This window comes from Alligator mississippiensis, chromosome 7 (genome assembly GCF_030867095.1).
Source record: "Alligator mississippiensis isolate rAllMis1 chromosome 7, rAllMis1, whole genome shotgun sequence".
NCBI lineage: Eukaryota > Metazoa > Chordata > Crocodylia > Alligatoridae > Alligator > Alligator mississippiensis.
This window is the reverse complement of record NC_081830.1, coordinates 42,682,269-43,737,152: the sequence shown is the minus strand read 5'-3', so window position 1 is coordinate 43,737,152 and position 1,054,884 is coordinate 42,682,269. Positions and strand designations below refer to the sequence as shown.

The window sequence follows — 1,054,884 nt, the reverse complement described above, 5'->3', positions numbered from 1 at the left end:
AGACACCAGTACCTTAATTAACTGAAGTCATTGAATTTTTTTTTTTAATGGGTTGTACTGGTTACATGGTATTGTAGTATATAAGCATCTTATATAATACGCATTCTCAGTTTAGGGCCGGGTGAGCATTATGCTGAGCACTTGCTGCACCTATGGACTGATCAGTGTTTTAAAGCTCAGCACCTCTTTGCATCTATTGATTTGTTTTGTGGAGGGGCTAAGGTGAGGGAAAAGGATGAGGGTCTGCTTGTAGCCAAGTTATTTGGCTGGGCGAGGAGGATATTCTAATCCCACAAGTGAGAATTGAATGCACTCACAGTACAAAGTGAAGCTATTTGAGTCATTTTTCTGCCATAGAAATTGGATCTAATGGAGGAATGTTGAGTACTATTGATTAGTATATGAAAGCAAATTGTGCTCTGTAGTGTTTTAAAAGTACTTACTGAAAAATATTGCATCACTAAAGTTACTTAACTGCTTTCGGAACAACACAGTACATTAGAAAGGAAAAGCTCACTAGTGAAGCAAGAGATAATAAATGTTTATACTGTCAAAGGAAAAATTCGTAGGATTTTTGATCTAGATTTCCAATTTTGGATAAACAAAAAAGGATGAAAGCAATAATAAGTTACTGGTTGATAGACATAGGAATTTCCAGTGGAAGTTTGGCTGGAATGGCAAAGGGAATTGCTGAACGTGGAACACAGGATTTGGCCCTCTGTGAGCACTTGCCACATACATCATTTACTTTAATTGAATTATAAGGGCTTAAATAATAGTCCATGCATGCCTACTGAACCTTACAATCAATGTCTTTTCAACTAACAATCTCCTAATGAGTAGTTGGCTTTGTGAACAATGCTTAAGAAACTTGAGCAGAATTTTTCATTCAGGGTTAAGGTACGTATGCAACACAATCCACGTTATTTCAATAGGCTGTTGAAAAGGGTATTGGAGCAGAGTGCCAGCTACAAGTACAGCTGAGAAGCTGTTTAAAGGCAGGCTTTTTGAAAGTGCTCTAAACAGCAGATGCATAGTTGGATTTCCTTGAAATTTGCTTTGTTTTATAAGGGTGCAGGATAGGATTCATGACACAAATTTAATAAAAGGGCTCCCAAGATATGGCCCCTCCTTCCAAAAACAGATTCTACAAACCTTTTCTTGTATACCTGTCAGGCTTGAACCAGGCTTCAGACTCTCCACTAACAGATCTGTGTCATTGGTGGTTCAAGTTCAGGGAGTGTGTGACAACCACTGCCTGAATGAGGAAGGAATGTTGAAAATACTGCATTGAAAAGGCTGTAAAAGGAAAAAGTAGGCTTTTTGGATAGATGCATGCACCAAACAGGTGGCAGTGCATATGCACAGAAAGACTAAAGAAGAAGGTATTTGCCCATCCACTTTTCACATGAACAAATACAGCTCAGGGGGACATGCTATTCCAATGAATTTTAGCTAAAAATTTGAAACTACTTTTGGGCTAGGAACAGGCATTACACATAAACTGGTTTAACTGATTAAAAACTAGTTTAAACTTGTAACAGAACATAAATTCAGTGCACATAAACCAGTTTCAAAATGGCTGAAACCAGTTTGAGATAAACCTGGTTGAATGTAGTTTCAGACTGAATTGATTGAGCGCAAAGCAGTTCATGCAATTTCTGTCCTAGACCCCTTCCTGGTTTAAGTTAAACCAGAGTCCCCCAGCATCCCAGCATGCTCTCTGGGCTGGGATCTCTCCTCCAGTGGAACAGTGCTGGCCTGGCTCCTCTGCTCCCCAGCCAGAGCAGGGATAGGCAGGGGCAGGGGCGGGGGCCTGGCCAGACACTGCCCCAGAAGTGAAGAGGTTAATTCCCCCCCCTCCCCCCTGTTCCATCAGCACAGAGCTGCATTTCTCTGCTGGTGCTCCAGTGGTGGGGGCATGGGCAGCCCTGGCAGTAGCCTGGAGTGAACTGGGCAGGAAGGAGGTTGAATTTCCCCCTCCTTGTCCCATGGACCTGAGCCGGGGTCTGCTGGGCGCTCCCCTCTCACTGCCGCAGCGGTGCAGGTGTGGCCAGAGGCTGGCTGACATGGCCCCCTTAGGCAGGGGGCAGAGAGGGAGATTATTGCCCCCTCCACCCCATCTGTCCCCCAGGGGACTGCAGTGGGGTCTGCCTGCCCCGGCCACTGCTGCTCACTCCCCGCGCAGGGCTGAACAGTGGGATAAGCCCCCTTCTGCCCCCAAGGGAGGTACAATAACCCTCCTCCCTGTCCCTCTCCTAAGGGGCCATGTCAGCTGGGCTCTGGCTGCACCCCCACCCTGCTGCTGGAGCGGCGAGGGGGCAGGGCCCTTAATGGGGGCAGCATTGCCTATCATGGTGTCTGGGGAGTGCAAGCCTTTTCCCAGGGTGGGGCTGTGAGCAGGGGGTCAGAGCTACCATGGGCTATGTAGGGTGAGCAGCAGCACTGGGTCTTGGAGGGGGCCATAGCCCACCAAGCCCCCACAGTACCACCTCTCACCCCATGCAATCTACAGCAACTTTCCCCACCCGCATCATGCTCCCACCCCTTCCCCCCCACCCCCCTGCCAGGAAGAGGCTCACACACTGGGATACTGTGACAGGGGCTGCTGGCCCCGTCATGGTCACTCCCCCTTCACCACTCCAGCGGCAGGGCCAGGGCATGGCCAGAGACCAGCCCGCAAAGCTCCTTAGCTGAGGGAGCAGGGAGGGGAGTTATTCCCCCCACCCTCCAGCATCTGGCAGAGGGATCAGGAGGGGGCTCATCCCACGGCTCACCCTGCACAGGGAGCAAGTGGTAGCAGTGGTTGGGGTGGGTAGACCCCAAATGTGGTCCCCAGGGGGCAGAGGGGGAAATAACCCCTCGCTACCCCCTGCCTAAGGGGCCATACTGGCTGGGCTCTGGTCATGCCCCAGTCCTGCCACTGGGGTGGTGAGGGGGGAGTAACCATGATGGGGGCAGGAGTCCCTGTCACAGTGTCCTGGTACACAAGCCTCTTCCCAGTGTAGGGGCTGCATTGTGGGTGGGGGCCGTACTGCAGGGCAGACACTAGAACAGGGAGTGCTGCCCCCATCAAGGGTCCTGCCCCCTTGGCACTCGACACTACAGCAACAGGACAGGGATGCGACCAGAGACCAGTCAGTATGGCCCCTTAAGCGGGGTGGCAGGGTGCAGGGGTTATATCCCCCTCCCTGCAGTGTCTGATGGAGGGGGCAGGAGGGAGATTATCCCACCACTTGCCCCACACAAGGAGTGAGTGGCGCTGGCAGTCGGGATGGGCAGACCCTGCTGCGGTCCCTGAGTGTCAGAGGGAGTGGAGGGGGAAATAACCCCCCTCCCTGCCCCCTCTGCCTCAGGGGCCCATGATGGCCAAGCTCTGGCCATGCCTCTGCTGCTGCAGCAGTGAGTGGGGAGCACCAGGCAAACCCCAGCTCAGGTCCATGGGACAGGGAAGGGGAAATTCAACCCCCTCCCTGGCCAATTCACTCCAGGCTAGTGCCAGGGCTGGCCACCCCCTCCCTCCCAGCACAGCTTCCCTGCAGCCAAAGGCATGCTCTAGTGCCCCCCTGGCTCCTGGCCTAAGCGGCTGCAGGCATGTACCTGCATTCCCTCAGTCCAGAGGGAATGTCTGTTCTGTTGCAAATTGATTTAACCTAGGCAAGTTAAACTAACCTGAAAAGATTGAATCAATTCAGGCTCTGGCTTTTTGAATGTCTGTCCCTAGCCTTGGGGAACCTGTGCCTTAAGAGGCTCTCATGGGAGTCACTTGATACAACTTGTCATGTTTTGAAGAGGTTCATCAGTTAGAATTCAGGACATGTCTACACTACAGGTGTAGAATAGTAGAGATACTTGAGTTAGTCTTACAGAAACCAGCTTGAGTATCAGAACCAGCACGTACATGGCAGTGTGAAAATCCATGTTAGCTAACTTACCCTACCGAGAAGTGTGTGCCAGCCTTTACCCTGGGCACCTTCTCTTATACAGGGTCACAGTCTTAAGACTGTTTATTGGCCTTCTGCAACATGTAATAAATAAAACTCTCGCTCCCCACCTTTCCAGCACCAGAGAATGTGGAGCCTACCTGCTCCCCTTCCAGGAAATCCATCCCTTTGGAGTATTTGTTTTGCCTACTCCTAAAATATCCTCCCTCCCCCCTATACACTTAGCCTCCTCAGATACTCCTCTGCTTGCCCCAAACAGGCTCAAAGACTACACAGCTTTCGTCTACCATAGTATTTTTTTTCATTTCATTTGGGTACCTTAGATGTTCTGAATGCTCATTTACCAATTTACAGCTGGATTAATTGGCAGCTTTTGGCGCAAGTCCAGAGCAGGGCACAAACTCACAGTTCTGGAGACACCTCAGTAGCTCTGTCACTGTATACCCTCCAAGTGAACAACAACAACAACAATACATTTAATCAGCGTCTTAGCACAGAGATCCTCAGTACGTGTCATGGAGTTGCCCAGTTATTCATGCATTGTGGGAGGATGCGTTTGCTAAGTAACTCTTATCTAACAGGAACTGAATACCAAATTCCTTACTAAGTTTTTATTTGGGCATCAATTTAGGCCAATGATTGCCAACCAGGGGGCCTTTCAAGGGTGCTAGGTGTCAACCAGATTCTTTCAAGGCTTCTGCAGGGTGTCACACAATATTAGCACTGCTCTTTCTGAGTTTTCTGCAACAGAAAAGTTGTTCTTTTATTTTTCTGTTGTCAAAAAATGAGTGAAACTGGCATTTTCTAGAAGGGACCATGAGTCTAAAAAAGTTGAAAACCACTGATTGAAGCAATTAAGTCATATTGAAAACCACTGTTTTAGGCTTAAATAAAAGAAAGTAGCATGGTAAGGACCCCTGCACATGTCTTGCATGCACATTCTGTCATCCCAGAGCATCTATGCAGACACATGAAACAGTACATTCATTTTTAAAAGAACCTAGTTCCCCATTTAGCCTGGGTTAGTCAAAGAACTTTTATTTTGTAGCATGATTCTGTTACTACACTGGTTTGATAAATCTGCACTTTGATAATCAATGAAATATTTTTATCTGCCCAGAATTTAGTCCGTTTCTGTGCTATACTTGCAGTTAAGGCCCATCTCCTCTTAACCTCACAATGGAACCATTAGAACTGATCACATTTTCTAGATACACATAGGAGTCTGTCCCAGGGGAGAGCGGGAGAGAGGACCCCAAATTACAAATGGGGACCCCCGGGGATGAGAACCCCCCTAAGGAAAAGAAAACAAAAATGAAAAATAAACAAGGAAAACACTTACCTGTAGCAGGACCCGCAACGCAGCTGAAACAAGGGAAAAAACCCGCGCAGATCATGAGCTGTGCCTTCATACAGCTGAAGCCAGCCACTGATGTCATCGACAATCACCGGCCAGCAGGAATAAAACAAACCACCAGTGAAGCTGGAGAAGGAGGGAGGCCAGAGCCGGTGAAGGCACCAACACTGGGTGCCTCCCGGAAGCCCCTCCAGGAGAGAGAGCCTGAAAGAGCTCCCTGCCCCAGCAGAAGAGAGCTCTACAGAGGGAGCAAGAAGCCAGAAGCGGCTCCTGATGCCAGCAATGGCGGCAGAGGAAGCAAGGAGCCAGAAGCTGCTCCTAACGCCAGCAATATCGGCAAAGGGAGCAAAGAGTCAGAAGCTGCTCCTGACGTCGGCAACATCGGCAAAGGGAGCAAGGAGCCTGAAGAGGACCCTGACGCCAGCACCAGTGGTAGAGGGAACAAGGACCCAGAAGAAGACCCTGATGTCAGCAGCAGTGAAGGAGGGACCAGAGAGTCGGATGTGGCTCTCTACACCATAACAGGTGGGACTGTTGACAGCACTGGGAAGGCGGAAGAGATGCTCCCTCTGGGAGGTGCCAGGCAGGAACAGCACGAAGGGCTACGAAGCGAGGCCACAAGAGGCAGGGTGCCAACCCTGGATGTGAGAAGTAGCCAGGTGTCTGAGGAGGTGCTGCGAGGCACCCGAAGGACACTGCTAACGGGAGAGACAAGGGGCGGGGTCACAATCCACAGAAGGCCAGGTAAAGGGGGAGATGACCTGGGTGAGAGACCATGGGTTACCCCAGCCACACGTAGGGTTTAGCCCCTGACAAATTCTTAGAGAGGCAGATGCCCGGTACCCTGGCAGAAGGACCCGGGAAGGGACCGCGCAGGTCCCTCGAAACATAAAATAGTGTTTTTTTATATGTTCTTTGTGTTTCCCCCTTTTTGAGGGGTTGAAGGGCAGAACCAGGTGACAGGCAGGATAACAGCAGCAGAGCTCTTTTGAGCTCCATCTTTGCTTGGGACCCGGGTCAGGCTTCATGCCCTGGGGAAGGGGAGTCAGGCTCGCAACCCAAGTTAGACATCACAAGCAACCCGGGATTATCCAAGCATGTCACCCTCTGGGAGCTAATATTCCAGAAGGGAGAGGGCTACCAAGGTAGACATAACCAGGAGCATGACGGTGTCGGAAGCATGGCCAGAATACATGCAGTGATCCACCAAGACTTGGTGTGAGGTTGGGGTGCAGGGGAGGTGGAGGCCCACAGAAGACCGCCGGATGGACTCCTTGCTGCTGAGGGACCCCAGCTGGTAAGCCCCCCCCACTGATAGAACATTCAAATTCATGGCAGGAAAGATTGGGGCAGACCGCTCTGGGAGCAAACATCTGTTCAACGACCTGCAGGAGATGGTAGGGCAAACACCACCAGCCATTCAGGCCAAGGCCTCACGTGACCGGATGTTCAAGGCCAGGCGGACACAGAGTCTACTGGTGTTGCAATTTCCCTACCACTGCATTTCAGCTCTTTATCCAGTGTTCTCAATCCGGGGGTGCAACCACTCCAATTACTTGGCATTTACTATAGATCCAAATTGACAACACTGATTTTTCCAAGAGTATCCTCATCAACACAAACATGTCTATCAACTGTGCAACGTAATCTGCATAGGCTAAGGACCCTAACCCTATGTCATGTGCTTTCACTCATCTAAGATTCTTAGTGCCCAGTTTAGGAATATGATGAAAAATGATGAGCATTTCCTGTCCCTTTGTCTTGCAGCAAATTTTGACGTAAACAATTTCTAAATTTTCCAGGACTCTTCATACAGAGTTTTTATAATTCAGTTATCTCAGCTGAAATGCCATATGATTCTGATACTTTCCATAATGTTTACTGAGACTTTTGGTTCAGTCTGGTGGGAAAGTCAATGAAAAAGACAAACCTCTTTAATCCCCAGTCTTGCTTTGTTCTCTCTAAATTACTGGAGCTTGAATTGTTGATCAATGCAACTATGGCACTTAGTTACATAGCAGGGAGCATTTATCAGCCCATCAGCTAAACAAAAGGATCTCTCATTAGTTTAAGCTTTTCTTAAACAACTTGTTCCAAAGAAGGAAGGGAGGGACTTTAAGCTGTTAATTAGCTCCAAAAAGCCCTAGGCACTGTTGTGTCTGCCTTTGCCCCATCTCCCACATCACGGACTAGCCAGCATTTGGTATGCTAGCTAATGCTGAGAGGTGTCTTTGTAAGGCAGAGGGGAGCGGGAAATCCCTGCTTCAGCAGGGAGTAGTGAGGGGGAAGCGGGGGAGCAGGAGGAAGCCAGGCAGACCCTACCGTACCTGAAATCTCTGCCAGAGCTGCAGCTAGGGAGCAGAGGGGAGCCTCGCCCAGCCCAGAGAGCATGCCTGGATGCTGGGGGACTCTGATTTAACTTAAGCCAGGAAGGGGTCTGGAACAGACATTGCATAAACCGGTTTAACCCAAATCAGATAAGTCTGATACTACATTCTACCAGGTTTATCTAAAACTGGTTTCAGCCATTTTCAAACCAGTTCATGCGCACTGAACATCTGTTCCATTACAGGTTTAAACCAGTTTCTGATCACTTAAACCGATTTATGTGTAATGTTTGTCCCTAGCCCTGATGTCTCCTCTAGCTGTTGAGAAGAGACAAGTGTCCCCCATTCTCATTAATTAAGAAGCTTTGGGAAAAGACTTATGAAACAGGATATCATTAAAAAGCTGTTTACTCCAGGGGAAAAAGGTATTTCATAAGAAGGAAGCAGAGGAAGTAAGATTAGCATGAGATGAATATTTCTGTACAAATGTCTGCTAGAATAAGAAGCATCCTGCCTTTTCATTTTGTACAGCCATTCTTTGCTCATTTGTCAGAGTTCTACAAAGGCTGATACATCCTGCCCCTGCAGAGTCACTACATCCTGCCTCTGCATGGTAACATAATGCATTTAGGCTTTCTTTTGATAATAGATATGATTTTTTTTCAACATATTGTGCTTAGAAAGATTAGTGTTAGCAACAGGAGGAATTCAGATCAATTGACCTGATCAAACAGCCCATTATGAGCTCAGTAATGTAGCTCATCAAGTAGATTGATTCAAGCGACAGCATTTCTTCTACAGCCAAGTGGTAGATTTAGTCAAAAGAAAATGTCAATGTCTATCATTTTTTCTATTCATTTTTCAACAAATGGCTATCTGAAGTCATTGGCCTCATTCCTGGAAATGCTTATATGCATACATACATAGCTTAATTTGGCAATATCTTTTATTGGGACAATTGTATACACATAGAGCTCATCTATCAAAAAGTATTATATAAAAAAACCCTTTGCTTCTCACATATTCCCTGGATCATCACAGCAAATAACAATAACACTCCAACCTTACATGAGTAATTCATTTATTCATTAAATGTATTCATGTGAATATAGTAGCACTACTTGCATGAGGCAAGAAACATACATGTACACATTTGTAGGATAGGGCTTCTATTGGTATCCATAGTGTTTTAGGAATATAAATGCCACCTTCCTTTCCTTGTTAGTAACCATACATACCTAATGGAACTTAGTTATGGAAGTACATTTGTATCAAGTAGACACATATTAAACCCCTAAAAACCAGAAATTAGTGACGGGTTAATTCATGTTGCTGTACCACAAAACCTATCAGTTGAAAATATAACCCAGACTTCAATGCTTTGGGGGTTTTAGGACTGATAATAAGGAACAAAGGAAAAGCAGAAAGAAACAAACTGAAATGTTATTATAGGCTGAAAATAGGTAGCAGACAGCAAAGACAAACAGATTCAAAGAAGCATTGAAAATACACAGAACAGGGAAGGAAGAAACTTTAAAAGAAAAAATAAATGCAATGGAGATAATTCTTTCATCACTTCCATTCTTGTGAAAGAAAAAAAAAAGATGAGACTCAGACCCAGTTATTCCATCAAAGATAAGGGATTCATATGTGCTATCTGAGATTTTGGGAGCGTTCCCAAGAAATAAAAAACCCCACAGGATTCCAAATGTAATTGTCTTTATGCAGCTTCCAAGACAGGTTTCTTTCTGTGAGATAAATAGTTATACTGAGCACTTAAACTGTAGCTACTCTGAATTTTAGAGCGAAATAACTGGAGAAAAAATATGCTTGAGTTTGATTAATATGCTAAAGTTTGAAATTACTCAAGATCCAGACTGAACTTGCTGTCCCCAAAGGAAATGCCTTGTAGTAAGATATTGCAATCAAGGATGTTTAAAAAATATGTAAGGATGACAAATTGTTATTAGAACAGAACAATTTGTAAGGATGGCAGACAGGGTCCACTTAGGGAAATGCTATATCCTTAATTGAACTGCATCATAAAACAAGGTATAAAATGAGCTAGTCACCAAGAAACTTGCACTGGGGTAGAGAAAACTAATACATCACTTTCTCTCTTTCAAAACAAATAGAGGCTATGTCTTAAACCCAATTATTTCTCATAGCTATTACAATACATTCATATGGGGAAGGTAGGAAACAATAAAACGCATAAACAAGAGGGAAAAGGAGAAAGACAAAGACAGACAGACAGACAGGCAACAAAGCTACCAAGCACAAAATCTGCTGCATTATCTTTGGCAAACGTCAATATTTGCAGGCTCATCACAAATTAAAATGACAAATCCTTAAGCAATTATTTATGTTCAGAGTCTAGTAAAAATATTTGTAGAGCCAAAGCCAAGTAAAAAACAAACAATGATAGAAAGGCCAGATTCTGCCCTCTACAGCTCCAATGTTTGCTGTTTCTCAGTAATTGCCAAATGATTTGGATAAATAATTTTCATGCTACATGGCTCCCTTTTAGCTGATGTAGATCAGTGTAGCTCCATGGACATCAATGAAGAAATGCTGCTTTATATCGCTCCACAACTTGCTCTTGTACTGGCTGTTTTGACCATTCATTGGTTTATGCTTGGTTGCCTACAGGGAGTCACAGAATATCATTTTTGGTCACAGTTTAAGAATTGAAACCTATTTTTGGTTTAAATAGGAGAATACTGGTAATAGTGAATAATGAATAGTAAATCATGAATAATGAAGAATGGGCCTCCAATAAGCAATTCTAGAATTGGGGTCATTTTCCTAAATATCCAGTGATGGTTTGGAGAGTTACAGCTGCATGAGGACAGATGGGAGCAACAAGATGGCTTGGCACATTGCTTTGGTAGATAGGAAGGGGAGGAGTGAGCAGCAGTGAGCACAAAAGGTTAGTAGCAAGCTCACATGAGCAAAGACTTAAAGGACAGGAAGTCAAAATGGGTCTGGAGGCAATCAGAAATCAATGAACGTATTTGGAAATGGATGGCATTATTTGAAGTGGCAAGCATGAGGTGGTGTACCCAGCACTGTGGTGCATAAACTGAGGCACAGCTAGCAAGGAAACCAGTTAGCTATTATATCCAGTATGATCGGCTTCATAGAAAAACCACACACCAAAGGAGGTAACTCTAGCAAAATGGTTACTGCAGTGTTGTGAAGGAGGAGCTGCTTCATGCTGACTGACTGCTCTGTCATGACCTGTTGTGATCCTGCTGTACTTCTAACCTGAGATATGGGAGTGGCATGGAGCTGGAAGAAGAAAGCCTGTAGGTACCAGCAACAGGGCAGGGGCCAGACAGAAAGGGGGAGTGGGGAGAGGGCAGGATGCAGCTGCTGTTCTCTCTGATTCATGTCTGCTGGTGTTTCTGTTTCTCTCCACAGGCTTGAGAGCACCTTTGTACTTTGTCTGATTGATATCAGTAAATCCAGTGAGGGGCCCTGTTTATACTAGAGGAGAGCAGGAGCTTTGCATTTGAAGGGGTGAAGGCCCTTTGAGCCTTAGGGCTGGGGACAGACATTACGCATAAACTGATTTAAAAGATCAGAAACTAGTTTAAACCTGTAAGAGAACAGATGTTCAGTGCATATAAACCAGGTTCAAAATGGCCCACACCGGTTTAAGATAAACCTGGTTGAATGTAGTATTAGACTTAACTGATTTGGCTCAAACTGGTTTATGCAATGTCTATCCTAGACCCCAGGCTGATTTCAGATAAGCCAGACACCCCCAGCATCCCAGCATGCTCTCTGGGCTAGGCGGGGCTCTCTGCTTCACAGCAGGGCTGGCCCCTCCCCTCTGCTCCCTGGGCAGAGCTCCTCCTGCACAGACTTGCAGACGCGGTAGGGTCTGCTGGCTTCCCTATGTCCCTCCCTCCCACTTGCTATTTAAGAAGGGATCCTTTCCTCCCCTCTCCCACAGCACAGACCATAGCCAGCATGTGGTATGCTAGCTAGTGCTGTATAAGGCTTCAGCAGAGACTGCAGACACAGCAGGGTCTGCTGGCTTCCCCTGCCCTACCCCACTCTTCTGCTCAAGCAAGAAATCCCACCCCCACACACTTCCTCCCTCGCATCTCCCACAGCACGGACCTCAGCCCCATGGACCTCAGGCATTTGGTGTGCTAGCTAATGCCAAGTGGTGTCTCTGTGTATGTCTCTCCAATTTCATTGGGCCAGGCAAGCAGACATAACAAGGTTTTTGGAGCTAATCAACAGGTCACCTCGGTAAACTGTTTATGAAGAGTTTGAACTAATGGGAGAGAGGCTATTGTTTTGCTAATCGGATGATAAAAACTCTTATCAGCTCTGGGCTACCTTGCTGGCCTGTTAGTTTGCTGCAGACAATCTGACAAGCAGGGAGGGAGATAGAAAACATGGGCGACTGGTGCTGCCTTAGTCAGGGGAGGCACATGCCTCCCCAGCGACCAGTCAGCGACTGGGGGGGGGGGTCCCCCAAAAGGCTCTTTCGCTGACTGGGGGCAGGGTGGGGGTCAGCTGCAGCTGCTTCTGGAAGTGGCTGCAGCTGCTTCTGGGAGCGCAGTGGTGCTCCACTCCCCGGCCAACGCTTAAGCGGCAAGTGCAGCCAGTCGGGGGTGCACCAGTACCCCTATGCACCCCCTATGTGTCACCACTGATTGATACAGAGCTTGTCATCAACAAATGCATGCACTGCACACCCCCCCTTGCCTCAAAGTGCTAGCAAGGGTCTAGGGGCTGACAACTCTCCCACCCCCTGAGCAGCAGTGGAGAAAAGCCTGGCATGGTGCAGGCCTAATCCACTCCCTTATCTCCCTAATGAGAAATCCTGCTGGGGTCTGGCCATGCCCCCCTCAGCTCAACTCTGTGCAAGGGAAGGGAAAGCTGCTCTAGCACCCCCCTCCTCCCCTGCCCTGCTTCTAGCCTGAGCCACAGCAGGCATGTGCCTGAATTTCCTTAGTCCAGAGGGATTGTCTGTATGGTTGGAAACTGGTTCAGGCTCAGGCTTTTTGAATGTCTGTCCTTAGCCTAGAGGGCCAAAAAAGTTGTGATCATTCCCCTCATGCGCATGGAATTCCATGTTCCTAAATGCAAAAGGCATGGAGTTTGTAATTTGTTTATACAACTGGAGTTAAATTGTGGGAAAAGAAAAAAACAAAGAAATTTCCCCCCTTCCTAACCGTCTCCCAATGACATCCAGTCCTCATCCAGGGTCTAGCAAAGCTGGGAGTAAACACATCCTTTTCTTTCCCCTATATGCTAGTTACTGTTTGAGCTCTAGTCTAGATGATAACAGAAAAGAATTACTCAGGAGAGTACAAATTAGAGAGGGTACTGTCTATACAACTTTTTTGTACTAGATGGCAGGATCTGCTGACATGGCTTTCGGTAACTTTCTCCTTGACAGAATCCCAGCACTTTGTCTTGGTGCTTCTGTGTGAATAAGTAAGAAGGAAGAAGATTGCAGCCCCTCTCAAGTTATACATAGGTGTATCTTACTCTAATAAATATTACTTTTCCATGTTCAGAGAGTGATGGAGAGAAAGCAGATCTACAGGCAGTGGGCTTGGAAATCCCAACACTGTAAACTGCTTTCATGTGAACAGAAGGCAATAAGAAATAAATTCCCATTTACTCCAGCAATTGATAATCTTGCCAAACCACAAGAGCTATTTTATATTCAGTGTATAAATTTGACCAAATATCTTACATTGCTTCTGGGACACATGTAAGGTTAATACAGGACACCATTAGGTTGTATTGTAGGCCAAATTCTGATCTTTTTGATTAGTGGACCCAGGTATGGCTCTATATGCAATGTATCATGCTGAATTTCCTTACATTTCACACCTGGCAGTTTGCTTTGCGTTGAATTCCCCAATCTCTGGCTCTCTGTGACCTGGAAAACATGTCCCTTCCCAACTCATCATCTCTTTAAGAGACTCTTCTATCAGAATTGACACAACCACTGGAAAGCTCATTAGGAAGGGGGCAGGGCCTCAAGGATGCTGTAGTACAGAGATTGAAAAGAAGAGCGAAGCAGTGAGATGAATTTCCACTGAGTACCTACGTGCAGCTATCTAAAAAGAATACAGTACAAATGATTATTCTCCCTCTGTTAGTCAAAAACAGCTAAATGAGAGACAGAGAGAGAGAGAGAGAAAGAGAGAGAGGCTGGGTTGTTTTTTTTTTTTGTCCTAGGTGATGTAGAGTAGGGAGGAAGAGGAGAGAGAGTTTTACTTCCAACAGAAAATGGAAAGAGTCTGAACAGAAGCCACAACAAGATTTCTTAAAACCTGTTTCCTTTATTCCTAAATGACTCTTTTTTAAAATCCATTTCTTTCTGTTGAGGAAAACTCTTTATATTGAGAAATTGCATCATCTATTTGTAATATCAAGAGGGAAGATAGAGTTGCAAAAAAAGAAAAAGGAACTTGCCACATAATTACAGTTGATTTTCTAATTATCTTTTGTGACTGAAAATTACCCTTTCCATGTGAAGTGTATTACCTGACTGCATCAAATGATTTTACCCCCTTCTAGTAACTATAATACAAGTGTTGAAGGTTTGGAGCAAAAAGGGTCACCTTCAGGTGAAGGTTAGAGATACTGAGATGGGGTCATGTGCCTGCAGTGGCAGATGGGACCTGATCTCTAGATGCTTAATACCCATTGGACTAAGTCTACTGCACGTTAGTACAGCTAGCAAAAACCATGCTAATGCACAGTAGACTTAGTCCTCACAAAAAAGTGTTTGTTTACACTAATGTGCAGCAACGCTGATTATGGCACCTTAAGTTAGTAGTAGTACCTGTTATTATAGGTACTAAAGTTAATTCTTCATAATTATAGCGAATTAATAAATGTGTAGATGCTCCCAGTATCATTTTTCCTGGCATATTGGTAATGACATAAAGCTTCTGCTCTGCAGATTTTTCCTTACTAGAATGAGGAAGATGCTGCTGATGCCTGTCTTTCAGTCCTGCTGGGAAAGAAGTTAAATAAAAATACTCAGTAGAACTAAAAACCTGAAATAGCAGCTGTGTTTAATGGTACAAGGTTTTAGTGACAGCAGGAGCATTTCACTCACTCTGGCTCTGATGTTTTAAGGCTCAGTCCTGCAGGGTTTCTGCAGTATTGTGATGAGAACATAAATACTGTGCTGGCCTGGGGCCAGGATGTTCAGCTGGATCAAGTCCTGGATGTGCAGCAGGGAAGGTTTTGGTGTTTCCACACACAACTGCGAGTACAGTGTGCAGCATGTATATAACTGGGAACCATCCTCTCCACTGAACAACAGCAAGCCTCAAGTGCCCTCTACAATCAGTCCTTTATTGCCAGGAAGCCAAATTAATAAAAGAAATGAGAGCTCTAGGCATAAAACTGGGTCTGAGGAGATAACTAAACTAATGAGGCCATTAACTCCATTTGCTTCGATGGGGCTTCCTTGTGTTACTAGACTGGAATAAGTTTGTGATCCTACAGTAGCATGCTGAGGGATGCAGATTTGCATTTCCTGAGTCCTGATCACTACTTTTAACTTTGCATTAAACTATTGCAATCAAAGCTTGGATAGAATAAAAATTCACTGCTTCAGATTATTACTTTTGTTTTAAAGGCATAAGGATACCTATCTCCAGAACTATCAACAGCAATCTTATGGGACATAAAAATGTATTGAGTTGTCAGTTATCACATGAAGACTCGGTAATTAAACATTGTCCTGCCACTGACCTATCAATTTACCAATTTCTAAATGTAAATGCACGTATGCATGCATTTTATAAGGATGGTTTTGGCAAACACAAATACATTTTGCAAATGAATTTTGAAGCTGTTTTTTTGCTTTTTGTTTTTGTTTTTGTTTTTTTAAGGTACAAGTCACCAAATGATGAAACCTAAAACGCAGCATTTGCAGTAGCAGAAAAGCAAGCAACTCTCCACCAGTGCTACTGTTTTTCAATTGGAAGCTCACAGCTAGTCACCTTGCCATTCCCCACTAGGAAATTAATTTGAGCTCCATCCTGTAAAGTGCCGCTACCAAGCATTATGCCTTTGCTCCAGTGCTCACTAAAAGTCAGAATGAGAGTCCTTCTGTAACACAACCCCCGTGTTTCTTTTTTCTTTTCTTTTCTCCATATATATGAGAGAGAGAGAGAGAGAGATGCATTCCTTCCCTTCCCCAACTATTTCTGACTTTTCCTCTCCCTCTCTATTCCCTATAGATAATTATAAGTAAGCTAAGATACAGGATAAGCTTTAACATTTTATTTTAGGAAGTAAGTTTTATTTTTCTCTCCCCTCTTTGCAAATAAGTGCCCTGCTATTTTGATATAGATATCCACTGTTTTATAAGTGATAATTATTATGTTTGTACTGCTTTTATATTGTGTGATTACTGTTTTAGGCCTATATATGTAACTTAAAATAAGTCATGTCAAGTTTCCATCTTGTAATGTCAAGCCTCCATCTTATCCCCATGCCCAGTTGTGTAACCTATGACTCATACTACCCCTCCTATGTAACTTGGTTCCTGAATGAATGGGGATGAATGAGGGTGTTTGAGAGACAATGACAGTAGGTAGCATTCCAATAGCATTCTCTGAATGACTGAACCATCAACACCAATACTTGGACCAACGACTCAGCCATTGGAACCACCCTCAGCATTCAAGAAACAAAAGATGAGGCAACCCACCATTGTGCCAAGGCTGTACATGCTCAATATGAACATCTGGAGCACTCTGGAACAGGACTGACATTGCCTGGACAGACCCGCCCATAGGAGATCAGAGGTACTCTGCCCCATAAAAAGGGGTAGTGAAGACTGACACCTTGGGAACGCCATTTCCATCTGGACCAGACCAGCTCCATGTCATACTGCCTATCTACCCCAGAGGCCCTGCCGGCGACCTCCTCTGGACAACACCAAGCTGAAGGAGACCCCAACTGGCCATTGAGGACCCACTTTCAGCCTGGGGTAGGTAGATATCACCTGCATATTTCCTCCTCCAATTTGGACTCTCTCTCTCTCCTCCTGGACTTCAGCCCCTGCACCAAGCCTCTTTAACCCCTGCTGCCATTTTGTGTGTATGCACGCGCACGCAAAGGAACTAATAAAATATCGTGTCACCCTCTCCCCTGTTCAATAAAACCACTATCATTTGTAACCCCGAGTTGCGTTGTGTTTTACTGAGCTCCGGTCCCTTCCCGATCTTAAATTCCGGTCTCTGTCTCTCTCTGCTCCAGTTTCTACCCCCCTGCCCCCAATTTTCCTGATCTCTCAATTCTGTCTCCCTTTTTCTGCCACCTCTCAGCTCCTTTTTGTCCCTTTTCTACAAGCTCTTAGCCCTGTCGCTTTCTGCAAGCTGTTAGCCCTGCTCCCACCACTTTTTGCATCCTCTCAGCCCTGTGGCTTTCTTTTCGCATCTTCTCGGCCCTGTGGCTTTCTGCAACCTCTCAGCTCTGTTACTTTCTGCTCTGCAAGCTATTAGCTTCGCTCCCACCACTTTGTGCAATCTCTCAGCCCTGTCGCTTTCTGCAAGCTGTTAGCCCTGTTGCTCTCTGCAATCTCTCAGCCCTACTCCGTTTTCCTCTCCCCATGTACCTCTCAGCTCCTCTGTAGTCTCCTTGCTTTCTCCTGGGCATAGCTCCTTTGCTCTGCCAGCTTTCTGCTTTCAATTAACACCAATTAATCTTAAATTATCCCAACTTCCCTCTAGTCTGTTGGTTCTAATCCCGGCACTGGCAACTTTCATCTCAGTCTCCACCTGAAGTAACCCCAAGCCTTAGCTCCTCAGCCCAGCTCTCTCTAAATCTACCACTACTAATCCTGGTCCCAGCAACTTTCACTCCCTACACTTTTACTCTCTCTCTCTTACCTTAACCTTCCCCCAGGTATCCCAAGTACACCAAGCACATAAATACACACCACACATCAGGAACTCACCTGTGTATATGTGTAAGTGAGTGGTATGTATGTGAACTGATATACATGTATGTCACTGTGTGCATGATATATGAATTAGTGATCCATATATATGTATTGGGTGTGCAGGTATTGGTAGTTGATTCTGGTCTAATTTAGTGTGTATAGGTGCTTGAATTGGCGATAGGTGTGCATTTGCCTAGGCTGGTAATTTTGGATGTGTATGTGCCTAGATTGAGTGAGAGAGAGAGAGAGAGAGAGTGAGTATGGGGGGGGGGAGGGGGTGCATGTACCTAGAGTGTGTGTATGCACCTAGTATATGTGTATATACCCAATTGATTTTTAAGTATGTGCATGTGCAATTGTATACCATGCCCTCCTGTCTAACAGTGCAATATTGAGATCCTGAGGGTTGGCCTGACCCCACAGGGCAACACTTCCAATGATTTCAGAATCCATGCTCTTTCCAAGCATTTGAAAGATCAGCCATTTGGTTCATTAAAACCCTCCAAAATGGACTATGAATAAAATATTATCACTGCTGACATTGTCTTTGTTCCCTTTATGTGACCTCCTTTAACACAGACAAAACAAAGGCTTGATTTATTTCCAGAAATAAAAATGTAATTGCTAAAATCAATCACATTGCAATTTTAATAGCAAACAACCAAGCAGTTAAAAATAATGGAAGCAGTGAATGGTTAAAATAAATCTGTTATTACCTACATAATAACAATGTACAGATTTTTAGTAAAGAAAAAATGCATATTGAGTGTATCCTTAATATATAATGTTCATATTTCTTTCTCAAAATGGAAGTTAGCTGTATTTATTTGTTGAAATTCCCAGAAAAAAAGTGATGGTATTCATTCAGGGCCATAGTTACAGTTTGTGATGAATTATACATTCTTCTTGATAAGAAAAATTTATTACATGGGTAGCATAAGATGTATAATGCATTTAACTAATCCTTTTTGCTTTGAGTCCTGGAGTTTGACAAGTGAGGGGACAGGTAAAAATACTGACCTTACTTAGCACCTGAGAACATTTTGATTTTGGACACAGCTTTTAAAATTTCAAATAACTAGATTGAGACCAGTTGGCAGACTATTGCATTTATAAAGGAACGAGTAGCTGGCAATTAAGCAATAGCATCCTTTCATCAGCCTATGACGCAGATGGTTTGCAGTGTCTCGTGACTGAATAATTCAGGGGCAGGCAATTATTTTGGGCAGAGGGCCGCTTACCAAGTTTTGGCAAGCTGTCAAGGGCAGTGTGGATAACCCTGCCGCTTGACAGATGCCCCACCCCCTGGTCACCATCTTGGGACTGGAAGTCCCGCCCCTAACCTCTGACCTTTGCCACTGGAAGCCCCTCCCCATTCTCCTAGGAGTACTCCTTTGGGGAAGAGGGTTTGTCATCTTAGAACAGGAAAAAAGCCTGCAAATTATATACTAAAAATCAAACACCCATAATAACATATTTTAATGTAAATGTTTTTTAAATTGTGTCCCGATTCGTGTGCATTTGTGCTGTATATGTAAAAGTGATTGCATAATAGCTCAAAATGCAGTCTTCATCTTGTATAGTGTGTGGGGTGTGCAGGAGTGTCATGGGGTACTGGTGGTTTGTGGGGATGTGTGTGTGGGTATGGTATCTGTGATTGTGCATGAGGAAGGGTGTGGCTGTGGGGTTTGGGGGAAAGGTCTGAGGGTATGTGGGGTATACATGGGAGCCCCCTGTATGCGCCCCCCTGAGCCAGTCAGCACCCACCCCCACCCTGCAACAGCCCAGAGCCCACACACCCTGTGGTACCTCCCTGCCACCACCAGTGCACAGTCCCAGTGCACCCTGCACCCACTCTGCATTGCCTGGCTGCATGCAGCGGTAATGGCAGGAACCAGTTCATGCAGCCATGACCCTGCATGCCTGGCGCCGACTCCAGGCGCACCTGATGGGGCTGAGCAGCAGCAGTGGCAGCAGCAGAACCTGGGCAGAAACTGCTGCTTGGTACAGGGAAAGTGGTCCCTCCCCTTCACTGCCAAAGGGCAGTTTTTGCTGAGGTTGCCCAGAGCCTGCACCAGGCTGTGGTGCAGCTCCTTTACCGGCACCTGTGAGCTGCCCTGCAGCTGCTCCACACTGTCACTGCTGTCACACTGGGCAGCCCAGAGGTGGTGAAGGACCTGCACTGCAGCCTAACACAGTGAGGGCTCCATGCGGCCACAGGAGAAACTGCCCAGCAGTGGTGAGGGGGAGGGACCACTTTCCCTGCACTGAGCAGCAATTTCTGCCCAGCTTCTGCTGCTACTACTCAGCCCCAACAGGTGAGCCCAGAGCTGGCACAGGGCCCAGGCTGAGCAGCAGTGGTATGGGACAAACTGCTGCTCAATGTGGAGGAAAAGCAGCCCCTCCCACTGCCAGTGCTTCCTGGTGCAGGTGCTTGGAGGCCACGCAGGGCTCTCCTGTGTCTGCTCTATGCTGTCACTGCTGCCCCATGGGGCAGTCCAGAGGTGGCAGTGACACAGTGGAGATGCAGGACAAAGTATACATAGAAGGGACAGACAGTTCATATTTAGGGCCTGTGAAATCTTGTAAGCTTACAGAGCCCAGGTGCACTCCAACAAACAATATTGCAATGTTGATAATATGTAGAATTGGAAGTGCTGGATAAATGCAGATATTGTTATTGCCCACTATTAGAGTGAAAATAGGCAATCTACTCAAGGCTAGGCTGTTGTTTAGCCAAGTTTTACCAGTGTAAGAACAGACCAGAAAACAAACTGTGATTGTGAAATCTGAAACATATTTTCAAGTCCGCGTGTGGCCCTACCATTTATATTTCATGCTGAATTATTCATGTTCAGTGACACCTAACCGTGGAAAATGAGTCTTTATAATTTGCGTAGCATAAAGAAAATTATTACTAGAAGATATTTGTTTTAATTTATTTATTTAAATTCCAAAAGTTGGCACATATGATGTTAGGCTTAATTGTTTTATTTGTTGTATTTTAAAACACACTGTTTTAAATGTTGCAATTTGTCACCAAAACATGAATAGGTGGATACAGGTGCTGCATATATTTGTGCTACCATGAACGGTCATGACAAAAATACACAACTCAACCCCCACGTCCCAACCCCCCCCCCCCCCCCCCCAGTACTCTATGAAAGACTGACATATGCTGTGGTTGAGACAGGATCCTGTTGCATCCTACTGCTGTGAAGAAGACTCAAACTGGTGAATCTGGGGGAAAGTTTCAGAGCAGGGTTTCAGACAATTCCTTGGTAAGCACAAAGGAATAACTCAAGTTTTTCCTTGAGTCTTAAAAAAAAAGGAACAAAGCCATTTGCTAGAAACTATTTTCACACCTTAAGCATACATGCAATGGCAGAGGTTTATACCATGTGTCTGTCTACTCTGCCAGTCCTGCCTGCATGCTGTCAGAATGCGCTAGGTCTCCCTGAGGAAGAAGAAAACAGACAAGGAAAAGAGAAGATGAAAGAAATTATTTTTCTACAAGGTGAGGGTTGCCTCACCCAGAGAATTGCAATGAGCCCTAGGAACAAGTTTTGTTGAGAGAGCAGCTAAATCTCTGAAAGTGCAGGAAATGCCACAGAGAGGTGTGGGCAAGCTGCTTTAGAAGGAGCTGTACGGAGAAATTAGGCCATAAGTAGCAAGAAGACCTAGATCTTACTGAGAGAAAGGGAAGTGGGATGGCAGAGGATCTCCAAAACAGCAGGAAGAGAGAAAAAAAATAAGCAATTTCCTTAAAGACACAGAATCAACATCAGGATACCAATTAAACCAAGAAACAGAAGTTATTTTCCAAGAGAAATGGAGTCAGTGTTTCCTGCAACGCTTTATCTTTAATATACCTGGTAGGCAGTCATCTGGGCCGGATAAGTCATAGGCCCTAATACGCAAAACATTCAAGCAGATACCTGATGTTATGCACATGAACAGCATAGCACAGGGGTAAGCAAAATCCAGCCCACAGAGGGGCTTTGTCTGGCCTGGAGCAGGTCCTTTGGTCTCACCTAGTCCAGGTACCACCTGGCCGTGGTGCATCCTCCCACCCCTGGGCACGCATGGCAGGACTGCTTTTCTAGGCAGTCCAGATGGCAGACGCTCCTTTTGGCTGCTGCCACCACTGCCCCAGCCGTGCGGTAGTTGCGGGGAACCAACCTATGCAGACCCAACCCAGCATGCCCCGCACCTACTCTGGACTCACCTACCCAGACTGAGCAGCAGCAGCAGGAGTAGTTAGGCAGAAACTGTTCCTTGGTGTAGATGGAAAACAGCCCCTCTCCCGCACCACTGCCAGCACTTCCTGGTGCAGCCAGCAGAGCCCACGCCACACCAGGCTACCCTGCATCTCCAGTGCCATCACCGCCATCTCTGGGCTGCCAAGTGGGGCAGCGGTGACAGCCCACTGCTGGGCAGCCCAGAGGTAGCAGTGATGGCATTGGAGACACAGGGCAGCCTGGAGCAGTGTGGGCTCCTCTGGCTGCACCAGGAAGTGCCAGCTGTGGTGAGGGGCCACTTTTCCCCCTATGCTGAGCAACAGTTTCTGCCCAGCCACTGCTACTGCCACTGCTCAGCCTGGGCGGGTGAATCCAGAGCAGGCACAGGGTGCTGGAAGGAGCTGCCGCCACCTGGGCTGCCTAGAAAGGCAGTCCCATTGCAGAGCCGCCCCAGCCCTTCTGTGTGCCCAGGGGTGGCAGGACATACCACGGCTGGGTGGTGCAGAACAGGTGTGGGGCACACTGGGGCGGTGGCAGGGAGGTGCCACAGGGCCTACAGGTTCCAGGCTGCTGTGGGATGGCAGCAGGTGCCAACTGGCTCGGGGGGGAGCTGGCTCCCATGCACACCCACCATACCCTCAAACCCTCTCCCAGAAACCTCACAACCACACCCTCCCCCACCCACAATCACACTCCACAGATTGCACCCATCCACACGCTCCCCCATGCCCCAACACCTCTGGGGGAACCCCACTCACTGCTACATGCACACACCTCATTACACACACGCATCCACACAAACACCCCCAGCTTTCCTCCCCCCTCTACACACTCCACAGTCCCCCCACAAACCCCATACCCACCCATGCACCCCTCCACACCCCCCACAATATACAAGAGTAAGACTTCATTTTGAACTATTATGCAATCCCCTATACATACACAATGCAAGTACACACAAATCAGGACAATTAAAAAAAATTAAATTAAAATACATTATTATGGATGTTTGATTTCTAGTATCTAATAATTTGGGATTTTTTCCCGTTTCAAGGTGGCAAACTGCCTTCCCAAAAGGATTACTTCTTGGCGTAAAGGGAGGAACTTCTGCTCCTAAGATGGTGACTAGGGGGCAGGACACCTGTTAAGGGATGGGGCTACCCTTGCAGCCCTGGGCAGCTCATCAAAACTCGTTCAGCGGCCTTCCAGCCAAAATAATTGCCCTCCCCTGGCATAGCAGCTTCTCATAAGGCTACTCGGGAGCTTCAGTTGGTTTCTGGTGGAGTCATCCTTGGTACCAAATAGAGAGGATGTAACCCTGGCTTCTCAAATCACCTCCTACTCCAAAGATACTGTGGAGGAAGATGTTGGGGAAGGGGAGGGATAACAGGGACATCAGTGTGGGGAATGTAGTTCAGGAGAGGGCAAAGGACAATATCAAGTACAATGCACAAAGCAGTAACACAAGAGGACTCCATGCTTATTGCACTAAGTTGGTGCTTTTTAAAGCAACTCTGTGGAGGGCTGCTCCAGCTGTCAAATAGCATTTTAGTCATACACAAAAACTGACTTCCTCTTGCCATGTCCATGTGTCTCCTTCTTGCATCCTGTGTCCTTGTGATAAATAATTCATTATAATTCTGGTTGAGGTGGAACAACTGAATGCAGGACCATAATGAATTGTCTGTCTGCAAAGGCAGTCCCATTGCAGAGCCGCCCCAGCCCTGTCTGCTGGATAACCTGCCCCAGGTTATCCAAAGTCTGTCTGCAACAGACTTTGGATAACCTGTAGCTGAGAATAAGGGGCGCACAGAAGATTTCCAGGACACCAAAACGTCCTGTTTTGTTCAAGAAAATCTGTCTAAATGGCCTGCCTTAAGAAGAGAGCAAAGTCTGCCATTTGTAAGAAAAAAATCCCATCTATGGAGATAAAGGTAGATAGGTACAATGTGCCAGATGCCAGTGTGGCTGAGGCCAGCTCAAAACTCAGAAGCCAGCAACTTTCAGTCCCTGAGAAGAAAGTTGACCTGTGTAAATATAAATACACACAGGCCAAGAACCAAGCCTCAGCTGCACCAGTGAACTTATGAACATGTTAAAGGTTGTGCACCTGACACAAAAATTCCATGTAAACAATGCCTATGAGGTCCTTACAAACAGGTACAAACCACTGAGCCACAGTAGGTCAAAGTAATCTGGAAGCAAAATTCAAAAGAAAAAAAAATGAGAAAAGCTTTAATAAATCATATGTATTCCTAATACACACTCTGGTCAAATATCAAGCGACATCAGATTTGCCACAAAAATGTAGACACAGCATCCAGCAGAGCAGTTTCTTCACTACTGAAAAACCAGCTGCAAACTATCTGCAACTCCTAGAAAGAAAATGAAAGATTTGATACTGGCCTGCCTGCATGTAAGGAGAACTCTCCAGATTAAAACCCAGAGAACTGCATGACACTAATCTATGTAGTCATTGGCAACATGTAGGGGGGCACATGGGTACACATGCACCCCCTGAGACTGGCCACCGCCGCTGGTGCTGGTGGCACCTGTGGGTAGTCACTGATCACCACTGGCCGTCACCGACACTGCTGGTGGCATCTGTGGGTGGTTGCCAACTGCTGGTTGGTGCTCGCCCCCATCCCCCCGCTGCCAACACCACTACAGTCACCTGTGCACAGTCCCTGCTCAGCCCATCCCCACTGCCAACATCAGCACAGCCACCTGCAGGAGCTCCCTACTTGCTGCCACCACACCCCTACCACCTGCGGGTGGTCACCGTGCCCCCTCCCCCCCAAGCCTCAGGAGGCATGAGGTGTTCATGCACAGTTATGGACCCACTGTTGTACAGCATTTCCATGATCCAGCAGAAATTTTCAAAAGCACCAATTAGTGATGCTACAGACATTATTCTCTTCTGGCAAACATAAAAAGAACGTAAGCCAAACAAACAGCAACAAAGCCCAGAAATACAGAATGCTTCCAGAATGAATAGACAACAACCCGATTAGAAAACCTGACAAAACAAGACAAGAGAATCCAAATGTCAGTGACAAGGAGAAACTTCCTTAAAAACAACCTATGCTCCTGTACACTCCAGTCATGCTGCAAGAAGTAAAGAAAACTTCAAGCTTATTCAGGACATTCAAACCCAGAAATGTATGTGGCCCAGCCAATGTGTCCTACACAATGCAGAAACATGACAGACTGATGAAGCCCTTCCACAATTATTTACTGAACCTTCCACTCAAGAATTCTCTTTAAGGCTAAGTACAGACAGTCAAAAAGTCCAAGGCTAAATCAATTCAGTCTCTGCAGGTTAGTCTAAACTGCATAGATCAAATTGAAGCCAAAGTGAACAGACATTTACCTTTGATTCAGGAAATTCAGCCACAAGCCAGGAGGCGATAGAGCATGGCTATCTGATTGTGTGTTCACTTCCTCTTCCTGCTGCCCCTGAGGTCTCTGGGACTTTCAATCCAAAATTACAGCAGCAGGACTCTGCAGGTTTGCTCACCACTTCCTCTTCCTACTTCCAGGTGTCTCTGGGATTTGTAGTCCACAGTTGCTACCAGCAGTAAGTTTGAGCGGGGGAAGTGGTGTTTAACCTCCCTTGCTGGCCCCAGCATGGGCTGCATCCCCAGACAGGCTCCCCGCCTTGTCTACCAGCCCTCACTGTTCCAGCTGGGGTGCAGAGAGGCAGGGCCAGCCCTGCTCTCTGGAGCAGACAGCATATGCCTCGGGCTGCAAGGCATACCAGGATCCTGGCAAACTGATTTAACTTGAACCATGAAGGGGTCTGGGACAGAAGTTTTTTAAACCAGTATAATGTATGCATTGTGTCATGCAATGCATTGTGTGCACTAACAAAGTAATATGAGTGTGTGACAGAAAGGGACCAACCTTGTGGAATCCTGCTGACTGACCATGGACTACAAATCCCAGAGGCAGCTGGAAGCAAGAAGAGGAAGTGACAAGAAACCCTGCACAGCCCTGCTACTGGACTGCAAATCCCAGGAGGTCTTGGGGACAGGAGGAAAAGGGGCTATGGTGGCTGCTGTGAGACGGACTGAAGGAGAGGGAAGTCTCTGCACAATGTAGATGAGCCACAGACTAACTGCACATGATCCCCAACCTACAGACCTGCACAGAGCAACTCTGAACTAAAAACTGGTTCTTGGGGACATCTCTGGAGGTGGGCAGAAGACCATATGTGCCAAATGTATGTACCCCAGCAGTACTGACCACTGTCTGTTTAACTTGCCCTCTAAGTGTATGTTGTTATACTTTGGATGCCTATGTACTTGTATTTGTCACTTCCTATTGGCCTATGATCGTAACCCTTAGGACATTCAATATAAAGTAAATCCCTCATCAGCTGTAGTGATGTGCCTGACACTGCAGGGGTTTGTTGCACCAGTTTGACCCAAATCAGTTAAGTCTGCTACTACATTCATCCAGGTTTATCTTAAACCAGTTTCAGAATGGCTGAAATTGGTTCATGTGCACTGAGCTTCTGTTCTGTTACAAGTTGGAACCAGTTTCTGATCACTTAAACCTGCTTGTATGTAACTTCTGTCCCTAACCTAAGATAGTATCCAACTAACTGTGATAGAGATATGACCAAGCACTAAAGAGGTATGAACAGTATCATCAGCAAACAAATTCTGTAGCACCTCAAAAGGGAGAAGGACACAGAGTAGTGGAACAGTGGGGTCCATCAAGGCCAAATTGGATTCCTCTTGGAAAACACACTGCTGACACCATCTTAACTCTCTGGACACTACTTGACAACAAATATGAAGACACCTGTCTACTTTAGAGTTCAAGAAAACTTTTGACTCAGTTTGGCAACTTGAACTGAACCTTGGAGTACTACAAAATGGAACTGGTGGAAAACGAAGTCAAATGCAGGATGAAACAACAGGCAAAGAGATACATTCACACAAAAAAGGGAAATAAAATAAGGGCAACCTACTTCAGTGTAATATCAGCAATTGATACACTTTCTTGGAATAACTAAGAGACTTGGGACTTCTATGAAATGCTTACAGCTGTAAAATGTCCACTGTGCATTGAGGATGTGGCAATACTACCACCTCCTTTACATGGTATTTCCAGAGACACATACAATATATAGAAGCCACACAGAAAGTGTGCCCTGCCTCTTGCAGGGACTGTGACAGAACCAAACACAGCACTAATACAACTATGCAGAAAAGATAAGGAAGCTGCTGAAGAGTATGCAGATTCCTTGCTTTTTATACCTGTTTAATAATGTTTCTAATAGTACAGCCAGGACAGTCCAGGAAACGTGCAAGAACCAACATTTATTTGATGGTATCTTTTGCTGGACTGATTTTATATAGTTTTATTTATGCAATTCACAGCAATTATTCAGTTTTCTCACCCCTTGGATTACTGTACTTGCAGGTCCTTCATCACTAGACACCAAGCAACTACTACACAATTGTGTAGCAACCACTACACAATGATGTTTATCCACTAAGAAAGTCTGTGGGTTTCTCCCAGGAGAGGTACATGGGATCAGGAACTCCCTCAGTGCTTAAGTTGGTTTGAGCTGTTGTATAGAAATTTTTGGATCCCAAGTGTGGTTTTCCTTTGATGGCACCCTCTTAGCAACACTTTTTTCCTGTGTATTCTGGGCCATATCCTTTATTTTCACTGACAAGCATAGGCAACATGTTGGGGGGGGGCACAAGGGGGCATGTGCTCCCCCCCCCAAACAGGGTCGAGCCTGCCACCAATGCTGCCGGCAGCATCTACAGGAGCTCGCTAGCTGTGGCCCTACTGCTGGCAACGTTTGCAGGAGCTGCTCATGCCCCCCCAGACTCAGGAGCCACCAGTTGCCTCTGCTGACAAGGGTTATTTTTATTGCCTTTCTTTTTAGCTGTGCAAAATTAACAGAGCTAAGGGGAAACAAACTGAAGCCTGCTTCTTCTTGCAGACAGAATTCACTTGTGCAATTCATTTGAATGTTACATTCATATGATCACTGATTACAATAATTACTGGAAGTGATAAAAGCTCTACAGGCTGAATAAAGTGATTACTGGTGATGAGGCAAGAACAGGAATGAGCCCTAACTTGACTCTCAAAGCAGATAGAGAACATATTGCACTTGGAAATTACTGAAGGTAGTGCAATTCAGGGTTTAATGGCAGCATATATAGGACATACCCATGCTAGCTCTTAACTAGACAGGAATACAGGATAACATAGGACCACAGGCTTTAGCACAGACTATATAAACCCACCTGGGCCCTAGATATGTAAATCAGGCTTCTAGCCATGTTACCAGGTCTTCATTGCTACTGTTAGCCAAACTAGCTACACTGAAACTAGGCTCTGCTTCATATTTATATAGTACTATAGAATTTGATAGGATTGGACATAACTGTAAAATGCCCAAGGAAGGAGAGAAGAATAGCTTTTTTGACTTTTGGATTATCATTCAGTGAACTCGCACTTTAGAAGCCATAAAAGGTTGTGGGGCTGACCATACCTATTCAGTTCTCCCCTCCTGTTGCACTTATTGGCTGCTGGACTTATGAAGAAGAAAGCCCAGCAGTTGGAAACTGACTAGGGAAGAGGGCAGAAAGGTTGTGCACAATGGAAGCAAGATACCTGACAGACCAAGAACTGGCTCCAAACTTTGTCCTGCCAGGGGCTTTGTCTAGCTACTGCTGACAAGAGCAGGTGGTGAAGCAGCTGGGGAGGATGTTGTCTCTTGGACTGCCTGTAAAAAAAAAAAAGAGTAGGCCTAAAGTTTGAATTCAGAGAAGCTGAGAAGCCACTGACAGCAGGCTTTGGGAGGGAAGGCTGTACTCTTGAAAGAGAGGAACCTGGTAGCTAGAAGCTAGATGATGCCTTCAAGAACTACTGGCTATTATCTTAAATGGGGGAGACACACAGTGAGAAAGCCTGGCTTGTAAATAAACCCGAGGGAGCAGGAAGGCAACTGATGGTAAGAAATAGAATCCAAGGCAGGTTCACCTCATAATCCCTTAACAGTATTGGGGTGACAGGGAATGACAGTCAGATGTTACATGGATGATAACTAAGGACCAAAAGTGAGCTGTGCAGAAATTAGATTAGGTCAAAATGAAAGTGTGTATATATTAAATACCAGCCCTTGCTTGATGAGTCCCTTGCTTTGATGAATAACTAAGTGATCCTGCCCATCAACCAATGGATCATTCAGGATGAAAGTGCAGTGTCCCTACACTCCTTACAAAGAGCAGAGAAGGGAAATCTTCTTTCTTCTCTTGGCAACTTGATGAGAGTTCAAAGAGGCATGGTGGCCAATTTGATCATCCTTGTCCTCCTCAAGCTGCAAGTGGGCCAGAAACCCTTTCTGCCCTGGAGTTTTTCTTCAAAAGCAATTGAGCCACAAGGCTTCTCCTATTTCAATCCTGGGTATACCTGAAGACATTTCAAACTAAATATCCAACTCTGATCTATGAATCCATATTCTTTAAGGGTAACTCCTCTGGCCACAGAGAAGAGGCTGTTTTTATTCAGCCACCCAACTCTCCTGAGCACCAAGTAATCAGAGTATGTTTAATTACTGGCAAAAAAAAAATCCCAGCTTCATGACATAAAAGTAACTAATTGTAGAGTTACAATGGTAACACTGTAGCCTGAGAAAGAAATGACTCTCTAGCCATTTCCATTAAATGCTAGGATTGGCTCTGCCAATGGACATCTGTGACAATGCAAGAATGACTAAGAAACTGTAAGACATAGATGGCTGATGCTCAGATTTGTGCATGATTATGAGTCACACTTCTGCTTTATGTAATCTTTCAATTCATTTTCATTTCACTTCTGCAATTATACTGCCCAAAAGCAGTGATAGTGTATGTCCAAGGAAAGCAGCCTCTTTAGTGTTGTTAGAAGAAAGTACATTATTTCTGACTAGGGCAAGATTTTTTGCACTGAACTTCCAGAGTTAAAAAAAAAACAAAACCAAACCAACAATAGCCCCCCACAAAAATAGTAAGAGCAGTTATTAGGACTTTCATATTATGATCCTGGTAAATACCATTTCCTCAGATGTTCTGTTGTCAGGTTCCTCTTGCATAAAGCAGTCAGCTTTTTAGGGTATGTCAACAAAAGTCTCGAGTGAGTCTGTTTTCAGCTTAGTCTCTTCCAGCTTCATTACCAGAAACCAACATTAAGAGACTTCCTTGTTTTCTTCTCCATTGTGTCCCTGTGCAAAGATAAGGCAGCAATACAGTAAACAGTACAACTATCATTAATGCTTAGCAGTCATATTGTGCATTTCATCCCCAGGGCATGTAGCATGTTGTAAAAATGGGCAAGCCCCACTCTCCTGCTCCATCCAAAGGATGAAGAAACAGATACAGAACATTATATTCACATAAAGGGTCAGAGTCAAGAAAAGAATCCAGTCCCCTTGATTCCTAATTCTGTTCTCTACCTGCTAAATACCCTAAGCTTGCTGCCATGCTATTCTAGTTGTATAGATGGTATGGCCCCCTGTTCACCACAATCCAGTGCAGAGTGTTAGTAGGGAAGCACGTTATTTTTTGGGACAATAAATGGACTGTCTTCTACCCAGGAAATGAGATGTGAAAATGCATGACAATGACAACAGTACCATAGCTAGAATAATATTACCCTGCCAGGATAACTGAACACAGTGAAAAGTGAATGTGATAATTTTCCTGATGCCCTTTGGAAATAATAAGCAAGCAACATAGTGCAAGGCCAGCTCATGACTAGGCAACAAGAAGTCAAAGCACTGGGCCTCAATGGGCCACTGAGACATCCAAGGTTGAAGATTGGCTTTGGCTCCTAGGTCCAACAGGTATAGACAATAGAAGAGAGTTCTGTGCTCAGCTCAAGTGTTCAAGCTGCTATTGGAGCACTAGGAACAGTTTATCTGCAGACTTCATTTCTGCTCAAGAGAGAGAGTGTCAGAGTGACAAGTTCTTGCCAATGCATTCTCTGAGGCATGGCCTCTAGGAGGAGCAGGAGACTGGCAAATCCCTCTTGTGACTCACTGTAAATGGGAGTTGAAAACTAGAAGAAACTTCCCTGATTACAGAGAAACTGTTAAAGCATCAGGCTATTTGGCCAGGAACACAGCACACAAGGTGGAGCACAGAAACAGGGGCAAGAACGGCAGACTCATTTGTGCACCTCCTGGGTTTGGGGGCTGCTCACTTTCAGCATGTACTCGGGAATATGTTTAAGCAGCTGCTATTGTTTATAGCAGCCCTTTACAGCTGCCTATCAGCTACAATAGACCAGGACAGCTGGAGCACAAAACTCATTTGCCCAGAGCAGGGCACAGCTTTCACCACACTGTTATGTGATAACTGCACAGGGCAGCCCTGCTCCTGAGGTACAGAAATTCTTTTTCTGCTCTGGTTACAACCTCACCACCCCACCTAGCGCAGAACTTCCTGGGAACTGGTAAAGAAAACTATACAGAAAATGAGAATCCTTAGACCTGCTGTGGATCCATCTATTTACTCGCAGTGGGTTAGGTCCAAGGCCACTGAGATCAATGGGAACCTTGCAATTGTCCTCAGTGGGCTTTAGGTCATACCCTGTCCCAGTAGTTTTCCTAATAATTCCATAGAGGAGCCAGCATTAGTATCAGCCTCTCATTTGTTAGTGACTACAACATTGTAATTACTACTAAACAGATAGACACATAAAAAGATTCCCCAGTAGGGTGTGGTTATACCTACCTCCAAGCTATCCTGTTCTGGCAATCTTCACCCCTCCTGGGGTGCTGTCTCCTTCCAGCCCTAATCTTTGCCCTTCTTGGGCTACAGACCTCCAGGCCTCCCTTCCCTGGCTCAATCTTGCCACGAGCAGCCCTGGCCCCAGCTCAGCCCCTGCTCCATCTAGGCTTGCCCTCATCCCTTCTCTTGGAGCCCCAGACCACTCATCAGGTCTCACACACTTGGCCCCTCTCTCTGGGGTTACCTGGACCCCTCAATAGGTCCCATATTCTTGGCCCCTTTTTCTGGGCTCACCAGACCCCCTCAATAGATCCCACATTTTCAGCCCCTCTCTCTGGGCTCCAGACCCCTTCTTGGGTCCCCAGGAACCTCATTCATCCTTTTACCTTCCCAAACCTCCAAACTGCTTTAGGTGTTACCTTCCATGCTGACTTTCTGGAGCTGCAGCCATCCTACTCAGGTAGTATTTTCTCAACAGGCTCCAAGATCTTACTGCCAGCTTTGCTCAGCACTTGGGTTTATATCTGCCTTAAGCCCAGCCTTCCTGCTGGGTCAAATGACTCCCTCCAATCAGCCCTAGCCACCACCTGCAGGCTCCCTGGGTCAGTTGACCCTGTAATCAGCTCTGGCCCCCCCCTGCAGACTACTACTCTGGCTGCATCTCCCCTTAAAGTAGCAGGCACCCTATGCATGCTGCCCCATTTACCTCTTTTTATATAAAACTAGGTAACATATATATTAATGAGGGACACAGATCCAGGGGAGGGGTGTTCACTTTTGCTGCTGTCTTTGAAGTCAGTGGGAGTTCTTTTATTGGCTTCAGGGGGGGTCTATATACAGTTTCTGTCTCTGAATTTCCGTTTCACTGTGCTTTTCCCTCGTGAATAGACTTTGGCATAAATTCTCTAACTTCTCCTTTGCAACTGAGGAAGTATGTCTGCTCCTGGTTCTTATCACACCTGAAATATGCTTTGTGGCCCTTCCGGAGAGTCACCTTTGTGGTCCTCCAGAAATTGCATCAGCAGTCTACTTAGGGCACCCACATACAGGATCTAAAACAACACAAGAAAACAAAGCATTTCTGTTAATCGGATCCAGATACTTGTACCTGTATAGAAGAAAATCAACATGGAAAATGTTGTTTCCTGCTTTTGCTGCTCTATGAACCTAAAAAATTCAGAAAGAGGCAGCGGTGATAAAAGAAGAATGTGGGGATATTGCCCTTCTAAAAGAAGTAGGAAGGAACATTCCTAGTTCCTTCTTGAAGGTTGACAAGCAAGAGAATTGGCCCAAATGAAGAATCTTATGGGACTAGGTCTCCAGCACAGAGTGGAGCAAGGCCTCCTTAGAAGAGAAGGAAAGGAAATGTCAGGTGTAAGAGCTACAGGAACCTGAATAGGCAGGCAAGGGCCCATGTCAACTTTGTCCATTTGTTCATACAAAGCAACTTGGGATTCAGTATTGGGACTGTGACATAGATATGTCCATTTACATCTAATTCATCTCACTGAGCACCTGAAATAGGGTGACAGACTTTATTGACATCCTTTTACATTAGAAAAATCCTACAAAGGAACAGTAAAAGGGCTTCTCTTTCTTCCTTTGGTTCCTTCTGTCTGAGGATCTGGCTCATAGCAACCTCTGCTCTTGCTTTTGGTTGCTGCTTCCCACTTCTTCATTAGGCTCTTTTCATTTCATCCCTTCTCTACTGTCTGCTGACTAGGGCTATGTGAAGCTTCTCCAGCTGTTTCGTTTCAACTTGTTTTGAGCTCAAAACAGTGAAATTGAAATGAAATGAAGGGCTTCGAAACAGCCTAAAAATGAAACAAGGCCAGTCAAAATGTTTCAAAAGTTTGAAATATGTCAAATTTTGAAGCCACCAGACAGGTGGTAGGAGGCAAGGGAGAGCCAGGGCTGCACTCTGAGCAGCTCCGCAGCCCTATGTAGCTCAGCCCAGTGGGGAGCGCAGCCCTGGCTCTCCCCACCTCCCGCTGCTGGGCTGTGCTCCATGGGGCTGGCGGAGCCAACTGGAGGACAGTGCAGGCTCTGCCCACCTCCTGCTGCTGGGCTGTTCTCCGATCAGCTTCGCCAGCCCCATGGAGCTCATCCCGGTGGTAAAAGGTGGGCAGAGCTAGTGCTGCACTCTGCCTCCCACTACCAGGCTGAGTTCCATGGGGCTGCAAGCTGCTGGGAGCTGAGTCCAGTGCGGGGAAGCGCCTCCTGCCACCAGGCTCAGCTCCCAGCAACTCACAGTGCTGGAGAACTGAGCCTGGTCGGGGGAAGTGCCTCCCGCCACTGGGCTCCATTCCCAGCTCTGGGGAATCCAGCCCGGCTGGGGGAAGCACCTCTCCTAGCCGAGCTCGACTCCCAGCGCTGGGAACAGAGCCCAGCAGCGGGAGGTGCTTCCCCCAGGGCTGAGTTCCCCAGCACTGGGAACAGAGCCCGGCAGTGGGAGGAACTTCCCCTAGCTGGGCTGAGTTCCCCAGCACTGCAAGCCACTGTGAACTGAGCCCGGTGGCGGCCAGGCTGAGTTCCCCAGTGCTGGGTCCCAGACAGCAGGAGCAGCCTCGTGTCATCTGGTAGGCAGATCAGGGGCCCACCTGCCCCTCTGGGGAGAGCTGCAGGGACTCTGCCGGACTCCTCCCAGGGGTGCAGGCCCCCGAACCACCTACTGGATCACTGTAAGCTGCTCCTGCTCCCCAGCTCCTGCTTGTCAGCAGCTTGAGGTGCAGTTTCCTAGAAACCCCTGCACCTATTTCCTTGAATCTTGGCAGGCTTCATGCCCTCAGAAGGGGCTACCATCTTGGCAAGTTTCATCAGAATCAGGCAAGAAATGACAAAGTTATAGGCCATTTTGTGGTTCCCCATTATAGCCTATGGGCAAAATGTTGAAATAGCATTGAAACAGTGAAACCATTTCGACAAAATGGAACAGAACAGTGCTTTCTAAATTAAACGAAACTCAAAACGAAACACTGTTCCATCAAAACATCGAAATGGAAGTAGAAGCAGAACACTGCTGTTTCGCACAGCCCTATGGCTGACCTCCTGAACCCCTTCCTGGTTAACTCACCTACAGTCAGGAATAGATATAAGAGTTTTATGCAAAGGAAATTTTAATCTGAGGGGAGAAAAAAACAAAACACAAAAAAGGTGCCTAACAGTGAGATCTGTTCAAGTGTGGAATATTCTTCCCAGGGGAAGCAATGGGGGCTAGGTCATTTAACAAGAATACGAACAAAGCACTGCACAGTCAGTGCCCCCAGGAATCACTTTGCCCAGATCCTAGGTTCTTCCCATATATACTTTTTATCTGAGGCAAGAAAGGTTGGAACAGCTTGTGCCTCATCAGCAAAGGATGGAATTTCACTGCAGAGTTGGCAGGAATCTCATCAGTGGGTCACTTGATCATTGCCCTTTGTTTAAACTGTTAGGAAAGAGACTAACTAGTGCACAATCACAACTCTGTCAAACTTCATTGTGGTAGTGCAATCAGGTAGGAAGTCACTGGTGAAAGGGTCCAGTTCTTTGCCGAACTTTGGGACTGAAGAGTCAGCTTTCCTAATGCTAGTAGTCAAGGAGATATAGTCAATTATCATCAATAACATAATAAGAGTAATAATAATTAAAATTGTATTGTCTTTTATAGTAGGTCATCCTGAGCCTTTTTGGGAAAGTGTATATAAACATGATTGTTGTTGTTAAATACATCATCATCAATAATATCACGATATTACTACATTATTAGGTTATTATTATTACTAGTAAGCATAATAATCATAACATCATCACCAACCACAGTATCAATGACCACAATAACAACAGTAGCTACAATCACAACAATTCTGTCTATGCTACCTTCCCAAACCAGGCTCAGGGCAGTTTGCAATAAAAGGGAAAATAATATAAGCACCAGATTAAATAGTAAACAAGATATATAAGCTATATAACAAAACAACCTCTCCGAACAATAGCTCAACTTAACCTTGCTTGCTAAACACCTGCCAGAATCAAAAGGTCTTGCAGCTCTTTCAAAAGGTGTCTAAGCTCAGGTTCTTGTGAGAAGCAAGTAGGAGGGAGTTTTGGAGTGATGGAAATGCTACTGAGAATGAACTCTAAGCTCTCTTGGGTTTTCACCAAGCAAATTTGATGCATATGGTACTTGCAGAAGGTTGTCTCAGCTGTCTTGAGGAATACTACCATACCTTGGGCATGAGATAGCTATCCTAGCCTGTCACTAATCTGGGGGCCTTTAGGCAGTCTGTGGGGACTCCTCCTATGAAATTTGGCAAGGAGAAAAACCTCAGGCAAAACAGAATACTAAAATACTGCAAAACTGAAGCATACCCTGCAGTGGCGGATTTACAGTTAGTGGGGCCCTGTGTGCAGCTTCATGTTCGGGCAGTGGCGTACTGTTGGCCCCCAGTGCCTGGATGATCCAAGCAGGGTGTGGGGGCCCATGTCCTGCCCTACGGCACATCCACGGGGGAATCAGCATGGCACAGCGGCCACAGGGGCGGCGTGGTGGCTGGAATATCAGTCTGGAACGGCTGAAGAAGCCCACAACCCGCCAGGCGAGAGGGAGGGCCACAAACAAAACGCGGGAGGCGCCCCGGCCATGGCCGCTCCAGGCAGCAGTGGTGTTGGCAGCAAGGCCCCCTGTTGTTGGGGTCCCTGTGCCACTGCACGGTTTGTTTCATGGCAAATCCACCACTGATAGCCTGGGCTGCTTGAACCCCCAGTATGGGCGGGCTGTGCCAGCTGCAATCCTGGGCAGTCAGCATGGCAAGCTGCTGTAGGGCCATAGGCCCTAGAAGCCAAGGTGAGTGGGTGAGCAGGCTGAAAATCAGACAGGTTTCTAGCCTGGACTCTGTCACTGAAAATTAAAGGGTTACTTACGATCACTGAACAGGGAGCTGGGTAGCAGGTCGAGTTTGAGGCAACAGTTTGAGTCAGTTGTCTCTTTACAGGGAGAAAATAACTTTATTTGCTCTGGAGGCCAGGGACCACATTTTTGTCTTGTTTGTACAGGTGCTTCACAGGATGGGGTCCTAGGTGCTCTGGTAACAAGAGTGTAAGCCAGATCCTCAGCTGTGGCAAATCATGACAGATTTGTTGAAGTCAGTAGAGCTCATTAGATTTTTACCGACTGAGAAAACTGGTCCTGTGTGCACAAAGCAAGAGGAAGGGGGCTCTGTTCAGGCTCTCAGCACAATAGTGCAGGATCAGCCTGTGGTAGGATGGGGCCACAGGGACTGTGGTACCTGCAAAATAATAGCTCCCTAGGAGGAAATTCTTGAGCTGCAACATTTCTTCTTTGAGCTGAAAATTTCAAGGTAAACAAAGGAATAGGTATAATCTTTCCAGCTGCTCAATTAATCATAAACATCATGGTTACCGACAAGCATCAGCTGCATCTAATAGTAACTTTCTGACACCCAGAAAAATTCAGCAGCCCTGCTTATAACTCCACCCAAGGACACGCCTGTGCAGCACCAGTGAAGGGCAGTGATGAAGCACTAGCAGTGTGAGACTGCTGACGGATCCTTAAGTCAAGCCTGATTAAACAAGATTTACCTTGCTTTCTGGTAATATGTTCTCCTCTGAGGAAGTAAGGTTTCCAAATGCAAGATTGAGTCAGTAAAAAATTAATGCAGAGCCTCTGAAAGGGAGGACCAACCTCACCATGGAAATCCACCTAACTGTAGTCTTCTCTTCAGACTAGTGAGGCAAAAAAATTACGAAGGGAAATTTGACAATATTTAATCTCTTGATAAAACAGATAGGAGGGACCCCCCCACCCCACCTGCAAAAGAAAAGGTGAAGTCAGTGGGAAAAAAGAGATTCTCACCAGAATAAATCACACTTCACATGGTGGAGAGCCCCTTTCTGCACCATAAGTACAGCTTTCTAAAGAATGTGGGTTGGGGTTGGTTCATCATCCCCTGCTCCAAAGGACCTATTCCTGGGAGAGAGATGTTTACAAAGCCTAAGGACAATAGCCTGCAATGTGGTAGCTTGATATGCAAAAAAAGTCTTAGGTTTTTTCCTTCTAATACAGTTTCAGAGCAGCTGTATGGTTTCCTTCAGGTGTCTGGTTGAAGCAAATGCCAGTCCCCAAACAACTTCTTGAAAGGGATAAAAATATACAATAATAAACATGTACACAGCGATAGATTGTTGTTCCCTCTGTCCACAGGGTATGAGATGAGGAGTAATGGTCTTAAATTGCCTCAAGGGAAATTTAAATTAGACATTATGAAAAATGTTCTTACTGTAAAGATGGTAAAGCACTAAAACAGATTACCTTGGAAGCTTGTGTAATCTCCATCAGTAAGGGTGCAGACAGAAGTACAGCACCCTGCTGTAACTGGGAAGGCTTTGCAGGAAGCGTTCTGAGGTAGAACAATCCCCTGGACCAAACAGAAGTGCGGTGTTGGTTTCAGCCCCTTCTCCCTGTAAGGTTCCAAAGTTTTTAGAATGGGAGGGATGCAAGGGAGCATAGGAAGCTCATTCTAGGGGGTCCCCAGCTGGTGCCCCCCCAAGGCTACAATCCACCCACCGCATCCTCCAGCAGGGCCTGAAAAACCCCTAGACTGGACTCCCTCCACTCCCTTTCCCCACTTCCATTCTGAAAACAGCAACAGGCTGGCAGGCAGGCAGATAGAAGTTACAGAGGATGCTTTGTTTTGAAATGTCTTCATCTGACCTTTCAAGCAATGAGGGTTCAGATTTTCACCTGACCGGCCATTTTTTAAGCAGTCAGCAGCTGTGGACTTGTGCTTGGTCACAGCTATAAACTGGTTTCTGTGGCCAGATCAGGTGAAAATTGTCACTTCTGTCAGCACCCTAAAAGTTTTTAGAAGCAGGATAGACAAACATCCACCTGGAATGGTTTAATTTATAGTTGATATCTTGCCATGAGGCAAGCAGATGGACTAGATGACCTCTCAAAGCCTCTTCCAGCCCTATTTTCTAATATTTCTTTTTGGTGTTATCACCTCTCCATTCTCCATTCACATAGAAGTACCTTACCATTGCAGTGGTATCTGACGTTGCCAGAAAAAAAAAAACAACACTTGGATATCTTTTATTTTGGAAATAAATGTTTCCAATTTGTAATGGAGGATATTGCCTCATACAAAATAACGGGCAAATCTGAAATCAAATGTTGCAAATAAATAACAATAGTTTTTCTTTAATATTCCTCCCTTTTGAAATTTTTGGTTTAGGTCTGATTGGGAACAAAACCAAGTTTCAAAATCTTGGCATCCTTTGCAAAATTATATTTAATTCCTGTGTATTTCATCTCCAAACCAGCTCTATTTCTGGCTTTGGTGAAGGAGAGTTTTACAGACATCAGGAGGAGCTGAATTAGATAATACAATCTTACAGAAATTAATATTGGAGAGTCCCTAGCTTTCATCCCCCTTCTGCTTGACCTGATCACTGATGATATTGGCCTTATCTTTAGAAGCAATCAGAATTACTCTTAAAGTCTTCTGGAAGAAACTGTTCAAACACACCACCATCCTCATGATTCCTTTTTTAACATGCAAGAAGTCAATTGCTTCAGTACAGAGACTGCTCTAAATGTTGAATCTGGAAATAATATTGCCATGTAGTTACTGTTAGCACCATCTACTGCTGAAAATGCAGAACTTAAAGTGATCCTTGATATTTTCTATAATACAAAGATTGATCTATTGAAAGAAAATAATTATTCTTCTGTTGGAATTATTCAAACATATTTTTTGTAAATGTATTATTTTACCATTAGACATTTTAATCTGCACTATATTTTGAGTGCATGAAAACTGACTCCAAGGCTCTTTGTAACAATACTAACCAAAGGTGATGTAACATTCTGCTCTCCCTTTTGTAGCCTGAGTTCAGACATTTGGCTTAATCACCAAGTAAAAATACCTCTAGATTTCTCTAATATGATTATTAGAAAGGTAGAGGTAGATTAAAGCATTTTGTGCCAAAACTACATTTCCTTCTCAAAAGGCAATCTTAGGTTGTTTAAACTGAAAAATGTAGAACTCTCTTCTACATTTCATAGTTTTTGCACAGTTTTGTTTTTTTTATTTTTAAAAGCATCATTTCACTCACTTGAGAACAAGAAAAAGGATTGATTTAAAATGTCCTTCTAATTAGTTTTATTAACTCTGGCTCAGTTTTTATTTATCTTACTATAGTTAATTGCTGCAACATTTAAACAACTACCTAGAGAAATTGTGGAATCTCCATCCTTGGAAACTGTCACAAGTGGGTTAGATGCATACTGGCTAGGATGATTTAGTCAGGGATGATCCTGTCTTGAGCAGGGGCTAGATTAGGGCTAGGGAAAGACATTACACATAAACCAGTTTAAGTGATCAGAAACTGGTTTAAACCTCTAACAGAACAGATATTCAGTGCACATAAACCAGTTTGAAAATGGCTGAAACTGGTTTGAGATACTACATTCAACCAGGTATATCAGACTTAACTGATTTAGCGCAAACTGGTTTATGCAATGTCTGTCCCAGACCCCTTCCTGTTTTAAGTTAAATCAAACCCCCCAGCATCCCAGCATGCTCTCTGGGCTGTGCAGGGCTTTCTGCTCCACAGCAGAGCTGGCCCCTCACCTCTGCTCCCTGGCTGGAGCTCAGCAAAGACTGCAGGCAACTTCCTGGCTTCCCCCTGTTCCCCCACTCCCCTCCTCTCCCCTTCCCTCCCCTCCCCATCCCCTCTTCCTTACACAGACACCTCTCAGCATTAGCTAGCATACTGCATGCTAGCAATGGTCTGTGTTGTGGCAGATGGGACAAAGGCAGAATCAACAGGTAGCTGGTAATGTCCCTGTGTTGTTTTCTTAATGGAGTGATAAACACTGTTATCAATTCCCTGTTAGGCTGCTCAGGAGCGAGCATCCCTTTCTTAACCAGACCATCCTGCTGGGGCCTGGCCATTCCCCCCTCAGCTCAGGACTTGAGAAGGGAAGGGAGGGCTGCTTTAGCACCCCCTCGCTTCTAGCCTGAGCCACTGCAGGCATATGTCTGGGATATCTGTGTAGTTATAACTGATCTAGCCTAGCCAGTAAGCCTGTGCAAAGCAGCAAGTATTTAATTTGGCTTCGGCTTTTGCTGATTCAGAGGGACAGTATTTCAATTTGGTGATTTGAATCACTGTCCTGATTTGATTTGGCTGATTCGGATTCAGAGATTCAGCTGCCAAATCAAGCCGAACATCCTCTAAATTGAACAGGTGGCAGCAGTGTTGTCAGAAGGGGTGTGGTGGTGAGCGGGGATCCACCCCCTGCCCACTCCCCCAGTGCCCCTATGGCTGCTCTGCCCAGCCCCAGCATCCCGGCGCTTCAAAAAAAGAAAGCCCCACACTCACGGGCTGCAACAGCAGCAATCAGGGCCTCTAGGGGCTTGTAGCAGAGCCCCCCCAAGCAGTGTGGGGCAGTGGAGATTGCCTTCCCCACCTGGCACCCACGTGGCAGCTGTCACATCGCATGGGTGCAGCACAGCTTGGCAGACTGCCATGCACTGTCCCAGAGCTGGGGCTGCTCCAGCAGTCACCCAGAGCCCGGCAGCACTCAGCCGGAGCAGCCCCAGCTCCCAGACAGTGTGCGGAGCCCTGCGGCACCCTGCCGGCCATGCTGCACCTGCGTGATGCAGCAGATGCCACACGGGTGCAAGGCAGGGGGAGGGATGATCCTCACTGCCCCTAAAGGGCCCGATCACCGCTGCTGCAGCCGGTGAGTGTGGGACTTTATTTATTTATTTTTTTTAAGTGCCGGGATGCTGGGGCTGGGTGGGGCAGCCATGGGGGGAGGGCTGGGGGAGTGGGTGGGGCATGGGTGGGGGTCCCCCCCATAGTCCCCTCCCCCCTCCTCCAGCCCCCTACTTACCAACATGGAGCCCGGATCCAGCTCCCAGTGGAGGCAAGTGGGGCCACCTGAATCTCCAAATCAATTTAGAGGCTTCCAAATTGATTTGGACCTTTTAATGGGTCTCCTGATTCAATTTGGGCTGAATCTCCTCCGAATTGAATCAGCTACCGAAGCTTGGCAAAGCCCTACTAGCCAGGTTAGACTAACCTGGAAAGACTGAATCTATTTAGCCTAAGGCTTTTTGAATGTCTGTCCCTAGAACTAGATGACCTGGTAATGTCCCTTCCAGCCCTAATGTCCTATGATCCTATCTGGATTGCCAACAAAGTAGGGGATGATCACTCCTTTAAAAGAGAAACTATAGTAGATAAAAATTTACATGTTCTCTTGGCACACCTTTTTTGTGGAGACAAGCACTGCAGTAGGGCTGTTGTGCATCCAACATTTTACTAAATGGGGGGCCCAGGATTCACCCTTGGTATAAAACCGAATGTCTCCTAGAAGCTGGAAAGGAAAGAAGAGCTCAATCTTGCCTAGCTTATATGTGTATCCTTCAAAACATTTCTTAGGGAAACTGACCAACAAGAGACAGTAAAATACATCTTTTTCTTATTTGTAAAAAAGGCACAGGGACCAAAAATGATGTGGAAGGCAGGCAGCAATGAATGCTACCATGGTTATGTGCGATTCTAAGGTTCAGGCTGTCTCTCAGACACAGTCTACAGAAAAGGATGGTATACAGTTGATCTGTCCAAGGGGCTTCATGGGGAAAGAATTGTCATTCCTTAAAGATTAAGTTAGCGTCTGGATATTTTGCATGCAATTTTGTTGTTGTCTTGGTAAATGACTGTTTTAGAAATGTTCAGACAGTTGCTTTCAACATTTTGGCTTCTGTCATAACATGCAAAGAAGTTCCCCCTGGAGCTGGTTCATCTGGAAGCCTGAACAGCAGTACCTCTTTGGACTAGAACAGGCTGATTCACCTGTACATCTTTTTGCATTTTATCCAAACACCTGTCCATATCTCAGTTCTTTAATTTTATTTATGTATTCAACTGTGATCTATTAACTGTTGCATGCCTCGGGTTAGTAAGGAACTGCACTAAGCTGTCCTGCATTATTGACCCCATCCCCAGTTTCATCCCATTTATCCTGCGCCATTACAGAGGCATAACAAGTCAGCTGGACTCCTGAGACTGGCTACAGTAGAGAGAGTGGTGACTTCTGGCTGCCACGGTGCTGTCAGCATGATTGTGTGGCTGTCACATCAGCTGCTATTTTTTCACCCCTCCTCCCCCCCCCCCCCCCCCCCCCGAATCAGAGCCTGGGGCTGCTGCTCCAGTTGCCCTGTCCTAGTTATGCTACTGCTCCATTACAGGAGCTACTCCAGACAATAAAAATCAGTACAGACCTGGACCTACAACTCCTTTTTTGTTGTATGAGAAACAGAATTCTAACAATCTTTCATTACTAACGGCAGCTGCAGTTCCCTCCATTCCTGGCTAAAATATTCCTTATTGTTTGGAAGAGAAAGGCAGACTCTTAACTGAAGTTGTTCAATCTGATTACAAGGGCTTCTTTGTTGTATCATGAAGTATTGCTCCATATTTCCAAAGGGCACCAAGGGAAAGTGAGCTACCAAGGTGCCAAGCCTCTTTTCTGGGTGTCCCAGTCCCTCCCCTCTTCCTCTCCCATTGAATTTGGAGCTGTTTCAGAGTTTCAGCCCTTCCCTTTCAAGTACTGCAGCAGTGGTTCCTTTACCTCCCCAGAATCTTCAAACACTACATGGATGACTGAGAGCTCAAAACCCAGCGGCTTTAAAGCACCTCTGCAGAAAGAGATTAGCTGAGGAGACCATCTAGAAGGAAGAGACAGACAGACAGAAAGAAGAGAAACAGAGACAGACACAGACACAGAGGGCCTTTGTAAACATGACAAAGGGACCTTGTACATTTGATGAAATTGCCCCTTTCAGTGGTTTAATTGCCCTTTATAGCAAGTTAATTGCATCACAGTGTACACGTGCAGAGGCATATTGCGATTAACTTTCATAACAGTGCACATGAGCAGTGATGTATTTCAATTTAACTAATTTTTTTACATAGCGAAGTAAAACACATCTGATGTATTTTAGTTTACTAAACTAAAATATGCAACAAATTACAATGATACATCTGGAGATGGCAGCAGGGATGGTGCACGGGGTACTGGAAGCCCAGGTGTGTTCAGGGAAGCTTGAGATTGGGCTTCCAGCACCCCATACACTACCCCTGCTGCCTTCTCCAGCTGCCAGCATACCCATCTGCCCTTTTAACTGCCTTCCCGCATTGCCCCAGGGGTAGGCCAGCCCATTCCTAGGCAGTCCCAGGCAACAGGAAGTTGGAATGGACAGAGTATGGGATGCTGGAAGCCCACTAAGCCCAAGCTTCCCCAAGCATGCCTGGGCTTCCAGCGCCCAGTGCACCATTGGATCTAGCCTGTGCAAGCTGCCACTGGATGGCACAGCCCCAAAGCTGCAGGGGGTGGGGGCGGGGGGGCACAGTCCTTCCCTCCATAGTGATGGCACCCTCCAGGACCACCTGGGTGGGCTGCTAGGAGGCGAGTGCTGCTTGGGGTGCGCCACTGGCAGCTCGCCCCCAGCTGTGGGAGAAGCAGACAGGCTCGCGGGGGGGGGGGGGGAGGGGGAGCATCAGGTCCCTCATCACTTTTTTTTTTCCCTTTGCAGAGCCTGCCTATGGTGGGGGGGAGTGGTGTGAGCTGACAGGGGCATCACTGTCACATCAGTGACAGAAGTCCCTAAATTGTAACAGTGGGTTTTTAATCAACACAAAAATCCACCAATTAAAAACCCACCATTTCAATTTAGGAAGAACTAAACCCTCAGCATGTATACAAGCACCTGGAGACACACAGAGACAGACAGACAGAGACAGACAGGGTGCTTGTACATGTGATGGGGGTTTAGTCCTCATGGTTTTATTCTATGCCCCCTAAATTGAAATGGTGGTTTTTGAATTGAAATCCACCATTTTAATTTGTCTGTCACATTATGCTGAGGGGCCCAGTCCTTTCCTTTTTTGTCAGAGCCAAAGCCTGCCTGCAGCCAGGGAGCAAGCTGCAGATGGGCCAAGCTGCAGATGGGCCCCCCTGAGATGTGGGGGTCCTGGTCCTTCCCTCCACAGCAGCAGCACCTCCCCGGGGCTCCTCAGGTGGGCTGCTAGCAGGCTAGGTGCTGCCCCAGCTCAGAGGCAGCGCCTGGCCTGATCAAACTGTTCTCCAAGCTGGCCTAGGGAGCAGTGCCCAGCAGGTTTCTAGCGAGCAGGCTTAGGGAACAGTTGGATTGAGTTGGGTGCTGCCTCTAATCTGGGGCAGCACCCAGCCTGCTAGCAGACCACCTGGGTAGTCCCAGGGGGCTCTTCTGCTGTGGAGGGAGGGGCTGGGGCCCCCCCACAGCTGAGTGGGCTCTTGGCCCACCAGCAGCTCAGCCCCCTGGTCGTGGGAGAGCCAGGCACTCTTTGCCGGAAAAAAAAAGGATCAGGCCCCTTGCTGCATCTGCATTCAGCTGGAGCCTGCTGAAAGCATAAGTGGCAAGGGGCCTGATACTTTTTTCTGTGGAGCCTGCCTACCTCTCCTGCAGCTGGGGGGGGGGGGGGGGGGAGGGGGGGGGGCTTGAGCTGACAGCTGCAATGCATCATTGCAAATGAAACCATATCCAGATATAGTTTATTTTTAAATGATGCAAAGTCATCTAAAACTGCCAAAACTGGTGCACATGTAATGTGCGATGCCATTAATCCACACAAATGACCTTTTCATTATGTGTACATCATGATGACCATCAGGTATGCAAGCACCCAAATAAAGAGAGAGAGAGAGAGACACACACACAGAGGCACAGAGGGAGAGAGACAGAGGGGGAGAGAGAGGCAGGTGGAGAGAGAAACAGAAGGAGATACAGAGAGAGGGGGAGAAAGACAGAGAGACAAGGACAGAGAGAGGGAGAGAGACAGCGAGAAAAGCATTTCAAATGCAGGATTTTTCTGATCTTTGGCTTTGCCAAATTTGAGATATTTGGGCCTCATTTGTACTGAGAGAACCCCCCCCCCCCCCCAAAAAAAAAGAACCCCAATTTTACAGAGGAAAGAATGAGAGAGGAGTGCTTTTCCAACATATTGACCAAGAGTGTTTAAAAGATCAACATTTTCTATATGGACTGAGACAGGTATCAAAGAAGAGCAAGGGTCAGTACGTAGGCAACTCACCTCAAAGACTTAGTCATCCCCAGCCAAAGTCAGTCTTGAGGGCAAAGACTAAAGGACAGGTGTGCTCATTCTGCGCTTCAGGAAATGGCAAGGGAAGAGATTTGTTACAAAAAGATATTCATTGCTGGAAGTGGTGCGTGGTGACTGCTTCACCCAAAATGAATTCTTCTGGAAAAATTTTTATAGCATTGGATGCTTGAGCTCTTTCTTTCATTCTTTTCCTCAGTTGCCTGCTGGGCCAGAAAGCTAACTTCTGTCTGATTTTCTGTCAGCCACTGACAGAAATGGCTGAAGGTTGCAGTACTAAACACCTCAGTTGTGAGTCTGAAGAAGGAGTTTCGGATTTCAGAAACACAAAAATCAACTGAACCCAAGCAGTTATTTGGCTAAGTTTTTTTTGCTAGGGCTGTAGCGGCCATTCTGCACTACTTCAGTTACCAGGATCTGAGCTAGGAAGTTTGCCTGGAAACACAAAGAAGTAAAAGGACATGGCTACATAGGTTTGGCAAGAAACTTATTTCCAAGCTCTGATTGTCACCCAAGGAAGTAGTTTGATTGTTTGTGTAACAGACATGCTGAGAAACTGGGAACCCCACCACCAAGGAGTGAACCTTATTTATTGGACTTTGACTAAGAAAGAGTATACAAAGATCCATGCCATCATCATGGTAGCTAATGGCAATGGCCTGCCTTCCTCCCTTTTGCTTTCTCTTATTAAAACAAAGCAGGATCCTTAAAAGCACTGAAAGGCAATGGTACCTCTCAACTATGAGGAAATAGGTCCAGACCCTAAGCCCGAGAACCTGCAAGAAAAGAAAAAGTCAGCACAATCTTCATGTAGCAGATTTACCTTTTGAGCTCCAGATGAGTCCTTGGCTCTAGATTCTGCAACTTCGATTGGAAGAGCCCATCCACCAATCGGAAGCAAGCCAGGGTAAGCAAGACCACACCCTTTCCCCAAAGGGAGGGGGCAAGGACTAGTCTGCATCTGGTTCAAGACTGCACCCTGCCAGATCCAGAGAACTTCAGGGGTGGAGCCCCTGAAGCGTATAAAAGGAGAGTGTGCTTGGCATGCTGGGGAGGACAAATGTGGTGAGGGACAGCGAGGAGAGGGGAGCTCCAGAGATGACCATCTTCGGGACCCCACCTGAGCCTCGATGGTGCATGGATCAATGCATGGTGCTCAGGCTCTAGGAGCCACTCAAGGAGGCTTGAGTCTGCGAATCTGGCAAGCAGCTGGCCAGGTGGTGCGTGGATCAGCACATGGAGTGCTGGCCCTGGAAGCAGCTCGAGGCTGCTCAGGCCCCACACAGCGCACAGGTAGGCGCACGTGAAGCTGGCCTGGGAGCAGCTTGAGGCTGCTCAAGTTAGCCCCGGCTCTAGGCTGAGTAACCAGAGCCCTGCAGTGTGGCTCCGCATTAAACTAAAAGAGCCCCGGTGCCCAGAGCAGGGCCCTGGAAAGGGAAGAACACCCCGGCGTGAGACCGGGCAACTGGAGTCAGTAAAGGCTCAATTCCTGTGGGAGTGCCCTGGGTGCTCCGTGCGGGGCACCAGCCCATTGAGGTGCCACTGGAGAGAGGCCCTCAAAGGACTGGCCACCAGGGGATGAGCCTTGGCTGAATTGCTGGGGAAGTGGATCCCACAGGGGAGGTGGGCTTGGGAGAGGAGGGTCTGCAGCCTCTACCCTCCTCCATTGTGGGAAGGGGATTGTCCACATCCTGGGGCCCTAAAGGAGGGGGGGCTCCAGGAAACACCCCATGGGGTGCTGAGTGACCCCCATATTTTGTGGTATTTTGTACTGTAGAGGTTAATATAATTATGGGTACTCCTTAAGGGAGTTTATATGGGTTTATCTCTCTTCATTGCCTATATGTGTTTATTGTCTATTCTCAGAATTTACCTGTATTGTTGCCTGTGTAAGTCTATGGTATTGCTACCTCAACTTACCTGGGTTTATCTAAGGTGATATTCATATGTGTTTATTGTGTTGATACCTTGACTTACCTGTTCCAAAGTGTTAATGCTTATTCTGTGCAGGGGGATTAATTATAGCATATGCTGTGTGTGACCACCTGGCCTTGAACATCCAATCACTTGCGGACTTAGCCTGAGTGGCCAGTGGTGATTGCCCTATGGTCTCTGTCGGAGATCAGAGCAGCGCCGGCAGCTGCTTTCTGACCCCCACCCCCACCGGAGCAGTAAAACTTTCACCTTGACAGGCGGGTAATTAATGGATGGAGTGGAATTAACCAGACACAGACGCGTGTTGGTTACAGGAGATTGTTTACTTACGTCGCCCAGATAGTGATGTGCGACGCAGGCAGAAGGCTTGCGTTGTTTACATTCGAGCGTGTCTCAGGTTATAATCGACCGTGTATGACGAATACCGTGAATGACCGGACGAGCCTGCAGGAGGGTTAGGGTACGTCGGGACCGCGATGACGGGGAGTGATTAGTGGTTGATCAGACCACTAAGTTATTCTATTGCGTGTATTCAGAATTCTCCGATTAGAGCGGAAGTGTAAGCTGGTTTTGTTTACACAGTGACCAATTGATTTAAGCCACGTCATCTGGTTTTCGTCTGAATCTCCAATTATACAGCAGTTTTCGCTAGGGATTTATGGCAGGGATATCCCCTTTCACCCTGACCAGTCTTAAGTTTCGTTTCTTGTTTGTGACGTGGGCATAAATTATATACAGCTCTCTGCCAGGATTTTGTTTCAGGAGTTTCTGGCAAGGATTTCTTTTAACCCTTAGTTGACTACTGTGTGCAAAGTGAGGGTGGTCTGAATGGTGTCTCTTGCTAGTGGCATGGGCACTGATTAACTGGGTTGTGACAGTCTCCTGTAGGCCATTGAGTAGATATTTATTCCTGGAGCAGCCTCCCCCAATCTCGCCTGCCACAACTTTGAATGTTATACCAGCGGAGGGGCTGACCACCTGGGGTTCCTCTGTGGCATGGAGTCTGTCTGGTGGTCATCTGTGGGGCTCCACCTCTCCTACACCCCGGCCTCACACCAACCGTCGGCGGATCACTGAGTCTGTTGTTCTTCCAATTACGGTAGCCTTAGTAGCCCTCTCCTGTCCTGAGTACTAACTCCCCAAGAGTGACTCACTTAGTTAGCCTTGAGTTGCCCACGATCTCTCACTCTGGTCCCAAGACTGAGTCCACCCGGGTCACAATGCCTGACCCGTGCCCCCAAGACAAAGATGGAGTACAAAAAGAGCTCCGATGCAGCTGTCTAGTCTGCATTGCCTTTCCCTACTCCTCAACCCCTCCAAAAGGGGGAAACACAAGAAACAAAAACACAACTATATCGCGAGGAACCCGTACGGTCCCCTCCCTAGTCCTTCCACCAGGGGAACAGGACACCTTACTCTCTATGAACCCACTAGGGGTTAGTACTTATGTGTGGCCGGGGTAGCCTGTGGCCTCTCGCCCAGGTCATCTCCCCTTTTACTCGGCCCTGCGAGGTTTGTGGCACCGCTCCTCTTCTCCCCTGTTAGGGACATGCCTCTTCTGGTGCCTCGCGGTACCTCCGCAGAAGCCTGGCTGCTTCTTATATTAAGGGTCAGCACCCCACCTCTTGCTGCTCTCATCTGGTACCTCCTGGAGGTAGCTTCCCCCTGCTTCCACTGCCTATATGCCTTTTTTTTTGCCCTTAGGCTTCCCTGTTTAGCCAAGGAGGTTTTTTTGACCCCTTTGCCCCCTTTCCCTAGCAATGGGATCGTCTCCCTCTGCTCCCAAAGGATCGCTTCCTTTAGGAATGACCACCCTTCCTTGACTCCATCTCACCAATACTCATATCCTGAAGTGCGTCACTGACTAAACTCCTGAACACACTGAAATTACATTTGTTTTGGTGTTTTGGATCACTGCTCCATTTCAATTTGGCCGAATCTGTTTTGGAGTTTCAATGCTGTTTTGAAGATTTGAATCAGCTGGGGAGAGGCAGGCACAGCTGGGCAGCTGCAGGTTCTTTCACGGCTTCTCTGGCTGTGCCTGCCTCTCCCTGGGTGGGGGGAGCTGCAGGAGAAGGCCCCATGTCTGCCCTGCCCAGACCCATCCCCCAGCTAGCCCCAGCACTTTAAAAAATGGAAAAAGACCTGCTCTCACCCCCCCCCCCCCGGCAGCAGCAATCAGGGCCTCTGACTGCTCATGGGAGAGCCCCCACATGCAGCATGGGGCAGCAGGAAATCACCCCTCCCCCCCCGGCACCCACACAGCAGCTGTCACATTGCACGGGTACAGCATGGCTCAGCAGCGTGCCATGTGCTGTCTGGGAGCTGGGGCGGCTCCAGCTGTCAGGCAGAGTCTGGCACCACTCAGCCCCCATGGCCCCAGCTCCCAGACAGCGCACAGTACCCTGCCAAGCTGCGCTGCACCCATGCCATGGGGCACCTGCCACACAGATGCCAGGCAGGGGGGTGATCTCTGCTGCTCTGCACTGTGTTGGGGGGCTCTGCCACAAGCCCTCAGGGGCTCTGATCCCCACTGCCAGAGCCTGTGAGTGCAGGGCTTTCTTATATTATTTTTTTAAGTGCCAGGAGGCTGGGGCTGGGCAGGGGGGCCCATCAGGGGTGGGGCTGGAGATCAGAGAGTGGGGGATGTGCAGGAGGGTTCTGCCATGTGGCCCCAGAACCCCTGTTAACAGCTGGTGAGTATGGGGGTTTTCTTGTTTGTTTTTTTTAAGTGCCAGGAGGCTGGGCCAGGTGGGGGATGGGGCCAGGCAGGGCAGTCATGGGGGCTTCTCCCATTGCTCCCCCAACTGTGCTTGGTGTGGGCAGCACTGAGCAGACTTGGGTGTTGGTGCTGGAGCCAGCTGGCAGTGGCAGCCTGCTGATATCCCACACACACATCTGGGGGCCCACACACCCCAGGCCGGCTGTGGGGCTTTGCCAGACTTCTGGGGGACGTGGGCCTCCAGATCTGCATGCGGGATGACAGTAGGCTGCCATCCCTCCCCCAGACCACTGGGATTGGAAGGGACCTTAAGGACAGATTGCAGACACTGGCCAGTTACAGATGTCAATATCAGAGCAGTCCTTCCACCCCTCTTTCCCCACCCTCTTCTTAGTTCCTGTTTCCCTGCAAGCCTGACTCCAAAACATCCGAAACATTTCTGAAACATTTTTGATGGTTTCATTTTGTTTTGGAGATGTTTCAGAGCCTTCTGTTTCTTTTCGGATTCAGTGTTTTGGGTGCCAAAACAGGCTGAAACTCCTCCAAAATGAAACAGCTGCTGAAATTTTGCACAGCCCTAGAAATCACCCACCACCATTCAGATAAACACCCTGTAAACAGATCAGGTGGGAGGATGGTTTTCAAGGTCTGTTATAAAAGATTAATCCCCCAGTGCACTGCATAGTATGCAACTTATTTAGCATAGAAGGATAAGTGAACAGGTCACCCCTGCTGGAACAGAAGAGAACTGAGAGTAGAAACCAGAGACTCTGGTGACTGTGACATGTGCTGTGCTGTGCTGTGACACCCATGGTGGACATATAGCTTCATGTTCACTCTGAACCCTTGTGTTGCCTTTCCCTATTATTTTATCTTCCATGCCTTGATATTGTTCAAAAAGTGGTTAGGAGGCTGCCCTGAGGACCCAGAGTGGGTCCAGTCCACTGCAAACTTTCCCTCAGACATTCTGTTGTGACTCTTCTCATCCTATTGGTGTCCTAAGACACCAGGCACCTTATGGGCTATGTTCATGGCCTCTTCCCACTCCTATAGCCACTCCCATGCCTCACAGATGGTACATGATATCACTTCAGAGGGACTGCCCAGCCTACCACAACACTTGGCCCCTCTCAGGCTTCAAAACCTTTGTTGGGGCTTTGGCCTTCCCAGCTTTGGCCCCTTTTCTCTGGCTGTGTCTTTTTCTGCCTAGGTCCACTGCACGAGACCTCAGATTCTTGGCTGCCTGGCCCTGAACCTTCCCTTCTCAGGGTCTGGTCCCCCTGGCTCTGGTCCTGCCCTTTTCTCATTCAGACTGGCCTTCTCAGCCTCAGGCCATCTCTGTTGCCCCCACTAGGTTCTGGCTCTGGTCCTCTCAGCCTCAGCCTGCCTGCGTCTTTCTCCCCTGCCCTCATCAGGGCTTAAAATCTTGGCATGCTTCCTAGGCACCCCTATGGTCTCCATTACACCCCTTATAGCTACACCTGGTCCACCAGTATACAATTAAAACAAAATGAAAGCCCTCATTTTCAAACAAAACCTTTCCTGCGTTGGGTAAATAAAAATGTTTTGCTATCCTTCTTTCCCTTGAGCTCTAGTCTCTTCACTCTCAGAGTGTTTTGGTGCCTGCGCGGGTGTCTCCTGCAGCCCCTATCTCCTGAAACTTCTGTTCCCTGCAGTGCACCAGATCTGACTTCTACCTTCCTCCAGGCACTGGGCACATATGTCCCAGAGCTCTGCCCTCTTGGGTCAGGGGACTCCCTAGTCCCGCACAGATGTTTCTCCTTAAATCCAATGGACAGCATGCTCCGCCCTGCTGTAGCATAGCCCTGCGGCTTGCAGCTTTTATTCCATGGCTGTCTGGGAATCTGCCCTATTCTTCCAGTTTATTGTTGTGCAGCTAGCCTTGTCTCCCTACCAACCTACACAGCCTACACTGCCTGCCAACCTACACAGCCAGGCTATCCTGCTGTGCCATCCCCTTTTTAGTAACAGGGCCTTTGGTTCCTATTTTAGGTAGAATATCCACTCTCCTAGAATTTCACCAGAGCTGTGGGCTCTGGTTTACACTATGATTTTTCAGGGGCACATTAGAAGCAAACAGGCTTTGCATAGAGTTTCTAAATGCACCATTCCTTTTATTTAAAGAATAAAAGATAAAGTACAACTTACGGACCACTAGAAAACAACAACCTACCCAAATGCAAGGCTCCTTTCTAGCACACTCCACCCTTGTAAGTCCATGGGTTAAGAGGAACCATGTATGTTAAGGAAAGTAATTTTTTCCTGCTTCATTGGGCTCATGCAAAAGTTTCCTTCATCCTGATATGTTGGCTCATCTCCTGGCTTTTTATAATCTTTCAGTCCCTTTGTCAGGTAACTCCCTTATGAGCCTCTTCAGGGAGTTAGACCCCTGAAACATGCTGCCTAAGTTATCTCCCCTTATCAAACAAGTTATCTGTGACAGGAGCAGGTGACTCAGAGAGAGAGAGAGAGAGAGAGAGAGAGAGAGAACACACATTTAAATAGTATGGCATTCAAATCAAAGACCCTCTATTAGCTCACTCTTGGCACCCTTTAGGAATTTTAGTTCCAGGTGGAAGGTAAAAAAAAAAAGGAAAGCAAAGATCAGTGTAGTGGGACCCAAGTCGAAGGGCTGCACCAGGGTGGAGCCCAGGTGCCACACTCTCAAAGGGTGTTTTGCTCCCTTATTTATATATCCCACATGCCACGATTTGCTGTTAATGGAAAGGATAGCAGGAGGATAGCAGGAGGTGGTACCTGACTGTAGTGGGATACGTTGAGATAGGTGCAGGTCTTAGTGTCCAGGCGTCTTCTGTGGGGCTCTGTCTCCCATACACCCTATCCCTTTCCACTCAGGTGTTTCTGTGATGGTATCGGGGTAGGCACCTGGTCCCCTCGACACCTGCCTTCATGGAATGGAAGAAAAGGTCCAAGTTGGAAAGAAAAACAGAACGATCTGGGACTAATGTTGGCTGACTGACCCCTGTTAATTTGGCAAGTGTCTAGTGCCAATGATGTCCATACCGCATCAGAATTAATAAAGTAATCCAACATAAATAAGCATATCCATCATCTCTTCATAGGCCTAGCTTTGGCCTTACAGTATATGTTCACCTTTTCCTCAGGTGGCCAAGGCTCCACACCACAATAAGGTGGCTATGTTACATGAATTTCAGTGCACAGAGACAGGGTGTGGCATGCTTCAGGGTGGTGCTTCCTTGTGTGGACTTGATGTAGTATAGACATATTGAAAGCTGGATTCCCCATAAATGCCAATATTTTCCGGTGGGTTTTTAATGATCCAGAGAGATCTCTCTGCTTCTTAGGGCAAGATAAAAACAACTGTCTGGGTAGTTTCCAGGGCATTTAATTTGACTATAACAGTTCACTCACTATCTACATGGTATATAATCAGGTGGCCACCACCAAAGCAATGAGATTCATGGGAGCCTTCTCTAAATGAACTCTCAGTTGTTATATAAACTGACTCCACACCCAGAAAATGAGTCATGTGAGCCCCTGCCCAAACGACACAACTACAAAACTGAACAAGCATATCCTCGTCTGAAAAAGCAGGTGCAGGTATGATGTTATGTGGTTTTACTCAGGGATCCAGTCTGGGCTATAGGTGTTCTCTTCCCTGCCTGCCCAGTGAATGTGGAAATTCTAATATGAATTTCAATACAAGTGTCATGTTGATATAAAAAACCAATGCAACCTAAATATGTTAAATGCAAAGGGCCACACTATTAGATTTAGTCTATCCTATTGATTTCAATCCCAATTTGTGAAGACTGTGGCATTTTCTCTGAAGAAAAAGTTAAGGGGAGTCTCCAAGAGTTTCAGAACTTTACATCGCATCTTAGAACACTGTGAAATCTCAAAATCCCTTTCACTGTTTCTTGGTACAAGATTTTGTTTGATGGACAAGTCCACTGAGACAGAGAACAGTAGCTAGATTTACACAGCAGGGAACAAGATACCAGGACAAGGTAATTTAGTATTCAAGTCCTCTCTCTGATATAGACACTAGACATTAAACCTGTTATTTATTATAAATTTAAAGTGCCCAGCTGTGAGACCTGCCATTGAGATTTGTGAAACTGACCATTTTCTATTCTCAAACACAGATGCATTCATATTACTTGTGATTTCTAGTATTAAACTCAATGGATTTTATTCCATTTACTCCCTAGATTAAAATAAAGAGGATTGCTGTACAGGATTCTGGATAGGATTGTAATCAGGAGATCGAAAGGGTTTTTGAGACCTAGGGTACAGAATACATTCTTTTTACCATCCTTGTTTTTCAGTTTTTTTCTGATTGTAAAAGTTATATTTTGTTTCTTTTTTAACTTAATAAATATAATAGAAAACAGTAGTACATAATACATGTCTTAAAGGGATCCCTCTATCCACAGACTGGTGCTTACAAGTGATCATTGGGATCTGCACCCTACTAAGAGCCAGTTAAAAAGCCATTAAAACAGGAGCGGGCAATTATTTTGGGTGGAGGGCTACTTAATGAGATTTGATGAGCTGTTGAGGGTCACATGGGTAGCCCCACCCCTTGACAAGAGCTCTACCCCCTGGCTGTCATTTTGGGACTGGAAGTCCCACTCCTAACCCCTGACCTTTGCCACCAGAAGTCCCTCCCCTTGCACCCTGGGAATACTCCTTCTTTTGGGAGGGGGGGTTGCCATCTTAGAATCAGAAAAAAACAAATCATACACTAAAAGTCAAACATGTACTATAACACATTTTATTACAAAAACTATTTTTGTCATGATTTGTGTTTGCATATTGTATATAGAGGTTATTGCCTAATAACTCAAAAATAAATTCTTAGTCTTTTATATTGCATGGGGGGGTGGAGGTGTGTGGGGGGAGATGGGGATGTGTGTATGGTGGGGTGTGTGTGGTGGGGTGTGGGGGGAGTTTGTGAGGGGGTGTGGCTGTGTGTGGGAGGGGCATACAGTATGTTGGGGGGGTTGTGTGGCATTTGTGGTGTGTGGCTCTGAAACACACTGTCCTCTCCTGCAGTCAACATGGGCAACACTCGGGGAGGGGTCTGTGTGTATGATGGGGGGGGGGGTTGTGGGGTACAAGGGTGGGTGGGAAGGGTGTGTGAACCCTCCCCACACTCCTCCCATGGCACAGCAGCAGGTGGGGGCACTGGTGCCTGTCTCTGGCTAGTCCTGCACATTGCAGTGAGGAGTGCAGCCCCCACCAGGCCGTTTGTTTCCTTGGGGCTCCCTGCACTTGTGGGGCACAGGAGGAAAGGCCCAGGCAGTGAAGCCAGATGCTTTCTCTGCCCCAGCCCACCAGTGCTTGGGGCTTCCCTCCTGTGCCCCGTAAGTGTGGGGAGTGCCAAGGAAACAAATGGCCAGGTGGGGGGCTGTGCTCCTCACAGCGCTGGCCAGAGCCAGGCACCAGCACCAAGCAGAGAACCCCTCCCCCTGCTGCTGCTGCTCCCCACTGCCTGCCAGGGCTGTGCACCACAGGGAGAGTGCAGGGGAGGGGGGTCCCCATAGTCCTCCCCCCCACACCTACACTCTGCCCAGCCTGGCTCCATGCTGCTGCAACCCCCTTGGGCACAGGCTCTGTGTTGCAGCCAGCCTCAGCCCCAAGCTCCCGCCCAGCTTCCCTACCTGCTGCCCAGACGGAGTGGGATACTGGGGAAGCCTGCACCAGCAGCACCACCCCATGCTAGTGGGGCTGGCCTTTCTGCCCATGAGGGCGGTAGCGAAGCATAATAGGATATGTTGGCGGAGGAAAGGCTGGGTGGGCCACAATTCATTGGTGGGTGCCATAGACCGGATGAAAGTGCCAGGCAAGCCAGATTTGGCCTGTGGGCTGAATTTTTCCCCACTCTGCACTAAGATCAATGAAGCCTTTATTCTTTTTGTTCTTAAAGAAAGATCCATATCCAAAGCCCAATATAGTCAATTTTGGATCTCCCCATTGTTTTTTTTCTTTTAGGGCAAAAGTTAATGTCAGATATACTGCAAGATGTCTAGCAAAGTTATAATAGTAGGGTTTATTTTGGTGTGTAGTTGATCCAGTGAATACAGTATAAACAGGATATGTATTTAAGGAATACAATTGGTTCATGGGTTATAACATTATTTCTCTATAGGAAAGAAACTGCAAGCCTAAACAGACCAGCTGCCCCTAAAACACCTTAACCTTTCACACAACTGTTCTAGTTCTAATTTGGTAGAATGATCATGCTTGTTACCAGGCAGAATACAGAACATTTCAAGTGTTTTTGCATCAGGCAGCTAAATATAACTTACTGGATCATATAATATTTCACTCTGCTGAGGAAACAAGGGCTGACTGTATTAAGACCTGCACTGATTGGAAAATCAAGCGTGTGTAGAACATAAATAAATGGAAATGTCAAAGGCTTCAGGAGGTTGTATTGGGTGAGCATTTCTCTTGCTATAATGTAGTCAGAGAATGTTGCTTTGTGCACGTTACCAGTGATAATGATTTGGGAGCTGCTGGATGCTGCTATTGCTTGATTTGTCTTTAAGAACTGACTCCAAATACCATTCCTTAAAAGAAACATCAGTGGTTAAATATGTTAAACCAAACTTTCAAATATGGGCACCTCCGCAAGATGTCCAAATCTGGCACTTCAGAATTCAAATCAAGTAGGTAGAAAAACTAAGTACATAAGTTAGGCAAGGTCAGGATTTGAAAAACTTAGATCCCACCTTTAAAAAAGAGGCTTGGGGCTTCAATAATAAGAATTAAATCCTGGTTGCTCAGGCTTGAGTGAAAATTTACCGAAGTAATGACTGAAGCACAAATTCCACATCCTCTCTCTTTACTGCCCATCATATCTCACTGATGCATGCAGAGAATCAAAGAATTGCTCTTGCACAGGCAAGCAAAGGGATGTAAGAAAAGAGATTCAGAAGGGGCAGCCTGGGTAAAATCTAGTCCTTTGCTCCTACAGGCAAGTACATTGTATAGTTCCATTCATAAACTTACCAAACTCCATCTTAAAACTACTTAGAAATCTTTGTTCCTACTATCCATATTGGAAAGCAACAGAAAACTCATTGGGTGCATGTACACATGCACTTTATTGCACAGTAGCTTATTTTAAAGTATTCCATAAGAAACTGTGCAATTACGCTAATGCATAGTAAAATAGGCTACTGCACATTGAGCATCAGTTAAAAACCATGCACATCCATTACTGTGCATTAAGGCAGCCTAATGCATGTTTGTTTAGTACCTCAGACTACGGCTACTAAATTTAATGCACTTTAGGAAATGCACTTTAATGCATATGTAGATGCACCCATTTAGAGGTAATCCACACCCACCTACTGAAGACAGGCATTGTTGGAAATGTGGTGGAACACTAAGAAAAAGAGGAAGTCAATCTGTCACTGTGCAGATGGGTGGTATATAGACCAGTGGGCTTTGCTCCAGGGAATCACATAGAGTCAGAGATGGAATTCTCCCAAAAGGTTGTAGAACACATTCTGTCAAGCCTCCAGCAAGTGTTTGGGGTAAGCACAGTTCATGTGGAGTTCCCACTATACAGTTCAGGGGTAGGCAACGTTTTTTGGCCAGAGTGCCGAAAACTCCCACAATGCCTACCTTGGAAGATACCGGAGTGCTGGCATGCCAGAAAAACAAAATAAAGGCTGGGGGTACATGGCAGGATGCCCTGCTTGTGCCCCTTGCCCCTCACCCAAAGCCCCTGCCCCCCAGCCCTGCTGCCCTGTGCCAACCAGCCAAAGCCCCTGCCCCCCAGTCCTGCTGCCTCTTGGCCCCCAGCCCGGGCTCTGTGGCTGTCAGCAGCTACCCCAACTCTGGGTAGCTGTTGGAGCCTGGGCTGCTCCCAACAGGACTTGCAGCATCAGAGCTGCCTGCTGGGAGCAGCCCAGGCTCCTGGCTGGCACCAGCTACCCAAAGCTGGGGCCGGCTGCAAACAGCTGTGCTGGGCTCTGGAGCCCTGGCATCAGCTCTGTATCAGCACATGCACCTGCGCCTCACAGCGGGTGGTGCGAGAGGGGCCTGAGGCAGCACAGCCCTGGTCTCTCCCCCGCTCTCAGCACAGAGCTGGTGACTGGGCTCCGGAACCCAGCGCAGCTGTCTTCAACTAGCCCGGGCTCTAGGCAGCTGTAGCAAGCAGTGGGCAGGCTGCAAACAGCTGCATTGGGCTCTACAGCTCCAGCATCAGCTCCATGCTGGTGGCAGCTGCGTGCACACCTTGGGGCAGGCTACGTTGCCCTGCTGCACAAGCACGCCGGTACAGAGCTGATGCCTGGGCTCCAGAGCCTGGCACAGCTGTTTGCAGCCTCCCAGCAGGCAGCTGGGGCACTGCAAGCCCTGGTGGGAGCAGCCCAGGCTCCATTCCTGGCAGCAGCTACCGAGAGCCGGGGCTGGCCGTGGCATGCCGAACAAAATGGCCACGCGTGCCATGCTCGGCACATGTGCTGGGGGTTGCCGACCCCTGATATAGTTTATCATTGCTAAAATAGTGGAGACCTGAAGAATGGACTCCATTCAAAAGCTTATCTACATCTAGCCCAACCATGTACTTAGTCTAATAATAGATATCACCCACAAAAAACCTTGCCTGTAAAATACGAGAGATGTAACCCATTGACCAAATTCAGACTTGGTGTAAACAACTGTAGTTCCGCGGACTTTAGATTTGAATTTGTCTAAGATTTTACCTTTGTTTAAAAAAAGGTAAGAACCATATGCACACAGTGTTTTGTTGAGGTATGAGTATTGTCTGGACATCACTGTCATATCATACCAAAGACAAAGCCATTTAGTACAAATAATAGATAAAGCATTTTACCAGACAGCATTATTGTTCTGAAAGCTATTTCAGTTAATTCACTTGGATGGAAAATGTTTTGTTCAATAGCATTAGAGGTCCTTTTCCAATGCTGTGACAGAAACTATTAGAATTGCACAGCAATCAACTGTGTCTGAAAAAAGCTATATCTCTCTTCTGTATTGAAAGTTTTAATCATGCTCAAATATGTAAGATGTTACTCTTTGACTATGTCCAGCATATATAGATTTCATAGATTTTTAGGGTCAGAAGGGACCTCAGTAGATCATTGAGTCCACCCCCCTGCTCTGGGCAGGAAAGAGCAATGGGGTCAAACGACCCCAGCCATACAATTTTTTTTTTTTTTAAATCATTCAGTTGTTTCAGGACTTGGCACACCAGACATATATTTGACCAGCTCTAGGCCCATTGTAATGTTTACAAAAGAAAACCTAAGACCTCTTAGGTTTCATGTCTCAGCTTCTTATTCTATGAGGAACACAACACAGGACAAAGATTTATTTACCCACCTAAAGTTGTAGAAATATTTTAGATTTTGACTTATAACCAGCTGAACTGTAATTACATTGATTCATAATGATGGAATAAGATTGTACTACATCTCAGAAAAATTCAAATGGGGTTTTTCTCCCACAGATTTCCTTAATAAACAGCACTGACCTCTTATCAGTTCATCCCCTAGTTGTTGGTGGGTTTGAAGTAATGTCTTTGAAATCATTTCTATAGGCATCCCAGCATCGTTTCAGTTTTAAGAAACAAAAGAAACAATAGTTCACACTAGTCCTACTAGTGCACCAAAGGGCACACAGTAAGAATGCAAACTAAGAATTACATTCAAGTGTATTCATAAGCGTCTCTAAACACAATTTCCATTAATTTTTAAGACTCCCTACTTCACATCAAGCTGCAGATTGTTGATAATAAAAGCCAAGCCCCTAAAAATGAAAGTTTAAATGTAGATAATTGAACCATTTAAGTTCCACTTGGGTTAAAGTTCCCAAACATCTACTCCCCTCACCCTACTGATGGATTTTTTAAACTGGTCCAAAAGTGAGCTGCAAGCGAGAAAACCAATGAGAAATGTCAAGCACTGCATCAACAAGCTTAAGAGCAAATAGGAACAGGAGCATCTTAACTGACAGTTCCATATGCCCCCCTCTGTGATAATGATCTAGTAGCATGACTATTCTTTCCACTTCATTTCTAGAGACTACAGCAAACCCATCAGGACTTAAAAGCAGCTGGTAAGAACCACTTTCATTAAAGCTCTGAGTTGTTCTTTTCTTTTGTCTATATCTGTCATTCAAAGAGACTCTTTCTCAGTAAACTTCCCTTATTAAGGCTAGATATTGTTAACCTTTGAATGGCAATCAATTATTTTAAAACCATAAGTGCTTCGCACTTAGTGCAAAAGCCTTGCTTTCAGAAATCCTCTATGGATTTTGCAACAGGAAAATTAAAACTAAGGACATCAGAAACAGAGAAAATAATGTACCATTTATTGTAACAATCACTTTTAGACTTCACTTTTCTTCCTTAAAAGAACTGTGGGCAGTATGAGCTTGTTCTAACTTTCTTTGAACTCTAGGCATCTCACATCCACACTCACTGGACAGAAATGTAGAGCTTGAAGTGGCACAATTTTAGGCTATATGGTCCTTGGGGCAGATAAACACCATGATTTTAAGTGCATAGTATTGATGACACTGTCTGCATTTAATGCAAATTAATAATACCTATAACACTTATGTGCATTATATATTGTGGCTTTATTTTAGACATATGTAATGACATAGTTAAATATCATTATTTACTATTTAATTAAAGTAGTATTTTAATGATCAAGATGTAGACTGACATTGATAAACAAGCACAATTTAAAAGATGCATTTGAATATAAAAGTCTCTTGACAGTTACTATATTAACCAAACCCCACAAAAAGTCCCCAGTACCTACACTGATTGTCAATATTTTACTGGCTCAGGCATTCACCATCCATAATTTTGATACATTTTACCTTGCATGGGCGAATATTAGGCTCAGAGGGGATAGGAGGTATGTACGTAGCATAAATATGGTACCTAACTTAGAGGACTGTTCAACACCCCTCTAAATATCACCCAGCTGTGCAGTGTATTTATGACCAAAGATCAGTGTTTTTAAAGTGCTTGGTACTAGAGGCAAACAAAGAATAACCTTGTGATTATTTGTTATGAATCTTCACTAACATGCTATGATGTTGGCATTGCTTTTCATATCAGAGAAGAAAGACAAAACCCACCACCATAAAAATAGCTGTAAATACAACAGCAATCCATGCTGGTTGCCCAGTGCTTCTCTAAAGCTCTACTGGCACTTTTTCTTTGCATACTCAATCTTTTCTTCTAACCTACATGGCTCAAGTAGCATGTAGTCTGCACTGTGGTTTCCCTTTCTGACAAGGAAAATGTAGTGTTTTTTGGGGGTTTCTGCAGCCGTTTGTGTTTCAACACTAGGACTTCCAACTGATTTCCTTCATGCATAAGCAGAAACTTCTTTAAGATACTTCTGATTCCACCAATGTCAGAATTCCATTTTGTTGTAATTTCAACTAAAGGAGTGAGATCCTTAGCTGCTGTAAATCAGTCCTACTCCTTTCAGGTTAAAGGTCTGCTAATTTACTCAGATGAAGATCCATGCCAAAGGTCTTCTAATGTAACCTACGTGTTAATATTGCACCAGGATTTCAAATACACAATACCAGACTATGATTCAAACAAGAACAGAGGGCACTGCTTAAAATATTTAATTTTTAAAGAATCCAGGCTTTATCAAATATTATCACATTTAACACAGCAGTTGCACATGGAAAGCGCCAATGCCCTAGCTGATCCTTGGACAGAATATGTAGTTGGCACACTAAAAACAGATGAGCTTCAAGCATCATTGGAACTAGAACATGTATTCTTGAAATGGTAATCATACCAGCACTATTTTGCTAATCTCAATCTCTCTGCATACTGTGAAGAGGCATTACAAGGCATGCCCAAATATGTACCCTGCAGTTTGCCAAACATTTGCAGAGATGCTCTTAGCCCAAAGCTAATTTTTAGCCATTAGGAGATATTAATTTCATTTGTCTATTCCTATCAAGTTACTGCTGTATTATTTGTCCCACCAGCACATGAGCCTTTTGTTAGCCAAGCACAAAGAGAGGTTAACAAATATAGGTTTCTTTTAGTTCCTTTAGAGTTGCCTATCCTGTTCATGCTGAATAGGACACTTGTTCTTGAAAAATCCCATCAAAATCAATGGAATTTCTTTTCCCACTGCAGAGCATTATTGGCCGGCAGAATCTGATATTGAGTAAGCAAAGCGTCAGAACTTGGAGGTCTTTGCCCCTGTACTGGCTTCCAATATTTAGGTCTGACTCCGAATTTTTGTTTAAATCTGCCCAATCACTTCAACTGCATTCTTTGTAGTTTCTGTGCTACCTTTTTCAACCTCTGAGGCAACAGATAGGACAAGTGGCACTTTAGAGCAGGGATGGGCAAGTATTTTGGCTGGAGGGCCACAATAAGTTTTGGAGACATGTCAAAGGCCACATCTATCTCTGTCTCTCTCACTCTCTTATCTTCTTCTCTCTCCTCTCCATCTCTCTCCTTTTCCTCCCTCCCTTTCTCTCCCCTCCCGTCCCCTCCTCTGTCTCTCTCATCCTCCCTCTCATCTCCTCCTCTCTCTCTCTCTCCTCCTCCCCTTCCTGCAGAACCTGGATTAAGCTGTAGTTCACCAGGAGCCCTGACACAGCTGCCCTGACACTCAGAAACTGCTGGCAGTATCATAGCTGATGCTGTGACCCACCCAGCATGGCAGAAACTCCTGCCTGGGTCCACAGTTGATGCCACCAGCAGGTTCCAAGTTGGGACTCTGGCCAGGGTTTCCACTGTGGTGGGCAGACAGCAGCACCAGCTGTGGATGCCAACAGCTGGTTTTGCACCCAGGCTCCTGAACCTGCCCATGGCATCCACATCTGACACCACCATCCACATACAGCAGTGGAAGCCTCTCCTAAGTCCACAGCTGATGACTGATGCTTCTAGGTAGAAGCCGTGCCACCCGCCCACACTCTTGGCACCACGTAATGGCCAGAGCTTCTGGCCAACCATGGGCCAAATCCAATGAGTTGGCAGCTGTCCACCCACTGGATCTAATCTGTTGGCAGGCCAGATCCAGACCGCAAGTCATATTTTGCCCATCCCTAATTTAGAGACTAATTGGCTCAAAAGCATGAGTTTTCATAGGCAACATCCTACTTTGTCAGATATTTTGCCCGTTAAAATAGAATATGATTTCATAGACATTAGGTCTGGAAAGGACCTCAGCAGATCATTGAGTCCAGCCCCCTGCCCCAGGGGCAGGAAGTCAGCTGGGATCATAGGATCCCAGCAAGATAAACATCCAGATGTCTTTTAAAGGTGTTTAGAGTAGGTGCTTGAACCACCTCTGGTGGCAGTCTGTTCCAGGCCTTGGGGGCTCGGACAGTAACGAAGTTCTTCCTTATGTCCAGCCTGAAATGGTCCTGGAGAAGTTTGTGACCATTCGACCTTGTCATCCCTTGGGGTGCTCTAGTGAACAGACATTCCCCCAGATCCTGGTAAACACCCCTGATAAACTTATACGTGGCCACCAGATCACCCCTGAGCCTGCGCTTTTCCAGACTGAAAACTCCCATGGCTCTCAGGTCTGTTTCCTGACCTCTGATCATGTCCGTGGCTCTCCTCTGCACCCTCTCAAGATTCTCCATATCCTTTTTGAATTGTGGAGCCCAAAACTGGACACAGTATTCCAGCTGCGGCCTCACCAAGGCCAAGTAGAACAGGGGGATGACATCCTGGGATTTACTTGAGAAGCATCTGTGGATGCAAGTAAGTGTTTTGCTTGCTTTAATAGCAGCAGTATCACATTGTAGGCTCATGTTCATCTTGTGGTCAATCGTGACTCCCAAGTCCCTTTCATCCATAGTGCTGGCCAGGGTAGCACTGCCGAGCCTATAAGGATGCTGCAGGTTTTTAGCTACTAGGATAGCATAACATAGCTACTAGGATGTCATAACATCTTGGCATTTAAATAGCTTCCAAAGAATCCATCCAGGAAGATGGAGTTACTGTAAAATAGCTTTCTGGGCAATGAAAAAAGTGTTCATTGACTATTCCATGACTAACCATTCTATGTTCTGCCATTTATGATCTTCTTATCAGGGATCGCTTTTTGTCATATTCCTAGCATTCTGTTGTGCAGGGATGAATTCCACAAGAACAAATTTAAAATTTCTGTTCCTGAACAGCATGATCCAAAGCACTTTGAGGTCACTTGAATGACTGCTATTGTCTTCAATAGGCATTGAATCAAACCCTGATTTGGCAAAGGCTATAAAAGTACCACTGGGGTTGGTTTATTCATAAGCAGAAGCTTCTTTAAGGTACATTTGATTCACTGACAAAGGTTGGTTTCAGTAGCAAAGAAAACAGACTAAAAGATGAAGAACCTGGTTATGCAGATCTCAAATTATGTGCACGTCATGGTCCTTTGCCTCAAAGACAGATCCCAAGTAACAACATTAAAAACAGATATGACCACCCTTATATGATATGAACTCTTCATGTATTTACTGCTAAGAGTAGATGCTCCAAGATTAGTGTGTTGTATGTATACCAGTATACCATACTCCATGTTCAGCTCTATGGCATTTGAAGATTTTATATGAGTTCTGACAGATTGTATTTTGCCTCAGCTGTTTGTACACCCAAGCAGAAAGACAAACCACATATGTCATTAGCTAATTGATTGAATCATTGCAAAATAAGTCAACAGCAGGAACTGTAACATCTACCACCTTCAACAACTAATTCTGACCTCAGTTACCCCAGTGCTAAGGCAGAAGAACTCCACCAATGTCAAGAGTGTTCCCTTGTATTGTGTTGATTTCTGCGTAGTTGCTATGAATTTAACACCTGTTGGTAATATTAGCTCAGCTTCTCCCTGGGGGTTTGTTTTTTATTTCATTTACCTAATTTCATGCATGATCCTTTTCCTCTGCGTCTCTGCTGACCTACTACCACTGGGCTGAAATGCTAACTGAGTTACCATCTATTTTAAGGCTCCATAATGAGGCTAAGTTCAAAAGTCCTGCTGTGCTTACTTCTGCTGGTGAAACTCTGGTACACTGGAACAGCTGCTGATGAAGACATACAGCCACCTCCTAAAGGGTCTTGTGCAAATTGGATGGGAGGAATCCCAGGCCACCCGGGCCACAATGGTGTCCCCGGCAGAGATGGAAAGGATGGGAGAGATGGGCCAAAGGGAGAGAAAGGAGAGCCAGGTTGGTGAGAGACTTTCCTGTTTAAATAAATAAATAAAATAAAAACAATCATCATCCAGACTTTAAAGGAATGACTGCCTTGACTTCTACAGGCTTTGGACCAGTCCCAAAGCAGAATGTAGTGAAGAAATAATGTCTTGGCATATAATTAGTATATATACTAATACACAGGCACAGAAGTATATATTGGTCACAGGAACAAGAGTATTCTCTAACTGGAGAACTGTGCACTTGCATGGACACACACACATACAGAGCAAGTGACCACGATGCAACCTTTAGGACAGATCTACACAGAAGCCATGGCTGCATTGTGCACAGGTACCAAATTAACTTTAAACTAGATAAGTTGCATATTTAGTAGGGCTGTGTGAAATTTCGCTGGCTGTTTTGTTTCAAAGCTGTTTCAACACATTTAGAGCTCGAAACAGTGAAATTGAAATGAAACAAAAGGATTCGAAACCACTTCAAAACAAAATGAGGGCACTCAAAACATTTCAGAAGTTTCAAAACATTTTGAGTTTCGAAGCTGGGCTTACATGGCTTCAGCACCAGTCCCAGGCAGCAGCGGCAGCCTCCTCATGTGGCTCACAGATCCGGGGGCCCACACCCCTGGGAGGAGTCTGGCACAGCCTGCAACCCTCCCAGGTGTGTGACCCCCTGGATCTGTGCCCTGGATGAGAGAAGGCTGCCTGGGACCAGTGCTGGGAGTGGGTTGCGCCCAGCACCCAGCACCAGAAATAATTGCTGCTGCCACCTGTCCTAGGCAGCAGCGACAGCTTCCCCTCACCTGGTGCACTTATCCGGGAGCTTGCACCCCTGGGAGGAGTCCAGCACAGCCCAGAAGCCTTCCTGGGGCTACGAGCCCCCAAATCTGCTCCCTGGATGAAGGGAGGCTGCCTTGTTGCCTGGGACCAGCGCTGTGGGTAGGCTGCACCCAGCATCAAAGACAATTGCTCCTGCTGCCTGTCTCAAGCAGCAGCATCAGCCTCCTCTCATCCTGGGCACAGATCCATGGACTTGCACCTTTGGGAGGGCTGCAGCCTGTGCCGGACTTGTCCTTGAAGTGCGAGCCCCAAGAGCTGTGCGCCAGATGAGAAGAGGTTGCCACTGCTGCATGGGACTGGTACTGAAGCCAAATAAGCCCTGCTTCAAAACTCGAAACGTTTCAAAACATTTCAAGTGCCTTCATTTATTTTCAAAGCTGCTTCAAATCCTTTTGTTTCATTTCAATTTCACGGTTTCAAGCTTGAAACGCAGCGAAACAGCTTCAAAATGAAACACCCAGTGAAATTTTGCACAGCCCTAGTAACTACTAACTAGAGTTGCCCCCCTGCACCGTGCCCTGGCTGCCTGCAGTCAGCTGTGGGATCGGGGGAGGGAGGATGGGCAGGAGCCAATAAATAAATAAATAAACAAACAGCAGCAATTAACAGCAGCACCAACTGGCCAAAGCCTTGAACTACAGAAACAGTGCAGTGCCACCTGGTGGCAATAGAAAGTAATTACAATTCTTTGAGACCCTTGGTGTTTACACACCACAAATCCACAGATACAATGGTGTAATTGGTGGCAATGCAAACTAAAATTTGTCCGAGCAGCTTTAGTTTAATGCCTCTGGTTTTAGTTTAAAGCCCTCCAGTTACAATTCCCTAAAAATAAGACAGATTCCTCTCGGTCTCAGCGTGATAAATGAATCTTTATGAACATGTTGGTGGCAGTTTTATCTTAATTCAGTTATTTTATTTGCATTATAAAATCAAGTAAGTTTGCCAAAACATTTATTTGACTGTAAAGTCCATGTATATTACAGAACTGCATCAGTTAAAAGTATTTCCATTTTATAGGTCATCTATAAAACAAGTAAGTTATCTTAAAAGTCTTTTCCCAAAAAATGTTAGATGCATTCATAGTATTGCATCTTTGTTTGATAATAATTTTCAGTTTATGCCTTTGACTATTCCAAAAATAAAGTGAAAAATAACAAATATTTCATCTATATGCATGATGAGTATTAACAAATATTTCAACACAGATTTATAACACAGGCAAGAGCATGACAAGCATGCTAATGGTATCCGTATGCTGGTGCCCTCTCTTTGCAGAGTTACTAGAGACTACTGCCACAAAATCCATTGAACCCCACGCAAAACTGCTCACTGCAGCTCAGCATTGGTTTTGATACCACTACATTTTCTTATATGGGTGCAAGTTTCAGCAGAGTTGCGTGAATCCTCCACTTAGTGAGATAAACTAAGCTCAATGTGTGTTTTTATGGCAATCTTTTGAATAAAGATTCAAACTGCATGGCCTTGTCTGTTTTGTGCACGGACGATCCTGCCAACCAGCGATCCCATGGTGGCTGATCACTGCGATTGTGGCAGCCGCTCCTGGAAGTGGCTGCAAGCGATCGCAGCAATTGGCCAGCACTTGCAGGGGGGCACTGGCGCTCCTGCCTGCTCATCATTTAAGTGGTGAGCACGGCTGGTCAGGGGGTGCACCAGTGCTCTCAGGGGGTGCACGTGCACCCCCATGCACCCCCTACATGTTGCCACTGGTTTTGTGTAAGTGTTAGTGAAAATAATCAGAGATAAATGGGCAAATGTTTAAACTGAAAAGCACCCACCATCTACCTCTGGTCTTAAAAGGGTTTGATTTATCCTCTCTTAAATGAAGAAACATTCTAGAAGCATACACTAAAATGTTACTGCTGGATATGCCCAATGAAATTACTTTAATCAAAAATATTTTCTCCTATAGGTGACCCAGGCCTCAAGGGTGATAATGGAAATGATGGTGCTGAAGGTGTACACGGACTTCCAGGAATATCAGGGATGAAAGGGGAGAAGGGAGATGCTGCCTTCATTTACCGCTCTGCTTTTAGTGTTGGTCTTACAGGCCGAACCCCTTACTCCAATGTTCCTATTAAATTCACAAAGATTTTCTACAATGAACAAAATCATTATGATGAAACCACAGGAAAGTTCCGCTGCATCTTCCCTGGAATGTATTATTTTGGGTACCACCTCACTGTATACCTGGCAGATGTGAAAGTCAGTCTGTATAAGAAGGCTAAGGCAGTGCTCTTCACCTATGATCAGTTCCAGATAAATAATGTTGACCAAGCATCTGGTTCAGTTCTGCTTCACCTAGAAGCTGGGGAGGAAGTATGGCTCCAAGTGTACGGTGAGAAAGAGAACAATGGAGTCTATGCTGATAATATCAATGATTCCACTTTCATGGGATTTCTCCTCTACCCAGATATGGATCCACATTAAAACATGTGACAACTTCAGGAAGAAGACAGAGGATTAGCTGCAGTATTAATTTGGCAACACATTAGATTTTACTAACCACTATTTTCATACTGTAGCTACTGGAAGATAGTATTTCGTTCAGCTCTAGGTAATAACCAAAGGTGAAATCCTGACTCCAGTGATGTCCATAAGATATTTGCCATAGACTTCAGTGGGACCAGGATTTTGTACATCTCCACTTCTGCCTTCTATGCAAACTATGGACGCAAATATTAACTGGAGAAAAAGTTAAACAAGCACAATATGTATCACAATAAGCATTAAGGCTGGTTGATTTTAATTGCAAATGGAAGAAAATAAAATGGTCAAACTTAAATTTTAAAAAAGTTGTGATTTTTATCATTTTCAATAAGCTCCAGATCTGACTAAAAAGTTCACCAGAATTTTAAATTGTAAAAAGTTTAAAATTTTCAGCAAAGTAAGGAGAAAAATATTTAATGACATTTGTTCCTGATTTCCATCTAGTCCGTACATATATGTATACATATACATACATCCCTGTCTTTACCATTTTAACCCACTAACTTACTCGTGCCATCCATCTCTACTCATTGTCTGCCATTTCCACTGGTTACTTTAGCCCACATCTTTAAATATATCAAAACATTTAAGTACTTTTTAAGATAAGCACCATTGCATCCAATTTAGGTTAAAAGTTCCTCCCTGGGTTTTTTTTAATTTGTCTTTAAAGATTTAGGTATGCTGTAGACATAACAGCAACGTACCTTGAATTCATGACTTTTACAGTCTTCTTTCAAAAGAGTCATTTCTTAAGGATAAATGAAGTTTTAGAACTGAAGCATTCCCTCTGCAAGCAGAATGCCTGACCCTGGGAAGGTGGGAGGTATCAACAAGCCGGTGAAGTATTTAAATAGAAATATTGTTCTAATTAAAATCATTATACCAGTTCTATATTTGATGACTTATCAGTACAGCACACAAGCTATTATGTGTTTTTGGTTTGTTGACAGCATTTTATAGCTTTCATTTCACTTTGAGGTCAGAGTGAATTTTTAGTTCCTAATTTATCTTCTCTATTTCTTTATTTCCATGACTTCTTTATGAAAAAAATCCATTTCTGAATGGCTGATGAATTTAGCAACTACCTTTCTACTGTATAACCATATCTATTAATGATGAGAACAAATAAAGCTCAGAGCATCATCTGTAAATTAGCACTGCTCTATTGACATCAATGGAGCTACTACACCAGCTGAGCATCTAGCCCATCTATCTGAGAGGTTAGTTCAAGGTTGTTATGAGTTTTAGTATTAATAACATTCCTATCATGAACTCCAAGTAGTTTCTTGTTTGATTTTCAATTCGATAACTTCTCAGATACATATAAAGTTGAAGAATTCAGTTTTACTTTGATAAGTTCTGCTCAGCTCCAAAGCGCACACACTATTACAAATGTGGAAGAGCATCAGTGGTTCAGCTGAAAATAATTTTTGTAGCAGTATTTTCTATACTCCAGTGAATTAACACATTATAAATAAAAGTACTGTGCTCTGTCACTAAGTTCTCTGGGGCAGTTTTGTTGGTCTCTTGCTGCTATTCTGGAAAGTAAAAGGAAAATACTTTGGGTGCCATTCCAGTGCGTCATTTAATCAAGTCTGCTAAAGCATGGCAATTACTGCACTCCAGCAGCCTCCCGTGTCTTGTATATCAGTGTCTCCATGCTTCAAAATGGCAGTGGGGGAGTATTACCTAAAATTCATTCAATGAGCTTTAGATAAAGCGCACCCGCTACCTTTTTGAAATGCAGGGACGCTGATACATGAGACGCTCTGGGTGCTTTAATTAGAGCGGCTTTCAGACCCACTCTAATTAAAGTACCCCTCCACCTCTACTACCAAAGCACATGTATAAACACCCTTCATTTTTAACTAACACTGAAAGCTTCGCCCAGAGATAGGAACTGATTTGTTTAAAATTCTAGGTCTAAAAGTGAAGTATTCTTCAGGTCTTTAAAACATAAAGGGAACATGTTCTTTTGTTTTTTTATGCACACACAAGCTCCAGGGGAACTGTGATGCCCCCTGTTGGCCACACAACCTATACCTGGCTCCAGGTCTAAGGTGCCCTCCCCTCCCTCGCCTGCCCTACCTTGATGTATTTGTTTGCTTGGAAGGGAGGCGGCCTAAAGAGTCCTAGAGTAAGCCCCCATTCCTCTAGATGCCAGCTAGGTCTTCCAAGCTCCTGCTGTCCTCTACCCTGCCCTTGCTAGGTGGGCTCTGATGGCCTGCCAGAGCCCTTCCCCAGGGTACCTGTTAGCCTTAAGGGCTAATCAGGGTCTCCAGTGCCCCCTACAGCTCTGCATTACAGGTATTACTAATTAATGACTTTAATGGGCACTTGGCTGCACCCCAACTGCAGGCCACCTTAGGCCTCTACACCTTTGTAGGGGCCTCTGCCTTCCTAGCCTCAGGCCTTTTGCTCTCACCAGTTCCCTTAGCTTAGCCCACTGTGCCTGACCTGGCCTCTGGGGTCCAGCCCTTGACTGCCTAATCTGGCTTGGTCTTTGTCTTTGCCCTGTCCCAAGCAATACCTTTGCTAAGCTTGCTTGGGTTCCTGGGCCCTTGTCACTGTTTTTTTTTTGTGCACAGGGCCCCCTGGCCCTAGCTCTGCCCAAACTAGGTTTCAGCCTCTCTCTCTTCCTCTCTCAGGGCTTTAAACTCCCCCTTGGGTCTAAGCCTATGGCATTCCCTGAATCAAGGCCCCTGGCCAGGCTCTAAATACTGGTATGCCTCTGGCATCTCACTGTGGGTTAAACCACCATACACCCTCAGGTACCCCACCATGGCCTCTGCACACTTCCCTTTCAGCCACTTCCAAACCTCCAGTTAAGACTGTAACCAAGAAGTAAGCCTTCTAGCAAACACAAACGAAACCTCCTCTGGGTCCAAACATAAGCAATACCTACCTGCCTTCCCCTTACAATAGGTAGCATTCCCCTGTAGGGCATCAACACTGTTCATTTTCCTCAAGACAGCCCCAGTATCAGCTAGAAGAGCTCCTGCATTCCCCTTACTCTGAAGCCAGACTGCCTCCTGGCTCAGGATTTGTGTTTATATATCTCCCTGTCCCTGTCCCCTGCTGGTCAGATGCTTCCCTGAGCTGCTGCAGGTGTTTCCCCGATTCACTTTTTCCACTCTACCCCAGGATGACTTGCTGCTGCTGCTGGTCTCTTCTGTGATCCTATCTTGCCTCCCATGTAGTCCTCTAGCCCATAGTGCTACTGCGGCACAGCTAGTTCTGCAGAAAGTGCTTGTATCAGGTAAATTTTGGTTACAGGGGTGTAGATTGTAGCCGTTTTGGTCTAAGGACATAGGCAGACAAGATTCTTTGGGTGAGTCTGATATCTTTTATTAGACAAACTTAACTGGTTGGAAAACATTTTCTTAGCAAGCTTTCGGGTTTAAAAACCCTTCGTCAGGCTGAGGAAGACTCTGCAGTTAGTGTGTGCACTTCCCAGGAAAAAAAATTTCCAACTATTTAAGTTGGTTTAATAAAAGATATCAGATTCACCCAAAGAACCGTGTCTTCATTTTGGTTACATACAAAAAACTAGAACTCTTGGTTCCAAAATGATACCTTTTATTAGACCAACTGGAAAATGGCAAGAAAGTTGTCCTTTTCTGCAAGCTTTCGAATCAAAGTCCCTTCGTCAGGCTCTGGGAAAAGTGTAGATGGTACAAGATTGTAAAAAGTCCCCAAAGGTAGGAAATAAACTTCATTTTTGTACAGAGGGATCTGAAGATGGAAGGCTCTCCCTCTGGGTCCATGAGAGTGTCTTTGTGAGCTGTGTTGAGTAGCTCTTTGATGTGTTGATCAGGTAGAATTCCTTCCCTGGAGGTGTCAGATGAGAGGCAGGGAGGCAAAAAAAAAAACAAACTTCCTTGTTGTTCTACAATGAAGTTTAAAATCCAAAATCAGTTAAAATTCAGCATCTTCCATGTTTCAGGGGTGTACTTGGTAGCCGTGTTGGTCTGAGACAAAAAGACATACAAAAAACTAGTACTCTTGGTTCAAAATAATACCTTTCATTAGACCAACTGGAAAATGGCAAGAAAGTTGTCCTTTTCATTTTGGTTAGGCCTTTGTGTTTTATTTTGGTGCTCCAGATTTTGTATAAAGGAATAACTGATCTTGCACTGTGTAACAAAGCATAATGAGGGTGAAACACATCCAAAGTGAGAGAATGATCTTTTGAGTAAATAAAGCAGAATGGATCAATTGTCTTACCTCTCTACCAGCAGCTGAGTGAGATCAGGATTCCTCAGTGAGGGTAGTTAATCACTGAAATGGTTACCTACAGAGGCTGTAAAGTCTCCATCCTGGGAAGTTTTTAAAAGCAGGTTAGACCACCACACAGGTGAGATAGTTTTACTAGGATGATCCTGACAGGGAAGAACAGAGGGTTGAACTAGATGAAATCCTGAGATCTCTCCCTTCCAGCCCTCTTTTTCTATGATTCTATGAGCCAGTCAGATATTGGACATCACTCTTTGCTTCCTACATGATAGAGCAAAGGAGTTCTGTGTATCTGCTTTTCTTTCCCTTTCACCTCATCCACTACTATCGCATCTGAGCACCTTACAAAATATGGCTGCCTCTTCTCAAATAACAAGTCTAGAATGTTTTGGCCTATTATTAAGGATTCATACAGCATTTCCCTTTTGTTTCTACCAAGTAATTTTATATGGTATTTGCTCTACATCAGTCCTGTCCCACACAGGGAGCTGAAGTTACCTACACAATAGCCCTCTAGGAATAAGAAAAACTTGTGAAAATATTTACTTCCAGACTGTTTGCCCAAAGCTAACAGCTTAAATCTAAATCCATCACATATACCATCGCTAAAAGAAAATCCCCTAAGGGTCACAAGATTTAAACAGTTCTAGGATTTAGAAGGACCCAATTTGATATTAGATCTGATCATGTTTAATTCAGCCAGTTTGAAAGAACATCCTGTTAGGCATATTAATATGAAAAGAATGGGAAAATTCATGAATCTGTAAATAAGAAAGGGGATGAACAAATAGTTACTGCTGTATCTAATGGCATAAGAGGATTAGACGAAATATGCCAAGATTATACCTTTTAGAATGTCTGAATGTTGAGAATTTAACATTTCAGAGAGGAGTAAAAGCAGAAATGAATAAGGTGCCTATATATAATTGGACTAAGCACTGAGAAAGAAATCTAATTTAAAGTTTCCTGAGCTGGTTTCCTAAAAAGCACTATGTGTTAATTAACCATTTTAGTGCTGCCTACACAGCAAGTGCAAATGTGCCTGCCATGTTGCCTTATACCAGGTAGGAACAAAGACACCTCAAGGAAAAGAAGCAGGCTGAACCCGCAGTCAAGATAGTGGAATAAAGATTTGAGTTTATTCTTGACACTGCCCCCGCATATTTCTCTGAATTTTTTCGTGCTGTGTTGTTGTATGTTTAACATTGTGCCGGTAAAGCAAACCTCTCTCCCAGATACACTATGCATTTCTAACTGTGCTGTATTTATAGTCCATTCTGTAGTACTTCTACTTGCAGACATTTCACTGCTGCCAATGACAGCTCCCAAACTTCTGAGTAAAACTGAAATACATACAAAAAACCTACCATGTTGATGACTTGGCCCTTCATTGATGAGCAGTCCTAAATCTCAATCTTCCCTTGACTGTCATCTCTTTACTGTCAACACTCTTCAAAAACTCTCATATTATGGCCCACTTTTAAACTGAAAGGCAGTATGACATATTAGAATAAACACAGAACTGGGAGTCAAAACACTGATTTTAAGCATGGCTATCCCACTAACTCCCTGTATGGCAGTGGTCTCCAACCTTTTTAAGTAGGAGATCACCTCTGGCATTTAAAAGACACCCAAAATCTACCATGTACTGCTGCCACCCCCCTCCCCGCCCAGCAGGTAAGTCTGTGGGAAGGGAAGAGGGGAGCACAGATCAAGGCAGAGGGAGAAAAAATTATTCAAGTTACCCCTGCTCCTGCCTCTGCAGCACTGTCCCTCAACACAGCGGCGTCGATCTAGCCCCTGACTTTTCCCTCCCCTACGGACTGGCCTGATGCGCTGGGGCACATGTGTGCATGCATGCGGGCACTCAGCCCCCCACCCCAACCTCGGATCAACTCCAAGAGGCTCCAAGATCTACTGCAAGAGGCTCCAAGAATTACCAGTGGATCGAGATTCATCGGTTGGTGACCACTGCTCTATGGCCTTGGATATATATCACTTTCCTATACCAATGCTTCCAAATAGGTGTTTTTATATTGGGGTAATGAATAGCTAACATGGGAGTCAGGATCAGTTAATCTATAAACAACTAGCCAACTGCCTATCACGAATGATTGGGGGGGGGGGGGGGGGGGAGAGAGGCAGGCAGGGATGGAGCACTGCTACCCACCAGCCCATGCTGCCACCACTCTGCCTCCAACTCAAGTGCACAGGACGGGAGAAAGCTTGCATGTGGTGGCTGCAGCCGTCACTCAGTACCCTTAACTGCTGCCACTGCAGGTCTGCCTTGCACAACCCCTTTCCACCCTTCCAGCTGTTCTCAGGGCCCAGCAGCAGGGTGCCACCACTGTGCCCCTCTCCCCTTCCCACTTTCCTCCCCCTTCCTCCGCATTGCCTCCCCCTCCGTCAAGTTTTGTTGCGGCCCAGCAGGAGCGGCGGGAGCGGCGAGGCCATAGCAGGGGGGCAAGGCCAGCACTGTGCTGCTAGCACCCCGCACTGCCACCTCCCAGGAGTGGCGGTGTGAAGCTTGCCCTGCCATCCCCTCTATCCCCTTCGGCCAGCACCCTGTACTGCCACCACCTCCAGGAAGCAGGGCTGGGGGGGATTGAGGCCAGTGCACCTGGCCTTGCCCCCCACCCTCCCCACTGACGATGCCAGGGAGTGGGACTGGCAGGGGCAGGGGGGGGGAGGCGAGGCCAACAGTGCTGGCCTTGCCCCCCTGCTCCGTCCCCTCTGTCATGGCAGCACTCCGCAGTGCTGCCACCACTGCCTCCTGTCCGGAACGCTGTTGGAGCACTCTGATTGGTTGTTTCAGACAACCTATCAGAGTACAAATAAAGCATTACGGACAGACAAACAGACAAAGACTTTTATAATATTAGAATACTATAGATATATAAAGCACCATAAGAATGCAAAGGATTCTTAAATGTAATCTCTTTCCACTAACATTACCGTACAGTTCCTTTCTTTTTTACTCTGTTCGTCATTTTACCATAATTCTTTCTAAGCTGCTGTCCCCAGGTTCGCAAAGTATAAAACTTTATCTTGCCTCATTACAAATATTTTGGGGATCCTTAGATGAAACAGCACCATAATGTACTGTGTTCATCAGTAGAGCCCAGCAGGCACTGTGCATCGATTCAACTCCTGAGCCATGAAGAGTCCAAGTGGGAAGCCAGCAGCTGAAGTAACCTGCTGTAGAGCCTTAAGGAAATTTCACATGGGCAGATGCCATTTGAAGAAAAACTTGAGTAATTACAAAACAACAGGTTAAATATGCTGCAAAACAGAGGGACATTTGTAAAAAATATATTTGCTCACCAGATGGCACTGCTGCTACACTGTAATTATTGGAGGGCCAGACCATCAGGATGTTTGAAGTGACATACCCAAGCTATGCAATCAATGATGACAGAAGGCCTATTTCAGATCTGGGGTAAATGGGTACAATTTCATTGAGCTCATCTGCTTACAGGAGGTCTGAATATGGACTCTAGCATGTTCAGCAGTTTTTGATCTTTTTAGAGGAAGGAAAAAAAAAGATACGAATTCAAGGATAAGAAACAGCAATGGCTACAACAAGTACTTTAAACTGGCTTACAGTCTGGACACGCAACTTGGAATACTAAAAATATTGCTGTGACATGTAAAGTAGTTTACATTTCCTCTTTAGATTAGGACTTACTAGTATTAAAGATGTCAAGACTTTGTAATCTAACTAAAAAAGTCTATCATTTGCATCTACAAGTAAGCAGTACTATCTGTGATACGTCTTACAGAGAAGGATGCCAGCCATTTTATAACAAGTCCTTGTTTCATTTGCTTATGACTTTGCAGTACTAAATAGTTCAGACTGTAGTTACTACAAGTAACCAAGGAGTGTGAAAACACCAACACGTGTATATGTGTGCCTGCCTATTAAAATGGAGACATTGGAATCCATTTAAAAGCACTCCAAGATTAGTTCAGATAAACCCAATGAGTAAAGTCTGCATGTACCCATGCTAAAACAATTATTAACTGGATTTAACTGTTTCCATACTCCTAGTTTCTGATGGGTATAATTTATTTCACAGTTTCTCATGATCCATTTCTGCCAAGATGCTGTACAATACATCACTTTCAATTTACAATGTGATTTTCTGCTGTAATTGTATTTAAGTGCTCTGCCAAAGAATATTATTCAACATTTAAAATTCAAACAGAGCAAATAGCACTATAAAATATAAACTATACAGCCAAAATACTTCCCCCAGCACTCTTATGCAATTATGTATAGAAGGAATGTTCTGCAAGATGGAAAGGGAAGTGTTTAGTCAGACACTTGCAATTCACCCTACAAACAGGTTAGAAAACCACAGACCTATACAAGAGGCAAGGATTTTTGTGGGTGATATGTTCTGTTAGACCAACTGCATGGTTGGGATAGACTTAGGCAAGCTTTTTAATGCAATGCATTCTTCAGGTCTGAGGAAAAAAGTAAGCACAGCCACTGACACACACAGTAATTTAGCATGTAATTGTATTAGGGTAGCAGGAAGGTAAAACATAACTACATATAACTCTACAGAGATCCCCATTTTCCTACACTGTAGCTTTTTTGAAGCACAGGTCAAAGTTCTGTTTTTACAGAAGGAATATTACAGTATTAAATCTGAGGGCACCTTGATGCAAAGCTTGGATATGAAGGTGTTACTAGTTTCCACTTAACTTCCAAAGAAAGAGCAACAGAGTTTTTTAGTAAAACAAAAAAAACAGACAGCAAAAACACTGGAAATGGCATAAGATATAGAAAATAGCATTTCATTTTTAAACAAAAGCCTTTCATATGAAATCTCCTAGCATTCTCTGTATCAGCATCCCTGCATTGTCACCTTTCAAATAAAGTTTCAACATAAAATGGGCTTCTCTGCACTTTGGTGCAAGCATAAAACCACATTGTTGTCTCCTTCCATTTCTCTCTCTTCTCCAGATTATCTTTCAGGGACCAGCTGTTATTTTTTATCGTGTGATCTAACATGGAGCAGGTGTCAACTGGACCCTTCACAGCTTGAGGAAAAGCAGCAGCATTGACCTCCTTTCTAGACGCATCAGAAGCCTGTCAACAAACCAGTGTTCTGAGGATCTACACAACTAATACAACTCCAGCTCTTGGGTTAATGGCGGATTTGCCCTCGGTTGCTAGTGCAACACAAATCTATAGCCTGCCTCGGAAGTGATAAAGACATTTGGTTCTTCCAGGGACCTTGCTAATCCTCTCACTCTGTAGGACACTGCCTTTTCCCTACAGGTCCATCTAAATCAAATCAGAATTTAAAAGAAAACTTCTTGTACCTAACCTAGTTCTAAATTGCTCCATTCTTTCTTAAATAGGAGCAGCACCTCAGTGCAGAATAGTTAAACTTGTAGCTCGTTATAAGCTCCATAGGTCATGTAACCTCTAGGTATGACAACTGCATCTCTCTCAGTTCAGTTTCAATGGCCATAAAATCTGCCACACTGGACTAAATGCTATCATAACACAGGACTTCCCTAGTAAGTAAAGTTGGACTCACACTCACCTGCGTCCAAAGTGATGTGGGTATCAGAACCCAGTTATCATGATTGCCTTAAACACCTTTATTTATAACCTTCCTCCAGCCTCACCTGCACTGACTTGCTCCAGTCCTGGAGATAGTGGGTGTGAACTGCCAGGCAGATGGCCGACCAAGAAAATGTTCTGCAAAGCTTGAGACCCAGCTAGGCGTGGCAATAAGTGGACTGGGCATCCACTTATTGCCACACCTAGCTTCTGGAAGGGCTCTTAGTGCTTACAGCTGGATTGCCCAGCCCTGGTCCTGCTCACCCATGGAAATATAACTTATTCCAACTCAAACTGTCATCTCCTCCTATCCCTGTCTTTAGGTCAAACTCAAATTCTCATGTTTAGAAACTGGGAACTACCCAATAATCCTTTATGTCCACCAGATGGTGCAAGGAAATTGATAATTAAAGTACCAGCACCCATTTAAGTGCCAAGGTGGTCAGCTGTCACAATGAAACTGCACCATACTCAGCTCTTTTTAAAATCTGCTGACTGTAACAGAGCTAGTCTTTAGAGAAACAGGGAGCTGCTGAGGTGTGGTTGGGGGTAGAGGGATTTGATTCTTTTCCTAACGAATAGAGGTGCTCTCGCTAAACACGCTAAACAGTCTCCTTTGCGAGTTTGGGATTACCACACTTTATTTACAAGTTGCAATTTGTGGCTTGTACTTTGCATGCTGCATAGTAAATGTTTCTAATACTCTAACTGCTGTAGTTTGTTACTGACTAGACAGAGGCATGGACTTCTGTAACATTTCTGTAACACTGTTCTTTGGTGAAGTTCCTAATTTTATTTGAATAAGAACTGGCAACTGGGCCCAATAGTATCTTTCTTTTACGTAGCTCTCTGTCACGGCGGGGTCCTCACGGAGGGCCGTGATCTCCTTGAGGCCCTCTCACCGCGTTACTCCGGCCCGAGGGCACCCTCCATTCTCGCCCACCATGTCTTGATCGAATATGTAATAAGGAGGCTGCCTTGTGTTTCCTCGGGCCTGTCAGCTCCTGGACCCCTCGTGGGTCTCCCCGTACAATGGGCGCTACCCAAGCGCCCTAGCCTTATGGGCTATGCGTGGCTCCTACCAGCCCCTAATACCACGCCCCAAGCCTCGCAGATGTAATGGACGTTGTTCGGTCTTTACGCGCGCTTCCCAGGCCTCCTCTCTAATGTGGCCCACTCTGGGCTCCCTCTCTCATGCCCAGCCTCTTGCTGGGACTCTCGTCTGGCCCACTCTGGGCCTCCCCTGCCAGTGTGGTTCTGCTCCGGGACGCTCCAGCGGGCCTCCAGTCCTATGGGCCAACCGCATGGATACCCTCCCTGACTCTGGCTCCCCGCGCTGCTACTCCGTCTTCTCAGGGGCAACCGCAGCGCCCTGCCTTGGTCTGAGGGGGATTGCCGCACTAGCCTGCGGCCGGGCTCGCTATGCCCGTGCGCCCACACTAGGCTACTCAATAATACATAAGGGCGTTCCCCCTCTCTGGGGCTCGCCGCGCCCACACTGGGCTACTCAATAATACACAAGGGCGTTCCCCCTCTCTGGGGGCTCGCCGCGCCCACACTGGGCTCCTCAGTAATACCACCCCTTTCCTGGGGCCGGGGGCTATGTTCCCCCACACGCAATCCGGGGTCTCGGTCCCCGTTTGCAACCTACGGGCTGTGCCCGGGACCCACTGGCCGCGCTCCTCGCCACCCGCTGCTCGCGCAGTGGCGTGCGAGCTGCGCCTTCCCTGGCGCTATACAGGGGCTATGTTCCCCCACACGCAATCCGGGGTCTAGGTCCCCGTCTGCAACCTACGGGTTGCGCCCGCGACCTACTGGCCGCGCTCCTCGCCGCCAGTTGCTCATACACTGGCGTGCGAGCTGCGCCTTCTCTGGCGCTATGTAGATAATGAGCCCTCTTGGCGCTAGGGCACCCCACACTCTCTGGGGTCCCTATAGTTGAGGCCTCCTCCAACCCCTACAGCCTCACCCAAGCCTCCGGGTGTAATAATACAAACACAAAGCAAAACCACAAGCCCCTAGGCTGTAACACAAATGCAAGCCGCCTGGCCATAACTCCTCATCATAGCTCAAGCCTCCAGGGTTATCATGAGCTGTACTTGCGACTTAGGCTCCTTCCCATATCTTGGCCGAGGGAGCTCCTGCCTCTCTGGCTGCTGGCAGAGAACTGCCAGCCTGGCCTCAGCCCTGAGCTTTATAAGGGCCAGGCCCTGCCCCCTACAGGCAGCTGGCTCCGCTTGGTTGCTCCGGCAACCCGCAGCTGCGCTTATTACCTGAGCCAGCCTCAGCTGGGCTTGTTATGTCGGGCCAGGGTGCGCTCACTCGCTCCCTGGCAGTTCCTCCTTTCTAGGAGCAGGGGTACCGAGGTGCCCTGCGACACACTCTTTGGCCCCGAAATTTTATAAACTGGCCTGTAATTCACAAAAATGCCCAATGCCTGCTTTGTACAGGCCGCACTAGTGCAAAGGGAGTGTTTCTTTTGTGATTCATAGATTCATAGATGGTAGAGTCGGAAGGGACCACAGTGGATCATCGTGTCCAACCCTCTGCCCTTGGCAGAAAAGAGGACCGAGGTCAGATGACCCCAGCCAGGTGACTATCTAGCCTCCTCTTGAAAACCTCCAAGCTAGGTGATAGTACCACCTCTCTTGTGTCGGGACCCAGGGCAGCCGGCCAGCAGCTCTCCCTGACTCCCACCCGGGCAGATAAGGGTTTGGAGCTGTAGAAGGCTGTCAGGCGGGTATTTGTGACGCGTGGAGTGGAATTAATTAGGCAGATGCTTATCGGTTGTAAAGCAAGATTATTTATTCACGCCGTCAAGGTGGTGAATAGCGGAGGTCAGAGATATTTAGTTAGTTATAGCTTAGAGATTGTCGTTTAGTCGTTCTGTAGATATGTATATATGGGCCGGCGGTCGGCTTATCGGGCATGAGGGGCAAGGGTACGCCAGGGAGGTCGCGGCGGGAAGACGCTGACAACTGATTAAATTGTCAGATTTACTCCAAGGTGTGGGCAGAGTTGTCTTCGACTTTGCGAAAAATGTAAGCGGGTTTTGTTTGTATGATAGCCAATTGTTTTTTGCCATGTCATAAATCTAATTAGAATCGCCAATTATCTAGCGGTCTTTGTTAGGGTGTTATTTTTACAGGGTTACTCCTTGTTTTCTCTGACCAATTATAATGATTTATATAAAGCAAAGAAGGCAAAAGTTTTTATCTTTGTTAGTGGCGCAGCAATAAATTTCTTTTTGACATGCGCAGAAAAAAGCAGTTACTATCATTATTGTTAACCCTTAGTTAAACTAGTGCAGAAAAAAACTGTTTTAAATGGTTATTACTTGTTTGTGACATGGGCACTACTTAATTTGGTTGTGACATGTCCCCTTGTCCATGGCACAGCAAGTAACATCATGTTTATATATAGACCATTTTGTTTATTATTGTTAGTGTTTGGCAAGCGGATATATATAAAAGCAAAAAGCGTGGTCAACTTTGTTTTGAGATATTGTAAAATTTAACAACTGAAACACACAAATATAGCAATTGATAACAAAAGCATAATGAAGGGTATTAACAAGTTGAGGAATCATGATTACGTGTCCCACCCAAACCAACGGAAGAGGTTTGATAGCCAATCTTGGCCTATACCCGAGAGTCGGTTTGGCGTTTTTTGTAATTTTTTTTTATTTTTTTTGTTTAAGACTGTTGAAACGCATCAACCTTGTTATGTATCACTTTGTTTTTTTTTCTCAACGATTTGACACTTTTTGTCCTCTATCCACCTACGACATACAATAAGCCTTTATATCTGTCTCTTGTGTTTTTTTGTGTTTTAGTTAAGAAACCAAACTAAAAAGGCAAATTTTTTTTTTATTTAATGTTTTTGTCTATACTCGACCTTTCTGCTACATCCCCCAAACCTTTAGATTATCAATGTTTTTTTTTTTTAATAATTTAGAGCTTTTTACTCAAAACATTATGACTTGGCTTTGTTGTGTAAAGTTTTGAACAGGCTTTAAAACAAAACAAAACAAATATGTATAAGATCATTAACAGGAAAAGAAAAACCATAAAATGAATCATTAGTTGTGTCTTTGGCCTATAATGACAGAAGGTTTAGGACCGAGTTGGAGGTTTTGAAGTCAGCTTTGTTCGCCGAGAAATCTGTTGGTAACTGTAGGAATAGAGCAACGACCCTGCTTGCGACATATGAGCAGGCAGCCATTGTGGCGTCGACCCGGGTGTGTTGTAGGTTGGTGCTTGGCGATTCTCACGATCGGGCAGTTATAGATTGTTGTTTCGTCTTCGCTGGGCCTGTAAGGGGACAAAACAGATGAACAGACAAACAAATAAAGAAAAGGGTGGCCAGACTCGGTGAACAGCATGGCAGCGAGTTAGCCAGTTGTGATGAGCTATGATGAGCGACCAGGTTTGATCGCCTTTTAGGAGCACAGAGTAGGAGCCAGGATACTGTTCGGGTTTGCAGATGACTTTTTTGTGCACTCGCGGACGTGGTTGACGATGGTGTGGTGTCTAGGGGTGAGCTTTGGGTTTTATGGTTGGGGCTTTTGAAGCGCTAGTTTATAGATGCCCCCTTTAAGTAGTTGTCTGTTGGGGCAGGCTGCGGTGTTATCTGGAGTGCGCTGTTAGGCATGGGTGCCTCCGGGGCCCGGACCGGTTGGCAGGATCGGTCGAGATTGGTAGCCTAGTATATGTGCCAGTTGTCATTGTCCCGCATTTTTTAGGACGTGTAGCCGTTGTTTGGTAAGCGTGAAGTGGTTTAGGAGGAACCCAAACATGGCTCTTTTTTTCGGTGTCCTCTGGGGTGGCAATCTTGATTTTTTTCATGAGTTGAATTGGGAATGTCTTGGCCCTTGGTATTCGACTGGATACGTAGTAAGGTGGCTTGATATTTCGGCTGGGTTTGTAGCTATTGACTTTATAAGGGCTTGTAGTCGTGGAAGTTGACTTAAAAGATTTTCTGCTGGCTGAGTAACGAGCAGGTTGAGGAGAAGGCGAAGGGTGATGGTGTCCTCTCCTCCATAAATCTCCATGCATGCTTTGATGACGTCAAGGGTGGTGATGGTGGTTGCACCCTCTGGGTTGGTTATTTGCTTGGTTATTGTTACAGGATGAGCGGCAGCTGTAGTTGTTATTGTGTCTGATGGGAGGTTCGGATTCTCACTCGTTGCCCCGTCCCTGTGGTACGGAGGTGGGGCCGTTGGGAGCGACGTCATCTCAGGGAGCGGGCTTGCTGAGTGGAGTCCCACCTGTTCTTTTGTGGCTCCGCCCTTCTTTTTTAGGTTCTCCAGGCAGCTCATATTTTTTTCGGTGCCATTTTTTTGGTGGCAACGGAGGGTTTTGGCACACTGCCATCTCCGCAGCAGCTTTGCTGACTGTAGCTAACTGGGTTTTTAAGTTTGTATTTTCACGCAGTAGGAGTGACACTACGTTAATCATCTTTCTTTTGTCCCACTCGGCGCTTGCCCACTCCTTTCCGACTCCCTCCTCTTCTCTCAGCGAGAAGTAGCCGCTGACGCACCCTGTCTCCGCTCCGCTCGCTTGGTGATAAGCGATGTGGGCCCATAATTCATCCGCGTTATTTACGCGGCGCCCCCCACTACACCAGGGGCAGTTTTTAATTAATTTCACCTCTATCACATTTTCCCTGTATCCTGTTCATGACGCCATGTTGGGACCCAGGGCAGCCGGCCAGCAGCTCTCCCTGACTCCCACCCGGGCAGATAAGGGTTTGGGGCCGTAGAAGGCCGTCAGGCGGGTATTTGTGATGCGTCGAGTGGAATTAATTAGGCAGACGCTTATCGGTTGTAAAGCAAGATTATTTACTCACGCCGTCAAGGTGGTGAATACCGGAGGTCAGAGATACTTAGTTAGTCATAGCTTAGAGATCGTCGTTTAGTCGTTCTGCAGATATATATATACGGGCCGGCGGTCGGCTTATCGGGCATGCGGGGCAAGAGTACGCCAGGGAGGTCGCGGCGGGAAGACGCTGACAACTGATTAAATTGTCAGATTTACTCCAAGGTGTGGGCAGAGTTGTCTTCGACTTTGCGAAAAATGTAAGCGGGTTTTGTTTGTATGATAGCCAATTGTTTTTCGCCACGTCATAAATCTAATTAGAATCGCCAATTATCTAGCGGTCTTTGTTAGGGTGTTATTTTTACAGGGTTACTCCTTGTTTTCTTTGACCAATTATAATGATTTATATAAAGCAAAGAAGGCAAAAGTTTTTATCTCTGTTAGTGGCGCAGCAATAAATTTCTTTTTGACACGCGCAGAAAAAAGTGGTTACTATCATTATTGTTAACCCTTAGTTAACCTAGTGCAGAATAAACTGTTTTAAATGGTTATTACTTGTTTGTGACATGGGCACTACTTAATTTGGTTGTGACATCTTGGAAACCCATTCCAGATCCTGGCCACCCCTACTGTGAAAAATTTCTTCCTAATATCTAACCTAAATCCACTCTCAACTAGTTTACACCCGTTATTCCTAGTCACTCCCTGGGGCGCCTTAGTAAACAGCGCTTCCCCTATTCCCCATTGACCTCCCCTAATACATTTATAGGCAGCCACAAGATCTCCCCTCAGCTGTATCTTGTGAAGGCTGAAGAGATTCAACTCTCTCAACCTCCCCCTGTAGGGTCTATCACAAAGGCCACTAATCACGTGAGTGGCCCTCCTCTGGACCCTCTTGAGATTCCCCGCGTCCCTCTTGAAGTGCAGCGCCCAATCCTGGACACAGTAGTCCAACTGTGGCCTGGCCAGTGCCGCACAGAGGGGAAGCATCACCTCCTTTGTTCTGTTAGTCATGCACCTGCTAATGCACAACAAGATGCTATTGGCCTTGTTGATGGTCTCGTTACGCTGCCGGCTCATGTTCATCTTGGAGTCAATTATGACTCCAAGATCCCTCTCTGCCTCCGAGCTGCTGAGAAGGACACTCCCCAACCTATAGGTGTGCTGGGGGTTCCTCCTTCCCAGGTGGAGTACCTTACATTTATCTTTATTAAATTGCATCCTATTTCTCTCTGCCTATTGATCCAACCTGTCCAGGCCAGACTGAATCTGCTCCCTGCCCTCTGGTGTACTAACTTTGCCCCATAACTTGGTATCATCAGCAAACTTGGAGAAGGTGCTCTCCACGCCCTCGTCCAAATCGCTGATGAAGATATTGAATAATATCGGTCCGAAGACTGAACCCTGCGGGACCCCACTGCCCACCTCCCTCCAGGCTGAGAAGGAACCATCCACCACCACTCTCTGGGTGCGGTCCCTAAGCCAGTTGGCTACCCACCTAACCGTGTAAGCATCCACTCCACAGTCTGCTAGCTTCCCAATGAGGATAGGGTGCGAAACTGTGTCGAAGGCCTTGCTAAAGTCCAGGAAGATGACATCAGCCTCAGCTCCTGCATCCAGGAAGTGCATGACCTGGTCATAGAAGGTTAAAAGGTTTGTCAGGCAGGATCTACCTGTGACAAACCCATGCTGGTTTCCCCTCAGCATTGTTTCCCCTGCTGGGCCTGGACAAGTGCGTTCTTTGATTATTTTCTCTAGCATTTTCCCAGAAATAGAGGTAAGACTGACTGGTCTAAAGTTACCTGGCTCATCCCTTCTCCCTTTCTTGGAAATAGGCACCACATTGGCCCTTCTCCAGTCCTCAGGGACCTGGCCAGAGCACCACGAGTGCTCAAACAGCTGTGCCAGTGGCTCAGCTATGACACTGGCCAGTTCTTTCAGCAGTCATGGATGGAGGTCATCCGGGCCTGCTGACTTGTACCCATCCAGCTCCTCCAGGAGCTCCTTAACTATTTCAGAACTAACCGTAGGTGGACTGGTGTCATGTGGACATCCATCAATGATCAAGGTGGGGGAACTGGCTTGGTCAGTACATAGAAATACTGAAGCGAAGAACTCACTGAAGAACTCTGCTTTTTTCCCCGCTTCAACCATCAACTGTCCTGATTTGTCCTGCAGGGGACCTATGTTGCTCTGAGCTTTCCTTTTGCCTGCTATATACCCAAAGAAGGACTTTTTATTGTCCTTGATTGTTGAAGCCAGCCTGAGCTCAAGCCCTGCCTTGGCCTGTCTAACTGATTCCCTGCAATAGCACGTCAGGGAGATATATTCCTCTTTGGTGGCTGCTTCCTGCTTCCATTGCCTATACATCTCTTTGCCCCCAGACTCTCTTGGAGTTCCCTGTTCAGCCAACGGGGCTTTTTTGCCCCCTTACCTCCCTTCCTACGTAATGGGATAGACTCCTTTTGAGCCCCAAGGATCACTCCCTTGATATATCTCCAACCCTCCTGGACCCCCATTTGCTCTATGTTCTTGAGTTGCATCCCATCACTAACTAGCCTTCTAAGCTTGCTAAAGTTGGCCCTTCTGAAGCCCAACACCTTAGCCCCACTAGTTACTTTACCCACCCTTCGCTGGTTAGTGAACTCGACCAAGTGATGGTCACCATCTCCCAGGCTACCATGAACTCGCATGTTCCCCACGAGATCATCCCCTGTTGCTAAGACCAGGTCAAGCAAGGCGCTACCCCTGGTGGGACTAGACACCACCTGGGTTAGATGGAGGTCCTGCACACAGTGTAAGAGCCTCCATGAGCAGCTTATTTTAGCTGTCTGCTCCTCCCAGCAGATATCTGGGTAGTTTAGATCTCCCATGACCACCACCTCCCTCGCCTGTGTGGCGTCTCCTAGCTGTCCGGAGAATACATCGTCTCGCTCTTGATCCTGATGAAGAGGCCTGTAGCAGACCCCCACAAGCAAGTCCTTTTCTCCTGGCCCCCCCTGGATCCTGACCCACAATGACTCGGTGTTCCCCTCCTCCACCCCCGCCTTAATGGTGGAAGACGTATACTGCTCCTTAACACAGAGTGCTACCCCCTGCACCTTTTTTCCCCACTCTGTCGCACCTATACAACCTATACCCCTCAATGCCTACCGCCCAGTCGTGTGTAGAATCCCACCATGTTTCGGTTAGTTCGACTAGGTCATACTGGGTGCTAGTAAGCAAGAGTACAAGCTCCTCCTGCTTGTTCCCCATACTCCTGGCGTTTGTATAAAGACATTTTAGTCCCCCTGTACCTTGATGGCGTGTGTTCCCTTTATTACTTACCTGGTGTGGTCTGGTGCCTTGTTTATGGCTTACCAACCCCATAATACTTACCTGGTGCAATCTGGCATCTTGTTTGTTGTTTACCAACCCTGGACTCTCTTCAACCACCAGTTCCCCGACTCCCGTCAAGCCTAGTTTAAAGCTTTTCGGAGGAGATCAACCAACTTGTGGGCGAAGAGATACTTACCTCTGGGAGAGAGATGAAGATCATCATCTCCCAAGAAGCCTCCTCCCTGGAAGTGCTGATCATGGCTGTAGAATCCGAAGCTCTCCTGAAGACACCGACTCTGGAGCCACCGGTTGACTTCCTTGATGCGGGCACCCTGGCATCTCCGGCTGCTGCCAACCGGAAGGATGGAAGAAAATACAACTTGTGCTCCAGGCTTCTTGAGGCTGTCTCCCAGTTCATGGAAGTCCTTAATGATGTGGTCAGGGCTGGTCCTAGCCACACTGTTGGTTCCCACATGGACGAGGACCATGAGGTAGTAGTCAGAGGGCTTAATGAGAGCAGGAATCGCTTCAGTGATGTCCCTGATCTTAGCTCCAGGCATGCAGGAGACTTCTCTCACCATAGGATCCGGTCGACAGATCGGCCTCTCCGTGCCTCTCAGGATCGAGTCACCCACCACAATCACTCAGCGTTTCTTCTTCTGCCTGGGCAGTGATCCCCTAGCCTGCCCAGTAGGGGCTACAGGGATCACCAACTCTGCAGGAAAATACTTCTCCTCTGTCTCCTCCATGGTTGTCAGGGCCCCGTATCTGTTCCCCACACGCAATGGGGAAGCAGACACCGGGCCCTGCCGCCTGGATCCAGAGGTGACTGTCCTCCACTCCCCTGCTGCAGACTCCTCACGTGGAGTTTCACCGGCATCTGGAGCTGTAAGGAATAGAAATACCTGTCAATCACTGCCTCATCATCCCTGATCCCCCTTAGCCTGCTCACTGCCTCCTGGAGTTCCCTCACTTGCTCCTCCAAGGCCCAAAGGTGGGCACATGAGGGACAGGCAAGGGGGCTCCCCCTCTCCCCCGATGGCAGGGTCACCGCCAGGCCACCCCTGCAGACAGGGGGGCAGGGCTCCATCTGAGTGGACACCTCAGAGGAACCACGGGTGGGCAGCGCCATCTGAGCTGCAGCTGCCTCCCCTCCTCTTACCTTACCTGCTCTTACCTTAGCTGCTGAGCTTCGAGTCATCATCACTCTTGCTAGGTGCTCCTTCTTGTCGCTTACTCTTTGTGCACCCTTACGCACGCGGTTCCCTGCCTGGCTCAGCAAAGAGGGATCCAGGGGCTTCCCCTCCGGATCCTCTGCAGCTGTGCCAGCTCCTGCCCCACTTACCTTCAGGGGGTCAGCTGCTGCTGCTGCCCCCACTGTTGCTTCTCAGCCTCTGCCGCCTCAGGTACGTTGCAGGGGACACACGTGTGCTGGGAGCCCGCACGTGTGCCCAGTCAGCCTCCTCTCCCTCCTACTGCACCCGGCTGATATACCAGTTGCACAGGCATCTTTTCTACTAAACAAGTCACTGTTGCAGGGTTGTGCCATATTACTCCCAGAACATTCAGGAAATGGCCAGTTGATAACAGAGGATTCAACCTTTTGGCCCTGGGTGCCAAATCTTCTCTGATGCAGGTATGGAGCAGTCCCTAACCACTGTTGAATAGGAAGATGTACATGATCTCCTCCCAGTCCCTGCAATGCTTCTAGCACCAGGGATTATACAGAGTTCCTAAATGACCAGCTAAGGATCCCTCTGGCTTGGAACCATGTTTTTAGAAATGCTTGTTTATAGTTACTAAACCATGCGTAATTTTGCTTGTGTTTACTGCACAGTGATACAATAGTTCATTAGCTCATTTGCTTTCTTTCATGCCTAAAGTTCTTCTCTCAGGCTTGGTTTGGAGAAGCACAATACAGTTCTAGCAGGAAATCAATGGTGACTTTGCACTGTGGTGTATTCCTGGTGCAGTACAACTATTCTCATTCCTAGTAACTGCTTGGAGCAGCAACTGAATGGGGTAGACAGACATTTATGATCACTGAAAAATAAGTATGTCCAAAAGGGGAACAGGTACTTCCCTTGTATCCCCTGCCTATGCCCTTGAATGCAGGAGATTGTTGATGTTTTCTTTCCTTCTCATGCTCTGTGCAACCTTGATCCTTTTCAGTGGTTGCTACAGCAGTAGCTTTAATCATGCACCAGTAGGTGTTCTAGGAAGAATTTTCTAATTGCTGCCTGCAACACTTCCATACTGTGTAAGTCTTACTCTTAATGAATGTGCAGAACAGCACTGCATCAATGAATTGCTCTCCAGCTCCTTGGGGTGCTTTTCAGGGCAGCTGCCCTTGCAACACTATCTATACTCCAACAGAGCAGCAGCAAAGTGTCAGGACCACCAAATGGGCAGTCAAGCTAAGGGGGCAGACTGTTACCTTCACAAGTCCTGATTACAAGGTGACAGCAGGGGTGACAAGCAAGGTCCCGTTCTTGGCACCTTCCACTTTAGCTGTGATTTGTTTAGCAGCAGGAGCTGCCAGATGCTGGTAGAACTTGGACTTGGAGAATTCTGACTCTGTTCCTGTCACAATACATTAATTTCAACTATGAGAGCCTCCTTTTTAAAACAGACACATATGGCATTACAAAAAATGGCAAGGACTTCTTTTTTGGGGGCATCCATCTCAAAGAAGGGCTTTAAACAGCTGCATGATACGACCAGCATGCAGTTACAAATCCTCTTTCTTGATAAGCTAATGACATGCTCCAAAACACTTTTGTTGGTTGTGCAGCATTTTGAATTCTTCATTGGAAGGTTGTTCACTCCCTGTGAAAGGAATAGGAGAGAATACCCCAACCACTGCCATGTCATCAGAGTCAGTTCTCATCCACTGGAAGCACATTGCTCTCCTCAGAGAAGTCCTATACTGTAATTTCATTTGGCACCAAAGACTCATAAGCTTTCTTCAGCTCCTCAGCAGTGCCGTTCTAATCACACTATAATGCTTTGGTTTCCCTACATGCAACAGCTGTTTTTGTATGCATCTGTCTTCTATCTTTCAGTCATGTCACTATCAGTGCAAAGAAACACTATGATCGATGTAGGTAGCCATGGGTGGATGTCTCACTGCAGACTAGTGGAAACATACAGTACAGGAAAGTGCTAGTGACTAGGGCTGTGCAAAGCTTCGGTTCCTGATTCGATTCAGCAGAGATTTGGCCTGATTCGATGGCCAAATCTCCGAATCAAATCAGAGAACCCTTTAATCTCTCCAAATCGAATCAGAATTCTCCGAATTGATTCAGACAGCTTCAGAAAGATTCAGCAATTTGGATATAGATACAGCTTTAAATGTTTTTTCTACATACCCGTAGGTAGCAGGTGGCTCATGAGTGTTGTGATGCTTGGGTGGCATGGAGCATCCCTTAGGAGCATGGGGGGCTCCCCAGTGCACTCAGCAGCAGACCTGGAAGTGAATCAGCATCACTTCCGATCCACTTTCGGGTCTGCCGAAAAGTACACAGGGGGCCTCCCCGCAATTCTCTCCCCTCCCGGCTTGGCAACTGATGCTTCCTGGGTCTAGAGGGGCATCTGTGGGGTCTCTCTGTGGCTGATCAATGAATTGGGGGGAGCGTGAGGTGTGCTCCCCAGTAGACCTGGAAGTAGACCATAAGTACTTCCGGTCCACTTCTGGGTTCGCTGCTAAACATGTGGGGGCCCCCCGCACTCCTGTGGGACACTCCATCTGCCCCAGAACTGCAGCATTCATGAGCCACACCTGGTACCTTGAGGCATGTAGAAAAAACTTTTAAAGCTGTGTCTATGGCCGAATCAGCATTGAATCTTCAGATTCGGCCAAATCAAATCAGGGACAGCGATCCGAATCAACGAATCGAATCACTGTCCCTGATTCGGGCTGAATCCGAAACCAAATCGAAGAGGGCCCACTTTGCACACCCCTACTACTGACTCCCATGCTGTCCCTCTCTCTGGCTTATGGAGAAGTGAAAAGTACAGGGAAAGCAGGTCCGGCTTGGTATTCCCAACACTACAGCAATTCCTGCATGGCTCCCATTGACTACTGCACAGCCACCCAAGGTAAAAGTAGCTAAAGCCTGAGCTAGTTAGAAATATTATGAATTTTAAATTAATAAATTGAGAATCAATATTTTCACAAAAGAAAGGCCCCCATTTGCTGACCAGCTGTACTAAAAACTGAGTTAGCAAACACTTGCCTTTTTCACTGTGTTGGATACGCACTCTTTATCATAACTCAGCATGAAGGCTACACTTTAGGGAATTTTCACCATGCTGCTTGGCAAAGGGGATGTAAATGTACCAACTATAAAACCGGGAGATAAAGAAAATAGTTGCATGCAACTGTTTTCTGTAAGTTCTCCCCTGCCATGAAATAGTTCAGTTGGAACTGTGCTTTTTTTCCCCAGGGAGAGCCCTTACTTTGCATTCACATTTTGCTTACCTTAGTGATAACCAGTAGTTTTCAAAGAACAGTGCCACATTGTACTCAAGCTAGTGTGTTTTGATGTGCTAAATAAATGTGCATTCAGAATGTGCAAAGAGGAAATTACCAGCTTCCTCACAGATTGACGAAGTTAGATGAATTCAAATGATACATTCATCCAAATCAATTCCTCCATTATTGAGAAAATACCTTGTATTTCCATTATTCATGTGAACCACTTAGGAAAGAACAGTTTCTTTTCAGCTCCTAAAAAATTAAGTAAAAAACAAAAGAACCACAAAACAGGAAGTCATGCCAGGTCTGAGCCTGTTTGTTGTTCTTCTTGGAGCATTTACACAGCCTGGAACTCTGGGTTCCCCTGCTAACCTGGTAGTTAGTTCAGGAGAGGTGTTGCAGGAATACTGTGCACACCGTATAGCAACCTCCTTGCAGTTTTAGAATGGCATTTTTAAAGCAATATTCACACGTATTGGATAAATTATTTCATAGCTCTTTTTAATGTTTTTAATAGAAAATGTACAGTAAAAGTTGCATCTGGACTATTTGTTTGTTTTCTGCAAGTAGGTCTGCTGAAGCCAGTGGAACAACTCACACTGCTTCAAGTTAAACCCCTCTATAAGGCTATTCAGAACTCGGGCTTGGACACTGAGATCTGGATTTTTCTATTAACAGCTTGTAATGTCAATTATACCACTGCTAAGTGAGTGTGAAATGCTGCCAAGTCAGATTCACCTTCTTGTGTAGTTATGCAGGATGTGACAGACAAACAAGGCTTGGATAATGTAATGGTCAAGGCAAGCAAAAGCCTTATTAGACAGGCATCACCACCATGATTTTTTGGACAACAGGTTAATTGTCTTCAAACTAATTAGACCTAAAAGACCCTCAAAGGATTGTTCAGAAATAATTTGAAGATAAAGGATATTCTGCTCTTCAAATTAAACAATGCTTTTTAACATCATCCCAAAAGAGACCCAACAAAAGTACAGTTCCTGATGAGAACCCTCACAAAAGAATCTTCAACCTCTTCAGGAACAGCAGCAGTACTGCAGTTTTGACCTCTCCATTCACACTAATAAGCAGGGATCCGGGTTTTCCATTTCCCATAGAAAAATAGACAAAAATGCAGATTTCCCCCTTTACCCAAGGAAAATGTGGATTTCTCATTGTAACGGAGAAACCCACGGATTTTGCAGTTTTGCAAAGAGCTCTCTGCAAGCTGGCAGAGTCCCAGCCTGCAAGGGGCTGAGGGGGGTGAGAAGTAGAAGAGCAGTCAGGCAGGGGGTGCCATGTTCATGTATATGCAAATGGCCACCAGGCAGCCAGGAAAGCAGCTCTTGCAGGTAAGTCAGGGGTGTAGGATTGAGGACCCCATAGAGAGGGAGGAATGGAGCTGGGCAGGGCTGCAGCTGGGGCTGATGCCCAGCTGGGTAGTCTGTGGGGCCTGGGGCTGCAATGCATGGCCACAAGGCCCCAGCAGGGAGTGAGACAGGGCCATGGGCGGCTCATTCGGGGCAGAGTGGGATGGGGCCAGTTCCCTGGCGCTGCACGCACTCCCTCGGGGGCAGGGGTGAGGGAGGAACAGGCTGCCTGCTGTGGGCTTGGGCTCCCAGCCCTGCTGCCCTCCCTCAGGGCTTCTGCAGCTCAGCAGGTGCAACCTGGCATTGCAAGGAACAGTGGGGCTGAGCAGGGAAGCTCCTTGCTGTTGCAAGCCCCATGCTACCTCAGAGAGGCATCCCCTGCCTGCGTGGCAGCAGCGAGGGGCACAACCCTGCGCCGCTGCCCCTGCTGAAGCCGTGCGGGCAGGGGACATCTCGCCAAGGCAGTGTGGAGCTCGCAATGGCCCTGCTGTTTGTTCCCTGCAGCACTAGGTCACACCTGCTGGGCGGCGGAGGCCCCAGGGAAGGGCAGCAGGGTGGTGAGTCTGAGCCTGCAGCAGGCAACCACACCCACCCCTACCCCGCACACAGATCTGGGGGGCATGGCTCCCTGGTGGCCCCCAGAAGCACGCGCAGTACTGGGGAGTCAGCCCACCCTCCACCTGAGCCTGCAGAGGGCAGGGAAGTCATACTCCACTCTACTGTAGCAGCTGCCATCTCCTGTTGGGGCACAGGGCTACAGACGCAGGTCCCTGGCCCCCCTAGCCCTGGCAGCTGGGGGCTCCCTCTGGCAGGGCTGGGGAGGGGGGGGCGCAGAAGGCTGTGGGTGGGGGGCAAGGGGTACCTGCAGGTCCAGGGGCTTGTAGGGGGAATGAGGAGCACCAGCAGGGCTGGTAGGGTGAGGGGCACCAGCAGGGCTGGGGGGCTGTGGCTTGGGAGTGAGGGACCTGGACTTGTGTTCTGTGAGCTAAGTGGGTGGGGGGAGGTCTGATTTTCCACGAGAAAAAACCCACAATCAAACCAGAGACTGGCCGTGGGGGGGAATTCCCCCTGGGCAGCAAAATCAGTGGGGACACCCCTGCCCCCCCCCCCCCATTGGGGACCCCCTCCCCCAGGCAGTGAGATCGGCTGTGGGGGGTGCTTTCTCCGGTCAGCAGGACTGTATACACTCTAAGGACTCTCCCTAAAGCAACAATGAGTCTGTTGCTCTGGTCTTCCTTGCACAAGCACAACTTCAGAGTAACTCTGTTGGGCCAATGGAAGATTAAACTACCTATGCCCTAGGGTTTTTTCTACTAGTTCATTTATTGGTGTTGCAGTAATGCCCACTAGATTACCTATTTTCTGTTTGAAGGCACTTTGTGCCCTAGTAGAAACCTTTCGGTATGACAGAAAGAAAACCCAATCAGGGTATGAAATTCAAGCAGTGTCAGCACTGAATCTAGTATGCAATATAAATTAATATTAACACACACATATGGGTCAGATCCCATTCCACCTATTAAGTGCCTAAGCAGCACCAAGGTTTCTAAGTGAAAGTCTATTTCAACCCACTTGAGTCCATGAAAAACCATGAATACGTTTCTTTTGAGCATCTAAGCCTACTGACTAGTGAAGACACACCCATCATTTGCATCAACCTTTTATCAGGGAGCTAAGCAGAGTGAAACAGACTCACACATTAACAGAAATACTTGAGTCAGAAACTGGACCCTCAAATGGACAGCTAGTGACACCCACTAAAATGGTGTGTCTTATCAAGGCAGACCATCAAAACTGGTAGTAGTCTATCTAGCAGTCTTTTCTGATTTTTTTTTCTTAAATAGAGGCTGTAGCATAAATGCAACACCCTTTTGAGTTATATCAGCATCAGTCTTCCTCATGGGGTTTTCTTTTGACAAGACAGATAAAAGATTCACAGATGTTTAAGACTGGAAAGGACCTCGTGAGACCATTGGGTCCAGCCCCCCTGCTCTGGGCAGAAAAGCCTGTTGGGGTCAAATAACCCCAGGAAGGAGTGCATCCAGTCTCCTTTTGAAGATCTCCAGGGTAGGTGCCTGCACCACTCCTGCTGGAAGTCTATTCCAGAGTCTGGTCACACAAACTGTGAAGAAGTTTTTCCTTACATCCAGTCTGAAACCTTCTTCTAGGAGTTTATGACCATTGCTCCTTGTTTCCCCAGGGCGCTTTGGTGAATAGTTGTTCACCTACCCGTGATGCTCACCACTGATATATTTGTAAGCTGCCACCAAATCCCCCCAAAGTCTTCTCTTTTCTAGGCTGAACAGTCCCATATCTGTCAGTCTTTTCTTGTATGGCTTGCTCTTCAGGCCTCCAATCATAGGAGTGGCCCTTCTCTGGGCTCTCTCAGGCTTTTCCACATCCTTCTTGAAGCGTGGCGCCCAGAACTGAATACAGTACTCCAGCTGCAGCCTCATCAATTCTGAGTAGAGCGGAAGAATAACGTCCTTAGTTTTGCTTGAGATGCATTGGTTGATGCATGCCGGCATACTGTTTGCTTTCCTAACTGTAGCATCACACTGGCAGCTCATATTCATTTTATGGTCAATTATGACCCCCGGTCCCTTTCAGACATGGAGCTAGCTAGCACAACACCACCAAGCCTGTAAGGTTGCTGCAGATTTTTCCTCCCCAGATGGAACACTTTACACTTCTCAGATATCTGAGAAAGGGGCAACTGTCCCTGCTTCACAGAGAAAGAAGGAGTTATTCATATATCAGAGTCCCCCACAGAATAAAAATTTTACTTAGATGCTTGCATTTTTTCCAGCTTTGCTAACAGCAGGTTCAGGTTTTTCATCCTTCACTGTAACAGGAGGGCAGACTACACATATGTAGCAAAACAAACTTAGAAGCACCCATCATAAGACAAAGAATTTCAAAACCCAGATGACTATTAAACCTAAGGAATGTGGCATCAGCAGAAAAAAGTGGAATGGGAGCAGCAGAATCTTTTCCTTAATAATTAAAGCTCTCTTACCATTCAGTATTTTCCCTCTTCTTATAACCCAGCCTACATTTAATTTAGCGTCCTTTTCTAATTCTGTATTAGTTACATTCTGTGAATTCACAATGGCAGCACAGCTGTAGCTGCTGCTACTATTACTACAAACACATCTGCAGTTACTGACATCAGTGGGAGTTCTGGCATCGTCTTCAATGGGTGTGTCAACACATGCAATTAATGTGCCTGAATTTTCTTCACAGAAAATTCAAGACCATTAAAGTACTCCCCAGCGTACATCTACACGTGTACCCCTGTTGAGAACAAACTGAGCCTGACAGGAGCAGTGCAGTTCTGCTCTGAGCTCCTGCAGCAGTGAGGGGGAGCTCTAGGCTCCCCCAGCTGACAGCCCCAGGCTGGCAGGGAACATGGTGGTTTAGCCCCGAGCTCTGCAGGGTGGGTGGGAGCTACCCCAGCTCAGTGAGCAGTTCTATCCCAGGTAGAGGAGATTGAGCTGGCCTGGGGGGAATGAATGACTTTACACAAAACGGCTAGATTAATCCTAAATATTGAAAAACAAGATCATATATTCTGTAGTTTATCTTTGTATAATGCCTAAAAAGTAACAATGAATGTTACCCACTCCCCACAAAACCAGGATCTTCAGGGAATTTCTAAATGCATCAGCATTTATTAACACTGGAAACAAATCCAGTGGAGCGTTTATTAAATGAACACATCAGCAAGTACATTAAAGAAAACAAATATGCTTTCTAGTAACAGCAGTTCACAATTACTTTCATATCACCTTTTAACCACTGAATTTTCAATATCTCTGAAAGCATTTTTACAAATTTACTCCAAGTTTTTTCTTAAAGGAGACCACTAGCAATCCTACAGGGGGATTCCACACCTTTTAACACCACATAGCTAGAAGACGAATTTCACTGGATGTCATCATCATCAAAGAGATCTTCAAAATCTAGTTGGAACAAACAAAACAAACAACACAGTATAGTACTCTACATTGCACCTACATATATTTTTAATTAAAGGCAAGTAAAAGCTAAACAAACTAGATTAATCTGAAACCCAGTATCAGGTGATCTTGTCTCCTGCACCACAGAAGTCAACAAGAGTTTTGCCACTGATTTGAACAGAGGCAGGCTCATGGTCTCCCATGTGCTCCTCTCATTCCAAACTGAGCTGAATTCACAAAAAGAATTTTCCCATGAAAAATGTGTGTGTGTGGGGGGGGGGGGCGTGTCAAGATTTTAAAGCATGTAATGACCAAAGCAGAGGGTTCTTCTTAAACAAAGTTGCATATTCTTGTCACATAATAAAATATATCATGTTACATTACTGAAGGCAAAATTTAAGTGGTTTATTTAGGGATTAGAGAGTACCAAATATCATGTTGGCCCTAATGTCTAGTCCAAATCTTGGGAACCACTTAAAACTGACTTTTGACAGTCATATATTCACTACCAATACAAAGCAATCCAATTCACAGTGGCATTACTTCTGTATTTTAAAAAAGTAAGTAACACTGCAACAGAAATGTAATAAATTAAATCTTACCATTAAAGAAATCTGCATGAACTGCTTTTTCATTGGCTGCTAAATCCATCAGCAGACCTGTACTTCCCCCTGCCTAAAAACAAATACCATTTTATCAATTACTGCTTTTTGTTTAGTAACAAAAAATACAATGCGAGTGACTTCAAGATATGATGTATTAATTCTCATACCACATGCACCATTCCCTGAAAGTCAGCAATCAAAAAATCGGGGTGCGTGTCTTGAGCCAGGAAACCGATTTCCAGACAGTTTGGTTAAAAGTATACTCAGCTTATTGACAAGTAACCTGACATCCTCACGTCACATCATTTCCAGCTGCGTACCCAATCTTTATTTCCTATACCTCCTGCTTACTGAGTCCCTCTTGTAGCATATGCTGTACGCCTCAACTAGGGCAGATGCTAGATGCATCAGTCAGACCATGGCCTTTTCCCTTCCAATGGGGCAGCAATGTCAGGGGAAGCAACTGCCGTATTTTCCCATATACAACATGCCCCAAAATAAAACACACTTTGTTTTTTAAATAACCCCCCACCACCCTTTCCTTGTAGCGAACAACTGGGCGGCAGTGGCTGGATGCCCGAGCCCGCTCGCAGTTCTGCTGCCCATTAGCCATCTGCTGACTTTCTTTTCATTGTTGCCCACGGGCCAGCAGAAACTGCCCTTCCTGCATGGCCTTGCTCATCATACGCACTGAAATTCCCAGCAACTGGTCCCGGCGGTGCGCTAGGCAAGACAATACGGTATCAGCCCACGCCAGAGATAGGAGTGGGGGGCGGGGTCATGTCAGCAACGGGGACCCGCCCCACGTCTTCGCGCAGGCAGGACTCCCCCCTTCGCCGGCCCCACCCCGCGCGAAGAGCCAATCAGATCGCCGGGCGGAGCAGGCAGTCCTGCAGGCTCCGCGCAGCGGGAGCCAGCCACAACCGCGAGCTGCGCGCGCAGCCTTTCCCTCAGTCCCCGCCCCATCCTCACCTCGTCCAGGTCCACGTAGGGCCCCGCGCCCTCGGGGAACATCTCATCCACCGCCGGCTTCATCGCCCAGCCAGGCACGCAGATACCGCGCTAGGCTCCCGGGTGCTGCCCGTCCCTTCAGAGTCACTTCCGATCCGGCTTCACTGACAGCTTCCGGTATGAGGAGCGCGTGTGCGCGCGCGACTTGTCTGGATGCTCGGAGGACCGGCGCTCTATGGTATCGGGGGCCAGCTTGTCGCGTTGGTTCCCCCTGAGCGCCACAGCTGCACATGCACCTCGTTCAGCTGTTACCGCGGGACATTGTTACAATTATGATTGTTATTTTATTATTATTAATAACGATGCTTGATAATACTAGGGCACCAATGATAGTTGTAATGATTGTTATTATTGTTTATTATTTTATTATTATTGCTGCTGCTGCTGATGCCCTAGTATTATTATTCATAGTAGTAGTGATGATAATAATGATAACAGTAATGATAATTAAATCCCTGGCTCTTCTATAGTAGGAGATCCAGAATAAGCTTTCCATAAGTGCTCAAGTGCTACGGGCCTTGCAGGTGGTACACCAGAATGAATGTCCCCTACCAAGGCAGCCCCTGAAAGGGGAGAGACTCCATTGGTGCAGGCACGTATTGAGCAGTATGTGTCCTAGCGGCTGTGCCAATACACTGGCAGAGATCACACCCTTCTCAAACACAGCTGTACCAGTACAAACCCTGGCTACAGACCAGACCTTAGAAGGCTGAAGCCTGGTTTACAATTCTGAGCTCCAGCACCATGGGGTGCCTTGAGATCCTTTCAAGGGTGCCATGAGCTGCCACAGTCTTAGCACCGCTGGGTGCGCAAACACGATTAACCAGATGAACCCAGAGGTTTCGCATAGGAACTCCTGGTGTTAAAAGCACTCTGCCCTGGTGTGGTCTTTCTGTGTTCTTTGCAACAGTGGAGTTGCTGTAGTATTTTCCTGTAGTCAAAAACGAGTGAAAGAAGAGCCAGCATTTTCCAAGGGGTGCCTCAAGCCTATTGTGGGGTGCCTTGAGTGTAAAAGGGTCAAGAACCACTGTTGTAAACCTTGGCCAGCACATCTATCAATAATGAATGCACAGCCCTCATGCAGCTGCATTCCCCAGCATGTATGCAATTATGATGACAAAACAGCCCTCTGCCAGGATAGCTTGTTTCATTCGGGTGACTCTGTTAGTGGCACCAGCCAAAGGATTCTTTTGCCAATATGAACAGTTTCCTATAAATAGGTGAGCCAGTGTAGCTTCACCAATATAGCTAAACCAGGAAAACCTTTCAAGCAGAGGAAGGCCTAAGTCCCATTTTCAAAAGTCACATTTTCTCAAAGGCTCATCTGGTTGACATTATATTGGGACAGTTGAACTTCTGTTTATCTGTGAAAATGAACAGACAAATGTTTCTTGTGTGAATTTATATTTTTTTCTTTGTAAATGTCCTAGCCATCTGCTTTTACAAACTCCATTGTCATGGGGTAGCTAGGTTATGGATAGGGGTGATCTTGTCTCAGGTGAGGGATTGGGCTACATGACCTCTGGAGGTTCTTTCCAGCTCTGCTTCGCTAGGACTCTTGGATTGTATTTCAGTGCCTCACAATCTTTTAAAATATATTTTGTCCTAACAACATTTGTGTGAGATCTGGGAGTACTAGTATCCTGTTTTACTGTTGAGAAAGGGATCTGGGCCTTTGTGGCTTCCTGCAGGCAGGACGTGCCTAACTCCCATTTAGTGTCTAATGGGACCTGATTGATCACCCTTTTTATTAGCATATCTGCTTTCATAAAAGAGTATTCACTACTATACATGGCACTGCATATGTACTAGATGTATTTATACAGTCCATCTTTTTTTCAACAGTTGGCTGTGACACCAGTTGTGTTTTTTACCCTTCAATAAAAACACAGGGAAGTATAGGAAAGGGTTTTTCACTTTAATATACATAAGGTAGGAGATAGCTTAATTCCTTTATGAGTTTGAGATGTAAATTAGCAAACCTGGCAGGATTATCTCCACTTATGCTCAAAGGAGAAAATATCTGAGGCATTTATGAAGGAAGTACTTTTAGTCCAGATCTCTAGATCCTTAACCTCCTCTCACCCTTTAACAGAAAACAAATAAAGGATAATTCTGGGGTCAGCTTGTTAGCCTGAGACTCTCAAGACTTAGGTTCAGTTCAGTTACAAGACATCTTCAGAGACTTTGGGTAAGACACTGATTCTTTCTGTACTCAGCCTGTAGAATGGGGATAAAATGCCTCACAGGCATGTTATAGGGATAAACACATGAATGACTGAAATGCCCGGATGATTAATAGGTGCTGCATAAGCACCTAAAATAGATTAAATAATCCTTATTAATCAACAGCCATATATAATTAGCTATTAGCTAATCTTTGCTCTAGGGAGAAACACACTTTAATATCCCAGAGACAGACCCTCTGTAGACATTTACATCGGCACAGAGCAAATGTAAAAATATCAAATGAAAAAAGGCAAGACTTTACAGCCACTCTCTCTGGAGGTATATGACGACTCAAAGGGAGAGCAGTGGAAAATCAGGTCCTGAGCTGTCTCTTACCTTTAAAAAGGTTCTCCATTTGTGGCTACTTGTGCAATAGTAATAACAGTAGTTTAATCAGTGCTGGCAAAGACTTTACTTTAACAGGTACGGGACTAAAATTAAGAAAAAGGAAGACTAGCAGATAGAAGCCTCCCCTGGATCCTGACCACCTGTGAGACATCCTCTTGTCTCCCACTAGGATACCAGGGACCAGTGGATGCTATTGACCCTAGATTGTCCATTCTGTTAAGGCCACTGCTACACAGTGCAAAGTGGCCTTGAACTGATCAGTAATTCCTCGCAGAGTTCTTTACATGTAGACAGCTCGTGGAAGCAGTGTTTTCCTTGCCTATGCCAGTTGGCCTCTAACCTCAACAAAAAGGGCAGGAGGCATGTTGGGCAGACCTGAAGGCATGCTGGGGCATTTCCAGGGTAGGAGCTAGTATAGTAAGGTAAAACTCTGCAGTATCCGATTCTCTGCTGCTGTGCAGGATTTTATGCTACTAGTGCTAGCAGCAAAGAGAGCGAGAGAGGCAGGATCTCTTTTGCACCAACATACACAGCAGGATCCAGGTGTCACTAAATCAGGAAGCCAAACTCATGTTTCCCAAAGCTGAACTTGGGCATAGTGCAGAATCAGGGTCATAGAATCTCACTTTAAAAGATGTGGGAGCTGGCGACAAATTATTGCTGGTAGAGAGCCCTTGCTGTGCAATAATGCTACTCTGTCTGCTGTCAGTGTCGAGAAATGACACGATAGGCACTTTTTATACATTTCAAAATATAAAGACATTTAAAAAAAAAAAAGCACAGCAGCATCAGAGTTTGACCTCTTTATTATATTTGCACAAAGGTATACATTGAATTAAAAATATAAACTACACTAAAATCATGTGCAATTTTACAAAAAAGCAAATACTATACAGTATATGATACTCAAACAGTTAAAAAGCATAGAAATGACAGAAGTGACTGAACTGGCAATTCACGAGTTTACTGGCAGCAGTACATTCCTTTAAATACCTCATCATTAGCATTAGCAAAATGAGTAAAGTCACTAGTGTTCATAAGCTGGAACATGGTAACCAAGGCCATTTCCAATAGGGTAGTGAGCAAAGAAGGTTCTGGCCATTTCATTGATTCTGTTGTATGCTCCCAGGGTCCGGAAATACTCCACATATGACCAGAAATCATTAGACCAGAAAGGCCAGTAGGGCATGGAGGCAGGTACTTGATAGGGATCTAAAATAAATATTGCAGAATTAGTTTATTGTAACAAGAAGCAGGTTGGTTGGCTGGGCACCAGACAGACAACAAAAACAGGCACAAAAAGTGGCTTTAAACCCCCTTTACCATCTCTCCTCACTTATTCCACCACCTTTCCTTTCTCCAGTAGAGGAATAGGAAACCCCAAAATCCAGCTCATGTCATTCTGTAAAATGTTCACTGCCCTTCAGGGGGTTGTACTGTATGTGAAGTACTGCTGTTATAACTTAGAAGTACTGTAAGTTGTACCTGGAAATTCTGTATTCGGTATCAGAACAATTCAAAGAGAAATACAAACATTAGGATACAGCTCTTAAAAAAAATCAATGGTATCTTATGGCTTTGTGTGGCTGGGCCTTCCAAGAAACTTTCACTACAAACAAATCATTCTGCAAACGTGAATGGCTTCTCCTGTGCTCACTGGAAATGATTCCAGGAGCACAGCACTAAGCAGTGCCCTGTTCTCCTGCTTGGACGTGGTCTCCCTCCTGCTGCCAGCCAAACGTCATTCTTCCTATCAGTAAGAGAAACCCACATGAGGACTTTTTCCCCTTAAACAACATGAACAAGAGAGCGTATGTCCTTGCTTGTCCATGCTACCATTAACAACCTTGATTTGACTTTTGGTTTTGGCATGGCACAGGCTTCAGCAGAAGGGGAGCAGCTGCAGGCTAAGTCTGAGACCCTGATCCTACAGTGGATCCTTTTGGTGACACCATTGAAGTCAACAGGGCCCCACATTGAGGGAGAGATCCCATTCCAGGGCTGGGGTCTGAGATGCGTTGCAGGAATCTGAAACCGTGAAATTACATCTCTTCTTTGCTGGTCCTGGAAAACAAAAACTAAAGAGATGGAGAAAAATTCTCCAGCAGCAGCAACAGGAATTTCCCACTTGGCTGGAGCCAGATTTGGGGGGTTCTTTTTAGGTCATTAATAAATTAATTTGGACTTGAGCTGCTAGTTCAGGGAGACTGAAACCTCCAGATGCTGAGTACTCTTAGTCCCCAGTGCAATAAAGCACTTAAACGCATGTGGAACTTACCTAAACCACTACTAACAAGCATTATGTTAGTTAGTTGCTTCAGGGCCCAGTTGGATCAGGACCTCTGTTCCCACAGTGTTTGGGCATTGTTTAAATTCCACTGAAATCAATAAGATTCTTTGCATTGATTTTTATAGCTTTGGATTAGGCTTCTTACTGAGAATTAGGGATGCTCAGCACTTACCCCAGGCACCAATTTCATAGGCTTAAATTTACAATGCATAGCCACAGATAGTACATAATAATATTAAATGAATTAGCCACTGCTTTCTGTGGAACAGAGTGCATTGCTTGTATTAGCTGACCTGCAGGTTCACGTCACCAGATTCTTGGCAAAATGTAAAACCAGTGTATCACCCAGGTTAAAGTTTATTATTATCCTATGAAATGCATTCACATGGTAGTTAAACTAAGATGTCGCATCAAAAAAAAGTTACCTGCATTTATTTGAAAAGCAAATATCCAAACATGAGTTCCAAGATGCAAGCAAGAAAAGATCATGAGGTTTGTTGCAGGCAGTTTCAAAATAATTTGTTTTTTAATTAACATGTAATAATCAAATTAAAAATCTTCCCATGCCCGTACCAGGTTCACATTTTGGGGATTGCTGTTTTCAATGGGATGTTATGATACCATCTGTCAGTACATCCAGGATACTCTTAGTTTTTATGCTATTTATTCATATTCACACACCAGCAGACCTGGTACTTTATATAGATGTAACATTTTTGGGTCCCTCTTTGTTCTCAACAAAAATTTAGGCAAATGTGGTCTACAAAACTTCTCCAGGCTGTCCTCAGAAACTGCTATCCAAAGCATCAATCAGCAAGCCAATTTAAATGTTAGCAACTGGTGGTTTTAAAGGCAAAGCCAACTTTGCATGTTACAGGCAAGATCCTCAGTTGGTGAAAAAACAAAACTGTCTGAAGACCTGTTCCTGTATTTCTTTTTTAAATTGACTTTCTGAGCATTTGTTGGTTTTAATCTTTTTGTTCTGGAAGCTGGATTTTTCTTTTTGCCAACAAGATTACATGTATTTTAGAATAATATAAAATGACTAGTATGATTCAATACCTCCAGAGGGGCCTGGGTGCCCAATAGATTTAACAGTCTTAATTATGGTAGCATTATACAATACACAGTTTGATCTGACTTTGTCCAGCTCAGAATTTGTTTGTTTTTTCAAGTCAGATGTGCTGTTTTTCTTTCAACACATCAACTATTATGCATTTTTATAGATGTTTTGTCTACTGTTTGAATCAGTCGCGAAAAATAATATTTTTGTATCTCTTTCTGATATCTTGTTCTGTAAAGAACAGATGGAAATATTTCTATCAGGATCTTATCCAAAGCCTGCTGAGTTTAATGGAAGTCCTCACTGGTTTCACTGGGTTTTGGATCAGAGTTACAAGTGGTTCTTCAGTTTTTTTGGAATGTAAAAAAAAAAAAAAAAAAGTAAAGAATTACCATCTTCATCTTGAATCGGCCGAGCATCTATAAATAAATAAGAAACTAATCAATATTAGGGCACAGATGGGAGGATTTATGGTGTACAAAGAGCTACTTTAAAGCACACAATCTGACACACTCTGCAGTGCACAGGAAGGAGCCTACTGACAGCTCAACTTCTGTTTCGTGAAACAGCTGAATAAAGAATTCTCTGTTTATAGTTGCTCAGTAGCATAGACTGAAAACTGTTTGCCAGTAACAAAGACAAATGAGATTGATATACAAATAATATGTGAGAGCAAATGCAAGTCAAAACATACAGAGAAAGACATTTAAAAGAGCTGGGAAAAAAGGAAGATAACTATAGCACTGCACTTACCTGTTAACATGTTCATCAGCATGCAGAAGAAAACTAAGCCAATAAAGATAAACTTCATCTTCCCTGCAAGTTCTTATTCCTGTTTCTGAAATATAATCTATACAACTGAAATGTATCAGAACACATCAATACTTATGCAAAATACATTATTTTATTGTACACCAAAAAGTATGTTGCAGTGCCTTATTTTCAGCAAAGGCCAAACAAGAATTTTACAATTCTCTCAACTCTCTCCTTACAGATTAATTGCAAAAAATTACAAATACTAAAAAATAGTGAAATTTATAAATAAGAGTGAAATTTTAAGTGGCAGAAATTCAAAAGATCACTTGTATTGCCATGAAATTAAATGCATTGGAATTATTTTGTTTTGTGGCTATTTAATTTCACTGTGGAAGTTACCTTTTCTCTTCCCTCTTCTTCCTCTTAAATTAGTAGACGTCTGTAGCGGAGTCAGTTGCAAAAACCTGAATGGGTTTCTATTGCTGTAAAATAGCAGCACTGTTTAAAGAGGGTGGAGGATAAGGAAAGGAACGTCAGTTAACACACTGATCTGATTTTTTTTACCCTAATCTAAAACTATTTTAGTTGCACATGTTTGCACAACATTGGAGCGCCATCCATGGTCAAAAATACCTGGATAAACTTTGTCAATAAATTTCTGTACTATGAAGGTAGAAAGAAAAAATCCAGCTGCTAATTCAGTCTTTGCAATATTTTGCAAATTTTTTTCCTAGAAATAAATCTTTTTGGCTGGCATATATTAATTTTGAGATAACGATGTGTTGGCAAAAATCTGTCTATAGCTGTGTAATAGTGCAAGCAAATAACATCAATACTCGTGATTTAATTCCAGAAATTATCTGAAGATGCAGGAAGACTAAATTGCTTACTTAGCTTATATTGTCACTTAAAGAGTCTAGCTGAATTTGATTTTTCTGCCTTGGGAATAAAAAAAAAAATCCCTGGCAGTGAGCCACTTTCAATGACTACTATTGCTTGTGGTTCCCAAGAGGCAGGTTCTTAAAAAGTATTTTAGATACCCAATTCTCCAGTCAATAGGATTGATGTTCCTAAACGCATTTAAAATCTTTAAATCACGCTGATTGCAGATATGCCAAGGGAATAAACCGTAGCAGAGCCTGAATGAATGAAGATGCATTAGCCCCAGGTCAGAACAGGCTGCCAAACCTGGACTTGCAGGGGACTCCTAGCTGCCGAGGCTTCACCCTGTCTCAGTCAGGTCAAAATGGCCATGTGATGTTCAGCACAAATAGCCTTGTGCAGACTGAGAGATACGTAATGATCATACAGAGATATGTAATGATCATAGCTCTCCTTTCACTAAGGTCAGAAATTTACCTTTCCCTTGCTTAACCTGAAGCTTCCACCTCTCTCCAGAAATAACTCCTGACTGTTACATCACTGAACACAATCCTGTGCTTGCGGTACCGAGCCCCACTCCTACCCTACAGCTCCAGGGAGATGTGGAATCTCCATCACTGGAAGTTCTTAAATGCAGATTAGCCAAAAATTAGTCTGGGATTGTTTAGATAGAGGTGATCCTGACTACAACAGAAAGAGTTGGACTAGATGATTTTATGAGGTACCCTTCACCCCCCATTTTATCTTCTCATGACTACATCTTGCACTGGCTTGGGTATCATAGGAATACAATCTGCACATTCAGTTTGGGGCTAATTAGATGGCTTTGCAGGTAAACCCAGCTTTGCTCAGACTGGCCCTCCTGATGGAGCTCAGCCCTATTTATCTATGCATAATGTTCAGCCATTTCTACCAGGAACTTTTTGTCTTAGATCAGGTCTGTAAAGGCATCTCTGAAAGGAAAGATCATTGTAGCTTTAGAATACACCAGGCCATGCCAACTGTTATAGATCTTGAAAAGAAATCCCAAGACAGCAGCTCCTGCTTCATCACCATAAAGGCTTTAGATCTTCCCTTTTAGTGGCTCTAACACCCACAGATGCAGTCATCATGTGACCTTCCCCTACACAGCACCATCCTCCACTGGAGGAGACCTGCTGGAGTGGTTTCTATTGTATATAACCACTTCCCATGTGTCGTTTTTAAAATCATGGCATCCTAGTACCTCACAAACCTTGGTTCCCACATTGTTACTTGTAGCACACTCTCTTTGCCAAAATCTTCAGCACAGCTGCAGAGCTGGGTCCACAAATTCAACTTATTCTGTAACTCCAAGTGATGCTTTCAGTTGTGCTCCCCCATTTAGTGTGTCAGTCACAGAAACCACCAGGATCTCAACAATATGCCTAGGCTACTCTGAGACTCCAGTGGTCTTGAAATCTTCAGTTTTAATTATCGATTATGTGCATAAATCAGTGTATTTTTCCCTGAACGACAGTAAAGAGACATAGTTTAGGTTAGGTTACAGAGAGCAATGGCAAGGAAAGCAGCAGCACAGCTGAAGCAGTCGTCATCTCGAGGTATTCCTTCTTAGACTTTACATTTTTTCTTTTTCTTTTTGAGATAAAAGAATGACAAGTTCACTACACTAAGAAACTTGCAACATGATTTCAAGAGGGCTTAAACATGTAGAAGGGTAAGAAGAATATCAAGAGTTATAACATCATGCTAACAAGAAAAGCAGTTAAATGGAACTATAACTTCATGGCCCAGAGTTTAAGCCAATCTCTATGAGAGATCAGAATGAAAGGCAGATTATGGCTCATTTGGATAGTGCGCTTTTTTGCACCTTTTTTCTGGGGAAGTTATGTCAGCCACAGCTAGAGAAAGGATGGACAACAGTTTGGACCCAGAATCACAATAATTATGTTCTATGTGCGGGCCGGGAGCGATCCACGGCCCATTTTGTGCATGCGGGCTGTGGCCAGCAGCCCGGGCACGCGGGGTCGGAGAAAACCGGGGGGTGAGCTAGAATTAGTCATGGACGCTTAGTGGTTGATTCAAGATTGTTTACTTACACCAAAGATGGTCATGGTGTAGGCTGGACAGTTTTCCAGGCACAGCTCCGCTTAAATCCTCGTTTGAGGACCACGACAAGCTCGATCTCCTACGGAGTTGTCAAAACTCCGTGGGTCCGTCTCTTTTTGCGCGCAGGGAGGGATACGTCTAGGAATCTATTGGCGACGGGGAGAGGCCAGAGGCTGATCAGGCCCCTGTTGCCTTTTAAGAAATGCGTTGGGTCCGTAAGGATCTGCAGTGCTTAGAGATCTTCACGCAAAGTGAAGGCTTTTCTCTCTCTCTCTCAAACTCCGACTTGGGCGGAAACCACCCAAGCTCTTTATATGGCTAGCAAGCCAATCGCTAGCCGCCACGTATGCATAATTTAATGTGAACCAATAATGTGGCTCGAATTTCAATACAAATGGTGGGAACTCTTTGCACCGAGCATTTCTTAGATGCAAAAAGAAATGCACCATGCAAAGAAAGCTACAAGTTGGCGGGAATTCTCCGTTGCACCGGGGTTCTCTTCTGCAGCAGAAAACTCCACCGTGCAAAGAAGCTGCAATTTGGCGGGAAAATAATTTAGCAGTGCTGAAGCACACACAAAACACAAAATCACAGCTTTGGGTTGTGACATTCTAATTCCATGAGGGCCAACCTTTTTGGCAGGTGTGCTACGAGATAGCCCTGAACCCTCTCCAGGTGCCACTCCAATCCCTTTCCCCTCCCTGATATGCAGCGCGGCTTTCTGCTTCCTACCACCATGCTGCCTGTCTCCTCTCTAGTCAGCCTCATGCCACATACACAAGCTGCCCATGCCACCTGTGACACTCATGGTTCATGCATGTTTTCAACCTTCAGTATCTCCAAAGTTTTGGGTTAACTAATCATGAGTCCAAAACACAAATAACTATTTGGGATTTTCATGCTGTAACAATATATAGAACTGGGCAAAATATAAGCAGGGGACTAAAATTAAAAATAAAAAAAAACTGTATGTACTGTATATCAAACAGAACAAGTGCTTCAAGTTACTATAATTAACTGCTTCTCATCTGTCCCTGCCTCAGTTAAGAAATTACATTTAAATACACAAAGATTGATGAATTTGATCTGATCTTTTAATTGCAAAGCTGTTGGACAGGACAGATCGTCAGGTTGCTTGCTTGGCTAAAATAAATGTGTATTCTCAATTCAGCGTGCCAAACCAAACTCGGTTTCTTCTGGAAGCTTCCCAGCAAAGACCCTAAGGAATATCCCGAGGCATTTTTAATATGCTGGAAGTGTATTCATTCAGTTGCCCCACTCCTTTGTCAAAGTTCAACTTGCGACAATACCACTAAAGTGATAGTGTACTGTTCCCAATACAGATGACTGTATAGACCAATCAGCAGAGCATTTTGATGATGGTCACTGTCTTGTATATTTTTATGTGACCATAAAATTGAAAATTACATGCTGTCCACAAATGCAATTTGGCACAGAAGTGACTACGCTTTCCTGCAGATACTACAGCATTTAACAGCATGGCATCTGCTGAAAGAACCCAGTATTTTCCCTCCTGCTAGTTTGGACTAAAAACAGTGTTTTGCTTGTAAATATTTATTTTTTTTTATCAAGAAAGGCTCATTAGCTCCAAGGACTTATCATGAAAACAGCAAAGCTGGGGGTCTTCCAGTGTTACATTCCAAAAATTACTGAAGTATTTTTAAAATAAGGTGGCCATTAATTCATAGATGCTTTGTTTTTGCAGTGCAGGAGGCTGTGTTAAAGACACTGCACCACCCTATCCCAAGATGGTCCAATCAATAAGTACTTTTTGTAGTTGGCTCTCTGGGAAGCTAAAAAACCACACACATCAGTCATCTCTGGCAGAGGCAGAAATCAATGGCAGCATTCAAGGTGGATAGGGAAATAGTTTGGATGGCCTACTTGTTTGTGTGATTTGCTTTCTGACAGGGAACAGTTCAGGGAGTCACAGCACATGGAGTCTGCCCCAGGGTGATTCTGAATTTATGCTGGCTAAGAAGCCAGTTTGGCCCAGACCTAACTACTGTGTGACATTCCTTGGAGCAAAACAGCTCTCTTTTGTTTATGAGCTTGAAACAAAAGGGACATGAAACGTGGCCGTATGGAGCCTTTTTCTCCACAGCTGCATCATTAGAATCATGTTCCAAACCAAACCTCAGAAAATTTGGAGTGTTGCCTAGGGAAATGCAATAAACTGTTCACTCTGTTTATTAGATATGATCAATGGAGAAGCACACACACACAGAGGCATATATGTTGTTCAAAAATAAATTTCACTTGTACTTTTATCGTTTAATCTATTCTAAAGTCTCTTGTCCTTGGTTTATCTAGACAAAATATACATATATAGAGTTAGAAAATTTTTGTACAGAGAAAAAAACCCAAAAGAACAACAACATTACATAGCAAAATAGGTACTTGAAACTTCCCTGGAAAGCACGAGTGCCTGGTTGCTTCTAAATGGTAAGGTTCAAATACTAGAGATTTAAAGGAACACTTTAGATCAGTGAGATTGTACTTGCTTACAGGAGGTCTGACTTTGACCCTAATTTCCCTTTCAATATTTTACAAATCCATTATCTTTGCTTTGGGTTTTTTTTCCTCTTTCATGTAAATATTGTAATCTCCCAGTTCATTTAAAATTTTAACAACATTTTTGTTGCGGAGAGATAGTTTGAACATTGTAAACTCAATAGCCAATCCAAACAGAGGAATTAGCCTGGTCACAATGGCAAGGAGTTGAGTTATTACACTACGCTTCACTGTAGTGAAATTAGAAATAATGACTTTGTGGCTATTCAATTTTCTGTACATTGTTTGGCTAATAAAGGGCAGCATATAAGCCAGGATTTCCAAATGGAATTGCTGAGAAACAATTGTAGAATAATTATACAAATTAGGAATCAAACTGGTGGAAAAGCAAGCTTGGTAGAGACAAGACAAAAGAGGCTTCAAAGAAGACACAATCACTAAGTGGGAAGAGAGAGAATTGTGTGTCTATAGCAGGAGTAGATAACCCCTGGCATGTGCGCCAGAGCGTGGCAGGTGAAGGCATTTTGCTTGGCATGTGTGCCTCAGGGAAGGGGCTGGAGCTGCGCTGTCACAACAAGGATCAGGCCCTTTCTGGTTCCCCTGCTGTCCACCCCTGGCATGCCAACATCTTACAAGTAGAGGTTGTGGGTGTTTTTGGCACTGTGCCCAAAAATGTTGCTGACCCGTGGTCTACAGCCTTTTAACATCCCTGCCCTGTGATTACAAGTCTGTTTCAGTTTAATTTTAGTTAGCATTTGACTGTGTATTTAATGCAAGTTAACTTATATATAAGTTAACGGGGTTTTCAAATGTTTATGGGAAACAGTAAACAGTAGGAGCTAGACTTGACTGATAGCTTTTACCTAACATCCTGTGTAATTTTTGGAAGATGAAACAAACGAAACTCCTTAGAATTGCTTTGATTTTTGCCAATGTAAGTAAGGCTCTTGTTACAAAGTAATTTTGGGCATCTCTTGGAGCTCTTAACCCATGGATTGCTATCCCCCAGATTGCACGTTAACACCTGAAAGTAGTTTTAAGCACTTCTTACGTGGCTCAAAGTTACACCACCACAGGGCAGGATTATCTCTGATCCATGTTACCCAGTTTGCGTTACACTAAGGTGTAGCCACTCCAGGAAACATGTTAGTGTAAACATCCCACCTGCCCTCCTCCCCTGCTGACCTGGATCAGGCCCATGGACCCCCTCCACCCCCCCAACCTTATCCAACACCCCTCTCCCTAGTTAATTGTAACTTCCTGGGCTCTGTCCCAGGGGACAGGCAGGGAAATGTTAACCTGCCTGCCCAGCTGCCACTGCTGCTCTCTGGGCTCCCAGCCTGGAGACGTGCAGAGGCTAGACAAATAGGTTGACCCTTCCTTGCCTGCTCTCCTGGGACAGTCCACAGGCAGCCACAAGTAAGTGGGAGATGGAGGGGGTGGCAGGGGGCAGAGGGAAGCCTAGAATGAGGGGTGGATTCTTACCTTTCCCTCCTCCAGGCCCCTGCTGGCCTGAATGTGCAACTGCTTCAAACTCAAGCTAGCACTAACACCGATCAATATTTGTGCTGCTCAGTGTAAGATGTAAATCACAGGCCCTAAGATTTGTAATCAATCCTAGCACAAACAACTGGAAGGGGGGCATGTGTCCTCCCTGAGATTGGCCCCTGACTCAGCACCACTCAGGACAGGCAGTTTTTTTGCCACGCGGACTGGCAGCGTATTGGGGGATGGGTACTAAGCAATGGCACAGAAGTATAGGAGTGTATATGCGGCTTGTGGCCTGCCCCCGGGCCCACCCACAAATTGTGCCCCCTCAGGCTCAGGAGGCACCAGTCGCCCCTGAATCCTAAAGTCTCTAGAATATTCCTGTAACTCACCCCTGGTCAGAAGGTCAACATCTGGCCTATGAAATGAGCCAGTTGCAAATTTTATGTCCAATTTGTAGAGTTTTTTTGTCAGAAAATTGTGATTGCAAGTATGAAATATCTACAAACATAACAAAATAGCATTTCAACTGAAAAAAAAACCCCAAACCCTAAAATCCCTACACTCCAGAATAGAGGAATTTCAGCAAAAAACCCCAAAAATATTGATTTGGAAATGCCAGTCAGTGTGTCAGGCAAGCAATAATTTGGGTGTCTCCTTTATAAGCCACGTTCCACAACCAAATTACATTGGGGAGATACAGAGTATACCATGGGGCGTAGTCTGTTTTAGGAGCCTAACCTACCCATGAACATGGAGTGTCAGGCATATCAGCTACAGCTCAGGAAACACCATGGTGACCTTTCTACACTGAAAGTTTGTGGTGTCTGGACAAAGATTTAGCTTCTGTTTTCACTGAAGTATAATTTTCAGGGGGTTGGGGGGAGAACAGTATTTTCTGACCAGCTCTACAAATGACTCAAACCACTTGGGAATTTGGGGGTTTAAGTCTTCTTTACACCATCTCTGCAGCCAGGGCTGGTCTGCACTAGTTTAACTCCTAAAGCAGCCGTATCAGACAGACAGGTATCAGGGATTGTGAAGCACACAAGATTTCCTTGTCCAGTCCTTGTTCCCCAGCTATGTCTCCCTGCAACAACCACTGGAAGTGTAATTACAGCTCTGTGCCACCTTACATCCCTTCCATGGGCTGGATGAGCCAGTATTCAGGCAGCTTCATGCCAACATAGTACAAAACTGGCCTAACACAGTCCCAAATCCAGCCCAATAGCCTCAGCTCCTGAGTTGGCCACATGAAACAGAAATGCCAGGGAGCAGTATTTCACATTGGGTGAATACAAAAAGTAATATTGCTTCCCTTGTCCTCAGGGGCCGCAGCTCATAAAATACATGATTATTATATATGAAGATTGCTTCTGTGACATCCAAGCAAGCTCTGTGCAGCAAAAAGCTGATGAGGCCTTGTTTATTTAGAAGTTACCATTTAGTGTCTTTGTAGCCTGCTCTCATTACCCCATTCTGCCAGTAAATAGAGTCCAGCCAAGTCTAGATTCACCTCTTGGTATTCTGGAAAGAGTAAGTGAGACATAGTTTTACTGTTCAAATGTCTCCTTACAATGGATGAGACCATCAGGATCTGAACTTCTGATTTGTGCAGGAAAAGGTATCCAGGAAGCTTTGCAGTTTAGGTTTCTCTCTATTCCAAACACAGACTAGATTAGGAGGTTGTTCAAGTGCCATCAGAAGTACTCAAAGCCTACTCATTCAGGCATGGCTTTCAAACATACTGTAATGTACTAAAACAATCACATCCACACCTGTTCATAGAATATACTTGAACCCAGCCCAGCTAGGCTGTCAGTCCTGCACCTTTGCACCCTGGAGCCTGCCACCAGTTAGGTGGGCTCAGCAGTTCATCTGAGCTAGGCATGGGTTGGGAGGGGCAAAAATACCCTTAACAGCCTACAAGAGCTCCTGTACCTTTCAGGGGGAAAGAGTACTCACAGGTAGTCTTGAACTCACACTCAGGCCCCAGGGCCACCACATAGGCCAGCTAAGCTGCCTCCTCTCTCAGACTCCTCAGATAATATAGCCTGAAGGTCAGGGCAACCTAGAAATGGGGGATTTTGATGTGGGGGAGGAGAACTTGGCCACCCCAGATGTGAAGAAGAGGGAAAACACATGTTTCTTAACTTGGGCAAAAGTATATGATGACTCTGTTCAACTTCAGAAAGAGCTTAAAGAGTTATGCAAGTGTATATCCATTCAATTCTTGTTTAATTTTGTTAGCTTGCATGTTAGTGAGGCTCTTGGAATATGTTCTTTGCTTTTTTATCCACTGGTACTGGAAGCATTTTGTACCCCAAAGGAACCTGCAACAAAGCAAGTGAGAAGAAGTGGTATTTAAAATTCTAGTAGAAAAGCTCCTGCCATGGTTCTCTCCCATTTTGTACGTTAAGCCTCATTTAAGTTCCTAAAGCCCATCTCTGATCTGCTGTCAGTTCTTCACCTCACCCTTACTTAGCTTTTCATCGCAGCAGTAGCCCGGCTCCATTCAGTGGAGAATTTGCAAAACTGGCTGCACAGCATTTTCCAACCCTCTCTAGGGAAGAAGATATATTTTCACATTCATATTACAGTTAGCTATATTGTAGCAATCATCTCCAGTGCTTTGAAATATACTCACAATAAATTGCTTTTCAGATTGATTGAATGCCCCAGCTGCACTTCAGCTATTAAGCAATCAGCAGCTTGTTTATTGTTTTCATTCCACAAGGCAACAGAGATCATTCGTTAAGTATGAGATTCAATTAAATGTTTTATGTTATCAAAGAGTGTGCAGATTTGAGTAGCATGGAAAAAAAAAGCTTCCCTGCACTCCAGGGTCTTTTTATCTCTTAGATTCATGGACCTAGGTCACTTTAATGCCATGGGATTTATGCTTGTCCACTGATAGTTCCATCTTTATAAAGCAGACAGTTATAATGAAATTGATCATAAAATGATTGATACAAAGATAAAATTGATTATACAAGAGAGATCTGAGAGGGAAGCAGGTATATTTGTCAACAATAGTGTACTTCAGAGGTGACTACATTAGTGATTGTGACATGCATCAGTTTCCATGTTGTAAACCCTGGAGACAAAAGTCTATGGGCCCAAATCATGGTTACCCAGGTGGCTACTCTGGTATAAGGTCCTACTTGGCAGAAGACTGGTGAGAAGACTTCTTGGTGGGAAGACAATGGCCTGTTTCATCAACACATGAGAAGCACTTGCTTGGCTTTATAAAACAGACTCCTAAAAAGGGAATGTGACTATCATTAAATCAGGTATGTTATGCAAATACAAGAAGTATGAGGAATATACAAGATCAAGAATGAGCTTCACCTGGCAAAGGAGGCTAAAGAGAACAAGAGGTTCTATGAGTACATTGCCCAGAAAAGAATGACAAAGGAAACTGTGGTCTTAACAGAAGAAAGGTGTTAAATAACTGTGGTGAACTCTTAGCAGAAGATGCAGAGAAGGCAGAGCTATTCAACAGCTGTTTTGCCTCAATTTTCACAAAAAATTAAGCTTTAAACAGACAACAAATAAAGATTATTTGGATAAGAATAGGGATAGGCTGAAGGATGAAACAACAAGAAACAGAGAGGTTTTGTTGAGTCTGAATGAATTAAAGTGAACATGGCCTGATGAACTTCATCCCAGGATGCTGAAGACACTGACACCGGAGATCTCGGAGCCATATTCATGAAGTCATGGGAGATGGACAAAGTACCAGAGGACTGGAAAAAGGCCAGTATACTTTCTCTCTTTAGAAAAAGGCAGAAGGGAGGACCTGGGGAACTAGAGACCAGTTAGCCTCCCCTCAGTAGCCAGAAAGTTACAGGAGCATATTCTAAGGAAGGCCGTCTGCAAGCACGGTTTTACAAAGAACAAATATGTCAAACAAAACTGATCTTCTTCTTTGACAAAGTAATAAGGATGTGCAAGATGGGCCGTATTTGATTCGGATTTGGCCTGAATCAGGGACAGTGATTTGATTCGTTGATTCGGACACTGTTCCTATTCGATTCGGCCAAATCCGAATCTAAAGATTTGATGCTGGTTCAGAGAATCAGCGATTCGGCCATAGACACAGCTTTAAATGTTTTTTCTACATACCTTGAAGTACCAGGCGTGGCTCATGAATGCTGAAGTGGTGGAACGGATGGAGCATCCCACAGGAGTATGGGACGGCCCCCTGCGTGCTCAGTGGCAGACCCAGAGGTGGATCAGAAGTACTTCTGGCCCACTTCTGGGTCCATTACTGAGCATGCGGGGAACGCCCCCACCGCTCTCCACTGACTCAGTGATTGGCTGCGGGGGGACCCTGAGTGGCCCCCCCAGACCCAGGAGGCACCAGATGCAGAGCCGGGCGGTGGGGGGAGGGTCCCCCATGTGCTCTGTGGTGGACCCAGAAGTGGACCAGAAGTGCTGGGTGCCCCCCACCATGCTCCATTCACCCCACCATCACAGCATTCACGAGCCGCCTGGTACCTTGAGGTATGTAGAGTAAACATTTAAAGCTCTGTCTATGTCCAAATCATCAAATCGCTTCAAATCAATTCGGAGAGTTCCGATTCGATTCGGAGAGATTAAGGGCCTCCTGATTTGATTTGGATTTGGAGATTCAGCGACCGAATCAAATCAGCGACCGAAACTTTGCACAGCCCTACAAAGTAATTATTTGGGTGGATGAAGGGAATGCTGTGCATAGAGTGCATCTGGACTTCAGGAAGGCTTTTGACAAGGTCCTGTATAACTTTGTCGTAAACAAATTGGAGAAATGTGGGCTGGACAAACCTATTATAAAGTGGATAGACAACTAGCTCAATAGCTGCAAGCAAAGGGTAATTATAAATGGATCCATGTCAGAATGGCAGGTTTCGAGTAGAGTTCAAGAGGAATCTGTCCAGTGCTGCTCAATGTATTTACTGATGATTTGGATGGTGGAACTGAGAGCAGCTTGAGCAGGTTTGCAGACAATATGAAGCTGAGAAGGATTGCAAACATGTTTGAGACAGGTGCTCAATTCAAAAGGATCTTGACAGACTGGAAACCTGGGCTGGAGCTAACAGGATAAAGTTCAGTGCTGACAAATGCAAGGTGCTACACCTTGGGAGGAATAATCAGAAATACAAAAAAAAAAAGTGGGTGACACCTGGCTGGATGGCAGCGCTAAAAATCTGGGAGTCTTAGTAGATCAGAGACTCACTCAACGTGAGTGTGATGCAGCTAAACAAAAAGGCGAATGCGGTTTTGGCATGCATCAATAGAAGCATAAGGTGCAAGAGATGGGAGGTGATAGTGCTTCTATTCAGCACTGATTAGGCTTCATCTATAGTATTGTGTGTGTAGTTTTAGGCTCCATATTTTTAAAAGTATGTGGAGAAGTTAGAGAGGGTCCAGAAGTAGGCAATAAAAATGATAAAAGGCAAGTCATATCAGGAGGTGCTGAAGGAAATAGACACGTTCAGCTTGTGGAAAAGGCACTGAAGAGGTGACATGATAGTAGTCTTCAAATAGTTGAAGAAGAGGGAAAGCACCTTTTCTCTCTTGCTGCAGAGAGGAGGATGCAGAACAATGCCTTGATGTTGCAGAACAGTAAGTTTAGATTGGATATCAGGAAAAAAACTTCTTCACTATTACAACAATGAAGGAGTGGAATAGACTGCCTATGGAAGTTGTGGATTTTCCATTGCTGAAGGTGTTCAAGAAGAGGTTGGACAGGCATTGGTCAGGAATGATCTAGGAGTAGATAACCTATGTTCTACTATGGATATTAACCATGCTTCTGGGCTTTACTGGTTGCCATATGGGGACAGAAGGGAATTTTTTTCTCCTCCTGCTACTACATGTCTGGTTTTTACTAAGCCTTCCTCAAGAAGCACTGGGTGTTGGCTGTAGCCAGGGCTGGGGATTTTTACTGGGGTATACCACTGCTCCTGATGGGATGTAAACCCGGAGGTTCCTGGTTAGAGGGTCTTGCCTCTCTGCTCAGGATCAGACCAAATGCCACATTTGGGGTAATGAAGGATTTATATATCTCATGATCAGATTGGTATGAACTGTGGGGATATTTGCCTTCTGCTGTAGCAGGGAACACAGCCCTCTTCCTTGGGTTTCTCAAGCACATTTTAACAGCCTTTGCAGCAGCAGGACATTGATTGTCGTGGTCCCCCTGCCTTACCTGTGGCAGGTTAGGGAGTTATTTCTTGCGTTGTGTCATGGTTGAGTTTTAACAGTATCTGTTAAAACATTATTGGTATTACAAGCAGTATCAATACTTACTTGTCACATCAGGTTGAAAAGCTAAGGCACTGTGCATTTTAAAGAGCAAGCAGAAAGATCTCAATGAAGCAGGGGTCCAGACTATATAAAGGTAATTAAGAATTTACACTATACAGCAAATCCTTCACTTACATAAACAAGCCTGCTCACCTCCTGCTTGCTCATTTGTCTCATTTGTAGTCGTTTTGTTTTGTTGGATTATGAGCTCTGTGTAAGAGAGAGAGAGAGAACTCTTCTAGGTAAACATATTGCTTCCAAAAAAATATGCAGATCAACATTTTTTCAGTTCAAAGCCAAAGTCTGAGCACTCTTCCCTTCATAGTGACATCTATCAGTTCAGTCTGTCCTGGATTACCCAAACTTCTCTTCATCACAAGGGAACTAGTTCTCCCTTCTGTTTGTACCTGACACTTTGTTCCCTCCCCTGGCTTCACTACACTTCAAACTACCACTCAACACCTACTTAGAGCCTGAAAACCCAGAAACTAAAACAGGTCAATGATTTACAATCTTGTCTATCTAAAACCTGCATTAGAAGGGAGGCAGCTATTGGAAGGGGGCAAAGGGCCATCATCTCATGAATTGTTTCATTTCTCATCTAAAACTTGACAATATATACAGCCAGACAGAAATAAATGGTTACACTTGCTTTTCCCTTGTCTCCCAGAACCACATTATTGTAACTGAACAATCATACAGCAAACCTTTGAACTCCAATATTTTCCCTCCTGGAAGATGACTGTCTTTCTGGCTGTCTTTGTTGCAGTTATTTGTAATAAGTGCAAAATTATTTTTCAGGCAATGTAGATGTCATATCTTTTATTATACCAACTAAATAGTTTTTTTTTTCTGCACTCCGATTAGTTTAGCTCAAGGGAGACCAGTCACTTTGAGAAGTAAAATCTGAGGTGCACACAGTAATTACGTTAGCAGCTGGTAAGTTGTGCTAACTTGAACTATAACCTCTACCCTTTAATGGGAAAAATCATCTCAAATTAAAAGCCCCATCATATATGAATTAATGGGTTAGATTAGTGACAAACATTGAGATGGGACAATAGGGGTGTGTGCAGCTTCAGTCACTGATTCGATTCAGAGAAGATTTAGCCTTATTCTGAGGCCGAATCACCAAGTCGAATTGAGAGACCAAAAAAACCCTCCAAATTGATTCAGAAAAAGATTCAGCGATTTGGAGATCGCCGGGGGAGGGGGGGGGGGCACGACTGACATCTGTAGCTGGCCAGTGAGTGTGATCTTTCCCTGAGTCCCCTTCTGATCACAGTGCTCTGGGGGAGAGATGTAGAAACAGCATATAAGCCTCTGTCTGCAGCCTTTCTGTCCCTTTTGTGAGCTGTTTCTGCCAGAGCACTGGGAAGGCTCCCTGTTACAGGCTACCATCCCTGTTGTCTTCATCACACTGTGCTTTAACACATACACACAAAGGCACACATGTCATGAGTTGTGCTCGTCAGCGTCTTAAGTTGCAGTTTCCCAGAAACCCCAACAGCTCAACACCCCTCCCCCCTTTCTGCTGACACCGCCAGCGGCATCTACCGGTGGCCCCCAATTGCCACTACCAAATGCTGCCTGTGGGTGGTTGCTCCCCCCTGACACTGCTGTGGCCGCTTGCAGGAGCTCCCCACTTCCCGCCATGTCCCCATTGCCAACACTGCCCCCTGCGGGCAGTCGCCATGCCCCCCCAGCCGCTGGGGTCATGTGGCATTCATGCCTATCTCCTTGAAACTTGGCAGGCCTCATGCCCTCAGAAGGGGCTACCATCCCTTCTGTTTTCATCCAAATCTACCACAAAATGACAAAGTTATAAGTATATCAGTGATTCCCCATTATAGTCTATGGCTGAATCACCTAATCTCTCCGAATCAGCGCCGAATCTTCTAAAGCCGATTCAGCCAAATTGATTCAGGACAGTGATCTCAATCCAAATTGAATAATTCCCTATTCACACAGGTCTATGGGACAACGCTTGACTTTCAATCTGAAGCTATAGATAGTTGCGACAGTTGTATCATATCAAAGGGGATAGATGCCAAGATGCAGCCGTTACATCCGCATAATTCTGTAGCAATTCAGATGTAGCAAAAACACCTATATGCACATGTACAGGTGTAGCTCCCCTTCCTATGGGCGACTGGTGCCTCCTGAGTTGGGGGGGGGGGGGAAGGGGAGGGAAACTTGCAGACAGTCAGCAGACAGCAACCCTGGGGGGGCTGGGGTCCCCCCCCACAGCCAATCCTGCTGACCCACAACTGGCAGCGTTGGCACTTTTAGGCATGCCTTCCCTGCCCCTTCCCTATTTTTAAATCAACTAAAAAGTATGTTTGTCAATAACCCAAGTTCACTTTGCAGTAAAGATTAGTCCTTAGTTTACACTGTGCCCATTAACATAACTCACATCTACCTTCTATTAAACTGACCCACAGAACTAGAATTAAAGGAAGCTTTAGTCATCAGCTTCACTAGATACAGAATCATCAACTCTGAATAAGAAAGCAGGGATGTGTAACTATGAATAACAGGGGTCGGCAACTCCTGCCAAGCATACCAAGCATGGCACAAGAAGCCATTATGTTCGGCACGCCATGACCAGCCCTGGCTCTGGGTAGCTGTTGCCAGCGACAGAGCCCGAGCTGCTCCCAGCAGGACTTGCAGCATTGCAGCTGCCTGCTGCGAGCAGCCTGGGTTCCCGGCTGGCAGCAGCTATGCAACAGCTAGGGCCAGCTGCAGCAGGCTGCAAACAGCTGTATCGGGCTCCGGAGCCCCGGCATCAGCTCTGTACCAGTGCATGCATGCACGCCTCGGAGCCGGCAGTGGGGGAGGGGTCTGAGGAAGTGCAACCCCAGTCTCTCCCCTGCTCCCAGCACAGAGCTGGTGACTGGGCTCTGGAGCCCAGCGCAGCTGTTTGTAGCAGGCAGCTGTTTGTAGCAGGCAGGCTGCAGACAGCTGTGCCAGGCTCCACAGCTCTGGCATCAGCTCCGTGCTGGCGGCAACTGCATGCACATGGAGCTGATGCCGGAGCTGTGCAGCCTGGCACAGCTGTCCACAGCCTGCCCACTGCTTGCTGCAGCTGCCCAGAGCCCAGGCTGGCTACAAACAGCTGCACCAGGCTCCGGTGCCCAGTCACCAGCTCTGTCGGGAGCAGGGGAGAGACTGGGGTTGTGCTGCCTCAGGCCCCTCCTCCACTGCTGGCTCCGAGGCGCGGATGCACATGTCAGTACAGAGCTGATGCCAGGGCTCTGGAGCCCGGCACAGCTGTTTGCAGCCTCCCGGCTGTAGCCAGCCCTGGCTCTGGGTAGCTGCTGCCAGCCAGGAGCCTGGGCTGCTCCCACCAGGCAGCTGGAATCTAGGTCGTGCTCAGTTGCTGTCCCTCTTTCTGGCCTAATCTCAAATTCTTTTCTCCCTAATGGCTCAGCTTCAGCAGGAGGAACAGAGGGCTGGCCTACAGCCTGGTGGCTAGTGTACTCTCCTGGGAGATGTGGGGATCAGTCTTCTCAGGCAAGGAAGGGGATTCAAGATGGGCATCCCGCTTCCTGGGTGAGTACTCCACTTACTACTCAGGGCACCAGCTATATTTTAAAAGAAATTGGAAGGAGAGGTCTCATTTTTAATTCCATTGGTGTGTGCTCAGCCTGCATACAGAATGTTGCAGGCAACATGGCAAGTCTCTGGGCCCCATTATCTAAGAGCTGAGCTGCTCCACCCAATTAATAATGAGGCACTTCTGGGCAGGTACAGAGATAGATCATTATATGCTTGGGGAACTTTAGGAGGGATAAAACCCACATATAGAATGTGGGTAGAAGCTAAGCAGTTATTTTTAGGATTTTATGTTTAGGCACCTAAATTCCATCCCAGGCCCTTTATCTCATCTCTTGATCTGCAAAATGGCAGCAGTACTTCCCTACCTCACATCAGATGCTGTAAGACTCGCTACATTAATGATTTAGAGGTATTATGGTAATGAGAGACATGCATATACTTAACATGGACAGGCAGACACATTGCAAATACCTTGGCATTTGCTTGAAAATATGCCAGAATAGACCTTGTGATCATATTCAAGCTATGCCCTAGCTCTAATATGGATGGTGGCAGGCTGTTAGAAAGAACCTGTGCCACAGTCAGCATCTCTTCAGGCCCTTTCTTCTAGGCACCAACACGTGCCAGTGAAAGTCAAAAATAAATCCAGTTTACACAAATCCAACAGGACCTTCCATCTAGGCCCAGCCCTCGGCCTCCCCTTCAACTGTGTTTCCTCAGTCTCTATGAACATTAGGTTCTCATCTGTAATTCACACAACCTATTTCAAATTACTAGCTCCCCCCAACCCCAACCTGTTTTTCAAATGGCTTGCCTGTGAAGAAGCTGAATGGGGTTGGCTGGTCACGGCCCCAATCCAGGGACAGACTACTCTGTTACAATGACCATATGTTGCTGCCACTGAAGTCAGTAGCCAAGCTTTCAATAACTTCTTTGGAGCATTTGTCCCTCTACTGGACTGTAATGAACGGAGTGTTTATTTTGCATGCAATTACCAGCCCACTCAGAAAGTGCATGTCAGATCTGCATTCTGAATGCTAATCATCCAGTGTTCATATGCAAGGTAAGCAACAGGCCGATGAAACAGTGGGAATCAGAAATCCTTGTTAATTCGAATTGAAGGCTTAAAATCTGAGATAACCTTGACATTGCAATGCTACTACAAAGAAATGCTTTAGTGAACAAGGGTTTTGGAAAAATATACATTTCTGTCACAGAAAAAACAAGCGGAACATAGCTGTTATCGTGGTCCTCACATCACCTATGGAGCTGAAAAAGTTCTGGGAGGCAGACCAGGAGCATGCTGGAGGAGGGAGGGTGGTCAGTATATTAACTCTGGAAATGTGAGTTCCCAGCTCTGTGACAGCTTTCATGCGTAACCTTCAGCACTGGTACTGCCATGTATGTGCTTAATTCAAGTGCATCCCTTGGCAGCAAAGTACTTAGGCACATGTTGAACTTTCAATCCCTTTGATGGGATTTGAGCACATGTGAAACTGCTTGGCTAAATCAGAGCCCATAGCAGTGGGAGCTCAGCAAGGGAATGAGACACAACACAGCTCCTCAGGGTTCAAATCAAAGGGAAGTGATTTCTCCCCTTCAGTTCAAGGTTTGTATGTCAGCATTCCCTACTGTAAGCATTCAAAGCAGTCAAAAATCAAAGAGAACGCTAGCCATTGAGGGGATTGAAAACAAGACAAAATGTCATCATGCAGCTCTATGAATTCATGGCACAACCACACCTTGAATACTGCCTGTAGTTCTTGTCCCCCTACCTTCAATGACTTAACCTGTTTCAAAAGAGGATCAGATGAAATTAATATAGGATAAGGCCATCAGTGGGTATTAAACACACTAGGACTGTAACTTCAAAATAAGGCTCCATAGGCCTCCATATGCTGGAATCTGTAAAGGAAGAGGGACGGGGAACAAATCATTTTTCCTCTTCGCATCTACTCTGTGGCACTGTGAGATCCAGGTCTGTCCAGCCCAGTATTCTGTGGTCTGACCCCATATGGTATCTCTTATATTTGTATGTAAAGGTAACTGCCCATTTAGTCTAATAAAAACTGGAGGGAATAAAATAAGTCCAGACATCATTGCAAAATAACACTGCCATTTTGGGATTATACAAAGTCTTTTGAAGTCAGTGGAAGTCATTGTACTGATCTGACACAGTCCTATAGACTGCAACCATTGTGTTCATTTTTTTTTTGTTAATCTGTGATCGTCGTTCAGCATTTAAGGAGAGGTCCTGTTGGGAGACTGGCCTCTTGGCTCACTGCTGGGAGGAGATGCATTCTTGTTGCATTCTTGCTGGCTCTTAGGATTAGCCTCTCTAACAAGGGGACAAAATCTATGGGCAATGTTGCACAAGTATCTCTTCCCTAAAATTTCCACTGTGCCAATTGCTGCTTCAGATCTCCGAAGCTGAATCGAATCAGAGGGCCCTTTAATCTCTCCGAATTGAACCGGAACCCTCCGAATTGATTCGGAGAGATTTGGAAAGATTTGGAGATTCAGACAGACACAGCTTTAATTGTTTTTTCTACATACCTCTAGATAGCGGGGCTTGTGAATGCTGTGATGGTAGGGCGCATGGAGCATCCCACAGAAGCATGAGGAGGCTCCCCAGTGTGCTCAGCAGTAGATCCCGGAAGTGGACCAGAAGCACTTCCAGTCCACTTCTAGGTTCTCCAGGGCGCATACAGTTTCCCCCCCCCCCCTCCCTTCCGTGTCCCCCCAGCTTGGCAACTGGGTCTGGCAGGGGGAGGCACCCAGGGTCCCCCTGTGGCCAATTGCCAAGCTGGGGAGTCACGGGGGGGGGGGGGGGCACGCATTCCCTGGCAAACCCTAAAGTGGACCAGAACTACTTCCAGTCCACTTCCGAGTTCACTGCTGAGCACGTGGAAGGCCCCTCTGCACTCCTGTGATATGCTCCATGTGTCCCACCATCGCAGCAATCATGAGCCACACCTGCTACTTCAAGGTATGTAGAAAAAACTTTTAAAGTTGTGCCTATGTCCGAACTGCTGATTCTCTGAATCAGCATCAAATCTTCAAATTCGGATTCGGCCAAATCGAATCAGGGACAGTGATCCAAACCAACAAATTGAATCGCTGTCCCTGATTCGGGCCAAATCCGAATCAAATAGGGCCTGCTTCACACACCCCTACGCTATGGCTCCTTACAGGGAGACGGGTTTAAAGCTTCAGACATGAGTCTCTGGAGGGTGGGTTGGTCCCTCTCTCCTCTCACCTAACTGCATCCATTTTTAGTCTAAGGAGTCTTCTTGGCAAACTGTCACCCACATAATTACTGGGGGAAGGGAGGTAGCCACTCGATCAACCTCAAGTAATGGCTGAGCCATATAGAGATGAGCCTGCTGCAACCTTGGCTAACAGAGCTGGGAAATTTAGTTTAGCCATTGAGGCTCACACTTTAAAAACTGCAGTGTGCAGATTTCCTTCTCACTGCCAGTAAGCCACCACTGGGCACAGCTGTACATGAACAGTTGCTGTGCAGCTTCTTCCCCTAAAGAGACTTCACAGTGGGTCCCACCAGTACAACTTCCCTCCTTGTTCTTAGGACACTGTGCTGCCTTTCAGTTAGCTAATTGGCAGCGTAACCCACAACTTGTTCATCTCCCAAAGCCTTCTTCTGCACTAACATTCATTTCCTTCTCTCTTGCTGGGGTCATCTGACCCCAGCTGACTTCCTGCCACTTGGGCAGGAGGCTGGACCCGATTATCTCACGAGGTCCCTTCCAGCCCTAATGTCTATGAAGTGGCTCACCCCTGGGAAAGAAAAAAACAAAACCATGGAGAATCTGACCCTTTCAGAGGTCCTTTTTTTCAGCTGCACAAGAATAGTTGTACAAATGTCACCCCAACAGCAAATCACAAGAATCTTATTGGAACATAAGATACATTCATAAAACAACAACATCTAAAAATAAAACCCTTGGAAGAGGACTACAAATGAGGTAATGCAATGATTTTGGTTCAAGGGAAACATAACCAAATGCTGTGGGTTAGAAAAGGTTCAGTTGAGAGAGAGAATGGAGCAATTCCTTGTTAAAAGACTTATTTCCCAGGAAGCAGCAATGGGCTTAGCATTATAGGACTGTTCATTTCTCTCCCTTTCTCTCACTGATACAAACAAGGCACCAACCTGTTTTATTCAAAGCTCCCTAGTTTCAGCACTTAGGCTAGGTCAGATTCCCAGTAACTCCCATAATTTCTCAGTTTCCAAGGATTTTGAGGAGTTTCCCTTAAAATACTAGATTGTTCATGCTGTCTATTAGCGCCACCTGCTGTTTACCTCAGTGAATACAGGAAATACAAACTAAATACTCCAGATCAAGTCTTCCTCAGTATAAAGAGCACTTTCCCTTTTTTTATCACTCACTCTCAAAGCAGATCCCACTCAAAGAGTCGCTTCCCCCCCAATACTTTGCCTTCAAATGATACTGTTACACAGTATTTCTTTGCCATAACTAAACTAAGTCATCATTCTGACTATACTATTTTCTCATATGAATAAAAGTGACACCCCTTTCCTGGATGCAGTTTCCCCAGATCCTATCACTATCAGGCAGGAATCTGCATTGTAGGGAAGTCAAGACTGACTATAAGAAAACAGACCGCTGGATCTGGAACATCCCACCAAACGTCATTATCAAAATAATCTGCTTTTCTGCCAAGTACTTAATACACACATCAGAATCAAGTCACTCTTATACAGCTTCAACCACATACTAGGAAAGAGGAGAAGAAAAGAGAACTCAGAACCATTATCTGTGACCCAACAAGAAAACATGAACATGGGACTGGAATAGACTTCTAGGTCACTGACTTGTCCACTTTGTTTGCAGACAACCACACCATGCAATTCCTTTAATAAAATGATGGAGCAAAAGGAAGCATATTCCCAGCCAAGGGAACTGGGACAAACCCTTACACTTAGGGAATGTGTCTAATGATGTTGGATGTCTATGACATTTCTTATTCTTTTAATTTTTTTTCCCCCTCAATGGCAACCTTCCCCTAATGCATCTTCCTCTGTAAACTATATGCTGCACAATTTGGGTAGTGAAAGGCAGGGGGGGGAGGGGCGGAGTTGGAACTGATGATGTAAGGGTTTAAATCTACAATGCCAGAATAGGACCAAATCCTTTGCTAGAGTAAGCTGCTGCAGCAGCTCTTGGGTCCATGCCAGGTTCCACCAGCAGAGAATTAGCCCCCAGGTATTTCAGACCACTGAGCTACCCTTTTTAGCTTAATTCTGAATCCTAATTTTATCACTTCCCTGTATAATGTCCCAGAAAGTTCCTAGCCCTTATCAAAAATGCATCCATTTATGCCAGTCTGTTTATTACTTTTTGCTCTAGCCTGGAGGCAAAGATCTAAGCTCTCCCTTCCTATACTTGGCATCACTTCTTCCCTCATTATCTGAATTGCACATATAGGGGATAACACAAAAGTTTCCCAATCTATCCATCATCACAGCTTAAACCAGCACAATTCCTGATGCACATAATCAACTACAGGCCTAATCAACACAACATAAACATGATTTACTATTCCCAACACACACACCTCCCTCCCCTGCCCACAAGCTCAATCATAGCCAGAAATATTTCTTAACAAATGACTCCCTTTTCTGTAACTCTGCCATTATCTCATTAACATGAGACCACCCTCATGCTGGACTTTTTTTTTCTTTCCTCTTTTCATTAAGCCCATCTCTTGCATACTCTGAAGTGTTCTTATACAAGACATTTGTATTGATGATCTGAAAATAGACATTCACTACATGTTATTATCAGGAGTATGCTGATAGAATGGCCCTAAATCGTTTTATGAACTTCTCTTCCATATTTTTCACAACCTGGAGTGAACACAGATGTCATTTTTATATTGGCTCTAAAATAGTTATCTAATATTTTAAAAATCTGGTAGGAAAAACAAAACAAAAGTTCCTCTCCACGCCTAAAGAGTTAAAAAAAACCCCAAAACCCAACAAATGAAAACAACTACTTGGTCTGCCCTCGATCCAGAAGTGCACTTAGACACATGCTTAAATTCCAAACAATTGTCCATGCCAGGACTGGGTGGCTAGGAGCTATGCCCATTGCCCCAGCTGGGGGGGGGCAGGGAGAAGCAACAGTGGTTGTGCCTGGGTTTGAACCACAGCCCACCTTGGATCTGACCCAAGTTGGTCCAGCCACAGCTCCAAAAATTTGCCAACTTCAAGTTTAGAGTACAGGCTAACATTGAGCAGATCCTCTGGTGGCATAGAGGAGTTAAGTGTGACAGCAGTTTACAGCAGCTGGAGATCTGACCCAGTATTGTGGTACTGTTTTTAAGGTTAACTTTTTTAAGATATTTATGGTATTTATCATAAAGCTATCCATGATATTTATAAATATTGTTATTCAAACTCCTGAACTAGGATGAGATTCTTACCCTATACAAGTAGGGCAGTTAAAGTCACGCTCTTGGTTCTCTGAACAGGGTACCTATACTGAGGTAGTTGCATGAAGACATATTCAGCTATGATTATTATTTTTCCATTATTCAGGTGGGCAAATAGTGGGTGTGGAATTGGCTATGCAATTCCTCCACCCCAGTGCAGCTCATAAGACACCTGGAGGAGAAAGAAGCTGTGCCAAATATGAGACTGGTATGAAGTTCCTTCTCCCCAGTCCAAGGGCCAGGCTGTGATTTTCAGTTTCTTGTTGTGCTCCACTCCCCATCTGTAAAAATGGATAGTCAGGCATAAGTTCTTTGTTAAATGCTTTGAGATGTAGGGATAGAAGGCTATATTTAAGAGCTAAGAACTGCCTTTTATTTATTAATAAGACAAGTAAGAACACACTAGATTGGAGTACCCAAAGAACCTTGTCTGGCTAGACTGGAGTAGAAGGATGAGTGGAATGGAGCTCCAGTTGGTGTTGATGGGGTGTCATAGATCCAAGAGACTGTATTAACCCATGCAAACTTCAGAGGGATTCCCTCCCCCATCCCCTTTTCTTAGAACAAGAAATTGGTGAGGTACTGAGAAGGGCTTCTCTGAAGTTACCCAAGGGCAAGGAAAAATAAACACTAATGTGAGAAAAGGCCAAAAAAGTTACAGTCTTCACCCAAGCACCTTGTTGGCTTTAAATGTAAACTCATCTATATAAAAATAAGGCCATTTCCTTGTAACCACAGTGCTCAGGAAGTTTGTTTTTATAAGTAGAAAATGGAGCCTTTTCTTAATGAAGAACACTTGTCTATGGTCAAACATCTTGTCAGTGATAATAATTCTTTCAAGTTCCTCAGTGCCTGTGACATCCCAAAAGAATTATCTTCTAAGAAATATGATCAAAAACTCCATAAAAATCAAACAAGGAATTTACTGGATAAGATTCTAAGAGCAGGAAATTGAAAAAATGAAAGCACAGTTAAAAAAAACAAAAAAACCCCCCAAAAAACCTACCATAAACTTTGGTAAGATATTGCAGAAAAACTGGTTTATCGATTCTGACATCAATTACTTAGGGGAGACTTGGAAAGCTTCACAATAGGAAGACATATGCTTTTCATTATTTGGGGCAGCGATTAGAGCAGATAGAACACCACCATCATTGCTTCTGTCATCCCATTCCTGATGTGACCAAATTTGGGAAGGTATGTGAAAAGGCAAAGACCATAAGCAATATCCTTCAAGTTATGGCCATAAAAGAGAAAAAGTGAGTTCTCAACAGGTTTATGATTTATGGGTCTTAATCCCAAACCTACTTGCATACTCAAATCTGTTAGTGCCAAATTTGGAGTCAAATACAATTTTGAGGTATACAAGGAATACAAAGCTAACATCTTGATCTGTAATGTAATCACAACACCTTCTAGATATTTACATAGCCCATTTACTGCATTATTGGCTGTCACACAGTCATCTGCATGCATTTGAGGTTGGGAAGTATTATCCCCATTGTATGGATGGCAGAGCTATTTACTAAGGTCACAGAGAAAACTGTTGCAGAACCAGAAACTGAACCTGATCTTCCAATGGATTACCTTAAACCGAAGGTTTCCTCTGGTATTTCAACAGATTCTCCAATCCAGTCTAACAAGCTGTCTTTCCTCTGAATGAACCAATTGGAAAAGAGAAGTTTCACCTCAATCCAATCAGTTTCTTGTTTTGTTTCATTTAGTCTCAGGGTAGTTAAGTATGGAACATCCTCAGCTGTATGTGATGCTTCCGTACTTCACAGAAAGGCCATAAGGCCACACAACTATCATAACTTATGATTACTATAATCATAGTTTATAGTGGGTCCTATAAACTATGGTGGTTTATAGCGGGCCCTTCTGCGTTGCAAGAGAATACTATAACGGCCCCCGTATTACAAGTGCTGTGGCACGCCAGTCTTGTAGATTCAAGGCCTGCAATAGGAAAGCATGACACCATTAGAACCTACAGGATTCAGGAAAGAGGGAAAAAATCTATTTTGTTGCGGATGGACTTGGGTGAAGAAAATATTCAACTAGTGGGAATTTGAAGGAAGAGATTTTCTTTACTTATACTTAAAAAAAATCCAGTCCCATGTATGAGCATAAAGGGGGATTCAAGTTGTTGCAAGCAGGAGTGAAATAAAATTACAGCAAAAAGTCAGCAATAGGACTGCAGAGGAAGTATGTCTCTAGGGTGAATGGGAACTGGTTTAAACACACAGTCCTATGCAGGACTCTGCCTTAATATTCTGGTATGGGTGGCTCAGCATGTCAGCTGCTCAGGGGCAAGTACTGCAGGGAACTCCAAGTATGCTTAACCCCTTGAGGCACATTCCAGGTGAGACAGGGAGTTTGCTTACTAGGACTGCCAGGTGACCCTCCATATCAAATGGAAGGACAAAAGAACAAAACGTCAGTGTTCTGGCTCAAGCAAACACCCAACTCACTGATGGCCTCTGCACTAGCAGTGGGCAAAAAGAAGAGATTCAAGGACACCTTGAAGGGGAATCTGAAGAAATACAGTAGTAACATCAATACCTGGGAGACTGAAGCACTGAATCATCCCCAGCGGTACTATGGTGTATGACAAGATGTGAAGAGACCGGAGGCACCACTTCAGAGGAAAAAGATGATCCCAGCTGGGGTTTACTTGAGAGGGCAGTGATGATGCTGAGGCGGGAACTCCTGACTGCCTGAGACTGAATTTACCAGAGTGCCAGGTGCATTGCATTGGCTTTTCCAGATGCCCCGGGGCTACTGCGGGCAGGGAGTTCCCCCTGAGGAGGAGAGAGAACACCGGCAGGGTGGAAGCTGTAGCTGGGAGCAAAGAGGCTATTCCCTAGGAATGGGGCTTGAAACCAAAGATGGTTTGTGAACTCGGAGGAGCTCTGCGATTGCTGCTGTCTGTCAATCACAGCGGTGGCAAGGGTTAAAAGCTCAAAGCTTGTGGACTGAGGAGGGAAACCTGAATATACAGGAGAGTTTCTTTCTTCTTTTGAGTTTCACTGGCAATGTGGATCAAGAGACTGTGTAGTCCAGAGGGGGCATTGTCTCACATTAAAGAGGGCAATTAATGGAGCCCGGGAGTGAAGCCTAGCCAGCCAAAGAGGGATTGTGGCTTAAAGGACTCATACCTTTGGGGTGCCAGCAGTAGAAGCATTGAGTTCAGGTTTTTGTGTTTCATTCTCTGCTTGCTAAAAAAGGGGAGGATTTCCCCATGGCAGTTTTTTTTTCTTTATCCCACTAAGTGAAGGAAGCCCTACTGGGCAACAGGACCCTGGGCATCCAGCCTTGGAAAAGAATGAAATAAAAGACAAGAAGAGGGATAGGACTGGTTTGATTTATCAAACCAGGCAAACAAGTCCGGGTCTGAGTTCTGGACAGTTTAAAGACTCTTTCTTTATGCCAGAAGTAACTATTCAGGAGAAGAACGATAACTGGCCTGAGGTAGAGAAAACAGCCAGGCCGACGGCATGCATATGTTCCAGATTATACCTGATACCATAATAACAACTGGGAGGTGTACGGCTGAGGTAAAAGGGGAGGTTGGAGCCCCACTTGGAGGGTGCCATGCACCGTAATCAGACTTGTGAAGACAACATCACCTCCCAAAAGAATAATCCATCAAGTCGTGCCAAGTGAGAATTAGGTGGGGACTAGAGTCTGACTAGCTGGTCAAGGCATTCTTGACAACCATGGACAGGTGAATATCACCAGGACGTCGTGGGCCATGCCTTATACAGTGATCCCCTGACACAAGGCACTGATCATTTTGAGTAGCTTTGCATCATTATGAAGGCAAATAGTCAAGAGAGACAAGGGGAAAGAGCTGTGATCCAACGTTACCAGGGTCTACTCCTTCCATCAGGAATCATTTTCCACATCTCAGTTGAACATGCAGATCTCAGATCAGCCTCTCCAGTCATCTATGAACTCACCAATGAGTGAATGTGCTGGAAAACTGTCATCCTTGTATCAAGCTGATGACGATGACCAGCAACTCCAGTCAAACTCTTGGTCAGTGGTGGCTGTAGCTAGGACAAGTGGGTCACTGTGGGTTCAACCAGAACTTTTGGATAGATTTCTCCCTAATGAGAGAATATTGTGAGGAGCAGCTGTTCCCTGGTTGGGCCCCAAGTTGTGAACTATGTGGAAGAATACATCAGAAACAACTGCATCCTAACCATTCATCACTTCATAGCAGAGCAAAATATGTGGTTCTGAAACTCAGTTCTGCAACCCTCTATGTAACCCATATGTCAGGCACCAATTGGCAGCCACAAGGGTTGGGTTCAATTTTGGGGTACTAAATATATTTTACCTTGGCTCAAGCCCCCACCCAGACCACCTGGAAAACACTAAATAAATGACTAGGGTGTCCCACATAAACAAAAAAAACCCATCCTCACAAACAGTATAAACACAAACACCCAAATTTATTACAGAGAATAAAAACCAAGAAAACAAAAGTAAACATTAATATAATTTTAAAGTGCTATTAACTACAAAGCAAAGTCTATAGGTGGCACCCTCTTTGGGGAGGCTTCACCCATACCCAGGTGGCCTGGGACTTGGGGTTCCCCAGAGGGTAGGTCCAGGGGCCTGCTCCCCTATACCTGCTCCCTTATACCTGCCCTTGAGCAATGGGCTGGAGAAGGGGGCCCACACCCGAGAGTCCTGTGCTGCTCCTTGGGTTCACTGCACCACAGGGAACTGCTTAAAAGTGTGTGTCCTTCTGCATTACAAGGGGCTCTGTTGCTCCTGGAGAAGTGTTAGAGCACCGACCTCCACTTCCGCATGGTGGCTTTGAGGGGTTAACTGCAGCTTTTATCAGCATGAAAATTCCTAGTCCCGAGCCCAGCTCTGCTGGGCAGAAAAAACTGCAAACAAACTCCAAGGAAAGGTCAGGCCTATCTTGGCTTGGGCCCGAACTACAATTAGTGCCCACCCACATCACTTGGATGGGACAAACTACAAAAAGGACAAAAGCAGGCCCAGGCCTATCACACGGCCTGAACTGGACAGCAAAAGCTGGCCAAGCCTATACCACACTGAGGCCTGGATCAACAACAAGTAGTGCCAGGTCTCACCCTGGCTCAAACAATGCCAGGCTTTACCCTGGCCCAAATCTGCCAGCCAAACATATGGCTGGGGTTCAGCTACACAGCTAGGCTGAAATGCAATAGCTGTGAAACAACAAAAAGGGCCCAGGCCTATGGCTGCAGCCTGGACATCCAGTCTCATCTACACCACTATGCTATATGTAGTGTCTCATGAGACACTATGAGACACTACAATTCCCAAACACAGGGGCCAGTAACCGCCAGGACCCATTCCTGTAGTGTCTCATGAGACCACTATGAGACACTACAATTCCCAAACACAGGGGCCAGTAACTGCCAGGACCCATTCCTGGGCAGTTTGCTCCAGGGATTAATACCCCCATGTCATTAACCCACTTAAGGAAAAAAAAAAGGAGAAAAGAGGAAGGAAATAGGAATCTCAATCTCCAAGACAAACTTACTCTCCCTGTACCTCAGGCTTTCCCGTCACACAGCTTTTGCTCGCCTCTCCAGTGAAGGGGAGGGAAAGGGGAGCACATGGAGCAGGTTTTCTGGCTGTACAACTCTCAGCAGCCCCAAGAGAAAGAGAGAAGAAACCTTACTTGAGTTGTTCTTATATACCTGGTGTGACATCACCCAAGCCTTGTCCAAACAGGGAGTGCCATGCTCCAGCCTCTCTCTTACTCATCTGCCTGGAGGATCTGTTGCTTCCTTTGGTGAATAAGGCCAGAGGGTTAAATATGATGATGTAACATTTTACATTTTTGCTGATCTTGCAGGTTCTTTCTGCCTTTTGATTCTAAATTTTGCTCATATACAGGCCCAGCATGCCATGTGCTAGGAACATGGCCAGAACAACAGGAGGCATCTTGCCCACATAAACACGCACAAAAAACCCACAATACAGAACTCAGTATGTGAGTGTGGGTGTTACATCTATAATCAGATATTTCTTGTACTCCAGATAACTTGAGCAGGGGTTGAAAAAACAACAGGGTAGAATGGCATAACTAATGACGCTTAAAATAATAAGATGTCATTTTTAAATTAGCAGAAAGTATTGAATAATTTTTAAGTCATCTTGTCATCGGTTTAGACCAGTGACACAAGGCTAATGAAAATTTGGTTCAGTTAACTTAGCACAGAGTATCTGGCTCTGCAAATGGCTGGACCTAATAAGTCAGCACTTTGGATTGAAGACAACCAGATGTAAAGTGCATCAGGTCCAGGAAATGCTACATGGGTTCATGCCGCTCTAGATGAAACACATATACAGGCTGGTAGAATTACAGAGATAAACATATGCTGGCACTCCATAATTTTTCAGTTCGACTTTTATACCTGAGATAGAAACTGAGTCCTTCCCTGAAGATTGTGGCTGAAGAACTAGAAGAGTCTGGGGATCAGAGGAGGGAGGATTTTTGGCAACCTGTTACCAATGTCTGACTAATTTTGACACGATTGCCAATCACCCCTCACACAGAATACAATGAACTGTAGGAGCAGACTCACTGAAGAAACTATTTGTTGCTTCTAGACTTTGATGCTGACAGTCTAGAAACACTGGAAATATATAACGCTCACAAAAAAGCAGATTTTTATTTGGAAGCCCTATTCTTCACTGAAGACAAATTCTAAACGATATGTTCAGTGATCACAATTTGTATTTCACCATTTACATTATCTCAGTTAACATATAAATCTTGTGGCTTTTCCTATAATCAATGAGGACTGGACACAGAGGACACCAGCATGACAGTCAAATACAGAATGTGAGATTTATAAGTGGGTGAGTTATCTTATTTATAATGTATGTATGCCTCATTATCCTCCTTCAGGTCCCTCATTAAAGCTGAAATACGAGTAATCACAATGCTTATAAAAACTGCCTTTTCATTGTGGTAATGCAGAAAACAAGCTGTCTTCTAAGCTCACTGATATAAACTGGCTGATGGGATCAATTTGTGCTCTCAGTGAATCTATATTGAAACATCCTATTGTGGTCATCTACCCCCTTCATTTTTCTTGACTCTTTGTACTTTCATCCACACATCTTGTCTATTTAAACTGTAAACTGTTTGGGATAGTGACTGTCATTTACTAGGAGTGAAATACTGGGCATATCGTAGTCAATTGTTACTTATTTCAGTAAAGCTAAGATTTTACTATTTGTCTTTACAGGATTTAGCACCATCAGCTGATAACCTAGTTAAGAACCAGAGGTGCTACTAAATTGTCTATTTTTGTGTAAATAATGTAAGTTAACTGTGGGCTTTCCCACCCTGAATTGTTTACACTTCCCCTTAACTATGGCTTAACTCAGCTACAGATATGACGCACTGGCCCATCATGCTATAACAAAATTTCAGTTCCTGCTGTGTCAAACTGGAACAGCTTCATTATTATTTCATAAACTTAGCATGCTACAACGTCAGTCAGTTTAGATAAACAAATACACAGAAATCAATCTGACTGCTTCACAGAATCCTACACTGTGAAACATTTACAAATGTAAATATTAAGAGTGGGAAAACCTCAAGAGGTCCTGACCCTGACTTCCAGGATCTGGCATCTTGCTAGGTCTGGTTAGATAGTGAGAAAATAGAAACTTTAACAACTTGGCTCAGAAAAATACATTTTAAGAATATACCTCTTTTTCCTTCTACTCCCACTAACTAGAAACAAAAAGAGAACAGAGCTAAAAAAGAGGAGAATTAAAATATTCAACATTTTTTAAGGAGTGGGGGTGCGACACAGAGTGCAAGATGTCACATGAACCAGTATCTTGATTTGGGTCAAATCATCATCAGAAAGTATCGTTCGAGTTTTATCCATGTTTTCAGGTAAAAGTTGAGTTCCAATCCTGGAAAATTTCTGCACATAAGTAATTTTACTGGGTGCATGGGGCCAGTGTGCTTTCTGTATCCCACCTCTCTCTCATTCTGATTTCACACAATGCAGAAAAATATTCTATTCAAAGTAAGAGCTTCTTAGGTTTTAATGAGGACCTCAAGAGAATGGAGAAGCTTATACGGCCATCTGCAACTAGCTATTTGAAACAGACTTCACAACTTTCATGAGGTTTCCTGTGTGTTTCCATTTACCATGGCCCCCTGGTGAAGACACTATTGTATGTAGTAATGACATAGTCCATAAATTTCCCAAAGGATCTGGAAGCGTTTGGTCATGTCGGGAGGGACAGGGTGGGGGTTGCTTCTGATCACACCCAGCTCTTGATTTCTAAGAAAGGAGCTCCAACTAAAAGTGAACAATGATCTTTTCTCTCTTCTGCTGTTACCATTGAAGATTTTAACAGAATAGCATTAAGCTGGACTGAGCATTTCATTACCTCTCCCCTCAGAGCCAACCAAGCGGGATATCTGAAGTATAAAGACACATTAGAGCTTATCCAATGTGGCGGTGTCTACATGAGAGGTGGACTGTGCAGTAACAGTCATTTAGTACTTGCATAATCAAGTCCTAAATGACTGCACAGTAACCGGCATTACTGTGCAATAGCGTCCCTGCACGGTTTTTTTCAAACATTACTGTGCAGTTAGCAATGAACTACTGCTCTGTAGCTCTTTACCAGCCCACAGTAGTATTGCATCATAGTAAGTGCTTGTCAATGCTACTGCACAGTGGCAATGAGCTACTGTGCTACTGCACAGTAGCATCTTGTATAGATGCGCCCTGTCTGAGGTATAAGACATAGAGTTGCATTTGGTCATGTTTCTATCAGTTCCTCAAAAGTATTTGACTCCATTGACTGATCCAGCTTTTTCAAAGATCTCCAAGACTATGGGACTCCAAAAACCAATAGTCAACCATGAAGTAATAACAACGAGGAAAATTATGGCACTCTGTTTCCATGACTCCTTGCAGAAGAGAGTTGGGGAGGCAGAAATTTGACTTATAACCAATTTAAGATTGTGCAACACTTTCAGCAGGTCCATTTTCTTTTATGGGTCCCAAATCCAATGTCTTTTTTCAACAAAATCAGTTCTTTGGGCTATGAGTGCCTTTCTACCATACTGGATATAAGAATATTGAGAGGATTAGCACTGACCATGAGTCTTCAAGAAAGCCCCTGGTCCTCACAGTCTGACATAAAGAGGCATAAAGTGACTGGGAAGCAGTGGAGAGACCTCACTTAAAGGAAGTTTTGCTAACATTTGAACTCCCTCTTCAGCCTGAACCTTGCTGGCAGAAATACTCCACAAACCCCCCCCACCGCAATACTAAAATGAATAGTGAGGAAATGTCACTCAGGTTATAAAGCTGCATCTGTCAAGTAGATAACACATGAGTCATGGTGCATAACTCCTTGTACAATGAAAGCCTGAAAGATCACTTCATTCTGCAAGATGATTTTCTCCTTCGTGACACAGACCAGTAATTTAGGGTCTTCCAGATGGCTGAGCTATTCAATGAAGAGGTGGCCAGAGACCATGTCATATCTATATGCATGGTTCTCTAGTTTCCAAATCTGTCATTTATTTAACTTGGTTGGAGTGAATTGGAAGGAAAAGTAAAATCTCTGCAGCCACATACTCCTGCACAGCAGTTGCTGGAGTCCATAAGTGCTTGTCCATGTTGAGAAAATGGTCTGTTAGTCTTACCTAAGCAGTTTTACTCCTCAGTGGATGCATCTACACATGCATTTGATCTGGGACCTGTTTACTTCTGAGTAAACTACTCACAAGTAAATGCTCCTGAGCAGATTTGCTGCAAACCGCTTACTGAAGCCCTACAATGGGCCCCTACCACCACCGGGGAGCTTGAGGCTCCAGCTCCACCTGCCAGCAGCTGGCAGCCATCTTTTCAAGGCAGCCCCACTCCCTGCTCCCTAGCCAGCTACTTTTCTGGCAGGGAGCAGTGTGTAGAGGCTAGGGCCAGCATGCAGAGGCTCTCTTGCCACAGCCTCTGCTGCCTTGTGCCATGGCTGCTCCAGCTCCTGCCCCTGGCAGTCACACACAGAGCCCCAGGCTTCTGCTGGTCATGGTACTAGTCCTGCTGGCCCCAGTGGGCTCCTGCCTTTGAGGTCCTGGGCAAGCCATGTACCCACCATCAGGGGCCAGGGCACCTGGTGCGAGAGGTGCTCACTGATCACCTCCACTGTAGCCCATCAGGACACTCGCCCATGGACCTCCACCCCACTGTCCACCACCGGCACTACACTCACTGTGGACAGTTCTCAGAAAAACATTTTATTGCCCTCACAAACAGACCCTCCCTCCCCACTCCTTCCGCAACAACAGAGCCCCTTCCCACCACAACAACAGAGCCCCTCCACCACCCACTTTAGCTACCACCCATAAAATACACTCTTTCCTGTGCAAACTATTTACAAGTGAAGTCCTGTAGTTGCGTGCCTGCCTGCCTGCCTGCCTGCCTGGGCACGCAGCCATGGGGTGGGGGTGCCTAGGTGGTGGAACCTGGGGGTAGGCAGCCAGCACCCTGGCCTCTGGCTTTTCCCCCACATGTGCAGTTACTATGGTGAGCTGCTCTTCCCCTAGCACAGGCAGCTGTCCCTCTGGCAGCTGGCAGCCAGGGCCAGCAGGGCCAGCATGCAGCCTGGGCCCAGGTGAGGGCAGGGGGAGAGCTGGATGGAGGGAGGCCCAGCACAGGGTCTGGGCCAGAGGCTCATGGCCCATGGAAGTGGCACTGGAACTCAGCCCAGGCCCCCGGGGGAAGTGGGGGGGAAGGGCACTGCTGGGCAGTGGGCAGCTGCCAGGGGGCAGGCAGGGCTAGGGTCAGGAGCCAGGCAGTGGGCAGCATGAAGGTGACTGCCAGGGCCAGGATGGTGTCCAGCACCCAACAGTCCTCCTCTATGGCCTCCACTGCCCTGGCCACAAGTGTCCTGCTCCCACAGGGCCTCCACACAGCCCTGCTTCAGGGCCAGAAGCATCCTGAATTCCCGGTCTGCCTGGTCCTGCACTTCCTCACAGGTTGTGTCCTCCACCCTCCATGTGTCCTGGTGGGCCATGTCCTCCACCCGCCACATCCATTTGTCTGCCAGCCAGTCCTCCGCAGCCATCACCAGCTGGTTCAGGAGGAGGGTCCAACCCTGGGTCCTCCTCCTGCAGAGCTGCAGGGCCCTGGCTATGGGTGGTGGTGACCCTGAGGCCACATCCTGGCTGACAACTGCAGCCTCTCCCCTACATGCAGCTGCAGGGACTCCAGAACCATGAGAAAGAAGCTGTTTCTGAGAATTTGCAACATTTCTGAGATAAGATGCCCTATACCATGAGTCCATGCATTGCCCAGCCTCATATTGGGGCTTGAGCATGTACAGGTGCCCACAGAGCATGGCAAGCTGGACAAACAGGCCTGGGCCCAGGCAGCTGAGCCCCCTATCCCCACTCACTCCCTAGCGGCCAGTGGGCTGCCAGGTGCTGTTCGCAGGCAGCCTGCCTCTCCTGACCTCTTCCCAAGCCAGGACAGGTCAGGTTTGTGGCAGCACCTGCTGCCTACTGCAGGCCAGCCTATCTCCTGTGCTGCCACCAAGCCCCTGGTGCTCAGGCGCAGGGGCTGTGGGGCTCTAGGATGACTGGGATACGGAGTTGCCAGAGCCCCCACCCACCTCGCAGGAGGCATCTCCGGCAGAGGTACCCTGGGGCCAGCCCCTCCTGCTCCTGTGCTGCACCCTGAGCATGCCCCTGCTGCGGATGTCCTGGGTGCCGCACAAGGAACTGCTTGCATGGACAAAGGGATGCCCAATCCACTATGCGTGCTGCTGCTGTTGTTTGTGGTGCTCCAAGTGCACCTGGCATGGGACCCTGAGCTTCAGTGGTGCAGGGGGAAAGCCCAGGCTGCCCCACAACCTCCACCACTGCTTGGAGGGGTATTTGTGGCTATGCTACATATCTCTACCCCTTGCAGCCAAAGAGGATATCGCCACTGGCATTGACATTCCTCAGCATGTGAGAGGCCCATGCCTGCCTAGCTGCAAGGGCACAAGCTACTCAATAAAGTTTTACACTCTCTCCTGGCTCTCTCTGTATTATTGGGGCAGAACCCAGAAGCCAGGGGAATGTGGCAAGGCTAGGCAGGGAGGGAGAGCAGGGGCTGGGACCGGGGGCTGGGGCCAGGGCAGAGAGAGCCTTGCCCCCAATGAGGGGCTTACCATGTGGGCATGGCTGGCGTGTCTGGCAACTCCGGTTGGTTTTGGCTGGTGACAATGGTGTGTAGCTCCTGACGGACTCATTGGGCTATGAAGCACCATGTATGGGTGCCCAGGCAGGGCTCCCCTAGGGAGGACCTGGCACTGGCACTGCTGGCAGCTGGCAGTGACATGACTGTGCCTCGTGGCTGGGGCTGAGGTCATGCAACTGTTGGGGCAGATGCTGTCTTGGACTTCCCAAGTTTCTGGTGGAGTCTTGGGGCAGAGAGCACCAAGCCCGTGTGAAATGCCACTGCACTTCCACCTCACCCCGCAGTGCCACAAGGTCATTGGTCTCCTCCATGGACCAGTTGGGGCCTGGGTGGTGGCATATGGCATGGATGAGGATGCCTTCAGGCCTCCTGTACCGGCTCTCCGTGTGGCTGTCCCCCTGCTGCCAGGCCTGGGAAGCTGCTTGCAGTGCGCAGCACAGGGGCATGGTGAATAACTAGGAGCTGCATAGTGAGGCAAAGCCCCACAGCACCCACAGCACCTGCAGGGTCTAGGCAGGCCGCTCCACTGGGGCTTGGCTGGGGGCAGCTGGAGCTGACTCTGGTGGCCAGGAGCTGCACCCAGGTGCTGGTAGACCTGGCAGCAGCCCACAGGGCTGGATGGCGTGGCCCTGGCCAGTGCATGGCATTGGCACCAGGGTACAGGCAGGCTGCCATAGTAGCCTGGAGCCTGTGTAGGGGCATTGCAGGGCAACAGTTACTCCAGACTCCCTGCTGTTGTACCCCATAGCTCAAAATGCCTGCAGGCTTTTAAAGGTCCTGTGGCTGGTGCTGTCATAAAAACGGCCCAGCCCTGGGGCAGGAGAGGCTCCCAGCCCCTGGAGCCTGGGGCTGAGCTCAGGCTGGTCCCCTAGTGGTAGGATGGACCGTGAGCAAATTTACTCCCAGTTGGTATCTACATGTGTGCTACTGTGCAGTTACTACTTGCAAGAAAATTTTCTGTTTGCATTTGCAGGTAGCAAATTTGCTCACAAGTAGCAAAGTTTACCGGGCAGTAAGCATGTGCTTGTGTAGACACACACTTACTGCCCAGTAAACTATGCTACTTCACAGTAAAGCGTCTCATGTAGACACACCCAGTGAGGACTATTGTGTGGATGACATTATTCAAGACCAAATTCAGGACATGTTGGCTAACAGTAGCATATATGCTTTTCTCTGCTTCAGTTTGTATGTGCTGTTGATACGAATGGGTTTCCAATAACTTACCAGAGGTCAGTGATGAGAAAACTGTTTCATATTCTTCCAAACATTTTACAGTTCTGTTTAATTACTTAGGCATATAATAATCCATATATAGACCATTTAAAATATAATAATTCAATACAGAAGTCTCCTGGTTTTGCACTATTATTACTTTCCCAGCTTCAGTTGAATGACATCTGATTTACCCCTTGCCCCTGCATACACTTCATGTAACCTGCCACTTCCCTGGCCCTAGAAAGGGATGCTTCTCTTCCAGGCTGTCCATGCCTGCCATTATAGATTTAAGGCTACAAGCAGCCAGTGTTTGTATTAGTTAGCCACTACAGAAGGAAGTGCAGAGCACAGCCAATAAGACCTGATGGCTGTTCCAGCCCACTCACTGGAGAACACCACCCCCCCCATGGCAAATAGGGAAAAACAAAAGGCATGTTCTCTTGTTACGTTCCCAGTTATGAGGCAATGCCGCATGTGTTTTACTGCAGCCTGGATCTTTAGCAACTGCAGCAGGAGGGCAGTATTTGCCCTGTAAGGAAGCAGAAAAACCTTTCTTTTCTTTTTTTTTTAATGTTTGTGCTCGCTGTCACAGGACCTCAATTAGCTGCTTTTAGTATTTAAGGTCACTCAAGGCACCAGTAACATCTTTACAGCTTCATTCTGTTCTTGTCTGCCTATTTTCTAACTATTCTGTGAGCTTTTATGATCATTCATGTTGGATCCTCATCATTAACCTTTAATCCCACTAAAATAAAACCAGGAGTAAAATGGAGAGAGAATGGTTTTCTTACTCCTTAGTTTTTATTCAGCATAGAGAATAGAGGTCTGGTGGCATATGCACTTAAATGCAACGAGAGATCTAGGTTGAATTCCTAGCTCTGTCCCAACATTTCCAAAATGTCCCAACATACTCAACATGACTCCGATCCTGAGGATGGGTAAGTCAAATATAACAATATTCTATGGGGTCTTTGGCTTTAAAGAGCAGTAGGAAAATCCAGCCTTTTCACCAGATAGTTTGAAATCTGGCTATTTTGTGTAATCCAGAAAGAACACCCTCTCTCATGTACTGATATACAATTAATGTATATTCCCCAAAATGGAATGTTAAGTAGTTTGCTGTGCTCATTAGTTACAAACAACGCCCAATGTCTGAATAGCACAGTATATTTCCCACAGGACAAAGCTGACCTATAAGAAGTTGAATTCAGCTGACCTGGAAACATTTCGGTCCTGTTCTTGACAGGATGTACCCTCAGAATAAGGCAAAGATAATTGTATCTCAAACTATAGGTCGAGGGCCATGTGAAGCATTAAGGCTGGGAACACAAATATAAATGATCCCCTACCACAGGGGCTGTCAACCTGGGGTATGCATGCCCCTGGGGGGTACTTTGAAAGATCCCAGCAGGTACATGGGGGGGATGGAACACTACCACCCCACACCGCTGTCAAACAGGAGTAGGGCTGGGGTGGGGTGAGAGCAGAACTGCACAGATGCTGCACTGCTGCTGATCCGCCACTGGCCATACCCCTACTCCGTGTCTGGGTGCTCGCCACCTCCCTTCCCCCCCAGGTGTACACTTATTAAAAAGGGGGCTGCCGGGGGTACACTTATTAAAAAAAGTTGAAAACCCCTGCCCTACCATATGAATAACCCCACCAACTGACACAGTTTCAAGCAAAGGAAAGAAGTTATTTTAGAAATGATTCTGAATATACATCCCATTTTCCTCTGCATGATCTGCAAAGCTATTATTCTCATAAATATTTTAGACATTCTCACTTCAAACTTCTGTGGCCCAAGTGACTGTTTAGCTGAAACTGTCAATAACAATTTATAAGTAAGCAAAAATTCTTAGATAAGGGGCCAGCTACACAGCCACAACTACTATCAGATATACACTTAGCCGTTCAATGAAATTAAGTGTCTATAGCGTGAAAAGTAGTTCTTTTCTTGTCATCTAACTAAGGGCCTTGTTACATGTTGCACTTTGAGCTATTCAAATGTTGATCAGTTTTAGTGCTAGCTCAAATTTGAAGCAGTCACACCTTAAGGTTACAAATCTTCTCTGACCGTTTTTCACCTGCACAACTGTGACTTGCCACTATAGGGCTGGTAATCAGGGGCCTGATTAGGAGCTGCAGCTGTGAGTTGTCACTATAGGGCTGGTGATCCAGGACAGGTGCTCTAGGTGGGGGTGTGTGAGAGGTGGGTTGGCAGGGGTGTGGGAACATGAAGCAGGGAGGCAGAGAGTTAATGGGATAGAGATAAGTAATGAAATGAGCGGTGGAAAGAAAATGGGGGGGGGTGAAATGAAGGAAGTTAGCCACTGAAAGTTAAATTAAGAAGTAAAAAATAATTTTAAAAGAAAAAAAGAGAAAGTAAAGTAAATTTAAGGTCTCATGTTTTAATAAATTGGGACTGGGGTATGTGGGGTGTTGGTTGCACTTCCCAGGGTGGCTGGGAATTGGGAGCAGTGAGGGAAAGTGCTTTTGGGGGAGCTACTGCCTCTGCCCCAGGAAGGAAGCCCCTGCTCATAGGGAACTAATCCATCCCCCTACATTGTTTCCCCCACCTCCCTAGACCCCACTCCCAGACCTATTCATGCCCTGCAACCTGGCTAGCTGGAACATACTCTGCAGGCTGTTTGCAGAGTTTCATCTGTGGAGAATAGGGTAGCCATCATAGAGAACAGTCCAGTTGTCCTCTTTCCTGTATTGATATGAAACCTGACACCTTTATGTCCTTTATTATTCTTCAAGAGAAAAATAGAGGACATAAAGGCATCGGGTTTCGTATCAATAGAGGACCGAGCAGCAGAAAACTGGAATGTCTTCTATGATGGCCACCCTATACCAGAACCATGCTAGGGCCAGTAAAATTCAGGAGGTGAAAAGTTTGCCCAAACAGAACAGGAGGGTTGGGGAGGGGACACTGCATCCTGGGATGTTGGAGGACTACAACTTGGGCAGCTCATTTGTGGGGAGTGGCCACTGATTAATGGAACATGAGCTGGGTAACAGATCAGAGAGAACCTTCCCTGGAGTGGCAGAACTTAGCTGCCTAAAGTGTGCTTAAAGCTTGTGTCATGTGGTAATGTGTGGACAATCCAGGGCTTAAAAGCTCAAGGAGCTGCCTAAAATGAACATGTAACAAAGTCATAAGACTTACTCATCCCATTTCAGCCAACTGCTTATGTGAGAAGAGTACAATTTGACCCATCAGATGCCATATCAAGCATAAAGTCCAAAGCACTCAAAGCCAAGATTTTGAACAACAACTCGGAATGTTCCAGCTTAAATCTCCTTAGATTTAAAAGGTCCAAATACTTTATTGCAACATGGCCAAACTCAAGTGTTCCTCTGCTATTCATGACTGCAGTGAGTCATGTGGTTCTTATGGCAGGATGGAGACCTTTATTTCATGCACATACCCATCTCCCATTCCTAGTTCATCATCAGTACCACTTTGATAATGTGACAAGAATAATTATATCAGTGCTGAACTATAAAAACAGCAAGAAATAATAAGAACTTATTAAAAAAATCTAAAATTTACTAGTTGAGTGAAAATATACTATTTTACTACACCAGTAAGTCAAGTTAACTTAAAAACATATAAGGGGATAAGAACTTTTCTACGGCTCTATATCTACTTTTTAAATATACTGGAGGAAACAAACACATAAAATACATTGTTTTAACATAATGGTACTTAGGAACATAAGACTGGAATGGACATCCTGGGACATAGGGTCTAGTCCCTTGTTATCACAGCCAAATATATGATATAATCCCTTCCAGACACTGATATAGTTCTGTTTCAGAATGATCTTTAACTCATTCTGAATTCTCCACACATCCGCCCCTTGACCCCTAGTGTTCCCAAACCTCATCAGTCATTGGTTAGATGGTTATAAAACTTCTAAATTTCAAGCCAATTAGTACCTATATGTTCATGTGCCAACATTATCATTTAACTTTAAAAAACCCTCTTCCTCATCTTATATTCAGTCCCAATTTATTTGTAGAGAGTAATCACATCCCCTCTCAGCCATGGTTTTGTTAGGCTAAACAAGCCAAATTTATTCACATTGGTGAGGTACAGACATTACACTTTTCCTGGTATAAGTGATCAGAAACCAGTCTGTACCCATAATAGAACAGAATAGAACATAGACTGACCCAGAATAGAACATGATAGAACAGAAGTTCAGCACATAAAACTAGTCTATATCCATAACAGAAGAGAAATTTGGCACACACAGACTAGTTTAAAAATGGTGGAACCCAGTCTAAGATTTGCACCCTGCAGACCACCAATTTAAACTAAGCTGCTTACACAAAATCACTTAATTTAGATCGATTCTGCCTCAGGCTTTTAAAATGTCTGTACCTGACCCTCATGTTGGATAGGCCTACTAGTCCCCTGGATATTCTGCACTTGCTCTACTTTCAGTTCTTGTACCTTGAAGGTGGGCAACCAGAATTGTACACAGAATTCCAAATGAGTGCATACACACCTTCCCTCCCCATCTAGTGCCTTGTACAAAGGTAATAATATTTCTATTTCTACTGGAAATGACTTACGTGATGTGGTCAAAGGCTCACATTTGCCTTTTCTCACAGCTGAGCTAAACATGAAGCAATGTCATCCTGTGAAAAAATGCATTCAAATCTTTCTCTTTCTTCTCCAACTCCAAATTAACAGACATTCTTACTAGTTCCAAAGTGCATAACAATGAAATTGGATTAAATTCAATAGTCAAAATTTAGTTACTCCAGTTCTCAAGATCATCTAGTTCTTCAAATATTACAGTTTAGTCCTCTTACCAATACTTACCAATAGTTCCTAATTGTGTTATCAATATATTTCATTAGTACATGCCAACTTTTTGTGCTGAAGTGATTTGTGGAAACTATTAAACAAGATAATTCCCAAGACTGATCCTTGAGAACCTGCACTAGCAACCTCCCTCCAACCCAACAGCTTTCCTCTTGATACGACTCATTTTTGTCTTCCCTTTAGTGTTACTTACCCATTTCAGAATTCTTATACTAATACTCATCTTCTACAACCCACCTTATAGTTTCTCATGTGGTCCCATATCAAATCCTTTGTTGAAGTTAACATAGAGCAAATGCAGTGAATTTCATGTTTCTAGAAGGAAATACATTGTTTTATTTAAAAAGATGTTAGCCTGGAAAAATCTGTTTTGACTAAATCCTTGTTGCATTTATTCTATTTTCTTCCATGTCTTTCATTATTCTTTCCTTGAAGTATGTGTTAAAGCTTTGCATACTATTGAGGTCAGACTTAAAATCTGCAGTTGGCCAGGCCACTTTTCCCTCCTGTCAAATGCAAACACTATATTGGTGTTCTCCAATCAAAGTCCCACCCCAACTTAATAGATTTATTTAAGACAGCATATGAAGTCATGGGCATCTCTTCCAGAGTTGATAGAGATTATTTAGCCTGCCAGCTTGACTACATTCAACTGTTTGACTTCTGTTTTGTGGTACTGTCCATTCCCATGCCCTCGTGCCGCTGGCCATATTGCTTTTTACCCTTTGTTTAGCTTCATCATCCTATTGGAAACTGAAGTGAAACATTCATTTAATTTTGGAGCCACACGAACATTGTACACATATATAGGGATAGCCAGAGTAGAAGGGATGGGCAGAATTGGGAGTGTTAGGAGAATCAGTGGGACTGGGACGGCAAGACTCCAGGGATTTGTATAGTAGGAGCAAGAATTAGATTGTTGTGCTAGGGCAGACAGGGGAAGCAGGGAAGGGAGTGAAGTTCCTGTAGTACCATATGACTCTGTCAGGCTGCTGGCTTGTTTCGTCAGCTTGGACTTTGCCAACCTGCTGCCTTCTTGTCCTACCTGCAGTCCCAAAATAGACTCACATTCTTCATCATACCCACAATATCCTTCACCAATGTTATAACTTGCCCCTGGCTCCCTGCTCCAGCTTTTCACCATGCTCCAGAACCTATCTAGTGCTTTACTCCAGCAGATCCTTTTGACCTCCCCAGAGGCTGTCCATAGTGCTGCCTGGCTGGAAGGCCTGATGTTTTTAGAGACAAGACTACATTAAACTTGTACTTATGACTTCACACCAGACCTCATGCTTCCTAGCATAAGCAGAGCTAGACATGGTTGTAACCATAGCCTTGTATTCTCTCAAACCCTCTGCTTTCAACTCTCAGACTACCCCACCCTCAAAGGTTGGATGACAGTTAACCTTTTTCATCTGGTTCCCCAGTTCTTATATTCCCAGGGGTTGGACAGGTCAGAAGTGGACATGCCCATACCCTTAAACCATCCATACCATGTTACTGCAGCACCCAAATAATGAGGAAAGGGGCCTTGTTTCAGGCCCTTTCTAATTAAATTTGGAAAAGGAGGAAATACTAACTGCCTCCCTCCCCCCCAACACACACACCGGGGATTAGCAGGGGAGGTCACATATCAAAAGACAAACTGAAGACCACACTATAATATCTTTTTAAAAAAAGATTCATGATTGAGGGCTGGGTCTGACTTGAGATTTTTGAGCTCTTGCAGTTGGTAGGACTGAAGCAGCATCGTTTTATAATTTTATATTCCATTAAATCTAGATTAGATTTTTTTACATAAACTCAGAAAACATCAGTGCACACTCCATCTTTTTGGAAAAGGCCTGATCCAAGACCTACAGCACTCCCCAGAGACTAGCTCTATCATCAGACTGGTAATGAGAGTATGTTAGAGGTCCTTCTTGGTGCCTATCCACAGAGGTTTCACATTTAAAAACTCCAAGCTCCATAGAGTAGATGCTTTATCTTAAATTCCTGCAGCTTATGCTTCAAGATGTGGAGGTTGTCAACTCAGTCCACACTGTGCTGGCTACAAGGCAGTTGCTTTTACAGTTGTAAATTCTGGGTGGGTCGGTGGACCAAGTACCCGAGAAGACCCCTTAAGGTCAGTAGGGGTGCAACTGCATGCAGCAGTTTGGCAGCAGATGGCTCAGTAGCACACGGTAGTACCTTGGTAAGTCTGCCTTCAGTTTCTGCCAGCTAGTCCCTTCCACCTCTTCAACCCTGGTATTTCTTTTTGTTTTAAGCTATTAAACAAATCTGTCACCTGACAGCAGGGTGATAAAAAAAAAAAACGCACCACCAGCTCCTCACATCAAAGCAAAATACATGCAAACATGAACAAATTCCTACCCTGCACTCACCAGGAATTTTCAAGGTTTTATTTCTGCTACTTGGTGGTGAAGCATGAAGCTAAAAATAAAGCATCACCAACCCACCTGACACCTCTGTTTGCTCCCTAATTCTAAAATGGCTGCTGATGGCTTCCTTGTGGATATTAGCACCAAAGACAATTCTGTTTCCTTCCAGGTATGAATGTCTAAGTCCATAACGTAAGGCAGCAGAACCAAGTAGCATGTGCCTGAAAACTGGTTCCTCCTCCTCTCTTCCTCCACTGGGATTTCCAATTACCCTACAGGGAAGGATGTTGATATAATCCAGTTTCCTTTCTGGGTTAATCTTTTTTTCTGGCTTGTCCCTACCTGCTTGCTCATCAGTGGTGGCTTGAGAGTTACTGTGTTCAAACTGAGGGTGGTTGATGATGTCCACCTGCCATTCCTTTCTTCCTTTCTCAGACCTTTCTTGTGCTGCCACGAAGAACATGCCTATTTTTCCACCGTCAGTGGTATGTCTGGATTAGTCTATGCCCTCAGAGGGTTGTCTCAGTGGCTTATCACTTTTTCATCCAATGTTTTGTAGTCCAACAGAATCATTAGGCTGCTAGAATTGATCTGTTGCAATTTTACCCTTCCCCATCCTCATTGTATGGATACAAGAAATATTTACTTTTCTATGCATTTCTTTTGCCATAGAGTGGAAATTGATTCAAGGAGCTGGTACTCTGAGTACAATCCAGCCATGACTCTTCAGACCCAGTAGTTGTGCACTTACTGGTATTGATTGTGCACATCTAATGACACAAATAGAGCTGTGTGAACTGTAACCTTTGAAAGAGGTAGTAGAAAAGTGACTTAGATTTCCATGTCATAAAGATTTCAGTTACATCCATGGAGCTTTAGTGCAATAAAGTACAGACCATTCTTAAAAGGCTAAGTATTGGAGACTGAAGAGACAAAGCTTTTAGTTTTCATTCCTTTGTTTTCTATATTTGACTTAGTCCCCATATATACTACGAAGTCTGCGTTGGCTTCTTCCAAATAGCAGCAACTGTATAATTTTTTTTGTCATATATTATTAACTCTTCTTTAAATCTCTTTAAATCAGTGTTGTTTTACTTCTGATAGAGCAATCTACCTATTCTGAATACAATATATTTTCCTAATCTCAACATGGCAAGTGAAAGTAGAGGCTAATAAGACATTAGTCCATTATCTGGATGTGTCTTGCTTAAAGTTGTGGGTGTAATTTATTTTTCAGAATATTTACATGAATGTGTATAAACTACTTTTCTCTCACAGTTTTATATTGGAGTTCCATCACTGTAGGAATCTGGACTTCTATGAAGTAGGTGGTTTAATCCAGTTGATTATATTATTGCTGATATTTTTGTGAGGATTCTTATGGGCTTGCTTTGTAACTGGCTTTTCTTAAAAAAGTATAAAGGTATTATAAGTATAAAAGTATGTAATTTAAAAAGTATAAGAGATAGTAAGATTCTTAATTAGGAAAATGTGGTCAAATGTAGTTATTTTAAATAGATGGTCATGTTCAAACTTGGTGAATTGGATTAAAGCAATCAAATTGTTTCATTTGCTGAGAATTTGCCTGGCTTTCAATAATGTCAGAGGGTAAGAATGACATGCATCCTGTTGTTATGTAGATTTGAAGTCCCACAACTTGAAGTAAATGCAATATGTTAGATAAAATGCTGGCATGAAGCTCTTATTAGTGCAGGTTGATTTTTACCCAATGAAAATATTTTTCTATTTTCAAATGAAAATGTTACAATTGATGCTTTTGTTGATACAATTGTTACAGATTTTCTTTCTTTTCTTGAAAAACTAATCAGTTTTCCACACACACCCCTTTTTACATTGTTACCTTACCCTTCTCCTTGACCAGTGGTAAGTAGGAAAAGAGAAAAAGTAGAGAGAAACCAGAACACACACACACACACACAAAACTTAAAATCATTTGAATAGTTTTATTGAAACTCCAAACTGAAAACATTTCCAACTGTTCTTTTTTTAAGGACATACATTTTTTTCTAGTTGTGCAGCTCATTTTGGTAGTTTGTTTCAGAGGGCTGAATATTGCAAACACATGCACGTGTAATTTGACTGCTGTAAGTAATCCCATTGATTTAAATTAAACAGCTCAATGAATTAGAGTTAAACATAAACTGTTGTATTTTCAGCATTATAGTCATTAATGCTGCAATTGTGTTTCAGTTGTGCAATGGAGCACTGTAGATATTTTCAGGATAACAGAGACAGCAAAATAGATTATATTTGGGGCTTGTAAAAATGACATTGTCCCTTAAAATATCTGTCGTGCTGAAGAGGAAATATGTTTGCAATTAAATTGTGTTCGTAAGAAATATTTCCATAGATGACTTTCTATCCTTGACACCTTTTTGTTTAGACATATGAGAAGTTAATACAAACCTCATGTACCACCTACTTACATTCCAGCCTGGCTTGATTTCCAGGGGGGCATATGGGAGAGTTCACTCAGATGTTGTTAAATTTAGGGAGCTAAATATACAGACAAAAATGTTTTTCATTGGAGACTGATGAAATAACTCACATTATAGAAGCCTGTAATGAAAATATGGGAGGTCTGGCATTTCGTATTCTCAGATCTTTTGATTATAACCCCCATTCTGATGTTTTAACCTCTTCACCAAGCTGCAGCGGCTCGTAAATTGGCTGCTTTCCTTGAATATTCTCTAATAAATATCTCCCAGTTCATTGCTTGGGGCAATGGGGTGGGGGTGCATTAATAAGATCTAAAGTAGTTTCAGGGCAGGTATTGCAGATTGGTTTCTAAAAAAATAGAGAACAAACTTTGTCAACTTGCATTGTAAATAACTTCAGTAATGGTTTCTGATTGTGTATTTGCCCACTTCCTCTTAACTGGGAGAAAATATGGACCATCCCAAAAGTGGCGTAAGATTAGTGATTTGTTAAACAAATACTTTCCTAACCAAAGCCCAGCTGAGTTGTCCAAATCTCATTGAAATAATTAATCTTTTTATTCATCTCCATGGACTTTAGATTAAGTCTGTTGACTTCGTGTCTGCTACACTTGGAGTGATTATCTTGATTTAATTCCTTATGTGAACTATGGTGTGACTTCATATTTATATACAATCACAGGCATTTGAGGGGGGCTTACAGGAAAGGGGAAGGAGAGGTGGAGTTCCTTCATCTTTCTGTCTGTAGGGAGATGGGGGTTTAGGAGCTTAGTCAGATTTCCAATCTCAGTTTGGACATAGTGAGGAGATGAAGCATTCAATCTCATTTTTTCAACAGTATAGTCCACGGAGCCAAAATTGGCATCTGCTTCAAAGGAGGGTAGCTACACATGTATTTCTGGGCGGGGGAAGATATCTGAGTGGCAATCATCTCTGAGAGCAGAACGAGGCCATGAACCAGTGAAAACAGGAACAATGTGTAGGGGGGGAAAAGCTCCAGTTCAAAACAAATATAGTCCATGTGTGAGGCTTGTGGTTTGTTTCTAACAGAAATTAACTGAAGGAAAAGTAGACTCTATGAGATATAGTTTGTCTAGGTCTTTCTGGCTGAGATGCAAATGAAAGATTTGCTTCTGGTCTGTCCAAATGCTTATTACGGCCCTCATCACTGTGGCACTGAGTACCTTCACAATCATTAATATACTTTGTCCCTAAAACAACCCTATTGTGTAAGGAAGTGCTGTTATTCCCATTGAACAGAAGGGGAATCAATGTACAGAAAGGCTGTGCAATTTGCCTGAGATTACCCAGGGAGTCTGTGGCTTAGCTGGCCGCTGAACTTTCAGTCCTAGCCTACCACCTAGACTAGACTAGGCCATTCTTCCTGTACTTCCAGTAAACCTCAGGCCAGAACTGTGTGAACTACATATGGTCGGAAAGGTGTGGATTGTTCTGCAGAAGTAAGTTGGATCCACACATGATAAAAGAGTACTGGTGTTAAAAGTACTTTGAATAGGACCTAATTCTGCTTCACCCAACAAAAAATGAGTCAAACAGGGCATTGTACAGTTTGACAGCAAACCTTTGGCTTGTTTATTGGGTGTCCCTTCTCCCGCTCCCTCTGTCTTTGTTGCTATAAACCAATTCATGTGCAGGGATTATCTTTCCACTTGTCTCTTCATTGCTTGGCCTAATCTGAGCCCTGAGGTAATTACAACTGTAATAATGGCTACACTTAAGAGCCAGAGAGGGTAAGATAGGAAAGACAAATTCTTTGCAAACAATTCTGTGGTTGGTTAAACTAGGTGATTTAACAGCAGTAGACCTTTCAACCTAGACAGACACCATCTTTATGTTCTCTATTTCTCTGTTACCCTGAGGTTCTAGCTCATGATTAGGGAGGGTCTCTAGTGGTATTGCAATACACATAAAACCAGTAAGATTAAGAGCACAAGGCTTCCTGGATCAGACCAGATGTACATATAATGTTGTATCTTCTGGTGAGGAGCAGATGCCGGTGAGGAAGAAACCTTGTAGTTGGCAATTATGGAGCAACTTTCCATTAAAGAGTTTCCTCTTAAGCTCTGATAGTCAAAATTGGCTTGTGCCCTGAAGCAGAAATGTTTTTTCCTTTCAGAATTCTTGCTGTTGATTTTAATACTTACTTTTACAGCTGTGTATATTGGTGTTATCCATATAACTGACTATTTTCCTTTTTGACTCCTATGAAGCTCTTGCTAAGGTCAAAAGCTTGTGAGTTCCATTGATTAATCCTCAACTGTGAAGGGTTTTCTTTAGATTTGAATCTGCTCCCTTTCAGTTTCATTAAGAAGCCTCTTATATTATATATTTTAAGAAAATATCCTTATTATCAGTTTAGATTAGAATAGTTTATATGAGATTTCAAGATGAGTAACGTTCCAATCGGGAATTGCAATAAGAACCTACTTAGATTCATAGATTAGATTCATAGATTCATAGAGTCGGAAAGGACCTCAATGGGCCATCTAGTCCGACCCTCTGCCCCTGGTAGGCAAGAAAAGAGTCGCCAACCCTGGGGTCATGTGATCCCAGCCAGGTGCCAGTCTCTTCTTGAAGACCCCCAAGGATGGGGCGAGCACCACCTCCCTTGGGAGTCTATTCCAGATTCTGGCAACCCTAACCATGAAGAACCTTTTCCTAATGTCCAGCCTAAACCTTCTCTCTAGTAGCTTATGTCCATTGTTCCTTGTCGTACCAGGGGGTGCCCTGGTGAACAGATTGTCACCTAGTTCATGTTGCTCTCCCCTTATGAATTTGTACGCTGCCACAAGGTCCCCTCTCAGCCTTCTCTTGGAGAGTCTGAAGAGTTTAAGGTCCCTTAGACTTTCCTCATAGGGCCTTCCCTGCAGGCCTCCAATCAGGCGAGTGGCTCTCCTTTGGACCCTCTCCAGGTTGTCCGCATCCCATTTGAACTGCGGCATCCAAAACTGGACACAGTACTCCAGCTGGGGTCTGACCAGTGCTGCATAGAGGGGCAGAATCACTTCCCTGGACCTGTTTGTGAAGCACCTACGGATGCACGACAAGGTGGGATTGCCTCTGCCAACTGCTTCATCACATTAACAACTCATGTTCATCCTGGAGTCAACAGTGACTCCAAGATTTTTTTCTCCCTCAGTGGAGCTGAAGAAGGTCACCCCCCAGCCTGTAGGTATGATGGCAGTTCTTCTTCCCTAGATGCAGCACCTTGTACTTGTCCTTATTGAATTGCATCCTGTTGCTCTCTGCCCACTTCCCCAGCCTGTCTAGGTTGGCGTGGATCTGGTTCCTCCTTTCCAGGGTGTTAGCTGCACCCCATAATTTTGTGCCATCTGCGAATTTGGACAGGGTGCTTCCCACCACCTCATTCAGATCACTAATGAAGATGTTGAACAGCACCAACCCCAGAACTGAGCCCTGAGGGACTCCACTGCCCATATCTTTCCAGGTTGACACCGACCTATCCACTACCACCCTCTGAGTTTGACCCTTGAGCCAATTTGCTACCCAGTCTACAGTGTAATCATCCAAGGTCAATCCCCTCAGTTTACTTATAAGGATGGTATGGGATACCTTGTCAAAGGCCTTCCTGAACTCCAGATAGATAACATCCACCTTGAGTCCTGCATCTAAACAATTGGTGGCCTTGTCGTAAAAGGAAACTAGCTTAGTCAGGCAGGACCTGCCTGCTAAAAACCCATGTTGGTTACCCCTCTGCATCACATTAGACAATGGGCTCCCACAGATGTTTTCCTTGATAATTTTTTCCAGGATTTTCCCAGAGATAGAGGTAAAGCTGACTGGTCTATAGTTCCCTGGTCCTCCTTCCAATCTTCCATGTTAATTGTGGTTGTAGCATTCACTGTAGCTACATTATTCATAGACTTAATTTGTAATTAATGTTTATACAAGTCATACCAAAGGGACTAATTGTGATTAGGCCAATTATTTTAAAATGTCACCTAATATTTAAAATAATTTATTTTGAATTAAACACAGATGTATCTATTTTTAAACAATCCATGCTTTCTAATTAGTAGTTTGAAACACCAGTCTATATTGAATGCCTGGCTACAGTTCACCTCTGATCTTGAAATCCAAGGCACTTCACCCATCATGCCCTAATAGCACACTATGGAACTAGAGAATTTCACAATAGAAAGTAAGTCTGCTTGGGGAAATCTGTGTAAATAAAATGGCTTGATGTTCATCCATGAGAATCTAATCTCTTTCACCCTTCTGTCTCTAGACCTGGGCACAATTATTTGAAAAAAAACCTTTTCCATTGAAGCATGGACATTCATATTGACTGAAATGTGTGTTGAATTTGCCTCCTTGTTTCAGTCTTGGAAAATTCTGAAAGAAATCAAGCTGTTTTTGTTTTTTTTACACCTTTCATTTATTTAAAAAAATATTGAAAATGAAACCAAATGTTTCATTTTGGGTTGAACACAATGTTTTACTTGACCAAAAATGATTTTTTTCTCCCCACTTTTCTGGTACTGTAAACAAACCAAAAGTTGGTTGTTCACACAGATCTAATAATCTATGCCATTGTGGTTTGACAGTTGTCCTTTCCTGGTTCAGCATGTGTGTGCGCTTCGGCGCTGCTAAATTATTTCCTGCCACGAGGAGCTTTCTTTGCAGGGTGCATTTCTCAGTTGCAAAGAGAAATGCACGGTGCAAAGGAGTTCCCGCCACCCGCATGCAAATTTGTGTCCCACTATTGGCCAGTTCTAAATTATTCCCACGTGGCAGCTAGTGATTGGCTTGCTAGCCGTATAAGAGGCTTGAGCAGTTTCCGCCCAGGTTGGAGGACTCCACAACCATCTGGAGGAGGAGAACTTCATGTCTCGTGAAGATCTCTAAGCGCTGTGGAGCCTATTGGACCCAGCGTGTATCTCAAGAAGGCTATAGGGGTCTGATCAACCTCTGGCCTCTCCCCGTCGCCGCCTGATCCCTCGACGTACCCTTCCCTGCACGCAAGTTCCACGGAGCCTAGCAAACTTCGTGTGAGTATATCCAGAGCTCTTTTCTCCGAATTGTTTTCTTCAGTTGACACGACGGACTCGCGTGTTTAGAGCCTTCAACCGGATTGGGCTAGAGGTTCGCGTGGAAGGAACTCTTGTCTGCCTCTCTTCTTTTCTGTCTGTAACTGCAACTCAAGCAAGTTTTCCTGCCTGCATTGCGACCATCTTCGGTGTAAGTAAAATAATCTTTAATCAACCGCTAAGCGTCCGTGCCTAATTCTAGTCTGCCGGCCTGCATTCCCCGACCCGCGTGCCAGGCCGCTGCGCGCCCCCGAGAACCTGGGACTGCTCCTGGCCCGCACATGGCGACGAGGATGGGATCAGGGGAAGGCACGCTGGAGCTAGAATTAGTTAAGAACTGTCCTTGGCGCAGTGGAAAACGCCAAATAGAAAGCTTTATGGAACTGGAGGCACATATCGCTTACCACCAGGCGGGCGGAACGGGTGAGAGGTTTATCAGTGGACGCCTTTCGCTGAATGGAGAAGAGGGAGCTTCCGAAGATGGAGCCCCGAGAGAGAGGGAAGTGTATCTGCACCCCGCGGCATTCGGGTGTATAATGAGTGATGAGCAGGTCCTGTTCAGGCCCCTCGACACTGTGTCCCTCGCCAGAGTCAACCCGGCGGGCGCAGTAAACCCGACCCTCACCCGGGAGTGTGCCCATTGCCTAAGATGTACTCGGGAGAGTGAAGAACCGGTGCCGATCGACCGGTTCGCCCCCTTTATGCTGGCGTCTAGATTAAGGGGTCGCGAGCTTCCATCCGAGCTCCACGAAGATCTGGAGATGGAGGAACGCGCCGCGGATGAGAGGGCGGCCCCACAATACAACAAGGGGGAAGTACTAATTGCAACTTTCTGTACAATAACTGATTTAATGCAAAAGAATTTAAGTTTAAAAGCCCAGCTGTGTATGGCCGTTCAAGCGGTCAAAGAAGCGGCTGCAAAAGAGAATCCTGAAATGCCACGACACGATGGCGCCGAGCAAGAGGGAGACCGCATGGAAGAACCGGAAGAGAAGGGTGGAGCTTCGGAGGAACCCGCGAGAGTTCGGTCAGCGACTCCGCCCACCAACGCAGCGTCGTTTCTGGCGATCCCACCCACCAACGCAGCATCGCTTCCGGTGACCACGCCTTCATGCCGATGGAAGGGAGAATCAAGCGGAGGAGTGCATCCGCCCCTCCTGCCTGAAGAAATAACAACAGCAATGACTCCCGCAGCAGTAGTTCAGCCTTTAGCAACAACTAACCGAATTGCTACTGCCTACTATGCTCGCACCAGAACTGTACTACAGGATTTGTGCAGAGAATCAAGAATCCAACCTGAAGAGACTCTAGCTGTATGGTTGGGACGTTTGGTCGTGGAACTTGGATCCGACCTGCTAAACCAGGAAGAAGCAAGCTTCTTGGTCAGACAAGCTTCATGGAGTAGAGGACATGTCACTGACATCGACATAGTGGTGTTTAACATTCACTGGCCTATTCCACTGCCAGCGCTTGTTGCAGGACTGATCGGTCAGAAAGCCCACGCATGGCATGATGGACGGCCAGAACATACCGGTGCAGAGCAACTCATGCTAGCAATCATCGGAGTCTCATACTGTGCCTGGAACCCCAGAGCATGTGCGCTGGGACTGACATCACTCCAGCAAATAAGACCATGGCCTCACCGTCATCTACGAGATCCTAAAACCGTTCCAATAACCATTCACAGCATAGATAGTTGTCTTGAGGTTTATGGGCTAAAGAACATCATTGTCCTCGGATTCTGCTCAACTCAATGGTGAACCAACCCGTGAGTAACCTCCTTCATCAGTTGTCACGACTGCGTATCTTGATGGAGCCAAGATTATCTAGTGATCGGGAACGTCAACACCAGACCGAGATTCAGGACACAAGACATCATGAATCCAATCTTCCATCATTGACACAGAGAACACCAGAGGAGCGATACATGTTTGGATTTCTCCTACAGCGTTCTGGACTCAATAAGCGGCAACTTCGGATTTTAGGAGACGCAGGCCAATGGCAACTGGCCTATGAGTTCGGTTTCCATTATCTAGAAGAATTAGACGACGGCTCCTCGACAATTTCATCTAGTTAAGTGTGCAAGAGAGGGTAGATTAAAGTAGCAAACACCTGTATTATATGTTTTAGAAATGATAGTGTAGTTCTATGGAAACTTTGTAAATATTTTGATATACGTTAACTTATTTTCTGAGAGTTTTGTTTACAGATCCGGGATTCAGAGTGCGTGGCGGAGAGAAGCCCCAAGAAGGATAACATCATCGAAAGAAGTGAGGGCTTGACGCACGACTTTGCCATGATGCCCACTGAAGCCCTGATCATGCAGTTCTTTGTTATGAATCTGATTATGTGTATATGTATTTGTGCTGGTTATTATTTGATTCGATCCCTAGAGGACGAACTTCTTATGTTCGCGAATTTTGTGTTTACCTGTTTAGTTCTACAACCCGTGGTAAGAGCTCTTGATCACCCGAGTGACGAGCGTGTGGTATAATTCAGCTGTGCCTTCAGCAAGGGGGGATGTCACAACCCAAGGGTGTGATTTGATGTGTGTGCGCTTCAGCGCTGCTAAATTATTTCCCGCCACGAGGAGCTTTCTTTGCAGGGTGCATTTCTCAGTTGCAAAGAGAAATGCATGGTGCAAAGGAGTTCCCGCCACCCGCATGCAAATTTGTGTCCCACTATTGGCCAGTTCTAAATTATTCCCACGTGGTGGCTAGTGATTGGCTTGCTAGCCGTATAAGAGGCTTGAGCGGTTTCCGCCCAAGTTGGAGAACTCCAAGGAGAACCCCGCAAGGGAGGACTCCACAACCATCTGGAGGAGGAGGACTTCACGTCCCGTGAAGACCTCTAAGCGCTGCGGAGCCTATTGGACCCAGCGTGTATCTCAAGAAGGCTATAGGGGTCTGATCAACCTCTGGCCTCTCCCCGTCGCCGCCTGATCCCTCGACGTACCCTTCCCTGCGCGCAAGTTCCACGGAGCCTAGCAAACTTCGTGTGAGTGTATCCAGAGCTCTTTCTCCGAGTTGTTTTCTTTGGTTGACACGACGGGCTCACATGTTAAGAGCCTTCAACCGGATTGGGCTAGAGGTTCGCGTGGAAGGAACTCTTGTCTGCCTCTCTTCTTTTCTGTCTGTAACCGCAACTCAAGCAAGTTTTCCTGCCTGCACCGCGACCATCTTCGGTGTAAGTAAAATAATCTTTAATCAACCGCTATGCGTCCGTGCTTAATTCTAGTCCGCCGGCCTGCATTCCCCGACCTGCATGCCAGGGCTGCTGGCCACAGCCCGCTGCGCGCCCCTGAGAACCTGGGACCGCTCCTGGCCCGCACACATCTGTGATGCTGAGTTGAAGGACTAGTAAATCTTAGGCTGAATCAAAAAAAAGTGTTGCTAAATTATTACCAGTAGGAGGCACTAAAGTAATGACAACTCCCAAACAGTCTGCCACATGGTATATGACATTATGAAATAATTTACTCAGAAGAAATGAAAGAAATCTTAAAAGTGTGGGACATTTAAAGGTAAATTCACAGCAGAGTAGAATCTACAGCAGAGGCAATGGTCTACACTGGAAAGGTGATGCAAAGCATGATCTTTCCTGTCTCTTGTAGTAGTTTTTTTAACCTTCTACTGGTCAGTTGTGCCCCTGTTCTGCGATGTTGTCTTTTATCCTCAATGAGAAACAAAATATGAATGTTTGTACACATGGGCTGGATCTAGACATGCAGGAATGTGCAGTTTGTAGTGCCTCAAACCTCTATGGTGCCACAGACAACACGCGGTCTATGTTAAATTGTTTGCCACGCTGATAATTAGGAGCACTGGGGCAAAATTTACTACCAGGATTTCCCAGTAGCAGAAAAAAAAGAAAAAAGAAAAAAAAAAAAAACCTGGGGGAAAAAAAGCAACCCAAAGCATGCCAAAGTGCGGTGTGCCAGGACCAGTGCAGAGACAGGGGAGCAGACAGCTGCTAGCTGCTGCCTGCTGCCCCATCTCTGCACACTGTGGAGCCCCTGTGCTGAGGCACCCTGTGCCCCAGCCAGCTGCTTCCTAGCTAGCTGGGGTACAAGGTGCCTCAAAATGGGGAAGCAGATGTATCCCCTGTCTCTGCATGCCTCAGCATGGGGGCTCCACTGTGAAGCCCCCATACTGAGGCATGTGGAGCCCCCATCTCAAGGCACCCCGTACCCCCGCCAGACACTCCCAGGCAAGGTGCTTCAGCATGGGGGCTCTGCAGCACTCAGAGCTGGAGGAGCCAGCTGCTCTCTGGCTGGCTGGGGCACCGGGTGCCTCAGCATGGGGGCCACCTGCTGGCTAGCCCCACAATGAAGCACCCTGTGCCCCAGACAGCCCCCCCCCCCACCTTGGAAAGCAGTGGGACAATGTGTCTCTCTGCAAACCTCACAAGCAGGGGCATACACTGCAGCAAAAAATAGTGGCAAAAATTTCTGCCACTACTATTTGTGCTGCTGCAAATATACCCCTGCTCATGTGGGCATGGTCAAGGTGACCAAAAGTACTTCAATTTAAATTGCATACTTTGAAAGGAAGAATGGTCCTATATTTAAGATATAGGAATCAGAAGCTCTGAATTCTATTCCCAGTTTCACCACCAGCTTACTTTTCCACATACTTCAGTCAACATCTTTTTGGATGAAATAGAATGTATCTTAAGAACATCATAAATAATTAAGCTATGCAATTCTGTATAATCTTTTATTAATGGAAAAAGGAGTGCATGTCCTTAGAGACCTATGTCATGACTGATCTTTAATTGTTCCATATAAATAATATTTATCTCATAGTGTCCATATTATTTCCTGTTTAGTAATTTATAAACTAAAACTCGCTACTTACAATAGCCGTTAGGTTCCAACAGTTTGAAAAGTGAAGTTTGATACTCTTTAGCTATTTTGGAATCCCCAATACTGAGCAACTAAACTGAATCATGCGCTTTTCTTAGCTTCCTCTGTTGCTTGTAGTGTTAACCAGCTGATTGTAGTAGGAATTTTGAATTTTCCCTCCTTTTATAAGACCTGGTCCCTTACTTCATTGGGAATAGACACTCAAGATTAATCTTATTGTTATTATTCTCACATGCTGGGATTGGCACTTTTATTCTTCAAATGAGTATCAGACTGCCTTAACTTAAATGTAGATGTCTAGTGTCTTGAACCTGAGAAAGTTCTTGCACAAGTGCAGGCATCTGCTCACCCTGAGTTAGCTGTAGGATCAGGCTATGGCTTTGAGTAATTGAGTTCAAAAATTGATCTTCCAAACATTTTTAGCTTTTGTATGAAACTTGATCTAAAGATCTCGGATCACTTCAAAACCCATTCCTTATTAGCTGTCAAATTGCTATTCAGTGTATTGGTATATTGCTGGCTCTTTTGCTTGAACCTCAATGAATTTTTTTTAAAAACTCATGGCTTCAATAAATATTTTTAAACATATGTTGCCTTCTTCTGTAATCTCAGATGTAATGGTGCTTTTAGCAAGCTTCTAGGATAGCGCTTTTCAGTGAATGATCTCCAGTTTGGCTGTGTATTCTTCATCACCATTTGGCAGGTTGTTACTATTTATCTTACCCATTGCTGCTAGAAATCAGCCCAAATCAAGGCTCTAGTCATGTAAATGCTTAACTTCTTGAACCTCATGCTAAGAAGTTGTCTTGGGTATGAATGGAAGATACACGTTTATCAACATTTTACTAATCAAACTAAGCATGTTCCAGAAAACCCTAACTCCAAACACCTCAACGAAGCTGGGGAAAGCTTGCAGATCTCTCCACTTCTGGCCCATTTTTAATTTTTCCAGGTGGGCAAACAGCACCATCATGCATTTGTGCTACTGTAGAGTCCTAAATTCTCACCTCCCCTTCCCCTTCTAAAAAGAACAGTACTTCTTTTGTGGCTACTGAACCTTTAATGGTTTTAAAATATTTTTATGCCCACCAATGAAGCTATGATTGGAGCTTAACATCTGCCATTTTGTTTTAAATTAAATTAAACTCAAAATATATGAAGGAATTCCTTCCTCCCTGGCACCTTTGTCCCTTTCCCTCCCCAAATACCAGGGGTATACATCAAGTCCCAACACATCTTCCTCACAACACTAAGGAATAGGAAACAAACTCCATCCCACAAAATCAGACATCTGGGTCTCCAGCCTTATTTTTACAAAGTGATGGTGCCTACTATTTGACCCTAACAGGGCTCTGTGCACCCCAGCCCCAGCTGTAAAATAGCAGGGCTTCTCCCTTAATTGAATGTCCCAAGCTCTTTCTGCTCACTCCCTGATCCTAAAACACAAGGAAAGTCTGTTCCTTTCCTGCTTCTCTTTCATCTGAGCTAGAATTAGCACTGGGACCTCATTTAAACTAGACCAAACAATAGCATTATTCCTCAGCCTTCTAGTCTGCAGCTAATAAAATATGCCTGGCTGAAAGTCACATACAGAGCACCTGCTGGAAGCATCAAATGGGCCCCTCTAATTAGCTATTCCTCCATGAAGCTGTACATCAGGGAAATTCATCAATAACTTATAGTTCATGTATGATGAAAAACATTCTAAAAAATAACAAGAAAAGCAGGACTTGAACAGGTTGGAATTTTCATAATAAGAAGTTGAACCAGACACCAGAATTGGCATTTTCTTTGTACTACCATGGGGCTAAAACATGACCCAAACTTTGAATGGCTCATTGAGATGCATCATCCTCTTGATAAACTCAAGCCAAATTTCTTCCATTCCAGTCTTCTCCTCATGGGAATCTCCTTCCTTAAAAAGATCGCAGGTTTCCCTCACTTTCTTCAGCTTTTGCTTGAGGTTCTCTTGTGAATGCCAGAATAATGGATTTTGCTTCCCAACCCAGATCTTTGTCTTTAGGAGCCGCTAGTGCCTTTCCATTTCAGTCACAGTACTTGGTTCTTCTTGGATTTGACATCTTACTACCCTCTCTCTGCTTTTCCTGATCCAAGTGCTGCTTCTGGATTGAGTCTTTAGCTATTCCTGCGCTGAAGCATCCCACAATGCAAAGCAGTAGTCAAGGGAATACCCATTAGCATTTTGCACTCTATGGGGTCTCAGCAGAAAGCTAAAGGCCCAGAGGACCACATTAGATGTGGCAGAGCTTTTTTGGTGTTGCTCAACAGAAAGCTGAGGCTTGATCCAACTCACTGAGATTAATAAGAGGAATTGTCTCTTGGCTTCAGGATACTTTGGATTAGGCTCTGACTGAAGGTTTGAGAAACTTGTCTATCTTAAGGGCCACCACAAGTCAAACAGATGCCCTCCACTGACAATATGGCAGCTCGGACTGAGGGAAAGGCATTGGGCTAAGTCCTGCCACTCAATCAGCAAAAGGTAAGCGGGATACACTGGTTCATGAAAGGTGGTTTAGGGATCCAGTTAAGTGCCAAGTCTTCTCTCCCAGATTGCTGTACTTGTGCTCACACCGGTGACTGATCTGTGGTGGTGGGTGGACTCCTTATGAAGCTGAGGTATTTTTGCTGATTTTGCTTTAAGTCTCCGGTACATTAGAATTCTTAAGTCAAGGGAAGTTAACATATGCAAATCCATACCCAAAGAAAAGCCTACTCAGCTCTGACTGTGACCTGATTTCTGTTCAGTTCTGCCCAAAGATTGTGAGGGGCTCAAATACTATGGTAATAGGGACAGGTAAGTACTTGAGAGAAAAAGAAAGAGTTAGAATCTCATCTCTCACTGGAGCTAGAGAGTCCCACTCTGAAGAACGAGAACATCCAGAACTACATCCCTGCCTTATTCATCCTTCCAGGGTGTCTCAGCCCCCTCTTACATGTGTTGGTTTCTTATTCCCTTCAAAGACTTTGGAGGTCAGAACAGAAGTATGAGAAGACGTGGTAATTCACCAACTTCACCTCCCCACACCTTCCAAAACTGCTGTAGGACTATAATAAAGGGCAGAGCAATTACTTGTAGGTTAACAATTTAAGCAGAAAGGACAAGTGCAATACTGGCATGCATTAATTAAATGAATATGCAAAGCCTCTTGAACTCTAAAGGCTATAGATCTGTCTCTCCCACAGATGGGTGAGTCAGTGTTTTCAGCCTAAGGCACAGACTTTTGCATAGTTCTCTGGTATGCACTTGCCTTTGAGTGACACACAATTCTCATTAAGATTAACTCTTCCTGGTACCTCAGATTGGTTTGTCTAGTTTCTATGCATGCACAGACATCATGGCAGAGTTAATTCCCCAGTGACCCTATGAAAGCTTCATCCTCAAAATATCCATATGCTGTTTGGTTATCCAGACTACTTATCTAGCTCTTCTATGCCTGTACCCAGCCTAGTGAGTTAGGCCATGCTCTCTGCTCCATTAATGATGTCTGTTTTAATGCCCTGTTTGTCTTTTTCTTCCACAAGTGTCATCATACATTTGTTCATGCATCCCCCAACGCACTGAACGCTCTGCCAACTTTGGTCTGCCAGGTCAGTGCCCTCTTTAATGAAATCCTTATTTTCTGGTAGCCCACAATAATACCAACTACTTAATAGCTTTGGGTTGTGTGTGTGTATCTGTGCGTTTGTGTGTTAAAAGTGAATTATCTAGAAACAAACAAAAAACCCAGCTGAATCCCCAAACTAAGTGCATGTCTAAGCAATGTGTTTCTGACACTCCAGTAACCTTCCTTTTTTGTTCCATATCCCTCTGATGATTGTCAATTCCACCTAAGCTTTTTGCAGCAAGGACCATTTTTTAGATTGTCTTCTTTGAGGCACCTGACGCTCCTGGGCTATAAAGAATAAAAATAAGCCCAAGAGAAGCCTCACTTTCAATGGATTGTATTGTTGGAGGAACTGATGGCAGGTAATCAGTGGCTGTGAATTAGGTTGTATTGTTAGAGCAAAGGTTGGTATTAGTGTGGGTCTTCTATTTGAATGTCTGGTATTGCCTACTGTTTGAATACAATAATTAGAAAAGAAAGATCATCAAAGAGTAAGAGGAAAATGAGCAGTGAAATAAGAAACAGTTACTAAATGGTGGATCAATGATTATCTATGCAGGTACTGATATGCCCTATCTCAACACTTTAGAATTGTTACTGGATTTTAACCCCACTATGCCCCATTGCAGCAGAGAAATGCTATCTGATTTTTACAGATGGGAAGCTGAGACAGAGGGTAGATCAAATGACTTGTGTAAGGTCACACAAGGAGTCTGTGGCAGCTGAAGCAGGAACTGAACATAGTTCTCTTGAGTGTTAGTCTGAGTATCATGTGCAATGGGTCATTCATTTGCATCATATCCCATCTCTACAAAACTGTCTGCAGTTTTGCTTTTATCCCCAAAATTTAGATTTGAAACTTTTTGTCACAGTCAGTTTAAAATCTGATTGCATCCCAAAAGGGGATGGTCTGAGTGGTGTTAATGTTATCCTGGGGGAAGGAAAAACAATTAGACAATAATAAAATAAATGTAGAATACTTTGATCAGTTTGGCATAAAACCAAACCACCAAAGGCATGTGGTGGTTACCACAGCATCACACCAACAATGTTAACAATGTGTGACACTGTAGATACCAGCAGATGAGGGGTGGGAAAGGGACAGGCTAACGGGGTGTCAAAGTCCAGTCTTTATTCAGTCTTTAATATCAAAGGCAGATTCCAGGAGTGGCACAGTGGAAGACTGCTTTGCAGTTCCCTTCTATTGACGGTAATCTTGCAGCTTTCATGCAGACTGACTGCAGTCTCATGGTAAGAATATTTTAAGTATGTTGCACTTGGTTTAAGTTTCACGGATAATTTTAGCAAGCATATGTCTGGGTCTTTCATTTCCACACTACTGCTGCCATTCCATGTGTCAGGCAGTATCTTTACCCAGCAAAGATATCTCATCATTACTGACACTTAGTATTTTTGCTCCAATGTTACTACTTCTAGTTGACAGAAAAGTTACAGTACTTCATATTATTACAATGACTGTGATGTACACTTAATAATTGACATGGCAGCTATAGAGGAATTATTTCTTGCAATGCTTATTACCTTCCTTGCCATTTCTATTAGAGAAGAGTCAGACCTCAACAACCAATGCCCCAGGACTTCTGGGAGTTTGAAGAACAGAATCCAGATTAGGGTCAAAGTTTTACAAAGACTCTTTGGTTTAATAATAGATACAAAAAAAAAAAAGACTCTTGAGATTTCAATGCTTTTGAATATGGCTGTTCAAAATTCAAATTCAGATGTTATAGTTTGAGCTAATTTTTAATTTTCATTAATAATTAATCAAGCTGGAATTCAACTGGAATTTCTTCCTTGCAACTTATCCTGTGACTGTCTTTTGTCTTGCAGTGAAGTCATTATGTTGACATCACAGTCATCTTTGTGTCAGATTTTTATGGTTAGGACTCAAATTTCTCATGCCAGGTGTCAACTTCAGGTAATTTATTTTTTAATGTTTATTTTTTAAAGATTTGGCAAAAATGGTTCAGCAGTATCCAGATATGAGATAATGAAAAAGGTTGTTGTTTGGTGTGTGTATGTATCTGTATTGTGTATATATATGTGTGTACATATGTGTATATATGTATGTATGTGTGTATATATATGTGTGTGTGCGTGTATATATATATGTATGTATACATACAACCCCCCCCCCCCAAACATATATATAAACTTTTGCTTTGGGAAGCTCAAGCACTTCTGGGCTTAGGAGTGGAGACTTCAGTTTTGATTGGGGGAGGAAGGAGAGGACCTCCCCTGCTATCTTTGTCAAAAAAGATATCTAGCTGACCATAGCATAAGCCTTTGATGAATCTCAGTTCACACGTGCTGAATAGACTACTGAAAATCTTTAGAAATTTTTTTTTCATTTATCCTAGGCAGAAGTTGATTGCTTGGTAAAATTCAGCTTAGGATGATGAAAGAACTGGCTGAAGAAAACTTGGAGCTACTGACAAATATATTTACAATCTACTACTGACAGGTGAAGGCTTCAAGGACTGGAGATAGGCTAACCGAGTGTCCATTTTTAAACAGGGGGAAAATAGGAGCTGTGGGGAAGCATAGACCAGTCAGAACAATTTCAATACTTGTGCAGTTAGTAGAGCAAATGATAAGACAATCAATTTTAAGTACCTGGAGGAGGAACAGTTGATTGCTACCAGCTACCATGTATAGCGTTGGCTTGCCAAACCAATCTGATTTCCTTTTTTGACAAGGTGACTAGTGTGTTGAAAGGAATGCAATGAATATATTGTATTCAGACTTCAGCAAGGCTTTATATACATCCACGTGACATTCTGATAAATAAATTGAAGAAATGTGGGCTAGATAAGAATTACTGTTATTTAGATATCCAATTGCCTAAATAACTACAAGCAAAGAATAAGTATAAATGGATTGCTGTTGAATGGCAGGAGGTATCCAGCAGGGTTTCATAGGAGTCTGTTCTGGGCCTAGTGCTACTTAACATTTTCATTAATGATTTGGATGCAGGAATAGAGCTTCCTGTTCAAGTTTGTGAATGACACAAAACTGGGAAGATAACAAAATTAAATTCAATCAAGATGCTACAGCTGGGGAAGAAAACCAGAATGAGAGATAACTGGCCAAGCAACAGTGTTGCTGAGAGGGATCTAGTGATTTTGGTGGACCACACATTCAACATGAGTCAGAAATATAATTCAGTTGCAAAAAAGCAAATGCAATTTTGAGATCTCCTAACAAGTATTGTGTGCAGTACACAGGAGGTGGCACAGTCACTGTGGCAAGGCTGGTTAGACCTCAGCTGGAGTATTGTGTACAGTTCTACACTTGGCATTTTAAGAAAGGTGTAGAGAAGTTGGGGAAGATCCAGAAGTGAGCAACAAAGATGAAAAAGGGGCTCATGTGCAATCCATAGTTTCATAGTTTCATAGTAGGTAGGGTCGGAAGGGACCTGAGCAGATCATCAAGTCTGATCCCCTGCCATGGCAGGAAAAAGTACTGGGGTGAAACGACCCCAGCAAGGTATTCATCTAACCTCCTCTTAAAGACCCCCAGGGTAGGAGCCAGCACCACTTCGCTTGGAAGTTTGTTCCAGGTCCTAGCCGCCCTGACTGTGAAGTAGCGCCTCCTGATGTCCAGTCTGAATCTACCCTCTGCCAGCTTGTGACTGTTATTTCTAGTCACTCCTGGTAGTGCTCGGGGTAACAGGAACTCCCCAATGCCTGCTGGTCCCCTCTGACTAGTTTGTAAACGGCCACTAGATCCCCCTTCAGCCTTCTCTTGTGGAGGCTGAACAGGTTCAGGTCCCTTAGCCTCTCCTCGTAGGGCCTGCCCTGCTGACCCCTGATCATGAGGGTAGCCCTCCTCCGAACCCTCTCAATGCTGTCCACATCCCTCCTGAAGTGCGGTACCCAGAACTGGACGCAGTACTCCAACTGCGGCCTGACCGGTGCCACATAGAGGGGGAGGATCACCTCCTTGGACCTGCTTGACTTGCATCTGTGGATGCATAACAAGGTGTAGTTGGCCTTCCTGACCGCATACCCACACTGTCGGCCCATGTTCATTTTGGCATCAATAATGACTCCAAGATCCTTTTCTGCCTCTGCACTGACAAGAAGGGAGTTCCCCAGCCTGTAGGTATGCTGCTGGTTCTTCCTCCCCAGGTGCAGCATCTTGCACTTGTCAGTGTTGAAACCCATCCTGTTCTCATCTGCCCACCCCTGTAACCTGTCTAGGTCCAATTGCAGCCTATTCCTCCCTTCTAGCGTGCCCACATATTAGTGTCGTCAGCAAATTTGAATAGGGTGCTTTTTACACCCTCATCCAAGTCACTGATGAAGATGTTGAACAGTGCAGGTCCAAGGACAGAGCCCTGGGGGACCCCACTGCCCACATCCCTCCAGGTCGAAAATGACCCATCCACCACCACTCTCTGGGTGCAATCCTCCAGCCAGTTAGCGACCCATTTGACTGTGTAGGTGTTGATGCCACAGTCCCCTAGTTTTTTAATGAGAATGGGGTGAGAGACAGTGTCGAAGGCCTTCCTTAAGTCCAGAAAGACTACGTCCACTGCTACCCCTGCGTCTAAGGATTTTGTGACCTGGTCATAGAAGGCCACCAGGTTGGTCTGACAGGACCTGCCTCTAATGAACCCATGTTGGTTGCCCCTAAGCATAACCTCCCCTGCTGGCCCCTCGTGGACTTGCGCCAGGATAATTCTCTCAAAAAGCTTACCCAGGATTGAGGTAAGACTAACTGACCTATAGTTTCCTGGGTCCTCCTTCCTCCCTTTTTTGAAAATGGGAACCACATTGGCCCTTTTCCAGTCCTCTGGCACCACACCAGAGCACCATGAGTGCTCGTAAAGCCATGCCAGGGGTCCTGCAATGACCTCTGCTAATTCTCTCAGCACTCTGGGGTGGAGGTCATCAGGACCAGCTGATTTAAATACGTCCAGTCCCTCCAGAAGTTCCCTGACTAGGTCCTCACTGACCCTAAGCCTGGGTGCGCCTCCCCTGGGGCCTGAGGGGGTCCCAGCAGATGGGCTGATCTGGTCCCTGCTCAGGAAAATGGAGGCAAAGAAATCGTTAAATAGGTTAGCTTTGTCATCTGCTGCGACAACCAGATTTCCTAGCGTGTCTTGCAGAGGTGCCACGTTACCAGGTACCTTCTTTTTGCCCCCTATATATTTAAAAAAGGATTTCTTGTTGTCCTTGATCTGGGTAGCTGGTCCCAGTTCCATCTCTGCCTTGGCCTTCCTGACTGCCCCCCCTGCAGCCTTGAGCAACCAAGGTATAGTCCTCCCTGGTGATGGCCCCTCCCTTCCATTGGGTGTGTGCCTTTCTTTTAGCTAGGAGATATTCCCATACGCTTTTGGTGAGCCATGGGGGCTTTTGTGCCCTCTTGCCCCCTTTGATCCTTGTTGGGATTACCTCCCTTTTGGGCTTGGAGGATCATCTCCTTAAGGAACAACCACTCTTCTTGGACACCCAACTCCCCTCCCCTCTGGGACCTCAGTACTTCCCCATACTACAAGCGTTTGTGTAGAGGCATTTGAGGCCTCCTGATGTGTGCACTGGCCCCCTAATCTCAGTACTGCCCGGGCCCCAGTTGCTTACCTGTGTATTCATTCTGCTCATCGTTGGTCCAGGCTGGGCTGTTCTTGTGGGTGTTTCTTGGCTTATTGGTCCAAGGCTTCCTCCGCCCTCATCTTCCCTGTCCCCCAACGAGCCTATCTCCATATAAGTGAAGATTAAGAGACTTTGAGATCAAAGAGAACAAGGTGGGACATGATAGCAGTTTTCAATGTTTGAAAGGCTGCCATAAAGAACAGAGATAACAACTATTCTCCTTGTCACAGAATAGAAGATATGAAGCAATCCGTTTAAACTGCAGTGAGACAGATGCAATAAAACCACAGAAAAAAAAAAATTGTTAGAGCAGTAGGACAATGGAACAAGCTGTCCAGAGAAGAAATGTAATTGCCTTCACTTGAGATTTTCAAGAAGAGGCTGGATAAGCCTCTGTAACTTCCCGTGCCTTTCCCCTGAGCGTCCCACATTTGGGTTCTTTACGAACCTCACCGTGGCTCCTTGGCCTGTACAGCCAAGCTATTGGGAGTGGCCTTGGGTCAGATCCCCAGTGGTCTCACCTGCCACATCTTTGATAATAAGAAGTTTGCAATTGGGAGGACGATGTCTGGTCCTGCCCCCCTTGGCCATCCTCACAACTGCCTCTTCTTGGGGCTCCACCTCCCCTACACCCCGCCTAATGCCAACTGTAATGTTGCTTGTCGAGGCCGATGTTTGGGCTCTCCCCGGCACTCGGTTCCTTGGGGCTGTGGTTGATGGCCACTGGTGAAGCTAGTGCCGAGCACTCTCCACAGCCCCACTTTGCTCTTTGGCTGATGCGGAGCCGGGCTCTACCTGGGCTTCTGCCTCCCTTGACATGTCGTTGACCCCCCAAGTTCAGTACCTACCGCCGGTCGTTCAGGTCAGGGTCCCATCTTTGTTGCATTTGCCGACGTCCCAGTCACTGTGGCTCTCGGCTCTGGTCCATGCTGGGTCTGTCAGCAACTCCTTAAGTTATTGCTGGCCCAGCATTCCCTTCACACTGCCTTCCCAAGGGAGCCACCAAGCCTCCTCTTCCTGATCCTCCGTCTGTTCTGACCCATCTGAGCCAGCCAGGGATGCTCTTTCTGGTCCCCCACGCTTCCTTTCGGCTGGGTCTTTTCTGCCAGCGTCAGCTGCCCGCCCAGCCAATTGCCCTTGGCACGCTTTTATAAAGCACGCCCAGGTAGACGCAGGAGCCATTCTCGGCTCCTCCCAGCTCTGCCATGGGTTTTTCCTTTGGTCTTCGACTGCAGCGGCTCCAGCCGCTGTGGTTTCACTTTCACCACGATCAGCTGTTGGTGCAGTGTCCCGCTGCCTCTCTCCTGATTCCGATAAGTTTTCCTCACACCCTCCCCCCCGGTTAAGTTGCCTTGGGGCATCTCATCTTCCGACCTTTCTTTCATGACACCTTGACAGGAAATCAGCAATGCGGTTAGTCGTTCCCGGTCAGTATTTCACACTAAACTTAAATGGCTGCAGCGACAAAGCCCATCGCATTATTCAGGGGCTATCATGTCTAAATTTATTCAGCCACTGCAAAGGGGCGTGATTGGTCACTAGATAGAACTCTTACCCCATTAGGTAACATCTAAAATAGTTTACAGCCCACTTTATGGCCAGGCACTCCCTCTCAATGGTGGAATACCTGGTTTCTGCATCATTTAATTTTCGGCTAGCATAGGCAACGGGGTGTTCCATGCCTCCTTGTTCTTGGCACAGCACCACACCTATGGACATCTCGGAGGCATCCTTCTGCAGGGTGAAAGGTTTAGAAAAATCCAGCGTTACAACAACCACTTCGCTGCACAAATCTCCCTTAACTTCTTCAAAACCCCTTTCCATCTCAGAGGTCCATCTGATAGGGCCCTGTACCTTCCCTTGGATGGCATTCATTAGGGCCATGGTTTTTTCCGCAAAGCGGGGGATGAAACTCCGATAATAGTTTGCTAGCCCTAAGAAAGCCCACATCTGTCGCTTTGTCTGTGGGGCAGATATCTCCTTATTATATCTATTTTACTAGCTAAAGGGCATATTTTACCTTGCCCTACTCTGAACCCCAAATAATTCAACTCTTGCACCCTGAAAGTACATTTTGGGGGGTTCACTATCATGGCCATCCGGCGTATTTCTTGTAGCACCGCCCCTATATGGTGTAAGTGCTGCTCCCAAGTTTGCGAGTAAATTACCACATCATTGATATACATGGCCACGTACATCGTGTGTGGGGCCAGTATGTGGTTCATCAACCATTGGAAGGTTGCTGCAGCCCCGTGTAGTCCAAAAGGCAGTCTCATAAACTCAACCAATCCCCAAGGGGTGCTGAAGGCTGTTTTCAGCTGATCTTTCTCTGGTATGGGGATCTGCCAGTATCCATTTGCCATGTTTATGGTTGAGCTATACCAAGCCTGTCCTATCTGTTCTGGCAACTCTTCCACATGTGGCATGGGAAAGGCATCGAATCTGGCGACTTCATTGACCTTCTGAAAATCAGTGCATATTCTGAGAGTACTGTCATTCTTCAGCACTGTTAGCATCGGGCTTTGCCAAGGACTGCGAGAAGGCCCGATGATCCCTTGAGATAACATCTTCTGCAGTTTGCCTCAGATCATCTCACGCCAGTGATGGGGGATAGGCCTCCACCTCTCTTGCACTACTGTCCCCTTCAGTGTGTGGATCTCGTGTTGTATCCCTTTTCATCAAACACCTCACTGAACTTTGCCACCAACCTCCTCAACTGGTCACGCTGCCGGGCATTAAGCTTGGGCCCTTATGCTGATTGACCTCCCAGTTCTTGCCCTTCCAGAGGTTCCCCTGCCTCAGGTCCTAATTCCTCCTCAGGGTCTTCTAAATTCAACAGCCAACCCTCCGGTTCTTGCCACGCCTTCAACAAGTTGACATGATAGATTTGTTGTTCCTTTCTATGCCCGGGGTGATGTACTTCATAATTGACAGGCCCTGCTTGCCGCACGATCTCAAACGGGCCTTGTCATCATGTCAACAGTTTTTCAGCTGTAGTGGGGAGTAGCACGAGGACCTTATCCCCGACGTGGACATTTCTAGTGTGGGCCCCTTTATCATACTCTTGTTGTTGCTTCTGCTGGGTCTTGGCCAAATGCTTCTGAGCAAGTTGTCTGGCTTTTGTCAGCCACTCTGTCATTTCCTGCTGGTAACATTGCACCCCAACTCCAGGTTGTCCTGCTCTTTCCCATTCCTCTCTCACCCCTTGTAATAGCCCTCATGGCTTATGGCCATATATCAACTCAAATGGGGACAGCTTCAGGGACATCTGCGGGGTGTCTCTCAACACAAAGAGGAGAGGTATCAGGATCAAGTCTCACCTCCTTGGCTCATCCTGGGCACATTGGCGCAATAGTCGTTTAATCATGCCATTCAGGCGTTCTACCAGCCTGTTAGTTTGTGGGTGGTATATCGAGGTGTGGAGTTGCTGTATCCTCAACAGCTGATACATAGCCTGGATGACCCCAGACATAAAATTCATCCCCTGATCTGTAATTATTTCTCTCGGAACTCCCAACGGGGACACCCATCTCAACAACTCTTCTGCAATTCTATGATTCTGTGAATTTGCGGGGCTGTTGCCAATCTCAATGGTATTGCGTCTGGGTAGCACATAGCCGTGATCACCAATATATACTGGTGCCCGGTGCTACTCTTTGTCAGGGGTCCCACTATATCTAGCACTATTCTGTCGAAGGGGACATCGATGAGTGGCATTGGTTGTAGCGGTGTCCATGGGAGCCATCTCTTTTGGACCCTTTGACATTCTGGACAGGCCTCACAATGCCATGCAATGTCCTCCCTCATCCCCAGCCAGAAAAACCACTTCCCTATCTGGGATGCTGTCTTGTCCGCCCTGAAGTGGCCGCCCATCGGGCTAGCATGCACCAACCTCTACACCCTCTTGGAAAGCCTTCTAGGGACTACTAGCTGCTAGGTCCACTCCCCTTGGACTGGGCACTTCTTTACTTGGTATAACAGACCCCTATGTATCCAAAAATATGTTTCACTTATGTCCATTCCAGGTTGTATGGTCTCTTCTTCTACCCAAGCAATCTCCGTCTCCCAGATCTTCCGGAGATTGTCGTCTTCTTCTTGGGCCATTCAAAAGTATCCTTCCTCGGCTCCCATCCCAAGGCTAACCCATCCGTCCTCATTGGACGAAGCTGAATCCTCCTCTGTGCAGTTTACCCTTGCAAGTTTACACTTACAACCGGCAATCCTCATGTCCATGAAGCTCCTTTCGTATTGCTCCATCTCACCATGTATACACTGCATCCTGACTGGAGGGCACCATTCAATAATGCTCTCAGGGATCGTCCCTGCCCATATTAGCATCTGAGAAAAACTGGTGTCCAGGGTGGCCTGGAGTAGCTGCTGCGGTTTCACTTTCACCATGATTGGCTGTTGGTGCAGCATCCCGCCACCTTTTTCCTGATTCTGGTAAGTTTTCCTCACAGCCTCTGTCTGGGATGGTTAGGAAGTGTATTTCTTGCATCTGTACTCCATCTGTACTGTACTAGATAGCCCTTGAGGGCCCTTCTACCTCCTTTCCTGCATGCAGTACCCCTCCCTCCAGTCTGCTGCAGCTGGAAGCAACATCTACAGGGAAGGTCCTGCTGAACCTCTCCATCCCCTGTGTGGGGCATAGAATCACAAAGTGGGGTGAATCTCTTTCCTATGCATTCAGTGTTCCCACTTCTGGTGGCAGGAAAAGGAAGATGGATGCTGGATGACTGAAACATAGAGGAGACAAAAGCTGCAGGTACTGAGGGGAAAAGAATGGGCTAGAACTTGGAGAGAAGAGGTACAGGAACTGGGAGCCAGGAGGACAAGGACCGGGACTGGGAGATGGGAGAAGAAATGGAGACAGGACTGGCATGGGAGACAGGCTAGAAGGGATAGAAGCAGAAGTAACAAACTTTGAAAAACCAGGGGAAAGATAAGTCCTTGAGCACTGGCTTTCTAGAAGCTTTCTACAGAAACTGGGATTGAATCCAAGGTCACAGACTCACCATTCCTCTGCTGTCTAAAAATTTCTCAGAGATTCACTGGCAAAGTGTGTCCTACCCTCTCAATCTTCTGCTCCATGGGGAAGATGATAACTTTTTATTGCTTTTGTTTATCATTAGCTCAAGTGGTAGGGCTGTGCACCATAGATCTAATGGCTTCAACCCTAATGATAATCATATTGCGGGGATCCATATAAATCAGCATTATAGAATTTCTGTGTTTTCAGTTTGCTTTTAAATAAAAGGAAATTATACACAAAACAATGTTGAATGGATTATAAGATTGTGAAGTCAAACACTAAAATAAAGAAAGGCTAAATTTAAGGTTGTCTAGGGAAATGTAATTTAGTCCTCTTAATCGAGCCTGCTGGAGCATAGAATTACCACACTCCAGCAGACTTCGGTGTCACGTGTATCAGCACCCCCGCACTGAAAAATGGCGGCAGGGGCACTTTAATGAAAGCTTGTTCAATGAGCTTTTGTTAAAGTGCCCTGCTGCCATTTGCCAGTGCAGGGATGCTGATACACATGATGCTTTGGGCACTTTAATTAGAGCGGATCTCAGAGCCATTTGAATTGAAGGCTCCCATCACCTCTTCCCCGCCCCCCCCCCCTTCTCCTGCAGCATGTGTATAAACACCCCTCACATATTCATTTTGAGATGATCTGTACATGATTAAAAGCAGTTTTTCCTACAGGATCCCTGCCTTGTTTAGGACACAGGATAGACTGCTCTGGGTAGGCACCAGGCTTTGATAGAGTGTGGTCCCTACAGCATTTCTTGCAAAAGCTGTCATGTTATAATTCTTCCTGTGGGTTTAGCCTCCAAACCCCATAAAAGTATGACTTTCAAAATCAAGACATCATTGTCATAGTCTTTCACTTGGCGCTTAAAGACAGGTGATGGCATCCCTCATCACAATCTCCAGTACCACCTTTATGACCCTAAGAGTCTTTTTATAGATCATACTGGTGAGACACTTCACACCCCCTCAGTGAGGCAAATTACCATAGCTGGTTTAGTAAAGTCTTGGATGTGTTTTCAGAACCTTTTTTGAGACTTTATATAAGGCCTTTGCCCTCTTTGCCATGAACAGACATGTTGATTGAGTACATTGGAAGCTGTGTACTGAATAAGCTAGGCCTGCAGTCTGCAGAGGCGCATCAAGTAGCCTTCAGGGATCCTCTCAGATATGAAAATTTGATGGTGGGGGAGGGTGGCAGTGTTAACTGCCATTCCCCAGGTTTCCAGAGCTGTGGGGAGACCTGTAGGCTGCAGGGTGCAGACCTGGAGCAGTATGGGGCAAGTACTGGGCAGTGCAGGGTGCAATCTGGATGCCAAACCAGCCCTATTTCACTCATCCAGCTATGAAACAGCAACAAGAAAAAAGATGGTCTCCTAGTTAAGTCAGCCAAGTGCTGCCACAGAGAGCTGGATTGTCTTATCCTTCCCCGCAGGAATTCCTGTGTGATATCGACCAATTTATTTAAACCAAGCTTTTCACCCATGGCCACTGAAAGTGTTCTTTGTTGATGCCCAATGTGAGACATTAGAGTTTTAACTGAAGTCATTGGGAGCTGTCTTAAAATGGTATGTAATGAAAAGAATCGAATTGTAGGTGTTTCAAATTGGGCACCCAAAATTCTTAGACACTTCTGACCTTGATCTTTCTGTGTCTCAGTTCTTCATCTGTGAAACATGGGTAATAATACTGGTCTACCTCGCCTCATAGGCTGATGGTGAAAAGAAATCCATTAATGTTCAGAAAGCACTCAGACACAAGAGTGCTGAGCACCAGAGAAAAGGTCGTATGAGAATTAATATTTCTGTCTTCAGATCAGGGTTTTGAATAACCTGCAGTAAATAAGGCTGAGGGCTACACATTGATCAATACAGATAAAACAGAAAATTGAATAACTGCTCATTCAGTGAGAACCTTCCATTTTGTGCAATGAATGAGGCAGGGGACCCATAGAAAAAAAAAGTATGTGATCACAAAATTAAAGCCTGTATCATAATAGCTACACAAAAGGAGGCCAAATTAAGGTTGCACAGGCATTTCTTAACTTTTGAGTGCCTGACTGCCATCTTTTAACAGTTTTCCTTGTGCAATATAATACCCAACCCTTAAAAAATTGTGTGTGTCAGATTCAGCCTTTTCATTATTTGTTAAAAGTCCCTGCAATAGCTGAATGCTTGTTATTCCTATAGAAAGATTAAAATAGATTAACAGATTTTCTAAAAGGTCAAAAGCCAGTAGGAACATAAATTCTACAAAATCAGTCATGCTCCTAAATCCCTTAGGTGTTTTGGAAAATCTTTAAATTCCCTTTTAGTTTTTTTGCGTGAGTTTATGGAATGATTCAGCAAGAATACCCACACTGGAATAACTTTAAAAGTCTGTTTTAAACCCATTGGAAGTAGGGGATGAAACTCTCCTCCATGCAGCCTGTGTGTGTATAGCCTTATGTCTTGGTGTACACTCTAGTATTTTGTTTTTTGGTGATTGAAGAATGGAAGGAAAAGTCACACAAATTGAAAACATTTCCCATTGGTACATACTTCAGGGTACGGCAGTACTTCATTATGGAGCTGTTGGGGGTTTGTACAGCTCTGGATGATCAAGAGGTCTGAAAATGGGATCACTGCCCTACCTGCTTCAGCCTCTCCTGCTGCCTGAAACTAGGTGAGTTCCCAACCTTGGGAAGCTTCAGAAGGCAGCAGTCACTAACTGTTGTATCCCTGGGTGACAGAGAAGAGGAATCGGGAAGCCCCGCCCGAGAGGTGTGGCGCGGAAAAAAATAGCAAAATAAAGAAGGAAGCACAAAAAATGCACTTACCTGCAGGGGAAGCAAGGCCAGAAGTACAAGAAGAAGAACCCGCACGGTTCACAAGCCACGCTTTTGTACAATTAAAGCTGGCGGGTGACATCACGGAGACGCGCTGGTCGGCGGGGATAAAAGCAGCCACCAGCAGTGAGGTGGGGAGAGTGAGTGAGGAGGCAGAGGCTCTCTGTGCTGGCAATGGGCAGAGCCAGCGTGAACAGGGAATGCCCAGACGATGGGCGGCAGCTGGGGCAACAAGGCTCCCTTGCACTGAGGGGACCGAGGCAGGACCCCAGGAGGGGAGAAGTGTTGGGGGTGACTTTCCCCTCGTACCTCCGAAGAGGTTCAGTGGTGGAGGTTCCAGACAATGGGACGACCAGTGCAGCAACCCAGAAGAACAGGCTGAGACCTATCTCAAGGAAGCAGAAGGTTTTCCACCCGAACACTCCCATGTACTGGGTCAGGGAGATGGGCTGGGAGCGAAAAGGGGAGAGAGACCCCGCAGGACCAACGTCGGGGGAGTACTGCCAAGCATAGGCAGGAGCGTGGGAAGAACGAGCCGGTAGGACACCAGATGGGAAGACCCTTTTGGGGTTCTCTTTTTCTTTTCTTTTCTTCATTTTGTTTCGTTCCCCCTGCTCAACAGGGGAACCCGTGCCAACCCCAGGAATAGAGCCGACAGGCTCAAAAGGGCCTTGGGCATAGGGCTGGAAAGAACCGAAGATCCTGCCCCAAAGAGGAGAGAGGAACACAATTAGGCACAAGGAACATCCACTGAAGGGAGGCAGCCGTGTTAAGACCTGGTGCCCTGCCAGAGGTTGGCACAAGGTTAGGGTGTAGGAGAAGTGGAACCCCACGAACATCCTGCAAGTGGAGTGGTCATCCCTGAGGGCACCTTTGAGGCTATCCCCCTCACTGAAGTAACATTCAAAGACGTGGCAGATAAGTTTGGGGGAGGCCAGAGGGACAACCGAAGCCCACCTTGAGGTACCCATGAAGCCAGAGAGCATGTGCCCTCCACAGCATGGGCCAAGGCCGCACACGAGCGGGCGTTCAAAGCCAGGTGGGTGAATGTTGTAAAAGCAAAAGTATTCTGACACTGATTGAGCAGCCAGTTTTGAATGCCAATGAAATCAATACAAGTCTTTTCATCAGTGAGCCTTGGATAAGCTCCTTGGGCTCTTATACACATGTGGGGAGGCTATTCCAACATGCTGTAAATCCAATGTGGATTAATCAAGTCTGCTGGAGCACAGAAATGAACGTGTACAGCAGCCTCCAGTGTCACATGTATCAGCGTCCCCATGCTGAAAAATGCCGGTGGGGTGCTTTGAACTAAAGCTCATTGAACAAGCCATTTTTTTGCCATACAGGGATGCTGATACGCGTGATGCTCAGGCACTTTTAATTAGCATGGCTCACTAATTAAAGTGCCTCGCCCTCCCCCCGCCTCCTGGAGCACATTTATAAATGCCCTTTGATCCCTAGCATCAAGTAGGTCAAGAAGGGTTTGCGTGTCATACAGTGTTTCTCAAAATGGGCAACATGGCACCTTTCTAGAGGCTATGCAAGAGGAAAGCAGAAGGGAAAGAAGAAACAAGTGGTGGAAAATTTAGAGCACTGCTACAAAGGTAGGTTCTTAGACAAGTTAGTGTGATTGTAGTGACACAATATGTGACCTTTTTACGATCCATAACACAGGGCATGAACAGGGTACAACAAACTTCAAAAGGGATCAGTGACCTACTAGTGTCTGGAAACACCAGGTATAAAAGAAAGAATGGACAGAAAACCAACTAATATATAAGAAATGAGTGAACTGCTCAGTGTACCCTTAAAATCATTCTCTCACTAATGGTTAGGTAGAAAAAAATTATTGAAGACACTGGCATGGATATAGTACTCTGGTCTGAGGATTCACTAACATGGGAGAAGGAGAAGAAAATGAGTTTTCAAATGGTGATGTGAGTCCAGACATTCTTATGTGAAGTTGCATGTTGTAAATTGCTTGTGCTTTTCCTGGTTGCTTAAGCAGTTGTGTGACTTGCAGGGAGAGGGAGGGAAGACAAGACGGACACCTGTCTTGAGCACCAAGTTACAAGGATGCCAGAATTGCACCCCCCGCCCCTCTCAGATTGTGCCTGGAAGCAAGAGCAGCCCTACAGCTTACCCATGCTGGGAAACCTTGGAATGACAGGGTTTGCCCAGGATCAGTATGTCTCTGTGGAGCAGACTAACAGTATGAGATAACCCTCACCCAAATTGACATAACTTTAAGACTCTTAGAGGGTAGTTAGCATAGTTTAATGTGTGGACATTCCTGTTTTAAGTGCCTTTAGAACGTTTAATGGTAACCTATAACATCACTTAGGTGTGGTATTGGGTGATGCACGCATACATACAAGCATATTCACAATCTAATTGTTACAGGAAGAAGTTCATTTTAAGAAATGACAGCAGAGGCTGATTAGGTTATAATTACAGGAAAACTCTCATTTTGGTTTTTGCGGTCCCTTTGGTGAAATTGTATCTAACATTCCAGCCTAACATAGTTCTTATTTCAGGGGTCTCCTTTGTATGTCCACCTCCCTTGAGAGTCTTTGTGCTCTTTTTCAACCATTATATGCCTTCATGTTGCTGAACTATAGTTAGTATTGTCATAATATTTGGCATTGGGATAAGGCATATCATTTTCTATTTTCCCAGTGATGTGATTTATCAGGCTAGAAACAGACATTGCCTTTGTGCTGCCATGAACATTTTTATTTACTGGTTTCCCCATTTGCAGAGGCATGCCCTGAGTTGGGGCACAGCAGCACAGTATGTGCATCTGGGACATTTCCTGCCAGGGAGATTCTGCCAGGGCTTGCCTCTACAGGTGGGGAACCTGGGGTTTCCCTGTTTACACCTGTCCCACAGGATCAGACCCCTCACGGCCCAGTAGAGGCAGGGGTCTGACCCTGTAAGACAATGGGTGACGTCTGTCTCACCCGGTGAAGTGGATCAGTTGTGCTAGGATGCAGCGTCTGTTTATAGCTTCAGTACTGTAGTTGTGGCATAATCAACTTCAAGCAACTGTGCCAAATTTAACTAGAAAGTCCTTCATTTTGGGGACTGTGTCCTGGTGTCCCCCAAAAATCTCTGAAAAGGGGCTTTTGCTGAATCTTGAAAAAAATCAGTCCTGACTTGACTGACTGCTGCCCTCTGCAACATTCCTGCTATGCCAGGCAGCATCCTGTCACATCCAGTGAGGTGATGCAGCCTAACGCTATGCTGGCGTTGCATGAGCATAGTTCTCAGTTCAAGAAGCAGCCACAGGCTACCTAGCAAGTAGGAAGCAGAGTAGCCATGCTCACATTGTGCCTCACCCAGGCTAATGTACTGCACCTCTCAGCACATTTAATATACCTCTCTTCAGTGCTGTGCTTATGCAGTTACACTAACCTGCACTGCAGTGGGTATAGCCCGCTGCCTATGCTAGAAGTCTGCAGAGCCTCTGAAGCACTCAGTAAGAGCTGAATCAGGCCTAGAGGACTCAATGTACCACTGTCTTGCACCCTTCCTAGACAAAGTACCTGTGCAAAGTGGTTATAGTGAGCTGCCAAGTCACAAATTTGCCCTTCCCTGCCCAGGTGTAATGTCTCCACAAGATGCTAAGCAGGAGAGAATTAAACCCACTATTTCCCACTCTTGTCTCTACCGAGGGGCAGTTAGTGAAAGGTTTACACACATTTATCAGGAGATGGGGTCAGGGAGGAATGGCCAGGCCTCATTCAGGTAAACTCCCTCTTACTTTAAAACTGAAGTAACTGTACTGATAGAAGTTAGACTTTAGAAATGCCCCCTAATTGAGACTGAGGGAGTTGGGAACTTGAAGATGATCCCTCAGGGAACAGCTAGCCAATCAGTGAGAGACAGACCAAGGGTCTGCAGAGGTTGCTTAATGCTCAGTGATTAGAATTTGTTGCTGTCTTCTTTCATATATCCCTGTGTTATTAAAACCAGTGATCCCTACAGTGATAATCAGTCCTTCTGCTAGGAAAGCCTTCTCTGGGGACTAAGGGACAAGAACAAAAAAGTATTCTGTTGCATGGGTCAGTGGAACTGGCTGTAGGACCAGCCCCATTCAGAGACTCTGGGATCTTCCTGGCTCTCAGCAAATATTCATAGGGACTGTAACATGGGACAACTTCTGCCCCCAGATCTCCACTATGGAACAAGGGCAGCAGGAATATTACACCACTTGGACTAGCCCATGTGGTTGGCAGAGCATGGTGGGGATGGGGGTTAGGGCAGGATCTCTCTTGGCTTCACCCTAAACCTACCTCTTCTGGACATCTGCATGTGAAGAACTTCACACCCTGGACAGGGTCTAGAGGAAAGAGGGGAGTGCTCTTAGGGAGAAATCAGAGCCCCCCCTCCTTCCCCTTGCACATGGAGGAGAGTCACATTCCCAGGTAGTCTCACCCAACCCAGGGCTTCAGGGATATAAGCCTAGCTCACTGGTAAATGTTTGTCAGAGGGTGGTGCTGTAAGTTTATTTTTTCTTCTAGTTTCTAAATATGCTGGATTTTTAACAACTATTTTCATGTCTATACATGCAATAGTAAGTTGACCTGACTCTCAGCGTCTGTCTCCTTTAGGTATTTCTTGCGTGCCAAGACCAAGAGGTCTTGCATAAATGCATTCTGTTTCTTGACATGTAGCTGCAAATACAGTTGCAGCTGGTATAGGAAAAGCTCTGCAGTATGGAAGACTGCAGTGTTACTGTACCTGCCAGGATGAGCACATGAGAAAGCATGATGGACAGAGAGGAAAATAAATAGTTCTTTGTGCTAGTATTTAAGAGTGCAGGGAACTAGGAAGAGCTCTTAAATTGATATGGGGTGCTTTGTGTCATCCTTCCATATATAATGTATGTGTCAGAAACAGATTTAATCTAAACTGTTTCAGAGTGCGTTTTGTAAATCCAGGCTCTTATTTGGAGCTGAATATTGCAGCCCCTTGTCATACTGAGTCAAACTAAAGCTTGGGTCACAGCACAGCTGAATTTGGTTTGAAAGGGAGATCGGATTTTGAATTCTGAACTTGCTCCAGTGCCTGGTGTACACAGAACAGAAATACCTAAAGAGAACGTGTGAAGGTGAATACTTTTCTCCCAGGGGTGCAAAATGTGTGAGAGTGAGAAGATCCCCTAGGTTGAGAATCCTTGCCCTTACTCTGTCCCTTTACACTGATCAGGGTCGAATTAACTCATAGGCAAACTAGGCATATGCCTAGGGCCCTAAATGAAGAAGGGGCCCAGCTGTGCTTATTTTACTTACAATTATTGAGTGAAAAAGTAATATAAATATACAGTATTAAGTACAGGCCACGGGTTTGTTTGCCTAGTGCCCACTAAAGGGTTAACCCAGTGCTGATACTGATAGAAGGGCTGGAGCAATGTAAAGGGTATCTGATCAAGGGAGGGTTCTTTCAGCACAGAAACCAGAAGCATCTCAGTCTGTCACGTGAGGACTTCTTCAGAAGCCCTGGGGTGTGAGTGGGTTTTGGGGCGGGACCTTAGTACACAGAGCTTTAGCATTTTTGGATTAAACTGTACCCTATACAGACAATGAAGCAGGATTTGGGCCACTGTGGTTACCTTAGTTACCTTGGGGACCACTGCAGCTTTGGAGCAGATCAGGAATGAAAAGATACAAAAGGGGCTTAAAGCCATCAAAGTTCCTTCTCCCCAAGCTACAAGTGCTGTGCAGCATCTCTTAGAATCACCTTACAGAATCTCTCCCTTAAAGTACAAAATGAGAAGGGGAAAAAATCATGTTAACAACAAAAAAAGGAGAATTTGTTAAAGCCCAGCAGAGCATATGATAAAAATACTTAGAAAGGGGGCCTATAGGCTTTAGCACTTATTGGCTAAAAACTTTGCAGGTTGTGTTAAAAAAATTACAAAGATAGCTGAAAAAAGCAATTTCTGTGCCTGTTTTTCTGTGCTGCTGCACTATGTGAAGTTCTGGATTTCAGAACTAAATTGCTCCCCAGTATGAAATTGTCTGAGTGGCATGAAGCTGGCTGCCTGGAGTGTAGAAACCCAGCACATCAGAAAAAGAGGGGGTTCTTTCTTCCGTGTATTGCATATTTACCAGCTGACCTATTTCTGACAGGCTTTTATTACCAGTAAATATCAGTTTAATCCCAATCACTGACTATAATAATATAAATATATGAATATAAAAGAATCTGTAAATTCCAAGTCCTGATAGAATAAGTTTTTCAGAGTAACATAAAGTTATGATAAGTGCTGGCAGTGGCAATGTATTTGCAGGTACTGGAGAATGATGAATCCTATCATATATTTGGTTTTGTAAGTTTCATAGATTTCATAGACATTAGGGCTGGAAGGGACCTCGGAAGATCATCGAGTCCAGCCCCCTGCCCAAAGGGCAGGAAGTCAGCTGGGGTCATAGGATCCCAGCAAGATAAGCATCCAGTTTGCTCTTGAAGGTGTTCAATGTAGGCACTTAAACCACCTCTGGTGGCAGGCTGTTCCAGACCTTGGGGGCTCGGACAGTAAAGAAATTCTTCCTTATGTCCAGCCTGAAACGGTCTTGTAGTAGTTTATGACCGTTTGACCTAGTCATCATCCCTTGGGGCGCTCTGGTGAACAAACGTTCCCCCAGATACTGGTGGTCACCCCTGATAAACTTATAGGTGACCATCAGATCACCCCTGAGCCTGTGCTTTTCCAGGCTAAAGAGCCCCAGGGCTCTCAGCCTGTCATCATAGGGTCTGCTTCCCTGACCTCTGATCATGCACGTGGCTCTTCTCTGGACTCTCTCAAGCTTCTCCACATCCTTTTTGAATTGTGGAGCCCAAAACTGGACGCAGTACTCCAGCTGTGGCCTCACTAAGGCCGAGTACAAGGGGAGAATGACGTCCCAGGATTTGCTTGAGAAGCATCTATGGATGCAAGCCAGCGTTTTGGTCACTTTACTAGCCGCAGCATCGCACTGCAGGCTCATGTTCATCTTGTGGTCAATGATGACCCCCAAGTCTCTTTCTTCCTTAGTGCTAGCCAACATAGCACTGCCGAGCCTATAAGGATGCTGCGGGTTTTTCTTCCCAAGGTGGAGAACCTTGCATTTATCGGCAAGTTGTCTCTGCTCAGATATTTAAGATCAATAAACAGCATACATTTACCACCAGAGTGGTCACTGTGATCATAAATACCTATCAGTTGTATGCTGACTAGGGCTGTGCAAAGCTTCAGTCACTGATTTGATTCAGTGCAGATTCGGCTCAATTCAGTGGCTGGAATCAGGAGACCCTTTAATCTATCAGAATCTAATTGCAACCCTCCGAATTGATTTAGAAAGATTCAGCGATTCGGGCATAGACACAGCTTTAAATATTTTCTCTACATACCTCGAGGTACCAGATGCAGCTTGTGAACGCTGTAATGCTGGGGCGGATGAATTGTCCCACAGGAGCATGGGGGGCTCCACAGCGCACTCAGCAGCAGACCCAGAAGTGGCCCTGGGTCCACTGGACAGTGCGTGGAGGGGGGCCTTCAGCATGCTCCCCGGCAGACCTAGAAGTAGAATGGTAGTACTTCTGGTCCACTTCCAGGTTCACCGCCGAGCATGTTGGGGACCCCGCTCTGTTCCTGTCGGACACTCCATGTGCCCCAGTATCGCAGCATTTTCAAATCACACCTGCTACCTTGAGATACATAGAAAAAATATTTAAAGCTGTGTCTCTGTCCAAATCATTGATTCTCTGAATCAGTATTGAATCTTCAGATTTGGATTCAGCCGATTCAAATAGCAGATAGTGATCCAAATCAACAAATCGAATCACTGTCCCCAATTCAGGCCGAATACAAATCTGAATTCAATACATCCCGTTTCACACACCCCTAATGCTGACTCCATTCCTTTTATGTGTATATAAAGGAATCTCAGGTACGTTAACTTCTGCCATGTACCCAATGCCCTATGATCCCCACAATTACCCTATTCAGCATCTTCCCTTCCCCCTCACCTCCAACAAACACATACATATGTAAACACAGAAACGATCACAGATCACTTCTACTGTGGGAGGAGGGAGGAGGATAATAAATAGCGCTGTACAAAATAGCACTGTTCTGTTTTGACTTGTGTTTTGACGTTTCGACATAACAGTGTTTTGTTTCGAATTTCATTTTGTTTTGAAAACACTGTTCCATTTTGTTTTGTCCAGACAGTTTTGCCGTTTCAATGTTTCACCCGTAGGCTATAATGGGGAAGCACAAAACAGCCTATTACTTTGTCATTCCTTGCCTGATCTGGATGAAACTTGCAGGGATGGTAGCCCCTTCTGAAGGCATGACGCCTTCAAAGGGAAACTGCACCTTAAAGTCTTGAAAACAAAACTCATGTCACATGTATGTGTTAAAGCACAGTGGGGTGAAAACTGCAGGCATGTTAGCCCCTGCTGAGGCCAAGAAGCCTGCCAAGTTTCAAGGAGATAGTTGCCAGGATTTCTGGTAAACTGTACTGCAAGCTGCTGACAAGCAAAATTCATGACATGGGTGACATTGTGTGAGTGTTAGGGTACAGGGGGGCGAAAACTGCAGGAATGGTGGCCCCTGCTGAGGCCACAAAAACCTGTCAGGTTTCAAGGAGATAGGTGCAGGGAGTTCTGTCTTCTGGGGCCCTGCACCTCAGGCTGCTGACAGGCAAAACTTGTGACTCTATGTTTTAGGGCACAGGGGGTGAAAACTGCAAGCCTGCTAGGCCCTGTTGTGGCCACAAAGCCTGCCAGCTTTCAAGGAGATAGGTATAGGGAGGTTCTGGGACCCTGCACCTCAGGCTGCTGAGAGGCAAAACTCATGACATGAGTGGGTGATACTTGTGTGTGTTTAAGCATGCCCTCATGAGGCCTCCTCCTCCCCTACAGCCTCATCTTAGTACACCACTTTAAATGGCAACAGGTATAACATAACTTAGTGAGTGAGCACTAGCAGCATAGTAGCACCAGCAGCATCTCAGGCAGCCAAAATGTGACAGAGCTTTTCTTTCCTCTCCTGCAGGAGCTTCTTCTCCAGCATGTCTGTTAAGGTGTGCCCTCACTGTCTGACTCTGTGTGTGTGTGTGTGTGTGTGTGTGTGTGTGTGTGTGTGTGTGTGTGTGTGTGTGTGTGTGTGTTAAAATGCATCCTCACTGGCACTGGGGCCTCTACACAACATAGTAGTATGCCCCAATGAGGTCTCCTCCTCCCCTAAAGCCTCAGTCCGGTCCACCACTTTAAATGGCAATGGGTAAGACAATCTGGTGTCTTTTAGTAAGCCAATTGTATAGTTAGAGAAATGTATCAAGCTTTTGGGTTGAAAAATTCTTTGTCAGGCTGAGTAAGCACCTGCAGTTGGTGTGTCTGATGTTCCTGGATGGAAGAGATAGTAAAGAAGCCAGAGGCTGGCCTGGCATGCAATGCAGGCAAGAAAGTCAGTGAAAATGGAAATGGGGGTGTCAAGGGGTGAGGGACAGGCTTGGGGGCGGGGGAAGGGGGATGTAGCAGTGCAGGTAAAAGTGGAGAGGTACCTGGAGAGTCAGATGTCCGGCAGGTTGTAGTGTGTCAGAATTCCAACGTCTATATTGAGTCTATGAGTTTCTGTACCTACTACCTAGCAGGCTGATAAAGTGAAGTTCATAGGCCCGGCTCTGAAAAGTGGTTTCCAAATTCAAACAAACACCTAACCTCATCACTAGAACTGAAGCCAACTTCCTACAGCTCAAAACAGAAAACCTGCCGACAATCTCCGGTACCCCCACAAACTGCACACCAGAATCTATCAAAGACAACAATACCCAACTACCTGTGGGAGCACATTCCTCACCAAAAAGCACTCTGCCTCCAGTCTCTCAGGCCTGATCCTGAGAAGGAACAATTTATAGATTTCATAGACGTTAGGACTAGAAGGGACCTCGGAAGATCATCAAGTCCAGCTCCCTGACCCAGGGGCAGGAAGTCAGCAGGGGTTATAGGATCCCAGCAAGATAAACTTCCAAATTTCTCTTGAAGGTGTTCAAAGTAAGTGCTTGAACCACGTCCGGCAGCAGTCTATTCCAGACCTTGGGGGCTTGGACTGTAAAGAAGTTCTTCCTTATGTCCAGTCTGAAATGGTCATGAAGGAGTTTGTGACCGTTTGACCTTGTCATCCCCTGGGGCGCTCTGGTGAACACCCCCCAGATCCTGGTAAACACCCCTGATAAACTTATAGGCAGCCACCAGATCATACCTGAGCCTGCGTTTTTCCAGGCTGAAGAGTCCCATAGCTCTCAGCCTCTCTAAGGTCTGTTTTCCTGACCTCTGATCATGCGTGTGGCTCTCCTCTGGACTCTCTCAAGCTTCTCCACATCCTTTTTGAATTGTGGAAACTGGACACAGTACTACAGCTGCGGCCTCACCAAGGCCAAGTACAATGGAGAATGATGTCCTGGGATTTGCTTGAGAAGCATCTGTGGATGCAAAGTTGGCATCACAGACTGCCTTAACCATATTGGCCCCATGGTCGGTGACCATGAACCCATGGGCGAGCTCGCCCTACCCAGCAAGCCACCCCTGCATCAAGCAGTTCATGGTCCCCATGATCTCTGTTGTCATGTGGGACTCATCCATCACCTCAGCTTGAAGGAGAGCCCACCAACGGCCTGACTGGTCGCACCTGTGTCCTGTGAGGGAGAGGTAGGTGTGATCTCCACCCTGGCTCCAGATATCCAAGGTGAAGTGTAAGGCCACCTGCGGACCTGTCTTGCACAGATCCTCCCTCAAGTACTCCCTGCATGCCTCATACAGGGAGGGCACCACTGTCCTGCTGAAGGTGATGCATGTGGGCACTTGGTACGACGAGGCCATGAGCGCCAAGAGCTGCCTGAACCCTGGCCACTCAACTAAGGAGAAGGGCTGGTCATTGATAGCAAGTATCTCCCCAGTGCTCTGGGTGATCTTGCTCGCCCTTGCAATGCCCCCTGCTTTCTGTCCACCTTTCCCCCACTATTTCAGGGTGGCCTGCCTCTACTTTGGTGGTATGGGGGCTTTGGAGCAAGAGGGGGACTTCCCTTTGCACATGCTCCTGCTGGTGCCAGGTGGAGGAGGAGCAAGGGCAAGTGAGTGGTGCCTGCAGAGATGCATCAGCATCCCCTTGGTGCTCATATGTTTTGCTCCCTTGCCCTGGCTGGTTTTGGCTCAGCAGTGCAGGCAGATAGCATACATGGGATCATCTGCCAGCTCAAAATGGTCCCAGACCACACATTCCCGCTCACTTCTGGGGTGCAGGTGCATCTGTGGATGCTGCTGTACTTTCCTCTTCCTCAAAAGGCAGAGGCACAGCAACAGGAAGAATGCACTCAGCTGAGCCACTTGCCTCCACCTGTACATCAACCTCCTCCAAAGTGCCTTCTGGGGAAGGAGACCTGGCTCTAAGGGAAACTTGAGGGGTCTTCAGCACAAACTCAGATGATTCCCCCTCCTTCCCCAGAATTTCCCTTGCTAGGGCACTGAGATCCAGATCCAGCACCAGCTCTTCCTCTGGCACTGGAAGGCTCAGCATGGGAAGTTAAATAGGGGTGGAGTAGGCTGCCATGCTGGTGCTGGTGCTGTTGCTTGTTGTTGTCATCATGGTGGTGGTAGGGGTAGTTATGGCTGTTACTCATAGAGGGGATGCAGTCTTGGGCAGAGGCAGTGGCACTGGCACTGCTCCCCTCTCCTTGCTGCTTGTAGAAGCCTCATCCCTTCTAGTTGGAGGAAAGAGACTGCATCTCAGTTTGGTGGTGGGTGGGGGGGAACAAACAAATCTCCCTCTACCCCCTCTTCTGCCCCTCCCTGAAGGCTGGCCACCTGCCTTTCCACCACACTTCCTGGTGTTTTTCATGTCTTCCTTTTCTACAAATATATAAATATATTCAAGTTCTTATATAAATTTAAAAATGTAGGTGTGGTGCAATGAAGAAATGTATACAAACAAATAGAAATATGTCTTTCTCCCTATATAAATTCAATAGCATAGGCATGATGCAAAGAATAAATATATAAAAAAAAATATTAATATGTCTTTCTTCCTAAATAAATTATATTATGTATGAATGTACGTATGTATGTATGCTCCAAAGCTTTAAATATATAGAAATAAAATATAAATGTATTTGCCTTCCTATATAAATTAAATTCTATAGTAATCTTATCCAATATAAGTATAAAATTCAAAAGTATAAATCAATTAATATAATAATAAAATAAAAGCACCTAGAAGAAAAAGGTAGTCTGAAATCCCTCTTGCTATGATAGCCTAACCTAGCAAATAGGGAACCCTTTAGAAGAAGATCAGTGCTAGCTGTAGTTGTCTGATGTTGAGCTGCTGGAATACACAGCTCAGTAAGTGACACCAAGGCAGAAAGCAGGCCAGTTCAAACAATGCTGCCTCTTATGCTGTTTTTCCATCTCTCCCCCAGAGCACTGGGATTAAAAGGGACCTCGGGGAAGGATAACAGTCATTGGCCAGCTACACAGTCAATATGAGGGCAGTCCTTCTCCCCTCTTCCCTCTTCTTTCCCTTCTCCTTACTTTCTGTTTCCCTGCAGGCAAGCCCAGCTTCAAAACTTGAAACTTTTTGAAACTTTCAAAACATTTTGACTACCCTCATTTTGTTTCAAGGCTGTTTCAAGCTTGAAATGAGTTGAAACAGCATTGAAATGAAACAGCGAGTGAAATTTCGCCCAGCCCTAATAATAACCAAGAGAAGGAATGGTTTGTGACTGTAACACTGAATTGGAAAACAGAAGGTCTAGGGACAGTCCCGGGCTCTACTACAATCTTGGACAATGATCTCTTTATGACAGATTTTGGATACACATTGTAGTTTCGTCCATGTAATTAGCCTTTGCACCACTGTAAAAACAAAAGAAAAGAAAACAAAAAACCTGGAAATATATAGCCTTATACCAATGCAACTTCTTGGAATCCAGTGCAGAATTATCCTGTGAAAAATCAGGTCTGCTTGCACACAGCGTATCCTAAAGTAGCTCAAACGCTATTACCTGCTTCAATGCCACTTTGTGGCAAGTCTCTGTAATAGCACCTATTGCAAACCACTACCCTCAGGTAATTGTTTGTCTGTCTACTCCAGTCCTCAATGTCATTTTTACTGGTGTACAAAATCTATGTAAATTGCTTCAGTGTAAATGTGTTGTGTGTCCATGCCCTTAGTTCTCCTTTCTATAAAATGTCTGTATACGATTTCTAAAACAATAAATGCTTGAAATTGGCAAGGAGCTCTACATGGTATTGTAATCTATTCAAGAATATCAAACTACACTATTGTGAAATGTATAATAAAGTTAAAATTAGAGGACTTTGAACATCACAACCCTCCTAAGTAAGTAGACAAGGTAACATATCTTTTTTTTCTTTTGAGTGAAGAGGAGATTTTTCTCTGCAATACATTCATCTAATCTTCTTTAGTCTTATTTGATCGCAGCTGTGACTGTATCTGCTTAACCTCTGCAGCTGAAGGTTTCTGCCTGAGTTAAGATGAGTCCTGCTGTTTTATCATGGAAAGTTCTTTGAAGTTTCTCTTCTGTCCATGTGTCAAGGTGATTACTGGTGAAATACAGCCAGCTGCAATAGACATCAGGGACCAAATAACCCAGTTTTACTATCTGTATCTGGATTTGGACCACAGAATCTGCTGCATTAATACTGTTTCCTACGGCCACAATATTTCAGTAGATATTAATTTTTGAGCCAACTTGGCCCATGTCTCCAAATATCAAGAAAGGAAATATGTGATTTTTAAACAAACTTCCAAAAGCCTAGTTAGGTGAATTTAGTGATTTATTTTGCTCCATTCATGTGCTGCAGAGCATAGAATTCCTGTCCCAAAGATCTCACAACCCTAATCAGATGTACACGATATCATTAGAGTGTTACTTAACATTTATATTACAGTAGTGCTTCAATCCCAACCAGATGAGCACCCCATTGGGCTAGGGGTTCTGTAAACCCTACACAAAAAGTAATCCCTACACAAAGAGTTTACAGTCTACAAATAAGGCATAACTAGTTGATGAGATAAACTGGCTGGGGGGTGGGGGGTGGAGGTAAGGTATTCAAAATTAAGAGGCTGCTTGTATTTCTGAGCTAGCTGGGGGCAGTAATTGCTATGCATATTTTCAAAGCCCAATTTGGAAATGATGCAGGACAGTTGGGTTTCAGAAACATAAAAATGTGGTTGATTCATATCTCACAGGTAAGAATTAAGGATATGTCTACACTTCAGTGGCTGTAGTTCATATAGATGCAACTGAGCGAAGTTTAAGTTGGACACCTTAAATCTGGGCTGCAGTGTAGTCAGAAAGCTCAGGGCTGGCTGGAAAAAAATCCCCTAAATACCTTGCGTAAATAGTTGGGCAGTTAGTGTATATTGCTGCATCTACACTGCCAGCAGCACCTGGGCTAGCTGGTTAAATCTAGCTTGGGTTTGTCTCTATGAGCTGTATATATACAGTATATAACTGTATATATAGTGTGCCATTTCTTCTTGGTTCTCGTGAAATGAGAGCAGAATTTGGCCTGATGGAGTTGCACTGCTTTTACATCAGTATTCCCGATATACGAATGTGACCTCTTATGTGTATCATTGGAATATAGCTGCAAAACCACATAGATAAAGTGCACTTTAGCTAAACAAAGAAGTGTTGACCCAGTGGACAGCTCAGGGGAGATAATCTGTATGGAAAGAGAAGCTGGAAAGAAGATACAGAATTGAGAGTAGGGGGCATATATAGGCCACCTTTGTGGAGGGAGACTTGACAGGAGTGTAGGTAGGAGGAGGAAATGAGAACTGAGGCTGGAGTTAATGCAAGTAGACTTACTCAACGGTGAGGAAAAGAAGCTTAAAGTCAATAAGGAATGAGAGAGAGTCATTGCTAGGATTTGGAAAGGGCTGTGACAGACCTGTGAAATTGCTAGTTATAACCCAACCAGTATAGTCTTTACAGTAGAAGACACTCAGGTGATGAGGCATTTGCATTATTGTCAATGGACATTATTGTCAATGGAGTTAATTAAGATTAAAGCCTCTGCACTGGAGAATTAGGAAGTTTAACAGCAATAGTAAAAAAACCAGCTAGCAAAAGATGAGGCTTTCATGTCTGTGAGAGTAATTTTTAACCTCAAACATTTCAATCCTCAGGCCATTCTGCATTTCCTCTGTGGCCGAAATATTTCAATGTAGACCACTCACAGTCTCTGAATAGTCTGTACAGGCAGGCATCAAGCCTGTGTTATTTTATTAAAAAAAGAAATTCTGATCCAATGAAGTAAAAGTCTCAAACCATGTCATCCTCCTACATTTTATTACTAAAGCCTAGTTCGATGCAGGGGGGACCTTTGTGCTAGGCGCTAAGGCAACACAAATTGAGGCCAAATCCCCTATTGGCTTTAGTGGAGTCAGAATTTCCCTTGTGAAATCTATGTTTCAGGGAGACAGAAGTTGTCTCAATGAAGAATATTGAACAAAGGTGTTTTGTTTTGTTTAGTTTTGTTTTGTTTTGTTTTGTTTTAAGAGACATAATGGCATATTTGTGGTCTAAAATTCCTCTTTTGATAACTGAAGATCCTTTGCATGCTTAAGCTGGCACGGCGTGACTTGTACTAGATTGCAGGGCCACACAGCACATTTGGCAATGAGTGGGGGGAACCCCCCAAAAGGACTATTACATTTAACTCAGTGGCAGCATGTGTATATTTTAGGACCTGACCCTGTCTTCCAGGGTGGAAATTGTGACTCTCCTTCTGACTGCAGATGCATCAACCTGCAATGGCAATGCACTGATCCAGACACAGGGCCCTAAGACTGCCTAAGATATGATTTTAGATAAACACGTGAGGTCAGTTCTGTGCAGCCTTTCCACACAGCAGGGCCCAGCAATGTGGAGCCATGGAGGGAAATTTCATGGCTATCGTGGTGACCAACAGGTTTCATCCTCCTTTTTCCCCAGCTCTCTTTCCAGACTTCTGCAGAGCTCCTGGCTATTTGGACACTGAAATTGTCCTGCTTTGTGAGCCCCAGACTCCTCAATGAGTTTTAGAGGCAGAAAGAATATAGGGCAGTGTGGCACGTAACCTCTTTTCTTGCTAAGCTGCAGAACATATACAGCAATGTCTGTGTTGTCTGGGTTAAAGGTGCAGTTTTTCTTAGAGGTTCTGGTTCTCTTAGAGGAGGTAACTTGTGCTGCCTTCTAAGACCAGCCAGCTCTGCTTGTCTGGGCAGAAGGGCTGAGCAACCATTGTGCTAGCAATGAGATTAGCTAGATATCTTTGAGCAACTTCTGCACAAAGGCACATTGAGCCTACTTACCAGCTTGCTGTGTGCAATGTATGCAGCTTTGGTACAAGATGGGCATGAATGTTTTTACTGTTTTGAAAATTGATTTATTTTCTTTTGAAAATATGAACATTATTGCTTGTAGAGAAACATTGTCCTCGATCCTTAAAACCTGCCATCTACGAAGATCAAGAACTCTTTCACCTCAGATCAACTGCGCTCTGAAAAATAGCCTAAGTGAGGTATTTTTGGGGAACCAAAATTCTTAATGTCGACTCTGTGGGAACCTGCTACCCAATAACCCTGCTGTACAATAGATACCAAAGCTGAAAAATGATCTATTCTCTGTTACAATCCATTAAAATAGCAGATGTTAAAAATATGCAGTTTGGAAAAAAAAAAGACAGTTTATTGGTTTGTTTGTTATTTGCCTGTAAGCATATAATAATAGATAACATTAATATGTGATATCTGAATCCATGTTTTTGTGCAGTATATTCTATATTTGTATATTTTAGGGTATCTGGACTAAATGATGATAAAGCAACCAAATTGAATGTGGCTTGGAAGATTTTTGTCTGCATCTGTAATTCATCTAGGGTTTTCTTCAGCATTAACCAAGAAGAACAGCAACTAATATAACAAAAGCAGGCTACTAAATGCAGGTCAGATCCTCAGCTAGTGTAAATTAATATACCTGGTTTGTGGTTAATGTCAGCTGAGGATATGTCTCAGGATAGAGATTATATGTAGGAAAACTCATTGGTTATTAATCAGTTGCATCTCTTTTCTTGTGAACCACTGAAGCTGTTTTTTGATGCACTGTAACTTGCTGGAACCCAAGAAAATGACAATTTTCTGTATGCGAGTCACACATCAAGTATTATAATGATGCTGTTAAATTCTGGACATTTTCTGTAGCACCCTATTTACTTTTCTTACCCTGTCTGCAGAGTACCATGAAGCCCACTGCAAATGTAATGACTGCAAATGTTAAATGTCAAGTTTTTAATGGTGCCTACTCTGCAGATATGTAAATAATCCATATTCACTGTAGCACTTCGTAAATAGGGATTTGGGTAACCTTGGATCTTTGTTCTTGCAGCTATTGAGATCTGCTGTAACTCTTGCAGCTATTGAGATCTGCTGTGTTAGGTCCAACTAATCTATCACTTGTGTAGCAGAAACTAAGGAAAAGGCCAGAACTGTATCTTTCTAAAATTTGGGGGGATATTTTCACTGTAAAGGAGGGGTATGAACAAAGGGGAAATGCTGTAATAACAGGGAAAAATGGTAGAAAATGAATAACATGCAATCTTGGGTTGTCATAATTCAGCACCACTGATATTCCAGGTTCCTGTCATGGAAGTGAGTCTTATTTGGATATGTAGGATTAGGTGAGAAAAAGATGCAGTTGGTTTGCAGAAAAATGATATTTATGTAATACTCGTTTTCAAATATTTCCTTTCCAACGGTTAAATTGGTAAAAGCTTGTAGTGCTCGGAAACCTGAACATTCCTTGCTGTTTCTCCACAAGTATGTACTAATGGCTCCACATAAACTGAAGGTCTGTGGGTTTTCTTCAGTTTGCTGCTCTAAGACAGGAAGTCTGAATCTTGCCACAGTTCTGAGGAAAGAATCAGCCTATCACAGACTACAGTATCGTCTTGACTATGCCAATCCAAACCCACTGCAGCCAGAGGGGTTACACTAGACTAACTGAGAGCAGAAGTCACCTCATGTGCCTCTTTGTGCACTGGTTGCAGCCCAGGATACAGGAGTCGAGGCAGTCAAATGCTCAAGTGCATATGAACACCCAAAACGCTTCTCTAGCTTACCGGCTATGTTATACTGGCTCTGTGTTCTTGAAACAATGAACATAGTTGGGGTAGGCATTTAGGTTATCCCTTAAAAATGGCTCTAAAGTACTGTATCTCCACTGTGCCACTACAACTGTCCCTTGAAAGAATTAAGGAGTATATAAATATTGCATCCTTAAAGCATCAGTGTATCAAAAACTGTCTAAAGTTCTCTCTGATGCTAACCACATACTAAGGTATAAAGCGTTTGTCCATTACATATGCAGACAGCAGAAGCCTTTCCCCCTCACTCTTCACTGAGTACATAACCCATATTTACACACAGCTGACTTTTAGCTCTATGGTAACTGTTAACAGAAGAGCAGAAAACTGATGGAGACATTTGTGCTGGGAATCCAGACCCCTGCTGTTTTCAGTTGCAGTTTTAAGTGCACACACAATAAGAGCCAGAAACAGTATATAATAATGAATTCATACAAAAACAGTAATAACATTTCAGAGGGAATTGTACCCCATTCACAGTTTTGTGTATCAAATGTCAGAGTTAGGATTCTTCATCTGGGGAGAATGGAAAAGGGGGTGATAAAGAAATGGAAAGTAAGGGTAACTGGAAGAGGGGTAACTCTCCCTTGAGAAATGAATGATAGGTTAGTAAGTATTTATACTGAGTAGCTGCCTTGGTTGGTTCATGGAATGTGAACATTATCATGTTCATTTAAATGGCATTTTTCATTAAAATTCTAAAGTTGTTTTCCTTGTTTGGTAAGAAAACTAATCATGGGACCAATAATTTGACACTCTGGGTATGATAGATCCTCAGAGTGGAATTGATGACTACAGATGCAGCTGCAGGACCTGGGATGCATTTACAATTGACTTAAAAGCCCAGCCCACCCAACATCAAATGAAATCATGGGAATGAAAATACTGTTGTAACATAGCAACATCCAATATTGACATTTAATAGGTTGCAAATTATTCCTGGAAGCTGTAGATGGCTTCATGTTAGCAGCAGACGAACCACTTCTGACTGACCCCATCCCCTTTGTCAATTAGAACTTCCAAATCAAATTTTCAGCTTGAACTGCTTAACCCTGAGTGGTGCCCAGAACTGGCAACTCCTACTGGAGCCAGCCATGTGGCAGGAGTCCAGCATTACTCATGATTGGGTCCTCAAGCTGGAAAGTAACATGCTGATCCTGAAGCGTGTTTTTATAATGCTTTAGTTTTATAACTTGTGTTCCAATTGTCATAGTCTTTTCTAGAATGTATGCCATTGGAAGTGATAAGTGATGAAGACAGGCTGCCAAAGGGCCTGTGAGCAGCTTGGGAAGGATACCGGTGCTAAAGGCACTCCCATGCATGGGCATCAGATTACTATGGTGTGCTCTTTAAAAAAATGGGGGCTGCAGGGCCTGGTTAGAGAAGATGTGGTATGTGGAGAGTGGGTATGTCTACAAGATCTAAGCCTCTTCCAGCATGCCCTTCTCATTAAGCTGCATACACCATGGGCCTGTAGTGAAATAATGCTGTTTGTCAAATCTAAAGCATATGAAACACTACGGAGAGTAAAAAGACATTCTGGGATTCTAAGAGCCACTTGATCACTTTACATTCTGCTAGGCAGCTATTTTTCTGCACTGTACTGGTTTCTTAGTGCTTTTGCTTCCCCTAGCACAGTAGTTCTCAACCATTTTAGACTCAAGGAGCCCCTCATTAGGCTCCAGACATGCCTCAGAAAACGCCAGCTCTTGGTTTACACTAGTTTTTTGTCTACAGAAAAATAGCACTGGAATTCTTTTTGTTGCAAAGAACTCAAAAAGGCCACAATAGGTCTGCATGGTTTTAACACTGTGGATTTCTATGTGAAATCTCTGGGTTTATCTTGTACATTATGTTTGCATACCTAACAGTACTAACATTATGTGGTACCCTTGAAAGATTCTCTAGGCACCCTGATCAAGAATCACTGCCTTAGAAACTCATTGCTCTTGCACTGCTAGTACTGGATATGGAACATATTTTACGTCTGTCAGTCAGAGGACTAGTTGAATCTGCATGTGGCCAGGATGGTGATTGCTATAGCAATTGGAGAATAGGATGGAACTGCTCATTTCTTGCCTCATTCCTTCCAGTCACTTCAGAGGTTACAATCTCCCCAGCATTGACTGAACCAGCTACAGACGACAGAGGGACTGGTATATATCTGGTAAATGGGAAAAGACCAAGAAAAATTACAATGGGAAGGGAAGAGTGGTATGAGTGCAGGGGAAGGAGAGAATGTATTTTTGTTTGTGAGTGAGACACAGGGAAAGAGCCAGAAGATCCAGAATAGGAAAATAGAATGGGGCTCTGGAAAAAGACATGGGGGCTGGAGAGATTTCATAGATTTCATAGACATTAGGGCTGGAAGGGACCTCGGAAGATCATCGAGTCCAGCCCCCCTCCCAAAGGCAGGAAGTCATAGGATCCCAGCAAGATAAGCATCCAATTTACTCTTGAAGGTGTTCAATGTAGGCGCTTGAACCACCTCCAATGGCAGGCTGTTTCAGACCTTGGGGGCTCGGACAGTAAAGAAATTCTTCCTTATGTCCAGCTTGAAACGGTCTTGCAGTAGTTTATAACCGTTCAACCTCATCATCCCTTGGGGCGCCCTGGTGAACAAACGTTCCCCCAGATACTGATGGTCACCCCTGATAAACTTATAGGTGGCCATCAGATCACTCCTGAGCCCACACTTTTCCAGGATAAAGAGCCTCATAGAGCTCAGCTTGTCATCGTAAGGTCTGTTTTCCTGACCTCTGATCATGCGTGTGGCTCTTCTCTGGACTCTCTCAAGCTTCTCCACATCCTTTTTGAATTGTGGGGATGCAGTACTCCAGCTGTGGCCTCACCAAGGCCAAGTACAACGGGAGAATGACGTCCCAAGATTTGCTTGAGAACCATCTATGGATGCAAGCCAGCGTTTTGGTCGCTTTACTAGCTGCAGCATCGCATTGCAGGCTCATGTTCATCTTGTGGTCAATGATGACCCCCAAGTCTCTTTCTTCCTTAGTGCTAGCCAACATAGCACTGCCGAGCCTATAAGGATGCTGCAGGTTTTTCCTCCCAAGGTGGAGAACCATGCATTTTTCAGTGTTAAACACCATCAGGTTCTCGTCCACCCATTTGCTGAGCTTGTCCAGGTCAGCCTAGATCACCCTCCTGTCTTCAGGTGTGGATGCTATGTCCCAAAGTTTGGTGTCATCGGCGAACTTGTCCAAGCGATAGGTCACCTGGTCATAAAAGGAAATGAGATTGGTCAAGCAAGACCTACCCGCAACAAACCCATGCTGGCTATCCCTCAGGATGTTGGCGTCGGCCAGTCCATTAAGGATGGCCACTTTAATAAACTTTTCTAAGATCTTCCCCGGGATAGAAGTCAGACTGATGGGCCTATTGTTTGCCGGATCCATTTTCCTCTCTTTCTTGAAGATAGGTACCACATTGGCATTCTTCCAGTCTTCAGGCAGTACACCCGAGCACCAGGAGTTCTCAAAGATCTGTGCCAGAGGTTGAGCTATGATGCTTGCCAGCTCCTTGTGTACCCTGGGGTGTAGATTGTCAGGGCCAGCTGACTTGAAGGTATCCAGGCTCTCAAGGTGTTCCTTTACATTGATGGAGGGCAAGGGATCTCCCTCATCCAGACTTCCCTGTCCTGTAGGGGGCATGGGCATCCCATGGGACTGATGAAAAACCGACGCAAAGTACCCATTTAATAGGTTGACGTCTTCCTGGGCGTCAGTTGTCCCATCTGGTTCAGCAGGGGTCCAGTGTTGCCCTTGCTTTTCCTCCAGCTCCCCACATATCTGAAAAAGGACTTTATTGTCCTTGACGCTCAAAGCTAGTTGGAGTTCAGTTGCAGCCATGGCTTTCCTGGTTTGCTCGCTGCAGGACTGGACCAGTGCAGAATATTCCTCCTTGGAGGTGAATCCCATCCTCCATCCTTTGTAGACTTTTTTAGCCTCAGGAGGTCTGCTAGATCCCTGGAGAGACAGGGGGGAGAGAAGTAGACAGAGAGAGAAAATGGAGTGGAGTTAAAAGGAAATAAGGAGAAGGAGAGCAGGAATAAGCAAATAAGGAAATGAAAATGGAGAAGGTGGCCCAGGACACAGCAGTATACTATTCCTATGTCCTGCAGTGCTGGAAGCAGAGTCAGATGAACTGCACCTTGCCTTTTGTCAGTTGGGCTAAGTACAGACAGTCAAAAAGCCCGAGGCTGAATCTATTCAGTCTTTGCAGGTTAGGCTAAACTGCTGAGATTAAACTGAGAAACAACTGGACACACATTCACTTCTGATTCAGGAAATGCAAACACATGCCTGCAGTGGCTCAGGCCAGAAGCTGGGGGGAACTTGAACACGGCTCTCTGGCACATAGCCAGCATGGGCTGTGTGTTTGCTTCCTCTTCCTGCTCCCCCTGAGGGCTCTGGGATTCGCAGTCCAGACTCAGAGCATCAGGATTCTTCCTGCTTCCAGGCACAGGCAGGGGCTACTTCCAGGAGCCTCTGGGTTTGTAGTCCACAGTCACAGCCAGCAGCAAGTTTGAGCAAGGGAAGGGGTATTTAACCACCTCCTCCTTGGCCCCAGACCCCAGCCAGGGTTTGCCTGTGGGGGGGGCAGTCCCTGCCTCCACCCACCTCTTCTCTGCTGGAGCAGACAGCACAACCCAGCCCACCCCAGCCCAAGGCTGGAAAGCATGCTGGGATGCTGGGGGACTATGATTTAATTTGACCCAGAAAGGTGTCTGGGACAGAACGTTCATAAACCAGTTTGACCCAAATCAGTTAAGTCTGATACTACATTTAACCAGGTTTATCTTGAACCAGTTTCAGCCATTTTGAAACTGGCTTATGTGCACTGAATTCTGTTCTGTTACAGGTTTAAAACAGTTTCTGATCACTTAAACTGGTTTATGTGTAACTTCTGTCCCCAGCCTTAGAGGACAAAGGATATGACATGGATATGCTTTGTAGATTTCCCATTTTGCTGGTGGTAATGGGGACAGACCTACTGTGAATCCCAGTGGAGTGAGCTTGGATTGACACTGATGAAATTGGAAGCTAAGTTTAGACAATAGCCTAAGGTATGTAGCTGACCTGAGAATATGGTCATCAAAATTCAGGCCTAGGTCACCAGACTGACTGACTAAAACCAGGCCCACTCCTAGTTTTCCTTCATCATGTACAGCACAGAAGGATAACATCTGAGTTATGCATTGTCTTTTAAAATGAAGTTGCAGACAGTTCATGTTTATGGTGCTCATAAAATCATGTTCTCTATAATATATGAATTCTTTTAGAAGTAGTAGCCATTTTTCCTAATATCACAGTAATCAGTGAAATTATTCATGGATGTCTCGCTTTGAATTGGCACTAAATACTGTACCTCAGTATTAAGAATTCTGCTACTTGTTCATTGCACAGTAATAAAGATTTAAAATCCTATTACGTTGAGGTGTTTTATAGACTTTAGGACAAGAAGCTATTTTCATTCCCTAGAATTCCAAATGGAGAGGCCAGTATATATTTCCTAGTTTTAAATTTATGGTGGATTATTTGCAAAATGTACATAAATGCCTCATTCAGGTTGCAATTTTAAGGGGAAATGAAAAGATTAAGCCTTTATTGTGAGGGGTTGTTGTCAGTGTTGATAATTTTTTGTATTATAGCAGCATTAGAGAGCCCACCTGAGATGAGGACTGTATTGTGGTTACAAGATTGTAACACAGCCTGGTTTCTTGAGCATTCTATCTAGGTTGGTTAGGCAAAAAGATTGGGAAAATATCCTTATTTTTCTAACAGGGAATTAAGATGCTGTGATCAGACAAAAGGTTTTCAAGAGCTCGGAGCAGATTAGCAGCTAGAGGCAGATTACTGAGTTGTTGAAAAGCTTTTGAAATGGTTTGCTTCCTCTCTAGTAGAATTTGAAAAGAGCTAATCACTAGGGCTGTGCAAAGCTTCAGGTAGTGATTCAATTCAGAGGAGATTCGGCCCGGTTCGGTGGCCGAATCTCCAAATCCAGATTGAATCAGGGGACTAATTCAAAGGTCCCAATCTATTCAAAGCTCTCCGAATCTTCTGAAAAGATTTGGAGAGCTTTGATGATTCGGGCAGTCCCTGGTGGCTGCAGCAGGGAGCTATAGCAGGACTCAGCTGGTAAGTACTAGGGGCAGAAGAGGGGGGGCTGGGGGAGGGGACCATAGGGGGACCCCTGCCAGCCCCCCGACCCTCCCACTGTGGCACGGGGCAATGCAGGGCAGCAGGGATCACCCCATGCTGGCAGGAATGGTGAGTCCAGGGGTTTTGTCTTTTTTTTTTTCTTAAAGGGCTGGAGCTGGCCCAGGTGGGGCACCAATGAGGGGGCTGGGGGAGTGAAGGGGGGGGTCAGGGGGCTTCTGCAGAGCCCCCCACACAGCATGGGGCAGTGGGGGTGCAGGAGGGATCACCCCCCGCCCAGCAGCACCTTCTGAGTCAGGGCTTTTTTTGTAATAAGAGCTGGAAGCTGGGGTGAGCAGGGCAGCCATTCCCGGGCTGGGAGAGGGGCAGGGGATGGGCCTGGCCTGGCTGATTCGGAGATTCAGATTCAGACGAATCGAATCAGGACAGTGATTCGAATCACCTAATTGAATCACTGTCCCTCAAATCAGCCGAATCCGAAGTCAATACTAGCCACTTTGCCCAGACCTACTAATCACCCAATGATAAGTTTTAGCAACAAATAAAGAAGTTTGAGACAGTTATGAATGTATGATACTGGAACTGTAACAGAACCTCAATTTCAACCGTAACTTTTGCTTCTGCACCATCCACAATAACAGTGTATTGACATCATGCAGGGAACCCCGATGCAGAAGTTGGAGTTACCATCTGTTTTATCAGTGGTAAAAAAATCTGCTGTGCTGTCTCCAAATGATGCCTACAACCTCAACAGTGCAACCTTGCTGTTAGGGTAGATTTAGGAAATATTATCATTCTCATGAGACACCTCAGTCATGGAGCTGGAACCCACTTCCTTTGAGATCATTGACAACAATCCCATTGACTTCATTGGAAGTAGGATGCTGGGCCCCTATCCTGACTATGAGTCAGGATGGCACAAGCTGCATAATGATGTCTTTTGCCCTGTCAGCTATGACAGCTGAAATTTTTAAAGTTGCCTTTAGGGGATTTGGACAAGCGGTTAAGAGACCTGTTACCACTAGCAGTGGGGCAGTATCGCTGACAGCTTGAATCAGTCCTTTCTAGTGCAATATTAGTGCTGTGGTCTTGATGCAGCTTAATGGGAATTGGGCAGGCAGCTCTTCTTGTCAGACTTGAACATCTGAGTTCTGCAGCTACATATACATGATGAAGTGATAGCTGAAACACTAAAAAGAAGAATTCTGACCATGTTTCCTGCTTGTATGACCACATGTAAAGAATTAGTGCAGTGGGTTTATTATAGAAAGAGAATCAAAACAAACAAGGAAAGAGGAATTTGGCACCAGTTACTGATAAATGTATCATTCCTTTTTTTACCAGTGTTGGCTGACAGAGTTGTTATAATAAGGAGCAGAGAGGAAAAACGGTATTGCAGGCATTCTCTCTCATACTTTTAGAAATGTAAGTCAGCTAAAGTAAACATTTTTGCACTCAAACCCTTACTGCAGTTTATTTTAATTAATATTGTGTGTGCACTAAATTATCTGTGAAGCTTTTACAACATTACTCATGGGCTAAGCAGTACAAGATGGCTGTGGAAAGTTATGATCTTCTCAGACTGTCATTTGGTTTGATTTCTGCCTCTGTCTTTAACCTCCAAGAAGCTAGAGGAATTGTCTGAGGTATACAACAAAGACATTTAAAAAATGGATCCAGACCCCCCTAAGGAAAGTTCCCACCCAGAATTAGTCCAGCAGCACTTGCTTTAGAGATCAGTCAAAAGGTTGCTTTTCCTAGGAAGGCATGGCAACACTGCCAGGGATATTTTCAATTCTTTTTTTAAATGTGGGCTGTAGCAATAATAACTAAATAAATGGATGCAGTATATATCCTTAAAGACAGATGTAGGGTACAGAGGATCTGCTGTTTGAAATTAAAGATGATAACTTAAAATGGAAAATGGATTGAGGGAGAATAAGCCTCAGAATTCAGAGGTTGTCAAAGGATGTTCTTAATTCATACAGCTTGCTTAACTGTGCTCTAGTTGGCTCGGGGTGTCGTCAAGCTGGACATTGAGTTCTTTCAAATACTGAAAAATGGATAGGTTTAGGCTCCAATCAAGCAAATTACTTATGTGTGAATTTGAAGTTGAGTGGTCTGTTGAGTGGTACCTCACATGGGTAATCCTAGTGGTCTCAATGGCCTTATACTGACATGTTTTATTGAATCAAGGTCTTATTAAATGGATATTTCAATAAGCTTGTGAATGGCAATTGGTTGAGTTGAAGATTCAGTAGTTCCCCTGACTTCTTTTTCTTTTTAATTTTCTCCTGCAGCTGTCTCATCTTTTCCCTTACAAACCAGGAGCAGCTTTTGAAGCCTCATTGGGTTCTCTTCCCTACCATGAGTTCCTGCAGAGCTCCATGGACCCTGTGGCCCAAAATATCATGGTAGCTGTACGATCAACAGTTCTGCTCCTGCTCAGAGGAGAAACTATCTGTTCTAAGATAGTTATCTTTAAGTAAATCTTTGAGTACCCAAATGGGCTTCTTTGTGAACTCTCTCATCACCCTCAACAAGCAATAAAAGTATAGTGAAAAATGATTTTTAAAGTATGTCAGTGCAATTGAGAGTTTTAAAATTGAGAAATACAAAATCAAGAATAATAATATGTATATTCCTGCAGCATGAGGCTTCATTACTGGTATGACTTAGTACAGTTCTTAGGCTATGCTATTGTTGGTTGTGGGTAGGTTCAGTATCTGTAAGTGCTACACTGTCTTGGTAGAACTATTCCAAATTGTTCAACTGTGGAGATTTTTGAACTTCTCTTAGAAGAATTTGGCATAGAAACAAAACTTAGATGTATATAAATGCAGAAGGCTGGGTGAGTTATGTTAGCTGAAGAACTGGCTGTTACCTAAACTTAGCTTTCATTAAACAGTAGATGACCAAAGTTACATTCATCTGTAAAATGTTTAGATTTCCCTCTCTCTGTGGGAGTTTACATCTATTAATAATTTGTTATAGCAGAAATGGCTTTAATTCATTATTTGTATTTGAAGTTTTCCTTTATGTCTAGAGTCTGGGTTGCTCCCATAAATGATAAAATTATCTCATTTTTCCCCAATACTGGAACAGCTTTAGGCCTACTAGAACATTCATTATTGTTTTTTATTGTGGTAGCACCTAGGGCTAGTAATGTAAAAGGGATGGGGAATAACAAGGAAAATCCTATACACAGAATCTCTCACATTGTGCCATTGGACAGGTAGGTTATGGCCCACCAGTTATAAGTCACACAGACCTCCCTCAGAAAAAATAAATCAGATTCCCTGGGATCTTTATGAATCCTAAGGACCTGTGGAAAGCCCAGCCAATTCACCTATCATCCTGTCTTGGGGGTTATATAAGAATTCAGATCAGCTGAGGAAACCAAAGGTGAAATACTGAAAACAATGAGTTTTGCTGAATAGTATCTTTCCCTTAGGGTTCATTGGTAATATCAAGGCAATCTACTAATTATGGCATAGGCTAAAAGAATGGCTGCACTCTGACCTCTGCATGAAGTGCTGCACCATAGTTGGAAAGATATTGCTGAGCTGTTTGGGTACCAGTTTTACGTGTATCAACTCTTCTGGAGTTCAACAGGAAGCTTTGGCTACTTAACTGCATAAGAAGGAAAGTTTTTATAACCAATCAACAATCTCCTTTCCTGGGAGAAAATGCTGTCTAAACAACTTTATTCTAAAGTCCAAAATTTTCAGACTACATTTCCAAAAGTTAGGTATTCAGATCTGTATTTAATATGGATTATTTATCAAGATTAAGGGTTTCAAGTTTGAAGTTTAAGGGTGATATTTTAATAAGCTTGACATTTTTTTTCCTGTCAACAGGGTATGAAAACTTCTAGGAACTTTTATTGGGAAATGAGAGGCAAATGCAATCCGACTGCAAACGTACAATGAGGAGAATCCCAACATCCAAACGGTCCCAGAGCAGTATTTGAGGACTTAGCCCTCGTGACGGAAAGACCACCATAACATTCAAGCCAGAAGGCACCCTTTGGTAGGCTTGTGGCACCACTCAGAAAATAGCAGCTCTTAGTTTTCACTTGTGTTTTGACTACAGAAAAATAATAAAGCAATTCTTATGTTTCAATAACCTCAGAAAGACCACAACAGGTTAGAATATTTTTTTTAACTATGAATCCTATTTTAAATCTCCGGGTTTACCTTGTGAATGTTGTTTGTACATCTAACAGTATTGACATTGTGTGCTACCCTGTGGCACCTTTATAAGATCTTGAGACCCCCAGGGTGCTATGGCACCCCGGTTGAGAATCACTGTTCTAGTCATTGTGCAGGAGAATGGTTAAGCAGGAACGTCCTAGAAATGACTGATGGTTTTAAAGAAGAGGTCTCTCCAATAGTGTAATGTGAGGTGGGTGAGCAGGACATGTGCCCTAAGCGCTGATTAAGGAAAGAAGTGCCAAAAGGACATGAGGGATGGAGGCTCCTCACCCCAGGGTGCCTCTGCTGCCTGCTGTCTGTCTGCCTGCCTGCCTCTTAGTCTGCCTCTCTGACTCTTATTGCTGGTGTGGGCAATGTGTGTCATAGAGCACAAAGCAGTCTGGCAATCACAGTTTTGTAAAGCAGCAGTGGAGTTTGCTGCTCTCAGGGGAGAGAACTGATCCCCCTCTTTGCTGCCAAATTCAGCTGGGGTTTGTATTTTTGGGTTTTTTTGTTGGGTTTTTTTTGCGCTCTGGATATGGACTTGGTGGCCAAAAAATGGGGTGAAAGTTTCCTGTTGTTGCTAGTTTAAAGAACTATGACTCCCACAACACCCTGCATGCTATGAGACTATCAGAGAGGTGAGGTAGGAGAGGTGGTGGGGAAGGGTGATAGACTGCTGTCCAGGGCACATTTTTTGCATGCTACACCTCTGGGTCCCTTTAATGGAAAAATCTGAAAACCAGCTTTTATGTTTTCTAATAACAAGCTTTGGTTTAAAGAAGTACATCAGATCCTTTTCAGGCTGAATTAGAGTACCTTGGAATATTGCAACTTGAACTAAAATAGAAGGCAATGACATTGGTTAACAATTTTCTTTCTTTCTTTCTTTTTTATTGTTGCAATAAGTCTAACCATTTATCTAGGTTTGACCTACAGTGAAAGAGCTCATTATATCAACATAAGCAAAATAAGTGGATATAAGTGGTACATTATCTGAGAGTATGTAATGAATAGTTCTGCCAACATGTCATTTTTGTTGTAGGTAGGTGTGAATGCCAAGATTTTCAAAAGCAACTAGTGATTTTGAGTGTCTCACCTTTTGAGTGCCCACTTTGAAAAGCTGACAGAAGTGAGGTTATAAAAAAGCCACGAGTTAAGTGATCCCCAAGGAAGTATGAGAGGTTTATTTTGTTGTGCTAGTCCTTGACTGCTGGTTTAGTGTCTGCAGCTGATGAGTTTCTAACAGCCTAGAGAAACTTTAAATAGAGCTTGTAGAAATCTGAGGTTGGTTTCTTGTAGTTTCAGGAGAATATCATAGAATATTTCATATGTAATATGAACAAAATATATACAATTCAAGATGCAAGATTTGAGTTTGTATTTGTCAACCAGGAGCCTGGTCTGTAACAAAATTATGTCTTGCTTTGATTTCTTTGATGCAGGCATGTTATAAGCCTAACTTTTGCTTAACAAAACTTTGTCTAAGACAGTTACATCATGTAGCTCCACAAGCATTTTTCCTCAAATTGTTATCTTCATGCTTAAAGCCAAAGCTTTATGTGGGCAAAATATCAGTTGGCATTTTGCCTGAATTATAAACAAAGGGCTGGAGAATTTCTCTCTCTGCATAGAATTCAGATTTTGATCTGAAGGGGAAAATGGTACTATCAGGAAACTTACATTTTAAATATGCTCTGTCTGTCTGTGCCCACATTTCAACTATCATCTCCACCCAGTGCCTCCATGCCTCCTTACCTTTTGTCTCCTTCTCCCACTCTCCTCTCTCTTTTCTTTGCAGGGGTTTTTCCAACTTGCACCCTGGACTCCTGCGCCGCTGGGCAAAGATTCAACAATGATCCATTGTTATTCCCTTCTTCTTTTCCTACTGCAATGATCACACTATCAATATTCATGCTTCAAGAATAAAAAAGTTGTCTAAATATATAACCAAGCTGGCTTGAGGAATCTTTTACTATGATTCAAAAGTAAGGAAAATCTCTGCCTTTGGTTGTAAGATGATAAATGTTTTAGATTGTGGTTCATCAGCTTAAAGATGATTTACGAATCTCAAATTCAGCCAGATAACTCTTTCAGCAAAGCGTGACCACATCCTAAATCTGTATTCTAACAGGCCAAGTAGTATCCATAAGCTAAATCACAGTGCTTTGGCTCATCAGATTTCATTTATATGGCATTAAGTTACTCATATTTATATAAGGAAATTTTCAAAATGCAGAGCCAAGTTTCTACTTTCACAAAGACTATTTTAAAATAAGCTTTTCTCTGCTTAATCTTTCAAGCTGAAAATATAGGGATTTTCCTTCAGTTCTGCAAGACACATATTTCCAAAAGCTAACAAGCCATTTCCTCTCTCTCATATCATTTCTAAAATAAAACAGATTTTATCTATTGATTTTTTTTAAAAAACTTTTCAGGAGTTCATCTGAAGAGAACATCTATCTGTACATGCCAGAAGTTTCAGAACATCTTACGGTGCCAAATGATTGGTATTTGCCATTAGTTTAAGACAAGTTTCTACAGTTAACATGAAAAAAAACATTTAGAATCTGACTATTGTGTAGCTGGAATTAGAGGGCTGATTCCATTATACAGGGAAATTGGAAAGGTGTTGTATGTTGGAAATGTGATATTTTTTGTAGAGAAACCATTATTGATAGATAAATAGTAAAGGATTTTTCTTGCCAATGAATTTGAGTATCAGTCAAGGCCCACATCCAGCAAAGCACTTAGCTAATGGTGAACTTCAGGCATGTGCTTAGTCCCACTGAGTCTCAAGGAGAGCATAAATTCAGGGAAAGTAGATTGCATTCTTCACTTGATGTTACAAATGTTATGATATGGTCAGGATTGGATTCAGGTGATCAGGACTCTTGGAGTGACAGTGGCAGTCAGGTGGCCCTTACCTTCACAGAAAGTTAGGATTATCAGGATGGTACCCCCCTCTGTCCATCAGGAATGGCAATAAGGATCCACTCCCCAAGGAGAGGTAGCAGAGGTGTCAGCAGGATTCTTCCCTCTCCACTAGAAAAGCAAGAATGTCAAGAAGGAGTCCCCGTTTCTTGCCTCAGCAACCAGGATAGATCTTTTTCTCTGTCAGGACTAGACACACCCTGGCACTCTTTTCTTCCTGCTGCATAATCATATGCTGGCATGAAGATGGACGGGGTCTTCAGTGCAGTCGAACGGCCAGACACCTCAGCATTAGTTTGAAACAAAAGGGTATACTCCACCATTCAGTTTTATGTTTTCTGCAGACCTGGGAAGATGTCATTGTATGATTCTCTGTGTCATTACATTTATAAGTTTTTTTTTCCTTTGTGATCACAAAGGCTGGAAGTGTACTTGATATTCCAGCAGAAACTGGAAGATCGATGTAATCACTTCTGGTGCTGGGGTCATGGGCTGGGGTCTGTAATTTCTATGCCATAATCCTGTCCTGGCTATATTTATTGTAACAGAAACAAAAGTCCAGTGCAAACAAGTGGTATTATACTTTCCTTATTTACTTTTCTGGATGGATTTCAAAATTGTAATTATCTCATGATCAACGTTAAAACTTCTATTCAATAATTATGGTTACTCCAAATGATTGAGAGCACAACAGATTAAAAGGAAACTGTATTCTTCTCCACCTGATTGTTACCAGATTTCCCCGTCACTTTGGGGTGCGCTCATTTATTAGGGGTACGTTTCTGGGGTCTTTGTAATTCTATCAATGTGCTGCTTCTGTCACTTGTGTTTCTATATGTAGTTGTTTCTCTCCCTTCTGCAAGTCCTCACCCCCAATGGAGCTATCTTGCAGGATATAGTTTCAATTGGGCTGGGTTTCTCCAACCACCAAATCAGTCAAACACATATATGCACACACACACAGATTAATAGGGCATGCCTGAGCTGGGCCGGGTTATCAGCATGTGCAGGCTGACCCCCATCCTATGCCAGACTCAGTTCATCAAAGCAACAATAAAATGCAGTCAGAGACATGCACACAAGCTAATGGAGTACGGCTGAGTGGGCCAGGCTATTCAGCATTGACAAGCTGACACCCTAATATGCCTTGAACTCAGTTCATCCCCCCCTTCCCAATCTGTCACAATGGTCCTAGTAGTAACTCCCTTGATGAGCAGACCCCAGAGTAGTTTTGGGCATTACAGGGATCTTTGGCTTAGGTAAAAGAAGTGTTGCTGCAGAGCAAATGGGGAGGTCAAGGGGAAGGAAGAATAAATTAGGTTCAGAGAGAGCATATAGCAACCAGCCTGACCATGAAAGTTATTTATTACCAGCTATATGAACCTATGATGATACCAGTAGTAATAGCCATACAAGAGAGACAAATAAACAAAGCAGTTACAATATTACATGGGTTCAACTGGGTGTTTGGGGAAGTCAAGCTCAAGTATGATCAGCAAAAGTCAGGGTTGAAAAGCTGTGCCTGGAGTAAGAAAGTAAAAGTCAGGTTCCGAGAGAGACAGAGACAGAGACAATGTTGGGATTTCACTACTCAGGGAAAATTGAACCAGTTGAGGTTCCCAGGAGTTTGTTGGAGCTTGCAGACAGGCAGAGTCCTCAGCAAGACCAGTGAAGGTAATCCAGGCAGGAAAGAAGAAAGTGAAGTCTCAGTGAAATTGGTTTGAATCCAAGCACCAGAACAGAGACTTAAGCTTGTGGGGGAGAGGGAGGATGTTATATGGAAATAAAAATAGTTCAAGGGAGAACGATGGATTTGTTTATGCTGGACAATAGGAACTGATTACTCCTGGCTCTGGGTGGTGTTGCTCAGAGGGAGCTCACAATGCAATTGGGCAGAGACAGTATTTTTGGGTACCTAATAAAGGATTTATCACTAGAATTGGTCTGATAAATGCTGAGCAGGATGTGTACAGGTGTGGGTTAACTAACATCTGGAGCAGAGATCCCCCATCGCGCAGTGCTTCCCTGCTTCTCTGGCCCCAGAGTTCTGTGGGGTCCTCACCTTGGAACTCTGTTCTCCACTCTTGATGCTAATGAAGGTGCCTCCCTTTTTCCCATCTTGGATGTAAATGAGACTGGGGGAAGTTGCTGTAATCTTGTTACCTTTATCCAGAGGGGCTTAGGTGTATGTCTCACTGTATCTTCATTTCCTTTTGTAAGCTCTTCTGATCAGTTCTGGTTCAGGCAGAGGTGAGGTGGTGGGAGGGGAGTCCTTCATGAGTCAGACAGGCTGGGTACTGTATCTGGATTCCCCAGGAACACAGAGCTGACAGGTAACATGATATGTTCATCATTGTCCTTATTCTCCTCTAATGAAGGCCACTCAGGTCAAAGTCAGGGGGTAATGGCTTCTTACAGCATTTCCTTTTTCAATAAGGAGTAATTATATGATCACAGAAAGTATGTTGCACATTCACTCAACATAAATCTTCTCTACCTATCAATTTTTTACCTTTTTCCTACCTTTTTTGTATTAAGTGTAACAAGCAGAGAGAATCTGTTAAACCACTAATTAACATTGCCTGTTCAGGCAGCTTTGATTACATGTTGGGTTAAATCCTAAAATTTGCCCTGTAAAATCTACAGGTGTGGTATTTTGTTTTTCCACTGGGCTTCTGTTGGCACTTCTTGAAACATTTATCTGGAGATGCCAGCACTGTACCTTCTTATACCCATGCAGAATTTCATCTCCTCTAATTGTGTTCTTCCATTCAACTGTTTGTTTAATGGCACAGCATTAAAAAGTAATTTGAATATGGATTTACTTCAGGTAAGTAATTGCTAATGTATAACATTTTGTGTTTAAAAGGAATATGCTAGAGTGGCCACTATACAAACTAATGTCCTTATCCACTAATTACATTCACTTCAGGTAGTGAGAAATACAAGCTTCCTTGAATAACGTGATCATTTTTGCTTCAACACTGAGCTAGGGGGAACCTGTTCTAATGTTTATTTCCATTAAATTTATGGATTCCCCATTGAGACTGCTAACAAGGACGCCAATTAATGTGAGGTATTATGACAGTTCTGGTGCTATAGATACCTGCTCATGAAGAATTGTGCTAAGACCACCAACGTGTTTCTGAGATGGCCAAACAGGCATTAGATAGCAATGATCCTCCAAACCAGCCTGGGTCACATACAGTCTTTCTGGATTGAAAGATTCAGGGCCCTATTACTAATTCCTTGATCTGCCCCCATGTATTCAGTCTTTTAGGTATGATGAGGCACTAATCAGAAGATGTAATCATTTTCACTGTGATATCCTGCAGTTTAATACCAACTCAGTTCTTCAGAGGTTGTTCCTGTTGGAATTGAATAGTAGAACAGTGCTTTAACAGTGGGGTATCAAGTTTTCACAGTAATACAAAAGCTTCAGCAAGATGACCAAAGGTTGAAAGTCTGAACAAACCCTTTCAGCTTGGTGGTGAACCTTAACAAGAGTGCTCGTTCTGATCCCCACCTAACACATTATGAAAAGCATATAGCAAAAACAGTTATGGCCCGATTCAGAGAGGGGTCCTACCTGATCTAACTTCATAGATTTTTAATGGACTTGTTCCTGATATACACTTGTGTAAGAAGAGATTTAGGCTTGCATCATTGTGACTTGCTCAGTCAGTACAGTAATGGTGGAGTGATTTGGCAGCCGTGAAGATCCAGGAAATATGTAAGAAGCAAGGATTTCTGTGGGTGAGATCTTTTATTGGACAAACTGGTTGGGATAGACTTAAACAAGCTTTTGAATGCATGATTGGGATAGACTTAGACAACCTTTTGAATGCAGTACATTCTTCTTCATTTAGCCTAAACCAGGTTTGCTCAACTCCCAGTCTGTGGGTCAGATCTGACCCATACAGCCATGCTATCTGGCCGGCAGGGTTCCTTGCTGCCAACATGAAGTAGTGCTTCATTGCTGCCAAACTTCCAGACCCATGGAGCTGAGTGTCCCAGATAACAGCCCTATATGCTAGATTGAGGGGTTGGGCCAGCATGGGGCCCAATCTGAGCATATGGGGCTGGATCTGGCCATCACGAGGCCCGATCTAGGCATAGGATCTAGTCTGCAAATCAACTCCATGCCACTTATCCAGCCTGTGGGGCCAAAAAATTGGGCACCACTGGCACAAACAATCTGCTATAATTCATGCCAGTAAGGGGAGAGACTGGCATCAGGTTAATTAATCTCTTTCTGCCCTGATGGGTGGAGATCCTTTTTCATACTTAGATAATATGAAAAAGGGATTTCCACCCATCAGGGGATTGGATAGCCCCTTTTTCTGTGTAGCTTTTAATTTTTATTTAATCATCCATTAAAGATGCTTGTTTTTCTCCTTGGCTTTGATAGCACAAGGGTACGTCAGAAATAAAGCAGCCAAAAACATCTTTCAACCTTTGAGCAGTCCAACTATGATCAACTGGCTTTCCTGTCATCTTCCACCAACCCTCAATTAGATTATTTTATCAATAACACCATCAGTCTCAAAGCCTAAAAATGCAATTTCTCATACACTGCAGTATGAAGGCAATAGATTTTCCCAGATGTCAGTCTGTGTGAGATCAAAGTCAAGACTGTCCTCTTGCTAAGACCTGACTAAATATTATCAGTACGGTTGATGAAAAATGGCTGGAGTTGCTTTTGGAGCAGGTGGACAACATGGAGTCTTGCCTGAGTAGAACAATGTGGGGATGTGATAAGAAAGAAGTTTCAGAAGAATACATTATTAGGGGAAAAAGATTTAGGCCAGCGAGTAGGTAGCAAATAAGGAATTAATTCCATTCATTACTGCCCAGAAAAAAAATTAGAAAGAACTGAGAGGAGAGACAAGCAGATGGATACTCTGGCAGGGCACTGTCTAATTTACTGTCACAAAGAAGTCCGTTTTCTTTCAGAATGCTAGCTTTTGGCAACCTTTTTCTTCCTTTTTTTCTGTTTCTGTTTGACATTTGCTGTGCTAAGGATCTCTCTGACCATATAGTCTTACACCATATTTATTCTGCCCATACTAATGGCTTTGTATTTTTTAGTATTATAATGGAAGGGGGTGTATTCATTATTTGTAAAACTGCTTTTTATCTATCACCAAATTTGTGTTTTCCCTATTTTTTTTGTGAGCATGCTGATGCTTTATCTTTCTTTTGAATGATCACATCAAAGAAATATTAAATTCTATTAAAAAGTATCTTCTTAGCTTAGCCACATTTAATTCAGGTATGGCTTTGTCTCCCTCTAATAGCTAAAGAACATAGGACGTGGCTACATGAGATGTGTTAATGCACATTAGCCTAATTTACTGCATAGTATGGGCATGCATCTACATGTGCATGCCCTTACTGTGCTATTAAAAATGGCTAATCATGCCTAAATTTGATACCTGCAAGTGCAGGTATCAAATTTAGGCACAATTACTTAATGTGCAGTAACACAAGTGTAGATGTGATCTGGCACTAACTTAACTGCTCAGTCTGCCCAGCCACTAAGGAGCCAGCCTGAGCCCATGCCCAGGGCTCCTGACTGGACACATCTGCTCCAGGGTTGGGTTGCTCTCTGGCAGCCCCTAGCGGCAGGGTATAAAAGCTGCAGCCATGTTGTGCCTTGGGACACAATGCACAGAAGCTTGCTGGGGCCTGTGCACTCCCTGGGACCAGTGCAGGCCTCATGTGTCCCCTTGGACAGGCCACAGGCTGCCTCTGTCTATCCTGACCCCCTCCAGAGCTGCTGCTTGGCCACAGGTGAGTGTTGCAAAGGGCTGCAGCTTGATGCACCCCTTGCCTAGCCCTGAGATCCCCCAGGGCTGCCTGGCTGTCTCTGCCAGCAGGGCCAGCACCTGCTTCCTGCTGCTGCTCACCCCCAGAGTGTCTCCTGTTCAGGTCCTCTAGTGAAATGTTTCTGCCGCATGGCTCCCAGTCCCTGGCCATGCCCCTGTGCTCGGTGCTGCTACCAGCTGCCCAGGGCTGGCATCCCAGGGACAGCCGTGCAAGGGCTCAGAGAGCCAGCACAAGACATCATGTCATCCGCTTCCTCCCCATTGAGCCCTGGCCCCACCCACATGCACACGGCCGTACCGCCGCCCGTTCCCCCAGCTGGACCCGGGAGAAGGTTTGCGACCTCATGGGACTCTGGGGAGGTCTGATGTGCAGAGGCAGTTAGCGGGGTAGGCATTCAAATGCCCACATATATGAGGCCCTGTCAGGTGGGATGCAGGGGCAAGGGCACACCCGGTCAGCACAGCAATGCAGCATTAAGGTGAAGGCTTTGTGGGCACAGTGGATAGCTGTGACCAACTACAATCATTGGTTCAGTTGTGCCCACAAGGCCATTGCCTTTATGCAGGAGCTGACTTTGTATTTTGGCACCTTGTATTTTTGCACCCCAGGACCCAAGCTGCACCCCTGTGACTGACACCAGCAGGGGCACCCTGCCTGTGCCCCCACCCCACCCTGACCTCTCTGGTGACACATCACCAGAGGAGGGGCCCTCAGGATTTCCACACCCTGAACCATCCTCCTTCCTGGCTGCTGCATCCACTGGCAGCTCGGGAAGCCCTTGGGAAGCTGCCTCGCCCTCAGCACCTAGATCATATAGGTGTTTTTCTAAATCCCTCTAGGTGCCTATAAGCATTTCTAGGAATACAAATGCCTTGATCAGGACCTTTAGTTCAGGTAATACAGACTTATACTATCAGATCCTTGGGTACTATGTTCAAACTTTGCAGAAATGCATCTGGGGATGTTGCTACAAAAGGGGCCAGGTTTTCAAAAAAGCTCAAAAGCTGAGAGTTTCTGTTCAGATGCCCATATGTGCTTTCCACAGAGCTCCACTTCCATTTAGTTACATGCTAAAAGTAGCCAGATGTTCAAACGTGCTTTATGCCCAACATCTATCACTGAGGACTATTTTCAAAAGCACTTGTGAAAGATCTGCCTTAAGGCATTTGAAATTGCACATGGGGAAAACAAGGAAACGTAGCTGGAAACATGGCTTGCCCACTTGGTGAAGAAATTGACTCTAAAAGGTCTTGTTCTGGATGTGATGGATCCTAGTGTAAAGCTGGTAACTCTAGGATTACTTGGGCTCAAAGTCAGCAGGAAGATACTGATGCATCTGATAACATCAGTTTTCTGTTGGAGGACACAAGCAGGATTCTGTGAGAAGGAGAGGCAGAGGAACAAAAAGCTCAGGGTGTAAAATTAATATGAAAGACTGCACTTAAAGTAAGGAAGTATTTGTTTAATGGCTGTATTGCACTAGACATCTGTGATATATTGGTTGCGTATGACACAATAGTGCAGACTCCCAGAGGAAGGATTTTACTAGTGATTTTTTTGAATAAATAAAGGTCATATAATTCTGGAACGGACTCCAGGACACCAGACACCAAAGTGTACATGCGGTAACTATGAATAATAGAGCAGCAGGCTCCATGTTTGGTAATAACAGCTGAGGTCTGGAATCTGAATATAAATATAATGTTATGTTTCATTTATATTAGCAGTAAAATTATATGAAGCAGTATTTTTTCTGAGGTTTCTTTTTTCTGAGGTTTCTGAATATTTTGGTTGGTGGAGTGTCTGTGTTACTGAGTCCATAGGGCTGCAGGAGACATAAGGGTCTTCAAATCCAATACCCCTGCACAGCGACAAGTTTTACTATAGCATCCTTGAGAGAGATCCATGCAAGTGATGCTATGAGGCTATGGGTGAAGCACAGAGAAACTTGAATGGATTATAAATTGTTGTGTTGAATCTGGTTTAAGATCCCACATCATCTGTAGTCTTTTCATTATTTGTAAAACATGTAGCTTTATTTCGTGATTTAGATGCTAATACTCTTCTGTTTCTTTTGTGGCGTGTTAGGTGAAGGCCTGTGAGGTATAAACCAAGCAACAAATTCTTCCTTGGTGGAGCTCCATGCACTGGAATGGCACAAGAGATGAAAGGGGTCCAAGCCTTTTGTTTTTTTGTTTTCTTTTCTTAAATTGGGCTTCTGGAAAATTTAAGCTGCTTCCAGCAGGAGAGCCAACAACACTGTTAGAACCATATGGTTATATTCAGACTGAGATCACTGTGACATGATCTCATCCTGGATATAATTTTTTGATGTTTGCATGTCAGCAAGAAAGCAGAGAAGGGGTGTGGATTCAGCATCAAAAACATATTTTTCCTCTTATAGAGAATTGTTTTTGTTCTATAGAAACCGTTCAGATCCTTCCTTTCTCCATCATGGACATGCTCTGCTGAAAAAACAAATTGTGGATAAATAAATGTGTGTTCAGAACCTGTCAGCCAGTCCTGGTATCAGTCAACACAACTTGCTGCTGATACTTTGCTCAAGACTCAACAGCCACCATATCTAACCCTGAAAGTACATTTATTGTACTGTCTATGACTAGTTGGAGAAAGAAAGGAATTTATGAGCCCAGGACAAAGACAGCACATTAAAGTGCATTGTTTTTTTTATTGCATTTGCTTTCCATTCTGGACAGGGACTTTTCATTTTATGCATCAGTCACAACTTGCTACAAGGTTTCCAGACAGTCACAAAAGCTTATCCTGCACTCACATTAGTACATGCATTCAGTGTCTGGGCTTATCAAGAGTGAAAAGCCATGGTCTGCTGTCTACTGCAAGACTAATAGCTTTGTCTCAAGTACTGAAGTCTTTGACTTCTGTCATGGACTGCCACATGACTCTTAGCCACCCTTGTTTTCCGTATACGTATGATTGGCACTTACTTGAATTTCTTAGTGCTCTGGGTTAAGTTGACAAAACAGATCTAAACTATTTTTTAGACTCTGTGTGAATGTCTAAACTTGCTTTAGCAATAGCTTCTAATATGTCTAAAGGACCTCCTACTTTTCTGTAAATGCTTAATTTGCTGAATCTGATGCAGAAGTTCAGCTAAATATGCAAGTCACAAATCTGCACAACCTTTCAGTTTCTAAAGACTTTTGCTAGCATTCTCCAGGCTCCTTCTGTCATACTTTTCAGCCACTCCTCTCTCTACTGGATGTCACAATAGCCCTTGTTTTTTCCCTATTGTTGATACCATGGGTTTATGTTAAGATTCCTCATGCAAACCAATTGTAAGCAAATATTGAATTCAGAAGTATCTGTTATCCCTGTTTGGGAATAGCAATGTCACCCTGCTTGGAGAGCCCCTTACCATCTTCTTGGTTCTAGTTCTGAAGATATAACAAGCCAGAAATAGTAAGAACTGGGTAGAACTTTAATTTGACTCTCCAGATCTACCCATCATAGGAAATTGAGCCGAGCATGTTCTCGTGAGGCCTTAGTTGCCAGCAGGTTGAAAGTTTTAAGTACTGAGGGTTGGTTACTTTATAGTAAATCAGTACTCTACATTTTAATACAGCAGTGTATCTTTCTATTTATGATATCAACATATATTGGTATTTTTCTATTTTTATGTAGGTTGGATTTATTACTTGTGGAAGGTGTAGGCATAACTTCAGTGTCATCAGCTGGGGTGCACTAGTGCCACCGAAGAAAATTTGGTGCTTGAGGGCTGATTTTCAGCTTACCCCATTTAGTATAACTCCACTGATTTCCAGATGAGGATCTAGCCCTCTGGAATTTAGGGTTGTCTGTAGTTTAATATCTGCAGTACTGATAGATTATGGCCAGTAGTTGTTGCACATGAACCACGTTCTTACTGCTGCTTCCTTTCGGTTGTTAACTTTTATTTACATTAGTTCTTCAGCAGGGGCAATTAAAGGGAGTCCATTGGTATAGCCAGCATCTGTTACCTTGGTGTCTTTTGTGCACTGAACACTGAAACTTCAAGTCATTTTTCTTTTTCATCATAAAAACCTAGTAGTGTGTAATCTCTCTGAGGCCTGTTTGTGCTGTCAGCAGCTAATTAACTTTATCTCTTGCTGTGAGACAGGCAACAAACTTTGTGTATGTTATTAGGTGGAAACCCAATCCAAATCCCTTCCTCATCAACTACAACTGAAATACTTTAGAAGGCAACAGAAAGCTATAAAAAGTGTTTCCAGATTTTCCCCTTCCAAAAGAGTATTTATTCTGAATATCAGAGAGAGGTTTTTCTAGAAAGGGTTTAAACCACAGTGGATATTAAACAAAGAAAAAAAAAAGAAAAAAAAGGACCGATAATATAAATGAAACAGAGTTCCTAACCCTCAGTCATTGAGTCCTGGCTCATTTGGGTGGGTGTAGAAAATGACTGGCATCTGTTGTGGGTGGGATTTTCAGAAGCAGTCAGCATCGACCTGATTCCATTGAAGTCGGTGGCAGTAATGTGACTTCAGTGGAGGCAGAATTAGCCCAGTTTTGCACCCTTTAGAAAATTCCATGTTGGTATTGATGAGCTTTTTTGTTGTCTCCTATTTAACACAAGAGCTGTTGGATAATCAATGGGCCAGACTACTTCCCTATTAACACTAGTAAAATTACATGAATAATCTTAGTGACTTCAGTAGGACTGTTTGGTATGTCTATGCCGCAACTGCTGCTGTGACTTTAGCTTTTGTAAAAGTACTTGAGCTAGCTCTAAACCAGCTTAGCTACTGGTAGCTGTGTAACCAGGACATCACAGAACTCAGTGTGGGTTGACTGCCCACATACTTATTCAGTTTCTGTTCTCAACTTTCTCCCCAAAACTTTCCAGGAAGTTTAGTATAAATTTCAGTTAAACTAACATTTGCTGTCATGGTCTGAATCATGAGGATTAAGTATTAAATACCTTTTAAATAAATACCTTCTAAATACCTAAATTAAATACCTTTATTTGTGAGTACACCAAAGGGAAACATTTTAGCACTAAATATTTAGTGCTAGGTATCTAGCAATATCTCACTAGAAAAGTTAATGCTGACCCTTGGAGGAAGTGAAGTATGTTTGGTGCATGGGTGAACTGATTGTTTCCATCTGGGCCACAGGTAGTTGGGTGCAGTGGCTAATCCAGAACGATTGTGGTTGCATGGTCACACCCCATTTGTCTGTCTTGCATGTGAACTCTCAGCATGGGGTCTGGCTGCAGCCCCTGCTTTTGAACAGCTCTGGAGTCTAGGGAGTGAGTACTGCCACTGCTTGTCCCCTCCTTTCTTCTGCTGATGAATTCAGCAGGGAGGGGAAGAGTGAATAGCATTGGTATCCGCCCCCTGGGTTCTGTCAGCTGGTGTACTCAGAGCTCACCAATCATGCAGAGCTCCAGCAGGAGCCCATGCTGACCACGCAGAGAGCTCAGAGCTCACTACATGTGTGTGGCACAGCCAAAGTGGAGGTACTGCATCACTCTTGCCTCATTCTGGATCTGCTACTGGTTGGGCACAGGCTAGGCCAGCACATGGGTCTGTGAAAACTCTGCAACTGTTTTTGCATTTGTTCAGCATTGAGCACTGTCCTAGTACAGGGGCAGATCCAGAGGAGATGCAATGATGCGAATGAACCCCCTCCACACACCCCTTTCTGACCACTTGACAAGAGCAGAAGTCATGGACTTTAAGTCTGCCAAGCAGGTAAACATTTCCCCCTATCCTGTCCTGTCCTCCCCATGCTCAGAGGCATGTCCCCTCCCCTCCCCTCCTCCCCCACCCGCCTCTGTCCCCACTGACTCAGGGGCAGAGAAAGAGTCCAGATCCAGTTCTGCCTGCTCCAGCCAGGCTGTGCGGGGGCCAGTCTCAGCCCAGGACAGCGACAGCAGTGGGCAGGTTCCCCCTCCCTGCCTGCCCTCCCCACCTGCTGTTTCCCACCAGGCTGGAAGCACATGTGTGTAGGGGGACCCTTCTTGCTGCTGCTGCTGTCTCAGGCTGAGTCTGGCCCCAAGGCAGAAGCAGCTCTGGTGCTCCCCTCACCACCTGGGACAGTGGCAGGGGTGGGGGAATGTGCCTGTGAGCAGGGAGGGGAAATAGGGGGAAGGGAGGATTCCCTCCCCACCCCCCCACACCCATTAAATAGTCAGTGGGAGTTTTACTATCGATTTCAATGGAAGCAAGGTTATGCCAGTGTCGAACATGTAGGGTCAGATGTACATATCCCTAGGTGATTTGCTGAAGTCAGTAGAGTTGCCGTGGTTATAGATCAATGCAGGTCATCTGCGCCATAAGCTAAAGAGCCAACTTTATATTAGGCAGTTGGACCTTGAAATGCAAAAACACAGCCTGTAGTACCTTGGCTGATTTCTGATTCACATAATACTCTGCAATGGTTCAAATTCAGCACAACCTCTCCTGTTTTTCCATCAGACCTTAGAATCCATTAAATTAAGTTTCTTTGGGGGCCAACGAGTCTTGTAAAATAGCTTGCATTTGGATTCTTTGCAACACATGCCGTGGAGTTTTGTTGTCACCTTCCCTGTTTTTCTGCAGTCGTCCTTAGTTAACTGAAAGCCACAATCCCTTTGGCAATTCACCACCTGCTTCCCTGGCAGCTTCATGTACCATATATTAAAAGAAGAAAGATGTATGGATTCTAGAAAAAGTCTCTTCTCAAGTGCCACACCTACAAACACACCCTGTTTCAATTAACATTTTAAAAACTATATTAATTTCTTTTTGCTCTATTTAGCAGGGAACACAACATACAATCAATATAATCTGGAACTGCTGATGCAATAAAGAGAAAGAAAAGATTCTCACTTAAAAAAAGAGCCAATTTAATCTAGGCAATCACTTCCACATTTAATTCTAAGTTAGATGCTTCTTTTTCAAGTAAAGTGGGTTGTGCTGACACAAAATAAGAGAAAGCTAGCAGACATAAGTCCCTTAATTTTGACCCTGACTTTTTAGGCTATTCTTATTTTACCAACTCAGCAGATTTTTAACCAAAAACACAAAAAAAGAATGAAGCTTTAGATAGCTGCAGCATATCTTGCTCAGGGGACAGTAAGTAACACTGGAATACCAATAAGTATGTACTTGCAGATCTACAGGGCCAGCACTACAGTTGAAGCTAGTAAAGGAAAAAAAATTGACGTTTTTCAAATTAGCCTGGATTTTGCTTAGTGTGTGTAGGCGGCAGCAGTGAACCATCACAGTCGTGGATGATCAGTCCCACAGGCCAAGTAAAGGGTTGTACTTGAGTTCACTGATGACTAAGAAGGCTGATCCTAGAGCCTCAGACTCTCTGGCAGATGCCACAGGTGGTGGTTAAAGGGAGGGTTGAATCACTGATTTCTCAGTCTTGTTCCCTTTCCTTTAATTTCTATTGCTTTTTTTGCCTTCAAGGCAAGGCAGTTTTCCTCAAAGTAAGATGTACCTTCTCTCACAAGGCATCACCATGTCACCCTGTCTGGGGCTGGGTTTTCCCAATTTGTGATGCCACACATCTTAATGTTCACCTTGAGTGTGTCCTTGAAGCATTTCTTCTGGCCCTCGCATGTCCTTTGTCCTTGTCCTGGGAGTATAGCAGTTGTTTTGGTAAACATTTATCAGGCATGCATACACAATGCCCTATCCACCGCATCTGATGTTGAATAATCAAAGCTTCCATCCTGGTAGTGTTAGCATCAGTAAAGACACTGGCATGTGTGTGAGAATTGTCACACTTTATGCCAGGGATCATCCAGAGGTAGCACTGATGAAGTCATACGAAATTTCATTTTTGGGTGGTCCATTTTCAGGTGGTCCCTGTAGGTCATCCAAGCTTCACAGCTGTAGAGAAGAGTTGCAGCCTTATATAATTGGAGCTTTGTTCAAGTCCTCATGTTGTGGTCATTGAACGCACAATCATATGGTGATGATAATTACATTGTTGATTAAAGTAAGTTAATGACCAAAATACTGCTAGTCTACCTCTATTGTCCCTAGCTACTTCTTAAAGCTACTTTATTAGCCATGTAGAAATTAATGGGCCAAAATCTGTCTAGGCACATACCTTTCTTATGACCTCATTGAAATTAATATGTTTTTTCAAGGACAGAAGAAGCTCAATGTGGCCTGGTGGATAACCTTTTCACTAGGTACCTCAGCCCTGTTGAAGTCTCTTAGGCATAGGCTACTAGGCTGCCTATACACATGCTGGCACATTGGATCCTGTACTAGATCTCTCGTCGATGTTGGCCTTCTTTAAGAGATGGCTGCTGAGGTATGCAAAGCTTTAAGCTGTTGAAAAGTTCCCTGCTTCTGACTAGACCTAGGATGGTTTTGCCAGTCACTGAAAGCTTTTCTCTTCTGATTGAGAAGGGCTTTGATCTCAGCTTTGTTTACATCAAACCAGTGTCGATGGCATCAGATGATAAAGCCAATTGATTCCATGCAAGCCTTGTGGATGGTCTCTTTTAGAGCTTGCCAATCTTCCTCAACAGAAGTGTTATAATTTTCAAGCTTAAGATTGGCAAATTTCTTACTGAGAGATGTTTGGAGGGCCTTGCGGTGTTTAAGGGTCTGAAGGCATTTGATGCTGTACTGTCTTCACACAGATTTGCATTGCTTTACTAGTATGTTTAGTAGTATTTATAGCACAATTTACCTTGCACCATGATTCACTTCAAATGGAGCTTCCTAGAACTAGAGAAGAGCCAAAGATTCCATAAAACCATCAAGATCTTGTTATTATAGGATAATGAATATGATAGCTGCTGGTACAGAACCTTAAGACAGAGAAATTTGCTTTCCTCAAACATTTGGAATGTTGTCCAAAGCAATGTGTGACCAGAATTTGTTTGCACATGGTGGGGAGTACATTTTCAAGAGTTAGTAGTGCCAAAAGCAAGGCTGTCTTGTGTATGTTGCAGTTGTCAGGAAGCAGAAATAAAACTGTGACCAGTTGCAGAGCATAAACAGCAAATAACAAATAGCAACTTCTCAAAGAAAAAGTCACAGCACAAAGTTCCCTGGCAACTTTCATAGTTTCACAGTTGGTAGGGCCAGAAGGGACCTGAGCAGATCATCAAATCTGACCCCCTGCCATGGGCAGGAAGGGATGCTGGGGTCAAAGGACCCTGGCTAGGTGATTATCAAGCCTCCTTTTGAAAACCCCAGGGTAGGAGTGAGCACCACTTCCCTTGGAAGTCAGTTCCAGTTCCTAGCCACCCTGACTGTGGAGTAGTGCCTCCTGATATCTAGCTTGAATCTACTCTCCATCAACTTACGGCTGTTATTCCTCGTTACTCCTGGTAGTGCTCAGGGGAACAGGGACTCTCCCATAGCGTGCTGGTCCCCCTTGGCCAGTTTGTAGATGGCCACCAGACCCCTCTCAGCCTTCTCTTGTGGAGGCTGAACAGGTTCAGGTCCCGTAGCCTCCGGTCATAGAGCCTGCCCTGCTGGCCCCTGATGACGCGAGTGGCCATCCTCTGGACCCTCTCGATGCTGTCCACATCCCTCCTGAAGTGCAGTGCCCAGAACTGGATGCAGTACTCCAGCTGCCGCCTGACCAGTGTCGCATAGAGGAGGAGGATCACCTCCTTGGACCTGCTCGTGATGCATCTGTGGATACATGATGAGGTGTGGTTAGCCTTTCTGACCATGTCCCCACATTGGCAGCCCATGTTCATTTTGGAATCAGTAATGACACCAAGATCCTTTTCTACCTCTGTGCTGACAAGAAGGGAGTTCCCCAGCCTGTAGGTATGCTGCTGGTTCTTCCACCCTAGGTGCAGCACCTTGCATTTGTCAGTATTGAAGCCCATCCTGTCCATATCTAGTTGCAGCCTGTCTGTCTCCTCTAGCGTGCCCACTTCTCCCCACATCTTAGCGTCATCCGTGAATTTGAACAAAGTGCTTTTCATTTCCTCATCCAAGTTGCTGATGAAGATGTTGAACAGTGCGGGCCCGAGGACCGAGCCCTGGGGGACCCACTGCCCACATCTCTCCAGGTCGAAAAAGACTCATCTACCACCACTCTCTGTGTGTGGCCCTCCAGCCAATTTGTGACCCATCTGACTGAGTAGGCATTGACACCATAGTCGCCTAATTTTTTAATGAGAATGGGGTGAGAGACAGTGTCGAAGGCCTTCCTAAAGTCCAGGAAGACTATGTCCACCGCGACACCTGTGTCCAAGGATTTTGTGACCTGGGTGTAGAAGGCCACCAGGTTGGTCTGACAGGACCTGCCTCTAATGAACCCATGTTGGTTGTCCCTAAGCATAATCTCCCCTGCTTGCCCCTTGCAGATGTGCTCCTGGATAATTTTCTCGAAGAGCTTCCCCAGGACTGAGGTAATACTGAAACACTTTCACTTTAAATGTTAAACTGAAACCGAGTTTAAACCAAGGTTAAACTGAAACACTTTCACTTTAAATGTTCATCAAAAGACTTCAGAAGCCATTGAAGGGTAATACAATGTCTGTGAATAGTGTGCCCAGCTCTGTGGGTGATACGGAAAACTTCAAGCTCCAACTGATTCCTAACAAAGATTTTAAAAAATTCAAGGTCCTCTTATCCTCAGTATACCATCAGTTTTTTTGAAGGGCATGGATTTGATTGGCTAGCAGGTTTTTTGACAATATTTTTAGGATTAACTGTTTAACCTCTGCCACAGCATCTCTGACCTCACTTTCCACTGAAGAGGTAAGTGGTGGTATTAATGCCTAATATCCCATTTCACAAGGAAACCAGATTGGTAGGCTCTTTGTACTCTCTAGCTCCATCAGTAGCCAACCTTACCTCTAGAAGGTGACCAAGTTTCCGCTGAGAGAGACTGGTGGACAGCATTGAAGAACAGGGGCTCTGTGCATTTACTAGGTTCTGTTTGTAGAATTGAAAGCTACCTTTAAGACTACTTTATTGATCTGGTATTGCACTGCGTTACATAGAGAATGTTATCAGCTACATCATGTAGAGCTAACTCAGTTTCTCCTTTATTCTTTCATGGGTAAGCTTGCTTTTGAAGTCAGTTCAGGTGTCATCCCTTTCAATAAAGGGGAACATGTTTTCTCTTTCCTTTTCCCATATTTTGTAGTACCAATACTAAGCTATATTGTAAAAAGAAATGGGTTAATGGTTTTTTGAAATTTTTCAGCAAACCACTGAAGAGGAATGGAGGGTTCAAGGACTTGTAATCTGATTTACAACCTTTAACTTCTGTTTTTATTTGAATTACAGTGGTGGAACCAAGATCAAGTGTTCATTGTGCTAGGCACTATAAAGTGAGGTTCAGGCATCTTACCCAAAGAGCATACTATCTAAACAGAGAAAACAGAGAGTGGTTTGAAGAAAACAGTGTATGACTATCCCCATTTTGTAAATGGAGAACTGAGTCTTAGAGAGTTGTTCACTCTCACCTAGGAAGTCTGTGACAAAGGCAGGGGTCAAACCCAGGGTGAATTTCAGTCCAGTGCCTTAACTCAAAAAGTCCTCCCCTTTTGGAACAGCAGTTTGTGTATGGCCCATTTCACCATTTCTCATGGTGGCCTTAGTGAAATGAGTGTGTGGTCCCTGCTTAGGGTTGTTGGTTGTAGCTGTGTTGGTTTAAGCACATAGGCAGGCCCAGTTTGTTGGGTAGATGTGATATCTTTTATTAGACCAACTAAATAGTTGGGGAAAAGTTCTTTGCAAGCTTTCAAGCAGAAACACCCTTCTTCAGGCATAGGGAGACTCTACTGTTGTTCTGAGTTCTCCAAGGTAGAAAAGAAGCTAAAAGTGTGACAGGAAGTCTGTGAAAATGTAAATAGGTGGAAGTTTGGAAGACAATGGGTAGAGATGGGGTGGGGGGAAGGAGGAGAGGGGGAAACATGTGAAGGAATGCAAGTGTTAAGCTTCAGGCAGGTACCTGGTAAATCAGATGTCAGGCAGGTTGTAATGTGTCATAAATCTAACATCTATATTAAGTCCATGATTTTTTGTATCCAGTAGATTTATGAAGTAAAGTTTGTAGGTTCATCTACAGAAGTTGTTTTGTAAGTTCCCTTTTGAGAATAAGAACTGAGAGATCAGAGAAGGAGTGATTGTCTTGTGAGAAATGTGCCTCACAGGTAGTTGGGTATTCTTGTCTTTGATGGATTTTCAGTGTGCGTTCCTTCTGGTATGCAGTTGTTGTTTGGTGTCTCCTACATATATTCTATCAGGGCATTTAGTGCACTGGATGAGGTGTATTACATTTCTGGAGGTGCAGGTATAATATCTGAGAATGGTGATGACTCTGTTTTGGGGTGTAGTTATTGTAGGGGTGGTGATGTGTTGGCAGATTTTACATTTCTTGTCCTGGCATGGTCTGGATCCATTTGGTGTGGCTTGGGTCATAGGGAGTTTGCTTCTGGTGATGAAGTTAGCGAGGTTTGGTGATAGTTTAATGGTTAGGATGGGTGGTTCTGGAAAAATCTCTTTAAGAATAATGTCTTCTTCTAATATGGTCTCTGCTCAGTTCCTAGTGACTTTTATCCAGAGCCATATCAAGTAGAGAGGTCTGGGTACACCACCAGCATTAGGTGGTTTGTATTATTGCTCTCTGGGTAGTAGTTATTCACCAACAATTATTAAAAAAAACAAATGGACATGATTCTCTGGAACTGACAATCCAATGCATTTCAAAAAGCTAATTTCCCTTAATAACTATTTTTTTTTTAAATAAATGAATTACTAAAGCAGTTGTTTCCATTGTGGGGGACTGAACATTTCTCATTACATTGATTTTTCTTGTACTTCTACAGAATTTTCAGAGACTGTCTGCACTGAATTAATTACCATTATTATTTGCATTGCAGATGTAACTAGGGTCCTCAAATGAGGCTCCCTGCGCTCTGGGCACTGTACATTTACACAGTAAGACTGAATCTCTGCCTCAGAGATGCAATCTAAATAGACAAAGCAGACAAAGAACAGGAGGCATGGAGTATTGTTGCTGTCCCTATTTTTTACTAAGAACTTTGGTCCAGAGAGATGAAAGTATTTGCCAAAGGTCACACAAGGCAACTTGAAGCAGGTTGAAATTAGTGCTTTCCCACATTAAATAAGCTTATGTGAAACTACCCCTTACATCTATGTTGTTCCAGTTTAACACTTTTAAATTGTTGTAGCTCATCACATTATAACCTAAGACTCCTACATAGTGATGGAAATATACGTATTTTTACCTATATAGATTAAGAAAGGTCTTATGAAACTTTGGCTAAACTAGGACTTGATCCCATGTCTATCTAAGTCTTAGTTCACTTCAGATGTTTAAAGTGAGTTATATATCTCATGTAGCAGAACACAGGAGTAGCTCTTTTCTCTTGCCTCCTATTCTTAATGGTGAATAATAGTCTTATGGTATTAGACAGCTTTGTTACTTGCCAGGAAAAACTGCAGAAGTTGCTTTCTGGGTATTAGGCCTTTACTAAAGTTTTACATGCAGAAGATTTCAGGACCAATTTTATCCTTTTTGTGCTATCATCGGACTCAGTACTGGCAGAGATTCCCTGCTTAGACATACAGGTTCTTTACTGTAATTACGATTCTTTGCTGCTTTGAAGAGTTCAAGTATTTCATCTCCTTTTCAAACCCGTTATCTGCTTCCTCTTTTTGTTGTCATTCCAGTGGATTAAATTATCAAAATGCAATTTTAAAAATGATTTTACCTGATTTTTTCAATTATAGATTAGAAAAAAATGTTGAGATTGTTTTACTTTTAACCGCAATTCAGCTTGGGAAAACATTTTTGAAATTTTGTTTCTTGTTTAGCTCTGTTTCTATTTCTTGGCATTATGCTTTTTGGCATTCTATTTTCAATGCCTGCATCCATCTTTTAGGCCAGTGTGTGAATGTGACCATTCTCTCATCCCTCCCATCAGTTCTTTTGAACACTCTCGTTAAGCAGTCCCTCATCAATGGCCCCACAACCTCTTTCTTCTTAATAGCGCTCCTACATCTTGTTTTATTTATTTCTCCTGTCCCATTTAGTTGATCTTGGGGCAGTACACAATAGTAAATCTCACTTTTTCCACAGCACGACAGCTAAAGGCTCCTGCTAACTTCTTCCCACTTCTATTAACTCTCCTTTGCTTCTCTCTCTAACGTTTTCTTTTCTCCTCTGACAAAAAGAAATGTTTAAAATATCTTTCTCTAACAAAATATAAATAAAGGCTAAGGAATCTTGCTAAATTTCTACCACCTGAAGTTTGAGGAAGGATCTCTCCAAGATTTTCTCCTTCGATCCCTGCATGAGCTGCTTTCCCAGGATGAGCCTTAGCTGGGTGACATACAACCATGAAAACATGTCCCAGGGAGTGGAATGTATCTTTTTTGACTTTCAGCTCATACTTTTGCCCTCCCCACTGAGACATGCACATCTTATTTTTGCCAGGCAAAGAGCTGTTTGCACTTAAGATGAAAACAAGTGAAATTGCAGTGGCCAAGAGCCAACTCTTGCTGTTTTTGCTTTTCATACAATAACAGTGCACACAGTTGTGTTCTGAGGTCCAAAGAAATTGACAGGAACAATAACCCAGTGTTATCCAGAAGAACTGCGTGTTAATACGTGGCCAAGAAGGTAGAAAATAACTACTACAAAATTCAACAGAAAAACAAACAGGTAACCTTTTAATATAAGGTGATGATAATTATATGGTTGATTAAAGTAAGTTGATGACCGAAATACTGCTGGCCCACCTCTACTGTCCCTAGCTACTTCTTAAAGCTACTTTATTAGCCATGTAGGAATTAGTGGGCCAAAATCTGTCCAGGCACATACCTTCCATATGACCTCATTGAAATAAATGTGTTTTTTTAAGGACAGAAGAAGGTCAACGTGGCCCTGTGGATAACCTTTTCACTATGTACATCAGCTCTGTTGAAGTCTCTTAGGCATAGGCTCCTAAGCTGCCTAGACATGTGCTTGGGCATGGGTGGTGGGGAGCACATTTTAATTAGAGTGGTTCCCAGAGAGCTGCTGTAATTAAAATGCCACAGCATCATGTGTATGTTTACACACGTTTACCCCTGAATGTTTAAAAATAGCCACAGGACGCTTTAACTAAAGCACTTTTCTCTTGCCTCCCATTCTTACTGTTGAGCAGTCTTATGGTATTAGATAGCTTTGTTATTTGTCGGGAAAAACTGCAGAAGTTGCTTTCTGGATCATAGGCCTTTACTAAAGATTTACATCCTGAAGAATTCAGGACCAATTTTATTCTTTCCATGTTATCAGACTCAGCAATGGCAGATTCCCTGCTCCAGGTTCAATTAATCAAGTCTGCTCCAACACATTCTAACTAGAATGCATCGGAGTACATGTATAGGCACCCCTAAATTCTACAGGTGTTTTTGAAATCTTATCCTGAATCCAGCATGGAGTAATTCTGTGCAGGGGCTAAATATACTGTTGCATCTAAAGCACTCGGTGATAAATTATAAAGGGCTTGCCAGTAAGTCAGTGTTCATCTGTGCCTATCACCCAGTGATGTCAGCATCACCACAGTTATTTCTTATTATAAAATACAAGGAATAGTTTGTTGTGTCAGGTACTGTTATGAAGTCATCAGAAATGCTGGCATTTTAAAGGTCCACCACTATAATAATTAGCTTGATTGAATCCCTTGAGTTTCCTATATGGCAGAAATTTTCCCTTTTGTGGATCACTCCCTCACCAACTTTAGAAAGGAGGGCAGAAACTGTCTTGGCAACATGGTCTTCAGCCCCCCCGCTTCAGGATTTTGCATTCGACAAAGGATTTTTTTAGTAGTTGGGCAGGAAGTCCAGGGCTGGAATGGATGCATATCAACCTCAGGCTGCCTCCGTGGCCTGTACCTACACATGCAATAGAGTAGATTGGCCAGAAGCTTTTCCCTTTGGCCCTTCTTATGTTTTTCCCCTTCTTGAAGGGTTCAAGCCACACTTTATCATTTCTGAGGTCTTCTCTATCTGTCCCACTTCACTCATTGCTTTATGATGCTTTTGTTAATAATTGTATTTATTTTTTTAGTTCAAAATCTAAATAAAGAGAAACAAGGAGAGGAATTTATGTCAGAAAAAGTAGTAAGAGTGACTAAAGAATTGGACTGTCTCAGAGTGTTCAGAGATTGTATGGATGGGGCCCAAAAAGTGCATTTGTGCTGAGTGGGAAGTTAAATCACTTCTCCACTCAGAAAACTAGGGGAAGAAAATCAGACTGGAAGAATACTTGTGCTTCAGTTCTATGCGTCTTTCAGAGATGTTGCTTGCAATTGGTAGAAAATAGTAATGAATATGTCTCCAGTCCATCTGCACTGGAGAAAATTTCCAATTTTCTTGTGGAAAAATGTCTCCTGTCCCATCAAATGTGGACTTTTTTTTCACGTAAATGGCTTTTCCTGAGGCCTAGCATAATGTTCAGTCCAAAGTAGTTGTAACCTCCCCTGCCTCTCCCCGGTACATCATGGGTAGGGATGCCTCTTGAACCTTGCCGTGGCTACTCAGGACAGACATTCTAGTCACCAAGTGACTTTAGGGCGGTTCCCCAGGGGCCTCACCTGCCACGTCTTTGATGACTAATTGGTTTGAATCAGGAGGACGATGTTTGGTCCTGCCCCCCTGAAGCCTTCCCTCCGCTCCCTTTTATGTGGGGCTCTGCCTCCCCTACAACCCGCCTACTGCCAACCGCAATGTTACCACTTGCATTGTCGAGGGTGATGTTCTGGATGGTCTTCAATGTTTGAGTTCGTAGAGTCTGATGGCCACAGACAATCGGTGGTGTTCCTTCCTGAGTGTCTTCTGTAGCCCCCTTTTTCCTGTTTAGGCATCATCTGTCCTTGGCACTGTCTCATTCCCCATCGCTTCATCCCTTTTGTGGGCTGGGTTCTTACTGCCCATTGGTGGCGTCTGTTTCAAGGTGCTGCTGGGTCTCACCAGACCCCAGTCTTCAGTGGTGCTGGTCAGTGCCCACTCTGGCTCCATGGGCGGCTCCCCCAGCTCCCACTGGCCGTGGATCCCCGAGGCTTCCCTCTCCTGGGGTACCCACCATGTCCCCTTCCTGGGACCGTGGGCGCGCTCCTGTCCCTCCGGACTGGCTGTGGGTTTCTCTTCCAGTCCCCCTGCACTGCTCTTCCATTGGGCCTTTTATCTTGGCAGGCATGTAAAAAAAGTGCCCATGCTGATGTGGGAGCCGTCCCAGCTCCTTCCGGCTCTTCCATTTTTTATGTCTTTCAACTTCTGCCATGGTGGCTCCGCCCACTGCGGTTTTGCTTTTCCCACACTCGTCTCCCGACGCGGCATCCCTCCGCCTCCCAGCTTCAGTGGGTGAGTCTTTTCCACAGTAGTGAACAGATTTGAGATTCAATGTCTCATGAGTAGTAAATATGCAGTAGGGGTGTGCGAAGTGGGCCCTATTCGATTTGGATTTGGCCTGAATTGGGGACAGTGATTCAATTCGTTGATTCAGATCACTGTCCCTGATTCGATTCCTGATTCGATTTGGCTGAATCTGAAGATTCAATGCTGATTCAGAGAATCAGCAATTCGGACATAGATGCAGTTTTAAAAGTTTTTTCTACATACCTTCCAGTAGCAGGCATGGCTCGTGATTGCTGCAATGCTGGAGTGCATGCAGCATCCCACAGGAGCGCGAGGGGGGGCCCTCCATGTACTCAGCGGTGAACCCGGAAGTGGACTGAAAGTGCTTCTAGTCTACTTCCAGGTCTGCTGCTGAGCGCACTGGGGAGCCCCCCATGCTTCTGTGGGACACTCCATGTGCCCCAGCATCACAGCACTCATGAGCCCCTGCTACCTAGAGGCATATAGAAAAAGTATTTAAAGCTGTCTCTATGTCCAAATCTCTGAATCTTTCCAATTCTCTCCAAATCAATTTGGAGGGCTCCAAATCGATTCAGAGGGCCCTCTGATTCGATTCAGAGATTTGGCCACTGAATCTGGCCGAAACTCCGCCAAATCGAATCAAGGACTGAAGCTTTGCACAGCCCTAATATGCAGGTAGATAGCCAAGCAGACTACTTCAGTCACTACTGAAATGCATCCTAAAATAACACAAAACCTGTAAATACCACAAAAACCTTACCTTCCTCTATCCAGAAGTGACTTATATTTAATTATTGCTTCTGGTTTAGAACAGGAAAACTCCAGCTATTCCCTTCTGAACTTTCATCCTAAATTGCAGTCTCACTTGAAGAATTTTCACAAGACAGTGCTTTCAAAATTTCCTTTATATGAGTTTCTGTTTTTCATTGTAAACCAGTGGTTTTCAACCTGTGGTCCATACAGCCCTGGGGGTCCACAGACTATATCTAATGTGTCCACAATAGATTAATATGATCAGTCAAAATTATGTGAATACCCACTCTTACAATTCAAAGGGCTCCACATCTCCAGTCAAAATTTCCAAAGGGGTTTGCACTTCCATTTGAAATTTTTATGCGTCTGCAAATTATAAAAGGTTGAGAGTCACTGTTCTAAACCTTAAGTTGTGCTCTATATAACAGGGGAAATAACCCTTGGAGCTGTGAAAATATTTTTTTCTGGTTTACAGGGGATTTCAAAACATTTTGGAAAATCTTGTTTTGGGTTGATCTAATTTTTAAAAAATGTTTCCAGAATTCGACAAAACAATTTGCTAAGATTGAAAAGGATTAGCAAAATATTTCTGTCAACTTCATTTCTACATTTTTCAGTTTTTTAAAAAGTTTAATGTTAGGGGAAAAATCACCTAGTTCTAATAATCCTTAATCTTTAACTTCACTTCTATGAAGATCATAGACTGTATAAACATCAGTAAGTCACAATCATTTTGATTTTGGGGATGACAAAATTACCACACTATCCTTGGGTATTCCAAATATTCTGTGTAAATGTCTACTGCCAGTCCACCTTTCAGCAGCTTTATTTTTAAAAGGTTATCTAGGAAAATTATTTTCAGGGCCTCCAGCAATTCCATATGTTGATTTATTTTCTCAATTTTGCCTTCAAACTTATTTTACATTGAAGTGACACCTTTGATTTTTGTTCTAATGTGTGATCACATTCCTATCACTTAAATCTTCAGGCATCAGCTTTATGTAATCTTTGCGCCTGATGATAAAGAGCAAGCTGTCAAAACCCCAGAAATATTTCTCTGGGAGATTTGGGTTTAATAAAGTCCTGCTTCTTGGGGTTATTATTTGCTTTATGCATCCTATGGCTTCTTTCAGGCTATTCTTCAATTCATCGTCATCATCTTCATCACTATTGTCACCAAAACTTCTTAAAAGAGAAGTTCTTCAAAGGCAAAAACATTTTTTGCCATTGTAGCTTGGTAAAGGGAACTGAATTTCTTTGGGAATGCATCAGCTTCTCTGAGTGCACCACAGCAACACTGATATGTTTAAAGTGCACCCAAACAAAATTGTCTGTATTCTGATAACCTTAATTAGGAAATCAGGGCTCCATCTTGCTAGGGGCTGTACACATAGCTGTAATTAAAAGGCAGACTGTTAACAGTCAAAGTAGCTGAAAAGAGAGCATAGGTAAAAATGAGATGATGGTGATTTGGGTATAAAATTGCATTCACAATGCATTGCTGTCACATATTTCAACATTTATGCCCAGCACTGCACAGGACTGCTCTGCTGTCTTAAATGACATGCTAACAGTTTAGTCTACAGTTGGGATTTCAACTCAGTTGGAAGATTCATGTTGATTTCATTGTACTATAGTTCATGTCTTTAGTTGGTTAAATATACATATATAATTAAACCAGCTAAGAATGGGTCTACCTTTATCTTGAGTCATCCCAAGCCTGATTCTCCCTTTTTTGTCGCGATAGAATAGAGGGTAGGTGATATCAGGTGGGATTTGTTGATGATTTTCTATGCCCTCTTTTACTTACTGATGGCCCAATTATCTCTGTGCATAGAGAAGACTTAATTCAATTGGACTGTAAAAAAGAGGCTCATTCTTCTGCATGATGCTCTCCTCATACCCAGGTGCTGAATAGGGCTACAGCTTTGTGTATTATGAAGGGCTCAGAGGACAAGTTGAGGAGAGGGCCACACACTGCTGGATTCTTTTTGCCCTCACAAGGCAAGTTGCTGCCGGCAGTGTCTGTGTCAACTTGACTCCTTATGACAGACCCTCGCTACTTCAGTCCCATGGAAATGCTGGACAAAACTACCATTGCTACCAGATCTGATGTCCCAGTGTGGTGCCTGTCTAGCAAAGAAAGCAGAAAGATGGTGAAGAGTTACAATGTGGAGATGTAAAACGAGCTCACTGGGTACTCACTGGAGTACTGTGTCCATTGTTGGGGCCCCCACTATAGAAAGGATGTGGACAAGTTAGAGTCAGTCCAGCAGAGGGAACAATAATGGTTCGGAGCTGGGGCACATGACTTATGAGAAGAGGCTGAGGAAACTGGGCTTATATAGTCTGCAGAAGAGAAGACTGATGGAGTATTTGATAGCAGCCTTCAACTACCTGAAGGTGGGTTACAAAGAGGATGGAGCTAGACTGTTCTCGGTGGTGGCAGGTAACAGAACAAGGAACAACGATCTTAAGTTGCAGCAAGGGAAGTTTAGGTTAGATATTATGAAAAGCTTTCTCACTAAGAGGGTGGTAAAGCACTGAAGCAAGTTACCTACCGAAATGGTGGAATCTCCATCCTTGGAGGTTTTTAAGGCTCAGATCAACAAAGCCCTGGCTGGGATGATCTAGTTGGAGATGGTCCTGCTTTGAGCAGGGGGTTAAACTAGATGACCTCCTGAGCTCCATTCCAACCCTAATTTTCTATGATTCTCACTTCTGGGAAGACCCTACAGGTCTCAGGGGGTTGTACACATTGGTCTGTATGGTGGAACAGTTAGGAGTGTTACAGAGAACTTCAGGAGCTCTGGTGAAAGCATGAAGACAATTAGACATGTAGCTGAATAATGAAAGGGATGAACTTGTGTGGAAAAGTGTGGGATTCCTTTTTCAGAGATCTTTGTCATGGCAAAGAGCCTGCTTCTTGTCGTGCAGGGAATTCAAATGATACTCTAATGGATCCATGGGATCAGTTTTCTTATTTCAGTGCTGCCTCTTGGTTTTCTGATGCTGTTCTATGTAAGGAATTCCCTTAGAGTGGTGGGGCCCAATTAGTTGCATCAAGTCCTGAGCAGATTCCCCACAAGACACAGAAGGTGAGTGAGGGGGGACACACCTGGTATCTGCAGAAAGTCAAGAGAAGTCAGTGCTGTCACAGAAGGAGTTGATTAGCATGTTGGAAGTGGTAGACTTAGGAGGTTTCTCTGTGCATGCAAATTCTCTGGGGAGAATCTTTCTGCAAGCTATTTCAGAGCAGAAAGTGATTGCTGATTAGTCTGACAAAAGTATGGTTGTGTTGAAGAAATGCAGAAGGCATCTGAAACCACAAAACACCTACATTTTTGCACTCCTAAAAAATCAACTGAACCAACTCATGACAGCTTTGGTTTATTAAAAAAAAAGGCATATTGCTCAAGCATGTATGCCAAACTTTACCCTGGAGCCAGTTTTTACAGTCAAGTTATAAAGCTTGAAAGTAAGGATCTATAATACCTCCTCCCCCCACCCCAATACTTTTTATAAGTACAACAGTGCTGGTGGCAGTTGCTGCTGTGGTATGGTTTGAAAAATAATAGTGTATGGAATAACTTGTGTTAATTACTCTTAAACCTGTTAGTGTGTTATGCCTGGCAAACATTTAGAAACTCAACTTTCTGTAAAAGAGAAATGGCTTAGTTCAAGATTTATCTTTTTTTAAAAACCTAGCAAAGAAAAGATTAGATACTACAATGATTTCATGGTTTAATGTCTCTGTGCTAGAGTAGAAACAACCTAATTACATTCCTGACATCATCAGTTTTGTTAGTAAATAGTAACCATGGATGCAGAAGAGTCTTGCATTTCATTACATTCAGCATAGGATTTCAAAGCAAAAGTTGTTAGTTCTGGTGTGGAAGTGAAAAAAAAAGGGTGGTGGGGGGAAGGTATGGGGGACAGATTTTTTTCCCATTGATCTGAACCTGGTACTGGACAAATATCTGTAATTAATTAGGAGGACTTTGGTGTAGGGCAGGGGGTCATTGGTTTTCTTCAGTGAATTTAGGAAATGGCAGAATGATACACAGGACAAATGCACAAAAGAAAAAGGGGAGAGAAGATATAAAATCACTTTAGGACTCCAGGATATATACTATTGTACAGGGTATCTAAAACCAAGTGCATATTTCAGAAACTGGGTATGATTTATGAATGTATTGCAAAATCACAGAAACAATGAAATCCAGATGTGTAAATCATATGCTACACCTGTTTCAAAGTGTAAAAGAAAGGCTAGAATTATTCAGGTATGTGCTGAGAGCAAAGCAGGTTTAGGAAAGGGTGGATTATCAGGCAGACAGCAAATATGTGCTTTAGGGAAACAGGCAGACAAGGTTCTTTGGGTGAATCTGATTGCTTGCTTGTACTCTCTCTTCCCCTCCACCCAAAAACACTGATCAAAATTACTCTGTTGCTATTTATGTAATATGAGATGTACTATTTAGCAGTTAATTTCAGTACAAACGGGGTTTTAACAAACACACTTTTGTTCTCAATTCTTACATACAACTAGTATTTTAAAGGAGATAAAAGATGGAGAAGTGAAGTCAAGTAGAATCTATTCATGCAGTGTAATACCATATTTTGAATAAATCAGACCTATTTACACAATATGCAAGACATACTAACAAGACCAAAATGCCCACTAAGGTTCCAATTCTGCAGCTGTGCACATGCCTATCCATAGATATGAGAGTAGTGACAGAGACTCCATTAAGAATAATCACGTGCCCACAGTAAAACACGTCAGTACTCCTAGTACAGACTTTAATGAAGTTTCCTATTACACTTAAGTGATAACCTCCTTAGGCTCTTCATAGGCACATAAAAATGAAACTCCACTAAGTGCATGAAAAAAATTGAGCTGAAACATTCAAACAACAGTATTGGGTAAAGTCATATAATTGGTTTCAATGGAGAATTTTTCTTGAAAAACCATAATATGGATCACGGTTTTTATTCCATTACTGAGAATGCTTTGTCGATTGTCTAGCCATATATTGCCCTTGTGTACAGGGGTACGACACACTGTGCTCAGAAACCCCAGGAGGTTGTAGTCACTGCCAAAGGAGATAGACAATCGTCACACACGAAGCTGGTAAAATTAAGCTATTTTCTGATAAGTAGCTACCTCTAAATGACTTCTGGTAAGCAAGAGGAACTGCTAATCTGATGATTCTGAAAGTCAGTGGAAAGTTTTCTGTGGTTTGCAATGGACTTTGAATCAGAAGCTATATCCAGTATTTTTTTTATATATATGCTGCAGTGGTTTCCAGAAAGCTTTAAATTTTAGGCTTTTCCCATTGGGCCGGATTCTTTTCCCCTTACGCTAACTTTGCGAGTCTTCCTGTAGGTCAATGAGAACGCTTGAGACATTTTAATGTGAACAAGGATGCTAGTATCTTGCCTTTGTTAAGAGGCATTTTTAAAAGCAAAGAACAACACTGTTAATTCTCCATGTTTGAAGAAATAAGCAAATCAACAACAACAACAAACCCTCTTCATGTTTTGATGGTGAAATATGTTGAGGACTAAAGGGATCTGAATTGGAAGTCACTATCAATCAATGAGTGCCTAGCAGATAATGCTGCTCTGGAGACCTCTTAAATGTGCAACTCTGATGTGCAGTAAATCTATTCCTGCTGCATGTTCATTCCTTTTGTTACACATTTTGGGGAAGCAGAGATTTCATTACATATGCTATATGGTGATGCATAAAACATATAGTTACATTCCAGCTGTATATAGTCCATGTAGTTGATCACTGGTACACGCATTTGTTGCTTGGATTTACTTTTTTCTTTGCCAGCTATCCATTTTAAGAAAAAGTTTCATTGTCAATGGAAAATTTATGAAAATAAGTGTTCAATAAATTTATTCTCTTGACTGATTTATTTGTAGATCAGGTATTTGTTTAGGCAGTTGTCTTGGTATCCATGAAAGGATTATGGATAGACTTAATGGAAAAATTATGTTACTCTACTGTCAACATTAAAAATGTTTTTAAGAGAATCTTCAGGGAATATTTATGATCATTGTTTACTTGTGAACATAGGATTTTTAGTGGAGGAAATGATATCAAGTTTCTAGAACTGTACTTGACTATATAAAAATGCTTTTGATCAAAAAGATGAAATAATACTTTCAAATAGAGCCCTTTTCCTCTAATAAATCATCATCCATTCATTAGCTATAGTTGTGTGTCCATTTGAAGGGAAGGGAAAGATTTTTTTTTTTAAGTAAAGTACCTGTTAACATCATCCCTGCAAAGAAAAAAAAATCAGTCATCCTGCAGTTGTTGTAATATTTGAAGTGGAAAATAAGGAGTGGTCAAATCTAAGATGCTCAAAAATTTGCATATGACTTTTCCAGTAGGGTACAGTGATACACTTTTGTAAAAACATTTTGGGGTGCGGGGAGTGGCGAGAGGGGTAGATTCTACTCTTGATCATACCAGCAAAAACTAAGAGTATCTGTATTGGTTTTAATGTGACAGATTTTCATCAGAGTGAGGTACAACTTCAATCCAATTTTGTACTTTTCATGAATTCACTAAGATTGTGTCTCCATATCTGTGAGCAACCTGGACTTATACCTACAGAAACTATTTCCTTGGAAACGATTAGATCTGACAAAAGATGTTAAGGTCTTACTGGACTCCACTTCCCCAGTTTAGAGTAGGGGCTTATGATCCTTTGTAAAGAATCTCAGTTTTCTTTGCCGCTTGGTTTCTTTTACTTAGGATGGTTGGATGGATACCTAAGATACTATGGATGGGCTATGCCTAATAACTGTTGCAGGGTTTTGTTCCTATGCAGGATTTTGTCCCACTCTTTAGTTTTTGTCTCAGCATGCTTTGATCCACTACTATAATTTTTTACTTCAGAAGGAATTATTTTTTCTGTCCTGGTCAGTGCTAGGATACAGTATTGGACTATGATACCTCCAATACAGCACACTAGCCCCCTCTACTTTTCAGTCAATCATATTTACAGTTTTTTAGCCCTATACAGATAAGTAGCTACTGACCCCTGCTACACTCTACCCAATTTAAATGTTCTTTTTATGCAATTTGACAATTTAGGGTCCTGTTCAGAACCCCTTTGCTGGTAACAGCAACTTCAGCACTGCAGTGAAGTCAAGGATTGCAGAAGAGAGTTGGACACACAGATCTGTGTCAGCTTGCCTGACTTTCTCGCTGCCATGAGTTGATTTAGGGCTTTTAACTGCAGAGCACTGCCAAAGAGTTTCATGTAGGGTGACCGTTCAGCTCTTCTGAGGTTGAAACAAGCATTTAAATATATATATGTATATCTATAGATATATATGTATATCTATAGATATACATATATATCTAGGAAGGGAATATTCATAGGAAGGGTGATCTGTTCTAGTCTAGGCAGTTGCTAATCTAATACAATAAAAAACATTGTTGTAGTACAGCAAGTGAAAGAATATTTAAAAAATGGCCTTTCTTTTAGGGTTTGAACTGAAGCAAGGGCAGAGCTAGAATAAAAAGTTTTGGAATGAGTAAGTTTATAGGGCTCTTAAGAAACTAATATTACCTTTAAAATTTTCATTCATTTCTAAGTTTTAAGATGTCTGAAAAAGGAGGTGGGGTGGACAGTACACACTTAAATATCATAGTCATGAAGAACTTGAAAGTGCCAAAGAGAATAATGCTGTCTCTGCCACGACGGGAAGAAGGCAGGGAGATGGGACCAGAGCTCAGCTTTACTTTTCTTTCATGTTTTCATGGAGTGGTTTTTCCAAAGAGAATTTTATGACCTGAAGATTATGGTGTTCCTCTGATTCTCATTCACTTCTTTCTCCCATCTTCCAAGGTTCGCTACTCTGTGGTTTCTTACATCCAAAACAGTAAGCAACAATAAAAAGCAGATGTGTGAATGTGGAACCTGCCCTCATTTTCGTGGAATAACTCTTGGTGCTGACTCACTAGATGTATCCCTGTCAGTCCCACAGCCTATGTTTTGATCCCCCGAGTGCTGTAACAGTGTCTCTTTGCATCACATTGGAATGATTTGAGAGCTGAGTGATCTTTTTTGCAAGAGCAGCCTAATCCCTTTTGTTATCTGGCCCCTGCATAATGAAACTACAACAGTTCTTTTGTTTTGTGGTTGTATCCAAAACTGAGGCAGGATTTGATTCTGGTAGGGAAAGCCAACCTTGGTCGGGTAAAAACAGTATCTGTTACAGGTAGATTATCCAAGACATTGGCCTTCAGAAGGAACCTGCACTCTTTGTTACTCAAGAGGAAATGAAATGCAGCAGCATGCATGCGTCATCCTTTTTTTAGTACGAGCTTTTTTTTATTGCCAGAAAATGTACTAACTACACAATATTTCTTCTTTCTTTCTGAAGCAAAGTTATATTCAGAAACTTTGGCAACAAGAGAGACATAACATACTGGACTGAATAGCTATAGATGCTATCGTTCTCTCCAAGCACCTCACAATTCTTCCAGAGTCTGTCCTTATGTCTGTTCTCTGCATTTCTTGGAAACAACCTCATCCTTCCTGTAGATCCTAATGAAAAGACTGCATTAGACTTTGGGAAATAAAGATTAGAGCTCATGATCTCCCAAATATAGTCAGTATGAGGCAACCATTCATTTTATAGACACAGATCTGATTTTCCCCTCTTTACCCCTCATTTAAGAGAGGGTGTTCCCTTTGTCTACTTATCCTGATTCCAGCATGGCTCTACGAGAAGTGCTATGCTATTTACACAATTTCAGTTGGAGCCTTGATGCCTTCCTTGGGTAACTCCCCATTTCTTTGTGATCCCAGGAGCCATATCATTTGTGACTCCAGTTGCTCTCTTCCTCCAGAGCCAACAGGCTTCAAGTAAAAAAAAAAAAAGAAAAAAGTCCCACTTTGGAATGCCAACTCCAGAAAAAAATTTATCTGGATACTTAAAGGAAAATCCAAGGGAATAAAGGGATGGCTGGAAACATAATTAGATTTGAGATGAACTAAAAGAAAAATTGGGGGAGGGGGTTAAGGCTAGTACAACAAGAACCTTTCAACAGGCCCAACATTTTTGAATGATTTAAATTTTTTGTCAGTTAGTTAACTCTCAACTTTTAATTTCCTTTAAATTTAGATCTAATTATGACTGGAAAATGCCATTTGAAAGCAAAATGTTAATCTGAAGCTATTGGCAGAATTTGCCCTGAATTTGTAAACAGTTTTGGTTCCCTCAAAAGTCTGTTTCTCTAAACAATTTACAGTTAGTTAAAAACAGTCTGCCCAGGTGTGTGCGCCTGGGCACCACCTGAATGCTTCTCAAACAAACGAGCACATTTTTCCTTGCATCTTTTGCAGGGCAGGAAAATGGTGGTATTCCCATTTTAGAGACAGCAAACCCCTAAACCACAGAAAGATTGAAAGCAAATTGTCAAGGGAAAAAAGCTCGGAGTCAGATTCTCCTATTGAGAACAATTCATTACTCCATTAGATTAAATTGACTATTCTGGATTTCACCCATATGAAGTTTGGTTGGAGGAGATGAAGGCAGAATAGAACCTGTGATTAGATTGTTAAAAATGTCTCCACAAGTAGGAGGCCCATACTCTGTTTCATTCAGCACTTGACTTAGTCCCTTAGAACAGTGTTTTTCAAACTATGTCCTGTAGAACCTGGGAGTCTGTGATAGGTCATCAGGGATCTCACAAAGAGACTGGGGGTAATGGTGTCAGTGTTCAGGATAGGGGTAGGGGTTCTGCAGCAGAAGTGATATAAAAGAGTTTTGCGACTTTAGAAACGTATGAAAATCACTGCCCTAGAGTGTCCAGGGTGACCCATGGGCAGATGAGGGTTCCTAGCCAGATGATGGCACTCTTGCCCATATACAACTGAGTCCACAGCTGTCACCGATTCCTTACTGCTGGCCTGGATTGTGTGTCATCTTACCAGAGAAACATTTCTACCATCATACAGAGTAGGAGTTCTAAAGACCATCCAGATATGAATATGACTGCAGTCTACTTTTCTACATGGAGTGACTCAAAATTTTAATGTCAATTGTGTGATTATAAAAAGGCAGCTTCATGCCATTGATAAATCATTTTCATTGCATAATGCTTTTTAAATTCAGATGTTGCATTATCAAATTAAGTTTTTCAAATACCCCTAAAGGAAGAAGTGAGCCTATTGAATAATTGCAGTGGTTTCATATTCAAAACTTAAGGCTTGTTTTCAGTATACTTGGAGCTTATTTATAGTCTCCAATAAGGAGAATGATAAATGCTCAAGAGTTGTTCCAGGGGAGACATCCAAAGGCCCTAAGACACGTTTTTCCTGTTGACTAATAATGGAAGATTGGATACATATCTGTCCTTTGTATGTCAGATAGTCTCCCTGCAGGAGATGCAGCCTTCAATTCAAGCTGTAGCTGCACCATGCTTACTGCTGCCCTGCAAAAATAGATACTGCTAGAATGAGGCAGCAGCCTAATCTCCGAATCAGATTCATCTGAATCAAATCAGGACAGTGATTTGAATCACCAAATCAAATTGCTGTCCCCCAAATCAGCTGAATCCAAATCTGAAGTGAATACGAGCTGCTTTGCACAGGCCTACTATCTAGTTTGGCTTTTCATCACTAAGAGGCATGCCATTGGACAAATTCTTCAAATTGTAGCTGGAAGTCTCTTACCTCTTTGCAAGTTTAGTGGTGTTGCATACAGAGGATGCAAGCACATTCTTTACCCCCCAGTCTTTGTCTGCAAAGAAAAACCCAAATATTCTATACTGGTTGAAGAGTTGTTAGCACCCAGCAATCTGTATTTAAAGTAAATTGAACCTTGTCTAAAACTTTGTGAACTGGGCTAGGGACAGACATTCCACATAAACTGGTTCAAGTGATCAGAAACTGGTTTAAACCTGTAACAGAACAGATGTTCAATACACATAAACCAGTCTGAAAATGGCTGAAACTGGTTTGAGATAAATCTGGTTGAATGTAGTATCAGACTTAACTGATTTGGCTCAAACCGGTTTATGCAATGTCTGTCCCAGACCCCTTGCTGATTTAAGATAAATCAGACTCCCCCAGCATCCCAGCATGTTCTCTGAGCTGGGCGGGGCTCTCTGCTCCACAGCAGAGCTGGCCCCTCCCTTCTGCTCCTTCGCTGGAGTGCCGGCAGAGACTGCAGGCGTCTGCCTGGATTTTCCTTGCTAAATAGAGATTATTCCCCCCACTCTTCTGCTTTATACAGACACCTCTCAGCATTAGCTGGCAGATCACATGCTGGCTACAGTTCATGTTGTGGGAGAAGGCAAAGGCAGACAGGCTTTATGGAGCTAATCAACAGGTAGCTGGTAATGTCCTTCCTTGGAAAAGCTGTTTACGAAGAGCTTGAAGTAATGGAGAGAGGCTTTGTTTTCTTAATGGGTTCATAAACACTGAGTTAAGAATGATAAACATTCTCTGCTGGGCTGCTGGTGGGGGAGGGCAGGGACATCAGAGCCTCCTGCCAGGGCCTGGCCCTGTCCCGCTCAGCTTAGCCCTGCAGAAGGGAAGGGAGGGCTACTCTAGCACCCCTCAGCTTCTAGCCTGAGTCACTGCAGGCATGTGCCTGCATTTTTGTTCAATCCAGAGGGGATGTCTGGGCTGTTACAAACCAGTTTAGCCTAGCCAGGTTAGACTAACCTGCAAAGATTGATTCAATTCAGGCTCAGGCTTTTTGAATGTCTGTCCCTATCCCTGCCAATAAAGGTGACTCTCTGTTTTGTCGATATCAGTTCTGTATAAAAAAAAAACAATAGTCAATCAGCATAGACGGCATATCAGCTGTTCATAGCTTTTTGGACTCAAAGTCCTCCAGAAAGCATCACAAATCTCAGATGTCTCCCAAGTGCTTGATTTGTGCAGTTGATGCTCTGATCTAATTGAGAGATACAAATAGAAACTCATGTCACCTGGTAGCTCTCTGGTTGGCATCATAGACGGGGATTCAAGAGAGTACATTATTTCAGTAAATTTCAGCATTAACTTATACTCACAAATGGGTCCACCTGCATTTTTCTAGCAATCTCTGGGAGCAAAGGGGATTACTAATGTGCATAGGAAGCGTTCTGTGCTTTGTAGTAAGGCTTAGGACTATTTAACATGCTGGACTGATAAGCAAGCTGTGGGATGAGTTACATAGGAGGTGGACAAACTCATTAGGCTGGAGTATATGTTGTCATCATTTTTCTCATTCAGGCTCATAAATGTACCATGATATTCCTCTACTCCATAGACAGAAAGAAGCAGCTAAGATACCTGCCTGAATGAACTTGCAATTTTGGTTCAATGAACTTACAGTTGAAGGCTAGAAAGCAGACAAAGTTTGCATGTATGAGCAGGTATAACAAACTCATGGGACTTGCCATTCTTTGAATTTGGCAAACTTTTCAGCACCAGGCTTTTTTCTAATGGGTTTATAGAGAGGTTTTATACTGTAAGTTTCATATTTGAATGGATGGCAAGATAGCAAGAGATGATGGTTTCTGGAAGGCTAGCCAAGAATTTAAGTTTTAACATGCTATTCTTCTCTGAAAAAATGACTATATAAGTGACACTATGCGTTTCCATAAGCACTGATTCACATTCTCAGATTGCAATTAAAAACAATGTTGTTTCTAGCTCTCATCTAGGTTTCACACAACAAAGGTCTTGGCTTTTCTACCTTGTTCATCATCATTACTAATAAAGGTTCTGAAGGTCAAATTACAGGCTAAAATATAATTGGTTTTTTGTATTAGGTCTTCCCAGTTACCTTTGTTAATGCTACTGTCTTCAAATTATGTCTCCAGTACCACCTGTACAAGTCCATTAAGTCAAGTAAGTTTAGCATGAGTGCAACTGAAGGAAAAATGCAAAGCTAGTGAAGTTATACCAGTCACAGAAATTGATATTTAATTTTTCTGAATCCAGTGAATTTTCACTAGTTTCCCAAAAGGTGCAGATTTCAAAAAAGTGCTTTGATAAATGCATGTGTGCATTAGATACAACTATCCTGTAATCTTTGGCACCAGTGTTTTATCTAATAATGATAAAATTGAATATCGATAAAAGCAATCTTTTTCCAAAATGTAGCTTTTATGAAGACTTTATTTTCTACCAATGTGTTAACATTGCAGACAGCTTCCCTGCATTTACATGTGCCAGTCCTAATATCCTCACTCTAGTCTTCAGACCATCAACTTGCCACTGTCCTTTGTTATGCAACGGTGTAGACATATATGAAACTAACAGCTAAAAATTTGAGCAACTTTATAAAACATTGAAGACTTTCATATTTATCATGATTTGATTTTTTAATGGTAAATCCTAATCTATAACTAAAACCAAAGCAGTGTTCCTTATTAAGCTGGGGGGGGGAGGGGGGAAGGAGGAGGGGGAGGAATGATAGTGGTTTTCAAAATTTGAAAAGCTGCCAAAAAGAAGCAACTGGTTTTCCTTATTACAAAGGGCAAGACATGAAGTAATAGATTTAAAGTGCAGCAAAACAGATCTTGATTAAACCTGAGGGAAAAAAAAAAACCCTTCCTATTTATAAGAATAGTAAAACGATGGAGCGAGCTGTTTAGGAACTGTTAGCTCTGTGGAATCCCCTGCACTGGAAGTCATCAAGAGAAGGCTGGATTAACATTTGTCAGGGGTGGTATGGGAATAGTGCATCCTGCATTTGTGAAGGGGGTGACCTCTACAGTCTTTTCTAACCATATGTTCTTAGAAATTGAAGCACAGCTTTTGTCATTATCATGTACCATTTATAGACTAATTTTCCTATGTGTGAATAGGCTTGTTGAAATCTTTGACATGCGTGCAGGTAGGATTTGATCCTTGAGGACTGGTCTGGTGAAACGTGTGTGAGATAATTCTTAGAGGTAGGTAATGTACCTTAGGCTCCATCTATACTGTACACATAAGGCATGATTAACCAGTAAATCATGTCTTAAGTGTTCACCTGGCCACAAGTTCAATCAATTAATGGCATGATAAAAAGAGGAATAAAGTACAAAGTTATTCAAGAAGATATGTATAATCACTTTGTAGTTGCTTCCTATCATGCCATTAATTAAACGTGTGGCTAAGAGCCCCTGTAGCTGGGAGCCTCATCAGCTGATCAGAGCTCCCAGCTGGGGGTACCTACGTGTATTCTCGAACCTGGGAACTTCCAGCTGAGAGGGCTCCTGGGCACTGGGGTGCATGAAGCCCTCCTGTGGCTGGGAGATTACAGTAACTGTGGTCTCCCTGGCCCGGGGATTCCTAGCAGCTCACCTGGACTTTTAGCTGGGGGAGCTTTCTTCTTGCCAGTGTAGAGAGAGCCCAGGATTAGGCTCCCCCTGCACCAGCACTAAAGTGCAATGGGTTCTAATTCGCAATCCACACAATCACACCTCCTGCCATGCACATGTGGCATGGCAGGAGGCACAATTATGTGGATTGCGCATTGCATCCTATTGCACCTTTGCCTGCTCTGTAGAAGGGGCCTAATAGACCCGTTAAATCAGAAATTTCTGGTTTAGATGGTCTATGAGGTAAAAATCTACCCTGCCTTCTGCCTGGCTTCAGATTAATACAGGTAACTCGGTCTCTCTGCTGATAATTCTGAAAGCCATTGTTCTAAGACCAAAAAAAAAATACAGGGTACTTAATTATGGATTCATGCTCCAAATAATTTTAGAAACTTGGTCCTAGAAATCTTTCCCAGGTGTGAAGAAAGCTGTTAAGAGAAGCAAAGTTATATTCACTAATGCTGATAGATCATGCTGGAATCCTGCATCAGTGTATGGGTTTCTGTTGGCAACTGGAGACTAACTACTGTCCTGACTGACATTATATACTGACTACATGTTGGCATTGCAGAGGCGGGGGGCACTACTACTGGTGATGATAATGGCAGTGTTGTCCTGTACAGGCTAAGATAGTTATTTCTGTTGTCAGCATGGGGAGATTTGTAATGGCTTTACTGTACATTAGTAATGATTAGAGGTACTGACCTATTTAGTATTTATATTCATTTTGACCTATGGGGTTTAGCAAAGAACTGTTGGAGAGGTAAACCAACATTTGAAGGGCAGTTTGGTTGCTAGTGTGAACAGTAATATGAAATGTCAGATATGTTCATTTACTTTTAACAATCTATAAGTTAGCAACATTTTTCCTAGGATATAAAGTGCTAATCTTAAATATCAACTTTACTGTACCTATAACCATCTGTGGAATGCAGAAAGGAAAGATAAACAACTTGAATATTACAATTAAGTCCAAAACAGAATTCAGTATGTTAGAGACCAGCATTAAGTAAACCATCCCATGGTAACAGAGCTATTTGAAAATTCAATGACATGGCTTACAGTAGAGCAAGCAATTAGTTTTAATTAACTTCAAATTCTGACACATTGTTAAAAATCATCTTTTCTGAATGTCCAGCTAGACAAATGAAAGTTAGATCATTTTGTTCTGCCAGAAAAAGCTATTATGAATATTATAATGATGCTATTCACACTTCTCTTGCAAATATCATGTCATCATTTTAATTTTTTAGGAAGTAGTAATTTGGATAGTGAATTTCTTTAGTGCAACAAGCAGCAGATTAGGGACTGCACACTCACACGTGCACATATTTAAAATAAGTTTGTTTTAGAAGCTGAGCTACTTCATAAATAAATCCTGGTGTGATTTGCTGCAATAGAAACTAATTAATTTAGCTGTTTTAGGGAGGGAAATGCAGAAGTCCCGCCCTAAATGTCTTTTTTAGGTTATCAGAAATTTCAGACAGATTTTGAATACAATCATATAGGGTTAAATTGTCCTAGGGTTAAATATGGTATGTAAATTATGGGACTGTATGTCACTCTGTGACTGACCCATCCAGAAATCAATAGATGACAAAAACCTGACAAATATTCTCTTTTAATTATTATTTTTTAAACACTAAGTATTTAAGTAAAGTTGATGCTCATGAGAAATGTTTTTATTGAGAACTGTGTACTGGAAATAGTTTCAGTTAAAATGCTAACACAATACTCACTATTAAAACAACAATTTACAGCATCTATTGTTGATAGGATGATAGTCCCATTGTTATAAATGAAACCAAGCATGAGTCAGCTACAATGACTTGGGTTATGTAGGACTTATTCCAAAAGTTGTCTTTCTGACTTAAATGAGTAAGTGAAGTGTCTACTAAAGCTCTGTTCTAGATGAGAAAAGGGATGGTATTTAGTTCTGTGGGGAATAAGGGTTACATGATCAGGCCAGTAGTTAGATGAATATTTGTAGGTACTCAGATGTATGGCAGCAAAAGAATCTGTGTAGAACAGATTTTGTAGCATTCATAGAATCATAGAAAAATAGGGCTGGGAGGTCATCCAGTCCAGTGGTTCTCAATCTTTTTTGTACCAGGACCCATTTGTAAACATCAATGGCCTGTCCCAACCCAGTGCCCCTTGTGCTCGACCTGCTATTCCCCGCCTCCAGGTCCCAACCCCACACTGTGTGGGGCAGGGGATGGGTGTGCGTGTGTGTGGGGGAGGGGGGCAAGCAGCCCCCTGCAGGCTGGAACTCTGCCAGCCCAAGGGAAAAGCTGCGGTTTCCCACGTTTTTCTTCTTTAATGGAGAATCCAGTTTTTAAAGTTTGTTGATCCATTTTTAAAGTTTGTTCACAACCCTTTCATATATTCTCGTGACCCACTTTTGGGTTGTGACCCACAGGTTGAGAAATGCTGATCTATTCCAACCCCCTGCTCAAAGCAGGATCACCCCCAACTAGATTATTCTGGCTAAGGCTTTGTCTAGCTGGGTCTTAAAAACCTCCAAAGATGGAGAGTCCACAACCTCTCTGGGTCACCTAGTGCAGTGTTTTACTACCCTCTTATTCTTCCTAATATTTAATCTAAACTTCCCTGGCTACAACTTGAGGCCATTGCTCCTTGTTCTGTCATCTGCCACCACTGAGAACAGTCTAGCTCCAGCCTTTTTTGAACCACCTTTCAGGTAGTTGTCTGTTATTAAATCCCCCCTCAGTCTTCTCTAGACTAAATGAGCCCAGTTCCTTCCGTCTTTCCTCGAAAGTCATGTGCTCCAGCCCCCTCACCATTTTTGTTGCCTTCCACTGGACTCTATCCAATTTGTCCGTATCTTTTCTGTAATAGGGGGCCTGAAACTTAAAACAGTACTCCAGAAGTGGCCTCACCATTGCTGAATAGCTAGGAATAATCACTTTCCTTGACCTGCTGGCAACACTCCTACCAAGGCAGCCCAGTATGCCATTAGCCTTCTTGGCAACAAGGGCACACTGTCAGCTCATATTCAGCTTCTTGTTTGCTGTAACTCCCAGGTCCTTTCCTGCAGAGCTGCTGCCCAGCCAGTCAGCCCCCTGCCTGTACCAGTACATGGGATTGTTCCATCCTAAGTGCAGGACTTTGAACTTGTCCTTGTTGAACCTCATGTGATTTCTTTTGGCCCAATCCTCCAATTTGTCTAGGTATCTCTGAATCCTAGCCTACACCCCCACCTTGGTGTCATCCGCAAACTTGCTGAGGGAACACTCTATGTCATCTTCCAGGTTGTTGATGGAGATAGATATTGAACAAAACTGGCCTTAGGACTGAGCCCTGAGGCACTCCACTTGATACCGGCTGCCAACTAGACATCGAGCCATTGAGTACTACCCTCTGAGCCTGATGATCCAGCCAGTTTCATATCCACCTTACAGTTCATTCATCCAGCCCATACTTTGTTAGCTTGCTTGTGAGAACGTTGAGAAACGGTATCAAAAGCCTTGCTAAAATCAAGGTACACCACATCCACTCTTCTCCTCGCATCCCCGGAGCCAGTCATCTTATCAGAGGAAGCAATCAGGTTGGTCAGGCATGACTTGCCCTTGGTGAATTGAAACAAAACCTATTTAGCTGTAGTGTTCACTGCCTTCTGCCAGTTATACGTGTCACATCTTGGCTCTGAGAGATAACATGTCTCTGGGTGAAATATTAATTCAGTCTTTTTGCCCCTTTCGGGCTTGGTATGTCTGATGAGATTTCCAGCAAGGGTATCATCCCATCAGGTTTGACTGAACTTCTATCAGTCACATAGGAAAGCCCAGTTTTTGTTTGTTTGGGGTTTTTTTTAATCTAATCTGCTCAAACCTAATGCAATTCTATTGGATCTAAGATGAGTCATATTCCCACTTGCCATTCTTTTTTCTCATAATTCACCAGCCCAGCTGCCTGATTATTTGTCCCTGGGGTTTAAGGCTGGTCTAGAGGAATCTGGACTCCCCAGTTTACCTTTAAGATACGTTTATGTGGAATGTCACAGGAGAAGATATTGGGGAGTGGTGAAAAAGTGGAACCATGAGTAGTCATGTTCTTCAGATGTGTCTAAAACCAATGCTACTGAGTGGAAGTGTGGAAATGTTGCTCCTAGCTTCAAGGGAAAAGTCAGATGTTTAATATTAACTAGTTGATGTCCTGATTTTTGCTGGTTTGTTGTGCAGTTAGTATTTCTTTCATAATATTTTTGTTGGTGGTGCTCCAATAAATAAAAAAATATGAACCATACTGTAAAGCTAATAACTGCCCTCTAGGCATTTTATTTCTTATTCCTCAAAAAGTAAAAGTGCAGAAAGTGCTCACAGTGGAGGCCAGTGGTGTTCAATCTTTCCAGTGTGCAGGCCAGAAGAACCATGTAGTGTCAGTTCATGGGCTGGTTCCCACATGGGGTCGGTGCGCAGGATCTGCAAATGGGCCCAATACCCATGCACTGGTCCAATCCAGCTGTGTGCTGCCCTGATCTCACAACAGCCCAATCTGCCCACGTCCTGTCTTGATCCTGTATTGTCTCAATCTGGCTCCATTCTGGTGCTGTCTGGCATACAGGGCCACGTTATTAAACCAACAGAGCTCACCATGGGTGCAGAAATTTGCAGCAGGAGAGCAGCAATTAATGCTTCTGCCACTCATTCCACAACCACCAAATTTCTGCACCCTTGGGGAGCCCTATGTGCCATATGACACAGCGCTGTAGACAGAATTTGGTATAGCCTTTTTTAACAGGTCTTCCTGGTAAAGCTCAATAAAGGGAAACTATCCCTGGAATAATGAGGAGAGAGATCAACACTATATTTTGGCCATTAAAGGTTCATACATACTTTTTTTTCTACAAGTGTTCATTTTTAACAGGACAAGAGAATTCTAAGTAAAATTACCAGAAACAACCTTCCAGAAATCTTTGCTAGTCATTGATAGTTTTTTTAAGGATGAGTGAACATTTTTTCAGTATTAAACTCAACATTTAAAAGATTCAAATTCAGCCTTAAAATCTACTCCAAGTTGAAACATACCCACTTAACCTCTTCTAAAATATATCTCTGTATGTGTGCATGTGTGTGGAAATACACATACACACACAGGAAGACACATACACACACATACTTTTTGTTTCTTAAGAACACTTTTCCCTGTAAATTGTAAAAATGGAAAGAATAAAGAAATATAAAAGAACGTTCTCAAATGTAGAGATTGTTAGAAACAGACATCTTCACACTTAAGGATTACGCAAGCTGTTTTTTAAATGAAAACTAGCTTGCGGTTTTGGCTCTTGCCTTTCTTGCACTTCCAAAGCTCCCACCATATTCTGTCTGTTAGATGCTGAAGTGATGAAGAATCAGGACTGCTAAGGCTTGTTCCTATAGATAGACATATTGCTTTTCTTTGTAGGAAGGGTTGATAGACTAGTCCGTGCTGTTATGCTGTTCAGTGAATTTAGTAAATAAGGATGGATTTATTAAAAAAGAAAGAAAGAAAGAATAGCTGTTGATGAGGTACATCGTGCAGGTTCCAAGGAAATTTTATATTCTGATAGAATGCCACTTGAAATACTTGGTTACACATCTGTTTATTGCATTATCCATGCCCAGGACAGCATTGAGGTAGGTGCTGAGGTGAAAGGGCCTGATTACTCCCACTGAAATCAATGCAACTATTACTCATATGCCTACCAGTTGTGTGCATGCTGAAGTGCTTTGTAGGGTCAGAGCTTGCAATGCTTCAGATCCATGCTGAAACAGAGCTGCAGAGAACTCTTAGTTATTGCTGATGTCAATGAGAACTGCAATTCCTGAAGATCTAACAGAAGTCGTTAATGGTTTGTAGGGGAAACAAATGATTTGCAGAGCACCTATCACCTAATAGTCTAAATTCCCTATGACAGAAAGTTGAGTTAATTCCCTCATTCAAACCAATGGTTAGAATCCATCATTAAAACAATAGCAAAGAAGGCATATAATGTTCAGTGTTACTGGAAGTAAAATTTGCTTTCTATATATAATTAGTTTCACAATGCTTTTTTCTACATGATAGTATTTCTAAATAATAGTGACTATCTCTATCCTGTCAATATATATGCATACAAACAACATTGTCTATTTGTTTGTAATTTGCATAAATACAATGGCATGTGCATTGATAGCTAACTTCAGGTCTATAAAATCTAAATTATACTTAAGGAATATTTATAAAGATTCCCTCATACATTTTCCTCTCCATTTTTTGTTGTCTGTCTGATTTTTTTTAGAAAGTATTATTAATGATAATACAGAGCTACATTCTAATAATGTGCCAGGACTGAATTTTATCTGCAAAGAAAAGAAATTCAGGTTTCAGACTTAAAATCCAAACAGACCATCTTTAATTTACCCTTGTCAGCCTAGTTATTACAAAGCTGTCAGAAACACAAATACTTTTTCATAACTTATGTGCTGTAATAACCCAGACAACATATAGTTTAATCTCCAACTTTGACTTTTCTTTGTGTGTGTGTGTGTGTGTAATTCAGACTCTAGACAGTATATTTTGGTAATTTAATAGAAATATATTATATTGGCATAACAACAAAATGAGAACCTTTTAAAACTACATGTGTATGAGCCAAGCTATTTAAGAAACCCAGAACAAAGGCTATTAGAAAAAAATCCATGCATATGAAGTTCTGGCCTCTAAAATATTAGTTCTTTGGGGCTTGAACTTGATGCTCATTGAAACCAATAGCAAAAAATCCCATCAAATTAAATGCCTCAGGCCCTTAAATATAACTTATTAAACACAATTAACAGAGTAATATCGAAGGCAAGTAATGCTGTTATTCAAGTAAATTATTTGACAGGTGATAGTATCCTGCCATCTCTTTCTGATAAAACCCCCATTTAATTTACTTTGAGCATTGCCTAAATAAAGTTTTGATCCGAAGTAAACAGAACACAACTGTGGCCAACTTGTTGCCTTTGCATAAAACCATATGCGAGGCAGCTTTGGATCTGAGTGCTGCTTATCATGCTAATCGTCTTTGCTCTTTTTTTTTATTAGTGCTCTCTTGTCTTCTTTAGTATTTATGTTGTCCCTCATCTTTTTATCAGAACCCCAATTTGGTAGTCATTTATATAGTCTTTTCAGGATCATGACTTTCAATTACAGTTTTTTGTGGCAGGACCTCTAGTGGTTATTGCAGTACAAATAAATAACTGAAGCTCTGAACTGCTTTGTAACCAAATCTTTTCGAACATGGATATGTTTTTTTTTAATAGAAAACCCATTTATATGGTTGGACTCCTCTTTTTCTTATTTACTTTTAGTTTAGATGTTAAATGTTTTTAATCAGATTGAATTTTGCTTTATAAAGTGGGAAGAATTAATCTATAACTGTCTTAATGGAAAAGATAATACAAGCAAAATGCTTAGAGGTTTTGCACTCCTAACCTTTGAAATGCTACACAGACAACTGATTACTACTGTGTTAAGCTACTCAGGTCTTTCATTACCTTTGGAATTTAAAAAGGTTAAATTAGCTACAGGTGGATCCCCTATTGTTACATGAGTGCATTAGAAGCATACTGAGAATTACAAGTAACTTTTAAAAAGTCAAACATAAATGGCTGCAAATAAAGCTGTTTCTTCTAATTCACAGCATGCTCTAAATGCATACAAGGCACTATGCACGTGTCAATTTGCTGGATTTTTTGCTTCTTTAGGAATTAAGGAAGCACTTTAACATTTTCATGAAGTGTCAAATATTTTTAGATGCAAAAGAAAATACATGTTTAAGACTGCAGTAGTACATTTCATGCTAAGAGATGGTCTTACAATGAGTACAAAAGCTGCAGAAGAGCAGGATGGCAGTAGAAGTGGTTGTTGCATTATAAGATCTCAGTCACAGAGAGGTCATGCAGGAGAGTTTATTGCCTATATGCTCCTTTAATGTATAAGGGTCATAACAAGCCACAACAGAGCCAGTGCTTGAGTAGCATAGAGCTGTGTGCTGTGAAGTTTGTAAGACCAGAAGCAGGTGCTGGATTTGAGGAGGGGAAAAGCTATTGTGCTTGGCTGTGGCTGCTATAACTTGCGGAGAAGCTGTTTCATACAGCAGATGCATTTTTACTTAACATGGGTTTGGCTCTTAGTGCTAGAGGTGGTAAAATGCGCAAGTGCACGGTCTGTATGTAGTGAATAAAACATTTGTTATATCCAATGGGGAAGATTCCGATCCAAATGACTCCGGATTTATATTGTGTAACTCAGATCAGTCCTCTGTTTAGTACAGGGAATAGACGCTATAAGCTTTTTGCCTATGTGATAATACAGGTTAAGTTCCCAACGCAAGAAAATAGCTTATTTTGGTAACACAAGCAGCATGTAAACTCTGTTATAATTAATTTTAAATAGATGCATATCCTTACCCTTTCTGATACTGTTGATACATTTGCAGGAATATCTATTGGCTAATGTGCTTTTATTGCCTGAAGGAAGCAACTAAAATAGCAAATGAATTCCCAGTATAAGCCCAACAGCTACATAATTGCAATAAAATTTAGCTATTGCTGGATTTTTATAAGAATTGGCTCTTTAGGTACCAGCGAAATCCATACATTTATTTACTGTGTATGAAATTAAAGTCTCTCCCATTTTCCATGGTGTCTATAGGTCATCATTATCAGCTCTCTTCTGACAAGGCAGCTATGCAATCAATATAATATATTGGGATTTTTGGATTAAATCAACCTGTGCAGGATTTTCTAGCCTGCTATGCTTAGCTTTTTTAATCTAGTGCAGTCTTTGAAAATACTATTTACTGTCCCACATTTGCACCTATTTCCTGTGGCAACCATGCATTACTTTCTGCAGAGGAGCAGGTCTTCTTTGGAATCAATTTCCTTTCCCCTGAGACTCTTGTAAAGTGGTTCTGTGCAGACCTGCAAATACCTGAGCTGCGGATCTGGAGGTTTCAAAAACTTCAGGGACTGGGCAGGTGCTAATGCATCACTTTGCAGAATTTTCTTTAAACTTTGAGCCTGAAGACCACAGAGCACCTCTTCCTTCTTCCCACCACCCTTTTGTTTTTGATCTCGTTGATTTGCATCTTCCCAAGTAGTCCAAGTCTGGTTTCCCTGCAGCTCCAACACAGATTTCCTAGGAAGTAGCATATAGGTTGCTTAAGTAATTCTAACACCTTATGCTTCTATAGGATTGGAAGGGACCCCCTGGGCATCAAATCCAGTCCCCTGCATTCACAGGCAACAATTTACCCAGCGAATCCCCACTTCTAACACGCACATCTGACCATAGACATCAACTTTTATTTTGTGGGGTGGCTGGGGCGGGGTGGCTAGGATGATGGACACGTGGAAAGCTTTATACATTTCAGGTGAAAGCCCTCTTCCTAAGGGGTGCAGGGCCCTTGGGCCCCCTTATACTGGGCACCTCTGCATCTGACTGCAGAGCCCAGTACCCAAAGATGGTATAACATGATAGGGGTGAAAGCAAGGGAAAGGGGGGCACCAGCTGCCCTTGCAATGGCAGGGAGGTAGTCGGTTAACAAGTGCTCAGAGAAAGAGCATGCCCTATGCTACAAGTGAAGGCAACACCCTCTTGATGCCCCAAATCGTATCTGGCAGTACCCCAGTGCTTTGCAGACACAAGTTACGGAAGATGCTACATTGAAATGTCTTCATCTGAACCCTCGTGGATTTTTGCATGACTGGCCATTTTTGACATAGTCTGCAACTGCACACTTCTCTTTGGCCATGCCTTTAGGCCACTTTCTGTGGCTAGGTTGGGCAAAAATGGGCACTCTCATCTGTAGCCCACATCAGATTTGTGGCACAACCTTACCCTGACCGCTCTGTGGGCCCTGCCAAGGGCAGGCCTAGGAGGGCGGCTTTTATACCTGCCCCCCCCCGGACTCGAGGCGCCTCCCAGGAGTGCCACTCCGCTCGCTCGCTCGCTCGTTCCCCTTCCCTTCCCTTCACGGCAGCCCCCGGCCCGCCAAGGGGTGCACGCGTTGGATCCCCGGAGCTTCTCCCGCGGATGCCGCCCGCACACCTGACACCAGGCAGCCGCTTCTCCCGCGGGGCTGGGCCCGGGCCCGAGCCCGGGCCCGGCCGCCGCAATGCGAGTGCGGCTGCACCGGCGAGTCCCTGCGGACTCCCCCCTGTCTAATTATAGCGCAAGCCAATGAGCGGCCAGGCAGCTCCCCGCGCAACCCGGCCCGGCGGCGGTAGCGGGCGGGGCTGCAAGCTCAGCGCTGCCCCCGCCCCGCCCCGCCCCGCCCCGCGCCGGTTCGAGCCTCAGCCCCGCCGCCCCCCGCCGGGACGGGACGGGACTGGCCGGGCCGGGCCGGGCAGGGCAGCCGGCTGCAGAAGAGGAGCGCGGCGGTGCCCGCCGGGGCATGCGGACATGGCGGGGCACGGCGGCCCCGGGGTGCGCTGCGGGAGGCTGCTGGTGCTGGTGCTGGCGGCGCTGTGCGGCGGGGCGGCGGACAAGGCGCCCAGCTGCCACGAAGTGAGGACGGAGTTTCAGATCCGGCAGATCGGGCCCCTCAAGCTGGTTCCCGACGTGCCCACCGCCGGTCAGTACCTGGGCCCGGCTGGGGGATGCGCGGTGCGGCGCGGGGCGGGGCGGGGCGGGACGGGGCTTCCCCGCGCCCAGGTGCTCCGGGGGCCCTGGGGACCTGTTGCCCCTCGCTCCAGCGGCCGAGCTGGCCCCGGGGAGCGGCGGGCGAGGCGGAGGCACCGCGGGGCTGGGAGCCGGTCCCAGACGGCCCCGGGGAAGGACTGTCCGGAGCGGAGCGGTCCTGTGCGCGGGTCCAGGGCCCCCTCTTCGCCGCGTCATGAAATGCTTCCCAAGTCGGTCCAGTTCACCACTGGAGTCGCTTCCCTCCTCGGCTTCCTGAGGCGCCCGTCGTGCCCGTCAGGAGCCGCTGTCCGAAGGGCAGGGCTCGTCCGTGGCTCCAGGGCAGCCCGCCGGCGGAGGGGCTGCTCTTTTCTGGGGCTGCTCAATAATACAGGCTTTTGTGTGGGGAGGGGGAGACGAGGGAGGTTGGTCGTGGCTGTGATTACCTGGGAGCGCTTCTGTTGATGCAGCTTCAGTTTCCCCTTCTCAGACTTTTGGGGATCTTGTTGGGCAGCCTGGAGAAAGCCCTCTCCTTTCCAAGTCCGAGTTGCCTCTTCAGGGCAGGATGAGAGGGGCGCAAGTTAGAGCTGTTTTGTTTGGAGACATGAGGGAGATGTTTTGTATATGGAGTTTAGCTTTTACATAAGTACGGCAGCTACAATATTACCTAAGACTTATTTAAAGTGTGACTGGGGAGATTTTCCCTGTTTACTTTTTCACACAACTTTAAGAACAAATGGTCATCCAATGAAATGAAAGAAGAAGAAAAAACAACACAAGCACATCCAATACAAGATGCCTTTTTTTTTTGCACTGTGCATAATTAACTTGTGAAACTCATTAGCACTGGCTGTTGTGGATGCAGAGCTGGGTTGTGTCTGCAATGATTAAAAACTTTATAGTAGTGGTAAAAGGATGTTGTAGTCTTGATAGAATTAATCGGGAATTATGCAGGAAGCAAGGATTTCTTAGGGTGAGATCTTTTATTGGACCAGCTGCATAGTTGGGATAGAGTTAGGCAAGCTTTTGAATGCAAGATATTCTTCATCAGGTCTCATCAGATGAAGAATGTTTTGCATTCAAAAGCTTGTCTAACTATGCCAGTGATGTAGTTGGGCCAATAAAAGATCTCGCCTTCAGAAATCTTTGCTTCTTGCATAACAACTTATAATAATTATTAGCCATCAAGACATTTCTGTCCTCTTCATGACTCTTATGCAAGAGTTTTATAAGAGTTGAGATTAAGATTGTCAACCCTCTTATTTCAGGTCATAGGTAGGAGGTAGATTCTGTTTCACCTGCTGGGCATCAAAGTGGACATAGGCACTTAAGTGCAATTTTCTTTCATCTTTTTCAAGTCCCTGAAAATGCATTAATACCTCTGCTTCTGGAACACCGCCATCTGACACTTAGGTCTGAGTCATAAAAAAGCAGTGAGGAATCTGACCCTTAAAGCTGTGCAATTGCACACATGTCCATTTGGGTTGTTTCTTACACATTCATCCAAAACTTTCGGTGCCCAATACAAAATGGATTGAAGTCAAAGGCCAACTTCTTTACTGGCCTTTGCATCAAGCCCTTGTGCCTAAACCCTGTTGGATGGGACATTAGACAAATAGACTATTGATATTGTGGCAGCTTCTATGTTTCTGACCTATAGTGTGGGTCTAGTATGCGTGATTGTTACCTTCTCCTTTGTAAAGTGCTTTGAGATCTGGAGTAGAATTTGCTAAGACCTAACTATTGCTTATTAATCTGTGGTAAGAAGATTTATAAAAAAGCACTATTCTAGAAATATGAGCTGTATTACTTGCCTAGCACGCTAGACAAGCAGGTGTTATGCAAAAGCTTGAAAACTAATAAGAAGGATATTAATGAAATGCATGACAGCTTGTTTGGAGATGTCTTGCTTCCCTAAGATTTGTCAGATTTTCTTACAAAAGAAGTAGGTCCCTACTAATGCCTTCCTAACCCTTTGTCAGGGCAGACCAGAGGATGAACTGTGATTCAGACCACTCTGACTCCTGTATGCTCTGAGGAAGGAGTAAATCCTTTCACCTTTTTTGGCAGACCAATTTGCTTCCCCCAGTGCACCTAACTGGCTACTCTGGCCCTTGGCTTGAATATCTCCCTTTCTCTGTCCCCCTCTACTCACCTGTTTACAATTGAGAGAAGCTTGCAAGTAACCCCAATTCTCCTCTCCCTGGGCAGAAGTTTTAGATTATCTCCTAATAATAGATTTTTCTCTCTATTAACCCTAATCATTTCAGATAGTTGCCAGCCTGGAAGCTACCTTCCCTCCTCCATAGATTGAAATGAAAAGGTTTCTTCTGAAAGAAATTCTCCAAACCTCAAGATTGCCTGCTTAGAAACTCCAAAAGGCAAAAGATGGGAGAAATGGCATATCCTCAGGAGGCAATAGGTTATTTCCTCTGTGCTTGCACACACAAAAAAAATTAGATTTACCTCTGTGCAGTGTCAAGTAGCAATCTGTTTTGATGGTTTAGAGGAAGTAATTATTTCTCTTTGTGCTAGTTTCATATTGACCATTCTTGTTGACTAGTAAGCTCCCACTTGAAAATAAGTGACCTAGAGAAGAGAGCCCCTAAGGATGGGGAAAAATTAATATGCACTTAAACTTCAGCTGTTGTGGAGGTTTCTGTTTAAGGGGGAGGGGGAAGTGTACAGAGGGCAGCACTGATATTCCCTGTACGTTAATTGTGCTCAATTCCACTAGAAGTCTTAACCTCTTAATATCTCTTGTCAGATGATAATGCCTCCTATCCTGCATCCGATTAAAACGGAAAACAGCGTAATACTTAATTATCAGTTCATCATTTGGTTACCTTTATGTTTGGTTTGGTTTGTTTTTTAAGAGGAAACTGCAAATTTTTATGATAACCGACTGTCTCATTTAAATGTTTGTATTTACAAAGCTGTAAATGTTGCTATTTACAAAGCTGATCAGAGTTGAAGCCTTGTATTAAGAACTGTATAATGCACAGGTTGACAAAGTCCTGGCTCTGAAGTCTAAATAAGATGAAGGAAAATTGTGAAGCAAGAAGATGAGCAACACTAGAATAAGATCATGTAATTATGTAGGTTAGCTTTACACCTGATTCAGCACTGACTGAAGCCAGTGGAAAGATTCCCATTGATTTCAGTGGAATTTGGATTGGGCCCTGTGTAATCTAAGTGGGGTGTGTGCATCTGTCTCTGTTCAGGCATTATAGCAGTGATTGGGTGTGAGGGACAAGGGAGATAAGTGACTTATGATGGCTTAGATCAGGCAAGGTTCTTCTTGAATCTGAATCTATTGCTATTGCTGATACTATTTTGTTTTTTAAGTTTATAAACAGATATGATAAATAGGCCCATCCTCACACATGGAGGTTGTCAAACTTTTGCTGCTGGTAGAAGGAAAAACACCCATGTGTCTGCAGAAGTGTGGCATTAACCTTCTGCTTCTGTCCAAATATAACATACCAAAACAATTATAGTGTACATACAATTTAACCTCTGCAGGGATGATTAGAAAAGAAGCAAAAGACATGTGACAGAGAGTAGTTGTGCTACTTACTCTACTGTGGAAATGCATTCAGCTACTACTGTGATGATGGCTGGTTGCATGTCAAGCTAAGGGAGAGTGCAGGTTACTCACGGATGCTATTTTTTTCTTCTCTGTAGATGCTGAGTGTTACAACAATACAGTATATTTAATATAGTAATGCCCTTTGTGCATTGTGGTCCAGGCCTTCCTGTTTTTTAAACTGGTGTAGGTCCATGGAGGTCACTGATCCATTGTCTGTCTGCTGTCACTGACTTCTGTAGAGCTGATTTGCACCAGCTGTGGGTTTTGCCCAGTATACAGGAGTCACTTGTTGAACAATATGCACTGGCATGGGATTGGAGGAAGGGAGACAGCATGCTACACAGTGAAGAAGGGAAACTGGTATTCACAGCGTAGGGGATTTCTGTGTTTAAAGACAGCCTTGCAGTAACCTGTAAGGAGCTTGTCATATTCTTGGGAAGCCCCAGGAGTTCCCTCTAGAATATGTTCCTAACATTCTGTACCCAAGCTGAGGAAATCTGGGGTATCTTCCCATACCTCTGAAACCCACATCCTTCAGGTTTTCTAAGCTGCTAATGAAGAACGATTTGTATATTGGATGTTTTTAAATGGCTTCCCATTTGAAAGGTGACAGTTGTCTCAGATCCATCTGTCTTTGCACCCAAGGCTTATCACTGCTCTATCTATTGGTATGGCTTTCAGGAATAAAGCTATAAATGTATGTGGTGAACTGCAGATAAAAATATCTGCTAACTGGTGCTGCCACCTTCTTGTTAGTGGTTGGGGGAAGAACACATGTTTATAAAATGGGTAAATAAAGTAATGGAATTCCCAGTCCATCTCCTTTTCCATTGCCTGTGAAGACTGCTCTGGTTCATGGGCTTATTGCAAGTGAAATAGGAATGTTTTCATATGAGCTTCTTAGTAAACATTTTGACAGTGCATCCATATGGAACTGATATCTACTATCTAAAAAGATGAAGGGCTGAGTTGATCCTGCCAGGAACTGAGCCTGTGGTTCCAGGGAGTCTAGATATTTCAAACCTGATGCTTACATTACTTAAGTTATGTCTTCCAGATATGAGGTTTGAGGTATGAGATGTATTATGAGTCTAAGAATTTATTATTTTATAGTGTATTTGCACATATGTATGCTGGGTTTAAATTCCCATTGATTTACTGGTTTTTCTGTGAAATTTAGCATCAAAATGTCTGAATATCACATGCACACTAGTTACTTCAACCTCACTACATCCGTGTATGGGAGGGAGCTGTTCTCCCATTAATGAAACTGAGACATAAGGATTCTGTGACTTGCCTACATTCATATAGTGGGTTTGTGTCAGAGCCAGAAATAGAATGCAGATATCCTGAGTCCCAGGCCAGTCCTTTTATTGCAATATCATCCTCCTTCCCTATAACTGCTCACTTCTATCTCCCTTACTCTTGTGGACTAGCACGTAACTGTATGCAAACAATTCCATTGATATATTCTCAGAATAAATTACTCTGTGGCATGAGTATGGGTGAAAAAAATAAACTCTAAATCTACATGCCACATTCACATGAGAAATAGCTGTGGAAGGGTAGTTACTCTTTGTGATGGGTTCCAGTAACTTGTCACCTCCCAAATGCCTGTCTGGGTTTACTATTTGAAGGACATTTTCCTGCTTAGTGCTTTACAAACAGACAGAAGGTGCACAGACTATACTTGAGGGCTGATTTCTTTAGGGTGGTCTTTGTCCTAATTTAAGGTATGGTATAAATCCTATAGCAGGATTGTATAGAAGTTAATAAATTTACTTCATGCATGAATATTGCATTTCTATTTCTGAATAGCTGCAAGAAGATCATAGATTCCTACTAATAACTGCTTGCTGCTATGGGCTGATCTGTTCCCTTCCCAGTCTGTGCCAAAGCTGCAATTGTGTTAAGGAGAATGAGCAGACCCCTTTTGAGTATATCAGAGAATATCTATTAAACTAATCATTTTATTATAAACGGGGTCATACAATGCTCTATTTTCCTGTTTTGTTCTTTTATTACTGCACAATTCTTTATTTCTATCATCCTAACGACAATTGTATAATTCCCACTGGTAAAGATGCAGTGCTGAAATGCATTTTGCTCATAGCAGCATTCTGTCAAAGTCGCTCATAACTCTGGCATGTGCCAGATGTGAAATGTATGCATTTTATTGGCTTTGGAAAGCTTTAGCCCCATCAGAATGAGTGACTAATTCTCTGGTCTGAACTGTAATTAATATTTAGGTTTACTATTAACTTGGATAGTTGATCTTGTGGGACCATGTTCATCAGTGATGTAATGCCACTGAAGTCAATAGCATTGTTTGTGGAGGGATATTTAAGCAGTGGTGGGCTGATGCAGAAGCATAATGACTTTAATGCTTCCAAGTGGTGTAGACATTTTACAGATTAAAAAGGCAACCTGCCCTCACTCTTCTCTTATTTGTTTCTCTGGAAAATATAGCTCCAGTAGGTTAGCAAAAAGTTCCTAGATGTTGCTTTTAAATTATTCTATGAGATGGAGTATGTCTCCTTTTCTTTAAATGCACAGTACTCCATTTATATGTGCATCACATAACTGAGTATTTCACTTAACTGCATAACAAGATACAAGTCTCAGTTTTGCTTACATTATAATGAACATTGGTCAGTTGTGACTTGGTTAAGTGTATAAACTTGCTTGAATGCATAGGAATTAATTGACCCCACTGTATACTTTTATAATGGATCTTCAGGTACCTTAAGTGCATAATTTGTGAATCTGACTAGTCTCCAGTTTGAAGGATTCTGAACAGCCCTGAACTGACTACATCCTAATGATTTCAAGGGTTGTTTGGAGTTGTCAGGCAGTCTGAAAAATAGGGGGTTACCACACTTAATAAAGTGCAAAAAGCTTAGCACAGACTGTTCCTATCATATTAATGAGCATTGTTCAGACTAAGTTTCCATAAATGCATACTCTGTGTAAGTGCAAAGTCTTTTCCAGTTTAGGGGTTATGCATTTACGTAAACAGAGTATATTGTATTTAAAATTATCTTACACTAGATAAGTACTTATCTTTTTCATGTGGTTTTAAGATGCCAACTGTAAGTTGGCCAGATTCCTGTCACCCACTGCATAAAGCTCCAGTCTGGTTCTCAGTAAAACTGGGTGATACTCCAAGCTGGCTCCCTGTGTTCTTGGTGACCTTGAGCAAATATTGCTGGGTACCTCAGTTTTCCGTTCCCCAAAAATGGGGATACTTATGTGTAAAATTGGTAAATTGCTTTGACATCTGTTTGAAGAGCTCCTATAAGAGAGCTAGGTAGATTCACAACCAGAAAACCTCTCCTGAGGTCTTCATTTCTCAAGGCTGAACCTCCAGGTGTTTCCTTCTTTATGCCCCTATCCCTTAACAGCCAGACATTAGGTTTGGTCCTTGATGAATCTGAAGTTCTACCATCCTCCAATTTCCCTCACCCAGAGGGAAGATCTGTGCCCAGGGAAGGCTATAGTTTCTCCAACTGCCTCTCCCAGTAATCAGCTGCCTCTAGTTGCTGCTATTGCAACAGCTTCCCTGATGCCTTGATATGGTTCTGCCTTCTCTTGCAGCCTGCAGCTCCTGGAATAAATGATGTTCCCCTTCTTCTTATTCTCAGCCAACACTTCACAACAGTCTTTGGGCTCCAACATTCCTCCAGAAGTGTTAACCTTGCCATGGTAATGGTTGTGGACACAGGCAAGACTTGTGCCAATGGCAATATCTATCTTTCCTTCCGCTCCCTCCACTTTCCCCAGCTCTTAAATCTCTAACTGACACAGGACCAGCTGCCCACTCTGTAATGCCCTCTAGGGAACAATTCATAAGCAGGGAATCTGTTTAAACTTACTTAGTGCCTCATAAAGACGGAATTGCTGCTTCACAGCCAGATGGAAACCTCCAGCTTCCTACTCCCAAGTCAAAAACAATGTCCTCAATGACTTGCATGAGTATTTGCCTAAGGTAAGCAAGAAGAGAATCTGGCTTAGTTTTGCAGAGCAGCCTTCACTTTAAACATCTTGGGGGGGAAAAATCTAGGATAATAAGCAGCACATTGATCCTCCTCCTCTTTCTTATCTGGTTCAGCATTCCTCAGTTTAAGCAGCAACTGAGAAAAGGAGCAGCAGGTCTTTGTAGCTTGGGAAACTCTCTAACAAATCCTATATAAAGAAGTATTTCGAGTTTAATGTATTCTCTTTCAGTGGACGATGGAGAGCTTGCACACTCAGACTTTGAAAGTTCCTCTTTAATCCAATAGGGCAACATTTCTCATTCTCTAGAAATTTTATTTTTGTATTTAGTAAAAAAAGCATTTTTCCATTGGAGTGAGGGTGTTCATAGGGCAACTTCTATAGCAGCTCTTCTATTAGCAGCTCAGTATTTGATCTTTAATATCTGGGGTTTATGACTAAAAGAAATAGTCCATCAACATGATGAAGGGTCAGAACACCAGGACAAACATCTGGACCACCAGACAGCACTACTGTTTGAGTTCAGAAGAGAGAGAGGATAGTCAATAAGGAAACCCAGAAGTTTTATTTGGTAAAAAAGAGTTAACAAAGCTGTCTTGCTTTCCTAAGGGTGATGCTCCTGTTACTTATCCAATGCTTTGGTATCCTACTGTATGATGTTCCTAGTTAAGCCACATATGTAGTTATGAGAGCACTGTAACTTATTATTTCCATGGTATCAACATGCCTCATGAAACCATTTGTCATATATCACATTTGTTAGACTATTTATCCACTGAATAGAGAAGGTCCAGGGATGTCTTGAATCATGTCTTTCTATTCCATTAGTGGTATGGAAACAAGATTGGTTATTATCTAAGTCAAAGTACTAAAAGAAATGTACACATGCAAAGATCTGGTCACACAGAGGATTTAAAGTTCATAACCTATTCCACTTCAATCTCTTCTGTTCGTAGCTGTATTTCTTACATGATTCAGGTGATGAAAAGCTGACTCCTTATTTACGCAGCTAATGGCTACTCCTAACTACTCTGATGGAAAAATGTTTGGAAAAATCTCTGGTTAAAGCAGTGGTTAAAATGATGAAAAAAGAAATGTTACTACTCATTCAAAAAATCAAAAGAAACATGTAGATGGTTTTGTAGCTGCTGATACCACTTTCCAGCACATAAATGCACAACCTTCTAGACTGAAGACACTCAATGTTTTTAATAAGCCATTAGGATTAGATATCTAATTGAAGATAAAATGTCTAGTTAGGGTGCCTTTCACCCCAGCTTCTCCTGATAATAGCAGCAGATTGTTATTGGATTTGGTGGATCTGGAGTTAAATGTCTATAGACAGTGGATTTGAAACCTTTATTTTGGTTCTTAATAGGCACTTTGGAGTTGGCTACTGGAAATTGTACAGAAATTGGTTCAATTCTCTCTGAACATGTTCAGTCTTGAACAGCGACTTGGTAGAGTCAGGAGAAAGCTATCTGCCACCTGTTGGAACCATTATCTGCTGAAAAGATTCTATGACGTTGATTTTGGCCCTACAAGATTAGGTGCTTTTAATATTGTACTGCTTCTGAAGACTCTAAATAAGTTAGTTAAAAAGCAGCTTTACATTCAATGGTTCTTTTAAGTTTTGTTTGCTATTTAGAACATTTTCATAGGCTAGAGACAGACATTAAAAAAGCCTGAGTCTGATTGATTGGTTAGTCTAACCTGCAAACTTTGAACTGATTTGGGTAGACGTTCCCTTTTTGTTCCAAAAATGCAGGCTCATGCCTGCAGTGGCTCAGGCTAAAAGCCGGGGCAGGGGGACGGGACACGAGCAGTCCTCCCTTGTTTGCACAGAGCTGAGCTATGGGAGGGGGAAGGCAACTGGATGCTATGATTAGGGAGGGGTCCCCCCACTCCTGACCAGCCCAGCAGGGAATGTTTATTACCCCTAACTCAGTGTTTATCAACCCATTAAGAAAACAACAGAGGGACATTACTGGCTATCTGTTGATTCTGCCTTTGTCCTGTGTGCCACAGCTTGGAGGTAGCCTGCATGTGGTCTGCTAGCTAATGCTCAGAGGTATCTGTGAGGGATGGGGAAATGCCTGCTGAGCAGGGAGAGGGGAGGGGAGGCGGGGAGCAGAAGCCAGACAGACACCTGCAGAGACTGCAGGAGCTGCAGCAAGAGAGCAGAGAGGAGGGGCCAGCCCTGCTGTGGAGCAGAGCCCAGCCCAGCCCAGCCCAGAAAGCATGCTGGGATGCTGGGGGAGTCTGGTTTATCTTAAATCAGCCTGGGATCTGGGACAGACATTGCATAAACCGGTTTGAACCAAATCATTTAAGTCTGATTCAACCAGGTTTATCTCAGACCAGTTCCAGCCATTTTCAAACTGGTTTATGTGAACTGAACATCTGTTCTGTTACAGGTTTAAACCAGTTTCTGATCACTTAAACCGGTTTATGTGTAATGTCTGTCTCTAGCCATAGTGTATGATTGTTGAAGCTGAACTAGCAGTAGTAATGGTAATAAATAAAGCACTCTCCCAATCAGTCCAACAAGAATTTAGTTCTCTTTTTAGTTGTAGCTTTAAGTTCTGTATGAAAGGGCAATGCTAATAAGACATTAAGAAGAAAAATGAAAATAAAGTGGTCATGGTAATAGATGATATAGAAATCCATAAAATAAATAAATCAAAATTAGAGCTTTTATTAGAATAAATCATTTAAGCAGGTGTAAGGCAAAAGATCTTTGAAATGCAAGTACAGTGCACACTGTACAATAAAACAGAGTTTGTCTTTTTTTCTTGTTTTTAAATTGTATAAAACTGTAGACACAATTGAATATATTGCAATGCCTTTGTAATCAGATTTTCATTCTATGAAAGTTTAATATGACCTGATGATAAAGAGGTGTATGCTTAATAGTTCAATGAGAGCCGTATTCGTCAGTCATCAGTGTAGAACATAGTACTTGCTTTTACGGAAAAAAAATGTTTATTTTAATGGCTCAGAATGAATTCCCAAACAACAGCCAAACCCTTGACACAATGAAAATTTATGCCTAGTCTTTCATTCTCTGTCACTTTGCTTAGGTACCACATGTTATTTGATAAAAACAACCTGGCACCAGTATTGCATATTCTGTAAGTACTACTTATTATGTTATTTGTTTCATTAGAGTGCATTTCTAGACAGCATCATTGGATGAAAAGAATAAGTGTCTCACCTCATATTTAAGGAATTCTTTTCTATGGACTAATGACCTGAAGTAAGATATTGTCCTGCTAAGTATTTAGGCCCCCATGCACATTTAGTGGGGTTGTAGAATACTTAAATGAAAATTATGGGGTATTTCTACACAGTATTGTAGATCTGGATTTATATGAGCACTGGGTCATGGGCTGAGCCCAGGCATAATAGTAGTGAAACTTACAGTTTGTGTCATTCACAGACTTGGACCTCCCTGTGCACATCTAACGTTGTAAGACATGTTCAGTTTTTATCCTGTTTTGTACGTCCACGTTGGGGGCTAGATATAAGAGTTTTCTGTAATAATAATACCTATATTAGCATTTTATATTTCTTAAATGTTTTGTAAATATTAACCTTTCCATAGCTGCTGTGGGACAAGTCAAGATGATAGTATCTCCATTTTACAGCCAGAAAATTGGAATAAGGATAGATGGGCAGCCTTGGACAATTCCACTGTAAATTTCATCCTCTCTTGGTTACACCATGTATAGATAAATAGACATATTTCAGAAGTACAGTAAATTCACTTGTGCAACATTACATACAATATTCTGTATTACAGAATTCAGCTTATTTAGCTATGTATATAATCGAAGTGAGAGGCTTGTTACTTTTACACTTTTGGCTGTGGTAAATCAGCTGAGGTGCAGCTACAGCACGGTTTATTTTCATTATTGAATACTTGTAGTGGGATAGTATCTAGTTCATCAGGATTGAAGACTCCTTTGAACCACATACTGTGAATACTTAGAAGAGGACACAGTAACTGCCTTAGTGATCCTGCACTCTGACTTTTTGATGTGGCACGCACAGCTCTAGGAGGCAGTGTGTGTTTTTAAGTATGCTACTAGTGTTTAGCAAATAAAAAATCATACCAAATGCTGCAACTTTCTTTCTTATTTTGGGTAAGCACTGTCTGTCCAGTATGTTACTAAAATAACAGGGTCTCTCTTTTTCTCCTTTCCAGAAGATCAGTTTTAAGTAATGGTTTTAAATTCATTATATTCTTAGTTTATGCGCATATGCATTATTAACGTATAGAGTTACTGCTTTTCTTTTGATATTTCAAGATGGTTTGAAGAATATACTAAGGAATCAAAACCATGGGAAAGCTCTACAGCTCATAGATGATGCTTGTAAATTTATTCATTATTTTACAGACTCAGAATTGTTCGGGAAGTGTCATTAATACATATAAAATTCCCAAGGTCTATGTCTTTCATTTCATATCTGATTTAGCTGATAGATGTGAACAAAACATGTAGTCTGGAAATTTCATAGCAACTCCACATCTGCAGAATGGAGATTATTCCAGCAAAAGTCTTCAGCTGACTAGATTTTTCACTTTACCTCTTTATCCACAGTTTACATCTGGTACAGCATGTTGTCAGACTATAATCCTGACTTCCTACACTGCTGTGGGTCTTCCACTGAGATCGGTTCTACTCTTCCATTGAGGAACTGGGTGCATGTCTATCTGCAGACTGAATTTGACCTTTTCTGTATGTTATAATTATTCCACCTGTTGCGTTGTGTCAAGACCACTTTTCCTTTTTGGGTTTTCCAGTGGTACATGTGTATAACACGCTGTTCTGGAGATCTGGCGTTCTCTGAGAAGACCATTGTAACCATGATCCCTCGTTTTGGTGCGCAGACCACTGTTCAGGTCCTTTAAAAACAAACGAGAGACACATTTCAGAGACACATTCTGAATCTGCCAGTATTGGATAGGTCACGGTAGCTTTGTTTGGTAGCTACTTAAATTGGATAGTTCGGCACATCCCTAAATGTTAATGGTTAAATGTATTCATTGTACCAACAAGGGCCCTATTCATGAAGTGTCTATTCTGCACTCATTATGCATGCATAATTTCCATTAATGCTACTGAGGGTTAAGTGTGCATAGTGAGGGAAGAATAGAAGCTTATGTTTACACATCCATGTTTACACTCAGAAAAGAGGTTTCGTGGGCTATATGTGAAAAATAGATTGTTGCAAATTCCCTAACTTGTACAGTCTTTTTTATTGAAGTAAATTCTGATTTGTAGTGGGAATTTTGAATGACATCGTGTTAGTATAGAGTTCTAGAGGATAATCAGTGAGTCAGTAGATATAAATATGACCAGGATGCTATTAATAGGGAAATCGTATGGGAGTTGTTGGGTGTTCAGCACTTTAGAAATTCAGGACACTTATTTGGGTACCAAATAAAGACTTGGTATCCTTAACTTTAGGTATTAGCTTTGAAAAATCTCTGTCCTTTTTAAATAGCCTCTAACAAAGTTTTCTGGTTTATATACCATATGGGTGTTTTCCATATAAAAACCTCAGGCCTACATTTTGAGATTCTTCATTCTTAGGTGCACATCAAAGCAGTGTAATGGCCATAAAGCAGCTCCACATTTCCTAAGAAAGCCTTTCAAGTTCCAGAAAAAGCTTGAACTCCTAAGGGTTTTGAAGTGCTCTAATCTCTGACATGGGGGGGGGATGTGCAAAGCTAGCACTTTTTTGTTTTGTCACAAATCATCCATGCACATGGTGTATAGGCACCCTGACAAAAAGTCATTTTACTTTTGAAAAGGACTGCTTTTTCATACCATTATGTTTCTCATTCACATCTGTATGTTTGCTTCCACTTTGTTCAGGCCTAAGTAGCAGGGCATTTGCATAGTCTTGTCTTTGTTCTGTAAATATGGAGCAAAATGAGCAAGTCCTGTGCTGTGAAATTAAAGTTCTGCTCTCGAGAGAGCTTAAGGGTCAAATTCTCATACAGTCTACACTGACCTAGCTCCAGTGAAGTCAGTTTCCAGGACTTCATGCCACATGCATTTCTCCTGGGTTGGGGGAGAGGAAGAAGGAAAGCCTGTAAAGGAAGAGTGATCTGGCAATAAGTAGGTATAACTAGAAAAACGCTACATTGTGCCATTGAAATCAATGGAGCTACATTGATTTAGAGCAGCTGAGGATCTAGCAATAAATATTTTCTTTAATGGCTAAAGCTTCTAGAGAGAGAGATCTCTATATATACTATGTTAAACTGTACCATAGTACATTTAGCGCACATTGTAGGTGTTTCTCGGTCATGCAAATCTGTTCTAGTGGATACCAGATTCCTTAAGGCAAACTGGATTTAAAGTATGTTTGTGGTATGATAGAGAACATATTAGTAAAACTATGCACCAGCAACCAAATTAGGGCACATCCCATTTGCAAGGAAGTTAATGAGGAGTGTATGGTTGTAGCTTGAAGTGCAGCAGTGGCATGGAGATGGCTTAAAACATTAAATTTGCGTAAAGCAGACTTGGGCAGTAGCAAGGCACCTTCAGTACCTGTTAGCTTAGAAAGATGCTGGTTGTACTCCCCTGTGTATTTCTGCCAGCAGACCACTATCTTTATCTCGGTTACTGATAGTGGCCCCCTTGCTATATCCTTACAGTGTGACTAGTGACGTAGGTAAATCTATATATTCACATTTTACAGATGGTTCCCCTTGCCTCAGATCCCCAAGTGACTTGTCTGAGATCATAGAAAATCTGTAGCAGAAGAGGCAACTGAATCCAAGTCCTCCAAGTTTTGCATTATTGCCATCAGCACTGGAAAAGTCTTGCTTTCTGAAATTAGCAACCACATAAAGCAAGGTTTTGCAGGACTTTAGTCACTCCTTCACTTGGAGTAGCCCTGCTGTTCTTGGGATGTGATATGCTGCCAGTTTGCTAGTTAGCCTCTCCTCCCAATACTTAAGTGGATAGTAATGGAAATATTGTGTGGCTGTATTATGAATTAGCAAGAGAGGCATCCCTTCCTTTCAGCATGCCTGTGCATAATAAACCAGCTTTTTTTTTTCTAAAAAGGAGCAGCATTCCTGTTTCCCTGTCAACAATGATAAATTTTTATGTGCGATTTTAAAGAGCTCTGTAGTAAGTCTAAGGGAGCGAGAATGAGACATATAGGAAAAAGAGACTAGGATGCTGGAAGGTAAGATTTGGGGTATAATTGCATGGCACAAAGTGATATTATATAGGAAATGCAATGAGCTAGATGTAAATGGGACTTGGTTGGGTACAACAAGCAGTGTAACCATCTTAGTGTGGCTTGTCACCTGTTAACTCGGGTGTCTCTATGTGGCACTGTATTGTCACACAGACATTCTTTGGTTCATTAAAGCTTGTTGCCCTCACAGGAGTGTCTTCAAATTAGTGTGGGGGGGGGGGCAGGAAATGTGAGTCTCAATATTGAGTTTTGCTGAAGTTTAAGAAAACATATGTTCCCAACCAGACTAGTCAGACTTTAGCGGACTAAACTATATCTCCTCTGCAATTTCAAGCTTCAGTAATCAAATTTACCTTTCTTAATCTGGGTTGACCTAGATAAATCAAGAAACGTAACAATTTGCCTTCACAAAAAGGAACTCTGACTTGACTCTCCCTGTTTGCGAGTGTGAGGTATAATTTGTATTCCTCTATCACTGAACAATAACTTACCATACTTTGTGACCCTCCTGCAAGGAAATAAGTGCTCCTTGTTCTTAAAGGATAGACTAGAATCAAAGTTTTATTCTGGGGGCAGTACCATAGGTGTTTACATAGTAAATCAATTGCAAGGCTTAAATTAAGCTAGTTTGGTATCTGGAGCTGTACTCAGTTTTCCTTCCAAATGCAACTCCCCTAGCTGTTGTAGTTACAAAGATGCCTTCAAATGCAAACTGCCTATAACTAGTGCAGTGTTCTCTGCCAGAGTCTATAGCCTACATGAAACAGAAGTACTGTTAATTCTGAAGCATAACAATGATACTTCAAATATCAGGGGTAGCTAGCTCACTGCTGAAAAAAAAAACAAACAGGCAGCAAGGGAGGTGGATGAGGTATACTTTGAGTGTTTTCTTCCCCTTGGGACATAAAATCCATAGTTCAAGTTATGTATAACAATTGTGTTTAGAGACTGGAACCTAATCAGGGTCCCATTGGAACAGATAGTTAGAAAAGGCCTCTGCCCCGAATTGCTGCCAGTCTGTTTACACGCAAAAGGCAAGAGAGAGGTAATAAATTTATTTTATGGATGAGGAACTGAGACAGAGGGATTCAATGACCTTCTTGTGGTCAGCATATGTTTTGCTACTGGCATATGTGAAAGTGTTTCACAGGTTCCACATTATCTTGGTTGCAAATTAAAGGCTTTTGGAACTCATGAAGAACTCTTTATCTCTACAGGTATGTGTGCATGGCTTAAAGCAGAATGGTGCAGTTATACCTGAGCTAACTGGGGTACTCCAAATACTATAGCTATATTAGTCCAGTGTGCAGCCCAGGCTTATAAACCCTGCTTTTCATAAGATTTAATTGGCTTGGGTGGAACACTGCTTCAGCACTGCTTCCAGTATTGACCTAGTTCAAATATTTCTGCAGGGCACTACCTTGTGTCTTGTAGACATGCTGTACAATTTTGGGAGAAGGACGTCTGTGTTAGAATCCATTATCTTAGTTCATGATTGATTACTCGGTAGACTTTTTTAGAAATAGATAGTACTGCTAAATTAACTCAGTAGGGAAAGGAAGGCTACACCTGGCCTTGCTAGCTCTGCTTGTACCCTACAGCCCTGATTTTGAGAGACAGGAAAGAGGCACAATCTAATTTGATGACACTTGCTGTTCTATATGAGTGCATGTTCTATTAATCCATGATTAATTATTTTGTTCATAGTGCAGTTACCTTGAAGTAAGCACCTTTCTGAATCTATTCCTGGAACAACCAAAAAATTATCCAGGGTCAGAATGGATAGAAGAAAAACCAAGAGAAAGAAAGAAGTGAGGGAGAGAAAGGACCTCTTTTCACTCCTGAGTTCAATCTAAGAATACTACCAGTGAAGATGAGGGTGCTGTTTAACCCTCGTGTAGCCTGCTAGGAGTCCCATCTGTGCAGAGACCATAGTTATTATGAATTCACTCAATCCATTCTCAGTTGCTTTGTGCCATATTAACTGTATGAGATGCATTCTACACTAAGGACAGAAGGGAGTGCTCTGAAGTGTTGGAAGGACAGGTTCTGATTTACCACCCCTTGGAGGTATTAGAGACATTCACTGGCTGTGAAAGACACAGCCAAAGGTAGAATTCTGAAATGTTTGCCCATGGGAAATGGCCAACATAAAGTTACTAAGGGCCTGAATTCAGTGGACTTTGGATAAGGTTGTTAATGAGAATTAGTCTGTCAACAAAGCCCAAAAAATCCATGGTGCAACAATCAGATTTACACAGGTAAAATTACTATTAAAAGACTACTAAGAATATTGCTTTTAGTACAGTTTTAATGGTCTAACAGATATGCTTTCAGTGGGTTACACCTGGGATTTTAGCTACTTGAATACCATTATCATCAGTGGGAGATCATGTAGTTAATATCATTAGCATGTAGTTAATATCATAAGCATGGGTCTAGTATTTATAATTTATGAGCTAACATAAGTTGCATTTGTGCTGATGTCATAGAGTTCAAAATCACTATGTCCCTTCAGAAAACTAGCATACTGTCCACGAGAAGATGGTTAAACAGCACCCTCTTCCATCTTCACTGGTGCTATTTTTAGATTGAATTCAGGAGTGAGAAGAAGTATTTGCCCATCTCTGTCCCCCCTTCCTTTTTCTCTTGGTTTGTCTTCTAGCAACTTTGACCCTGAATAAGTTTTGGTTGTTCCAGGAATAGATTCAAAATGATGCTTTTCTTCAAGGCCAATGCAGTATGAACAGAATAATTAGTCATGGGTTATTAGAACATCCAAAGTATAATCAAATTAGATGGTGCCTCTAGCCTGTGTCTTAAAATCAGGGCTGTAGGGTACCAGCAGAGCTAGCCAGGACAAGTGTAGCCTTCCTTTCCCTAATGATTAATTTGGTCTGTTAACTGGCCTTTCCAGGCTGTTTCATGATGGTTATTGCAAAACTCTATCATTTAGCTTACACAATAATGCTTTGCAGTTATTCAGCACCATTGAACATAGCATGACTAAAAGACGGGTCCTTTCTTCTGTCATTTGTACTCTTTGTTTACCTATGCTACATTAGGAAAAAAGTGGCATGCCAGGTTGCTGAGACAATACTTCAAGTTTTATTTACTCTTCTTTTTTCTTATCCATTTTGAATGGGCATTAACCTCTAGTCAGATGTATCATTCTGCATCTTTAGCTGTTTACTCTTTCCTCCCTATTGCAAGCTTATGGTACCTTTAGATACAAGTGGCTTGATTTATGACTGAGTTGCACTACTTTTACATTAGTGTCAACTTCAGTGGAATTACACAGGTCTAAAACTGGAGCAAATCAGTGCTGAGCCAGGTCTAGAGAGCCATTATTTCCTGTTGTAATTAATTATTGTGACATTGTTAATAAAGTTTCATAACTGGCGATATAAATAATTCTTGAAGGATGTTGGTAATTAGCTACATGTTTTTAGTTCAGCTCTGCAAGTATAATTGGTATTCTGATTGGAGTAAAAAGCGATGAAAATCCAGATTGGGGCTTTTAGAAATTTGTGGGAATTCTCCCAGACTTTGCAATAATTCTCCTTCCCTGCCCTGCAAAAAACAAAAGCTATGGAATTTGAAAAGGTCTGGATATTTTAGAACAAATTAATCTAGATGCAGATTATCAAATTATTAATGTTTTAAGTATTTGCTAAATGGAGTGTATCATGATGAGTAACTTTAAATAACAAATGGCTAAGTCTTCCCAAAGTGTGCTGAGATTTAGTGGTCAAACTTGATTTTTTTTTTAACATGGTAGATAATAGAGACTTTTCCAAATATGAGGTCCTTTGTAAAGCTTTCAAACTGGGCATAAAAATGGTGACACTCAAAATCCCTTTTTTTGTTTAATCTTGTGCTTTATTTAGACCAGTTTTACCTTTCTTGGGGAGAAAAACAGTGTCTGTTATTTCCCTAAGATAGTTTCTTTTCTTGGAAAGATTGTTCATTCATGAACTTCTGTTTGCATGCCTGGAACTCTTCAACTTGCTAAAGCAGGGGTGGGTAATTATTTCATGTGCGGGGGGAGGGGGCACTTAAGTTTTGGTGAGCTGTCGAGGGCTGCATATAGACCGGGGTGGGCAAAATACGGTCCACGGGCCGGATGCGGCCTGCGAGGCCATTCTATCCAGCCCACAGGGCCCCTAAAAAAAAATGTAGAAAACTAATATTTCTCTGCCCTTGGTTCCTGTTGGGAGCTATCTGGAGCAGGCACAGGCAAGCCCCAGGCGGGCTGCAAGCCTCTCCAGTGTGGGGCACCAGGCATGGGACAGGTGAGGGGCTTCTCCCCCTCACCACCCGCGCTCAGCACCACCTTGTAACCTGGCCCCACTGCCAGGCTGGCAGTGGGGCTGGGTTACAAGGTGGTGCTGAGCGCAGGGAAAAGCAGCCCCTCGCCCTCCCTGTGCCCGGCACCCCACGCTATAGCCACTCACAGCCCACCTGGGACTGCCTGTGCCTGCTCCAGACAGCCCCATGCAGGCTGTGAGTGCCTGCAGCAGGGAGCGCCGGCCAGGGGGTGGGTGAGGGGCTGCTTTTCCCCGCGCTCTGCACCAGCTTCTTCCCTGCCAGCAAGCAGGGGGTCAGGGCTGTGCGCTGCCCCACTTCTGTACCACAGGGCTGGGGGGCACTGGGAGTGAGTGGGTGGGGACCCAGTGGGAGCATGGGCCCCTGCCGGCGGGGCCCAGAGCAGGGTGGCAGGAGCGTGGGGTCACAGCTGGCAGGGGCTCTATGGAGCCGGGCCAGCTCCCCCCTCTCCCTACTGGTGCAGCCCAGCCTGGCTCCACGGACCCCTGCCAGCCTGCACCCCGCTTTGGGCCCCACTGGTGCTGGCCCTGGGACATTGGTCCCAAGATGGTGACCAGGAGGTGGGGCACCTGTCAAGGGGCGGGGCTACCCATGTGGCCCTCGACAGCTTGCCAAAATTGGGTAAGTGGCCCTCCGCCTGAAATAATTGCCTGCCCCGATACAGACAGTCTTTCAAAAGATATCATTTTATCAAATTATAGAGAATAAACAAATAGTATACTAAAAATAAAAAATCTGCTATAACATAGTTGAATTTTATTTCAAAAAATAATTTTTGCCCTGATATTGTGTTTCTGTATTGTATACATGTGATTTGCATAATAGCTCAAAATAAAGTCTTACTCTTGCATATTGTGTGGGTGGTGGAGGCTGCCCGTGTGGTCGCCTGGGCAATGCATGTGTGCTCTACCCCCAACCCATGGCTGTGGCTGCCCCCCCACAGTGCTCCTGCCTGGGGCAGCCCATGTCATACTTCCACACACACACACCCTGTGCCTTCACCTGCATCCTGTGCCAGGTGGCTCCAGCTCCCAGCCTCTTTTCACCCACTTGACTGCCTACAGGTGGCTACTCATCACATCAGGTGGCCAAGTGAGTGGCAGGCGGCTGAGAGCTGGAACTGGAGTCCCATGTGCTGGGGCAGGAGCTGCCTGGTTTTAGCTTTCCCCCCCTACATGTGGTGCCTGGTATGTGTCCCCAACCACTGCTACATCCATGTGATACCTGCAGCCAGGAGAGGGACAGAAAGGGCAGGATGATCCTCTGGAGTTGGGGGGAGCTGAGCAGTCCCCTGGAGGCTGTAGCAGTACTGAAAGCAGCAGTGCTTTCAGTCCCAGGAAGCTGTGCGTGCTGGCCAGGCTGGAGCCAGGGCTTGACCCTATGCAGAGTGCCATGGGGGCAGCTGCAGGACATATGCAATCAGTTGGAGGGCTGAATACAGCCTGCAAGCTGTATTTTGCCCCCACCCCTGTGCTACAGAATCATCTTTACTGTTTACCACCTTTTTCCCTTCTCATCTTCCTTATAGACTTCAAGGTTGAGGGTCGCAAAGAAAATAAAATAAAACATGTTTGTGTTGTTTGTTCCTTATAGTCCCTCAAATCAATCCTACCTCCCTACTGGTAGGCAGCTCCTACTATAGTAGGATGTTAAGGAAGGGTGTTACCAATAAAGATTTTTTATTTTTTTTTGCCTATACTGATGGCAGATTATTAACCACCCATATCAGCTGATACCGATTGGATAGCCGATATGCTTCCCAGCAGCTTGAAGAGCAGCTCCAAGTCTGTGGAGGGGAAGGGGCATGAAGGATGGTGAGGGGGGGTAGATTGAGGCTCCCAAAAGGGAGGGAGTGGGGCAGGGGCAGGCACTTCCCAGCCAGGGTGGTGAATGGACCCCATTGGGAGTGTGGCAGAGCCACAGGTAGCTTGTTTAGGAGATGCAGGGGAGAGGGGTGGCTCCCTGCTGCTGTGCACACCCCCAGGAGAAGTATGGGGGCATGTGCCCACCCTGGATTTGTTCACAGGGTGAGGATGGGCTGCCTGCTATGAGCCAGGGGCTGCACTAGACTCTTCCTGGTGGGGGTTGAGTGGGTTATAGCCCACCCTATAGCCACCCCTCCTAGTGCTCCAAACCTGTCCTAGCCCCTCTGCCAGGAAGAGGCTGGTGCAGTCTCCAGTACCAAGCCCGCAGTGGGCAGCTCACCCTTACTCTGCGCAGAAATCCAGGGGGGAGCACATGCCCTCCATGCCTACCCTGGGGGTGTGCGTAGTGACAGGGAGCCACCCTCCTCCCCATCTCCCTATGCTTCGTGGACAAGCTGCCCATGGCGCCTTCCCACTCCTGGCAGGGTCCATTCAACACCATGGCTGGGCAGCCCCTGCTCTTTCCCCACTCCCTCCCTCTTCCTCTCCTGCTGTGGGGGCCTTGATCTGCTCCCACCATGCCCCTTCCCTCCCACCCCCACAGATTTAAGGGCCGGATGCTACTCTCCAAGCTGCCGGGCTGCATTTCTGGCCTGTGTATGGTGGCTGCATGCATTCATGTGGCATTTATTGATGATCTTATCGGCTACACCAGCCAAAAAATGCCAGCTGACGATAATGTTAATTTTCCTTTTATCGGTGCTGATCCGACATACAACCAATATATCAGTGCACCTCTAACAATGAAATCCGAGTAGCATTCTGATACATAGTTGGTATTAATATGTGAATTCTCATTAGGCTTCAGAGTGGAGGTGAATGAGGCAAGTCTTTTAGAGCTACTTTTTCTTCCTGTAAAACCAGATGGCCCCATGTTGATTTGCAGTCCAGAGTTTCCATTGCAACTACAGAAGGATGAGAAGATGACATCTTTCATTTAAAAAAAACAGAAACAAGTTCAGTTCTGCTGTAAACCTTCTAATCCATGTAGGCCTCTAGATCTGTGTTTCAGTTCAGAATTTTCTCTGCACATATTTCCTGTGGAAGCTTTCTTGATGTAGTATAGCTCAGAGTTTTGTGACATTGATATGCTCCCCCCACAGGAGAAAGGAAACATAATCTTATTAGTTTACTGTTGTCTTTAGGAGAATAGCAATAGCGAGATTTATTGTGCTTCTGTAAGAAATATTTTTCTTAAGGTGTTACAGAACAGCATTTCTGCCATGCAGTTGGGGTCAGAGAGAAGTGAGAGTAAAGCTATACTACAGTTGATCAGTCAAAGTAGTTGTAGGTTTTTTTAAATATACAGGTTTCCCTCCCTTTATGCTGTACATTAGGGCTATGTGAAACAGCACCGTTTAGTTTTGACTTCTATTTCACTGTTTCAATGGGACAGTGTTTTGTTTTCAGTTTCATTTAATTTCAAAGCACTGTTCCATTTTATTTCGTCGAAACTGTTTCGCTGTTTTGACATTTCACTCATAGGCTATAATGGGGAAGCACAAAACTTCCTATAACTTTGTCATTTTTTGGCAAATTTGGATGAAAACAGTAGGTGTGGTAGCCCCTGCTGAGGCCACAAAGCTTGCCACGTTTCAAGGAGATAGGTGCACAGGTTTCTGGGAAACTGCACTTTAAGCTGCTGACGAGCAAAACTCGTGATGTGTGTGTTAGTTAAGGTGCACCCTTACTGGTGCTGGGGCCTCTACGTGACACTGTAGTGTGCCCCAATGAGGTCTCCTCTGCCCCGACAGCCTTAGTCCAGTCCACCACTTTAAATGACAACAGGTAATAACTTAGTAAGCAGCACAGTAGCACCAGCAGCATCTCAGGCAGCCAAACTGTGATAGAGCCTTTCTTTCCTTTTCTGCAGGAGCTTCTTCTCCAGCAGCTGAGAGAACTCTCCCTGCCAGCCCCAGCCCTGGGGCTTAGATGTGCCCAGGGCCCTGCGTCTTTCTGGTCAGCTGACCGGGGACAGGTGCTAGGGGTGTTGGTCTAAGGACATGGCACTAGCAGACAAGGTTCTCTGGGTCAATCTAATCTGGTATCTTTTAGTAGACCAACTGAATAGTTAGAGAAATATATCTTAGCAAGGTTTTGGGTTGAAAAACCCTTTGTCAGGCTGAGGAAACACCTGCAGTTGGTTTGTGTGCTGTTCCTGGATGGAAGGAATAGTAAAGAAGCCAGAGGCTGGCATGCAATGCAGGCAAGAAAGCCAGTCAGTGAAAATGGAAATGGAGGCATCAGGGAGTGAGGGATAGGCTGGGGTGGGGAGCAAATGCCCTGATGGAAAATAAGTGGAGACACCAAGCCACAATTGTGCACCAGAATGAACGCACACCAAAAATCTATCAAAGACATCAACAGAACACTACCTGTCTCTCATCTCTCAGGCCTGATCCTCAAAGGGAATCTACAAACTACTTTTCACATCTGACTCCCCAGGTATTTGCAAATACAGAACGTGCCTAAAGCAAGGGAAACCTGTATGTAGTGTAGTAAAAAATTAGTGGCAAGAAAATTAAAGAAGCAACAGTTTAGTATTACAATAAGTAATGTGAAAAACCCTTGCTCTGCTTCTTACCAGCTTAGATCTGTTTCCTTACTTTTTTGTCTGCTGTTTATATGATTCCTGTGGCACTGCTTGCATACTTGGATTCCGGATGCTTTGCTGACATAGATCTCCATAATTCTATTCAGTCTGCTAGGGAGTTGGCAAATCTTTCACCATCCAAAATCATATTGTTGGTGAGTCATATGACTCAGTTTGCAATGCTGAAATTTGGTTGCTTCTCACCACTGGTTTGTTATTAATTCACTTCCTGGCTTAAGTTAAATCAGAGCCCCACAGCATCCCAGCATGCTTGGGCTGTGCTCCCTGCTCCAGAGAGAAGGGCTGGCCCCACTCCTCTGCTCTCTAGCTGGAGCAGGGGTGGGGCCTTGGTCAAAAGCTAGCCAGCATCGCCCCCTAAGGTGAAGGGGCAGGGGAGGTGGTTCATCCTACCTCCCTCCCCTCTCCCACCTCCAGGGTCTGCCTGGTCTGGGCAAAGCAGCCCTTGTCAGGATCCTGCCACCCCCCTCACTGCTCTAGCAGCAGGGGCGTGGCCAGAGCCAACCAGCATGGCTCTGCCATCTGGCAGGGGCTGGGGCTGTGACTGTGGGGCTGGGCTGAGCTGGGCTGGTCCTCAGGTGCTGCTGTGGCTGGGTGCAGAGGGACTTGGTTGCTGGGGCTGGGCCTTTCTCAGCTGACTGTGGCTCGGGCTGCAGGAGCTGCATGCCAGGATTGCTCCCAGTTTCCTGCACCCAGGCTGGGCGGGGCTGTCATGGAGCCACAGTTGGCTGGGAAGGGCCTGGTGGGGTCAGCCCAGTTTAGGCTGCAGGGGCAGGGCCCTTTCCAGCTGGCTGTGGCTCCACTTGTGCACACCAGGCCAGGCTGTCACAGAAGGTGGCTGGGCAGCAGTGTGGAGGTGAGACCACTGTAGTTGTGGGTGGGTGCCTTGGCAGCCAGGCTGGCCATATAGGATGTGTTAATTGTGCCTGCAGCTCCCTGGGCCAGCTCAGAGGCGCTGGTGGGCCTGGAGCCCCGCAGCCACCTGCCGTGGGGTTCGTGTGCCCACAGCTGCATCAATAGCCATGCACTGGCCAGGGCCAGCAGGGCTGTTCTGCCTCCTTTGCCTCCAGCTGCCACGGCCACTGCCACCCCTGTTGCACCACTGTGGGTGGGTGGGAAGCTTCAGCCCTGTGGCTTCTGCCTAGTGCATGGAGCTCTGGTTCTAGCTTGCGGCTGCCTTCATAGATTTCATAGACGTTAGGGCTGGAAGGGACCTCGGAAGATCATCGAGTCCAGCCCCCTGCCCAAAGGGCAGGAAGTCAGCCGGGTTCATAGGATCCCAGCAAGATGAGCATCCAGTTTGCTCTTGAAGGTGTTCAATGTGGGCGCTTGAACCACCTCCGGCGGCAGGCTGTTCCAGACCTTGGGGGCTCGGACAGTAAAGAAATTCTTCCTTATGTCCAGCCTGAAATGGTCTTGTAGTAGTTTATGACCATTCGACCTAGTCGTCATCCATCTGCTTCACCCACCCGGCATGATGAGTAATCCCTGAGAGTGGGTGGCGTGGGTGGAAGGCGGCCAGGAGCTGGAGCCACATTTCCATGAGGTGGGCAGAAGCTGCTGGGCTGAAACTTCCACCCACCCAGCACGGTATGGCAGGAATAGGAGCTGCAGCTGGAGGTGAGGGGAGCAGAACAGCTCTTCTGTGCTGGGCAGAAGCTGCTGGGCTGAAGCTTTCCTCCCGCCCACCCAGAACGGTGTGATTGGGTCCGGGATGGTGGCAGTGGCAGCTATTGGCCAAGGAAGGCAGAACAGGTGTGCTCGCCTCAGCCAGCATACAGCTATCCAGATGCTGTACAGTGATGGACAGGAGTGCAGCAGTGGCTCTGGACACACAAGCCCCTGTGGCGGGCAGCTGCTGGGCTCTGGGCCCACCAATGCCTCCAAGCTTGCCCAGGCAGCTGCAGGCATGATTAATGTATCCTGTGCTGCCAGTCCAGCTGCCAAGGTGCCCGCCCACAGCTTCAGTGGCATCGCCTCTGTGCTGCTGCAGACCAGATGCCATTCATGTGCACTGGGCCAGGTTGTCACGGAGCTGCAGCAAGCTGGGAAGGGCCCTGCCCCCATGGCCTGGCCCTGTTGGCTACATCTCTCTAACAACCCCACCCGGCCTGTGAACAAGCAGCCAGAAGCAATCCAGTTGCACAGCTCCTGCAGCCCCAGCCTGAGCTGCACCCCTCTGGGAAGGACCCTGCCCCCGCAGCCCAGCCTGGGCTGGCCCTTCTGCTCCTGCCTTCAGAAGCACCTGTGGACCAGCCCAGCTCTGCCTCACAGCCACAGCCTCAGTCCTGCAGCCCCAGCCTCAGCTCTGGGTGGATGGTGGGGCTATGCAGGCTGGCTCTGGCCAGGACCTTTGCTGCGTGAGTGGCAAGGAGGGGGGAAAGCCGGGCAGACCCTGGCTGGGGTCCCCATGCCTGTACCCAAGAGGGGAGACAGGAGAATTTAATCCCCCTCCCTGTCCCCGTTCACCTGAAGTGCTGCCCGGGCCAGTGTCTGGCCACGCTCCACCCCCCTTAGGGACAAGCTTGGAAGGGGCTACTTCCTCCGTCCCCTTCCAGGCAGGCCACAGGTGGCTTCCCTGCAGGTTGGGGTGGGGATTTAAACCCCTCCCCACTCATATGGGGGGAGGGGCTGGGCATACCCCCTAGATCAACTTTCCCTCCAGCCTTGCAGTTGCTGTGGAAGAGAAGGGAGGGCTTGCTGTAGCACCTTCCAGCTTCTAGCCTGAGCCACTGCAGGCATGTGGCTCTATTTCCTGAATCAAAAGTGAATGTCTGCTCACTTGCAAATCAATTCAGTCTATGCAGGGTAGACTAACCTGCAAAGGTTGAATTGATTCAGGCTTGGGCTTTTTGAATGTCTGTTCCTTTGAGATTAAGCTATTCACCCACCATCTCTGGGAGTACCAGTCTGGAGGTAGAATAGCGTTTCCATTGACCCTGTTGGGCTCGAATTCACAGCAAACTCCTTTAAAATCCTTTGACTCTACCTGTTGTAGGAAGGTTGGGCCACTTCTATGCAGAGCCTGAAGCATTGTAAGAACCTCTTTTCAGTTGTTTTTAACTTTGCCAAACAGGCTGTGGGTCTGTTTCTGGCTGAAAATATTTTACAATATTTCAGCTACAGCAATCTGCCCACTTCAGAAAATGCAGCTAGAGGAAAAGATGGTAAAACTGTAAAATTGAAAAGTCCTTCTCATGCTCAATATCTTTGGAACAGGGATGTAGAATTTGAAAGAGAAGAGGCCTTAGTGTTGGGGATAGGCATATGTGTCAAAATTTGGCCAAGGTATAAGCATTTGAAAAATCCCTGTGGATGCTTGTTAGAATGTGACGTGTAAATCCTCCTAAATGTCCATGTGTTCAAGCATGTTCAATTCCCTTGTGTACCATGTAGTTTGCACAGAGTGAAAATGTTCCATCTTGGTGTTGAGCAGGGTTTTCCCTTCAGATGCTGCTTCTGCTTGTAGGCAGAGGAATGGATAAAAGGAAAACTGCCTCCTGTGCTCTCATGCTTGTCTTGCACCCAGGTAGTGTGGGAGGAAGAGGAGGAACAAATAGCTGAGGGGTGAGGAATGCAAGTGTGGCCAGGGTGGGAGCCTAGTGGGAGAGGAGTTCTGGAGACAGAGGAAGAGATGAGTAGAATATAGCAGAACATGGCAAGGAGGAGTACAGATAATGGGGAAGAGGCTGAGGAATAGGGGCAGGAGCATGAGAGAGATTGGCACTTTGTTATAAAACACCATTTTCAGCTGCTAATAACCTTACACTATTTGAGCTGATATTTAAAATCTTGATGTCCTTTAATACATTTTAGAAAAATGAAGTCACAGAGTCAAGTATTCAAAAGTTAGCAAATATCTGAATGAATATTGCATGGGCTGAGGCAGGGGTCCTTTGTGTGTGTGTGTGGTAGAGTGTGTTCATGAATTTACAGATTGTGTTATCATGCACATATGCATGTGGGTTGAATTCAGGTTTCACTGATGGCCTTAATTCCACTGCTTCCTAACTTCCATGTGGGTAACACTTGAGCACTTCCACCTACTTTACTTTTATTATAAATGAATGGGGAGACCTGTTTTAACTGGTCCAGCAGGAGGGGTATCCATGTGGGAGCAATACTTACTTGCGCTAGGAATAGACCACTAAGTTAGTGGAACAGAAAAACCTGCACTTACTCCTGTCAGCCTCCACTGTCTTGATCCCTGTTCACATGACTAAAAGTTTTATAGAACTGTAAGCCAGCATTCAAAAGTTAGCAAATAGCTGCATGAATAATGCATGACCCATTGCAATGGGTCTTCCAGTCATTTTAAATGAATTAAATTAATTAGTGTAGTTAAGCTGTTTGTAATTATGACTTCTGGCTCAAATGATTCTATCAGAAATGTACATTCTAAACATTGAATCCAGTAGTTATGTTTGGATACTGCATTTGATTAACTTTATTTTGAGTGCTCATACATTTGAAAACATTAGTAACATCCTTTAAAATCTTAAGAGCTGTCAACATTCTCAATTTGATTAAGAGTCTTATGATATTTGGTGATACTACCTAGAGCCCTAGCTCCTGATGTCCTATGATCATATGAAAATCAAAACAAACAAACAAACAAAAAAAACCCCTCAAAAGCCAGAAGGAAAATTAAATTACCAGAATATCGTATATATATATATAATAAAATTATACATCAATCTTATGATTTGGGGGGGACCTGATTCATGTTTTGAACACTTGAGTTTGACACAAAATTGTAAGGATCTTTAAGATGAAAACAATTTACACAGCTTGCCAAAGTCATTCTCAAATATATATTAGGCCTATCAATTAATCACAGTTAACACATGTGATTAACATGTTAATTGGTTCTTATGTTAATTTTTTTAATGTGTTAATCACATACATGGTTTTGGAACCTGTGCCCAGGCTCCGCTCGATCACCTTTGGGCTGCCCAGCAGAGCAGCAGTGTCAGTGCAGAGGACCTCAGGGTAGCCTGGGCACAGACTCCAGGTGGATGCAGTGGGTGGGGCGGGGGGCGCGTCAGTAAGTCTATGAAGGGGGAGGGGGAAGAGTGGAGGAACTGGGAGGGGGGGGATTGAGGCCCCTGTGGTGAGGAAGGGAGGGAGTGGGGCAGGGGCAGGTGCTGGGGTGAATGGGTCCCTGGGGTGGGTCGTGGGTTGGAGCTATGGGTGGCTTGTCCAGAGGCATGGGGGGAAGGAGGACAGCTCCCCACCACTGCATGCCTCCCCCGGGGGGAGGCATGGGGGGTACATACCCCCTGACTTCTGCGTGGGGTGGATGTGGGCTCCCTGTTGCAGGTTGGGGCTCTGCACCCTGCTGCCTTTACCTTGGAAGCTGTGCAATGCCATGTTGCGCCTCTGACTACCGGGTGGGCAGGGAATTTGTGGTGCAGCTAGCGCGGGGCTCCTGGGGCAAAAGCAGCAGGGTACAGAGTTTAAAAATAGTTTAATTATATAATTTTTTTCCCGTTGCATTTTTTTTTAAATATTTTCTTCCAACTGTTTTCTCTATCCTGCTCTGAAGGATTTACAGATCTGGACTCTAACATCACGATAGCTCTTGACCTGGTTGGCTCGCTCGTAGATCCTACCACGTTATCAATGCATATTAGGAATAGTAAATAAATAAATAAATGTTATTGAGAGTAACAGAAGTAGCAAAAAGGGTTTTTCAGTTTCTTAGAGCAAGTTCAGATTTTAAAGATACAATAAAGATTTTACTTATTTGTGAACAAGCAAAAGAAAGCCACATTAATGACCACATAAAATTCTTTGAGGGGAGTGAGTGCAGCTCTCTTACTGTGGACTTGAAAAGGTTTTGATTCAAGTGAGGTTTTCTTACAACTGAGCCTGATAAGCAAGAGATTGTCTAGTTCCCCTCCAGACTTGCTGCGTGCGTGTGTATGTGTGATTTGATTTCAGTGTTTAAGAAGGAAGCTAATCCCTGTCTTTTAGTATCAGTCAGCCAGGCTTAAGTGAGGCTGACTGGGTGAAGAGACCCAGTTGTAAATGTTGGATGGTAAAGTGCTTATTGACTGCAAATCTTATATTGTTCAACGTGACAGTAAGGAGGTGGAGTGTATCGGTTTTGGGGCTGTTTGAGGTACCTGTTTGTGACTTGGATGTTGTATGACTTGGTTTTCAGGCTTTGGCTGGCATTTCCTGTGTTGTTTTCTTCCTGTTGATGGCTAATTTAACTGTGCTTGCTCATTTTTATCAAGACAGTACCACATTCTTATAGGGAGTCCCAGGATTTCTTTTGGGACATGTGAAACATGCTAGGTTGTAGAACTGCAAAATGTCTGTTTTCAGAATCTATTGCTTTTCAGGGCAGAATTAGCTGTGTAATTACAGGGACCACAGACTACAGTAGAACAAGTGATCAGTGCAATAAACAGTGTTTGAAGTAAAGAGAAGAGCTGAAAGAAAATAGACACTAACAAAGCAATTATTCTGTTGCTCAGAGTGCTAACTGTCATTGGTGTTTGTCCAGTGTTTCACAAAAAAGTAACTGTACAGTACTATGGTACTAGAAAAAATCCTCTTTGAGCAAACTAAACATGCAAGAATTGGCAATAGTGACACTAACACACTTCTCTTATGTTGTCTGGCTTCTGAATTCCTAAATATAAGAAAAAGCTCCACAGAATGATTCTCTTTCTAAGTTTTGGAAATACACTCGCCAGGGTTGAGAAGCTTATGGAAGTTTACAGCTGGGTTTTTGGTCTAATTGGCAATGGTAATGATTTAACAATGTGATGGCTACAGTGACAAGACTACTCAGCTCTGTAAGGCTAAGTATAGATGGTCAAAAAGTCCAAGGCTAAATCAGTTCAGTCTTTGCAGGTAACTCTAAGCTGCAGAGATTAAACTGAGAAACAACTGGACAGACATTCACTTTTGATTCAGAAAATGCAGTCACATACCTGCAGTGGATTGGGCCAAGAGGGGGGAGGGGTGCTAGAGCACAGCTTTCTGGCATATAGACAGTATGGGCTGTGTGTTCATTTCTTCTTCATCCTTACTTGAGGTCTCTGGGATTTACAGTCCAAAATCACAGTAGCAGGACTCTGCAGGGTTGCTCATCACTTCCCCTTCCTGCTTCCAGGTACGTTTGGGATTTGTAGTCTACAGTCTCAACTAGCACTACATTTTTAGCAGGGGAAGGCAGCTCTGTACTTGGGTAAAGGGAAGTTTTAACCCCTCTCCCTGGCCCCAGATGCCAGCTGAGGTTTGCCTGGCTGAGGGTAGTCCCTGCCTTCCCCCTATCCCCCTGCAACCCTGCTCTGCTGCAGCAGACAGCACAGCCCAGCCCAGGGCTGGAAAGCATGCTGGGGGACTGTGATTTAACTTGAGCCAGGAAGGGGTCTGGGACAGAAGTTTAATAAACCAGTTAGACCCAAATCAGTTAAATCTGATACTGCATTCAACCAGGTTTATCTTAAACCAGTTTCAGCCATTTTGAAAATGGTTTATGTGCACTGAACTTCTGTTACAGATTTAAACCAGTTTCTGATGACTTAAACCTGTTTGTGTAACGTCTCAGTTCCTAGGACTAGGGACAGTTAAGGTGAGTTTGCGGACCGCTCCAAATGTCCACGATTTGGCAAATGTACTTGATGCCCTGGGGCACTATGCTTCTGTTATATTCTGGGATGTAAAACTGCTGATTATTAAGCTCTGCCATGGAAAGCAGAGTTGTAAATGCTGAGAAGCTTCCTCTGCATTTTAATGGAATAAGTGTTTATAATGTTTGGTGTCCAGGAGATTTAGCCTGTATCTTGATGGATGTTGGCACCTTGCTTCTCTGCTTCTTCCTTGGGATCCAGAAATGCATAAGAGAAAATTTAATGCTTCAAAGTTCTTGATCGAGGAAGTGCAGAGGCTGAACTGATATTTGATGGCTGAGGTAGGAATCCTTCTCCCCCTCTTGGTGACTTGAGCTAACTGTGCCTCTTTGTGTTGTATTCCTCTCTTCCGCAGACCTGTCTTTATGCAGTCCTTACTGGAAGGAGGAAAGAAATGAAACTACAGGTCTGTGTGGATCTCTTGTATTGTTTTGGAGACTGCAAAAGCAGGGAGGCACTTTACTTGGGGCTGCGGCCTTATTTTTTAAGCTTTTTGCATGTAGTAGATAATTATATGAAAAGGATGGTCTGGCAATGGTTCCCTCTTCCGTTTAGGATTAACCTTCTCATTTAAATTGGTTATTCCTTATTGCTGACCTTTCCTGAGGCTGAGGCAACAGCTACACCTGACAAATGAGTCCCAAGAAGGACAAAACTTTGGGTGTTTGGTTTAGCCAGTGTGAAACAGTTTGCACCTTCCTCTATTACTAAACCTTGGTTGCTTTCTGAGTCTTTGGGAAAGTTTGCCCAGTACCATAACAAGGGGGCAGGGGTGAGTGGGGTGACTGCCCTGGGCGCCAAAGTGAACAGGCACCAATAGACGCCCCATGCTGTGGCGGGGCATGGGATGGAGCCATGAGCAGCTTGTTTGGGAGGGTGTGGGGGCAGGGGAAGGGTGGTCCCCACTGCTGCATGTGTTCCTGTGCAAGCATGGGGGGTGTGTGCCCCACAGATCTGTGCATTGGGTGAGGGCAGGCTGCTGCTGCGGGCTTTGCCCTGGGCACCAAAGTTCATTGCTATGGCACTGAGTTTGCCTGATATTAAAAGCTAAACTTTGGAATAGAATTTTGTTTGTAAATGTTACTGTGCAATATAAAGTCTGTCAAAATATAAAGGAACAAAGGACAAATGTCACTGAGTTGGCTTTCTGATAGGGTAAGCGTAGGAATATTTTGAATATGGAAGTCTTAGCTTGGGTAAATTGGCCTTTCTCCATTGGAATAAGTAGGTCAGCCTGAACTAGCTGAGGATCTGGCACCCCGATTTTAGAATGCAGCCATTACTGTAACCGCAGAGGTTTTGAAGGACCACAAAGCATTTGTCATTTTACTTAAAAAAACAAACAAACAAAAAACCAAACAAAACCCCCCCCACACGAGTTGTCTGGCTGAATGGCCATGCAGGAAAGTGGGACATTTGTTTACCTTGTAAAGCAAGTGTATATTTTATTTTGGTGCATGGGACTTTATTCTGACGGACCAGACTTTTCTTAGTGTTGGAAACATGCATATCTGATCAAACACTAATGCCACTGACATCAGTGGCAAAATTTAGCTTGATTTCCACTCAATTAAAATTCAGCATGTGGGTCAAGTTCTCAACTGGTAATAATTGGCACAGGTTTGGTGCTGTTTGTTGTTTTTTCCTGTACAGTTATGTTGATTTACATCAGTGGAGGATCTGGACTGTATGCCCTTTTAGTATTTGCTTGTTTGGCACCTTGCAGAATTTGGGATTATGATAGGGATGTTTTAACCTAACAGGTGCGCAGGCATTAACTATTATTACACTTACAGAATAGTTTACAACAGGAGCCATTGTTCTCACATACGTTTTAGAACATAAACAGTTCAGTCAGAAATGTCCCATAATGGGTCTGTGCCTGCATGTGACTTTTCTCATTTAAGTTTAAAGAAAACCATTTCCATTTTTTTTTTTTTTATCTCAATGAGGGGGAGAGATGCTTCTCCCTTAAAAAAAAACTGCAGTTAGGAGGTTTTTTTGACTACATTCTAGCAAAAACAGCTGTAGATGGAAATTTGAAACACAGCGTATGCTCAATCCCCAAGGCTTAGCCAGCCTGTTTGGATTTGAAATAAAAAATTAGCTTGTTTCAGGAAGGCTACAGCCCTTTAAAAATTGTAGCCTGAGCATGTACAGTCAAATGTTCTGTTCCGTTAGTAAGCGTATGCCTCGGGAAGTGATCCCTGGGCAGCAAAGCCTTATGGAGCATGCACACTTTCCATTTACTGTGATAGATTTCAAGGCTGGCTTAGCACTTCTGCCTCCACTGTCTTTTTGTACTAGAGGTTGAGACAGAAAGAGGCATTTGATCGACTCGCTGCTTAGCAGAATTGTCATGGTGGTTGGCATGGACAATAGTTTTCTGTGAGGTACATGCTATTTTTAGCTCTCTCCCCCCATCTGAAATGAATCAAGTGTGTGAATGTTAAAATGTGAGATGGGATCTGACTAGTAATCGGGTCTGTCAGCTTGTTCATTAAATGCAATGAACAGTCCCTTACCGTTAGTTAGGTGCTCAGTTCCCAGAGGTGATTACAAGATTCTCAAATGCTACAACACTGAATAACCTTATAGAAACAGATGAAAGGATAGACAGATGGACTGTGCCTGCTCTATAGCACTCTGTAGCATGTATCTAGAACAACTCTTATACTTGCATTGCTCAAAGGTCTTATGAGTCCAGCTCTGCCCCCAATCTGACAGTCTGACAGTGGGCTGCTCTGATTCTGGGTAAACTCAGATGTTGGTGGAAAGGGAATATGCAAAGTCTATGAACATTGTCATACTGAAATTAAAAAATTTCTTTTCAAGTAATGTTTCATAGTGGTTCCTTCAGCTATAGTGTGGTCTATGCTGTCTTGGCATCATGATTTACTGAAGTTGTTCCATTATAGCCTGTTACACATTCCTGTTTGCCGTTCTTTAGAGCTGACAAATCCTCAGTGCAGGTGTGTAGAGAGTCACAAGGTCTGCAGTGATGTAAAAACATAGTACAGTAAACACAAGGTACAAATATGGGAGTGTCTGTATGTGTATGTATTTACAATATGCAGTGCCCAGAGAGAACATAATGGGGTCTAATCACTGAAGCAAAACTATTGATCCGTGGTGGTGTTTATGAAGCTCTGGAAGGAACTTTTCATAAAAGTTTAGCCATCTCGGTTAAGGCCCTTATCAGGCCCTTATCAAAAAAAAAAGATTGCTGTGCTTAGTTCAGTTGTGCTGCACACTTAGCTGCTATCACTCTGAAATCTGATATATATTCCAGAGCCTGTATCTCAGCGACGTTAATGCAGTGTGCCACTCAATCACCATATAGTGCCATTGCTTTTGTCTACCCCTGCTCCTTATTCATTGAGATTTGTGTTTTGCATTAAGATGTAATAGGATGAATTTATTATGTGCTTTCCAGAGTTATTAAAGACTTCAAGATAGTACTAATCATCTCTAATTAATCTCGGCACCCAGGAATGTAGAGTACAAAAAGCTTATATTGGATTTCTATAATTATGTTAAAGGTTCTACCCCAAGGCTAATACTGAATAGAGCAAAACTGCATAGCTCACTGTATGATGATAATACTGACTTAGAAGTATCATTAAGAGAGTAAAGTTCACTTTTCATTGATCTTTTAATACTCTGTTTTACATCAGGTCCCTTAACTTTTAGGGGCTTTGTGCTGTTTCTGTTTAGGAATGCCCTTTATATCCTTTGGCTCTGGATCAGCCGACATAATCTTCAGCCTCCTGTGGTATTCATCTGAGGAATTCATTGGGTGAGGAATTCCTTCAGTTGAGGCCCCAATAACTTTTCCTTACAGCTTTCTTAAGGAGATACAGATGCTTGCAGGGAATTGCTTTGGTTCAAATCTTCCAGCTCTTTCCAGGGGAAGGCAAAGTGCAAGATAGATATGTCCCTTTTTTGTTATATAAAATTGTAACTCAGCTGGCATAGGAGCTTAGTATTGCAAACCATTGAGGAGCTAAACTTTGTAGGAGATCTTGGAGTAGAAGTTATGAAAATCTTTGTATGGTGGCTGTATAGGAGCAAAGGGGATGGTTTAATGGCAGTTTGCAATGGAGGATACTGAGCAGAATTTTCAGAAGTCTGTCCTATTTTTAAAAGCGACTGCGTCGCATAGGAATCTAAGCTCCATTAGCTTTCAGTGAGACTTGCTGTCTTATACACGCCTGGATAAGTAACAGGTTTTTCTGTCCCACAAGAATTTTTGAGATTTCCAGGTATATTTTTATGTCCCATAGCAAGAGGAGGAGTGGAAACCTTGGGAAGCTTTACAAACTAGTAACCCCAAATTATTAGTTCAATCAAAAAGTTTCATTTTGATTTTGAATTTTTAAATATAAAATAAAATTTAAAGAAAAGTAATTTGGAACTGAAAAACTAAACATTTCATGGTGAAATGGGATGCTTCAACATATTCAAAGCCTCCTTCAATTTCTTTCTTTTTTTTGAATCAGGAGAGTCATCAGACTGATTTTTTCCTTAAACATGCCTTGAGTTAGTGATCTGCCCTCTTTTTAATGCACTTCTTTCAGAACGTTTCCAACCAACTCTACTCCCAGGTTGCTTAGGTACTTTGGAAAACAATACACATTTTTCCTCAAACCAGCTTGCATTTGCGTAAGTTCACAGCCAATTTACATGGAGACTGCCAGTGTACTGAGAATCAGTTGAAGGGTAAAAGCAGTTTGTTTGTTTTTTCCAGAAGAAAGGTTTTACAGCATTGACTGAAGATGGCTTTACTGGATTTGCCTATTTTCTGGGAGTGTTACGTTAGCATTACAGGAAAATATTGTCCTTTAAAATAACTTCTGAAAGCACTTATTTTAGCCATATTTTCTTTTGGGAACTTACTTTTTTAATTTTTGATCTAGATGGAAGTTGGAGGCTTGAGAAATAGATTGCTTTTCTTTGTAAAATATATATATATATATTTTTTTTTTTTTTTTCTTGTGGACTAGTATTTTCTTTCTTTGCTTAGGCTGTCTGATTTTGCCTCTTTCTTCTATATTAGCCCTTGCTTCTCTTAAAAATATTTTATGATTCATCTAAATATGTTTATCTGTATCCTATAACTGCTCTTTTATTGACATTTATAGTAGCTGCTAACGCTCTGGAGTGTTACCTTGGAACATCCACCAGGACTGCATAGTTCAGGTTCTAGAACAGTGAATACTAAATATGCATAAAACCACATGAAAAGGAATTTTAAAAAACATTAAAAATTATTATTTAGAAGAATCAACAATTTTCCTTTGATTAATTTTTTCTAAGAATTGCTTTTTCATTTTCTCTGCAAGGTGGAAACATGGCTTCAGTATTTGTACATGAAGCATAAAGTGTCAGGAAAGTTTGACCCGAAAATAATACAACTTAGTATTTATTAAAATTATTTGTAACACTCTTATTGAATCATAAAGCTCGTCAGCATAAGGCTGAGACTAAAAAGTTCTTTCACAGTAGCACTTACAGGCTCTGTAACTCAGGAGCAGGCAATTATTTTGGACAGAGGGCAGCGTGCTGAGTTTTGGCAAGCCATCGAGTGCCTCATGACAGGCAGCCAGGGGCAGATAAAAAATTTAGAAATTAATATTTAGGGCCCCGTGGGCCAGATAGTATGGCCTGGTGGGCCACACTTCGCCCACCCCTGCTATAATGCCTCTTCAGCCATGTGGTTAAAATAGCATCCCTGTGCTCTCCCTCATGGCCAGTAGATCATACAGGATCACCGGGTTCTTGTCAGTGTGAATGTCTTGCTTCTAACTCCTGAGGGGATGCTGGTGGACTTCTACATAGAATAAGCCTTTGGAGCTGGGTAGAGAAGTCATTTCATTTTGTGGTCGAGTCCACTCTTTGGAAACAAAGTTTCATTCCAAATCAGACCAAAAGTCCAACATTTCTGAATTCACCAGGGAAGGGGAGGGAGCCACAGCTCGGAGGTGGTCTGTGACATGTGCTGCCCTAGAGCTGCAAAACCTAGAAGCCCAGCTGTGAACCTTGAAAGTCAAGCTGCCAAAGAGCCAGGTGGGTGAGCTGCCTGGTAACCACATGGCTTGCAGTGGACCTTGATCAGAATGGATTTATTTTTTAAACAAATTAGCACATTCCAATAAAAATGACTGGGATGAATCCAACAGAACAACTCCAATAAGGGTGATGCTTAAAAGGGAGGAGAGACTGTGCAGCGGTATGTGTAGATATAGGGTTTGTGCCTATACATGCTGGCTGGTCTCCAGGACCCTGTAAGACTAAAGGGTCATAGCTGCTATGAGGTAAGATAGGGGGGGCAGGTGAAAGGCTGGGGGCTATCTGCCCTGCAGGTGCCACTGAATGCCATGCTAAGTGAAGATATAAAACCCTTAATTTGGTGGCAGGTAGAGTGATGGAGCTGCCCCCCTGCCTCAACCCCCCTGATTCCTTCCTCCACTGCTGAGCCAGACCCTGTAGTGTCTGGGACTCGAGCCCCCAGCTCCTGGCCATTCCTCCCTGAATTCTGGATGCTTGGGCAGAGCCCGGAGCTGCCAGAAGATCAGTGTAGCAGCTTCTGTTCCAGCATCTCTCTCCCCACTTCATAATCAGTGCCCAGGGCTTGTGCTCCACTTTTCTACCTGTAGTTACACTTTTGGGTGGGAGAACTTGCCTGAGACTTGGAGAAACCTGGCTTCCTTTCTGTGCCCTGCCACAGACTCCCTGAGTGAGCTCAGGCAGGTCACTTAATATTTCTGTGCCTCAGTTCCCCATCTGTAAAACAGAAATATTAGCGCTCACCAATGTCACCGGGTTACGGTGTGATAAAACTATGAGGAATTGATGTTCTGCAGTAATGGCAGATTAATACCATAAATAAACAGATCGGCATCTAGTTGCATTGCACAACCCCCTCACTGGAGAGCAAATTTTTCATGGGCACATTTAAACAGCAAACGCTGTTCTTATGGACTGATGCTTTGCATTGCCTATTTTGCAATGGAACGTCCTTTGCCTCAAATACAGTGGGTTCAAGTGATATAGTAACAGTATTTGGCTCTTGATATTTAGTTTAAGTTACTTTTTTATAGTTTTGATTTTGGATTTTTTTTGTTATTTATTTATTTTATTTATTTATTTATTTTTGGCTTACTGTTGGAGCATATTACTTCTTGTAACTTTTAGTCCTCTATTGTGGCATCAGCATTGACAGGTGCTGGCATAAATGACAAGACTTTGGCAGCGGCATAAAATAATATGGGTTCAAATGATCCTATGAAGTTACCTTTTGCTGCCTGGTATGTACTTACAATATCGTAAGGTGCTGACTGGATTAGCAATATCATTCTGGATTCTGTTTGTTTGTTGTAGGATAGCCACCCAGATTATTACTCTGACTGTCAGAATTTTTTTTTTTTACTTGTATGATATTTCTCTCTAGAGGGTAGTTTTTAATTCTTCTGTGTTTTTTGTTTTGCTTCCAAAAGACTCCGATTTACAGATCTGCCAACAGAGAGCACCTACCTGTTGCACTAAAAAGATGGAAGAAAGCTACCAGACAGCTGTTCGGAGAGAGAGGACTCAGAGTATCCAGGCATTGAACTTTGAACTGAAATACATGATTGTTGGTCATGTTACAGCTTTTCAAGGTAAGAATTTCATTAAGCTAAATGACCTCACAAAAGACAGTGTTAATACTCTTAGCATGCTTAGAGATTCTACCCTAAAACAGTAGGAAGACTTCCTCATCAGGGTTTTTATGTTGCACTGCATCATAGTTGCTTATTAATGGTTTGTTCCTCAGCTCTTCGAGTCCTGACTAGGAAAATGTCTCTGTTCACGGGAACACTTCAGCATGGGTGTTACATTACGTATGTGTAGTCCTAACTGGGCCCGTGGACTTAATTATGGAATTGGAATCTCGATTCTGACTGGAGTTTCTGAAAGTATGTATGTTAGTCATTATCAGACTACTGTTTCTACCTTTAAAATTCTCCTATTTGGTCATAATTTTTAAGGCAGAAAGAGTTAAAAATAAAAGCCTTTTTTGACTGATGTGGCAGAATAGATGTGGTGACTGATACATCCCTGAAAAAGCACTCTTCCCTAACGCAATAAAATATTTCCTTATCTAAACAGTCACTTGAAGCCTGACACTTTTAAAAGTCATTTTATAGTTAAATGTGAATATATGAGGGAATAGAAACTTGAAAAGTCCTGAAGATAGTAAGAGTTACTTTAACAGGTAGATGGGTTTTTTTGGGTAGTGATTTGTGGTCTGTGTGACTAAGGAGTCTCACAAAGTGTTTAGCACTTTGCCTCTTGCCTAGGAGCAGTTATCACAGGCTTATTTTTAAGCATAGAAGTGGACTTCTGGAAGTTGGGACTACTTAGTTGCTTGTAACAAAGTACAGATCAAAATTTAGGTGGGACTTGGTAATTAGAAAATTTTAGAACAAATTCCTAAAGGACAACAAGGGAGAACTTGCTAAAAGAGAGAGTAGGATTTACATGATTTGGGGAATCAGCATTGCCCTATCAGGCTTGTAGATGTCTTGCAAAGATCATACTTTGGAATAAAAGGATAACTTCAAATAAATAAAAGTAGAAAAATAATTTAAATTTGACAGTAACAAATGCTGAAAACTTTAAAAAAGGATACAGATACCATCTGAACATTTGCTTTTATGTTGCAGATGGGAAGGTCGGAGCAGTGTGTGAGGAATGGCATTTTGTTTTATTTCACAATTAGTCTTGGAAAATACTTCAGTATCCCACAAAGCTTTACAATGTGGTTGCAAGGCACTTTTGAGCAGTCCTGTGGGTAAAAAGGAACTACACTGGCATTGTTGAATGCCAGTGAGTTATTCAAGTGATCTTCCAGTATCGTGATAGTATAAAGATAAGGTCAAAACAGATTAACCCTGCCAGCCCTTTAAGTCAAGCCAGCAGCTTTATTGTTTGAGACTGATGAAGGCTTTTGATGAAGTGAAAAAAGTCATTAGACATTTCACATAGCTTAAATTTACAAGCATTTTCTAAACTATGTTACTTATTGAAATGTGTTGCATGCAGCCTTCTGTGCTTTCTGCCTAGGTGAGGTGAGAACTCTTGATAATATAACTTTTTTTTTCTTTTCTTGCTGTGAGAGTTGCTATTGTCCAAAGTGTCAGAGAAAAGCCTTGAGTTCTCGTCTTATGCTGTCTAAGCATTCTGTCGCTAAGAGTAGTGCGGTATAAGACATTTACCAAGCAAGAAGATCTTTGCATTGAATTAGCTGCGTTCCTTTTGTCCATTTTGGTTTGCTGCTCTTTTGCATTATTATAAAGTGTTAGAGTCAAAAGCAGATTAGTCGATTTAAAGTCCCAAGAAAACTTATTTTAATGGGGGAAGGGTGGGGAGGGGTGGCTAAGGTCTTCTTTAGGCTTTGTCCTCATAAATACAAGAAAGCCTCAATAAGTTCAGCTACAAAGTTGCCACTTTTTAATTTATTTCTGAGGGTGTCATCTATATTATACAGTTTTCTCACAGTGTTCTTTATGTTTTTGAATACTTTAGTCTTTTTAGAAGGAAACTCAGTACTGGGGTCTTGTTTCTACCACAGGAAAATGTCTTTGATTTTTATACACTCCTCCAAGTCAGAAATGTTGTATCATTCAACCTACTTATCTTAATTGCAAAATGAATATGGCTTTTAGGGTGGGATTTTCAAAGGGGTTCAGTATTGGCCTATATTGGCTCCTCTTGAAATCCATTGGAGTTGCCTGTAATGGTTTAGATAGGGACGATTTTACCCTGACTAAGTGGTTGGACTATCCTGAGGTCCTTTCTAGTCCTGCTTCTCTATGATTCTGTGGCTTCAGTGGCAGAGCAGGTAGGCCAGTACTGTGTGGTTTTTAGAGTTCCCACCATAGAAGGCTGTTTTCAGGACAAAATGGTAAATGCATTTTAAAACATTCTTCTAGTTGGGTGGCACATCTTTTATTTTCCTTCGTGGAGGCCAAATTTCATTTACTTCAATGGTCTTTTATCTGGTTCTAAAATTGTTAATCGTAAAGCTCAAATATTTGATTAGAGGAGTTTTTAATGTAGCTTGCAGCAGGTGATACAAAGAGGGTTCAACTTAGTACTCCCTTTTGAAAAGGATGTGAACCCCCAAAAGCTATATGTATTTGGATTTGGGAAGCTTCATGAATTTATTAATTAAAAAAAAAAAGATAAGTTTTAAAAAAGGTAACCGGAGCTGATATTATACAATTTTCACAGCTGCCAGACTCCTGCAGAACGATTAGTGTGAGACCTCAATTAAACATATTGTGTCTGTGGATGGGCTTGTATTTGGATTTATGCCCATTTTGTGCATATGGACAGCTTTAGCACAACTGTTGAATCCTGCCTTTTTTTCCCTTTTTTAATTTTTGCAATATTAGCAAATTGGTGCTAGTGCAAACACTTAATAAATCAAGCCTTCATGTTTTGATAATATTTTCAGCTCAAGTCACTTGTGTTGTTGGGTAATATCTGAGTTCAGTAGGGAAAGGTGCCACATAACACTGGCTGTGGTTCCTGTAGACTGTGTTCCGGGGAGCCCTGGGGGGGAGGGAGGGAGGGTTTCTGCTATGCAGGAGTCAGCTGGTCCTCTGTGTAGTAATAGAGGTTATAATTTAGAGTGGTTGTTCCCCCCTTTTAAACTTGGCTGAGAATCGCTGATTTAGAGATACTACCCTGCTTAAACTACAGAAGTTGGGAATTGGGACACGGTCCCTCAGTTAAGGCACTTAGTCAGAAACAGAGGTTGCCTACTGCTCCAAAATAAAGTATTTCTTCTCATTCCTGTCTTGTCTCATGCCTTCTTTTACTGAACCTGCTGATCACTATACCCTGGAGCTTGATTGGCACCTGCAGCATTTGGGTCCAGCATTGAGAGAATCGAGGTTATCAGGGTCGTGTTTTCTACACCTATGAACTTGTCTTTTGTATGTTGACATATTGAATGCAGTCAGGCTTCCATGTAGAGCTTTTGGGTACTTATAGATGTCAACTTCCCCTCCCCTTCCCCCCCTCCCCCCCACTGGTGTACTGGTGCTTTAAGCTCAGCGTGCCCCTTGCACCAAGCACAGTGCATGCCCAAATAGCTGATTGAATTAGCTTTAGATAAAAGCACCAAAAAGCCCTGTTGAAGTGCCCAATCTACACAGACATTGGGCGAGCCAGGTCAACCTAATGTACTTTCTCTTCAGGTAAAACACTGGACTTTTTTTTTGGATGGGGGAAGGAGGACTGGGAATTCAAATCTGTAAGCAGCCTTCTTGGCAAACCTGCTGAATTTGCTATTATTTCACACTTAGATTCTAGTAGAGTCTAAAAGCCATAATCTTTATGCTGGAGACCATCCAGACATCTTGTTAATGGCAGTCCCTGCCCCAAATAGCTGTTAGTCTAAAAGCAAAATTTAGCAGGTGGATGGGACAAATAAGTAAGCCGTTATGTGAGGTGGTAAGTAAATCTAATAGAATGTGTATAGTTCTTGGCCAGCTTGTGGTGGTGAACCCAGCTCATTTTGCCTTCCTACCCAGCCCCCATCAGGTTATGCTTTGCTGTATGGATGAGAAAAGGGGTAGGTGCCCTGCACCACATGCACCCACGCCTTTTCCAGCTTATCCAGCTTCTTGGGCTGGGATGATCAACCTAGATTTCAACAAAATGGAACAGGATCCTTTTATTCTGATTTAATTTTGCGGTAAAATAGCCTTCTTTGAACTAAGTATCTCTTTAACCTTTCTGCTTGCAAGCGATCATCTGGATTGCCCCTGGTTAGAATTTAACAGATTAATTTCCTTGTGGTGATACTACACATTATTTGACACCTTTATTCTCCCCTTCCCTGCCCAGTCCCTAATTTTGCCCCTGAGGAGAGTTCCAAACAAGGCAATTTTAATTCATTTGTTCATGGATTAAAAGTGGCTCAAGTGTGCAGCCTGAAAGTTGCTGTCAGAAGAAGTATGAATAGTCTCGACAGTAAAGCTTTGTTGTGTGTAGACAGCAAAGAGAAACCTGCCCTCTCTCTGGATGGTTTCAATAGAGTGCTAACAGGTGCTCTGTATGAAACCACAAAGCTGGCTCTGCTCCTGTCATCTTAGGGTGAGGCTAATTTGAGGTAATGAGAATCCAGATGCTGGTAATTAATTCATTCTGAGGCTGATCTCTGCAGAGACAGGAAAAGGAACTTGGAAACCTATGTGAAATTTTAGTCTCAAAATTAGCAGGTATTTGAGATTCATGGAAAATGCTTTGTTTGAGCTCAACTGTTTCCAACAAATTCGTTTCTTATTGGTGTATTTTTCTCATTGTATTTATTTTTTCCCTGTAGGCAGGAGGAATCATTACTCAGGAGCCCTGAATGGAAAGCTACTGCATGAATAAAAGCATATTTTTCATAAAGAAACATTTTTATTGCGCAAGTTGCATCTTCAAAATTACACTTGCTTAGTCTTCTGTTAGCAGACCCAGTCTTTCTCTCAGTGCACTGACCCACGTGGGACACACTGCTAGTGCCATTCTAAGGTACTGCTACCACTTCATCTCCAGAGTGCTGGGAGGAACTGTGGTTACGGCTTGGCACAGGGTAGCAATGCAAGTTAAAGGGCCTCATTTTCACTATTACTAAGAGTGTCTGGAGGCCAGTGCCAGGTCTGCATACATGCTCACATTAGCTCCTTGCCCAATTAGCTTGTTTTTTAAATAGGTAACAGGTGGGAGAAACATGGAGGGGCACACAAGTTTTGTCCAAGGGACAGAACCCAGGACTACTAGCCCAGTAGATAATGCTTGCCTCCCACTTTACATCCCCTCACAAGAGTCAATTTGTTCTGATCTTTCCTTGGTACAGGTGGTAAGATGATTAAAAATAACATGATCACAGCAAAAAATTCTTTAAGTATGAAGCTGGCAGTTGAGCACCAATCTAAGTCAAATGAGTTGTTTTTAGTGGGCATTGGGTTGGATGTACATATTGCAGGTATCCACCATAGCACAGCAATGGATATCTTAGGGAAGGAGTAAATTAGCTAACCAGCATAGTTAGCTTCACAACTGTCATTAAGTGAAATGCCTTCTACATTTTAACTTGCTAAGTTGCAGGGTTACTGACATTATATTTTTGAGTTCAGTAAAATAACAGCTTGAAATAGGGGTGGCTGGTTAACAATGTTGATGGGCAATGAAATTTACAAAACAATAAAGATTTGGCTTGAGAAATTCATTCTGGTTTTAGTTAATTACTATACGAAATGTAGGCACTGTGCTGTGAATGGCTGCTGTCCAAAATCAAGGAGTTTTTTTGTTTGTTTTTTTAAATTCCTGCCTGTGGTTTCCATTATTTACTGCTGGATCATAGAGCACTAGAAATGTTGTTTTTTTTAAATAGGTTTTTTGTAATCCCATAATACTTGGTCTTTTATTCAGACAAATTGTTGCACACCCCTTTCCACGTGTATAACCCTGCTAAGTAGAGTTGTGCACCCTACTGACCTCAGAGCTGAAAGTTGGCCAGGGTGTATCATTTTGTTTTAGCTTTTTGCACAAAGGGCTCCCTATAGTCAGCGAGACTGGAGAGAGGCTCGGTTTAAGTGTTTCTCTTCACCTCCTGCACATTATTCATTCCAATACCAGTGGGCCAAATGACCTCTTTTTTTTTTGCTATAAGCAACAAAAATTGTTCATGAAAAAATTGGAATGCCCCGTTATTGTCATTACATGTGTTGAGTATAGGCAGTCTTTTGTCTTCTTTCAGTATTTGATATTTGTGTCTGTTGGGATGACTCTTTGTTTTCACTGATTATGAGATAGATAGATAGATTTGCTTAAGGGTTTGAGATCCATTGTATAGCTACTGCTGTTTACTTTAATACAATCCCTAACATAGTGGCTAACATGTTACATAGTGGCTTTTTTATCTATACGTTTTGGAGTACTTGGTAAAGAAGGCTAGTATCCCTGTTCCCATTTTACAAATGGGAAAGTGAGATACAGATCTTCCCTCCCCAGCCACCCTCACTAAGGAAAGGGGAAGTGACTTGTCCTGGGTTACCCAGTAGGTCAGTAGCATAGCCAGGAACAGAACCCAGCTCTCATAAGTCTCAATCCTGACCAACGTAACCAGTGTAGTACAGTAGATAGGGCATATGCCTGGGAATCCCGTGGGCAAGTCACTGTGACTCCTATCCTTTGTTTATCTTGATTATTTTGATTGGAAACTCTTCAGGCATACACTGTTCCTCCGTGTCTGTCCTAAACAGCGCCTGGTGTAATGGGATTCTTGCATCATTTGAGGCAGGCAGCGCTCGTGTAATGGAATTGATGACTCTTTCTGACAACCCCCTGAGGAGTTACTAGCTGCCCCATGACATGGACAGAAAAGAGGAGAGGATGTGGCCATTTGCTCCTTTCATCCCCTGAAGTCGTTGTTGAGAAAGCGAAGGAAGCATGTTTCTACTTGTCTTGAGGGGGGTGGAGGGAAAGGATTGGGGGTAATGAATCTATCCTAACAAAGGTGGTTTCAGTCACCCTTCACAGAAATATCAATTAACTCATTGATATTGCTTGTGTGTATTGTGGTAGCACCCAAAGGTTCATAAACCAGCTGTGCTGGGTGCAGTTCAGAGAGGCTGTTCCCTGCAGAGATTGCAATATAATGTCAGACAAGATGCAACAAAAGAACATGACACACCGTAGGAAGGGAAGGATGACAAGATGAGCATGGTAATCAGCGTTTGTTATTCCATAGGCTTGGAACTTGCAGTTTGGATGAAACCCCACCTTTGTAGAAGACAGTTGTATGGCCTTGCTACCTTTGTCTTTATTCTCTTCTGTCTCCCATGAACAGTATGAACTTTTTTGTGCTGTTTTGCCCAAAACTGGACAGAGTACTCCAGCTGCAGCCTGACCAATGCCACATAGAGGGGAAGTATCGCCTCCCTAGACCTGTTTGTGATGCACCTACTTATGCAAGAAAGGGTGCGGTTAGCTTTACTTGTTACCTCATCACACTGGTGACTCGTGTTCATTTTGGACTCAACTGCGACTCCAAATTCCCTTTCCGCAGTTGTGCTACTTAGAGTGGTACCTCCCAGGCTATAGGAGTGTTGATGATTCTTCCTTCCCAGGCGCAACACATGACACTTATCCCTGTTAAACTGCTCCTATTCTGTTCCACCCATTTCCCCAGCCTGTCAAAATCAGCCTGGATTTACTCTCTGCCCTCTAGTTTGTGTACCTCCCCCCATAGTTTGGTGTCATCAGCAAACTTGGATAGAGTGCTTTCTATTCCCTCGTCCAAGTCACCAATGAAGATATTGAATAGTACCAGTCCCAGGACAGAGCCTTGGGGGACTCCGCTGCCTACATTTCTCCAGGTAGGAATTGACCCGTCCACCACCACTCTCTAGGTGCGTCCCATAAACCAATTTTCTACCCACCGGACTGTGTAATAATCTGCATTGCAACTGTTTAGTTTATTTATAAGAATTGGGCGTGACACTGTGTCAAAGGCATTTTTAAAATCTAAGTAAATAACATCTACCTCTATTCCTTCATCCAAGCATTTTGTGACCCGGTCGTAAAATGAAACCAGGTTAGTCAAGCAGGATCTGCCTGCTGTGAACCCATGCCAATTGCCCCTTAGCATTATTTTAACCGCTGGTCCCCCACAAATGTGATCCTTAACAATTTTCTCAAAGGTCTTGCCAAGGATAGAGGTGAGACTATCTGGCCTATAGTTACCGGGTTCCTCCTCCTTCCCCTTTTTGAAAATAGGGACCACATTGGCCCTTTTCCAATCCTCTGGGACCTATCCTGAGCGCCACGAGTGCTCAAACAGTTGTGCCAGCAGCTCCACTATGACTCCAGCTAATTCCCTAAGTACCCTAGGATGATGATCATCAGGGCCTGTTGACTTAAATACATTCAACCCCTCCAGGTGCCCCTTTACTAGGTCAGCTCGAACAGTTGGTGGGTTGGTATCTGTCTCGCGCTTACCTAAAGTCCCAATGGGAGGTGCATTTGTATTCGTGTCCAGGAACATGGATGCAAAGAAATCATTTAGAAGCTCAGCTTTGGCCATCCTATCTGTTATCAGCTGCTCTAGTTCATCCTGAAGGGGCCTTAAGTTACCCTGCACCTTCTTTTTGCTTCCTGTGTACTTAAAGAATGACTTTTTGTTATCCTTAACTTTTGCTGCCAGCCTAAGCTTCATTTCCGCTTTGGCTCTCCTCACTCTTTCCCTGCAAGCTTGAGCCAAGCAGGTATACTCCTCTTTGGTGGCAGCCCCCTGCTTCCACATCCTGTAGGCCTCTTTTTTCCCCTCCAGGTTCTCCTGGATTTCCCTGCTCAACCAAAAGGGTTTCTTTGTTTTTTTGTCCCCTTTTATGTGTCCTGGGATGGTCTTTTTCAGAGCCTGTAGGATTAGTCCCTTGAGAAACTTCCACCCTTCCTGGACTCCCATCTCTAATCTTCTGAGCTTGTTGAAATTGGCCTTCCTGAAGTTTTGCACTTCCGCCCTACTAGTTATCTTCCCCACCTTTCTCCAGATAGTGAATCCTGTCAATTGGTGGTCACTATCCTTAGGTTACCTTGCACCTGGAGATTCCCCACCAAGTTGTCCCCTGTGGCCAGTACCAAGTCTATTAAGGCATCTCCCCTAGTGGGAACACGTACCTCCTGGGATAGGTGAAGGTCCTGTAAGGAGGTTAGAAACTTCCTGAATTACATGAAGCCTTCTAATATGAATAATTACAGGTTTTTTTCCTTTAATAATTTAAGTTTGAGCTTTGAAAGAATTTCTTGCCTCATCTAATAGTTACCTATTGCAAAGAAGTTCCTCTGACTCATTTATAGCCTTAAAATAGCACTGCAGGAAACTTAAGATGGCCTGCATCCCAAAATGTTCATGGATGATTAATTTGTAGAAACAGAACATTACAAAACATCTTAAAAGGGACATTTTGGGTGAAACCAAGGGACTTTCATCGAGTCCCATTTTTCATACGATTGCTCAAATCCTGTTTCACAGTAATGTTTCCTTGGAAAGAAAGCATCGTGTTCAGTGGACGAATGCCAAGAGCCTAGGATTCTCTTTACTTTTGCTATTGACCAACTGTGTGATCATGAGCATGTATCTTCATCGCTCCATTTCTTCCACCATCTACACCAGCAACGCTCAACCTCTTGCTCGCGAGCCAAATTTAGCCTATGATATTATCGCATCTGGCCCACAAGGCTCCCCATGGGTCAGGAAATTTGGTAGTGAGGGAGGGCTACCCTCCCTTCTGTTATATTCCCAAATGCTAAGTCCTGTGGAGCTGGTTGGAGTCTGGCCACGCTCCTTCATCCTGCACAGTGCCAGGTTGACACTGGGCCCCTTCTCCTCCACCACAGGGCTGGGTTTGGTCTGGGCCATGGCCCCTTCCTCTGAAGGGCTGAGTTGGATCTGAGCTGCTTCCTGCCCACCTCCACATGGCAGGATAGTGCCTTCATGCCTGCCCCAGGCACCAGATTGGGACCACCGGCTGTATCCAGCTCATAGGCAGACTAAGCACTGCTCATCTGATCCTCCAGGGAAAAAGGTTGAGCACTACTCATCTAGACAATAATGATAATGATACTCCAGGGCTTTGAGCATGGAAGTGGAAACACTGTAGAAGAGAAAAATGGTGTTTTCAACAAGATGTCACTTGGAATGAAAAGATAAGAGGTACCTGGCATAAGGAGGTACAGTAAGGTACAGTGAGATCTTATGGTTAACTATCCATCAGCAGAAGTTTGACATGGCTCAGAGTTCTTGATCCTCTAAGCCCCCTTATTTTACAGTCACTGTAGGCATCATTTCAGTCTCCCTGGCTCTCAGCCTGGTAGCCTTGACATATTTTTCAGTTCTGACCTCTCTGTCCTTACACACAAGTAATTGAAAGCTCACAGACTCTTTCTTCATAATATCTCCAAGAGGTTACAGCCATTTCTGTTCATCCCTGCCTCTGAAATTCTCATCCAGTTCCATATCCTTTTGTGCCTTGATTGCTCAACCATCCTTTTTCCAGTCCTCAAAAATGCAAATTGCCCCTTCATATCTAACAAAAATGGTGCTGCGAAGAAGATTTATAGGGGTACAGTGGCAAAGAGAAAAGAGAGCTTAAAAATTCAGATGATTTTGAGAGAAGCTTTCAAAATAAGAGCCTCAGATGGGATATTGAATGAAAACCTAGTGGGAGCACTTAATTCTAGCTCTGGATTATAAATCACTGTCATGCAAACTAGATCTAATGGCATAAATCATGTCCAAAAGAGTCTTTGAAGATAGCTAAATTTGGTGAGTGACTGAATTGCAAATATCTGTTTCCTTTAAAATACAGAAAAGATTTATGTTGGGTCTTAAAATTAGTTTGACTGGCTGAGAAAAGTGCATTGCCAGTGTAAGTACAGGAATCTGTTGGTTACTAGTGGAATTACAGTACAGTTAGTTTTCAGTTATGTGAGTTGTTGTATTCTGCCTGTAGGTCTGCTTTGAGTAATCACTAGGGAGCTGGGTTTTCCGTTTGCCACAGAAAAACACAGTAAAATGCAGATTTCTCCCTTTTAAGGTGAAAAATGCGGGAAATAGCAGGTTTTCCCTAGCAGGCTGGCAGAGTTCCAGCCTGCAAAGGGCTGAGGGGAGCAGGGGGAGGGCAGTCAAGCAGGGGGCATCACATGCATGTGCACGTGCACTCATGCATGTAGCAGCAGCCAGGCTGCCTGGAGAGCAGCTTCTGCATCTTCCCACAGCTAAGTCTGTGGGACGGGGATATTGAGGTCCATAGTGAAGTAGGGAGGAATCTGGGCAGGGCTGGGGCTGTTCAGTGCCACAAATCAGTTCGGGGGGGGGGGTACACAGCTTCTGCTAGACCCGTATCCTGGAGAGAGGAGGAGGCAGGGAAGCTCTGATTTTCCATGATAAAATATCCAAAATCAAACGCTAAAATTTATAGGTATTTAGAACTTATTTTATTATAGTGATTGACACAATGGTAGGCTTCCAAATTGCTTTAAAATTGTAAATATCTGAATAAAACATTGTGTTCAAATGATAGATAGATATCTATATATATCACTTTTAACATGCAATTGTAGGACTATAATATTATGGTTATTAGTTGTATAAACCTTTATGGAGGTCTTTAAAGCTGGTATAATAAAATCAAAACTTTTCATTCAGAAGTGCAATTCTAGTTACCTATCTATACAAACCCCAGGCTCTGGTTGGCCTGTCAGGTACCAAGTGTATGCTTTTATATACCAAGTGTGTGTGTGTGTGTGTGTGTGTGTGTGTGTGTTTTGTGTGTGTATTAATGGAGTTTCATTTTAATCATGGAAAATTGTGGATTTTGGTGTTTTTAATAAGAGAATTTGCAGTTTTTAAACAGAGATAACCAGGATCCCTGGTAATCACCTTTGGGTATTTCTGAAGAATACAGTAGGCAAAAACATACACTTGGTACCTGACAGGCCAACCAGAGCCTGGGGTTTGTATATATAGGTAACTAGAATTGCACTTCTGACTTCTATATGAAGAGCTTTGATTTTATTATATGTCTTTAAGATGGAATACAATCACATTGTTTTATTCTAGAACTGAGTCTCCATGCAGGGAGCTGTTCTGAATGACTTCTGCTTTTATACAAGCCCCATGATCTAGTGCTGGGGCAGGCAAACCTCCTGTTTTAATAAACATCATATTATAGTGCTACAGTTGCATGTCAGAAGTGATATATTGTGTTAACCCAATTTTGTTTTAAAATCAAAACAAATAAGATATCATTCATTTAGCCTATGAAGTCATTTAACTATCTTTTGCTCCCTCAGTCTCAGTCTGTTTGGGTCCCAGTCAGCCCCCTTCTGATACCTATCTTCTAAGAAGTTTGGGGCAAGATCCCTTTATTACCTATTTATAAAGTGCCTAGAACAGCAAGACCAATACCTCTGGGTGTTTCTGCAGCACAACTAGTAAGTGACAACACGTAAATATCATGTAGCTCACTTCATAGAGGTGGTTAGCCATGTTGGTTTCTAAGGTACTACCCTGGATTGCCTTGTAACTGATCTCAGACTAACTGGTTCAGGGAAGCATGAGCTTTTGTAGGCAACAGCCAACCTTATCAGATGCAAGGAATGGACTGCAGTCAGTACTTTGTATACATATCTTGCTGCCTATGAAAGCTCATGCCTCTCTGAATCTGTTAGTCTCTAAGGTTGCCTGTACACGAGCATGGAGGCTGCTCTGATGCACTGTAATTGCAGTGCATCAGAGCAGGCTCAATTAACTGAGTCTGCTGGAGCATGGCAATTACTGTGCTCCAGAAGCTTCCCTCATCTTGTGCATCAGTTTCTCCATGCTGCAAAATGGCGGTATGGGGCACTTGAACTAAAGCTTGTCAAATGAGCTCTAGTTCAAGCACCCCCACCACTGTTTTGAAGCACGGGGATGATGATACAGGAGACACTGCAGCGCTTCAGAGGGGCTCTCAGCTACTTTAAAGTGCCTCCCCCCACCTCCAGAAAACATGTAAAATTGCCCTAAGGTGCCCCCTTCCCTATCTTCTATTTGTTTACTTTCTAGGACTGTAGGAAAATAGGGCTGGAAGGAACCTCACAAGGTCATCTAGCTTAGCCCTTTTCTCACGGCAGGATCATCCCTGACTAAAACATCCTAGCCAAGTGTCTGTCCAGCCTGCTCTTGAAAATTTCCAGGGGTGGAGATTTGACAGTTTCTCTAGGTAGCTTGTTCCAATGTTTCACTACACTCGTAGTTAGAAAGTTCCTTCTAATCTCCAACCTAAATTTTCTCTGCTGCAGCCTGAGGCTCCTAGTCCTGTTCCTTACACTGAAAAAGGCCCATCTCCATTCTCTTTATAATTGCCCCTCGGGTATTTGAAGAATGTTGTGAAATCCCCTACTTAGTCTTCTCTTCTCCAGACTAAATAACCCTAGTTCTTTCAGCCTTTCCTCACAGGTCCCTAATTATTTTTGTTACCCTCCATTGGACTCTTTCCAGTCTGTCCACATCCTTCTTGAAGTGTGGGGCCAAACTGGACACCGTACTCAGTCCAGGACACTGGAGACAGCTGTATTTATGTTTCCACTTCCCACCAAACGTTTCTTTCTAGAACTGGAAGTGATGGTGACCAAGGGGTAGACCCTTGACAGCTCACCAAAACTCATTAAGTGGCCCTCGAGCCAAAATAATTTCCCACCCCCGATTTAGTGACTTCACTGAAATGCAAGCAAATGCTTTCCTGAATGGAGGCACTGGCAAACAAATATATTGTTCCTGATCACTGGAGTGAATGTAGTATCAAATACAACCCAGAGTATAACTTGTCTAACTTAAAATGTGGCTGGGGTGTGGATCTTAGAGCTGGCAGGGGTATATATACTCTGCAGGGAAGTACTTTTGATAATTGGTGCCATCTGATCCATGCCAAAGGCAGAAAATGTTCCTTACTAATGGGGTTGGGTAGGAAAAAAGTTAACAAGGGGACTTCAGACAGCCTCCTAGAGTACCCTCCTGTATATAACTAATCATACTTCAGTGGTGATTCAGCATTAAATTACACATCCTCTTCTCACCCCACAAGAAGATTGTTTAATTGGTAAATTTATTTTATTGCTTTATTCTTTTTTAATGAAATTCAAAATTGAACAAGCCTGCTATTAGGCCATTTTTAGATGCATAATTCTCATGTTATTTGAGATGGAGGATAAGCTAATAGCAAGTATTAGAACTGTCAGGCAATTCAATAAAAAATAGCCATTGGAGGTAACGAACAAAGCATAAAAGGGCTGACTTGCAGGAAAGCATCACTTCATTCATGTTGTTACGTTTTTATACTTTTAAAAGAAAGTGAGTGAGCAAGACTGACAAGGGTAAAAGAGCCAATATCTGAAGGCAAATGTATTCTAAAGAGAACAATAGTGGCAGCCCTTAGCTCCATGTCCTAATAATGACAATGTTCTGTTTCACCCTGAAGCCTTATTTTTCCTGCCCATTGTACAGCCTGGATGTATGACTTGTAAAAAGACAAAATCAGGTTTTTGGAATGAAATGACAACAGTTTTTTTACCATCTGACTTGATTTTTATGGGGTAAATGCACACTTTTAGACCCCTTGGTGATAAAATAATATTCTTATCCCTCTTTTTTTTTTTTTTTTTTTTTTTTTTTTTTTTTTTTAAGTGTGACAAAACAAAAGTGTGTGTGTGTCTGTCTTTGGTTTTGGGTTTTTTTGTCTGTTTGTTTAGGACTGTATATTGCATATTTTTATGTTTTTCTAGCAGAAAGTATTTTTTTGTTCCAAATACTGAGAGAGAGTAATCCTAGACAAGGATAAAGGGCTCTTTTTTCTTGTTTTAACGTTCCAAATCATTAACAGAAAATTCATAATGCCCGAGCCCCTCAGTCATGAACCAGGACTCCATTGCAATAGTCGCTATATAAGCCCAGCACAAAAAGACAGCCTCTCAATAGACACTGACTTTTATTTTTGCCAGGAGGATAGGGGAGCTAAGATGATGGACATGTGGAAAGCTTTATGCATTTCAGGTGATAGCCTTCTTCCTGAGGGGGGCCAGGGTGTTGGGCCCCCGCATACTTGACATCCATGCTCTAACTACAGAGGAGTTGTAATCTGAGTACAAAATAAGAAAGAATAGAAGAATGCAAATAAACAGATAGGGGAAAGTATGGAAACAAGCCATATTGGCCAGCCTGATTTGTAGTGATTTTTAGCTCTTAAAACAACACATTATGCTTTTTTTTAGGTGATTTTTTTTTTAAGATCAAAGTTCAGTGTTCTGTGCCTGTGTTTCAATACTTGAGGACATCTCTGCACAAAACTTACTACCTATCAGCTCACTTTTAGTCTTGAATGTTTTCCTGGGATTCCCATTTGTTTCCAGTGAGCAGCATAGTGGATGAAATTAATAGATTTGGGAATATTTGGTTTAGAAGAGACTAACGTGGATCTGGGAAAGTTCACTTGTGTGTGTCCAAAAAGAAACTATCTCAAAATGTGGATTAAATAAATGAAGTGTTGGTGTTTGTTTTAGAAGGAAGGGAAGGCAGAATCTCTCTCTCTGTCTCTCTCTTTCTGTGTACACTTGACTTGTTAAATGCCTACATGACTAGGCCAAAAGTCATCAAAACCGTTTCTGCATGTGGCTCCATTCTTTTTCTTGATGGGGACCCTGGTTGAGTAGGGAGTGAGGATGCAGCTGGTTCTTAGAAAGATTTATTGAGCAAGCAATGCAAAGGAGCTCATTGATTTAAAAAGTGTCACCAAAAGGGGAGAAAGAGGGAGAGGGCAGAGCAGCCAGTCATAGCAGTGGTAGGGGCTGAAGAGTGGTGCACTGTAGGATATTTGGAGGATCAACTAGACACCATGTCGCAGAGCACTTGGTTTCCAGGCGTAACATTTGAACTGGTTCCAAAGAGTCCTTGACTTTTTTCTAGGTATACTTTTGAACCATTCCAAGCAGCCTTAAACTGATTTAAGGGGCTTGTATGTCTCTCTGCTTCAGGTTTAAAGTGTATTTAAATCCATATGTGTGCGCCTTGTGTCTATAACCTGATCAGAATAAGCTAAATATTTCTCTTATATAAATGATGAGTGGTCCATTGACATCAATTAAGTCAAATAAGTAAAAATGCAGGAAATATCTTAAAAACTTCCTGCTATCCTAAACTATTTTGAAGATATAAAATTAATGGTCAGAATTATATATTTAAACACATAGGTTTGCCTACCCATTTTAACAAATATGCAGGGCATATACATGATCCCAACAGAAAAAAAAAAGTTACTCTTAAACTGGACTAAACCATTCTGACCAAAAATGTATTTGAAACTTGATATGTGTCATTTTGCATGTGTTTAAAATTTAACAGTCTTCTTCTTCCGTGTTCTGTTTGCATCTTCGTAGATTGTATGTTCATTTCTTTAGCCATGAAAAGAGGAGTATAACTATTTCAGTATGTAGCTATTTGAATAGGATTATTTTCTTTGTTTATAATTTGTTTTGTTGGAGAATTTGGATTTACTTGATGTAGCACTGCACCCATAATTACCATTACTTTTCCCAAAAGCTCAAGATATGCTGTAAAATCAGATGTTTTAGATTATAAGTGAGTCACTGACTTAAATGTCAGTTACAGGCTGTTTTGGATATTTTTGCATAGGGTAGAGGATGAGCCAGTGAAAAAAGTGCCTGCCTGTCCATTGAACAGAGCAGCCTCACATGAGCACATAAGTAATGCAGAGCTTGAAGCATTAGTACGTGCTTGCTTTTGATGTAAGCCAAGGTGCCAGTGAATATTAGGCCTGTGCAAAATTTTCCCTGTCTTCGTTTCAAAGCTGTTTTGATGCATTTCAAGCTCAAAACAGTGAAATTGAAATGAAACAAAAACCCTTGAACAGCTTTGAAATGAAACAAGGGAACTCAAAAAGTTTCAAAAGTTTTTAATTGTTTTGAGTTTTGAAGCCAGGCTTACTGGCTTCAGCGCGGGTCCCAGCCAGCAGCACCTGACTCCTCATCTGACAGGCAAATTAGGGTTCACCCGCACGTCTGGGAGGTCTGAGGGGGCTGTCTCGGAGTCCTCCTGGGGGTGTGTGCCCATCATCTGCCTGCCAGATGACAGACTGGCACTGGGCACAGCCTGCACCCAGTGCTGGGAAGATTGGTGCTGCTGCTGGCCCCAGGTGGCAGCACACAGCTCCTGTCATCTTGTACGCAGATCTGGGCCATACACCCCTGGAAGGACTCTGGCACAGCCTCCGCAGCCCTCCCGGGATGCTGGCGGGCCCCTGATCTGTGTGCAGGATGACAGCCAGGTGCAGCTGTCTGGGACCAGCGGTAGCACCGGACTTCCTGGCACCAGTCCCAGCCAGCAGCACCTGACTCCTCTCATGCGGCAGGCAGATCGGGGGCTCACACCCCCGTGAGGGCTGTGCTGGAGTCCTCCTGGGGATGCATGCCCCCAATCTCCCTGCCAGATGACACACACAGCCCCTGCAGCCCTCCTGGGGGTGCAGGCAAGCCCCCAATCTGCCTGCCAGATGAGAGGAGCTAGGTGCTCCTGGCTGGGACTGGTGCTGGGAAGACAGGTGCTGCCATTGGTCCCAGGCGGCAGCACCCAGTTCCTCTCATCCCATGCGCAGATTGGAGGCTTGCCAGCACCGCTGGGAGGGTGCAAGGGCTGTGCCGGAGTCCTCTTGGTGGTGCGTACCCCTAATCTGCACGTGGGATGACAGGAGCTGTGTGCTGCTACCTGGGGCCAACAGCAGCACCGATCTTCCCAGCACTGAATGCAGGCTGTGCCCAGTGCCAGTCTGTCATCTGGCAGGCAGATCAGGGGCATGCTCCCCCGAGAGGACTCTGGCACAGCCCCTGCAGCCCTCCTTGGGTGTCGCCTGATCTGCCAGTGATTCTCAACCAGCATTATGGCACTTTTAGGCGCCATGAGATCCTTTTAAGAGTGCCGTGGTGCACTGTGCAGCATAGGCTTTAAGTATGCAAACACCTACAAATGATTCGGAAGATACGACCAGAGATTTCAAGTAGGAATCATTAATGCCAAAAACAGTGTGCCCCACTATGGTCTTTCTGAGGTCTTTGCAGCAGAAGAATTACTCTATTTTTATATAGTCAGAAATTAGTGAAAAGGTAGAGCTGGCATGCTCTGAGGGAGGCCTTGCATCTAACGAGACTGTGTCATACTGCTGCAGTGGGATGGGAGCAATGCAGAGGTGAAGCAGTAGAAAGAAAAGGGAGGCATTAATGGATAGAACACCTTGATTTTTCTTGCCTATGATTCTCTGGGAGTTCTGTGGCTGTAAGCAGCAGAGTATTCAAGATGTCCAAGAGCAATGAGTGAGGGTAGTAGTAGATCTCCTGGCAGAGGGGGTAAGATATTCCTCCTAGTTCCTGTGGCCCAGTTTGCATCCACAGGAGAGGAGACTGAGTGGCTAATTCATTAGGTCCTGTATGTGCAGTTCACACCTGGTTCATGCTTTGAAGTGTTTCTGAAAGAAAAATTGCTAGACTAGCTTTTTTTTTTTTTTTTTTTTTTTAATCCATTGAGAGCTTTTGTCTCAGACAGTGGCTTGATGTGCCTGTTAAAATGAGGATACAAACAGGTGTCACTTTGGCTAGGGACAGACATTACACATAAACCAGTTTAAATGACCAGAAACTGCTTTAAACCTGTAACAGAACAGAGGTTCAGTGCACATAAACCAGTTTGAAAATGTCTGAAACCAATTTGAGATAAATCTGGTTGAACATAGCATCAGACTTAACTGATTTGGCTCAAACCAGTTTATGCAATGTCTGTCCAAGACCCCTTGCTGGTTTAACATGAATCAGACTCCCCCAGCATCCCAGCATGCTCTCTGAGATGGGAGGGGCTTTCTGTTCCACAGCAGGGCTGGCCCCTCCTTTTTGCTCCCTGGCTGCAGCTCTGGCAAGACTGCGAGCTACTTCCCCCCTGCCATCCCTCACCACTCCTTGCTAAGCACAAATTCCCCCCTCCCCTCTACTTTGCAGAGTGGTGTGTGTGTATTAGCTAGCAGACCACATGCTGGCTATGGTCTGTGCTGAATTGACAGGTAGAATAAACAGGTAGCTGGTAATGTCCCTCTGTTGTTTTCCTAAAGGGGTGATAAACACTGAGTTAACGGGTGATAGACACTGTTATCAATTATCTGATGGGCTAATCGGGGCATCCTGCCAGGGTCTGGCCATGCCCCTCTCATCTCAGTGCTGTGGAAGGGATAGTAGGGCTGCTCTCATGCCCCCCAGCTTCTTGCCTGAACCACTGCAGGCATGTGTCTGCATTTCTGGGATGTCCGTCTGGTTACAAAACTGATTTAGCCTAGCCAGGTTTGACTAACCTGCAAAGATTGAATCAATTTAGGCTCAGGCTTTTTGAATGTCTGTCCCTAGCCCTATTTGATATAGACACTTAAATCCAACTTTGTCCGAAAAGGGGAAAATAATGCCAATCCATCAGCATGATTAAATACAGTAAATAGACAAGAACTCTTACAGGAATTAATAAGATTTAATTGAATAATTACTATTTCATTCTTGATATTGATGCTTTGTATTTGCCGGCAATTGTTTCTATTTCAGACTTAAAATCTCTGGGGAAAATTTTGCATGTATAAATGGAAATTTGCTTACTGTAATTGCTCAGTCCAATAACAGTGGGGAAGTGCTGGACTTTTTCAATATCTTTATCCATTCTTGTATTGTGATAGTCAAGTTTCATATTCCTGTCTAATAGACTTAGTTTACAGTTAGCGTATAAAGTGACCAGGACATAGGCAGACCAGCTCATTGGTTATGGCTGCAGCCAGAGCCAAAAGAGAAGCCAAAAGCCAGGACCATGTCTACTGACCAGGATACAGGCTACTAAACAGTGTGCAGGCTTTGGCCAGGAGATGAGCCCTTCTTGGAAGCCTGGAGGAGCAGCCAAAGAAACTACTGGTACCTCAAACAGCGGAAGCAGGGAAGTCAGCTCAGTAGTAAGAGTCCTGTGCAAGAAGAACAGGAAGCCCAATTAACATCAAGAGCAAGAAACAGGTAAATGGGCCAGGGAACATTTGTGCTTGTGACGGAGGGCCTCCTCGGGCCGATCTCCATGGCCCGCCCCCTGTCTCTGGGCAACCACCCGCTTATCTCGCCCGCCACGCCTTTGATGATAACTAGTTCAATTAAGTTGTTAATTAAGCGGGAGGCTGCCCTTTGTAATGCCCCAATGCCAAGGGGCGCTCTGCGGCTCCGACCTCCCCTAATACCGCAGCCCAAGCCTCGCAGATGGCATCATGGTGTTCTACCTCACCGGCCCCACACTGGGCCCCAGAATCTTCCATGCAAGACCCCACTATGATCTTTGCTACTCAGGCGGCCAATCCGCCGTCAACTGGGCTACCTCACCCCCCCAAAGCTATCTTCCCCTCTCGGGTGTGGTTCCCCCGGAACCTTCGGCCTCTTGCCCTGGCCCACCTCAAGGCCAGTCGGGACCCCAGGCCCCCGGCTCTTGGGCGTCCCTCGCGGTGGGCCCCCGGCCCTTTTGACCCACTTGGTCCTGGCCCCAGCATGGGCCAGTCGAGGGTACTCTCCCCTTCGGGCTGGGTCTCTCTAGCCACTCACTGTATCACTGGGCCTCACTGTGCTGCTACTCCCTTCCTCCTAGGAGCCACCGCAGCACCTCGCCCACATCACTGCCACTCTCGGGGTCCACCCTCTCTAGGCCCCTCATAACACTGGCCCTCTTGGCCCTCATAACACTCAGGGGTCACCCACCCGGTGGTGGTGGTGGGAGCTAGGGGTTAAGGCGCCCCGACTCGCCTTTCACCGGGGTGATGACTGGCCTGGCATTTCCTGGGGGCTCCCGCGCCACCGAGAGCCCCACCAGACCACCCACTCCCGGCAGGGTGCAGTTTCAGGTCATGCCCAGGACCAGGAGCCTCCTGCCATCCCCTTGCAGCTCCCCCTTACCTCCAGGTTGAACACAGCAGCCCTACGGGCAGGCAATGTTGCTGCCTGACCTCCTGCAGCCAAACTGCCTGGTTTATATAAGCCTCAAAATGGCTGCCGCAATCAGGCACCTGGAGGCTGCCAGCTCCAGGCCCTTAAAGTGGCAGGAGCACCCTGTGCTCCACCACAGTGCTCCTTTTGCTTCTGGTGCTTAGTCACTTCTACAGCAAAATGTGGCCTAAACAACTTGGAGTAGTAATTAGCTTCCTTGGGTATAGCTGTGTAGGCTAGATCACCAGAAACCATGCCATTGGTTCTAGCTGGGACAGATTCTAGTCCAAGCTAGCTGTGAGCTGGCCCTGAGATTTTGACATAGTAAAGGTTTCCCATTAAAAAGTACAGCATCTACTTTGCTCATAGATTTTAGGAAACAAACAAAATGAAGTAGCTTATGAAATTTTCCCCCTTCTTTCTTGTGTTCCTGGCATTCTGAAGAGATGGGTATGCCATCAACATTTATGCCTAATTCAAGGGTTAGAGAAACTGTGTTCTGGAAGCCATGACTCCTCTTGACCATGTTACTTTGTTTTGTCAATCTGCACAGATTCCACCTTTTGCGTTATTGGGCCTACTGCCTTCAGGCAGCACAATTCCAGCAGGATCCGTTATACTACTGGTTGTGGCTGCTCAGTAGCAGCAACATAAGGGCCCAGATTTGTGTATGACAGTCATGGGAGAGAGTAGGAAATAATATCTTTTGGTAGAAGTATCACTTCTTTCATCTGCTCCCTACTGTATAGATCCCTCTGGAATATTGGTGTGGATCAGGATTCACTCCTCCTTGCTTAGAGGGGAGAGCTACACATGGAGGCTTCTTCCATGCATGGCTCATTAAAGGAATAACCCTTTGTTTATGTACTGAGGAAAAATATATAAAATATTGTATCAAAAAACCCAGAGAAAATATAGTGTTCCACTAAGACGTACAGATATCATCCTACCAATTTACATTTTTTTTTTTTTTTGTTACAGCTTATAGGATTGGGTCCTTTTAATAATATGTCTGGAAAAAGAAATGTACACAGCTTCCTACTGAAATGCATTAGAAATTCTAGAAAGCTAGGCATGTTAAGTTCCCCCCTGACTGTTGAAATGTACTGTTTCTTTAATTCTTTAGATTTACTTTTACAAAAAAGGAATAAATTGTTTCATTTCACTATAAAATAAAATGTTCTTCATAACACTGCAGCCAAAGCACCAGTCCTGAAAACAAAAAGTGGATGTAAACTCACAAATATGAAGGATGCTTGTGTATTAGGGCTGTGCAAAATGGCACCATTTTGTTTCAACTTCCCCTTCATTGTTTCAAAGGGACAGTGTTTCTATTTGCTGTTTTGAAACACCGTTCCATTTTGTTTCATTGCAACTGTTTTGATGCATTTCGATGTTTTGCCCGTAGGCTATAATGGGGAATCACAAAAATGCCTATAACTTTGTCATTTCTTTCCTAATTCAAAGGAAAACAGCAGGCATGGTAGCCTCTGCTGAGGCCATGAAGCCTGCCAAGTTTGAAGGAGATAGGTGCAGGGGTTTCTGGGAAACTGCACCTCAAGCTGCTGACAAGCAAAACTCATGTTGCGTGTGTGTTAAGGTGGAGTGGGGTGAAAACAGCAGGCATAGTAGCCCCTGCTGAGGCCATGAAGCAAGAAGATGGGTGCATAGGTGCTGATGCTGCTGAGCTGCTTGAAGAAATGGCTCCGGTAAGCTGACCCCAAGGCACAGAGGAAGCTCAGTTCAAACAATGCTTTTTATGCTGTTTTCCCATCCCTCTCATAGAGTACTGGGATTGGAAGGGACCTCAGGGAAGGATTGCAGTCACTGGCCAGCTACACATGTCAATATCAGAGTAATCCTTCCCTCACTCTTCCCCCTACCTCCCCTTAGTTTCTGTTTAGCTGCAAGCAAACCCAGCTTCAAAACTTGAAACGTTTCAAAACTTTTGAAACATTTTGAGTGCACTCGTTTCATTTTGAAGCTGTTTCAAAGCCTTTCGTTTTGTTTTGAAGCTTTCAACATGTTTTGAACTTGAAACAGTGAAAGCGAAATGAAATACCCATCAAAATTTTGCACAGCCCTAGTGTGCAAGTAATCCTTTAGTCTTCTGTGCCACAGTAAGATCAACTCATTCAAATATAGTTCTCTATAAAACAATACTACTTACAAAAAATAAGTCTTCTCCAGGAGTGACGTGTAGGGGGTGCACATGGGTGCATGTGCAGCCCCTGAGCATGGTGGTGCACCCCCTGCAAAAAGGGGTTCTCGCCAATGCTGCCGGCAGTTGCCAACCCTTGGTTGGCACTCACCGCCCCCAACCGCCGACAGTGTCACCGGCAGCTGCAGAAGCTCCCTCACTTACCACTGCCGTGCTTCTGCTGCCACCGTGCCCCCCCAGCCACTGGTGGCATGCGCCGTTCATGGTCTTCTCCAAATTAATGGCCGATCAAGGGAAGTTTTAAGGGCTCTAATAAACTAATTAGAAATTAAAGAAGCAAGAAGTCAAGTGCAGGAAAAGAAATCCCTTAGCTCAGATTGCTTTCCAATTGATTTCTCCCGGACTTGTGCAGATCAATTCCTTACTCCTTTAAAAATGTATAGGTCTCCTGTGAAAACAAGAAACTTCCCTTGATTACCCTCAGAGCAGTTCACAAACTTGGAAAATAATGTTATTCCTTCTTAAACTAGTCTAAGTAAAACTGAGTTGGCTTTTGTGTAAGCTCTTCCGGTTGTGCCTGTCTCTCCCCAGGCAGGGGGAGCTGTGGGAGAAGCCCCCATGGCTGCCCCAGCATAGTCTCAGCACTTTAAAAAAAAAGTCCCGCAGTCATCGGCTGTAGCATGGGCTGTGGGAGCTCTGGGGCCTCCTGGCAGAGTCCCCCCTACACAGCCCCTGCTCCCTCATGGGCCCCCCATCCCAGCAATTAAAATAAAAGCAACCCCCCCCCCATGCACACACACTCACCAGCTGTAGCAGGGGCTTTGGGTGCTCTGGGGCCATGTGGCAGAGTTCCCCCCCTCCCCCTGTGCAGCCCCCACTCCTCAATCATCCCAGCCCCCCCAACAGCCCCAGCATCCTGGTAAAAAAAAAAAAAAAAAAAAAAAAAAAAAAAGACCCATCCCTGCCCTGCCTGGCACCCGTGGCAGCTGACCCGTGATATGAGTGCAACATGGCTTAGTAGGACACTACCCATCTGCCTGGGAGCTGGGGCTGAGTGCTGCTGGGCTCCCGCTGACTGCTGGAGCCACCCCAGCTCCCAGACAGTGCACGGTGCCCTGCCGAGCCTGCACTGCACCTGCACCATGGGGTAACTGCTGCATGGGTGGAGGCAATCCCCGGTGCCCCCCACTGCCCTGCACTGTACAAGGGTTGGGGGGGTTCTGCCATGAGCCCCCAAAGGCTGCTGCAACTGGTGAGTGCAAGGCTTTTTTTTTTTTAAACTGCCAGAGGCTGGGCCAGGCAGGGCAGCCATGGGGGCTTCTCCCATGGTTCCCCTGGCTGTGCCTCCCTCTGCCCCAGCGGGGGGAGCCGTGGGGGCTATGCCCTGCTGCCACTTTCTCAGCCTGCCACGTCTGCATCTGCGCCCCTTGCCTTGGCTGGGCAGCTTGTTTAAGCCTCAGCCCCAATCCCTTCCTCGCCCAGGCCCAACAGACTTACCAGAGGGAGGCAGCTGTCAGCTGCCTGTTTAGTTTATGGCCAGATCTCTGAATTGGCCGAATCTTTTTGGAAGCTTTCCTGAATCAGTTGGGAAGTTTGAATCGATTCAGAGCTTTTACTTGGTCTTCTGATTCGATTTGGATTCGTAGATTCAGTCTCTGAATCGGGTTGAATCTCCTCCAAATCAGCTACCAAAGCTTTGCACAGCTCTAATATACAGATGTCTAGGAAAATGTGAAATATCTTTGCTCAGTAATAGTCTTTATTCCCTAAAGGATTGACCCTGGTAGAACATAATCTCTCTTCTGTTGCTGACAGGAGGCAGAGAGGGGTTGTTCAACAGCTTGGGCAGTCCTGTCTGATTCTTATGGCTTTGTGGGGATATAGAATTTCTGTGATGCAGACCAGTGTTATGCAGTCTCTATACTTGTCATCCCAGCATTTGGATGCAACCAGAGCTACTATTGCATCAGCTCAGAGCAGGCAGCAGAAACCATTGCTGAAATAATTATTTCAAGGAGCAATGGTTTCAAATTGCAGGAAGTGAAGTTTTGGTTAGATATTAGGAAAAACTTTTCCTACAAGGAATGTAGTAAAGTACTGGAACAGGTTACCCAGAGAGGTTGTAGGATCTCCATCCTTGGAGGCTTTTAAGACCTGGCTAGACAGAGCCCCAGCTGGGATAATATAGTTGGGGATGGTCCTGTTTTGAGTGGGGGTTGAACTAGATGATGTCCTGAGGTACCTTCCAACCCTAATTTTCTATGATTCTTTTTTTTTTATTAATATATATTGAGAAGGTGCTGTAAACGGTTTCATGTGTTTTGTCAAATTTGCCCTTGGCACAGAACTTGATCAATGACTTCTAATACCCCATTCAATCACATCTGCTACTGCTATCAGTGGAAATATTTCTTCACCATTTTACCTAACAAGGGCAACAAATAATGCGTGGAGATCCTTAATTGATGCTGCTCTGCATGCTTGTGTTGGAGTAAGTAAGGAGATCAAAAGGAGGCAGATCACTAAAAGAACAAAATAACTGTTGATATTGCTGGGCTCCATTGTTTCCATCGTTGATGAAGACAATTATTCCAGTAGCGATTGGATCCAATAAGAGTTGAATGCATACTTGGGAGGTAACTTACATTTTAATAAATGAATCACAGGAGAAGTTCCTTTATAGCCTTGCTCTTCAGATTTCAGATTTGAGTTTGACTTGCATATCTAGAAGTTTATATCAGTTTAGCTTACTCCATCTTGAAATGTGAACAATCTAGTGCTCATTAGGCCTGTGCGAGTTGGCAGTGATCTGATCTGGCTTTGGATCTGGTCGCTTCGGATGGCTGTGATCCAATCTGGATCTCCAGACCTGGTTACTGCCTCGATCCGGCCGAATGTTTGGAGCCGCCTCGGAGATCCAGCCATAAGGTATAATGGGAAATCAATGAAATATCTATAACTTTGTTGTTTTTTGCCCAATTTGGATGAAACTTGCAGGGATGGTAGCCTCTGCTGAGAGCATGAAGTGTGCCAAGGTTCAAGAAGATTGGTGCAGGGGTTTGGGGGGAACTATACCCCAAATTCTTGAAAGCCAAAAGTATATCACAGCTGTGTGTTACACCACAGGATGGTCAAAACTGCAGGGATGGTAGCTCTTACTGAGGCCACAAATTCTGCCACGTTTCAAGGAGATCGGTGCAGGGGCTTGAGGGGAACTGCCCCTCAAGCTGAGGACAAGCAAAACTTGTGCTGTGGGTGACACTGCGTGTGCTAAGGCGCAGCGAAGTGACAGCTGCAGGGATGGTGGCCCCTGCTTTTATGCCTGCCAGCCGTGGAGGAGATCGGTGCAGGGGAGTCTGGGGCCCTGTACCCCTAGCTGCTGACAGACAAAACTCGTGCCAAGACTGTGTCTCTCATGGGGCAGTTGATTGTCTGCATTGATTCTTTCCTCTCCTTAGCCTGGTTTTGTAGGTGCTAATTGATGCTTGTTAAGTCATTATGTAGTAGCTAGGTCCTGTGTATTGAGCTGGTCCCTGAGTGAATCATGATTGATTGATTGATTGGTAACTGGGAACACAGCAGCCAGGCCTGCAGTAGTGTCTCCCCTCCCCGCCCCAAGACAGATTAAGTCAGTCCCACAAGCACCCGCAGAACCAGTTTTGCTTGAGGGGCAGTTCCCCCCAAACCCCTGCACCCACCTTGAAACTTGGCAGGCTTTGTGGCCTCAGTAAGAGCTATCATCCCTGCAGTTTTGACCCCCCTGTATTGTAACACATAGACGTGACAGGAGTTTTCCTTTTCAAAAATTTGGCGTACAGTTGCCCCAAAGCCCCTGCATCGATCTTCTTGAAATTTGGCCGGCTTTGTGGTCTCAGCATAGTCTACCAGCCCTGAAGTTTTCACCCCACTACGTTGTAACGCCTAGATGTGACATGAGTTTTGCTTTCAAGAATTTGGGGTGCTGTTCCCCCAAACCCCTGTACCGATCTTCTTGAAACTTGGCAGGCTTCATCCTCTCTGTAGAGTCTACCATAAAAATTTCAACAAAACAACAAGTTATAGGTATTTTATTGTTTCCCCATTATACCCTATGGCCGGATCTCGGAGGTGGCTCCAAGGCGGCTCCAAAGCACTTCGGGAAGCCGAACGAGGCAGCGCTTTGACCTGGATGTGCTGCTTCGGACCCCAAAGCGTCCAAAGCTTCTCTGGAACTGAAGCCTCGCATGGCCCTAGTGCTCATTTCAGTGGGACCCCCAATTATATATAGCAATTCAACATCTATCTCCTGAAGAACAAGATCCATCGTTCATTAATTTAAGGAAGATATAGTAGAAGATATGGTATGTTATCAGTATGAGACGGAGTACTCTTATTCAGATGAATAGTCTTCCTCATCTGTTAAAACACAGGAAAATGTTTGATTTATTAAAGTCATCTTTACAAAACTGAATAAAGTATTTGTTCCAGGCCACATCCTAAGCCCATGAAGAAGTCTTTCCACTAACTGAAGTGGGCATTGTATCAGGACCCCAGCTCGTAGGGCAGAATGTAAGGAACACACCTCTTAAAATGATTATCTATGACTAAGAAAACTAAAGGGGAGGCATTAATTTCCCAGACATAGATATGTCATTGGGCTGCTGAGTGAAATATATTGCTAAATGGCAAATGAATGATTCACAGCTACTGAGAGCCAAATAAGGCTTTATTACTGAGAAACCTCCTTCTGCTAACCTGCTATTTTGCCTGCAAAACCAGATTCCTGTGAGAGGGATTACTCATCCTCTCATGCAGGGGGCCTGCAAGAAATCAAAAAGTACCAGAATAAAACACAGCATGCCAGTGTGTTTCACCCTTTTTGGTACTTCTCACTTTTCATTTGGGATTAATAATCGTATTTACAGAAACGAAGCCTGGAAGGAGTTCTGAGAGCCTTTTCTTTTTATTCTTCTTTTTCAATCTTTTCAGAGAGCTAGAAACACTCACTACAGAAATCATGATCCCAGTCTCATGGGGCCAGATTTTTATGGTATGTTGATATGATTCAGTTGGAATGAGATGCACCAGTTTTCATTAGCAAAACTCTTCCATGCTGGCATAAAGCAATGACGTGAGATCCTGGGAGGAAATGGTATTACTTTAATACCAAAGCATATATGAAATTAATAGGAATACACAAAGACTCTTGATACCAATACACAAGAATCGTAGTTGTGAGACCTTGAGGCTGACACAAAAATGATCCAGCAAGCAGTTGAGCTCGGGTCCTTTGCGTATAGAACTCTGATTCATTGTCAGTTGAAAACTATGGATGTTTCATGTTCACTTGAATGGGTGCAGAATCAACCCTGGAGTGCTCCCATTGTGGCTGGGGATGCAAGAGAAGTGGTTTCTACTTTTTCTCTTCCTTATACACCTGAAGAGGGCCATGCCAGAGCAGGCCTTTACAATGCATGAACCCAATACTGTAAACCTTTCGTATTTGAGTACTGAGACAAACTGGTTTGGAGAGGCATAAATTTTGTAGGCAACCAGTTAGTCTCTAATATGCTGCCCTACCTGGCTTTTTGCCTGACTTCAGACTAGTATGGCTACCTACCTCTCTCTACTTATGTGAGTATTGTTAATTTCAGAGGAGCTAAGAGCTGAGTAAATGTGGTCAGGTTGGGCTCTGGAGAGACGGGTGTCTGTGGGGACATAACATGTGAAATGTAATTACAATGTTTCTCTCACAACTGTTTTGTTAAAAATTGCATATAGAATGTTTTGACCAACCCCCCACCCCCCTTTTTCCCTCCCAAAAGTTCTTTTTACCATTTTTTTTTACCACCACCTTTGAGTTCTATACGTCTGTAATGAAAGTTAGCCCCAACAATCATGAATTTGTCATTGTCAGGAGAAATACCTAAGAATTCAAGGACAGAGAACCAAGAAATATAGGAAAATATCAGTAAATAAATACTTATCTACAGGTATCAGTACTGTATGTTTAGAAACAGCCATCTGACAAATGGTAAAGATAAAATAAGCTAAGAAATTACATAGCTGGGAGGAGATCAGGAAATAAATTAATGAAGGTTCTTGAAACTCTTAGTTCTCTGCCACTGTCTAGAGCCTGATTCTGTTATTCACACTGGTGTGAATCTGGAGTAATGTGACTGAAGTGTGTTGATTTAAATCAATCTATAACTGACGTAAACAAGAACAGAATGAGACCCAAAGTGATTTATTCCATGGAGGCAGACACAAATCTTATCTAAAGATTCCAAGCTCTTCCTGTTATCACTCAAGGCGATAGATAGTTTTATCTAATTTTATAATCCATCTGAACAGAAAGGTTTTAAGGCTATAAACTTTATTTAAGGATGCGCTTTCAGTGTATTTTTGAGCCATCATCAAGGTCTGTTCCTACTGCCAGCTTCTTTCTTTAGATTTTTTTAGATCTTATTTTATTACTTTGGAGGTTTTATAACAACTTTTCATGGCCTGTTATTTCAAAATCAATAAACCATTAAGAGTCAAATACAGAGTGGAGCTAAACAACTGCAGCCCCCACAATCCTGCTGGGCCTGCTCTCATTGCAAATGGGAATGACCTTAATGTTGCAGAGCTAGTTTTGTCTTCAAGAGCAGTCAATAGCTTTGGCGGGCTGTTAAAAGAAGTGGAATAATATGCCATGGGAGTTTAGATGTAGTTACAATCAACTTTGATGAAAATCTCTTGGTTGCCTTTTCAAATATGCATTTAATCTAATATCCTGAAAAGGGTGAATTCATAGGAGAAGCGAGGATATAGGGACTATGAGCCATTGAGTTTCCTTAAGACTTTTGTCATTAAGAAAGGGGAAAGATGAGGCAAAGAGTTTGCTAAAAATGGATCCCCCAACATCAAGGAAGCCTTTCCCCCCCCCCACCATTCTCTCCTCTCCCCAACTGTTATGGCTTGTCTCCTTTCCTTCTGTGCATTGCTACCATTGGTTAGGTTCCACAGCACCCACAGGCAATCTCTCATGAGCGGGATTCAGGTTAACAGTGACTTAATGATGTTCCTAAGAATATTAACCAAGCTCTAGATGTTCATCTGGTATTGTAATATTTGCTTATAGAAATCAAATATTTTCTTGCTACACTGCAAGCTACAATGCAAACATCCAGGCAGCATCTAATGTCCCTCTTTGGTCCATTTCTTGGTCAGACACAACTGCACAATTGCAGAGAGACAACTTAGCTCTAAAATAGGGCGTAGCACTACCTGCAAGTAGAGATGTTGTTTTTGCTAACTGTTTCAATATCTAACGCTACAAGAGGTAGGTGTGTGGGGGTTACACAATGGTGTGTCCAGTATACCTACAAGCTCCAGGGGAGCCTTATTCTAAGAATTATATTGCCTCTTTTTTATTCCCTTGCAAGTAAGAACCATCTGGTTAGGGTCGTCTTGGTCTGAGGAAATAAAGAGTAGGCTTGTCCTCTTCCTTGAATTGTCTTTTATTGCTGCCTTCTGGGTGATTTTGCAGGAAGGCAATCTGTTGGTTATTTTAAATTGAAAGTAACAAGGTCAGGATAAAAAGAATATATTAGAAAAAGTATCCAGCTTGTAGTCGTATTGGTCTAGAGGCCAAAGGAATCAAGAATGGTGGAAGAGGTGATTATCTTTTATTAGACCACTTAGATATTTACAAACACATTATTTTGTATTGGAAAAAGAATTCTTCATGTGTGTACAAAACGGGTTCTCAACCTTTTTTTACTTGAGACACCCTTGGTTTCACTCCAGGAACTCCTACATGTCAGCTCTTAGCTTTCACTTGTTTTTTGACTATAAAAAAGTAATAGAGCAAGTCTTCTGTTGCAAATAACTCCAAAAGACCACAGCAGGGCTCAATGTTTGTACACAAATACCTAATTGAAATCTTTGGGTTTATCTTGTGAATCATATTTGCACACCTAACAGTTTACACACTCCACAGCACCCTAGAAAATATCTCCAGGCACCCCAGGGTGCCACAGGACCCTGGTTGAGAATCATTGACAAAAGTGAAACTAACCTTATTTCAAATTTTTGTCTTTCAGCCTTTATAATAGAGGCTAGAAGCATAAGGAATTATAATTCCGTAATGTTTGTGTGAGCCCTTAAAGTAGCAGAAGTGTGGACTAAATGCATTTTTTGGTAAAACCAAACTTGAGATCCACCCCCTCATATTTGTGTGTGGGCGTGTGTATGTGCATGTGTGAGTATATTTACACATATTGCATTTAAAACAAAAATAAGTTTTAATCAACCATTTAACATAAAAATCCTTTGCAATTTTGCACAATACTGTAGATATCAAAGACTCATTTGAAACCACTGTAGTTAATCAGATAGAATATATACATAAGGAGTGGGTGAATTGTTGTATGGAGATAAAGGGACACAGGGCTTGAGGTCGGAAACACAAGGTGATTGATGGAGACTGAGGGGGGAGGAAATCTATAACTTACTGTCTATAAACTTACTAGAGGGGACTAGCGGGGGTTGGGTGAGATCTTGTTACTTCGGGAGGTGCTCTGGGGAAGAAGGAGTAACGGCCATAAGTTGTTAGAGAGTAGATTTAGACTAGACATTAGAAGGCACAACTTCAGAGTCAGGGTGGCTAGGATCTGGAACCAACTTCCAAGGGAAGTGGTGCTGGCTCCTACCCTGGGGGTCTTTAGGAGGAGGCTTGACATTTACCTAGCTGGGGTCATTTGAGCCCAGTTTTCTCTCCTGCCCAGGGCAGGGGGTCAGACTAGAAAATCTACAAGGTCCCTTCCGACCCTACATCTATGAAAGGGGAACAAAGAACTTCTGCAGACATTGGTTTCTGTTGTGGTGGCACTATGACAGAAGATAAAAATCTGTCTTTGTGTGTATTTTGGAGGGTTTGGATATATCTTTGAATGTGGTGTCTCTTGCTTGATAACTTTATTAATATATTCAACACTTTGGATTTTTTTAAAGAATTCATATATATTCAGTTCCCAGATTTTTATCTATCTTTAAAATATGTGATGGTAAAGTGTTGGCTTTTTTTATTGTGTGACAGTTTGATTCATGATTTAACCTTTGGTATTCCAGTTGCATGGAGTAAAGAAAGCAGTTAAATAAAGAGCTAATCCATTTTATCCAATGCTTACAATAATGCTGTTGTTTATCCCTATGGATAATATTTTTCTATTGTTGGGTTGCAAGAAGTGTGAAGGTAAAGATTCTCTTAAAACGCATGCCCATATTTAACTTTAAACATAGGGGAGCCATCAGTGTTTAAATCATTCAGGATATGTGTGTTTAAATGCTTGCAAACAAAGATCATGCATGAAGGCCCTGATTCTGAGATTTGCATCCATCTAGGCAGTTTTTTATCTTCATGGAGCTGTACAGGAAAGTAATGGGACACCACTGAAGTTATGAGACCACAGAAATCTCACAGTATAATTGAAACTAAAGTGTATGAATTTCTAACCACAAAACGGTCCTGCTTTCAGTGCATGCTCCTGAACTTAAATTTATAAAGGGAAGAACCATTTTATAACTAAAATATTCTAGTACAACAAATTACCATGCTATTGTACTTGCATGCTGCATTTAATGATATCTTGTCACATTAATATGATGAGTGGAACAAATGTAGTTTGACCACTTGCTGTATGTGGAGGTCAGGTCATCCATTCATGATTTGCAGTAGGTTTGCCAAGGGCCAAATTTTACTTCCAGTACTTTACACTGACTAGGACCTTTCTCTTTGAATCACCAGATTTTTTTCTCTGTAACTGCAGGAAGATAAAATTCAACATGACAGAATTAGACTCTATGCATTTTCTAAGGATTTTTACAGGCTAAACAGAAAAAGACTTAATTTCTTATCAATGGTGTAGGTTGTTTATTTGAAGTTTGTATCAGTGCATATTTTAGTGTCCCACTGGCCATCCTGCACTTTTGAGTTCTTTTTGTTTTTGTGTCTTAGCTATTCTAATCTGGTTTCCCTTTACACACCTGAAGGAAGGATGACTCTCTTTGCAGTCAGTCTCTTCATTTGCTTAAAGTTAAGCACTTGCTTTACTTCCTTGCTGCATTGGAGCCTGTGTGCTTAGCACTTTGTGGGATTGGTAGTCTTGATCTTTCTTGCATATTTTGGGTGTTCCACCAGGAAATGGCAATGTTTTTGTGATGATGTAGCTGTCGTGGTCCAGGAAAAGTGCTGGAGATGAAGGTTTTTGTGGATTATATTTTTTATTGGACCATCTGTTTATGGGTCTGCCAGGGTTCCCTTGTTTGCATACCCATCATAACTTTCACAGTTGTGATTGGCAGACCCTTCACAACTCTCTCTCTCTCTCACACCAACTATTTTAAAAAACTTGGAGAGGATCACATACCAGTAGTCACTCTTGAACTGGAAAATTTTATCAAATACTTTCCATGCCAGCATAAACCACCCCCTGCTTGTACCAATCCCCTACTCTCACATCCCAGGAATATTTTATATGCTCCTGAAAATTCACAAATGAAGAATGACCTTGGCATATCTGTCTTATCCAATTGCAGTACCCTCAATGAAGAACTGTCAAGATTCATTGAAACTATCCTCTTTGTCAGGAAACTTTCTACAAGACACAATAGACTTTCTCAACAAGGTTCAGAACATGAACCCTCCTTGAGAAGGCCATATTTGCAACCATGGATGTTACCACCTAACATCCCATACAATGAAGACACAGTAGCGTCTTTCAGAAGATGCCTGAAATACCTATGAGAAAACAGACTAATCTCAGACTTGCAACTACAGTATATTGCACAAATCATCCATTTCATCCTCACCCCAACAACTTCACTTTCAGCTAACACTTCCTACAAACGATTGGTACAGCAGTGGGCACACAGATAGCTCCCCAATATGCCAAGCTCTTCGTGAGCTGTCTAGAAAAGGATGTTTTTGTAAAATTGCACCCCCCAAACCTATGTTACATAAATTACATTTTCATCATTTGTACTGACCACTTGCTGTACCACTTAGTTTCTACTGCATCTCTTTTCTCTGTTGGCTACCTGGTAATTTTTCTTTATATCCTATTTTTATTTACATATGGTATTTTATTCAAGCCCTTGTTCATATGCTCTTTAGCTCTGCTCTCTGCTTCTCCCTGATAGTTGAGAAAGGGTGCTGCGGTACCCAAAAGCTTGTGTTTGTCGTCCCAACTACATATCTGGTCCAATAAAAGATACTGTCCAATATGTATATACATTTTGTTAAATTTATATGAAGTTAATTAACTAAATATCAGTGTTATACCTGTGTTATACATGGGTAGCAAAGAAAAATTGTGAAGTTTATTCTTTCCATTTGTACAGAAAAAAAAGAGTTCTACCACTTGAAATGTCATCCATTTCCTCTAGGTAGTTATACCATGTTTACTACGATGGTATATGAGCGCCTTTAGATGTTGGCTGGTTAAACTATGTTTAATTAAAGTAGTGTTAGCTAGTGTTGATAGTTTAGAAGCAGCTGTTTAAAAGAAACAGTTTATGCCTTTTGTTGTGGAGAGCCATAACTTTCTGCATGCTTAAGGTTGGAACTTGCTTTCAAGGATGAGCATGATTTGCATACCTTGCCTTCCATTTGAATGAAAATGAGTCAGGGCATTATTGCATGGCAACTTTGGGTGGCTCCTGGAGCAGTTAACCCACTTAATTCAGGTTTAAGTGAATTCAGTAAGTTGAAGGAGAAAAAAACCTGCCATTTTGGAGTAGGTACAAATGTTCATATTAAAAAAACAAGAGCAGATGGAGAGGTGCTTTGGATTTGATACCAGTTTATATGCTGAGAATTGGATGACTGCTTAGAACATCCTACACACTTGCTTCTGCTTAGTTTGTGCCAGTGACCCTATGTTGGGCACTGTAGTCAGCTTAGCCTAGCCTTAAGTGTGCTCTCTCAGTGCTTTTAGGTCCTCTGTCTTGGCCAGGCCACCTGGTGGCCATCTCAGGTTTGTCTTGGGAATGGCATAGGCATTACTTCAGCATGTACTTCAAACTACTTGTGCACACCCTTTCGGGGCAAGTGAAACGGGATGAATATAACAGAGAAGATTAATCACCATCCAGAGTATGTTGACGAGTACAAATTTATATAAAACCAGAGCAAGTCCTAGGACTCTATGCAATCCTTGTATAGTTGCTGGCATCAGCCATTTATACAGCTGTGAAGAGGACTTTCAATAGATTAACAGAGTTTGTGGGCAGAAAGGGACAAACAGGATCATTTAGTGTCTTGCATGTCACTGCCATTAAATGTCATCTGTTCACCCCTGCAAAGGTAAGGTATACCTTCCTTACCTTTTAGCTAAGGTAAACCTTCCAGAGGCTCCCAGTCTTAAACTGAAGATGGAGAGTTGATCACTTCCCTTTTGTAGGTTGTTCCAGGGCTTAATGACCTTCATTAGTAAATTTTTTGCCTTATTTGCCATGTTTGAATTTGGTTTAATTTTCCAGCTAGTGGCTCTTGTTATGCCTTTCTCCACTACTAGTTACTGATATTTTACTTTTATGATACTTGCTTCCTGTATAGGTGTTTATACCTTGTAATGAATCACCTCTCCATGTTCTTTTTGTAAATTTGTCAGGTTGAAGTATTCAAGTCTCTGTGGAAGGCATGGTTTTCAGCCTTTGTGGTGTTTTTTTGTGCCCCCTCTAACTTTTTGCCATTCTTTAAAAATCTGGACATCAGAATTGTATGCAGTGTTTCAATATCAGACTTACTGCTGCCATATAGAGGTAAGATTGCCTCCCTATTCCTACTTTACTACTCCCCCATGAATACATTCAAAGATGGTATTACCTCTTTCTGTGGTTGCATTGTTGTGGGAGTTTACATTAAGTTGTTTGTTCATTATGACCTCTAAATTTTTTTAAGAGTCAGTTTTCCAAGATATGGTTTCCCATGCTGTAGGTAAAGTCTATATTCCTTGTTCTCAGATGCCTTTGCATTTGGCTGTACTGATACGTTTTTATCCAGATGGGCTTATCAGCAATCCAAATCAATCTGTTTGGCAGCTCTGTCTTCGTGTTTTACCAGGTTGCTAATCTTTTGGTGATTCATAACTTCTATTATAGTGATTTTTATATCTACTTCTATACTAGGGCCTCCTGTAGATCCTTGTAGAATCCCACTAGAAATACCCTAATTCAATACCCTGTTGACAACTGCTTTTTAAGATTGTCAGCAAGTTCTTGATCCATTTTACATATGCTTTACTGATATTGTATAGCACTTTTTAAAAATCAGAATGTCATTGTGTGAAGGCAAACCATTATTATTACATCTCCAGAATTACATTTATCAATTAAACTTGCAATTTCATCAAAAATGAAATCAAGTATGTTTGACAAGATCTTTTTTCCCATAAAAACCTGTTGACTGGCTTTAATCGTATTCTGATCCTTGGATCTTTGTTTGTATTTCCTGTCAGGTTTTTCCATTATTGTACTTAGAATTGATGCTGTGCAGACTCATGTAGGCCCTTCTTGCCTTCTTTTGAATATCGGTTCAGTGCTAGCACTCCTCCCTTCTTTTGGAATTTGTCCAGTATTTGAAGATATGTGACTATTAACATTAGTAGACTAGAGATCTCCTCAGCCAGCTTCTGCTTATAGATGTGCTTATTAGCGTTCTAATTAGAATGGCCCAGTGTTGCCTCAGCATCGTGTCTATCATTGAATGAGCTTTAACTAAAGCTCTGTGGCAGCCATTTTGAAATATGACAGAACATAATGCATGTGACAGTGAGATGTTTTAATTGGAGCAGCTGTCTGGGAACCGCTCTAATTCAAACACCCCCCTCCACTTCTGAGCACAAGTATAGGCAGCCCTTTGAATGCAAGTTTTCTGATTGGTAGAACCTTTGTTGTATAGTGCCCTTGCTTACTACTGGGCTCCACCATCCTGCTTCTTAAGTATAGGGCAGAGATACTTACTGAACACTTCAGGGGGAGAGGGGGAAAATGTTTCTTGCCATTAGTAGTTTTACCATTTCCATCTAGTTGTAGGATTATACCATTCTTGTTTTCCTAATATATCACAAAGCAAAACAAGCTCCTTGTCCTTACTCCTGCTAGACAGGTGTATTCCTTGATGTCTTCTAACTCTGCTTTCTTTATTGGTAGTGGAATCTTGGCTTTTTGGCTATCTAATTATTTTTCATTATTGTTCATGTACCTTACTGGACTCTGCCCCTATGTCCTCTCTTTGGGGGGGGTGAGGTAGGTAAGACTCTGGTCTAGCTAAGCACATCAGTGTGTATGCAACTTTCAACACACAAATAACACTAAAACAGAATGAAGATGTGATTGTAGTATGTACTTAGCATACTTCTGCCAGTTTAATCTGACTGAAGTGGGTAACAATAGTAGGCATGGAAGCATGGGCGTTACCACATGGTAGCAACCAGAATACAAACTGTTCAGGGACTGTTGGGATGTACTTCAGTTGCTAGTGCTTGTCAATTATATTCCATATATTCATTTCTGTTGTTCAGGGTTTGCCAATTTGAGCATAGGTATGCTATTATGTGCTACAATCAAAAGTGCATTTTGCTGTGCAGACATGCCGAATGAGATTAGTCAGGTCCATGATTCAGAGAGATGCTTAAATACTGCTGTAACTTAATTATCCCATTGCCTTCAGTTAAACTACTTCCGTGTTTTAAGAATAGATTTGTGCTTCAACACTGATTCTGCAGGTGCTTATGAACTGAATTTTAATGCTAGTCCTTATGTGCTTTGCACTGGAGTCCACATGGGTGCCTGGAGTTGGAAAGGAAATGGAACGTATTCTTGTGCCCAGGCTTTCTCCTGCCTGTAAAAATGAAAGCTAGAGTGGATGCATCCCCTGCCTGGTGTTATATGCTTTCAATAGCATATGCGTGACAACCCTTAAACTGTCACCTGCCATTCGTACTCCTGAAGAGGTCCAGTTCCTCCTCACCCTTCTGTCAACTCCTCCAGCTTTCCCATGGGTTACTATCTATTACTACTAGTTACAATGCAACATTTTGCAAATTGGAGGCAGCATAAACTGAAAAAAGTGTTTCAGAATTGGAATATTCAGATATTGAGTTTTCCATCAAGAAGTGTTTTGTTTTTTTTAAAAAGGCAGACATATTATTCCTGTATTATTCCATTTTGTTTTTAATTTGGTAAAATAAATAAATAATCCTAGTGATACTGGTGTAGAGGTACTTATGTCAATAAAATTTAAGGTTGAGATTGCAGGATCAAGTCCTCTTGTTCAAAACTCCAATGGCTAGTTGCAGGCTGGAGAACTATGCATGAGCAGGAGCAAATTCACAAAAAAATATTGGTGGAAGCATAACCACTTTTAAGTCTCCTTTGAGATGCACAGCACATGGCCACAGATTGTTTTGTTGGCTGTAAAAGTCTAGAGCTATTTTATTAACCACTTTTCAGGGCAGGTTTTATACTTCCTAATTCCTTTTTCTTAAATACTGTACCTCCAAATCTGATCTTTGCTTTAGGTAAATTATACAAGGCACTACTTGTTGATACTTTATTACCTACTTCTGTTTTATTCTTGTGCAGCCAGTCTTTTCTGTTTACCATTTAACCTTGGAAAAAATCTTTTATCCTCAGTTTAGGCTCTGTGCCAGTAGTGGATGGTTTTTCCCTGTCCTTTGGTCCTGTTGTATTGTCTTAGCTTTGTTGTTCTTAAAATCTGGTCAGGTAGCCTTATTTACAAGTTTCTTTATGCTTTAAAATGTTGTTTTTTTAACAAGTGCTATGTTATGCCTGAGCTAAATTGAATTGTTCTGATCTTTAACAGATTTTATCAGAGTTACAGAATGAACCCTGGGGTTTATTTCAGAAATGTGCTGATGTGGGACAGTTTGCTACCAGTGCCAAAAACAGTGTCACATTGGAAAATTAAGGGTCATGGCCAAATATAATGGGATAAAAACTTTATAATGAAATAAAATAATGGCCAGCCAGAGGCAAGCAACGCTGATGAGGTAGCGCTCCTAGCCCAAATAGTCGGTCTCTCCAGAAAGAGCAAGCATAAGACCTGGTTTATGTCCTGTTGAGATCTGTTCTGGGTGCAAGGGGAACCTAAGATATTCATAGGGTTTGTGTTGGTCCTTTTTGCGTGGGGGAGTTTCACCCTTCAGCTGTTTTAGGCCATGATTAGGAAGGCATTTGTATTCAGGAAAGGCACTTCAGTACATGCTTAACTGCACCCCTAAATAGTGATCCTTTAGTACAACTCAAATTCAGCAAAATCTTTAAGTGAATGCATAACTTGTATTACAAAGTGCCTTGGTAAGCATGTTTAAAGTGCTTTTGCCTTTGTGAGCTCTATCTGGCCCCCAGTTCCTAACTCAAGTCCTCTCCATTTTCTTTTGTTATACTTTGTCCTAACATTTTTCTGTTGCTCTTGCAGTAATTAACAGGTAGCCTTGAGACTTTTTCAGGCATATCTCCTCTTCTCAGTAGCTGAAAAAGATTGGCTTTATGTGGTAATAAGAAAGTGTTGATAACTAAAACTATAAGACTAAGAACAGAGATTCAAAAAGCCTTAGCCTGAATTGATTATATCTTTGCAGGTTAGTTTAACCTGGCTAGGCTGAATCGCTTTGTAACTGTGCAGCCATCCCCTCTGGACTTAGAAAATGCAGGCACATATCTGCAGTGGCTCAGGTTAGAAGCTGGGAGATGCTAGAGCAGCCCTCTCCTTCCTTCCACAGGCCTCAGCTGAGGGTAGTGTGGCCAGGCCCTGGCAGGGTGCTTTGATGCCTTTCCTCCCCTGACCCCGCACAGCCTATCAGGGAATGTTTATCACCCCTTGCTCAAGTGTTTATCAACCCATTAAGAAAACAAACTCTCTCTCCATTAACTAATGGAGCTCTTCTTAAACAGCTCTTCCAAGGAAGGACATTAAGCTACCTGTTGATTAGCTCAAAAAAACCAGTCTGCCATTGTCCTCTCCCACAGCACAGACTGTAGCCAGCACGTGGTATGCTAGGTAATGCTGTCTGCGCAAGGCAGAGGGGAATAGTCCCTCCTTAGCAGGGAGAATCCAGGCAGATGCTCTGTGCCTGCAAGCCTCTGCCAGAGCTGCACCCAGGGAGCAGAGGGCATGGGCCAGCCCTGCTGTGGAGCCCTCTGGGCAGCCCTGCCCAGCCCCCAGAGCATGCTGGGATGCTGGGGGAGTCTGATTTAACTTAAACCAGTAAGAGGTCTGGGACAGACATTGCATAAGCCGGTTTGACCCAAATGAGTTAAGTCTGATTCTACATTCAACCAGGTTTATCTAAAACCGGTTTCAGCCATTTTCAAGCCAGTTTATGTGCATTGAACATCAGTTCCATTACAGGTTTAAACCAGTTTCTGATCACATAAATGAGTTTATGTGGAATGTCTGCCCCTAGACTAAATGAATGAGGAATGGCTCTCTCTAATGTTCAGAATAAACACAGCCAATGTGTCCCTAGGGAGATAGAAATTAGTTTTATTTTAACAAAGGCAAATGCAGAAAGAGGTTGGCACTGGTAATGGCAGTTGAATATGGTGCTGGGGAGCTGGATTCTATCCTAGTCTCTTCCAGAGTTGCTTTGTGGGGTTTGTCACATGGACCAAAATTATGGCTAATAGCACATTTCTTATTTTCTGGATGCTCTGCTTGAGACCCAGGAGTCCAACTTAGACAGATGCTGAGCATTTGTAGCCATGTTTGAGGTCATTGAGACTCTCTGGTTAGGGACAAACATTCAAAAAGCAAAGCCCAAGCCTGAATTAATTCATTCTTTGCAGGTTAGTCTAATTTGTGCAGCTTAAACTGATTGATAAGTGGACAGACATTCTCTGTTTAAATCAGTAAATGCAGCCACATGCCTACAGTGGCTCAAGCCAAAAGTTGGGGGGCACTAGAGCATGCCTGCCAGCCATTGTCAAAGGGGAGGGAAGAGAGATGCCCTCCAAGGCTTTCACGCCTCCCTGCTGGAGTGGAAGGGGCGTGGCCAGGCACCAGCCAGGACTAGCACAACACACAGAATGCCAGCTATGAGCTGGTTGGGTGGGGGGGCTTTTGCCAGACCGAGGAGCGGGGATGGGGAAGAAAAAGTCCTTTCTCTGAAGTAAACGTGTATTGAACACAGCAATTTGCAAAGCATACAACAAGGAACTACCAAAAATCTTCGACTAAGCTAAGATGCAGCCTAGTACATCACAGCATACACAATTTAGTCTAACTTTAAAATGTGAACCAGGAAGACAAGAATTGCTTTTACTGAACCTGAGGAAAGAGTGTTTCCTTATAGCCAGATGTTCAGAAAGACTTTGTTTCGGTATTTTCACCTTTTACACGTTCTGCTTTATAATGTAAATGTAGCTTTCTGCATTCTTTGGTGAAGCTGTCTGCAACTTCCCTTAACTACATCTCCAGCATCTGTGATGATTGTTAGGTCTTTGCCAACACTTCCCACCTCTCAGTCTGGTCATGCGGGCTTTAGTTCTGGGCTCACAGTTGCATCCCTGCCTGGTCTCAGGCAAGCCACAGAGACTGCAGCCAAACCCCTGGGAGTTCCAGGGGAGAGAGGAATGAGTTAACTCTGTCCTGCCTGGCTGCAGGCAAGCTGTGGAGGTGCAGTTGGGCTGGCAAACTCCAGCTGCAGTCCCCAGGTTTTGCCAGCGGTGTAGCGCATGGGGGGATGGAGGAGGGAATGGAGGAAGGAATTTGCCTTGGGGGGGTGGGGGGACATGGCAGCCCCTGTTCCAATTAGAGAGCAGAGGGGAGGGGCCAGCCTAGCTCACTGGAGCAGAGCTCTGCCCAGCCCAGAGAGGATTCTGGGATGCTGGGCGAGTCTGATTTAACTTAAACCAGCAATGGGTCTGGGACAGACATTGCATAAACTAGTTTGAGCCAAATCACTTAAGTCTGATGCTACATTCAACCAGATTAATTTTAAACTGGTTTGGCTATTTTGAAACTGATTTATGTGCACTGAATGTCTGTTCTGTTACAGGTTGAAACGAGTTTCTGATCACTTTAAACTGGTTTATGTGTAATGTGTGTCCCTAGCCTCTCTGAACTTTGAAAAACAAATCTAGTCCTGATTGTCTCAAACTGAGATGTCAAAATTAGCAAATGTTTTTTTACTTTAATCTCTTTGTTTTCTCTTCCCAATTGTAAAATATTAATTATCCCACCACCCCACATCACAGAAGGGTGGTAAAGATTGATTGACTGATTAATGTGTGTGGAATATTCCAGTGTCATTGTGACAAACTCCAAAGAAAATCCTATGCAGAAATTATTAATTCTGTCTTCAGATCATGGTTTGATAGTGGCCATAAGCAAAGCCTAGAACTACACACTGAACAAGAAGATTAAGACAAAATCTTGAATAGCTGCTCGTTAATTTAAATACTGTCTGTTCTGTTTACTGAATGAGGTAAGAGGTTTTGGTGGGGGGAAGAATAGGTAACCATGCATTTAAAGAATGTCTCATAACTTGAGTACCTGACTCCACAATATCAATAACAGTCTTTTACAATATTATTTGATCTGAAGTGTGTACTTTAAAATGGAGATTGCACCAGAAGCAAAACAGAAATGATATCCAAACTACTGTTAGTGCACCTGAGAGAACCTTGTTACCTTGATGGGTCAAGTATGTAAATTAGGTCCAAGGCTTGGTCCTAATAAGTCCTATAGAACTATATTTTTTCCCTTTCTTTTCCATAGGTAGAATTTATTACTAATAACTATACAATACTGCACATGGGGGAAAAAAACCACTAGTGAAATATTGGGAGGTATTAGGGTGTTAAGTTAGGACTTTCAGAACCATAGAGGCAAGGCCCTCAGTCAAAATAGGCTGTCTTTTGGGGCTGCTAGTCAGTGTCCATTTTCTGTTCTTATTCATTTTATTGATTGTGTAAACTGCAGGATACAGCTTTTTAACAACAATCCTCCTGTGATCATTCCTCCTATAGCTGAAAAATACATTGCACTGTGGCTCAAGGATTGAAGGTGAAAATTGGTTAAACATTTTTTATAACTTTGCTGGGAGGTGGGAGGGTATGGATAATGTTATAGAAGAAAGAAGGCTGTTCTGATTTTTGTTTTTTGGTGATTAATATAACTTATTCTAGGCCTAATTTTCAGTTTTTGAAAAAGATGGAAAACTCCATAACTTTTCTTCCACTTGCTTTGTCCATTCTTCACTACAAATTCTACCCAACACATCACAAAGGGATTTAGAGGTTCTTGCTGCTGCTGTGTGGGAGGAGAGTATAATTTTTGGTCTTGTTTTAAATCTGGGATGAATCGGTGCCTTTTACTGTGAATCTTGAAAACTAATGCCCTTGAACATCTCAGATTAGAATTGCATTCAGTGGACCTATTTTTCCCTAGCATGAGAACAGTACTTATTACACTAATATCTCAGCTTGAAAAGTTCCCATTTTTATGTTAGAATTATGGATTAATACAATTAAAATAATCCACTTGGGTCATTGCTAGCAGCACTCAGGAGAGTCTCAATGGTTCACTGCAGGTTCAAATCAAAGCGTCTTTATTTTGTGCAGCATTGAGTGGCCTTCATTCTTTAGTAGCTCATTACCTGGTTACCCACAGAAGCAAATGCATACACCAGCACACTTTTATGACTAACATACAAATGTAAAATGTCACAAAGCAGCACCATTTCAAGTGAAAGATCATATCCATTTAAACATTTTTCCAAGTCACATTATTTATTAAATCCTTACTAGATGTATACATTTATTCCAGCTATAGAGTGCAAAAATGAACTGCTTTAAAAAAAAATGTTATCTTTAATAAGGGAAGCCAGATTCTTTTTTCATAGGTATGATGAAGTCAGTAACATGTAAATTTGATGTTTTCACTTAATCCTCTTGGTGGAATCATATTCAGTGTTTCAATCCAACACAGTTCTCATAGTAGTAGTAATATCTGTTTTCTCGAGAGACTCTTCACTCTTTTCAGACCAATAAATCTCAGTGATATTGCTGCATTGCGTTACCCTACTTCCAGATACACTAAAGCTAAGTCATATTACCTACTAACACTTGCTTTGTGTTACTTAATACTTCCTGACTAAAAACCTCTGTTCATTCCATATGACATAGTTAAAAAAAATAAATAAATAAAAGTTGGCATTTGGTTTTTGAATTTTATACTTCCATACCTTCTGAAATACTGGACTGAGTTTCCTCAGAATCTTAGGTTTCAGTGAAATCTGGAACACAAGTCAAGCATGAAGAAAATTAGTCTGCTAGGATTAAGTTTAAGGTCTTTAACAATGAGGTTACTGAATTTAAGTGTGTGCGTTTTTAGGACGTGATCAAAATTGCACTGATGCCAGTTGATAGATAAACCCTGAAACATCTTCACCGACATATTTTTGGGTTTGGAATGTGGAAGTAGGAGTGAGTGATATGACGTGTTTGGGAAGGTTCTGTCTGTGGTAATGTTGTGCCCTGAAATTCCAAATTTTAAAAGGACTACAAAGGGGTGTGTCTTTCTATGCATAAGTGGTTCAGGATCAGGGCCTTAAACACTTATACAGGCAGTCCTCAGACTTATGACACAATTGGTTTCTGAAAACCACATCTTAAGTTGAAACATCGTAACTTGGAACCAATTTTCCCATAGGAACAATGTTATAAATGGGGGGATTGGTTCCTGAACCAAGGCCCAATACCCTATTTTCACCAAAAATAACCCAGAATTTTGTACTCAATCAATAAAGATGAGTAATTTAGCTACATGAATGTATTTGTATTGTAAATAGCAATCATTGATTTGGAAGGACTTTTTTGAGGTGACTTTACTGGACTTTTTGAAGAGTTCTTGGCTGCAGTCTTCTGAGGAGTCTTGGCTGCAGGTTTTTCTGGAACCTAGTCTGCTTTCTTAAAGAAAATGTCCAAGGAAGTTTGTATAGATGTTCTCCAGGGAGGTGGGTGACACAGCAAACTTCTTTGCTGGCATGGCATGGCATCGGACAACGCGTTATGAAGTTGAAATTGATGTTAGAAAGTCGAAATGGGTGTTAATTTATAAAAGTCGTAAGTGCTGTTCATTGCAACTTGAAACTCCTTAAGTTAAGGACTGCCTGTAATTGAAAATATTTTCCCCTTAATCAGCTAAAATTACAAGTTGTCAGTGAGTGTGATGTCAGATTTAATACCTCAGCTGCATTCTTTTTTCGTCCCCCTGATAATCGGCTTTTTGTGCAAAAGATATTTCTTTAAGGGAAAATATTTTTGATTAGATTAAAATGGAGAAGCAACTGGTAGAACTTTGTCAACATTTTCCAGGAATGTCCCTCTTGGGTTGGAGTGTTGTCATGTTCTATGGTAATATTAAGCACCAGCATTGGAACCATTGGCTAAATTTTCCTCTTTCTCTTCTTCCAAGTGAGTTACATAAAGGCGGAGTTCACTTTGTTAGTCCTTATTCTTTATATGCTTTTGTCACTTGTCCTTTCTTCTGAAACACCACCGAGTCTCAGGTCTTATTTCATACGCTTGTGCCACATCTTCCTGAGTCTTCCCCTCTTGCTTTTGCCTTTGTCATGAACTGAACCTTCTTTTCTGTCTTCTCCCAGGCCTTCTGGCTACATGCTTGGACCATCACAGTCTGCTGTCACTTAACTTTTCCTCTAGTGATTATCATCTTTGCCTTTTGTCGCACCAACTCAGAGCTGGTAAAAATCCATTAGCTTTAGAATTACACCAGCAAAATAATTCAGCCTTCTGAATGAGGGTAAGAAGCATGATTTAGTGCAGTGGTTCTCAACTCAAGGCACCCCTTGTTACACTTGAGGTATCCCTCAGAAAATGCCAGACATTTTCACTCATTTTTAACTAAAGAAAAATAATAAAGCAGTTATTTTGTTGCAAGGAACTTGGAAAGATCACAACAGATTAGAATGTTTTTGACACTATAGAGTCTTGCTGTAATCTCTTGGTTTTGTTTTGTGACTTTAACCATGCTAACAGTTGCACCCTTGAAAGGTTCTCCAGGTACCCCAGGGTGTTGTGGTGCCCTGGTTGAGAATCATTGCTTTAGTGAATGTTTTAGAGTAGGAATGTATCATTTTCTCAGAATTTTAATGTACTGGGGGTACTAATGCATTAGAAGAGGACCTGAGCAAATGGCAGGTAATGGCTCTCAAGAGGGTGAGCAAGCTGCGGACCAGTTAAATGAAAGTGATTAGCGAAATCTAAGCATCACGAAATGAAGGCTTGTGAAGTAGGTGTTATCAAGTCTCCTGCAGTGATTACAGGCAGGATGCTTTTAAAACTAGTGTGTAGAGCAGAGACAGTTAATGTTAAAGACTCAGAATACATGAGAAATAAAAAACCTGCTGACTTTAGAAGTTTGGAAAGAGGCTTGTTTTAGAGATGGCGAGAATTGTTCCCTGAAGAGCAAGCAGACAGAAACCCTGTTCTTTCCATGCAAAAATGCTTTATAAAGGAGTTGGAGCCACCAGACAAGGAACTTGAGAGCTCAGAGAACAGAGACTAACTCCCAAAGACTTTGAAGTTGGAATTATGAAATTCTCCTTTAGGAGTTAGGCATACAACTCTCAATCACTTTCAATAGGAAAACTTTATCCCATAGGACTGTATAAAAATCTCATGCTTATTTCAAGACAAATAATTCAAGTTCATCCCAAAATGTAGTTTAAGTCATTCTGGGTGATAAGGACAGAATGTTGGCAGAAGCCATTTCCTTATTATTGGCAAGTTCTTTGGTCACATAATAGCCACTCAGGTGAGCTGCCTTTAGTTTTCAATTTTGTTGCTCATTTTATGGTTTGCAGTTTTTTTTCTTCTTTAATTTGACTGCTCTTCCAGGCCTTCTTGAATTGTAAAATGCTGACTTAGCTTGTCCTGTTAGGTTTTATCCATCTTATATTGGTCTGCCTGGAATTACTTACTTATTTATGGACCAACTTAAAAAAAAAAAAAAAAAAAAAGGAATAACTGTTAGTTTGTTAAAGCTGTTGCTTTTCTTCTTTGTACAGTGTCTAATTTTATCATCTTTAGAAAGATCTGAAGTTAAGATGATTGTGTTACTGTTTTCATTATCATAGGCAATCTAAGTATGTGTTTTAAAGATAACAAATCTCAGTGGTAATTTTTAAAACTACCACAAAAAGAGTAAGTAAACATAAAAAACAAGTAACTCTGAAAAATTCATGTAGGGGAAGATGGGACACATTGATATTACTGGCGTTAATGTTAATGTGCCAAATACAAAAGCTGATATTGTTTTGATACCTTCTTGGGTCAACACCACCAAGACCTTGTTGGACATAGTGCAGTAACTGCTAATTTATTAAAAGGGGTGAAGTGTGAATGGGTGAAATGCAGGGATTCCAGTTCATGGTGTGTGTGCGCGCGTGTGTGTTTCCCCTTCTTCTTTAATTTGGTTTTGAACCAAATTAAAGTATTTTCTGAACAAAGTAACATTTGAAGTAAGAGGCCCCCAAAATTAAATCACTTTAAAAATCCTGCAGTTGCTCACTGAAATTGATAAACTCTTCTCTGTTTCCTTGCTCTAGAGAGGCTTCCAGGACTTTCAGGCTTAAAGAGCAGTACACGTCCTCAATGATCAGGATGGTTTCAGAAGAGGGGCAAACTGAGGTGCTCTGGGTTAGAATGCAAGGGGGTTGTGGGGAAAGGGACTTGATAATGGGCATCTATTACTGACCTCCTCACGAGGGGGATGAGCTGGACCTGGAATTCTCAGGTCAGCTCACGGAGGCTGTAAGGACAAGGGATGTGGTTGTCATGGGTGACCTAAACTACCCAGACATCTACTAGGAGGATCAGTCAGCCTGGTCTGAATGCTCATGTAGGTTTTTAGCCTGCATACAGGACCTCCACCTAACCCAAGAGGTACACAATCCCACCAGAGGAAATGCCTTACTGGACTTAGTCCTTGCCACCTGGTGAGGGATCTATGGGTTCTTGACTACTTGGGCATTAATGACCATCGTCTGCTGGAATTTACTGCCTGGTGCAGGGTGGTGAAAGCAAGCAGTAAGGCAAAAGTCCTTGACTTCAAGAGGGCTGACTTCAATGAGCTAAGGAGATTAGTGAGAGAGCCATTGGGAACTTGGAGCCTCAGTGAGATAGGAGTCCAGGGTGGGTGATTGTTCCTTAAGGAGACAATCCTCTGAGTTCAGAGGCAGTCAGTCCCAACGTGAACCAAAGGGGGTAAGAGTGCTAAAAAGCCCCCTTGGGTCAGTAAAGGCATCCAGGATGGCCTGAGGGCAAAAAGGTGGTATACTGTTAGTGGAAACAAGGGGCTGTCACCAAGGAGGATTACACCTCCGTTGCTCGTAATTGTAGGGAGGCGGTTAGGAAGGCCAAAGCAGAGATGGAACTAGGGCTGGTGATCAGAATTAAGGATAACAAAAAGTCCTTTTTCAAATACATAGGGAGTAAGAAGAAGGCACCAGGTAACGTGGGGCCCCTACAGGACAGGCTTGGCCACCTGGTGATACAGCAAAGGAAAAAGCTGACCTATTCAACAAGTTCTTTTGCCTCCGTATTTCTGAGCAGGGACCGAGACAACTCCCCCACTAGGATTACGGACAGGCTCAGGGAACACAACACCATGCCTAGGGTCAGGGACGATCTAGTTAGGGAACTTTTGGAGGGGCTGGACATGTTTAAATCAGCAGGTCTGGATGCTCTTCAGCTGAGGGAATTGGCAGAGGTCATAGCAGGGCCCCTGGCACGGCTGTATGAGTGCTTGTGGTGCTCTGGCCAGGTCCCAGAGAACTGGAAAAGGGCCAATATGGTCCCCATTTACAAGAAGGGGAGAAAGGAGGACCTGGGCAACTGTAGGCTGGTTAGTCTCACCTCGGTCCTTGGGAAGACCTTTGAGAAAACTATCAAGGAGCACATCTGTGGAGGCCCAGCATGGGAGGTAATGCTCAGGGGCAACCAGCATGGGTTCATTGCAGGCAGATCCTGTCTGACTAACCTCGTTTCCTTTTATGACCAGGTCACCAAGTCCTTGGATGCAGGCATTGAGGTAGATGTCGTCTACCTGGGCTTCAAGAAGACCTTTGACACAGTTTCTCACCCCATTCTCATAAAAAAAAAAATTAGGCGACTGTGGCATTGATGTCTACACAGTCAGATGGGTGGCAAATCGGCTCAATGGTCGCACTCAGAGAGTGGTGGTGGATGGGTTGTTTTCGACCTGGAGGGATGTGGACAGTGCAGTTCCCCAGGGCTCGGTCCTCGGGCCTGTGCTATTCAACATCTTTATCAGCGACTTGGAAGTGGGCGTGGAAAGCACGCTGTCCAAATTCGCTGATGGCACAAAGATGTGTGGAGAAGTGGGCCTGCTGGAGGGTAGGGACAGAATCCAGCTAGATCTAGACAGGTTACAGAGGTGGGTGGATGAGAATAGATTGCAATTCAATGCAGACAAGTGCAAGGTGCTGCATCTAGGGAGAAGGAACCTGCAACATACCTATAGGCTGGGGAACACCCTTCTCAACAACACATTTGCCGAAAAGGATCTTGGAGTCATTGTTGACTTCAGGATAGACATGTGCTGCTAATGCGAGGAAGCGGTCAGTAAGGCTACCCGCACCTTGTCATGCATCTACAGATGCATCACAAGCAGGTCCAGGGAAGTGATTCTTCCCCTCTATGCGGTGCTGGTCAGGCCACAGTTGGAGTACTGCATCCAGTTCTGGGCACTGCACTTCAAGAGAAATGTGGCTAACCCTGAGAGGGTCCAGAGGAGGGCCACTCTCATGGTCAGGGGGCAGCAGGCCAGACCCTTTGAAGATAGACTAAAGGGCTTGAATCTATTCAGCCTCCACAAGAGAAGACTGAGAAGGGAACTGGTGGCCGTCTATAAACTCACCAGGAGGGACCAGCGGAAAATAGGTGAGGGTGTGTTCCCCTGGGCACCACCTGGGATAACAAGGAATAACAGCCACAAATTGATTGGGAGCAGGTTTAGGCTTAATATCAGGAGGCATTACTTTATGGTTAGGGCTGCCGGGCTCTGGAATGGGCTCCCAAGAGAGGTGGTGCTCTCTCCTACCCTAGGGGTCTTCAAGCAGAGGTTGGATAGATATCTGGCTGGGGTATTATGACCCCAGCACTCGTTCCTGCCCAGGGCAGGGTGTCGGACTTGATGATCTGTTGAGGTCCCTTCCAACCCTAGAAACTATGAAACTGGCTATCTGCCAAAGATAGCTCTGGAATTGCATCAGGCAGGAGCCCCAGGACCTGGAACCCTATTCTTCCAGGATCTGTGGTTTCAGGGCAGGCCTTCCAGGGATTTATGACAGCTTCCAGGGTTTCTGGTGCTGATGAAAAACCAGCAAGTAGAGTGCCCTGTTACTCGAATGGGAGTTTTTCAGGGTTTCTTGTCTTGTGTTTGTCCACCATGAGAGTTTGTGACCGTCATGGATCAATGTTTCCATTACAGATTCTGGTAGATTCATCAGATTCATTCCAGATTCTGGCAACCCTTACCATAAAGAAGTTCTTCTGATGTCTAACTTAAATCTACTGTCTGTCAGTTTGTGGCCATTGTTGCTAGTTACTCCAAGGGGTGCCCTGGTAAACAGAGCATCTCCTATTCTTGCTGTGCCCCCCTCCCCACCCCCCCAGTGAATTTGTAGGTGGCCACAAGATCCTCTCAGGCTTCTCTTGCAGAGACTGAAGAGATTCTCTTCATAGGGCTTTGCCTGCAGGCCCCTAACCGTACGAGGGGTCCTGCTCTGAACTCTCTTGAGGTTGTCCACATCCCTCCTGAAATGTGGTGCCCAAAACTGAACACAGTACTCCAACTGCGGCCTAACCATTGCTACATAAAAGAGAAGCATCACCTCCCTGGACCTGTTTGTCATGTACCTGCTAACGCATGATAAAGTGCGGTTAGCTTTACTGATTACTTTGTCACATCGACGACCCATGTTCATCTTGGTGTCAACAATGTCTCCAAGATCCCTTTCTGCTGCTGTGCTGCTGAGAAGGTCTTCCCCCAGTCTCTGCTGGTGATTCCTTCTCCCTAGGTGCAGCACCTTGAACTTGTCTTTGTTGAACTGCATCCTATTCTGTTCTGCCCACTTTTCCAACCTGTCCAGATCCACCTGGATTCGTTCCCTACCTGCTAGTGTGTTAACTTTACCTCATAATTTGGTATCATCTGTGAATTTGGACAGAGTGCTTTCCACGCCCTCATCCAAGTCACTGATGAAGACGCTGAACAGCACAGGTCCAAGGATTGAGTCTTGTGGAACTCCACTGTCCACATCATTTTGTAGGTCAATACCAACCCATCCTCCACCACCACTCTCTGGGTGCAACCCCTTAGCCAATTTGCCACTCATCTGACCATGTAATCATCTACATCACAGCTGCTCAGTTTATCTGTGAGAATAGGATGAGCTAGCGTATTGAAGACTTTCTTAAAATCCAAGTAGATAGCATCTACCTCAATTCCTGCGTCTAAACATTTTGTGACCTGGACATAAAAAGAAACAAGGTTAGTCAGGCAGGATCTACCTGCTATGAATCCATGCTGATTGCCCTTCAGTATTGTTTTTCCTGCTGGACTCCCACAAATGTGATCCTTAATAATTGTTTCAAAGGTTTTCTTGAGGATAGAGGTGAGACTAACTGGTCTATAGTTGCCTGGATCCTCCTTCCTCCCTTTCTTGAAAATGGGGACCACACTGGCCCTATTCCAGTCCTCTGGGACCTGCCCTGAGCACGAAGAGCGCTCAAACAGCCGTGCCAGTGGCTCTGCTATGACACTGGCCAATTTCTTCAGCACCCTTGGATGAAGATCATCTGGGCCTGTTGACTTATACACATCCAGCCCCTCCAAGTGTCTCTTCACTAAGTCGGTGCTAACGGTTGGTGGGCTGGTTTCCCTTTTGTGCCTGTCTATGTTCCAATTAGGAGATTTGTCCTGATCCAAGTTCAGGAATACAGAGGTAAAAACTTCATTGAAGAGCTTAGCCTCGTCCCCCCTCTCTGTCAGTAATTGCCCTAGTTTGATTTGTAGGGGTCCTTGTAGCCATCTTCCAAGTGTTTTATCAGAGTCTTCATTCCTAGTTTTCACATACATTTAGGAGTGCAAGGTATTTGAGATTTGGATGAAGTTTGAAATACTTCCATATGAGTTTATCTTCTGAAGCTCAGTGGTCTATTAAGTAGACTAACAATTTTTCAGTGGGAAGTTTTTTAAGCAGGATTGATTATCTGTTTACTTGACTTGATAAACTGTGCGTTTGGTTGACAGATTCAATCATCAGACTTTTTGTTACAGGAGAAAATGCCAGTGTTAGTCACATTAACACCATAACATTAAAAAAAAAGTTTGAAATAAATGCCATTCAAAGGGTATCCAAATTACTTTTGGCAATTTTAACTCCTAATTCCATGATTTGATGCTAAGTATTTGACCTCACAAAGACTAATGATCAATATGATCTGCATCAGTCCTAATGACCCATCAGCATATTGTGATACGTAGTGACACTCTTGGTGTTGGTATATTGGTGGCTTTCAGATTCACACTTACCTCTTAACGCTTGGAGCTACTTGGATTCCAACCCATTTTACTCATTTTGAGTAGTACCTTACTCAAGAAAGGCTCTTGCTCTCTTCAGTGATGTTACTCAATAAATAAAAATAGCTGAATCTTGGTATTTGTATGTCTTTTTATGCTTTCTTTTTAATGAACATGGAAAAAGAGTTTAAGATAGGAAACCGAAATGGGCAGCACTTTCAGGCAGACTATGTTCAGCTGACCTGCTTGTGATTACAGTCTATGCACAGCTTATAGAGAAGTTGGCTCCAGTTTTATTATGGTTTCTGATATTGCCTGCTAGAGCTTTGATTCTGCAAGTGGCAGATGCTTATACAATAATGCAATTAATAATTTGAATTGGCCTATCACCCTGTGAACATTGCTTGCCTCATAACCAAATGATTTTACTGGAATATTTGGAGAGCAATATTTATAACCTGCACATCTTCTGATATTCAGTATACTGTAAGGATCATACTTGACTCTGCTACCACTGCCCAGAAGAATAAAAGGACTTTTGAGCTGAAGGAGATTTGCCAGACTTGCTGAGAAGCCCAAGACTAGGAATCTTGTTGGACTGATGCATTCAAATGGAATTACATAAAATCATAGACAAGTAACTGTTCAAAGGGACCTCAGGAGGTCTAGTCCAGTCCCCTGTTCAAGGCAGGATCATCCCCAACTAGATCATCCCAGCCAAGGCTTTGTCTAGCTAGGTCTTAAAAACCTCAAAAGATGGAGATTACACAACCTGTCTGGGTAACCTATTCCAGTTCTTTACTACCCTGAAGTGAAGATGAAGATTTTTTACTTGCTGCTACCAGAGGTCACAAGCTTCCAGTTTCCACCTTCCTGGGAGTCCATGTCCTCTTCCTTCTCTAGTGCTACCTTTGGCAGTCCTTTCTGAGCAGTTCTAGAGGTCTTCTTCAGCACTGAATCAATTAAGTCCTCATGGCAGAGGATGCTTTGGAGCCTTGCCACCTTCTCCTGTAACTCTTGCCTGCTCTCCTAAGGGACACCACCCAGAGACACTGCTCACATAACAGGCACTCCCCTGCCTGGCTGTCTCTGGAAGGAACCTGCAAGCCGCAGTCTTCACAGTGCCAAACCAGGACCTCAGTGAAAGTCTTGATGGGGCGAGCAGTCCTGCCTGGTTAGACACCTCACAGGTGCAAGCAGTGGCTCTGCCAGCTGACAGTGGCTCTGGCACTGTAATGTCCTTCAGCCATTTCTCTGGGTTTCTTAATTTGTCACCTCCGGCTTCCTGCCCATCTTTCTAAGCAGAACTTCCCTAGCAAATTCCCTGTAAGCTGGCCTGTTCACTGCTCCTTGTTCCTGACAGGTTCCCTTTTCCTTGCTAGCCTGCTTCCTTTCAGCAAGCAAGTAAAGGAAGGTGAGAGAGTTTCCAGGCAAACTCCCTGGTCAGCTTCCCCTGACTCTGGACTCTACTTAAGCAAAGGGCTTGAGTATTGGTTTAACTCCTGAGTTTTAGTTACTTACACCAAATATATGTAGGTTAGTTACTCTTTATTAAATAAAGAGCTTACCTTAAAGGTTCCCCTTCAAAGAGCGGGGCAGCAAACTGACCTGTGAACAGACTTGTGAACTGCCTGCAAATTGCCCTATTTGCTCCCCCTGTTCACTTGCTCCTTGATCTGTCATGGAGTCTCCCTTTATACAAGGGCTGGGCAATTATTTTGGCTGGAGGACTACTTAAGTTTTGGTGATCTGTGGAGGGCTGCAAGGGTACGTCCCTTGTCAAACTGGTCAGCCCCACCTCTTGATAGGTGCCCCACCCTCTGGTCACCATCTTGGGATTGGAAGTCCCACCCCTAACCCCTGACCTTTGCCACTGGAAGTTGCTTTCCTTGCCCTGGAAGTGCTCCTTTTGGGAGGGGGGTTGCCATTTTGGAGCCAGAAGTCCCACCCTGTCACATGGACCATGACATAAGAAGGCCCACCCACTCAACCCCAAACTTTTCCCCGCTCTTTGCCATGTTGGTCCCAGAATCCCTTGCCCCCATCCCATGGTCCCTGGCATCAGAATATCCACTGCCCTCCACAGGGCTCACCCTCATGGTGCATGGCCTGCCCCTGGGGCCTCAGAAGATCTGCCCTCTAGGTCATGCCTGTGCCTCATGGCCTATCAGGAAGTGAGGGGTTGTGACACCTTTTAACATCTGGCCCCATCACCCTTAACCAATTGGTGGGGGTCTCAGGGACATCAGGCCTCCCTGAGAACAGTACCAAACCAATGGAGTCAAGGACTGCACACACAATCTTTCAGAATAAATCATTTTAATAAAGTATAGGTAAAAAAAAAAATCTACTAAAAATCAAATCTCTACTATGTATAACATATATTTTTAATATTATTTCAAAAATATTGTTGTCCTTATTTGTGTGTTTGAGTAGTGTATATAGAGGTGATTGCGTAATAGTTCAAAATAAGATCTTACTGTAGTATATTGTGTGCGTATGGGGGGTGGAATGGTGCGTGTGGGAGAGTGTATAGTTGTAGGGTACGTGTGTGTAATGGGTGTGTGTGGGGGGGTATGGTAGGGTGTTGGGGTATGTGTGGGTGGGTATGGTGGGGTGAGTGGTTAGGGTGTGGGTGTGGTCAGTGACTTGAATATTTGCAAGTTGGGGGCTGCCCCAGTGCTAGGTCTTGGGAGCTGGCCAAAGGTGGAGGGGGGAGGGAGGGGCAGGGGATGATGGAGGGGTAAGTGGGTCAGGGTGTGTGTGCAGCAGCTCACCCAGGAGGTGCAGGTGCAATCCATCCCTCCAGCCCACAGCTGCTCATGGCACTCCACATGGGGCTGAGCCCTACTCGCTCTCATCTGGGGCACCCCACTCTGTGCTTTCCACCTTGCGCTCCTACCCCATGCTCCAGCCTGCAACTGCCCCATGCTCCTGCTTGCCCTGACCCTGACCCTGGCCAGCACACATGGCTTCCTAGTCAGGCTGCCTTTCACCCACTTGGCTGCCCACAGGCTGCTGCTGATTGTGCCAGGTGGGCAGAGTGGGTGGAAAATGGCCAGGAGCTGAAGCCCTGTACACTGGGGCAGGAGCCCCCAGCTGCAGCTTCCTCCCCCCGCTCCCCTGCTCACTGCTGCTGCTTCCTCATCTTCCTTCCTCCCTGTGCTCACTGCTGCTTCCCCAGGAGCCACGGGGAGCCCTGCATGATGGAGCCAGGCAGGCTGGCTGGCTGACTGCAATCATTGCTCCTTCTGCCCGGCACAGACAGAGGGGCTCAGGCATTTCCTGCCCTGTCTGCCTGCCACACTACCCCATGTACTGTGCACCACCCCTCCAGTAGGAGTAAGGCTGGATCTGGCTCACGACATACAGGCCCTGCTGCTGCTGCCATTGCCAGTGGCAGCGGCAGCAGCAGGTGGCAGCCCTTTTGGGTAATCATGGCGTGCTGCAGCCAGAGCCCCCAGCAGCACATGGGTTCTGGCCAAATTCTAGGAGCTGCATTTGCCAGCAGGGAGTGAGGCCAAACTAGCCCAGCTCCTGGCTGAGTCCCGGGAGCTTCACAGTGGCAGCAGGGAATGGTTCCCTGCTATGTGTGGCTCCCAGTACTTGGCTGTGAGCTGCATGCTGCTGTGGGGCTCTGCCCAACATAGGCCATGAACGTCCCAAGGAGCCACCACTGCTTTCCCTGTCCACCCCTTTCTTTCCCCCCTCCCCTCCCTGGATTGCTGCCACTTCCCCACCTTCCTTCCCTGCTCACTGCCACTTCCCTGATGCCTGGAGCACTGCAACAGGGACAGGAGGAGGAGCCAAGCAGTTCCCTGGGTGGCTGCAGCAGCAGCAGCCCTACTGGGAAGCTGTGTGGAATGGTTAGGACCCTCCAGCAAGTGCAGTGCAAATTGCTCTGGGCAGGAGCAGGTGGGGCTTGGCTCCATGCGGTGTGCAGCTGGGGCAGCCATGACCGAGCCAGATACAGTTAATTGGCGGGCACCCACCCATGGGCCAGATCTAATCAGCTGGCCAGCTGGATTTGGACAGCAGACTGTATTTTGCCCTGTTACTGTTGTATACCCTGCTGAGCCTGAGCTGGCTCTCCTCCCTTTTTACGGCTTTTGTCAGACACAAGCAGCAATCACTCAGCTGGCAGCACACCCAGCTGCTTAGAGCACACGCCCAAACATACAGCCCGCCAAACAGGCAGCCCTTGCCCACTTACATTTCCCAGAGCAGGACCTGGTATCTGGGGCCTGACTCTTCTTCCTCTTGCTCCCAGCAAGCTGCTTGCTAACTGCCCTGTTTGCTTCCCCTGTTTGCTCGCTCCCTGGTCACTCAGGGAGTCTCCTTTTTATACATGTTCCCTTTTTTTTCTTACCTTTCAAGCAGCTAGCAGTCTTTGTTCATACAGTCAGTCTTGGTTAGAATACAAGGAGTCAGCTTATATAGTATGAGACCAGTGATAGCAAATAAATTAGCATGTTCAAAACCCAGGAGAAAGTAATAAAACAGCATATGTGTTTTGAGATGCTGTGCTATCTCTTCTATCTCTGGCACTAGTTTAAGTCCAGCAAAAGGTCATCAGTAAAAAGAGGATGCTTGTCTCATCCTAATCGTGACTGTCTAGCTAAGCAACTGTTGAAACATAACCTTCCTGTATAATTAGGCAAATTAAATAGTCCATGCTTGGGCCCAGGACTCTAAATCCTCTGACGAAGCTAATCTGTCTTTTGAGAGAGTTGTCCACTCCAGGTGACTGTAGACGCTGTAAAACAGGGAGTCCTAGAGTATCCCCTGAACTGGGATATGCACGCAGACCAGGCTCTGACATCATTGAGAAATGGGGCCTGAATGGTTGCATTAATGGTCACGGTGATTTATTTCCCCAATTTTCCATTGTAATAAATTCTGTGCAATTAAACAAGAAAAGTACAGGAGATCTGGAGTATTTCCTCTGATTCTTTGTTCTATTGTGAATGTGTTGCAAGCACTGTAAACTGAAACACTGAAAGTTTTAATATTTTGAAAATCACAAGTCTTATGTCTTATGCGGGAAGGGAGTGATTATATTAATGAATAACTTGAAGTACTTTATTTGGAGCTTCTAGGGAAATGGGCACTGTTTTCAGGGGAATATTTGGAGTTTGTTTGAGGACTAGGAAAAAATATATATACACAAATGTAAACATAGACATTTTCAGTATTTGAGAATTAAAAACTAAAATACTTTTTTCGGCCCCACCTGGCCCCATATTTCAGTTTTCTAATTTATAATATGAAACTCTTGATGTTTTGATGGAAAACTTTCAACCAGCTCTAATATTACTCTGAAATTGAGTTAATCTTTTGAAGTTAGTTCTAAATAGCTAATGGATTAATTTCTTTTCCTCCCTCAGCCTTAGATTCATTGTATAAGCATTATTATTCCTTTTAATATTAATGACACGTGGTTAGAAACTGATTTAACATGGTATGAAACCTTCTGAGTAGGTAGGTCATTTAAAGGCTTTTAAAGTAAATAATTTATAGAGAAGGTAAATCAGGTGTTCTTATCTTCCTTTCCTCATGATATTAAACTAAGGGGCTATTTAATGATAGTAGAGGGCACCTAATTTAAAATAGATTAAAAAGGGCATTGTTTACAGCAAATAAAATCTGTGGAACTCACTGCTACAAATCCTTAAGAGCTAAAGCCTAATAGCATCCAAGAAAGGAGAACAGGATTAATTTATATTAAATAAGAGTTTCAATTTTTTTTTTTTTTTTTTTGGTAATTTGCCACAGGTCATTTGAATTAATAGATCTCTTGATGACAAGCTATTCCATTTGTTTTTGTTTTTGTTTTTTTAAATACACGTTTTCTATATCTTTTCTCTGAAACAACTGTTTCTGGCCACTGACAGGAGGCTGGTCCGAAGAGGACAAATTCCATCCTGTTTGTTCCCCCTTCCTTCTCCCCTCCTTTCGACCCTCTGTACTCTGTTGATCTTTAATAACCTGTGAAGGCAAACTGTTCTTCACTTTTGTATGAGTCATTTACTTTGTGCAGTGGAAAACTAGAAGCAAAAAAAGCCTAAGAGTAATGAGCCATTCAGACATTTTTATTAAAATAAATGAGTTCAACATCATACTTCTTAGCTTTCTGTGATAGCTGCTTTAGTGCTTTCTGATTAGAACAACAAAGTTGAAAAAATAGGGCAGGCAGAGGACAGTGAAAAAAATCCATAAATGTATACAGTGCAGGGCCTGAAGTAATATATTGCCCCTCTAAGCCCTGAACACACAGTTTGCTTGTTGAAATAAAAGGAAAAAAATGAACTGTTTGTTAATAATAGTAATAATAATAATAAAAAAGTTACATGGATATCAGAAAACTGAGCTGAAAAATAGTCTGTTATCCTTTAACTTCCAGTCTCATTTAGGATGAAGCAGGAGATCAATAATTATAGTTGAAATTTTAAAGGCATTGATAAACAGTCACTACTGTTGCTCAATACTGCACACCTTAGCATATGAAGACAAATACTACTGGATTAATAGCTCTTGTATTATGTGTAGAGGTGTCTCAGCTTTAGCCAAGATTATTGGCTAGTGTAGGTATACTTTGGAAACCTGCTGCTATTAGAAGTCATGGCTTGTAACCAAGTCACATTTCAGAATTGATCAAGTGCAAAGATACCTTAGGGCAACATCTGTCCTGCACACTAATTCCAGTAACCTTACTACTAAAAGTTTAAAAATTCTTGAAAAGAAAAACTCCCCCAGTTGACATAGAAATGTGATCATCTCTGTTGTCATTCACATTATACATGGTACTTAAGTAATTTGTGTATTTAAGGACTCATTCTGTGTTCAGTAGTGTAACTAGGGGTGGGTGAGCAGGTCACTAACTGGGTGCTGACTTAGGAAGGGACGCAAATTGGCAGCTACTACTGCTTCCAGCCTGGCTGCTGCTACTGCTTAGGGTGATAAAATGGCATGTTATACCTCTGCCTGTGCTCTTTTAAAGTCAGTGGGAGATTTGCCATGATTTAATATTCAAAAAGCATTACTTATTCCATCCAGAAGACCACACAAACACCAGCAGATTCTCCCTGGGCATTGTTACATGTGCTCTGGGAGGCATGGGGGAGCGCTTTAATTAAGTGAGCACTTTTAATTAAAAGTGCCCGAGTGTCAGCATCCCCATGCTGAAACATGGCGGTGGGGCGCTTTGAGCTAAAACTCATCGAACAAGCTTTTTCAAAGCATCCCACCACCTTTTTCCAGCATGGGGACACTAATACATGTGACACCAGAGTTTGCTGGATTACGTTTATATCCATGCTCCAGCAAACTTGATTAATTGGTTTTCCAGTGCATTGGAGCCAGCTCCCTGCACATGTATAGGAGCCTCCTATGCCTGAAGAAGAGTGTTTGTGCCCGAAAGCTTGCAAAGAACAATTTTCCCAATGATTTAGTTGGTCTAATAAAAGATCACATCTACCCAAACACCCTTGCCTGCCAAAAATCATTAGATATCTTTGTAACCATGAGATTTATTTCTTAAATAATATACTTTGTTTTCTGATTTGGAGCTTTTAGGATACATTCAGGTTACCTTGTGGCCATGAGAGCTAGAGGCTTACTTTTCAAGGAGATAAGTTGAGCTTTTCATACAATTGTTTGTTCTCACAACCTAGGTTTAGAAGTGAAACTGCAACTATCACAAGGCTTATGCTGTATGAGTTGACAGCTATGTTTCTGTTGATTTCAGAGGATCAATAGCATTTCTAGATTTCAGTATGTGAAAAATTGTGAATATGTAAGGAATGGAAGAGATCAGATCCTGAGCCCTCCTTTGTTTTCTCTAAGTTTGTCAATTATACACCAAAAAAGCTTCCCTTGTGATAATCTTTCAATTGCATGTACCCTTTACCATCCCTAAATTTACACAATTTATGCATGTCTTTGACTGTGTATTGATTTATTCATACAATTTTGTTTAAAACCCCAGTTATGGTTGGTAATAAAATGTATGTGGCTCTACCACACTCATCTATGAAAGGGCTTATTTGATAAACCTGTGATAGCAGGGAACTATACTCAGTGACCCACAAGTTTTTTTTCTGTTCCCATGGTCCACTCCCATGGTATTACGTTTTTGTAATTTTGGAGGAGCTTTTGTATGCAAGAGTAAAATGATCTTTCTGCACCTACAAATAAGTTGTGTAAAGCCAAAGGATAACAATGCGAAAATAAGATGGTTTGGGGATTGATGCAATTGACGCTTCAAGATCTTTGGTTCCTTGGCAAGTGATTGTTCTGTTCCTTCAAACCATTCTCCTTCCGAGAGACTGTAGACAGAACTGCTGAATTCATGGCTAATAAACAGCATTTTATCCTGTTTTGGTCGTAAGTGTCCCAAAACTCACCCCTTAAGAATGAACCCTGGAAATTCAAAATGCAAGTAGAAATGGGTAATTTCTATGACCCTTGGAAACTGAATCAACAGGCTGCAAATAAGAATGAGCCTGCTGTTTTAGACTTATAAGTTCTGTGAAAAAACAAAACCAGTGACTTTTTGCACAGACGTGGTTTTAGGACATCTGTGAAGGTATTGTGTTGGCTTAATTTAATAAGTAAACGGGTACAGTGTATATTTGCAAGATCAGGGCCCTTGGTTTGTAAACACTCTACATCAACTCCTACTGGCTTCAGTAAGACTACTCACATACACAGAATTAAATACCTGTAACTGGTATTCAAGATTTTAAGCCTTAGAGATATAGCAGGGACAGCATTCTAATGCAGCATGGAACATATTCTCAAAGGAATCTCAGGAAGTTTGAAAATCTTATACTTACTGTTAACAACAGTAATATAATGCGGAAACAAACATTAGCAATAATGTGTGATATCTTTGATAGATCTGAAGAGTACTGGAACAGAAAAATTCCTGTTTTGTTAGTTTGAATTTCACAAAGTTGGGTAGAAGTCTTACGTTATATGTCATTAATTCAGACTCTTCTAGTTCAGCATGACTATATATAAAATATATGAGTACCTTTTAGAAAATATTTCAAAGATAACCTAGTTTTCAGCTTCTCCAAGTTCAGGTGATGCCAGCAGGCAAATGGTATGAAGCACAAAGTGTTTAAACTGTAATTGATTAAGGTCTTCCCAGTTTTGTTGGATCAGCTTTGATTCAGTGGATCTGGAAGAATTCTCAGTGGTCTTGCCATTTTCATACATGATGTTAGGAGCAAAAGAGATGTAGATTTTTGAGCTTGCTAGTTAGATTTGATTAACCTAGTAAATCATAGAAACCATATACTGTGCTAGAAAATATAACTCGGTAGCAAGTATTTCATATTCGAAAGTTACATGCAATATATTCATAAAGCAATTATAGGGCTAAATTATTTGATTTCTAGGTGTCGCCAATAGTACAGAGGCAGTTAGCTGTATTATTGTAGTGTGTAGTCAGGCAGAAGGTAGGGTAGGGTGGCACCTTAGAGACAAACTGGTGTCACAAATTGAACAAAACCTCTACAGGATTTTGTTTAATCTGTTCCAGATGCAAGAAGTTAAGATTTCTTATGTTTGTGGTTTGTTCCCCTACACCCCCATGAAAAGTACCTAATGGCATAGAGTGTGATGCTATGATATGGCCTAGGATTAATGCTGCACACTGAGTAGTTCTGTCAAATTCAGTAGGTCTTGTTTCTCTGAAGATTGGTATCCATGTAAATTCTTATCGGGTCAGAGACTTGTATGAAATGCTAATGCAGAGAAGTAGCACCAGCTATAAAGAGAAATGTTACAATGAAATATGAATAGCATAGCCATCAGCCAGCTTACTCATAATTTGAGCAACACCAAGTGAATTCTTTGAAATAATCAGCCTGTGACTGGCTGAACCCTGCTGCTTTCATAAAATCCATTACTTCTAATAAATAAAATAAATATTCCTTGATACTTCGCAGTTAACAGAGGATGCATTAACATAGAACTACATTTATTATTTTATCATATATACTCTAAAGGTTCTATGTAAACATTTTGTTGTGAATAGTATTAGGTGTATTAACTCATTTATGAAATAAAATTATTAATTAGAGCTCACAATTTGCTTGACTCTGCATAGAGTATTCAGCATATTTTGTATCTCCAGTTTGTGCTAGGTGCTGTACATACACACAGTAAGAGACACTTCTAACCTCTGAACGTTTGCAGTCAGGGACCTCATTCTTGCCAGCACTTAAGCACGTGGTAACTTTTAAACTGGGCATGCATATCCATGTGTATAGGATCAGGGCTCAAGGAAAAAGTGAGGAATAAAAAGGAAAAGGAGTACCATCCTTGTTTTATAGGTACTAACAGGAGAGTTGCTGTCATTCTTCCTGAGAAATCAGGGCAGTCGACTAGTTATCTCAGGTGACTGTACACGAATGCATGGAGCTTGGGAAACGAGCAGGAAGAATCGGAAATCCTTTCACAGTCATGGAACTATGATGTGACTGGAATAACGGAGACTTGATGGGATAGCTTGCACAAATGGAGCACTGTCATGGATGGGCATAAAGTGTTCAGGAAGGGCAGGCAAGGGAGAAGAGGAGGAGGAGTTGCGCTTCATTTAAAAGAGCCATAAGATTGCTCAGAGTCCCAGTATTAAACTGGAGATTGGCCTGTTGAAAGTCTCTGGGTTAGGGTTAGAGGAGAGAGCAACAAGGGTGATGCCTGCTGTTGACCACCAGATCAGGAGGGAAGTGGTGGATGAGGCTTTCTTCAAACACCTAGTGGGAGTTTCCTAATCACAGGCCCTGGGTCTCATAGGGGACTTCAATCTGGGAGGGCAACACAGCATTATGCAGGCAATCCAGGAAGTTTTTGGGAAGTGTTGAGAACAACTTCCTGGTGCATGTGCTGGAGTGCCCAACTAGGGGCTATGCTTTTTCTTGACCTACTGCTCAAAAAGGGAAGAATTTATGGGGGATGTAGTAGTGAATGGCAACTTGGGCAGCAGTGACTATGAGATGATTGAGTTCAGGATCCTGAGGAAAGGAAGGATGGAGAGCAGCAGGGTAAGAACCTTGGACTTCAGAAAAGTAGACTGAGATTTGCTTGGGAAACTTATGGGCAGAATCACAGGATCCTCTGGAAAGCCAGTCTGAGGGGGAGAGAAGTCCAGAAGAGCTGGCTGTACTTTAAAGAACACTTACTGAGAATGAAGGAACAAATCATTCTGACGTGCAGGACGACTAGCAATTATGGCAGAAGACCAGCTTGGTTTAGCAGGCAGCTCTTCAGTAAACTAAATCACAAAAAAGAAGCTTACTAGAAGTGGAAACTTGGAGAAACAACTAGGGAGGACTATAAGAGTATTGTTCAGGCATGCAGGAAGTCAGGAAGGCCAAAGCGCAATTGGAATTGCAGCTAGCAAGGAATGTGAAGGGTAACAAGAAGGTTTCTGTAAATATGGCAGTAACAAGAGGAAGATCAGGGAAAATGTGGGTTCCTTACTGAATGGGGGAGGCAACCTAGTGACAGAAGATGCAGAAAAGGCTGAAGTACTGAATATCTTTTTCAGCTCAGTCTTCACAGGCAAAGTCAGCTTCCAGACTACTTTGCCTGACAGCAGAGTTTGGGAAGGAGGTGAGCAGCCAACAGTGGCAAAAGAACAGGTTAGGGACTATTTAGAAAAGTTGGACATATACAAGTGGATGGGATGCACCTGAAGGTGCTGATGGAGTTGGCTGATGTGATTGCAGAGCTGTTGCCCATCATCTTTGAAAACTTGTGGTGATTGGAAGAGGTCCCAGATGAATGGAAAAGGGCAAAAATAGTGCCCATGTTTCAGAAAGGGAAAAATGAGGATCCAGGGAACTACAGACCGGTCAGCCTTGCCTCAGTCCCTGGAAAAATCATGGAGTAGATCCTCAAAGAATCCATTTCTAAGCATTTCATGAAGAAAGTGAGTAGGAACAGTCAGCATGGATTCACCAAGGGCAAGTCATGCCTGACCAACCTGATTGCCTTCTATGATGAGGTGACTGGCTCTGTGGATGTGGGAAAACCAGTGGATGTGGTGTTCCTTGATTATAGCAAGATTTTGATATGGTCTCCCACAACATTCTTGCAGGCAAGCTAAGAAAGTATGGGCTGGATGAATGGACTGTAAGGTGGATAGAAAACTGGCTGGAGCATCAGGCTCAGAGGGTAGTACTCAATGGCTTGATGTCTAGTTGGCAGCTGGTATCAAGTGGAGTACCTCAGGGGTTGGTCCTGGGGCCAGTTTTGTTCAATGTCTTCATCCATGACCTGGAAGATGGCATAGAGTGCACCCTCAACAAGTTTGCAGATGACACCAAGCTGGGGGGAGTAGTAGATAAGCTGGAGGGCAGGGCTAGGCTTCAGAGTGACCTATCCAAATTATAGGATTGGGCTAAAAGAAATCTCATGAGGTTCAACAAGGACAAGTGCAAAGTCCTGCATTTAGGACAGAAGAATCTCATGCATGGTACAGGCTGGGGGGCTGACTGGCTGGGCAGCAGCTCTGCAGAAAAGCACAAGGAGATTACAGTGGATAATAAGCTGAATATGAGCCAATAAGCTGAATATGAACCAACCTTGTTGCCAAGAAGGCTAATGGCATACTGGGCTGCATTGGTAGGAGTGTTGCCAGCAGGGCAAAGGAAGTGATTATTCCCCTCTATTCAGCACTGGTGAGGCCACTTCTGGAGTACAGTTTTGGGCCCCCCATTATGGAAAGGATGTGGACAAATTGGAGCGAGTCTACCAGAGGGCAAGGGAGATGGTGAGGGGGCTGGGGCACATGACTTATGAGGAAAGGCTGAGAGAGCTAGGCTTATTTAGTTTAGAGAAGAGAAAAGAGAGGGGATTTAATAGCACCTTTCGACTACCAGAAGGATGGTTTCAAAGAGGATGGAGCTAAGCTGTTCTTAGTGGTGACAGATGATAGAATAAGAAGCAAAGGGAAGTTTAGGTTAAATATTTGGAAAAAGTTTCTCACTAGGAGGGTAGTAAAACACTGGAACAAGTTACCCAGAGAGGTTGCAGACTCTCCATCCTTGGAGTTTTTTTAGACCTGTCTAGACAAAGCCCTGGCTGGGGATCCAATTTGGGGATGGTCCTGTTTTGAGCAGGGGGTTGGATTAGATGACCTCCTGAGGTCCATTCCAACTCTAATTTTCTATGATTGTAACTGATTGGTGACTCAAACCTTGTGAGGCATGGGGCATGGTATAGGGTTGGAATGAACTAGCCTTTAAGGCATTGACCCCCACACACCTGGGGATCATTAGTGTAAGACCAGGGCAGCCTTCCGTACTTGAAAAATAACAATTTTCATGAAGACATGGTGGGCAAAAGAAGGGTGAACTGCCCTGAGAACATGGTGCAAGAAATTTTCTTGGCCTCCAGGGGCTTCCTGGGAACCCCTGGAGATTGGGTCCTGTTACATAACATGCAATCCTTACTTCTACTTGAGATGACTCTGTTTATATGTTCAGGGTTTCAACAGCCCTTTTGGGCAAAATGTCACATTAGGATTTCATGTTCTGTTGATTATCCATCATGATGCTTGTTCTTTTTGAGTCCCTGAACTCCATGGCAGTAGTTCACCCTGCAAACATGGTCTACATTCTTTGCTCCTGGACATGTGACTGTATTAGAACATATTTTATCTGCAGAGGGACTCCCCCCAGTAATCCTGATACTTCTGAATCAGTGTCCTATCCTTTGTGATTTACCACTTTGTCATCTGGAAAGTTTATCAGTGATGGTCTCATGTTTTTTTCCTCGATACCAATTTAAAGTTAAGTAGCACATGGCCTAGAATGGATGTCCTAGTTTGTAGTGTCAGTTCTCTGGTGGAGAATTGCATGTTTTGGGAGAAATGTTCTCAGCTTTATTCTCAGGTGTCTTGGGAAAACTGTTTGAATCTTACTTTAGAATGTTTAGGAATTTATCACAGGAACTGAATTGGAGATGTTTGGCAGCTTCCTTCTTTGTTTATGTACCTTGGGATGGTAACATAGGATGCAGTGATATGACTACAGTCCTAGAAGCATTCTTTTACACAGGTTTATGCTTTTAAGTGCTTGGGGCTCATTCCACATAAAACACAGGTGGTAATCATGAGTTCATTAAATCATGCATAACTCATCTGCTCTTATTACTATAGTATGCTACTTACTGCTCACAACTTTAATAATTTGGTTAAATTCCATTATGGCTGGATGTCCACCCTTCTCCCCTGAATGGACCATGAATAGGTATACCATGTGATAGCTCTGTTCCTTTTGGATTTGCACCTCATCTGAAGTTGCAAGCAGTTAGTTTTGATGTGGAATGAGCTTTTAGGCACTCAAAAGTATAAGGCTGTCTGATTAAAATGTTTCTAAGAATCCAGGTATATCACTGAAATATATGCTACTCTGTCCTATGGAACAGAGGCTAAAGAGAAAACTATCAGACATCTCCAAGATGATGACCTTCAGGATGCACTATAAGGTCAATCTTTTTAAGAGTTCTTATGGAGAGGGAGATACAAGGATGTTGTTTTGAGAGGGAGCACACTTCTTTGGTTATCTCTGCTGTGCAGTTTTTTTAATTAGAGCTTTGTGGAGGTGATTTTGGCTGGGTGACTTTTTATTGCTTGTGATGTTAATTATTGTCAGGGACACACAAAGGTAGCTAAAATAAATAAAAAATTAGATATGACTTGATGCAGCATGAGGAAAGAATTAATCCAAAAGCTGTTGCTGAGCAGGCTATCAACTGGAATGAAGCTTCTGCACACTGGTACTAAATTGCAGGTGACAAACATGAGATGGAGACTAATATCTTAAGTAAATGCTTGTGGCAAATTTTTATCTGAAATGATAATGGGAAATAAAGAAAATAAAGAAAATAATTTATTGAAACCCCCGACCAGAGGTCTGGCCCTCAGGAAGTTGTTTAACTGAAATGTACAAACAATTACTGATTCTACCTTTTTGGGGAAAGGGTCTGAACATTCACATGCAAGTACTAAATTGCTGAAGACTGATAATGACTGTGGTGAGAGTGGTGGTAATGACTGTGTGTGACAGCTTACTTTAATGCAGCAGTAAGCAGATTTTCTCAAGACTCCAGAGAGAGAGCAGCTTTGTACCAACATGGTTAATACATTGAGATGAATATGAGAACATGACTATTTGCATACAGTTTGACTTAATTGTGGCAGGCCCATGCCCGCAGTGCTGCCACTGGCTTGTCCTGCCCACCTGAACTGTATCCTGGGGCCTACTTACCTACCACAGCTTAGTGTTTTTTAAAGTTACCTGGAGGTGTTCAGTCTTTTTTGTTTCTTTGACCTCGGGAACTCTGCTGGTATTTCTTCTGTGTGGCTTCTCCTCCCCAGCACCCCACTCCTTTGCACTCAGGTGGTCGCTTTAAATCGATCAGCTCTGGAATAGGGCACTGGTGCCATTTGTTCCTCAAGGATTCCCACCCACACTGTTTTTTTGCATGAGTATGGCCAGAATCTCCCACCTTAATGAATGTACAACTTAACTATAACTGAACACAAGATGCTCTGACGGTGCAGGTGAGCAGGGCAATGATGCTGCCCACCTCTAATCCTTTCAGTTCTTTGCTCTAGGCTCAGTGGAACATTTTACCTGGCTCCCACACACTTCCCCAGGTTCAGGTATGCTCCAGGTGGGCCAGTGCCTTAGACCTGTAGGTGCCCAGCCATGTGCCGCAGTGCTTCACAAGACATTCCCACATGATCACTTGGGCCCTGTGATACTGGCACTGCCCTTGCAGGAATTTCAGACTCTGGGTTCACCCATACGTGATGCACTGAGCCTTGGGAGGGCACCTGACGAGTTCCCACTCTTGAGGGGTCCCACAAGTCCTTCTCAGATGGCCCACCTCCCGTCCTGACAGTCCTCAGAGTACCTATTGGCATCATGGTGAGTGAGCAGTTGCTTGATCAGGCACATGTTCCAAGCCTTGCTGGTTGCAGCTTCTGTACCAATACCTGGTCTCTATCTCACAGGTTCCTGGCCATCTGCACTTTCTTCTGGTTTTGGCAGGGGCTTCTGCCTCAGGATGGATCCCCAGCTCATCTGCCATAGACAAGCATATCCCCAGGTCCTGCAAAAGGTTTCCCCCTGCAGACTGGGCTCTGGCAGCATTATCCAGTGACCAGCTTCTGTGGGGTCTTGCTGGCTCCACTCTGGATGCAGAGAGGGTATCAGGTAGTGCTTCCAGTGTTCCCTCTTTCTCCCTGCCCTGAGTAACAGCTAAGGAGCTCCTTTTATCCTGGGAGCCCTCCAGGGCTGGGCCATTCCACGGGCCCCATCCTGGCTGTGTGGTGACACGGCCAATTTCCCTGCAGACAGTCCACCTGGATGTCGACACTGCTGTGAGCCTGCCACATTAATGAATAATTGTTGATTAATCAACACAAAGTAGAAATCAGGGGATTTCATTTAAGCACATGGCAGATATATAAACTAGCCTATCGCAGATGAAATGAGAGACTATATACCACGTAGGGCAGAGACCTGATGTTCAGTCACTAAACACAAAGAAACATTGTCTCATTGAATGCACATATACCTTGGTTGTGAAGACAGCATATCTGGACTTGGACTGGATTACCACCTGCAGACAAGAGGTTTTATTTTTATATAGGTGATCAAATGGTTTTGGGTGGAGGGTAGGCTATATTGCAGCTGTAAATAGCAGGATAAACTTACCTAAAAAGAAAGGGCCAAATTCATAGTATGGATGATGACTAGTGAATTGTTCACTCCAGCTTTAATTAGGGGATACTACCTACAGTAAACTGAATAAGTTTGTACACATATGGATTTGATAAAAGGACTAGAACTAATGTAGTGTTCATTCCAGTGTATCTGTTCTCCATAATATTTTCCCACAAAGACTCAGAACACGATATGACTCAGTTTAAACATCTGAAGGATTCCCATAAAAATAAACATGATTTCCTCTTCCAGATGTTCTCATCATTGTGGTGTTTTTTGTCAGTAAAGTTGGTACAGCAGATGATTAACAAAGTGACCCAAAGGGTTGCACATTGCTTATGATTCTGTTTATAAATGGCATCTTGAACAGTAAATCCACAGACAAGGGAAAATGTTAGATACATGGAAATGCAAGGTTGAGCCTTTTTCACTGGCTGTGGAGCCGGAAGCACCGTCCCCAAACACGGGGAAAAGTGGCTGAGCCTCTGCCTGAGGATGCCGGCAAATGGGACAGGGAGCCTAAGCCCCAGGAATGGAGGGATGCTGGGGAGCTTCACTGGGGGGGAAGCAGTCCCCTGGGTTGCCCAGGAGTGGAGCTGCAGCCATGCCAGGGAACACAGGTACTGCGGCAGGGAGTGGCAATGAGGGACTCTTGGGCAGCACGGCAAGGAAGGAGGTGCAGGAAGTTATGGAGCCCTGCATGGGAGTGACAAGCGATGCTGGCTGGTGGGAGCCCAATAGCCGAGCCGCAGGTCTGGCCAAAAGGGGGAAGGGATGTGGATCCCCAGGAGGCTTGCCCGAGAGGGCCAGCAGATGCCTGGCACCAGATGGCCAATCCGTCCAAACGCCCATTAGGCAGAAAGGATGACGGAGTCCTCGGCAAGACTGTGGGCACCTGGGAGACAAGATCCCAGGAGCCTGTCAGTGGATGCTAACTTCTTATGTTTAGTTCTAATCCTAAATTGCAGTTAACCCCAGACCAGGGTGTGTTTAGTTGCCCAGACCTCAGTCTGAACATGAAGGACGACCTGGAAGGAGAGACAGCCAGGAAGACTTGACCCTTAGAGGCGTGGAGAGTGGATGAGATGGGATCATCCCAGTGCAAGACCTGTGGAAAGCAGAGTCCATCCCTGGCCGTGGATATGGTGAGGATGGGATAAAGGGGAGGTTGAAGCCCCACGAAGAAAGCCCAGGGTCGAGATCTTCTCAGGCCACCTGCAGGGAACTGCCTCCCAAGAGAACAACAACCAACATCAAAGACATGGCAGGCGAGTAGGAGCAGCACCCAATACACCTCGGTGGTGCAGAGTCCAGATCTCACTCTGATGTCGCTGGGGGGCAAAGCATCAATGAAAAAGGGGCCAAATCCCTATAACACCTACCAGTGACAGTGTCGTGCAGCTCCTGGGGCAAAAGCAGCAGGGTGCAGAGCCTCAGCCCACAGCAGGCCTCCCCCAGAGGTGCACACAGTGGTGGGGACCCGCTCCCCCGCCCTGTGTCCTTAAATGATCTGCCCATGGCTCCTTCCCACCACTTGCCCCGGCCCTGGGGCCCCATTTATCCCAGTGCTTGCCCCACTCCCTCCCTCACCATGGGGGCCTTGATCTGCTCCCCTACCTCTCCCACTCCACAGACTTACCGGCATAGCACTGCTCTACACACAGTGTGCAGGCTATGGCTGCTCATGTGTGACTGTGTCTGTGTGTGTGCCCGTCCCCTCTTGCTGCAGCCTCCCAGAACCTGCTCCTAGGATGCCCTGCAGTCCTCTGCACTGCCTGCTGGGCAGCCTGGAGGCAGTAGAGTAGAGCCTGAACATAGGCTCCAAAACTATGCGTGCATTAAACACATTTATAAAAACCACAAGGACCAATTAATGTGTTTAATCATGTGCGTTAACTGTGATTAATTGACAGCCTTACCTATCATAATAACTTTTTCAATGCTGTGCAAGTATAAACAACTCTTGTTAACAGCGAATTAATTTTGTTTTGAAGTGACAAAAATATTATGCCATAAAGATTTGTAGCAAGACATAATTTTAGCCCCTGAGGCATATTCACCTGTCTCTGTTAAGTGCACGTGTGAGGAAAGTACTTGCTTAAATATTTTCGGGATATTGAGGCTTTAATTTTTAATATTTTCTTTGCAACAGCAATATTTTTACACTTTAGAGTTGCTACCAATAGTACCATTAAAATAGTATACTATAAATTAAGATAATAAATGTACAGTAAAAGCCGTGTTATCTGGCGCCATCAAGCTGGCATGCTCTATTAACCAGCTGGCTTGTAAGGTAAAGTGAAACCAGAAATTTCCACCGTGGCACTTCTGGTTTCGCCAGGCCCCCGGGGCAAAGCAGCCCGTGCTGCCGAGCCCCCACAATAACAGTTTGTTTTTTTTCCCTTTCTCTTCTGCCCCCCTCCCTGTCCCTCACAGCGAGAGGGGCAGTGACATGGTGGGAGGGGCAGCAGTGCACCAGATGCAGCAGGAGTGGCAGCGGCCCAAACAGGCAAAGACACCTGTTCAGGCCTCTCAGGTAACTGGCATATTTTGTTATCCGGCACCCCTCATTCCCCCTGGGTGCCGGATAACCAAGCTTTTGCTGTATACATCTATGAATTAAATGTAAATCTTAATTTACATATATATTTCAAATTTAGTTTTACAAAGACATACTTGACTTCCTGTGCAGATGTCATATTTTGTACAGGAGGTGCCAGAACAGTGACTGGTGCTGTAGGGCTGGCTGCACTCAGAGGCATAACAAGGTAGGGACACATGGGAGCAGTGGCAATTTCCAGCTACCACCGTGCCTGTGATATAATTTTGCAGTTGCAGTAACAATTGACACTTTCCCCCACCACCATGTCAGCGCCTGGTGAAGCTGCCTCAGCCGCCTCACCCTAGTTACGTGACTGGGTGCACCCTTGCATTCCTGCCTTCTTGGTGCCAGACCCCACCAGGATACACCTGTGGCGGGAGGGACTTAGCCCAGCTTCTGGGAGGCAGCTGAGATGAGCTGAGGAGGGTCATGCCCCACCCTGACTCCTACTTGGCCCAGCCCCCCAGAGAGCCACGCAACTGAAGCCCCATGAACAGGATGGGCAAACTATAAAGCTGATGCTGAAAGAGTATCAGATTTTTAGAGGTGACACACTAAACAGATTAAAAGGGGATGGGTATTTTTGTTTTAGGCAGGCTTTTTTTTTCCCCTTTCAGTCATACCTGTTAGATGTATAAGTGTGGAAGGGAATAGAGGGGGGTGTTAGGTAGATACTTAGGTTCTGGAGAATCTGGATGTTGTCATAGAGGTCACATTAATATATCTCAAGGTCCATATTTATCCTACAAGCATATCTCCTATATGCTTAGGAGAACTGTCAATAGGCAGTCAGTGGAGCTCATCACAGATATTAGTTTAGTCAGTGCATGTCTTATCAGTTATTTTATTTCCTTCAAGATGTAAATTAAGATTGTGACAGATTACACCCTATCTCAATTTCTGAATTTCCTCAAAGTCTCTTTCAGGTCCCTGTCATCAAGTCTGTGTCCAGGAAATCCCCACTGACTGCTCTCCCTTTAAAAATGATTGCACAACACAGAGGAGCTCCTTCCTGGACTAAATAAATATTACAGCATGTTGCCAATGATGTTAACAAATCCCGTGCAGATAAAGGTGCAAAATAACACACAGTTTTAAAGATGAGTAATATTTTGACCTGAGTAAGAACTGCTTGGTCTGAAATGACGTAGCAGCTAACGGCAGTTGGAGATCATTGAATGCTTCAAGAAATATAGCATTCAAAGGTATACCTTCAAACAGTCCATCCTCTGAATATTCTAAATATTGTGACACTTGTTGTTTTAAAACTTCCGGTGCTGTATAGGGAATTAAACAAATGTTTATACATTAAAACATGAAATTCAGCAGTTAAACATTTAACTTGAACATTATATGTTCTTTCTATGAATCTGAATTTAAAAAAAAGGGGTGGTATTAAAATGAAATTTCACAAGAAATATCTCGCTATTTTGTATCAAGCTAATGGAGCTGTTGGCCTAGAGCCATATCCCCAATTGATGTAAATCAGTATAGTTCCAGTGAACTCAATGGAACCCCACTGATTTACAGTAGCTGAGAATCTGCATGGATGAGTCTAATGGCATATTTACATTTTGCAGCTGGTTTAATTATGAAGTGAAAAGATGAGATTATGAATTCATAAAAAGGCCTCATATTTGCACAAGATAAAGATGAGTTAATTTTATGTCATTAAATTAATCAGTTTCATGTAGGAAAATTGATTTGATTATTCTCTTTTGAAAAAACACAAAGGAAAATATTTTTAAAGCTAGACATACAATGCATTTTTATTTATCTACATCTCAGTTTTCTAAATCTCCAATTTCAGTCTAAAAATTACTCTTATCTATCTTTAAAACTTGTATTTACAATCTGCCCTGTTTGCTGAATTGGTTCCTTTATTACTATTTATGGGGATCTTCCAGTATAAACCCTTAGGAAATCTGAGTTAGATGTTTTTAACCCTTTTAAAGAATTCCAATATATTGTTCTCCAGATACTTGTAAATGAAACATTTTTATTAAGTAACGTATAATAAATGTTGTAGAACCCTCTAGGTCATTTGTTAAAGCTTTGCTGTACCACTGTTAGTGATGGGAAAAAATGATACAATGCTGAGAAATGTTGGAGGAGGAAATTAAAAGTTTATTGCTTTATGTGAATCTTTTGGAAGTTGGAACTAGGTCATGCTGGGGTCTGAGACTTATTAGAAATTACTTCAGGGAAAAAGTCACACTGTGGGTTTTGTTTTTTAAATGAATGTTTCTTTAATTTTTTCCCTCCAGTAAGAAATATATTATCTGATTTATATGAAGGTGTAGATAAACTGCATCAATACAATGTTAAATTAGCTCGGATAAAATCTCAGAAAGCAAGGAAATGCAAAAATTAGTCTTCCTAGCAACATTAACCCAGCAGTATTTCACATTCTGTATATGTTGTGGTATCAGTTTTACAGCACAAACAAGAATATATCAAGTGACACCTCAGAGGGATGGGGTAGAGTTTATACTCCTGTTGTATGCCTGGGTCCTTATGGATCATCTGCATTATCTCTTCTCAGAGCTGCATGTCAGTGATAGGCTGAAAAAGGTTGTTTGTGCCTGAAGGCTTGCAGAGAACAATTTTTCCAATGATTTAGTTGGTCTAATAAAAGATATCACATGTACCCAAAGAACTTGTCTGCCAGTGATAGGCTCAAGCCTTCATAGATACCCTTGGTTTTACTTTGCGTTGGCCTCAATTTTCATGGCTCAGATTTACTGTATTTTTCCATTGTGTTGTACACCGATTCACATGAGCTAGTTCTAAACTAGCTAGCTTTTAACAGTCTCACTGTGGTAGCAGGCAGCTCAATCTGGGCTAGTCACCAGTGTTTTACTTAAGATCCCAGGTAGATTTTGGAGCCTTATGCCACCAGTGGCTGTACTGTCATCAGAACCTAAGCTGGATAGTTTAAAGTCAACTCAGATTTTCTCAAGCTGCAGTGGCATGGTGGAGGTATCCTTAGGGATGTGTTGATCCCTTGGTAGCACTGGAGTGATGTAATTCACCACAAAATGACAGCAATAGCCAAACCATTGTCATACAAACAAATGTATTTTCATTTCATTTTGTTCATTTCATTTCTGTGATTACTTATTGGTCCTGAATGAGAGTTAATATTGTGTGGTAAGGCATTGTAACATGCCTGGTATTGTATCTGTTGTCTGTTTGGTTGTCCTCACTTTTAATCACAGTTCAGATGTTTCATCATTACATTTCTTGATTTTTAGGCTTGAAATTCCTCTTCTGTGAATATAGTCCCCTCTATCTGTACTGCATGAGTTTGGGAAAGGAAGGCATTTCACTCAGGTTCATTTCCCTTCTTATATACGCTTTTCAGAAATGTTAGTTGAGTGAAGATATGCTGATATATACATGTGTAGATACATATATATGAGCGTATCTTCGCTCAACTAACGTTTTTGAAAAACATATATACGAAGAGAAATGAACCTGAGAGATGCCTTTCTCTCCCACCCCTACCTTCCACCACCAAATGGTACAGATGGAGGGGGCTTTTCAGCAATCTGTTTGCAGGTTCCTTAGGGTTAAAGACCTCCTTGAATTGGGGAATCCATATGTCCCCATGGAGTCACAAAGCAAGTATAGATAGGTAAATTAAGGTTGCCTACCATACAGTTTTAAAAATCTACAGTCATGAAGCTACATAGGATATGGTGTCCACAGTAATTATGTGTGGTCTTGGTAAAGGTTTGTCATAGTTCATTCCCTCCATTCAAATATATTCAGAAGATGATGCTAATGCTAAACAGTTCAGGAATTGCATGCTGTTTTAAATCATCTTATGTTTTTTCTCTTACAAAGTAGAAGAAAATTGGTAATGGTGGTCTTAATTTATGTGAATTATTAATTTTGAGACAAATATGTTCCCAGAAAAGGGCACATTTTTGTTAGCGAAGAATTATATTTTTTATAATAAAGGTTGCTTGTTTGCCAGATTTTTTTCTACTTTAAGAAGAATTTGATACTACTTTAGACATGTAATTTCTCCATTGAGTTAATGATGGCCATATGAAGAAAAAAAAAAGTGTGGAATCATGAAGGTCTAAGACGAACATAGTGCTGATGTTTGAGTGCGGCTAAAACACCATGCACCACCTGTTTGATTAATTCAATGTAATCCAATACTGATTATAAAAGATTAGATATTGTTTGGTTCCTCTAGTGGCTTAATATGGCTAATCGAGGTTGATCAAATTAGACACCATCCTCTTAAGTAGATGACCTGTTGTATAACAGATGGCTGGTTGTATATAGTCATTTATGTATTTTTTTTTTTTAGAGTATTAATGGCAGCTGTACTCTTCATCTTCTTTGAGAGAAAAACATGCCAGTTATGACACCCTTCAATAGCTATTTATAACTGCAGTGTGTGTGGATAACTTTAAGAGTGTTATAAGTTATTACATTTGCCTGGGAATTGCAGGAGGGAAGAGAACTGTAGGGAGAGTACTGTTCTCTGAATAAATAAGCGTTACTGTTTTGTAAGCTGTGTCCAGGCGTGCGTGGATGTTTGGTTACCCAGAGACAACTAGCAGCGATGCACGTTGTGCCATCACTAGTTTTCATGGGGAAACGCCTGTGCCACACATCATCTGGTGCATGGCAAGTTACCTTGGGTGAAGGCAGGGGAGGCTGGGGCCAGCACTGGGCTGACCCCAGCAGCCTTACCTGGGGTGCTGTGAGCCTCTCGTGTTACATCTCAGCTCTGTGTTCTTGGACAACCCTGGCACAGGACACAGCCTGTCTGACTCACAAAGGACTCGCCCCCCTCCCCTCCTCTACGTAAACGAAACTGATTAAGATGCAGTGAGAGACACACCTAAGACCCTTGAGATAAGGGTGACAAGTGTGAAACAACTGCCCTAGGTCTCATTTGCATCTGAGATGGAACCAGATGACCATTCATTTACATGAGAGATGGAGAACAGAAAGCCTGAAGCAGAGACTGCAGTGAATTCTGGGACCAGAGAAGCAGGAGAGCGCTGCATGATGGGGAATCTGTGCTCCAAATGCTAATCAACCCATGTTCACACACACCCAGATCAGCATTTATCAGACCAGTTCTAATCTGGATTTACAAAGGACTTTTCTCCTCCCAGACACACACACAGCTCTAAGTTTAATAGGCATCTCGGGCTGTACATTCCCCGGTCCCACTATGGGAGGCCTATTTAAACTTGATCGACTAAAACTCGGTTGCCGGGTTAGGGAATGCTGAGGCAAGAGACTGAGTCAGAGGGGGTATGGGCAACATTTGAACAATGGTTAAGGGTTCATCACAGCATCCAGCCCGTTGGAGCCCTAATCACAAGTGTTGCCATACTTTTCCCGAGATGACTGGTGGAAGTCCTCTCCACAAAAGGTTATGAGTTCCCTAATAATTGCCTTAAGTCTGTTAAAAGACTATAGTAACATCTGAAAAAGTCATGCTAAGCTGAGGCTTGTTCACAACAAGTGAAAATCCAAAATCCTGATGCTGCAAGCTATGTATTGTTTCTGAAGAAACCATGAGCTATCCCATCAGTATATCTACTATCCATAGGAATTTCAAGCTGGCTTCCAAGTGTCTGGGTACTCCCTAACCTTATGTGTTTCCTGATTATCAATCAATCTCTTGAGATGTTCCAAACCATATAACCCCTTGTCAAGAGATAAGACAATGATTTACACTATTGAGAATGCTTTGAAGCAGCTGAACTGAGGGTATAAAAATCTGTAAAAAGCAACAGTGTGTGTGCTTCAAGAAGAAAACTCGTGTGCTGACATCATCCCCTGTTGTTTTTGGGACTCTGGAAGAACAGATCATCTCCCTTCAAGGACTGTGCTAGGAATTTTACCTGTCAGCTTTGAGCCTCGCATACCTTGGACTGGTGAGATCCCAGCGCGCTCTCTCTCTCTTTTCTCTCTAGGAATAAATTTCTGAACCTGAACTGTACTAGTTAAGCTTGAGCTAAGTTTCCCCAAATACTTAGTGAAACCAGGGTAGTATTGTAATTGCTTGTGTTCGTTTGTCCTTTGCATGTCTATTACTATTAGTACTATTATACATTTCATATGCTTAGCAACAAATAACTTTTATAGTCAAACTGGTAGTAACTGGGTATATTTTTCCATCTCTGCTTCTCTTTCCTCCCGTGCTCTGCAGCAATGCTTCTTTTACCTAAGCTAAAGATCCCTGTGAAGCCCAAAAATACTGTGGGGTCTGCTCATCAAGAGGCCAAAGATTGGGACGTGCTGAGTTTGAAACACATAAGGGGATCAGCTTGTGCAGGCTGATTGACCCAGTTTGACTCAGACTTGCCCTTATGTACTGAATGCTGGCCCATGAGGGTGTCAGCTGGACACCCAGCCAGATTCAGAGGGATTCTGTTCACCTGTGTGCTTGTGTCTGACTGCAGTTTATTGTTGCTCTGATGAACTGATTCCTGGCATATGAAGGTGTCGGCCTGTCCATGCCGATAAACCTGGCCGGGTCAGGCGTGTCACGTTAATTTGTGTGTGTTTGTGTGTATGACTGATTTGGTGACTGGAGGAACCCAGCCCCATCAACACTGAGTCCTGCAAGATAGCTCCACTGGGGGTGAGGACTTGCAGAAGCTCCATATAGAAACACAAGCAGCACATTGACAGAATTACCAAGAAACGTATCCCTTAAATGAGCACACCCCAAAGTAATGGGCAAATCTGGTAACACTTGGTGCTGCAGCAGTGGCAATCCTGCCATGCGGAGCCTGCCTGACAGTGGAGTGTGGCTCCAACTGGCCAGGCTTCGGCTTTGGGTGGAGCGCACTGCTGCTGTGTACACCACTCTGCTTTTTTTTCCTGCAGGTTTTTTTCACCCCTGGATACAGGGATCAATAAAACCTTCTGTATTGGTCCCTTGCAGCATAGAAAACAACTGAACGTGTGGTATGTGGCGCCGCATACGTGTCTGCTTCACCACATAACACATGGCCGTGCTCATCTGGACATGGCCATGGTGTTTTTTTGTAGATTCATAGATTGTAAGGCCAGAAGAGACCTTGGAAGATCATCGGGTCTAGCCCACTGCACCAAGTTTTTCAAGGTATGTTGCCCTCATGTGATGAAATGTTCTGTGTAAAATTTATCCATGAGTATTACTTAAAAGCAAATGATATTTACTTTTCAATAAAAAAAAGTTCTTGCACTCCAGTTATAAATACTCTGTATCCTTTCTACAGAAGTCTGCTTGCCAAATAGGCAAATCAACAGCTATGAGCTTGAACATAAAAATATTTCACAACCTCTTGTAGAGTTCTCACAGGATACTATTAAATCAAGTGCAAAAAATGATACAATCTTGTATGTGCTCATTTTTCTGATTGGTCTTCAGGGTTTCATGCAGATCTGGGGCAGAATAATTGGATGAATGTTATTTCTGGATTAGGGAATGTGGACATGTTTACCAGTAACATACTGATTAGTATACAAGCAGAAAACAGAGCCATGTGTGAGGGAAACTGATAGCTAAGTATTGCAGCATCTGCTTTTTTCATAATGGTTTAACATTTATTGTAAGTTATAAATTTTGTTAATTAATAGAGTTCATTTATTTCCTCTGAAGAACCATTAATGCATCTTTACCATAAACCTTCAATGCATTTTTTAGTAGAGTGTAATTATAGAATACAGTAAATCCATTTTAAAGTTATTACTGTGTTTTTCCCCCAAATTTTGCCACCTTAGCAGTGTTTCTAGATGACTGTTAGTATACTATCTTTTGTATATGTTGTTTTCAATGTTTTTCATTTAAATACCCTAAAAATGCTTAAGAACGAGTCAAAATAGTGAAAACTTTCTATTTCAGAGGTGGTGGAGGGTTGGTATGTTCATGTATACCAGATTCACGTTCCGAGACTTGACATAAGTTGACAGGTAATATTTGGGAATGGATTTAGAGGACATATATAATTTTGCTGCAGAAACATTACTTTTGCTGCAAAGCATTATAGACAGACACACAGACAGACAGACTCAGCTCTATGTTATATTAGAATAGCCTGTTATGATGAAGTGTTTATGGGAGTATTTACATGTCCCCCCCCGGCCCCCCCCAAATGCCGTTCACCCTTCGGGGCCAGCCATGTAAACCATCCCTTCGCTGCCACTGCCGCCGCCTCTTGCCTCTAACTCTGCCTCCCATGGAGCAGCGGGGCTTCCGTCCGCTTGAGGAGGTGACAGCTCCCTTCCCCACTCCCGCCCCACTGCCTCCTGTGGAGCAGCAGGGCTTTCCTCCGTCTGAGGTAGTGGTGGTGGCTAATCACACCCCCCACCCACCTGCCTCCACCTCCTCCCATGGAGCAGCAGGGCTTCCCTCTGCCTAAGGTAGCAGCAGCTCCCTCCCCCTCCCCCACCCGCCACCTCCTGGGGAGCAGCATGATTTCCCTTCATCTGAGGAAGTGGTGGAGACAGCAGCAGCAGTGACTCCCTCTCCACAAACCGCCTGCCTCTGCCTCCACTGCCTCCTGTGGAGCAGCAGGGCTTCCCTCCACCTGAGGAGCTGGTGACAGCGGCAGTTCCTTCTTCCACCCACCTCTGCTGCTGCCTTCTCCTGAAGAGCAGCCAGGCTTCCCTCCACCTGAGGCAGTGGCTCCTTCCTCTCTCTCACCTCCACCTCCCCCTGCGGAGCAGCGGGACTTCCCTGCTCCTCCCTCCCCCATGCCCTCCTGCCCATCTCCTCCTCCACCTCCTCCTGTGGAGCAGCGGGGCTCCTGCGTCCCTCCCTGAGGCAGTGGTGGCTCCCTCCCTACCTGAGGAGGCGTAGCCCCCATAGCCAATTGCTGCCAGCCCTCTTGGCAGTGCATGCACAATTGCCCAAAAGCATTATGGATAGACAGACAGACAGACAGACTAAGCCCTTTATTATATTAGAATAGTTATTTTGGTTCTCCATGATGACCTAAGTCAGGGGTGGTCACCCTGCAGTATGAATGCTACAAGTGGTATGGGGAGCCTCTGTGTCGCACATGGAAGATCAGGGAGGGGACAAGCAACATAGTGGCAGATAGAGCAAGAAGCATAAAGCAAAACAGCAGATGGGCAGGGAGCACAGGGCATGAAGCAGAAAGCAGAGCAGCAAATTGGGAAGGGAAAAGAGATCAGAGTGGCACTTGGCGAAGGTGTGGGGATAGGCTGGTCCACACTGATGTATGTGAAGTTGGCACATGGACACTTTTTGAGTAGAAGACAGGGGTTTTGCAGGCTTCTGTGTGCACTCAATCTGCCAACATCATCTTGAGCAGCCAAGGCAGAGCACGAATTGGATAGTTCCATTTTAGCTTCTCTGCATCATGAAGAAGTAATTACCTCAGTGTTCGAGAAGTGTTCAATGGAATTTGCATGGAGTATTTATTAAAAAATATTCCTAGAATGAACACTTCATGAAAAGTGAGAGAGAGAACTGCGTTCTTAGTAAAGTTTTTAGGATATATATCATACAAATATTTGTTTTCTTTCAATGAAAACTTGCTTTTGATGAAAATAAAAAAGGAAACATTTCATTTTGGTTGAAATTAACTAGTATTGCATTAAAAAACTGGAAAAAATCTTTTAGAAATCTCTATCACTCGCATCCCTTTGAATTATACTACCAATCATTTAAAAAAATAATTTTTAATTTGTTGTATTTTCTCACATAAAATGCAACTTCCCACCCAGATCACCCCCCAGTATTGCTCTGGATATCTTAAGCAGGGAAGCTGACTTTCTGCATGGGGTTGGAAGCACCCTGCTTTGATTCCTTCTCTACTGTGCATCAGCTGTTATATTACTGTTCAGGCAGTTGAGTGAGTCAATTGACTTAATGGCTCTTTTTTCTTCACTCTATAAGTGTTAATTATCATCTTTCTTTCTCTTGTCATAAACTAGATGCCTTTCCACAATTGTGCACAAGCAGTGGCTCTTTGCGTTGCTGCAGTGAGGTCCTCCTTTGTACAGGTCTCACTAAGGAGTCAGTAAACAAGCAGGTGTTCCATAGACTGCACTTCACTGCACTTGCGTATATTCATTTTTTTAAAGCAGCCCCATTTCATCATGTTTGTTTTTGATTTACCACTTGGTGTGCACAGGCAATTCAGGCATCACCATATTGGTTAGAATAATCAGCCCCTCTGAGAAGGTCTTCCTGGGGTTCCAGGTCCATTTCAGAGCACCCAATTGTGCGTAAACTTTCCTTCTGTAACCTCAGTCACACACTCAGCTGTTGCAACAATGGCACAAAATTGGTCACAAAACTTTCATGCTTTAAGCTGTTTAGTTTCTCCTTTGGCTAGGGACAGACATTCAGAAACCCTGAGCCTGAGTTGATTCAATCTTTGCAGGTGAATCTAACCTGGTTAGGCTGAACTGGATGGTAACCATACAGATATCCCTGAAATGCAGGGACATTCCCGCAGTGGTTCAGACTAGAAGCAGGTGGGTACTAGACCACCCCTCCCTTCCCTTCCACTGTGCTGAGCTAAACGGGGCATGGCCAGGCTGGGGCAGGATGCTCTGATTAGGGAGGGCCTCCCCCTGCTTCTTGAGCAGCCCAGCTGGCAGTTGATAACACAGTGTTTATCACCCCTATCTCAGCCCATTAAGAAAACAAGCTCTCCATTAGGTCAAGTTCTTCTTAAACAACTTCTTTCAAGGAAGCAATGGAGGGACATTACCAGCTACTTGTTGATTAGCACCAGAAAGCCCTAAACGGACACAGTCCTGTCTGCCTTTGTACCCTTTCCCACAGCACAGACCGTAGCCAGCATGTGATATGGTAGCTAATGCTGAGAGGTGTCTGTGTGGGGAGTGGGGGAATCCCTGTTTAGCAGGGAGTGGTGAGGGGTGGGGGGGGGAGCAGGGTGAAGCCAGGCAAATATCTGCAGTCTCTGCTTAAGCTCCAGCCAGGGAACAGAGGGGAGGGGCCAGCTCTGCTGTCGAGCAGAGAGCCATGCCCAGCTCAGAGAGCATGCTGGGATGCTGGTGGAGTCTGTTTTACTCTAAACCAGGAAGGGGTCTGGGACAGATATTGCAGAATGTCCCAAATTTGGGACATTATATGCTCCCAAATCAACTGGTTAGACCCAACCGGTTTGACCCAAATCACTTGAGTCTGATACTGTATTCAACCAGGTTTATCTCAAACCAGTTTCAGCTATTTTCAAACTGGTTTACATGCACTGAACATCTGTTCTATTACAGTTTAAACCAGTTTCTGATCACTTAAATCAATTTATGTATAATGTCTGTCCCTAGCCTTTATGACCACAGAGGAGATGCCTGGGGTCTTCCATTTGCCTTGATCTTTCTTTTGAGCCTGCTACCTTATTTGTGATACCAGGAGGTGCAATGTCAACCAGTAAGTACCGGCTATCCTTCAGTGTTGGCTTTAGACATCCTGTTATTTCACAACACCCGGTGTTTAGAACTGGGTTTAGTTTCTTGGCTTGAACTGATCATTCCTATACTCTGCAGTGGAGTAACACAAGGCAATAGTAGTGGTTTGTAATGTAGCTAGGTTTGCTTTCCACTTTGAGCAAATCTTTTTAATAGTTTTCTGCTTTTTAATAGTCTTGATGTTCCCCTAATGAAGCTAACTTTCCTTAGGGCAATTTTGCTGTCTGCTAGCTGCTCCTGATTTCTCTTTTACAGCCTTTTTAGCTCAGAATCTTTAGCTCTTTTCTACATCAGGTCCACCCATGGGGCATCTACACATGAGCAGCGAGGCTGCTTCGATATCAGTGGCGATGCGTAGGGGTGCATGGGTGTGCACATTTGCCGCTTAGGCAATGGGCAGGGGGGGAGGCGGGAGTGCTGGTGCCCCCCACCCCCTGCAAGCTGCAGCCACGCCCGGAAGTGGCTGCAGCGATTGGCCGTCACAGGATTGGCCACGGGGGGACTCCCCTCCCCCCCCCACCGGAACGAGATCGGCAGCGGGGGACCTCTCCCCCCCAGTTGGTGGGACTGGTTGCAGGGGGGGCATATGACCCCCTGACTAAGGCAGTACCAGTTGCCCATGTCTGATATGGTGTAATTATAACACGTCAGAGTGGACTCAACTGAGTGTGTTGGAGCATGGTTACCATGCTCCAGCAGCCTCCAGCATCTCGTGCATCAGCATCCCCACACTTAAAAATGGCATCAGGGGTATTTTATCTAAAGCTTGTTTGATGAGCTTTAAGCAAAGCATCCCCACTGCCATTTTTAAGCAAGGGGCTAGGAACAACTGATACATAAGACATTCCAGGTGCTTTAATTAGAGAGGCTCTTGGAACCACTCTATTTAAAGTGCCCAATCTCCACCCCCATCCCCTTCCCCCCGCCTGCCCCAGCTTCTGGAGCAAATGTATAAATGCGCATGGAGACCAGTCTTCAGCAGCAGTTAGGGATTCAACTTGAGTTATGCAGGAAGGGAGAATGAGTCAGCTGAAGATTAGGCTCTGTCCCTTCTCTATACAGCCATAACTCTTGGAAAAAAAAAAGTTCTTCATTCTGCCTTTCAAAAACACAAGATGCATATTATATTTGGGTGGGTGTCATATGTGAGAAACTGCTTATTGTTGTATATGGTAAAATGCAGAACATATAACGTAATACAGTATAATATAGAGTGTGTGTGTGTGGTAAAAGTGTGTATATATTCTAATATCTCTCTCTCTCTATATATAGTATGTGTGGTAAAAGTTAAATATTAAAGGGTTCTAATCCAGAGCACAAATTTTAGATACAGTAAGAAGTAGTTTAAATACTTCCAGTTCTCAGTAACGGATTATTTGCTTTTTTAGATCTTTAAGGGAAGTACAGTTTGCATGGTTGTATGTTTGTTTGGTTTTTTCTTTTTACATTCTTTTTTTTTTGCTTTTTTTTTTCCTTTCTTTTTCACTTGCATCTCAGACACCAAGGGGAAAACAAAATACCAGAGCTGAAATAATAACTGTAAATGCACTACATTTTTTAAAGAGACTGTATGATCATGGGGGAAAAATCCAAAATAGAAATTATGCTGTCCCTAGACTTGTCCTTGAATACCTTTGCTGAATCTTTCATTTCTCACATTTCATTGTTTCATCCTTTGTTACTTTTTATGGCAGCAGGTTAATTGCTGGCCTGTTGGTGCAAAAACCCCCAAATAAACCTCCTCTTGCCTATTTACTAGATGTCAAAGAACTCAGGGGAACACAGTTGAAGGAAGGTAGAAGATTAGAGTCCTTTTCCAAATATATATGGAGACTTGAGGTAAGGGTCAGATTCTGTTCTGTCTCACTAATGTATATCAGGATTGTTTTCTTGATTTCAGTGGTATGATTCTGGATTTGCACTGCTGTACGTGAGAGGTGGACTTCAGAATTCCTCACTGTTGTCTTATAGAACCTGCAAAAATGTACATGCCTGCTTTACTTTAAGGCTGTTAGTAAAACTAGTTGTGTCAATGGGACTTTTTACAAAGAGGGAATTGGGGCCAGGAGGCTTCCTTGGATGACCAGAGAAATCCAGGGCAGCCTGCGGACTAAAAGGGGAGCATATAAAAAGTGGAAACGGGGAGAGATTACCAAAGAAGAGTATACCTCCTCTGTTTTCATGTGTAGGGAGGCAGTTGGACGGGCCAAAGCTACCATGGAGCTGAGGATGCCATCCCAAGTAAAGGATAACAAAAAATTGTTTTTTAGATATATAGGGAGAAAAAAGAAGGCCCAGGGTGGAATAGGACCCCTACTAAATGGGCAGAAACAATTGGTGACAGAAAGGGGGGACAAGGCTGAACTCCTCAACGAGTTCTTTGCCTCTGTGTTCCTAAGTGAGGGACATGACAAGACTCTCACTGGGATTGTAGAGAGGCAGCAGCAGGACACCAGACTACCAAGCATAGACCCTGAGATGGTGCAGGGTCACTTGGAGGAACTGGATGCCTTTAAGTCGGCAGGCCCGGATGAGCTCCATCCGAGGGTACTGAAGGCACTGGCTGACATCATTGCACAACCACTGGCAGTAATATTTGAGCAGTTGTGGCGCGTGGGCCAGGTCCCGGAGGACTGGAAGAGGGCCAGTGTGGTCCCCATTTTCAAGAAGGGGAGGAAGGAGGACCTGGGCAACTATAAGCCAGTCAGTCTCACCTCCATCCTAGGCAAAGTCTTTGAAAAAATTATCAAGGCTCACATTTGCGAGAGCCCGGCAGGACAAATTATGCTGAGGGGAAACCAGCACGGGTTCACAGCAGGTAGATCATGCCTGACTAATCTAGTCTTTTTTCATGACCAGGTTACAAAACATCTGGACAGAGGAGTAGGGGTTGATGTCGTATACTTAGAATTCAGGAAGGCCTTCGATACGGTATCCCACCCCATACTGGTGAACAAGTTAAGAGGCTGTGACTTGGATGACAACACAGTCGGGTGGGTGGTGAATTGGCTAGAGGGTCGCACCCAGAAAGTCGTAGTGGATGGGTCGGTATCGACCTGGAAGGGTGTGGGCAGTCGGGTCCCGCAGGGATCGGTCCTTGGACCGATACTCTTTAATGTCTTCATCAGTGACTTGGACGAGGGAGTGAAATGTACTCTGTCCAAGTTTGCAGATGACACAAAACTGTGTGGAGAAATGGACACACCGGAGGGCAGGGAACAACTACAAGCAGACCTGGACAGGTTGGATGTATGGGCGGAAAACAACAGAATGGAATTCAACAAGGAGAAATGCAAAGTGCTGCACTTAGGGAGGAAAAATGTCCAGCATACCTACTGCCTAGGAAATGACCTGCTTGGTGGAACGGAAGCGGAAAGGGATCTCGGAGTCCTAGTGGACTCCAAGATGAACATGAGTCGTCAGTGTGACAAAGCCATCAGAAAAGCTAATGGCACTTTATCGTGCATCAGCAGATGCATGATGAACAGATCCAAGGAGGTGATACTTCCCCTCTATCGGGCGCTGGTCAGACTGCAGTTGGAATACTGCGTGCAATTTTGGGCACCGCACTTCAAGAGGGATGTAGATAACCTGGAGAGGGTCCAGAGATGGGCCACTCATATGGTTAAGGGCTTGCAGGCCAACCCCTATGAGGAGAGACTGGAGCACCTGAACCTCTTCACCCTCCGCAAGAGAAGGTTGAGAGGCGACCTTGTGGCTGCCTATAAGTTCATCCTGGGGGCACAGAAGGGAATTGGTGAGGCTTTACTCACCAAGGCACCCCCGGGAGTTACAAGAAATAATGGCCACAAGCTAGCAGAGAGTAGATTTAGACTAGACATTAGGAAGAACTTCTTCACAGTTCGAGTGGCCAAGGTCTGGAACGGGCTCCCAAGGGAGGTGGTGCTCTCCCCTACCCTGGGGGTCTTCAAGAGGAGGTTAGATAAGCATCTCGCTGGGGTCATCTGAACCCAGCACTCTTTCCTGCCTATGCAGGGGGTCGGACTCAATGATCTATTGAGGTCCCTTCCGACCCTAGCATCTATGAATCTATGTATAAGAATATGTTTGTGCCTATCTGTTTGCCTGATTGTGACCACTGGTATTTTTACAGTAAGGAAATATGAAGCAGTATTGACTTTTTAATTTGGGTCTGAGAAGCTGTTATGGGCTAATAATTCTCAGTGAAGTGCACAGCCTGAGAAAATTGTCTGCATGCTACAGTTCATGTCGTAGGATTGCCCCAATCCCCAAGGTAATGGGAAGTTAGTCAGGGCAGCAAAACAGTAGGATCAGTCCCATAATGAAAAATGGCAACTCTAGACTCAGTCCTCATGCCTCTATACCAGGAGTGGGCAATTTTTTTGGCTGGAGGGCCACTTAATGTGTTCTAGTGAGCTGCTGAGGGCTGAAAGGGTAGCCCTGCCCCTTGACAAGTGCCCCACCCCCTGGTTGCCATCTTGGGACCAGAAGTTCTGTCCTCTAACTCCTGACCTTTTGCTGCCAGAAATCCCATCCCACCCCACCCTCTCCATCCCCCTGGAAGTACTTCTTTTTGGAGGGGAGGGTTGCCAGCTTGGAACCAGAAAAAAAGCAAATCATATACTAAAAGTCCAACACCTACTATAACATATTTTAATTTTATTACAATTTTTTTTTGTCATTAATTGTTTGTAGTGTGCACAGAGATGATTGTATAATAACTTGAAAATAAAGTTTTACTCTTGTATATTGTGGGTGGACTCGTATGTGTTGTATAGTTGGGGTGGGTACGTGTGGGTATGTTCAGGTGTGGGGTGTGTGTGAGGAGGGTTGTGAGGGGTTCTGGCTATGTGTAGGAGGGCATAGGGTATGTTGAGGGGTTGTGTATATTTGTGGGGCAGGGTTGTATATATTTGGGGGGCAGGGTTTGTGGGAATGTAAGGGAGGGTGGGGGATGTGGGGACCCCCACATCCCCTCCCCCCCATGGCGCACAGTCCCTGTGACTCGCAGGTGGCAGATCCACAGGTCTCTGGGGGCCTGTGCAGGTGCTGCCACAAAGCAGTGCACAGCTCCATCCAGAGCTGCACATGGTGGCAAAGAGCAAAGCCAGGGTGGCCCACCTCTATCACAGGGGTGCTCCTTGCAGTGCATGTGCAGCTCCTGGTACTTGCAGGCCACTGGGGGAAGCCCTTCATGATAGAGCCAGTTACCTTCCCCCACCCTCTGCTGTACAGGTCCCAGGACCTGTCTCAGACCAGGAAGGGGTGTGAGACAGAAGTTTCATAAACCGGCTTGACTGAAATAAGTCAGATACTACATTCAACCAGGCTCATCTTAAATAGGTTTCAGCCATTTTGAAACTGGTTTATGCGCACTGAGTTTCTTTTCTGTTACAGGTTTAAACCAGTTTCTGATCACTGAAACCGGTTTATGTATAATTTCTGTCCCTAGCCCATGTGTACAATGGGAAAAAAATAATGGGTGTACAAATGGGAGAGACAAAACCCCTAAATCTTGCACACAAACATACCAAGGTTATAACTTACCTTACAGTTATATATTTCAGAATTTTTGTTGGGTTACAGCAGTATGTAATGGTGTTCACATGCAAGCAATAAAGATTAGAGTCCTAGAAAAAAAAGCTATTGCTTAGCGTTGCTCAGCCATCATTCATTGTAGATTTTGATTGCCTACATGGCTAGATATGAATGTCATATTTGCTTTAAAATTGATCTTTTCCATGATAGGCTCATCTCTGTGGCAGCAGGCAAGGGGATTAGGAGTAACAGGAAGTAGATTGCAGGAAGAAAAAGTTTGGTTGGATATTAGGAACCAGTTTCTCACTGTGAGAGTGTTTTATTATTGGAAAAGGCTACCTGGAGAGGTTTTGAAATCTCCATCCTTGCAAGTTTTTAAGAGCAGGTTAGACAGACACTTGACTGGGACAGTCCTACCTTGATCATGGAGTTGTACTACATGACCTTTTGAGGTTCCTTCCAGCCTACTATTCTATGGTAAATGACACTGGGAGTCCAATTTCAAGTGAATCAACTACTTTACCACTTGTGCATCATTATTCATGTTGCACTATGTGGATGTACACTTAGGAGCATACATTTGTTTAACTCTCATTAATACAAAAGGAACTGTAAACATATCTTCAGAGGAATCTGTTTTTTTGAGTGACTACTTCACTTCTGACTTATCTAGATTACAGCTGCTTCTCTAAAAGCACTTGTTTTTCTTTAGGTGTTCTTTGTATCATACATATGCGTTTTATTTTTTTAAGTGTCTGCGGGTGCATGTACGGAAGCCACCTTGCTGCACAACAGACTAATTTGCTGTGCAATAAAGCATCACCATCTATGCATGTGTAGTAGTTAGGGTGCAGTAGACTTATTTACTGCACTTCCAGATAGTCTCGTCAGATAGAAATGGTATCCTGGAGTGCTGTAAATTACTGAACTTAAACAGACATGTATATGGCGATGTCAGGATTAGTTTACTGCAACTCAAATTGAGCCATATAGTATCCAGTTGCATTAATTACACGTGTAGATGTGCCCTGATACAGTCAATAGACATGACCTTTGTGCCTTTATTTTTTTCTTAATTCATTCATGATCATGTTACTATATATTTTCTAAAAGCCAACTAAACTTTAAAGCTCTCCTGGCTACTATTGTTTGACTTCTAAGATTTAGCTGACAAGTGCCCTCTGTTTATGTTGTACTACAGGATTAGGCTTCCTGTTTAGGAAGCCCAGAGGATTATGGTCCAAATTTAATCCCTGGTCTACTTACTTTCCCATAATTGAGTTGCAGTAGGGGTTGAATTCGGTTCATTGTTTTTTAGTTAAGATCTCCAGAAATTATAGGGTTAAATGCCTGAGACATTTACAAGTTGCCAATTCTGTTCTTGAAACCAGCTTTCATGATGGCAGTTCCCAAGGATGATCTTTAATTTTGTCAAGTACAGGACCTGATTCAAAGCCTAGTGAGTGCGAGTCTTATCGTTGAACAGAACTTGAAGATGTCTGCAGTGTTATTTAGGGAAGACCCTCAACTAGTATGGGCTACCTGAGCAACCCCTTGTTATTTATGTTATGTGGCTGCATTTAAGAAAGACAGGATAGGCAACCTTTGGGTAAAATTCTTCCTAGAAGGGCTCTACATGAGGTGTAAGGAGCTCAAGCTGATGTCTTCTAGGAGTCAGTCTGTCCATCTTTTGTGTCTCTGTGCTTTGTACCAGTTAAAGACAGCATAGATGAAATGGTATGCAGAAGGGTTGTGTGTTGGGAACAGTGAGTTGTTTAGTATTGTTGCCAAAGGGCTTTTTTGTGTTCATAGCCTAGAGTACTTATATGAATTCTGAATGAATTCTAGGTTAAGAATAGGCTTTTCCATGGGTCTTGGAGGTCAGTCTAGCTTTTAGGGCAGACATGGTTATCACTGATGGGCAAGTCAAGCGGTTTTTAATATAAAGACGACTAATGAGAATGGGCAAAAAGATGAGCTATTGAGTTTCCCTGAAGTAGCAGGATAGACATATCCCTAGTGAAAGTTGCAGTAAAATACTCTTGTTAATACATTTTTATAAGCATACTGTATTCAGTTGCTGATCCTTCTATAAGAAATGGAAAAAGGAAAGACTACATTCTGCACCCCTCCAGTCCCCATTTGCGTGCATCTGACAGTCCCAGAAAGGAGACTTGGCAGATGTAGAGAGCTTCTCTTTAAGCATGGCTGTACCAAAATGGAGCAAAGTCTTTGTCTTTCAGATTCTATAGGCTTGAGTAAGGAATCTAAGAGTCCATTAAGAAGCAGCTGTATAGATAGCCCTTGGAATATATAACTGGTTTACATACAGAGACGTAAATCAGTTGATATAAAACAGAATAAATGCCTAAGCTAAATAAACGGTTGGAAGTTTGGCAGTAATTTTTTAGGTCTGCATAGAATAAGATGTTATTAGCTGTGAGTTATGTTACAGACAATTGAGTAGGTATAGAGAGAAATTGTTTGTCCCTGTTTACAATTTTCTATCTTGAGTCATTTCTATATTTCCTTGATACTTTAAGCATAGTTACTTACACTAAAGTTCATAGGGGTTCTGGAACATTGTCATAGGGCTTGCTTGTCCTGAACTGCTTTAATTGTTCCAAGTACTGAGGTAAACTTAGAAATAAATGATGGCTTCAGTTGCATGTTCTAGGTGTGTGATTCTCAAGTATGTATGGCTGTCAAAGAGTCCTCATCTATGCCAATTTGTAGCTGATGGCTAGAAAATGATATTTAGAGATTTGCTTTTAGAAATTTGATTATAGGTTGAGTAAATATTACATTAGAACAATGGTCCAGGAAAATGGCAAGGGTTAATTGATTTCTAAAAATCTGTCTGTGACAAAGAGTCATGTTCTCAACCTTTTAGCAGACACTGTGTCTGAAGCTAACAGACAAGCAGGCACGTGCATCCTGGGAAATTGAAAACATCTAGACAGTGTTCTGTAACAAAGATAAGACACCTGAAGATTTGACATTAGGTCACAGGGACTAGCTGCAAAGCCCCTGGGATTTCTGGTTTTGGTGGGCTGACCAAATTAGGAGGCCAGGGAAGCCCAAATTAAGACTCCAGCAAATGACCAAATTAAGATGTATGTGGGTGTTGGGTTTGGGGAAAAAAAGAATTATACTGACAGAGCAGAATATGAACAGTATGATGACCACAAGGAGACCAATCAATGGTATCCATAAATGAAGAGTCATGAGAAGGAAAAAGAATGCAAAAGGAGGGATTTTTAGAGCAGCTGGGGGGATCCCGAGGCCACCAAAGGAAGAGGGTGCACCACCAGCCTATCTCGTCTACCCCATTGGGGGAGGGGGAAGGATGGGCCTTGACACTCAACCTTGGCTGGCATTCAAGAAAGATGGTTGACATTCAAGAAAGAACCAGGATGGTGCTCTCAGACTAGCTAGGCCAGGGGTGGGCAAAATGGCGGATGTAGCCTGCATGCTCTGGGCAGGGAGCGTGCAGGCAACAGGTCATGACTCTGCCCTGGCTCCTTGCTGTGGTGACAACATGGAGCATGCAGGCTGCAGACCATGTCTCTGCCCTGGCTCCAGACCATGCTGTCACTAATACAAGATCCCAGCTTGGCCCCAGAGCAGCTCACTGCTGTGCCATGCACCCTGCCATGTACTGTGCCAGTATCTTCAAGGAAACCCTGGCCCCACACTATCACAGTGCAGCTGCTGCTGCTGGGGTCTACATGGAAACTGGCCCCAGCCACGTGGGCAGGGGCTGCTGGGAAATGGAGTCCATTGCCAACTGGATCTAGCCTGTGGGCCAGACTTTGCTTGTCCCTGGGCTAGGCATACTGTGCTGCTTGAGAAGCCTTAGAAACTGGTAGATAAGTAGGTTTGGTGTGGAGGTTATTTGTTTGCTTGCCTGCATTACTCTTATCTGCTATCACTGTATCAATAAAAGTTGCCTAGTATTGATTGGAAGAAATTGTGGTTGGTTTGAGGTTTTGGGTCTGCCCAGAACAAGATATCAGGACTGGGTCATAAATCCAGTGCCAACAAGTACCCTGTGGATAAGTAACCGAATTCAACTTGAGACACCTTGCTGTTCCAAAGACGACTGTCAGAAAGACATGGAAGTATCAAAACTTTTGTTGATGTGGATGGTGAAAAGATCATCAAGAGCAGCACTATAAACCCAAGACAATTTTTTTTACTAACAATATGCAAACTTATTGATGTATGTTTTTACTGACATATGCTTTACATAATGTAAATGTTACCCTTCTGCCAGACCCTTAACAAAGGCTGGATTCAAACCACAATGAAAAAATTACTTGTCAGTAAAAAGTTTGATATTATCAGTAAAAGAAAAAAAATATTGGGTTGGGACCCCTACTTGACAACAGTAATGGTTTTACACCTTGCTGCCTTATCCCATAGATCCCCTAGTAACACCTACAGTCTTGTACTTTGCACATGCTGCCCCCCAAGCTCACTCATGAGCCTTTCTCCCACTGCACTCACTCAGTACCCCACTCCCCTTGTTCCAGCACAGATACCCAGAGAAGGAGGACTCCTGAAACTGAAACTGGGCAGTATTACAGGGAGATCAGAGGCAGCACTAGAACATGGCTGGGGGTTGGGGAAGGAGATATGGAGAGTCCTGTGACCTTTTAGGGTGCTGTGCTATTGCTTGGATACCAGATGGCACTGCTGTGCTTCAACACTGCATCCAGCTTGTTACCTACTACAGAGCTTCATTTGGCTCCAGTGGCTTTGTGTTTTTATGGGCATCTTAATCTTTTTTTCACAGATTTTACAGACATGCATTTTTAGCCTGGTTATTTATGGGAGGTCCGTACGCTTACAGATCGTTGGCAACCCTGATCATGAGGAACTCTGATAAGGCAGCTTGTCCCTACTTGGCCATGCTAGCATCCCCCTTCCTGCCCAAGATCATGCAAGACAGGCTTAAGCATGCTTCTGAGTCTTCTGAGAGCTGCCACGGGACTAAATAATCCTGAAATGTGTGAAACGGCACCTTTTCAGAATATGGAATTACAGTATACTATACTTCGTAAGGGGGTTCACAATTACAGCCAGATAAGTAATGGAATCACAAATATAGTGATCTATTTCTTTTCTTACCCACACAGGTACATACCATATAATGTTAAGCCATAAAACACCATTTAAAGTATTTTAATTCTCTAGAGATTTTCCACAGCAATTTAGGAATTTAAGAGCACAGATCTGAAGGAAAGGCAGTGTATTACAAGACAGAGGTCTTTGGATTTTTGCATTTTTTTTTTTTAAAGCATTGTGTGCAAATAATATTTTATGCTTTGAAGCACTTATTCCCTCACTGGGAATCAGTCTGGAAAGTATCTCTGGGACATAAATCTTGCCCATGGTGTTCTTTACCTGGTCTGGGGTGGACTTTCGTAGCATAGCTCCAACTGAGCTACTTGAGTACTGGTGCTCTAGTTTGCTGTGACTCCCTTAGTATGTATTACATTTATGGATGGGTTGCATAACCTTTTTCTTGGTGGGGGTCAAGTTCTGTTGAAGATGATGGTGAGGGGAATATCTGGTGGAGCTGAGGAGGGGATCGTTGTGGAGACTTATTGTCTCTGTCACTCCCTACTCCAGGTATTTTCATGGGAGGTGATAACTTAGATCATGCATTGTTTTCTTGTTTACCTGCAAGGATAAATTAAGAATTATTTTATACAAGAAGAGGATGTTTCCTACTACAGAATAACAAACAAGATTGTTGATTCTTATATTTATATTTCATGAAGGAATGACTCTGTACCTGTTTTTAGTAATGCAAGACACTGGGGCTGTCCAAATTGAAATAGCTACTTCCGGTCCTCAAAGGACTATATAGCACCTAAGAGTAGCTGGAGTACATCATGCTTGGGCCCTTCTTTCTCTTCCCCACCCCTAATTGTCTTTTGTACCAGGAATTTCAGGAGTTTTCTAGACATTGTCTACTGGGATCTTTCCAATGTTAGCTGAATTACCAGTTTGGGACCTAGCAGTTGTTTGTGTAATTCTTGTGCACCTGAGTCTTTCAAAGGAAGGAGAATAAAGCAACACATCTGATTGACTTAGACCATCAGTTATGACCCCCTTCTCTTTGAAGTGTATGCCTGAATAGGATGGAGACCAGTGGTGCAGACAGACAAAGTCTTTACTGTGTGATTTTTATCAGAGATTTAGTATGCTATTTATTAGCTAAAAAGGGCTGAGTCACTTGAGAAATTGATTTTTTTCCTGAGGTGACATAAATGGATGTTAATATTGATTTCATAGATTTCATAGACATTAGGGCTGGAAGGGACCTCGGAAGATCATCGAGTCCAGCCCCCTGCCCAAAGGGCAGGAAGTCAGCCGGGTTCATAGAATCCCAGCAAGATGAGCATCCAGTTTGCTCTTGAAGGTGTTCAATGTGGGCGCTTGAACCACCTCCAGTGGCAGGCTGTTCCAGACCTTGGGGGCTCGGACAGTAAAGAAATTCTTCCTTATGTCCAGCCTGAAATGGTCTTGTAGTAGTTTATGACCATTCGACCTAGTCGTCATCCCTTGGGGCGCTCTGGTGAACAAACGTTCCCCCAGATACTGGTGGTCACCCCTGATAAACTTGTAGGTGGCCATCAGATCACCCCTGAGCCTGCGCTTTTCCAGGCTAAAGAGCCCCAGGGCTCTCAGCCTGTCATCGTAGGGTCTGCTTCCCTGACCTCTGATCATGCGCATGGCTCTTCTCTGGACTCTCTCAAGCTTCTCCACATCCTTTTTGAATTGTGGAGCCCAAAACTGGACGCAGTATTCCAGCTGTGGCCTCACTAAGGCCGAGTACAAGGGGAGAATGACGTCCTGGGATTTGCTTGAGAAGCATCTATGGATGCAAGCCAGCGTTTTGGTCGCTTTACTAGCCGCAGCATCGCATTGCAGGCTCATGTTCATCTTGTGGTCAATGATGACCCCCAAGTCTCTTTCTTCCATAGTGCTAACCAACATAGCACTGCCGAGCCTATAAGGATGCTGCGGGTTTTTCTTCCCAAGGTGGAGAACCTTGCATTTATCGGCGTTGAACACCATCAGATTCTCATCTGCCCACTTGCTGAGCCTGTCCAGGTCAGCCTGGATCATCCGCCTGTCTTCTGGTGTGGATGCTTTGCCCCAAAGTTTGGTGTCATCGGCGAACTTGGCCAGTCCGCTTCTGACTCCAGTGTCCATGTCATTAATGAAGATGTTGAACAGTATGGGTCCAAGGACAGAGCCTTGGGGGACACCACTGGTCACAGGACACCACGATGAGTGACTTCCATCAATTACTACCCTCTGGGTCCGACCCCGGAGCCAGTTTTCCAGCCAGTGGATCGTGGAGGACCCAAGGCGACAATTGGCCGGTTTCTCTAAGAGGTGATTATGGGAAACCAGGTCAAAGGCTTTTTTGAAGTCAAGATATATGACATCAATCTCTTCTCCCTTGTCCAGGTGATAGGTCACCTGGTTGTAGAAGGAAATGAGATTGGTCAAGCAAGACCTACCCGCAACAAACCCGTGCTGGCTATGCCTTAAGATGTTGGCGTCGGCCAGTCCATTAAGGATGGCCTCTTTGATAAACTTTTCTAAGATCTTCCCCGGGATAGAAGTCAGGCTGATGGTCCTATAGTTAGCTGGATCCACTTTCCTCCCTTTCTTGAAGATAGGCACCACATTGGCCTTCTTCCAGTCTTCAGGCACTACACCAGAGCGCCAAGAGTTTTCAAAGATCCGTGCTAGAGGCTGGGCTATGATGCTCACCAGCTCCTTGAGTACCCTGGGGTGAAGGTTCTCAGTGCTGGCTGACTTGAAGGTATCCAGCTTCTCAAGATGTTCCTTCATGAAGTCAGCATCAATGGAGGGCAGGGGATCACCCTCATCCGGACTTTCCTGTCCCGTAGCGGGCATGGGCGTCCCATGGGACTGATGAAAGACCGATGCAAAGTACCTATTTAATAGGTTCGCTTTTTCCTGGGCGTCAGTTGTCAGTTGCCCCATCTGGTTCAGCAGGGGTCCAACGTTGCCCCTGCTTTTCCTCCGGCTCCCCACATATCTGAAAAAGGACTTTTTTATTGTCCTTGATGCTCAAAGCTAGCTGGAGTTCAGTTGCAGCCTTGGCTTTCCTGGTCTGCTCCCTACAGGACCGGACCAGTGCAGAATAATCCTCCTTGGAGGTGACTCCCATCCTCCATCCTTTGTACGCCTTTCTTTTTAGCCTCAGGAGTTCTGCTAGGTCCCTGGAGAGCCAGGGGGCCTGCTGTGCCCTCTTGCTGCCTTTCCTCCGAGATGGAATAAACTTAGTTTGTGCATTGAGGATCGCTCCCTTGAGGAGCAATCACTCTTCTTGAACTCCCCTCTCCCTGTGGTCACAGTCCCTTAGGGCCTCACTGACAAGCTTCCTGAGCTTGTCAAAGTCGGCTTTCTTGAAGTCAAGGACTTCCATGTTGCTGACTGACTTGCCAGCTTTTCGGCGGATGGTGAAGGTGATCAGCCCGTGGTTGCTGTCACCCAGCTTCCCATCGATCACTAGGTCACCAACTAGGCCATCCCCAGTAGCCATCACCAGGTTGAGCAGCGCTTTGCCTCTCGTTGGCCCATAGACTTCTTGAGTCAGGTAGAGGTCATCCACGCACGAGAGGAAGCTTTGCGACCGCTCAGATTTTGCTGAGCGATCCTCCCACGAGATGTCCGGGTAATTGAAGTCACCCATGACAACCATGGTCCTAGAGCATGTGGCTGCAGCCAGTTCCCAGGCAAACTCCTGGTCAAGCTCAGGACTTTGAGTGGGAGGTCTATAGTAGACTCCCACCATTGTGTCCCCTGTGCCGTGTTCCCCACGGATTTTAACCCAGAGGGTCTCCAGCCGTCCACCCTGGTCGTCAATATCGGCTTGCAGGGACGTGTAGCTTTCCTTAACATAGAGAGCTACACCGCCGCCCCTTTTCTCTACACGATTCCTCCTGTACAGGGTATAGCCATCTATACCCGTGGTCCAGTCATGGGTGGAGTCCCACTAGGTCTCCGTTATCCCTATGACATCATAATTATTTGCTTTGAGCAGGAGGATGAGTTCCTCCTGCTTATTCCCCAAGCTCCTGGCATTTGTGTACAGGCAAGCAAGTGCCCCCTGGGGGGCTCCTTCCTTGCCCACAGATTTTGCCAGGGTTGGGGCAGGGGTGGGCTCCCTTAAGTGCCTTGACCTGATGGCTTTGCAAGGATTGCTCAGCGGGCCAGCAGTGGCAGTAGTGCCCCCGTCTCCCAGCGGGCTTAGTTTAAAGCCCGGTGGAGCAGGTCAGCCAGTCTGGCTGAGAAGAGCCTCCTCCCTAGGGGAGAGAGGTGGATGCCATCTCTTCCCAGCAGCTCGCTGCCTCTCTCGCCAAAGAGCAGGCTGTGGTCATGAAAGCCAAAGCCTTCCTGATGACACCAGCGCTGCAGTCTTTGGTTGACCACATAGATCCTCCTGTCCCTTCTCAGCCCATAGCCTGAGACTGGGAGGATCGATGAGAACACCACCTCTGCCCCCAGACCCTTTAGCCCCGCTCCCAAATCCCTGTAGCGCCTCATGACCTGGCTGGGAGCGCTCCGAGCCGTGTCATTGGTGCCCACATGAATTAGGAGCATGGGATAGTGGTCTGTGGGTTTGAGGAGCTCTGGGATCCTCCCCGCAATGTCCTGGATGCGGGCCCCCAGGAAGCAGCAGACTTCCCGGGCTAAGGGGTCGGAGCGGCAGATTGCCCCCTCAGTCCCCCTCAGGAGAGAGTCTTCCACAACAAACACCCTACGTTTTGTCTTGGGGAGAGCAGGGGTGGGAGCTGCAGTTGGGTCCATGTTGCCTGCTGGAGCCGGCAACTCAGCAGGCTCTGCTGGAGCGGCAAGAGGTGCATACCTGTTGCTCAGCTCCGGTGGGGCAGGGGCCTTGGTGCGGCGGGCCTTAGGGCCCTTGACCACCGTGGTCCATGCCCCTGCCTGGACAGAGCGGGAGGTCCCGGAGTCCTCCTTTGGCGTGGAGGAAGACAGTAGTCTACCCTCCGCCTCCTGATCAATGATTCCAGAAAAATAAAATAAGGTGTTTAGGTTTAAACTGGTAACATTTTGCCTTCGTTTATTCCTGAGCTGTCCCCTTGCCTAAATGGAATCAGGCAGGTAAATGAGAACAAAATGTGACCAGTTACATTTTCATTATGCTTATTTAAAACCTTAACCCAAACTTGCCTTGGAAACCACATTGTTATTCTTCTGTCCAGGGAATATTGAAATTACTTGTTATGTGGGACACATTTTTATTTGGAATACCTTGCAGCAATCCAAATCAGAATATTTTTAAATAGTGCCTCAAAAAAAAATTGGGAGTCTACATTGTTTGCTATCTCAAGGTTTTTGCTGCCAGTTTTGGCTGCAGTTGGCTTCTTAAAATAGCACTTGCAAAGAATGTTGTGTTGATAATTACTTTTGATATGGTAATAGTCATATAAGAGAGAGAACACAGTAAATTACATATATATTTGTACCTGTCAAACAAAAAAGTCTATAATTCACCCAGCTAGTGACCATTTTCCATTAGGCCAAGCCCTTGGCTAATGTAAATGGGCATATTTCTATTACTATTGCTAATTCTCACCAGTGTCCTTGGATATGCAATAAAATTTGGTCATTGTTATAGTCATATGGGTTACATCCATCGATATTGGTGGTTAAACATGAAGGAGAGTCAGAGGCCAAATTTAGGGCACGACAATGCAAGACAGAACGAGAGGTGCAAAGGATAGGATTTGATTGCTTTATTTCAGAGAGATTTGAATTCCTATGCTGGAGGCAAATCTTGAGATGGGATTTAATAAAGTCAGGGGGCTGTTTTAAATTGTGACAGAAGCACAGATAAGAGTGACTAAGAAACTGGAAGGTGGAACAAGAAGGAACATGATGAATGAGCCGAAACGGAGAAAGAGATTAATTCAAAGTGTCTGCATGAGTCAAGTCTGTGGAGGCGCTGGAAGACAAGGAGTGGGATAATATACTTAGTTATACTTTGTCATCAGTCTACACATAATGTATCTGTTGGTTGAGGGAAACCTCTGAAACTGGATGTAATAAAGCCCCCTGTTTAACTGAATGAGGTTGCTTGTGCTCTATCTGAGTAAGGGAGTGGGAAACTGACCCTAATAAATTATTTTTGTTTGATTAGATAAAATCAAATACCATGGTTTAAACACATTCCAGAGTTTCATCAAATATATTTGTGGTGTCTGTGAGGTTTTTTTCCATGAATTCTCAGCATCTCTATGGCTGATCTAGAAGCCAGAGCTCTCTTCTTCATCAGAAACTGTTTCTTGAAGTGCCACAAGTCTTTCTGCACTGGTCCCATTATAAAATTCTGCTTTTGGTTATTGTATAGAAGTTAGTTAGTTATTGTATAGCTTAGGCTACACACAACTTATTGTCACAAGGCTGACAGGCTCCCAAAGAGTTGTTGATTCCCAGTTCCAGCACCTTCCTTTTCTCTCAACTGCCTCAGTTTATTTGAGGCTAGGCCCGGATTATGAAGAATCAGATTTAAATGTGCAAATCCTCTAATACCCAATAGACAGGTCATGCTTTTCCTTGAAGCACATATTTTTGTAAACACTTCCTATCCTATATAGGGCACTGCAAATCACAACTACCAGCCTGAGTAGTTTGTCACCAGCCTACTCTGTTAGAGCAGTTTGAACATCACCAAATGCTTGGAGCATTTGTTCACATTTTTAAATTGATGGGCTTCATCCTACCTGGTGTACACTTGGTTTTTGTTTTTATTTTCCTAAATGCACACATTTCAGTTCTCGGTTGCAGGCTTAATATCTGACTCTTGACATTTCAGTCTATGTCCCAGAGACAGACTGCTGTTCTCTTCTGTTCTCGTTTTTATTTTTCATGGGGTTTTTTTAAAGCTTGAGTGACTCATTTTCTCACGTTGCCACAACTGAAAAATGGGGAGGTCCTTACAGCCTTTTGCTAAGAACTGCAATGGAGGAAATGAGATGATCAACCTAGTATGTGTCTTTATTCCAGTGGCTGGCAGCAGACATTTTAGATACTTGGAGTTTTATAGTCTTCTGCAACTTGCTGGAAATCTCAGCAGATATCTCTTTTAAAAATCATATTTACCCCAGTCTTTTACAGTTGGGGAGTAGAAGATTGATCTTGGGTTTAAATTTTTGGTCCTTTTGCTTCATAGGTGCTTAGCTGCTGGCTTCTAATTTTGGTCTTGCAGCCTGAATAAGGTACTTCAAAGGGAGTCTCTTTATAGTGACTTGGTTTGAATATATATCAGCAACTAAGTCAAGAAACTAAAGTTGTCTAGATTTGTCACGGAGCCTACTCAAGCATACCACAGCAAAGTCATACCAGATAGATACTCTGCAGAAGAAAGGAAGCAAGAAGGCAAGAAGTGAATCCATATGGCAAAATGGCAAAGTTCAAGAGGTTATTTGAGCAAAAGAAGCATTTGTCAGAAGTCCCACTCTTATGAATCCTCTAGTCAGGCACATAATCTATACTGGGAAGTGTGTGAGAAGGAAATTAGGAGGGCTGAAATGGAATTTGAAGAGCAAAGAGTCAAAGACATAAAAACAAATAATGAGAAATTCTTGCAATGTATCAGAAACAGGAAGCCTCTAAGAGATTTGATAGGTCCCTCTGGGCAAGTTATTCCATACCCCAGAGCTGCGTTCCACAGGGTTTCTTGTATCTTTGTCTGAAGCATCTGGTGCTGACTATCTTCCTATGGGATACTGGGATGGATGGGTCACCACTCTAATGGTAAGTCGATCCATTTGTCTCATTTGCAATGTGTTGCAAACGTTTGTGGCCCCCTGTGCCCACCAGCCTGGTTCAAAATTGCAACACTGGTAAAATTCTTTGCAGTTTCCAGGTAGCATTTGTCTTCCAGCAGTTTGGTACATTTGCCTTTGCTGATTTAAAAGGCTGCACGTATATATGTCTGTATCCAAATGAAGTGTAACCAGGACTGGTGGCGAGTTAAGGATCTGTTACTGAAAGGAATTTATGATGTTCCTGAAACTGATGTAAGTACTAGCATTACCCTGAGAATATTAAACAAATCCAGACACCCAAACTTCATAAAGCTTTTAAATATTGATTTATACAGCACTGTTCAGTATCAGATTAATGACACTCATCAAATGTTTGTCTGCAACTCTCATTTCTCTGCTCCCTTCATCATGATGAAATTCCACAAGAACCAAATATCCCACCTGGCCTCTGAAGAGGAAAAGATTGAAAGCTAGTCTCCGAGGTCACTTTCTCCATAAATTTGGAAACCCCTTCACCTGATGCAACTTTCTTTTTAGTGGCTTGTGTCTCCAGGCTCACTTAGTTTTTGCTAAATTACTATTTGGAGAGTTCTTTCTAGGCCTGCCTCTAAATTAAAGCACAGTTTTTTTTTTCTTTTTTCTATTTTTTCAGCATCAATGAATTTCCATTTCAAGGCTGCTTTGACACTACCTTGAATTGCAAAGCACTTGAGAGAGCAAGCCTCCTTTCATTAGGGAGGTAGAAAGGGAAGTCATTTCATGTGGTATCTCTTTCTAAGCACGTCTGTTTAAAAACCTGCATATAGAAGGAAATCTGTTTCCAAACTACCTGGCATTGAAGGGTCCTAGCATGAGAACCTGCATGGTACTATTGCTTGAGGGAAGGCAGTTTTTGAAGGATCATGTGTTAGGCATGTCTCCCATGCAGTGGTATAGAGCTCCCTTGCTCAGTACTTCCCCACAAGACCATGCATAGGGTAGCATGTGAGGGGTGAGAAATGACAGCCTCAGAGCAGCTGTGAAAATAAGTTTCCTCTCTCTTCCCTGGTTTGAGTAAGTAGTACAAAGTAATACTCACCTCCTTAGCCCCCTTCCTCTTTCCCTGGTACAATGAGAACTGCCCCCCCTCCTCTTTTGATGTGGGTTAATCATTGGCCAAGAGTAAGGCTCTTTTTGTCACACAGGCTGTTCCATGGTGCAGACCTAGGCTCCCTACACATGTTCACTTCTACTGTAAGAAATTTCTTCTAGTAGAAAAATAGTCCAGCAGCTGCACTGTACAGATGTACCTCCAGCTCCATGGCTGGAGAGCTTCACAGGCAACTTCTTCAGCCAACAGGGCACTAGAGGTCCACTTCCTGGGTCACCTCTGCCCTTAGGGCTAGGGACAGACATTCAAAAAGCCTAAGCCTGAAGTGATTCCATCTTTGCAGGTTAGTCTAACCTGGCTAGGCTAAAAAAGTTTGTAACCACACAGACATCCCCTCTGGACTGAAAAAATCCAGGCACATGCCTGGAGTGGCTCAGGCTAGAAGCTGGGAGATGCTAGAGCAGCCCTCGCTCCCTTTCCTGAGTCCTAAGCTGAGTGGGGCATGGCCAGACCCCGGCTGTACCTGCAGTTTCTGCTGGAGCTGCAGCCAGGGAGCAGAGCCCCACCCAGCAAAGCCTCTGGGATGCTGGGAGACTCTGATTTAACTTAAACCAGCAAGTGGTCTGGGACAGATGTTGCATGAACTACTTTGCCCCAAATCAGTTAATTCTGATCCTACATTCAACCAGGTTTATCTCAGATTGGTTTCATCCATTTTCAAATGGGTTTGTGTGCACTGAATGTCTGTTCTGTTACAGGTTTAAACCAGTTTCTGATCACTTAAACCAGTTTTTGTGTAATGTCTGTCCCTAGCATAGGGGAGCCCATTAATTGAGAGCCTGTCTTCTCCCTTGGAAGCTGGCAGTAGCTGATTGGAACGAGAAGGACAGTCTCTTGTGGTGGTAACTCTCCTGGTTCTCCCTTACAGAACAGTAGCCCTGCACCTTGCATACTTTTAGGCTGACCTTTGCAACCCAGCTGACCTGGAGATGTGCAGGGTGGAGAGCACTTAGGCATTGCAGCAAGGCTCTTGCTTCAGGGTCATGACAGCCTGTCTCACCCCTGCTCTGCTCCAGGTCAGCTTGGTTGCAAAGGAAAGCTGATGGGGTAGGGAGCTGGGCTTCAGGAAAGCTTCCATACCCTAGGCTCACAGCCCCTCTGGCTTTTAGATTGTTGCCCTCAGTGCTCACCTGAGCAGTTGGTGGAGCAAAGGATAGTTGGAGAGGCTGGGAGGCAGGCTTGGGAGGCTTCCCCCAAGCTTAGAGCCTGGTTCCTCCAGCTTTTCAGTCACCACCTCTGTGCTCAGCTGTGTGGTAGGGGAATGCAAGGGGCTGAGAGCAAGGCTTGCAACCTGGCTCACCTCCTGTGCCATTCAGATGGGAGCAGGCAAGGGGAAGCAGATAGGGGGCAGTGCTTCCAGTGCCTGGGAAACAAGCAGAGGTAGTGGCATGGCAAAACCCCTACCTGCTTCCCACACTAGGAAGTCTGAACATCTGAAAACTTACATTTTCTACCAGGAGAATGGGAATTCTCCTGATAGAAACTGGTGCTTGAGCTTGTCCACAGACTTATGCCATGAATCTTTCCAGTGTCCAGAATTGCTACTTAGGCTGGATAATGGCATGGGACTGAGATACTTAATAGCTTTCCTATTTATGCCATTGCAGTTGAAGAGAGTGATGAAATTATTTGTTTTTAATAGGGAAATGTAGGTGTACTTGTAACTGCAGTAGAGGATGTCCCTGGTCTAAATCAGGAGATGTGAATACTGTGGTCCTTGCCTTTCAGTCTTAAATAATATTCAAGTCTGTTGGTGAAACAGGAATGGGGTGGGAAGCAAGGTGTGCATTAGCCTGACATTGTAACCGGAATGAGGATGCACTTGAGCATGCATAGTAGGTTGAGAGCTGATTATAAATAAACTATACATTTGGCAAAAGGAGATGTTTGGATTCAAGCTCGGACATATTTTCACAACCTTGCAAATGAAAATAAATTCTAAATTGAGATTTGTAAAATAAAAAGAGGAAAGATTCTAAAAGGAATTCAAGTAGCCAGTTAGAGGTCAAATTTTTTTGTTTAAAAAACCAAACCAAACCAAAAGCTTAATGGGCCCATTTTGGCTAGCTGTCCTATTCAGCAAAGCACTTAATTGTGTACTCAAGTGCCATTGACTTTGAAGGTTTAATAATGCAATTAAAGTTAAGCAAGTGCATGTTGCTGAAAAGGGGTAGACGTATGGTATGTATGTGCTTAAATGCTTTGCTGAAGCGGAGTAAAAAAATGTTTTTGTTTTAGGTGTTTTTCCTGGAAAACCATTCAGTGCTTTTGTGTTTCCCCATGATCTTTCCCATTTCCTCTCTTCTCCAAGACCAATAGACCCAGAATTCCTTATGTTTGAATAGTTGTCCTTTGCTTTCAAGTACAGAAGCTGTTTCCTTATTTGGTTATTTATTTTCTTCTTGTATTATGTTTTTCAGTGCCAATGAAGAGATTGATCTCTTTACAGGTTATAGGGATGACGTTTCATAGCAAGTGATTTCTGTTAAAATGAGAAGCTCTGCCCAGGGTGGCAGAGAATGGAATTTACAAGAGTTTTACTGAAATTTTAAAATATTTGGAAGAAGGAAAAAAACTTGAACTCCATATTAAGTGGCCATGATAACAAACCAAAACAATGTGACACATCTCATTTTTGTCCTTCTAAAATCTTTTTTCCTTTCTTCCTTCCTCCTGCCATCCCCTGGCATGTTCCTGGACCACTGGGCCTAAGCAGAGTGAGCAAGCTCCAGGGCTGCAGCACTGGCTGTACCTGGCAGGAGTAGTGAGTCAGTCCAGCCGCAACTCCTAGTCCTGGTTCAGGAACATGCTGTGAGAGGGCAGAGGGGATACAGAAATGGGATTTCCTGCTAGGCTTGGGGGGGGGTGGCTATGGGCCTCCCTGCCTGCTTTGTGCAGCCCCAGCCCAGGTGGACAGCCCTGAGGTCCATGCCTGGAGCAGAGTGCGGGGTCAGCAGGAACATGCTACAGCTGCCGAGCTCTGCCCTGCTGTAGCTGCCCACCCCATGTGTTTGGATCTTGAGGGCCCAATCCTTTTGTTCTTCTCCAAAGCACACCCCTCCCCAACCCAGTGCTGCCGCCAGCTGGGCTGCCAACCAACTGGGCATTGCCTGACCTTTGAGGATCCTGATCTTTTTTGGAGTTCAGGTAGCGCCCACCTAACTGGTGACTCAGGGTCGGGGGGCAGAGGGCGTAGGAGGGCTCCAGAGAAGAAAACAATTGGGCCTCAGAGAGATCTCAGAGCTCTGAGATCTCGGAGCTCAAGCAGCAAGCCAGTCTGAGTAGCGTCAGGAGGCGTCGTGGCTGCCAGGCACTCTAGGGCTGTGGCACTTGGTCTGCCTTGAGGGAGCAGCAAGCCAGTCCTGCTCCTAGTTCTAATCTTGTTCACAAAGAATCTAGTGGCAAGTCACAGCTGTGCATGTTAAGGACAGTCAGAGATGGTTTTTCACCTTAAGGTGCGATTGCGTCACTAAGCTAAACAACACTAAGCCGATTAACAGTTGTTTGACTTGTAGGATAAGATGTAATGAGGTCCATAGACTTGAGCATGTTGAATCAGTGCATAGGTTGAAGGTCAAATCTTTATTGCCATGTTAAATTGGAAGGTTGGCATGTTTGATGTAACGTCCTGGCTATTTACTTATTAGAACTATATTTAGATTAGGATTCCTGCCACATCTCAGAACCGTCAGAGAAATTTGGCCTGGAGGGCTAGGTTATTTCCGAGCTGAAAAAGAAATGAATTTGCACAGATGCAAGATTCTGCTTCTGCCTAGTTTATTTGCAAATACATGTCCTATTGGTGAGAAGTAATGATGGCAAAGCAAAATGCAGTTTATAATTGAATTAGCATGTCCGTGTTTCTGTAAGGCCAACTGCAACAGGTTTCTGCTGCTTATATATTTCTCAAAAATGTTCTGTTTTTTTCTAGTTTTAGATTTCTCAGGATCTCTGCAAGGGTTCTTCACTACCTTAGGCAGGACATATGATAGGAACAGGGCATCTTTCCTCAAACAGATTTGTCCAGAAAAAAAAAAGCCAAAAATATCTTAGAAAAACTTCATAAGCCAGTTTCAGAAGCGATTTCCTAGTTCCTTTCTAGAATCCTCCCTTTGAAACCAGGGTTTTGCAGTTGGTGCACCTTGTGGACTGTATACCAGCTTGTATATTCTGAAGTCCTGTGCTGTATACAGTGATTCCTATGGGCTTGATCAAGATCACTTAACTTTATATTCACACTGAATAGCGTCTTGCAGAATGAGCCATCCCATTGAAGTCAGTGGCACTGCTCAGAGCAAGTGTGAGGCTCACACACAAAGCCCCAGCACTTTGTAGCACTACAAAAAGGGCATTATGGGTATACCATGGGAGCTTGAAAGTGAGCCTGATTGCTGGCAGCCTGCCTTCTCTAGCAAGCTGCCAGCAATTAACGGCTGTTTCTGTGGTGGTGGTGGCTGCTCTTCTGCTGCCATTGCTGCCTTAGAAGAAGTGGCACTTCCTACTGCCCCTCACAGTGCCTGCTGCTTTCCATGGATCTTTAACAGCTTGCTGCAACTGGGCAGGTCATGGAGCCATCCATTCTCCCTCCCTGCCTCCCATATTAGTGAGGAAAGGGAGGGAGAACATGGAGCACCATAGAATACCGGGGGTCCTGGAGACGACCACTGTAGCACTCTGTGTAACTAAACCGATATTACATGTGGCTCTACAGAACATTACGTGACAGATATCCCAGCTTCAAACAGGTACTTCTCTGTAGTATGTAAGCGATTTTGTGGCCCCATAGATGGCTTGCATGTCTGTACGCTCCCATTTTTGTAGACCTAGAGGGACATTTGTAGCACTATGGATATGGTCTCCGAGGGTATTTCTGTCAAGTTGTAAATGGTTCAACATTTTATTGTGTTTTGAATTCTACACTTCAGCCTCTTCACTTTAGAATCATTGCCTTTTTGTTGCCTTAATTAATTCATTTTCTCTTGTAAGTATTTATGCCCTAAACCTTCAGGTTGACCTATGTCAACAGACCTACCTTCCTATGCTGAGCAGTACTGGTCTATCAGGGTGAAAAGGTCCACTTGCTCAGATGATATTGCAGAATAAAGTGCTTTAATTATAATATTTCATTTGCTTAGTTCAGCTAAAGCTACTTACAAAGGAAGCTCTGAAAGGTAATTAAAACACAGTATTATTGTGCTGCAGTCAATCACCTTTCAATACTGTAATTCATGGTAGAAATGACTAGAACCTAATGGCTAATTTGCTTCCATTGTCAAATTGATTTATCTGCAATCCTTATTTTTCATTAGATTGTTGATTAAAAGAAAAGAAAGCATTAAACATGAACATAAAAGCTGCATATATATGAGAGATTTTAACAATTGTATATTCAAATCTTGGTGGGACAGGTATACTTGATATAATTTCAATTCTTAGGAGTATAATAATAGTTCTGTAGTTGAATCTTCTCTCTCTAATGACCCATGACTAATCAAAGCAAACCACGTATAGGACATAATAAACAAAACAATCACAAGTGATAGAGGAAACACAGGAAAGATGTTCACAACACAGCATGCAAGAGAGGGGGAGGAAAATTATAACATTCCCATAACAATCTGCTATCACTCATCTTTACTTAGACTCACATTTACTGAGGTAATTAAGAATATGAGTAGTCCCAATGAAGTTAGGTTTGTAGTCAAATGCTTTGAGTCAGAACCTTCAAACAAACCAGCAATGGTTTTGTTTAGGAGTGGAAAGTAGGAAAAAGTGGTCCTTTCTGGGAGAAGAAACTGGAAGGAAGAGATAATATGTGGGCTTTGCACGTTCAAAGAATCTCTGCATTTTTCCAGATTTCCTGAGTCTTGAAGAAAACAGGTGATAAGATTCCCCTTTCAGCTCCTTTCTGGCTCCCTCTCCATCTCCCAAAATGTTCTGTTTAGTTTCATGTGAGATGGGTTCACAGTGCAGTATGTGAACTACTATGGATCTTCAGATGGCCTGTTGATTTTTAGGAAGTCAGTCACCTGTGCATCCATTTAGACTCTTCATGCCTTTGCACTTCATGACCTGCCTTCCTCCACTCCATTGTGGTGGCTGCCTCTCAGACTTCTTATAAAAGGTACCTGCTACTGTACAGGAGTGCTGCACAAATACTACTCCCAGGTTGCTGGTGAATTGCCTATACAACTTAGGGTGAATGCTACATTGTCCCCTTATCACTTGTTCCTCTACTGCTTTCCTGTGCTTATAGGGATAGAAGACAGAGAAGGTCCCTTTGTACCCAGTACCAGGGGAACAGGCTGTGTTTTCATTTGTAAAATATGACTGTCACATTCTCTAGGTGAAGATCCAGCATTAAGCTACTTAAATAGAAAAAAACAGTATCTGCCTAGTGCTGCTTCAAAGCGACTCAGACCTCCCCAAACAGAAGAAATTCCAGTTTTCCTTTTTTAGTCAACCCCATCAATCAAAAGCCTGGATAAATAGCATGGCCCTTCAGTAAGCCCTTTGCTGGACTGATACGGAGGCAATTCTGTGGTTTTTGCTTTGCCTGTGAATGCCCAGAATATGCAAATCTAAGGATGGGTAGCAAGAGCTCCTTAGCTGATCTCACTGGTTTGGATGGAGTTTGAATTGATCAGCTTAGACATAAACCACCTAAGTGTGATTTTGACAGGGAGGTTTTATGCAAGAAACTATCAAAGCATTAATATTTAACCCCATCCCTGGTATTCCTGCAAAATAACCAGATCTACCTGCTGATCTGGTTACTTACAGACTTGTGGCACCATCACAAGCTATTGGTCAAATATAGGAGAAACATGTAAGAACACAGGCTTCAATCCTGCAGCTTCCTGCACTCAGGCAAAATCTGCAGGTACATGCACAGTGCCCAGTGCAGTGTCATACAGTGATACCTGAGTTATAAGGGGTACCAGAAGCTCTGTAGCCATGTTAGTGTAGTGATCACAGTAATGCCAACTCTTGTGAAATTGTATCGAGACTTGCGATTCTTAAGTAAAATTAGGTCCGACTCATGATCTTGCGATACAACTCTCAAATCTCAGGATTTTTTTCTTCTGGCATGGATAGAGCAGCACCCAGCAAGTAAGTCTGTAGAGGGGAAGGTGTGGGGACCCAGATCAAAGTCTCCATGGTGATGGAGGGAGTGGGGCAGCGGCTGGAGTAAAAAGGGCCCTGAGGCTGGGACAGGTTGTTCAACAGAGCTGCAGGCGGCTCATCCAGAGGTGTGGGGGGGATGACTCCCCACTGTTGCACACACCTCCGGATTTGTGTGTGGGGCAAAAGCAGGCTGTCTGCTGCAGGCTGGGGCTCTGCACCCTGCTGCCTTTGCCCCAGGAGCCACACATTTACCATGCTGTGAATCTCCTGCCCACCTGGTACAAACATGGCGTCATGCAGCTCCTAGGGCAAAAGCAACAGGGCACAGAGCCCCAGCCCATAGCAGGTAACCTGCCTTGGCCCTGCGGCTCTGTCACATGACCCTCCACAGTCCCGGAACCCCATTCACCCGAGCCCCCTGCCCTGCTCCCTCCCCCGCCATGGGGGCCTTGATCTGCCCTCCTCCTACCTTTCCCTCTCCCCCCCACCCCTTCTCCTCCACAGACTTACCTGCTGGGTGCTGTTTGTGCATCTGTATCTTGAAAGTGCTAAATGCACAACAGTGTAGTAGATGTTGTCCCAATCATAACAACAGGTAGGAATTTTTAATTTTTTTTCCTAAAGCATTATCGGTTGGAATAATTTAGTTTTTTTTATAAATCTCTGACCTATTAGAAGTTAAATAAGTAACTAATGGGATTTGTAAACCAAAGGTCAATATTTCTATATGGGTTTATACTTCAAAAATAGCATCTCACAATTTACATACCAAATATCTTGATTTTTAAGTGTTTGTCACTTGATTTTTGACAAAGTGGGGATGGCAATAGTGTGATTAGTTTGTTTACAAGCAAGGTTTATAGCTGATCTAGAGCACATTGTCAATATAGCTAAATTGCTTCTGGTAGCTGAGCTAGCTCAGGTATCTCTGCACAGTGCTACATTCAACAGTGTAGGTAGCCTCATGACCTATTGACTTCATTGGGGCTCTGTGAGAGTATGGAAGCATCCAATATGCTGTCAAGATGATGACAATTTTAAATGTTGAAGGATTGTGTGTGCATGAGACAAACCCTCTTAATTGATTTCTGTCTGTGATATTTTTACTCTTGTCCTTTAATATCTTCCTATAGTCAGTGGGATTGGAAAAACTTGAGTCCAAACTCCCCACATCTTTTTACAATGGAGAAAAAATAGGCTTATTGATTTATTAGCACTAATGGACTGTGCATTACCTCTGTGGAATAACTAGCTGATTCCCCAGTATATCTGGCTAACTGACATATTATCAGTACCCATGCTTCTACCAGTACTGATCTGTATGCTAGACACATGCTAGTCATTTTGCTTGAAGGCAATTTGGGAGGATCAATGACTCTCTTCACCTTAAGAAAATGTCTAACCAATTTTTCTCAGCAGTTCCTTGAAATGCTGTTCCACTTTTAATTTCTTCATTGAGGGAGCCTCTGGGAGCATATGAAGCTTTTAAAACACCATGCTGGACATGCTTTCCAAAATTTGATTAGACTGATACATCCTAAACCATGTTCTATGGGAGTCGTACTGTTGGTTCAGGTCCTTTGCACTGACTGAAAAGGAAGTTAACAAGCACCTGATAGTGTTGGCAATCCTTTTTAACTGTCTTCTGGAAGTCTGATATCAAGCAAGTTCTGAGGGCTGGTCTGTGTGGGGAAATAGCTAGACAGCTAGTGTAGAACAGCTGTTCTGTGTGGAAGCAGTTATTGTGCCTTGAGATTGCTTTTGTACAGTTCATTTTGGAAATGGATTAACCTAATCTGCAGCGAGACATTCTTAGGTTTGATTAAGTGTGTTCACATGGGGAGTTAGCCTGGAATAGCTGTGATGCTGTAAATTCTTGCTTCCATTTATTTTGCAATAGCTCCCCCACATAGACAAACTCTAAAAAAAACAGTCTGAGTGAAGTTAGTGGGCTCTCGGTACTAGAGGACGGTTCATAATATCATAGAAAATTAGAGTTGGAATGGACCTCAGGTGGATCTAGTCCAACCCCCTGCTCAAAGCAGGACCGTCCCCAACTAGATCAGTCCAGCCAAGGCTTCGTCAAGCCAGGCCTTAAAAACCTCCAAAGACAGAGATTCCATCACCTCTCTAGTTAACTTGTTCCAGTGCTTCTTCAGAGTTTTTTCTTAATATCTAACCTAAACCTCCTTTGCTCCTGAGACCATTGCTCCTTGTTCTGGCATATGTCACCACTGAGAAAATCTAGCTTCATCATCCTTTGAACCCCCCTTCAGGTAGTTAAAGGCAACTATCAAATCGTCTCTTAGTCTTCTCTTCTTCAAACGAAATAAGCCCAGTTCCTTCAGCCTCTTCTCATAAGTCATGTACCACAGGACTCTCTCCAACTTGTTCACATCCTTTCTATAGTGGGGAGGGGAAAGGTTGGGGGGGAGGGGCAAAACTGGGCATGTTATTTCAGATGTGGCCCATCGGTGCACAGTAGAGCAGAATACTTGCTTCCCTCAATCTTCTGGCAACACTCCTACCAATGCAGCCCAGTATGCTGTTAGCCACTTTGCAAACAAGGGCATGCTGCTGATTCATTTCCATCTTATTGTCCACTGTAACCCACAGGTCCTTTTCTGCAGAGCTGCTGCCCAGCCATTCAGCCCCCAGCCTGTACCGGTACATGGGATTATTCTGTCCTAAGTGCAGGACATTGTACTTGTCTTTGTTGAACCTTGTGAGATTCCTTTTGGCCCAATCCTCCAATTTGTCTTTGTCACTGAATCCTAGCCCTACCCTCCACTACCCCCCCTGCCCAGCCTGGTGTCATCCACGAACTTGCTGAGGATACAATCCATCCCATCTTCCAGATCGTTAATGAAGATATTGAACAAAACCAGCCCCAGGACCAACCCCTGGGGCACTCCGCTTGATGCCAGCTGCCAGCTAGACATCGAGCCATTGATTACTACCCACTAGTTTAAAGCCCTTCTCACTAGGTTAGCGAGCCTGTCTGCTAAGATGCTCTTCCCTCTTTTTGTCAGGTGGATCCCATCTCCTCCTAGCAATATTCTCTAATTCAGGCCTAAGAGAAGGAATGCAAAGGTTTTTTTGTGGCCTGTGCTTTTGAAGAAATTAGAAACACAATGATTGTGAAAACTGCCATTCAGGGTCTAGCTGCCATGGTGAGTGATGATCCTTTTCCCTCTTGCAATTGAGAGCAGGAATCTTGGCATGTGGGCACATGGAGTTCAGTTCCCAAGCCAGCTGGCAGTTCTGAGTTAGAGACTCTTCATTGTTAAGGACACAGGGTTGCATTATTACCACTTCCCCACATAAAAGCCTGTTTTCTTCATTTTAAAGTTGTTGATAAATGTGCACTTAATCTCCCCCCTTTTTTTTAATTGTTGGAGGGTTTTGGCTCTTTTCCCCCCCTCCAATCTTTTCTGCTAATTATGGCCAAAGTCCTCAAATAGGACTAAAAAATATTTTACATTTTCCTACTTGGGCAAATAAAAAATAGACCAAAAGGAACATTAAACAAAACAAAAACCCTTTAATTTAGTTAAATTTAGCACTGTCTCTTGTGGTTATTATTTTTTCCTTTAGATTTTAGGATGGACTCAATGATGGACCACCTAATCAATTCAGCTGGAAATCATGAAACAGTTCATGACCTTCTGAAGCAAACGTATTAGTTTTCCTACTGCCTGTTGAACTCTAATCAGAGGGTCAAAAAATTCTCTCTAGAGACTCCTGTCTGGTTGCTCCTCTGTTAATGAAAAGGTTCCCAGAAGTACTTAAAAAGTCTTACATGTGAGCAGATCATATTCCTGCTTTGCCTTGATGCACTTGAAAGGGAGTGGGAATATATATTTTACTGACAAAAAACATTTTTAAATGGCTTGTCTTTCCACTCATAATCTCTTATAATACACCAGAGATAAACACAACAACTCTATTTCTCTTTTACCCCAAAGTCACTGGCAGCTTTACGGTATTTTCTTGCCAGAAAACATTTGAATGTGTAATGAAATGGTATGTTGGAGGCCAATTTTACACAGATTACTCATTGCTTTGATGGGGGTTTAGATCAGGTCTAAAGGATTCTAGGGGCACAAATTATACCCACTCCCCCTCCTGTTCCCCATATGTAACCAATCTGATACTCAATGCTGCAGGGCTCACCATCAATGCCATTCTGTGAATCAGTCAACAGAGCAGTGTGCAGTGCATCTGGCAAGCCCTACTTGCTCTTTCTCCAAGCCCAAATGTATCAAATCTTTAATGCTTGTGAGCTCCAGCAGCCTACCAACATGAATGCCCTCTCTTTCTAATGGTGGCATCTGTTCCTCTCCCCTATTAGTACCTGGCATGGTCTGCAATTGGCATAGTTCTTTCTTCATTTGCATGAAGGTTGCACAAGTAATTTCTAGCTTTTTCCCCTGTACCTTCAGGGGGAAAAATGCATAGAACTTTTTTCTACTCGCTTCTTTACTATTCACATACTATAGAACAATTGCTATTGAAATATGTTTGCATTTTATCTGCTTACTGGGGACACTCCTTGCTTTAGTCCAGTTTCTGAATACTGCTCTCTAAATGTGTTCTGCTTCATTCAAAACTACAGTTTATTGTTAATCACCTGACCCTAGACACACTTGAGTGACCTATTGGTGTGCCTTGGAGACAATAGGCCCATTTCTCCTCATGTTTAGCAAGTATAACTCTCAGTTACATTGGGACTGAATTAGGCCTGTTAGTTTAATCTGTTCTCTGTGTCACTCTTCTGAGTTCACCAGTAACTATTGTAGACTTTGAAAATACAGTGCCTGGTCTGCATAGATTGCAAGTATTTCAGAATGTGGTGCTATCTTTTACTATGCATTGTACTTTGTGTAGCACAATGGGGTCCTGACTGTGGTTGGGGCCTCTAGGTAATTGCTTTCCTCATTTTGTGCCTCCCAAATTTAATCTACAGTTTTAGTTTTTTACCTTATGCAAAATTCTGAGAACTATGATGAATGACCAAACAATATCTGATCTTCAGGGCATAGTCAGTTTGTACTAATAAATAGATGTGCTGATGAAGATATATATTTCTAAATCCTTTAAATATCCATTTAAAATAGTTTATTCAACATGTGCACATGTACTTCTAACAGAACAGGTGATTCAGGAAAAAAGCTTTGGGTTGGTCACACCTGCTTTAGCATTGGGGTGAAGTAACTTGCAAGTCCTAACCCTGAAAGATTACATTACAGAGATTATCTTTATGTAAAAACCATTCCCATTGTAGCACATATAGTGTAGTGACTGGTGACATTGATAGATTGCCTACACATGCAGGAAAATAATTGCTATAGTAATCCACAGTGAATGAGGTCATTGTTTGACAGAATCTCCCAATGACTGGCATTTTGTGTGCGTCTCCACTATACATACATAATCACAATAAGCACTTACTTCCCCTGGACATCCTCCAGTCCAGCTCTCCCCTCAGGTTTCTCCCCAAATGAAAATACCCAAGGCTGCATCTTTTGAGTATTTCATCACCAGCAACTGTGTAAAGTTCTTAAAAGTTCATTGTTAAGAGAACAGAGCGGCAATGTAAAAGCTGTTCAAAGAGCTGGCCACTGGTTACATTCTCTCAAATGAATCACAGCTGTTAATTCTGAAATTCACTACCACGAGGGCACAATACCCCTTTCTAACTTATCAGCACCTAAGCTTCAATAACCCAAGTGAGAGCAAACTTAATTATTTTATGGCCCGATCTAACTCCTGTCTAACTCAAGGTCAGTTGTTCCATTGTTGGATTAGACTGTTAACCTTTCTCTTTCAAATAAATTTGAAAGATTTCACTTCACCCTGCCTAAAATCTCAGTTAGCAATCACAGTACACATTTGATGGCTGGCCTTGCCTCATTAAGTCTCATAGACCAATTAAACAAATATTTTGTAGGTTGTTACATTTTTACAAGATTGTACATTTCCAGAAAATGGATCAGTTTTATATTTTCATTTCACCACACATGGGGATCTGTGCGGATGGTTTTCTGCTTGGAGCCCTTCTAGATCAAAGGCTGCATTTGGCAAAAAGTTTCCTATCTCTAACAGTAAGAGAGTGCTGCAAACTATTCAGAGCAAGCTCTGAACTAACTTAGCTTATTATTTTACTTTACTTATAAACAGACTTCATGGATACAGATTTGTTATATGACAAATGGTTTTGGCCTCCATATTCCAGCCAATGGACTTCTCACCAGTTATTTACTACAGTTTGCTGCTTCAGATATTCACCCTGTGTTGTGTGATTTGGCCAGCTACATGTGATGATACTGTTTCTCCTTGGCTTAAATGATTATCAGACCTCAGACAACTTTCAAGGCAGCCAATGAGTGCCACAGACCTTTGTGTATGCTTAGATACATTATTACATATATGTAAATATATAGCTATAGCTTTTTCCTCCCTTTCCTTGCATCTTCTTTTGTCTGGCTGGACTCTTTGGAGAAAGCAAAACAAATGATTTTCCAAATGCTGTTGAACCCATTTTAATGAATTGCTGTTGAACTCATTTGCCCAGCTTGTGTTAACACCCCAAGCTGATAGTATAAAATAATAGTCATCAAGTTTAGATTTGGCAGGTATAGCTCCTGTGAGTGACCTGTGTATGGTATATTTTTGTTGGGGGAATGATACCAATGTTCTTTTTATAAAGAACATAGCTACAGACCCTGGGGCTTTACTACACATCTAGCTCAGCTTACCAATGCAAGGTTAGAAGTCCCTCTGCTGCTTACTGCAATAATTATTCTAAGAGAGCTATTTGTTTTATTTTTGTTTCAGCGGAAGCACACTAATGTCATAAAAGATTATACCACATCTGGTCTCCAGTCTTTTTCAGATATATGAACTTGTTTTATTTTAAACTGCTCATTTTGAAAGGAATAAACAACGACCCTCTCTAATTACAGTATATGGAAATAATAAACAATTATATAGAAATTTAGTATAGAGAAATAATAAACAATTCCAGTTTCATTGTTTAGACAAACCATCTTGGTCAGTATTTGTATTTCCAAAAAAAAAAAAGATGATTAACTAAATGGTGGGCAGTTAAAAGTGAATCTTAACAAACTACAGTCAATTGTTTAAAGCATATAAACTTTGAGAGGAGTTTTTGCATAAACTCTTCTATCCTGTGCTTTCTTTTAAAAGCTGCTTATCAAGACACAGCAACCAAAGGCATTGGCAGATGCAGCGTGGCACTGAAATATATGTATGTGACACTGATGTTCTGTCTGAGATAAATATTTCTTCAGCCAGTAGTGATGTCATTGTACATTGCTTTCTTGCTAATGTGCAACAGGAGGACTGCTGAGATGGACAAATGCGACTAACATGATGATAGTGCACAAGTGTATTCCAGAATACAGATTGTAGAAGTCACGTTTAGATTCGACAAATAAATTACTCAACCAGAGCAAAGAGTTACTCTATATGATCTGTTTTAATGGTCTGTTGTGATTCCAACAATTTTGTATGTCAGGTAGCTTAGAAATCAATACATCTCAACCAAGGTGTTAGTCTTTGGCAGTGAAAGGAGGAAATGAGATTTGGGTTTTTTTTTGTTTGTTGGGGTTTTGGGGGGGGGGGGGGTTTGTTTATTTGTGGTTGTTGGGGGGATTGCACAAAAAGCTAGAGGTGGTATCTTTTTACTACCTTACAATCTATTTGAGCAAAAATCTGAGCTGGAATAGGACATTGAAAGTGTAAACACAAGAGCAAAACAAGCTCTGGGGGGAATTTTATATTTTTTACAATAAGATGGAAGCACTAAGGGCCTATAGATTGAAGGTAGAGACCATTTTATTGTATGGAGTAGAACTCTAGGGTGGTGACCCTATGGTCTGCCCAAAAACTGAAAAGATCGCTAATAATTTTTAAAGCACCTTTTATCTTTGCCTAATTCTGGAATGGGGAGAGTGGGGGGGAGGAGAGAACGCTGTGCTCTGAAACCAAGCTGATGACTGTGAGCACCTTAGCTCAGTTAAGAACTCTAAACTGAATGAAAATTAGATCTCTTACACCTAACACACCCCAAGAGGTGCATTTTAGAAGCTTCTCTTTGGCCAAATAAAACTTGATTTGGATGGTTAAATAACACCTATATTCTCCTCCAGACAAACAGTGTGGGAAATGTACTTGTATTTAAAACTTGTATTGAAAACCAGACATACATTTAAGAATTAAGAATGCCAGTATGCAGATGGATGTGCTGGCAATACAGCTATCTTGAACTTCTCCTTTTTGATTAATAAAATACTCCTTTGGCCTAGAAATTGCCTGTCTCTGGCGCAAAATTACAAACAACAAGAGGCCATTACTAGATTGAGATTCACGCTCATGAGAATCTTCAGTTGTTATGGGCAGGTGGTATCAGACTCCATATTTGAACAGATTATGTTCTTGTGGGAAGAATGAGATAGATGACTTCAATCACTATTTGTGGTGTTGGGGTTTTTTTGAAGAAAGAAGAGGGAAATGGATATCTTGATTAATAGAAAATATTAAATACTGGTATAAGGGAAAGAAAACAATCTGGCTTCTTTTTGATACCTCAGAGCCTGTCTTACACTCCTTAGGTATATTTGCACTGCTTGCACAAAGAGTAAGGGCCAAAATCAACTAGAATTCTCCTGTTCTGTTTTATGGTTCACTGCTTCATTTTAACTTTTCTTTTATATTATCATATACTACATTCTGTTTTAATTATGTGTAAACTGGTAGATGGATAATTGTACTGTATGCTTTTACTAAAAAATATTTATATAAGTGCTGTTATATTTTTACATGCATTTTTATTGCTCACTTTATAGTACTGTTTTGGTGAAATCTATAAATACACTACTACTACTATAGTGCTTCAGGTAACTCTTATACTTGGACTAGCTAGTTTTTTCTTGTGCTACCCAGCCTAAAAAGCAATGAATCTTTCTTTTGTCTTAGTAATATTGTTTGTATTACTAATGTGGAGTGCCAGCTTCAAGCAAATAAAAATCCACCATTAATTGATACAAATTACTGTAAATGTTAAGTCATCTCCCACACCCTCCTCAACACTGTTTACTTGTTTGATTCTTCATTAAAGTAATTATTTGGGTTAAAGAGTTGAAGAAAATCTTACAGATTGATGGTATGATTCTGAAGTAAAGAATTGAGTATCTTGGTGTTTAAATGCGCAAGAGTAATCTATTTGCCTAGGTCTGGGTTTTCAGAGTTGATTAATGGATTTTAGTGCCCACTTCCTACTGAAAGCTAATTTCCTATAATCCTTCTGGAGACTGATTGCAGCTAAAGCTGAGCCCTTTGTAGTGGCACAAAGCAGCTGATAGCCGTCTTCCTTTGGGAATTCACCCTGCATTTGAGTATTCTCAGGTGTCACAGCTTTCTTCCTAGCTCTTGAAGGTAGGGGACAAGGCAAGGCTATCCCTGTATTTTGGCTGTTTTGATTTGCCAGAATCTTTAGAGGCATTGATCAGCAGGTCATAAAATAGACCAACCTCTCTTCTAAATTATGCTGAAGGCTGGTTGCTGCGTAAAGTGACAACATATTCTGTCCTTTGATTTTTGGTATTGACCAAAGCCAAGGGTCAAAGTGCCTGTGTCTGCTTATAGAAGCTACAGGAATTTGATGATTGAACTGGGATTGAATAGACTGTGTTGCATCATGGTGCTTTAGTGCAATAGTGGCAATAAAGATGGAATTGTAGAGGCAGCTAAAGGCTTCTCCTTTAACTGCAGAAATAGAATGATATACTTTTCCCTCCAGACCCGTCTGTAATTCATGCATCCAAGATACTGTACTGTATGCTGAGCACTGGTACAAGTTTATTAGCTTGCTTGCGGTGATTAGCTGCTGGACTGTTCTTGTGAGCAATACATATGCTTTATGGCCGGCTGTCACATCCTAGCTTTGTATATTTACACAGGGTATAACTGCCATTAAAGTACAGAAGACAGCATCTTGGCATAACTTGAGCATTTTGCCTCCATTTAATCCCTTTCATTATCTGTTGCCAATATATTTTGGCTTTAGCTTTGCTCCTTTTAAAGTAATTAGTGGATTCCTGGTATGGTATGAATATTTCCGAGGACCTGCTTGGTATGTGAAAGTGAACTCTATTTCATGGTATGTAATACCACACAAAGATGATGATATTAGATCATAAAAATATCTAGCTTTTATTAATAGATCTCAAAGCACTTTATAAAGGAGGTATCATCATCCATATTTAAATTAAAAGAATCAATGGTGGTTCTTTATATGCCAACACTGAACAACTTATTTATGTTTATACACAAGCTACAGATATTATATTTAAATAAATTTATTCTAGAATTAGGAGTTTATAAAATAAGGTTTATCACTAACCGTGGCCTGATTCTGATCTCTTTCATGTATATTTTAATGCCATTGTATATTGTAACTACTGGCCTCATTAAAACGACTCTTGTGTAAGAAAGATTCGTATGCCAGTATGTATCTAAATAGAGTAGATTGTAAATTAATAGATAAATAGCTGGATAAAATGCCTATTAATTCTGTTTTTTCTTGAATTCCACAGTCTGGATTTTGTAGTGTGTAACATTTTAAGGTTGTGTAATGTCACTGGAATCATTATGCTGACAGAGCTGATGTAGCAGAATGGAGACTGAGGATGGACATACATGCTTAGGGACGCATGTGCGCACGCATATTTTAGTATAGGGCTATTTTACTTATAAAAGATTTTATATATAAGTTTTTTATACATCTATTTCTCAATGTGTTACTGTTCAGTTGGGGCATCTAATTATTCTATCTAGACACATGCAAAGCTTTTAAATATAAAAAAATCTTGGCAGGGGTTTGTTTTTTTTGTTCGGTTTTAAAGCAGTACTGGAATCATGGGACAGATCCTCAGCGGCTCTGAATCTGCACTGTTCCATTGGTTTCAGTAGAGTTATGTTTGGGGTATAGACACAACACATTAGCAATGTTTTAATTTGTACTGGCTTTGTACCGTCTCACTGGTGTCCCCAAATAAACAGATGGCCAACTATTCCAAGATAGCTACTCAGAAGTGCTTACAGTTCCTTGCCACTAGGTGGTAGTGGAGAGTGGAGCTGGCAATAGACTGTTTACATTGAGCAAACAACTAGGGGGGGGGGTGAAATTGACTAGAAACGGTGGACCTGTAACCCATGTGCTTCTGTCTTACTGGCCAGGTACACTTTTACCAATATGAGCAATCCGAAACCAGTCTATACCTAGAACAGAACATAAGTTTGGCATGCACAACCAGGCTGTACTGGTAACAGAATAGAAGCTTGGCACATATAGACTGGTTTGAAAATGGTGGAACCCAGTCTAAGGTTTGCCCCCTGTGAACCACTCAAGTTGTCGCCACTCTAGAGGGGTATTGCTGGGCATGTTGGGTTGAGTGTACCACCACCTCTTAACCCCTTTACTCTAGCTGCAGAGGGTCGGCCGAGGATCCACAGATCAGGACCCTGGCCTCTCTGGGCAATTGGCCTGAGGCTTGCCCCTGGTTTATGAGCTTTCCCTATGCCCTGGGCTTCCTGCCCCCTCTTCCCCTCCCCCAGCTGAAGCCCTGCTGGGGGCACTGGGAAAGGCTGCCCAGGGATGACATCGCCCAAGGGTTCCTGGCAGCGGGGACTTGCTCCTCACCCAAGAGAACACATCCCTTTGCTGCTTTTAACTCCCCAGCCCTGCGGGGGCAAGCCCTTCTGCCCTGTCCAGGTGGCCACGCTTCCAGTCACCTGCAGCTGGGGACACTTCCCCAGCCAGGGCTGCTTGTCACAGCTGCGCTTGCTGTGTGGATGTCCGGTTGGTCTCTGCAGCCACGGGGGAAGGGGAGAGAACCATCCCAGGCTGGAGGCAGGTCAGACATGCTCCTCCCTGCAGTAATGGGGCTGGGTCCCATTACAGCCCCCACTCTCCAAGCAAAGGGCAAATGTGTGTTCCTTTTGTTACGAATCTAAAGTGTGCCTCATACAGAAAATTGTGTTACTCAGATTAATTCCACTTTGGGCTTTCTGAATGTTTGTACCTAGCCTCTAAGTGCAAGAGAGACATCAGTCTAGGGCAGTACTGTGTGTGTCTACTCTGAATTTCCACCAGTGCAAATGTGTTGCATGGCCTTCCCTCACTACATTTAGGTGAGGATCTAGCCCCTCGACTTAAAACCATGATGCTCACTTGTTGTAAAATTCAGGTTAATAATTACATTTGATTTAAATAAAGAAAACTTGGATACTATTTCTATGCATTTTTTTCCTCCTGGCTCTTTAAAGGTTCCTGTTTTCACTTGTGTATCAACAGAAGTTTAAGGAAGGCATTGTGTAGAGTAGTAGACCCCAACCTACATTGGCTTGTGGAACCAACACCGAATCATTAACAAGCCATAGGCAGCAGCATATTTTCGTTTCCATGTCACCTAAAGAACCACTCATTCATAGAAAACAAATTTCCTATTGTCACAGACTGCTAAAGGGTGCCATGGAACCTGTCTTTCCTGTGAGCTGTGGATTGGGGACCAGACTAGAGTCAGTAGAGAGCAACATGTGATACTTCTTTGTGTCGCAGGGACCATGTATGTGTGTGCAGTTCCTGCTGGCTTTATGGGGAGAGGTCGGGATGTCAAGAGCAAACTTGGAACTTGAATTGGGCATTTTGTGGGAACGTGTGATGGGCATTTTGCTGCCCCAGGAGTGCTGATATACTCTGTTCTTACATATGTTAATTGTTTCTGCTGCCAGATTCATCAAGAGCAACTGTAGCCATATGGTAAACCTGTCAACTTAAAACATAACAATGGATGTGAAGATTTAATATGACTAAAGAACTTCTAACTGTCACTCAAAGTAAAGAATAGAGTAAAAACTGAAATAAAATTCCATACTTCTAAGTCTTTGCAAAATATGGACATAAAACCTGGCAAAATTATTGCAATAGGATAATCTATTACATAGTGCTCATTTCTTTTATTTTTTCATATATTATAATTTTTCATAAACGGAGTTGCTGAAATAGCATTAAAAAGAGATTGTTCCTAGTTTGTCAAGTTTTTGACATTGCCATAACCAGAAAGTAGGGGAAGTCTCATGCAAGGACTTAATCTTTTAAAATTTCCAAACAAAGAGTGGGTAAATTTGGGTTGCATGCAAGATTCTCCACATCTCGAAAGGAAAAAAAAATTGTGCTGTTGGCGTCTTCTGGTGAAGGGCGTTAGTGTTGTACTATAAATGAGCAAACATCCTAAGATTATACATAAAGTTTAAAGGACCTGGAGACATTAAAAGGAGCCTATTGTTCAATGTGCTGTGACTTTGTCAGGTTGTACTTCGTAATAAGAGCAAGATGTTGTAGGGAAAGAAGCCAAATATTAATGTAGCCATAAAAGACTATAGTAGAGCTAAACAAGTAACTATACTACTATAACTAACTGTCGCAGGGCACCTCGGTACCCCTGCTCCTAAGAGAGGAGAAACTGCCAGGGAGAGAGCCCTGGCAGAACCAAGTGAGCACAGCTGTGGGTTGCCGGAGCAACCAAGCGGAGCCAGCTGCCTGTAGGGGGCAGGGCCTGGCCCTTATAAAGCTCAGGGCTGAGGCCAGGCTGGCAGTTCTCTGCCAGCAGCCGGAGAGGCAGGAGCTCCCTCCGTCAAGATATGGGAAGGAGCCTAAGTTGCAAGTACAGCTCATGATAGCCCTGGAGGCTTGAGCTATGATAAGGAGTTATGGCCAGGCGGCTTGCATTTGTGTTACAGCCTAGGGGCTTGTGGTTTTGCGTTGTGTTATTACACCCGGAGGCTTGGGTGAGGTTGTAGGGGTTGGAGGAGGCCTCAATTACTCGCACGCCACTGCGCGAGCAGCTGGCGGCGAGGAGCGCGGCCAGTGGGTCGCGGGCGCAACCCGTAGGTTGCAGACGGGGACCTAGACCCCGGATTGCGTGTGGGGGAACATAGACCCCGAAGGCGCAGCTCGCACGCCACTGCGTAAGCAGCTGGCAGCGAGGAGCGCGGCCAGTGGGTCGTGGGCACAACCTGTAGGTTGCAGACGGGGACCGAGACCCCGGAGTGCGTGTGGGAGGAACATAGCCCCCGGCCCCAGGAAAGGGGCGGTATTACTGAGTAGCCCAGTGTGGGCACGGCGAGCCCCAGAGAAGGGGGGAGCGCCATACTGAGCAGCCCTAGAGAGCGGGGCCATACTGAGTAGCCCAGTGTGGGCGCGGCGAGCCCCCAGAGAGGGGGAACGCCCTTGTGCTTTGTGGAGTAGCCCAGTGTGGGCGCACGGGCATAGCGAGCCCGGCCGCAGGCTAGTGCGGCAATCCCCCTCAGACCAAGGCAGGGTGCTGCGGTTGCCCCTGAGAAGACAGGAAGTAGCAGCGCGGGGAGCCAGAGTCAGGGAGGGTATCTGTGCGGTTGGCCCATAGGACTGGAGGCCCGCTAGAGAGTCCCGGAGCGGAACCACACCAGCAGGGGAGGCCCAGAGTGGGCCAGACGAGAGTCCCAGCAAGAGGCTGGGCATGAGAGAGGGAGCCCAGGGTGGGCCACAGTAGAGAGACAGACTGGACAACGTCCTTTACATCTGCGAGGCTTGGGGCATGGTATCAGGGGCTGGTAGGAGCCACGCATAGCCCATAAGGCTAGGGCGCTTGGGTAGCGCCCATTATACGGGGAGACCCACGAGGGGTCCAGGAGCTGACAGGCCCGAGGAAACACAAGGTAGCCTCCCTATTACATATATTCCATCAAGACGTGGCGGGCGAGAATGGAGGGTGCCCTCGGGCCAGAGTAGCGCGGTGAGAGGGCCTCAAGGAGATCACGGCCCTCCGCGAGGACCCCGCCGTGACACTAACATTTGCCACTTTTGTTTCTTTAGTTTGTATGTAAATTGTGCATTTTAAAATACATCTAGATACTATTATTGTTTCCCATTTTTTGAAGGCTATTGTTAATATTTTTAATATTATAGCTGGAATATTATAAGAATTTTAATCACTTTAACTAAACAAATGCTGACTTTAGATAATGAATTGCAAGTGTTGCTGAGAGCTGCATGCACTAAAAAACTGACTGAGTAAACTTAAAAATAAGAAGAAATATCACAGCAACGGGCCAGATTCCCATCTGAAGTAAGGTGCAACTCCATTGACTTTGATGCAACACCACTGACTTTGATCATTTGAGGACTTTGTACAACCTGTACTGTGAAAGTATGTTATGGTTAATAAGATTTTTGTCTACATTGTAAATGATGGGTTAGTTGTCAGTGTCCCACGCATGCCCCACCTGTCAGGAAATTCAACAGATGGGGTTAAAGGACAGCAGATGCCTGGAAAGTGATAGCTCTGCAGGGCCAGGGATGTTGATGCATTTCTCCTGAACCTGCCTCAAACCACCTTTGCAATCACCCTCTGCAGGAACAGGTGAGCCCTTAGACCCCCTTGACACTTGGAGATCTAGTAGAGATGCCAAGATTCTTTAGGGACCAGTTTCTCATCTTGCACTCAACTAAATCAGGGTTAACTCTACCAAAGGCAACACAGCTACATCAGAGCTGTAGAGGTGGTATATGGTCAGTCAGGCATTATACCTGCTTGTCTTGCAGCATGTGTGCAAACTCCAGTCCAGTGGGCTCTTCGCTACGTGGTCTTCTCTGCCTGGCTTAAAAAGTCCAAAGTATCTTTTGCAGCACAGCAAGGTTCATTTGTCATTAAAGAATTAGTTTTAAACACAACATAGTGTTTTAAAACTAAAGAATGAGACCATATAAATGGCAAGTGAAGGTATGTTCTTCTCTGCATATCATTAATTGAATGTTAATTCCTAGTGTATAATTGCCTAGGGAATCGATCTAGAATCTTAGTGTACAAACTAATCAGCTGCTCGGTATGATAGTTCCTGCATCTCCAGTGCACACCCAAAGACATGGTGGAATCTTGTAATGACTTGGCTGATCTCCAGAAGCTAATTTTAAAAGACCAGTAGTTCAGATGTGAAGCTTCCAGAAGTGAGCTGCGTTTCATCAGCTGTTTTTGGCCATCATAGACGCAACATCAACAGTAGTGTCAAGTGCACTCTGAGCACATGATAAGCAATTTGAACAAAACTATCTCCATAGAGGATGACAGCCTGGGTTTTATTAAGTAGCCACCGCTGTGCTCAGAGCGCTTACAGTTCATAGCTTGGCTTGAAAATTTTCAAGGTTTCACATTTCATGTAGGCTTAAAATGGAATTGGCAGATCCCAAACCTGAAAACAATGCTAATTTCCTGCTCCTGATTCTGCCTAATATTGTAAAAGAGACCCAACCTACAAAATATAGATTAAAAAAATGTGTATTTCTGCCAATTTCAGGTGTGTTCTAATCCACACATTGTTTCTGGCCCATCTCTGTTTTTGGAGGCATGCCTTATAAATTTATGTGGTAGCCTTTACAGTTTTGAAGGGTAGGGTTCAAAATCTAACGAAATCAATGTAAAGGTTGTTATTGACTTGAGAGCAGGATTTGGTTCAGATTTACACCGATCTTTTGCAAAGCTGTAAGTGTTTCTGATGTTCCCTAACACCGCACCAGTGAGCACACACTGCTTCAGATAGAGACGAACCTTTTGTGGAGTCCTTTGTGAAATGTATAAATCACTGAAAAGTACATAAAGTGCATAATTAAAAATGGTGTATATATAATGATCATCTTTCCTCCCCTGTAAGTCAGAGAGGAAACTGTCCATTGTTACAAAACTCATTCAACTGCATGAGGCTCCATTATTCCTCATTAGAGGGCTAAGAATATTCCCCTAATCCAGCAGTTTGATTGTCTGAAACCATCTCATGGTGATTTATAACAATAAGGCAGGCATGCAGCTTTTCTTCCTTCAGGATTGTTGTTAGAGTGTCTACAAGTGACATTTCAGATTTTCTATGTCTGGCAAACAGTGATATTGAATCAAATGACATGTAATATACTACTTCCAGACCTTTGCTGCTAATATAAAATTAACCAAAGTATTTTTTGTACTCTGAACCTGACATTTCATTTCAGCTTCTAGGAGTTATGATTTACAGTGCCACTATTTATATTTTTCTCAGCACGCTAGGAAATGAGTGGTATTGTTGGAAACATTTCCATTTTATTGTTATATTTGAATATTTGTTTTACTGAACACAGAACTTTCACATAAAAAAGACTATTAGGAATATAAAGGTGCCTTGTTCTTGGCTAACAACCTAATGTCACAGTAAAGCTGGTGAAGGCTGCTGCTAATTAGGATGTTTGGGACAGGCATTGTCATGTACTATATGTTTCTATGGCACCTTGCACAATGAGACCTTGACCTTAATGAGGTCTCTGACCGCTATTACAGTATCTATATTGTAATATTTTAGCCTATTTTTAGGAAGAAGTAGGGAATGTTAGTAAAGATGTGAACATTGTAAGTGGAATGCTAGTCCTAGCAAAATGTTGGCACCTTTCAGTTCTAATCTGAATGATAAATTTACCTGTAAAATGTAGGGTGGAGATGGGGAGGGGTATATAGGTGCTGAAGTGCCCAGTTCCCATTCATCTTCAATGTGGCTTGGATGCTTAGCTGCCCTTTATATCTCTGATAGGGTAGCTAAGTATCCAAGCTTTAAACCTTTGAGCTATGAACCCTACAGCATAGTTACCTATGGTTATTTGTTTGCTTAAGGTTATTTGTTAGTTTGTTTAGGGTTATATTTTATATTTTATACATTAGGGTGCCACAACCCCATAATCACCTTGGCCCCAGGTCTTGGAGTCATATATGCTCCCTTTGATTTCAGGGAGGGTACTTACATTCTTAAAATTAAGTACTTGCATAAGAGTTTGCTGACCCAATGTTGGAGACTAGATTTCATGTCTTAGGTCCTTGTTTCTCATACTGGAAAGGGCAAGAGGTTGGAAAGGGACCACTTCTTTGTTCAGCTCTGATTTCATATGGTAGTTAAGGATGCTGCTGACTGGCCCTTAAGGGAATCTCATTTAATCCCACTGAGAGAGGGCAATGGCTGCAGTACAGTCTTTGAGGGGAGAGGAAGTTTGTACAGTGTTGAAGGGGGAACCCAATAGGAGTGTGGGAGACCATCCCTTTCCTCATGGTTCTAAAGACAATCCATATCAACATCAGTAGAAAAATCAGGGGTGCCTTTGTGCTTTTTCTTTTTAATGCATTTGTTTTAAACAACTCCTTGCATTAAACCCTGTCAGGCCCCCCCCCCCCCCCCAAGTGTTTAGATTTCCACTAGAATATAAAAAAAAATTAAAATTGGTGTGTCTCGGCACAAATAAAACTGCTTTATGAGTGCTGGGCTGTGCAGTTAACTCTAATAGAGTTAAGGCTGTTTCAGTATTTCCATTATAAATCCTGTTTTCAGAACGATATGACATAGCTGTAAAAATCTGCTCCAGACTGAGACCCGGCAAACTAGATCTCTGCCCAAAAGCAAATTCTTTGTGTTCTAGGATTTCAGCAACACTTATATGTTATTAGTTAGTACAAGAACATGAAGATTTCTAGAGTGATGTTAAGCAGCCATTCCAATCGTCAGATTTAAAAAAAGAAGAAAAGGCAGGCTTTTTACTTCTCTAAAATACTGATTTATCCAATATGTTGTGAAGTCTTGGGTTGTTATCAGTCTAGTTAAGTAGTGAATCCTAAACCATAACACTCCTGTTGGTCTTTTTCTGAGGGGATACTCTGGAAGGTAGGGCTAGGCTCCAGAATTTATTCAATGCATGCGGTTTCCATGTATTTTTTTCAGCCATCTCAAGGCAATGTCATCACCAGAAGAGCTTGAAGGCCACCAGGTAGCATAGAAATGGACATGAACCAGCAACGGGGCACAGTTTGAGCTTTTCCACAAGGGCATTTGTTGTCATTGTGAAGGCCCCGTTGCTATTGGCTTGAGGCACAGTGACCCTGTCCAGCTGAACCTGCTTCAGATTGACCTGCATAGACTGGAGAAATACTCCACAATCAATCAGATGAGATTTAACAAAGATAAGTACAAAGTCCTGCACCTGTGATGAAATAACTGCATGCACAAATACAGAATGGGGAATGAGTGGCTGGACTGCAGTACTGCAGAGAAGGACCTGGGGGTTATGGTTGACCCATAAGCCAAATATGAGCCAAAAGTGTGCTCTTGCTTAAAAAAGCCACCAGTACACTTGTATTAACAATGATATCACTTGCAAATCAAGGGAAGTGATTCTTCTGCTGTCTTCAGCACTGGTGAGGCCTCACCTGGAGTACTGTGTCCAATTTTGGGCCTTTACTTCAAGGAGGATGTGGACAGTTTGGAAGGAGTCCAGTGTAGAGCAACAAATAAGGACCAGGGGTCTGGAGGCCACAACCAATGAAGAAAGGCTAAAAGAGCTAAGGTAATTTAGTCTGGAGAAGAGAAGCATGCAAGGGGGATTTCATAAGTCTTCCCTTACTTGCACAGTGATTATAGAGAGGCTGAAGATGGCTTTCTTTTTGTGGCCAAGGGGAGCTAAACTAGAAGCAATGACCTCAAGCTACAGCAGGGGAAATTTAGGTTGGAGATTAGGAGGAACTTTCTGACTATGAGGGTTGTCAAGCATTGGAAAAGGCTGCCCAGAGAAGTTGTGGAACATCCATCCTTGGCAGTTTTCAAGAGCAGGTTGGACAGACGCTTAGCTAGGATGGTTTAGTTAGGGAAGATCCTGCCTTTAGCAGGGAGCTGTATTTAGATACCCTTGTAAGGTTCCTTCCAGCCCTATGTTCTTGTGATCATATGACCCCTGTGTAAGAGGGAATGCATTTGTACCAAATTACACCAGACCACATGGTGATGTCCCAGTGACAATAAATCAAGGTAACAAATCCTTATCTGCCAGATTATCCCCTCTCTATGATGGGGGGGGGGGAGGGGAAGGAGAAGGAGAGGCAATCTTATTGGCTGTATCATTCAAAGTTGGTGTCATAATTTTTTTTCCCCTTCCAACCATTGAAGTCCACAGTGATGACTCGCGCATAGAGAGTTTGTCTAATACAATTTTAAAAGGTTTAGAAATAATCTAAAATGACATTTATCTTAATCATAGATTTGATGGGGATTAAAGTAGATAAACTGCTTCATTTGGTTGTAATTTCATTTTCTTGTCCTGCAAATTTCTTCAAAAACTGTTTCTTATAGTCCTCTCATGTGTCAACCTGAAAGCAGGTCAAGCAGAGGTTAACACAGAGTCCACATTGTGAGGGATAGCTGTACATCATGCAGTGTGCTCACATTTCATTCTGTAACCTGCATCCCTGAAGTAGTCTTAAGGAACACCTTAGCACTCTGGTCACAGCATTATGGAATAGAGGCTTCAACTTTTATTTCATATTCACTTATCTTTCAAGTTCTCTTTGAGCTGCTGTCTGGGCCTATCTGAAGTTGTTTTTTGTATGTCAGCCTTGCCTAAATCTTCATTATAGCATGTATTTACTTTCTATATTAGCTGTCCAAATCAGAACAACTGTACAGTATGTTTTTATGGACCTTTTAGAGGGTTGCAAATGACTTATTTCTCCTTATTTTTGACACAGGATTTCCACAGCATGTAGATTGTGAGACAGGAAGCAAATTAATCATGAACCTATGGTTACAGAAACATGGAGTGTTTAAATTGCATGGTATAAAGTTTCTAAATTGTTAATTAAGTTATTTCAAATGTGGTAATATTTGAGATGTGCTGGAGCGAGCTAAAATCAGAATACCTGTGGACTGATATATTATCACTTTAGTGATTTTTAGTTTTCACTTAGAGTTTAAAAAAAACTTTATTATGCTTCATCACTGACTGATAATGTTACAGGCTGCTGCATGACAAGACTGCACAAGGAATATTCGCTGTCTTTTATTAAATGCAAATATTATAAAATTGCTAATATGGTCTGATAAAGCCATTACTATCGAACTGGTCTCAAAATTACAGTACTTTTCATCAGGGAGAAATCCTTCTACTATCATTTTTTACCCACCACATAACTTGCACCATTACATGTCTCATCAAAAGGGTTTTCCTATTGAAGAATTCTATGCCTGATTTCCATAGTAACTTATACAAGATAACTGGAATGTTGCAGTGCTCATTGTGGACTGGAAAGGGGTGTCAGTTATTGGTGAATAATAATATTCTTTGTAAATGTATCTAGTTGTCCTGCTTACATGCAACAGCAGGCACTAAAGTGGCATAGTCTTATCCAGCCTGTTACTGGCTACAGTTAAATGAATGGGAATATTTTCATTAACTTCAACAGGCTTTGGATCAGGCCCTAAAAAGCCTAGATTGCTTGAGCACTATACCTGGTAAAATTATAAAACTAACAATGTTCCTGTGCACTGATCAGTTAAAAAAACCACTTTCCTATCATTCCCTCATGTCTCTATTTGTTGCAGAGGCCTTTGAGTCCTTGCTTCGCTTTGCTGAGAATCACACAACTTCCCTGTTTGAGACAGCTTACCGAGCTATGGCAAAAGAAGCTGTTGAGCCTGTCAAAGAACTTTTTACAGATCTCTCTCTCTACATTCTGGGCGCAGAAACTACAGTGGAAAGTGCAGTTTTACGGTTCTTCGACAGTCTCTTTCCTCTGGTGTACAGTCGGCTAATAAACCCAGGAATTACAGATCTGTCAGAGGACTATACAGAGTGTCTGCGACTAACAAGGCAAGATATAAATCCCTTTGGACATTACTCTAAAGACATGGTTACAGAGCTGTCAAAATCCCTTTGGGCAAGTAGGATGCTAAGCCAGGCCCTAAATATGGGCACTGAAGTGATAAATACTACTGAACATGCTGCCCTCACAAAGGAATGTAGCAAAGCTCTAGTGAAGATGCAGTACTGTCCACATTGTCAAGGCCTGACACTAATCAGACCCTGTGTTGGATATTGTCTAAATGTAATGAGGGGGTGTTTGGCCAGTGTGTCAGAGCTGGATAGACAATGGAGGGAATACATCTCCACGCTGGAATATCTGACGAATGAAATGTCTGGGTCGCATGATCTGGAACTTGCACTTCTGCGAATCCGGAACTCAGTCAATGAGGCCATCCTGCATGCTCAGTTGAATGGACCACAACTTTCTGCTACAGTAAGTGCTCTGTAGTTGTTTTGATGTTCCCTTTATGGCTTCAATTATGTGATGAATATGCACGTTATCACTGCTGTTTTTGTATACATTGGCAATCAATATCTTTGTCAAAAGTGCATGCAGTTATCACAGATAAGGTTCAATAGAGGCTCCTTTAAAATGAAAGGAAGAAAACTTTGCTTCTTGAGAAGCAGTTCTTTAAACCCAAGTGGGTTTGGTTTCTCTGTGGAATTTGCTAAACAGAGAACGTAGAGAGCATTGCATCTATTAACAGTTACAAATTTTTATAATTCAGGACTCCTACGTGTGCTTTTCAGAAGTCTCAGTACAGTGGGTTTCTTTTTTTCTCTCCCTTTTTTTCTGAGCACTTTTAATAGATGGCATGAGGAGATTCCATAAAAGACACCAAAGATGCTTTCTTTGGTGCTATCAGACTATTTGGCGGTGGAGGGGGCATGGGGGGGTGTGGCACGGTATTATCACCATGAATAGAAAATAGGGAGAAAATGGCAAAGCAGTGAGAACATTAAAGTTCTATTTGATGGATAACATTTACATTGGTGAAGGCTAAAAATATGCTAACAGCAGATTCATTTTTTTTTTTTTTATGCAGCAGGATTAGAATGGCATAACTGGGACATTAGAATTACACAGTAATAATGGCAACACATAACTGACAAGTCTTCTCTTAAAGTGTTGAAGACTGGGCCAGAAATTATTGAAATGACTAATGATGCAGCTGGCTTCATTTGTATGAAGTCCAGCATGGCTGTCAATACAGAAACGTGGCAACTGTGCTCAAAACAGGGTTGAGACTAATCTAGGAAAATGCAAATTGATCCCCTAACGTGAAAGAGAAGGAAGCCACACTGAGAATGAGTGAGAAGGGAACAAGCTGCACAGATTTAGAAGGTTAATTCCTGTGTTGAACTTTGGTAGCTATATTATTAAGGGGGGCAAGGGAAGGGAAAGAAATACTTTAAAAACTACAGAAAGGGGAGGTGTAAGGAAAGGAATTTCATACCAAGCAAGTTGGTGCCAGATGGGCATGCCTGAATGACAAATCTAAGAGTTCCTACCCTAGAGAAATTAGAGTGAAAATATCAAACTTAACAAATATTTTCAATGCAGAACAGATGACAGCTGGAGGGCAGGAGCATAACTATAAACTTAAAAAAAAATCAGAATATGCTACATGATGAAAACTTTTGTTAAATAGATATTTATAAGCATTACTTCAGTCCATGCTTTCTCAGTGGTCCCCACTGGACTAGATCCAGAGAGCAGCATTGTAATGCAAACTACTGCTCTGCTTCACTTTAGGATGTTTTCTTTTGTTAAAATACTTGCATTTTCCCTTCCCCTGGGGTTTTTGGTAGTTTCTTCAGTTGTACCTAGTTTCTTATAGTTTCTTTACATACCTACAGAACAGTCAACTTTTCCCTCCATCTCACTTACATTTGCTGTTCTGTCTGACATACAGGGATGAACTAGGAACATTAGGACACATTTCATGAACAGCTTCATTGAATGCTTTAAGATGATGGTTTTACAAGGCTATTGTGTAGTAGCCATGAGCTCTGGAACTGTTTTGCCTGATGATGACTTGAGTCCATGGTAGCATCATTGTATGCTAGGAAATGCTCTGTCCCAGCAGTTTAAAGAATGTATCATTATCAGTATAATAATATTTACAATATATGATCTGGATTATCATGATTTACATTACACATGCTCTGGAGTGAAAGGGAGGGATCACTTTAATTAATTAAAGCACCTACAGCATCATGTATTCAGAACCCCACACTTGAAAATGGCAGTGGGGGCACTTTAACTAAAGCTTGTTCAATGAGCTTTAGCTATAAAGTGCCCCCTGCTGCCATTCTGAAGCACGGGGATGTTGAATACACATGATAAGGAGGCTGCTGGAGTGTGCTAATTAGCACTCTCCAGCCGACTTGATTAATCAAGTCTGCTTGGACATGTGCTAATCAGCATGCATCAGAGCAGATGTCCAGCATGTGTGTTAGGGCCTTAGTGACCAATTTTGGTCCTCCATGCAACTTTTATACTATGTTACAAGGTTAAATGGAGATTGAGTTACTTTGTAGATGTGTACGTACATATAAGGATTTCATATAGCGCAAAGGAAGAAAATGACAACTTACAAGCGAAATTCTCTACTAAAGTTCTTCTTTACATTACCACTGCCTTGTGTGTGTGTAAATAGAAATAAATTTAAAGATGCTTGACTGATCACAGGAAAAAAACATCCGACAAACACATTGCATTTGTTTATAGAAAGTATGGTAAGCATATTTCCTAGCATCTGATACTACATTGAATTTGTCAGCTTCATAATCAGTTTGTTTATTGTTGGGAGAAATACATGGGTGAATGTCAGATAATCAAAGGCCTTATTTTGTACCTATTGAAGTCAATACAATGTCGCTTTTGATCTCAGTGAAAGTACAGTTGGGGATGAAATATGTTTTTGCCTGACAGTTTCCATAAATCCTTATTTGATAATTTTGTTCAAGTCCTACATGATTCTCTTTCATTCAGTTTTAATATTTCCATCTACTTTTCAGAATGAGCTCAGCAATTTTCTATGAAATTACATGGAATCCTTTATTGTTCTTTTCAAAGCTCTTCTCATTTTCTTTCATTGGTAAAATGTCTATGTACAATAAAAGTTGTGTATACTATTTCTTCATTATTTTAAGGGCTGGTCTTTGAGCTAGCAAAGGATATTTGGTGTTTGAAGATGAAGAGTGTACTTTACTTCATACTAACCTCAGTCTTCCAGTGTTTTCAGATTTCTGTAGGGTCAGATTATATTTTTGAGACTGAGCACATTCTAATATACGAGTAAGCGTTTAGTCTGCTACTGATTTAAAATTTTCCTGATTAGTTACAGAGGATAACCATTATTCAGCAGATTTAGCCCAATTATGCTGCATTTCCTTCTCTGAAGAACAGTAATGTATATTCTGTTGATTTTAGGATTTCCAACTCTGTGATGACTTGTTAGAATCCTAGGGCCTGATTCGCAGCTATACTAATACCCCTTTCCACTGCTCTGGCAGTATTTGTATTGAGCGTATTTATTATTTATTTAATTTGATACATGCTTTCAAAATGTATCAAATTCCCATTTCCTTTCATATGACAGTTCAGTACTCAGGAGTCTATTTATGCAGATTATTTTCTTTTTTCCCCCAGTTTCAGGAAAGACAGAAATGTATAGCTTGTTTACAGTTTCTATAACAAAGCTGGTACTTGGTTTAATTTGGTTATCAATGGTGTAATTATGGGAAAAATGCATTCAGGTAGCAGAGTAATACTAATAGTTTTCTCTTATCATGAAACACCATAATACACTTGACTTTTTAGGAAATACGTTAATTTTTTTTAATTGCTGCATAGCTAAAAGTGAGATTTTCTTTTTAGTTGATTGCATAGTTAGCAACGACTAATGGAAATTTGGCTGTTTTGTGTTATGGGGTGAAAGGGTGAGGTAAACCAATGAAGTGCTTAGTATACTTTATTTCAGAGAAGTGCATTGAATGCTTGTAAGAAAAAAAAATCTATTTGCATGAGCAGTGCATAACTTCTTTATGAGACTGGTCTATAGTGATCTTTTCCATTACAGCCAAAAGGATTGCCCAATTCACCTGGATGGTATATGTGAAAGGTTAAGATATTGGCTTCCCTTTATAAACCAGCTTCCCTTTATAAACTTGCTATGCCATTTGTTTGGTGATTCTGGCATGTATTCAGTTGCTTAAATTAATGGGGCCTGCCATGAATCATAAGCATTTTTTCCTGTTTTGTCTGCTGGAATCTAATAGTCTGTCATGTTGGTAGGAATCCTGACTGTTCATGATGCCAGAAATATAAATCTAGCTTGTTTACTCTTGACATAATTTTGAATCTCCACCCCCCTCCCATCTTCCTTTTGCATTTTAAAATTAGCTTTTTTGTCATGCATAAAACTAAAAGCATGCTCCACTTTGTGTATTTCATGCATCGGGTTTGCCTTCTTGGGGATTGTGGAAGAGTAGCATATAAACATTCCCTTGATCCAAGTTACATACCTTCTAAATTATCACTACTTATTTTTTTTCTCATTTTGTAGCTGTGTCTGAGAAGGATGGTCTAATAGGAAAGGTATAAGATTGGGAGACACCATGTGTGGCTTGTGCAACGTTGAGTTTGCCATCTGTTTTTTTTGGTTTTGTTTTTTTGGGGGGGGGGGGGAGGAGGTTTTTTTTGGTTTTGGGTTTTGTTTTTTTTTTTTTTTTTTTTTTAAAGAAACTTTCCTACCTCAGAGAAGTTGAGGTATTCAGGTACTATGGTGGTTGTAAGGATTCATCAGCGGTGTTGAGAAACATAGAGTTAAACTAGTTACCTCAGCTTACGTGAAATCTGGATCGGGGCTGAGGCTGCACAAAGAGGTCATAACCAGCAAGTCAGAATCACATTCCTGGTCCATAGCAATTATCCATGTCCATAGCAATTATCCATGTCCTCTGGCAGGCCAGAGGTCAGGATTTAGGGAGTCTAGAGCACATGACAGGGCAAGTGGGAACAAAGTACAGTACTGGGTTCCAAGCTAGGGAAGAAGCAGGAGCAAGTTTGACCCTTGTAATTGGTGCTGTTCTGATACTAGGTGACATTCCTAAGGGTACAGATGGCCCTTTAAAAGCCCTGGAGGTCACACATGTCTACAAAAGATATACTTCTGCCCAGATGGGTGTGCTACCCGCTCCCTGACCTTTTGCTCTTTGCTTGTGCACTCACAGGCTGCATCCAGACAACTGTGGCTGTGCAGCATGTGGCGTCACAGATATGTCAGCAGCACCATGTATCACTCATTCAGCTGTTCTCTACTTTGCAAGGGAGCAGTGCAGAGAGGTTTTTTTTGGATATCCAGGGGTCAAAAAGCCCACACACACACACACACACACACACACACACACACACACACACACACACACACACACACACACACAAAAGTGAAGTAATACATGTGAGGGCAGTGTGAGCTGCTCAAAACCAGAGCCTGGCTGGCTAGAGTGACGCTCCAGCAACTGGCCAGGATCTGAGCGGCAGGATTGCCACTGCTGCAGCCCCAAGGGGCCTCCAGGACCCCAGGTAAGGCTGCAGCCCAGTGCTGGCCTCAGCCTCCTTTACCTCACCTGAGCTAACCTGTTATGTGCCAGACAGGGCATGGCGCAGGCGTTCTCTTGCACACTATACACCACTGCTTCATGTCCCTGGGGAACCAAATGTCCACCCTTGTGTGGATGCAGCCATATTAAGTCAATAGGGGAAGCAGAAGGTTATCAAGCTCCCAGGTAGTGGCAAGAATCCGTCGCTCAGGAACCTTATAGATTACTTCTCTTGGACAAAGGAGTTTGAGTTTCCTTGTTTGGCATGGAGTTGGGATATTTTTTAGATGTAAAGAAGTACTGGCCCAGGTAGATATTTGGATAGAGCTGCTCTACCTGACTTGTGGAAATTTGTGCTGCCTTTGTCTGCCATTACTGAAATTTAATAAAAAGTATAAACTACAACAAATATAGACATGAATTTATCTCATGTCCACTCATTTATCTCTGAACAAGGAATTAATTTCTGTCATTATGCCCAATGGCAGACTCGCTCATCTAGGTGCAGAGCAGACCAAATAATAAAAACTGTTGTCCCAGGTGAGGTCAGGAATATATAGAGATGAGGCTACTTATGTGCTCCCCCTCAATGTGTGGTCTTCTGTAGAGCTAGTTGAACTCTCATCCTTGATATGGCTGAACATTCAAGTTTTGTTTTTCAGTTCTGATAACATTCGGGGGCTGAGGTACAATTGGTAGAACATATTTATGGCTCTCTCATATATCCCAGAAAGTGTTCATCACCTGTCTATGAAAGATGATGTTTATGTAGATCCCTTATCTACACTTCTGTGTATACTTGAAATTCTCATGACTGACTGTTCTGCCCTTTGTTTCCTGAAAATGTGAAGCCCTTCAGCACACTTGGTTGAAGGTGGCAAGCCACTGAAACTCCTAAAACAGACTGTTGATCTCTGAGTTGCATTAAAGTTGTGACAGGGGGCCATCTCAAAGCCATTCACAATGTTGGCCTGCCCACCCATGTAGGGCAGTTTGACCTGCCTCTCCTGCCACTGCTTAATGTATCAAAGTAGCTGGGAAAATGTGCAATGCTGCCCATTTAATGCCCTGATGCCAAGGGTGTAATACATGGCTCATCCCTCCCCTTTACCATAACCCATGCCTCAAAGATGGCATCCAAATCACTACCCTGGCTTCTAACTCTGCCCATACTTATTGGGCTCTGTGCCCCTCATTCATATTGGCCTTTGTGCCCCTCACCCACTCAAGGTTCCTTGCCCCTCATTGGGCTCCTTGCCCCACTCTGGACCCCCTTGGTCCCACTGACTTCTTTGTCAGGTGCTTTTCTTTTGGGGTGTCCTCCCCTAGCCTTTCCCCTCCATGGGGTCACCGACAAGGCAGCAGGGGCTGCGGCTTTCTGGTGCCCCATACTTGCCTTTCACTAAGGAGGCACTGGTGTGGCATTTCTTAGAGACTGCGCCACCACAGGCATCCCACCACACCATCCTTCCCAGCAAGGTATAGTTTTAGGTCATTCCCCAGGACCAGGAACCTCCTCCATCCCATACCCTTGACCTCCAGATGTTCTGGGAGCAGCAGCTCCAACTGGGTGATGTTATCCCTCTGGATCTCTGCAGCAGCTGCTGGCACTACTGCTCAGGACCTGCTCTTATTCTCCAGCAGCTAGGCCCTCCTCCAATCAGGTGGCCTCCTGATAGCCATGTGATGCCCCCGATTGGCACAGCAGTCACCTGCAGGCTGCTCTACTGCCTACTCAAGCCCTTAAAGTGGCAGGTACCAAAGGTGCCCTCCCACAAAACTATGTAAACTTGCATAGTTGCTGGTTCTCGGTTCCTGGGTTCTCTTATTACATGAAAATATCAACTCCTCTTTTAAAGATAAGATGCTATATTACTAATACACTTATTTTCCAGTGTTGAGTCACTGTGGGGTAGGGGGATTTGTAAGGGCAGGTACCTTAATACCCTTTGCATCTTGAAAGAATTTTCACATATCAGCAAGGGAAGCAAAAGGTTGGTACCAGGCGGCTATGTATTTCAAAGAACTAACCTCTCAGAAACCTCATGGATCAGGGTTTGGCAACCTACAGCCCATGGACCAGATTCAGCCCATGGAACCATTGGAGCTGGTCCACAGATCTGGGCCTTTAGTGACATCTGGCAGCAGGGGACCTTGGCTGCAGGCCATCTCCCCATGCTGCCACTAGGATGAGCAGTGGGAGCAGATGGCCCATAATACCCACCCACCTGTATCTAATCCAGGGTGGGTCATTCTGGCCTGCAGCTGTAAAAAATTACCTACCCCTGTCATAAGAATTGTTCATATGTGGTAGTAAAGACCCAGCTCATGTTGCTGAGCATCCTGCATATTTCTCTTCTCTGTGCAGAAAACTCTGTGAAAATGTTGGACAAATGGTGAGGGCCAGCTCTTCATACTCTACCATCAAACTCCTTGCAGTACCATGGACAACAGAGTCCTCAGTAAGGACTGAAGTTTTTGCTCTTAGAATCTCAATGTTGAAATGAAATCTGGATTTTCTAGATTTAGTTTGCTGACTACAGTAGGCCTCTGAATGGACTTGGGTCTCCCATGTGGGTCTCTGTAGGATTTAGGGACCTTAAAATCCAACATGCAAAAGTGAGCTAGTTTATGCAGATATATAAGGTTTATTTTTAAAGGAGGTTGATAGTGGCATATGTTCATGGTTCTGGCTGGTATTTGTGGGAGAAATGGAATGCTTCAGTTTATACAGGGGAGCTCTTTAGAAATGGATCTGGGCTTTCTGTGGGCACCTCCACTATGTGGCTCCAATCACTTTCTTTCAAAATGTTCTAAGTACTTCTAAAGTACATTCATCTGAATGCTGTATTGCATCAGTGTTAACATTTTACTTTTGATATTGCTACAGGTAGATGTGATGTAGCAGGCTTCTAGTATATGAGAAGCAGAACTACCGTGGCACGGAGTCAATGAAACCATTAAGGGACAAGCATAAGAAGCTATAGATGCCGTGTGGTCAATATTGGAGACATCCCAAATAAAAAAGAAATCTTTGCCTTCTGCTGTATGTTCACAGCTCCAAAGCTGTGATGCATTTTGCTGAGGGTGAAAAGGACTTTGATTATGCCAAGGGAAAGATGCCATTCAGAATTAGCACAAGTGAGCAAGGCATTTAAGCTCACATTAATTACTTCCTAGAATATAATAGGGGAAATTAAAAAGGACTTGTCAGATTGGAAGTCTCTAGGGAGTGTGTCTAGTATACAAGACTGTACATGAACTATAATAAATGCATTTGGATTTTTAGACAAACGATGCCTCATTTGCATATCTTTGACTCCAAAAAATTGACAGAGTATCTGTGCTTTACAAGTTTCACAAACCTGGAACTCTTCAAAAATATCTTCAAAAGCCCTAAAACAGACATGATTATGCTACTCTTAGTGCTTTTCTCATTTCTGGGGTGGATCTGGTATACCCCAAAAGAAAACTAGAAGAACTTTGTGGGTGCATATTTTAGTTATTGCAATGGCATATTGCAATGTTATTGCAATGGCATATTGTGTGCAGTCCTATCTGCAAATGTTTGCTGCTACATTGAAAGTTGCTCTGATCATAGTAGACCCTTGTTACCCATCGATAAGAGAACATAAACCAAAGAAAAAATCTTACATCATTTTTTTTTTTTCCCCTTCAGATTTCTTGTCATTGAAAGAACTTTTTATTTTTTCTTTTTAGCAGTGTACATTAACCCTGATTTGTCACCCTTCCCCTCTCTCCCTTTCAGCCCCAGTTCCCTTTTTGGTTGTCTTTAATGAGTAAATTTATCATTCCTGAAGAATTCTTTATTGGCAGGCCTGAAAACATTAATAATGTTAATGTTCATAAGTAATAAGCATGTTTAAATATTGCTTAATTAAAGTTCTCTTTAAAAAGCATTACTCCACTCCTCCAGTGAAACTTCTGGGAGATGTCTTTGATGATTCTTTATAGTTATAATCTCAAAATTCTTTATGGTTGACATTGTCTCAGACCTTGGATAACAGTTTACTTTGTTTCCAATGAGTAGTAGAATTGTTCAGGCTTGAGCTGAACAAGATGTTGAACTTTTATATTTAACAGTGACGGACAAAAACCTTTATCCTCCCTCTGATTCTAATTCTGCCAAGACTCGCACCTGCTTAACTCTACATGCCAGGACTTCAGTGGGTTACTCAGCACATGAAAATAAGATGTTGTCTGCAGAATAGTGGGGGAGATTGGAGTAGCAAAGGTATAAAAGAAAAATTGGCATGGACTATGTGAGGAGAGTTGGACAGGGAACAGATAATGGGATGTTGGGACCAAGTGTGGACTAGGAGTCAGGAAGGGAAGTGGGGATGTGGCCAGTGTGGTAGAGAGAATATTTGAAAGAGTGGAAAGAGACAACTGAGATTAGGAGCTGCAGGGATGGGATAGCGGAACTCAGTAGGTAGGGAGGATAGGACTGCAGTCAGGGAGGAAAGACGGGAATTCAGAGAGATTAGGACTGAGTGGGGGAGTTCAGATTGGGGAATCAAAGCATGTGCTTCATTTCCTTACCTGTAAAATTGGAGTGATAATACTGGTCAAAGATCCTCTTCTGAGTCAAGTTGACTCGCAGTCCCCTAGCATCCCAGAATGCTTTGCAGCCGTGGGCTGTGCTACCTGCTGCAGCAAAGCAGTGCTGTCACAGAGCTAAGGCACTAAAGACTCTGTTACCTAGCCTGCTTCCTGCCCACGCCTGTAAGCGTGGCAGGACAGGGGGAAGGGAAATGATCCCTTAGCCCCCCCCCCCCAACCTTGGTCTGTACTGTGCAAGGTTGTTGGGGGCTCCCCCTCCTTGCAGCCCAGGAGCTCAACCCTGCCCCCTCCCCAGACATCCACAGGAGGGTAAGTACCCACTGTGGGCCTTTTTGCCCACCCAGAGCTTGGAGCCAGGCTGGGATCACTCAAGCCCCATGCCCTCCTCAGCCATCCACCTTTGCAGGCCAAGGTGTTGGAGTGCGGCTCCCCCTCCAGCCAGGATTTGTCCAGATGAAGATAGCTGGGGAAAGGGTGGGGCTGGTGCAATCCCAGTTGGGCTCTGAGCTGCAGGAGTGTCAAAGGCCCTGGTAGGGGCTTCCCTCCCCCCTCCACACCAAGCAGAGCCCAAATGGGGTGGTGGGGTGTTGGACTGGAGGAGTGGGGAGTGTTCCCACACACCCCCTCAGAGGTGGATGGCTGAGGAGGGGACAGAGATGGGGCAATTCCAGCCTGCCTTTGAGCTTTGGGAAGGTAAAAATTCTGCATGTGGGGAATTACCTCTCCTGTACCGAACAGACCCTGGCTGAGTGGAAGTGTATGTCAGGCCAGGGGAATCCATTCCCACCACCTTCCCCCCTGCCCCCCCCAAACCTCTTGGAGGCAGACAGCTGAGGAAGAGGTGGGGCTGAGGTGATCCCAGCCTGGCTCTGGGCTGCAGGTGGTGAAAAGCTCCTCGGTGGGGATTTTCCCCTGTACTGGGCAGACCCTGGCTGGCAGAACCAGTGCCAGATAGGGTGGTGCATCCCCCTCCCCACCAAGTTGGAGTTGGGGAGGAGGTGGGGACTGGGGAGAGATTGTCTGCTGGCTCTACCCTCCCTGCCATTGAAAGCAGGTCGGGGTGTGTCCAGCAGCCAATCATGCCTTGGCTGGGTTCAGCACTGAGCTGGGTTCAGCAGTATTAGGCAACGTGGCCATGATGGGTTCTGCATGTGAGCACCCCCAGATTCCTGGCCTGGGCCAGTGCAGGCTTCTGCCTGTCTTGGTCACCAGACCACTGAATGTCAGTTCAGTTTCTTGGTTCAATTTATGCAGCTTAGAAAAACCTATAAAGACTGAATCAATTTTGCCTCAGGCTTTTTGAACCTCTGTACTTAATCTGTGTGTTTGTGAGATTCTCATATATCATCAATGAGTAGGATAGAAAAGGCCAAAAAAATTAATTATTTAATCTGCAATAAACAAGGCATAGGAACCACACATTAAACAGTAAGATGAAGATAGTGAATAGTTATTCTTTGGGGGAGTATGGTCTAACCCAGTGGCTCTCAATGTTTTTGTATCAGGGCCCGTTTGTAAACATTGATAGCCAGTTCTGATCCAGCGCCCCTTACTCCCAGCCTGCTGCCTCTGGTCTCCAGGCCCCAGCCCCATAGTGTGTAGGGTGGGGGTGGGGGGGCAGAGGGGGCCCCAAGTAGCCCCTTGCAGGCTGGAACTTTGCTAGCCTGCAAGGGAAAACACATGGTTGGCCATGTTTTTCTCCTTTAAAGGAGAATCCATTTTTTAAGTTTGTTTGTGACCCTTTCATATATTCTTCACACCCACTTTTGGCTCATGACCCACAGGTTGAGAAATGTTGGTCTAACCTGTGTCCTGCATGAGGAAGGAAAGCTGTAGAAAATATAACATGCGATTGTTTAATTAAAGACCATCTTATAATGCATTCGGACAGGAAGGTGAAATTAATTGAAGGCTACCTTAACTCTGAAGTTTCCTAGTTCCTGCCTGTTTGACTTTGTGACCTTAGTAATGTTACATTTAACATATTTTTGTGTGTAATAAACAATAGATCATGCCCAGCTAAAACAGATAAAATGTATATTTAACAGTATGCACTCCATCTGTCAAGCTGTTGTAGACACTAATGTAAGAAAATGAGGGGGAAACAAAAGATTAAAGGAGCTTTTTTGACACTTAGACACATGTAAACAGGAAGAGGGCATAGAGATTGCTTGGTTTCGTTGCAAACCTAAGGATATGAATTCCATGAAGTCTCCGAACTGGTAGCCTGACGGTTGTCATCTTGGTGTTACTCAGCACTCCTAGTACCCTAATGATCCAAACAAGATTGGGTCTCCACTGTGCTAGATTCTTATACAAGCACATAGCAAGAGACCTTCCTGCTCTGAGGATTTTACAATCTACATACAAGAGAAAAGGCAGGGCTGAAGAATGAAAGTGTTGTTACCCAAATAGGAGGGCACAAGGGTACAGAAAAGTTTGGATTTCCGATGGTCACCCAGTGAATCCATGCAAAATGTATTCAGGGGAGGTGTGTTCAGTACAAGTGTTCTGACTAAAGACCCCCACTTTACATTTTCAAAGCACTACAAAGATGTTTATTAGGATTATTATTTTTGTGATCTAATATCTAGTCATTTTTCAAAGAATCTCTTTCTAAAGAGTTTACAGCTTAAAGGCAAACAGGTACAAGCAGGTGCAGTGGTCAGGGAATAGAACAACACAAGAAATGCTCTCTTCAGACTAGTAAGATTAATTAAGAGCTCAAGTTATGCATAAGGGACTACATGATGGTAAAAAATGAGGAGAGAAGCACGTAGAGGAAGAAGGCTAAAGAATGGGCCAAAGAGAGAGGAAGTGGAATGCACCAGGATGAAAGGAGGGGGTCCACGCATTCCTCCTCCACTGCCAGAGAAGAGAATCTCGCCACTGCCAGGCCATAGCCCATGCCAAGTTCTTTATGTGGAATATCACCATTTAGATGGTGAAGGGAGATGATGGTGTGGAGGAGCTGGGCAGGAGAACAGCCAAAGGAGCCATGTAGAGACAGCTTGCTGGTGTTCTGAGATGGGCAGGGAAGGTTGCGGAACAGGAATGCCCTGAAAAGCAGTGAGTCTGGAGCACAGAACTCGCACAGAGCTATCTCGGGTGAGCCCAAGCAGTGCAGCACTCAGCAAAGGGCACAGGCAAAAAGAGCCTGCGAACCAGAAACAACCTGCCAGTAGGTGCAGGGAGCCCTGACAAGGGTGGTCAGAAGTGGTATCACAAGGCACCCTGGACTAAGTTCATTACCTCAGTAAGGAGACTCAACAATTTAAGTTCATTTATCTGTTTTGTTGTAATCCTCTGAAGCAGAGGCACAGGTGCCATGCTAAGCAGGTTCAAACCTTACAGAGCACCCAGAAGGAAAAGAACCAAGTGGAAACCAGGCCCATCATCAAAGTCTGATAGCAACCCCCAAGTGGAAAGGGGTGGGGTGTAGGGGAGGAAAAGCCTCATGGAAATCAAACAGAGTCATCCAATCACTGAGTGACCACAGGTACCAACTCCCCATAATTAAACAATCTTATAGAAGCAGCAAGTTTTGGCAGGCAAGAGGAGGAAAGTGCACCATGGCCAGGTGAACAGGGTACACACACCACCTATCAATGGCTTTTCTGGGCATGAGCCTGTCACAGAAGTCTAGAGATTTTAAGAAGGTGAGCAGTAGCCGATTATATTTTCTCAACGTAAAATACATACTATAGGTAGGTATTAAAATCATTGTCTCTTTACAGATGAAGAAACCAGAACTATGGCATGCTTTGTCCACATGGCAGAGCTAGAATTAAAATGCAGGAATTCTTTCTGGCTTCCTGCATTGTGACTTAGGGACCTCTACAAAGTGACTTAAATGCCTAAAATAGGGAATTGCTTGGAGTTTGGCTACAGCGTTAAAACGTAGTGAAGACCTAGTAGTTGGAGAGCAAAATAAAATTCTGAAACAAAGTCCTTGAAGCAAATTCATCCAAGAACAGAAGGGGATAATAATTTGGGTGGTCTTGAAAGTAACAAGAGCAGAAAAGAAGAAACAACCCTCAGAGGAAAGTAGCTTTGTTAAAATAATTTCCTTTAGGAAAATTTAAAATAAAACAAAAACCCAAGTATAGAAGAAAGGCTGACAAACTTGCAGCAAGGGATTAATGCATAGTAAACTTACAAATTTGAAGAGGAAATGGCAACTACTATGAACAAAATAAGTTTGTGCTAAGTGAATTCACAGCAGCAAAAGGTTTCTGCCAACCTTTAATGAACTACTTGATTAAGTAGGTTGAACAGTATTATAAAACACTCAGGGAGACTTTGAGGAATGCCAAGAACAGAACCCAGGTGCTTCCTCCCTGTAAGATTTCAGTTTCATATGCTCAACACTGTCAACAAATGTAAGAACCATAGTTAATATAGTTGAAAATAACACTTCTAATTTCTTGTACCTAAACTGCCGAAAAATAGCAGTAGAAACATGCAGTGAATTATACCTTAATGTGATACCACCAAGCACTCATTGGGGATGTAATAAGAGAACTCCATATTGCAATTATATGAGACCTTTCTTCCCAAGGAACATCCGTAGAAACCAGGAAGTGGGAGAAGTGGTTAGCTGTGCCAAAAACCCCCATATGTGAGCTGTGAGGGATCAGCAATTTCTCCCAAAAGTTCTGTCTATTAAATGAAGCTCTTAACTTAGATATGGTTCTGTTAACTATGATATTGGCTGACACACTGGGGATTGAACCACAAACCTTCTGTGTTTAAAGCATATGCCAATATATCTCCTGTTAAAGACTAGGGAATGCTGTATTGACTCAGATCCACCGCATATTGGGAATAATGTTGCACCAGCAACACTCAGTGGATGGTTATGCATTGGAAGATATTTTATCTGGGTGTTTATACAAATGTTTCATCATGGAATGACCAATATCTTTGTTAAAGGTGAAGGGGCAATATTTACCCTGTGTGAAAACCAGTATTTGTATATTTTCCTTAGAAATTCTGTGTATTGTTATTGAGTTATGCGCTTGCTACAGTGCTGTTCTGATCTTTTAGTCAAATTATCAGCAGTAAGGTTTTAAAAAAATGCCTAAGGAAATTAGTTGTCAAAGATGATCATTGAGTATTTTTATTGGGTGTGAATACATAAATCCCTTAGTTACAATTTCTAAAGATGCCTAACTTATTTTCTTTGTTATAAAGTGATTAGTTACTATCGACAGTTACTATAAAAACCTTTCTGAAAATAGTAATCTCATTGGTTCAGTAAATTCATTCCATCCCCACATTTTCTCTTTATCAATTAGAAACCTTTTTTCATAGGAAGCTTTATTGCCACAAGGTTGTCAAAAGTAAATTTCAGAGTTGTATGTGCAAGATTGCAGAGAAAATGAATTTTTGCATGGGAGAGTTATCAGAAGTGTTTTACATGCTCACCCAGATACATTAGGTACACTACCAAGTACTTTAACTGATGTAACAGAATTAGGTGGGGGGGGGGCAATTCCCACTGGCCTCCACTGCTCCGCGCTGCATGGGGGGCTCTGCCATGAGCCCCCATCCCCCACCCACTCTCCCAGCCCCATCAATGGCTGTCCCACCCTGCCCCAGTGACCTGGCGCTTTAAAAAGAAAAGCCCCACACTCACTGGCTGCTGCCAGGTGGAGGTGCAATCCCGCTGCCCCACACTGCAGGAGCATCCATCCCCTGCCCACTCTCCCAGTTCAGTCAATGGCTGCTGCACCTGGCTCCAGCTTCCCAGCACTTTTTTTTTTTTTTTAAAGCCCCGCAGTCATCAGCTGCTGCCAGGTGTGGGGGGAATCCCCGCTGCCCCCTACTGTCCTGTGCTGCATGGGGGGCTCTGCCACAAGCCCCCAGAAGTCCCGACAGCCATTGCAGCAGCTGGTGAGTGTGGGGCTTTTTTTTTTTTTAAGAGCTGGGGCTGGGTGGGGCAGCCATTGACGGAGCTGGGAGAGTGGGAGGGGGATGGGGGCTTCTGGCAGAGCCCCCCACACAGTGCAGGGTAGTCGGGTGCACTGTGGATCACCCCGTACTCCTGGCAGAAGCTGGTGAGTTCGGGGCTTTTTTTTTTTTAAGAGCCAGGATGCTGGGGCTGTGTGGAGCAGCCATTGATGGGGATGGGAGAGCAGGTGGAGGTTGGGAGGTGCTCAGGGGAGCTGGGGGAGCAGGCAGGGGATGGGACCTGGTGGGGGTCCCCCATGGTCCCCTCCCCTTCACTCCCTACTTACTGCCACACTGCGGCGGTGAATGGGGACTGCCCAATTCTCCAAAGCTCTCTGAATGTTTTCCAGATTGATTCAGAGAGCTTTGAATAGATTCAGACTTTTTTATCGGTCTCCCAGTTCAATTCAGATTCAGAGATTCAGCCACTGAATCAGGCTGAATCTCCTCCAAATCAGCACCCAAAGCTTCACATAGCTCTAATACGTGCACTTAACAAAACTACCCATAACAGAAAATAAAAAAGGATAAATATACACAAAATATTTTAAATGAGTATCAATCTGCTTTTGGAAGAAGCTACATTTTCTAATAAAATGTTCATTATGAAGTAGTCACTCAGCTTTATATTCACAATCTCAGTTCAGGGGACATACTTTATTAAAAACTGTGCAGTGATAGATATTTGTAAGATACATTTTATCAAGTTGTTCTTTTTTAGTTAATAAAAAAGCTAGCAGTTAAGGATGGCTAGTATAATTCAGAAGGAAGCATTGGATTGTCCTACACTTAAATATGCCTGAGCATGTCTACATGTTCAAATAATGTGGGAGCACTTTACTCTTGACTAAACTATCCTGGGCATGTCTACACATGCAGGGACACAAAAGCAGATTTGCTGCTCCTAGCAGTAGACTGCTCTCACTCTGAAGCAGCCAGGGGGTGCTCTAGGCAATTACTGCACGATAAGCATCTGCACTTGTAGTAGTAATTAGCTCTACTGTGCAGTAAGCACCTTATGTAGATACACCCTCTGAAAACTATACAGTCCATAGGCTGAGGGTATGCAAACAATTATTTTGCCATTCTTAATGATTGGCTTATACACATGCGCACCATGAGCAAGAGAAATTATCATCACTCTTCATTTCTGAAACAACTGTAATTCTGCTTCTTCCTCTGAGATGATGAGCCCTATACATATAAAAAAATAACTCCTTTAAGGGAGTAAAGCTGCATTTATTGTATTGTCTGGCTATTCAGCTTAAATCTTATGTTATGCTATATATATATATATATCAGTCACACAATTGTTTTCCAAATAGGGCTCCTTGCTGATGTGTCTAATTTTATTTTATAAGCAAAATTAAAATCTAAAGTGTCTTAACTTGAAAGACACGTTTGCTACTGTCTCATCTTAGAGGCTTAGAACTGTATTAGGGAAATAGAAAATTGCTAAATTTTGGGAAAAAAATACATTCTAAGTTTCTTGTTTGGGAAAATTATCGTCTGATTTAAATACTAGAACCTAGAATAGTGTATTTGTGGTGGTGTTGTATGTAATTTAATTGATTTTTAACATGACCCATGTGGACTCTGTGCGTGTTCACATGGATCAGCCTACAGGAACAGGAATGTTAAATGGAAGTTCCCACCTAACCCATAACTATAGGCCTGCCAAGACAGCAGAGTAATTATTTCTCAGTGAAATTATTTTCACTTTTCCCTGATTGCTCCATATTATTTGCAATATGATTTGGGTTTCAACACTGTATTATTATTGTAGCTGAAAGCTGTAAGAAACACATATGGTCTAATTCCAGAATTTGTTTTGAAACATCATGATGAACTGTGGTTGAGATAATATTTTTGGAAAGTTGTATGTAACCTGTTTCTTCTCTACTGCAGTTGGCTCTGTGTAATGCTTGCAGAACTCCTATATGTTGTGTTCCTTGTCTGGTGATTTTTTTGACAGCTGTTCCCTATTACACACAATCAATTGAATCTAAAAAAGAAAAATTAGATATGTATTTTTATTGACATGACTTTTTCTTATATCTTCTGAAGTTTATTAAATATACAGGATTTCTATAGCTGAAGTAGTTTGGAATTTTGGGACTTCTGTTTGTTGTGGTTAATTGTTGGTCTTATAAATTAACAAGGCATCAAACAATGAAGCTGGAGTGTTGCTGGGTTGGGGTCCAGTCCCTGGTGAAAAATGCAGTTCCAGCATATTGGCAGCTAGACTGCTTGTTATTCATTGTAAGGCGTCTAGCTATGGGAGTGTTAGATGTTTGACAGTATTGAATAGATTCCAGTCAGCCATACAAACTACCTCCAGTGAAGTGGAAAGGACCATAAAATTGTTTTAGCAACAGCTAATTCTCTAGGGTCTGTTAAAGCTTTTTTTTTTTTTTAACTGTTTGGTTGCCAGTAAATGATTTGCCAATTCAAATAGTAAATATTCTCAATTTGAGCTATGTGTTTTGCAGTTGTTTATATATGCATGTCATTGATTTTTGCTTCTGGTTCAATGTGGGTTCCCTTGGAAGAACAAAGTCAAGTGCAAATTTGAGATCATTTGTCCCTTTTTTCCATTTCTGATTATTCTAAGTTTGTAACTAAAGCTTACTTTTTAAAAAAAATACCTGCTATGAATAGATTTCATTCTCATTGTTGCTGGGTAGAGATTCACGCAATGTGTGTGTGCTGTTTTTCTTGCTGGTAGGTATCTTAACTTCATGCTTCTGCTTGTCTCTTGGTCACTGAAAGGTCATGCGACCTATACATTCACATATCTTAGGAGAAATGTTGTGACCTTGGAATCACAGTTGGAGACATGGATTAGTTTTGCCCTCTTCCTTGATTTACCTGAGAACCTAAAATGTTGTTGGCTGTGGATCCAGAGTTATAAAGGAAGCAAAAATGGGTCTTGGAAGACAAACCTTTTGAGGTTAAGATTTAAGCTGGGGACAGCAGACTATATAATAGCTCAGACTAAGGGAAGGAGGCTTGGAGAGAGTCAGAGTGAAAAAGCACGGGTGTTGTTAGCAGCAAATCAAAAACAAAGGCTCGTAAAAGCAGTTTTTGACAGAAAGCATACGACCCTAGACCCAAGGATTGTTAGTTTAGGACTGAAGACTGGCTTGTGGGCTGGACCCTCCCTTGACTCAGCTCTATTGATTAACGCACCAGGTGAAGACTTGGAAAGGAGTTGAAAGGATGCCCAGGAAGGTGATGAATTTGTGGATTCAGGATTTCTACATTCTAAGGGTAGGTGGCCCACTGAGCTTTGGTTCTTCTGCAGCCACCTGCCACATGTAAGGTTGTCCCTTGTAACAAAATATTTTTGTGTAACAGATATATTTTAATTATTCCACATAATTAGATACAACTTGTCCTTCTCTTGACTCCACTGTAAAATTGTGATATAATTATGTCAGCATTAGGTTGATTAACTGAAAATAAATTGTCTTTACTGAAAACTGGCTGTACCAACAAAACATGAGTCATTTGCCAACATTAACCCTTCCTGTGCAGTGCTGGAACTAAACTGAATCAGGTTAAGTATAGAAGGTCATAGTAGATAAAGCCCACAGAGCAGAGCTAAGGAGTTTGGAGGAACTGAGGGGCTTATTACACATTTTGTTAGTCTGTAGTGAGTAGAGTGAAAGTCCCAATGGTGTTTGTGTGTTTCAGTGTACTTTCATTCACTACAGTGGTGCCCCACTATTTCTGCAGTGATTTTTTTCCCCTCTGCAGTGCTAGTTATCCTGGGATGAAGGACAACATTCTTTACCTGGCAGAATTATTCTCTTGCTCCTTCTCCTTTTTCCTTAGTGAACAGAGGGAGGAGAAAAGTGAAGTTTTGGCTGCAAAAGCTTCTAGTTGGGCATCTTGGGGCTTTAACCTAGTACACAGCAGCCAGGGATCAACTGTAGTGTTCTCAGAAGTGGAACTAGCTGGTGTGTGTGTGTGTCTGGGAGAGACAGAAAGAATGTATAAATCACTTTAAATTAATTTCCCATTCTGGTGTACCTATTGAGATGGGCATGGTGCTATCAGACTGTGTTCTATGTTTCTTCTAGTTTAGCTAAGGCAATAGATATAGCCACGTAGATATTCAAGCTTCACTAAAGCTTGTACTAAGATACCATTTTTTTCATTTTAAGAAAATGATCTTGAGTAAATTTACTGTTCCCATATTTCATTATGTCAAAGTCAATGGGGTTTGCATATACGACTCGGCATGGCTTCAATCTTAGCAATATACCTACACAGCAGAATGCAGGGCATCAATCACAGGGAGGTATATGGTGGCAGGGACATGAGTATGTGTTAACAACCAGAGTATAAACTCTTCAGGGACCCTTTGTATATATTTTGGTTACCAGCACTTGCTAAATCTGTGCTTCTACATTTTCACTGCTGCTGTTCCCTATGCTAGATGAATTAAGTTAGAACTGGTATGCTACCGTGTGATATCATACAATCACTCATTTGTTTAATTTATTTACCAAGCCTTTAGTGCAGTATAACTTGCAAGTACTTTTCTGGTATGCTAGAATTTAGCGGTTCAAGAATGGTATAAAGTCTGTGGGAAAGGGAGTCACTTAGTGGGTGTAATACCCATATTATGGATCTTTGGAGATGCCACTGAAGAGCACCAGACCCTTGTGCCTTTGGCTGGTGAGGAGCAGACTATCCAGATGCAGCTTGAAAAGATGTGATTGTGAATCCAAGAAGGTGCTACTTTGTCTCGCAAGAAGCTTAGACCATTATGACCCAAACAAAGAAAGAGGAGAGGAGTAGAAAGCCATGAAATGGATGGAGAAAACCCTGGATATAAGAGGAAGTTGGAGGTTTTCTTAGGAAATGTCCTGCTCATGTTGCTAATATGTGCCATAGCAGAAGTGTACCATCACTGACTAAAAAGGGAGCAGTCCCCATAGTATTAGAATGTGGCGGTCTTGGCCCTGCAGATACTCAGCAACAAGCAGTGTCATTCAACTCATTCCAGCCCTGTAGTGTAAACATGGTCTGAGGGCTATTCAGCCTTTGTCCCTTGATGATCTCCCTACGATTCTGGATATTCTGTGGCAACTAAAATGGTTATTTTAGCAGGATTTGTAATGAGGCCAGATAAAAGCTGGATTTGGGTCTTTCTGTGTAACTTCAGCTTTGATTTTGCTTTATAGGCTCTTAGTACCAGCTAGAGATTCCAAGAGCACTAGAATCAGATTTCACGAAGACATTTCTTTTGGTATCTGTACTTCATGCTGGTTATTTTGATCTGAATTTTCAGTGATTGCTCTGCTCTGCTTTGAAAATATGTGTGTATTTGTCTGGAAAAGCCCTTTGCCTCTGCAGAACGGTATCTATCCCTTCATCCTCAGATTTCCTGTATTGATTTAGTTGGTGCCTTTTTGTTACAAGCCTCATTTGATAAGTGCATTTATTTTAAATCACCACTGCTACTTCAACATATGGAATTCACCACAGGATCTCTTTTGAACTTAACTACTGTTGATAATAATTTTAATTCCATATACGGTTTTTCCTAGTAAACTTAAATTCCACTTAAAGCTCCTTAAGCAGAGTGACGAGACGATGATCTTTTTTTCCTGGTGTGTATGATCTCCTGTATGCCACTTCTTCAGCTTGCCCCTCACAGGAAGTGAGATCTGGATATTGAAGTTATAGAGCCAGAGATTGAATCAGACTGAGCAAGAGATTGAATTTGAACTCCACAACTAACAGCCAATACAAGGAAAAGGGGAATGATATAACCAAAGAATGAGAGAGGGCGTTGGACTTCAAAACCCACATTTTAAGGATCAGAGTAGTAAAATAAACATTAGGAAGGCCATCAATGAGTTGTTTCTGTTAGCCAGGGCCTATGAATGAACAAAGTAAGGAAAGAGCTTAGGGCAGAGAAGACTTGGAGTCATCATCATTGAGGTGGTAGTTGAAGCCTGTGCACTCATTTAAAATGTACAGAGAAAAGATGAAAGGGATGACAGCAGAATTTCAATAGGACATCAAGGCTACGGACAGACATGCAAAAAACCTTTGATTCATTCTTTGCAGGTTAGTCTAACCACTGCTAGTGCCCCAGGAACAGCACAATGCCACGCGCCTCCTGCGTTCTGGCTGCGTCTAGTCCCCTGCCTGCCTGGCAGTAGGAGGCATGTGGCATCGTACAGCTGCTGAGGCACTGGCAGCAGGGTGCAGAACCCAGCCTGCAGAAGCAGCCTGCCTCCGCCCTGCACACAGATCTGGGAAGCATGTGCCCCCTGTGCCTACCCCATGGATGTGCACAGGAGCAGGAGCCCCCCACACCCCTGGACATGCTTCCTGGGCTCTGACCATCCCATGACCCACCCTGGGGCCCCATTCACCCCTGTCTCCCTTGGGGGTCCTCAATCTGGCCCCCCACACTCCTTCCTTCCCCTGCGCACCTTCCCATCCACACATTTACCTGCTGGGTGCTTCTCCACACACAGCTGGGCTGGGCTGAGTTCCTGGCTGCCTGCAGGCTCTGACTGCTCATTTGTGTTTATGTGCACCCCTCCTCCTTCTTCCCTCCCCCCCTCCCCCTGCTACAGGCACCCTGGGCCTGTGCTTGGGCTGCCTGCATTTGTGGGGGCGAAGCCCTGGCCTTCTGCCACCCACCCTGGTTGGCTGGAACAGACAGCTCAGCCCCACCCTGCCCAGAGCTGCAGAGCATGCTGGGATGCTGGAGGACTCTGATTTAACTTAAACCAGGAAGGGGTCTGGGACAGAAGTTCCATAAACTGGTTTGACCTCAATTGGTTAAGTCTGATGCTACATTCAACCAAGTTTATCGCAAAACTGTTTTAGAGATTTTGAAACTGGTTTATGTCCACTGAACTTCTGTTCTGTTACAGGTTTAAGCCAGTTTCTCATCACTTAAACCAGTTTATGTGTAATTTCTGTCCCTACCCCAACAGAGTGGGGGAGAAGGGAAGAAGAGGTGCAACAGCAGATATTGAAACAGTGACTGGAGAAAGAGGAGAACACTTGGTGCCTATTTGGATCTGGCCATGAGGCTCCTGTGTTGCTGCACTTTCATATTCCAGTATAATCTCAGTTGATCATGCTGATGATGTGACCTGATATTTCTGTATTGTCCAGAAATAAAACCAAAGACTTTATTCATGTTGGATACATCTGAAACTTTATAATCAATTAACCCATTAATTATTTTTGAAACTACACTTAATGGCCTACCCTTCTTCTGTTGTAAGAAAGAGAAAAGCCTTTGGGTTTCTTCCACCATATCATATCAATTTATATGTGTGTTCATCACTTATACAGTACAACTGTGTGGTGTTTGACCCAACAGACTCAGAGGGAGTTGCATTTAAAAAAAAATAATCAAGTCAGATGCTAGGTTTCTCATAACAAGTAAAGCCTTAATCCTTTTCTCTTTACATGGAAAGCTTTTGTCTTTTAGCTTGGACATGCACGGTAGCACAGGGGATTCATTAATGAAGTGGACCAGATTCTTAGCTGCTCTAAATCAGCATAGCTCTATCAGAAGTGAGAAAGTTTACATCAGCTGAGGACTTCACCTACCCATTTAATATTAACCTTATTATGCAGCCTGACATCTGCATATTATCAAAGAAAAAGTGCCTGGATGAAATGGGGAAGATAATGAAGAGAGCCAGCCTCATCATTGTAGGATGAGCCTGTGAAACAGTTTTTCTAGCCTCCCTGTCCTATACACCCATTCAGACATAAATGACTGTTGCCCATCATATTCAAAGCTCTGTGCCAGTAATGGCAAGATTATTTTTTTGTACCTGTGCTGACCTGCAGATGCACCATTTTCCAGCCATAACAATGACTTTGAGTTTTGGTTTTCAGAGGTTTCTCTGCAAGGAAAAGGGTTACTGAGTTAGAGCAAGCTTTGCTCCTAAATCTGTCTGACATCAAAATCAGGATGCTTTTATTTACAAGGTACCAAGAGCCATTATCTTATAATGTCCCCTTGATCACAAGATCAAAAATACAGTATGCTTGAGCTGATAAATGCTGCTGAATTTGGGGGTTATTTATACAAACATGGTTAAAAATGAGATGGGTTCACCCCTTCCTTTGGTATTTCCAATAGGGTAGCTGGCTAAAATATCTTACATTTTTCTAACCTAACTTCAGTGTCTTTTACTCTGATTGTAGCACTTCATATTTAACAGACACTGTATTTGTTGACCATGTAATATTATGATATGTTCTTAAGTCTGTTCACAGTAAGGCTCTCTGTGCCAAAGCTGGGTAAAGAAAGCTGACTAAAAGGGTAAAAGGAAAATGTTTCTTAGACTTAACTGCTTATGGTAGTTCGGTTTCCAGGATGGAAGAACAAAAGAACAAATTAATGGTCTACAAGTTTGCATGGCAGGTTTTGCCTCTGTGATAAGAGAAGAGATGAGAAAGTGTGTACCTGAAAGACTTTACAAGGCCAAGTTAAATCTGAGGGATAGCTAATATCAGTGTACATATGAGACCATTAGAATCAGGAAAATCTGGAATGGGTAATCTAAATGGGAGAGAGGCAGGAAAGGAAGGGAATTTTTCTTTCATTGAAAAATCGGAATATGTCGGAGGAAAAGGAAGGATAAAGATCCATCTTTTTCAAGAGTTCCTCAAATAATACTTCCTACCTTCAACCAGCTCCTCTCTGGAGAATGAATTTCTCCAGATTTAGGAACAGGCAGTACTTACATTGGTTTGTGACTCATGCTTACTGGATGGCTCAGGGACTGATGAAGAGACCTGAAGATAGGGACAATGAAGAGACTTGAATCATCTTCCCCAGCTACAAGGAGTCCCAGGAAAAGAAAATGCAACCCACTGGATTTGGCCTGCCAAAAACAAGAGGGACCAGAGCTATTGTGTGGGGTGGTGGGAGGAAAAGGGTCTTGCCAATTCCATGACCTCTACCAGGGAGATGTCCAAGTGCCAACCAAACTCTGTGCAGACATCCTGCTCTAATGACTTCTCCTATGAGTTGGTCCACCAAAGGAGGCCTTTTGGCTCCATATTTTTGCCATTACTTTATAATAATAATATTACAGAGGTTTACTGAATGGAGAGAGACATTGTATCACTTGCATTATATGAGGGTAATTCAGTGCTAAGGAAAAATAGCTATACATAAAGAAACAGTCAGGCCCAGGGCAGATTACACTAAGATGGGGGGAGTAGTAGATGCACTGAAAGTTAGAGGTAGAATTCAGAGAGACCTCAACACATTGGAGGATTGGACCAAAAGAAATCTCATGAGGTTCAGTAAGGACAACTACAAAGTCCTGCACATAGGACAGAACAGTCCCATGTACCAGTACAGGCTGGTTAAGCAGCAGCTCTGCAGAAACAACCTGGGGGTTAGAGTGAGCAAGAAGCTGAATATGAGCCAACAGTGTACCCTTGTTATAAAGAAGGCTAATGGCATACTGGGCTGCATTAGTAGGAGTGTTGCCAGCAGATGGAGGGAAGTGATTATTCCTCTCTACTGGGCACTGGTGAGACCTCATCTGGTATACTGGACCAGTTTTGCCCCCCCCCCCCCCCCCCCCGCCCAAAAAAAAAGGATGTGGACAAATTGGAGAGAGCCCAGTGGAGGGCAGCAAAAATGGTTAGGCCCCTGGGGGCTGGGGCACATGACTTATGACGAGAGGCTGAGGAAACAGGGGCAGGAGACATGATTGTTGAGATTGGGGATCAGATCTCATTTTGCCTCTTAATGAACATCTGTCAGTGGCCTCAGAGACTGAAAGAAAGAAATATCCTGTGGATATTGACTTGGGTTAAAAGAGCACTTTTGATGGAAGAACATTAGCTGTCTTCATGTGTATTTTAGGGGACTGGATGCATCTTTAAATGTGAATTTGTTATTTAATATATTAGGTTTGTTAGCTGTTTATTTTTTAACTTTATTATATAGGCAGTCTAAACTAGCATGGTAAAAACTTGAAACTTGGGTTAGCATTCATGTTGTTTCATATCATAGGTATATGAAAATAATAATGGCAATTTATATAAAAGTCTATTAATGGCCATCAAGGTGTACTGGTTCATGCAGTGAATTATGTTCCATGGCCTATCTGAGAGAATAATTTAGGAAAAAATCTGGTTCACTGTAAATATAATTGCATAATACCATCTGGAATTTAAATACCTGCACAGTAATAAATGTTAACAGTCCTTTACATGTGCACATATTTTATAACTGTTTATTTAAAAAAATATTCTGAGCCAGGTTGCAAAAGGAGCTTTCATTGGGTATATATCATCCAAGCTATGTGCAAGAAGTTTCCAAGTCAGTAATGAATTCCTTTCCTTGTTTTGAGGCAGGACTGATGTACAAGCACACTTTGGTATTGTTGCTGTCTCATTCCATATAAACACAATATAAATATGTGTGAAAATGACTGTCATTTGGCCCTGACTCTGTTACATATACGCATGTGTTTTAGAGCTGTTGGAAAATTCTTTGCAAATGTGGTAGAGCCTTAATGTCTGTTAGCATCTCTTATCTAAGCCCTCTTGATTCACAGCAAAACACGGAATGTCTTAAAAGCTCACTTTGAAATAGTGGGCAAATTAGTGCAAATTTTCAAGAGCCAAACTCTCTCTCTTCATTATGTTCCTGAAATTGAATGAGGACTTGGACAATGGTGTCTAGAATAACCAATGAGGTCCACAAAAGGCTCTTACTCTTAACCCATAGCTCCTTGGGGACAAGTCATACTTGTAAACAGTCTGCTTCTCATTCCTGTTGGTTTCTATTCATTACAACTAGCAACATTATAGTGTCTATACTATACTCATAACTTGCATGTGCATTCCCATGGATATTAGAGAGATTGTAATTCATAGACTGTAAGGCTGGAAGGGACCTTGGAAGGTAATCGGGTCAGCCCCCAAGATTATGTTAGTAATTATGAAGACAAGAAATGGATTCTACTTCAGAGGCTGGGTGAATGAACAGGAAATAAAGACTGTAAAAATATCTATACCAACATCTCTTCTGAGAGGAAGCAGTTGAAAGTGTTACCATGAAGTGGATAAAAGGTTCAGCTTGCAAGAACTTTTGCTATGATAATTTTATCCCAATAATCATTTGTCCACAGACTTCTTAAATGACTATTTGGCAGAGTTGGTAATGATATTTTTGGTCCTATTTAAAGTCTTCCCTGGTCCAAAAAGAGCCAAACTTTCTTAGTAGGATTTAGTTTTCTATTCCTCATAAGAAAATGCTATCACATTTTTGTGAAATAATCACCACTTGATAAGCCATAACATAAAATGTGTGAGTTTGTTTTTCCTCATATTTTTGAGGAAAATACTTCTCAAAATGCTTCCCAGGAAAGCAGTGCAGGCTCTTTGTTTTCTGCCACAAAGAGCATAAATCACTAACGATCTGTGTTGAATTATTATTGATTTTTTTCCCCATCCAATTTATTAGTAGTTAGTATCATATCCTTGGACTTAAACAAACGTATGTATACGTTTTAAGTTGAATAAAGGCCAGAAATTGCCTGAAGTTTCTTCTAAAGAAACTAAAAGAAGCGGATGAGTCTATAACTCAGAATTTCAGAGTGATGAATAGGTTGTAGTGTCCTTGTGTTAGGTCTTTCAGTGCTTCTAAGTACAGTACTTTATGTATGGGCAGAGGCAGATTCAGAAGGGTGTGGCAGTGCAGTCGCACCCTGATTTGGTTGTGTGCCATATGTTTAGTGAGCTAAGGATCACTGGCATGTCAGAGCTGCTGGGAGCTCTGCCTGTGCTGTTAGTTCTCTGAGCTCACCAACTGGTGGATGCAGGGTCTGCGCAGAGCCCCTGTTTTCATGCAGCTCTTGAGGCTGGGGGGTGGGTGCCACTGCTGTTCACTCTTCTCTGCCCTCCTTCCCCTCCCCCTTGCTGAATTTAGCAGAAGGGTAAAAGGGGACTAGCAGCATTTAGCTTCTGGGCTTTGGAGTTGCACAAAAATCTGTGCTTCCCCCTTTTCACTTTTCCTTTCTTCCCCTGCTGTTAAATTCAGCATGGCAAGAGAGGAAAAGAAGGGGAAGGGCTATAGCAATAGTTCACACCCTGTAGGCTCAGGAGCCCAGCCAAAGGAAGGACTCTGGGAATACCTTATGCTGACCAGCAGGTTTGCTGAGAGCTCCAAGCTCACTGCCATTCAGGATCATGGTGAATAGATGATTTTTCTCTCTTTCGTTGCATGGTGCATGTGCAGTGAACTCTCTTCACTGTGCATGCACCACACACATGAAGCCACACACCTGCCACCACAGTCCTGGATCTGCCCATGTATATAGGATTCCCAATTCATTGACATGTTCTTTTTATGCACAAGATTTCCAGTTGCAGCCTTGTCCTTCTCCTGTTCTAAAAATCATTCTGTATGGTTGTCCCATCCTCTGCACAGAAATGATGTGGAATTTTCAGTGCTTCAATTAGCCCATGACTTATGAGAAGGCTGGTCATTGGAATAGATTTTATTGAATTTTTAATCGAATTCTATGCAGTATCATGGCCATGCTTTAATAATTGCATCTTTTTTTGTATGGATAAAAGAAAGGGTTGATTGTCATATTGTGGTTTTAGATGAATACCTGTCTGCTGAGTAGCTTCTTAGATTTTTAATGTGGAAAGATACCATTAAACTCATCTACTATGATCTCCACAATAATGCCAGCTGTAGAACCTAATTTAATAGCAAGTAAATAATGAGGGGACAAAGAGGCAGAGGTGTGTACATTGCAAGGCCCAAGTCAAATCTCCTGTCTCTTAAATAGTGGCCTTATCCATTAGACAAATTGACTGGAATGAAGTATCCTCTGAATTATGATTGTGAATGGGTTTTAGTGTCCTTCCTCTTCCAAAACTTATCCATGTAAATAGGCCACGGGGGGACCCCCAGGCCCAGGAGGCACCAATTGCTGAGCCTGGGGGGGGGGTCCCCCATTGGTTCCACAGCAGATTCAGAAGTGGACCAGAAGTACTTCTGGTCCACTTAAAGGTCTGCTGATGAACGTGCGAAGGACCCCTCCATGTTCCCATGGGACACTCCATCTGCCCCACCATCTCAATGTTCATGAGCCGTGCCTGGTACCTCAAGGTACGTAGAAAAAAAAATATAAAGCTGTGTCTATGGCCAAATCTCTCCAAATAGATTCGGAGCCTTCCAATTTGATTAGAAGAGATTAATGGGTCTCTTGATTCAATTCGGATTTGGAGATTCAGCCACTGAATCAGGCCGAATCGAATCAGTGACTGAAGCTTTGCACAGCCCTACTGGAAACTTCCTGTGAAGAGAACAATAAGACAAGGCAGGTAGAGCAACATTTTACTAATGTTTTGAAAGGATAAGTTGATCTGAAGAATCTTTCTTACTGTGGTGCAGTCCGACGGGTCAAATTCTGTATAGAACTATGCATACTTATCTAGTTTTCTAAGATACTAGGTTTCCAGAATGAAAGTCAACTAATACAGAACTGTTTGGAAGCTACTCTTTAAATAGGATGCTCTTCTCACCTTCAGACTTGGGATTACTGTTTGTTAGTTATCCAGAGCAGAATCAGTGCAGATGGCTTTGATAGGATAAGTAACCATTCCTTCCTAGTAGTAAAGGAAGAGCAAAATGAAATCTTAAATTTTCATTTGTTTTTAGTTTTTGTTTAAAAAAAAAATGTTGAGATAACAGGCAGAGTTCATTAACAGAGCTGAATTAAGGTCAAGTATTAGGTAATATCAAACCTAGTGTCGATTGTGCAGCCTTAAATTTGTCCTCTTATTTGCATAATTTGTAAGTCTTTAATTATGTGATGATATGCTGTTTGTTTTTTTTCCATTCAGTGTTCAGAATGGACAGTGGTTCCTTAATCCTTTTTTCCCTTCATTATTCAGTGCATGGCAGGATGTTTTATGTACTGTGCATTGTTCAAACTCTGTCCTGAGAGAATTATTAATTTCCTCTTAGATTTTTCTCTAATGCTCACCATTATAGTATATGAGAGCATCAGAGATATGAGTTTATCCTCATGACACCCTGTGGGGTGAGAGTAGATATTATTATCTCCACTTTACATCTGAGGACCTGAGGCCGAGCAAAATTGATGTATAACAAAGCCCCCCAGCTAAGCCGAGCTACCTAACTGAAGGCAAGCAGAGCCGGATTTTTCAGAGCATTTGCCTGTATATAGCTCTTTCGATGTTCAAAGCACAACTCATATTGATTTCATTTGCAGCTGTAAATGCTTGACACTTCTGCAAATCAGACTGCAGTGTCTTAAGTCAGGCAGTCCAAAAATGAAGAACACACTGCTAATGCACCTGTGGAAAGCTTGATTTAAGTAACTCATATAGCATCACATAAACACTTTTTCACAGCCAGAGCTAGAATTCATCTCTTCAGGACAGCAGTCAGCTGCATTAACCCATGAAACTGTCCTCTCTCTTCCTACAGTCCCTTTCTTCATTCATTGCTCACCTTCCAATTCTGCAGCAAATGAGGCAGAAAGCCTACAGCATCTTCCTTCAGCCCAATCCTGATTCATTTCCAGAGTAGGTCCAACCTCTGCCCGGAGGCCTATGAAAGGTATGGCCTGTGATTATGTAATAGAAGGCCACACCGTATTACACCATGTCCAAGGGCCCCTAAGTAGGGTTACAAAGAAAGAAATTAAAACAAAAAGGCAGAAAAGAAGTCCAAGGCAGATGTCGTGCAGGTAAAATTAGACCTTAAAACAGTGTTACTCAGCCTTTAGCCCCACAGGTAAAATATGTGCCATGAGGGCAGTTTATGGCTCAGATCACACCCTACACAATGGGATTGGGCCCTTTACTGCCAGGGTCAGGCCTTGGGGCCCTGCACCTTCCCCACCTGGCCCTATGTGGAGCAGTGGGGTCCCTTGCCACTTCCACCTAGATCAGTCTCCATGCTGCTCTGTCACCCCAGTTTGGTGCATAGGGCCACAGCCTGCAGGGATCCTCATAGACTTGTGGGGAACCTACAGACTAGATGACAGTGTTGGGGTTGGACCTGGCCCTTGGTGGGAGGTTGAGCACCCTTGGCCATAATAGTAATAATAATAATAATAATAAATGCAGGAACTTAATGGATTAATGCTCCTAAAATCATTATGCACCATTTGAACATCTCCTTATCTATAAAATAGCTCACTGCTTATTTGGGAGAGATTGCATGTCAAAATTAGCATACTCTAATGTTAGCTAACTCAGGTTAGCATATGCTGTGAGTAGTTGCACATAGGGACTAGGGACAGACATTCAAAAAGCCTGAGCCTGAATTGACGCAATCTTTGCAGGTTAGTTTAACCTGGCAAGGCTAAATCAGTTTTGTAACTGCAGAGACATCCCAGAAATGTAGGCACATGCCTGTACTGGCTCAAGCTAGAAGTTGGGGGGCATGAGAGCAGCCCTCCCTTCCTTCCACAGAAGTGAGCTGAGGTGGGGTGTGGCCAGGCCCCCGACAGGACGCTATGATTAGCCCAGCAGGGAATTGATAACAGTGTTTATCATCCCCTAACTCAGTGTGTATTACTCAATTAAGAAAGCAGAGGGACATTACCAGCTACTTGTTGATTCAGCAAGAATGGTAGCCAGCATGTGGTCTGTAGCAAATACACAGACACCTCCGCAGCAAGGTAGAGGGGAGGGGGGAATTCCTGCTTAGCAGGGAGTGGTGAGGAGAGGGGGAAGCAGCCCACAGTCTCTGGAGCTACAGCCAGGGAGCAGAATGGAAGGGTCAGCCCTGCTGTGGAGCAGAGCCCCACCCAGAGAGTATGTCAGGATGCTGGGGCTGTCTGGTTTAGCTTAAACCAGCCAGGGATCTGGCACAGACATTGCATAAACTTGGTTTGACCCAAATCAGTTAAGTCTGATACTACATTCAACCAGATTTATCTCAAACCAGTTTCAGCCATTTTCAAACTGGCTTATGTGCACTGACTATCTGTTCTGTCACAGGTTCTGTTACCGATCAGTTGCTGATCGGTTAAACTGGTTTATGTGTAATGTCTGTCCCTACCCTATTAACACTTTTTATCTGCCACCAGAGGGCTGTCAAGCAGGCGAGTAGCTAGGAACTATTTAGTCTGATCCCTGCCTTCCCTGCTCACCAGCTGTATAGTCCAGGGGTGGGGGAGGGAAAGGGAGTGGAGAAGGGGCCCTTTGTACCACTTGGACTGCACCCCACCCCCCAACAATACTCCCTCTCTCTCTCTCTCTTGTCAGCCACCCTGGAGCAGTGCCTCCTGGGATTCTGGAAGACCACAGATTGGTGGTTTTATTTCAGTTGAACAACCAGAAGGTAACTCATACCACAGCTCTAAGATAAATCTGACTTAACTTTAAGATGCTTGGAGGGAATTAAGGCTTGTTAACAAATGCTAAACGCACAATCTTTCTTGCTCTTCACATGGTGTAGTTGCAGCTTGTAACCTCACTGAATAGAACAAAAATTAAAACCCTACCAAAGTTAAAATGTAGGAGAGAGCCCACCTGTATGTATCAGGAGCTGGCAACATTATCTCTGATTGTAGATACATTATTGATTTTGTGACTTCCCCTCCTCCTCCCTTTCTGCCCCCCTTCCTCCCCCCCACCAAAAGCAGGTAGAGCTGAGTTGTCTGGTTGCTGATATTTGGCATGCAGGCAGAAAATGCTCACACCTGCTTTTAATGTTTGATTCAAACACCAGGGCCTGTGTGCCAAACGTTAGAAATATCACATGCCTTCCTCTAGTTTCGTGATTCTCAAACTTCTTAGACCCAAGATACTTCTCAATAAACTTGATGCACCCCTTGCAGGTTCTTAGTTTTCACTTGTTTTTTTTCCACTATGGAAAAATAATAGAAAAATTCTTCTGTTGCAAACAACTCAGAAAGACCAGAACAGGGAAGGATGGTTTTAATAGTATGGAGTCCTATTTGAAACTTCTGGGTTTATCATAAATCATATTTGCACACCGAACATTGCATGGCACCCTTTGGCACCATTGAAATGGTCTCAAGGCACCCTACAGTGCTATAGCACTTTGGCTGAGAATCAGTGCTCTTCTCAGATTTATTTCTGCCTACAAACTCATAAGACCCTTGTACTTTGCAATCATGAGTAGATTCTGTCCCTAAATTTTTGTGAAATGGGGAAGTAGCGCCCTTATTTTAGTAATGGAGAACTGAGGCACAGGATAAATTTAATGACTTGCAGGAAGTTTACAGCTATTCTGGGAGGAACTCACGTCTTCTGATTGTCAGTGCAGTGCAATGTTGTGTACATGAGACCAAGCTGCCCTTCACCTTCATCCACTGGTAGGGAGAATACCAAATTATAAAAGTTAGTGACATGTTCAGAAAAAAAATAGGATGGGTTCTATTGAGGGAGTTTCTTCAGATTAGTCAGCCATACGTTTCTCTATCAAAATAATTAATAAGGTGTCTCAGCATGTTAGATGACAGCATTCTTTTGAGATGCTTTTTATAAGCATCTATTTCCTTATCAGAATATTAAAAGAGCAGCAGTATAAGAGACATCATTGTTTTGAACATTCAGAATAGGGATGAGCTGAAATGTCTGTCTATCCCTTATTATTTATTTTCCTTTCTTTCCAAATATACAAGGAATTTGATTTAGCTCTGGGTTATATTTTGTATGCCAATGTAATGCCACTATTGATTTAAGAGACTCACATTGGGAAAGTTAGAGAAATGCATTGATTAATTAGGTATGAAGCATCTAAAAATCACTATAAATGAATACACTCTTCTAATAATTTACATTTTAGATAGTTCTTCCTTAAAACTTCTGGGAAGTGGTCTACAAACAGGTTCCTCATGAAAATTCTAGGGTTGCAGACTTTGAAAGCATGATCTAGTAATTTCCTTAAACACACATACCCAACAGCTCATGTAAACCTTTATAATGCTGGTCATATGGAATCTCAGTGCAAAGCAAGTCCTTTTGCAATTTCTTTGTCTCTGTAGCTCAAAAAAAGAAAGCCAATGGAAGGCAATACTTTTCCTGTTAGTTGTCTTCTTTCTTTTGCCCTATGCACAGTCTTTAAAAAGGAAACATTCTTATTTCAGAGTTTCTTAACATGTCTTTTTAGGTGAAAGAGCTCATGTTTGGAATGCTCATATCTTGTGTAGACCTATTGATTTGGACTAAGTTTAACATACATCAGCACTCACTTACTTAATTCTATTTTTGAACATTTACTTCCACATAGAGCAGCTTGTGACCTCTGCAGTTCCACTCCTCGGGGCTAGCATTGCTGTGACCCATTCTTTGATATATTGGCAGGCAAGAGGAACTTATTTTTGCTGTTCCCAAATCACGTGTAGAGTGTTCCGGTTTTTGTGATGCCCTGTCTTCCTGGTTCAGCATCATGCTGGTTTCCTGAATTTACACCTGACACAGCATCTTCCTTGAATTCTCTATAGTTAGGCAACACTACACACTGTGGGGAGAATTCAGCTGTGATGCATGGGCTTTTCTGGCCTAGGACAGCCATTTTGGTACCTGTGCCTAATGCACACACTTTATGCATTTGATCACAGCAAAAGCAATTTACTGATGTTGGAAGCGTCTGTTAGTGACCTGTGAAAGCTTCAAGCAACCAATCCTATAACTTGTTATATTCATTATTATCCATTAATCACTCCCTTTGCTGAACCCGTGTTGCTGTGAGATTTGAAGAGGTAAGCAAAGCATAGACTGATTTCAGGGTGACATCCCATTAATTTGCTTTAGTTGTGTTGTATCCATTCTCAGTGACAGGAAACCTACCTTCAGTTTCATTGTCAGTATCTCAATACCTTGGATTTCCTAAGTGTGGACTCTCCAACATGTTTAGAGGGACATGTTAAGCCAGGCAGATGCATTCATTCTGAGGACACTGGCCTAAAATTTACTCTAAAAACTTTCGGAGGGAGCTGAGAACTCAGAAGAGAAGAAAGACCAGTCCCATAGGATGCAGTGACAGCAGTGCCTTAAGGTTTGAATAGCTTCTGCAATCTTACCTTTCTGTCCTCTGTATGAGAGAAGGTACAAAGAAACCATGTAGCTACAAAGGTCCTGTGGCCTGCAGTTTTTCCTGTAAATTGGAAGACAACTAGTAGAGAATTGTTTACAAAGCGAGAACAGTATTAGGGATCTACTTAATTTGAAGCTCTGTAGATTTTATAGAAACCACAAAATCTGGGGTTGCCCATTAAATCCATGAGAAGAAAAAAAAAAAAAAAGACTTAAAAAAAAGTTTTTATTAAGTGTTCCCCACTTGGGCAGGCCTCATAGCCTACCTGAAAAGAGAAGGTGCCAGCTGGTGGGGTGGCACGAAGGAGTCACTGGACAAGACAGCAGCGGCCTCTCCTCCATCCTCCCCTGGGGCCCTCTGCCAATCAGCACTGAGGGGCAGAGCTGGAGGAAAGGCAGCCAGCCATCAAGGTGGTGGCCTCCCCCTTGTCACTTCTTCCCCAGGGGTCTCTCCACCAATCAGTGCTAAGGGATAGGGCCACCACAAAATGCTTGTGAAATGTATTCCCCATGCTGGGACAAAGCCGTGAAAATGGCTTTGTCTCGCTACAAGTTAACTAGGTTTGAACATTATATTAAGGCATGAATACAAAGAGAGGCCCTAAACAACCACTGAATTCAGTGGTAGTTGAGGATGCTTATTCTCTTCTTAGGAAGCATTTGACACCTTGCAAAAGTAAACCTTTGTACCAAGTCCTATAGGCAGTAGCACCAGTTCTGATGGTCGACAGCCCAAGGAAAAGACGATTCTACTCTCCCTGACCTTAGCAGGGAACTGCTATGCTAAGTCCATTCATTTTGTGCAGCATTTCTTGAATAGTATCTCTGTTCCCTACAGTAACTCCAGTATGTAGACTCAATTATGAATTAGACATCTACATTCTGTATCTCATGCCTTCCTGCTATACACACTGTACAGACAATTTTCTGATTTCCTATTGGATGGGTGAGTATAGTGGAATGTAATGAAGAAAGGCAGATAAAACTGTTCTCGTTGCCAGAGGAAATTTAAATTTAGAAGAGCCTGATCAAGGATGATATGTTCAAGATACGAGTACAGAGCTGACCCTTTGCTTACAGATCTCCTGCAGCTTCAGTGTATACATGTTGGCATGGAGCAGAGCAAGGCTCCATAGGGCACAGCTGGGCTAGGAACAGACATTACACATACAGTAATTTAAGTGATCAGAAACTGGTTTAAACCTGTAACAGAAAAGATGTTCAGTGCCCATAAACCAGTTTGAAAATGGCTGAAACTGGTTTGAGACATACCTGGTTGAATGTAGTATCAGACCTAATTGATTTGACTTAAACCAGTTTATGCAATGTCTGTGCCAGACCCCTTGCTGGTTTAAGTTAAATCAGACTCCCCCAGCATCCCAGCATGCTCTCTGGGCTGGGCAGGATTCTCTGCTCCACAGCAGGGCTGGCCCTTGCCCTCTGCTCCCTGGCTACAGCTCAGCAGAGACTGCAGGCATCTGACAGGCTTCTACTCCCCCACTTCCCCTCCAAGCATGGATTCCCTCTCCCCTCTGTCTTACACAGACACGCAGCATTAGCTAGCACACCACATGCTGGCTATGATCTGTGCTGTGGCAGACAAGACAAAGGGAGAATCAACAGGTAGCTGGTAATGTCCCTCTGTTGTTTTCTTAATGGGGTGATAAACAGAGTTAGGGGTGATAAACACAGTGCTATCAACTCCCTGCTGGACTGGTCAGAAGGGAGAGCCCCTCCCTAATCAGAGTGTCCTGCCAAAGCCTGGCCACAACCTCCTCAGCTCAGCACTATGGAAGGGAGGGGAGGGCTGCTCTAATGTCCCCTCTAGCTTCTAACCTGAGCCAATGCAGGCATTTGCCTGCATTTTTTTCAGTCCAGAGGGGATATCTTTATGGTTACAAACTGGACTAGTGTAGCCAGGTTAGACTAACCTGCAAAGATTGAATCAATTCAGGCTCAGGCTTTTTGAATGTCTGTCCCTAGCCCTGGTGTTAAGAAATAACATCTCTTTGTGGATCACAGTAATCTATGATAGCCCAAGAATCCTTCCAGGTGGAAGAAAGGCCCTATAGTAGAGACAGGCTTCTATAACCCTATCTCTTTTCAGAATACAGAAGGAGGGAATCCTACAATAGAACCCTCTGTAACAGGGGACCTTTCTGGGGCTGGTCAGAAGTTGGCCCACCCATCTGTTTCTGGGCTAAATGCCCACCTCTCTTTCTTGCCATGCCTTGTTGTTCAATAATTGGTGTATTAATTAGGCAGGAGGCTGTCCTTCAGTGACCCTGTTTTCCTGGGCCTATGTATGCAGCTCCAACCACCTTTGTACTGCATCTAAGTCTCGCAGGCAACAGATGCACAAACACACAATGTTTCTTCACATCATGACTGGTGCTCCTGGGTCTCACAAGGACTGACCCTCCCTGGAGCAACAGGTCATTGTGCATTCCCTTTAAGTCTTTCTTACAACCCACACTCAGCCTCCTCTCAGCAGAGGACTTACTAGGGTCAGGACTCACCCTTAGCTTCCTGACTGAGCCCCCCTATTCAGCCTCAGGCCCAACTTCAGCCTCAGGCATCCAAAAATATACCTTGGCCTACTCCCCACATGTGGGGTTCCTACTATGCCCACTTTAGGACCTCTACACCATGCTCCACCCTAGGGTTTTCTTGTCATCTTCACAATGAACTACTCATGGGGCTGGCCCTTGTGCTGCCCTTCAGGCTTACTCCCAGTTCAGCCCTGCTCTGTGTGGGGCCACCTTCATCCCTGCCCTCTCTCTCCAGCGCCACACAACTATCCCCAACCAGGAGTCTCCAGTGTCTTCCACCCCGTAGGGCTCAGGTGGCCACAGCCATGCCTGGCCCTCATACCCACCAAGTTGTGGGGGCTATGGGTTAAGGCACCCCGACCTGCTTTTCACTGAGGTGGTAACTGACCTGGCATTTCCTGGGGGCTCCTGCACCACTAGGAGCCCTACCAGGTTATCCATCCCCAGCAGGGTGCAGTTTTAGGTCATGCCCAGGACCAAGAGCCTCCCAACCATCCCCATAAGTTCTTACCTGTACCTCCACATGTTCCTGCTGCAGCTCAGCCTGGCAATATTTCTGCCTGGGCTGGCAGGAGCAACTGCAGCCTTTATATACCTGGTTCTCAAAAATGGCTGCTGCCTCAAGGCACCTGCTAGCTGCCTGACTCTGCCTTTAAAGTGGCAGTCACCCAAAGGTATACTGCCATACCCTCCCAAATCAAAAACAATTCCCTCCAAACTCACTTTCTGGAAGGAGAATGAATTGAATCTCAATGTGGTACAGGCCTAGCTGGCTTTTCCTGCTCAGTTCAGGCCCACGAAATGGGCCTGGGTCTCCCTTGTCTCTCTTGTAGTTTGTCCTCAATAAAGTGGTGTGGTTGGGTGCTAGTTGTAGTTTAGGCCCAAGCTGTGATAAGCCTGACCTTTCCTTCAAGTTATTTTGCAGTTTTCTGCCCAGGAGAGCTGGGACTGAGACTAGGAATTTTGGGGTGCGATGTGCTGGCAAAAGCTGCAATTAATCGCTCAAAGCCACCATGCAGAAATGGAGGTTGGCGCTCTATCGTGTCTCTAGGAACAATGGAGCCTCTTGCAATGCAGAAGGATCCACACTCTCAAGCAGCTCCCCATGGCACAGTGACCCCAAAGAGCAGCTCAGGACTCTCTGGTGTGGACCTCCCTCTCCAGCCCATTGCTGAAGGCCAGTTATAGGAGTGCAGGACCCAAGGACTATCTGCTGGGGAGCCCTGCCTGGGTATGGGTGAAGCCTCCTCTGAGAGAGAGCCACCTATAGACTTTGCTTTGTAGTTAATAGTATTTTAAAATTATATTGAGGATGCACCAAGAGATTTTGGGGGCCGATACCAATTGCTGATATTTAAGGAGGCATATTGGCTGATGCCAATCCGATACAGCTGCTTCCAGGTGGCAAGTCAGGTGTGGTGCAAGGGACGGGGGGAAGGAAGGGGCATTGTGGGGGCAGATCAACACCCCCAGTGGTGAGGGAGAGGGCAGGGGCAGGTGTTGCCTGGGGTTGTGGGAGGTATGGGATGGAGCCGTGGCTCATGGAATGGGGGCGGCTCCCGCCACTGCTTGCACCCTGGGAGGGTGGGGGGGGAGGGGGATGTTTGTGACCCTGGATCTGCGCAGCACAGGGCGGGCGACAGCTGCAGGGTGGAGTTGAAGCTGGAGGAGTTGATCACCACGGGGGCAGTTGATCTGCCCCCCATGCCCCTTCCCTCCCCTCTCCCCTTTCAATTTACCAGCTAGAGGCAGCTTTCCATGCTGCTGGCTCTCCTTCATGCTGCGCTGCGGCTGCATACAGCACAGGCATTTATCGGTCAAATTATTGGCCCCATTGGGCCGATATCTGATATAGACATTTTTCTTTATATCGGTACCAATCCAATATCAGACTGATGTATTGATGCACCTCTAACTATATTTAGTGTTTTCTTTTTTGTTTTTTAATTCTCTGTAATAAATTTGTGTTTTAGTGTTTACACTGCTTGTGAGGAAGGGTTTTTGTTTATATGGGACACCCCAGCAAACCTGGTGTTCCCAGATTTCTGGGTGAGGGCGCAAGCCACTGGTATAATTTATGAGGTACTCCAAACTGAACCCAGCCCTTTTTGCTACCGACTGGTGCCTGGCAGAAGGGTTGCATTTGATTAAATCGTAAATGGAAAACAGGAAAATCAGGGCCTGGATGTTTTACTGCCAATGACCTTGTGGCCACTTTATCTTCATAGCATCTGAAACTTTTAGGGAAAGCCTGAAGACAGTAAATTCCTTTCTGTCGTTGCTCAATAGTTTGTCATATTTTTCAGATTTAAATTTGGAGAGCAATCCTCCATGGAAATATATATATTTTAATACAAAAACAACAGCAAAAGGTTTTTATGTTTGCCATGGCATGACAATCTTTTGATATCCAACACAGTAGTGCCCGCAATGGGGATGCAGATTTTTAAACACGGCTCTTTAATTATTTTTTGTTAAATTTCACAAAACAGATTTATTTCCCCACCTGGTTTAAAGTTGATTCTTTTGAATGGAACTCATAGTTTATTTTACTTATTCCTATCATTCTTTTTGTGGATGGTGCTCATGTGGAGAGAATTCCTTTCCCCGCTGCTTTGTTCATGATTTTTTGTACATAAGCTAACTCTGTTTAGGCTTTTGTTTCTTAAATATTTTTGTTGTGCTGATAAGTACTCATTTGCATTTTATCTTCAGAAAGGAATATAAACAAAAATTAGACAAATGCCATGATCTCCAGTGCTATTTCTTCCCTTAGAAAGAATCTGTCATTGCAGTTGTGATTATGAAAGTCCCTTTCAGAATCACAGGGCCTAATTTTCATTGCTCCACTACTTAGTTGAATCATACTTGTAATGTTAAAAGACATTAAAATGGGTATAAGTTTATTTACACTCATTTTTAGCACCTGATAGAGGAGTGTAAAATGCCTTTGGGGTGCATAGTCTTTAAAAGAAATGGGCTCAAATAAGCAAAAAAGGGGGGAAAAAGGCAAAATAAGCAAAACTGAAGCAAAAAAGCTGTGCTTGCATAAGGCTTGCCGGTATGTGTATGGGCATATACAGCCGCAGCATTCTGAGCACTCTGGCCCTGCTCCAGCAAAGCATTTAAGCATGTGCTTAGCTTTAAAGCAAGTGAGTAGTCCCATGGATACCTAGTAGGACTGAGCCCATAATCCTCAGCACTACAATAGGAGTAAGAGAGAGGTCACTGACTCAGTTGGGGCACTGCCAGATATTGCTCTGAGCTGAAGCAAGGTGCAGCACCAGCAGACTATGGATTGCTCTGAATTACAAGGCTAGAACATTTCCCTACTGCTTTGCTAACTGGATGTATACTGCTAAAGTGTAAAACATCTCTGTCCTCTTTTAATGTCCTCGTCTGGCCCAAGGAACTGTCTTCTCCCTGGGAAGCTGAGAATTGCAGCGGTACTGCCTTTACATTGCACAGAGACTCTATCCCCCTTTGTGCCAGTGCTGGCAGTTTACTTCCATAGGTGAGATCCTGTCTATTAGCACTCTGTGTATGCATTTATCTGGTCTAGAGGAAAAACCATGTTTTATCAAAGAGCTTCTCCTATTAGGAGGGGAGGGAATTAGTGGAAGGGCTAGCCTGTCAATCAGCTGTCAGGAATCCAGGCATTTTCATGATGAATTAGGCTCTGTAGATGCTTTGTGGTTTAGCTACCCCCCTGGTTTTTTTTTCTTTTCCAGATTCCCCAATGTTTCCCTTTCTGCACACCATTTTAGCAAATTTTAATTACATGAAAAAATAATTTTAATCTTAAGCTTAATGTTAAGCAAAAAGACAATGTTTTACATGAACAAGGCACAATTTTATGGATTTCTCTAAATTTAAGTTGAAGGTTTATAATTTGTAGTTTCAGATTTCATTAAAACTCTGCCTTTTGTATGTAAACACCTTTTAAAATAAGTTGTGTTTTTTTTAATGTATATGCTTACCCCAGTGTATGTGTCTTCCATTTAGAGTAAAAGCTAATTACTTTGCAGGGGAGGATTATGTAATAATGGCACTTTTGTTCTATGGTTTTGTGTGTATGTCCTGTATGTTTAGCAAATAAACCTAATTCCTTTCTGGTACAAGTTATAGAAATTTACTCCCTAACCAATAATACTTTTTCATAAAATGAAATGCGTAGTAAGCTCTTTAATCTTTTTGTTTGTTCCCCCATGTATATTTTCTAGTATTACTAATATGTTGATGTTTAATATGTTAATCTTTTTCAAAAATTGATTTAGTTTGGCATCTACTTCAGCTGTGCCACACTGCTGCATTTATAAGTAGTTAGAATCTGTCTTCTAGTTTGTAATTGGAGTCTGCAGTATAATTTCTGTTACATTATCTTAGATGATTTTTTTGTTTATATATTACCCTACATCTAGAAATCATAAAGTATAAATGACAAAACAAGGCTCCATTTTTCTGCCTTATATGATAAGTCCTGAATGGCCTTCTATAAAATGATGAATCTGTAGTGCTGCTGAACCAGCACAGAGGTGAATTATCTAGAAGACTAAAGCTTCAAACATACAAAAGTGTTTCCTGATGGCAAAAAGTTACAAAGAAAATATCGGGAACAAAAGGTTAGTTCTGATTCGATAGACATGGTTAGCATTGCAAGTAGACTTACCTCCCACACTGCATAGCAATGAGAAGAGAACTTGGTGAGAAAGTTTAAACTGCAGAAGATTATCCTTTCACAAATAAACTCTTCTAATAGGTTGCTGTTGAAAATTGTAAGATTATACCTCTGAGGAGAAGTCTACCTCTGTGAAGAAGTGTTTTTTCCACTTAAACATTTGAAAACTTCTAAATCCTCTGAAATGGAAGTAACAATCTTTTTATCCTTTTAAATAAGATATACATTTTGTGTCAGAATAATGTATACTTATGTACATTTCTTAAAGAAAAATATTCAGTAGAAAAGAAAAAAACAATATTACTGTGAATCACACAGCAAAATATCATCTTAATCTTTTATTGTTATTGTTGATTTATCTCTCATTTTTCCTCATCTTAAGGTTTCCACAGTGTAAACTGTAATCCATTTTTTAAATTCCCACTACATCTTTTACAAATGAATTTGCAGGCTGTGTCCTTAAGTCATAAAACATTTATTGGTCTATATTTCAAATTGTCAACAATGTTCTTACAGGGAATTTCCAAATATAAATCATGTTGTCTCATTAAAAACCTGTCTGTTAATCCAGTGTAAATACAGAAGCATTTCCCTGCTTTTTGAACAAATTTAAAACATATTGTACACAGAGTCCTGAAGAACACATTACTGTAAAACCAGGATAAAAAATCACAGAAGCAAATGTTGAGACTTTTTTTCTTTTTAAATCTGTGTTTTTGACTCGCAGTGTGCTAATTATGTAAAGTAACTAACAGACCATCCTTAAATATTCTCCAATTATTTGGGTTGGTCTAATAAAAGATATCAAATTCACCCAAGGAACCTTGTCTGCCTATATCCTTAGACCAACACAGCTACAACCTACACCCCTGCAGACCTTCCTTAAAGCACTTCTGGACAGTACTTGCAGGAGTGTAGTTACAATTCCTCAATGAACCAAGATATATATTGTGTGTGTGTGTGTGTGTGTGTGTGTGTGTGTGTATGTGAATGTATATATATATGAATGTATGTATGTGTGTGTTAGAGGTTTACCGATGTATCGGTCCAATATCAGATTGGCACTGATAAAGAAAATTTACCGTCTCGGAAATTGGCTTTTTTTGCCTGATGTGGCCGATAATTTGGCCAATAAATGTCCCGTGCATGCATGCAAGTGCAGTGCAGCATGTAGGTGGCAAAGAGCACAGTCCGGAGCTTGGAGAGCTGCATCCAGCTGGTAAGTTTGTTGTGGTGGAAGGGGGCGGGAAGAGGCATGGGAAGGTGCAGCCCAGCCCAGCCCCCTGCCAAGAAGAGCCCAACACAGCCCTGGCCCCAGCACACAGTGGCAGCCTGCTCTCACCCTGCGCAGATCCAGGGCCACATGCCCTCCTGGGGCCTGCGCAGCGGCAGGAGCTGCCCTCCCCCCCCCAACACACACACATCCTCGCACCACCTGGACAAGCCACAGCTCCTCCCTACCCTGCCCTAGCTGGGCAGTGCTTATCCCAGCCCCAACCCCTGCCTCAGCCACACTCCCTCCCTCACTGCAGGGGCCTCAATCTGCTCCCCCCCCCGCCCCATGCCCCTTCCTTTCCATCATAACAGACTTACCAGCCGAACACTGCTCTTCAAGTTGCCGGCCTGTTTATCAGAAATCAGTTGATATGCCTCCTTAAAAAACAGCTATTGGTATTGGCCCCAAAAATCTCTGTTGTTGCACCCCTAGTGTGTGTGCATGTATGTATACATTCCAGCATAATATGGGGTCGGGTTCTGCTCAATGCAGTGTCATTATCAATAACTCTGTTACTTTCGAAGATGGACACAGGCTTGGATCTTTCAAGGGAATGCACTTTGTAGAACTTTTCAGTATAGAAATTACCTTGAATTCTTTCTGTGGCTATGCTGTGATCAATAGGGATTAGATGGGAATATCGAGTACATATGCATTTGTAGGTAGCCAGTTAGCTGTCTTTGCCTGTCCTTGTCCATAAAACAGTTGTTTTTGTGTATAATGCTAACTTCATGTAGGTGAGTAGCGTAACTGAAATACTTTGAATGAAAAAGATCTTTCTATTGAAAAATGGCCTTTACTTTGAAAATGAAGTATATACTGAAAATGTTTACTTTTGGTTATCAACAGTTATTATTTACTGGAACCTGGGTTGTTTAGAGCTTATTTTATAACACCCACAGCATTTCAGAAAGTTCCTTTGCTTTGACATTATTTTAAAATTATTTAGTAAATAAATCTTCATAATCAAGCTCTGTAAAGTTTCCCTAAACTTTATTTAATGAAAATGGTTGGAAAAAATTGGGAAAGCCCTACAGAATCTAGCATTAACCAAAATATTTCAGAGTCAGGAGTGCCTTTAACACGCATGAAAAATTTGAAGAATTACTTAGTTAAGTACTGCTCTTTACATCTTTGGGAAATACTTCAAAGACTGATTACAGTGTTATGTTGTGCGCAAGTACTTAAGTGTGGGATCTTTTTTTTCTTTAAATTTAATTGATATTAATTTCAAATTAAATGCATTAAGTCTTGGGTAGCAGGGATGGAGAATTCTGTGCATAATAATGATAGAATAACTGCTGTCAAATAGTTCTAATTAGAAAGATAAGGGGGAAAATGGCATTGTCATGAGCGGGCATGGCCATAGTGCAGCACATGCCACAAGTGATATGGACAACCTCTGTTACTGACACGTGGCAGACTGGGGAGAGAGCAGGGAAAGCAACAATAGACTGGGTAGGAAGCACAAAGCAGAACAGTGTATCAAGCAGGGAACAGAAAGCAGAGCAACAGTTTTGGCAGGGGAAGGAGATTGGTGTAGCATTTGGAGAGGATGTGGGGCTCACCTTATGGCACACCTGTGGAAAAGGTTGGTCCCCACTGGTCATGGGTGTTTTAATTCTGAGTTGAATGCTTGCTTTTATGAAATAAATTCTACCTTTTTGTGCCTTAAATTCAGTGAAGAACTCTAATCCTCCTCCATATTTTAGTCCTTTCCCTTGTTGTTAAAAGACTTCAATATTTTTAACACAAAATTACAATGTTAAAAACAGATAGTTTAAATTATATTTTGTTTGCCTTTGTTGCCTTTAATTTGACTTTCAGCTTATTTTTTATGATTTAAGTGGTGTTGGTTTACATGTACAATATCAAACAAGGACTAGATTCTGAATCCTGCTACTTGTATTGAACCAAAACATGTACCAAAAATGGCACCACCAAAGGCAGACAGTGAGAGGGAGCAGCTCCCTTTTGTGCCAGGTTAAAAGACTTGGTAAAAATGGCAGCTGACTGTCATTTTGTATTCATTCTCCATCAATGGCATCCAAAGAATTTTGGAATGTTTGGCTATTTTACTGCCAGCACTACCAATTCAACCTGATCTCTGAGGTTGAGCCTGTTATCCTTTAAAAATTTCCTCTGTTTAAATTGGCTTTAATTCATGTGAGAGGTAGCAGGTGTGTAACACTGGAATTTAAAGTCATCTATTGAATGACAAGGAGAGAAAGCTCAGGTGTCAATACTGCAAGGTCCCTCAACTATAGGACACAAGAAAAGTATGATTGTGAGTTGAGATATGTTATTTCTTTGAGCCAAATATACTTAGTCTTGAGAAGTTGCTATCTTCCCTATCCATCATATAGACTGAGTCTTCTGACAGTTCACTTAGGATGCGGAAGTCTTCTCAGGTGTGGTCAAAGACCTCTCAACTGAATGGGCAGTCATCCTTATGGCTGTTTATATTGAACTCATTACTGGTATAAATTTTTACTGGCCTTTGACTTGGCACTTTGTCAAAAGGTTTAATGTCAAATTACCCAGCAGGCACTTGGTGCAGGTGACTCTTCCTACTTCTTACTCATCAGCTGTTAGGAAAGAGGAGGGTTGAATGGGCCAAAAACCATGAGGCTTACTCAGGCTAATTTTCTGTCTTTTGAGAAACTTCATAATTCCACAACTTCCAGACCTATTTCTGTGGGTCCATTGCTCATCCTTGTCTCCTGGTGGTGATTGACATGCAATTTAAAACTTCAGTGACATTATTTTTTTAAAAATACACCTTATTTCCCCTCAAACACAGAAAACTAAGATAATGCCTAATTCTGAAAAAGGTGGGTCAGTTCTCCACTGGAAAACGCAAAAAAGATGCTTATGTTAAAGCCAACAAATTTCACCTTTATAAACAATATTTGCTGAGAGATTTTTGTGCGTTCTGGAGCGGAATGAACAAATGCTGTGCTACTGATGCTTGGTTTCAATATGAAACCATGCTTTCATTGCTTTGGTGATGCATCAATCTTGAATTAAGTATGTAATCCAGTTAAGCGCTGATTGATATAGCCAGTGGGAAAAAGACATCTTGTGGTTCTGCAAGAATCCTTGTGCCTCTCAATTTCAATTCCTCCTTTCCCACAGAACTAATAGAAATGAGTGCAGCTATTTTGGAATCTATGGCTGTAGTTGGAGTACCCATTGTTTCTCCACCTCACAGGAAGACCAAGGGAAGTGCTGGTCGCATTTGTGCTTCATGAATGGTCCAGCATTTGTGGAGAAAAGAGAGTGGAGACACCTAGGCTAGGGACAGATATTCAAAAAGCCTGAGCCTGAATTGATTTAACCTTTTCAGGTTAGTCTAACCTGCCTAGATTGAACCAATTTGCAGGTGAATAGCCATTCACGGTTGATTCCAGAAATGCAGGCACACACCTACAGTGGCTCAGGCTAGAATCTGGGGGCCATGGGGGAAGAGCAGCCCTCCCTTCCCTTGTGCAGTGGCCAAAGGAACCTGAGCTGAAAAGGATGGGTGGGGGCATGGCCAGGCTCTTCTCTAGACAGGCAGACCTCCCTCCAGGCAGCACTTTCTGCCAGCTGGGCCCCCCGTGCCTGGACACACACTGGCCACACAGGAGCCAGCACTCAGCCTCCTCCCGGTCAGTGGCCCCTGTAGCCTGGCCTTTGGCCAGCTGCCATACCACATGCTCCCACAGCCTGGGCCCCACCTCCTGGGCTGTCCCCGCCACCCTGCGTGGACCTGCTGCAGCCCACAGGGATGTGTCCTGGGAGCGCTGTGCCCCACCTGCCCCCAGCACCACTCTGCCACACTCCTCCCAGAGCCAGCCTGGCCCACCCAGTGCTTCCAGCAGCAGGGAAGCAGCCCACCCTGTCTTCTCCTGGTCCCGGCCCAGCACCAGCCTCAGCCTCATAGGATACGGGGGCTGGAAGGGATGTCATGGGTGGCTAGTGCAGCCTGCACTCCAAGCAGGCCACCCCCAGCTGCAGCATCTTGGACAAGGCTCTGTGTGGCCGGGCCCCAGAGCCCTGCAAGGATGCAGCTCCCAGTCTGTTGGAGCCTGTGCAGTGTGTCACTGCCTTCCCAGGGAGCAGAAGTCTTCTCATGTCAGGCCTCAGCCTCCCCATTCACAGCCTGATGCACTCATCTTGCAGCTCCTGGCCCTGGCAGGGCACCCTCCTTCTGGGCTCAATTGCAGAGCTGAGTAGCTAAAGGGATGTGCCCCAGCTGGGTCTGTGCAGGGGACAGAGCCCGCCTAAGCCCTGGTGCTGCAGACTTGACTGGCCCCTGGACAGCGGCTCTTAGTAACCCCTGAGGTCTGCCAATAGCTCTGGCCCCTACCCCACTGACTTCTCCCAGCACCAGCCTGGCCCCACTGCACCCACTACTGGCCAAGCCTCCCCTCTTCCCCACTGCCTGGTCCCAGATACTCAGGGCATTGGGCAGCCGTCAGCCATGCCCTGGGACTCTGCAGTCCTGTGTTGGCCCTTGCAGCCACCCACCCCAAGCTGCCTGGGCACGCGGTTGCCTCTCACCATTCACCAGAGTCCCCGTCATGTCTCTTCACAGCTTCATTCTCATCCTTCCCCTGTCCCGTGCCAGAGGGAGAGGGCATTAACACCCCACTTCCCCTCTGGCTACCGCATTTGGCCATGTCCCCCACTCTTGCTGCTGGAGCAATGAGTGGGAGTGGGAAGCCTGGCAAGGGCTGCTGTACCCAGGAGTGCAGGAAGACCTGGCTGCACTCCTGAGCACAGTTTCCCAACCCCACCTCCTTTGCAGCCAGCGGGAACAGTGATAGTGCTCTGGCTAGGGAGGAGAGGGGTGAGGAAAACCTTGCTCAGCTGGAGTTGACAGTCCAGCCCAGCCTCACCCAGGGCTGAAAGGCATGCTAGGATGCTGATGGACTATGATTTAACCTGAAACTTAAACCAGGAAGGGTCTGGGACAGAAGTTCCATAAACTGGCTTGACCCAAATCAGTTAAGTCTGATACTACATTCCGCCAGGTTTATCTTAAAACAGTTTAGGCCATTTTGACAGTGGTTTATGTGCACTGAGCTTTCCTTCTGTTACAGGTTTAAACCACTTTCTTATCACTTGAATTGGTTTATGTTTAACTTCTGTCCCTAGCCCTTGATCCCTCCATGCAGGCAGGGCAGTGGGGGAGAAAAGGGAAGAGTCAGGAGATATCTGACCTTTCTAAAGATCAGGAAAGAGCACATGTGACCTCCCCCCTTCCCTTTTTCCCCCCACATATACCAGCATCCCCAAGATGCTACTGTAGTTCTTGGGCTACACTAAGCAGAGTTAAGAATTAAGAAATATGCTGCTAATTGTCCTATTAATGAACCCCCCCTGCTTTTTACATTGCAAAGTATTGCAGTGATGTCTCAGATATGCAGATATTAAGATAAAATAAGTGGAAAGTTCAAAATGTTTACCTGGGGTTTAGGGATGGTGGCAGAATTTGCAAATGTTGGGCAAGTGTAGTGATAAAATATTATCTGTAAGTCATTTGCAGAAGAATGTACCATGTTTGAAAATTTTTTTATTGCAATTGGAACAACTGCTTCGAACTGGCTTAGTTCAACAGCTGAGGATCTGATGCTAGAAATCTTCCTTTAGTGTTTTTACAAAAAATCATTTTAAGTTACATTTTGCTGCCCATAGCACTGGTGTCACTCTGCATATATGCCTCAAAACAGCTAACTAAACCTGGAATGAAGGAAGACTTCTTACACATGCACTGTACAAAGGAGCGCTTAAAGTTTGTAGTGCCACTCAACTACAAAGAAATCACTCAGAAAGATGATTTTAAAGTTTTTGATAGACATAAAAACATTATAGGAATGAAAATTATTTCAAGATCAAAACTCTATAGAATACATTCTGCTTCATATCTATTCTGAATTTGCTCTGAAAAGATGCAGTACTTATGAACTGGAGAAAATTAAGTCAAATTCAGAAGGAAACAATGTTTAAAAGTGTATTCCATTGCAGCATAATTGCAACCCATACTAGAAAGAGACCCTATTCTTAAAGAGATCTTCCTAGAGCCACCCATCTAGCCTTCAAACAAGCCCCGAACCTCGCTAACCTCATCACCAGAAGCAAACTTCCTTAGGCTTCATAACCTGCCTGACAGCTGACTCCCCAGGTACCTCTCCACTATTCATCCTCCTTCTCTCCACCCTCCCCCCCGCACCTGTCTCTTACCCACTGACTCCTCAATCTACATTTTCACTAACTGCCTATCTTGTCTGCAGACCAGCCCAGCCTCTGACTTCTTTACTTTTCATTCCATCCAGGAAGAGCACACACCAACTGCTTAAATTTCCTTAGCCTGACGAAGGGTTTTTGAACCCGAAAGCTTGCTTAATAATTGTTTTCCAACTATTTAAGTTGGTCTAATAAAAGATATCAGATTCACCCAAAAACCTTGTCTTCCTATGTCCTTAGACCAACACGGCTACAACCTACATCCCTGTTTAAATGGCTACTGCATTTATCCTAGCCTCCACACTGCATCTTATATGCAGCTACAGCAGCAAATAATGCATTTATTGGGTAGTATAAACTTTCATGGATGGAATTGGCAGTCTGATGATGTAGCTTTCAGTTATTTCACAAACATCTATAAAATCAAGTTGGCTTAGCTGAATGGCAGTATCAGCTACTGTAAATTGCTTCGTATTGAAATTGAATTTACTGAATGCCAGTGAAGTTTTAAAACAAGCTTAAACGAAATAGCCAAAAGCAGCACATGTTCAGATGAAATATTTTGCCATGAATGTTTTCCAACAGCTGTTTTTATTTTAGGTTTAATTTAAAATACATTCAGCTTAATTCCATGTTCAGATTCATCAAAGCCCACCAAAAAGCCTCAGATTTTGTTTCACAAAGATCATTATCAAGTTCTGAGCAATTGTATGTTTATTACTTTCATATTTTGCATTTCTGGGGTTTCATATGTTACCCAAGGGCATGTTCTGACTCAAAGAATAACAGGAATCAGCATGCTTTTCATTTACTGTTTTTCATTGTTTCAAACATACTGCATTAAGATGCATTTTAGATGCAAAGAAACAAACCAGTTTTACTTTTTAACCTAACTTACTAAGCTTTATATTTGTTTGCTGAGGAAAAATAATGGGTAGCTTTGGTTAAAGATTCCTACCCACCCTCCCAGTTTTGGTTCTGTTTCATCTTCATACTAAGGTCATTTTATGTGACTGAGCAGAAGGCAGATGCTAGGGTGGGCATAAATAATTTAGGGCCTTTTACATGACCAGGGTAGTATAAAGGGAACCTTAAGGTAAATGAGGTAGGTGATTTGTGTCACGCTGTGCATCATAGGCTTGTATTTTCCCTTAAGACTGCTGAACATCTCTGCAAACTGCTACTTTTTAACTTGCACTGACTTGAGAAAGAGTTTGTGGCTCACATTACCTCTTGTTAAACAGTCTACAGCTTGCATGATGAAGGCCTTACTGCTCTGGATTGACAGCTCAGAATAATGAAGCCCATTAGGACAGCATAGGTAGTGGCAGAACAAGTTTTACACTACAAACCTACTCCCACCCCATCCTATCTGCTCCTCAGTTGTATCTAGAGGATCACAACTAGGATATAGGAAATAATTCCCTTGATAACCATTCACTACTCCCTGAGGCCCCCTCTACTTGTTACATTGAAGGTGTGATTAACCAGGTAATCATGCCTTCAGTTGTGACTGAGCAATACATTCAACCAACTGATGGTGTGATAAAACAAGCAATAAGCTACAGAGTTATTCCACAAAAAACCCTAATAATTATCTTTTTAGCTTGTTCTAATCATGCCATTAATTGAACGTGTGACCATCAACCGAGGGGGTCCCAGCCACAGGGGTGCACCACCTGCTTCTAGCACTGCAGCTAACAAGGCTGGCAGCAGGGGTAGTATCTTTAGCTGTGGGGCTCACAGCAGGGAGAACATTGCCTCCACTACAAGCCTTGTGAGGTGTGGAGCTGACAGTGGCAGCAGCGTTCCTCTACCCTGCCACTGCTGTGAGCACTGCAGTCAACATGGGCTGCAGGGCTTGCAGTGGGGGGCAGTGTGGGGGAACACTGCTGCCACGGCAAGCCTTCTGCTGTGAGCCCTGCAGCTGACGATGCTTGCAGCAGGGACAATGTTCCTGGCACTGCCCTTCTGAGAGCTTTTCACAGCCCCCACTTTCTCACCCACAGTATGGGGGACTCGCCGTGGCAGCAGTGTGGGGAATGCTGCCCTTGCTGCAAGCCTCACTGAGCCCCATCAGCTGCATGACTCACAGCCATGGGAGCTGGTGCAGGGGGAGCTCACTCGTGGCATGGCAGGAGGTTCAATTGTGTGGATTGTACATTAGATCCCACTGTGCCTTTAGCTTTACGTATAGAGGGGGCCTGAGGCTGCAGTGATGATTTTTGTAACATAAGCCAATCCCCTGGGAGTAATGTAACATCAGATCTTTTCCAAAGATCAGCAAACAGCTATTATGGACTAATAACAAGTTCTAGCCACTGCAGCTGGAGTTGATGACCTACACAGGGGGCTCTGAATCTTATCCTTAGTTGCCTGAGTCAGCCAGACCCTGCACCTGAATTTTGTTTAACCACTGTCTGCTTGCAGAATGGTGCCCCTCCCTGTGAGCGCTGGCCAGGGAGTGGGGGCACCAGGTAAAATGCTGTGGCTGCTTCCCTGAGTGCTGCTCATGCTTCCTGGCTGGCATGATCAGCCGCGGAGGGATGCGCATCCACCCGTCATTGACTGGCCACTAGGGAGGCACATGCCCCCCCCCTTCCTTAGGTGGCACCAGTCACCCATGCATATAGATATTTAGAATGTATTTTATTATGATGATAGAGACACTGGTAGGCTTCCAAATTGCTTTAACATTGTAAATACAGTAAAAGCTGCGTTATCCAGCACCTTACAAGCCGGCATGTGCCCACTGTGGCACTTCTGGGTTCATTGAGCCCCCACGGCCTGGGGCAAAGCAGCCTGTGCTGCCGAGCCCCCATGGCCCGGAGCATAGAAGCCTGTGTGGGGCCCCCCTCACTGTCCCTCGGGGCCCACTAGGGCGGCGATGAAGTGGGAGGGGCAGCGATGCCCTAGACGCGGCAGGACAGGTGGCAGCCTGAACAGGCAAAGATGCCTGTTCAGGTCTCTCAGTCAATGGGCATATTTTGTTATCCAGCACCCCCCATTCTCCATGGGTGCTGGATAACAAAACTTTTGCTGTATATCAATAAAACACTGCCCAACTGATCTTTCTCATATATATATATCCTGGTGTTCCCTGTTCTAAAACTTTAAAATCGCTGATAAAAAAGTCCAAATTCACTGTTTAAAAAACCCCCAAATCCATGTTCTTACACAATTAAAACAAAAGATGTGTGTGTGTGTGTGTAGTGATCTTTTGTTTTAATTGTGGAAGAACTTTGATTTTGGGGTATTTTAAAGAGTGAATTTGGGTTTTTTATCAGAGATTTTGTAGTTTTTAAATAGGGAACACCAAGATTCTTGCTAGTGAGGCAAGTGGAAGGACCCATGCAGAGAAGCCTGGCTGGCACCTGGGATCAAGTTGGAGGTGGCTGACCTGGCTAGTTGGGGCCAGGAGGACATGCTTTGACAGTTCAAAGCAGGCTACCACACTAAGAACATCTTCTGGGTGATAGCCGCCCAGATGGCCAGGCATGGGCACACGTGGCAGTAGTGCCACACAAAAGCCAACTGTGCAGCCACAGCCCACTGGCAACTGGCCCAGAGTTTCAGATGCCTCTGCTGTGGCTGTGCAGTCTCCGTCTGGGTCTGGCAGGTGTGCAGCCTTGGGGCCACATGCTGTCGCAGGTGGCAGCAAGTCATAGCCAGGCAGCAGCCCCCACTGCCAGACTACTGCAGTGGGCTAGAGGGTGCAGCAATCTGGCTGTCTCGGTTACGGCTGCTTCAGCTGTCCAGCTGGCACAAGGAGCTAGTGTCCCCAGATACCAATTGGCTAGGCCTCAGAAGCGCCTGAGAGCAAGTAGCCCTGAGCTTCTTGCCAGGGCAGCTTTATATACTGCTGGGGCCAGCACAGGGCAGGTTTTTATGCTGCTGAGGCCAGCACAGTTGCTCTAGCTCACCCTGGCTGCAGATCTGGAAGGAGCTAGGCAGGGTTATTTTGTGGCATGTAGCACAACTTGCCCCACACCAGAGTGCATGTCTGGGCACGTGTGCTGAGGCAAAAATCCCCAGCTCAAATTTGTGCCACTTCTATTTGAGCTGCTGCAAGCGCGTGCGTCTGCCTGCGTGGATGGGCTCTATGGGGGCTGGTGTGCTATAAAAACCAAAACAGAATTCTGAACTAGGAGAGTAAGAAGAATGATTTTTTTTCTGTTTTTAATAAAATGCCATGTTTATATTATGCGATAAATTGAAGTTTTTTCAGGTTGAATCTAGCGTGAGGGAAAACAAGATAAAGTCAGGATTAGTGAAAAGCTAGAAACCCATAGTGAAATTGCAGCACATGCTTACGGAGCTTAAAGTATTGTTACTGCAGCCATGAGATGAAGGAGAAAAACCCTGGTTCTGAGTTACTGAGAGTGTCCATTTGCCAATTCAGGCAAGAGATCACAGACTAGAGATCAGGATTTCAGGATAAGTCAGCTAACAATAAATTGCTTTTTGTTTTCCTGTGTTTTACATTATTGTGGGCCTGCATTTTGAGGGCAGTATCTGTTGCTATCGGTACTAAAGGGGCCAGTGGCTTAATTTAGTGTAGGTTTGAGTCAGTGTTGTTTTTTCACTCCTGCAAGGAGAGGGAAATTAAACTCTACTCTAATGTATTGTTGCTGGAGGAAGTATAAGAATATCTGTTATTCATGAAGCACTCCTATTACATACTTTAAGAAACTGAAGAGTGCTGAGTATATCGTGGTGTTATAAAACTTGACCACTTTTTAAATCCAAGTGTTTGCCATTCCTATTTCAAGGCAAGTAAAACAGTTCTTGAGCAAAACAAGTTTGCCTATTGAGAGTATTTTAATTACAGCCTTAAAACAATGAGCACAGACACATTGACTGCTGCCAACTTCTGTTGTTATTTTCTGCTGCTGGGTGGTCCTGAACATTAATTGGGTGCATCGTGCCTGGCTGACTTGCAGGTTTGTGTTTGGAAGGAAATCTTTGGATTCATAAGTAAGTTTGAGCCTCCTCTCCACATGAGATTTGCATACCCAAGAGCTTTGGATAGGCAGGGTAAATATCAAATCACCTGAATACCTAGCCAGCTCTCCTGAACAGGGAATATGGTTTAATTGTCCAAGAACGGAAATCTTTGTCAAGAGCTGTGGGTTCCAATCCTGTCCTGTATGCCCCGTCTCAAATCAGTTACTCTCTCTTTCTGGGTCTCCCAATGCTATCTCAGATGGGTACCACAAGGATGAATTCATTAATGCAGTTTGTAAACGTGAAAGTCTACAGGACTGCAAAGTAGTAGTATCATTGACTACTGCTAATGATTGTCATTAAAAGAGGAGACTGAATATTTCCTGGAAACAAAATCGTGATGCCAAGAACGTAATTATCTTGCAGAAAAATATGGTGTAGTTCACACTGAAAAGGGAATAATATAGTTTGGACTGGGAACCTTGACTGTACATATTCTGGACTCTTTGTTTTTATATGAGACACCTCTGCATTAACCAAGAGCTTTGGTGTGCAATTTTCTTGCTTTTTTTCTAACAGTGTTTAAATATTAAACAATAGCATTCGAGAATTATTATGTAGTGACTAGTGGGTATTAGATGTTTACTAGATGTAAGAATTAACACAGTGGCCGCATATGAGACGCTGACTGGGCAGTCATTTCTGCACAGTCATTTAACACTTGTATAAACAAATATTAAATGACTGCGCAGTAGCACCGATTAATATCCTTTTCATGATGCTGACTGTTCAGTAGCATAATACTACTGTGCAGTAGTGTCATATCATGGTTTGTGCCACTCAACACTACTGCGCAGTAGCATTGGGGTACTGAACAGTCAGCATCTCATGTAGACATGGCCAGTGATACACAATTTCTGTCTTTCTAACAACAAGAAAGTTTTTTTTACCTCCCTGCCTGCCATCTGACACCTCCAGGGAAGGAATTCTATCTGATCATCACATCAAAGAGCTACTCAACACAGCTCTCACACTCTCATGGGCCCAGAGGGACAGTCTTCCATCTTCAGCTCCCTCTGTGCAAAAATGAAGTTTATTTCCTACCTATGAGGACTTTTTACCATCTTGTACCATCTACACTTTTCCCAGAGCCTGACGAAGGGTCTTTGATCTTGCCATTTTCCAATTGGTCTAATAAAAGGTATCATTTTGGAACCAAGACTTCTAGTTTTTTGTATGTCTTTAAGTACTTCTCTGGCCTCTGAGCCCTGTCAGGTATCTCCATGAGGTGAGGAAGTACTTTTCCCATATTACAGATAATGTTTCATTGTTAACTTCAGTGGACACGGATTCAACTTCTTAAAGGTTAAAGTAGAGGTTTTCAACCTTTTAAAATAAGTATACCCCTTCTGACTCAGAGTTTCAGCTCCTGTACCCCTTTATATAGTTTTATTCTTTTTAAGGGGGGAGGCAGATTAAGGGCCCCCACAGTGAGGGAATGAGTGGGGCTGGAGTAGGCGCTGCACAGCTGGGGCAGGACACAGGATGGAGTTGTGAGCAGCTCATCTGGAGGGTGCAGGGAGGGGGGGTGGGTCCCGCCACTGTGTGCACTCCAGGAGGGCATGGGGGCATGTGCCCCTGGATCTGCTCACAGGACAGGGTGGGCTGCCACATCGGTGGGGGAGGGAGTGGGGCTGGGGCAGGGGCAGGGAATGCCCAGCCAGGGTGGAGCATGGGACTGAGCCATGTGTGTGGGGGGGTGGCTTTCGCCACTACACACACCCCAGGAGGTCATTGGGGATGCATGCCCCCAGATCTGCACATGGACAGGGCGGGCTGTGGCTGTAGGCTGGGGCTGAGGCGGCACTGGGCTCTTCCTGGTGGAGGCTGGGCCAGACTGCATTTGGGGCAGATTGCAATGGTGCTGGGAGGGGAGGTTGAGGAGGCTACAGCAAATTCTGGAGTGGCTGCAGCAACCCCCCATAGCCCCACTCCCGTGGACTCCCATGGTGAGGGAGGGAGTAGGGCTGGGGCTGGGGCAGGCACTGCACAGCCAGGCAGGGTGTGGGACAGAGTCACAAGCGGCTTGTCCAGGGAGCAATTCTCACCACTGCATGTACCCCAGGAGGGCATAGCAGGTGCGTGCCCCCAAATCTGTGAGTGGGGCAGGTGGGGCTGGGGTGGCACCAGGCTCTTCCTGACAGGGGCAGGGCTGGGCTATGCTCAGGGTGGGTGGCAGCAACACTGGGAGCGGGGCTATGGGAGAGGCTGCAGCCACTCCAGAATTCACAGTAGCCCCTCTGCACAGCCCAAGCCAACATCCCCATTGGGAACAGCACGGTGCTGCCCCAGCCCCAGCCTGCATTGGCCCATGGCCCACCCTCACCCTGCGTGCAGATCCAGGGACATGCGTGCACCCCCCACCCCCATGCCCTCTGAAGGTGCATGAAGCAGTGGGAGCTGCCACCCCCTCCCCATGCCAGACAAGACACTTGTGGTTCTATCCTGCGCCCTGCCCCAGTTGTGCAGCGCCTGCCCCAACCCCAGCCCCACTCACCACAGGGGCCTACAGGAGTGGGGCTTTGGGGGGCTTCAGCCACTCCACATTTTGCCATAGTCCCCCCCTAACTCCCCTTCCAGTACCGCTACCACCCTGAGCACAGTCCGGCCCAGCCCCCTCCAGGAAGAGCCCGGTGCCACCTTGGCCCCAGCCCACAGTCACAGCCCACCCTCACCCCACCTGCAGATCCAGGGGCATGTGCCCACCAAGCCCTCCCAGGGGTGCACATAGAGGCAGGAGTGACCCTCCAGCCTTCCCATGCATGGCTCAGTCCCACACCCCGCCCCTGCCTGAGCCCCAGCCCTCCACTCCCACTGCTGGGGCCTCGATCTGCTCCCCCCACACACTTTCCCCCACAACAGACTTACCAGCCAGACCCAACTGCTCTCCATGTGGCTGGCTGTGCACCTGGCTGCCTGCCTGCTGTGCTGAGGTTGTGTAGATGCACACAGCATTTATCAGCCTCATCCGTTCTATGTACCCCCTATGACCCTTTTAAGTACCCCTAGGGTTATGCATACCTCAGTTGACAACCACTGGGTTAAAGGCTAGACCAAATGAAGGACTTAAGGGACTAAATTAGGTTTCAAATATAGCTGAAGCATCTAGTTGCTAGGATACACACTCGGGAGAGGGGAGGCTTGGGTTCTCATCACTTATTGGACTGTTTCTGTATTTTATCCATTGACTGTTTAATTTCAAAATGCATGACCGGGTTTGAGAGCAGGAGTCAGAATCCAGAACATTCCCTGTCTGAATAAGTATCCTAGTGTAGCAAGCAGGATTCAAATTCTATTCTGACTCTTGGAGGGGTCTGCACTGGTGGCAGCCAGAAGGAGCTGCCACTACTGTTGCCGCTGCCGCCTGAGTTGGGGGACAGGCCAAGGCAGCTCTCGTCTCTTATGGTGGAGCTCTCATCTGTTATGTGTGTGGGGCGGGGCTCAGCCACCCTGAACTCCCCTGTAATTCAAACCCTGGTAGCAAGGTCAGGCTCTGGGGGCAGCCATGTCACCCCCTAGTGGCTCCCTGGATCCTGCCTTAGTCACCCTCTCTGGTGGTCTGTCAGGGTTCCACCTTTTTGTCTCATGAGGTCTGCACCTGGGACTAGCAGACATTTTCTTCAAGGGCTCTCTGCCCCTACTGGTCCCTCCTGGAGCCAGCTGGCACTCTCTCCTCTTCTGTAATATGGTAGGGCCCCCTTACACATAGTGAAAAGTCTATAGTGCCATGCTCCTTATTTCTCTCTGTCCCTAGCTCCATTAATCTTATTGTATTTACTCAAATATAAGATAAGGTTTCCCCACCCTCCCCCTGCATCAGCATGGGACCCAAGCCTCTCATCTAATATTTGTATATGAAGCAGAGGGGGGAGAAGGTCACAGCTGTGACTTCAACTCTGGTCCTGAGACCAGATCAGGGCTGGCCAGACTTGCAGCAGCCTCTTGTACCTCCTCCACTTCTCCTCTGCAGCTTCTTCCCCTTCCCTACTTCTTTCCCTCTTACTGTCATGCATCTTGGCTCAGGCTCAGGCTAGGGTTTCTCTTGGGCATGGAGCACATGGAAATTCTTTCCCTTGCCCAGCTAATCAGCAACGCTGGCACTGCTTTATGGCTAGGGCTGAGCTTCCATGTTCTGTGCTCCAGGATGGAGTCACCCAGGAAATGACTGACAGCAAGAGGGGTAGGGGGAAAGAGGCAGAGACTGTGGGGGGCGGGTGGAAAGGGCAGAGGGGCGGTTGGGGGAAGGGGCAGAGGCTGTGGGGAGTGGGGAAGAAGTTGCCAGGGCAGAGGGCAAGGGGTTACCTGACCCCCTCCCTCCTGCCACTACTTTCTCTACTGTAGCATTGTGGGGGGCGGTGTTCAAGGTAACCCTCTGAAATTTAGATTCTTTATCTGGAAAATTATAACAAATTTATAAAATTTCCACATTTATCTATTTATTGGGGGATCAATTTATATTCAGGGTCATCTTATATTTGAGTAAATATGGTACATTCATTTCTTCACCATAACATAGCTTCAAAAGAAGAGGGGACTGTTTCCCTCACCCAGATTTATGGGCTGTATGACGGTTAGGGCATTCTTAAGGAAGGAATATATGAGAGCTGAAATTGTTTCTCAAGGATCAGATGCTCTAAGGCTGTTATCGTAAGGCTATTATGATAATTTATGTGGGCCCCGCCAACATCTCTTCCTCCTTCTACACCCATGTTTTAAAGGAGTGACTCTGGTTCTTTTCTGTATATGCTTAACCTCAGTGAAGGATTCTGAGCTATAGATTTAGCTGTAAGCGACTCACCAAGGTTCACACAGGAAATCTGTGGCTAAGCCAAGAATTTAACTCAAACCTTCAAAGACCCAACCCTATTCTTATAAAAACCTCTTTTTTGCAAGTTCAAGTTCTTGTCTGCCAATTCACTGACACAATCTCATCCTCCAAATGCTTGCTAGATCCTATTGAGTTGACATGTAGACTCAACCCCTCTTTAATTTTGGTACTTCATAGGTGATCAAGTGGTGCATAATGTGTTCTCTCTTTTCCTGGTTACTGAGGCATGGTCAACTCTTGACAAAGTTGTTGACATAAATCCATTTTGTTATGAGAGAAACATGATGGTTCCTATCCAGTCAGTTTGCTCTGAAAAAAGGTAATACTTTTTCATGTTTTATCATCAAATTCCTTAAAAAGTGAACTATCACTGGAACTTGGGAGACCAGTGGTTGGAGCATCTGCATAACCTTAACACAAAATGGACTCCTATACACATGCAGGGAGGTTAATGCTGGTAATTACAGTGCATCAGAGCAGACTCCATTAATCAAATCTGCTGGAGTATGGTAATTACTGCACTCCAGCAGAATTCAGTGTCCTGTGTATCAGCAACCCTGTGCTGAAAAATTATGACAGGGTGCTTTAAACTAAAGGTCGTTTGAGCTTGAGTTCAAAGTGCCCCACCGCCATTTTTCATCATGGTGATGCTGATACACATGACACTCCAGGCACTTTAATTAGCACGGCTCTCAGAGCTGCATTAATTATAGCACCTCCTTCCCTCCCTCCCCCCTCACCTCCCAGAGCATGTCTATAAACACCAAAAGGATTATATCACATGCTTAAGTGCATGAGAATTTTGACATTGTGAAATGAAGCCTATTTGGGAGCTGTGATTTGCATTCATGGTTGTGTGGCTTTTTTTTAAAGTCAAAATATTACATTTTCTGTACTAACCTCAGAGGCAGCATGCCTGATATTTAGTATATTTTTTCAAGAACAATTTTTTTCTCTCATTTTGACTAAGCATGAGAAATTTCAGGCAAAAGGAATATTTTCCCCCCACCCCTTTGCGCAACTTTATCAAAAATGGGTCAGACAAGTACATGAATGGACTTCAGAAATGTCACAGTGTGCCACCAGTGAAAAAAATGTTTATAGACTAAGAAATAATGACAAGACTTCTTGGCTAGATACAATGGCATAAAGTAGACTCTTTTGTTGTTTTTGTTTTAATAGAGAATGGGTCAGATACAGAGCTTGGAGTGGAATAGGCCTGACAACCACAACTGTGGAGCCATGGCCATGGCTTTATAATAAGCATTTTCCTTCCTTGTTTCCTTCTCTGTTTGTTTTCATACCGTTCCTCTCTTCCAGCACCAAACTGACATACTATTAATGGTGCCTCCTAGCACTTTCAGAATAATCAAACAGAAATCTGCAGGAAGCAGACACTTCAACAAGACAAGTCTTCTACCCAGTCTCTCTTTCCTTTTTTTGACCGTGGGATTCTAAGAACAAAATAGAAAAATACAAGAAAATGCCTTTTGGTTAATATGTTACCAGAGGAACTTCTTGCTCAGTAATGTGTACAATATTCAATATTGAAGGTATGATTTGGAGTTCAGAGTTTAAGAATATTACTATAGGTCTTAAAAATGTAGATCCGTTTTGAGCATGTAGCACCAACTACTGCAGGGAAAATAGGGCATTGAGCAAGATAAGCAGGTAGGTCACTGTATAGCTATAATCAATATAGCTGCCTGCAGACATTAAGAAAAACAAAACAAAAAAAAGTGCTTTACCAAAAAAAGCAGTGCATTACTTGGACCTGGCTTTGCAGCATCTGTATAGATTGGGTGCTTTAGTGGGACTTTTTTGTGCTTTTAGCTAATTCAATCAGCTATTAGTTAAGTGCCAAAAAAGCCTCACTAAAGCACCTGATCTATACAGATTTCAGGTGAGCCGGGTGCATTTAACATGCTGCCTCTTCTGGGCAAGTGCTGGGCTCGGTGCAGGAGCATGTGGTATTTAAAGTAAAGCACTGTATTTGTTTGTTTTGTTTTGTTTTTAACATCTGCAAGCAACCTCTATCATATTACTTCATCACTATAATAAATCCCAAAGATGGTCGTTTCCTCACTAGGGCTGTGAGAAGCTTTGGGTGGTGATTCAATTCTGAGGAGATTTGGCCTGATTCGGTAGCCAAATCTCCAAATCCGAATCAAATCAGGGGACCAATAAAAAGGTCCAAATCGATTCGGAAAAGATTCGGAGAGCTTCAACAATTTGGACAGTCCCTGCTCGCTGCAGCAGGGAGCTGGAGCTGCAGGGAAGGGGGAGGTTGCAGGAGGGGGGAGGGGACCATGGGGAGACCCCTGCTTAGGCCCCATCCCCTGCCCACTCCCCCAGGTCCCCCCATGGCTGCCCTGCCTGCCCCAGCTCCCAGGGCTTTTAAAAAAAAAAGCCTCCACTCACCGGGTGTTGCCTGGTGGGGAGGTGATCCCCGCTGCCCCCCACTGCCCCATGGGCACTGTTGCATGGGCGGCTTTGCCACGAGCCCCCTGCTCCTCCAGACGCCCCATGGCTGCCCTGGCCACCCCAGTTCCAGCCATTTAAGAACCCCTCCCCCCAAAAAACGCCCCCACACTGGCTCCTGCAGTGGCCCCAAGGCTTCAGGGGGCTCGTGTAGAGCCCCACGTGGGGCTGGGGCATCAGGGATCATTTCCCTCCCCCCCCCCACTGGGCAGGAACCACTGAGCCCGGGGGGGGGGTTGCTTTTTTTTTTTTTTTCTCTTAAAGGGTTGCAGCTGGGGCAGGTGAGGCAGCCATAGGCAGGGCTGGGAGAGTGGGCGGGGGTTGGGGAGCTTGTACAGAGCCCCCCATGCAGCACGGAGAAGTGGGGGGCAGCAGGGACTGCCCTCCCAACAAGCAGCACCTGGTGAGTGGGGGCTTTTTTTTTTTTCCAAAGTGCTGGGAGCTGGGGTGGGTGGGGCAGCCATTGCCAGGGCTGGGAGAATGAGTGGGGGATGGGTCTGTGTGATTTGGAGATTCAGCAGCAGCTGAATCTCCGAATCAGATTTGGTCGAATCGATTCGGGACAGTGATTCAAATCACTGAATCAAATCACTGTCCCCTGAATTGGCCAAATCCAAAGCAAATAGTAGCCACATCGCACTGCTCACCATGTTCAGAATCAGTGGCTCCCACTTAAGGAGAGAAGTTGCAGAGATGCTTACATTTGTTTGGAAACCAAAGGCTTGATCTAGAGTCTGTTGACATAAATTTAAATCATTCTGTTGACTCTACTAAGCTTTAAGTCTAACCCTCCTCAATAAGTTCAGTGGCAAAAGTCCTATTAATAACAAGGGGAAATAGGGTTGGACTAGGAAGAAAAGGAAACAAGAACATTATAGTCTAGTGAGCGCATCTACATGAACAGTGGACTGTGCAGTTGTTACTGTGCAGTCATTTAGTACTTGCTTAAGTACTTATCCAAGTACTAAATGACTGTGCAGTAACTAGCGTTACTGCACAGTTGTGTCCCTGGACATTTTTTTCAGACGCTAATGCAGAGTAGCAATAAGCTACTGTGCAGTAGCTCATTGCTACTGTGCAGTAGCATTGCATCACAGTTAGTGCCTGCCAATGCTACTGCACAGTAGCAATGAGCTACTGCACAATAATATCTTGTGTAGACACGTCCAGTGTAGACAATACAAGTTAATGACATTGGAAGGGAAATCCAAAAGGAATGAGTTTCTCGGGAGGAAAGAGGGAAATCTTAGAATTTGCTTTAGGAATACATTCCATCTTGTCACTATGTTAGAAATATCTTGTAAACAATTTAAACACCATCTATGTATCAGTAATTCCTGGGCTTTCCTTAATGACACTACAGAGTGTTACAATGCCTCTGACAGTTCTTGAATAAGTTCTTGAGTCAAGAATGTTACCCTAGAATTACTTAATTAGTGAATAGACAAAATAAGCAGGAGAAAACGAGCTAAGTATGACATATCCTGTCAGCAAATCATAAGTGAAGGGGTTTGTAATCTTAGTAAAAAAATTAATAAATGGTTCTACATTTTTTAACCCAAATTATTATGTCGCCATTTTCTGTGAAAGGGAAAGGTCACCCTGATCTTTTAAGGAAGCTGAGAACTGGCATTGTTACTGGCACATTTGTTTAGTAATAGTGGAAAGTTTTATGGTTATTTCAGCTAGTTTGATAACATTTGATTTTAGAATCATAGCACTCTGATCTGCTGCTGAAATTAATTTTAGTAGATGCCTTTCATGAGGTAACCTTGGAACATTAGGGACTGGCGCCTTATATCTTTTAAGCAACCTTTTGAGAGGCTGTGAGCAGCAAACACATGTTGTCATTGTCTAGAGTTGGCAACATGGCAAAGAGACCTTGTTTTTAAAATCTAGCCTAACATATGTGACCTTGATAATGCTGCATTTTGGATCTGGATGGAATTTTAGACAAGCATGCACACTTTCTAAGGGTGAAGTTACACATTACACCTAGTCCATACTAAATCTACAGAATTTTAAGTACAGTTAAAGTTAGACCATGCTGTGAGCAGTCACACATCAAGAATTAATACCATTTCTTGACTGCACAGCTCTTACTTGCCGCTAGAGGGACCTGGTCTCTGTCCCTGCTGCGGGAGGATAGGGTGTTCACAGTGGTGCATCCTATGATGCTGAAGGACTGAAGAATTGATTGTTTTATCACTATGGAGCAGACTGAAATTACCCTAACATGAGCTAGGTAGCACAGCCAAGAGTTAACCCTCACCTGAAATGGTGTAACTTTGAGACGCTTGGAGGGTATTTAGCATGAGGTAACAAGCTTTAATATGCAGCTGCTCATGTTTTAAGTGTCCTTAATATGGTCCATGTGTTGCACGTCACCCTAAATTGATTTGCTTTACAGCTCAATCACTTTTTGCCTCCAGCAGGGGGAGGCAGTTCCTGCTGGTAGAATTTTCGACTAGATCTTTGTTTTTTTCACATTCAGTTTTAGGAATTTTTCCCATATATATTTTCCTAAAAGAGACTTCTTTGCGGGTGCCTGCTATGTACCTTGGAGGTGTCTTAGGAGTCACTACTATGACCACAAGGTAGTGTTAGTGTAGATGTAGCTAACCTACCTTTAAACAATCTAGCTTGAATACTAGTAGCAGTCTAGCAACAGTAGTATGACTCTTGATATGAGCTGAAAATCTTGCCTCCAAGACAAGGAAGACATCCAAGTAGATAGTCCACACTGAGTGTATGCTGCCATGGTTACACAATTGCTGGTACCCAAACAAGCTAGTTTAAAGATAGTTCAGATGCATTCATATTATACAGCATTAACAATAGAGACTTCAAACATAGACTTAGATGTGTCGGTTGTACCCTTTGTAGACACCCATAGTTAACTAAAGTGTTTCTCACTCTGTTGTTATTGTTGTTTTTGGTTTTGGTTTTGGTTTTCTTTTCTTTTTTTTTTTTTTTTGTATCCTCTGAGGGACAGTCCACCAGGCAGGCTGCATTCTTATTTCATTGCAGACTCTGTGAACACAACTTTGCCTAAGCAGGTGAACAAAATCCCATGTGAAAATAGGTCGAGCACATAGAACCTGAAGGTTTAGTGCCCCTATCCTGCTTTCTCTTCCAGATTAAAAGATGAGAGGAACCTTATTTGAGTCATCAGACCACCAGCATATTAGTCTTGCTGCAGATGTAACAGGCATGAGAAAATTGTGGGCCTTCATAGTATACTGCCATTTTGTCAAAGTCCTTGAGTGGTTTAAGTGTAGAGGTTGTTTCTCGCTCCAAACAGTATATGTTAGTTGGGGATAACCACACTGATTTATTCCTCCAAAAGCATCTTTTTCTTAATCTTGAGAAATCCAGATAGTCATTTAAAACAGAAACGGAGTCTCATGCAGATTACATAAATGGTTCATGTTACCCATTTTGCAAAATAGAAAAAAAAATTAGAAAAATACAGTACAAATGTTACCTCCTAAACTAATGTCAAAGCTTGAAGATAAACTATGAAACATATTAGATTAGGGGTTACACACATATAACCTGTGAGCCAAATCTAGCCTGCAAAGCTGTCATTTGGCTACGGGGCTCCAAGAGAGTGCAGGAATTCAGGGACCGGAGCCCTGTTACGGATATGTTGGCGGTGGGAGGCACATGACAGCTGTGTTAACCCCCATTGCTCTCTGGCACTACTTGGTTCATGGCCAAAGGTGGCTCTAGATCAAGCCTGTGAAGAGCCCCATGGTCCTGATCCAGCCTGCAGGGTACCACACCAGTTTGATACCCCCATATCAGATAATTAGAATAATATAATATAAACATCAGAAGTAATGTTAGACAGAAGTTACATACAAACTGTTTTAAGTGATCAGAAACTGGTTTAAACCTGTAACAGAACAGAAGCTCAGTGCACATAAACCCATTTCAAAATGGCTGAAACTGATTTAAGATAAACCTGGTTGAATGTAATATCAGACATAACTGATTTGGTTTAAACTGGTTTATGAAATTCTGTCCCAGATCCCTCCCTAGTTCAAGTTAAATCACAGTCTCCCAGCATCCCAGCATGCTTTCCCTAGACTGGGCTGTACTGTCTTCTCCAGCAGAGAAGGTTTGGGGGCAGGGCATGGATTTCCCTTCCCAGGCAAACCTCAGCTGAGGTCTGGGGCCAGGGATAGGGGGTAAACCCACCTTCCCCTGAGTACAGAAGTGCCCTGTGGATAAACTTACTGAACGTTACTGCTGACTGACTGTGGACTACAAATCCCAGAGACACGTGGAAGCAGGAAGAGGAAGTGATGAGCGAACCTGGAGAGTCCTGCAGCTGTGATTTTGGACTGCAAATCCCAGAGACCTGAAGGGGGCAGCAGGAAGAGGAAGTGAACACACAGCCCATGCTAGCTGTGTGCTGGAGAGCCATGCTCTAGCATCCCCTGGCTTCAGGCCTGAGCCCCCGCAGGCATGTGGCTGCATTTTCTGAATCAAAAATGAATGTGTCCAATTGTTTCTCAGTTTAATCTCTGCAGTTTAGACATAATGCAAAGACTGAATAGATTCAACTTCAGGCTTTTTGACTGTCTGTACTTAGCCAGAGTGAGCAACTGAGTCCTGCTTATTGCCTTTGTTTAGATTTATCATATAGCATTGTGCACTGATAGTGCTTAATTCTAATAAGAGCTTGTTGAACGCCAGACTTTTCACAGATTCATAGATTGTTAGGGGTTGGAAGGGATCTCTTAGATCATTGGGTCTAGCCCCCCAACTCTAGGCAGGAAGACAACTGGGGTCAAGTGAGCCCAGCGAGGTGACTGTCCAGTCTCCTCTTGAAAACCTCCAGGGTAGGTGACTGCACCACCTCTGGAAGGAGTTTATTTCACAATCTGGACACCCTGACTGAAGGAGTTTTTCCTGGTATTAAGCCTGAAGCAGTCTTCCAGGAGTTTGTATCCATTGGTCCTGGTCTTCCCCAGGGGTGCCTTAGTGAACAGCTATTCACCAAGCTCCTGATGCACTCCTTTGATATAGCAGTAAGCTGCTATCAAGTCCCCTCTCAACCTTCTCTTCTTTAAGCTAAAGAGGGCCAGGGCCCTCAGCCTTTCCTCATACGGCTTGCCTTGCAAGTTCCTGATCATATGGGTGGCTCTTCTCTGGACCCTCTCAAGTTTTTCCACATCCTTATTGAAGTGCAGTGCCCAGAACTGAACACAGTACTCCAACTGTGGTCTCACCAGTGCTGAGTACAGTGGGAGTATCACTTCCTTAGTTTTACATGAGATGCATCAGTTGATACGTGCCAGCGTGTTGTTTGCCAGCATCTTGACCAGCGAGGACAGGAGGCAAGAGGAATCAGATTAGAAGCATTGCTGGGCTAAACATTAACAGCAGTTTGCTTAGAAAATAATGTAATTGCTTGTCCATAGCCAAATGCAAGTCTTGGTAAGCTAAAATGTCACTTACAGCATGATTGTGTATCCCTGAAGACAGAAAATTGTATAGGGGAGACTGGATGGCTCAGGGAACAGAGCAAATATTGAGTCACTGACCTCTCCGTGACCTTTAGGTCAAATGCAGCTCAGGTTCATTATGAGCTGTTATAGTCTGTTAACTGTTCATGCAGAAGAAGTTAGTGGTCACAATCCACATATCTGCTTCACAAAAATTGGGCCTGTGTTTGGTTCTAATTGATGCCTTTGAAAGTGCTAGAGACGTGAAGAAACAAACAGCAATGGAAATTCAGCCATATCTGCATTGTTGAGAACAGCTAGGCTTCTTTTTCTGGTACTGTCAAAACTTCAGCTGTTCTGTAGGTATGTAAAGAAACTATAAGAAACTAGGTACAACTGAAGAAACTACCAAAAACCCCAGGGGAAGGGAAAATGCAAGTATTTTAACAAAAGAAAACATCCTAAAGTGAAGCAGAGCAGTAGTTTGCATTACAATGCTGCTCTCTGGATCTAGTCCAGTGGGGACCAACCTTTTGGCAGTTGTGCTGCAAATTTCACATACACTGTCTCCAACTGCCACTCTGATCCTCTTCCTTTGCCTGATATGCTGCTCTGCTTCCTGCTTCTTTCCTTGTACTCCCTGCCCAATTTACTGCTCTGCTTTTTGCTCTGTCTGCTGCTGTGCAAAAGCAAAGAGATGTCCATGTCCTTTGTCATGCCACAAACGCCCAAACTTACAGCCCCAGCAAAAAGTAGTTTCAAAAAGTAGTTTCCAGTTTCTCTTCAAGTCGTACAGGTCTTTCACTGTTTATTAATCTGTGCCACTGTATAAGGTGGGAGAGTGCAGGCAGCCCAGAGCTGAAATGCCTGCATTCTCCAGTTGCCCCAAGCAGGCGGGGCTTCAGAGGCCTTATCCTGTGCACCCTGGAAATTGCTCTGTGGGTGTGTAGGATTCCCAGGGCATGTCAGATCAGGCCACCGAAGCCCTGGAAGTGCCTGCCCCTGTTTCCTCATTTGCAAAGCTACACCCAGGCTTTCCCACTTGCAAAAGCATGCCTGGAGATTGTTGAGAACTTTGGGGATTCTGAGGTGAACCCTGCCAGCAGAGAACCCTAGGGTTCCCACATTTGCACAAGCACACCATGAGTAACGTCATTCAGGAATGGGCCCTTGCCATACCAGGGGGCAGCAGGAGCCCGACACTATAGGACAATGATTTCATAGATATTAGAGCTGGAAGGGACCTCGGAAGCTCTTTGAGTCCAGCCCCCTGCCCCAGGGGCAGGAAGTCAGCAGGGGTCATAGGATCCCAGCAAGATAACATTCCAAATTTCTCTTGAAGGTGTTCAAAGTAGGTGCTTGAACCACCTCCAGCAGCAGTCTATTCCAGACTTTAGGGGCCCAGACAGTGAAGAAGTTCTTCCTTATGTCCAGCCTGAAAGAGTCATGAAGGAGTTTGTGACCATTCAACCTTGTCATCCCTTGGGGCACTCTGGTGAACAGTCAAACCCCAAATCCTGGTGAGCACCCCTTATAAATGTATAGGCAGCTACCAGATCACCCCTAAGCTTGCACTTTTTCCAGGTTGAAGAGTCCCATAGCTCTCAGCCTCTCATAAGGTCTGTTTTCCTGACCTGATCATGTGCATGGCTCTCTTCTGGACTCTCTCAAGTTTCTCCACATCTTTTTTGAACTGTGGAGCCCAAAACTGGATGCAGTACTCCTGCTGTGGCCTCATGAAGGCCAGGTACAATGGGAGAATGACATCCTGGGATTTGCTTGAGAAGCACCTATGGATGCAAGCCAGAGTTTTGCTTGCTTTACTAGATGCAGCATCACATTGATGGCTCATGTTCTTCTTGTGGTCAATCATGACCCTCAAGTCCCTTTTGTTCATAGTGTTAGCCAGGGTAGCACTGCTGAGCCAATAAGCATGCTGCAGGTTTTTCTTCCCAAGGTGGAGAACCTTGTATTTTTCAGTGCTAAACACCATCAGGTTGTCATCTGCCCATTTCCTGAGCCTGTCAAGGTCAGCCTGGATCGCCCTCCTGTCCTCAGGTGTGGACACTTTACCCCAAAGTTTGGTGTCATCGGTGAACTTGGCCAGTCTGCTTCTGACACCATGTCCACATCATTAATGAAGATGTTGAATAGTATAGGCCCAAGGACAGAGCCTTTAGGGACCCCACTGGTCACAGGGCAGCACAATGATTGACTTATGTCAACCACCACCCTCTGGGTCCGACCATGGAGCCAATTCCCCAGCTAGCGGGTCATGGTGAAGCCAAGGCCACAGTTGGCCAGTTTTGCTAAGAGGTGATCATGGAATACCAGCTCAAAGGCTTTTTTAAAGTCAAGATATATGACATCAATCTCTTCTCCATTGTCCAGGTGATAGGTCACCTGGTCGTAAAAGGAAATAAGATTGGTCAAGCAAAACCTAGCCGCAACAAACCTGTGCTGGCTGTCCCTCAGGATGTTGCCATCAGCCAGTCTGTTAAGAATGGTCTCTTTGATAATCTTTTCTAAGACCTTCCCCGGGGTAGAAGTCAGGCTGATGGGCCTGTAGTTTGCCAGATCCACTTTCCTCCCTTTCTTGAAGATAGGCACCACATTGGCCTTCTTCCAATCATTGGGCACTTCACCAGAGTGCCAGGAGTTCTCGAAGATCTGCGCCAGGGACTGAGCTATGATGCTTGCCAGCTCCTTGAGTGCCCAGGGGTGTAGACTGTCAGGGCCGGCTGACTTGAAGGCATCCAGCCTCTCGAGGTGTTCCTTCACAAGGTCAGCATTGATAGAGAGTAAGGAATCTCCCACACCCTGGGTGACATGGGTGACATCTCTTTCTTGTGTTAAAACAGATCAGCTGTGCTGGGACATATCCTGGCACAGCTGATTCACCTAATTTGGGAACACTGGTTTATAGGCTAAGATATGTGTACCAATGTGTATAAGCTAAGATATGTGTACCACAGTACTCTACGTGTACATCATGCCAGAAAACCATTCCTCATGTAATTACGAAGTAGTTTCTGTTACCATCACCAACCTTAAATTCAGGGCTATGCTGTGCCACACTTGCTCATGTTGAGCGATATACTCTTCAACTAGGTCCATTGTCTAAATGGTCCAAGCTAGGAACTCCTGACTTAGGCTGATGAAAAGTTAGTATGTGGTCAGATCTATTGAAGGTAATGGGACTAATTATACATATGGGCTAGGGACAGAAGTTACACATAAACCAGCTTAAGTCATCAGAAACTGGTTTAAACCTGTAACAGAACATACATTCAGTGCATATAAACCAGTTTGGAAATGGTTGAAACTGGTTTGAGAAAAACCTGGTTGAATGTAGTATCAGTCTTAACTGATTGAGGTAAAAGTGGTTTATGGAACTTGAGTCCCAGACCCCTCCTTGGTTTAAGTCCTCCAGCCCAGGAGTGCAGCCCGGTCCAGCCTGGTCCCAGGGGCATAGGCAGCAACTGGCCTGTGGCAGCCCACCCCAAGTGCCCAGCACTGCTGTGAGCAGGTGGCAGGTAACAGGTGCCTCACCTCCACCCTCCATGATAGTTCACTCTGCTGCTGGGAGAGGGAGAGTCAGGCAGCTGCAAGCCAGTTGCTGCCTATGCCCCTGGGCTGTGGGGCAGGGCTGGGCTAGGCCAAGCTGGACTGGGCTGCACTGCTGGGCTGTGGGGCCAGGCCAGATCAGGCTGCAGAGATCCATTGCCTCCCCCCACCACTGCCCACATCCCGCCCCAATCACCCGGCACCACTGTGAGCAGGCGGCAGGTGACAAGTGCTTCACCTCTGCCCACCACAATAAATTTGCTCCTCTGCCACTGGGAGAGGGAGGGGGGCAGGGAGCCATGCTGCAGCTGTAGCCCACCTGTAAACCACAGGCCCTGCCTGGGGCTGGAGACTGGAGGTGGCGGGCACTGCCCTCTGCCCCCTGGGGCTGCCCCAGCCTGGGCTGCATTGCTGCAATGGGGGGCAGCATTGAGTTGGGCTCTGTAACTAGCCCTGGCTCCCCCTGCCCCTGCAGCCAGGTCACATCCCACCTCCCCACTCTCTCTCCCCGTGGCCATCTGGCTACTCCTCAGAAGGACTTGGCTCAGGGCACGATGCCATTTCCCCCACCTCTGCTTCCTGCAATGGGGGTATTACCCCCCTCCCCCGTTCCCTCAGGCTGTTGATGTCTGGCTGCCACGGCTCTGGGCGCGCACACCTGGGTGTACAAGTGGAGCCTGTCAGTGCCCAAACTCCCCCCCCTCCCCCCAACAGAGGGATTAAACTCCCACTTCCCCTCAGGCTACCAGGGTCTAGCCCCACCTCTGCTCCTGCCACCAGCCAGCAAGTGAGTGCGGGTGGGGAGGCTGGGGACCCCTGACAGGGGTTGCTTTTTCCTTCCCCCTCCAGGCCAGGCTGGGGGTTTAAACCCCTCCCTAATCATACTCAGGCCTGGCCCGGCCTGGCCACACCCCACCTCAGCTTAGTTTCTCTCCAGCAGAGGGCTTGCTCTAGCGCCCCCCCCCAACCCACCCCCAGCTTCTGGTCTGAGCTGCTGCAGGTATGTGTCTGCATTTCCAGGCTCAAAAGTGAATGTGTATTTGCTTGCAGTTTGGTTCAATCTATGCAGGTTAGACTATCCTGCAAAGATTGAATCAATTCAGGCTCTGGGTTTTTCAATGTCTGTCCATAGCCATGACGTGCTTACACAGTTGATGGATGAGTTTCCTGTCTGTTTCAACATGAGGAACTCTAGCCCAGAATAAGAGTGGCATGTCATGGTTTAGCTTAAACCTCTTCTAAAGCTAAGCTTGTAAAAAACACTCTTACTCTAGAATACCCTTATGGGGAGTTATTCTAATGTGACTATAGCAGGTTATGTTCTCCCTTTGTCTTTCACTGGTGCTTGTGCTAAGTGATAAGCCCTAACTTTGTGGATATATATTTCAGTCTTTTAGTAATATACTGTTAATTTTTCTCTATAACTTTGTTTTTCCAAAGGCACAGAAACACATCAGTATGTGAATAAACAAAAACATGATGTACCATCACCTTTCCAATTTAATGTAATTAATTTGAGAAGTGAGAAAATGGAAATTAAATTAAATGGAAATCTTTTAATTGATTTCTTCTTGTGTTAACTTCTGAGAATTACCTAATTTTTCTGAGAGCTTTTAAAGTGATTCACTTGGATTGATTCCCAATAGAATTTCCTTTCTGTACTGGATTATTGCAGTTAATAATAAAATTAGTCTTAAGCTTCCTCGGTTGTCAATATCTAAGAACAAATGTCACCACTAACAAGGGATAACTGTCAGAAAAGATTAGTACTTGATCTTAGGTATATTATTAGGGGGGTAAAACAATCATGATCCTCCTTATGCTTTATTATATCCATTCATATTTAAGATGGATAAATATTAGTTAAAATTATTGCATATTAATGGGAATGAAAAAAAAAATCCTAAAAAATAGCGAAAAGCTAATCGTAGAATCATAGAAATTAAGGGCTGGAGGGGACCTCAAAAGATCATCGAAATTGACTTCAGGGTTTTTGTACACTCTGATATTTGATAAATTGTTTGATAACCTGACCTACATGCCCCTTTGAAAAGCAAATGAGGAAAATTGGATTTAAGAATGTGATAAAAGCTTTGCTTTATCGGAATGCACTGAAGCAAGTGCTTAAGTGTGCTGCTGAATCAAAACTTTTGTCCATCATCCAAACTCTGTGAAAATGTTTCGCCCTTTGTTTCAGCAAAACCTCTGTGGAAGATGATTGTAATTTTGCTGAAGTAACAATTGCAGAATTTGATCCAGAATTTCTGTCTACTGTTAATATATGAAATTGCAGCAAAACATGAAGAATCTTGTCTGTTCTATAGAATAGATTCGCAAAAGAAAGGTACACCTGAGCACAAAAAGATCTAGCAGGGCACTTACTTTTTAATAAGCAATTTCATGGCTGGTTTGCAAAAGCTACTCTCTTCTCTATTTTGTGCAGTGCTAATCTTTTCCAATAAATAGTCTACTCTGAAAACTTGACCTTTTTATTCAAAAAAAGAAGAAAGATGAAACCTTACTGAATGGATGGGCAGTCTTTGCATTACGCTTTTCTTATCGATGCCTGGAAACAAACCCACGTTATACATTTTTAGTACAAAAAATTATTAAAACTACAAAAAATATTTACAAAAAAAAATTTAAATATCTGACATCTGCCTTTTTGACTTAATGAAGCTTGCAAGAATGTGCATCTTGCCCAATATCTAATATTTATTAACTTTGCAAATAATATCGGCACAAAAGCTTCTTTTCTTTGTACCCATGTCACTGTATTGGTCCAAACTGTTTTCTCATGGATGAGGAAGGCCATCGCTATTTCACCTTTTGCAAAATAAATAGTGCTGACCACATCCCTCATCCTCCCCTGTTTGACTGCACTGACAGTTTAAAAGATGCTAACCATTAATTAGGGCTAAAAATTCTGCCTGTTCACTTCTGCTACCCTATGCAATGACCCGCTGGATTGTGTGATGAGTTGTCCCTGCCCCCTCATATCTTCTCAACCCAAGGAAAAAACACTGGGATAATAAAATTTGTCAAGGGAGATAGATGTTGGCCCATTGGATTATGATGGATTATAGCTGAGAGCAAAAACTGTTTAAAGAGATGCCAGTGCTTCTAATAATAATTCCAGTTGTAACCACTTAAAAGGCTTTAATTTTATAATTTCAGAGCATCCCTTTATGCAATCAGAGAAAAATTATGTTATGAAATGGTGAAAAGGTCTCCTGCTTTAGGGAGATAAGATTCTCTCCAAGTGTAGAAGGGCATGACATTTTTCCCTTGTTTGATTATATTAGGTATATTAAATATGACCTTAATTTTTAAGGTCGCTCAAGCTGTGAGGGTTCAGAAGCTTTTGAATGAAATTTTTTTCAATTTATTTTGTTAAGCCTTTGCTATAATTACAAACAATCTTTCTTTAAAGGGCAAATGCTAGGGGTCAAATAAATCTTCATATATTCATGTGTGTTTCTATGCTCAGGAAAGTTCACAAAAGAAAACATAATAGGAACACTTAAGATCAAACTTTAGTTAACTTTTTTCAGAAAGACAAATATTTAAGAGCCCTTGACATTTAGAGCAAACAGCGGAAGAAAAATATATGGCATTATAACTGGTTATTGATAATTCAGGAAGCAACAATGAATCAGGAATACCAGAGTGTAGTTTTTCACCTACGGCAAATGCATTTTGTTTATTTTCATCAAGATGACATCTTGGCATTATCAGAACTGAAGAAATGAGATAATTTGTCATCAGTTAACAGTTGAAGCTTAGAAGATTTAATGCAAAACTTAGAAATTCAAAGAAGTAAATTTGAAAAATTCAGTTTTCAAGTAATTGTCTTTGTCTTTGTTAACTAAGGATTAGTCTAGACATTTCTGAGGTAACTGAAAAAATAATTTGGCAAAACAGCAAGTTAGCTTTTCCCCCCCTAATTTCAGTAATTATTCCCAAGTGTTGCCGTCTCTCCCAGTTTTTATTGCACCAATTTGATGGGGTTTTTTCTTACAGCAGCTTCCAGCATCTGGTGATTTACAAGACAATCTAAGCCTCCATTTAGAACAAAAATCAAGTTTCTTGCCCTCATAGTTGAAAAGAAAAGAAAAAAAACCTGAAGTGAATCAATTTACAATCCTGTTTGTTTAAAGTCAGCCTCATGAGTTTGACATGTCTGCTGTTGGTAGCACTACCCTACGATGATGTGAAAGTAACAACAGGGAAACAGGTTCCCAACTTTTTGAGAATAGTTAGCAGAAAAATCACCTGTCAGTAAATTTCTGAAGATTTGCTTTTTAAGTTGTATTTCCCTCTACGTTTTAATTGACACTATGCTTATTACCTTTAATGGAGTTCTAAAAGCATCTGTGATAGTGTTCATTATTTGTATATTATGAATCATACCTGCAGTCTCTCTTTTCACAGCTTTGTATAAAACTTTTAAGTTGTCATCAGGAAAGGGAAGGTGCATCACCTGAAGATTAGTCTCTGTCCCCGTTCTATGCAGCCATAATTCTGGGAAAATCTTTTTTTCTTCATTTTGCCTCTCAAAAACAAGGTAGTTTAGCACTGTGTCTAGCAAAACCCCCAGTTTTTCTTTTTTAATACATATATATGATAGATATGCATTCCCTTCCCTTCCCCAATTATTTCTGGCTTTTTTTTTTCTCTCCCTCTCTATTCCCCATAGACAAGCATAAGCGAGCTGAGACTTAGGATAAGCTTTAACATTTTTATTTTGGTAGCAAGTTTTTGGTTTTGGATATCCACTGTTTTATATTGTATTATTATTAGGTTTGTATTGATTTTTACTGTTGTATATTGTATTATTATCATTTTCGTATTGATTTTTATTGTTTCATATGGATATTGTATGGTTTAGGCCTGTGTTTGTAAGTGAACCAAAGTCATGTCAAGTTTCCATTTTGTATGTCAAGTCTCCATCTTATGTCCTCTTCCTGGGTATCCCCTGTGTCTCAGCTGTATGAGTCACGTACCCCTCCCATGTAAATTGGTTCCTGGATGAATGAGAATGATTGGGAATGATTGAAATACAATGGTAGCAGGCCTCTACTGAATGGCCTTGCATTGATTCATCCAGGAACCACGGACCTCACCCAGGAACAGAGACAAGAACCCAGCATTTGAAAGACAAAAGACCCTGCAGAACCAGCAACTCTACCATTGTACCCCACCATTACAGACACCCGAAACTGCACATCACTGCATGGAGCACACATGCTCAGTACGCCAGGGGCTGACCCTTGCCTGGGCATGCCTCCTGTCACTAGGGTCACACAAGGTGTGCCCCTATAAAAGAGGCGGTGAAGACAGACCCAGTGGGATGCCCTCTCCATCTGGACCAGTACCATGCCACACCACCTATCCACACAGAGGCCCTGCTGGCGACCCCCTCTGGACAACACCTACTGGACAAGGACCCCTTTCCAGCCTGGATAGGTAGTTATCACCCCCCACCCCCTCTTCAACCAAGGACTTGGACTCTGCTTCTCTTCCTTACCTGGACTCCAGCCCTTCCACTGAGTCTCTTTCTCCTGCTGCCATTGTGTGTGTGTGTGTGTGTGTGTGTGTGTGTGTGTGTGTGTGTGTGAGAGAGAGAGAGAGAACCAATAACTTCATGGGGCTGTGTAGTGTATTGTCTATTTAATAAAACTGTTATTTGGACCCCTAAGTTGGGTTTTGCTTTACTATGGTTTGGCCCTGCTCCAATCTCTGCCCCTCATTCCTCTAACTTCTGTCTCATTTCTCCCTTTCCTGCTTCTGACTCACTGCCACCTCCAACACCTGTACTGAGCTCCTCTCTGCCTGCAAACCCCCTGTTTCTTTGCCACTGTCTTATCCCCTCTGCCTTTTCCTTTTTCCCCCAAGCAGCCAGGTTTCTGCCTTGGTTTCTTTCCTGGCTGTCTCCTCCTTGCCACCACTTATCTGCCCTTTCCCTCCCCCCAATATCTCGGCTGTCTGCCTCAGTTTCCAGCCCCAGTCTACCTTAAGTAAACACAAGCCTCAGTTCCTCAGCCAGCTTCTTTGTAGTCCACCGATTCTAATCCCAGTTCTGGCAACTTTCACTTCCTATACTTTAACTCTCTCTCACCTGAACCTTCCCCCAAGTATACCAGGTACTCCAAGCACACACATACATACTGTACCATCCAAGTTAGGAACTTACCTATGTGTATGTGTAGGTGGGTTGTATGTGTGTGAACTGGTGAGTGTGTGTATGTATATATATGTATATGTATGTATATGTCATTGTGTGCATGATATAAGAATTAGTGATCTGTGCCAAAGTTTTGGGGTGTATAGTGTATGTGCTTGAATTGGTGATAGGTATGCATGTGCCTGGGCTGGTTTGGATGTGTATGTGCCTGAGCTGGTAGTGTGTGTGTGTGTGTGTGCGTACGTGCACCTAATTGATTTGTGTGTTTGTATATGTGCAATTGTGTCACACCCTCCTGTCTAACAGTGCAATATTGAGATCCTTAGAGTTGGCCTGACCCCACAGGGCTACATGTGCTCCAGGACATGTATGTGAGAAAATACTGGACTTGGCCAGGAAGTAGGAGACCTGAGTTCTTGGCTCACCTTACTCTCTCTTCCCTAATTCAGTTATGCATCTCTTCAAAACTAAAGATGAATCATGTTTGTAATGTGCAGCCCTGCGTTCAGGAATACCACACCCCATACAACAAGGTATTTTCTGTTGGCTGCTTGTAGGTAACTCCCTGCATACTCTAGGGATATATGTTTGCCTGGTGCCAAACTGGGGAAGTCAGGTGCCTCCACAAGTCAGAACTAGGTAGGGCTGTGGAGGTGCACTAGTCTGCCCATTGAGATAATGGGAAAGCCTTGCACCTCCTGGGATGGAGGAGGTCTGTCTTCTGAGGAAAGCCACGTATTTTGGCCACGCTGCCATGCAGGGTAGGATAAGGGAGAGGAGTGTGTTGCATATAGGAGGGGAGGAAAGGTGCATTACAGAAAATTGTCCCTTCTAATGAAGCATCAGAATTAGTCCAGGTTGAAGAATAAAAATCAGATTCTGATCAGCTAGTCCACATGCTTCTGAAATAGATGTGGCAAATAGCAGTTGGAGAAAGGCCTGGTAGATCTTTGGTGAATAAACAGTGTGGTCTAGTGGAGAAGGAATTGATTAGGGATTGAAAAGGTCTGGATTCTCTCCCTGGTTCTGTTACTGACATGCTGTGTAAAACCCAGCAAGTCACTTTGCATCTCTAAAGCTCCATTTTCCTTTACCCACCTTGTCTGTTGGGTATCAAGCTCTTCTGTATAGGGTATGTTTCATATCTAGTAAAATGGGCCATGATCTCAGTTGCTGAGATCAAGTGACAAATAATTATTATATTCCTCATCTTGTATGAATCCTTCTATGGAATCATAAAAGCTAGGTTATACTTTAATTTATGTAGCATTTCTCCTCTTTTCTGGTGCAGTGATGACAAAGGAAAGATAAATGGACCCCCTGAAAGCCAAGAAATGGAATGAAATGTAACCTGTAACATAGGTTGACCAATCTGTTCTCCCTGCAGAAGATCTGGCTGAATTTTTTTCATTGAACTTTTCTGCTGAGAAATACTGTTTCATCAAACTGATCTTTTTTCAGAAACAATTTAACTTCAATGGAAAATTTTAGTTTTACTGTGAAAAAATTTGAAGCAATATATCTTGTTAGACTTAGACTTAAAATACCATTTTCATCATCATACCAAAAAATTAAATCAGCACACAATACAATTTTGTTTTGTTTGGCCCAAAAATATTTAATCACAACACAATTATTTGTTTGAATAAGTTTGAAACATGTGATGGAAAAACCAAAAAAGACCAAAATGAACCCCCCAAAAATGAAAAAGCAAAACAAAAAATCTCCCAAATTTTTCAAATAAAATTTTACCTAGGGAAAAATTCATTTTTTGTACATTTGTCACACCATCTACTCCCTTGTTAGAACTGTCTTAAAAATAATTCATAAAGATTTGGCTTGGCAGGTCTAATCCTTGATTACACTCTGACATTAGAATAATTAAGGATCCTTTTTGCACTAGCCTGTGTCAAGAAGTTGAAATCATGTTCTGCAAGATCTGAGTGAATGACAGAGATAACTCTATGTAGCAGTGTGACCCAAATGCTATTCTTCTGCCAAGCCTTACATAGCTTTACAATGAGAGTCTTGTTTTATGTTTCCAGTTGTAATTTAAATGTTTTGCTCTTTGAAAGTATGGAAGAGTCTGAAATCAAATATTTCAATTCACAGGGTTCTGTCTTTGAGTAAATTTAAAGCCAGGTCCCATACTTGATGAAACCAAAGCATACAAAGTACTGATCCAAGTGCATGGCTCCGCTTCCTATTGCCTTGCAAAATGTCAGAATTAACGTAATGCATTTAGATTAGATTATTGTAATATAAATTCACTGCAGCAAGTTTAAGATATAAATCCTAACTGCAGGGAGGCTGTTAAGAAGGCCAAGGCAGAGATTGAGCTAGGGCTAGTGACTAGAATTCAAGATAATAAAAAGTCCTTTTTCAAATACATAGGAAGTAAGAAGGCGGCACCGGGCAACATGGGGCCCCTACAGGATAGGCTTGGCAATCTGGTGATTGTGGCAAATGAAAAAGCTGACCTCTTTAACAAATTCTCTGCCTCCATATTCCTGAACAGGGACTGGGACATCTCCCCCACTAGAATTGTGGACAGTCCCAGGGGAGGCACCGCCATGCCTAGGGTCAGGGATGACCTAGTTAGGGAACTTTTGGAGTGGCTGGATGCGTTTAAATCAGTAGGTCCAGATGCTCTTCACCCAAGGATGCTGAGGGAATTGGCGGGGGTCATAGTGGGGTCCCTGGCACGGCTCTATGAGCGCTCGTGGGGCACTGGCCAGGTACCAGAGGATTGGAAAAGGCCTATGTGGTCCCCATTTACAAGAAGGGAAGAAAGGAGGACCCCGGTAATTATAGGCCAGTCAGTCTTACCTCGGTCCTTGGGAAGACCTTTGAGAAAATTATCAAGCACATCTGCAATGGCCCAGCATGGGAGGTAATGCTCAGGAGCAACCAACATGGGTTCACTGAAGGAAGGTCTTGCCTGACTAACCTGGTTTCTCTCTATGATCAGGTCACAATGTCCCTGGATGAGGGTGTTGAGGTGGATGTCATCTTCCTGGACTTTAAGAAGGTCTTTGACATGGTTTCCCACTACATTCTCTCAAAAAAACTAGGTGACTGCGGCATTGATGCCTGCACAGTCAGATGGGTGGCAAATTAGCTAGATGGTTGCACCAAGAGAGTGTTGGTGGATGGGTCTTTTTTGAACTGAAGAGATGTGGGCAGTGGAGTCCCCCAGGGCTTGGTCCTCAGGCCTGTACTGTTCAACATCTTTATCAGTGATCTGGATGTGGGCGTGGAATACACGCTGTCCAACTTCACTGACAACACCAAGTTGTGGGGCAAGGTGGGCACACTGAAGTGGAGGGACAGAATCCAGCTATATCTAGACAAATTACAGAGGTGGGTGGATGAGAATAGGATGGAATTAAACACAGACAAGTGCAAGGTGCTGCATCTAGGGAGAAGGAACCAGCAACACACTTATAGGCTGGGGAACACCTTTTTGTCAACACAGTGGCAGAAAGGGATCTTGGAGTCATTGTTGACTCCAGGATAGACATGAGCCGCCAATGCAAGGAAGCGGTTGGTAAAGCTAACTGCACCTTGTCGTGCATCTACAGATGCATCACAAGCAGGTCCAGGGAGGTGATCCTTCCCCTCTATGCAGCATTGGTCAGGCCACAGTTGGAGTACTGCGTCCAGTTCTGGGCGCCGCACTTCAAGAGGGATGTGGCTAGCATTGAGAGGGTCCAGAGAAGGGCCACTCACATGGTCAAGGGCAGCGGGGCAGGCCTTACAAAGAGAGGCTAAAGGGCCTGAACCTATTCAGCCTCCACAAGAGCGGGCTGAGAGGGGATCTGGTGGCCATTTACAAACTCATCGGGGGAACCAGCGAGAATTGGGGGATGCTCTGTTCCCCTAGGCACCACCTGGGGTTACTAGGAATAACGGCCACAAATTGTTAGAGAGAAGGTTCAAGCTGGACATCAGGAGACATTACCTTATGGTCAGGGCTGCCAGGCTCTAGAATGGGCTCCCAAGTGAGGTGGTACTCTCTCCTACCTTGGAGGTCTTCAGGAGGAGGTTGGACAGATATTTGGCTGGAGTGATATGACCCCAGCACTCAGTCCTGCCTGGCGTAGGACCCTGAGCACTATGATACTATGAAGTTGAATTGGAACAGGCAATAATTCATATTTTTACATGTTGCTCAGCAACTTGTATATGGCCTCCCTCTTTTCATTTCTGATATCTACACTATGACTGCCTTTCAACTGAAAATATTCCTTCATTTTACGTAGCAGTAACATTTCTGGGGAGAACAGATAGAGGCAGATCTGCCCCACACCTTTCCTGTTCAGAGGCATACGCACCATTACAATGTAAAATTGTGTAGATGATAATATTTGAAATCATCCATGTTCATGAACACTTATCACTTATGGCCGATAGACAGGCATAGCTCAGTAAAGTTTTTATTATACATGTGGTAGAATGCACAGTACAACAAAAACCTTTATAATATCAGTATAAAATAAGCTGGTGACATTGGTTCCCTGTGTCCTTTAAATATTTACACCGGGATGATGGATTCTGTGCAGTTGAGGCCTTTGCTTGGTTCTAGTCTGTAAGAGATTTTTTTTGTTTCCTTTTTCAAGTATTTTTTAAATTCTTAATTTAAAATTTTAAAAAGTATTGAAAGGCTTATTTTTTCTTATAAAGCAAGAGTGTTTCCTTTAGCAATAATATTTACCTCTGCTACAGTATGAACATTTTTAGCATATCAGAGTATGGGGCAGTAATTATTTCCTGGTACATGAGATGTTAATACTGACTTCACATTTCCCTGCCCTTGTCTAAAACTTCATGGGAACATCTTTTGGAAAGACAAGGTGAATTCTGACTGGCTACCAGCAAGACAGCTGCCGCCCCCACCCCTCACTACTGATTGGCTAAGAGGGCTGCCTGTCGTGAGGTCCCAACCCTTTTCACTTATTGGCAGCAGGGTGTGGGGCTGTGTGATGGGTAGCTCTTGTAACCAAGCAGCAACAAGGGGCAGGACCATATGACCTACAGCCCTGACAACCAATCAGCAGTGAGGGTTAGGGTCACTGGGCCCCCTTGGGCAATCAGAGGCATGGGGGGAGGGGCTTCACCGCACTCAATACATAAAAATGGCAGCTGTCCCCAGGATCTGCCCTTGAAATTGACCAGCCATGTCCTTGAGTTAGGTAGATCCCTAACTATACCCCATCTACCCTACTTGAAACGGCACAGTTGCCAGATAAATACAAGGGGGTACATGGAAATGTTTTCATCATGTTGAGAGACTCTTTACAAATGTGTCATTCCTGCTGGACTGTTCCTTCACATCAGATGCCATGCTTCCCACCCACACTTTCCCCTTCACATTGGACAAGGAATGAAGTGGAGAGTCCAGTGTAGTACAGAGGGGGGTAGGCTTGCTGTTGGAGTGTACTATAAAGTGTGCTACAGCATGGCACAGCTGTAGCAATCAGCTAATTTTTGCACTGCCTGTTGATACCATATTTTATTGAGTACAGGGATCCTTCCTTAATATTCTCCAGGTGCCTTTTTGCCATGCAGTGCAGAGATTCCCTGTGCATAATAACATAACAGAAGAGCCAAACTTGTTTATCTGCTACTGTAAATCAGTTTTTCAGTTCAAACATAATTACGTTTTCTTTCCTCCTTCTGCTTTGTTACAGGTTGATAAAGTGTGCGGGCAGCCTAAAGGAAGAGAAGTGAAGCCTTCGCCAGACAACACAGTGCAAGTGAAAGAAGTGACTGAAACACAGGCTCTCACATTGACCCATTCTGCTACTCTGAGCAGTAAAAGGAGGTAACCACAAGCAAACAGTACTTTTAAGTAAATGGAAATTAAGCTTGATCTTCATAGTTTGCATTAGCTGTCTCATGTGCAACACATGAACAAACACCCTCCCCTCTCCCTTTCTTCTTCCTCTTGAAATCGCTGTTTCTAGTGCCCTGACTTAGATGCATTCCTTACAATGCCTCTTTCTTTGCAGTGCAGTGCTCCCATGACCTTAGTCTGGCCAGACACCCAGCTCCATCCTTTTCAACAGTATTTCCCTGTGATCAGCAAGGCAAATCACATTTAATATTACACACCATTTTGTGGTACCTGTGACTAAGCAGTAAGTTTTAATAGTGGCTATACCGCTTACATTATATCAAGGAGAAAATGGAAAGTGTTATTAACACTGTAACTCAGTGCTCTGACATAATTAAATCCCACTGAGTGCAATGAGATTTAAATAGAAGCTTCAAGTTAAGCATGTGATGAAATTCATTGAAGAAAAGGGTAGTCTCTTTACTTATGTCCTATACTGTATGGTTAACTAATGAGAAGACCGATATGCTTAAAGTTAAGTTTACAATTAAAAGGGTTTGATGAGTGGGGTACAAAATGGTTAGCACCATGTAGAATCACATGCACTGATAGACTTCTGATAGGTTGCCATCACCTGTAAATACCCCTGGTGTACATATACTTTGCTAGATTTCTTCTCTATCTCATGTATGTCTCTACAGAATTTTTTTCTTTCTTTAATCCCAATGCAGTTCAGTTCCTGCACATTTTTTCTTAACTGCACTAACTCTGTCTCTTTTGAGACACTGGCATGATAGTGGAAATTGGAACAAATGCTGCCTGGTCTGTTAGAAAATCTCTAAATCTGAATATATTTACAACATTGCCACAAAAAGTTATAGATGTGAGTACTACATAGTACTCTTCAGAGATTAACTGAAACCTGCAACTTCGCTGTTGTAGTCATTTTTTAACAGAGAGGTTACTGACCCATATAGGTGGGATGACAAGAAAAGTGAAGGCAAATGATGGTATATGAAAGCACACAGCATGGACAGTATCTCTTTCTGAAAATTGGCATTTTATTACTGAGCTCAGCACAAAGTACTATTTTGACTTGGATAAGGACACTTGACAAAACCAAATACTTACCTTTATTGTCTGTGCTGCTCACAAGCTGGGTCTTGGTCTACCTGTAATTACAGAAATTTATTCTGCTTAACAAAGAATTATGACATCATACTTGGCTTTCAGCTAGAAGAGGCAGGATTTGCAATAATAGTACATTAGGATTTCATTGTTATTTTATGACTCATGGGTCTTATTACTGAATAACTAATTTTGAATTTCTTCAGAAATGCTTTCCATCTATTTTATTTGAATGAAATCTGTCTGTTGAATCAAAAACTACATAGCTTTATTAAAATAAAGCATTAAAGATGTAGTACAGAACGCATCATTAATCCCAGTGAAAATCAGCTTACTTTTGGAGAAGAATAAAACATTTCTGAGCAGTTCTCGGTAGTCTGATACATGCAGAAGTCCCAATTGGCTCAGACTTCTGTCAATCATAATGTGACTTTGTGTATAGCTGGCCCTCTGTCAGAACACCTCCAGTTGGGGAGAACAGAACTTTCCTAGCAGCTCCTAGTATCTCTGAGAAACTTGACAGCCACTAAAGGCCCTTTTTTTACCCTCACATATGCTTTGTGCTGCTTGATGCTATTGCAGATCTAGTCCATTTTCTTCAGTAAGAATTACCTGGTTTTGACACATATGCTAGGGTCTGTGTTCCCTTTTACACGTGCATTTCCTAGCAATGCCATTACATTATGCATGAGCATTGAGGTGGGAATAAACATTCTGACTCCAATCTCACTAGTGTGACAGCAGAATTTGATACCAAGCCGTGTATGGCGCACAAAGATTTTTACCCAGTTTGGAATTCCTGCAGCAGAAAATGAATTCACAGTGGACATCGAGCCTAGGACTGGAACAATTGCAAGAGGTGCCTTAGAATATTTAGGTCTTCTTATAGTGATCCCTTCAACCCTTTCCTCACATATGAGCTTGAAGAGGTGTATTTTCTACTTTAAAAGGTTCCTCTAATTCGGTGCCATCTTAAACAGCATTCAGACATAAACAACACAAAACATCTGTACTTGGAGTTTATTAAGAGAGATGACAAATTGCTCATTACCCTGAAAAACAAACACTTTCCAAGTCTGCTCCCATGTGGAGCCCACTCAAAGCCATTTTTTTCTTGTTTGCTTTCCCATGCTTAGTACCTGTCGCATAATTATACTGCTTTAATTTGTTATTGGGTATGGTCAATTTTAAATCCACAGAATTTTTTTTAGCATTTTGTGTGTGTGTTGCATTGGTAATTGCGCTTTTGTTTGAAAATGACTCGGGAAAAGCACTGGTGTGTGTTTCAGAAATGCATTGACATCTTTTAATTACATCTTTGGAAAATCTCATGATAATTTTCTTCCTTATTTGTTTTCTGATATTATCCTATGCATGTGCTTGATGACCTTTTCTTTCAAATAATTTTTACTTTTTTTTTCTTTTGTTTCTCATTTCTTTCCGTCATTTGCCTGAATTCCTGCCTCTCCCCTACTCCCCAACCTCTTCTGATTGATGCTTATTCTCCCCGGCCTATTCCAGTTCTCTGCCTCTGAAAGCTTCAAAGAATGACAAATCCAGAAGTTTGAAAAAAATCTCTCGGTAAGAATGAAAACAAGGTGACATACTCTGGCAACGTAGCTCAACAAAATATGATGAGGATGTTGGTTCCATTCTGAGCTCCGATTGAGGAATGACCTACTTTTGATTACAGCAACTTTAGAATTCACTTAATAATGTTTTATTATTGTGAAAAGAACTAGGAAGCCCCAAATTCTTATTAAACAAGTTTAGGTCTATTTTATTAAAATCTAAATATTTTGATTTTGTAGGAAGTGAAAATACACTAGAATTCTGAAACTTAAGATATTTTTGAACTAGTGTATATACACAGAGATGCAAAGGATTTCAAAGCCTTTGGGAAGATTGAATAACATAAGCAGTAGACTTTCTTAAGAAGTTGTATTTTTGTCCTCCTGAAGAGAACAGCGCTGTGTAGCCAGCTCTAAAGTTTCTCTGCCATCGTCATATAATCAGAGGTTCCAATGCCGTGTCCATGTGGCATCCCTCACAATCCTGGGCTTTCTACTGAAAAAACAAGCCCTGCCTGCTCACTGTGCTCTGGCATGCCAGAAACCGGTGATTAGGAAGAGTAGACAACTCAGGAGCAGCCTTGAGGGCCCTGGAAGGGCCCTCAATGCATGCCCAGGGTTACATTTAGCTGCTCTGGCTCAGGAACCACTCCCACTATATTTCTCTACCTTCCTTCAGACAGCAGGAAGATTGTACAGAAATGATCATGTGATATAGTAAATGCAGCAGGCCCACTAAATAACCATTTCCACCAAGACAAGGACATAGGATCCTGTGTCTCTGATCCCGCTTCCGCTTTTCGTAATGAAGGAAAGATATATTTTTGCCATTACATTTTAGCTAACATGTCATAACCAACACATGGTAATACAAACAAAACACATCAGGTTTTACTAAGGAAAAGTGAATTGTTCCCATTCATGCCAGTAAGGCGTTGTCCTGATATAAATAATATCCAGGTATGGTATGCTGAGCTCTTGAGCAAATAATGAGAACTGGTCTCTCTCCCTTTCTTCCCACTACTAAACCTGATCTCTGTAATTATTTATGTGTCAATGGGAGAATGATAGATCCAAGATTCTACAAAATCTACAATATTTCACTCCTTGGTATTCAAAATACAGAGGAACACTGTTGTCTGAGGTAGCTCAGCTCAGCTCAGCAAGACAGATATAATCGTGTTTCAGAGCATGTCTCTGGGAAGGGATTCTTTCTCCCCCTTGCAACATCAGACAATGGGCTATTAGCACTGGCCAGTTCTTTTCATGTTTCTCCAGGCCATTACTGCAGGGTAGGCACCAGGCTGAACAACAGGAAAACTGGCATGCAATAACTATGTGCCATGGATGGTGATAGTGGAGAGTTGCCAGCCTTAAAAAGATAAGATAATTTTTCTGCATTGGAGTTACAAACTCAAGTTAACTAACGGAAGAGTATGTACTTGTGGGTCAGTGCTGGTTATTATGAAGGTAGCCTTCTCCATCCAGTAACAGGACTGTCAGCATGCTTAATTAATCTCCTGCTGGCCCAAGGTCAGGTTAAAAATACTGACTTCACGCTATAAAAAGACAATTTCCACCTAACAATAGAACTTCCAAATACATTTTTATCTGTTGGTACAAAAGCATTAGATGCAGATTTTCAATCTGTGTGTGATGTATTGCTGGTATTTGTTAAAACTACGTTTTTAACACAATTTAATCTATTAGCGCTGTGGTAACTAGGGGTGGATAATAAATCAGAAAGAAAAATAAACTTTAAATAAGAGCAAATTAACTTTGTTGGCTTTTCCTTTTTGAAAGAGTTGAAAACCTTTGACCTTATGGGACCATAAATAACAATTTAACTTGACAGAGCAATTTCCCCAGAAATTTACTGTTTTGCTGTTAATCTCTTTCTCTTCCTAATTTGTAGGGAGTTCATCAACTACATGAAAAGATCCCGAACCTTTTATGCCTCTATTGCAGAAAGGCTTTGTGATGGAGACCTGGTGATGAGAGACAGCTCAACTTGCTGGAATGGAGAGGACGTTGTGGAAAGGTAATTGTGAGTGCAGAATTTTGTATTGAAAATGGATATATTTGGATATACAAAAAAACTAAGCTTCACATCCTCCTATTGTTTTTAAAAGGTTTCTGTTACCATAGCTTACGTTGTCTTGAAACTTCACGTTAATTTAAACCTGAAGTTTAATTACTTTCATTATCCTGATAATCATATTAATGCAGGGAGCATTATGCTTTTAAGTAAAGACTAGGCAAAACAAAAAAAAGCATTACAAGTGATAACAACTATACTTCCCAAAGCAGATTGAGCAGCACTGACTTTTTTTGGTCCGGATTTACCGGACTGTGACTTTCTAATCAGCCACAGATCCTGCTCACTGAGAGGTTTGTGCTTTTAACTGTAAGATGGAAGCTACTCTAAGTCTTGAAATACTCAGTTGTACTTTCTTGATTCTGTTTAATGGCATGTCAGCAAGGATTTTCACTGCCATTGAGTTCAGCTCCTTTGAATTTTGAAAGTAAAAAGAATGAATGAATGTTGCAATGTGACCACGTCTTTTTTAGTATAGAGTTTGTTTTCTAAGCAGAATGGGACTTCAGGGGGGCTCATAGCTTGACTAATTTTTTGGATATTTTATTTTTTGGATTTTTATTTTTTATAAGTTTAATAAAATAGGTAGGTAAGAAAGGGTCTTCACTTTGAATACTCTGTTTAATGTACTAACAGTGCTTTCATGCTGATGACTTGAATATGTACATCAGCATTGTTGCTGTTGTCTCCCAAATGCTGGATGCCCAAATGTTTAAACAAAAAAGGAGGGAATTGTTAGTGAAGAAAATATTCATTTTATAAGCACAAACATTAACTACAACATCTGAAGACTGTGCTGTCTTTGCGGTGATGGGGTATTCATGCATTTAGTGACACTACACAAAAAACAATGCTTTATCACCCATGAAGAGAATACAGCATTGACTCTCTTTGGTGTTGGCTAGTGCTATTGGAAAATGTGTGCATATCTGGGAAGAGGAGAAGAAGCCAATGTATGGTCACTGTAGAAAAGCATAGATTTGGAGGCACTGTTGTTAGTTCTTATGTAGCTAGTGAATTTAGGAGAGTGCAAGGAACAAATTTTGCCCCATTCCTCTATCTGTGCACAAGAGGGAGGATCTGTGCACCCTCTTCTCTTCCAGTCCCCATAGGGAATGGAAAGACCTTGCCCTCTTATGTTTAGTGAAACACTGAAACCATTGACAATAAATAGTGCAGGAATTATAAAGATCAGCTAATGGAAGCCGAAATCAATATCATTTCAAGCACTTCATGAGAAACATCTTTGACACTATAGTAAAATGAGGACATGCTGAGTATTAGGGTGTGCGAAACAGGCTGTATTCAATTCTCATTTGGATTTGGCCCAAATCAAGGACATGATTCGATTCATTGATTTGGATCACTGTCCCCAATTTAATTCAGTGGAATTTGAATCTGAAGATTCAATGCTGATTCAGAGAATCAGCAATTCGAACATAGACACAGCTTTAAATGTTTTTTACATACCTTGAGGTACCAAGCACAGCTCATGAATGCTGCAATACTGGGGCAGATGGAGCATCCCACAGGAGCACGGGGAGCGAGGGGGACCTGCGTGCTTGGGGGCGAACCCGGAAATAGATTGAAAGTACTTCCAGGTCTGCTAGGGAGCTCATGGGTGGGGAGGGGTCCATGTGCCCCAACTCAGCAATTGTCCACAGGAGGACCTCAGGTGCCCCCAGGCCCAGGAGGCACAGTCGCTGAGGTGGGAGGTATGGGGGGGGCCCTACATGCTCCCCGGTGGACCCAGAAGTGGACCAGAAGTGCTTCAGCAGTTACTATCGGAATTAGAAGTTAGGTATTTTTTTGTTTTTGGAGTTTGTATATGGTTTTTTTTAATCTCAATATACATGATCAATTCTCAGCAGAATAAATGTGACAAATTCAACTACATGAATGTAACAAGACCCTTCCACTGAAAATGTCTTTTTATGTTTGCAAAGGTCATTTCTTTCCCATATTCAGGTGCCACAGATTCCAAACATTTTACAATGTACTGTATGGATGTATTTTCTTGCATCTGGTTTTGGTTCCTTCTGGTTTTAGATCCTGCTGGAAAACTTTGCTAACGTTTGTTTGTTTTTAATTCATTTATTGTTCTTATAGCTTACCAGAAAAAAGTTGGATCATCAAGACAGTCCTTTAGAGAGGATTGTTGGCTAGTCATGTATTGGTTGGATACTATAGCCAATGCATTCTTCTTACAAACAAAGACCAGAATAGCTTTATAAAACAAAGACATTAAAATTAAAAGTGGCATTAGTTATTCAACAAATAGGCTGCAGGTACGGTAGGAGCAAATACATGAAAAGAAACTTTGGCTTTAAGTTCCTCTTTGGAACTTCAGCTTGAAATTCCTCAAACTTTTTTATTTAAAATTCTTATTACATCTCCTTTCCAAGAAGCCAGCTTACTGAGGCTTCTCTTAACTCTCTCTTAAAGTCCTGCTAGAAGTACTGTTGGAGCAGGATCTGTGTAAGCATTACGGCTCGGCAGTCAAGGAACAAGCATAATGGCTCACAGTTAGGGGAGTGGTCCTTTGCTGCAAGCTTTAAGCTTTCTCTGATGGTATAGGCTGCTATGGAAAGAGAGTGTGACCCAGGGTTTGTGGCCCAATGCCTGTTTCCTGGGCCCTGAAGTGCTTCCTGCTCTGCTGTGCTTCTGGAGCACTATTAACAAAAACAAGCATTTGCTGTCGCTCAGAGGTCCAGTCTGGTAACTGCTTACTTGTAGTGGAGGTAGGAAAAGGGGTTCATATGGCATTGTGGAGCAGGCAGTGTTTAGGGCTAATCTCTAGGTATCTATAACAGAGCAGCATCAAACCTGTTCTATGTGATGACCACTACCAGCAGATGGGATCATACCGAGAGTCAGAGGACTGAGGAGTATAGCAGGGGTCCAGCCAGGAACATTCTTCCAACCGAAATGAAGGGATGAGTACTAGCTGGACATCTGCTGTCTGTGGCTGATATCTGGAAAGAAGAACTGCTTGGTGCTGTTCCTATGGAGAACTTCTCAATAATCAGTGTCCCTTTGTTTAGCAGCTGAACTTTACATCCCATTTGTGAAAATCTTGACCCAAATCCTTTAAAGTGAGAAAGAACACACCAGGATGTTTGTAGTTCTTCAGTACTTCTTATTTGTTACTCAGAGATCTGAACCTGTTTAATTCTTTATACTTTAATTCAGACCTGGAGATCTGGTTTGCACTGCTTATCTATGACAAGAAATCAGAATTTCCACACAAATGTGCTGTAAAGGTGTAATGATGAGAATGCATTTTTTTATTTCTCTTTTACCATCTTTCTATGATTATAAAATACATATATGAGTGAAGATAAGAAATTAATAGTACTCATGAGAGGACTGTTCAACTCCAGAAAGTAGGTGTCAAAGTTAGGAAAGTCCTAATGCCAGTGTGTGTGTATGTGTGTGTGTGTGAGAGAAAGAGAGAGAGAAAGAGAGAGAGCTGCTGCAGTAGTGGCTTTACAGATTGTGCCTCCTAAGTGTGTGTGTAATCAGTGAGACATAACATGAGGATTAAAGAAGATGAAGAAAACTATTTATTTTAGCTTCTCTCTTCCTTCTCTAACTCCATTGAGTTAGTGCTCTAGAATGTGTTCCACACAGAGTGATTTTTTTCCATTACAATTTCTCTTGCTTTGTCTCCTGATTTTCCAGGGTGAGACAAGTTTCTCCCCTTCCTTAACCTCCCCGCCCTCTCCCCCCCTTTTTACCATGGGGGATTTCTATGAAAAATTAAATGAATTTTTTGTTTTTAAATCTGAACTTTTAAATCTGAAAGATTTCTTTGCCTGGCTCGCCAGGCTTAGGATACCGCGAATGCGACTGGTGGGGTAAAACCCACCAATCAGAGACAGTCAGGGGAAGAGCCAGGAAGAGAGTTCACTTCTCCTCTACTCCAAAGCAGGGGGCAGGAGTGAGCTTAATTGGGAACTGCAGTTGCAGCCCCTCTAATAGATTCATTTTCAATCTGGGGGTGGAGCCCCAGAAGGAGATATAAGCAGCTGTGTGCTGAGCACGTGGCACAGTTGGCAAGGGACGAAGAAGGAAGAGGTCCTGGGGCCTAAAAGAGTTGGGAGAGCTGCCCAGCAGGTGTATCCAGCTGCCCAGAAGAGCCTGAAAGTCTCCACTGCTGGACAGAAGCAGTGGGCAGTGTGGGTGTCGCTGCACAGAGGATCTACAAGGGACCGGGATCCTGGGAGCCGCAATGAGGCACCTCGGGTCTCCAACCCTGGCACAAAGCTGAGCTACAGTGCAGGCATCGTTGCATGGAGGGTCCACAAGGGACTGAGATCCTGGGAGCCATAGCGAGGTGACTTGGGTCTCTAATCACAGCACGAAGCTGGGCCAGCACTACCTCAGGGGTGAGTCATTGTGGGGCATAGGGCTCTGGAGATGGAGGGGCCGGGCAGTCTGGGACCCATTTGCTGCAGTGGGTCTGCAAGGGCCCGGGGAATGTGTCGCTGCCGTGCACTGCAGCGAGGGGTTCAAGGCCTTAAGGGGCCTGTCAGGCGGGTACTTGTGACGCTTGGAGTAGAATTAGGCACAGACGCTTATCGGTTGAAAAGCAAGATTGCTTACTTACGTCGTCAAGGTGGTGAATGACGGAGGTCAGAGATACTTGGTTAATTACAGCTTAGAGTTCATTAGGTCGTTCTGCAAAAGTGTTCGGGCAGAAATGTCCAGGCCGGCAGTCGTTGATTTACGTCTAAATTTTGGTCGAAGACGGGGCGACTTTGGCAATTGATCAGATTGTCAAATTACTCTGATATGTGTGATCAGAGGTCTCCAAGGTGTGTGCGGAGGTCTCCAAATTCGCGGAAGTGTAAGTGGGTTTTATTTGTGTAATAGCCAATTGCTTTTCGCATCATAAATTTAATTATAATCGCCAATTATATAGTGGTTTTCGCTAGGGTTCTATCGCAGGGCTACTCCCTGTTCACTCTGACCAATTATAATGATTTATGTAAAGCACAGAAGGTTAAAATTTCATTTCTGTTAGTGGTGCAGCTATAAATCTTTTGTTGGCATGCACAGCGGAGAAGGCTGTTACTATCATTTTGTTAACCCTTAGTTAACCTAATGCAAAATAAAGCTGCTTTGAATGGTATCTCTTGCTTGTGGCATGGGCACTGCTTAATTGGGTTGTGACAGAATGGAGTGATTCCCGAGTGCGAGGAGCAGCATTCAGAGCGGCACAGCCCTGAGCATGCACAAGGTGGCTCAGGCCCACAACTCCTCCTGAGAAGGATTAAGCCACTGGGACATGTGAGCAAGTCATGCCACAACACTGAGGCCTAAAACTGAGCTCTCTCTTGGGGAAACATTAGTTAAGCCAGGGAGCTTATGAACACTGCTCCACCTGGCTCCTTGGGACACGTGAGTTAGTGGGGCAATGGGTCTCCCACCGGGGAGTGACACGCAGGGAAAGGTACCCTCAATTAAGAGGCAGGAGGGAAAGACCCCCCTAGAGGAGGGGAACCACTAGAGAACTCTTGAGTCTCATATTTTACAGTGTTTATTGATTGTTTGATACAGGCAGTGCATTTTTTGAGTGTTTATTAACTATTAACTGTATGCCTTGTATTTTATGAATGCCATTTATTGTTATACTTGTCAGTTCATACTGCTTGGGACCATTAGGCTTACCTGTTTGTATTTAGGTCTGTATATAGTTATAGTTAAAATACTCACTTTAGTTCACTACCTTTTATATACATATATTAAATTTGTACCCGTTTAAGATGTTGCTTTCTGTTCCTCTATTGAGACATAATAGGTGGGAGGGAACTGCAAGCAGATTGCAGTTTCCACCCCGCAACACATGTGCCCTGCTGGCTTTCCCCTTCAAGGGGGGGGGGGAAGATTCTCACTTTGGGAACACCCTCAATCAGGTAAAAATTTTCCCTCCCCTGTGTGTTTAGTGGTACCTTCCCTACCCTCTCCACCCCTTCCATTCCCCCTCTCCTCCATCTGCTACTACCATTGTAGCCACTGTCCCTATCTTAGCCAGGAGGTGAGAGGGGAAGGCTTCAGATGGCTCTTGCCCAGGTCCAGTGGGGCTGCATGTGAAGCCAGGCTCAACCATAGACAGTAGGGGCAGCAAGTGTCCCTTCCTCCATGCCTGTTCTCAGGCTGGCATAGAACATCCTGGGGACTGGGCTGGGAGGAGGAATCTGCCCACTGCTGCTGCTGTCCTTAACTGAGCCTGGCTCCCTGTAGAGCCCAGTTGGAGGGTGAAGAGTTAACAGACTGACATAATTGCCAGCTTTCCCTGCTCTCATTTCCTCCTGAGTGGCAAGTAGAAATAAGATCCTGATACTTTTCTAGAAGCTGTTTTCTTTTTTCTTTCTTCCTTCCCAGAACCCCCGAGGGCAAGATCTCATCTTTAGTAAATAGCACTGAGCTCAAAATAGTCTTAGCCCTACTGCTATATCAGAAAATAGATTTCCCATATTAATCTGGTGGCTCGCTTGTGAACCTCAGTTTAAGGTAACTCAGCCTATGAAGCTGGCAGGGATCCCAGTTTTTATTTCCTTGTCCCTCTTGTGTTTCATAAAGAGATCTGGACACTGAGCAATATTTATTTATGGCATTCACTAATTGACATTCAGGCTCTTTAGGAAAAACAAATACACTTAATAAATAATGTAACATAAATGCAACATAAAATGATATGGAACATTACTCATAATTGAAATTATATGCCAGTAAATATAGCTGACTTTTAATGTTCTGTCAAATAATCTGGAGACCAAAACTCTCACTGTGATTTCTTGTACTCTTATACCTTTCTAGCTTATGTTTAATTGGGACAGAGAATGACCTTACTGTGGTGAAGTACATTTGCAGTATAAGAAGAGTTGAGTTTATATGTTTTTTGTGAATTACCATGACACAACACCAGGTTCAAAGCCTCTGCAGATTTGTGAGCAGGTGATGGTCTGGTATTGAGATAAGCAAAAAGCAGCCCCACCAGGAACCAACACGCTGTTAATTTGGGGCTTGTGTTACGCAGAAGGGGTGCCAGAAAGAATAAGCTCCGTGCCCTGAGTTGCTAGGTATCATGAGCCGGAGGACTACGACCAAAGTGTATGTGTGGGAAATGAGGTTTTGTTTTTACTTTGTGGAAATGCAAAATTGTCTCCTTTTTGTCTGTTTGTCAGCCATAAGTACTTATATGGCCCCAATATGGTCTTGAACGTATTTATCCTTCCAATGCTCCTCTCAAGAGCTTTTTAGGATTTGCATGTACTCCTACTCCTTTGATGCTTCTTAAAGCATAATCTCTTTATTCTTTTTAGTGTAGGACACGTGGATCACTAGTGATTCCTTCTTCTCTTAGTCAAATTAATCAGCCAGCAGGGAAGAGAATCCAAATAAATAAGAAATGTACTGCGAAGGCACAGGCCCGCAAAGTGCTGACTTCATTGGCAGCTGAAGGCATTCAGCATTTGGGAGAATCAGGCTTCAAGCCACTGCCTATTTGTGGGTAAGACAGACGACCCATTTCCCTAGCCCAGGAAAGCATCTGGGGATTGATTACATTCTTGAATACAATTTAGGCAAAACATCAAATAAACTAATTTATCTGCCTACCCTGGGCTATTGTTTCCAAATGCTGTTTCCCTTCATCCTCTCTGCTTTAGGGTCTCTCTTGCAGGAAACTGCCTCTCTTCTGCAGCCCTTTCCCCCTGCTAAGCCATTTGTTAGGTTTATAATCATTTGGTCCCTCTGTGCTGTGTGTGATGATTGGACAGGGCTGACTGGACCTAAGCTGAGGATCCTAAGGGGCATACCACTATGTTACAGGTGCTTGCAGATTATATTCAGTTTCACTGGCAGGTTTTCCATTGACACTAGAAACAGAAAAAACATATGATAAACTTCCTATCCCCGGTCACAGTGGTGCCCTCAAGCACACTTCTGGATGGGGCTGCCTCCTAAACCAGAAGCGATGTAGTTGCATCTGCTTGGCCATGCTTGAGGGAAGGCTAATTGGCCCTGTCACTCAGCAGTGCTAATTAGCGCTTCCAAAGTACTGAATGGACATGACTTCTGCTGCTTTCAGTTTAGGAAGCAGAGTTCCCAGAGTCACTCAGTGTGCTTAAGGGTGCTGTCCCCAGGGACCATGACTTTTCTGTATAGATATAGACCTAGGAGCAAAACTTCTGGACTCATTTTGTAAAATCTTGTCCTCCATAGAGAATGGAACAACCCTTCTTACAGGTTCAGCTGTTGGAGAAAGAAAAATTAGGTTCAATAGTAAATCTTGATTTAGGTGCACAGTAAGGAGAATCTGACACTCACTGAGCAATCTTGCTTTTGAAAAACAGTCTTTTAGTAGAAGACAGCATAGGTCTTTATTAATACAACGTTGAAATGAGTCAGTTCATCAATGTGTGCAGTTTCCATTTCAAGGCACATGAAACTGTAATAAATATTAAGCCAACAAAAATTAATATGTAACCAGAGCAATTAAATAATTGTAGCTTAATTTGATGCTCATTCAAGAGGCAGTAATTAAGCTGACATAAACCAAACTTTACACAAAATGTCGCTGTGCATTTTTCCTCACATAGTTGTGCTTAGTTTGTTCTTGTTCCAGTCCTGGGCCTATCTTCAATAATAGATGTATATAGTAATATAGCTAGTGATGGTGTGTGATGGTTGAATAGGAGCTACGATAAAACAACCAGCCTCATTTTCACTCGTGAGCTAAACTGTTCATTGAAATGTAGCATTTGGCAGACACCAGAGAGAATTGTGAAATTATAGCCATCAGTACTTAAGGAATGAGACCTTCAGGCTGATTCTATATTTTTAAAAGCATGCTGTGACCATTCAATTTTTTTATTGTGACATTAGTATAAGTTAAGTAATGGCATTATTATTCTTAGAAAATGGCAGTCAATAAAGAAGAAAAACTGAAACACCCAGCTTCTTTGGGAGCAGTGCATTTCCAGTTATACTAAAAACTAAGTAGCTTTTCATTTAGATGAAAAGCTGTACCTCTAACTGTCTAACTTTAAGTGTCCAAATTTGAAATCTTTTTGTTCTTAATGTCTGCATGCCTCAGCTCTCACAAAGATATGGTAAGGCTATAATTAGTATATGTAAGGCAGCCAAAGATCCTCAGCTAGAAATGCTATGTCAAGTTATTCTTAGTGTTGTTGTATGGTAACAGGTTTGGGATCATAGCACCCCCTAAGTAGGATGCTTGTGCATTGATTTGGTGTTGTCTCAGAGGCAGAATAAATTGTGAACCTTAATGCCGGTCTTAAATCCTTCTAGGAAGTCTCCAGTCCTAGTACTGACCCAGCCTGACTGCTTAATTCATGAGCCCTAATGAGATTACAGCATGTACTGACATGGCTGTAGGAGGTAATTCAGATCCAGACTAACTCTCTGGCTGCTTTGAAGCTATGTTGTCAGTTGCAAAAGACTGTATGAATATTGTCAACCTTCAGATGCATCTGTTGCTTTCTGAATTCAACAGGAAAATTGTTTCTTGGAAAAAGCAAATACAAAATTTGGCCCAGGATTTACTGCAATTTTATGTGGTCTTTACTAAACACAGTATTATAACATTTCTGAGTTAGATAGGGTTCTAAAATAATAGCACATTCACTGTGTAAGTTCTGCTGATGTGTAATTGCTACATGCATCGTAGGCCATTTTAGGCTTGTCTGAAGCTTGTGTGGTTTTAACAAGTCAAAGAAAGGTATGTTACTTTTGTGTTTGAGGGAGCAAACAGGATTGCTGGCTCCTTCAGAGATTATTTTTTTCCAGACTCATCCTCAAGCCATCTGATTTTGTTTTTGGTTTGTTTTCCTTCATGCCTGACTCACTGTTTTAAGGAACACCAATTAGCAGCGGATTGTGTGATATAGAAGTTACAAAATGGCCACAAGAAAATTTACGAGTTACAAAAGCTCATAAGCAAAAGTGCGTTCACAGTGGTGCATATATATGGTGCAATATATGCATATATATATATAATTATATATATATAATTTCCAAAGCCTCAAGACATTTATGACTATTCATTCCACCTTTAAGTTAGCAGCAGTACTAAGAGCTTATTAGAGCACTGTCTTTGCTGGAGTGAATTTCTAGAGAAAGGGGTGCAGCTGAAATGGTTCCTGTGGTCCACTGAGCTACAGTATGCACGAAAAATGGCTTTTCAAAAGAAATGTAGAAACAGTAGGCTGTGTCATGAAGAATTGAACTTTACTTACATTTTTCTGGTTTGCCACAGTCATCAAAGTATTTCCAAAGTAAATGAAATGCTTTTCTAAAATCTGGATGGTTATTTAGTATTTCACAGTGCTCTTTTCTGGCCAGCCCATCCAAAGATACTTTCAAACTCTGTTATTTGTGGTTCTAAACCTAATATCCTGGGCCACTCTTACTTCCATTGAAATCAAGAAGATTTTTCCTGTGGGAACAGGATTGAGCCATTAATCATTAAGGAATTAAAAACAGAGTTCAATTTAAAAATGAAATCACAAGCATTCATAGCAATGAAATTTCTATTAGAAATCTTCACTGTTAAATGCTAATGTCAAATACTGAGGTTGTTTTTAATGTTAGCTCTACAAACAGAGCAAAAGAGCAAGACATTTTCATAGGGATAGTGTTTACTTAGTTTCTAAAATGACAGACTGAAAAAGCTCACTCTTTTTTGTCTCTACATATATGAGCCCTACAAGCAGGCACTTTCTATTGTCAGCTCTATGGTGTTGTCTTAACATTGTGCTACCAGAGACTGTACGGCATTTAAAAACAAAAGTGTACAAATAGCAAAGTTGTAGAGACCTAGTGTAGAAAGCTAGTTGACAAGTAAAGAGATGTCTTCCCTAAATCATAGCATGAATCATTAGAAGCTATGGAAGGAAGAGAGTATTACATAAGATAAATATGGGTTCGGGAAGACTCTATCAAATAATTTTACTTCCTTTCCCAAACAAAGGTTTGTAAAAAGGCTGTGAATTTTTGTAATCATATTTGTCTCATCTTTTAGCTTATTTTTGGAAGATACTAGCAAGAAGTCATTTGGATAAGCAAAATACAAGTTCTGATTGAGAAATGCTGCCGGTATGAAAAATATTTAGGAGATGGCCCATTGATGAAAATAGCAAAACACTCCGTGAAGACCTTAGGATTCTTTCTATGACTTGATTCCTTATCTAGGTTTTTTTGTTTGTTTTTGGTGTTTTTTTAAAGAACCAAGTGCTCTGCTTATGTTGGAAAGGGGCATTGAGATAATATGTTTGCCTAATCTTACCTACAGAGCAAAATATTCTGTAGTCTGTATGGCAGGCTCTCAGTAATAATACAGAGGGGGATGGAGAAGCATATGCCGTGTGTTTTAAAGAGTCAGAATTGGAAGGAGGTGCAGTACAGTATGATATTGTTCAACCTCCTTCTCAGCATAATTATGACAAGTTGTAGGTTGCCTCCTCCTACTTTATTAGCTTCTTGGGTGTTAATGTGTGGGTCCTTGACAGGTGTACATCAGTGTTTCTCCACTAGTTGTGGATGCATGGAGCAGTAGAAGACTCTTAACTTGGTGTTTCCCTATTTGCTGGCCTCAATAGCAGACCAGCAGACTAGGGGCCAGGAAGTTGTTCATCAAGCAGTGCCATAAATGAACAAGCCTGGGTTGGGGGGAGAAGCTGCATAAGGGTTGGTCCCAGATGGGTTCTGGTGAATGTTTGCTATAACTTGCAGGAATATAGCAACCTCTGTTTTGTTATAGTTTATTAAAATAGCTTCACATTCTTCTTGTGCAGGCTGAATCCAGATCTAATGTTAATGTGAGTGACGCCAATGAATTTAATGGCATCAACCTTGCTTATATTAGCTCTGAACTTGGCTCTCATATTTTGCCCCTCTCTAACAAAGCCGGCAATGTCTCAGAGACCCTTCTGCTATTCAAAGGGAGGCTGTGATCATTTGCTTTTGGCAAAGCTGTTCTTTTCAGTAATGAAGTCAAATACTGCATTTCTTGGCTCTGGTGTTCTCAGGGACATTTAATGAGTGTTTAGAGAATATTGCCTTCTCTCCTGTCTCACTTGGTCTTTTTAATGATAGCTAAGTTGGATCATTTAGCAAAGGGCCACAGAGGGCCCTGTTCCTTTGCTTCTTTTGGTTATTTTTCATTTTTTTAAGGAAGAGTGAATCCTGCATTCTTGCTCAAGGCACATTCCCATTGACCTCAAGTTTTGCAAGAGTAAGGGCTGGAGGATTTCACTTGTAATATGATCTCCTCTTTTTTTAAATATCTATGTTTGTACAGTCTCTGTATAATGTGATCTTAGTTCATAGATTCATAGATGTTTGGGTCAGAAGGGACCTTAGCCATGAGTCCAACCCTCTGCCCTGGGCAGGAAAGAGTGCTGGGGTCAGATGACCCCAGCCAGGTACATGTCTAACCCCCTCTTAAAGACCCCCAAGGTAGGGGAGAGCACCACCTCCCTTGAAAGCCCATTCAAGATTCTGGCAACGCTTACCATAAAGAAGTTCTTCCTGCTGTCTAATCTAAACCTGTTCTCCGTCAGTTTGTGGCCATTGTTCCTAGTTACTCCAAGGGGTGCCCTGGTAAACAGAGCATCTTCTATTACCTCCCCCACCCCCCCCCAGTGAATTTGAAGGGGGCCACAAGATCGCCTCTCAGCCTTCTCTTTCAAAGGCTGAAGAGATCTAGGGTCCCCAATCTCACCTCGTAGGACTTTGCCTGCAGGCCCCATACCATATGAGTGGTCCTCCTCTGAGCCCTCTCAAGGTTCTTCACATCCCTCTTGAAGTGTGCTACCCAAAACTGGATTCAATACTCCAACTGCGACCTGACCAATGCCACATAGAGTAGTATCACCTCCCTGGACCTGTTTGTCATGCACCTGCTAATACATGATAAAGAGCAGTTAGCTTTACTGATTGCTTTGTCGCATTGACGACTCATGTTCATCTTGATGTCAGCAATGATTCCAAGATCCCTTTCCGCTGCTGTGCTGCTGAGAACGTCCTTCCCCAACCTGTAAGTGTGCTTTGATTCCTTCTCCCTAGGTGCAGAACCTTGCACTTGTCCTTGTTGAACTGCATCCTATTCTGTTCTGCCCACTTTTCCAACCTGTTCAGATCTGCCTGGATTCGTTTCTACTCTCTAGTGTGTTAACTAGTCTTTACCTCATAATTTAGTATCATCTGTGAATTTGGACAGAGTGCTTTCCATGCCCTCATTCAAGTCACCAAGGAAGACATTGACCAGCACAGGTCCAAGGACCAAGCCCTGTGGGACTCTGCTGCCCACATCTTTCCAGGTCGATACCGACCCATCCAGCACCATTCTCTGGGTGTGACCTCTAAGCCAATTTGCCACCCACCTGACCTTGTAATCATCTGTCACAGCCGCTCAGATTATCTGTGAGAATAGGATGAGCTCCCATATCGAAGATTTTCTTAAAATCCAAGTAGATGACATCTACCTCGATTCCTGCGTCTAAACATTTAGTGACCTGGTCATAAAAAGAAACAAGGTTAGTCAGGCAGGATCTACCTGTTATGAATCCAAGCTGATTGCCCTTCAGCATTGTTTTTCCCGTTGGACTCCCACAAATGTGATCCTTAATAATTCTTTCAAAGGTTTTCCCAAGGATAGAGATGAGACTAACCAGTGTATAGTTCCCCAGATCTTCCTTCCTCCCGTTCTTAAAAATAGGGACCACATTGGTCCTTTTCCAGTCCTCTGGGACCTGACCTAAGCACCAAGAGTGCTTAAACAGCTGTGCCACTGGCTCTGCTATGACACTGGCCAATTCCTTCAGCACCCTTGGATGAAGATCATCTGGGCCTGCCAACTTAAATACACCCAGCCCTCCAAGTGTCCCTGCACTAAGTTGGCGCTCACAGTTGGTGGGCTGGTTTCCCTTTTGTGCCTGTCTATGATCCAATTAGGAGATTTGTCCTGATCCGTGTTCAGGAATACAGAGGCAAAAAATTCATTGAAGAGCTCAACCTTGTCCCCCTTATAGATTCATAGATGTTACGGTCAGAAGGGACCTCAATAGATCATTGAGTCCGACCCCCTGCATAGGCAGAAAAGTGTGCTGGGTTCAGATGACCCCAGCCAGATGCCCATCTAACCTCTTGAAGATCCCCAGGTTAGGGGACAGCACCACTTCCCTTGGGAGCCCATTCCAGATTTTGGCCACTCTAACTGTGAAGTTCTTCTTGATGTCCAGTCTAAATCTGCTCTCTGCTACCTTATGGCCACTATTTCTTGTAAACCCCAGGGCTGCCTTGGTGAGTAGAGCCAATTCCCTTCTGCGGCCCCATGATGAATTTATAGGAAGCCAGAAGGTCGCCTCTCAATCTTCTCTTGCAGAGGCTGAAGAGGTCCAGGTGCCCCAGTCTCTCCTCATAGGGCTTGGCCTGCAAGCCCTTAACCATATAAGTGGCCCTGCTCTGGACCCTCTCCAAGTTATCCACATTCCTCTTAAAATGTGGCACCCAAAACTGGACGCAGTATTCCAACTGCGGTCTGACCAGTGCCCGATAGAGGGGAAGTATCACCTCCTTGGTTCTGTTTGTCATGAATCTGCTGATCCATGATAAAGTGGTAGTTAGCTTTGCTGATGACTTCGTCACACTGACGAAGTAAGGTCCATCTGGGAGTCCACTAGGACTCCGAGATCCCTTTCCGCTTCTGTGCTGCCAAGCAGGTAATTTCCTAGGCAGTAGGTGTGTTGGACATTTTTCCTCCCTAGGTGCAGCACTTTGCATTTCTCCTTGTTGAACTGCATCCTGTTGTTTTCTGCCCATTTGTCCAACCTATCCAGGTCTGCTTGCAGCTGTTCCCTGCCCTCCGGTGTGTCCACTTCTCCCCATAGTTTTGTATCATCCCCAAACTTGGACAGAGTACACTTCACTCCCTTGTCCAAGTCACTGATGAAGACATTGAAGAGTATTGGTCCAAGGACCGAGCCCTGTGGGACCCCACTGCCCACGTCCTTCCAGGTTGATACCGACCTGTCCACCACCACTATCTGGGTACGACCCTCTAGCAAATTTGCCACCGACCAGACTGTGTAATCATCCAAGTCACAGCCTCTTAATTTGTTCACCAGTATGGGGTGGGATTCTGTATTGAAGGCCTTCCTGAAATCTAAGTAAACGATATCTACTCCTACTCCTGCGTCCAGGTGTTTTGTAACCTGGTCATAAAAAGAGACTAGATTAGTCAGACATGATCTGCCTGCTACGAACCCATGCTGGTTTCCCCTCAGCATAGGTTTTCCTGCCGGGCTCTCACATATATGAGCCTTAATAATCTTTTCAAAGACTTTCCCAAGGATGGAGGTGAGACTGAATGGCCTGTAGTTGCTTGGATCCTCCTTCCTCCCCTTCTTGAAAACAGGGACCACATTGGCCCTTTTCCAGTCCTCTGGGACCTGGCCTGTGTACCACGAGTGCTCAAATATCCTTGCCAGTGGCTGTGCGATGACATCAGCTAGTGCCTTCAGTACCCTTGGATGGAGCTCATCCGGGCCTGCTGACTTAAACGCATCCACTCCTTCCAAGTGACTCTGCATTATCTCAGGGTCAATGCTTGGTGGTCTGGCACCCTGCTGTTGTCTCTCCCTGATCCCATTGTAAGACTTGTCTTGCCCCTTGTTTAGGAACACTGAGGCAAAGAACTCATTGAGGAGTTCAGCCTTGTCCCCCCTGGATGTCACCAATTGCTTTTGCCCATTCAGTAGTGGTCCTATACCGCTCTGGGCCTTCCTTTTACTCCCTATATATCTGAAAAACAATTTTTTGTTATCCTAAACTTGGGATGCCATCTTTAGCATCATGGTAGCTTTGGCCTTTCTAACTGCCTCCCTACAGCTGCGACCTGAGGAGGCATACTCCTCTTTAGTAATTTCTCCCTGTTTCCACTGTTTATATGCCCCCCTTTTTGCCCTTAGGCTGCTCTGGATTTCTCTGGTTAGCCAAGGAAGCCTCTTGGCCCCTTTCTCCCTTTTCCCCCTAATTGCCTGTCACTAATTGCCCTAGTTTGTCCTGTAGGGGTTCTTTGCTACCTTGCACCTTCTTTTTACTCCCTATATACCTGAAGAAGGAATTCTTGTTGTATTTTGTTTGCAGGTGCATGACAAACAGATTTGCCCCCCCCCCCTTGTTCCCTTTCCTGTGCAATGGGATTGTCTAAATTTTGTTGTCAGCCTAAGTTGTATTTCTGCCTTGGCCTTTCTAACTGCCTCCCTGCAAGTGTGGGCCAAGTAGGTATGCTGTACCTTGGTAGCTACCCCCTGCTTCCACAACCTATATGCCTGTTTTTTGCCCCTAGGTTTTCCTGGATTTCCCTGTTTAGCCAAGAGGTTTTCTTGGCCCCCTTACTCCCTTTCCTGTGCAATAGAATTGTCTCCTTCTGTGCCTGTCGGATTGCTCCCTTTAGGAATGACCACCCTTTCTGGACTCCCATCTCACCAATGCTCCTGTTCTTCAGTGCCTCACTAACTAATCTCCTGAGCACACAGAAGTTAGCCTTTCTGGAGTCTAGCACTTCTACCCTACTGATTATCTTTCCCACCTACGCCAGATGGTGAATTCAATCAAGTGATAGTCACTGTCCCGTAGGCTACCTTGTGCCAGTAGATCTCCCAGTAAGTCATCCCCTGTAGTCAGCACCAAGTCCAGTAAGGCCGTTTCCCCTAGTGGTACCGTATACCTCCTGTGTTAGGTGAAGGTCCTGTATGCAGGTTAAGAACCTGCCTAGGTGCTGCCATGGTAAAGATATGAATAATAATGTTGAGAGGTTAATACTGGTCAAATTGACCATACCAGTCCTTTATATTGCAGTTCCCAATTTTATCGTTTGTTTTCAAAATATAATTTTGAAGATGGAGGCAGATGCCAAGACTGTATTTTGGAGGCATCTAAGTGGGGTTAGAGGTGCTCTTGAGCAGTATGTGCTGCAAATATCCCAAACTGGGAGCCATGACATCTGGACACAAGAGATCAGATTCTGAAGCCACTTCTACTGTGGATAAATACACAATGATTTTATTTACTTCAGTGGAACTACTTTTGATTTAAAATGGTGTAATTGGGATCAGAAATTCACTACTGAGAGCCTAAGACCATTTAAAATAAGGTGGCAAGTGTTAAATTAGTAATGTGCTGAATGTCATTCTCATCCTGATGACTTGGGGCACTTGGTAAAATATCCTGAAATGCCATCATTTAAAAATATTTATATTTGCTGGTGAACTTTAATCTTCTGAAGGTTATGTTAGCAGCTGGCAAACAGGTATGAGTACATAACTAGATTGCTTCAGAGCTCTCGGATACACTGAACAAAGTAGGAGCGTGAATTGTATTCCATTTTTTTCAAGGCATTGATCCCAGAAAGGGGCAATTACATTTTAAATCTGATTCTCCATGCATATTATGGGAGTAGTTCTCGTTAATAAGATATGTAGTATTTTCGCTAATATGCATGTGATATAAACACGGCAACAGAACTGTTCTAATTATTAAAAGGAAAAGGTTACAAAACCAATATTTTTTAAACTAAAAGCAGAATTTTTAAAATGTTGTAGGAACACTAGAACAGAGAGGCATGGACAGTGTAATATGTTTGTCCTTAGTTTTTCCAATAAAATAAAAAGTTCAACTTTTAATGTGAGAGATTTGAAGGGCATACTGCAACTTTAGATTAATTAGGAACAGAAAAGACAGTTAAAATGTATTTGTTAAAGTCACAAAGGGAAGCATTCTGTTTCATTCCATGTATGCTAGCAGATAAAGTTAGCAAAGGGTGTTTGTATACAGCATCTATAATCAATGTTATTTTTTTATTAAAAAAAAAAAAGAGAGAAAGCATAGAGGCTTCAAATAAAAACCTGCTAAGCAAGCAACATTTGTTAAAATCCCATGTAAACTAAGCTGTCTTCCCCTCTGCAAATTCATGGAGACAAATATAACAAGCTGCTATTAACTGAAGTATGTAAATTCTTTATTGTGAAAAATAAGTACACTAAGAATGGGATTTGAAATCTCTCAAAGCTTTAGAAGAGCCATAATATAAATATGGAGAAAGAAAAGTGTTTTCTGTTTTTTGGGTAGTGTCAGGTAGGATCCTGTGTTCGTGTGATCCTGCAGTCTTCTGCAGCTAGTTGACAGCATTTAAAATGCATATGAACTGTTGTGATCTTGATCAGGTCAGTCGTCATTTTAGCAATGAATATACGTGACAATGCCATTCAGTAGACAGAAGAACCCTTTTCATTAATGCTGCTTATAAGATGAGATGTTGCTTCTGACACATACAAGGTGAGGAAAGAAAATACAGTGAGGAATGCAGCAATGTAGTAGTAAAAGTGTAACTAAATCTGTGTTGAATATTCAAATATCTTTTCTGGCTACATAACCAGGAAGCTGTCAATTGTCCCAGACTATGTCCTGTATTAAGCCTCTCCAGCAATAGTTGGAGATTACTGGGTCCATCTAAACTCCTTCCCTTAGTAGTGAATACATTACTTATTTTCCTGTAAACTGAACAGTATAATTGAGTCTACAGTCAGTGGCTTTTTTCTGCTACAGGGTAGAATTTAGCTATTTGTCAGAAAGAGCCATATACTTTTATTCATTCAAAAAATAAACAGCCCCTCTGTTATGATACTTGGGTCATTTGCAATGCTGTATCCAGCAGCCAGATTTCTTGGAGATGGGCAGAGTCATAATAGTTTCATAATTGGTAGGGTCAGAAGGGACCTAAGCAGATCATCAAGTCCGACCCCCTGCCATGGGCAGGAAAGGATGCTGAGGTCAAACGACTCCAGCTAGGTGATTATCCAGCCTCCTTTTGAAGACCCCCAGGGTAAGAGCCAGCACCACTTCCCTTGGAAGTTGGTTCCAGATCCTAGCCACCCTGACTGTGAAGTAGTGACTCTTGATATCTAGCCTGAATCTACTCTCAGTAAAATTATGGCCGTTATTCCTTGTTACTCCCAGTAATGCTTGGGGGAACAGGGATTCTCCCATAGCCCGCTGGTCCCCCTTGGCCAGTTTGTAGATGGCCACCAGATCCCCCCTCAGCCTTCTCTTGTGGAGGCTGAACAGGTTCAGGCCCCGTTGCCTCCGCTCGTAGGGCCTGCCTTGCTGCCCCCGATCATGCGGGTGGCCCTCCTCTGGACCCTCTTGATGCTGTCCACATCCCTCCTGAAGTGCGGCACCCAGAACTGGACACAGAAATCCAACTGCGGCCTGACCAATGTCACATAGAGGGGGAGGATCACCTCCTTGGACCTGCTCGTGATGCATCTGTGGATACATGACAAGGTGCGGTTAGCATTCCTAACCACGTCCCCACATTGGCAGCCCATGTTCATTTTGGAATCAATGACTCCAAGATCCTTTTCTGCCTCTGCACTGACTAGAAGGGAGTTCCCCAGCCTGTAGGTATGCTGCTGGTTCTTCCTCCCCAGGTGCAGTACCTTGCACTTGTCAGTATTGAAACCCATCCTGTTCTCATCCGCCCACCCCTGTAAAACCTGTCCAGATCTAGTTGTAGCCTGTCCATCTCCTCCAGCATGCCCACTTCTCCCCACATCTTAGTGTCATCCACGAATTTGAACAAGGTGCTTTTTCACTGCCTCGTCCAAGTCGTTGATTAAGATGTTGAACAGTGCGGGCCCGAGGACTGATCCCTGGGGGACGCCACTACCCACATCCCTCAAGGTTGAAAAAGACCCATCCACCACCCCTCTCTGGGTGTGGCCCTCCAGCCAATTTGTGACCCATCTGACTGCGTAGGCATCAGTGCCACAGTTGCCTAATTTCTTAATGAGAATGGGGTGAGAGAGTGTCGAAGGCCTTCCTAAAGTCCAGAAAGACTACGTCCCCCGTGACACTTACATCCAAGGATTTTGTGACCTGGTCGTAGAAGGCCACCGGGTTGGTCTGACAGGGCCTGCCTCTAATGAACCCATGTTGGTTGCCCCTAAGCATGATCCCCCCTGCTGGTCCCTCACAGATGTGCTCCTGGATACTTTTCTCAAAGAGCTTCCCTAGGACTGAGGTAAGACTAATGGGCCTGTAGTTTCCTGGGTCCTCTTTCCTCCCTTTTTTGAAAATGGGGACCATATTGGCCCTTTTCCAGTCCTCTGGCACCTCACCAGAGCACCATGAGTGCTCATAAAGCTGTACCAGGGGTCCTGCAATGACTTCTGCTAATTCCCTCAGCACTCTGGGGTGGAGATCATCAGGACCTGCTGACTTGTTGCCAGGACCTGCTGATTTGCAGGTCATCAGGACCTGCTGATAGTCCCTCCCTTGAAAGAAGGATTATAGTAGACTCCTAACATAATTGTTTGTAGCTGCCAGAGATAGGTTCACTTCTGATTGGAGTATCCAGTGAGACTGGACATTGTTCCTCTGGATCAGCAGTAGAATGAGGCACAGTTTTATTAATGAAACCTGTTTCCTCCTGTAGGCAACCTCCCCAGACTCCTGAGGATGACACTGCAAAAATGAATGGAAAGACTGCCCATGCAGGATACTTCCTGGGCTAGAAACAGAAGTTGCACATAAACTGGTTTAAGTAATTGGAAACTGGTTTAAACCTGTAACAGAGCAGAAGTTCAGTGTTTATAAACCACCTTCAAAACGGCGAAAACCAGTTTAAGATAAACCTGAATAGATCTAATATCAGACTAGATCAAACTGGTTTATGGAATTTTTGTCCCAGATCCCTTCCTGGTTCAAGTTAAACTCAGTCCCCCATCATCCCAGGATGCTTTACAGCCCTGGGCTGTGCTGTCTGCTCCAGTGGAGCAGGGACTCTGCTCCTTAGCCTGCTTCCTGCCTGCATCTGTCAGCCCATGGATGGGGGGACAAGGGGACAGACCCTGAGACTCACTTAGCCAGGGCTACAAAGCACTTGGGAGGAAGGAAAGCCCCTGTGGTGAGGGCTTTTTAACCCTCACAGCCCTCCCTCTTCCCCCTTGCCAGCTGCTAATCGCTTCAGCGGCTGCCACAGGAGGGAGGGAGAAGGAGTCCTCCCAGTTGGGTGCCTGCCCATGCAGCCCAGGTTGGGGACACTGGGGAGCCCCTGCCTTGGCAGGCTTCTCCACACCCCTGGCGCAGGGTCCCCCAGCTTGGTGCAGCCCCAGGGAGCTGAGGGGAATTCTTCCCCTCCCAAACCCCAGGGCTGCTTGCCTTAGCCCCTGCGAGTCTCAGGCAGCTTCAGGGAGCAGCGGGACACACTTCTGCTCATCCACAGCCAGTTTTATCTCAGCTACTGCAAGTTTGAAACAAAAGTAGTTGCAGGGGAGTGGAAGAATTCCCCTCAGCTCCCTGAGGCTGTCCTGGGCTGGGGTGGGGGAAGCCCCACAAGGCAGGGGCTCCTTGGTGCCCCCATGCTGGGCTGCACAGACAGGCAGCCAGCCTGGAGGATTCCTCCCTTCCTTGTGTGGCAGTGGCTGAAGCAATCAGCAGCAGGGAAGGAGGAGAATTTACCTCAGCTCCCCGAAGCTGCCTGGGCTGGGGAACTTAGGCTGGGGAAAGTTCCTGAGGAGAAAGCTCTGCCAAGGTGGGCCAGCACTCAGACAGGGGGCTCCTTAACCCCCTGTGGTGGGACAGCAGGGAGTTGGGGGCACTTGGCTGGGCTGGCAATGGTCAGCATGCTGGGAGATGTGCTCTAGTATCCCCTGTCTACTGACTTGAGTCAGTGCAGCACCCCTCTTCTCCCCCCACCTTTCCCAATTGAAAATTGAATGTCAGTTCAGTTCGTTGTTGGTTCAACCTATGGAGCTTAGAGGAAGCTGCATCAATTGAATCAATTCTGCCTTGGGCTTTTTGACCATCTGTACGTAGCCCTGGCTCAGGCCAGAGTGCTCTGGGACCTTCCTTTGGGAGTTTAGTTTTTACTGTGTGAACATTTGTACATTGCAGCTAAGGACAATGAAGTCCATAGTTCCTTGGTTCACTTTTAGTAATGAGGCTCTTCCTTGTAAAGCCCTCTGCTAAATGGTATACAATGCACACTATTACAGTGTCATGATATATAACTTCAGAGTCTTGATTTAAAGCCTTACTAGCAATCCTAAACAACTCGAGTCAGAAAAAAAGTAATCTATTCTCAGGTTGTATGATAACCCATGAATCCTGGGTAGGTTTGCAAATATAGGCTTGAATTTCTAGTGTAGGGGAAGGATTTACTGATTTGGTTAAAATAATGTATAACAACCATAACAAAATTTGCAGAGGTTTGACCTAATCGCAGATCATTTAGATGAGTTTTGGATCCAGAGTTCAGCTTCATTTAGAAGTAAAATTAAAATAAAATCTGAAAAAGATTATCTCCACAACTACCAAATTTAAATGCAAGCCCTGTTAATCATAAGTCATTGATGTAATGAACAGATTTAACTTTATTAGAAAATGTTGGTGACAAGAATGACAAGGCCATAAGGGAAATAGAGTGCCCAAGTAAGGGACTACTGTAGGAGGATAGGGGTGAGGAGGGGAGTGCAACTAGGTTACATAGATACAATGATAGCCATCTAAGCCTGGGGGTGGGGGTTGCGATGCTGAGGGAGAAAAGAGGATAGATACAAACAAACCTGTACAAAAAGTCCACAATGGTGGAAGGGGTGAGTTGAATGAGGAAGTCGCTCAATGAGTCCATGGAGTCCTATCACGGGGGTCCTTGCCGGGTGGAGTAGAGTGGTGTATGGTTGCAAATAGCTCTCAGAGTCCATTAGGTGCAGAGGGGGGTTCAGGCAATCCCCTCTGGGTTCGGTTCAGTGGTGGTTGGTCTGGCAGTGTCAGTGTCCTGGAGCTGGCCCATGATGTGTTCGACATAGATGTCGTGGGACCAGTGGATGGTGTCAGACATCATGAGTAACCAGATCAGCTTGCCATAGTGGCAGGAGACATGGCAATCACTATGCTCTTATTGCTGGGGTCCCAGGCTCCAAGTGCTCCCACGATTAGCACATTGACCGTCGCATCATAGCTGTGGTTCCTCAGGATGTTGGCCAGTGGGGCATACTTCTCCTGCTTGCGAGCCTGGGCGTTGGTAAAGGCTTGGCGCTGGTTCTCAAAGGGGATGGTCACATCCACAGTCATGACCCTCTTGGCCTCCTCATTGGTGATGACAATGTCAGGGCACATCTGGCTCTCACAGCCTGGGATGGCGCGGTTCATGGAGATCTCCCCTGCTACAAATCATTCTAGCCAGTTGGTCCAGTAAGTCTGTTTCAAGCTCTGTACAGCTTCACAGTACACACTCCTGGCCCCTGCATTCTTAAGTATATGAAAGAAAAGGATTAAGATGGGGGTGTTTTGTTGATATGAACTAATTAATACTAAAGGAAGTTGCAGTATTACCAAATACTACACCAGAAAAACGTCCCTTACTATCTGTAGTAATTTCTTCGGATGTTTGCTTTGAAGTCCTAATCTTTTTTTGGGGACAGGTTTTCATAATGCACTGGGTATTCTGCTCTTCAGAAAATCCTCTTCATACTGGGCATGTCCACACATGCAGGCATATGCACTTGCAGCAGCTCAAATAGGAACAGCACAAATTTGATCCGGGGGTTTTTGACTCGGTGCACGTGCCTGGACATGCACTTTGGAGTGGGGCAAGTTGTGCCACTTAGGGCAAAATAACCTTGCCCAGCTTCACCTGGATCTGCAGCCAGGGGGAGATAGAGCCTGGGAAGTAGCTCTGGGCTGCTCAGGCTGTCACCTGGGGCCCCGCACTGCTTGCAGGAACTGCATGTCGTGCTGGGCCAGGTCCTGCATGCGTGGACCCTGTACACTGTAGGGATGGGCCGGTTCTGTGCACAGAGGTCCTGGTCTGCCGCAATATGCGGTCCCTGTGAGCGGCGCAGGGCCCCAAGTGACAGCCAGATTGGCCCAGAGCTTCCCAAAGGCAAACGGCCTTGCGCTGAACCGGGCTGGGCCTGCACAATTTGGCACAGGCATGCAAATTGTATTGGCACTTTTTTTGTTCCCAGCATGCCTCTTGCTGTGTCTGAAACGGCTTTGAGACGTGGCAAGAGGCACACGCGGGCTCGTCTGGATGCACCCAATGGTTGCAAGGAGTCTATTGTGTAGAGAGTAGCTGTGAAAATCTGTGCCTGAGCTTTCTGAAAATTTGGGTTTTTACTGGAAGGTATGTGTATACAACCTTTACACTCTGTCCCTCAAACTGTGTTTTGTGTCATTGGATTACAATCTAGGGAACATTGCCTATTAACTTGCAAGTTTTAAAAAATGTTTTTTATGAACAACACGAAGTTATCATGAATTAATATGGAAATAAATTTCCATCCAAGTAGCAGTAGGCATTCCACAAATAAGTAATATTTATCATTTTGTTTCAAAGAATGAAAGAAATTAGGCTCTCTTTGAGGAATGTTACTCTTCCAAGAAATGTAGGTCATCCAGACATCTTATAGCCACAGACTCACTGTAACTACTTCCTAACCAACATCTGCTCCTGATCAAAAGGGTGTACAGGTTCACAGTATACACTCCTGGCCACTGGCATGCATAACATTATTCAATATCCAGTTTCCTATTCTGACAAGAGCAAGAGCTTTCATTACCAGGATGTCTGCATGGCCATTACAGTTGAGAGCCAGCAACTTGAAGCAATAACCTTGTCAGTTCCTACATGCCAGGATTTTAGGCTAACTGAAGCGAAAGTAAAGACTTGGCACTCTAGCCCAGGGGTACCTTGAGCTGCTGTGCTAGCCTTCCTAGAGCGCACTTATTGATAACTCCTTGGCTGGGAACAAACTATGCACCAAAATCAAAGCTTGTAGAGGGCGGTGTCACATGTCCAAGAAGAATGCAGCAACGTCAGCAAAATTAAAACATGACTACTTCTTTATAGCTGATTCTTCCCCCCACCTTTTTTTTTGGGGGGGGGGGGGGCTGGAATGGGCTATGGAAAAGACGGCTGAGGGGTTGCAAGCCTGAAAATTATTAATTTAACTGTCTGCTGTAAAAGCCTTTTTTTCTGAGATAATTATTTGCCACTATTCAGGAGGGAAAGTGTTAGTGGACAAGAGTGAAATGCTAGTTGTCCTTGACAAAATTCTGGTGTAGTTTCTGTGGGCTTTCCAATGGAAGAGGTAGTGACTTACCCTGTGAGGTGAGTGATGGCATGCACCTTGCACCATTTGTGTTATTCTTTATGCCTGCAAAAAGGCTCAGTGTTTTGAAAACATGGCTGTGCATTAAACTCCATTCACTTTAATGATGCCTGTGAGGTGCAGGGAGCAGAATTATTTTGGTTCCCAAATGTTTGCTGAGTCGGGAGACAAATCAGTGTAAGGGATTAGTTTGTCATCCCGGGGAGTGAAGAAGGGTGGGGAGGGTCTGCTACTTCATTTGTTATGTGTGTGACCCTCTTCTGGGTTACTGACCACAATATTCCCTGATATCTGATTTGAAACACTTGAGGAAATGCCTGGGTAGCCTCCTAGTAATCACTTGGATCTCATTTTTTCTGAGAAGCTGGCCAGCCTCCTTTCCTGCATTGGTACCTCAGTCTAGCACACTTTCCATCTGGTCTTGCACTTTTGCCACCTTAGGATTTTAAGGTACATTATTATTCATGCCTAAGTGCGTAGTGTACCATCACAGAATCCATCCCTGTGGGGTGAATGGAGTTCTCCATGTGGACTAATAGATAGGCCACTGCTCACTTAGAAGAAATTCTCCAATTTTTTGAGCTAAAATTGTCTAGGTGCTGAAAGCAGGGCCATTCTTTTGTGAAAATAGATCTTTTAGGTAGTATTACATGAAGACTTTTTCCTCCCTTTGTGAATATTATTTCTGTGAGGTGTCCCACCTAATATGCAGTGATGTGCAATAATAATGTGCTGTTTCTCCCTAAACCCACTCTATCAATCAGGAAATAAAAACTTTTTTCTGAGTATATGAGTCTTTACCATTTTTATCAGGTAGTGACAATTCAAAAAGGCAATATTTTGGCAAAGGTAGGGCCTTGCAGAGGGGTTTAGCCTGGTCAGCTAGAGGCATGATTGAGGGATTGATTTCAGTGTTTTGTGAACAGAATGTATTTGGAAAATAAGGTTCTCCATACAGTGTCTGCAGTGTACTGATATTATTCAGATGCAGTTGCAAGAAATGTTAATGTTAGTATGGCTGGGATATCTTTCATTCTGGCAACTTCAGGATCATCTTTACTGATTGTTGGTCAAGAGAAGCAACCAATCCTTTGCTTTATTTTATATATTTTTCCTACTCATTCTTTCATTCAGAAGAAGAAATAGCCCTTGTTTTGTCAGAAAAGTGAAACTTCCCAGTTATAATAATGCAGTAATAATATGGTAATGCTTCAGTCATTGAAACACTTATAAGAAAAACAATATAGGCATGGGAGAGTCCATGGAAAACTTCCAAGCTAAAGTTTTATTTTCTTATATTTCAGCGTAATGACTTTCTACCCACCCCTCCTAGAAAGATCAAAGTCCAATTCCCATTAGAAAAGTACATGGAGAGAGGGAATGTGGTTTAAATCTTCAAGACAGTCTTGTATATTTACTGTCTTAATCAATGGCTCTTTCAGGAGAGAGATTTAATTTCATTTTCATGTTTTCGCAATAGTTGTATATGTATATGGCATCAACATGAAAAAAATAAATCATATTTAACCCAAGGTTATTGGACTGCAAGCCCCTAAAATCCTTAGAATATCAGTTAAGTTCAACAATCATATTAAAATAACCCCTCAATTAAAATTGATATAACCCTGTCCTCATATCTAGAACTATAAGGCCAGATTCACTGCTCCAGTTTTTAGTACTGGCTTGTATCACCTGAAAGGCCCAAACGAACCTGAACCTGTGGGTTAATTGATTCCGTGATTTGGTTGTGTAATTGAAATGGTGACAATATGTTTAAGAACTATAGAATAACACTATGGCTGTTTTTAATTTTACTGAAGAATTAAATAATACAGATTTGTCATTAGGGCTAAGTACAGAGGTTCAAAAAGCCCAAGGCAGAATTGATTCAGTCTTTTCAGGATGTTCTAAGCATCATAGATTGAACCAATGACAAGTTAAACTGACGTTCAGAGTTCTGGTAGCCAAAAGAGGCTGCTGGCTTGGGAGTGGGGCAGGGCTGAGGCTTTCCCAGCCTAGGTCACTGGGCTGCAGCCAAGGAAAAAGCCCCCCATAGGGGCCCCCATGCAGACCCTTGCTGGGGGGCCTGGTGCTGGGCTGGGGGTGTGTTCCTTCCCAACCCCTACCATCTCAGAGAGGCCACTGGCCACGGAGGGGATGGGGCTGGGGCTTCCCCAACCCAGCTTGTTTGCCTACAGGGAAAACCCCCCTGTGGGGGCTCCTGTGCAGATCCCTGATGGGGGGGTGGTGCAGTACCAGGCCAGAAATGTATCTTCCCACCCCCCAGCCTCTCAGAGGGACCATGGGCTGGTGAGGGGGTAGGACTAGGGTTATTCCAATCCAGGTCCCTCAGGGTGGGGGAGGGGGGACGGGGACAAAAAGCTCCCATTGCAGAAGTGTTCCCTCCCTCCATGCTGTGCAGACCCAGGCTAGGGAGGCATGGAGCTCCATTCCCCTGCCCCTGTCCTGTCCAGGTGACAGGCCCAGGCAGGAAGTAGGCTAGGGAGCAGAGGCTTTACTGCCTCAGCTCTGTGACGGCTGGAAACAGAGCTGGCCCTGCTCCTCGGGAGCAGACCACGTAGCCTACGGCTGCAAAGCATTCTGGGACTGTGGGGGACTGTGAAGTAACTTGAATCAAGAGGGGATCTGGGGCAGAAGTTTCATAAACTGGTTTAACATAAAAATCAGTTAAGTCTGACACTACATCCATCCAATTTTATCTTAAACAAGGTTTGGCCATTTTGAAACTGGTTCATGTGCACTGAATTCCTGTTCTGTTACATGTTTAAACTGGTTTCCAATCACTTAAACCAGTTTATGTGTAACTTTTGTCCCTACCCTAGAAGTGAACATAGTCTGTTCAGAAGACAGCAGAATACTGTGTGCATGGATACAAGCTGTTGCCAACCTTACTATCTTGGGATGTAATCTGATCAGGTTCCCAAAACCTGAACATGCCTAATGCCTGGTTCAGATAGCATTAGGCAGCCCCATGACTCTGAAGAGAGCATCTTTTTTTTAATATAATGTATTCAAGGTCCTGATAATTGAAGAGCACGTGGTAAATTGTTAGAAGAGAAAGGGTGTCCTTGCTAATGTGGATTATTACATGCTGAAACCTGAATGCTGTGGTGAGAGATTGAAAGAATGAGAGCCACATGTGGCAGATGAAAGTTACATCTTGTAATGGGTGCTCAGGCATTATAATGATGAGGACGACATAGGGGACTCTAGTAGAACAGGGTAAAAAATGTATTGTTTAAGTGCATCTTTGTTAGATAAGTTATTCATTGCTTCCTCTCCTAAATGTTTATGCAAGGTTGCTAATAACCATTGAGAAGTAGCAGACAGTTCATTGACAGGTAAAGTAAGAGCTGTATATAGTTAGTACACTAGTTAATGTGCCCAGTAACAAAAGGCACTTTTTTAAAATTCAGAGATGAACATTTTAATCAATATATTACTGTATTAGGATTATATGTCATTGCGTACAATTAAACAAAATATTGTCAGCACTTGTCAATATATGCTTTTAGATTTCAATAATCATGAAAAGTACAGTGCAACCTGGTAATGCCGATATATTGGTCTCTGAAATGCATCAGTGATTGGTAGAATCTCTGGCGGTATTTTCTGTAGTAAAGTAGGCCATTTGGCACCCATGGACATGATAGATCCCAAATGATAGCTGATAGTAATGAGTAACGCCAGTTTTTGATAGTTAGCTGAAAACTAATCTCTAGGGATCCATTCAATTTCTATTGGAAGCACCTGTATTATTTATGTGAGAAAAAGAATAAAAGTAGATGTAGTTTAGAAGTAATTGTGATACCAGCCCTCAGGTGAATATAGTATTTCCAGGCGTTTTATCTACATTACTAGGAATGGATGTGGAAAGAGTGACTACAGTATTTAGGACCAGCATTGCAAGCTCAGTCACTTTAGGATGGATTTCTTGTTTTGAGAAACTACTACTTTATTCCAGTCTGATCCTGGTGACCTTGGATTTGTTTCAGCTTTTCCCCAAGTTATGATTTAAAATTACTTGGTAATGGACCTATGTGTATTTGACAGTTGACAGAAATGGATATTGGCATTGTTTGGAATGTCACAAATGGAAAAAGTACTTGAAAAGAAGAAAAAAAGACATAAGCATAGAATAAATTTGTAAATCCTTGCCATACAAATGAAGATGATGCTGGCAACTGGAGATGAAGCTTTGACAGTAAAGAGAAAAAAGTCACACAAAACAATTTGTATTTCGTCATATGTTTTAAAAGAAAGAAATCCAAGTATGGAAACTTCGTTTCACAGAAAGGACTAAGCAGGTGGAAGTGAGTTTTCACCAGTTATCAATGTATCTCTAAGGAAAGGACAAACGTTCAAAAATCCAGAGGCTGAATTGGTTCAGTTTTTGTACGTTAATCTAACCTGCCTATATTGAATCAATTTGCAAGTGAATAGACATTCCCTTTTCACTTAGGAAATGCAGGAGCAATCCTGCAGTTACTCAGGACAGAAGCCGGGAAGTGCTAGAGCAGCCCTCGGCTGCAGGTAAGTTGTACTGGGGGGCGGGGGCGTGGTAGTAGTCTGGAGTGAACTGGCCAGGGAGAGGGTTTAATTCCCTCCTCCCTTTCCCACTGGCATAGACCTGAGCTGGGGTCCACCTGGTACTCCCTCCTCACTGCTGCAGTGGTGGGAGTGGGGGCATGGACAGACACCAGTTGGCATGGCCCCTTTAGGTGAGGGGGCAGGGAGGTGAATTATTTCCCCCCTTCTTCTGGCGTCTAGCAGAGGGGAGAGGGAGAGAGCTTATCCTGCCACTGTCCCTGCACAGGGATTGATTGGTAGCAGCGGTGGGGCTGGCAGACTCTGGCTGTGGTCCCCCAGGCACAGAGGGGGGAATAAACCCCCTCCCTGTCCCTTCTGCCTCAGGGAGCCATGCCATCCAGTATCTGGCTGCAGCCCTACCCCTGCTACTACAGCAGTGAGGGGGAAGTGCTAGGTGGACCCCAGCTCAGGTCCATGCCAATGGGACAGAAAAGGGGAAATAAATCTCTCTCTGCCCAGTTCACTTGAGGCTACTGCTGGGGCTGGCAACGCCCCTGCCACTGGAGCAGTGAGCAGAGAAATTCCTCACCAGGGCTGCTGCACCCCTGCCTGTCAGACCCCAGCTGGGGTCCATGATGGTGGGAGGGGGAATAAACCTCTTTCCTGACCCTTTCGCCTTAGGGGGGCTGGCATCTGGCCACACCCTTGTCCCTGCTTGCCCCTACTCTGGCTATGGAGCAGAGGGGTTGGGCCAGCCCCACCCAGGGCTGCAGAGCATGCTGGGATGCTGGGGGACTCTGGTTTAACTTAAACCAAGAAGGGGTCAGGGACAGAATTTCCATAAACTGCTTGAGCTCAGTCAGTTAAGTCTGATACAATATTCAACCGGGTTTGTCTCAAACCGGTTCCAGCCATTTTGAAACTGGTTTGTGTGCACTGAACTTATGTTTTGTTACAGGTTTAAACCAGTTTCTGATCACTTAACAGGGTTAATGTGTAACTTCTGTCTCTAGCCCAGCTGATGACTGAAATAGTATTTAGAGTCCAATCCAAGTCCACAGACCAGTTGGAAAAGCACTCTGAGTTCTTTGAGCAATGGATCATGTCCTTAGAAACCACTGAGGTGGTATTTTTATAAGTATAAACACTAATAATCATCCTGGCATTTTTCAAAGTAGGAAAAGACCCTGCCCCTGATAAGACTTTTAAGAATAGCTGTCATTCAAATGCAAATGAAAAATGATTAAGATATAAATGCTTAAAGTATTTTAATAGAATGTCAACAGGCTCTTCTTAATAGATAAGCTACTGAATGCTACCTAAAACATTTTCTTTCATCCTGTGAATTGTAATCCTGTCTCCTACTGCCTTGCAATCCTCACTGTTTCATCTTGGTGCTGTGATCAAATAGTCAGTTATGTATTTGTCATAGCCTACTCACATCTGATCTCTGCCGTTCTCAGTACACAGTAACGCAGCACATGGCATTTGGTAATTAGGGCCTTGATTCAGCAAACTACTTAAGCACATATCTGACTTTTAAGAATGGGTAAAGACCTATAAAAGTCAATAGAATTCCTCACATGCTTGAATTTAGACAGGTGTTTAAGTATCTTGCTGTATTAAAGCCTAAAGGATTAGAGAGAAGCCTCTTAATATTCAAATTTCCTTAGTCTGTTTGGCCAGTTCTATCTTTACTTACAGTTTCTAGTGTTCGGGTTCAAAACATAAAGGTTTATGCCTTGTTTTGTTGATTTCATTTTTGCTTTGTTCCCTGTGTAAGTTTGTTTAGTTAGGTTTTCATGACATTAGTTTAGATCCAGGGCCTGCTATTGATGGTATTGACAAATCTCAACATTGCTGTATATAAAATAGAATCATGGAAGATTAACTGAAGGTACTTTTCTCATTAGTTTTTTTGTTGTCAGGGTATTTGAATACCATTGGGCGAAAAGTTGGGACTCATCTATTGAGTCCAGATACTTTAGCAAAAGTCTTGCACAGTTGCACTGATTGCATCAGACGATAAGTAGATGTGGTATCTCTTGTATATTTTAGGAAGCCTGTGGTTAAACATGTATAGACCATCATAACCATGAACTAAGTTGAACAGCTGCAGCATCAAGCATAGAATTTAAGATTAGATCTGGTTGGAATTTTTTTCAATGAAGATTCTTTTGTTGTAAGATACAGATTAATCAAAACTAAAAGAAAAATGTTATGGGAATATACATATATGGAAAGGTTCTCAGGTCAGGATGGAATTTCTGATCAAAATTAGAGAGAGAGAGAATAGCTTCTATGCTGCTGAAGAGCCAATACCCAGTGCTTATGCTTTCACTTGGGATATGGAAGACTTGTAGTCAAGTTGCGGCTCCAATAAACCTTTATTTATACAAGGCCAAATGTGGTTTTAAAAGGTCTCAATTTTATCTCATTGTGGAACCAGAGAAGTTTGGAAATTTAGAAAATTGTGTCAGATGGCAAAATAATATTCTATCTGGCTCAACTCAAGCAGTTTTGCTCCTAGTAGAGCATGGTGTCTTCTAGTTGAGCTAAGGGAGCATTTGTCTTAACTAGTAGTTCTAATATTTGGGTTCACATGGGTGCCTACAGATGTTCAGGACCCCACTCTAAATCATGGTGCTTTACATGAAGCACCATGAGCTAGAGCCTCCCAGCCCCTAACCAACAAATGTTTGCCAGCTGGGGAGGAGGGGCAGGGGAAGAGGGAAGGACTGAAGCTTGTGTGCCTTCAGTGGCCCTGGCCAGCAGGCGGGGGTGCTCCAGCAGCCTCCAAGGAAGCTGCCAAACCGCCCCGCTCTGAAGCCTGCCACCCCTCCCCAGCTCCAGGGCTGGCAGTGAGAGATGGAGGGGGAGGGGGAGCATGGAGCTGCCAGTGCCTTTGAATGGCCAGAGGTCGGGGGGGGAGGTTAAACAGAGTCTCCTTGCCTCACGCTCCCCCCCCAGCTACCCCGGCTGGAGTATTGAGGGGACCTGGGCTAGGTCCGCAAGAGAAGGGGACTCTGTTCCAACCTGCCTCCCCCCTCAGCTCTGGCCATTCAAAGCAGCTAGCAGCTCCATGCTTCCGTTATCAAGAGGCTTGGTTGGAGGGTGGGGAAAGAGAGCCCCCCGCATTGCCTCATGGCCCCAGCTCAGCTCCCCCCAGTACCCTAGCCTGGGTCGCTTGTGGGGTCCTGTAAGGCGAGGGGCCTCCATTCCGCCCTGCTCCCCCTCAGTTCTGGCCATTCAAAGCAGCCAGCAGGTCCATGCTGCCACTCCCCCTGTTCTGCTGATAGCCCTGGGGCTGGAGCTGGGCCAGTGCTTGCTGGCAGGAGCGCCAGCCCAGCCTCTGCAAAGCACAAAAAATTAACCCTGGAGGGAACATAAGTTCTCTATGGCAGTCTATTTTAAAAGGCCTGAATCTAATACCTCATTTGACCAGGGTTGATTTTTCATGCAGTTGGCCATTTTAAAAGTGCTCTGCAGCTGTGCATGTGAAGTTGTGGTTGTAGAGCTCTTTCAGGGGCCTCATTGCGTAAAAAATCTAATTTGTGTAAGCACCCATGATTGAAACCCAGTCACTAGAGCAATGGTTAACAACTCCACTCTCAGTGTAAGCTAACTGTTCTAGTAGATTTTCTGTAGAGCCTCCCCTCCCCCTAACCCCACACTTTGGGGCACAGTCCCTAGTTTGACAAATGCTGCATTAGAGGATGCCCATGTACACTCAAGCAGGTATGATATTCCATGCAGGATTGATACTCAGAAGGGTCAGCAAGTATGTTAAACATCAGTTAACAGGAATTTCAGCTATATATATTGCCCAGTTTACAACCTTGGTCAATTACAAATGTATAGGCATTCTATTTTAACATTGCAGCTATGTACTTTCACTGACCTCTTTGTTAAAATACCTTTTCAAGCAGATGATCTATTATGTTATGATATCACTCAATTTAAAAGGCAGATATTCCCATATAACTACCTAAAGTTCCATATGAATTTCCAGATGAAAAAATAGTGAGAATACTGAAAACATGTTTTTATTTTCAGTTCCATGGAATTAGGCCCGAAAGTTATGTGAATGATTGATTTAATCTGGTATGGGGTTTTTTTTTTTACTGTTCTGTACACCATATATCTTGAAGCTGGTTCAACAGATTCCCTCCTTTACCAAAGTCCTTTACATAGTACATGTTGGTAAAAAGGAATTTGAATGTGTTCCTAATTCTCTGTTTGAGAGTGCCCCTGCTTATGGAGAAATGTCAGTTCTTGTAATGTTGGTACACCCTGGAGAAGGAGATGCCACCTTGGGGAAGGAGATTTGGGTGGGAGGAGGTATGTCAGGGATAAGTGAAGCTGTGCTGATATACTGTCCCTTGGTTCTGATTGGATAGTTTTAACTGTTTCATATTGTTGTCCATCTCTACTCAAACCTAAAGGAAAACAAATTCTGATTCTGTTGACTTAAAAAAAACTGCAGCTGCTTAAGATAGCAGTGACTTTGGCCCTCTATCCTTTTTTCTTCTTTTTTTTGAAGGAGGTTTAATAATGGACTTTTGCCTTTGGAAAACCAAGTATTTAGGGAGGGATGACTGTACTGGTACGAAGAACCTGGACAGTTTTATGTTTGCATTTAAAGTTGGATGGTGCTTTAAGTGAACATTTAATTGAGACTGGAAGGAAAGTTGTTCAAGCATATCAATATCCTTCCTAGTCACAGGGGAGGGCTGGAAGAGTAAGGTGGGGTTTTTTCATGAGCTTTCCTGCAGGAGCTTCCTTCATTTATGAAGTACCATACACAAAAAATCACAAATGCTTTTCTCTTGGTAATAATGGACCCCTGAAAAAAAATTACCTGAAATCCAGAGGCTAGAATAGCTGCAGTGTTATTTTACTCTTAACTTTTGAGAGAAGTTCTGATGAATACCTCAAAGAGAAAGAAGGATGTGTAGGATTTTTTGAAGATTTTTCAGTTCATTTAAATATCTCGTATAATAACAGCCTTACCTTCTAATGAGATCTCCTTTTACCCCTGTGTGTTATCTGGTTAGAACCTGGTAAGAAAATGGTGATTTGTTGAGGCTGAAATGTTACATTTGAAACCACTTAAATTCAGTTCTTTTGCTGAATGCAAGTCCAGGCCCCTGGAAGATGTACATCCCCATCCCAGAGGGACTCTGCTGTAGAGCTTGGGAGTTTGAGAGCCCTGAGAGTTCAAGTTCTGGCTTCAGTGTTTCATTCTGATCTAGTTCAGATTGAAAGACATTTCCCAGAAACCAATATTTCCTGGCAAGCAAACACCTACTTTTCAATCAGTTGTAATTTTACCTTAGTGTCAAGTACTGTTAAAAGCTGCTGAACTTGTGCATAAAATTAATTTATGAGCAACTATGACTGCTGGCTAATGGACCAAGCAGTCATTTCACTTCTGCCTTATCATCTTCCTATGTATTTGTCATCCTCCACCTCTTGTGCCTCAGTTCTTTGGATCATAAGCTCTTGGGGGCAGGGATAGACTAATTTTTCTATATTGTGTGAGTGCAGTGGCTTGATCAATGTGGTCATGTCCCATCAAAGCTGAATCTTTTTATATACTTCCCTCCCCCCCCCCCCCAAAAAAAAAAAAAATTGACAGCAGTGATAAAATAATATATGTTATTAGAGGATCGAATTGTGAGGATCATTAGGTGTAGCCAGACCTGAGGAGAAGAGCCAGGCTGGGATTCATAGTTACTTATGTGGAATTACCATTTTGCATTAGTAAAATCAGACTCTACAGATGGGAAGTTGAATTTTACAAAAAGAATCACTGTCATTCTTGTGAACTATTTTAGGAACTTCCATCAGATTACAAGTACTGCCCATGTTGGCCTTGTCTTGAAAGCGTAGATCATAATAAAACTATTTTTTCAGTAGCTGACAAGGCTATTTTAATTAAACTAAGTAGTCTGCTTACATTGAGAATGGAAGCTAACTTGTCCTTAGAATATTACCCTTTCTTCGCAGCAGTTCCCCTTGGTCATCTACTTCCAAAGTGTCTGGCAGTGGAAATGCAACTATACTAGTAGTGTCCCAGTTGTGACTCTCCTGTGATATCTGTCCAAGACTTAACTGTGCCCCTTTACAAATTCCTTTCTCCATCCATTGCCACTCCTCTCATTTATTAATCAACAGCCAGCAAGTGTTTTGACAAATAGAACAGTGTTTTAATTGATGCAAGAGAGAGCTAGACTTATAGGATCTGCCTGGGGCACTGACTTAAGGTTTGACTTCATAAAGAAATTTAGATTGTGTTCAGACACATCTAAACAGTAGCGTTAGTTGGCACAATGCTGACTGATCTGTGCAGTCAAGGTTGGATCATGTTCAGTGCTGTGTTAGTGAATTCTTATTTTAAATCTTGTTCCTGGTAGGTTTTATCCATAACTAACTGATGTGATATTGAATATGACTTAAATTCATCTATGCTGACCAGTCAGCATCTTGGCAGTTAATTTGATTGTTAAAAGCAGACTGAAACACATTTATATTTCCTAGTTGATGATGAAGCATTAGGGGCTACAAGAAACTTTGATCATCTCACTTCAAATAACCAACCAAGTAAGAATTAAAGCCTCATAATAAAAAATTCATGAATGGAGAAGATAACTTGTCAAATAAGTTCACCAGTTCTTTTAGAGGTCTAGTTCATATAATATTGTTCTTATTAAAGATGTGTATGTATGTGTATTGTTTGACATAAAGTTAATTATCTTAAAATATAGAATACTTGTCCTCCACCCCCTAACTACGATAATAATGGCACGTATATTAAATCATTTTCATTTTTTGATTACATTCATTTTGCCTTTTGATATGGATTTGTATTTCCCTGTCAGCATAATTGTGGAACTCAGTTTGAATTAAATGTACTTTGGTGAGGTAATCTTGGCAGCCCTAGCAATTTCTAGACTTATGATTAAATCAGGTAAAGGGGACCTTGAGCTCACCAATGTTCCAGAACTCCTTGTCTTGGCAGCTTTAGGTACATTAGTCATTGAAATGCCGTTGAAAGCCGTGCCAATGCTGGAAAAGAATTCTAATGCAGGAGGCAAGCTTCCTGGAAAGTGTGGCTTTGCTGATATTAGATCTGGATTTAAAAACACAAAAAGCCTGTTTCTATTCTAGGCCAGAGAAACTATCACTGCACCTCAGTGAATAGGAGCTAGAGGAATCTTGAGAGTGTTCATAAAATCACATCACTTTTGGATTAGAGTGATGTTGTCAAGTTGCTTTGTGTTTTTTGATTAAGGGATAATGTTCATGTCAGAGGAGTATACAAAATCATAAACTGTCTCTCGCAGATAATTAAACACTAGAGTTGAACATTTGATAACAGAAAAACCATTCAAAGAAGTATTTTCCATTGCTATGAACATTAGTCTAGTATTATTCAAGATTTAAGTGGTCTAACATATGCTTCAGGAATTGAAATATATATGTATACTGTATTACTGTATATAATTTGAATTACTGAAACAGGTTGGATCTTCCTAAAAATGCGTGTGTGTGTGTGTGTGTAATGTGTGTGTGTGTGAGTATGTATTTGTATTAGGGGTGTGCAAGCTTCAGTCACCAATTCAATTTGGAGAAAATTCAGCCAGATTTAAAGGCCGAATCACTGAATCCAGATAGAATTGGGAGACCAAAAAAACCTCCAAATCGAGTTGGAGCCTCCTCTTTCAGGGGAACAGAAGCTGAGAAGATGGAGGGGGAGCTGGGGGGGGGGGGAAACTGACATCTGTAGCTGGCCAGTGACTGTGATCTTTCCCTGAGTCCCCTTCCAATCACAGTGCTCTGGGGGAGGGACGTAGAAACAGCACAGAAGCCTCTGTCTGCAGCCTTTCTGTCCCCTTTGTGAGCTGTTTCTGCGTGAGCACTGGGAAGGCTACCATCCCTGCTGTTTTCATCCCACTGTGCCTTAACACACACACAAAGTCACACATATCACAAGTTTTGCTTTGAACAGTTTGAGGTGCAGTTTCCCAGAACCCCTGCAACTATCTCTTTGAAACCTGGCAAGCTTCATGGCCTCATCAGGGGCTAGCATGCCTACAGTTTTCATCTCACTGTGCCTTAACACACACACAAAGTTACACGTCATGAGTTTGCTTGTCAGCAACTTGAGGTGCATTTTTCCAGAAAATCCCACACATATCTCCTTGAACCTTGGCAGGCTTCATGCCCTCAGAAGGGGCTACCATCCCTGCTGCTTTCATTGAAATCAGCCAGAAGATGACAAAGATATAGGTATTTCAGTGATTCCCCATTATAATCTATGGCCAAATCATGGAATCTCTCTGAATCAGTGCCAAAACTTTCAAAGCTGATTCACCTGAATCGATTCAGGACTGTGATCCGAATCTCTGAATTGAATCACTGTCCTTCGAATTGGACAAATCCGAATTGAATACTTCCCTATTCGCACAGGTCTAGTATGTATGTATATGTGTGTGTATAACTAAAATACCAGATTTCAATTATATTGAATATAGTCTGTTCTTATCTCTGCTGATATTTTTTTCATGCATTCTACTGATGTGACTTTAACGCACAGTTTAATTAAACTGTATGTGTGAGAGAGAGAGAGCGAGAGAGTGTTGATGTAAGGTGGGATAACTTCTAGACTAAGTTGGATGAATGTAGGAGGGGAATGCCTTTGGATGCACAGTGCAGGAAAGAGGTGATAATCTGGTAAAGGCATTGCCTAGTAACTGACTACCCTGTCCTTTGAGCTATACTCGTCACCATCTTGCAAGTTTCTTTTAAGTTCCAGTAAAAGAGAGTACTGATACCTGAGATTTTGACTTTTTTTTTACTAGAACATTTGGAGCCATTAAAATATGATTTGCATGAAAGTTTGTGTGAGGTCAACATACAAGGGGCAAGAGGGACTTTATAAAAATAGGATTCACATACTTGCCCAGCTCCTAACACAATATGGAATGACATGCATTCAGCTGCCAGTGGAAAGCATGACATTTAACAGATTAATTTAAAAAACAAAATGGAACAAAGCCAAATCAGTTTTGATTTTCAGTCTCTGAAATCCCATTCACTGCAAGGAGAATTTGGCCCCATGAATTTCAGAAATGCATGTGTGGACTTGATTTCTTATAATCCATAAAGCATATTATAAGGCTCACTGTAAGAAAACGAACTAAAAACATTTCCCTTTTTCCATTTTGCATATTAATTAGTTAATTCAGCCTCACTAGAAAAAGCCAACACTCTTTGTCTTACATGCCAAAACTTGATTTGTGACGGTGAAGTCTTCATTAGCTAATTGGAAAATGCCCCAGGTAAAGCAAGATGATAAATGATTTTTTGTTGCAGCAACACCTGAAGCCAAAACAAAAAACGCTGTGGTTACATTTTACATTCTAGTAGAAGCCAGGAGTCGAGCGTAATTAGCATGACAATAGCTTAGTGATTTCTAGATTTCTCTTTTCTTTTTCTGCTAGTGTCCCTCTTTTATTACAAAAGGAAAGAAGATGCTATAGAAACTATGGCAATGGGATCTGTTATCATTGTGGCCTGTGCTCATTCATTTACACTTGTTGCATAACAAAATACTGTGTTATCCTACAATACAAATGTTAGGCTGACTCAATGCAAATTCGGTAGGGCTCCAGCTATTTGTGTCAGCTGAGGATCTTACCTACAGCGTTTATTATTTCCTATAGTTATGCTCCTGGGAAAAGTACTGTTGTATGATAAGGTTTGTGCTGTAGCAACACCTAAGAGGATGTTATTAACTATCTGTAATTTTACTTATGGTAGAGGTAGCTTTATGAAAGCTATTTAGAAACATTAGACATTCAGAAATGGCCCTGTCAGGGCAGCAATGTTCCCTACTATATTCTCAAGTGCTTTGACCAATCAAGTTTTAAATGACTCAAATGCCAGAGTTGGTGTTTTTGTTTGCGTCTGGAATGAAAGGATCAAGACCCCCAGGGCATTTTATTGCTCTTTCAGCCTGCGTATGTAAATTGTAGTTTTCTCATGTGAACTTTATGAATGGGTTTTAACAAACAAAGTTAATGGGGATGGTTCTTAACCTCAAATATATTTCACAGAAGGAGAGAGGATAAAAGGGAAAGTTGCTGTTTGGCAACCTTCCTGTAGAGTTAATGAAGAGATATTGCAGGTCATGGATTCTTGCAAATCCTTTGCTTTGCTGTAGTGCAATGCCATCTAGCAGCATATCAGTATTACACACCTCTTAGGCTTCATCAGTGAAGACTCTGAGTTGAATGAATCCCCACAGTAATGAACAAAAGTCATTTTTATAATTAAGACTGTATTCTGCTTTCAGCTGCATAAATGCAGCTTCTGTATAATCCAGCAGGGCTTGCAGGCATGCAGCTGAGAGCAGAATGAGAGTTAGGAGAAATTAATGAGGCATTAGTCAAAGTGCTGGTGCCATAGTTTTGCTGCTGAAAACCCAGTGTTCAAATCTTACAGCCAGAAAGTCTAATGCAAGCACCTGGGAATTTCAAGGGGGCAGTGGTGAACACTGAATGGATTTCGAAAGAGTAGTTGGAAAGGAGCAGTCTGCACTCCTCTTCTGCAGCTGTTGTTCTTCTGTATTTAGGAATCAAATAGTTTTCTTGCTGCAGAGAATATTAGAGTTCTCTGAACCCTGTAAAGAAATGGTGACTCTGAACATGCCTCATGTTTCTAACAGAGACAGAGTGGAACAGGAGAGACCATTTCCTCTAGTGTTTTCTAGCAAAGATCTAAAAGCCACCTTTATGGAACATTGACGCTCAGCAAAACCATCCAGAAACCTTAAGGTTTGGAACAATCATTGCCTCAGATATAGCAGAAAAACTTATTCCAAGAAATGTTCTGTTATTGCAAATCTTGAAAGTCAGTATTTTGAAGCTTAACGTATTGGCTAGGGACAGGCATTACACATAAACTGGTTTAATTGATTAGAAACTGGTTTAAACCTGTAACAGAATACACATTCAATGCACATAAACATTGGTGATGCATAGGGGGTGCACGTGGGTGGACATGCACCCTCTGAGTGTGGCGGTGCACCCCGTACAAAAAGGCACCAATGACACTACCAGCGGTGCCTGTAGGTAGTCGCCGCTCGCCACCTCTCCCCTCCCCTCACCGCCAACACAGCCAGTGGCATCTACAGGTGGTCGCCGACTGCTGGTCAGTACTCCCCACCCCTCCCCTGCCGCCGACAGCGCTGCAGCTGCCTGCGGGAGCTGCCCACTTACTGCTGCTGTGCTCCACTGCCAACACGGTTGCCGTCTCCTGGCAGAGCTCGCCATACCCCCCCCCCCAGCCTTCAGGGGCATGTGGCATTCTTGCACATTAACCAGTTTGAAAATGGCTGAAACCGGTTTGAGACAAACCTGGTTGAATGTAATATCAGACTTAACTGATTTTGATTGAGCCAATTTATGCAATATCTGTCCCAGACCCCTTGCTGGTTTAAGATAAACTAGACTCCCCCAGCATCTTGGCATGCTCTCTGGACTGGGCAGAGCTCTTTTCTCTGCCCCAGTAAGCTGGGCTGGCCTCTCCCCTCTGCTCTGTAGTCAGAGCAGGGGCAGGGTGTGGCCAGAAACTGGCCTGCTATGGCCCCTGAGGAAAATTCCTCCTCCTGTCCCCTCTCCTTGCTTCCACTGGCAAACCCTGGGGACTGCAGCTACAGTTTGCCAGCCCCAGTCACACCTCCATGGCTTGCCTACAGCCAAGCAGGGACAAAATTAATTCCTCCCTCTGTCCCCCTTCTCCCATGGAACCCCCAGGAGTTTGGCTGCAGTCTCTGTGGCTTGTCTGTAGCCAGGCAGGGAGATAATTAATTCCACAGTGTGTCCTGGAGTGGAGGGAGAGAGGTAAGCTAGTCCTCTGTGTGCAGATCCAAGCCCTGCACCTGTGAGCCCAGAGCTAAGACCTGCAGGACCAGACTGAGAGGTGGGAAGTGTTGGCAAAGACCCAACAATCATCCCACATGTTGGAGATGTAGTTAAGGGAAGTTGCAAACAGCTTCACCAAAGAACACAGAGAGCTACATTTACATTATAAAGCAGAACGTGTAAAAGGTACAAATACGCAAACAAAGCCTTTCTGAATGCCTGGCTGTAAGAAGATAATCTGCCATCAGGATTAGTAAAGCTAATCCTTGTCTTCCTGGTTTACATTTTAAGTTAGACAAAGTTGTGTATGCTGTGTTTTACTGAGCTGTATCTTAGTTTAGGCAAAGATTTTTGGTAGTTCCCTGTTGTATGCTTTGCAAATTGCTGGGTTCAATACATGTTTGCTTCAGAGAGAGGACTTTTTTCCTGTCCCCATTCCTCATTCTGGCAGCAGCTGCCCCCCTCCCTAGGCTGGTGGCTGGCATTCCATGTGTTGTGCTAGCCCCGGCTGGTGCCTGGTCATGCCCCTTCCACTCCAGCAGGGAGGGGTGAGAGCCTTGGAGGGTGTCTTTCTTCCCTCCCCTTTGGCAGTGGCTTGCAGGCATGCTCTAGTGCCCCCCAGCTTCTGGCTTGAGCCACTGCAGACATGTGGCTGCATTTCCTGGTTTAACAGAGAATGTCTCTCCAATTATTAATCAATTTAAACTGTGAAGTTTAGACTAACCTGCAAAGAGTGAATCAGTTCAGGCTTGAGCTTTTTAAATGTCTGTCCCTAGCCATAAGCTCTTGGTGATTTTGTGGGTGCCAGTTGCCTCTGCTCATATTTGAGAAGGAGTTCATATCCCATCCCCCCTTGAAAGCATGCCCAGTGGTAACAGAGTACATTGCAAGGGAAGGCACTCACATTCCTTTGGGAAACCACCATGTTTTTCCTGTCAGAATCCCAGTCTATTCTGAGATTTTTCCAGCTGAAGCCTTGACAAAAAGTGTTCCTCAGAGCTGTCGGATGGAAGAGTTGATCAGAGGGATGTTTATGTATTATGGATCCCTGGAGCATCATCCTTTTCTTGCTTGCCAGGGGTAGGGGGTCGGACTAGATGGCCCACTGAGGTCCCTTCCAACTCTATGAATCTATGAATCCTGAACTGTGGTTTGTGAGATGCCACTGCATGGTAACAGTTGGAAAATGCTGCCTTTTACTTGTTAACACTATGTCAGGGTGTTTGAGAGCATAGGCCTGTCTTCATGAAAATATTTTTTTAAAACTTGTTGCTTTATTAATTCAAACTAGAAGTGGAACTACCAAAACTTTGTGGTTGAAACCATTGAAGAATTATTTGTGCTTCACTCTGTTTAGATAGACTTATAAGAAGACTGGTTCATATTTTTCACTCTGAAGATAAAGGACTGTTGAAGTTATTTTTCAGATTCAATAAGCAGACTTTTGCAATTGAGAATTCAAGTTTAATTATGAACTGCATTGGGCTAGATCCATGCTTTAATCCCTTCATTTTGAATTCTGGGAATTTAAATTAATAATGTAGTCCCTTGAGATTATTTGTCACTTTTCTTAGAAATAAGTGAAGTACATACAGCTCTTGCAATAGGCTCCAAAATAATACCTAGGATGTTTCTAAAATGCAAAGTGAGGTGCTATCTAATGAATGAACTCCTCATAGTTTCTTTGCTTTTGGATACTGGCATGATTATATTAGCAGTAAAATTCATAGGAAAAGTTCAGAGAAAAGCTGTTCTTTGATTAAATCTTCAATAATGTCAAGGAGCTAGAATATCAGGCGCCTTTTTCAGATAAGAGGAGAACAGCATACAGTTAACAAATACACTCTAATATAGTGATAATTCTCTGCTATCTCCTTATCTTTGGTAACTACTGAGGTTGCAAATTCCAGAGGACCTGAAGGAATCGAGAGCTCCAGTCCCATTTAAAATTAATGGAAGTTGGCTGCTGAAATGCCAAGCTAGGTATGTTATTTACTTATACTTTCATGCTTTCTTATTTGTATAAAGGAAGCTTCTAAGGCCTGATCACAACTGGGGCTTCATTTTGCTAGTTAGATTGGCACATCCCTAAAAATGCATCTTCTAAATGGACAAAGATAACAAGAAGTCCTCTTTTTAAATACATAGGGGGTAAAAAGAAGGTACCAAATAATGTGGGGCCTCTGCAGGACATGCTTGGTAATCTGATGGTAGCACCAGATGACAAACCTAATATCTTTAACAGATTCTTTGCTTCCATTTTTCTGAGCAAAGACAGGGACTGGGATTCCGGACGGACCCAGGGGAGATACAGCCAGGCCCAGGGCCAGTGAGGACCTAGTCAGGGAACTTCTGGAGGGACTAGATGTGTTCAAATCAGCAGGTCCTGATGATCTCCACCCCAGAGTGCTTAGGGAACTGGCAGAGGTCATTGCAGGACCCCTGGCACAGCTTTACAAGCACTCATGGTGCTCTGGTGAGGTGCTGGACAACTAGAAAAATGTGGTCCCCATTTTCAAAAAAGGAAGGAAAGAGGACCCAGGAAACTATAGGTCCGTTAGTCTTACCTCAGTCCTGGGGAAGCTCTTTGAGAAAATTATCCAGGAGCACATCTGCGAGAGGCCAGCAGGGAAGTTTATGCTTAGGGGCAATCTACACAGGTTCATTAGAGGAAGGTCCTGTCAGACCAACCTGGTGGCCTTCTACGACCAGGTCACAAAAGCCTTGGATGCAGGTGTCGCGGTAGACGTAGTCTTCCTGGACTTTAGGAAGGCCTTTGACACTGTCTGTCACCCCATTCTCATTAAAAAATTAGGCAACTATGACTGTGTCGACACCTACACAGTCAGATGGGTTGCAAATTGACTGGAGGGCTGCACCCAGAGAGTAGTGGTGGACAGGTCTTTTTCAACCTGGAGAGATGTGGGCAGTGGGGTTCCCCAGGGCTTGGTCCTCGGGGCCGCACTGTTCAACATCTTCATCCGCGATTTGGACAAGGGGGTGAAAAGCACCTTGTTCAAGTTTGCAGGTGACACTAAGATGTGGGGAGAAGTGAGCATGCTAGAAGAGAGGGACAGGCTACAACTAGATCTGGACAGGCTACAGAGGTGGGCGGATGAAATTAGGATGGGTTTCAATACTGACAAGTGCAAGGTGTTGCACCTGGGGAGGAAGAACCAGCAGCATACCTACAGGCTGGGGAACTCCCTTCTCATCAGCACAGAGGCAGAGAAGGATCTTGGAATCAATAGGATCTTGGAATCACTATTGATTCCAAGTTGAACATGGGCTGCCAATGTTGGGACATGGTCAGGAAGGCTAACCGCACTTTGTCATGCATCCATACATGCATCATGAGCAGATCAAAGGAGGTGATCCTCTCCCTCTGTGCGACATTGGTCAGGCCGCAGTTGGAGTACTGCATCCAGTTCTGGGCGCCGCACTTCAGGAGGGATGTGGACAACATCGAGAAGGTCCAGAGGAGGGCCACTCACATGATTAGGGGGCAGCAGGGAAGGCCCTACGAGAAGAGGCTATGGGACCTGAACCTGTTCAACCTCCACAAAAGAAGGCTGAGAGGGGATCTGGTGGCCACCTGTAAACTTGCCAAGGGGGACCAGCAGGCAATGGGAGAGTCCCTGTTCCCCCGGGCATTACCGGGGTAACAAGGAACAATAGCCATAAGTTGACTGAGAGTAGATTCAGGCTAGATATGAAGAGGCACTACTTTGCTGTCAGGGCAGCTAGGATCTGGAACCAACTTCCAAGGGAAGTGGTGCTTGCCCCTACCCTGGGGGTCTTCAAAAGGAGGCTAGACAGCCACCTAGCTGGTGTCATTGGACCCCAGCATCCTTTCCTGCCCATGGCAGGGGGTCAGATTAGATGATCTGCTTAGGTCCCTTCCGACCCTACCAACTATGAAACTATGACAGACAAAATCTCATCCTACAGAGACAGAACTAAAGAATATGTCAAGCTGAAAGACCATAGCAGAGCTGGGAATTGTAACTAGGTATTCTGAGGCCTATTGTTGTGTTTTAAAAACAAAACCAATCTTCTTCATCCATTAACATTGTGTGACGTTGAAGATTATGCAATATTTGATGTAAGTTATCATTAATATTTTTAAGTCTCTTTGGTGTTGCTGTGCAGGCAATGTCTGGGAGCATTTTCTTCCGAGTGATTTTTATGCCCATGAGAATGTATTGTAAGTGCAAAGGGTCACTCATGTAGAACATGGAGAATACAGGCAGACAGGATGGTGAGGGACAGCACTCAAGTGGAAGCTGTTACTTGTTTCAGTGTCACATGGTTTCTCCTGGGCCATGTGTAGACAAAACAAGGGGCATGTGTGCATGACACTTTAAAGCAGGTTATATACTTTTGTACCGCTGTAATGGTGTTGGTGTTTGCATGCGTCAGCGTCATATTGCGCAGTAATTCCAGCTGAAGTAGCAAATTTGGTGGTGTAGTGTGTCTTAAATGACTTGGGGTGCAGCAAACTAAAACTCCTCCGAGGAGTTTTAGTTTGCTGCCCTACAACCATGGAGTGAAGCACCAGGTGCTGTGCAGCTCATGGGCTCTGCAGGAAGCCCATGCAGGCAGCCTGGCAGCAGCCTGGGAAGGCAGGCTCCACCTAAGGGGAAAAAAAAAGCAGTGAGCCTGATCATTTTTTTGGCCGGTAAGTTTAGGTGTGTGAACAACACGGCAGTTTAAAGGGCGCTAAATTGAAATGGTGTTTTAAAAACCCAACACTTCAATTTAGGGTCCCCGTTTCGTCTACACATGCCCCTGCTGATTTTCTATGTCCACACAATAGAGCATCTCCTTGTTGTTTGGGGGACAACATTCTGTTCCCATGTTCTGTGTGATCTGGGTTTGGAAGTGTCAGAATTTTGCCCGGATAAAGAGAGAAAGAAGAAGAAATGCCATAGAAGGAAGCAGAGTAGATTTGCAGTAGATTCACAGCTACATCACTGGATGCAGAAATAGACTTATCCTAATCAGTTTAGCCCTGCAGCATGGGCAGAATGGAAGGAGTTAGAAAGGGAAGTTAATTACCATCTTAGAGGATGTGTGCAGTAAGGATGTTTGTCCTGCTGTAGCAATAAGGATGCACTTATGCTACTCCAAAGCCTCAGTATGTAAACACTGTGCTATCTTTATACTACTAAGACACACCAGCATAGGGAGTTTGCAATTAAATCTGATAAGCCCTCAGTGTATTTTCTTCTAAGAGGGATGGCCTTTGGAAGTGTGAAGTGTTACAGGTGCTAAGTTCCTGAAAGAGTAGGAGATATATTTTTAAAATGGCACAAAAAGGATTAAAATAGCTAAGAAAAAAAATATCTCTCTCTGTCTCCCTTTCTCGCTCTGTCTCATTAGAAAGATGCTAGAGATGAAAAGCAGGTCAGGAATAGCCATCTAAATAAAGCAAAAAAGAAGAAAATGCAAAGATAGAAAAGTGCTCAGAACAGAGAAGAGCAGGAGAGGTGGATTCTCACCAGTCACGCCAGAATCACTGGAGCTGACAGCAGTGGTATTTCCTCTGAAAAACCACATTGTGATGTATTTAGGCAGAGGATCACTAATTCCTGGCTTTTCCCGTGCCACCGATGCACTCTGTTTTTGAAGGGTGCCAGACTGGTTCTCTGTTCATCCACAGAACAAGCACAGTAGGAGCTTTAGCAGTGAAGTTTTCCCAGACTGCCCCACCAGTGTGCTTCAACTGTGGCCCCTCAACTTCATTCTCCATAGCCAGCTATTATCTTTTACTTGTGTAAGCTTGTTGAAAGAGTGCCAGTTTTGATTTGGTTAGCAGTTCACTAGGATCTGATGGAGAAAGTTTCAGATGCTCAAGTGCTAAGAAAATAGTCCGGACAGCTGTTTGAATTTATCCTGCTTGAGCTGTTCTGTTTATTCAAAAACATGCACTCAGAAGTTTGTCTGAATATACGGGGAATGGCTGTTAGGTTTTGATTTTTCCCCTAAATAGTATCATATACATACTAATAAAGATGTTTGTGAACATCTACATAACAAAGATGTTTCTCATTCACTGTTCATTATGCTTGTAATTGAAAAGTTTCAGGGGGGAAGGTGGTACAATGTGACCTAAGTACCTACTCAAGCACCATGAATAATGAACAGCAGATTGTCTGTGAACAGTCCAGGGGATGAAAATTCTTTTAATTTACAACTACCAAGCACATTCACAGAAATCCAGATCTGTTGGCAAAAAATGTGTTTTCCAGATAATCACAACAGGTAATATGACTGCCTGTTTTTCACATAATCACTTAGCAATCTTCAAATAATAATGACTTTTATACATTACCATGGTCTACTAGATTTGAACCAGAGACTTTACCATCTTAAGAAGATAACTACCTTGCATAAGAGGTAAGCAAAGTTCACTTTTACACCCAAGGAAGTGAAATATGAATTGTATTAAATAGAATTCAAAATGAAAATTAAAGCAATAGATTTTTTTTTCTATCAGACGAGTTTTTTGGGGGACATAATAGTAATTTTGAGAATTCCAGGAGTACTTATTTAGTCAGTTTCATACAATGGCAACACATTAAGACGTGGCAAAGGTATCTAAGCCATCTTCTTGCCTACAGAGGACTGCTGATTTCAAGCAGATTCAGAACATAAAATCAGGAAAACTTTTCTCAGTCCCATCCTCACAGACTACTGTGACTTATCTGTCAAGTCTTTTATAGGCTATCAAAGGGCATATATTAGAAGGCAGTCTTTTTGGCAGGTAGAGGCATGCCACACCCTCCCTGCATGCAATTCTGATCCCTTTCCCCTGCCCAATCTGCTGCTGTGCTTTCCGCAATCTACTCCCTACCTGATCTACTGCTCTGCCTTTTGCTTCTTTGCCCTATCTCCTGCTGTGCTGCGTGTCCTTTCCCTGATCTGCTGTGTGACGCACACAGAGGCTGCCCGTGCCACTTGTGGCACTCGTGCTGCAAGTTGGCCACCCCTGTATTAGGTAATAAGACCTCATTCTCTTTAAAAATGAAACCGTATCCCTTTCCTGCAACACAAAAACCTGGGCAGTTTTGTGTATTCTACAGACTTGCAATGATTTTATGGTGCCTTAATCAGTGGTTTTTAATTAATTGAATTGCTCCCTGTGCATTTACAGATTATCTTTTTAGTGGTGCTGCTTAGTATTCCCTTTTCATTGTATTTCTCTTTCATTTTACCATTAGAGATTAAATATATATCAGATATGGATTTTTGATAATTTTTCCTCCAAATAGGACTATTTGTGTCTATAATGTTAGGTTTCAGACACAAATGAGGAGGTATGAGAATGTTAGTCTTTTTTGGCCTCATTTCTCACAGTAAACAGTGCAACATTTCAGCAGAATGCCTACAGGAATAAAAGGTTTAAGCACCTCAGGTGCCTCACCCTGAATGGCTATAATAAAGGGGAGGGATGAATGTCATTGTTAGACTAGCACTGAAAAATGGAACTTCAGCTATCCCACTGGTACCCTGCTATTTAAACTGAAAAAATGAGTGAAGATGGTGAGCCCTATGATGCTGCATGTTACCATTTAGAGCTCAGCCTCCAGCCCATAAGCCAAATGCAGCCCATGGAGCCATTGCAGCTGACCTGTGGGACTCTGCATGGGTCAGGAAATTTGGTGCCAGGGGAATGGTGGCCATTAATATGGCTACCCTCCCCCGTGCCAAATTCTCAAACCCCAAGCTCCAGGCACCTGGTCAGTGCTAGGCCATGCCCTTTCTCCCCCGCAGGGCCAGGTTTGGGGCCAGCCAAACCCTGTTTACCCTGCAAAGCCAGGTTGGGGCTGAGCCATGCCCCCTCTCCCCCACAGGCCAGACCACATCCCCTTTCCTCTGGAGGGTTGGGTTGGAGCTGGGTCATACCCCCTTTTCTGTGTGGGGCCAAGCCATGCCCATTTCACCCTGTGAGGATCAGATCACAGCCTTTTCTCCCCACCCCCTCACCTCCCATGCAGCTAGGTAAAGCCCCCTTCCAGTCCCCACCCCACGGGGCTGGTCTCAGGCCAGGCTATCACTCACCCCCTTCCTTGTGGCCAGATGACCTCTGCGCTGGCCCAGAGCACTGTACTGGAACCACCATCTGGCCTTTGGTTGGACCAGGCACTGTTCCATCCAGCCCACCAGGAAAAAGTTTGAGTCCCACTGATTTAGAGCATTGTATGATCCAGCTGATGATGACAAGCCCCAATTTAACAAGGTACTTCAGCATGTACCTAATTTAGAAATCATAAGCAGCTCCCTTAAAGTCAATGTGACTATACCTGTGTTTAAAGTTAGATGTACTTTTAAGCATCTTTCCTGAATCAGTGCAATAGAAATATTTAATTCCATTGATTCTCTGGGAAAATGACAATTTTATATTACAATTTGTGTAATAAAACCAGCTACTTTAATTAGAATTTGTCAAGAGCAGATTGAAGGCTTGCTTATACATGGAATTATACAGGAATGTTTGTTTTATTTTAAATTCACATGCTGTCTTAATCCTAATGAATTTTCAACTGTAGACAAGCCTTGAATGATTGATATCCTGGCTTCTGAATTCTGGTTTGCCTAGGTTTGTCCATTTAAACTACTTTTAGTAGTATGGAGCATATAAGTTACCGTAAGTTACATCAGCTACTTAAATTCCATTGAGTGATAAGCATCATTGCATTTATCATGGAGTAAAAGTATGCACATATGTCATTGCCATGGTGTAGCTGACACAGTATAAGTTCACATCTACTTTACGTAGCGGCAGCTTTCCAGTGTGCGTATATACCACATCATGTTTTTTGGGTATTAAGGCTTTTATTTTGAATTGATGTAATTCAGTCACTACAGTGGGAAAATTAAAATGCTGTAATTTGTTAAAGAAGTTGGTGGCTTTACTTATTTGTTCAGTAATTCACAATAAATTATTTGTTTTACCATAGGGTCTCCAAATAAATGCTTGATAGAACTGTGTGTATGATAGGACTTTTATTATCTGTACTTTAAAGGCACATGCTTACAGATGTAGCTATGTATTTTGCACATTTCCTATATAAAGAAACTCAATTTGGTAAAACCAATAGGTATAGCTCTCATAGGGATAGCAGGATTCCCAGGGTCAGTTATTCTCATTACTGTAATATATAAGCAGCATGAACCTGTCATATTCCATGGTATAAGTCTTCCATTTTGTCCAAAGACTCCCTAGAAATTAAATTTTTCATTCTTGCATTCATACTGAACCTGATAAGCATCAATTGATTTTCTGTGGAACCATTGGGTTGCATTGTAATTTAGGGGTAGACCCAGAATATCATCTTTTATTTGTATTCTCAACCCCCTACTTGCCTTACTACATCACTCTAACTCCACCATCCTCCCTTTCTCTGAACTCTTTGATTCCTGCCTTTAATATCTAGTTACTTCTCCTTGTCTACTATTCATATCTGCTAAAGTTCTTTGACACCAGAATCATTGCAGCATTGTCCTCTGTGGATCAATCCCTATGAATGTGTTCAGGAAGCAGAATTTGTTAGCAATGTCCAGGTCTCCAAACCCTCTATCTACCCCCAAACTCTGGTTTCCATGTAAGAAGTCAGTCTCATATCAGGGTCAGTGGTAATACCAAACCACAAATGGAAGATCTCACCAAGGGACCCACTCTAGCCTAATTTCAGTAATAACAATTCAGTTGGTTAAATCCTAGTTAAGTATCACAGCACATTTTCACATCCATAAGCTACACGCAACAAAAGACCAAAAGCTATACTACTAAAAAATTGTCTTAACCTCAGTGACTAAAAAAACCCAAAGGTTTTGAAGGCCACTGTGACTTCCGATTATTTTTTCATTCTAGAAGGAACAGCTTTGAGTTTTGTTGATGAATTTATTTATCCAGGCAGCACCTTTTATATTCTGGTACTTGCATCTCTGTTGTAAACCAACTCGAATGGATAAAGATAAGCCCTGTCAGTATGGAAGCTTATTCCAGGATTGAAGTCCAGCACCATCAAAGTCAGCAATAAGATGCAAATACTTAGTAACTATATACAAGAACCAGAGTGATGAAAGAGCAGCATACCTGTCCAACAGAGGTTAAATAACTTCTGTTATGGATTCCTCCCCTGATTATCAGAGTAAGAAAAAAAGACAAAGTCAAAGAAAGTCCCTAGGTTAAGGGGGAGAGAGGTTGTTTTATCAGGACCCACCACATCATGTTAAAGACCAAAGAAGAAACCGTACAGGTTTACAATTTGAGCAAATTAAAGGAACTGGGCCAGAACAGGACTAATTGTCAACTAATGGCCTCTGTCTTGGTACCTGATGGTGCTTAGATTGAACCTTGCCAATTCATGCTGGCAAAAAATGTGGCCTTTATAATAAGTGATTACAGTGGCCTAGTAACTGTTCATTCAGCAAAGAATAACTTTCTTCATTTCCCACCTCCCAAATAATTAACAGTTGCATTTCACTACAGAGTTATATCCCAAGATATTCCATTTCAGTAATCCAAACACTTTAAAGATAAAGTCAGTTCAGAAATGCACCTGAAGCTCCAAAATTCAGTTTTCCAGGCTCCACAAAATCTCTATTGTATGGCGTAACCACGAATATTTCCAAATCCTTTGCCTCTATTCTTTGATATGACAGTGAAAATATAAAAGGTTGCAATTGGGCGAATGTTTTTGAAATGTTGATCCAGGATCCATTGAAAACCATGCACAGTAAACTTTAAAGAGGTTTTGGTCAAATTACCTACAATCTACACAATGGTATACAATCTAAACGTGTAGAACGTGTTTGTTGAGGAGAAAAAAACATAGATGAAGTGTTGATATAATTCCAGTGATTATACCTAACTGCATTGGTACCTGTTGAACATCTCAAAACAACATAAAGTAGTGAAATAAAGTTACAGTCTATACCAATGGACAAATGGCCCAGACTATGATGGAAAAAATAAGTAACTCTGTAAAAGAACAGATTTATTTCTCATACTGTCAAGTTATGTCTTTAAACTGCCATCCTGAAAGTAAAAAAATACATATTAGGGCTGTGCAAAATTTTGCCAAATGTTTTGTTTCAAAGATGTTTTGGTGCATTACAAGCTTAAAACAGCAAAATTGAAATGAAACAAAAGCCTTTGAAACAGCGTCGAAACAAAATGATGACACTCAAAATGTTTTGAAAGTTTCAAAACGTTTCAAAAGTTTTTAAACGTTTCAAGTTTCGAAGCTGGGTTTACTTGGTTTCAGTGCCAGTCCCAGCTGGCAGCCTGCTGTCATCCTGCACGCAGATCTGGGGGCCTGTGCCCTTCAGGAGTAGTCTGGCACAGCCCCAGAGCCCTACCAGGGGTGCGGGCCTCTGGTTCTGTGTGTGGGATGACAGCAGGCTGTCGCTGCCGGTAGGGGCTAATGGCACCAGCAGTCTACCCAACGCTTGGCATGGGCTGCACCCAGCGCCAGTCCCAGCTGGTAGCAGCAGCCTCCTGTCATCCAGTGCACAGATCTAGGGGTCCGCACCACCGGAATGAGTCAAGCAGAACCCCACAGGCCTCTTGGGGGTGTGGGGCCCTGTATTTGCATGCCAGATGAGAGGAGGCTGCTGCTGCCACCTGGGACTGGTGCTGGGCACAGCCCATGCCCAGCACCAGGAAGATTGCTGGCGCTGCTGGCCTCAGACAGCAGCGGCAGGTTCCTGTTATCTGATGCACAGATCCAGGGGCCCACATCCCCGGGAGGAGTCTGGCGCAGCCTGGCAGCCCTCCTGGGAGTTTGGGCCCCCAGATCTGCACGCTGGATGACAAGAGGCTGCTGCCAACCAGTGCTGGGCACAGCCCATACCCAGCACCGAGAAGATTGCTGCTGCCATTGGCCCCAGGCAGCAGTGTCAGCCTCTTGTCATCCGGCATGCAGATCTGGGGGTCTGCACACCAGGGAGGAGTCTGACACAGCCCCACAGCCCTCCCGTGTGGGCAGAGATGACCTGAGCAGGGTGCCAGGGCAAATCAGCCTATGCAGGGCCCCACCCCGATGCGAGGAAGCCAGTGGCAGATTCGGTGGCAAGGGGCAGGTGCCGAGCAATCAGACATGCCATTTTGGGCAGCGGATTCAGCGGCAGGGCTGCCAAGCAGCTGGACATGAAGCCAGCTGTAGCGTGGAGTTGCTGTGGCCACTCCGCTCGGCTCCATGGGGCCTCCCGAAGTGTGGGGCCTGGGGCAGTCGGTCTGATTTGTCACCCCCACTCCCCAGGACAGCCTTGGTTGTGGGCCCCTGGATCTGTGTCCCTGATGACAGTTGGCAGCAGCAGCTTCCTTTCATCCAGCACACAGATCTGGGGGCCCACACCCCCAGGTGAGCTGCAGGGCTGTGCCGGACTCCTCCCAGGGGTGTGGGCCAGGTGACAGGAGGCTGCTGCTACCAGCAAGTGTCATGAGTTTTGCTTTGAACAGTTTGAGGTGCAGTTCCCCAGAAACTGCTGCACCTATCTCCCTGAAACTTGGAAGGCAACATGCCCTCAGAAGGAGCTACCATCCCTACAATTTTCATCTGAATCACGGAAGAAATGACAAAGTTTTAGGCATTTTCATGATTCCCGATTATAGCCTATGGGCAAAACATTGGAACGCATCGAAACAGTGAAATAGTTTTGATGAAACGAAAAGGGACAGTGCTGCAAAACTAAACAAAATGAGAAGATGAAACAAAACACTGGCCCTTTGAAACGCAAGTTGAAATGAAACAGTGCTGTTTCACACAGCCCTAACAGCCCTAATACTTATACTCTTTTCAGGCCTACCAGCCATCAGGAATTACAATGCACTAGTGGAAGAGAAGCTGCTAGAAGTATCTCCAGTGAATAGAAAATCAAGTAAAACTCTTGTGGATGCTCACTGGCTAATAATGCAATGATAAGCAGCCCTCCAGCTCCACACTGACATTTTTTCAATGTTTGTGGAATAAAACAGCAGGAAGAATCAAAGACTACGCTCCATGTTGCTAAGATCTCACATTAAGATTGCAGCTGCCTTTTGAAAAACGTTTTCCTGAAAAATGGAAAATAATATTGATGGCTAGTAGTCTCAGAGAGGACAGGAAATCTTGGTTCCAGAAGACTCTCATAATTGTGGTAGTGATGCAACAGCTGTATTCTTTAGGAATTCACAATAAGAAAACAAACAATATGCTCAACCCCCAACCCAATCTTTAATAACATTAAATGTTATTACATAACTAAATATGAGCTTCCTCCATATATTTCTAGTCTGTCTTAATTATTTACTTGGCAAACCTTTCTAAGTCTAACTTGAAGACCCTGTATAGCCACCAGTGTGGGATTTATTGATTCACTATATTTTAACTGCATTGAGCTAGGAAACAATCATGTAAACCTGTTTTTTTTTATTGTCCCTGCTCTCCTTGTTACCAGATTTATTGTGTAAAGCATGAAGAAATCTATGCATAAACGGTCTTTACAAATAATATTGTTGTAACACATACCTAGCCCTCACACACCCAAAGCTCAGACTGTATATCAATAGTTTGACTAAATTTTTTCATGTCTTCATAAATTGCTAATCTGTGACTCTTCCATTACCATCATGCATTCTTAACACTCAGTCCCAACTTCATCTTGTAAGGATTTTTTAAAAAGAAAAAATATTAAGGTACACAAACTGAGATTTTCATAGGCTTCATAGACATTAGGGCTGGAAGGGACCTCGGAAGATCATCGAGTCCAGCCCCCTGCCCAAGGGGCAGGAAGTCAGCTGGGGTCATAGGATCCCAGCAAAATAAGCATCCACATTTCGCTTGAAGGCATTCAATGTAGGTGCTTGAACCACCTCCGATGGCAGGCTATTCCAGACCTTGGGGGCTCGGACAGTAATGAAATTCTTCCTTATGTCCAGCCTGAAACGGTCTTGCTGGAGTTTATAACCATTCAACCTTGTCATCCCTTGGGGTGCTCTGGTGAACAATCATTCCCCCAGATCCTGGTGAACACCCCTGATAAACTTATAGGTGGCCATCAGATCGCCCTGAGCCTGCGCTTTTCCAGGCTAAAGAGGCCCATAGCTCTCAGCCTCTCATCATAAGGTCTGTTTTCCTGATCTCTGATCATACACGTGGCTCGTCTCTGGACTCTCTCAAGCTTCTCCACATCCTTTTTGAATTGTGGAGCCCAAAACTGGACGCAATACTCCAGCTGCGGCCTCACCAAGGCCAAGTACAATGGGAGCATGACGTCCCAGGATTTACTTGAGAAGCATCTATGGATGCAAGCCAGCATTTTGCTCGCTTTACTAGCCGCAGCATCACATTGAAGGCTCATGTTCATCTTGTGGTCAATCATGACCCCCAAGTCCTTTTCATCCGTAGTGCTAGCCAGCGTAGCACTGCCAAGCCTATAAGGATGCTGCAGGTTTTTCCTCCCAAGGTGGAGAACCTTGCAGTTTTCAATGTTAAACACCATCAGATTCTCGTCCACCCATTTGCTGAGCCTGTCAAAGTCAGCCTGGATCGCCCTCCTGTCCTCAGGTGTGGATGCTTTACCCCAGAGTTTGGTATCATCGGCAAACTTGGCCAGTCTGCTTCTGACTCCAATGTCCACATCATTAATGAAGATGCTGAACAATACAGGTCCAAGGACAAAGCCTTGGGGGACCCCACTGGTCACAGGGCACCATGAAGATTGACTTCCGTCAACCACCACCCTCTGGGCCCAACCACGGAGCCAGTTCCCCAGACAGCAGATCGTGGTGGACCCAAGACCACGGTTGGCCAGTTTTGCCAAGAGATGATCATGGGAAACCAGATTGAAGGCTTTTTTGAAGTCAAGATATATGACATCAATCTCCTCTCCCTTGTCCAGGTGATAGGTCACCTGGTTGTAGAATGAAATGAGATTGGTCAAGTAAGACCTACCCACAACAAACCCGTGCTGGGTATGCCTCAGGATATTGCTGTCAGCTAGTCTGTTAAGGATGGCCTCTTTGATAATCTTTTCCAAGACCTTGCCCAGGATAGAGGTCAGGCTGATGGGCCTGTAATTTGCCAGATCCACTTTCCTCCCTTTTTTGAAGATAGGCACCACATTGGCCTTCTTCCAATCTTTGGGCACTTCACCAGAGCGCCAGGAGTTCTCGAAGATCTGTGCCAGGGGCTGGGCTATGATGCTAGCTGACTTGAAGTTAATATTAGTTGATTTGAATTTTCTGGATTAGTAACTTTGGACTTCAGTATAAAGAATACAGACTTCTCTTACTGGAAGAAATAAGCAATATTAGTGAACAAGAACAGAGCAGTATTACCTCCCTGCTACGTTTGTTGTGTATAGTATTTCTAATTAACAGTTTGTATATAGATACATAAATGCAGCCATTTTTAGTTATTGCATGCCGCTAACCCCTACGAAGGCTGTTAGAGGTTTATAGACAAAGAGCAAGGCTAGGGACAGACATTCAAAAAGCCTGAGCCTGAATTGATTCAGTCTTTGCAGGTTAGTCTAACCTGGCTAGGCTGAACCAGTTTGTAAGTGGACAGACATTCTCTCTGGTCTGAAGAAATTTTTGCACATGGCTGCAGTGGCTCAGGCTAGAAGCTGGGGGGGGGGGGGCACAAGAACAACTCTCCCTTCTTGTGTACAGTGCTAAGCTGAGGGGGGACATGGCCAAGCCCTGGCATGATGCTTTGATTAGGGAGGTCTGCATGCACTATCCCAGGCTCTTCTTCACTGGCTGATCAAGGGGTGGGAGTGTCGCCAAACCCCAGCCCTCCGCAAGCACTCTGAGGCAAGGGTGTGTGTGCAGTGCATGCATCTGTTGATGATACAGAGCTTTTCAATGTCCCTTCCTGCTTCTGTATACTGTCTTCAGCAAACTGACAGGCAATCAAGTCAGCAGGGGACTGATAACAGTGTTTATTCCATCATCAGCAAAGCAATAGCCTCTCTCCATTAGTTCAAACTCTTCTTAAACAGCTTACCAGTTGACCTGTTGATTAGTCTCCAAAAAGACACTGTTCTGTCTGCCTGTCCTAGTGAAATTGGAGACACACCCACAGGCATCTCTGGCATTAGCTAGCATACCACATGCCTAGGGTCTGTGGGGCTGGGGTCCATGCGGTGGGAGATAGGAGGAAAGGAGGGGGGAATTTCTGCTTCAGCAGTGAGCAGCAAGGAAGGGGTAGGGCAGGGGGAAGCCAGGCAGACCCTGCTGTGCCTGCAGTCTCTGCCAGAGCTCCAGCCAGAGAGCAGAGGTGAGGGACCAGCCCTCCTCTGGAACAGAGAGCCCCGCCCAGCCCAGAGAGCATGCTGGGATGCTGGGGGAGTCTGGTTTATCTTAAACCAGCAAGGGTCTGAGCTAGACATTGCATAAACCGGTTTGAGCCAAATCAGTTAAGTCTGATACTACATTCAACCAGGTTTATCTTAAACTGGTTTCAGCCATTTTCAAACTGGTTTATGTGCACTGAACATCTGTTCTGTTACAGGTTTAAAACAGTTTCTGATCACTTAAACTGGCTTACGTGTAATGTCTGTCCCTAGCCCAAGAAACAATATGCTCCACAAGACATGTCTCTGAATTTTATGCAACACTGAAAATGAATGTGAAAATACCTCTCTCTCAAATGTGTGTGAAAAATCAAAGCCCATAATACTTCATTCCATGTGTTATTGAAAACTAGCTGAGACACTATTATTACTCACTGCTTATAGCAGAGCTCTGTTTTGTCCAAAGAAAAATGTGGAAATCCCTGCCCCAGGCAACTTAGTCTAATGACATCTACAGAAACAGATTGGAGGAGAAGGGATCAACAGATATATATGTCTAAAATAATCTGGTATGATTCAAAATCCTGTTCATATGTGTGTATGGTATTTCTTGCATATGTTGCTATTTAAATATCTATTTAAGCTTACATGCTTGTTAGAATAGAGCACATATTGTGACATGTTAACTACTAAACCAAACTCCCATAATGGCTGACACTTACGTTAAGGACTTGGCTAAGCTGTGCAAGACTTCTAGCTTAGTTAACTATTCTTAAAAGGTGTCGAGTAAGGGTTGCACCTCTTACACTAAAATTACGTGATTTGGATGTCTTACACTTTGAGGTTTCTTTTTTTCAGAATACCAGACAAATGCCAGGAAAAATGTTTTCCATGTTAGGTACCCTAGCATTCTTATTTTCTTACTTTTAAGATAAATGATGAAAACTCAGTAATGCTGCAAATATTGTTCTCATAAGCAAGAGGCAGTTTGAGTATAACTGTCTAAAGCAGGCTCCATGCTCCCACCAGCCCAAGCCCCAACGCCATGCTCTGCACTGCTATCCAGCTGCAGCACCTCCCACTCCCACTACTTCCCTACTTGCTGCCCGGAATGAGCGCTGCAGCAGGGAGACAAGGAGGAGCTACTGGACACCAGGGAAGCTGAGCAGATGCAGCAGCAGCCCTGCCAAGAAGCTGCATGCTGGTTGGGCCAGGCCTTTCCATGCACAAGGGTAGGAGCAAGGCACGTGGGCCGGGTAGGGCACAATTACTGTATTTTCATGCATATATCCCGCGGGTTATACAAGTTTTTACCCCCCCAAAATGATGGGTGTGGGCTATGCAAGGATGCAGTCTATGCAGGTGACTCCAAGCCAAGCAGTGCCTCCCCACTAGGCTGCAGCGGCGGCGCAGGGGGGCCGTGGGGGGGCCTCGGTCTCCGTCTCCTTCTCGCCTGGGGGCACTGCCGCCACCGCAGCCGCTGCCTGCCGGGGCATTTAGTGAATGCCCAGCAGCGCCTCCCCGGGCTGGGCTACACTGCTGCCACTGCAGAAGCCGGGGCAGGGGGTGGTGGTGTGGGCGGGCTTGGGGGCTCCTCCTCTCCCAGGAGTGCGGGGAATACAAGGGTGCGGGCTATGCACGGACTATTTTTCAAAAATGCAATTTTTCGCGGGTTATACATGGGTTTGGGTTATATCCGTGTGCGGGGTATATGTGCAAAAATACGGTAGTTGGTGGGTGCCTGCAGGCCAGATGAAATTGCCTGGTGGGCCGTATTTTGTCCACCCCGGTCTGAAAGCATAGACTGAACTTGTTCATTTGAATGGGTGCCCCGCTGCAGCCTACCAAGTCTTAGAAACATAATTTATGGAACAACTTGACCATGACATTTTATAGTCCAAATAAATAAATTAATTGAGCCACGCTGAGTTGGTCTTCTAGACTTTTATATCTATTAAATACAGCAAATGGCCGACAGTATCATTTAGTTGTTCTATATTCAAATGCAGGTCCTGGGTATGACTGTAAACGGCATCTGACTGGAGGGCAACCTGGTGTGGCTGCTCATGGTGGGGTAGCTTCTATAAAATACCACAGTGTTGCAACCTCCAGAGTAATTAGGGTGCTTCAAAAGCCTATCCCCACTGCCTTGTGGGTACTCCTTGGTTGAAGAAAGGCTAAGGGACATCACCTGACAGAAATGCCCTTGCTGAGGCATTAGACAATCAGCAGCAGTTCTTATCTTGCTCTCTTGCAGAAGCTACAGCCACTGAGGCACTGAACATCTGGACTTGGTCTGGCCTTTAGATTCTGTCTCGGTGGTCTAAAGTGGGGGTGTTAGGTCTTCGGCAGCCCCTCCATACTCTCGTCTAGGTGTACGTGTCAAAGGTTTTGGTGACTAGACCTCATATGAGTTCACCATGTTCCAGAGGATTAACAGTTTCCTACTATTCAAATGTATACATACATATGAAAATAGGTAATTTATTTCTCTTATAATATAACAGGGCACTTTCCGTATATGCTAACGCAATCTGTATGTGTGTAATTACGCATTTAAATTATATCTAGTTGCCAGTCAGGGAGGTTTCCATAGGTGGACCCAGGATTTTAAAAAGGCAGCTGTGGGAGCAGCAACCAGCGCTGCAGGGGTGGCTACACTCCCCAACTCCCAGCCTTTCCCCATCCTCCCACCAGGGCAGGCAGACTGTGTTGTGGGAACAGTAGCTGGGAATTTTCAGGTCCCTGAATCAGGTAAGAATCCACCTCCTGGTCTCAGCACCCTTTCCCTTCACCCCTGTGTTAACAGCACTGCCCCACTCCTCCCATTCCTTGCCTTCCTCTCTCTTTTTACATGCACTGCCTTCCCCCCTTGTGCTCAGTGGCACTTCCCCCTTTCTCAAGGAAGGGGAGACCCACCCAGTGCCATTGTCCCAACCTCTCTTCCCCTTCTCCAGACAGGGCTCAGGGAGCAGCTGCATATAGAGCCAGGCTCAGCCAGGAACAGTGGCAGTGGTGAACTGTTTCCCCTGCCTTGTGCCTGCCCCTGAGCTGTTGGGAAACACTTAGGGTTGACTGGGCAAGGCACAAGGCAGGAGTGGCTCTGAAGTGCAATAAGAAGGATGAGGAAGTGATATGCTTGCTCTCTTTTTAGTTACATAAAAGTAAGCACCAGGAGCTGGGGTTAGGGAAGAATAGCTGTTTAAGCTAAAGGCCAATGGACAGGAGAAAATGTGAGTAGGTTATAATAATAAGATTTTTAGCCATCAGAAGAGTGAAGTCCTGGATGGAACAGTCTCTGAATAGGAGCGGTTGGAGCAAAAATACTAACTCATTTTTTGGTGGGATGTGATAAATTTATGAGAGAGACAAGGTTGCCTGCAGTAGGAAAAGAATGAATTAGGTGACCCCTGAGATCTCCCTCCATTCCCACAGTCATAATGTCTTGAGAGTCATTAGCCCTAATATGAGGATTGGATATTGGAGAACAAGGCAAAAGTGTAGAATGTCTAAGTCCCTGCTCTGGAAATTATTTTGAGACTATCTGAAGGGATGAGACCACACAAAGAAAAGATTTAGCTCCAGAAAAGGAAGGATGTGAGGCCGAGCTTTGTGGGACCTCAAAGATTGTTATTAGAAAGCAGAAATTTTAGGCCTTTTCCTTTCTTACCTCCTAGATGTCTTTTCCCACTACCTGCAAAGGTATAAACATGCAACTAGTCAACAGTTAAATAGTGAATGATGTTGTTTTTGACTAGATTTGTTAGTATTTGATCTTCCTTTATAAAAGACACATACCTAGAAGTCTTCACAAGCACTCTTAGCACTGACTGCTGTGCTGAAGTTTATACTCTGTTTGTCACAACTTCAGCAACTCCATGTAGTTAATTGGCTCCCACAGTCATTGATTTTCCTTTGCTCAAAGGACAATAAAGCTCAACATTGTTGTAGGTTCTTGCACTGCAAGAAATCTATAGTTCCTTCTATCTAGTGTTTCCTATCCCAGTGAGGGCCCCTAAATCTCACCCTTTGCAGGCAACCCTTGCCCTGTAGTACTAGAAAAGAAAGCATTCAAAAAGATACATTTCCCTTTTTTTTTTTCTCCAGCACAGATTTACTTCCTATGGGAACTACTGACTGTAGATCATGAATAGCTGGTTAAAGTGATCAATGGTTTCCTTCATTGAAATGAAAATCTAGTTATAGGATGAAGTGTGTTTATTGTTAGATTTACTATGGTGATAACCCACAGAAATGTTTAAGAGATTGTTGCACCAATTCATTTTCCCTTAAAGCACAACCTTGTGGAAGTCGACAGTTACTATGGTTTCACATTGCTCAACATTAGTTCCCCTGGAAAAAATACTTGTCTTGTTTTTTTTTTTTATTATGAAAGAAGTATTATTGTGTAAATTGAAATCTAAACAGACAAAGGAATTTGAATTTAAAAGGCATTTCAATAAAAGCATTAAACATGGGAAGGAAGAAAACATGTCAATTTGTAGAAACAAACTAACTTGGAGGTCACTGAAAAATCTGAACTTCGATAAATTCCTCACAGCAACACAGATGTGTATACCGTGATGGGGCTTTTCCACCCTCTAGCTATCAGGTAATTCCACTGCTTGAGGCATGATGTAAAAGGGGAAATCTGGAGCTAAAACAGATTACTTGGTTGAAAAGACTGTAGTGTGTTTTGTTGTCTTCACTAGAATTTCTTTTCATAAGGGGGCAGTTGTTTTACCACATGGAAAAAAAAGTGTGCGTGTGTGCGTGTGTGTGTGTGTGTGTGTGTGTGAGATAAATATAAGAAACTATCCACAAAAAAAAATCCTCAACTACTGCTTATCCAGCTTAGCACTTCATGTATCTGGTTTGTTGTCTGTTGTCTTGTAACATCTAATTTACAAATTTCACATTATCTGTCCCACAATTCCATAGAGAGGTGTGGATGCTCGCTATCTTGATATATTGAGGCCCTGAGATTAAAATCTGTTGAGAATGAAGATGGATCCTTTCTGTGGGGTTCTCCCCGCCTGCCTACAACTGAATTCATGGCCACCCAGGCTTGCTGCATAGACAGGGTCCTGGCTTCATCTCCCAGTGCATGCATATACTGGGGACAGAGGGGAAAGAGATAGTAATCTGCTCCTGATAAGGATCAAGTTTTGATGTCCTTGACAGATGTAATTTATCACTTCTCACAAGATGTAGCTCTAATGTTTCTAGCCCTGATTGAGCTCACTAAGCAAGATGAGTGATTCATACAAGGTTTTAACAAGGTAATGTGTGACTCTAAAGAGCTTAAAGACCCTACATTAAAGAATTGTCTGTCTGTCTTGGTTCCCCTCCTTCACCCCTTCCCTTCTGCCTCTCCTCTCCCACCCTGAATCTCCTTCATAGGTATGAAGGGTGTGCCCCATGGAGCTTTATATCAGATGTTGGCTGACAAGGATGCCTTGTAATCCATCCACCATAATTAATAGGCCTGTGCGAGGAGGCAGGTATTCGATCTGGCTTCAGATCCGGCCGCTTTGGATGTCAGCGATCCAATCCGGAGCTCCAGATTGGTTTGCTGCTTCCATCTGGCTGAAACGGCTCCAAAACTTCGGAGCCACCTCGGCAATCTGGCCATAGGGTATAATGGGGGATCAATTAAATATCTATAACTTTGGGTTTTTTTCTCTGATTTGGGTGAAACTTGCAGAGGTGGTAGCCTCTGCTGAGAGCATGAAGCCTTGGGGGGAACTGCACCTCAAGCTGCTGACAGGCAAAACTCATGACATAAATGATCCTGTGTGTGTTAAGGCACAGCAGGCTGAAAACTGCAGGGGCTGTGGCCCCTGCTGAGGCCACAAAGCCTGCCAAGTTTCAAGAAGATAGATGCAGGGGGAGTCTGGCTTCTGGGGCCCTGCACCTCTGGCTGCTAACAGGCAAAACTCATCATGTGGGTGGGTGCTTGGGTGACTGTGTCTGTCTTGGGGCACAGGGAGGTGAAATTTACTGCAGGCCTGGGTGCTGGGCCCTGCTGGGCCACGAAGCTTGCTGCGTGCCAGCTGTGTGGGTGTCTCGCTGGGGGAGTCTGGCTTCTGGGGCCCTGCACCTCTGGCTGCTAACAGGCAAAACTCGTGATGTGGATTTTGCCTGTTAGCAGGCACTACTTTCTAGGAAGCTGATGAAGTGCAGTTCATGGGCCCAGCTCTGAAAAGTGGTTTGTGCATTCAGACAAGCACCTAACCTCATCACCAGAACTGAAGCCAACTTCCTACAGCTCAGAACATACAAAACCTGCCAACTATCTTCAGTACCCCCACAAACTGCACATCAGAATCTGTCAAAGATGACAAATCTCAACTACCTGTGAGGGCACATTCCTCACCAAAACAACACACTACGTCCTGTCTTTAAGGCCAGATCCTAACAGGGAACAAATTACAATACAAACCACTTTTCAGATCTGGGCCTATGAACTTCACTTCATCAACCAGCTAGGTAGTAGGTACAGAAACTCATGGACTTAATATACACAGTGGAGTTATGACACACTGCAACCTGCCGGACATCTGACTCCCCAGGCACCTCTCTACTTTTACCTGTGCTGTTACATCCCCCTTCCCCCTACCCCAGCCTGTCTCTCACCCCCTGATGCCTCCATTTCCTTTTTTACTGACTGGCTTTCTTGCCCGCATTGCGGGCCAGGCCAGCCTCTGGCTTCTTTACTATGCCTTCCATCCAGGACCAACTGCAGGTACTTCCTCAGCCTGACAAAGAGGTTTTCAACCCTAAAGCTGGCATCCCGGGCAGCTAAGCTGAACTCACCGGGAGCCTCACAACTGCACTGCAACCAGCAAGCATCAGGTCAAAGATGTGACAGGTCTGGGCGTTCCCCAGCCCAGACTTTGTGCGTGCGTGCATTAGCTGGAGGTTATGGTGCCTCCTACCTGCCTTTCACCAGTGGATCATTGGTCCTGGCATTTACGGGGCTACAGTGCTGCCAGCAGTCCCACCAGGGCTCCCTACCCTGGCAGGGTGCAGTTTTAGTGGTCATGCCCAGGACCTGGGGCCTCCTTCTTCCCCATAGCCCCAATCCCATACCTACAAGTTAATCCTGGCAGAGGAATGAGCTCAGCAGGGACATGTTCTTCCCCTGCTGGCTGGTGAAACAGTTAGTGCCCCCTCCAGCTGAGAGTGAGGCATTTAAAAAAACTCAGAAAAGGAAATTGGTGCAGACGGAGTGAGGAGGGTAGCACTCAGTCCATCTGCAGGTTGAGCTTGGGGAAGCCCAGCAGCGGGAGGTTCACCTTTAGGAACACCAGCTGCTCCACCAAAGCAGGATCCAGGCAGGTGCGGTGGGGTGTCACAACATCCCCAGCAATGCTGATCCCCTCTCACTTGGAACACTGATTGGTGGAGAGGACAGGTGTTGCTGGGCAACCGTGGCCAGATCCTGCCACATCTGGCTATGGCTTGCCCAGTAGGCCAGGGGGTCACAGTTCAGTGACTCCACATCCTCAGCGAGATAGGTAGCTACCAAAGCCTTGGTTCTACCTGCCCGAGGCTGGGGTCTGGTGCGTTTAGACCCCAGCATTTAAGCCATGCCCTTGGCCCACGTTGGGAGTGGCTGGCATGGAGGAGACTGGCTGGTGCTGGCACCGGTGCTGGTGCTGGGAGTGCTGGCATGGGAATGTGGATCCCCCCTCTTCCATATCTCCTTGCCTCTGTACTTCGGCCTCCCTGACTTTGTTCACCAGCACCTGCGTCCAGTGATCAAGGGTTTTGGGGCTGCCAGTGCACATGCTCCCCTTGTTACCAGGTTAGCCCATTACTTTGGGGTGTGCTCATTTATTAGGGATACGTTTCTAGGGTCTTGGTAATTCTGTCAATGTGCTGCTTGTGTTACTTGTGTTTCTATACGGAGCTGTACATCTCCCTTCTGCAAGTCCTCACCCCCAATGGAGCTATCTTGCAGGACTCAGTTTCAATGGAGCTGGGTTCCTCCAGTCACCAAATCAGTCATACACACAAACACACACAAATTAACGTGACATGCCTAACCCGGCCAGGTTGATCAGGATGGACAGGCTGACACCCTCATATGCCAAGGATCAGTTCATCAGAACAACAGTAAACTGCAGTCAGACACAAGCACACAGGTGAACAGAATCCCTCTGAATCTGGCTGGGTGTCCAGCTGACACCCTCATGGGCCAGCATTCAGTTCATAAGGGCACGTCTGAGCCAAACTGGGTCAATCAGCCTGCACAAGCTGATCCCCTTATGTGTTTCAAACTCAGCACGTCCCAATCTTTAGCCTCTTGATGAGCAGACCCCACAGTATTTTTACGTTTCACAAGGATCTTTAGCTTAGGTAAAAGAAGCGTTGCTGCAGAGCACGTGAGGAAGGAGGAGTAGAGAAGGAAAATATACCCAGTTACTACCAGTTTGACTATAAAAGTTATTTATTACTAAGTATATGAAATATATAATGGTACTAGTAGTAATAGACATGCAAAGAAAAACAAACACAAACAATTCCAGTATTACCCTGGTTTCACTAAGTATTTGGGGAAACTTAGCTCAAGCTTAACTAATATAGTTCAGGTTCAGAAATTTATGCCTAGAGAGAAAAGAGAGAGAGAGCGCTGAGATCTCACCAGTCCAAGGTACTTGGGCTGCAAAGCTGACAGGCAAAGTCCGTAGCACAGTCCTTGAAGGGAGATGATCTGTTCTTCCAGCGTCCCAAGAACAACAGGGGATGGTGTTAGCACACGAGTTTTCTTCTTGAAGCGCACACACTGCTGCTTTTTATAGATTTTTATACCCTCAGTTCAGCTGCTTCGAAGCATTCTCAATAGTGTAAATCATTGTCTTCTCTCTTGACAAGGGGTTATATGGTTTGGAACATCTCAAGAAATTGATTGATAATCAGGAAGCACATAAGGTTAGGGAGTACCCATACACTTGGGAGCCAGCTTGAAATTCTTATGGATAGCAGATATACTGATGGGATATCTCATGGTTTCTTCAGAAATAATAGATAGCTTGCAGCATCAGGATTTTGGATTTTTACTTGTTGTGAACAAGCCTCAGCTTAGCATGTCTTTTTCAGATCTTACTATAGTTTTTTAATGGACTTAAGGCAGTTATTGGAGTGTTTATAACCTTTGGGCAGGAGGACTCCCACCAGTCATCCTGGGAAAAGCATGACAACACCTGTGATTAGGGCTCCAATGGGCTGGATGCTTTGATGAACCCTTTACCATTGTTCAAATGTTGCCCATACCCCCTCTGACTCGTTCTCTTGCCTCAGCATTCCCTAACCCGGCAACTGAGTTTTAGTCAATCAAGTTTAAATAGGCCTCCCATAGTGGGACCGGGGAATGTACAGCCTGAGATGCCTATTAAACTTAGAGGTGTGTGTGTGTGTCTGGGAGGGAAGTCCTTTGTAAATCCAGATTAGAACTGGTTTGATAAATGCTGAACTGGGTGTGTGTGAACATGGGTTGATTAGCATTTGGAGCACAGATTCCCCATCATGCAGTGCTCCCCTGCTTCTCTGATCCCAGAATGCACTGCAGTCTGTGCTTTAGGCTTTCTGTTCTCCACCTCTCATTTAAATGAATGGTCAACTGGTTCCATCTCGGATGCAAATGAGACCTAGGGCATGTGTTTCACTCTTGTCACCCTTATCTGGAGAGTTTTAGGTGCGTCTCTCACTGCATCTTAATCAGTTTCATTTAGGTTGGGGGGGGAATTCTTTGTGACTTAAATAGACTGCATCCTGTGCCAGGGTTGCCCGAGAACACAGAGCTGAGATGTAACACCCTTTACCCTGGGGATGCACATGCCCACCATCATGTGGACCGTACTGGACCACAAGGGATCCAGCCGTCTCCTGATGCCCTCCTTCAGCTGCCTCACCAGTGCCTGCACATCTGGTGACAGCGGCCTTCCCTAGCCAGGAACATTGATCCCCTGGAACTCCTCCATTTGGTTCTCCAGATACCTCAGTAGGGGGATCACCTGGCTGATGTGGGCACCACCAGTGCTAAGGGTCTTGGTGGCCTCGAGAAAGGGCTTGAGGACCACCAAGATTTGGGAGATGGTACCCCACTCAGCTCTGTTCAGGGGGGCGCTGATCCTAATCTCCCCAAGCAAGGCCATCTCATGGATGGCCTTCTGTTGCTCTACCAGCCATCAGGTATGTGGAGTTCCACCAAGTCTCCACATCCTATATGATTCTGTGCTGTGGGATGCTCAGCTCTGCCTGTTTCTCCCACAGCATCTTGCCCCCCTTGATGCTGTGGTGGAAGTAGCCCACCGCCTTCCTGCATTTTGAAATCAGCTGGCTTGCAGCAGTAGTGGTGGCGATGCCGTCACCAGCAGCCCTGTCCCCCTCCAAGACATGCTACACTATGAGGTGCAGCCTGTGTGCCACACAGAGGATGCCAACAAAGTTGACATCATGGACAGCCTTCACCATATTGGCCCCAGTGTTGGTGACCATGAACCTGCGGGTGAGCTCGTCCTGCCCAACGAGTTACCCCTGCACCATGCGGTTCATGGCCCCCATGATCTCCCTTGCCGTGTGGGACTCATCCAGCACCTCGGCTTGCAGTAGAGCCCACCGACAGCCTGACTGATCGCACCAGTTCCTTGTGAGGGATAGGTAGGCGTGATCGCCACCCTGACTATTCCAGATCTCGGAGGTGAAGTGCAAAGCTACCTGTGGCCCTGCCTTGTGCAGCTCCTCCCTCAAGTACTCCCTGCATGCCTCATACAGGGAGGGCACCACCGTCCTGCTAAAGGTGGTACATGTGGGCACTTTTTAAAATGGGGCCAGAAGTGCTACAAACCTGAACCCTGGCCACTCAACTAGGGAGAAGGGCTGGATATCCAGAGCAAGCATCTCCCCAGTGCTCTGGGTGATCTCGCTCACCTTGGGAACGTGCCCCCCTTTCTGTCCACCTTTCCTACACTGGTCCAGGGTGGCTTGCCTCTGCTCTAGGGGTAAGGGGGCTTTGGAGCCAGCAGGGGACTTCCCTTTCGGCACACTTGCACTGGTGCCAGGCTGACCAGGAAGAAGGGCAAGGGGGTGTTGCCTCCTCAAATGCAGCAGCATCGCCATGGTGGAAAAAATGCCTCGCGTCCTTGCCACGGCTCATGTGCCTTCGGCAGTGCTGGCAGATGGCAAACCTGGGATCATCTGCCAGCTCAAAATGCTCCCACACTACACTATTCCCCCGCTTCTGGGTTGAGGGTGAGGATCTTGCCTTATCCCATTCCTCAGCAGGCTGAGACTCAACAGCAGGAGGAGCTGCCTCAGCTGAGCCACTTGCCTCCACAACCTCAGCCTCCTCCAAGGTGCTGCTTTCCAGAGGAGACTGGGTCTAGGGGAAATTTGAGGGGCGTGGAGCACAGTCTCTGATTCTGCCTCAGTCCCCAGAATTGCCTGAGCCAGCGCACTCAGCATCCCTGGTACCAGCTCCAGCTCGTCCTCTGGCAGTGGGAGGCTCATGCTGAGAGATGAAATTGGGGTGGAGGAGACAGTGATTCCACTGCTGGTGCCTGCTTCTAGACTGAGGAGAGGTGGTGCAGGTGCAGGGATGTCTGGTGCAGACACTGCTCCCACCTCCTTGCTTCCGCTGGCAGCACTGATATCAAGGCTGCTTGGGAAGAGAATGCATCTGTGGTTGGGGGGGCGGGGCTTGCACCTCTAGCTCCCCCCTCTCCCTCCCCTGCCAGAAGACCTGGCACCTGCCTTCCAGCACGCTTCATATTAATTTTTCCTGTGCTGCAAAAGGTCTGTGTGTGTGTGTCACTCCTTTTGTGTTGTGTGTTTTATTCCCTCTGTTGTGTGCACTGGACTCTTCTTTGATTGTTTGCTTCAGTGTTAAGAGCTATGTAAAAATTGTGTGCTGTCTGTCTGTCTGTCTGTTTGTCTGTCTGTCTGTCGTCTTCTATGAATATCTGATTTTTCTTCTCTATATTGTCTGTGTGTGCGTGCAATCTGTGAACCTCCCTGCACAGTGATGGGTCACGCTGGCAGGGAAAACACAGCTTTCTTTTTTCAAAGTTTGCAAAAGAGGGGACAACTTTTTTCAAAGTTCCTGAGGGGGGACAAGCTTGCAAAAGGCACAGCACACCTCCAAACAGAGGCTTTTATGCTGTTTCTAGGTCCCTCCCCCCAGATGCTGTTGTTGGAAAGGCAGCCAGAGAGAAATCCTTCTCACTGGCCACCTAGACATGTTAGCCCCCCCCCCACACACACACTTTCACTTTCAGGATCCAAAGCATCTGAAGCTTTTCTGAAGTGCTTCGGAAGCTCTGAGGTGCTTCGGGAGCTCCGAACTGCTTTGGACAGCTTGAATGAGTCAGCACTTTGCTCTGGGCATGCTGCTTTGGACGCCAAAGCATCCAAAGCGGCACCGGATCCGAAATGCAATCTGAAGCCTCGCACAGCCCTAATAATTAAATAGTGAAATTATTCACAGCCCTGTTAGAAATACATATTTAACAGTATATGCTCTAATTTAATTTATCTGTTAGATTTAGATGTTCATTATGATCAAAGGTCTGATTTTTGTACAGAAAAATGTGCACACACTATTTGATATTATTTAGACATAATTATGCCTGCAAATTGGTTATTAAGTGCTAAATGACATCAGGTGTGCTTCTAATGATGCAAGAACAGGTGAAGCAGCTTTCAAATTCAGGCCTCTAATCCATTTATGGCATTATTAATTCAGATGTTTCTTATTGCATCTCACCTTAACATATGCGGGTTAATTCAGTTAATCACTTGCTTGAAATTAGTGCATGTGGGGCTTCTTTTAGCACTGCTATTTTTTCATAGGCTTTAAAAAGTAATTTATTTCAAAGGAATGTCTAAAGAAGGTTTGTATACCTGTAGCTATGTAGATCAATGAATGCAAGTAATTATTCTGCACATGGATTTTTTTAAATACTGCTTAATGATAATATTGATGGATAGTAAAATTTGTACAGCAGGATTTGTCACGGAATATTATTTGCTAGCATACACAGATATTGGTAAATGCTTGCCATATACCATTATACATGACAAAGTATCTTGTGATTAGCTTGATGTAACAGTGTCATGCATGATCAGGTTCATTTTATAGATTAAGCTAAGTTCCTTTTTCTATAGCAGAATTAGGATGCAGTAGAAGGTAAGCAGTCACAAGCATAACTTCCATTTTTAGGTAGAAGTATTAAGTGGCTCAAGTCATTTATATAAGTGGTCCTGTGCAGAGTGAAATTTGCCTGGTTTATTTTCCATATATCAGTATATGTCAGAGATACTCGGAGTGTCCGTTTTACTAAGATAGAAGAAGACAAAGGACAGTTAATTACATAACTGCTAATTCACTGGTACTTTTACATGTGTCTGAAGTGAATGATTAACCACTGTGATACAGGAAACCCTCACTATTCGCAAATCCACTGTTCATGGATTCAAATATTCGCAGTGCGCCGCACCAACAGGGTGGGTCGGGGGCAAGCACAGCCGCAGCTCCCTCTGGTGCTGCACCAAGCTCCTGCCTCTACGTAAGCAGGTACGGAGCGCTGCGCGGAGTGTGAAAGGGCAGAGCCAGGGAGAGTGGAGCAGAGAGCAGAATCGGGCAGGCAGAGGGGGAAGGCAGAGCTGGGCAGGCAGATAGCGAACACCAAGGACGGGGAGAGAGGCATTGGTGGTGGCAGCATCTTCTCCCCCGGAAGCAACCACAGTTGGTCCCCAGGCGCTGCGGGGGAGCCCCACGCTTCCAGCTTCTCACAGGGGGGAGCAGGGGGCGGCTGTGGAGTCTGACGGGGAGCCCCATTGGTATTTTGCCATTCAGGGGGATCTCCAGAACGGATCCCCTGCAAATAGTGAGGGTCTCCTGTACTTTCTTGTATCCCCATGGGCTGTTTCCAGATTTGGGCTCATGAAGGAATTTTCACCCATGCCATTTATTGGGACCCCTAAAGGTTGTTTTCTATGGGATCACTGACCCAAGGATTTTGTGGCAGGGTCTTGAGAGTATACCTTGAAAGATGAATTGGCTATCTTTGTCATGAAGACAACCTTGGGACTGCTTCTCTTCTCTCTCTGTCCCCAATTCAGTAAAATTCAGAAGCATTTATTGGCTTTAGATAGTTTTCAGTGTCTCCAGTGTGACTTGATCTTAAAATAAAACATATGCTTGAATGTTTTTCTTGACCAAAAATACAGCATCTTGAATCTGCATATCTGTTGATATAAACAGCTAGTAAAGAAGAAGTTACCTCATGCTGGCCTGTAAAACTAACCAGCACCTGTGCAGTTCTGAGTGTTTTACCTTTTCCTTTATTGTTACAAAAGGAATTCAACACATAAGGGATTTTAGTAATTAGAAAAGTGTTTTAAGCTGCACCCAGGATTGAATCTATGTGACAAATGCCATTCTTCATCAAGGATAGGAGTTAAAGAAATATTGTCCCTGGGATAGTAATCTTGCATGACTGTTTGGAAGAACTGTCTTAGCTGAGAGCTAGAAGAGCATTTTAATCACAGTTGTGCACTGCATGCATGTGATATCCACAAAACAGCTTAAATAGTATTTGTTCTGTAAGCCTGTTTGCAAAATCTGCTTTGTTAATTCTTCTAATCCATGTTATACCAATTCTGTCATCTGACTGGAAGCTAATTATTGACAGCTTTGTTAGCTTACTTTATCGTTTTAAATTGATGCAATTTATTTCACTCTACCTTTTGGCTATGTATGTATGTTTGAACGTATCTATTTCTCCCTAATCTCGCCCCCCCCCCCCCCCCTCCAGTGGTTTTACATCTTTGGACCACCAACAAATTATCTCATTAAATTACTGGCCCTCTGTCAGATAGCATAAAATACAATCAGAGTCTTTACACTATGCATTAAATTCACCGAGTCCACCTCAGAGGAAGAATTGTCACATCTGTGCTAGATTACAGTGTCTTCTTTGCATTATATTTGCATAGATCTTTGAAACTATATTCTTGGGCAGTTATACAGTGCACAGCACAGTGGTGCCCTGCTCCCCACTTTGGGTCTTAGGACATTATAGTACTGAAAGTAATCGCCATCTCAGTCAAAAAGTTAGCAGCATTCCTTCCTTTGCTTCTAGGACTAAAAAAATAAAATCAGTGAACTGCAAGAATGTTATAACCATAATATATTACAAACTAGAGAATATTAATATAATGGAAATTAAAACAAACAGACACAGCGGAGGTTAAAATCAATGAATGCAAAGTCAATAAATCATATTACTTAGGAAACAGACATGCTTTAGTCCCCCCACCTTTCTTCTTTTTTTTTTTTTCCCTAAAGGGAACTGTAAAATCTAGTATTCAGTGTTTCCGAGGTTAACTTCTCTAAAATTTAATTGAGGAAACTGTGACCCTATAAAAGAATTTCCATCCTTAGTCAGTCATTAAAACTAAATTTCATACATCTGGACAGCTTTGTTATTTTTTTGTGTTTCACAAACTTAACGTATCAGCTTACTGGAAAAGAAATGCGGGATGGCACATTTTGTCAATCATATTTTTATTTTGTTGCTTATATCAAATATATAGAAAGAGTCTTGGAGAATATGACAAATGCAAAAATAATAGACCATTATATTTACTCTGACTCTATTCATTATTGGAATCTGCTCTGGAAAAGATCATGTTTCCCAACAGAGGGCTATTCCTCTTTGCCACTCATTCCAGGGAAGTTATGGCTATCCGAATGTAAATCTTTTCTCATGACCCACCCAACAGGTGCATGTTATACTAGAGGCATTTACATTCTGATTCCCATTAGGTGCAAATTATTAGCTTGTGTTTGGTGTCACCTTTTGCCAGCTGAATAAAGGCAGCATGAATTTGCCTAGTACAATGATTACTCACCTCTTCCAGCCTCTGTGATTCCTGCGGGATTTTTCTCAGAACAGCAGGTGTTTCATTCAGTAATATAAGTTAATTGGGGAAGATCATGACCTGATACAAATCAGCTTCCATGAGGCCATGCCAGTTAATAGTAGTGCTATAAAATGACTATAAAATATAAGTCCCTAATGAGCTAGATTGTGAGTGAGAAGAGGTGGTGGAAAGAGGTCACAAGGTGCCTCCAGTTTTGTGTGCCAGGTTGGATATTGGTCCATGAGCTTTCAGGGTAGTCAAACTGACAAGAATGATAGAAACCTCACACAGTGTAACTGCTGCCTTTATAGATGCTCTCCCATTGCTTCTAAAGTCCTGTAGCACACTATCTCCTGGAGCCATAGCTTAGTGGGCAGCTGCTCCTTCCCTTGCCCAAATATTGGCAGTGGTCCTCAGAATGCCAAATTCAAGTAACATCACTTGAAACAGGATTTCTAATGTGTGTTTTTCCTACAAAAATGGACCAGTTGACTCCAAAATCTAATTGCACTCGCTGCACAGGCAAAATAATTCATGAGTTTTTAGTCTAGTGTAGTTTACATGTTGGCTTCCTGAAAAAGTGCTCCTTACATTCCTATCATGTCTTAACTACTTGATTTGGAGGTCAAAAGACCTGTTTTTGGGTCCTGGTTCCAACACTGATCTGCAGTCACTTAACTCCCCACTTTTTTCCTTCCCAGTCTTTGTATATTTTATCTATAAGGGCTCAACACTTGTTGACATGTGGTCTCTTTCTCACTCTGTACAGTGCCTAGGACAGTGATGCTGGGGTGACTTGAAATCTGTTCAAGGGTGCTGCAGGATGCCATGCAGTGTTAGCACTGTTAGGTTTACAAACACGATTCACAAGGTAAACCCAGAGATTTCAAATAGGAATCCATAGTGTTAAAAGTATTTTGACCTACTGTGGCTTTTCTGGCTAGGCACAGAAGCTAGACTTAAACTGGTTTAAATGATCAGAAGCAGAATAGAAATTCAGTGTACATAAACCAGTTTCAAAATTCCTGAAACTGGTTTAAGATAAATCTGGTTGAATGTAGTATCAGACTTAACTGATTTGGGTCAAAACAGTTTATGGAACTTCTGTCCCAGACCCCTTCCTGGTTCATGTTAAATCACAGTTCCCCACCATCTCAGCATGCTTTCCAGCCCTGGACTGGGCTGTGCTGTTTGTTCCAGAGATCAGAGCTGACCCCATCCCTCTCCTAACTAGCTGGAGCAGTGGGGGCTGGCTGACAAGGGATAGCAGGGGCAAGCCCAGCTGGGGATGCAGGCCAGTCTGCGAGGGGGGGACCCCCCCCCCACCCCAGGCGAACCCCAGCTGGTCTCATGCCTTCCCCCACTCAAACTTACTACTGGCCATGACTGTGGACTACACATCCCAGAAGCACCTGGAAGCAGGAAGAGAAAGTGATGAGCAATGCTGTGGAGTCCTGCTGCTGTGATTTTGGGCTTCATATCCCAGAGATTTTGGGGGCAGCAGGAAGAAGAAGCAAACAGACAGCCCATACTGGATATGCCAGAGAGCTGTGCTCTAGTGCCCCTGCAGCTTCGGCCTGAGCCACTACAGGCATGTGGCTGCATTGCCTAAATGTGTGTTCACTTCTGTTTTAATTTAATCTCTGCAGTTTCGACTAACCTGCAAAGACTGAATCAATTCAGCCTCAGGCTTTTTGACTGTCCATATTTAGGCTCTGAGTTCTCTGCAACCAAAGAATAGTTCTATTATTTTTCTGTAATCAGAAAGATGGTGATAATTAAGTGCCGGCATTTTCAGAAAGCTGCCTCAAGTAGATCAAGGAGTGCCTTGAGTCTAAAATGTTTGGGAACCACTGGCCTAGCAGAATAGGACCTTGAACTTGGTTTTAACATCTGTGTACCACTGTGTAAGTGAAATATTCCTGTAGTACTGCTAGTATTTCTCCTAGTAGTAACAGTGCGTTATACCCAAGATGCAATTATTTTTCTGTCCCAGCTTCTTAATCAGAAAGCAAACATTCCAATCAATAATTTGAATGAATGTATATTATTCCTGTTATGAACAATAGTTTTAAAGTCATCAAGGTTTCAACATTAAATTTTCTCAAGATGTCATGTAGTAGAAACCATAGCTATGGCAGTATGACCCATTGTATCTTTTCACTGATAATGAACTTTTTTCCAGCTACTGAGTTGGTCTAATAAAAGATACCACATCTACTCAAAGAACCTTGCCTGTTTCAAAGAATTTTTTTATAAATAAAAAGTCCTTAATTTTCTATTAAAGCTGTTGAATTTCAAAGAAATGAAATAGGAGCTTTAGACTTTGGTAACGGAGTTTAATCTCTCATGTTTTGCAGTTCTATAAGGAATATGAGAGAGCTTGTGAGTAGAATTTAATAAAACATCCTCAGTATCAATCTCTTTCATTCAGTACTGTGATTGTCTTGAAGAAAAGAAATGTGTGCTCCTTTGTAACACTTCACCCCATTTCTGAAAACACCCTTTGTGTCAACACATAAGAAAAACATAATTATATTGGTGGAATTGTTGGCTAGCAGAATAGGCTTCTCAAAGGATAGGGTCTTCAGACTTCCAGCTGGGATTCTGCTGAGTGTTGTTGTTTTTTTTAGGAACCCTGCTGGTCCTTTGCTGCTCTACAAATGCTGAAAGTATGAAGGCAGCCAGCATGGAGTAATTAAAAGACTTCTCAGAATGTTTTAGTAAAAGCTGAGAATACTAGACATACTGTAACGTAAGAACAGCACAGAAAGAAATTTGCTATTTTGTTCTACTTCAGCTGTGTTAATTTGTGAGAGATTAACTTTATTTCACACAAAGAGGGTTTCATGAATGTTTCTATTACTTTTCATTTTCTAGGAGCACCTGTAAAGGAGGAATATTTTATAATGCTATCAATAATGTTCTGTAAAAGTGAATGGAATTTTTTGGCAGCAACTGTGTGAACTAATGCTTTATCATATACATTATATTAGGTACTTTCCTCTGACAACATGACAGATGCACCATATATAGATATACACACACAGTCCCCTAATTTTTATCTTTCCTTATTATTGGAACAGGTTCTCCTATATCAGTTTGATCCAATTGGGAACAGAGGAATGGATTTGTCATTCCAGAACCATGTCCACAAGCCAGTACCTTCCTGCTCCATGTGTGAGGCAAAAGGTAGTGCTTCAGAGCACTGTTCCCAAGAAACCAAGTAAATCACACCTATCCTTGGCCAGAAGCTAGGGGGCATGAATCACTATTGTCTTATTGCCAAGTATACAAAATGAGTTAATCCAGATAAGAACATTTTGGCAAAAGAAAAGATGGGAGGTTTTGTTTTTGTCCCCCCACCCGCCCCAAATGTTAATCAGATCCCTATTAATGTTAAAAGTGGTGCTAATACATAAATGAGTAGGCAATAAGTGGCAAAAGTCAAGAAATAGAGTTAAGATAAATCTGATATTATCACCTGTTACAGGTAGCATTCATTAAATGTTCAAACCCAAGAAGAATTCATAAAAATAATTAAATTATCCCATTTCTGAGCTTGTGAAACTTAAGCAGAATTGCAGCATTTCTTCAGACTGCTTTGTATTTTCCCTTTTTTCTTTCATTTGCATGAAATATATCTGAAATCAGAAAAGTTCTTTCCATTCAAGAAACGATAATTTGACCCATTTTACAAAGAGACAAACTGAGGCAGTCAGCAATGTTCTTGACAAGGCTTGCACTGTAGCAGATATATACTTAGCTTTAACACTGTTTTTTGCTGTAATTGTTTTAAGGCCCTGGGCCACTCACTTGCCCTTAATAAGTATATCCAGACAAGCTCGCACATGCCTCTTGCTGCATCTCAAAGGAGTTTGAGATGTGGGAAGAAGCACACTGGAAATAAAAAAAACATTTCCTGAACTGCATATTTGCAGTGTGGGCTAAAAATGTTATACCAGGATTTCCAGGTATAAAGAGACACTTTGGTAGGTGGCCAGAGCATCTCTATGCCTGCCCCTTGCCCTGATGCTGCAGCTTGCTGCCTGCCCATGTAGGGCAAACGGCGATGTAAGCAGCAGCAACCCAGATGTGGGCTCCGTTCTAAGTAAGTAGCGGGTTGAGGGGGCTGGGGGGGCAGCTTCAGAGGGATGGGTCCCCTGCCCACACCCCTCAGGGCCCACATGCCCTCCCCCCGCATGGCCCAGAGCTCACCTGCAGCAGCCATTGGGGTGCTTGGGGCCCTCCTAGCACAGCCCCCCCACGTGGCTTGGCCCCAGCTGCCTGGTACCTAGTGCTGCTTCTGCCATATCATGCAGGCCTGGCTTTCGGGCAGCTCCAGGCCGCTTGAGCTGTCTCTCGGGGCCCTGCACAACTCATGGGGACTTGTATGAGTGGAACTGGCCCAGCCCAACAGCATGTGGGACCTGTGCATGCAGGACCTGGCCCAGCGTGACAGGTGGTCCCCGCAAGTGTTGCGGAGCCCTGGGTGAAATCCTGAGTGGCCTGGAGCTGCCCAAAGATGCACAGCACTGAACCAGACTGGGTCCGTGTGATATGGCAGAGGCTGTGAAGGGTGCCAGGCAGCCAGGGCCGAGGCATGCTGCCCCATGTCTCATGGAGGGGCTGTGCCAGGAGGTCCCAAGCACCCCAATGGCTGCTGCTGCTGCTGTTGCTGCATCTGAGCTGTGGGCTGTGTGGGGGAAGGCTGTGGGCTCTGCAGGGGAAGGAAGTGCATGTGCTGGGGGGAGGGGCGGGCTGTGCCCTGTGGGGGGGTCAGAAGACCCACCCCTCCTGAGCAGCCCCCCACACACAGTCCCCCACAAACCCCACACCTACCAACACACCCCATACCCACTCACATCCCCCTCCTGCAAACCCCACATCCCCACATCACACACCCGTTGTGCCCATCTGCCAGACAGGAGCTGTGGCTACAGGGGCAGCTGTCCCCGCATCCTAGTTAGTGAAGGGGTCAGGGGGATCTCTAACTATTCTAGGATAAGAAAACCAAAAGTAAACATCAAAGCATAGATATTTAGAACGTATTTCATTAGGATGATAGAGACACTGTTAGGCTTCCAAATTGCTTTAAAATTGTAAATACATCAATAAAACATTGCCCAGCTAATCAATCGATCTCTTTCTCTCTCTGTCTCTCACTCTTTTATATATATATATATATATATATATATATATATATATATATATATATATATAGTGGTCTTTTGTTTTAATTGTGGAAGAACATGGATTTTGGAGTATTTTAAAGAGTGAATGTGAGATTTTATTTTCAGAGATTTTGCAGTTTTTAAATAGTCAACACCAGAATTCCTGCCAGGGAGGCAAGTGGCAGGACCGAGGCAGAGGAGCCTGCTCAGGGCTGGCACCTGGGGCACAGCTGGAGGTGGCTGACCTCCTGACCACTTGGGGCCAGGAGGACATGCTTTGATAGTTCAAAGCAGGCCATCACACTGGGAACATCTTCCAGGCGATAGCTGCCCAGATGACAGGGCTGCAGCACACATGGCAATAGTGCCATACAAAGGCCAGCTGTGCAGCCACAGCCCACTGGCAGCTGGCCCAGAGGTGCATATGCCTGTGCTAGAGCTGTGCAGTCTCCATCTGGGTCTGGCAGGTGTGCAGCCTTGGGGCCACATGCTGTCACAGGTGCACAGCAGGTCACAGCCAGGCAGCAGCTCCCACTGCCAAACTGCTGCAGTGGGTAGAAGGTGCAGGAAACTCTTGGTTAGGGCTGCTTCAGCAGTCCGTCTAGCACAAGGGGCTAGTGTCCCCAAATACCAATTGGCCCGGCTTAAAAAGCTCCTGAGAGTAAGTAGCCCTGAGCTGCTTTCCAGGGCAGCTTTTTGTACTGCTAGGGCCAGGACAGGGCAGGTTTTAATACTGCTGGGGCCAGCACAGGCACTGGCCCCCAAGCTTTAGCTCCTCCTGGCTGCAGATCCAGCAGGGCTATTTTGCCTCAAGTGGTATAAATTTGCCCCACACCAAAATGCATGTCCTGGCATGTGTACCGAGGCAAAAATCCCCGGCTCAGATTTGCGCTGCTCCTATTTGAGCTGCTGCAAGCACGTGTGCCTGCGTGTGTGGATGTAATGTATCTTAATTTCCCTGTAAAATATGAGCTGATCATATTTACTCACCACCTGAAGGTATGGTGAAACTTAACTAAAAAAACTCTGTGTGCTAATTAAGTAAACAGGATTATGAAAATCCCTCAATGACGATTACAGGACTAAAACTCAGAAATTCTTGCGTCACAATGTTCTCCTTTGGGCAGCTTTTGCTTCAGGATTTTGAATAGAACCCGTTTTTTTGTGTGTCCGGCTAAACATTTCCTTTTTTTCATGGAACTGCATGTAAAACAGTAACTTCGGGGTTACAAATGTCTTCTGGAAAAGATGTGATCTGGAAAAATAGTCTGCCTGGATTTTTCATTAAACCATTTTTCATTAATTTCTCCAATGTAAAGGGCAGATAGGATTTTTTTTTCAATATGGTGGTCTCTCTGAGACGGAGTTGTTTGAACTACCAATTTCCAGCAGTTGCCAGATAGTGTCCAAAATCATAAGCACCTCTCAGACCTACCAGAAAATGAAAGACCTCCACCAAAATAACACTTTAAGTGACCATCAGAGAATAGCTGTATTTTTATGTTCTTCCATTTTTTTACAAATGGTTGGAGTTGCAGAGTTACAAACTTTTTAATGGGGAAATGTTATCTGAGGCCAAGCTGTCATAACAATATGAAAGACTCATTGTCATTCCAACTGGGGCTTTCAATCAGCTTTAGTCGATAGAAACTCTCCAGTAGTTTTAAGGACATGGGCAAGACTTGGATTTTTTTTTTAATTGTAACCTGGTGTTTTATTAATTTGTGTGAATACTGTAAGATTAAGCCTTTTAATAAAACTATGCTGCAGGCAAGATCATATTGTTATCAGAAATCTTTTATGCATGATATGGGGTGCTATTAATATGCTAGGTTCAAAAAGAAAAATAACTATACTTTTACTGCAGGAGTTAAGTGAGATCTGACAGGAAAAGACTGACAGATTTCTTGCTGCTAATGAGAACGGGAGGCATTCACCAGAATACTAGAATCAAGTCTTGCAACTGTAGATGTGCAAACTTTACATTTAATTATCAATATGAAGTGCAATTGCAGAGGATTATTTAATTCATGGACAATCTGGAAAACACAGTAATTTAGCCCTGCTATAGCTGACAGCTTCTCACAATAAGGTAAAAGAAAGATGTAGCTTAAGCACTTGGGCCGCTCCCAACAAACACCAGCCTGTTTGCTTCCTACTTTCCTTATGGCCTGAACTCAACAGAATTTCTGACAACCTGTTTTGTTTCAATTGCACCTTCACAGGGTGGGGGTTTGTGCTGAGAAATAAAACAAGGCTGCTATGGCAACGGGGCCATTAGCTAATCCTTTTTACTTGTTAGCATCACTTTCTTCCTGTTTTCATTCTCAATTAAACACCCTTTTTATTTTGAAGAACTCATGCTACATGCTCCAGTGTTGACTCTCTAGAAGAGAAATCCCTGACTGCCAGAGCTCATCTCCTTTGTGAACAAGCCCAAAGTCTACCCTTGCTTACACCATAGTAAATACCAAGTAACTCCAATATTTGCAAGTATGATGAATATCAATAACATTGATTGTGATGTGCATCACTGTAAACCAAAGCAGAATTTGGTCCCTTAGGGAGATTAACATTTGATTCATTTGGTTATTTTCTTCTTCTTCCTTTTTGTCACTGAAAGTTTTGTTACAGTGTCCTTAATCATCTCTGTGCCAATGATGTACTAGATATAACCATCAGATGCCCTTCTCCATTGCTGCCAGCAATACCTACTGCATCCTGCTCTTCCTTGACTTGAATACATTTAAAACTTACAGATTTTTTTCAGCAGTCAGGAAAAGATTAAATGACACAGTTGTGTTATGCAAGGTAGTATTGGCTAGATGAAAGGCAAATGCTTTTCCTTAGCAAGCCAGGGATGTACAGAGTTCCTAATAGCTGCAAGGTTTTGTTTCATCATCTGCTTTCCCCGAGTATCAGCTGCCTCTTGGGACTTGGAGGGAACAAAGATAGTTCCCACTCAATTAATCCTCTTCTGAGCACTTTTGTCCAGCACTTTTGAACATGTGACTGACATTTTAATTTATCTTCCCACGTACACAATGAGAAACCTTCTCCAGGTCAACTGCCAGATATCTCAGAGAAACAATATGGATCCCATCCAAGAGCAAATCTGTTTCTTCTAACAGTTGGATATTGCTTATAAATGCTCTGGGAATATATGACAGTACTGTATCTGCACCTGCAATAATATGGCACAGGTAGCTGGCCCTCACAGTGGCACACTCGCACAGTGCCAAAAGAATATTGAGAGGCAATACAAGTGATTAAGAATTTCCGCTCACCTCTGAATGCACATATTAGGCCTGTCCCCTTGCCCCTAGTACTTACCAGCTCAGAGTCAGCTGCAGCTCCCTGCTGCAGCCACCAGGACTGCCCAAATCATCAAAGCTCTCCGAATCTTTTCTGAAGATTTGGAGAGCTTTGAATTGATTCCGACCTTTAAATTGGTCCCTTGATTCGATTCAGATTCAGAGATTTGGCCACCGAATCAAGCCAAATTTCCTCCGAATTGAATCACCACCCAAAGTTTTGCATAGCCCTAGCACATATGCACAATGTCAGCTGTCGCAGGGCACCCTGGTGCCTGCTCCTAGAGAGGAGAAACTGCCAGGGTGAGAGCCCTGGCAGAGCCAATTGAGCACAGCTGTGGGTTGCCGGAGCAACTAAGGGGAGCCAGCTGGCCAGAAGGGGGCAGGGCCTGGCCTTTGTAAAGCCCAGGGCTGAAGCCAGGCTAGCAGTTCTCTGTCAGCAGCCTGGGAGGCAGGAGCTCTGGGAGTGAGGATGTGGAAAGGAGCATGACTTGCAAGTACAGCTCATGATAGCCCTGAGAGGATGGGCACTAGGGTTTAGCCAGGGGGCTTTAGGTTTGTGTTACAGCCAGGAGGCTTGAGTTTGTTTGACTTTGTTATTACACCCGAAGGCTTGGGTGAGGCTGTAGGGGTTGGAGGAGGCCTCATAAGAGGGCACAGCGTCCTCATAGGGACCCCAGAGAGTGTGGGGAGCCTCAGCGCCAGGAGGGCGCATTAGTTTCATAGCGCCAGTGAAGGCGCAGCTTGCACGCCAGTACAGGAGTGACTGGCGGCAAGGAGCACGGCCAGTGGGTTGCGGGCGCAACCAGTAGGTTGCAGACGGGGGACTTAGACCCCGGATCGCGTGCGGGGGGACATAAACCCCGGCCCCAGGGAAAGGGGTGGTTTTATTGAGAAGCCCAGGGTGGGCACGGCGAGCCCCAAAGAGGGGGAGCGCCGTAGTACATTATTGAGGAGCCCCGTGGGGGCATGGCGAGCCCCAAAGAGGGGGAGCGCCATACTGAGGAGCCCTAGAGAGAGGGGCAATTACCGAGGAGCCCGAGACGGGCATAGCGAGCCCGGCTGCAGGCTAGTGCGGCAACACCCCTCAGACCGAGGCAGGGCGCTGCGGTTGCCCCCGAGAAGACAGGGAGTAGCAGCGCGGTGAGCTGGGGTCAGAGGGGGTATCCGTGTGGTTGGCCAGGGAAGGGCCGAGGCCCGCTAGGGAGTCTCTGAGGCTGGGCACGAGAGAGAGCCCAGAGTGGGCTACACTATAGAGGAGGCCCGGGAAGCGGGCGTACAGACCTAACAACGTCTATTACATCTGCGAGGCTTGGGGTGTGGTATTAGGGGCTGGTAGGAGCCATGCATAGCCCATAAGGCTAGGGTGTCCGGGGAACACCCACCATATCGGGAGACCCCCAGGGGGTCCGGAAGAACCGCGGGGACAGAGGTCCCGAGTAGCCGTGCCCAGGGAGTCATAGGCAGCCTCCCTATTACATTTTCCAACAAGACGTGGCGGGCGAGAATTAGAGGGTGCCTTGGGCCGGCCTGACACGAAGCGAGGGACCTCAAGGAGATCACAGCCCTCCGAGAGGACCCTGCCGTGACATCAGCAAAAAAGCAAAAAGAATAACTTCACCAAAAATAATAAATTTTTTCTGAGTAAAGCACGTTTACTCTCTCATACTCAGCCTAACATAAATGTATTTTCAGCAGTCTACCAAGTGCACATCTGGGCCAACTTCCTATCCTTAAATATACCTGTGTAAATTCACAGCAATTTAATCTGAATTTCTACTAACTGTAACTGACTGTAGCCCTATATCTTATCAGGTTTCACAAATCTCCCCAATTTCGCAACTTCCCACTGAAGTACCAGTAGCCTTAATTAAAAAGTTAAGGCTATGTTACGATGTATGTTACAATGATATTGTAAGTGGTGTGTGTGCGTCTGTCCGTCTCTTCATCCCCGCTCCCTGTTCTTTTTTGAATGAGCAATTTTGCTCACGCTTTCCAAAACTAAAAGTTTTCACACACACATTTTACCCTGAAAAATAGCATTTGAGAAATTCTAGGCAACAAAAATAGGTCCACCACACTGAAATGTTATAGTTTCATATGAGCTAACGGATATGTGGGGACATTTATATATCTTCAATAATGTGTTTAGAACTATAGAAATCAGGACTGAAAGAGAGGTCCTTGGTTACTGATTCCAGTACTCTGCTGTTTCAGATATCCACACTGTATAGTTCAATTCATTATCTTACCAAACGTGTCACTTCTGTTAAGACATACAAAAAACTAGAACTCTTGGTTCCAAAATTACCTTTTATTAGACCAAATGGGAAATCGCAAAAAAATTGTCCTTTTCTGCAAACTTTCAGGATCAAAGTCCCTTTGTCAGGCTCTGGGAACAAGGTGGTACAAGATGGTAAAGAGTCCCCATAGGTAGGAAATAAGCTTCATTTTTGCACAGAGGAAGCTGAAGATGGAAGGCTATCCCTCTGGGTCCATGAGAGTGTCTCTGTGAGTTGTTCTGAGTTGCTCTTTGATGTGTAGATCAGGTAGAATTCCTTCCCTAGAGATGTCAGATGGGAGGCAGGGAGGTAAAAAATCTTTCTTGTTGTTCTGCAGTGAAGTTTAAAATCCAAAATTGGCTAAAATTCACTATTTTCCATGTTTCAGGGGTGTATTTGGTAGCTGTCTTGGTCTGAGACAAAAAGACATACAAAAAACTAGTACTCTTGGTTCCAAAATGATACCTTTTATTAGACCAACTGGGAAATCACAAGAAAATTGTCCTCACTTCTGTTAAGGAAGTTTTACAGGAGCAGCATGTCATGGACCACATTATCAGTATGCCGGAAAAAAATGTCAGTTGACTTTTACATGCATACAGGGCTGGAAAAGTCCTTTGCTCTTTTTTCCTTATCACATAGCTGCTATTTATCTTGCCTTGGTTACCATATGTGAAAGGGAAGCTTTAAATCAAACAGTGTGCTAAGGACCATGAGAAAATGGAACTTGGTAGGATTTAAGAACTGCTGCTTCCCCTTTTTTGTTTCTGCCTTCACTTTTGACTATCCCAAAAGGGTGAGATTTATTAAAAGAAAGGCCCTTGAATTTTTTTTCGACTTCAGCACATATTGTCCTCTAAAGACTTGATTTTTGTTAATATTCCATATATTAGCTCTTTGGCTCTCATTGAAAAATAAGGCACATTTTATTTTAATATCTCTGTAAACAAAGAAAATTCTTATGGCATAAATTGATTTATTTAATCAACTCCAATGGGATCTTTAGAACATATAACCTGCCTGAATGTGAATTTTTTATTGTTGGCTCTTTAGTATGTTTTCAAATATCTTTTGAGTACGTGATACAATTGGACTGTGTCTTATTACCATTTACTGTTCCCTTGTGTACTTAGGAAAAAAAATCAATGTCTTGTTCAAGGTTTTCCTTCTTTTATAACCTTTATACCCATTACCATTAGATTTTCTTCAATTCCTTTTCTTTATCATCCTCTTCCTAATTCCCTTTCTTCCATCAGGATGTATTATGTCCTTTAATTTCAATACTTACTAAAAGGACATTGGTTGAAAAGCACAGATTTTTAATGAACCAAGGCTTGGGGGTTTTGTAGCTGTTTTGCTTTTGTTTTTTGTTAGTAACCTCCTTATCCAAAGTGGGACTAAATCAGACATGTTTTCCATTAATTATTATGGGGTTTTTTGTTTTCTACTTTACTTAAATAGGATGACATAGAACATAATTGGGCAAAGAAAAATATTTAAAATATCTCTGAGTACACATTTGCCTCTTTTGTAAATGTTCATGTGGAAAAGTTTGTCTTATACATATATAGGAAGAATGCAAAATTCAATCTGATGCACTTATGAATGAGCTAGTTTTGCTTCTTTAGATTCTTTCTTCATGCTTACCCATCTTGAGAAATGGGAACATTATCTTGTGATACCTTGTAACCAATCAAAAAACGTAAGGTGAAATATTCACAGAAAATTACTATTCTAAAGTCATCCATTGAGTTTCACATATAGCATGTTCAGGTATGTCAAAAGTGTCACAACCCAAAGTTGTGATTTTTTGTTTGTGTGTGTGCTTCGGCACCGCTAAATTATTTCCCGCCATTTTTGTCGCTTTCTTTGCACGGTAGAGCTCTCTGCTGCTAGAGAGAGCTCTGGTGCAATGGGGGATTTCCCGCCAAAATTACAGCTTCTTTGCAGTGTGCATTCCTTTTGCATCGTAGTGATGCTCACCGCAAAGAAGTTCCCGCCATTTGTATTAGAGTCCACGCCATGTTATTGGCCGACTTCTAATATAGGCACACGTGGCGGCTAGCGATTGGCTTGCTAGCCGTATATAAGGCTTGGGTAGTTTCCGCCCAAGCTGGAGGAGGGAGGAGAGAGAGATGTTCTGTGTGAAGATCTCCAAGCACTGTGGACCCTCGCGGATCCGGCGCGCCTCCCCTAAGCAGGCAGAGAGAGGCAATAGAACCGAGCCTACGGAGATTTCGCTTCTCGCCTCTCCCCGTCGCCGAGCGCAATCCTAGACGTATCCCTTTCCTGTAATTTCGGACCCCGCGGAGCCTAGCAAACTCCGGGGAAAACTTATCAGATCCGCGGAGCCTGAATAGCTCCGGGGAAACCTTTCGAATTCAACTTGACCGGACCCGCAGAGCCTAGCAAAGTCCGTGGGAGCAATCGTTTTGTCAGAGTCCTCCAACGAAGGTTCAAGCAGGAGCTGTGCCTGGAAACTTATCTAGCCTACACCGATACCATCTTTGGGTGTAAGTAAACAATCTTTTCAATCAACCGTTACACCTCCGTGACTAATTCTAAATCGCGTGCACAAGACCATCCCGCGGTTTCTCCCACCCCGCGTGTCCGGACTGACGGCCACAGCCCGCGTGCACCGGAGACGGGTCCGGTTCGCCCCTGGCTTGCCCATGGCAGCCAGAATGGGATCGGAATCACCGCCGCGCATGGGGACGAGGGCGGGCTTGGGGCCCGGCCCGCACAAAAAGCAAAAGAATAGGTTTAGTTCATCAAATTATTATTGTTAATTATTTGGTCAGGACTAATGAAAATAGATTACTTCGATTACAGTCAGTTTCACTCAATGCTTCTTATGCGCTAGCATAGTGTGTTGGGTTACAAACCACAGAGAAATATTCAATTTTGAACACAAGGGTATTTTTAATTATTTTTAATTAAAACTCCTGACAGTGTTTATTAATTGTTAATATTTTCTGTTCTGTCCACAAAGAAAATATATATACTTTAGACTCCATGACTTTTACTATAAATTAAGGGAAAAACAAGAAAAGTAAAGCATGGGAGATTGTGTATTTGTCTCTTCAGTAATACAATAAATCAGCTCTGCCTCACAAAATGGTAACTACAGCTTCAGGAAGACATTTCTTAGACAATGAAAGTACCATGATGCCTAATGATGTACACACCATCTAAACATATTATAAAATCAGCAACTGTATTTTGCTACCCAGGGCCATCCCTACGGGGGGTGAGCGGGGCAGCTGCCCTAGGCCCCGTGCTTTGCAGGGCCACACGGACAGTGCTACACGTGCCCTGCCATCTCTGCTGCACACTGCTGGCTCTGCTGTGGCTGCCGTGCACTCCCTTCCTGGCCCCGCACAGGCTGATATGCCTCGGGCCCTGCACACCCCTAGGGATGGCTCTGTTGCTACCTGGAAACAAACATTTGTGGGTCCTAGATCTTAAACACTCTCCCTGCATACTCTTACATACTTCATACTCTACTGCTTTGAAAACGTTTTGATGCTGGAAAGTGTTGTTGGTTTTGTTCTTATTGCTACTGCAAAATATTATGGCCATGTCTTAAACTTCTCTAGAGAAATGCTTTGGGTTGTGGGAGGATTGCAGAGGAAGGGCTTGAGCAAGTGTGACATCAACGACTAGTCAACATTAGCAAAAATATTCATGTTAGAGCTTTAGTTAGATTATCAGCAACTAACACAGTATACTTCTTATTCCCAGAAATAGGTCAGAAATTCAGAAGGAAGAAGAGAGATCCAGGGCCCTCAATCTATGAGGAGAAATTGAGGGCTCTGGATCTCTTCACACAAGAGAAGGCTGAAATGTGATCTTGTAGCTGCCTACAAATTCATCAGTAGGGGGCAGAAAGGAATAGGAGATGCTCTGTTTACCAGGGCACCCCTTCTATTAACGGCCACAAACTGACAAAGAGCAGATTTAGGTTAGACATCAAGAAGAGCTTCTTTATGGTGAGGGGTGCCAGAACCTGGAATGGGCTTCCAAGGGAAGTGGTGCTCTCCCCTACCTTGGGGGTCTTTAAGAGGAGTCTAGACATGTACCTGGCTGGGGTCGTCTGACCCCAGCACTCTTTCCTGCCCAGGGTAGGGGGTCAAACTCAATGATCTGCTGAGATCCCTTCCAACCCAAACATCTATGCATCTATTAATTTATGAAGAGTTAAATCACAGTCTCCCAGCATCTCAGCATATTTTTCAACCCTGGGCTGGGCTGTGCGTCTGCTCCAGGAGACAAGAGGTGGGGGTTGGGGGAGGCAGCCCCTGCCGGTGTCTGGAAGCAGGAAGAAGTGATGATGAGCAACCCTGCAGTCTGGCTGCTGTGATCATGGACTGCAAATCTCAGAGACCTTGAGGGAAGCAGGAAAAGGAAGTGAACATACAGACCATGCTGGCTATGTGCCAGAGAGCCATGCTGTAGCGCCCCCCAGCTTCTGGCCTGAGCCACTTCAGGCATGTGGCTGCATTGCCTGAATCAAAAGTAAATTTGTGTCCAGTTGTTTCTCAGTTTAATCTCTGCATCTTAGACTAACCTGCGAAGACTGAATCGACTCAGCCACAGACTTTTTGACTGTCTGTACTTAGCCCTAAGGGTGCAAACAACCCAACTCTAGTTAGGAGGCTTATAAGAGATACCTAAGCCTGAGTAGGTTCGGCTGAATGTAGGCACTCATTTGGGCAGCCAGAGGTAAGTCAGGGTATGAGCTAACAGGATGGAGGGGGCCTGATGCATTGGGGGGGGGGAGGCGGGGCAGGGCAGAGTTGGTGAGTCTAGAGTGATAGTTGAGGGAGTTAAAAGAGCACAGCCCCAGGGCTGTGGCAAGTGGCTGGGTTCTCCCAGCCCTGGTACTGTGCTGTGAATACATGTAGACTTTTGTTAGTCTGGATTAACTCATTTTAGATCAGGTTACCCCAGGTCAATCTAAAGGTAATTTACCTACTGAGATGAACCAGTTTAGATTAGGTGCGCATTTTTAGGGTGATTTAAGCCCTTTGAAAGCCTGCACTACCAGGAATTTAGATCAATTTAACCTTGGTTAGGTTGATCTAAATATAACACATGTAACACTTGTGTTACACATGTAACACTTGTACCCAGAGGAGAAAGAGACAAAGACTTTTTAAATAAGAAAAATATGGAAGTAGGTTTTTAATTTAGTTTACTAGGTATATACTATTTTTATGAACAATGTCAAAAGATTATTCTGTACATGTGGTTATGAATGAGAGAGAAAGAGAGATCTCATCTATTTTCTGGGGTGCGGGCCGAACGAGTGGCATGGTGTTGTTCTGCAGGCTGGATCCTGCTTGGGGTTGGACATGTGGGGTCTGTCCACAGGCCTGAACCTTGCTGGCACAATTTAAGACAGGGCCATATTATATGGCCCACAGTCAAGCAAGATCTGGAAATTAGGCAGCAGGTGAGCAGCAATTAACATTGCCACTGCTGTCTCTCCGCCAAATTTCCAGACCCTTGGGGGACCCCGGGGCTCAGATGATATGCCTCCACAGGCTGGATTTGTCCCACAGGCTGAGGGTTGAGCACCCCTGTTATAGAAAATCTGGCACTAAGTCTTGTCCACTTGGAGTATCAATCAAAGGTAATTTTGAGAGAAATTCTGTAGTTGTGGTGAAGAAAAGGCAACATTAATTTGGAAGTTTTATTGCTATTAAAAGAGTTGGCTGTATGAAGCTTTTGAAGCATTTGGACCATTAGAAAGCAGTATTAAAATGGATTAGTGGGCTATTGAAAGGTTTGGAGCACAGTAAAACTGACATCAGTTGTACCAAGGTTGTTCTCAACCTGCTTAATTTTCAGCAGGTTGCTGAATTAAAGATTAAATGCTCAGCTGCTTGTTGCAACCTTTTTTCACAGGGCTTTGGTTTTCTGATTAGCTGGAGCTTATCAGCAGCCCCACATAGCCATGTGTTGTGGTTTGTGTACCCCCAGGTACTTCACAAAACATTAAGCAAGCTGTGTGAACATAGACCTAGTGCAGCAAATGAGTGTGCACACCCAAAGTGACTGTTGGTTAACCAGGAATTTTACTCCACAGCATGCATAAAAGAACAGAATGGAAATAGTTTTATCCATAATTTGAGGGAAGTTGCAGAATTATATGGTATGTATGTCTTTAAAAGGCAAAGCAATTATCACATACATTTTGGCTTGTAGCATGACATAAAACAGATGTGTGACATGGCTTGTTTTTGATTGACATTTATGTCAAATGAGGCACAATTTTAAAATCTTTTCTGCTTTCTGTTGCAATTTAATCTTCTACTGAGTAAACTGAACATGATGGTGAATTCATCCAGAAGAGCTGTGTAATCAAACATTTTGTGATGTTCAGAAAAGTAATTGGTTTATGATTGAGGGGTATAATTCATTTCGGAACAATTTATAGAGAGTTCACTGTAACCCTTAGTCTTTGAACAGATGCATAAATACACTTCAGGTAATGTTAATATCATTGTGAAAGCATTAAAATAATGCAAACTGCTAAACTCTACATTGATTTTACACATAGCTATCATGGGCTTCAACTCAACAGCACGGAGCCAAAGACCAGGAAAATCGGTTGCATGCTTGTTATTTGAGAATAGGTTAAAGTATGTCCACTTAGAAAGGCAGGAAATGCCATATCTATATCAGACCCCAGGTGTTCAGGAGCCAAATGTTTAAAAGAGGAAGGCACAAGAATCTGCTCTAATAGATGCTTTTGCCTAATTTGGGAGAGGAGAAATACCCTAAAGCATAGGTGAGTCTATCCCTTCCAAACTCCTATTTATTTTTTGTTACAAATAAATATTCTAGATATGCTTGCAATCCAGATAAATGTCTAATCTTTCAGTGAGTCTTACTAATATCTTATTCACAATTATCCTTTGTCAATGAGTTCCACAGGCTTACTGCATTTTGTGGAACACAGACTTATTTCCTATTATTAATCCTGCATGTTTTAGAAGTACAGATTTAGAAACCCTTCTTACACCACCATCTGCCTAAGGAGATCTAGCCTGCATTGCAGAGAGGAAATCATTTACATTAATATCTGCTCTCATGCTGATATGCAGAGAGATTCAAACAAATAGGCAGGAGGCCCACAAACTCCTAATTACTGTACCAGGAAGTCTAAAATCTAGACAATTGAATCCATATTGAATTGTTTAGCAGTGCTAAACAAGAGACCTTCATATTAACTATGTAAAGCTTGCTAATCAGCTTCCTCACAGTTGTTCTCTATGCTATAAGAGATATCTGTTTTGTGCTTGTTAAACAAAAGTCATTTAATTTTGAAAGATCCAAAATGGATTTGTAAAATGGTTGCACAACTCTAAAGCCTATTCCAGGCTCAAACTATACTCCCAAATAAAACTATGGGTAACATTACTAAACTTTGGTGTTTACTGGACGCATCTACACATTCCTTAATGTGCCTTTTCTAATGCGCATTAAATTTAATGCCTCCAATGTAAGGTACTAAATTAATGCTCGTTCGGTTGCACTAATGCGCAATAGCACGTTTGCATGGTTTTTAAGTGATGCTTAATGCACAGTAAACTATTTTACTGTGCATTATTAACATAATGTCACTGGTTTTTTTACTTGAAGTTTTAATGCACGGTATAATAGTCTACTGCACATTAAAGCACACGTGTAGATGTGCCCACTGTCATGCATCCAGCTTTTACAATCTTTTTTGCATGAAAGTGTTTGTGCAAGTGCAGTAAAATAAGTAATTCTGTTCGAACCAGGAGGAGAAGGGACATTTCTCACCATTAAGAGCCACTCTGTACCTCTGTCATGTGAAATGTTCTGGACATGAAACCATACCAGGATTCTGTCCAGTTAGCTTTACTCTCTGTGATCCCACACTGGTTACAACACAGTACTGATAACTTTGAACAAGTGAGGAAAGCTGCTGGCATTGCCTACTGTCCCACAAGAAGTGTGGCTGAAGGGATGTGTTATGAAAAAGAAAATCCACACCTTTTCTGTAAGTATAAGGGCTGCTGGTGAGTGTGCTCCTCCCAGCATGGCATTATGTCTGTTCGTGGCCTCACCCATCACCATAACTCTGGTTCTTGTGCAGGCCGGGCCCCGAGCCCGCCCTCGTCGCCATGTGCGGAAGTGATTCCGATCCCATTCTGGCCGCCATGGACAAGCCGGGGGCGAACCGGGGTCGTACCGGACCCGTCTCCAGTGCACGCGGGCTGTGGCGGTCAGCCCGGACACGCGGGGTGGGAAAAACCGCGGGATGGTCTTGTGCACGCGAGTTAGAATTAGTCACGGAGGCATAACGGTTGATTGAAAAGATTGTTTACTTACACCCAAAGATGGTATGGTGTAGGCTGGACAAGTTTCCAGGCACAGCTCCCGCTTGAACCCTCGTTGGAGGACTCTGACAAAACGATTGCTCCCACGGAGTTTGCTAGGCTCCGCGGGTCCAGTCAAGTTGAATTTGAAAAGTTTCCCTGGAGTTATTCAGGCTCCGCGGGTCCGATAAGTTTTCCCTGGAGTTTGCTAGGCTCCGCGGGGTCCGAAATTACAGGAAAGGGATACGTCTAGGATTGCGCTCGGCGACGGGGAGAGGCAAGAAGCGAAAGCTCTGTAGGCTCGGCTCTATTGCCTCTCTCTGCCTGCTTAGGGGAGGCGCGCCAGATCCGCAAGGGTCCACAGCTCTTGGAGATCTTCACACAGAATCTCTCTCTCTCCTCCCTCCTCCAGCTTGGGCGGAAACTGCCCAAGCCTTATGTACAGCTAGCAAGCCAATCGCTAGCCGCCACGTGTGCCTAAATTAGAAGTCAGCCAATAACATGGCGTGGACTCTAATACAAATGGCGGGAACTTCTTTGCGGTGAGCATCACTACGATGCAAAAGGAATGCACACTGCAAAGAAGCTGTAATTTTGGCGGGAAATCCCCCGTTGCACCAGAGCTCTCTCTAGCAGCAGAGAGCTCTACCATGCAAAGAAAGCGACAAAAATGGCGGGAAATAATTTAGCGGTGCCGAAGCGCACACACAAACAAAAAATCACAACTTTGGGTTGTGACATCCCCCCCTTGCTGAGAGCATAGCTAAATTATGCCATACTCTTCCAAGCAATCTAAAATCCGTCGTGATCATCCAACGAGTGAACAAACCATCAAACAAATACACAAACACAAAATTCGCTGTCCTGGGATTAAGTTACATAACAATCAAGAAATAATAACCAACACAAACACATAATCTGATTCATGACAAACACTACACGATCAGGGCTTCAGTGAGCGTCGTGACGAAGTCGTACGTCGGGCCCTCACTTCTTCCTGTGGTGTCATCCCTCTTAGGGCTTCCCCTCGTCATACGCTCTGAATCTCGGCTCTGTAAACAGAAAACTCTCAAAACGGATTAATGATCTGATTCAATAAACTTAAACAATCTTAAACGATTCCTATGGCTTAATTAGATGAAATCGTCGAAGATTCATCATCTGGTTCTTCTAAATAACGGAAACCTAACTCATAAGCTAACTGCCATTGGCCTGCGTCCCCTAAAATCTGAAGCTGCCGCTTGTTAAGTCCGGAACGCTGTAGGAGAAATCCAAACATGTATCGCTCCTCTAGGGTTCTCAGTGGCAGTGGTGGGAGATCGGATCCACGTTGTCTGGTGCCTTGAGACTTGGTAGGGTGTTGACAGTCCTGATCATAAGACAATCTTGGCTCCATCAGGATACGCAGTCTTGGCAATTTCCAAAGAAGATTACTCACGGGTTGGTTTACCATTGGACTGAACAGAATTCGAAGAACGACGATGTTCTTTTGTCCGTAGATCTCGAGACAACTGTCTAGGCTGAGAGGGGTTAGTGGAACCGTTCCAGGATCTCGCAAATGATGCTGAGGCCACGTTCTTATTCGCTGGAGTGATGTTAATCCTAGCGCACATGCTCTCGGGTTCCAAGCACAATACGAGACGCCAATCATTGCCAGCATAAGGTGATCTGTGCCGACACATTCTGGAAGTCCCGCATGCCACACGTGGGCCTTTTGACTAATCAGTCCTGCAACAAGCGCTGGCAGTGGAATAGGCCAGTGAGTATTACACGTTATCATGTCGATATCGGTGACATGTCCTCTACTCCATGAAACTTGTCTCACTAAGAAGCTTGATTCTTCTTGGTTTAGCAGGTCGGATCCAAGTTCCACAACTAAACGTCCTAACCATACAGCTCGAGTCTCTTCAGATTGAATCTTTGATGCTCTACATAAATCCTGCAACTCAGTTCTGGTGCGAGCATAATAAGTAATAGCAACTCTATTCGTTGTTGTTGTAGGACAAGCTGCTCCTTCGGGAGATGATGTTGTCATAGGCTGAACTGCTGCTGCAGGGGTTACTGCTGCTGTTGCTGCTTCAGGCGGGAGGGGCGGATGCTCTCCTCCGCTTGACTCTCTCCTTCGTTGGCAGGAAGGCATGGTTGGCCAGGACGCCGCTGCATTGCTAGGCGGGGTTGCCGGCGACGACGCTGCATCGATGGGCGGAGTCGCTGACCGAACTCTCGCGGGTTCGTTAGAAGCTCCACCCTTCTTGTCCGGTTCTTCCATGCAGTCTCCCTCTTGCTCGGCGCCATCTTGGGCTGGCGTTTCAGGCTCCTTTTTCTCAGCCGCTTCTTTGACCGATCGGATCGCCATCTGCAGCTGGGCTTTCAAACTTAAATTCCTCTGCATTCAATTAATTATAGTACGAATAGTTGCACTACATTCTCCCCCCTTGTCGTACCGCAAGGCTATTCTTTCATCCGTGGGGAGCTCCTCTGTCTCCAAATCTTCACAGAGCTCGGATGGAAGCTCGCGACCCCGTAATCTAGACATTACTATTCCCGGAGAGAACAGGCCGATGGGCTCCGGTTCTTCACTTTCCCGAGTATATCTTAGGCATCGGGCACACTCCCGGGTGAAAGTTGGGTTCATTTCGCCCGCCGGGTTGGGCTCGGCGAGGGACACAGTATCGAGGGGCCTAAACAGGACCCGGTCATTTCTCATTATACACCCGAACTCCACAGGGAGCAAATACACTTCCCTTTCTTTCGGGGTTCTGTCTTCGGAGATTCCCTCTTCTCCTTTTAGCGACAAACGGCCGCTTACAAATCTTTCACCCGTTCCGCCCGCCTGGTGGTAAGCGATATGGATCTCTAGTTCTTCAAAATTTATCACTTGGCGTTGGTTATCGCACCAAGGGCAGTTCCTAACTAACTCTAACTCAAGCGTGCTCTCTCTTAGTTCCGTCTGAGTTGTTACGTGCGCACTCTCTCCTGATCTTGATCCCATGTGTGAATTTTCTCCCAATCTCAATCCCATCCTCGTCACCATGTGCGGGCCGCGCCCCGAGCCCGCCCTCGTCGCCATGCACGGCAGTGATTCCGATCCCATTCTGGCCGCCATGGGCAAGCCGGGGGCGAACCGGGGTCGTACCAGACCCGTCTCCGGTGCACGCGGGCTGTGGCCGTCAGCCCGGTTGAACCCTCGTTGGAGGACTCTGACAAAACGATTGCTCCCACGGAGTTTGCTAGGCTCCGCGGGTCCGGTCAAGTTGAATTCGAAAAGTTTCCCCGGAGCTATTCAGGCTCCGCGGATCTGATAAGTTTTCCCCGGAGTTTGCTAGGCTCCGCGGGGTCCGAAATTACAGGAAAGGGATACGTCTAGGATTGCGCTCGGCGATGGGGAGAGGCGAGAAGCGAAATCTCCGTAGGCTCGGTTCTATTGCCTCTCTCTGCCTGCTTAGGGGAGGCGCGCCGGATCCGCGAGGGTCCACAGTGCTTGGAGATCTTCACACAGAACATCTCTCTCTCCTCCCTCCTCCAGCTTGGGCGGAAACTACCCAAGCCTTATATACGGCTAGCAAGCCAATCGCTAGCCGCCACGTGTGCCTAAATTAGAAGTCGGCCAATAACATGGCGTGGACTCTAATACAAATGGCGGGAACTTCTTTGCGGCGAGCATCACTACGATGCAAAAGGAATGCACACTGCAAAGAAGCTGTAATTTTGGCGGGAAATCCCCCGTTGCACCAGAGCTCTCTAGCAGCAGAGAGCTCTACCATGCAAAGAAAGCGACAAAAATGGCGGGAAATAATTTAGCGGTGCCGAAGCACACACACAAACAAAAAATCACAACTTTGGGTTGTGACAGTTCTGAGAGGTATGGCAGAGGCCTCAACATATGTTAAATATGTGTGAAATATATTTTTACTAAGATTTGCATTTGGGAGATTTTCTACTGAAAACCATATAATAGAATTGCAAATGGGAGCCTTGCTTTAATCAAATTGCAGAGCAAACCCAGAAGCTCTAGGGATTATAGTAATGTTATATTGTCACTTACTTCATACTATGATCAGTCAGTAGCCACTCTGCAGCTAAGTTTGAAGTTTGCTTCCTAATTTAAGTCTGATTTTGAAGTCTGTTAGCATGGCTTCCTTCTCCTCTACTTCCCTCTTCCCTTAAAACATTTCCAGGTGATGCCCTTTAGATTTCAAATGCCACATCTAATCCCAGAGTAACATTTTTCTGGGCTACTTCAGAGAAAGTCAGAACATTTTGTTCAAGCTGTAACATTTAAAGAAACAGTATTCTCATATATAAAGATCAATCATTTAGGTTTTGTTCAGAGAATTTTTCTCATATTCCACCAAAAGTTCATGTTATAAGAAAATTTAGGGAGCACAGACATGGCTTTATGTTACCCAAGCAACAGATTGCTTTGAAGCCCTTACTACATGTTTAAGAAACAGTACCTAAAATCAGCAGTTGCAGTCAGCCATATATTTCTGTTACCAAAGAGAGAAAGGAGGCAGACTGAAGGTTGTCTAGGTGCTATAAGTGGAGCAGGGGAGCAGTGAGGACTGAAGGAATGCATGGCATTGTGGAACAGGCTAGATACTTTAATTGCTCATGTCCAGATTTTTAAATATTTATTTACTTTGTTTAAGGTTCAGACCTTTTGTAAAGAGGCTATAATTTTTGTGTACGCATCAGTGTATTCCATTGCAATACTTTGAACATTAGCTCCTTGTTTAAAAAAAGTTTTTGTTTAGGAATAACAGGTTAAAAGTAATATATTAAACAGTTATTTCAATTGTTTATGAATAAGGATTTTAACTACACTCCCTGCAGGAATGGTAATTAGGATTTCTTATTCCTTGTTCTAATATAGAAACAGGGAAATTATAGCTTATCTTTGTGAGAAGCCCATAAAAAAGAACTGCCTGCAAAACTCCCACAGGAAAGAAAAAGATTACATATTAGTCCTATACTTATTGCCTCTCTAGCAGCTTGACAATCCCACCAGAGTCGCTAGGTATGAAAATGATATGGAAATTAGGCAGCCAGCAATATTTCACAAAAATGCCAGGCACTAGGTTAATATTACAGATTCAAACCTGAGTTGTTCAAATGTACAGTCTCAAAACAATGAACCATTTTCTAGTCTTAATATGGAAGATGTATGGGAGGGTCAGGTAAGCCTTATGCTTATTCCCCCTTCCCACCCCCAACCCCCCATCTTATCGTCTCCAGGGTGTTTGCTATGTAGTAGTCTCAGTATAAATTCTTGCTAGGGGAAGGCACAAATGAGGACAATGCATTTGGTATTATATAATGCTAGCTAATTGCCAGTCAAGAATGATGGATTTCAGGGAGTGTTTAAATGGCCTCCCTCGCCCTGTGTAAAGACTCCCTTCACTGCCTCCTCCAGTCTCTGATGCAGGGGTTTCCTTCCCCCGCCTGCCTCCGCCTTGCAGCAGGGCTTTCCCCTGCCTCCCCTCCCCCACTCAGCAACTGCTGCTGCTATGACCCCCCTTTGCCTCTCCCTGCCCCTCTCCTCTCCCTCCCTGCCCACCACCTCCCCCTCCCTGCTGGCTGTTGTCGGGGCCCCCTTCTTGCTCCCCTCCCTCCCTCCCCGCTGCCTGGCTCTGACAACAGCCATCACCCCCTTCACCTCCCCCTGCCCACTGCCTCCCCCTCCCTGCTGGCTGTTCTGGGGGGTGCCAGGGATGGGAGGCAAGGGGAGGGTTACCACTGCTGTGACCCCCTGCCCCTTTACCCTCAGGCAGGGAGGCGTGGGGGAGCCTTGCTGCTCAGGTGGCCAGGGCGTGTTCACTGCTGCCACAATTTTCTCCAGCAGCAGCTCAAACTTGGGCCCACACAGCCAATCGCTGCCCGCCCTCTCGGTGGTACATGTGCAGTTGGCCAGAAGTGTTACAGACACACCAACAGACAGACTAAGCCCTTTCTTATATTAGAATGATGAGTTGGAAAAGGTATTCCACAATCCACCAACCACAAGAAGGTATTCCCCAGTCCTGCAAGATGTTGCAGGCAGAGAGCTGATGGAAATAATTTCTGAGTAACCTCAATGTTATTTTTCTTTTCAGTAATTTAGGGTTAATACATTTGGGAAGTACAAAAATGGATATTTGTTGTATTAAACTGATACACATTTCTTTGGTAAGCTGGAGTTAGAAAGCATCAGTGGAGCCATGGTGCTTTTTTTTAGGTTTTCAAAGAGCTCAGCACTCACAATCAGGCTATTACATTGTAAAGATCCTTTGAGCTGCTATTTCAGGGTCTGTACTTGTGAATAACATAGGCCAGACCCCATTGGGCCTTTGAAGGACAATAATCAATAATCACTGGAAAAGTTATGTTTCTACCAGACCTTCTCTGTGCTGTCATATGATGCTAGCTATATGAGGTGCTGCTGCCATTCAGTTCCATGAACTTGGTACCAGGATGACAGGAACTATTACAGCTGTGTACTGGAATTCAAAGCCCTGTTCATTTTTTAGGATCAGTTTCACAACCTTGTAATCCAGACACACCCTATAGCTATTGTGACCTACAACACAGAGGAAAAGAAAAAGAGAGTGAAAATGACTGTGAGAAACAATGGAACAGATCTTTCCTTTTCCATCCCAGTATCTTGCTTGTTTTCATGTCCCCAGCTACTCTTGGACTAAAGGTCTGTGTTGAGCTGTGCACAGTGATGCCCAGGTCCCTTTCCTAAAGCGTTACATTTTACTGTATTCCTACATTTTCCTGAATACTCTTTCCATTTTAAAAGTTTATTAGAAGCACACCTAACATTTATTTCCTGTTTTTTTTAACCTGCTACCAAGTCAACTATCAGTGCCTTTTCTAACATTGCCTTCCATTAAAGGCTCTAGTATGCTGCTCCCTAGTTTAAATGAAATGAATATCTTTATCCACTGTCAGGGACCACTCTGATGTTGCTACATGGAGTTCATTAGTTCTAGATCAGAGACATCCTGCCTAGAAACGGAAATTGATTTAACAATGCTTCAAAGTGTACTAGAAACCTAGTATCAAATGATCCTAACCCTTGCCAGTGAGGGATTGCTAATGTTTTGAACATGCTTTGTGATTTATCAGCAAGAAAACTTATCTAAATAGTGAAAATATATAAAGTTAATAGTCCAGATAGCTGCTTATGCTTGCTAAGAAATAGTAATCTTTTGCTCTGCAGGATGAGCTGCTATCATTCTGCTACAAAATCCATATTTCTAGTCCGTGCCATTAGGAAGAAAATAAACTCTTGTGTAAATCCAAAGAACAGGCAAGGAACAACATTTCCATTTCTGACCGTATCCACTTTACATAAAGTATAATGGGCGAGTATCATAGCCAGTGCCCTTTTTGACAAAGCTAAATAGATTTGGAGTACAAGGTGTCCACATCTACCTGTGTGGTATATATAAATGTTTGTAGGAGGTAATATATGCAGTTATGCTCTGTTAGCATTATTTTAGAAATACCGTCAATTTAAACTGCTTCAAACTTCTAGGACCACTGTGGGTCTGAAGGCCCTAATATTTCACAGTTGTGTTTTCAATTAATTAAGTGAATCCAGTTGCCCATCCCTTGTGTTAAAAATCAATGTACTGAATTCTTCAGCTGTACCTTGAAATTCTCATTGCCCTGTTTCCTTTTGGACATAAAGTTTTGTCCGCTCACTTTCCCCACCTTCCCCTGTAGAAGAATATAATTTTGGAAGCATGCCACTAGGGTTTGGAACTCCTACTGAGTTAAACTTATTAAGTTTTCTAAAACAATAACTCACTTCAAAATCTATAGACTCCTTCTGAAGCTGGCTTGTCCAGTTCATTAGTTTAATGCTGATTCAGAAATTCCATATTTCTGTTATGGCAGGGTATTCGGAGATCCCCGAACAGAGCTTTCGTCTGACATGTTGGCAAACAGCCTGTTGTTTTTGCTTTTTGAGATACATTCTACTTCACTCTCAAAGGAATAGGAGCCCAATATCTTGTCGGTGGGTTGATTTATGATTAACTGTTAAAAAACCAAATTTTCTGCAGTAGCATAAAACTTGGGAGTGGAGGTATAAATTTCTGTATTGTTTACTCTTGCATGAATAGCTGCTTTGACTTCAGAGAGTTATATCTTGAAGCATTTAAGCCTTTTAATGATAACAGAAGGTGTTTTTTTCCTCCAGAAGAATTATTATTTGTTCAACATTGACAAAAGTATTAAAGGGAAAGAGAACCTCCTTCCTGTTATGCTTGGGGCCTTGAGCATTATTTCTAAGGTTAATTTGGAAATGTAGGTGGAGTTCAAGCTGAAGGTGTTGCAGTTTCACTGTTGTAATAACCATTTTAAATAATGTCCAATTTTTTTACTTACGTGTTTGTAGTATCAAGGGAAAAGCACAGTGAAATGGAACATTGGTTGGGAGTCATCAACAGACATGCAAACCATTGCATATATTAATTGCAGCTTATTTGGCACAGGGTATAATGGAGCAAGATCCTACTCAGCAGGGTGTAAGGCTGACGTCAAATAGGAATTTATGCCAACTTCTTTGCACCTTTCTTGAAGTCTGTTTATTTCAATGAATGTACTGTTTGAGCCTGAGGTGCTGTTTTCAAAGAGCTTTATACTGTTTCTCTTAACTTGTAAATTTTGCATAGAAGATGCTTTTTCAGTTGACAGTGGGAACCATGTTTGCTAATATTGGGAAGGCTTCATGCTGAAGTAGTGGAAGGCAGCACTGAAGGGAATGTCTGGGTAGATAATGAAAGGTGCTGTTGAGAAAGCTGACAGGTTACTGTTTATGCCTCTTTGCAGCCTACCTCGGTTTTTGACATGGTCTTAAGGAGTTTTGCTGACTTCCATGCCCTGAAAAATAATTGATAATTTCTCTGTCTGAAAAGTCTCAACACATAACAGTGTTTATGATGCTCAATGCCTAAAAACGTGAGAAGAAAATTTTACCAAATGCAAGGATCAATATAGTTCATTCTATCTAATGAAACAGGATCACTTTGATAAGCTAATCAGTACTGACAGACTCCTTCCTCAGGGATGCTCTTAATCCAAGTTTTGTATGATTTCTTTGAAACAATCCTAGAAAATGCTTGGCTGTCGACTTCATCCTGATTCCTGCCAGTCAGCAGATTTCATTTATGTAGATTAATTCCAAATGCTCCCCTTTCTCCTCTTTTGGCTTGGCTGTTCTCTTTAAAACATTAAGTTAAGATCAGAAGCTGAATTTTAAGAAACTTTCCATGTACAGATCTGTCATGCATGTGCTGATTCTCAGTTTAGTGGTGCTTGCTTGACTCCATAACCAGGTACAGACATTATGTGTTTACTGATGTAAGTAATTGGAAATCAGTCTATACCTTTAACAAAACAGAAGTATGGCACACAAAACCAATCTATGCCTGTAACAGAATGGAAGTTCAGCACACACAGATTGGTTTACAAATGGCAGAAACTGGTCTAAGATTTACTTCCGTCCACTAAATGTCAAATGTGTATTCTGTGCGCTATTGATCTTACAGAAAAATGTGTAATTTAGATCGATTCCACCTGGGGCTTTTTGAATGTCTGTACCTCACCTGTATGTGTTCCTTTACATGATAATCTCTCTTAAACAGCTATACATGCTCTTAAGCATTTTAAATCTTAAGCAGGCTATTTTTAATTCTATTGCTCCTTCATGATATTATTCCACTATAATATGAATTGTATTTTTACCATATATGCAGATAACAAAAATGACGTTTCCAAGAAATTAAAATTTCCTCAAAACATTAAAGCAGTGGAAAGGTAGAACAAGTTGTTATTCTGTTAAATATTTGGTTCTTTGAGTCTTGATATACTCAATTTTATATGTAGCTTGTTACTTGGCTATAAATAGAATTCCACCTTCAGAAAGAGAGAATTCTGGTTTATGTAGTGTTCTGTGTTATATGTTTTTGTGCTAGTCAAGCAAAAACCTTACATGGTTCAGAATTGTCATTGCATGGACTAGAAGGCATTTTTTTTGGTTGACAATGTAGTAGTTTTTCTCCTACTTTCTCTTTTCGTTGCAGGCTGTTAAAGAACCTTAGTAAACAGTGGAATGGGAGATGATGATTAGATACTAGAGTATTTACAGCAGTATGTAAGGAGTAGTTACAGTATTTTTTATGTGCTTTTCCACCTAGGTTTCTTGGTTGGGTACAAGTTGTTGCAAGTATCGTTTAGGTTTTGGCAGGACTAAAGAGAGTTTTTGATGGCATATTCCTCTTGGTTTTCAATGCAGTGAGGTTTTACATACATTTGGAATAGCAACTGGCCAGGACTGACCAGAGATTATCAAAGAAACACCTCAAATGGAGAGTTTAGATGTTCGGGTTGCTCACTAGAGCAATCATCCATATTAGGTGTTGTTGTGTCCCCAAGCATTGATCTTTATGAATGTCAACCTTATATCAGATTATGCATCTCTAAGCATCATTGAGAAACTTTTTAGTATCCATCTAGGGCTTTTTGGATTAGCAAAAAGGACAAATGTTAAATGCATTATTTTTCAAGCAATTGATTCCAACAGCCCCGCATAGAGAGAGATGTCCCAAAATGCAGACAAGGGATTGTGAGGTGCTGAAAGATTTATGACAGTCTAAAGCACAAAAAATCTTGCTCACTCACTCATTACCCACCCTTATCTTTCAAGGTCAGCTGTTCTCTGCCAGCCACTTAAAACTGATGCAAATAGAGCCATATCAGCAGTAACTTTTTTTAAAGGTTTTTTTTATACCTTTTCTTGGCATGGCAGGGCAAAGAAGGTTATAAACATTTTTTTTACTTCATTTAAGGTGTTGCCAACTTGAAAATTTTGAAAAACATTGATTTAAGGCATAGGACAGTAGATAGTTACCCAGGAAAGCTGTCTTTAGTTCCTGTCTCAGCCACTACCCCATGTGACCATTGGCAAGTCGCTTATTTTACTGAATGCATCAGATCCCCAAGTGTGAAACAATTGACTTTTTGAGAAGAATAATCCTTCCCCTCCAGTTGGGTAGTAAATACATCCAGGAGCAGCAAAATTAGATGATATTCCTCATTTCAGCATAAGCATTTCAAAGGAAGAAGTTTGTTTAAACACGATGGGTGAGATTCTGTTATTAGTCACAGTGAAAAGCATTTTACAATTTAAGTGGTCACTTTGATTTTCACAGGGCTACTTTTTGAGCCATTATTCTCCCAAACGTGACTGAGCGGTTCACATGCTGGGAACTGTTGTTTTTAGTATTCTGTATTATATTTATCAATTAAACATGAAATGTCCCTTGTATCACACAATAATTCAGCATAGGAAAGAACTGTGGTGTCACAGATACCACTGTGTGGTAACTTTTCATGTGGTAAGTTTTTAAGAGAAATCCCATGTATCAGCTAAATGTGTTTGCTTCATTCCGGCCCAAGATGGCAACCCAAACATAGTCTAGCATAAATATCTGAAAAGCATCACATTATCTGATAACAGATTATCTACATTCAGTTAATTATTATCTCAACAAAATACATGTTGCATGAACTTATTCGAAGTTTAATTCCTGAAGCAAAGATTCTTCTAAGAGAGAATGCCCCTTTGAAGCTAGTCTGGTTGTTTTACTTGGTTGCAGATTAGTAATGCAGGGCTATTTAGAACCTGAAGTTTCATTTCATGTAATTTGTTGTCCCTGGATATGAAAGACTAGAACATGATCCACTTCGGAGTAGGTGGATTTTGACATTCTAATTTATGCATGTTTTTTAAGATCTGTGAAAAAAATGTTGGTATAGCTGACCTCTGGAACAAGCAACAGAGACATTAGGTACACCCACACGTGCACTTGCAGCAGCTCAAGTAGCAGCGGCACAAATGTGTGCTGGAGATTTGTGCCTCGACACATGCCTGAACGTGCACTTTGGTGTGGGGCAAATTGTGCCACTTGGGGAAAACTGACCCTACCCAGCTCCTTTCGCATCATCAGTCAGGGGGAGCTAGAGGCTGGGGCCAGAAGCTCAAGAGTTTCTGAGACCTGGCCAGTTGGTATCGGGGAACAGTAGCCCCTTGAGCCAGCTGGACTGCTGCAGAAGCCCTAACCTGAAGTGGTCCCTCCACCCTCTACCCACTGCAGCAATTTGGCAGTGAGGGCTGCTGCCTGGCTGTGACCTGCTGCCCCATGGCTGCATGCCTGCCAGACCCAGATGGGGACCACACAGCCACCTGGGCAGTGGTTTAGGTACTGCATCAGAGCTGCCTGCATGCCCGGGCCAGCTGCCAATGGGCTGCGGTTGCACAGTTGGCCTTCGTACAGCACTGCTGTCATATCTTCAGGTATCCCCATTCTGCCATCTGAGCAGCTATCACCCAGAAAATGTGCTCATTATGGTGGTGTGCTTCGAACTGTCAAAGAATGGCCTTCTGGCCCCAAATGGCCAGGTCAGTCACCTCATGTGCCCTCCAGCTGTGTCTCTGGTGCTGGCTGTGGGCAGGCTCCTCTGCCTGTCACTTGCCTCACCAGCAGGGATCCTGGTGTTCCCTGTTTAAAGATTGCAAATTCTCTGATAATAAAACCAAATTCTCTCATTAAAATGCCCCAAATCCATGTTCTTCCCTGATTAAAATGAAATGTTATGAGAGAGAGAGATCAGTTGGGCAATGTTTTATTGATATATTTACAGTTTTAAAGCAATTTGGAAGCCTGCCAGTGCCTCTGTTTTCATAATAAAATACATTCTAAATATCTATGCACTTTGGCGTTTTCTTTTGTGTTTTTTTATCATAGAAAAATCAGAGCTTCCCTTGTCCCTTTCGCTTGCTAGGATGTGGAGACAACTGCAACTGGACCTGCAGCTGCTTTGTGATGCTGAGCAGCACTGATATGGTGGTGCCCTGCCCCTCACCCTGACCTTGCCCCTCACTCCTCACTGCCCCTTACTCGTGACCTGCAGCCCCCGCCTTCCCCCCCTCACTCCCTCCCAAAAGCAGCTCCCTCCCAGCACCAGGGCATGGGGCCAGCTGTAGCTGTCCCACCTGTTGCTTTGTGGCTCTAAGCAGTGCCAGCCCCTGCTGTTTTGCTCCTGCACCTGTGCCCAGGCCCCAGCAATCCCCCTGTCATTCCTGGGAAGCCCTTGATGGGCTCAGAGACTGGGCTGGGCAAGCCCCTTCCCTTCCAGGCCAGCCTCCCCCTGCAAGGCTGCTTTAGGGGGGCAGGGAGGCTCCAAGCCTGGCTCTGGCAGCCTCTCCTACCTGGAGTGCTCCCCCACTCCCCATCTCTCTCTCTCTCTCTCTTTTTCTCCCTCCCTCACTCCCTGCCCCTGCTGTCATCCCTGACCCATCACATACACCGATAGATCCTGCTGCCACCTCCACCCCTCCCCACAGCCCATCAATTCCCCCAAGTGGTTCTATGGACCAGGCTCCCCCCCCCCAGGCTGGGGCCACATGTCCCCCAGCATCGGTGTGGGCATGGGGCAAGGCTGCAGTGTGACAGTTGCCCCTGTAGCTGTGGCTCCTGCCAACAGGTCCTGTCCCACTTGGAGGCTGGGCACATAGGGTCTGAGGTTTGTGGGGGAAGGTGTGGGGTTTGCAGGAGGCGGCTTGGGGGGTTGTGGGTGGGTGTATGGGTGGGGGTGTGGCTTGTCAGGGGAGGTGTGGGGTTTGTGGGAAGGTTGTGGGTGGGTGTAGGGGCAGAGGTGGGGTTTCTGGGTGAATTGTGGGGGGGTTGTGGGTGTGGGATTTATGGGTAGGAATGTGGGAGGTGTAGGGTTTGTGGCTGGGGGTGTGGGGTTTGTGGGGGGAGTGCCACAAGCCACCCACTCACCCACAGTGCACAGATCTAGGCACTGTCCCCAGTAAGCAGGGATGTGTGGGTTGAGGCTTGACTGTAAGGGTGTGGGGGACTGTGTTGGGCGCTCATGGCCCGCCACAGGCAGAGCTCCTGGTGGCACATGGTGCTACCTGAGACTTGGGGGCTACACATGGCACACAGAGCCAGCCTGGTCTGCTGGCACATGCCTTCAAATAGGACCAGGCCAGCTCTTGCCGACACCCAGGGCTCCTAGCACTGTAGGCAGGAGCTGTGCACCACTGGGCCAGGCCAGCTCCTGCCTCCATGTGTCCGCCAGCCATGCTGAACCACTGCTGCCAGCCATGTCCCACTTCTGTTTCCTTCAACATGCTGAGGCAGTGTCTCGGAGCAGCAGGGGCATGCAGCAGTCTTAGAGACACTCTGGCCAGGTGCTAGAGCAGTGCTTCCCAAATGTTCTCAGCATAACTACATTTCTTCAGCCTGGCACATCACTCCCAACCCACAGCCTCCCACTCCCACCAACCCATCAGTTGATGTTGTGACCCCATTTAGGAACTGCTGTGCTAGAGCTTCTCTTTGGAGTACTCAGCCTCCAGTTGCTTTGGGGCATGCTCCAAGAGCCTTGCCTTGCGCCACTTTTTTCTGGTGTGTTTTATTTTGATCCCCAGTATCAAAATTAGAGTCTGTGCTGCATATTTGCAGCATGGGGAACTTTTTTTTCATTCGTGGTCTGCCTCCTGCGGCATCTCAAACTGCTCTAAAATGCCACAGCAGACACATGTTCGCTTGTGTGGACACGGCCAATGAATTTATCTTCTCACTCCCCAAATATCTGTGGGGTAGAGGAGTGAAGGAAGACAGATGCTTTAAACCCTTGTTCTCCTGAAAGAGGCAGTACTTCAGACCCAAACTCCAGGGTTCCATGGGAATGTACTGAAGACAAAAGCAGCCTTGGTTGTTCTGCATTAACTCTCTATCTTCTTACGTATGTAATCTGAATGCACCATCCAACGCAAAGACTGGAGGCTTTCAAGGGAAGTATCTCTGCTACTCTACCAGCCCTTCTCATGATCAAGGTCTGTGGCAACTGTCTCTTTCTATGTGTGATCAGGTCTCTTCCTATGTGTGATTCAGGACTCTTCTCTTGAGGGAATGGCTGACTTACCTCCATTATTTTGTAGTGATGTCTGAAGCTGTGTACAGTAGATCTAGGGTGCATGAAAGCTTTCAGAAAGGAGTGATGGGAAAATAATGTCCAATTTATTGCCATCCCTCAGGACCTGAAAGACCAGTGCTCTTCCGTGAAGTAAACATAGGAATTTCAGCTGCACACAGTAAAACAGTCATATGATGCGAAGCACAAACAGTGTATTGGCCGTGAAGAAATGGCTTCAGTGATCTGGTTGCACATGCTTAGCTTGGGTTTCTTTGTAATTTTCTTTCATTATATAAAAGATTGTTTTTGTATGAAACATAGCAGGTGAAAGCAAAAATCCATCAGTAATCTGCCATTTTATCAGTTATATAAAAAGGTATTGCATGTCAGTGTTTCTGTCTGTATGTTCGTGATCTGATCAGATCTTCATGCAAAACCTCTAAGTTTGAAACAAACACTTCCGTGGCCTACCATAAAATACAGGCTCACCACAACACCATTCAAACAGTTGTGAGACCATTTCCCCAAGCTCCTCTTTAATGAACTGTAAAAATGCTTTTTATTTACCAAATCCCAGCAGCCTAACCACAGAATGAACAATGTAACTGGCTCTCTTCTCTCTAGAGCTTTAAGATTTATACTGTACATAGAAAACAAGTTCTTAATGAAAAGATCATTTCACCTTCACCTTACTTGGGCTAAATCCTTTTCCTAGCCCCTTTCCATGGAAAACCAAGTAGCTGGGCTTTAGTCAAAGGGATTCTGCAGAGGTCACTAAACAGTAATGAATTGTTTGTGTGCTTGCTTCTATGACTGTGTATTCATCAGCCTTGGAGGGCAATCACGATAAATGTTTATATTGTATCTACCTTCTGTTTTTTATCTCTAAAATTATAATGGAAGAGGGGAAAAAAGTTTGTAACTTTTTTGGATCAGTAAATTCATTGGTCTATTCCTATGCTAGTTTCATTATCCATCAGAGTGACTGCATGGAAGTTCATCGAGTTAATGCGTATTCATGGCATTTGAGAATCTGGCTTTGTGGAATTAAGTCAGGGGTAATCTTGTTTTAAAAAAAAATCAAATCCAAGAGTTTGCATATGTATTTTAGTTGAACTGAATCTGCTTTGTAATCCTTGTGAAGCCAGATAGTTCCTGGCTCGGTTCACCTCTAGGTGAATGAAGCAGAAATTGTTACGCGTGACAATAGGAGTCCTGAAAACTGCTACAGACAGAATCTGAAAATATGCATGTATTTTTGGAGTACAACTTGACTATGGAGAGCAGGTCTTAGCTTATTCAAAATTGTAGCTTGGCACACTTTTCACAGGTCAGGTATGTTTTGTTACACAATAAAGATGTTTTTCCAGTCATCCATCTGATCAGCCACCCAATAATCCATCCATCCATCCATCCATCCACCCACCCATCCATCCATCCATCCATCCAGTATCTTTATTTTTAAAAAATATCATCCATTTAAATGTCTAGGTTAAATCAGATCTATCCTACACTTTGAATCCTAGTGGAAGAAATTTTGGATGTAATCCCATTTTAAATATATTAGGGTCAGGGAAGTATAAGGATGGAATTTCTCTTTTATTTACTCAGCTGTCCCTTCTATGCCACTGTTTTGTTGTATGGGTAATGATCCTACTGTTCCTTTGCTGAGTACGTTGTATACTCATTGCCTCCATGTCAGCGCAAATGACATCAAGGTAGGGTTGGAAGAGACTTCATGGGTGACTGGGGCATCTTCCTGCACAGATGTAGGAGTTGTTGCTTCTAAACCATCCCAGGCAGATTCCCATTCAACTCTTCTTGAAAACCTCCAGTGAAGGAGATTCCACAACTTCCCTGCAGCGTTTATTCCTTTGTCTGACTGGTCATATAGATAAGGAAGTTTCCCCTAAGATTTAATATCAATTTGCTTTACTAAAGTTTAAGCCCACTGCTGTATGTTTTTCCCTCTGTGGCAAAGGAAAATAATAGTCTTTACCTGCTCTTTGGTAACCTTTCAACTATTTGAAAACTGGTTTCTTTATTCCCCTTAGTCTCCTGTCTTTTCCCTACCCTAAACACACCTGTTTCTTTTAACTTCTGTACAGTTTGCATTGTATTGCATTGCTTTGTTGCTCACACATGCATCCTTTCCAGTTTGTCTATATCTTTTTAAAAAATCAGTGCCCCAAACTGGACCTGATTCTCCAGCTGAGACCTAATCACTGCCAAATGACTGGTACTAGCACTTTTGAATCTTGTATAGAATGCATCAGTTAATATAGCACAAAACTGTTGTTTTTGTTGTTGTTGTTATAACAGCACTGCAACATTATATATTTAGACTCCTGTGCTACTGATTCACCCACCTGCACCTCTTTTTAAACACACTTTTTTTTAAAAATAAGGGTGCTATACAAAGCCTGGCATTATTTGTGTGGCCCATGAAGGCTGTGCTGGTGATGGGATGTTGGTGCTAAATGCAAATATTTTTATTTCTTCTTAAAACTTAAGTGACATCCTCATTTTCACAAGTCGACTTGAAACTCAAGATATTTTTTCCTCGGCTTTGCCTGAATTGAAGGGGCTGTTTGATCTAAGGAGTGTGATTATTTAATACAGTCACCATACCAAAATGTTGAAAACAAATTATTTTTCGATGAAGCAATAATGCTGAGAGAGCCTGCAGCTCTTTTAGCTATGCTCAGTCTGGGGGGGGGACTCGTTGTTAAGCTGGAAAGAGTTCAGTTTATAATAAAGTATCAAAGGATTGAGACTGAAGTGACTTCTTAGACCCTGGGGGTCTTCAAGAGGAGGTTAGATAGGCATGTAGCTGGGGTCATCTAGACCCAGCACTTTTTCCTGCCTATGCAGGGGGTCGGACTTGATGATCTATTGAGGTCCCTTCCGACCCTAGCATCTATGAATCTATGAATCTACAGGTGTGCTTAGGATGTTTGCAGTTGCTCACTCACTCTTTGGGTTTACTCCATAACGTTCATGAATTGATAAACTTCCAGTTGTCAAAGATTAGTTTTGCTACATTCAGGCTTACTTCCTCACAACCTCTGCCATGACTATGTGTTTGAAATAGTTATGGAAGTCTGTCAGTAAAGGAGATGATGGTAAAAGGGAAAGGTTATGACAGAAAACTGTTTGGCACATGTAGCTTGGCCTGTGTGAAGAAGCAGAAGTGTTTGTATAAAGCAGTGTTCCTGCATCAGATCCCATCTTCCAAGGCAGAGACTAAAGTAAAAAGGCTTGAGGGGTTTCCCTTCTTTCTTTTTTTTAAGACCATGTGGGAGAGTACACTTAACCTGCCATGCTCTCCAGTGTTCTTGAGGTTGATGCTGAGGGCAGATCACCTCATCCCAGGCCCAGGAGCCTCCTAAGTTTTCAAATCCTTTGAATGCCATGGCTAAGCTCTCCTATGTCTGACTTCCCTTACTCCTGTAACTTTAACATAACACCTACCTACAGAGTTTGGGGTTGTACTACAGACAAGAACAAGCATGGAGTAGAGGCTAGGGTACTGGATTGGGTGTTGGAAATCAGGGTTCATTTCTTAGCTCTGCTACAAACTCTCCACAATCAGATTGCTTAAAATATAGCAGGCATAAATATACCCCAGAGTGATTCTTTGCTGATTTCATATACTGATATAAATTGCACTTGGATCAGAAATGGGCAGATGTGTAGCTGTCCTTGAATAACATGCATCATAGGCAGTTATTATTGTGTCTCACTGCTGGGTATTAAGAGAGCAGCGACAGCCTATTTACCTTTTGCAAATGTCTATGTCAGGATAGACATGGACATAAAAAACCTAAACCAGTATAACTTACATCCACATTACTGATTCTTTCAGAGGCGATTCTTTACCAGACTGGGCAGAGTTACCTCAGTTTAGAGGTAAGTGCCGTCTGTCTACAGCATTTTTATACTGGTGTAATGACAATTCCACTGCTGTAAACATTTCATCTCTCCATGCCTTTAGTTGCTCTGTGCCTTACTTCCTCTCTCCCATCTTTTGTCCGTCTTATCTGAGTAGATATTCAGCTTTTCAAATCAAGGGCTATCTATTAGTACAGTGCCTCATGCTGTTTCCTTGGGAGCACCTAGATGCCCAAATAATACTTGATAGGGTAAGGTTTCATAAACACCCTGGGGAGTGAGGCAACCAAATCTCCTTGACTTTATTTGGGATACGGACGCCTAGTCTCTTAGGCCACTTGTACCTGTGACAGGGGTTTAATCCCCTAAATTGAACCAGTGGGTTTTTAATTGCAACAACTAAAAAGCCACCATATCAATTTAGGGGCGTCCATCACTGTTACGATATGGGGCCAAATCCTTTTTTTTTTGTTTTTTTGCAGAGCCTGCCCACATCTCCCATGCGGGGGGCGGAGGGGAGCTACTAGTGGGCTGAGCAGCCCTTGATCTGCAAGGGACCTGGTCTTTCCCTTCACAGTGGCAGCACCCCCCAGGGCCGCATGGGCTACTAACAGGTGGGTGCTGCCCAGGGGGTGCCACTACCGTGGAGGGAAGGTCTGGGGTCCCTGCAGCTCAGGGCCCAGGGGAAGCTCACCCCCCAGCCACAGGAGAGGCAGACAGGCTTCCCGGGGAGAAAAAAAGGATGATGCCTTTAGTTTCTTCTTTTTTTTTTTTTTCTGAGCAGAGCCTTCCTGTGCAAGCTGCCTCCAGACCATGCAGCCCCCTGAGGGGTGGCCCGGTCCTTCCCTCCATGACAGTGGCATCCCCCAGGGCTGCCCAGGAATGATGCTAGCTGTGGGGCTGCCCAGGCACTGCTTGCTGTACAGGCTTGGGGAAGGTTGGATCCAATGGGTGCTGCCTGCAAGCCGGGGCAGCACCCACATGGCTAGCTCCATGCCTAGGGGGCACCGCCACTGCAGAGGGAAGGACTAGGCCCCCCTGCAGCTCAGGGGCCACCCAGCCCAGCAGTAGCTCATGCAGGCAGGCTCCGCTATGGGGAAAAAAAAAAGCGGCAAAGGGCCTAATAGTTTATTTATTTTCCTCCTGTAGCCTGCCTGCCTCTCTGGCAGCCAGGGGGGTGAGCTGCTTGTGGGCTCTGAGCTGTGGGGGGCCATCGGCCTTCCCTCCATGGCAGCGGCACCCCCAGGTGCCACCTGAGCGTGTGGCTAGCGGGCAGGTGCTGCCCCAGCTTAGAGGCAGCACCTAGCTTGGTACAACTGTTCCCTGAGCCTGAGCTGGGGCAGCACCCACCCCCTAGCAGACCATCCAGGCACTGTGACTGCAGAAGAAAGGACCAGGGCCCTCCGCAGCTTAGGGGCTGCTCAGCCTACCAGCAGCTCACCCCCGGCTGTGGGAGATGTGGTTTAGTTTGCAATATAGCAAATTCGTTTAAATCATTAAAAAACCCCTCACGTGTACGGTGTGATGCAATTAAACTGCAAAAACAGCCAATTTTTGTTACATATACAAGAACCTTTACTCTCATTTGAACACCCCCCACCCCATGCTAACTATTATGATCCTACTGACATTAGCTGAATCACAACGAAGTGAAACTAGTGTGAGATCAGAGTCAGGTATCTAGTCTTTGCATTAGGCAGGTGTGAGTGCAGAGAGATGGAAATATGGAAAACCAAGAAGTGTTTGATTTGGGGGGATGATGGGGATGAGCAGGAGGTAATAGGTTTCAATATCAATGTGTGATGGGAAAGCAAAGCTTGCTAGTTGGATACCTGGATGTAGTGACCTCCAAAAAAAGAAAGCAAGGCAGTGAAACCAGACATTCCTCCCTATCTATTTTTGGTTTTGATTTCTTGAAAAAAGATTCTCCAAATGCTTTTAAATCCTGAATCCTAGAGTAGGCTCCATTTGAAGCTGAGTGATGTGGGTTTTTTCCAACACTGGAGTATTCTTCACTAGGGTGAAACTCTCCATGCCATCTGAGCCATAATACACTACACAGATTAGCCCATAAACTTGCTCCAGTGGCTCACACTTCCTTTGAATTGCTCTGTAAATGACTGTTCCTCTTTCAAGGGACTTTTTCTCAGAACAAACAGATGGCCTCTTCCTAATTCAGTAAAAGGTTGAATTAACAGCTCTGTGCGTTACTGTGTTTTTTCATTCTCCAAGTCTTGCCATAAGTTAATTTTTCTCTTGTGCATTTCAGTAGGTTGGATTGCTCATGCTGTCTGGTGAGAACTCTGCCAACATAATCAACAAATGTTTTCAAACACTCATTCCGGCACCTTTATTTTGAGAAAGAGCCATAATATGACCCAACTGAGAGCTGCATACTCCAGGGTGTCTTGCATGTCCTGTGGAGCCTCTCCTCAATGCCAGACATTCATCTGCACTTGAGCTAAAGACTGTGAACTGTTTGCTTTTGGATCTCTGGTGTCTTCCATCTCTGAACTGGAGAAAGGGTGTATTTCCCATCTCAAGGAGAATGAGGATTGTCAAAGCTCTAAGAACTGACCTACATCTAGAGCATAAGGGGGTAAATCTTCTCTGTAGCTCTAATACAGTTTCCGAGCAATCCCACTGAAGTTGGGGTCTTGCAGGGATGCAGGAAAGCTAATCTGGGGTGCAGGGAAGAGAGGTCTGAGCTGTCATTTCAGTAGTCATTTAAAGCACTGCAGTATTCATGCAAAGTGATTCCTTTCTGCTTTACATCATGTTTCCTTACTTTGTACTGGCACAAATGACCACACAGAGTGGTAAACAGCACTGGGGACTTGGGGCCGGAGCTGAGATATAGCTTAGTCTAAAAACTTCATCTTCATTTCCTAAAATTCGGTGCTACGAATTCAGATGTTCACAGCTGTGTGGTATACAGGCAAAGGTGGGTCTTCTTCAGTCAACCATACTAATGCTAGGGGCAGATCAAGACTATGCCTGCCTAGTTCAACCAAATGTTTGCTCCCTGAAACCATCAGGCCTTAAACAATTTTTGTCCCTGATTAGTAGCCTCCTTGCTTTCCCTAAAACAGAGAGCCAGTTTGTTATGTAGGTATAGGTAGGTCACTACATCAGCGAAGCTCCATTGAATCCAGTGGAGCTCATATAATCTGAGGAACTGACTCAGTATCTTTCCCTGCCAAACCCAGAAATGTGGAATCAGCAATCCAGATATACCCTTCTCCTTAATTCCTTTAGCTCACCTTAGTTGAAAACCTCCCCCAGGCTCACCCCCATCCATCCAAGACTAAGGGAACAATTTCCATTTGCTATAGCTTCATGCTGTTGGTTCCTTGCCTATGAGTCCTCTTAGCATCAACTAAATGAGAAGCTTGTTATATGTGGGGGTTTGCATCAACCTCAGGATGGCATTCGGCCAGAAAGGGATAGGAACCTGAGAGTGTGAAGGATAAGAATGGAGAAGAAAAAGAAGACTGTAGCCATGGAGGGTGAGAGCCTGGGGGAAGAGCTTTCTTTCTGGTCTAAATCAACCAAGTAAGGAAGAAACTTTTCCACAAATGATGCAAGGGCTGCTCCATATGCTGCCATAATAATCGTTACGTGCCTAATATTTTTAGACTTTACCTGGTTCTCTAATGTTTATATGGATGGGGTATACTGCTTTGCTGTGAGTCAGTCAACAGTTACCTCCCCCTTGTGCACATATTTCTGTCTTGATCCAACATCCTTTCAACATCCTCTCATATTCTTAGTAATCTCAGTACTCGGTTCATTTTCTTGTGCAAAATCCCCATGTGTTTATAAATTTTAGCAAGCTTTGTCTTTAAAATTGCTTATGAAGCCCATAAGTCGCAACAAAAAGGCCAGGTGTACAAAGGCTTAGAGCTGAAAGGTGTTCTATCTGCTGTGAAAATAAATCAGATCCTTGAATGCTAAAGGGTTTGTATACATGGCTGAAGACACCAACATCTTCAATCTAATACTCAGGGGGAAAAAGCTTTCTGATATACTCTCGTTACTAATTACACAGTAAATATGGAGGCATTGTTAAAAACAAGCAGAACTAGCAAGGCCAGTGTATTGTTCTTCCTATTTAAATGTTTCTGTTACATATTTTATATAGGTAGGAAAACGTCAATTAGCTTTTAAGTTAAAGCATAGCTGCGTAGAGTTGTAGAAAAGCATAAGGTTTTTATCTCGCACAAGCAGCTGCTATCTCAGGTCTACTGGGTTGTGACTTCTGGGGTCACAACCCTCTCTCCTGTGGCAGCTGCTGAAGCAATCAGTGGCTGGGAAAGGGGAGGGAAGAAATTCCCCTTAGCTCACCAGGGCTGCCTGGGCTGTGGGAAACCCCCTAAGGTGGAGACTTCTCCAAGGTTGCCCAGTCTGATACTACATCCAACCAGGTTCATCTTTAACTGGTTTGGGCCATTTTGAAAGCAGTTTATGTGCACAGAACTGCTGTTCTGTTAGAGATTTAAACCAGTTTCCAATTACTTAAACCAATTTATGTGTAACTTCTGTCCCTAGCCTTCAGGATTAATTTCGAACCAGAAAGAAAAATTCTTTTCTAGCTTCTCACTCTTTTTAAGGAAAGGCCTTTTTGTTTTGATGCCCTTCACTTGAAAATACTTCTTTAGTAAAACAGCAAGGTTTCTTGACAAAGAGTAGGTAGTCTATTTTACCACTAACTTTGACGTTCCAAGGCAGCATATACTATAATCAAACATCATTAAAAACCTCTTAAAATTCAAGAAGAAGGAACTAGGAGAAGACAATAAATATAAGGTAAGCCAACAATAGAACTCTTTCTCTACAAATAGATGGATATCTTTGGAAGATTTAAGTCACGGACTGAGATTTTCAATGTTGCATAAAAGATTTGGATGCTCAGTTCCCATAAATTTAAGAAAAATTGAGTATCTATTTCTTGTAGTGGGGATACAGGCAGACAGACTAGGTCCACATTCTAGTGTTACCACAGGAGAAGCATGACAGGCATGGGTGACTGGTGCTTCCCAAGTCTGGGGAGGCACCAGATCGCCGACCAGGGGGTGGGGAGTGGTTCCCAGCAGCCGATCGCTGAGCCAGAAGTGAAACCGGAAGTGCACTTTCACCAGTACTTCCAGTTTCAGAGTGGGCACCTCCAGGGGGTGCACATGCACCCATGTGCACCCGCTCTGGGTCTCCAGTGATGACAGGCACTCTGGACTTTACTCAATTTGTTGAAAAGGATTAGAAATTTATAACCTAGCCATCTGTTTGCATTGAGAGATCACTTGAAATGTCATGGAGTTATCAACCGATTATCTAATTTATGTCTTTTTATAGGATGTTACTGTGGAGACCAATAAGTGTAGCATTCCTGTCCATAGGGGACATGTAGATTCTGTACAATCCTGCAGAGAGCCAAGGAAAATCTGAATTTGCATTGAATTATTTTCTGACCCCTGCAGGTACAGTCCAGTACATGTTGCCACTTTATATTCTCCACAAAAAGCGGGGCAGCAGGTATTCTGACTGAATCCAGCTGGCAACAAAGAATTGCAGGATTTTTGGTTCTGTTACACTTCCCTGGTTCGGGTATGCATCTTCCTTCATAGTTCAAAACAAATGGAGAGGTGGCCAAGAACTGCTCCTACTGACGTCCTTAGAACTCCACTGGTGTTTGGGGGGAGGACTTCAAAGGTATAAGAAAATAAATCTTGAGTAGAAAGGTGGAAGGTTTGATATGTTTTTCCTATTTGCCAGAAAATGGCTCATCGGAAAATGATTTGCAAACCCAAAGAGATGAGATCTCATATTGTTTCTTTATTATTTGTTCTCAGAAACTACAGCCAGGTAATAATGTAAAACAATATAGCACAGAGTAAAAGATGACCCAAGCCACAAAGACCTAACAAGCTAAAAGCAGACCTGCTCCCAAAAAGCCATTACAATGATGCGTGGCTATACATGATGTTGAAATGTGAGGATTCAGTTGTCAGAAGTGTTGCTGGTAGCCATGTTGGTCTAAGGACATAGGCAGACAAGGTTCTTTGAGTAAATCTGCTATCTTTTATTAGACTAACTCAACTAGTTGGAAAAATGCTTCTTTGCAAGCTATCGGGAACAAATACCCTTTGTCTGCAGACGCTCCCCCTGCCTGAAGAAGGGTGTTTGTATCTGAAAGCTTGCAAAGAAGCATTTTTCCAACTATTTTAGTAGGTTTAATAAAAGAGAGAAGATTTACCCAAAGAACCTTGTCTGCCAGGATTCAGTTGTAGGTGTTCTTACTTAGGCAGATATCATGTTTGACTTTGGGGAGCATTTAGTGAAACACATGCAAGACCTGGCTCAGGGCAGTACCAACTGGGAAGTATATAACTAACTGCCATTTTTTCACATTCCTAGATGTCAGAGAAGGACTCTTTCCTTAGGAGATATTTCATGAAGTGAGAGTTACATTTTACTGAAGCTAGGTCCTGAGTCATTCCTAAAATGTACCTAGTTATACAATCAATTGCAAACCGAGTTCCAAGAGTGGCGATCTTGCCTTTCTTTGATTCTCCAAGGGTCATCTGCCACAAAGCTTTTTATTTTTCATTCCTTCTGACTGGCTTTTGACTATCGCTAACCGAATGTTAAAAAAATGTGAAGCATATGAAACAATTCTCTATGTGTAATCAAGGTTCATTGTAATCCTTGGTATGATTTTTCTTTATCTTACAACTTAAGGAAATATTTTTAACCAGAAAGAATCTTTCCTTTTTAATATCACCAGGATTTTTTAAAATAATTTTTCAGACTGCAGAGATCACATCTGAATAAGACAGCAGTATTGTTTCTGGTTCTCAAGGTATCTGAGACGAAGCCCTTTTTTATGACTACCTTCTGCTAAATTCTATCTTAAAGATGCAAAAATTAAAACTACAGGAGTCATAAGAAAGTTGTTCTTCAAGAACAATGTGTTTTCCTGATCATTAGTACATGCAGCTATTTTTCATGTCTTTGACTGGTAGACAGACAGACATGTAAGAGAGATGGAAAAACAGCTATGTAAATTTGGTATGCTCACTATAATTAGGTATCTCGTTGTAAGAGACAATATTAGTACAATGAGATACTCCCGATATTGCCTCCATGCCCATAAGTTTTCTCATAATACTGTGCTTTCTAGATTTCTTTTAGTACTTGGATAAATATAATCGGTCACATCTTGAGACTCTCCCTCAACTTTTATTCAGCCCTTTCTCTCAAACAAAATCCTGTTGAAATTAGTAATGACCTGATTGTGACCCCAGATGCAGACATAGAGGAGGATATGTGTCAGTATTTTCCTTCTTCTGGGAGGATGTTGTGAGTACTGAGATCTTTATGGGCAATGGAATGACCTGAGGGAATTTGTATTATATCCCCCTTAGAAATTCATCAAGAAATAGGACCCAGCTACAGGCTTTATTTTCTGTCTCTTTCTCATTCCCTTCCCCACATGCTGTGTAATTCCTTTTTAAGAAGAGCCCTCAGGCCAGTTTTCTGATGCAGAAGCCAGTGAATGGGGAAGGAGATCCCTCAAAAAGGTTAAGTACAACCTTTGTTCATCTTATCTCCTCCTATTCCATTCTCTCCTGACAGAGCTGCTGGAGAGATCAGGCCTTGAAGAAGAAGCTAGTATTTGGTAATTACACATATGGAAATTGAATGTAAAATGCCATGTTGCTAGAATGTCCAACCTTCGAGTTTCTATAGCAACCTATAAAAGAGATCACAAAAATAAACCCTAACCCTTGCCACTTGTACGTATCGTGGAACATCACAGCAATGCTCCAACCCCAATGTAAACTATAAATTAAGTTAGGAGAGTTGAAAGGATATTTTTTATAGAAAAACTACCTAGATGTTTTCCTGTCTTATTTTCAATACTGCTTTTTTCCCCCAGCCAGCTGTCCTCTGTCTGTTCTAACAGTACAAATAAGGCATACATAAATTGTCAGGGTGTGTCCATTAAAACTTTTATTTCTGTGCATCCTACCCAATGAAAAATTTATTGAATTTAACTTATTTGGTTGGGACATCTGTTTTTTGTCTCCTATAACCAATTCTTTGTACTAACCACATCTGGTCTAAGCAAAGTGCACTATATTTATGTGGCTAAAGAAATGTTATCCTTATCCTAAGATTTGCATGAGTTTGTTCTTTTATGAACAGAAAAATGCTCAAAATACTTCTGTTGACATTTATATGGAAATGAATTGTTTTTTGAGATACCTGGATAGATGCTAAGCTATTGGAAGCCAAGGTTTGGCTTCTGATATAGACCAGACTCATGCTTTGGCAGTTTTCTATAATTGCAGATACAGTTTGAAATCAGATTTGTCCTTTTTGCAGAATTATTTCCCAAAGCTTGCTGAAAACCAACTCTGAAAGTTTCAATAGTTCTTTAAAGGGGTGTTCAGCTAGATGACAAGACTCAGTAAAATATCCCTACAATGATGTCTATTCTTATGGACTGGAATGGTGTCAGTCAACTTACTTTTCAGATTCCGGAAAAACACTGGTGTTTGCTACAATTTTAGGCAACCCCAAATAACAGGCAGGTATTAAAATGTCTTCCCTTGAATGATATGTCTTGAGTAACAGTGGGCAAAAGTGGGCAGATACAAACCTGATGACATTCAATACCGAAAAATGTAAGGTACTCCACCTTGCAGAGGAAAAGCCTGCAGCACACTTATGGGCTCAGCAGTGTGACGCTTGCTAGCACCACGGCCGTAAGAGACTGGGGGTCATGATTGACCACAAGATGAACATGAGCCACCGATGTGATGTCACTCTGGCTTGCATCCATAGATGCTTCTCAAGTTAATCTCAGGATGTCATCCTCCACTGTACTCGGCCTTGGTGAGGCTGCAGCTGGAGTACTGCATCCAGTTCTGGCCTCCACAATTCAAAAAGGATGTGGAGAAGCTTGAGAAAGTCCAGAGGAGAGCCACGTGCATGATCAGAGGACAGGAGAATAGGCCTTATGAAGAGAGGCTGAGAGCCATGGGACTCTTCAGCCTGGAGAAGTGCAGGCTCAGGGGTGACCTGGTGGCAGCCTATAAGTACATCAGAGGTGTGCATCAGGAGCTGGGGGAACGTCTGTTCACCAGAGCACCCCAAGGGATGACAAGGGCCAACTGTCACAAACTTGTCCAAGACCGTTTTAGCCTGGACATAAGGAAAAACTTCTTTACTGTCCAAGTCCCTAAGGCCTGGAATACATTCCCTGCAGAGGTGGTGGAAGCACCTCCTCTGGACTCCTTTAAAAAGCATTTGGACACTTATCTTGCTGTGATCCTTTGACCCTAGCTGACTTCCTGCCTTTGGGGCAGGGGGCTGGACTCAATGATCTTATATATGGTTCCTTCCAGCCCTAATGTCTATGAAATCTATGAACAATAATGTAGTGTTTTCCTATTCTTTGGATACCCTAGTCACTAGATTATGCCATAGCATTACTGCTGACCCATAACTCTTATGGATACAATAATTTAGCATTGGCAGGCATCCAAATATTATAAAGCAGTAAAATGTCTCTTCATAAATAATAATGGCATTTTGAAATACTACCATCTTCTGGCAGTTGGGGTGAGAATATTCAGACCAGTTCTTGGTAAAAAACAGTTCTGTGGTATGAAAAAGACCGTTCTCACAATGTAATTTTGAAATGTGCTTTCAAGTTCTGCTCCACAGGGACTTTGCTTTCAAAGAGTCACAAGTCCAGCTTTTTAACATGTGCTTATATTAGAGAACATTTGTTTTATGCAAGTTCCACTTCATTTTCCAGTTTCCTCCCTAGTCATCTAGTTTAACAGCAGCCATGAGTTTTCACCAGTTCAGTCTGGAAGTTAGGTCCCCAGTGTAATATCATAAAATAAGAGATTATTCATATATATGATCTTTTAAATATAGCCTCACCATTAGATAAGAACATTTATACCTTTTTGTCAATTATACCAGGCTCGTTACTTGAATTAGGTACTTGTTCAGCCATCTTTTGGTTTATATCCTGAAATCTTCCCTGGGGCACATTTCACTGTTAGATACCCACAAGGGTCAGTTCACTTGAGCACTGCATGGGTGTGCAGAAAATGAGGTAGTAGGAATGTGATACAGAATATCTCCTTCCTCCATTGTGTGCAAGGACTCAATTTTTGGCATTAGCTCCCTAGAAAGAGCCTGTTTGAGTGCCATAAAAATATGGCTGTTTGAAATATGGTGACAACTCTTTGTTCAGTGTATCTTCAGTACAATATCCAGAGAGATACATAAATGGTATCCACATTTAACCCAAATCTTGTTCTGAAAACAGTTACACCATTTTAATATTAATTGGATAGGAATATTTGCCTGTACACTGGGATGTTAATTGTGTCCATGCTGCATTTTAATACTGTTCCTGTTACCACATAATAATATATGTACCAAATTAATAAAACTTTGATAATCAAGTTAGCTTGCATACAGTAAATAATTAGGCTGACTGAAAATGTTTGAATTTTAAAAATATCAAACATATTTTGTTTTTTGTGAAAACTGACTGATTGACCAATTGTTTGATCAATTGATTAACTGAACCAGTGTTGCTTAAGCACCTTATCAAAGATGCATAATATTTTCTTAAAGAGAGAGGAATTGAGTAATGATATTTGGATGTTGTAAATATGCTGACTCTATGAAAGGGACAGGTACCTACATGAATAATTAAAAACTAAAGAAAAAGAAATACAGTAGGAAACTAATTATCTTTATTCTTTTCTGATCATGATTAATTCATAGCTGAACAGATGCTACACAACATTAAACTGCAGTAAATACAGTCTTGATTTGGGAGGCCAATGAGGAAAGGAGGTGAGCAGAAAGTGATGTCAGACAAAATAGGAATTCTCTTCTGTGATCATATGACAGTTCAGGAGATACGGGTCAAATAAAGGGTTAACACAAGCCAGCGACAGAAATGTGGATCATAAGGGCATAAGCTATGCCATATTGGATCATACCACAGACCTGTCTAGCCTAGTATCCTGTATCAATCCCCATCTTAATAATTCCTTAATCCTGATTGCCTTTTTAGCTGCTGTTAAACATTGGGCTGATGTTTTTAGAGAACTATATGCAATAATTCCAAGATTTTTATTGAGTAGTAGCAGCTATTATTGTAGAGCCCATCATCATAGATGTGCATCTTGGATCATGCTTTCCCATGTGCGTCACTTTGCGCTTATCAATGCTGAACTTCATTTTCCATCTTGTTGCCTGTTTACTCAGTTTCATGGATCCATGAGCTATCTCAGTAACCCAAAAGGCAAAATGGATTATTTCAGGAAAAGAGTCAATTTCAGCCCTGACTTGAACTAGTATAAATGCTAAGTGATACAGTGCCAATGCACCATCTCCCTCCAAACCAAAAAGATAACAAGTGAATTACAAACACTTACACTTTTAATAGGTCCTGGTTTTCCTTCCTTCCCCTAATGGAAGATTTAGCCCTAGTAGAGAGTTTATTGTTGAAGAGAACAAGGTAGGAAGAGGTGTATCAGCTGAATGAAAGGCTTCAGAAAAAAATGCAGATGAGTAAAAAAAGCAAAACACTTTTGGAGATCAAGTATAACCATAGGTAAAGAAAACATTTGTTGTCCATGTTAAATTTAATAGGAATTTGCTTTGGAGTGAAGCACTCTGGCATTGACCTTCTGTCTAGTTTTTCCTCAGTGTAGTTAGGTGGGCCCTTTGCAGCTCCGTAGAAGAGGAGGGAATCTTTGTCTGCCATTCTGCCTCTGAATTCAGACCCCATTAGACTGAGGGATGACTCCTGATGGTGACTGAGAAGAGAACAGCAAAAGGCAAAGCACTGGCTCTCACTCATCTCTGCATGGTTGAATTGGGTATATATTACGGAGATTTGGCCTGTAGTGTCTACTGCTCCTAGAGCAGATTTCCAGAAGGAAAACTCTCCTTTTGTTCACAAGTGGTGGGAGCATTGGATAACCTCAGTTAAGCAGCCCTTCATTTGTAAATCTTTACAGAAAAATCAGCAAAAAAGGGAGGTAGGAAGCAAATAACTGTTAGTACTGAATGGAGAGCCGAAATCTAATGATAACAACTCTGGAGAAAGAAATTCACATGAAACCCCGTCCTCCTTTTTTAATAAAACCTTGAATCTGCTCTTGGGACAAAGGGGAAGGCTTATTCTTCTTTTGATAGATTGCCTTTTAGAGATTGTCCATAAGTGAGAGTGCACTATTGACCCAACATACCAGTTGCTAGCAGGACTCTACTTTATCACTGCCTGCAATTATCAGCAGATATCAGTGAGAGCAATGGTAGAAAGGAACTCATAAAAGGAAGTGAGATGGACAAGAACAATAAGGGAGAAGACTAAAGAAAATGAATAAATCATGGGGAAAAAGTCTTCTTTGTTTCAGAATTTTTCAGACATCCAAGTGCTAGTGGATTTGGGTTTTTTTTTTCTATGCCATCCCTGTTACTTCTGTGCCAGCTCATGCTAAGACTAGTTTTATCACTGCTCGGTAAAAAGCATCAAAACATGACGCAGTCTTACAAACCTTAGACTCTGCTCTGTCCATTCATTTGTTATTAAAATGTGTGCAGTAGAGATTTTGTTCAGTTGCATCTCTGTTTTCCATTCATTATTCACTGTAGACGTTGGCTTCACCTACACAGATTTTGTAGGATTAGCTACCTGGGGATAAGATCACTTGCAGTTTACTGATCAATAACTGTTTTCAGATGCAGTGGGCACTGTAAAAATAAAAATGGTATTGATATATTCCCCAGCCACAGGAAATTTACACTAGTGGAATGATCCTTTTCTAAGTAAGAGGAGCTTTGAACGTGAAAAGGTTAAAATATCTTAGTGTAATAAAAAGCAATGTCTTTAACAGCATCTAAAATGCATTTAAAAAACCCGTGCACAATCTCTCATGGAATGTAAAAGATGTGAACAGGAGAGTGAGTTCTCACACTGAACTTTGAAAGGTGTATTGCCAGCTCAGCATTGTGGGTTTTTAACAATGCAACTTTTATTATTCTTCCTTTAAAATTTATGACTAAAGTCTTGTTTACTGACCTGAAAATATATTTCACACATGGTACTTTTGGTAGTAATTCCCCCACCATTAAGGATTTATAATCAATCTTTAGAAAATGTATTTTTTTGCTTAACAAAAATGACAACATTGATTTTCCAGCTACTCTGTGCATTGTGGTAAGTGATGTGTCCAATCCAGAGTGTTGCCAAAATAGAGAGATGACAAAGAATTAACTTTGCTTTATTACAACACAGCTGTGTCATGTTTATCTCTTGTATCTACCCCCACATACAAAAATGACATTTTCTTGTGTTTAATTTTTGTGCTATTCATTCATAGGCTATCTAGTGCTCATAGTTCTACGTTAATGTATTCAGAATGCAGGATGGGCAACTCCAAATGTTTGCAGAACTGCTCCAGCTTTAGCCCTGCTTTATTCAAGGTCAAAATTGGGATGGTTTACCCATACTATATTGCTACAGAATGATACAGATGTAAGTTATAACAGCTGCTGCTGCATAGCACCTCCCCATGCATTCCCATAGATGCACTGACTCTCGGTTAATAGACTTCTAGTCAAAAAGGGAAAAGTGAGCTCTGTATGGTACTATTAACATGTACTGAGGACAGTATGTACCTGTATGTATGTTACTCTAATATAAGGAAAATACTCTAGGCCTCAGAGTTTCATCTTATGCCTGCTGGGTCCTGCATAGATGAGCACTTCTCCCATTGTTTGTCTAGGAGAGGACAGCTCCACCAGTGGTAGCAACAGCAGAAGTCCTAATTAACAAGGGACAAAGGCATTCAAAGCCCGCCTCTGACACAAAGTTGGGGTTTTTAGCTCTCTCCCACAACCTTTGTGACTGTTTCTCTCATACAGCTGAAGCAGGGTAATACTGCCTGGAGACAGCTGTCTTTCTTTCCCACTTTCTTTTCATTGGTACTGCTGAGGCTCTAGGGCAGTGGTCTCCAACCTTTTTAAGTAGGAGATCACCTTTGGCATTTAAAAGCAGCCCCAGATCTACCGTGCACCACTGCCACCCCATCCCCCCCACCCATCAGGCAAGTCTGTGGGGCGGGGAGCAGGGGGGCAGTTTGAGGCAGAGGGAGAAAAAAGTATTTGGGGGTATGCCTCCCCAGCAGGTAGGTCCCACCCAGCTGGGGCCCCACTCAACTTACTTCTGCTCCTGCCTGTGCGGCACTGTTCCTCATTGCGAGAGCCTCAATTTAGCCCCCATCCCTTACATCCCCCATGGACTGACCTGCTAGGCTAGGGCACACACGTGCATGCACACAAGCACTCACCCCCCACCCCAGCCTTGGATCGACTCTAAGAGGCTCTGAGATCTACCACAAGGGGCTCCAAGATCCAGTGGTTGGTGACCACTGCTCTAGGGGCACTTGTACATATGATGGGGGTTTAGTTCTTAGGGTTTTATTCTATGCCCCCTAAATTGAAACAGTGGGCTTTTAATTGAAACCCACTGTTTCAATTTTTCTGTCACATTATGGCGAGGGGCCCGATCCTTTTTTTTGAGGGGGGGGGGGGGCCTGGAGCCTGCTCACGGCCAGGGTATAAACTGCCAGCAGGTCCTTCCTCCTGCCATGGTGATACCCCCAAGGGCCACCCAGGTGGGCTGCTAGAGGGCCGTGTGCTGCCCCAGCTTGGAGGAAGCACCTGGCATGATCCAACTGTTCCCCAAGCCTGTGCCAGGAGCAGCGCCCAGCAGACTTCCAGCAGGTGGCCTTGGGGAACAGTTTGATTGGGCTGGGTGCTGCCTCCAAGCTAGGGCAGCACTCAACCCACTAGCAGCCCACCCAGGCAGCTCCAGGAAGTGCCACCACCACAGAGGGAAGGACTGGGCCCCCCCATGGCTCAAGGGCTGCTCAGCCTGCCAGTAGCTCATCCCCTGGCCGTGGGAGAGGTGGGCAGGCTCTGCCAGGAAAAAAAAAGGATTTGGGTCCCTTGCTGCTTCTGCCTTTAGCAGGCACCTGCTGAAGGCAGAAGCAGTAAGGGTCCTGATCCTTTTGTTCCACAGAGCTCTCCCACATCCAGGGGGTGAGCAGACAGGTGCACCATTGAAATTTGCAATGTAGCAAACTAAACTACGTCTGGGTGCGATGATGCAAAGTCATTTAAAACCCCCAAACTGGTGCATGTGTAATATGTGGCACCATTATGCTACACAAATGACATTCTCATCACGTGTACATTGTGATGACCGTCACATGTACAAGCACCCTAGTAGGCCTACAGTCTACCTTTCCACAAACCAAAAGTCAGATCTAGATTGTAGGTGGCTAAAAATGGGCAAAGCAACATGTATTTTGGGGTTTACAGAGCTGTTGCTGAAGGGAGCAAAAAAGAGGCTTTTGGGTAATGGAACCTGAGATTGGAAAGGAATTGAAACCAATTGTGCAAAGAGGGGTTCTAGAAGGAGGGAACATGAAACTCCTCAGAGGTTGGAAGTTCGGGAGCTATAGAGAAGAGATGGGGACAGGAGGAATTTCCTGTACGAAGAAATAAGAAAACAGGGAAGAATGAACACAAGAAGGAGAAAAAGAGGAGAAATTCCCAAGTGAGCTAGAAAGAGGATAGCAGAAGGAAATCATGAGAAAAGCTAGAGGAAACAAAAGGGCCTGAGCTAGAAAAAAACAGTAGAAATAAGGGCTGAAACCTGGGAGAAACTTTTCAGTTTATTTCAGTTACTCTGGACAACTCCTCACAGCCCTGTAATTCTTCTTTGTGTCCTTCCCTCTGCACCTTTATTGTGACTGTTGCTTATTTTTGCCTCAATCTCTGTGCCTTTGGAATTAAAGAAGAGCATTTCTCTGTGGCAACGTGGCCCCTGGAAAAGACTTGCTCTATCATTTAAAGAGATATAGGGCATGGTGGATTGTAAACATGGATCAGATGGACCCCAGATATGAATTAATTTTATCTTTTGAAACATTGTCAACGTTTATTTCAGGAGCCTATTCCATAAGGTATCACTTCACGAAAGTTTTCTGTACATTCATGGATGCTGAGGTACTCCTGTTCTCAGGAGTTGCTCAGGTACTACAGGACCCTATAATTAGGGACTAAAGGGTATGTCTACACATGCATTTAGGCTGGCTTAAATTTACTGTGCAGTAAGCAGAAATAGGCCGGTTTCTACACGTGCAGGTGTTTCATAGATTTCATAGATATTGGGGCTGGAAGGGACCTTGGAAGATCATCGAGTCCAGCCCCCCTCCCGAAGGCACCAAGTCAGCTGGGGTCATAGGATCCCAGCAAGATAAGCATCCAGTTTTTTCTTGAAAGTGTTCAATGTAGGTGCTTGAACCACCTCCGATGGCAGGCTATTCCAGACCTTGGGGGCTCGGACAGTAAAGAAATTCTTTTTTATGTCCAGCCTGAAATGGTCTTGCAGAAGTTTATAACTGTTCGACCTTGTCATCCCTTGAGGTGCTCTGGTGAACAAACGTTCTCCCAGATACTGGTGGTCACCCCTGATAAACTTATAGGTGGTCATCAGATCACCCCTGAGCCTGCGCTTTTCCAAGCTAAAGAGCCCCAGGGCTCTCGGTCTGTCATCGTAGGGTCTGTTTTCCTGACCTCTAATCATGAGCATGGCTCTTCTCTGGACTCTCTCAAGCTTCTCCACATCCTTTTTGAATTGTGGGGCCCAAACTGGACTCAGTACTCCAGCTGTGACCTCACCAAGGCTGAGTACAAGGGGAGAATGATGTTCCAGGATTTGCTTGAAAAGCATCTAAGGATGCAAGCCAGCGTTTTGGTTGCTTTACAAGTGCAGCATCGCATTGAAGGCTCATGTTCATCTTGTAGTCATTGATGACCCCCAAGTCTCTTTCTTCCATAGTACTAGCCAGCATAGCACTGCCGAGCCTATAAAGATGTTGCAGGTTTTTCCTCCCAAGGTGAACCTTGCATTTTTCAGTGTTAAATACCATCAGGTTCTTGTCCACCCATTTGCTGAGCCTGTCCAGGTCAGCCTAGATCGCCCTCCTGTCTTCAGGTGTGGATGCTTTTACCCCTAAGCTTGGTGTCATTAGTGAACTTGGCTGGTCCGCTTCTGACTCCAATGTCCACATCGTTAATGAAGCTGTTGAACAGTATGGGTCCAAGGACAGAGCCTTGGGGGACCCCACTGGTCACAGGGCACCATGATGATTGACTTCCGTCAATTACCACTGTCTGGGTCCGTGTTAAAGCGCATTAATGCTGTATGTGGTCTGACTTGGGACTAAAGTTAGTCCCAAGTCAGTTCACACACAGTGTTACTGCACAATAAGGCAATATGTTACTATATGTCTGTTGTGCCTACTGAGTTTATTACACATCTTATATGTCTACTGCACAGTAAGGTGTCTATACGTTATGTGCATTACTCCGCAGTAACTAATCAGGCTTAAATCTGATACCTGCATGGTGCAGGTATCAAATTTACGCTCAAGTCAGTGTAAGTCAGCATATTTACTACATAGTATACGTAGATGCATGCCTATACTATGCAGTAATTTCGGCTACTGCGCAGTAAATGTGCATATGTAGATAGACCCAGAGAGCCCAGCTGAGCCTATATATTGAACAAACAGAGAATGAGACAGTCCCATCCCTAAAGAATCATTTTGTTTACTTTATGCATGAGGTGGAATTTTGTCAAGAAATTTATTGGGAATTGATGTAATCAGCCTGAGGTTTCTGCTGCCGCTACTTTCTTTTGTTCTTGCGGGCTGAGTTTCTGGCTGACTCTTTTTACCAGTTTCTTTCTTCCTGAAGCTCAACATGTCTCTGGGAGGAGAGTGGGGCTGTGTTGCCCCTTGTACTTCTTGAGGGGTGCTCTCCTCTGCAGAATTCTAGGCCTGGGAAGGGATAAGTTGACTAGGTCTGAGCTTTCCTTTTTGTCTCACGTACTTAGTTTGGTGGTACAAACCTCTGCTGATGGCAGGTTCCATAGGTCTGCATTATGTCATATATAAACTCATGCAGAAATGTAATCTGGAATATCTGGAGTTTGGGTTTGATTCAAATAATTACCCACAATTTAAATATGGATCCTTATCTGAACCTCTTGAATATGCAAACTGAGCTTCTTTCGGGTATCCTCTTCTAATGCAGGCTAGAAATAACCCAAGAACAGCTGGTTTTGCAGTAGTTCCACACTGTTTGTTCTGATCCTGGCCAGTAAAAAACAGGTGGGTGAAGAAAAAAAAAATCTGAGCAGAAAATTTCAAAACTTTGCTAGCTGTTCAACTGAAGTTCGCTTTTAAAAGTGACTGAAGAGACAGGGGCCTTCATCCATTGAGTGTCATTCTGTCCATTTTAGACTGAGTTCAGTCTGCCTAAGTGTGCTATTTTTCTCTGGACAGAGGAAGAGGGTAGTATTTTCAAAAGCAAATGGAGTCTTAAACAAACTCTGCTGCCAATGGAACCAGTGCAAGTTGTAGTAGTGACTTTTTGCAGAGGTAGGGCAAAGCTAAATACTTTTGAATATCCCACCTTTGAGTTTTATGAGAAAAGGAAAGCAGCTGTTTCATAGTAAACGTCCTAATGCAAATGGCTTTGCTCTGCTGCCAAGGACATGGGGTGGGAAAGTCAAATGAAAGTGAATGCAATTAATGTAAACACATGATACCAATCAGGCAGCAAGAGGAGTAGAGGAGTAGATAGTTATACTATAATTTTTTAGTGTTCTCTCATAGACTCCCTTACAGGAGGGCTGGTTTCTGCAGAGGCTTACAGTTTCAAGGTTTCAATAATTTTGAAATAATAATTGATACAGAGGGTCAGATCCTTAGCTTGTGTGAATTAGTATTACTGTCTTAACTTCAGTGATATACACCATTTGAGTATCTGGTCCATGATGTGTAACTGTCCATATCAAGCCATAGAAACTCTTAATTTTTGAACTCTTAAGAGGTGATATACAATATAAATATTATGATGGGGGGAAAATTATCATAAATTTGGTTGAAGAAAGTGAGTATGTTGGTATAGTACATCTGATCTAGATCCAGACAGCTATAGAAAATCAGTGCTACCCATACTCAGTGGGGATTAAATAACGTTTGCAGAAAATCTTTGCAAATGGGGAATCTTCTTCCAATCTTGGTGTTCCACAGGGATCCGTTTTCAGCCCAGAGCAAATCAAAATCTTTGTGGATGGTTGGTATATTTAGAAGAAAATATTTTGCCGTTTAGCAGCCAGTTTTCATTGAATGAAAAATTTATAGCAGAAGCACACAGGTGTTAGGGGTTTGTGGCCACACAGAAGTACCACCAATTGTTAATCTGATTTTTGTGCACTGGTCCAGCTACCTGGGTAGGAAAACAGGCTAAATATGCATTGCCTTTCTCTCTGTTACTTATATCTAATATTTTATTCTATCTGGAACTCTTTTTATTAGGAATTGCTCAAGTATTTTTATTGTGTATGTATGTGCACCAGAACAACCATTTGTAAGTTCAAATGTGGTTTCCCATCTGAAAAGTGACTATGTAAGTCCTGACCTTATTCCACTATCTTTTTTCCTCCCTGTGCTTAGTCGTGTATATTGACTTCAGTCAATATTCAGTGCATTTTGACTGCTTTTTACTCCCATTCATCTTGCACAGCTGACTCAGCAGAGTTGGAATGAGCTGGAGTTTGTACTGTCAGGCAAGTTGACAGAGTTAGTTTATGAAGTTCTAAATCAGGTACACCTGCGCAAACCCAGAGAAGGCAATGGAGTTTGCCTAGGTGTCACTGAGGGCCTAATTTAGCTTGCAGAACCTTTATTGCTGGTGATGATATATGAATAAGCACAGAATTGAGCTCTGCTTATAGATCCCAATCATATTTGCAGGGCTGCCAGTTCAAATAACATACTTTTTACTTGCAAAGTGAGTATGCTAGCATTAGGAAACATGGGAAACCATAAATGTAAGACCCTAGTTTGACAGTTTAATAGAATGCCTTTCTAGAATATGATTATATTTTAAAGGAGCTAAAGGATGTCAGGGCATGTTTTTTAATGTGCCTCTGTTTCTTAAAATGCACATTTGAAAAGATCACATGAATGAATCTTTTAAAATCCCTGTAGCTTTAACACAGGTGAAGCATACCTGACAAAACTCGTCATGCCATGCCTTAGGGTTTGTGCCTTCACACGCCCATGGAAATGAGGCATATTCTATATTGGATTAAAGCATTCTGGTCCTCCCTTATTCCCGCTGAAATTGAATTTCTCCTTAGTTTCAAAGGTAGCAGTATTTAGCCCCAAGATATCATATCTCAGTGTGTAGGAGTGGTTACTAGTCCATTTTATGGAATTGTCATAGATTTTCTGTGTTTAATTAGATTTGTAAAGAGAGGTCATTTTTAATATATGTTTATTTGCAAGTGCTTTATGAACAAACCTCAGCCACAGGCATAGAGTTTTTCCATAGGAATTTTTTCTCCATTTCTACAGGGTAATTTTTTTTTAAATTTATATATATTAAAAAATGTCTGTTTCTCTGTTCATTCAAAAGAGGGCTGCCAAGTACATCGGTGACACGCGGCTCTCAGCTTTCATAGATCCCAGTATTCTAGTGAGTGTTTACATATGAGTAAGCACTCCGGATTAAGGCCAAAGAAATACCATGCTATGTGGGTTTGGAGGCATATGCCTGAAAGATTGAGGAGAATGGTTGAAGGAACTGGCTAAGTTCCGTAATCAGAAGATTTTATTTGTGTGCTTTTACTGCATATAAATTATGTGACGTATTTTCTAAAGGAGTTGACAAACTGGGATTTTCAGAGTTGATTGTCAAGATGGAGTGCAGCCTTAAATTAGCAAGTATTTCCATCTTAATAAAGAAAAACTGATGCTCTCTGATTGAAAACTATCTCACCAGTTGTGTGCCAAGTAATAACTGAAAGCATGACAAAGCTGCGATCGTGATCCTACAGTGGACAGTATGGATGGAAGAACTATCGCATTCTAATATACGTGCAAACAAAAGATTCAAGATAGGTTCCAACACCTCTCATAGGCCTCTATACTGAGCAGAATGAAAACGCTATGTGCTTCAGTTCCCTTATCTTTTACTTGCTTATTTTTACCTTGAACTTGTACCCACAACAGTCCACACTTGTGCCTTACAATATCAGCCACTGAAATGGAAGTTGTGGTGCATAATGAAGTGCACATACTCCAGCCAGCAAAGGAAAATGGAATAATGTTATTGTTAATTTGGTTATTTGACACAAGGGGGAGCTCAAGGTCCAAAATGCTGCTAAATATTTATACAATATTTTACAAAAGAACATCTTATTTTCCAAAGCCAGTTTTGTAAACTGTTTAGTACAGTACTCAAGAGCAAAAGGCGATATTTCTAGAATCTGGTAGTTTAAATATAGGCGTAATCTTAATTAGTATAACTGTAAAGCCACTTTGTTCTTTCAATAGAAATGGAATAATTATGGGCTTTTTAAATTGTGCTTTCTTGTAGTCTTGTATAACAACCTACATTATTATTGATAGATTTATGCATGTATAAAAACCGTAACTTCAAAACAGTATTACTCTCTAGGCTGAATGCAGTTCAGTTCTCTTTGAAAATCAATTGAACATCCTTTGGAGGAGAAGACTGCGTCACCATCTTTGAAATACAAGTGAGCTGATACAATGCTCTGCCATAGAGGCAATTCTGAATTGTGTACCACTTAGATTGTAATGGTAGTTTGGTACTAATCATTCTTTAACAATGGATGTGCTGCTATTACTGAAATTGTGTTAAAGATGAAGTGCAGTTCCTGCAGGAATACTTTTGTGACTAGCATGTTTAATGAGCACATTGAAATGATTGAAAATTACTGCATATTCTTTTAAATTGGAAGAGAAAATACTTAAGTTCTTTTTCCTGTAGAAAGTCAGGATTTAATAGGAATATAATCAACGCCTATACTGGTCTCCTGATTTATTCTCAATATGTTAAAATAACTCCAGCAAGGTTTCAACAAATTCATGTCCTGTGGTGATGGGTCTGGCGTAAGACTGTAATAGGACAAGGGACCCACAGCTTCAAAATTATATCAAAGTTGCAGTCATCAAAGTTATGTCAATGCTAGAGGTGGCACTGCCCTTTATTGCCAATGTTGCCAGATTTCTTGGTACAATTGTGATGTTCAGAAATAGAAATACACTGCCTATATTAAAAAGTCAATATATTTTTAAAATGAAAATCCATTCCAGTATTTTAAGTATTGAATATACAAATATTATTGGAATCAAGACTTAACCATAGGTAATTATGGTGCTGTGGATAGCTTCATGTAAACTAGCTAAGCCCCTGTTGTGTAACTGTCTACATGATGACACCTTTGAAGTAAGAGTAATGCTCAGGGGATGTCATCCCCCACTCCACATTTCAGGTGGGCAGTTCTCTCTTTTTTTGTTGTTGTTTGGTAAGAGATTCTTTCTCCTCTTTAGAGGGTGTGTATGAAAGAGAGACAGACAGACAGACAGACAGAGACGGAGAGAATCACAAGCAGACTGTGACATGTTGTGTGGAGCAAAGGCATAAAGCAGCTGTGACCTAAGATTACCTTGTGCTTGAGACTACAAACTAGAGACCATGATTCAGGAAAGCACCCTTTTGCCACGTGTGTTATGGAGATTGTTTTTGTCTTCCTCTGAACCATCACCTATTTATTTAGCGTGCCAGAGGTGGGAATGCAGGACTAGACGAAGTAGTGAGTTTGTCTCTGTATTTCCTGGATGTTTCCTGCACTTGGTGAAATAATAAAGGAGATGGGTAGGATCTGCAGGAGGTCAGCACTGCAAAGATTTTAGATTAATTTAAGCTGCTAAAGCACCACACATTTTGTAGGTGGGGGATTGCTTTTTTCCTGCATTATCGGATCACTGTTATAGTATTGCATTTCCAGCTTGTTCATCTTGGGGCTGACTGAACAGATTTTAAGACAGCTGTAAGGAAGAGCAGTGAATTTGTCTCCTATTTGTAAAATAAAAATTGGGGGCAGTTATAGCACACTGGGGTCTAATTATCATTAAACAGTGAGGATGCCAATAAAAGGCTTTTCATTTCCGGTCCCACTAGTGTAGAGCTGTGAGATTAATCACTGCCTGTTATTGAAGATATAGCACTTACAGTTCTGAGGCCCTCAGTGTAAACAACTGAATAAGTGAGCGCTGATTCTTGTGCGGGAAATTTCTAATGCCATGAAGGGTCTACGCATGCTCACATAATTTTTATATTTGCCTTGCAGGAGAGGGTCTTGAGGTGGGGTGTTTTTTTTGTGTTATCTGTATGCCAGAGTAGGTAGGTTCAGCAGTGGTCCCAAATAGGTCTGTGCAGCAGGTGATATTAGGATTAGTGAGGTGTGAACTGGGAGATATTGAATCTTTATTTATCTAGCTTCCTTAGCTTTAACAAGTAGTGAAGTGAGCAGGCAATTACTATTCCAGGTAAGATGCAGGAGTGGAAGAGACAAAAACTGATTATGATGGACAGGTGGAGGTGGCTTGTTCTAACACAGTGATTCTCAACTACAATGCCTTGAGATCCTTTGAAGGGTTCTGCAGTGTGCCACACAGTGTTGTGTGCAAATATGTTTCACAAGATAAATCAAGATTTCCAACAGGAATCCATGGTGTTAAAAACATTTTGACCTGCTGTTGCCTTTTTGAGTCCTTTGCAACAAAAGAATTACTCTTTTATGTTTTCGTAGACAAAAATCAAGCCAAAGCTAAGAGCTGACATTTTCTTTGAGTCTAACAGGGGGTGCCTTGAGTCTAAAAAGGTTGAAAACCACTATTCTATTGCAAAGTATGCAATGAGAAATTGTTTGACACCACTGCCAAATAATGATATGCAGTAATGTCTCCTGATGCCTTGCAGCTACTGTTGATACTGCTGTTCTGAAGGCAAATAGTACAGAAGAAAAGTGGAAGTCTCTGCTCCTTTCGTTACTACATCTGAAGATCAAGGGCCTTGTATTACTAGTGCTCTGGGTGACAGGGCTGGCTGAGTGAGGCACGTGCATGGTTCTGCTGCTGTACAACTGCAGTCTGCTAGTGTCAGGGTACCATGGTGATTACAGCTATTCTTATATTTTTTTTACTTTTTTGATACAATCAAGAGAGACATTCAGCCAATTTAGGAAGGGAAATAAAAATAGTTCTAGGTTAAGAGCCTCATGTCCATTCTTCCCATGTAGGCTAACTAAAGGGACAAGAACGCCAGACAAAAATGGATGTAAAAGCTCTGAAACTGTTCTGTCCCAACCCATTTGCCAGCAGGAACAGAGGAGGTCAGCTGCAGGCTTTCTCCTGAGGTCTCCTTTGCATTTGGGGTGCAGGAGTAGGGGGTGATGAGGAGTAAGGGGCTGGACTGATGATGGAAAGGGTGTGTTGTGAGTTAAGGAGGATGGGATTGCATGCAGAGCTTGTGGATTGTGGACAGTGCTGCTGCCTCTAGATACTTAGAGCAGGCTGCCATAACTTTTGCAGTATTCTGGGTGGTTTAAGTTATGCTAGGAGCAGCCTAGTATCACCAGACGATGCCTTTCAGAATCTTGCTTAACCTAACCATAAGCCAGGAGTCTTTGCTTTACTATAAAAACCTTAACTTCTTATTATCTGCATCAATAGCTTTTACTTGATTATCTTGTTAATAGATTTTCTGCATCTCTCTAAGTGTTTGCTAACAAAGGCCCCAATTCTGCAAACAACCTTGATTGTCCAATTTTAAACCCATGAGTAGTCCCATTGATTCATGTAGTCCCAGCATAATTGCTTTCAGGACTGGGGTCTAAGACTTCCACTCTGAAGTCAGATCTGTTAACGTAATACCTGCATCTCTATGGAGTTTCTTGAAGACTTCACTAAAGATGAGAGCCTAAATACTCTCTGATAAATAAGCTGACTGAATACATATAGTTAAGGAAATGTGAATAGCTGTAATTCATGGTGAGCAGTGGGGAGTTTAAATGCATTTATTATTTCTGAAGAAGATAGTTTAGAATTATTGAACCATAGCTTTGTTATCTCTCATGGGGGATTTTTTTTCCTTGTACTATTTGTACAAGACCTAGGTATAGACTTGTTTCTCCTACTTTCCTACAAAAAAAAGCAGAGATATTAAGCCACATGGCTTTGATCATTTGGCATGTTCCTTACTGCGTTTAGGTAATCACCCAGTAATTTCTTATAGTTCTGTACCTTACCTTTTGATGTGGGTCCTGAATGGCTTTTTTTCAAAATGAAAACTAATAAAAAATTGATTAAATGTTTTTCCCCCAAGCAATTCGCTGTGCTAGCATCATTTGCCTGAAGGAGAGCTGTCATTAAAGTTTCCAGCTATGCTTTGGAGAAATAGATTAGAGATCATTACTGCTGAGCATAAGTGTCTACATGGAGGCTATTAATTTTTTATAATAATTACTCTCATGCCAAGGCAAGAATTAACTCAAGAGCTTATAATGTATGTAAAGCTATATGGACACAACGGACTTCTTATAAAGCTTAGTGAATAATGGATTTTGTGGTTCACTGACTGAACTAAAAAAAGGAAGAAAATATTTAGGCCATGTCAAATGGAAAAGATTTTTTTTTTTCTGACAACAACAACATACAAAATAATTTCATTTTGGACCCAAAGCAATCTGTTCTATCCAAAATATAGTACCTCGTTGAGCTTTTGTGTTATTTAACCCTTCTGTAAATCTTTTTATGGTCATAGATTTCATAGATTTCATAGACATTAGAGCTGGAAGGGACCTTGTGAGATCATCAGGTCCAGCCCCCTACCCATAGGGCAAGAAGTTAGCTGGGGTCTGATGACCCCAGCAAGATAATCATCCAAACACTTCTTGAATGTGTCCAGAATAGGTGCTTGCACCGCTTCTGTGGGGAGTCTATTCCAGACTCTGGGGACTCAGGCAGTAAAAAAGTTTTTCCTTATGTCCAGTCTAAAACGGTCTTCCAGCAGTTTGTGACTGTTGTACCTTGTCTTCCCTAGGGGTGCCCTGGTGAACAGACGTTCTCCTAGATCCTGATGCACACCTCTGCTATACTTATAGACTGCCACAAAGTTCCTCTTGAGTCTGCGCTTTTCCAAGCTCAAGAGTCTCATGCCTCTCAGTCTCTCCTCATAAGGCCTGCTCTCTTGATCTCTGATCATGCACTTGGCTCTCCTTTGAACTCTCTCAAGCTTCTTCATGCCCTTTCTAAAGTGTGGAGCCCAGAACTGGACACAGTACTCCAGGTGCAGCTTCACCAAGGCCAAATAAGGCGGGAGGATAACATCTTGGGTCTTGCTTGAGATGCATCGGTAGATGCAGGCCAGGCTTTTATTTGCTTTACCAGCTGTGGCATTGCATTGGTGGCTCATATTCATCTTGTCGTCAATTGTGACCCCCAAGTCTCTATCGGTTGTAGTGCTAGTGAGCGTAGCACTGCCGAGCCTATAAGTATGATGAGGATTCTTTCTCCCAAGGCGGAGCACCTTGCATTTCTCTATGTTGAAAGCCATCAGGTTTTGATCTGCCCACTTTGTGAGCATGTCCAAGTCAACCTGAATTTTCTGCCTATCTGCTAGTGTGACCGTGCTTCCCCATAATTTGGTGTCATCCGCAATCATAGCCATTCTGCTTCTGACACCCTAATCCAGGTTATGAATATGTTAATGAGTACTAGTCCAAGTACTGAACTGTCAGGGATCTCACTGGTCACCATGCTGACTAGGTTCCATCAACTATCACTGTCTGGGTCCAACCATGGAGCCAGTTCCCCAGCCATTGGACCATAAGGTTGTTGAGGCTGCAGTTTCCCAATTTTGTCATGAGGACATCATGGGAGACCAAAGCCTTTTTTAAATCCAAGTAAATGACATCAGCCTCTCCTTCCCTGTCCAGGTGACATGTCACCTGGTCATAGAAGGAGATGAGGTTGGTCAGGCATGACCTACCCGTAATGAAGCCATGTTGGCTGTCTCTTAGGATGACACCTTCTGTTAGCCTGTTGTTGTTGATGGATTCTTTACTAATTTTTTCCATGATCTTTCCAGAGATTGAGGTCAAACTGATTGGCCTGTAGTTCCCTGGATCTTCCTTCCCACTTCCTTGAAGATAGGCACCACACTAGCCCTCTTCCAATCTTCCAAAACCTCTCCCAAGTGCCACGAGTTCTCAAATATCCTTGCCATTGGTCGCGCTATGATGTCAGCCAACTCTCTCAGCACACTTGGGTGCATTTCATCAGGACCTGCTGACTTTCGGATGTCCAGCCTCTCAAGGTGTTCCCTCACAAAGTCTTTGCCAAATGTAGGTGTGTGGTCATCTGTACCTTTGTAACCCTGTGTCCTGTCAGGCAGGGTGATCCCCTTGGGCTGGTGAAAAACCGACGCAAAGTAGTTGTTAAGGAGATTGGTTTTGGGTGTTGGATGTCAGCTGCCCCATGTGGTTCAGCAGGGGTCCAATGCTGCTCTTATTCCTCTTTCAACTTCCCACATACCTGAAGAAGGACTTGTTATTGTCCTTGATTCCTGTAGCCAGTTGGAGCTCAGTTTCAGCCTTGGCTTTTGTGGTCCACTCCCTACAGGTTTCAGGCCAGTGATGCATAATCCTCTTTAGAGGTATGTCCCATCTTCCAACCCTTATAGGCTTCTCTTTTAAGATTCAGGAAGTCCATGAATTCCCTGTTGAGCCATGGTGGTCTCCTAGCCCGTTTACTACCTTTCCTATGGGCCAGAATGGACTTCCCTTGTGCTTTTAGGATCATGTTCTTAAGGAGCAACCACTCATCTTGGACTCCCTTCCCTGTCAGGTCATGGTCTTTCAGAGCCTTGACACCCAGCCTTCTGAGCTTATGAAAGTCAGCATTCCTAAAGTCGAGGATGTCTGCATTGCTGACTGATTTGCTAGCTTGGTGGTGGATAGAGAAAGTGATCAACTCATGATCACTGTCACCAAGCTTCCCTTCAATCCTTAGGTCACTCACTAGATCATCCCCTTTGGCCAGAACCAGATCTAGCAGGGTCTCACCCCTTGTAGGCCCATGGACTTCTTGAGTCAGATAGAGCTCAACAATGCAGGTGAGGAAGCTTTGCGACCGATCAGATTTAGCTGAATGCTCTTCCCATGAGATGTCAGGGTGATTGAAATCACCCATGACAACCATGCACCAAGAGTGTGCAGCCTCTGTTAGTTCCCTAGAGAATTTGTGGTCGAGCTTTTCCTCCTGGTTAGGTGGTCTGTAATAGACTCCTACTGTAATATTCCCTTCACCATGTTCTCCTCATATTCTAACCCAGAGGGTTTTGAGTCACCCTCCTTGGGTGCCAATGTCAGCCAGTAAGGAAGTATACTGCTCATTGACATACAGAGCCACAACCTCGCCCTTCCCCCCAATACGGTCCCTCCTGTACAAGGTATAGCAATCTATACCTGTGGTCCAGTCATAGGTAGAGTCCCACCAGGTCTCCATTATCCTTGGGAGATCATATTTGTTATTGCTTAACAGAAGGGTCAGTTCCTCCTGTTTGTTCCCCATGCTCCTGGCATCTGTGTACAGGCGGCTAAGCCTGCCGTCAGAAGCCCTAGGCTTCCTTATGTGTGTGGGAGAATCCTGTCCTTGGATTGGGGTTGGAGCAAGTTTGATTTTATTTCCTGACCTGCTGATTATGTTTGTCACTTCTTGGGCTTGCTCTGATGGTTGTCTGCCCATCTCCCAGTGATCTTAGTTTAAAGCTCTGTCGAGCAGGTCAGCCAATTTAGTTGAAAAAAGCTTCTTTCCCAATGGGGTGAGGTGGAGGCCATCTCTTCCTAACAGACCTCTGCCTCTGTCTCTGAGGTATGGACTCTGATTGAAGAAGCTGAAGCCTTTGCAGTGGCACCAACACCTCAGTCTTCTGTTTACTTATAGATTCATAGATGTTAGGGTCAGAAGGGACCTCAGTAGGTCATGGAGTCTGACCCCCTGCCCATGGCAGGAAATAGCACTGGGGCCAGAAGACCCCAACTAGGTGCTTGTCCAGTCTCCTCTTGAAGACCCCCAAGGTAGGGGAGAGCACCACCTCCCTTGGAAGCCCATTCCAGATTCTGGCAACCCTCACTGTGAAGAAGTTCTTTCTAAGGTCTAACTTAAATCTTCTCTCCATCGATTTGTGGCCATTATTCCTAGTTACTCCATGGGGTGGCCAAGTAAATAGAGCATCTCCTATTCCATATGGTCCTTCTCTGATTAATTTATAGGCAGCCACAAGATCACCTCTCAGCTTTGTCTTGTGAATCTTCTCTTTATCAATATATCACTACCACCTAGTGTGCCCCTAGTCCTTAGCCCAGCCTCCAGAGCCCTATAGTCACTCATGACCTGGCTGGGATTGCTCCAAGCTGTATCATTTGTGCCCATATGGATGAGGAGCATGGGTTAGTGGTAAGAGGGTTGGACAAGTTTCAAGATCCTTTTGGCTACATCCCAAATACAGGCTCCTGGGAGGCAGGAGACCTCCTGAGCTAAGGGGTCATGGCAGTAGATTGGTCCCTTGGCCCCCCTCAAGAGGGAGTCTCCCACAATGACCACTCTACATCCCTTCTTAGGTGTGGTTGCTGGGTGCCTTCCTTCCTCAAGTGCTGGAGCCAGCAAAACTGCTGGCTCTGCTAATGTTGTGAGGGGTTCATATCTGTTTTGAAGTTCCAGGGGGGTGGTAACCCTGGTGCAGGGTGCCTTGGGGCTGGAGACCTACCTTTGTCCGAATGACCCCTGACTGGACTTCACAGGTGCTCCTCTTATACACCCTCATCCTGGTAGCTTTCCTTGCTCTTCCCTCCTCTTTCTTCAGGAGAAGAACCTAGTAGTGGGCATCAATCTCCTCTTTTCAATCCCTGATGGCATGCAGCCTCTGCACCATAGCCTGGAGCTCCCCCATCTGGCACTCCAGGGACTCTAATGTGGAGCACACCCCACAAGGAAAGGTGTCCTTGCTTCTGATCCCAGATGCCTGCATTCATGTCAGGAAGCCCCCACAGCCAAGAGCCATGGTCTCTGGCTGGGTGGAGGCTGGAACCATGGGCTCCATCTGGGTAGAGGCCTCAGTGGTACCAGAGGTGGGGACTCCAGCTGCAGGGGGGGGGGGGGGGTGGAATCTTCAGGGCATGGCGTGTCACCACCATCACACAAGTAGTAGTCCAGGCTACTGCTGTGCAGACCCTTCTCTTCAGGCTCACCGCCTAGAGCCTCTTGGTCCTCCTGCTCACCCTCCTGTGCGAACTCATGCGCTAACTCATGTCCTGGAGCCCAGAGCATTCCCTAGGGGCCTGGGCTAAGTAGGAGCTGTGGGCGGGGGACGTGACCCTCCCCGGTTCCTCTCAGCTGCCTCCCACTCCTAACAAGTGCCCTCCTTCTTCAGGCCCACTTACCTTCTGGCTCCACACTGGGGATGAGATTAGGGCCTGCCAGGGTCTTCTGCTCTCGGGGAAATGAAGGACTTGCACCCGTGCATCTCCACCAGAGAGCTGTCCCAAATGGACCTGTCAATGTACAGTGAATTTTCAAATGCGAAAAATACAGTCTGGACATGTAAAAATCAAAAAGGCTCATTTAGAAAATACTGAATTCAGAATTTTTGTCCATTTTTCAACTGAAACGATTTGACATATTCAAATCAAAGTCAAGGATAAACTTGATTGAGCCCAAAAGTTTATATTTCAGGGAATTTACTACTTATCATGGAGAAAAAAAGTTCTGCTTTCTGGTTGTCAGCTAAAATGTATTATACAAGCTCTGAATTAAACATGTTTTCAAAAATATCTTGATCCTAATGATTGGATTTAAGAGCCGAGGGCACTTATACACATGCTAGACGTCTGCTCCAATGCATTCTAATTAACATACATTGGAATAGATTCGATTAATTGAGTCTGCTGGAGAGTGTTAATTAATTAACATGCTCCAGAAGCCCCCATGTCATCTCTATTCAGTGTCCCCATGCTTCAAAATGGTGGCAAGGGCGCTTGAACTGAAGTTCGTTCAATGAGCTTTATTTAAAGTGCCCTGCCACCATGTTGAAGCACAGGACCCTGAATACACGTGATGCTGTGGGCAGTTTAATTAAAGTGGCTCTTGGAGCTGCTCTGATTAAAGTGCCCCCCCCCCCCCCCCTTCCCAGCACATGTATAGATGCCTTGAGTTTTAATAGTGAGGATTTTGTGAGGAAATTAATGTTCTTCTGATTAGCATGCCTGGTTGGGTTTAGAAGCCTGTCAGCCTAACCTACAGGTATTGTCAAGAATTTTGAAAAGTGTGTAAGTTAGGAGCAAAAGGCCAACTGACTTTCAATCATGTACACACTTTTTAACATGTTACTGAATATCAAACGGAACAGGAAAAATGGACAAACACGGTAACTTTGCTCCTTAAGCAATTACTACAGAAGCAGCAGATATGAAAATAGAGATACCATTTGTGATTTCTTATAACTTCATTTCATCATGACCTGAAAGAAGAAGTAGCATTATGTTAAAAGAGAGACATATTTTGTTCTCAGTGGATGCATTTATACATGCAATTAATCCAATGTAATAAACTCTGGAGAAGTTTGAGTCAGAGTAAACTGCTTCTGGGCACAGTATCTACATGTGTGCCCAGGACAGCAGCAATTTCAGCCAGGGTGGAGCAGGTCCCCTGCTGGCTGCAATCTGTGCCCCCAGTCACTGTTTTTATGTGCTTTCACCACAGTAAAATATTCCACCATAAGATAGTACTGTCCTCGATAGTATTATCCTACGGCAGAGTTAATTAGTTTACTACACCCTAGAACTGGCGCATGAGTAGATGGTGACACTTTACTGTGGAGTGAATTAGTCTACTCTGTAGTAAAGCACACGTGTAGATGTATGCAGTTACGCTCACTGAGGTCTGGAGTAATTTCTTTGTCTTTAGTAAAGTGATTCCAGATTTAAACTTATGCCATTAACAACGAAATTTGGCCCAGTATCAATTCCCTACCTGTTTGGCCCATTGCTTTTCAGGAATGGAATTATTGAGTATTATTACCAGAGTTGACAAATATTACTCTGTGCCAATCCTTTCCTGACTGCTCATATCATCCTACATAGCTGTGCAAGTTTTGGGATTCGTGCACCGAGGTCAGGTGCTGACATTACACATTTTCTGGTTTAGATGGTTGGAAACCTGTCTATACCCATAACAAAAGAGAAGTTTAAGGTACACAGACTGTTTTAAAATAGCAGATCCTGGTCTAAGGTAGACCTAGATCAATGTAGTATCAGTCTTACTCAATCTAGGCTAGACCAGTTTGTCAAACTTCAGTTCCAGGTCTGCTCACGAATCAAGCTAGGTCTCTGTCTGCTGGTATTCCACTTGCCTGTGTGGGATTTACACTAACCACCCTCCTCACAGGGAGCCATGACTTGGCTGCTCCAGCCAAGTGCCTACCCAGCCCTGCCCCCAAGCTGTCTTTGTGTTAGCCACAGGCAGAACAGAGGTAGGGGGAAGTGGGGTTCACAAGCTGCTAGAGGAGGCACTGCAAGTGGCACACCCCATGTTACTGGCTGGCTTGGTGAGATAGAGTGTCCCTCACCTGTCCCGAGCCCCAGTACTCTGCACTGGAGCAGCTTCAGAAAGGGCTTGCAAGATTTCCCCCCTCCTCCAGAGCCAGCACTGAATTTCTGACTGAAGCTGCTTCTCTGGAGGTGCAAGCTCCTGACTGCCCACCCTCCTCGGTGACCAGAGCCCACATCTGCAGAGAAGGGGCTTCACCTAGGAATTTGGTGCTGAGTCAGGGGCAGGGGGAATCTTGCAAGCCCTTTCTGGAGCCTCTCCAGTACAGGGTCCCGGGGCTCAGGACAGGGGAGGGACACTTTGTACTGTGGGCTGGAGTGGTTCCAGGAAGGGCTCATAGGATTTCTGCCCCCCGGAGCCAGCACTGAATTCCCAGCTGAAGCCACTTCTCTGCAGACACAGGCTCCAGCCCCTGGTCCCTGGAGAGGGGGGTACAGGCATGCCCTTGCAGCTCCAGAGAAGCAGCTTCAGCCAGGAATTCAGCACTGACTGGCTCCAGCAGCAGGGATTCCACCTTGGGCTTTTTGAATGTCTGTGCTTAGCCTGAGAGACTTTCTCCCTGTGAATCAGACAGAGCAAGACAGCTTCAGACATCATTTCCTGGACAGATTTCCAGAGAGAGTCCTCAACCAGGGGATTGGGCTGGGGGAGGGAGAGGGGGAGGAGAAGGGAAGGACCTTCGAGCCCTTCCCAGAGTTTGTCCAGCATACGGTCCTGGAGCTTAGGATGGGAGAGGAACAGTCAGGAACTCAGGGTGCAGTGCTGACACTGCCTCCCCCTAGCTCACAGGCCTTCCCCCCTTCCCCCCCCCCCACCTTTTTCCTGCCTAGGGTGGACTCCCATGCTTTCCACCCCAGACAAAGCCCAGAGACCCCCATGCCACTGAATGGAGGTGAGCACACATCCTTCCACTGGCTGCCTGCAGCTGGGAACTGCCTGACAGATGACAGGGCAGTTGGGGTGAGGAACATGTGCCTCTCAGCCAGTGAGGGATGGCACAGCTGTATTCAGCTGCCCTTGATAGCCTCCCCCACACTGGGAGGTATACAGGAGTGTCCCCTGCCTTATGGGCTCGGCCAGTGTAGGCATCTGCCTGCCTCCCCCCACTGAAGAGCAAACGTGAATTACTTTTGCTCCCAATCCAATCTACGAAGCTTAGAGAAACCTGCATAGATTGAATCAATTCCACCTTGGGCTTTTTGAATGTCTGTACTTAGACCAAGGGACTTTCACCCTGTGAATTAGACAGAGCCAAGATAGCTTCAGACATCATTTCCTGGCCAGATTTCCAGAAAGTCCGCAACCAGAGAAAATGTTTTGTCAATGGTAGCAAACCTTTTAGACTCTTCTATTTCAGCTGCCTGTTGAAGAAAATACCATTGGCTTTTCAGCTGCCTGTCCCATATTGATGCTGCATGCAGTAGCTTTGGCAGGAAAACAATGGATGTTAAGCATTTTTTCCAGCCAAACATCCTTCAGATATGAAGAGTGATACAAAGCACAATGATCCCCGTTGATGTTTTGCCAATTGACTTACATAACTAAAGAACATTGTCTCTACATTGAGCGTGTTTCCTATAATAAGTATATGGTTGGATAGGGGCTAAAGGGAATTGGGCTTGATCCAAAGATGGTTAAGTCAATGGAAAGCCTTTAACTAACTTCAGTAGAGTCTGGCCGTTGCAGAGGCAGCTTTATCTAAGGTAATATTGTGGGGTTAGGGAGATGGCAGAGAGGATACCAGACACTTTAGTGCAGCATAGGAGTGATTAATTCTAGATCCCTGCTTCTTGCTCTACAGTCATATTACAGTAGTGACCATCTCTGCTTCTTACCTTCTCCACTTGACCAGGTGATTGCAGCCTCCTTTCTCAGATGCCACCCTGGCCTGTGTCATCTTGATGGCTGCAATGTGATCTACACTTCTGACTCAGTGCCTGTAAAGCTGGTGTTGACTGTAGCAGTCTGCTTATTGGGATCAGGGGACATCTCTGTTTTGGGTCCTGCACAGACTGCCAGTTGACCTCCAGCTGGAAATAAGAGGAGTGATTGTGACTTGTAGAGCTCTAAATGACCTGAGATTGGACTACTTAATAAGCAGTACTTAATAAGTAGTGACTTACTGTCACCCTGTACCCTCCTGCTCCAGCTCTGGTAGTTTTCAGGCTCGATCCCCCTCATTGTAAGTGAGAGGAGACTATTGGCAGGGCATTCTCTATGAGAAGAGACCTACCTAACTCGTGATCCCATGTAAACAGTGAAATGGGTTGCCCACAAAATATGTGGGAAAAAAAGTTAATAAAAATAAGTTTTTATTGAGTCTTCCCCTCCCCAGTGGGCCTTGGAGCCTGCCTGGGAGGAAAAGGTGCCAGATGGCAGGGTGGCATGAAAAGGGCAGTAGATAAGATGGCAACTCTCTTTCTCCCTTTTCCCATCCTGGGGCCTCCCTGCTAATCAGTGGGTGGGACTGGGTGATGGGCTGCCAGCAGTCAAGATGGTGGCTGCCTCCTCATCCCTTCTCCTCCCCAGGACCTCTCTGCCAATCAGTGCTATAGGGCAGGGCATCTTCAAAATGACCATGAAATGGGTTCTTTGTGCCAAGACAAAGCCAGGAAAATGCCATGAGTTAAGTAGGTCACTATCTATGACAGCTTTAGGATGCTGCAACTTCCTCCTGTTAGGTCTGAGATAACCCAGAATGGATGACCTTCCTTTGCCTGCTAAGATGTTTGCAATGAGTCTTTCTGGCTGACTGGCCAAGCTGAGTTTGTTTTTAATACTGCTGGGTTTAAAGTGAGTGTCAAGGCACCTAGAGTTCTTGCATAAGTGCCATTTTTACTGCTTTAAATGTGAACAAATCATAAAGCAAAACTAGCACGTTTTATGGGTGAGCACTGTATGCTTCAATAAGGTAATTTTACAATCTAGCCCAGGCAGTTTGCTGCATCTTGGTTTATGATACTTATCATGTAAGACTCATAATGCGAATTTATAACATTATCAGTAGTGTGGCAGAGGAAGTTTCAGAGATGCCTGTCACTGCTGTTACTTGAAATGTTTCTGCTGACATGTCTGTCTGTGATAGTGCTGAATTTGAGTTTAGAGCCAGAAAGTCTTGGGCTCAAATACCACACCAGAGCCACAATTCACACTCACTGCTGATACTGCAGCACAAGTAGAGATCAGTGTTGGTTGTCAGACAGGGTGCTTAAACTTGAAAGGCCTTTCTTTCCTCCAGTAGTTGATATTTAAATTTATTTTGAAATTAATTTAGTGCCTTGAAAGAAAATAAAAGTCTCTCTCTCTCTCTCTCTCAATGTCCATCTAATGGTGCAAACTTCCCTAAAGAGCATATTACTGCCCTACCAGTCTATTTAAAACTTCCCTTGAAAAAAGCACTCCTAGGAATAATATGGTAGCTTAGTTTCCCATGAAGGCACTTGTCCATAACGGCCATGAAACCATCAGCTCCTGTTGAGCGCTGATATAGGAGAATTTGCACCCATAGGTTACATCCAGATGACTGCCCACCAGGAGATCCCAGCGTCAAAAAAACCAGTGCCTAAAATAAAAAAAAGCAGGGTGACACATGTGGCAGCAGTGTGCACTGCCCAAAACTGGAACCTGGCCAGCTGGAGTCATACTCTGGTTCCTGCCCAGGCTCCATGCTGCAGGATCACCATGGCTGCAGCCCCTGGAGGCCCCCAAGACCACAGGTAAGGCTGCTGGTCCCAGCCTCCTGTACCCCATCCGGGGCAAAGAGCTGCATGCCAAAGCATGTGTGCATGGGGATTCCTGGGGGACAAGTGGCAGAGGCACATATTGTGCCACTGCTGTTTGTTCCCAGGGAAACACATGTTGGGGACATGCCCTCAGTCTCAAAGTGAACAGGGATTGATTTACAACTTCCTTAGTCCACTCTATCACTTCTTCAAAGTGGACATTTTAAAAGCAGCATGGCATTTTGGAAGGAATTAAGTGATAGCTACATGGACTCATCAGGTTTTCTTTATATATCAAAAACAGGTTCTAATGTCTTTCAGTGTTTCTGGGCTGTTGCTTAGTGAACAATAGCTTATCTTTTTGCCTTCAGAGATGTTGTGCTCCCTGAGTCCAGCACGTTGCTTTGAAACGTTCTTCAGGATACCTCAAAGATGAATGGTGCTATAGAGTACCAAATCTTTGCAAATCCTATTGCAAATGTTGACATGTCACAGGTTTTCTCTTTTTATTTTAAAATCTTTACATTGTATATTCTTTCATGTATTATTTTTCCCCTCGTCCTTCATATTAATCATCATAATTTTTTGGTGGGTTGATAACAAATGCTGCTTTGTGGCTGACAGCTGTGATACAACAAACTGCTGTACTCTTTCATTCCTTTTGTCTAGTGTTTGAAAAGATTTCAGTTCACTGTGTTCTTTATTATCATACACATTAAAAATGTGACTTCCTGTCAGTTTTCTTGCTGATTTTTGCAAAAAAGAGCCATTTCTCTAATTGCTTTATTTTTTCCCCCTGATGTTCATAAATGTTTCCTTGTGGCTTAGCACAGCAACATATATATTCACCTTCCTGAGAGTGTGGCATCCGGGATATGCATGGAGTCCAGAATTCTCTTAGTCTCCAGAACAATTTAAAACAACCTTCTTCTAGCTACTATGGTCCCGCTATCCTCCTAAAGAATCAAAGTAGTTTAAAACTGTCAGTTACTTTTTGATACACATGGTTACCTTCAGTCTATGAAATTCTCTCTATCACACCCTAAATGTATCAAAAATAATGTGTTACTTAATAGTTCCAGGCAAGATTATGGCTTGAAGCTACTGCTTGCATTGAAGAAAGTTGAATGGGACTGTGAACCTAAGTGCCCACACACACATTTCTAGATAGAATCAGTGCAATGAAGTCCTTGCTGCATCCTTTAATAAGTCACTCTATGTACTTCTTGCTCTAGCTAATTCAGGAGGAAAGCATGTTCACTCTAGCCAACTTTCTCCTGTTGTCCTTGTTAATCTTTTGAAGAACCTGGTTAAACTTGTTCCCCTTCGTACAATGAGGATGATAGTGCTTTCCATCTCACAGTGATTTTGTTGAGGATAAATACAATTTTAGGAAAAAAAGTACTCTGAGGAGCTCAGATACTAGTGATGTTCGTCATACAAGTACCTATAACAAATACCTGTATATACTTCAGGAAGCTTTCCTAATTGTCGTGTTTGTTCTATTACATGCTGTTTCTGGCTAGATTTGCTTATTTTTAGGTTGCATTATTCAAGTTATTTCCTGATTTTCTTCTAGATATATTTTCTAGGACAAGCTGCTTGCAGACATTAAAAAAAAGTGTGCTTTACTGGAAGAAGCAGTGCATTCCTTAGACCCAGCTCTACAGTGTCTGTATAGATCAAGCACTTTAGTGGGGCTTTTTGGAACTTTTATCTAATAGCTGATTGAATCAGCTATTAGATAAAAGCACCAAAAAAACCCCAACCCACTAAAGCCCAACTTCTTCCTAGCTAAAAAGGTAAACTATGTGTTTGTAGGTGTATACATGTTCACTTGCATAAGCACAGTAGGAAGTTCATTTGTTTATCTGTTTTTGGTGAGTCACTTGAACTGTTCTATAAACTTATTTACCTCCCAGGGTTTGGGGATTGTCCTTAGAGCATTTTTACTGTATTTAAAGTAAAACTGATATTACTGACCATGTAGTGGCCACAAAGAAATGAGTTAAAAAACCAAGGGAAAATTTTCCTCATTGGAAGGCAGAACTATATGGAACAATGCCACAAACTTGTGAATATGGAGAAACCATTATAGGAGACCCTTCCAAGCCAATATTATTTTATTTGGAAATAAGAATAGAGCTAGATGCTGTCAGCTTTGCTCATATTGAATAGGTTTCTCTCCATCACAAGCCCCATTGAGTAATAGTGTCAGAATTCAGCCATAAACTACTTGAGTCTTGAAGAGGGGTGTTCATAGTGACAAAAATACTCGAAATACGTTGGACTTCAACATATCTTTCATAATTGCTCTTGAAAATATTTTAGGGATTTATGGTATTTGTGCTTGAATTAGGATGTTCTCCCTAACCATTCAAACCTTGCCCCACTTCATCCTTCAGTGAAATTGTGATGCTGAATTTGTGACAACAATCACGTCAGTGGCAGCAGGCTGTGAAATCATAAACCTAGGATTATGACTTTACTGCAGGATCAAGTAGAAGGAGGAGCTAAATCGTGAAGGTGAAGTGTTAATCAGACATAAATCTTCAAACATATCAGTAGAAGAACTGAAAATGTAGGGCAAGTAAATTGATTTTTGTATAAATGTTCTTTTTTTCAAATTTTTCATAGCATGAGAATCCTGTTGTTTGAACTCTCTTTTTAAGTGAATGTAGTGCTCATGGAGGGTCGTGGAGAATTGTGTCTTTTATTTAACCACCAAAACTGTTGTTGCATGGGATATAGTAGTGCAAACTTCTGTACATTATTCCTGAAGTTTTGTAGTCTTGACCCAGACGGTTGTTCAGGAGAAGGGGGTGATATTTCAATTTCCATACTTAGATATCCTTACCCTATGTTGAGACTGCCATAAAGGAACACTTCTGTAACAAGAACAACTTTCCCCCTATATATATATTTGACTGAAAACAAAATTTTTCACACGGGCCATATAAAACACATCAACTGTCAGCAACTTCCAGTCACTGCTAATCTAGGCTAGTTCTACACCATTAAACTAATAACGGAGGGGGAATCCATAATCAAACTCCATTCCTTCTGATCCAGATAAGGCAGTGGTGTGAGGACATCTATAAGGAATTCTGAAGCCTATCAGACTACTGTAATTACCCTGGGCCAACTCTGTAACCCATTGATGTCAGTCTGTGATGATCAAGCACCCTCAGTGAATTTTTGCTCTTTGGAAGCAACTGTTCAGGAAACAACAAATGCTGATTTTCCTGATCTGTGCCCAGTTGCATGGCAACAAAGGAAAGAGTCAGATGAAATCTATACATCTGTTGGTGGGCTAAATAGTTTGCCTTTACAGCTTTTTTTTAGTAAAATGTTGCTTTCTCCACAAGGATAAAATTTCAGCACTTTGGGATGATGAATTCTGTTATCTGTTGCCTGGCTGTTGAAAAAGATTAGGAAAGAGGAAGATATTTTGAGAACTCCAGAGATTTTCAGGTTTGAATGGCTGGTCACGTTTTGTACAATGTTTAGGTAACTTATTTTCTTAAACTTTTACGTTTTCCTTACCATAGCAAGGCACGCCTGCTACTGAGAGAGCAGGGAAGACTTCTCAGGTGCTGGTTGCTGAGGCAACTAGTGGGATAATGACCCGCACCTGCCTAGCCAGCTGAAGGAAGGGGCAGGGCCTGGCTCCTATATAAAGCACAGGCAGGAGGCCAGAGGCAGTTCCCTACTAGCAGCTAAGGGAGAAGGAGCTCCTTGCCAGAAAAGAAAAGCTAAGCTTGGATGCTAGAGCAGCGTTGGTCACTGTGGTAGGATAGAGAACCCGGTAGGCCTGAGCATAGTTATAGCTAGTGGCTTATGTTTATGTTGTAGCTAAGAGGCTGGTGTTTATGTTACTGTTTGTGTTTGCTATTGGTTACACTGGTGGTTTGGCAGAGGCTGTTAGGGGATGGAGGAGGCCTCATAGGGGACTTGCAATAGTGTGGGGACCCCAGCCTCAGTGAGGGTGCTGCATACGGGGTACATAAACCCCAGCCCCAGAGAGGGGCAGTTGAGAAGCCCCAGAGAAGGGGGTGTAGTTGAGAAGCCCCATGTGGGTGTGGTGAGCCCCAGAAAAGGGGGCAGCTATTGGGAAGGGCCTGGAGCAGGGGGGCGGCACTATTGAGAAGGCCCTGGAGCGGGGGGCACAGAGAGAGAGAGAGACAGGACTAGAGAGCCCGAGCACTAGAGAGGGCATGAACAGAGGGGCCTAACAAAGGCTATTACATCTGCGAGGCTTGGGGCGTGGTATTGGGGAGGTAGGAGCCACACATAGCCCATAAGGCTGAGGAGTATGGAAAACACACTACCGGAGAAGAACTAGAAGTAACAGGACAACTGTGGCAGCCTCCCTATAAAAATATATACAATCGAAGTTGTGGCGGGCGAGAATAGGAGGGTGCGAGTCGGCAGCTTGGCACGGTAAAGGAGGTGGCAGGGGAGAGCACAGCGACCCTGACATCCCTCCTGTTACATTTACCATAAATATTGTATCATAGTCTTAATGATAAACTTTAGAATTGACTGGATTCTGGTAAATGTTGGCTGTGCTACAAATTATGGAGCAATGTACAATAACAGCCCAGAAAGGATTAATGAGAAGATTATTTACTTCTCTTGCTGTGACTGCAGTCAGAACTGACTTGAAGAAACTCCTCAACAACAGATTGGGGGAAGCTATATGAGGAAAGAAAACTTGAGAGAAGTGGGAGTGCATTAGTGGGAAACGCCGTGACTAAGACATGTCTATAAACAGAGTTGATCACAGAAGTGACAAGAGACCACAAAGAGCAGAGCGAGCTGCTTAGCACAAACTTCCTAATATGAAGCATAGTTACCAGGCTCCCCCAATTCACAGGCAGGGAAGAGATGTCCTTAAAACAGCTTACTGGGGAAGGACTGAAGGCTGATGTAAGGACCTTTGAATGCTGGACTTTGTTTGGATTTTCTGATATCTCCAGTGGGTAATGAGGCACTGGCTATAGTGGTCCTGAGTATATATTCTGGTCCACAATACACATCAATGCATACATATGAAATAAAGAGTCTGGCAGACATATTGGGTGCATCTTTTATGCTGCTATGCCAGCCCAGCCAACCACAAGGCAGTGTATAAGCTGCGGCATGAGTTTGGACAACAGCATATGGGAAATACACACCAGCTTTGAATGCAAATACATTTCTTGATTAACTAGTTTGAAGCTTTTGTTGATATGACTAGAGAACTATAGCTTTTTTGGGGGGGGTGGGAGGCTTATTTATCACTTTAATGTCTATAGTCTTCCTTCTAGTAATGTTATCGCTGGCCTTGTCAGATTATTTAGTATGTTTTAATAGGTATTTACTGGGCTTCTTCAAACTTTATAACCAGAGACTTCACTAGTACCTGGGATCTAAAATCTCCATCTTCTGTTAGAATAAAGACTGTTAATTACAATTCCCTTCACAGTTAATGTAAAGCATCCACTGTCAATGTCTGTCTGTCAGTTGTCCTTCATCTGCTGGTGGCACTATAACCTGAGTGACAGATAAATTGAGAGAGAGTATTTTATGTTCCTCACACCTAGACATACCTTGTTAAACATTTGTATTGCTCATGATCAAAACATACCTTGTAAAAGCACAGAAATCCTAAACTGGTGGTAATTATAAATGGTTGATCTTATGCAAGCATTGATTACAGTGGTGCCCTAGTTTAAGACGTCGAATAATGAAGACAAGCCTGGCAGGGGAAACTTTATTATGTGCACAGAGGTTTGTCAGACCTCTATAGCCCACCACACATCTTTTCAATTTGAGGCACCAAATTCCCTCTGGAGAAGGGCCTGCAGCCTGGCCCCATTCAGAGGTGCAAGACACCAATGAAAACTCCCCAAAAGGTAGGGTTAAGAAGAATGTATATTGTAAAAACCAGTATCAAAACGAAACAATGAATCCACACAGTAACAACAGTGGACCAGTCAACAAAGCACTGTATACAGTATACTAGCAAATTGCCCATTGAGAATGACGGGGAGGGTCTGTGGCTCAAGGATTAGACTCTTAAATCACCTCAAGACCCAACAATGATCCTTGAATCAAGAGATTGCCGAGAAGAACTCCCTTGCTTTAGCTTGGATGCATATACTGTAGTATCAGAAATCTTTTCATTGCTCTTGAAATATCATATAACTTCAACCAGAAAATGGTCTCTCCCTTATGTTATTCCAAACAAATATATTGCTTTACTCGACATGATAAAAGCTAGGGCTGTGTGAAGCTTTGGTCACTAATTCGATTCAGCGGAGATTCAACCAGATTCGGTGGCCAAATCTCCAAATCCAAATTGAATCAGGAGACCCTTTAATCTATCCGAATCGAATTGAAACCCTCTGAATCGATTCAGAGAGATTCAATGATTTGGACATAGATGCAGCTTTAAATGTTTTTTGTAGATACCTCAAGGTACCAGGTGGCTTATGAATACTGAGATGGTGGGGCACATGTAGTGTCCAATGGGAGCGTGGGTTGGGGGGGTCCCCAGCACATTCAGTGGTGGACCTGGAACTGGACCAGAAGCACTTCTGGTCCAGTTCCATGTCCACCGCAGACCACGTGGGGGACCCTCCCCTTACCCCCCCCCAGTTCAGTGACTGGTCCCATTCCCCCCTCCCCCCCTCCACCATGGCCAATCACTGAGCCAAGGTCCCCCACACGCTCGGCGGCGGAGTCGGAAGTGGACCGAAAGTACTTCTGGTCCACTTCCAGCTCTGTCGCTGAGCACGCAGGGGGCCCCCATCCCCCACACTCCTGCGGGACGTTCCATCTTCCCCGGCATCTCAGCGTTCACAAGCCCTGCCTGGTACCTCAAGGTATGTAGAAAAAACATTTAAAGGTGTGTCTATGGCCGAATCACTGATTCCCCAAATTGGAATCAAATCTTCAGATTTGGATTTGGCTGAATAAAATTGGGACACTGATTTGAACCAACAAATTGAATCGCTGTCTCCCAAATTGGGCCCAATCTGAATTGAATACGGCCCAGTTTGCACACCCCTAATGAAAGCCACTCAAATGACGTCTATGATTTTCTTTTATTTGCAGCCTAACAGGAGTATTAATGTTCTCAGTATCCAGAAGAGGTCTCCATTAGTTCTATTTTCATTGCAAAACACATATTTTATAAATACTTTTTATAGTATTTGCTAGCCCCGACTCCATGCAGCGCCCAACAACTAGAGAGACAATGATCCAATCGCTCATGGATCCTGTTACTCATTAGCCAGAGCAAGCAGGGAACAAATGCTACTTGCACACACTGCTCACAACAGCTTTATTCAGAATTGAGACAGCTTCGGGCAAAGGTCCCAAAAAAACAACAAACCGGGAACCTGCACTGAACGTTAGTTCTTTTTAAATTTTATACACCTTTGTTTATGCTCATTAACATTTATTCCACCTCTGTCTCTCCTTCTGTTCCACCCATTTCTCCTCCCATCTCAAGCTTCACCTCTGTTTACTGTTCACTTCATTGGCATGGAATTGCCTATGTATTTTACTCATTTCCATGCCTCTCTGCTAAGAGCGCATACCTAAGACTTTGACCATGTCTTCTCTCAGTCAGTTGTGGTTTCTTGCTGGTTCTTTCCGGTTCTCTGCTGATTTCACCACCATCTCCAAGGTCTTGCTTCTGCTTTGTCTCCTGACGATAGCTGGTGGGCTGAATTTTGTTCTTCTTACACAATGGGCTCTAACACGATGACCTTGTTAGAAAATTGCTTGCCTAAGCACTTGCAATGTTATTTTTAATATATCATTTTGCCTTGTGGCCAGCAACTTTTGCTGAGACACAGATTAAAGCCTTTATTCAGCTGCAAATCCAGTGCTCCCCAAGATTCAAATGTGGTCACCCTAACAGTATTATCAACATGCTTGTAGCAAAACTGATTAAATGATATGGCTGATGGTAGCATACTTGATTTATAAAACCAGTTACTTATAAACTCCAATGGCTGAATTGCCTACCATATTAAGTGTTTCAGTGTGTGGTTTATCCAGGAAGGTATGTGCATCTCACAACATGGTATCATCCAGCCACTTAAGTCTGTCTGCCAACCTGCCCCTGTGCTGGCTCTCTGGAGGCCTTCCTTTATAAACTTGTCTGTAAAAGGTCCCTTTACACAAAACAGACACAGATAATTAAAAAGGATATTTAGCTTTGTGTTTCTCTTGGCACCATCACATTAGATCAGTCTAAGAACATTAGTAAAATATTTCTTATTACATTTCCCATCGTTAGTATTGGGCCAGGCTCTTTCTGAATGTCATGTAAAAACCCATTATAGCAGTTCTGGCAGGGAGAGTATCCACATCAAGTCAGTTCAGCTTGATGAGATGTGCAGGGCATCCACATGGGCCTCACTTGCTTTTGTTCTCATTTACTAGTTATTGTTCCCTAGACGTTGTGTTATGTACTGAATCTAGAACTGAGCTGTCTGTACTTCAGTCCCTCTGGCATATAACTTAACCTTGCATTCATTTACCTCTTGTCAGAAGTTCCTTTTCTGTATGGTTATTTTAAAATAGATTTGTTCTTGGAGATTTTTTCCCAGGCTTTGTGCTTGGCTGTATTAAATATTTAGCACATGTTAAGATTTCCTTTTCTGCTCAAGTGTCTAATTTCTTGTCACAATCTCATTTTACCATGGAATTACTCCTGACTTACACAGTTAGAAGTATTTTCCCGAGGCCACGTTCAGGTGCACATTTGTAGTACTACAAGTCTTGCAGCACTTTGAAGCTCTACAAAAATGTCACCCTACATGGCATAGACAGGCATGCAGAGCCCCTGGCTAGAGTGCTACAAAGTCTGTGTGAAAGTATTCAGCAGTGTACTCTCCAGCCAGAGGGCAATGGGGGGTGCTCAGCTCTGCAGCTCTGCCCCCCACCCCAAATCCCTCAAACTGGCAGTCTTTCATCTCCTACAGGAGGAGGGAGGGGAGCAGAGCTGCAGCTCCCTGGAGACGGGTGCAGCAACAGGATCAATGACAGCCTGTTGTCCCCCACAGGGCTGTGGGAGTGTCATAAGAGTCTGAAAAGTGGGGAGCTCCAGCTCTGTCCTTCCCCCTGCCCCTGTGGGAGCTGTTGGACTGTCATTGAGCATACTGATGTCCCTAGTGTTGGGAGCAACAGCTATGCCTGATCCCTTGCCCCTGTGAAGGATGACAGGTCATCACTGTGTATGCTGTAGGCCATGGTTGGGGGATGGGAGAGGAGCTGCAGCTTTACTCTCTGAGCCCCAACTCAAATGACTGCTGAATACACCAGCAGTGCTCATTAAATGTCCACTTCATTCTCCCTCCCATCCCCCTTGGATAGGAGGGACAAGAGGGAGAGTAGAGCCCTGTGGGATGCAGGGGGACCATGAGATTTCTGTCCCCCGCCCTGTAGTGATACAGTGCATTGTGTGCACATGACCTGTGGCATGACAGAACATAGCATAGCACTGCGGAGAAGTGCTTGCTTCATTCAGGGAGTTCTCTGTAGCATTTCTGGAGCACTACAGGGGATGTGCACCTCTGTACCCTGGTGTTCTGTACCAGTACAAATATAATATCTACAATACCCTCATTTGGGAGAATTATGTAATAGTCTCTTTTTCTGTTTTCCATCGATTACCTGTAAATATTTGACTGTCACCTAAGCTCTCTACCGTTTGTTTGTTTTTTTTCACATATATCTTGTTATCTTTCAAGTACCCAGTAGTGGGGTAGCTGCCTCTGCAAACTAGTAAAAAAATAGCTCCTACCTTGAACAGTCCTGTCTAGGTTCACCATTGCAGACTGGAAGCTATGAGCAGACGGTGCTTCCATTTTAGGCTAGGATATGTGGATAAAGGAGGTGCAGTGTTGCCAAATAAATGCCTTTTTTTCTGATGAAGACAGGGCTGAAGGGAACACAGTGCCACCATAACTTTGCTGAGTCAATGTGTGGCTTTATGACTGTCACAAGGGTTTTCCCTCACCTCTGTTTTTTATTTCCTTCAGTACTGGGTGTAATGGTGAAACTGGGCTGTACAGAGAGAAGTGAACAGTGGCAGGTCAGTAGCACCATGAGCGGGCTTACAGGAATGGAAACTAGCATCAGAGCAGAGAGAGCTGGGATGAAATAGCTCTGATGCTTATATGAGACATCATGGTGAAAGGCCTAGAAAGGAAGAACAAAAGATTTGGATTCGATGGGGAGACAGGATGGTGGCTTGCAAGGGAAGGAGACCTTCCGAGATCCATGACTACCCACATGAAAACCGAGGGATGTCAGGTGGGATCATTTCATATGGCTGATCAATAAAAGGCTGTTACCAAACCCCTGTGACATGCTAGGCCTCTAACATTTTTTAGTCTTTCTTTGAGTCTTTATGATACACCTTCTTCCTCCACTTTTTGAAAGGGGGACCCAAATGTCTTGCTCCTTCTAGAGTAGGTCTTAGGCTTCAGGACTTCAGTTTCTTTTTAGGGCTTCTCAAACATGTCCTTATAAGCTTAGCACACTGTTAGAGACTTGCCCTGTGTGAAGCCCTGAAACCAACAGATGTTATAGTTACACAAGGCTGCCCTTAAAAATAACATTGTGTGCCTGCGTTCAACAGGAAGATGATATTTAGGAACATGGAAGTAAAATGGTAAAGAAAAAGGCTAAAAGCATGTCTGATACCTAACTTGCCTACTTAGATTGGTTTGGGGAAGTAAGCCTCACTTCATCCTTGCCTACAAAAACAAAAAACAAACCAGCAAAAACACTTATGACAGTCAGTCTCTGTGACTTTGTCCAGCCATCCTTGATTGGGTTACGCATCCACTGGGAGAATCAAGTTCTTGTTCCTCTCCTCTGACAGGCCAATCTTTGTCTCCATTTCAAATCATGTTGTTTCCATGGATCCTTTCTCCCTTCCTTGCCCTGAAGCTTGGTCAGCAGGGGGTCAGACAAGCACTGTACCTTGCCCAAATCACCACGGCTAGCAAAGTCAATGAGCCTCTTGTATATCTTCATTGTATCTCTAGTGTGGCTCCAGTTAGTTATTGGCTGTTCTTATCAGGCTCACTGAATGTTCACAGTCCAATCATTACTTATTCTTCTGCCTCTGGAAAGAAAATAACTCTTATCATACTGGAGGAGTGAGTAGGGGAGGGGAAAAAATAAAAAAGGGAAAGTAGGGAAACTGCCGTGCATCTTTCATAAAAATCATAAAGGGATTTTCTAGGTCTTCAGTGAAGTTTACAGCATGTGATTTATTCCTTCCTGTGCTCACACAAAGGCTACTGGCTTGATTGTAAGGTGCTAACATTTTCTGGGGCTTTAATGATTTCCCAGTGTCAGGCACTAGAATTTGTGTCACCTAGGAGCAGGGATCTTTGCAGGATGGTATCTTTACAACACAAAAGTGTCATTTGATTATTGGAACTTGATGCTTCTCACTGCAAGTTTTGTATTGTATGAACATGACGTGATTCTCATATGCATTGGTGTAAATAGAAAATGTTCCTGGTTTTTAGGTGTTACGCTAGTGCTATGCTGCTGTAAACCTGCTGGAAGCAAGAGGAGAATCAGGCTCAAGGATTTAAATGATGGTCTATAGACATACAAATAGTTACTTTACTAAACAATGGTTCTTATCAAGTAGGCTAGCTGTCCTATAGCTGGCTGAACTGAAAGCTAAAGCAATGAAGAGAGGTTTGTATAATAAGGAGAGAATAAGTTTGTTTAAAAAATGCAGCCCACCTACTTTTGCCTATTTTGTTCCCCAGGTGGGTGCTGGCTAGATCTCTGACAACAAATTTACCAAGGTGTATTTCTTTTTTCCCCCCTTTTTTTTAATAACCTATTGTTTTGATTGCTACTCTGTAACAAAAGTCTATATAATTTCTTGCAAACAGTCCCATGAATTAATCATTCATCTTTTATAGCTCTCTCAGTTGCATTGTGCAATGATTCAGCAGGACAGATTTGTCAAGGATGTTATACAAATTTTTAAAAATACCATAAAGCCAAAAATGTGTGTATTAAAACAAACAAACCAAGTTACTCTGGGTAATGCTGTTGATGGAGTTGGTACGGGATAAAGCACAGTGTACTGTCAGTTTTTATTGGGATGAGCCTATTGATCCAAAGGGGGATCAGTCAGGAGTCATCAGATGATATTGTCATTATGTGGCAGAGAATCCCATTGTATCTGATTCTTTTTTTCCCCAAGAATAGTGTTTTAGAAATAAGACTCTAAACAAAGCTTGTTTACCCTGTCTCCTTGGTGTTGTTTGGTGAGTAGCTGGTTGGATGACATGATTACCACCCAGGCGCTATAAAAAAACTATTCCACATTTTGTACATATGCCCATTCTGCAAAACAGTTGATCAGACCTGTTGTTAAAAGGAAGATGGTTTATTTCAAATCCACTCTTTAACAATCTGGTTTTCTTGCTGTTGTGCATATTGTACCATTTACTAGCTTTATAACATCTGCCTGTCCCTTGAACTGGGAAAAAATTGCTCATCATATAGCCCTGTGGGTCAGAAGGCCAGATGTACCAGGAACTGCATCTAGAAATTACAAGAGAGGCAGCCAAAAATTCTGAATTGGGGGGTATACCAGAATGGTCTGGATTAACAATGGTTAAGGGTAATTGCATTTCAGGCAAGTCATTGCAGCCCAAGGGTCAAATTATGAATAAATATAAGACGAAATACACCATCTGGTGAGCCATTTGTAATGTAACTGAATAAATTGTTCAGTGGATCTGAGGGCTAGCTTTAATTACTTATCCAAATTTCTCATTGCATCTTACTAAAGGACATACTCATTGTTCCCCCCTATTTAGCTCTGAGTCATTTTGTGGGTGTTTTCGTGCTTGTTCTGAGATTAGAGTATGCTGCTGAAATGGAAAGGATAGTTCTAAATCTCTTAAAGTGAATCCACCATGGGCTAATAGTGAAACGTTCATACCTAGAAACCTGTTGTTATATTTACTTATTTGCATATTTCGATTTAAGCTTTAGGTGATCTACAGCTGGGTATGAAAGCAACATATATCTCCAGAATAATTTGCTTTATCATTTGGCCTCTTGATAGAAAGCAAAATGGAATGAGAAAATAAGCAGTATAAGTTTCAGCTTTGGTTTATTTCTAGTTAGCTCTTTGTTGATGACTCACATCTGTCTGCCCAGAAATCTGAAAGGTGTTGATCTAACTTATGCAGGTTGGCAAATGAAGACTTATTAATTTGGATAGGCAAGATGCTAGGAATTTTTTTGTTATAGGGGTCCAGTCTGAAATTTTTCTTCATGTTATTTGTGTGTAAAGGAGTTTATGCACATTGAATAGGAAATAATAGCTACGTTTGTATACCTCTAAAGAAATAAATGGATAAATGTCATGATTTTTAAGGTCCAGTAATTTAGTCTGCAAATTTGCAAATTTGCCATATAAAGTCCCCAGCTTTTCAGTGGAGCATTGCTTTTTAGCCCTATAGACACAGTGAAATTGTACTACCAATGCCAAAAATAGTGTTTATGAATATTTTATGTGATAAATTCATAGTTACAAATACATGGATGAATCAGAAAAGTCTCTTAATAACATGTTTAAAAAATATACCAAGCATGTCCTATAGCATATTTGAATGGCTCTAGAATAAGAGAGACATTGCCTCCAGCCACTGGGTCAAGCCAGCATTTTTTGTTCCTTTCATTAAAGCTTCAGATAGCAAGGTGAGACTTTTGGACAAATAGAAATGCTGATCCATATGCAGCTCTTAAAGATTTTTAGGTGAGTCCCAAATTCCTTTCAAAAAAATATTTAGGGTTCAGATTTTCAAAGCTGCCTGAGGGATTTAGGCATTCAGGTTCTACTATAAGTTAGTTAGAGTTAGGTACCTGAGTTCTAATTGGGTAGTTTTGAAAATCCCACCACAGATGTTTTGTTACACTTTGAGATTTAGATAGAGAGGACTGGAGCATCAGATGGAGTAAAGTCAGCCTAGTCAAGAGAACTGTACTGAGATGCAGATCTGGTGCAACATACTCATTTAAAAGGCTTGCTATAATTTCAAGTCTATATTATACTGACATTATTTAGAAAATAAATTGGGCAATTCAACGTAAGTTACAATGAGTTTGAGTTCTATAATCCCCATGCTGAGTAACAGACTGAAGCTGATGTCATCATTCATCCTGATTTCATTCAGGATGGTCATCTGAATGTAGTTTCTTTTTGATCCTGGGAAGGCCACAGACCATTAGCCATCACAGATCAGAGCACCAGGGTGCTTAATGGTCTGTAGTGGCACAGCTCAGGATAATAGCATCCTGAGGGAAATGGAGCAATGGGAATGGCCTCACAGTGGGAAACTGATCAATAATACATGGAAATGCTGCCTGTAAGAGCTTTGATCAGACACTGGTAACCAAACTGGTGCTGTTTCCTGTGGGGAACAAGGAAAAGAATGATGTTAAAATCATACCCTATCTCCCAGTCTCATGTGGCTAAATGTCATTGCTACATAGTCCTATTCCTAATGCAGCTCCTGCAGCTTTTTTTCTGGAATTTGACATTTTGGGGGCTTAAATGTTGGTTTCTGAAGTGTTGAGCTACCTACAGAGGCATAGGCAGCACTCTTCCTCTCAGCTCTTTTTAGTAGTTTCATGTTACAAATAATGCAGCATTTCATAACAACCCATACAGTTCAGAATATGAAAGTAACTGTTTTAAGTTGAAATGCTTTTAAAAAAACAAGAAAAGAAAATATTATTTATGACAGTGTCTAGATACAAATAAATGTATATTTTAGATAGCATTTCACTTTTGTGAAGTGAAAGTTACATGAGCTGAAATTTTATATTATATACTTCCCATTTCTGAAAACCTGTAAACTTTTTTTATTAACATTTTTCACTTTTAACAGTAGATCTGTCAAATAATGTTGGCATTCCATCCACGGTGCTGAAACAGATTCCTAATTCTACCTGTGTTTACTACTCATTGTTGTCTAGCACAGTGGAGAGTTCAGGATTCTCCAACTTTCCTGTCTCTTTCTACAGACATTTCAAGGTCCTATATGTATAAAGTACTAGAATAATAGCTAGAGTTAACAATTCTGTACTATTGCTTCTTTCAGTTAAATGACAGAATATTAGATAAAGGCAGCCAATTTCTGATCTTTTCTAACATGTGCTCCCAGTAATTCAGGATCCAATATCAGCAGAAGAATGTTTCACATAATTCAATTACTTCTCTTCATTTTACTGTCTTTCAAGAAATGCATGTGGTTGTTTTGAGGTATTTAAGATGTGATACAGAACCAACAGGGTAATGTATGCTCACAAGTTATCCATTCAAGTTAGATTCATGCATACCCACCTCCTGGATCAAACCTGATTCCCACTTGTGGCAGATTGCATTGATTCCTCCTTCTTCAATGAAGATCAAAAAATTCATGCCTTGGGCACCTGCATAGTATGATCCTTGGAAAGGAGTCCAAATGAGTCCTATGGCCTCATTTCTGGAGTCCAAAGAGTAGATGCAACATAGATAAAAAAAACTTACATATCTCTGGGAGAGATAAACCCGATCCATGGCTTGCACATTTGGCACAATCTTTTCTGGCATCCAAGATCAGGTGATCTTCATTACAAATCTAAATTCCACATACTACTAAGTTGTGTAACAGGCTGCTTGGAACATAAGTACTGGTATGTTTAGACTATAAGGCACTGGTTCTTAAACATATGCTGAGCGAGCACTAAGCAGATGAGTAATATTATCTCACTTGGTCTCAGTGAACTTTTGATTCAATCTTCCTGAAGGTTTGTACCATTTTTTTTTATGTAAGTTGCATAAAAGAGGGTGTACATGGCAAGATTGTAGGATAATTTAATTTCACAATATTTGCTCCAAGCTTTTATATTCCTCAGTGGGCTGTTGGCATGGAAAAAATCAATGAGTCTACTTCCATGGGTGGCTACACACATTGTCTCCAGGTTGGTCATATTTACACAAAATCCAGATAGCTTCTAATACTAATTCTATTATTGCTTAGAGGCATTGAGTGAAGGCTTGTGTGATATATGAACATAAAGCAATATCAGAAAAAGGGGAAATTTTTGTCATACGATTCTTTACGGTGGATGATAGAAATCTCTGAAGCAACTCTGATGGTTAAATTGAGAGACCGACCAAGAGAAACAACAAAGGACCTCCTTGCTTTTTTGCTGCTGTTTACGGTGTGTCTGATGGGGAGAAGCTCAAGCAAATAAATTCAAATTGAGAACTGTAGAACAATTTGATGGAGGCTGTAAATTAATGTCCAGAATTAAATTATTCCTGTGCTTTAACAAAAGGATCCTAAAGAGCTGTATTGAATGCCTTCTCCACAGTGACAGCTTTGGGTAAATGTGGAATCTTTTATCAGACCAACTAAATAGTTGGAAAAATTGTTCTTTGCAAGCTTTTGGGCACAAATACCCTTCTTTAGGCATAGGGAGTCTGCTGCTGTGTATGTGTGTGCTCTCATGATGAATAATGATTAATGTTGGCTCAATATTATGATTAGTGTTTCACCCTGGAATAAAGCCAAGTTGCTTGGTATGAACTCAAGGCAAAGAAAGCCAGTGTTCTAAGATTTCTGCCCATTTTTTATCATCTAAATTAATTAGTAGTATTGGTAGGTACAATGTACAGTGTTACAGATTTTTAAACAATACAGGCAGTCCTCGGACTTACGACACAATTGGTTCCTGAAAACTGCATCTTAAGTCAAAACGTAACTCGGAACCAATTTTTTTTATAAGAAACAATTGTTATAAATGGGGGAATGGTTCCTGAACCAAGGCCCGATACCCTATTTTCACCAAAAATACCCCAGAATTTTGTACTCAATCAATTATACATGAGTAATATAGGTACATTAATGTATTTATATTGTAAATAGCAATCATATTGATTTGGAAAGACTTCTTTGAGGTGACCTTGCTGGACTTTTTGAAAGGCTCTCGGTTGGACTTTTTGAAGGGTTCTTGGCTGGAATCTTCTCAGGAGTCTTGGCTGCAGGTTTTTCTGGAGTCTTGTCTGCTTTCTTAAAAAAAGTGTTCAAGGAAGTTTGGACAGATGTTCTCCAGGGAGATGAGTGATGCAGCAAACTTGTTTGGTGGCATGGCGTTGCATCAGATCAAGCATTGCAAGTTGAAACGGACATCATAAAGTTGAAACAGGGTGTCAATTTATAAACATTGTAAGTGTGAAATGTTGTAACTCAAAACATTGTAAGTCAAGGACTGCCTGTAGCTGATTTTGGCATGGTTCTACATGGGAAAGGTGCTCTATCCAGATGGTTCTTACAAGATTGGGGCCTTACCATATATCACTTCATGCAGCCTATTTCCTAGGGAAGTGTTATGCTTGCTAGTTAATTTATACTTTTCTGAGTTACATGATGGAAAAATTATCATTGTCAATTTTTAAAGATTGAGATAATATAAGCAATATGACTTCACCAAGAAAGGTGTTTCCTTAACGTTTTCGCTCAAATACTAACCACAGGTATTGATAGCGGTGTCACAACTCATCTCCCCCACTCCCCTCCCCACTGCCCATTTCTCCATTACTTGGTGCTTTGTTTTCTTTCTTGCTTTCATTCATGCTTATCATATTTCCTTCCTCTGAGAGGTTAAAATTATTGACAGCTTTCGTTAAAGGCTGACCATGCCCATCTATTATAGTCTTCCTGGAAATTCTAACATAATTTTCACCATTATGCTGAAGTAGGTTTTACTCTCTAGTTTATTTGAAATATAACTATACTCATCTCAATTATTTTAATTAAGATAGGGGAAGCATCCTAGTTAATGCCCAGTTATAATTTTCAATGATCTTTGTAGCTGAAATAAAATATTTATGCTAATATTTTCAAAAGGTGCCAAAGGCAGCTCCTGTTCCATTCCCATTGGACACCTCATTCTATATCCCCCATCATTTAAAATCCCACCCTTAATTATCCAGTCTTAACAGTTTTAAAGCAAAGTAGTCACAGAGCTGGGAAGTAGGGCTGTGTGAAATGGAAGCGTTCTGTTTGGACCAGTGTTTCAACTTTTTGACAGAACAGTGTTTCGTTTCAACTCTTGTTTTGAGTAGAAATGGCTGTTCTGTTTTATTCCGTCGAAACGTTTTGCCGTTTTGATCCTGTTGCGACGTTTCGCCCATAGGATATAATGGGGAAGGTCGAAACAGGCTATAACTTTGTCATTTCTGGCCAGAATTTTGCCTGTCAGGGCAAAAGAGTTCAGGGCCCCAGAACCCAGAAGCCCTGTTCCTATCTCCTCAACAGCTGGCAGGCTTTCTGGCTGCAGCAGGGGCTAGCATGCCTGCAGCTTTCACCCTGCTGTGTCTTAACACACACAGTGTCACCCATGTCATGAGTTTTGCTTGTCCGCAGCTTGAGGTGCAGTTTCCCCAAACCCCTGCACCTATCTCCTTGAAACTTGGCAGGCTTTGTGGCCTCATCAGGAGCTAGCATCCCTGCAGTTTTGACCATGCTGTGGCTTAACATATACACGTGACATGAGTTTTGCTTTCAGGATTTTTGGGTGCAGTTTCTCTGAACCCGCTGCACTTATCTCCTTGAAACGTGGCACACTTTGTTGCCCCAGCAGGGGCTATCATTCCTGTAGTTTTGACCCTGCTGTGTCTTAATACATACACATGGCACAAGTTTGGCTCTCAAGACTTTGGGGTGCAGGTTCTCCGAACTTCCTGATCTATCTTCTTGAAACTTGGCATGCTTTATGCCCTCTGAAGGGGCTACCATTTCTGCAAGTTTTATCTAAATCTGGCCAGAAGTGACAAAGTTATAGGCTGTTTCAACCTTCCCCATTATAGCCTATGGGGGAAACGTCAAAACAGAGAAACGTTTTGACTTGCCTCGTTTTGTTTTGAGGCTGTTTTGATCATATCTGTTTCATTTCGATGTTGCTGTTTCAACCTTGAACAGCGTTGAAACAGAGCTGGTGGCGAAATTTTGTACAGCCCTACTGGGAAGATCAGCTGAGATATCAGAGAATGTAAGTGCTTAAGGTCAACATTTCATAAGACTTTGTCTGTAAGTTCCAACTCAAGGAAATGCAGCTTTCTGTTACTTGAGTCTACAAACATGAACATTTGGTGTTATGGGTGCTCACAGGAAATCTGTTCATGAGTTACCTTCCTCAACAGTTCTGTTACCTAATTGGGTCATGAGTATCTCCTTCAGTGTTTCTGAAAAGGGGGTGATACAAAAATGAGATACGTTTGCACTGAATCCCAAAAAACATTGGATCTTAAACACTTGCTTGTATTAAAGAATGTAAATGAAACCACCTGTGACTGTTATTGCAGAGTGGTGGTCAGTGGTTAAATAACCTAGAAACCTCTAAGATGCCAATAGCTTTGTGCAGAAGAGCAGTTTAGAGAGAGAGTTCCTCCCCAGACAGAGGAAATGCCACCAAAATTGTGGAACTGAAGTCCACTCCATGATAGGGTTGACTGGGCTCTTTAACCCTAGTCAGCAGTCAGTTGAGGAATGGAGCTGTGATAGATGGACAAATGAATGATCTGCTTTGCTCCAGTAGCTCCTGCAGCCAAACTGCTTCCAAACATACTGGCACCTGCCTTTCCTTTGGATTAAACCAGCAAGGCTGAGAGGTGGACACTGGTTTGTGGGCAGCTCAGTGTCTCCATATACACCACAAAGGCTGTTGCACTGTGGAGAGGTCACTCAAGCTCCACTTAATCTTTCAAGTGAGGATTCTGATCAGCGAGCTGATGACTCTCTCAACACAATTCTGTTGTTTCACAAGACAGAGAAATGCCTACTAAAAATAGGCAGGCAAAAAACAAACTACCTGCTTTAGAAATACCATGCCAACAAGTCAAACTGCAGTGCACCTGATGCTGACCCCTGTAGACGGTCTTATTTTCAGAAATGCTGAGCTAGCTAGAAAAGCCTAATCACACTAAGTGAAACTTTTCACTGTTGACAGACAAATTATCAGGAAGGGGCTGCCACCACTGGTGATTTTACTGCAAAACATATGGTATTTGGTGCCCGTCTTAAGAGTCCCCAGGTTCCTGTGATTGTGTGAGAATCTAATAACGGAATTTTTTAAGGCTTTCAGTCCTTGTAGTTGAATAGAAAATCTCGAAAAACATAAAACAAAAATGGTTAGAACACCAATTTATAAATACAAGGGGCACATTTTTTTTCATCTCATGATTATGAAGTCACTTATGCTTTTAGGGAACTGACCAATGATTTTTTTGAACAATTTGGGTTGGTAATGCAGGAAAGCATGCTACTTTATACAGGTTTGTAGCATTTAAAGAATCATTTGTTTCATTTGTAATGTTTACCAAAATGCTTGCTTTTCTTAAATGCATTGTACTGGGGTTATATGGGTATTAACCCAGATACGCTGAGGCAGAGTTGCTTTTGTTCGCTCTTCTAATGAAGTTGATTCTTAAAAATACATTCACACTAAACAAGCAAGAGTAACTTTTTGTCCCATTGCTGATCTTTTGATCTTTTCTGTTTTAGTTATACCAGCAGAGTTGTTTCCAATGGATTGAAGGCACAAGTTAATAACCCAGAGTTGAAAGTCAGAGGATTAGACCCTCTCATCAGCCATTTAATTGACAAACTTCAGCATTTTAACCAGGTAAACAAAGTCTTCACAATATAAAGCTAATCTATATCAAAATGATAAAGGATCTGAGATTAAAAGCATTGAGGGATATTTTGTACTGAGAAGTATTTTTGGAAAGTTCCATGCAGTTGGGAGGATGACAGTGATGGTTTCAAGACACATTGCTCTTGGATTATGAGCTGTGATGAGGCAAATGTGTCCCCTTGGGGTGAATTATAGCAAACTTTGCAGCTGCTCAATTTATGGCAGTCTTCCCAGAGTTTTTGAAGATCTACCTTACAGCCCAGAACCCCTGCAATACTGAGAAACTACAGTATGCCTCTGACATGCTCAATCCCATCCCTAGTACAAGAGCCTGAGGCAGCTTGGGGGTGCTTATACTGCCCCATGATGTTCCTGCCTTCGGAGAACTCTCACTCAGTAGGAGCGTGACATGCATACACAGAGACCAGGGTGGATTCTAAATCTGTGGTCACTGGATTCCCTGCAGTTTGACCAAGCAGGCATGTGACTTTTAAAATGGAAATGTGGCCGAGCACAGTTTTTAACCTTCCCCGGCAAAAAAGGGAAGCAAAGCTTCCATTAGGTGTGTCACAAGCATGATTAGTCTGTGTCTCCTTAAATTAGTAGTTCACATTCAACTGGATGACGTTTCTGTCCAAATCGAACACACAGTCTTTTAGTGCTGCTGATCCTCACGATGCTATTATATGATTGGTTTAGTTTACCTCTTCTCAAGTTCCAGAATTGGTGTCAGTCCAAATTAGTTAGAGGTAACAGATTTAACAGCAATTGATTTTTCATTTAAAGTATGCCTGTTTTCTTGTCAAGTTGAAAGAATGTTTACAGCTATGTCTCCAGAGTCTACAGTGTTACTACACTAATGCATCCCTAATCTTTCACCATTATAGAGTGATGTAATCTGAGGATGAACATAGGTAGCTTGTAGGCAACAATAGTAGACCTCATTGCCCCTGTGCTGGCTGGCTGTCACAAAGGCAGAAATAACCATCGTGGCTAAAATGCTGGGGGAAATTACTTCTTTACCTGATTGTTGGAGCACTGTGCTATGACTCTGAGTCATAATTTGGTCCCTGCTTTTGGAACAATACAGCTACATGCTGTTCCTTACTCAGGGCCTGTGGTAAATCCATGATCTAACTATTAATTAGCACTGCTTTGATTCAGGATTGGCTCTAATATTCTCTAGGTTGAAAATTAGGAAGTCTTGTATCACACTGTTTGATTTAACTTGCCACAGAGAATTACAACAAGCAACCTGATGTGATATTTAATACTTCAGTGAAATAAATATTATGTGGCCAGATTGATGGAAAGGATAATTCATTATTTATCTGTCTTTGCATGTTATCAAATAGAGTGTTAATTTCCTCTATAAATATTAGATATAGCCATCTGTGTAATAGTCTTCTATAAACATTGACAATCAGAAATAATTACAAATAAATTCATTTGAAAGTAGGTTTCTTTTGAAGTCCCCATTTATTTGCCTGCTGTATGATAATGATATGGAGGTTCTGATTTTCAAGAGCTATGCACCTGTATGATTAAAAGTGTATAAAAACAAAAAGCTTCAAGCAACATTTTTTTAAGTAAGTATAAAATCCTCTTCATTCTTAGCTCTTTGTATAAGTTAGCTGGAAGAATTGCCTTCTAATTCTGCTTTAGGAAAATATCCTTAAGTAAACTTAAGTCCTATCAGATTGAGGTACTTAGAAAGTAATGGATTCCAAGGGTGCAGGATTAAACAGAATACTGATTTCTGCCCTAAAATGGTTCGTTCTTAAGTACTTGGAATAATATGAATTCCTTTGATCATAATTTTTAGTGAGATTTCTTCTAAGATCAAAGCATCAAAGAAGTTGCTAAATTTCTTTTTAAGGCTTTTGCACAAAACATCAAACGTGTGGCTGTTTTCTGCTTTCTTGAGATTTTCATTTCAGTTGTGATATATTAATATACAAACAACAAGTGACACTGAAAAGCTGATGAAATCAGGAGTTAAATTGCCCTCAGTAGTGTCTGTAAATTATAGAGAGAGAGATGTATAGAGAGAAAAAGTATATAATACCAGTGCTCTTTTTAGAAATTAATTGATTTTTGTAACAGGTTAAGAAAAATAATTTCTTTTTTTTTATACACAATAAAGGTTATAATTTAAAATGTGACAAGTAATTTATTTTTGTTTCTTCTTAACTATTTGAAATGTACTGCATCACTTTAAGTAGTAACTGCAGGTTTTATTTACAGAAGGGATCCTGAAGAGGAAATGGGGTCGGGAGGGCAGAGGGTAGAAGAGGAAGGATAAGTATTCCCATGAGGAGTGGTAGCCAGATAATACAAAGGTAGTTGCTTTTTTAATAAGATTACTTAACTGTACAGAGGCAAGTACATTCCTGAAAAAGAGAGAAATATAGGTTTTTAAAAGAAGTAGGCCAAAGCTAAAGGACCAGCCAAGAATGTTCAGATAAGAATGAAGCTCTGACATGTAAAATCTAAAATGGGGATCAAAAACTGGAGGAAATCTTTGCCCTCCATGGAGAAGGAGAAATTAGATGGAGCCTGCTGACTAAGTGATGTCAGCCTTTATACACATTAATTTTAGATGGCTCCTGGAGCTTTTAACCCCTGAATTGTCCACACATTAACACCTAAAATTAATTTCAAGAACATGTCAGGCAGCTTAAGTTTACACCACTCCAGAGCAGGTTTATCTCTGATCTGTCTTACCCAGCTTGTGTTTCATTAATGTGTGGCCACCCCCACAGATGAGCTGCCCAAGTTGCAGTCCTCCAGCATTGCAGAATGTAGTGTCCACTCCCCCACCCTCCCTGTTCTGTGTGGACAAACTTTTCACCCCCTGAACTCTGCTGCCCAGGGGGGCAGTTCTGGTACCAAGCCAACTCCCCTTCCTGTCCCTGGGGTGAGACCTTTTCACCCCCAGGGGTGTAACCATCTGCAAACAGCCTGAAGAGCACATGCCAGCTGGGCAGGTTGCAGGGCACCCCACAAGTGGGGTCTAGGAGGGTGTGGGGCACGGAACAAGGTGAAAAGCCAGATCAGGTCCCCATGAGCTGGGGCTTCCTTCCCAGAACAGGGGCACAAAAGCTCCTTTCCTCACCACCCCCTCTACCGAGCCACCCTGGGAAAGCACAACCAGCACCCCACACAACCTGATCCCAAATCCCATTTTATTAAAACATGAGACCTCCTTTAATTTACTTCCCTTTTATTTGGTTGTTTTTTCATTTCTTTTAATTTTATCCTTCAATGACTGACTTCCTGCATTTCACTACCCTTCCCCCACCTCTATTTCCTTTCCACACCCCATTTCATTACCCACCTGCATCCCATTAACTCTCCATCTCCCTGCTTCATGCCCTTCCCCAAACCATCTTCCACACATACCCACCTAGAACAGGGATAGAAGTCTATCCTGGCTCACCAGCTTTGTAATGGCAACTCACAGTTGTAGCTCCTTCCTACTCAAGCCCCTGATTGCCAGTCCTCTGTGCAGCTGGGGGACAGTCAGAAAAAGGTTTTAGTAGGAATGTTAAATGAATGAATAATTTAGAATGAATAGTTAAATGATTATTATATTTATACCATTTACCGCTTACCATTTAGTGACCTCTGTCAGGAATGGCACTGACCCTGGCCTTGGCCCTGGCCCCTTACGTCTTCACCTTGCTGCATGGGTGGGTGCCAGACCACTGGCTGGGAGCTGCTGGCAGGGAGAAGCGGCCATGGCTGAGCCACTTGGGGGGTGCTGCCCAGCTGTGAAGCTGTGGCTTCCCTTGCCCCTACAGGCAGGGGCTGGGGCTGGGGCTGGGGCTAGAACTGTGGACAGAGCTGGGGCTGTGGACCTCTCCTGTGCTGGGACCCCCACCACCACGGGAAGGAAAGAAGGGAAGGAGGGAGGTGCCAGGGCCTCTACAGGGGCAGACATGGCCTTTCCACTGTAGCAGCAAAACTCCCAGCTGCCTGGTGGGTCTGCCCAGCCCCCCTGCAGCAGTGGGGCCCAGGCAAGGCAGTGGGCTGCCTGCACCTCCCGCCACACTTGACATAGAAGCCAAGACATAGAAGACTCCTGTGTGCTGCCAAGCTGAGCCCTCCACAGCTTGCCCCCAAAAAAGGAGGGGTCTGGTCCCAGAAGAGCATCCTTTCCCTGGGCGCACTGCATGGTTCCCCCTTCTGCCCCTGCCCCTGGTGCTGGGGCCAAATGGGGCCTGGCCCAGCCCTGAAGTGGGGCTGAACACATCACTGGCTTAGCTTAAGGAAGTGTTGTGGCAGCTGGAGCAAGTGTTGCTTGGTGTGAGGGGTCATCACCAGCCCATCACGTGGTGAGGACAGCTGCAGGGTGTCTCTGAGGGGCTGCAGTGCAGCAGCTGAAGCCTGGGAGGCTGCTGTTGCAACCTGAACACTTCCCCTGGGATCCCACTGTGGCACCACCCTTCAGGAATGCCCTGGGACTGCACTCACCACATGAGGGGCCAGCAGTGATTTCTCAGACCTGGAACCACCTGCAGAAGCACCTCCTTGGGCCAAACCAGCTGCGTGCTCAGCCCCACTTCAGGGCTGGGTCAGGCCCCATGCAGCCCCAGTGCCAGGGGCAGGGGGGAGAAAGAACCAATGCACCAAGCTTGGGCCACCCTGCTAGGACTGGACCTCCCCTTCCCCTGGGGTGAGCTGGAGGGTTTCTGGACCAGCAGCGCAGGGCTGGGCTGCAGCAACATAAGCATGGCAGGAGGTGCAGGGAGCTTGTCACCCTGCCCAAGCCCCACTGCTGCAGGGGCACCAGGCAGACCCACCATGAAGTGACAAGTCACACTGTAGCAGGAAAGCCCCACCTGACACCTGTGGGGGGCCCAGCACCTCCTTCCCTCTCTCCCTCTCTGCTCCCTCCTGCCCTCACTGTGGTGGCAGGATCGGGGCACAGGAAAGGTCCACAGCCCCAGCTCTGTCCACCACCCTAGCCCCAGCCCCAGTCCCTGCCTGTGGGGCTGAGGGGAACTCACGGCTCCTCAGCTGGGCAACACCCCCTAGTGGCTCAGATGTGCCTGCTGTCTCCCACCCACGGCTCCCTGCCAGAGAGAGGCCTGGGACCTGCACAGCACCCAACGCACAATGAAGACATAAGGGGCTGGGGCTGATGCTAGGACTGGGGCTAGGGCCTTCCTGATGAGGTTACTAAACTAGGTATGAACTATCATTTAACTGTTTAACTGATATAATTTGAGGAGGTTAAACAGATGTTTTAAATTATATTTTCATCCCTTGTTTTTAGGCTTAAGGTGTTACTGCTCCAAACTCAAGCACTAAAAACTATCATCATTTGAACAGCTCAAAGTGCAATGTGTAGCAAGGCCCTTAGATCAGCCTGGGTTAATCCAATCCATAATGGGTTAACCCAGCCTAATAAAACCTATACGCATTCACAGCACAGCTCTAGGCTTAGGAAAGCCTAGCCACTTGCCCCAGCCCCAGGGCTGTGCTGTTTCTACCCCCTAACCCGGACTGGGCTATTTGTAGCCCTCTAACTACCCTGGCCCCCATGGATCCACGAGTACCCCCCCCCCCCCAAGTTCCTTACATCCAGCTGCCCACACTACTCCAATAAGTGGCTGCTCTGGGTTTAGGTTTAGGTGGGTTAAAGCCAGCCACATAAACCTAAACCAGGTCAGGCAAATACTTGTTTGCACCCTAAGGCTGAAAGTGGCTATACTTTCTTCACCTAAATAGTCACATGCAGAAATGCATCAGTTTGTGTTGCTACTATATCAGCTAGTCCATGTCATGTCTAGAGATGGTCAAAACTCAGAAATTCCAGGTCATGGGAAATTTCGCTATTTCAAAATGTTCGTTCCAATTTGGACCAAAAAAACCAATATTGTGAAATTTCCACAAAACAAAAATTCTGAAGATTTGTGGTTATGAATGTATTATTCCTTGACATGTCAGCAGCCAGACATAATGAAATAAGGCCAAAATAATATAAAAATATTTTTTCCAAAACGCGCAAGATATTCCACACAACTGGAAATATTTTCATTTAGAAACATTTTTTTAGCATAGACTCTTATAAGAACTGACATTTTTCTAAACATTTCTCTTTCAAGTAAGTCAGGTCTAGTCATGATACAGATGTTCCAACAGAAAGCCTGGGTGTAGATCTATAACTGTTTGGTTCCTCAGGATTCTGTTGCATTAAGCTGTAAATTGTATTAGTAGTGAGGGTAATTAAGCACTGAAACACCTTGGTGAGGGTTGTGAAGAATGCTGGTACTGGGAGTTTTTAGATCCAGGTGGGCATTTCCTGTCCTCTCTAAAAGAGATGTTCTGGCTTAAATACTGTTACTAGATTTAAAACAAAAAGTAATTCAAGTCCTGTGTTATACAGGAGGACAGACTTTCCCATGCTCCAGAGCTGATCCCCTTTGCTGTACTCCTTGTGTTGACTTTATCCTCAAAGGATGTGTCTATTAATATCTCTGTAGGTCCTAAATACTTCATGCACTGTATCAGTTTCACAAATAGAGGATGTTCTCATTGTAAAACTGCTGTTGGTGGTATCTCTGATTAATATTTTATGAATAAACTGTACTCCACAATTTGTTTATTTATGACATTCATCTAGAGTAAAATAAAGTTGATGGCATTTTTCCCACCAACTTCCTCGGGGAGGAGGAGAATTTTACCCGTAGTGTATTGCAATACTGGAGACATATGCAAAAATGACTGATTCCTGTATAAATATGAGGTTAAATATGACTGATTCCTGATAAATATGAGGTTAAATCATTCTTTACTCTTGGTCCATCTGCTGGCTCACATATCAGCAAGATTTCTGTGTTACAGTTGCAAAATCTTTATTAATTTTGCTATTTCAAAAACATCAAATCAAATGAAGTCCCGGGTTGATTTTGAGGAACTAACAATTAGAAAAATCTTTTATTCTTCTTCTTCCATTTTTTTATAAATAGAGCAGATGTGATCTGGGACTCAATGACAGATAATAATAAACAAGAATTCTCACATTACCTCCTTTTACAGAAGCACTTCTTCCCATACCACACTTAGGTGAGTTTTAATATATTTCTTTGGCACAATACTTTCCACAGTTCAACAGAAGAGATTTTAAATCCAAGGTTGCAAATCCTAAAGGATCAATTACATTGGGAAGGTGATGAACATGAAAAAGTGACAAATCATTTACTGTAACTGTAACAGTGTAATTTGCAGGGACATCCTCAAAGATTATATGCTTTTTCATTTAACTCTTCTGCCACATTTGTACTGGGTAATAAAACATAGCTTGAGTACAATCTTGACAGTTTGGAGAATATCTTACAGCTGAATGTTCAAAAGTCTGGTTTTAATTTTAGCAAAGAATATTCTTAATATTAGGCACATACCTAAAATTGCCATTAAGAATATGGGTGTAAGTGTAGTGTTTTCTCAGGGGTTTAGGTTGTAGTTGTGTTGGTCTAAGGACATAGGCAGACAAGGTTCCTTGGGTGAATTTGATATCTTTTATTAGACCAACTAAATAGTTGGAGAATAGTTATTAAGCAAGCTTTCGGGTTCAAAAACCCTTCGTCAGGCTGAGGAAGTTTCAGCAGTTGGTGTGTGCTCTTCCTGGATGGAATGAAAAGTTAACAAGCCAGGGGCTGGGCTGGGCTGGGCTGGGGAGTCCGTTGCCAGGCAGATTATAATGTATCAAAAATCCAATGTCTATGTTTAGTAGTAATTGTGGGGGTGGTGGAAATGTGTTGGCAGGTTTTGCATTTCTTGTCATGGCATGGTCTGGATCACCAGAAGCAAACTTCCTCAAGCCCAGAACACACCAAAAGGATCCAGACCGTGCCATGACAAGAAATGCAAAACCTGCCAACACATCTCCACCACCCCCACAATTACTACACCCCACAACAGAGCCATCAGCATCCCAGGATCTTACAGCTGCACCTTCAGAAATGTAATACACCTCATCCAATGCACCAAATGCCCTGATGGAAAATATGTAGGAGAGACCAAACAACTGCGCACCAGAATGAACGCACACCGGAAATCCATCAAAGACAGAAATACCCAATTACTGGTGGGGGCACATTTCTCACAGGAGGGCCACTCTCTCTCCAATCTCTCAGTCCTGATCCTCAAGGGAAATTTACACAACACTTCCCAGAGACGAGCCTATGAACTCCATTTCATCAACCTCCTGGATACTAGAGATCATAGACTAAACATAGACGTTGGATTTTTGATGCATTATAATCTGCCTGGCAACTGACTCCCTAGCCCCTGGCTTCTTTACTTTTCATTCCATCCAGGAAGAGCACACACCAACTGCTGAAACTTCCTTAGCCTGACGAAGGGTTTTTGAACCCGAAAGCTTGCTTAATAACTATTCTCCAACTATTTGGGTTGGTCTAATAAAAGATATCAAATTCACCCAAGGAACCGTGTTTTCTCAGTAAACTTTCAAGAAGCTGGCAGATTAACTAAGAAATACATGCAACTAAAATTCTTTGAAGGATCATGAGTGATACCATCTTAGCAGAAATTCAAGGAATGGAACTGAAAGAATTGTTAGCAATAGTCCTAGCCAGCAACAACTCATTTGTGCAAATTGAATTAGACAGGAGAGAGAAGTTCAACAAATTGGTTTACTTACTGCTTAATTTAAATGTAGACACACAAGATTATCAGGCACATAAAAACTAACTACATCTAAGACTTTCTGCTGCATGTAGATGGAGACAAGTTGACTTGAATTGTACCCAAACTATAAATAAATTTGGAATGAGTTCTGAGAATCTATTCTTTATTTCTGAAACAGAGTCTTGGTACCTGCTTCTTATTTAAATTAAAACCCATTTCCACTACCAGAGTGATAACATATAGACCTTAATGAGAATGAGACCCTCAGCCCTTATTTTAAAGGCTTTGACTGGTCATGGGCCTAGCAGACGTTAAAGACCACCTTCATCAGCCATCACTATGTTTTCTGCTCAGAAACACTAGAACAATCTCTGTGGAAGGTAACACCAGCTTCTAAAGGAGACAAGGGCTTTATGGAGAGTGGCTCCAGACTACGGAAATCACTTTTGTTGAAGGTAAGGGTGACAGAACGAACCTCACTTCATACCCAAATATAAAGAATAGAGGACACGATACAGCAAACAATTTTCATGCAATAGATTAATAAATACTAGCAGGAAATGTTCATTGCCAGGGAAAAAACAATGAAACCTAAAACCATTTTCTTCAAGCTCTTATACACCAGGAAGTTGCTTTATTCCTTCATTTCTTTCACCATTGTAGGTGATAATCACTGGTTGACCCATCTCTCTGGAAAATATATTACCTCATCAGTTATGCATAGTGGGCTTCCCTCTCCACACTTTTTTACTGTGTGTGTCTTGATTAAATTAATGGACAGTTTCTTTCTTCCCTGCTGAGAATTAAACATACATTTATTTGTGGAATACAGAGATGATGCCCCCAGTCCTGAGATAATTTATGGGGAGTTTTTTCAAAATCCACTTGAAATATGACTCATCCCAATACAAATGCAGTCTAACTTCCTTATAGAAAAACAAAGATCTTAACTTTTCCTTCCCTAGTCTTACTCCTGTTTCTCAGCTTCTTGAGAAATACATACATACACAGGCAATTACCATTACAGAACAAACACTAACTAAAGAAATATGATCTTGTCACCTCTACCAGGAAAGCTACAAAAAGGCACTATTTCACTGTTAGGGTGGCTAGGATCTGGAACCAACTTCCTAGGAAAGCAGTCCTCGCTCCTACCTTGGGTAAATTCAAAAAGAAGTTGGACAAACACCTGTCTGGTGTTGCATGATCCCAGCGTGTGCTCCTGCCAGTGGCAGGGGGTCAGGGTAGATGATCTGTTCAGGTCCCTTCTGACCCCAGACTACTATGAAACTATGAAGATACCACTGCCCTCTTGACCCCCAACATGAAAAAGGTCGAGTTGCAATTTAACACTCTTTGGCTTCTTCATGAATCCAAGCATGTTTCTGTCATGTGGTTCTTAGTGAGGCACCATCATTTTTGGCTGTTGTAAGGTATTTTTACATTATTCTGTCAATCAAAGCCTCTGCATTATGTTGTTGGACAGCTTCAACATCTTCAAGGTATTAAAAAACCCCCAAATGAGCTGCTTTCTTTGTTAAGTGTCTTGAAGTGGCAGATTTGAGTGGCAGACAATAGACTAAGGAGTGAGACTTCTCTGGAAGATTCTCTACCAATATGGAGAGAATAACATCTGTATATTTCAGGTGAGAAAACTCAGTGTTTATCTACAGATTTTATTTAAAAGCATAGCTGTGGCTCTGGTGCTCCAGCTGGAAAAAGAAAATCCCTGGAAATCTGCATATCTTAAATTGGGGTTACACTGGATCTGTCCATGCTAGGAGTCATGATTCTCTCTGAAGGAGTTGTAAGCTACTGCTGCCTAAGAGCAGTTTACCATTTCTGTATTTTTCCATGACACGAGTCAGATACTGGTTGCTAATTGATGGAAACTAGCCAACAAAAGGGCTGGCACCAAGGAGCCTGTATTGTGGCATCAGCAGTCCTGCAGTTGTGAGAAGTGTGGAGAGGATTAGGTACACAGGAACAAGGAACTGACCCTATGTCTACTGTGAGGCACGTTTTCTACGAGAATGGTGGTCCTGATCATTACTTTGTTATATGGTGTGCTGGTTGTAACCATGTTGGTTTAAGAACTGATAGGCAGACAAGGTTCTTTGGGTAAATATGATATCTTTTATTAGACGAACTAAATAGTTGGAAAAATTCTTCTTTGCAAGCTTTCAGGTACAAGCATTCTTCTTCAGGCAGGGGGAGAGTTTGCAGTTGTTTTGTACTCTCCTGAGAGCCTTGTAGTAGATATGGGGTCTCCTGAGAGCACAAAACAGCTGCAAACTCTCCCTCTGCCTGAAGAAAGGTGTTTGTACCTGAAAACTTACAAAGAACAAATTTTTGAACTATTTAGTTGGTCTAATAAAAGATATCACATTTCCTCAATGAATCTTGTCTGCCTGTGTCGTTCTCTGGAATGATATGGCAGGAGAGCAGCTGGCCTTAAGTTGCAGTCCTGTAGTGAGGCCTCTTTAAATTCCTTTTTAAGGTATAACAAGAGGCTTAATTCATCGTGGCACATATAACCTATCTGCCTGATTTGATCATTTTGGTATTTATATTTTTGATTCCTACTGCTCATATGTCTCCCTGACCCTTACAGATTCTTTTCACAATTGAGCCATGTGTGAAAATGACCTGTCTTCATTTCATTGTTAATTTCATTTTAGCAAAAAAGAATAATTCATGAATCTGAATCTCTTTCCCAGGAAAGTGTTTGATGTAGTCTGTAGTAGTGCAGAAGACCAGCAACTTTGTTTGCTCAGGAACTTTTGAAATGAATAAAAATAATTATATATATTTAGAAGTGTAATACTATGCAAGCAAATCTCAGGGGTCACGTCTCCACAAGACGCTTTACTGCACAGTAGACTAATCTACTGCACAGTAAAGCAGTACCATCTACACATACACAGCATTTACTGTGCAGTAGATTGCTGTACAGTTAGCTACTACCTGTAGTTATAGGGCTCTTGAGGGGGGTTTAGTCCTTAGGATTGCATTCTATGCCCTCTGTGACAGGGGGCCAAGTTAAGGCCAGATCCCAACATCGGCCCACCCACCTGTCTATGTTGGGCAGTATGCCCAATCTTGCCTGCCATGACTTGCTGTTTGATAACTAGTGTAAAATGTGGGAAGCTGCCCATTTTAATGCCCCGATGCCAGTGGAATGCTGTACACAGCTCTGTACCACCCCTACACTGTGTCTCATGCCTCACAGATGGCATCATAAGTAGATCATAACTCCAGCCCAAGGCTGGGCTAGCTCTGCCCCTGGCTGGGCCTCTCCCATTCTACTCACACACTCCACCCCCTCACAGGGCCTCATACATACTGCCCTTCACTGGGCCCACTCTCAATCTACCCTGCTCCTCTTGAGCAACCCTCTGGGCCATCAGGCTTACCTACTTTCCCGCTGGTTGGTGGATGGCCAGCACCTCTGGGTCAGTCGAGCTACCCTACTCCATGAGGCACCAGCCTTATGCCCTGCCCTGGGTGGAGCTCAGCCTTTAGCCCCTCCCTGGGCAACATGTGGGGGTTGACCCATGTGCTGCCCTTTAGGCCGCCTCTGCAACCTTACTGAACACACCCCCAGTACAGCCCTTCAGGTCACCCTATGCAACTCTACTAAGTTCCTACATATGCCCAGTCCTTCAAGCGCCACTGTGCATGCTACTCTGGGTGGGCCACACACAACTTCTGTCCCACTCCCTGGGGCCACTCTCTTCCTCTCTAGGGCCTTCAGGGTGTTACACCCCTGCGGGGCTCAAGTGCCTCTCTCTAGGCGTGCCTGCCCCTCTCCCCCACTGTCTGTTACCACTCCTAGTTACCCACTGAGTAGTAGAGATTGGGGTTATAAGGTGCCCCTACTCGCCTTTCACTGTGGAGGCAACTAGCCTGGCATTTCTGGGGAACTGCCCTACCATGGGCAGTCCCACCAGGCCATCCTTCCCCAGCAGGGTGCAGTTTCAAGTTACGACCAGGAGCCTCCTACCATCTGCATAGGTCGTGTTCCTGCTGCTTGGAGCATCCAAGATGTTCCAAGCAGTAGCTCAGCCTGGTGTTGTTTTTCCAGCTGCCAGCAGCAGACTACTGCCTCAGTCATGAGAGCCTGGATCTAAAATGGAGGTATCTCAGCCCTCTCCTCCTGTCCCAGGGCTCTCCTACAGTCATGTGACTGCCTCGTTAGGGCTAGCCCACACTTGCAGGCTGCCCTGCTTCCTGCTCTCAAACCTTAAAGTGGCAGGTACCAAAGGTGCTCTGTCACACCCCCTAATTTGAAATGGCGTGGTGGGGGGGTTAATTGAAACCCCCTGTTTCAATTTAGGGGTTTCCATCACTGTTATGGCAAGGGGCCCAATCCTTTTTTTTTTCCTGTGGAACCTTCCCACAGCTGGGGGGCAACCTGCTGGCAGGCTGAGCAGCCCCTGAGAGCTGGGGGTGGGCAGTCCTCCTCTTTGCAGTGCTGCTGCTCCCTGGGGTCACCCAGGCAATCTGCTAGCAGGATGGGAGCTGCCCCTGTTTGGAGGCAGCACCTGGTCTGATCCAACTCTTCCCTGACCCCAAGCTGGGGCAGCCCAGCCAACTAGCAACCCACTCAGGCAGACCCAGGAAGCACCACCACCAGAGAGGGGACACCACACCTGTGCCGCCACCACCAGCCACCCCCACAGCTCAGGGGCCACTCAGCCAGCTGGCAGCTCTCCCCCCAGGGCTGCCTGAGTGGGCTGCTAGAGGGCCAGGGACTGCCCCAGCTCCTCTGCTCCCTACCAAGCAGAGATGTGGGTTTTTCTGGAAAATTTTGAATTGGAAAATTTTCTGCAAAACTTTCCAATGCCTTAAATAGAGTGTGATCTGATTTGGCATGTTTATTTTACTTATATTTAGTAAACAAAACTTAAAAAGTACCCCCATGTTAATTTTATGTCCCAATAGCCACAGGTATTTGAACTGAAATATTTGATTAGGAAAAAAAATGAAATACAGCACACTTAACATGGTTTAAATGTCAGTGGCTTGAACTTCACTATAATGTTGCCACACGCTGGGTTTTTTTCTGATTAGGCATGATTATGACTACTTCAAACCAAAAGCACTAAAGAACTAACAGATCTTACGCAAACACTTCCAACTTCCCCAAATCAAGAAAAGAAATGAGACAGTGCTCTGTGTGTTTGCTGAACTGCAAGTGAAACAACAAATAATCACAGTTTTAGTTTTGGTTTTGCTTTCACTTGCAGTCTGAGATGAAATAAGAATTTTCGCTTTGGTTTTGATTTGACCTGCCCAGCCAATTATGTGAATTCATAACTTGATTTTTGGTTTGGATTACTAATAAGTGTATTTACTCTCCAGTTTACAAATCAATAAAACATGTATGTACTGACTCTCACACTTCCTAGGGATAATCACCTGAAAAACATTAATTACAACTTTGAAACTGCCAAGCTTACCCAATATTGTACTGGCATCCATTCATTGTTACTAATGACTTTTATGAAACAATGAATTTTTAGAAATGGAAAACTTCCCATGGAAATTCCCCCCCACCTGAGGGAGATGCAGTACACCTGTCCCACCCTCTGGAGGATGGGAGGAGGGCTGAAACCCCCCAGACTGAACTCTCTCTGCTCCCCTTTCCCCATTCTGTTCTGAAAACAGCAACAGGCTGCAAGACTGCTTTCTGTGGCCAGATCAGGCAAAAATGATCACTTCTGCATGCACATTTTAGATCTTATAGGATGAGATTTAGTCTAGCAAAACAATGGCTTAAAGGGGATATGAGTGCTCCCTGAAACACTGAGGGGACAAATACCAAGGAGGGAAAGAAACTGTTTAAACTTAAAGACAAGTCTTGTGCAAGAGCAACTGATTATGAATTGGCATTAAATATATTTATCTGGAAATTAGAAGAAAGGTTGTAACTATCAGGTGAGTAACATTCTGGAAGAGCCTTCCAGTAAGATTAGTGGGGACAAAAATCTAACTAATTTTAAGATAGCAGATGATCCATTTATTAAATGGATTATATGATGCAGTTGCCTGTGACTGGAGAAGATGGCCTACAAGGTACTTTCTGGTACTATATTTCTAGTTGTTATTTTACCACTGTATGTGGGCCCGTTCTAACTTCAGTTGAAGTTAATGGGTATATTTCCTGTGGTTAATTTGGAGATGGATCCAGCCATTATTAAATAATCATATGTAAAAACCAATGCCTTTACATAAAAAGTATAGGTTTAGTTTTGTCTCTAGAAACATGTGACTAGATTATCTAGATTTAGGTTTAGGTTCCTGGGATAAGCACAGGTGTGGTGTCAAATTGGACACAACTGATCAAATGTATTATATTATTAAAAGTATTTATTTATTATTCTTCACCATCATCATGTTTTGTATCCTCCTCTCACTTAAAAGGACCATAGGTCATCATACCTGTAACTTTACAAGTCAGTTAGGAAACCAGGATTCAATCAGTTGGGAAGACTTGTGTAAAGAGGATGCCTCTTATGAGATGTATGGTAGTGACAAGGTTTGTATTTTATTGTATTTCTGCAAAGAAGATATTCCAGATTCATATATGATTACTTTTCTATATATCTAAAGCAATGATTCTCAACCAGGATGCTGGGGCAGCCTGGGGCTGCCAGATGCTTTGCAAAGTGCCAAGTGGTTTGAGGAGACAAGTGGTAGAATTTTTACTGGGGCAAGGTGGGGAAGGGGAGGGCGAGAACAGCACCCTAGGATATTCTAGTCATTATGGCACTGCGCTGCCAAGCAGAGTCCTGCCACTGGATCTGCCCCATCCCCAGTGAAAGCTCTAGTACTGGGCTGTTCTGGGGTGCTATTTGTGCTCCTTTGTTTTCCCGCACAGAACTTTTCATTACATATGAAAACACTGGCAAATACTGAAAGCTTTTCACAAAAGAAAGGTCTTGTTTCTTGACCACATATCACTGGAGAATTATTTTACACAGAGCATGTGCTAAATTATCTCATTCTAATGTTAGTAACTATGCAGCAGGTACACATAACTCCAATTGAAATCACTGGGTTTTGCTTCCTCAAGAACTGCAGGGCCTCGGTTTTTCTGTGTAATACAGTGACTTGATACATAATTAAATAATTATCATTAGGAATGTTCTTCAGAGTTAAAAATAGCAAAAAGATTATAACGGAGATAGAGATCATGCAAAATACTGACTGAATTAAACCTAAATATAACAGTTTTAAATAAGACAAATTTGAATCTTTATGTAAATCCAACATATCTTATTATGTGCTGGCAAATATATAATGCTTAAATGCCCATTTATTATTCATGTGTCATGTCTCAGAGCATGGTATGCCATTTGTCTTGCAAGCATTTTCAGGAATTATTTGCCCAGATGGGCCATTGTATGTGTTTTTGTTCTGTTCATTCTGGGAAATTAATCTTAATAAATCAAAATCACATATTGAGTCACAGTAGTAACACAGCAGTAGCCAAATTAGGGGGGGAAATAGTAGTTGCCATCCATAACTGAACTAAAACAAGTCACATGTATAAAAATACAGCTAGAAAAGAAATAGCTTATTTTCTTAAGAAACCAGAGTCTGTCCTCTGAGATGAATTCATGGCACTGTTTACTGCTAATTTGCTGGATCCTGAGCTAGTTCTAATGGGCACAATGCATGGCAATGCACCATGGGCTTTCTAATATGCAAACTAAGAGCCCATTCCAATGCAGAATCCTGTTGAGGCCTGTAGCAGTGCACCTCTTAGCATTGCTCTTAAATTGATGGGAGACATGGAAGGAGAGAAAAGAATGTAGCATGCAAGTAGTGTGAAGTTTTACAATCTTCATGGTAGTTTCATATTTTCTATTGTTATTCCTAGTCTTTTGAGTAACTTGACTCAAACAGTTGGACAGATTTTATTTTATGCTAATATCTGTCAGTATTAGATACTGACAGACTGAGTAAGCAGTGCTGTTTAACCAAGGTTCCTCTACAGTGATTTAGTGTGAAATGGTGCATAGTTCCCTGACAATCCAAACATCCTTTTTTAAAGTCTCCCAACTATAAACTATAGTATATGAAGAAACTGACAGCTGTGAATAAGTTTGATGTCATTTGTGTTTGTGTAATAAATCATGTATTCCTTTAAAAATGAATATGATATAGGTGCAAGAAAAGGTCAGACAGACTTCCTGATATCATTGTCTAGTCTCAAAGGAGAAACTTAGGTCACAAGAGCAGGCAGATTTGATCAGTGTGCATGCACACACACATACCTCTTATCAAAGCTTCTTACCTTACCTTCAGGTTTCAAAAAGAGACAGAGTGCCAGGAACAAACTTTACAGCCTGTCATTTCTACTTAAGGACATGTTCACGTGTCATTCTTTTGTGCTGGCAGCAAATTCCTTTCTTTATAAGAAAAAGAATTGTTATTTGTCAATTCAGGTAATATCATGTCACAGGAGAGAATCAATTTAGCTTACGACCATATTTTGTACTTCTATACTATGGTTCATGCAGTAATTTCAAAGATTCATATATTTCACTAAAATCTCACCGTAACAGGCTCACAATTGCAGCACTGCTGATGGCAGGCCCTGCCTGTTTAGCCTTGTCACACCAGAGTCTACTCACCCTCCACTATTTGTTGTTGAAGTAGATTTTACTTGGAGGTTTAGTTCAGTGGCCTCCCTTAGACCCTGGGCAACTTTGCTGGCACTTGTGTGGTGCTTTTCCTCCTCTACACCACACCCCTTTCCACTCAAGTGGTATGGGTTGGCTTTGATGGTGTGATCAGGGTGCTTTGCACTCCCACATTAGGGCCTAGTCTGGTAGCTGCCTGCAAAACTATGGCCACAGCTTCATTGGCTAATGAAATGATAACTGAACAATACTTTAACTCAAACAGTTGGGGTGATGCGATGGGCAGGACTTCAATGCCCACTGCACCCAGCACTTTTGTCTCAGTGCCTGGAACTTCTTGAGCTGGAAGGTCCACCTGGTTCCTAAGTGGTTCCACATTGCAGGTACCCTGTGGTTTGGGCCTGAGCCTAGGGCTGGGTAGCACCTGGCCATGTACTATAGTGCCCCATCTATCATTCCTTCATGCCCACAAGACCCTTACAGCCCTGTTAACTCCCTGCTGGGAGATTCTGGCTCTGCAATCATTCAGGCATGGTGAATGGGGCTGAAATGATCTCAAGGGGGGCTTTCTCCTCTGCAGGCCCTGGCAGTGACCACCAGGCTGCCTTCTTCCAATCCCAGTTGACCTCTTCACCCTTGCAGGTGTCATGGTAAGTGGGTGTGGGCAGAACCAAACCTAGGGTCCTTAGCTCAGCAGCTGCCACTCCTGCCCTGGTACCGTCATGTACCAGCTTGCCCTTGCCATCCTCTGGCTTGACAAGGACTTCTTCCCCGGGGAGAGTCTTCTGCTGCTGAATGGTGGAAGCATTCACAGTCTCAGGCCCTCATTGGGTGCTCCAGTGGAGAGTCATGAATAGGTTTGCCAGGTGAAATCTTGTGGCAGCAACCTGACAGCTCCAGTCCAGCCACAGGGAGATCCACTGCTTCTGGCATCGGTGTTCCCTCTTCTCTCCCCCTTGGCTTGGCTTCTGAGCTCCTTTTATACCTGGAGCCTTTAGGAGTCAGACCAACCAGGGGAGCTCTGTCTAGTGGTGTAGAGCTGCCCCACTTGCCTGCAGACCAGCCATCAGGAAACCAGTGCTGCAGTGAGTGGGGCATGAGCCTGTCACACTCATAATCAGATAAACTTTGCCACAGTCTTACCCGCAGTTGTGTAGTGGAGTAGTGGCAGAATCAAAAATTCTCCTTAGAGTCCTGATTCACATTTTCTTGCTATAACCATTATTTCTTCAGCCAAGCCCACTTGACTGAAGTGGAATATATTGAGATGTAGTAATCTAATTATTTAGGATTACCCAAATTGGAGTTGGGCCCGGTCATTGTTAGTAATGCTGCCAAATGTAATGAAAAGCATAATTTTAATTAAATTTGTTGAGGTAGATGTCATCTACCTAGATTTTAAGAAGGCCTTTGATACGATATCTCATTCTGTTCTCATAAATAAACTGATGGGCTGTGATGTAAATGGTTACATGGTCAGGTGGGTGGCAAATCAGCTTAAGGGTTGCACCCAGAGTGGAGGTAGACAGGTCGATATTGACTTGGAAATATGTGGGCAGTGGAGTCCCACAAGGCTCGCTCCTTGGACCAGTGCTAATCAATGTCTTCATCGGTGACTTGGACAAGAGTGTGGAGAGAACCCTGTCCAAGTTTACAGATGATTCCAAATTATGGGGCAAAGTTAACACACCAGAGGGTAAGGAATGGATCCAGGCAGATCTGGACAGGTTGGAAAAACAGGCAGAAAGAAATAGGATGTAATACACCAAAGACAAGTGCAAAGTGCTGCACCTGGGCAAAAAGAACCACCAACACACTTACAGGCTGGAAGATGACCTTCTCAGCAGCACAGCAGCAGATAGGGATCTTGGAGTCATAGTTGACTCCAAGATGAACTGAGTCGTCAGTGTGACAAAGTGATCAACAAAGCTAACCACACTTTATCATACATTAGCACATGCATGATGAACAGGTCCAGGGAGGTGATGGTTCCCCTGTGTCTGTGTCAGGCCACAGTTGTAGTACTGCATCCCGTTTTGGGCGCTGCACTTCAAGAGGGATGAGGAGAATCTTGAGAGGGTCCAGAGGAGGGCCACTCGTATGGCCTGCAGGCAAGACCATATGAGGAGAGACTGAAGGACGTAGATTTCTTCAGCCTTCACAAGAGAAAGCTGAGAAGTGATCTCTTAGCTGCCTATAAATTCATCCGGGGAGGGCAGCAGGGAATAGGAGATGCTCTATTTACTAGGGCACCCCCTGGAGTAACTAGAAACAATGGCCACAGATTGACAGAGAGCAGATTTAGGGTGGACATTAGAAAGAACTTCTTCACAGTAAGGGTTGCCAGAATCTGGAATGGGCTTCCAAGGGAGGTGGTGCTCTCCCCTACCTTGGGGGTCTTCAAGAAGAGACTGAACAAGCACTTAGCTGGGGTCATCTGACCCCAGCACTCTTTCCTGCCCAGGGCAGGGGTTTGGATTGGATGACCTACTGAGGTCTCTTCCGACCCTAACATCTATGAATCATGGATTTTTTAATGATCACAAATTATCATGATCTCAGGTTAATGTCTTACCCAAAAACTTCAGGAACATAATACCCCTAACACTGAACTGTGCCTGGCAGTTGAGCACTACTTATTCCATGCCAAGCACCAGTACCATCCTCTGAATGTACCTTCATGTTCCTTGGACTCCTACTGCTAGAAAGCCTACCCGTTCCTGGAATATAGCCACTGGAACAACTGCCTCTGTCTTGTAAATACATTCATTTACCTGGAAATTGGTCCCTGTTATAAAGGTTAATGGGTTGTTTCTTCCATAATAAGTATGTGCAAGTGTACATTCATCTCTGTGGTCAGACTTCCACTGATAAACACCTCGTCCCCAGTGAGTGTCTCATTTTGCCACCTGTTTCTTTCCTGCTATGGACTACTGTGAGTTAAAGGATCTGTTTTTCTTTTTATTCTCTTGCCTCAGTAGTAAGGCTCAGGGATGTGTTAACACTGTGCATTTAGCACTCGCATACTAATATTAAAAGACAAAGTGGAAATTTTACAGACCCCAATGTTCACAAATTTTAGAGTGTTTGTTACTTTCTACTAGCAGTTAGCTATTCTTTAAATGCTATGCTTTCTTTACTGGTCTTTCTTACCCAAATTAAGATATTTTGTTTCTAAAAATGAGCATATCTGAAGCCCATTTTGTAAGAATCAAATTAAACACTTGCTTTATTTAAATTCACCATAAAAACTTTTTGACTGATAGCATAATCAGCTGATCTCATTGCACAACAGACAGCCTGTGCAGTTTACTCCTAATTCAATTCAGTCTTGTGCAGGTATGAGGCCAGATTCAGACCTGTAAGGAAAACTTTGTAGGTAATAGAAAGAAAATCAGTACTTTGGCCATATGAGCACATAGCATAGATTACCATAAGCATCATTCTGTTTTGCTAACTGGGAATGTTAAAAATGAGACAGAGCTAAAATGGATTACAGATTAAATGTACCACTGTCCAGAACCAAGTCACAGTCCTGCACATAGCCCAAAGTAAATGGGCTAAATGTCAAGAAACTACATGGCAAGTTGTCAGTGGGAGGCAGATTAAAAAATTCACCCTCAATGGAGATATATTAATTATCTCCAGTACATATCCCAGTACATATATGGGAACATTGCATCACCTTTACAGCCCTTTGCCCTGGTGACTGCAGCCCTGTTACTTGGACTCACTATAGCCAAGTGGTTACATCCCAGCTCTGCACTGACAGGTTAGTCTAATTGTGAGAGATGGAAGAGTAGAGGACCAGCCCCAGGGTGTCTACATGGCATCATGTTCATTTGCAGAAAGAAGAATTTGTGGTATGCCCAACGGCTAGATGAAAGAACTCAGGGCAAAGTTTACTACTAGGTATGTAACAGCTAGAGAAATTGTAGGTGTTGTGGACAAAACCCATTTGGGTCACTGTACTTTTGAACAGCAGTAGCCTATGCATCTCAGGCTATACACACTGGTTGAAGTACACTCACAAGTTTGACCAACTCACAACCATAGATAGAATAGTTTTCATCCTGATCTATGATTGTATGTGTGAAAGTGTCCAGTGAGGAGCTTGACATCTCTCCCTATGAAAATATCTGGGTCCTGGATTCATGTTTTCACAAGTTTATTTTAACTGAAGCAACCTTACTGTGAATATGATCTATTTACAATGGCTTTTTAGTGTTACAATCCAGTCTGCATTTTAGGGCTGTGTTCATTTTAAATAAGATGATGAGGCAGATGCCCTTTTACATCCATCTGAAGACAAATGATCTCTTGATACAGTCACCTGTGAAAGGGGCAGAGTATTTGGTTTGAATATAAATGGGTGTGTCTACATGTTGTCCTACGGAGTGCTACACATGGGTCTATACATGTTCAGCAGCTATGCTGCTGTAGTGGTGCACTCCCTTGTAACCCACCGCTATGGCAACATAGCAGCAAGATCTAACTATGTGCCACATACACGGCACAGTAGGGGCAGTTACTATGCTGTGCTTTAGTACTTCCTTTTATACTTTCCAAAAGGAAGTACTAATGCACAGCATCGTAGCAACATTGCCCCAAGGGTACAAAAGCCAAGTATGACCTATTAATTATGCCAAAGGACCACCCAAGTGAATATTTTCCCCCAAACCTGGCAGCTTAAAAATGAAAGACAGTCAATAAGAACAGTGTTGCTCCATGTACTGAGATTTCAACCTTTCATTGTTGTTTTCCCCATTTCACCATAGGCCTGTGCAAACCTGCTGTTATTTTCACTGAATGAAAGTTAAGCCAGTGTAAAGGGCCTGTGCACCATTTAAATCTCACTTAAGAATTTTATTTTCATTATTTAAATGCTACCTCATTGTCGGTATTTACTTGTGAAACCTGAACTTTTTATAAGCTGTGCCAAAGGGAATCTTACTATTTCTTTAGAAAATAGCAGCTTTGTTGTGAAAGTGATAGAAACTGATTTTCATCTCCTCTAAAAACTCAAGAGTTCCCACAAATGATTCCTGTGTTCACAGAAACATAATCTGTTCACCCTTTTAGTTTTAACACAGGCTTTGCATGGCATTTAAATAAGTCCTTATGTATAGGCAATATCAATAGCTGTGTAAATGTACTATGCCAATTCTGGGCCTGAGAATCTTTGTGCATTCCCTAGTATTCCTTGCACAAATAGCAACACAGACTCCAAAAGAATTCAGCTTTAAAGCACCCACAGCAAAAAGCCCAATCCCTTGCAGCATAATAGCATTTAAGAGGGTGAATTTGTTGGCATGTCTTTCGTCCTTTTTGCACATGTAATTTAAAAATAATATCTAAGGATGCCAGTGAACATGTTAACTTATATCTACCTTTAAAAAAACAGTTTTTCAGATATAATTCAAAGCAGTGGTTCTTTCTCTATGAAATCAGAATCCTTTCATAGTTATATAAATATTTCTAATAGCAATTTCAAATAGGTTCCCAGTATAATCAAATTTAAACACAGAAGTAGTTTCCAACATTGGCTTCTGATAGGTAGCATATAGTGTTTCAAATTCAGCTATATGTCCCATTACACACTGGACTTGCAGGCATCATCAAAGTATTCAATATCATTTCAGTATTCTATGCCTTAATTTGTTTATTCCTCTTAGTATTTCTTAGAGCAACCTCTCTCAGTAGAGGTTTTCCAAATGACATGTTTATGGGAGTGAACCAGCAGACAAACAATGTAATTATTAGATAATATAATAAAATATGTGCTTTGCTGCAATAAAATGGCACAGAACCATACTTGATGTGGCATTTGAAATAGGAGAATCTAATCATATAAAATGGATTTCAGAATAGTAAATGGGAATTTTTAGATTTGGCTTTCTTAGACAATGTAATTGGACCTGGATGAAGTCATAAACTGAGAGGGATCAGTGCTTTGTAGAGCTAGAGTCTCTGAAATACTTGATAAAAATGACCTTTTGTGCCAGGGGCTTGAGTAAAACTTTAATACTGAGCAGCTTTGTTGCATGAAGTTTTTATGAACCATATGTAACAACATTATACTTTTATTATAAAGATTATTTCAGTTATTGGTGTAAATACTGTTTAAAGATTAATATTGCTCTCTTTTACTAATCATTTCCTATTGCAGAGTATACTGAAAAATGACAAACCACTACCAGATACGAAGTCTAACATCAGCCTGGTAATTTGATATATTGATTAATAATCCAAATAAAAGATAATAAATGACTATTTAATTCTAACTCAAACAAAACTATTATATCAAACTTCTTTTTGAGAACTAAATAATTACTGTTACAAATAAGTCTTAATTTAGCAGTGTACACAATGACAAAAAGGCATGATTTTCAAGGAAAAGGACAACTTTACTTAAACGTCATACTGGATAAAGTAAAGACAACAATCAGAAATAAAAAGCAATATATAATAAATGGGGAAGAGGAAAAAGCAATCAACATAAGTCAGAAGTTATATGTAGGAAATGAATAAGGAATACTAAATACACTGGAGAAAAGTCCACAGTTGACAGAACAGAGGATAATAAGACTTGGTTTCTTAAATGTATTAGGAATGAGAGAAACCCTAGCAATGTTATGTTCATGGTCTGACTCTGAGTTTTATCAGTCTGAGGTTTGGATTCAGCTGTAATTAGCCTGGTGGGTTTGGGTTTTTTTGTTAGAAGATTATTGCTTACTTTCAGCCAGTAGGCAGGAGTTTGAGTGCTGTGTGTTTGTGTTGTTTTTTATGTTTGTGGTGTGAAGGTTTCTGAGCATTCCTAGCACTCAAAATTTGTCCTTGGTAGATGATGACCTTTTCAAGGAGGCAAATCTGAAAGGTGTTTTAGTGTCTTTGCCGTTCAGTTGCTTCAAGGCTCTGAGGGATTTTTAGACACATTTATTGTTTTGGGTTCTTTTAATTAAAACGGAAGTATAGAGGACTATTCATTAGGTACTTGCTGGTCTCTGTTGACCTACCCTTTTCACTGTTCATTCTGCAATAAGATTGCACTATTTAAATTCTGTTTTATGCAACATCCCTTGAGCTTTTCCCTCTTCAAAAGTAAGAATCATAAGGCTAATTTTGTTTGGTATCTTTAAAGAATGGCAGTCTTGCAATTCATTTACTTTGAAGATCTCCTTCCCCAGGATTCCCATCCCTGCCCCATCAGAGTTTAAGGTCCTGTGCTGGGGCGGAGGGGGGCGGTTGCTCCCAAAAATTCTTTCGGGGTTTTGTTTTTTTTCTCTCTCTCTCCCGTCACTGAGAGAACCTGGAGATACTGCCAGTTTTAGAAAACTGACAATCATGGTTGTGTGTAGTGGCACTTTTTGTATGGGCATTTGCTTCTTACTCAGGAACTGATAAAAAAAAAATCTAGAAGAAACAAAGATGGTGACAGTTGGAATAAATAATGAGAAAGGGCCTTTTGTTCAACTGCCGGTGCACTGAGGGACTAAAAATGTGAGAGCTAGAGGAGTTCTGCCTCCAGAGAGATGAGACGCAGCCACAGAAATTCTGCATAAGGATGTGCTTCAGTGGAGCAAATTCACAGGTAGCACTCCCCTTACTCTGCTGTCAAATTTCATAATCAAATTAAATAAATGTATTGATTTAATGAATTGTTGCATGAAGAGCCATGACTGGTTTGGTGCTCCCTCAGATCTACCCTGGCAGGGCTCTCTCTTCTTTTCCAGTCTGCTTAAATAATTGAGAAACTTCTAAGTACTGCTACTTGCACTGCATGCTCACCTACCTGCTTTAGGGCTTACCATGCTTTTTACCTTCTTTCTCTTAATGCTACCACACAAATGCTGAGTGCTTTAGAACAGGATCAGACTTCAGGTCACTCGTTGTACAGGTAGAGTCACTGTGAACACACATGGAGGTTAATACAGGGTTGCACAATAACAACTAATTAAGTGAAAAATGCATTGGCAAATTATAATCTACTGAATATAAGTGGTTTTATGATGTCTCTGGGATTAATATCTAATGTAATGTTGTGCTATAACCCAAAGTAAATGTTAAAATTAAGATCTCCTTGCTCCATAGAATGGAGCAAAACTGAACAATATATAGCTGAGAACTCCCTGAACCAGTGGAGGAGAGTTGTGGGGAGCAAGGCCAAAACTGTATGTAAGCATCATCCCATTTGGGAGGCATGAACTTTGCAGAGTTGTGTGGAGATGTGGTACAGTGAGAAGACTGCAGATAGTTGAAGAGAAATAGTTGCTTTTCTCAGCATGCCCCACTTAGGACTTAAGAGAAATACCACCAGGGAATAGAAAATAATCAGTAGTCCTCGAAATCTTCTTGTCATACTCCCTCCTGCACTATAAACTGGAAGGTTGTTCTGGAGGACAGGAGTAAGCAGCGTTTCACCTTCCAGCAGTAGCACAGCATCCACCACTTTTTTCCTCTCTCTGTTCCCTATTCTACCTGTTTATTGACTTATTTAACTTTCATTCACTTTTTGTTCCTCTTCACTTTGTGTAGATTTATTTTTGTGATAAATTCTGTTTATCTCCCCACTTCCCACCAGGTTGGTCCATGGGGGAGTGTAGGTTGTAGTGGAGCTCAAAGAATAGAAGCTACAATCAGATTTATTTTTACAGCGTAAATGATAAATAAGAAGTATGATGGGAGCTTTGTTTTATTTGAAAGAAAACAGAGGATGGGTGTGAACGCATTCAAATCCCATTCTCTCCCCACCCCCAACACACACTTTTTCCCCCTAGAAAAAGAGCAGAATTTAAACTAGTTTCATTCCTATAAACAGCAACTAATATGTGATCTCAAATCAGGCCTGTGGTTAATGCCTAATTGCTGAAAGTTAGTGTCATCTTTCAAAGATTTTGCTGTACTAAGAACTGTATATATCCAGTGCTTCCACAGAGCATAAATTAAGAGCTCAGGAGAGACATCTATATGGATGTCACCATTTAGTTTCCATGTTAATTTCATCTTGGATGGTTCATTTTATTACTGAACACATCATTAAATCATAACTGATTATATTGTATAATTGTAGAGTGACTCATACAGTTGACAGCTGTCAGTCACCTGTTATATGTTGGGACTGAATGACTGCATTAATAATGCCAAACACATAAAGCATCTTTGTTTAAAAAAAAAACCCCAAAAACCCCTAAATGCCTCATAATATAGCTGCTATCTCTCAAATACATCAACAGTGTGACTGTGACTAGCTGTGCCTAATTTTTACTTATAGCTGTTAGAAAGAAGATCTACAAAGCCACCCCTGGGTAATTGCAAACTCATAATAAAACAAAGGCAAGGTGATCAGAAGGGAAAAAAATGCCTCAAGTGAAAGCACATTAGATTGCTGCTCTGAGCTTCTGCTCTAGTCTGAGCTTGGATTCATGCTGAAATGAACTGCAGCAGATTTGAATACAGCCTGGGGGTTGCTGCAACTTCTGCCAGCTGGCCATGGTTGCCGTGGGGCTGAACACCAGCTGAATATAATGAGAGAAGCAGACATAGTGAACTAACCATGTCCTTGCCCTGACATGCCCTTTTCCCTATGCCCAAGTATACATGTGGCACAGAGGCCAGCTACCGTGATGGCATGCCTATTGGGAGCTCCCACATGCCATAGGAAGTTTTAGCCAGGCAGATCTGGCTCTTTTCTGGGTCCTTTGTGCCATTCAGACAGCACAGAAAGGCTGGAATGCAACTGAGAAGCTGGCCTATAGATTTGAAAGAGGATACGTGGAGCTCAGCTCCAAAACTGTTCTGCCAGGGTAAGGACCCAAGTATTATATGACTACATCATAAGAAAGACTAGAAGGTAATATGCTAAACAAACCTCAACATCCAACCAGGTATTTTTATAGTTTGGGCATTCTGGCCAATTTGCAACTGTAAATACAAAGATTGGTTTTAAACGTTTATGGTCTCCTGCTAACTGAATAATAATACTCTAAAATATGTAGAGTAGATATTCCCAGATAGTAAAAATCCATTGTTTTAATGCAGTCATCATATAGTGTTATAATTCTTCATAGAGCCACCAAGATGCTACTGTGATGAATACCCTCAAGTATCTAGAGAGCTGGCTAGTAACATCACTCTTGTTTTCTTATATACTTTCTTATTCTTCTGTAAGTGGGCTTAATTCCAAGGTATTGGGGATATTACCTGAGGAAGAATTGATGGTTTAGTACCTGTATATTTGATTTGGGAAGTTCTTTTGTACAGTACAGGTGATTAAGGGCGTGTGGTTTGTGGCACCACTAACTGCATGTCGTGAATGTTAAAGCATGTCCTGTACTGCAGATTTGCAGCACGGGGACAAAATTTGCTACTGGGATTTCCCAGTAGCAAAAAAAAAAAGTGCTGGGAAAAAACATGGTGTGGCACTTGCTAGTGTGTGCTGGAACAAACGGAGGCTTGCTTACCAGAGTATCTCTACTATTTCATTTGTGCCTTGGCTGCTCTAGGACGGTGGGAGCCAGGAGGAGCTGGGAAAGGGCAGTCTGACTGAAATGGGACAACTGTCCCGCAGCAAAATACATGTGCAGGAACATGCCATGCAGCACAAATTTGTGCTGCTGCTATTTTTGCCACTGCAAATGCATGCTACTGTTCCTTTGGATGAAGCCAAATGTACAAACCACGGCTGTATAGATTAAAAAGCAATATAGTGAGACAGAAGTGTAATAAGCAGGTCTTGTGCTCTGAGCAGGAAGGGTGGCTGGGTGGTGGTTGCAGCTGCGAGGACAGCAATGCCATTGGCTGCCTTTCTTATGCCCTCTCTAAGTTGGTGCCTGGGGCTGGTGCCCTGGTTGCACACCTAGTTGCACTACTGTAGTGAAATATCATCAGTTATCCTTTGCATGTGATAAATCAACCCTTGCCCCAGCCTTCCATGTTACTGTATCCAGAGGTAGACATGTATTAATGTCAGTGGGACTTACTAAAGATGTATCCATGCACAGTTACTTGGGGAATGAGGTCCTATAATAGCAGAGAGCAGTTAGGACTCTAATCAGTATACTAAAATGACTTTAAAATGTCTGTTTTCTAACCAACTTATCCAATACACAGTATCTAGAGATTTATGCCATGTTCATCACAGTTGCCACCTGGGGTATAGTACCACAGGATTTTACTTCACAGATATGGCATATTGAAAAGATTACATGTGATGTCACAGCTGAGCGTTAGAGTCTAGCTGAATCTACTCATAAATATTAAACCAGGTGCACACAAGACTTTTGACTCCAGGAGCTAAAAAACTGCAAAAAGCAGACCATTGACACTTTAACTGTTTTGAGGTTTAAGTTATATTTCTTCAGAAAAGAAAATGTTTTCAATCAAGCCAGAAGTCAGAGCCACATATTCTATGAAAAACAACAAAAAAGTTGAGAAACCAAGGTGAGCTGTAATTATCTTTTAGGGTGCTGGTGACATTTGACATGATTGCCTATTATTGATTAATGGCAAAGGTAAAGAGCTGTAGAACAGGAGATATGAAGTATGGATAGAAAATTAGCTTACAACAGAAGTCAAAAGGTTAGCTTTAAAAAAAAATCTTTTCAAGTCAAAAAAAGTAATGAGTTCTGATGAATGAACTGTGAAAGTCTCAGGAGTTCAGTTTACAGAAGCACCCCTAGATTGATGTGTATCTAAGAAATCTCCAAACCTTTTGAATCTACAAAATTATATAAAAAATGTTGTGCGAACATGTTTCTTTGTGATGTTTTGGCTCCTTTGCCTCTAGGAGCCAGCTAATACTAGGAAGTGAGGTGTGCAACCACAAAAAACATATCTATTCAGACATTTTTAAAAGAAGTTTGTATTCTGATTCAGCCTAGGCTTTTTTGTTGCTTTGATCAACATTTTTTAATTAATCTGGGCCTGTTTGCTCATGCTTTGTTCTGAATGGAATAGGGATCTCTTTTAGGACTTAATAGATTCTGAAACCTTATAATTAGCCCTCTCGCATAGTACACATGCTTTCCTACAGGGTGAAAGCTTTGGAATAATACTGAGTTTGTTTAATGAAAAGGAATGAGGTCCCTCTGCTATTACAGGTAGGGACCTACCCAAATCAAGGAACCAGGTGGCCAGTTTCATGGGCAGATTGTGGTATCGGTAGCCATTTATGTAGGCTTATCCCGGTGCCCCCCCAAGGCCCTGGTAGCCTTCCCCATCACCGCTGATTGGCCAAAAGGGCTGTCTGTCATGTAGCCTCACCCCTTGCTGCTGGCTGGTGGAGGTTGAACAAAAGACAGCCCTCTTGGCCAATCACCAGTGAGAGCTGAGGGCAGCCACCATCTTGGCTGCTCCCCTTTGTGTTAGCAGCCCTCTCCATTCCACCTACTCCCCCCCCAGCAGGCTGTGCAGCTCCCACGGGAAGGCAGTGTTTTATTTTTAGTAACAGGGGAGGGGGTTGCAGATTTCATGGACATCACCCAATTTCACAGACAATGCCTGATTTTGCAAAATCTTGAATTGCGTAGGTCCCTAAATTTAGGTCACCCTTATTAGGATTGTCATAAACCCTGTTATGTTTTTTGGGTTTGGGGGGTGTTCTGAATGTTTTCTTGTGTTTTATTGTGCTGATAAGATGTGTGCTCTCACTGGAAAACCCATGTTATGCTCTGTCTGTTTATGTTTTATCACTGAATAGATTATGTTATGCAGTCTTTTGTATATCTGTATAAATTTGGACATGGTTTAGGCAAGGAACTTAAGAATGCATGTTTAATGATGGTTGTCACTCCTAGACAGGCAAAAGGAGATGTTATTGGGCTTGGTCACCCACAGCATTGTCTGCCTATAATGGGGAAATCAACTCCTCTATAGAAAAGTCTTTTGAGAGAAATGGACCTTTAACTTGAGGAATGCCAGGTACCTCGGGGAGACCAGACATTTCTGGAGGATTCTGGTGACTCGTGAGAAATTAGAATAATGCTGATGGAGGTGGGGGAGGGGGCAATTGGCTTTGGAGTCTTTTTACAGTCCAGCTAAGATCAAACCGTGGATTTTTCCAAAGCTGGAGAAGGGTCTGGAGCACTAGCAGCTGGTAGAATAGCAGGAAGGCTGATCTCTAAAAACACTGGCAGGACTCTCAGGAGGGCTAAGGTACAGCCAGATGAGAGAGTGTGCCACCCCACAGCGTGACTCCCCGACCCCAACACAGCCATATGACTCACCTACCTCCCACCCACACCTTGCAAAATAGCCCTACATTTTAGCAGAGCCAATTAGCCTGCCCACTGCCTCATGCTAAGCTGGTTCTGCTGCTTCCCATGCTAGAGCAAGCATACACAGACCAGCCTGGCTCTGAGAGTGCTTGTGACAGAGTCCACTGACTTCTCCCATACCTATGTAACCCTCTGTAGAGGTTTAACAAAGCAGCTGGGTGCCTGGGACAGCTGTAGTACGTGGAGCCTGCAGTGACTTTCAGCTGCCGCTGTGCTTCTGGCACGTTTGTGTGACTGATGGCAGCTGTTTCTTGCCCCCTCTTACGTTGGCCACTCCCACTCCTCAAGTCAGCGCCTGGGCAGCTGCTGTGGTCACCCTATCCTAGTTACACTACTAAGCTGTGCTTTCCTAACCTCTGAGTGTAAAACTGAACAGCAGAGCTTTGTGGTGAGCAATCTCATTGTCAAAACAATTTTTTTTACAAAAAAATCTGCAGTATATTGTTAGGCATTACTTCTAATAAGTTCATCAGAATGAGTGGACACAGTACCTCTTGCTGCTTTTAATGTGCCTTCAGTCAACCACAAGTCTGTACTTAGCATGCAGCCTGAGGAAATCAGCCAGGTATTGATAAAATCCAATAGAAAGAGTGAATTATGAGATGGGAAAGAATCCTTGCCTAAGACTCAGGGGAGCTGGGATCAATTCCCACCTGAGGTACAGACTCCCTGCATATCCTTGGGAAGCCTTCCCTTTTCCTCAGTTTCCAGTCTGTAAAATAGGGGTGGCAGCTTCCCACCTTACAGGATTGCTTTGAGGGTGAGCTCATTAATGATTGTGAAGTGCTTAGATATTATCTCATCAGTAAGTAAAAGATCGGCAGCAGAGTCGCCCCATGACTATTGCCTGTAGTCCAGAAGTCTCATTCACATGGCAAATAGGCAGCATATTGCCCATGCTCATGGCCATAGGAAATTCTTGTTTTCTGCAAACATTTCTTCGGATTGATGGGGAGAAGCAAACATGTTAGCCATGATATAGTTAGTACTTGTCTGAGATTGTTGCCTGTGGACCAGCAAAGGTTGGAGACTACTGACCACATCTAATGGTTAGAATAAGCATCATATGAAAAACTACAGAACCCCTGAGCTGATCACAAGCCTCCAGAGAAGTCTTACAGTACTGAGCTTTACATCAAGGTGAGTATATACACCCTGCTGCCGTCACTCCCACACAGACCACATCCGTACTGCTTCAGGAAAGCCCTCCAGAGCCATATAGGGAGGGAGCACTAATTTATAAAAATCACTCCTTTCCAATAGGTCTCCCACTCATTCATGTAAATTAATGAAGCTCTGTTTTCATCTGTGAACAAGGAATGAAACAAAGATGTGATAAATGGCACCTAAGTGAGCTCCTCTGGAATGGTGAGTCCAGGAGTGGTAACCATTCATTGGAAGAATATATTTAAAACAGAGCAGTACTTAGTTTCAAGACTAAATCCTGAGGTGTGCTTGGCATCATCTTCATGAGATTTAATAGTTTGCCTATGGCTTAACTGTGAAGGAAGACCATTTTTCACTGAGAAAGTTGGAGGTGGCAAAACAGTATTATGAACATATGCACGAGGGCAATCAAATACAGACAATTTTTGCAGTAGTGAGGGTTCAGGGATAAAGGTTGGGGTGAAAATCTGTAAACTGAAGATTAAGGGCATTTTTCACAACAGGGATATGCAAAATCAGTTGCTGGAGAAGTAATTGAAGCAAAGGACAATGAATACATTGGAGAGAGGGCCGCCTTTGTTTCTGAACAAGGAAGGGATGGATGGCATAGTGATAAAGGAGGCAGACAGGAGTGACTTAAAGCATGGAAGGACACTAGTTTTGGTAGGAATTGCCTTTCCTCTTAAGAACTGTTTAAATCCTTATGACATTCTAAACAAGGTGAGATTCACTTCAGTGACATATCACAAAAGCTACTTGAGATACCATTGTAGCCTGTAATTTACAGCAAACTATAATTTCCTCTGGCTAATTTGTGGGACTGGACAGCTTTCCTTCACTCTCCCTTGCAGTGTATAAGCTCATTATTTTCAAAGAGGTTTTCTCTTAAGAAATAAATCTTTGGAATTAGTCATTATCTTGGGAGAACTGCACATCCAAACACTTAAGTGAATTCATGGTTGAGTCAGAATATTCAGCCATCTTGCATGGTCAATTATCTCATGACAATGACAACTTCATTGCCAATTAAGGTTTCATTCATTTTGAAGTTAAGAGAGCTGCTGATGAAAAATGTTACAGCTAGCTATCATAGAACAACTTTTCTGTTCTACTGAAAGCATGGTATTTTTAGCTCTAAAATGTAATGGATCACCGAATATTTAGAAGTTGTGCGTATGTTACTCATACTTTCAGAACCAGGAAAAACTTAAACTGAAGAGCATATGTCAGCATGTGATGATATGGAAGATGGATAGAGGCAATGATGGTAATTGCTTGTTGCAAGAAATTTTAAGCTGAAGAATTTTTTAAATAAAACATTTTGATCTACTTTCTGGTACAGACAGATAGGAACTGTAGTTAAATGAGTGACATCTTTGAAATGCCATTCAAAGCTGCTTGTTTTTGTAAAATGCACAGCGTATCAGAAAAAAAAAACCTAGTTTGATTTCAGCACAGTTGAAGTCTAGATATAAATCTTCTCAGTAAAAAAAAAATCTCAATTCTTATCGAGCCAAAAATAAATGAGCTTTGATAATATTAACTGAAGACTCTAGTTAACATACAGAATTATTTTCTTTAAAATGGACTCCTGGTTTACTTTTTCTTAATTAGTTTGTCCATGGTGATGATGATATACTGAGCATTTCTTGTAGTGCTTTGCAGGTTCAAAGACTTTTAGCTAGATTAATGTTATAATCCTCACAGGTAAAAATGCTGTGATATATCAGTTCTTTCTCAGAAATGTAGCTGTCATCCTTTTCAAGAAACATTTAATTTAAAAAGGCAGAGCACAGTAGGTTCTCTCCAGGGTTTTGTCTGTGCACTAATTGACTTTGGTGCCCAAACCAAACCCCAATGAAGTCAATGGGAATCTTTCACTGGGCTGTTCACTTGGAAAAGTCAAGTATGAATTATATTTGTCTGCTCCCCCTGTGTCTTAAGTTCAATCCATTTGACGTTCATCATTTCATCCAGAAATTGCAACTGTAGCTAGGACTAGAGCTCTCTGGCATTGTTCCCTTTAATAAAGGCTGGTTTCATAAATGGTTGTTCCTTCAGCAGGAAGTTTAATTCTGTGAGGTGCTTCCCTAATAAGCTGATTCTTCCCCTGTTGAAACCAGGAGCAGAGCTCCTACTGACGTGTGTGGTGGAAAATCAATGCCTAAAATGCATACCTTTAATTGACCAAGTTGTGATTCATAATACCAGCTAATTGGGTCTTGGCTGACAGGCTTGATTATAGTGTACTGCAGCTGAGGTGGTGTTTGTCTTTCAATCTAATTAACATTTTTTATAACAGAGCCCAGTTACTCACTTTGGATACAAGTCACTAAATTTTATAGTATACTTATTGAGGAACCCAGGGCTATCAACTACTAGATCATCATTGGACATTATCAACATTTTTTGTTTCATATTGGATCTCAATTTTGTATTATGACTATAATAAGGAACAATATTTGTTTGTTTTATTCTATCAATATAAATATTTCAGTAGTATCCACAGGTCTCACTCAGGAGTGGGACTGTATTTTGTCAGGTGCTGGTTAAATAGGCAGGAAGACATGGTTCCCATCAGAATGAAGTAGAAAGCAATTTTGACTATGAACTTTTGGTTTTCATCCATACATCATTGTGTTTTAAGTACTGCCTCAAAAATGAAATTCAGGTAGATACTGGAAATAAAGCAGCCTAAGAAAAACCTCCTGTAAGATGCTCAGTCCACTGGTCTTGTCAGGTTTAGGGACCTGGCGTAATAAAAACATGTGCACAAGTCTGTCCCTGCTCACCAAAATAGGGCACACATGTTAAAGTGGTCTTCTGAATAGCAGTGAACATAAATGCAGTTTAAGGTAAGAAGGAGATATTCAAGTGCTTTGTTGAATCAAAGCCTGAAAGTCTACTACCAGCCTGAGCCAAAGCACTGTTGACTTCCGATGGCTTTGGATGAGGTCCTAAATGGCCACTGCTGAAGAGATAAGAGTGAGCCAGATCTAACGTGCATAAACCAGATGAGTGAATGTTTTGAATGGAAGAAAAGCTATTTTAGTTAAATGCTATACATAATATTTTTAAGTTTTAATTCATTGATAAAAATTCCTATGTAGGTATAAAGACTTCCCAGGTTCTTTAAGCATAATGGGATACAACTTTTATGTTAAAAAAATTACCTTTATATTCCTAACAAAGCATATTAGGTTAATATAAATGCAGTTCAGTAGCTAATGCTTTCTGTTACATTCAGATTTCACAACCTTTCAAGTTGATCCAAAGCAAAGTTACTTCTCTGTCCAACTTAATGAATTATTGTTGGTGTCTGAAAGAAAAAATAAAAGCAGCAACATTTCAGCTTTCAGATAAATTTCTCAGACCAGCTCTTAATATCTTTCAGGCATATTCTCTTTATGCAAGCTATTATCAGTTGTGTTTTGCATTGCTTTAAACTATTACTTTGATAAAATTGCAGCTTTTATTATTCATCCATCAGATTCAGGTTAATTTTTCATTTAGAAGTTTTACTTCCCTTGTATGATAAGATTTTGTATCCAAACAGATTCAACCTCCCCATGTATTACGGGAACAACCATTTACCTGCAGTGCCTTTTTTCACAGAATGAGGATTAATTAGTTAACATTTGTAACAGATTTTATACTTACAGGTCCTGATGCAGAATTCATCTTCTTGTTTTAATATCAAAATTTATAAATTGTTTGCAGAAGAGGTTTTCTCTACAGTACCCATCACAGAGGGGCCCAAGCCAGCCAGCTGTCTTTGAGCACTGTTGTGATGCAAATATTAAAATATGATTAAAAGTTTATAAATGGGGAGGGAGAGGAAGAAAGAAAAGCACTGGGTCAGTTCCCATAAGCAAACCAGTTTTTCTTGATTCCTTGTAGAAACAATATTAGTTTTCTTATTTAAAACCAGACAGGAGAATCTGGAAAGGGAGACGGATTATGTGAGTTAATAAACATTCAAAATCCAGTGATAAAAGGTAATAGCAGAACAGCAGCTGTGTTACAATGCATTTGAAGGGAAAGAGCATTTCCATGGAATTCTGAGCACTGTGAAAAGTGCCATAAATATTGATTTCTTTGGCACTCCTCAGGAAGTAAGGTCATACTCAATGTGAACAGAAGTGGGTCTGATTCTCAGCACTTACATGACAATAAGAATAGGTTTTAAAATGAAGTGATAGTGTTTTAAAGCTACCAGGATGCTTTTGAGCTGCAGTATCATGAAAGAGCATACTATGGAAGTTATTCAGAAACAGTTAATTTAGCTGTAAAAGAGCAGGATACTATCATCATCACCCTGAATTTAAAGCAGGGAAGTTTTCTCTTTAAAGAAATAAACCCCCAAAAATGTAAAGAACAGAAAACAAACAGGAGCCCAGTTTTCAAACTTCGTATATACGGAACATCCAGAACCCTGTATTTGACAATTAAGTGCATAATTGCCTGTTTTGCATGTCTGTACAGACATTTGAGCAAGCAGATTCAGGATTTAAATACCCTACCTAGGCAGCAGTGACTGAAAACCAATCCTTGAATATTACATTGATTATTAAAATGAGCATAAAATCATGAGACTTATTTAATTCTTCATATGCTCAGCCTTATGTAACATGCTAAAGACTTCAATAAGTTTTCACCCACAATGTCTGATTTTTTTCATCTTGTGAATCCTGGGCAAATACTGATAGGGCATAATTAACCCAATTGGCTCATTGCAGTCCCAACTGAACATTTGTTCCCATCACAGAACTTCCATACAATTTGACACAATTGCTAGTGTCATCTAAAGAGAGGATCAGTGTAGAGTTGCATTGGCAGAGCAGTGTGGGAAAATTTGCACAATACCTACCCCTTGATATGTTTAGCTCCTACCAGTGTGATTAATCCTTGAGGTTTCAGAGCGCAAACTAGTGAAAACTTCTAAAAAAATTAATAATTTACTTTGTGAGAACAGACCTTCATAACTGTCTCACAATTCTGGATTGGAATTAGGAAATATTCATTTCAGAAACTGAATTAATTCAGCATATCAAAAATGCACCCTCTGTTTTTCTTTCTTTCTTTATCAAGACCCTGATGCTGAATTGTCAAGTTTTTTCCTTCCCTCCAAGGGCTGCATGCATTTAAAAAAAAAATACTGAACACCAATTAATTTGTCTAATTTACATGAAAAAGTGCAGAAGATGTCTTTTTCCATAATTAACTATATTTTGCAATTCATTAAAATTCTGCAGCCCTTCACATAATGGAGCCCTATTCAGTACATGGGAAATAAGTGCTTAATTCCAAAAGGGGCAGACAGAGAAGGCAGAAAGGAAGTGGAGGAGGGCAAGATTAGCATTTTATACATTAGTTATGCATATTCATGAGGGAAAATGAAGTACTATCAATTCATGTTGGTTTTAAGTTTATTTTGCAGTATTATTCACAACAGTTACCTCAGCAAATGGTTTGTACAGGCTTTGCTGCTTTTAATTGAGCACGAAAAGGGTGACAGGCCTCTTAAGAGACCAAAAGCATGTCTTGTAAGAGAAAAGACTGCATTTCTGAGGTCTTGGACCTCTCTCCAGTGTTGATGCTACAGCTGAGTCCCGTAGTGGTGCTGCACTCACAGTAGTGCCGCAGTCCAATGAAACAAACAAAGCAATTCGGTAACGTACAGATGAGGATCAATGATTTTCTAGAAACATGCTGTCCCATAACAATAGCCTTAGGGTGCTCTTTTGTGGCTTCGTTCATTTAAATTGTACTTTAAGCAAAATTGAATTATTTTCTCACAAAATGTTCAGATAAGTCTTTCTCTCTCCCTCCCCCATCCCTGGCAAAATGATCTCTATTAAATTTTTAAAAATCTATGTCGTCTGCCAAAAAAGAAGAAAATACCCCACCTATTAACTCCACAGCTGATGTTTCTGTGTTCCCAGAACAGGTAGAGAAGCCTTTAGTATTTCCTGTTTGACTCATCATAAAAAGAAACTAATTCTTAGGGAAATATTTATCTTACAATCCTGGCAAATCTCCCCCTGGTGAGCTGTCATCAGTGTGCCGACCCCGCAGCCTCAGAAACTGGCACAAGAAGCAAGGGGAAGTTCCCACTTTTATACATAGGGGTTAGGGACACAAGCCGATGGGCCAAGGGGAGGGAACAGGTAAAAGGTAAAGAAAAATCAACACTGTGGTAACATAGCACCTTAATATCTCCTGACAGCTCCAGATGTGTCCCTGAAGTGCTCAAAGAGCAGCCTGCAGCTGCCCCCAAATCCACAGTCCTGGCTGACCAAGCCTGTGAGATGTCCAGCTCCATTGTGCACTCCTCTGTTTAGGGCTGACCAAGTGCCATGTGCATGCTGCTCTCTTCCCCTTACTCCAGCCTCAGGTTTCCTCTTCCTTTTCCCCTTGCCACCTATCCCCTGGGGAGTTCTGGGAGTTGCAGTCTAGATTAACAGACATCACAACTCTGCAGACTCCCCCCTGGTTCCTCCTCCTGTTATACACGTTACATTTGCATTACACCAGGTTGCTGGCGTGTTTAGGTCCCAACACACTAAGCTCACGTGCTTTTAGCTTCCCTTAGTCTCTCAGTAGACTCTGGCCTCTCCGGCATACATCTGTGATAGCCTCTTCATGCCATCTTTCATGAAAGTCAGGCTTTCTGACACAGCAGCGCAAGGGTTGATCCCCAAGGTAACCAGGTCTCAGTAGTGCGTGCACACCCTTCAGAGCTCCAAGCCAGTGACTTTACAATTCATTTCTTCACGGACACTTGAGAATTGAGGGAAATGCAGAGACTCTGAAAGGGTTCCAAAATCAAGTATTCTTAAGCAAGCCAAGAAATTCAGAAAAAATAGAAAATGTCTCTGAATAGAAAACCTGTGCCTCAGTTTCCTCACTGCACAGGAATATGCTTTGGGGTTAGAGTTAGGGTTTCAGAATTTGATGTTCAGGAGCTTTTGTTATAGCTCATGATTTCTCTCTCTCAATCTTGCAGTTAACTTTTAATCTTGGTCTGTTTCCCCAGCCCTTTGCTTTCTAGGATATTCACTGAAAAACCTTTTCTTTATCATTTTTAATCTTCTCTGCCAGATGACCCTCATATTAGCATAATCAGAGGCTTTGTTATCATCTGCTCTGTTTTATGGTTACCAGCCAGCTTGGCAGGACCAGTTGTCTTACAGCACATGTACAGTCATGGGCTGGTCTACGGTCACCTGGCTTATTTTAAGTGAGTGATTATAGATTGGGCCTTTGGTTGCCTCCATGTTCACCAGTCCTGGGAGCCACACCAGGAATACAATCTAAGTAAGTCCGAGGTGGGGGAAAGACATGTGGAATTTAGGGGTGGGCAGCAGACTAGTGAGTCTGCAGGGGGGCTTTGTGGGAGGGGTAATTGGTGGATCCACTGGGGGGTTGTCTGTCCAGGGATGAGGGAGGTCAGAGGGCTAAAAAGTGCCCAGTTAGGATTGAGAAGAGAAGTGAATTGGAAAAATGCAGGCCCAGGGCTATGCTCCAAATGTGTGCAGACATTCATGTAGCTAGATCAGGCATGACTTATCCTGATCTACATGGTATGCCTGCTGACGTGAACCAAGTTAAATTGGGCCAGCCATATTTTCCTGATTTAAACTCCACAAATGTATGTACAGTTCAGCACTCAGATCAACCTAACCCTAGTTATGTTGATCTAAGGGTAACATCTGCACATACCTTTAGTTTAGCCACTTTTTGCATATATGTTGCATCGCCTAAGTAAGCCTGCTTAAATGTCAGTGACTTAGTAGTCAATTTACTGAGCCCAGACAAGGTATATTCTAGTCCAGGCATGGGCAAAATGCGTCCCACAGGCCAAATGTGACCCACCAGGCCATTCTATCCAGCCCGTGGGGCCCCTAAAAAATTTAGAAAATTAATAGTTGTATGCCCCTGGCTGCCTGTCATGCAGCCCTCAATGGCTTGCCAAAACTCAGTAAGCATCCCTCCGCCCAAAATTATTGTCCACCCCTGCTCTAGTCCATTGGTCTGTTCCCCAATCCCAGCAAGTATCATTGAAAAGGCACTATCCCCTTGATCATAGATAACAAGCAGGAAAAGATTTAAAAGATTAAAATAGCACCCCCCCCCAATATTTCATAAAATTAATGCAGACATCCCATATGTAGAAAACGTGGGATTACTGTGTAACTACATTTAAAGGTCCAGGAAAAACCCCCCAACAATTTAGAGATATGGACAGTACTCATTTTAATTATATGGTTATTAATAGTAATATGAACTTGCATTTGCACATATGATTTCAGACTAGTCAAGATACTAACACCTAACACAGTGTTTCTGAACCTTTTTAGACTCATCAACCCTCATTAGACTCATAAAATGCCAGCTCTTAGTTTTCATTAGGCTTTGGACTATGCAAAGGTAATAAAGCAGTTTTTCTGTTACAGAAAGTTTAGAAAGATCATGACAGATGACAATATTGTTAACACTACAGCCTCCTATATGAAATCTCTGGGTTTATCTTGTGAATCATATTTGCACAAGTAACCATGTGAAAATTGCATGGCACCTGTGCTACTGGTTGAAAACCATTAGTTTGGGCTATCTTGTCTATCTAGTATCCTAGTTTGGACAATATCTTGATGTCCGTCTCAAGAATCATATCCTCTCTCTCTCTCTGTCTCTCTCTCATGTTTTGTTGTTGTTATTTCAGAATTCAGAACATTTCAACCAGAAAACCAATTGATTTCATAGATTTCATAGACATTAGGGCTGGAAGGGACCTCGGAAGATCATCGAGTCCAGCCCCCCGCCCAAAGGGCAGGACGTCAGCTGGGGTCATAGGATCCCAGCAAGATAAGCATCCAGTTTCATCTTGAAGGTATTCAATGAAGGCGCTTGAACAACCTCCGGCGGCAGGCTGTTCCAGACCTTGGGGGCTCGGACAGTAAAGAAATTCTTCCTTATGTCCAGCCTGAAACGATCTTGTAGTAGTTTGTGACCATTCGTCCTCGTCATCCCTTGGGGCGCTCTGGTGAACAAACGTTCCCCTAGATACTGGTGATCACCCCTGATAAACTTATAGGTGGCCATCAGATCACCCCTGAGCCTGCGCTTTTCCAGGCTAAAGAGCCCCAGGGCTCTCAGCCTGTCATCGTAGGGTCTGCTTCCCTGACCCCTGATCATGCGCGTGGCTCTTCTCTGGACTCTCTCAAGCTTCTCCACATCCTTTTTGAATTGTGGAGCCCAAAACTGGACGCAGTACTCCAGCTGCGGCCTCACTAAGGCCGAGTACAGGGGGAGAATGACGTCCCGGGATTTGCTTGAGAAGCATCTATGGATGCAAGCCAGCGTTTTGGTCGCTTTACTAGCCACAGCATCGCATTGCAGGCTCATGTTCATCTTGTGGTCAATGATGACCCCCAAGTCTCTTTCTTCCATAGTGCTAACCAACATAGCACTGCCGAGCCTATAAGGATGCTGCGGGTTTTTCTTCCCAAGGTGGAGAACCTTGCATTTATCGGCGTTGAACACCATAAGATTCTCATCCGCCCACTCGCTGAGCCTGTCCAGGTCAGCCTGGATCACCCGCCTGTCTTCTGGCGTGGATGCTTTGCCCCAAAGTTTGGTGTCATCGGCGAACTTGGCCAGTCCGCTTCTGACTCCAGTGTCCACATCGTTAATGAAGATGTTGAACAGTATGGGTCCAAGGACAGAGCCCTGGGGGACCCCACTGGTCACAGGACACCACGATGAGTAACTTCCATCAATTACTACCCTCTGGGTCCGACCCCGGAGCCAATTTTCCAGCCAGTGGATCGTGGGGGACCCAAGGCGACAATTGGCCAGTTTCTCCAAGAGACGATCATGGGACACCAGATCGAAGGCTTTTTTGAAGTCAAGATATATGACATCAATCTCATCTCCCTTGTCCAGGTGATAGGTCACCTGGTCGTAGAAGGAAATGAGATTGGTCAAGCAAGACCTACCCGCAACAAACCCGTGCTGGCTATCCCTTAAGATGTTGGCGTCGGCCAGTCCATTAAGGATGGCCTCCTTAATAAACTTTTCTAAGATCTTCCCCGGGATAGAAGTCAGGCTGATGGGCCTATAGTTAGCCGGATCCACTTTCCTCCCTTTCTTGAAGATAGGCACTACGTTGGCCTTCTTCCAGTCTTCGGGCACTACACCAGAGCGCCAAGAGTTTTCAAAGATCCGCGCTAGAGGCTGGGCTATGATGCTCGCCAGCTCCTTGAGTACCCTGGGGTGAAGATTGTCAGGGCCGGCTGACTTGAAGGTATCCAGCTTCTCAAGATGTTCCTTCACAAAGTCAGCATTAATGGAGGGCAGGGGATCACCCTCACCCGGACTTCCCGGCGCTGTAGCAGGCACGGGCGTCCCATGGGGCTGATGAAAGACCGACGCAAAGTACCTATTTAATAGGTTGGCTTTTTCCTGGGCGTCAGTTGTCAGTTGCCCCATCTGGTTCAGCAGGGGTCCAACGTTGCCCCTGCTTTTCCTCCGGCTCCCCACATATCTGAAAAAGGACTTTTTATTGTCCTTGATGCTCAAAGCTAGCTGGAGTTCAGTTGCAGCCTTGGCTTTCCTGGTCTGCTCCCTACAGGACCGGACCAGTGCAGAATAATCCTCCTTGGAGGTGACTCCCATCCTCCATCCTTTGTAGGCCTTTCTTTTTAGCCTCAGGAGGTCTGCTAGGTCCCTGGAGAGCCAGGGGGGCTGCTGTGCCCTCTTGCTGCCTTTCCTCCGAGATGGAATAGACTTAGTTTGTGCATTGAGGATCGCTCCCTTGAGGAGCGACCACTCTTCTTGAACTCCCCTCTCCCTGTGGTCACAGTCCCTTAGGGCCTCACTGACAAGCCTCCTGAGCTTGTCAAAGTCAGCTTTCCTGAAGTCAAGGACTTGCGTGTTGCTGACCGACTTGCCAGCTTTTCGGCGGATGGTGAAGGTGATCAGCTCGTGGTCGCTGTCACCCAGCTTCCCATCGATCACTAGGTCGCCGACTAGGTCCTCCCCAGTAGCCAGCACCAGGTCGAGCAGCGCTTTGCCTCTCATTGGCCCATAGACTTCTTGAGTCAGGTAGAGGTCATCCACGCACGAGAGGAAGCTCTGCGACCGCTCAGATTTTGCTGAGCAATCCTCCCACGAGATGTCTGGGTAATTGAAGTCACCCATGACAACCATGGTCCTGGAGCAAGCTGCCTCAGCCAGTTCCTGGGCAAACTCCTGGTCTAGCTCAGGACTTTGGGTGGGAGGTCTGTAATAGACTCCCACCATTGTGTCCCCTGTGCCGTGTTTAATAAATTGATTTATTTTTTTTTTAATTCCCCAAATACTCCTATCTTTGGGAAGGTACAGGGAAGAAATCAGAGGTCAGAAGATGTCAGCCAGGTGTAAACAGGAAGTATTTGTTCTTTTAGCAGGCTGAGATGCACTAATAATCTTGGAATCTTGTGGTTTGTTGCTCTTTCGTTTCCTTTCCTTTCCTTTCCTTTTTATCACATCATTTACTTTGACTGTTCCTCTCATCTCCCCTTACATCTGTTCTGTTCCTCTCATCTGGAAACCAGGAGGAAAGCCAGAACAGTAGACACTAGTTTAGGAACCACAAATATAATTTATCTGTACTTGTTATTGATTTGTTTCCAGAACCAGTTTCTACAACCAGTACAAAAGAATTAGCATAAAAGTACTGAAGCTGAAACATTTATTATTATCCTAAAGACATAAATATGGAATGCTACAAATTCATAATGCTGCCTATTATTGTATATTGTACAAACATGTGCAGGTGTGATTGTGTGTAATATTTTGTCACTATCCCCAAATCTTTAAAAGCCTCAATTAAACAGTTTTCTCTCTCAGTACTTGTGTTCAAAAGGATCAATATGTAAGTAGAGATGGGTCTAAACTACAAAGTTCTGACCTAAAGTTAAAGATCTGGGGATATTTGGAGCAAGATTTTGTTTCTGGAGCATCTCTAAATGAAAATAATACATCACAAACTTTGTGATGAGAAACAGTAGGCTCAATCCTGGCTCTCAAAGAGCTGGGAAGTCAGTTGGTAGTTCTGTGCTCTGGGGCCATATAAGCATGGACTGTTTCAATGTTTTTCAGTCTTTTTTCATTTGCTGACCACTAAAAAATTTCAAATGGAGCTACAGAACCCTTTGGAAATTTCAAATGGAAGTGCATACCCCTTTGAATTGTAAGTGTGGGTATTCCCATAGATTCATAGATGTTAGGGTCGGAAGGGACCTCAATAGATCATTGAGTCCAAACCCCTGCATAGGCAGGAAAGAGTGCTGGGTCTAGATGACCTCAGTTAGATGCTTATCTAACCTCCTCTTGAAGACCCCCAGGGTAGGGGAGAGCACCACCTCCCTTGGGAGCCCGTTCCAGACCTTGGCCACTCGAACTGTGAAGAAGTTCTTCCTAATGTCCAATCTAAATCTGCTCCCTGCTAGCTTGTGGTCATTATTTCTTGTAACCCCCGGGGGCACCTTGGTGAATAAAACCTCACCAATTCCCTTCTGTGCCCCCATGATGAACTTATAGGCAGCCACAAGGTCGCCTCTCAACCTTCTCTTGCGGAGGCTGAAAAGGTCCAGTTTCTCTAGTCCCTCCTCGTAGGGCTTGGTCTGCAGGCCCTTAACCATACGAGTGGCCCTTCTCTGGACCCTTTCCAGGTTATCTGCATCTCTCTTGAAGTGCGGCGCCCAGAATTGCACACAGTACTCCAACTGCGGTCTGACCAACACCCGATAGAGGTGACCAGCGACCAATAGAGGCACATACTTTTGATTGATCACAATCATCTGTCATGGCCCCCTCAGACATGACCTGTGGACCCCCAAGGGTCTGCAGACCACAGGTTGAAAACCACTGGACTGTCTCCTATGCCAATCCTCTCTCAACTGATGGAGTTAGGGCCCATACAGAAATTGTTTCAACCTGAAAAGGAAAGTGCCTCACTCCAACCTGGTTGTTTTCAACCTGACTGCTGGTAGTATTAAGCTGTAAGAATTTGTTTACAGGAACCATAAGGCTGCTATATTGGAGGGCGGCAATATATAACAGCTTGCCAGATGACCTCAAGCTAGAAGCTGCCAATGGCTGCCTTGCAACTTCTTCCTGTCTTAGCTGCATTCAGCAGATGCCAAGAGCAGATGAGGACACACCCCAAGGTCAGACAGTTCTCTTCCAGCAAACCTGACGCTCTGAGAACCTTGAAAGTATCGTTTATTACTCTTGTGAGTTCTGTCCTGTCTATATTCATTTTTTTCCTCACCACTGTTCTTTATGAAGTACAAACTTGTAAGACTCTTATGCCTGCTTCCCAGGTTTGTTAAATATGTTTTAGGAAAGGAAATTGGTACTGTTAGTACAAACTTTGAGCAAAAGCTTTAATGCTTAGATTATACTCACCCAGGTGGCTAATAGGTAGACTTGTATGAGTGCCTAAGGTCAAATGTTACATGTACTTGTATACAGTCTTTTCCAGTTGTAAGCATTACAGAGGAATGACAAATTTTAGAATTTGAAAGAAATAGTTTGATCCCTGATCCTATAAATATTTATATTCATGGAGAACTGTGCACATGAGTAATTTCATGAGACTACGTGGGTGCATTGGGGTTGACTACAGGGGAAGTTGTAGCTGTTTAAAATTGATTTTAGTTAAATGAATGTAAGTAAATTAGTCTTACAGGTCCCCTCTATACTTTACATTATTATGCAATTAACTGGTTAATTGCACAATTAATTTAGACTAGCTACACATACAAAGCAACAATCATGCCATAAAAAGGTCCATTCAGCTACAAAGTTAGAGCCTGAAAAAGTATAACAACTTCATAGCTGGTTGCTACCCAGCTTTAATTTGAACATGTAGCAAGGAACAATGGGTGATAACTATGCCCCCATGACTGGGGGCCCCATCAGCTGATAAGGCTCCTAGCTGTAGGGGCACACCATGCACTGCTACAGCTGGGAGTCCCACAGCTGACAGGGCTCACAGCCACAGTGGTGTCTCATGTGCTGCTGTGGAAGTCCTGTCAGCTGCAGGCCTCTAAACCATGGCAGCGCGTGGGACGCTGCTATGGCTTGCAGTTGTGGGTGCTTGCTACTTGCCATTGCAAGGGGAACTTGCAGTTCCAGGCCTATTGAAAGCAGTTTAATACACTAAAAACAAAGAAGAAGAAGGGGGAGGGAGGGAAGAGGGAAGGAGGGAAGCTGTCAACTATTCTAGACACAATTAGACATTTAAAAAAAATCTGTCAGCATTAATTAGAACTGATAAATGACACCATATAGAATCCAGAATCCATAAATGAATTAAAGTAACCAAAATGACCTGACAAAGAAGCAAACTAGTCCTATCAATTAGTTTTCCAATTCTGGCCCATTTTACTCAAAAAGGGTGGCCCAATTTATGACTAGACATATATGAATTAAGGCCTCATCTCTTCCAGAGATGAGCCCCATCTCTTTCACACTTTTTCTGACTTTCAGTTCCCCATTAGACAAATTTGGATAATTACTCTTCCTGATGGAATAATATGGGTATTCTGCAGAAAGATATGTTAAGGAATTGGAGGTGTTCATTTACTACAGCGATGGGGCCCATATGTATAGCTATGAGATGAGCAGAGTTTTAGCCACATCCTGAGCACTTAAGATAGCACAAAAACCACAGAAATAGCCCAGGAAGCAACATGAAGGTACAGTTCCCTTGCATGAAGGGAACTGTCCTTTCACTCCTTTTTGGGGGAAGGAGGGAAAGGTCCTTCTCCCAGTGTGCTCAGCTGATTGCTCTAACTGGTAAGTAGCAAGACAGGGATTCTGCTGTATAGCCAAAACTGCACCTTCTCTGACTTGCACCCTTTCTCTGACTCCTAGCTTGCAATAGAGGATATCAGGCAACTAGTCCCCATGTTCTCCGCTCTAGCCAGAGATGAACAGGTAAATCAAAGCTGATCTAGGAATTGTAGGCCTCATTTTCTCTTACTACTTTTCAGAGCCAAGTAAGGGTTTAAAGACTGCAGGACTGGAAGATGTCTCAAGTATTACATGAAGGTGATCTTTAAAAGAGTGACTTGTTTTCAAAATGACACCAAGACTCCCAAAAGCTGAATAGTTTCAGCTAATATTAACAAGACATATGGATATAACCAGCAGCAGCTCCAGTTTTGCCTGAATATTTGAGTACTTGAACAATGTAAAGGTTCTCCATTGGCAGGAAGTTAAGGAAGCCAGGCGGGTATTGTCTGCTTATCAGAGAAACTACAGACTGTACTGACTGAAAATGAAATCAAGTTGCAGAAGTAGACACAGTGAAATTAAGGAAATAAAACAGAAGTCTCTGTCATTCCACAGAAAAGACTATTGAAAAATCAAAAACGATGTTCTTAGAGTTGTGTACAGATCATTTATATTACCTCTGTTCATTTCCCAAAGCCTTGGGAAGCAAATTTACTTGGTGCTCACTGGTTAGCTCCATCATGAAATATTAAGCAGATATTGACCTGTATTGAGGAGAACATCAAGATTTATTGACCCAAAATTTAAATACTGGCTGAGACAAAAGCAAAGTCAATATTTACTATGATGGACAATGACTAAGTACAGACGTTCAAAAAGTCCGAGGCGGAAGCGATCTAAGTTTCACACTTTAATCACCCTAATTTAGGTCAGAAGCAAACAGAACATGTTTGCCCTTTGGTCGGGTGGGCATGCAGGCTGTCTGCACTGACTGAAACCAGAAGGTTGGGGGCACTCCTCCATGTACCCCAGCAGGCTCCCCAGACAAGGCCACCCCTGACTGGTTGCCAGGCACGGCCAAGCACCCCTCCTCTCTTGCCCCCTCAGCATCAGCCACAGGCATGACCGCTCCTGGCACACAGTGGAGGCAGCCCTGTTTGGCCATGCCCAATTGTAATCCTGTGCAGGCTGGCACAGCCCCAGGGAGAAGGACCAGAGCTGGGCAGCCCTCCCCACTCCCTCCCTCCGGTAGCTGGTGCCTGCAGCCTTGCACCATGTGGCAGGGAAAGCCGCCCCCTCTCCCCCCCCGCCAAAGGAAGGATCAGGCCCCTCAGAGCTCCAGCATACTGCAGGCAGTGGCAGCAGACACCCAGCATGATTGCAGGAGTCACAATTGCAAGAATCTTGCCAGGCTCTTGCCGCTGCCACCTGCAGTTAGCCAGAACTCTGAGGGGCCCAGTCCTTCCTTTTGTTGAGCTCCCCTCCCCTCTCTCCCCCCTGCCTATGGACATTGTATAAAAATAAAAAAAATACTAATCTACAGATGCTCCCTCCCACCCCGCCTGTGGCTGACAGTTCAGAGTAGCCAAGTGCAGCTGAGTTTCAGCACTCTTCCCTGTGAGGGGGGGTAGTGGGAGGCTGCAGAGCAGGCTGGAGTGCCAGCAGACAGCAACCTAACCTGAGTTGGGAGGGGATCTGGTATGGAAGTTTGCTAGACCAGTTTCAACTAAATTACTTAAGTCTATTACAACGTCCATGCAGGTCTAGCTCAGACCAGGTTCTACCATTTTTAAACTGGTCTATGTGCATTGAAATGGTTTAGTTACAGGTGTAAACCAGCTACTAATCATTTATACACTTTTAAGTGTAACTTTTAAGTGTAACCTAGCCACAGCCTTGACCGGTGAAGCATGTTGTACTTGAATTGCTACTTTAATTTTTAACATCCTTAAGTATCTTAAGATCTTTCCACTCATTGAAGAAATGTAAGGACTTTTAAAAGGAATAAGAAAGGACATTCTATTGGTCAAATTACATTGGTTTTGAAAAACTAGTATTATTCCCCAAACATAAGCAACGGGAAAAATCACAAATGTGAAAAATAGCTGTTGAGGCTCAGAAGCAAGTATTATGATCGTCTAGTCTGGCATCCTTCATAATACCAGGCAAACAATATTACCTACTGCATCCAGTCTAACAAAAGAGAGTCTACAACAAGAAGCTTCTCTTGCAAAACCTGGACAAGAGTTTGTTCACCAATTAATAGAAAGAAATAATCATTTATTGAATAAATGAAAACATATGTTTTATGTAGCTTTCTTCCCAGTCCCAGCAAGAGCTATTCTAGTTTTGCAGAACTTTCTAGAGAGCTTTTTAAAAATTAGTATTTGCAATGACAGTTTTTTCTTTTAATTTGTATTTGCTTTCCACACTTTAAAACAACAAGACCAAAACCAGCATATTTTCACATAAATCATGTTTCAAATTATATAAGCATTTCTGAAGTATTTTATTTTTCCTTTAAGGAAAAGACAGTTTTTTATTAAGTGCTGCAATTTTGATGGGTTATTTATCCCAGATAATTAATTCAATGGTTCATATACTATACTACTGTTTGTCATAAAGACATTCACTTAATGTCCTTCTGACTTACAGTATACATGCCTTTGTCTCTGCGGAAGTCTCCATTTATGTGTTAAGTCAGGACAGACTGGTTAGTGAAGTTTTTGTTCCTGTGTATTAATACAGATTGTCTTTGAGCTAAAAAACAAAAAAAAGCTATATATATAGTTCTGTAATGAACAAAGTTGTTTCTTTAACACATTCACCATACAGTTTTTGGATATGGAGCGATCTAGTTTTTATGTTCAGTATGCATCGGCATCACAGGCCAGCATCCTGTTGATTTGAACATCCTCACAGCAGGTCCCAAAACTCCTTCTATATGACATCATTAGCACTGATAAATGTGGTTTATATTAGTGATGATAAATTACTTCCCATTCAGTCTGCAGTAAAAAATATAGACTTGCAGCACCTTTTACAGTAGCACCATTTCATATTACTGAAGTTCAGAGTGTGTCAGCATTTCTTCCTCCTTCAAGTGGTTTGGAATCCAACTATAAAATCACACTCAAAGCAGAAATTAGAAAGACCGGCCTTTAACATATTTATATTGGTTGCTTCTGATCAGGCCTTCCACTGTTAAGTAGAGTAATTTTTCTATGAACAGTGGCCTTCTCTTCTACAGATTCTGAGACAGAGCTCCAAAAACCCACCCTTTTTGTTTTGTTTCATTATACCTTCAACGCCCATGCACAAGTCCCCTAAGTAAATAAGTCATAATGAACTTGCCTCATACTTCCCCTAGGCTAAGTACAGACAGTCAAACAGCCCAAAGCAGAATTGATCCAATCATCACAGGTTTCTCTAAGCTGCATAGATTGGCCTGATAATGAATATTAACTCACATTCAGTCTTCGGCTGGCCAAGGCAGGCAGATGCCTACACTGGCTCAGGCAAGAAAGCTGGGGGCACTTGAGCACACCTCCCAGCTTGCAGGCCATTGCTCAGCCTAGCCAAGCAGGGGGGCATCCCTCATCGGATGCCTTGCATGCCCCAATCCCCTGCTGTCCCCACATGGGGGGAAGCCCCCATCCTGGTGTTGAGCTGGGGTTTGTCCATGTGTGGGGGAGCCCCACACCTTGCGGGGGGGGGGTTCCCCTGCCCTGGCCCAAGCTACCCCAAAACTGGGGTCTGGCCAGCCAACACAAAGGCTGATTTTCCACCTTCCCCCCTGCACAGCTGGGTCAGCTGCTCAGCCCTGCCCCCTGCCACTTTGATCCACAGGGGGAGGAGGGAAGGAGCCTCCATTCTGATGCCAAGCCTGCGGGGGATAGGCAAGAAGAATAAGGCCCCCGGCAGCTGGCCGGACCCTGCTTGGGAGGAGCCCAGCTGAGACAGGGGAAACCCCCCAAGGTGATGGTTTTCCCCTGGGTTGGCACTGATATGGGGGGCTCCTTTCCTGCTCTGCAGGCTATGACAAGGAAGCAGGGCTATGCAGCCAGGCCAGAGTGAAGGGAAATCCAGGTGAACACATCCCAGCTTGGTGGGGTGGGGGCAGGGAAAACTCCCCTATGCACCCCAGGTTGGGGATTGAGGCTGGGGCAGAGGGGGTTTATTCCCCTTCGAGTCCCCCCCACCCCACCCCACCCCGCCCCACCCCACCCCTGCAGGGCTGATAGGTACAGGCAGGATGCAGGCTGGGGAGCAGAGGCTTTGTTGCCTCAACTCCGACAGTCTGGGGTTGGGGCCAGCCCGGCTCAGCCAGAGCAAATGAGCAGGGCAGACACTAGCCCACCACCCTGGGGGGGGGGGGGGGGGGGCAGCTAGTGGGGAGCCACAAGGTATCCTGGGATACTGGATGACAGGGAACTACAGTGATTCACTACAGAATCTGGGACAGAAGTTCCACAGACCTGTCTAATCTAAACTGATTAAATCTGATACTACATCCATTCAGGTCTATCTTAAATTGAGTTCAGCCATTTTGAAACCAGTCTATGTACACTGAATTTCTGTCCTGTTACATGTTTAAACTAGTTTCCGGTCACTTATACAAATTTATGTGTAATTTCTGTCCCTAGTGCTAGTCTAGTTAATCCTTTGTGCTTGATTTTGTCTTAATTTAGAGCTAGACTGTGACTAGTTCTTTTATGGCTACCCGAAAGCAGCTCAAATCTTAATTTGAGTGCTGAGGGGAGTGAGACACCTTTATAATAGATATTTCCCAGGGAAACAAAGTGTATGAGGTGTTGATGGAATCTTAATTTTACCTGTTGTGCAGAACGGACAAAACTATACCCTGAAAAGATCTAACCAGGTATCCAAGAATTATTTTGACTCTCTAAAGTGCAGTGCATCCTGGGGTGCCATACTTACACACTACTTCTTGCTCAGGGGCTTACTAGTGACTCCAACCACAAACAGGTGTCTAAGCATGTAAGCCAATCCTTCTACTCATTTCCAGAAAGTTAAGGACATTGTTAAGCATTTTGTTGGATCAGAGCTAAAACACAAGTCTAGTTTAGATACACCCTAGAGCAGGAAACCTGTGCTCCATTATTTTGCAAAACACTATGCAGATTTATGGCTATAAAATAAACCAGTTGCTCCTTTTGAAAATGTTATCACTATTGTCTGCATTGTCCCTAGTTTGAGCAGTGAAAGTAACCAGAGAATGTATAAATGTTGTTATGTCAGTGCAAGAATCCCTCCTTTTGTTGCTTATTTCAAATATGCCAAATAGCCTGGGTTGGGAAGAATTTACCCTGAGAGAAATCCCTCCTAATCTAAACAAAATAGATTCATGTCAAGGAAGATGGGAAGGAGGAGGGGGAAAGAGTAACTCATCAATACATATAACAAACACACTCTGATAAACACTTGAAAGCCCCAAAAGATAAAGTCAAAAAAGAAACCTTATACAGCACAAGGAAAAACTCCACTAAATGTCTCTGGGAATCAGCATCATCTAACAAGAGCTAGAGTATATGGACAGTTAGCTTTATAAGTCTGAATTAATGCAATCAACTTGGAAGCTTATAGGTGCTCCTGTTAATATAATTGATCCAAATTCCACCATTAGTTCCCAGCACAGTAAAATCTTAAATCTGAAAGTAACCTGCATTCCAAGCCTGCAGAAACCCTTTTCTTCATTAATTATAGACATGCATTAAGACCTGAACATTTGAACATTTATATGCACTCATTACTTTTTTTGCACGATTCCAGAATATAAACAAAGTCCTTCTCAACTATGTCCAAACAGAAGAGCACTTAAACTTTCCCTTTAGCCTTGTTACTGTGGTTTGGACTCGAGAAGCTTTTGGTATGTGCAGATTAAAGAATTCCTTTCCACTTAATATCACAGTTTAATTTGTAGGTCAGAGAGTATGACACACAAACTGATAGAGACAAAAACTGATATAAAAAGCGAAAATGAGCTAGTCCCCCCTATATCTTATACATGTTTTTAACAAAAAGGTACATTCTTTTGATGTCCAGTGGAAAACAAATCAACCGAATGGTTAATATTTTGGTCACTCAGCAACTATCAAAGGGAACTCTTTAAATATTTAATGTTTAAAGCTGGTTTGCATTTGGCAAAGGATCTAGTTGTAAAGTGTATTTAATATTTAGTGTCACTCAGCAACTTGTTAAATGACTTCATATTAGATGCCTTGGAACCTTGAAATGCCTTGTCTGGTGTGCATGCTGTATAAGCATAGAAAATAATTCTGTAATTTTGGATAGCTTGGAAAACACTAAAGTTTTCCAAGTCCAATTGTTGGACTGCCTTATGGAAAAATCCTACAGAAAATAATAGGAATGGGATTTACAGGTTTCAATAGTAATAGGCCCTATAAAAATCACTCTGAGCAAAGTACAGAACACAGCAGAGTATTATAAGTTTAATGTAGCATTCCACAACCTGATTTAGGAATTCTGTAGAAAAGAGTGATCCTTCTGTTCTAAACATCATATAAACATCTTAAAAACAATCTTAATGGGAAAGTCATCTGAACTGTAAATATGTTGGGCCAGATCCTACCTGTGGAATCAGCAGTTATATTTATGCCAGCCTCTGAGTTGAACTGTAGTCTTTCCTTTATTTTAATCTACTATTTCATGTCTGAAAGATTAAAGCTTCAGAGTTTTTAAATTAGAGGATGGTGTCAAAGGGAGACTCACCCAAACAAGCACTATTCTGAGTTCTCTGTCAGCGCTGCGTATAATGAATATTCATTGAGGGCAGGATTCTAATGTACTTATATTGAATAGTACATTATGCCACAATTAGTCCTTTTGGGGTTTTTTGTGATTACTAGGAATAAGGTGCAGTGTAAGGGCATCAAGATCTGTCTCTAAAAATAAATCCTATGTGATTAGATTGAACATAAGTCAATGATAAGCAAAAAGAAGAGAAACAAGAAGTAAATAGAGAGTAGTTTATTGAGAAAATATTGGATTTTCTCAATTGGTCTGAGGCCAAATCAAAGCATGTTGTATAGTGATATGCAACGTGAGAAAAAATATTGGTAGTATATTGTTTGTGTGCTCTCACTCTCTCCCTCTTTCTCTCATTTATAAAACTACCTGCTCAGTCTTCAAATAAATAATGATGTTACAAAAAGCTAAAGACACTCTTTAAAAACTAAATGAGCCTTTCCAACTCATAAAAGCTTGAAAGTTGCTAGAATGAATTGCTTTCCTCACAATGGCTAGTTTCTAAAATCATGCACACATTATTCTGCCCAGCTAATATATGCTTCAGATACACAGCTGCACACACCCAAAAGAAAGTGCCATATCTTCAAAGGATGTCACCAGCATGAAGTGAATTATGAGAAATCTGTCTGCCAGGCTGCACAAATTTACATGACTGCTCAGGCACTTCCTGCATTTCTGTTTTATGGGAACCATCAAGGATTGCTCATGGACAGTTTTAGGTGCGCTTCCTCTCAGCTTCCAGTTGCATGTATCTAAGGAACATATTTAAGGAATCTCTTTCACTGCTTTGACTGTAATATGGCTATACTCAAAATGTGTCCCCTGCTTGATTTCCTTCAAACAGCTTCTACTCAGGGTCAGATTAATGGAGTGGCACAGTTTTATGATTGCTTATGGAGCTGTTATTCAAACACCCAGAAAGGAGCATTTCAACTCAGAGCATTCTGTTTGTAAAGAAAGAAGTGATTAACATATCAACTACCTTGATCATTTTGAGACTGATCTAGGTGTCAAAGAGTACACTAGAGCCTATGGTGCAGTTTTTTATACTCTCTGAAGTCCATGGTACTGCACGCGTAAATCCAAAGTTGTCTGGTTGTCCTTGGAAGCTTACATTGTATTCAGTAAGTTTCTTGTCTGAAAGGTTATGTATGGTATGATTCCTCCCTGCTTCTCTGGTACAGACAATATGTCTCCTGTGTATTTGACAGTTTCATTCCCTTCTGAGATCCTACATGAGTCTCACGTTTTACATTTAGGGCCAGATCCTGGCCTTTGTGCAGATCACTTGGCAGTGGTAGCAAGTGATCTTGAACTGACAGCTGATATGAAATTCCTTCCTTATAGATATGCAAGCACTATGCCTTCTTTATCCAGGCCCCTCCCCTTCAGTGTTAGATTTTGTCATGCCCAATTCATAGAGGGCTGTTCTTGTCAGATTAAATTAGAAAATCCCTGCATACACATTCTTATTTCTGCAACATGAAAGCCTTGTGATTAGGTAGTGTAGATGGTACATAAGTAAACCCTTCACAGGCTTTCCCAGAACAGAAAGGCTGGGCGCAGGGCTGGGGTGCATACTGGGGTGCATGTTGGTCTGAGTACTGAATACTGAGGGACGCCAGTGGTCACCTTCCACCATGTTGACTCAGTTCCATCTATCAATACTCTCTAGGTCCTATCTCGGAGCCAGTTATCTATCCACCAGACTGTAAAGTAGTCAAGGCTGCATTTTTTCCAATTTAACCATGAGGCTGGAAATCATGATTGGAGGCCTTTTTGGGCTACTCCAATCCATCTGCATTGCCTAATTTCTGGGCTGTAGTGCATCTGGAGTGGGAATGATTTATAGATTCATAGATGTTAGGGGCTGGAAGGGACCTTACAAGATCATCGGGTCCAACCCCCATGCACTTGAGCAAGAAAGACTGCTGGGGTCAGCTGACCCCAGCAAGGTGGGTGTCAAGGCATTTTTTGAAGATTGCCAGGGTGGGTGACTGTACCACGTCTGGGGGGACAGACCCTCAGCACTTGAATTGTAAAGAAGTTTTTTCTTATGTCCAATCTGAAGCTATTTTCAATCAGTTTGTACTCGTTGTTTCTTGTCTTCCCCTGGGGTGCCTTGGTGAACAGGTATAATATGCTTATAGGCTACCACCAAGTCCCCTCTGAATCTTCTCTTCTCTGGGCTGAACAATCCCAAGTCTTTTAGCCTCTCCTCATATGACTTCCTCTCCAGGCCTCTAATTATGTGCATGACCCTCCTTTGGACCCTCTCAAGCTTCTCCACATCCTTCCTGAAGTGCAGCACCCAGAACTAGATGCAGTACTCCAGCTGCAATCTCACCAAGGCCAAGTAGAGCAGGAGGATGAATCCTTAGTCTTGCTCAAGATGCATCAGTAGATGCATGCCAGTGTTTGATTTGCTCTACCAGCTACAGCATCACATTGGTGGATCATAATCATTCTGTAATCTATCACGACCCCCAGGTCCCTTTCAGTTGTGGTGCTGGCAAGCATAGCACTGCTGAGCCTGTAAGTGTGTTGCAGATTATTTCTACCCAGATGGAGCACTTTACATTTCTCTGTGTTAAACATCATCAGGTTAAGGTCTGTCCACCTTGCAAGCCTGTCCAGGTCAGCCTGTATTGCCAGCCAGTCCTTGAGTGTGACCTTATTCCTCCATAATATGGTGTAATTCCCGAACTTTGCTAGTTCACTTTTAATATCCAAATCATTGATGAACATGTTGAAAAGCACTGGTCCGAGTACTGAACCCTGAGGGATGCCACTGGTCACCTTCCACCATGTTGACTCAGTTCCATCTATCAGTACTCTCTGGGTCCTACCTCAGAGCCAGTTATCTATCCACCAGACCGTATAGTCAAGGCTGCATTTTTCCAATTTAACCATGAGGCTGGAAATCATGGTTGGAGGCCTTTTTGAAATCTATGTATATGACATCAACCTCATTTCTCCTGTCCAGACAGTGAGTTACCTGATTGTAGAAGGAAATGAGGTTGGTCAGGCATTACCTGCCCACAATGAAGCCATGTTGGCTGTCCTTTAGAATACTGCCTTCTGTTAGCCTGTCAGTAATGGATTCTTTGATAGTTTTTTTCCAGAATTTTACCAGGGATTGAGGTCAAACGGATTGGCCTGTAATTCCCTTTGTTCTCCTGTCTCTGTTTTGTGAAAATAGGCACCACATTGGCCCTCTTCCAATCCAAGTGCCACAAGTCTTCAAATAGTTTTTCTATAGGTTGTGTGATGATGTCGGCCAGTTCTTTTAGCGCTCTTGGGTGTAGTTCATCTGGTTGTAGTTCATCTGGGCGTAGTTCACTCTTGGGTGTAGTTCATCTGGTTGATTGGCTGAGGTTTATTTTCTCAGCAGGGGGACAGTATAAAATGTGGCCTAAGTTGTTCCTGTGCCCTCAAATATAATATAAGAAAGCCATCAAGATATACTCTATCCACTATTCACTAATTCCACCCTGTGGAGTCCTGCCCAGATTAATCTGAAATGTGCCCTTATAGCACTTGGAATGAAGACTCCTTGCATTTGGATACCTCACTGAGGACAAGTCTTTTTGATATGTTTAAAGGTAGAGACCTGATCCTGCACCCATTGAAGTCAAAGTAAAAACTACCAACTAGATGAGTACAGGATATAGCCCTACATGTAGTGGATTGAAAATGGCATACAGGTAATGCACCATCTATGCAATGATGTTCAAGACTTGTATAACTACTTGCTGAAAATGATCTGGAACATTGTGACACATTGCCTGTGGTTTTAACCAGTCTTTCATTCTTGACTGATCAAAGACCTAGAGATTTCAGACAAAGAATTTGGTTTGCAGTGGAAATGTGTTATCCAAATGTTAAGTGTTGACAAGGCCCCCATAAGGAAACCAAGAGAATCCATCTGTCTGTAGGTTGGGTCCCCTCACAATTTAACCAATTCATCATTTTGTACATTGAAAAAAATTGTCTGTGAAGAACTGAAGTTGAAAGTAAGAAAGAAACCATGTCTGAATATGTTGCTAAAATATATGAGTTGCTTTTGATGGGAACAGTTGAGTTTAATATAATGTGCAAAGCTGTGAGAAACAAATCTGACATCTCAATACAGGATTGAATGGTTTCTATTAAGCTTGCTAAATCTGTCTTTCTCAGAATACCCAATATAACCTCTTGTACTCTTCACATTAACAGACTTCATTATACTCCATCCCAACTGCATACATATAAAACTAAAATATCTAAAATATTGAACAGATGTGGAGCAGTCAAGAGACCTCTTTTGCCTGCAATATAGGATTGTTCCAAATTAAATACTGATTGTAGCTTTTTAAATATTAAAGACAGTTCCTGGTGTAAGCCATTATCTTTCATTCACCATTGGTTATTCTGGCAACTGGAACAGAAACTGAAAAGTGAAGGAACTCTTGACTAAAATCATGGCATACTGTCTTTGTAATGAACAGCCTTGGAGAGTGGTACACGAGTTATCTTCTTAGTGTCCAGTTTTGATCTTGCAGATAATAGATATCTCCATAGAGTAAGTGAAACCAGAATTATACTCTGAATATCAAATGCCTGTTTAATTATCAGGAATTCATCAATTTAGAGGATCTCACACAAAAGAAGAGCTGGATATGGTTTGCAGGGTGAACAAAAGTCTTCTCCTTAGTATAGCTATAAAACTTCAGTAGTGGAAGGTTTTCAGGCTGCCTGGCTGAAGTAGTCACCCATGATTGAGTTTGAGCAGGTTAAAGAGTTTAGCTGCCAGAATATGGACAAAAGAATTGACCCCTAAACTTAAGGGGAAGGGAGAGACGGGATGAACGCTAAGGGGCTGATTTGGAAGGGATCATTGGACCTTCCTGGGATATGTGAGTTAGTAACCAGAAGCATGGAGAAGAATGTGATTAGGAGGAGATAAGAAGGATGAGAGAGAGGAGCAGGGAGATTTTACAAAGCATCCTAGCTGTAAACCTGCTATGAAGCAAATGATGAGGATAATAAAATAATAATGACTTGCTGGTCGTCTCTGTACTTGCTGTTATATATAACTCTTACTAGAGCTATGAAAATAATAATTGATATGTCATTAACATCAAAGTACAGTTTCCATACTAGTTCTTTGCTCTAAAGATAGTTATATCAATATTGAGAGATAATTAGTTAGTACCACTGCTACAAATTACCAAAATATACTATGGGTACATTGGGAAAGAAATCAAAGAGAATAGTCATTTATTACTGAACATCCCATTTTTCTCTACTACATTTAGAGAAATTTTAAGGGTGAGACTTTAAGATAAAACTTCTACTGCACAGCCAAAAGAAAAATGTTATGTATAATACACATACCCACATGTGCATAGAGGCACATTTTATTTAGTTAGCTGTAAATTAATGGACTTAATCTTAGTAGAAAGCTACTATACTGCTAATTTATTTAAAGGCAAATGTCTGGCTCCTGCTTATTGCAAAGAAAAGAGTGGAATTAAATGTCATAACATCTATTACATCCAGCAGCCATTGTTGGGACCTGGTTTACTACTTCTGTTAGTGTTCAGATTTAATCTTTTCATGTCCCATTCTTAAACATTTAAAATCAGCAACTCTAATATCTGACACAAGACAAAACATTTTACATTACAAGATAGAGAACAGCTCATCAGCAAAACTCATACTGTGCTGAACACCTTCACAAATAGATCTGAGAGGCAAAACAGATTGTGGCAATTAAAAGAGTCTCTCATGCACTTCAAAATAGAGATACCTCAGCTGTGTTTCATATTAATCTCAAACTCCTAGAAGATAACGTTTGACGAGAAGGTCTTCTATTATGGTTCCATATTACTATCTCTAACAGAAACACCTGAAGCAAGTGAAAATCAAGATATACTATATTTAAATATTCACAACAAGATTTGCAATGTGTATAGCAGGATATAACACTTTTGGAGTGAAACCTATAAAATGGAATAAAAGAAAAAGAAGAGGCTTCACTGTAACATTGGTCTGATTAACATCATTACTTTTAATAAAATAGCGATTTGGTTACTGCTATATATACACTGTAACAGAAGTGGGTTTGATCAGATTTTTTTTAAAAGTCCTACCATCTGTACTGTAAGAAAGGAGCAATAAAAGAATGGAGAGATCCCTTTTTATAGTTAATCATGTTTATCAAGCAGGACCAGGGACCAGCCAAGCAAAGGACTCTATTATGTTAGGCACTGTACAGACATAGGATTAGAGTCCCTGCAGATCTTACAATCCAAACTGCCAAAGCTAGGTAAAGCAGAAAGGGAAGGGTTGTAGCATTTAAGAATGAAAGAGTGTAATGGCAGCAGACTCATTGGAATAGTGCAGCTTTCAGATTTGAATGGGAGTGAGGAGGTTAAGGCTGCTCCCTTCCTATGACTAAGGCTCCTGTAATCCATTTCCCTCTCCATAATAAACAACAGACTCCCCCGTCAGTAAGCAGATTTCAAACTTTGTCATGACTGACTTGGGGGTTTTCTGTTCAAATCACACACCAGCCTTTGTGAAGTGCGTGGTTCATTTGTGCCCAGGACTGGGAGAGTTCATGGGGAACTCCCACAGTAGCCCATGTTTGGGACAGATTGTTTAGTTCAGAAAGAGGGAAGAAATAATGACTTTATAAAGGTGAAGGGCAAAATTCTGACTAATTCTGGTTAATATCCAGTTAGTGTTCAATGGTAAGTGTCACTGCAGTTACTCAGATTATGTTTCAGGGGCCTCCTCTAGTATAACTATGTTACATCAAGAAACTTAAACCAGATTTAGTAGACATGCCAGTGGTTCTTTAGAGGATCTCAGCATTTTCCATTCCTCTTACAATCACTGCTTCTATGCTTGTCTACAGTGAAAGTCAATACTATTCACTACTCTGCAGGATAAAGCTTTACTCTGCTGAGGAGGCAGGGAAGATATTGTCCAGCTGAGGTCCATTAGAAATTTTAACCTCACTGTTTATTTCAGTCATAATCTCCATGTGCCACCACTTCCTTGGTATTTAATGACTAGCTGTGAGGAATGTGATCAAGGCAACATCAAGACTGCCTAATATAGTGATAGGTCATTAATATTACTGACAAGTTAGCTACATGGGAGCCTACATTTTGTTTGCTTTGAATTACTTGCTCTTGTAATAAATAATTGTAACTTCCAGTAATACATGGGAAGAGTATTAGGCACACATGAAGAGCTAGACAGACAGGAGAGGGTTATTTCTGAAAAGGTATATAAATCAGATGTACAGATTTCTGTGGCTCTTCATTTTATTGATAGCCTTGTCTGAGCCAGGCCCGCTGATTTCGTTAGAACATTGTTAGTACTTCCGGTCCACTTCTGGGTTTGCCACCGAGCATGCTGGGGGATACTCCATCCACCCCACCATCGCAGCATAACGAGCTGCATCTGATACCTCGAGGTATGTAGAAAAAACATTTAAAGCTGTGTCTGTGGTCAAATCGCTGATTCTCTGAATCAGCATCGAATCTTCAGATTCAGATTTGGCCAAATCAAATCAGGACAGTGATCCAAGTCAATGAATCGAATCACTGTCCCTGATTTGGGCTGAATCCAAATCGTATACGGCCCATTTTGCACACCCCTAGTGAACGAAGTGCTAGATTGTAGTCATGCTGCAGTCCAACATGGATCAATTTATGAGCATAGTGTGAGCTGTGCTGGAACCATTTATTGGAACATGTATGCCTCTCAAGGCTGTGCTTCTCACTACAGTGGTTTGATATTAAATAGTTCTGGAGTTCCTAAGCAACAGTCCATAGACTGTTTACTACTGAACTATAGAGAGCTCATTGGTCATATTGTGTGCCAGTTCCTTCTCCTGGTTTTCAAGTACTACTTGTTCAAAATCTTCTAAGTATGGAAGAATTTTTAGGTGTGTAGAAAAAGGTGGAATCAAGAAGAGAGAAATTGCAGAACTTCTTCCTTAAAGGCCTGATGTGTAAGAGAAGTGGGTGTAGTTCTATCACCTATATGCTGGAAATTAACCTAGATGCTAATATATCTATCCCTTCTGGCCTGTAAAGCTATGAAAGAATAAGAGGCGCTACCCTAAGTCCAAAGCCATATGTGGTATACTGGAGATGACAACCACCAACAGAAGAGAACCATAATTTTAAGGGTAAAAAAATGCATAAATAGAAAAACTCCAGAAAGCTCAACAAGGAGATTTCATAGTATCATAGTGCTTAGGGTCAGAAGGGACCTAAACAGATCATCAGGTCTGACCCCCTGCCCCAGGCAGGAATGGGTACCAGGGTCATGTCATCCCAGCCAAATGTCTGTCTAACCTCCTCTTGAAGACCCCCAAGGTAGGAGAGAGTACCACCTCACTTGGGAGCCCATTCCAGAGCCTGGCAGTCCCAACCATAATTTAATGTCTCCTGATGTCCAGCCTGAACCATCTCTCACTTCAGTGACAATGATGTACTTAATGGGAAAGTTGTTGAGTATTAAAAAAAATTAGAAACTGGATGCAAGGTTGTAGACATAAAACAACAGAACAAATGCCTGTTCCCTGTGGTACTTATTTAAGCACTGGTAGCACAGCAACAGACCTAATAATGGAGATTACAGTCCTCTTCTCCAAAACAGCAGTTCCTTAATGCAGCATGAGTGAGATACAAAGATAGTCATTGTAGACTTTCAACTCTTGCTAAATTTGGGCCAACTTCCAGCTACTGAAGTATAACTATCTACTATACATGCTAGAATATGGCTGTCATTTTTCTCTAGCATATCATCTAACAGCTTTTGATCCTTTTGACCAAACATGCATGTATGCACGCACCCCCAGCCTAGCAAGTCAGTCCTTGAGGGAGGGAAGGGGCAGGGGCTAGATCGAGACCCCCACAGTGAAGGACAGTGCCGCACAGGCAGGACCAGGGGTAAATTGAATGGGGCCCGGACCGGGTGGGACTTACCTGCTGGGGAGGTACACCCCCAAATCCTCTTTTTTCCCCCTCTGCCTTAATCTGCCCCCTCCCTTCCTTCCCCACAGACTTACCAGCTGGTTGGGGGTGGGGGGGGTGTCAGCGCAAGGTAGCTCTTGGGTTACTTTTAAATGCCAAAGGTGATCTCCTACTTAAAAAGGTTGGAGAACACATTTGTAAACCCATTGTTTAAGATTCCATAGAGGCCAAGTAGCACAGTGATGCCATTCCCTTCAGTTGCAATGCTTGCTCATTGTACTTAGAATGAATGCAAGCTTTATTAAAACTAGTTAGTTTGGCTAATTAATAAATGAGGTCTCTGTATTGGTAAATGTTCAACTATAAACATAATTATCAGTCTTATGACCAGTTCTGTTTTTTCACATTTGTATCCTTAAACTGAGATGGATATTGCTGTTGAAGACTGCTGTTAATGGAATTTATTTTCAAGTCTACCACTCTGTATGTTTTCAAACTTGAGACATCAAATCCGAAACCTGAGCCCAATGAATGGTACTTAGTAATGAGAGGTTTTGATTGTTCACTAGTCCTCCCAATGAAATGTCAAACTTTTCATACTGGGAAAATGATCTTTACTAGCACAAAGCTTGAAAACAGATAATTATCCAAGAACATGAAACAGAATTAACATGCACTGGAGCATGTTATAAACATTTCCTTCAGCAAATAAAAAAAAAAAAGTAATTGCTATCTGAGTTCAAAGGAACCAGAAAGGTTTGGCTGAGTTCCTTCAGACAATTTAGAGAGGCCACTGTTTACTTACTTAACCCATAAAAACATGCAGCTTATCAAAAGGATGCCATTCCAGGATTGATGGTGTGCGACCAACCTGCTGATTGCAGGCACTTCTCATTTCACACTTCCTAAGTCTGATCAAATAGAATGTTCTTGTCCTATTATTAGAACTCCAAAACCTGATAAGTAGGAGCGCTTACTTAAACAGGAAAGCTGTAGCTCAGACTACACCTGAGCAATAATTAATCAGTTCCTTCAGCCAAATTCTGTCCTCATTTACATTGATAACACAGATGTAACTGAGCATCTCATTTGGTCCTGCCTAAGTAGACATTAAACTGGATGGAAAATAGTAGTCTAGTAGATTCGGTTAATGTGAGTGCCTCTGCTTTGTGATTTTGATTTTGGAAAATAATTTCAGAATAATACAAATTAGGATAAAATAAGACACAGAACCTGAAAGGAACTCCTAGGTTTTCAGGGAGGCAACTGCATCATTTAATGTTACATGTTAATTTTGGGCTGCTTCTGGAGCTCTTAACCCCTGAACTGCCCACATGATAATACCTTCAAGTGGCTTAAAGAAATTACTATGCAGCTCAAAGTTACACCACCCCAGAGCAGGATTATCTGTTGATCCACATAACCCAGCTCCTGTTCCATTAAGTTGTGGCCACTCCCCATAGATACAGTTATAGAATCATACAAAATAAGGGTTGGGAGGAGGGACCTCAGGAGATCATCTAGTCCAACCCTCTGCTCAAAGCAGGACCATCCCCAACTATCCCACTCATGGCTCTGTCTAGCCAAGTCTTAAAAACCTCCAAGGATGGAGATTCTACCTCCTCTCTGTGTAACCTGTTCCAGTGCTTTACTACCCCGCCAGTGGGAAAAATGTTCCAAATATCTAACCTAAACTTTCCTTGCTGCAAGTTGATACTATTGCTCTTTGTTCTGTCATCTGCCACCACTGAAAACAGTCCAGCTCCATCCTCTTTGGAACCATCCTTCAAGTGGCTGAAAGCTGCTATTAAACGTCAGGTTGATGGAGCTGTAGTCACCAAGATCACTTCCCCCCCTTTCTTAAGTGGAAGCTATGGCATTTGTTGCCTTCCATTTATAGGATAACATAGCCAAGTTGATTTCATTAAAAATCCTTGCTATCATGCCAGAAATTTAAGAATTTTGGGATGGTGATTATCTAGCACTCCTAGTTTGCATGCAATACGCACTTTACATTCTGCTTTTGTCTAATTTGTGGTAAATTGCTTTTTCAGATCCTCCTATTAGCCATTAGCTATCAGATCCATTAGCCATCCTCGTATTTTCACCCACATTCAACATCATCCTTCTTAAAAACTGAGATAAAGAATTAATTAAGTTCTGGTGTCCTATATAGGTAAAACTTCATCTCTAGCCTATCCTCATTGCATAGCAGCCCCAGTACTTGTTTCCTTCTGTTTTATTTATATGGCTAAAAAAACTTTTGTTGTTTGCTTTAATTTCTTTTGCATGATCTAACCCCATTTGAGTTTGGGCAATTCTCACCCTATTGCTGTGCTTCCTGATAGCTAAGACTTAGCTTCCTTTATGGGTTAAATCCTTTCTCAGTTCCTTTATAGACTCTCTGCTTACTCCTAATGTTTTCTTAGAGTTGTTAATTCCATTTGGCCTGGAAACCTCCCCCAGAATTATTCCCACCTACCCCAACCACTGGGATAAACCTATAATGCTGGTTTCATGTCCTTCACCATTAATTCTAAATTATCCATTTTGCTACACTAACCTGTCAATTGTCTCTCACTGACCACACCTAATTTCTCAGACATATTTGGTGTGGTCCTTTCACTAATTATATTGATTACCTCCACTCTCATCAGCACAAGCACTTCTTTCATCTTCATTGTTCAACTGCCTTCCCCCTGGTATTTCTTTACCCATTACCCTGCTCTCATTGATCTGATTTTCCTCTTCCTGTGTGATAAAACTAAACATGGAGATTGTACACGTATCCCAACTTTCTTCCCCCATTTAGTTCTGATAATTGATTCTTCTCAGTTGTGCCAGACTCGATCCCTAGGCGCTCACGTGTTGTCTTTCTGTGGGTGGCCCCCAGTAGTCAAACATCCATAAACCTTTCCTCATAACTCTGATCTTTGAGCTATTTGTTGACCATCATTAACTTTTTCATGTCTTCACCTTCCTGCTCTAGGAACTATGAGAATTCATTTGAAGATTACTTGAGCGTATGGACAAATGTACATTTGGAGCAGTTTCAAAAGGAGCAGGAGGAGGAGATGCTGCTTAGGAGTACACAGGAGCTGTTATACTGTAACAGTTATGTGCTTCATCCAGGGTTAAAGTTGGAGTGATTTAGATCACCTGTGTCACTACAGGCTCCTGCATGCATAGCAGCTAGAGCACAACAGCTGCTACATATTTGTGAGCAGTAGCAGCTCTCTCCCCCTTTTTGAAACTGTTCCAAGTGTTCATTTGTCCATACTTAGAGACACCCCAACTTTGATCATATTCCCCAGCTTTCTTTAGTTATCTTTTGTCCATTCTGACAGGAATCTGGCAGGGTCAATTGGTCCTGTACAAAGGGAAGGTATTGACATTTTCCTGTTTCCCATGGGATCCTTTTCAGCCTCAGGTCCCATCTTCTATATTTTCTTCTTGCAGACAGCACCTGTTTTTGTTCTTCAGACATGCTCTTGTAACTAGCCTACACTTACTTTTTTCAACATGGAGCCCCCAGGCACAAAGACCTGCCTTCTCCTGGAGTTACTGTGAATGTCGTCTTGCTTCATCTCTTCCATTCTTCTTGTTGTCTACAGATTCTCCTACCTGACATTCTTTTCCACAGTTTTCTACATATCCACATTCCTCCTCAGGCTTCAGTTACTGGAAAACTCCATTATCTGTTCCTCTGTTCTTTCTTGTTGCTCCATCATCTGCTTCTGCTTATTTTCTCTTTTTGCATTGTCTAGTGCAGCAGACCTGTTTCTCAACTCAGTTTCTCCTCCATTTACCAGTATTTTTTTTCTGTCTTATCCTTGGGCTCACACACTTTCATGGCTTAGCTTTCACAACTACTGTATTTGCAAGTCTTGGGGCATGTGTAGATAAAACCGGGGTTCACTTTGTCCTAAATTGAAGTGCCGATGCATGCAAACACCAACTCCATTAAAGCAGTGCAAAAGCATTTAACCCGCTTTAAAATGTCATGCACACATGCCCCTCATTTTGTCCACACACGCCCTTGGACTCCCATTACAGCTTCTTTTCTCCTTTCTATCATCATGTCTTCAGAACCCCAGTAAACACCAGCATTATCTCTAACTCCATTTCTAATCCTCAGAACTTCTTTTGTATGAGCTCTCTCAAGCAATGATATCTCACCTGTAAATATCTTCCATCATATATTCTCACAAGAAATGAAAATCATGGCCAGCTTCATTTTTCCTCTGTATCCTTTTTGGATATGATTGTCTTGTCTCCTTTGACCCTATCTTTGATGAAAAATGGTACTTTCTTTCCCCTCTCCTCTTCCACTATCCCATGTCTTCTACAGATTTACCACTGTCAGGCTAACAGGTTGAGTAGAAAATCATTTTGGCCTATATCTGCCCCAGTTGAATACATTCAGTTGGGTGAACTAGCTAACACTACTGTGCATAGGGAAAACATGGGACATGCTGCAGAAACTCAGGCATGGAGAGCACCACCTGGGAGTAGCACTCTGCCTGGTCAACATTCAGGGATATGGTAGGAGATTCAAGTCCGTCTCTCCCTCTGCTTTGGGTCTGAATCCAGTTCTGTTCTTGTTTTCCACCCCCATTCCCAGCCTCATTCCCCAGCCCTGACCTACAGATCATCTCCTGGGTCCTAATCCTGGGTCCTTAGCTCATATCCTGATTCCTTACCTTGGTCCTAATCATTGAACTGAATCACCCAGGTCTCTTACACCTATATAGCCTCTGCTGCGTTGTACCATTTGCAGCCCTCTTCACACACACATGCACACACACCACAACTGATAGTGTTAAATAAGTAGAAAGCTGTAAAATAAACCATGAACAATCATCCAGTAAGAAACAAGGAATAGGCATATGTCACTTCCCAGTTTTCCACAAAAATATGCTGCCCTGTCTCTGTTTTGAGGTCCTTGGTTTATAAGTTTAATTAATAAAAGTAAAAATAACAGGTGGATATAAATCCACCATAAATTCCTGCAGTTCTTGCTCCACCAGTATACGCCTGACTGCTTCTCTGTTCCAATCATCCAGAAATAAAGTGTACTGGTCTGCAAGCCATTTATCCTTGTAGAGACTCAGGTATCCTAGTGGCTGTCTCGCATCTCAGCCAGTTAATAAAGACTGGCCCTGTGGCAGTCATCATTGTTGTCTGCCTAAAACAAGTGCATGGGCACTTTTTGCAATCCAGTCCTAGAAGGCAAGACACAAAGGGCGTTTATACACATACATTTTCGTGTTCCAAAGCTCCGGAGATCCAGTGCATCAGAGCAGACCCGACTAATCCATGTGTGAGCTGATGCGCACTGTGCTGTGTTGTGTGCAGTTGTATAAGCAGCGAAATGAGTGTCAGCACACAGAAAATGGTGGCAGTATGCTTTTGAACTAAAATGCCTTTGATGTGTTTTAGTTCAAAAGTATGTCATTGCCATTTTCTCAGCACTGACATGCATTTTGTCACTTATACAACTGTATATGCCGCAGCGCTGGGTGCTTTTAAAAGTGCCCAGCATTGCAGTAGAAATGTGTACAAATGCCTTAAGGTCCTCATTTTTCCTGCAACACAAGAATCCTTTTAGAATACAATAAGTCTTAGGCATCTACATCAAGAAATTATTGTGCCCAGTAGCTGTTGTGAAGCAAGAGTGTTCTCAGAAATTGACTGGTTCAAGGGATCAAGTAATTAACATGGCTATTTTACGCTTTCAGTTGTTTACAAATTTGATGTTTTAGCTTTTGCAAGATACAGAAAGTCTTAATTTAACATGACAGATTTTTTAGCCATATGCTCTATTCTTATGCTACATATTGCACTGCAATTATAAAGGCAAGTTACAGTTTTTGGAAAAGGTTGCATTAAATGAACCACCTGCAAATGAAATTCCCCTTTGTGGAAAGGAATAGCACAAGGCCTTGTATCACATACATCCTGCTACAACCTCAAGCCATCAGTGGTCCATGCCAAAGTGGGCTTCTGTTGGATCTCCACACAGTGGCTAAGCTTCCCCTGAGATATAATCTAAGGGCACCTAAAATCAATGAAAGGTGAATGTTTCTTCTTTGAGACCTGCTTGTCAAACTGAGCTTAGATCAACCAAATTTTGTCAGTTCTTTTTATACTTGCTCCTTACAAAAAAACAAATTGCTGCTAAGAATAAATGGTAAAATAATAGGACATAAACCTAAAAGATTGCTTTTATTTGTGCACTCTTTAAATCATTCAGAATTACAGCTGACAGTTCATAGTAATGGGAAACAAAGCTATTGTAGAGCCTTGTTATTAACAGAAATTTTTCCAAGGGTAAAAATTCCTGTTTCTCTTCTATGGTGTAATGTATATATACAGGTGTAGATTTATACATATGTACTGGGAAATGAAGCTCAATGAGTATTAAACTTATACTGTTAGTACTCTGCATAAACATAGTCACTTGTAACAATCATCTGAGAAAAAAATGTAAAATTAACCTCAAATATAGATGTAGTAATCCTTTAATATGTCACAGGGTAAAATTCTTAAAGCCAATTTAAATTCTTGATTAAATAATCCTATTACATATATAATCAGCTGAAAGAAAAATAATTATTATTTAACTTCTTTTCTATGAAATGTGGGTCTTCTGTTGAGTATGCTGGAAGTGAGATGAATAGGACAAGCAAAATTAGAAGGAGCCACAGAGAAGGGTAATGGAAAGTATTCAAAGGTAAATGAATATATGTGTGCCTATGTACTGAGTATACTATCTAGCAGTGAGAATATCAGGAAGAGGTTACAAATTAATTTTGCATAAACAGGAAGTGCAAAAGGTAGTAAAAGGTAACAAAGATTTGTACAAAACTAAGGCCTCAAAGGTAGAAGATTATAGGGGTTACTTAGTGAAGTTAAGGCTGTAAAACAGAAAAAGTTATATGCAGAGAATGAACGAAGATCACAAGAGAGATTGAGAAAATAAGGAGCAAAAATCTGCTGAAAGAATCATATGGCCTGAGAACGGGAAAAGAACTGCAAGAAAGGCAAAATAAATATGCCTGAAGACAAATCAGTAGGAGGGTTGGCCAAGTAATAGAAACATTTAAAATTGACAATATTTACAGAGTAAATCAAAGTCTTTCTAAATTCTGATAAAGGAGACTGAAGACAGATGATAGGAAGACCCATTAGAAGAAATACAAATATTTATAAAAGCTTGAGGTGTTTTTCCAGTAATTAAGATTCCAGGGAAGACCTAAATAATTTCAGGCCTAAAAGCTTCACTTAGCAATCAGAAAGATGTTGGTTTCACTAATCGAGTCAAAAAACTGATTCACTATAAACTCTGAGATGTGCATTCACAGTATAAGTAAAAACCAGCTTGCTTGCTTCCTTTTTCTAAGACAGATTCACATTCCCATTCATATTTACATATACAGCACTGTAAGTTAACATAACTGATTAGGATTTTAAGATAAAAACAACCGGGAAATCAATGACACAAAAATATGAGGAAAAAGTCAATAGGCTAGGAGAAGCAACAAAATTTGAAATGACTTGCATATACTTGGAGCATTAGTAGAGAAGTATCATATAAAGATATCACAAAACAAATGAGGGTTAGACTAGAGATAAAACCAAAGAGAAGGAAACGTAGGCACTCTGGGGTTGAAACACCATGCAGGAGAACAGGTTGGCAGGGAGAGACAGGAATGAAATTCTACAAGCATTGAAACTCCTTAACCAGGTTGCATAAATTATGCATAGCAATTAAATTCAATTATTCTAGTATGGTATAGATGACTTATAAAGCTTAATTTGTTATAAAAGGTTATTGGAAGAAATTGAATAAATAGAGCAGGAGGAAACCAGAATGATACCTGGGGTCCAAGTCATTTACAAAGGTTAGTAGTCTGGTTTATTGATCAAATTGAGCATAAGAAGGCCCCTCATTGAGTTATACTTTCCCTCTGAAAGCACTAAGGGAAATGCAGTGAGCCTCTTGGAGTTGGTTTAAAATACAAGCATCATGAGCACTGGAGGAAGCATCTGCCAAGAAGCATAGTTCATTTTGTTTGTTTGAGCTGAAAGAAACAAATTAACTGTGCAAGGTAAATATGAAAGGCACAAACAAAAGTATCTGACATACACAGTTTTAAAACCGGAGACTAAGGGAACATATAAAGGAAAATGTTATCTCAGAGGGGAGGATACACTTTGAATAAATGTATGTGGTTATTCTGTCCTAAAATGCGTTATATCATTATTTTGTGGATTGACAAAATATGTGTTCCATCTCGAGACACCAGTAAAATTCAGCCCTGTATCTGCAGCAGTAATGTTGTCAGTTCTGATGAAAAACATTCATATAGTAGGCTGGGAACAAAGCAGAATATTATGGTTTTCAGTCCTAGTCATTGCTGACTTAATAATAATTTAGAAAAGTTTTGTTTTTTAATAGAACACATTGAGCAGGATGAGAAAAAATATTTTATTCTAACTGGAAGGATTGAGTCATGTGTGACATTATTTTCCATATTAGGCTTTTTTATATTATTTGTGTAAAAGTTGGCAAAGTTCACTGTCTCTGGAGATGACAATATGTATTTCATCAGGGCATTTTTAAAAGAAAACTCTCAGCACCTTGAGAAAAGATCATGCTTTACTTTCAGTTCCTAAATGAGGCATGTCACATGTCATTTTTTGGTCTCCACAAAAGCATCATCAAGTGAAACATGTCTTAAACCTACATAGCAGGTAGACTACTATCAGTTCATACAGAGCCTGTCTTTTCAGAATGTGAATATATTAATAGTGAAGTCTCATATGGCAAAGAAATTAACAGCCTGGTTGAGAAATAGTTATACGGGATTCATGCCTGACTATTCCAAACACACAGCTGTAGTGTGCTTACTTAAATTGTGTGTTCTCTTTGCTGCCATGTCCACTGACCCAATAAACTTGAAACTGTGGTGAAAAATGTCATTTAAAATATTATTTTTCAATAAAATGAACTTGTTATTCTGCTCACTGAATTATCTCTTAATATATGCATAGGCATATGATCAATCAGGAAGTAAAATAATCCATTGATTTGAGAGCAATTAGCAGAAACATGTTTTTACATACTGAAGAAGCTAAATGGATATTAATTAATCAATTAAATAAATCTGTGAGAATATTCATATTATAGAGGCTCAACTAATTCAATATGCCCTTGTAAAAAGGGTGAGAATTAATTTGTATTCTAATACGCTTTTGGTCAAAGATCCAGAAAATAAATGAAGATCTGACCCATAATTGGAGGGACCTAGGTATTGCATATTATTGGAGACAGACGCAAGTAAGTGAAATGCATGTACATTGTCAACTGTGTATGTAATTTAGACCCGTCTAGTTGCATATGATTTTACTTTTTCACTGAATCGGAAACTCAGATACAAAACTTAACATTCAGGATTACTGAGTAGATTCCCAAAACTGTTTAGAGGACTGTGGGCTTGATCCAAAGCTTAGAGTTTACAGTGACTCCAGTGGGTTTTGGGTTAGGCCCTAGGAATCATATTAATCCATGTATGTTACCTCTTCATAAGCAAAAATATGATATTGGTAATCAACACACATAGGCTACTAGTTTTCAATTCTCATATATCCAAGAGGGGCTGGTCAGTGACTAGTTTGCTGGTACTTTCATAATTAAGTCAGTATTGAACCAATCTCTCAGCATGATGTTAGGAAGCATTGTGTGTCTGGACATGTGAGCTTTTTGTAAGGTAAAAAGATTGAAGTCCTAACATCCTATCTTGTGTAGGTTGAACTCCCACTGTCTTTTTTTTTCTTTTACTAAGGTAGAGTTATTAGCTAGAGTGGCCTGGACAAAATCAAAAGAAGTTTCTTCTACAAAAACTCTAGTTCTGAATTTCAAAAAACTGTATTCTTTACTTCCAATTGTGAACTACAGTGCATAGTTTCCAGAGGTGTCTGCATTTCAGTCATGAGTACATGGATCTTTATGTGTATCAATAGATATAGAATCTAGTCAGCAAAGTTATACCTGTTCAAGATTTTTCTTATAAGGTGTGAAATAATTGCTATGTTGATCTTTGATTTGAAAGATGGTATATGGACTGTAGCACAGGATCAGTTTGAAGAGATTATGTACTATTCCATTTGAACTGTACAAATAGAATTTATCCACACTCCAGCTTGTGCAAAAGATTATGGGAGTAAGTGTTTCCAAACTTGGAGGGACTCTTGGAATCCCTATCATGTCAGGGCCATATTTGCAGTGGATTTTTATGTTCTTTTTAGTTCTGCTTTACAGTATAGTCCCCTACAACTTCCTTGACTCCATAGCTCCATTAGGTTAAAATACTAAGGATTCCTGTTGGTCATGTCTGCCTCCAGGACATTTGAGGAAGCTATACAGAATAAATAATATGGCCCCAGGTTGTATTTTTTTTATTTAAGGATGGTATACAGAACCATAAGGAACAGAATATCCAGTGTTGTTCTATACCAACCGCCATCTGCCAAGTTCTTCCTGATTCCAATCCAATCTCAGCCTTCTTCCTTTTCTTGCTGCAAATTCTCATATCCCTGGAGAAGTCTTTTCAGGGAAAGGGGAAGGAAAGGCTAGCACTGCAGAAGCTGCTGAGATGCTTTCTGTGCTGCAGAGGTGAGACGACACATGGCTGTCTCAGAGATGACCTGGGGCTTCGTTAGGTAATACATAAAAAGTCACACAACAACATGCAGTGAATGAAACATGAAGGCATGAATGATGTACGTGTTGCTAGTCCTTGGGCATATGCATGTGTCCTGTTGCTAATGTTTCATGGATCTTGCACAGAAGCTAAGTCAAGGCAACCAGTCTGACAGTGGTCAGAGTATTAGCTGCTGATAAAAAAGAGGTTATTCAGGCAGAGAAGGGGACTGTGATTCAGGAGATTTGGCAGAGTGTTACTTCCCACTAGCTGGGAGGTACCTCCTGGTGTGGAAGACGTGGCTGGAAAAAACTCTAGGAGAGAGCAGAATTTGGGAAGTAAAGGTAGAGGTATCAGAAGAGGACTGTATCTGGGTTGGCACTCAGTTGCAATGTTTGGTTAGTAAACCAGTCCCCCAGAAGGGGGTGCAAGGTAAGTCTTTGTGCCATTACCAGAGAGTGCATGTGGAAAGGAGTAAACTGGTACCTCGTGGTAGGCCTTGAGCCACACAGTGCTGTGTTACAAGGGTTAGATGTGATAGTTTGCATTTTCCTGAAGAGGGGACTCAACAGCATCAGAATGCCTGAGAGATGTTGCCATGCACCAAAGGTGGATACACAGTTTGTTTCTCTGTCCTTCACCTTTTTGCTCAGTTATTCACTTATGCAAATAAAGGTCAGGATCGAACCAAGAGTGCCGAGTGAAATCCGATTATAAAGGGAATTATTACCTTCCCAGGCAGTAAACATTTCAGCTGTGATTGGCAAACAATCATTAAAAGCCTTTATTAAATTTTGCATCTGTTCCATTCACCACTTAGCCATTTCTGTTCATTCTAAAGGATTATCACAAACAATAAATGAGTCTTCTCTTATATGGTAAGGACACAATAAATCTATCAAGAAACTGAATAAGCCTCCCCCTGCCCACACAGATTTTTTCCTCATTTGTTAAAAAGAATATTGCTTTCTTCTATCCCATGAGATCAGGCTTTAAGCCTGTGAATGATGATGCCCAACTTCAAGCAGCTTGTTTATAACAATCCCCTACAACAACTGGACAGTGTTTAATACCCTTTTCAGCTAATGCCTATATCCTCCACCCACAAGCTAATCTTCCTGCAGTGGGAGGATATCATGGGTATGTTCATAATAAGCAGACCAACAAGTACAAAGAAATTAATTCAGCTCTCTCCAGTAGAAGGTAGCTTCTAGTGTTTTCTGGTATGGAATTTTTGGCTGCATATGTACACCCATTTATCATCTCCAGCTTAGGTTGTGGTCACATGCTGCACCTGGAGAAGTTGGGAAAAAACATAGTTTACTGCTGGACCAAAATGCTACTCCCTGCCTGCCTTCTCCACTGTGTAGGACTCCACGCACGCAAATAGATGGTTCTCATTCTTACCCTGCTTCCTGGTCCATTTCCACTGACAATTTAAGTTCTCATCCTAGCCTTCAAAGGTCCCATTTACACAGGCAACCACATCTCCATCTATGTAGTACCAAGACAACTACATTCTGGGACAAATAGCAGATGCCAAAACAAAATCTGTGAGAACTAGGGGTAAAACAATCCTACCTGATGGGATTAGAGAAATACAGAGTCTGACAGACTTTAAGGAAAACTGCAAAATCTTCCTATTCAGCTAAGGCTTTTCCATCATAACCAGAATAATGTTTACAACAACAATATCTATCTTTCCCCCTCACTACCCACAACAAATCCTACACTACTCAGTTTTTGACAGCCATAGAGGGAGAAGAGACAACCAGTATTATTTGTGGTGCAGAGCTGTCAGTTATGGTGCATCTACGTTTCCTACAGTACAAAGCATAACAAATCTGGATGTGTTTTTTCAGCAAAACTTACTTGCCAAAAATGTGGCTTTGCATGTCCAAAATTGTTACAGCTGCAGGTTAATTGGGAGCTGAATTTTGAGTTTTGGCTGAAACAAAATTAGAAATTAGAATCAAAATTCAGAAATGCAGAAACCATTCCTTCCAGCAGTTCACCAAAATACTTTAAATTATTCTGGCTAGACTGACCCCAGATTTAAGTGCCCTTCACAAAATGGGCAACAAGGACAACAGCAAGGTGGCAGAGATGCTGGTGGTGTACACCTATATGTCCTCATGTTGAGAACACTCACCCAGGATATAGGAGGCCCAGGTTCAAATTTCCATTTTCACTGATCCTAGATCTGAAGCTTCAGTCCCCTCCCTCTGAGGAGAGTTCTATCCTTGGGAATCAGGTATCCGGAGGTGGATCTCTCGCATTGCAACTTCTCTACTTTGTATAATACACTTAAACAATGATGAGTCTCAAAAAGATAGAGAATGACCTGAGCCTGGCAGTTAGGGCATCACCTGAGAAGAGATACCCAATCTGTAGTCCAGGGGCATTAATTTAATCTGGAGGGCCACTTAATGAGTTTTGATGAGCTGTTGAGGGCCACACACACAAAATCTGTCACAAGATATCATTTTAACAAATTATAGATTGCATATTGTCATATACTAAAAATCAAACATCTACTATAACGTATTTTATTTTTAAAAAGTCCTGATTTGTTTTTTTGAGTAGTGTATATAGAGGTGATTGCATAAAAGCTCAAAATAACGTCTTGTTCTTGTATATTGTGTGAGGAGGGTGGGAGTGGGTGTGTGGGGGATATGGAGGGGGGTGGGGTGGGCATGTAAGGGGGTGTGGCAGGGTGTAGTGTGTGGGAGGGTGTGGGTATGCATATGTGCGGGAGGCTGCCTGCACACCAGGTCCTGGGAGCTGGCCAGAGGTGGGGAGAAGTGGGGAGACATGAGGCACGTGCAGCAGAGTTTGCCCAGGCAGTGTGGTGCAGATGTGGCCCACCCCTGCCATCTGGCCATGGCTATCCACTCAGTGGTCCTCATGGAGCCAAACTGCGTTCGCTCCTACCTGGGCCAGCCCGCACTGCACTCCCACCTGTCCTGGCCCTGGCAACATGCAAAGTTTCCTGGCAGGGCTGTTCCCAGTGCAGCTGCAGTCACCCAGGTACTGGTCAGCTCCCCCCACCTGCAGCAGCTCCTCCTTCTGTCCCTGCTGCACCACTCTGGGCAACAGGTAGTGTGGGGAAGCTGTGGGGCTGTGTGCCACACATCAGATACCCAGTCAGGCGGCTCCCGCCCCAGCACACAGGGCTCCAGCTCCCGGCTGCCTTCCACCTACTCCCCCTCCAGCATGATGACCAGCCACCTGCAGCACCAGACAGTGCCTGAAACTCAGAATTTCCTTTGCCCTGAAATATTTTTATTATGAAAAACCATTTTAAACTACCTGATATTTAAAAAAATCTTTGGAATGGCTGATGTTGAGGCAAAAATAAATTCTTCCCACAGCTACAGCAAGAGGCAACTGCAGCCCTTAGGAAAGGTTGTGATGGTCTGTAAAGATCAAAAAGATTTGTTTTGTAAGTAGACCCAGTACTACATGTAGCGTGACTTAATGCAGTGAATTCAGATTGACTCCAAAAACAGCTTGTGTTTGTTCTGTATTGATTCCAAGAAATGTGTTTGAAACAAATGTATCCTGGATTTGAGATGAGGCTCAGTCAACAACTTGCAGTTGCAGGCTTTGGGGAGGATCTTGTAAAGTGGCCAGAACCCTAAAAGAACCCAATCATGCAAACTGCTGATTATGTCATGCAAGGCTATACGCACCTTCAAGTCCTCTCTAATAAACCTCAAGGAAGCATTAGTATAACTAAATACACTTGAGTGTGTTCTAACAAACTTGCAGTGGCAAGGCACCTGTAGTGTCCTCAGGCTCCTGCTTTACCTGTGGCAAGTTAAATGGTGTTTTTAATGTTACAAGCATTATGCCTGCTAGTTGTGTGTGTCATTCCCAAGGGTTTTGCGAACAAGTTAGACAAACATTTGTCTTAGGATGGTTTAAACAGGGATGATCCTGCCTAGAGCAGAGGTTTGGATAAGATGACTTCCTGAGGTACCTTCCCACCTTACTTTTTTCTATGATTCTATGAAATAACCCAAATCATGGTACTAGCTTGACTGGTAGAATTAAATAATCATGACAGCATGATCAGATCCACAAATTAGATGCTTGGTACCATAGAGGAACAAAGTTTTGTCACTAGCACAATGATTTGGATAAAGGTATAACTTACCAATGACTTGTTTCTTTTATTTTAGCTGGATACTGAGAAGACAAAATTGAAGTCAGAGAGATGGGCTTCCAGAGAAGCTGGCAGTGGGGATGGAAAAAGTGAGGAGGTAGAATCAAGTGGGGACTGTGATGATGAGGATGGCTGTCAAGGATCTGGTGATAGGACTCATATAACAGGTAAGTGCAATTTATGGACCTACACAAATCCACAGACTTTTGGAAATTCATCAGAGCATGAGTGGACAAGGCTTAAGAATTGTTTGTTGCACATTCAAGCTTTCTTTATCTTGGAAAGTTTGCAATACCATACCTGGCCAGTAATCCAATAGAACAGGAATAGACAGCCCCTGGCACACGTGCCAATTAGTGACATGCAGATACATTTTCCTCAGCACACCAGGTGACGTGCAAAGAAATTGTTTTTAAAAAAAAAATTTTAAATTGCTGCTCTGGGCTCTGGAGCAGCCACAGGTCCCAGCACTGCGGCAGGCACTGGGGGTTGAGTCAGGAGAACACAGGCAGGGATGCTATCTGCATTCTGCTGACCCTGCCCCCTGTCCCTGGGCTGTGCCCTCCAGCCTAGCCTGGCCCTGGAGGGGAGCTGTGGGTGGGCAAGGCCAGGACCCACGCAGGTGCTGCGGAGGGTTGATGTGCTGGAGGCTCCCAGTCAGCTCAGGCCTGAGCACTGCCTGTGGTGGCTGTTCCTGGGGCCCTGGGGGCTCTGTGGTCAGGACCTATGGCCGGGTCCTTGCACTGGGGGCAACTTTGCCCCGCTCACGCTGTGCCTGGCACACAGGGAGGCCAGACTTGGAGCTGGGAGCCCCCTGAGCCCAGTCTCCCGACCCAGCCAGGCAATGTCCCCTTGCAGGCAGGGCAGCTGCAGCCCATCCCCATGGAGCTCTGTGGGCAGAGCTGGGCCCCGTGTCTGGTGCCACTGGGCTCTACCACCGACCCACCATAGCCCGAGTTTGCAGAGCCTCAAGGCAGCCCCCACTTCCCACCCAGCACTCACTCTCCTCCAGCTGCTGCCTTCGCAATGGCTCGGCTAAGCTATCCACCCCCCACCTGGACCTTACCCCAAGCCTCTGACCCTGGCACTCAGCACCCCATTGCTGCCCCCACTCGGGTGGGATGGGGCGTCTGTCTGCATGAGCCCTGGCTAGGCCCAGGCTCCATCTGCTTTGGGACCATAGGGGAGGCCTGAGCACCCCGGCCCTGGTGGATGCTGCTGGGGTGCTGCTGCCTCCATCCACCAGATGCTGCCTTGGAGCAGTGGGCCTGAGTTACGGCCAGTAGCTATGGGAGATGTAGGTGGCAAGGGACACACCCTCTTTCTCTTTTTCCCTTTTTTCTCTCTTCTCTTTCTCTCTCTCTTTTTATCTCTTTCTCCCTTTTTTCTTTTCTTCTCTTTTTCTTCTCTCCTCCTTTTCTCTTTTTCCTCTCCTTCTTTTCTATCTTTTTTCTTTTTCTTCTCTTCTTTTTTCTCTTTCCCCTTGTTTCTTTTCTTTTTCTCACCTTTTTCCCTTTTTCTTTCTTTACCTCATTCTCTCTCTTTCTTTTTCCCTTTCTCTTCTCTCCATTGTTCTTTTTTCTCTCTTCTCTCCTTTTCTCTCTCCACCTTTTTTCTCTTCTCTTTCTCTTCTTTCTCTTTTTTTGTCCCTCTTTCTCTCTCTCTTTTTCTCTGTCTCATCACAACATGCTGCACAATGTGTTGCTTTATGTGTTGCTCAAAAAAAGACTACACAAGGACAAAGGTAGTATATGAAGTTTTTTTTATTGACACCAGGTTTAGAATTTGTAGAAAACCTAGTATTTACTGTTAAAAAATGATGATTATTAACTGTATTAATATACAGTGTGTTATGTTCTCTAACATACCTGCCATGTACCCCCCTGCCCGGTTTTGTTTTTCTGGTATGCCAGCACTCTGGCACTTTACAAGGTAGACATTGCAGTTTTTTTGGCACTCCAACCAAAAATGTTGCCTACCCCTGCAATGGAATGTAGCACTTGACAGTCAGATTAAAGAGTCACCGTTAGACTAAGTAATATCTATAAAGAAACCACCATCCTAGTGGAGGAAGTTTCCTAGATTGCAGAGTGTATTCAAGTAAATAGAAAATCTATATTGTCCCAGCTGGCAGTGAAGTACAAGTCTTTATCAGTTGCATTGATGCTTTGAATAATGCACCAAACAGTTTGCTTCCAAAAATATAAATTATTGAAAGAGGAATATAGTATTATTTTTGTGGTGAGCAGATGTTGGTGATAACAGTTGAATAAAGATGGACCCAGTATAAAATTAAATCTTAGATGCATCCAGTACAGTGTATTGGAAAAAATCCTGGCCCAATGCCACATGAAGTGTAATCTTAGTATCAGGACTCCACCTACTATTCATCAAAACACCACTAAAGGTAACAAGCAATGATGAGATCATGCTTGCTATATTCCCAGTGGCTAACTTTACATTGGTGTATGGTAGTTGGACAAGACAGTTCTTATCAGCCCAACCAAATCAAATTGTATAAACTATTGGTTTATACAAACTATTGGTTTATGTACATGTGTGTTCATTCTGTGCTAATGTGTGTATGCCTACATGTATCTGTATTTTTTATATACACATGGGCAAAAAAACCCCCATGCCTATAGAACCAGTGGACATTTGTGACTGCATGTGTTTATACAAGAAATTACGTCTTGAAATTAAGGTTTCCAATGCAATGATGTACTTTCTGAAATACTAACTAATGCATCACCTGGAATGATATTCTTTGCCTCTTACATCTCCCATATTTTTTAGGGATGCGTGAACACTTTGGGAAATGTATTGTAGATATATATTCACATTTGCAAACAAGTTTTGATTGAGCTGTGTTTATAAGCCTTTATCTGTTTTCACTTTGAGCATGTATTTGGAAAAAAAATGAATCTATTTAAAAGAGAATTTACATTTTTATGAAGAAATATTTCATATGGCAGATTGAATTTATAAATATTTGAAATTTTCCTTGTGTTGGTGAGCCACATAAGGAAGAAACAAAAAGCATGTAACTAGTCAAAACAAGATGACCTTCAAAATTCAAATATCAAATATTTGTAATAAATGTTATGTGAGCCATTCAGAAGCAGGGTAACTTTTTATAGTCATGAAAAATTTTGAAAAGTAAATAAAGTAGAGACATTCTCCATCTGCTCTCAAACATTCTCCAAATAGAAACTGAAAAACTTAGATTAATACAATGTCATTGAAATTATTTATTTATTTTATTGTTCTTTTTTTTGCATGTGACTCTTGAATAAACTACTAAATGCTTGAGTCTCAGGTGATTATAGTGGCAAATGGATTAAGTAATATTTTCATATGATATGATATAAATAATAGCGAGGTGCTATTTTTCAATGGACAGTTACATTATGTATATACAGTTAAATTATTTATGCTTTTCTGTTTCAGTTATTAAAAAATTACAGCTTTAAATACTGTGTTTATAGCTAACTTTAGTAGTGGTAAATAAGGAAGCTACATAATGTGTCTTACTTTCTAGTTTGCAGTCTACTCAAATAAAATATTTTATGCTGATATTGCCCTGGATTAAAAAGTATTACATTTGCATAACTAGCTGTTTCAGTGATTTGGTAGGGATTATATCCAATAAAAATGTAATTACAATTAATTTTACCATACACTTTTGATTCATAAGAGTGAATAGATATTGCATCTTGTGACAATTACAATAGTATTTCATAATTAACTTTAACTTATTATACTGTATGCAGGCTACTGTCCATAAATCTGGTTTGCATATCTAGGTGCAATTAAGAGATAAAATTGGAGTTATCTTATTGCAGAACTCCTTTTCTTAGTAGAATAAAAATCATCAATTTTGTTTAATTTCCTCTTGGTATGCATCTGCAAATATGGTGTTTTTAATTGCATAGCATAGAAGATAGTTGTATTTCCAAACTTGAGATCAACCAGGAGTATACTGAGTATTGCTTTGTGGAAATGAAATGCAAGAAATCAAGCTCACTTGAGGTACATAATGGAATGAGACTTTCTGAAACTAATAGACAAGTACTTAATCACAGCCTTATCCAAAAATCAATGAAAATCTACCCATTGACTGCAGTGGCTTTTGGTGAAACCCAAAATGATAATCCTAAAATGTCAGCATTGCTATGGCATATGATGAAATGTGTAATAAAGTTTTCATAAGGTAGACTAGTTTGACAGAGCAATTATAATTAAAACAGCAGTATTGTGTGGAGGAGTCTCCCTAAAGAGGATATGTTTAAATATCTGATTCTCAAATGCTAAAATCAAAATCCAGTAAAGCTATACTAAATTATTTATTTAATATATGTATGAAAATAACCTGTGTATTAAGTATGATTCACTGTCTAGCTTTATACATTACAGAGCATAGCAGCTGTTAGTACAGATTCTAACAAACCTTTTTGATAAGGCTGTTGGATAGTCTTTCTCTGCCTTTTTTCTTGACTGATAAACCTCAAAAGCACCAGGAGTTTTACCATCCTTTGGATTACCTGGTTTAAAATCTTCCACTTGAGCACTATTAAAAGACTCCTTAGCATTATTATTTCACTATTGTCCCAGTTGTTTCTGTAGTAAACCAATGGAGGATTGGACCTGATGTGTAAGCTTTTCATTTCGGTTTAAATTGGCCATGTGTGGCCAGTGCTGTATATGTGCTTCTATACTGCAAGTAGACCTACTGGTATGCACGCATCTCTCTCCAAATTTTGGGTCACAGCCATTTTCAGCCAGTAGTTGTTTTATACTTTAGAAACCTTGATATTTCCACTTTCCAGCCATCAAAAATCTTTTCTGGATGTCAGGTAAACGAATCAGTTTCTTAACATCTTCAATTAGGAGTTGCAACTGCATACTCTTCAGTGCTGCTCTGCTGTTTGCTTCAGTTGCATGTCTTTTATAACCAAATCCATTATTATCTCTAGGTGACCACCACTTAGGCATTTACATGTAATATAATTATATGTACTGTCCCACCTATGTTTGCTCAAATGATTTTGTTACAGTCAAGATAAACAAATTCTCAGGAAACTGGTAGTTGTCTAAGAATTACATATGGTAGAAGATATAAAAAAAAGTTAACTTACCAACTGTGATCAGCAGGGATCCTAGCTTTCCATGCTAAAACACCCAAAATTCTCCAATAAAAACACATACAAATCTGCATTTTTCTTCAGTGAGCCCCTCCCCAATGCTGACTAATTTAGGGGCCCTGGCAGTAGCACCACCCCTTTCTGCTGATTGACAGAGAGGGTTGGGGCCACCTGATGGGTAGCCTTCTTGGATAAGCAGTGGTGGAGGGAGGAGGGGCAGCCACCATCTTGGCTGCTTCCCTGTGCGCCTCTTTCTCCCCCCGTCTGTGAGCTGTTGCAGCAGCCATAAGAACGGCTGGCTTATAAATATATAAGCTTTATTTTCAGTAATTTTTTTTTTTCCAGCGACTCTATAGATTCTCTGTAAAAACACAAAGTCCACATTTTTCCATGGCTAAACAGATTCCTAGGATTTCTGTTGATCAGTTACTATGGGTAATTCTTGTTCTAAATATAGGGGAAGGTTGTGGAAATAGTACCATGTCTCAGGGATTGGCTATATAAGATGTTCATAGATTTCATAGATTCTTAGACATTAGGACTGGAAGGGACCCTGGAAGATCAAGTCCTGCCCCTTGCCCCAGGGGCAGGAACTCAGCAGGGATCATAGGATCCCAGCAAGATAAACATCCAAATGTCTCTTGAAGGTATTCAAAGTAGGTGCTTGAACCACCTCCAGCAGCAGTCTATTCCAGACCATGGGGGCTCAGACAGAAAATAAGTTCTCCCTTATGTCCAGCCTGAAACAGTCCTGGAGGAGTTTGTGACTGTTCGACCTTGTCATCCCTTGGGCTGCTCTGGTGAACAAACATTCCCCCAGATCCTGGTGAGCACCCCTGATAATCTTATAGGTAGCCACCAGATCACCCCTGAGCCTGCGCTTTTCCAGGCTGAAGAGTCCCATGGCTCTCAGCCTCTCATCATAAGGTCTGTTTTCTTGACCTCTGATCATGCATGTGGCTCTCCTCTTCACTCTCTCAAGTGTCTCCACATCCTTTTGAATTGTGGAGCCCAAAACTGGACACAGTACTCCAACTGCGGCCTCCCCAAGGCTGAGTACAATGGGAGAACGACGTCCTGGGATTTGCTTGAGAAGCATCTTTGGATGCAAGCCAGCATTTTGCTTGCTTTACTAGCTGCAGCATCACTTTGAAGGCACATGTTCATCTTGTGATCAGTCATGACCCCCAAGTCCCTTTCATCTGTAGTGCTAGCCAGCATAGCACTGCCGAGCCTATAAGCATGCTGCAGGTTTTTCCTCCCAAGGTGGAGAACCTTGCATTTTTCAGTGTTAAACGCCATCAGGTTCTCATCTGCCCATTTCTTGAGCCTGTCAAGGTCTGCCTGGATCACCCTTCTGTCCTCAGGTGTGAACACTGTACCCCAGAGTTTGGTGTCATTGGTGAACTTGGCCAGTCCACTTCTGACACCAATGTCTACATCATTAATGAAGATGTTAAATAGTATAGGCCCTAGGACAGAGCCTTGAGGGACCCCACTGGTCACAGCACACCATGACGATTGACTTCCATCAACCACCACCCTCTGGGCCCTACCATGGAGCCAATTCCCCAGCCAGCAGATCGCAGTGAGGCCGAGGCCGCAGCTAGCCAGTTTCGCCAAGAGGTGATCATGAGATACCAGAACAAAGGCTTTTTTTAAGTCAAGATATATGACATCAATCTCTTCTCCGTTGTCCAGGTGATAGGTCACCTGGTCATAAAAGGAAATGAGATTGGTCAAGCAAGACCTACCCGCAACAAACCCGTGCTGGTATCCCTCAGGATGTCGCCATCAGCCAGTCTGTTAAGGATGGCCTCTTTGATAATCTTTTCCAAGACCTTCCCTGGGATAGAGGTCAGGCTGATGGACCTGTAGTTTGCCAGATCCACTTTCCTCCCTTTCTTGAAGAGAGGCACCTGTGAAAAGGGCTTACCTCATGGAACTGGGAGGTGGTGGGATGCCGCACGGAGAAGTGGAGCTGGCGAAAGTGAAACAGTGGTGGGCAGAACCACTGCGGATAAAGATCAAAGAGAAAAAAATGGACAAGCCGGAGGGAGCTGGGAACAGCTCCTTCGTCGGCTTGTACACGTTTTCTACAGGAATGCCAGGGCTGATTGGCCGGCCAGATGCCTGGAGCTAGGCTAAAAGGCCCGGCAGAACACCAGTCGGGGGGACCGGAAGTAGAGTCCCCAGTGAAGCAGAGAGGGTGAGAGCCCACAAGTAATCTGTGAGGGGAGCCCTGGTGGGCACCTGTGGAGTTTGCGCCCTCTCTCCGCCCAGTCTATCGGGGTGTTGCCCCTCCCCTCAACTCTCCTGCCATGACTTAGATGTTAAACGCACATTAAGAGGGGTCTACAGTGGAGATCTTATTTCGGATGGGCCTCCCGATAGACGATGGTACTCACGGTCGTCCGACGCGGTGTTCCACAGGGCTCCGCCTCCCCTACACCCCTTCCATGCGCCAGCCTCTGGATGATGCATTACAGATGTTTCTAGGCCTCGTGTGACGGCCTCAGACCGGTTCTCTGGGTTCCGGTCGCTCTCTCTCCCGTCTTGGAGAGGTTTCTCTTTTTTTTTTTTTCCTTTTTATAGAAAATACCCCTCCGAGTCAGGAGGAGCTGCAAGGTTATCCCCCTTATTCCAGCTCCCGCTCAGATCCTCAGTTGTTTCCTCTCCTCTACCCCAAGCAGGGAGCTCCCTTGCCTCCTGAGTGTACGCCACTTCAGGAGACTAAGAGAGTGCCTCTGCTTGCACTCCTTGTCTGCCTCCTGCTCTACCTGCCGCAGAAGGCTTAAAGCCCTTCCCTGAGCTACCTGCTTGAGTCTCGCAGGCTGGGTCCTCTCCTTCCCGTGCCAGAGCTCACCTCACAAGCTGCCTGCCCATGCTATCTCTCTCTGGCTCGCTCTCTCTCCCTGCTCCACCGGCTTTTTTAAATCTTTCCACAGCGGCCTTCCTGATGACACCAGCACCGCAGTCTTTGGTTCAGTACCTGGATCCTCCTCTCCTCCCTCAGCCCATAGCCCAAAACTGGGTGGATCGATGAGAACACCAAATCCATGTTGCAGTGCGATCATGGAGCAGACACAACATAGAGCTCTATCCCACCTGAAGCTAGTGTAGAATTACTCTGGGAAAAAATAGGGGGAAAACTATACTGGGGAAGTGTCCTGTATCCTGTAGTTTTTTCTTGAGTTAGCTATTGGCTTAAACTGGCTATTATTTGTTCCCACGCCAACTAGTAGTGGGTTCAGTGATAGCCACCCACTGTGGGCAGCTACCTTGGATAGTTACTTGTCTGTCCATTCTGGATCTTGGGTTAAAAATGTTATGTGGCCAGGCCCTAATATAGCATTACACAGTCAGTGTGTCATTAAAAGAACAACATAGGCCAAAGCCTGTTGATTGTTTTTGACCAAGGTTTTATAAAGAAAGAATTAGGAAGGAGAACGTAAGCGAAGTCCATTTCAAATGAGAATGGAAAAGCTCACTCATTGCTTTAATTTTGAAACCCTTTCGAACAGATACAGATGCAAACCAGCATCTAAATCCTGCACTGTGCTGAGCAGAACAGAGCCTTCAAGCACAGGCTTAGCTCTAAGTATTTGAAAAATACCATTGGTTTAATTGAAGCTATTCATGTTTACAGTTAAGCAAATGCTTTGTTTCATTGGGAAGATGGCTCAGCACCTAAGCTAACCTTAAAGGAGGTAGCTTTCATACTAGAAAAAAAAACATATCCTGTTACCATAGAGCTCAAGGCTTAATAATGTGTCCAACTTCTCAGCAGGGTAAATTAACCTGGATAGACCACAGTGCTTCCATAGTTAGACTGTTTCTTGTGCTTGAGACAGTTCATTTCAAGTTAGGTTGGGTATCTCTACAGACCATTCACTGTATATTGTAGGTGTGCCATGATACCTGTGAATTGCAGCCCTTGAGTAAAATTCACCCATGTAAATAGCTTGTGCATGGGCTTAGAACCTCCTTTTCTACACAAAATAAGAAAATGGTCACCCATTTCCTCCTCCAAAACTTTGAAATGCTGGCAAAAGCACATTGTGCCTCTAGACCAGTGGTACTCAAATCTCTCTATAAGGGAAGCAGTGAAAGTGTTAATTGCTGTGGCTGTAGGAGCAATCAACTCTGCTACTGGTCCTTCACTGTCAAATTTCTAGACCCATATGGAGTCCTGCAGTTGTTACCCCAGGAGCTCCACCCCAAAAGATTTAGGTTGTACAGTATAGTGGGGATAGAGAAGGCCTGAAAAAGACTGCATCTTAGTTGGGATGAATTTTCAGCAATAAATAATTTCCCAGGCAAGAGCAGGCATTGAATATGTGAACAAATTCTGTTACATGCAAGGGGTTGTCAGTGTTTAAATGGTGACTAAAGAGTGTTCAATGTGTTTTTTACAAGGCCATCTATTTGCATCTCTGATTTTTGCCAAACATTCATCTACATAATAGTAACTATTTTCTTTACAACTCTTTCTTCCAAAATCCTTGTGGTACTATTAAGCTTCCATTCTCTGATTTTAAAATGCCTCTCCTCGTAGTATATCCTACTTATTATCCCATTTTCTTTCATCAACTTAAAGTTACCTGGCATTTTACTGTATTAAAGCATTCAGGTTGGGCTGTTATCTTCTGACATGATTCCAACCTTTGCTTTCTATATGCTAGTTTAGACAAATGTACTTTTCTTGCCCCAGCATTCTACTGCCGGTACTGTTATCGAAGAGGTATCCCTGGTTGTAGATTTCCTCTTCAGGGTATATGAGTGATTTTTTTTTCAGGAATAACTTTTTAAAGGCAGACAAATAAACTTTTTTTTCATGTCTTCTTCCTGATTTATGTCAGATTTCAACAGCTGTTGAAGGTTAATGTATTTTTCTCAATGGTCTTATTATCAGATTTTCCTTTGCAAATCAGGATTCTTCTATCCTTTATTGTGTCCTCACTTCCGTGCCCGGCTCTGATTCCCTAATTTGGTCCAAATTTATTAAGCATCAATGTGCAGTATGGATTGTCATTTTAATCATACCTCATTCCCATTCACCATGTTATAGGGTGCACTTGTACTTGTATTTTTCTAAATATGTAATTGTACAGCTGCTGATTTTGTAATTATTATTACATCAATATTCTGAGATCATAATATCTGCTGCCAGCCAGCCATGCTCATCAAGTTTTCATCTTTACATATTTTCATTCTCCTTGTAGATTAGCTCAGATAATGTAAGTATTGTGTTTTTTCAGTCTCCTGTCCTCTTGACCTTAAAATCTTCTACACTACATGCCCTCCCCGTGTTACTATCTTTCATATTCATTTGCATCCTTTGTTGCATGAGAAATGTTATTACCAACTTATTTTTACAGTACTTATTAATTATTTTTATTGTTGTAACATCATAAATGGCTTATTCTCTTTACAAGCTGCAATTTAATTCAACATACAACCTATACTTTGAAGAAAGCCAACTGGATTCAAATATATTTTTTGTCATATCACATTAGTAGTTGAGAACATTACCCTGTTTTTCACTCTAGTAGAAGAAGACTCCATTAATTGCCCTCCGACATGCAGATAGTTTGACCTTGTGTCAAGGTCTAGCACTGTAGAGTTGCATTTACTTTGGAAGATTTCATGTGGGAGCAGAGTCAGGGTCAGAGAAGAGAAAAAAAAATCCATTCAAAATTCAGGGTGAAAAATGAGCACCGATTTGGGGAAACAACAGGTAAATGCAGAGGGCAAGAAGATTTCCATTGTCACTGTAGATCAGGAGTGGGCAAAATATGGCCTGCAGACCAGATCCAGCCCAATAGGCCATTCAGCAAGTTCAGCCTGGTCCTGCCTCCCCTTAGTGCCCCCCACCCTGAGCCCCAGCCGGAAGCCTCTGCCTAGCAGGGGCTTCTGGATGGTTTCTGCCTCCCTGCACCGAGGGAAATACAAATAAGAATGGAGGGGGAGAGGGAGGCAGGGGAGGACCACGGACAATTGCCCAAGTCCTCAGGGCTGGCTGCGCCAGCTCCTGCGGTTCCAGCGCTGCAGCTGGAAACCACCTGGTGCTGGAGCAGCTGGCAGGTAGGCAGGCAGGCAGGGTGTGGGGGCAGTGAGGAAATGGCTGTGGCAGGCAGGGGGAAAGAGCAGTGAGAAGGCATACGGAGCGCAACTATAGCTGGGCGGGAGTGCAGGGCCTATGCTGGTGCACTGGGGCCAGCACTGGTGGAGCCCAGAGCAGAGCAGCAGGGGTGTGGGGCACAGGCTGGCAAGGGCTCTCTGGAGCTGGGCTAGCTCCCTCCTCTCCCTGCTTGAGCAGCACAGCCTGCCTCCATAGAGCCCCTGCCAGCCCAGACCCCGTGCTCCAGCTGCTCTACTCTGGGTCCAACCAGCATGGTCCCTGCACTCCTGCCAAGCTGTTGCTGTGCTCTGCGTGCCTGATCACTGCCCCTTACCCCTGCCTGCTGCAGCCATTTCCCTGCTACCCCATCCTGCGCACTCGCTGGCTGGCCGGTTGCTCTGGCACCACGTCATTCCTGGCTGCAGTGCCAGGACTGCAGGAGCAGCTGGGACACGGTGCCAGAGTAGCTAGTGGGGGAGGGGGGAGCAGCAGAAGAAGGGCTGCAGTGGCAGATGGGGGACAAGTGGCAGCAAGCAGCCCCGGGGCCAGGAGCACAGAGCCTGGGATTTCAGGAGTGCTGGCAGGGGCCTACCGTGGGGGGGGTGCTGTGTGCAAACCCTCCCCCTCCACGCAAGTCACAACCTTCCCTAGCCACCTTCCCCCAACACACTCATAGCCCCCCCCACACCTATCCACTCCCCCACAAATAACATACCCCCTCCCCCACATTCCCACAAACCTATACCCACCTTCCCGCAATATAAAAGAGTAAGACTTCATTTTAAGCTATTATACTATCACCTCTATGTACAATATACAAACACATGTAAATCAAGGCAAACATATATTTTTTAATGAAATTAATGTTGTAGTACATGTTTGATTTTTAGAATATAATTTGGTATTTTTCTGGTTCAGAGATGGCAAACCCTCTTGCTGAAAGGAGTAATTCCGGGGGCAAGGGGAAGGACTTCTGGTGGGAAAGGTCAGGGGTTAGGGGGTGGGACTTCCCGTCCCAAGATGGCAACCAGGGGGTGGGGCACCTGTTAAGGGGCGGGGCTACCCATGCGGCCCTTGATTGCTTGCCAAAAGTCGGTAAGCAGCCCTCCACCTAAAATAATTGCCCGCCCCAGTGTAGATACCACATTATCTCAGTGGTGAAATTGAGTTCAGAATCTGAGGATACGTACAAATGTTACATTTCAAGTATTGGAATTCTAGTTCCACTGGTTGAAATGCTGTGTGTACAAGCGTTCAAAGCACTTCAACTGCTTCAAAAATGGCTGATGTGGTGGAAATCTCCACTGCATTGGACAAGATTGAAGTGCTAATTAGTTGGGGTATAAGCGTTTGAATGAACACTTGAACATATCCCCAGTCAATTTGAACCACTGCACGAACCTCTGGAATCCCAGCCTACCCAGCTCTTGCACCCTCCACCTCTCTCCAGGGAGACAAACTGTGACTTGGTTCATACTCTACTGTTCCAGCTGTAACCCAAGTCACAGCAATCCCCTCCCTCCAACTGATGAGGGGCTAGGAAAGCCCAGCCCCCCTAGACAGCCAGAAGCAACAGATCCGCTGTGGGTCTGTTGTCTGACAATCTGACAGCTGGCCTCTTGTGGGGCTTGGTGCCTTGTGCCCCAGCCAGTCAGCCCTGACCTGTGCTCTTGGCTGCTATAACCTGTATTTAGGCTAACATATCCCATGCTGGGATATGAACTCTGCCTCCCCCTGGCTGATTGGCCCTGTTGTATAACTGAGTTCCTGAGCAAGTGAGATTGTCCAGTGTTTAACAATATCCCACTTTATAATTGATTGAATAATTATGTCCCATCACAGGAGTTTTCTTTTATAGTAAGTGATGACAGTGAGTAGAAGGAGCTAAGCAATGAAGGTGACTGTTAAATAATTTTGGCATCATCTCTGTTCAAAAAGGCATAAAGGTAATTCATTAAGTTTAATTTCCCATCTCACCACAGAAAAATAAATTGAAGCAAATTTGTAATCACTTTAGCTAGGTTTAGAAACAAGTAAAATGTAGGAGCATTTCACATACTTGCCATATAAAACCTTCAAATACAGTGTGCCACAAGTGTAAATTAAGCATTGGAGAGATCAAGATCATGATATCTGAGGCTTAGCTCTGTGGAATAATCCCTACATAAACAGTCATCAGAAACACTGTTATAGATCACATGAAACTAGTGTGATTTTTGCCAGTTTTCTGCTTGAAATTATTCCCAATAGGTGGTTCCTTTGGATACACTTCTTAGATTGAAAAAAAAAATGTCTCTAGTTTTGTCAGTGATATTTTATTTGGCTATTTTCCACAAGACTTGACCGTACAAGTGCATACCTTTTAGGAGTTTGTGGTGGTGTTCAACAAAAAACCCACAGTTTGGAAGTTCACCAAACTGGCTCTACACTCAAATGACCACAGACATTTTTCACAAAATGTTTTAAAGAAAAATTAGCTTGTCACTATGTTGGTAGTTGCCAGTAGGAGTGATAGAACCAGGCTGAGTCAGAATGTGACAGGAAAGGCAGTTTGATGGTATGCAGGAGCTGGAGATGTGAGGAAGCCAAACTCCATATGAAACTAATCTTGCTAAATATCAGGGGCCATCTTATCGTTTTCAAGTTAATAGACCTCTGCCCACAGAGTATTTGACCCTTGTCTTCTCCCATGGAAGTCAACTGTAAGCAACTTAAGAAAAGGGAGGAGTCTGTCGCAGACTACAGAAGACAAACAGCAGGAAGTGAAAACTCCCTTTCTTGAATTACTCTGCTAAGCTATCTATGATTTAGATCCTTCTGACAAGAAATGCACTTAAGAACTGCAATATTTTGGTCATGCCAAGTAGCAATGGAATAAATGTGAAGGCAAAGGCAATTTGCCCCCCAAAACACCATAAAGCCAAAATTAATTAAGAGGTGCTAACAATGAAAGAGCCTTAGAATTACTCGAAAATAGATAACTCATATGACTTTATGGAAGCTCAATATAAAATGTTAATGGCATTGTGCTATGTGTTAAAAATAATCTTGACAGTTCAGGGAAAGCAGCTCAGTTACACATTAGGCCTGATTCCATACAGAGGGGATTTAATTGGAGAACAAGCTAAATGACATGCCAGATTAACCCCGACTGCAGATGCATAGCAGTTACTACTGTTTTAACCACTACCCCATAGGCTCTTAGTCACTGTTATGAAACATCTAGTTCTGGTGGAGGCCTTCACATTTGTACTTGTAGATGCATTTGTATTGGTAGATGTCCACTAGTAATAGTCCCTCACAACAGGCAAGAAGATGGCAGAAGCAAATCCAAGGAAGTTATTTACAGTAATTTGAATTTGAGCTCCTCTAGGGCAAATTGAGTCAGGTTCTTAAGTAACTGCTATGAGATCTGGATTGAGATCTACCCCAAGCAGTGGATCAGATTAGATTAATAGCTAGACAGGGTTGCAAGTTAGATGGCATCAGTAGGTTGGATTGACACCAGGCCTCCCAGACATTTAGAAATAATTAGAACCATTGCTTAGAGCATCCTATAAATAGACCACATCTCTTTCTCTCCTCCCCTATGTTACTATATTAGACCTAAATCAAACCAAGCTTCAGAAAACTAAAACTCAGTATTTACTTAAGCCTTTCCTAACTCCGTAAAGAAATTAACAATAAGCCAGGCGACGAATCTTCTTAGTCCTTAACAAAACCTAGCAGTGGTGGGAAAGTGAAATGTGACCTTCAAATTCAAAAATGTTGTTGTTAATTTGTTTTGTTTTGTTTTGTTTTCTCTCTCTATTTTTAAATTTATGATTCCTAAAAAAAACCTGAATGATTTCTGTTGTGGTTTTAAAGAAGGGAAGGTGTTGGTTTTTCTTGTTTATTCTTTCCCCAAGAAAGGCCAGCAATGTCAAGTCTAGTTTTCCCCGGTTTTAGTGGACAAATCATTGAATGTCTCAGATGTATATTTTGAGCTCCCACGTTCTTTACTTGGTCACAAAGTTGTTCCACTCATACTGATCATCATAAAGCGAACTGGCCTCTTCAGCTGAAGAGAAGTAATTTAGGAACCCAATGATATCCCCAAAGAAATCACATCTTTTCCCTTACAAGTAGCCTATTGGAAGTATGCTGCAAGTAGCTTTTTACTATGTGGTCTGAATCTGATCACACCAGGAAGAGTAGAACCTATACCTAAAACATGTGACTTGTTAATGGCAGCCATGAATTTCCTGGGTCAGATATTAAAATTGTTAAATTTATTAAAATTATCATAGCTCCTTTAAGGACAAGTTAAAAGTCATCAGGATCTGACCCCTTTATGAGTATCGTCTTTGTAAAGAACTCGGGAATTAGCCACTTTTTGAAAAAAGGGGACGATTATGTCATAGTCCTAATTTGATCCCCAGTGTTCTTTTTTAAAAACTGCATACTCTTCTTCCAACCCAAAAACATTAGCTCAGTAGTATTTTCCTAATATGATGTATTGTGGAAAGATTTTCTGACAGTAGATTAAATCATCAGGAAATCTTTCTATTCAGAACTATGTCTTTGTTTCAAGTTTCTGGTGTTTGCCCAAATTCAAGAAACTTTCAAAACAGTGAGTGTCCAATAAAAAGAAAAGGCTTGAGGCATCAACGTTTTTGCCAAAAAACTTTAAATACAAAAGGGACAGGGCTAGGGATAGAAAAATGGTGGGCAGCATGTTTTAGGGTTTCCAAAGGACACTGGTGAGGAGAGTTCCTGGATTTCTCTGTTTAAAAACCACACATTCTCTGATAAAAATCACAAAATTACTGATTAAAACCCCCCAAATCCACATTTTTCCATGATTAAAATGAAACTCCACTATTTATGGGTATCAGTTGAACATGATGTTTTATTTATATTTTTTCAATTTTAAAGCAATTTGGAAGCCTACCAGTGCCTCAATTACTATAATAAAATAAATTCTAAATACCTATAAATTTTGGCTCTGGATTTTGGGTATTTTTATCATGTAAAATCAGATCTCCCCCTGCCCCTTTCACTCACCAGGACACAGGTCCATCTGTGGCTGTGTTCCCACCCCCACCCCCCCATGCTTTGTGGTACTCAGCAGCCCTGATATGCCAGTGTCCTGCCCCATGCCATTGCCCCTCACTCCCAAGTCCCCCCAGCTCTGCCACTGCTCCTCACTCCAAACTCCCAGGCTCCTTCCCTCACTCCCCACCAACAGCCCCCCATCTCCCAACCCTACTGGTGCCCCTTACTCCCAAACTGCAGCCCCCCACCATTCCCATCAGGTGCCCCTCACTCCCCAACCCACAGCTCCCTCCCCCCCACCCTGGCTGGTGCTCATCACTCATGAACTGCAGCCCCCAACCCCCCCAACCTACCAGAGGGGGTCCCTGGGTAGAGCTATGGGGCTAGTTACCAGGGTCCACAGCCCCCTGCATTGCCCAGCAGCACTCAAGCTCTGGCTGTCACCTGTGGGAGTTGATGGCTGCTGTGGCTGGAGCTGAGCACGGAGCCTGCCTCCCCCTTTCCTGTGGGTAGCACAGATACAGTGGAGCCCATGGAGGAGAAGGGAGCAGATGCAGGCTGGTGGCTATGGGCTCCGGGCTCCCCGCCCTGTGGACCAGCCCCCAGGGGCATCTGTGACTCAGCAGATGGGACCAAGCATGGCAGAGCAGAGCGGAGCAGGGAGGCTTGTTGCCATCGCTGGGAGCCATGGCGAGATGCTCCCTGCCCACCCAACACCAGCAGGGGTAGCAACCTGGAGCCTTCCTACCCAGCTCTGCCATGCTGTGCTAGGTCCCACCTGCTGGGCCACAGAGGCCCCCATGGGGAGGGCCTCAGGGAAGGGAGCCCCGAGACCGGATCCACCCTGCCCGGCACATAAATCTGGGGAGGCACATGCCCGCCATATCCCACCCTGGGAATTCATGCAAATTCATGGTGGGGAGCCATCCCCTGCTGCCCCCAGATGAGCTGCCCATAGCTCATTCTGCTCCCCAGCTGGGCCCTGCAACTGCACATTCTTACCTCAACCCTGGATCCCAGGCCCCACGTACCACCCTGACTGGGCAACATGCCCAGCCCCAGCCCTATCCAACTCCCTCCCTCATATGGGGGTCTCAATCCCCTTCCTCCTCCGCCCCCCCGACTTACCTGAGGGGAGCTGTGGGAGCTTCTCTCCAGGCTGCCTGGATGCCACGTGCACATGTATGTGCACATTGGCCCCTGCTTGATTGCCCTCCTCCTACTCACCCCAGCCTTTTGCAGGCTGAAGCTGTGGTAGCCAGCAAGGAGAAACCCACCCTTTCTCACATTTTTCTCCTTTAAAGGAGAAAATCTGCATTTTTCTCCTTAAAGAGAGAACATATTTTCATGACAAATGGGAAACCTGGATTCCTGCTGGTGAGAAATTCTGAAGCAGCATCTATTTGCAATTTGCATTCAGTTGATGCACTCAAGGTTATGTTCCAACAATTAAGACCAGAAATGTCATTATTTTTAGATGATAGCTCATATTTTAAACCGGGCAAGGGGTCAATATATTGTGCCTTAAAACATATGTTACAAATGAAAAAGTGTCATACTGGATCACTCCCTCCAGTGCCTGTTCTAGAGTCATTTTATAATCAAGCTTCACAGTTCTCAGATGCTTAGGTTTGCACAACTTCAGTTGAGAATTCATTCAACAACTTAACACAACTTATCATTTGGAAGATTTCTCTGCTATTCTATGTACATTTCTCCTTTATTAATTATACCCAATTATTCCCAGCATATACCTGTAAACAGCATTAAACTTTCTCTACCTTCAGTATTTTGGGGTTTTTAGACTGCTAGTATCTTTAATTAACTCAACTCTTTCTAGTCTTTCCTCTATTGTCATTTGCTCTGGTTCCTTGATCATTTTTTCATGTTCCTCCCTGAGCTACGAATTGTTTGTCAAGAAAATCAGAACTGCAAAATGAAGAAAGAAAGAAATTCTTCGCCTCCCCCCTCAAAAAATCCATGTTGAAGGAGTTTAATTATATTAAATCTGGAAAACAAACCTTTTTTTTTTCCCTCAAGTCCAAGTGTACTGTGTCAACTTGCAATTTGTTCATCTTTTAAATGAGCATATCCTGGAAGTTTACAAACCAGTTTTCATTTCAGTTAAATAAATAGTTGCATTCTGATAACACAATACATTTTTCTTGATCCAGACAGCCTTTGCAAAGGCAAATATTACCTGGTTAGCATTTCTGTATATGAATGTGAGATCTATTACTCTGGTTCTATTTTTTTAATAAATAGATATAGTTAACACTTAGGAAAAGGAGTGAGCAAGAAATGTAATATTCTTGTGAAAGAACTACAGCTTTTGAATGTATGCATAGTATGATTCTGGTAGCACTGGGTCATAAGCTCCTATTTGAAGTTAAGTCTGGATGTCAGCAGTGATAAAATAAGCCTTGAAGCATGAATGTTAAACAGTGATGATCTAGAAAGCATAAAAGGGTAATAACTGGTCTTTCATTTCATTCAATTTAGCTGTAAAAATCATTAAACATTCTCAAAAGAGAAGTTTTAACCCATTTCCCAGTGAATTGTTGTCCACAGATGGCAGGTCATTCAAAAAGAGAAACTGGATTTTTCAACCCCCATGCTGATCTAATCCTTTGAATCACTAGAAAGTAGCTAATTGGCGTGAGTTGATTAAGCAATCGAATCCTGCATTGTGCTTGCCCACAATTTATATATTCATTACATAGAGAACTTTAGAATTTCTTATCTTGTCAAAATCATTTGCTGTTTATCTCACATTTAAAGAGATTAGGGATAAATTGCCATTACAGTATCAAACTTGTCAAATAATTAATCATCACCTGATATTTATAGACCAAGATTGTTTAGTGATTCCAAAAAATTACTGACCATTCAGTAATGAACTTCCAACAATACAATCCAGGGCAATGTGGAAGGGAATAGCTTTCTGCTGTAAAGTCAAATGAGTAATTCCCTATTTAAAATTTGATTAGATAAAATCTTTTGACAATGCGCTTGTATAGAAGCAGCCCGTTTAAATATGTATATTCCTGCTTTGTGTATGCTGCTCCTAGCCAAAGCCAGAACAAAGACCTAGTTTTGCTAACCTGAACATGTGGGATCTGTCTCGCACAGGGTTAAAACAATGTCAATGTGCCTTTCTCACACAAGGGAAATAGAACTGGTGGTGGGGGTGGGGAAGGTATACTTCATTTCCAAGAAAAACCTTAACAAATATGGAAATTTATCATTAAAAAAAAATCTGCCAAACCTGTTAAAAATGAAATCAGAAAAATGTAAATGACTTGGTTTGAGTTTTCACATGCGGGGAGGGGTTGGTATTGAAACCTTGAAGAATCTGAATGAAACCAGAACATTACTTGTGTTTGCCAAAAAGGTGCTTTTGACTTGCAAGGAGGGAGGGCGGGGGGCAGGAGCTGGGGTTATGGGGATCTTTAGAATTTTTAAAGCAGTTGTAGTAGCATGATATTTCCCTAGAAAAACCTTTCCAAATTATTAGCATTTCCTTAGGTTATAATATGTAGTAGCAATGGTTACAAATACCACTCAGATGCTTCTGAGGATGGGGACAGTCTTGAAATACGTAACTGCAGTTTAAGGCCAAATTCTGACCCAATCGATATCAGAGTGAGTGTTGCTGTTGATATCAATGGAGTGATAATGTGGCCCAACAAGTTAAGGGTCAAATTTATATTACCCTTAACTCACACAGGCCATGCCTACATGTGCACTTGACTGTGGAGTAAGCTAATTAGTTGTGTACATGTGCAATGGTATTAGGCTGCAGTAAACTAATTAAGACTGCCATAAGGTTCTGAGATGGACTAATTATATGTGTAGACACTGACCACAGCCATAAATTGAACCCGGTCAGCCCAGGCAGCAAGAGGCCATACTTCTGTCTTCTGCCTAGCCATACATCTCCTCACTTTCAGCACCCTCATACCCCAGCCAACCCCTCTACTGCCCAGCTCCAGCACCTGAAGCCCAGGGCAAAGCAGGGCAGGAGCAAACCAGATGTAAGCTGCTCCACCCCGCCCAAGTTGCTGCTGTTACAGCTGCACGTATATGTGCTGCTTCTGGGAGTAGTTTACTCTGTATCAAACTGCTCCAGAGTTTATTGCTTCAAATTAATTGCATGCATAGACACACACACTGAATAGGATTTCCCTCTTACTTCCCTCCAAGGAGGTTGTTGGGAGAATAATATGTTGCCCCTACCACAGGCACGTCCACAAATGCAGGCACATGTGCTTGCAGCAGCTCAAATAGAAACGATGCAAATTTGAGCCAGGGATATTTGCCTCAATGCATGTGCTTGGACATGCACTTTGGTGTGGGGTAAGTTGTGCCACTTGGGGCAAAATAACCCTGCCTGGCTCCTCCCAGATCTGCAGCCAGGGGAAGCTAGAGCCTAGGGCCAGCACCTGTGCTGTCCCCAGCAGTATAAAAAGCTGCACTGTCCTGGCTCCATCAGTACAAAAAGCTGCCCTGGCAAGTAGCTCAGGGATACTTGCTCTCAGGAGCTTCTGGAGCCCAGCCAATTGGTACCTGGAGACACTACCCATTGTGCCAGCTGGACTTCTGAAGCAGCCCTGAGAGTTCCCTGCACCCTCTACCCACTGCAGGGTTCTGGCAGTGGGTGCTGCTACCTGGCTGTGACCTGCTGTGCACCTGCCAGACCCAGATGGGGACTGCACAGCCAGGAGAGGCATCTGCCCCTCTGGGCCAGCTGCCAGTGGGCTGTGGCTGCAGGGCTGACCTTTGTGAGGCATTACTGCCATGTGTGCCTCTGCCCAGCCATCTGGGCAGCTGTCACCCAGAAGATATTCCCAGCGTGGTGGCCTGCTTTGTTTGAATTGTCAAAGCATGTCCTCCTGGCCCCAATTGGCCAGGAGGTCAGCCACCTCCAGCTGGGTCCAAGGTGCCAGCTCTGAGTAGGCTTCTCTGCCTGGGTCCCGCTGATTGCTTCTCTAGCAGAAATTCTGGTGTTACCTATTTGAAAACTGAAAAATTCCTGATAAAAAAAATCCCAAAGTCACTTTGTAAAATACCTTGAAATCTATGTTCCTCCACAATTAAAACAAAAGACCACTATATAGTTTCATAGTTTCATATAGAAAGAGTGAGAGAGACAGAGACAGCAATCAATTGGGCAATGTTTTATTCCTGTATCTACAGTGTTAAAGCAATTTGGAAGCCTACCAGTGTCTCTATCATCATAATAAAATGAATTCTAAATATCTATATGTTTTGCTGTTTGCCTTTGGTTTTCTTATCATAGAGCAATTAGAGCTCCCCCTGACTCCTTCACTTACCAAGATGTGGGGACAGCTGCTCCTGCAGCCACAGCTCCTGCCAGCTGGTCTCATCCTGTCTGGCAGCTGGGCATACAGGGTGTGTGCTAGGGGAATGTGGGGTTTGCAGGAGAGGGGTGAGAAGAGGGGTGGGGGGATATGGGTGGCTATGGAGTGATGTGGGGTGTGTGGGTAGGTGTGGAAGGATTGTGGGGGGACTGTGAGAGGGGCTGCTCAGGAGGGGTGGGTCCCTTGCCCCTTACAGGGTGCAGCCCCCCTGCACAGCTTATGGAATGCTCCCCCAGAGGGCTACAGCCTCCACCCAACAGGGGTCACAGCCCCCCAACAGGAGCTACAGTGGCCCCAACTAGGGCCACAACCCCCCAACAGGGGCTACATGCCCCCCTCTGCAGGGGCTACCACCCTGCAGGGCCCATGTGCCCCCCGCCCAGTCCCAACCGCCACCTGCTCCCCCAACATCCCCGATGACTGCCCCACCTGGCCCCATCTCCTGCCAGCTCCCCCAGCCCCCCAGTGGCTGCCCTTTCCGGCCCCAGCATCCCGGCACTTAAAAAAAAAGAAAAAAAGCTCAGCACTCACCAGCTGTAGAAGCAGCTGTTAGGGCCTCTGGCAGAGCCCCACCCCATGCAGCCCGAGTGGCCCTGAGCTGCCAGACAGCGTGGGGCGCCACGCAGCACCCTGCTGAGCTGCACTGCACCTGTATGATCTAACAGCAGCAGCGTGGGTGCCAGGCAGCCGGAGCCAATCCCCGATGCCCTCTGCTGCCCCATGCGGTGCAGGGGGACTCTGCTATGAGGCCCCAGAGGCCCTAATGGCCACTGCTATGGCTGGTGAGGTTAGGGTTTGTTTGTTTTTTAAAGTGTTGAGATGCTGAGGCTGGGAAGGGCAGCCACTTCAGAGTCTGGGGAACAGGCAGGGGATGAGGCCAAGCAGGTCAGCGATTGGGAGGGGCTGGGGGAGCGGGCAGGGGATGGGGCCAGTGGGGGTGCCCCCATGGTCCCCTCCTCCAGCCCCTCCCCACCCTCTACTTACTGGCACAGAGCCTGGGTCCAGGTCCCTGCAGCTGGCATGCTGCCTGCCCTACACAGGCAGGCAGTGTGCTTCAGCACCAGGGCAAGGGCCAGCCATAGAGATGCCAGAGCAGCTCTGTGGAGGACCCAAGCCTCCATTGCCTCAGGGCACAGTCAGGGACCATGGCCTGCCCTGCTTTTTTTGCCCGAGGTATCTTTTGTCCCCTAGATATCCAGGGGTCTAATTTTGTCCCCGTGCTGCAAACTTGCAGCACGGGGAATGTTTTTTTGTTCCCACACATGCCTCTTGCAGCGTCTCAAAAGGCTTTGAAATGCTGCAAGAGGCACGTGTGTGCTCGTCTGGATGCACCCCATGAGTACAGCTTGTGAAATATTGTCCTGACATACCAAAAAGTAGAAAAAAACATGTCTTTCAGATCAATGAATAATAAAAGCCAAGATATTGTATTTATCAGATACTTATGAATTCTTTGATCCAGTTTCAAAAATAGCTACTAGAAAGTAAGTATGCAATCAAAACTGGGTTATTGTCCCTTCCTAAGTATAACTATGAAATCCTATTACAACAGTTTAGTGCTGTACCAGCCAAGCTGGAATATTTTTATCACTCATCATAAAAAGTACTTGCATAATACATATGGGGATTGAAAAATTCATATTGTGTTCACACATGCTTCTTTATAGTTTCTCTTGAAAGTGACCAAGGATCCAGGTTCTTTGGCAGTAATTTCTTTCTTTCCTTACTTCTTTTTTTCCTCTTTCATCACCCTCTTCAATTTTTATTAAGATACCAAGGATTAAATTTTATTGAGACCGAGGCTTGAAAAACATACTCAATATTTTCAAGCCTCTGGCTACTAGATATACAATTTTTTGAAGCCCCAACTTGCCCATAGAACCCTACCTCCCCCCCCCCCCCTTTTTCTGCTACTGAGTTTCTTGGCTTACAAAGATGGATGGGTAGGTTCTGCTACACTGTCCCTACCTCAGCTTTCTGGCTGCTGTTTCCAATACAGTACTCCTATCACAGTATCTGGTTTAGGATCCAAACTAGTGGCTGTAGTGCCTTCCTATGCTGTTGCCCAAAGCTCTCCCAAAAGCAGCAGAGTGGAATTGTTCTAATTCTTGTGGGTTTCATTACTGCCCAGTTTCTGAACAGCAAATGTAAAAGCAGCCAAGACTCAGGTTGGTTTCACCCTCCTGTAGCTTGGAAAAGTTCCAAAAGCTTCCAAATCAGGAAAATTGTAACATATCAGTTTATAGTCAGTTCATATTTGAAAGCTTTTCTTTTCAACCTTAATGTCTGAGTATCAGTTTTAGTGCTTTCTTAAAAAAAAGAAATAAAGGTTCAGATTCCTCATAAGTTGATGTCACTTTCCTGGGAAACATCCATGACATAACCTTTTTCCGAGAAGCTTACCCAGATAAGCGCGCACATCGTATCCACAGACAGAGTAATGGCATATCTCAGAACCATATGCATGTCTCAGGAATGTAGATTATGTGGGTTCAGTTAGGTTCTCCTAAGTGTAGCCCTTTCTTATCCCTGGTTTGAGGCTTTGGAATATGAAGACTTAATAGAATAATAGTTTGCTGCTTAGCGCTTAGTATAGGGATGGGATTCCAAGCTTAGGGGTACATGCTATGATAGGGAATGGGGTGCAACATTCTTCTCTGACTTGTATAAGTGGGACTCTGGAGGGAAGCAGGAAGGTTGCCACTACTGATGTATTCTTTGTCTCTGCTATCAGCCATATTTCTTCCCCTTTTTACTGTACTGTTGGGGTATGCAAAACTGGCCCTACTCGATTTGTATTCAGATTTTGCCCGAGTCAGGGACAGTGATTTGATTCATTGATTTGGATCACTGTCCCCAATTCAATTTGGCCGAATCCGAATCTGAAGATTCGATGCTGATTCAGAGAATCTGTGATTCGGCCATAGACACAGCTTTAAATGTTTTTCTAAATACCTCGAGGTACCAGGCATGGTTCATGAATGTTGCAATGCTGGGGTGGATGGAGCATCCCACAAGAGCGCGGGGGGAGGCACCCATGTGTTCAGTGGTGAACCCAGAAGTGGACCGGAAGTACTTCTAGTCCACTTCAGGGTCCACCAGGGAGTGTGCTGGGAGCCCCCCTGCGCGCCTCCCCAACTCAGCGATCAGCTGTGGGGGGACCCCAGGTGTCACCCCAGACCCAGGAGGCATCAGTTGCTGAGATGGGGGGGGGGGGTCCCCTGTGTGCTCCCCAGTGGACCCAGAAGTGGACCAGAAGTGCTTCTGATCCACTTCCAGGTCTGTTGCTGAGCACACTGGGGAGCCCTCTGTGCTTCTGTGGGACACTCCAGTTGCCCCAGCATCACAGCGTTCATGAGCAACCTGGTACCTAGAGGTATGTAGAAAAAACATTTAAAGCTATGTCTATGTCCAAATCACCGAATCTTTCCGAATCTCTCCAAATTGATTTGGAGGCTTCCAATTCAACTCAGAGAGATTAAGGGGTCTCCTGATTCAATTTGGATTTGGAGATTTGGCCACCGAATTGGGCCAAATCTCCACCAGATCAAATCAGGGACTCAGGCTTCACACAGCCCTACTGTACTGCTTGCCATAGTGTCTTTGGCAATGAGCAAGGTGTACCAGGTAAAGCTGGCAACTGGAGGAGGCCACAGGAGAATGTATGATGACAGTAATGAATGGTTGTAACTGAGAAAGGACAGCAATTGGGAGCACATGGAGGAAAGAAGAGGATGTTGACAGACAAAGGGAAGGGAGACCTTGAAAAAGAGCTGGGGAGAAGGGGAGAGAGAAGGGGAGAGATGCAAGGCTGAGCAGAAGGGGGGAGGAAGGGGTAGACAAATATAAACAAAAATGACAGGAAAACAAAGCAAAAAAAGGGACAAGCACCGTGAAGAAAAACATAAAGCAATGAATGGAAAAAGCTATAGCCAGAAAGCAGGTGAGATGTCACAATGTTCACCATAGCCTGGTGTGAGAGGTCAAAAGGGGATAACACCAGGAACAGAAAGGTTAGAAATCACTAATAAGAAGGGAAAGGCTTTTTGCATATCTATAAGTATGTAGAAAAGGATCCCTTGTCAAATAACGGCTCATGTTGACAAATGTGACAGCTGGAGATCTGTATTTAGTAACAATTCTTATTGATACAAGGCACAACTAAGTCACTCGGCAATGAATTAAGCAATGAATTGATCCTGTTTAGAGATGTACTCGGGCCATGCTACTCTATCAAGTTGGATAAGAAAGTGCTGCATTTCTGAAGACTGCTCTGAGGTCTTGGGCACTCTCACCTGACATAAACTCTAGTTGTACATCATGACAGGGCAAGGTTTAATCACAAAACCTCTTTAATCCTGTTCCATAATCCAGTGACATCGCAGCAGTTTCTTGACAGACTGTCAGAACATGACAAAGATGCATGACACTAATGGGGACATGCCTGTGGTTCAGCATCATACTGAAATACATTGCCAAGAAATGTCTAGTGGAAGTCTCCCTGTTAGACTTTAAAATGAGTCATCAATGCCTATCCTTAACACTAAAAAAGAAAAGAAAACAAATAAACAATAATTCCTCTAATTTAATATACAGAACTAGAACCAGGTGCCATAAGCTAAACTTCCTACTTGATAATCAGTTTGCATAATCTTTGTCAAGAAAATTTGCATAAAATATGTCACAACAAAAATTGTAAGTATTTTGTACAAAGGAAGATTTTAGATACATTTTTATAAACTATAGATAAATCATAATTTTTTTTACAAAATATGTAAAAATATAATGCAAACTACAAAAAGTCTGTGCTTTAAAACATCAAATATTCAACCAACAGAAAATCTTTATTTTATAACTATGTGTATAAATACATTGAAAAATCATCAATCAACAGAGTACATCAAATGGAAGGTTTGTAAGAGATATGCAAATTATAAATAGCTAGAATGATAGAATGACAATTTTCTCCAACAGATTGTGCAAACATTGCATATGCTTTGAGTATAGGCTCATTTTATTAAAAATGGAGTTTATGATAAAAGAATAGCTGTAACGTTTGAATAGCAATTTAGAATTAATATTATTCTTACCTTATAAAAACCCTATTGAAAAAAATGAATTGAACTAACACAAGTGTACTCAATATGCGTGAAATTTCTACTTAGCCCGTAAAATGCAGAACAGATAGATAATAACCATTTGCCAGTATTGTAATTACTGTGTCACCATTTGTAAAGCAGTTATGTAAAGTGCAATCCTTTAGACTAACCATGTGCAAACTCTCAGAAAGCATCTTGTTAACAATCAAATCATCAATTTTAAATTCTTTACACAGTAGTTGTAATGAAGGACATCTTAACCCATTACAAAATCTATAATTTTTGTGCTTGTTCTTTTTCATTAGAGATGTATATATTGGGTAAACTCTTGATTGTGTGGTTTCCTTAAGGTACACCTGCTGAAAACTTTTTTAAAAATGGCATTGTGCTTAATTTGTTTTTTTTATGCTATAAAGAAGTGAATATGTATTTGTTCATGGATTCTTTCTACTTGGATCTCTCAGAAGCATGCATTTTTGCCTTCCATGACTTGCTCATAAACCTTTTAGATCTTAACAAAGAATCTTCCAAAGGGTCAGAAAGCTGGAAACCAACAAGTTATTTAGGCATTGAAGGCATTAACAAAAACCAGAGTTCTAAATAGTCTAAATAAAAATTCTTTTCTCTCCTGTTAAGTATTCAGTCTCTTTACTCTTGTGATGCTGGTGACTTCAATGATATGGGATATGGTTGTAAAACAATATGTAGGGCCCTGCTTTCCAAACAGTACTATGTGTGCGCCCCATTGGTTTCCAGGATCAGGACATTCATTTGTTACAAAAATGTAGAAAGAGCAAACCTTTCCAAGCAGCAAGGCAAGCCAGGGCACAGGTCTTGCAAGCCACCTATCCAGACATACCCGTTCATCACACCAAGCCTCAGTGAAGTCAGTATGCATACAATACAAGGTGTACCTTGCAGGGTCAGAGGCCTAGACAGCAAAATATGTGTTCACAGAAATCCCATATCTCATTTCAAATGCAGAAGTGTTCTCTCTCTTGGGGTTTTGTACAATAAGCAGTAAAAATAAATGTAGGATATGTTAACATTTAAGTCTCAGAATCTGTAAAGTCTTTATTCTTGTGAAGCGTTAAGATACTATGCATTTAAGATTTGTACTGAAAAGAAAGGAAAATTGTCAGCATTAATGTATTCACATCACATCCGTAAATTCTAAATTCTCAAGCAGGTTAAAGCAAGTGAAAGTAATAATTAATGAGCCAGTGGGAAACTCGTACCTCTTTTTCTAATATTATCCTTTGATATTCCTTTTTTAAAATTATTGCTTCATTAGTTTGTGATAATGCATGTACATTATGCAGTGCTAGGAAAAAACTCATTTCCATAACTTACATATACACTAAGTATGATTATTAGGTATTATGTTAATTTAGCACCTTTTGATACAAAAATAAACATACATCTTCAAATTAAACAACTACAAGTTGATAATATGCTACACTAGAGATTATGTTGTGTTTGGGCTTTTTTCTTATATATTTATTATATTTGTAAACAAAAATACAGTGACTGATCAAAACAAATATATAGCATCAAAACAGGAAATAAAGTCCCCCCCCCCCCCGAAATCCAAATGAGCAAACCTTCAATATTAGAATCATAGTCATATACCTTTTAACAGCACTGAAGTGCTAAAACATCCATGTCTTTCCAATCTCATCATGGCTTGTGAAATGCCTGTAAGCCAAATACCAAGACCTGTAAGAATGCTGAGCTACAGGGGTTTGGCGGGTACTTGGACAGTTCTGCAGTTCTGTTGTTTTCTCTGTATTAGTGGGCAATATCTATAGGATAGGATGTGCTTTTTATTGTGTTTTTTTGTGTCAAGACCCATTCTATTTTGAATGCTTTCTAATGGCTTTTTTTGTATAATAAGAGAGAGAGCACTGCAGACCAGGCAGGGCGCAGCAGCTGCAGGACGCTGTGGCAACTGGACAATGAGCAGGCACCAGCAGGCAGCTCATAGTAGTCTGCTGACTGGATGGCAGGCAGGGCCCTGGGAGGATTTGAGCCCCAGGCTCAGGCTAGCAGGCTAATCTAGCCCTGCAGGCTGCAGGGGTAGGAGCTCCTGCACAAAAGACCTACCAGAGAATGCTGGAGGGACTTCTGTGCTGCATGTGGATCCTGGGTGAGGCTCAGGGAGCTCACAAGGATATAGCCCAGAGCTGGGAAGTTATCTTAGCTGAGAGGTGAGGGAAAGTTTTCCCTCTTAAAGGGGCAGAGGGCTTTTGTGTTTATGTTATAGCCCAGTGTCTTATTGTTTGTTGCAGTTTAGCACCCACAGTTTGGGTTGGGACTGTGAGGGGTGGTATACAGAGGTCCCATTAGTGCTGGAGGAGCACTCAAATACCTTGAGCCCTGCCAGGGGCAGGCTCAAAGCCCAAGCAAGGGTTGAGCCCAGAGTGGGCAAAGCATAAGGCCACAGAGCCAGACAGGGGGCCAGGGGCCCAGCACCCCAGAGGGGTGGAGCCAGACAGGGGCCCAAGAAGACTAGATCAGAGCTGGTGCCTCAAAGCAAGGTCCAATACAGTGGGCCTGGGCTGGAAGGCCTAAGAGGAAAGGGATGGCACTTGAGGAGACCAAAGTCCCAAGGGGCAAATAACATTACAGCAGTGCTCCTGAGGCTTGGGCATGGTGTAGGGAAGGAATGGAGCCATGCAATTAGCCTTTAAAGCTTTAGGTACCCTACAGCAGCATAGTCATAGAGAGGCCCAGAGAAGGGCTGGGAATGGAGGCCCAGCAAAGGGTCTGGGGATGAGAGGGCCCACTGAACCTGAGGGCATAATAGAGACAAGTGAAGTGCCAGAGAACCCCACTGAGGGTTCAGCTGGACTAGAGCACCTGTGACGGCCGGTGAGCAGCCTCCCTTTTAAGCTTATGGCATCAAGGTGTGCTGGGTGAGACAGAGGGGAAGGCACCCTGGACAGAGCAGGGAACAGTTGCAGAGCCACCAGGAGGCATCACGGCTACCCCTGAGATCCCAAAGTGCTACAATCCCCTGTCCCAGCAAGGTTCAGAGTGGCTTACAGTAAGAGAATAGAACACTTTTAAAACAAGAGAACAACAAAGCAACTTAAATGGGAATGAGAATATCAACCTGACAGAGACCCCCTAAACAATATCTCGCCCTAGCATTGTATGCTAAGCCCCTGCCCAAATAGGAAGGTCTTACAGCTCTTCTGAAAGATGTCCAGCCTCAGGCTCTGGCAAGCCTCAAGAGGGAGGGAGTTCCAGAACTGAGGAGTGACTGCTCAGAATGACCTCCCATGCATTTTCACCAAGTGGATTTGATGTGCAATATGTGCAGGAGGTTGCTTTGAACTGACCTTGGGGATTGTGATGGGGCATGCGGGATAAGACTGCACATTAGGAACATAGGGCCTTAAAGGTCATACCCAACACCTTGAATTACTCCCAGAAAGTTATTGGGAGCCAGTGTGAATGCTGGAGAATTGGAGTTATAGACACCTGACAACCCATCCCTGTCAGAAGTGATGGCTAGAAAATAGTATTTAGAGGTTTGCTTTTGGGAACTGGCTTGAAGGTAAAGCAGATATGCATTAGAACAATGGTCCAGGGGATGGCAAGGGTTAACTGATTTCTAAAAAGCCTGTTTTGTGACAAAGTTTCCTCAAGGCCTACTGTGTCTGACACACACAAGCAGCAAACAGACACACAGGCTGGGAAATTGAAGACCTGTTCCACGGTGTTCTATAACATAAGATAAGGTGGCACCAGGTCAGAGTGCCCAGTTGCAGAGCCCTTGGGATTTCTGGTTTTGGGGAACAGACCAAATTAGGAGATGACTAGAAAAAACCCAAATTAGGATGTGTGCATGTGATGTGTTTGTGAAACAAAGGAATATGCTGACAGGACAAAAAATGGACAGTATGATGGCAACAGAGACCAATTAGCCATGGCCAGAGATCGAATCATCACAGAGAGATAAAGATATAAAAGGAGGGATTTTAGAGCACCAAAGAGTCCTTGAGAGGGGAACCCAAGGCCACCATGGACAGAAGGCATACCATCAGCCCATTTTATTCACCCCACCGCAGGAGGGGGTGGTGCCTTAGCCTCCAGGCTGCTGACATCTGACATTCAAGAGAGAACCTCAGAGTGAAGCTTGTCTACTGGCCAGATGTACCTTTACTCTGTAAACACTGGGACTGGTAGATATATAGAAGTGTTTGCATTATTCTTATCTGCTATCATTGGGTATCAATAAAATTTACCTATTATCAAATGGAAAAGTCATGGTCGGTCTGAGAATCATAGAATTGTAGAACTGGAAGGGACCCATAGGATCATCAAGTCCAGTCCCCTGCTATGGGCAGGAAGTTATTGGGCTTAGACAAGCTCACCAAGGTGCCCATCCAGCCTTTTGTTGAACACCTCCAATGATGGTGACTGCACCACCTCTGGTGGGAGTTTGTTCAAGATTCTAGCAACCCTTACAGAGAAAAAGTTCTTCCTTATGTCTCGCCTGAATTTGCCCTCTATAAGCTTATGTCCATTTGTTCTTGTCCTCTCTTGAGCTGCCCTTCTGAAGAGTTGCTCCCCCAGATCTTTGTGTTCTCCCCTGTTGTACTTGTAGGCATCCATCAGGTCACCTCTCAGCCTTCTCTTAGTCTGAACAGGTCCAATTCCCTGAGTCTCTCCTCATAGGGCTTATCCTGTATGCCTTTCACCATGTGGGTGGCCCTTCTTTGTACCCTCTTGAGCTTGTCCATATCCCTCTTGAAGTGTGGTGCCCAGAACTGGACATAGTACTCCAACTGAGGCCTCACCAGTGCCGAATAGAGAGGAAGGAGCACCTCCCTGGATCTACTGGACACACATCAGCTAATACATGCCAGAGCTCTATTTGCTTTCCTAGCTACCTCATCACACTGCTGGCTCATATTCATCTTCCAGTCAACTGTAACCCACAGGTCTCACTCAGATTCTGTTCCAGCCAGCAGACCACCACCCATCGTGTAGTTGTAGTGAGGGTTCTTCCTACCCAGGTGAAAGACTTTGCACTTATCCATGTTAAATCTCATCTGGTTTTGCTTTGCCCGAGAGTCCAGCCTGTTGAGATCTTCCTAGATCCTGGCCCTATCCTCCAGTGTGCCCACGTTTACCCACAGCTTGGTATCATCCGTGAACTTAATAATTGAGCTTTCAACCCCCTCATCCAGATTATTGATGAATGTATTAAAGAACATGGGTTCTCTTGCATAGCACAGATCTCTGGGGGATACCACTGGAGACAGCCTTCCAGAATGAGACCAGCCCATCAATTACTGCCCACTGGGAGTGGCCTCTAAGCCAATTGTCCACCCAGCTCACTGAGGTCAAGGGTGGTCAAGTCCAGAACCCTCAAGTTTGTTTGAGAGAATCCCATGGGAAACCCAATCGAAGGCTTTACTGAAGTCTAAGTAGATCATGTCCACCACGTGTCCCTCATTCAGAAAGCTAGTTACCTGGTCATAGAAGGATACAAGGTATGTCAAGCATGATCTTCCCTCAACAAAGCCATGCTAATTGGTTCTTAACACTGTTCATTTCCAGTTTGCAAATGATGGCCTCCTTAAGTTTTTAAAAAAATTTACCCAGGACCAAAGTCAGACTGACCAGCTTGTAGTTTATAGTCCTTGGCCTGAGGGTTTGGTTCTGCCTGGAACAAAGTTTGTGGGTCATAAATCCAGTGCCAACAGATGGTGGGTACCACATTCTGTACCAGCTGCAGCTTCTGGATGGTTTTCAGGGGCATCCCTATGTAGAGAGCATTGCAGTAGTCTAATCTCAAGGTTACAAAGGCATGGACAGTGGTGGCTGAATCTGAAAGAAAGGGAGACAGCCTTCTTACCAGATGGAGTTAGTGAAAAGCACTCTTAGCTACCACCACCACCTGAAGATGTAGATGCACTAGAAGATCCAGAAGCACCTCAAGGCTGTGAGCCCAAGTGACAGGGAGAGGCTGAACTCCCTCAGTGATAGGTATCCCAGGCCCCACAAATCAAGCACACCACCATCACCTCTGTCGTGCCTGGTTTCAGTTGCAATTGGTTCACCCTTATCCAGTCCCCAGTTGCAGCCAGGCACTGGGAAAGAACTGAGACTGCAGGGTATGGTGAGCGCTTGCCCATATTCACCCTCTGGGACCTCCCTGCTAGGAAAGACTGGAATCAACTTAGAATAGTCATCTTTTGTATGAAGTAACTCATGGACATTTCAGATTAGCGCTCTGTATGGGTTGTAAATGCTAAGCAGGTATTGTCAGTTGATTGCCTAAATGCCTGCCCCCCCCCCCAAACAGTCTATATTACCGTTACAAAGACCTGAATGGGGACTTGTGTTCTAGCCAGAACCAGCTACATACATTGTTTCTTCTCAGAAATTATCATCATCTCCCTCCAACATAGCACCTAATACAGAGGATTTGTGAAGTAGCATCCCTGTGGCTTTTGATGGGAGGTATAATTAGGGTAGAAAGCTTCTCCCTAGTGGTTCTCTCTTTCTAGGTAGATCTGTTTTATACCATGTGTCATCAGCAAACTCAACCCAATTTGTATATGGCCAGATCTGCAGGCAGTGTAAACCAGTATAGATCCATGGTTACTGCTCATTTCCCTGAGCTTTAATACCTTCCCTTAATTACTTTCATTATTTCTTTTTCACATATATTACAAAGCTCATCGCATTGTAATCTGGACTTGGTACAAGAGCAGCAAAAAGCTGTATTGTGTAACTCTGAACCTTCATTCTCTTTACATGCTGTATGCAAATGGAAAGTTTGCATATAATAATGGCTGCTTGCAGACATTTAAAAAAACCCCAAAAAACCTGCACTTTACCAGAAGCAGCAGTGCATTACTTCTACCCAGTTTTGCAGTGTCTGTAAAGATCAGGCGCTTCAGCGGGGCTTTTTGATGCTTTTAGCTAAAGCTTATTCAATCAGCTATTAGATAAAAGTATCAAGAAAGCCCCACTAAATCACCTGATCTTTATAGTCATTGGGCGAGCAGGGTTCAAGTGACGCACTGCCTCTTCTGGGCATGCGCAGAGCTGGGGGGGGGGGGGGGGGGTTGTCTGCAAGCACCCAATATTTTTAGTAAAAGCAGGCAGCATTTAAACATGAACTGGCATAGTCCCTTGCCAAAAGAACAATCACATTTTATGCTCTGGAATTCATAGCAAATCATATCAAACTTGTTAATTATCTGTTAACACTACTAGAAGAATCTCTGGCTTCCCAGCACCCTTGATGCCTAAGAAATTGTACTGTATTCATACAGACTATCTCTGGATATTATCTTTGTCACAATAATTGCAAGGATAGTAAACCTTCAGACTTGCTGAAATGTAAGGTAAATATAATTCCCTTTTTACAAAAACTGAGAATATTAAAGCAGCCTGATTTTTTGTGTGCGCGCGCTTCTGAAAAAATATTTTTTGCATTAAACTAATATTACAAGTATTTACTTATCATAAATGTTCAATATTCAATATAATTTCTCAAGCTACGTGAAAGATTTGTGAATAATGCAGTTATAGATTTACTGTTCTCATCAGTTCTTTACTCTCTTCATCTTCTATCAAAATTAAACTGATTTGTCTGAGAATTTTTCTGACATTGTTTGTGAAAACTTTATTGAAAAAAAATCTTTTTTACATTGTGTAGCAAACCCATAATTTTTTCATTATTCAAACTCATTCATTTTCTCTTTCACCCTTTGTGATACCCTCTCAAAGCTTAACTTAGAAGCTAAGTGGTACAAAGCCTAGTTTCTCTGTGAGCTGGAGGCCCCAAAGCCCCCAGGGTGCATTGCTGGTGAACAAGCTAGTGGACATTTCCTGCTTAGCTGGTACTTAAATCATCTACACATTGTTGGTTCTAGCTTGGTATAGTACAGAGTACTCCTTGGGAAGAACATGATTGTATCTCCATGGTCAGAGCTCTCTTTTCTGGTTATGGAATGTAAAAACAAAATCTTGAACATGTGTTTTCAGTAGAGGTTCCCCAGCACTTTTTACAAATGTAGAGGTGTTAATATTGTGGCCATTTTTCCAAAGCTGAATCTCATATGGTTTTGATATTTTCTGGGCACAGCTACACATACATTAATGAGCTTTAGTTAATGCCGATTAAATTTAGTACCTCCATCGTGAGGTACTAGAAAAATACATGTCAGCCTGTCTAATGCGCATTGCCTGAAGAGCATAGTTTTTTAGTGACACAATGCACATTAGCTTTTTTTAATGCATAGTAACTAAATAGCATGGTTGCCTCTCCTTGATTTGTTCATGCTTTCTTTTAGCTTCCTGTTTTTTCCTTTTATCTTTGCACCTTTAAAGTATCTCTGCTGATCTCTGCTGAAGCATGCTGTTTCACTTTTCCCTACCTTCAAGTAGGTTTTTATGCCCCATTCTTTCTAGTAAATGAGATGCAACATTCTGTCCATTTGTTGGATGAAACCAATTTGTTGTTTGCATACTGTTTCCTTATAATCCCATGTGACCACAAAGCTATGTACCATCCAAGTTCTGATGAAATATACCTCTCAAATGTCCTCCAGCAAGTCAGAAGTTCCAGCATTTTAAAAATGTCTGATATGTCATCTACAAAGCAAATTCTCCAGTCAGTGTCATTCAGTCCCAGCTCTACCATGTTTTACAAAGCTGGTTTACTAAACTTGCCAAAGCCCATATTTAGAAATTTAGAAAGCAAAAGTGAAAAATTCAGGAAATTTGAATGTAATCACTCCAATTTTAGTAACAGTTTGTGTCATGTTTCTTTCAAATTCATAAACTGCTAAGAGAAATAACACTGAAATATTATACAATGAAGCGTTGTCCATAACTAATGGATATAAGTAGTTCAATGAGACAGGGTAACTTGTATGCATAAGTGTTTTTAGTTTTGAGGTCTAAATTTGGATCTAAATGGGGAAGGTCCCTCAAAGGTCGTAACCCAGGAAAATAATTAGGCAAGAATCTAACATTTATCTCTGCTTAAATGTATTGTTGGCTTGAGATCCTTGTGAGACATCATTCTCCACTATCCTACTTTTTTTAGATTTTTATACCAGTCTTTCACAACATTGTTTCAGCAAAAAAACAGTCTCAGTTAATGTTTTCTGTGTCCTACTGTTCTTCAAGCCATGGCCCTAAACCCTGTCTCTAAGGTCCTGATTCTTCTCTCTCAGGCTCCAGTTTAAAGCAAGATATATGTACGCATTTGTCCAATTCCATAGAACATAATTTATGTAGTACTTAAGAAGCAGTCGCAGAACTAAGCAGTGATAGCTGTGTCTTACAATCAGTATTTATATGGCTCATAGCCATTATGATACAATGTAAGACCAAACATCAAGTTATCTCTGCAAGTCACTTGTGTTCTGCTTTCTAGTATAGAGGTTTAATTCTGCACCATTTGGGTGATGACTTGTGTGTGTTACAGCTTCTCTTAAGTTGCAGCCCCCAACTTTTGTTTATTTTTGGTCCTACATATACTCGTCTCTTGTCAGATATTCCCTGTGTGCCCTCCGAGTGAACTGCTGCTTGCTGCTTTTCTGAGTTCATGGCAGGTACTGTTGCCTGCAACTGTATAAAGTAAGCTTTTGTTATTGCTTCTGGAATTTTGCACAAGTTTGGAGGTTCCTTTTAATTAAAAATGTCATCTTATCCTTCATTCCTTTTCTTTTATGCTTAGACCCCTGGCAGTGACCAAGGGGTAGATTAGAACTAATAATAAATTTAAAAAGTGGTTGATAGTGACACTGACAAATATATTTGTCTCTATAGAATGAGCTCCAGTGCATCTTTCATTTTAAAAGTCATAAAGACTTGGTTTAACGGTATATTCATAAGTGCTGAGTGTCATATTTATTGTCTGTCATATCTGAGCCTGTATTTTTAATATTAGGAAAGCTATCATAAAAGCCGTTTCAATACAAAGTAACCAAGATACACTATTTAAATATGACTCTGAAAGTCAAAAATTGATTTTTCCATAAAAGCTGATTCTCACTGGAATTATGGCTATAGTGAAAATGTATTCCATTTCAGCAGTCTAAAAGTGTACTACCTGGGTAATATGTTAATATTATACTTAGAATGCATTGTCTTCAAGCCCCAGACACAAGCTTTAGGCATGCAGATATGAGATGAAAATAATTCTTTTGTATAAGAAATCTCTTCTGTAGTGCACAGACGACTACTCAATAATAAAGATTCACTTCTCTCCATGCAGTTCACTTGCTATGCCAATATTAAAGAATCTCCATTTATTTTACCGAGTTAACAAATGCTTCCTATTAACAAATATCGTTAACTGTATTGTTCCCATTAAGCTGAATCCAGCACTACAGATGTCCAGGGTTAGTTTTAAACAACACAATTTTGGGGGATTTTAGGATCAAGCACAAGTTAACATATTTTTATGCATATCTCTTCTCTCTTAAGCTAAACAGAGAGAAGAGATTGATGTAAAAAAAGCAAGCTAATCTGTGTACTGGGTAGTGGGGGGAGGATTCAAATTCTGAAATGCAATAAAAGGAAACCTTTGCCATAATTTCTGAGAGCCTGCTGGAAAACTGAAGGTAATCTCTAATCATTGTAACATTGTCTCTATTATTGTTCTTAAATGTCTCAATCCTTGAATCAGCTCTTCTTGAGGCAAGGTGAAATTGCCAGTGCTACTATTTAATTCTTCTATTCACTTCCTCTTTGGCATCTGTCTCTTTTCCCCTAATTTCCTCTTTGTTTTCCTTCTCTTCTTATCCAGTTCCCTTGTCTTTTCCTCCTTCTCTCTTCCTTTATGCCTTTTTCCTTTCTTCATCTCCCTTGAACAGATAACCTATGCAAGGAACACCACACTTTTGCACTGTTCTATGGTAAAGTCCCCCAATTACTTGTAAGAGCATGGTTCTGGCATGGTCCTGAGAAGAGGTATAGAGGCCATGCACCTTTTTTGTTTTTGAAAACAATCCTATGTGTATTGTGATAGGGCTTAGGAGTATTAGTCACAGATCATAAATCTATTGTGTTAACTACTGTATAAAACATGCATAATAGTTCTGTACATTTATTTCTTAACTGTTCTGCAATTCATATACACTTTTCATGTGATGGATTAGCTGCTCTTGTCCAAATATAAATTACCATTGAGCCTATAGGTTAGTTGGTGTTGCATAACTATGCTGAAGGATGGAAAAGAGAAATTTCTACACCACTTATATCAACCTGAAAAAGCATCCTTCTATGCTGGAAATTGCTTCATCCTATCCCTCTATCAATCTGGCAGAGAGTGGCATTAAAGTTGTGCTCAGCACTATTTCTGATTTACAAAAATGACTCAAACCAGAGAAATATGTAGCTGTACAATCTGTCTCTGGTAACTCAGCCTTTTGAGAAATCCATTTCAACAAATATGAGTCTTAGAGCTGCAATGCCCTGAATCCACTGCAGAATTCCTTCTTGTGTTAGTTAGAGTTTGCCATTGGCTTAAATACGCTCAGGGTTAGGCCCACAATTCAAACTGTTCTAGTTTTGTATTTGACTAGCAAATACATTGCTATAGATTACTATTTGTAATCACTACCTCCCGGTGTTCTCAGTAGGCCATTCTCTTGTATTCCACTTACAGACACCCTTCTGCTCCCACAGCTGATTACCAGATTATGTGCATATTCTGGATTTATAGTGGTACAAAACTTGTGACTGAGTAAAGGCTGAAATCTGTTGAGTACAGAGGGTTACATTGCAATGTGACTACACCAAAGTCAATAGGATTTTACTCATGCTAATGTGAGGCTCATTTTGGAAAGGGACAATGGGATGAGAAGGAACTTCCTAGATCATTAAGTCTACCCACCTCTCCCCCTCCCCCGTGCCCCTTTGTTACAAGAACCACAGTATTCCAAATGAGGTCTCCCCAGTATCTTGGACCATAGAATGTATATTTTCCTTTCACTTATGGAAAATACTTCACCTAATACCCCCGAGGCTTCCATTTGTCTTCTTTGAAGACATATGCCACTGTCTCAGAGTTGTCCTGTGATCAATCAGTACATTAGATCTTTCTTCGTTCTATGATCACTATTAGTATTCAGTTTTTTGGGTATACCTACATGTTCTTTTAATCTGTACCCCACCCTAACTATAAAGTAGCTTTACTTCTGCTTTCCTTGTTCTCTTTTTCATTTATATAGCTAAAGAACCTTTGCCATTTGTTTTAATTTCTTTTGGAAGGTCTTACTCAGCTTGTTTTTAGGCTAGTTTCACTTTATTCCTATATTTTCTTATACATATGGTATATTTTGCCTGTTCCTCATACCTGAAAAAGAATGCACTGCATTCAAAAGCTAAACCTCTCTCAACCATGCATTTGGTCCATATGATGGTGTGAACTGACTAGCCCCTGTTGAGAATGGGGTTAAAGAGAGTTGCTGGGCTGGATTGGCCCTGCCCCGATGTGTTCGTAGCCAATGTAGGGGTATGGAAAGAGGAAGTATGGCTCAGAAGGTGGAAGAATCTCAGGGCTAACTGAATCTGACTTCAGGTCAGATGTCCTCTGAGGAGTGAGCCCTGTAGATTCCCAGGTTAGTGCATGTGCCTGGGGGTGAGGGAGTTGTCCTGGTGCTTCTTTATATTTTGGTGGAGAACACAGGAAGTTTATCAATCCTAACCTCTGCTACAAGGGGATTTGAACAGGGCAGGGGGAGAAGCAAATCACAGACAGTTTTCCCTCCCCCTCCAGCCTACCTCATGGAGATGGAAGCACTGCTGACTGCTGTCTAACAGCAGCAACTAATTAAGAACTTAGCAGTTCAGAACCACCACCAGCAGCTGGTGCAGCAAATTAGTACCTTATTGCAGCCACTTGAATGAAAGGCATCCCATGAACCAGTTACCACAAGCCAGAGCATTCCCATCCAGCTGACTGTGGGACCAGCCAGTGATCCCAGGGCTTATTTAGAGTGGGTGGTGGCTGCTGCACAGTGGCCTCTGGAGTAATGACAGTAATCCTGGCTCTTTATCTGTCTGGGATAGCCCAGCTCCCTTCTTGGTGTGTCAATGGCAAGACAGCTTGTGATTTATAAGGATATTAGACATCCTCAACTCTTCAGAGGAGGCCTTCAGGCAGCAGTTTCACAAAGAGTGCTTTTCACCTGGAGGCCGACCCCACCTTGTTGCCCAGCAGCTGAGGGACTTGTGCTGGCATTGGCTCAAGCCTGATGACAAAACAGGGAAGCAAGTGGCAGAGATAATTCTCTTGCAGCAATTCAGCTGAATACTGCCCTCTATGGGTGAGAGTTGGGTATTACATCATCATCCCAAGGTGATGGTGAAGGCTGTTTGCCTGATGGAGCAGTACCTGGTAAAAGGACCCTTCAGAAGGCCTACTCCTAAGGGAACACAGACACCCCCAGGCCTGAGACTGGCCCCAGAGGCAAGCAACCAGAGAAGGTGGGGTATACGGAAAAGGCCAACTGGAGCTGTTTCCCCCAGCCAGGGAGAAGAATCCTCAATCCACGGGACTAGGGCTGCCACTGGCCTCAGATGGGGTCCCTTGAGCCCATTTCCTTAAACTAGAAGAGAGAGCCCCAGCCAGGTCCAACGAGGATGGAAACTGTAGGGGACCTCAGGCTGAGGAAAGCACGCCTCCAGCTGTAAGACACAGGATGCTTGTTTTGTCTGTAGCCATTTCAGACATCGAGCATGAGACAGTCCATACATGAGTGAGACTGTGCCCAAATCTAGACAGCCAAGCCTGAAAAATGGATGGTCCTGATTATGGTGAGTGGCACTAAGGAGTGACCCTGGTGGATTTGCATTGTGCCCACACAGTTATTAGAAAATCCCTGCTTTTGGGCCCTGGGTAGCTCCTGGGCACAGTGCACATCTAGTGTATTCATTCATAAAACCCTACTCCTGAGCTTAGGTACTGCTCTCAGTGGGAGAACACATGAAGCTGAGCTTTGTAGGCCGGGTGGACTCCTTGGTTAATCCCATTATCCTTGGCTGAGATTGGGAAGATTTCAAGGAACTCTTAAAGGGGCCACAGCTTCCCAAGGCTGAGCTGGACAAGCAACCATTATGACCCCAACCCCCAATCCAGCAGCAGGGCTCTTTATGGGGGTAGAAGAGGTTGTGAGTTCAGAGGGATGACCCCAGGAGCCCACCAAGGACGTGCAGCCCCAGGATGAGTGTGGGGCCACATTAGCACAGGATGATCCCAGAGAAGGGCCCTCCATATCTGGGGAGCCCCTGAAGGAAGCACAGCCACAGGCAGAGGAGTGGATCCCTCCAGTACAGGAATTGGAGCTCCTAGCCAAGGCACCCCAGTTTATGAGCAAAAGTGGATGAAATGTTCAGCCGGGCCTTTAACCAGGTAGCAGTGGTCAATGGAGAAGTGACCAACCCCCAACGAGTCATGTTTTTTCTCCACTTCAAATGACAGGGGAAGAAGCTAACTAGAAAAAGACTGCAAAACTGAGAAGAATTACTCCGTTTTTTAAAAAGAAGCACTGGTAGTAAAATGGACAGTAGAGGTCCTCCAATATTACGTGTTGGGCAGGACCTACACCCTGATCATGGACGACAGCACCTCTCCATTGGCTACACATCATGAAAGAGATGAATTCCTGAATTATGCACAAGTACCAGGCCCTGCAACCCTTCTTCCAAATCCATCACAGGGCTGGAAAGGCCCACCTTGAGACAATTTTTTTTTTTTCTCACAGGAAGGGAAGGATGCATCAAAAGGAAGGAAGTACCCTGAAAGGGGTCTTGAGGAGGAAGGTATGTGATGGTGTGAACTGGCTAGCCCTTGGTGAGGAAAGGGTTAAAGAGAGCTGCTGGGCTGGATGTATGCAGCATGCTTGCAACCAATGCCAGGCCTCCAGGAGGGGTATAGAAATGGGAAGCTGGTTCAGAGAGGGGAGAATTCTCAGTGGTGACTAAGCCTAGCTTCAATTCAGATGTCCTCTGAGGAGTGAGCCCTGTATACTCCCAGGTCAGTACAGGTGCCTGGGGAGATTGTAGCATGGGGACCAGGGATTTGTCCCAGTGCCCCATTGCAGTCCGATAAAAGGTATCACTCACAAAAACCTTTGCCTCTTGCATATTTCCTGGACCATCATGGCTACAATGTTGCTCCAACACCACCATAATTTTCTGAGCTGCTTATTTGTTATGTTTATAGATGCATATAAGTAGAAAAATAGACTTTTATCCATTGACCCTCCTAACACAGCTCCAGCTGATGCTGAAACAATATTCATTTATGATTGTTGTGTAACTCTTCTCGGTGCATTCCAACAGCCAATGCAAAGATTTCTCCAGAGAGTCAAAAACTTTAAAAGAAGTAACTGGAATTTTGGTGGGTGGTATAGCACTCCATCACCAAACCCTGAGTCCGTTATAGGCCAGCTGAGGTCATGTTTAATTGTTTTATTACATTGGGCAGAAATACAGATTTTCTTTCTGAGCAAACACTGTCCTTGTTTTCATGAGGAAAAAAGAAAATCATATCTGAAAAACACTCTAATTTTCACAAAGCTCCTGGAAGAGAAAAGGGATGGGACTCCTCTAGGTTTGCAGTTCTCCCCCACCCCCTACCATGGTGAATCAGACAGTTATTATTGTTTAAATATCTTTACAATGGTAAAAGCATAATGGCTTAAAAGCAAAATGTTTGGTTCTTTTAAGAGAGCTGTTTCAACATCACGATGACAGTTGTAAAATTTAGTGCATTTATGAAAGAAGACAAAACAGTAAAGATAAAAATCTAAAAGCTATTTTCTGATTCTGGAAACAATGGGCCACTTTCTTTTGTAATCCTTACCGCGTTTGACCTGCCCTTAAAAAACATTCTTCATTTGAGAGGCCCTGAATAATCAGAAAGCCCAACATAATTAAATAGATTTAGTAAGGAAATCATTTTAATCTATTTAATAGAACTGAATGGGAAACAGTTTTTCCATTGCACAAAAATAAGTTCACATCAGTCAAAATGTTTAGTTTTAATAATATGTAAGCCTTTTTTGTTACAATTTTGACTGTTTTACATTGTTTACTATGCTTAGCCTGCATTTTGAAATGAAAAGCTATACTGAACCAGAAAAAAATATGATTTATTTTAAAAATATTTAAATGAAATATTTTGACACCATATAAAAATTAGTAAAAAAAAAAAATCCAAATTGACCATTTCCCATGAAATATTTTGATAACTTGGTTTCTTTTTTCATTTCAGTTGTCACTAATGATAGTGCCTTAAAAACAGTAGAGTATAGTCCTAGCTCCAATGCTCTCAGTCTTTGCAAGCACTGTATGTCATTGGCACATACTTTCATCAGAATGAATTTCCAGAGAGAGATGCACCCTGATTCATGAAGGGTTTGCAATTGATCTAATAGTTTTTTTGGTATAAAGTAAGGATGAGCTGAGCACCACAATGGACTATATTTATGCAGTATAGGTGACAGTAAACAATGACATTGTCTTTCATTGGCACTGAAAAACAGCAATCACTTACCAAGTTTTACTCCATTATACCTGAAAGACTCTTTGATTCATATTTGTTTCAGATACATGCTGCAATAAAGAACACAGGCAGGTTGCTTGATAAAAAGTGTACAAAACATTTGCAGGATAGTATTTTCAACAGTCTGATATTCTACAGGCTATGAACAGTGAGGGAAATGACCTTTCAAATTGCCTTATAAAATAGTGTGACTTAGAAATCTGTTGGTGTCTTGCTATTAAAAAATGTTTGGCAGGTACAATTTTTGCAGTTTTTGGGAAGGATGGCAAGTATGAATAACCAGTATATGTTTATATATTTACAACAAGGATGTGTACCTCATTTTCTTGATATAAAATATATGACAGGCTTACCTGTCAGCATTTAAAACTTCTGTCTCAACTACTGTGGTACTTCCTTTCAAACCTGTACAATTCCTTGTTCACCTTGACTGTCTGCCTAATTTAGATACTTATATTGCCTCTGTTTCTGTAATATCTGAATACATCATGATATTTAATGCATTTACCCTCATCACAAATGGAGAAGTGAAACACAGAGATGGAGGAGGTTTACACGTATTACAGAGCTGCTACTCCTGCTATTGCTTTGCCAATATTGCTATATTGGCCCAGCCTCCCCAGGGAAAAACAGTTTAATCCTACAGAAGAGGGCCTTCTATCAGCAAAACCATACCACCTCCCCCAAATTACATTCATTAAGCTGGCAGGAGCTCCCTCCTATCAGTGTAGTTACATCTGGTCCAGGAATTTTGCTGGCCTAGCAGTGTCACCTGGAGAGATGATCTTTCTACAGTCCTAGCAGATGTTACAATGTAGACAAAACTTGGTAGATTGGGCCCAGATCCTTAAAGGTATTTAAGCACCTCAGTTCTGTAAGAAACCAACTGCCTATCTTAGTGGAAGTTGGGCACCAAACTACCTTTGGGGATCTGAGTTAAAGTAATTAAAGCAAAGTCACACAGGAAATCTGAGATAGAGAAGGGACTTGAACAAACGTCTCCTAAAGCCCAGCTTAGTGCCCCAACTGCTGGACCATTCTTGCAGATTTTACCGTGTGGTATGTTGTACTCTAAAGATGCTTCTGTACCAGTTTGAGGTCAGTCCTTCAATTCATATAGCCTTGTAAAATTACTAAGTAATAAGACAAGGTTCCTTGGGTGCATCTGATATCTTTTATTAGACCAACCCAAATAGTTGGAGAATAGTTATTAAGCAAGCTTTCGGGTTCAAAAACCCTTTGTCAGGCTAAGGAAGTTGCAGCAGTTGGTGTGTGCTCTTCCTGGATGGAATGAAAAGTAAAGAAGCCAGAGGCTGGGCTGGGCTGGGGAGTCAGCTGTCAGGCAGGTTATAATGTGTCAAAAATCCGATGTCTATATTTAGTCCATGATTTTTAGTATCCAGGAGGTTGATGAAGTGGAGTTCATAGGCTCATCTCTGGGAAGTGTTTTGTAAGTTTCCTTTGAGGATCAGGACTGAGAGATTGGAGAGAGAGTGGTTTTCTTGTGAGAAATGTGCCCCCACAGGTAATTGGGTATTTCTGTCTTTGATACATTTCCGGTGTGCGTTCATTCTGGTGCGCAGTTGTTGTTTGGTCTCTCCTACATGTTTTCCATCAGGGCATTTGGTGCATTGGATGAGGTATATTACATTTCTGGAGGTGCAGCTGTAAGATCCAGGGATGATGATGGCTCTGTTGTGGGGTGTAGTAATTGTGGGGTGGTGAAGATGTGTTGGCAGGTTTTGCATTTCTTGTCCTGGCATGGTCTGGATCCTTTTGGTGTGTTCTGGGCTTGAGGAAGTTTGCTTCTGGTGATGAGGTCGGCGAGGTTCGGTGCTTGTTTGAAGGCTAGGATGGGTGGCTCTGGGAAGATCTTTTTAAGAATAGGGTCTCTTTCTAGTATGGGTTGCAATTGTTTGAGGATTTTCCGTACAGGTTCAAGGGAGGGGTGATATGTCATAACCAGCGGTGTGCAATTTGGGGGGGGGGGGGGGAGGGGGCAGTGTTTCTGTACTGCAGCAGTTCTTCACATGGTATCCAGGTGGCTCTTTCAAACGTGCGATCTACCTCGGTGGATGAGTGTCCTTGTTGGGTGAAAGCCTTTTTAAGATTGGTGAGGTGGCAATCCCGGGTGTTCTCTTCAGTGCAAATGCGGTGGTATCTGAGGGCTTGGCTGTATATCACAGCTTTTTTGGTGAGTTTCGGGTGATTGCTGGTTCTGTGCGGATATGTATGTTGGTCTGTGGGTTTCTTGTATACTGTGGTCTGTATTTTATCATTCTGGATACTGATCATTGTGTCTAAAAAAGAGATGCTGGTGCTGGAGTATTCTAGAGAAATTTGTATGGAGGGATGGTGATTGTTGAATTTCTGATGGAACTCAATGAGAGATTGTAGGTTTTCAGTCCAAATGATGAAGATATCATCAATGTATATTAAGTATAGCAAGGGTTTGATGGTGCAGTTCTTGAGGAAGTCTTCCTCCAGGTGGCTCATAAAAAGGTTGGCATACTGTGGGGCCATTTTAGTGCCCATAGCTGTTCCCATCATCTGGAGCAAGTGTTGATTATTAAAAGTGAAATTGTTGTGTGTGGGGATGAAGTGTATAAGGTCAGTAATATCTTTGGGTCTGTATTCTGAGTTGTAATCTTGTTCTCGTAGATATGTAAGGCAGGCTTGGATGCCATCCTGGTGTGGGATGTTGGTATATAGGCTGGTAACATCCATGGTGGCTAGGAGTGTGTTGCTGGGAAGGTGGTCTATGTTTTTAAGTTTCCGTAGAAAGTCTGTAGTGTCTTGTACATAACTTGCTCTGTGGGTGACAAGCGGTTTTAGGATTGATTCAACAAAACCTGATATTTCCTCAGTTAGGGGCCCGTGGTTGGATATGATAGGTCTGCCAGGGTTCCCTTGTTTGTGGATTTTAGGGAGCATGTAAAAAGTCCCCGGGTTAGGTAGCGGGGGGATCAAGGTCTGTAGTTTTTCTTGTAGTCTTGATGGAAATGATTTGATGGTATTTTTGAGTTTTTTGGTGAAAAGGGGAGTAGGATCTTCTTTTACTTCTTTGTAGTAGGTGGTGTCAGAGAGCTGTCTGTTGGCTTCCTTTATGTAATCCTCACGGTTTAGGATGACTATGGCTCCTCCTTTATCTGCTGGTTTTATTACTATTTGGTGGTTGGATCTTAGAGATTCTATGGCCTTTTTTCTCTGGTAGAGAGAGGTTGTGATTATTTCATTGTTCATTCTTTCCCTGAAGTAGTCAATGTAGCGGTCAAGGTTAGGGTTTCGTCCACTGTGAGGTGTCCAATCTGATGGTTTTTGGGGTTTTTAGGCGTTGATCTTTTCCTGAATGTTGTCAGAGGATGAGTTGTTGTTGGGAGTGGGTTCAGTTTGGTCATGGAAATATTCTTTGAGGCGCAGACGTCAGAAGAATTCTTCTAGTTCTCCACATTGAAGTATTTTATTAGGGTATTTTTCTGGACAGAAATTTAGGCCTTTAGAAATGTGTATATGTGTAACCATAGTGATTGTAATGTAATATACGTGTGGAAATGTATAAATATATATATTTGAATTTACTAAACTGTTTGCTTTATTAAATACTTGTTGAACATGAGTTTCATAGCTTAATAATAGAACACTACATTTTTTTCTTGTGTACAGTTCAGATTTTTAGCTTTTAATATACTTCTTATGCTTCTTAGATTAATGCTATATTATCTATGCTATTTCACAGCCCTTCTGCAGCCCACCTTTATATTCAGTTTACCTTGGTGACTGCTACTATGTTATTTGTATTACAGCTGTATGATGTAGAATAGGGCTGTGTGAAGCTTCTGGTGGTGATTCGATTCAGAAGAGATTGGGCACCTATACATGTGCAGCAAGGCTGCTCCAATGCGCTGTGATTCCAGCATGTCTTGAATCAGTTAATCAAGTCTGACTCAATTAAATGAGTCTGCTGGAGTGTGGTAATTACTGCAGTCCAGCAGACTCCAGCGTCACATGTATTGGCATCCCTGCATGGAAAAAAGGCAGTGGGGGTGCTTTAACTAAAGTCCTTCTTCAGGATTTAGTTAAAGCACCCCTGCCACCATTTTTTCCAGTGCTGGGATGATGATACACATGACGCTCCAGCCATTTAAATTAGAGTGGCTCTTTTAGCCACTCAAATTAAAACATGCCCCCCCCCCCACGCGTGTGCACATACACACACACACACACACACACACACGCACATATTCCTGGAGCACATGTATAAACACCCTTTCATACCTGTTTTCAGGTTCTGGGTTTAACTTTGGTGTGTCTTTTCTGACTAAAAGTTTAACTATATAAAATGTTGAAAAGGAGGTCATTTTCTTCTATACATTTCTTTAAACTGTATAGTTTGAGGGCCACGACAGAGAATCTGTCATAACTGTACTCTGCTTGGAGCAGAGGATAAGGAAAGCATGCTGAAGGGTTTAAAATATGTGGTTACTAAGAGCATCAATACCCTTCACAAAAGGTGTGACACCTTTCAAATGACCTGTCTGGGACAGGTAAGAAATTTGAGACTGTCAGGGACAGGAAATGAAGCAGAAGGGAGAATGTCCCTCCAAGGTACACACACTCAGGCAGGTAAGGCTATCAATCTTCAGACTTTAGGGATTCATTAAGTGGAGGCAGGAAGAAATCCTTTGCTTTAGTCCCCTAGTACACTGCTGTGTACATGACTCAGTCCTATAAGCCCTAGGAGGTGGTCACCATTAGCAACTAGATCTAAACTAGACAAAATCTTTATTTGTTACAGTATATTTGTTTGAGAAGGGATTACCACTGTTTGCAGAATTGGGAGTGTGATCATTTAACTCATTATCCATGCTTCTTAGCCATCTAAAAAAGAAAAAGGGCCCTTTCAGTTTTCCATGGTTCAAGATCCTGTCCCTGACACTCAGAGAGGACTGGCTGCAATACTGAAGGCTCGATGACCCAGATGTGCACTTCAGTCCTTTGAAGTTATGTGATGGTTGTGTTTTAGAAGGCAACTGAACAGAAGTTCAGTGTACATAAACCAGTTTCAAAATGGCCGAGACTGGTTTAGATAAACGTGGTTGAATATAGTATCAGACTTAACTGATTTGGGTCAAACTGGTTTATGAAATTTCTATCCCAGACCCCTTCCTGGTTCAAGTTAAATCATATTCCCCCAGCATCTCAGGATGCTTTGCAGCCCTGGGCTGGGCTGTGCTGTCTGATCCAGAAAGCATAGCTGGCCCCATCCCTCTGCTCCCTAGCTGGAGCAGTGAGAGCTGGCTGACAAGGGGGTGAGAAACCTGGCTGGAGACCACAGTTGGGTCTGCCTGGGGTGGCAGGGGGGAGAGCCCCCGCCAGACTTCTCCCCACTGGAAAAGGGGGTAGGGGGCATGGGCAGGCAGACTCAAGTGGAGGGGAGGAAAGGAGGTTTAAACCTCCTCTCCCACTGTCATGGGACCCCAGCCAGGGTCTGATTGGCAGGAGCAGGCAGGAGACCAGCCTGAGACAGGAGACCAGCCTGAGGCCAGCCTGAGGCAGGAGACCATCCCCTCCCACCTCTGGCAGAGACTGGGGCAAGATGTTGATAAGGGGAGGGGGCATAATTCCCCTCAGCTCCCCCAGGCAATGGGGGAGGGAGAAGAGGCTGGGGAACTGGGGATGAAGGGACCAATGCCCTGCCACCTGTGAGCACAGGGCCAAGCCCTATGGGACCAAACTGAGAGGTGGGAAGTGCTGGCAAAGACCTGACACAATCATTACATGCATGTGCCAGAGACAGAGCTAAGGGAACAAAAGAGGGTCCTAGACTGCTTGGGCTGGTGTGACCAAAGAAAGCAGAGAACTACATTTGCATTATAAAGCAGAACCTGTAAAAGGTGGGAGACTGGAATACCTAAGAAGAGACAAAAGACACTGAATGCATGAGAGTCCTGTCAAAGGTGCTGTAGGTGACAAGCATATGAATGTCAAGGTACCCAAGGGGGAGAAGGGAGTGCAAGCGCACCTGTAAAACCCCCAGTAGGGGCAAGGCCTGTGGGATCTCCACTCCAACACCTAAGACCACCTGCTGATTCTCCAAGAAGGACTTTCTGAATACCTGGCTATAAAGAGACACTCTGCCCACAGGATTACTTAAGATTTATGCAAGGCTTTCTCTTGTCTTTTTGGTTTCTTACATTTCATTTCAAGTTAGACTGAGCTGTATGTGCTCTCGCTGTGTTTTATTGGGCTGTATCTTAGCGTAGGCAAAGATTTTTGGTTGTTCTTTGTTGTGTGCTTGAGGTTGCAAATGGCTGTGTTCAATACATACTCGCTTCAGAGAAACGACTATTCTTGCTCAAGCTTTTATGAATTCAATGCCACTACTTTTTTCCCTACCCACCTCCTCCTCAGCCTGGCAGGGGCTGCCCCCCCCTCCCAACCCTTGAGCAGGGAGCAGGGTGCGGGGGGACACAGAAGCCTTGCAAGGACTGCCCCCCTGCCCAGGCAGACCCAGGCTGGGGTCCTGTGTGCACCAGGGAAGGGATTTAAACTCCCACCCTCCAGCCTGCTAGCCCTGAGCCAGGGCCTGGCCATGCCCCCTCTGCTTGAGCAGGGAAGGAGGAAAAGCCTTGGAGATTCAGTCCCTTCCCTTTGGCAATGGCTGGCAGGCTGGGAGGTGTGCTGTAGTGCTCCCCCCATACCCCCCCCATGAGTGTGGGGCCAATATGAAGCCACATAATTTACTTGAGTTTTACTTTGCCTTTAGTGAGAAAGAGTTTCAGGTGTATCTTTAGTGTGACTGAAATGCCCACAAGTGCAATTCATGTCTCTTCTCTTTGAAATGTTATACCCTTCAGTGCTGCAGATCCACGCTGCTTCTTCTACAGCCTTAGTCAATAAATCATTAATAGCCTCAGGTTTGCTCCATGCAACAGTTAAAAAAAAAAAAACAGTACACAATAAGCCTAAAATGGTCTCAGCAAGTTGACCTTACCTTTTTTTGTAAACAGTGTTACATTATTTAAGAATCTTTTAAAGAACAGACTAACTCATCACACTTCCCTTTAGACCCACCATTTCAGTTCTAGTTACATGTCCCAGCATTTTTTCTAATCATCCCATTTTCATTTTTTCTCCTTTTATGCCTGTTCTCAGTTATGTACAAAGTTTTGGCATTGCCTTGACCCCCATATATGGTGCAGTGTATAGCTACACAGTCCTGAGGGCAAGCAGATCACTACTACCCTGAGGGAGATATTCTGCCCAAGCCACATACATGGCACAGTGTTTTTCCCCAAGCATGTAAGTCCTGCTGTGCCCACTGGTACACTGTGCAGGAGCAGCTAAGTCACTGTCCATTTCCCACTCCCACACATGGAGGGGATAACTTTCAAGAACCCAAAGAAACTGTTGATTCGTCCACATGTCTTCTCAAGTGCCCATGTTAACTGACAGTTTAGTGATAGAGCTCCATATGCCCATTTATTGCCCTGCTCATGTGCAGAAAATGGCTCACAATCAAGCCTACACAAATTGATTAGTTGTTTTTTACAGTTTTAGGCATAACAATATTTTCAGAAATAAAAATGGGGAAGTCAGGCTGTGGAAATTTATAGCAATCTTGGATGGCACCAGTCTCTATATTGCTCCTTTTTTTATTTGTTATTCTAACCAGTATGAGAGAGACTGTGGAGAGATCCCTTAGCACTGCAGAGATGTCTGCAGAAGAAAAGGTCTCTCACTGATTTGTTCAACAGACTGAAGCCATAACTAGACAATTTTCTACCAAATTAAAATATACAGTTATTTGCATCTTGCCTGCCCCTTACTCTTATTTCAGTTGCCAGTATGTTAACAAGGGCAGAATTGGTCCCTGTGGTTTTGGACTGGCTTAAGATGACGTTTATTGTGAAACCCAGCATGTCTCTTCTTAATGCGCAGTTGTGTTTGCAACATCTCTACCTGGATTTTGGTGCTCAGAAGCAACAGCAGCACTAAAGCTGTAATAGGTATAAATGCTTTCCAGATATCAGATAACCCTCAATATCTGAGAGAAGGTCTCATAACTATAATATTTGTTGGTACTGGTGTTATTTCTTTTAACTGATTTACTGGTGATATAGAAATAAAGAAACAAAGGGCATTTTTATACGTCCTCTGGGCAACACGAGGGCACTGTAATTAGCGAGGCGGGTAATTAAAAGTGCCCATGTGTCATGTGTGCCCTGCTCTGAAACATGGCAGCAAGGCACTTTGAGCTCAAGCTCATCGAATGAGCTTGAGTTCAAAGTGTCCCACCGCCATTTTTCAGTACAGAGACGCTGATACACATGACGCCAGAGTCTGCTGGAGCGCAGACTTTATTTCTGTGCTCCAGTAGACTCGATTAATTTAGTCTGCCCCAATGCACTGGATTTCCAACACTTTGGAGCCAGCTCCCTGCACATGTATAGGAGCCCAAACTTGAATGTTTCTTCCATCCTTTTTTGTTGTTTTTTCACTCAAACTATCCCCTTTAAACTAGTTCCAGATTATTAACTGATTTAATTATGAAAGGTTCTTTTCTAAGGATCGTTTTTAAAAATCTTCTTTTCATTGGATTTGAATAAAACATTCCAGGTCTATGCAGATATCATTGCAGCTGGTCTCTTGTTCAGTGGTTTGCAAAGGGTCTTGGTGACACAGAAATATTAGTTGATCTTAATCATCAGAGGACAGAAGATTCTAATTTTGTTTTCAAAAGCCTTTTGAAGCTGCTTACATTATGTTGCTGTTTGTTAGGCATTGCTGCTTTATTTTTAGCAGCTACAAACATGTTATTTTTTTTGTTTTACTTCTTTCTATAGTTTGTTCTCACACTTGCTTGGCCTGTGTTGCGGGTTTTTCTGAGCATTTGGGCAACACAGGAATATAATGATTGTATGCTGGATGCTGTAGACTAGGGTCAAACATGCAACTAATCAGGATCTGCATTGTTGTCCCTAACTCTGACAGCTGCAATACAAACAGAAAATCCCCATGAATTGCACACCATTAATTATGACATACCATCCTTCCCTGGAACCTATATGGAAAATCCTCAAACAATTGCAACCCATACTAGAAGACCCAATTCTTAAAGAGATATTTCTAGAACTGCCCATCGTAGCCTTTAAACAGCGCTGAGCCTCAGCAACCTCATCACCAAAACCAAACTTCCTACAGCCAAAGCACACTGAATGGATCCAGACCATATCAGGACAAGAAATGTAAAACTTGCTAACACATCTCCAGCATCCCCATAATGTGGGTGGCTGTGGAAGGATGTGGGGGGCCATGGGGTATGTGGGTAAGTGTGGGTGGATCATAGGGGGACTGTGAGAGGGGCTGCTCAGGAGGGGTGGGTCCCCTAAACCTTGCAGGGCACAGCCCCCCTGCACAGCTCACGGACTGCCCTCCACAGTGCTACAGCTCCCCAACACTGGGTTAAAGCCCCACCCAACATGGTCCCCGCAGGTTTTACCCCCCACAGGACCCACATGCCCCACCCCCACTTTCTTCCCCAGCCCCACAGATTGCTGCCTTGCCTGGCCCCATCTCCCATTGGCTTCTGGAGCCCCCCTGATGGCTGCCTCACTAAGCCCCACCCCCCACTTACACACCCAAGCCCCCAGATGGCTGCTGTGGCCCCACCCCCTGCCTGCTCCCCCAGACCCCCAATGACTGCCCCACCCGGGCCCATCTGCTGCTATGCACCCCCATCCCCTCCTGATGGCTGCCCCCCCAGCCATAGCCTCCAGGCACTAAAAAAAAAAAAAAAAAAGCCTTGCATGCACTGGCAGTAGCAGGGGCTGTGGGGGGCTCTGGGGCCCCTTGCAAAGCATGAGGCAGCAGGGCTCCCCGATAACCCCCCCACCCGGCACTGCCCCTGATGCTCTCCCCCCCGCACGCCCAGCCCCAGCAGTCCAGGACTCAAAAAAACAAACAAACAAACAAAAAAATCTCCGCACTCACCAGCAGTAGCAACTGCCAAGGGGGGTCACTGGGGCCTCATGGCAGAGCTTCCTGCGCAGCATGGAGCAGCAGGGAGCAGTGGGACCTGGCCCTGGCTACCTGGCATCCACACTGCCACTGCCCCATAGCGCAGGTGCGGCCATGTTTGGCAGGGCACTGTGCTGCTCTGTGTGCCGTCAGGCAACTGGGACTGCTGTGGCTGTCACATGGGCCCCATACTACATAGGGGGGCTCTCCCACGAGGTCCCAGTGACACCAACAGCAGCTGCTACTGCCGATGAGTTCAGAGACTTTTTTTTTTTTCATTGCTGGAATGCTGGGGCTGGGCAGAGCAGTGATTGGGGAGCTCGGGGGGCAGGTGGGGGATGGGACTAGGTGGGGCAGCAAATGTGTGCAGCTCAGGGGGGCTCAGGGGGCAAGTGGGGGATGGGGCTGGACAGGGCAGCCATCAGTTCATGAATGCAGTGCCCCCAGCGGCTGGGGGGATGGGAGCCTGGTGGGAGCCTGGCAGCAGCCAGCGCACAGCTCCCAAGGAGCTCCGGTAAGTGTTTAAAGTGTATTTAAAATGCGGGTTCGACATTCATGAATATTTGAAACCATGAATGCTGAACCCACGAATATCGATGGTTTCCTGTAGTACCATTATTTGTACAAATTGTTTGGAAGCAGGAAGAAAAATAATTGTTACTGGGCCATATTCATTATTTTGAGACCAACAGGTAACAGTTTTGAAAACAGACTACAGAATATTTTGCATACCTATAGTAGACAGACATATGGCTAATTTTAATACTACTAAGATAGTTTGATTACTTGAAAGGCACTGCTAGACATGGACTGCTCTTTCAAGTCCCCAGTATGATCTTCTTTGTTTAGCCCTTTTTACTGAACAAATTTGATTATTACCTAAGAGGAGACATTCAGTCTTATTAGCTTAGCTCTATTAGCTAAAATTATGTATTATGATACAACTCAGTCCCAGTCCTGCTTCTGAGACATTAAGTTACTTTTCAGCATTTAACCCTTTAAGTGGTTTAGATGCTGAGAACACATTAATGGGAAAGATGCCCATAATCAAGAGGTATAAAATACACAATAAGTATTAGAAGGAGAGATGATAATATGTAATTATGTACTATCCATAATCCTACAATTGATGGGAAAAATTGTTCCTATTGCAGGCTTCTTATTAAGTCAGTTTGCTGAGTTGTCTTTTTTTTTGTAGGAGTATCAGATAAAGACTTGGGCACTCTGAGCATGTGACAGGTTTTATCCTGTGTTGCATAAAGGGGGAGATACTAGCTTCTGATGCTCATGGCTTGAGGGAGGGTGGAGTGGGGAAGTTGAAATTCACCTTTTGAACAAATGCTCTGCTCTGTGAGGTGGGAGTTAAATCCCTCTTCCTGCGGACAGGCTTCTAAAAGTAAAGGTGACCTGAGGAAACAGACTCATGCATGTCCAAATGGGCACAGGTTCTACAACCAGCCCTTCAGACAGTCTTCTGTGGTTGTCTTTTTCCACTTCCACCCCAAGGAGGAGGAGAAGGAATAGACCATGTGGTGAACGTATAGGACTGCATAAAGTAATATGATTCCCTTACGTGTGGACACAGGGTATATCTTAAGGTACTTGTAGCAGTATAGTTTATCCCTATTCTAAAATAAATTCTAGTGTTGTGAAGCACTTTTATACCCCCATAACTTTGTTGACACTAGCCATTATATCTATACCAGCATAAAGTAAAAACCCCGATCAAAAATAGTTATACCAGTTCAAAATCCATGTGTAGACTAGACTTGAGAAACTCCGAGAGCTAAGCTACAATATCTCCTCTTTACAATGCATTATGTGAATAGGGAAGAAAAATAAAATCAGTTCTGTCACAATTAGTGCCTCTTATAATAATTTAAAAGCTCGAATTACTTACATGTGGAGCTAAAATAGCTCTAAGTGCATTTTTATTGCCTGGATCTGGAGTTGCCATTTACAGGTTAACAGCCCTAATGCTTTTAAATAATCATAGAAGGCGTACAGGCAGCACAGTGTTAGAAAAATGATATATGTACTGTTATTTGGACACAAGTAAAGCACTAAAAGCCCTTTTCTTTTTTATACATAGTGTTTTGTTGTGAAACAGTTTAGTTGTTTTAAAATATCCTCCATTGGAGTAGTCAACATTAAGAGGCTTTAAATGTGTAAAAAAGGCTGTTATTTAAATTTTACAATAATGAAAATCAAACTAGCTCAGAGTGTTTATATTTACAGCAGATTGGCATGTGTGTTTTGTAAACTGTAATGCCCAGTGTTTCTACAGTTTCTGCAGCTTTCCAGAATACTGTATTATTCCTGCTCCATGTCTTCTCTCCCAACTGTTTCTGGATTTAAATATGAATTGAAGGCTAATATAGCACATCTGACCTACTGAGGTAAACAGAAATCCCTGTTTATGGGATGTTCTATTTGTGCTAAAAAGGCCACAGAGTGATGGGAAAAAATGTTCTCATCTTTTAGCAAATAGAAAGGAGAGTCAGCATGGATGAAATTTACTCCAGTATGAAGAAAGTGCTTTCTGTACCACTTCATAATTTTCAGCTCTTATCTTGTTCCATGGGTGAAGAACAAGTGCTGCCTTAGTGCCGCCTTAGTCGGGGGCACACGTGCCTCCCCTGCGACCAGTCCCACGGACCAGGGAGGAGATTGGACTCCGCACAATCTCACTGCCTGGGGGGAGGGAGTCCCCCTACATCCAATCCTGCTGACCGGGGAGGGGTCCCCCCATGGCCAATCTTGCTGCCACTGCTTCTGGGAGTGGCTGCAGCCGCTTCTGGGAAGGCGCCCCCCCCCCCCCCGCCCATCACCTAAGCAGCGAGCATAGCCAGGAAGGGGGTGCACCAGCACTCTCATGGGGTGCACGTGCACTCCTTATACATCACCACTGTCTTGTTCTTTCTATACATAAACCTCAAACTTCTTTAAAGAAGAAAGGCAACTGAGAGAGAGAAGAATGCAATGACTTGCCTCAGATCACATGTCACATTAGCAATTTAGACAGGGACTCCCAATCCTGTTCCCTAATAGCTGAACCATAGGGTACCTCTAACTTTGGACGGTATTTGTAAGACAGAGACATTTCAGTGGGGTGAATGTTCTGCCTCTGTTCACAGTCTGAGGTGGAAGATCTGTATTTGCTTCAAAGAGACTTGTAATTATAAAAGTGATTCACTAACCTTTGATGAACCTCATTAACATGTGAGGCCAGCTCTTAGTTCATTTAAAGTAGCTTGTTCATCTCTTCCTGATTCATCTCTCCCTCAAAATTTTCCATCTTTATTTCCTTCACACCCACATTTGGTTAGAAAATGTTTGGGGTTTTTTCATTCCCAATTGAAAATTTTCTTTAAAAAAAACCACTAAAATATTTCCACCAAAACTCATGAATAATCCACCTTAAAATTCTGGATTTAAAGCTGGAAAGGCTGCTATGCCCCGGGCTGTGGGGGCTCAGCAGCACAGGGTGCTTTGTCTTGAGCCATGGAGGCTCGGCGAAACTGGAAGTGCCATGGCGGGCATTCTGGTTTTGCTTTTGCCATGTCAACTGGCATGCCAGTTAGTAGAGTATGCAGGTTTGTAAGGTGCCGGATAACGCCGCTTTTATTGTATCAGGCTTCTAATTACTTAGGCACCATTATTCAGCCTCCTCTAGTTCTCATCTTTTTTCTTCCAGGTTTGATCCATTTAGCTCTTGAATAATTTTTCAAACATTAATCAGCTAAGTTGCTTCATTTGCACCTTTCCGAATGCCAGAAATTGCCATTATAAACTGGACAGTTTCTGACTAAAATAAAGCTTGACACAAGAGTTTTTTACATGAACATGATCATATCTTTTTCTAAGTCATGTCTTTTCTTTCTACATTCCAATGCAAAAATACCTTCTGTGGTAGGACCCAGTGCCTTTTCGTTTATGGTACCATACACCAAATTGCCTTAGTTTTCATTCATTACCTCCTATTAAGCTGTATTCATGATATATTTTGCTTTCTCATAATCCTTTTCAGATACATAATTGCACTTGTTTAAACTATATTAATTATCCAGTTGACTTCTTGTTTTCATAGCTTGTCTGCATGCTTCTGTAAATAACCCATCTTGATTAGTATTAACCACATTTCCTATCCTGGTGTACTCAGTCTAGAAAGTATGGGACTTGTTCAGATTGGTGACCATATTCAGCATCTTTGTGTATATGTGTGCATGGCAACCAACCCTTTCCATTATTTATAAAATTAAGAGTAAAAGAGTACCATTGTTCACACTGAAAATTTGTCTGTGTTTATGTTCTGAGAATTTTGCAGAGAACATTTGACTTTGAAAGGTGTGCGCAGGGAGCAAGTTTTTTCTTGGCTTTACGTGTAATCAAACAATAAAAATTTACATGTAACAGCATCTTGTGGCCTACCTGTGGGTCACAACCCACCAAGAAACATTGTTATAGACTCAGCATGTAGTTTTAGTACAGAATCTTCAAAAATACTAAACCATGAGATTTCCCCCACTTGATACTGTCCTCTCTGATCTTTTGTGGATTCTTGTTATTATTATTTTGAAATGTGACTATGTGTGTCCATAATATTCTACCTAGAGAAGTGCAGTGTCCCTGCCCCATGCATTTTCAAGTCCATTTCCTATTACTTCTGTGCCAGTACACAACTGTGCTAACACCGCCCTATTCTTGAATTTTAATACAGCATGATAGTGGTGGATAACTTGATGTTTCTGTTCATCTTCAGTTCCTGGTACATTGGGTAAGATTGTCTGGTTGGATGCCTTTGTTTGTAATAAGTGAGGTAATTTCTATTTGATTGATAGCATGGCAAACAAAATTAATTGGTTAGGAAAACAGAGTCTCACGTTAAAAGGGCTCCAGTAGACTCTTGTCTTGCAGTAGGTGTCAGACCTTTGCAGGTTGATATTACAGTCCAGTGGCTAAATGTGTATATTAGAATGGCAATCCAAGCCAAGGTCCCATTGTGTTAGGTGTTTTTTAATACAAATGAAAACCCAGACTCTAATTTTCATTGTGTCAAAGATATATTCAGGCATAGTGAAGAATATCAGCTCCAGCTCCCCTGGTCCTGAAACATCCAGCCTCATGGAAAGTTGGAGCATTATACCCATGGAATTTTAATACATGTCACAAGGCATTCCCATGTACCTAGTCCATCCTTTCTGAACCAACTTCAGAACCTCCTTTGGGTATAAATGTATTTTAGCCCCTTCCAATAGTTGGCTCTCTCTTTTAGGCTAGGGACAGGCATTCAAAAAGGCTGAGCTTGAATTGATTCAATCTTTGCAGGTTAGTCTAACCTGCAGCGATTGAACTGATTTGCAAGTGGATAGACATTCACTTTTGAATCAGGAAAATGTAGGCACATGCCTGCAGTGGCTCAGGCTAGAATCTGGGGGCTGCTAGAGAGAGCCCTTCCTGCCCTTCCATAATGCTGAGCAGAGGGGAGGTGGGGGAGGTGGCCAGGCCCAGGCAGGACACTATGATTAGGGAGGGGTTTAACCTTCACCTTGCCAGCAGTTCCCAGCCAGGGTATGTCTGGGAGGGCAGGGGGAAGCAGCTATCCGCAGGCTGCTCAAGGGGCGGGAGTGTTGCCAGCCCCCAGCCCCAAGCTAGCACTCTAAGGCAAAAAGGGAGTGGGGAGAGGAAGGACTGCTTGTGTGGATATAGCATGCATCTGTTGATGATACTGAGCTTTTCACTCTCCCTCTCCCTGATTCTTCATACTGTCTGCAGGAAACTGACAGGCACTGTAGTCATTGCAAACCAGGTCATTTCTCACACCTTTCTTTGTCCCCTCTTGAACACTGACAGATTACAGCCTTTGAAGCAAGCCAGCAGGGAGCTTATCAGAACACAAAGCTTATCAGCCCATCAAGAAAACAAAAGTCTCTCTCATTAGTTCAAGTTCTTCTTAAACAGGTTTTTCCCAGGCATTTGTAAGGAAGAACACAGGGAAATTACCAGCTGACCTGTTTGAAAAAGCCCTAAGTGGACACTCTTCTGTCTGCCTTTGTCCCAGTGAAATTGGAGACACACACACAGACACCTCTCAGCATTAGCTAGCATGGGGTGGTGTGGCCAGATACTGGCCAGCATCCATGCCACTGTGGTCCCTTCTGTGGGAGAGTGGATAGCCCTGCTTGAGCAGAGAGCAAGTGAAGGGAGGGTAGGGCAGGGGGAAGCCAAGCAGGCTCTGCTGTGCTAGCAGTCTCCAGGTTCTACTCAGCCAGCAAAAGCTCTGGCTAGGGAGGAGAGGGGTGGGGCCAGCCCTGCTCTCTGGAGCAGAAAGCCCAGCCCAGGGCTGAAAAACATGCTGGGATGCTGGGGACTCTGATTTAACTTAAACCAGAAAGGGATCTGGGACAGAAGTTTCATAAATTGGTTGGACCTAAATCAGTAAGTCTGATACTACATTCAACCAGGTTTACCTTAAACCAGTTTTGGCCATTTTGAAACAGGTTTATGTGCACTGATCTTCTGTTCTGTTGCAGGTTTAAATCAGTTTCTGATCACTTAAACTGGTTTATGTGTAACTTCTATGCCTATCCTTACAGCTCATTGTTGGGTACAGTTTCACTGAATGCTGCTGCTTAGTGGTTGCTCTAAAACTGAAATGTTCTAGCTTTCAGTAGCATGTTTTCCTGTCAGCTTGTAATAAGTCAGTTTTTACTAATGCTGAGGAAACCCAGGACCAGATCTTGTGCTCTCTTCTACCCCTTGTAACCCTAATGGTATCAGTGAGTTTAATCCATTCCTGATGTATCTCTGTTGACTTTGGGGGAGCCGTGCCAAGGATAAATTTGATCAATGAGATAGAAGAGGGTGTAAATCATGACATAACTGGACCACCTATGTTTAACATTTCATACCCAGGATCATTTCCTACCGGAACTTGAGAGCAAGATCTCAAAACCCATCAGAAAGCTCACAAATATTTATTTTTTTCTACATCAGCTTCCTACTCTTCACAGCACTGAAGAACAAATGAATGACTATATTTTTCTGTATGTCACTAAAAAGATACCTTTAATGAAAGTCTCTACTTTCCAAAACTAACAACACTATTTTCACTTCATGAAGAAAAATGCTAATTAGGATGCTAGCAGGGTTACCTGTAAGAGGCTGTTTCAATACCACAACAAGAAAGGGTTAGTGGATTTTTTTTTTACCTGTACTGCTTTAATCCTGGAATTGCCACCAAGATGCTCCTCTCCCCCACATCCACACACACACACACATAAACATACACCACGAAGACTTATGAACCACTACCAGTAAAATCTTCTTCCACCTTATGATGCATCACCAGCATAAATCCAATTTCAGTATGGAAATCAGGCTTTTATGAGCAAAGTCCTTATTGTTTTCAAACTGAATAGGGGTATGAATCAAAGTGTTAAGATTCTCAAATGGTAAACCACAGTGCAAGAATATCCATTTGCATTTTACAGTCCTGTGCAGAGAGGATATGTAATGGGCTAAATTAAGACATCATATTCATGCCTTAAGTGAAGAAAGATAAGGCAATTCACAAGGGGCAAAGCCCACACAGCGTATATTTTATTTATGCACTACCTATGCTGGGCTGAGCAGAACAGATTGGAATTCTAGTCTCTGCCTTATACTTTTAAATCTTTCTGCAGCCATTACTGAGCGATGAGGTAGTATAGAGATAACAGGGTGGGCCAAAGTCACTCCATGTGTAAGGAGAGGCAATTCTATTAACTGCAGCTGAACTGTCTCTGCTTGTACCAGGTTTGAATTGAGTTTATGCTGAATTAAAAAGTGACTTCATCAACCCTTACTTCTTCCTCAGACCTCAACCGTTTCCAAAACCCTGACTTTTCCTGGATCACCTCCTTTCCTTCTACTCACTAGTCAATACTTTAAAATGCCCTCCCTCCTTTCTTAAACCTGTTTGCATGTGATGATGTGTATGCGATGAAGTGAGCTTGGACTCATGCAAGCTTATACATCTCTTATTTAGTCCGTCTACAAGTTACATCTCTACCTTGCCTTTTGCATGACTTCAGACTAACATGGCTAACTGTCTGCATGAAGTCAACTCAGGTGAACAGCCACTGAAGCTAAGATATATTGTAGTTCAGTTTGTCCTGTAGTGACTGAGTGAAATGAGTTTTAATACAGTTGGCCACAATCAAATGTAACACTCATGCTAAACTTGGCTGCTTTGATAAGTGGAACCCTCCAGAACCACTGTTTCCTTTGTTTCCCCACTTAAGTAGTTTGATTTTTAGGTTTCATTCACTATTGTCCATCCCTGCCCGTGAGCAGTGTGTTTGAGAGCGAAGAACTCTGTCCTTTGTGTCTCTTTGTCTCCCCCCACTATACATACGGTTGCCATTTCAGATGCTGACATATCACTGGCAACAGCCTTTATTGATCCTTTGCTCTGTGTGAACATCATTATTATTTTGACATGGCACACCTTTTCTCCCACTTTCTCGCAAATTTTATCCCTCTACAGATGACAGAAGGAGGTTTCCTGTAAAAGTACCCTCTTTTCATTAGTCAAGGTTTTCTCAACGTATTAGAACAATTTTGGGGTGTGTGGTCATGCTGAAGTTTTGCCTTCACCCTGGCAAAGCACTTATTTTAGTGCAAGTTTTATTAAAATAGAATAGGTAAATTGTGCAAATTAAAGGGAAGAACAAACAGGAGTTTCCTGTTGGTTTATGAGCAATATCATTAAATAGTAAGAGGGGCACAAATGTAGTTTATATGTATATATTAAGTATAAAATGAACTTTCATGCCAGTAATTCTAGACTTTTAATCTACACAAGTGTAAATTTTCATTCAATCGTAGCATCCTGAAAAACAGGATATAACTTGGAAAGGGGAATAATGCTTTCCCTCTCAAACTCAGATGATGCAGGCTGTCAATGATTTCAGGACAGCAGGCTTTTTGTTTTCTAGTCCCAATTCAATGTAAAAAAAAAAGATGATTTTCCCTTACTTAGGGATTACCTGGAACTTTAGTTAATTCCTTGCTCAGTAGTAATACATTTAGAGTCTGGAATTCCTTAAAATATGTGCACTAATGTTTGCAAGGTGTTTTAAAAGTTTCATAAAGAGCAGAGAGATGGGGAGGCAATCCTTGCTGCGGCATATGCTATAAAATGAAATCACAGGACCAGTTACAAAGAAGTATTTGTAACATACAAAGACGTTTCTTTCAGTCGGTCATTTAATGGAAAACCTTGGGATTATGCTTTCTGCTTCATCAGAGACACAAACATCATGTCTTCAGTCTAAAGTGCCTTCCCGCATGCCACTGACTTTAATTCATTCATGACTATTTTAAAGCAAATAGGTTCAGGTTCACAAAGCAGAAGGATAAACCCACAAATATGCTTGATGACCTTAGCATTCATGTTATTCTGGCTAATGATGAGGAAAGCAAATATTTTCGTCATCATTTCACATCCCGTGGTCAAACTAGATGCTGCAAATTGAATAGCCTATTTTCAGGACTGTAATTGTACAGACCTATAATGGGTTCCATGTAGAGGCATGCCTGTGCAAAGCTCATTGCAAGAACAAGGCCTTAATTTAGAGCAGTATATTTGTAGTTTTATTTCACAGAGGTCAGCAGCAGTTTTAAAAGGGCCACAAGAAAGATTAAGATATTTATTGTTCAGTTAAGTTTCGCCCTGCTCCTTTTCCTTGTAACATTTGTTTTCAGACAGCGGCAAATGTACAGGCCCACTGCCTTGTCCTAGGATTGTGGAACGGCAAAGAAAGCTGGCAGAAAGCTCTTTATGGTCCTCTTCATATACAACAAGCCTGAACATCTGGTTCTTCTCCTACTTGCACCATGGAAGTTGCTCAGTAACTCTATTTAAGCTAGATAGCCTGGTGTAAAGAGTAGAACTCAGCCCATGTCATTTGAATGCAGCCAAAATCTGACAAGCCAAAGATTCGTGGTAGCATGCAGCATCTCTTTGATTGCATCATAGAAACCTTGTAAAATCCTTAAGTAAAAGTTAAGCAGATTTAGAATTCTCAGGAGAAATTTCCAAGCTGTAAGAAAAGTCAGATAATGGAACAAGCTGCCTAGGGAAGTCAGCTGTTGAAAGCTTTCATGAGGAGTCTGAATAGGCATCTGTCTGTGATGGATTAGGAACAGTGAATCCTGAAGCTATACAGAGGTTTGGCCTAGATGGCCCTTGAGATCCTTTCCAACCCTGTGATTCAATGGATAAGTGCTGAAAAAATAAATGATAACAATGGGGCTTATTTTTAATATGGCTTGACAACTTACATTAGGGAACATAAAAGGAGAAGCTTTTGTCATTGATATAAAGGCAACAGTATGACCAGCTTAGCAATCAATTTTTTGTATATTTTGTTATTTTGGAAATTTGAACATTTACTATAGTTATGTTCTGCTGCATGTATGGAACCTAGGACTGGAGAGGACCTCCTAGATCATCCAATCCAGATCCCTGCTATCATAGGCAAACACATCATGTCATCCCATTCATGAACTTACTGGAAATAAAGAATTCTGAGTAATATGTTTTATCTTTGAAATGGTCCACAGCGGCTGAGCTACAAGGAAGAATATAAACCACATAAGATTTAAGCAAAATAATATGATTAATTTATTTTGCAATATATCAATTAACTTAATTAAAGTTTGGTAGCATTTTTTTTCTTTTGTGACTCAACCCTTTTATTTGAGTTTATGCTTACCAAGCCAAATTCATCCTTGAAATAGGCAGGTAAACTGCTAAAGTGTATAAACTTGGCATACAGCTCAGTTTTGACTGGTTAGTTTCAAAAACACAATTAAAATACATGTTAGAATGGTCAGGTATTTCAAAATAAATGGCTCCATTGCAGTTGAACCATTCAAACTAGTAAGAGAAAATTAAATCTTGGATAAAACACAGTTTAATTACCATGTATTTAACTGACATATATTTACATGACTTCTGACAGTGACAATGATGTGCAAGAAAAATACATTTGCTCAAGACAGGTGTGTTTTCTAGTGATTATGACCCAATGCAAAGTACCTTTATATTATATAAAACACTGGGTGCAGTTTAAGATGGACTTCCATATATTTCTTTTGTCTGAAGTGCATTTCACTTTCAGTTTAGAATCAGCCATAGCTCTATAAAATTATATTTGCTATACTATAAAATCCTCTGAAAAAACATGGCCCATCTTTCCAAATGATATCGTGAAGGAAATAATATTGAAAGAACTTGAAAAGTATTACACTGCCTGTCACAATGGGACATGCCTTATTTTATTGTTTAGTCTTTTTTATATCTCACCCTGGAATAAGCAGTTTATAACAGATCATGGTTCAAATCATGGTAAGTATGTGAACTTACTAAGGGAGTGTGAAGCGGGCCTTGTTCAATTTGGATTCAGCCCAAATCAGGGACAGCGATTCAATTCATTGATTTGGATCACCACCCCTGATTCAATTCACCCAAATCTGAATCTGAAGATTCAGTGCTGATTTGGAGAATCAGTGATTTGGACATAGACACAACTTTAAATGTTTTTTCTACATACCTTCAGGTAGCAGGCGTGCCTTGTGGTTGCTGTGATGCTGGGGCGCATGAAGCGTCCCACAGAATTGGTGGGGGGAGGGCCTCCATGTGCTCGGTGGTGAACCCGGAAGCAGACCAGAAATACTTCTAGTCCACTTCTGGGTCTGCTGCCGAGCGTGCTGGGGAGCCCCCCACCCCCACCCCCCCCGGTGCTTCTGTAGGACACTCCATGTGCCCCAGCATCACACCATTCACGAGTCCCTGCTATCTAGAGGTATGTAGAAAAAAACATTGAAAGCCGTCTCTATGTCTGAATCTCTAAATCTTTCCATATCTCCCCAGATCGATTTAGAGGGTTCCAATTTGATTCGGAGAGATAAACGGGTCCTCTGATTTGATTCGGATTCAGAGATTCAGCCACCAAATCGGGCCAAATCTGCACTGAATCAAATCAGGGACCTAAGCTTCTCACAGCCCTAGAACTTACCATGTTCAAGCGAACGCCATGCTTTTTACACTGCAGCCTTTAATATAATAACTGTAGGACAGGGGTCAGCAATGCTTCAGGAGTTGTGGGCCAAAATTACCCAGATCGCTGTTAAGCAGGCCAGCTCTTCTGACCTGGGCACTACTGCTTCCCCTTGCTGTATGGCTACTCTTGCTTTACCTGCTGCCAGGACTTCTCCCCACTGCCAAAATACTGCCAATACACCACTGGCTTTGTGGGCCAGATAGAATGGCATCACAGGCCTTTGGTTGCTGACCCCTGCACTAGGATACTGTAATTAATTGCTTTGTTTTACATTTAAGTTTCTTAAGTGTTCCTACACAGTAGTGTAACTTTGGGTGAATGAGTGGTGTACTAGCTGTAGGGGCACCAGAATTGTGCCCCCACCCCAGCAAGAGAAGCAGCCCAATGGTATTGCTTTTGTAGAAGCAGCCAGGTATACAGACATTGTGCTGTGCTGTAGGAGCAACAGGCATGGCAGACCGACTATGCTATGACTGTGGCAGCAGCAGTCAAGGACTGTTTTTGAGTCCTCAGCATAGGTAAGACTCCCACGCTCCCCCCACCAACACGCTCAGAACCCCTGCCCCACTGGCACTCAATGGCACCATTACATCCCTCCCCACCTTCCTGATTCTCCCACCCTCCCACAGGGACAAACCTGGTTTGTTATGTTTTTATTTCTATACATGTATGTTTATTATAAGCTCTCTTGTGAATAGCCTTGCATAGGGGTTCCTTTCTGCCATGGTGAGTTATAAACATCCTGCAGCTGCATCTGATAGGTTTTCATTCTGGAAGGAATCCCATTAACATTGGTGGTGTTCCATAGCACAGAGAGAGAGAGAGAGAGAGAGAGAGAGAGAGAGAGAGAGAGAGTGTGTGTGTGTGTGTGTGTGTGTGTGTGTGTGTGTGATTTTGTGAATGTGGTCATAGTCTTTGTTTCTGATGAAGTCTAATGTTGACATTGGATCTTAGCATTCTCTAAAAAGAAAGAGCAAGGGGAGAGCCATGGCTGAGTCAGCAAGATGGACAGTATATGCAGAAGCTGTTCAAAAGTGTACCTACCTTGACTCTTGTTCTTTGTGGAATTACTGGAAGATTATAGCACCTAACACTCCAACTGGACAATGCACCTTTCTTTTTCTACCTGTCTGATGTCTGTGACTTAACATGTTATTCTACATGTGCAGAATTCACAAAATCTACACGAAAAGGTCGCATTCTAATTTCTCTCACATAGTCTCTATGCAAATGCATAATTCAGTGGAAAGTCAATTAGTGCACATAAACCCTGCATTAGAACTTAGAGTATAATCATAAATGTTACCCACCAATGTCAGATACATGGCATGCTATATTCTGTATGGACTGTTAGGTCTCTAATAAATGAGTTTATCTTCTTGTTATCATTTTTATCATCATCTCCTTTTCCTGTACAACTATAACTTGGCAAAGCAATACATACAATGTAACATAAGCATATACATAATGAAATATAAGTGTTTAAGTATTTTATTTTCAGTTCTTCCTAAGTGACTGGCCACTGACAGTTTAACTGTTATATGTCACTGCTTTTCTACTGAGACTTTTCTAGTTTATATTTTCTTTAAAATGTTTTCAATTTCCTTGGCTAAAACTTTGAGGTGCAAGCTTAGTATAGCTTCTACCAGGTTGGCCAAAAAGCAAAGTTTCTGGTAGAGATCATTGGTTATGGTAATAAGGTATGCCTCGCTCTCAATACTGCTTTATAAATGAACTTTATAAATATAGTCTCTTACTCTATTCCATTAACATATATATAAAGTAAATGTAGTGTTAGCCCCATTTTACAGATGTGCAAATTGAGAAACAGAGAAGACAGCTGACTTTACCAAAGGCTAACAGGAAGTACATAGCAGATTCAGAAATGGGTACCAATGTTATCCTCAGTCCTCATTTTACATACCGGTTACCTTGTTTGAGCTATTTATCAAGAAATAAATACCACCATCCCACAAAGAACTAGACCACTAAAGGAATATTCTTGTTACTAAAGGATTCAACGATCATTGTCTTCTGCTGCCTTTAAGTAGCTTTCAGACTAATCACAAGTTACAAAGCCAGGTATCTTCTGCAGATTTTAAGGATTAGCAAAAGGGACCAGTGAAATTAAAAGTCATAAAGACTGAAATGAAGCTACGAGTGGTGAGAACAAAAACCATTTGCATCCCTGTACCATTTTTTAGACTGGAAAGCAGGCAGCCTTCAAACCTTAGCAGTAGCAACAGTCTACTGGACATGTGTGACAGTTTTTCATGCAAACATCTCAGCATTTTACAGAGATGGGCAACATTATTGGCAGGTGAGGTAACTGAAGCAAAAGTAAATTAAGGAATTTGCCCAAGATGGTGCTTCAAGTCATTGAAAGGGAGAGGGAGTAAACCCATATCTTCTGCTCAGGAGAAATAAAAAAGGCTTTCCTATGATCTGTTTAAATAATTAACTTCCTTTAATTATAAACTACATTACTCACCATTTGCACTCAGCCTTCACCAACATGCATGCACCCCATTGTAATTCCTAGTTATACTTAATTACTGAATTATTCACCTGGAGTGGTTTTATACTCATGCAACTTCACTTCAGCTTTTAAACCATTTCCAAGTGCTCAGATAGCAGTTGGGGGTTGGTTAAAACATTATCACAGAAAGCTTGTTCTCAGCAGCCTCTGGCTAACTGGTAGGCGTACTACCATCTAGATCCTAAGTATAGCATTCCTTTGGGGGCAGGCAGGCAGGCTACCCACCTTTTTCTGCAGCAGTAGGACTTACACCACAAGCTCCTGAAAGCTTGCAGTGATTTTATCAAGCATCCTTTGATGTTGTTCCTATATCTATAAAGAGCCTTGCTGAATTTGGGCTTTAATTAAAAAAGACGACACTTTTTTTAGATGAGAAAAGGCTTTCAGGAAGTAGGATAAAAATATAATAGTTGTAGGAATATCTCTCAGCTTAGATGTTTGGGTTGCTTCATTTTCTTCTGGCAATTTTGTTTTGGTGTTAGTATCTCTCTGAGGGCATTAGAATGCACAATTTTTTTTTCTAGGTTAGTGGGTAAGAGCCCATGCAAATTGCTCATAAGAATATGCATGCTTTCTGCATCCAGGAACAGTGGGCTTTTTCATGTCTATATTTAGCTTTCTCACAAATAAGGGCAGTTCCTAAAACCCAGTATCCTTCCATTTATAAAACTTACTCTGCCAGTAAGAAGTCCAGAGAAAGCAATATATTTTACCACAATGTTTCTCCAACCATGCTATTTTTGGAGAAATTTTTGAAGACCAATGCACAGAAAGAAGCAGCTACTTTGAATAGTCACATCCATTAAAATCAGGGTCCCTAAAGTTAGTTTGAAAATGAGTTTTACAGCATACTACTTTTACTGTCATACCTGAAATGAACAATTTAACTGATGACTCTAATTTAAATCAACATATTGTAGGCTTCATCGAAAGGAACCTGGATGAAATTTAGATTAGAAATAAATCTAGATCAAACCTCTGAACTTTATTTTCTAATGCTAATTTTCAAAATAATGAACATATTTCATCTTGTTATGCATGTTACACAACATTAATCCCCTAAGGCATAGTACATTGTGTCAGCTCTGCTCTGCTAATTCTGACAAGGCTACCTCTTCCTTCATTTTTTATAGATAATGGGCACTTTTCCAATGCAGATTTCAGTAAGAATGTAATCTACCTTGTATGTATACATAATTAAACAGGCCTTTCCTCACATGAATAAATACCTGCACCGTTAAGAGAGAGACTAGCACTCTGAGAAGAAATCCACAAAATAACAAGATGTGTGGGGAAAAAAGCTAGAATGCAGTTTGTCTATAAATAGTAGCTGTCCAGAGGAACACTAGAGATAAATCTAACACTGATGCCTAGAGCCCATCCATATTCTTATGGAAAAATGCACCACTGAGAGGCAAATGAAATAGCTACTGTTTTAAGACAATGGTTTTCTCAAAATAAAAGCAATCGTTTTAGTAGATCTGTCAATGTTAACACACCATTGAATCCCATTTCTAGCCACCACTTCTTGCTCTATCTGGAAGATACCTCCAGTTTCACAGCTGCCAAACACATAGTCACTACCTGTGGCCAGCATCACAACCACAACTGTGGTTAGGTTTAAATTTCCTGTTGATTTGAAGTGCATTGTGGCTGGCAAACACAGATCTCATTTCTGGGTTCATCCTTCCCCGATGCATTGTGGACAGAATATCAGAGGGCGAGTTGCATGTATTCTAGTGCAGGTAGCCTTAAGTCACAAGAGTTAACTGGAAATATTATTCTGCAATAAATGATCTCTGCCAAAATTTTCAGATGCTACCAAAAAATCCAGATAAACAATCATATGATATGTTTTTTGGACTCCCTGTCAAGTCACTTTTATTCTCACTACCAGGTTAGGTTCCAAAAGAGCAGTATTCAGTGCAGTAGTTTATGTCAGGTTGCATAGATGATGGAAATGAAAAGAATGTGATACCATGGATGTTAACTTGTGATATAACTACTAAACTGTAGGCTACTACCTGGTGATGAGAACTTGGGAAACATAACAGTTGGATGCATGTGGAAGTCATAACTCAGGTAGTCCCCTTTTCTTGTTTCCCTGACATACCCAACGTGTTTACCAACATGGAGCAGTCCTGGTTTTGACAGATTTAGAAGTAGTGGGTTTCCTCCACACACAAGTTTTGACATTGAGCTCTATGTTTATAAAAGATAAGTTATTTTACTCTGTGCTTCTTTATCTGTTTTTTGACAGATGAATCTTTGAGCTTTTGTAAGTGCTGTGTAGGGAAACAAAGACACAATTTCTTATGGTTCTGTGGCTTGATTACTGTGCAACATAGCTATACCAGAATAGATTGCAACTAAACTGGAATAGCTTCTTGTATAGGTGCTCTGTTCCATGAGGAAAGTGCCTTTTTTTTTCCTGAAATAATTTCCCCCCCACACACACACTTTGGAAATCAGTTCTGTTAAAAAATAATGTGTCCATATGGGAAGTTATTCTGATATAGCTATAATAGCACTCTGCTACAACTATGCTGGGACATTTCCCATGTAGACAAGCTGTCAGGTGGGAGTATTGTAACCTCTTCAAAAGCACCAGACTGATCGTGTAGGATAGCGTGTCCACATGCAGATGGCATCCCCATGCAGTCTTATACTTTTGGATGGTTAATGCTAATTCTGTGGCCTTCCCTTTAACAGATTATTATGCATAGATGTACACATGTCCATCAATATACTAATTGGCTCCCCATCTTAGGCTGCTTCTGTAATCAGCTCATTGGCTGGAATAGTTTTTTTCAACCTCATTTAACTAAGAGGTTTGCTATCCTCATGCTACTGGAAAGTGACAGGTATAGGTTTCATGTGAATGACTTCGGTGTTCAGCTCTCATTTCTTGGCTAGATTAAAAGAACAATGTTATTTTATTTAGAGTCAGTTTTCACTTGATGCTGTACAGTTAAATTGTCAATTTTAAAGGCTCTGATGCCTCAGCTAGACCTTGTATCTTCCTCCATCTCTCATTGTAAGAGGAAGGGAAAGATAGCAAGGAATGGAAATTTTATTTTGAATTGTCTTTGTAGTGCAAGGGTATAAACTAACAATTGCAGGGTAGATTTTTCAATGCACCCAAGCATTGGAGCTGTAAAGAGGGTCTAGTTTCCCTTCGGAACACACCATGCCAGCATGATCCCTGAAGGACAGAGGCACACTGGATTTTGCAATGCAAGAGTAATATTGTGATAGAAATTTCTGATCGTGCCTGGATTCTGCTTCGGGCATTGCTTTTTCTGGCATCCCTGCCCAGCGGTGAAACACATTTGCAGTCGCCTAGTGTTCAGTGCTATCATTATTCTTATAACTGCCCAGAGGGGATTATAAGAGAGAGCCAAGCCAAACTGAAGGGGTCAAGCATGAAGGAGCTCAGCCAAGATTTTGCCCAGAACCTTGCACTCATGTCACCCCCAAATGCTAGGTCAGATCTTAAATGCACACCTATTCCTTCAGTCAGTACTAGAAGGAAAAGTGGTGGCACACCTGGGACCCTGAAAGGAGTTTTGCAAAGTACAACAAGCCAGGTTGAATAAAAGCAGGTGACTTGTCTGAGTATCGGGAGGGGGGAAGAAGTGCCAAAGCAAGTGAGTGAAACATATACTAACTGCAACATTTAATAGTACATTAGAATGGGGCAGTACTCTAATGGGAGAACAAAAATCCAAGTCTGTAAAGTTTATCATTAGCAGATTTTCTTCTAGTCAGTGGCTGTACTATTGAAGTATAATTCCTACTTCCAAAATATCACAACTAAGGACAGACAGTCAAAAAGCCTGTGGCTGAATCAATTCAATCTTCACAGGTCTTCTATGATTCTAGGTTAATTTAAACTGCATAGACTGAAGCAATAAGCAAGTGAACAGACATTCACTTTTGATTCCAGAAATGCAACCACATGCCTGAAGTGGCCCAGGCAAGAAGCTAGAGAGGGGAGTGGCAGGGGGGGAGGAGGGGACAGAAGGTCCTAGTAAATGCTTCCCTGCTGGGCTCAAACAGACAACTTGGGCCAGTGCAAGCCCACTTACCTTGCAAGGCTTGTAGACTGAGAGTTAACTTGAATGCAGAAGGGATCTGAGACAGAAGTTTAATACACCAATTTAACCTAAATCAAACCTTATGTCTGATACCGCGTCCATCCAGATTTATCTTAAATCAGTTTTGTCCATTTTGAAAGTAGTTTATATGCACTGGACTTCTGGGCTAGGGACACAAGTTACACAGAAATTGGTTTAAGTCATCAAAAACTGGTTTAAACCTGTAACAGAACAGAAGTTCAGTGCACATAAACCAGTTTCAAAATGGCTGAAACTGGCTTAAGATAAACCTGGTTGAATGTCGTATCAGACTTAAGTGATTTGGGTTAAATGGGCTTATGAAACTTCTGTCCCAGACCCCTTCCTGGTTTCAGTTAAAATCAGAGTCCCCCAGCATCCCAGGATCCTTTCCAGACCTGGGCTGGGCTGGGCTGTTCTGTTCTGTTCTGTTCTGTCTGCTTCAATAGAGAAGGGGGAGGGGAAAAGAAATAGGGACTGTCTCCCCACCCAGGGAAACCCTAGCTGGGGTTAGAGGCCAAGGAGGGGGGTTAAACCCCCCCTTCCTGTGAGTACAGAGCTTCCCTGCTCTGCTAAACTTACTGAAACTTACTTCTGGCTGTGACTGTGGACTACAAATTTTAGAGGCACCTGGAAGCAGGAAGAGGAAGTGATGAGTCCTGCTACTGTAGTTCTGGACTGCAAATCCCAGAGACCTCGGGGGCAGCAGGAAGAGGAAGCAAACATGCAGCCCAGGCTGGCTACGTGCCAGAGCCATGTTGTAGTGACCACTGGCTTTCGGCCTCAGCCGCTGCAGGCATGTGGCTGCATTTCCTGAATCAAAAATGAATGTGTCCGGTCATTTCTCAGTTTAATCTCTGCAATTTAAACTAATCTGCAAAAACTGAATCAATTCAGCCTCAGGCTTTTTGAATCTCTGTATTTAGGTCTGTTGTGTTACAGAATTGAACCGGTTTCTGATCAGTTGTACCAGTTTATGTGTAATTTCTGTCCCTAGCCTAGGAGATTTTCTTCTAGTCATTGGCTGTGTTACTGCTGTATAATTCCTATGTCCAAAATATTTTAAAGACAAAAAAAAAATGCAGAGGGGCTGAGAGTACTCTTAAACTTAATTTTCTATTAAAGAGACCACAAAAATTGGAGTTGTCTATTTTTCAGTTGGCAATACTGGGCTTTCATTTGCTAAATAAAAAAAAAGTTTTCTAAGGAGCTCTGATATCAAAGAGAGGAAGGAGGAAATAAAACTGAAACTATTGTCAGGAATCCTACTGGAAATTCAGAGGAACAGACCTTTGGGACTCAGAGACAGCTTCTACTGTGGTGGCTGTAGGATTCTACACTCAAGGAGTAACTGTCTAGTTTCCATATAAGTGATTTTTATTGAATAGAAATCAATAAAGAACAAAGTTAAGTCTCTGTGAGGTAGCACTGCATGTGGATTCCCCTGTGGCTGCCTGCATTGAGTAGAAAGCAAAATGGCCACTGGCATTTAGTTTTTAGAGAAAACTCTCTTGGGTGATTGAAATTCATGGGGCAGAGAATTTCCATATTATTTTTATGGAAAGTATTTATGACTCAGTTTTCCCAACTTAGATTTGTATTGTGACTTACCAGGATTGATGGGATTGAGACTGAGGGAAGGATGTATTACATAATCAATGTAGGATTACGATGGGTCACTTACCAAGAACTGTCACCACAGGAATGGAATTACTTCCAAAGTACAGTGTGAGACCAACAGCCTGGCATGAACTGTTAATGGCTGGAAGCCAAGAGAGACAGAATATTAGAAAATAGCGTAGCCAGAAGTGATATGCCTGTAATCTTTTTATTTTTTATTCTAAGGGCCCTAAAATGCTGCATCCCAGTAGACTTATAGTAGTTATCCTGTTTGAAAAGTCAGCTCTGAAGTCCTGCAAACATCTACTGGTTGCACAGTTCTCAAAGGGGTAGTCTGTAACAGGAATTCAAGTTCTTTTGGACTTGCCAGAAGAGCTGTGTTGAGAAGCTGTGGGACTGAACCTACAGCTGGCTCTCAAAGTAAGTATAGGCACAGGGCTCCCCCTTTCAAATAGTGGAAGGTCTGAGGCCCAGCACTGTAAAAATAAACATACACTCCTTCAGAAACTATAGGAAGGTAGCAAGCAGACATGCTTGCCTTGTGGATTCATGAAACGCAGTGTCTAGTGACCAGTTCTAAAAAGGAGAGTTGCATACTATATGCACAGTTAAAAGCCTTGCATGAAGGGATTTTATAAAATAAAACATATAGGCTGAATTTCCAATCTTAATTTGATTTTTTCAGTTTTGATAATAAAATAAAAACAAGCACCCTTGTGTTTAATATAATATTGAAGTAAAATTGTAATGTTTTTCAGTCTAACCCAAGAAGTATCACAAAGCATATAATCCTACAAATGAAAATTAAGGGAACGTTCATTTTTAAAACCATCAAAGTAAAAGGTAGTTTTCTCATCAAACTGTTGTATGTGATTCTGAATTCATGGCTGCTAAAACAATTGTATTAGCTTGCAGATTAGATTAGAATTGTAAAAATGAAATAAAATGTCATCTAGGTAAATGATCCACTACCACAGGTGTTGAAAAACAATCCTAAGTAGAAATGGTCTAGGCACTGAATAAATTTAATTACAATGATAGACGAGAGTTTAATAAGGTGATCCATATGAGGCTTGCAATTTAGAGCATTTTTACAGCATTGGCCAGCAACATTTTGAGGGAGACAGTTGATAAGTAGGAGGTAAACAGTGACTTCCACTTGGCTGCCATCAGTGGTCCATGTCAAATGGTGTCATTGTTTTTTTTGTAAAGTGCCACATAAAGTTGTCCATCTAATCCATGTTTTAGTCAGTTTCTTTACAATGCATAATCTCTTTGTGACATGGATATTTTTTTTTCCCTAGAACTCGGTTTGCATCAGGTACTGATTGCCATCAAATGTTACAACCTTCAGGTTAAGTACAGACAGTCAAAAATCCCAAGGCTGAATTCATTCAGTCTTTGCAGGTTACTCTAAACTGCAAAGATTAAATTGAAACAGAAGTGAACAGACAATTACCTTTGATTCAGGAAATGTAGCCACATGCCTACAGTGGCTCAAGCCAGAAGTTGCGGGGTGCTAAAGCATGGTTCTCTGACACATACTCAGCATGGGCTGTGGGTTCGCTTCCTGCTGTTCCTGTGGTCTCTGGGATTTGCAATCTAAAACCACAGCAGCAGGACTCTGCAGGGTTGCTCATCACTGCCTCTTCCTGCTTCCAGGTGCCTCTGGGATTTGTAGTCCACAGTTGCAGCCCGCAGTAAGTTTGAGTGGGGAAAAGGGTGTTTAACCCCTTCCTGACTCCATACCCCAGCCAGGACTTGCCTAGGGGGCAGTTCTCCCCCTGCAGACTGGGCTGCATCCCCAGCTGGCCCCCCTTGTCAGCCAGCCCTCACTGCTCCAACCTGGTTGGAACTTGGTCATAGAAATATAGATTGCAGGAGGGAAGAGTTTGGAGGAAGCACTAGCGTATTTGCATGTGGTCTGAATGCCAGGTTCAGTTGCATCATTTCTGTAAATAGTTTTCTAAATGAAGAGCCAGTTCACTGTTAGAACATGGAGTCCTCTCATGTTATTGCCTACCAAACAGTAAGGGAAACGTGGTGGCAACAATCAGTCTGTAGGCCCCCAGTGAGGAAGACTGGAGATAACAGGAAACAAAATAATACCTATGGACAGAGTATATATGTAACATAGAGGCACTCATACTGCTGGGAACACCATGTTTCCAGACAAATTATATATTATATAATAATTATATATATAATAATTATATATTATTATATCCACTATAATTTAGTGGATCATGTTTCCACAGGTGTGGAAGCAGTAGAAGAACTTAAGTCTATATACAGAGCTGACCATGAACTATATTGATAAAGATGGAAGAACTGAAGGTGAAGCATTTATAGTATGGGGAAAAGGAGGACAGGAAGTGCCAAAGTGTCAATAAGAGCTGAGGCAACAGTACACAGAGGGGCAGGTCTGCCATTGAATAGCAACACCAACTATGGCGAATGGCAACAGTCTAAGTGGCAGTGAAGCTCAATCAAAAACTACAGACTTGACTCAAAGGGAGACAGAACCAAAAACAACTCTGAAGTAGACGCAGACACCTGGTACACACAGACAGATGGAACCAGAACCAGGACTAGAAGGGCTTAGGAAGGACCTCAGCCATTGGCTGCTCTTAAAAAGCAGAGTTTGAAATGAAGCAAGGAAGCAATCTAGAGAACCAACAGGATAGCCAGCAGAATGAAGGCAGCCACAGGGTGAAGGGAAGTCGGTAGCCAACAGTAATAGCACAAACAGGAAGTGTAAGGCAGGCTCAAATAGCATGCTTGCAAAGCTGTAGGACCTAGTGGTCTGTAATACTTAGGCAGTAAAGGCTGTCCCCTCTTGTGGTACCTTTGGCCCCGGCTAGTCAGGAGATGTTTGTCTAAAGGACACAACAACAGCTGTGAAAAGGAAGATGTAACAACTGACATAGAATTTGGAAGAAGATCATAACTTGCAGGAAAAAAAGTTAGCAGGAGGCACCCAGAAGTTAATCTGCTAGTATGTAGCTGGAATATTAGCTATTTTTGCCATGTATCTACAACAAACAGCTTAATAAACAGCCAGATGAGTGTTAACATGTTATTAACTAGCACATGGTATATTAAAACAGGAAAGAACAAGATTATAGTAGACACAGCTATACTTGCATGAATTAGCCATAACAGCAGTCTTAGGAGTCACAAGCACTTCCCAAGTCCAGCCAACTGCAACAATAATGGTTTGCAGATATCACAAGAAAGGTAAGTTGTATTTGTAAAGCATGGCTTCACAGCTGTGTTTGCTTTTCAGGGTCAATTTGTCCAGGCTAACATATTGTATAGTTTTGCACTATACAGATTTAATAGGCAGAAGTCCTCAACCCAGACTATCAAGGTAAATGTTGCAAATACTAAAAGGCCTCTGCTAGGTGGAAGAATAATTGTTACTAATTTTCATGAGCTATCTTGATTCAACTGAGTAACATGTTAGTAAGTATCTCTACCACACTGTGTGTTTAAATACATCAATATCGGTCTCATAAATGTCAATGCATGATAGCAGGTGCTACTATAATTTAGTGGATCATTATGATTTCTGTTTAGTAAATCAGTTGCCATCAGTGTTAATGTTTAATAGGTGAGTTAGTGCCTCTTCCAGCAGTATGAAGAATGAGATAGCAAGATATATATTCATATTCATTAAATATGATGTAAATACCTTAAACTCTGCAATTGAAAACATCCCATATGGTGGCTGTTGAGAAATATGAGTTTTCTATAAATATAATAATGTGCCCTGATCTTTAAAAGGATAGGAAATTAAAATGGAGAAATGTATTGTGATAAATAACTTTTAGAAGAAAAATTAAAAGCATCTGAATTTAGGAATGAGTAAGAATAGGGACCAAGGTAGACAAACCTGTCCAATTGTCTAGTGCCCCAAGATACAACCATGCTGAGTCTAATGCAGATTAAACAGCAAATTCTAAACCATACACACTCATCGGTAGCACAAGTGGGTATAACTAGTGACTCTAGTCCGAATTTCAAGTGCCTAAGTTCCTTATGGGATGATTACATTGCTGAAGTGTCATTGAAGCTTTTGTAGACATACCTGAGCTAGCTTGCACAGGTATCCATTGCAGTATAGCTATGGCAGCTTGGACTTCTGTTGCCAAGTACTTACCCAGCATGCAAAGCAGTCTTATGCAGCCTTTGCAGCTGTGATTAGACCTTTGCCACAAATCTGGCAAGAGCACAATTTTACGCTGAAAGCAGAATTGTTACACTACTACAGGGGTTTTCAACCTTTTTTATTCTAAGTACCCCCAGCAGCCAGACACTGGGGGGCAGGGGAGACCCGCGTGTGGCCAAACACCGAGTAGAGGAGGTAGCACACAGCTGGATGCCAAGGGGGTGGGGAATAGCACACAGTCGGACACTGAGTGGGGAGGCAAGGACATTGCATGGGCAGGCAGGGATGAAGCACTGCCACCGCCCAGAAGCAGGACTGGGGCGGGGTGGGGCGGGGCGGGGCGGGGAAGCTCACCGGGCTGGGGTGAAGGCAGCGGCGCCCCTCTGCAGTGTGGGGAAGCTCACTGGGCTGGTGTGTGGCGGTGACCACCATGTGCAAGCTTTCCCTCCCGCAGAAGAGCGCCACTGCCCTCACCCCGCCCAGGCCCTGCTCCTGGGAGGCGGCAGTGTTTCATCCCTGCCCACCCACACATACCCCCTAGGACCATCCAAGTACCCCCAGGGGTACCCATACCCCCGGTTGACAACCCCTCTACTACTACTTTGGATGAAACACGGGAGAAAAAGATTGGCAAAAAACCATGGAAAAAGATGCATTTCTTATAGCACACTTAAGATACTGCAACTCTGCAGTAAGTATCTTGTATAGATTCACCCAGTGTGTCTGTATTTCAAAAGTATGGAGATTTGAAGCAAGCCATTATACCTGCCTCAGTACAGTCCCAGTGTTTTGCATGTCCTGAGCTATTTGTACATGATACATTGTACTGTAATTGCTGTCATAGCCGCCTCAAAAAAATCTGTATAGCATATGTTCTTTTCTTCTGAGTGCAATAAGCAGTGTGAAAAAATATATCAGCATATCTAAATTTCTTTTTTATTTGCAACTAGCAGTGTGATGTGTCAGCTCTTTGGGCCCAAAGGGATTCCTTTGGGCCTTCCTACTACTGTCTGTTATGTTTTTTTATTTAATGTAGGAGAATGTATACCTACACATACACATTACACATGCCAAATGTATGTGTGTGTATACATACACATATATATGTATATATATATATTGCTAGAGGATGTTGCACATTCTGAGAAAATACATTCTTTTCAGTTGTCGTGGTTACAGGAAAAGATCCATCCTTCCTTAAGAATTAAAATATATCTAAAATTATTCTGTAGCTTGACCCCCCCTTTCACAATGGAAGAATATTTCAGGACTCCTCCCTTGCCCAACATCTATCCATGAAGAAAGGGAAGACTATCACACCCCCTTAAAATTAGCTAAAATCCCCAGATTGAGAACCTAAAGCCTAAATGATGCCAGTTCATCTTGGATTGGGACTTTACATATTTCCATTAATAGGAGCAAGGGAGCGGCACATCTTTCCTTTCCCCTTTCCTCTCAGCCTCCTTCTTGATTCAAATGAATATCAGAATGAAATTACGTGACATAACATTCTCATCTTACAAAGTGGCCATTCACAGTCCTTAGCATCATGCTCTGTCGCTAAAATATTTAGGCTAAACTAGAACCTAAGAATACTTTGGCAAATATATAGCTTCAATTGCTTCAAAAATCATATTATTGAACAGGCAAAGAAATGCCAAAGGGTCTAATCATAATCAATTTGTGTCAAGATACTACACTTTTGATGTGTAAACTCATCTCAGTAATTATCCTTTCACTTTGGCTGCTTTTTCTTCAAGGAGAAATGTAAGTGTGTGCCCTTGAAGCAAAATTCACATCATACTGTATAGGGAAATGCTAGTTAAAGGAGCATGTTTAATATCACTATACAATCTAGTAATTGTTTTCATATGAGCATCACATTAGTAAGTGTTTTGCTCACAAAAGTATCTGCTTCATTCTTTAAATTTAGATCCTTAAAGCTCTCATAACAATTGGACTGTGTCAAGTTTCTCTCTCTTCCCCCAGTCTTCTCACATCCCCAAGATGACAGTATTTTCTTGGCCTTTTTGTGATTGAACTTTTTGTAAGTGCTACAAAATGACTGTAGCTTAGTTTGTTTTCTTCTTATCCAGAGGAGAGGGAATGGGGGGAGGAACATCACACATTGTGACTAAGTGACATTTAACACATCAAGTATAATCCATTTCAGTATGTTGTGAGCTGGCATCAAGTCAACACATCTATCCCACAGTTATATACCAACACGTATATTCCACAATGATATGCCTACTCAGAAACATTGACTTGGGCTTTATTTGATATATTTGATTTAAAATGACATTGTTAGTAAATTATATTCTTGTTTGCATTTCAGTTTCTGTAAAACCTCTTTCTCAGTTCTGCTCCATGGCACCACAGATCCGTACTGCAAGAATAATGTTATTACTAGCAGCTCACACATCTCAAAGGAAATAGTGCCGGCTGTGCTCGCATGAGACTCTTAACAGTTCTTCCCACACCCTGGAGGCACCAATCAATATCTACCTCTCTATTCCTAGTGTCATAGTGCACAGGATATTGGCAACTTCTCTTGTAGCAGGTGCTCATTAAGATGATACAACCCTTCCCTGATCAGACTTCCATTCACATAGCATACTGTGATCTGAGTAATTCCTTGTGCTTAGCATTTCCTAAGAGGGATAATAAGATTGCAGTGTAAGCTAAATTAGCCTGTGTTCTTGCAGGACTAAATGGAATTTTAAATGTTAAAGGAGGTGTGGGAAGTGTGATGGGATCAAGACAATGTCCCAAAACAGCAGCTGAATCTCAATATACTTTTGACTATATAGCCTAGGGACAGACATTACACATGAACTAGTTTAAGTGATCAGAAACTGGTTTAAACTTGTAACAGAACAGATAGTCAGTGCACATAAACCAGTTTGAAAATGGCTGAAACCCGTTTGAGATAAACCTGGTTGAGTGTAGTATCAGATTTAATTGATTTGGCTCAAACCAGTTTATGCAATGTCTGTCCCATCCCCCTTGCTGGTTTAAGATAAATCAGAGTCCCCCCAGCATCCTGAGCTGGGGGGGTGGGGAGCGTGGACAGGCTCTGGCAGGATGCTCTGATTAGCCCAGCAGGAAATCGATAACAGTGTTTATCACCCCATTAAGAAAACAACAGAGGGACATTACCAGCTATCTGTTGATTCTGCCTGTTGATTCTTCCTGTTGATTCAACATGGACTGTAGCCAGCATGTGGTCTGCTAGCTTATACACAGTCACTTCTCTGCAAGGCAGAGGGGCTCCAATTCACCCACCCACCCACTAGCTCCAATTCACCCACCCATCTACTCAAATATGCCAATCATATGCCTGTGGTTCATTTACTTCAGAATAAGATGTGAATGCTTAATATTGAGACAGAGAGATTTAAACCTTCAAAATCAGATATAAACACTTTTCTGCTCTTGAGTGTATTGGGTTCCAGTAGGTGACATATTTCTCATCTTGTTGGAGATCCACGTGGAGTTTTGAATCACTGGGTATGTTTACATGTGCATTTACACCAGCTTAAATTTCCATTGCAGTAAGTAGGAATAGGCTGGTGTCTACACATGCAGGCATTAAAGTGCATCAACACTATGCATGGACTTACTTGGAAGTAAAGTTAGTTGTAAGTTAGTCTACACAAACAGTGTTACTGCGCAGTAACTCATCAGGCATAAATTTGATACCTGCATGATGTAGGTATCAAATTTACATTCAAGTTGGCATAAGTCTCCATATTTACTTTGCAGTGTGGGTGTGCACATGTAGACATTTGCCCATACTACACAGTTATTTCAGTTACTGCACAGTAAATATGTATGTGCCCACTGTGTACTTACTATGATGATCAGGAAAGTGGCAAGCACACTTGGCAAGATAGTGTACATTTCACAGGTAACTGTGCCATCGGATCACGTAATTTGATGCCTTATAAATCATATGCCATTAAATTTAACTTAGTTGCCACTGCCCTGAGTCTGATAACTTCATTTCAGCTATAGCTTACCTCTCAGAATGGTATTCAGATTTGATTTTAGAACATCAAGAATGGGAGAATCCACTTCCCATGGTTTTTTGTTTCAGTATTTAATCACCTTCCATGTTAAAAATGTATGCCTAGTTTTTAATATATGTGTGACCATCGTCAGCTTTCCACTGTTGGTTCTTTGTTCATCCTTCTAAGTTAGATAAAGAGACCTTTAGTACTCTGCATTTTCTCCCCATTAAGGTACTTGTACACTTATAAGCAAATGCATTTCATTTGACTGAGTCCAGCTTACCAAGTGATGTCTCTATAAAATCTACCCCTTCTTCCTTATTATTTACCCCTTGTCTATCTGTGTCACCCACAATTTTTTATCAGCAATTATTTCATATTTCATTCTCGAACAATGAAAAAAATGTTAAATATCATTGGCTCAATAACTAATTCTTGAGGAACCCCACTAAAGATGTTCCTCTTGGATGATGATTCCCTGTATTGAGATCTCTCAGTTAGCCCATTATAAATCTGCTTAATATTCCTTAATATTCCTTACTCCTAATTTTTAGTCAGTATAGTGTGTAGTACTAAGTCAAAATTCTGACAAAAGTTCAAATATATTACATCTATAAAGTTGCAAAATTCTATCTCACCAGATAATAAAATGGCGGGGAGGGGGAGTATAAGACTTATTACCTGTTAAATGATATTGACTGGCATCAATTATATTTCAGTTCTTTAATTTAGCTGAATCACATAAAATAATGGCTATGTACAGACATTCAGTTTCTCCTGGGAGAGTTGCTATTCTCCCAGTAGAAACCATGCGTGTATGTTCAGGATGTTCAGTATTTTTCCCTGGAACAAAAAATAAGCTGGAAAGAGATAGTGTTGAATTTCTCCCAAGGGAGTTTCTCCTGGGAGAGCAAATGTGTATACAGTTTACTCTTTTGAGGGAAGCTACAGTACAGTCCTCCAGTATCCCAAGGTGCTTTCCTCCATCCGTCTTTCCCAGGGAGACTGTGCTGCTTGGGCTGGACTCTATGGCAGATGAGCAGGGAACAGAGCACACCCTCTTCACAATCCCCATATTGTGCTGCAGAGAGACACAGGCTGACCCTAAACAGTCTGAGTCAGCCAGTCAGGGCTGCCCTATGCACTCCTGCTGTCTGTCTCCAGATAAACTGAGGGAGCCTACAGAGCACATTGAGATGTATGCATAGGCACAGCAGCAGCACTGCAAGCTCTCTGCTCTTCAGGGGCTCCACATTCTAATGTCTGTCCAGGGATCTCTCAGTACACTTTTCTGCCAAGAGAACAAACCCTGGAGAATTCTCCCAGATTCTTTGAAAATGCATACACAACCACTGTGACATGGTTCCCTTCTGCCATGATGCCTCTCCTCATGATAAAGATTAATTTAGTACATAGAGCTGAAATGGAAAGAAACTAGTAAACAAGGAAATTCTTCTCACACTTCTTATTTTTAAATAAAAATATTTTAATTTGAGAATGTGAGTATTTCATCATATTCTGCTTTTATTATGAACAATGAGAGATCCCCTATAATGAACTTCTTTGGTTGATTTCTCTCTGACTATTAAAATAAAATATCTTTCTTCATTTTTACAATTATATCAATATCATCTTTCAGTCTGCATTGATCTTTTTTATATATGTAGATATGCAAGCAAAATCACGGTCTAAGCACAAAGATGCTGAGCCATGAGCCCTGAGTATATCTTCAGTCTCTGAATATTTTTAGCACTGTTTTATAATATCTGTCATGGCTGCAGGGTTATATTGCCCCTCTGTTCCCTGTCCAGATATGCATCAGGGACTAGGTCTCATCTCTACCTGCCCCAGGGTGCAATTCCAGAATTCTTCCATTCTTAGACCAAGGCCTGGGATACAATTCCTGTGCATTGACTGACTTACTCAGCCAGTTCAATTAAGTTTTTATACCTGCAGCTCTTTCCTTTTGGGAGTCTATGACCAGTGATGTGAATTGTGATTGGACAGATTTACAAAACAAGAGCAGTGTTTTGTTTTGTTTAACAAGAGGACCAAAGTATTGGAGGGGAGGTTGATTTTAAAGCAACACTCTATGCAAATGTCTCCTTTACTTAGAAGTTTGTCATCTCCAGAAACTAACCCAACTTCTTCACGCCCTCTCAGCAGGTTTCAGTCTCTCAGTCTGGTTCCTCCAAACCACCACCCAGAGTAACTCTCTTTTCTTAAGAAACAGTTACTAAAGTTCAAGAGTTCCTTCGCTATTCTACATTCTTTTGGTCCTTTTGGACAAAGTTAGTTTTGCAGGTTGCGTGGGTAAAAGGTAACATCTTCCGGCTTATTTTTCCTTAGAGTTTCCCTTTAAACTGACCAGTATGTCCATGCAGAAAACAGTACCCCATATCCATGCAGAAAACATTCCCCAAAATCACACCAATTTACAATATTTTCAGATGCGTTCCAGTTAGATTCATAAAATTCTAGACAAGTAGGGTTGTTATGATGCCATGTAATTCAATCCTGCTATCAAGGCAGGAGCATCCTTGTCTAAAATTTTTCAGACAAGTGTTTGTTTAACCTGCTCTTAAAGGCTTCTGAAGAAGGAAGATTCTACAGCCTCTCTAGGTATTCTGTTCCAGTGTATAACCACACTTCTGAACATGATGATCCAGCCAGTTATGATCTAATCTTACAGTAGTTTGATCTAGACTCATAGGCGGTGGAAGGGCCACAAGGCAGCCCAGCCGTGGGCTTCTGGCAGCTGCAGCAGGGGTGGGGAAGGATGTGCAGGGAGTGGTGAGGGAGAGAATGGCTGGGGGAGGAGCAGGTGCTCAGGGCAGGGTGCAGGACTGAGCCCTGAGTGGCTTGTTGGGGGCCACAGCTTCTGCATGGGTGGTGCATGCCCCCGGATCTGCATTGGGGCAGGGAGGGCTGCAGCTGTGGGCTGGGACAGACTGTTCCTGGTGGGGGAGGCAGACTATGCTTCAGGCAGGTGGTGGCAGCACTGGGAGGGGGCGGGGGGGGCTGCAGCCACCCCAAGATTCACTGTAGCCCACCCAACCCCCCTCCTAGCACCACCGCCACCTGCCTAGAGCACAGCACACACCCCCTGCCAGGCAGAACCAGGCACTGCCGGGAAAGCCTGCAGTGGTGGGAGCCGCTGCCCTTCCCCACCCCCCTGAACGAGCCATGGCTCTGTCCTGTGCCCTGCTCCACCCATCCCCACTGTGCTGGGCCCAGCAGGGCAGATGTGGGGGTCCCAGAGGTTCTCTCCCATGCAGCCCAGTGGCACAGCTGAGACTGGCACCACTGGCCCCCAGCTCTAGGCACTGCGGGGCCAGAGCTGGGGCCAGGGCCAGGGGCTGGGAGGCAGCCAGTGCTGCTGTGGCTCCCGCCGGGGCTGGGGCAGGGCTGGGCAATGCTGCTCCCCCCCACAGCCCTTTCCCTCCTGCCCCTTCCCTCACAGACTTTCCCACCTAGGGATGGTGGGGGGATATCACATGTGTGCATGCACACGCACACTCAGTGCCACCCCCACAAATTTTTTTCTTCCTCCGCCCATGTCTAGACTGTATCTTGTGCCCTTAATATAGACTGTTTAAGATACAACCTAGATTTCCTGGATTCTTTATCCCCTTAGACTTCCATCCCAGTATCTGAATTCTCAACAATTTCCAGAGACTTCAACACCATGCTTGTTTGCATGGTTTTCTCAAGGTTTCCATCATCCAGTAGACGGTTAATTTTGTATTGATTTGGGCTTTTAAGCTGATGCACTGTTACAGCTCAATGAATGTTCAGTAGTCTGAATGGTTTGCTATATAACAGTTGTTTTGGATGTGGGTTTAGAGGCAGTATATTAAATGTATAAAATATAAGGATGCAAACTGGTTCAGCACATCCTAAAAGATTGTTCAGAATACAGCCTGCAAAGTGCACTTGCATTTACTTACTAATCTATATATATTTCTTTGGTTTACAACTGGTATTATTTCCATTCTTGGTTCTAAGTAATCAAAGATTGTTGACCTTCAGGGCATGCTGCAAGTCCATCCTTTTGCCCAAATGACTGTGGAGTCTGAAGCCTGAAGGGGCTGGGTTTTTTATGGAAGGTTGAGTTCAGACCTACCCCTTGGACCACGTTTAAGCAGTTTTGCTTGTGTGTTTCTAAAGTGGGACTTGTTGCTGGCTTTTTTCTTTTCATGTTATTTTAAATGTCAGGGGTTCCCAGGAGATGCCATTTTATGAGCTGTTTTCACTTGCAAGAAGTAAAAGCATGCTTAGTCAACTACACCTTATAGATGCAAATAGGAGCTCTTACATGAATCTTGTCTGCTGATTATTTTAAGAGTCGTACTTATCCATATAATATTGTCGTAGGGGGCAAGGACATCAGTGTAAGCTCTCATACCTTCATCCAGTTTAAGCCATTTTGAGACCTAAATTCAAAACCAACCTTTTTTGGCTTTGGTTTTAGTGTTCAGGACTATGGCCTGCATTACGTATATGATTAAGACAGTAGATGGGAGTACGAAGCCCTTCTACTATGATACCTGGGCTGCATAACAGATTTTAGCATTGCAGAAGAGGGAGAACAGTCTCCTTAGTGCTGCTACTCACTCCTTTGTGCCTTAGTGCAGTTCCCTCTTGTTGTCACCAGAGCACCAGGTTACTATCTTAGGCAGAGCCCAGAGACAATTATCATATTTACTCACATACCATGCATACCTCTCCCTCAAAAAATCAGGTCTCCAAAATGAGGCCTATGTCTTAAGTGGGAAAGCTGATTTTTCTTTGCTCTAATGACTGCCCCAATGGCTGCTGTGCTTCTTGGGCCCCAGCAAGCAGAAGAGGTATCCACAGCTGCTAAGGAATTTGCAATAACTATTGCCTGAGCAATGTAGATTGTGTCTGACAGCAATTGAGTTGGCTTCAGGAAAGTGAGTTCTTGCATGCAGTGTGCATGCATGCAGCCTCGATGAGGCTTGTGGTGTGGAAACAACACTTTATTATTTATAGAAACTTGCATAAAGAACTATTTACAGTAAATATGTAAGAGTCTTGCTACTACCCTTGCAAGGCTCAGGGCCTTGCCTTGTTGCTCTCTTGCCGTACCAGGATGTTACTACCGCTTCACCCACATTGTTTCGTGGAATACCAGACTTCCTGGACACTCTGCTTCCTGATGTTACTCTATGTCACACAGTTGGCCATGACTCTGGAAAAGCCTTTTTTCTATATTCTGCCTTCCAGAAAAAAGATGTGTGTCTTAATTGGGGCATGTGGTATGCAGGAAAATATAGAATCCTTCTCAGGAAAAGGGTGATGCAGATTTCTTTAATATCTTCCAGGAGCAAGCAAGGGGAAGCCAAAGTTAGTATTCTGATCTGGAAATGGTATACACTTTATTTGCACATAGATGTATAGAGCTATACAAAGAGCAACATGTTTGAGATTAAGGTGCAAGATTTTAAGGAAATTAATTTCCATTTCTGATCCCATTGCCTTTCCTTAGGCAGTCCTCTGTCTGAAGGAAATAGAATTTGTACATGGAATGCCTTCTACCTTAATGTTATTAAGAGAGCTACTGGCAGAGCATCATGATAATTTTGCAGCCATTTTAATAACAAGGGAAATCACCCCATTTCTACTTTCCAAATGCTCAGGGCCAAATTCAAGAGTTACTTAGTTACCTGAAAATATGTACCTTTTTGAGCTGGGGCTTACTACTGGGAGGTATAGCTTCAAGATTGACCCCTTTATCTAATTTTGAAACACCTGAGCCAAAATTTTGCAGGTAATTTTCAGGTTGGGTTACCTGTGAAAGCAGGTGGTTCTCTACCTACACATTTCTAATATTAGTTGCATATAGAGCTGCATTTGTAAATAAAAAACAAATCCTGGAAAAACAGTAATGCAAATAACAGCTATCCACACCTGCAAAATGAGAGGAAGTTGGGTTTTTTTATTTTATTTTTAATTTCCAAAATACTCAAAACCATTTTTATTTCATCTCAATTGTTGGAGAAAGCAATCAGTAGTTCCTACAGGTGGAAACATGACATTTTATGTACAGAAAAAGAAAGCTTATTTAACTATGAAGTGGTGGCTTTCTAACAGTGCAAATTTGTAATTAGAATTTAGAAGAGGCTTCCTGTAGTCACAGTAAAACCTATGTTCAGCAGTGAAAATATTGCAATCTGATCCTTGGTCATTAGCAAAGTGTTTAGTTTTCTCCAATGCAAAAAGGAATTGGTTTGCACAGTTCTATTTGAAAGTTTCCTCTGTGCTTCCAGAGTGGTACAGTGTATTTAAGTGCTGAGGGATGGTGAAAGCTAAATATATTTAAGTACTCAAAAGTAAGACTCACATCTTAGTCCTGTTCTTGTCCAGCAGCAAGTAACCTGTTACTGGGTACATCTATACAAGATGTTTTACTGCACAGTCACATAGTTTACTATTCAGTGAGCATGTGCATCTACATGTGCACATGCTTACTGTGCAGTAAACCTTGCTAGTCATGAGTAAATTTGCTACCTGCAAATGCAAGTAGCAAATTTACTTGTGACTATTTACTGTGCAGTATTGCTCATGTAGACACCTGACAGGAATCAAATTTGCTCCCGGTCAGGTGGTCATTGGGGGCAGGAAATTGCTTCCTGCCCTCCGGAGCTTCCTGCTGCCAGGGTGGGCTCTGCCACTGAAGCCCAGGGGGAAACTTGTCCCCCTGCCCTGGCAGCAGGGAGCTTAAGCCTGCTGCTCCAGGATCACATAGGTAGTGCTGGGAGCTCCCTGCTGGCAGGGGCTGGGAAGCCTGTTCTGTGCTCAGCTCTGCGATCACGGAGCTGAGTGGGGAACATGCTCTCCAGCCCCTCTGAAAGTGGAGCAGGGACTGGGAACTGTCCTGGTCAGGGGCAGATCCCAGCCCCATGCCTTGATCAGGCCAAGGCATGGGGCTTGGAAAGAGCTGCAGGGGTGGGATAGTTCCCAGCCCCCTGCCCCTATCCACCAGTGGGGCAGCTAGCAGGGCATCAGGAAGTGGGAGCATTTTGCTTCCATTAGCAACAAATCTGTTCCCACTTCCCTGCACATGTAGACACCTACCTGGGAGCATTTACTCACGAGTAGTTTACATGGGAGTAAAATGCTCCCACATCAAATGCACATGTAGACACACCTACTGTAGGGTACTTTACTCTTCCTTATGTAATCTATTAAAATGCTGTTAATACTCTATAACTCCTGAGTAAATAGTGGTATACAGTATTCAACATTAGTTATCTAATACATTTTCCTCACCAGTTTTCTCCTTGTAATTCATCTGTATCAGCTTCTATATGACTTTATCATACAGTGGTTCTGATCAGAGCCAAAGCCAATTGTTTTAATGATATTTTTTATTAGTCCTCCAGGTTAATTACATTATAGAGATATGTCCTTTGAGCCTGATCTTAATATGCCCTATAGTAATTATTAATTTATCTTTTTGTACATTGCTGTAATTAAAAACATAATAAATCAACAAAGGTTTATTGTACTGATCTATGTAACCTATTAGCTATTTCTGTTGCATTTACTTATACAGAACTTGTGAAAATGTTGTGAAGTCATTATTTGTGAGTCTAATCTAAAGTCCACTGTTGTATTGGCTTCTATGTGACTTTTATAACAGACTGACCTTAGCTGCTTGCATATGAATCACATGATAAAGAAAAGAAAGTAATAGGACACCAGTGAATCTAGATATATTTATATATATTTAAATATATATTTATATATATTTAAATATATATATGTTTGGATATATTTAAAAGCATGTGTTTTGTGTGAGATGGAAAAATACACAGCCACTCCCTGAGTTCTGTTCTCATAGAAGTACTTTTAGTGAGAATCTGGTCACAGTCCCTTCAGTTCTTCTAATACAGGAAGTTTGGCCAGGCAATGGAATTTCTGTTCCACAAAATAATTTTGCATTTTGACAATTTTTTACTCTCAGTGTAACAGGGGCTTGGGCAGAAGCCCCATTACTAGGATAGCCTCAGGGGCAGGAAACCACAGGGAGCACGCTACACAGGTGAAGGGACTTCACACATCTAGGGAAGATCAGGGTAATTAAACCCACCACCGCCTACATAAGCCTGACTGCTAGGGACCGTACTTTGCCCTCGAGTACCAGAGGAGGAGATGATGGGAGAGGAGAGAGAGGAAGAGGAGGAGGCACGAGACCCCAAAAGGAGCCAGGGACCACTGACAGGAATAGTTGCAATCCATCGGTAAGGAGTGGGGGTACCAACCCAAAGCCCACAGACGGCATGGGCAACTAAGGGAGGATCCAGGGGATCCCCACAGAGCTGAGTGGGAAGAGGAACACCAAGGCAGAGGACCCCAGGGCAGTACACAGAGGGGAGAGCCTTGCAAAGCCATTTGCCCTACCAGGCAGCCAGGGTATGCAGCAGGTACAGAGGGATCATGGCAGAGATGCCTCTCCACTGGAGAGCTAATTGAGACAGCTGGGACACCCACCCACCCCCGTCAATGAGGTAATTGATGGTGAGAACGCTGTGCAAGCTGAAATTGACTAGAGCAGCCAGGAGACTCATCGGCTTGGGTGTTAATTAAAACAGCCATACCACTCCCTCTGCTAATGAGGCAATTAGCAGAGAGGAAACAACAATGTAACACTGATACCAATAAACTTTGCAACAGGAAGTTAACCATCTGGGTGGTCTGTGGTGTGTTCTCACCCTCAGGGATAAACACTGAACATCTTTTCCTTTCAATCAAAGTCATGGCAGGCGGGTTCTGAGGGGGAACTGGGAAGGACACCACCACCCTCCTACACTCAGATTAAAAAGAGAATTCAAACTCAGAGAATTTAATGGGATTGAAGTGCCAAAATATTTCATTTCAGGAATAAAAGGGAGAGGCCCTGTGCCCTCTCCTGCATAAGAAATGGATAGGTGAAGATATAGGGTGTCAGTCTACTCCTACCTGAGAAGGTTGAAGAAGGACCTGACATGAAAGAAAAGCAGGTGGCAGGATTGTCTCCCATGATGGGACAGTGTGAACAAACAACTAGGGAGGTTGAAGTCCTGGCAAGAAGACAAGGAATAAAGATGAGGGAATTATACGGTGGAAGTTGAGAGGGACCAGGCTACAGGGTAGGGTACAAATGTGTGATGCGATTCTGTAGCAGTCAGAATTCTGAAGGGGCATCACTCAGGATTTTGAACAGTACATCGTCTATGTTAAGGGCAGAATAGACTGTATAATACAGTCTATAAGACTCCCATATATGAATTCCAGTTAGAGTGTATTTGTGTAAGTTAGTCTATAAGATGTCACTTTGCATTTCCTTTTATCTTAAAAAAAATCTAATTTTGATTTTAAAACGTCCAGTGATAGAGAACCCACTGCAATCCTTGGTAAATTGTTCCAATGTTTAATTACCCTTATTTTATTTTTTTTAAACCATGCTATTTCTAGCTTGAATTCATCTAACTTCAGTTTCCAGCTGTTCCAAACTTTGTCTTTGATTGAAGACCCATCTTTTATCACTGTTCTGTTTCCTACATAAATATTTATAAACTGTCATCAGATAACTTTCTCTTTAAGTACCTTTAATTCCTTGAATCTGCCAGTGTAAGGCAAGTTCTCCAGTCCTTCAGTCATTCACATGGCTTGGTACTTTCTCCTTCTTAACAGGTAAACACCGGGATGAGACAGAGTAGTTCAATATTTGTTGCATCAGTGCCAAATACAGAAACAATATAACCTTCCTGTTTGATATTCTGCAGTATCCATTAGCCCAGGTGTCAGGCTGCAACCTCACATTCATCTAATTATCTGCTATGAACCCCAGGTCCTCCTTCAGAGTCAATGCTTTCCAAGACATAAACCCCAGTTTTCTGAGGTGAGGTTATCATGTCTTCTTTTCTTTTTGAATGTGACTATCCATTGACAATATTGAAACAGTTAGTACCATGGTGTGTTGGTGATCTGTGCTCTCCTGTCTACCTTCCCCAGTCTTTGTCATCCATGGAATAAATTTACATTTTCTTCAAGGTCATTGATTAAAAACATATGAGACTAGTAAAAAAATTCCAAACAGTTCTCATTTGGATACCTTAGAAGGAAACCAGGATAGCTAGGCTACCTGGTTCCCAACTATCCAGTGCATGTGATGTCCAACTTCATAACTGCCTGGGATGTCCAACGTTATAACTTCCCACCTGACCAACTTCCCCAGAGAAATTGTTCATGAAGCAGAAATTCTGTTTCTCTTTCAGTTCTAGAAGTGTAGGGCCAAGAACATATACCTATTCAGGCCCAATGGAAACGTACTTGCTGTTTATAGTTATATTTTGTGACCTGTCAGGTAGCCAGTTTTAATAAAATGCATTTAATACATGCCATGAAGATTCTGTGTTAAAATCTTCTAGTTTCATTATCAAAATAACATACAGTGCCAGGTCAGTACCTTAAATAAGTCTGTTATATCAGCACTACTACTTGTATCAACCAAACTGGAAACCACATAAAAAAATTATATCTAGCTAGTGTGACACAATCCATTTTCCAGAAATCTTTATTGACATTAATTACTATCCTCTTTTGATTCTTTGTTGGTCAAGTTGTCCTTTGGTGGTTCATTAATTTGCCTGAGATCAAAGTCAGGGTGACATATCTATAACTGTCTGGGTCATCCTGGGCATGTCTACACATGCATTTGCTGTGGCGTGAGTTTACTTAAGAGTAAATTACTTGCAAGTAAACGGTGCTGGGCAGATGTCTACATGTGCAGGGAAATAGGAGCAGATTTGCTGCCAATCTGCTTCTGCTTCCCGGGACCCTGCAATGGGTCCCACCCACCACTGGGGGGAGCTCCAGGTTCTGGCTGCAGCTGCCAGGAGCCGAAAGCCCTCTTCAAAAGCCCACCGCACTTGCTGCTCTCTGACCAGCCACTTCCCTGGCCAGGAGCAGCATGCACAGCACAGGGACAGCACAGAGCAGCGCTCTCCTCACCCAGCCCTGCCTCCTCACCGCCCCTGCCTCCCTGCACATGGCAGCTCCAGCCCCAGGCAGCAACAGTCAGTAGTTCCTACTGACTACTGCAGTGGCCCTGCTGGCCTGCTGTGCCAACTGCTGCCTGGCCCACAGCTGTCTCACCTCCCCTGGGTCCCCCACTGCAGCAACCACGTGCCCACCCACCCACCCACCCGCCCACCCACCACACACACGCTGCTGCACACCTGCCACCTTGACCTCATCTGCCTGGCCAGATCCTAGGACAGGGACACCGACAATGGGCTCCAGGATGCCACCACAGTGGCCACCCTTACCCTCCTGGGTCCTCCAGCTCCACTGCCTACTAAGCCAGCCGGGACTGGTGGCAACACATTGTCCAGAACACCTGGGATGACAACCAGTGGCTGAAGGCCTTCAGGCTGCCCCAAGCCACCGTCTGGGATCTCTTGGAGCAGCTCCAGCCACACCTGGAGTGGCAGGACACCAGCATGCAGTTGCCCCCTCCCCATGGACACCTGGTTGGCCCTCGCCCTGCTGCAGCTGGCCACACCCACCAGCCTGCAGAACATGAGCCACCTATTTGGCATGGGCAAGTCCACTGCCAGGGAGGCCATCCTGTTGCAAGGATTAGGGTTGGAATAAGGTACAGAGTTGAATAGTATCAGAGAAATCCCATAGAGCAAACAGGGTGACTGGAGTAGCCTTTGATCACGCATCTGAGTTACTGCACGCTATATATCTAGTTAGATCTCAGGTAGCTTACTCACAAGTAGCATCCAGAGGCAGGTGGAGGTTCCCTCTGGAGGCAGGCAGTTCCTTGATCTTGAGTTTTGAGAAAGTAAGTTTCAGATGGTCCAGCTCTTCTCTCTCTCTCTAAGTTTTCCTCATGGCTGCTGCTCCCTCCCTCATGGCAGTCCTTAACTTATATAGCCCTTATGACCTCATTTACCTGGTCCAATAGAGGCCAGCACCTGCTGGCTGTCAGCCAACCAATTTGAAATGCATGACTGGTTGCTGGACAGACTGGCAGTCTCTTGCCCACCAGGATGCCCAAGCCCCACACCCAGATATGTGATGCCAGTCATGTAGGCAGGGAGAGCAGGTTTCCTCCCTCCCTCAGGAATATATCCAGATCAGGTTACCTAAAGAGATAGGGTAAGGTGTGTATCCTCTGCAGGGCCCAAATTGTCACAGAGCAGAGTTTTGGGGAGAAACAGAGGTGGCCTTCTGCCACACCAGTCACCGACCCGCTCCACAGAGACCACCCCTACTACAGCCTGAGGGGGTTTCACTCCATGGTGCTCCATGCCATCGTGGACCACTGAGGCACCTTCACACACATGAGTGCCGGTTAGGTGGGCAGTGCCCACAATGCCCACATCTTCTGAAACTCCAGCTAGCCAGGCCTGGTAGAGAGTGGCCACTTTGCACTGAGAGTGAGCAGCTCCTCCTCTGGAGTTAGCTGCAGGCCTGGGCCCAGGCAGGGTGGGGCTGGATGGTGGAGGTGGCTCAGGCCAGGCAGCTGTGCAGTACTGCAGTGCCAAGCAGTGGTGCCAGGGTGTAGGCTGGCTGATGAGGCTAGCCTGCAGCTGGCCCAGGGGAAATTAGAGCTTGGAGTCACTTCAGGCTGCCTGCTGGTGTGTCCCACAGCTCAGAATGCCTGCAGGCTTTTAAAGGCCTGAGGCAGGGGCTGTCATAGAGACAGCTTAGCCCTGGGGCATGAGAGGCTCCCAACCCAGAGCCCTAAGGCTAGCCTCAGGCTGTCCCCCTAGTGGCAGGACTAAATTGGGAGCAAATTTGCTCCTGGGTCATGTCTACATGTGCATTACTGCACCATAACTAATCGTGAGCATTTGCAGATATCAAATTTACTCGTAATTAAGGGGTTTTACTGCACAGTAAGCGTGCACACATGTAGATGCACATGCTAGCTGCACAGTAAACTATAATAGTGTGCAGCTAAGTGTCTCATGTAGACACATCCCCTATGAACGAACTTCTTTTTGCATGTCAGCACATCTTTAGTTTTCTTTAATCCTTTGGGACTTCTTCTGTTTCCTATGACTTATTCAGAATCATCATTAGCAGTCCATAAAGTTCCTTGGACAGCTCTTTTAAAATTCATGGATGTAAGTTAGCTACACCAACTTAATTCAACAGTGTCTTACTTAATAGCAGGTTTTTAACAGCATTTTGGAATGGAAAACATTTCATCAACATCATATGTTATGACTATATTATTTGGCTTTTTCCCAAATACAGAAAATAAATATTTATTGAATATCTCCAGCTACTTTCCTAAACTTGTGCCTTTTCCAGTCATCACTTTCTCAGAAAGAATCAAAGTCCCAATAATTTCTTCAGACTCTTTCAGTTATTTCTTTCAGTCAGGAAAGAGAAACAATGTCATGTCATTTAGAAGACCAGTCATACTTCTTGAATAGCAAATTCTGAATATGCAGAATAATTCATGATGAACAATCTATGATTTGTCCATACAAAAAAAATTAAATTAAATTTTAAAATTGTTCATACAAATAATTCACCATTCAACTTCAATTTTGGATAAGTCACAACAAAACATAGATAATTTGCAAATAAAAGAAAGGGTTAAATTTACCAGTGTATCTCTGTTAAGGATTGATTTGCATGTTGAAAAGATGCTACATTCTAACTCTCATTAGAAACAGTAAAACTCTTGTTTTTCCTTCAGTTTGTAAAGGCACATTTTATTTCTTCTTTATATTAATCTTTAAGTGGCCAAAAAGACTGTACGAAGTGTAAAGCATGTCTACATTATTCATTACTCTAGATTATACTTGCCACTGGTATGTTACCGTGGGAGTAGCTCATTGTACCATAAAAAAAAATATCCATTCCGCACATTTTTTGCTATGTTGTAAGGCAAAAGGTGGTTGGGCTTGTTTGCTTGTTTGGGAATTTTTGCAGAGCACAGGTTAACTGGGTAGGAAAAAAGGGAGAGTTTAGTATATGGAGGTTTTAAGTTAAGAGGTAATTAGGTCATTATTTTTGTAACAAAATTAAAATCTTGAAACACATTGAACTGATTTCTAATACAAACAGGATCAGCATTAGCTTTTAAAGGATTGCTATTATCATTTCAAGACCAAAATGTGATTTAAACTGTAATAGATATTGATTTCTATATTAGTGTTCTTGCTCTTTGTATTGCATTTCTGCTGCCATCTGCTAAAACAGGAATGGCATTTTTCACTTTATTGACTGAACAATAAGTTGGAATACTGTATCTCTGCACTGTCTAGATCACTGAAATGATTATCAGCTTTGAGAGAAAAAGAAGGTACAGGACAGTTTAGTGCCTGTGAGATATATGTCTTAAAGAAATATAAACACATTTGAAAACATGTAGGGAGTTATATAGGTAGCCACGTTAGTCTGAAGTCAGGCAGGAGGCAGGGTAGGATTGCACCTAATAGACTAACGAAATCAGAGATGCATAAGCTTTCATAGGCAAAAACTTTACATCATCAGATGATAAGTTGTTGCTTAGGAAAACGTATGCATCTCTAATATAGTTAGTTTACAAGGTGCAACTCTAAGCTTCCTTCAGTTTGTAACATCAAAAGTGTGCAGTTAGTCCTGGGCTGGGTACAGACATTTGGGGGGGGGTTAGATGGAGTTAAAAATGGTCCCCTGACTGAAGGTGTGTCAGGATGGGGGGGCTAGCAGAGAGGGGATTGAGGGGGGGCAGGAGGACAAGCAGGATAAGGGGGAATTGGGGGGGTTGGGAGCCAGGGGGGTCTGTGGCAGGGATCAGGGGGGCAAGCAGGATCTGCAGGAGGAATCAAGATGATGGCAGGACAGGTGGTTTGTGGGGGTTTGGGTGGGCAAGAAGCATGCATGAGGGGATTTGGGGGATAAACAGGGTCCATGAGAAGAATTGAGGGGATCAGGGGAGCAGGCAGCATCTGTGGGAGTATCGGGGGGCAGAAAGGGTCAGGTGGGGGAGCCTTCAGGGGGAAGGGTTCACTCTCTCCCCCAACCCCTGGGTACAGGGGCAATTTTTGGCCCCCTCCCCCCAGCAGACCTCCCATCCCTCCTGCCCCTCCCCCTCCTCTGGTTTACTTCTTGGCTCCCAGCATCAGCAAACAGTGATAAAAGTGGCACCAGGAGCAGCTTGCAGGATGGGGAGAGTTTAGTGGGCTCTGTGGGGCGGGGAGGGGGGGGGTTGGTTGTTCTATGGGAAAGTTGTCTGCCTAGGGGTGGAGTGAGGGGTTGGGGGGGCTGAAAATATCCCAGTGCTGAAGGGGCAGGTAGGAAAAGCCGAGCCCTGGAGCTGGGACCAATGGCTTGTCTTTCCCAGCTGTGAGACTTTGCTGGGAACTGTACAGAAGTTCAAGACAGTTAGGTCAGCCTAAAAATGGCCAACCCAATCTAAGTCAGACTACTTCAGAGGGAGGGTTAACCAATTTAACCTTCCTGGAACTCCTGTACAGTTTACACTTCGATTAATCTAATGAGGGCTCCAAGTGTAAGGTCCGCATCTAGGCAAACAAAGTTAGATTAGGTGGCCATTTTTAATGTGATCTAACTTCCCCAAATGTCTATAAGCATCCCTAGAGATTAAAATTTCACTGTTGAGATTGCAGGCATCTCAGCCTGCTTCAGAAAACACTCCATATTTTATATGTATATATATATCCCTATAGTGTTCTTCATTAGTGGTCCAAAACTTTGTAGTTGGGATTTTCAGAAGCACTTCACAATGACCTAACTGAAGTCAATAAAACAATACTATCTGGGTAATCTCACCTACAAAATAAATTAGAGCTACCATCTCTGTGCTTACAACTCCAGGTCTACCTTCCACTCCAAGCCTGTCTCTAAACTAAAATCTCTGGCATCTCCATCAGCTCAAGCTCACTATGTTTAAAAGAGACTTAAAATATTTCCCTTACTTCCTTTCAGAATCACTGTGGACAACATCATCATCCTGCCTGTTGTTTATGGATACAGCATGATGTGCTGTCTTTTACTCAGAACTTTCTCTAGATCCTGAAATCCAAATTAGAACTAAATCTTGCAGATTTTACTTGCATAATATCTCTAAAATACAACCTTTCATATCCATTCACAATAGTAAAACCCATGTCCAGACTGCCCTTTTAGATGTGATCTTGCTCTGTTACATCAAACATAAGCCATTTTTGTGTTCATTTTCAAGGTGCTTCCCAATTTACCTTGACCCTAACTATCATCTGGCATTCACTAGCACTGTCAATTCTGGATCAGCCAGTCATTACACTTTCAAACAATCACCATCATACTTTCTCTTGTGGTACCCCTCATGTTTGGTTGGAGCTCCGTAGAAACACCCTCTAGCAGTTTTCTTCAAATTTCCTTCCTTCATTACCTTTCTTCAAATAACTTCTTCAAATTCCCCTTTGGTTGCAATGTCTGAAAGAAAATGCTTGCCATCCATTAGGTCATCGGTTTGCTGAAACCATGTCCAGCAAGTTTACCAGTATTGTTGCATTGTTTCTTTGCTCTCCCTTGTTCCTTTGGTCTGTATCCATCTGCTTTCTCTTCTCTTACACTTTGGTTGTTACCTCTTTGGGGAAAAGACTGTCCTTTGGTTCTGTATTTGTAGAGTGCCTGACACAATGGGATCCCATCCATGACTAGGGCCCCAAGGCACTAAAGCTATACAAATAAGAAATAAGAGGCAACCAATACTCAAAACACTTTTGAACAGCCCTCCTTTCTTTTGTTTCTCCTTTTCTTTAAGTTCTTTCATTCTAGTCTGCCTCTTTGGTCTCCCTCGTTCCTTAACCGCTGTTCCATTTTCTCTTCTCTCTGCCCATCTTTCTCTTTATGCAAATGAGGAAATATGAACAAGAATGTTCACTAGAAGCATTTTATCTGGAGATGCAGATTTTAAAAGAGGGAGAGAGAGGGAAGCAAGATGTGCTTAGTAGTAACTGATCCTTTGCCCTCTACTCTTCAGGGCATCTTAGTGGTCTACATATCAAGTTTTAAATATTTAGGCCTCTGGTTTGTCAACCTTACATTCAAAGGTATCTACACTAACTCCCTTTCCCTTGAGCCCGAGCCTGGACATCTTCTGGAAACACTATAAGACCTTCCTATTTGAGCAAGCATTTAGCAATCCAGGCCTTGCTGGGATGCCATTTAAGGAGCTTTTGTTTCCTATTCTATTATATTTGCTTTTACATGTTGTTTCTGTCTCTTCCAATAAGCTGTGTTGAGCCTTTATTCGAAAGGGTGACATAAAAATCATATATTTTAAATAATAGCTTACTTTGTCATAGTTTGATATTCTAGCCCAGCCCTTGAAAACTCAAGCTCTTTCAAGTTTAAGATATCATAATGTATTTTTTTTAAGTAGAAGTTCACATTGGTACAAATTTTCTCTTTCTTTTAGTTTTTCAGCACCCTCTGCGCTGGTCGCCAACTGCCCTCCTTTTCAGTTTCTCTTCTTCATTGGTGCTGTACATGTCTTTTGTACAGTGCTTTGAGATGGTTTGCTTTATGAATGTTCATTATGACAGAGTATTATACAAAACTGGAATATGCTCAGTTGGAGTGGCCTCTTGATTGGGATGCTTCCCAGAAAACTGATTTAGCCTAATGATGTTGAATGGTAATGACTGCTGCTAAATTAGCATAAATTAAGCTTAATGGGCACAGATTTGGATAGTGTCAAGTTGCTAAGTGGTTCTAAATAGAAATCAAAGTCTAAGAGTTGATCTTTAAATATGGAAGTTGCCAAACTATATATGCCAAAGATTATATCTTCCTAACTGGTCAGAGAGGGCTGGGGTGGTGAGAGGGGAGACTCTGTTTAGCATAGCCATCTCTAGTGGTGTCAGCTAAAGAAAACGAAGTCTAAGGAGAAGGGGCTAACTTGTTCAGACCACTGAAACTTGCATGTTCCAGCAGGAACACTTTTTTCCTTTTTCAAATCATTTTTAAAATGATAAGCATTTGTATAAGGGAATTCCATAATAAATTCTATATATATAAAGGGCTTAGTCTGTGTGTGTGTCTGTCTGTATGTCTGTCTGCCTGTAACGCTTTTGGCCACCTGCGTATGTGCCACTGAGAGGGCAAGCAGCAACTGGCTGCAGGCCCAAGTTTGAGCCACTGCCAGGGAAGTTTGTGGTGGCAGCGAACATGCCCCAGCTGCCTGAGCAGTGAGGCTTCCCCACACCTCCCTGCCTAAGGGCGAAGAGAGGGGGGTCATGGTGGCAGCGCCCCCTGCCGCCCATCCTCGACACCCCCCAAAATAGCCAGCAGGGAGGGGAAGGCAGTAGGCAGGGAGGGAGGGAGGGGAGCAGGGCAGGGGGATGCAAAGTGGGGGTCATGGTGGTGGCTGTTGTCAGGGCTGGGCAGCAGGGAGGAAGAGAGGGAGGGGAGAGGGAAGGGGGCCCTGACAACAGCTGGGGGGGGAAGGGAGAGCGACTGCATGGGCCTGGGCAGGCTCAGGGCAGGGGGAGGCAAAGGGGGTGGTCATGGCGGCTGTTGTCAGAACTGGGCAGCAAGGAGGGAAGGAGGGAAGTGGGGAGAGGAGGGGGGTTCACAGTGGTGGCACCCCCCACCACCCAGCCCCAACAACAGCTGGCAGGGAGGGGGAGGGAGAAGGGCAAGGGAGGCAGAGGGAAGCCACATTGCAAGGTGGAGGTGGCCACAGAGAGGGAGCCCCCACACATGAGGCTGGAGGAGGAGGCAGCAGTGGTGGATGAAGTCTTTACATCGCCAGCCCCAAAGGGTGAAGAGGGGGTGGGGGCAATGTAAACACTCCCTGAAATCTGTCATTCTTGATGAGCAATTAGCTAGTATAACCATAATGTATTACTAAAATTATGACATTGAACATTCACGGAGCAGATGGAACCATGACATCAATATCAAAGGTTGCTACTATAACCTATTGCAGTGTAACAGTTAGGTCTGTATGGTTCTGTAGTGGCACAAAAGTGTAGTAGACCTGCTAAAATTTTAATCCTGTTTCATTCCAGGTAAAAAATCTGGCAATATAGCTCACTTGCATTGCTATAGGCTCCTACAGACATAATAACTATAGCCTAACAGCAGCTGCTGCTCACCAAGCATCCCCCTTTTAAAATGGTTAAAAGGTACATTTGTCTATACCCAAGAAAAGGAGCTGCTGCTGAAACCTCTTCTGCCATGTGTATTTACACTGTAGTATATGGGTTAATAAAGCTTATTTCCTTCACATTTGGTTTCCTTTGTTGATATCATTGAGGGATATTAATCCAAGTATGAAGAACACATAGCATAAGCCATTTGTATTGTAACAAAGGTTATAGAAAGAATTTCTAGCTTAACTTTAAACATTTAAAATATTATGACCACAGTTTAAGGCAAAAGCCCAAAGGGACACAGTTAAGGTTGAGATTTCCACCTTAACACATGCATTTCCTTATTTTTTAGTATGTTTGATTTTTCAGTCATAATGTTATATTAATCTTATTTATGGAATTAATTATGAAGATGAAGCACCTAAGGTCCCCCTCTACACCTGCAGGTAAAAGCACAATGGGATCAAATCATGAGTCACACAATCGTACCTCCCATCATGCCACATGTGTATGACAGGAGGTGTGATTGTGGGATCATATATTAGATTCTATCATGACTTACTGTTGCTGCGGTGAGAGCCTGCTCCCAGACTCCCTCTGCACCAGTAAGAAGCAAGCTCCCATGGCTGGAAGCCCCATGCATGCCAACTGTGGGGTTCCCAGCCACAGGGCTACTCATGCACCCCTGGGGCTACCCCACATATCCCTGGGGCTGGAGGATTGCTGCTATAGCAATTACCCTGCCCTGGGACTGTGGGGAAACCCCCGGAGCCAGAGGATCTGTGATCCTCCAGCCCTGAGGGTTTCCCCACGCCTCTAGGGTAGGGGGATTGCCCATGCAGTGATCCTTCAGCCCCAAGGCTTTCCCAGACCCCAAAGCCCTAGGGATCACAGCTGCAATCCCTAGGGTCCAGGGCTCCAGTGCATGAAACCCCCAGACCTTGGGGATTGCAGCAGCCACAATCCCTAGGGCTCAGAGGTTTTACACTGGGTTTGGTGCTCCCCTGCAGTTGGGAGCCCTGTCATCTGACAGGACTGCCAGCCACAGGGGAGACCATGCTACACCTGAACATTAAAGCTCAATACCAGCCAGCTTAAAGTTAGTACACATTTTTAGGTCTTACTTTATAGCTGATTGGAGATTTTTATTGTGTGGTAGCTACTTTACATGTGTAGCTGGTCTCTAGGTAATTATGCAATTAACTAGTTAATTGTGCAATATCTGTAACATGTAGACTGGTCTAAGGGTACCTATACACATACTGGTTTATGTTGTGATTAGAACATGTCAGAGCAGACCAGATTAAAATGCTCCAGCATGGCCTCATTTTCATGTGTATAAGCCCCCATGGATTTAAAAATGGCCGCTGGGGTGCTTTATCTAAACCTCATTTAACAAAGTTTAGATAAAGTGCCCCAGTGGACATTTTTAAACCCATGGGGGCTTATAAACATGATGGTGAGGCATTTTAATTAGAGTGGCTCTCCAGAATCTGCTCTAATTAAAACACACCTCCTCCCCTCAAGCACGTGTACAGGCAACCTAAGTGTTTTGCCTTGGTATTCTGCATAGCTGGGTTAATGTAGTCTGTTCTCCATCAGAATAATAGTTTTAGGTATTTCATTCTACACAAGAAAATAGAAACTAAAAGCTTGTTAGATCTGACACTGCTCCCCCAGTATAGTATATCCATCCAAGAATACATGGTAGATCATACTAACATTGCATTCAATACTATAGGAGTGTTTCAGAAAATGAAGGCAATTTCAAAGTAAATTTTGTGCAGTGGTCATTTACTGGACTACAGAGTCATAAAAAATGGGTGCATTTAATAATGCTGCCATAAGTGCTCCTCACTGCTGTGTAGTTTACCACCCATTGCACACAAATGGTTTTATTTTGAAATTTTTTGTCATTACCTTCTGAAACACTCTCATAGTTGTATACATTCTGGCCGGATATGGTTTGAAAGGTATTAATTCATGGGAAAACAGATGAATAATTTATCAGTTGAGTTTATCAGCTGATTCAGCCTAAAATATAAGGCCAAGAACAATAAAGAAGTCACATGTGCCTAATGTAGCATCCGTCTCTAAGCATACCTTCAATTAGGGCCAGATTCGGATGTAAATTAGTATAGTTCCATTAAAATGAATAGAGCTACATCCTTTTACAGTAGCACAGTCTGTGGACCCAGCTTTTCAAAGGTTTGTGGGGGTTTTTTCTTTTTACTTTAGAGCCTGATATTAGGTCAATAAGACAGAATTAGAAAACAGAGGTCACCCAAAGATTATAGTTATACTAGTTGTACACGTTGTACAGTTGTACATGCTGCAGAAGATTAATTTGTTTGCTTTTTTATAATCTTTTGTCATAATCATCATCATCTTCACTTTATGGTTTATGCATCAATGTCTGTTCCAACTTCAAAAGCTTTCACAGCATCGCTTCCATCTGCTTTCTTTTCTTGTGGACTGGAACTGAAATTTTTGACATGGGTGAACTACCAACCCCATGATCTGGCCTCCAGATCTGGCCTCTGGAATAAGAGATTTAAGTTATATAGATTCTAATGGAAATTACTAAAACGTATGAAAGTTACTTCCAAGACCACCATTACTATCCTATCTAAACACCTCCTAATCTTGTAATGCATTTATCCTCACAACACACCTCTGAATTAGGGGAGTACTAATAGCCACATTGTTCAGCTGGACAGCAGAGCCACAGAGAAACAACCTATTTTCCCCATGGCACACAGGTAGTCTGTAGTGTGAGCAAAGAATGGAAACCACATCACCTAAATCCCATGCTAATGCCCTAAATCATTGCTCTGCCCTTCCTATTAGGAAAAGTATTCTTAGGTATGACCAGAAAAAAAAGAGAAAGAGCAGAAAAGAAATTGTGCAGATGCTTAATAGGCCTGTGCAAACCATAATGTATTTGCTTCAGATTTGGATTTGGCAGGACAGTGATTCGATTTGGTGATTCATATCACTGTCCCGATTCGATCTGGCCGAATCCAAATCTAAAGATATTCAGTGACAAATCTTATTCGGCCATAGACTATACAGGCAGGCAGTGCCAGCGGGAGCAGCTGGATGAGCACCGGCTTGATCCAGCAGCCCCGGGAGAAGCCATGGCTCATCCAGCTGCTCCCCTGACTGCCCCCCTACCAGAGTGAGGTAGGCAGTGCTGGCAGCCCGGGGAGAAACCGCGAGGGCTGGGGGGAATGATCAGGGAGCTGGGGATTTCCCCCAGCTCCGTGATTGTTCCCCACAGCCCCTGTGGCTTCTCCTGGGGCACTGCCTGCTGTGCCTCAGCGGGGGGTGGTAGCTGGGGTAGCAGCCAGACAAGCTGCGGCTTCTCCCAGGGCTGCCGGCTGCCCCATCTTCTCCCGCCAGCACTGCCTGGTGCCTGCCTATACAGTCTATGACTGAAACTCCAAATCTCTCTGAATCAATTTGGAGGCTTCCAATTCGATTCAGAGAGATTAATGGGTCTTCAGATTTGATTCGGGTTTGGAGGTTCATGTGCTGAATGGGGCCGAATCTCCCCCAAATCAAATTGGCTACCGAAGCTTCGCGTAGCCCCACTGCTTAACTATATGCTTGTTTCAACTGCTTCTGAAATAGAAGAAATGGTTAAGAATGTTCATCATCCTGCTCATAATGAAGCCATTATACTGCAGTCACAATTCTGAATTGCAGCTAATAGATTTTCATTTTGTTTCCTCAGGAAAGTCATATTTGATAAATGTGGAAATGTGGAAGGGAACAGAATCTTTCAAGTAGATTGTTTTTAAGCGTATGGCTTTAACATGTTTTGCTTGAGTACCTTTGGGAAAAAACGGGGGGGATTATATAATCAGCATTTACAGAACTGAAAGTTAAATCCAAAGTGTCCATCTGCCAAATACAATTATTTCACTTTTACAGATCTGCTAATTTTTGCATAATTTTCAAGCTAATTATATCTCTACATATATAAGTATGCATGTATTCCTGAGTATATACAGGGAAAGAAACTTTTAAAATGCTAGCTCTCAAGTTATTTTTCATGTTTCCTATGTTATTTTGAAGAATGGCTTCAGTGAATCTGTATTAAGTTTCATTTATGCCGTACATGCTGAATGCCATCATCTAGGTCTCTTTGGAAAAACATGTAAGGACCTATTTTATGTCTAACTTATAATTTCCTTTTCTTTTAAGTTAAATGAAGAATTATGTTCTTTATTTGTGCATGGACTAATAGTAGTCCATGAAATGAGAGCCTGTGATACGCAGTATACCATGCACTTACTGCCTAAGTAATTCTTCACAGTCTAACGCACATTCGTCTCGCAGTGCAGATAATATATTACAACATTTTGAGGACTGAAAGAGGAAAAGTCTAATTTTTATCTGACTGTGTGAAATATAGAGCCTAATCTAACCTTTTAACTGTTATCTCAGGAACTTTCATGCCAGCATTTTCAAGCTTTGACGCCAGAAGTTAGGCACCTTCTCAATATTTAGGGCCAGACTTATAAATATCTTTAGGTGCCTAATGAAGAAGACACTGGAATTTTCAGGAGTGCCTAGCTGTTTTTGTAAATTCCACTACACCCCTTTCAGGCACTATGGGCACCTCGGATACCTGTAAAAACCTGGCATTTGGGCACGTACCTGAACCCTGAGAAATATCCTGTCTGTTTCTTTAAAGGCACTGAGCACTAACAGACCACTATGTAGGAAAGTTCCCTGGGGTTAAAAATGAAATTCAGCCTTGTGCAGCATTCAGAAAAAAAGGACTTTGTGCCATTCTTGCCTTCCCAAAAGAGTTAACATAAGACTTAACTGTCACAGGCACGGCCTTCTGGCCCTCTTCGTGGAACTGAATTTCATTCTTAGTGGAAACATTCAGCCCATTTGAGAAATCAGGTCACTGAGTATCTGCTGGCTCCATGCCTAAGGTATTTCTCTCAACTACCTCATTCCTTACTAAAAAAGAAGGCTGAAGTGTTTCTCTTAGAGCAGCTACCTTTTGACAATAGCTGCCTTATAGATTTCATAGACATTAGGGCTGGAAGGGACCTCGGAAGATCATCGAGTCCAGCCCCCCGCCCAAAGGGCAGGAAGTCAGCTGGGGTCATAGGATCCCAGCAAGATAAGCATCCAGTTTCATCTTGAAGGTGTTCAATGAAGGCGCTTGAACAACCTCCGGTGGCAGGCTGTTCCAGACCTTGGGGGCTCGGACAGTAAAGAGATTCTTCCTTATGTCCAGCCTGAAACGATCTTGTGGTAGTTTGTGACCATTCGACCTCGTCATCCCTTGGGGCGCTTTGGTGAACAAACGTTCCCCCAGATACTGGTGGTCACCTCTGATAAACTTGTAGGTGGCCATCAGATCACCCCTGAACCTGCGCTTTTCCAGGCTAACGAGCCCCAGGGCTCTCAACCTGTCATCGTAGGGTCTGCTTCCCTGACCTCTGATCATGCGCATGGCTCTTCTCTGGACTCTCTCAAGCTTCTCCACATCCTTTTTGAACTGTGGAGCCCAAAACTGGACGCAGTACTCCAGCTGCGGCCTCACTAAGGCCGAGTACAGGGGGAGAATGACGTCCCGGGATTTGCTTGAGAAGCATCTATGGATGCAAGTCAGCGTTTTGGTCGCTTTACTAGCCGCAGCATCGCACTGCAGGCTCATGTTCATCTTGTGGTCAATGATGACCCCCAAGTCTCTTTCTTGCATAGTGCTAGCCAACATAGCACTGCCGAGCCTATAAGGATGCTGCGGGTTTTTTTTCCCAAGGGGGAGAACCTTGCATTTATCGGCGTTGAACACCATCAGATTCTCGTCCGCCCACTTGCTGAGCCTGTCCAGGTCAGCCTGGATCATCCGCCTGTCTTCTGGTGTGGATGCTTTGCCCCAAAGTTTGGTGTCATCGGCAAACTTGGCCAGTCCGCTTCTGACTCCAGTGCCCACGTCATTAATGAAGATGTTGAACAGTATGGGTCCAAGGACAGAGCCCTGGGGGACCCCACTGGTCACAGGACACCACGATGAGTGACTTCCATCAATTACTACCCTCTGGGTCTGACCACGGAGCCAATTTTCCAGCCAGTGGACCGTGGAGGACCCAAGGCGACAATTGGCCAGTTTCTCCAAGAGGTGATCATGGGAAACCAGATCGAAGGTTTTTTGAAGTCAAGATATATGACATCAATCTCTTCTCCCTTGTCCAGGTGATAGGTCACCTGGTCGTAGAAGGAAATGAGATTGGTCAAGCAAGACCTACCCGCAACAAACCCGTGCTGGCTATGCCTTAAGATGTTGGCGTTGGCCAGTCCATTAAGGATGGCCTCCTTAATAAACTTTTCTAAGATCTTCGCCGGGATAGAAGTCAGGCTGATGGGCCTATAGTTAGCCGGATCCACTTTCCTCCCTTTCTTGAAGATAGGCACCACATTGGCCTTCTTCCAGTCTTCGGGCACTACACCAGAGCGCCAAGAGTTTTCAAAGATCCGCGCTAGAGGCTGGGCTATGATGCTCGCCAGCTCCTTGAGTACCCTGGGGTGAAGATTGTCAGGGCCGGCTGACTTGAAGGTATCCAGCTTCTCAAGATGTTCCTTCACAAAGTCAGCATTAATGGAGGGCAGGGGATCACCCTCACCCGGACTTCCCGGCCCTGTAGCAGGCACGGGCGTCCCATGGGGCTGATGAAAGACTGACGCAAAGTACCTATTTAATAGGTTGGCTTTTTCCTGGGCATCAGTTGTCAGTTGCCCCATCTGGTTCAGCAGGGGTCCAATGTTGCCCCTGCTTTTCCTCCGGCTCCCCACATATCTGAAAAAGGACTTTTTATTGTCCTTGATGCTCAAAGGTAGCTGGAGTTCAGTTGCAGCCTTGGCTTTCCTGGTCTGCTCCCTACAGGACCGGACCAGTGCAGAATAATCCTCCTTGGAGGTGACTCCCATCCTCCATCCTTTGTAGGCCTTTCTTTTTAGCCTCAGGAGGTCTGCTAGGTCCCTGGAGAGCCAGGGGGGCTGCTGTGCCCTCTTGCTGCCTTTCCTCCGAGATGGAATAGACTTAGTTTGTGCATTGAGGATCGCTCCCTTGAGGAGCAACCACTCTTCTTGAACTCCCCTCTCCCTGTGGTCACAGTCCCTTAGGGCCTCACTGACAAGCCTCCTGAGCTTGTCAAAGTCAGCTTTCCTGAAGTCAAGGACTTTCGTGTTGCTGACTGACTTGCCAGCTTTTCGGTGGATGGTGAAGTTGATCAGCTCGTGGTCGCTGTCACCCAGCTTCCCATCGATCACTAGGTTGCCAACTAGGTCATCCCCAGTAGCCAGCACCAGGTTGAGCAGCGCTTTGCCTCTCGTTGGCCCATAGACTTCTTGAGTCAGGTAGAGGTCATCCACGCACGAGAGGAAGCTCTGCGACCACTCAGATTTTGCTGAGCGATCCTCCCACGAGATGTCTGGGTAATTGAAGTCACCCATGACAACCATGGTCCTGGAGCAAGCTGCCTCAGCCAGTTCCTGGGCAAACTCCTGGTCAAGCTCAGCACTTTGGGTGGGAGGTCTGTAATAGACTCCCACCATTGTGTCCCCTGTGCCGTGTTCCCCGCAGATTTTAACCCAGAGGGTCTCCAGCCATCCACCCTGGTCGCCAATATCGGCCTGCAGGGACGCGTAGCTTTCCTTAACATAGAGAGCTACACCGCCGCCCCTTTTCTCTACACGATCCCTCCTGTACAGGGTATAGCCATCTATCCCTGTGGTCCAGTCATGGGTGGAGTCCCACCAGGTCTCCGTTATCCCTATGACATCATAATTGTTTGCACTGAGCAGGAGGATGAGCTCCTCCTGCTTATTCCCCAAGCTCCTGGCATTAGTGTACAGGCAGGCAAGTGCCCCCTGGGGGGCTCCTTCCTTGCCCACAGATTTTACCAGGGCTGGGGCCGGGGTGGGCTCCCTTGAGTGCCATAATCCGCTGGCTTTGCAAGGATTGCTCAGTGGGCCAGCAGTGGCAGTAGTCCCCCCATCCCCCAGCGGGCTTAGTTTAAAGCCCGGTGGAGCAGGTCAGCCAGTCTGGCTGAGAAGAGCCTCCTCCCTAGGGGAGAGAGGTGGAGACCATCTCTTCCCAGCAGCTCGCTGCCTCTCTCGCCAAAGAGCGGGCTGTGGTCATGAAAGCCAAAGCCTTCCTGACGACACCAGCGCCGCAGTCTTTGGTTGACCACATAGATCCTCCTGTCCCTTCTCAGCCCATAGCCTGAGACTGGGAGGATCGACGAGAACACCACCTGTGCCCCCAGACCCTTAAGCCCCGCTCCCAAATCCCTGTAGTGCCTCATGACCTGGCTGGGAGTGCTCCGAGCCGTGTCATTGGTGCCCACATGAATAAGGAGCATGGGATAGTGGTCTGTGGGTTTGAGGAGCTTGGGGATCCTCTCCGCGATGTCCCGGATGCGGGCCCCTGGGAAGCAGCAGACTTGCCTGGCTAAGGGGTTGGGGTGGCAGATTGGCCCCTCCATCCCCCTCAGGAGGGAGTCTTCCACAACAAACACCTTACGTTTTGTCTTGGGGAGAGCAGGGGCGGGAGCTGCAGTTAGGCCCATGTTGCCTGTGGGGGCCGGCAACTCAGCAGGCTCTGCTGGGGCAGCAAGAGGTGCGTACCTGTTGCTCAGTTCTGGCAGGGGAGGGGCCTTGGTGCGGCGGGCCTTAGGGCCCTTGACCACCTTGGTCCATGTCCCTGGCTGGACACAGCAGGAGGTCCCAGAGTCCTCCTGTGGCCTGGAGAGAGACTGTGATCTACCCTCTGCCTCCCGGGGGAGAAGGGCCTGGCAGTAGGAGTCTATCTCCTACACCACCTTAGTGTTAGCTGTGCTGGTTTCTCTTCCCATGGTCAATCATCTTTTAAGTCTTCTGTATTTATCTTCCAGATCTCTTCCCCTTTCCCTAGTGGTGCCTCCTTATGATTTACTCTCTCAGCTCAACCTCCTGACTCTTCACAATCACTTTTTCCCTTGGCTTTTGCTGCTGTATAGTAGCTCTGAATCTACCTAACCCTCTGTACCTGGGCTTCAGGTTTCTTGTACCTTAGGCCTCTGCTACATGTTTCATATATTTCACAATCAACTGGTTAAATTGCATACCAATTTTAGGCCAGCCACATGTGCAAAGTAATTATTACATGATAAAAATTATTATTCAGCTATTAAAAGAGCCAACCACTAATAAAGTTAGTGCTTGAAAATATGTAACAGCTCTATAGCTGGTTTCTATCCAGCTGTAATGCAAATGTGTAGCAGGCCTTTAAGACACACTCTCTCAGCCACCTTTGCCTTTCAGACTCTGCTTCTCATTCAACATTTCTGCCTTACCCCATCCCCAGGATTTTAGGTTTTATCTTCCCTGGTCTGCTTCACGGGGCCCCCTCCTGATAGCTACTCCAGCTGGCATCCCCTCTCCTACTCATTCTTTCCATCCAAGACCTTCACCTCACCGCAGTTGAGTTATATAAAACAAAATTAGCCAGTGTCACATATTTTGATAAACAAGCTGGAAGATCATGTAAACTGTGAGCTGTGGACTGCTGTAATAGGACTTCAAATCATTTAACTCTGTTCTGCTGTGCCTGGTTTAAAATCTGTACATAAATGCAGTGCAGGGAGACTTGATTAGAGCATAGCATACCAAAAGCAGGTCTTGTCTTTCCATGTATCAGAAGTTATTATTTTGGGGTTAAAAAGAAGAGGGAATTAAGTTTGCAACAAAGTTTGTTTAAATTCTTGACTTAAAGTCTGTATGTTTATCAGAGTACTGTCAGTTCAGCTAAGACACAATGATGGGGAAAAAACACTTTTGGTGAAGAATACTACATCAAGAAGAATGCAGTTAATCTTCACTAACCCAGTCTATCAAGTATTTTGTCACAGTGAGGCAAACACAAGATAGTGCTTTAGAAAATACCAAGACAAAGATGTTACTATGAATGTGAGAAAACGTTTGCTTATCTAAAAGCTTCTACAGTAACTGAAAATTGGTTCACGCTGTGTAATGTAGCTAAATACAAAAGTATACATTTTGGATGAAGGTAAACAATATAACAGTCATCATGGTTGGTGTATTCAGCAGATTCTTCTTTAACTGAGGTCACATTATAAAGATTAGAAAAATAAGTTACAATAGCTCTGTTCTCTTTTCAACTGTTTGGATACTTGAGCTCTGAAATGGCTAGCACGGGCTTGCAAAACTATACTGTTCCCTAAAACAGCCGGTCATGTAAGCTATTGCTTATTCTGTCAGATTTGTGACTGAACTCTGCACTACTGCTTTCTGGGTCACTAGAGACCTGTAAAGAAAGGTGACATATTTTAACTGTTTCATGGCATGCCACATTTGAAAGAGAAAGAGTCTGATCCTGCCGGGCTAAGCTCCAGAAAATTGCACTAATTTCCCTGACAATTAAGAGAAGACAGTGCAATATACAGCCCCCAAAATTGGGTCCCTTGGCTGCTGCTGTGGACACGGGTAGGGACAGCAAGCAATTATAGTTGGCTTGCTTAAGTTTTCAATGTTGTATACTCCCTCCTCACAAGAGCATAAAGGGTCTGATCGAAAATCAAGTGGAATTAATAGAAGTCTTTCTGTTGATTGCCATGGACTTTAGATCAGAATAAGAAGTGAGCAGCATAAAGATGCTCATGGCTCCTTTTCTTCTTCGTATACAAAAGAACCCCTAACATTTAAAGGAATAAATTCAAATGGCTTCTGCTTTTGTATCAAAGTAAATGGCATATTTTATGTAATAAATTAATTTACTTACATGTGTGCAGAGTCATGATGGAAGGATTTTAATATTACCAGTCTCTCCCCATTCTTGGAAATAAACTTTGTGCATCTATAAACAGGATTGTTAATGCTTTCCACTTTTTCTGTAATTCTTCTTAGTAGAGGTAGGTTTGTTTTAAAGGTTTGGCCTTGCTATGTATGCTACAAGCTACCCAACTTGCATTCTAACAGTATCAGAAGAGCTGTCTTTGCCGATGTTTTCCATCATTAACAAAACACAAGTAAATATTTTCTGCAAGACTTAATATTTACTCAGATTGAAGCAAACATCAGAGGCCTAGAAAAAGTGTGGGTTGGAAATGGCTGTCTGAAACTGGCAAGCCATAAGGATGTTCTGTCTGCCTTAGTGGGGGCTTATCCTGCCCAAATATGTTCCTAATTCAGTAAACCATTCCTATTCAGCAAAGCACTTAAGCATATCTATTTGACATCAACAGGATTTAAGCATGAACTTAAGGAGCTACTGAAGTAAGATGTTTAAATAATTGCCTTTTTTTCAAGGATCCAGGCCAGATAAAATTAAACTCTCAGACAACCCCTATGGCAGAAGTGGCTCCAACAATATTTGTAAAAAAATGGCAGATTTCTTTTTTGTGTGACCATTTATTTTTTCAGTGCAGCAGTGAATATGTGACAAATTTAGTTTAGAACAGTTTCCGATTGCCTAATTTATTTATTTTTATTTGTCACTGCTTTGAAGTCTTACACAACTAATAGTCAAAATCATGAGATTTTTAGAGTACTAATCATAGAAAGTGAAAGCCTGCTTTCAGTAAATCATAATTAATCTACAGATAGGACTCCTTTAAGTAGCAGGCCCACTTACATGTACTAACTAGGCAGCAGCAACAATTTTCTGTATAATGAAAGGTTAATGGGATTTTAAAAATCCTAAGGCACCAGTTTCTCCATAGCATTTCTGAAGTTAGTAGAAACTATTTTTTCTTCATGCATTAGCTACAAATACAGTATGAATTTCTTCACTCCTCATACCTACTGTATATGTGGCATTAGCCTTGAACAACGAAGATAAATCAGTCATTCTCCTACTTCCTATATCCTATACATTGAGATGACAAACACTTTGATCAGCTGAAAACATTAAAACCTTGGAAACAGTGCAAGAGACTTCTCTCATCAGTGGCAATCAAACATCGTAATACCATCTCATCCCTTTTCTTGGTTTTAAGGCAGCAGACAATATTTGTTGGATTCATTCATGAATGTATGATCCCTGAAATTTATTTTTCTTCGCACTGTGAAGGATATGGGATATATTTAGGTATTTACTTATCCTTCTCAGTATCCTATATGCATGCCTCACAATTCTGAGGAGTGCTGTCTTCATTTGATTGCTAGGAACTAAAGCCTGGGGTATAGTACAGTGGGAACCAATCTTTGGCCAACATGCTACAAATTAGCCCTGAACCTTTTCCTAGTACCACTCTAACCCCTTCCCCTGGCTGCCCTGCTGCTCTGCTTTCTGCTTCCTGCCCTAACTGCCACTCTCCTGCTTGTCCCCTCCCTGATCTGACATGTGTTCCACACACAGGCCATCCATGTCACATGTGGTTGGCCACCCCTGACATATGAGACTTAATGAAGGCCACACAGGTTTGTGGCTGAGGTGCAAGCTGAATCCATGTCTCTTAAATTCTGGTCTCCTGGCTGCAAAACCCTGAGCATGGCAAAAGCAGCACACATCCAAATTTTGGAGGAAGCAAGGCCTGGAAGATCACAGAAGGAATCTCCATCCTTCATATATGCTGCAAGAGCCCCTGACTTGGACAAAAGAGGGGAAGTCTATGATGTCAGCTACTAGATTTGCAGCTACATAGTTTCTGTGGGCTCACTTGACATATTGTGAGTATGTTGGGAGCACTAGATGTGATTGCAGGCCTAAGGTGGCAGTAGCATCCATGCAGGGGTTGCGCAGGTGCTCTGTGACATTCTCATGTTTGGGAGTGTTGTCCCTGTATGCACCATGCCCTCCAAAGAAGAGGTCAGAATTTGGTCCAGTGATATTCCTCAACCACAGCTCCACTTGACTGCCTGCAATTATTTAAATTGCACTCTGGCAAGAACCAGGGACTAGAGCCATACAAAGTTATACAAATAACCTGTCATTTTGTGATGAGCTGCTAACGGAAATTAAGGTACAATAATCTGTCATTTCAGTGGGATTTTTAGATGTGTCTAATTCTTATACTGAAGAAAGTGCTAATTTTGTGCAGGTAGAGATAAGCCAGGCACAAATGATCTCTGTAACCCACATCTTAATAGCATGTCACTATTTGTAACAATTTTATATTAGACTGGCTTTTATTTCTGTGCAGGCCATTTCAGAAATACACAATATCTATTGATTGTGGGCCTTTTCTTTAGAGTTACAGCATGAATCCATCTATGATGTACATGCAGTTAACTTTTCTTACAGCCAGATTCTAAGTTTCTTAATATGTTTTGTGGTGCTACACTCCGCGAATACCACTAATGCCCTAAATTGACTGTGCTTCACCTGGAGGCAAGTACTGTTTAGTATGACTGAGGATATCAGAATGTAGCCTTTAGGGATTTGGAAAGTACCTTTTCAATGTGCGTTTTGCATTATTTCTTTTTTATCATATTTCTTGTCAAATCAGTGACAGGCAACAGCAAGCTAGATTTTAAAAAATGAAGGCACTATAATTTGATATGTGTGGCTTATGGACATGTATGTAAAAGCAATAGCTGAATAAGAACCATTTGTTCCTGAAGTCCCCTGAGGGTGAAACAGAAAGTTAAAGGCTGTTAAAGGGATGTTGTTGAAAATGAGTGAAAGATTCAAAAGTGTCAGAAATAATTGGACATTCAACTTCCACTGTCAGTCAGTGGGATTTGGGCATCTGAGTCTCGTATGTTCTTTCTAAACTTTTACTCAAACATTTTGAATAGTTTTCCATTGATTTCACTTATCATGTATAACTACTGGGTCAGGTGCTAAAAATAAGGTACATCAGAAGGATGGATCTGTGTCTCTTCCTGAGCAGTATGATCATGGAGGCACTCAAGTGGGATTCCTCTTGGTATCAAATAAGGATCAAGGTGTACAGTCACTATGAGGAGCCTTTAGTTTTCTTAAGTCCCCCAGCTGTCAGCTGAACTAGGCTATGCTACACCACAAAGCCAGACTATTTACTATGCCTGTAATATTATGAGGAGGTGATGTTTGGTAGGGAGGACATTTCTATAGGGCGGGAAGTTGTGTTTTGGTTTTGGAGGCTGATTTTTCTTTGGAGTTGCTGCTTGGTTTGCTGCTATTTTAGGGATGTGCCATTAGCCCTGAGTAAGAAGCTAGTCTAGCAACAGAAGCTAGGCTGAGATGATGACTATTATCTCATACATGAGGCTGTTAGGCTACTGGAGAAGGTGACAAAGCATGTCTTGCAGCTAGTATGAGCTTCTTGAAATGAGGACAGATATCTGGCCCAAAGTCATCCTCTGTTCTCTGCACTGCTACTTCTCTGTCCTTTCACCCTTCACCCAAACCTATCTAGAGACAGAGGTCAACATTTTGACTTCAAGTAAAAATTTCCTTGTGTGGTAGAATCAATTTGTAGAGGGACTCTAGATATGCAGCTTTTTGGGTACTACAGGACAAGATTTATAGCTATGTTTCTATTAAAAACCAGCTCTTACTTTGCTTGTTTATGCTTTGCATTCAAAGGCCTATTTTTTCAAGTATGTTTGTGGCACATCATAAATTCATAGAACTTTTTCAGTCAATTTTTCTGACATTCCCAAATGGGATTAATGTAAGAAAGTGTACTTAAGTCTGCAGGCTTCTGGGGGCTCTCACCCCTCCTGCTATTGACTCAATCGAGAAGCAAGACTAGAGTTTACCTCTTCGAAGAAGTCAAACCATAACAATTATAGTCCAAAATAATAAACAGAGCAATAGGACTCATGAACTACAGCTTATAACCCTGATATCTGTTTCATTTTCCTCCATTAATGCACACGCAGTGTTGAAGTTAATATCATTTCCTGTTTATGGATGAAGCATGCACTGTTTTGTTAAGCAGTAATTAGCTGTGCACATCTCATGTTCAGCTACTGCAACACAAATGTCCCTTTAATCTCTGAGGTATGGTGACTGTATCATTCTGAATAATTAAAGCATGAATCAATGTATCCTATCAAATGAAAAGATGCTTTTGAACTGCCACAGAGGGAACAATTGCAGTCAGGATGAAATGCTGGTAAGTTCATTTCTGATGAACGTTACTCAACGAGCCAAGTTTGCTCTAGAGAGAGATGGCAGATCCAGGACAGACTATAATCCCTACTATCAAATAGTAATTATTAGAACAAATACCTGTCTGTACTCCTTTTGAGCCACTGCAGGATACCAAAGAGGAAACATCACTCTGTGGAATGTTCCCTGTAAGATGCATTTACAAATCCGGTACCTCACAGCCTCTTTACTTGGGGCAGAGATAAAAATGAGAGGTATTCTGTTTTCTATTACAAAATGTTGTCACTATTAAGCTGAGCCTGCCAACGAGCACGTCAGATTTATCAGTGCACCTTCGCAGATAAGAAGTTATCAATGTTCTGAACATTTCAATGTTTTGTCTGGGGTTTCAGCCAGTTGGTGTTTCTAATAGATTAAGGCCAAAACTAGACTTAGGCTCCTGAAGGTAGATTTTTCTAGAGAGCCATGGATCTTGCTTATTTTTGCTTTAGAACCAGCTTTCAGTTCTGGGACATCACTCAGGGCTGTAGTCAGCAGCATTCTGGTGTGTGCTGTTTTCCTGTGGTCTCTCCCAAATCTTCTCTATTTTGGTGTTCTGCATTATTTTCAAGGAGAGTTACATACAGTAAAGGTCTTTTTAAAGGATTTCAGAGGAATATTCCACCCCAGAAGAATCTCTTGAAAGGGTACAGTAAGTAAAAAATTTCCAAGGGGAAAAAAAATCCTTCCATGTCAACTTATGGTTGTGTTGTGCCCCAACACATTTATGGTCTAAGTATTTATATTGAGAAGCAGCTACTGGATAGGGCACTAAGCTGGCAAGTAAGAGTGTCTAGGAGAGTTCACTTCATCGTCTTTCTCTAAGGTTTTTGCTTAGGGAAGAATATTGGTCTTTCCAGTGGCCCAGCACCATTAACCTCTGGGTCTCTGCTCTGTTACAACATAAAGAGCACTTTTTTTTAGCTGAGTACAAAGTTAGCACAGATCATTTTGCAGAAGTATGGGGGTAGTATTGCTGTAACTCTACAGGTTGCAAGCGCTTCAACTGCCCCTGTCTAGCTGGGGGAGTGGATAAATACACTTCTCAATTGCCAATAAGGCCTTGAAGAAACTGGATACAATCCTGACTTTGCTGAAATTCATGGCAGAATTCCTCTCAACTTGAGTGGACCTAGGATTTTCATGTAGTCTCTCCAGGTCCAATGAGTGAGCAAAGCTCCAGTTGCACCAGGGGAGTAAGTATGTCATATGCACCTCACCTATAGCTCTGTTAGCTTGTGTGCAGGAAGGTAGGTACTAGAGCTCAAGTGGTTCCCTCCTACTGGCATGGCAGTCTGGCTTTGCCAAGCATGCTACCTTGGGCACTGACTTGCTCTGGAGAACTCAGGGACTGCCTTTATGGTTTGCCTCTGTACAAGTACACAAGGGCAGGACTAAGCCCCACCTAGCCCAAAGCCTTCAATATGGCATTCACGTGCCTTTCTTGTCTTTTTTACATTTGCCTTGCAGGTTATGAATACTCTCAATGTCTGACAATAGTAACAAGTCAGAAGTCCAGTTACCAAAGAAAGCAGACCGAAGGAGGCAGCAATGACATACTGATACATTTATTTTATTTAGATAAGAACAAATTCATAATGACTGTTAATGCTTATTTTAACAAGAGGTACATAAACAAGTAAAATTGAAAATACTTCTGTGCATGTCTGTATGCATTCCCACTGCTACACTTACACATGTACAAATGCATTTCTTTCACTTCTGCTCACCAATTATGGCCACATAATTGGCACACGGCTCCGAGGTAAATGGCAGTTCCTCCTGGAGTACTGGCATATGGAGAAGGCCATTTCTTGCACTTCTGCAGAGGGTGATTATTGATGACAGAGTTCTTCCCCACTTCCTTAAATGATAGGTACCTTTTTATTTTACAACAGATAGCCCTTATTTTCTCTACCTAGGTCAAGTCATACCACAGTCTCTCTCTTATTCTGGTTTCAAGACAACCACAAAAGTCTTGCATATGAGGATTCATTGAGAGCTATTTTACGAGTATAGCTGCATGTCAGCTGTGTGTTGATCTAAGCCCACTTACTCCCACACCATGTGTGCCAGATCTCAGAAATAAGGCAGCCTTAGAGCAATCCTAATTGTGGGCCAAGAAACACAAAAGTTCCTAAGTTCTGGGATTCACAGATTCATAGATTCATAGATTCATAGATGCTAGGGTTGGAAGGGACCTCAATAGATCATTGAGTCCGACCCCCTGCATAGGCAGGAAAGAGTGCTGGGTTTAGATGACCTCAGCCAGATGCCTATCTAACCTCCTCTTGAAGACCCCCAGGGTAGGGGAGAGCACCACCTCCCTTGGGAGCCTGTTCCAGACCTTGGCCACTCTAACTGTGAAGAAGTTCTTCCTAATGTCCAGTCTAAATCTGTTCTCTGCTAGCTTGTGGCCATTATTTCTTGTAACCCCTGGGGGCGCCTTGGTGAATAAAACCTTACCAATTCCCTTCTGTGCCCCCGTGATGAACTTATAGGCAGCCACAAGGTCACCTCTCAACCTTCTCTTGCGGAGGCTGAAGAGGTTCAGGTGCCCCAGTCTCTCCTCATAGGGCTTGGCCTGCAAGCCCTTAACCATATGAGTGGCCCTTCTCTGGACCCCCTCCAGGTTATCCACATCCCTCTTGAAGTGTGGCGCCCAAAATTGAATGCAGTATTCCAACTGCGGTCTGACCAGCGCCCGATAGAGGGGGAGTATCACCTCCTTGGCTCTGTTCATCATGCATCTGCTGATGCATGATAAAGTGCCATTAGCTTTTCTGATGGCTTTGTCACACTGCCGACTCATGTTCATCTTGGAGTCCACCACTACCAAAGCTGCCAGTTGGTCTCTCTAATGCAATTCTCGTGCCGTCTTCCACGTCCGCTCACTGGTAGGACAGAAGAGAACACCACCTGTGCACCGATCTCCCTCAGCACGCCGCCCAGAGCGTGGTAGTCCATCATCAGGTGATCAGGGCTTCTCCTGGCCGCATCATTAGTACCCACATGGACTAGGGCCATGGGGTAGTAATTGGTGGGCTGAATCATGGCCTGGATTATTCCCGTCACGTCCCGAATCTTTGCTCTGGGCAGGCAGTAGACCTCTCGTGTTGAGGGGTCCTGGCGACAGATGGGCCCTTCCGTACCTCTCAGGATGGAGATGCCTATGACAATCACTCAACGCCTCCTCCTCTGGGTCCGCTTGGATCTCTTGACCTGTTCGGAGTGTAGAGAATGTGGCGTTTCTTCCTGCCCAGAGGTTTCCTCCTCTCCTTCCATCTCCTGCAGGGTCGCCAGGACCTCATACCTGTTCTCCAGTTGGACTAGAGGAACTGGTACCAGTTTACTGCGAGCAGCTCCGGTCCTGGATGTGATTGTCTGCCACTCTGCTGTGGAGGGCACTCCCCGGGGTGCTTCTTCCTTGGGTGCCTGGGCCTGCAGGGAAAGGAAATAACTGTCAATTTCATCCTCCGCCTCCCTGATCCCCCTCAGCCTGCTAACCTCCTCTCGGAGCTCCCTCACCTGCGCCTCCAGAGCCCTAAAATGGGCACCTGCCGGACAGGTGTGGGGGCCCCCAATCTCTGCCCCCACTGGCCCTGCTGGGGATCCCCTGCAGGCCTGGAGGCAGGGGGACACCAGCTCCCCCATGGGCTCAGTCTGGGTGGAGGCCTCAGACCAGCCCCGGGTAGGCATGGCCCCCTACCATGGGATGTGTGCTCAGGGCTTCTCTAAGCAGCTACATTGCCTCATTTAGTGGGATTTGGTGTACACTGAGTGGAAGTGACCAGACAGGACCGCCCTTCTCAGCAGTGCTCCTGTGTACAGCATTGAGGCAGTGTAAAACAAGCCCTGAATTGGTTATTTTGTATCCATCCCACCATATCATTTGAACTTTATGATTCCCTATACTAGGTTTGGGCCATGTCCCAGTGAACTAGTGCTATCCCTTGGGATATGGTACCTCCAGAAAAACTCTGAAGAAGTAGAATAAACCAGTGCCACAGTTGTAATCAGGAAAGCAGAGATATTGGAAGAGAACAAGCTACCTATATAAACATTACAGGGAGATCAGCTGGCCTCCTTTCCATTCTCATTTCAGACACTGAGGTGATGTAGGGTTTCTACCATCAACTTCTTACTTGAAAATCATCTATGATTTCCTCTGCAGGAAACACCCCAAATAGTAACAGGAAAAAAAAGAAGCAAATCTAAAAGTAGAAAGAATTTCTGGAGGCTGGTGGCTTAGTCCATTTCAGAAGAACCGATTCTTGGAGAATAGGTCTATCAGTAGGTATTGAACATGATAGATAGGGGTTGCAGTCTCTAAATCAGAAAACCTCTGAATGCTGGAAGATGCAAGGGGAAAAGGACCTGGAGTGGAAATTTCTGGACATGCCCTGTTCACCTTCCTCCTTAGCATCTGCTCCCTGCCACTATGAGAGAGGATATTGGGTTGGATGCACCTATGGTCTGACCCATTAAATATCAGTTATTATGTAGATAGCTGGATTGTGACTGAGCCTTGTGTGGGGGTGGAAAGAGCCATCTGTCCCTGTCCTCAGGGTACAAAGGCCAGTTCAGTTGCAGTTCCATGTCAGTTATACAGTCCAAACCTTCCTAGAGGGGCTGGGCAGGAAGCCATGCTTTGTCATATTAGACATATACATTGGCCAGTAGCTGAGCACTTCACAAGGAGACAGCAGTATCACCACTTAACAGGTAGGGAACTGAGGCAGAGAGAAACCAAGTCACTTGCCCATGGGCACTCAGGAAGGCTGTAACAATTCTGGGCACTGAATCCTTCTACGACCAGTAAGCAGAAGACCATGTGTCCCCAGTGTCTTATGAGATCAGGACCATAATGAGTGGCCAAACTTCAACTGGTGACATTTGCATTTCATAGGACTATCATAACTTGCTCGGCATCACCTGTCCCTTATCCCAGTGTGACTCCATTCACTTCAGTGGAGTTATTCTTGATTTAGGCTGACAGAAGGAGGGACTCATTTGGTGACTTGCTGCAGATGACCATCAACAAAAACAGCATTGATACTTACCAGGAAAGGAAAAAAAGCAAAGATAACAATAATAACAGATGGATACCAAATGGTTTAAAAATGTTAATTACATTTTATACTTGATCGAGCATGCTGTTATCTCTGCAGAGCAATTCATTATACATCAGGGAACATGATCTAATAATAGTACAGTTCTAACTGCATGGGAAGGAAAGTAAGTTTTCTCATTTACCTGTCTTTGAGAACCAGCTCATGCTGCATATGGCTCCCATTTATCTTCAAGTGCTAAAAAATAAGTTGGCATGGGGTAATTTCATTTTTTTAGCAAAGAGGTGGGCTTGCTTGGCAACATTTTACAGAAGTTGGGTATTTCCTAATGAACAGACAGCTGTCGGCAACAGGCCTGTCAAACATTGCTGCAGGCAGCAATATTATTTTATTTTGAAAGAAAACTATAATTTTCATCCCATCCAATTTAGTTTAAGAAGTGAGCCGATAAAAAAGGCAAAAGAGCATGCCAGCCTTAAAATGTATCAAATTTAACTGCAACAGAGTACAGTAGAAAAGCTTAACACAAAACAATGAGTGCTCACAGTCACTGCCAACAGTGATGTAATACAACATGGGATTCCTCAGATATTACTACCATGCGTAGCAGCAACTGTTCAGGGACCCTGTTGCAGCTGCTGACATTCCATGACAAATGATCTGCTGTCAATGTCCATGCACTCATCTGGCACCATTTGTTTCCATGGGCTTGCTAAAGAACAGCAGAAAGTTGAGCCAAACAAATAATAACCAGGTCAAACCTTCACTCTAGCTATGGGTCCCAGAACCAACCTTAAAAACATTATGAGGTTGAACATTATGTTCCTACTCATTTTGCTTAATAGTATGGGTGAGGACTGGAAGAGGAAACCCCTGCAGGCACTGTTTTTCTGACTAGCTCAAAATCATGAAATTCCAGGAAAGCTTTTCATCGCAAGGCTCCTAGGTCCCTGGCAGAAGTTACACTTAAGGTCTGATTAAGCAGTTAATCATGTCTTAACTAGTAACCCGGTCACACATTTATGCCATTAATGGCATGATAAAACAGAGAATAAGCTACAAACTTATTACACAGCATGCATGTAATAACTTTGTGGCTGGTTCCTATCATGCCTTAAATTGAACATGTGGCAAGCACTGATTGATCGAAGCTCCAGTCCACTCCTGAGGTTGGGAGAATCAGAAGATCAGTACTTCTAGCTACAGGAGCACCAGCTACCTGGCTTGGTGAGTATGAATCCTGGGCTTCCCCTCCACCAGCAAGAGAGCATGGTCAGGATCTGGTCTCTGATCCCACAGTCACATGCGGCGTGGCAGGAGGTGTGATTGTTGGGATTGTGGATCAAATCCCATTGTGCTTTTAATTGAACATCTGACAATTTCTAAATTCAGATAAGCTTCAAATAGTACCAGTCTGAACTGTGCCAAAAGTCAGTCTTGCCAACCATAGTAATACAAATGGTCCATTAACTTTAAGTTTGCAGGATCAGGTGCTAGTCTCTGAACTTCTTAGGGATTGTCTGTTTTAAGTAACTCTCCCACCTAAAATTACAGTGTGATATCAAAGGTTACGCTGAGAAGAGTGCTGCTGGTTTGAAGGAAGAAACCAGACAACGTGTGTCTAGTGGCAGTCAAAGAACCCCAGGCAAATACATTTCTTTGCAGGTTGACTCCAGTTCTGTGCGGAAGGCCCACACTTTTCTTAAGTCTCATTTGAGTCCTATTTTGCTGTAAAATTAATTTATGTACAATTTACAGTATACAACCTATTTCTATGTGTTCAGTTTGGACTAATCTCATGCCAGCAAGCTCAGTTTCTGGAATATGCCCCCTTTAGTTAATCTGGACCTCGGCTCAGGGTGCACTATCCGTGGTAATGATAACTAGGAATCCGCAAATGAAAAAAAGATTGAAAACCATGAGTCTAAGTCAAAATAAAATTTACAGGATTAGGGCAAAAGGCTTAGGTTGGTCATGGACTACAATGGCTGCTACATTATTTGAGTCACTGTATAATGTATGTGACTTGAATACAGTATAACCTCATAAATCCAGATATTGAAAATAGAGCACTTTTTAAAACTACACTCAATTGGGGAATAGTGGCAGCTGCTCCTGGAGCACCAGAGGGGGAAGCTTGCACGCAGCGCCTGCTGCCACTATCGACCACCCCACGCTGCTGCTCCGCATGCGGCCACTGCTCCAGGACTGGCCACCACAATACCCCCTCTCCCACATCCCCCGCCGCCGCCGCTCCGTCCCTGCCACTCTGGGACTGTCTGCCGCTCCAGTTTAAAAAATCCAGAATTTTCACATTTCCAGCAGGTGCTCGGTCTTAAGCATGCCGGATTCATGAGCTCTCTTGGTAAGAGGCACATACAGTATTGTAAACATTTAATTGTTTTGTCAACTTAAATTAAGCCTGTGAATTCTGATGATAGCCATTTACTACATCTTCTGTTTCATACCCTAATATGTAGGAACCATGTACTGCTAAAATGAATGGGACTTTTGGTTTTCTTTTTGCTAACATATTGTAACAGAAGCTTGATTAATAATTGTTGGATTTTCTATAGCCCCCAAAATAGCTAGCATAAGAAGCATCTTATGAGATTCCTCCTCTTTCTAGTAAAAGCAAGAAAGTAGCATTGTAGGCAAAGTGCCATTATAACTTCAGTTGTAATTCAGAATATTAATTATCATTAATTAATTTGCTATTTTAATGACTTTTACAGAGACTGGGCAGTCTCTGTAAATTACAGTTCCTGGAAATTAATGTGCATTAATTAAACAGGGTTATATATGAGAACAAGGAAAAAAATGTCAGATTAGCCTTGGTTCCTTATCGCTTGCCTTCTTCAAGTGGTCCCTGTTAGGTTAGTGCTGTTTTGGAAGTTATACACACACACACGTCACTCTGGTCTTTTCTATACTCTCCAGAGTGCAAAACTACAATTTAAGTTAACTGGGTTTGAAAAACTGATGTGATTATAAAAAAGTACAACATAAATATCAAGGAAATGGAAAGGGTAATGTTCATCCAGGAAAAACAACCCACAGCAGGTTGAAAGATAGTTTGGAGAAAGTATGAACGATGTGTGACCCTGGCAGCTGGGGGTGCACGGCGGTGGCGGGAGCATGGTGGTGGTAAGTGGGAGCTCCTGCAGACACCACCACAGATGCTGTCAGCAGCAGCCAGTGGGGATCGCTGAACGCCTGGAGATGCCGGTGGCGGCAGCCAGCAAGGATCACTGACCACCCCCAGATGCCGTTGGCAGTGTCGGCAGCAGGGCGGGGAGTGGCAAGTGGTGACCAGGGGGTAGTGGCGAGTGGCCCCTTTTTGTGGGTTGCACCGCCACACTCAGGGAGAAAGCCTGCTTTATTTTACAGTTCCCCATGCCCTCCTCTTAACTGCTTGTCCTGTTATACCTTTCCCATTTAGACCTCTAGCAAGTAATTCACAGCAAGTAATTCACAGCAATCTGTGCTTACACTAGTTTACCATTCTCCTTGATAGATTAGCCTCATGGCTTCTGTCACACTCTGTGTTGCCCTTCAAAAAAAGTAAGAAACTCCTCTTTGGGCATGTCTACATGTTCATTAATGCGCCTTAGATACTGTGCATTTAGTTTGGTACTTCCTTAATAAAGTATTAACTAAATGTGCAGTACCTGGAGTTAGTACACAATAACGGCACATGATTATTTAGTGATGGTTACTAAATTAGCCTAATAACACTGCACAGTAGGCTATTAGCATGGTTTTTGCCGTGACATGCTGCTGTGCAATGTTATTAAGTTAATGTGCAGTAAACATCCTGTGTAGACCATGTAGCTATGTAGGGCTGCCTGGAAGGAAGATGTGCTTGTCTTTCCTGAACAATGGAATAAGCTGCCTGACAAAGTAGTAGAATCACCTTAAGTGACTTTAGAGGGGCTACTCTTGGCATGAAGAAATCAAATACAAACCCCCAGGATTCACTTGCCTATCTTAACACAATGAAGTGAATAATATAGAAGCTGGCATCTGTTGTAAAACAGAGTTTAGAAAGTTCTTTCCAAATGAGGATATGGATTACTTGGCTGCTGTACCCTAAATTTTAGCCAAGCATACTGTAGGAATATAACTAAAGTTCTGTTTTTCACCCACTAAAAAATGACAGTGTTTAAAGTATGCAATGTTTGGAGGAGGGGGCTGGAAGGATTTGGTTTGTTTTCCAGGGAGGAGTTTTACATACTAATGTCTATAGAGTTTTTCTAGGAGATCTTTTAAAAGTGATAAGGAGGCATTAACCATATCGATTTCAGCAGCTATAAAAAGTGTGTTTTAATTGTACTGACTTAAATGTTATTATAGGAGCATAATAGCATGTAGTTTCATAGTTTCATAGTTGGTAGGGTTGGAAGGGACCTTGACAGATCATCAAGTCCGACCCCCTGCCATGGCAGGAAAGAGCACTGGGGTCAAACGACCCCAGCAAGGTGTTCATCTAACCTCCTCTTATAGACCCCCAGGGTAGGAGCCAGCACCACTTCTCTTGGAAGTTGGTTCCAGGTCCTAGCCACCCCGACCGTGAAGTAGCGCCTCCTGATGTCTAGTCTGAATCTACCCTTGGCCAGCTTGTGACCGTTATTTCTAGTCACTCCTGGTAGTGCTCAGGGGAACAGGGACTCCCCCAATGCCTGCTGGTCCCCTCTAACTAGTTTATAACAGGCCACTAGATCCCCTCTCAGCCTTCTTTTGTGGAGGCTGAACAGGTTCAGGTCCCTTAGCCTCTCCTCATAGGGCCTGTCCTCCTGCCCCCTGATCATGCGAGTGGCCCTCCTCTGGACCCTCTAATGCTGTCCACATCCCTCCTGAAGTGCGGCGCCCAGAACTGGATGCAGTACTCCAACTGTAGCCTGACCAGTGCTGCATAGAGTGGGAAGATCACCTCCTTGGACCTGCTTGAGATGCATCTGTGGATGCATGACAAGGTGCGGTTGGCCTTCCTGACTGCGTCCCCACACTGTCGGCCCACGTTCATTTTGGCATCAATAATAACTCCAAGATCCTTTTCTGCCCTTGCACTGACAAGAAGGGAGTTCCCCAGCCTGTAGGTATGCTGCTGGTTCTTCCCCCCCAGGTGCAGCACCTTGCACTTGTCAGTGTTGAAACCCATCCTGTTCTCATCTGCCCACCCCTGTAACCTGTCTAGGTCCGATTGCAGCCTATTCCTCCCTTCTAGCGTACCCACTTCCCCCCACATGTAAACTGAAAGCAATTTATACCTACTAATATTGATATATCAACTGCTTCATCTATTGGGTTTTCTACTGCAATGTTTGTACCAAGGCCTTTTTTTCTTGATGTTCCATTCAGCAGAAATTGCACAGCAACATCATGATGGCCCTGGTACATCACGCAGCATTCAAAGTGTAGTTTTCCCCATATATTTTTCATTCCAGGCCACAGGGAAGCATTTAAAGGTGGGAAAAAGGCTTTGAATATGAATCACCACCATCCTGGAACCTAACATAGTCTTATCCATACCTGCAGAATAGGCTCTAGCAAAACACAATTCTGTACTAGTAAGTGGTGTTTTATACCCAGCTTGTACATTTAAATAACAGCAACAAGGAGCAAAGAAGTTGCTCTGGAGTTTATTGCTTCGAATTAATTGCACATGTAGATGCACCCAAGTTACCCATTCAGTGCACTTTCTATTTCAAGAGCCAGTCATCTTTTTAAAAAGAGATCAGGTGAAATTTTGCATGTAGTACTGCCCCTAGATATGACACCGGTAACGTTGGACAGAAAAAGGAATGGTTGATAGTTTGGAAATACAATCTTCCTACACTGAAGGAGTTTTTTTACTCACTTAGTTTAGGAGGTCTTGTTGAACCCTAGTCCCCTTGATATTCCTGTACTCGCCATGACATTCAAATGTTTTCTTGTCTTTTTAATATTGTGCACCTTAACAACATTGTCTTTCAAGCACTGATTTTGCCAAAGGTAGCCAGTTTCTTGCCATCTCCACATCAGATCGCTGCAGTGCTGTACTTGAGGCCAGACCTGAAAAATGCTTGGAAACCAGCTAGGGAAGAATTTAGCTGATCTCGTACCTTAGTGGTGCCTCTTCTAGAGAGCACTGCATATTTGTGCTGGTCATCTCCTAATGGATATGCAAGTCAAACATCTGGTCATGCTAACAGCTTTGTGTGAGGTCAAGAAATGTTACTGAATGTCTAAAGTGAAGCACAGAGTAATTGCCCTACACCATCTCTATGCTAACTCTGTCCTTTTCCTGGTAGCCAAATTCAGGTCCCAGTGGCTGAGTCTACATGTGTGCTTAACTGCGGAGTAGACTGATTAGCTGCAGAGTAAAGCATCACCATCTACACATGTGATGCTGTTAAGCCTCAGTAAACAGATTGACATTGCCATAATATAGCACTGTTGGGGACCATACTATTTTATGGATGGGTAATTACTGTGATTAAGTGTACAGGTAGATGCTGACAAATTATGTCCAGTTAGCCCAGCCAGCAGTTAGCCCAGACTCCTGCCTGCCACTTAGCCACACAGCTCTTCACTTTCAGTACCCTCATGCCCTGCTAGCCCCTCCACCACCAGATGCTGCCACCCAGAGCCCAGGGCTAATCTCCCTTTCCAGGCCTCCAGCCCTGGTGTAAACTGCTCCACTCCATCTCAAACTGCTGCTGTCCTGGGCACACCTAGGAGTAGTTTACTGTGGCTCAAACTGCTCCAGAGTGTATTGTTTTGAATGAATTGCACATGTAGATGCACCCAGTTATACCAAATCCAGAATAGTTCTAATTAATTCATCCCTGCATCATCAAGACCAAAATTTGACCTCACGCACAAACAATACTTTTCTGCCCAAAAGGAAAATCTCAAGGTGCTTAGTTATAGGCAGTCCAGCATGCATTTTATAAATCATTTGGTTGTTCTTCAGTTAGAGGATTAAAGGGAAAAGCTTCACCATAATTAACTAGAAAAAAGCAGGAAATGGTGCATCTTGAGAAAACTGATAAGGAAAAAAACTTCCAACAATACAGACTTAAGAGAAGGAACAAAAGCCATTCTCTGTGGCCTTGGGAGGCCTAATGACTAATATCCTGTCTCAGATTACAGATGGGTTGCTATGCACCAAGTGTTCAGAAAGTAAAACTACAATAGCAGAGGCTCCAAATGTCAGACATTTACTGTGATAGTGACACATAGCACATCCACCCACAGTCCCAGTTGTCCCATGTTGAGGAATTCTGGAGTTGGGCCACTCAAATCTCACTCTGTGGCATTTATCCAAGATTATTGATGGTTTAAAAAAAGAAAAAAAGGGAAAAAGAATTATTGCTCTGAAGTAGTTGTGGCAGTCCTACACAATTGACAATGACATTTCCGAATCAGCTGGTGCTGTACAATACCTGCCCCCCTGCCCCTGTGTGTGACAGAAAATACTCTTTTTTTTTTTTTTTTACTAGCTGAGCTGCTGAAATGGGCTCATGGAAGGGAGAAGTCAGCCTTTGAGCCTTCTTCACAAAGACTCCTTAATTAGTGCCTGTCTGTTTGTACTCCCATGCCCACATGTTTGGTAATTTACGGCAGGGGTGGGCAATTATTTTGGGTGGAGGGCTGCTTACCAAGTTTTGGCAAGCTGTCGAGGGTGGCATGGGTAGCCCCACCCCTTGATAGGTGTCCCACCCCCTGGTCACCATCTTGGGACCAGAAGTCCTGCCCCTGAACATCTGACCTTTGCCACCAGATGCCCCTCCCCTTGCCCCTGGAAGTACTGCTTTGGGAAAGAGGGTTTGCCATCTTAGGGGAAAAAAATATATAAACTAAAAATCAAACACCCATAATAATATATTTTAATTTAATTTAAAATATATATTTTGTCCTCATTTGTGTGTGTTTGTGCTGTATATGTAGAAGTGATTGCATAATAGCTCAAAATGTAGTCTTACTCATATATTGTGTGGGGTGTGCAGAGCTGTCGGGGGGTATGGGTGAGTTTTTGGGGATGTTTGTGTGTGGATATGGTATTGTGGGTAGGGGAACCATGGGGTGCAGAGCAGCCAGGAAGGAAAGTAGGGAAAGGGGCAGGTGGGGGGAGTGGAAGTGAGTGGGCGAGCAGGTGTGTGGGAGCACAGGGCCTGCACCGATGTCCTGGGACAATGCTGGTGGGGCCCAGAGCAGGGCAGCAGGAGCATGTGGTGCAGGCTGGCAGGGGTCTAGGGCAAGGGTTCCCAACTTCTTTATACTGCAGATCTGCAAACTATATAATTTATAGATTTCGATTTACTTTACATGTTTAAATTTAATTTTTACAGGGTAGAGGGTGGGATTGTGAGGATCAGATCAGGTTGGGGCACTGGGGGACCCTGCAGGGGAAGGGGCTACGCAGGTGCGGCCCAAGGAGAACCCAGCTAGGGCTGCCCAGAAAGAAGGGGCTCTGCTGCCTTTACTAGGACCAAGCAGCAGAGCCACCTCCCTGTCCTCTGCCCCAGGAATTTCCCTGCCCAAATCTCCCTGTTCCCAGCTGTGGGTGGGGCTGGAGGGTCATGCCCGGCCTGATGCAGGTCCCAGTACCTGGTGCACCTTACCAGGGGGGTCCTGGAGTGAGCTGGCACGTGGCAGCCAGACAGGAGCACGGGGCCTGTGCCAGTGCCCCAGAGCCAGCACTGGTGAGGCCCAGAGCAAGGTGGTAGGAGCGCGGGGTCCTGGCCAGCAGGGGCTCTGTGAAGCCAGGCTGGCTCCCCTCTCTCCCTGCTGGCACAGCCCAGCCCAGCTCCATAGAGCCCTGCAAGCCCATGCTTTGCACACATGGGGCATGGGCCCCACGCTCCCACATGCTTCCACCCCTCCCACCCCCCTTCTTACCTGAATTTCCTGCTCTGGTGCAGGAAGGTGCAAAAAGCACCATGGCCCCAGGCCAAAAGCACCTGCTAAGCAGGGGCCTCCAGCTAGGAGGCATGCGGAGCAGGCCTTGCTATTGCAGGAGCCTGCTGTGGCTTCTCCTGGGTCCTACTGCCCCTGTCTTCTGTCATCTTTGACAGGCAGCTAGGAGCAGATAAATATTAGTTTTCTAAATTTTTTAGGAGCCCCACAGGCAGGATAGAATGGCCTGGCAGGCCAGATCCAGCCTGCAGGCCATATTTTGGTCATCCCTGCCTTATGGGCACATTGTTCACCATGCGTATTGAGTTTTTATGCTGTGCAGCAATTCCTGTCACTTGCCAGTGCTGGGCCTTTTGCTGGTTTCATCCCTATTGATAGCATTTCCACAGCAATAGCTGTCATTGTGTATACAAGATGTTCATACCCATTTTTTAAGGATGATTAGAAGCTTAGTCACAAACTGATTGGCTAATTCATTTCTCATTTGCTTTGTTCAGGTCGTCAATAAATGTGGTGGGATTTTCCCCAACAGCCATGGAGTCATGTGCCAGAAATTTCAGATTAGGTATCAGGGGAGAATTTATACTTTCTGATCTCTGAATAAAAATATTAATAAAAGATCTGAAACCCTTTCTATCTCTTGTCTGTAATACCTGGCTGCTTCTATTGCAGTTCCTCAATGATTAGCTCTTAGCCTACGCTAGGGCTGTCCAGCTTATAAATGGCCAAGGACTGCATACCCCCATGGGCTGCACCAGTGGCGGCTTAATGCTTTGCACACTTTACCAGTACAGACCATGAGTCCCTAGGGCTCATGGGTGCTTCCCCTCTTACTGCACTGGTCACATGCTTAGATGGCCCAAACCAACTTTCAGCTCCCCAGCCATGGGCTCTCTGCTGCACTGCACCATGTGCCCACCTTGGCCTATGGGCTTCCCCAGGGCTACAGGCTGTGCCATGCTGCTCTGCCCCATCCCATGCCCCGGGGCAGGGGCAGGAAACAGAAGCCAAAGGAGGGCATGGGAGTCAAAGCTCCCCTTGGCTACTACTGCAGCCAGAGCAATATGGGAAGCAGCAGCCATGTGGGAGTTCAGAAGCTGCAAACTAACCCCTGAAAGATTGCATGCAGCCTGAAGGCTGCCACTTGGATGGCTCTGATCTAGTCAGAATGTGAGTGTGACAGAACATTTCTTGATAGATGCCTATTGTTTTGCAAGTACATTTTTCCAATTGAGTTAATGGGCCAGAATCTCCCTCGCGATCTGCAAGTGCAAAGTAATGTAGACCTGGTAAGATGTGTCATGCTGTCTGGCTTCAGTTAACTTAAGGAGGACTCCCAGGTAAATCAGGTGTGAAATACAAAGACAACCCACAGTGGACATCACAAGGGAGAAAACAAAGAAGTTATGGAGAGAAAACATCTTCCAGGAAGTCGATAAAATGAACAGGAAAGTATCCCATTGCTGCATGGAGCAATGTATAGAGGGCTGGATGACTGGTCTATCTTACTTATGGACAAGTGCCACTTAAATTAATAGATGTAATTTATTATCAAGTTGAGTCTTTGGAGAGAGTTGGTGCCGGAATTGTTCCAAATACTAAAAAAAATAGATCTGTTTGTCAGTGTACCAGTTTGACAGTGGCACTCATCAATGCAGTATCTGAGCACCTTCTACATAAATTACCAGGGATTTTAAAGCCCTAGGTGGTATGCATGTAGCCTCTGACACCTCTCTCTTCTTTTTCATGAGCAAAACTCATTTGGGCTAGGGTGCTTTATTTTTTAAAGAGTACATTCACTTTCTTTTCTCTCTCACTCTTATATCAGGTAGGGGTTTACAGGTAAAATGAAAGGTCAGTATTTTGAGTGTCATACAAAGACTTTTTAAAAAAATGAAAACATTACAGCATTCCCTAAAGCTTGTCACACTTTGGTCTCTACCAGGCACTGTTTTCTAGAAGAAAAGAAATCTCTTAGATTTGCATCTACTGTTAAGGACACTGTTCCCTCAGTCATTGTGTTTGCTGATTTCTGCTGGTAGAACTAAACTGCCCCCTTTTACTCACTGAGGAAAAGGACTTGGCATAAAAGGGCATGAATTATCTCATGTCCTGCTGTCCTACCTGGTGAGAGGCAAAAACAGGAGCTTAGAGGGCTTCCACTCCAGCTCATTACTTTATTCCAAATCTCACATTATTTGGCACTTTTTAAGTAAGTCACAACTTTTGAACAATAGTGTAAGGTATCAGAGGAGATGACATTTTACACTTTGTATCAGGGTGAAAAATTTAAATCTTCCTTTAAGTTCAGAAGATTGTGGATGTTGCTTAAGTCTATAAAGTTAGTCATTGGGATAATGTAATGCTATATATTATTTTAATGCAAATTAATTATGATTAATTTTAGATGCTAATTGACTCAGTAAAATAAACAGCCCTGCTGTGCATTAAACATATTTTGTAATTCTTTAATTTAAATGCATAACTAAATGACTACTATTTTATAGAGGCTTCTGGTTTGAATTTTGATATTAGCAGATGGCTAATAATTGTGACATGAGTACCTATAAATGGCAGCTTTGCATTAAAGGAAAAATTATGCATTTTGCTTTCCTTTAATTCTTATAGAACTCTGTCTTTCATTCATTATAATTATTACAGAAACATCTAGGTTTCCTAATCAGAATTAGGAGCCCATTTTGCTGGGCATTGTATATGCATGTAAAATTATAACCCATGTACTAAAAAGCTTACAATTTACTCAAGAAAGAATGAAAGAAAAAAAGTGTGGGGAAAGGAATACAACATTCCAGCAGAAAAATCCCAGTGAGGGTTTACACATGGTTCAGTAGTTCCATGTTGTCTTGGAAGGATGATCCTCTGCCAGTTCAAGCATTGTGACAAAACCAGAAAACCTTAGCAACTCTGTTTCATTGCCACCTGCCCCAGCTCTGCCATGCTAGAAAACAATCTCCTCTGTTTTATGACACATGCTCCTTTACTCACTTTGCCTTAAATCTCTAGTCTTTTTTTTTCTTCTTCTTTTTTGGCACCTCAGTATGCAGCTTTTCCCCCTTAGCCTGGCTCTAATTATGTGATGCTCACATGCTATCTTTGAATAAATGTTCTTGGGGGATATAAAGTGGAATGATGCCCTTGGTAGCACTACTGTGATTCATTTGCTTCGGAAGGAAGAGCATTGTAGAGGTATAAAGGTTAATGTCACCCATCTCAATTTAAGTTAAACAAGAATTTAATGAAGTTCAACAAATGCTGATTTTACTACCTCTCAAAATCTGATTTTTTCATATTATTTACCATGGTAGAGTCTCAGGAATGTTTTCTTTTCTAGCAAATTATTTTACTGGACAAGATGTTCAAAAGATCTGAGTGCCTAGCAGTTCCTGTTCAAAACAATGGAAGAAGTCTTGTACTACAGCATTTTTGAAAAATCTAGCCACTTCATTTAGGACCTACCTGGGAGCTGAGCCAATATCTATTTGGGTTCTAAAGATGTTTGAAAATGTGGCCATTATGCCAAGGAATGAACAAAGGGAGTAAGCGGGTCCCAATATTTTTGGTATTTTTCCTACATTAAGAAAATTGGTTTCTTGCTCCTTAGAGATCAGACAGAATTGTTACATCGTGTATATAGGTAAGCATCAATCCTCCAGATCATGGTATACATGTAAGAGGTCTAGTCAGGTGCCTGATGAATCTGCTTGTGATTGACAAGCTCAATTCAAGAGTGACACAGCTTGTTACAAGTTTCACAGATCCATGTGTTGTCTGAGTTGGAGTCCAAGTTTGCAGCACACTGCTTCCTTCTTTCGCACTTTGCTTCCATCCTTTGGATCAAAGCCACTTCATGTTGAGCTGCACCCAGTGCCAGATGTTCCTTCCAGATTGGACAGGATTCTGTTCACTCCTTCCAGTGTTCTACATTGAACAACTTCATATAATTTTTTCACAGGTCGTGGGACCACCATAGAGGATGACCCCACTGCCTAGAACTGTCCCAAATTTCTTTGTACAAAATATCCTTGGAGATACAGCCTCCTCCCATTCTCCTGACATGGCCAAGCTATCCCAACCTCCTCCTCTTGATAGTGGTTTCTAAGCATGTCAGTTCTGTGCACTCCAGCACCTCTGTATTTGGCATTTTGTCTTCCTATTTTATTTTCAGCATCTTGTGCAGGCATCTCATGTGAAAGCTGTTCAGTCTCCTGATGCGTGTAGCCTAGTCCACATTTCTGACCCATAAAGCAGGGATAAGAGCACACAAGTCTCATAGATTTGCATCTTCACCTTAGTTGATGTTATTCCATGCACATTCCATGCACATTTCTGTAGTAGCCCAAAAGGAGGTGGAAAAGTGCAGCCACTGGGTTGAGTGGCTGGGCTTTCCCAGCCCTAGGACTGCACTCCAAACAAGTACGCATGTTCAGCAGGTCAGGCTAACCTGTGCCTGATCTAACTTACTTCACCTCCTCAGGTAAACTATATTAGATCAGCCAACCATTTTTTTCCCAATCTAACTTCCAAGAACAAGGGTGCATCTACATGTGCAATTAGCCTATGACAATAAACTCTGGCACAGAAGTCCCTGGCACATAAATTTCTCCCAGGTGAAGCATTTACACATGATAAATATGTTGCAGCAGGACTGGCTGGGACATAAGTGTGCTACAGTGCAGGGCTAGCTGGCAGGCATCCTTGTGCCCCAGCCACCCCCAGTCACATGTGCCTTTCGGTGTGTGTAACTACTCTACCATAGGATAATACTTGTCCCAGACAATACTATTCTACAATGGAGTTAATTAATTCACTATGCCTTAATAGGGGCACACATAGCAGGGCTCCTGGCACAGCTGTATCAGTGCTTATGGTGCTTGGGCCAGGTCCCAGAGGACTGGAAAAGGGCCAGTGTGGTCCCCATTTACAAGAAGGGGAGAAAGGAAGACCCAGGTAACTATAGGCTGGTTAGTGTCACCACGGTCCTTGGGAAGATCTTTGAGAAAACTATCAAGGAGCACATCTGTGAGGGCTCAGCGTGGGAGGTATTGTTCAGGGGCAACCAACACGGTTTCACTGTGGGCAGAACCTGCCTGACTAACCGTAGTTCCTTTTACAACCATGTCACAAAGTCTTTGGATGTGGGTGTTGAGGTGAATGTCATCTACCTGGACTTGAAGAAGGCCTTTGATACTGTTTCTCACCCCATTCTCACAAAAAAACTAGACAACTGTGGCACTGATGCCTACACAATCAGATGGGTAGCAAAATGGCTTGATGGTCACACCCAGAGAGTGGTGGTGGACAGGTCATTTTCGACCTGGAGGGATATAGGCAATGGAGTTCCCCAGGGCTCAGTCCTTGGGCCTGTGCTATTCGACAACTTTTTCAACAGCATGGAGGTGGGTGTGGAAAGCACGCTGTCCAAATTTGCTGATGACACAAAGATGTGGGGAGAAGTGGGCACACTGGAGGGGAGGGACAGAATCCAACTAGATCTAGACAGGTTACAGAGGTGGGCGGATGAGAATAGAATGGAATTCAACACAGACAAGTGCAAGGTGCTGCGTCTAGGGAGAAGGAACCTGCAACATACCTATAGGCTGGGGAACACCCTTCTCAACAACACAGCGGCTGAAAGGGATCTTGAGTCATTGTTGACTCCAGGATGGCCATGAGCCGCCAATGGAAGGAAGTGGTCAGTAAGGCTAACCACACCTTGTCATGCATCTACGGATGTATCACAAGCAGGTCCAGGGAGGTGATCCTTCCCCTCTATGCGGCGCTGGTCAGGCCACAGTTGGAGTACTGCATCCAGTTCTGGGTGCTGCACTTCTAGAGGGATGTGGCTAACCTTAAGAGTGTCTACAGAAGGGCCACTCACGTGGTCAGGGGCAGCAGGCCAGGCCCTATGAAGAGAAGCTAAAGGGCCTGAATCTATTCAGCCTCCACAAGAGAAGACAGGCATTACTTTACGGTTAGGGCTGTCAGGCTCTGGAATGGGCTCCCAAGAGAGGTGGTGCTCTCCCCTACCTTGGGGTCTTCAAGAGGAGGTTGGATAGATATCTGGCTGGAATATTATGATACCAGCACTTGTTCCTGTCCAGGGCAGGGGTCAGCCTTGATGATCTGGTCAGGTCCCAACCCTAGAAACTATGTAACTATGTAGATGGTGACTTTCTGCTGAGGAGCTAATTTGTCAGCTCCACAGTAAAGCACACGTGTAGATACACCCCATATGTACAGATCACTGCTTAGATCAACCCTAGCCCTAGTTAGTTCAGTCCAAGTGTAATGCCTATATGTACCCTGAATCTTAAGAATTTCTTGTTATGGAAAATGTGAAAAGGTTCAGACTCAGCAATCTATCATGTATTTTGCAGTTCCTCAGTAAAAAGGAGTGACCAGATTCATCCCTTAGTTGTTTGCGGGTGACTAAGTCAAGTCAGTGGGATCAGCATGGACCCCCGAAAGTGGAATAGGCAACTACAATGCAGTAACTACCTTGAATGTGAATTCTCTTCCTCTCATTTGCTGCATAGCCTGAACATTTTCTGGGTAGAATCTTCTGCACATGCTAATGTCTTGCAAATGCTTTTCATTTTGTACGGCATTTTATTGGGAAAGTTTATTTTTCACCCTTAGTTGTATGTCTCCTTTAAATTTATGTTGATTCGGGTATTTTTCTTCCTGTTGAATGAGATACAGGTTCATCAGTTTCACAGCATGCTATTAATAAGATAATGTTTCTAAACCTTTTGGTATTTCTACATGAAACATGTTCTTCTTGCTACAGATATTCAGTAGAGTGATGGCTCTAATCAACCTCTCCGTCAATAACTGTCAGCTGTGATAGAGCTGAAGTTCTGGTTGGCTGGATAAACCTATAAATGTGAAATAGAGGGTATGCATGCTGAATATCTGCCACACTAGAGCATAAGAAAAGACTAATTTAAACTTACCATACCAGAGTAGAAGCAAGTCTAAGACTGTGATGATTTCCACCCCCCCCTTACTTCTCTTGTTAATATGTCTAAAATGTTCAGTCCAGAATGTGTATTGCTGCAGTTTCTTTTGATTTTACTGCTTATTTAAAGTGAACGTTCGCAAACTATAATGGACAAATGTTTCCTAATTACCTAAGACTAAATCTTTATTCATATGTAATGGCTAACTTTCATTGTCACCTAACAGTTGCAGTAAGAAACTGAGATAATATCTCATTTTACTTGATTCCAGTATTTATTCTGTACTTGAACATAAATCATAATTACATTGTACCTTGTACCTTCTTAATTCTTATACTATCATTTTTTGTTTGCAATAAACCCCACAAAAACAGAAATATAGGAAAAAATTCCCCATTAATCATCACTGGCAATCCCTCGTAGTTGAGCATGATTGTCTTCCATGATTGCCTTACGGATGGAGCCAAAGATGGCTGACAAGGCCAATCTGAGATCGAGAAGTTCTACTGCAACTCAGGCATGTGTTTCCATGTGGGGTGGATGGCTCTGGATTCATGGTTCAGTCTGCAACATGCTGTTTCTGCCACTCCAACTTTTCCGTTTCCTGTTGTCATCATAAGGTTTCAGAATACTGAGATCCTTGCAGCAGGCTCTTCCTCCATTTGGGGTGGTCCTGGATGATAGTCTTCCACAAGTTGATGTTGATGTTGCATTTTTTCAAATAGGCCTTGAGGACGTCCTTGAAATGCTTTCTCTGCCCTCTTTTTGAGCTTGAGGAAACTTGTGTTTGGTGACCTTGTCTAGGTATGCTGCAAGAATCATATCTTCCAATGCTCTTTAGCAGGCAGCAAGAGCAACTGGTTGACTGAGGTTGACTGGGATGTTAGAGATGAGAGAGAATAAGTAAAGGAAGATCTTTTTAAAGTTTGTAAATGTTTTTTGAGAATATTTGCCTGTTTGTTTTTTATGTCTGCAGTGTCACTGCTGAGTGCAATGTATGAATCTAAATGAGTAGAGCAAGAAGCTGATGTTTGGAATATAATGGAAATATTCAGGGATGCAATTATCAGACTCCTCACACATCTAAACTGAATATCAGGACTCAGCCTCCAAAAGGAATGAGGGTAAAAGACCACTGGACTTCCAGAACAGAGTTAATGGGGAGGTTCATGGTAGGGGTGTGCAAGACGGGCCATAGTCGATTTGGATTCAGCCCAAATCGGGGACAGTGATTCGATTTGTTGATTTGGATCACTGTCCCTGATTCGATTCGGCTGAATCCGAATCTGAAGATTTGATGCTGATTTGGAGAATCAGCAATTCGGCCATAGACACAGCTTTAAGTGTTTTTTCTATATACTTTGAGGTACCAGGTACGGCTCATGAGCACTGCGATAGTGGGACGCATGGAGCATCCCACAGGAGTGGGGAGGGGGGCCTCCCGCGTGCTCAGTGGCAAACCCAGAAGTGCTTCTGGTCCATTTCTGGGTCTGCTGCCGAGCGCACTGGGGAGCATCCCCGTGCTTCTGTGGGATGCTCCATCTGCCCCAGCATCTCATCATTCATGAGCCGCCTGCTACCTTGAGGTATATAGAAAAAACATTTAAAGCTATGTCTGAAACGCCGAATCTCTCTGAATCTCTCCGAATCTATTTGGAAGATTCCAGTTTGATTCAGAGAGTTTAAAGGGTCTCCTGATTTGATTTGGATTTGGAGATTTGGCCACCAGATCAGGCCGAATCTCCACCAAATTGAGTCAGGGACTGAAGCTTCGCACAGCCCTAGTTCATAGCCCCATGGCCTGGTGTGGCCTTCTGAAAAGATACTAGTCTGCCTGTCTGCAATTTTTTGTGCTGACTTATTCTGTAGCAATGACACTAGGATTGCACTCATCTAGTCCGGTTGTACTATGTCAGCAGAAGCCTTTTGTGGCACAAAGTGAGGGCTTTTGACAGTCTCTATGTCTCTCCTCTTATCATTCTTGCCCCAGTCTCCCCAGTCACTTCATCTCATCTGTTCGTTCCCATTTTCTTTTGGACCAATTTGTTCTTCAGTTAGACAACACCCAAAATACTTTGTTTCTGCCTCTTGAAAGGTCATGTTGTTGCAGACTGTCCCATCCCCCTTCCCCCTCCCCGCCAAGGAAACCCATATTCTGCCTTCTATTTGCTGCTGTCTGGTACTGAAATCTTCATTGAACTGCTCTTACTATACATGAGATTAATTCCAGTGCCATTCTGTCTAAGTTGCTGAGTGGTCTGATTTTGTCATTAGCTAAAAAAGCCTACTGAAACCATGCCATTTTGTATAAAATGCTTAAATATTCTTTGGATTACAGGGAGAGAGAGAGAACTCTCCCTGCCAGCCCCATCTAAGCTCCAGGGATGTGCCCACTGCCCAGGGCCCTGCATCCTTCCGGTCAGCTGACCAGGGACAGGTGCTAGGGGTGTTGGTCTAAGGATGTGTCATTGGCTGACAAGGTCTTTTCCTTCGGGTCAGTCTAATCTGGTATGTTTTAGCAGACCAACTGAATAGTTAGTTACAGAAATATATCTTAGCAAGTTTTTGGGTTGAAAAACCCTATGTTAGGCTGAGGAAGCACCTGCAGTGGGCGTGTGTGTGTTTGCTGTTCCTGGATGGAAGGAATAGTAAAGAAGCCAGAGGCTGGCATGCAATGCAGGCAAGAAAGACAGTCAGTGAAAATGGAAATGGAGGTGGCGAGGGGGGGATGTAGCGGCACAGGTAAAAGTGGAGAGGTACCTGGGGAGTCAGATGCCCGGCAGGTTGTAGTGTGTCATAAATCCAATGTCTATATTGAGTCCATGAGTTGCAGTACCTAGGAGGCTGATAAAGTTAAGTTCATAGGGCCAGCTGTGAAAAGTAGTTTGTAAATTCAAACAAGTACCGAACCTTGCTAACCTAACTTCATCACTAGAAGCCAACGTCCTACAGCTCAAAACACAAAACCTGCCAACAGTCTCCAGTACCCCCACAAACTGCACCAGAATCTATCAAAGACAACAATACCCAACTACCTGTGGGGGCCACATTTCTCACAAAAAAAACACTCTGTCTCCAGTCTCTCAGGCCTGATCCTGAAAGGGAATTTACAGACTACTTTTCACAGACGGGCCTATGAACTTCACTTCATCAGCCTCCTAGGTGGTAGGTACAGAAACTCATGGACGCAATATAGACATTGGAAGTCTGACACACTGCAACCTGCTGGACATCTGACTCCCCAGGCACCTCTGCACTTTTACCTGCGCTGCTACATTCCCCTTCCCCCCTGCACCCCAGCCTGTCCCTCACCCTCTGACGCCTTTGAATGACTTTTAAAAAATGAAAAACGTAAATAGGTGCAGATGGAGCAAGGGATGTGGTATTCACTCCATCTACACCTGGAGCTTGGGGAACCCCAGCAGCAGGAGGTCCACCTTCAGAACACCAGCTGCTCCACCAAACCAGGATCCAAGCAGGTGGGGCGGTGAGGACCACCAAGATCTGGAAGATGATATCCCACTCAGCTCTGTTAAGGGAGCCACTGATCCCAATCTCCCCGAGCAAGGCCATCTCATGGGTGGCCTTGTGTTGCTCCACCAGCTTCACATCCTTCATGATTTTGTGCTGTGAGATGTTCAGCTCACAGGTCATATGCTCCACTTTTTTGTCCCACAGCACTTTTTGTGCTGTGAGATGTTCAGCTCCACTTGTTTGTCCCACAGCATCTTTCCCTCCTTGTTGCTCTGGTGGAAGTAACCTGTCACCTTCCTGCATTTGGAAATTAGCTTGTTGGTGGTGTGGCACCATCACTGGCAGTCCTATCCCCCTCCATGGCATCCCTGATAATGAGGTGGAACTTGTGTGCCACACAGTGGATGCTACTCATATTGTCCCCATTGTTGGTGACCATGAACCCGCAGGTGAGCTTGCTCTGCCCAACAAGCCACCGCTGCACCAAGCGATTCATGGCCCCCATAATCTCTATTGCTGTGTGGGACTCACCTTGGCTTGAAGGAGAGCCCACCGACAGCCTGACTGGTCACAACAGTGCTCTGTGAGGAAGAGGTAGGCGTGATCTCCACCCCAGCTCTCCAGATGTCCGAGGTGAAGTGTAGGGCCACCTGCAGTCCTGCCTTGCACAGCTCCTCCCTCAAGTATTCCCTGCATGCCTCATACAGGGAGGGCACCACCGTGGTGCATGCGGGCACTTGGTAGGATAGGGCCATGAGTGCCATGAGCTGTCTGAACCCTGGCCACTCAACTAAGGAGAAGGGCTGCGATAGCAAGCATCCCCACAGTGCTCTGCAATGATCTCGCTCACCCTTGCAATGCACTTCCCTTTCTGTCCACCTTTCCCCCACTGTTCCAGGGTGGCCTGCCTCTGCTTTGGGGGAATGGGGGCTTTGAAGCAAGAGGGGGACTTCCCTTTGGGCATGCTGCCACTGGTGCCAGGCTGAAGAGGAGCAAAGGCAAGGGGCTGGTGCCTGCGGAGATACATCAGCGTTCCCATGGTGCTCATGTGTTTTGTTCCCTTGCCCCAGCTATTTTTTGCTCAGCAGTGCAGGCAGATAGCATACATGGGATCATCTGCCAGCTCAAAATGTTCCCAGACCACACTAACTGTTTGCTTCTGGGGTGCTGGTACATCTGTGGATGCTGCAATTTCCCTCTCCTCAGCAAGCAAAGGCACAGCAACACTCAGCTGAGCCATTTGCCTCCACAACCTCTACCTCAGCCTTCTTTGAAGTGCCTCTGGGAAAGGAGCCCTGGCTCTAGGGGAAACTTGAGAGGTGTGGAGCACAAAATCAGCTGATTCCCTCTCCTTCCCCAGAATTTCCCATGCTAGGGCACTCAGATCCAAATCCAGATCCAGCTCCCGCTCTTCCTCTGGCACTGGAAGGCTCAGCATGGGAAGTGAAATCAGGGTGGAGGAGACTGCCATGCTGCCTGTTGTCATGGTGGTGGGCGGGTGGCTATGGCTGGTGCTCTTGGAGGGAATGCAGACTCAGGCAGTGGCACTGGCACTGCTCCCCTCTCCTTGCTGCTTGTGGAAGCCTCATCTCTGCTAGTTGTAGGAAAGAGGCTGCGTCTCAGTTTTTTTGGGGGGAGGGAACTTACACCTCTTCCTCTACCCCCTCTTCCATGCCTCCCTAAAGGCTTGCCAGCTGCCTTTCCACCATGCTTCATGGTGTGTTTCATAGTGTCTCATTTTATACAAATATATAAATGTATCTGTGTTCCTATATAAGTTCTATAAGGTGTGTAGTCTATGCTGCAAGGTATAAATGTATCTCCCTTCCTATATAAATATGCTGCAAGGTATAAACATATAGAAATAAAATATAAATGTATCTCCCTTCCTGTATAAATTAAATTCTATAGTGTAATATCCAATATCATTATAAAATTGAAAAGAATAAAACAATAAAAATAATAAAATAAAAGGGTCTAGAAGAAAGCAAAAGGTATTGGGGAATCCTACTTGCTAGGCTAGGCTAGCAAGTAGGAAATCATTCAAATCAATGCTAGTAGTAGCCTTCGTTGTCTAACGCTGCCGAGCTGCTGGAAGACAGCTCAGTAACTCAGACCCTGAGGCAGAAAGCAGGCCAGATCAAATAATGCTGCCTTTTATGCTGTTTTTCCATGCCTGTCCCAGAGCACTGAGATTGGAAGAGACCTCAGGGAAGGATGACAGTCACTGGCCAGCTACAGTCAATATGAGAACAGTCCTTCCCCCACTTCCCCCCCTTCCTCCTCCCTCTCCTTACTTTCTGTTTCCCTGCAGGCAAGCCCAGTTTGAGCTTCCAAACTTGAAACATTTTGAAACTTTTGAAACATTTCAACTGCCCTCGTTTCATTTCGAGGCTGTTTCAGTGCCATTCATTTCATTTCGATTTTGCTGTTTCAAGCTCGAAACGAGTCAAAATTGCTTCAAAACGAAACAGCTGGTGAAATTTCACACAGCCCATAGTACTTAATGTTAAGCATGTGATAGCTATGTTTACTTCATTGGTATTACCCATGCTTAAAACTAACCACATATGGACTTAAAGTTGGACTTCCCTTTCTGCTGGCGTAGTCCCATTAGTACTTGTCCAGGGCTTCATCTGTGCCGAATTATCAAGGTTAGTGAAAAACCAGGGTTAGTTAATAAATACTGCTGGTAATTATGATTAACAGCTTATAACAGGGATGAAATATTTCTCACTATGTTCACTTTAGAATGAAATTCTAAATAAAGAATATTTCTCACTATGTTCAGTTTCCCTTTAAAGTGATGATTGGCATCACTGCAAGTTCTTCTTAGTCTCAAAAAATGAGGAGTGTGTGAGGGGGAGACCAATGAGATTACTTTAAATGTTTTCATACTCCCATCCAATATAAGTGTATACTTTCCCCCTACAATTTAATTAAGCCTACAATTTGACCTTTGTATTGAACAATAAAAGTTAACTGGGAAAGTTGTGGGTAGAATAAGAAGACAAATAAAGTGCAACACACATCAGCCAGTATGAGAGCAGTTTCTTTAACCAAAACTAATGAGATCATCAGGACGCATACAACAGCCAAAGCATTTTCAATTATTACTAATATTTTTCTTCCTTGAGCATGTTTATGTTTTTCTTAATTACAGCTTTTAGCTGTGCTGTTACATTGAGCAGATGCTTTCAGCACTTGGCACTGTGATCCCTTCCAAACTCAAGATTGGCAAGGATACCTGATCTTTGAAGTTGAGAGCACACATTTGTCTATAGTCACCAAGGTCAATTCTGCATTCCTCGTGTCCCCAAAATGTCCATTAACTTTTATGGTAGCTGTGAGCACTTCAGGCATGTGGTATTGGGATCACTCTTAGCCTGTTGTTTGTTCATAGCAAAGTATGTACAGAATTTCCAGACATATCTCATTAATTATACCATGCAGTGGTAGCAGGAGGCTGTCACAAAGATTTCTAATTGTTTTTTTCATTACAATAAAAGTTATAACAAAAGTTAAACATATCTACCAAGGTCATCATGCTTTATGAATCCTCCTTTGTTGTTAATCAACTCTTACGAAGTACGTGCTTAGTACATGGAAGTGTCTGCTAAACTTAAGAAGCCTAAATGTGCAGCCATCAACGTGTCTGACTATCCCAAAAACAGATGTTTGATTGGCATGTTTTAAACTCATGTTTGCAATTTGTCTGCATTTGACTAGGTCCTATACCAATACAAACAAGAATTATGAAACATTTTCTACTGATTGACTGATGGGTGATGGCACTGCTGATGATACACATGTGGGCGAATAGGTTGGATGATTTCTTCCCAAAGAAAGAACTGATTGATCCATCTTGACATTTTTATCATTGTTGGGGCTGAAGTGGTTATTTCAGTGGGTTTACTTTTTAACTCTTGGAACTAATAGAATTTTATTGTGCCTCATGAAAAGCTTGCAGGGTTTGCTATGGCAGCTATATATCAAAAGCAAAACACATACAGTGACAGGCTTCCTTACTGTATGATGATGTGTTATTCAATACATTCCTTGCATATAAATTTAGATAGAGTACAGATTGAGAGGCATGAGGAAGAAGGTTGCCATTACATTTTACACGTGGCTTTGTGCGTCTGACATCTCAGATTGTCTGCAGTTATCCCAGACCTTCCATTTTCATTTTTATTACAGTAGCACCTAGAAGCCCCAGCCAACAGTGTTGCCATAAATGCTAAACACAGTTCCACCCTCAAAGAAATATTACAAATATTTGGGGAGGGAGGGGGAAAGGGAAGAGAAGAGGTGTTACCATTATCTCTGTTTTACAGAGTTTAAGTGGCTTATCCAAGTCACAGTAGCAGCAGAAGTAGGAATCAAAGACATATTTGAGTCATACCCCAGTACAGAGCTCCCAGTGGCATCTGTCATCTCAGCCATCATTTTTTAGAATGTGTTCCCTAATTGATGTCCAAAATAGTATAGTCAGTGAGCACCAACCCCCAACCGTTGTCCAAGCTTTGTCTCCTGAACCCCTTGTAATCCTCCTCCTGAACTAAACCCACTGAGATGACTAATTAAACAAGCAAACTGAAGGGCAACATTTCTAATGGATACATCCATGGGTATTTTCATTTGCTTTAATAAGGGGTACACACATACAAACTATACAAAGCAAAAAGAAATGGATCCTCAGAAATTTGTGGGAAGTTTTCATTTGTGCAATTGCTATGCATTTTATTCACTTTACAGGGGCTTCCTTAGGATTTTTTAGGTCTTCCTTCACCACTTCATAAGACCCAGATCTCACAAGGGACTTTGTCCTGTTTCTTGCCTTATTTAAGTATTATTTTCTTAGATACAAATGTTAAGATCACAAAGGTATTAACAGTTATATCCTGATGGGATATTGTTGGCTCCAAAGCTTGTGTATTGAACTTACTTTTTCCTGCATCAGTAAATATCTTGTCAATCTTGTCCACATTTTCTTCAGGAGCAATTAAACTCAAAATCCCAAACATTTTCAGAATATAATAAATCTGGGGACTTGTTTTTTGACCATTTGAGAGTTCTTGAATTTCGACTTCCTCTCTCAGGCAGAGAGTATTTTATTGCTTTCATTTGTCTGCTGCAGCTCAATTTGAAAATAATTAACATGGTCATGATGTTCAGATAAAATACATCATTTGGAAATTGTTGGTACTCTTGGAAAAATATATGCATTTCATGGTGATTATATTGTTTGGAGATTTCAGAGATCTTTCTTTTGAATATGTAAAAGTAATTTCAGCTTTTGCTTCCGAAGGTTATAAAAAGCTAATAACAATGCTGCACCATCTACTATAATTTAAGATCCTGTTCCACCAAGTTGCACCTTGCTGTAATTTTCTCACAAAGCTGTCAACCAAAACAGAGCCTGTGATGGAGGTGAAACTTATCAAGTAACTGAGCCCCAGCATGAAGCATAACTGCGGGTACTGATCACTTTACTTTAGACATATGTTATGCAACTCTCATTCCAACCATGGTAATTCAAACTTTGGCTTTTTTTTCCCCCTCTTTTCAAAGCATAGCACTTGTAGAAAGCGGACAGTTGCCAGGTTGGCACCATGCAGTTTGTGTGGGGGAAAAAAGATCACAGATTTCTCCTCAGGAAGCTTCTATCCTATATGGTGTTTGGCTCAGACGCCCTACTGCACTTTGGTATTGCCTAGAGCAGGGGTATCAAAGGCATCCAGCCCTGTGGGCCAGATGGGGGGACACAGAACCAATTTCCAGGCCAGATCCAGCCCATGTGCTTGATCCAGCCCACAAAACTGGTCTATTGTGGGTGCAGCACGCAGCATGTGCACCTGCTTCAGCCCCCCATGCAGCACTTGGGGCTGGTCCTGAGTGTGTTACATGCAGTGCCTGGGGCCAGTCTGGGGTGCATGCTGCATATGGTACCCACACTGGCCTAGCCCTGGGTCCTGCATCCAGTGCACAGGGCTAGTCCATGAGCCCAGCCAAGACCAGCCCTGTATCCAGTGTGCAGGGCTTGTCTGGCCTGGGAGCCACATGCAATGTGCCCTGCACCATGTGCAGCCCACACCAAATGGGGTCTGCATATTGATGCCTGGAGCAGGCAACATTTGGGGCCAGATCTGGCCTATAGGCTGGATCTTTGACACCCTGACCTAGAGGTTTAATCGTAGTGACTCAGTCGATCCTGTGACATTGCTCCTCACTTTGCCCCAAACTAGTTCCCAAAAATCAAGGTCTAGCAGGCTAGTCTGGCAAGTAAACTCTCTGACTCTTCAGCGCAAACCCCACTAGGTCTGTACACTCATCTAGTGGAATGATTCCTGGTCTCGTATCTACGCAGTTGTCAGCTAATCACACACAAGCTGTGTGAAGAATAGAGCTCCTGAGTCATGGCCACCTTGTTAACATATTTGCCTGTCCATTTGGGGTGCGCTCACTTTTAGAGTTACGTGTCTGGGGTCTCTGCAATTCTATCAATGTGCTGCTTGTGTCACTTGTGTTTCTATACGGAGCTCTATTTCTCCCTTCTGCAAGTCCTCACCCCCAATGGAGCTCCCTTGCAGGACTTAGTTTCAATGGGGCTGGGTTCCTCCAGGTACCAAATCAGTCGTACACATACACATGCGCACACACACACACACACACACACACACAAATTAACAGAGCACATCTGAGTGGGCAGGGTTACTCAGCATTTCCAGGCTGATAGCCTTATGTGCCACAGACTCAGCACAGGATCAGAGCACATCTGAGCTGTCCAGGTCAATCAGCATTTACAGGCTGACACCCTCATGTGCCACAGCTCAGCACTTCCCAAACTTTTGTCCCAGTTGTCATGATAGTAACCCCCTTGATGAGCAGACCCCACGGGATTTTTTGGGTTTTAGAGGGATCTTTGGCTTAGGTAAAAGAAGGGTTGCTACAGAGCAAATGTGGGGGGAGGGCATTGAGGAGAAGAAAGAGTAAAAGAGGTTCAGAGAGAGAGTATGGCAACCAGCTTGACCATAAAAGTTATTTTATTACCAGGTATATGAGACTTATGATGATACTAGTAGTAATACCCATAAAAGGAAAAACAAACAAAACAGTTACAGTATTACATGACTTTAGTTGGGTATTTTGGGAAATCTAGCTCAAGTCTGATCAACAAAAGTCAGGTTTATTAAGTCATGCCTGGAGTAAGAAGAGAAGGAGAGAGAGAAAGAGATGAGAAGGAGAGAGAGGCAAGTCTGAGACTTAGAAAGTGGGCTTAAACAGAGAGAGAGAAAGAGAGAGAGAGAAGGGGTCTCACCACTCGGTGAAGCTTGAACCGGTCGAGGTTCCAGGTGTTTGTCGGAGCTTGCAGACAGGCTGTTCAGTTTCAGGTCCAAAGCGCCTGAGACAGGCAGAGCCCCCAGCATGATGGAGGTATTCCAGGCTGAAAAGGAGAAGGTGACGTCCCAGTGGACCTGGTGCAGTGTTTGGATCCAAGCACCAGAACAGAAACTTGAGCTTGGGCAGGGGTTTTTGTAGAGAAACAATGGTTCAAGGGAGAACACTAGGCTTGTTTGTGGCTCAAGGGAGTACACCAGAGTTGTTTTGTTATGCTGGAGCTGATCATTCCTGGCTGTGGGCTGCTGTTAGTCTGAGGGAGCTCACAATGCAAACAGGCAGACTGTGTTTTGGGTACCAATAAAGGGATCAGCACTAGAACTGGTCTGATAAATGCTGAGCTGGGTGTGTGCAGACATGGGTTGATTAGCATTTGGAACAGAGATTCCCCCATCATGCAGTGCTCCTCTGCTTCTCTGGTCCCAGAGTTCAGTGCGGTCCTTGCCCTGGAATCTTTGTTCTCCACTCTGAGTGCTAATGGAGGTGCCTCCCTGTCCCATCTTCAATGTAAACGAGACCTGAGGAGTTGCCTTACTCCTATCACCCTTGTCGGGAGGGGTTTAAGAGTATCTCCTACTGCATCTTCATTGCCTTTTGTAAGTCCTTCCTCTGATCAGTTCTGGTTCAGGCAGAGGTGGGGATGAGAGGGGGTGAGTCCTTTGCGAGTCAGACAGGCTGGGTACTGTGTCAGAGTTCCCCAAGAACACAGAGCTGACAGGCAACAACCTTCCCTTCCACAAAGACTTCTGCTTTTCCACTCTCATTAACAAAAAAAATAATTACTTGGCAGTATCAGCGTGTTCTCTGCTAGAACTGGATATTTTCAGGTCCAGCCTTTACTCTCTGATGAGAGGACCTAAAAATATCCATGACAGCTCAAACAGTCATCTCCCACCTTCCTATTCTTTGAAATGAATGCCATCATACTGTCCTCCCTTCTTGCCACATATCTCGGTTGCTGGGAAATCAACTCTCCTCTTTGCTGACCACATCAGCAGTTGCACTCAAAAGAAACTTTGCAGTCTTCCCGGGGCCAGCATAACCATACAGGTAACACAGGTGGTGCTGCTCTGAGTGGGTGGGCAGTGCGCACACTCATCCAGGCCCTGGCTCAGTATGATGCTACTTGGGGTGGCAAAAATGGCTGTGCCAGCCCTGAGTCCTTCTTCACCTTATTGCAAGAATGATTTGGCTGGGGAGTGAGTGGGGGAGTCTCAGCACTTGTGGCATTGTGGGTGTGGGAAGACTCAGACCACACAGAACTTTGTCCCCACAAAGAAAATCTCGGGCTCAGTTCTGTCCAAGAAAAGGGCAAAAAATCTGACAGGATTTCTTATTTTAACTGAATTGGTATACCCATTCCTTGGAGCAAATAAAAACCCTGAAACTTGCTCAAGCAGAACTCCCTGACTGTGTTATAAAAAGACAGTACTAAGTGCACACACAACTGTAATTGCCTGTGCCAAGGCCACAGGAGAGCACTGCAGACCAATGTGATGAAAGCTACAGGGAAGCAATGCAAGGCTTCATATATTTGACTTTTCCTAGTGTGCTGGCTAGTGTCTGAGAAGGAATGTATTAATCCGTACAACTATTTATGAGAATCTCAGTCCCATCTGAGAGGCAGTTACATTGCTGTGTAGCAATCCGTGGTTAGGTCTTTGAGGTAAAGATAATCCTAAATGCTCTAAACATCGAGGTCAAGTCATTTTTATTATGCATTTTGTTTACACTGTCAAGATGTGAGTTTAACAGTGCTAACAAGGATGCAAGATCAGTTAGATAGGGGTCCAGATCCTCTGGTCTAGGTAGACTGTACTTTGTGCAGATCAGAAAGGTTGGAACCCAAGGGGATTTTGATCTATCTTATAGTTTCATAGTTTCTAGGGTCTGAAGGGACCTGAACAGATCATCAAGTCTGACCCCCTGCCCTGGGCAGGAACGAGTGCTGGGAACAAATACTGGGATCATAATAATATTGTCATCTGATATAGAAACAGAAACTGGCAAGTCAATCAGAACCACCTGATGTTGCAATTTGTGTCAAGATTACACCTATATATTACCCCACTGTCTACCTGTTTGTGGGTTAGTTTAAACTAACTTTAACAGTATCTGCTTACCTGGACACTGCCCAATTCTGTACTCCAAACTTTGCCTTCCCCTTTCTGTTCATAATACATATCCTAGTGACCTTTTTTTTTTTTTTTAGCTGTAAGCTTTTCTTTGGCTGTAGTTAAACTGGTAACCTAGTTTAAATGACTGAAATATGAAACACAAAATCAAATGTAAATAATAACTCATTAGTAGTTGACAGTATATCATCTAGCAGTGTATCCTGCACTCCAGAAAAATATATCATGGCTCTGCTTCAGTTTGGTAAGCTTTATACTATAGGCAGTTCACAATGTCTTCTGTTGGACACTTGGTTATACATGTTGCAGGATGGGGGCTGTATGAAGCAAATGATGGTGCAAATTTTTGAAATTCTTGTGAAGAAATTGTACATTTTTCTTTTGGTACCTACCCAAGGAAGGCATAAGGTTTGTTCAGCACAGATATAAAGTGAGGTGTAACTCAAGTGTTTCCCCTAATTCAAGTCCCTTCCATGCATAAAATCCTTTAATTCCAGCTGAGGTGCTACTAACTCAGGCTGACTGGCCCTTCAGATTAGCACTAGTCAGCTGCTAACACAGCCATTCTGCAGCAGGAATACAGGCTAAAGCCATGCAAGTGGAACCCAGCCTTGGTTGTCTTCCCATAGTTCCTTCTGTATTCCCAGAAAAGGCAAACAATCTCTACCACAATTTGTTTGAACTGCTCACAACCGCTTTGCTGTATCAGCAAAATCCAGTGAATTTGCTCCATCTAAGTACAGAATAACATGCATTCCCAAGAAAAGAATTTATAGCATTGCTCACTTTACTGCAGCCCAAAGAACCAGAGGATGTGTCCACAAAAGCCTGCAGGAATGACTACACTATGTCCCCAGCACTTTGTGGGAGGATGTTCTGGAGTGTGGACTACCCATCCATTTCCACTTACACCCACCAAACACATATATGTGACAGTGAAGATGCCTGGGGTCCTTGTAGTTATGGGTCATAGTAGTAACTACTCTCAGGCCTCAGGTGTGGCCACAGGAGGTGCTCCCAGAATGGCCTCACTGTTTCATTTCTAGGTTTGTAACGTGAACTGGGGCAGCTGAGCAGTGTGCACTCCTGAGCTGGAGAGGGATGGTGTAGACATATTCTCAGTCCCAAAGGTGAACAAGCATAATGCCCCAGTGATTGGTCTCACTCAAGTTAGCCTAATAACCACTTTGAGCATGAATGGCACGTGCCCCCAGTGGCTGGGGGCGCACGGCTATGCTGGCAGTGGTGGGAGCCCGTCAGCAGCAGCAGGAACCTGGCAGGGGTGAACGGGGAGCTCTTGCAGCCACCGGGGGCACTGTCAGTGGCAGGCAGGGGTGGGGGGGTGGCGAATGCCGACCAAGGTTCAGCAACCACCCTCAGGCACAGCCAGTAGCGGCAGCCAGCAGGGTTTGCTGACCGCTCGCAGGTGCTGCCAACACTGTCGGCAGTGCTTTTTTGCAGGGGGTGCACCGCCATGCTCGGGGTGCACGTGCACCCACATGCACCCCCTACGCATTGCCCCTGACTTTGAGTGCAGATCACAGGACCCATGTGCTCTTGGTATGCACCTTCCTTGCAAATGATTTTTCAAATCTTTTATAACCAACAGCTATCACATCATTCACATTATTGTAAATTGATGCAGTGCTGTGTTAAAGTTTTGAATCAAATTTGGATTGTTAGGAACTGATTTTATCTAAATTATGTATTTAACATCATTGGTATTTGATCAGTTATCAGCTTATACCATGAGAGAATTCTCTGATTAAAACTGTATGAGAAGAGAGAGATTTAATGCCAACTATTTCTGGAAACTAGTGCTATTTATATAGCAACAGTTGAAACTGATTTTAAATTATTCAGAAGTAAGTATATGTAGAAAAAAGAAAAGTCAGAAGCTCATGTTATTCTATGCTTGGATTGAGTTAAATTTTGGTGGAAGGACAAAAAATTGTGAACAGCTATTGCACCTATAGCTTTTATTTGTCATTTTGATAAATTTGGCCTCCAATGCCCAATAAACATTTGAAAAAGTAGAAATACAGAAATACATACACTTGCATGCTTTTCATGCTTGGGACATTAAGATTACAGCAGATGTTTGGAGGCTGAAATAGTGCGAAGGAGCTGAGGTGGCTGAACCCTGGGAAGAAGAGCACAAATATTTTCATAAAATCAGAATTGAGGGTGATCTAACTATCCTCTTTCACTTTGTTCCATCTTCACACATTTGCAGAATCTTCTCTTCTTTTGCACAAACAGTTGAAGAGGCACTCTTATTCATGAGAATATAGATCCTCATGTCCACGCTTCTCTTCCCCCTCACCACCAAAAAACTTTTATTTTCCTGTAATTGGTATATTTAGCCATAAATACTTACATTCACAGGCTCAAGAACTCATTTGAAATGGAGTGTGTACTATGTGTATTGGTATTGCATATTCAGAAGGAAGAGAATAACATTTTAAAAGCCATCAGTCTTCTCAAAAAATAAATAAATATAATTTGAGAAAAGCCAGAGAAGCACTTGAAGAGTTCCTCCAACTTTCCTCTTCTTTCACCACAAAATCTGGCTCAGATACCAATCCTGACTTGCCCATAACACCTCCTTCCCTAGTTGCAAGTCCCATGACTGCTCAATTCTCCTGCCTATACATTCATTCTTTGTATCTCCAGTTCTCCCATGTGACTGATAGCCAAAGCCCATTTTCCCTCCCCTCCCTCCTGAAATCCTCTCTGGTTCTTGTACCATTCTCCTTCCCTATATAACATTTTGTTGAATCAAAGAAATGATCAACAACTGCCATCCAAATCTGTCTCTTCTCCCTCTTCTAACACTTGTTTGCTAGACCCTGTGACCACTCTCCCAGCCTTCTTTTGTTTCTTAAATTCACCCATTCTCTCTCCTGGCTCTGTCAGTGAAACTGCCCTTGTCAGTACCTCCAATGACCTTTATTAGTCAAATTTCAGGGCCTCTAGTTCATTCTTATCCTCCTTGATTTCTCTTTCTTCATACTTGATACCCCATTCTTGAAATCTTTTTTTATTATTATAATTCTGATCTTTCGTTGTCCCTTGTGCACGATCTTCCTGAATGAGAATTCTGTCTCTTTCACAAATAACCCACAGCCTCAAATGTGTTGTTCAGATTATTTCATTATATGGTAAAGTGGTAAAAATCATGATAACTCAGAAAAGAGTCATATATGATGAATAGGTCAGAAATTCACAACAAATAATTTTTAAAAGGAAGTTAAATACTCTGAGTTAACCTTCTTCTGCTTGTGATATTAATGCATTTAATCCTCTCTAACTAGTACCTCCATAGAGCTGAAACTATTACTACACTCCTTTTCATCTGTAGATTTCATGATAGCATGTTAGTATCATTTGTAGTAGCTTCTAAGAGCCCCCACCATGGTTCTGGACATCCTTGTGCCAGGTACTATATAAACATAGAACAAAAAGATTGATCCCCGAGCATGTGGCACTTTTCCTCATACTGTATTTCACAGATGGTTCTTATATTAAATATCACAAGTTGTTGAAAACTACATAAATTAACATTAAAAGCATATAATAAACAAAAATATTATATGAAAACCAAGTAATCCAACTTTCCCAAATATATCTCATTCTTTTTGGTGGTTTTTATTTTTAAAGTCCCAGCTCTTGGGATTCATGTGATTACAGGAGAATCTCAGCTGTTATTTTTTTAAAAAGCAAATTTCTAGCTGTCATGTTTCACACATTTTTAAAGACAACCTGTATTTTCCCATTTGAACATCAGCAATAAACTGAATAAAATTGGCTCCAACACTGAGATGGAAATGAAGAGAAAAAAATCTGTTTTTTTCTCAGTCTCCAAGCCAGAATACAAAAGTGAGTAAATGATTAGGGTAGTCATAAAAGCCATTTGAAAAATTAAATATATATACCACTGAAGTTTATAAATTACAGAAGAATTTAAACCAGGTTGGGTCCTTTTAAAAAGAGTATAACATAATATACCAGTTTTGCACAATTAAACCTCAAGGCTAGGAACAGCATGAATTGATTCAATCTTTGCAGGTTAGTCTAACCTGCAAAGATTGAACCAATTTGCAAGTGAATAGACATTCACTTTTGATTCCAGAAATGCAGGCACATGCCTGCAGTGGCTCTGGCTAGAAGCTGGGGCGTGCTAGAACAGCCCTGCCTTCCCTTCAGCAGCAGCCGCAAGGTTGGAGCGAAGCTGCACGGTTGGAGGGCATGACTAGTCCCTGGCAGGGATTCAGTATGATAGTGGGGGCATTTAAACCCCCACTCTGGCCTGTAGGGACCCCAGACAAGGTGTACATGGAGGGGGAGGGGAGGAAGCAGCCCTTGCCAGGCTTGTCCCCAAGACCAGACACCAGCCAGGACAGCGCCTCAGGTGAAGGGGGCTGGAGGGGGGTTAAACTCCCATGTCTCCAGGTGGGCACAGGACCCCAGCAGAGGTCTGCCCAGATTTCCCCCCTACCCCTGCTAGGGTGGCGGGAGGCCTGGCCAGAGCTGACCAGCATGACCCTGCTATCTACCCAGGGCTGGGGCTGTGGAGCTGAACCAAGCCAGCCTGTGGGTGCTGCTGAATGTGGGCGCAGAGGAGCCAGCCCCTTCCCAGTGGGCTGCAGTTCAGGCTGGGGCTGCATGGCTAGATTGTTCCCAGCTCCCCATGCCCAGGCCAGGCAGGGCTGTCATAGAGCTGCAACTGGCTGGGAAGGGCCTTTCAGGCCGGCTCAGAGGCATTGGCTGACCCCAAACCCAGTAGCTGCCTGATGCAGCCATGCCCGCTTTCCTGTGCAGCACCTGGCAGCTGCAGCTGCTACCGCATCACTGGTTGCAGACTTCCCAGCACTGGGTGGGCTGTTCTGCCCCTTTTGCCTCCAGCTGCTCCTACTGTAGCCACTCCTGCTGCCACCCCTGCCCTGCCCCTACCACACTGCGCCACTCTGGGTGGGCAGGCAAGAAGCTTCAGCCTGGTGGCTTCTGCCCAGTGCATGGGCTCCACCTCCAGCTCCTGGACAGCTTCCACCCACTCCGCCCACCTGCAGGCATTGCTCATCATGCTGGGCAGGCAGAACGGATAGAAACTGTGCCCTGGGCAGAAGCCAGGGGGATGTTCTGTTACGGGTTTAAACCAGTTTCTGATCACTTAAATTGGTTTATGTGTAACTTCTGTCCCTAGCCCAAATGAAAAATGCCCATGAATGACATCAGAAAAACTCTTTGGGTGCTTCTGCACGTGCAATTATCATAGAGCAATAAATTCTGGCACAGTTCGTGCTGCGGTTAGTGGCTCCCAGGCTCAGCATATACATGTGTGCCCAGGACTGCAGCAATTGGAACCAAGCAGCCCCAGGCTGGCGACAGGCTTGGGGGGTTAGCCCTGAGCTCCAAGTTTCAGCATTGGGTGGTGTCAGGGCTGGCTGGGGCACAAGGGTGCTACAGTGTGGGACTAGCCAGCAGGCATCCCCCACATTGCAGCACCCTTGTGCCCTAGCCAGCCCCAGGCATTGAGGCAGTGTAATTTACTCAACTATGGGATAGTACTCCTCCCAGACAGTACTATCCTATGACAAAGTTAATTAATTTACTGTGCCCTAATATAGGCACATATGTAGACAGTGACCCTTTATTGCTGAGCTAATTAGTGAGCTGTTCAGTAAAAATGCATGTGTAGATGCACCCTTTGTCACCAAGACATAGAGCTAGAATTAAACTTTTAGTCCTTCTGGAAAGGTTAAAGGCAGAATTTTCTAATGAATTATTTAATGCTTGTTATGTAATGCATTAAGCAGTCATTGAGAGGAAGGCTTTTAAAAACCAATAGCCTCTCTGATAGCATTAAATCTTATCTTAGATTTTTTGTTAAGTCAATATCAGAAAAATAAATGAATTAATACATTTAAGTCTGCCCAATTTATGGAGGCCAATCAAGTTACAATGCTGGACAGAGCCAAGTGAAAGAGGGGAATACATTTACCTGAGTGAGGTCTTAATTTAATCAGCTGGCCCAACAGACCTGAAGTCAGCAGCCTGGTATGATATAAGGGGCAGTAGAGAAATAGTGCCTTTACTGCAGTCGAAAAGGAGAATGACAGTGATAGAAAGGGAGGCTAGGCAGTGTCAGAACACACCTATTTCTGTGATTTATTCTTAATTTACTGTAATGACAGTCTGAAGGTTGTCCATTTGTCTTTAAGTGTCCTCAGAATACTGATATTTTCTAAGCATTGACCACATTCTTTTTTCCCCTTCTGTGAACTTTACCACAAGTTGTTACTGAAAAGAAACTGTTCTTCGTGGCAGAGCTGTAAGAGCATTTGCAGGTTCTAACCTTTTTCCCCTGTAAACTTGCCAACCAAAATCCCTTCTCTCAGTTAACGTTGAATCAGTTCTAGAAATTATTAGCTTCTTCCAGATGAATGTTAATATTATGGTAAAGAGAGAAAAATGCATCACGTTTCTTTAGCAATTTGTATTGGCAAAAGAACAATATGTATTTTCTAGTACAATAGCTCATTTCTATTATCAAGTGAATTTATTGATGGCTGTTCAAAACTACTTACTTGTAGACAATCATCTGAGATTGCATTTGCATTTCTGGAATCCTTTCCTTCTTTCCAATTCCTGCCAGGAATTGCTTCCTTGATTAAGTGTGCATGAAGTCATTACATCTAGATCAGCCCAACTAGGTTTAGGCCCATCTAAATTCCAATCTGTGCAGATACTGGGGGGGAGGGGGTTACATCAGGCCAAAAATGGTGGGGCCCAATCTAACTTAGTTCACCTGAGCAGAAATGGGTTAACCTGATCCAGCAAACAGCTGCCTATACAAAGGCTCATTGGTGTTCTAATTAAAATGTTCCAGCAGCACTGCAATGTAATATGTATTAAGCCTCCACTCCTCATCAAATGAGGTTTAAATAAAGCATCCCATAGCCATTTTTAAATGTGCTGGGGCTTAATACACATTATGCTATGGCGTTTTACTCTCTGGGAACCATTCTAATTAAAATGTCCCACCTCTGAGTACATGTATAGGCAGCCTACATTTTCAGAGTGCAGCCCTGGGGCTGGAAAAGCCCAAGCGCTTGCTTCAACCCTGGGGCTGCTCTCTTCCTACCCTGCCTCACCCTGGCCAGGCTATTTTTAGCTCCTTTCCCCACCCCGCTGGACTCACCAAACCCCCTTGTGGACACACTAGTCCCCCCTCAATCCCACCCACCTCTCCCCACAGTCTAAGTTTCTTACACCAGGTTCCTGGCATGGCTCCTGGAACCAGCAAATGCTTATACATACTCCCCCCACCCCAATCTATGAAACTTGGCTTAAAGTAAGCCATTTGATCATAGACCAGGTGTGGCAAACATTTGTATGCACCTTTAGAGATTTGATCTTAAGCTAGGACTGTTACTTAACCTGTATTACAGATCTAGGCATTTGGTCTTGTGCAGATATGCACTGCATTTCTTCACAAAAATAAATTTAAACTAGACATGAACAGTGGCTACTAATTTGTAAATTGCTTCAGGTTTTGAACCAAGGTCGCTCACCACTCAGAGAGTGCTCTACTAGTTAAACAATAGGATGTTTCAGCCTGGGTGTCTTCTGTCATACCTGGTAAAGCTGTTCCACTATGTATAAACTACTTAAATATTCATTAAAGCAGGAACTAGAACCAGTTTCCATAACCACTTGGGCATTTGATAATTCTAATTTTAGAGAACTTCAAGCACAGGGGAAATTGACAAAGACCTACCCCCCAAAATACTGTAATTTAGGATACTGCCTTCAAAGGGAGTAGGCTTTGGTTGAAAGCCAGATGAATAGCTGAACCATTGAACTATCAGGGATAGTTTTGTTATGTATTTTTAGTTTGGCCACAGCCTCAATATAGGAAGTCCTTGCACAACCTTAGTCACATTTTTCCCATCCCCATTGGGACTTGCAGCTTGCTAATGTTCTGTCCAAGGTATTTTTAAAGATGCATGTATTCAATGTAGTCCTTAAGCACCCTTCACCCCAGGGAACCCCTGTAATTCCTAGCAGAACTTAAAGATACTCTTCTTCAAGGTGAATCCTCTGGGGTTTTCAGCAGAGAGGTGTCAATTGCTTTATATAAAATACCATACTTTGTATGGTAAATCAAGCATGAGGCCAGAGTAAATGTTAATGGTTAAATAAATTGTGGCTTTAAGCCACAGTCCTTGAAAAGGGTAAGAGTATTGAGATACATTACACAGCAGTAACTCCTAAATGTAAGATATTTCATCCTCCACCTGAGCATGACTGACAAGTGTAGACACATAAATGTGCGCATGCTAATAGGCACCTAAGACCTCCACATCATCTAATACACAGTAATCCAAGAGGATCCATGTTTACAAGCAGAGGCCAAGCAATAAATAGCCTTTAGGAAGATATGAACCCCAAAGCACACCTGAGTACATTAACTGAAACAAAATAGAGCTGTGTGCAGATGACACAGTATGATCATGGCATGTTTTCTTTTCTCGTTTTTCTTAGATATACTCAAAGAAAAGAAGACCTATCCAGACGATAGGAGTGAACCAAAACCAACTGTGAAAAAGATTGACACCACAACCACCACAACCACTGTAAAGTCATCTTCTAAACACAATGCTGGAAACATGGGCAATCAAGCCACAAGTCCCTCCCTTTCCATTATAGCAGCACTAGCAATTTTGTGGCATTATCTTTCGTAGCAGCATTATATGGCAGCAACTGTGCAAACATTTTTGTTCACTGTCATTTATACCAACAGCCTTACCCAACAGAAAACAAAGTTAAAAGGCTCTCTAGTATTATATGGTATGCTAGAATAAATCCTAAAAAAAATAGGCTGGGATTGGCTGATAGCAAGTATCAGCACTTACAATGTGTCTGAAGATGGTCCTTAATATTATCCACTCAAAACATAAAAGAGATGATGATAGGGGATCTGAATAGTTTAAATTATTGGATAGAAATAATTAAGAACACTAAAATTGTGAATTTATGTGTTGGCATTTCTCCCATTCTATTCACTGAATAATCTGACTGGCTGTTTCTGTTTGTTAGCTTCTGATAAATTCAAACAGATGATCAGTCTGTAAGCCAATATATACATTATTTCTCTAGTATGTGGCTCATAACTTATGTCTACAGTTGTAACCCATGGTCAAGTGAAGTACTGTCTGCCAGTTTGATAAAATTCCTATCTACCAGTTTGATAAGCGGTCAAGAAGATCAGAGCATGTTTGAACCTCTTGTTTTCACTCTAACTGTTTAGATTGTAGGAAGCAATATACAAAACATATGGTGTGTCTCTATATCAGTATAGTTGCCTTAACCATTTAATTTTTTTAAAACGCTTATGTTTATTGAGGGGTATGGATAATGAGTTTCCCTGCCCTACCAAACTACTTTACCATATGCTCAAGCATATGTTCAAGGCTTACTGAATGAATGTCCGACAAAGGGAAACATAAGTAAACATAATAGGGTTTTATCCAGCTGGGTGCACTTGTATAATGAAAAAGATTAATTCTGATCAAACTTATTTTTCCTGATTGGTGTTAAAAAGGAATTGAATTGTGTCAGAGAGATGAGTTGTTTGGATTCCTCATACCTGTAAAGTGGTTACTATGGATCCCTGAAATCCAGTATGCTTCATAAACCAGGTATTATTTAATAACATTTACTGTTTTCAATTATGATATCACAGTAATAGTAAATGTAAAATGATCTGCAAGCTAGAAAATATCTTATGTCCCACTTTGATTTGCTGTCCTGGATAGTGTCAATTCTAGATTTTATTGTGGTAAGATTTTTTTTTTATTCAATCAACGATATATGATGAATTTTTTAAACTCTTGACAGAAAGGCACTATGATACATAGCTTCTAGTGGGTGAGAGCTAACGTATTTTCTGACAACTATGTTTATGGTGCCATCGAAAATACTATACATGCAGGACTGTATGAATACAGTGATTTAATATGATAAATATTTGAAACATTAGGATTGTTCTGTTTACTAAAGTTCATAACCAATTCATAGTTCAATGGACATTTTCATGCTGTAGACTATTTTGTACAGTTTTATAAGATTTAATGTAAAAACATTTGCCTTTGATTTTTTTTGTAAAACATCTTTATAAATGCTTAGATTGACACAAGCCACAGATTCACAATTCAAGAGAAGGACCTCAAATCATATCAACCCAGTTTTAGTATTTTGTTGTTGACCTTGATTATAAAAGACAACCTAACTCAAGGATAGTGTCAAGTGCCAGCATAGCTATGGTGTCATGATATACAGTGACAAGAATGAGTGGCTAATATAGCGTCTTATTGTACTGATGTGTTTTCATGTGGAATTAGTGAAAGTGACTAATTGTCCTTATACTGGCCAAGCAGGGTTTTTTGGTCTTAGAAATCATGTAAGCACATACATTTATAATCAAAAGCATACAGATGGTCACAGGGGCTTTTGTATACAAGCTGAAAATGGTCAAGTCTTGCAGAGCAGAATTGTAAATTTTAATGCTGGAATAAGACAAAAATGAATGAGATGTTCCTAGAGCACTAACATGGAACAATTAGTAAAATTCTGACTTCTTGATGTGTTAATGCTACTAAAATCATTAAGTTCGCATCATGTTAATGAAAAATAATCTTGCTAACTTAATGAAATTTGCAGTCTTTCAATGTTCCAGAGTTCACCAATGCAACTAAGTGAATGACACCAGTCTATTCAAATATGTAATAAAAATGCCATGGTTATTCATTTTGACTTCCTTGATCTCCCTTGGAAAAGTGTATTTTTAGCCAGCCAGTGATTCCTTTTAACCCTTGGTAATTCTTTACAGATGCACAGGGCTAAATGAGATGTCTGTAATAAGAGAGAGAAACATGTCCAATAGGTACCCAAAACTGATTTAGACTCCAAAATCCAAATCATCAGCTCATGTAAATCAGCTTAGCTCCACTGAAGTTGTTCACAGATTTACAGCTGAGTATCTGGCTTCTAAGTCAATGCTCTCACATGTGGAAACATAAATCAATGTTAAGATGAGTATATCAGCACTTCAGTAGCTCTAATCTCTATACTAGATAGCAATCTAGGAATTCAAGATGGGCATTGATTCTCCCAAATTCCAGCTGTACTGTTTCAGGTTTTTTGAACGTCACTGTTTCTCATTTACAGTTGGAAAGCTTGAATATCCATAATCTACCAGTAAGTGTGCTTTTTGAAAATTACTCTTTAATAGGCTTTGTGATAACAGATCAGATCAGGAATTCATCTAATCCAGTACCCTTTAGCCCTGGTAGCCAGTACCAACTTCTTCAGAGGCAGGTGCAGAAACCCTTCAGCGGCAAGTACAGGAAGTTACGGAATTCCTGGTATTTTTCTTCCTACTTTATTTTACCTATGTGTTGGTTTAGGCCCTGAAACCTGGAGGCATCTATGTTTCTGCTAAACAAAAACATATGAAAAATTAAATGTTTTAATCTTTTATTTGATTTACAAATTCCACATATATTAAACAATGGGACAGTTTGTAAGCACCATGAAAGATAACAGAACTGAAATAAGGCTACACATACTCTAGGTTGAGAAATTAATCAGCTCACTTCATTGGATTTAATCAATATTTTAATAGACACAGATTGTTACAGGGGAGAAAGAAGGAAAGAGAAAGAGAGACTACAGAGAACTCAACATCTATTAATACTTTCCACACTAATATAACTACTCTACTGTATTTAATGCTGTAAGAGAGTAACGGTAAGCTGTAAGAGAGCGTGAAACATTCAGCATGTACATTAGAAATATGTTGCAACTTTAGAGAGCCCAAAAGCACTAAAATGCGATGTTATGCTATATATTTTATCTAACACTTTAGAAACAGTTTTCTTCATGGGTGAATTGAGTTTATGTGTTATAAAGGAATATTCTTTCTCATGCCTCAAATTCACATTTTTAAATTAAAAAACAACTGACTATATCAAATAGAAATAAAACACAAGCAACAGCTTCTTTTAAAAGCTGGAGGCACCTTGAACACAATGATTAAAATATTTTAACTTCAGAAAGAATATTTTATATTTTCTTTGTAAGTGTAATCTAAAATGACACCCAATATAAAAACTTTCCATAATTTTTCCTGGCAATGGCAATTTTTGTTGTGGCATTTTGAATGTTCATTGTTTCTTAAATGATCTGTTTTTAGTATTTTGCTATCCCAGTTATTGTGGAAGTAAAGATTGGTGTATTGAAATCAGGCATTTGTGGGTAAAATGAGTACAGATTTTTTTTTTTAATTAGTGGTGTGTACTACTTACCTTTATAGGACAAAATGGTCCTGTGAAGTATAGCCCCTCTTCAATACACTGCCAGTTTGTCTTGGGCCAGGAGGACTCACCCCTGTGTAAGAATGTGTATAGAGCCAACAGAGGACTTTGTATATTATCATTCCCTTCCTGTGGTTGTTAGTGTCTCATGGAGAAAAGTGGACTAGGTCAGGGAACAAGGAAAGGGTACAGTCATAATGCCTTCTTGCAATACTGATCCTCCATTGTGTTTTAGCTGACAGAAGCTAAAGGTAGGGCTTTAGGCTACTGAAAATTAGCCTTAAGCTGCTGTAATTCAATGTAAGGAAGCCTTACAAAGACCTGGTTCTGGACACTGAGAAGGTACATGTTCAAGCAACTTTATACATGCCCTTTATGACTTGCATTCTGTATAAATTAGCTGCCTTCCAGAATCTGACCCAAAATAATCAACTCTTATGTTTATTTCTGGACTCTGTTGCTAAAGTTATATCCTACTTCAAGAGACAAAGATTGTTTGGGGGGGGCAGTATCTTTTACTGGATCAACTGCATGGTTGGGTTGAAGTTAGAGGAGCTTTCGAATACAAGGTCATTATCAAGTCATTTTGAATTATTTAGTCATTGTTTAGAGAAACATTGGGCTCATTTCTGATCATTTCATAGAATCATAAAGAAGTAGGGGTGGAAAGGACCTCCAGAGGTCATCTAGTCCAACCCCATGCCTGAAGAAGGATCATCCCTATGTAAACCATCCCATAGAAACCATAATCTAAGCACTACATAAGACTATCGTGAACCCTGATACTACACAAATCTAACACCCTAACCTGCCACAGGTAAATCAGGAGAACCACAGCCACCAGTGTCCATCCTGCTTCTATGAAATATTGTCAATATATGCTCTATAGATGCCATGTAGAGGGCTACACTGTCAGATCTACTACAGACGAAGGCAGAACCCTCCACAGTCCATACCAATCTGACCATGGGGTTAAATTCTTTTCTGACCCAAAATACAGCAGTTGGCCCACAAAAAAGCAAGATCTTCTAGCCAGGAACCTCCATCTTTGGTCCTAGCAGGAACATTGGCACACCCCAGTCAAGGTCCCCATTCTTGGCTGTAGCCAATACCCAATGCCTCTGAGGAAGGCTTAAAAACACCCTGACACATGTCACAGAAATTGGGGGAGGGGACAAGCAATATGGCCAGAAGCATGGGTAATACCCATAGTAAAAACATAGATATATCTATACCTAGATCATCCCTGACCAGTAGCTGTCATCCCCCCAAATAAGTCAACTTTTAAGGCTAAAGTCAACTTTTGAGCAATCCTTTACTTCCATTATTAAGGGAAAGTAAAAGATTGCTCAAAAGTTGACTTCAGAGCTGTGATGTGCCTCAGTCCAAAAATATCAACAGTGACATCTCCCCAAAAATTCAGGTTTATTCCCAATAATACATACTCTGATATTTGTTCTGTCAGTTTCTAAATTCTTTATTATGAATTGGGTTAACTAGTAAAACACTAAAAAATTAAAAATTATTCCTATGATAAAAGTGGGCTCTCTTAAAATTCATTTTGGCTTTAGACAAAATAGATTTCAGAGAAGTTTCTTGGAGAATCCTGCTCAAATGTATAATCTCTCTCTCAAGCTGAAATACTCTTTTTTTTTTTAATCGACCATTGTACAGCATAACCTAGTGCATGCTTGTGAAAGACAAATTTTTCACATGTGAAAGACAAATTTATTGGTACAGGAAGGAGTATAGAAATAATCAGTGTGAAAGCATGTCTCCATATCATGGGGCAGGTATTTAAATCTATCTTGCCATTGCTCTGATAATTCTTGGAGAACAGCAGTGTCCCAATACTACTACAGTTCTCAGTAGAGAACACTGGATACAGAAGATGAGCTAAATTTTTGTGCTGCATCTATATAACCAAGATCAGTATCAAATCCTGAACAATATACACTGTCAGGGCCTTCTTGACATCAGACATATTTCTATTCTAAAGCAGCATTACATTAATTTATATATGGGATCACAATGAATTAAAATCTACTCGTGTTTTCAAGCAGTGCTGAAAGTAGTTAATTAAATAGCCAGAAACAACCATTAATTTTTCATTTCTGTGCAGAATACTTTTGTACTACCTTGCACAATTACAGTTTGCACTTTATCATTTCAGATCTTCTTTAGTAAAGTTTCTAATACTTTGTAATTATAATATTTTCAGCTAACTTAACACCACCATAGACAATTTTTGTTGCATCATAAAAGCAATTAACATTTATTCATTTAGTCTGTTCCTGGGAATATATATATATCTACAATGGCCTTTCTGTACACCTAACTAGCACCTGTTTGAAGTACTCTACAGGTTATGGACATTTAATCTAAAAAAATAAATGCATTGCTAGTTTTATAAATTCTTAGCAAATATACACATATAAATATACTTTCAGCTAAGTATAAAACAATAGTTTCACTATCTTCTGGGTTTACAAGTAAGGCTTCTAGGCTGTGATACTGAGAATGGGTACTGACAAGTTTCATGCACTTTCAAAATGGAATTAGTCAGAAAACTCTTCCATAATTGAGTACATTATACCAGATTTATAGCCTGCTTTATTTTGTTATTATATGAAAGAACAGTGAGACATCAAGAACATATATTCTGATGGAATTCTTACATTTCCGTATCTGCATACACAGGAAGTTATACTGGTCAGGATTATATCAAAATTATTGTTATGCAGGAGTGTTAAGAATGTTATGCTAAATTTGCAGGAACTGGATCAGACTGGTTAAATAACATAAGGAAGCATTTAGCAATTTTTTTTTTTTTAATTTAGATGTCCAGGACATTTAAAAAGATTACTTTGTATTTCAAGAAAGGAGACCTAAGAGAAACTTTCCAGCATGAAGGCCAATACCAAGCATTTGCAACCACCACATTAAATGAATTCTAGGAAATTAGAGGAGTCTTGAGGCTCTCCCATGTTTTTGCAATATCACTTTATAGCAAGGGGTCAGATCCCAGGCAGTGGAAATAGTTTGGTGACTTCAGTGGAACTATGCCAGTGTGCCTCATCAGAGGATCTGGCTCAAGAATATGAAATCCCTCACAGACTGTTTCAGGCACAATTCTGATCTCAGTTGTGCTATTGTAAATCAAGAGCAGCTATACTGATTATAAAATCTATCCAAAATTTTTCTACCATCCTCCCCCATATGGTATCTGAGCATTCTCCATGGAAAGTCTACAATCCCAGTCCCTCGTGGACTTAACAGAGTATCTAGCATGTTTCCAGTTTTGCAGTCAGCTTTCTGCTTAGGCTTGGTCGGGGGCTTTTTTGAGAAAGGAATGTTTTTAAGCATTGGGGACTATTAAGAAACATTCTTTTATGAGCATTGTTTATGCCGGAAAGGCTGTCTAAAGAAGAAAGGTACGTCCTAAGGACATTTAGTGCTGACTTCACCTCTGGAAAATTATTCCATAACTGGATTCCCTTCTCCCAACCTCCCACATGCTTTGGCTAAGTACAGACAGTCAAAAGCCCAAGGTTAAATTGATTCAATCTTGCAAGTTAGTTTAAGCTGCATAGATTGAACCATTAAGCAAGTAAACAGACTTTTGGTTCTAGAAATGCAGCCGCATGCCTACAGTGACCCAGGCCAGAAGCCAGGGAGTTGCTAGAACATGCCTCCACGCTCTGCTCAAGCAGACAGCTTGGGCTAAGGCTAGCACACTGACCCTGCGAGGAGGGTTTTGCAGGGGAGGTGCAAAGCATCCTGGGATGTTGGGGGGCTGGGAGTTAACTTGAATCTCAAAGGGATCTGGGACAGAAGTTCAATAAACCAATTTAATCTAAATCAGTTAAGTCTGATAGATGGGCAACGGGTGCCACCTGAGTCACGTGCCCCCCTAGAGGCCAACCAGCAACCGGGGTGGGTGGGGCAGTCCCCCCACAGCCAATCTCACCAACCGGGATGCTCAAGGAGCACTCCCAAAAGTGCCAGCAGTGCTCCTGGAAGTGCCAGTGGTGCTTGACCTGGTGCCCCCACTTCCCAGTCGGTGCTCGTGGGGGGGGCAGGCACCGGCACTCCCACCTCCCGCCCCGCCCATCACCTATGTTGGGAGGGCTGCTTGTCAGGGGGTGCACTAGTGCTCTCAGGGGGTGCATGTGCACCCCTGTGCACCCCCTACATGCCGCCACTGGTCTAATACTACATTCATCCCGGTTTATCTTAAACTGCTTTTGGCCATTTTGAAAGCTATTTACATGCACTGAACTTCTGTTCTGTTCCAGATTTGAACCAGTTTCTGATCACTAATACTGCTTTATGTGTAATTTCTGTCCCTAGCCTTTTACTTGAATTCTCTGATCTGCGTTGTCCCACAGAAACACAGTTGTAATAGTAGTTCACAGAACAAAATTCAGTGTTTGATATAGCTGGGGCTTGATTTAGTGCTTTGAAACTTAGGACCAAATTTCTAAACTGGCATTAGCTCTAACTGGGAGCCAGCTGGGTCTTGCGTTCACAGCAACTTAAGCAGTGGAGAAGGCAGATAGCCAAAATCCATACCAGTTGGAGTCCATGTATCTTCACATTCAGCTGCGCGTGAAATGAGTTATAATATTCTATCATGGGAGTGACAAAAAGGATGAAGTTTCCTGGTGAGCTAGAAGAGAAAGAAGATATGTTGGAAATTGATATACCTGGTTGTCCTAGCTTAGCAAGGGGCAAAAAAAAAAAGAAAAGGAACTTGGGGTTTGCTGTCACTAAAGATATGGATTCCACTAACTACAGTGGAATTACTCTTGATATATACAAGCATAACTGACTGGAACCTGTCAAAAAAGACCCAGCTTTTTGGGAAGGGTTTCATTTTTGTGCAAAATTGAGTCAAGTTCTTCCCACTTGACATAAAAAGGAATGCTCTCATGGACACTCTTCAATTTTTTAAATGACAATAATTGTGCCCAATAAAATGTGTATGGGCAAAATACTTAGACAAGCATTATTGATACAATATGGAAAAAAAGCAGGAAAATTACAGTAAATAAAAACATTAATTTAGCTAAAGCTTTTGTAATATGATGTCAGTGAAGAACAATATGGTTGAAACACAGTCCTAAATTACTTTCCAATTCTCAACTGGAAAAGGTGATTGTATCAGCAATGCCACATAGAGTATTCATTGTACCTCATGTATTATGTGGGACAGTACTAGTCAAAAAAGGTAACTTTTACACTAAATCTGCACCATAAAAACATTTATTGCATTTTCTGTACTCTTGTCTCGAAACTAATACAGTATGAATGTTTACAATGCATTGAGGTAGAAGTTACAATAAAATTATTGCTTCTTTGTCATTTAGGTCTTCAAATAATTATTTTATGACTTCTTGGTCTTCTCTAGTTCATCTTACTTTATGGAAATTAATAGACCATTTACATTTTATTTTACATTTATTGTATTGTGGGTATTTTAAGCTCCAAAATAGATTATTTTGGCCCTAAGCTATATTCAAACCCTAAAAATTATTCATATCACCCAAGCACTTGTTCTATTTTCAGTATTTCTGCTTGTATTTTATTAAATAAATTCATCAACTTTCTTCAGTTTGTTTTCAGCACTGAATCTGATAAAAGAGTTTTTAAAAAGCTGTCTGGAATCATTGAACAATGAACAGAAAGGCTACTTTAAACAATTGAAATGAACTGTGTGATTTGTAAAAGACAGTCAGCTGTGTATGGTAATAAAAATAAATAATCCGCAACAGGAAAGTCTATTAGAATTTTTGTAACTTTTTCTGGATATTTTTTCATCATATTTATTGTGTTACAAAGGTGATGAAAATCTAAAATAAAAAGATTTTAACCTTTCAGATCTTGCTTTGAATAAAGGATACCAAACTTTAATCACTGAGAAATTCCTCTAGAAATTTTGGAAAACAGTATTTTCCTCAGTATTTGGCAAGTTTCTCTTTCTTACTGTTTATACCTGTGAGAGGGAGAGAGAGAGAGAGATGCACCTACTCTACGGAGTCTTTATATTATCCAACAGAGTGCAAGAAATTAAAACTGGGAATAATCTCACAGGACAACTGCAAATCTCCATCCCAAACACAAATGAACAAGCAGGACTCCTGCGTCCCAAATCTCCCCTCCCACCTAAATCAGGCTTCAACATGTGCACCTGGGCAAAAGGATGGGCCTCTTAACAACTGTATCTTTTACCAGAAGTTGGTCTGAAGTTTTTAAAATATAGTCTTTTGATTTTTTTGCTAGTACCAAGTCCTTGTCCTGCTTTTGTGTCAGACATTGTAAAGGAGAGAGTATAAGCAGGCCACTTTCCACTTAACATTTTCGTCATGAGGCAACAATGGACTTGGTTGTTCATCTTCCTTGGAGAATAAAACCAAGCCCACTTTTTTTTCCCCCACAAATCAACTAGCTGTTATCATTATCAGTCTTCATGAAATGACAAAGGCCAAGATGCCTGTATGATAACAGGTTTTCTTTTTTTACCTATCAGAACAGTCTCTTTGTGTGTTAACGGTGATAGGACAAACTATTTACTTTTTCTGTTGTATCTTAGTGTTTCCCTCTTGCAGCTATTCTCAAATGCATTGTACACTTGCTGTGGACCAGACCGGTGAGAGTGATCTTACTTCTCAGCCAGATGCTCTTGTTATTGTGTATAACTGACTCTTCTTCTCCTATCTACCCAATTAATGTAATTCTAATTCAAATTGTTTTCTGATTCTGTGGTGATTTAAGTGGTGACTCATGAAGCATCTCTCCCCTTATCTGTCTTTACTTAAAAATACTTCTCTTTCCAGATTGAGTTATATGTAAAAGCTATATCTGGCCATGCACACAGATTTGCCTCTGACAGCTGGAAAGTTTTGCACCAAATCCAAAGGTAATTATGTTCTCACTTATTCTATGAAGCGTCTTGTAAAAAGCCTTTGAATTTGAAAGATTTCATAATCAGGCCTCTATTAAGTAGGTGTCTGCATGTGTTGAAATCCCACATTTTGAAATCCAGACTGCCTCTACTTTCTTGGCATGGATTTACAAACCAGTCCTGATACTTTGTTCTGGGCAGACACAGCTTTTCTGAATGACTGAATATGACCCCATGAGTTTGATAGTAGAGAATTTTATTGATACACAGTGGTAGCAAATAAGACTAATGCAAGCAAAGCAAGTGAAATAACTACACCATCCTACTTATTTAGATCTAGGGTTTCATAAGGAGATGGTATGTCTGGCCAGTATGCTAAGGCCACCTCATGGTCCTGGCTTCAGTCTCTTGGTGAGCATGTCAATAGCCTGGGAGGTTGGGGGCCAATGCCAAACTGCTGCCCTGAAGATCCCTCCTTTTGTATTCTTTTTCCTGATGATTCTTCATTTTCAGGTACCAGTGATTGGCTTTCCTGTGGTTGTCATGCTGTCCATGTTCTGCCCTGTTAGCTTAGTCCTTTATTTCTTTAAAACACATCGTGTATATACACCCTAATTTGGTCATTCGCCGGTACCTTTATTTGGTCATTCCGGGTCTCCTAATTTGGCCATTCCACTAAAACCAGAGACTTTTCACCAGGTTACAGCTGGTCATTGTGACCTGATGCTAATTCTGCATGCTCTATCTTGTTATGGGTTTTCATGGAACATTGTAGTTGTTTTGCTGCCATATCTTTTCAATTTCCCTGGATGTATGTGCCTGTCTCTCTGCTAATCTTAGACCCTTGGATGCTAAAATGCTGAGAATGTGAATCTTTGCCACAAACAAACTTTTGAAACCAATTAAATCTTTCCCATTCCCCTAGACCATCATTCTAATACAAGCCAATTTCTAAAAGCAAATTTCTAAATATCATTCTGTAGCCATCACACTTCAAAGTCTATTTTTCCTTATTATCTAAAAAATCCTTTTTTCCTTTCGCTTTTGAAATTAGGATAATCTTTTTAAAAGCACGTTTCTCTCCTGATTTAATATATATTTTCCTAAAAATACACACAACACTTCAAGTGTGTTCAGAAGTCTTAGGAATTCTCCCTCATTGTAGATCCAGCTTTTTCAGCATTCATTGAAATTCTTTCAGCAGAATGGCATACCCTCCTGCTATTCCTACAATAGCATGATATTATAAGTCTGATGTTTCTGCTGGGTTTCCTATCATGGGATCAAACACATACTATACTCCTTACAATATATAGGCTTGGCTCTGTGATACACCCAGAGTATTTAAAATACAATTTTGTAAAGGAAATCCTAAAATAAAAGGTGTTAGATTCGCTTCCCCTCATATTTCTAATGGAATGCAGCTCAAGATGCAAGAAAGAGCTCTACCTTTTTTGGTTAACTATATCATATTGAGAGAAACAGTTTTACTTCTTTACTTCAAATTTTACCTTCCAGCTTTACATTATAAAAAATATAACCAATCTATCTGGAAAGAATGCTTGGTCATGTTCTTAATGATTAGGGAGAAAAAAAAAATCTCTCTCAGCCTTCCAAAGACCCAATCCAAAAGGAGTTGGGCTTTCATGATGAAAAATTAATTTTATTTGTATTTACTGTCTATCCAGTAACACTCCAAGTTAACTTTAAGAAAACCATTAGGAAGGTTCTGCATTCCAAAATCAGGAGAAACCTGAACTAAACCTGCATTTAAAGACAGAAATTACTGTTTTAACTGTTTGCCTTCCCATTTTGTAGAAATAACATGTGGAAAAAGTGGGACAATATTATCCTGGACAAGTATTTCCTGACTATTGCCAATAAATAGCCAGTAAATATTTAAGAACTTCCCAAATGCAAACTGCACAAGAAAACACCCACAAAGGAAATTGAAAACTCATTTCTCCCAGATGGATTTTGTCTCACTTGTTCCAATGGGGTTGTCCAGGCTTGCCTCCCTGTGAAAAGTGCTGAAGCTAACCCTGCTGGGGGGGTTAGTTCACTAGAGGGGTTGTTTGTTTGGTTGGGGGGCGGCCAAGAGGCTAAAATAGCCACTTGTCCTGGGGGGACAGCTGCCATGATCCTGCCAACCCCCCTGCAAAACCACCAGCCCCTGACATTGCCCTGCTCTTCCCCCCCACCCCAACTTACTTCAATCAGGTTTCCAGGACTGGTGAACACCAGTAAAAGCAGCCTCAAGAGCAATTTACAGAATTGCAAGTAGTTTGGCAGCGTTGGGAGGCATGCTGAGAGGTCCGGGGGGTTTGGCAAGATCAGAGAGCCTTGCTGTCCTCCCCCAAAACCCTCCCACAGACCCTGCTAGCCCCCCACATCCCACCAGCCACTCCCAGACACCACCAACCCTGCTACAGACCCCTGTAGCTCCCCCCTGATTCCCCTACCACCCCAGACCCTGCCAGCCTCCCATCCCACTTGTCCCTCCCCCTACCCTGACTTGATTTAAATTGGGAGCTATTTTTAACTGAATCTAACCACCTGAACCTGTACCTGTAATTTCTGTACAAAGCCTTGGAGATTTGAAAATTATTCCTAGCTCTGAAGTACCAAGATACTAGCAGAATGTGTTGCCCTTATTTACAAAAATGCTGGGGAGACTTCCTCCTTTTTTCCCATCTGAAGTGGCCAGATTTTTCTTGTTGAAAATCAATATTTCATTAAAGAGAAACTCAGACCTGCTGAAGTAGAAAGTATCCTAGTCCTGTTGGATCTTAAATGAGGGTTTCCTCTCATCTGTCAAGCACTATCCCCTCTGCTATGCCTCTCCCATGCATTTTATATTTTCCCAAGTGGTTAAAAGGTACTAGCAATAGTGGTAGCAGAGACAACCCAAGCAGGGTGCGGGGCCTGGAGCAAATCAGCCCATGCAGGGCCCTGCCCCCACTCTGATCCCAGATCTGAACAAGCTTCCACTGCTGCCATTGGCAGCAAGGGGGGTAGCAAGCAGCTGGATGCAGAGCCACTGCCCCCACCCAACTCTGCGCTGCTGCTGCTTTGCCCCACTCCATGGGGCTCTGCAAAGCACGGGGCCCGGGGCAGTCACCCTGATTTGCCACCCCATCCCCCCAGGGATGGCCCTGAGTGGTAGCAAGCATTGCATTGCACGTGGATGCACGTGCATCCCCTGAGATTGGTGGTGCACCCCTTAGAGAAGCGCTGCTGACAGCACCTGTGGGCAGTCGCCGCTTGCCACTGCCCCCTGGCCACCGACACTGCTGGCAGTGTCTGTGGGTGGTCGCTGATCACCGGCAGCATCTGCAGGTGATCACTGACTGCCAGTTGGCGCTCACCACACCCCCTCCCACCTGCTGACACCACTGCAGCTGCCTGTGGGAGCTCCCTGCTTGCCACCACCACGCCCCCGCTGCCGTCGCTGCCACCTGCAGGCAGTTGCCATGCCCCCCCAGCCTCTGGGGGTACATAGCATTCATGGTAGCAAGTCTGCTTTGCTCCCCAAAGCACAAGCCCTTTTCTTTCTGCACAGCTATTTGATCACAATTCTCTTTTTCTGGTAGATTCATTAGCATTCTCTTAATTCTTTCATGTCTTGGTTCCATCTTAAATTGAATGAAAAGTGTTTAAAATATATTTCATGTATCAGTTGCTTTTGGGTATGCCTTTAGTACAAGGAAAAACAAAATAACTTCATTCAACCTCAGAAGAAGTGACCACAGATCATTGTGTGTCTGCAAAAATGAATCTCAGAGAGTTTAGTGTCAGAATCACAATCAGAATTCATTCTTTGGCTGCAAAGAAGTTTATTCACTTCCCCGAGCCTTAGTTTTGCTCCTTGTAAGGAGGAAATGATGTTTACATAGACAAAACTTCCAAATACAACATGAATTTAAAAAACAGCATGCACCAAATTACTACACAGTGGTATCTGACCACCATTGCTTTTTCCTTTACTCAGAATAAGAGCTCTCAGTGGTAAATGCACAGGCAAGTATTGATTTTCTAATGTCATCTACAAGATTATGTCCACACCCACAGATACACAACTAATTAGTAGCAGCAGCATCTTTTAATAGAATAGAAAGTTAAAAGCACAAGACTGGCATTGGCGTAGGCATAGGTAGATAAGTGGAAAATATTTGCTCAGTTTCTCTTTCATGTTACCATTCACCTCTCTGGCTGGATGCAAGAAAAGTGTGACATATTTTTCATTCCTACAAAAATACCAAGCAGCAAAACATGTACCACTAACAAAGCAAAGAGCTTTTCCAAATAACAATGAACTCATAAACACCATTTTCCTAATTCCTACAGAAGGCCTGGGGGTTAGTGCAAAGAGGTAACTGCTTACAGTGAAGAACTAGGTATCTATCCTTGAGAAATGTGGAGCTAAACATGCTTGCCACTCTTCAGTCACCTCTGAACATTTAAATTGTCCTCCATAGTATACCAGTAATATTTTTAAATGAATGGTAGGAAAAGAAAGCATATTTCTTTTAGCATCTCTAATTATTTAGAGAGGTCCCTCTAGGCAAGAAGGTGCAAAACAAACAAAAAAAATAATGGCAGCTAAGTTCCAAACCTTCTATGCTGGATAAAAGAAGACTTGACTCGTATTTCAGAGAGAAGAGGAGAAATGACTTTAAGGGGCTTCACTTTAATAAGTATATAAGACAGTACTTTGTATTTCCTTGTGAGCAAAGGTCAGTGAACTGTCACTTTCAGACCTGGACAGGTTGGATACAGACCTGGACAGGTTGGACATGTGGGCAGAAAACAACAGAATGCAATTCAACAAGGAGAAATGCAAAGTGCTGCACCTAGGGAGGAAAAATGTCCAGCATACCTACTGCCTAGGGAATGACCTGCTTGGTGGAATGGAAGCGGAAAGGGATCTTGGAGTCCTAGCGGACTCCAAGATGAACATGAGTCGGTAGCGTGACGAAGCCATCAGAAAAGCTAATGGCACTTTATCGTGCATCAGCAGATGCATGACGAATAGATCCAAGGAGGTGATACTTCCCCTCTATCAGGCGCTGGTCAGACCGCAGTTGGAATACTGCGTGCAGTTTTGGGCGCCACACTTCAAAAGGGATGTGGATAACCTGGAGAGGGTCCAGAGAAGGGCCACTCGTATGGTTAAGGGCTTGCAGGCCAAGCCCTATGAGGAGAGACTGGGGCACCTGGACCTCTTCAGCCTCCACAAGAGAAGGTTGAGAGGCGACCTTGTGGCTGCCTATAAGTTCATCACGGGGGCACAGAAGGGAATTGGTGAGGTTTTATTCACCAAGGCGCCCCCGAGGGTTACAAGAAATAATGGCCACAAGCTAGCAGAGAACAGATTTAGACTGGACATTAGGAAGAACTTCTTCCCAGTTAGAGTGGCCAAGGTCTGGAATGGGCTCCCAAGGGAGGTGGTGCTCTCCCCTACCCTGGGGGTCTTCAAGAGGAGATTAGATAAGCATCTAGCTGGGGTCATCTGAACCCAGCACTCTCTCCTGCCTATGCAGGGGTTCGGACTCGATGATCTATTGAGGTCCCTTCCGACCCTAGCATCTATGAATCTATGAATCCTCACTATACTAGTCTCCTTGGACCAGCATTATTTTTTAGAACTCCCAAACTGCTTCTTTGTACAGGGAAACAAGTGCATATCTTTAACTGTTAACTTCAAAAATCAGTGAGCAGAATGTTAAAAAAAACAAGAAAAATCAGTAAATTAAAAACACCATGATTAATCAAATAGTAACAAATGAAGAAAAGCATTATAGAGTTAGTAAAGTCTCTCAGGAGAGAGAAGGACAGCGGAGAGTAACCCATCTAGTCGAAGTAAATTCTCTCCAACAGCAGTAAGTACTAAAGCCTTCAGAGGAAGGTACAAGAAGACTCGTGTGTGTTTCTTTCTACCCTTGTGAGCCATTATTACTTTGTTTTGTGTTTACTGTGTGCTGAAAACAGAGATGTTATTACCAACTAGATGAAGGCGTTTACTTATTTAGCATCCTGCTAAGCTCCTAGATATCCAGTTATCCTGTAACAGTTAGTGCCGTGAGTTAATTGTAAACATTATTTAAAATATTTCCTTTAATCACTTTTACATTTGCTGCTCTTCAACTTCATTGGTGGCCTGCTTGTTCTTGTATTAAGAGAACGGGTAAAAAGGAGATCCCAATTACCCTATACATGCCATTTATGAATTACTTTATTTTTGTCATATCCTCTCGTTACTTTATTTTTGTCATATCCTCTCGTCATATCCTCTCGTTTTCCATCTCTCCTCCCACAACAGTCTATATAATGTCTATAACCAATATTTAGCTCCAGTCTTTGAATTCCTCTTTTGGTAGTGTCTACAGTGTAGGCATTATTTGTCATCGTCCCCCTTCCCTCCCCACCTCCCCCGATGGAATGAGTAGTGATCCAGGTAAAGATGCCCCATTTATTTCTATTATATTTCTGTATTCTCCATCCTATTTGTTATGCAAGGTAATAGTTGGGAGGGTTCCTATAGCTATGTACACTGAGCAGTTATGTTAGGACCCAATAAAGCATGGCAGTAGTTTTTTCCAGCAAGCATTTCTTTGGAAATAGAAAGATTTTTTGCACTCCTGTGGAATTAACTGCAGATTTCCTTCCCCTCAGTGCCATCCCTTCATGCATCCTAGCAGCAATCTACCTGACCACTGCTATCTCAAGACATGTATTACATAGTGATTCTCACCATGGAGGATGCTTTCTGGGAAGATACTTGTCATGGGCCTAGTGAAGGAAAAAATATGCATTCTCCAGCTCTGTCCCCCATTCAGCTCTTCATCCCCTGCCCACAGCCCACCCAGTCCTTGGCTTCAGTAGGAAAACTTTTGTGGAGTCTGGGAAAAAGGACTGTGAACTTCCACTATTCCATATTAAAGGGTGGAGAAAGGCACAGATCTTAGGCGGTGTGTCTACACCAGGCTTGTCCAACATATGGCCCGTGGGCTACCATGCAGCCCGCCATGGCATTTTCTGTGGCCCACAGTGCTGTGACGGGAAATGAAAGTTTTGTTCCCGCCCCTTGTCCCTCCCTCTTACTTTCGTTCCCACCCCTTGTCCCTCCCCCAGACCCTCAGCAGTTTCCTAATGGCTGCTGAAGGGCTCGGAAAGGACAAGGTTCCCACATGCACCGTGTCAGCTTGACTTTGCTGGGCTCAGCTGCACTTAGGCAGGGGGAAAATGCAGCTGAGCCCCTGCTGCTCTTGCTGGGCTCAAACCCTCCTGAGTGGCACACGGCTCTGCCGGCGCTTCTGCTGGCCGGTGCAAACCTGGCCCACCTCCTCCCATCCCAAGCACCACGTGGGGAAGCCACCACTTCCCAGCCCAAGCAACTTGCCGTTCCCCACCCTCAGGCAAGAGGTAGCCTGGCTTGGCTGCCTGGCCCTGAGTCACTGGCAGAGGCAGAGCGGCGTGCGCAGGTGCCTCCTCCTGCTGGGCTGTCGGCCTTGGCTGCATCACACGGGGTGGCCCCGGGCTCGGATGGAGCCTGCACTCACTGCACCCTGAGGTGTCCCCCTGCCCTGGCTCCGGCTCCCTCCAGCCTGGCACAGCACAGCGATGCAGACCACAGAGGTGGCGCGGTGGCCAGGCTCGCCCTCGTCATCTGCCTCTGCCACCTCCTGCCTGGCCAGGGTGCCACAGGTAGGGCCAGGTCGGGCCAGGGCCAGGGTCGGGGCAAGAAGATGGCGCCTCCCCTGGGGCTGGGCCAGTGACTGTGGGCTCCCAGCACCTGTGTGTGTAGGGGGGTCCCTGCCTTTCACAGGGGAGGGAGGCTCAGCTCTGACCCCCATCTCCTGGGCCTGAGGCTTTAACTTCAAAGCCTGGTCTTCCCTCCTGGGAGCCGACTGTGCCCGTGTCCCAGAAGCCGGGTACTGGAGCATTACAAAGGAAGGCAAAAACCTCCACAGTCTGCTCTAGTCTGACCATGGGGTAAAATTCCTTCCTGACCCCAAATTTGGTGATCAGTGGGACCCCAAGCAGAGGGGCAAGACCAGGGCTTGGCAGCGTTTTTTGGGCAGTGCCAAAAACACCCTCAGCCTTGACTTGTAAAATGTTGGCGTGCCAGTGGCAGACAGAGGGGGAGCTACAAGGGGCTCTATCCTTGTTGTGACAGCACAGCCCTGGCCCTTCCCCTGAAGTCTGCCCCGAGGTACACATGCCAAGCAAAATGCCTTTGTGCCTACCTCTGGACATAACCCTCTAGCCAAAAACCTCTGGATTTGGTCCCAGAAGGAGCATTGGCACACCCCAGTCAAAGTCTCTAGCCTCAGCTGTAGCCAACGCCCAGTACTTCCTCTGCGGAAGACTTAAAAACACCCTGGCACATATAGCAGAAAGGGGAAGGGTGGTGGGGGGGGCAACCAGCAAAGCCCAGAAGCTTGAGAAGTACCCATAGTAGAACATAGGCATAGCTATGCCTATATCAGGGTAGGCAAAATATGGATTTTAAACCACATTTCCAGACCCATTTCATTGTCACTTCCTGCAACTTCATTGGTGTCAAAGGTCACGTGACATCACTTCCTGATGTGATACCACTTCCTGTGAGGTCTTTGAATATGGCTCACCAGCCCACTGGGTGATAAAAAGTTCGTGATCCGGCCCCACATTCAAAAAGGTTGGACACCCCGGGTCTACACAGACACTTTACTGTGCGGTAGACTGTGAGATATTGTGAACACGACCCAGGCCCAAAGGCTCCTGGGTCCCAACACCAGGACCACCATCTGGCTGACCCTGGCATTTGTCAGCCCTTAAATCTATGCATTCTGTTGCCCATGGGCCTAGCTCTTCAGGAAAGAAGGAAAAATAAAACAAGAAAAAGGAGTGGAGGAGGGAAAGATAAAACAACAAGCAATAGAATAATTTCCTCCTAAACTGAGCAAGCATTTTTTCTTGTTGTTTTCTCCTGGATAGGGAAAACATTTTGGTTTAGGCTAATGTAACTGATCAACAAAGGGGAAAAAAATCACTCAAATAGGAAACTGCAGCTTATGCCAGAGAGGAACATCACTATTTCAATTCAAAGCTGCAACATAAGAGACTGCTCATTATTGACATATTATCTTATGTACAATGGAAAATTTTACAACCCATCAGGAAAATTAACAAGACCCCAAAGAACAGCATCTTAATTCTTTGTCTGTATTGATTAATGCAGAAAAAATATGTTAACTGAGGGGAAATATTGTCTATTAAGACTATTGACTATTGGTTTTGGTCCTTTGTCAGGCTTCACCTTTGCTAAATTTAATGCAGCACAAACTGCATAAAAGAACAAATTTGTTGCTTGGTGCCACGGGAGAGGAGAATAAATTTACTTGCCTCACCCATGGGAAGGGCTGAAGGTTTGAGAAGCCTGTGAAAATAGCTTACAGCAAAGAAAATCCTGATTCAGTTAAAAAATGAGGGTTCTTCCTCAGAAGACTGTGGATCCATGGGAAATTCAAAATCTGTGCCTGTTGGACCGTTTTGCTTTTGTGAATGATGACTAATTGATCAATGAAAGAACAGGATACACAGCCCTCCAGTTAACGAGTAAGTGGTTATTTTCCTTTCTGGAACCTAATGAGGGCCATCCCCTCAGGAAACAGCCAAGCAATACACATATAATACAGTAATCTGAAATTAATACACACCTAACATGTTTGTTTTAAATAAGCAGCCATACTTGTCCAGTGAACCTGTCCTCCTGAAGATCCTGCTCTCAGTAATCACTCATGCTAATACTGGCAAACTTATGGAGGAAAGAGTAGTTTTATCCATTTGTTTTGAGGAAGGTTTAACCTTCCTTGGGCTCTTTGATCTTTCCTCCAGTGCCTTATGGTCTCCCTGAATCAATCACTTCTTAAAACGCCTTCTTTGAGCAAGGGCCCCACTTTGTCTGAGACCTATAGATGAGCCAATATGTGCTGGAGCAAGACTAGGGCCAGAGAGCTATGTCTTGCACATAGCAGCCACTGGTGACATGAAAAGTCAATAGTATCTGGTCTCCTTCACAACTAAGCTTTCTCTTTTACGCTCAAAAGAGCAGAGCTGGCACAAGAGACTTAAATGGCAGATGATGGAGTGGATTCAATCATAGGTATAAACAAAGGTCTTTTTGTGGCTTCATTTTAGTCCTGTCACAGGTTCAAGTCAGAGTTAAGCACTGTAGTGACTTTTGTCTCACGCTGAGGGAAAGAGCTTGTGATGGAGCAGCAATGAGGAAGAAGAGAGCAGAAATCCAACAGGTAACTCATGTAACAGAATTTGGGCAGTGCAAATTCCAAGAAACAGGGTGAAGGGACAGAGGGGAACATAGAAAAATATCATGGAAAACGAGTGTCTCATATAGGGATAAACAATGGCATTTTCAGAGTGCTCAGCACTGCTCTTGAAAATCCCTTCTGAAAAACAGGATTTCAGAAAGAGGCCAAAATAAATTAGGAATCTAGTTCCTATGAACTCTGAATGAAGTAGGACACCAAATGCTTTTGGGCCCTTTAAAAATCCCAGCCAGAGGGCTTGCAAGTACCTTGTGATGGGTTGTCATATCCCTAAGAGTGACATGAAAGAGGCATTACTGGGGGGGGGGGGAAATAAAATTCACTCAAAAGATATCCTATAGCATTTCCAGTTTCAAACACAGGGAGAATGATTAGCAAGCTCCAAACTGATGAACCCATAAAATTATTTGTGAAGTTCTTCAAAACTCAGGCTTCAGAAAGGTTACCCATCCTTAGCCATAAATCTCCTTTCTGAGACTATACACTTTGGACCATAGGCTGCAACTTGCTTGCAACAGATTGAAAATTTGCGTAGCCTTCAGGAACAAAACAAATGAGTAACCAACTAAAGAGCACTTTGTCATGAGAAAAAAGTAAGTTGAAGAGTATACACAATGGCCAACAGAAAAGCTAACTAAAATAAGATTGGGAGCAATCTGAAATAAATGAGAGCTCACAGGTGTCTAAAGAGGGGGTGGGGAGGAAAGCAAGGCACTCAGTATGTGTGTGTGTGTTTATATATACATTTTTCAGGATAAACTTTTCCCCTCAACCATACTGAATATATTGCAAGACAAGTCATTTTCTTCTCCCCTAGAGAAAATGTTGCCTCATGAAACAAATGTGTTTGATTTCCTTGGACTCCTGAACTTTGATATTCTATAAATTTAGCGGTCTCTCAAAGGATAGGTTATTCCTAAAGAGGAAATTGTGATGTTGTAGATATTCTGTGTACGTATATGAAAATTTCTTTTGCTCTTCCTTTGTGTGAGTACAATGGGCGCTCTCTAGCTCTTTCCTTGTGAATATCAGTAGGCAGATTCCAGTTTCTCACAGGAGCAAAGCAGGGAGAACTGTGCTATAGCCACAGACCATCCTGTCTCTCAGACTCCACCACTCCTGATCCTTCACATACGTGCAGCAGTTAACAGAGGAGATAGTCAGGTGGCCTCAAGCCCTTGAAAGCAAGGAACTTGATGTTAACCAGTGCCATGGTAAAGAAGTTTGGCACCCAGGGCAAAGCCTGCAGCAGCAGCCTGCCCTCACCCCGCTCACGGATCCAAGGGGCACACGCCTCCCCATGGTTGCCCAGGAAAGTATGCACTGGTGGGAGCTGCTCTCCTCCCGTCCGTGCGCCTCCCCAAAGGAGCCCTCTCCGTCCCACGCCCCACCCCAGCTGGGCAGTGCCTGTTGGCACCCCTTTGCTTCAGCACCCAGGGCAGTTGCCCCGCTTGCCCTCCCCCCCTCACTACAGCACTGATGTTAACACCTGTTGATGAACAGGGAGAAGCACAGCCTGGTAATAACAGAGATGACAGTCCCCAAAGCAGAGAGAACTGCTGCCCTCAGTTCAAGCCAAGGGGAATGATTGAGCAGCCCAGAGCTCCTTTGCATTTCAGCTATGTCCAAGTTTGAGGCATTTTGTTTAAAATACAGGTCAGTTTGGGAGCTAATAAAATGCTGTAATTCCTGTCAGGTAATGAAAAGACAAGAGAACTGCAACTAACATGCCCAGGGTGTGAGCTCACCCTGACTGTGGTTGCAGTCTGGTAGGAGGGGTTCCTACCTTCTGTTAAAATTGCTGGGAAAGATTTGGGGGGAGGGTGTCTGTCTGCCTCACTGATCCTTTGTGGGAGATGAGCTGAGAACTTGCTTCTGCAGCCACGCAGCTGAGGGCAAGCAAAACTCAGGGGCCTCTGAACCTTAAGCCTCCGGGCTTGGGCCTGCACATAAGATGCCCACCAAAGGATCTGGAAGTATCTGAAGCCCCAGGTGGGGGTGGAGGATGCTTGCCAGTAGTAGGGCCACACATTTTTCTTAAATGACCATGGGCGACTGGTGCCACCTTAGTCAGGGGGGCATGTGTCCCCCCAGCTACCAGCTGGCGACCAGGGGGGGTCCCCCTCAGCCAATCTCACCAATGGGGGGTGGGGGCGGTTCTGCCCGCAGCCAACTGCTGCAGCCGCTTCCAGGAGTGCCCACTTCCTGGCTGGCACTGGCAGGGGAGGCACCAGCGCTCCCACCTGCCACCCCCTACCCATTGCCTAAGTAGCAAACACAGCTGATCGGGGGTACACCCCCTAAGCATCGCCACTGTGAATGACTCACAGATTTGGAATTGATTTGACTGATTTGACTTGGGACATGAAAAATTTTCCTTAAAAAAAAAAATCGTGGGAGATGAGCTGAGGGAGTCTGAGCTGAGTCTGCTAGCGGTGCCCACTCAGCACCAGCACTCTAATTGCTTCAGCTGAATGAGGTAGTAGAGACCCCAGGCTGTTCAGAGTGCACTTTTTTGAGAGACTGGAAATGGACCCGTGTGAATATTGGATGCTGCCAGCCTGGACAGCAGCAGTTGAGCAGGGTGCAGCAGAGGAGGTGAGGAGGGAAGTGGCTAGAGCTAGACCTGATTGGTGTTCATTACCATGAAAGCAATGAGGTAAAGGCTGCTGCCAAAGCACCCAGTGGTCTGAAAGTCTTACCAAGTAGATGCTATTGATTTATTCCTTGCTGGCTGGCTGTATTCTTCCTTTTCTCACCCCAGATTTTTCTGCTTTAAACTCCTGGATTCAGCTATTGTGAGTGGGGAAACATTGTCTTTTGAGGATGTAATTATCAGATTTCTCCTGGTGTTGGAGTGAGATTTCAAGCTGGTTTCTACATAACATTTAACAAGGAACCCCTTGATCCTTTTAGCTGTTGACGACTCCTGCACAAAGGTGATATTGTGCACTTCCTTTGAGTTAAGAGGATGGGCATGGTTTAGATTTTTCCTTGTGAAGATCAGCCAGATTCTCATTTCTTACATGGTAAATCAGGAGGAAACGTGCCTTAGACACTAAATCAGCGTTCTCCATTATATCACTTACCATACAGTCATGTTCTTGGGAACTTCATGTGCTTATGTTGCACTGTCTGTCAGGACCTTATTGCATATATCTGTTTCTATTTATCTTTGTTTTTGGGGACTCTCCTGAGAGGCTAAAGCTTTGATTACAACAGTAGAGATTGCATGAGGTCATGCAGTAATCATGGCTTTTACCCAAAGCTCTATTTGGATTCGGATGGGAGGATTCACTGTATCCTGCCAAAAAGCAGACAATTGAGAAGCTTTTATTTTGGGCCAAGAAAGCTCTTCTCCCCAATCACAGCTGGATATTTCTCTATGCTCTGTTAAGCTGCTTCCAATCAAGGATATTTTGCCTCTGCAGTTTATTACCTGAGGTATAAGGTCATAGATAAGCTCAGGGCATCTTCTGTTGTGTCCTTGGCTGAGCAGGATTTAGAATTATGAGCAGTGGACAAATCTAATTTCTTTTCATACAACTTAGGACCATACTCATCTCTAATGTTCCATCTCTTTGCCCTTCCAATGACAGTGTTGTGTTACAAGCTGTAGCTTGCCCTCAATTAAAACCCAAGTAAGTCCTTACCTGGAAGTTAAACTGAAAAAAATCCATAAATTATCTCTTAATTAACTTATTTCTCCCAACAGGGAATACCTGCACCAACTTACTTCACAGGTGCTGTGCTGGAGGGAAAAGGCTGAAGGAAAAACTTGAAGGATATGGACATCAAAGAAACAAATTCTGCAGCAAACTCCTAGTCACCCATTCAATTGCAAATGTTATACTTCAAAGGCTGTTGCTGGCAGAAAACATACTCCCTCCCACCAAGGATCAAGTATCATGTTGCTCAGGACCAAGTCTTTTGCCCCTCACTGTGGCCAAGTGGGAGGGAAACTTGGAGATGCTTACTAAAGAACACAGCAAGCAGCCATTTAAATTATGAGCTGTACACAGCCAGATTTTCTAACCATAGGCCCTTGTGAAAGCTTCAGAAATGATTGAAAGCATCTCCTTAATATGTGAATCAAGCTTTTTTTTCTCTTTTTTTTCTTTTTTTTTTTTTAGTATTTCCATTTATTGTAGTGGAATCAGAGCTTTGAACCAAGAAAGAACCTCTTTAGCAGGCTACTAACGCCATTTGGTATTCTATCCAAAGGCTTACAAGTGAAATCTTAAAATATAAAACCCTAGAGAAACATACATCAACCACACTTATGCCAGTTCTGACAATTCAATATCATCAAAAATGATTTGTAAATGACATTCTTATTGAAATCCCTGACAATTAGCATTTAATTATAAAAATGGTCAATTGAAGATATTGGTCAGTTTATATCAATGTGTTACATATAAATAGGAATAAAATAGAAACACAAATCCATTATTAAAATGCTGCATGTGGATGCTGCTGTACTTTCTGCTCTGCTCCAGCTTTAAGCCCAGTTGAAAGAATTATCTCAAACCAGAAGTGGATGTACTAAATGCTTTCCCCAAATAGCTGTTTGTATCTCCCAAATCATTTATCTTTGGCACATAAGAACTGAACCAGTTTTCCTTATTGGTTTGTGTTAAACTGAGATCCAGGCCCTGTTTGTTTTAATACACACCGTATAGACTTCTAGCAAGGGACAGCTTCTGTCCCAGTGAACTTTAAGTGTAAATACAAACAGAGAAAGGGTATAAGGGAAAAGGAGAGGCTCAGAGAGGCAGAGAAACTTGTCCAAGGTTACATAGCATGCAGAGTTGCCACAGATAGTGGCAGAGTTGGCACTTGAAAGCAGGTTTCTTCAGACTTACCCGATTATCCTTTCAACTACACCATGCCTTGCTAGCTGTTAGTGATGAGGTATCACCAATGACAACTGTAGTATTAGTGAAACTCATTTACCCTATATCTGATCTCATTGGGTTAAAACAATCTCTGGTTTAACTTCACTGACTTCTTGGAAAACTGAGGGAATTTTAAAGAGAGTCAAAAAAAAATTCCCAATTATTCCCAGAGATTCTTTCTTAAACCAAACATTTAGCAGCAACACCAAAGTGGAGAAATATCTTCACTCCTCATAGCTCATACATAACAGCAGTTTTTTGTAAATCGTATGCGCAGATGTCAGTAGCCAAGATGTAAAAACCAAGATGTTAGCTTGCAAACAAAAATGTTGAGCAATTGTCAGCCACACAAGCCAAGTAGAGGCTAATGTTTAGATATTAGTGATGGTCATTCCAGGTTCCACTGAGAATAAATAACTACCCAGTTATTTAGGGGAGGCTCCCATTTGGCTCACCTGATGCAATTACTGTCTGTGGACCACACATTTCAAATCTCAACTACAGTAATTTGCAGGACATGCACTCTGAGCTAATCTATCCCTTGTGTAACTCCATTGATTTCAATCTCAGGAAGCCAAAAGAGTGAAAATGGTTTTCATTCAGGCATCCCTATGCTGAATGAAAACATTCTGGAATTTCTCTCTTGCTCATGCCTCTCAAACCCTCCACACAAATGAAAATAATTGGAGAATTTGTTTTAATCATCAGCTGCATGGTTGTCTTGACTTTCATATATTAAATGCAGCTTTTACTCCCCCACTTCTGCCTGAATAGATAGTCAATCTCTACTCCCATTTCACATTAAAATTTGTGTTGTCAGTGGCTTGTTTGCAATGTAGTCATAACTCACCAGTATGCCAGGCTTAAGTGCTGTACACAACCTGGCTTCCCTATTGATTTTCAGTAGGGATTACACAATACATTGGGAAAAATCAGAAGGGAATCCTAACTACCTGGTTGCTTGGTTAAAGTATAGCCTTGAACCCCCTACTCCATATCCTATTCCTTTGCCATCACACTGTACTTACCACAACTGGCACCAATAAGATTTATTCACACTATTCCATATTCCAGTGGCCATCTTTATTAAGGTTTTTGAAAAGTTTTGTAAAATGAGCCATTTTATGATATAATTTGCTCATGCCTCATTTCCAGTGTCTCCTCTGCCATCCCATATGACCTGAAGAATGCCAAGGACATATCTCTATACAGTGCTAGAGGCTCAAATTGACTGAAATGTTTTGTTCAGACACTTTTTCACTAAAGTGGTGTTTTGTTTATAAACTTCAATTTAAATTTTTTTTTTTTAACTGAAAAAAAATACTTTGGGGCAAAGGAAACAATTTGATCCAAAGCCTTTTTTTTTTCAGTTTATCCATTTTGCTGGGAGTATGAACACATTTTGTTCTGAGTCAGAAATTATTTTTGTTTTGTTGTTTTATTTGGTAACAGCCAGCAGACCAAAAATAACAATTATTTCAACAGTTCTTGTTTGTAATAATGAAAAATCTAACTACCACTTCAGCTTCAGTAGCTCATTTTCAATTGGTTCAAGTAAATCAAAAGCTATACATTAAACTGTGTTTTTCAGGGCCAAGCCTAAAATAATTCTGCCAGGTTCATACAAATCTCTAAAAATAAAAAGTAAAAACAATAGGGAAAAAATGTCTCAATGTCCTGCCACAAAGACTGGATCACAAAATCTTAGGGATTCTAAACTTTTTAGAGAACAAGGTCCAGCTATACTGAAAATATACACACAGTTTTGAGAACTTGTGCTTTACATTTTTTATTTTATATTGTTTCTGCTTGTTGGTGCAAGTGTTATTCAAGCAAGAAACTATTTCTCCAGGGCCCTCAAGTTAATAAACTTATTTTAGCCTCCTTAGCCTCCTTAACCTGTTAAAATAAAGAGAATTGAATTGCACTGAGTTGAACATCTGCCTGAAGTAGATCTATGTGTCCACTGTAAAGGGAAACATAATATTAGTGAAGGGAAGCAGAAGGCAGCATTTCAAAATGATATCCTCAAAGCACTTTCTACGGATGTCTCAAAGGTTCACAGGGTATTATGAAGCATAAAAGACATCTGGTCACATTTATATAATCTCATCAGTGTATGCAGGAAATCTTCTCCCTGTTCACCTCCACTTGTCAAAAGCCACTGAAAGGATTATATTTTTTTATTTGCTTATTTGTCTTATTTTTGTGTGAATGCACCAAGTGATTCTTAACCAGCCAAACCAACTTAACGTAATATTAAATCACCATTTCTCATCAGATTGTCTGATTCTGCTGCCCTGCTTGTTTATAGCTCTTCATTAAATCACTTGTAAAATGATAGGCAATCTTTTTAAAGCTGCATTTTGGGGTATGTTGTCTTTCACTTCCAACTGCTGTGAAATCAGTGGGGTTTTTATGTTTGTTTATTTTTATTCCAAATAACTACAGCGCTTTGGTTCAGCCTTAACTACACTTTAGCTCATTCTGTGGAGATGCTTTACTTCTCCCCTTAAGTCTGAATACAAAAGTGAGTCTACCCCTGTAGGCGCAAGTGCAGTTTCCAAACTCACAGCATGATGAACTGTTCCTAATGAGATTTTCTAAAGATTATCACAGGCTGCCAGGTTCATCAGTTATTGCAGAATCCTGTTTATCCCACAATGTGCCAAAGAGTCTAATTTTGATCAACCACCCCAGTAGACTTTATCCATGCATGCCACTTTGTCATCCTGACCTAGTTTGATGTGGCCATTTCTTTTCCCAGAAGTAATTAAAGCAGAAACGTGGAAACATATTCTGGCTTTCACTTTGCCCAGAAGACAACACATTCTGCTACACTGTTACAGCACTGAAGAATAATTCTTGATCTAGGGCTTTTCATTTAGATTGCTGCAATAATACTCAATTTATTTCATTCACATTCTCATGGATCTATGCACTCCCGGAAAATAGTGCATTGAGTAACAGAGTATATTTGTATATGCTACATACAGCATATAATATACTTACAATCTTATCTGACCTTTCATTTCTGCAATCTCTCCCTCTATCCTTAGATCAGTCCCTGGTTTCCTATGGGCCAACCATGCCCTCTGGCCTCCTTCACCAACCCCTCAGATCACATCTTTATCATAAAACCTTCCTTTAAGATTGTCTTACTGAAAACCTCCTCATGCTGCAACTCATCTCTCATCCATTTTATTTTCCCAAGTCAGACCAGCTTTTTGAATATTCATTCCTATTTCAGTGCCCACGATTCACTTCTGTTTTTCCCACTCCAGCTCTCCTTTTTTCCACGAAGAGATTGTGTCCATACTTTGTTAATCGATGAAAATCAGTCTATTTTTTTCTTTCAGAAGCTACATTAAGCTTCTTATGGGTGGCATAAAGAAACATTTTCTCATTGTGAAAAGACAGAAAGACCCTGACCATCCCTTCCCACAGAAATACAAGGATGAAGGTGGGAATATAGGGATCCTGCCATAGAGGTTTTCCCATATCCATCTTTGATTTGATAGCATTTGCCCTGTGCTGAAATGGGCTGTAGCTTCATCTCCAGGAACAACACCTATCTTCTGTAGGACTTTGTAGAACAGAGCATGTCACTCGCTCCTGCCTCAAAGCCTTCCCCTTCTCTTGCTGCAAACACTACATCCTGGTGGGGAGGGCCTCTGCTGGGTCTGGAGTGGGGAAACATAGAGAAGCAGCCTGACCCTGCTACATGCTTCTGCACAGAGAAAAGCTTCTACAAACTAAATATTGGTTACATGATCTGGCCTACAGTAATCATATACTTCTGCATCAAAGCAGCAACTTTATGACTCTTATTGAGGTGTTTGAATCGCCAGTGAAAATCCTATTGTATCACCTGAGTTACTGGGTTACATAGCCTGAGCATGCACTGAAGGGAACCAAGGAGTTGGAGAAAGGTTTTTCTTTTTTTAAGAAAAGAAAACGTGAAATAAGCCCCTCAAATTTCAGTGCTGGATTGGATTTACACTCACAAAAACTTGCAACTTTAATCCCAGCCACTTCTTTGAAAATGTAGGTTTTAGCATCTAGCTTGAAAAGCCAAAGGCAAGAAGATTTCAGACTGTCACTCCAGCCGTAACATGCCCTGCTTTCTAGAGCATTGCAGGGATTTCAGGGCAGGCTGAATTTATACAGAAGATCTGCAATCCTCACGTGCAAAGACTAGCTTAAAGCAACAGTCAAATCTGAGTGATCCTGCTTTTTTGGTAGTATTGAGTGGCACTTTACCACTATAGGTGTTTAAATGAGCAGCTGTGCTACCACAGAGCTCTGAAATCTCCATTGCAGTGCATTGACCCTGCTAACTGCCCTGCAGCATAGATAACAAATATGTTGACAGAATGGGTGCTTTTAGTTTTGGTAGAGCAAACTTTCTAACCCTTCTAGGCCCCTGACAGATTCATTTTAGGAGGGTGAGATCTAATCCATGATCCCAACAATTGCACATCCTGCCATGACACACATGCATGGGAGGACATGTAATTTTGAGATTGCAGATTACACCAATACACCTTATGTGCTGGTGCAGAAGGAACTTGGAAACAGAAGCCTGGGCTCCCCCTGCACCAACAAGATGAAACCAGGTTGCCGACAATCAAGAGGTTGTTAATTAGGGCCAGGAACCAGGCCAGTCCCTGACCCCTACTGAAATCAGCTAATTGTTAAAACCCCAGCTGGGGGGGGGGGGGGGCCGGAACAAGAACCCCAGGATTGGGCTGCAGCAGCTCAATTCCAGGGTCCCCATGTCCCAAGAACTATTAAAACCACGTGTGCTGTGGCACACAGGGTTCAGACAGGTCCTGATGCAGGGGTTCCTGTGCATTGGCAGCTTTATAAGCCCCATATACAACGTAGCTGGGCAGCACACCAGGTTTATACTCATCCCCAGTAGCAGTCTGTACCTGTAACAGCCTAATCCCTGGGTCCCCCGTATCAGGACCTATGAAACCACGTGTGCTGCTCAGCTGAGTGCCACACAGGGTTTTGATAGGTCCCTAGGCAGGGGTGGCCACATGTATCATGCCTTAAATTAATGAAACAAGCAAGCCACAAATTTAGTCCACATGTAATTAGTCCATTACATGTGGACTAACTTTTTGGTTTATTTACACAATTATTATGCCTTAAATGGACTTGCACAAGTGTCCAGGTTAGTGTTTAAGGCACAATTAACCTTTTAATTGTGTCTTAAAAGTAATGTCTGACAGAAGCCCTAATGTCTATTTTCTTGTGGTCACTATGGCAAATGTCATGGTGTCTTACAGATTCATCCCTGTTTCTTTAAGAGTGCTGACAGCAGTATCTACAGGGTATTTTATTATAGTGTAGATAGTACTCTATCTTCGTTTTGTCCCTTATGTCTCAACTTTCACTTTCATCTGAAAGGTGACCTGACCTACTTTAATCTAGGTGCCCAGTGGAGATTGGTGTTTGTTCCAGGGAGGAGATACACTGGAACCAACCCAAGCTGAGCTATTAATATTAGGCTTATACTGAGTGCATGTTTGGTCTCAAGGGTTTTCATGATATTGCTTGAGAAACCATATTATGCTGGAGTTGTGCCACCTGCAACTCCCACAACAGCCGCTAACAAACATGCCAATTCCTTTTTGAAATGCTGTGAGTGCCAGTGCCACCTGTGCAAACAGGACCCATGTCAATGACAAAGAAAGTTCACATAGTTTGATTTTATATGTAGCATGTAAAAATAAACCTTCACACCTGCTCAGAGAGGACATGAACTTGGGGTGCAAACCTGTTTTTGTCCACATGCTGGCTTCCATCTTCCAGGTGCTTTACTTTTCTCTGGTTGAGCCATATAGTTGAGCTTAACTGGACCCAGTTCATACATTTGTCAACGGGGGATGCCCCAACTCTTCTCTTTTCAGCTAACCTGCAGGAAGAAATGTGATACATTTACATGACATGTGTAATCATATTTGATTGTTTTTATTGGCAGTCACTTTTATGCCTTTTGGGCTAAATTATATTTTTCAGCACTTCAGATTGAACGATTCTAATCTTTGTTTGGATTGGCTAAAATACTGAATGTTTCTATTTCTTTAAGGATAAGTCTTACCTACCCAGTCTGACACAAGTCCAAGTAGCCAAGATGTACACAAAGGCAGAGTTTTAGTGTTGGGCAAGGACAAGACAAGATCTACTGCATCTTTGCATTAAATAGCTTTGGGCTCTACTTGCAGACTTCCTTGCAGAAGGATTGGTTTAGTAGTGGATCCAGTGGCATTAAACTGTGCTCTAAACTTCCTGTCAGAGAGGTAGCAAGGTAGCTGGTCGCTCATGGCAGCTACAATGAACAGAGGCAGCAGTGACTTCCAACAGCCTTCATGCCACAAGCAGCTATTTTTCTGCCCACCCACTCCTCCCAAGTTGGCATCCAGAGGTACTGCGTTTTAATTACACTACTACTTCTTGTTCATGGAAAAGCAAGACATTTTCAATAGAAGAGCACTCCACCCCAAACAATTAGTATTCCCTCCTCAGCTGACAAAGAATGGATTTATTCTCTCTAAAATTTTTCAGTTAAAAATGTCAAGTTCCTTGTTTGTGTCAAAAAAACCCCAAAAGAAGCCCAAACAAATTTTTTTTTCAGTTTCTGCTAACCAAAAAATACCATTTTTCAAGTAAGTTCTCTCTCTCTCTCCCCGCCCCCCAAATGCATATGCATGTGTATTTGATTATATATAGAGAGTGAGAGAGAGCACAAAACAATTTATATCCATGTAAAAATTAGTTTGACCAGTTGCCCCATTTTTAAAACGAAAAACCTTTTTAAAAATATTTTTAACCAGCTCTACTAGCCCCTATATGTGGAAGTCCTATACAAAATCCTTGTATATCTTCTCTACAAAGAGTAAACATCTTTCTACATAGAGAGAGTTAAATATCAAGAACCTTATGTCCATTAACTTAGAGTTTTCTGTGTACACTAAATAACTCATCTGGTACAATTTTCATACATAGTACAATATGCAAATATGATGTACACACACAACTATAATGCAAATTTCAGAAATGCCTGCTGTGTAAAGAGCAGCACTTCTTTCTACTTAAGCGCTTCACTGGCAACCATGGAATATTTGACTCTTTAAGATGTTTTTAAATGTTGTTGAGACATTTTGCAACATTGTTATTTAACAGCTTTTTACAGAGCAATCCATCCCTTTCCTCCACACAACCAAGTGCTCTCCTAGCAGATGCCTGTGGGCATAGGGGATCATCCATTAAAAGGCTTATTTTATGATATGATTAAAATATAGGCAATAAATTTTAAAGACCTCTGGAATAATAGCTAACCCTTCTCACTCCACTCTTCTCATTGTACTCTAAAGGCTTTTATTTCCCATCTTCTGTTTCTTAAAGATTTTGTTTGAAAGGGCAGTATTGGGCAAGTTCTAAAGCCAGATTTTAAAGGGCTGACAACTAGTAGCAAGCAAAATCTAATTGGATTTTTTTTGCAAGAGTGAGCGGGTGTGTTTTTCCAATCCCCTGACCAAAATCCCACTGAGATTGTTAAAACCTCATCACATAAATTACCCTTATATTTCAGCTGGGTACAGCAATCTTCCCTCTATCCTATACTTTTGTGAAGGCTTGTCATACCCTGCTAAACAAATGCTGTTTCACCCCAACGTAGTTGAATTTCAGTGCCCACTGAAATAATTCGCTGATTCAGACTTATAAATCGATACATTTGGGGTAGGGGAGGGGCATCTCAGGTGTAGGTAGGGAATCTATAGGCATATGAGGCATACAGATGAATTCAAGTTAATTTTTTCCTAACATGATCCTATTGCCTTTTTGGAGGCATCTGAGAAAATAGTAAAACTTTTCTTATGGGACATCTAGGCCTTGACTGAGATGTCATTCCTAGAAAGATTTGGCTACTAAAAGATGTTGTGTTTTTTGGCATTAGAGTTTAAATGTACTTTATCCTCTTCATAGTCTCACAAGCAGGAAAAACATTGTGTTGGTATATGTGTGTATGTGTCTGTGCGTAATCCTTGCCTTTTAATTTTACTGCCGTTATATCAGAGATCTTGTCAGTGATGTGAAAATATTCCCCCCTGCCCCCATATTTAATAGAATTGGGCTTCAGTCCATATATTAAAAATCTCACTAAATAGTTTTCTCCTGCGCTATGAAGAGTTTCATTCCATGTACTCTGTGCATTTACTGGTCTCGTTTCATGTCTTTGATACAGCCTAACTTGAAATAACTGCATTCAGGAATGATTTTAACTGTGAAGGGTTTGGTTTTATCACTGTCTTTCCTTTTTTTTAATTGCTTTTGTTCTTCTGACAAAAGGCTTTGGAACTGTATCCTTCCATTGTGACAATCAGTGTCCCATTCCAATTAATATAAACTACTTATGATGTGAATACCCAAGTAGGCAAGCTTAAAATTCAAATTCCATGGAGTATTCACCTGAACAGAATTAGATTGTTCACATGCTTATGGGAGGTGAACGCAAAGCATATACTGTACTACATTAATACAATCTGAGTTACAGGATGTTTTTTCAGTGCTGTCCCAGCCCAAATCCTGTATACGATATCCAATGGTACAGCTATTTTAGTACTTTTAAAACAGTAAAATCATAGAATCATAGAAATTTAGGGTTGGATGGAACCTCAGGAGGTCATCTAGTCCAACCTCCTGCTCAAAGCAGGACCATCCCCAACTAGATCATCCCAGCCAAAGCTTTGTCTAGCTGGGTTTTAAAAATCTCCAACGATGGAGCTTCCACCACCTCTCTGGGTAACATGTTCCAGTGTTTTACCACCCTCCTAGTGAGAAAATTCTTCCTAATATCTAACCTAAACTTCCCTTGCTGCAACTTGAGACCATTGCTCCCTGTTCTGTCATCTGCCACCACTGAAAACAGTCTAGCTCAGGGATGGGCAAAGTCCAGCCCATGGACCAGATCCAGTCGGCACTCCATTTCCCAGATGCCCCTTCGCATTGCTAGGGCTGGTCTCCATGGAGACCCCAGCTACAGCTGCATGTGAAAGCTCAAGGCTGGGGTTGCCATGAAGACTAGCCCCAGTCCTGCTGGCAGGGCATGCAGCAGACTAGGGCAGGAGCCTACTCCAAAGCCACTGGGATTTTGTGATGGTGGCAGCTTGGTCCGGAGGCAGGACAGAGCCGCGATCTGTAGGCTGCATGTTCCGGGCAGGGGTGCACAGGCAGGGGATCGCAGCTCTGCCCCTGCTCCAGACCAGGCTGTCACTGCTGCAAGGAGCCAGGGCAGAGCTGTGATCTCCTGCCTGTACACCCCTGCCTGCATGCAGGCTATAGATCCTGACTCTGCCCTGGCTCTGAACCAAGCTGCCCCTATCACAAGATCCCAGTGGCTCTGGAGCAGCCCCCTGCCCTGCACTGCTGTGTGCCCTGACAGCACAGCTGGGGCTGGTCTCCATGGCAACCCCAGCCTTGAGCTTTCATAGCGCAGCTGTGGCTGCGGTTTCCATGGAAACCAGCCCCAGCCATGCAGGTGGGGCTGCTAGGAAATGGAGTCCAGCTGCCAGATGGATTGGCCATTTTGCCTTCCCCTGGTCTATCTCCATCCTCTTTTGAACCCCCCACTTAAAGTAGTTGAAGACTGCTATGAAGTCCCCTCTCAGTCTCCTGTAGACTACATGAGCCCAGTTCCTTCAGCCTCTCCTCAGAAGTCATGTCCCCATGCCCTCTCACCATTTTGGTGCCCTCCACTGGACTCTTTCCAATTTGTCCACATCCTTTCTGTAATGGGGTGCCCAAACTGGACACACTACTCCAGGTGTGGCCTCACCAGTGCTGAATAGAGGGAAATAATCACTTCCCTTGATCTGCTGGCAACACTCCTACCAATGCAGCCCAGTATGCCATTAGCCTTCCTGGTAAAAAGGGCACACTGCTGGCTTATATTCAGCTTATTGTAACCCCCAGGTCCTTTTCTGCAGAGCTGTTGCACAGCCAGTCAGCCCCCAGCCTCTACCGGTGCATGGGATTTTTCTGTCCTGAGTGCAGGACTTTGCACAGTACTGGCTAGGTACTGAATTATATTATAATAATGTTTCCTCTAGGCTACTACAGATGTGTAAAGCAATAACCCTTTGTCTGACCTAGTACCTTAGTAGAACTGTACTGCACTGACAATTGCAAGGGTCTGATCTTTCCCCAGTGATAATGTATTCACCTGAAAAAAGCAAGGTGACCAATATGAATAGTTAAATAATCCTGAAGGATCCACACTTAATTATGATTAATATAATCCTAGTGAGCCAGAGCACAGTGCTGACTGACACGGAGGCTGGCAGGTGAGCGAAATGAAGGATAGGGGGAAATCAGACAGAAAGATTTCCTGGACTGTGTCCTGGCTGTGTCCTGCACCACTACCAGATCTTTCTGTGAGACCATAGTGTGGACAGGGTACAGTTACATTTATTACCCTGCCCTCTCTACCTGTTCGGTGTAGATGTAGAGTGAGTGTTAAAAATGTCAGCAGTTACTTAAACTGTAGCAGTCAAGAAGCTCAAAAAAGTATACTGCATATAAGGTATATATGGAGGAAAACTTCACTCATCTCCAGGGCCAAACATGTTCTGCTTCCATTATCCCACAGATAAGAGTTCCTGATGCTGTATCTGCCATGAATGACTGCACTTGTATCCACCGCTAGTTTCCCTTTCCTCTGAAATGCTGGCAAAGTCCACTATTCTGCAAGCCTCTAGCTACAGCTGCTTTTTCTGCTATAATTACCAGTTCCATCTTACATGTTAAGGAGTCATTTCATTGTTACTAAAACAGTGCCCCTACCTCATAAAAATGATAAAATACTTTGTTAGGTCAAAGAACCAGTGGTTGAATGACAGCTTGTGACTCAGAGAAAAAATTATTCTCTCCCATTGTTTACTGATGTACCGAACTGAAAGAAAGCAAAGTTCACCATTCACTGTTAGTAATTCAGTTACTGCAGAGGTATCTTCCACTGTTAATCATTACGTCATTAACCTTAACAATACTTCCCAGCATGCAAACCAAGCAGATTACTGACTGAACAGTACATGTTAATGCATCTCTAAATAAATGAAAAAGAACTATATAGCACATAGAAATTTAGAGGGGGTCATAATAGATTGACAGGAGAAATGAGGAGAAAGTGTAAAATGAGAGTGAATGTAGGACTTGCATTAGGGGTGTGGTTGTCTATTTGGCTTGGCAGAGCCCTTTTAATAGTTAGCTGTTCAGACACAGGTTTTGCTAATTTAATCTTAATATCTTGAGGAAAACTAATGCAAGCAACTTGTGATCAATTTTCACACATAACAAAGAAACCTTGCATTTCTCTGGGCAATCTGTAAGTACTGTAATGTCAAGCTGTGCCCAAGAATGTGTTATCACCAAGGAAGGCTGCATGCTCTAATTAGCAAGGGGAAAAATGGGACTGTGAGGTGAAATGTCAGCAAGGAAAAGCCTGACAGATGCACTGTGTGTGGTACATAAACCTTACACAGTTACATTGTGCTTCTTTTAAGAAACGCTCATCTTCACAACAATCTATTGCATGCAGTTAGAAACACATTATCACGTGCAGTTGCACTCAGGTTTGTAGGGATACCACCAGTTAAGCTTGAAATGGTATAGAGTGTGGTACTGTTTTTGTAATGGGTCTCACAAGTACAACTGGGAATTTTCCAACTAATTTTTTTTTTGAGGGGAGAAGGGAGGGAGAAGGGAAAGGGAGCAAATTTGCCAACACTGTAATTTCTGAGAAAATGGATCAATTTGAACAAAGCTGCTTTAATGTAGATGGGCTTCTGGTGGTTTAGCAGAAAGCCCCCTTTGTACATTACCCTTTTGGACATGGATATAACAGAAGCCCCTTCTTGCCTGCACCCCGCCCCCATTTTGTGCATTTCTTTTCCTTCTAAATATTGGCATAGACCTAGCACACTCATTGCAGGGGTGTGGCAAGACTCAGAGCAAGCCAGAAAGCTGAAGTGTTTTTTTTGTAAGAGAAACCTAGAATTGATACCTAATTGATACATCTATATATCAATACAGACCCTGCCTGCACACCCCCCAGGGTAGACAGTCCCAGCCGTAGCCAGCCTACCAGAGGCATGACACGGATGGGCACGCGCCGCACCCCGAGGGTCCCCTCGGGCTCCGCAGCCCCCCCCCTCTGGCACCTCAGAGACGGCCGCCCAGACGGAGCCCCTGGTTCCGGGCTCCACGCAGACGGAGCCCCTGGCTCTCGGCTGCGGGGGCTGCCTGTCCCTTTTTCAGGCTCTGGGGCCTGGGAGCATGGCGACCTCCCCTTGCGGGGTCTGCTCCCTTTTGGGGTCTCTGGCGTGCAAGCTGGAGGAGCTCCAGGCCACAGTCCACAGACTGCGTGCCATCAGGGACTGCGAGCAGGAGATAGACTCCTACTGCCAGGCCCTTCTCCCCCGGGAGGCAGAGGGTAGATCGCAGTCTCCCTCCAGGCCAGAGGAGGACTCTGGGACCTCCTGCTGTGTCCAGCCAGGGGCATGGACCAAGGTGGTCAAGGGCCCTAAGGCCCGCCGCACCAAGGCCCCACCCCTGCCACAACTGAGCAACAGGTACGCACCTCTTGCTGCCCCAGCAGAGCCTGCTGAGTTGCCAGCCCCCACAGGCAACATGGGCCCAACTGCAACTCCCGCCCCTGCTGTCCCCAAGACAAAACGTAAGGTGTTTGTTGTGGGAGACTCCCTCCTGAGGGGGATGGAGGGGCCAATCTGCCACCCTGACCCCTTAGCCCGGCAAGTCTGCTGCTTCCCAGGGGCCCACATCCGGGACATTGCGGAGAGGATCCCCAAGCTCCTCAAACCCACAGACCACTATCCCATGCTCCTTATTCATGTGGGCACCAATGACACGGCTCGGAGCACTCCCAGCCAGGTCATGAGGCGCTACAGGGATTTGGGAGCGGGGCTTAGGGGTCTGGGGGCACAGGTGGTGTTCTCGTCGATCCTCCCAGTCTCAGGCTATGGGCTGAGAAGGGACAGGAGGATCTATGTGGTCAACCAAAGACTGCGGCGCTGGTGTCGTCAGGAAGGCTTTGGCTTTCATGACCACAGCCCGCTCTTTGGCAAGAGAGGCAGCGAGCTGCTGGGAAGAGATGGTCTCCACCTCTCTCCCCTAGGGAGGAGGCTCTTCTCAGCCAGACTGGCTGACCTGCTCCACCGGGCTTTAAACTAAGCCCGCTGGGGGACGGGGGCACGACCGCCACTGCTGGCCCGCTGAGCAAATCTTGCAAAGCCAGCGGATCATGGCACTCAAGGGAGCCCGCCCCAGCCCTGGTAAAATCTGTGGGCAAGGAAGGAGCCCCCCAGGGGGCGCTTGCCTGCCTGTACACAAATGCCAGGAGCTTGGGGAATAAGCAGGAGGAGCTCATCCTCCTGCTCAGTGCAAACAATTACGATGTCATAGGGATCACGGAGACCTGGTGGGACTCCACCCATGACTGGACCACGGGGATAGATGGCTATACCCTGTACAGGAGGGATCGTGTAGAGAAAAGGGGCGGGGGTGTAGCTCTCTATGTTAAGGAAAGCTACGCGTCCCTGCAAGCCAATATTGGCGACCAGGGTGGACGGCTGGAGACCCTCTGGGTTAAAATCCGTAGGGAACACGGCACAGGGGACACAATGGTGGGAGTCTATTACAGACCTCCCACCCAAAGTCCTGAGCTAGACCAGGAGTTTGCCCAGGAACTGGCTGAGGCAGCTTGCTCCAGGACCATGGTTGTCATGGGTGACTTCAATTACCCAGACATCTCATGGGAGGATCGCTCAGCAAAATCTGAGCGGTCGCAGAGCTTCCTCTCGTGCGTGGATGACCTCTACCTGACTCAAGAAGTCTATGGGCCAACGAGAGGCGAAGCGCTCCTCGACCTGGTGCTGGCTACTGGGGAGGACCTAGTCGGCGACCTAGTGATCGATGGGAAGCTGGGTGACAGCGACCACGAGCTGATCACCTTCACCATCTGCCGAAAAGCTGGCAAGTCGGTCAGCAACACACAAGTCCTTGACTTCAGGAAAGCCGACTTTGACAAGCTCAGGAGGCTTGTCAGTGAGGCCCTAAGGGACTGTGACCGCAGGGAGAGGGGAGTTCAAGAAGAGTGGTTGCTCCTCAAGGGAGCGATCCTCAATGCACAAACTAAGTCTATTCCATCTCGGAGGAAAGGCAGCAAGAGGGCACAGCAGCCCCCCTGGCTCTCCAGGGACCTAGCAGACCTCCTGAGGCTAAAAAGAAAGGCCTACAAAGGATGGAGGATGGGAGTCACCTCCAAGGAGGATTATTCTGCACTGGTCCGGTCCTGTAGGGAGCAGACCAGGAAAGCCAAGGCTGCAACTGAACTCCAGCTACCTTTGAGCATCAAGGACAATAAAAAGTCCTTTTTCAGATATGTGGGGAGCCGGAGGAAAAGCAGGGGCAACGTTGGACCCCTGCTGAACCAGATGGGGCAACTGACAACTGACGCCCAGGAAAAAGCCAACCTATTAAATAGGTACTTTGCGTCAGTCTTTCATCAGCCCCATGGGACGCCCGTGCCTGCTACAGGGCCGGGAAGTCCGGGTGAGGGTGATCCCCTGCCCTCCATTAATGCTGACTTTGTGAAGGAACATCTTGAGAAGCTGGATACCTTCAAGTCAGCCGGCCCTGACAATCTTCACCCCAGGGTACTCAAGGAGCTGGCGAGCATCATAGCCCAGCCTCTAGCGCGGATCTTTGAAAACTCTTGGCGCTCTGGTGTAGTGCCCGAAGACTGGAAGAAGGCCAACGTGGTGCCTATCTTCAAGAAAGGGAGGAAAGTGGATCCGGCTAACTATAGGCCCATCAGCCTGACTTCTATCCGGGGGAAGATCTTAGAAAAGTTTATTAAGGAGGCCATCCTTAATGGACTGGCCAACGCCAACGCCTTAAGGGATAGCCAGCACGGGTTTGTTGCGGGTAGGTCTTGCTTGACCAATCTCATTTCCTTCTATGACCAGGTGACCTATCACCTGGACAAGGGAGATGAGATTGATGTCATATATCTTGACTTCAAAAAAGCCTTCGATCTGGTGTCCCATGATCGTCTCTTGGAGAAACTGGCCAATTGTCGCCTTGGGTCCCCCACGATCCACTGGCTGGAAAATTGGCTCCGGGGTCGGACCCAGAGGGTAGTAATTGATGGAAGTCACTCATCGTGGTGTCCTGTGACCAGTGGGGTCCCCCAGGGCTCTGTCCTTGGACCCATACTGTTCAACATCTTCATTAACGATGTGGACACTGGAGTCAGAAGCGGACTGGCCAAGTTCGCCGATGACACCAAACTTTGGGGCAAAGCATCCACGCCAGAAGACAGGCGGGTGATCCAGGCTGACCTGGACAGGCTCAGCAAGTGGGCGGATGAAAATCTGATGGTGTTCAATGCCGATAAATGCAAGGTTCTCCACCTTGGGAAGAAAAACCCGCAGCATCCTTATAGGCTCGGCAGTGCTATGTTGGTTAGCACTATGGAAGAAAGAGACTTGGGGGTCATCATTGACCACAAGATGAACATGAGCCTGCAATGCGATGCTGCGGCTAGTAAAGTGACCAAAACGCTTGCTTGCATCCATAGATGCTTCTCAAGCAAATCCCGGGACGTCATTCTCCCCCTGTACTCAGCCTTAGTGAGGCCGCAGCTGGAGTACTGCGTCCAGTTTTGGGCTCCACAATTCAAAAAGGATGTGGAGAAGCTTGAGAGAGTCCAGAGAAGAGCCACGCGCATGATCAGGGGTCAGGGAAGCAGACCCTACGATGACAGGCTGAGAGCCCTGGGGCTCTTTAGCCTGGAAAAGCGCAGGCTCAGGGGTGATCTGATGGCCACCTACAAGTTTATCAGGGGTGATCGCCAGTATCTGGGGGAACGTTTGTTCACCAGAGCGCCCCAAGGGATGACGAGGACGAATGGTCACAAACTACTACTAGACCGTTTCAGGCTGGACATAAGGAAGAATTTCTTTACTGTCCGAGCCCCCAAGGTCTGGAACAGCCTGCCGCCGGAGGTTGTTCAAGCGCCTTCATTGAACACCTTCAAGATGAAACTGGATGCTTATCTTGCTGGGATCCTATGACCCCAGCTGACGTCCTGCCCTTTGGGCGGGGGGCTGGACTCGATGATCTTCCAGCCCTAATGTCTATGAAATCTATGAAATCTATGAATTAAGCTCAGTGTCACTAAAGAAAACAAAAGAACTAAAGTATCCACTTCAAAGACTGTAAATATATCCTATGCTAACCTAACTTACTTACTGTCCCCAGTAGCCTTTGATCCTTACTACCTCACAATGCATTTTTATATATTTCTCACATTATATTTTCATATTTCATCTGTCTCATCTTTACCATGGCATTTTGCATTTTATATTTTATACTTTTAAACTCTTAAGGAATGTAGTCCCTGTAGAATGAAGTTATACCCTGGACCATTGTTAAAACGGCATTGAAGTTGTAATTGTAAAGTGATAAAATCTGTTGAGTGAATGTGAGTGAATGATGATCATCAGTAGACAATAGCCTAGCCAAAGGAACTCCATTTTAAGCTAATCAAGCTAAAGAACTGATTCTGGAACTGAGCACTCACCTTATGGACTATTCCTATAACCCACGACAATAAAGCCATTAAGTCAAAAACTAAGGGGTGGACTCCCAAAACTTCAGGTACCAGCAGGCAGAAACCCCTGTGACTAACAGCTGTCAGGTACTACTCAAGACCCACGTGGGACAGTGATCTCTGGATTGGGTAGCGAAGATGATGCTGGGGGATTACACAAGTTGGCCAGAAAGGGATAAAAGGCAGTGAAGCGTGGCCCGCAGTGGCACCCTCTCATCCATCACCTGACCTATCGAGACAGAAGGACAAGCAGGCAACCCCCTTCTGGAGAACACATTGCCTTGTAGGAAGCTGACCATCAACAGCAGACTCCAGGGCCTTGGATAGGTACATATACTGACACCAGTGCTCCTACAACCATTACAGCAGCCACTACACACTATACTACATGGGTTTGAATGAGTGAGTGCATGTATGTGTGTCTGTGCTAAGGTGATCAATAACATCCATAACTCAAACTCTGCATTTATGTTTTTATTGGTAACTTCACATCCCATCCAATAAACTATAGTTTATTATGATCCCATGAGTTGGTCCTTTGTAGCCAACAATGGATGCTTGTTGGACTTCCTTGCCACCTCACCTGGTGAGTTGCTGGGGTGCATCTGCCATGGCTTTGCAGACAGTTGGAATATGACACCTGTGTTTCCAGATGCCTTGTGGTGGAGGCAGTAACCTGAGGGCCTCAAGTTTAGCAGGACTACTGGCTTCCCCTGCCCCTATGGAGGACCACTCTGACTCTGAGGGACTTCCAAGAAAGTCTTTTCCATTTAATTTTTTAAAAATTGAACCAAAATGTCCACTTTCTCCAAATTTGTTTTCAGACTTTCCTTTCCATAGGAACTGTATACATTTTTGCTTTTAACTACTATTTAGAACAAAACAATTTTCCCCCCAAATGCTAGAATTTCTGAGAAATGATCTGTTTCAATCTACTCTATTCACAGGGCAATTGTTGTTGTACTTTGTTATGCAGAGATTTGGGTTTGACTACCACAGTGATGTTTGTGAGATAGATCATGAATGTATTACCATATATTATTCATATAACAAGATCTACGTATTTGTTCCTGGGGTCTCCACACCAGACTGCTTTGGGGGGTTATTATTTGTATGCATGAGTGTATGCTTTAAGTTCATTGGAGGTTTAGTCTTGGAAAAATAGCCTCGCTATTGATTGGTTCTCTCTGCTTGCTGGTGTTTATTATTAGTACCATTTTTGTTCTACTCAATTCAATGGGTATGTTGCCAAGAATTTAACCAGGACAAATATTTGGCCATTTTATTGATGCCACTTATTGATGTCTAATTAAAAATATGGGGGGAGGGGTTTCTGTCTTAGGGTTTTTTAAACTCAAAGCATTTCTATATTTATTCCTTGGTCTCAGCTTGACTTCACTATTGCAAAACACTGATGACTAGTGTTTCTCTTCACTCTTTAAATTATCTCCAGAATGTGTTGAATTTATGCACACAAAATTATAACAGAGCACAGGCTAAATTCCTTTGTCACATTACATCCAATCTAGCTGATCTTACACTGGCTTCCAGTTCTACTACTAAATGATTTTTAGATATCATTATGGTTTGAGCTGACAGTAACACCTATAGCTCAGCTTGTTATGTATAAGACATTGGGTAGCTTCTCTTCCCCTATGTGACTGAGCATACATTGTATTACAAGAGCTTCGATTTCTGCTCTCCTGGATTGCTGTGCATTTGGACTTCATTATTTACAATGAATTTACAGTTCATGCCATGTGCAGTCTATTAAGTAACACAGAGTTTAAAATAAAATATACGCTTAGGTCCTACGTAAAGGTGGAGAGATGGGTAGGAAGAGCAAGAGCAGATTATGGAGTCAGAGAAATTATAAGATACCTAGCAATTTCAGTCAGCAAATGGAAAGTTAGAACGATAAGAACCATAGTTTGGTAAATGAAGAACCCCACTTTACCACTTGGTCAGGGCCTCTGACCTGATAATCGTGAAATGCAAAACGTATGGTAGATATGCACCTTATAGACTAACTAAATAGGATATATTAAAGCACAAATTTTCATGGGTTGTAGTTCACTTCAAAGGCAGGGTACATTTGCACCTTATATATTTATAAAGATATACATATATATATAGCACAAGTTTTCATGGGCTCAAGCTCACTTAATCAGATGCTGTGAAAGGACTAGCAGAAAGCAGAGTATAAGAAGGAGAGATAAATTAGGATGCAAAAGACAAGAGGTAAGAGGGGGGATGAACAGTGCTGGATGAGACTACCAAGCAATCAGTAAGTCCACAAGAACAAAGGAGTCACAAAAGTGAATCCAGGTAATGGGATAAAAACCCATAGTCTCTGTTTAAACCATGCTTAACACAATCCAGTTTATGGATGATTTCTTCTTTTGCAATTTTGCAGTGTCCAGGGAGGTTAAAGTGTTCGGCCACTTTAACCTCCCAGGCTTGCAGATCCTGGAATGGGGGAGGAAGGGAGGGTGAAGTGGCTCTCAGGCACCCCTCCCCTTTTGGATCACATTGGGAACAGCAGCAGGGATTATTTTACATTAACAAATCAGGTAAAAATCCTATCCTAGTCCCCACTCTCTTGGCACTCTCTCCCCTCCCCTCCCCTCCCTCCTCAGCTGCACAGGCACCCAATGCTGCCCCTGACACTTTCCATGCTGAACCTGCTGTCCCTAATTAAGGGGGAGAAGGGGCTCCAGAGCCTCTCCTGCCTGCTCCAGCCAGGAACAGCACCAGTACTGGCAGCAGGTGAATTCCTCCTCTCTGCCTGGTCCCCCCGGGGTTCCTGCCAGCCCAGGAGTAAGTGCCAACTGGCAAAACTGCAGTTGCCATCTTCATCTATGCCTGTTGCAGTAGCTCAGGAGGCCTTCCCAGCTGTGAAACAAATTGGGATAGTTGTGAGCAGAGGACTCCAGAGCCACTGAAGCTGGGCTCAGCAGGGAACTCTCCCAGGGGACTGGGTAGAGAGGAGGATTCCACCCAGCTGCCACTGCTCTCCCCTGCTGAGCACAGCTGGGAAGGGCAGCAGAGGTTCTGGAACACCCTCCAACCTCTCATTAGCCTGGAGGGGACACGCTGCTGAGGACAGCAGGCAAGGGAGGGAGTGCTGAGAGTAGATGGTGTGACAGGGGATTGGGGATAGGATTCTTAACTGATCTGGGGACTTAAAAAGTGTCCCCACTGCTGATCCCTTAACTGCCTGCCTGTGGGCAGAGGGAATTGCTAATAGAGGGCGTGATCCTCCCACCCCACCCCCTCTTCACGAACTCCTGGACCCACCCATGCATGTGTCTTTCTTAAGCTGATGTCAGATCAGTGTTCATTCATTCTTACATGTAGAGATCACCTTGTCTGTCTGACAGAGACAGCAGAGAGGCATTGTGAGCAAGTGATGACATATATGATGTTGTAGAGTTGCAGGGAAATGAACGTCGGATGTTGTACTCCTTGTTATTTGATTCATTGATGATGTGGTCTATATTGATGTGCAGACACAGTAGGCATTTCAGTCCTTTGAAAGGCTTGATGCCTTGTTGAGGATGGGAGTTAATTAGTTTGTTGCTTGTGAGACATCGTTTGGGGTGGGGGGAGGTGTCTGTAAGCCAAGACAGGTTTGTCTCCCATGACTACCTTGAGACAAGGTACTTCTTTGCAGGAGTGGTTGGAAGTCATTAGTGATGTGTCTAAGGTGTTAAATCTGGGTTGAATACAAAAGAGAAGGGAGGGAGAGTGGAGAAAGGGGTTAGGGCAAGGGAGGGCATTAAGCTTCAGCCCATGAAAGCCTGTGCTCTATATATAATCTTATTTAATTAGTTTATAAGTAGGGACCTACCAAAATCATTATTTTGTTTGAGCAATTCACCCAGATTCTTTTACCATGCTTCATAGACTGTTTCAGAGGCTGAATTTTACAATAGAAGAGTCATAACACTGATCCTCATGATTTGCCTCAAATGTGCCAGTGAAGTGGATGAGAAAACAAGCTATCACAAGCAGACAAACTTCTGACATGAGAAGATCCAGCAGCTCTAAGCTATTCTGGAAGCAGTAAGTAATGGCTAGTTATAGCTATAAATAGACTTGATTTGTTCATATATCCATTTCCAGGGAGGCAAAACTTGAACTGAAAAGCCAAAATTGAAGCAGATGGACATAACATCAGATAGGTGCTCAACACAAAAGGAGGAGGCAGTAATGTATGGAATCCTTCTGTTAGGCTGAAAGAGGCATATCTGTGGGATACACACAGAGGATGCAAACAAGCATTCATAGGACCCGGTTTAGGTTTAGGTGGCTTACTTTAAGCCACTTAAACCTAAACCAGGAGCAGGGTATGTAGGTGTTCACCACTGCTAGGAGTGGAGTGCACAGCCTGAGGTAAGTAACTTGGGAGGGTTGGGGGCTTGCAGGTCTCCAGGAGGGGCTGGTGGGTCTGCTGGAGGTGGTTGCCTGGCTGTAGAGGCTGGTAGCTTGGGGGCCTAAAAATAACTGGCTGTGCTGGAGGGGTAGGAAGAGCATAGCCCTGGGACTGGGGTGAGTGCCTGGGCTTTCCCAACCCTGAGGCTGTGCTGTGAATGTGTGCAGGTATTCATGAGATTAGGTTAATACATTTTAGATTAACACAAATCAATCTAAAGTCAGTTCACCACAGAGGTGAACTAATTTTAGACTGGGTGTGCCATTTTTAAGGGACCTTAAGTCCTGTGAACACCTATATTCCCAGGCATTTAGATTGACCTAACCTTGGTTAGATCGATCTAAATGTAACACTTTTACAGACCCTTAGTATAAAAACAGGCATTAAGGTCAAAAGTTTTAATAATAACTTTTAAATATTCAAATAAATCACACATCTCATGCTTTATAAGAGAATATAATGTGCCAGATAGTCAACACAGGGCATGTATGACAGCCTTGTGAAATCCTGCAGCCCTGAGATGAATTGTAACAACACAGTAGTTTCCTGGGAGAGCAGTCTACTGCCATTCACTACTCCAGAATCTAAACTTTCATATAAATACACAAATTAAGTTTCTTATCCTCACAGGTGCAAAGAAAACTTTCCAAACATGAATCTTGGCAGTTGTCACACAGTTTGCAAGCAGATGCTGCTGCCTGACTCTGCTTCAGTGGAAAAGCAGCTGCAGTCACCAGATAGACAGCATTCCCTCATCCAAGCCCCATGGGGATGGAAGTAAAGATTGGCAGCTACTCTAGGCTCCTGCTTTTCTAAGATAGACCTCTTCCACCATCCTCACTCTACAGATGGCAGAGACCAGACCCAAAATATGTAGATGGTTGATCCAGCCTCCATTACCTCTAGAAACTTCTCTTCAGATATAGGAAGAAAAACAGAAGATACTTCATTCCCTATTCCTTTTCAGGGAGACCCATATTCTTCCACTTCTGTTGGCTTTTTCCTTAAGCCACAGGCAAGTTAGAATTGGTGAGGATCTGGCTGTTAATTCAATGTGTTTCAGTGATGCCCATTAATACCAATTGTTCTCCTTCAGATCAAGAACATTTTAAAGACTATACAAAGAGCAGGGCTGGACCTTTTAGGCCAAAAGCACATATATCAATTATCTAGTTGTTGTAAAAATAATTTCTCCTCTTTTAATAGGGTCTTTTAGGCTAGGTACAGACATTCAAAAAGTTCAAGGTGGATTCAAACTAACTTATGCGGGTTTCTCTAAGCAGACCAGGTTAGTTTAGGAGCAAACAGAACGTAAGTTTGCCCTTTGGTGGGAGGGGCTACGCAGGCTGCCTGCACTGGCCGAGGCCAGCAGGTGGGAGGCACTGCCACATGCCTACCAGCAGGCTGTCAGAGAATGGCAAGCAGTCAGACCACCCTGATTGGCCAGCGGAGCCCCTCTCCCCAGCCCCGCCTCCTGCCAGGGGTTCAGTGTCAGCCATGACGAGGCAGGAAGGTGGGGGGAGCAGAGGTTTATGCCCTGTGGGGCCCTCCCAGCTATGCTGGCTCTGATCTGGAGGACCTGAGACTGAGTCCATATGGTGGGGGCCTCCATTCCCCCATCCCCATACCCTGCTGCCCAGTTGTAGATGACAGCTGGTGCAGCCCCTCTCTCTCCAGCCTCATCCCCTGCCAGAAGACCTGGCTCAGACCCCCAGACCCAAGCAGGAGTAGGGTTGGGAAGAGGGACTGTGCTGATTCAGCTCTGTGAGAGCCACAGGGGCAGGGCCTCCTGGGCATTTGACCAGAGCATGAGGGACTGCTAGCATGCCTCCCTGTAAAAGGGAGGTTAGTGACAGGCTACAAAGGACCCTGGGATGCTGGAGGATAGTGAACTAACTTGATTTGCTAGGGGATCTGGTACAGAAGTTTGATGCTCCAGACTAACCGAATTTGCGTAAGTCTGATACCACATAAATCCACTATCTTAGACCATGTTCCACCATTTTTAGTCCAGACTATATGTCCCAAACTGCCGCACAGTTATGGGTTTCATTCAAATTCCAATTACTTCATGCAGACTATGTGGAACATCTGTACCTAGCCCTAATGGTGTAGCAATCATATGTTTGGGAGCTTTGGCTTGTAGTCATGTTGGCCTAAGGACATAGACAGACAAGGTTCTTTGAGTAGATGTGATATCTTTTATTAGACCAACTGAGTAGTTGGAAAAAAGGTCTTAGCAAGCAAGTTGGAAATAAGTTCTTAGCAAGTGTTTTGGAGTGCACTCAGGCATTAGTATTAGACAAAATCTATTTACAGTGTAGAGGGCACAGAGAAAGAGGAAAAAGTGGAAAATAGTTCAATTATTAAAGATAAACTGTTATCTGACAGTGCAGCATCTATTTTAAATTGTAATTTACTACCCATTTTCTTATCTTTCCTTTTTTTCATTTTTCTTTGGAAAAGATGGTAGTTATTAAGGGAAGCATATATTGGTCTCCTTTCATTCATTAAAAACATGAAGACCCTGGGTGGCATGCAGCTTATTCTCCTTTCTTCATAATTAGCATATTGCTCATTGCATGTTTATCTGCATAGCTTTCCATCCACATATATCCACATAGACTTCATATAATTGTACACAGTTATTTACTAAAGTACCAGACTTACAGTTTCTAGCCTTCCTGCTTACCAGTAGGAGAATTATAATATTTATCATTTTAAAACCCAATGGTTATGTGTTTGACTAACTTAAGTCATTCACAATATGCATCAGGGAAAACTGAAATGAAACATTAGCTTTGAAATGTCTCTATTCTCTCAGAACCCTCTGAAGAATTGAGAACAATAGCAATAAACATTGCCAGGTGTAGATTGCTTAACTACAGCATGAGCATTATTTTTTGAACAAAAGTTCTCAGTACACAATGCATTTTATTTTTCCTCTCAGAACCAAAAGGTGGGTGTTTGCCTATAATTGTTTCTGTTTGTCTTACCTCTTTTTTGTTGCATGCTGGGGACTGACAAAAGATTTTGCTCCATATATAATGTGCCTGGGGGAACTGGTCATCTAATAGGCTGGTTCCCAAGGTTGCATCTATTGTTAGTGTTTCAACATTCAGCATGGCAAGTATCTAATATGTTTCTAGACACCATCTGTATACACTGGTTCCATTCTACTGCAGTTAGTAATTAGTAAAGTATTGGAAACAAACTGCTCTCCTAGATGATTTAATCCATTTACCACCCATCTATACCTGCAGCCTAAAGCTCTGAAAAACTTATAACTTGGTCTGACCAGGGATGATATGTAAGGAATCTAGGTTGTCCTGTGCCCCAACAAATGAGGTAAGAAAAACAATCTATAATGAACTAATAACCTTTTGGTTAACGTACCTGAGAAGATTCCTCCCTAAATATGGTAGAGGAAAAGTAAATTATGGGAATTTTAAAAAAAAGTAAATGGATGTACAACATGAAATATATTTCTGTATACTGTGTTTTTATGCTACATTGTTAACGACTGTCTACTAGACTGGAATACGCTTTTGGAAAACTACTAGGGAAAGATTAAGCAAAATGTAATAAACTACAAATAGAAATTTAAGTTACAGGTATTTGAATTCTTTTGAATGTCCTCTTCATCTTTAACTGTAGGCAAGAACTTCTTCAGCTGAAGCTTACATCCTCAGCCTATTGGTTCACTTACAATAATCTTGCTGATTAATGGCTGCTGTTATTTTTGACACAACAGAACTCATATCCTGCTTGCTGTAGAAAAGCATGAAGAACTCAATAGTGAGGATAAAAAGAGAGAACAAAAATTCACCTTCATCACCATAGCCCTCGCCTTCCTTTGCAAATTAGGCAGCAGCAACATTTCTTTTTTCTTTGCAGCTCTCTAATTTGATAAAGATCAGTCACTGGTTCTTTTGAGGTACTTGTTCGCACATATGGAGAACAGGCCCTGCATACAGAAAATAGTCCCCACATAAACCAGCAAAGTGGAAACAGCAGGAACAGTCTGCAATTTAGAGATGCAAGGAAGATGTTCTTCTTTGCAAGAAAGCATAGGGTTTTCAAGAGGCTAACTCTTTTGTAGAAGACAGGGCATAAAGAATAACTCGTTCAGAAATGCATACGCTTTGGTAGGCAATAGCCAACTTTATCAGATGCTCAGAATACTATGAATAACCCTTTTGTAATGATACTTAGTTCTTATCCTATGCCTTCATTGATAGATCTCAGAGCCTTTTACAAAAGAGCTCAGCACTGTTATGCCTATTTTACAGAATGGATGCACAAGGAAGTGAAGTGATATCTATGGTCATCCAGTGGTACAGTTAGGAAGGGAGCCCTAGTCTCCTTCAGTCAAATCTAATGCTTCATGATTTTAGTTCAGACTTGCTCCTGAGTTTAAATTACACATGCATTCCTTCCAGTATGGATAAAAGCTGGAATTCATGCTGATTCAATATAAAATTCACATTTCCAAAAATACACAGCTAAATATTAACATTCACAAGTACTCATCCCTTCAAAAATGCACAGCTGACTAATATTAATGATCGGTAACAGGCAATAAGGTATCAAAATGAAGCTTTTTTTTCTTTCCACCCTTTTCCAGTTGTAGAAGGAGGCTAGGTGCTCCAGCTACTTTAAGAGAAAGTAGGCTGCCTGAAAAACAGCCTGCAGGTGTGGCAGGAGCCAATTGGGCAGTCACCTGACCAGAAGGGGGCTGGGCTTGAAGCATATAAGGCCAGGGACTGAACTGGCAAGCCAGTCTAGCCCTGAGAGCTGTTGGCTCTGCTCCTGATTAATACTGAGTGGGGTAAGCAACTTTGGAGGCTTGAGGAAGGGACTAAGGGTCAGAGGACTAAGGTCTGGGAACATAGAGGAGAGGGCCTGGGTCCTAGAGGAAGAGTGCTTGAGCCTAGGAGGCGTGAGTGTAAGCAGGGCCAGAGAACTTGGAAGTCTGTAGCCCAGGAGCAGTGAGTGTCAGCAGGGCCAGGAAGCCCAAAGGTCTCACTGGCCCAAGAATGGGGCTAGGGCCTAGATATAGGGGCCAAAGGCTGAGGAGGGTCTCTGCTACAGGCTGGAGGGGCCAGGGGAACCCATGAGTCTCAACTGGCCCAGGAGCAGGGCCCAGAGAGAATGGCCCAAAACTGGAGGTCACAGCTGGGGGCCAAGGAGCCTACAGCCCAGGAGAGGCAAGAACTGGGGCTGGGAACCTATAGCCCAGGGGCTACATGTCAGCAAGGCCAGGGAGTCTATAGCCTGAGGGGAGTGTTAGGAACAGCAGTGAGAGAGAAATGAGAAACACCTGTGAGGCATAAGCATAGGTACTGGGGAGGATGGAATCCACATAATTAGTAGTGCTGTGTGAAGCTTCGGTAGCTGATTCAATCTGGAGGAAATTCGGTCCAATTCGGCAACTGAATCTCCAAATCTGAATTGAATCAGGAGACCCATTAAAAGGTCCGAATTGGATCAGAAACCTCTGAATCAATTTGGAGAAATTCAAAAGGCTTGCACCAAGCAGAAACTGAGAAGAGGTAGGGGATGGGGTGATCTTCCACTTATGGAAAAGGCAGGGGTGGGGGAGAGACAGCTCTGACATTGACATCTATAGCTGGGGTTCCCGTGCAGATGGAGTGAGTACCACCCTCCTCACTCCACACCTACTTGCTTTTTTTTTTTTTAATTTGCTTTCAGAACCTTGAGGTGCACTTTCAAAGAAACCCCTGCACCTATATCCTTGAAACTTGGTACACTTCATGCCCTCAGAAGGGGCTACCATCCCTGCTGTTTTCATCTGAATCTGCAAACAAAGTTATAGGTATTTTAGTGATTCCCCACCATAGTCTATAGCCAAATCTCTGACTTGGCGCTGAATCTCTGAATCCTAATTAGCCAAATCAAATCGAGAAAGTGATTTAAATCACCAAATTGAATCACTGTCCCTCCAAATTGGCCAAATCTGAATCCAAAGCAAATACATGCTGTTTCGCACAGGCCTAATAATTAGCCCTTAAGGTGGAGAGCAGAGACACCTGAGCTCAAGAATGTGAGCTTAAGTTTGGAAAGCCTTAGGGCTGCCTCCCTCTTTTTCTAAAAGATAATAACATCAAGGCATGGCAAGTGAGGAGTACGAGAGACTGACAAGGGCCAAGGGGGCTCTAAGGGCATGATGGCCACCACTGGAATTGAACCAGTTATACCAGCATTGATCTTTCTTTGGTTTCCAGTATGTGCCTATATTTGTAGCGTAAACCCTAATTGAAAGGCCTACAAATGCTTGGCCCATGGGAAATTCTAGCTAATCTAGAGAGGATAGGGATCACTAAAGGACTGCAAGTTAGGTTAGGAATTGACTGAGGGGCAGCTAATAATAGGTGATAGGTGATATTGAAAGGAGTTTGTGCCCGCCTCCTCTCGATGGTACGCTCTCGCGCCACCTTCGCCCGAGCCGCTGACCTTGCTCACCAGGGACCTTCGTGCAGACCCCGGAGGGTACCTTGGTTGCCTTCAGGGTGACCCCCAAACTCACCTGCCATGACTTTGAATGTTCCTTCAGTGGAGGGGTCCCCTCTGAGGATGCCTTCAGAGCTGTCACACATCTCAGCGGATGTTCACGGGGCTCCAACCTCCTCTATACCCCGGGCATGCACCAACCTTCGAGACGGGCCTCCAAATCTTTTCCCTGCAGCTCCTCCTGCTGATAAGCACCCTGGGCTCTGGCTGGACCTGGAGGGTCTGGTGGCTGTCAGCCTTTGGGCTTGTCTTCTTTGATGCCTTGAGCTGCCTACATCTGAAGCCATCGGCCTTTACTGGGTCCTCACGCAGTTCCATTCTCACTGTTGGACGAAGTCCCGTCTGCCATGGCCTGGTGCTAAGGGCTCCACTAACCCACTCTCGCTAGGAGACAGAAAATAGACAAACCCTAAAAGGGAACACAATCAACACCCTCACCACAAACCCCTCACCCTAAGGTGACCCGGCATGAAACAAAATCAAGAAGCTAATAACACGACTGCCAGGGGAGCACGACAAAAGGGGAAAAACAAGAAGAGGGACACCCACAGGAGAGAGCCCCACACCCTCCTGGCCTTTAGTGCCCCTGATGCCCCTAGGGTAATGCGCCCTCTGAATCGGGATCCAAACCTTCACCCCAGCCGGGGTCTCTCTCCCCTTCTCTCCAGTATCCGCCTCCACCCTGGATCTGTGGCACCCATTGCCTTTGATGAGGGTTCCCACGCCAGCTATTGCTGCGGTCACTGCCGCCCTCCTCAGTGGTCCCGTTGATCCCCTGTCGGTCCTTTCTACCATGGGGACTCCTCACAGCTCCTGCTGCCTCAGCCTCTGCCTGCCTCTCTGCTGGGCTTCTAATCCTGGCTGGGCTTCCTTTGTGGCTCTGATTGCTACCACTGCCACTTCTGCTGCTGAAACTGATGCTGACACCTCTGACACTGACACTGCTGCTGCCGGCGGGTGCAGCAGCTGGATGCTCTCCACCCCCATGGTCTCCTGCAGCTCCTCCGCTCCTCGGTGTCCCTCCTGCATCTTTGGGGCCGCCTTTTATTTCCACCGGGTGGCATCTCCTTGTGATATCACCTGGTCCCAGCTGGATATAGGCGCAGCTGACGAACTACGCAGGCAGTTTCCCGCTGTGCATTTTCTCACTCTTCCCGGCCTCTACAACAGGTATGTTGTCATTTTCTTTTCTTTTTACTTGAGGTTCACTTCTGAACGATGCTTCCCCCTTTTCTGGGCCTGTGCCTCTGGGGACAGAGATGTATCAGACTGGAGGGAAGTTCTTGGAGGCCTTCCTCAAATTCGTCTTGGGAGTAAACTCACTTACATCTTTTCATTAATACCTAGGTATAAAAATAGGAGTATGCCAATGATACAGAATTGGGAGGCATTGTCAACAGAGGAGGGTTGGGATTTCACACCAAAGGTAGTAAATTACTGTAATAAAATAAGATAAAACTAAATAGCATATCATGCAGGTTATGCAGTTAGGGAATGATAATGTAAAAAACTTGATAAGTGTTGGGAGGTCACCTGGAAATGACACAGGAAGAAGGTTTAGGCATACTAGCTAAGCACTAAGTGACTGAGTTTCTACTATGATGCAGCTCTGAAAAAGGCATATAGGATCCTGCTAGAGCTAGAGAGGTATTAATACCATTTTACAAAGCACCAAAGAAACCACATCTTCTCATCTTTGTTCATGAAAGATGAATCTGAACTGGAACCGTTGCAGAGAAATGTTGCGAATAGCTCCAGAAGAATGGAGAGCCCATCTAAAGAAAAGATTAATTGGGTTTGGCTCAGCAAAACATTTGCTACCTATAAATGCATTGTGGATAAACACTAAGGAGGGTGAATTTCGACAGTGTTACTGTAAGAACAAACAAGTTCATGCAAGCCTTGACTAAATTTAAGTCAGAACTTCAAAGAACAGTTTCTAACCACCAGAAGAAAGATGTTCTGGAACAGCCTTCCACTAGGAGCAGTAGGGAAGCTGCAGGCAGCCCTGCACAATAGAGGTGGGCCAGCCTGGCTGTACTCCTTGCCACCATGTGCAATGCTGGCTGGAGCTGCACACTGCCAGGTGGCAATGCCTGCTCAGGGCAGAAGTTCCTGCTGCCTGCTGCTGTCACTGGCGGTAGGGGCTATGTGGGGGTGGGGGAGAATCCCCATACCCCCCCTACTCTCTCTCACACCCCACAAATGCCACAAACCCACACTCTGCCCCCACAACCCCCCCACATATACACCCACACAACATACCCTATTGCCCCCACACACGCAGCCACTCCTGCCTCACAACCCCTACTATACACCCCCCCCACACACACAATATACAAGAGTAAGACTTTATTTTTAAACTACTGGGCTGGCATAAATTGACATAGCTTCACTGAAGTTGGTAGAATAGTAACCAAAAAATAATGTGGGATTTTTCTGAAGTCTGCATTTCATAGTAGTATGTAGACAAATATATTTAAAGTTTTCTCTCTCCTGTCTTGGAGTATTTAAAATGTGTCGGAGACTATGGTGTAGAAGGTGATATTTAAAATGATACAAGCTGGATTTTCTTTTGAAGTTTTATTATGTAAAAAGATCACATGAAAAGTTTGTTCGTTTGTTTTTGTTTGTTTGTTCTTGGGGTTTTTTTTAATCCAGTACTAGTATATCCTGGAAATAAAATTGTATTTCTTATCCTAGGCAGCTGATATTTTGAAGTCGGTGAAATGCAATACCACAAGAGTCAGGAGAGTGAAAGCTGAGTAAGTGGAGTGAGGAAGGGATTAGACAGACTACATTTAACTTTTTCATACCTATTGATGAAACTATTTTACTTCAGGGGTAAGTAAACATTTTGGAGCAAGGGGTTCTTTGTTCAAGTTTGAGCAGCCCCCTCAACCATGCACCTCACCTGAAACATGAATAAGTACAAGTAAGATGAGAGCACAATCTGCTCTACAACCAGAAAATCATTGAAACAGGGTTAATAAAAGGGATAGAAACAGAATCTAAGTACTGAACTGGTTCTACTATAGTGTCTACATAGCACCATGTGTCTCTTGGTGTACAGATCTAGGCATGAAGCAGTAGAGCTGGAACATAAGAAGATTTTGCAACATGCTGTAACAATATATGACCTTTATGTTTGTGTTTCTTTTCTTAACGTTCCTCTTCTACGCATGGTTTCACACTGAATAATTGCATTTTTAAAGAAGTTTAAGAACAAAAATATGCTAACTGAATACATAACTGTGCTATATACAAGGATAGAATTGTTGCAGTGAATATCAAATGAGCATCAGTGAAGGGGGATGTGGCTGAGTGCCCAAGGCAAAGTGGAAGTAGTGACTTCCAGTTGCCACTGTGGTGATTGTAAATAGAAATGAGAAGCTGCCAGCAGCAGCCACTTCCCCAGTTGGCACCTAGGGCAGCTGTCCCTCACCCCCTCCCAACCAACCCCAGTTATGCCACTGCAAATGAGCTATCCTCTTTACTGGCCACTTATTCCAAATCATAGTGCACTGTGATCTTGTGGGCAATTCTGTGTAATGCTGCTATGTGCAGCCTCTCAGCTCTCCAACCTTTTGCTTTGCATTACATTTTCCCACAAAAGCTTATGGTGGGTGGAGTTGTTTTTGTTTTTAATTTTAAACAGCAATTGAAAACAGGTATCCAGGTGTCTGCTCTTTTTTTTTTCCTTTGCCCAACTCAGCATATATTTTTAGATCAATGTTTAAAACCACCCTGTCAGATTGCTGACTTATGTACCCTCTAATAGCTGGGGATGGTCAGCAAGATTGCCTAAAAGGGAAAATGAACAAATTAACTTTTATAGGGTTTTGGGAGTGACTTTTTGCCACATGATTCACCATTTTTTGTATCTGTGCATTCTCATTCAGTGTGCACCATAGCATGGAAAAGAAATTATACATAAGTAGCAAAAATCTCACAGCGGTAGCACCTAAAGCAGAATCCTCAAGGTGATTCACAGCATCTGGAACTTGGTCCACAGTGAGACATGAGATGCATAAGAATCACAAAGGAGAAATTAAACAAATGTTAATCACTTATATTTATGGTGTACTGTATCCAAACAGACTAATATCTTCAACTCAGCTTCTCCTTAGACTTTTAAAGATTAGTTTTTGGATATGGCTAAGTAACATTTGACTGAGCACCTGTGGAGAATCAACCCACCTTAATACTACCTCATGCCTGGGGATAACCTGAGATTGACTCAGTCCCCAACACAATTAAGGGCAGCCACAAGACTGCCAACTGGTAAGATCATTTCAGGACTGTTGCCGCAGCCCAGGATCTCTGGAGCACATGGCTATAGTATGTACCCTAGATCAAGGGAGGCTTGCAGTGTGTGGTACAGAGTTGGCTCAGTTTTGTGCCAACTTGGCTAAGTACAGACAGTCAAAAAGCCTGAGGCTGAATCAGTTCAATCTTCACAGGTTAGTCTAAGCTGTGTAGACTAAACCGATAAGCAAGTAAACAGACGTTCATTTTTTATTCTGGAAATGCAGCCACATGCCTGCAGTGGCCCAGGCCAGAAGCTGGGGGATGCTAAAGCATGCCTCCCTGCTGGGCTGGAGCAGACAGCTTGGGCCAAGGCTAACCCACCCACCCTGTGAGGGGAGGTTGCAGGAGAGGTGCAAAGCATCCTGGGATGCTTGGGACTGTGAGTTAATTTGAATCTGGGACAGAAGTTCAATAAACTGATTTAACTTAAATCAGTTAAGTCTGATACTGCATCCATCCAGGTTTACCTTAAACTGGTTTTGGCCAGTTTGAAAGTGGTTTATGTGCACTGAACTTCTGTTATGTTACAGAATTGAACTGGTTTCTGATCACTTATACCAGTTTATGTATAATTTCTATCCCTAGCCCTTGTGTTTACTCTGTAAGGGAAATCTCCAGCTGACTGTTTTAAGCAATACAAAAAAAATGGAAAAGGGCCTTCAGTTCATCCAGAAGCCCTTAGATTACTATAGTTCCCTGATATTTAGCTGTATGGTAGTTATCTGTGTAAGTCTGACTTGGCACCTTTATAGACTAACTAAATCAGAGATGTAAGGCAAAAGCAGAGGTCTTACTTCTTCAGACACTGTGAAGGGACTGCAAGAAGCAAAGCTGCTAAATACAAAGCAGTAATTGGAATACAAAGGATAGGGAACCAAGGGAGGTAGAAGGAGAGGATGCTGCTTAGATAGGTAAAGTGGGTAGGAGAGAGAAAAACAAAGCAGTTAACCCAATCGAGAGACATAAGACTTATACAAGCAAGTTCAGGTAATAGTATAAGAATTCATATGATATCAGTCTTGAGTAAGGCTCTCTGTTCCACATGATTGGGATTCTAACATAAGCACTCATTTTTTTGGCAGTCTTAGGGTGGGTGTATTCAATTTATGTTCATATCCAGAGTGGGGCTGCAACCCTCAGGTGGAGTCCAGGAGCTTTCCTTCTTATGCTATATACGGTTCAAATCTGTGGTGTGTTGATCATTGTCTGGCTCCCTGTCATAGACATATTCTCTTAGTTTTAGGTGGGTTTTTTTAGACACAGCTTTAAATGTTTTTTCTACATGCCTCAAGGTACCACAAGCATCTTCTGAACACTGCGATGCTGGGGTGGATGGAGTGTCCCACAGGAGTGCAGGTGGGTTCCCCATGTGCTTGGCGGCAGGCCCAGAAGTGCTTCTGGTCCACTTCCAGGTCTGCTGCCATGTATGCTGGGGACCCCCCCCTCCGCCACATTCCTGTATGACACTCCATCTGCCCCAGCATCTCAGCATTCACGAGCTGCCTGGTCCTTGAGGTATGTAGAAAAAACATTTAAAGGTGTGTCTATGTCTGAATCATCAAATCTCTCCGATTCTCTCCAAATCAATTCAGAGGGTTCTGATTCGATTTGGAGAGACTAAAGGGTCTCCTGATTCAATTTGGATTTGGAGATTCAGCCACCAAATTGGACCGAATCTCTGCTGAATCAAATCAGGGACCGAAGCTTTGCACAGCCCTATGGTACACCTGTGCCTTAATTCAGCTGTGTAGTGGGACAAAAAGAAAGATCACAAGATAGCACAGACACCTTATCCAGTCGGAGGGTCTGGTTGGATAGATTGATAAGAGTATCTTGGATTAGATTGTTGTTGTTGGAGCATATAAATTTAAGGAGTTTTGCTTCCTTGATCATCTTTAAGGAGTATAGGTGTTTGTGATAGACTTCATGGCTGAATGAAGACATCTCTTAGTATATGGCTGTTATGCCTGGGTAGTTCTGTATACTGTTAGTTAGCTTTGCAAGTCTGGTGTTAATCTGTTCCTGTACAGAAAACTGATAAGGTGATTCCTCACTGTCTTGGAGACAGTAAAGCACAGCTTGTCAGAATAGAGCTTTATGTAGAATAGACAGAGTTTATGCATGTAAAACAAAGTGGCTTGATCACTCAAGCCAGGTACAGACATTACCTTTTTTACCAGTATGTGATCGAAAGCAGATCTATTCCCATAACAGAACAGAAGTTCAGCATGCAAATCTGGTCTATACCCAGAACAGAACAGTAGTTTGGAATGCCACAGCCACCACCAAAGGGTGAATGTGTGTTCTGTTCACTACCAATCTAAACTATGCTGCTTACAAAAAAACTCTGCAACTTAAATCAGCTCCACCTTGGGCTTTTTGAATGTCTGTACCTAGCCTTGGAGTCCCTTGGTATGATACTCATCTGGTAAGAAAGAATATAGCTGTGTGTATTTGAGCGAGTTTCTTGTGTAGTTTGATTGCAGTCCATCTCATTCTCTTGTGTGGTGCTATCCATTAGCAGAGAGAGGTTGTTAGACATATTAGTTTGAAGTCAGGCAGAAGACAGAGTAAGTTTGTACCGTTATAGAGTTGCTAAATCAGAGATGTACAGCCTAACTTTTTGTAAGCAAAGGGATTACTTCCTTAGATGTTGTGAAGGGACTGCAGTTTTATGACCATGTTGTCTGCCTTATTTGCACATTTAGTCACTTCCGTGGGTTCACCTGATATTCAAGCCCAAAATAGCTAAGAATTTCACTCTGACTAAATTGTAAGTGTGGGTACATACCATCTCTGGTATTTGTGCACTGCCTGCATGATTTTTTTTTATATATCTTTTTTCTGTGACTTCCTTCTACCTTTCCTCCCATCCTAACATATTGCATTTTATTTTGTTAACTACTGTATCAATGTATTCTACTGTGAAGGACATGGTGAAAGTTTTGTATAGAAAGCTCAACTTCAGTTTCTATTTGACAGGCTTTTTCTACCTTTGTTAGGAGCACATGAAGAAAGTTGTCAAGGTTCTTTGGGTAAATCCAATATCTTTTATTAGACCAACTAAAATAGTTGGAAAAATTCTTCTTAGCAAGCTTTCAGGTACAAACACCCTTTGTTACGCTGAGGAAGTGTCTGCAGTTAGTTTGTGCTCTTCCTGCATGGAATGGAATAGAAGTCAGAGGCCAGTATGCATGAGTGCTAGTCAGTGAAAATGCAAATTGTGACAGTCAGGGGTAAGAAACAGGTGGAGGGAGGGGGGAAGGGGCATGTAGATCTGGTGATAAGAATATAGCTAGTAAATAGTAGAGAGGTTATCTGGGGTATCAGATGTTAGGTATGTTATGATGTATCATAAATCCAATGTCTATATTTATTCCATGATTTTTTGTATCCATTAGGTTGATTAAGAGAAGTTTGTAGGCTTGTCTACGAAAGGTGTTTCATAAATTCCCTTTGATGATTAGAACTGAGAGACTGGAGAGAGAATGGTTTTCTTGTGAAAAATGTGCCCCCATAAGGTGCGTCCACACATACAAGCACATGTGCTTGCAGCAGCTCAAATAGAAGTGGTGCAAATTTGAGCCAAAATCCATGTTCTTCCACATTTAAAACAAAAAACCGCTCTACACACACACACACATATATCTAGAGAGAGAGAGAGAGACAGTGATAAGTTGGGTAATGCTTTATTGGTATATTTACAATGTTAAAGCAATTTGGAAGTCTACCAGTGTCTCTAGCATCGTGAAAAAATAAATTCTAAATTCCTATATGTGTTGATCTGTGCATTTGGTTTTCTTCATACATGATAGGTGTGTGATGGGGGGATGTGATGTTTGTAGAAAGGGGGTGATAACAGGTGTGGGGGAAAGTGGGTGGGTGGATGTGGAGGGATGTGGGTTGGTCTGTGGGTAGGAGTGGGGCAATTGCTGGGGGCGCTGGGGGTGTGGGGAACCTTGTGGGGGGGCTGCTCAAGAGGAGTGGGTCCCCTGGCCCCCACAGGGTGCAGCCCCCCCACACAGCACATGGAATGCCCCCCCCACCACCCAGGGTCCCAGCTCCCCCCAGGAGGACCACAGTCCCTATCCCCCACAAGGTCCTCCCAGCTGCGTCGTGCCAGCCCCAGGTGGCTCATGTTCCCCGGCACGGCACGGCACGGCACATGGAGAGCACACGGAGCCAAGCCAGGTTCTGCCGGCCTTGGGGCTGTTCGTGCCACCCAGCTGCCAGGTGGCACAAGCAGCCCCAGGGCCAGCAGGACCTGGCTTGGCTCCACGCGGCCACCACATGCTGGGCCAGGTCCTGCAGCTATAGGAAGGGTCCGGCCGTGGCAGGACCCGGTGTGGTACATGGGAACCGCATGCTGCGCCGGCTCCTGTCAGAATGGGCTGGGCCCCAAGGCCGCTCCCACCTCCGCCCCCTGTGCCTGCGGGGGGATGAGGACCTGGCCAGCCCCATGTGGCTTGCTAATCCAGTCTTGCACCAGAGTGGGTCACTGGGCTCTGGGAGGCACAGGTTCTCTGCACACCTCCCGGAGCCATGTGACTCACTCCAGTGCAAAGCCAGACTAGTGAGCCTCAGGGATCTGAGCCAGGTCCTCATCCCCCACCCGCAACCCCAGGGCCATCCCCCCTGCCACTCTCCAAACCCCCCCATCTCCCTGCCACCCCGCACCCCCTCCGACACTCATGAACCCCCTCCCCCTCCCAACTTACCTTGGACAGCGCCGGGGGCATCAGGAACACAAAAGAGACACTCTGGCCAAAACCAGAGCATCTCTTTTGAAGGACTAGCTCTGGGCACGGTCTTGAACTATGCCTTGCTCCACTCCCCTTGATATCCAGGGGTCTAATTTTCTCCCTGCACTGCAAATTTGCAGCACAGGGAACATTTTTTCATTCCTGCATGTACCTGTTGCCCTGCCTCAAAGGAGTTTGAGGTGTGACAACAGGCACGTGTGCACTCGTCTGGACGTGACCACAGGTAGTTGAATATTCTTGTCTTTGATCGGTTTTCAGCATGCGTTCATTCTGGTATGCAGTTGTTGTTTGGTTTCCCCTACATATTTTCCATCAGGGAATTTAGTGCACTGTATGACATATTACATTTCTGAAGGTGCAGAGGTAGGATCCAGAAATGTTGTGAGGTGTAGCTATTGTGGTGTATTGAGGTGTAGCTATTGTGGGGGTGGTGGAGATATGTTGCCAGGTTTTATATTTCTTGTCATGGCATGGTCTGGCTTCATTTCTATTCCATCCAGGAAGAGCACAGACCAACTACAGACACTTCCTCAGTCTGACAAAGGGTCTTTGTACCCAAAATCTTGCAAAGAAGAATTTTTCCAACTATTTTAGTTGGTCTAATAAAAGATATCAAATTTACCCAAAGAATATTGCCTCCTTAGACCAACATGGCTACAACCTGTACCCCTGAAGAAAGCTGTGGTATTTGACCATACCTCAAATACATTCAAGTCCAGTAGATACTACTGAAATAATTAATTTTTAACTTAAATAGTCCCTATCCTCATCTCAGTGTGCCAAACAAGCACCCACATTTACTGAGACTTCTGAGTCCAACACAGAGCCAACGGCTAAGAGCCATGCTATTCAGTTCATTCTGTGGCTTTGCTCTGTACCGTCAGAAATGCTTCAGTCATGAAACTGAAATTACCATATTTGCTTGCATATTGTACACATCTTTATAACAAAAAATAGCCATCCCAAATTGTCTCTTAAGCAAGGATGGAGACTCTGGGGACACTTAAGTGAGGTTTGGGGATGTTGGAATGGACGCCAGGGATTGTTTGACTCCTGACTACATGGAGCAGGTACATAGTCCACTCACCCAGAGGTTCAACTGTCTCACCTACTGCTGAATTGGCAGTAGCTTTTGGCTGAGCCATAGTAAACCTGTGCTGTGGCAAGTAAGATTTTAACATTTTTAAAATTTTTCCTTCCCCAAACAAGATAATATATGTCTTATTTGGAGATGTGAGGTATATGATATCTAATGATGTACCTCCAGAAGCTACACTGGAATTAAATAGCATGTAGATATAAGAAAAATATTGCAAACCTTGTTTTATCATTCTGTCCCACATACAGAAAAGACTTAAGAGACTAAATGGTATTTAGCAGATCCATGCAAAATGGCTATGCATTAGACTCGGGGGCTATTTGGAGAATAGAAATTGAAACAGAGGCTTTACATATTACTGCTGGTTACTGCATATTACAATTTTTACAAATAATGTTTCTGGCAAAAAGATTGATCCTACTGCCACTGAAATAAGTGACATAACTCACAGTGCTCTAAATTAGTACAATAGTAATGAGTTCCTGAATTTTGCCAAGTCAAAAAATGAAGTGCAGCTCATTTCCCTTCCTATGCTTTGTGAGATATTTTTGCACCTTCATGAAGCTATCACTTTTCACTCCATAATGGAGAAATCCTGAGTCCCGATGTCCTTACTTTTACTTAAGCTTACACTGAATTTAATGATTTTTGCCTGAGCATAAACAGAGTTTTCAGGTATGATCTGTTGCTTCTTCCTTTGGGAGGAAGCACACTGAGTAAATGTGTGTATGGAATGTAAGCAATTTGAGTTAGGAATTCATATTTATGATATGTACAATGCCTAGCACAATGAGAACCGGACCTGGTTGAGGCCACACAGTCCAAATGATTAAGATGATTTTATATTTCTAACAGTACTGTGGAACTAAACAGATCCAAATGAAATGTCACCAACATTTCCCTCAAGTCACTACAGCCTGAGGCTTTATTGCATATAATGTATTCATTACACTGCCTATTCCATTAGTGAATATTTTAATAAAAGCCTGACAAATATTACTCTATAGATAATGTAACTCTTACAAATGAGGCAATCATCACTTTTGAAGTGGTATTTCCAATAGTTTTCTGGCTAATTTGTCAGCTGTGGCATTGTGATGTGAAGCTGAAAGCAAATACTAAACAGATTGATAGTCTGACCACAGCAAGGATCAACTTTGAAGTGACTATTTCTGTGTTAAGCTGTCATTTCACTAAGGATTTATGAAGTTGTAATGTTTCCATTAAGAAAACACACCTGTAGCCTCTTGGAGGAAAACTAGTGAATGATGCTTTGTTGTCTATGCAATTAAATACATTTGGTGATTAGTAATATCTTCAACATAGTAAAATGAATAAAAAGAGGAATGATAAAGGCAGCAGGTTTGGGCTAAGTTATGCATCTCATAAGGCAGAGGTAACCAACAAGGAGAGTACTGGCTATATAAAAGCATTATGCTACATGAGGTGTAATGCCTCATGCTTAAAAAAGCCCACTGGCCAGAACTTGCTACTCCTTGCTACATGAGGTCAAAATAGCGCTTCTGCAAGTGTAGTTGTGTTGTCAAGATGGAAGGAGTGAACATGCTCTTGCTCTTTGGGAACTCCTGGTGGTAGCAATAGCACTAACCAGAACACTGTACCATTTTTACCTCTGTGAAGTGTAATTGGGATTCTCCTGTGAAAGTACACTTGTCTAGAAAGGACTTCTTGCCACATCTTCATGCTTTAGGTCTGGGCTGCACATTATGGCTGCTGACATGGAGTGGGGGTGGCAAAAAACCAGTGCTTTACTTTCAGCTTGGCACGCCCTTGTGGCTCCTCTTCTGGGCATGTGCTGCACTCGGTACATCAATTTGACGTTGCTTGCCCAACATCTGTATAAAACACGCACATCAGCAGGGTTTCTTGGCATTTTTATCTAATAGACTCAATCAGCTATTAGATAAAAGTGCCAAAAAGCCCTGCTGAAGCGCACCATATATACAGACATTTGGGCAAGCTCAGTCAAACTGATACAGCTCCTCTTCTAGTAAAGTGTCTTGTGTGGGAGTTGTGGGGGGATGGGTGTTTGGGGCGGGGAGTGTTGGGGGGCTTCTGTTTGTTTTGTTTTTGTTTTTTCCCATGTCTGGCAGCAGCCAATTAGGCCTTTTCTGTGTGATACTCAGTGGGCACATCTACACATGCGCTTTAATGCACAATAGCCTATTTTATTGTGCATCAAAATGTCAGTAAAAACATGCACTTCTACACGTGGGGAGCCTGCTCCAACATAGTGGAAATCCAGCATGTTGGAGGAGACTAGATTAATTGAATCTGCTAGAGCGCGGAAATTGATGCACTCCAGCAGCCTTGCACATCACGTGTATCAGCGTCGCCATACATCTCTGCACTGACAAAATGGTGGTGCTGCACTTTGAAATAAAACATGTCCAATGAGCTTTCATTTAAAGCGCCCCACCACCACTTTTTCAGCACATGGACATGCAGCAACATTCCCACACACTTCATGCAGGCACTTTTAATTAGCACGGCTCCCTGAAGTGCCTGGTGCCACATCCAAGAACACATGAAAAAATGCCCCATGTTATTTAGTTAATGCGCATTAAAATAGGCTAATGTGCATTTTCCATGTACCTCTATCACTCAGCATTAGCCTAACTCTGCTTTCACTGAAGTCGACAGTAAAATTTCATCAATGAGACCAAGGTTAGGCCAACATTGGGTACAAGTGACAGATCTATACTTGTCCATGGCTGTAGCCTCCTTGGTGCTCTTTCATTTCTGACCTCTAGAATGATTATGACTTCACAGAATCAGGATGTGACTCTGGTATTCGATAAATTACCATATATTTTGGCTAACATTAGCACACACTAAATACAAAACAACATGCATTAGCCCTGGGATTTTCCACAGTGTCCAAGCCTCAGAGTATGGTCAGTGAGGACCATCTCCTTTTCCTCCCACCCTTGAGCTCCTGTATCATGCAGACTGAGGCTGGTAGGGAGCACAAGGTTTAAATCTCTCTGAGATGGACAGTTCTCTCCCCTAAGAAACAAATTTGCTTTCCTAAAATAGTTCAGTAATTTAGTTACTACCAAGAGAGAGAGAGAAACATGGCATAAACAAATTCAGGATGCTTTGAACAGAAGCAGCACAAGGATTTGCAGCTCAGTAAACAATTCTCCCTTGCAACATATCTGGGACCTGGTAAGAGAGAAGACCAGACAGAGCCTTGGAGTGGTGGCTCAGCAGCCCTGAAACTGTCCTGCTCACTTCTGTACATACCCAGACTCCAGAGGCGACCCCCAATTAGCATATACAAGGTACATGAACAATGTCTTGGTTGCCCCTTCCAATATGCCACCCTAGGTAGCAACCTGTGCTGCCTGGTCCATTGCACTGACCTTGCTTTTTAATTGGGGCATTACACACAGTCAGCATTTTTAGCCTTCCACATCTAATATCTAACATGTATTCTTAACCCCCAGTTACCAGTATATGGATTAGTTAAAGAAATTTAGAGCCAACAAAGTAACAATATAAACCATTAGCCCTCTCCCAGAAAGTATAATACATTAAGGTCTTGATCCAGAAATGCTTTAGATGCCTAAAACAGGACTTGAACCTATTTTGGGTGCCTAAATCCAAAATTGCAACAGAAAATAAAAACCCAGCCAGCAGCTGTTAAGACTGCATAGATTCTGCTGCTATACATGCCATATGTGTCTTGCTCTGAACCCTTGCTCTGTCTTGCTGGGTTCCTAGCTCCTACCTAAGCACAATTTCTAGGATCCAGAAACTAGGCAGAGTGATGCCTAAATTCCTGGATAAATCTAATCCAGTAGGTTTAAGCATGCTGAGGTTTAACTGGCAAGATCAGGCACTCTCATAAAATCCTAACATGGCTGCATGGTGGCATCTCCCATGTATTATAAGGTGGCACAGTGCTTAATGCATTTAGGATACAAGGGATCCAGATTCAAATACCTTCTCAGCCTGAGGGGGCTCAAATCCACTTGATCTCCCATACCTTGGGTGAGTACTATGATTTTTCTCCTGAAGTTATGCTACTGTGCCAATAGGAATGCAAGACTCATTGGTCCAGAAAGAGTGAGTGCAAGAAGGAGTAGCACTGGCAACCAAATTGCAACCAAAAATAAACCAAACTGGCTTTAGGGCATTCTACTGGAAGGTGGTGTCCTGGGTTCTAGTCCCTTCTCCCAGGATTCTTTATGCATTGTTACATTTAAAAAAAAATATTGGACAAAAAACAGAAACAGAATGGAGTAACCACTGGGCTACTATATAAAAGGTCACCTGTGCCTTCTCCTCCTACTGCTTTCCCTTTTAAAGGAATAACTGAGATTGAATGTAGTTTCTCTACTCTCAGAAGAATCTTCCAGGATCTGCATCCTAAATAGGTGGAGGTGCCTGCCTATATCCTTGACTTGGGCACCTAAGCTCTGAAAAGAAGTTGAATTTCACAATTCTTTGCTTAGTTTCCTTTTGGGTAGTAGTTCCCCACTCAACATGCCAGGTGTTGTAAATCTTGTGTAGCTTTGCTCTCCCTATTGGGAGCCTCATTCTAGGTTTATCTTGTTCTGGGAATTGGGTGCCTTGTAGCGTGGTACTGTGCAAATTGCAACCTTTATTAATCAAGCACTGAGTCTGGGAATAAGAAAATGTAATAAAGGTATTAGACCTTGATCCTTCAGAGTTGTCACTGCTGAACTTTATGCACCTGATCATCCTATTAGTTTCAAAAGGACTACTCAGGGAATGTAAATTAAGTATGTACAGATGTCTTTTTGTAAATGCAGCCCTAGAATTCTCTAAGCATGTTCCCATTTCGGTAAATGAGAGCTATGTCATTAACTTGAATGGGAGCAATATCAGGCAGTAGGTTTAGTCCACTTATCAAAGTGACAGCATAGCTACACAGCCAGGAGGAAACATGAAAAAACCCACAACTATTTAGCACAATAAAGCATGGGGAGACATACTTCTATAAAGTTTATGAAACCAAACACTAGGTAGCAAGAAGTATTTCCCAGGGCAGAACATGACAGTTTGGTCATTTAGGTTATCTGATTCAGTTACATATCCTTCCTCAAGCATTAGAACAGAAACCCAAGCAAAATCAAAAAGTAGGCTTATTATTATTTACACGTTGTGTTAGTGAAAACATTATGATTTGACAAATGTTCAACATTTCCTTAAAAGCTACAGCTATTAAAACATTCTGCATGCAGAATGGAAGCCTTTAAATATTGTTAAAATTTTTCCTCCCAAAAATAAATAGGTAAATGAAAACAAGAGTTTAACCTAAAATGTCTGGTTCTCATTGTGTTAGGCACTGCACATATCATAAACATGAATTCCTACCTCAAATTGCTTGCATTCCAGACACACGTCTACACATGCCCCTGACTGCACATTTGGTAGTGTGCAGTCATTTAGTATCTGCCTATTCCCCCAATTCTTCTTACCAGATAACCTTACTCTAATATGCTCTAATATGAGACTTCCTGAACTGGCTAAGAATAAGTAATGACTAGGCACCTATCAAATACACCATTTTATGGATTTCACGGAAATCGTGTAATTGGCAGTCTCCCGTGAAATAGTCAGTTCCCCATGAAAAAACTTGGGGAGATGGCTATGTTTAAAAAGCTGGCAATGAGCCAGCAAAAAGTTGCCTCCTAGAAGGGTGGGAGGAGGGGGAAGGGAGCAAAAAGAGAAAGAAAAAAAGGCATTTTTTTTCTCCTGGAAATCTCCTGAAGGAGGTGGAGGAGTAGTGTAATGTTTAATTGCCACACTTTAACTGTTTGTTTACTCAGTAGTTATAACCTTCCCCCTGAAGAGGGTGATAATTACTGAATTAACAAGCCAGGCAGCTCCAGCTAGGGCTTTCAATCAGTGTCTGGGAGGGGTGGGACTTGTGGCACCCTGCAGTCAATCAGAGGCATGGGGGGGGAGGGGTGCTTTGCTCCGCCTTCAAAATGGCAGCCCCGGCCATGTTACAGCCGGGTATATCAGCCACTGAGACCTGTGAATTTGGTAGGTCTCTAGTAATGACTTCTGAAAATATGCCTTATTGGGAACCTATGCCTTTGGAGAGTGGGGTGTACTTAACTGAGTGCTCTTTTTGGATAGCTTTTGGAGTCTTTCAGCCTTTAAAGCTGCTCTTTCTGAGTTTCCCAGGTCTTGCCTCCCACCCTGCTGCACCATGTGACCTCCTCAGTCCATGTGGGTGCGACCAGCTTCATAGTGAGGATTTAAAAAGTGTTATCATTGAGCTAGTCCTCTCAGAGCAAAATCCTTCAAACTCTTTGGGCACTAAAATGATGTTCACAAACCGTTCTTCATGGCCCATCTCCTGCAGTTCAGTCTGGCCTCTGTCATTGTCTCTCTCATCTTGAGTGACTTGCCTTCAGAGCAAGTGTGATGGATGCCAGCTTGACCAGTCCCAGGGACTTAAGCATGACTCTCCAGTTTGAAAATTAGGCTTCTTAGCTGAGCATTGTAAGAGGCATGTAATACATAATAACTGGTGGGAAAAACAAAACTTTAACATAGCTCTTAACTTAAACTTAAAAAGCTCAATGCTTCTTCCCAGTCCTTCTTTCTCCAGTTTTCCATCATAGCTGATAGCATGACCATTCTTCTGTCTCTGAAGCCTATAACTCAGGACTCACTTATTCAAGCCCTGTAGGCAATATTACCAGGTAAAGTGCAGCTGATATTAGAAGTAGAAAAAATAATCAGTATAAAAGAATTTAGGTATTGTGGGGAAAAATGCAATTGAATCATTTATATAAGAAACTGTAAAATAAACTTTTAAAAAGCTTTTCTTTTTTTGCAGTTAACTATAAATATTAGCTTGCTTTACAGTTGTGAGTAATGAGATATATTTTTTTAGACAATGGTATTTGTACTTTTATATTTGTTAACTGAGGACAAAGACCTTTGGTTGAAACCAGTTGCTACAAAGATGCTGCTAAAGAGGAACAACAGTAGTAACACTAATAAGTCTCTCTCCTTGAAAAATAAATCAGGTGTAGTATTTTGAAAGGAATAGTAAAATGCCAAAAGTTCGCTCTCTTTCCGCATAAGATTGAAGGAAAGCCAACCTTGGGCAATCCAGCTTTTTACCCTCGTTTTTCTGAAGTGTCTAGTGACAGTAAAATCTTAGCTTCATAGAAGGATTGTCATTGGTGTGAAAACTACACCGGGAGACTGAAGTAGTTGCAGCAGGTCCAGCAGTACACAAGAGTACACCAGAGTGTAGAGGTGTAAAGATGTGGTCAAACCTCAACACATGGGTAGCAGGAGCAAAAGAAACTACAGGATAAAACAAGCCAGAGATTCCAGCCAACAGCAGGAGAAACAGAAGCAGTCAAAGCAAACATTTTGAAATCTTTGGCCTTTGTACTTTTATGGTCCATCTATCTTTTCTCAGTACTTCCTCTAGATGTTCTTTTCCCTGCACTGATTGATGCTTTGCTCATGCCTCTTCCTTCCCATTCCTTGCCTCAAATTGTCTTGCCTCAAATTGCACTCTACCTAAACGATCTGTTCCTTTCTTCTCTTCCAGCTCTTTCATCCCTTTTGCCACTTTCCTCTTTTCCTTCAATGTGCTTTACATTCTTTTTCCTCTTCATTTAAGTAGTCCTCTCCGAATAAAATGTCTTCTAATGTTTTTTGGCCCTAACATGATGAATTAAAACGAACTTTTGTGTAACGAGTGATTACAGTTCCTGCATGTCTAGTTTCCACACCTCCAAAAAGGACTGATTTTCAGAGAAGCACCCAACTTTTGAATGTAAGGTCCCTTTTAAAGTTATTAGGTTAAGCAGTAGGGACATTTTACACATCCTCTGGAGGTATGGGAGAGAGCACTTTAGAGTGGATCCGAGAGCCACTCTGAAGCATCCGCAAGGGCTCATGTATTGACATCCCCATGCTTCAAAATGATGGTGAGGTACTTTAAGGAAAGTTTGTTGAATTAACTTTAGTTCAAGCACCCCCACTGTCATTTTGAAGCACAGGGACGCTGATACATGAGATGTGGAGGCTGGCTGGAGTCCACTAATTAGCATGCTCCAGCAGACTTGATTAATCCACTAGAAGGCCTAGTCAGATTAAAAGGGTGGAGGCAGGGTAGGCCAAGGCCCCAAGAGAGTGGACAACATCTGTGTAACACCTGTGGGACATGGGGCATAGTATAGAGGAGGTTTGGAGCCACACACTTAGCTCATAAGGCGTAGTCTAGTGGGGTTCAGCAAAACCGAAGCCACACAAAAGCTCATGGGCAGCCTCCCTACTCATTATTTTACCAACAAGATGTGGCAAGCAAGATTAGAAGGCACCGTTGGGGCAGAGCTGGCACAGTCATGGAGCCCCACGGGCATCACACCCACCCCAGGGACCCTGAGGCATGACACAGCCTCCCTGCACATGTACAAGCACTAAAGAACAGAGGTACTCGGTCACTAGGCACTTCAGGAAACATAGGCCTCTGGTTTCCCCATATGTAAAATATTTCAGGGTACTGTGGAATTTAATTTTTTTTTAATTTAATTTTTTAATATTTTTTGTAGAGGCTTAAGTAATACATGTTAAAATACACATCTCCAGAATGTATTGCTTATTAAAATACACAAACAGTGTAAACATGACTGTTCTCTAACAATACTAGCAAGACTACCTCATGTGTTTTTAATACTGTTTTGTTTAGCTGAAATAATCAACTATTATTACTTCAACATTTCCAAATAAACATCACCTGTCTTACTTAAGAATGTAATGGTAATGAAAACATTATTAATATAGTGATTAAGTTAGTTGATTGAATTATCCTAGATAAATAATTCTATATGCTGATTTAAGGTAATTTATTTATTTTTAATCTTTTAGACCTGAAGTGAGATTCTTTAAATATTTACTAAGCATTTAACTGTAGTGTAGCTGACAGAATTATTCCTGAGTGACATTTTGATCGCACCAGACTAAGCTCCCTCTATGACTGTTTCTAAGAAAGCTGTGCAAAATGTTTCTGTCGAGTTACACATTTAAGTATGAGCTTTGAGCCATTCACAAACCCCATCTGACACACATAGTAGTTAAAAGAACATTGGCTGAAGTTCCTTGTGTAGCTGGAATGCCAATGAAGTGTCTTCCACCAGAGCTGGCCTTCTTTCATCTTACCAAACTCTCCATGAACTCCTTTAAGGGAAAAAAAATGGGGAAAGTCTCATAGGAGAGAAATGAGCTGTTAACTAGGCAACAGACATGGAGCTTTTCATTGGGAGATAGGTATGGCAGGACCAAATGGGCTGAGGATTCCCTTTGGCAATTCAAGTTTTGAGTTTTTATTTTTTTTTTCAGTCTAGATTTAGCTGCTCTGTTCTTAGCTCAAATATTTTATTGAACTGGTATAATTTTCTGTCAATGTAAAGAAACATCCAGAGTTTCCAGTAAATTATTATATATTCAAATCTTATTGCGTTTTATTGCTTTTAAGATTTCTTTAAAAAATGTTTACAACTATGGTTAATGCATTCTGTTCCTAAGTGGCATAAAAATTCTCTCGCTAATAGTTAAATCCTTTACTAAACTATTATGTAAAAATGCTATTGAATTCTATGAAGTTTCTAATTACAGGGAAGCCTTTATAAGTCTACATCTGGTTTATATAACTTTTTGAACACAGCTATTATAAATACTATAGGAATATCAAACACAGTTCTTTGGTTGTGCTGAGCTCTGTATTTCTCAGGCTGTGTCCTATGATGGACAGAATATCACTGGCTTTAGTTGGAGCAGTAGTTTTCAACATGTGTAGATTCCAGGCACCCCTCCAGAATTTAGCAGTACATTGGTTGAGCCACTGTTGTATGGGCTGGGCTTATCTCTGTGGTTCTCAACCATGGTGCTGCTGCTGCCCCTACCACAGCCAGATTAAATTCTTCACATGCCTCATGAAGAGCCAGATGGAGAAGTGGCTGCAGCAGGAGCAGGCTCTTCCCTAAGGTGCCCTGAGCAGTTTCACCTGGCTACAGCAACACTAGAGCTGATGCCACGGCATCCTTGAAAGGGTATTGCAGCATCCTGGGGTACCTTGATTGAGAACCACTGGTTTTAGAGGCTCAGACCTAGCTTTCAAACAGAACTAGACAATAAAGCCAAACTTTCTTTGATAATATTGGATTTTGAGGAACCAGACTACCACCATTCCTTACTACCCCATAATAGCAGCTGTTGGAAGATGGAGCTACTTGTATATATGCACCCAGTTGTGGGTACTGAGCACTTGAATATTTGACTTGAAATCCCCAGTGGAAATAAGTATGGGAAGTTCAGTATCCTGGATAAGTTAAACAAGAGCAGCAACAGCCACTCTACTTTTTAAATACTCTTGCTTTTTCACAGAAAAGTCAATAATGTCATTAGCATTCATATTTTTATTTTGTAACTGTAGTGCTCTGAGGTATAGTTAAAAAAAATTCCTATCTCACCTGGGGCTCTTATAGATCAACTGAATAACAAGTATTTCTAAGTATGAAGACACAGAAAGTATCACATTTGCTACAAGGCAAACCGAATTAACTAAAAATGTTTAAGTACATACAGCACATTTTCAAAAGATGCTGTGGGTGCTAGAGCTTAGCCTCATCTGGGCTATTTCAAGTTTTCATATAGGCAGGAAGTAATAACATCATTCTTTTTTTCAGGTATGCACTGAATAACAAGTTAACTCAACCAGCAAAGATTACTGAAAAGTACTAGTTACAACTACAATCTGTCAATGAGTTCAAATACATCCTGAAATACTTGACGGTTTATCATTTTGATGAAGACAATATAAAATGTCAGAGATGGGGGGAGGGGGGTTGCAGACAAAGATAGATTTAGTGTATTTCATAATAGGGAAGATGACTAGAAAAAAAAGACATGGAGATCAGATCCATTTAGCAATATATGGAAGTAGCCCAAAAGCAGCAAATAACTTCATGACTGGCCGCAGGCCAGAAATGCCAAAACCTAGAGAAGATGAGCAGGCTAATAGAAATCACCTTACCTACTGATTTAGCCAATAGAGCACTGATGCATGCAACTTTTAAATCCACATAATTACTGTAACAGTATTGTCCTTTCCTGGCAGCTCCCAATATAATAGGTTGTTTATGATCTGCGTTATATGATTGACAACTGAGGTTGCAAGGACAGAATATGTTTTAAATTTGCATCTGCAACATTTGTCCTATAATATGTACACAAAATACTTGGGACTCATCATCAGGAAAGATCTCAGAGAAATCTAGTTATTTATTACTTATATGTTTATGAATTTAAAAAATGTGGTTGACTATCAAGCACCTTGCTGTTGTAACTGATACACTCCACACGTTCAGTATTGAGATCTGCGCAACGCAGTCAGAGAAAGGAAGATCACTGCAATTGTAAAACAACAGTGAGAGATTTTTTTTTTAATGCTATAGCAAATGGTCATTTCTAGAACTTAAGTAATGATGGTTATAAGCTCATGTGAATTGTTTCTAGCTTAGCATTAGTTATTACATATTGATGTTGGAAACATTAAGGTTCTGTAGAGTCTAAGTACAAACGACATACAACTAGAGATCATGCCATTGATATTTAAAACCCAGCAGGCTAAGTTATACAACAAATGATATTTTTCACATGCTCCTGCAAAAACACAAACTTGCAGTTGCCTATTCTATGGGCCTACCAGCCAATTTCCAGTTACAGAAATGGTAGTTGCATTTATACTTGTAGGTTACTACAATGAGTTCAAGCCCCAAATTTTAGCTCTAGATCAGGATTTGAGTACCCCAGAGTTCAGAAGAACTTGGTTCTGGTTTTATGGTCCTTGCCTACATCCAGCAGTCACTCTTATAATGGTCCCTTCATATTAATACAATAAAACCTCATTTATTCAAATTGCCTTTCTCTCTCCAGTATAATATAGGGAACCATAATCATTTACCCTAAATCTGATGGACAAAGGCTTCAGAATTCCCCCTAAATAGAACCATAATCAGGGTCTTCCTACACTGCAAATTGCAGGCTACATTTATAGTAACAGGATAACAACTGGAAATGTGTATCCTGCTCCAATGAAGAAACATGTTGTTTTCATTGCATTTATTGTAGATGTAAAAAGATTATAACAAATATCAAGTCTTTGAAAAAATTATCAAGGCTCACATTTGCGAGAGCCCGGCAGGACAAATTATGCTGAGGGGAAACTAGCATGGGTTCGTAGCAGGCAGATCATGCCTGACTAATCTAGTCTCTTTTTATGACCAGGTTACAAAACGCCTGGACGCAGGAGTAGGGGTGGGTGCTGTATACTTAGACTTCAGGAAGGCCTTCAATACGGTATCCCACCCCATACTGGTGAACAAGTTAAGAGGCTGTGACTTGGATGACTACACAGTCCGGTGGGTGGCGAAGTGGGGTCCTGCAGGGCTCAGTCCTTGGACCGATACTCTTCAATGTCTTCATCAGCGACTTGGACGAGGGAGTGAAATGTACTCTGTCCAAGTTTGCGGATGACACAAAACTGTGGGGAGAAGTGGACACGCCGGAGGGCAGGGAACAACTACAAGCAGACCTGGACAGGTTGGACAAATGGGCAGAAAACAACAGAATGCAGTTCAACAAGGAGAAATGCAAAGTGCTGCACCTAGGGAGGAAAAATATCCAGCATACCTACTGCCTAGGAAATGACCTGCTTGGTGGCACGGAAGCGGAAAGGGATCTTGGAGTCCTAGTGGACTCCAAGATGAACATGAGTCATCAGTGTGACGAAGCCATCAGAAAAGCTAATGGCACTTTATTGTGCTTCACCAGATGCATGACAAACAGATCCAAGGAGGTTTTACTTCCCCTCTATCGGGCTCTGGTCAGACCGCAATTGGATACTGCGTGCAATTCTGGGTGCCGCACTTCAAGAGGGATGTGGATAACCTGGAGAGGGTCCAGAGAAGGGCCACTCATATGGTTAAGGGCTGCAGGCCAAGCCCTATGAGGAGAGACTAGAGAACCTGGACCTTTTTAGCCATCGCAACAGAAGGTTGAGAGGCAACCTTGTGGCTGCCTATAAGTTCATCCTGGGGACACAGAAGGGAATTGGTGAGGTTTTATTCACCAAGGCACCCCCAGGGGTTACAAGAAATAATGGCCACAAGCTAGCAGAGAGCAGATTTAGACTGGACATTAGGAAGAACTTCTTCACAGTTCGAGTGGCCAAGGTCTGGAACGGGCTCCCAAGGGAGGTGGTGCTCTCCCCTACCCTGGGGGTCTTCAGGAGGAGGTTAGATGGGCATCTAGCTGGGGTCATCTAAACCCAGCACTCTTTCCTGCCTATGCAGGGGGTCGAACTCGATGATGTATTGAGGTCCCTTCCGACCCTAACATCTATGAATCTATGAATCAAAGAAAGAAAAAAAATCTAAGGGGGGGGGGACAAAAACCAAAGCAACTCGCTTCCATTGAACTGAACTACAAAACGGCAAATGTCTTATTCCCAGCAGTAAAACTTACACATTTAAAGATATAGAATTTTTCATATTTGAAAATGAAATGACAACAAGCCTCAATAGGAGCTACTAGGTAAAAGTTACCATCAAATGTCATGTCCTTAATTACAGGCTTAGGTGCCTGACTGCCGTGTTAGTCTCTTGTGTTCAAAATTTAGATGCTCAAAGCTCCATTTAGCTGTTGCCTCAGTGTCATAGAGAAATAGAGCTGGCAGGGATTCCAGAGGCCATCTAATCCAAGTCCCTGCCTGAGGCAGGATCATTCCTATCCAAACCAGTGAAAGCATCTAAAGTCATAGACTTCTAAAATTCAGACACTAAAATTCCCTTGATACCTAAAATTCAGCTTCTGTAGAATTTTGGTAGATTTTGGTGCCTAAGTCCTGTCAGGGTTCCCAAACAAAGCGTTTCTTCACCTGCCATAATTGCACGACCGAATCTGGAAGGCATTCCACATGCGGTGGAAGAGATGATGCTGAGAAGCAGAGTAAATTAGCCTAGTCTGAGCACTTGTGTTGTTGCAGGTACTTTTTTCAGTATGCAAGCTAACTAGTTGCAAGTTATTACATTGCAGTGTGCACTGTAGACATTCAGAGAGAGGGAAAGCATATTATTCTCTGTGGCCTAAAATACACTTTTCCGGGGAAGCAAGAAATAGGTCCCAACCCCTGATCCACCAGGGCTTAATATGAATAGTTATAGTTTAAGTAAAGCAGGGACTAGAATTTGGGCTACCCTTCTCAAAAGTGAATGTTCTAGTCACTTGACAAAAGAAGCCTGCATGTTCTGTCTGTCTGTCTCTGAACCAAGAAATATCCTATTATTCCATGCAAAGTAAAACAACTTTGACATGAAAGACTAAAAGTACCTCACACCCTTCAACTCAAATTATCCTATGGCTTCAGATGATATATTTAATGTCTCTACTCCATGAATTCAGCATAAATTATATGGGTGTAGGTTGTAGTCGTGTTGGTCTAAGGACATAGGCAGACAAGGTTCTTTGGGTGAATCTGGTATCTTTTATTAGACCAACTTAAATAGTTAGAGAACAATTTTTAAGCAAGCTTTTTGGTTCAAAAACCCTTCGTCAGTATCGCAGAGCACTGAGGTGCCCTGCTCCTAGAGAGGGGAAACTGCCAGGGAAAGAGCCCTGGCAGGGAATAAGGAGCCCAGCTGTGGGTTGCCAGGGCAACCAGGAAGTCAGCTGATTGCAAGGGGCAGGTCCTGGCCCTTATAAAGCCCAGGAGCTGAGGCCAGAGGCAGTCCCTGCCAGCAGCCAGAGAGAAAGGAGCTCCTGGAGCAGAGATGCAAGGAGAAGCCTGACTGTAGCTACCGCTCTAGCAGAGTAAAGGATGGCCGCTCAAAGATGTCTGAGCAATGTTGTTATAGCCAGGTGGCTTATGTTTAAGTTATAGCCAGGAGGCTTGAGTTTGTGTTTTGCTTTGTTGTTGTTACACCAGTGGTTTGGGTGAGGCTATAAGGGGTTGGAGGGGGCCTCATAGGGGACCCACAGTAGCGTGGGGGCCCCAGCGCCAGTAAGGGCGCAGCTTACGGGGTGCTTAGACCCCAGCCCCAGAGAGGGGCGTGTTGAGCAGCCCCAGTGCGGGCGTGGCGAGCCCCAGAGAGGGGGCACTATTGGGAAGCCCCCAGTGCAGGTGCGGCGAGCCCCGGGGAAGGGGACAGCTTACCGGTGAGCCCCGAGAGAGGGCTGTTAGACTGAGAAGGCCCAGTGTAGCCACGGAGAGCCCTAGGAGTGGGCGGTGTTTGAGAAAGCCCATAGTGGGTACAGAAGTCCCCAGGAGAGAGGGCAACCGTACAGAGAAGGCCCGGAGAGGGGGCCACCATACAGAGAAGGCCCCGAGTGGGCACGGAGAGCCCCAGGAGGGGGCGGCATACCCGAGAAGGCCCGAGAGACGGGCGTGTGTGTAGAGAGAGAGAGACGGAACAACATCTATCCCAACTGCGAGGCATGGGGCGTGGTATAAGGGGCGGTTGGAGCCACGCATAGCCCATAAGGCTAGGGTGCCCCGAAGCACCCGTTTGCAGGACAAGACCCACAAGGGGTCCAGGAGTCTACAGGACCAGAAGTTACAACGGACCGTGTCCAAGGAGACATGAGGCAGCCTCCCTAATATATATTAGAACATCAAAGACGTGGCGGCCGAGAATTAGAGGGTGCCCTTGGGCCAACTTGGCACAGAGAAAGGGGGCTTTAAGGAGATCATGGCCCTCCTATAGGACCCCGCCATGACAGTCAGGCTAAGGAAGTTTCAGCAGTTGGTGTGTGCTCTTCCTGGATGGAATGAATAGTAAAGAAGCCAGAGGTGGGGCTGGTCTGCAGACAAGATAGGCAGTCAGTGAAGATGTAGACTGAGGAGTCAATCAGTGAGAGACAGGCTAGGTGTGGGGAGGGAGAAGGGTGATGAATAGTGGAGAGATACCTGGGGAGTCAGCTGTCAGGCAGGTTATAATGTGTCATAAATCCAATGTCTATATTTAGTCCATGATTTTTAGTATCCAGGAGGTTGATGAAGTGGAGTTCATATGCTCATCTCTGGGAAGTGTTTTGTAAGCTTCCTTTGAGGATCAGGGCTGAGAGATTGGAGAGAGAGTGGTTTTCTTGTGAGAAATGTGCCCCCACCTGTAATTGGGTATTTCTGTCTCTGATAGATTTCCAGTGTGCGTTCATTCTGGTGCACAGTTGTTGTTTGGTCTTTCCTACGTATTTTCCATCAGGGCATTTGGTGCATTGGATGAGGTATATTGCATTTCTAGAGGTGCAGCTGTAAGATCTGGGAATGCTGATGGCTCTGTTGTGGGCTGTAGTAATTGTGGGGGTGGTGGTGATGTGTTGGCAGGTTTTGAATTTCTTTTCATGGCATAGTCTGGATCCATTGGGTGTGTTCTGGGTCTGAGGAAGCTTGCTTCTGGTGATGAGGTTGGCGAGGTTCGATGCTTGTTTGAAGGCTAGGATGGGTGGCTCTGGGAAGATCTCTTTTTAAGAACAGGGTCTCTCTAGTATGAGTTGCAGTTGTTTGAGGATTTTCCATACGGGTTCAAGGAAGGGGTGATATGTCATAACCAACGGTGTGTGATTTGTGGGGGGTTTTCTTCTGTACTGCAGCAGTTCTTCACATGGTATTCAGGTGGCTCTTTCAAATGTGCACTCTATCTCTCTGGAGGAATGTCATTGCTGGGTGAAAGCTTTTTTAAGATTGGTGAGGTGGCAATCCTGGGTGTTCTCCTCAGTGCAGACTCAGTGGTATCTGAGGGCTTGGATGTATATCACAGCTTTTTTGGTGTGTTTTAGGTTGATTGCTGGTTCTGTGCAGATATGTATGTTGGTCTGTGGGTTTCTTGTATAATATGGTCTGTAATTTATCATTCTGGATACTGATCATTGTGTCTAAAGACATGTTGGTGCTGGAGTGTTTTAGAGAAAGTCAGATGGAGGGATGATGATTGTTGAATTTCTGATGGAACTCAATCAGAGATTGCAGGTTTTCAGTCCAAATGATGAAGATATCATCGATATATCTTAAGTATAGCAAGGGTTTGATGGTGCAGTCCTTGATGAATTCTTCTTCCAGATGGCTTATAAAAAGGTTGGCATACTGTGGGGCCATTTTGGTGCCCATAGCTGTTCCCATCATCTAGACAAAGTGTTGGTAATTTAAAGTGAAATTGTTGTGTGAGGATGAAGTGTATAAGGTCAATAATATCTTTGGGTCTGTATTCTGAGTTGTAATCTTGTTCCTGTAGATATGGATGCCATCCTGGTGGATATGGATGCCATTCTGGTGTGGGATGTTGGTATATAGGCTGGTAACGTCCATGGTGGCTAGGAAAATACATAGGAGAGACCAAACAACAACTGCGCACCAGAATGAATGCACACTGGAAATCTATCAAAGACAGGAATGCCCAATTACGGGTGGGGGCACATTTTTCACAAGAAAACCACTCTCTCTCCAATCTCTCAGCCCTGATCCTCAAAGGAAGCTTACAAAACATCCCAGAGATGAGCCTATGAACTCCACTTCATCAACCTCCTGGATACTAAAAATCATGGACTAAATATAGACATTGGATTTATGACACATTATAACCTGCCTGACAGCTGACTCCCCAGGTACTTCTCCACTATTCATCCCCCTTCTCTCTCCCCACACCTAGCCTGTCTCTCACTGATTGACTCCTCAGTCTACATCTTCAGTGACTACCTGTCTTGTCTGCAGACCAGCCCAGCCCCTGGCTTCTTTCCTTTTCATTCCATTCAGGAAGAGCACACACCAACTGCTGAAACTTCCTTAGCCTGACGAAGGGTTTTTGGACATGAAAGCTTGCTTAAAAATTGTTCTCCAACTATTTAAGTTGGTCTAATAAAAGATATCAGATTCACCCAAAGAACCTTGTCCACATAAATTATATGGAATATAATTATAAAGCCCTACTTGAAATTCCTACAAGACAATTTAATTCTGTTTTCTCATTTTTTAATTTATTAATTTATTTTTTGTATAACACTAAGTAATATATTTCATTAGCAGAGTTGAAAGGAATACTGTGTTTATCACTTACTTGATTCAATATATTGACATCTATATGCACATATTTATTAGACACAAAGCAGAGAACTTTATGGCAACTGCCATAAGAGAGCTGGTAGCCAAGGTCCCATTAATTTTGTTGTTAATCTTGAATCCCTCATCTCAGAATACCCTTTAACCTGAAGGTTACTCTGCTCTTTTGAGTACTGGAGTGGGAAAGGCAGGGTTAAATTCTCTCAAATAAGAGACTTTAATCCAGATCTCCAGTGTTTTGTGAGTGTTCTAGCCATGGGGTTATTGTGTAACAAGGGACACCACTGACAGCCACCACTGCCTTCAGATTAAAATATAACTGCTCCCATTCTTTAAAGAAAGGGGAATTACTTCACTTCCTAGAAGAGAGAGAGATAAGGGCTGTGAAACCCTATCAGGATAGGCACTTCCCATATTGGCTGTCTAAGAGCCTATTTATATTGCTATCTTACCATGCTGAGCAGTAGGGGTGTGTGAAGCAGGCCCTATTCAATTCAGATTCAGCCCAAATTGGGGACAGTGATTCAATTAATTGATTCGGATCACTGTCCCTGATTCGATTCGGCCAAATCTGAATCTGAAGGTTCGATGCTGATTTGGAGAATCAGTGATTCAGGCATAGACACAGCTTTAAAAGTTTTTTTTTTTTTTTTTTTTTTTTTTTTTTTTTTTTTTTTTGGAGCATCCCACAGGAGTGCTGGGGGGCCCTCCACATGCTCAGCGGCGAACCCAGAAGTGGACTGGAAAGTGCTTCTGGTCCACTTCTGGGTCTGCTGCTGAGCATGCTGGGGGAACCCCCCATGCTTCTGTGGGACACTCCATGCACCAGAGCATCACAGCACTCATGAGCCCCTGCTACCTAGAGGTAGATAGAAAAAACTTCTAAAGCTGTGTCTGTGTCCAAATTTCCAAATCTTTCCAAACTGATTCAGAGCATTCCAGTTTGATTTGGAGACATTAAAGGGTCCTCTGATTCGATTCGGAGATTTGGCCACCGAATCGAGCCAAATCTCTGCTTAATCTAATCGGGGATCAAAGCTTTGCACAGCCCTACTAAGCAGTCCTTCTCTGGAACATGCTATACTGTTCTGTGTGTGCTGCTTCCCACACTAGAAGTAGTGTAGTCATGGTTAATATGGCACTGTGATCAGGCTAATTTGTTCTGCTGAATGGCAGAGATAATTAGTGCAGGTACAGTGCCACATGAACAGAGCTACATCAGCTCCTTTGGGAGATAACATGTATAGAACACAGTGGGCACGTCTGCGTGTTCATTAATAAGCCATAATTATGGCACATTAAGTTTAGTACCTGTAATGACAGCTATTAACTTAATATGCTGTAATCAGCGCTACTGCGCATTAGCACAGATGAATGCTTTTTTTTTGTGTCACTTAATGCACATTAGACTAAGTCTACTGAGTAATAGTTCATTAGCATGCTTTTTGCATGACTCACTAATGCACAGTAGAATTAGTCTAATGTACATTTTGCATCTCATGTGGACGTACTCAATGGCATGTTTCAATGCTGCAGTCACTGGTGTGGTAAATTATCAGCACAGACATTCCCTAGCTGCATGTCAATCCTGCTAGTTAAAGTTAATTTAAGGCTACCTTCACATTAGCACTTGTCAACCATCAGTAGATGGTACGCTAAAAACCTGGGCTGTGTGAAGCTTCGGTCCCTGATTCAATTTGGCTCATTTCAGTGGCCAAATCTCTGAATCCGAATCAAATCAGAGGACCCTTTAATCTCTCCGAATTGATTTAGAATTCCCCCCAAATCAATTCAGACAGATTCGGCGATTCGGACATAGATACAACTTTAAATGATTTTTCTACATACTTCTAGGTAGCAGGGTGTCACAGAGCACTAAGGTGCCCTGTGCCTGAAGAGGGGAAAAACTGCTAAAGAAGGATCCCTAGCGGTGATTAGGGAGCACAGCTGTGGGTTGCCAGGGCAACTAATGAGAGTCAGCTGGCTGGAAGGGGCAGGGCCTGGCCCTTATAAAGCCCAGAAGCAGAGGCCTGAGGCAGTTCGCTGTCAGCAGCCAGAGAGGCAGGAGCTCCCTAAGGCAGGAGGTAAGGAAAAACCTGACTGCAGTGACAGCTTATGGCAGCTGTCAGAGGCTTGAGCAATGTTGTTTTAGCCAGGTGGCTTCAATTTATGCTACAGCCCAGGGGCTTGTGTTTTGTTGTTGTTTAAACCGGTGGTTTGGGTGAGGCTATAAGGGGTTGGAGGAGGCCTCATAGGGGACTCACAGCAGAGTGTGAGGACCCCAGCGCCAGCGGGTGCAGCACACAGGGTGCATAGACCCCAGCCCCAGAGAGGGGTGTTTGAGAAGCCCCAGTGCGGGCGTGGCGAGCCCCAGAGAGGGGAGCGCTATTGAGAAGCCTAAGTGTGGGCATGGTGAGCCCTAGACAGGGGGCAACATTATTGGGAAGCCCAAGTGGGGCACAGCGAGCCTCAGATAGAGGGCAGCAGTACAAGAAGCCCAAGTTGGGCATGGTGAGTCCCAGAGAGGGGGCCGCAGGATTAAGAAGCCCAAGTGTGGGCGCAGAGAGCCCCAGAAAGGGGGCCATTTTATTGAGAAGCCCAAGTTCGGGCACTGGGAACCCCTGATGGGGGGCTTCCTAATAAATGCGGCCCAAGTTGGGCAAAGTGAGCCCCAGGAAGGGGGCAACATTGAGAAGACCAAGTGTGGGCGTGGAGAGCCCCAGAAAGGGGGGCAACATTGAGAAGCCCAAGTGTGGGTGCGGCGAGCCCCAGAGAAGGGGGGCAGCACTTTTAAGAAGCCCAAGTGTGGGTGCGGCAAGCCCCTGATAGGGGGTGGGGCGCATTGTAGGGAGGCCCAAGTTGGGCACCGGAAAGCCCCAGGAGGGGGCAGCAAAGGAAGGAAGGCCCGGGGAGAACAGTAAGGGGCCGAATAGTATTGAGACGATGGTGATTACACCTGCGAGGATTGGGCTGCGGTATTGGGGAGGAAAGGAGCCGCAGACAGCGCCCCCTAGTGGCGGAGCAGGACAAGGGCAGCCTCCCGCTGATTAAAACTAATTATTCAATTAAGATCAAAGGTGTGGCAGGCGAGACAAGGCATGCAGTTGCCCCAGAGACAGGTGTGTGGGCCACATTGAGGGCGGCCCAGAGAGACGACCTGTCACACGGGTTCTGAACGCTGTGGTGCAGGGGCAAATGCAGCATCCCACAGAAGCATGGGGGGGCCCCCAGCCTGCTTGGCAGCAGACCTGGAAGTGGAGCAGAAGCACTTCCGGTCCACTTCCTGGTCCCCTGGGGAACATGCAGGGAGGGTCCCCCGCACCTCCCTAGCTTGGCAACTGGTGTCTCCTGGGTTTGGCGGGTCACCCACGGTCCACCTGAGGTCAATCACCAAGCCAGGGATATATTTCATAGATTTCATAGACATTAGGGCTGGAAGGGACCTCGGAAGATCATCGAGTCCAGCCCCCCGCCCAAAGGGCAGGACGTCAGCTGGGGTCATAGGATCCCAGCAAGATAAGCATCCAGTTTCATCTTGAAGGTGTTCAATGAAGGCGCTTGAACAACCTCCGGTGGCAGGCTGTTCCAGACCTTGGGGGCTCGGACAGTAAAGAAATTCTTCCTTATGTTCAGCCTGAAACGATCTTGTAGTAGTTTGTGACCATTCGTCCTCGTCATCCCTTGGGGCGCTCTGGTGAACAAACGTTCCCCCAGATACTGGTGGTCACCCCTGATAAACTTGTAGGTGGCCATCAGATCACCCCTGAGCCTGCGCTTTTCCAGGCTAAAGAGCCCCAGGGCTCTCAGCCTGTCATCGTAGGGTCTGCTTCCCTGACCTCTGATCATGCACGTGGCTCTTCTCTGGACTCTCTCAAGCTTCTCCACATCCTTTTTGAATTGTGGAGCCCAAAACTGGACGCAGTACTCCAGCTGCGGCCTCACTAAGGCCGAGTACAGGGGGAGAATGACGTCCCGGGATTTGCTTGAAAAGCATCTATGGATGCAAGCCAGCATTTTGGTCGCTTTACTAGCCGCAGCATCGCATTGCAGGCTTATGTTCATCTTGTGGTCAATGATGACCCCCAAGTCTCTTTCTTGCATAGTGCTAGCCAACATAGCACTGCCGAGCCTATAAGGATGCTGCGGGTTTTTTTTCCCCAAGGTGGAGAACCTTGCATTTATCGGTGTTGAACACCATCAGATTCTCATCCGCCCACTTGCTGAGCCTGTCCAGGTCAGCCTGGATCATCCGCCTGTCTTCTGGCGTGGATGCTTTGCCCCAAAGTTTGGTGTCATCGGCGAACTTGGCCAGTCCGCTTCTGACTCCAGTGTCCACATCATTAATGAAGATGTTGAACAGTATGGGTCCAAGGACAAAGCCTTGGGGGACCCCACTGGTCACAGGACACCACGATGAGTGACTTCCATCAATTACTACCCTCTGGGTCCGACCCCGGAGCCAATTTTCCAGCCAGTGGATCGTGGGGGACCCAAGGCGACAATTGGCCAGTTTCTCCAAGAGACGATCATGGGACACCAGATCGAAGGCTTTTTTGAAGTCAAGATATATGACATCAATCTCATCTCCCTTGTCCAGGTGATAGGTCACCTGGTCATAGAAGGAAATGAGATTGGTCAAGCAAGACCTACCCGCAACAAACCCGTGCTGGCTATCCCTTAAGATGTTGGCGTCGGCCAGTCCATTAAGGATGGCCTCCTTAATAAACTTTTCTAAGATCTTCCCCGGGATAGAAGTCAGGCTGATGGGCCTATAGTTAGCCGGATCCACTTTCCTCCCTTTCTTGAAGATAGATATGGGAGGGGGCCCCCGAGTGCTCTCCTGGGCAGACCTGGAAGTGGAACAGAAGTACTTCCGGTCCACTTCCAGGTTAGCTGCCGAGCACACTGGAGAGCCCCCTATGCTCCTGTGGGATGCTTCATGCACCCCAGCACCACAGCGATCGTGAGCCGTGCCTGCTACCTCAAGGTATGTAGAAAAAAACTTTTACAGCTGTGCCTGTGTCCGAATCACTGATTCACTGAATCAGTATCAAATCATCAGATTCGGATTTGGCTGAATTGAATCAGGGACAGTGATCCGAACCAGCAGATCGAATCACAGTCCCTGATTTAAGGCCAAATCTGAATTGAATGGGGCCCGTTTCACACAGCCCTACTAAAAACCCCTAAGCTCAACCCCCAAGGTTACACCCAGAAGCCTTGCTGAGTGTTTGGGTCTGCTCCTGGACTCACCTGGATGCTACATTCCACAAGGACAAGAAGTCCCCCAGAAGCAACCCTATACCTCCTCATTTGCTTGACTCCTAGCCCTTCTTTCTCCACTTCCTGCTTTTCTACTATTATTAGAGACAGGCACAGAAAGAGAGAAGCCTGAAGAATAGTTCCAAGGGACCCTTACTTGAGGAACAGAAAACAGTGTGGACAGATACCATGCAGCTGGCACAAGGTCAGATATAGATCAGGGTGGGGGAGCTCACGCAGCTCAGGCTTGTTGAGGGCAACACTCAGAATCAGACCTCCATATCAGTATAGATGGAGTCTAAGTCCTAGAGAGGAGCAGGAGTTAAAGATAACCTCTGGTCCTCATCTAGCTCTTCATAGTGGCAAGTTTAGGCAACTCCCCTTTCAACATGTTGACTTTTGTGAATCCTTTTGTGAGGTGCTTAATTTTCCCCATGCATGGTATAGATAGCATAGGCTTTTCATTTGGATCCAGCAAGTTTGACTGAGCAGCTTGTCATCTAACAGTTGGATGCATTCATGCTTAACATTGTGACACTTGGATCCTGTTTGTGTACCTAACCCTTGTCTCTTAAATGCAAGAACCTACGCTTTAAGCTCCAAGTTTGTAAGATGTTGGCCCTAGTCTTCTAATTGTAAAACTTGTCTCTAACAGGCAAGGGAGCCAATAAACATGATAAAACCAGCTAATAAAGATGACTTCCAGGCTCTCAGGACAGTGTTGCATTGGTTTCTGTATGTTACCTCTTTCAAAAATTGTGTTCACTCATGAAGCTTTTTGGATTCTTAGGTCTTTCTAAATATTCAGTGAAATAATAAAATGACTAAATCTGTCTTACCTCTGCTGTTCCACACCATAGAAGCCCTGAAGAAATGATCTTTTGGTGACTTGAATGGTCCTCAGGGTTGTAGAAGCTGCATAGCTCCAATAGCTCTAAAATGGCTGAGACTTTTATTAGAAAGATGTGCAAATTACGGTAACCTCTTTATAGAGAGAAGCCTAGAGGGCTGATTTTAATTCATGTGCATTTTCCTGTAATAATCTAATTAAAATGTCAGACAAAATTCTGAACTACTGCTTTTCACTGAGAAATTATAATGCAACTGTTATTGTTTTCTTCTTAAATGTATGCAACAGAGTTAATAAATGATATCTTTATTAAGCTTTGCTTATTGGGAAGATAATTAAATTATGATCCTAGCTGAAAAAGATATATTGTATGCTCTTCATTACCACCCAGTTTTCAGATAACTTGGCTGGGATATTATGAAATTTCAAAAACAAGATAGAGGGCCATATTCTGCTCTCATTTCCATTGAGGTAAACTGGGAACTGAGTGTTTACAACATAACATTTCTGTCCAATATAAAAACCATCCAGCCTACCATTAATACAAGGGACCTTTAAAATATACTTTTCCTAGAACATAGTCTTTCTGCTGCTTGAATGACTGGAGACTTTTTCTACCTTAACTATGCTGTTCAGTGGACTAAAGACATGTAAATTATTCAACTATGTCTTGTTATGAATTTTTAATGAATAACTTCCATATTGGAAAAAAAGAAAATGGACACATGAACTTGGCTGCCTACATAGACCTTCCCAAAATCAATTTACATACAATGGTTATTATTAAAAGAAAGGAAATAGTTAAACTAATGTTATTTTGATCAAAGCTGGCATATTTCACAAATATTTGAATACCACGATTCAAAATTATATTTTTATTAGATGCTAATAATCAGGGATTAGAGCTCCTTTCTAGTATTTACAGGAGGATTTAAGGGAGGGGGAAAAATCTATATCAAGTGCAATATATTCCTGTCTGTAAAGAACAGGTCTTTGTCCCACGTATCATGCTAGTTACAAAACCTAAAAAAAAAGGCAAATACAGTATTAAATGTACAATCTAAACTCAGAAACAAAACTGCAATTTATGTTTGCATGCATTAAATATCTTAAATAAAATAACTGGACAGTTTTCTGTTTTTACATTTTTCACAGCCAAATATTCATACAAGAGGGAGTTATGAGCATGCTTTTAGACATGAATGTTTAAGAGATTAAAGATATTGAAAGTTTAAGAAAATTAATGTTTAATAGCTAAATTTTTATGAAATGTTTAAAATCATTTATTATTTAATATTGCTGGTTAAATTATTTAAAATATAAAAACAAGTTGGTTGACCAGCACTATGGTACTGTGCTTGAAAGCTCCATATGCCAACCTGTACTATGCTCTGAAACTCAAATTCAGATTGTGTTCCATAATGGCTGCTTGTACTATGTATGAAGGTACCTTAAGGCATTATGCTTTGCTACCAGCTATTTTGGTACCTTGTTGTGTGATTTTGGACAAGCTTGTTAAAAATTCAAAGCCATATTCTACTCTCGCTATTAAGTATCTAAGTGGACTTAAGCTTGCTAGGTATGATTGTATTCCACCCTGCTCAACTTAGGCAACTAATATGTAGAAGGCACTCACATAGAAGCCCAGCTCAGGTTGAAGCGGCTGAGCTGATGGAAGCTCCCCATGCCCCACGCAGCACTGCTCACTACAGCAGGAGCAGGAGCTGCAGCTGAAAGTGAGGGGAGGAAAAAAGCCATGCCAAACCAAGCCAGCTTCCCCTCACCTCCAGCGGCTGCCCCCCTGCCCCCCCCATTCCTGCTGCTGATGTGCCACTCTAGGAGGCAGTGGGGGGGATGGATGGATGGAGAGAGCTTCAGCCCAGCAGCTTCTACCCCAGGTGTGGAGCTCTGGCTGCAGCCCCTGCCCCTGCCCCCCGAGTGATGCAACGTGGCTGCAGCAGTGGCAGCTGGAGGTGAGGGGGTAAGAACAGCCCTCTCCCTGCCGGACCCAGCCAGCCCACTGCTGCTTGTGCAGCTGCAACCCCAGGTGCTGCGGAGGGCAGGGAATGCAGCAGCAGTGGCTGCCAGGCTTAGGGCCCCTGGGCTGGGCTCGACTGCCATGCAACCACAGATAGCTGGGAAGGGCCCTGCCCTCACAGGGCCCTACCCAGATGTCTGGGGCTCCATGACACCCCTGCCCAGCTTGGGCGTGGGGAGCCACACAGCCCCCATGGCCACAGCCCCCGCTGTAGCACACTGGGAAGGACTCAGACCCGTCATCCCTGTCTCTGCCCTCAGCAGCACTTGCCGTCTGGCTGGGCTCAGCCCTGCAGCCCCAGCTGCTGGCAAGGCAGGTGGATGGCAGGGGCCATGGCAGCTGGCTCTGGCCATGCTCCTTCTCCTGCCACTGGATCAGGGAAGGGGGAATGGGTAACAGGGGCCACAGTCCCCCAGTAGGAGGAGGAGGGGAAAAAAAAACCCATTCCTGCTGCCTTTACCTTGGGAGGCCATGCATCTGGCTAGGCCCCCACCCCTGCTCTGGCTAGAGAGCAGTGTGGAAGGGACAGCCTTGCTCTCTGGAGCAGACTTTGCAGCCCTGGATGGGGCTGTGCTGTATCTGAGACGTTGGGGGACTCTTATTTAACTTAAACCAGTAAGGGGTCTGGGACAGAAGTTGCATAAACTTGTTTGACCCAAATCAGTTAAACTTGGTTGAATGTAGTGCCACTCTTATCTTAAACCAGTTTGGGCCATTTTGAAACTGGTTTATATGCACTGAACTTATGTTCTGTTACAGGTTTTAACTAGTTTCTGATCACTTACATCAGTTTATGTAACTTCTGTTCCTAGTCTTGATGTTTAACTCAACACACTTTGTAGCAATTCACTACCTTTCCTTGACAATGCTCAGTCCGATGTGAAAGAGTATTATAGATTCAGATCAGATAGGTGGACTTTTCCCTCAGTTATTCTGAATTCAGTTTTAAGTAGGTCTGCATAAGATGTCATCCAGGATTTCCAAAAATGGGGGCTTAATCTTCAATATCCACTAGGGCTGTGCAAAGCTTCGGGTGCTGATTCAATTTGGCAGCCAAATCTTCAAAGAGACCAAATCAGGAGACCAATTAAAAGGTCCTAATCAATTTAAAGCTCTCTGAATCGATTCAGAGAGTCGGGCAGTCCCTGCTTGCTGCCGCAGGGAGAAGGACCCAGACTTTGTGCTGGTAAGTAGAGGATGGGGAAGGGAGAGCTGGAGGAGGGGAGAGGGGACCATGGGGGGACCCCTACCTGGCCTCATCCCCTGCCTGCTCCCTGCAATCCCTGCCTGGCCCCAGCTCTTTAAAAAAAAGAAAAGCCCCCACTCACCAGTTGCTGCTGGGGGGGGGCAATCCCCATTACCCTGTGCTGCATGGGGGGCTCTGCCATAAGCATGGGGGGGCTCTGCCCCCCCCCATGGCTGCTTCACCCAGCCCCAGGTCCTGGCTCTTTTTTAAAAGCCCTGCACTCACCAGCTGCTGCAGTGCTCTTGGGGTTTCTGGAGGCTCATGACAGAGTGCCCCCTCCCCATAGTGGGGAGCAGCGGGGATCACCTCCTGCCCAACCTGGCAGCAACTGGTGAGTGCCAGGTTATTTTTTTTTCTCAAAGAGCTGGGAGCCAGGGCCAGGTGGGGCAGCCATTGAGGGGGCTGGGAGAGCAGGCCAATTCGGAGATTCAGCAGTGGCTGAATCAATTCAGGACAGTGATTCAGATCACCAAATCAAATCCCTGTCACCCAAATTGTTTGAGTCCGTATCCAGTGAATACTAGCCACTTCGCACAAGCCTAATATCCATGTCCATATCTTAGGCACCTAGATATAATGGGCTGGGGGTGGGTTTGTTTGTTTGTTTGTTTGTTTTGAGCTGCTGAGCACCAAGTAGTTCTCACTGAGGTCAGTGGGAAAAGCAGGCCACCTAGTCAGATGCTGAAATATCATCTTAAACCAGGTTTGAAGTGTTTGGCTGCAAATGCCTTCTGTCACTTTGAAACTCTCTAAACTTTTGATCCACTCCAGACTGTCTACAATTCAGTTGATTAATACATGGATAAGTGTCATACTCAAAGGTGGTTGGATATTTTCCAGTAGACCAATTTTCCACTGAAAATTGTGTATTTGACAAAATTGAAGCATTCCACAGGAATGTGTCAATCTCTTTGTATCTTCTGGTGGAAACAGTTTCTTATCCCTGACCTGCCTTATTGGCTATCTGCCAGAAGGCTGCTATGGAGCCGAGTACCTGGAAGCCAGGGAGGATTGGTTTGAACTAGGGATGTCAAAGCTGTTTAGCTCTTTACACCAACATACTGACATCTGGGACTCCTAAAGCAGTTAGGCTCCTGACTGCATAGTGAGGTGCATGGAAGCAGGTTTGCCAGGTCCTCAGGGAGCCTCCCCATATTGGATTTGAAAAGTCAAATTGAGATGTTTTGATTTTTTTTTTTTTTTAGAAAGTGTTGTCCAGGATTCTCAATTTATTTAATGGGAAATGTTAAAGTTTCAATTCAACAAATGACTTCTTTCAATGGCATTTTGTCATTTTCATATAATACAAATTCTAGGGTTCAATAACGTAAAAAACATGCTCATGTTTCTTAAGATTTTCTGGGCTAGTCAAAGTGGGGAAGGTTATTTTACTGCAGCTGTCTATGTAATAATTTTGTATGATAAGCAAAAGCCTCAGCTTCAATGCAGCCCTCCACTAGCTCTCGGTAGAATCCTTCTAACCCCGAAACAACAAAGAACACAATTTCACTCTATTTGCTCACTTTCTTGGCAAATGCAGACAAATAACTGTTCCTGTTTACCCTGGTAATAGCTTTTCTGCTCTAGAATTTAATGTTTTTAAGCACCTGAAAATGATGCTTTTCAGCTTTTTCAGGAGGAGATTGAGACACCAAACTTAGAGAAAGTGATGAATTAACCCAAAGGCAGATACACAGGGGACATGTTTTGAAACCTTCCTGAGCAACATCTGCTGAATTTCTTGGATCTGCTCATCATTTAATGCACAGATGACTTCTCTACTCTATTTTCTCCACTCCTTTTACTGGTTTCTTACTCTTACGCAAATGTGTCCAAGCTGGGGCTACACTACACTACAGTATGAACTAAAATATTTTCCCACCTCTGACTTCTCTTATATCTACCTAAATAAGAGGCAAGTACATTATCTATCTGCTTCTGTTAAAATGACCACCAACTTGTAGAGCATGAGCAAAGAATTAAAGTGGAGGATGGTGGTAGCTGAATCCTACAGGCTAAGTCTCAACTGATAGGGAGGCAGTTAGACAGGCCAAAGCTACCATGGAGCTGAGGATGGCATCCCAAGTTAAGGACAACAAAAAAATTGTTTTTTAGATATATAGGGAGTAAAAGGAAGGCCCAGGGTGGAATAGGACCTCTACTAAATGGGCATAAGTGACAGACATAGGGGACAAGGCTGAACTCCTCAATGAATTCTTTGCCTCAGTGTTCCTAAATGAGGGGCAAGACAAGGCTCTCACTGGGGTTGTAGAGAGGCAGCAGCAGGGCACCAGACTACCAAGCATAGACCCTGAGATGGTGCAGAGGCACTTGGAGGAACTGGATGCATTTAAGTCAGCAGGCCCGGATGAGCTCCATCCGAGGGTACTGAAGGCACTGGCTGACGTCATTGCGCAGCCACTGGCGGGAATATTTGAACACTCATGTATCACAGGCCAGGTCCCAGAGGATTGGAAAAGGGCCAATGTGGTCCCCATTTTCAAGAAGGGGAGGACGGAGGACCCAGGCAACTATAGGGCAGTCAGTCTCACCTCCATCCTAGGCAAAGTCTTTGAAAAAATTATCAAGGCTTACATTTGCGAGAGCCCGGCAGGACAAATTATGCTGAGGGGAAACCAGCACGGGTTTGTAGCAGGTAGATCGTGCCTGACCAATCTAGTTTCTTTTTATGACCAGGTTACAAAACACCTGGACACAGGAGTAGGGGTGGACGTCGTTTCCTTAGACTTCAGGAAGGCCTTCGATATGGTATCCCACCCCATACTGGTGAACAAGTTAAGAGGCTGTGACTTGGATGACTACACAGTCCGGTGGGTGGCAAATTGGCTAGAGGGTCGTACCCAGAGAGTTGTAGTGGATGGGTCAGTATCGACCTGGAAGGGTGTGGGCAGTGGGGTCCCGCAGGGCTCGGTCCTTGGACCGATACTCTTCAATGTCTTCATCAGCGACTTGGACGAGGGAGTAAAGTGTACTCTGTCCAAGTTTGCGGATGACACAAAACTATGGGGAGAAGTGGACACGCCAGAGGGCAGGGAACAACTACAAGCAGACCTGGACAGTTTGGACATATGGGCGGAAAACAGCAGAATGCAGTTCAACAAGGAGAAATGCAAAGTGCTGCACCTAGGGAGGAAAAATGTCCAGCATACCTACTGCCTAGGAAATGACCTGCTTGGTGGCACGGAAGTGGAAAGGGATCTTGGAGTCCTAGTGGACTCCAAGATGAACATGAGTCGGCAGTGTGAGAAGCCATCAGAAAAGCTAATGGCACTTTATCGTGCATCACCAGATGCATGACGAACAGATCCAAGGAGGTGATACTTCCCCTCTATCGGGTGCTGGTCAGACCACAGTTGGAATACTGCATGCAGTTTTGGGTGCCACACTTCAAGAGGGATGTGGATAACCTGGAGAGGGTCCAGAGAAGGGCCACTCGTATGGTTAAGGGCTTGCAGACCAAGCCCTATGAGGAGAGAGAGACTGGGGTACCTGGACCTCTTCAGCCTCTGCAAGAGAAGGTTGAGAGGCAACCTTGTGGCTGCGTATAAGTTCATCCTGGGGGCACAGGAGGGAATTGGTGAGGCTTTACTCACCAGGGCACCCCTGGGGGTTACAAGAAATAATGGCCACAAGCTAGCAGAGAGCAGATTTAGACTAGACATTAGGAAGAACTTCTTCCCAGTTCGAGTGGCCAAGGTGTGGAATGGGCTCCCAAGGGAGGTGGTGCTCTCCCCTACCCTGGGGGTCTTCAAGAGGAGGTTAGATAGGCATCTAGCTGGGGTCATCTAGACCCAGCACTCTTTCCTGCCTATGCAGGGGGTGGGACTCGATGATCTATTGAGGTCCCTTCCAACCCTAACATCTATGAATCTATGATAGCTGGTCAGTAGGAATGGGAAAGCCCATTCCCACCAACCATCTATAAAACCTTTAGTACAAATCCAACATCAGTCTAGCTTGAGCCTGAATGCCCTGATGACCTCCCGAGTATGAGGTTGATCCCACTATTGCTTGCCTTTCAGCTCACCCCTTTCCTAAGTGTGTTTGGAACGTCCTTAGGCATGCAGCCCTGAAACACAGGCAGCACCATAACCCCACAATTCTCTGTTGCTAATTTCCTGCTTTTCTTCACCTCTCCTCCTCTTTATTGCCTGTAAGTAGAGGCAAGCCCAGAATAAGACATAAATAGTCCACAGCCCAATTCCCAGAACAGCACCACTTAAATAACTAGTTTGAGATGGATAGTCATGGTGCAGGCTAAATACCATGATAAAAAGATGACAGAGGCCCTCACAATGCTGTGTCTGGTTGAGGGAGATGTCCAGGTCAACCAAAAATGTCACTATAAACATAGGCAAAGTAGAGGTACGTATATAAATCTGAGATAATTGTGAACATTACATCACTAAAGTAAGGACATGAATGATGAAGAATTGTGACAATCTAAGGAATGAGAATATCTTTCCAGAGGACCACAATTACTAACTTTCTGTGTATATAAACAATAACACATCTGACACCCTGAAAAGAAGAGACAAAGCACTTAGGATTTTATTGTACAAATTGTAGCTATGTGATGGCTAGATACTGCAGATCATTATCACTGGCTGTCTGTGCAATATATAACATTGAAAACCCTTTGCAAACAATTAAATAGAATGTTGTAGCTGGATTTAACCTGTTATTTCAGAAGTTAAATGTCAGTTATCAACACATTAAGATGCGCTGTAACCACTTGATATATAAATGCATCCTTTGGCTTAATCTGTAACTATATTATTCAGTCAGTAATATTGTGCTTAAAGCCTTGGCTTTCAAATGCTATTGTAGGAGTTGTGGTGTGACCTTTATTACAGCCCTTCTAAGACTGCCTGTCTAGTTGGTGTGGAGGACCAAGACTGTGATAACTCCACAAGAGTGGTTATCTATTAAGTTTTCCCTGTGATGTTCAGGATTTTTTATATTTTTCAGTATAAAGTGTAGCCAAGGTATATCCAAGGGCATGTCCAGGCCACAAATGGAAGGGATGTGTGGTCAGGTGGTAGTGCTGTGAGAAGGATCAGGTCATCTCTGTATCAGTTCCTCTATTCTCTATAGAGCCAGGCCAGGACAAGATGGCTTAACAATTTACAAATTTATTAACGTGTATGTGTGTATTAGGGGTATACAAAGCTTCAGTCCGCGATTTGATTCTGAGAAGATTTGGCCCGATTTGGAGGCCAAATCCCTGAATCGAATCAGGAAAATACAAAAAACTTCCAAATCGTGCCTGTGCCCACCTCGGTTCTATTAGGCACTCCCTTGCCGCCCTGGCCTGCACTAGTGATCTTCTATGGCCAAGGTTTGGGGTGGAACCCCAAAGGTTACACCGGCTGACGTTTGGGGTTCCCCTTATCTCTCCTGCCACGACTTTGATTGTAACTTCAGTGGAGGGGTTCTCCCTTGAGGTAGCCTTCAGGGCCACCACACTGTGTGGCATGCAATCATGGGGCTCCGACTTCCCCTACACCCTGGCCATTCGCCACCTTTTGATCATGGATCTCCTGGCCCTCAAGCACCTCTGGATCTTCTCAGGCTCTACCCTGATCTCTCCTGGCCATCTGGCCACAAGCAGCCAGCGGCCCGGGATCTCAGCCCAAACTGCACAGGCCCCGAGGCCCTTTGCCCTTGCCTTGTCTATTCCTGCTCAACCCCCTATTTTACCCACACCGTGACTGTTGTGCACTCCGACCACTGTAATTGCTACAGTGAAGTGGGGCCCAGTGGGCCCGGAGTTCCCCTGAACCTAACGGCTAGTTCCCCACTTGGGGCTCCTTCCTACAGCTGCTTTTCAGCTACTCCCCCTATCGAGTGGCTAGCTGGCTAGCCCGTCAAGTTCCCAGCCAACCTGTCTGCTGGTGTCTTCGCCGGCTCCGCTGCCGGCTTGCCTGCTTGAGCCCTCGCCAGCTCCGCTGCCGGCTTGCCTGCTCGAGCCCTCGCCGGCTCCACCGCCGGCTTGCCTGTTGCTGCTGGCTCCGCCCCCATCTTCTCGGTTGGACTGGCGCTGCCGTTCTACCCCACGGGTCTTGGGCATCACTGCGGAGCCTCCGTTTCCCCGCTTCCCTGCTGCGTCCTCGGGGCAGTCTTTTATCCCCACTGGGTGGCATCTCCTGCTGACGTCATCTTGCCCCAGCTGGATATAGGTGCGGCTAACAAACCGCGCACCCCTCCCCATGCCTTTCAGCCCCTGCAGGAGGTAAGTGGGGCTTTCTTTCGTTTTTGGCCTGGGGTCCTTCGGTTGGCCCAGCTCCCCTGGGACACAACCTTCCCTCAAGATGGCTTGGGGCGCTCTGGTATCCTTCCCCTGGGTCGTACCTGGTGGGCTGGTGAGCCCCTTAGTTAGATTTTCCACGTCTTCAGTCCGATCTTCGCCTTCGCATCTAAACAGAAAATCTGCCACCGTATTATTCTTTCCTGGCTGGTGTATTATCTGAAACTTTTATGGCTGAAGGGCCAATGCCCATCAGGTAATCTGGGCGTTGTCGATTTTGGCTGAGTTTAGCCATTTTAGGGGGGCATGATCTGTCACCAGCTTAAACTCCCGGCCCATCAGGTAGTATCTAAAGTGGTCCACTGCCCACCAAATAGCCAAGCACTCCCATTCTATCGTGGCATACCTTCTCTCTGCTGGTAACAGCTTGCGACTGGCGTCTGCCACGGGCCTCTCGGTATCTCCTTTCTTCTGGGTGAGGATGGCACCCACTGCTGTCTTGGAGGCATTGGTCTGCAAAATAAAAAGCTTCTTGAAATTGGGGGTATGTATTATAACATCTTCACACAATGCTTGTTTCAACCTCTCAAAATTTTGCGCCATCTGTTCCATCCATTTTATTGTCCCGGTTTTCTGTGTTTTAAGGGCCTCCATCAGGGGTGCTGCCAATTTTGAAAAGTGGGGTACAAATCTCCGATGATAATGATTCAATCCTAAGAATGACCTGAGCTGGCGACAATTTTGGGGGGCTGAAAAGTTCCGGATGATCTCCACCAGGGGTCTAATCATGCCCCTACCGACCAAAAACCCTAAATACTTTGTCTCTCTTTGGGCCAGAGCACATTTCTGAGGGTTTGCCGTGAGACCCGCATGCTTCAGCTCCCAAAGGATGGCCCTCAGAGCTCTTTTATGCTTTGCCCAGGTCTGGGAGAATATGACAGTGTCATCTATGTATGCTGCTGCATGTTCGGCGTGGGGTGCCAAACTCCAGTCCGTCAAGCGTTGAAATGTTGCTGCAGCTCCATGCAGCCCAAAGGGCATCCCGATGAACTCATAGAGCCCCCATGGGGTACCAAAGGCCGTCTTCAGTTGGTCTTCCTGGGCTACTGGGATTTGCCAATAACCTTTTGCAAGGTCCAGGGTAGATATGTACTGTGCATTCCCTATTCTTTCTATTAATTCAGCCACTTTTGGCATAGGGAACACATCAAAGATGGCCAACGCATTCAACCGCCTGTAGTAGATACAAAGTGTCAGTGATCCATCTGGTTTATGGACCGGAACCAGAGGGCTCCTCCAGGGACTCCTGGAAGGCCAAATTACTCCTTGCTTCAACATTGAGTCTCAACCTCTTCACGCACGGCCTTTAGGAGGTGGTGGGGAATTGGCCTCCATCTTTCCCTTACTATTGCCCACGGTGGGGTCTTTATAGTGTGGACAGCGCCCTGGGCCCAGCCAGGTTCTTTGTGGAATACCCCTCGGAATTCTTCTATCAGGTCTAGCGTCTCCTTCTTCTGGAACTCGGACAACTCCTCCCCGATTCTGGCCAAGGTTCCTTCCTTAGAGGGCACAGTCTCCCTTTTCAACCCCTGGGGCCCCAAGTCCTCATTATCGGTCTCTGAAAAGGCGACCCACCCTTCGGGTTCTTGCCATTCTCAAAGGAGGTTTACATGAAAAATCTGTTTCCCTTGAAGATGGCTGGGCCCATGGACCTCATAGTCTACTAATCCGACCCGTCGGAGTAGCTCGAACGGCCCCTGCCACTGAGTCAAAAACTTACTTGTGGACATGGGGAGAAGTATCAACACTCTCTGTCCTGGTTCGAACGCCCGTTCTTTGGCAGGGCCGTCGTATCTTTCTGGTGGTCCTGTGCTTCCTGCAGATTATCCTGGGCCAGATCTTGGGCCACCCTTATTCTCTGCTGGAATTTCTGTCGGTATGTCATGGGTTCTCGAGAGGGCTCGCTGTCTTGCTCCCATTCCTCTCATAGGACTTGCAACAAGCCCCGGGGCAATGTCCTAGAACTAGCTCAAAAGGAGAAAACTTTGTAGAATCTTGAGAAGTGTCTCTGAGGGAGAATAATACCAAGGGTAGGAGAAGATCCCATTTCCGGGGCTCTCCCTGAATGCAGCGTCTCATTATTCATTTTATTGTTCAATTTAGGCGCTCCATCAGCCCATTGGTCTGGGGGTGGTAGATCGAGGTACGGAGCTGCTTTATCTGCAATGTCCGGCACACTACCCTCAGGACTCCGGACATAAAGTTTCTTCCCTGATCGGTTAAAATCTCTTGTGGGACCCCCATCCCAGATCCATTTTATCAACTCCTCCACAACACGAGGGGTGGTCACGACTCATAGAGGAATGGCTTCCGAGTACCGGGTCGCATAATCTACCATGACTAATATGTATTGGTGGCCGGCGCCGCTTCGGGGAAGCGGTCCTACAACATCTAGCGCTACCCATGAGAAGCGGGTGTCTATGATAGGCATGGGTTGGAGGGGAGCTTGGGCAGGACATTCGGTCCTTGTCTTTTGACATTCAGGGCAAGCTGCGCACCGTTGGGCCGCTTCCTCCCCCATCCCAGGCCAAAAGAACCACCGGCTCACTTTCGCAAGGGTTTTATCCCATCCTAAATGGCCTCTCACAGGGCTCACGTGTGCCAATCACCAAATAATCTGACGAAATCGGGCCGGTACCACCAGTTGCCCCTCCGCAGTGCCTTCCCGTCTGTGCCCCTGTATGCGGTAAAGGAGATGGTTCCTTACCTCGTAACGGGGCCGCCCCTTGGGCAGTGGGGCAGAGATGTCTTCGGAGTCCTGGGCCTGCTCCCAAAGTGTACCAAACTCTTGCTTTTCCTCTTGCACCTCCCAAAATTGCAGGCTGCTGGTGAAATCTCTGAGGTCCAAATCTTCAGCCTCATCAGCCGACTCCCTGTCTTCCTCCATTTCACCCAGCCATCCTTCGTGCTCCCAAATCTTTCTGTGTGCCCGTTCCGAGTCTCTCACTCAGTCTAGGATGTCGTACACAGGTGTCCAGTCCCGACCCAGTAGCATTTCGCATGCTAAATGAGGCATTACCCCTACCAGGAGTTCTCCCTGGTGTTCCATCACGCGTAGGTAGATCCATTGCCGTGCTACTTGCTTGGTCTCCCCATGGAGGCAGGCCACCTTCACAGAGGGGGCCTTCTGTCTGCCATGCGGCCATATCACATCAGATCTCACCATGGACTGGGTGCATCCCGAGTCCAGGGTCGCTTGCACAGGGCGCCCGTCCACCCAAGCCGTAATGACGGGGTGACTCCAAGACGCATTTTCCTCACCGACTCCGTAGCTGCAATCAATTGGTTCACCGGCTTCATGACCCCTCTGCTGGTCCATTGGAACCCTTGACCTGTTGGCGGGGAGCCAGCGCTCGGTGGACTGGCTGGGGCAGTCCCGTGAGAAGTGCCCATTCTGCCCACACCAAAAACATACAGTGTCCCGAGTGACCCCACGGCTGGGCGGTCGCCGCCCCTCGAGTTCCTTTGCGGGGCTTGCAACAGATCTTGGATTCCTCCTCTTTCTGGGATAGCTCACTTCTGAGGCTGAAAAAGCCTCTGCCAATTTCAGAGCTTCTTCACAGGTCCGGGGGGAGTGTTTGGCGTACCCAGCTTTGTGTCCTCTCCTCCAAATCATTTTGGAATTGCTCGAGGATGATCTGGTCCTCCAGGGCTTCTCTATCGGGCCCTGCCGGGCTCACCCATTTATCCAGGAGGTCTCATAGCAGCTGTAGCAATACCCATGGCTGTTTCTCGTCGGGCCCTTTCTTGGCGCGGAACAGGCGGTGATAATGTTCCGGGTCGATTTCCAACCTATATAAGATGGCTTCTTTCACATGCTCATAGTCCCTGGCGTCGTCCCTTGAGAGGGTCCTATAGGCGGCTTGGGCCTTGCCTACAACTAGTGCTCCCAACTGGCTGGCCCAATACCCTTTGTCGAGTCTGGTCATGAGGGCATGGCATTCAAAGGCCTCTATACACACCTCTGGGTCGTCATCTCGGGTCATCTTGGGCATCTTGAAAGATACCAAACTGTGTTGGAGCCAGTCTTGCTGGCGATCCAGCATTTGCTGCTGCGAGTCCAGAATCTGGGTAAGAGCCTGTAGGTTCTGCCTGAGGATGTCTACAGAGGCCATGACTGAGGGCTGTATATTGGCGTAAGCTGCCATATCAGGGTTCTCCATGTTCCCAGCCAATGCACCAGGTTGTGCCCGCCTCTGTTCTATTAGGCGCTCCCTTGCTGCCCTGGCCCACACTAGCGATCTTCTATGGCCAAGGCTTGGGGTGGGACCCCAAAGGTTACCCCGGCTGACGTTCGGGGTTCCCCTTATCTCACCTGCCATGACTTTGATTTTAACTTTGGTGGAGGGGTTCTCCCTTGAGGTAGCCTTCAGGGCCGCCACGCTGTGCGGCGGGCACTCACGGGGCTCCAACCTCCCCTACACCCTGGCCATTCGCCACCTTTTGATTGTGGATCTCCTGGCCCTCAAGCACCTCTGGATCTCCTCAGGCTCCTGATCTCTCCTGGCCATCTGGCCACAAGCAGCCAGTGGCCCAGGGTCTCAGCCCAAACTACACAGGCCCCGAGGCCCTTTGCCCTTGCCTCGTCTATTCCTGCTCAACCCCCTATTTTACCCACACCGTGACTGTTGTGCACTCCGACCACTGTGATTGCTACAGTGAAGTGGGTCCCAGCGGGCCCGGAGTTCCCCTGAACCTGACCACTAGTTCCCCACTTGGGGCTCCTTCCTACAGCTGCTTTTCAGCTACTCTCCCTATTGAGTGGCTAGCTGGCTAGCCTGTCAAGTTCCCAGTCAACCTCTCTGCTGGTGTCTTCACCAGCTCTGCTGCCGGCTTGCCTGCTCGAGCCCTCGCCAGCTCCGCTGCCGGCTTGCCTGTTGCTGCTGGCTCCGCCCCCACCTTCTCGGTTGGACCGGCACTGCCATTCCACCCCACGGGTCTTAGGCATCACTACGGAGCCTCCGTTTCCCCACTCCCCTGCTGCGTCCTTGGGGCAGTCTTTTATCCCTGCCGGGTGGCGTCTCCCACTGACATCACCTTGCCCCAGCTGGATATAGGTACGGCTAACAAACCGCGCACCTCTCCCCACGTCTTTCGGCCCCTGCAGGAGGTAAGTGGGGCTTTCTTTCATTTTTGGCCTGGGGTCCTCCGGTCGCCCCAGCTCCCCTGGGACAGTGCCCTAGTTAAATACATTCTGGGGCCCAAGAGGGAATCTGAGTTTGTCCTCCACACCCCTCAAAGTTCCCATAGACCCAGGTCTCCTTGTCAGAAAGGCACCTCAGAGGAGGTTGTGGAGGCAAGTGGCTCAGCTGGGTCAGCTCCTCCTGTTGTTGTACCTCTGCATGCTGAGGAGGGGGATAAGGCAGGTCCACATGCTGACAGGCATGTGTGACCCAAGGGTAAAAGGGAGCATGTGCACTGGCAGCACCAAAACCCTTGATTACTGGACACAGGAGTCAACAGCATCGGGGAAGCAGAAGGACAGAGGCAAGGGGATGTGGAAGAGGGGGATCCACTTTCCTGTGCCAGCACTCCCAGCACCACCCAGTCTCCTCCACACCAGCAGCTGCCAATGTGGGCCAAGGGCATGGCTTCAATGTTGGGGTCCAGATGCACTAGATCCCAGCCTCAAGCAGGTAGTGCTGTGGCTTCGGTGGCTACATATCTTGCTGAGGACATGGAGCCACTGGACTGCAACTTCACGTCCTATTGGGCAAGCTGCAGCCAGATATGGTAGGATCCTGGCCACAGTTGTCCAGGAACACCTGTGCTGTCCACTGACCAGTGTTCCAAGTGAGAGGGTGTTCAGCATTGCTGGCGATGTTGTGACACCCCACCGCATCTGCTTGGATCCCAGTTTGGTGGAGTAGGTGGTGTTCCTGAAGGTGAACCTCCCACTTCTGGGGTTCCCCAAACTCCAAATGCAGATGGACTGAGTGCCACACTCCTCACTCCATCTTTCATTTATTTCCATTTTATTTTTTGAAACCAGCTAATGCCCTGTTTTCAGAGCTGGAGTGGGCGTTCACTGCATCACCAGCCAGCAGGGGAAGAACATGTCCCTGCAGAACCTCCATGCCAAGATGAACTTGGGCTATGGAGAAGGAGGAGGCCCCAGGTCCTGGGCATGACCACTAAATCTGCACTCTACCAGGGTCGGAGAGGGCTGGTGGGACTGCTGGTGGCATGGCACCCCGGGAAGTGCCAGGACCAAGGATCCCTCTGCTGAAAGGTGGGTAGGAAGTGCCATAACCTGCAGCTACTACACATGCACACAGGCCTGGTTGGGGAAAGCCCAGACCCATCACATCTTTGACAGGCCTGAGGCTTGTTGGTTGCAGTGGAGCTGTGAGGCTCCAGGTGAGTTCAAGTTAGCTTCCTGGGATGCCACCTTTTGGACTGAAAAACCCTTTGTCAGGCTGAGGAAGCACCTGCAGTTGGTGTGTGTGTGTGCTGTTCCTGGATGGAAGGAATAGTAAAGAAGCCAGAGGCTGGCATGCAATGCAGGCAAGAAAGCTAGTCAGTGAAAGTGGAAATGGAGGCATCAGGGGGTGACGGACAGGCTGGGGGGGGAGGGAGGAAGGCGGATGTAGCAACACAGGTAAAAGTGGAGAGGTACGTGGGGAGTCAGATGTCCAGCAGGTTCTACTGTGTCACAAATCCAATGTGTATATTGAGTCTATGAGTTTCTGTACCTATGGGGATGACGAGGTGAAGCTCATAGGCCCAGCTATGAAAAGTGGTTTGTGGCGCAATTAATTTAGACTGGCTACATGTGCAAATTTAATTATTCTATACAAAGGTCCATCCAGCTATAAAAGAGCTGGAAAATGTGTACTACATTTTTAGTAAGCTTTAATTTACATGTGTAGTAGGGTCTCCCCCTGTGGCTGGGAGCTGATTCTTGGCTCCAAAAGCCATAGGGCACAGCTGGGGCTGAGAGTCCTGTCATCTGTGAGACTGTCAGCCCCAGCAGCCATGGGGAGCAGCCAGGGCAGACTGTCCCACCAGCTGTGGCACTAGCATCTGCGGAAGCTTGCTATTTGCTGGTGCAGGGGGAGCATGGGATAGCAATCCTGGGCTCCGTCTGTACCGGCAATACGGTGTGATAGGATCTGATGCTGGATTGTGCAATCATGCCTTCTGCCATGCACATGTGGCCTGGCAGGAGGTGCGATTGTGTGCATCATCCTATAGATACCATTAAACTTTTACCTACTTGTGTAGAAGAGCTCTATATAACAGAGATATTAGTTGGTCTTGTCCCACATGTACAGCATCTTGAAGCAGAGAGCAAGATCACATATGAAAAAAGTTTGCATTCCCTTATTTCTTTGGCCTCAATACGAACATGCTTTTTGTGAACACTGTGTTTATTCACTGAGATGTTTTTGATTAATTTATTGGGGATCAGTGTCTTAAAAAATCAATTTAACCACTTGGCTTTGCATATGTTAAAATTCACATTATATATTCCAAACTGCTCATTTCCGAGGGACTTTTTCAATGACTTCTTGCATTCTTTCATTTACTACTTGTTGCTTGCTGGATGATTTCTCATTTGAAGGTTCATTAGATAAAAATGAGCAGTTCTTATAACCTGAAAGGTGCTTAGTAGATTAATTTCTGTAGGCTATCAATGTCCTGATGTTATAGCATCTTAGAGCATTTTTCTGGTGATTGTTTAGTTCGGAGCTAGGAGAAACCCAGCTTCCACGAGATTCAAATATTACAATTTTTCACAGCAGTTTCAGTTCATAACAAAAATGAAAATTAACCCCATATCTACTTAACAGAAAGATTTCCTGCACTTATCTCTGAAGTATCTGGTAAGAGGCAGGATACTGGCTAAAACAAACAAGTGCCCAGTATGGTTCTGTGATACCAAATATCAAGAGAGAAGTTCTGGCACATTCTGCCTTGTGGACTCCACTGGTATGGTCAAGCAAACGTATTTTATTATAATACAAAATTCTCAAGCTAAAAATAAGCTCCTTGAGCTAAGAATTCAGAAACTCTCTTCTTAGCTTTGGTCAAATGTGGACATGGAGCAAGAATTATCTACAAACATTTTGAAAATTTGCTTCTAAACAGTTCATTCTTTTGTGGCAGACTCCCCGCTTTTGCCTGGCACACTGGGCTCAGAGAAGGGCACTTCTGATTGGTAGAACATTTCCACCAATAATGTAATAGTTGGGAGGGGCTCACCCCACCCCTGCCTGGATGGGTGGCAGGGGCAAAGAGCCCCAGACCCGAGGGAAGTCTGTGCTTTGCAGGTCCGACAGACTGCAGGAGATGGGGGTGGCCTCCAGAGAGAATAAAAGAACAGCATGCTTGGCACTTGGAGCAGATGCTTTGGGGCAATGGAGAAGAAGAAGGAGCAGAGAAGAGCTGGGGAAGAGCTGCCCAGTGGGCAGAGCAGTGCCCAGAAGAGCCATGAAGACTCCCTCGCCGGGACCGAAGTCATAGCCCCATTGGTGCACGGAGTGGAGCACAGGGCACAGACCTAGAGGCTGCTTGAGGCAGTCCAGGCCTGCATTCCCTGGCAGGCAGCCGGAGTGCGGTGCAGAGATTGTTGCTCGGAGCAGCTCAGGTCTGTAACCCTTGGCAAGCAGTCAAGGGCACGGTGCAGAGATCACTGCATGTAGGATCTGGGGGCAAATCAGGGCTCTGGGAGCTGTTTTGGGCTGCTTGAGCCCCATCCCCTGGCACGCAGCCAGGTAGCTGATGCAGGAAGCATTGCGCCAGAAGGTCCAAGAACTGATTGAACTCTGGTGCTGCATGAGGCAACCCAGGCCTCCAACCTCTCCGGGCAAAAGGATGAGCCCTGTGGTGCACACGTCCAGTCTACTCCTGGGTTCACCACCAAGCATGCAGGGAGCCCCCCACACTCCTATGGGATGCTACATCTGCTCCAGCATTGCAGTGTTGACAGGCTGCACTTAGTACCTCAAGGTCTGTAGAAAAAACATTTAAAGCTGTGTCTATAGCCAAATTGCTGATTCTCCAAATCAGCATCAAATCTTCAGATTCGGATTTGGCTTAATCAAATCGGGGACAGCGATTTGAATCAATTAATCAAATCACTGTCCCTGTTTTGGCCTGAATCCAAATTGAATATGGCCTGTTTTGCACACCGTTAATATTCAGGGAGGTTAGATTTATCTGTTCTTGTTCAGAGTGCATCCCCAGGGCTGGGAGAGCCCAGCCACTTGTCCCAGCCTCAGGGCTGCACTTTTCCTATCCCCACCACTCCACCATAACCAGGCTATTTTTAGAGCCCCAACTCCTGCCACCTCAGCCCCTCAACAGCCTGCTAGCCCCTCCCCTCACCCTGATTTACTTAAGTTCCTGGCATGGCTCCTGGCATTAGCAAATAGCCATACAAATGAGACCTGATCTACAATCACATCACTTAAAATAAGATGCATGACCATAGATCAGGTCCTAGAAACATGTAGATACCCTGTGCAGATTCTAAAACCCTTTGTGCAAGAGCTGGCCTATGAACTTTCATACCCAGGCCAAATTCTAACTCTAATTTATGCTTTTGGCCCATGAATTCCTCCTGAAGTTTTATTTGAAACTAGAATTCTGTAAATGTCCTTCCCTAAATTGCCATGCAGTGTTTCTGTGATATATTAAGTGGTTTCCATATTTCAGGGCTGAGCTGACTGTGCTTCCACAATAAAAGCAGCAATCATATATGTAGAGACCTACCTAATTAACATGATTTCGTGGGCAGAATTCAGGCCTGGGAAGACATTTTGCAGGTAGTGGCAAACCCCTCCCCATGCCTCTGATTGGCCGAAGGGCCCCAGTGTCCCCCCCCCCCCTTGCTGCAGATTGGCTGCAGGAGCTGCCTGTCATGTGCCCTTGCTCCTCACTGCCAGTTGGTGGAGAGGAGTTGGGCAATATGCCAGGGAGCCCTCACAGTCAATCGGCAGCAAGGGGAGAGGGCAGTAGTCATCTTGCCCAAAGCCCTTTGAGCACGCAGCTTCCTTGCCTCGCCAGGCTACTACTGCATGCTGAGAATTGCTGACTCCCTCTGACGAGCCAGCATTTTCTTTTCTGGAAGTTGTTAATTTTTCTGCAGATTTAGCAGGCACTGCCCAGATTTCACGGGCAATGCTGGATTTCACAAAATCGCAAATTTGGTAGGTCCCTGTGTATATGTAACTTTTCTACAATTCTTTAGAATGGGAGAGACTATATGCATGCTATTTCTTATAGATGGATGCCAGATTCATGTATCTCTTAATTATACTTTGAATTCAACTCAAATCATATGTAAAAATAGTGCTCAGGGCAGAGAAAATGATTTTCTGGTATTAATAATATTGTCTAGGATGGACACTAGACTATAACATTGGGTGTTTCTTACATGTGTGTTTTATAAGGAAGCCTTTGGTGCCACAAGTAAAGTACTTCAAACTTCAGTACAGTGAGTATAATGGTGATAAAAAAAGGTATGAGTATAATCATGTCACAAAAAAGGCTCTGGCTAATGAAGTGCTGCCTCTGTTCAGTAAGTCCTGTCCGTCCTCTCACAAAGAATTCTTGGCTGGAAATGCAAACTGATGCTTTGTATACCCTTGAGAAAGTTGATGGAATAAGGGAGGAAATTAAAAAACTGAACTGAACAGCTTTAATAAAAGTCATTGTTACTCCTTCAGCTTATTCAAGACTCTGCAAATGACTATCCAAGCTTAATGGCATTAAATGACATTATGGCAAAAAGAGATGTTCCAGAGACACAAGTGAAAATTTAGAAGGTTGTTAAGTCAACAGAAATAAGGTTGTAGTAAACAAGCCACTAGAGATTGTAATTCATTCTTTCCTTCCACTTCGGTGTCCTAATACAACTGCCATCACATTCAGTGGGAGAGGACTGTGAGACAGCTAAACAAGGTGCTCAGGTCCCTAAATATTTAGATCAAATAGACTAACTACTGTCACAGATTATCTCATGTCACATTTTATCATTTTACTGCTGAAAAATGTGAGATGATGTAATTTTAAAGCAATGTGAAATGACATGGTATAATTCTGCATGTCATCAATGTAGAAAGGTAAGTTTAAAGAGTAATGTGATGGAACCAAAATACACAATGACTTTTTAACAGGATGTTCAGTCTACTTGTACCTGGAATTAAAATGGAGCTATCAAACTTGTCCATTTTTCAATATCTTATCAGGACTTTCCTTTCCTTTTCCTAAAGCACTCTACTCAATTGCTGTGTGCCTTCTCTTGCCCTGTGTTGTGGATGAAAGTTAGTGCTTCATCTCATCAATCTTTAACAGGATGAGCATTCAACAGGCCACCAAGAAAGGCAGGATGCCTGTGAGTGTCCCAATACCATGTTTAAGTTTGGTTGCCCTGAAAGTTCTTCTCTGCTAAGAATCTTTGTCCATTTTTTGCATGTTTTTCAAATTGGAAGACACTGGCCTTGTCCTGAGGATTCAGCCCTGTCTTCTGTTTCCATCCATCCTTCTCCTGCATCCTCTTCTGAAGTTCTTTGCCCTGCTCAGTAGGGCTGTGTGAAAGTTCAGGTTCTGATTCGATTCAGTGACTGAATCTCCAAATCCAAATCGAATCAGGGGGCCAATTAAAAGGTCCAGATTGATTTGAAGCTCTCTGAATCTTCAGAAAAGATTCAGAGACCTTTGATTCAGGCAGTCCCCACCCGCTGCAGCAGGGAGCTGCAGTTGGACTTGGAGCTGGTAAGTAGGGGGTGAGGGGGCTGGAGGAGGGAGTAGGAGACCATGGGGGGACCCCTGCCTGCTCCCCCAGCCCGCTGCCCCGCCCACCCGAGGTCCCGGTGCTTTAAAAAAAAAAAAAAAGCCCCATTCACTGAGTGCTGCTGGGTGGGGAGGCAATCCCTGCTTCCCCCAACTGCCCCACGCTGCATGGGGGGGCTCTGCCACACACCCCCCCGAGCCCCGCCCAGCCCAGCTCCAGCCCTTTAAGAAAAAAAACCCCAAGAAAAACCCTGGGACTCACCAGCTCCTGCAGCAGCCTCTAGGCTTCAGGGGGCTCATGGAGAGCCCCACCCACATGGCGTGGGGCAGTAGGGATCGCCCCCAACCCAGCAGGAACTGGTGATTCTGTGGGGTTTTGGTTTTCTTTTTCTTAAAGGGCCAGAGCTGGTTTGGGTGGAGCAGCTATGGGGTGGGACTGGGGGAGCAAGGGGGGGTTGGAGGGCAGCAGGATTGCCCCCCGCCACCACCACCTGGCAGCACCTGGTGAGCCAGGGCAGGGCTTTTTTCAAAGTGCCGGAAGCTGGGGCAGGTGGGGCAGCCATTGCTGGGGCTGGGAGAGTGGGCAGGGGATGGGGCCTGGGTGATTCGGCTGAATCAATTCAGGGCAGTAATTCGAATCACTGTCCCCCAAATCTGAATCAAATACTAGCCATTTTGCACAGGCCTACTGCTTGGTGTTGGGCAGCAGGCAGTTGTAAGTGGCTTAAAATAGCACCCAGGAGGAACAGAACAGAATCGTAAAAAGGCAGGTAGTAACTCATACCTAGCAGGGCAGGAAAGAGACGATGAGAAGGAAACTCTCTGTTGGCCCTTTTCAGATTGTTGGAAGAGTCAAGAAAAATCGACACGTGCAGAGCTCATTAAGGATCAAGGAGGAAGTTTGAAGAAGAGAGTAAATGATGTAGATAATATTTCAAGTAGGCAGAGAGGAGAGATAAGTGTACTCCTTTGAGCTCTGAAGGACAACAGACCTGTTTTAACAACAGCACAGTTTGCAACACCTAGAGAGTGAGGGCTTGACAGCTAAGAGGAGTGTTTTGTGGTGCATGCCATCACTAAGTGTGAGAAATGTAACCTTTCCATATCTCTTTCTGACTCTTTGTCCCACTGACTTCTCTATTTCAGCTTTTCAATTTTGTCTTGTTCTATAAGTTAGGAGAACCATTCATCTACTAATTTCTGTCTTCCTTCCTTCCTTGGACTTCTCTGATGCCATGTACATCTTCTCTATCCTGTAACAAGGGCCAAGGGGAACGTGATTTGCCTGTTTGGTCAGGTCAAAATGGCAGTTCTGAAAAGCCACAGAAATCAGCTTGCAGAAGCTCCAATGATGCCCTCCAACTCTTCTATTTCTTGGTCTGTGCCCATGTTACATTTGAATTTTGACACTTCACCCTGCAACAAAACATTGACCACTTTGCGTTGTGCTGGGCCATCAAGGAGGCCACAACGGAAAGTGGAAGATGGAAAGTTTGTGCTACATGAGTAACCCCATGAAGGGCATGGGGGAGGGGGTTTCAATTTCTGGTAACATGTTTCAATTTTGTCACTGACAAGTGTTTCATGCTTGGCCCCTGGGAGGGCCACAAACCTTTGCACTTTTCAGCATTTATTTTTTAAATTTATATAACAGTCTTTAAAAAGTAAAAAATAGTCTCTTTTTTCTTTCTTTTTTTCTTATCCAACCAGCAAGAAGATTGTACTTTAAATCAGTGGTACCCACCTTTTCAGCCCTGTGAGCCAGATGAGTGGTGCAGGGGCAGTCCACAGGCTAGATCCAGTGAACAGGATTGGTCCACAGGCCAGAACTAGGAGCCGTGCATGCTGGATGAGGCCCTGCCCTAAGTGCACCAGATCAAGCCTTTCCCCCCTGACCCTGGCCCTGCATACTACCCTGACCCTGTGTGCTGGTCTGATCCAGCACAGTGTCATGTCATCTGGCCCACAGGGCTTAAAAATTTGGCAGCAGAGGAAGCAGTGGCAGTGTTAACTACCACTGCTTCCCTTACATTTCCAGACTTGTTGGGAGCCCTGCAGGCCAAATGACACAGCTGCATGTGCTGGATCTAGCCCATGGGGCATAGGTTGAGCACCAGTGCTCTAAATAATCATATAAGAATAGATAGACACAAGTATGGTCCTGTTCACTCACTTCCAAAGTAACTTTTCACTCTGTGGTAACAACTCTCAGGAAAAATAACAAAATCCTGTAATGTTCACTTTCCACCCATCTTGTTGTGCTCCAGTGCTGTTTATTCAATGCAAAGTGGATAAGCATCATTGGGAGCAGGGGCTCAATGGCTCCTATCTTTTTGGGCAGTTCTCTCCTCAGTTGGCTACAGATTAGGGCTCCATCTTGCTTGTTTTCCTTCTGCCACCACAAAGCTTTTTCCTCCTAGTTACCCAGTGTCTTGGCTTCCACAAGTGGGCTGAGAAGTACTCTCATTGGCCCATAGTCTAGTGGTTAGGGCACTTTTTTCCCATTTGCTGGGAAATGGGAGAACCTGTATGCCCTGTTGCAAGACAAGTGTCCTAACTACTACATACTAAGATAAAAGGGAGGTAAACTGCCTTCTTTATCTACCTGCCCTGCTCTTCCTCCTTTACTTCACTTGATTAGTAGTTGGACAGGTAGATTAGATTGCTTCTGAGCATATACAGTCAACCAGTCCTAGATATTAAAGTTTAGAATTGGATGTAAAATCTGTGTGGGCATTTTTACATGTGCTTGGGGAGGGAGTGCTTTAATTAGAGTGGCTCTGAGACCAGATCTCTTGTATCAGTGTCCCATGCTTAAAAATGGTAGGATTCAATGAGCTTTAGTTCAAGCACCTCCACCACCATTTTGAAGTGGGGGATGCTGATACACGAGATGCAGGGGACTGCTGGAAGCACAACAATTCCCTCCATTGTCATGTGTAGATGCCCTGTGCCACTAGCCATCTAATCTACTTGGAAGAGCACAGAAATTCCTTATGAACCGTTGAAACTTTAGTAGAGAAAAACCACAGAGAAGAGCTCTTTGATGGGTAGAGGAGGAGTTTGCCTACCTACTACATGCCACTTAAGCATCTGGGAAGCAGAATTAAATTTGAATGGGCCTCACATGATTAAGGGCTACATAAGTGCACGATGGATGAAGTTGGATCTGTCCCATAGAGATTTAGGCAGTAAAACCCTAGCAACAATGAAAGAAATAATCCCTGCTCCTAGTAGTCTACACTTGCTGTTTGACTTGTGCAACTTGAAATCTGTGATCAATAAAGAGAGACTATGAGGAGTGATGATCAGGGATCCTGGTTTTCCCTGACAAAAAAAAAATCACAAAGTCTCTGATTAATCACAGATTTGGGGGTTAAATTAAAGGCCCCCATAGCCCCCCAATCCTGCTGGTCCCTCTCGCTCCCCCTCCCACACCCCTCTGCCCCCCAACAGCCCTGCCAAAGGAGGCCCCCAGCTGCCAGGGCTATGGGCCAGGGACCCAGGTCCATTGCTTCCTGCTCCCAGCAGGAGGCAGCAGCACAGAGTGGAGCCCCCTTGCTGCTGGGTTGGGCGGGGGAGGCCAGCTCCCCACCTGAACACCCACTCCCCAGCAGGCAGGGGGAAACCACACCAACCAGATCTGTGTGTGGGGCAAGGACGGAGTGGGCTGAGCACTGCAGGCTTGCGGGGGGGAGGGGGAGGCAGCTCCCTGGAGCTGCATGCACTCCTGGGGGTCAGCAGGGACCCGTGCCCCCCAGATCTGTGCATGGGGTAGGGGTGGACGTGGGGGCAGGCACGGGCTGCGGGCTCAGGCTCCCACCCTGCTGCCCTCTCCCAGGGCCTCCACAGCCCAACGGGCATGATCTGGTGCAGCAGGGAACGGCAGATCTGCGCAGAGAAGCTGTTTGTTGTTGTGAGCGCTGCACTGCCCTGGTGATGCGCCCCCTTAGCGCACAGCTGGAGTGAAGGCAGTGGTGCAGGGTTGTGCCAATCAAAGCTGCCACACGTGCAGGGGGCACGTCACCAGGGCAGCACTGAACTCGCAGCAACAAGCAGCTTCTCCACACATCTCTGCTGTTCCCTACCATGCTGGGTCATGCCTGCTGGGCTGCAGAGGCCCCGGGGGGGGGGGGGGGCAGCCGGGCAGGAGCCCAAGCCTGCAGCCAATGCCCTCTCCCACCCCTTCCCCATGCACAGATCTTGGGGGCACGGGTCCCCCCTACCCCTTGGAGTGCACATAGCGACATGGAGCTGGCTCCATGCCCCACCCAAGCCCACAGCGTGTCCCGCCCCCTGCATATATCTGGGAGGCACAGGTCATCCCTGCCTCCTGGGAGTGCATGCAGTGGCAGGGAGCCAGCCCTGCCCCCTGGATGAGCTTCCCACAGCTGCATCCCACTCCCCACTGGGGCTCTGCAGCCATGCAGTGCAACCCCAAGCCCCACACACCACCCAGCTGGGCAGCAACCCCAGTCCCAGCCCTGCCCAACTCCCTCCCTCCCTTCTTACTGGGGCGCAATTCCCCACACCCACCCTTACATGCAGGAGCTGCTCTCCAGGCTGCCTATACATGCACATGGTGCCCCCTGCCTGACCACCCTCCTCCTGCAGGATGGAACTCTGCTGCCTACAGAAGGCTTGTCCCAAAATTGCAAAATTCACAGGCTTCTCTGGTAAAAATGAAAAATCTGTGCTTGCATCCAGTAAAAAGTAAAATCCATGGTATACTCTGTTTTTCCATGGGAAATGGAAAACCCGGATCCCTGGTGATAATTAGGTATTGTGTGTATTGAAACATTAAACATTTACATAAAACATACCACAGGAAAATAAAATGAAGAATTAAACTGCAAGTTCACTTCTCCTATCTTTCGCCTTCATCTTATTTTAAAAACCGCAGCATTTGGTGGCCTTTTTTCCAGAAACAATGCTCACTGCTGACTGTTTGACTCCATTTTTGGCTATCTGGAAGGGTCTGATTGGCTAAAATTGGAAAAGGGGTGGAGCTAAGTAACTACAGCTGCTTCCAGTTTTAAGAGCAACTACAGGTTTTAGTCCAAAGTCATCTTGCCCTTAGAAGGGGATTTTATAAAGAAGTGTCTCTTTCATTTGACTTGATGGAACTTTGTAAGTTAAACTCATAAGTTTCTGTAGAACCTTAAGTTAAAAATTGTTATGTTGTGCTTTTTGTAACACAGACCTTGCTGGTTGACTTCACTCTTGCCATATGCTTACAGTCTAGTTCTTATTCTATGTTTATACTATAACACACTCTGTAGTTGGGTATTTCCCCTAAATCTCTTTCAGTTAGATTGATGCTATTCACTTTCCTGGTCTTCAGTTCCTCCTCAGACCAAACTGAGATCTATCCTCAGATCTATCCACCAGTTGAGGCAAAATTAATCCAAATGCAAACAAGATACAACACGGCACTTTCTAGCAGATTGAGTTCAGGCTCAGCAACCCAACTATCCCCTGACCCAAATAGTTACACAGGGAGAGGTGTTGGTTTTGAGGCTCTTGGAAAAGTGGGGTCAACATCTTCCTCTGAAGGATAAGGAAAGGAAAAAACTTCCCCAAACAGGTTCATACATAGAACCGGCTTAAGCTATGTACTATTCACTGCTAAGATTAAATGCAAGTTCCCTTGGCTGAATCAGTGAAACAAGAGAAAGCCCTTGAATAGGTATTGACATGATGAAAATGAGAAGAGAAAAGCCACAAACAGGCTTTAGAGTTGTTTTGCTTTTCCTCAATATCTGCACAAGACAAAGTGTCGGAATATTTTGCCTGGGAATTCCTGAACATTGGTGGGTAGTTAATTATCTGAAAATAAAAACTGTAATTTAATTGCACTTGGTATAATTTGTCAGCTGTCTGGTATTCAGCAAAGCTTATGACCTAACAGTTGCAATTGCACCCTCCTTGAAGAAACTGCTCACCAACAAGTATGAACTATGAGGTAGTATCACTTTTATCCAAGGTGCAAAACAAATAGAAATTGCCTGTTAAATCCTGAGAATTCCAAGTGTACTCAGGAATTGCAAAGAGCAAATGCCAAGTCTATGCATCTGTTTCTCTAAGCTACAGTCACATATTTCCCCTTCCTTTTGCCTCCAAGGAACAGCAGTGAGTACCTGAACTGATTACTTATCTTCATCTTGGAACATCTCTGATATCTGTGGCTCATCCTTTGCAACAACATCTGAGGTGAGTTCCTCTAATTAGGAACTATTATTTTCAATCCTGAAGGCTGATCCTCTATCACTTTGAGTAATATCAAGGGACCGAGTAGTTTATTCAAAACTTTTTGTCAGCAGTCTTCATTTTCAGAAGCTTAATTAGCAGTTAAAGAATAATTCAGTTTGAAATAACTACAAACCAACAACCTAATTCTGCAAGGTGCTTCTTTTCTTAATGTGTTGGTTGTTAGGCTCTTAGGACTCTCTCTGACACCTTGAGACACTTAGCAAAACATACAATCAGTGGATCTCTCCTCCCCAAATAGTTTTTCATATCTAGACACAGAGAAGATATGGGTATAGTATAACCCCACATATTGCATAAGCATATATTGTGTATCTTTTATTTGGATGTGCATTGTTATGGGTGTGAAAGCAATATAAATATAATATGGTGTTTATATAAAAAGTGTCACAAAAGGTCAATTACTTCATTACCATTCCATTAGTTGATTTTTGTTCTAATGGCTTTTTATAATCCATACTATGGTATTATAGTTTGAATTCTTAAACCAGGAATAGGGAGCTCACTTATATTTAAATTCTCATCACATGATGTAATATAGGTTTCTGCTTGGAATTCCTGAGTTTCTCAGCATTTGTTGACTATGGCATAATTGCAGCAATGCAGGCTGTTAGACATCTTTGATTCTAAGGTTTTTACTCGCTGTCAATTCCAAACACAGAGACTTTCCCATGGAAATAGTGGGAACAGTTTAGGAAAGGGCTTGTATTATGTGGTTGTGTTGGCTGCAGTACTGGAGGTACTCCCAGGAGATGTCCTCACCATCTCATCTTTAGTGTTGATGTGCTTGGAGAAGACGCAGTTAAACAGAGTGTATTCCCTTGCCGTAAGACTGAGCTTTGCCACTGCAGTGCAGACATGCCCTGTGATACAGAAGGTCTCTTCCAGGCCTGTATTCCTATGACTAATTGTGGGGGAAGACAAAGGTCTAACCTCCCCCACACCAAACCTGGGGTTTTTTTCCCCCTCTTTCCCAGCTATCATCATGCCAGTTGTGCACTTAATATGTCAAGTTTTATTACAGTGCAGGACAAGGACAACAGTGCTGAGTAGGAAAAATATTTAGCATTAATGTTTCTGCTAAAACAATTACGCTCTTATTAACATTTTCCATATAACACAATGTTGTCCAGCTTCTTGGCATCTGAGATTTGGATTACATTATAATAATATATTTAGGGCCTGGATGGCAAATAAAGCTTTACATTTCTCATCATATAGTGCTGTATTATATGATGGTTATAATTCATCTGTCAATTAATTATTCTATTAATTACTTTATACTCTTCAAGGACTTTGTAAGTATTATTGCCCTGGGTGCCAGGGATTATTTCCACACTACAGATGAGGTTCCTTTATGCTACACACACAAGGGAGGAAGGAGACAAGTTTTGCAACACAGTGATCCCAGGACATGGTCCAGGTTTTCAGAGTTAATGGGACAGGCTGAGATCTAGGTTTAGCCCAACTCCCCCCAGAGGCTATTCTGGCCACATAGAGATGGATCTAGCCACTCAAATAGGTTCCCATTTACTGTTTGTGGAAGAGCAAAGGAGATATTGGGCATGCCTCTGCTACACAAAGTAGTCTTGTGCAGCTACATCTAGCTATTAGGGCTCTGCAAAACTTCGGCAGCCATTTCATTTCAGAGGTGTTTTGGCCCATTTCAGTGTCCAAAACACCAAATCTGAAATGAAATGGAAGGCTCTGAAAAATCTCTGAAACCATCCAAAACATTTTGGAGTTTCAGAGCCAGGCTTGCAGGGAAGCAGAAACTAAGAAGAGGGAAGGGAAAGAGGGAAGGAAGGACTCCATCTGTCCCTGATCTGTCCCTGGGGTCCCTTCCAATCTCAGTGCTCTGGGGGAGGAATGGCAGCCTGCTGTCATTTTCTCGCGCACAGATCCAGGGGCCCGCACTCCCCAGGAGGAGTCTGACACAACCCCGTACCCCTCCTGGGGGGTGCAGGTCCCCAGATTTGCATGCAAGATGACAGCATGCTGCTGCTGCTGGCTCGGGCCAGCACCAGCATCACAGCCCACGGCGAGTGCTGAAAAGAACCCAGTGCTAACGTTGGCCCCAGCCAGCAGTGGCAGCCTGCTGTCATCCCATGCACAGATCTGGGGGCCCACGCCTCCCCTCCAGAAGGAGTTTGGCACAGCTGTGCAGCCGTCCTGGGGGGTGTGGGTTCTCAGATCTGCATGCAGGATGACAGCATGCTGCCATTGCTGGCTGGTGCACAGAGCCAGGGGCCCTTACCACCCCTCTCTGGAGGAGCCTGGCATGGCCCCACAGCCCTTCCAGGGGGTGCAGGCCTCCAGATCTGCATGCGGGATGACAGCATGCTGCCACTGCCAGTGAGTGATATGAGTTTTGCTTTGAACAGTTTGTGGTGCAGTTTCACAGAAACTCCTGCACCTATCTCTTGAAACTTGGCAGGCTTTATGCCCTCAGGAAGGGCTATTACCCCTGCAATTTGCATCTGAATCAGGCAGGAATTTACAAATTTATAGGCATTTTAGTGATTCCCCATTATCCTATGGCCGAATCACCAAAACAGTGTCGAAACTCCGAAACAGATTTGGCCGAATCAAAATGGAACAGTGATCCAAAACACTGAAAGGAATCACTGTCCCACCATAATGGCCGAATCTGAAACCAAATTGAAACATAGCCATTTTGGACAGCCCTACTAGCTCTCTCTGCACATCCAAGTTCCAGAATCAAAAGCATCTTAGCAGAGCACAGTGCCATAGAAGTACAGATATACAGCTTCCAGTTATTAATTTATTGGAAACAGAGATAGCTCAGGGTATCTCTGTATGGTACTCCCTTGTACCACATAGAGATAGAATCATAGACAATTAGGATTAGAAGGGACCTTAAGAGCTCATCTAATCTAACCCCTTGCTCAAAGCAGGACCATCCCCAACTAGATCATCCCAGCCAAGACTTTGTCTAGCCTGGTCTTAAAAACCTCTCAGAACCTCCCTGGGTAACCTGTTCCACTGCTTTTACTACCCTCCTAATGAGAGAGTTTTTCCTAATATCCAACCTAAACATCCTTTGTTGCAGCTTGAGATCCCCATTGCTCCTTGTTCTGTCATCTGCCACCACTGTGAACAGTCTAGCTCCAGCCTCTTTGGAACCCTCCTTCAGGTAGTTGAAGGCTGCTATTAAATCCCCCCCCTCAGTCTTCTCTTCTCCAGACTAAATAAGCCCAGTTTCCTCAGCCTCTCCTCACAAGTCATGTGCCCTAGCCCCCTAACCATTTTTGTTGTGCTTCACTGGACTCTCTCCAATTTGTCCACCTCCTTTCTGTAGTGGGGGCCCAAAACTGAACACAGTACTCCAGATGTGGCTTCCAGTGCTGAATAGAGGGGAATAATCTGTACCCTTGATCTGCTGGCAACACACCTACCAATACAGCCCAGTATGCCGTTAGCTTTCTTCATAACAAGGGCACATTTTTGGCACATATTCAGCTTACTGTCCACTGTAAATCCCCCAGGTCCTCTTCTGCAAAGCTACTGCTTAGCCAGTCACTTCCAAGTCTGTATTGGTGCATGGATTTGTTCTGTCCTAAGTGCAGGACTTCTCACTTATCATTATTGAACCTCATGAGATTTCTTTTTGGTCCAGTTCTCCAATTTGTTAAAGTCTCTCTGAAACCTAGTCCTACCTTTCTGTGTATCTACTACTCCCCACAAACATCGAGATGGTTTGTTCCTGCACCCTCAGTAAGGTTTCTTTAAAGTACAGCCAGCTCTCCTGGACTCTTCTTCCCCCTGACTGGCCTCCCAGGGGATCCTGCTAATGAGTTCCCTGAGCAAGTCAAAGTCAGCTTTTCTGAAGTCCAGGGTCCTTACTCTGCCGCTGTCCTTCCTTCCTTTCCTCAAGATCCTGAACTCAATCATCTCATGGTCACTGCTGCCCGAGTTGCCATTCACTACTATATTCCCCACCAATTCTTCCCTGTTTGTCAGCAGCAGGTCAAGAAGAGCATGGCCCCTAGTTGGCTGCTCCAGCAGATAGTTGTCCCCAACACTCTCAAAAAACTTCCTGGATTGCTTGTGCACTGCTGTATTGCCCTCCCAGCGGATGTTGGGGTGATTGAAGTTCCACATGAGAACCAGAGCCTGTGATCAGAAAACTGGTGCTAATTGTTTGAAGAAAGCCTTATCCACCAGTTCCTCCTGGTCTGGTGGTCTATAGAAGACCCCCATCATGACATCACCCTTGTTGCTCTCCCCTCTGACCCTAACCCAGAGACTTTCAATGGGCCTATCTCCAGTTTCGTACTGGACCTCTGAGCAATCATACAGCTCTTTTACATAAAACACAACTCCACCGCCTCTTCTCCCCTGCCTGTCCTTCCTGAACAGTTTATAGCAATCCGTGGCAGTGCTCCAATCATGTGAGATATCCCATCAAGTCTCTGTTGTTCCAATCACATCATAATTCCATGACTGTACAAGGACTTCCAATTATTTCTGCTTGTTTTTCAGGCTCTGTGCATTCATGGACAGGCACCTGAGGTAACTAATTGATTGGCCTACCCGGCTCTGTGTGCTGTGGAGGGGCTGGATGGAACATGAGGGTGCTTCAGTGCAGAAGTGCAGAGCTAGCCAGCAGGCAGCCTACACACTGAAGCACACTCATGCCCCAGCTGGCCCCATCAGCATGTATACCTGCATTGCTGCACACTAAATAGTGCTGCCAAGGATAGTACTTGTGTCAGAGTTCCTGTAACCTGTCAGAGTTCGTTAATTTCCTGTCACCTAATAGGGCTGCACATGCTGAGACTTTACTGCGGAGCCAATTAGCCAGCACCATAGTAAACATTTTGTGTAGATGCACACTGTTTTCCATATTGGTGTAGCTGATAATGATTAAATGAACTTAATATTACAAGAGGCAAGGATTTCTGTGGGTGATATCTTTTATTGGACCAACTGCATGGTTGTGATAGACTTTGACAAGCTTTTGAATGCAATGCGTTCTTCTTCAGATCATTGTTGTTCATAATGCAATGCAAGAAAGCAATGTTAAAGGTACGCTACACCTTTTTTTGCTTAAAATCAGTCACGGTCTAGTAATTTGCCTTTTCACAATCCTGTGTCAGCTCATCAGAATATATTTTTATTACAAAGAATTCTTTCCAGCCTACTGTATCCCAGAAGAACTCACAAAAATCTTTTTTCCATTAGCTTGCTTACTAATTTTATTGATTGAATCATTTCTAAGAGGCAGATCAAAGGCATCTACACAGCATACAAGACACACAATATATACCATTAAAATTGTAAAAGGAAAAACAAGTCAGCATAAATACAAACCTAATACACAGCATTAAGACAATCTGGCATGAAGGCAAGCCCAATAATCATCAAGAAATCACCATGCTAGAAATAGAATGGCTTGGGTTATTTGGGAAAGTGCTGTTCTCACATTCAGGCATGAAATAATCTTATCACGCTTCACAGCAGCCATAACTGAAGACTGTTGGATACTAAAAGTGTTTCCTGGTTTTTATCAGTGGGTTACTAACCTTAACAATATCAACATGTCAGTTGTCAGTGAAATTAAAAAAGGCCATTATAGAAAAATGAGCACATTGTAGGTACAGACACGGAGTCCTGATGAGTTATTTGCTCTGTACAAGTACAGTTTTCAGTATAATGAGGAATAAGGAAATAATTAATTGCTATACTACAAGTAACAATGAAGAGCTAGAAGCAAACCAAATGAGATGGTTACACACAGGAAAAGACTTACAGATCTGATCCATAACAAAGATTAATGTGCATCAAGTTCTTTAATTTCTGTCACTTGTGCCAACCAGTTCTGTGAGTGAGAGAAAGGAGTACAGGTTAATGAAAGGACCTGCAGTCTGTGAGGGGATCTAGACACTGGTGAATGCAAAAGTGGATGAGGAAAGAAATGCCTTTTTTTATCATGAGATAAAAACCCATATTGAGTTCCATTTTTTAGGATGCAGTACATGAAAAGAACTAAGGATACATGGCAATAGCTATGAAATAGGAATGGAAAGAATGGGGTATGAATGCCATGTTACATTCAACTGCCATTTGCTGTTTGTTGCATGGCTCCAGATAAAGATGCATTGTGCCACTGAATTTTGCAGTTGAAATGTCACATGAGAAGTACAGAAGTTAGAGCCTGTACAGCAGACATTGTTAAGTGTAATTCTACTCTACATGGAGTTGTGAGTACTAGCATATGCCATACAAAGATCACTACAAAAATCACATCAAGGAAAGGGGAGAAAGAGACTGGAGAGCTACCCCCATGCTCAAAGAATGATGTTAGTGATTTCAGTTGCTTACTATATCAAGAAAAGCCATGTTGAGTGTGTATTTTGGGAGATGTGCTAGCAGAAAGGAAGGAGGTAAAGTCTCAGTAAGTTTAGCAATAGTATAGGTAAAAAAAAAAAAAATAGGACCTTGTAATTCTCAGTAATAAAACTGTTAAGTTGGTCTGGGAGACTAAGGAAAAATGAAAAGTTAGATATAAAAGAAAAGTCTTGGGGCAGGGCTTGAAACAACTTACCTTTCCATATCGTAGCTATCATCAGCATTTGCCTTTCATTATCCTCAGGTTCATTAGATATTAGAAAAATAACTTTTATATAAATAAATTTTTACCCAAAATGCAAAAATAAATTTTGATGCCTGAAAGTCTCGTATCACCTGGGTGTTACATTGTGAACTCAGCTAGTAGAAGCATCATACAAGAGAACACATCCTCTGATCACTTTGCTTTTGTTATGTAGGGGTCTTTTCTTTAGCGTTGCTTTGTTTAAATATAACAATAAAGATAAAGCAGGAATATTAGACTGCTTTTGTATGTAATCCTTTTTTTTTCTTTGAGCCAGTTATGGAATTTGTATGCATTGCTGCTCCAGGATTAACTTATTCCTGTTCAGTTACAACTTGCCTTACTCTAGTAAAATATTCCAGTCCAACAGCTTTTATAACCAGCTATGTCCAGACTCTGAATGGTCTTGCTTTTCTTAGACTCATTTATGGCCCACAGTGTATTGGGGATGAGTTGCAGGGATGCAAATCCATGTCTTACAGCACCACAGTTCGAAGAACAGCCTGGCAGTTCCCATTTAGCAACTCTAAATTCAAGCTCTAGAATGATTGAAAGAAGGTTTGTATGTCAGCACACTAGGCAAGGCTCACAGCAAGTTGTTTGAACTTTCCAACATCTGTCCAAACAAGACTGGGAAGGCCAGATGCAGGTGAGGAGTGTGGCTCCTCCCACAATAAATAGAAACCTGAGGTACCAACAAGCAAATGTTTAAGCAGGCAAGTGCAAAAGCTGGCAGGAGAGGTGGAACTGGCTTGTTGGGATGAATTGCAGCTGGACAAAGCTGGTGCAGCCATTTTTGAGTTCCCCTTCACTCCTGCAGCAGAAACTGTAACCTCATACCCAAAGATCTCTTCTTACCTCCCACTGCCTCCTCTGTATAGTAACAGCAAAGGCTTCCATGCCTACAGAAGCAGGGTCGTGATAAGCAGGGATTTTGATTTTCTCCGATTTAAAAAAAAAAAAAAATCCCCAATTTTCAAATTAAAAAAGTAACCCAAAATCCACATTTTTCCAGGATGAAAATGAAACACCACATATATATCTCTCTGTATGTATGTGTGTGTGTGTGTGTGTGTGTGTGTGTGTGTGTGTGTACACACATATATATAACTCCACCAAAATGGCTATGTTTTGATTCGGTTTCAGATTTGGCTGTTTCGGAGGGACAGTGCTTCGTTTCAGTGTTTCAGATCACTGTTCCATTTTGATCCAGCTGAATCAGTTTCGACGCTGTTTCGGTGATTCGGCCATAGTAGATAGATATAGATATAATATGGTGTTTCATTTTAATCATGGAAAAATGTGGATTTTGGGTTACTGTTTTAATTTGAAAATTGGGGATATTTTTATCAGTGACAACCAGGATCCCCTGGTGATAAAGAACCTCAGAGAAAAAGCAGAATGTTTATTTCTCCCTATAAAAAAATCAAAGTGCTGCTAAAAGCAGAAATTGCATGGGTCTATGCAGGGAGGCAAAAGGGAAAACCATGGCTACACCAAGCCAGTTCCACCTTAGGTATGGCCATCGTGGCTCCATGCTGCTCTCAAAACTGCCACCAAAAAATAAGGCCCACTCACTCACTCCTGATCTGGAACTGAGAGAGTGAGAATGCACCATCCATGGTAATCCTCATCACCACTCTCAAAGTCTCCAGAGGCCAACATCTCAAAAACAATAGCAGGGCCACACCAGGAAAAAAGGACCTGACCACAGAATTGTTAGGAAGCGCTAGTTCAATTTATTTTCCCAAATAACAGACTGAGGCCCATAAAATTACCAAATGCCCTGAAATATGTCACTGGAGAAAAGAACAAACCATGCCATACAGACTCACTTGCTGCTTTCACAAAATTATTTTATGTGAAAGAAATTTGATTTAATGAGTCTTGATATCATTTTTCATTAAATGTTACTCTAAAAATTATTTTAAAAATAGCTTGAATGTAAGTAGCATGTCATGGACCATGAATTGGCAGAAGGAAAGGAAACTAAGGATGGTGCAAAATGGCAACTGAGGGAAGTGTCTAGTGAGGATACAGCAAAACTTACACTATTTCATTCCACTAATGATCTGGAAGGAGGTTAGTGGTGTATGAATGTGTACATGATGCCAAATTGGAGCACTACTAAGGACAGAGAAATAATTCATAAGTATAGGTGCCCCTCCAGCTTAGTGACTGGTGCCTCCTGGAAGGGGGTACCCAGGGCCCCCTGCAGTCAATCGCCAAGCTGGGAGGGTGGGGGGGGGGGTCCCCAGTGCTCAGGGCTGTGGACCCAGAAGTGGACCAGAAGCACTTCCAGGTTGGGCACCGAGCATGAGGGGGTGCCCCCCCATTCTCTTGTGGGAAGCTCCATCTGCCCCAGCATTGCAATGTTCATGAGCTGTGCCTGGTACTTTGAGGTAAGTAGAAAAAACATTTAAAGCTGTGTCTATGGCCGAATCACTGATTCTCTGAATTGGCATCAAATCTTTAGATATGGATTTGGCCGAACCGAATCGGTGACAGTGATCCAAATCAACTGTCCCCAATTTGGGCTGAATTGGAATCCGAACTGAATACGGCCCGTTTCGCACACCCCTACTGGAAACACAGATTAGATATTCAGTGAAATGGAGACGAACAGAGAGTGATAGTGTGGAGAGGCCTAAAGATGATAGAGGATAGCAAATTATATGAGTTTGTAATACAGTGTGGTAAGCAGAAAAAAGTCAAGGCAATTTATGGCTATGGAAGTTGAGATACAGCATCAATACAAAAAAATGGTGATAGTCCTTTCCATAAAGCTCTAGAAAGAAGTGACCACAGGAGGCACATTATTACCAGAAAAATGTAGGCAAACTGAAGTATCAGAGACCAAGAACAGTAATTAGAGGGCTGTGTCACGGCGGGGTCCTCACGGAGGGCTGTGATCTCCTTGAGGCCCTCTCACCGCGCTACTCCGGCCCGAGGGCACCCTCCATTCTCGCCCGCCACGTCTTGATCGAATATGTAATAGGGAGGCTGCCTTGTGTTTCCTCGGGCCTGTCAGTTCCTGGACCCCTCATGGGTCTCCCCGTACAATGGGCGCTACCCAAGCGCCCTAGCCCTATGGGCTATGCGTGGCTCCTACCTCCCCTGATACCACGCCCCAAGCCTCGCAGATGTAATAGACGTTGTCCGGTCTATACGCCCACTTCCCGGGCCTCCTCTCTAATGTGGCCCACTCTGGGCTCCCTCTCTCATGCCCAGCCTCTTGCTGGGACTCTCGTCTGGCCCACTCTGGGCCTCCCCTGCCGGTGTGGTTCCGCTCCGGGAACCTCTAGCGGGCCTCCGGTCCTATGGGCCAACCGCACGGATACCCTCCCTGACTCTGGCTCCCTGCGCTGCTACTCCCTGTCTTCTCAGGGGCAACCACAGCGCCCTTCCTTGGTCTGAGGGGGATTGCCGCACTAGCCTGCGGCCGGGCTCGCTATGCCCGTGCGCCCACACTGGGCTACTCAGCAAAGCACAATGACGTTCCCCCTCTCTGGGGCTCGCCGCGCCCACACTGAGCTACTCGATAATACACAATGGCGTTCCCCCTCTCTGGGGCTCACTGTGCCCACACTGGGCTACTCAGTAATACCGCCCCTTTCCTGGGGCCGGGGGCTATGCTCCCCCCACACGCAATCCGGGGTCTAGGTCCCCGTCCGCAACCTACGGGTTGCGCCCGTGACCCACTGGCCACGCTCCTCGCCGCCAGCTGCTCGCTCAGTGGTGTGCGAGCTGCGCCTTCGGGGTCTATGCTCCCCCACACGCAATCCAGGGTCTAGGTCCCCGTCTGCAACCTACGGGTTGCGCCCGCGACCTACTGGCCGCGCTCCTCACCGCCAGTTGCTCACACACTGGCGTGCGAGCGGCACCTTCCCTGGCACTATGAACAATAATGCGCCCTCCTGGCGCTAGGGCACCCCACACTCTCTGGGGTCCCTGTGATTGAGGCCTCCTCCAACCCCTACAGCCTCGCCCAAGCCTCCGGGTGTAATAACACAAACACAACGCAAAACCACAAGCCCCTAGGCTGTAACACAAATGCAAGCCGCATGGCCATAACTCATCATCATATCTCAAGCCTCCAGGGCTATCATGAGCTGCACTTGCGACTTAGGCTCCTTCCCATATCTCAGCCAAGGGAGCTCCTGCCTCTCTGGCTGCTGGCAGAGAACTGCCAGCCTGGCCTCAGCCCTGAGCTTTATAAGGGCCAGGCCCTGCCCCCTACAGGCAGCTGGCTCCGCTTGGTTGCTCCGGCAACCCGCAGCTGCGCTCATTACCTGAGCAGCCTCAGCTGGGCTCGTTATGTCAGGCCAGGGCACGCTCACTTGCTCCCTGGCAGATTCTCCTCTATAGGAGCAGGGGCACTGAGGTGCCCTGCAACAGGCTGGAAAGAAGAAAAGAAATTATAGAATGTAGAGCATGGCCACTCAGTGATACCAACATCTACAAAAATGTGATGGCTGTGAATTGCAAGGAGGGGGAGGAATTATTTAGTAGTTCAGTGCCAGAGGAGGATAACCATGTGTAAGGAGAGAAAATAAAAGAATATGAATTTTATATTAGCCATTGGGAAATACTTTATAAAAATGAGGATTCTTAGTCTGTGGAGTACCTCCTGAAAGAAATGATGACACTGCTTCTACTTGGTATATGTAACACAAGACTAAAGAAAGGTACATGAAATACACTGTAGAAAACTTTTTAACAAGGCTGTCTTATAAGTCTCTTCCATCTCTTAATTTTAGAGGCCATATTCTACTTCTTTATATAGCTATGTAATCCCACTGAAGTAAACAAACTTCCACAGATAACTATGCAATCAATAGCTTTCATTTCTACTATGCAAATGTTACATGCTCTAGTTATCATTTGTATCAATTAAGAAAAAATAGTCATAAAAATAAAATGAGCAAGCAGCAGTATTTGAATGCATTTTTCTCTTTATACCAACCTCCGTTGAGTTTATAATTGAGAAATCCATATATGATTGTTTTGTGTGTAAATATAATGCTGTCTGTGTGTAAACGTAATATTTTACCCATATGTGGTACAACCTAAATAATCAACAGCAAGCTACCATGTATCCAGAATAGGTTCATATCCTTTATTGCCTCTTAAATATGTTGAAAAAATTATTCAGTGTTGTACATGCTGTTTAGGTATTCAAGGCTGTATTCAAATGTCTTTTGTTCTCACATCTCTGGGACGTAAATTAGGAGTACTGTAATAAAATTGTTTTGGCTGAATGTTTGCTAGATCCACTCAGTCACCTCCATTAACAAATCTGAGATACACAAATCTGAATGTTATTAATGGGTTTCTGAAAACAAAAGTATCTTAAGGAATGTATTGAGCTAGTGGCTTGGGAGAAGAGTCTTGCATTTTTTCTTGCTGCCTTTAGTTGAAGCCAAACAGGGAAAAATACCTATGCAAATGATAATCAGAAGGTGTGAATCAGAGTCGCTCTGTGACTGTGTATGTTATAAATATTTGATTCTACCCTCTGAATGAATAGAGCTTTGTTTGGAGGATTCTAGCAGCAGATGTTTGGCACTACCTGATATCTACTTTGGCAACATACTTTCCTTTGTCTGACATGGTGCTGAATCTGTTTTGCATTTTTAGTTTTTCAAGGCTCTTTGAGGACGTGAAGCCCATGGAAGTTATTGGAGAGACATATTAATTCCAGTAGCTGTGGATCGAGTTCTGTGCCTTGCCTTTTCACTGAAATAAGGCCAATTTTGCAGAGAAGGGACGGGGATATTGATGGCTGAATTTCTGAAAAGGACAAATGCTAGTTAATCTGCCTTGTCAATATTTGACAAATAGCAGAGCTTCTAATCTTTATCTACTTTCAAATTGTAAAGAATCATTCTAGCGGTAATTGCTGAATTTCTATATTTGGAGTAAAAAGCATCTCAAAATCCTGTGTCTTTATAATTATATATGACTTTTAAATAAGTGTAGAAATATGGTAACTATAGCTAGACTATAGCTTTACCACCAAGCAGTACTTCTGTGGCTTTAGCACCTGCAGCATCAAATCTAAGATCAGAACTCTGTTGTTCCAGTTGTTATACATGCGTAATGAAGATATAGACTTACTTCAGAGCTATATGATTTAAAAGAATTGTTACCTAAATTTATTATGTTAGTAGACACAGGATAACCTTTACTCAATAAAACTTAAAATCCACAAATATCTCCTTGTTGCCTAAATTAATCTGGGCCAACACATTTTCTTTCATTTTCATTTTGGGGATGCTTCTATACAGCAAATGTCTTGTGGATCAGATCTCTGTTGAAGTAAATTAGTGCATTGGAGCAGGAGTGATGTCACTATACATCAGCTAAGAGTTGGGCCTATCAAATTTCTACAGACTTGTCATTCCCTAAGATAAGTACTGAAGTGAAGATGCTGATGTGAGATTAGACATGGAAGTACTTGCTTCTGTAGCAGCTCTTCCTTGAGGCTTCCTAGACTACTTAAGATCTCCCCAGGCTACTTCAGTGTGAGTTTTCACATAAGAGGGAAGAGCTGGCAGCAAATAAGGCAGAGTCACTTGCGAGTTTTCTCTTCTAAAGCCTCCCAACCTTGAAAAGTCTTAAAGCTGAACTATCTGTGAAAAATAACTCTTGCTAAGTGCTGAACCTGTGTATTGCTACACCAACAATTAGACAAATAATGTGAGTACATGCCTTTGTCATTTATTTACAAAATGTTCAGTAAGCAATGGGACCCAATCCCCTTTCCACTGAAGCTGAAGCCAAACCTCCCATTCAATTTAATGCAAGCAGGAGCAGGCTGTTTGGAAATAATTCTGTAAGGCTGATCTTTAGCAGAACCCATCCTCCAGACGAAGGCTGCATATACTGCGGAGGAAACCTAGGCGGTCTGCAAAAGCAGTACCTAATAGTCTATCTGGTGTAAGGGCAGCTCATCAGTTCAACAGGTTACCTGTCCTCAAGGAAAACGTCAGGGAAACGAAGTCTCTTATCAAAAAAGCTAGGCACAAGTCAACCGTTAAATTTAATACAGCTTTTGCTAAACAACTAGGCTTGAATAATAACACCACAGTGTCCTGTTGATCTCTCCCATGTCTCCACCCCAGTTCATGACTTACAACATAGACTCACAGCTGATACCTATACCCAGTGTAGACAACAGTATTATAAAGGAAATAGGTCAGAACTCCATTTATGCAGCAGCCAGTCCAGAAATTCTAGGAATACACTGAAATACTTTATGAACTGCTATCAAAAGCTGGGAACTGTTTTTTTCCACAGGCTGTGTCATCAGAAAATCCTTTTAAAGCCCTTCCCCACTTGCACCTAGTACCCAGTATGTGTTTCTTAAAAGAAGGGGAAAAAGTGGTGTACAAGGAGAATGAAAATATACAGGGTTTTTTTGCCAATGCAATTCCTCTCTCTGCAACTTAGGTTCCACTGAAATTAGATGAGAAGAAACAGTGTGATCTAATGCCCAGAGGTCCAAATTCCTGAATCAGATTAGCCAAGAAATCATAAGGGTTGTTTTCATTTTTTGTAAGGGATTATATGGGTTCTGGTCTGTTTCCTGCTGGTTTTGAAATCCCAATCATAGGGTGTGCCCAGCAAGCCATTCTGCCAACTCTCTGCAATGTATATGATGATTAGGTCCAGGCTGCAACAATTCTCACTGGAGGACCCAGCTGACATCAAATTACACAGAACTGTACAAGTGCTCTTCATGGTTTTTAGCTTCCAGCTTCTCCCCAGAAATTGGAGGATGAATTGGAGGATTAGACCAGAAGAAATTCCATAAGGTTTAATAAGAACAAATTCAAAGTGCTGCACTTTGACCATCCTGCTCATTGTTCCATCAGTTCCTGGTCAATGACCATCCTGGCACTGGTCAAGCTGCAGCTGGAGTGCTGAATCCAATTCTGGGTGCCGCAATTGAAGGAGGACGTGGACAACTTTGAGAGTGCCCAGAGGAGGGCCACTCATATGGTTAGAGGCCTGCAGGGAAGGAAAGGCTAAGGGACCTGGACCTTTTCAGCCTCCGCAAGAGAAGGCTGAGTGGGGATCTTGTGGCAGGATACAAATTCACCAGGGGGGTGCAGCAGGGAATAGAAGATTCTCTGTTTACCAGAGCACCCCTTGGCATAACCAGAAACAATGGCCACAAGCGCATAGACTGTAGATTTAGGTTAGATTTAGGATTTAGGTTGGATTTAGGATTTAGGTTGGACACTTGAAAGAATTTCTTCATGGTTAGAGTTGTCAGAATCTGGAATGGGCTTCCAAGGTATGTGGTACTCCTCGCTACTTTGGGGGTCTTCAAGAGGAGACTGGACAAGCACCTGGCTGGGGTCACCTGACCCCAGCACTTTTTCCTGCCACTGGCAGGGGGTCAGACACCATGATCCTTTGAGGT

At 43.7% G+C, this 1,054,884-nt stretch overlaps 4 protein-coding genes and 3 long non-coding RNA genes across 7 annotated transcripts; 4 read left to right on the top strand and 3 right to left on the bottom strand.

Moving 5' to 3' along the window:
- The first annotated feature begins 60,457 nt into the window (after positions 1-60,457).
- On the top strand, positions 60,458-69,254 carry ADIPOQ (adiponectin, C1Q and collagen domain containing). The gene is made up of 3 exons (XM_006266705.3): positions 60,458-60,512; positions 65,406-65,627; positions 68,388-69,254. Exons 2-3 carry the CDS (start codon positions 65,414-65,416, stop codon positions 68,903-68,905), a joined length of 732 nt encoding a protein of 243 aa, XP_006266767.1. The 5' UTR covers positions 60,458-60,512; positions 65,406-65,413; the 3' UTR covers positions 68,906-69,254.
- Positions 69,255-81,572: 12,318 nt separating this feature from the next.
- On the bottom strand, positions 81,573-94,891 carry LOC132251415 (uncharacterized). The gene is made up of 2 exons (XR_009463443.1): positions 88,119-94,891; positions 81,573-86,236 (listed from the first exon to the last, which is right to left on the bottom strand). It is a non-coding gene; the product is annotated as an uncharacterized LOC132251415 (long non-coding RNA).
- Positions 94,892-97,420: 2,529 nt separating this feature from the next.
- COPS9 (COP9 signalosome subunit 9) lies at positions 97,421-99,449 on the bottom strand. Its single transcript, XM_014602800.3, has 3 exons — positions 99,309-99,449; positions 98,334-98,406; positions 97,421-97,734 (listed from the first exon to the last, which is right to left on the bottom strand). The coding sequence occupies exons 1-3, from the start codon at positions 99,369-99,371 to the stop codon at positions 97,697-97,699; spliced, it is 174 nt and encodes a 57-aa protein (XP_014458286.1). The 5' UTR covers positions 99,372-99,449; the 3' UTR covers positions 97,421-97,696.
- A 3,281-nt stretch (positions 99,450-102,730) lies between these two features.
- Positions 102,731-109,260, bottom strand: OTOS (otospiralin). The gene is made up of 3 exons (XM_059730917.1): positions 106,031-109,260; positions 105,670-105,696; positions 102,731-103,136 (listed from the first exon to the last, which is right to left on the bottom strand). Exons 1-3 carry the CDS (start codon positions 106,086-106,088, stop codon positions 102,952-102,954), a joined length of 270 nt encoding a protein of 89 aa, XP_059586900.1. The 5' UTR covers positions 106,089-109,260; the 3' UTR covers positions 102,731-102,951.
- Positions 109,261-167,240: 57,980 nt separating this feature from the next.
- LOC109280973 (uncharacterized) lies at positions 167,241-208,096 on the top strand. The gene is made up of 3 exons (XR_009463654.1): positions 167,241-167,329; positions 167,927-168,014; positions 207,799-208,096. It is a non-coding gene; the product is annotated as an uncharacterized LOC109280973 (long non-coding RNA).
- Positions 208,097-259,670: 51,574 nt separating this feature from the next.
- Positions 259,671-933,840, top strand: LOC102559211 (glypican-5). Its single transcript, XM_059730916.1, has 8 exons — positions 259,671-259,966; positions 298,848-299,009; positions 430,716-431,410; positions 514,181-514,314; positions 518,941-519,066; positions 688,069-688,189; positions 765,426-765,576; positions 924,126-933,840. Exons 1-8 carry the CDS (start codon positions 259,795-259,797, stop codon positions 924,323-924,325), a joined length of 1,761 nt encoding a protein of 586 aa, XP_059586899.1. The 5' UTR covers positions 259,671-259,794; the 3' UTR covers positions 924,326-933,840.
- Positions 933,841-1,005,880: 72,040 nt separating this feature from the next.
- LOC132251414 (uncharacterized) lies at positions 1,005,881-1,052,656 on the top strand. Its single transcript, XR_009463442.1, has 3 exons — positions 1,005,881-1,008,176; positions 1,039,686-1,039,774; positions 1,052,091-1,052,656. It is a non-coding gene; the product is annotated as an uncharacterized LOC132251414 (long non-coding RNA).
- The last annotated feature ends 2,228 nt before the right edge of the window (positions 1,052,657-1,054,884 follow it).

Excerpts from the sequence above, each read along its gene's own strand:
- LOC102559211 (XM_059730916.1), top strand. The coding sequence starts at position 259,795 with ATGGCGGGGCACGGCGGCCCCGGGGTGCGCTGCGGGAGGCTGCTGGTG. Across the intron at positions 259,967-298,847 it reads TCCCGACGTGCCCACCGCCG|ACTCCGATTTACAGATCTGC; the intron begins GTCAGTACCTGG and ends TGCTTCCAAAAG. Across the intron at positions 765,577-924,125 it reads TGATAGGACTCATATAACAG|ATATACTCAAAGAAAAGAAG; the intron begins GTAAGTGCAATT and ends CGTTTTTCTTAG.
- OTOS (XM_059730917.1), bottom strand. The coding sequence starts at position 106,088 with ATGAAGTTTATCTTTATTGGCTTAGTTTTCTTCTGCATGCTGATGAAC. Across the intron at positions 105,697-106,030 it reads GCTGATGAACATGTTAACAG|ATGCTCGGCCGATTCAAGAT; the intron begins GTAAGTGCAGTG and ends ATTTATTTATAG. Across the intron at positions 103,137-105,669 it reads GCCGATTCAAGATGAAGATG|ATCCCTATCAAGTACCTGCC; the intron begins GTAATTCTTTAC and ends TATTTATTTTAG.
- COPS9 (XM_014602800.3), bottom strand. The coding sequence starts at position 99,371 with ATGAAGCCGGCGGTGGATGAGATGTTCCCCGAGGGCGCGGGGCCCTAC. Across the intron at positions 98,407-99,308 it reads CCTACGTGGACCTGGACGAG|GCAGGGGGAAGTACAGGTCT; the intron begins GTGAGGATGGGG and ends ATTTGTTTTTAG. Across the intron at positions 97,735-98,333 it reads TCATGCAGATTTCTTTAATG|ATTTTGAAGATCTCTTTGAT; the intron begins GTAAGATTTAAT and ends TGTTCCAACTAG.
- ADIPOQ (XM_006266705.3), top strand. The coding sequence starts at position 65,414 with ATGAGGCTAAGTTCAAAAGTCCTGCTGTGCTTACTTCTGCTGGTGAAA. Across the intron at positions 65,628-68,387 it reads GGGAGAGAAAGGAGAGCCAG|GTGACCCAGGCCTCAAGGGT; the intron begins GTTGGTGAGAGA and ends TTTCTCCTATAG.